General features: G+C 36.7%; 5 protein-coding genes and 1 long non-coding RNA gene across 31 annotated transcripts in view; 4 read left to right on the top strand and 2 right to left on the bottom strand.

Annotated features, from left to right (window-relative positions):
* Positions 1 to 83,687: 83,687 nt before the first annotated feature.
* On the bottom strand, positions 83,688 to 89,946 carry RPS24 (ribosomal protein S24). 2 transcript variants are annotated; one of them, XM_074830549.1, is made up of 7 exons: positions 89,815 to 89,946; positions 88,998 to 89,063; positions 88,442 to 88,651; positions 87,847 to 87,957; positions 86,955 to 86,972; positions 84,755 to 84,790; positions 83,688 to 83,888 (listed from the first exon to the last, which is right to left on the bottom strand). In XM_074830549.1, the coding sequence occupies exons 1-5, from the start codon at positions 89,815 to 89,817 to the stop codon at positions 86,967 to 86,969; spliced, it is 396 nt and encodes a 131-aa protein (XP_074686650.1). In that variant the 5' UTR covers positions 89,818 to 89,946; the 3' UTR covers positions 83,688 to 83,888; positions 84,755 to 84,790; positions 86,955 to 86,966. The 2 variants fall into 2 exon arrangements, with proteins under 2 accessions (XP_074686650.1, XP_074686651.1); XM_074830550.1 differs by lacking the exon at positions 86,955 to 86,972.
* An 85-nt stretch (positions 89,947 to 90,031) lies between these two features.
* Positions 90,032 to 128,099, top strand: POLR3A (RNA polymerase III subunit A). 4 transcript variants are annotated; one of them, XM_074830544.1, is made up of 32 exons: positions 90,032 to 90,589; positions 91,142 to 91,277; positions 91,809 to 91,946; positions 92,484 to 92,655; positions 93,988 to 94,142; positions 95,101 to 95,340; positions 96,322 to 96,484; positions 96,682 to 96,818; positions 97,388 to 97,491; positions 98,189 to 98,330; positions 98,851 to 98,991; positions 100,265 to 100,334; positions 101,019 to 101,146; positions 102,620 to 102,758; positions 103,742 to 103,906; positions 104,178 to 104,350; positions 105,069 to 105,180; positions 106,287 to 106,405; positions 107,813 to 107,950; positions 109,592 to 109,762; positions 110,531 to 110,644; positions 111,836 to 111,871; positions 115,309 to 115,395; positions 115,480 to 115,562; positions 117,678 to 117,848; positions 118,441 to 118,534; positions 118,645 to 118,737; positions 119,191 to 119,355; positions 120,144 to 120,308; positions 120,857 to 120,988; positions 122,335 to 122,467; positions 126,099 to 128,099. In XM_074830544.1, exons 1-32 carry the CDS (start codon positions 90,546 to 90,548, stop codon positions 126,245 to 126,247), a joined length of 4,209 nt encoding a protein of 1,402 aa, XP_074686645.1. In that variant the 5' UTR covers positions 90,032 to 90,545; the 3' UTR covers positions 126,248 to 128,099. The 4 variants fall into 4 exon arrangements, with proteins under 4 accessions (XP_074686645.1, XP_074686648.1, XP_074686646.1 ...); XM_074830547.1 differs by lacking the exon at positions 126,099 to 128,099 and adding an exon at positions 123,920 to 126,071; XM_074830546.1 differs by having other exon boundaries at positions 90,514 to 90,589; positions 91,122 to 91,277.
* A 16,863-nt stretch (positions 128,100 to 144,962) lies between these two features.
* Positions 144,963 to 254,512, top strand: DLG5 (discs large MAGUK scaffold protein 5). Of its 4 annotated transcripts, none has more exons than XM_074830551.1 (34): positions 144,963 to 145,319; positions 185,236 to 185,304; positions 197,247 to 197,412; positions 202,677 to 202,820; positions 205,433 to 205,616; positions 209,097 to 209,356; positions 213,081 to 213,393; positions 217,302 to 217,532; positions 219,581 to 219,765; positions 220,432 to 220,557; positions 221,256 to 221,388; positions 224,269 to 224,396; positions 224,982 to 225,157; positions 225,689 to 225,792; positions 226,518 to 226,610; positions 227,525 to 228,544; positions 232,053 to 232,191; positions 234,023 to 234,170; positions 234,696 to 234,817; positions 235,434 to 235,523; positions 236,773 to 236,941; positions 240,097 to 240,174; positions 240,825 to 240,987; positions 241,950 to 242,083; positions 242,664 to 242,828; positions 243,198 to 243,381; positions 244,351 to 244,499; positions 244,807 to 244,977; positions 246,090 to 246,286; positions 247,015 to 247,158; positions 247,352 to 247,479; positions 248,269 to 248,378; positions 250,186 to 250,295; positions 252,670 to 254,512. In XM_074830551.1, exons 1-34 carry the CDS (start codon positions 145,019 to 145,021, stop codon positions 252,771 to 252,773), a joined length of 6,138 nt encoding a protein of 2,045 aa, XP_074686652.1. In that variant the 5' UTR covers positions 144,963 to 145,018; the 3' UTR covers positions 252,774 to 254,512. The 4 variants fall into 4 exon arrangements, with proteins under 4 accessions (XP_074686652.1, XP_074686653.1, XP_074686654.1 ...); XM_074830552.1 differs by having other exon boundaries at positions 234,026 to 234,170; XM_074830553.1 differs by lacking the exon at positions 240,097 to 240,174.
* A 67,348-nt stretch (positions 254,513 to 321,860) lies between these two features.
* On the top strand, positions 321,861 to 836,302 carry KCNMA1 (potassium calcium-activated channel subfamily M alpha 1). Of its 19 annotated transcripts, XM_074830555.1 has the most exons (32): positions 321,861 to 322,535; positions 461,412 to 461,576; positions 564,099 to 564,160; positions 628,230 to 628,323; positions 631,972 to 632,083; positions 657,437 to 657,512; positions 662,713 to 662,788; positions 664,521 to 664,691; positions 666,358 to 666,449; positions 680,778 to 680,888; positions 682,392 to 682,497; positions 683,891 to 683,973; positions 686,554 to 686,623; positions 688,437 to 688,592; positions 700,675 to 700,784; positions 709,564 to 709,632; positions 713,769 to 713,780; positions 722,165 to 722,251; positions 726,381 to 726,457; positions 727,664 to 727,816; positions 762,863 to 762,956; positions 774,767 to 774,890; positions 777,810 to 778,034; positions 781,262 to 781,454; positions 806,143 to 806,256; positions 806,953 to 807,036; positions 809,551 to 809,681; positions 818,102 to 818,296; positions 819,886 to 820,004; positions 821,729 to 821,953; positions 824,007 to 824,035; positions 829,578 to 836,302. In XM_074830555.1, the coding sequence occupies exons 1-32, from the start codon at positions 322,215 to 322,217 to the stop codon at positions 829,730 to 829,732; spliced, it is 3,891 nt and encodes a 1,296-aa protein (XP_074686656.1). In that variant the 5' UTR covers positions 321,861 to 322,214; the 3' UTR covers positions 829,733 to 836,302. The 19 variants fall into 19 exon arrangements, with proteins under 19 accessions (XP_074686656.1, XP_074686657.1, XP_074686666.1 ...); XM_074830556.1 differs by lacking the exon at positions 727,664 to 727,816; XM_074830565.1 differs by lacking the exons at positions 727,664 to 727,816; positions 824,007 to 824,035.
* Positions 836,303 to 959,105: 122,803 nt separating this feature from the next.
* LRMDA (leucine rich melanocyte differentiation associated) overlaps positions 959,106 to 1,153,433 on the bottom strand; it is a 693,930-nt gene continuing 499,602 nt past the window's right edge. The window contains exons 6-7 of the mRNA XM_074830576.1: positions 1,070,790 to 1,070,874; positions 959,106 to 961,300 (exon numbers count right to left, since the gene is read on the bottom strand). Of these exons, the coding sequence (XP_074686677.1) occupies positions 961,221 to 961,300; positions 1,070,790 to 1,070,874 (165 nt within the window). The 3' untranslated portion in view covers positions 959,106 to 961,220. The remainder of the gene's footprint in view (positions 961,301 to 1,070,789; positions 1,070,875 to 1,153,433) is intronic.
* LOC141925851 (uncharacterized) lies at positions 1,088,950 to 1,115,293 on the top strand. Its single transcript, XR_012623962.1, has 3 exons — positions 1,088,950 to 1,089,001; positions 1,111,325 to 1,111,404; positions 1,115,185 to 1,115,293. It is a non-coding gene; the product is annotated as an uncharacterized LOC141925851 (long non-coding RNA).

Below are 1,153,433 nucleotides of genomic sequence, written 5' to 3' on the forward strand. Positions count from 1 at the left end.
ACAAACTGCTGTAGCCAGAGGCCTCACTTGACAATTATCACAGCCTGTCACATTCTGAGGAGTGTTAAAGGCTAATATAATGCAATTAATAAAAATTCCCGAGATAGACCACTAGTTGTACATGAGCATATAATATATAATTATGTACACCTATATACATGTGTGTGTATAGAAACCCAGCAGAGAAACCAACTGTGTACTCTTCCTTCTTAGTGTGCATGCCGACAGGGCTGAAATGGATAGGAGTGCCTAAATCCTACCCTACCCTACTTTATAGAACAAATACAGAAACGTACTTCTTAAATATTTTGCTCAGTTTCTCACCCCTGGGATAAAAGTTTATTGGTACCTTCATTTTCACACTGAAGTCACCTGCACCCACCCACCTATAAAACTACAGCAGTAAAAAATTGAAGAGTATTTACAGAAAAGGCTGCTTTCTATAGTGTGTACAAAAGAGTGAAATTGTACAGGTGTTTTGAAAACATTGTTACTTTGATTGAAAAGCTAAATTGACAAAATCTGCAGATTATATTGAAGGTAAATGAATTCTTATGCACTGGGCAATTGGATTTCAGGGAAGAAGTTCCAAGTTACAATAAATTTTGCAACCTCAATTTAAACATAAATACTATTGGCAAGAGTAAATCAGCAGGGGTCTCTGCTATTACATGCCCCCAAAGTTGAAAGAAAAATTGACAGACTGACCCCTCTTTATAGAGGTATGCCAGATACATCCAAGACTGAGAACAAGAAAAATCTCTGCTAACACTTCTGAATATTTTCACTAAGCCACCATTCAACATAGCATAAACCAATCCTAAATCCTTTACCATCACAGAGAACAGAGGCCTAAAAACTATACAGCTTCATGTAATCCATATTGCCACCATCTCTGCACCACTTCCAAGAATATCCATTCATATTCAACAACTAAATGCAACAGACTATTAGATGCTACCTAAGAAAGACTTTAGGATTGATACTATCTCATATTTATCTGCAACCTAGGAATAAAGTTGGCTCTGAGATATGCAGATTGATGCTTTGACTTAAGGTTCTATCAAATGAGTGCTATTTTACAAATCTTCAGTAAGATGTCAGTCAAAATACTATATACACTTCTCATCATGTTTATACAAGAACAATGAATTTACACAAGAACAAATTCAAAGAGGACCTATTACAGTGCTTCAAAAAATGAAGTGTCTGCAAAGAGATATTAAAAGAGCACAGATTTATTTTGCTAGCAAAATAAATGCTGAGAAAGAATATTTGACTTCAGAAGCATGTTTAAACATAAATATCAAGGAGGTATAAAAACTGCTTAAAAACAGATCAAGAATCAAACGGCTATACTTTAGTCATGTGTATTATTCCAACTAGCCCTGCAAGAGGACACTTTCAGAGAAGCTGGTACAAGAAACCTAACGTTGTTTTTAAGTTGGAGCTCAAATTTATGAAAGAGACCAAATGATAGTGCAAGAAAATTTCATAGACAGAAACTTAATCTTGATATTTGAATCCACATGTATCTGGTGTGCCATCTGATAGAGAGAACCTAAAACGAAACTAAACCACTCGTTTTTTTCATTATAATTGGAGTTACGAATCCTGTACATCAGGACATTTCTGACCACCTACAGAAGCCTGGAGAAGATACACTTTTCCCAGTCAATGCATAGTTTCAATCTTGTGTAAAAGAAGAAAAACAGAAAAAAGTCCTCTTCCCCTGAACAAATGGAAATTGTATGCAGCTCAAGAAAGAATTTGGGTACCAATGCTTTTAATTACAGTAACATGCTGCAGATGTGTATTTCTTTAATGGCTACAATTTAACTTATCACCAGGTTTCTGGCTAAAACATTCTTCCTGCAGATTAGGTTTGCACAGACTGCTGCAGAGCTGGTTTGTGCACTGGGGTTTTGGTGCTGGGGTTTTTTTTGTTTGTTTGGATTTTGGGGTTTTGGGTATTTTTTTCCTTTTTTGCTTGTTCTTTTGTAGTTCTACATTCTGGAGAATCATCTAGTAAATTCATTAACACATCCATTGTCACTACAGGATCACTGATCTATCCTGTAGTCTTTCTACATCTTATATACGCAGATACATATTTCAAGTATAAAGTATTTAGTAATATTGTGTCATATGGCAAGTGTATATTTCATATACATATATGTATATATGCATGCAGAAGATGTTCTATGGATTCTTCTCAATTAACTGACCACTGTACAAATGCTTGAAGTTACTAGGCAGCTAGTTGGTGGGGCAATCAGAAAACCCTTCCCAATACTATGTTCTTATTCATTCAAGAGTCTGCTTATGAGAAGGGAGTGGCTACGGACCATGCTCCTTTTTTGAGTGCTCACTGCTACAAGATGTCCATAGTCTAGCAGGAAAATCACATTGTGGGAAACATCAAAGGCAACTAGCAGGCTGAAATAATTGAAGCCTTCGATTAGTGTGCTGCCTCCAGATTTCCCATGGCAGAAAACACTCAGTTTTTGTCCCAGGATCTGCCCATTTGATTTGTTTGTGGCTGAGCTTCCTTCTCTCAGTGCTGAGGTGCTATGTGAAAAATAAGTTTGAAACCCTGTAAATTTACATTTAGGTAAATGACAGCAAAGGTGTGCCATCAACTGCAGTAAATTAACCATTTAAGCCATAAATCACATTTATGATTTCTACTGTAAATGTAATGGTTAAAAATGTTCATCTTAACAGTAAATAACATTTCAAAAAAATAAATTTAATAATGACAGATTGTTTTCAGCTAGAAATATAGTGTTACAACAGTTGATTAGTTGATTTTAATCGCAAACTCATATTCAGTTGCTACAGATTAATATCTCAGAGTATGGTCTTAAAACCACAAATAAACTGTTTATTTTTACTTTTCTGTTACAACAGCAACACTTACTGAACACTGATAAATGCTTATATGTGTGTCAAAGGAGCTCATTTTAAATAACAGAAGTAACTAGTTTGATTTCTGACTCTACAAAGCAGCTTGAGAAGACATACTCAAACAGATGCTTTTCTGAAAAGCAAGAGTAAAAAGAAAAGGAATGAAGCAGGAAGTCAGTTTTCTAAAACAAAAATATCTTTTACAAATATGAATATTTGTGTGTAGTTTGCATGGCTCTATGCTTCTCCTAACTACACTTGGAAAGCCATTTCTAAGATTATGAACTGGAACAACAACACTCCACCAAAACTGACTCCTAAAGCTTGTTCTTTCTGCTTAATATGTTGTAAGAGTATTGGTATGCAAATTTTTTAAAATTACATATGGGGCTATCAGTTTCTGTACCAGACAAGTAGAAGGCTTAACTGTTTAAATATTGCAACTGAATTCACATCACCACGCTGCTGCCCTGCTCTCTGTCCAGGGCTGTGAATAGCAGTGCTGGGCACAAACATGGTATTTTGGTCTTTTACATATCCACTCTCTACCATATCTTTTTTCCTCTATCCTCCTTGTCCGTTTAGTACTCTTATCTCAATTCTTCTCTTTTCTTTCTCTTACCATTTCAATTTATTTTCTCACCCTTCACCTTTCCCTATGCCAAGCTTTCTCACATAACACCTTTATCTCAACTTTTACTCCAGTTTTTCTCCTCTCAACCATCCCAGTTCCTTTTTTCTTCATACTTTCTTTTTGTTTTCCATGCAATAAGGTTTGTGTATCCTCTGGAAGTAGTGATCCACAAATATCTCACTCCTCTGCTCAGCAGAAAGCCCCAGAAACTATATAGGGATCTCATAAGGCTCAAATCCAATATGCAGCAAATGTGTAGAGCTCCTCACTATCACAGTACCTATGGACACATACAAAAAACACTCCCAAAAAATGTTAGCCCATCTTCAAGCTAAAAGCATACAGATATGCAGATTAGAAGTTATGACTAATACATTTATATTAACTTTGAATTACTAAGCATGTTTGGTATTCTCCCTCTCTGCCCAATAGTCAGCAACAAAGAAAATTATGTTAACCTTGTGTTCAATATAGAATAGGATGTGAAAGTGAGTATAGGATTATTTTTTCCATGTTTGGACAGAGACATATCATGGAATCTAGGGCCTCAGTGTTTAATAAAAAGCCAAAACTACTCGAACTACCACAAGTGGAAATTCAGCAGCAACTACTGTTAGAGACAGCCAGAGAGATAGTAAACTGAAATTTGCCCACTGTAGTAAAGCCAGTTGATTTTTGCAGTTTCACCTCCCTATTCCAGAAACTACTGGCAATGGTACCTATTATTGGGGAAAACATCCTATATAAATATGCCTAAATTAGCAAAAAAGACAGGAAATTTGGGGGTTTTTTTTGGCTGGTCAGTTTTGGTTTCAGAGAGTGGGGGTAGGTGGTTTTGGTTTTAAAATGCAATGATAGCATTCAAGGACCTTTTCAAAGTACACTCTTGCCAACAAACTCCACAGAGAATTTTAATTTTTTTTTTCTTTTTTCAGAAAGCATGCATATACCTTTTGATGCCATGCAAGTTCAAGGCAGTCCTAAAAGATGCAGGCAGTGGATTCAGGGTATCACAAATTTGGCTACCATTTCCTGTATTTACTCTGTCTTCCTGCCTATTTTGTGACTGAACCACCGAAGTGGATAATGCTAATGCCAAATAAAATATACAGAGAAATAAATGGCTCCAGACATTAGTTGTACTGGAAATTCAGTGAAATTATATATTAAATATATATATTAAAAAGAAAATTATATATTTCATAAATTATAGATTGAAAAAACTTAACTGTGATGTGACTTGCACTAGAAACTGCAAGGTTTGACAGCATGGACATATCCATCCCTTCTCAGCCATCCAGAGAAGGTATTCGAAGGCCTTTGGTGAGAACATTGCACCTGCCACATCTCCTCTAGTTCGCTAAGGAGGATCTGGCACCAGTGGCAATGTGCCCTCTTAGGAGGACAAGTCATCCATCAGCTAGGCTGCTTCAGACCCACTTACAGCTTATGTGGCTGTGCACATGAAATGAAATCTCATCAGACTATGGTGCACCAATACACAACCAAACTTACTATAAATGTTTAACCCCTTGCTTGCAAGGGAAAAACATCTGCAACATTGACTTAAATAATTCTTTTGCAATAAAACTACATCTTGATTATGAAATCTTTACTTCCCATTTCATGAGTTAAGAGTAGTTTCAGGAGAAGATTCTCACCAGAATCTCTTAAAGTGTAGATTGGGGGTGGGGTCCAAAAAGCAAAATCAATTTTTAACAGAGTAGTACAGTTTTATCTCCCAGAGCAGCAGTTCAGATTCCATATTTGCCCATAGTGTTTTGCCTTACAGAAATCAAAATCAAAACCAAAACATCGAAATGTGTTCTCTCCCCAGAGGGCATTTTTAAAGCTGATGTTTTATTAATTCCATGACTCTTCTCATTCCAAAAGTATATTCAAAGTGTTAGGTCTGATCTATAAAGTTTAGGCATATTTTAGCACAAGCTTCATTCTAATATTCTTCAGAGTCACCTTTATTACAGTAATCCTAATTACTGTCAGTTTGAGGCATAGGAGGTTGACTAAAGAAGCGGCACCTTTTGGTGAGAGTGTTGTACACTGTAAATATAAAATTGTATCTTCATTTATCTCATGTTTTCTTTGGTATATAACATCTCCTAATAAGAAATGGAATGTTTCATCCTCTAGCAAAAAATTACATCCCTCCTCAAACTACTACCATGTTAAAAATTTTGTTTCATAAAATGTTAATACAGGTAAAAACAGGAATCTAGGAAAAAAATCCATATTTTCAGAGCTGCATGTTCATATAAACAAGCACATATGTAAATTCTGGGAAGACTGTATAGTACAGGCAGACTGTTCAAATGTATAGGACACTAGATACTGGCAGTTGTGGAATACATTGCCCCTTTTTTCTGTAGACATTTGGCATATCATCCTCATTTTTATGTTTATATGATCTTCATAAGCACATCTGAAACACATGATTCATTTAATTTGTTTAACTTCACTCTAGCCGTCCAAGTAAGGTGTTGCTAATATTGTAAGCAGAGGAACAGAGACATTAACAGCCTGAAGTCCAGTAGCTTAAAAGACACTCTTAATAGATTTGCTATAGGGAAGATATGACAGCATACAGATTTACATCTAGGTGTCATATATCCTAGATTGGTGTCTCAAAACCTGAATCACTCCTTGTCCTGCCCTGCTGCCTTCCGTGCATACCTGAATTCTAGCACAACAGACTTCCCATCTAAGGCCAAGCAACTGGAAGCAGACACACCTGGTTGAACTAGGGCACAGGACAGTGGAGGTACCATGTGGCAGACTGCTGCCAGCAAACATGTACTGCAATGAGATTTATTTTTTTTTTTTCAGTGTTCTCCCGAAAGCTCTAACTTAGCTGGCCTGTAACATTTTTGTACTTCTCACCAAATAGCATCCTACAGGTTACACTGCAAGTGCATGAGCTACTGGTGCCACACAGCAAGGACAAAGGGGCCAACTGAACCTCATACTTAACAAATGAGATTGACAGGTCCGATTGTGGATTTCTTCACCTGCAGCACCAACTCGTTTCAAATATAGGCTTGTCCAGAGTCTAGCAAAGTGAGGTTTCAGCTGCCCACCTACTACTGTGCAAATAATAAGAAACTGCTCCTGGGATGAATCCCATCTGAACATAAATGGATATAAAACGTTAAAACAAAAACCTCACCAAAAAAAACTATTTTCAAAACCACTAACCTTAAGTAAGAATGAGTTCCTTTGATGTTCCCTTCACAACTAATGAAGCAAGTCTCATGCATATTGCCAGTTTATTTTTTATTCTTTATACCACTGTACCCACTAGCAATGCTAGCCATGAATTAGAAGCCTATAATGTTAAGTAGTTACAGATTTTATTCTATTATGTCTTACTAAAAGAAAAAGAAAAAAGTGATATGAGGACAAATTCTAACTGTGCAATCATGTTATAAAGGTGACAAAGTAGTCTGCTTTGTCGCTGCCATTTTTCACTAGGGTAGGGTTCATGTAAGCATGTGCTCTGTGGAAAGCAGTACTGAGAAAAACAGGATTTTTAGAATATACGGTATAACAGTTGTTATTATAATATTTGACATTTTCAATTATGCAAAGCATAAATTTATGCAAAGCATAAAGAACAGGTGAAGGAAATGGTCTTACAGATATACTCCAACTCATTATTGAACTGTTTTCAGTTTATATTTACATAAATGCAAATTAGTAAGCACTGACAGAAAGGACTTTGCTTACCACACAGCTCTGGTACACCAGTCTGCAACTTGTATATACTTAGGTACCCTCCAAAGCCACTCTGAAGCTTAATTTTAAAGCCCAGGCACATGTAAATTATGTCAGCTTTTTGGTAAAAGCTTTTAACATCCTGTAGCAACAATGGGATGACTAGACCAGAATGTCTGCATGTTAAAACTGCACTACAGGCCTCATCTAAAATACCTTTAAACTGGAGTAAAACACTCTGGCTGTAACTTTTATAGGTTGGGTTTTTTGCAAGAAATAATTTCATGATTCTCTCTCAGTTCTGCTAAAAAAATGCTCATTACTCAGTCACATAGTTTCAAAATATTAGAAAGAGATTACTGATTCTGGCTGTAGACAGAATTTTTCCTTCCCTGTGAAAGAACTGATCCATTTTTCTCTAGTTCTCTCATTTGGAGCAGGAGAGTCAAAGTATTTATCCGAGTAATAGGAAAGGATTACACATGTAGATGGATTTACAAAACGTCAATCCCGGCAGGCTTCTAAAATTAAAAGAGCCTAATGCATGGGGAGTGATACACTTTACAATAAGGGAAATGTCAAGCTGTGGAAAAACTATTCCAGAAGGTAGCTGTGAGTTAAGTACAGTTCACTTCTCTTGTCACTTGATCCTCTCCTTAGAATTAAGACCTGAACTTACCATTTTGAAACATGTAGAGTAGCAGCTATAAAAACCCACTACAAGAATGTTCATATTAGGAGATTTTTCTGCTTTTACACAAGTTTAAGGGATTGTCAGAGGTCAGAAAGAATTGAACATCCCTGCTGAGTCACTTCTGTGAAAGACATGCTGTGTGGAATGGTGTAGGTGTACTTACTCTTTATGGTTATTGAGACAGGACCAAAAAACCAAAAAGGATTGGGGCAGCAAAAAAGACTTGCTCGATATTGACTCTTGTTAGGCCTCAATAACAGGGACCAATACCAATTTTTAACAGATAAATAAGGACTTTCTCCTTAAGAAACAAACCACATTCAAAGATCTTTCCAATAATACTCACACAATTAATTATGGTGTTTAGGACAAAGAAGGTGTGTTAGATTGCTCATCATTAGCTTAACCTTTGTCTTACAGAAGAGAACAAAATTTTTTTTTTCTCTTTTTGTGAAAGAGAGAAGAGAGACACTTGCAGATCTCCAAATACCCTTTAATGAAAAACAGAACTACTTCTTGGCAGACACAGAATGACACATACACCAACACCCCCCTCCCCAGCTATCTATTACTGCTTCTATATCTCCATAGGTGAAAACTGCCTTCCCCAGGAAGCAGCCAATACACTGTTATTTCCTGGCAGGGGGCAGACTAATGAATCAGAGAAGGAGCATAGCTCCTATTTAAATGCAAGATTGGACTGAATACCTTCCTAAGCTATTGGAAATGTAGTGGTTTTGTTTAGACTAACAGAACTTATTCTATCCCAGTTTTTAAATTCTAGAACTGTTAATGCATGCAAAATTACCTTACATTTGGAATATATTAAGGAAAGACCTATCAGTATAACAACAAGACCCTAGTGTAAAGCAGTATTTTAATGAATATGTTTTGTAAGAGAAGAAAACACCCTCTTACCTCCCTGCATTGCATTTATATCAGGGGTTGGTGCTACAAGTAAAAGAACTATTGAATTACATTCAGATAGATTTCCTTACTACAGAGTCTCCTACATTTAAAAGACAGCTGCCTCCTGGTCCTTCCTTAACAGAAATGTTAATATGCCACCATTAAAACTACATTCATTGTGACATACCAGTCCCTTTGGATGTTTAGAAAGCAAAAGTCTATGAATAAATTAATCCCTGTTCAGGGAACAGGTTAAGCACATAAGTACTAATTCTCTGAGTTATCTAATCCTCACAGCTTCTCACCACAGTAGGTACAGTTACCTACCACTTGCCCATAAATTTTCTGCTATGATTTTTACTTTCAGTATTTGCCAGTCATAAAACTTTGGACTATATGGCTCACTCTTTTAAACAGTTCACAATGAACTGTAATCACAGCTGTACATCAGATTTAGTGCAGTCTGCTTGTGTAAAGCTGCAAGAAAATTCATGCAATGTTTTTCTTTGGATATTCTTAGAACAAAAATAGCTTCTGTAAGTGCTAATTAAAAGCTTAATCAGAAGAATATCAGGTAAATAATAAATACTTTCCCATGACATTCTATTATTGCTTGCAACAAATTAACACAATGTTGCTTCACAACATTATCATGAAGAGAAAAATCAAGGAAGTTCAGCAGATAATGGCATCTCCCTGATCTCATAAGCAAAGGTGGCTCACTGAAGATGAAGTCAAAGCGCAGACAGACCCCAGGAGGAGCCATCCAAGATCCAGATGCCCTTAAACTGGAGGGTCTCATCATCTCTCTTGGCCAATCACCTTACCGAATTGCAGAGAACTAACAAAAGCCGATTCATAGCATCACCAGCATTATTGCTGGCACAGGGAAGGAAACAAGAAACATGCCGCTGGTGGGAGGAGGGAAACTCTGCCCCTTTTGGCCCAGGCTACACAACTTTTTCTATATTTTTGCGAGGACACTGTGTCATGCAACAACATGCCTTTTTGCACATCTGATCATATCAGAATATCCAAAGTAGAATTGAGTACTGCTATATCTTAACCTCTTCGCTCCTGAGCGGACTAGTTTAGGAACACTGCAAAAAATAGAAAGGTTTAATCACCTATAGGGGAAAACAGATTTTGTCACTAGTCAAAGTTAATGACCACTTGAGTCTTGTAGACAAAGATGCACAAGCATCTTGCCCAAAACCAAAGCAAAGTTACTAACAAAGATTTTAATGTATCTCTACAGTGGAGAGTGACTTGCATAAGACAGGAGTAAAACAGCAATGGGATGAGTGAGAGTTCTGTTAGTGGAGATGAAGCATTATAAGCAATATCTAAGGTGCTAGTAGGTTCTAAGAACGGCTATTTCCAGACAGCAGAGATCATAAGTGCCTTTAATAGCAAATTATACTTCTATGTTTTCAAAAAAATAACATAATAATGCCCTGTGAAGCTTAGAGGAACCCTTCAAGACAGCTAATCTGTAGAAAACTGCATTTTCAATATAGACTAAGAACCGAAGTCCGTGCTTCAGAACAAAAGCAGCCTATCGGAGTATGTTCTGATGTGTTGATTCTAAGTGACTGCTGAAGCATGCTATTTCTCTACTCTTAGCGTAGAGGTCTGGGGCTAGAGTTCACTCTGAGGTTACAGGTTTTTCAGCCTGGCTAGAAATAGGTAATTACATGGGCTGCAAGCACATGCCTGCTATGACAATGGATCACATATCATTTTTCTGCTACTGCCTTGCATACCCACTGTATGGGCAGAATTTAGACTACACACTATAGAGATGCAAGTATACAGGACAGGACATTTTTTTAAAAAAATTAGTTTGCCTTTTTTTTTAAACCAACCTTATTACAAAGGAAAAATGACAAACCACTAAAGTGATTCACATGCTTTCTGCTCTGAGTGATCCCACACAATCTGTATCCAGGTTATTAGATGTTTAAAGCCAAAGCTGTAATTAAGGAACTGCTGCCTGGTGAGGCTGTAGGTTTAAAAAAAAAAATCCAGACCCAAGATCCATACTAAAGCTGAAGTGCTTCTAGTAATTCTACCTTTGAGAAAGCTTTTAAAATTAAAATTAAATGAATTTACAACATGTCATTATTCCTAGACCTTATGGAGTGTATACTTTACTGCCTACAGAGACAGCTTCAATCATACTCAGCATTAAGTTGAATTAGTGTCCCAAAGTGCCTACTCCCCTCCTCCTTTTAGCAGGTCTCTGTTTAGGCACAAGGTCAAAAATGGAGATGAGCCGCATGCTGCTTGCAAGTCCCTCATCTGCCTATTAAGGGGGGATCTTGAGTTTTATGGCTGCAAGACTTATGTCAGCCAACCATTATTAATTTAATTTATTAGGGGGAGCAGTGAATAATATGATTGAAATAATGTATAGGCAAGCTACTCTGACAATGCCCTATCTGCTTATTATACGCAGACCTGTTCTAGTCAGTACCTCTGTAGTGGAAGCCAATCTTTCCCTTTGGGATCACTTAAGATTTGGTTATTTTTTCATATTTCTCATCTTTCCTGTGACCAAAACTTGCCATTCTTCTCTTCTAGCATATCTTCCTAGGCATTCTGTTCCTCTCAACCCTTTCGTTTCTTGTCCTCTCTGTATACTTGGGGGAATTTCATACTTTTCCAGCCTTTAGAATTTTAATTCATTTGCTTGCATGAGATCTGGGAGAAAGTTAAGAACTTTAAAAAGAGAAAGAATGTGACCCTAATGCAAGACTTTGAAGCAAAGTTTCTATCCTTCCCAACACTGAGGACCACAGTATTGTAACAGCTGCTTTTCTGTCTAATTCATGCATTTGATTCCAAGATTTGTTGCCAACAAAGTCAACTTCACAAAAAAACTATTTCTGGAACACTTCATGATGGTTCATCAAGCTGGACAATACACCTTTTGTAGTATCCTTAGCTTACCCTTTAAACACTAAGTCAATGAAGTTAAGTCTATATATTACAAATAATTAGTAAGTCTTCAAAATAATTATTGTGCTAATTATATATTTCCGTTTTAAGGGAAACAGAAGAACAGACCCTTCCAAATTATGCACAGTAACATGTACAATAAGTATTTTAACTTTGATTACCTTTCCAGCTTTCCCTGTCACTAGTGCCCTTTGACTTTTGCCTTGAGTGTCCCTTTTTTTTTGGCTTGAATTTATAGAAACAAGTTTTGATAGCAATACTTATTCAACATTTAGGAGTAGGAATAAAAGTGCTAAACAAATTTAGGAATATATATGAACCACTCTCACTGTCACTTAGCACTCTCACATTTCACCACTTAGCTACAATATGCCAAACTCAAGCTGTTTTTCAATTGTCATACTCGGCTAATTCAAACAGCTCAGCATTTCAGACACCCTCTTTAAAGAGCTCCAGAATGAGATTTTTTAGTTACTTTATGGTCTAGATCCTACTTTGACATCTAAAATCATTTATCACCACACTGCAATTAGCCCCAAGAACAGAGTTTTTGTACAGAATAATCCCTGCACAAGGATACTATCTACATACTCATTATTTTGACTATTCTCCAGAGAACCAGTGTCATCACCTCAAAGAGACAGTTGCTGAATTAGACCTGTTAGTCATTTCAAACACAACCTCAACATGGTTTTATTAGTCTGTTGCACATTAACATGACTTATATTTATATACTGTGCTAGGATTAATTTATTTAACATTCTGTATACAAACTCTCAATAATTTGGGGTAAACTTCCATCACACTGATGATAAACACCTGGCTAACAAATATATTTTCTGAAACTAAGCATATTACATCTAGGCATCTAGAGCAAAGGACTAATGAAACATTGAAAATTCTTCAGTTTGCTCAAGCTTTTGAAAATCCTCAAATAAACTGTTTGAAAGTGCATGAATGACAAAGATGTTTTCATCTTCTTTAGATGCTTTGCTCTAAGAAGCATCTACATTTCTTCTATATTAATTAGATTATTATAAACTGCATTAACAATAGCAATTTCCCCTGTGGGCAGAACTTACAAAAAACATCTCTTACCATAGCCCACATGAAACCACACATGCTCAATCTCTGACATTTTGTAGAAAAACTTCCTGAGGCTGTACTAGCTTTATTGCTACAACTGCAGAGTTCGTAAAGCAATGTATATTAGTTAATTCCAGCACCACACTAAAACTTGGAGATAGGTCTAAGAAACATGATAGTTAAAAGAAGTGCCAACACTACTATGTTCACTTCTCTTGCTGACAAGCAGAGCTGTAGCAGAGCTAGTGCAACACTGACAGATTACCTTAAAATTTTCAACGTGATCCAGACTGCAAGGTATGAATGTTACTAATATATAGAGGGGTACAAAAGGAACAACATATTCTAAGTATATTCAATCAGACAATTCAACTGCCTACTCATATTTTGGTAAAACACTCAAAACCTCCATCTCCTGTGTTATTCAAATCAGAAAATACTCAGTAGACATATGGAGCAATCTGGTATTGTTATGGTTCATTAGTGGTTTCTCAGTCACTGAGTTGTGGGTTGTTTTTTTTTCTTCCCTTGTTGAGAATCATTTGATACCTTCATTTCTAAGACCTGGTTGTACATTTCCGAACTGCTAAAACACTAATGCTTAGTAACATTAACAGCTGAATTCCTAAAAAGAGCCTAGGAGTGCTGAAGATTTATAGTTAAAACCTGAATAGATATTTCTTAATGATGAGAAGACCTTGATGTAATTTCTATCCATTTGTCATTAAAGATTATTCTTACCTCTATCCTAAGCTTTTAGTCTTGGAAATAAATTGCAGGAGAAAAAACAGTTTAATAATAATTTAATTTTTACGCTACACTCTGCTTTTCAAATCTAGAGTCTTATTTAAAATAAGATGAGAGGAAAAAGGAAAATGACCTTTTTATCTCCCATTATTAGTTTGCTAAGACTATCATTGAAAGGCTTGATTTAATCACCCACACAAAACACGTGCTATGTTCACCCTCTTGTCAGTATCTCCCAAAGGCTGGGGAACTAGCATGTCAGTCAATGACTACAGATGAGGTTAGATCAGCCAGACTTAACCCTGACTTAATCTCTCCTAGGTATCCTTTGCCAGCTGGGCTCCTAGGATTAATTTTGAAGCAGCAACAGTATTGTTATCTGAATTTGAGTGAATGGGATATTAATTTTTTAATACATACAACCTGTTAAGTAAGTTTTAATGTCAAGACTGACATGTTAGTAAATTTCATGATTGTTCAGTACGAATTGGATTGAGAAGATATAGGAAAATGCACAAATATTATAAGTAATACAAAAGATATAGCTAATAAAGAAATTAGAACATTGGGAATCAGCAGTAACACAGTAATCTTGCTTTAGGAACTGTATTTCTATATTAGTAACACACTCAATCTTTTGACACCTCTGTCCTAAATGAGCCTTCAATGAGCAAGAAACAGCTACATATCAAATAATGTGTGTCCATGGCTTTCTAACAGTGATTTACAACTCTGAAATAGCACAACACCATAGTTCTACGCCTTAAAATAGCACTGAGACTATAATTTTCTTTCATACAACACCCTTGCTTTGAGTGTGCTTCACTCTTCCTACCACTAAATCATATGAGAATCCCTCACCGTGTTCAAGTGTGCACAGTCCCATCATTCTCATAACCCAGATACTGAAGAAGTGAGCAGCTGGGACAGTAAGGTACAGAGTAGAAAAGCTTTTCCTAAGAAATTTTTTTCAATTAAGCATCTATTCCAAAGTCTTGCATTAACAGAAAGACTGCTGCTCATGCAAGCAGATTTCCAAAGAACTAGTACATCATAAACAAAACTTGTTTACTCATCTCTGTTGCAGTCTAAAGTTAAGAAAGCTCATCAACAACAACAAAAAACAACACATAAATGGGTGAGAAAGTATGATCAATCTCATTTTTATTCCACAAATCTAAGGCACAGGTGTTGGGAACTGGCTTTGGTTGCAGGACAATAGAGGCACAATGTCAGGGCCTGGCTGCCTACACTGTTTGCAGAAACTATTCTGTGGGTGAACTAAGAATTTTATTTCTCTGCTTCATTTCTCAGCTTCCTGTGACTCCTGATAGGAGTCATAAATTCAATGTCAGGGAAAAACATTAGTATCACGTTAAGGACTTGTCTACACTGAAGACTTGACCTGGTTTAAGTTGCCTCAGTACTTTGAATAGACAGGCAGTGGGGCATAGCACAAACTTCAAGCAGGGGGGAAACTCCACTGATGCAAGAGCATGAGAGGCAGCAGCTTTACCTGTATGCACTTAGAAACATCATACTAGCACAAATTCACCGGCAGACTAAAACCCCAGTGTAGACAACACTTGAGCAATTTCTGTGGATTTTTTTCCCCCTGTTTTTTTGTCCAAGTTACTCTTTCATGTCTAGCAAATCCTTGAGTCCTTATCTGTTACTCTGTAATACTTATTAGCAAATGATCAAAAGGCATAGAAGAAAACTTTAAATAAGGCCATGGCAAATCTATTAGGCTATGCCACACAAATTAAGTCAGCTTAATGGGGGAGGGGAGAATCAGCTTTGTTGGCAAATTGTCTTGGACATTTATTTTGAGAATTAATAGAATTCAAACTAAAGACTGCAACATTATCACGGGCACATTAAAATATATGCATTATGCACAACTCTCAACTTTACCTCCCAGTACTATTAGCCTGAAAAGCAAACATGTTTTTTAAAAACACTTTTTTATGGTGTGCCATGACATCTGATTAATAACTGCAGTTGCAGGAGCTGGGAACTTAGTAAGAAAAGCTAGAAATTCAATCCCATTCCTATACAGACAGAAGGGTGAAAACCAAACAACAGAACTATTAATAAAACCCACTGAAATAGTTTCCTTAACATAGCAAGATTCCTTGCATATTCTAATTCTTCCATGGCGCATCTTTTCAAAAATTATTTTCAAATATGAAGGCATTTTATAAGGTAGCTGTGATTCTCCAGCTGGTAGTGACAGAAGGTGTTGATGTACTCCTCCTCAGAAAACAATGAAAACAAATCTAACTCAAAAGTAAACATAGATATGGTGTTCTTCAAAGGTAGAAAATTGTACTGGAAATCAATAAGATGAAGGTGACTTACACATTTGTTAAACTGCTGAAAATTTTCTTAAAATATTTTAATGAAATGGGAGCATATTTTGAAGAGAACAATACTTATCTATAAACAAAAAAACCCACGACATTCAAAAGACCCAAAACCTGTGTGCCTGATTTCATGAGAAAATAATGATTATTGCTAAGAACATAGGAGAAGAGTCAGCAATCTGAGTTGAATTTTTATTTCCAAAGTAAATGTTTCTCAATTTTATCCATCCTTTTACCTTGTATTCATTTATGTCCCTTACCACTTTCTCACAGCTTTTGGTAGTGTATATCACTTGTTCCGTTCCTCTGATGTAGCCTTGTCATACAAATAATTTTCAAGTAAATTAGTCCTTGTTAAAGCTGATGTTTATCACTTGTGACCAGCAAATATGGCCATAAATAGTCTTCCACTCAGAGTTCTTGTCTACAAGACAGTGCATGTCTACACTGCATGTATGCCCAAGAAATATATAATAAATCTATATTCCTGGTCATCAAAAGAACACAGAAACATGATAAACAAAAGTAGTCTTTACTGAAAATCTTTGAGGGTCTATCTGTCAAAGAGACACAGCAATTACAATGAGTAAGGCAGCAGATAATGACCAGATCTAGAACATGTTATGGCATTTAAAATGTTTTCCAAGGTTAGGTTTTGGGGTTTTTTCCCCCCACAAGGAACTGCAATATAGTAGACTTATTCTATGAATTTTACACCTAAAATAAAATGTGTTCTTTCTTAATTAATATGTAAAAATAAAAGTCAGGTGTGTCTATATATCTTTATATAAAATACACATGCATATAGTTTGCAAGTGTGAAGAGCACACAAAAGAGATGTATTAATTTCTGAATGTTAAGAATCCATGATATTTGCTCATACTATTACTACAGAGCCTCACAGAGTCATTGCAGCCAGGACTCCCTGCAGTTAACCAGCAATTTGCCAGTAATTCAGGCCTGGTACTCAGATAGATGCTATCCTGACCAGTCGGTTAGAGTCTCTTCATCTGGATGAATGCATAAGCCACCATAATCTTGCTCAGAAGCTGTTTGAAACCTACAGCTGTCTTCCAGGTGGGAGTTTATGAAAAGGCACTTTGGGAAGCTCCTACCTAGTGCAAAAAAGGAAGTGGACTTGTACAGGCATATGACACTGAGGGCCCCCACGTAATCTCACCTTTGTAGCAAAATTAGCAACAGACCTCTGGACAGTTGCAGTCACACATGACCACACCATTTAAGGCAATACTGTGCAAATTCTTATTACACACACATTGCATTTACTTTGCACATTCACACAACTTGAAAGGCTATTACCGTGCTCACGATAGCCTTGATATTTTGAGTACTCAATTTGATTGGGATCAATTTAAATGGACAAGAAACAGAAGTGTAAATAAATTCCTCTCTCTAACCTGTTTTCACTTTTCTGCAAGTCAGATCCCACAACTTAATCCAGCTTTAGTTTTGAAGATGCTCTTCCACATTCAGTGTGATTTCATGCTGAACACAAGCTTCTGGAAAAAATCTACAGGTAAGGAAGTATCATATAGTCTGTATCAGGTGTAAACTGCAGTTTACATTAACCAGCAACAAACTAAGTAAAAACTCCAAGTGAAGACTGTTTTGCCCAGGACAGTCTTGCAAGGAAATCCAGCAAAAAGCTGAGAAAGGGAAGCAAAAGGTAAAATTCACCAGGAACAGTGATGCCCATGAATAAAAGCTTCTAACAGTTTACTTTTACTTCACTTAAATCAGCACAAATCAGGAGTAATTTAACTATAATCAGTACAAATAAGACCTAATGAAATCTAGGTCTAAGAGGAAGTATTTAGTAAAGAACTGTCACAAAATCAGATGCTAGAAAGCAAGAGGAAACTTCAGTTCACCAGTGATTTTACACATGTGCTTCTTGCCCACCTTCTTTAACTAAGTACTTCCCCACACTACCTGTCATCTAAGAAAAGCTTTTTAAAAAGCTTAGTCATACTGATTTACCATCTATCTTCCTGATGTCATGTGGAAACTTAATGTCTCATCTTTCCTTAAATGTCTTAATTTCTCTTTCTTTGCTACCATTTAACTTGATATCTGTATTATCTAACCACATAAAGCCTTTGAGATATCATTTCCACAGAAGATGCTATAAAAATAAAGTCATAACACACTATATCATACTATATCACTGTCAGGGCTCTTATCTGAAGTTCACTCTATTCTACAGTGAACTTTTTGTTCCCCAAGATAAACAATAAAACAACTCTGAAGTACTTTTTTTTTCCAGTTCAGCCTGATGTGCATGTGTCAATAAAAGCCCAGCTTATTGCTCCACTATTTTATTTACACCACGCAAGATGAATTTTTGTGGTCTTGTGGTGACATCACTGGACTGACACTCAACCAAAGTGACATTTGCTCTCATCATCTATATTCTATTGAGGTTATTTACTTCTGTTTCAAAGTATGTCTACCAACTACTGTAAGGTGCCCAAGTCTCAGACAAAATTTCTATCCATCACTAAGACATAGAAGATAACCTTTTCTCTTCAAAATAAGAACACTAAAAATGATCTCTATTAGAATGTTAGAAAGAAAACCTGAATAATATGTTTGCTGAAAAGATTGGGTTTCAGTTTCTTTGAATGTATCACATGGTTTAGGCAATACTTCTTAATAGGGCATTAAGCTATTCCTGACTTATTACCCCATATGACTTCCTTAATGCTTTCCAAGATCTTCTTCCACTGTGTTGGCTATTCGTTTTTATGCATACACAACTCTACTTTAGCTCAGATCTACGTGCCATGAAATGCTCCACTCTGAGCTAACAATCTGCAGTTAGTTAGTAAAAAAGGAACTCAGTATAGCAGAGTAGAATTGGATGGACTCAATTGATGACATGAGGTTTTTAATCTGTAGCAAAATTAGAAAGCTTCAGGGTTTTTTCCATTGTGTATGCACTTTATTTTGCACCATCCAGAAGCTGTAAGCATTATCTAGACACATCTTCTCATACCCCTTGAGTCCAACTGGCATATTAGCTCACTGTCCAAAACTAGCTCCAATGATCTAAGGCTTTTCAAAGGAAAATACTACAATAATTTCTTATTAATTTGCCAGCTACAAGATGTAATTAGATCTAGATATCCTGTTGTAACGTGACACAGAAAGTGTTGTTCGTTGAGCGTCTACTTGCACCTCAAGAAACCTCAGTTACCACACAAGGCACAGGGTTTAAGAGCCTGGTTCACAAGCGCCAGGAGGCCTTAAGAGGTCATGTAACAATACTGTGAGTAGCAGTTCAGGCCTAGAGCACCGTAAGGGAAGTGGATGCATAAAATAATTTTTATTTTGAGTAGTATTTCATATCATGAACTATCCTAGCTTAATACACTGGAATCACTGAAGGTAATATTTGTAATTCATTGATTGTTCTTGTTGATCCCAAATTCATTACTGGCCAATCCCTTTGGGATTCCTACTAAATGCTTATCTGCAAAATTTTATCTCCCAATCCAAAGCCAGCTGCAGAAAGCTTAAATATTTCTATTGAATTCTATGAATTTGAGCTCGGCGATCAGACTCCAATATTTTGAAACACAGCAACCTGCTGCTATTTTCTGAACAAAGCTATCTGTAAAAATTAGTCAGAAATATAGCAAGTATAGGAGACTACCCAGCTTTAGTCCCTGCTTAGGGCTGCAGACATTGCCCAGTAGAATAGGTTTTCGAACACAAAAAACCCCAAAGCCACCACATACACCAGAAAAATCCAACACCACTGAAACACAGGTGCAAAATGAAAAATAGGAGAGAGAGAAAAGGCAAAGACATACTTAGTTTCTGTTAAGCATATGAGCAAAATCGTTGAAAAAACTCCCTCATCCTTGCAACTTGGCTAAAGAACCTAGGGCTGGCTGCATTTATTGTGTGACACAAAGAGGAATTAAAATGCATGATTCAAGGAAAGGCTAGCAGCTGCAGCCAAAGCATCGAAAACAACAATACGCAAAAAAGGAAATAGCATTCTGAAGAGATTGTTCTGTACTGGCTCTTTCTAGTTATGCTACACAAATAGCCATGTTATTACTGTTTACAACTAAGAAATTTAAAGAGGATACAGTTGTGCCAAAATAAGAACACTCTGAGCTTTGTCTGTACTGCTAAAATTGTTCCACAAGAAAACTGGGACTCAGAATACCTGAAAATACCAAAACAGATTATGTAGATACTGTTTGACTGAATGATTATTCCAAAAACTTTATCTTGTATTAGTAAAAGAATAAGCACTTGGGGGGGGGGGGGGGGGGGGATCTAAACCACAGATAAGTATTTCAATTGACCCAATAATTTTTTTTCTGTCACAGAGAAGTGAAAATATTTTAAAATATGGTACCGCCAAATTTAACAAGCTGATTTCTTAATAAACCAGAATGTGTATACTGTCACATAAATTTGCTGTTGAGGCCAGTAACATCTAAAAGCCCAAAGCAAGCATGAATGCTACACATACATAGAAAGACAGAATGCTTTCCCCAAAGTTAACTGACTAGTGCGGAAATAAGGCCTGTACAATTCAAGGGAAAATATAAGACTACACTCAGGAGCAGTCTGTCTACTATACACTATCTAAAAGCAAGTGATAGGAACCAGATAGTTCAACAGCCTTTTTTGCAGAAATTTAAATCTGTTTTTTCAAACAAAGCACACATATTCTTATCTCCAACTCTCAGCCAAAGAAACTGCAAAGTGCCAAACCACTGAACAATTCTTGTTCACTGCTGTCTTAGGAACAGAACACCATGAATGCAATGAAGAAATGTCTACAGCTTAGTAAAGCTGCAGCTGTTGAAAGTGTGATGGCAGACAGAAATCTGACAGAATCCCTATAAGGAGCCAGCTCCACTGGTCTTCCATTTCTCACTTCACTTTGGTTGCCCTGCAACAAAGGGCATCCCAACTAACACACAGATCTTAGGAAGAGTACTGAAGAGGCTTTTCTACCCTTTGCTTTCCCAACACAAACAGACCACAATTTTAGTCTTAATTCTTTAAGCATACAACATGATTATTCCTGTTCCTAATTCTGAAGTAAAGGGATTAATTTTTAGCAGGCACAAACCAAACTACATGATTGACTTCATTTGCTTTCCATTTCATCCTTGGTTGTATTCTTTGTACATGCACTTCATTTCTATTAGACAAGATTTGATTTTGTTTTGCAAATCTCATGTCAGCCAATATAGGAACGTAAAGATCTTTTTGTATATTGCGTTTCTTATTTTTTCTTCCTCCTGTTCCTAGCAGCCAGAACATATGTCCTTGAAAATGACTTTGCAATGAAAATGTTTCAGTTACTTTGTGAATTCTTGCTCTTTCCTTGTCAACCAGAGCAGTGACGTATAAGAAGGTATTATTACCATGCTAGCTAGATAAATCGGAACTTGTCTGATGATATTAATTTCAGCAACTATCATTTTTTTAAAACATAAGAAGGTAATGTACAAATATATGCAGCTAAAAATTGTGCAAATAACAGTACCACACTGCAACATTAGGAGTACCATGCTCAAAAATGTCCATCCAGCACAGTATCGAATCCTGAAAGATCAGACCTTTACTCTTACCAGGATATTTGGGTAGTCCAAATGTATTGTAACTGTAGATAAGAATTCCCTTTATATGGAATGTAAGTACAGAGTGTGTTAAGTCCACATACACTAGCAAGTCAGAACTATCCATTGCTCCTGATTTCTTATCACCTGTCGATATGAATGTCTACTGATAACAGCTACAGCATGGGTCAACAATACTAAGGTGCCCCAGAAAGAATCTCTTCTCCTTCCTGAAATCACAAAAAAAGTAATATGGCTTTATACTTTGTAGTGAATACATTTTGTGGTCTATCAGAAATATCACTTGATATGAGAATATCATTTTACATGAATTAGTTGTGAGCATCAAAAACCAGTTTATTCATAAATGGCTGAAATATTAATGGTCATAAGAGACAACTACAGTCTCTTACACTAACCTCCACTTACTGTGATTTCCTGAAGTAATTCCTGATTAAGGTACGTCAAAAGGGATTGTCTCTTTTACCAAGGTATACTATTTTGATTTATATACTTACTCCAAGTAATATAAAGTTTACTGTGCCTGTGAAAGTCTGCACTAATTATTTATACCTTATGGTTAAAAATTTTTGTCTAGTTTATGGTTTGAACTTCATAGGCTTCCAGTGCCTTGCTACAAACTAGTTATTGTTTTTCTGCAAGTTCAGCATCCCACCTTTTCTTGCTGTATAGACAGTTACAGAATGTCAGCAAGTTGCTACTAAACCTTCCTTCTACTAAGCTGTTTAGAAGTTCTGTCATTTCTCACTGTTAGAGTTTTCCATACCACAAGTTATTTCTTCTACTTCCCCTCTAACACATCTCAGGTTTTTCAGTATTCTGTTTCTAGAGAAACAAGTACTAATATATTTGTATTGCCATTAAACTTGACTAGCAATTAATTTTCAACTTTGTGAGACTGTTTTTTTACTGTCATAGGTGAATAAAAGCATAGACACTCTCAGATATCTTAAAGTAATTTAGTGTTCTTAACTGTTGAATTACAATGACCTATTTTGCCTTTCTTAGCCCCTGATTACCAGTTTAATTTAGATCCAAGGCTAAGTCCATGCCTAAGCTTGGGACCATCTCTTGTAAACTTCACTGGGCCTGGTTGTACTTTTATGCAACCTGAAGACAGAGATGTTGTTATTATTTTTTAACACTGCCTCATCAACCCAGAGGGAAACATTGAGAGTTGTCACAAATAACTTATCTGGTAAAAACTGAGAAAGTGAAGACTAAGTTTTGAGTGCATGAATGCCCAAGCCTACTTTTGAATAAGACATTCTGCTGAAACACCTTCCTCATCTTCAGAAACTAGATGTTTTTCACAGATACAATAAGGTCCTGTCCAATGCACAGAAATTAAATACTTTTTCCATCTGAACGTGATTTTCACCTTCATATCCCTAATGGATATGCATTCCTCTTTTCCCTTTTGGAATGTAAATTAGCATTTTACTATGAAAGCTTCACTTTGTTTTATCCTGCACTTTATTACTGCGAATGCGATAGCAGAAGTCCTGGAGTTTCCAATGCCTCATCTAAGGGGGATGCTGAAAAAAAAAAAAAAGATAAATAATTCAGCAAAGGATCAGAAAGCAGCTAACAAAGGCTAGTTCACAGAATGGATGATGCCGGGAGCTCTCTACAATACAGTATACTTTTATCAGTGGAAAAGGTGCAACAGTTTTGCTTCTGTTCAGAAGAACATAACTGTAGATTTTCTCTAAACTATTCAAAATACAGTACAAATAATAATTGGTAGAGTTCAAAAACATAGCCATCATTATCTTCAAGAAATTGCACTCAAAGACAGATCTGAAAATTAATGTCTCCAAAATTAAGTGGGTTTTTTTTCAGGCTCAAAACTACAGCCTATGGAATTCTACAAAAAACATCCTACTATTCTTAGAGAAAAGCCTCTTCTCTAAAGCCTTTGGATATGCTCACTTCTGCTTCAGCTCTCAAAGTAAAAAGTCCAGTTGTATCAGAGAAAAAAGGTACAAACACACGTTCAAAGGGATCTGCAAACTCTATATTGCAGACCAAGCCACAGTCATTTAGGTATCATGACAGACTGCTTTGACTTCACAAAAAAGCCAGGAACAACTTCACATCACTGCTTGCTCCTTTTCCTGATGTAATGCAGGCCAACCACTGTCATGTTCATCAAGTGGCAACTACAAAGCCTTCATGAAAATGGCAGAGTTGAAAATACTTGAGAGCAAACCAGAGTCAATATTGAAAAATAAAATCTTGCTACAACAGAAATTTGTTATTGTCCCAACAAGAAACACTAGTAGCATGACTGCTATATGATAACTTCCCAGTTCCAGTCCAATCTTTTCACCTTAATATAATATATAGGCTATGGTTGAATATTGTTCATTACTGCATGTTATCTGCAACACTTACTGTCCATTAGACAACTGCCTGCCAGCTTTCAAAACAAATGATCCATGCCATATGTTGCATATTCTCCTTATGAGCAATTCTGAATCTCCTTATCATCTCAGGCTAGCAGGTGAAACAGTGCTCTTGGGCACGCTGGCCCAGACAGCACTTAAAAACATAATTATAAAAAAAAAAATAATCACAGGTTACAAAGAGGATGAAAACTTGCCACCAGACAATCTTCTGTTGCACTCAAAGAGCAAAGAAAATACCTTAGATCATATCATTACAAAAGATGCATTTCAATAACTTGCAGAAGTTTAAGACAGCAAAATAAAAAGCAAAAAAGTTTATTTCCTTCTACCAAATGACTGTTTCACATACTGAATATATAATATTATTTCTTAAATATGGTCATACAAAAAATACCAGGTTTTTTTACAATGCAAAAGAAAGTTTTCAAGTGGTTCGTAAAGACAAGTTTTTAGATTGTCCTCCCTCTTCTCAATGAGGTATTTCTTATTTAAATAGGTAATTGAGGGACTGATATAGAAGTCAAATATGCTTCCCTGGCTGGCTCCCCAGGGCCAATAGGGCAGAACTTTACTACAGTGAGGATCTCTGTATTTCTCAGTCTGAGTCATTTCTCTGTTGCTGTACATATCTGAAAGTCTTCTATGGTCTTCATATTCAGAGCAGAATGTTTTTTCCATCTCTTCTGGATGTTGTTAGTTTCTTTTTGTTATCAAGTTGTCTTCATTTCCATAGGGAATATCAAGGGAAAGACCTTACATTGGGCTTTTTATTCTACTAATCCCTCCCAGATATTTAAAATAAAAAAGTTTCTTTCTTTGGTAGTCAGGTGCAGTTTGGAATGACATTTTTTTGATATCACATTGTACAATCTGCAACCGGAACAGGTTGGTACTCAAGACAGTAAGGTCATGGAGATTTGGGTCAATAAACAAAGTCAAGATCCTGTGTTTGAACCATTTCTCACAGCATATAAAGTCATAAGCATTCTCCCAAAATTTTATTAAGTGACACAGCTACATTAACAGGATTTTGTGGTGTCACACAGTTGCATTAACAGGAAATAAAAAAAAAGTTTTGAAAAGAAAAAGCATGATATACCATGTTGGAATCAAACACTTGGACTAGTTTAAGTCTTGGAACCACACAGATTTATCTCAAATTTCAAATTAATTCTCTGTCAGAAGAAAACATTTCCAATTTCAGAACTGAAGCTCTGTACCTTCTTGGTTCTACACAGTCTAAACATATTTGTCCAAGCATCTTCTGGACAAGCTGGCAGTACGTCAGAGTACAAAATCACACTGATGATCAGAGTTTCACAAAAGAGTTTTATTGTGTCCTTAAAGAACTTTTCTGCAGGGCTGAGTGGGCTTCTGTCCTCATCACAGATTACTATCACACACAGCAGCAGCAGCACACATATTGGTATGCTAGTCACATCCAACCCTCCATCCATCCAGAGACTGCAATCAGGTACCTGATAATAATGCAAGTCACATCAGCTGGACTGCTGCCGCAGTGAACTGATTCATGCTGGTGCCTTGATGCAAATAACAAGGACACCAGGGCCAAAAGATGTAGGATCTTGTCTTGATAATACAGATGCTGTTTTCGAGATAGAACATTCCAGTTTCTTGCTCTCTTGCAGGTATGCGGTGTACCTACATTCCCTCTCTTAGCCTCTGGCTGAGCAATGGCATTGTGCAACACATTAAAAAAGAAAAACAAACAAACAAGAAGAGTGTGCTGTGAAGTGGGGGTTGGGGAAACAAACACAATTTAATCACTAAGCTGCTACTGCCTTTTCAATGCTGTGGCACTATTTCTTACTATAAGTGATGTGTTTTCCCACCATCTTTGCCATCGAGTGAAAACTTGTCTAATAGCCTTGAAGCATTGAATATAAAGAAAAGGTTAGTCAGACACGCTTAAACTGATTACTGATCAAATAATGTTTTATTATGTTAAGCAGGCATTTCTGTTTTTTTTTTCCTGTTTAGTTGTCTCACTACATAGTTTTATGGAGATTTTACATATGTGTCTAACTTGCACATAACACAATAAAAAGTTAAATGATAAAAATATTAATTCCTAAGTTAACATATGTTTTTATTTATTTATTTATTCTCCCAGCACCCCAACAAAAGTGTTAGTGCCAGATCATCCCATAGAACAATCCTGAAGTGATGTACAACTTCAATACCCTCAGTAGAACAAACAATAAATTCAAAGTAAGGCACTGTCAAGCCACACTTAACTACACATACTGAGCAGGAGAATGCAATGATTTAATTTCCCCCATCCCATCTTATTTTATTTTTCCAGATTTCTGTCACACAATTTGAGATTAAATGTATCCACTGGTAGTTCATAGAAGAGTGAAAAAAAAAATCTTACTCCTAAGAGATGACCTCTTTATGACTGTTATCTTCATTCTTTTCCTTTCATCCAGGAATAAATAAGTTTGAGTTCAGTATGAAAAGAATTAGCAGTCAGAAATAAGAGGAAATTTCTAAAATAATTTATAATAATTGTCATCTTTACCTACACTACATTCTTTTCCTTCTCAGCCAGTTGGATGTTGTCCCTACATATACAAACATAATGATGTCAATTTGAAGGTATGAAAAGAACACACATTTCCAAAGCAGTCACAGCAACACTGTCACTACTGCTTGTATCTAACACATTTGATTCATAAATCTTCTAAAGTGAACCAACCAGCACAACAGCTGCATGGGGTCAAAATATTTACATCTCATGATAGGAATAAACAAATTTTTTTTCACTTAAAGGTTTAAGTGGCAAGATGTTAATCACAAATTTTTTAACTGAAATTATAAAACCTCCAACAAACAAGCAAACCTGAATCATGGCAGAACACCCAGGACAGACACTGGAGGACATGCACTAACATCAAGGGATATATCACATCAATCTTTCTGGCCAAGCAACCACCCCTGGGACCACTGTGCAATAAACAGGACTGGTGAGTATACGGGATGGACTTCTTCTGACTCCAAAGGCATCCTCAGTCCAGCATATTAACACAGAAAATATTAGATAATCTCCCATGAGCACCCTTCCATAGAAAATACATTTGAAATCTATTTACTTTCATAACTCTCCAGAAGCCTGCTGGACAAAATGTTGCTCCTCAAAGGGAAAAGCTTTCTTTTCCAGGAGAGTAAGTTTTTTTAAACTTATGTCATAGACCATCGATTACAGCAGATATTCCACCACTCTAGTAAAACGAGAAAGATGCTTCACTAAGTTTCCATTTCAAAGATGAGAGGCCACACAGACTGCAGAGCATCAAGATCAACAGGCACACACAACAGGCTCTGACAGTGGCTTGCTGATCTTTCAAGTCCAAAAGTCAAAGTTTTACCCACACAAAACCAGCAAAAGAAATAACAGTCTTATTTTCAGACTAATGCCTACCCTTACAGAGTAGGACTAGATTTCTTTTCCAAACCAACATGTTTCAGGACTTGGACAGACTTCATCCACTGAAAGTCACTATCCAGTTTCCAAGTTTGACATCTCGAGTCCATTCTGTGGATATGTGTATTGGTTTTGTGTGGCAAGGTTTTGGTAGCAGGGAGGCTATAGGGGTGGCTTCTGTGGGAAGCTGCTAGAAGCTTTCCCCATATCTGACGGAGCCAATGCCAGCCAGCTCCAAGAGAGACCTGCCGCTGGCCAAGGCCATCAGCAAAAGTGGTAGCACCTCTGGGATAACATATTTAAGAAGGATGAAAACCTGCTGTGCAATAGCAGCCAGCAGAGATAAGTGAGAATATGTGAGAGAAACAACTCTACAGACACCGAGGTCAGTGAAGAAGGAGAGGAGCAGGTGAGGCAGGTGCCAGAGCAGAAATTCTCCTGCAGCTCATGGTGAAGACCATGGCAAGGCAGGCTGTGCCCCGGCAGTGGAGGACCCCACACTGGAGCAGGTGGATGCCTCAAGAAGGTGGTGACCCTGTGGAAAGCCCACACTGGAGCAGGCTCCTGGCAGGACCTGTGACCCTGCAGAGAGAGGAGCCCATGCTGGAGCAGGTTTGCTGGCACGACTTGTGATCCCATAAGGGACCAGTGCTGGAGCAGTCTGTTCCTGAAGAACTGCACTCCATGAAAAACACCTACACTAGAGCAGTTTGTGATGAACTGCAGCCTGTGGGAAGGACTCAATGTTGGAGAAGTTCATGGAGGACTGTCTCCTGTGGGAGGGACCCCACACCAGAGCAGTGGCAGAGTGTGAGGAAGAAGGAGCAGCAGACAATGGGTGATGAACTGACCACAATCCACATTCCCCATCCCCCCTGCACCTCTCAGGGAGGAAGGAGATAGAGAAATTGCAAGTGAAGTTGAGCCTGGACTAAGCGAGGGGTGGGGGGAAGATGTTTTAAGACTTGAGATTATTTCTAATTATCATACTCTGATTTGATTGGCAATAAATTAAATTAGCTTCCCTGAGTTGAGTCTGTTTTGTCCGTGACAGTAACTGGTCAGTGATCTCCCTGTCCTTATCTTGACCCACAAGCCTTACAATGGTATTTTTTTTCTCCTCTAGTTGAGGAGTGGGGGAGCGATAGAGCTGTTTGGTGGGCACCTGGCATCCAGCTAAGGTCAACACAATGTTTTTGGATCACACAGGGCTGGTTCTGCATACCTTGTACATTCAGTCAAGAAAAAGGTGCCAAGCAGAAGGGTAATCCAAGATCTATTCTGTATCTGTTTCTGCAAGAAGGACCATTTTTTTTCAAGTGTTATAGATGATAAATCTTCCACATACCCTAATCACAATGCAAAGGACAGCAGAAAGAAACTTGAGACACATGGAATGACTAAGCTTCCCATATTTCACATGCAGTGGTGGATGAAATAATCGGAAAACACCTTTCATTTACATCTTCCCAGTTACAACACATTACTGGCCCTTATGAAGCAGTTTACTTAATGAAGCCTCTGCTGTCAAATCCAATTCACAGCCTGCACTCAAACATCATACTTTTACTTAATGCTTTCAAGGATCAGCAGGAAATAAAAGCAGTGGTGAACAAGTTTAAAAAAAAAAAATAACCAAAACTGCATTTAAATGGTGTAGTAACAAATCCCTTCTCAGTACAGTAATTCCTTCTCAGGCCTCAGCCAAAGTTGCCAAAGGCACTAGTGTACCCTGAAACGTTCTCCCCTCTATACAAAGCATAAAAAAAAAAAAACCTATATGAGGGACAAAATAAGAAGTTTATGACCACTTAGAATATTATCCAGATTCTGATAATATCAGACGTGCATAGCTTAATATACACTGCAAAGTGACTAGAGCATGGGAATGAGAAGTCAGGGATTCCTTCTTGAAGGATTCAGAGGCATCGCCACTACAAATGACTGAGCTGAGAAACTTCAGATTACTTTGGGAAGCATAAACTGCTGAACTACTATAAAACAGTGAACAAACAAGTAATATCTTTCATTCAAATTTCTTTCATAGTTGAAGTTCATCCAGTTACAAGTCAACAGGAGTTAAGTTCCTAAATTATTGTTTAAGAATGAGAGGTAAGCCTCTAGGTCACATCAGACTTTTGAAACAGATATACTCTCTGGCTCAGCTTGTCCAACTGTAAAATAAATTAAATAATTTTGGATCCCTATGCCACATTACCTTTTAAGGTATTTAAAAATCATAGATTATGTAGCAATATTTTAAAACACAAGTGGTGATACGTTTGGGGCATGGTTTAATTGTTTTGTTTAATTCACTCACACAGACTGACCTGCATGTTATATGCAGATCACTAAGTAATGCTTTCAAGTCATAAAAAAAATAAGGCTTTTCTACGTATCAAGTTGCTCAGAAGTTGCCCTGATTCAGGTGTGCTGAAACATGCCTAATCTCAGAACCTGTGGTGCAGAGAATGACCTCAGCTTCCTAGTTTCACGTCCAGGAATCGGCTCCAGCCTTTGTTGTACTCAAGAGAAGCACTTCTCTGACTAGGCAGATTAAAGACTGTGTTCCACACTCTGTGTAAATCAAAGATGCTATCAAAATAGCTCTGTGATACCACAACCTTCGTGTCAAGGTTCTTCATCTAGTATGAGCACACTGCCCACTCTCTGTTCCACCCCATCACTGCTCTTATGCCAAAACACTTGATTTCTATACTCCCAAGATTCCTAGAGCTTGTGTTTACAACAAATGACCAGCTGGAGTTGTCTTAAAACAGGAAAACCATTGATCCAAGTTCTCTCTGTCTGAACTGACATTGACTGCAACAGTAGCTTCTGCCTCCCAGCCCTCCATCTGGGTCTCCAGTCACGAGTACAGCCCCCTCACTGCAACACTGGCTTTTGCAGCCAGCAAGAACATATGGAGGAGGTCCTGCTCTAGGGAACCCCGGGGATTGCCATTGTGTGCAGGAGCAACAATTCTAAGCAAGAAAATCTGCTCTCTGATTTACAAAGTCATTTCGTATACTAGTCTTGAATGTTATTCTCTGCCAGCTAACAGGACAATCTGATAACCTCAGAGTTGGTGTCCTGACTGTGCTGTAGCCAGGTGTGTTGTTAAAGATACAGAGCCCATAGGCAAGATTAACTTCTGCCTGTTCAAATACACAAGACATTCCCTCTCTGACCATAGGAACATTTATTAGTTACCATTTCAACATTTTGTTCTAAAGGCAGAAGATTTACCCCCTTCCCATGTTCCCGGCATCAGCTAAAAGTTATCATGTATCACCAGCTATTTGGATTAAAATATTTCTTCAGAAACAAAAATTAAACTGACTTGCACATACCTTAAATGGTCTTGTATGTGGAGAGCCAGTGATGAAATGGATGCAAACTACAGATTAGATACAGTAGGAGCAATGTGACAGGAACGTACTCTCGAGGCCCTTTTGGGATTGGGGGTGAGAGGGTACAAATATGGTGCTCTTATTAGTAGTGAACACTGGGAAGTTGGCAGTCATGAACTCAGGACAGACAGATCCATTTTTCCTTTATGTTAACACTTTCAGATGCAGACTGCAACTGCACTTGTTTTGGAATTGTAGGACTTTAAGTACTGGGGGCTTTAGCTCTCACAACCATTTCCTAAGTATGCCAGGCTAATTCTGGCATTAGATACAGACACTATTACACTGTTGCCCAAGCAGCAATAGTAGTTGTATTGGACTTGCAAAAAAAAAAAAAAAAAGACAACGCATTTTTTTAATAAGGGCTGAAAAGTAACCTTTTGCAGTACCACCATGTTTTAGGTGCATAAATGAGTTACTGGAAAGATCAGTCTTAAGCCTTATGAAGATCATTATATTTAACTGTCAACAATTTAGATACATTACAGTCAAAGTACTGTGGAAAATTAAAAAGCCTTGAGTCTTCATCAACATTAACTCCTGAGAGAGCTTGCCTTCTTGTAATTTTTTGCTCTTTTGATACAATTTTCCCCACACAGTAAAACAGAAGTTCCTATACCATGTGTCAAATAAAACCGCACAAAAACCAAAACACTTTTAACAAACATTTTAAACTAAAGGAAAATAAATTACTGGCTATCACCTGCAACTTTAAATATTTAGTATCATGTAAAGCATTCTTAACAAAATGAAGCAACACAATAGGCTACAACTACATACTGAAATGGTGATTGATCTATGGAAAATGAGTCACCAAAATACTTTTAGATTGCATAGTACCTTTTAGTTCAAAGCATGATGAACAGACAACACAACTGTCATTTGGTTCACCAGTACAGGTAGCATCTTCAAATGGAAAAAACATCATATACTCTTTGCTTACAGAGAAAGCCAAGTCTTTCTTTCAATCCTACACATGAGAACACTCCTAGTGCTAAAGTAATATTTAATTTAGCAACATAAGCACCAAATTTTCTCCCGGAAAAACTGTCTGTGATCTTGAGTTCTCTCACAAATCACCATCTGTACATGCCTATGCGGTTACTCTGTTTGGAGATTCTGTATACAAGTAGGACCTGCAAGCAGGTACACATACAGACCATAAATCAGACAGTCTGGACTACAAGTATGTTTTGCCCAAACCTTTTTAAGATCCCAGAAACAATGTTTCTCACACTCCAATGGGAAGCCTGTATTATGCAGTTATCCATCCTATCAGGGGCTATCTACAGTATGTTGGTGTGATTCATACCTGCAAAGTAGCATCAGAGCCTGGCTAAACCAGTAAACCCGAGACTGATGCACTGCTTCTTTCCAAGTGAACCTCAGTAAAACTATATACTTTCCCCTCAATAAAAATTAGTAGGCCTGCAAAAAACTTAAGGTCATGTTCAACACCTAGTTTAGATACACCACCTTAATACATCCCTGAAATTCTTTAGTTGCACAAAATCTTCAAGATCCTATGTGACTAAATGAGAGAATTGAAATGTAGTGAAGTCTAAAACCACTGATTGTGTGTTCCTGCACCCAACATTTATTGCAAAGCCTCTGATAGACTCTCTTTCATGACCCTTCAGTCACATTTCTCATATTCTGTCCTGCAATATGCTGAATGCTTAATATTCTGCTTGATTTTTTTGTGACAGGATAAAGATGACATTTTACTGTGGTTTTGTCCCAGAACTTTTCCAAAGGTTGACATTTCCAATACTCCATGTGAGTTATTGTTGCTAACGCATTATCACAAAACAAATGTAGTGAAAAACTATGATACCAATGCAGTTATTAGCTGCTTCATAAAGTGTGGCATCAGTAACTAGCTGGTACTGTTGGTTGTCCAATAGGTACCTAGTTGGCACTTGTGGCATTAAATATCACACGCAAATTGACATCAACAAGTGCAGGATGAAACTTCACACAACAGCTGTCACGATGCACATGGTATTGCACAAAACCCTTGAAGAAATGCCCTCACAGAAATACTCAGAAGTCAATTAAAAGTATTACACTGTCCACAATACTGTAAGACTCTTATTTGCCTTGATTTTTGGACTGCAAAGACTAGCTTTACATCTGCAGTGGTTGAAACCTGATTCTTTGGGTGCACTTCATGAAGCATTTCTGTGCTAAAAAGGTCAGACAAACAATGAAACACCTTTTCTTTACAGATGTAGGAAGGACTTTGGCCTGCAGCCTTTATGCTCATCATTTGCCTAGTAGAATAGAAAGCTGTAGTAGAACACTGGAGTCCTGGCAGAGGATTTGGTAAACTCATGTGTCTGTTTCCTAAACCATAACAAAATGGAAGTTTTCATAATGACTTCCTCCATCAAATTTAAACATATTAACACAGCATAAAAGTAGTATCATCAAACTTACACAGCTGAGTGTGTTTTCTCATTATCTGCTTGACATTTCTATCAAATGAATACTGTTTATGCCACAGAAGTCAATGGCAGCCCAGGGATTGATCCAGCCTGTTTCAACAGGATGAGGCCAGGCATGGCTCTGGCATGGTGCAAAGCAGCCCCAGGCAGGCCCAGCCTACCTGCTGTCCCCCCAGCTCATGGGGAGGCCACAGTTTCCCCTTTCCTTTTGCCCCTTCTAGAGCAGCACAGTCAACCTGTATCACTATGTCTCCACTGAAATGGCAGACCCTTACATGACTCTGAGACCACCAACTACCAGGGCCCCCAGGGAACCCACAGGCCTGCTCTGCCCTGAGCAGCCTCCCCCTGGCCCCCAGCCCCCATCCTGAGGCCCACTCCAGGCGTTCCCCCACCCAAGCGAGACAGCATGAATGAGGACCTGTCTCTGGTCCTGCCTCCAGGACAGCCTGCACCATCCCCTGGAGGGACCCCTCACCTGTCTTCCATAGCTCGTCTCCGTCACTGCCTCCTTTTGCTCCTGATGGCACGCACAACTCACCCTGCCCGGGGGGCTGCCGGCAGTGGGGCCTGTGGGCCAGCGTTCAGCCAAGTCCAGCAGCACACACTGGCCCCTGCCCCCAAGGCTCACAGTAGGACACTGGCGCTGCCTGGGCTTGGTTTTACATGGACCCATACAAGATTGGAACTAGCTGAATTAAAGTCTGCCCAATACCCACTTCTGCAGAGCAGTTCATGGTTGTGTTGTGGTGGGGTTTTTGTTTGCTTACTTTGGGGGTTTGGGGTGTTGTTTCTTTGTTGTTTGCTTGGTTGGTTGGGGTTTTTTGTTTGTTTTTTTCTTTTTTTCTTTTTGTTTGTTTCTAAAAGATCAGCCATTTACTGACTTAGACATCAAATAGGTTAAATTGCACTCCTCTTGGTTTAGGTCGTTTGCTTCCCCCTACCACCACTTAGTGCAAGTTCCAGTGTTTCTACTTTAGATCAAGGTTGGCTTTTTTGTTGGGCTTTTCTTTTTTCCCCCCCTACCCCTGAAACCCAGGGCAGCATGCAGAAAATACCCAGTGAATTACAGAATATAACTGTGATTAAGTTTATCATTTGCCTAAAGAAAACACTAGATGTAAATAATTGCACCTACTTCCATTTTATTTAGCATGAAGTAAACAGTTCCTTTGCTGTTACCTTTTGTGAGAGATGAACTTGCTTCCCTTGTCTGAGCGGGACATGGCACCTTTCAATAATACAGGTTACAGTAAGGCAGACAAACTGTGCTTGAAACCAAGTCAAGCTATGTTTTACAAAAGAACATTTTTTAAGCGAATAATTTATAATTTTCAATTAGAAGTTTACTAACAAAATGAAATTCAGATTGAATCTAATATAAAGCCTACGTGTAACTAAGCCCAGAGTTGAAAAAGGATCTCCAGATTCATATTTTGAAGTTCAAATGCACTGCCATATATTAAAGTTGTTATTTCAATCAGGCAGGAGGTGCCATGAAAGTTGACTATTGGTATCAGTTCATTTCATTTTATTTTTTTATAAAGAGTTTTTTCACTTCTGATGAACAAATGCCATTGTTGATCTTTAGGATAGGGGCTATTCTTGGAGCAGAAATGGAAAAGCTCCTGAAAGAAGCACTGGCAAAGAGTAAATCGTATGTAAGTATAAATAGTTTACTCACTGTGTGCTTTCATAAAGTCAGAGTCAATAAAACCCTCTAAGGCCAGCATGGGGAAACATTTTACAAAACTCTGCACAAAGCTGAGGACTTAAGGAAGAAGTCTCTAATAATGAGCAAATGTTATCGAGCAGTTGCATGATGAAAGCATGTAAGAGACTCCCAGTACTCCAGCAAGACAGCATGGACAGAGTTCCCCAGCATGTGAAGATTTTTGCCGGAGCCCATTCTCATCATAAATGGGTACTTGGGCTGTCAGGTTCCCAGCTGCCAGATAGTTGTCTGCATTGCTGTGGTTTTCAGATTATTTTTATCTTACAAGAGGTATAGGAAAACACAGAGGAAATGTAACTTATTCACCAGAACACAGAGAAAAGGGTGAGTGGCTGACAGGCTCCTGGCTTATTTTATAAACATCCCTTGAGTATATTCTGCTCACAGATGTGTTTCAAAAGAACAGCAGTAGGTGGTAAACAAATACCATACACCTTTCTCTAAGGAGCTTCAGTCCTCTCTTCCTGATCTTGAGCTATCAGATATGCAACAATCCACTGCTACAACATAGCTTCTTGAAATGCGTTTTCAAAATAAGACAAACAGTATGCATGCACACACAAGACACTTGCTCTTGACATTACTATTTCATGAAATAGGAATGCCTTTGCATAAAGAAACTCAGTTTTTCTTTAACAATAAAAAGCTAAATAAAACCAAACAAAAATGTTTTCATTCTCCCAACCAAATTCTAATGAAATGTAATTTTTCAGTGACAGAGAAAAATGTTCTGGTCTTTTTTCCCCAACTGGTCAGATATATCAAAACCGAAGAATGCCATTACAGAGTAATATAAGTGTTATCTCAAGCAGGAAATTATAATTTTAACCAATTACCTATATGTTTAAACCAGAAATGTGTTTGATCAAATTATACTTTCTAGTCTTAATGTGAAGGAATTAAGGGAAAAAGACTCTACGATTCTCCTGACACTTTGATTCAACAGTTAATCAACTTCTTCTAGCAAATATTTGTGTTTCACATTTAATTCAAAGTTTCCTGGGTTCAGCTTTTAGACATCTGTGCTTATTATGTTTTTCCTGTTAGATTAAAAAGGTATTTATTATTCTAGGATTTCCTCCAAGCGAAGGCATCACAACATAGCCACCAAGATATTGCTTAACCCTCCTGACCACTCAAACACATCATGCTACTTAAATCCATCACTGAAGACCAGAACTCAAATACATCATGGTTCTTTTCTACACCTTTCCCCCCTACCAGTATCCTATCGAAAATGTCAATCAGGCACAAAGCTTTCCAGTACTGGCATGGAATTTTGTACCAAAGTGTTCACAAAGACATAACGTCATCCCGAATTGCTGTTCTCCTCCATTCCCTGTTCAAGGTTCACATTGGACATTTTGCCATTTCAGCACACTTAGAGCTTATAACAGCTACTGATCCATTACAGAGACCACAGAATCACTACTGTACAGGATACAGCTCCCAATTCAGTAACCATGGATTTGGTAACCCGAGATGTCCGACCTTGTGGAACTAAAATTATTTGAACAGACATGGGTCATTATATGATGTCAACTGCTCTAGACTGCTCTCCTTCTTTACTGTTTATCATGCTGCTTGGCCCTCATGTAGTTAAGTACTTGAGGATTAGTCTAAACTACCCACTGCCCTAGAGTGGGGAAATACATGAGGATGCATTTAAGAAGCTATGTTCCAGTTTAGTACCAGAAACAAGTTTGCTCTCAGAAGGTCAGATGATGCTCTGTGTTTCTGTGCCTCAATTGCTTCTAATACCTGAGCACTCTCATTCAAAGCTAGCAGGTTACTTCTACTCTACAGCCAGCAGCAATTGAATATAATGAGACTTTAAGTGCTTTCCTGCATAAGGGGCACTACTCTGATCTTGGCTCGAAGGAGTCCAGCTGAGGAATATAACTCTCCTCCCCAGTCCCCAGTCATTTTCCATCTATGGGTGGGGAAATCCTGTTCACTTTTCCTCATGCTTCTGTATCTCAAGTTCTTACAGCCATTTCATGTGTTTCCTCAACTCCCTTTTATTTGATACCATACACTTCCCTCTGAGTTCTGTAGCAATATGGAAAGACATGAAAAGGCTTGGTGTAAAAAGGTTACTGTTATGAGAAAAAAATTTTATCTGAAAGTAAAAAGAAAACCTAAACCCAAAAACCTGCATAATCCAAGAGCACCTCAGTGAGCCAGGGATACACTTGAACAGATGGCTGAATGCAACCCCTGGGTAACTCAAACCTCCTCACTTGTTTACTGAACAAAGTCAGAGAGGGACACCCTCAAAGCTGGATGTACAGAGCCAGCTGAAAAGACAGGAATAGGAAAAAATGTTGGAAGAGATCTGGGCACTTATGTTGTTAATCCATCAAAGTAATTGAAGAAACTAATATACATAAAATGCTGCCATTAGCAGAACACAAGGCTATATCTGCATGTAATAGCCTATCACTATTGACAAAGAAAACAGTAGCCCTGCTAACCCAGTTAGAATAGCATTTCAGTAAGAGCTCATGTTGTGTCACCCACCAGGTTATACAGTCCTACAGGCTACTGCTGCCTAGGGTACAAACCCACCTAGTATTACTGCTCTGCAAGTAGTCTGCAAGACTTCAATGTCTTCTTAAAGGAGTATGTGTATATTTTCAAATGTTGCCTAAAGAGAAAAAAAAAAAACACACCTCCTTTGTAGCTTACTAAGTCTATCACTTCAATATCAACAGTATTATCATCATAAATGCTATTTTACCCCCACCCACAATCCCCTTCCTCTTCTAGGGAAAGAGCAACTATATACAGCCTTGGCACTCGCCCCTTTTCTACTGCAGAAAATTCAAGTGTTAGCAGAAAACAAAAGTATTCCACACAAAAAATATGTTTTTGGAAGATAAGAGAGGTGATGGTTATTATTTTTAATGAGATAAAGCAACAAGTAAACATAGTATATACTCATCATTCTGTGGCTCCCAAAGTGCTTTGAAAACATTAGTCAGAGCTTCACAATGGCGAGTTAAGATCACTGCTCCCATGTTATCAAGTGTTGAAGCATCAAGACATGCCCATAACTTGAGTAACTTTTGGTATATCTACAGAAATGCTGTAATATGTTATCTCAGTACAATCAGGGAAGCAGCTCTAGGTGCTTGTGACCAGTCTCCTCCCACCACTTTCAACTAATTAAGATTACTTTTCAAAACAGCGAGACACCAACACCATCTAAAGGAACAGGCTGTACTTTTGTAATACAGTTAAGAGAAAATGCTCCTCAGAAAAGCCCTCTGTTACATACAAGATGGTACAAAAAGGGTCCCATGATTTGCTGCACATTAAGGAGTCCATGGCAGAAGCAGAGGAGGAACTCAAGGCCTTTAACACAAACCCTGTTTTCTTCCTTGATACCAAAGGATCTCAGTAAGCTGCCTTGAACAGAAAAATAAACAGTATACTTCCAATAGATGTTCAGCATCTGGAAGAAGGACTTGATACGTCTTACAAGTTCTTGCATGAGGAAGCTTTCCATTGTGGGAGCTACTATTGTGGTTTTTTCCAAAATTGGAGCCCAGTAAATTTAAACTGTCAATTGCACTTCAGAAGAATTAGTAGGTTTTGGTTTGTTTAGGTTTTCTTTGGTTTTTTTTTTTTTTTTTTTTTTTTTTTTTTTTTTTTTTTTTCCCCTTCAGACACCTGGGTTCTCATGTTAACTGGCCTAAATTTAGTGCAAATTCTGACTATTACAGGAAGAGTTGTCTGGGTGGAATTTTGAGCTCATGGCAATACATAATGCCAAGAAAAACTCCTGAGGATAGAGGTTTATCCACAGTCTAAAAAAACTTCTCATTACAAGAATGCATGTTCTGAGTAACATGCATTAAGAAGTACCACTACATGAAGTGTTGGTTTGAAAAAGCTTTCTCGCTTTTTCCCTTCTCAGCTGTAAACTAGAATAGCTCCTAGCATGGGGTAGCTCTTGTCTCCTATAAATCTCTTTCCTGCTCCTAAGCATACTTTATTGCATTTCTATGGCCAAACTTTGAGGTGGACAGTATCAGAATTACTGTGCCAACCAATAAATCTCTTTCCAAGAGAACTGAAGTGTACAGTACCAGGGACTGAATTATTCAGTAATGCTCTTGGCATTGGAGATGTGGAACTGACACTTTTCATTAGCATCATCAACCTTGTCTGTCAACATAGTTTCTATATTCATGCATTTCTTGCCATGCAGCACAGAGGTGCAAGTCATATGAACCAGTTGGGCCACATGTGTCATCTTTATTCCCCTCATGTTGGTAACTCCCATCTTTTTGGGCCATCTCAGTAATCTGAACCACCTGAGATAAGGGTAGCTGCTTCTGGGTTAGAGTTTATTAAATCAAATCCTAGCCTAGATAACTCTGAGACTTCAGACTAAACTGAGCACCTTATGGATCTTGGCAGTAACCAGGAAGCTCTATAATGCTTCTCATCCCTAGACCTGGGCCCAAGGAACTATTTGAAAGCCAAATTTGATCTACATATTATTTTCCCTAGAAGACTTCTTAAATATCTATCTGAACCAAAAAACCAAGTAATCCGACACATCCCAAACTGGAAAACTTATGAATACTACTGACTTGTTAACTGGCCCACCGCCACTCAATTTGCACAATGCCTTGAACAAAGAAATGCAGAATCACCAGGCAGGTTTCTAGCCGTAGTGGGAATATGTGCACACACACACACCCAATGAGGGAATACACATACACACAGCTGCTTACACTGCTAGTGTTTTGCAGACAACCCTGTGGCAAGTCTTGCTCTTGGGTTTACCTACTATCCTTTTTCTTCATCTTTTAGCCATGACAGTTACATCTTTCCTATTTTCTAAACTCCAAAAATTCTAAAAATGTCCATTAATTTGTAACCAAACATGACTGTTTGGATACAGTAGTCTGACATTATTGGTTAGAAGAGGTAGAAAGCTATAACTGTTTTAGTTCCAATACACACACTGAGGCTAATTAAAAGAACTATGTATGGCTGAGTTAGAAGATAAAGTGTGTATCTTTATTACCATTGTCTTTTTGAAAACATATACTGCCTCTTATACATTAGAGCATTCAGAGGATTTTCAAGACCATATTGCTTGTAACCTAAACAAACATAACTATACCAGACTTAGTCTAGAAACCAGGCAGACAGTGGATCTTTCTTGATGTCAGATATTTCTGTTTGCATTTCAGCTTGACAGAGCAGCACATCTTAGGACTCCATCATTATTTAAATTTCCTTACTGCCTACAAGTAAAGTTCCTGCATCTATACAGTGCTTTGCAAGAACTTCTACTTTGACAAGGGTGGGGAAGAGAGTGAAAATATTTCCATTTGATTCCAGAAAAAAAGAAACCGAACAACTCTGAAAGATAAGAGTTTTTAAAACTTTCCTTTCTTGAGGGAGAATGGGCAAATCCTGAACAGTTAGGGATTTGGCAGAGCTATTCTGTGCAGTGCCCTCCACCAACTTTGGTACATCACAATTGACTCAGCTGCACTGACCAAATTAATCTGGTTAACTCACTCTGACAGCCCAGCTGGAGCAGAGGAACTTTGGAAGGGAAACTTGCACCATCTGTGGTCCACCCCATTAAGGTGAGTAGTTGGCAGTTTAGGGCACAATCTCTCTCAGGACACTCTCAGCTACTGAGTGTGCACAGACAAGCACAGACAATATGATTACACAAAACTGCAATGAAACAGTAAGAATTGCAGTCCAGAGATGAGAAAGCAATTAATTCACAGACACCAGCGTTCACAAGCAAGGAAAAGGAACTCCACAGTATTCATCACCAGTGGCATACAAATGAAATATGTATTTTAAAAAGCGTTTCTATTACTCATAGAACAAAAAAGAAAAAGCAGCTGCAGCATAGACTGGGCAGCCTTATTCAGCCAGAAACCCCACCATCACTCTCTTCCAGACCCCAAACTCTCCTACTCCTCCCCTGCTGTTCTGTATCCCCAATTGCCAATGAACCTCATTAGCCTTCCTGCATAAAGCACCTGCTAATCCACCCATCCTTGTTAGCACACTGAAAAGCATCTGGTGGTCTAGAGAGAGGGAGTTATAGCCTTTAACTCTTTCCCTGTCAGACCCATTCACCACCATGCATTCAGGTTATAAACATCACAAAGTGCAGCAAACTTCTCAGAATATATTGTCTCAAGTACTATCTGAAAATTATATGAATGAACACAGTGTTCTGTGGTACCTGAACCCAGAGCAGTCTATAACCAACACCTGAACACCTCTCAAGATCCTCAAGAGACCGAAGCAATTGCACTAAAAAGCTGGAAAATGCAAATACAGGGAGACTAAAGACTTTTCCTACACCCAAACATTTGGTTTTCCTGATTTGAGTTCTGTGAACAGATCCACTTATTCACAGTCTCTACAACCTATTCACATACTTACATGGTCTGCTAGCTGCAGCACTTTGAGGAAGCAAAAAGAATTACACATTTCTTCACTTTAGATAAAGAGCTTGATTAAACACAACTCCTTGCAACACAACACCATTGTGACAAATACATTTGTATTTCATTTTTTTTCTTTCAACTGTGGTATACAAAGCTGGATGGTTGGGGAACAGAAAACCAACATTTTTAAAGAGTCCTTATAAAAACAGATAGGTGAAAATGTGATTTCATGACATGATTTCTTAAAATTATTTTACATCAATTCATATAAGCTGCAGGTGGAATGAGAAATCCATTGAACTATGGAAATAGTGACTAGTCAAGAAGCTGCAATCTTCAACAGATGAAACGGGGAACAGAAGGAAAATTATAGTTTTCTAGTGGTGAAAATATGACTAACAGGGTTATACTGAGCAACGCTCCCAAGGACATGCAGAAAGTTTATGGTGCAGTCAAGTAAACAAGATGACAAACCCTGGTCTGGAGCTTTTATTACAAGGTTCGACTGTAACATAAAATTATTTGATAAAACTATTTTATCATGACAGTTTGACAAGAATTTGATGCTTTGTTACTTCAGTCTTGATTTACTCACCGAACTTGTGGGCGTGATCTCCAGCATTTAGCAGACATTTTAGAATTTACCTGTTGTCATACATTTTTTAATTCAGGTTTTCTAGCAGCTTCTGCATAGCCTTGTGACAGCACATTAGGCAACATACATCTAGTTCAAAGCAATTTCAACCACTCATCACAAAAAAGAGGCACTTTATTCCTGTGGTAAGTAAGTTTGCTCCTATAGTGTTCGATAGCTGATTTCAGTTCCTGTTTATTTTCATTGTCTTTTATTACTGTTTGACCAACCTTTCCCACTAGCGAGACCTTGCGTCCTAGTGACTTTAACATCCACATCCACCTATTCATTTGTGACTCCAGCTTTCCAGACAACATCATCTACTACCTGAGGATCTGATGGAGTCTGGGGGTGAGGGAGAAGCAGCAGGGTTTGTTTTCCCATGAGCTGGTATTGCTTTATCAATAACCAACCTGACAAAATGACCTTGGTACATTGCACTCCCTTTCACCCACCTTACAGCAGCATTTCAAACATTCTTGAAAGACTGACTAGGTAGATGAGTGGTCCGCTACAGGTAAACCTGAGCGCAGGTAGATTTTTCTTCTATAGCTCATTCTCAGATTGTTCCCACCTCTTCCCAGCACATACCAGTTTTGGTTCATACTCTGTGTATAAGTTTATTTTCATATTTAAATTATATTAAGGATCTCAGATATTCTTCAGGACTGTTGTAGTTAACTATAGATAGCTGCTAGTTCAATGTTTTGTATTATAATGTTATTTGCATGTGCTTACAGTGTAACATTCAACCTGGTCTTACCTTTTGTACCCTATTAAAGAGCAATCCAGATGCCAAAGCTGCCAAATCTTTTTAAGGGGATAATCCCCACTTCTTACTGCTGTCACCTGAGTATTTACAGCATAGCTTTAACAATCCAAGAGGAAAACACATCTTAAGATAACTGTATCTACACATGATTTTTGTCCAGGAGTTACTTCTTAGCCTTCAATATATCTGAAAAAGTCCCCAGTGTGTACAGGCCATGGTTTTATGAAACCTAGACTAGGTAGAGACAATTTTTGCTGATAGGAAAGCTGAAAAGCAGCAGCTTTCCTTCACAGCACAACTACAAGAGTTCATTCTACTGCCTGAGAAGTTATTCTCTCTCTGCCTTTTGGAGGGCTTCTCATACTTTTGAAGCATCTGCCATGAAGTAAAAGTTACCAGGTTACTGATTCTAGCTGGATAAAACACATATAGCATTACCACAAAGCATTATCCTCTTGACCACACTGTAGATGGCCAAGTTACACCAAACTATACTTAATATCCTCTCATCTCAGGGTCACAAAACACTCTACAAGCATTCAAACAGTAAGACAGCCAACACTGTTTTGATCAAGAAGTGAAATGCATGAAGAAGAATTATCCACATGCAAATGGTTTTAGTATGTCTTCCAATTGGAGGGGGAAGAAATTTTTTTTTTTTTTAAATAGCATTTTAGGGGCAAAAAAACCCCTCTAAAAAACCTCCAGGCCTTTTCTTGGAAAGTTTCTATATAAGGGAACAAAAATTTGCCTCATTTGAAGAGGCTTGAAGTCTCGGTGTCTGAGTTCTAAACCATACCCATGTGCTTGCGTGCTGTGGAGCAAAGGGAGCCCAAGTGTTAAAAAGAAAAAAAAAGATGTTTGAAAACTCTGCTTTCCTCTGTGGTTGGGTTTTTTTTTTAAAAGTCTTCATATTTGGATCAAATGAGTACCAACACTAAAGATTACTTGAATTTTCCTTGGATTCAAGATGTCAATTTTTTTTTTTTCCCCCTCAGTATATGAGTTTGGAAAGTTTGTAAATTGTCATATAAAAATGAAAATAGTATTTTTCCAGGAAATTCTTGCTGAAATATCAAGCTTTTAAACAGCGCTCTCAAAAATTCTTTCCTTCTAAAGTTTTTAGCCAAGCACCACAGATTCTAGTGGTTTAGAATCTAAAATGTTTTAAGTTTTAGATAAATACTTGCCTTGTAACAACAACAATTACATGCAATAAAGGGTAACAGAGTTGAAATCTCCACTCAAATATATACAACACTCAGTATGCTCTCACTGATGCTACAAAACATCTGTCTGACCATTAGTCACATTTATAATAGTTTTAGAATTTGGTCATAGCTATGTGTAAGCCAGAAACAGGGTTTAGAGAAGCATTACTGAGAAAATTCTAAGTTTATCAGCATTTTTAGGAAGAGCTATAATATCATCACTGGGCAAACAAGCCTCCAACTATGTTATTTCGAGTTGTCAACTAATTTATCTGTTTAGAGTTCAAAAAACTTGACTAACATAGCAAAATGCATTTTACCAGTTGACCGTGCTTCTGCTTATCTAAAAATAAAACCCAAAGGCTTTTGCTGATACATTATCTTGGCCTTCATCAAAATGACCACCACAGAGAGCCAGCCTCTTTGTCCTTCTAACATTAAAAGGTCTACTGAGCTCAAAATTACAACAATAATTTTAATTTACCAAACATCTATACGTGGAGTACACGTCTTGAAGCTTTATAATACAATGACTTGATTACACAGTTCATCTAGCAAAATTCACTTGATAATCAGCCAGCCATACTAAAGAATCTAACTCAATTTACATGCATTTTCAGTCATGCTTGAAGAGCCACTGCATTAGCATGAAATTCACTCCCGAATTCAAGCAAGCTGACCACCACCCAGTAATCAACTCACTTCTTATCTCCTCCTCTTCTGCCATGTAGGAAGCAAGTGGTGGCTATCTGAGGCCATACTGGCTATTCAAGACGAGAAGAAAACCACATCATACTAAAAGCTTCCAGTAAGATGGATGTATAGTATTTTAGACTCAAACACCCATACAGCTTTCTCAGAAGGATTCCCAGACCTAGGTGATTGTTTCTAAAAGCAGAGAAATAATATGAGTCAGGATCCACAAGCATTCCTAGCTATAATTCATGTAACAGAGGATTAGTTGTACGCAAATCTCAGAAATACAGCCTGCCTGTACCAGGGAAATAATGCATGCTTCACATATTTCAGCAATTCTATCACATGGCACATGATGATGAAAGGAAAAATATCTCCATGAAAATATTCTAACCAGAGGAAAAAAAATTCAGTAAGCTAGGAATCGGAAAGTTATGAACATCAAGTTTTCCACTCAAGAGACTCTGAGTCTCATCTTTTCAGTTTTCTTTCAGAAAACAAAAAAACCCAAAAATAACCAACAAAACACCAACTTATTTTATGTAAAATATCCTTAATATGTTATGTTTATGCACTATTTAAATCCATCCTTGACAGCATAACAAAAAATTAAGTCGAAGCATTACAATTTTTACATGCCATATTTTCTTACAGGTTTCATGGTTTCTGTATCTGCTAGAGTCATATACAGGCAGACCTAAGGAAAGAGCGAAGCCAAACCCATGGTGTCACTGAGCACTATTGCTAAGAATTATGAACTTCATCGGTAGTGTGGAACAATCCACAAGCACCCCATGTCCCACTGGACATAATTCATCACTTTGTTATTTTTATAGCAAAAGTAAGGTCTGTAGTACAACAACAGGAAAAGAACAAAAGCAGAGTGCACTGCAAAATCCTTTGTATCCATGAAAGTGAAGGAAACAGTTTCAAACAGCCTAAATAATCAAATACACCCAGCAATGCTAAATAAACCCTCAACTCCTCAATGGTGGTTTGTCTTTTGAAATAAGTCTTTCCTGACCCAACCCGGACAGACAGTTCATGTGAATACATAAACCAGGCAGAGCAGCCAGGTAACTCAGAAAATGAAATACTGTTAGAATTACCAGCTTGCATCATGACCCTGTAGTTGTGGCCAGTTAGAAGCTTCAGGAACAGGACCAAAACCACTGGAAGCCAAATTGCACATTACAGAAGAAGCAATACTTTTCTGAACCACAAAGGCAATATTCATAGAATGCAAATATAATATAAGCAAAGATCAACCCAATTCTTCTTCAAATTTGCTTACAAAACAGGAGTCCAGAGGACAAAGGAGCACAACGGCTTTACAGAGCTATTATCTACCTCCTGGGATCAACGTATGGAAATAATTTCATTTCCAGCATGGGGAAGATCTGGCCATGTGCCCTAACAAGAGCCCACAGACCATCCTGGTAAGTGGAATTTTTCTTTAACTGATGACTTGTATTTCTTGCATCAAGTTGTAACTCTCTTATGACATGAAAAAAATTTGAAAATATTTAGGAGAAAATTAATACAGTGAGAAAAGTAGCAGGGGACACACACTTTAATAGCTTTGCCTCTTTGCAATGCCAGTTCTTCAGAGATACATTCAATGATAGCTGACAACGACTAAGTTATATAAGAAGTCTGAATACCAAAATAGGCATTGTTAACAGGAAACCATAATATGAAAAGAATGAAGACAGAAGACTAAAGGTCACATTTCTTGGCCATACACAGTGTTTGAGAGGTACCTGATTTTGAGGAGTTTGATGCTAAGTTTTAAGTAACAGAACTTCTCTATAAAGATAAAGCCAGTTAGTTCCAAGAAAAAAATGTTGTAAGTTTACCTTTAAAGATATAAAAATTCAAGACTTCAAAACCAAATTATTATAGTCTGCTCTATTTATCTTCAACTGAAACAGACATTTATTTTGCCTACACAGTATTTAGTTTGCTGAAGACAAAAAAATGTGATCGGTATTTTTCCAAAATGAACCATGTTTATTTGGGTTGGCAGCAGGGAGAGCTTTTTTTCTGAGTCACATCCATGCCCTGCCACCTGTGGTAAGAAGCTTGTTTTGCAACAGAACAGTGCTAAATTGTGGATGAGCACTGGAAAATTTAATTAAAACTCACTTCAAAACCAACACATCCTGTAAGCATCTCAGGAAATCTATAGGTTCATCATTTAATTCATTAGCAAGTTTATAAAATCCAAAACCAAAAAATCTGTTCAAATATGCATGAACACACACACAAAAAGCAACCACCCCCAGTAATGCAAATTCTCTTGGACCTCGTGCATTGTGGCAAGGCCCCCGGAGTAAGGCAAACACGAACAACCATCTGTTATTTTTGTCTGCAAAGCAGCAACTTCCCCCCTGATGAATCTTTGATAGCAGCCAAGCAATGGCAGCGACTGCTGTGGCAGGAACTGACAGCCAGCAGCCCCAGCCTCCATTTCTCTTTTCACTCATCCTGCATGTTAAATGGCTGCTTCAAACCCAGGAGTAGCTCTTTACATATTAAAACCAAATATGCCTTTTCTGTGCTTTCATTTAAATTACAGCAAATGAAGGGAAGTGTCAGGGAGCAAGTGAAGGGAAAAAAGAAAGAGAAAGAGTTGGAGAATGAAGAACCCCTCAGGGAGCATTCATGGTGCCAAAGAGATACTCATTTTCGAACACCATCTGTCAAGAGCTACTTGGAGCTTTTTCTGTCTTTCTCTATCTTAATACCCTCCCCCAGGTTTTACCATCTCACTTGCTATACGAAGTGGCAAAAACCTCTAGAGCTCACAGAAAAACCACTGGGCCTTCAATCACTTCAGTGGTAAAAATGTTACTTCAGGACAGATTGAACTTGGCAAAAGTCAACCTTAGGCTCCAATTAGGTGTGACTTGGACGCAGGAGACACTGTGTCTGCAGTTGACTTGTAGCTTCCTTTAGTACTGCTAGAGTACAAGTTTCAAGACAGCAGACAAATCAGATTTGCCCTGAAAGTATAGATTAGGCTGGCAGCTCAACTATGGCCCCTGTCCCCTCTGGCTGCTGGGCAGTACCACTGAACCAACTCTCATAGTAGTACAGTTGCAAAATGGAGGAAATCAAGTTAGCTTGTTCTGCACCATTGTAACATTTTGATGCCTTTTCCCATTTTATTTAAATCTATACATTATCTGACTTTTCACTCTTGGCAATTTAGTAGTGGAGACAGGAGGATGTTTCGTAACTTACAGGCAAGCAGTATTACCTTCACAGCCCCACAGAAAAAGTTTGTGTAAAAAATTTACAGTGGAATGTAAATATTTATATTAATGACTTACTAGTATTTATATGCCATATCTAAATAATCTCTGAAAATTCTATGGAGAATGTAATAATCATGAAAGATCACAAGTTGTTGGCCCTAAGGAACAATGTATTTATCAGTAGTGATGGGGAGAGCAAGTCCAGCATGGTTCTAAACCAGGAAATCCAGTATTGCCAAAAGGGTTAGCTGTGAAAACAGTGAGTCTGTTTTGCCAAAAATTGCCTTTTTCACTCAATTTCTTCAGTTTTTGGTCAACTCCAAGACCTTTTGAAAGGTTTGTGCAAGTAGAACAAAAATAGGAATAGGCAGCATCATCTGTGGATAACCAGTAGACAAGCAACTAAGGAGTTTTCCATCAAGATGTAGTACATACACCAATTCTGGAATCAAATTCACCTTATTCATATATGCCAGGCAAGATCTTAGCCATAAGACTGCAGTCTGTCAGCTTTTCTTTGAGAAAGATTATTGAATTATTTAACACAATTGTGGTTGACAAACAGATCCTTCCTCAGGCTGCCAATAATTTGAGTCAAAGACAGATCAAAACTTGAACCTCCAACCCAGAAAAGTGCCCTGAGCAGGTATGTCTATAGAGAGGGGGACAAGAGGGGCCATTCTCAGTTACTTTCTCATTCAGATTACACTGAAAAACATTGTCAACAATACAACAGAATTAGCACATTTCATTGAAAAGCTTCTTATTTGATAAGTGAGACACAGGTGCATAAAAAGTGTTCCCTGTCGGGTTTAATTGGAAGATCCCATAGTTCAAAACCATAAATCCAGATGAAAATAAAAAATTTCCAAGACCAATTTTAAAAACGTTGTGGTTCAGTTTGTCAGCTTATATTTCAGCTTTTAAGATGCACTTCTTTTTGCACTTATGATGAAATATTAGATTCAGAAAGCTTATGTTTACCTGAAAAGTTCAGACTTTCAGCTTTTTTTAATGAAGTCTGAAGAAAAATATTCAAGCATAGATTTTATCATAAAATAAAGGCAGAACAGTTGGTATTAGTAAGCATCAAACCTGACCTTTCAGAGTCAAGAGTGAGCTTCAACCACCAAATATTTTGTAGTTTCTTGATCAACCAATTCATTTGCTCAGATATTACAGACTTCTGGCCCTTTAGCAATGTTACTATCCTTTTCATAAAGAACTTATTTCTCTCATAGCACTGTATACAATGACAGCTCCAGGATATGAGACAACTGTCTACTTTGCCCTGCTATTCACCTCATAATTTTCTTTGTTCTGTGAACCAGAACAACCTGTGGGAATATATCAGGATACCAGATCAGCAAGATGCTGGACAAGATACTGAAACACCCAAAGTTTTAAGCATCAGAATAGTCTTGCCAACTTCAATGAGATCATTCAAGTCCATAGAGATGTGCATGTGCTATGCTGGGACCCACACCTGATTCCCAAAGCACTGCTAGATTCGTAAACAAGTTTCCTCTAAAGCCAATCATGAGAAGTGAAGAACACTTATTTCTAAAACAAATGTTTCTAAGCAATTCTGAAGGTAAAAACATAGTAAACTCTTATAACCTAGTGGGAAATGGAAGAAAGCTTCAAATATTCTTAGCAGCAGTCTACTTGTCTAGTCAGGAGTTTGATGGATTGAGGGAAATAGTGAATATATGCCATACCAATGTCAAAGTTAAGCAAACAGAATGATGTGAAAAGGTATTTTGGAAATCAAAGACAGCACTCACCCTCTCTATTCTGCTCCCTCCACCCCCAATCAATGAAGACATTTCTATTCCGAAATTAAGAACAGAAAACTAATTCAATCTTTATTAAGCTTTTTTTATTCACACACACTCCTCCCTTCCTAAATAGGTTTCCTTATTTATAACTAACATTCCTCAATTTTTCTGCTACACCCGTTTTCTTATCCTTTCATTGATACAATTTTCCTGCACTTCCTGTATTCTCTCTGTTGGACTGTCTTTTTGACTGTTGTTGATTCCTCTCCCTCATCCTATTTCCATATTTTAACATGCTGGCTTTACCTCACTCTGTATAAAACCTGACCCATCTCAGCTTGCTTCAGCTTGACAGTGGATTCTTACCGCACAAGGCTTGTGACTGAAGCTATAGCATTGCCAGCTCTGTTCTGCAGTCTCTAGACTGCTTCTTAAAACAAAGAAAAAACCCACTTAGTGCTACCTGGCAGAGAAAGAGAAGAAACAACCCAGGTTAGTGGGATTGTTGTTCAGGCAGAAACAGCTAAGCAACAAGCATTAGGGATCTAGTTTTTCCTCCACCCAAGCACTGTTTTTGCTAAAGAATATTTCATTTGAAAGCCTTCAGAATTACTCTTGATTTACTCTAGTTTAAAATGGTAGCATCTACTCTAGAATATTCCTTCCCCCAAAGGCACAGCCAAAGAATCTAAATTACTGTTCACCTTCAGGAAGAGAGAAACAATCTGGAGAAGCTATATAATATGTGAATTCAAAGAAAGATTTAAATCATTATGAATGTTTAACCTCCAATATTTCTCAATCCTGACCCCATCCTGGACAAAACCTTAGCAAAACCTACTACTTATAAGCTTGTTTTTAATTTAATAACTGTTTACCATCACTAACAGCTCAAATGAATTCATATAAATGTATATTTAGACATCATGTGTGCCTGTGTATATTTGAATATATAATACACATTATACATTGAGACATCTTTTATATAGAACAGCAAGCTAGACAATAAAAATACCATTCAATCACATACTTTTATAGTGACTGTAAGTGCTTTAGAGACAGTATCTTATAGTATGTTAGTGATTACTTCATTAAATTACACCTTTCCCAGGTACACAACTTTCCTCCTTTAATAACATGGATAGAGCAAAAATCTCATCATCACAACCATCAGACACTGGACCCTCAACTTCTGGGGTTTCATGAAGACTGGACACAATCTGTGCCTGCCTTTGGATCTCTAGAAGAAAAACAAACTTGAAAGAAGATTTGGAAACTTTTAGGTTAAGAACCTAGTTGCAGATCAGAAACAGGCTGGTATCATCTCTAATCACTACAACAGGTTCCTTCTTCCAACATGTTCATTTCACCCCTAAGCACAGAGCCCTGATTTTTAGGGGACATGAATTTTTTTTTCATTGTGTCATATTAAAATACATCTTATATAAGTGCTATTTTTAAAAAGTGTTCAAGTTAAGGTTTAGCTCTCTGGAGATTTCACATCAGTGCTGGGATCTGGAATTAGAGGCAAGACATGCTGTGTGTCTTCACCCACATTCTTAGCTGTTGTATCTGCTTCCACCTGTCTTGCCTCATCCTAGCAAGTTGACTACTGTACTTTTATAGCCAGTAACCCAAGAGTGTACTACAATTGTTTGGGAGTCCAAGTACTACCCATTAGTGCAAAAATAACAATTACCGAAAGTTCAGTAGCAAATTTCTCAAGTGCTTAAAATAATCATCAATAACATAATAAAGTTATAATAATCATAATACAATTACCTAACCTGGCAACTGGCCAAACCCTTGCAAGGATTTCCAGAATCATCTGTAAAATCCCCATACTGGTACGATTGCTTCATTTTATTCATTCAACAAGTGATAGGACATGAGAAAATGTCCTCAAGTTCTACCAGGGGAGGTTTAGATTGGATATTAGGAAAAATTTCTTCACTGAAAGGGTTATCAAGCATAGGGACAGGCTACCCAGGGAAATGGTTGAGTAACCATCTCTGGAGGTATTTAGAAAACATGTACATGCGGCACTTAGGGACATGGTTTAGTGGTAGACTTGGCAGTGATACATTTGCAGTTGGCCTCAATCTTAAAGGTCTTTTCCAACCTAAATGATTCGATGATTTTCAAGACATTATTTACAACAGCCAATAATTCAGAGGAATTATGGATATATTTTTATACATTTATTTTATCAGGTTTTGCAAGCATTCTTAGATCAAAAAGATCCCAAGCAGTATATATTATTCATCTTCACAATATATCCCATGAACCAGGAAACCTTGCAGCTTGTGTGGTAATATTTGCAAATGTAAATATTTGTACTAGATGAAGTTCCATAAATGATAGCATTTGTTAAAAATGAGAGTACAGTTTTATGTGCTTTACCTCTTCACTCCTTCTATTCAATCATTTTTTTCCTCCAAAGGTACACATGTTGTGGCATAAGGAGCAAACTGTTGACAGATGGCATTAAAACACCACGGTCCCATAATTGAGGCTTATATTCATACATCCCTGCCAGTTTGGAATCTAATTGCCAATAAAACAATACTGTGATATTGCCACAGCCAATACTATCATATTTTGCTGAAGTAACACTTGAATCCACTAGTAAATTCTGTTCTCCCACAGCAAAACATTTTCTCCATTCCGTTCTGACACAGGACTATAAATCTATTTACAGTCATTCAGTTTTGAATGAGAACTTACCTCTCATCCCCAAAGTGCTTTCACAGAGTTACCGCCAGTGCCAGTACGAAAATGCTAGAAATTTATGTATTCTGTTGCAGCACTTATGTGTTTTAGCCATCTCTTATTAAAATGCAAAATGGTAAAACTGACAGAGTAAGCATTGTTTTTATAAGATATCCAAATGAAGCAGGAGACAAATATGTCAGCTTTGCTATACTAATTCTGCCTGCAGTCCGCAAACTCAGATGACTTCAACAGTCAAGGGATCTACTTCTGATTTATCACACAACAATCATCATAAACTAAAACAGAGGGAATGGGATCCTAATTCTTATTCTATCTGTGGCTGCTTTTAACTGGAGATACACAGATATCCAAGGTTAAACCACCTTCGTTTCAAAGATAATGGAGGCAATGGCCAATTGTTGCACTTAGTACTACAGGCTGCATAGACTTCCCCTTGTTCGGCATATTCCTAAAAATCATTATTTCCTGGAAACTCATGGACTAATGCTGAAAGCCTTCATAGAAAAACTTGGTTTTTACTACCATGAGATTTTTCTCACCTTAATTTCACCAATAAACTGAAACATTAGTAAGCGCTTATAGGACTAGGTTCTGTGTGATTGTGTACATATTTACATTTATTACCTAAATGTGTGTATGTAGACTGACACATACACATTTACTGCAAATATTCAATATGCATACATACGTGCACAGATATTTATACATAAAATCCTTTTTTTACCCACTGCTCAGATGTGGTCATCTCACAGCTGGACTGCAGCAGTTATTTTAAGGCAAACAGACAATACAATGACTTAAGCCATTTGGGTCACAGAACAGAGGAAACAACGGTGGACAATTGCTGGAAAAACATTACAGGCTGCTGTAGAAGCGGTGGAGTAATTGTGGAGAGATTTTCAACAAATTTACATATATTTTGGTTTGCCATTCTGTTCAAAGGTCTGCTAATAAAAAGGATCTGCTGAATAGTTTAGGCCTGCATCAAAAAGCTTGATCACCACAGCTTTCCTGGAATGGATCAATTATGATTGCCTGAATATTAGTTTTATTTTGGTGTCTCAGGTAAATTGTGTGAAAAGGACAATGCTTTCCCTGGCTATGTCATGGTGAAAGCAAAAGGTTTCAGCTGATTACTGAAAGACTGGTATAAAATACGTCTCATTAAAGTATAAAGAATGAAGCCAGTTCCAATTTTATATACTATTTTGCAAGATTAAAACAAGAACAAATACATATGGAGAAACATGTAGAACTAGATAAGCAACAAGCAAATCTGCATCACTAGATGAGCTCCAATCTTATCCCCAGGTCACAGCACTACCTCACAGCCTGTAAACTTGACTTCTCAAAAGGCAGATTCATCCATCCCTCACACCCTGGGCTTGCAATCTGAGCTCAGCCATAACAGAAGCTTGCCCTCAAAAGCCCATGGGACAGGACCTCACTTGATGCGTTAGTGAGCTCTCAGATTCAGAGATGCTCTGAGCATGTCTGCGAGGAGTTGCACAGGCTGGTAGCTGATAGGCAGAGCACACGAAGGTAACAGCCCTTCTGAGGCTAAGGCAACCCAGGACACCCAAAATCTGGTTACTAGTTATTCAACTGAGTCCAATCTTGACAATGACATTTAGAAAAGTCACAGAAGAGAGAAATAAAAATCCAAGATGACCAAAGGCCTTGTACTTGAATGATACTAAAGGTAGTGACAGTTATGCCTTGAAAAACTGACATATTCACTCAGAAGACATATTGCTGGATTCAGTTATTTCCCAAAGGGAAGGTCAGAGAGAAATTACAGGAAAGACTAATGACAGTTTAAAGGAGAGAGGAAGCTTCAGTATGTCAGACAGAAGGTAACAGAGCAGGAAGGCCAACTGACAGTGGCATCAAAGACTGGAAGACAAAAGGGCTTAGTCAAATCCAGGAAAGCTGAAGAATAGAATAGCTGAATACCTGTGACTATCTCAATTTCTTCTGCACCCTTTTCAATGCATGGCAAAATGCGTATGTAGGAAGCACGCATAAAAGTGGATGAGGAAGGTAGCATTTCTAAGGCAAGAAAAAAAAAAAGGGAAGACGACTCAGGAAACAGAAGTTTGATTTTTAAAACTAAAAGATGACACTGTTCTGCCCAGTACAGTATTTCCACATCCCTCCCATACCAGAACCAAACATTTCAGGTATGTTTAAAATGCACCACAATGGGAGGTCAAGTTCTCAGGTTTCATGTAATAGTGAACCATGACCTTGCAAAATAAGTTCTACTGATTCACCCTTGTGCCAGAGCTGCCAAGTCTTATTAACTTCATGAAGCTAATAAGGCAATAAAAAGTGTCTCTGGCCAGTTAAGTAATGTCAGAAAGAAGGAAGTCTGAATACCTAGTCAAAAGTTGTGTGGTCTAACAATTCTAGACATTACAAAGGTTAATCACAGGACAGGATATGTCTAAACAGTGTCTAATAGGTGGGGTTTCAGTTTTGAGCACTTTACATGTATTGGCTTAAACAGCCCTTCACAGATCTTATTTGGAATTAAAATCAGTTTCTCCTGTTCATGTGAAGAAGTAAAAAACCTCACCTATTTTCTCTGTCAAGATAATATCTTTTTTAAAATTTTAGTATACATGAGACAGCATAGTTAACTTAGATTGCTTAGCATAGTTCATTTCCTAAGCAAGGGAACTGCTCGGATTTTAACAGCACAGCACAAAAGCTGAATTGTGGCAAGATAGGACCACATTATTTCACACCATTTCTGTAGGCAGTACTTTAGATAAGCCACAAATAAAAAAGATGCTCCAAGTCATACTTGGAAAACTTTGTCCTTATCATCTGTGTAGGTACCGACCTATAATTAAACCCCAATCACCAAAGACAGGGTTTTGACCTGTTGTTTCAGTAAAACACTTGAATAACGTGAGTTGTTAGAGATTCTTCTTCCTGTATAGCCTTTGGTGGTGCAGTTCATGCGTTGATTGAAGGTAAATTCCATGCAACTTCTTGCTGTGAACATATCTGCAACAATTCAAAGATGTTCATAGTTCTTAGCTTTTGCTTTAGTTAACTCCTTGCATGTGGACCACCCATAGTTTGGAATCAAAACAATCAAACACTAATTTGCTGCTTGATTTACGTACAGATTTATGTAAAATCAAAACCTCATAATCCAAACCAGGATTTTTGTCTTTTTCAAAACTGTTTTCCCAGCTTAGATGATTCTTGATTCTAAATGTGTTTTCCCTCTCTTCTCCATACTAAAAGAATCGAAAACAATCCATTAAAACCTAGCAAGTTATTCTGATGATAGTTCAATAAACTAGTCCTAAATTCTTGCAGTCCCATTCCATCCCCTCTCCACCCCCGCTTACCAGCAGGTTTTATTAGCAAGACCTTTGGCGGACTACACTAAATATTGTCTCTGTTAATATCAATCTGACTCAGCCAAGCAAAGACAGATATCACTTTAGCTATAGTAGACCTAAATCATGTCTCCTCCTGATACCAGCTGATTGGCATGTATCATCTTCTCTCAGAGAGAGGAGTTAAGGCATCTTATCTTGGTAATATAAGTTATCTTCTGCCTCATAGTTTCTTTTATTTCCAGTCTGAAGGTTTTTTTTTTTTTCAACTAATAAAATGCCATTAATTTTTTTAGTGTTCTTATTATAAGAACAGGAATAAAGGTACTCGAGCATTTAACTTTCATTTTAAGTTACCATGACTTAGCTACAGTGATACAAAAGTAAAACCATTGAACTTGGAAAATGAGTAAATAGAACTGGATAAAAGACCTGAAAGGGTTTGTGAACAGATATTGTTTCAATCAATATTCATCTAGAGTGGTACACATTAAAATGTATTATGGACAGGTGCCTCATTCAATGTATACTATCCTGCTTCAGCACAGTTAAACACCACAGAAAAAGGCATTTCTCTTTCCATTCTATACTCCTTCACAACCCTACCATCAAGAAAAGTATTCTTTCAAAACATTAGATCACTCTTCTTCTAAACACAACATAGTCTGTACATTTTGTGGTGATCTTAATGACAATGAAAAATGTTTTGAGATACCAAAAAATTATTAGAACACATATTGCTATTATCAAGAATACAGTACTTGCCCTTTATTTCACAAATCATTATATATCCGTCATTTACAGTTGCAGAAGTAATTTCTATTGTGACTTGCCTAAAGATTAGACAGAGTCTTTGGGTAAAGTTAAAACATTGCATAATAGCTGATTTCCCCCACCCTCAGGATCTGTTTTAAAAATGCATCTGGCTGCATTTCTGCCATCTTGACATAAAGCAGCCTGAATTAATCATTTTTAATGAAACTTACAGCTTCCCTGTGAAAGGATGCTGCTTTCCTTGGCAGCATTCTCACTTGAATATTCAAAACTTGAATGAAGTGAAGCACTGTCTTGAACAAGGTCATCATTGCAGTTTTAATATCACATGATTTCATCCAAATACATTCACAAAGCAGCAAATCCCTGTAAGCAATGCATGTGTAAAACTGAAAATGTATACTAAGATTAAGTCCTAGATGCTACCATGCATGTGACCAATGACCTTAAATAAGAAAGACATACCAATCAAGTCTGCACTGTTTCCCTGTTTACTAAAAGGAAGTTTGGAAGCTCACAGCAAGTCCTCTCGCAATTTTTTTGCCCTATATAAGACTTTCTCAGTAGATATCTAGTAACAATAGCCTGAAAAAATGGATTTCAGGTGAATGAAATTCCAATCCTGTTTCTTCTTACGAAGTCAGTGGCAAAACATCTTACTGACTTCAGTGAAGCAGAAGTAGGTGCCACCTCTTCCAAACTTCATTGCAGTGGAGTTCACCATGGTCCTGACTTTTACTGCAAGAAGCATCAATAAATCAGTACATGATTTAGTATGTAGTTTATGCTGCACTTGATTTTGTGGTTTGGCTTCCATTGTCACAATGCAGTTTGGATATCACAACCAGAAGTTTCTAGACATTGGTATAACCATTTCACAGTTTGTGGGAAGAATTAGATTTATTTCATTGTCAAGTAGGTTCATTCATTGTTAACAAGTGCCTTCTTGTTAAGGGAATGGCTGCAACAACAAACAGTCAGGTTACTATCAGTGGATGTCACCAAAGACTCTGTGGCAGCAAGAAATGAATGCAAATGAAGAGAGATGAGCAAAAAATTAAGAGAATCAGGTAGTCCTGCAGCCACCACATGACTTCCTACAGCTCTATCTTAGTATTAATTGTCATTCAATTCCCAATAGCATTCTAAAACCTAGATGATCAGATAATAAGAGGTTGAGTGGTATGCATAACATCAAGCTGATTAAATTTGTTTACTGATAATTCTTTCAGGATCCCATGAATATCATGTAATTTTCAAGGTTTATTTCAAACAGATTTTATGTAATGTATTATTGACAACATCCTCATGGACCATTTCTACAATGTCATTCAGGATAATTATTTCACAACAGATTTTCCGAGTCCCTGATTCCTGTTGGGATTCACTTTTGCATAAATTACAGAGCAGAATATTTAATCAGCGTCCCCATTAGAACCCTATGGCTTATTTTTAGGAATAAAGAATGAGAGAATGGAGAGATTTTGAGAGGGGCAAGGGGAAGGAAAGGAATATTTGTACAACTGCAGGATGAATATTTTCCTCAGTAATATCTTGTGAAGTACAGCAAAGCTCAATGCTGTCCTGCAGCATCTTTGTCTTTTTTAGATATAAACACTGGCATTAATCTTTTGACTCCATTAAATTAAATATTAATAAACCACGTAACGTAAAGTTAAAAACTGTTAACATCTAAGCCACATTCTCCTTAAGATTGTTCCAAAAAATGAGTTAGCTCCTCGTTAATAATGCAAAAACAATAATAAATCTAAGTAGTATGACTACAGAAATCTTATATTTTTAATATATATATACACACACACAGAGAGATCAAGACTGGACAATCGCTTGTCTCCTAAACATGACAAATCCGTATGTTTCACAATATTCATATTTATCTCCTTATGCAACATGCTTTATAGCTTGAGCATCAGAACAGCATGCCGTGATCATTATTTACAAAAGTGAAATAAGCAGGGAGACAAATATGATCCCACAATTTGGCAATATATTAAGAATGAAAAAATTATTAATTAATTTTTCTAATAAATTGCAAGTTGCCCACTGATGTCTGCTCACAATAGAGGGTTCTAACAAGTTAAAATAAAATCTAAACCCTTCTGACTGATGGCAATCTGGGTTTCCCTGAATAAGGACCAAAGAATTTAGCATAATCTATATGTGAGCATACAGTTCTTTTGTCAGAGCAAGGTAGTTTTTCAGGTCACCAAGACATACTGAGTAGTGAGGGAAAGAGCAATGTTGCCATTGCATGGTATGAACCATTAACACCATTCTTAAATTTTAAGATTGTCAGAGAGGCAAAGTGTGTTGCTGCTGCAGGGGAAGGGGCCCAAGTACAGCATGAACCTAAAAATAAAGGAACAGCTTGAAGAACAGATGGGGTTGTGATTCTATCCACAGAGGATCTAGCAAAGAAATCATGACTAGCACTGGGAGACACAACAGGCAGCACAGGAAAGGCCATATCTCACTTTTCAAGCTCAAACTGCACCCAAGCTTCACCAATAACTACAATGCACAAGGAACAGCAATTCTGATGGCAAGGGCTTAAGCTTTCAGTGTTTAAGGAGTCAATGAGAGGTGAATGCCAGATTATCTTTGTGACCTTTTCTCAACTGAGAGTTCAGATGCAAGGACTCAAGAGTGGTACAGTCCCACATGGGACTCCTTAAGGGTCACACGTAGTAACCAATGAACAAGCCAAAGTTTTGTACAAAACCCAAATCTATTACTGTTTGTGGAGAGTAGGTCAAGAGCACAAGGTTCCTAGTTATGTGAAACTCTACATCCTTCATACCTTTCTCCATCAGTATAGCGCATGCATATTCATAATTCCAATACTGTGAAGGCTGAGTCCTGATCAAGTGCAGTGATGTTAGCTCATATATGTAGGTAGTCACACAAATATAGAGGCTACTGACATACAGATGCTTAATGCTGATGAAAACAACCAGCTTAAACTGTCCCAGAGACTTCACTGTCTGTGTTTGTGTCTCTTCACAGCATACCCACATGCTTCTTACCTAATATATGATTTCTCCTGAGCCAACCGTATTAGAGAGCTGGCATGGCTAAGGCTTGCCATAGCACACAACTTATAGCACAAAGGAAAATGTTATGCCAGCAGCCCACTGGCAATTTAGAGTTGTTAGCTTGTGGCCATCAGGGTCATCAGTTTGGACTTCGCAAGAAGCCTGGAGAAGGATCTACATCTGTGCCTGGTTTTCCATAGAAAAATGCTTTTACCACTTTGCCATCGAGGCCCTGAAGCATCTTCGCATTAAAAAAAAGTCAAAAGTAAATAAATTCTTTGTTTCTCCTTCAGACATATCCGTACCGAATCAAATGCACTTATAAACTGTTACAATTACAAGATATTTGAGCCTGAGGTTATGTGCAGTTGTGAATTCTGTATGTACACAGGTGCTAGACCCCTATCATACCATTCTCCTTAAAAAACAGAGGTAAGCTGACAGTGGCTATATATCTGAGTCCCCACAGAAGACAAAGTATCCTACCATTCTAAGGTAGCCATATCATTTGTACTTTAAATTCCTGTTCTGCACGTGAAGTAAAAAAAAAGTCAGTGTATCCTGCCCACATCTAACACAAGTTAACAATGTTTTAAAAAAAAAATTTTAAAAGGCCTTATATAGGGCCTTGTGGTAAAAGTTATAATACACTCGTTGGTTTTGTTTTTTTTTTCTAAAGCAGAACTTTTGAAGTAATCCCACAGCAATATATTAATTTCTTCACTGTATGCAGACTCAAAGCAGCAAATATGAATAAATGACTTGGATTAAATATACAAATTAATTATCATTCATCAAGAAGAAAATCTTCAGGAGTTCATTCTTTCTGAAGCTTCTTTCTTTTTCCCTAAACCAGATTTAGGGGTTTTGTTTTTTCAATAATAGAAGTCACTTAGACAATTAGGAAAACTGTAAAGAGAGCTAGACCTTTCTGTGATACAAGAAAGTAGGGCCTGGGGAATATAACCAATAGCAGCAGTTATGGGTCTATCTAGCACAGCACTTCATGACCCAGCCTGTAAAATAAGACCACCTTTAAACCCTCTGGCAACTGTAATCAGAAGCAGCTCTACCTTGAAGAAGTGCTAAAAACAAAGGTGGCCTTCCCTTCCCTACTAGTTTAGTACCAAAATATACTGTTTTGTGCAGTCCATTTGGAAAAGCTCAAGACCACTGTGCTTGACTACTTTGAAATTATTGGAAAAATATCATTAAAAAGCCTTTTAAAAGACATTTTTATCAAAATAATGGTATGGATACTGCCTGGAAAATTCCAACAAAATATATTTTCCCCTGTATACACACACTTTGGTAGATGTGAAACACTGGAAGCCATTGTTATCACAGTGCAAAGGGCTGTATGACGTCCTTCATTTGTGTCCTGCACAAGATAGCAGAACAGGCAAATGACAGGAATGCAGAACCACATGGAGTCCGACAGCACTGCGAGGGGTTTCTCTCCCACACCTCACAACAATCCTGCAGTGGCTCAAAGAGCCAGAGCCAGGGGACAGCAGAGGAACCCAAACATCTGGTTAATGCAGCATCTTCTCCCTCCCAGGAACAACAGAGGACGTGGCAGCAAAAGCATCATGATAATAATTTATTGCCACAGCTTCAGGCGTTGGTATGTCTTGCCTCTGCTACTCCGATGCCAGCCTGCAGCCAGAAGGCTGACAGGCACGAGCCAGCTGGGATGAGGCCTGGGGCAAGGTGGAGGGGCCCCACATTAGCTATAGCATCTCTCTTGTCAAAAAGAAAACATATATAATATTTGTAAATTATGCTCTTTCTTCCACAAGCCAGCCAGAGCTTTTCAGCCTGGGATAACAGCTTCCACAGATCAACAGCTATAGGTAAGCCTCTGCATCTCAGGGTTTTCCATGTGTCGAGTGAGCACATGGCTCATGCAATGGGCACTAGCTGTGTCACTCCCCTCAACACACAATCACACACACTCCCAGGGGCTGACACCTGCACCAAATGCCTCCTCACACAAGTTTAAGCACAGACTTAGAGCCAGTACACAAACAGGAATTACAACCTTAAAAAAAAAAAGAAAGAAAATTACTGCCTGACAAGCCAGTACTTTGACATGCAAGAGACCACACAAACGTCTGCAACCATGTCATGAAGCTCATGAGGAACAAAGATCCAGAACAAAATAAATGCGAAGTAAACATCAGTGGATACAAAGCAGTGATCAGTCTTCATCACTTCTTTCCAAAGAGGTGAGACTTGGTAAATCAGGGTCTTCTGACAACCAAGGCTGGCTGGCCTGCATGTTTCATATGTATTATTAAGAAGAATTAAAGCTTGTTATTCCATGTGTTCCCCACCCCGGTGACTAGGGCAATGTTTGCCAAGAGCAATACCAGCCACTCATCCTGCATTTTAATCAGCAGAGAATGGCTTTTTCAGCTATAACAGGCAGAGATAAAGATCAAACCAGAGACCCACAGAAGAAGAGACTCTGGAGAAGTTCAGTAAGGTGCAGCTATAGATCAATGAACTCAATACTTTCTCCATGAAATAGCAGGGCACTTCATGGGATGTGAAATGGTACAGTAGCAGAGAGATAGTCAAAATCAGTGACATTGGAGTGGAAGGGAAAGGGTGCTGCTTCACAGTGGTGTCAAAGATAATTTATAAGAATGAGTAGTTCAAATATATTTCAGGAAGCAAAATCAAAGAGTTTTACATCAATGTATACAGGTCACAAAGACCAAAAAAGACCAAATAACTCAACACATAGTTTTGTCATTATATCTCAAAAACGACTACAGCGTGAGGCTAAGAAAAAAACTCAACACAGTAATCCTGCAATTCTAACTGATCTGCTTAAAACACACCATCTGTCTGCAATCTTATCACTCTTCTTGATATAGATCCAGATTTGAAATCAATCACAAACTGCTTTATCCTCCCAGTGCTTTGAACAAGTTTTCAATCTGCCCTGCCAGCTAAGTACATGCACTATTCCAGATATTCTTTGTATCAGACTGGAGCACAGCCTATGTGTCATGCATTTCACAGTCAATACTATTCGCTCCTTATATTATAGCAGTTTACACCTCTAAGTATTTAGGCAAATAAGGTCAAGGCTTTGGTTTTTGTGTGTTACAGAAAAGGATCAACTCTCTGAAGTGCTGATCCAAAGCCTAATTAAGCCAGTGGAGTTCTCTCCATTCAGTTAAAACCTGCTTTGTTTTATTCACCCTGATTACAACTACCAAACTAAAGTCACACAGGGTCCAGACTTACAGCCTCAGGCAAAGCCCAAGTGCTGCTGGTGCTCCCCGGCACAGACAGGGCATGGCCTATCCCACCACCCCAGGCAGGCAACAGGGCAGCCCCAGCCCCAGGCATCTCCCTGGGAGTGGGAACAGTCTGGTGCCAGAGAGGTACAGGCTAGACATGGCCACAGTTATGACTGCACGGTTCAGCCCCCTTAAAGGGCTTTAAGACCAGCTAAGGCTTTCAAAATAGCACTCCCTTACCCAAAAACTGGCCTTGTTACACCTGAGTGAAAGCCTCTCCAGTCTAAGCCCAATGAAAATCAACTTACTTTCCCGATGGAGAAGTTAATTCTCCAACCAATTGCTTAGGCCCAATGTTAGAAGTGCAAGAATCTTCATTTCATGGCAAGTTATTTTATAGTTCTGTTTATATACAGTAAAATCTTGGGAAAACCTTGGCAAGCAAATATTTCAGTCCAGGTCATGAAGAAAAAAAAAAAAAATGATTCATTCAAATACAAAGTGACTATAGTAATTACAAGAATAAATTAAGTTATAAAATCCACGATATTCACAATGACACTTGGATACTTACAATTTCACACCATTGTTATTTCAAACATGTGAGGATCCTTTTTAGCTACTCAGCATAAAAAAAAATATAAAAGTGACTGAGATTGGGTAAAAAAAAAGACAAAGAAATTGTGGAGCACTGCGAAAACAACTGGTAAGGATTAGTATTTATGATGGGGACCTTTATGGAAGACAACTCTTACCAGACTCCCCCTCAGAAAATAATGCCACAGAACATAACTATACTAATCAAATCTCCATCTCCTGAATGCCACTGGTTGAATAGAGGCAGACATTTAAAAATGTAGAACAAAATCACTGTTCTCCCCCCACAACTGCATATCCATTAGAGAGGTTTTAAATACATTTGATGAATTTTTACCAGCTTCTGTTATTCTCTGTAGGAACACAGTAGTAATACCTCATAGAAGATAATTAGAAAACAGTGAACACAAATAGAATGTATACAGCTTGAGTAATTGGAGAGAGAGAATGCGCAAGAAAGAATTAGTGTAAGCAATTTAGAAATAATACGGTATGAAACAAGGTAGCATACTCCCATGAATTAGTTTAAAATGTACCACATAGTTTTTTGGTTTGTTTTCTTCAGAGTACATACCTGCATATGAAATAAAACACCATTTAAAACACATTTGAGTTTGAGACAGAAGTTACTCTTTCTGTCAGATATATGAAAACCCAAAAGGTTATTTCTACTCCTAGTGGCAGATTCTTTGGTATACCTTTTTGAAGCTAGAGGGTTTTTTTCCCCCCAAAAAAAGCACCTGTGTTGTTTGTTGTTGGTTTTCTTTTTACAAAATTTTAAAAAAGTTTTTAGAGTTGGACAGCCTTAATGAGGGTCTCTTATCTTAATTGCATATATGAGTGCACACTGGCATGATTTCCAGTTAAAAAAAAACCTTTAAATCCTTTGCCTTTATTCTGGGCTTTATTCCAGTGTCAGACCTATAAAGAAGTCAGAAACCAGTCAGTTGTTGTCCACTTTCTTGAAATACATAGCTAATATGACTTCTTCACACACACCTAGCATCACACACAGCTGGCCATCAGCAACTGGTAGCCATACCACGATTTCTGCCTACTTTACACTGCCACACAGCAGCCTGCAAAGTCACAATCTGCTTTGGGATTAGAACTGTCCAAGGGCCAAACAGCTCCCTGAGGAGCTGACCTTTGTGGGCTGGGAAGAATGGCTTGGAAGTATGCACAGCCTAGGAGGCAGAGCAGGGCTCACTCAGGAGAAAAACTTGTGTTCTCTTCCCAACTGACATGGAATTAACTGTAGAAAGCCATTTTACCTTTTTTTTTTTTTTCTTTTACACCCGTATTTCTGCTTCACATCGATTGACAAACACAAGAGTTAGAACTAGGAGGTTGGACAGGGATAATTCACATGTCATCCAGATAAAGGCAATTCAGCAGGTTTTGGCCTTTCAGTATCATCCCTGTCAGAGGGAATATGATGGATAAATCCAATAATGTGAGATAACTACAAGGATGCTGGCTTTCTAACCCATGGCCAGCAACAGCAGTGAAAAACCAGGGCTGAATAGTAGGCTTAGCCTCTTTAGGAGAGGAATTCTTACCACAACTCTTCATCCTGAAATGTCAGTGCTCCCAAGATACAAGTGTCTACAGCATATTTATCCATTCACCTGCTTGTCCTGACTGGGTTTTTCCAGGGAAAACCCTGAAAATATTTTATCTTTCCAAGCTCCCTTGACACCTGTGGGTTTTTTCCAGCTGTATTTACTTAATTTTTTTTAAACACATGTGAATTCCAGTGGGTTTACCATAACAAGATAATAACTTAGGAGAAAGGCAGAAGTTGATGAGACAAAGCACATCTTGAAGCAGAGAGGAAAGGATCTAAATTAAAACACTGGACAAGGCACCAGCTTTTCCTGTGGCCCTTCATGAGCCACAGTCTCTTTCTGTCCCTGTTCCCTATCAGTAAGATCATTAGTTGAATAAATGATAGTTAAAAACTCATTAACAAAAGTCAGATTTACTAGGCTTGATCAATTATGTTTTCCAAGTGTAAAAAGATCCTAACTCACAAGCCTTGAGGAGGCAGCTCCTTCTGCCAACTGTATTAAGTAATTTATGATCACTGCCTCCCTTTTCCAATCCCTTCTCAAATGCTTCTTTAAATGGAGAAGTTCGGGGGAGGTAGGGAAAATAGATTGTCATTTCTGATATTCAAAGCAAAGGTGGTGTTTTTGTTTTCAATTTTAACTAATTTTATTTATTTTGCTTTCTTTTTTCCTCATCTCAAATGTTGAGCAGGGTACGAAAAGCAAGCTAGATAAACACAACTGGATTTCATATTGCTGATTTGGTTCTTTTTCCAAGGGTTCATACCAAGGCTTCAATGGTACTGCTGGCTGTAACCATTCAAGCTCAACAGCCCAGTGGGACCAATTACTTCATTTACAGTAAAACATGCAAGGAAATGTATCTCCCTATCTCCATATAGCCAAGTTTACTGAAGGATAACCTACTACATTACACAGATTAATACTCCAGTGAGTAAATTAATCCTTAGAATTTCACTCACTACTTGTGGCTTATAAATTTTAATTGGCACTAAACTGCCACATGAATTTATGTGAATGTATACTGATGAAGTGGAAGGGATCAGAAATTACTCTATTAACACTCAGAGCTCAGAGATAAGATAACAGGATATGTTGGGACCAATTTACAAACATATATAAATGTTTGCAAAGCAGGATTCAAACTTGTTTCAGAGGTGCATCATCACATCTTACGTATAACTCCACTGAGGAGAAAAGCAGCAGCATTAGATGAGGAGGAAAGGCAGTTTCAAAAAGTGAAATATTCCCATTTTGCAAAAAGCAAGATCCAAAGTTGAAGGGTAAGTAGTGCTTGTGCTATATTTGATTGTACTATTATTGATCATAGTCAATCAATACTACCAGTACAGCAATCAAAACAGCTTTCTGATATGCTGACACCCTGGTACACCATACAAGTGGATATTTCTACAACAATGAAATATGGCACCAGACTTTCAAAGGTATTAGAAGTACTTAACGATACAGACTGGCATCTTTAGGAAATCATACACCTTCAGAAATTTTTGTCATCAGGACAAAACTCTCCCTCTGATATGTAGTTGTTTACAAGTCTTTGGTTCACTGGTTGAACTTTTCAGCAGTGAATCAGGACAAAACTGGTTCCCTGAAATGCTACAAGGACAGTCAAAAACATTTGCCATAATATGGTTTGTTAATCCTGAAACATAGCGATGATTATTTGAATGTCAGTAACAGTAAGTGTTCTACTATTGCCCATGACAGCGGAGGCACACACTACATATTATCCACCTTAGTAAAATACAGCATCAGTTAGTAAGGTAGAAAATCAGAGAACTGACTTACTCTAAAATAATTAATGTCAAGACTTCTCGAACCCAGTAATATGAAAAGCCAAGTCTATCTCCTTTCTCCTGCCCAAATATAAATAGCTTCCTGAAAGCCAGGAAGCAAAATTGCTACCCAAGGACCACCTCCCATCCTTGCATTGCAATTACACATTTTCTCAGTTAACACGTGACACACAAAAATAATTCTGACACCACACTCATCAATTGCGTATATTATGAATGTAAATAACATATGAAATAGTGAGAGGCTGCTTTTTCATATTTATTTCCACATCTACCCAAGGCTTCCACAAACATTTCTAAGATGCTTCACAAATAGCTTCATCTTCCAGTAGTTAGTTGTTTGGGATGTTGCATTCAGCATCATTAGCAGTGATGCTACTGTACAGAAGAAAAAGGCCCTAAGGCTGAAATAGCCCATCATGTCCTTTTCATCTTAAGGTTGGATCACTGAATTGCCCCAGCAAGTGTTTCCAGATGAAAATATCTGGTATATACCATGCTCAAATTGCCTTTCAGACCACACTTCCAAGCTCTATGGACAAACTCCTGTATTCATTATAGCTCCTAACCATAACTTTAGCCCCCATGACAACAATATTACATAAAAAAGATAATCCAACGCCCATCTTCAGAGGGCTTTGATAACTGTTATTGTTTGAGTAAACTAGGACTAGAAAGCATCATTAGTTTCCTTTGAGGCAAACTCCTAACAACCAGAAGTACAGATATCTTGTAGTAAACCTTGGGAAGGCCTCAGAAGTCATAACACACCTGAAAAGGGGATGCCACCAGTAATATTACCATCACATATGCACCAAACTATATAACCCTATATGTTTTCATTTCATGCTCTACAGCTATGCATGGTGTCACCAAGTTAAAGCACAACTTAAAAGAAAAAAAGCTACACAGTCTCCAGGTTGTGGGATATGCCCACACTGAGTAAATACCAAGATATTTTGCTTGCATATTCCAATTTTAGTTTCTAGGCTAGCTGGAAATACGATTTGAACTAGAGAACACCTTTTTATAAAGCTGCCTTTTGGGTCAAAACTTAAGGGGCTAATAAGTAAAAATAAGTACAAAAAGAGACCTTATTACTAAATGTTTCTTTCTAATGTATTTTTTAAATCCATTTAACAGCATGCTCTTTTTATTCTCCTATATTCTCTTTTGTTTGTTTTTGACACAGCAAAGGACAACTTCATGTTTAAAGGCAAGTCAAATGACTGTCTTTTTTTACTTAAAAAGGCAGCTAGACACTATTATACTCACACATTTAAATTCTTGCTCTTCCTTTTAAGCATTTTCAATTGCTGAATAAAAGTAGTGAAACTCCAGAAGTCTTAATCAGAGATCCCAGAGTTTTCCTATCTTTATCTGAGTTGAAGACTTCCTAAGGCTGCTTTCCTTGAGTTTCAGGTTAAGCTGATGATCCCCAAAGGATTCAGACACATCTCATTTAAACACTTACTCTTCTACCTTCTTATCCAGAGGAAATGAGCCTTTGAACGTTCAGCCATCCTCTCCTGATCCTCCTTTCTCTATGTTTTCAGATTCTGAGTAGCCATGAGGATAGAGAGCCTGGCTCTCATAAAGAGCAGCTGTGTTACACCAGTGACCTGCTCAGCCTGCTGCACAGACAAGCAGCATCAGCTGGGCCTGTTACAGCATCAGTACCTGCAGCTGGGTTTAGATACAACCCTTCATGTTAGGGCTAATGCTGATCAACCTGTAAGGCTGTTCAGCCTGCTACAAGGAGTCTTTTGGTAAACTACTTATCTTTTTTTCATAGAATAAATATGGAGAAAAAAAGTTATGATTGAATTTGTTGTTCTCCTTTGTAAGAAACTGTCTGAGCTACTTTAGTTATATATAACACTGTTTGTTCTAATTGTTTCCATTCATAGCTTATCTATACGTTTTGATATGAGCTCTTTTTGGTAAGATCTCAGCCCTTTCAAGTAGTTTAATAAGTAATACAACTAACATCTGTTCTTTTACTTCCTCTGGAGAAAGGAGAGCATTTTATGATCCTTGGTATATGTTCCAGTGCTGTCCTCCATTTCTGTTGTTACATGTCAACTGGAAATCAAAAGGTGGCCTTTTATTTTAGTCGCTCTCTCCGATGCTATCCAATTCATCCAGATTGCCCTAGATAGAAGAGATTCAGAGTTTTCTGGTTGGAAGTTCAATAAGGCAAGAGTATCACCTTTTCTAGGATGCTTTATTGCTTTAACAATCTTTAGGAAAACTGATACAGAAATTAGCCCATTCTTTATCTTCCAAAAAGCACTGGGCCAAAATATCAAAGAAATAGACCACAAAGTTCTTTGGAACAATCTTGGCTAGACACATTGCACAGTTAGACCTAGCACATTACATCTAGGCCAATAAACTAATTAGATAGTAAATATTAGAAGACCTACTCATTCATTAGACTAATTGAACTAATTCTGTCCAGACATTAGCATATGAGGAATGAAAGCTATAGGCAAACAAAACAGCTGTAATGACTTTCTGATAAATACTTTCAGGCTGAATAAGGCCAGAAAATATTACTCAAGGGTGGCAGAAAGATTTTCTTTTCGCAGCAGCAATAATCTATATATCCACAGATAATTTAAATACATGATTGAGATCTGCAGCATACTATGTTCACTGCAGATGTAGAGGTAATCTTGCAGCTAAGTTTCTATTAGAAACCAGCACCCCGAATTTCATATCTGGTCTTCAGGAAGACATTTTGCACTAAATTTTTGCAGAAATGGACAAAAGGTGCTTGAACTTAAGGGATGGCCAGAATGAGAGAAAGAAACAATCATTAGAATTCAGAGTCTAACTTATTTGCTACTTTGTCAACGTCATATTATCCAAAGAAAAGAGGGAAAATTGAGCTTCTAGGTCTTCTTTACCTAGAAGATCAATGTAATCCCGTTTGTTAAAGTTGAGATTTTAAATAGATAGCAATTCAGATCATTAGTACTGATTGTTTCTTCAAGACCTAAAATTGTTTCTTCAAGACCAAATCTTGCTAATTTGGAATTCTTATTTTCTCTGAAATATAAAACGCTAAAGCTTCATTCACCCTGTCACAAAGTCCCATTGCTGACAGTAGGTCTCTAGCGTAGCTGTAAAGGAACAGTCTCCGAGTACAGTCTTTTTCTCTAAACTGATTCTGTTCTCTAATTTGTAGTAGTTTAGCAGAGCACAGAGGGGGAATGTCTGCTTTATATTCCTTTTTTCTGGTATATTGATGGGAGCTTGGAAATTGTCTGACCTGTTTGCCACTCAAACAACAGGAACACAGGCATGCACTTGTATACATGTCTCTACATATGTGTGCATATTACCATACAATGAGCACAGAAATCATAGCAAGCTGTCAGAAGAATCAAGGTCCACAAATGTTTTTTCACACACGGCATCCTTGTTTGATAAGATGTATTGGTGTAAGATGACTATAGTTATCTTGACTGACTAGGTGCACGTACTTCTCACATGCAGGCATATGAGAACTAAACACCTTCCCACTTAGTTGCTTCCACAGATTCTTGCTGGTGACGTTCCTTTTTTTTCACTACGTTCTACATGGCATGAACTGGAGGGATAGCCTGACAAAAGCCTTAGAGAAGAATGAAAGAAGCTAGTAGAAGGGAATATTATGTATAGAAATAAGAAAGACTAAAGAAGAGTATCAATAATAAAGTGGAAGGGGAGAGGAAAGCCTAATGACAGTGCAGTAATGGATATATATTCTGGAGTCAGTTTGGAGAGAGAGGAAGGTTCTCCAAAACTTAAACTGTTTCACTGCCCCTCTAGACTAATCAAAGGAATGTAGTTTCCAAGTTTACAGAGTATTGCCAGTATCCTGGTCTTGTATATGGAGATTGTGTGACTGCCATACTGAAAGTTTGTTAAGCTTCCCAGATTAATATTAAGAATTCACATTCTGCCTGGCATAACTCAGATGGAATTCATATATCACAGCGCTTTTTCCTATGGATTGTTAAACAATATTTATATCAATGCCTTCAAATATCTCCATGACTCCTAACAACTTTGGGCTGAAAGGAAACAATTCTGAGAAGTATTTTCAAGGGGACCGTCCTGAAGCTGTAGCTTTCTCATGGTGCTGGTTTCTTGTACGCATCCAAGTGATAGAAATCCCATCACTTACCCTTATCTATCAAATATCCTCTAATTTGATATGAAAGTGTAAAAATGTTTTGAGAAATAGATCTCGGCAGAATTTACTGCAGATGCCCTACAAGCCTCTTCCAGTGGAATCATTTATCAAATATGTGAGAACATGTCAGAGTGAGGATTTCTGAGCCTTGTCCTAAATTGCATTTTATATATGGATTAATGAATGAAGTAATAAATCAAGAAAGACTGCTGTGCTTCGGTTACTCTGAATTCCTCATATACAACTACTTCTAATGTCCTACCTGCAAGGCAATGTGGGGAAGCAAGGGGGAGGGATAGCACAGAAAAAGACAGGAGTGGAGAGAATCAGTTTTCCTCTTTGTAGTGATTCTACCTAGTGCTGCTTACCTTTTTTTGATTGTATTTGCACTGTGTTGCCTAAAAGCTGGGTGGAAAAAGAATTCTTCCCTCCCTAAAAACAACCATGTGAGCTCTGGGAATGGGTTTCTTCATACATAGCCTAATTACTGGCTGTCTTCTAGAAAAAAGTACAGGTTTTACACCATATTGGTTATTTGTCTACAGTAAAGTGTGGAAATACATCCCACAAATTAAGCATTGTTATATCTCATTTCCCTAGTCAACTGCAGCCTTACTACTAACATCAGTAGTTAGATATAGTGCTAAAGGTCTCAGTTGTAACAGAAAACAGCATTGATTTAACTGTCTAATCAAGCTAAGATAACTTGTTTGAAGCTGAACTGAAATGAGGTGAGAACATCTATATGAAGGGATTATGCTTCTTAACCAATTTATCAATTTTTATAATTATGTGAATTTGCCATATATACAAACCCAAAATATTGTGGAAATGTATTAACTTTCATAGTCTACACCCAGATACTCCTGGCAGGCAGTACACAAGCAGAGTCCAAGTAACGTCCATTCTAAGATGTTAATAAAGCAAAGCTTTGTTCTGTAGCTTGTGGAATCTGTCTAGATTTATTTTCTTTCAGGCGTTATAATGTAGTTGGGAAGGAGTGTAAATGAGATAGAGACACTTCTGTCTCTCAACAGTGGAGGGCTATATGACTTGTAATAACAAGTGCTCTGACAATGTTTGCTACTCTGTTGCTGGAAAATCCCCCTTGCCCATCCTGGAGACTTTATTTTCTCCTTACACTTAATTTCCATACTCTTATCCAAACAACAACACAAGTTCTGCGTTTTGACAGGTTGTCATCAGTATCATTCCTATCCTGAGGGCTAGATCCATGATGTACAATTGTTCTCCACAGCCTTTTTCATCTTTCCTATATAGTCTTAAGGAGGATGCAAAAAGATTTCAATGTTTTAAGCTGCACACTACTGTAGAAAGGGGGAATAACACATTTTAGCATTCAAAAGGGTGGATGCCAGATTAATATGACAAACCTGGTAGAAGCTGGATAGATAGCCAGAAAGAGATGATATAAGGTGCAGGAGAATTGGTTTTTAATTGGTGCTGAAACAAGCCATGTTAGCACTGATGTCATGAATCCATAGAGTGTTCGCATACCACAGCAAGTGTTTGTTTTCTCCTTAGGGAGAGTATGTGTTTGTTATAGCTGACAAGAAGAAAGGTGAGGAAGAAAGAGCTAGTGTGTTTTAAAGCATGATAGAAAAAAGATTGTCTTTTATATATTCTTGGTGTTTGCTCTCTGCAATTTAAACAGATTGTAACTGGTGAAGGGTGGGAGTCCTTCAAAAGGAGGGACATAGGGAAACAAAATGGGAATTGTGGGCTAAATTCTGAATGCTGAACTGTCTGGCATGCTGAGAGAAGGCTCTAGAAACTTCAAGTCACCTGCTGGCAACTTGGGAAGCCATTTGCTAGTGATTTCAAGCCACCTATACTTTAGTCATCCTATAGACAACATAAAATTGCTCAGATTGTATTTATCCTATAGCTGTAAGCAACAGATTATCTGCAAATTCAGCAAACACATATATCGACTCCAAAAACATCCCAACATTTAGGGGTGTTTTTTGTTACCCCTGTGCACATGGAGGATTTAGAAAACAGTATCTGATAGCAAGCACTGAACAGTCCCACTGACGATGTACAAGGGAGAGTTCATTTCCCTTTGTCATCTGGGTTGGCTCCATAGAAAGACTAAATGCCAAAACCAGAAATAATCGTTTCACTACAGTGAGTAAATATACTCACTGAATATACACAGAGGATTGCATAAGAAATAAGTTTAACATAGAGCTACATTTTAAAAGTAATTATCCTACTAAGTCTTTCTCAATCACATCAAGTTTTTAAAAGAAAACATGATTTTCCTATGTATTGGAATTTTTAGGAGCTCAAAATTGAGATGCAAAATAAAATCAGTATTTCAAGGTAGGACTGTCTCTCACTGCTTATTGAACAGCAGCCAGAATAGCGTAACTTCCTGTCGAAGTACAAGATGATTTTGAAGTGTGGTTCATCCTAGAAGTTCACATTGCAGACAAGTGATGGTATTATTAACTTCATTAATTTTTTTCATCTACGTAGAGGTTTATTTTCTAGTGGGAAATCTCTGAAAGAGACAGATAAATGGTAAATTTTTATGTCTACAGACATGCCCAGAAGAGGTTAACTATCTTCAGATGACACCTCGTTGGGCAGGCAATTTCTTGTTCTGTTGTTGCACTAATGGATGCTTAACAACCCAGTTCAGTAGAGACAGCAGAATTAGTTAGGCCAGGGAAGCTGTAGCAAATAATTTTGAAGAATTTGAGGATTTCTGTATTTGTTTTTCTCATGTAATAGTCTTGGCCTTAATTTAGATTTACAACATTAGGGAATGTTTTTGAGTATTTTATCCATGTATCAATTATTCTCTGAAGAGGGCTTCACCGTATATCTACAGTATTGCACTTGTGCAGTAAAAACAAGCATCTGAAGAACCCTCATGAAAATACGTAAATGCCAATTATTGTGATTTGTGTTTACATTCCAGCTGTATTGTAATGAGATTTTTTTCCATGCTATTAAAAAAAAAAGAGGATACTGCTCTCAATTTCTGAACTCAGAGATAAACTTCATGAAAACATTTAAGTACATATTTCAGGTTTTGTCTTGTTGAAAAGATATAAACATACACATGAGTACCTTCGTGAATTAAAAACATGATTTAATAGACACAAATAAATGGACACTGCGACTGAATTCAACCACCTCTTTGTTGCTGTGGGTTCGTTCCCAACTCCAAGTAACCTCTCCAAGTTGAGTTACTGACCTTTGATAACAAATGCCCCATGTATTTCAGGTCTGAGTAGTCTAGACCATTCAATAGGGCAGTCAATAGGACAGATCTGACTTTTAGAGGATTTTTTCCAGCCTACTAATATTTCTACTTGACTTTGAGCTGGGGACAGATGATAAAAGGTAAAACCTTGTTACTTGCAACATGCGAATCCCTGCCTTTATGGAGTGCCTCTAGTCAACCTGCCTTCACCGAAGCACGAAGGTCTAGAAGCTGCCTGCAGTCCCTCACAGATGCAGATGTCTCTAGAAAGTAGTCTGCTGAAGCATCCCAGCACAGGCATCTGGCTCACACATACTGAAAAAGCTGAATTAACTCCTCTATAAAGTGTGGAGTGGAGTGAATATGCCACTATAATGTACCCAAACTGCAGCTGCTGTAATAGCACAGCGAATGTTCCCATTTCTTAAAGGGTGTCATGCATATCAAACCTTTCTCAGTCTTAATTACAAAACAAAAAATAATATGATACTCTTACTGTATGTCTTTATTTACCCTCTCATCTGCGCTGGCATTTTAATATCCAAGTTTTAGTTAGAAACAGATGCCTTAGCTTTAGCACCCTCTTGTAATGGCTTAATACTTGAGGTAAGATCGAAGACAGAGGAAAAAGATGCTACACTGAATACAACTTTTGAGCAAATGGGCTTGAATATTCATTAAACAACATTTAATTTAAACACCCAAACTCTAAAAGCAGCAACATATGGGCCTGTTTTATTTTACATAAACTGAATAGGAGGTTGTGCCATTAGTTTCTGCAGACATAATGTTCATTACAAATGAAGTATGTTTTCCTTTAGGGAATGCACCACCATTTCTGTAGTGTTGTCATTCCCCCAAAAGGTTCAGTATACTTGCCATATGAAGTACTCATCTTGGCAATGTGCTTCAAAATGTAAACAAAATTCCCATAGATCTTCATTGACAAAGGGAACCTGGGGCAAATTAAATTCTTTAATGATAAACAAACAAAGAGCCCTTCCTCTTCAGTATTTTACCATGTTTAAGAGACTGTCTCAACTACATAGTTTGCTACATGGGTTTTCCCCTTACTCTCTGTGATTGAACATTTTTGCATCAATAACTGCATGATATGTGGTTCTACAGTCCTCTGCTGGCTAAAGGATTAGTTTGCACAGTTTCTTCGATAATCTAAGCTGTTTTCTTGTATGCATCTTCACTGGAAAGAAAGCTATTTACTCTTGAGGTTTATGTAAATTGAAAATGGCTAAAAACATTTTGATTAGTCAGCAAGGTCCATGAAAATTATTTTACACACGCTCCTGTGCATTACATCTCAAGACAGCTATTTAAGTAGTTAAACTAATGAAAAAAAATATGCCGGGGTGATAGGTACTTGGAGAGCTAAGCTGAAAAGCAGATGAGAAGCATCACCACATCTGAGTTTGGAGGATCTGTTCTCTCTGTAGTGTTGTTATAACTGTCACTAAAGTTATTAAGAAATATTAATTGAAGAATGGACCTCAGAATTGCCTTGTAACATAGTGTTTACTTGGTAGGTGCCTGCTGTAATATTCCTCTATTTCCATTTACTAATTATAATAAAATCAAGGCACTGAAAAGTTTTTTTTTGTTGCTTTGGGCATTTGGCATTTTATTGTTTGCTTGCTTTTTTAAATTGAGAAACCCTCCAGAAATTATTTTGCTTCTTTACTGAAGAGCATTAATGTAAGACTAAAGAAGTGTAGCAGATCTATATAACTGGGAAGTATATCTTCTTTCATCCACAGAATAGCATCAATACAAAATGCTCTACGACCTTCCCTCAACACTGGAGACCGCAACTTCAGGTTCCTCTAGGCTTTTTTCGGCACTTGTACCCACAAAGGTGCCAGTGGAGCATTAATCAACCACTAGGAAAGAGACTGATAAATAAATTGCTTTATATAAGCTACATGATTATTGTTTATTCCTACACAGTCTATGGGAAAGTAAAGCTAGAACAACTATCTGCAAGCAGAACAAATCTAAAAAACGAGACACCACTGGGATGGAAAGAGAGGGGGTGCAAATTAGAAACACGAGGAACATGGAGATAATATCACTCAGGGTATACGCCTTCAGGTATGTTATCAGTGCAACAACCACAGAGACAGCATTTCCTAAGAGTGAGTGGAAAGGGCTGACACAGGTTTCAGAAAGAAGCATGGTCCACGTGCAACAGGCAGCTTGAATGAAGAGAAGCTATTCTCTTGGCTAAGCAGAGACTCACGGGTTAAACAAACCTCAGGCTTCTTTAAGGGGACAGCAGAAGATGGAAGATTGAAGAACTATCTTCCCCTACCTCTTAAAATATTAAAATCAGTAGTGATCACACAAAGCACTTTTTTCATTAACAAAGTTCATTACTCCATAACATAAACAACTTATACTTTAAACATAGAGACATACATTCTGAATGAATTGTAAACCACAGAGAAGAGTGCCCCTAATTAAGCAGCCAGTTATGGGTACAGCTGAGTTGTGAGACTAAAAGGGTACAAAATTATGTTGGTCTATTATCACCGACAAAAGTAAATCCCTACATGAGCCATTGGAAGTATATTTGAGACATGGAAATCTGTTTTCAAGACATCTGACACAGGAGTTTTTCTGTAGGAAAAAAAGTTAAAATATTGCCAACTAGCCTTATCACCCCTGAAGAGAGCTTTTAAAGACAAGGAAGTCATCTCAGGAGCTACCTAAACTCAGCAGAAAATTACTTGCTCATAGGTAGGGGCATTGCATCAGGCTGACAGTACTGGCTGAAACATCAAACATGGATTAGTAGCTGGGTTGAAGTTTAAGCTATTGACCCTAAGACTGCATTGTAGAAAAACACTAAGGCAGAGTCCAGCTGATTGAGGCTTGCTTGCCTTCAGTGCTTTGTGTGCATTGAGCCTCTCACTAAGACCATTTCCACAGAAGCAAGTCCCATCTCTGGTTTGCTGAGAAGAAAGCTGGGCCAGCAGTTCACAGTAGAATTACTTTGACACTGAGGTTCAATTCCCCAGCACAACTTTTGCTTGTTTTCTGACCTGGGGAGAAGCCACTACTGCAGGTGGTGTTTTTATACTAATAGAGGGTTCAAAATTGCACTAGGGCAAGTTTAGACTGGGTATTAAGAAGTATTTCATTACTGAGTGGTCAAACATTGAACAGGCTTCCTAGAAAGGTAATCAATGCCCCCAACTCAAGTGTTTAAGAGGCATTTGGACAATGCCCTTAACATGCTTTAATTTGGTCAGCCCTGAACTGGTCAGACAGTTGGACTAGATGATCATTGTTAAGTCCCTTCCAACTGAGAGAGTCTATTCTATTTATTTGTACACAAGTACATTTGTACTTACGCTTTTAAAACACTCAGGTACTTAAAAAAATATCTTTGTACTTTATCCTTCTGTTCTTTGTCTACGAAGTGGGAATACTGGAATGTTCCAGCCTCATTTGTAAGTGTCTGATAACATCCTGCCAGCACTATCCAAGCACCTGCACCTCTCTTCAATACTGGCATAGCTTTTTCTAAGGAGACTCTCCAATGTTTGGTGTGTGCAACACCACGATAGAGCTTCTGTAGAAGTATCTTAGTCCTACACTGAGACTTTCACCCAGGTCAACACACATGCCATACCAATAAAGTATTGCCAGGAGCCAAAAGAACACTGCTTAAAGAAAGCATTTCAAAAGCAATCATTTACCTCACCAAAAGATTTTTTTTTTCCAAAAGCACAAGTCAATCATAAAAGGTACCTAAAAGGTATTACACCTGTGAGCCTTCACATTTAATAAAAACAAGAAAAAAATTTGATGCATATTGTACTTACACCATGTTTAATGCCAGATGTTTACTTTCCAGTATTACCTTGAGTCTGGACAAATCAATTTCACCATGTTTTCTCTGGTTTGTGCATTAGTATAGTGCTTCAGTGTTTGTTTGCAAACACACTATGGAGTTCAATGCTAGGCAAAATATACTCTTATTTTAATTAACACCTCAAAACCATAGAAGTTGAATATTTGTGTGTGAATACAAAGCAATTTCTCCCAATCCTAGGTCCTTACATTAGTCTTGACTTTTATAAAGCCCTGAAGGAAAGCCTAGATCAACCTTTCTTCAATAACCAGAACTAACCAATTAAAAAAATACTTAAAACATTAATTCTAACAGCTCTTAAGTTTTATAATACCTCTCTCCTTGCATTTAAAAGTATAATAATAAAAAGGCTTAATTTCACTTCTGGTCTGGAGCAGGACTCATCAAACTATAAAGGAAACAGTGAAACAAACTATGCAAAAACTCATGACCAACATTTTAAAAATAAACTTTTTCCCCCTTTTAATTTAAAAATATTAAGCCACTTCCATTGTGATTTTCCTATCAGCTGTGAAACCAGACAGAAACCATTGAGAAAGTGTCAGTCCCAGTTTTCTACTTACAGCCAACACCGTGCAGGAGATATGGATCTGAGGTCATTTGTCACAGAAAAGTTTTATTATCAGTGATTGAAACCTGTTATCAAATCAACACAAATGATGCCTGGCTTAACAAACAGGCTAGCGAAAATTGACAGAAAATGATAGCAGGGTAGCAGCTCCAGTACAATGAAATCAGATCATCATGAAAAGCAGTGAAGCGTGCTTCTCCTAATGCAGGTCAGTTTGCTGTCTGGCCAGCTTCATTAGATAACAAGCTGTATTTTAACCCAAGGAACACAAGTACAAACTGTTATCATTTGCCCCAGTGAAGCGTTGCACTCCGAGTTTTTGTTGTTTGTATAACATCTACTGTGTTAAGAGAAGCCACAGAGCTCTGAATGTCCTCCTGCCTCAGCACACTACTTGACCTTATTTAAGAACTCTGTGTATGAACAGCAGTAACAGGAAAGGAAGATGGAGCTTTTTTATTAATAGTAGTACCGGGTGTCAATGGCCAGTACAACTGGAAAAAACACAATTATCTTCTAGCGCACAGGATGGTTTTAGCCACTTTTCCAGCTCTTTTGTTACTCACAGCCTTTATAGAGAGCCAAGACTAAAGTAAGGAGCCTTACTAAATTCCCGATGAAGATAAAAAAATCCCCTGTGGAATTTTAAGGCATAACTAGAGTTCACAAATGTTAGCAACAAACATAAGACTAAGTTTCCACTTAATCCCTTTAAAGCAAAGGAGTCCAAAAGCATTAATGTACTAGGATGTGCCTACTCCTGACATGGGCTTGTCAAAGCTTACTTAAACCTTTCCATTTTATGTCTTAGAGGCATTGTAACAAATGTGTTCATAGGAATACCCGAGTCTTATGCTACTGTGTTAAGGATATGATGAACAAAAGGAACATTTTCTATCTATATTGGAAAGCTCTCCTGCTCAGATGAAACTTTGCCAGCGTTCAGAGCAAAAAAATTAACTACTCTCATCTGGTCTCTTAGCACCACCAAAATATCCATCCAAAAAAAAAAAAGGGGTCAATAATATCTAGTTTCACTCAAATAGAAGTACATGAGTAGAGAGCATTCACAACTAAATTTCCAAATTACTGTATCAATGTAGTATTAACAGCTGCTACAGGACAATGTTCTAATTCCTGTGTAAGAAACTAATGACATTTTTTTTTTTTTTTTTTTACAGGAACTGACCAGAATAACATGGACAAGTTCATTTTTTCTGACTTGCAAACAGATTCGCTAGTGGCCTGCATGCTTTATTCCTTAAATGACACATTTTCTATGAAAATAACCTACATGACCCTTTTACCCCTCTGCCTATTGGTACTGCAGTCTTCATAGCATACTATGCCTCATCTATTTCAAGCCACTGATGATACCAGCTTCATTTCTTCTCCTCAACATTTGTTTTCAAACCTGTTAGAAGCTGCTCCCTAGATAAATCAATCTTATTGCCCAGGTGATGCCAAATTTTACCATCTTTCATCTGTATCACAGTTATCTTTTTCTATGATGCCAAAACACTAATCTCTGCTCTTCCAAACAAACTCTGCTTACCTGCTAAATCTTTCTTTGATCTGCTGTAGTTAGTCTTTGCCTTCTAGACTACGATCTCCTTCAGACAGAAGTCATCATTATCTGGCTGTGCGTTATATATCTCACTAAACATAGAGGTGGAACCTCAGCAAGAAGTTGGATTACTTGATCCAGTTTCAATTGAGTCAAGCCCTGAGGCTTCTGCACAGCTTTTCAAGTATTTCATAGGAAGACTTCATTTACTCTTAACTAGTCCAGCTATACAATTTTGAGTCCTTCCTACAAAAAGTCAAACATTTTCCATGGTAATTATATCTCTTGTGAAAAACCACACCAGTCCTGTGGTAAAATGGTAAAGAGTTAATGAAAGTCTTTCCATGTACATCAATTTGAGATTGCTCAATGGTTTAATTTAGAAGCTCCTTCTACAAAAATCCTTCCCCGTGTAATTTGGGCTCTAGACTGGTCAAATACATAAAGTACTTCAGATACTGAGATATGAGGGCCAAGCCAAGTCTAAAAGCAGGCAACAGTGACAAAAACTACTACCTATAGGTGATAGGATGTGCCAAGATCAGCAGGAAATAAAAGGGTACCTTCAGCACACAGTAGGGAAAGTGAAGATTCCTGTTCATCAATGCTTTTCACTTAATTGTTTTACTTCCCCCAGGAAAGGGGATTAACCTAGAGTCTTCACAGCATGACATGTGCATTAAACTTCTGAATTACAGAACATCTGCTACACATTGCTTAGACTGTAGTGTATGAAGGCAAAATGTTGGCAGAACAGAAACTCACATGAAGAGCTGCTTATGTCTGCAGACTGTTGAAGCACCAAGATTTCAGATGACAGCTAGTCAGTTACTTGCCATTTTCCAGGTGGAATGGTAGGAGAAAAGGATAGCCACATCAAAATAAAATGTTGCAGAATAGTGGAAAAACTCCAATAGGGTGATCTGACTTGATCAGTTAATTCTAGATCACAATGTCATTTTGTCCTCTTGCCAATTCTTTGTGCTTAATGCCTCATATTGCAAGACAAGCTTACAGGTACATGGTTATAACTTAACCATGCAACAAGGAAATAGTAATATGTTCTAGGGATTCAGTAGGTATTTTTTGCTGTCAATCTTAAATCATCAAAATGGGACATCAAATATCAAATTATGGCACCAATCAGTAAGACAGCCTATTTCAATCCATCTGCTTCAAAAAGTTACTGCACCTCATAAATGAGCCCATAATGAATAGCATGTAAGACACCACAAAGTTGAAGAGATAACCTTTATTACCCCAACTCAAGAACTAAGTTCTGCTTCAAGAGGTACATGACCCCTGGAACAGTACTGTTTACTATGTAAAAATCAAAACATCAAGACTACACAAGATACACATACCTCTATGCCAGCATTTATGGATCCTTTGCCAATTGCTTAAAACTAAGGTAAGGAGGCTTCTTGAAAAGTGCAACTGGAATTTGTGCCAGCACTCTAGAGCTTTAAAGTAGCAAACATTTGGAAAACACTAACTGTATGGTCTTCACCGAAACAGATTGTTTCCATTTAATTCAAAGAAGAACCAGTGAAACAAAAATATCACTTAAACTCAGATCCTAAACACAACTATTTTTAAAGTGTATTTTCAAAGCTGACCTCTTTGTCAGGGGACAATTCAGCTTCCTTTCAGCCTATTTTATGAAAAATTACTCTACAAGTCTTCCTTGTATTTCTATCACTGTGTTCACACCACCCCCTAGTGATTGCTCAGTTTAGAAGCATGACTCCTCTCCTTTCATGTTGAACATGATACACAGAGTTTACGGCAGGTATTACCTTTAAAAACAGGTTTAGGTTCTAACTCTTAAGCTTTATGTGCTTAACATTTGCTCCCAATCCCTTACAATTTTTTCAGCTGTCAGAAATTTACTGTCACCTACTCAAAACATATCTACAGACGCAGGAGTTCAATGCACATACTGTATCCAAGTACACAAATCCCACTTTTAATACCCCTTTATCAATTCTTCAACATTTAATATACTTACCTTTGGGAAAAATATTCAATACATACCTATCTTTGAAGGTCCGTCTGCCAAGTAAAAAGGCTGTTTGAACTTTCATACAACTTCAGAATCAAAACTATCATTTTAGAAGCAATTACTGCATTTCACCATCCTCTAACATCACTAGTTCACCTACATATAGAAGAAAGTGGAGTACCTATTCTTTCACCAGGGCAACTGCCTACTAATCCGTTATTAACCTCAATAAAGGCAGAAACACTATAGCATGAGGTGCAAAAAGTTTACTGTACAGCTAAAAGTGTGATGCTGCTGAATGCAGACAACAGCAACCCCACTAGGGTACTGGAAGAGGCATTAAGTGCTTTACCTATATTTACCAGATCTTTTATGGAAGTTTAGGACAACAGTATCCCCCTGCAACCACTTTAACAATTCTAACTACAGGGTTGCTGGTTTTGCCTTCAAACACTAAAAATGCCTTACCCATGTTACAATATGCTTCCTCAGTACAAAGGTAGTACAATTTAAAAATACTGTACTTAAATAATTATCAAGTCAGACGCTTCATCAGAACAGCTGCTAGAGCTGCCCACTCTGTTTCAGTCCTATTTAAAGCATAAAACTTCTATTTTGCTTGCTACTTGAAACACCTCCACCAGAATGCCCACACTTCTAGCATAGAGCATGCCTCATCGGCCACTAATCCAATCTTAAGTGACTCCTTTAACACTACCAAATGGAAAGTTAGGAGTGTACTACACAGTTTGCAGACCAGAGAGACACCCCAGAGCCCGTCCTGACAACTCAGGAAAAGACAAGTAATTTCTGACTCCTTCATTAGCAAGAATCTTAACTGTGGAATTATGAGGCTCTGAAAATTTCTGTCTACACATTCTGTTCTCCCTTTAGCTATATTCTACAGGTCTATATAATATAGGCAGTCAAACAGCAAGCACATCTTGAAAGGACTTCCCAATTCACAGTTAAAACACCGGATGACAAAAAGCATACCCAACTCCATGAACTAACACTGCATGCTTGGAATTAGGTTATACTACTACTTGTATAAAGCTCTGATTCACTTCAAATCGATACTCAAAACCAAGAGTTGTTTAATTATGAAAAATTTTAATACAGTGCAAATAGTGCACCAATCTTGAATGTCTCAAACTTTACAAAATAGTAGCTTTCAAATCAAAACTAAATGGCAAACCAGCATTTTATTGACATAGTTTATTTTATGTTAAAGCCAGATGAGCAGCATCTTTCCAAATAATTCTTCCTCTACATCTTCATAGAATTATGTAGCCTGTAAAGGAAAAGATAGATCAGTGCCATACAATTAAAAGATTTTTTACACTCATACCTTTATAGAGCTTGAAAAACAGATTCTCAAACAAGTTAGGTGAACCACACTGCTTTTCTTAGAATATAACGTTCAATATTTCACAGTACTGTCATGGGAATAAATGAGAGCCTAGATTACAGCATTTCTGTAGAAGAGCTCAACAAGCTACATTTGCTCTGCCAGCTTTCTGTTTAAGACATTATGCTCACTACATCAGCTCCCAGACAGACTATATAAGTTGCTTTAAACTGAGTTATTCAAACCATCTGTAATAAAACCACAGTTTTGTCTATAAGTTACTGTCCACAGCACATCCAACTCATGTTTCTGCAGCAAAGACACAAATATATAGTCTAGGACTTATACAAAAGGGTATAGGTTCGTTTATAAGGAATTTACTTGAAAAAGGAAACAACAGAAGTTTGTCCTCAAAATAGATATCATACTACTTCAATCTAAGACAATAAAAAAACAAGGTGTACTATCCTCTCCTTAGCATACCTACAAAAGGAAAATCTAAGCCTTGTTTACAATAAGACTAAATAATCAACACCTTTAGCAACAGTAAATCTGAACTGCCTAATTTATTATTTCAGTCTTTATACTAATCAGGTGTTTCATGTAAGTGGAAGTCACAAATTATCAACTGAGTAGTAAGCACAACAGTGATTTGTAAACATTTAAGTCTCTCAGTCTTAAACACTTGCACTGGGTTCCAGATCAGCACAAGTACCACAGTCTTTGTGTAAATCAACATTAGACCTATGTCATCATAATGACTACAAACTACTGAATGTCTACCATTACAAAGCATTCTAAAGTCATACCTGTTATCCATTTTCCATGTGAAGCATGTTAATTTACTGAAAAATAAAGAGCTTTAATTAGCAAGAGAACAGTTTCATCGAAATTCTACTACTGTAGAAGATGGAGCTTTGAGGCTTTTTACTGACACTCATAATATTTTTTTTCAATTACCACAGTGAAATATAATAGGAAAACCTCAAAGTTTTGACTACTGTAGAGGCTGAAGACTTAGATTTCACACATTCCCTCAAACTCAAAATGGGACCTAACAATAGCTGTTTAGAGCTTTAGTAACACTCAGAATGCAATGCATGTTCAGTTATACCTACAGGCTAAAATGCCTTTAAGCGCCTACCCATCCACACTTCTGTTTGATCAATTTTTTTTTAAAAAACCTATCTGCTTGGAAGACTCACATGTCAAAGGCTGTCACCGCTACAGTTGTGGCATTAAAAGGTAGGGTGGGGTTTTTGCATTTTGGTATCCCAGGGTACACAGGTCACTGCTCTGAACAAACACTAGGTGAGGGACATCTTGTTGCAAACTTTTATGCGAGCTCAGCAAACTACAGAGCTACAGAATACATTAACACGAACTACTTGAAAACGCTTTTCTTGAAACTGCAAGGAAAACGGAATGGACATTCAGAAGGAATGAGAAATGAAAAGGAAGCACTGAAGAAAACTTGAAGTCAGGCATCAGCACAGTTGATGCCTGACTTCAAGTTCAAGAAAAAATAGCGTGATTCACCGTTTCAATAGTTTTCACGACCACATGGTACATAACTTAGATCAACAGACTTGCCTGAAAATATCTCAGAATCAAGTGCCTACACATTTCTGAGATAAACAGTTTTCATAGATTGTGTAGGTGGACTCCAAAACATATTCCAGGACTCCTATTAAAAATTTCTCCACATGGCTGTGATAAAGGATGTCGAACCATGCCACTTCATTATGTTTAGACATGCATCTTTCAAGACAAAGCTTTAAGATACAAATGAATTTCACAAGCTTTTTTTCTGTGATGCAGCACAGAACTCTTCTCAACCAAGTTTCCCAGAAAGCACATAAATTGTCTTTAGTTAGTTTAAATCTAATGTGACGACACAAAGATTAACAAAACTGGTGAACAAATAAGACCTAACCCATGCATACTTATCAACTAGAAGATCATTTTAAAAGACATTTAAAAAACTTCTAATCCAAAACACAGTTTGCCTACTACTAAGATTGCACACTAGTTTGAGAAGCACTTGATACAGAAGTCACATCTGCTACATAATTATCACAGCACACAATCCTGGTCTTGATTGCTAAAGTGTTTATATGCTTTAAGAGAACTTCTATGAACTGGACAGCTTTAGTAATTCAAGTGACAGTCATTTAACCATTTTGTATTAACAATAACAAGCTACCTTCAAGTACAAAATTCTTGAAGGGAAGAAGTTCATCCATACTACCGGTGCAACACTAAATGACTTCTTTGACACTGACAAGGAAGTGTACATTAGTGTTACTGCTGTATCACATGATCATTTGTGCTGTTACACTGTAAACAATTGCACGAATTCATTACTAAAGCAGCATTAAAGCAGAAAGGAAAAGGGCTCCAAATCCTATCTAGTAGTTTGCAGCAACACTTATTTTTATCCAACAATAACCAGAACTTCAGTTATACAGTAAGCGAAGAATCTGATTTCATGAATTGAAAACTGTGGTTTGTGTCTTAACTTGGAATACTGCAGAGCAATAGCTAAATACAGTTTAAGGCTGACAACTGTGCCATTTCCAACAACCATCTCAAATGCACAAAGCTGTGATGTGACTTAGTTTTCATAAAAATGCACGACTACTGTCACACAAAGGTCAAGTTACACATGCAGTTGCACTGTACTACTTTGATTCAGAACCTGGGGTGTTTTGAACCAATGCCTCAAAAATCAATAGCATTGAGTTTCATTGATTACTTATCATCTGGAATTCGTTATTTTAATGTTGTTTCAATAGTTTCAGAAATCTTGTTTGCTATTAGCCAAATTTTACTTGTAAGTCACATGGAATAAAGTTCATTTAGTTATCTGAACCCTTATAGGACACAAGCAAGTTTTAAACAAACATGCACACATGCAAGGCAGTACAGTGCTTCAATTAAAAGGATGGACATGTGTTTCAGTGATATATAATTCAGTCACCACATTTTCATGCTCGTTTTCAGTACCTGCTAGATACTTCATTTCTGATGGAGAATTCCAAGAAAGTAGAAAAAAGCAAAAGTGAAGATTACTAAAGATCAAGATATCAAAGCACTTAAAGCAGCTATAGAGCTAAGCGTCAAAACCCATTGCCCTATCTTCCCCTGTTAAAACACTTGAAAAAACCCACTTAGCTGCACAACTTAGTATTTTTCAGAGAACAAAAAGCTGCTAAGATGACTGTCTTAATACCCAGGCTATTCCTCAGTTTTGGCGGGTTTTTCTGTTTAATGATAGAGAAACTCTGGACCCCTCCAAGCTGCACACCCGACAAGCTTGTATGAAGTTCCACGCACAGCACAAGCAGCTCCCACGAGGGGAAAAAACCCACTATCTTGGGAATCAGTCACTTAAAACCAGGATAAAGCTGGCATTCTACCTTATTTCTATTTACACACTGTCCTCACTGCCCATACCACCACACATCCATAACAAAATCTCCACTAAAAATAACACCGTAAGTAACAGTAACTTGGTGGCATAAGCATTACCTATTTCAGTAGTCTGAGTAACAAGTGTTAAGAATATCTAATTTGTATATCGCAAGGCTGAGTTATGAGATTAGAGCCACACTGTTAGATTTATGAAAGTTTAACTTCAGTTCAAATGACATGTAGGAAAAAATCACTTAAGAAGCACTGTTTCATGTTGTATCAGCAAAGTTTGCAGCAGCAAGGAGCAAAACTAAACTACAGAGCTGGTAAGAAGCTATACAACACCACACAGATTACCTTCTGTTATCCAGTAGAAGAGGTGAAAGAAATAGGAAGAAAAACCAACGTTATTCTATTGAAAAATTTCTAATCAGCATTTCAAAGGCAACATGCTCACTCTAGTTTACAGACATTCTCATCCTACCTTCTTGCCAGCACCAACATTTGCCTTGGCTGTGCCCCTGACTTTCTTCATTCTGTTCTTACGCTCCTTTCGCTGCTTCCTAGAAGTCTTCTTCTTTTCATACAAGCCATGCTATTAAAAAAAAGAGTTAAAGTTGTATTTAACTTGGTTTCACTGATAGTAAGTTCTAGATTTAAGTTACACTATTTCTGGACTCTTCAAGTAGTGTTTAAATTTGAAATATTAGTTAAGTATTGAGACAAGTTCACTAATTAATGAATGATTCAACACAGAATATAAGCACTAAAGTAGCATATGCATCAATCTAATCTCCCATGCTTCCTCAAGACCTTTCATAGTGGTTCATTATCTATTACTCCTAGACATCGCTGGCACCATAAATTTTGCCTTCACAATTCCCTTATAATCACCAATACAAAACAACCTATTTTGCAACTGCAGAAGCTAGCCTGTATCATTTTAAGACCTCTTATATAACTCTGAATACACCAACAGTACTTTCACAACGCCTTAGCTTTTATACATGTAAATCATGAACCACTGAACACTTCAAACTGATCCTAATGGTTTTCAAAGTTACCAGAAAACACCCTACCCTGGCAAGCCTGTGCTTTGGTTCATTTTTCTTTGCATAGTCCAGAGAATCATAGATCATGCCGAAACCTGTTGTCTTGCCACCACCGAAGTGAGTTCTGAAGCCAAAGACGAAAATTACGTCAGGGGTTGTCTTGTACATTTTCGCCAGCTTTTCCCTGATTTCTGTTTTGGGGACTGTGGCCTTCCCAGGATGAAGAACATCAATCACCTAAGAAGGAATTTTCAGAAGTTGCATAAAAGCAGGAGAAGATCAATACCCAGTACAATGGTCAGGTGCTACAGTTCCACCATGAGCTTAACACTTGAACTAACCCACCTTACCAGCAGAAAGTATTATTAATTTGATACAAAAATATTCATAACAGTTCCCTGCTTCAAAAGACAAAACAGCTCACTACCTCACCATCAGCACTGACTTTCAACATGCATCAACACATTTAAACCATAAGCCTTTACAACCAGAACTCTTGAGATTCCTTATGGTGGCTAAAGAACACCTGCTGCCCAGAACCAACAGACAAAACAATTAAAGGCAATTTCCTGTATTGTTTTACCATCTGCTTGCGCTGAAGCAGCCTGTTTGTCATGAACTTCCTGGTTCTGATGGTCACTGTGTCATTCTGCAAGAGAAGATGCAAAGAAAACACAACAATAATGACATATATAATTCAAATGTAATAAATATGTAAATAATGCACAGTACAGCAACAGTCAGTGGTCTCTCCAATGCTCACAGTGAACTCATAACCTAACCAGACTGTTCCTGGGCTATAGATAACAACCCTGTAAAGCACATTTTAATATGTACTTTTGAGTACACATCAACTGATGACAAACTGGTCCTCAGTTTCCAAAGAATGCAACAACATATGTATCTGCAGCATTCTGAAAAACTGAAGCAGCGTTTCATGAAACACATGGATTACAAGCCCAAGCACTACAACAGTACAATGCAAGTTTCCTTAATAAACCCCTGTGCTACTGCTTCCTTAATGCTTCCAAGCAAGAACATCCCCAAAACTAGTAAATGAGCATAATCCACAGGACCCCTTTAACACTTTAAGAGAAGTGAAATGTTACACTGCTACCACAGCAGACTGCTCTTGCCGACCAGCAGCACGGCGGCACAGCAGGCCAAAGATACGCCCCGGCCCACACCCCGGCGTTCCTTCCTCCCAACCGGCGCCGACGCCAGGCCGCAGGAGTCCGGACTCGCCGCAGGAAAACAAGCCCCCCACGCAGTTTCCACCATACCCCCACAAGCCACTACGGGCAGGCCAGCCTGCCAGGACTAGGCAGCTCGGGAGCCCCGCAGAGAAAGGATGGCAGCAACACGAGGCGGATTACCGCGCCCCTGAACGAGCTACTCACCATTTTAGCAGCGGCCTCCCTACCAGCGAGCGAGAAAAGGAAGAACAGCGGCGCCGCAGCCAATCATAAGGCGGCGCAGGGGCCCTTCGCTCTGGGGGCGGAGCCACGGGTAGGGGTGTCCGTTCCCGAGCCGGTACCCGGAAGGGGGCGGCAGGGGTGTCCTACGTGTGCCTGATGGACCCGGTGGGGGGAGGCTGTTGGCTGCGGCTGGGCTGTGGGCGCGGTGTGCGCTGCGTTGGCAGGCTTGGTCTCGCCGCCGGCCGAGCGTCCCTAGTGAGCGCTGGCGCCGCCGCGGGGCTGGTGCTGTGCTGCTCCGCTGCTGGTGACCACGGCCTGGGCCAGGGCTGCTGGGGGGGCGTCAAAGACAGAGCCATGGGGTGGGCTTAGCGACATAGTTCCTGGCCCCTGGGGGAGCGGGGGGGCTGGCTTGTAACGGGACCATGGACGGCAACGGAGCGCCCGTGAGCGCCCAGAGCGCTGCGAGTCAGCGTGAGAGACGGTCCTGAGCCGCGGCCGGGCGGAGGTAGCCCTGCTGGCGGGGTCCGGCGCCGCCGGCGGCCCTCAGGGGAGGGCCCGGCAGACCACCCCGGGAGGGCCGTAGCTGTGCCGCAGCAGGGGGCGCTGCAGGCGGAGGGCGCCGCTCTGCGCTGCCGGGCGGGCCGGCTCTGAGCCGCCGCGTGCGGTGCCAGGGGGAGCTGAGGGGCCGCCCCCGGGGCCCCGCCGCTGCCGCCATGGTGAAGGAGCAGTTCAGGGAGACGGATGTGGCCAAGAAAATGTGAGTGGGGCGGCCGGGGCGGCGTCCTGCGCGGCGGGAGGCTCCTGGGCGGCCGCTCCGCTGCCCGCCCGCCGGCACGGCACGGCAGTGCGGCGCCCCGCGCTGAGGGACCCGGCGTGGCCGCGGCGTGGGCCCGGTGGCTGTGGGAGCGAGCAGCAGAAATCCCAGTGTGTGATCCGGGAAGAAGTTTAGCGTCCAGGGAACCGGAGGGTGGCTGATGTTGCAGCTAGTTCACTTTTAAAAGCGCTGGCGCAGGCTGCCCTCTCCCAAGCCTTGCTGGGCTTGGCGCAGGTTGCTGGTGGCTCCCGGGCCGCTGAGTGTGTAGGCAGCTGTAGGGTTGCCCGAGAAGGTCGACCAGTCCCCTAGATATAAACAACTAAGTCGCCGCAAAACAGCTGTATTTTTTATAGTTATGCAAAAAGAACCTGCTTCAGCAATATTGTGAATTAACTTAGCCATCTTTGCGTTGCATTTAAATACATACGTGTGTCTATGCCTGTAGTTATAAGCATTTCTGCATGTGCACATACAGACGTGACATTTCCATTCTAGAAGCCACATCTGTTTTGGCATGAAATCTCCAGAGGAGATGCGTCAGCAAGCTCACATTCAAGTGGTTAGTAAAAACTTGTATAGTCAGGACAACCATCACTCTCCACTGCAGTATGGAGTACTTGACCATCGCATGGTGAGAACTGTTTTTTTTTTTTTCCTGACCCCTTTTTGTGGAATTACTTGGAATAGTTAAAAATAAATTGGCATGACTGAAATTTACTGCTCCTTCAACATGCATGCAAATGTGTCACTTCTTGAATTGTGTAGATTGTCTATTGCAGTGACAGCTACTTCATGTCTTTGGATACTCCAGAAAAGCATTGTTTTGAGGCAGGAGAAAAGTTTTTCCTGCCTAGTTGCTGGGATACCCGGAGACATCCATCAACAATGTAACATATTGTAGGTTAGCGGGCTGTATATCAGTTGCAAAAGCCGTATGAGTTAATGTCACTAGTATCAGTAGGGCCTCCATGTGAAAGACGCTTTTCTTTAGGATTGGAGTGAATAATGCTACTGACATGCCTCAGATGCTGGGAAAAAGGAGTAAGACCTGTGGGTGTGCTGTCAGGATAGCCGACTAGCTTAAGAGCTGTTGCATTTTCTATGTATTCAGTTGATTATAGCTAAAACTTCTTTCTGTGTGTGTGTTTCCCTCTTCCCAAAGGGAACCAGTGAAAAAGACCGTCCCTGTGAAACCTGTGGAAAAAATCTAGCTGATTGTTTAGGACATTATGGGTACATTGACTTAGAACTGCCCTGTTTTCATGTTGGATACTTCAAAGCTGTGATAGGCATCTTACAGGTAAACACAATTATGATTTGTTGTCAGTTTATAGTCCAGAAAAAGGAGATTATCAGGAAAGATGATGCTTGAAAGGGTAATTGAGAAGACCAAAATAAAGGTGTATTATAAATTTTATCTTTATACATTTTGTGTTTTGTAAAATAAAATACCAGTAGTGATGTAAATATATCCATTTTCTTTTATATAATCTCAGACTGATTAATTTAATCCATTATTTTTCTGTAGTAGTTTCAATTAAATGTATGCAGTATAACTTGCCTTTTAGGACATCCCAGTAAATCAAAGCTCTGTTCTGTTGGCATTATGTGGATCTTTAAGATCCTGCAAAATCTACATAAGGATTTGCCTCACTGACTGTATTTTTTTTTCCATCTACCTTTTTTTTTGCATTACAGCACATGAATTAGTCTTTCAACCAAGACCATTGCATTTATTTCCAAAAAACTGCATTCTGTTGAAGAACTTCAGTTACAGCAGGTTACATTTCTGAATGTGTCTGTTAAACAACTGTGTTTATATGTGTTTACATTTAAGATGATCTGTAAAACCTGTTGCCATATCATGCTGTCAGTGGAAGAAAAAAAACAGTTTTTGGATTACCTGAAGCGACCTGGCCTTACGTATCTTCAGAAGAGAGGACTAAAAAAGAAAGTGTCTGAAAAATGCCGGAAGAAAAACACTTGTCCTTACTGCGGTGCCTTTAATGGTGAGTGTTGACATTAGCAGATAGTGATGGTTATCTCCTGTGATGGTTTTTACCTTGGCAGCTGTGATAGACATCAAAATCTTGAATATCCTTGTTCATTCCACAGCTAATGGAGTATTCTCTCTGGCCCTTATTACGAATCTGCTAATTGCGTTCTTAATGCCAAGCACGTGCTTGTTCACGTTTCATTTATGTGCATAAAGACATTGTCCTAGTAGCTTGGTTTGTGTCATGTGATAGCTCTTCATGGCGGTAACCAATATTTGATACTTGAATGATACCAAAACCACTTCTGCTTACCATGTTGTTAAAAATATGGGAAGCTATTGTCAGTGATCAATATCTTTACATAGAAGCATTCGTAGACTTTGTAATTTTGATTGAACTTTGTTTTTCATCATTGTATTATCTTTCTTGAGATTAGATGTGCTTGTCATCCTCTAGGAGGGTATGTTCTGCACTTTGGCAGTATTTGAGCTGTGATGATCTTGGGTTACACTGGAATTTGTTCTTCAGGGCAGAGTATCTTGATAAGATTTTCACATTTGTTTCTCAAAATACTTTTTTTCTTCATGTACACTGATCAAGTGATACTGCTGTTAAAGGACCTGCAGTATTACACATTCATAGTGGATGGTTAATTCATGACTTAAAACTTTACATTTTTAACTCATGAAAATTTTGAGTTGTTGGGTCATAATGATGAACACTGTGGATAAATAGAGCTGTTTCATTCTAAGTGCCAAATATACATATATGGGGCACAAACTGTAGGCATTTACAAAGTTAAGTGCTAGGTCAGCATACTTCAGTAAAAATAATCGAGTTTGGAAAGTGTTTGTACTAGTCTGTGGAAGTTTTATGAACAATATTATCTGCATGACATGAAAATATTTCTAGGATTTTTCTGACAATTCACTTCCAAAATTATTTTAAAATAGAGTGGGATGATATATAAATGGCACATCTTAGTCCTGTTTTTAATGTGGCAACTTCTAGTTTAAAAAAATATCTGCTGTGATTGAGGTGAAGCTGAATTAAAGTGTGAGCTAAACCACTTGCTTTGAGCTTCAGAAACTGCATCGTGATCTAGGTGCACCAAGCCAGCCATACAAGGAGACATGATCTGGTTGTCCTCTTTATGTTTTGTGAATTTAGGAAACTGGTTTTTAAAGCTGTTAAAGCTTTATTTTAGTCTTGTGTTCACTGTAAGTTTAACTAGTTTTGGAACTGTAGCTTACTCATTTGAAGTTTGGGATTTGGTTTGAGGGGTTTTTTTATTCAATGTTTTTGTTTAAAAAACAAAAGAACCCACATCTATTTGCTTTGCAGGAACTGTGAAGAAGTGTGGTTTGTTGAAAATAATACATGAAAAGTACAAGACAAATAAGAAAGTCATAGATCCAATAGTATCTACTTTTCTCCAGTCCTTTGAAACTGCCATAGAACATAACAAAGAAGTAGAACCCTTACTGGGAAGAGCTCAGGTGAATTCTATTATGACTTAAATTTTCTGCTATTTTTTTGTGCATGATATAAAACTCCTCAAAGGTTTTCAATATAGCAGCTTAAGCCTTTTGGTGGTCCAAGATTTTCTTATACCAAAAGACTCTTGAAGAATGTTTGTATTTATTGCAATAATGCTAACTTTGCTAAAATGAGCAGTTTAGTTTATTGGTATGTTCTGATACATAGCTTTTTGTCTGTAAAGAAGGGAGATGTTCTTGGTGTGTTATACTTCCATAAGCTAGAAAAGGGAGAAGAAAAATAGGCTCATATAAACTCTGCATGTACATGTAGATTTAGTGTAACTCCCAGATGATTACAATACACAGAATTATTATTTTATTCAGAAGAACTTCATGTTGAGAAGGAGAGAGTAGACTTTATCTAACCTTTTCGTTTCGTTCAGCTTTGCATTGTGTGCAGTTTTGTTTCGTTCTGCTCTTTGCAACCTGGGCAGATCTCAGGGTACATTTTTGGACAGAAGAAGTAGTGAATATATGGAGTTTCTTATACTACAGCAGTAGCTGTGCTAAAAAGAAAGGAAGTTTTGTAAAATAGTCTAGAAAGTACTGTAATTCGTGTGAGTTTCTACTAATAAAATGAATACAGTGTACTTTTAGGTTTGTTGTAAGAGGTTTATTGAGCAGCTTTGACAAATAACTATGAAATACTCCCAGTTAACTATTTACAAAAGAGAGTAACATGATGAGAAGTAAACACTGATGTGTAGGGAAAAAAAAGAAGGAAAGAATATAGCAAGTTAGCATCTGAGATGATAAAAGCATTGGTTCACGATAAACCAAAACATAGTTTTGTTTGCATGAATAGATTGTCTTTTTAAAATATGTCATTTTTGAAGTCAGTAAATGAGGGGAGGAGGGAAGCATTGAAACTGTTACATGATGGCTTGTTCTCCTCATTCTCCAATGGATTTTGTAGGAAAACTTGAATCCTCTGGTAGTATTGAACATCTTTAAAAGAATCCCAGCAGAAGACATCCCTCTGCTCCTAATGAACCCAGAAGCAGGTAAACCTTCAGATTTGATCCTCACACGACTCTTAGTGCCTCCGCTGTGTATCAGACCCTCTGTGGTGAGTGACTTGAAGTCTGGCACCAATGAAGATGACTTGACAATGAAACTGACAGAGATAATTTTCCTCAATGATGTAATAAAAAAGGTGAGTTATCCTTCAAGCTCTTGGAGGCTGTTGCTTTCAAAAAGATTTGGTTAGAACTGAACATAGGAAGTGGTTCTACTTCTCTTACTGCTTACAATCTAGCAAGCAGTCTGTACTTTCCTACTGTGTCATTTGGCGTTTATTGAAAGAAATAGAGACACTTACTTCAAATGGAGCTGGCTGACTGGCTGCTTGCAGTATAGGACCTGCCGCAGATCTGCTCATGGATCATGGGAAATGTTTCTTTGTTTGAGTTCTGATCCATAAACTCCTCTCTTTTTTTTTCCCCCTGCTCTTCTTGTGCACTCTTGCTCTCTTTTTTCCCCTCCCATGACTGACGGTTTTTGAGTGGTCACTTATAATGAAAACATTATACCTAATAGTTGTCTACATGGTTTTTTTCCATGTAGACCTTCCTCTGTTTTTACTGCATCTTTTTCCTTTCTTTATTCCACCATTTGTTCTTAAGAAATCAGGTTTCATTTAGCATAGTTATCAAATAGAGGCTAGAAGTAAATTTGACAATTTATCATTTGTTTAGAAGAACAGTTCTACCAGATTAATACTTTTCAGTCTTTTCAAAACTGGACTTTTGTCAGGCAGACAAAATCAAGTGAGCATTAACTTTCCCGTGATTTGAAAAATGGTTAACTACTGATGATTTTCCTGGCTGTGAAGTTCATATATTAGCTTACCTTCCGTGGCTTGGGAAAAATATAATTTAAACAAATGCGTAGTTTTGTGAGCATTCGTCTGAAGCCAGTGCTAATCAAAAGAAATTTTTTGCTGGGTTATCTTGTGAATGGCCTTAAGCTATAGCGGTATGCATCCTGTTGTAAAGTGATCTTGCCTTTTTCGTTCCAGCGTATGAAGGTTTTTCAAAGTTATTATCAAAAGAAGAGTTATATTCATCAGAAAAATTCTTTGCTAGTTTAATATGTGTTATATTTATTTTCTGAACTGGATGACTATTTTGTTTAGCATAGGATATCAGGAGCCAAAACACAGATGATAATGGAAGACTGGGATTTTCTTCAACTGCAGTGTGCCCTGTACATTAATAGTGAGCTCTCGGGAATTCCTCTCAACATGGCACCTAAAAAATGGACCAGAGGTTTTGTTCAGAGACTTAAGGGAAAGCAAGGTTTGTCTAGAAAGTTGGTTTTTAACCTTTTTTTTTAATTAAGCCACAAGTATTGGCTTTTCTAAAGCATCTCTCTGCTACTATTGTGTTGTGCTTCAGTGACATACCTTGAAACATGTTTTAATGTGCTGTCTTAACAGATAACATTGTGAAAACAATTTTTTGTGAGAGTTTTCCCTTGGTTGTTTTTTTGTTAGGTCGGTTTAGAGGCAATCTGTCTGGAAAGCGAGTGGATTTCTCTGGCAGAACAGTCATTTCACCTGATCCTAACTTAAGAATAGATGAAGTAGCAGTGCCTATCCATGTTGCTAAAATACTGACCTTTCCTGAAAAGGTAAGTAGTGCAGAACCAAAACTTTTTCTATGCCTTTTTCCTTTTTTGTTTGTTTGTTTTAACCAGACCTCAGTGTTATCCTTCTTTATAGCCTTACTATAAAAGGGAGCGAATGTATTGCGTTATGTTTGAAATGTCATTCACTGATGCTTTGCTAATTCTGTTGCTGCTGGTAAATGAAGGTTGTAGTATCAGATATATGCAAGTATTGTGAAGGCATATGGTGTAAGGAGTGACATACCAAGAGAGAATAGTTTTGCTTGATACTTTTTGAACTCATACATAGCTTCGTGTGTTTGTTGCTGTGCATCTGCCTAAGGAGTGGTTGGGTTTTCTTATTTCTGCATTTACTTCCCAGATTTTTAATTTAATTTCAGTCTGATGTTCTGCTCTAAGATTGGCTTACATTTTCCTCCTCTATTCCTTCCTGACTGTTCCCTTCAGCTGCGGGAGGCTGTGAGGGGGATTGTCAGTTGAGCTTAAAATTTGAAAACAGAAAAGCTACCAGCAAAAGCAACAGGTCCTGAAAAGTGTTTCATTTGTTTCTGATTGAAGTCTTTATGCAACAGGTGAACAAAGCAAATATTGGTTTTATGAGGAAGCTTGTCCGTAATGGTCCTGATGTTCATCCTGGAGCCAACTTCATACAGCAAAGGCACACACAGATGAAAAGGTATCATGCTTATCTGTAATGATTCACTTTTTATTTCTCCCTATCAATTTGTTCTTGCTGCTGTGTGAAAACAGTTATATCTACAGAGATTAAAATTTATTTTTACAATCTTTCATAAAGGACAGTAACAAAAAAATTGTCATTGTCTCTTCTGGTTTAGTGTACAATTTATTTAAAAATAATCTGTTGGATTTAAACTTAAGTGTACATAGTAATGATGGCGAACTGCAGTATAATTATTTTTTTTTAATGACTGAGTCTCCCTCATTTGAAATAGAGTGTGTACTGCAGACGTAAATGAAAACAGGCAGTTTTGGGCATCTTGTACTCGCTGTTTTCATGGGAGAGCTAATCTGCTATCAATTTATGGGTAATAAGAAGTATATGAATGAAACTCCCTATACTGCCTGGTACAATTGAAACAAATTCTTTGTTTTTATAAATCGACTTTTTTGTTACTTGTTGTACTAATAACTGTGGCTTTGTTAACTAATGTCACAAATACATTCATTATTTAAAATAGCAGCAGGGCTTAATGATGTAATCCACACCAGTTTTGTCTTCTAGTTATTGTAATACAAATAATCCCAACATTTAATGAAAGACCTTGCATTATAAACACAGAATTCATTTTCAGCAGTGTTTACATCTTTCTGACTTTATTTCTTCTCATTCCATTGTTATGTGTTGTTATAAGATTTCTGAAATACGGAAACCGAGAAAAGATGGCCCAGGAGCTGAAATTTGGTGATATTGTGGAACGACATCTTATAGATGGTGACATAGTCCTGTTCAACCGACAACCCTCTCTTCATAAGCTGAGCATCATGGCTCACATTGTAAGTGCACACACAGCCGAACATGCAGGTGGTGCATCCCTGACTATTGGGTGGTTTACTTGGGCTGGTGTTTCTCTCTTACACACACAAAAATAAGCAGTTTTTTCTGAAACAGTGCACGGGGACAAGCATGAATACAGTGCAGTTCTGCTTTTGCATGGGAATTGATGCATAACCAGACAGTATGCTGCCTCGACAATTCTGTTAATAGCCGTAATCGACCTCGGTATCTGTTCTTGCATAAGCACTTCATGTTCATAGAGTTGATGTGATCTCTGCAAAGCATGTTGTGTTCTGTGCGTTGTATAAATTCTTCATAATAGAAGTTATTAGCTACATTTGTGTAACATAACCCAAGAACAATTTCTGTCAGTTCCTGGTTGAGTTAAATCCTATAATGAGAAATTTTGACTCGTGTAATTGTAATAAAAAGAAAAGATAAAGCCTACAAGGACGCACTCGGGCATGGCTTTTCATCTTTTAGTATGCTTGACTGCATGTGCATCACTTTCTTTTCCAGGCTAGAGTAAAACCTCATAGGACATTCAGATTTAATGAATGTGTCTGTACACCATACAATGCAGACTTTGATGGAGATGAGATGAACCTTCACCTTCCTCAGACAGAAGAAGCAAAAGCAGAAGCACTTGTATTAATGGGGGTAGGTAGATAATGTTGGGGTTGGGATTTTGCTAGTGACAGATGTGTGCCCTGTACTTCTTAACTTGCACGTGAAATCTGAAATATTATCAAGATTCCTGGGTATAGGTAATGTGTGACTGTGAAGCTGCCTGAAGACTGCAGAAGGGAATTTAGAATAAATTAGGACTGTTATGCAATGGTAGTCTACTAGTTTTCTATTTAGCATTTGTGGAAAACTCAGTGGTTTTAAGTAAGTAGATGTTATTATTTAGTTAGTAGATGTCACTTTTAAGTTAGTAGATGTCATTCTGCCTGACTGCCCTTAGTGATTGCTAGCAAAATAGGGTGGCTCAGTTACCAAACAGATAAATACTTTGCTTTCTGGTCTGACAGCCCAGCAATTGCAGATGGTCAGACCGACTGGAAGGGAGGCAGCAATAGTGTGCTTGTACTGCAGAAGGCAGTTTACCAGAGAAGGCAGGTGACAGTAGGTTCTTAGGGCAGGACAAAAAAGGGAGAAGGGAGGGTAGATAAAGAGGGATCTGATGGTTGCAGACATTGATCTGTGGTGTGAAAGTAGAGTCAGCAGCATCAGTCTGTGGATTTTCTAGTACATTGCTCCTTTAGGGTGACTGAATGCCACTGTTTCTTCAGATGTACCAACACAACTGTTGGCTACAGTGTCTGTTGGCTTGCTGAAGTGATTTGCAAGCTTAAACCCCCTGCCTCCTCCACAAGTGTGTGATTCAGGTTTGTGTGGGCCTGTGAACACTTCTGGCAAAACTGTGCCGCATAGGTGGGGGTGATTAACTGGAATAGTCATCTGAGTAAGATATAAGAAAATGGGGCTAGTGGAAGTGGCTAACTTGATTATTACATATCAGCAGGGACCACACAATTTGCAATATTTCAGTAGCTCCCTGTAGTGAGCATAACCTGTTTTGTCCCTTCTCAAGTTCTCAAAACTAATTGTTTCCCTTTATCTCTTTTGTTTGAACAATAACACATCAAGTTCATTTCAATTTCTGCTTTGGAGACAGAATATGTAATTCCCAGTAACTGTTCTCAGATTATTCCTTAACTGTCAGTAGATTTGCATGGACTGTAGTAAACTGGAACTTCTGGTTTATTTTTTTCTAGTTTATATTTTCAGGCTGTACCTTGATTTAGAATAAATTTTTACCATTTTTGCTAAAATAACTGTCTTAAATGGGAAGTTTCCTTCTGAATAACAAATGGAGCATCAGTGTCTTCAAATGTGGTTTTTTTTTTTTTTTTCTTTTATCATACAGACTAAAGCAAACTTGGTAACACCAAGAAATGGAGAACCTCTCATTGCTGCTATTCAAGATTTCCTCACAGGTATGTGTATAAGCTTATTTTAGAGCTGTGTGATTTAAGAGTTGTTCCTTCAGAATCACTTCCCTCTTATCCAGAATTTTTCTATATTAATTAAAAAATATGTCTTTTCACAAGTCAAAGTCACATTATGAAAGTAAGGCCATTGTTAGTCTGAAATATGATGACATCCTCAGAATCTCTTCTGATACTGTCTGCCTTTGCAATTATTATTACCTTTGCATATATTTTGCTGTGTTTCTCCAACAGAGGAAATGAATGGGATCTTTGTGTGTGTTAGGTAGACAGCGTAAACTGCTTATGATTGTGGTATAGGAGTTGAATCATTAATCAAAAATTAGTTTTAACCTACAGTAAATATCTTCAGGCTTCCTTAATTCTTTGGGAAATGTTCAGTGAATATAAGGAGGAAAGCGTACAAAAATGAATGCCAAGGCTTTATTTTTACCTATGGAATAGAGTCTGAGAGAGAGAATAAATTATAGAAATGCATTCATTTTAATTTTTAGAAATTGGAGTGTGGAGCAATTAAAAAAAATTCTGGAAAGGATTTACAGCTGAAGCTGTCTAAACTATTGTCATTTTGTGTAGTAAGTAGGTAACTAGTATTAGAAGGAAATAATTGATACTGAATATGCAATAGCTTTTAAATTTCATCTGTCACATTAATAATTTTTTACATTCTAGGTGCCTATCTTCTTACATTAAAAGACACCTTTTTTGATCGAGCCAAAGCCTGTCAAATTATTGCTTCTATGCTGGTTGGCAAGGATGAAAAGATTAAAGTTCGTCTTCCACCTCCAGCAATTCTGAAGGTGTGTCAAACTATTTTTGTAATGTTGCTAAGACTTTCTCTGTTGTGTGTTCGTGACCTATGATGATGGTCTCATCAGAGACTGTTCTTGTTTTCTCTGACATTAGTTTTGTATGAGATTTTGTATTTGTAAAGTGCAAAGATCAGACTTCAGGGTCAAAGCTATGCCGGAGTTTTTTGATGGTTCGTGATGCTGAACAGAGCCAACCTCGCGTGCTACAGTCCGGATGCAGGGTTCCCTCAGGGTTCAAACATAGCTTTGCTGCTATCCTGCTGCTGTGAGATGGACCACTTGGCTCTTTTGGTGGGCAGTAGAAGATACATCGTTCTTAGTAACATCATTGTTACTAGCTGTGCAGACTAATGGGCTAAATAGAGAAACTGTGTTTTTCCTTGGATGCTCTCAAGTAACATCCTGAAATGCTCACCAGTTCTAGGTTTCAATATCCCAAATTTAGGAGATACTAAACCTGGGAAGTAGTATGCTTTAATTGTTAACCTGACAATGTGTTAAACATTAAAGAGTATGAGTGCCATGTGATTATTTTTTTGGTTGGGTTTTTTGTTTGTTACATCATGTACACGATATTTATTGTGAAGGGCAGAGTATTTGGGTATTTGTCACAAACTTTGAGCAGAGCTATAGTATCATTTATTAGTCTTTTAAGCCTTCATTCACATACATTTAAGGGTGTCTGTATTTGATGAATTTTGTTTTTGAGGCAAACAGTCTTGTTTGGAGGGAGTGGTATGTTTTCAAATTTGTTAAATGCTTACTGAGTATGGGTGTATACATTTTTTTATATACCCTTTATTTAATTTCAAAATATTACCTGTAATATTAGGGAAATTCAGAAAGTGAAATAGAAATACCAGTGAATAATAGTAATTTAAAGCAAGGTCAGAGCATTTATGGGCAGTATCAAATGTGGGTTTTATAACTTCTGCTAGTAGCCAGGAGCAGTGATTCTTTGCTTCTGTCGCTCCAAATGAATAATTTTAGCAGTAGTTGTGACAGATACTTACATTTAACTACAGCTGAGGGGAGTACATAATTGTATGAATCTTTAACCTCCTAAAAATTTAAACCAAAGGCACTATGCAGAGAAGGAGTTATAAATGTTGCAATCTCTTTGAGAAATTAAATGACAGCAGCAGCATTTTTTTTTTTTCCCTTTTCTAATCGGAAAAGAAAATGTGACAGTAAGAGGGAGCAACAGAGCATGTTTCTCTAAACGTATGCACATATCTTTGTGTAAAGGAAACCATTCCACAGTGAGTGTTTTTTTGTCTATAAAGGTGCATAATACTTCCATATTCAAAGGAATGCTACTATGCACTTCTACAAGTATAGTTCAGTATAGAAAGGTTCTGTATAGAAAACAATTTTACGATTAAATTCTCTGCTTGCTGTTTTACTGTACTTGTAGCATAAACACTGTAATCCTAATTCTTGTCCTTTTGTTTCTCTAAGCCTGTAACACTCTGGACAGGAAAACAGGTTTTCAGCCTCATTCTCAAACCCAGTGATGACTGTCCTGTAAAAGCCAATCTACGAACCAAGGGCAAACAGTATTGTGGCAAAGGGGAAGACCTGTGTTACAATGATTCTTGTGAGTGACGCTTCTAAAGCTGTGTTTTGGAAGTCTTCAGAGAAATTGTAGCTATCGTTTTGTTGAGTTTGTTGCTGTTGAGCTCATGTAGGAGTTAAAGCAGTATTTAAGTGTTCTTGAAATGAAAAATAAAATTATGCAGTGACTTCTGGTTCAAGCAGATGATTACCTAAATTCACATTGAAAATATTGAGCATAGAGTACAGTGTGCAAACATCTACAGTGTTCTGCATAAAATGATTTAAATTTGATCCATCTACATATGCCAGTTCTTCTTTGACAGATGGATAATGAAGTTGACAATGAACATATATTGTACTGCTTTCATAGAAGATATGTCTAGTCTTCATGTATGGAAGATACTTTTTAATTGGTTAAAGGCTAAAGCTGGTAAGGGAGATTCAGTGCCTGAAATGGAAGGTTCCTGATGAAGCAAAAATAAATGATCTAAAAGAGGCAGTGTGTACAGGCCTACAGGCAAGATGGATGTCGTTACGATATGCTTGTAATTAGAGAGACAGCTGAGTCCAGTGTGTCTTTTAAATTTAAGCTGTGCCTCCAGAGATGATTCAGTTGAACTGAATATCAGAATAACATTGTTTTATTATGCATGATTGAGGAGTTTATTTCTGGACAGATAAGATTGATTGAAGACTCTATTCTGGTTAATGAAGTGAAATTTATTTTTAGATTTGTAACAAAAAGAATTATTTGCAATATTTCTCAAGTCTTCAATTGGATACAGTTGCCTTTCTAAGGAGGAAGGGAAATAAATTTTAACTGAAGTTGGTGAGGTCAAGTTGTAGGCTGTTTACCTTACATACTTACTCATCCACTTCTACAGATACATTAAATGTATGTATCTTGGTTTTGTTCTTTCCATGAACAGAGCTTTTATTTAAAAACCTGCTCCATAACTGATTACTAGAGTTTAGGTAATGTTTTGGAAAACTGTTGAATTCTTTCTGTCTTTTTGTTTCTAGATGTCACCATTCAAAACAGTGAGTTAATGAGTGGCAGTATGGACAAAGGAACGTTAGGTTCAGGATCCAAGAACAACATCTTCTACATCTTGCTGAGAGACTGGGGACAGGTAGAAGCTGCGGATGCCATGTCACGACTAGCTAGACTTGCTCCTGTCTATCTTTGTAAGTACATTTCCTTGTAAAATAGTATCTTAAAGCAGAAATAGCAATCAAACAAGACTTTTGCTTCAAATACGAGGTACTGTTTAAAAAAATAAGCTTATTGTGAAGCTGACAGAAACAGTGAAATAACTGATTGTGCTTATGAAGTGCTTATGATGGGAGGAAAAAATAAAGTTCCCAATGATAATATTTCCTGGTTTTAATTTGTTTTCTCTGTATGAGATTGAGATGTCAATATCCTTTTTTTCCTTTTTTTTTTCTTTAATAATAGCTAACCGTGGCTTTTCAATTGGAATTGGTGATGTAACTCCTGGGCAGGGCCTGCTAAAAGCTAAGTATGACCTCCTGAATGCTGGCTATAAGAAATGTGATGAGTATATTGAAGCTCTGAACACTGGCAAGCTACAGCAGCAGCCTGGTTGTACTGCAGAAGAGACACTAGAGGTAAAATTTTTAATTTAAATCACTATATATTTAGAGTAGACCATTAATATATTCATGTAAATTGTGATGTTCAAAGTTGTCTTCTGAAACCTAAAAATATGAGTAAATATGGTCCCTAGGTACGCAACTTTAGCTGACTCTATCTAGCCTTAATGTTTAGATGCTTGTATGCATCTAAAAATGTTAGCTAAATACTAAACAACTGAGATCCTCCTTCCCTCCCTCCCTCCTAGCTAGATGTATTGTGGTGACATGCAAAAGAATAAAATTACATGGGTAATTGGAATGCAGTTAATTGCATTTATCAGTATTGGCTAAATTAATGAAGAACAGTAACAGTAAAGAACCTAGTCCAAGAAGCCAAACATTCCTTTAGTTTTAGATCTGTTTATAATCAAGTATTTTCTTGCACCTTATTGGGACAAAAGTTACGTGGACTTTGGTTATGCTGGGTTTTTTCTTTTTTCTGTAGAAATTTTGATGAAGACCAGTGAATGTTGCCTGAAAGCTTACAGACAGGGACTTAATGAAGTCAGCTGAAGAACATTCTTTTCATTGTTTTTAATGGTTTTATACATTTGTCTTCTAGGCCAGTCAATGTCTAATTTTTACCTTTTAAAAAAAGAGTAGAAAGGAAAAAAAAAGTGGCAAGTGATAGACTACTGTTTGTGCATGGGATTTTTAAAAAATGCTGAATTTCTGAAATCTTGGATTTCAGGCCTTAATCCTTAAAGAACTCTCTGTTATCAGAGATCATGCTGGCAGTGCCTGTCTCAGAGAATTGGACAAGAGTAACAGTCCCCTTATCATGGCGCTCTGTGGTTCTAAAGGTAGGGATAGCTGAGCTTTGGAAGTAGATTGCTTGCTCCATCACTGTTCTCAAAATTACTTGCTCTGTCTTCATAACCTATTTTATACAGTCAGTTGTGAAGTATTAAATTCATGTTGTATAGATTTGAAGTGTCTCAATAAGTACAGGTTGGTTAATTAAAATCAAGCTGATTTGCTCATTTTTGTATCTTGAGATTTTTAGTACAAGTTGAAGAAACATCCTATTGGAACTCTAAATGTTCCTAAGACTTGAATTAATTGATCAGTAAGAAGTTTTCAAGTTGAAGTGTATATATCACATTAAAAAATCAGCTGGAAATTATATATTAAGAATTGGAACTAGTATTTCAGCCATCTTTACTGCTTTGTTTCTGAAGGACCACCTGTGTAGTAAATACTTGTTTTATACTCAAATTCTTATCTCAGCTTTCCTTTGTTTACTATGAGAATTTGAAGAAATCACTTAACCCTTTGCCTTTATTTATCTATCTCTAATAAACTGTGGCAGGCCTCAGGGTGACGTTTTCTATTTCTGAAGAAACACTGAAACCGAAGAAGGAGGATATATTAAGTGTATAATCTGGGAAGAGGGGCATTGTGTGCAAAGATGTTCACCAAATAAAACTTCTGAGTTACTGACTTAATTCTTTGGGACTTAACTTGTTCTAGGAATCTCGGTAGACACTGAACCCTTCATGAAAAATACTGTTAAAATACGTTTATTGAAGAAATTGTGAAGCAAAATATGTAGGTTAGGATCATGGGTTGTATAAAACAGAATCTATAGTACGAAACAGGATAATACAAGGACTGTAGTCAAATGGATGTCTATGATGCAAAGAAAAAAATTTTAAAAGGAGTTGTTAGCTGTATTGTAGACTAACCTAGTTGTCAGTCTCTGCATAAATGCTGAAATTTACAGGACAAGTAACAGAAAAGCTTCTTTAACTGTTGCAATTCTAAATGCATTTTTTACAAATAGTGAAGCAAAATAATTTTGATGAATTACAAAGCTAAATAATAGATCTTCATAAAAGTGAAGACAGCTCGTTAGAGGAGCACTGATATTCCACATTTGAGAGGGAGGTTTTTTCTTTCTTTTCAGGCTCCTTCATTAATATATCCCAGATGATTGCTTGTGTAGGTCAGCAGGCTATCAGTGGGTCCCGAGTTCCTGATGGATTTGAGAATAGATCCTTGCCTCACTTTGAGAAGCATTCTAAGGTAATTCCATACGTTTACAATACACTGTGAAGAAAGATTAAACAAGTTGCCTTAAACCATTTTAAAAAGGACACAGGATAGGATGTATTGTCATGACATGGTGAAGGAAAAGGATCACATATGGTGACTGTAAAATGTTTCCAATGTGATTTGGGAGTTAACAGCAGTGAATTGCCATAGGATGTCTAGTTAGCTTGACTTTTTTACAGCTAAACCTTGCTTAGACCTTTCTAATTTAGTAAAGTTAAATTAAGTCTGATTATATATTTTTGGTTCTCTTGAGAGTCCTGAAAATAATTTATTAAAGTTTCTCTCTTCAGTTCTGTTTCACTGCATTAGGACTTTCCAGTACAACTGCTGGGTGGGTATTGGTATCTTTAGACAGGTGAAACATGCCAGATAAACCATTCTGGTTTCCACTAGGATAGGTAAATAGCATGGGCTACTCTGAATGTTCTGTGTTTGAGTTCTGTTCTAGATGAAGCAATAAGGAGTCTTATGCACATGTTAATACAATTCAGTCAGATCAGGTTTTATTTTAAACTGCTATCTGAAACCTAATGATTGGTAGAGAAGGTTCTGGGCACCAGACATCAATCTAGTTAGTGTGTTAGGTAGGTCGTGTCAGTTGGTAGCCATGACACTTGCATTTGTCATTAAATGTCCAAATTTCAACTTCTGAGTTCTGTAATGTAAAACCTTTTCTTGCCTGAATAAATTAAAGAAGAAAAAATACTTCATGGATTAGATGAGAAGGAAAAAGTTAAAATTTAACTATAGCTTTTTTTACTGATTTAGAATGCACTACCTCTCAATATCAAAAAGGTATCTTCTAAGATGAACCTCTGTAGGCTATACATTGTTCTCTGTGATCATGGAGATAATTTGATGTTACTTAAAGGGGTGCCTGCATAAAGTTCATTGGCAAGAACTCTTCTCGGCGGTGAGAGCAAACCATTCGAAAGAATTAGTTATGTACATATATCCACTCACATTTTTTCTGGATTCCTTAGTCTTCAGCACTGCAAATATCTTTGTTATACTGTGGCAAATTGAACATTCTTATCACCCTTTCAATTTTGGCAACTTTAAGAGAGGCTGAATTGTTAGAAGTTGGTGTAGTGTTTGCAAAGAGTGGCTAGAAGCATGACAAGGCTTGTAGGAAGAGAAAGAAAGTCTGTTAGATTAATTTGGAAGAACTAGGCAAGTGTTTTGAAGCCTTTTTCAGATCTAAAATACAACCGTTGAACTTAAAAGCTAAATGCAGCTGAGATAATTACTCTGTGTTTATGTATGCATTGGCTAACTATCTGAAAGAATTTAGACGACATGCAATGTGTTTTTCTGTAACATGCGTATAGAATGTACATTGAATTTTAACCTTTTTTCCCCTGATCTTCTCTGTAGCTCCCAGCAGCAAAAGGCTTTGTTGCTAATAGCTTCTATTCTGGGTTGACTCCCACTGAATTTTTTTTTCATACAATGGCTGGTCGAGAAGGTCTGGTTGACACAGCTGTAAAAACAGCCGAAACTGGATATATGCAGGTAACTGTCAGTGGAGTGGGGGTTTTACCAGCCTTGTGAAAGGAGGATATTTCTTATATGCATGTTGAGGTGAGGGGTGGGAGAGAAGTGCATACATTATGTGTGTGTGTCTCTTTTTAATGTAACAGAGTAATTTATACTGTGGAATACATGACTCTGCTCCAGTAGACGTGAGGTTTATAAACCAGACCTCAGGCAATGGTACAGTAAAATGCTTCTATTAAGATGTTTCCTCTGGAATATGGGCAATAAAAGCCCTTGTTCTATGGAATTATTGAGGGCTACTTTCTGTGTAGTGTGTGTTCTGAAAACCCATGTGAATGATGGAAGTTTTGTCCATACATTATAAAATACATTTGAGTTGTGAGTGTTTTTTCAGATACAGTGTATCAACAATGAGAAACAGAAACCACAAATTCTTGGTTTGGGTTATTTAAAAAAAAAAAAATTGGAATATGGCTAAAGCTCCCTTTCAGTATCTCTCCTCTTTAGGTAACAGGCCCCTTGGCCATACAGGCTTAGAGTTCAAGTTCTGTAAAGTGTTAGTGTCTTTGGCTGTATCTCCTGTGAAAACAAATGTTCCTCCAACAGAGCTTCTTGCTATTGTGAGCAGTCTTAAGATTTCAGTGAAAATATTTAAGTAGTATTTTAAGTATAGTCTTCTTCCCAATATAACAGGCAGGAAAAAAGCCAAGATAATTTGGGGCTGGGGATACATTCAGAGGTATGCAAGTAACCCTGCAAAGACTGAAATCAGTTCCTGTTGGGATGGGTGACTAATTAGACTGTTTGTGTCCCAAACTAATGGAATAATGTTTACATGTGTATAAGTATATAGAAATACATGTAAATATAACAAGAAAGCTGCAAACTTTTAGCCTACATGAATGAATTGTAGTACTTGGACTTAGGAATTTTTTTTAAAAAATGTTAACATTTATTTCAACTTACCTTTTTTTCTCCTCAGTGAAAAAGATTACCCATTTATATTCTTTAGTGAGCTAATTTACTTTTGTAGAACAATGAAGTCCATTTTTCAAGTAAAAGTGCTTTTAACCACTAATACCTCATAGCATGCCTTCTTTTGGGGGGATGGAGAAAGGAAGATGGTATTAAAGGGATTTCCCAATACAATGAATTAATCAAAGAGAAGTAGCTAACACTGGTAGAAAAATAGCACCTACTGGATTTGACGGATGAGTTCTTTGTTTTTTGTCAGTGAAAATAATTGTTGACTGGTTTTGCTTCCACATGCAAGAAGTGTTGTATCCCTTTAGAAATAAACCTCGTTGGAAGAATATGAATATTCTGTAAAAAAAAAAAAAAAGAAAAACCAACAAATTTCTCAGACTATAATAGATTCTTGCAGCTTAGATTTCCTATGTGATAGAATTTCTAAATGTGGAGAATTGCATTGTTGCTTTAAATTTTATTATTGTTGGCTTTCACGTTCTGGGGAATGTACAGTAAAGCCCTAGGGATAATGTATCACTTAAAGTAGGTTTTCATGCCTGCTAATCATTGTGTCAGATTTATTTCCTCAGTTCAGTTTCTATACTTTTTGTAATCCAAATCAATAGCTATTTTTTTGAAAGATCCCATTTACTTCCCTTGCACTTTTTTTTTTTTTTTTTTCTTCAGAGGCGGCTGGTAAAATCACTTGAAGATCTTTGCTCACAGTATGATTTGACAGTCAGAAGTTCTACTGGTGACATTATACAGTTTATTTATGGAGGAGATGGCTTAGATCCTGCAGCCATGGAAGGGAAGGACGAACCGCTGGAATTCAAACGAGTTCTAGACAATATTAGAGTAAGGATTACTGAAATCTTTGTTGGAAGTGTGAAAAGACTATTAAGCATGTAGGAGGAAGTACTAAATTATGGGGATAACTGTTTCAGTTGAAGAATTTATTTTTAAATACCTTTTTGCGTGGTCCTGGTCAGCCTTTCGGTATATGTATGCTAAACGTTACAGATTTTTTTACAATAGAACAGAGCAACTAGGACCAAAGTGTATATAAGCTGTAAAAAATTGAATTTTGTTCTGTGCTTAGGAATAGTTCTAGGGCCTAATATGCAGCTCACTAAATAAATTACTGCTGGCTTAGTTGGGACTAGAATGGACTTGTATAACATGAAGTAATTCCTTATTAAATCAAGACATGCACATTCTTTTGTGTTGAACTGCTTCTCAGGTCAGAGGCCTAATGTGTTGTTGAATAACTCTGGGCTTACTGTGATGTTTGAAGAACGGTATTGTTTGGTTTTGGTTTTGTGGTTTGTTGGTTGGTTGTTCTACCCTACCCCCCCCAAAGATAAAAGCCTTTTGCTGAAATGACTGTTCAGATTTCTGTAATGTGAGTGTAGTAAATTGATAGATTTAGAAAAATGTGTATGTGTGTGTACCTTCAGGTTTACGTAAGTAAATAGAAGTGTATGTGGGCCTAGTCTTCACAATAACAAAACTAAAGAATGCTGTTAATCCCTGTTAATCACTTGTATGTATTTATATTTTGTGTCTTTACAATGAAGTCTTTATGCATGTTTTATGTGAAGAAATAATTTTTTTTCTCTTAAGGCCGTATATCCATGCCGAAGTGAACCAGCCCTTAGTAAAAATGAATTGGTGTTAACATCTGAGTCCATCATGAAGAAGAATGAATTTCTGTGCTGCCGAGACAGTTTTCTGCAGGTAACTGTGTCACTTCCTTATCACACTATGATTAGCTTTTCCATATAAATCAAGGAAATGAAATAAAATGGTTTTATCAATCCATAGGAGCAGTGGCTTAATTTTATGCATTGGTAGCAGGATTATTAGTTTGTTCAGTAATATATTTCTGTACATTTAGGGGGTGGGGAGGGAGGACTAGTAATTTTATTTCTTGTTATGGTAGTTGTTCGCGTTCACCACAGGAGCTTTAGAAACGGGAGAAAAATCTAGTGGGTTTTTTGGTGTTTTTTGAGTAGAAGGTGCTGCTGATCTGAGATATCTTGCTGGACTTTCTCTCCACAGCAGGATGGTACAGTAATTATGTGCTTCCCCTGGGACATCAGAAATGAAATATTATGTATTGACTCTGTGTAAGAAACTACTAGGACTGAGTCTCATACTGTTATTATGCATATGTTTTGATATTACCAACTTTCCAAGTAACTGGTTTTACTCATTTGTTTGTTTTCTTGTAATAGAAACACCAGCAATACACTTACACCTATTTACCTTGCTTTCTTATGATACTAATCCAGCAAAAAACTTGTCACATGAAGTGCTTTGTTGGAGGGGGCTTATCTTCTGGGGAGTACTTACCTGTCTTTTAAGGATGAGTGAATGTTCACATGAGTGCTTGCACTTTGAATTGTAAAAGTCAATTTGTTTGAAAGAGTATTAAGCATTTTAAATATTTATGAGAGCAGCCACACTTAAGACTACTTTGGGAGACAGTGAAAAAATATGTAGAATTAACTTGCCTGGGGACACGTAAATCTTGATGAACCTTCTGATAACTGGCAGTGATGAGAACATGCTTTTGAAGGGTTTCTTTTTAATAGGTCAGTTTTATAAACCTGATTTGCAATTCTGTTGCTAGAGGAGAGTTGAAAAAATAATTATATCCATACTTGAAATATGCTGTAAATCTTAACTGCCTCTCTGAAGGAAAAAAATATGCAATATACTAATATCAGAGTTTGGAGATAAAGCTGCTCTTTGAGATGTACATCTTTTTAATCGTATCAGGAAAATCTAGATAATTGCTATTAATTTCAGAAGCACAAAAATGGCTACATCACCTTAATAGTAATTAGTTTAACTTAAGATTTTTAAGTTTCAGATACTGTTACATTTTCTTCTTTCCTTTTCTTTTTCTGTTCATCCTTGAAGACATTAACTGAGACAGGTTATGAAAAATATAATGAGGTAATTGTAGCATGTGTGTGCACTGTGTGAGCATTAATGTTAGTGCTTTTTAGCTGAAGATGTGTGTATAGTGCTAAAGTAACTGATTAGCATATATACATTACTGCTGGTTAAATTATGATGTAGATGTTCATCACAGTATTTTACACAATTCCTTTTTAATGGTGAAAACCAGGACTCATAAATTGTTCCCCATGCTTAAATTTGAGGATTTTGGGGGTTTGAGGAAGCATTCTTTTAGGGGTATTAGCATGTTTTTCTGATGGTTTTCCTATCCCTTCCTCTACTTTTCCCTTCCAGAACAGAGATACTTCTTACCACTGTTATTTTACAAGGAGGTTCCTATACCAGGTTTATCCCCTCTTGTTCAGAAAACAGTATGTCTAAATAGCCTTTTTCAAACAGACTGGCGTTCATTCTGCCTGCACTCTACCCTCACTGGAGGGAATTCAACTGATGAAAAAGCAGATTGTTGTCTGGCACAGTTTCAGTTGTGTTAATATTTTAAGGTATTTGAGTATATCAGGATACAGGTGAAGGTAAATTTTTGCTTTCTTATAGAAATTGAGAAAGTCTTAGAAACCCTCACAATTTAAAAAAAAAAAAAAAGGATCAATCATTTTTCTGTGTTTTTTTGAGATGATAGAATATGAGTACTGGGGAGTGCAGTGCAAACACGTAAGACTCGACACACAGCCAGTCAGTGCTGACACATGTAGAGCTGACCTAATGGATCTTCCTGGACTTGAATGGATTAGTGCTGAAACTTGTGGGATTGGCTGTACCACTCTGCATTTCAGTGGGCTTCTTAACTGTGAGGATTCTTGTATTAGCAGTGCTTCATGTATATAAATGATCCCACTAGCTTAAGTGCTGGGAAACATGACACAAACACTTGACTGACCAGGCTTTATACTCCGGACTGCAATTTTGACTAAACATCGTCTCTGTAGGAGCTGACAAGGCCCATGTTGAGCCAGAGCTTGCTGAGTCAGTTAGGTCCCGTTTTGTTAAACAGTTCCAGACTGAAAGACTTTATAGGTTTTGACTATGTGAAAGACCCAATGGTCTCTTGAGCTCACTCTGGAAGTCACATAGTTGTGCTCATAGAGGACAGTGTTGCACTGAAGATGATAGCTCCATAGAGACAGGCTCAGGAAAGAGCGGGCTACATTTTCCTTCTATTTGTAGCATAAATTAATCCATAGTTTGGGTAAACTGCCAACAGAAAATTGAAAGTTGAGAGGAATAGGTCATTTCCTCTTTTAGTTCTTCTGCATGAATAAAACTTTCGACAAAGAAAAATAAATGTCTTCAGAGATTTTTTTCACTCTAGTGCATGGAAATAATGTATCATTTCAGTAATTTATTTTTACAATTCAGAATGATATGTAACGATTTAGTATGCTGGAGATTATATTTTTTTAAAGTATTTTCATACTGAGGGACTGTCAAAGTGGAAAAGTTGACAATAAATAGTTTGCCATAGTGCTATTGGCAGTCCAGCGCTGTTTTGGTCTTAAGTCTGACCTTTCTCCATATGACCACATGGCTAAATCTTCAGCCAGTATGACAACTTCTTTTGAGGAGGTGATGGTGTGTTTTATTATTACTGTCTCCTGGTTTTATGTGAATAAGTGAACGTTTAAAAGAACTTAGTCTTCAGTGTTCTAGAGCGAGAAGTTAGCGTTACATCTTCTGCCTCCTTCCCCCTCCACTCCTCCCTTCCTGCTCCTCCACAAAAGAAGCATCTTTCAAGATGGAATTACTTTTAAAATCTCTCCTGAATGTTTTGGTTGTTTCTCTAGATCAAATATTTTGGGCAATTTTCTGCAAGTCCTGCAATATTCTTTTTTTATGCACTTGTAGTAAAAAGATCAATTTTTCTAATACCACATTATTACTTAACACTTATTTTTATGAAATAAATCAAATTATCAATTTTATGCAAAGATTTCAGGGTCAAAAACTTCTAAAATGGCAAAATATTTTATTAATGAATTAATATGACTTACTGCAGGGTAAAAGGGGCAGAAATGTATGAATGCATCCTGTTGTCATCCAAGTGGGGAAACAACTTGAAGCATCCATTCCAGCAGCACGCTTCTGTTGTCTGTTCTTTCATTTGAACTTTGTTCTAGTATTCATGGAAAATAATGTATTGTCTGAAAATACCTTGAATACCAGTAAAAATGTTGTTTTGAGAATCTGAGGATTGTGTTAGGTTGTAATAGTGCTTTGATAATGATTTATGAGTGCAGTTGTAAACAAACAAAAAAACCCAAACAAACAAAAAAAAAACCACAACAAAAAAAACCCCCACCAAAACCTGCAAGTAATTTTCAGTGCCTGGCTACTGCATTGGTTGGAAGGAGTCCAGTACTGAGTGAAGAAGAGCTGATACTATGTAATCCTCATCCTGATTGTCAGACAGGACTAATGGGGTGGAAAGGGTTTAAAAGATCTCTAAAAATCAAACTATTCGCTCCTCCATGGAGGTTTTCTTAAATCACTGTTGAAGTAGATGGGAAGGATTTTGGCTTGCTTTTTGTTTATATTTTGGTTTTGATAAGCCTGTGTTATGGTAATGACTTGCACTGAGTCCACTTTTAAGGAACAGTTTAATAGTGGACCTTGTATTTCATGACTTCTAGTGTACATATCTATATCCGAAGTCTAATGCCCAAATGATGTTTCATAGAAACGTTGGTATTTTTATGATAGTATTGTTTATGTTTCAGTAAAGACAGCTAGAACTACTTTTGGGGAAACGTGGTAAGAGAGTGAAAGGCTTAGGTACTACTATATGTTAAATTCAATTATCTGCAAGACCTCTCTGCAGCACAGAGAAGTTATTTGAACTATGTTAGGTAGAGACTGATGTGAATATATGTATTTTGAGGGTTTTTCTTTTCCCCCAAATAAAGTACATCTTAAATCTCTGAAATCTATCCAGCAAGTGTTCTTTATATACTTCCTCTCATGCCACAGTCTTTCCGCTTTGACTTATTTTGAATACTGAGAAATGACTGAGAATGTGTTTGTGTTGGTATATAGAGAAAATAAGAATTTTGAGTTTTTTGGGTTTTTTTTATGGTAGAATCAGTTTCAGTAAGTGATGGGTAGGAAGGAAGGATCAACCCAAGTCAAATCTCTTTTTAAGTTTTCAGTGTGTGCTAAGGAAGGATGTTTTGATTCAGCGTCGACCATATTCCTCATGTACTGCTACTAATTTGTGGTTACACAAGAGTGAATCTGGTTTGCTAAATTCTAGTGTATGTGTGTGTCTAAATTTTGATGTTACTCTCTTCATATTTGTGCATTGTTAATTTATTATTGTAAACATTCCATTAGGAGCAATAAGCAAATAACTTACTGCTGAAGACTTCAATATGAAGACCATGTCTTTGATTACTGTTGTTTTAATGTAATTTCAGGAAATTAAAAAATTCATCAAAGGTGTTTCTGAGAAGATAAAAAAAACTAGGGACAAGTATGGCATTAATGACAATGGCACAACAGAGGTAAACAATTTCAAGGGGTAATTATGTAGTTATTTTCAATTTTCATAAGCTATTGCTTTTCCAACTGTTCTATTCTCATTTCAGCCACGAGTTTTATATCAGTTGGATAGGATTACTCCAACACAACTAGAGAAGTTTCTAGAGACTTGTAGGGACAAATACATGAGGTAAGTGTTTAGCCTGTTATTTTCTCTCAATTTATCCCCCTCCTGCCCCCAATTCAGAAATTATTGCTTTGTTTGCAATCTAGGAGTGTATTTTGCTGTTTTTACTGCATGAAGATTGATTTTTGTTGTGAATGTAGTACAAATAAAGAGTAAGAAACAATTGGCCCCAATGATATAAGCATTGCAAGACAAAGGTAGAATGCCAGGAAAAAAGGCATTGCCATCTAGAGGTGAGCTTGTTAAGGCAGACATGTTCACTTCCTCCACCTCTTGCAGGAGATTGTTCCAAACCTCCAAAGAGTCCATGCAAAATAGTGTCTGAATAGATCAGTTTCAAATCCATATGAATCATGATGGTTATTCTTGATCTACACAGTCTGTTCTATACAGTTATGTCACACTTTTTGGATCTGTTATGCACTTGTAGGAGCCTTTTGTTTGCTATTTTTGGCCTCTAACAAGATAGTGGTAGTGTGTATATTTTCATCTCTTATTATCCATTGAGAACTGCTTCATTTACTTAAGACTGCTTGGATTTGTTCATTGGCGTGCAGCCGTTGGTGACATCTGCTTTGTGGCCTCACACTCACCTGCATCAATTGTTTACTAATATTTTTTCTTTTTCTGGAAAATGCATGTATATGTTAAATTCTTAACATAAATATTTAAAATCAATTACCAGTTTTCTGCCCTGTTATTAGGATTACTCAAGTTTGTCTTTAAGTGTTCTTAAACATTGTCTATTTTACTGTAGTAGGCTGTTTTAGCATACTGTATTATGCTGATCTGACAACTGAAAGATGGTACAGTTGGAAAGGATCTAATTGCTGTGATGATTGTTTTTGTTTTATAGACTACTGTTATTTTACCAGGAGAAATCTCTCAGCTGGGATTTCAGCAATTTTTGGGTAGATATGACATGAATGTAAAGAGCTCTCCAAATAATAGTGAAAACAATAACCTCAACCTAAACAATTTTGTTTTACAGCCACCCAGAATTAATTCCTTTAGATGTTACAAGCTAAATCACTATCAGACAGCATTTTTACTTGGTGAGAGCTCATCGAGGAAAATACAATAAGCTGCTACAAGTTAGATTGATTTAGGAAGTGGTATTGTGCCTTGAGTTCAGAGGTTGTATTTACAGAATCACAGAATCATTCAGGTTGGAAAAGACCCTTGGAATCATCAAGTCCAACCATCAGCCCTACTCTACAAAGTTCTCCCCTACACCATATCCGCCACATCTCATCCAGACGACCCTTAAACACATTCAGGGATGGTGACTCCACCACCTGCCTGGGCAGCCTATTCCAGTGTCTGACCACTCTTTCTGTGAAAAATTTGTTCCTAATGTCAAGTCTGAACCTCCCCTGTATTTGCTCTAGAAAAGCAGATCACATTGCACTTTGCGCAAGCTGAAGAATGTGAACTGCAGGATCTGAACAAAATTGTAGGGGAGAAAGTTAACCACCCCTCACGTCTCAATCTGAGATCTCATAGTGTAGTGGTCTTCATTTGGTTCTTTGTCCTGTAAGGACAACCAGTTCTCAAAGTACATAAATTTTAGAAAGGGGCAAATGTGGGAATGAGTACATTACATGCATAACTTGAAATGAAAGTACGTCATCAGTATAGGGCTTTTGAATAGGATGAAAACAAGAAGGCATTAATACCTGGATTTTGTTCTGATTAAAAAGTAATGTGCATAATCATTTCTTAAGGAAGACTTAATAAAGGTGTCTCGTGCTTAAATATGTAAAGGGAAGTTTTGGAAAGTTTGGCGTATGGGATTTCCCTGAATGGGGAATCCTGAATCTACTGCTTAATGCTTAGGAGGAAGAGTACAAGAGTTTTGTTTGGTGCTACAGATGTTATACTTGATTTGTGGAATACCTGTATACAGAGCATCTTCTTGTCTTGCATGAAATCAGTGTCTTGAGTATTGCTAACCTTTTAACCTCTCTCCTGTTCATTTATTAAAAAAAAATGTGTATTAACAAACTTCTCATATATCTACCAGAAAAGTTTCTGTCTTTTCTCCTTAGGATTTTATGCCTTCTTGAGTTTCATGTCTTTTTCTGTATTTTTTTAATGAGAGAATTTCTTTGTCAGGGCACAGATGGAGCCTGGTTCTGCAGTAGGAGCTCTTTGTGCACAGAGTATTGGTGAGCCTGGCACGCAGATGACTCTAAAGACTTTCCATTTTGCTGGCGTTGCTTCAATGAACATCACTTTGGGTGTGCCAAGAATCAAAGAAATCATTAATGCTTCAAAGGCTATTAGGTACTAATGTTGTTTTGTTTTTTCTCCTTTGCTTAAGTGAAACCTGATGGATAAATTTGTAATATGTGCTAGCCTTCTCAGTAATGTACTAGACAACATTGAATCCATGGAATGCCAGAACACAAAAAAATCTAATGTCTGTCCAACTAAGTGATACTTAGGGCCAGAGAAGAGATAAGTTTTACTTTTCTGAAAATCAAATGAGGTAAAGTGGTTACTTGCTAAGTTCAATATTCTGTTAGGTGTCTCTTGTATATTGTGAAACTTTCTGGTGTTCAGCCATAGTTGAAGCACATCTATTCCTAGGTATCCATGAAGTCATACTTAAATAATACTAGAATAGTGTACACCACGAAAATAGTCACTAGTTTGTTGTGTATAATCTCTTCTGTGTGTGCTTGTTTTTACTAGCCTGAAGTACATGAGCAATAATTGTCTTAAATGTACTTGACTAAGCTGAAGGAGTCTCTGTCTTATTAAATACTACATTAGATGAAGAGATCATTTCCATAAGGCAAGCTTAATTCACATTGCCATCTGTAATCTAGCTAAGCAATTTCCTAATTTTTTTGTGTGTGTTTATTCTTTGTAGCACCCCTATTATAACAGCACAGTTGGACAAAGATGATGATCCTGATTTTGCCCGTCTGGTTAAAGGAAGAATTGAAAAAACTTTATTAGGAGAGGTAGGAAAAATTGTATTATTGCTAATACTTTAAATGTAAACATTAGCCAATTGCTGTGGGGCATTTTAACCATTTTCCCATGCTAAGTATTTTGTCTTTATCTCTTAAAGATTTCAGAATATATTGAGGAAGTGTTTCTTCCAGATGATTGCTTTATCCTAGTGAAGCTGTCTTTAGAGCGCATTAGACTACTGAGATTAGAGGTGAGTCGTTCAGTTCTTATGCAGAATATGCCTTGGGCAAGTTCCAAAGGGTCTCTTAATCCTGCCTAAGAAACAGAAATCAGACCAGTGGAAGTTAAATAAAGAAAGTGAACGAAGGATGTCCTGTGACTACATCACGTCTGGATTTTTTATCCCCTTTTTTTTTCCCTTGTAAAGTGAATAATTTTTTCTTTGTTTGGAAATGAGAGAACGTACATTAATTTCTTGGTGGCTTGTTAAACACAAGGATGCAATTTCTGTCCATTAGGTAACATAGGCCAGTACCCTCAGCACAAGAGAGTATTTCATGCAAATTATAAGAGTAACAATTTTTATTTTTTTTTCTATGTTACACTTTTTTATATTCTTTTGAAAGACCACTGCATGTATTTGAGCAGATTTATATAAGCTAAGAGAGATACCCTGATGTTTGCTTGCTGACTTTTGCCACAGGTGAATGCAGAGACTGTGCGCTACTCTATTTGCATATCAAAACTCAGAGTAAAGCCTGGGGATGTTGCTGTCCATGGAGAAGCAGTTGTATGTGTGACACCTCGTGAAAATAGCAAGAGTTCAATGTATTATGTATTGCAGTCCCTGAAGGAAGAACTGCCAAAGGTAAAAGCAAAGACTGTCTCATGCTGTTGTGGGAGGTAATCAGTAATAGTAATTTAGGGTTCTGTGGTGGGAAGATAAAATAATTCTGGTCAGTATTGACAGGGAAGATAGTCTGAACCCAGAACTTTTAGATCATGATGCTACTGCTTTACAGCTGAAACTAAGCCTCCATTAATAATCTTTATAAATAAAACTGAAGCCTTGATACTTTCCTTCAACATTTTACTGAAGCATTCAGAGTGCAGACATTCTATGAAATAGTTATATCTTCTTCCAGCTGCATCTAGAATTGAAGCACATGACAGTATCTGGCATTTTCGCAGATGTGAGGAGACATAGTTCTTAGGGATATGGTGTAGTTGGGAACAGTCAGTGTTAGGTTAATGGTTGGACTAGATGATCCTCAGGGTCTTTTCCAACCTAGATGATTCTGTGAGACTGTCTATTTCGGATTTAAAAATAGTGATAAGTGAATGTTATTATCAGCAGGATGCCCTTTCAGTTGTGTGGATCTGCTGCCATTCAGAGACCCAGGCCTGAGTCTGAGGATATCTGACATAAAATACAAAATGTAGGTAGTGAGTAAGGTTTATAGTACAGTGTGAATGTCACATTTGCACTAGTGTATTTAAGAGCAGGAAATCTTGTTTCATATGGATTTTAATTGAGTATTTACTCCAAAGACCGGAGCTTCTAAATAGGTTTGAATGCCAGTAAGGACTACCGTTTTATACAGCATTACTGTACACATCCAAGTTACTCGGTTGGTTTTTTTTTTTTTTGTGAAGGTTGTAGTGCAAGGTATACCAGAGGTTTCCCGAGCTGTCATTCATATTGATGAACAAAGTGGAAAGGAAAAATACAAACTTCTAGTTGAAGGTGATAATCTGCGAGCTGTTATGGCTACTCATGGAGTGAAAGGAACAAAAACATCCTCTAACAACACTTATGAGGTAATGTTCAAATGGGCACTGTAGGTTTTTTCCCCTTAGCATCTTTATTATAAGTGCTTGTTTGTGTTAGACTAGATATTAGGAAGCATTTTTTTCCAGAACGGGTTGTTAGGCGTTGGAATGGGCTGCCCAGGGAGGTGGTGGAGTCCCCATCCCTGGAGGTGTTTAAGAGTTGGGTAGACATAGTGATGAGGGATATGGTGTAGTTGGGAACTGTCAGTGTTAGGTTAATGGTTGGACTGGATGATCTTCAAGGTCTTTTCCAACCTAGATGATTCTGTGATTCTGTGTTCAGATGCAGCAGTTGATATCTAATCAAGCCTGATTTCACTAATAGTTGTCAGAATGCATTAACATAAGAGAATAATTTGACTGGCAGCACCGTTCACTTCCAAAAAGCTTTTTCTATAAGTATTTTTAAAACTGAGAAATGCAAAAGGGTAGTAATGGAAATGGAGTATTATCTGACATCAGATGGTATTTGTTCCAGGAGTATACTTGCTCCAAGCAATTGGTTCTTCATTAATCTAAAATAATTTCTTGTGTAGGTAGAGAAGACACTAGGAATTGAAGCTGCTCGGACAACCATTATCAATGAGATTCAGTATACAATGGTGAACCATGGTATGAGCATTGACAGGAGACATGTTATGTTGCTGTCTGATCTAATGACTTACAAGGTTTGTATTATGCTTTTTCTAGACATTGCATTGGCCTGTTTATACAAATTAATTTTACCATGTTTGAAAAGGATGGGTGAGCTATGGAGATGGAAATCAGTTATAGATTTAAAGAACTGTAGGTCGTACTGACCAAATACTGTTGTTTGTTTATCAGACAAAATGCTTAATTAATCTAGTTCCTGAGGGTAGGGAGGATAAGGTCTATTTTGACAGAGAACAAGTTGATATAATAAGTAGGGAATCATAATTTTGTATTGGAAATAGGAATCCTAAAAATTGCGGTATGAAAATCAACTGTTTGGGTAACCATGCATGCAATTTAAGGCTTGCTGTGCAGAAAACCACACGGGGTGTGGTTCATAGCAGCTGCACTCTTTATAAGAGTCAAAGGATACAGACGTTACAAATAGAATCAGATTACATGTAGAGCATGAACAGTCTTACAGAACTTGTCAGTAGAAAATTGTATCTGTTCTTTATTGATTGACTTTTTCCTTCATATCCAATCATACTTAGATTTGAGTACACTTAGTGAAGCAAGATTTTCCACTTTGCCTGCCAGAGTGCAAGTGTTTATTTTGGGTAAAATGGATGAAGGAGTTCTGACTTCTCCCAAAACTGTAGGGCTTTGTTGTACTGAGCTGCAGCAGTCCCCAGCGCTGACTGTGTGGAGCTGCAACACAGTAGTGGAAAAGGGCATCAGAGTGCAGTGTTTTACACTTGTTGGGCTCCTAGCAGGCATTCTTTTGTCTGTACTTCTGACTTGCACTTCTGTGCACAGTCTGTTATAATCAGGATGTTTATTAGAAAGTGAGGCAGAAATAACCCAAGTTAGTTTAAAAAACTAATTACTTTTTTCTGGAGAGTGAAAAAATGAAGATTTAACATCTTCATTATATTTTCATAACATCTTAGACTTCTGTCAGCTGAAGTCAGATTTATCAGTAGATAATAGGCAGTAGCTTCAGCGTAGTGCTTTCAGACCCCACTCAAGTTTGGAGCTCAGCAACTAATTTTTAATAGTGCTTTTTTTCTCATGGCCACATTTCTTTCAACCTTTCCAATATTCTTGCTTAAAAAAAAAATAATCTATTAACCATTTATATGAGCTTCTGTTGTGTATGAGTAGTCACTTCTGGTTTATTTAAATATTGATTATTACCAAGCCATTAACCTTCAGGATGTTTAAAGCAGCATATTATGATAATGCTGGTTTATTTGTTTCATGTGTGTTAGAATAAAAGCTACATTTCTGTTGTCACTTAATTTGCTTCTTCAGCAAACATAACTGACCTCCAGCCACTGTTATGATAGTCTTTCTTCGGGTTTTTCCATCAATCAAGGGTGAAGTGCTGGGCATTACTAGGTTTGGACTGGCAAAAATGAAGGAAAGTGTGTTGATGCTGGCTTCTTTTGAAAAGACTGCAGACCACCTCTTTGATGCTGCCTACTTTGGACAGAAGGATTCTGTTTGTGGTAGGTGTTGCAAATTCTGTTGCAGTTTGTGGTCCTTACCCAGCATCTGTAAACCTCTTCAAAGCACTGGATTTTTGCCCTTGTTAAGATTTCTGTTCAGCTTACATGTGAAAAACTTCAGGTCAGAGGCTAATTCATGCTTCTCAGTCCTAGGAGTTTGGTGGATGTTTCTCTACGTCTCAATCAGAGATCTTTAAGTCAGTTGGACATTTGTTGCATGTTTCTTAAAGTAGACTTTTAGTAATTTGGTTTTACTTCTTGCCACATAGCTCAGTGCAATACCAGGAAATTTGTCCTGCTGTCAGTAGTTCTGTTTTTTCAGTTTTGAAAGTTTGTGTATCTTCAACACCTAGAGCTGATTAAGGAATCTAGTACCCCATTCAGTATTTAGGTTTTGTTTTCATTCCTGCTCAGGTAGCATAGGTGAATATCATACTGTTTGCTTATTATCATAATGGTTGCTTATGTGATTTGTCAGTTGTAACTGGAAATAAACAGGCAAAGTTCTTGACCTCTTCAGTTTAATTCTGATGTAAATAGATAAAATTCTGTTTGTTTGGTCTTTTTTTTATTAGAAGCCTTGTTTAGCAGTACTCATTCATTAACAGAAGAGAGAAGATCCCTGCCCTGAGAAATTTATTTTTAAATGTATCTCTTCTTTTAAAGTTAACATTCACTGAATCATCTTCTCACTGAATTCATGAAACAATCTGATAAAAGTTTAAAAATATATGTATACATGCATACATACATACAGCCAAACAGAATATTCAAATAGATGAGTTTTGTCATTCTGTTTGTCTCTTAAATTTTGCGTTTCTGCCTACTCTAATGTACTCTAATATTTGGAATTGAAATTATTTTTCTTTTTTGAAACTCCTTTGCCTCTATTCCTCCCAGATTTCATTCTCCTTTAAGCTACATACATTTTGGAATGATTTGTTAACCAGTGTCCATCTAGTAGGTTAAAGAGAGAAAAGGATAAGTCAAGCAAGTTTCACTCTCTTCATCTGTTTATGTAAGGTCTACCATCCTGGAGCTGTAACTGCTCATTTGGAGTTTCTGGGTGCTAATGAAGTATGAAGATATGAATGTATACTTTAGGGTTTACTGGTTTGTATGTATTTTTAGGTGGTCTTAGACAGTGTCATCAATTTTATATAGTGATTTGTGGACAGTATATTTACTCAATTGCTGAAATCTGTTAGAAACCTTTGTATTACTAGTTTGCATTTTAAGAACTCTGCTGCTTTCTGTCCAGCACTCCATGTGAGTGGGATTTTCTTTTTTTTTAATTAGTATTTTTTGCCCATGATTAAAACAAAGATCCTATGGGAGACTAATTCCATCCTGGGCAGTAAGGAAAAGTCCTCCCTGAGCTGGTAAAATCTTGTTTTGAATAATGTGGAAACCAAAGATCTTTTCATGTTGCCTTCTATATACATGTTTCAGTTCAAATAAGGAAATGGAATGGACAAAACAGAAAATTGTTCTCTGTCTTCCAAAACGGAAGAGATGATACTGACTTGCTTGTATGAAGAAGTGCTGTGCAGCTGCGTGACGTGGCCATCACTAGTTATCTCTTTGAATTGCTTTGAAAAGAGTCTCTTACACACTCATGGTTTTGCATCTCCAGAGCAGGAAAAAATTGTCAATGTTGCCAAGAAAAATGAGTATGTACCCAAAATCAACTATAGGTGCTGAACTGAATGGCATTGCAAATCAGGGCTTCTCCTGAATGTGTGGGTGTAGTTTTAGACCATGTGGCCTTTGAATCCCTTCCGTCTTGAAAGGTGCTTCCCCCCCACCCCTGCCCCGAGAAAATGGGGAACAGCTGATTCCCGCTTTACGTACAGAAAGACAAGCATTTTCTTTTGAGAATTGATGATGCCACCTTTCAGTGGACAGAGTGGTTTGAAACTAGAGCAGAGGAGTACATCCAGTTCCAGCAGCATCCACTGGAGGCTGGAAGCAGAATCAGCAGGAAGTGGTACTGTCTGCAAGTCACCACTTAGAGATACAGTCAGTTTACCTTTCTGTCCCCTTCCCAAAAAGCAGCCAACAGCACCTCACTTATAACTTCAGAGTGGGAACTGAGAGCTACAGATCACTGCTGTGACATTCATTTATGAGGAGGTGGTCTGGAAGGGAAGTGTCAAAAATAAACTGCAATAAGATCAGTATGACTGGCTGTATCTCTACCTAGCTGCTTCCAGCTGGAAGTGAGAGCAGCAGTTCATAGCTGTCAGCCAGATGCTTAGATCTGCACCAGATTATAACTGGTGGTGTTACAAGACATTGCACTGGAGGAGGCTTGGATGGTCATTAGAGCAGAGCATGCTGCCCTGGCAGTTCTGCCACCACCACCAGCATTATCTTTACCTGTCCCATACAATTGTCATTGGCCTCTAGTATACGTTAATCTGAGTAGATATATAACATATGCTTGGTTGTTACAGCAGCATGTTCTGTCCAAATGTTTCCTGCTATATGTGACTGCTGTCAGATGCTGCAAACTATTATTTTGTCCTCGAGGCAAAAGGGAGGTGGGGAGGAAGGCTTCTGGTTGTAAACGTGTAAGTATTGCAAAGGGAGAAGGATTCCCAAAATCTAAATGAGTTTCCATGGTTCAGTGGTTGCCTCAGGTTGAAAGGTTATTGTGCCAAACCAGGTAAGTTTTATTCTGCTAGGTGTTAGAAAGGTATTTCCTTTATCTGTTGTAACCTGCATACTGTAGGGACTGTACAAAGTAGGGGGCCTAAATATACAGTAACTCCTAAGTTGCACAAGATTTTTAAGTACATAATGTTGGCAAATAAATAGTAGAAATGCAGCAATGGTCTAAGAGCAAAAATAGAGAATCTTCATTCGTATGCATTTAAACTACCAATCAAATCTTGCTAGAATGTTAAATAAATTGATTTTCATCCTTTCTGCATTCAAAGGTACAACTATTTATTGTTATTTTCTTAAACATTTATGTGGAGGACAATACTTTTTGTTCAGATCATAACAGTATGCTGATTTAAAAAACCACTGGTATCTGATAACTTGCTTTTAATGTGGAACGTTCTTTGGAAAAGTTGTATACATCAGTAGATCTGGAATATAAATGTGTTGGCACATTGCTGTGAAAATGTTATAGGTGTCAAAAATACTTGGGACAGGCTAAATCTTTCAATTTAAAGCAAGCACTTTTTGAATCATGAAACGGCAAAAAGTGGTATAGCTAAAGTAGTGGTATGCCTCTTTCACTGGGAGATTGCAGGGTTTTCAAGGGAACTTGGCCAGATTTGACCAAAGTCTTAGCGCTAAGTCAGAGAATGAACAGGAAGTAACATTTCGTTGCATCTTCTGCTATTGGCACTGAGTGGAACATGTCTTCTCCAAAAGTAACCTTCTGAAGCTCTTCCATTACTAGAAAAGGTCTTTAGGTTGGGTTGAATTTTTTTCCTATCTAGAAATTAAATAACTTATCTGATGACCATAGCATTTCACTTTTATCTAGTGAAGAGACCTTGTTCTTTACATGTGGGGTTCAAGGAGATTTGATAGGCAATGCATACAGAATGAAAACAGGTTTATAAATCTTTACTCTTCAGACGTTCAACAGGTTTGTTTTTTTTCCTAGGTGTTTCTGAGTGCATCATCATGGGAATTCCGATGAATATTGGAACAGGACTATTTAAACTGTTGCACAAAGCAGACAAAGAATCAACTCCTCCTAAGAGGCCCCTGATATTTGATAATAATGAATTTCATATTCCCATTGTTACATAGCACTTGGACATAATACAAGATAGCAAAAGAAGAAATAGCAAGAAAACATCATTTAAATTAAGAAATATGTATTATCAGTTCTGTGTGTTTCAATCACTGTGAATTGGTAAGTGAAATACTATCAAAAGAATTGCCCAATTGTTTACTGCCTGTTGTTACTACAGACCCTAAAAGGAGAGGCTTCTCTGCACCAGAGAGTGGAAATAAATTTCAAGTGGATTTCAGCTAATACAATTTTCTTTTTCATGTGATAGAATTAGATCTTTGTGTTAATGGGTGGAAGTTTTAATTAATTCAGTATTACACATGTGTATGCAGATGTGCTTAATAAAACCAAAACTGCAAGAATGTTCTGTGAGCTTGGACAGAGTGTATTTGGAAATGGCCTTTCAACAGGAGCTGCAGAGGTCAATCTGTAGCAGTTAAGAACAGAGGCTTCAGAAAGCTAGAACTGAGTCTCTGATTCATTCATACTGAGTTAAATTTCAGGAGTGCTGTTTAAAGTGTATGAAATGTTTGGTCTTCACTTATGTTTTTTTAGTTGTTTTTCTTTTATCCCCAGTTGTTTTCCAGTAAATGGTTTTCCTCCCCAGGATTCTGCTTTGCGATGTACCTGCAAGAAGCTGCAGATTATAAAGCTGTTCCTAAATTCTGAGAAAACCGTTATAAGAACATTACAAATTATAAATACCTTTTCATATTACAGCAGTTGTTATACTGCTGGAATCTGTAATTTACAGTAGTCTTAGTTTTGGGAAAGTTTCATAATTGAGCAGGATCATCTGAACAACCTAGTTTTATTTTAATATGTAAAGTAGAAGTAGAAAGGGAAGCTGTTTCCATGCATTGCCATGGAATAATTTGGAAATATTTTAATCTTGGACCCACTAAAGCAGTTTTCGGAATGAATACAGATTTAAAATTATTTCAGTGTGGTATGTTTAAATTTACTCTGGTGCTATGGAGGGGGAAGTATCTTTGTGTTTTCTTCTCAGCATTGTTTGGATATTCAGTGTGCTCATAACATGAGTCAAGGATGGAGAGAAATGAAATAGAGAAAAAAAGCTTAAGTTGTGTGCTCATGAAGTAAAAGCAGGCTGCCTGAATGATCTTGCGTTTGAAAATGAACAAGTTGCTGCTGTACTTTGTCTTCATATAGCAACCAAGAGAAAACTGTAAGGCTACATTCAGAGAATGTAAACCTGTTGTTTTAAGTCTTAAGGTGCCACTGTTTGGTTTTTTTAAATATCCATACAGAGAAGACCTGATGTGAAATTCGACATAGCTATTCTCAAATTATTTTGTATTTTCAGTGTGATACTAAGATACACTTCTGCCTAGATTTTGGCAGGGTAAAGATTGAGAATGTAATGCATTTAATATCTGCTCTAAAAGCCATATATATTTTGCTATCTCCCTTTTAACAGTAGAAATTTCAGAATAAATATGGATTTTTCTTTGTGATCTCAGGGAGATTGCCACTTAGTGATTTGTTTGTATAGAAGTCTAGCTCTGTTTCTTTTTTAAAGATGTAAGTATAAGACAGGTAGGGGCCAAATGGAGAGAAAGCCCATAAACCTTTCTGGTGAATAAGTACTTCATTTTATCATGGGAAATTCTACTGAAAGTGCTTGGTATTTTTGTGAATAAAGATTCTTCTGAAGGTGTAAGTGGGTGGAGTTGTGCTGGAATGAGTAACCTTTTTTTTTCTTTTGGTGAATATAGTGAAATGCAGCTATTTAAATGGTGGGTTTATTCTCTTGTATGTGTTAAAAGTATTCAGTAAATTACATGCGTTCTTGTTGTCTTTAATATGACAATAAAAAGAGGCAGAGATAAAGAAAATGTAAAACATTGTGTTTGTTCATTGATGCATTATATTTGTGCATAATGAATTTATGGATGACTTAACCTCCATCTCCCTCATTTTCTTAGTTAAGACAGTGGAGAATTATTGAGCTTAACTCTCAGGTATTTGCAACCTAAATGAAAATAGAATATAAAGCCTATCTTGCTTAAAGTAAATATAAGCACGTCTTGCCCTCTGGGCAGGCTATACACTTCATCATAAGTATTTCAGCCAAAAATAGATTGTTTACAAGAGTAATTAACTAGTAATTAACTAAAGAACTAGTAATTATTGTTTGGGCTTTCTGTACAGTCAGTAAACAAATCAGTTGGATTTCCCTCATAAGCAGCTTCTTTTAAGGGTCAGTTTTAATGGTCAAAGAAATAGAACTTTGAGATTTCCTGAAATTTACATTTTAATTTAAATTTTCGATAAATTATTTCCAGAAAATTACCAGGCAACAGTAGAAGCCCTAGAACAGAACATCCTACCCAGCCAATGTGTCTTTACATGGAAAAACATCACTGATTCACTGATGATGTGTCAGAATTGTTTGTGTACTACGGTACGCGCATTATTACACTAAAAACATTTGTGAAGTTAATGCTAAAATTTCTAGTATCTTTCATAGCCATTAAAATCTTAAACATCGTCCAGCTCCTGTGGAACATAGGCATTGCACTTAGCATAGTGGGGCTGCTGAAGAATCTCAAGTATGAAGTGCATAGCCAGTGGTGCAGTGGGCAGGCAGCAAGGCCAGCTGCGAGTGGGAGGCCTGAGATGGGAACCCCGATTCATTTCTGCACTGCTGATGGCATATATTTAAGAAAGCAAGAATTGTCTAGCAAAATTCACTTAAGGTAATTATGAATATCCATACCCTGATTTCTAATTTTCTCTGTATTTTTCATCTGTTTTAAAACAAATGTAAACTTTTCCTGAATTGTCAGGCTTAGAAACTCCTTGATAAGTCATTATTTATAAACTGATCCTTGATTAGTTTTTTATTCACCAGTGAGATCTACTGAAAATACTTTACTGTGTGACTTACACTAAAACTTGAAAACAGTTTTCTGTCTTACCTTCTTTGTCATTTACTTGAGATTATGTTGTTAATCTGTATTCTTTCAAGAGCGGTAGTTCTAGATTTTGTGTAGTGGGTCAAAAAAACCCCCTTCCATCTCTGCTTTTCTTTCTGTCTAACAACAGGAGTAGCTGAATAATTACTTCAAAAATACATCAGTAGATAGTTGGAGATGGAAAGAGCTTCTGTATGTCTCTCTTTGCCCTAAAAACAATCAAACGAAACCCTACCTTTGGTCCCTCTGATTGGAACATAGAAAGTGACCTGCTAGTCTGGTGACAAGGCAGCTGGAAAAGCCTGGAGGCCTGGCAGTAGGCAGAAGGCTGCAGTGACTGTTCGTACCAAGGGATCAGCTGAGCTTGTCATTGAGGGCAGCAGCTTTTCAGTGATGGGAACAGAGCAGAACTTGAGCAGAGGCATAGGTGAAGGGGGAGAGGACAACGGAGAATCACATGGAGAAGTCAAGTAAAGCTCTGCTTCCTGCAAGTGTTGCAGGAGGGTTAGGTATTTGCTATGAAATCCATTTCTCTGACAGCTGTATGGATGGCAAGATGCAGCTAAGAATATTGAGGAAAGAAGCACATGTCCAGGGGCTGTTGCTGTTTGCTGTGGAGGTAGACAGGGCTGTCTGGGTAGGAACGTGGCTTCAGTTGCTGGTGGGTGAAGTTAAGCTAGAACGCTTTTGCAAGCCTGTATAATACATTTTTCTACAAGGTATATAGCCTATATAATTTTGACAAAAGACTAGATACAGACATGACAGGATTATAATTTTTACAGGTGAGGTTTACACTAATTAGCAATCTGTGACTGCTAAACCTATATCCTTTGACAAATCACTGTTCTTTCCCCATAGTATTTTTATTTGATGGGAAGAGTACTGAAGGTGGAAGAGGTATGCAGGCAAAAATTGTAGTTAATTAGTAAAGCAATAAGCAGAGAGCAATTTTTTTTTTTTTAAAGGCACTTCATTTAAAAAAGTACTCTCTTAGTATGTTTATCAGGAATCTATTTTACACAAGTCTCTTACCTACAGAGACGTAAGAAAACAGAAGCATGTGCTATAGAGGTTTCCTGTTGTGAATATGGGAAGCTGTGAATAAATGAGCTGCTGCTTTGGTCCCTAGCTTGAATTTAGTATGGAGGGCTAGTACTTTATTTTTGCTTTATCTCTGCTTCAAAAAAAACCACAAAAGGAAAGCAAATGAATCCTGTATTTTATAAATTAACTACAAATAGGATAAAATTAGGTTCCTTCAGGACAAATACTCCCTGATGTCTGACCACTTGTCACTGTTTCAATATAAGCTGAAGTAACCACTGCACCAGGTAGTTCCTCAATTTGGTATTGCTGTGCTTGAGACAGGAATGTCTTTAGAAACCCATAGCAAACGGGATAAAGATTTTCATAGTATCTGTGTATTTGCCTAAATTCTTCTGTGAATGTAACTGATGAATCATCTTATCTTCAAAATGGTTAGCTGAAGCGATGTATTCAGACGTAGAGAAGTCTGTCAGTAATTAAATATGCGGAAAAAACATAAGAAAATAAGACAAATTAGCCTGTGTTTTTTATGTCTAAGAACATAGAAACTAAAAGGGATCAAATTAGAAAATATGTTAATATTTTAATGCACAAATATTTGGCAGGTTGTTTAGATATGATTACAGTACTGATGTAAATGCATAGCAAATTTATCTTGAGGAATAAATACCAAAATCTCACAGGACAATCTGAAAGACTGAAATAAAACAAACTAGCCCTACTACTCTTGTATGTTAGTGCTTGTGAAAATGAATTATGGTTTCCTGTAACTGATAGAATGAAAATTTTAAAACATTCCTTCTAATGAAATTAGATCATATCATCATCTTCCACTAGAGAGCAGCGTTTTGTTTTGGGAAAAGATGTTTGGGTAGCAATTTCTTTATTTTTCTATTAGAAAAGGTTTTTGCAATATTAAGAGCTGAAATACAACTATGAGAAGGAAGGTTACCTGTTAAAATCATATACATGAGGAAGGAGATTAAGGGAATTCATTTTCCTGAGAAGGAGAAAACGGTCCAGACATGCTTTTTCATTAATTAGTAAGGACTTGCTTATCTTTTTCCCCATCTCACTTAAAAAACAAATAAACAAAAATGTAGCCCTTAAGTAGAAAGCTGTAGTTATTCCCAAAGGAACACAGCAAGTTGCTTCTGGTAAGTGGGAGAGCAGTGTATCTATACTGTGAAAGGTGACAAGTCTTTTGTCGCAGAATTTTCCATGCAGCAGTGACTGTTACAATCTGTATTCATTCTCTACAGTGAGCACTTAAATATAGTTCCAAGAGCTTCCCTGAAGCATAAAGTCCTGGCAGCTCGCTGGGTAGCATCTCACATTCTTCAGCTGCTGCAGAACCCCAAAGCAAGCCTGTATTAAAAACACTTGAAGGAGATGCTGAGAGATGCAAGAGACCAACCGTTAGGACTGAAAATAATATGAAACAGGTGGTCTTCTCTGTATACAGACAGCTGAAAACAGCAAGATTCATAAAAGATGACTTCCACTTTAACGTCTGAAAGCTACAGTGATGCCTGCAGCTTTGTTAGTTCCTGTAATATGTGTAACTCAACTGACAGTGATCTTTTGAGTGAGAATTTAACACTTAGGGATTCTGTTGGCCATGATCTTTAAACACAGCTTTGTATTCACCACTGCAGCTTCTTTTAGTTATATGTAAATCTTCTCTGTGCATCAGATGGTAAAAGGCGTTTCTTAATTCAAAGAGTCTGTCCTGTGAGTCCAAGCCTGAAAGATGAGGAAAAACTGCATGTTCCTTTTGGAAGCAATGATAGGTGTGACTGATATTGCACAGGAGTACAGTAGTTTTCTGCAGGTGTTGAGGACAGAGAGAAGAAAGCAGACAAGACAGGAATGCAAAGATAAGCAAGGGGATATGGAAGCAGAGTAGAACAGAATTTTGTAACTCTTTGGGGGAAAAACAGAAAGGTGCCAGTTAGGTAAAGGGACACACAGATATTCATAATCTCTACAAGGAGTCCCAGTGAAGTAATGTAAATAGCTGGAAAAAGGATGTGTTTCTCAGAACTAAGATTTTGTCATTTGACCTGGAGATTACTGTCACTGGCTGTGACAACTGATATTTAAATCATTATTCATTCATTAAATGACTATTAATAATGAGTAATAACTCTGAATTATTTCCTTCAGTTATTATTTTTTTTGGTTGTAATATTCTTTCAACCAACTGTGTGCAACTACAGCTCCCTAACTACAGGAATACACTCCAGTTAACTGTAAAAACTGCTGTGCATGTTGGGTTCTGGTACAGTCCACGTGGAAGATTATATCTGTAATTGGGGGGCAAATAGGAGTCTGTCTTTTAGTGCTGATACTTGTAGTTAGATCAGAAGCATTCCTGGAAAAACCTTATTTGAGGAGATTTTAATACATAAGCCCTCCTACTGGGCCAAGATGCAGAAATTACATCAACTAAATTCCAAGTGTTGCATCTCCCACTAGAAAAGAGGCTACAACATCTATGAAGATCAGATGGGTAATTCACTGAAGTTTGAAAATGAAAGCTATTCTATGTAGATTTCGTTGTTAAAAGATGAGGACTATTTGCTGTAAATGTCTGCCATCACAGTCCTATGATCTTGTTGATTTCAAAGCTGGATATTGCTGAGGAGTTTTAGTCTATGGATAAGAGGACATGCAGGTGCCTCTGTGGCTTTTATGGCCCACACAATGCTGGGGTACCCCACAGGATTTCATACCGAGTTCCTTTCTCCTCCTTGATGGTTATCTTTTGTCAGTTGAAGACATTGCTGACCAGAACTGAAGCTGTTATGAAAGCAGCAGGTATCTGGATTATTAACCACAGGCGTTTTATTCTCCTTCTTGTGAAAGTGGGTGTTGGTTGGCTAATTTTTCAATACATATAGCAATTTTATCTGCATGTACCCCTTTTAAATTATGCAGATTTTAAAAAGCAAAATAAAGAAAATTAATTGCCAAGAAATGCAAAAGCAATAGTAAGACTGTGCTTGTAAACTTTAGGAGTCCCAGAAAATGCCAGAATTAGGTGTAAATGGGACTTAAAAATTATTTGAGTTATTCAGGGTTTTGTTGGTTTCTGAGAAGAGTTGGTTAGCAGTATGGTGTGATTCATTCCCATTTATAATCTGCAATACTATTTTCTCTTCTCTTACTTGAAATAGGAGTTGCTTCTTGAAGTCCGCTTTTCTACAGAATGAAGTCCTGAGCAATACAGAGACACAGACAGGGGGTTCTTTGACTCAGGTTGATTCACAATATTTCTGTTGGAAACTGCTGATTGTTTTTGGAGTGACAAGGATGGCCTTGGCCACATCATGGTGCAGGCTTGATGCGCCAGCAGTGATATTGAGTGACTTGTTGAAGGGCACATTGGATAGGGGATCTCTTTCATGCACACACTGGAAGGAAGGACACATCTCGCTCCTTCCTCTACCCTGACCCCTGCACTTTTCCAGTGCAATGATGCTAAAATGTTTGCTGTATGTGTAGGTACCTTGACAAGACCACTGTGTGAGTTTTGTCTGGGATGGAGTTAATTTTCTTCCTAGTAGCTAGTATGGGGCTTCGGATTTGTACTGGGAACAGTGTCGGTAACACCAGGATGTTTTGGTTACTGCTGAGCAGAGTTTACACAGAAGTCGAGGCCTTTTCTGCCTCTCACCCCAGCCCACCAGCGAGGAGGCTGGGGGTGCACAAGAAGCTGGGAGGGGACACAGCCAAGACAGCTGACCCCGACTGAGCACAGGGATATCCCAGACCATGCGGCGTCATGCTCAGCAGATAAAGCTGGGGGAAAAAGAAGGAAGGGGGGGACGTTCAGAGTGATGGTGTTTGTCTTCCCAAGTGACTGTTAGGTGTGATGGAGCCGGGCTTTCCTGGAGATGGCTGAACACCTGCCTGCCAGTGGGAAGTGGTGAATGAATTCCTTGTTTTGCTTTGCTTTTGCTTTCCTTATTAAACTGTCTTTATTGCAACCCACAAGTTACCTCACTTTTACCCTTCCTATTCTTTCCCCCATCCCACCGGGAGGGGGGGGAGTGAGCGAGCAGCTGGGTGGTGCTTAGTTGCCAGCTGGGGTTAAACCACGACACCCACACAACAACTTCGTCTGTTCTTCCAGATTTTCAGCTCATGCAGATATTTTCCAGTTACATCAGACGCTTCCTTTAAACTTCCATTTTTAAGAAGATATTTAGTTCTTCTGACTTATGCCACTGCTGTGCATTTTCTAGTTTCCCTTTATTTCTTTCTCCTTGTCCTTGTTTCTCACACAGATTCCTCTCTTCTGGGCCCGTAGTGACTGTCACTGCTGGTGACACTGCTTCCCTGCAGCAGTGCTATGTCAACCATACTGTGCCACTGGCTGGCTTCAACACAGCCATGCAAGGTTACTGTGAACCTTTGCCTAGAGGATAATTAAACCACTCAAGGAAAAAACATCTCCTCAGAACATCTGGATGTGGAAGTTTACTGCCATCAAAGTTATAGTTATGGTCAAATAACTTTTGAAAAAAATACCTTATTATATAAGGGGAAGTATTCGTACTCTTAACTGAAATGAAAAGCATCCCTGCTTCATGTGGCTCTTTGTCAGCACTGAAAACTGTATTCAGCTATTTAATTCCCCACTTCTCTTTTTAGCCTGCTTCTGGTCCTTCCCACTTCCCTGACACCAGTGTTGTTTCCCTTGGTTGTGTTTGTATGTATTCCGTTGAGAATAAAAATGAGAAGCAATGATCAGCACAGCACCTTGGTATGTAAGTTGGCACACGTAAAATCAGTTAACTGTTGCTGCTACACACTTGTATGACCTGGAGAAAACTTTAGACTCTTTGTACTTTAGATTCAGTATTAAAGACTATTAAACAATAATAGTATCTCCTTAGCAACATGGTTGTGAGAGGAGATGATAGAATCATCAAGGTGAGTGAAGGGACTGTGCTTGTGAGAACTTACATGCTATACAGAAGACTTAGTAAATGGTACATACTTATCTTCCTAGGTTTTTATTGTCAGGATGTGTGAATTAAACAATGTGATTAGCATCTGCCCTGTATAGTTCTTTTTATTCTTTCATCTTGCAAAGAAAGCGGAAAAAGGCTAGAAGTTGCTGTTCTTGAAGTCAGCTGCAAGACAGACACTGACGTCAGCAGTAAGAGCAGAGGGCAAAGTAGTGAAGCTCTTTGCTGCCATTAATGTTCTTGGAGGGGAAGAGTGGCAGCTCTGAAGATGAGTTAAGGGAAAAAAATTCTGACAGTACAAATAGCCTATGGTAAAAAGGATAATATTTGGCTTGCCTTGCTGATGAAGTGTATTTATCCTTCATGGAATATCCCTAGCAGACTTTGAGACTTTTTATTTCAGTTACTCTTTTGCAGAGTATTTTTATTACCAAATTGGGACTTAATCCAAGTCCCCTGGAAACCAATTAGAGAACTTTAACTTGGCAGAACTGGATGAGCTTTGATATATGCATTATATTAAATATTTCTATCCATCAAACTCCCACCAGTTAATGCATCTTTCTAAGTTTCAAACAATTGCACAACACTTCTCTAAACATCATTGCTGCAAACTTGATCCAGAAAGAATCATTTTAACCTAAATCCTTTTTAAGGTTTCCATGCTGCTCAGGACTTTGTCTCAGATTATTTCTGCTTATTCTGGGCCATGCTGCATATGTTCTTTTCCATTTAGTATCAAGGTGGGGATTTTCTCTTTGTTTTGGGAGGGAGTTTTGTTGTTGTTGTTGTTGTTCAGTTCTGACAACTCTTGGCATTTATAATCTTTAAAAAATACTAGTCAGCTTGAAATGTTCAGTTTAAATTTTTACATTTGTATTATGAGGGGAAAAATGCAGATGTGTTGAAGATTTGTAGCTCAGTTTAAACTGGATGACCAAACTTTGTGGAAGCTGGTAATGCAGCTGCCACTGTGCCAAGCTGAGACATTATTTCATTCTGGAAGTCTCTGATGGCTTTCCCATCCCTGCCAAGGCATGTGGACTGGCACAGAGACTGTATTCTTTTTGCCTTCTAAATTAGAGTGTAACTTAAGAGTTACTTCATTTCATGTTAGTTACTGTTTTCAGAACTGATTTTAGTTAAGTCCAGTATTTTTGTCATGCTAAACCCTTCTCAGTCTTTAGCTGCATCTTGGCTCATAGTCTGCTTTGCCTGAGCAAATTGTCTAGAGCAAGTTGTACAAGGGTTTCTCTTTGACTTTATTTGCACTGTAATCGCAGTCTTGTGTTTACTTCCTACAAAAATAATTTCCCTCTCCTGCTCAAGGAATATCCTGCAATGTTAAAAGTAAAAATTTCTTCTCAAATCAAAAGCATATGGAATTTATGCAGTATTTATGTAAACAGAAATCAGTGTATCACTGTCAAATAGCAGTTAAATTCTTAGCTATGGGTATGACACACAGGATCTTCTTAAAGACCAGCATATTTTTCGACCCCCTGACCATCTACATTTGTATTGTTTCACAAAGACTTTTAAAACTATGCACAGTTAATGAAAGTACCCTAGAAATGCTTCTCCTATATCATAAAACAGATGAATTCAGAATGCTAGAGCATTTCATTATGAAGCAATAATAATCCCCTCCAGCTGGATGCTCCCCACAATCCTGCTCATCTGCTTCCATGCATGATAAGCTTTTGGAGTCTAACCAAATCTGAGAATTGCTCTATTCTCATATGCAGATCTGCCGGGTACTGTTTTTTTCAGGAGGTGGGCTGCCACTTCTGATCCCCCCTTAGTTTAGGTGTTGCAAAACAGATGAGCTGTGGGACTAGCTCTTCAGGAGTGTGTGAAAAGACAGGTGTTGCACAGTATCTAGAGAAACAGGGAAAACCACAGTTGTACACATACCTCTCTCCATTTTCTCAGGGAGCTCTCTGGGCTTGGACTAGAGTGATCTGGACTGCCCTGGAGCTTTCAAGTATTATCAGCTTCTATTTAGCAGCAGGAATGTCAATTAAAGCACTGCCCCATGCCCATGCTCTGTAAAAGTGTGCATTTTGCGTGTCTCGGGATGCTTCCTGTGGCTCTGCAAGCATTCTGCCCTTCAGCTTTTCTGAAGTTCTGCTTTGTCATTTCTGCCTGCTAGGCATGATGAAGTGTTTTTTTGCTCTTTCTATACCCATTGGGCTAATGTCTGATGGGAATTATATTCTATCAAAACAATTTCTTTCTCTCTGGCTGCATTGTTGTTTTTTTTTTTTAACATATTAAATTTTCTAATGATAGAATAAAATATGTGTATTTTGGTAGATAATGAGCAAGACGTGAATCAAAGCCCTTTAAAATCAAAGGGAGGATCACTGCTATATACAAAGAGACTTGGATTAATCCCTAGGTCCTTTCGTTGACTTGGAGACACTCAAAAACTTATCTTGTAACTGAGATATATTCAACTCAAACTCTTGCATGTCAGTGAGCAGGGGAACTACTTACTATTGGAAGTATATATGTAATTCTTAGCATATCTGAGGCTTCAAATATGAAACAGAACATAAGAAAATACCTTTCCTTTTTCAAGAGCCTTTAGATTCAAATCCAGTTTGAAAATGCTCACTGCTGACAGAAAAACAATGAAGATAGTGAAACTGTGCCAAGGCTTACTCTGGAGTCCTTACTACTACAGTTGTCTACCTCCTTCAGCTGCAGTTTGGGTTTTCTTCTTACGAATTCCCAGCTTGTGCATGGCTTGTTTATAGAAGCTAGGCAAGGATGCTTAGGGCAGACAAGCTTAGGATGCTTGTACCTCCCCATTAGTGCTAAAAGAAGTAAAAGCAAATGATTGGTATAAATGGCCTCTTTTGTCTTCACTTAAAAACTGACCTAGAAACTAAACCAATAACAAACTGCAAGCAACAGCTTTTAAAGGGGCTGTTTAACATCTGCTCACTTATAGAAGTTAACCACATCACAAGTCAGCCCAGTCTCCCAAAGAAAATTAAATCAACCTCCAGTTCTGTTCTAAACAGACGGGTACTTGGGATGTGCTTGCAGGGTGCCTTCTCTACAAAAGCTGAAATACTTACAGCCCTGTAGGATCACTGCTGATGTGCCTCTGTAGTATTGCAGGTTTTCTTTTGCTGCCTGTTTTTGGAAGCAGTCATCTGGGAAACAGAAATGATTGTGTATTTGCAGGTCCAGGGGGAGCCAATTTACCTAACCTTTTCTTCTCCCCCCCCCCCAAAACAAACAAACACACACCCTGCCTGACAGGTATTCTGTCCTAGACGAAGGCCTTGTCTTGCTCTTTTAACAGGCAAATCTTTAGTTGCTTAAGTAAAACATTTTTTTTAATTTGCTTTTTCAACAGCCCCAGGAAATTTAAAACCTTCAGCAGACAGGGTGTTTTCTTTCTGTTGAAGCTGACTGAAATAACTGTCTGATCTTCATTTTAACTTGAATTACCAGTTCAGCTCCTGCCCAGAGTGGGAACAGGCCAAAAAAATTACTATCTATCTGAAAACTGCCTAGTGCACTGCTAGATGAAATGACCAATAGGTTTTAAAGCTACAGGAGAAAAAAGCAATATAAGCCTCTGGTCTGCTTTCGTTCATACTGTATGTCATAGGACCTCACTTAAGAAAGAGCTAAACCATTGCCTGGAGTTCACGGTTACACATTTTTAGAAAGATAAATGATCCTTGTGCTTCTATGAGAGTCCAACAGCAGCTCCCTCAGTCCGCAGCTTCAGCAGAAGGGCTGAGGACCTCAGGATTTATGGGCATAGCCCATTCCTGGAGGTGATAGTGCCAGATGAAGTATTTGGCCCGGGCAGTGCCAAGACTACTCACATTAGGTTTGGCTTTTTTTTCTTTTTTATGGGTAAATGACATCTTTTGATCTGCTGGCCCATTAGACCAGCACCTTCCTGTCCTGAAAATGCTAATTAATTGTCTATCAGTTACATCAATCTGAAAAAAATAAGCTTCTGTTGAGAACTGCTTAGCTGCTAGTGTTTCATATAACACCTATTACAAAATTTCTATGGTGTTTACTTTGTATCTAGACAACTCTAATCTTAACTTGATGATCACTTGCATTTTTCATATACCTGTCTTGGAGATTGTATAATCTTCCTTCCCAGGATCCTCACAGTGTTGTCAGCTTCCATTAACTTACTATAAATCCCTCAATATTTTTCACTAAACCCTTCATTGCTTGAATCATATGATTACATGAGAAGCTTAGCTTTCATTACAAAACTGTTTCTAGCGTACATGGCTGCCAGTGAACCTTGAAGACCTGTATCCTTAGGGCTACAAAACCAAAAACCAAATAAAATGTCTCCCATGTATTTAAAAATAGTAAAAAAAGTTCCTAATCCTACAGAAAATCCTCTACTTTTGGCCCTTAGAATTTCTGACTGGTTCAGATTGATGATATTGAGGAGGTAGATGCAGAGAAAGAGGAAGTATCTGAGGAGGAGTGACAGGGTTTTTTTGCACAGAATACTATTGTCTTATTAAAAGTCCTGGTAAAGTGAGTATAATAAATCAGTTTTAAAGCCCAAATGTTTCTGAAGGGTGCCTTATCAGAAAATACCAAGCTAAAATAATACAATAGTGTCACTCAGTATGTGGATGAACAATGTAGAATATAAATTTCATCACCTAATGGCTTTTGGAAACAAAGATTTTGCAAGACACAAGGACAGTCACTGGGTGCGTCCCTGCCATTGCAGGTGCAACATTATGTACCATCTTATTGAAATCCATTTGAAAGCAGGTAGGCTTTTCTTTCCTCTTTCTCTGCTTTCTTTTTCTCTTCTTCCTCTTTCCTCCGCTCTCCCCTTTCCCTTTCCCTTTCCCTTTCCCTTTCCCTTTCCCTTTCCCTTTCCCTTTCCCTTTCCCTTTCCCTTTCCCTTTCCCTTTCCCTTTCCCTTTCCCTTTCCCTTTCCCTTTCCCTTTCCCTTTCCCTTTCCCACTTGATCGTCATGATGTTCAGAGTCTTCTTGGTTTCAGCCTAAAGTTCTCTGATCTGTATGGAAGATAGACTTTTACAGTGACAACTATGTGCTGGATTACATGAATTTTAATATCTTTTTTGTTTCTAATGTGAATGTATGATACAACATTGTATTTCAGGAAATGTGCTGAATTTTCATACACAAGCATGATGATTATTGCATAATCAAAAAGGTTTATTGGCAATTACAGGAAGAAAATCATCTTCTACTAAAAGTTGAATCCTGCTCTTACTGCTCTTGATTCTGATCTTGATATTTTCAAAGGGTTGCATGTTTTTTGGTTTGGTTTGGGATTTTTTTATACGTAGTTAATATTGTGGAATTTGCTGGGATTTCAAATACTGCACAGAGGTATACGGACTTTTCAGTCTCCAGCTGCAGGGTTGCTGAAACCTAATGCGTGTGCTGTGGATGATCCTGTCCTCCCAACAGAAAATTCTGCAATACGAGTACTTAAAAGTACTTTGCTGCTCCCATCTTAAATCTACAGAGGGAGGTTTTTCAGAGGCAGATATACCAAGCTTGATTTTTCAAATTCTGATTTCTGTTTTTGAAAATCATTCCCAAGGTCTGATAACTTCTTAAGCCTGTATTTGAAAGACTTCATTTCTACATGGCAACATCAGTTTTTCACATTTTCTTTCTGAAAAGAAGATACAAAATTGAATAAAAATAAACCCCAATTTCTGCCTCCATGTCCCTATCTTGTGCCCCAAATCTTTTGCCTAATATGCTCACTCAGAAAGTCAGTGTGTTTTTCTAATGCCCAAAGCCTACATCCTCAATAGCCTAGTTTCCAAATCTTAAAAAAAAAAAAAAAAGATTGGGAAAGCTTTTCCAAAGCTTACAAAAATCTACTGGTCTTCTTGTTCTGTTAATTTGTCAAGTTGTGGTTTGAATCCAATTTTACACAAGCACCCATGACATCCAGTGTCAGAGCTCCATATTTAATTACATTTTTTTTAAAAAAGCTTTCCTTTTATTTAGTTTAAACAAACAAACAAAAAGCCTGCCTTCCTTTTGGTACTCTGATAAACACCTGGTTGACTCTTGCATAGTCTGTGCAAGTTGTACTCTTTAATTCATTTCAGGGATCTGTCTTTGATTAACTTAGATTTTAGTTCTGAATATTTATTCTGCAGATATTTTTCTGAAAACTTGGCAGGAGAACCAAAGGGTGGTTTTTTTTTTTTTTTCTTTTGGAGAGGAGGAGGAAGGAACTAATTGAAAATTGATTTTGCTTCTTATTTTGGCAGTAGGGCTGTAGATTCTGGAGTACTGTGACGATCTGAATTTTGGTCACTTCATAAACTTTTGGCATAATATATTTCCATACGTTTCACAGTTTGAGTCTTCAAAGATGACATACATGCCTAAATCTTATGAAGACTTTCCCTGCACTTGCTGGGGAAGGTCTATACTGAGTCAAGCAAATGAGTTAACAGCAGGGTCCCTCTCTTATGCAGGCAACTGACTGCCAGCTGGACCCATGAAAGAGAGAAATTTATCTGAGAGCAAAGAAGACTTGCCATTTGCAAGAAAAGTGGAGTGTAAGAGACTCAGATATGATGATGAGATAGAAACTGCACTGCCAGAAAGAAACCTGATACGACAAGGATTTACCTGCTACGTGGCACTATCTGAGCAATGGCAATGGGAGATGTGGATCTGCAAGCAAAAGGTGAGGCAGGCATTGCAGGATGACAAGACTGATGTTTTATTTAGAAGAGAAGGCAAAGGACTAAGACACGCATTTGGGAAAGGCAGGAATAAATAAAGTCCAGAGCAAGTGCTTGCTGAGACACACCTCCCTCTAGGCTTTGGAACGGGACTCAAGATATCCAAGTTATGCCCTGCTCGAATGATGCCGTTCCTGTGTTGCTGCAACCTCTGCTGAAGAGAGCATATTGGGAGTGCCGAGTCAGGCAGAGGACGAAAACCAAGATTGTTCTTCATTATTTCAAGTAGGGGAGGACTGCTGTATGGATCTAAAGAATGACTCTTATCATAATGCCCCGTAATGAACTGTGGTGGTTTGTTTCCTTTTCTTAACAGGAAACTGTATAAGCACACACACGATAAAATAACATCGTAAAGGAATGCTGAGATTAGGAAGTCTTAAAATCTAGGAAATACTTCAATAATTTGTGTAATCTTGTTCAGTCTTCTTGTGCACTTGCCTCATGCAAGTCTTCAGTTGCACTTACTTGCCCCCTGTCCTGTCGCAGGCTCCAAAGGGGACTGCCTGGGCGCCGGCCGAGAGCTGGCAGTGCCTGCTTTGGTGGTGCACTGGGTGACACGAGACATGTTTCACTTCTTACTGGTAGTTTTTCACTCTGTTCTCTTTCAACTTCATTTTGCCAAGTTGAAGACAACAATTAATGCATACCAGTGTTAAGTAGTATTTCTGGAATGTACAATCACTTTACTGGCTAAACTTTGCCCAGCTTATTGGAGAGAAATAGATTTTCCGATAAATTTAAATTGTCTAGAAAGAACACAGTTTGAAGGAATTTACAATATCAGTCATTAGCCAACAAAACTAGTCTTTGTGTATTTTGTCTAGTAAAGAACCATGATGCTTAGACAACCATGGATACAAAATTAGAAGAAATGACTCTATAAGAGTGTAAGTAACCATGGGCCAAACATGAAAAAACTAATTTCAAAATCATGCTACACTTTCAAGTATTGTTTTAAATAATGACTTCTAAGGTTGAGAAAAAATCCCTAAATGCCTTTATTCTGTATCTGCCTCCACTAATAGCAGCAGAATGCATACTATGATTATGCATGTAACCCAAGGCTGTTTTCAAGTATGAGAGACATCACCATCATCGTCATCGTTTGTTCAGCTACATAATGTGACTTGAAACTGAGTTCAGCACCTGAATTCTCCGAAAGGGTGTGTTAACAGAAAATTTTAGGGAACAATTGCTTCCCCTTTACATCACTGAGTCCAGCTCTCTGGACACTAAGTAAAAGCATACAAGTGTGTGGACAGGCTTCTTTCAGAAAATTTGAGTTGCTACTAGATGTAACAGGGTTAACACACATACTAGTAATGCTCTTTCCGTGTCATTACAGCCACCATTATTTTTGCAGGATGCCAGAAACATACCTACAAGTCTTTCATATAAATGTGAATTTAAGATTATAATCGCTTGTGGTCATTCTGCAGTCTGTTCCCCTAGCTGCTTGCAAATTCAGGTGCCGTTCCGTGCAAGTGATGTTGGCAGACTGTTTACTTTCAGACAGAAAGGTTGTTTTTCTTGTTTTTCTTTGCTAAGCCATTACATCCCGCTGCTGCTGCTGAGTACGGAGATACCGGTACTCTGTTGGTAAATTACCCGGTCTCTGGTTATTTACGAAACGCTGATGAAACTACAGTTGGGGGGGAAGATGAGCCAACAGGTATTCCTAATGCTTAGACCTTTTGTTCGAAAACTTTCGGTTTTGTAAATCCTAATGGACCAAGCCCCGAACGCTCTGCTGTTACTTTGATGTTTTGCTCCTCCCGTTTTAGGACGAAATAAATCTTGGCGTGGGAAGCGGCCGCCCGGTGACCCCCCCCGGCCCGGTAGCGGTACCGCGAGCACCCTCAGCCGGCGGCCGCGCCCGCGGGGCTCCCCAGCCGGGAGGAAGCAGCGGCGCGGCCCGGCCCGGCCCGGCCCCGGCCCGCCAGGGCGGAGGAGGCCGGCCGCCCTCGGCAGCCCTCGGCAGCCCCCGGCCGCGCCGGCGGGGAGGAGCGCCGCGCCGCCCCGCCGCGCAGCCTTTGTCTCGCCGCCGAGAAACCGGCGCTGGTCACCCCCGCCTGCCCCGGCGAAGCGCCGCTTGCCCGGAGGGAGGAGCGGGGGGAACCTCCCGCAGGCCGCCCCGCACTGCTGGCGGGGACGGGACGGGACGCGACAGGGGCCCTTCCCCACCGGCCGGGCCCGGCCCGCCCCGCCCGGCTGCGGGCGCCCCGCCTCCCCGCCCCGCAGGGGCCGGCAGGGAGCCCCTGACTGACGGCGGGGAGGCGGGCGGCGGCCGGGGCCGGGCCGGGCCGGGCCGGGCCGGGGGAGAGGCTGCCGCTGCGGCGCGTCGGCGGGAGGCGAGGAGCGGAGCGGGCGGGCGGGCAATGCGCTGCCGCAGCTCCGTCTCGGCGCAGGCGGCAGCCTTGTGCAACCAATATGGCTGCGTGCGCCCGCGAATGAAAGGAGGCGCTTGGAGCTGAAGCCGTCTCCCCCCACCCCCCTCCTCGCCCCGCGGCCGTGTGGCCTGTAGCGAGCGGAGCAGAGAAGTTGTCTGGGCTGCCCCGCCGGGGGGTGGGGGGTGCCCGGGAGGCGGCGGCGGCCCTTCCCGCAGCTCGGGATCCCGGCTGTCCCCCGCCCGCGGGCAGGGGAGAGGAGGAGGAGAAGTTGTTTCGCCGCCCGGGGGGCGCGGAAAAGAGGCGAGCGGGCGCCAGCTGGAGGAAGAGGAGCAGCCGCCTCTGCCGGCGGCTCGCCCCCCGCCTGCCTGAGGGGGAGCGCGGCGGCGGCGGCGGCTCCCGGCCCGGCGAAGGAGGAAGAGGCAAAGCCGCCCTCGGCCCAGGTCCTGCCCGAGCTCCGCGCCTCTTCCCCGGACGAAGTTTCGCCGGGGGCCGCTGCGGGGGCGCCGGCTGCCGGAGGAGGGCGGCCGGCAGCGCCCCGCCTCGGCCCGCGCCCCCCCGGGGGCGGCGGTGGCGGAGCGGCGGGGCCGGGGGGCGGCGGCGCGGGGCCCCGGCGGGCGAAGTTTGGCCGGCGGCGGCCTGCCGCGGCCATGGAGCCCAAGCACAAGGAGCTGCTCGCCCAGTGTCGCCAGAGCCTGGCGCAGGCCATGACCGAGGTGGACAAGGTGGTGGAGCTGCTGGAGGCCGCCGGCGCCCTCGGCCCCCGCGACCTGCGCGACCTGGAGGCGGCGGGCAGCGGGAAGGCCGAGCTGCTCATCGCCCTGTTGCTGGCCAAGGAGCGGGACCACTTCCAGGACCTGCGGGTGGCCCTGGAGAAGACGCAGCCCCACCTGCTCTCCATCCTCTACCTGAACGGCGTGGCGGGGGCGCCGGCGGCGGCCGAGACGGCCGGTGAGCGGGGCCGGGGGGCGCGGGGCCCGGGGCGGAGGAGGAGGAGGAGGGCAGCGGCTGCCCCCGCCCACCCCCGCTGGGGCAGGGGAGCGGCCGGGCACCGCGGGCCCCCCCGCCTGAAGGTGGGAAGGGAGTGAGGGAGTGGGACGGCTGCGGGCCGCGGGGGAGGCGACTCTCCCGTGTTTGTACTTGGGCTCTCGATTCTTGTTGTGGGCTCCCGACCCTTTTCCTTCTCTTCTGGCGGGCGCGCTAGTGCTGGTCCCCGGGAGGTGCCGGCGATGCTGTACGCTACCTTTAGGAGAAGCCACCCCAGCCCCCTTGCTGCTGCTCCCACCCCTTGACGCCGGGTGCCGGCTGGGGCTAGGGAAAACCGTACCCGGAGGGGTTTTCCTCCCCCGAGCTCTTCTGGGGCCGCCGGTGGTGTTAAACAGTCGCTTCTTGACCGGGCAAAACTGAGCCTCCCCCCTGCAGCCAGTCTGCTGGAATAGGCTGGCTGGCAGGACTCCAGCAGATGTGCGTTTGAATAAATATTGTAACTGTTTTTCTCTGGACAAACATATGTTTGTTTGGGGCTATATTGCTGTAACTTTCCTTGGTGGCTACGATAGGAAAACAATTGATTTAACTGCAAATCCAGACGAGAAGAATTTGAGTGTAAACCTCTGTCTTAACTAAGACGGGCTTTGACCCACAGGTCTTGCCCTATTCTCCCCTCTCCAAAACAAGCCACAGTCTACTTTTATGTGGATAATACCAGGCTTTAAAATAATCAAAAGAAAAAAAGTTTTGCTGTTAATATACAGGCCCTTGCAAATGCAGCTGTGTTTCTAGATGAGAAATACTTCAATTGACGTAAATGGTAATTCTGTATTATAGAGTACAGATAAAGAATATGCAGTTGTTGAAGCACTGTGGAGGTATTCCAGTGTGTGTCCAAGTTGACTGATTCAGAAATTTGGGGTGTCTTTTTAGTTTTGTTTCCAGATTTGGGAGTTGCAGGGTGACTACCTGTTTTGGTAAAGCACTGCACTGGGAGGGCTTCCTGGCTCTTATAAACTATTCGATTTCTTTAAGAAAATAAAGCCTTTTAAGAGCTGCTTGCGTCTGGAAAACAGTGCATGCATGTGCAGTTGCACTGTATACTCTGCCCTTACTTCAGTTACGTTGTTGATGCTAGGAGTTTGGTAAACACAAAAAAAATGCGTGGGGGTCTTGCATTTTGTTTTATATCACTGTGTTATAGTGTATGGCCTTTTGTAATGAATATATGGCAGGACCTCACAGGATGGGGAAAAATGGACTGAACAATAGACCTCAATACTTCTAACATTATGTGGTCTGACATCAATAGGAGATGAGGGCACTCGCTTCCTTTCAGAATGGAACCCATGATGTTTTCATATGATAAGATTCGTGCTTGGTCTTGTCTTTTTGAGAAGATGCATTAATGGTACTGGGCTACTAACATTTCCCAGCCTTAAAAACAAAGGTGTAAAACATGAATGACAGGAAAAAATGAAGTAGATGTTGGATGTAGTAACACTCTTTATTTTTAAAATACAAGTTGGAACTGCAAAATGTTTCGCAACACTGAGCTCTCAAGGGAAAAGTAGTTTGATGGGCAAAATAACTAGATCCTCCTTGACTGAATGCGTTCATGAGGATAATCTGAGTTAATTTAACATCTGTGAAGGAAACGATGTTCCCCTAATGTGATGGGTTTTAAAATTTTATTGCTTTCATTTATCAGTAGTAATAAAGAGCTAACTTTGAGAGTTATGGTTTTGTTTCCCTTGTGATAAACATGGTTACAAATTGGTACACAGGAGATGGCAAATAATGAGCTTGAGAACAAACCATCATGCACATAGGAAGGTAAAGGACCTGAGCTGTCAAACACTGTTGTATGTATTCCAACTTTACTCCCCTGAGGAGGTGTCACGGTAACTAGCCATGAGGCTGCTCGTATGCCTCTAAAAAATCCTGGTCTATGAGCAAGTTTGTCTTGGATGTGTTATGCAAAGAGTTAATGTTTGAGGGTAACTGCAGTAGAAGGGTTCTTGTTTGAACCTGTATTCAGATATAATTGGGTTTTACTCTAATATATCCCGGCAGGAAGTCTGACCACCCATCTGCTCTTCTCATGCCATTTAGGACTTTCACTCCTTTTCACTGAGTATGTTGAAGGCTGATAGTCAAATCGCTTTTTGTTCTTTGGGTGCAGTAGCAAACTGTAAACACCATGGCAAGGAGAAATGTTGGATTCTGTATTTAGAATACTTCAGTGAAACAGTCCTTAGCATATATTATGTAAAATGGCTGTATTCTTAAAGGCAAAAAATACTTATCTTAAACATCCCTTTAATTGAACCTATCCAGCTAATTTAATTTTTAAAATTACCATTAGTATATGAAAAAATGACAGTTTACAGTGGTACACTTAATTTTAGTATTGCTTGGAAGAGGAGGCTTATTAGAGAGATGAAAATTATTTATAACCAATAACTTCTTGTAGTAGTGTTTGCTAATTTCTTTTTTTAATGTGGTGTTTTTGTGAGGGAAATGGGAAGGTAATCAGCAACATAATTTTGTTCAAAGTTGCAGAATTCAGCATACAGTCCGCTCACTACATGCGCACGAGTGATTCTCCTTCCATTTTAATATCCGCGATGTGTACCATTTGCGTTTTACTTTGTGATTTCTTCCTTCGCATTTTAAGTACCACCTCCTGTTGGACTTTAAAGGTGATATGTAAACTTGGAAACTCAGGCTGTTACTTACACCAGCAGTTCTTGTGGCTGCCTGTACAATGTAGAGCTGACACTTTTATAAGTATTTATCTACACAACACAGAGGGAAGTAAACAGTTGGTCTGATTGCTAAAGGAAAATAACTGGGTTCCTAGTAACTGCTGAAAAACTTCGAGTATAGACAACTCTGTCTTTTTGTTACAAGGAGCTTTCTTTTCTTTGTAGAATGTTCACTTTGTAGAATGTAGAATGTTCATTTGTCTTCTGTAGTAGCTTCTAATTGCTTGTTTTAAATCTGAATCTGTATAGTGGTTTGGAGATCAGTTTCTCCAGTAAAATGTATCTTTTTAAGCTTGTTTTATTTCTAATTTGAGAGTAGTGTGCCTAACAGTGTTAGTAAACAGGGTGCAAAATCTAACAGGAAACTACCTTCTGTCAAAGCAGAAGCAAAACAAAGTGCGATTTGCTCCATTTCACTTAGTCATGTTTAGAGACACCAGTCCTTCCTTGAGTAAGACCTTTGATTACTACATCACACTTTTGTGTAAATGTTTCTGTGAGAAATTGGCTCTGTCTATGTGAAAGTGACTGTTTGGCTGATTTAAAATCTCCTAGTATTTTGTACAGGGACTAATTCTTTAAGTAGTGTGCCAAGTGCTTTTATTTATTTATTTTGGGTTGAACTGATGGTTTATTATTAAATACTTAATCTGGCAAATTATCTCCATAATGCATGTGAAAAATCCTGTATCCTGATGAAATAACACATCCCTTCTAATGTGAAAATAAATGACTACTGAGCATTCAGTTATCTCTTAGATATCTTGCTATTTCATTCTTAGAGTTGATACAGTGTGAATTTTGTGACCTAAAATATGTTCAACACAAGAATATGGTGGAAGATACTTCATTGTGACAAGTACTATTAAAGATCTATTTTGCTTTTAAATCTAATTAAGGGCTAAACCAGAAACCTAATTAGACTATGTAGGCTTTAGACTGCTTCAGATAATGTAGAGCTTTGTACTTATATTGTTGTGGTACTAAAAAAGTGGGGAAAAGACGGATTTGGTTGTCCATCTTTGAATTAATTTTTGAGATGAACTTGTGGGGCTACAAAGGCACTCTTAATGCTTTATCCACAAGCAGGGTAGATTGTTAAACTTAAAAAGCTTTGCTGCTGGTTTCACAACTATTAAACTTCTAGGTTCACAGCTTCTTTTATATTGGCAGTTGGTCTACTTTTCTGTACCCATACAGCTGCGACCAGTGAGTGTGCATCTGTAAGCTTAAGCATAACATAATGGCTTTTTTACTGGAAGGATTTAGCACCATTTTGGATTTTAAAAGCAGAGCATGTTAGGCTTCAGAGGTGTTTCATTTAACAGTTTTAAAATCAGAATTTAAGTTTTAAAACGTCAAAGTTTAAAATTCCAAATTGCTTTTTTAAAAAGGTCTTTAAGAGGGCAACAAGGAAAGAAGGAAGATGGTTGTAGATTGGCTTTGAAAGTTTTCCCCTATTATTTAATAAGACTTGTTTTTCTAATTGTCTTTGGTCAGAGATCAAGTGTTAATTTCCAGTGCAAAAAGTAAATGTGGGCATTTATAGGAGTAGAAAAAAGTTAGAATTCAAACTTTTATAGCTTTTTAGAGGGATTATATTAACTTCCTCCCTCTGCTTTTTAAAAAAGGAGCGAGTTGTATCGGGTTTGAAGTCACAAAGTTTGCTTTTAAATATTGCAAGGTCTTTCAGTATGTTTAAAAAAACACAAAAGGCAAGCTCTGTATGTATGAATTGAGGAGATGGAGAGCAGGGCCCCACTTCTCTTGCTGGCAGCACCCTGGAGACCCACAAGAAATGCCATAATTCCAGGATTGTCCCTAAGGAGCTGGGAGTGTGACTGCTCCGAGCTGTTTCTGGGGCCTCCGCATTGTGCCTGCTCTTCCCTGTCCTCCACAAAGTGTTGGCTGGTCCCCACAAAACATTGACTGGTGGCTGGTGAGAGGAGCTCATGAGCAGGAGCGAGAACTTGAGCAAGTGAGGAGCCGAGAGACTGTATGGAGGAAGGGTGTGAGATGTGGAGGTGGGATTATGGTGTCCTGTAGGAGCAAGTGAGAAGAAAGAGGGGCCCGGTAGGCTGTGGGGTGAGGTAGGGGAAGAAGATGGTAGAAGTGCTTGGGGAAGATGAGAAATAATGCTGGAAATGTGCCTTTCCTGGGAAAGGAGAGAGGGGAGAATGAGGAGAAATTGTAAAAGCATAATGTACTGACTCAAGGACCGAACTGACTATTTTGCAATTAAGTACAATTTACACTCCCGTCACTGAAAATGGAAGAGTGGGAAGTAGAGCAGTATGTCTGGGTTTTTCCAGACCTGTTATTAGTTCCCAGGGTAGCTTCTCAAGCCTTGTTACAGAATTTCTTAAATTGTGCAGATGAAAAAGCAGGCTACATTCAGAAGTAACACTAGGAGAAGTACAGGGTTTCAGCAGTGCTGAGCAGTAATTAAATTTGATAAAATACCCAGAGCTAGTTTTTCGGTACCTGTGTCTTCTGATGATCTCAGATTTGTGGTATCTCTTGGAATTGTCCGGCTAAAAAAAAGGCTGGAAGTTTCTGACAAGTGTCTGGAGGGTTATTCCCAATGAAATGTCTAATAGTATGTGAATGAAAGCAGGCTCTCAATCCCAAAGAAGGAAATGTGTGTTTTAGTAGTTCACGGATCCCAAGGGTGGTAGTTCTCAGTTAAACATTTGCTGTGCTGAGGGAGAGGGTGGAAAGAAAGCTGGACATAGTAAACTCATGGGGACACAGCTTTCATCAGTGTAAAATGAACAATAATTGTTTTTGTGGTATCAGTACATACAGCTGTTGAGCTCCTTTGGACACATGCAGGACTTGGTGTCTTAGAAAATTACAGAAAGGAGGAGATGTACATTTTGGAATGGTTCTTAGCTTGTTACTTCTGTGAGTATCCTGAAATACTACCAGAAATTTCACTTCACTGACATGATCAGTAAGAAAAGCCAACAGTTTTCTGTAACTAGCTTTTTTTTTATTTGTTAAAGCTAAAGATTGTCTGCCTTGGAGGTTTCAGATCTTTACCTTGATTTAACTACTGTTCTCAGTCTTGTAGCTTTAACCAATGTCGGCTGCTGTGAGTTTTTTTGGACCTTTGGTCTAGATAGCGAAGACCACAGCCACCACATGGGTAGTGACTTGGGGCTTTCCAGTTCTGTTAGCTGCTTGCAACTTGAGCTAAGTATTCTTTTTTCTTTTTTTTCCTCTGCTGCTTGCTTTTACCACTTTTGTTCCCCTTTGTTTATTTCAGTTTGCTTCCCTTGCTCCTGTTAACTCTTTATTTTTCTCCCTTCAGTCCTAATTGTTATTTCAATTATTATTTTATAGCACTACAATTTCTTATTCAAAACCCTGGTCATTAGAAAGATTCTAGGAAGTCTTGATGAATTCCTTCTACTTTTCACTTTTTTCTAACAATTCTTATGCTGTAAAGTCTGAAGGACAGAGGTTTCATCTTTCAGAGCTGTTCAGTCCCCAGCATGTTTTGGGTGTTACAGTGTGAGGCAGTTAGTTTGGTTTGGTTTTTTTGGTTTTTTGTTTTTTTTTTTGTTTGTTTTTTTTTTTTTTTTAATAAGCAATCTTAAAATGCTGTACATATAATAAACCAAAAACATTTCCTTATGTAGAGTGCTCATAGCACTTGATTGAGATGGCAAAACTTATTAGTGCATGTAACATTGTATGAAAAGAGCTGTAGTAATGAAGTTGAGGCATCTAGGTGTCTGACTTTCCAAATTATATTGAGTAGTCAGTGCTGAAACATTATTTATGACCTTCAAGATGCAAGTAATTGGCTGCTTTAGTGTGAAAGGTGGTAATTTAGGACTGAATCATTCTGATGTAGGAGCTGGAAACGTCACACTGACTGAGCTTTGTCTTGAGGCTAACCAATACTTTTCTAATGAATGCATAAAAGAGGGTGCTGTCCCCTGAGAACGTTGTTAGTGCATCTTGAATGTTGGAGCCTGGCTCTTCCAAAAGGGTCATATTTTTGAGTTCTCAGTATTACGTTGGTATATTAATTCTTGTCAATGCAATATAGAATTACAAAAATGTTGAAGGAGGCCGATGGCACTGTAGGTTAGAAACCAGTTCAAAATACCTAGCTTACAATGTTTGCTGTATAACTGGTATATTTGTATGCTTGCCATAGGTTATGGTGCACTGGCAGGTGTGTTCATGGTGACAGGTGGTAATACCAGCATCCCTTGCTGTTGTAACTAAGAAAGAAGGTTAAATTTGGGAATTCCTGTTGTAAGCTGTTGTGCAAGAAGAGTCTGATCTCCACAGGGCACCCTTTGCAAGCTTGAGAAGCTGGTGATAGCAAACCGGGTACATAGAATTGATGGATCTTGAAGAGGCTGATGGAAGTACTTGGCCACTTGAGGTGAACACTTCAGGATATTTTTCTTGACAATGTATGATTACTGGGCAATACAGAATAACTTAGTAGAACTGGAAGGCTCTTCTTACCCGAACTGGTCCTAGAGGAAGTTAAGAGCAGGCTATTCTATATATATATATATAATTCCCACCTTCTTCCTCACAACTTCTGAAGTCTCTAATTTCACAATTCCTGGGTTGAGTTGCTCATCAGTTTGCTTGTTCATAGCATTAATTAGTTTGTTCTGGAGAGCTGCTGTTTGTATTTTAGACAATTTTTTTTTGAGTTGGCTGATAAAGGAATTTAGTTTTAAATACGCCATATTGCCCTGATTCAGAAGCTTTCCAGGCATGCAACTAGCCTGTAGCCAGAGAAAGCAAGCAAGCAAGAATGTACATTAAGTCTTTCAGCTGGACAGTTGGGGGGCTTGGGTAAAGAGGGGCAGTCTTAAGGACTGTTTTTTGGCAGTCTTTTTACATGGTTGACAATTTATTATGTATTCAGATGATAAACCAAGAAATGGTCCTCCTCCCCACTCCCAAACCCTCAAAGCCAATGTTCTTTAAACTTACTTCTAAGTTAGCTTTCCTAAAAATCCAGTTGGGAACATTCACTCTTATAATTATTCATGCCTTGTGACAACTTTTTTGTCTCCTGTGCCCCCTCTTCTTTTACCTTGGCTTTTTATTCTACCTTCACATAATTGCTGATTCATGAACATGCTCATTATTCATGTACTTACCTTTCAGCATGTGAGTAATCCCCGTTTATAGGCATCAGGTTAGGTATGTGCAAGTGTTGGCAGGATCCAGGCCTTGCATACTAAGCTCTCTGGATTAGATGATGTCTTCAGTAAAGCACCTCTTGTACGCTTGGGCCTCAGAAAGTGAGGCTGATGGCTGTTTGCTGCTTAGTAGTGCTCAAAATGGAGTTTGTGTGGGGAAAGCATAGCTGTAGTCCAGGAAGGGGTATTTTCCTTGAGGGTTGATTTTAAATGTAGTCTAGACTCATTTGGTGCAGGTGAACTATGTCCTGTTGATGTTAATGCACCAAAATCTTGCTTTTATACTATATTCTTTCTTTCTGAGACAGACAAGCTGGCAGGTGTGTGTATATGTATGGTTTTCTTTAAAAGCATCAGAAATTTTGGATTGGGGAAATAAAGCTGGTGTGGTAAATATCCTTATGAAAATTACCAAATACAGCTGCTAAATTGCTACATAGATGTTCACATATTATTTTAATAAGCATAAAGCTGTATCTCCTTTACTGTTTCTGTTTCTTCTTGTTTGTTCTTGTGGGTACCTTTCTCCTGTTGCATGCTTTTGTGGAAAAATAACTCTAGGAAGAGATAGTTTTGAGACTTGGTTAACCATGTGATCTTGCTCTTTTGGAGCACAGATAATTTCAGGTCATCTTCCTCATGATCTTGCTGGGGAGGGCTTCTAGAAGTTGACCGGAGATTGACAGATGTGGTTTTAGTGACTTCTTTTAGGAAAGCTTCCTGTTACACAGTTTTAAAGTTCTCTTAAACTCTTTATAGATGATCTTGTGAACACTTGCAGTGATTTTTGAGGTGGTCTACTTTGCATATCATGATGATGTTCTGTTTTTCAGGTGGTGTGCAAGTGAGTGTGTTTTTAATGGTGGTGAGACTAAAGGTTCTCTTTGAGGCTGTATTCATCACCACAATGAAAATATTCAGATAATAACTTCATTTCTTAATCTTTAAAATAATCATCGATGTCCAGTCTGTTTTTTCCCTTCTAATGCTTTTATGAGAAAGAGTCATGTTATTTGAGAGCTCGCTTAACCTTTAATTGAAGATAGGGCGTGTTGTGTTTTTAACAGATTTGCTCTTTCAGTTTGTTAAAGGCCATTTGACTCAAGTAGGTGTGGTTAAAAATAATATAAAAAGCTTAAGTCTTAAACAAAAACAAACAAAAAACCCCCAAACCAGCCTTAAACAACAGTAAGCTTTCCCTTGTAATTGATGGGCTTGTTGTTGTCAGCTGCTCCATTGTGTAGTTCTTGAGTTGGGCTAGACTCTGAATGATCTATATAGGTACAACTCGAATTTTAGAAATAATAAAATGACCAAGAGCAGTACTAAACTCCCTCAAAATTGCAAAAGAGATATTCTCAAGAGGGAACTCACTTTCAATCATATGGTTTGCACCTTGAAGTGTTGGTATTTTTTTTTTTTTCCTTTTAACAGAAAGGAGTATTAAAAATATAACTTTCTTGTTCAGCCACTTTTCTGCTTTCTGTGGTATTGGTCCTTAGGATGCTCAGACTGCCTGTTTGCTTCCTCTCTATTTAGATAAACTGCAACAACTTTCCTTTGCTGCTCTGTCAGTACACAGGCAACCTTAGCTTTTTTTGCTGGAGAAATCTAAGGCTTCTAGTTGCCATTAGGGCATATTAGGAAAGGATGCTTTCTGTAAGCTGCCTTGTCTACTTCTTTAGGTTAAGGGTCTGATTAGTCTGCCTTAATGGGTTAAACCTGCACCCCCCATTGAGTAACATGAGGCTGACTTGGGTATAGACTGCAGACGTGAACTTTGAGATATTTAGTAGTTATTTTTGTAAATTGCTGGCCTTGAAAATGTGTAGGCCAGCACTTGAAGGTAAACCATACTAGCTCATAAGTTGAATATATTAATCTGTTACCCTGGTTCATGAACCTTTCTTGTTTTTCTGGCATCTTTGCAGTAGTCGGGAGTATTTCATGGGCTGCATTGCTGCAAGTAGCAGAGCAGTGTTTTGACTGAGCAGGAGAATGTTCCTTGATAATGCTTAGAAGCGGTTTCGGATACAGAGATTGGACATACTTTCTGCCTCAGGTTTTTAGGACTTGGTAGGATACCAAGAGTATTGGTACTAATAGGAAAATCAGTAAATACACCAAGGAAATGGGGTTGGAACTAGATGATCTTTAAGGTCCCTTCCCACCCAAACCATTCTGTGATTCTATGAAATCTTCATCTGGCAAGTTTGGTGGCAGTCCTGTGCTGTACAGCGTTTTTTGGCTGAAACCTGTGTGTAGTATGTGCTGGACTGGAAGAAAACACAATGTGTAAATACTGAACTGTTTTTCTTCTATCTCTGACTGTGTTGATCTTCGGTGTTATGCTGCGCATACATGACTTGCATGAAATTTCATTCGTCAGGGAGTATCCCACTATATTGTCTAGAATGTCAAATCTCAATTTAATTTTCAAGCCAACTATAGCAAATTAAGTGCTGCAAAAAGCCAGGTTGTTAGTATGGTTTTGGTACTGAACTTACACTCTTTTGGGGCCCCTGATTTCCTCCCTTCCAGTGATAACCAGAAGGTAAAGGCAGACTGGTGAAACTGGGAGGATTGCAGCATGGCTGCTATTACCTGGCCACAGTGATGAGCAGTTTACTGTGCTATACAGTGTGCTCCCTTGTAAGGAATTTCATGGTGCTACACTGTGTGTTGCTCAGCTTCTCTGGAAAGTTAAGTTCTTTTTTTCTTCTTCTGCAAGTCTGCATTGCAACAATACAGTGTTGAGTTTATTGGTTTTGCTCTAAATCTGTTTAGTTTTCTCACGGGCATGTGGGCCAGATTGTATCTGAGGATAGTAGTAGCTGATGCAGGGAATCCACATAAAATGTTCTGTGAATTCATGTCATCAAATGCATTTATATGTGTACATTTATGCATCAAAATTTTTATTATGTGCTGCTTTTGTAACAAGAAACACTGTTTTGGGAGAAAAAATCTTTATATTGAAAGAAGATTTTATTGAAGGAAACTTTAAAAGACCAGTTCCCTATTATCAAAAGAATTTGGCTTATTCCTATAATGCATTTAAGAGAACAATAAAGAAAAAAGAAAAGCAGCCCAAAATTAAAGTTTTGCTCAAGTATGACTGCATACATTATCATTATTGTGTACGATGTGAACCCACAGTAACCGCTAAAACCATTTTATAGCATATTGTGGTGAAATAATAGCTTGTGAAAGATAATAAATGTGCCATGGTTACAATTTTGGGGAATAATTCCCTGGTCTTATGACAGTGAGAGGTGACGACTTTGGATCATTGGGGCTTTAGGATTTCTGACTTTGAAGATGAGATGGTGAGACCTTTGCCTTTGATTTAATTCTAGCTAGTATCAGACGTTGGAAAGTACCTGCGTTTTATGTGGAGTTCTTAGTATTATAAATGCTTTATTTTCTAGATCTGTTTCAGAAACTCGCTAAAAGTGTGCTTAATGTTCTCAATGATTTCAGCAGAACTTTGTTAGTTTGTGGAGGGGAGTCTCCTTTGGCTGGCTAATCTCTGTTCACGGTTTTCTGCTGTCCTCATGTGTTTTTCAGTTCACATGTGGTGTATTGTGAAGATAGGCTTCTCTGCTTTCCCGACTGAGCACTCGTATCCTTTCATGATGGTGGTGTTAGGGGACCTGTTAGGTGTATGCACTATTCACACACGCAAACCTGTCCCTCTTAAAAGGCAATGGAATGGAGTATACTGTTTTAAGTGGTTTCTTTGATCTTGTTTAATGCTACAGAATTCTAATCTAAATGTATTTTTTATGTTGTTCTGCCCACCCCTCTCAGCAGTGTGATCTTAGAGCATATAATTATGGTAAGGTATTGTATAGCACTGTAAACTAAAGAACATAGGATCCACTACTGTGATCCGCACTTTTCCTTTGCAGAAGATAAACTTATAAGAAAGTGCCTAATAGGACAAATAACTGCATTCCCTTAAGAAATATCCTTATGCTAAGGACAACTTTTTCAGTGAGACTCAAAAGGAATCAGTTATGCTTTTTTCAAAATTAAATAAGTTTTGATTTGAAGAAATTGCATAAAACAAAGATGTTCAGTGTTTATGTTATAAACTTAACTCTGGCTAGAAAAATTGTTCTGAGCATTTGTAAATATAAGTAATAAACAGGAGTGGCATGTTGGGAAGTTGTAACAAATCATCTGTGTTTGGCTATTGGATTGCAAGGTACACCAGTGGCTAGGCATTTCCTGAAAAGATTTTTTCAAAGTTTTTGAAGAAATAAAATTATTCTTGAGCTCTTTTGTTATGCTGGACAAAAGGGAAGTGAGGAAGTTAGTCTTTCTGTTCTAACGTTTTTTTGTGGTTTGTGGGTGTTTTAATAAGTGCATCTTAAATATGTATATCTGCAGCCTTCTGAACATAAAATTTGGGTTTGTCAAAATGCTTATTCATATCACAATTCTTACTGAACTTAAGATTTTTTTTTTTTCTTTTTAAAACGCACTTCAAAGCAAATGCATTGCTGGTTTATTATCTTAATTTTATATCAGCCTGGAGAAAATTACAGAATTCTTTCTAAACAGGAGTTACCCAAAGGCTAGTTTTCATTAACCATGGGTTAATTATCCTGTTGAAAATAATGAATAATATATATATAATTTTCCGTATAACTTTTCTCAGATTAAGAATAGGGTTTAAATAAAGTAAATATGCGTCCTTGAAAGTTTAATTCTGTTGTCTCTATCAGATATAGTGGATATTTGCATTTTTGGCTGGAAGTGGCATCACAGGGAAAAGCTGCTATTCTAGGTCTTCTAAACAGCTCTGTGTTGATTAAGAGCTTCATTAAGAGTGAACCTGCTAATGTTTAAACTAAGAATGCTCATTTCATGCTAGTATAAAAAACAATTTCAGCTTCAAATAATGCTCCTAAAAATGACCTTTTAGAGAAAAGCTTTCTTTGCCAGCTGCCTTCTATATAATTTAATTTCAGCCATTTTGTGGATGTTTAAGCTGAACATCCAGCGTTACTGATGTTAATTGCTCTGCCTTAGTCTCCTAGGGCAAAAATTGGGAATAAACATCATGGAGGTAACTGTGAGAATGCTGTTAATAGAATGACCACCTCTGAAGGACTTGGTGACTTGTGCCACGGAGAAGAAGGAAAATGATGCGTATTCAGAGCAGGATGTGAATAATGTATTGTTAATAAAGGGTAACTCATCACATGAAATTGCATGAAAATCAGGTGGAGTTCTGTAAGGGAAAGAAAACAGATCACGGGCAATTATATGTGTTTCTTAAGCCCTGAGCTTGTTTGCAGAGCTAGGTGACTTTTCATAGGCTTGGGTTGGGGATAGGATTTAACACTGTTTTCAACCTGCCTTGCAATTCAGGTGTTCCGGGAGCTCTGGGTCAGAGGACAGTGCTCCAGTCAGCCTCGGCTTGGGGTCTGTCTGCTTTGTAGCATGGGTGGAGTGATGATGAGCTTCACAGAGATGTAGGGCTGTGAGGTGAAGTGGGTGGCTGAGAGAAGTGAGAGCAAACTTCTTGAACTTCCTCTGCAGTTGCAATTGTGAGCATTTGCTGTTTGCTATGCTACAAAGTCAATGAAGTTAGCTGAGATTATCCTCACTACTAGAGTTTGCATGAAGAATTTCTTGCCACTTACAAGAAATGTTTAAAAAAACTTTTTTTTACCAGTACTGTTGTAGTTGTTGCCACTCTAGTAAAATACATCTGTGTTTTGCATATCAGTTTGAATATAAAATTCAAGGTCAGGATGGTGGTTAAGCTGTGAAGTCCAGGGCTTGGGCATGGCCAGATATTCAGTGATACATAATTGAAAATACGTATGAATACCCTAACTCTAGCATGTTCTTAAATTTGTCAGTTCATGACCCTGAAGTTAAGAACTTGCCTCTGAACATTTTACCAGATTTGACTTCCATTTTGTGATTACTTTTTCAACTATTGTGTAAAACTCACACAAAAAGCCCTTTGCTATGCATGGGAGATGTAGCTGACTTACCCAGCTTGGGTGGGATAACCATGATAAAATGGTTAGTACAGATTTAATGATAATCTTTGATGCTACTTTCAGATATGCAAATGGCTCACATATGATGGAATGTGAATTGACTGCATTATACAAAGACATTCCCTTTTTGCTGTGCTCAAATGCCATTTACAGATCTGAAATGGAAAGGTATTAACATTTAGAATGTGAAATCTTAATATTGTTTTCACACACTAAGAAGAAAGCATGTTCATGGGTTTGCCGTGAGTGGAAAATGTCAAACTAGATGTCATATGTCTTGGTACTGGATATTGCCCTTCAATGCTGATGGTGTAATAAAATGGGAAATTACGGGAGTATAGTCAAGTTATAGTTGCTATACTGTGTTTAGACATGGGATTGCAAAATTTGTGTCCTCTGAGTGTAAGGATGTCAGTTCACTTAGGTGGAACGGTATTTTTGTCTCCCTTCTCAAAACTAGCAAAAATTGCTAATTTCCATGAATTCACTGATTATAGTGACAGTAACAAGTTGAAACTTGGAAAAGCTTTCTGTCATTCAGAGGAGACTAATATGTGAATGTGAATACTATGACAGAGTGAGCAGATCATGCATTACAAAAACATAAATGACTTGCCAGGTTACATCTTATTTTTCTTAAAATTTATGTTCAAAATGATGTTTTTTCAACAGTGAATCTCACTTTACAGGTTCAGAACAGTGGTAAAATGCATTTTTACAGTTGGAGAGGTTTGAAGCAGAGGAGGGAGTTCACCTCAAAGGACAGAAATGAAGCTGGGAATGCAATACCTATTCCAGCACTCTGTTAGTGCAGCCCACAGAAATAGGAGTGCATTTGTCATTATTTTCAAAATTAGTGCTATAAAATACATAATGCAAACTAAAGCTAATATTAAACTGCTGTGACTGTATCACAGTAGCCATGTCATCCTGGTATATTTTGACAAAAATAGCTTAGCCAGTACAAAGAAGAAATACAGGAAAGCCTGCAACCTCTGCCAGTGGCTTACTGCTGATGGACTTTGTAATTACATCTGTCTAACTCCATCTGTACGCTGCTCACTAGAGGTTGGATTTAAGATTAATTGTATGATGGTGGATCCTGGCTTACAGCTATATCTTAATTAGAATTCACAATCTACTTCACATAAAACTATCTGAAAACTCTTTTCTAAAAGAACACTGATTATAGGGCAAATGAAAACATTTTGATCTCTTTTTTTCATAACTTGGGAATAACTTAAGTATATATAAATATATTCCCATGCCATCTGGTTTATTTCTCTCTTCATCTTACTCTTGGCTTCTTTTATCTTGCTTATTACTCTTTGCCTTTTTAATTAGTAGGAAAAAGCAAGTGCTTTTCTATGTTTTGAGATTTACTGCTGTTGAACACAGTTGTGTTGTATTGATATGAATATACTAAATCCCTTTGAGTTGGGTGTATATTTTACATAGTGTAATTAATCACTTCTTTTTTCCTAGAAAATACCACATTTTTCAGAAATGGGTAGTTCAGTTCTTGAAATACAATATTATGGTTGAACTATGATGCTAAAGTTGTTGTGTTTAACTCTTACGTTCTGGTGGTGTCCTGTCTGAAATGGATCTGTTTCTAAAAGCTGTGATTTGGAAGTATTTAATTAAAATGTGCAGGAGTTAACATTTACTGTATTCTGGGAACTCTCAGGATGCAGTCTTGTGAAGACTGATACAGAAATTCTGTCTGTTCTAATGATTTGGGTAAGAGGAGAAGAAGAAGGAAACCACACATCTCTTATTTCTGTTAATTTAATCTCAAGTGCTACAATGTAACTTTAGAACTTTTTTTTAATTCAGTAAAGTGTTTTGGGCCCAGTAGCTTTTCTTCAGGTGAAGTGAGTTTCAATAAGATAACCACTTCTATCTTAAAAAAAAAAAAGGGAGAGGGGGGCGGAGGGGGAGGAAAGAAGAGGGAGGAAGTTGTAAAGACCTTCCTTAAACAGCATCATTTCAAAGGTTCAGTTTGATTTAACAAGGTACATAAGCATATGCTCTGCTTAAGCAAGAGAACGCATCCTCTCTTGGGTTTTATAATGATGTTGCTGCTTGCATGACTTAAGATGATTAAGTATGACCCTAATGTTGTTAAACCAGTGCCTGAGTTCCTGATATGATAATTTGCAAACAAAATTGCTTTCTCATAGTGACAGTTGCATTACAATTTGGCAGCATTTGGAAGTTAAATGCCCTAGCTTGGTGCTTTCTTGCTCTTGTTGAAGATCCTATAGGGGAGTGATCTTAGATGTGAAAGAAGATACTGGACTGAAGGAAAAGCACAAAAATATTTTTCAAACCTCAGAGTATAAGTATTTTTATTTGAAACTTTGTATTAAGCACCTGAATCATGGGATTATAATTTTTAAAGTTCCCTTAAAAATTAGGAAACAGAAGTTGCTTTTTACCTGACGTGTAGAATTGGAAAATACGAAAATATGCAGGTTTGTATACTGATTGTGTTAACAAGTTTGTTTTCTTATTTGTTTTGTTTAAAATGCCATTCATAACACCAAGTTCTCATTCATTTTGCCATTTGGTAGCAATCTATACAAGGTCTGCGTTATGCCACAGAAGGAAAATAAAGCTAACTCTGATATTCAGGGTGTTTCACAGCTGCCAGAGGTGGTTGCTATGAACCCCGTAGTACAGGATTGTGTGAAAGTTTGCCATAAAACTGTGTGATGATTATGTGACTGTTTGGAGTAGCTGACTCGAGCTAATCTCTGATTAGTGAGTGGTCTTTAGCCTCACTGGAGCCATGTTAAGAGTTAGTGAAGAAGTAAGAAAGCTGATCTGATTTTTTACTACTGGATCGTCTATGAACTGTTTTCTCTTTATTTGATTAAAAGACTGGTATGGCATAGAGGTGTTTTGACATCTTGGCCCTATATTTGCTTTCTTCAAGTCTGTCTTTAATGGTTTTGCAGAGCTCCATGTATGTGGAGCTGGTGGTTAAAAAGGGAAGTTGTGTCTTGGGGAGCAGCATTGCTGAGAGAGGAACAGTCCTTCTGGGACAGTACCATGGGATTTGGGCTGATGAGAAGGGCAGTGCTGTGTGGTGGGATAGATGCTGTTGACTTTAACAGAGAAGAAAGCACAACTGGGTTTCTTTGTAAGGAGTATGTCTTGAATTGTTGTTTATAGCGTAAGTACAAAACTGAGAAGCATTACTTTGTGCTGATTATACTTTTTGAAGGGAATATTGTGCTTTATAGCTGTAGCTTGAGTGTCTTTGGCAATAAGGTGATTTTTGTCTTTGCCAATTACTCCACAGCTGCTCACCCCCTTCCTCAGCAGTGTCTCAGTTAATGTGGTTACCTGGATCTTTAACAAAAAGACCCATGGTATCTATCCTTTACAAACTAAAATTATGTTATATGTATGTTAAAGCTACTTAGCTCATCTCAGGAATTGCACTTCAATTTTGCAGTAAGCTTTATGCAGGGAAAAAATGGTGTTGTAGTTATTTCCCCAGATTTTGGGGGGAATCTGAAAGCTAGTTTCGCAAAGAAGCCAATAATACTACTTTGTAAAGGGGTTATACTGCAGTACTAAAATTGATCTGTGACTGACCTCTTAGAACTTTGTAACTCTACACCAACACATCCTAATTGTCTGCTCAGGTCACAGGCAGCCTTTGATGTCCCACAGACCACTGTAGGGTACTGGGCCAACTGGTTCAGCTGCCGCCCTGGTGCTGGCTTAGAACAACAGCCCTTTGTTGTGCGCCAGGCTGGTTGGGCTGCTTAAGGCCTGGGGAACCTGCTGGCCAGCCTCCTGTTGACTTGTGCTTCAGTAAAGCCTGCAGTTTGGGTTATGCTTCCACTAGTAGCACAAAGTCCGGGGGATATCTGTGGTGTGTTTTGTTTGGTTTTGGCTGTGAAGGTGTCTGCTCTGTGCTACATACACAGCTTGTAGTGCCTGAAGTATGACAGTATTTCCTGGGTGGGTTAGCAGACTTAGACTTTTCAGTGTGTGTTCTCACAGCTATTCTGCTTATGTTTTAGCTTACACCAGTGATGTTTCTTGTAAAAGCTTACTAGGAGGCTTGTTTTGTTTTTTTTAACTGCTTCTCTTCAGCAACTCTTGGACGAAAACTTTTATGCATTTATAGTTAAAACTAATTTTAGAATGCCTTCTACAGAGCTGTGTGGATAAATGTCCTAGTATAGAGAATAAAATTTTAAACAAAAATGTTGATACATGCACACTGTCTTATGATTCCAAGGATTTGGAAAACCAATAATTTGGGTTGTTATGGAGATGTTGCTTTATAACAATATCGCCATGCCAGGAAGCATATCAAGTATTTTGAAACTGTATCTAAACTGATTTGCATGCAATACATGAATTTGTGTGCATTTATTCAGACATTGCTCCTAGGATTGTTAGTGTTGATTTTATATCTTCTTGCCACTTTAATATAAATACTTTCTGCAGCTTGACTAATAGAGTACCAGTAATACTTGTTTGTTCAGTGTATGTAACTATAATTTCTTTAGCTCCCCCCGCCCCCTCCCAGCATTATCTTATGTTTTTAAATCACATGGACTAAGCTAAATAGTTTGTTTGATACATATGCATAGAGTATATGTTGGTCCATGTATAATGCTTGGAAAAGTAGTATGGGTGCTTCTAATAACACTTCCCTTGTGCCTTTTTTGATAGTTCTGATTATTTTTTGTTTTCAAGCTTGCATTAACTCAAGTTTAAGGCTTATTTTATGAGCAGTTGCTTGCTGGTCTCACTTATCCTAAAAGCAATGCTGAAGAGTGCAACAAATGCACTATTGCTATAACATAGTAAAAATAATGAACATCAAGTGTTATTCAGGCAGCACCTGAAACCAGGTGATAATGACTATGGTTATTAAGCAAACTTGTCTGACTGATAATCAGAGACCTGTTTGTGGAACACAGACTTGATGAGGAAGACAATAGCAATGTGATAATGACAAAGCTTTGCTGGGTTGGGAGGGTTTGGGAGCAGCATATATGAGACACCATCTGTATGATCAACCTGTAATCTTTGGAGTTCAGATGGAAGATGAGTTGGAAGAGAGCAGAAGCAGAAATGCATTACTGTAAAGCTGCACTGAAAGGTATTGGAAAGTTGAGTGGTTGAGTGGTTGCATCGGTGCTGAGTAGCTCTGTGGGCTCTTTGTTGGCTGTTTTTCTGGCTTTCAGCTTGGTTTTGGAAAGGAAATGGAAAAAGGACTTGAAAAATTTGGAGTAATGTTTCTTTCTTCCTTTTATAATTCCTCTATGCTACTGCCCTCTCTTGCTGAGGGATTTGATTATAACATTGATCTGCGTCTTGAACAGCAGATTGATCTATTTCAGCCATTCTTTGCAGTAGTTTGGCTGTAAAATACAGAAAGTTGCTGTTTACAAGCAAAAAGTAATTGAAATAAATTACCAAAATTCCTTTAAAGAAGGAAAAACATTTTTACTGGCAAATCAGTCTGATGTCCAGTCCAGCCATTATGTTACACGGTTCCTGGTAAGGATTGTGCAGTGTGAAGAAGTGAAATATTCTGAGACCAAAATCAGGCTTTTTTGGTGGTTGGTTTGTGTCAGCGTCATAACCCACTTCCCTCTTTCAGTGTTCAGTAGCAAGGGAAGCTCTTCAGCTGACGTCCCAACCATACAGGCTTCCTGTGGTTGGTTGGTGACTGATTAAAAGCCACATGTGGTGGAAGAGAATTCTTTTTTCCTTCAAAGAAAAGTGGGGTTTTTTTTGTTTGTCCCCCCACATAGGATGTATGTTTTATAGCCATATATATGTGCTGTGAAGTAATTTCTTGTTGAACCATATTACCTTTTTAACTTTGTACAGAACCTGTAGCAGGCAATCCTGGTACATATCTTCAGATCTTACGTTGGTTCCTACACAGTCAGCTTTTCTAGAGACAAACTGTTAAATGATTTCTGGGAACAGACTGGCAATAGCTAAAACAGCTCATTGAAAAATTTTTAAGAACATCATTGGTCTGCATGTGTCTCATACCAAAATCATAGTTTGAGAGAAAGGAAAGGTCCTTCAAAGTGTGATGTTGAAGTTCTGGATGTGCAAGTGTGATATATCAATTTATACCTTCCTCCATTTATAATCGTGTGTAGGGGATACAGGCTTACTAGCAGCTGAGACAGAAAAAATAAGGCATTACACAAGGCTTCTGACAACCAGGGCTTTCTACAAGTGACTTTTATGTAAAGGGAGGTCTTCCTTGTCACCATCCTCAGACATAGTGTTTTCATTTCTGTATCTACACCACCCCCATCCTCTATTTTTTTCATTCTTTGTTTTAAAGGTCTTGTGGAACTTTTCCTGGAAATTCCATGGGAGGGTTTGTATTGGTGGTGGTATTTGTGACAAAGTCTTGAGTTTGCAGCTGTGGAATTGTATGGAAATTGCTGTGTTTTGGACATGCTACAGTCTATATTTTGGCTGGAGCGAGGGGCATTAGCACATAGCTTTTCCTGTAGAAGTTGCTTTATTGTCACAATGTTGGTTCTGCACAGTGTGAGTCAAATGGGGCGCAGCTGAAAGAGTCAATTCTGAAGCTGGTCTAGAAGACCTGGTTGATTGAAGGCATACATGGAGCTGCAGTTCGGAGCTGTTGGTTTTTATGAAACTCTCTTTCATAACTGAGCTTATTTTAAAAAATACTTTATATGAGAGAAGTGAAATGTGTAGCTGATGTTGAAACATTTTCCAGGGCCTTTTTGTACCTACCCCCACCACACACGGGTTGTTAGGCTTATCTATCTGTAATGTATACCACTGCAGGACATTCAGATGAAGGAGATTATGTTTAAGCATTATTTACTGAGGGTATGAAACCTAAATAATACCCATTCTTAGTCCTTTTACTTGTGCAATAGTTAGTGTAGTATTTTAGTAGCGAGAACAGATTTCAGAATGAGCAAATTGCAATAAATTAACATGGTGCTAAGTTTTGAAAAGACGAATAGCTTTTCATACATGTCAACTTCTTATTCCACACAAAGAAAGAAGCCACTAAGGATGAAAATAAGAGTTAGGTGGTGCAAAGCAGTTGTCTTCTACTGGGACTGTGCCGAGATGGTGGTATGCCTCCTGTCATAAAGAGGTCTTCTGGCTGTTTTGAGGAAAAATAAGCAGAATGGGGATCACAGTTGCCTTTGTGTGAAGACTAAGATTTGAACAGTCAGCAGCTGCTCTTTCAGTCCACAGGCAAATGTCGGGACAGGGTCCTGGGACAGTGTGAAGAATGCTGGGCTTTACTGTGTGCTTTACTGACGTTGCACTTAAATTATGCGACTTGCATCTTATGGCGGAAATAAACTTTAGTTTTGCTATGTTTTAGATTATAGTGTTCATGGATTTGGTAAAAGGTGAAATGTTAGAATATACATTTGGTTTTTAGTCTAGTAAATGGCAGTTGGCACCCCCTCTGGTGGCACTGTTTGCTGTCTGAGCAGACACAGGAATATCAAGACAAATGAACATGGGTTCCAGCTGTAGCAAAGGTTTCTCCAGGTTCTCAATTTTGTTCCTTTCTCCAGCAGTCTAAAAGTACTCTCAAAGCTCTTCCTTATAAAATTTTTGCTATATCCATTCCTCTGTAGTATTTTTATTCGACACTAAGCACAATTTTCTAGGCCTGCCTTTTTAACAACCACAATAGTGCCGTATTGGTGCTTCTGTCTTGGTAGCAGAGCAGGTTTTATCATTCCAGTTTTCTTTTTTATGTGTGTATACAAGCCATGCTGACAGCTTTCCTTCCATTCACAGCTTAAACACAGAGGCAACAGGACTTTCTAAAGTTAAAGTTGAGGTTTGTTCTTTAGGACTTGTTTCATACATCTTCTTCCCCTTAAAACATGCTGTTAGAGCTTGAAAGTTGTTTGACTACACCTGTGGAAATCATATGGATGCTAAATTGCAATTGTAGGCTGTACTATCTAGGATTTTTTTGCTTTGAGGTTGCTGAAAGGTTTTTAGTTGAAAAAAGCCTATGTGCTAACATTAATTTTTGGTTTTTAAATCGGTGTTTTATTGTCTAGGTTTTACCTTAGTATGGAAAAGATATCACCCCTTTAGAGATTTATTGTGCCTTACATGGCTGTGATTTATTTTCTGGGTTTTTCTTGTCCTCTACCTGCTTCTTGTGGATATGTGAAGTTGAGAGCACTGTGTTTCAGGCTGGGCTGTCACAATGAGGTCAGTGGTCACAGTGGCAGGAGAGCTCTTGTGCTGTACCACAGTTCAGAGTGCACAGTCAAGACAACTTTGCCACTTATCCCTCCTACCCTCGTTCTTTTCACTAGTTTCATGACACTTGAGGCTATCTGTGCTTATACCTGCTAGTCACAGGGACAGAGGAGGTTCCTTCAAGTGCCCTGGAGGTTTGGCATAGGGAGCACAGCACTGAAGAATGTGATAGCATTGGTGTTGTTCCTCAATAGGTGAGCATTTCCTAGCACACCACAGGATTTTCTCCAGACCTGTTCCTGCTGTTAATTTAGCATACTGAATTGCAAATAGTCTACTCCCCATTTTTTTTTTTTTTTTTTTTAATCCTCTTCTTCCATGTCTGCATCGCTCACAACAATGCAGTGTTTTATGGATATTTCTGGTCTTTCAGAGCTTTACCATTGGAGAGCAGATCTGAGCCGCTGTGAGTGATACTACTGTGCTGGCAGTTTCTCAGAAAGCTTTCTGTTTCCCACTAATTTTGGGGAAAATGCCCAGTAATTTAACAATTCTTAAGGTTGATTTCTACTTTTTTTCATGTTGAATATTGCTGGCTAAAAATTCTGGCTGTCTAAAACCATCAGTTATCGATCTTCTTTATTTTCATTGTTTGTGGGAACAACAATAGATGTATAGTGTACAATGAATGGACATACTGTGTTCTAACAGAAATTTTCATCTTAAATTTTAAAAACAATAATAATGCTTTCAGTCATCACTAGATGCGATATTCTAAATGTAGGCTACTGCAGATGGCTTAAGATCTTGCAACTGTAGAGGTTTGGAATAGTGAAATAATAGGTTTTTGACAGTTTATAGTTTGGGGAAGGTAAGCCTAAGACTAATCTTACTTCTGTGTATCAGTAGGGACACTAATTTTTTTTTCATTATTTTTTAAGAAATTAATCCACCCACTCTTACTGTCCTGTGCTAAGACTTGCAACAGAAAAATTATGTTCCAAGTGACATCAGTTTAACTCATAATGGAAAAGATACCTTGGTGAATTGAATCAAATAAGCAATCCACCTGTCTTACTAATCATGTTAACAGTGTTGCCACTTGTTATCATGTAAGACTTCAATTTTTCCACTTTATGAACATACAATGTATAGATACAGTATTTGAAGAGAAAATAGAGAAAAGTGTGCAAGTGTTTTCCTTCCCTCATTTCTTGGAAAGTAGAAGATACAGGCATGGTCTCTAGTTTTGAAAACAGAATACTAGATTTCTGGGTAGGAAACAGGAATATTGATGAGATGATGGATGTTTTGAAAGATTATCATGTGTGTATTTAGAGCCAAGGGCCATGGCAGGGACTTTCTGGTCCTGTAAAAATTGGTCTGTTTGCTTTCGGAATGCAGCTTTTCTTTCTTTTCTCAAAAAATACTAATCATAAGAGCTCCCCCTCCCCACAGTGATGAAAATTCTTACCTTTTTCTTGCTAAGACAGACAAAACTTAAACAGTTAGAAAATGAAAGAAGTTGCCTTAATTTATAAGTTAATGCATAATAAGTTACAAGCAATGTCTTGGAAAGCAGATGAAAGAGGATGAAGAGCTAAGACTAGATCTGTTTCTACAGTGAGATATGAGGAGGAGATAGGAGCCACCCCCACTTAGGAGGGTTGAGAATAGTACAGGGCTAGCAGGTTCCTTGGGGCTCTGATTCCTACTAGTGGGGGAACATGAAGGAGCGTGGTTGCCTCTTTCCATTGTATTCCAGTGTCCTAATGGACCAAGAATAACTTTGCTGATGCCAGCATGGATTTCCTTATCCTGTTTCTACTAGTTCTACTAGTTGTTTTTCTTGCCTATCTGATGAGAGGGGAATGGTTCATAAGATCCACTGTACTTTTGAAAACACAAAGCAAATTCCAGTGCCTCTCTACATGTGCCAGTAAAACATGATGGCCCAGTTGTTTGATGTGCAGTCTTTCTGTTTGAATGTTTATCTTCAGCATTTCTTTGAAATATTAAGTCTTCTGTTCTCTTTAGCTGCTCATTATCACTGCTGCTTACTTGCTGGATGTTGCTTTTATTTGTATCTGCTGTTAATTTGTGTGGGTGATAAATGTGCAATTACATGTGTGTGTGGGAGAAATCATCCCAAGTTCAAATCTGCCAACATGTTGTTTCTGATGAATTCTGAACCTTGCTGGCCAGAGGGCATATACTTGCCATGCTGGCAGAAATCAGTGGGTGGGCATTTAATCTGTGCGAATATTCTCCCTTCTTATGGAGAGCTGAGGAACCAGGAAGATTACATTTTAAAAGCATGTGAGTCGTGACTAGAATCCTCTTGTCTTGAAAACAAGATGACGCTTATCTACTGTGTCCAAATATGAAGTGATTAATAGTAGTGGTTAGTATTTGCACTTTTAGGAATGCTTACAGGGGTTCAGCCTAAAAGTAGCGGGAAGAAGGTAAGTGCTGTAACCAGGTGGGACACTTTCTTTGTCTTGTTTAATAAAACATACTTCCCTAGTACAGGTTTCTAGTACAAGGATGTTGCTCACCTATCCAAAGGGCCACAGTAGCTCAGATACTCAAGGTTTCATTTTTCAAAACTTTCCTCATGGCTCCCCTTTCCATGTATCGATCGCTCCTGGGTGGCATCACGAAAAACACTCGAGGCTGTGCTTTTTCATGGGGAAACTGATGTTTTTAAAATGAAACAGGTTCCAGATCGTCTTGGATGCAGTTTGAGCTCACTTTTGAATTGTAAAGCCTCTCCTGTATGCCTGGGAGGATGCTTCTGCTGAATTTATCTTGGATAGTTGCAAAGACTGAACAATTAGCTCCTGTGTTTTATACTTGTGGAGCCGGTGGCCAGTCATCAGCTTCATTTTCTGGTGAAGTGGTTGGGTAGCACAGGGAGTTTGTCTAGACTGGACAGAGACATTAGCAACACTCCCTCAATTTACACTCTTCTTTCTCCTACTAGTAATACCTAATTAAATGTAGCGACTTTATTGTATTATTTATTATGTTATAGGACTCTGATGCTTTTACTTGTTTATAGTGCAGGGCACTGTGATAGGCAACTATTGTTAGGTGGGTGGAGAGAGTTTATGTGGGGCTTTGTTTGTTTCTTTTCCCAAGTGTTAATTTACATTTGTGCATTGAATCCATTCCCTCTGATTTGTCTAGGGAATGGAGAAAAGCATGCTTTATGATACTGAAAAATAAGGGAAGATGTCCCACCTCCAGAGTTGCACCTGTCAGGATACATCACTGGATACATACGGAGAACTTGCTAAAAAATAAGTGCTTTCTGGATTAAATCTCATTGTTTTATCCCATTGTTCTCCTACTGATGATAGTAGCATGTATGTTAATCCTCTGCTTCTAAACAGTGATCCATCTCAACCTGTGTTTATATGGTCATTTCCTAAGTACTTTTTCGGATTACGGACTAGTTAAATCTGGTCTTCATTGTAATGTGTTTCAAGCATTTGGTGGTTATTGGTGCAGTAGCATGCTAATTTACTTCAGTTTGGGTCTTTTGAGTTTTTGGGAGGGGAAGTCTTTTCTTATTCTATAGGAATTGCATGCTTTTGATTACGATTTAATCAGTGCTTAACTGTATGTCAGTGTTTCATACTGAAAGCAGTGTGTATGTGAGGAAAACAATGGATACAATGGATATCTCTCTTTTTCTTTCCTTCTTTCTTTGTTCTTTGTTTTTTTTTTTTTTTAAACCCACTGCTGTTCTCATGCTGTTTCTGTCCCCTGCACACCCTTGACCCCATTGCTGCTCTCATGGCTACTGTTGAAATGGGAAACAAAATGGAACACTTGATCCTGATGGCAGCCGCTGTCAGTGACACCATCTCCTTTAGGAACTTCCCCAGTATCTTCAGAACCTATTCAAGGAGGAAGATGTAAAGAAGGCAGGTTCACCAGAGGCTTAAAGTGGAGAAGAGGTGCCAAAGCCTGCTGTTAAAACTCCACAACAAAGCCTGTTTCAAGGCTGCCTATGGAGGCACAATTTTTACTGTTTCTTCTGTTGCTGATATGGGAACAGTAAAACGTGGATGTTTATATGGTTAAATAAAGAGCTTGCAAAGTGTTATGCAGTCTATCTGCTACTCCAGACCACCTGGAATGCTTATTTAAGGCACATCTGTGCTGGCACTGGTAGCTGAACTGTAACGTTAAAGCTGTCCTCACTGAACCTTCATGCTTGACAAGTGGTGCTGATGGGGAGACATCTTCCTCATCTGCTCCTCTACTCTGACAGATATAGTTGAGAGAAGTCTGAGAGGAAATCCCAGCTCTGACAGGCAGGTGACTTTCCAAGCGGGACAGGTCTTGACTCATTTATTGGCTTGGTCACCCCTCTTGGGTGGGAGGCCACTCTCTCCCCTCAGCAGCTCTGACTTGTGCTGTCCAATATGTCATGTTCTACTTCTTCAGTGTCGTAGTCTTGTTTTCTTTTGTATTCTCTCCTGTCACTGTCTCAGTGGACTAGGGCATTGTATCTGCATTTGGAGTAGCATGCTGGACATAAGTGCATTTGCTGATTTTTTAGCCTGTGTCTGTTCTGCAGACTCCAGGGCAGTCTGCTGCACTCCATTAAGCTCAGTGTGCACTGTCATGTAATGCTAATGCTACCGCTTCCTGGTAAGAGTGTGATTTCAGTCTTTTGTAGATACATCGTCAGTGCAGTAAGCTTTAAAACTTTTTCCAGAATTGATGGAGCCAATAGCATTTGGCTGCCTCTATTGCAGGCATTTTTTTTCTCCTTATAATTGATCTTATGGTGAATATTTGGCTTATGAAAATCTTCCCCTTACTAATGTCTGCCTGGTTGTCACTAGTGCCTCAAGTTCTTTGTATGCTTAATGCAGTTGCTTGCTTGGTAACCCAGACATATTGTCTTCAAAGGTCATAGCTAAGCCATTTTGAAGTCATTAACCACTCTGTGACTTGCTAGAGCCTGCAGCAGTTGCAGTTGCTTTCTCCCAAAATAATAATTGTGAAAAGACTAAAAGGCCCATCTGGCATGTTGATACCCTTGCTATGTAGGAAAAATCCTTTCTAGACTCTAAAATTGATTTAGTCTCCAAACAGGGCCTGTCTTCAAGGAATTACGTAAAAGATGAAGCCAGAAGGATCCCCTGAGTATCTATGTCTAAGCAAACAAACTCCTTCAGCACTGCAAAGTACCATGTGACCAGGCAAGGCTGCCTCATCCCTCTGTCAAGCCACAGCAGAGGCTTGAGGACACTGTCTCCTCCTTGCCCTGCCATGACCATGAGAGAAGGAAAAGTAGTAGCATTCATGCCCCGCAGAGGAAGCAACAAGGGAGAGAGAGAGGAATGTGTGCCATAATTGCTTCCAGACGAGTTCCTTTTTTACCAGCATTCTTTGCTTTAGCTCCCAGGTAGAGTGAGCAGTTGTATGCATGAGCACCCTGGTATGTGGAGGAAGATGGCTTTTTTGTTGTATGTAGTTACACGTGTTACTTTTGCCATTCGGAAACTTAAGCAACGTTTTCCTGTGTTACTCCCTGTGTGTGTGTCAGCAACAGGGCTGCTCATATACACTCTGGCAGTGCCAGTGCCAGCGGAGGAGGTTATCAGCCTGTTGCTGCCATTATCACAGCCGAAGGTTACTTCTGGTGAGGGATGAAATGTTCCTGTGGGTGGTGCAGCTGTAACCAGAAGAGGCATGAAGTTTACCCCTGGGGATTTCTGCAACAAATTATTTTTGTAAATAGTTCATAGGTAACAGACTCAGTACAGCAGAGCACTTAAGGACATATTTAATTGCGTTGTTTAAATGAGGGCGTAGGTGTGGTTTCTTTTTTATATCTGTGTGTTTGTCTGCAGTCTGTGGTTCAAATCTATTCTTAAATGATATTGTTACCTTCTCCACCCCCTCTTCTGAGGTCCTATCAGTGCTTGGCACTTCTAAAAGTTTTCTGGTTAAGCTATTACCTTTGTGAAAACTTGTACGTTTCTGGAAAGATCCTGTATAGATGCACACAGAGTATTTGCTCCAATTTGTCCGGTTTTAGAGAGGGGTCTCACTCACTTTGCCATGGATTCAACATTTTTTTTTGTCTGCAGCACTTTCAGTGTGCTAGTAGCATTCACCAGTTCTGATGACTTTCCTGTAACTGCAAATGTACTGAAGAGGACTTAGGCCTGAAGTCTGTAGGTAACAGGGAGCTACATCTCTCTTACTGAACAGAATCTTGGACTCTGTGCCTACGGAATAAATACATATATATTTAATATGGAATTACTGCTGGCAGCAGGATTTCCTGTTCTACAGTACTCAGAGAGTTTTATTCTTCCTTACTTTTGCTTTCCTAAATGAAGTAGAGTGGTGGGGCAAAAAATAAACTTGCCAAGGAGACAAGAAATCTTCAAATAAATGATTTAGCTTACATATGTCTTTTCTATTATCATTTCAAGTAACAATCACTGTAAATAGAAAGATAGCAGCTTGGATACAAGCCGTCTTCTGTATGAAAGTGCATGTAGTTTTTTCCATTGTAACAACACAGCAAAGCTGCATTTAAAGCCCGTCTCTGGCCTGCCTTAATCAAACCATCTTGGGATGTTTTTTTCCGCTGTTTTTCCTGAAGGGGGGATACTTTAGAGACTGAGTTTTGAAGCATGCTACAAAGAGCAGTATAAGGAGAGTACATTTTTTAGGGCTTAGTTGGGGACTATGCATCAACTTTAAAGGTTGAAAGGAGGTTACTTGAGCATTATGCCAGGTTTCATACCAAGTAACGTGAATCACTTTTTCTAGAGATACCTGGTTTGAAAAAGGCAAATCTCATAATGCTTTGAATTTCAAAGGAGGTGTGTCAAGTATTGACTCCCACATAGTCTGAGTTTGGATGATTGTATCTCTTGCAATCCTTACGAGCAGTAGATATGAGCTGGTTTGTAAGTTGCAGAAAAATGGGGCTCATAAGTTTTCCTAATTAATTATGATTTATAGCATTTAATATGGAGAACAGCATATGAGGACATATTATGTAACCATAACTTCTTCAATCAGTTGCTGGCTTAGTTCTTGAACAGTAACAGGGGCTGCTTTTTGAGAAGAGCGGTCCAACTATGTTCTATTTCTTGTTAGAAAAAGAAGTTTGGTCCTTGTCAATACGCTAGGGCTGTAGAAATCAGAAGTATATTCAGACAAGAGAGCTTTATGAGATTAAATTGTACATGGGTGAGTTTAGATAAGGTAGATAGTATGGCGAGAGGGGAAAAAGCCTTTGGACTTTGGTATGTTACTCCTCTGCTTGGTATCACAAAGGACTAGCCTAAACGTGGCCTTTTTTTTTTTTTTTTTCCTGAGCTGTAAATAGCACAACCCGTTGGTGTGATTGTGGTTATGTTTGTGTTGAGGTTGCTTTCTTCCTTGTGTGCCTAACTCTCCTGCTGTGTAGGAGTAAGCTAGAACTGTTAAACCCCTTTGTCCTTGTTTAAAAGTCACTGTGGAGTAGGAAAGCTATGTGGCCTTAACTGTACCATTAGCACTGAAGCAGATTGGGTCTTATATTTAAAATACATTTATGGATGGGTCTAGGTACATGTGTGTTCTTCATGACTTGTGCTAAAAACAGTTTGAGCCATAATGCTTGTTTGTTATGGACGAAGTTTGAATTGCTAGAAAAAAGCTCAGGTTAGGCATGTGATGGACACTCTCATCACCTGCAGTTCCAGGCATGCCCTCAGCTGCTTCTGCAGAAGAAATACCCAGTTGCAAGATACAGTAAGTTAATGAAAGGACTGGATGCATTAAGAGGCTAATTGTGAGGAATTAATGCTTGCTTTCCTTGTTACCTGGTAGATCTCTAGTCTTTTGAATGTCAGTTTTTAAATACCTGTAGTTGCTCTTTTCTTTGTTCTTCCATGTAGGTTTCTTTATGACATGGCCTCTTTATAAACATGATGAGGTAGTTACTTTGATGTGATTCCAAAATTTAAATTAAAATTTAAATATAGCATTTAGTTGTAGAGTTAATAATGCTATTTTTTAAATTTTATTTGCCATTCATGTTACCTGACTGTACAGTTATTTGACGAAATAATATGCTACAAAGCTCTGTGTATAGCTGTGCAAACTAAAGGAAGTTTGAATTTCTTAATTGTCATCATTGCAAAATTAGTAATGCAAGTGTTGCTGATTGAGAATGCATTTGTAGGGATCTAGTAGTTACCACCTTCATCCCACAACAGTTTCTTGCTTCTGACTGCATTGCGTGTGGGTATTTTCTGAATATAATTTCCTTTCGCTTAAATCTTCTAGGGCCAGTTGCATATGTCAGATGTTGTCATCCTTCAGAAATCTGAGTCAGGTTACTTGCAAAGCTTATGGAATATAGCTTGATGTAAAGAATTGCCTCCAGATATGGAAATAGTGACCTTTCTGTGGAAGGAGTGCTGCATAACAAAATGGACAACCAACAAATCTTTCTTCAGACATTAAGAACTGGTTACTGTGCTAGGAAAAATAGATGTGAATATATTATTATCTGGGGTTAAAAGAAGCTAGCAAGGAGATTTGAATGTATTCAGGAGTACTATTTCTGTTAAAGCATAATGAAAGAGAAGGATATTTTAAGAGGTGTCTGTTCCTAGCCCAAACAATGATGTGACTGGGTGCATCATCAGTCTATCCCTTTTTCCTTCAGAATAAAAATGGATGTATAATATTTTCTCTTTTTTTAAGAATTGTCCCTCAACTCTCAGTTTGGTGGTGTTCTTAAAAATTTTGTACCCCAGCATTAAAGGGGGTTGGGATGGACTTTTCTGGATGACTGGTCATATTTCACAATTCAACCTTTTTTTCCAGTTGTAATGAGCAATACCACCCTTCAGTTACGGCCTAGGAGTAGTCCAGATCGTCTCTGCTTCTTTAGTGTTGGCGTCTGGAGCTGCCCAGTTAGTTCTTCACGTACCATGCATTTACAGCCCAGAAGAGCTCAAGCAGTCAGTATCAGCTTCAGCAGGTTTGAAGTGTGAATTCCTGTGGATAGAGACCATTCATAGCAAGAACAATATACTTGGACAATTCCTTAACTTCTTTGCCAAGATGCCTTAACTTCTTATCTGCTCTATACTTGGCAATAAAACTTAAAAAATGGACCAGAAGGACTGAGTAGTGGCATCAAGAATGACATTTTCTAAATATCTGCAGGTGAAAATCAATCATTAGATACAGAGCAGATGAGAAACTTTTTAGAAATAGATGAGTCTGAGTTACCACAATGTATTTGGACAGTGTTGAGGAATAGGCAGCTGGGACCAAATGGGACCAGGTTAGGTGTAAGGGTAGGCAGAATTGGGATGTGCTTTGAGCACTGACATAGAGAACAAAAAAGTGAATTTTGCAGATGCTGCCTGGGTGAGGTAGATGGGTGATATGCCTATGTGCTTTAACTGCCATGTGTGTACAGGACGATGAACCTGTAGCTGCTCCCTGTTGAACATGGCATCTTGTCAATGGTTGTAGGGACAAAGAGCACTGTTATCAAGATTATGTGGGTCCATGAAGGCCTGCTGCTTTCTGGTGACTGCCATCACTGCACTGCCCAGCTGAAGAAGCCTTGGGCCCTTCAGCAATACCTGGAATATCCAGCGAAGAGTCAGAATGCCATTTTGCTGGATGCTGTGCGGATGGAGTAGTGAAGGAGCATGTGCTTGCCAAGTGGATTTAGGCCCCAGGTTATCCAATTTACTTTCCTAGAGGGAAAGGGATTGGTGAACATCCTCTACCACATTTTAGTCATCTGGGAGGTTTAATGAAAACTTACGTCTCTCTGCCTAATAAACAAAATTAATTGTATGCTCTTATTAGTAAGTAATCTAGATTAAGAAGATAACTTTAAGAGAAACAGAGTTTGAGATTGCAAGAAGTTTGTTAAAAAAGTAAAATGCTATTGTGTTTTCTCTTTTTTTTTTTTCTTTTCTTTGGCTTATCATACATAATCCAAACAAATGTAATGTTCCTGATGGCTAGAAGGGAGAAAAAAAGAATGGATAAACTGGGTTTTTTACCAGTGGAATGGAGATGGGGTTTCCCAGAATAGGTTAACTGACATTGTTAAAGGAGCTATGTTAAAAATAATTCATAAAAAAATTCACAAAAAAATTTTTGTATTTGATAAGGTAGTCAGCTCTAATACCACATCACATTGGTAGAACGGAAGACAGCACTGCTGCATTGGGAATAATGCAAGGACTGCCTCTATAATCCACGTGAGCTTAAACACGTGACTATTTGTTTCACCTACCTGCACTGCAGTTTTACTAAGACTTGACTTGACAGCCTTTTTCCTATCTGTACTAAATGCTGAGGCTAAAGAATCTGGAGCCATTTATTCTTTTCTCTGCCTTTTGAGTGTCAGCCTGCAAAAATATGCATCTCTCTCATAAGAAAGATGGCAGTGAAGGCAATGCGTGCAGCTCTACAAACTAAAAGTTGTTCTTTTGCCACAATCTCAGTAATGTAAGTTTGCATGCTGATATTTTCATGGTAGCTAGGTATGTTGCTGTTAGCCTTAAAATAACTTTTGAAAACTCATCACCATTTCACTGCACTACCTAATGGAAATTCAGGGCTCTAAGAGCATGGTCATTTTCTGTTGCAGTTATCAGCTGAAATGGAGCGTTGGAGACATACAACTTGTCAAGACAAAATGCACTCACTAAAGTAGAGTTAAAAGCCATCCCAGACAAAAAGCAAGAATACAAAGGTTAAAGTGGTTGTTTCTGGTCAAGAACCTGAACTGCTGCAGGACTTCTTGAATAAGTAATAGCAGCAGCAATTATGATTGTATCTTTGGTCCTACTGCTCCAGCAGATATATTTAGTCACTTCTGATGTGGTTTCACAGACTTCAAGAGATTGAATTAATCATTTTATAAATTGCAAAGAAAAAAATGAAAGACTGGAAGATAGCAAGGGGCATTATTTCTAGCTGACCTGATATACTAGGGTGTGGTTTTGTTTGGTTTTTAAGTAGTCAAAAGCTTTTGTACCTTTTAGCTTCCAATTACCAGTTGGTAATAGCTGCTATCCTGCTACTAAAGCTTCATGGTAATTTGGCTCTTAAAAAGTTGCTGCTGTCCTGTCTCTTTAAGGCATTTTAGAGCATCATGTCCATGGCAAAATAGCTTGAATGCTGAAGCACCATTATCATGTGTGTTTTGTGAATCAAGCTATGTAAATTCAGATCTAAAAATTTTTAGTCTTTGCTGTGCTTCTTTGTGTGAAAAGAGGATGATTTGACCGAATTCTCAGAATGCAGTAAACAAGAACAAATAACGCTAATAACCTATGTGGACAGCAGCAAGTTTATCCTAATGATAAAGGGGTAATGTAGAAAAATGAGCTACCTTGTTTTCTTCTCTCTTGCCCTTTCCTCTTATCTTTCTTATTGCCAGTTTTCTGCTCTTTTTATTGAAGGCACCAACGTCTTCTTCCTTTCATAATTCACATTGTAGTATGATGCATAATAGTCCAGTGATTTAGATTTCTCTTAAAGATACGTTGTAAATTCTTTTCAGTATAACTCACTGTATTGCTTCCTGGCTAAAGAAAAAAATATCTATATCAATGAGTGTACATGTTTCTAGAGAGGGTACACTTAGGAATACATATTTAGAAATATTGATCCATGGGTTTATTCTGCTGTGAAGTGTTTTAAACAGATGTTGCTAAGAAAATAGAAATTTTAAAGATATTAAGGTCTAGTGTTGCTTTTAACAGCTGAAGATCAATTGCTGTGCTTGACTGTATGACAGACAACTAGTAATTTAAGCATCTGATCTCAGGGCTTCTTTACTGATGTCTCTGCCTGCCCTCCAGCAGGTTACTTAACTTTTCTGAATCTGAACCTACACAGAAATTGTCATATTAAATCAGAATCAGCCTGACTTTTTATTCTGTCACCAGTGCTGGTTTCTACTAAATGATTCAGAGAAAGGTGCCAAAGTCCTTGTTCTTGTGTGTTCTGTCCTTAACAAGAGCTTTAATTGCTTAGAATTGAAAGATGGCTTAAGCATTAATGTATCTTATCTTTTCCAAAACCACACTTTAATATTAATATCTTAATATTTCATGAATAGGTTGTTGTAAAATGCTTTCTCCATTGTAAAAGGAAAATCAACTTACTGACCTTCACTGTCTCTGTGAAGCTGTTATAGACTGAGACATTTGGGAAATAAAAATTATAAATTTTTAGGTGCTTGATTATTTTAAAAATACTTTAATGTTAATTTAGTTTTCATGCTGTCCTAAAAATAAGAGGATTTTATGCTGCAGGGCACAGTACTAAGGAACTGCAAGTGTGCAGAATAAGTAGTAAAGTCATGTTTAAAAGCAGATGGGGAAGAGACAGCAAGCTTCTGCTGGTATGGCTACTACTGTTTTACCGTTACTGCTAAGTTTGTACCTTTGTTCTTGGAGTTACTTATATCCTTAAAGGTAAATGACTGTGAAACATCTGAAATAAATATGGCATGGGTGGAAGCAAATACCCACTTGAAGGTTTTGTGTGAGGTCAGAATTTAACATCTGAACACCACACAACTAGCAAGGAATGACTGTGTCTTATGTTTTCTGACAAACCTGACTGCATAGGCTGCCAAGAAGAGGATAGCTTCAGAGATAGAGCATGACAGATCCATGTGATCTTAGGCTGCTTGAGCAATTTTGTTATAAAGGCAATGGGAACAGTGTAATCTGGGTAATTTCCAGTTTAAATAAAACTTTTTTGCTCCCCCACAGAAAGTAGGAGCGCTGCCAAAGTGAGTTTGGTTTGGTGCACAGAGATGTGGATAAACAAATGTTTGTCACGCTGCCCTCTCATCCGGTGTGTTGGATCTCCATCAGAAAAATCATTTGCTGACAAGAAGTTGAATCAGCTGGCAGTCACTGCACTGGGAAGGGAGGGGGAGAAAGAGCAGAGTTTAATTAACAATCGACATTTGCAGCAGGGGAGCATGGAGAGTTGTTTAATGTCATCCTTAAAAGCAGAGGTGTAGAAAAAGAAATTTGTGCAGGCAAAGTGCTCCTTCTAGGCTCAGGTCTGCAATGAGCTAAGTGTTTCTAGTTAGGAAACATGCTCAATTTAGGTGTCAGCCATACTGCAGATCGTAATGCAATCCTTAAAGATTGGTGATGTGCCAAGAGCTGTGCCCCTAAGACCAGAGCACTCCCCATCTTGTGGGATGAAACATCTAACGCTCCTTGAATTAAACCCTGGTTCTTCACAGACTGAAACAGATTCAGTATACCTGCCTCTCTGGTCCTGAGCTGAAGGTGTTTATCTGAGGGAGTAACTCTTCTTATTCCTACATAGTAATTTAGTTAATATAGCAAATTTTGGAAGATGAAATAGTCTTCTTTCAGTTGAATTATAGATAAAATTTTGTAAATATTTATTTGTTCAAAATATATATTTTACTCTCAAATAAATTAATTGAAAGTGTATGTGCAGTGAATTTTGGAAAGCTGAGTCCTTGTATCTTTCTTTGCCACTACAGTCCCCTTGAATACACTATGCTTCAGAGCCATGAGCAGAGCCTGTGTGTGTACATGTGTTTGTATGAAGGAGGATGAGGAGGTTCTATGCAGCTGTGGCAATCCTGATATTCAACTTATCTCCAAATAATGAAGTTGGAACACAGTGTGTTTTTCTCGGAAGTCGTTCAATAATTCAGCATTTAATCCTAGAAGATATTTTACTTGATCCTTTGTGCTGCTTTCTTACAGAATGTACCAAATGCAAGCTTGTTTTGGAGGTTTTACTTGGAGATCAGCTGGCGTGTCTTTTTTAGTCTCTCCTTGAAGTACAGGTGATGCCTAGTGTTATGTGGTTTTTCACAAGTCCAACTTCAGAAAGACAGAGGAGAGAAAGGCTCTGTTTTAATTTTGTGCTAATAATTTAATTCCATCAGTCTAGATTTGGCGTTGCTGATGAGGAAATTGCTTGGTTAGACAGTTGGTGTCTTAAGACATAACTCTTCTTTTTTTTTTTCTCCCCTCCACCATCATTTTCTGTCTTAACAAAACAGAAAATAAGGAAAATAGATATCACTGTTTCTGTGTGGACATTGTGTGAAAGATGGAGGCAAACTAGAATCCAGTTCCTCAGCTGTCCCTGGAGGTGGCTTCCACAGTTAAGCAACTAGTTCCTTTCCTCAATATGTGAGTTTTAAAAGTGGTCTTCCTGTCATCTGACTAATAAAGACAGTAACAGCTTAAGGAAATTTGACTTGCACTAATCGTTGAAAATAGGAGGAAATGGGATTCTTAAGATTCTCAAGTATATACTGTTGCAGTTTCTAAATCCCTGTGCTCTGCCAAAGCTGTTTAATACAGCCAGGAACTGATTCAAAGTTTAAATCTCAATGAGCAAAAAAGAAATGCTTGAAAAGCAAGTCTGCCATGCAGACAGGATGCCTGTGCTCCTTTTCCTCTCTGTACAAACGTGTATCTGTAAAAGACAGGTCACACTTTTTTTTTTTTCTTTCAAATTAAGTATGAGTAGTATCTACTGTGTTTCTCGTAATCCTGTCTTTTCAAGTTGTAATTTTGAACTTAAAGAATACGTCAGCAATTGTTATGAGTCAGTGAACTGAAATCAAATATAGCAAGTTTTTGTACCAGGGGACTTTGGTATGTGAGGTGAATACTAGTGGAAAAATATGCAAGACATATATTTGGAAAAGTGTGGTGAAAGGCATGTAAACCCCTAGGTGTGAAGCACTTTCAACATTAACCTGAAAAAGTGGTCATGGCGTCTTGTTGGGTTTGTGTTCTGATCTTATTTTTCGTGCAATTTGACAAGATGGACAGTCAGAAAGTTTTAAGAATTTGAAATAAAGTGGAAAATTGCTTGGGGGGGGGTGGTGGTTTTGCAATAAATTTCTTAAAATGCCATGGTTGTATAGCTCATGAATAAACAGGGTGTTAGAGTACCTTTGGTTGTAGAAACTAGATTCTGCCTTTTGCCTTGACTTTTTGCCTGTATCTGAATTCCTGTTGGGTGATTTTGAGGGTTTTCATTTGTGTGAGGAGACATCCTATAGAATGGGGAAACGCTGTCTTGGAGCATTCTCCGGTAATACTGAGGTATTGCTAGTTTGATCAAGCAGAGTACGTCAAGTACAATGCTACTTTAGCCTGAATTGAATATATGGATGTGAATATATCAGTCCAGTACCTGAAGAGGAATTTTAATATTGTGAAAGCTATGTAGAGTCTTCTGGTTATTGTTTCTGATGGTTATGAATACTGCTTCTGATGACAGACATGGCATGTGTTACAGATAATGGTCTCATGTCCTGTGTAGTTTGAAAACAAACCAAAACCAAACATACCCACAGCCTTGGAAGCCAAACAAATGCTACTAGATTTTTCTCTTTTTTTTCATTTTTATTTTCATTAGAAGTGAAGAATTATGAATGAGTCAGATGATTTCCTCCCCTCTTCACAGTTGTACATTTTCTTGTGATAACATGCTCTGCATGCTGAATCTTGCATTTACAAATCTGATCTAATGTTTTACAAACATTGCTGGGGAGAGTCATATGTCTCCATAGATGAAGTCAGCTTCACAAAAGTTTTCTATCTATTCCAGGGAGCATAATCTAACTCATCTTGAGTCCTGGCTCTGGCTTTTAGGACAGGAAAAGAAGGCAGAGAGGATCAGTGCTTCCTGAAGATAAATAAAAGCAAGATAACCAAGATGATGAGAGTTTGAGTCTTTTCTTACTCCACTCTTAAAAAGAAGTCAACTCAGCTAACAATCAGTAAAAGTTTGCTTAGGTATGAGACTCCTATGTAATCTGTTAGAGGAACTGGGCAATTTTGCCTTAAATTGCCAAGTATAGTGAAGTGTCACTTCGTGGCACAAGATTCTGTTGTGTTTGAGTCCATGCAGTTTTGATACAATCTCAGTACACATTGTCTAACATAAAGATGTCCTACTTTATTTAATATATTGATCTGCTTTTTTCAGTTTCCCTTACGATTCTAATTCTCCTAGTCCAGTCTACAAGAAATACTGCAAATCATGAGTTTAGACTATGCAAAGAGTTTGATTTTATTTAATGCAGACATTATTTTGCTTTTATTAAGCGTTAATGAAATAGGAACACAACTTAAATTGTTATTTGAAAATGTATGAAATGGAAGCAAAAATGTGCAGATTCTTTTTTTCTGAAGCCAGTGTGTCAGTGACATGCTTGTCATATGTTTTATTTAAAAATTAGAACAAAAAACCCAACTTGTATGCCATACGATAAACTAGAATTACTTGTAACCAATATATTTTCATCATTTTTCACAGGGATTTGTCAGCTTAAACAGTCTGCTTCAAGATTCCATTCCTTTTCTGGTACTTATTTTCTGCAATGTCTGCTAGTAAAACTGGAGGATTTGCTTGGAGGGAGTTGTCCTTACATTCAAATACTTGTTTAAGTTTGCTTTTGCCTAGATATCACTCCTTTTATCAAATGTAGGAGCCTCATTTTTTTGTCAAGATAAATAAACACACCCCATTGAAGTTGGGTCTGTGTCACTTCTACTAGCTGAAGATAGGGCGCTAAGTGTGTTTGCTTTTTTTATTCACTTTTCTTTTTATTGCTGGTGTTTAATAAACTCATTTTATCACATTTTGTCTTTCCTTCAGTTAACACCATGGTGATTACAGATGTCATGTCTTTTCCTAGTAAGAAGCATAGGAGATGAGCAAAAACTAGGACTTTCTTCTTATTTTCAAGCCTGTCCTTTCTTTAATCTATTTCAAAGGTAGATCCATGCTTTTAATATCACACTGCTTCTCAGTTGTTATTTCTTAATTTCAAAGAGACTGGAAGAAACAAATACTGAAACAAAAGAAGGTGGACTATAGGAAAGGCAGCTCCTGAAATTATTGAAACTGTCTTGGAGCTTGGCTGCTGTGAAGACAGGTTTCACATTCTGACTGGTGCTGAAAATGGAACAGATTTCAAATTGCTTTTGCACATAATCACTCCCTGTCTTTACTGCGGTATGCTTATTCTGTTTGTGAGAGATGGTGGAGCTGTTTAGTTTGTAAGGTTTTGAAGTAGGACCTGTTTTTCTAGTTCTTCTGGTAAGTAAAATCTAGCATACTTCTAAAATAACTAAAATAAAAGGTGCCTCTGTCTATTGATCTATTATACATGAAGAAATTTACTGTCAGCAGTAATAGCAGGTAGCTCTGTAGGCCCTTGCTTTTAAGGTCGGATACAGAAGTTTGCAAATGGATGCAAGCAAAATTTATTTACTAATGAAATTAAATTTCTAAGTCTGAAGAAAGTTTGAGGATGAGCATACAAATCAGTTACACAATGAAATAGGAGCTGTATTAGTTCAATATTTTGCTGAACTCATTTTGACCATTTCATCCAAAATGATTTTCTGCTTGGTGCACAGTGCAATGTTAATTTACAAATTATACTTTTCCTATTAGATTCTTATGTGTTAGTGACGTGTTTTCTCTAATTTAGCGTGTCTGACATCTACAGTATCAAGAAAATGAATGGCTAGCTTGGTTTGGGAAAAGAAAAAAAGTAATACGGTCTTTATTTTTCTAATTTTAGGGTCTACTTACAGTGTGCTGTCCATAATGCCTTCTGATTCTGAAAGCAGCAGTTCTCTGAGTAGCATTGGTGAGTAAAGTATTTATCTAGCAGCTTGATGAGTATGTCTTTTGGGAGCTGGAAGAACAAGTTTTTAAGGTTGCCTATGGGAAGGGTAGAGGAATTCCAGTCATAAAATCAAAGAAGTTGAACTATAAGTTTTAATCATGCTTCTTCACCAGGAAAAAGTATGCCCATTTTGTGTAGTGCAAGTTTCATGGCTGTATGTAGTTGTTGCCAATAAAATTGGTTACATTTGCATACATTAAATGAGGTAACTACACTTTGATTTACTTAGCAAAATGATGTAAAAATGGCAGCATTAGGCTCATACAAGTCTATGCATATAAAAATATATAAGCATGCGTATATGTGTATGTATGTATTTATGTATGTGAAAATTGTAGTTGGGAGTCAAAAACATTGTAGAAATATATTATTAGCCAAGGTCATAGCCTTTTAAACTTTTGGAAGTGGCTGCAAACTTTAACCCTTTTTTCTCCTGCATGCAATGGATTGCTTCATTTTCTGTTTTTCAAGTCTCTGAGGAAAAACAAAATATTCAAAAAAAATTAGAGGTATAAGAATTGTGAGCAAAACACCTCTAACAACAAGGTGATCTTGGAATAACTGTTAGCTGTCAGTTTTCCTCTTCTTTACTTAATACAAGTAACTTCTATTGTGAAATCTGTGTAAAAGTCATTTGCCTTGGATAGGGAACATAGGCTCTTGCATATTTAAAGTTCCAGTGTTATGTCAGGCATCTGTAGACTTCCGTGACAGCACCAGGCAAGTCAGTTGTCTGTTTAAGGATGTGGGTAGACATCTGTTGCAGTCATTGAGTTGAACTTTTAACTTCAGCATGCAGGAACAAGATTTTAGGGTTGACTGAACTATTTGCTGAAAATATGGGAAGATGTGACATGTTAGTTTGATTTTTATCAAGATCACAGTTGTGTGCTATTACCTGAAGAAAAGGTATGTTTTAATTTGCTGTGAATAAATTGAGGCTGTAAACAGGAAGAAAAAAGTTCCTAAAGTTTTAGGACAACCAGACTCAAAAAGGAGACTTCCAGAGAGGGAAGTTCTTCTAAGGTGAATTGCACTAAGTTTGTGAAATAATTGGATGAAGTGATGCCTGAGATAGGAGAAGATGCAGGTGGCCCTTTGTAGTTCTGTGTTCCTGATTTTCAAAAGGAAAGATACACTTAAACCTTTTTTTTTTTTTTCTGATTTTTGTAACTGGGAATGCACTGTATCTGACCTTTTATAAATTGGAAAGTAAAGGTAGCTAGATGAACAGCTACTGTTTGCCATCACAAAGAGAATTTTTGCTTTAACAGTGACCACTTGCAAGCTACAGGTACATGGCCTCTATTTTATTAATTTTCTATGGCATAGTACCTTATGCAAGTGTGGGATTCCTGTTTCTGGACGCTTATCTAGAATTTATTGTGTTACTTTTGAGACATCCATTATTCCCATGTATGAGTCAGAATTGAATTCTTTTCAAACTATGTTTTGTTCATGTTTTAAAATATTGAAGTTCATACTGAACCCTCATCTGAGTATTTTACCTAAAGGGCTGTCCTTGGAAATGTTTTATGCCTTTGGTGTGTGCAGTGATCAAAGTTATTTATAACTTAAAAATTAAATGACCTGCTATTAAAGAAAACTTGTGATTTAGTATTCTTTGTAGTTTTTTATACAAATGATTGAAGTAAGTTAGGTATTTAATATTTAATACTTTAACAGCCAGGGGAATTCTTTGTTTGAAGCTGGTGTGTTTGTTTTATAGTCTGATTATAGACTTGTTATTAATGAGTATCACTTTTTCCCCAACCATTTTCTTTACCTCACATCTTGTTCTGCAAGATATAATATTTTTAATGTGATCTAATATCAATAGAAGAATTTCTTTGCTTAATAACCAACATATCCTAATAGACATGTTAGCAAGTCACTTCAAAGCTGCAGTCAGAGTAATAGTGACTGATTTGTTGAATGACAAACCATCATAACTAAAACTGTTTTCATGCCAGCTCCCCAAAGGCTTCATATGACTTCTTTGAATGAAATCCCAACAAATACTGAGTTGCTATAGCATTTCAGAAATTTAACATACATCTCCCCCCCTGCTCTGTCCCCATCTCACTGGAATACATTTTCACAAGGGTAATTCTGTGCAGTGGAAATGATAAGTTCAGCCTGTGAAATGAATGCATCAGTGAAAAAAGGTAAATAGCTTATGGTTTGGAGACAGTGTAAGCTTGGAATATGTTTAGTTTGATAGTTGTATGTACACACACATGTATATAAAGGAATATTTTAATTTCCCTACTCACGTGGACCTTATGGGGCAGAAAAGGGATCTATTTTATTATTCTTGAGTTTAAAACAGTGATTTTCATTAATATTTAACAAATTTTTATTTCTGGTCTAGCTTCTGTTTGTCAAGCAGCTCAGAAACACATTTAGACATTTGACCTTTCAGAAGACATGAGAAAGGTATTGGGGCCACTAATTAAGCCCAGATAAAGAAGCAGAGTGAATTTTAGCATTTTTGAACTAGGAGAGATTATACAATGTTTCATTTGTAGTCTTTGGACTCCATAGTTCATAAAAGTAACTAGAGAAGGATATGTCATTGTGCTTCATCATTTCTTCCCAACCTTAATCACCCTAACTATTGTTGGAGGTGGTTTCTGCTGCCAGCATTCTTAACTAAACAATCTTTTTCTGAAATACTTCCAAGTAAGCCAGGATGTTGTGAAATTGAGATGATTCTATATGTTTTACAGCTATCGCGGGTCTCTGAGTTAATTTATGAACGTGATGTATATAACAATGGGCTTATTTTCCAGAAGACCCTGATCTGAGAACTAGACTTAAATAGTACTAAGATGACTGTTCTTGAAAGGTAGTTCTAAGGAAATATGGGATCAGTCTCAGTCAAATAAATAAAACATCTTGTTCAGATTTGGAAAGGAAAAGGGAAAGATGAGAGAACACAATTTTATTACTGTATAAAGCAATGGTGTGCCCAAGTCTTGGGTATATTTGTAGTTCTGATTCTCCCGTTGAAAGAGAAGAAGGCAGCAAGCTTGGAGAGTAGCAGTAGGGATGAACAATTATGGAGCAGATTCTGTACAGGGAACAACTGGATATGCTGGGGTTCTCTAAGTCTTCAGTAATGTCGTAGCCCTAATAAGACGAGAGCAAGGAGTGATATAACCTGCATAATGTGACTCAGAGAAGAGTTTAGGGCTAGTCTATCCTGACTACTGTGATGTCATTCAAGCTTTTTTTCTCTTTCCCTCCCTAGATGGGCATGAGGGATGCAACAAGAATGAGCTTCCAGCCTCATGTGCATGTGGTAGAATAAGCAGTTGAGTGGAAGCCAGTTTTCCCACCTGTGTAGCAGCCAGGGTAGCAACCTTGGAGAAGAAACTCCTCTTTGTGAGTTTGTCTGCCTTGACCATAGGTGTATCTGCCTTTTTACTTTTGTATCTGTATGTAAATAAAAATAAAGAATGTGACAGGTCATGGCTCTTCACAGGTTGTTCTTGTGTATTTTGCTTACCATTCAAAATTGGTTTAGATGACAATATTTTCTTTTTTTCCCTTATTCTTCCTTCCTTTTCTTTCCTGTGTATTAATAACGTTTATGATGTGCATGTAAAATAGGTAGTTTTGGTTGTACTGAGGGCAAATATTTGCTGTTAATTTCCAAAAGAGATACGATATAAATTGCTGTAATCCCTGCATCCCACCATTGTGCTTCAGCCCCACCTTCTTCCCCCCAAAGGAACAAATCCTTGTTAAATTGTCATGTTCTTTCTATATTTCATTTCTCTTTGCTCTTGGCTAACAACAAAGATTTTTGTGTGCAAATAGAAGCATTCTTCATCTGCCCACTCCCCATGCTGGGCAGACTCTCTGTATGGAGCTACAATCCTGCATCTCTGACATCAGAATAATTATTTATGGAGATTCAGTGCCTGGCCTGCCAAGCACGGAACAACAGTGTCACTTAGGAATTGGATAGAAACCAGTAACATAGCTATACGTGACAGTTGCTGGCTAGTCTCCCACTTGACCACTCATGATAATGTGGAGGAAAAGAACAGAGAATAAAGACCCCCTTTTAAAAAAAAAAAAAAAAAAAAAGCGCCAATTTGTATAGTGCACTCAGTCATTTGACATGTATAATTTTGAAGATTAATGCTCCCCAAACACTGAATTGAACTTAAATGACAGTCCTGGGCAACTGGCTCTAGGTGGTCCTGCTTAAACAGGAGGGTTGGACTAGATGTTCTTTCTGTATCCCAGCAGATAATTTTCTGGATGTGTAAGGAAAGATAGAAGGGCCTGTGTTCTAAAAGATTATCTGTAGATGATATAATACAGCCAAATATCACCCTGCTTATATAATACTTCAGCTTGAAATCATCAAATTGGTGTGCTGTGGGAAATAATAACACAGTGCCCTTGTTAGTTTCTGTGCCTTCCTCAATTATCTACTCCAAATTTCCATCTTTTTTATTTTTACTTTCTCGCTCTTCCAAAATCAAGCTTCTTTCTTCCTTTTGACAATAGCCAGGTAAGTTATTGTTCTGGCCCATGATGCCTGAAAAAGCTTCTGTAAATTGACTTACAGGGTGTGTTTCAAGACTTTTGATACCCAGTACTACATTTACAGCCTCCAGGAACACACTACTGACCTAAGCAATATGATGCCATGACAGGATTATAGTTTCTGGAATCAAGCCACTTTTTTATCTACCCTAGTACCATAATGAAACTTCAGAGTTTTCCTTCAGTGCTTTAAAAATGCAATTCTTCCTCTCCTCCTCAATGCACAGGGGGTTTTTTTTGGTTTGGTTTGGTTTTTTTTTAACTTTTTTTTAATGGAAATGAGCATCTTGCGTGCAGGAGTCAGGCTATGGCTCTGAGGATAGCCTCCATTATGCTTTTTCAATGATGAGTTTTTAACATAAAGGCATTGCATACTCTTCCATTCTTTGAAAACATACTGAGATCCTAATGAGAGGATTTTTGAAATGCAGAAGGCCTTCCGTTTTTCCACATGTATAATTTCCTTCTTCCTGCAGCTGGATCTATTTGCATTGTTTTGATTACAGCTGTCAATCTTGTATCCTCTTCATTCCACATAGTGTATTATTGCTTTTAACAGACTACTGTTGTTCCAGCTGTTCAGTTCTTTGCAAATGGTATCACCTTTTTAGTCATAAGTGGTTTTTCTTGCTCTTTACTGTTCATATCCCTGTACTGTCTTTTCCTGTGGGAATTTACTTACCAGTCTGTAACAAACACCACCATTGGCATGACAATTTTATGACTTTTTCTTGCAGCCATCAGGTGGTCATATATCTGTCCCCACCAAACTTGTCCAACTTCGACTTCAACTGACAGTATTTCCTTGCTTAACACTTCGTTAGCTTATCAGCCCGACAGACTATTTACAAATAGTTTTCCCCTAATTGCAATTCAAGTTACTTAATCTGAGAGGCTTAATTCTTACTCCAAAGCAAATGTTACCCCCTTCTCATCAGATGATAGTTCCTTCCTGACAATGTGTAGTCTTTCATTCCCCATTTTCATGTTGGCCATTTTCACAACTGTCCTTTTATGTTGTTGTGATTTCAGTTTATTGCTTCACACTTTCTACAGCTGTATATAACAAAGAAATTTTTTTCACTATTCATGGGAAGTGTTCACTTGCGGGTGTGATTTATGATACTCTGTCAGTCAAAGATAAACACTCCTTCCTAGACTGAAAGTGATTGATTTATTCTGTGTGCCGCCCCCCGCAACCTCTTATAGGAATCTCGTTGTATTTCCTGCTTTTTTTAATAACACGAACACAAAATTTATATTTGGTAAAGATACCTGAACAGTTAACAAATACTGACAAAGGAACAAGTGACAGTATTACACCTGCTGAAAGGCAACAAATGAGTGAGAAGTACTAGGAACACTACTAGTACAGCACATCAGAATTGTTTTCTGTGCTGCAGTGATTGCCTTCGATATTCCACCTCCTTGCCAATCAGTCTCTCTATACAGAAGTAATTTTCCTGTAAAATTTGGCCTCAATGATTGAATTAAACCCTTTTTGTAGATTTATTTTCTAAGTAATTTTGTTCTCCTTTGATCTGAATAGTACCTGTTTAGTTTATTGGAAACAAGACTTTTAACTTAGGAAATAAACTCTCTTGCACAAACTTAAAGTAAATTCAGTCTCCTTTTATTTTGCTCTATTTATGAATCATGTAGATGTTCCTAGGATTAATCCTTAATCTCTTTACCTAATTTTTGGTGTGTGCATTAATAACCATCTTCTTTTAAGTAATAAGCACTCTGAATAGCTTTAGTATTATCACTGACTTTGATGGCATCCATTTCCAGGCACCTATGGGTTGACATGTAGTCATGCACAGTGTTCTCTTAGCTTCTGTCACTTTAGAGGTACCCAAGAATTACTCAGTGGGTGTGATACCCTGTTTTTAAAAAAACCACAACAGTAACAACAAAAAAGTTAACTTTGCTGATGTATATTGATGCAGTCTTGGAGGAGGGGTGTTGGCTTTTTTTGGCTTTTGTTTGGGTAGGTTTGTTTGATGGGGTGTTTTGGTTGGTTTTGGTTTTGGTTTTTTTTTTTTAAACATTTTGTATAACGAGTCAATTTGAGTTACTTCTTGGTCTCTTAAGGGTTCTGCGTAGATAGGGCTTGAGAACCACTAATGAAGAGCTGAACATTTCATGGTATTTTGTTTGCTATAATATCTTCTTAACATTAGTCAGCTCCCTGGAGGAATTTCCATAGATTTGGTTGGTCTATAATGATTTGAATGGAAATACAGTCTGTGTGAATATCCATCTCCTGCACTCCAGACAGCATGTCTGGAACACAGTGTCTTTCACTACTCCCTGGGGCCCTTTATCAGTCTGTGCATTCAGGAAATCCTTTTGGTGTCAGCACTTTTGTTTGGGGGCTATAAAACAGTATAGTGAGACGATGCTCACAACTCCTCTGAAAATGATGTGAAGGAACGAGTGCTGGTGGAGTCTCATCCCCTTGGTCGGTGTGCAGCGGTTGACCCTAGTCATTGTCCCCCTTGGGTCTGAATTGGACACTTTTGACTAGGTTGTGCTTTCAGTGTGTGGTTGTAAGCCTGACAAATGTAGGATTGGAGCTTTCCCACCAGGGAGCTCCTGAATGTTCAAACAGAGGAGCTTCAGCTGTATTTTCTTTCGTCATGTTAACAGATTTTACTCTCCATTGTATTTTAGCTCAGCAAAGTTTGCAAGGACTTTCTGAATTGACGTATCTGCCGTTTTTTCCCCCTCCTTGCTATTTTTGAGTATTAGGTTGTAGATTTCCTTTCATGTTGATCTTTCTGGAACCAGTGTTCAGTTCTTTCTAAAGTCTTAAACTTGCTGAAGTTGAAAGTTTGTGTTACATGCTGGTGGGTTTGTTCAGCTTGTTATATTCTGCATTAAAACAAATATTGAAGTGCTACCCATTCTTTTGTCCTTGCATGTTACATGATCCTCACTGCTTTCATAACCTGTTAGGTTTTCTGTCTGTCAGATGAAACTGTTTCCACAGTTTATTTTACCTTCCAGTTTCCTTTCCTCTGTGTACTGCTGCTTGGTCTTACTCGTGTTTTATTTCACCTGCATGCAATTCTTCTGTTCTGTGGTCTCTGCTGTTTCAAGACCACTTCAAAAGATACATCTGAAGAAATGTATCTGAACGATAACTTCTGATATGTAGTCTTGTTCTAGTCCTCATAAATTATTGAAATAAAGTAAATATTTTAGCATGCATTTTCCTACAGCAGGCATAAGTCTTTACTCCGCACCCCTTCCTGAGCTTGGGGGGGAAACCCTGTTGTATGCTTTGCAATACACTTTGCAAGTCTTTTAAATGTTTGTTTTCATGATTTACAAGACCATAAAGAAATAGTATTTTGAACATCCCTGTTGATTTTATTTTTTATGAAAGAAAGCAATGAAAAAGGCTTGACTGTACAATGAATGGTCTCCTGTTTATTTGCAAGCAAGAACTGGCCCGAATTTATGAGTTTAAGAAAATCATTGTAAAATTTAGGCATTCTTTTAGCTTGTGACAGATTGCCTTTTGAATTAGTTGAACCTGTCATACAAGTGTATTTCTCAGAGTAATGAGTTTATTCAAAATATGTTCATGGTATTTCTTAAAAGTAGCTGTTTATGCGTTGGTACCCATTTTACCACTTCAACATTACATTGATTCATCATTATGACACATACATCTTGGTCAGGTTAAGTTTCCCAGCCGTGTTTCTCTTAAAATGTTCTCTTTTTTTTTTTTTCCAAAAAGTTGCTACCCCATCCCCAAATACAGAGCTAACTGAACAGTGGTTTCTGTGTGGCTGTATTATCTCTTCCATCATTGATGATTAGAGTAATCATCAAGAATTCTATTTAGAATGTACTGCAGTAATGGATCTTTGTGGTTTCTGCAAAGTCCAGCATTTGGACTATAATTATGAAAGATATGGTTGCTCCAGCTTCTCTTTTTAAGGCTTTTCTTTTATGCAATGTATGATGGAATTCCTGCAAAATCTTGCTTTAGATTAAGTCAATGCATACTCAGGACTTAATATGTCTACAGCATTATGGGCAAAATATGTTTTGCCCACACGATGCATCCCTGCTGTCGGCTGTTTCAGGAGTTGGTGAAGCGCCACTTAACTGGAGGCTGGCCAGGGAGGTGACTTCCATATGGCTGGGTACTCAGAGCCCAAGTGCAGCTCATGTGAAGAGTGAGTAGTGAGGCTTACAGAAGCAGATGAATGAGTTGCACTTGGCAGGACGTGCAGTAAATACATTTCCACAAATCCAGGTTGTCTGAGAAAGCAGGTGAGTTGCTGAAAGGTGGCATAATTTGGATAATGGAGATTTAGCCTTTAGGCTTATACATTTTAAGACCAGTTTGACTGGTTAAAGTACAGAAAGGAAGTACTGTTGTGTAAAGTGTGCAGTCACATGGAAAAAAAAAAATACAAAGCTGGAAGCACAGGTTACTTTGCTTCTACTGCATCAGGGTGTCACATGCAATAAAAGGCTTTTAGCATTCAGGTATAAAAGCCCCTTTAAAGGAAATGAAGAATATTGATTTTTTCTGATGAAAGAGGAGTTTATTGAAGTGTTTTGATTCACATTTCTTGTTTTGGTTTTTTTAAGATACACAAATCTGATTTAACATTTATGAGACCTTTTGTACAACTAATGAAAATGTAAGGTTGTTAGTAAATCAAGCAAAGATAAACTTCTTGGGCTTCTTTTAAGGATAAGAAGGGGAATATCTAGATCATATTGATCTGTGTTTTTATAGCACTTGAAAGGCATACATCTCTTGGCTGATATTAGGCATTGAGAACAATATAATTGCATTTGAGATGAAAGTACTTGTACTGGTAAAAAGTGACAACTTAATGAATAATAACCTTTTTTGGTAGTAAGACAAATGGCTTCACATTAGTCAAGAAAGCTTCTTTCCTAGGGCTTAATTAGCCTATCCTTATTTAAAGCAGTCTTGTCTTGCTTGGCACAGTTTTGGAACTGTGTGCACAAATGTTCTTCTCAGATTGTCACTGGGATGCTGTCAAAGCTTTGGGGGGGGGGGGGGGGAAGAGGTGGAGAAGCAGATGTATAATTCTTGTCTCCTTCAACTATGTTTCAGATTTCAAGAGCAGCTGTTGCATGATTGTGTAGGACTTCTGTAGCAGACATTGTCCGTAGGACTGCTGCTGGGTTTAACACTGATATTAGTGATGGGCTATTGTTAATCCAATGCCCTTTCCTCCATGTGAAGCACACCAGCCTTCCTGATTTATCTCCTCCTTCCTCTTGTGCCCCTTGCATCCTGTTGATGTTTTGCTCACAAGCTGCCTCAGGATGACAGATAAACTTTTGAACTTCTCTGTAAGGATGAGAAGGGGACTTTTTTAGTGTTGCGCATCTTCTGATGCGTCAGCTCAAGTGAGAAGATATGTAGGTTGCCACTGAATTTACCCAAGATCATGCAGCCTGTCAGTATCTGAATTAGGTTTGTTTGCCTTTATCTTTTCACTTATTTATGAAATTCCCCGCTCATTGATGTGTCCAACCTATTCCAAATGAGTATGTATTCTAACTTTTTTAATCTGTCCAGTTGTTTTTTTTCTGTATTTATTCCCTATATCATAAGCCTAGGATAGTGCATTTGTATTATTACTGGTTCCTATATAACCTTGCCTTAAAAATTATATAGAATGATTCTTTTTTTAGAAAAAGAAAGGATAACTGCATTTTTAAAGTGTGAGATCTTAGTCCTTATGGATGAAGGGGCTTCATCTGGATGGAGGAGTGAAACAAACTAGTAGAAGAAAGCCCAAATGCAGCCTCCGTTGAGACTTCTTTTGAGCGATGCAAGTCTGTTTCTACAGAATGCAGGCTGTTCCTGCATTTTTTTTTCTCCAGTTCACTATTAGAGCATTTACAGACATTATTATGCAATAGTTAGATTAAAAGAACAATCTGTGCTCGTAAACTCTCATTGCTGAATTACAGTAACAGCTGAAAGGAATAAGAACAGCGTTCCTATTATTTGAGATGCTGTATGTGTGATAGCCCTGACTCTGCAGTTACTCTGGTGTGGCGACTTTAAAGCACAGGTAGTTCTACTTGAAAGCTGGAGGGAGTTTTTGCATTCTGTAATACCTTCCTGAACTGGGTTTAAAGATAAAAAGCCAATCCTTGCAACTCATTAGTATTTAATCAGAGGAAATAACTTTGTTTGAAATTCTTTCTTTCAAAAGACAGTTGTCAATGAGTATTATTTTACTATCGTATCTTTTGTTTCTTCATTTTAGAAAAAGGCATAATAAAGGTACATCCTAACAAGTTAATATGTATGTCATCAACTTGTTTCAAATGTATAATTATGCAAACTATTTTTAGAATTTGTCTTTTGGGTAGAAAATAGTGATCTCCTATATACATTTAAGCCTTTAACTTTCATGTCTGTGACCTATATCTTTGAGTTAATTCTCGTGTCTGGGATTAAAACGAGCAGAATGAAAATTATAGTTGAATTAATTGTCAGCATGTTGTGAAACAATGTATCAGACTCTCATCTCTCAGGCAGAAGAAGATCTCTTTGTATTGGTATAGCTCTCTGACAATAGGCATCATCATTAATCTCTGATATTAAGAAAGCTGAGAATGAAATGATTCCACAAAACTCTTTAATGTATGACTGCCCCTTAGAGGAAATTTGATGTGTAGTCCAGTTGCAGTGATTGTAATGTGCTAGTTTTAGCCAATGTTGTTAAAAATGAAGCCTGTTTCTCATGATTTATTGGCAAGTTGAATCTTTAACTTTGCGTACTGGGCTGGTAAGTTGTGACATATGAAAGCATGATAAATTGTGACATGTGAAAGCATAGAAATGCATTAAAAATAAATGTTGGCAGTTGGAAAAGAGCCCCTGTGCTGTAACAGTTTCTCTGCTGTCACTGGGGTAAGTTGATGGTGGGTGGAATTTTTTTTTTTTTTTTCTTAGAAGCAAGCACATGGTTCTTTATTGGAAATAACTTTGTACCTATGACTTCTGACACTGTGGTCTTTGCAATTGTGAACTGCAAACTTGCCTTGCCTTACAGGCAATTTGTAAGTTCATGAGTAAGCAAGGAAGCTACTCATGCAAACTTACCTTGCAACACACATAAGGCCTTTCTCCCTGGAGTTATTCTTGTGTCAACTCACTGGTGAAAACTTCCATGACTTGTTTCATTTTTGAACAGGATTCTCACCCGAAAATACAGGATTTTTTAAATTAGTGTTAACTTCTTTAGTGAAGTTGTATTGTTCTTTTGAGGAGTTATCTGACTGCCAATTATTTATCTCTTGGTCAGGTACGACTGGTAAAGCATCATCTCCACCACCTGTAATAGACACAAGACAGATGAGTGAGAAGCTGGAGACAATATTATATCAGCTCCGTCAGGTAACTCGAGAGAGGGATGAGCTGCGCAAGCGACTTGCACTTTCATCTCCTGGATCAACTTTTGATGACTGCAGGTAAAAACAAAGGAAATGTAACATTTTAATTTAGTCCTCAGTAGTGTCTTCAAGTGTCTTGGCTTCTGCTTGCTTGTAAAGCAGCAAGGATATTGCAATGTTTATATGTTGCTTGTAACCTACTTATATCCTGGTGATGTGTGTCTACGTAGATGACCACATCCAGGTTTCAGAGCTGCCTGTTGAATGCCTATTCCCACTTTCTTCAGTAGTTTTGCTGTGGGAATGAGGGGGAGTAGGTCTCATGTCTATGTTGGGAGAAGAAAGCAAGCTATTTGTTTAGGCTTCCTGAGTTATGTTGTGGCAAGAGAAAGAAGACAGTGGCTGAAGCATTTGCTGTTTTGAAAGCAAGAGAGGAGAAAGGAAAATAGCTCAGAATACTTGACTGGACGACAGAAATTGAGGAAAAAAAAATTTCTGCTATTCCTGTGCTGCTACAGAGAGGGGTTTGGACTTCTTTTGAGGGAACTAAGTGTTTTTTAGGAGCTGCACTTTCTGATATATATATATATATATAGGGGGACTGTATAGTATTAACATATTGAGGGTAAGGAACTCTCATCCACTGAGAAGTTATGGGTGCTGTCAAATGAAAATAACACGTGTTCTAAGTCAGTTAATGGCCAGCAGCCTTATGCCGCACATTCTAATTTAAGAGTTGATAAGTTATGAGGAAGACAGTCCTCAGGGAGAGTATGAGTTAATTGTAGTTAAGGGTTTATTGGGTAGGAAACAGAATTAGTTTATTTTAGAGGGTTAAAGATCTGCTAATGTTTCTAAATGTGACTTGGGACACACTGAGCAGGTGTTTTTTTGCCTACAGTAAGCATGTGTAAGAAACTTTTTGAACCTTGGAAAAAATTGTCTGTCACGAATCTGAAATAAGAATAAATAATAGATTTTTGGTAGTGTTGCCATGATGCATGGCTTCTCTGAACTTCAGTGCTTTATTGTTGTTGTTTGTGACTTCATCAGCTCTATCTGCAGGTGATCCGGTGGTTAATTAAACTTTGTGTCCTTGTGAGATAAGGTCAGGATTTGAACTAGAGAACTGGAATTGAGAGGATGTGGGCATTTTATTCACTCCTTAGCTACTCATCTTAATGCCCCCTTCCTCCACCCATGAGTTCTGAGGGCTACTTTAAGAGCACTGCGTTCTATCTGAGGGTCTCCAAGCATTGTGGGTATGGGAGAGGAAGAGGTTGTCAAATGTCAACATCTTTTGCATAGCTTCCAGTTACTTACTTATACAGAGGGATTTCTTATTTGAAGTCACTAGATCTTAGGCTTTGAGGATTTTATAGTTTACAACAATGTTCTCCATAATCTGGGATGCTATTAATAAAGTTCTGATGAGCTGTCTTATAGACTGCCCTAGTTTTTTCTCTTTAATTGTCAAATCAGTCTTTTGCTGCCAGTGTAGGATTTGTATGTTGTGGAAAACATAAATGTTTACAGCTTAAAGAATTAACTCATCAAAATAAGCATTGTATTTGGGCAGTGCTTGGACAGTGTATGTTAGATGGAGGATGCTGCTGTCCAAAGAAATATTTGAAGAGTGGGAAGTGAATGAAATTATTAGTTGATATTTTTTTCCTTCAGTATAAAAGCAACTAGTCCTCCCATCCACATACACATCTATGGTTTTTGAAAGCTTGCTTGTATTTTTTTTTACTTTATTTTGCATTCTTTCCTTATATAAAACTAATCTTCAGCCTTCCAGGAGTCAAAGCCCGGACATTGCAAACTGTTATTCTGAAGCGTGAAACCTGAAAGATGATTATTTAGATGGTGACTTTTACTACCCAAAAAGGGGTTTTGCTTTCCTGGCTGCGTATGCTGCTTTAACCGTGGCTGTACCAAACACAGGTGGCGTAGAGGCAAATCTTGACATGTCACGATGGTGTCAGCTAGCAACACATTCGTAGGCTGGGCTGCACTGGCTGTGAAGGCTGGCAGTTGCAAAACCAAGAATTGTTTGCCAAAGCAAGTGTTGACTAAGTCTGGAGCAGTGGAAGAGGAGCCACAGAAGTGGATTGTGATGTGCTGAATCAGATAAACATGTGTCATCCTGCTGGACAGGAGTAGGATTGCTCATGCTGTACTTGTGTCACTTGACAGTGACTGTATGCATGCATGTGTTGTGGTGATTCAGCAAAGATTTGGCTAAATAATTTAGAGTGCTCAAGGTGCACTTTATAGACTTAAACTTGCTATTCTTACTACTTATGTAATGGTACAAGAGAACTGCAATACTAATAAAACTCTTGAAAACTGCCTTTGAGAAGAGACTGTTTTATGTGTAATCTGTAACTGTTTTTGGTGGTGGTGGAATTGCAATGGTAAATGATAACATTTTCAAGTTGTTGGGTAGGCATTGCCCACAAAGTTACATCTGCCATTGGTATTAGCTCTTATGTTAGCATCAGATACATGTAAATGTCAGTCTCACTGTGGCCTTGATTTATGCTCAGGGTAATTCCACTGGAATACAAAGGGTTTTTAGAGTTGTTAAGTAGGTATCAGCATCAGAAAAACAGTTGGACCTTTGACACTAGCATTTTAAATTTTATTAACATTTGAAGCAATGCTTCCAAAATAGTAACTGACACCTCTCCTGTATTGAAATCAGAGTTTTCTGTATCTTGTGAGGCATTTCAGCATAAAACTGTGGTGGTCTTACTTAAACAAGAGTCAACCACTACATGTGTTTGAATGGACTGCTTTGTATGTATGGCAGTTTTGGTTTTTGACTTCTGACCAATATTCCTCCTGTGTATATCCTTGTGTTTCTTGCTGAGACATAAACCCTTGGAACAGCACTGTGGAACCATACGGCCTTGGCTATCCAGGTGTTTTTTTACTTCATGTAAATGAGCTAGAACGCAGGATGTTACTGGTGGCATTGTGCATTGTTTGTCCTTCCTCATTGTGTAGATACGTGCGTTTCTGTAGTTACCTACATGGTATCGATATGTTTATATGATTTGTTTGTTTGTTTGTTTTTAGAATAGTGCTAGTGTTACTTCACCAATATATGACATACAGATGGTTGATGTTAGACTTGTAGAACAAATTCTCCTCATAGCTTTGAGACTTACCTAATAGTTATCCTTTAGTAAAAATTCATACACTGAAATGTTTCACTCAAATATGAATTCATGATTACAAGCTTAATCTGAACATGTGTTAATGGGTCTCAGTAAGGTTAACACTTTAACTGAGAGTTAAACGGTGCTTCAATTAATGTTGTCATTTTAATGACTGTGGTGGACAGATGGTGTTCACTTTCAATAATTTCACCCTAAAATCTAATTTAAATCAATACTTGGGTTTTTAGTGATTTTGTCAAGGGTGTGAACATTTCAAATTGAGTTTTACTTATGCTAACTAGGTTTGTCTTTTAAAAGACGACCACTGCAGTGTTTGTGGTTATATATCTGTAACACTCTGTGAATAATGTACTACTACTTTTGGCACCCCCAAAAAGTGAATTAAAAAGAAAACCTAAAAGACATCCCTGTGGATGTGACTTGAGTATTTGGTTACTTTTTGAGTTTGACTTTAGTTGTAGCTAAAGCCTGTCAGTCAAGGAAGGGTTTTTTTGGCTTTGTTTTCCCCAGAAGCATTTCTCTGGAGAAGGGAGAAAAAGAGGAGTTACAATTGAAGGCCTTACTATTCAGCAACCCAAATACAACTGGGTTTCTAAAAAGCACCTTCATAGTGTACACACACTCCCTAAAAGTCTGTGAATCAGATGTGGCTGGTATTTTGTTTTTTTCAGCAACTCTCACAGCTGCAGTAGTATGAAAACATTTTCATTTTGGTTTAATTGACAGCTGCATTTCAGTTCCAGAATCCATGTTGCTGGTTTTGTATGAAGCAGAGAGAATTCTGATTGCTTTTCAGGCTGCGCTTACAGCGAAACCTGTTGCGAGAGTGAGGTGGGAGGGAGAAAGGGTGATCTGTGCAGCAGCAGAGCAAATCTGATATGAGGATAAACTAGAGTTAAATTAGAAAGCAATTGTTTTATTTTTGGTTGGTTTGTTTTTGTTTTTTTTTATTGCCCGTGGAGTTATAAGAGACCCAGGAGATGACACAGGAACAGCTGTCAGAAGCTTCATTTTGAAACTAGAAAATTCAATGGTGCAAAAATGTTGTGACTGTGCAGAGGAGGAAGAGTTCAATTTAGAGTCTCCTTTAGAAGCTTAGTGCTTCAAAACCAGACGGCATAATCCTGCTAATTTAGTTTCTAGCTTGATTTATGATTTTTCTAATAAATAAATAAAGGTATCATGATCAGGGACCATAGATTTTAGACATAATCTATGTTGGTCAATTGCTTGACAAGGGAGATTATTTTAGAAAATTTCTCTTCTCCCAATCATCCTGATAAAGTAAAAAAAAATTTCAGTCAGAAATTTTTCTGACTGAGTTTGGCTTCCACTTTGTTCAGTTCAATGAAAATTGTTTATTGGAGATTATATTGTATTGTAGATTCCCAATAATTATTTGAATCAAATTTGGGTTATTTTATGGAAATATGAGGTAGATTCTGACATGTTTTGTCATTCACTTATAGTAGTTTAAAAGAACATGGTAACACTCAATCAGATATGTAATTTAGTAGCATGACTTGGTCAAATTATTTAAATTCCATGCTGGATTAGTCAAACTGGTCAAATTCTGCCAGCACAGAGACATGTGTTTGGTGTCCCATTGGAGGTCTTTCTCTCAACCCTAACCCTGATTTTCCTGGAGAGCTATAGACAAGGTCCTCTAGCTACTGCCTAGATAGGTTTTTCCTAGCCTGGGTCTCCATGCACCCCCACTTGACTTTGGCAGCCTCTTCTCAGCCACACTCTCACTGCAACTCTGTGCTTTTTCTTTGAGAGTTTTGACGTGGTAGCACAGGAGAGCTGAACGTACTGTGATTGACTTGTTCTTTTATCAAGTGACAGTTCTGCTCTGTGATAATACTGCTGCTCAAAAGAGAGGTACATGCTTGCGTAGTACTATTTTTGGCTGTGTTAGTGATAGAATTTCTCATTATTAGATGTTACATCTCATAAAACTCATACAGGTTAAAGCCAGTGAATTTTTACTTGTGGTCACATCTTAATGCAAAGTATTTAAATTAAAGCATAATATAACCTCAGTATCGACAGTTGTGTGATAATATTTTTTTACCGGATAGTAATTTCCCAGACTTTACATTTTCTTTAGCAGCTGATGTTTGACTTCATATTCTTCTTCCATGCTAGGCCTAGTCCAAAACCAAATCATGATTATGAAAGACTGAAGATTCAGTGCATGAAGGCCATGTCAGACCTACAGTCTCTGCAGAATCAACACACCAAGACACTGAAAAGATGTGAAGAAGCAGCAAAAGAGGCAGATTTTTATCAGTAAGTATTAGTAAAGCTGTACATAATAAGAGTTTACGAGTCTGTGCTAGATCACAAAGTATTAGAACATATTAATCATAGTTTTTTTAATTATGTTTTTCCACTTTAATGGCAAGATTAATGTTGGCCTGCATCAGATAAAACACTTCTGGCCTATTGGAAATTATAAAGTATGGATTGCTTGTTTTACTTTGAGGAATTTGAGATAGAAATCCCTGATGTCTTGATGGGACACTGGCAAGGAAAGCCTGGTTACTGACTTGCAATTATAATCCAATAGTTTTACTGTCAGGTTGGAGGGCAGAATACAATTCGAGAGAATGTCATGTCTTACTGTAATAGCTTGTGATAGCTCTCATGCTGGTTTGTGTAAGTTTTAACACAGATTTAGAACAATTGCAAGCTTTTATGAAAATGCAATAAAATAGGAAGAAAATGGTGACTATTTCTAGCATGTATTTCTATTTAAAAATAAGTTGTTGATGCAAATAGGAACATGGGTTTTTTTGCTTGAAGGGAAGACATCTTAGAAATAGAAATGCAGAAAATTCTTGGTTTGAAGTTTGTTTCACTTAAATATATACTATTAAGTATGACTAGTATTTAATGACAGCATCTGTTTTTATTGGGGGCTGCTTGTTCTTACATAACATTTTCACCCACAGCTCTTCAAGCCTTTAAAGATAAGCACTGTTTTCTTGAGTTCTTCTTCCAAAGCCTGAGAACAGTATCAAAGGCTGTTGACAGGTGCAGATGCAGCAAGTTGTGTGGTTTCTTTATGAAGAACTTTATTCCTAGTTTCATTTGAGGATTTCAAGCATTTTCATTTGCTAGTGAATTCTGGACAAAGCATTAGTGTTCTATACATTGTAGATGGATTTTTTTTTTTTTTTCAGAGCTGAATTACTGCTGTCCATTGAATGCTGATGTGAAACACTTGTATTATTTATCCTAAAAAAATTGGTGTTTTGCTCACCTTATTCAGAAGTTCTGTAGTGCCTGAAACCATACTGTGTTACACTCTGTTTATTTCAGTATTTTTGTGATAGTATAAAAGGATTTACCCTCTCATATCAGGAGAAAACCTCTAAGTTTTAAAAGATAGAGTGATTGATTGAAATACTCAAGTGTAACAAGAAGATAAGCATATGCCTCGGAGATGAACAATTTAGGCTTCCACAAAATGATGCGTATATACAAGCAAAACTTTTGCATTTGCACTTCCTACAGACTAAAATTAGCTGGTCAGAAGAAAGTATAGCAAATTTTAATTGATTCAGAGGTAATTCTTTTTGTTATAAGAACTTACTTAATTGGATTTCAATAATTCAGTTTCCTACTTAAAACTTCAGGGAGGCTGAAACTCACTGCTGGAGTTAGGTGCCCAAAACATGACAAAACATGTTGAAATCCATGCATGCAACTCCTGTTCATCCTATGAGTAATTCTCAGGGTAAAGAAAGGAATTGAGTGGAATACGCTATTCAGATATTATTTTCCTACAGTAATTCTTAAAACCCCATGCTTTAAAAAAAAAGTTACCATTCCAACAAAAAACAGATAGCAGATTAATAACCTACATGCAAAGATTATGTGTGTTTAATTGTATGAATATAATCTGTCAAACGCTTTTCTTTTTGTAGCAGGTTGTTCTAATTTTAAGGAAAGGTTTTAATGCTTTGGGTCATTGTGCAGGAAATTTTGGTTTTTCACTTCATAAGGAAGGAATATAAAGTATCTTAAAATGTAAATTGGTTCTATTCATTGCTGTGTGTTGTGGTGTGTTTTTTTTTTTTTAATAAAGATGGACTTTAAACATTTTACCAGCAGGTGTGAGAGGTCAGTTTGATTCATTCTGTTGAACGACAAAAATACTTGTCAGTATCTAAATGTCACTCTTTATTTGTTTTTCAGTAGTAAAATACATTCAGTTGATTTTTCTGCTCTTTTTCAGCAGTGATCTGGTCTAATTTTGGACTGCTACCTTGAATTATAATCTGAATGATAGCCTCCTCATGTGGCTCTCAGTTGTTTATGCTTGCATAATGAAGTTTGGAGTAACTTTGACAACTTTTTACCTGCTTGAATGTAGTTGAAACATACATAGTGTGGTTTTGTTGGTTTTTTGGGGGTTTTTTGTTTGGGGTTTTTTGTTTATTAGGTTTTTTAAAAATAATAGCACACAGATGAAAACTACAAAAAAATTTCTTTGTATTTTGGTTAGCTGCTGCCCAGCTGAGGGGCCCGAGAGAAAGTGGAGGTGTTTAGTGGGATAATTCCTATTATCTTCAGGATCATCTTATGCTTGTATTACACCATTTCTGTTTGTCTATCTGCTTGCTTTTTAAATGGCTATGAAATGGCATTGGTAGGTGGCATAAATCCATCATCTCTCCTGAGGCGGTTTAACAGTATTTTGTACTTTCACATATTTTCATATTTATGGTCCTGTTTGTTTCTAATTTTTTTTTTTCCCTGGTGCTTGGAATACTCAAATATGCAGAACTGAGTTAGTTTGACCTGCTTTCTTGGTAGGAAACTTGAAATTAATTAGTCCAGGACTTTGTCCTAGCAAGTTGGCCGCTAAGAGCATTTTTTGTGTGCCGTGACAGCACATTGCACAGTCGACTCCTGAGTGACCAGTCACAGCTGAAGGAGGACATGGATACCTTGAAGAGGAAAAACACGCAGTTGGTGCGAGAACATAATCATCTCCAGCAGTCATGTGAGGAAATGAAGAGACTTCATGATGAGGATCAGAAAGAGATAACAGACCTGCGCAGCCAGCAGCAGCAGGTAAGCTACAGCTTATAGTGTATCTGCTGGAAGAGATCATGAATTGTTCCTTTGATAAAGTCAATAAAACCAAATGTGTAGTGTTCCTGCCTTTTTTGTCTTACTGATTGTACAATCTGGCTTTCATTTTACAGCACTAGGGGAGAAAATGAGATCTTGGATACTAATTGATTTTCTGTGTCTAGCTGGAAAAAAGAAAGGGATATAGAATATTAGGTAGTATTAAGAAATTTAAGAAAAAAATGTACATGAGGAAGATTGTATATGCATGCTATTTTTTTAAGTGTGTGCAGAGGCATCAAAAACCCAGCTTGAAGTTGTAAAGTGATTAAAAAGATGATTGTTTTCCTAAGGTATTTTATGGGACAGGGCTAGCTTTAAACTTGCATGCTATGCTTGGTTTTTTTTGGAAAGAATCACAGTAAAAAAATGAGTGACAGAGATGAGTTTGATTTTGTTTTGTTTTAAATTATTTGAGTGACACCGTAAAGGTTAGGGGAGTGACAGAGCTAAGTTTGTTTATTTAGGTTTAGAGATGCTATTCACTTAGAACAAAGCTACAGGTTGATTAATGTTTTTGAACTTGAAACAAAAAAAGACAAGCTTTTCAGTACTCAAAGAGGGGGACATTTCAGAACTGTATATAACAGGCTGTCTCCAGGACAGCGTTGTTCACACATCGTGAAGAAAGAAAAGTAAGAGTAATAGTGAGGAGCAATAATGAGGAGATCATATCGGGTTCATGGTTCACCTATGAAAAAAACTGATCATTTAGTTAGAATAGTTACAGCAACATGTGGAATGGTTAAACAGAGTATCTCGGTTAACTGTGTGTAGGCTGATTCATAGAGCAAACTTGCAAGTCAAACATTAGGCTTCAGAAGCAAAACCTACGCAAACAAAAATAATTATTTGCTAGGGTAGGAGGGGCAAAGGTCAAAGCAAGTTGGATGTGCTGAATGGTGCTTTAGGGGGTGCTTGAGGGCTAGTGCAAAGAGGAGTGAAGATTTGTATTTCCTTTTGATCCTATCTTGAGAGTTCTAATGCGAAATGGTTTAGTAGCTTGGTTCAGAAGACAGCAGAAATGTTTTGCTGTGTAAACCTGGGGAAATAGCTTAATTGTTCCGTGCCTTAGTTTTGCAGTCTGCAAAACAGGGATGTAAAACCTCCAAGAGAAGACTATTTATTTGGAAGTTCTGTCCTGAAGTTTGAAATTATCTGGTGGCACAGGAGGAGGCTGAAGTATCAGTATTTGTTTAAAGAAATTCAGTCTCATGACAACATCACGATTAAACCTTTAAAGAGAACTATGTATGTGACTCTCGGTCAGAAAGTTGTGTAACTCCATTTCTCAACATGTCAGAGTGAATCATGGTGTCTCGAAGGGGCGACAGAAGTCTTCGCTTGTCTGTCATTTCTCATCTGAATTAGTCTAACTCTGTGCTGACCCCTCTGATGTGTTGTTTCATCATCAGGCCATAGCAAAACACATCTTTGTGGCCTCAGAGAGCAAAATGTTTGATCGAGTTAGTCTTCATGTGGGATTGTCGTGGATTTGCTGCGTAGCAGCTGACCAGCTTAAGTTTCTGCTGCTCCCATGTGAAGTTTCTTGTTGCTATGGCTGTCTTCCTTGGTCCAGCTGGGACTATTTACTTTTTCTCAGACTGGATTTTGAATGGGAGACCTTCCTTATTACACTGCTTCCTGTTTATGGCATTTCTGTCTTCCTCTGTCAAATCCCTGTTAGCAAGTTCATGCTGAATTCCATCCAATTTCTGGTATATTCATCCTTCTTTAATTATTTAGTATGTTTTCAGCAAAAAGACATTCCATATATGCTTTAGACAGTGAGAAGTGGTTTGTTCCTGTTTGGATTCTCAAATACTTGGTTATCAAACCTGTTCTCAGAATGTTTTGGGAAGTAGTCTTCAGTTAAGTGGCTCTTGAGTGAGTTTAAATCAACATGTATTTACACTTTACATATGCTTCCAGTTTATTGTATGTTTAGCTTATCTGAAATGGTTCACTGAAGCATGCTAGCGACTCATGGGCCCAACTCTGTGTGGGTTATGCTGCTGAATCCACTGAGAATAGGGATGTATGTGGAAATAGCCTTGCCAATGAGACTCTCACCAAAGTGCGGCCTTGTTCCAGGACGGCTTTATGAACAGTAACTTGCTGCTTTAACATATCTTGGTTAGTTAAAGGAGACTGGTGTCGGGCTGAAGAACTTTGTCTCTATTATTTTGCCTGTGTAGAGAAGTGGTTTCCTGACAGTGATGGTTGCTATCTGCTACAGATGGGCAGTGAGTAGCAGGCAAAGAGCAGGCAGTCTCTTTTGGTCGCCTTTCCTTTTGGTCTGCAGGCATCCAGGTTCTTCCATGTTCAGGAACTGGTCCTTACTCTGAATATAAGACACAAAAGAAGATGAGGAGCCAATTTGTGCATGTAAGGTAGTTGTTAAGTGTTTGGTTTCAACTTTTTATAGAACTCATATTTTCTGTCTTTTTTTCCTTCTCAGTTTTTAATACTTTTTATTTTCAGATAGTTAGGGACATAGCTTTGTAGGCTAATGTTAAGATTGTATAAATTCCTGACACCTCTCCATATAAAGCATTCCTGTTTCTTCCCATTGCTCCATGAAGGCCAAATTTCAGTTTAAAAGACAAAACCAGAAAAAAGTAGCATAGCATTTAAAAAAAAAAAAAAAGGGGGGGGGGTGCGCTATGGCCTCATTTCAGGCACATTTTTTTTGTCTCTTGAGAAGGAAGGAGGACTAGATTTTCTGAAGCGCATGAGGGGCTTTCTGTTGTTGTTGCTGACCATTTATCATCAATGTTGCTATTTACAACAAGATTTTTGTCAATGGATATTAATTTGAAACTAAGATTCAGGTCAGACTTTATTCATGTTTTAGATGTTTTTTTCCAGTTCGTATTTCATGAATAGCTTTTGAAACACAAACCTCTGTGGGTAGTTCTCAGATGAAATATTGTATGAATATTAGGATATATGCCTGCGTGTATAACATTTTTAGGGTAGATTTTATTCTCTTGAAGTTTTAAATTATTTAATTTGTTCATGGAGGATACAGGCAACCTGTCATGAATGCCACCTCGTGGTCATTTCCAAATTTACTGCCATCATCTTGGTCATCAAATAACGATTACCTCTTGCTAAAACCTCAAAAGTGCTTTGAAAACAATGTGGGTTTAATAGTTGTTGGTAGCAATTACCATTAGAGATTTCCATAAATTTGTGCACTCTAAGTTGTGATAAAGCAGATTTTTTTACCCAGTTAACATTAAGCAGAGGTAATGCTTAGAAGAGGCTCAGTGTTTCCTTAGTCATTAAAAAGAATGATTATTAAAATTGATTAGTATAGTTTTGTTCTAATATTGTTTTTATATATATTTTGAATTAAATTTATTGGAATGATAAAAACTTGAGTTTATTAATAGTGTTTCTGGCATTTTTTAGGTTATGAAACAAAATGGATCATCAGAGATATTAAATAAACTTTATGATACAGCAATGGACAAGCTAGAGGGTGTGAAGAAGGATTATGATGCCCTAAGGAAACGGTACAATGAGAAGATCGCAAGTCATAATACGGATCTGAGCCGCCTAGAACAGGCTGAGGAGGAAAACAGACGTCTTCAGAAACAGATTGACATGTTAATGAAGCAAAGGGACACAGCAATACACTTTCAGCAGCAATATTCATCCTCTCTTAGAAGGTATAATCAGGTTTTGATACCCTTCAGGTATTCTGTGAAGGCAGTAGCAATTCTAATTAACACCTTATTTTATCTGTTACAGAATCACAAATACTTTTCTAACTATTTTTTCTAACTTTCTTCTGTAGTGTATGTTATCTTTGTCTGATGAGTAAGCATGTGTTTCTATATAAGATTTTCTGGAAGGTCCTAGAAGGTGTGATGGGGAAGTTTATTTGGAGAAACGGTGCTTTTTGTTGAGAAAAGGATTTCTCAGGTTTTTGGAATTGTATGAGGAATTTTAACCATTGTTTAGCTCATGTGAGAAAAGGATATTCTGCTTTTCAAGCTATGTTTAGTCTTATTTGTAGACACAGGAGTCAAATTCCAACAAAATTTTGTTAAACCTCAGGCTTCATGTTCCAAAGAAACTCCTCAATGGGTGGTGAGCACATCAACACATATATCTTTCTTTAAATATAAAAAACAAGGAAATAAGAGGCTATAATTCCTAAAAGGTGTTTAGCAAATGAAGATGTTCTCAAGCATAAGTTAACTTTTCATGATACTAGAATTGCAGAGGTTCTCAGAGACAGAGCTTCAGACTGGCAGCAGAGTTCACTGGATGCAGATGTCTGGGAGTCTTGCTTCACTGAGCAAGCGCTGATGCTACAAGCAGCACAAGTGCCAAAACAGAAGGGCACAGAACTGTGTCACACCACACTTAACCTCTCTCCACTCCTCTTGATAGTAAGCCTACAGAGTTACCCATATGGGATAGGAAGAATACTAACATACATAATGACTCCAAAGAGCATCTGTGGGTGTGTTGAGAATGTTTTCACTGACATAAGTTAGGTATAATATACAACTCCCACAGACCAAAGCTGAAACCCGTGGGGTTTTTTCACATTTATAGACTTAGTATTTCAAAAAGGTGAGATTGAGCATAGATAGTAATATACACATGAATAGCATGTACATAGTTGTGATGCATCTAATTAAGTTATAGGAGAATATGAGTAATACGAGAAAAAACTATGTAATTTAAACTGCCGTAGGTTCCTGGAAGTGAGGCAAAGCCTCATATATGCTCCAGAAACACTGCAACCATGCTGATACATGCAGAAGCTTAATGTATTTGTATTATGGCCTTGTGATTTAGGTCTCCTTCTTTAGAGGAAAGTGTGGTTTGATACTGAGCAGAGGTTGGTTTTAAGAATTTCATGAAAGATATTCATGTTCCTGTGAACCAGTTATCCAACTAAATTAATATAACTCAATTTCAGGAATCTTTGCATTTTATTCAGTTGGCTTTGGGTCTGGACTTCTATTTTATTTGTTTGTATTTATAGAAACCTTTATTTGTCTTATGTTTATATCCTTTCTTCATAACCAAAACTATATTTCTGTGGGTGACTGACAAAAAATTTTTAAAATGCCTTTCAGGTGTATATACTTTTCAGAATATAAGGTTTAACAAACTTGTAGTTTGAGGATGAGTGGGTCATAAATTGCAGCACTGATTTTTTTTTTTTCCTAAATTAACACCAAGTGTAAACACAGTATAAATAAGTTTTAAAGACAGCAGAAAGAGCAATACTCTACTGATAGCCCTAGTTTAATTTTAAATTACTCTTTGGCCTTAAATATCAGAGAAATGTTAAGCCTTTTTTCTTTTATCTGGAACGTTGTCACAATAACATAAGCATATGAATGCTACCAAGATGATTTAGTTGGTGAATAGTTTGCAGGTTGCAAATTAGCTATACTGGCTATCTAATTCCTCTGTGCTAAACCTTACCCTACACGTGTGCCTCTGCATTTTGAATGTGGGCTATGGCACTCAGACATATCTGCCCATAGTTTGCAATTGCATTGAAGACAAAGCAGGTAGTCCTGGTGAGGGTTTTTTTTTAGTAGTGGTTGCTCCTTATAAACTGAAACTGCTGCTGACCCATCCAACCCTGCTATTCCCTTTCACAACAGCTGTTAGAAGTGGACTATCTCTGCAGAAGGCATCTGGAAAATGTGATCCAGCTGCCTGTATTTCCTCCTTAGGAGGCAATGCAAGGTCAAGCAGAACCAAGGTGTTTCAGCTGGAACTTTGCTTTCAGGTTTCCTTAATTATCACTATTGAATATGAATGTCCTTCTATGGCACAGACTTTCCTTTCTTCCTCTGATAACTTCCATATGCTTGTTGTGGTTTGGTTGTGTTGGTTTTTAGGATTTTTTGTTTCCTCCTTACCTATGATATTTTCTTTTGCTTGGCAAACATTGTCTTAAATTTCTTCTCCTTCACTCTCCCCTGTATCCTCACAGTGTTCTTCCTGATTTGACCCCCCAAATAATTTGCAAATGTACTGTGGGTTCTGTCATGGCAATGAGGTGGTTTGTCATAGTCAAATGTAGTCTGATACATCCTTGTACTTCTCCTATAGTATATTCTTCTTACCGTCATGCTCACAGTTCTGAACAGAAAAAAGAAATTCAGATTGTAATGCTAGGTCTCCTGTACTGCTAGCCCAATGATATCTTAAACTGAAGAATTGCCTGAAAGGAACAGGGCGATGGTTTTGAAATTACTGGCAGATGCCTCAGTAAAGCTATGGCAATGCTTTGAATACACTGAGGCTTTTGAGGAAATATTTGAAATTGGTTTTACAGCTCTCTCAGGAAAGGTCAGGCAACATGCTGGATTAGACAAGAAATTGCATTTTTAAACAGGGTGGGGGATGTGTGTGAGAGCGAGAGAGCACAAACTCTGCCAGAGGTTTGTGGGCACCTGAAATTTGGATAACCCTAGAAGTCCAGCAGGTTTGGTACTGTGTTTCCATCAGTGGCATTTACCTGTGAGTTTTGGAAAAGACATGTAATCTTAGTGTCCAGTTGTGGTAAAACACAGCTCTCAGGAGAAGTTCCTTTTTAGACCTAATTGTGAACTTCTGTATGGAATTATAGTCCCACTTTTAAGAATGCTTTGTCAATATAAACAGAAAAGTTACTACTTATAAATTAAATTAAACTTTTATGTTCTTTTTTTGATTGTGCTATACTTCAGTAGGTTGTAGTGATAAAATACATATGTTTTCATCTGTGTTAACTGTCAAAAGTAATTTTTTAAAATGGTAAGGTATTTTGCATTTCAGTTGTACTGGATGATGTACTAATGAAAATAGTACCTGTTTTTAGTTCCATTGTCTGCATTTTTACTGTAAACCCACTTTTTTTTCTCCTCTGACCTATCCATTACCAACCTTGTGGCATATTTGGGCATGTGGAAGTTACTCTCTTTTTTCCAATTTCTGCCTTTGTTTCCCTTCCTTCCCACATGCCTGAGAGTGTGTGCTGGGAGAAGGAAGTAATTTCTAAGATGAGCAGAGCTCAATGCAGTAAATAAAGTTAAACTTGTGCTGTTAAGTAATGGTAATGTTTTGCATTCCTTTTAGAGTAATTTGTCAGAAATTTACTTTTAATAATTAAACTAATCCTAAATAATTTCTAACAGTTTTAATGTTTCAGTTCCTTAAAGTTGTTCTCTAATATTCCTGAAGGTTCGCTGATACTCCTAAAGCAATAATTAGTCCAAGTTTTATTTTGCAGTACTGAGAGTAAGTTGTCTGAGAAGTCCTCGGCGGTTGTGTTTTACGAATGGATACATTTGGTTATCCAGCCAAATCCTTAATGTATGAAAAAGGAAAATGAAGAACAAATATCTTACTGGTGTTTCGACTTTTTTTTAGGTTTGAATCAGTACAGCAGGAACTAAGCAACGCCACAGCACAAAACAAAGAGTTGCAGAGAGAGATGGAGCGATTACAGTCGGAGGTGACAAGGTTCAAAACAATGCAGCTAAAAGCAGCAAAGGATGCAGAAAAATACAAGGAAGAAAGGGATTCAGTTTTCAATGAATACCGCCTCATAATGAGTGAGAGAGATCAAGTAATCAAGGAGGTAGATAAACTTCAAACAGAGCTGGAGCTTGCAGAGTCCAAACTGAAGAACACCACTTCCGAGAAGCGAGTGGCTAGTGAAGAGATGGAAGCTTTAAGACAGGTACTAACCTGTTGTTTTGATGGGGAAGGGAAACGAGTATACATTGATGCTAGAATCCAGAAATGTATGACTGAATAATGGAAAAAAGGAATGTGCTGCAAAGAGGAAATTCTGTGCTGTTTTCCTATAGCTGTCCTTTTTACTATCAATTTATTAAGCTTCCATGTTTGAATAGAGTACCTGTCAGTTGAAATTTGATATTCACTTGACTTAATTCTGTTCTGCTGATTATAAATCCTTGCTTTACTGCGTTAGTCTTCTGTGCCTTCTCAAGTAATACTCTGTAACAACATTGCTCTAAATATTCATTATTTTTAACTTCTAACCTCTACAGGAACCACTGGATACTATCTACTATGACTTAAGACGGTACATGATAATGTAGTCTCAAATACTTATGCAAAGCCTGTGCTGACATGCATGTTCTTACTCATTTGCCCTCCTTCTGCCTTTAAGTTAAAGAGGATATTTTGAAGATCTTTCAGTAGAACTCAGGCATGCCTTAAAGTGTGTGAAACCAGAACTTTGTTTTTTTCAGCAATATGTTCTTGAAATGCTTATATCACAACCATGTTATAATGATGCTGTTAGGATTTCCAAAACACGATTTGCTGCTCGGTTTCATTTCAGCTGACATGCATTCACTTGACCTATTGGTTTACAAATACTTCATTTAGCATGAAATAGATACAAGCAAACGTATTCCATTGCCTATAAATCTCATTTTACTTTTTTCACAGCATTACATTTGTACAAAATGATCTTCATGAAAAATCAGGATGTGGAACTTTTTTAAAATAACACCATTGTTGAGGGACATAATGTGGATTGTGACATATGGCATTAGAGCTTTTAAAAATAACTAACTTTGGTTTTCAAGAATTCATAGTTTTCAACTCTATGTATTTGTCAGCTATGTATTTTAGCTTTTACAGGGAGTGAGGTTTTAATACCTGTTCTAATATCATCAAAGCCACTAAGCCAATAGAAATGTCTGTTGATTTCAGTGGAATCAGGGTAACTAATAAGGAATACTGATGGAAATAGCCACAATGAGTTGTTCTGCTTCAGTTTGCTATATCTGTCATTGTGGCATTATGAGTAATTTGCCAAAGTGCTTTAAGGGGCAGGAAGTTAAACTTTTAAATACATGGGTATTCCTTCCTACCTAGGTGACCTGAAGGTTGTTTGAATAAGAACCAGAAAGGGCCTAGGATTGATGAGTGAGATGCTGGCAGGGCACAGACATGTATTTTTCTTCACGCCCGGAACTGGCCAATCAGAAAGCAGGCATAACTCTTTCTATAATGTACTAAAAGGTGTAAAATAGCAGTACTGTGAGCTTTTTTTTTTTTTGTTCCTGTTATCCTTTCTTGTAGCTGTGGCTCTTCTGCCTGTGAGCAGGTATGTTCCTGTGTCACATAGTACTGGGTCTCTGCAGCTGCATTCAGTGCGTAAGAGATTTTTCTAGTTCTGGCAAGGCAAATGTTTTAAAGGCTGAAAAAATTTGTTGATCAAGTGATACATTTACTTAAAATAATATCCTGAAAGATGCCCCTGCATATGTGGGATTAATCCTGTTGGTGAATAGCTGGTCTGGTGCTTGCCAAAATGTAACTTAATGATCTTCACTTTCCTTGTGATGTATAGCAGCTTTAAGTGCCCTATTATATAGCACCCATTGACTGATAGCACTTATTCTACGTAGTTTCTTTCCTGGAGCTTGTAGTTTGTGTTCCAAAGAAATGCAGAAGCAACTGAAATGGAGAAGAGGTTGATTTTTAAGCATTATATCATGAGCAGTTACTGATGAGGTCAGTCAGTCAATTTCCTAGTTAGATATTTAAGCTTTATTGGTCACACATGCCCAAACATAATGGATTAATTTACATCCAAAACGTACTAATTGTCTGCGTTTAGAGATGACAGAAGAAATCTCAGAATTTTGCACTATGGACAGTTTGGATTAAGTTCCCATGAGTTTGGCCGCTCAAAGCTAGGGATTACATGTTATAAATTTCCCCCTCTATTTTCCCCAGTGGTGTTTTTGTTTGGCATAATGTTTTGCTCCAGCAAATACTTAGAATGTTGTGTTTCATCTCAGTGGTAGTCAGCTTTCCCCTCTGTTCAATAGACCTGTTGTATTTTATCCTGTATTGTATACTTACCGCACTATATTCAGATGCGAGAACTTCCTTCAAACATGAGGATTTTTCACCAATTCAGAATTGTTCTTCTAATGAAACCACTGTAATGTTTCCAAACAGAAGCTGTTCTAGTCAGGGCCAAATGGCACATTGCCCTGTGCTGTCATGTTGTAAATTTGTGCAGATGTCACAGGAAAAAGACAGAGGTGAAATTTTACTACTGACCACTGGAGGCAATGGCTGCTCTTATTCAGATAGATTATATCGAGCATGCTGGAATAAACTGTGACAATATGTATTTTTTTCCAATCACCTTAAAGTACTGTAAATTCTTGTTTAATGAAGGGCTTGCTGAGAACTTTTCCTCTGCCTTCATACTTGATGACTTTCAGCTGCATGTGGGAAAAGACTTAATATTTATGTGTAAGTTTTATACACACATTTGAACGCACATTTTATACAGATTATAGTTAAGCTGTGCCAGTCGTTGCTGCCAGTACTAAAACTTGTCTGCACTACCAGATGAGTTAGGGATTTCTCTCTTCAGAGGTACTGAGCAATGGAAGCTCTTACTGATGTTGAAAAAACTTGAGAGCTCTGGTAATTGACATTCAGTGATATGTTTAAAGTTCACAGAGTGTGTAATTAATTCTAGTGCTTGTCTGTTACTCTACAGCAAAAATATCTCTTAATATCGTCACAGAACTGTTTTAACAGTCTGACTAGCCTTAATTAGATGCCGTACCTCAAAAACAATTATGTTAGTACAGCAAAATGCAGTTGTCATCCATGCTTTAAGTACTCAATTTTATTTCTTGCAAACTCTAGAGCAAAATAGAATGAAAGTCAGTGCACGACATCGTGTCTTTCTATCCTTAAGTATTTGGACCCTTTCTGTCTTTTGCTTTTGAGATGTCAGTTATCTCTGGTAATCTTTTTGAGACCAAAGCATCAGTAGTTTCCATATAGGAGAGCCTATATGTAGAAGGACTTCTTTGTAGCTATTGGCTGAATGCTTTTAGAGAGCTGGACCATCTGAAATTTCAGTGGCATGAAATTAAACTGTTTCAATGCCTCTTTCTTCCAATAGGAAGTCTAGCTTAAACTATTTTAAAAGGACAGATTGTGTTTTAGAGCTACGTTTGCCTCATCTTTTTTCATTATGATGCATTTGAATTCCACATTTAGTAAGATGTACTGTCATTCTGCTTTATGGCATACTGTAGTTTTAACTTTGAACATTCTGTAGTTTGCAAATTGGTATCTTACTGGAATATGACTTCATTGTCCCTTTAAAACTTATGAGGAAGCTATAAGATACTTATGTAGCTTGGTTGTCTAAATTATTTCAGTCCTATAAAATCAAGGCAGTTACTTAAAATTTGCAATATATTCTTGCTGTTCGCCATATTTAAAGCCTTTTTTTTAAAACACCAAGTCTGACTGGTTAATAACCTTCCCTGATTTAGGTTCCTCAAAACTGTGAGTGCTCCCAGATTCTTGCTTACTTTTGACATTAGCAAAATTAGCAGACATTTTGACTGTGCTAATGTGATGGTGTGATATCTTTAATACCACATTTAATATTCTTTGCTAGTACTTACTCATATGTAATGTGAGCACAGTCCTGTTCTGCTCCCATTTTTCAGAACATTAGTGGTAAGCTATCTAGGCTTTTAAGGTGTCAGTGTGTTTCCAGTTGAAAAGATGAACTGTTCTCTTCTGTACTTAACCTACTGCAAACAATGGATCTTGTTTTAGGAACTAAACTCAGCTCTAGTGGAAAGAGATCGAGCCATTTGTGAGAGGAATGAATTGCTGGAAAAATACTGTCATGAAGTGAAAGACAAAGCTGAGGCCCAGAAGGAACTTGACCAAGCTTGCAAGGATATAGAGACAGTGAAAGAAGAGAGAGATGTTGCCAGGAAAGAGAGGACAGAAGCTATCATCCAGAGAGATCATCTACTAAGGGAATATTATCAAGCCCGTCAGGTATTGCAAGTTTTCACAGATGCCTTTTTCTTTCTTGGCTTCAAAGGGTCAGTAATTTCTAAGAGATTAGTCTGGGCACATTGGGTGTATTTCCCCTTTTCCCCAAGTCATTTTAATACCTACATATAAATGCACATACGTTCTTCAAGAAATAGTGACAGAACTTCTTATTTGAAAGAAATAATCATGCTTCATATTAAGCTTCTGTTTGTAAAAATAAACGGCAAATAAAATACTGTGATCCAGCAGGTGGCTAAGCAGTTTATTACCTGCTGGTAGGCTTGTTGCCGTCTATAACATGTTGTTCATGCCTGTGACCTGCTTGGGCTGTTAGCTATTTCTAATACTTCGTAAAGGAAGTTAATTGAAGTGTGATTGTAAATTTTCTGATCTGTACACATTCTTAGTATAAATATACTATTCTGACACTTTATGTCTCTGTGTGGGTAGTAACATTCTTACAATTCTGCACACTTACTGATGCTCTTGTCTTGTGTGTGATACTAAGTATGATTTCACATACAACTGCAAATGCTTACATATAATGTAGTATGAAAATGCATAGTATCACAACTTCTATGTTCATGAACCAATTAAGGAATATGAAATAATATTAAACTAGGTATTTTGGGTTGTTTTCATTAAACTTGTATTCTCTTTTCAATGAATACCAACCCTTTACCAGTACAAAAAAAGTTTTTAGTCTTGCCTGTCATGCTGATTTGCCAAGTCTGAATGAGTGTGTGGGGAAGCAATTAAACTATGTTTTCAGTTGTACTGGAAATAAATCTTTCAATGTCTTTGGTTCTTCATGGCCAAGCCAGTGGGATTTTGGAAACTTTTGCTTTTATCAAGGAAGTGATAAAATTGGGTGAACTTTGCTGTGACTTAGCAATGGACCCGGTCAGATGCTCAACTTTGGCAGATTCCAGATCAGAACATGTATTTCAAATATGTCTGCTTTGTTGATCTGAGCGGGTTTTTTGGTTGTCTTTTTCCTGCCAGTGGACTGAAAGAGAAGAAAGTGATCCTTGGAAATGAAAGAGACAATTAAAAGGCCAGACATGACTCTTCATAGCCTCTGGTCATATTTGTTGCTGTTTTTATTTTTTAATGTTGCAGTGAGAATGTATATCTGGGGTTTAAGGTTCAGTGCTTTTTTAATTTTGAATATAATTATAACTCATTTAGAAAAAAAAAAAAGAGCCTTTAAAGTGTATTAATTGTGACTTAATAGTCTCTCTTTGATACAGATACATTCAGATCTCAAAAACATTCTTCCAAAATTTAATCAAATGACAAGTCTAGTCAGATTCATTAGATTTATTTTTATTCTTGAAATTAGCCACACAGTTGTTTGTAAGCCTGTGGCCTTCAGTGCTTGTGGTGGGCTGTACTGTTGTAGTTGGCTTGTATTTGTTGTGCTGCAAGCTTGGAGTATTCTCTGCATATTTGTCTTGCTATTTGCACCATCTCTCTTGTTCAACATAGAGAATGTTAGAGGAACAAGTTAATTTAAGAAGAAAGTAATTCTTATCTAAAATGCTAAACAGTCAAACAAAACTTTTTTGCTCTGCTTTGGAGTTAAGGCACCTGAGTGAGTCACAAGTCTTTGTTGTGAATGTGTACATCTAGTTGTCCCAGGGTAAATGACATACATTAATGTAGGAAATCTGTAGTGTAACTGTGTGTAATAGCGCATCTGATTTCTAAATATCCTTGAATATTTTTTGTCTGCTAAGCAGAACAAGATAGAAGCATGAAATGTCATCCCTGGAATACAAAATGTTCACTGATGTTATTTTGAAGTGAGGATTCTTATTCACGTAGATTGTATTCACACAAACTCATGTGCCACTGGGTGAAATACATTACAGAAGGTTTTATCTTTTGTTTTTCCCCTAAAGTTGCCCTTAAGATAAATAAACATTTTTCATGAAAACATGAGAATTGAATACATTGGGCAACACACATATAGGAAAAGCTGTTTGTGCATACTTACCTAAAAACTGTGCTTGAAATACTTACCTATGTTTCTTAATTCCTAGATACAAGATTCTGCTACCCTAGACATAGAAAGAGCAAACAAAGAAATTGAAATGCTTCGGAAACAATATGAGGCAATGTCACAAGAACTAAAAGAAGCTGTCCAGGAAGCAGAAGTAGCCAAGTGTAGGAGAGATTGGGCCTTTCAAGAGCGGGATAAGATTGTTGCAGAAAGAGAAAGTATACGGTAAACAAATCCTAGATGGTACACAAGTGATCTTTGTAACACCTTGTGTGCAGTTGATGCAATTCTAGGGCTTGCTGGATTTTGCTCATACTTTCTTCAACTTCTGCATTAGCTGTCATACTGCAGCTTTTTTTTTTTATTATTTCTGTTTTAAACTTGAGGGCACCTTACAAGATATTTTGCTTTGTCTGTGCTTTCATGCCCATAATATGTCTCTAGTAAATACCATAGAGCCTAACAGCACTGCTATGTAGGAACAACAAATTATGCATTATTTTAGGCATGATATACCTAATCCTGCTGCAGCTGTAGTCCTGCAAATAACTCTTTACCTGTGGGGACATTTCGCAAACAGTACCCAACATATTTGCTACTAACCATATGTAAGAAACTAAGGGAAAATGCTTTAATCATTTTTTTTTTCTGGTAGATTAAAGAAGATAAGTAGAAGTAAAGTTTTGGAAGGGATGAAGAAAGGTCCCATTAACTTGACAAGCTTTTCCTTAAGACCTAACATACGTATCTTTTTTCTTCCTTATACTTTTTTTTTTTAAGAGCGAGATCTTTTGAAACTGCTTTTTAAAATTTTGCATTAATTACGCAATGAGGTAAAACTAGTTTGTTACTTTGATAGGTAACTGAATTGAAACTTCTTTGCTTTTGAAGGACTTTGTGTGACAACTTAAGGAGGGAGAGAGACCGGGCTGTGAGTGACTTGGCTGAAGCTCTTCGGAATCTGGATGACATGAGAAAGCAGAAAAATGATGCTGTTCGTGAACTGAAGGAACTAAAGTATGTTAGAGAAATGATCAAACTGCGTGAAAGTTTGTGCCAAAAACTTTGGTTTGTTAGCTGTGTTTGCAAGTGAACCATGTATTTTTATAGCTACGGGCACTGCCTGTATTTTTAGTTATTGTGGAAATTATTGGATGGACAGGATCTTAAGTCTTACTATCTTAACCTTTTTATCATATTAAGACATATTCTAAGCTTTGTACTGTGGAGATACACTTAAGCAATATGGGATTCTTTCACTGAAGTTGGATTAATTGCAGTTTATAGTTCCTCCCAACTGTATTTTCACTGGTTTATGAATGCAAGGAAGATGTGCATCATACATCTTCTCAGTACGTTGTGGAAGAGGTTTTGCTGTCAATATTTATCATGCCCCACTTGTCCTGAGCATACTGATGCAGCTCATCTGTGGGTAAATTAAATGCATTTCGGAACATGTTAGAAACATAGTTGTGCACTTCGATCATGTAAAAGTAATGCAAAAAATGTGTGTTAGGACAATATATAGAAACGGGAAGTCAATTTGATAGCAGCCCAAGAATATTGGAAAGATGGAAGCATGGGGCAAGCTTCTGGCACAGCTTGGATTTTTGATTTAGAGAACAAAATATAAAGGATCTCATGACAAAACCATTATGTATCAGTTTATTTAAAAGGGTTGGCTGTGTCTATAAATAATTATTTTCTTTGCCTAGGGAGAAGATGGAGAATCAGTTAGAAAAGGAGGCCAGATTCCGCCAGTTGATGGCCCATAGTTCCCATGACTCAGCCATAGACACAGATTCTTTGGAATGGGAAACAGAAGTGGTAGAATTTGAAAAAGACAGAGTAAGTCAAAAACACGAACTGGATTATCTTGTATAGTGGATAGCTTTGAAGTCAACTGTAACATCTTGATACTCGATATGATTAAAAATAACTCTTATCTGTATTTTCTTTAGTACTTTGTTGTTGTGCAAGGAACCACACAAATACGCAGCATGGTAATGTCTACATGGAAGTAGTTGGCAAAACCAAGCAGTTATGCACAAGCTTTGTACTTTTCTTTATATGAATTATATAAAAAAAAATAGTTCCTCCATCTGATCTTGCAGGGTATCCAGGTCCATGTACTGTAAAAAAATGTTTTACGTTAAGCATTTAGTGTTCTTAAAGTTAGTGATTCATTGTAGAAATGGCAGTGCTAAGGCAGCTAAAACTTAAGATGTGATGGAAACACTGACATTGGAGAGACCAGTCCTCTACTCTTATAGGCAACATCACTTAATAATACATGCATAAAATAGTTAAGCTTTTACATGAAGTTATTTCTCCTACTTTTGCTCAGGTTTGGTTAGAAATTTTGAAGTATTAGAAGTATTTATTCATGATGAACATATATTTTAGGGCAACATTGCCCTTCAGCTTAGAAGTCTGGGATGAAAGGAGATGCTAATCTCTTTTGCTTGTCTGTAGAGGAAGTTAAATCCCTTTTCCATTTTGGCATATTAAATAAAGTTCTTATGTTTGGCTTTCCAGATAACCTCTGCATCCTTTCATTATCCTAGTAGTACTTTTCTCCATTTAATTTTATTTTTCTTCATTTGTAGTCTAGAATTTTATTTAATTGCTTTGTATGCAAGTCTTGTATGCTGTTCTGTTTGAAATTTTTGGCTGGCACATCATTGTTTGCTAATAGTAATTTTTTTGACCCCTTAGAACACGCAGGTGGTCCTCCAGATTGTGTTTCGTTTAGAACAGCTTCTGCATATACCAGAATTTCTTTCTTTCCTGAATGACAAAGCTTGTCATTTAATGCTGTCAAATTAAATCCCTTTTATTTTGCTGCAATATTTGGGGTCATCTTTTATTGTGCTCTTCCAATCTGTCTGTGTTCTGACAGTGCATCCCAACAAAATTACGCTATTTTTTCACTAATCACTAGTTTTTTGACACTAAAAATATTATTTACTATTATATGTTGAAATACATAGATTGAAAAGACTATATGAAGTGAGTACCAATGCTGATCCATCAGGACCACTATCTGTAAATTATTTCTGCTTTTTTGTCTCTTTTGATCAGCATCTTCATCATCAGATGTTGTGCATTGCCATCTTCTCCATTTTAACTCATAACTAGTATTTTTGCTTTTCCATTGTCTGTAAAATTAGTTAGCAAGTCTAGCATATGCTGTACCTGCAGTAAACATTGCAGCCTGATGAATATTCCAGTCATGTGCAGTTACTTAGGTAATATTTACTTCAAAGATTGTTCTAAATGTTTGCATTACTGAGATCAAATGCATAGACTTTGTCATTTGAATATACATTTCCTTTTCCTAAACATAGGGATTACACTTGTTGCTATCAAATTATAGCAATAATATTGTGCCAGCCTTGATTAGGTGTATGGGAAAATCCTTGCTGACCTACCAGCATTTGAATTCCAGGATGGAGATTATAGATTTGAATACATTTAAAACCTTTTATTTTTGCTTCAACTTTACCTGCCTGCCTAAGCTCATGTTCTACATAATCACTCAGCTCAAACCTGAGAGAAATAATCCTCATTTTTCAGCTCTGAGGCTGTGCAGTGATACTGTGATCTCTACTCAGTCTTTATCTTATGGCAGCCCCATGCGCTTCCCTTTGAATTTTTTTTTTACACAGAACATTTGGAAAAATCATAAGCGTTGTAGTATGTTTTTGGCAGGTTTAGCTCAATTTAATTTCTGGTAGATATTAATATTTTTGCATGTTTTATCTTTAGCTTTTATCAGGTATCTTTTGCACTCCCTGAAGACTTTATGGTCTTCTGATTTTAACGGTCGTTGAACCACGTCTAGAACTATGCCTTACATGTCTGATTTAAGCTTTATTTAATTATTGGATGTTAGATTTTAAATTTCAAGTATCCCTTCAGTATGCTGAGCTGATTGGTCCAGTTGATTTCAAGTAGAGTTCTCTAATTTTTATAAATATACTATTTAACTCTAACAATAGCAATAATAAATCAGTTTGTGATCAGTTGGTCCCAGTTTATTTTCTTGAACCAGATTTTTTATTTACAGTGACCTTGCCATTTACCAAAGCAAACACTAAATTAAAATTTCCATGTTTGCTTCAATGACTGATTTGTTAAAGGTGTTTATCACTTTTCACATTGAGGATGATCTGTTTTGGGCCAGGATTGGCAGAATATCACCTCTAATCTGTATTTAGAAATAGTGCCCCATAGTGTTACAGCTTTCTTTCCTTTTTACTTCTGGTCTCTAGCCATATCAAAGCAGACGCCTTTGAACTCATCACTAAGACACAATGCTGTTTCCTTACCTTTACAATTGTTTTTTCCCCAAGTAACGCCTACTGTTGGGGAGCATGTTCTTGTTCTTTCATTACACATCCAGCATCATACCTTAAAACAGGTTATATGTGTCTGAATGTGCTTTATCACATGGTCTTCTGCTTTCATATTCCTCTTTGGTGAAGTTCCACTTCTGCATTATTTCAGCCTTAATCTGAGAGAGAAGGATTGCTCTAATGCCAGAGGATGCCTAATAACTAATGGAATTGGGAGGTTATATATTGAAGTACAAAATATAAAAACTTGCCTAGAACAGGTACCCTGTAAATGTAAGTGTGTAGTACAAATGTGCAGTAATGCTTCTTGCTAGATAGCAGCACAATGGTTGCCAGTGCAGTTAAGTCACTTGTTAATATTTATTAGGACGATATGGACTTGAAAGCACTTGGTTTTGATGTGGCAGAAGGTGTGAATGAACCATACCTCCCTGGAGATTGTGGGATCTTTGTTACCAAAGTCGACAAAGGAAGTATCGCTGATGGTCGATTAAGGTAGGGTTTGACTTTGGAAGATACTTGTCTTTTGCTGATCATAATAAACTAAATATGAGCATATTGTAAATTGTCTTCAGTTTTTCCCATTAAACACTGTTTGACTCATCTCTTAAAACTCACAGGATTTAAAATGTTCTTTTGTTTCTCTGTGTATCACCTAGTCTGTTTATTATCTCCCCAAACTTTGATCTATTTCTTTAAATTTTGGGAAAGACATGGTGAGCTATCGGCGGAGAGCAAGGGGAAAGGAGAGTAGAGCAAGGGATAATTTGAAACCAGCTCCTGTTCTTAGTGTTGATAGGAGGTTTTTAATAACTCTCCTCTGTCCAAAGAGTTGCTTTTAAATAAGGAGTAGTTATTAGTGACTTGAGGATATACTTTTGCTAGTGAAGTGCAGACTGGAAGTCCTGGTTTTCTTTTAGCTGCTATTAAATGATTTTTCAGGAATGGAGAACTCAAGATAATCAAGATTAGCATATGAGATCAGCTCTTTTGCATCCCTTTTCCTGAATGTCACTCATGTGCTGTGTCCGGTGAAGTATGTTTATATCACTGACCTGCTAATTTCTGTTTATCTATCAGAGTGAATGATTGGTTGCTGAAGATAAATGATGTGGATCTGACTAATAAGGATAAAAAGCAAGTTATAAAAGCTGTTCTAAATGGAGGAGGTGTTATTAATATGGTGGTTCGAAGAAGAAAGTCCTTAGGTGGGCGAGTGATAACACCTCTTCACATCAATGTTTCTGGACATAAAGGTAATGGCTATAAAGGATTATATAAATGGTACATGTTTGTTCAGCCAAAAATGGCTTGATATGAAAGTACATGTTCTGGGCCTCTGCTTGAATCCGACTTAAACTGTTACTTAGGGATTTTCATTAATTGTTTTTAACAAACTAAGAACTGCTAATACTGCTGATAACTTTATTCTGTAAATACAGGTTTTCTTTGTTTTGTTCTTGGGTGGGTTTTAGGTTGCTTGTTTTCTTTTAATACTTAATTCTAGTTAGCTGCCTGTCTGGAGTGTTACTGGGAGTCTATAAACAATACTGTTAAACTCATCAGTCACCCCAGCTTTGTATGATTATATTAAATTTTGGGATATCTAAAATATCTATTTTACCCCCGCCCCCATGTTCTTATTTCTTTAAAAGGGTTTTCAGAAATTTCAGTTCAGTTTGGTAGTTACATTGATTTCTCATGCCTGCAGGTCAGAGATGCTGTTTGCGCAAGGTATTTGACTTGCAGGAGTAAATTAATTTTTTTTATGTGTGTGTGAATTTCAGATAGTGGAGTCAGTCTAGAAAATGGAGTATTTGTTGCTGCTGTTGTGCCTGGAAGCCCAGCTGCCAAAGAGGGTTCCCTTACTGTGGGAGACAGAATAATTGCTGTAAGTCTTAAGAATGCATTCTCCTTTTTTTTATTTATTTGTGTTACCATTGATGCTACTCTTTATGATCCCAAACTTTCCATTGTTTTCCTTTCACTGTATTATGCCCTTTTTGTATATTCACTAAATATTTATTATAAATTAATGTGCTTGTAGGCTGAGTGATTAATATAATGTGCAGGTTGTTTGCTATGTTTAGATCTGATGAGAATTTTTGACAGAGACAGTGACTTATTCTTCACATTTGGCTTATATGTAATGATACTTGTTTTTTTTTTTTTTATACTGAATGTGAAAGGTCAGTTCCAAAAGACATCTCTTGGTTGGATGAAAGGTTTCTTGTCTCTTAAATTACAATATCACAAATGTCATCCTTCTGGGGGGGATGGAATTTTTCCCTGTGGGTGTTTGCAGCCTTAAACGACCTGTCTGATTTATTGAACTCCTGTGAAACAGAAGGTGGTTACTGTTGACGTACAAATGCAGAGAGGCTAATGTAGTGAAACAAGTGTTGTTACACTGTATCTCTAGGAGGAATAGCAAAATTGTAGGAAGGAGGCTTGGTTTTTCAGTGGGGAATGGAAAAAAACAGACAAGGTCAAACAGGCTTCAGTCACGTATACATATAAAACTAGTGTTTTCCCTGTCTCAGAGATGCTACCTTAAGATGCTCCACACCTGCTACCTTTGATTTAGAGATGTCTGTTGTGTTTTTTTCTGTGTAGATCAATGGCATTGCACTAGATAATAAGTCGCTTACTGAATGTGAAGCTTTGCTACGTAACTGTAGAGATTCCCTTACCCTGTCACTGATGAAGGTGAGTAGGAGAAGCTAAATTTGCAGAATTTTCTTGAACTTATACAGAATTATTTTAGTTGTTCAGGGAAGAATATATGAAAAAATGAATATATCTTCATGGGACAATCTATGCTAAAAATAAGACCATCTGGATGCATTTCACTGGTGGTTCGCTCACTCTACAGTTATTTCCAATGTAAGACTATGGTGGCATCTGGTAGGAAATAAAACTTATTTATTGTTCTTACTACTTTCCCATTTGTTTGCTAGTCTCATGAAATGACTCCTAGCACAATTGTTTCTTTCTTCTTGGTTTCCACTTCAGAGCTGCAGCAGTTTTGTACATGAACAATAAACTGCCTTTTGATGACAGAAAGGTTTGCTTTTAGTCAGGAAGGAGTTGTCAGAAAACTGGACTCTGGCTATCCTGAGGTAGTACAAGGCTTTCTTTTTCAGGCTCATTGCTATAAAAATATTATTCTGTTTTGCGTATTGAGTTTAGAATCCCATTATGCTGGGACTGTCACATGGGCTTTGTGAGTGATAATTCCAGCTCCAGAGAGCTTGAGGTTTTAAGAAAGTAAAAAGATGAAATGTTTGAGGGGAAATGGACAGTGAAAGATGACTTACTAGCATCATTTAACAGAGGTAGAAGTAGAATGCAGGTCACTTCTCAGTCAGTTCAGTGCTTCTGCCACTATATGGAGTTGCTGTTCTGGAATTGTTCTGAAAATTTCAAAAAACTTCTAGCTTTGTTTTATCTGATGTTCCGTGCTTTGAATCTGTAAGATTTTATTAAACCTTTCCCAACTGTATCCATACATGTCTTGGTGTATATTCAGGGACAGGTAAATCAAGGAGGCTAGAATATGCCTCATACTAAACAGAAATCAGCCATAATAATAAGGTGATCATGTGTGGTTTTTGTTTTAGGTTTTTCCTCAGAGTTCATCTTGGAGTGGTCAAAATATATTTGAAAATCTGAAGGATTCAGAAAAAATATCAAACTGTAGGGTTCATGCATCAGAGATACAAGCCCAAAATAAAAGAAATCTGAAACTCAACAGCTCAACCCAGACTGACATTTTCAATCCAGACATCATGGATGGCAAGAAGGACCAGAGTGATCAGGGCAGCGGTTCATTTTGCAATCACAAACCTTTTCCTAATAGCACGTTACGAGTAGACTCTCATAGGAACACAGTGCACAGTTGCCACAGTAATTCAGAACACAGTCTCAGCTCTTTCAGCCCAGAGACATATGGGGACCAAGGCTATGGAGCTGTTGACTTGGACAACAGGAGGCTGCCTTATGAGCCTACAGGAGCTGACTGTATGATGGTTGAGACCACATTTGATAAAGGACATGGAACTAAGCATAGTGGTGGTACCTGGCCAAAAGTTATGGTTAATATCTCAGCAACAGAAACAGAAAAGTTCTCTGTGTACAAAAAGCCAAAACAAAGGAAATCTATCTTTGACCCTGATACTTTCAAAAGACCACCAACTCCTCCCAAACTGGAGTACCTTTCCCCTAATCAGGTGACAGGCCATTCACCTCAACCATCAAAAGCTGAAGTGGCTTCAACTCCTCCAACTCCTCCTAAGAGAAGTGACTCTATCAAATTTAAACATAAACAGCAGGCAAGCTCTGCATCAGAGTCTACCGTAACAACTGGATCACCACCCACCAGCCCAGCCACTGCACAAGCTCCAGTTTCCTTGGCACTTAAGCAGGACTCTGCTACTCTCAAGGGGCGCAGCAGGAATGCTGGGCATTATTATCGGGAGGAGGGAATTGACTGCACTCATCTCTCTTCAAGGAAATCCTGTGAAGAGGACATTGGCTTTCAAAGAGTTGAAGAGCCAGAGATTAAAAGACCGAGGCCAAAATCAGCTCCTGCTCTGAGGCATAAAATGACTCCTATGCCCATTCCTAATCCTGCGCTTCAGGTAGAAGCTTGGTATATTGAAGCACAAAACTAGAAAACTTGGTGTATTTTAAAAGTGGTTTTGGGTGCCCAGTTACATATCATAACAGGAGAAGCACAGCCCGTTTTCAAAATCCAGGTCCCCTGAGAAGCTACCCCAGACTCAGCTGGAACTTTGCAGTATCTCAGAATAGAAAACTAGTTAATGGAGTTGCGGTATTTAGCAGACAGTGGGGGCTGACAAACAGAATGATAGAGTTCTGCTTAGCAGCCACATCTTGGGTTTTAATGCTGCTTGTTGGAAGATCTGGGCTCTTTCTTGTCTGCTTTTGACAACCTGAAAAAAAAATTAAATAAAAAAGCAGAGGGGCAGCTTTAGAAAAGCTGAAAATAAGGCCTTCTAAGTTTTACAGAAGTCAGATTGATTGCCCAGCTCACTACAAATTAATGGAAAAATGTATACCATTCGCAGTGTTGTTTTTTTGTAAGTCTTTCTATGTGTCTAAATAATTTTGTAAATATAATTTGAAATTCGTAGGGTGTTAGGCACATTATGCTGTAAAGATGGACCGTTTATGAGAATACGGTTTAATAATACCATTCAAAATGAGAGTATAATTTGTTAGAATAAACAATCCTGCTTTGGAGATTGTGGGTAATGTCTTACCAGAGTAGGTGGAAGAAAAATTTTATGCTGTCTAGGAAGAAGAACCTATTTAGATGACTGCATTATATAAAGTGACATAATCAGTAATGTGGTTTCAGGTCCACTGCCTCAGACTTGCTCAGGTGGCAGATGCAATTATTTTTTTTTCCCCAATTAAAATCTGAAGTTTCAAAAAGTGTTATTTTTGCCTGTATATAATCATATCATAATGACTTAGAATATCATATTCTTTGTCCATACTTGTTTATATCTAGATAATCCCACCATCTTTATGGAGTTTAGAAGCAATACAGACAGTAGAGCTGAATTAGAAGGAGTACAAGGTTTAGAGCCATATTCTGCAAAAATACTGGTATAAGAGAACAACTGGCAATTTTGTTTGTCTTTTTTTGGCTGCTTCCATTGTATTCCTTCCGCTTTCCCTAAAATTATTTGGGAAAAATAGTTACGGAGAGCTTTAAGCTTTTTTTTATAGAAGTGTCCAGTAAATTCTGTATTATTGTTGTGGTTTAACCCCAGCCACTAACTAAGCACTACACAAGCTCTTGCTCACTCCCCACAGCGGGGTGAGGGAAGAGAATTGGAATGGTGGAAGTGAGAAAACTTGTGGGTTGAGTTAAAAACAGTTTAATAATGAAAATAATAAATTGTAATGACAAGCAAAATAACAGAGAGAAATAAAACCCAAGAAAGACAGGTGATGAAAATGAAAACAACTGTTCACCACCAACCGACTGATGCCCAGTCAGTCCCTGAGCAGCAGCCCCCAGCCAAACTTCCCCCCAGCTTTATCTGCTGAGCATGACGCCATCTGGTCCAGGATATCCCTGTGCTCAGTTGGTGTCAGCTGTCCTGGCTGTGTCCCCTCCCAGCTTCTTGTGCACCCCCAGTCTCCTCGCTGGTGGGCTGGGGTGAGAGGCAGAAAAGGCATTGAGCTGTGTAAGCTCTGCTCAGCAGTAACGAAATCATCCTGTATTATTGACACTGTTTCCTGTACAAATCCAAAACATTGCCCCATACTAGGTACTATGAAGAAAATTATCCTAACCAAAACCCACACAGAAAATGACAGAAAAGCATAAGGTTTTAGTTTTGTAGCTGAAATCAGCAGATTTATTCTGCACAGATCTGAAGACCAGTATGGCTAAGAGAAAGGTCACAGTTTTTCATCAAGAACTGCACCGCAAGAAGCAAAGAAAGGCATATTCTAATGTCATCTTTTGGCACGTGTATAATAAAAAAAACAATGTCAAGCTATTGAACGCACTTGAATATGGGATGTTTGCTTTACATGGAATACCAAGTTGATCCATTAGTACTGATAGTCCCATGCTTCATTATAGTGCATTGTCATGAGCATATATACTGTCCTGGTTATAATTGTGGTAATATTTATACGGTGAGTGAAGAGTTTCCAACTGTAACAAGGACACATGTAGGTAGGGACTTACATGTAAGAAGTTCGTTAGCTGGAACAGAGGGGGTCTTTATGTCACTTACTATTTAAGAGAACAGAAAGGATAGGCAAGGACACATTACGGTTGGTTCTACATGCTGCCCAAGTGATAATGCAGATATGTAGGTTGTGGTTTGAGGTAAAGAAGAAAATTGTATAATAGAATTATAAAATCATAATTTTTGTTTTTTAAGGTTACTTGATGTATTAGTTAATTTACATTTGAGGGTTAAATTAGGACTAGGTTCTGTGAATCTTCCCCCCCCCCCCCCCCCCAATTAATTTCTCCCCCATCCTTCCAGAAAATAGGCAGAGCTCTGTAACTCTAAAGTTATTGACTGAAGAGCAGAAGTGATATTGTGCCTCAAAATTTCTCTCTGGTGGAATCATCTTTGTGCATTTCAACTATATCAGGTTGTGTGACAGTAGTGTCCAGTCTGCATGTATTAATTCCTGAAGTAAGGTTTATAATATCAAAAATATGTATATAGAACATGAAGTGTAGTTGAATTTGTAGCCATATTGGGTGCTATCAGTTTCCTTAGTTGTGTATATACAGTTAAGTTTGTGTACTTTGAGTTGATAAATTCAAGAGAACTTCAATCTGTGAGTAGTAGGTGGTACAATTGCACCCATGGTAGTGATCAAATATTGGTTCTAAGAAGCTACCTCTGCATTTTAGAGTCTTTGTGCTCTCAGTAACTCTTAATTTAATTAAAATACTGCTATCATAAAAAGTGTAAGTACCTTTTCAGTAATTATTTTTCACTTATTACCTACTTCAGTCTCATGGTTTGTGTTGTACATTTTGAATGTGTAAACTCTGCTTGCTAAGCCCTGAACTTGCAGTTCTCTAGCATCACTGTTAGTATCTGAGCTCTTCTTATGTTTCTTAATTCACCAGTGTCTACTCATTATGTACAGAATAGGAGTTGTGATGGTTCCAAAACCTGAATTGCTCTGTTGGAAAGGTTGTTCCACATGTATCTGAAAATACAGTCTTAGAGAAAAACACTTTGTCTTGTTAGCCAGGTCTTCTTTAGGAAACACTTGTGATAGTGACTGAAATGAAAGTTGAAATGTCCTGTGAAAGCAGTATTTTGAAGGAGAAATGTTAACTAAATGGTGGGTGTTTTATTGTGAAGGAAAGTATATCAGTTAAGTTGCAAACATTGGCCTAAAAAGATTACATAATAATAAAAAGTAATAGCGGAGCAGGATGGAGGAGGAAGCGGTAGAAGTGAATCGGTGAAACATAAAGGTGTAACAAGCACTGTGATGTTGAGCACATTCTTGAACAGATACTAGAAAGTTTGAAGATGCTTACTGCCTACAAATCTTAGCTATTCCATTTTTTTTCCTTCTGAATCTTCAGCTTCCTATAATCAAACTTCTGTGTTTTTGTAGGTGCAGAAGTTTGCTCCAGCTAGCGAGGAGCATCTGTCTCCAGAGCTACAGGAATGGGCACCATATTCACCAAAACGGTCTGCTAGGCACAGTGATGGCTTTGTGACTGCCGCCTTATATGCTGGCAGCATGTCAGCAGGTGAGTGGCAGAACTTGTAGTTACTTTCTAGGAATACCTCAAGGAATTTGTCCATGTTGGACAATATTGGGGATTAGTCATGAGAAGCACAGAACAAACATGACTCACAAAACATATTTCCATGGTCTGTTGTAATCTGAACATGGTCTGCTCAGCTTTGGACTGTAAAGAAGTGAAACCTGTTTAAGAACTGTTAAGAAAACTGAGCAACTCCTGTTTGAAGAATTTGTGTTTCATCAGTTTCTGTGCAGAGGAGTTTAGAATACATTAATGGTGAACAAGGTGTAGTCTATCTGTTAGGGAGACAAATAAGATTTCCAGTATTTTTGAAAGCAAACAGTAAATGGAGGTGTCCCAAGCTTTAGCTGCTTAACTTCTGAAATACTTCCAAGGAAAAAGATTGGATGTTCAGAAAGTGCAACATATTAAGTTCTACCTATTGAAAATCAAATACTTGGAGTATCTCAAGTTGAGTGCCCAAACTGGTTGTGATCTTAATCTGAATTAAAGATTAAATTCCAATGTGTTTGAGATACTAAGCTGCCAAGGAGGGAACTCAGAAGCAGCTCACACAGAAAACAATATAATCAGGTAGAACAGAAAACAGCTAGCATATTGTCCCAGTTGATCAAACAGTTGTTGGTATTGAAATTCATGTTAGGAAGTTTTATATGGGCGCTGACTAAATGGAGTGCTTCAGGAGCTAATTAGGGTATCGTATGCCTAGTTGCTTTGAACTAGTCAAGAAGCATTTGGTAAACTTGTTGTTTGGTCTTTAGTGTAGATACTTTCAGCAGTTGCATATGAAACTTGATTTTCAAATCAAGACAATATTGATTTTTTTATGACTTTACCCCCAAGTCTTTGGAAAGCCCCAAAATCCTGCACATTCTAGAAGCAATGAAAGACTTTATTTTTACTGGAGACCGTGAAGGAGGTAATGACTTGTGTATCTGGAACAATGGATAGCTTCAAACCTGGTTGTCCCAATCAATTTTCAGAATGTAGACGTGCTCAAGAGTATCTCAGATCAAAGAAGCTTTTGCTCTTGTTTGATTTCTTTTACTCTTTTCTTTCTCTTTCTTTCTCTTTTAATAATAGTAGAAAAAGTATTAGAAGGTATTATTTCTCATTAGAAGTTTTATCTTATGATACCTTTGCATAGTAACCCAGCCACTTCAACCCTACGTTAGAAAATACGATTATATGTCTTGAAATGGGAACAAGTTTTTGCTACTGTAATCTGTGCTGCCAACTCATTTAAGAGGAAATTGGTAAGATAGGCTTTGGTTGAGTACTGAAGGAGGAGTGAACTTAAAAGAACAGCTTGAGTAATAAGTTTCATAAATAAAAATTGAAATACTGTAATTTAAGGTCATAGGACACACTAGAAGTGGAAGTCTTTGAGACAACAGAAGAGGAACAAGAATCAGCTGCAGTCAGTTCAAGTACCAAATAAAAACTTGCATTCCTGCCAGATGACTATTCAGAGAGAAATGCAGAATTTTTGTTGCTTTATAAAAAAGTTTAATACTTGAAAACAGAGAAAATCGTGTTGTTATCCGTACATATTAAAATGGTACACTGTGAATGACTACATTTTTGGTGATATGATCCACTTTATTATAAACCAGATTTAAAATATGCATGTACTACTTAAAAGGTGTCACATGATGCTTAATGTATTTGTCTGATGCTAATAATTTTTATTTATAGATACATACTCATACATGCAAATGTCATAATACATAATTATATAATTATTTAAATATATTTTAAATCTGTAGTTTCTATGCTAATGCTGGTAAGAATATGTTTTTATAATCTTAAGCAGGGACAGTACCAAGAAGCTTAGCACCGTGCCCTGCAGTAACTGCTATCATGAGAAATCCAGTCTATACTGCCTGGAGCCATAGAGTTCACACCAGCAATTGCCCATCAGTTGCCAGCCAAATATGCCATCAGCATCTGCATCCCAGGTGTTTTGAAATTTATATCTCCTTATGTTTTTGTTTTCATTATGATGAAATTGCTTCTAGTAGTTGTCCTATACAGTGCAGAGTGAAACAAGCTACTGTTGTGTGTTATTTTGATCCAGGGTTCTCAAAACCATTATTGTGTAGAAGTTATGTGCCTCTTGCTTTCATGTCTTTTCTTAACTGATGGATTAGGTTTCCCTCTACTCCACTGGCTGATATTGACAAAGAAATTTATTTTTTTAATGAATTAATTTCTAATGTTTCTAATGTTTCTAATTTTTTTCTTGTTTTTGCCAAAACAAGTAAAGCCTTCCCCTTTTTTTGTAGCACTCTAGGATATTTTTCCTTTTGACTTCTCTTAATTCAGAAAATGATGGGACAATTTGGAAGTGGGAAGGAGAGGACCATTAATTTTATTCAGTAACTCATGGATAACCAAAACTTTTTTGTTGGCCAGTTTGCTATTTGCTGAGGTGCTTTGCCCAGTTCTAAATGTTGCCCTATTCTCCTTTTTTTTGGATGTAGTTCCCAGCATCAAGGTCGCCTGAGTTTGGACCTAAGTCATAAACACTCCAATGACTACTCTGAAAATACACGTTCAAGAGCATCTCATGGCTCAAATTCATTACCATCCAGTGCAAGACTTGGTAACTAGCTTTTCTGATTTATTTCCTGTGGGACTCCTTTATGTTGGAGACAAAGAGCAAATGGAAAATTCCTTAAGTACATGCATTATGGTATTGTCATAGCTAGTGAAGCCTCAAGGCTCCCTGTGTTCTGTGCTTCATTTTTTGTGGTTTTATGACTAAAGGTGTTTTCTGGAAGTAGCTGTGTTTAATTCATTCTTTACAGTCTCTTTAAAATGCTCTGTGTGTGTGTGTGTGAGTGATTCTTCTTTCCGTGCCTGTTACTGTTTGAAAGTACCCTTATTGAGATGGGAGGCCCAGCCAAAGTATTTCTGAGGTTCAGTGAGGTGTAGAGAAGAAAAGGAGAGAACCTCCAGACCTAAAGATCAAGGATGACTAATGGCCTAATGTAAATTGTATTGTTGGAAGATAAATTAAACTTTTATGTTTACTTGATTGACTTGTAAGATTGTTTATGCCTATCTTAGTAATATCAAAGCAAATGCATGCTTTGTAGCAATGACCAATGACCAGAGGCCATTTGAATACTCATTGAAGAAGTAGAATCTCAGCGTACTTTTTTGTTCAATGTAGTTGCTTTAACTTTTGTCATAATGTTTTCTTGTTGTAAAAATAGGTTCTTCAAGTAACTTGCAATACAGAACAGAACGAATTAAGATCCCTTTAACACCAAGATATCCAAGGTCCATGATGGGCTCTGACAGAGGTGAACTATTTCATAAGTAATCTTGGTCGTACTATTTTCAGTATTACCAATCTGAAGCCTTTGCAGTTGTTAAATCAGGTTGCACTAAAAGCTAAATATGACAGTTTTATTAAAGTTACAAAATCTGCATTTTGCTACAGAAAGGTAAAAAAAAAAAAAAGAAACTTTCTAATGGCAGTTGATTTTTCTGTTAGTTGACTCAAGGACGTGGCATGCTAAGAAAGAAATGCACAAAAAAAGTAGGAATAAGCATTGCTGTATGTTTTACAGTTGTAGTTTTCTAGAATGATGCCTTAAAAGTTTTAAGTGAGATGACCTGCATTATTTTTTGATTCTTTAAGTATATTATTTTGCATATTATTGTATTACTAATTTTAAATTATATTTTGAAGTGCAGTGTAAATATTTTAGTATTTCACTCTAAAATTGGTTGGTGGAGGATATTCAAAGACATGATACAAATACCATTTGGAGTGCTGGAGAGCTGTAGAATTTGGAATTTCATGACAGTAAACAGCAACTGTTTGCTGCCATCACTGGCCAAATGTTCTGTAGCCTTAATGGATTGTATGCAGCAGTTTTCCTAATGGGGCAAATACAGTTCTTACAGAAGGCTTTCATTTGTAATTAGTAATTTGAGATCTATTTTCTGTAGCTTTTTCAGAGGAAGAAAACGGAATATTTCTGTCAGGGCACTTGTCCAGTGAATTACTCAGGGAGGGTACAACTAGGGAAAAGAAACAAACAAAGTCATGTCAAGCTTGTTTGAAATTGCAGAGCTTTCCTGTCTCTGTGTATGATTCATGCTGGGTTTTTTTTGGTGTTTTCAGGTGTTTCATAATGTATCTCCTACCCAAAGGAAAGGGCTGTACATAAATATTTTATTTGAAAATAAACCTATATATTTAGTTTTTCTTTTCCTTTCCTGGTTTTTATTATTTTTTCTTTAACTTTGCATTGCTAAGTGTTTTTAGCCATGCATATGGTATAGCTTGTCTATAACCTCCTCTCGTTGAGAATGGCAGTAGTTGTATGCACACTTACAGAGGACAGATTTGGCATATAGTCATTAAGGACAGTAAGTTTGCACCATCTGAAATTAGTTACCTGGTCTTGTTAATAGAGTGTTAGTGAACAGTCGGTCCTCTTTCTTGTCTCAAATGTGTATGGTGTCTTCTACTGCGTCTCTGTAGATCTCCACATGATGACAGAGGCAGGATACTAAAACTCAACTGTTGATTTTCCACAGGCTCGTTGTCACACTCTGAATGTAGCAGTCCCAGCTTGATAACTCCTCCACAGTCACCTCTTAACTTGGAAACATCTTCCTTTGCCAGCAGCCAGTCTCAGAACTCCCTTTCTACATTACCTAGAATTTCCATTAGCCCAGTATCTGTTGGAGAACGTAGAAAAGATAGGTAAGGTCTCCATGTTACTTGTTTTCAATACAAATGTGTTTGATGGAATTTTGTACATTTGTTTATTGGGCTGAAGGAATGTGAACATTTAATTTAAATGACAAATATGTAGGCACAGAGGTGCATCTCAGGTCCTGTTAGTCGATGTTTTTATTTTCTTTACAAAGTATGTAAGAGATCTTTGTGTGGATTTTTTTCTTCAAAACTGAAGAGTAGATTCTTGAGTTTAGAAAACTAAGGAATTTCATAAGGTTTTTATTTCTTCCATGTTAGATTAATGGCCACACCAAATAAGAGCAGTCTAAATTGGCATACACCCCTTCAGCAGAACTACCTCAGGTGCTTGTTTACAATAGGCTTGTTCAGTACTCCAGAAAACTAAATAAAATTCAGACCTAGTAACATCTGATAGCTAAATATCAGGTGCCTTAGCATTGTAAAATATATACTCTAACCACTGTGCCTTGATTCAATTCCATAACATGAAAAATTGAGGGCATAACTGTGCAAGAAGATATGTACAGATGCAGTTTTACTACTGTGACTGATCCCTTTGGCTGCACCTGGACTGCTGCTAGAAATAACATTAAGTATACGTGTAGCTACTTGCAGAATTTGAACCTGATATGATAGATTTCTTAAAAACATGAGCTTTGTGCTTTAACAAGTTTCTGTATCTCATGATGAATGCTTTCAAAATATGTTGCTTATGGTATCAGTCTTGGACATCTGATTTCATTTTATCATGATCTGGCTAGACTGAATATGTGAAAAAGTTTTCATGAATTCAAAGCATTGAACAGTAAAACACAAATCTGAATCAGGCTTTTACTTACACTAAGGCAGCTGAATGCCATTCTGGCAGTGTAAAGGACCTATGATGTGTTGGAATAGATTACATTTATGGGGACTTCAAGACCCCTTTGTATTGCTTGATTTATGTAAAAGGACTGACCATAAAAAAATGTGAATGATAAAGTAATAAGGATATTCTGTATTCTAAGTTTTCTGGTAGTAATAAACAGTTATTAATAAAATGCTATATGAAGCTTTGGTCTTGTTTAAAGAATAGGTGACTAAGTCGTTGTAGTAACTCTAGAATGTGTATTGTGTACAAAGGACAATGTGTTTCTTCAGAAGGGAAAGCAAAGAGGTTTTTGTGACCTTTCATTTTTTCTTAACTTCGTGTGACTTCTGTACTCAGTATGTTCAATTTGTGTTCTCATATAAACGTTCCTCTAATTGTCACTTGCAAATTCAAAGTCAGAATTTCTTTTCTCTTTCACATGACTAATGATGTATAATGTTCAGCTGAAAAAGATAGGTTTTTGACACCCCTGTAACTTTGTATCTCTGAGCACAAGGTATGTGTTCTGATCTCTGGGGAATATCAATTTCTGTTAATGTTAAATAGGTGATTGAAGTACAGTCAGGTTCCAGCTCCTTCACTCTTGCTGAGCATATGTGTAAACTGTAGTCTGAATCAGCTTTCTAAAAAGAATATAATTCTGAGTTTTGGGTTTGTGGGGGGTTTTTTATTTGTTTTTTTACTATTTTTTTAAAGCAAACCAAAAAACTAACACACACAAACAGTTCTTAATTTAGGAAAGTAGCTAATGTAAGTCTATCCTAAGAAAACATTTGAAGATGCCTAGATAGCATTTTAAATGGTTATTTGGTCATATAATTCTTTCTGATCCCCACAAAATAGAAGTAACTCGCTTGGCCTTTCTTCAGATAACAATAATAATGATGCAGATGAAAAAAAAATTATCAGTGTTTCTGTTTGTTCTGTTGATTTTAATTTAAATGAAAATTAAAAGATCTGATCAATTAAGACTTTTTTCTAATCAGTGTTTAGTGATTCTGGCAGGCAGTCTGAATGTTATAGAAGAGTGCGCTTCACTTGATTTTAATAACACTGCTTATCAAGTAAGACACCTTTTTAATGTTATAATTCTGTTTTACTTTATTATAGATTCTCTACTACATGCATTTACTAGTTATCTTTCATTTTGTAGTTACCAGAATTCTAAGATACGATCCTGTGCAATTTGTATGAGCTTGATTCTTTCTTGTTCCAATCGAGAACAAAGAAGCCAAATTTAAAAATGCACATAGTAGATGGAAAAGCAGAAGGGTACAATAAATCAAGTTCAGAAAGTTGTAATTTTATTTTTTAATGAGGTAGCATGCCATGATAAATTTTGTGGTATTAAGAAACTTCATACAATATCATGGTGTACATGCTCATAATGAGTAAAAAAAGTTGTTCATAAATTTCAGTTTTCTGGGAGTTAGCAGAGTTTAGTTAAGATATGCTAGAAAGAATGTGGGCTTCAGATTAAGTTTGCTAGTAGTAAACCTACCTTAACTCCATTATATCAATAGACAAGCTCTGAGGGCATTACCTCTAAAAGTGATGTTGATGTTTTAAGATTACTGGGTTCCAGAGTTGCATTCATATCAGCAGACAGTTTTTATCTTTTATGCATCAATAAGCTGGCAAACTCTTATGCCTCTGCTGCAGAAGGCTACCAAATAGTTACCTTCAAAGACTGTGGCAATAAGATAATTTATGAAATGATGTCCTCTGCCCTTAGCCCCAAATCCTACTCTTTCCAAAAGTAACTTTCCTCAGCCTGGCTCACATAAATAGCAGTGAGTGAAGTCCAGTTAACTCATCTGGTCTCTGAACAGCACAATTAAAATAGTTTAAACAGTTGGCACAATTTAGAGAATGTCTTTATGATGTAATGAAGCGTTAGGAAAGAAAACATTCAAATTAATGCATGTCAAATGTAGTATAATGCTATTAAAATAAAAAATACACCACACCTGGTACCTAAACTGCTTCATTCAGAATGAACTCAACATCATCAACAAGGTGATGCCTTTTGCTATGTAGACGTTACTGAGTTCATAGTAATATGAACCAGCACTTTTTAGGAGGCTACTGTTTTGTTTATACAAACCATGAAGAGACCAGCCCTGTTTGTACAGGTGGATACATCCTAACTATGTGGGGGAGGAAAGGGGAATGTATCGGGCTTTTCTTTTGTATTAGCCATTCTCTTGTTATGCTTACTAGTGTGTTACTACTGTGTGTCTTTATCTAAGTGTTCTTTTCTTCTCAAATCTTCTACATCTTTCAGATATCTGTTCCGTAATAGGTCTTTTCTGAGAATCCCTGTGGCTCCTAGGCCTAGGTTCTCATCACTAAGGAGTTTGAGGTTGGCCTGATATAAGGTTGTCCTTCTCAAGCAGTATTGCGCACTTTGTGCTATTTTACATGTTTGGATAATTGCTCTGAGGAGAATTTGCATGGTAATTGTAATGCTACCATGCAAATTGCTGTCTTAATGGCTTGAGTTTGCAACTGCTTAATTTTCATTACTAATTTATGTTTCCCTCCATACAAATACGAAATCTGATATTTGTGCATTGTTGTCCTTTGGTTTACCGCCTTATTATTTATGATGTTTATTTTCACTGGCAATAAAGACTCCCAGCATTTATATTTGTAACATACCTTTCTGGAATATGGTTTGTAAATGACATATTATATACAGTGGTTTAGTTACTTTTATATAATATGCATCTGGAAGCTTCTTTCCTACCAACTTCACCACCATACTATTTATAATTCATATTTACCATAATGTTTTAGAGCAGTTGTGTACTCAGTTTACATTTACTTCTGCCACTGTATGTTGCATGTTGAATGCAGTTAAGAAAGTTGGCAGTAATTTTTTTAAGTAACTGTTTAAACCTATTTTATTATTACAGTTCAGACAGACATAAAGTATTGCATGTAAGTTTGACATTGTGATGGTTCAAGTGCAATTTTGTCCAAATCAGTTTTAACTATCTCCTCTAAAAGGCCCTACATGGAAGAGCCACGTCATGTTAAAGTGCAGAAGGGTTCTGAGCCTCTAGGGATTTCCATTGTGAGCGGAGAAAATGGTGGAATATTTGTCTCTAAAGTAACAGGTGGGAGCATTGCCCATCAAGCTGGCCTTGAGTATGGTGATCAGTTACTAGAGGTAATTGTTTGCTTACTATTCCTGTGGCTTAATAAATCAATTCATATGACTCCAGCCATAACTGCCTTCCCTGAAAGACTATCTTGTGAAAGCTTGTGTGCTGTGAGATGTAGCAAAGGATACTCTCTATTGTAATATTCTAGTAATCGTGATTGTTGTGACTTTTTGTCAGGCTTTATCATAAAATAATGCCTTTTGATGACAGATCTGCATTACATCTTACATAGATATAATTTAATTTTAATTTTATATTAATATATTAGATCCTAAGCTAGCTAGTTTCTGTACTTAAAACCTAGTGAAATATAGTCCTAACACCATACTCTGCCTGATAAAATGAGTAAATATTCAAGCGGCTGGCTTGTACTGAGTTTCATGCTGCTGTTGCTGTGGCATATCCTTACCTGAGATACCTGGTTTAAAAAATACTCGGGTAGGCTTCAGATTAGCTACAGTCATGTTTTTGCCTACAGTATTAAATAAACATGTGGAGGAGCATTTTGTAAAGTACAGAGGTATTTTGTAAATGCTAGATCTGTTCATGCTTGTGTATATTAAAGCATCTTCTGTTGCACAGTGTGTGGATGATACTACAGTGGGCCTAAATGGATCATGGATCTGAATTTACCTTTAAATCCTGAATTTCTTCAGATCGGTGATCTGAACCAACTTGTATTTAATCAGTGATATCAAATCATAATGCAGCTCAGCATACATATGTCTTTCAGTAGTGAAAAGATTTTTGAATTCATGCTCAAGTTACCAAATATTTTAAAATTACAGTGATTCCTTCCAAGGAGTAAACCCTAAGAATCATTGTATAGCAGCATTTCCATTCTCCTATTTACCCCAGTGGAAATAAGTCAACTTTTAGACATTGAATTAATCAGGAGACTAAAAGAATGATTTTGCTAGTTTCTGTCTGAAAACTTGACATCCTGGCTTTTGCATTTTTTTCATAGTTCAACGGAATAAATTTGAGAAATGCTACAGAGCAACAGGCTCGACTAATCATTGGACAGCAGTGCGACACGATTACTATTCTGGCTCAGTATAACCCACATATGTATCAGCTTGGCAATCATTCACGATCAAGGTAAGGCTGGCTAGACTTTGAAAAAGCTACTTGCTGGTCCATGCAGTTATTTAGCTAGTAGATAACTTCTGTACAGGTAATGCGTTTGCAAACAGCAGCAAATTTGTGCTGATAAGTGTGTTAGCTTAGAAAAGTAATGTGTGAATACATGCTTGTCAAAAAGAAAAGAAAAATGCTTGATGCTTTACTGTATTTTCTCTTATTTGGACATAATCCTTAGATGCATTAAACTAAAAGCAAAAATTACTTCTTCCTAGGCTTATGAGATTCTAGTACTTCAAATTGGTTTTAAATTTTTTTTATAGTTGAAGCTTCCAAAAACTAATTAGAGAAGGCATATGACCTAGTGAAATTATCCATCCTGTTTTCATGCATGATCACACTTCAAAACTGATCTTTATCTTTCTCTTAGACTTATGGTGAACATATGTTATTTGGCATGCTGGTTGGGGTTTTAGGTTTTTTTTCTTACTTTATACTTGATTTACGGCCAAATTAAAAACTTTGTGTGGAAAATATTTGGCATTGGTGAAACACTAACTCACCAGTCTTTTATTATTTTTTTTTTTTTTACTCTTAGTTCTCGCCTAGAACCTGTGAGTAATCATTCTACCCCTCAAGGCAGTGGAGCTGCAACACCTGACAATCATTCCGTAATTGATACTGTGAGTGAACAGGATGAAGGAACAATGACACCCCCATCCAAACAAACCACACCAACTACAAGTCCCCGGAATTCCTTAAGGTAGAGACTAAAATTTTTGCCGTAAGGACAAAAAATTATCAGGGTGGATGTGAAGGATATTAAAAAAGAAAGTGTGCTTCTTTGAATGCTGTGTCTGGTTGAAATAAGTCAGACAAGTTAAGTGAACCCCAGGTTAAAAGTACGTGTTTTCAGACTGGTTTTGAAAGACAGGGTCTGCAAGGAGTGAAGAACATTTACTACAAGATTAGTTCTGCAAGGAGCATGATGTTCATCTTAAAAGACTGTATCTGTAGGTGACTTATTTTGAATAATAATTATGTAAATATATGTTCTTCAGATGACTAGTTGATTGTACGTAATGCAAGTTTTTAAATTGAAGTACATGGGTTTTTTTCTCCCTGTCAAAAGGGGCCCTGTGGACACAAGCAAAAGGACTCTTGAACCTAGAACTGTTGTTGTTAAAAAATCCCAAGTGGATCTTGGGATCCAGATATGTGGTGGAAACCTCTATGGAATATTTGTCTCAGATGTAGATGATGATAGCCCAGCAAAAGGACCTGATGGACTAGTGTTGGGTGACATGATACTTGAGGTAAGCTATTAAGAAAAGTCTGCAGAATACTGGCAAAATGTCTAGGATGGTATAAAGAGGAAGTTGTTCAAAGAATTGTGCTGTCTCACAATGGGAGGTGTTCTGTGAATCTTGAGTTCCTCCCACAAAACCCGGATAAGAATGGTGAGAAAGCATAACCTTCATTCTGGCTGCAACACATGAAGAGCTGGATGATGCGGACCTGGAGAACTACCACTGCGGAGACCACAAGTTCCAAACAAGTTGGAAGGGCTAATGTATATCCACTTGGAATTATGAACACCTGCTCTCTTCATCTAAATAGGAAGCCTTGAATCCAAGTGCTGTACATAGGAGAAAGGCAAGGATATGAAACATAGCAAAACAGAGAACAATACTGATCTTATCACTATGAAATTCTAATGAGAGTTCAGGGGAAGCCATGTAATACATCTTTGACTCTGGTTTCTGTATCTGAAATGAGAATATTTATCTGCTTGGCAGGACTATTAAGGCGATAAACGCATACGTTTTTATGAGCTTCTTAGATACAACTGAGCATTGAGACTGTCTGAGCACTGAGATTCTCCCATTGTGCCTCCAGTATCCAGATGGAGATTTTGCTTTGCAGTTGTGTTTCTGACTTCCCTCAGACCACTTGCTTTCCTTAAAAATATTAATTTCTTTCTAGTGTGAATTTTATGATTCTCAGTTTACACTTTGAAAACTATTTTAAAAAGTGCAGACTCTGTCTCACGGTGCACGTCTGCTATGTTCACTCGAGTATTTTGTTTACCACCCCCATGTCTGTCTCCTGCTAGACATCTTAAGGTGCAAGCTGTACTAGAGTTAGGTGGCAAGATTTACTTATAGACAGGGCTTGCCAGTGGGAAAAACAGACTCATTTTGCATGTTTTTCAAGCACACCTAATTCTATTGCCTGTTAAGATACAATTTCACACCTAAGGCTTTGTGTTTTGTGTTTTGTAGTATGGGTCCATTGATATGCGAAATAAAACAGCTGAGGAAGCTTATCTTGAAATGTTGAAGCCTGGAGAAAACATCAAAATAAAGACTCAATACAGAATAGAAGAGTTTAATAAGATAAAAGAGCTTCCTGGAGATGGATTCTATATCAGGTATTTGAGTGTGACTGGTAATGACAGCATAAGGCTGTTAGGATAATATGCAGACCATCGTGAGAGAGATAGTACATCAGTTTTACCACATTTTTTAAATTCAGGGTTTAATAATTTATCCCAGCTAGTCTCTGACAATGAGTACACAATCTGTAGCATAGTAAGTCTGCACGTTTCGCTGTAAACTTGTGTGCTCTTGAAATTTAGTGTGCCACTAATCTGTTAACTTTTTCAAAATAAGTATGCATAGTCTTCCCTTGAGTTGATGGAGATCAGTTGCAGAGCCTATTTATGTCTTCCTTTCCAGAGCACTTTATGACCGTCTGGCAGAGGTGGAACAGGATTTAAGCTTTAAGAAGGATGACATTTTGTATGTTGATGACACTCTACCACAGGGAAACTTTGGTTGCTGGATGGCTTGGCAACTAGATGAGAATGCTCAGAAGCTGGAAAGAGGACAGATTCCAAGTAAATATATGTGAGTGATTTCAGTTACAGTATTTATCTTACAGTCTTTAAAAGTCTGACTAGTGAGATGTGGTATAAAAGGCTTGTTTGCTTCTATTCTCTCTGGGAGATACTAATTCTTAGACATGTCATTTTAGGGATGACATATTTTAATAACATGGAATTAAATACATTGAATTCCATCAAGTTGTTTTTAATGCTACTAAATAGTAAACTAGAAATGGAAACGATACACAGACCAGTGTTGTCATAGATAATTCAACAACAAAAGTGAGAGTAACCACAGCAAAAAATAGCCTGGAATCCAAGGTTATCACAGTTGTTCTTGGAAAGCATCAGTGGTTTTAGTTATCTGTGCACAGCAGTGTTATTAGAAGACTGTGTATCCACCACAATCTTGTAATGTTGGTAGACCAGTGAAGAGGAGTATGCAAGAACTAAAATTTTTACATCGTTACTGAAATCACATTAGTTGTCACTCAGTGATTAAAGTATTTTTTTCATTTTAAGATTACTGGTTTTCTGCTTTGCTTTTCTTCTCTCCATGTCATAACTCAAAAGTCATCCTGACGGTGGGACAACGGTACTATGTGTAATGTGTGGAAGTACCATATATATATATGTGTGTGTGGACCCATACACTTCACTGATAGACTTGTTACTGGAAGTTGGTAAAACCAACTACATTTTACATGTGTTATGTGGCCAAAGTATTTGTGCTCATATAAAATAAAAGTCTTATTTTGGATTTCTAATAAGTTATTTGTAAGAATGAGTATAACATGCAGCTTCATAGAAAGAGTGGGATCTTTGTTTCTGTGCCAAGGCTGACTTTACCGGCAAGTAGGTGCTTACTGCTGCTTCTGCCTTGAGAATTTTGCCCTGCCTGTCAGAGTGGGCATGCTGCTATTTATATTGTACGAATTCTGAGGAAACGATGTATGGGGTTTTCAGATGCTTATTACTTGTTTGTTTCTGATTAATTTTCTGTGATGAAGATACTCAGGCTGATGCTTGAGACAAGAATTTCCAGTGTGTTCCAGAAGCAGCCGTGATACTGTTTGTAGAAAAAGTTTAAAAAGATAAGTTTAAATGCCAACCATTTAGTCTGTTTCATTATAGGATGGATCAGGAATTCTACAGGAGACACAGCATGTCTGAGGCTAAAGATGAAAACAGCTCATCTAAGACATTGTCAGCAGCAGCACGGAGGTCATTCTTTAGAAGAAAGCATAAACACAAGCGAAGTGGTTCCAAAGATGGAAAGGATTTACTGGCTCTTGATACAATCAGTACAGATTCAATTCCTTTCTTAGATGGCAAGTACCTTTCTTATACTGGGAAGGGGGTTGCCTTTCCTTCTCTCTCATTTTAAACAGCTGCAGCGTGACACAATGAATAATGTTGCTTTCTGAATACAAATGGTGATCATACGTCCCATCACATACGGTGACTTTAATAACAACATTTTTTTTGTATATACCAAGCCAGAGTGTTTCAAATAAAATTTTTTTTGGTAATTTATTCCTAGATCTGTTAGCATCAATGTTTCATTTGCAGAGGGGGATTGCTTTTTGATGCAGGGTTTTCATCTTCCTTTCAACTATTTAATTTCTGTCCAGGTCACCTAGTCTAGACAGAAATCCTGGGCACCACTCAAAAATCTTCACTTCTGTTTCTTCCCTCCTTTACAAAAATCACGTTGGTTAGAATGCTTACTTCCTTGTAAGAGCTCAACAAACCAAACCAGAAAAAACAAATATCATGTCTTGTTTACACTTTCAGGAAAAAGTAGGAATGATTGGCTTAAAAGTTTGGTTGAGGGTTGGGGGGGAGAAGCACCAGGTTCAATTTGAAAAGTTTCAATTTTAAGCTGTCAAGTGGAGAAAATTGCAATAATGGCTAGTGGGCATTTTTTGTACTTGTCAAGGCCTTTATCCCGTGCAAGGGAGTTGTTTTCATAATTACTGTTAGGGTGCTTCTCCTTATCTGGGGAATGCCAAGAAAGTAATTTATACTTTTAAAAGTAAATCTTCTGTGTTTGTAGATTCTGCAAGTCTGGCATATCAGCGTGTACAGAAAGTGGACTGTACCTCTCCTAGGCCTGTCCTTATTCTAGGACCTTTACTTGATGCTGTGAAAGACATGTTGGTCAAAGAATCCCCTGGAAAATTTTGCAGATGTCCTCTTGGTAAGTATGCAAATATAACCAATTTATTCTTGCTTAGAATACATGATAGTAACATCTATATAAGAGAATTAAATGATAGCGCAAACATGGAAGAACCCCCAAGAATCTGAATTTGCAGACGTTGTTTTGTTAGCCTTGTTCTGTGCTTAAGGAATAGTAATTAAAGTGGATCTCTTCTTCTTCTGTGAAACAGAGGTTATGAAAGCTTCCCAACAAGCCATTGAACGGGGCGTGAAGGATTGTCTGTTTATCGATTATAAACGGAGGAGTGGACATTTTGATGTGACAACTGTGGCTTCAATAAAAGAGATAACAGAAAAGGTCAGTCATTTCTAATGCTGTAGTTCTTTGTACAACTTGCAATATATGGTCATACTATGTTGGGGGGATGGAAATTATGTTAGTGTTGTCCTCCTTTAAGGCATTCAGACACTTGTTCCCTAGGCTGCTGAGTAAAATAAAAGTTACCTCTCTTTGGCATGTAACTGTTTAAAGATTATTTTATGCAAGCTCACCTTTGTAGAAACTAGGAATGTCCATATTCTTTTACAGTATTTTTAAATAAAATTAGAAGTTATTTTCTTAGATTCCACAGATTCCACCCCTTGTCCCCCAAACAAAGATTTAGTTTTCTTAACTATTTCATTTAATGCAGTCATATAGAACATAAACATCATAATACTCCTGGAGACAGATGTTAATTAAAATCTGTACATTGCTTATAGTTTTCTGTCAAACCACACAGAAGTCTTATTACTTTAATGCCTCTGTTTGCTTATGACTTCTGAAAGAGAAAATTAATACTTAAATTTGGAAAAATGTATTGCATATATTTTTAATCTGAGTTTTCATTTCATTAGTTCTTCAAATACTTTTATTTCTATCAATCTGTGCTTTTGGTACTATGAATGAAATTTCTTGCGGTTTTTCATCTTCTGTCTTTTGTTGTAAATCCTTTGGGTACAAATTTCTCAGTAGCCCCAAAATGCTAAATGTGTAGCAAAATTATATTGGGTTGCTATGGTTTAAGTAGGGGAAGAAATGGGGGATTTGCATGTCTGCTTGTGCTCTTTAACTGAATCAGTGTTTTGCATTTACATTTGATCTTAGGATTGTCATTGTCTGCTTGACATCGCTCCTCATGCCATCGAACGGCTCCACAGTGTTCATATCTACCCTATTGTAATTTTTATTCGCTACAAAAATGCTAAACAAATCAAGTAAGTCTGTGAGGGTTATAGTTCAGGGGTGTTTATTTTAGCTTAAAATAAGCTTGTTACCTTTATTTTTTCTTTCATCCTAGTCATCTTAAATCTCTTTAAAATGTGGAAATTAATCCATATAAAAACCGCTGTGAGGTAAATGATCTTAACTTCATTTTGGTTGCATGACAATTAAGTGAATCTTTCAAAGAAATCAAACAATGTAGACTAAATTGTACATACTCCAGGGGGCACTCAGATCTTTCCTGCTCGCCTTTGTATTAAACCGTAAGACAGATATGGGTGAGATCCATTGAGGATTAAGTGGTGACCGTGACAAAGAGCTATTCTTCATCTTCTCAGCAGGGCCAAATGTGTGGATGCAGTGCCAACTGATTTGTAACCTCTGCTTTCCCACCTTCATTCTCCAGTGAAAACGGCAAGGGAAGTCCCCTTTTGCCATGGAGTGTATATACCGTGGTCGTCTTGGGCTGTGCTCCTTCAGTAATTGCAAAGTTCCTGCTCAAGTATAGCCAGGAACAGAACACGGGAGTTAGAAAGCCCAGTCCCTCCCCTAATGTTTGAGTAAGCCTTTACACGTTTTGGTAGATTGATTTGGCAAGAAGTGACATAATCTCCCAATGTAAGTATTAAGAAAGTTTTGTTGAGAGATCTTCTATTTGTGCTATCTTCATTTTGAAAGTTGAAGACTTCTTATATTCTTGATCTGTGGGTGAATTTGATGACTGTCTATTTAATAAAGAAGATAAGCATCACCACTTTCAAGTAGAAGCAAGACATAAAGCAATCTGGTGTATTTCATTATCACTGTAGGATCACACACTTCAATGATAAATGGAACTGTCATGTCTTCAGCCCCTTTGGAAATGGAATGGTGACCATTACAGCTGTTTCCTTTTTTTGGAAAGTGACAGAGAGCGATTGAACTAGACAGTCAAGGATTTCTAGTAGTCACCAAAATGCAATGGCACATTGTCTGTGCCTGTTATGAGCACCAAAGGTTTTTCCAAACAGCCTTTTTGATATAATTCTATTATAGTTCTATTGGAATTCTCTGAAATGCGTCACAGCAGTGATAGATTAGTAGTGATTTTTTTAATTCATAAAATAAAATTGTTCTTCTTTTCTCACTGCTGTAATAACCTATGCTTATATTATTTCAATACCTATCTATATGACCTTACTAGTTGATTATAAGTTCTCCTTTCTTTTAAAGAAATCCCCTACTGGGGGCCGGAAGTCAGATTTGGAGGAGACTGTTACAAGCCTTGATTGGAGTGAAATTTTTTTTTTTTACCATTTATATTTCTCTATTTTTTTTTTTCAAATTTTATTTCCAACAGTTTGTATAATGGAAAAACAGTTATCTCAAAAATTTGTCATATATAAGATGACATAGAAATGTTCTATTTGCTCAACACTTGATACCTCAAGCCCCTAAAAGAGCAGTACTTGAGCCCAGCTTTGTGTAGGGAGTGCTGGAGTGTATATGAGATGATGATCCGATTCACATGAACTGAAAAAAAATTATATTTTCTCCTTCAACCCTCTCCCAGTTTCTGAGACTTTAAAGAAATACTGCCTTGGCCTGATAGCAAATAAATTTGTTAGCAGTGAAATGATCCTTATGACTATGCTGATACTGCTGAAACACAGTAGATGGCACTCTATGTATAAGATTATGCTTGCAAATTAATTAGCCTTTCACATTCACCCAACTGGAGGTAATCATTTCAAGTCCATTAGAAAAAATAAAAATACTCTTATACAAGGTCTTTCTTTTTTTTTCTTTCTTTTTTTGCAGAGAGCAAAAAGACCCAATCTTCCTGAGGGACAAAGTTACACAAAAACATTCCAAAGAACAGTTTGAGACAGCTCAAAAAATAGAACAAGAGTATAGCAAGTACTTTACAGGTTAGTATTTAATCAACATTTCACTAAGAACACAGTGGCAATTGAATCCATTTACATCATAATTCAAAAGATCCGATGTTCCTTCAAAGAGCACTTTTTTTTTTTCTCGGCCTTCCCTTTTGGCGAACTCATACTCTGGTGTTTTGTTTTACCGGGAGAGGAAATATCAAGAAATCAGTACTATCCCTTGCTTTTACCTGTTCTTGTTTTAGCATGTTATGAATATTCTGACCTCAAGAGATTCTGAAAAAGTTTTATTACAAGCCAGAAGTGTTGGAAGTATGGTCAAGATAATTTGACACAGTGTTGTCAGTTTTATACCATGTAAGGAATTGAAGCTGTTTTGTAATTGAAAAAATCAAACAAAACAAAACCAAACAACAATAAAACCCTGTAGTGTGAATTAATGATTGATTTGTGAGACGTACTTTACATCTTTCGAGAAAGAAAAAAAAATTGTCAAAGGTTTCTTGAGCGTGTGTTGTAATTTTCAATAATGAAGTTCAACTTCAGAGGCCTTTTTAACGTCATAAAGTATATTATATGAATCTTGGATTGTAGTTAATACTGCATTTTTACCAGAGAAAGAAAACTGTGAAGACTGTCTCTGCTTATTTCAGAGTATATTTCCATATGGTTCCACATACATTGAAAAGAGTGGAGATAAAATTCTAGCTATCTTGATGTGAATGGCAACAAAACTTGAAAAGAAGAAAACAAAACAAAACCAAAAAACCACCACTAAACCAGCCAAAACCCAACTTTCATCCCCCAAACAATGGGATTCCTACAGAAATGCTTTGAGGCATACCTTGCCAAGTGCAGGGAAGGGAAGGGGAATGTATTCAGTGAAGAGCTGTCTTAGCACATCCTGAGAGAAGCTGCATGTTCTCAACAGAATCAGTTACCTGGCATGTAATAGCCATGCAAATGTTCATTTAAATGGTACATACTTAAACCTTCACAGAACTTGAAATGCGCATGCCCAGATTGCGTGTTATCTTCTGCTCCTTGTTAAGTCATTTGTTGCATTTTAATTTCACCCTGATAGTGAAAGTAGCACTCAGTGCAAGGGAGTCTTATGTGTATCTTTCCACATGTCCTGTGGGAAGGGCCTCCCTCTGGTCGTGCCAAGTGCAGTGGACTCCAGCTGTCGTCAACATTTCCAGATGCTGGTAGTCAGAGGATTGGTGTTCAAACTGTATTGACATTCAAGCTTGTTGAAATTACAATGTTGTGCATAAAATAAGCCTGTAGATAGGCATGTTGAGCATGGTAGCTTCCTCTTGAAGCTATGTGACACACTCTCTTAGACCTGAGCTCTGTGACTCCTTCATGAAGTACATTTTTTGACTAATGACTTTTTCAAGTTGGCTTTGTTTCCTGTACCAAGTTGTGAGCATGGTGTGTAATCTGAATCACTTTCTCACTGCCGTTTGTCACCTTTCATAGACTTTGTCACTTATTGCATTCTGTATCCAAACTCACCTGAGTGAGTAACATCATTAACTGTAGTATATACTGCAGAGTCAAGTAATATTTTTAGTGAGATCAAATTATGTCTTTTCAAAAATGGAAATTATTTAAGGCCTTCTGTATTTTTTCACCACTAGTGGTAGCTGAGGCCAGAAGCTTTGTTGACGTATTTCTCAAGTCAGGAAGTTCCTCACTTTTTAAGTCTTAAAGCTAATACATTCTCCTCTCCTGTGTCTGTGTTGGCATTTTACTCTTTACGGCTGTTACGTTTAGCAAGAGTAGAATGCAAGGTGTTCCTTTATCTTTCGAATTGATTTTCAGGTAGTTGCCTGGTGTTGGCCTTTTTGTTCCTTGAATATAGTTGACAGTAAGAATTGGAGTAGCAACCACTGCTGTTTTATTTAGCTCAACGATCTGTGAGCTGCCTAATAATTTACTTCTAATATTTGTAAATAGTGTCTAGTTGCCACAGCTATAGTCTCTATGTATATTATCACATAAATATAAAATTCTTAACACCACATGCTGAACGGAGAAGGTTTATTATAGCAGGTTCTGACCATCTTTAGACTTAAACTTTGCCACCTGATGCCTCTGAAAATAGTACATGGAGGCCTCTAACAAAACAGTTGTTTTAGTTGATTATAATCATTAGTTCTGTGACTTCCTTAGGCTGTTTTAAGAGCTAGAAGAGGAAACTATATTGAATGTTTGACCTCTTTTCTCCATTTATTCTTTTTCTTGTTTTAATAGTCATGCATCTGGCAAATACTGAATTGGATAGATTAATTCTGATCTGGTGATAAAGATTTTGCAGAAAAGTGGAGGACTACTCTTTTTAATTCCTCATAACTGTTCCAGTCTCATTTGTGTGTGGGGGGGGTTTCTTTTTCGCCAGGCATTGTCCACGGAGGAGCCCTTTCAAGCATTTGCACTCAGATTATGACAACTGTCGATCAAGAACAAAACAAAGTCCTGTGGATTCCAGCTGGCCCGCTGTAGATTTATTTCGCTGTGAAACTACTTTGCAGATGTAAATAACCAACTAACTTTCTATCCAACAGACTCTGTCCATTTCTGTCTTTATAAAGATATCAGTAAGTGATTTCTGTTTCATGAAGGGGAATGATAACACTGAACACACAAGGACCTGACGAGGCATGTGGGAAGGGGTAGATCACCGAGCTTGTCTCTTATGTCGTACATGTACACGTGACAGGTTGTCATGAGGGGTTGAGACCTGTGTGTACTTGTCCATGAGTAATGAATTTAACAATGCTGCAAAACCCTGTAGAATGACAAGTTTACAAAAACCTTTTCAAAGTATTTGGTTGTTGCTGTTTACTTGAATGTCTTTTTTTTTTTTGTTTTGTTTTGTTTGTTTGTTTTTTTTAACTCTGTGTCCTTTCACTTAATGAGGTAACTCTTCAAAATAGAGTGAAATTTCTGAATATGAGCAAATGGTTTATGCGCAGTGTGACTCTAAATTGCAATTTTGACCATTTCTAAGGACATTGTTGACTTGACAACCAGGTAATAACGTGGGATTGAATTGGTACGTCTTGGGAGTAAGCTCAGAAGGAAGTACACTCCTCTACAGGGCAGACCACTGTTTGTATCCTGTCAACGCTTGTCTGTCAAAGATACCGTTTCTTGTTTTATGCATGAATCTAATATTTAAACGTCATAATATATCTGAACAATCCAAGCTTAACATGTGTTGAGAAATAATTTTTGGTTGTTGGGCCTGGATTAAGTACTGGTGGGGAAGAGTCATAAGCTAGGCCTAGCATGCTGTGTTCTGTCACTTTTAGATACTGTAAATATGGAAAGCTTATGTCAGTGCAATTTTGCAGGGTAATTCTTAAGCTTTGTACTTCAGTGTGTAGCATTCACATAGATTGTTTTTATTTAAGAGCAGCCACATTTTAGGGCTTTGATTAAAAGCCTGTAGAAAGGTACTAAACTGTTAGTGTTTTCACTGTCAAAAAATAAGTGATCATTTAGTTTTGGTTGCAATACTTATTTACCTATTGTACCAAACTCCATTGTATCAGTTCCCTTTTCGGTTTTTTGCACTTCTGACTCTGTGTTCCTAACACAGGTTTTGTACCTGTCTCTTCTGTCTCTTGTGCCATGTTTCTTGGGTACTGTATTTTAATTGTTTTTAAAATATCATTTGAGTATAACTGCTTCTCAGTCACTGTTCCTAACATTTCATTATGTAGGGTTTCTAGTTTTACACTACAGGCTGTAGTTTTGCTTCTGTTTGCAGCTTTTTTAATTAAAAAAAGGGATTCTTCTTGCACAGTTCTTCAAAGAAAGATCTGGTCCTAAATTTAAATTCTGTTTTACAGATGCTAATCTCTACTTCAAAATACCTTATATAGTATTTATATAGTTATATACTATATAGAGTATTCTGAACTATAATATATAGTATTTTATATAGTATTATACCATACTATTAGAATACTGTATATATAAAAATTAGAAAATGGTATGGATGACTTACTAGTCAAAGTACTTCTCATGGTGAGGGACAGCAGTTGTTTTTTGTTTATCTTATTTTTTGTTTGTTTTTTAAAGTTTGAGGTCAGAGTAGACTCCAGTGGTACAACTGAAACAGACAGGTACTGTTCTGACATGGATTTTCTGTATTAAAATGAAAATGTCACTTTGTATCAAAAAAAAAGTTAAAGAAACTGATTACTAAATAAAGGTCAATTTCTATAACTTGACTTGTGTGTAAAAGGTGCGTATAGCTAATGTTTTACTTGACTGTATTTAGTTGAGCCCTCATATAAGGTTTTATTTTCTGTCTAAAATTGGCACATACAAGTTCAAGCGCCCATCTTGAGAGGAACAAGTTTCGGTTTTGTCTTTTTGCCCAGCCTTGCATATATAAATACCAAAGATGCTCAAAAACTGTAGGACACAAGAAGTGAGATGTTGGTTTGTGTTAACATATTGTTAACATTCTGGTCCAGTGGTGTTAAGGATTTCAAGCAGAAATGCAATTGATTGGATGGAGGCTTTAACTGGAGAACAGGTATTTTTCAATCTTAATTCTGTGTCAGTTTGCTTAGAATTCTGTCTTGGTGTTTGTCACTGAAAATAAGTATGTTTTTGATGAACAGTTGGTAGCAAACTTTTTAACTGTTCAATTTGACTTCTTTCTCTCTTAGTATTCAAAGAGATGCTTTTGCTAGCACAACCCAAATGGTGTGAGTGAGAATCCAAAACCCAGGTGAATTAAGGGATCCTATTACTTAAGTGTAAACATACTAGCCTAACTTGGGATTGTTCAACTCAGTTTTAACAAACAATTCCTTACAAGCTTTTGTAAGAATGGTTATTACATTATAAACAATTTTAAACGAATGTTGTAACTTTATATTTAAAAGTTGTCTAGATTAATCCTTTTCTTGAAGTAAACTGGGCATAAAAAGCATACTGTGACTAAAAAAATTAAAAACATTTTCAGTACTGGAAGTTACCTTGTAGACCTCCAGTATGGAAAATGTTTTGAATTTTTGTATATATTTTATGTTTATTTCATCTTTAACTTAAATACTCATCACTGTTTTTAAAAGTATTCTGATTTCAGTAGATCCCATTCAAGTAAGTGTTTGTAATTAATTTTTTTCTACAAAATGGACCTGGTAAAGGTGCAGTGAGTATCTTTTCCCCTACGTGTAAACTGTGACACTTTTTTACATACAAATTTTTAAAATGCAAGCCTTTTTTCTAAAAATGTAGGAGGGAAAATGGCAGAGATCTAATTGTTTTAAGAAGCAAAGCACCAAAATCTTTGTACAATGTAACCTAGTCACTTCATATTATGGTGAATTATCTGTCATTGCTGTGTTTTATTAACAGTACATTATATGCTAAATGTACCTGTTCACTGGGTTGTTTTCTGTGTCTGTCATGTTGAAGGAAATAACACCAGTGGCTGAGGAAGCTTTCAGAGATATGGTATTTTGGTTTATGACCCTATCTTGACTTACAACCCTTTCCTTGGCTTGTTCACAGTATAAAGAAAATGTCCAAGAGCTAGAATACTACTTCTCCTTAAGAAAAACAAACAACCCAAAACCAAAACAGCGCACCCACCCCAAACCCAACCCACAAAACAAAGGACCCGCCTCCCCGGGGCCTCAAACCCCACTTCTTAAGTGTCCAGTTTGGCCTTACAATGTTGTGTCCTTCCTAAAGGTCTATTAAAAGTTCAGAAAACAAAGACAGCAATTTACTCCTAATCCATGTACATACTGCATATTTAACAATACACTGATGTCTCCAAAATTGGAAACAAGTCAGTCAAAACATTAAATATTTTCAACAGCTTGAAAAAAAAAAATCCGTTTCTTGATAAAATTTCATGTATATTTGCAATGGCTTTTTTCTTTTAAAGTTTTTTCAGTGCAAATGTGAATGACATTTCTTATGTAACCTTCTCTATGCCCTTACTCCAAAGACAGGGGATGATCTGCTTTCTGAAGATGGTGACTTTGATATTCAGAGAAAGTGACCCTTTTCCCACCACTTTTGCATCTGGTTTTGCTGCAGATTAATCTTATCTCATCAGCAATAATGCCCATCAATTAAAATCATCATAATTCCTTCATTTGCCAAATCTGCCCTCCACAAATGCTTAGCATTTGAGTTTAGCATTTAGATGCTCAAATCATCTAGTTGTTTAACATAATAAAGACAATATTTGTGGCCCACCTGTGACAAACCTAAGGTTTTAGGTTTTGAGCTTGTCTGATGTTTGGCTAGTGTAAGCAATAAAAGGCTGAAAATGCATTGTGTCATCTAAGTATGTGCCAGGGGTCTAAACACAACTGTGAGTCTTACAGTTCTGTGATGAAAATAACTGTTAGTTATAGCATTTTGAGAGGATAATTCCAGTGGAGTCAGCCAAGAGATCCTAAGGTAAGAGATAGAAACTTATTCTCAGCTGTGAAGAGATGATTTGAGAGTGCTAGCAATTGGTTGCATCATTATAGTAACAAGTAGGTTTGTGATGCAAAGATGAGTAAGTGCAATTAGTGAAGAAACCCAACACATGTAGCTGAATTCCAGATCAGTGATACAAGCTGCATGTACTCAGCAACCCTTTAGGTTGGTCCCATGGTGGCAAGTGTGTATCACTTATATCTGGGATTGGCTGAACTGTGTGGCTTTGCAGAGCTTCTGGCTGCAGATGTGTTTCTAACATTCAAATGAATACTCATACTTTTATACCCTGACTTGTACTGTAGTAAAAAATGTGTGGTTAATAGCTGCAATTATAGTGTCATCTGTTGAGACCTGCTCTGACTGATTTGCAGTTCAATTATTTATAAATAATTTTTCAGGGTGTTACCACATATTTTGTGCCAGAGTGACTATTTTACAGCTGCAAAGTGATTCAAATGAAGTTGTGAAAATCAGTTGCATATCCTCTGCCTCCTCTTGGCCTTACATGGCAGAGTTTCCTTCAGAGCTGAAAGATTTGAACTCCAAGACACTTGAATTCCTATGTGATGCTGACACTGCTCTGTTGTCCTGCACAGGACATGATCAGAGCTCTCTCCTGACAGCATGGAGTAACGAAATGTTGGGGCTGCACTGGCTTCAGTCCACAACTGTGCTCCTTCATGGGATACCTCCTAATGCTTCCGTCTTTGTATGATTTAACCCTAGGAAGATGCTTCCAGTCCTGGCTCTGCACTGGCAGTTCTGTGCCTTCTGGAGCTCAAATGGGGTTTCTGATCAGCAATTGCTGACACATTTTTCCTTTCAGTTGTCTCTTTTCTGCTATGTAATCATACACACACATACAGTTTTGTAAGTGCTCCATGAAATTTTTCTCAGAATAGGAGTGAGCTTCTAGTTATGTGAGAACTATATTATGGATATATCACAAGCTATATATAATAATACATACATTATTATATATATATAATAATCATACACCCTTCTTTTACTGTTATATTCAGCTTTAGTTTCCCTTTCCTTTATAGGCTACCATTAGTAGATAAATCTTTCAAGGTGTCTCTCCCATCAGGTGCAGCCTTCCTGTTTGCCCCATTTCCTTGCTTCATGCTTCACTTGTGTCATTGCTCCTCAACTCGTTGCACATCTAAACTCTCAAGAGATATTTTTTCCATTGCTGATGCAACCTAATCTCTCTCTTCCTCACCCTGTTATCTAATACTTAAGTATTTTGGCACATTATGTAAAGTCTGTTTCATAAAGCATACTATGCAGTTGTGTGTTAATTACTGATTTGATTCTAGACACTTGTTATATTTGCTGTTGATGATCTCGTGAACAGCAGCGGCTGATCCACTCCAGCATTCAGCAGCCTGCAATTTCAGATAATGTTTTAACAAGGATTCCACGTCCGCAGTTTCTGAAAGTGATGCCTTACTACATTTCCATCAGTGTCAGCAGTACATTTGTAAAAGAACCTACTTGGTAAGCAACAGAACACAACTTGAGAAAGTCCACACACCTGCCTTAGGATCTTATGACCTTTGCTAGCTTTACAGAGGCTGCAGTCTTTGAATCAATTTGGATTTCACTCTGCACTGTTCTGATTCTGTGATAACACAACACTGGTAAGGTATGCAGAAGTATAGCTGAACTGACTTGCTACATATTACTGAGATCCACAAATGGTGCTTGACCTTCACTAGAAATAAACTATCATTATTCTAATTTTAACCTTTTTTGCTATAATTTAGTATGTTAAGAGGTCAGTTTATAAAAAGAGTTCTGAAATGCTGGAACTCACCAGAAGTAGCCATATTTCTCTTGTTTATTTCTCACCCTACTCTTGCACTAAAGCCCAATTTTTATTTTACACCCTCTATACTGTCAGTCATTTGAAGATGTAGGCAGTCTGTAATATACAATATGATGGAAAGAACAAGAACAGCAGCAAACCAGTGATGGATGTTGGAAGTCATGGGCCCTTAAAATCCTTTTCAGTTCTCTTACCTGCAGCAAGAGCTACTCAGAAACAGAAATCCTTTTGTGAAACAATTAAGCCAGAGTTTAAAATTAATATTTTTTTCTTGATCTCAGGGCTCTGATAATGAGGCTTTCAAAATCTAACTCCCTTATTTTTAGAAATCATCTGATGTCCAGACCAAATGCATCTGTGTGGCACCTTAATACTTGTTCTTACGAAAATACTATTTTAACTTCTCTGCCTCATTATATGTACTTCATGATGCAGAGCACTTTCAGCTTTTGTTTTAAGACTAAACAAACTTACCTCTTAGACTCTTAAATGGTAGGTTCTTCATTCCTGCTACCTCTTCGCTGTACCTTTTCTAGATTGAATGAAGCTACTTTGGTTAGCCAGAGTTTTACTATCACATGATCAAATGGAAATGTTGCTTTCCAGGCATTAAGAATAGCCTTGGTAAAGGAACAGAGCTTCTTTCTCCTAGCACAGAACAGTGAAATTTATTGGAGCAAGGAAGAGTCTATTTACAGAAAGTTCCTAGCTCTGACACAATCTTATCTTGCTCTTTAAAACAGAGATGGCTTGTTATTTTTCCATTGAATTCTTAAAGAAGGTCTGTAATCCAGAGAAACTTTCAAGGAACCTAGATGTAAATGTGATGTATTTCAGTGATTTACTTTTTATGGCTTTTTTTACCCCCTGCTACTTACTGGATGTGGTTTTTGTTTAAATAAGGGTTTGTTCCATCATAACCCATTGAGTTGTTCAGCTTGATGGTGTGAATTCATGGTTCTATAGTCACTCCAAACTGGTGTCCTGTTCCTCAGTGCAGCAGGGGACAGGGAAAAGTTAGGTCAGCTAATCAATCCAATCTGGGATTCCCCTTTGAGTATATATTCCTGTGCTTTCTGAGTGTGGTGGTTTGTTTTCTCTTTTGTTTGTTCTGGTTTTTTAAAAAATCTAATTCTGCGAATACCATGCACACCAAGAACACTTCCTGAAAATCAGTGGTACTACTGATAAGTCAATAACCAATATAGGGTTTCTTAGTCAATGTGAAACAGAAGAATGGCAAAATTGTTTAGAATGAAGCTGATGGGTGACATAAAAAAAACAAACCCTGATGTTCTGGTTTTCAGTTATTTAGCCTTGTGTTTGATTTTTTTTTTTTTTTTTTAATATACCTACCTTAAAGAAGTGTTTTGAGCCTGAAAGTTATATGTGGAAATGTAAGTGAATTGGAATGGAATTTTTCATTTGATAAACATTGAAATGAGGCATTAAGTTTCAGCAAAAGGAAGGCTGTTGTTCTATTTAATCAAGTTTCTTGTTATTCACTATTTTCAGGAAAATGTTCGGTAATTTCTGAAAAAGGACTTTTTACTCAAAACAGGAGTTATACTATATAATTACTCATCATTAAAAGTTTGGTTTAGAGATTTTTACTGCATGTAGTATAGAATGTAACAATTAGAGGAAAAAAAATATTTCTGGTATGTGAGAGGGTCTAAATATTTCTTTTCCTAGTATGTTAATATGGCCAGTACAAAAACTACAACAGATGACAAAAAGACGTTAAAAATTATTTTTTCAGTAGAAACAATAATACATGCAAGATGACTTGCATTTATCAGTGTTCTTTTAAAATTCAAGAAACTCTCCCTTGATGCAAACTGACACATCAAACATTATCTCTGACACTCTATTTATTTTTATAGTTACAACATCTCGTTTACAGTCATTTTATGCTGCTTATAGCACTGATTGTTTTTTCTTCCAAGATTAAGAGCAGAATTTTAAAGTGTCATCCTCAAGGTCACAAGCCTGGCAGAAAATTCTTCTCTTGTTTTTTGTGAATCATAAAAACCTTCAATAACCAAAGAACCAAACCAGACAATCATGTTTAGGTTTAAGAAAGTAAAAGAATATGTATTCTATGACAATGTCTTTCATAAGACAGAAAGTATTAGCAAATGGTGAAAACTTGCAGACTTAGTGATGACTGTAAATCAACAGCTGCCACACATGGCATGAAAAAACAGAGTGACTGAATCTTAAAATAGTGTATGTTGCAGTCTATAATGCACAATTAATGGGAGTTCAAATAATGGTCATTCTGAAGGGATTGAAAAGTATTGCATATTTCTTATCTGTAAATCCAACATTTCTAGTGTGTTAAATCCAAACACCTATTATGGGCTATTTTGTAGCAATCACTCTAAATTGATGAAGGCATACTAAGCCTTGTATGGCCACAGACCTTTAGTTGAGACCAGACAATAATAATCTAGTCTCTAAAGTATGCAAAAAGCATGAGAGCGCATCAGGCTGACTGGCTCAGTGTCAAGTCCTACTTATAAAAGGTATGACTTAAAATGGAAAGCCTTTGTGACAGTTTATGCTGAGTAACTCAATGTGTATAGCCTGTGTAGAGTTATTTTCCGCCTATTCGTGAATACACAAGCAGGGAAAATGGCTTTAAATGCAGACAGTTCTTTTGTTTAGTCAAATAAATATTTTCCGATGGACATTTAACTAGTTCTAATTTATGGGCTGCAGACGGTTTTTCTTCATTAGTAATTGTTTTTCCAGAAGATAACTCTGTATGAAAATTTGTGAGGATTCATGGGCTCTTTTATCATAGGTAAAGCTCCTTCTTTGAAACCATGTGATTTTCTTAAATGAAAAATCAAGGCGACTTCCTCAGACCTCTAAAACCTACTGTTATATTCTGTTTTTTCTTAGAGAAAAAGGCTGTTAAATGTGTTGTTGCACTCTTCCCTGGAAAGAAAATCCTTAGGTGTTTATAGAATGCAGGTGTAATAGAAGGTCACTAAAACTGCCTCTGCTTTTAACTTGAGTAAGATGCAATGGCATCAGATCAAAATGTCAGATATAAGTCCCGAAAACTCTTTAGAATCCACCTGTGTTCAAAATCAAGTTTTCAGAATTTGCTGATAATTAAAAAGTGTTGCTTTGTGACTAGTGAACAAAGTTTGATTTTTGTGTCTCTGTCCTTGTCTCACTAAAATAGACACTTTACCCCTTGCTGTAGGAACAAGAACAGAAACTGAGAGGCCTCTCACATAAGCATAAAGTTAAGTTTTATTTATTGAGAATTTTGAGTAATCAGAGTATCAGGAAGTTTTAACCTTAATAACTGATATGCTGATTTGACAAGGCTTTCACAGCAGGAAGTCACTGATGGATAAGCCTTCACAGATACAATGCTTTTCTCATTATGGAAACATACATACAGGTTGAGTAGTGTTTCCTTTTTATGACATATTCAGAGCTCTCTACAATCTTTTAAGGTATATTCATACATATTTGTGGAGGAAGCTCTTTAAGACATAAATATTAGAAATAATATAATCTATTAATTATAATATCTAATAATTATCTAATAATAGTAGAATCTAATACTAATGATATAATCTAGTTATTTTGACTTAAAATTTTTAAGGTCCAGAATTCAGTGGTAATGGCATTTTTTCCCACCGACAGATGCAGATTTTTAGGTACCAACTTCCAAAGTTAGATGTACAGAACTTTCTCTTACTTGAAGAAAATAGATTTGCATCTTTCTTTTGTTTAGGCACCAATGTAAGTAATACAGTCATTAACCTGTCAACAAACTCCTCTGCCATGTGTTGCTGTCTTGTATGCAGCATATGCAAATTGTCCCAGTGCCTCATGAGAACTTGCTACATGTCTTTCCTTTTGCGATCCATGCATTGGGCCATGACCTTTCACTTCTAAATTTCTTTATTCAAGTTACAGACACCTCTGTGTAAAGGTTTTGAAGTGATCTGTGCCCTGTTGCCAGTGCTAACCTCTACCGTCAAAGGGCACAAGAAAAAATCCCGCTTTGGCGTGAGCAGGAGCATGGCTGTGGTCCAACTCTGCCTGTTGCATGCTCACTCTGCACGTTTTGGATTGCTGTTTTTTAAGGGACTGAGACTCTGGCTGTGTTTCTTGCTTCTCTCCTCACCCTGCTGGAGGCCCCAGAGCCCTTATTTGCTAACCTTTATTTTTTCATTTGCTTTGAGAGTGTGGATATACTGTAAAACTGTTTTAATTACCTGGATTTTACAAGTGGCTTACCTGTTTGTATTTGTACAAAATCTAGCAATATAAAGAGGGAATGGTGCAGGAAGGTCAGTGGATGGTTAGCTTTTACTTCAAACGGGAAAATAATTAAACCCTTCAAAAATGAAGTGATCTGTGAGAGGCAGAGCACCACGTTACCAGATGTGATTGCAGGGGCAATTTTGTTTTTAGTGCCTTTGGTTCTTGGAAGAGCCTGTATTTTATCCCAGAAGAACACAGGGACCTTTTTACATGGCTTAACATCTTTTTGCAGATGTCTTACAGATAGGAAACTGTATCCTGTTTTACAGATAGGAAGATGAGAGGCAAATAAAGAGAGACCAGTTTTTAAGAAGTTCTAAGGGATTTTTTAAAAATGACTAATATAATACTCTAAATGATGCCATAAAGAGGAGAGGCATGTTACTCTATGTAGCTTAACAGGAGAACTGTGCTACACGATGCTGTGTGAAGTGTCAAAAGTACCTTAGTGCTGCTGATTTCAGTGCACTCACTGAGGCAAATAATTACTTCAGGAAATAGTATCAGTATCTCACAATCAGCATTTCTGAGTTTACTCCTCACATCATTGTTCCTATTTCTTCTGGTCTTCCAGAATGGAGTTTGAACTCTTGCTCTAGTGCCACTGAAGGCAACAGAGTTTCTTCTGCAGCTCAAAGGCAAAATTTGTTGCTCCTTTTTGTCATTGTTTAACAGCTGGACAATTCTCACCTTTGAGGAATGGTGGAGTAGGGGTACAAATGTGGATTTTTAAAATATTTTTTTAAATGCAGAGAGACTGATGAAAGATAAATTTGGTGTTCTTGGGTTTGTGGGTATTTTTTTCCTTTTGTTTTTTTTTATGTAAAGCTGAGTTTATACTATAGAGCTGGGCAGTCCATATAATGGATATTGCTATGGCCTCTAGCCAGAGTTGGAGGAGTCATCAATCAGTTTTAACTTGGTGAAGGGCAGAGATGGACATAAATCCCCCTCTCCAACAAGATGTAAGCATTTTTCTTTTAGACTGCTTGCTTTTTCCTTTTGTGACACTTGTAGAACAAAGGGAGCAATTTGAAGGAGAAAGGTCTGGACCACTTGAGTGCTTAGTTTGTTAATGGAGTTTGTTCTGATCTACCACAGTTTGGTACTGGAAGATGAGTCTTTGTTATGCAGCCTCTTGGTAGTTCTAGTTTTACATACAGAAGAGCTGAAATGCAGTGAAATTACAGCCTCGATTTTGAACAAGTACTAAGTAGCGATATCACACACACCCCCCTGCCCCTTCCCCTTATTTAATGACAGAAGGAATTCCATGACTAGGAGCTGCATGATGCTATGGAGGTCTCTATAGGGTCAACTCTCCAGTGCTCCCCTCACTGTGCTTGAAAATGGGGGGTGCACCCCATTGAACTTCTGTGGTCAATCCTTTGTGTCTAGAAAGAAGTGCCAGTTGCCTAGCCGCTGGTGTACAGCAGCCTTCAACACAGACTCTGACCTGTGGCACTTGTGACAATACAAAGGATATTAGAGTGCCTGTATTTACTGACATTCCCTACAAAGTCATTGCCCCCCTAGTACAAGGTTATTACTTACAGCTAGAGAGAAACATGGTGACTCCAAGGTCAAGAGATGAGAGCATGTAATCTGGAGTTTCCATCACAACTGATTATGCTTGTGCTTCAGCTGTTAAAAGTTACAAGGTTGCATTTCTTATGTGGATGCTTGCTTCTAATTAAAGAAAACAGAATCAATTTTTTTATCCTTAACTTAATTTCTTAATATGTTTTTCACGTGAATGCTAGCTTATTCATTTTCTGTGCAAATGTGGTTTCTGCGTTTGTTGGATGAATTTAAGACTGTATATGTACTTACTTAATACCTTTAGAGACAAGCCTTGCCTGCAGCACAAAATAAAATGAGCCTTATAGTCTTGTCTTATTCTTTTCTTCATCTTCGGTGCATCTCTTCCCTTTCTCATTTACTGCCTGTCTGTGTAGAGGTGCTTCAGACAGTTAATCTAGTCAGGTGAATTTAAGGTTGATTACTCAAACCAAAATCGACAGGATGGATACACTCATTCAAGAACAGAGGCATTTTGAAGTGAGTTACACACAGAAACAAAAGCTCCTTGAATTCTGATGAGAGCATTCATATTGCAATGTGAGATGTGCGAGAACTTTAATTAAAAATAAATACAAATTCTTCTTCCCGTGTGACTCTTTGCAAACGCAAAAGACTTAGTACTCTTAACTCCAGCATCTTGATAAAAGAATGAATTCATGCACTTTACTCTTCACTCCTCCAGTACTAATCTCTCTTGTAGCAGAAAGATATTCACAACTTCCCTTATAGAAAATACTTTCTGTTTTCACCAGTAACCTTGCTGCTTTATTTGTGTTTCAATGATATCATTTGTACTCCCTGCCTGTCTTCCTTATTGCTCTCCTATTTATGTTTTCATTATTTACTATGGTTTGCGTATACTGGTAGATGGAGTACTATTTCTTGACGCAAGTCTTTTATGATGTTTATTGATGAGACGTTTGTGAGAACAGTCTCATTGTATCCTGTTCAGTTACCGTTTGTGTTTTACGTTAATGTGCTGCTTTTCAGAAGCCTTTCTGTAAGCTGCATAAAATGAGACTCCCAGCTGAGAACAGTTCAGAACATCTCCTTTTGGCATAGCGCTGCCTTTCTGTTTTAACTGAGATTCCATGAATGTACTGAGACTTACATGAATAAGTACACCTGAAGCTACACTAGTCTTCAAAGAAATGCTCACTTGTAGCTGTATATATATAGCATATTTAGATAATGAACGATTCTCCTATCAGCCATGTGGTTTTGAAATAGTTACTTCTCTTCCATCCTTTTTGAAGCTCTTGATGTGTATCATGACTAGGAGGAGGAAGGATAGTAGCTTACAGACTGCTGTTCCCTCTGTGTATAACTGATATATTTCTATTCAAAGCTGAGGTTGCACAATGTATTGTGGTGTTGGAAGATGCAGAAATAAGGAAGGAAGTGGTGGTAAGCTACTAGGTGGGGACTCAGAAAATTGTCTCCCATTTCTGGGAAACGGTGACTTTCTTTTATAATCCTAGACAAGTCAGCCTGGTTTGACATTAGATATTCCATGAAAATCACAGCAGACTTGAAGGGAAAAGAGGAAAATATTACGGTTATAATATTCTTGAACTGGTATAAAGCTACTCCAACTTGAGAGACTTCGCCTCAAGTTGTATATATCTTCGTAATCTTCTTTAAAGCATTTTCTTCCTGGGCCATCTAGACTATGTAGACTCACCCCAAAGGGGTGACATTCTCTGTCTCATAATACCACTTATGTTTCCTTGCCAGTTGTCTTGATTTCAGTCTGTAGCTTTTGATCTATAATTTTGTATAACACCCTGAAGAAAGAGGCTGTGATCTCATTTGTGGCTCCTGTGCAGCCCAAATAGGAAAATTTATAGAACTGCTGTTGGAAGAAAATATTAATGTAACAACTTTTAGATAGCATGTCTATCTAGTGAAAGGGGATGGTCTGGAGCTGCCGAAACAGCAATTGAGACACAAAATAGAGTGTTATTTTGTTGGTCACAGAATGTTATGTGCTTTGCAGCACCTACCTGAGTCTCAACGGCAATGTGACATGAGAGAAGCAGCAGTTCCCCCTGCTCTTCTCCCTGCTCTGCCTTGCTGGTTTGAGTTCTCTGGGAGCCTAAAAGAATGGTCAAATGCATTTTCATCCCTTGTGAAAATGCCTTACTATCAGTCTGCGCCCACCATCTGTCATGAAATTTCAGCGAATAAAAATACTGCATTTAGCAAACAGACTTTGAAAGCATGGAAAAATAAAGGGTGCAAGTGCCACACTGCAATTTCTGATTTATAGGGAATAAAACTTTGCATTTTGCAGACACACATGACAATTTTAAATAGCTAAGCTGCAGAAAATTGGCTAATGAAATATATAAAAATGTATTTAGTGCAAACTTTCAATCATTAGAGCAATTAGCTGTGTGTCTGTCTATCCAAAGTTTTGCCTCTAAATAGAAATTTATTGATTGCGGAGCAAATGTGTGCCCATTCAGTCTTTCCCAGTAAAGAAAATAGCATTTTGTGACATAGGAGAAAGTGGGAGTTCGTTTTCAAAGAGTACCCAAAGCAGTGAAGGTTGAGGTCAGGTCTGCAGTGGTAAGCTTTCCTGCCAACCACTGTCAACTGACAGTATTGACAGTGGTAGCAACACTGGAATACACATCTTTTGGCTGTTTCTGCCAGCATCATGAACTTGTCACAAAGATGTTTTATATCTGCAGAAGATGTAGGCATGCACTGGGAAGAGCCCAGGGCTTTCACCTGTTGACATCGTTATTATGCTGGCAGTTTGCCTGTGGAAGTCTGGCTATCAAAGGGCTGTGGTGGTCAGGGGAAGAAATCAAAATGGTAGAAAAGTGAGCATTGCTGCTTGAGTGAGGAAGATCCTACAGTAAATGAAGGCCATCCATGTTACAAGAGCTTTGCAAAACAAATTCATACAATTACTCTGCATGACTTGGGCATCTTGCATGTAATTTTGGACAGTAAATGTTTATTTCAGGGAATGCTTCCTTACCAGGAAACCCAGGACATTGCAGGAAGGAGCACGAAAAGTGCTGTACACAGGTCACTCCTGAGCTCAGGCTCCAGGATGGCCATAGGTGCAGATGTCTCTGTCTTTGGAGGGCTCCTATTGCTTATTTACCTGTATTACTGACAGCTGTTCTCTTCTGCAAGTAAGATATCCTGGCCTGATATTCTGGCCAAATTCTAACTATAATCCTTTACAGCCTACTTGACTTAAAATAGCCCGTATATCATAATACGTAATTTTCCTGCTAACTGATGGTGGTGTTTTTAAACAACTTCCATTTTTCACCCCAAATATGGCGCTCTCAGCTTTGAATGTTTCTCTATTTCTAGATTGTTAAAGTACTTAGAAGGCGTTATGCATTGCATGCAGAAGACAAGCTATTATAAATATTTAGCTAGTTAAAGCATTTGTGATTTTTTTAACTTCAAAGTTAGAAGTAAATGGGATTCTTGTAAAGACTCTTGCATTTTTTACGGAAAGTTATCTAAGTAAATCTTTCACAATAGTTTGGGACTTTTCATGGTGTGCCAAAATACATCCTACCTCAGTACCACTGGGATTCAGAAACTAGACAAAGTGTCAGAGAGACTAAAACAAAGACTCATGCCTGGAATATTCTTTAAAGACTCTGACAGCATCAGTGCTCTCTGCCATTCAAAATGCTGTTGTTTGTCTGTTCCTTTCTGCAGACCCTTCTCAGCTATTACCCTGTAACCTTACACGGAAGGGGAGATGCAGCTTTGGCACCCACCCCACCTCACCCCGGTTGGATCCTTACAGGACCTAGGTCTCCCATTTTCTGGAAGAGAATCCTTAATTGGCATGGCACAGGAAACATGACTTCCTCTTCTACCTTAGCAGCCTCGTTTTAATGGGAAAACAGCAAGACCTGCTCAGTCTTTTCAAACAACAGTTAAAGAGTTCAGCCTGGGGTGGGGAGGGGGTGAGGACAATACTTCAGGCTGAAGCTGAGTAAACAGGGCCCTGCAGAACACAAGGACTTAACTCCAACAGGGAGTTTAGTTCACCCACACATTTTAGCATTTTTTCTTTTTTACTGACTAGCTTTAAACAGCTCCCTTTCTCATGTTTGAACACCCCTTTTGAAGCATCTGCCTTTCCTAAAGCACTGTGTCCTATCCAGGTTTGTTTTCCACTCTGGGCAGTTGTCAGCCAGAGGCCCACAGCTTCTGTGCCTGATTATACCTAGCCATCAGGCTTACGAAGTGTCAGGAGGGTGTTCCTGGCTTCTCTTATTAGTCCATTCAAGTATTTGTATATATTGAATGTAGGACACTATAGTCTGTGTTTAAGAGTTTTGACCGAACTTTAAAATACAGAGTATGACATAGTAAATCTGGTTTTTTAGCTGCTTCCTTTTTGATGATTTTGACCCAAGATTTTGGTCTGGCTGGGCTTACCATTTGCAATCTGTTTATATGGTTATTTTTTGACCAAAAATAAAAAGAAAAAAAAAATAGTTGAGTGATGCTGGTTGGAGAGGATCAATTAGTAAATATTTTCCTTTTTGCTCAGGAAAGAAGAGATATTCCAATGGAGTCTGTGGTTGTGTTTTCCTTTCTGTCAAAAGCTGTGGGTGATCCCTAGAAGGCTGTATAGCCTCTCCAGGCCTTGCTTTTAGGCTATAAAATAGGAGCATTGGTACATCCTTTCCTCATAGAAACATTTTCTGGATAAGATTGCGAGGTGCTTAAATAAAACAGTACCGGAGTCTGCACAATAACTGGATAGATGTTTCTTAATTGTTTGATTAATATCCTATTAACACAGCTGGACAAATAACTGAAAGTACATTTTGTCTCTTTTAAGAAAATGGAGAATTTTATCTATGAGCAGTATTCTCATTTTAACAATATTTTAGCAAAGAGGTTTGAAGAAATCTGTGGCACAGAGGATGTTTGTGAAACATCTAATCTTAGACAAATAGAAGTAGAGTATTTAAAGAAGGCAAATGTTGAACTCTTAAGACACAACTATTTGCAAAAGGAGCCTGGTTTCACTCAAAATAATGGAAAGAGCTCACATGAGCTATTTATCAAGTGCTCTGCAAGTCTAGGGTTTCAAAAAAATTTAAATTGCTCAGAGTCTTCACGCCAAAAACTTGCTGCAGAAATTACTTAGAGAATATTAGTAAATGTGAGAATCAGAAAATGTTCAATGGCAATTCATAAACAAAATACTTTTTCTAGTACATTTATCTACTAGATCATTAGTCCTATGTCTAAATGTTACTTTTTCCTTGTAGTCGGGCACAAAGAGAGGGGGAATGGAACTCTGAAAAGGAAAATGTTCAAGATGACCTTTATCTTATGAATATGGAAAAGTTCCACCATAAAATCTTCCCCACTTCTCAGACCAGGTTTAGATCGTAACCAACATACCCAGGATGACATGAGCACTGCTCTGTCTCAAAGCCATACTTATCTGTTTCCCCATTTATGTAAAGGCACCACAAGCCATTACACATTTTCATCGTGTGTTTTTATTTTAATTAGACTGGATTTAAGCTATGTCTAGATGTACTTTCAAGAAGCTGTGGCTTTCATATTTTTTCATTGAGACTGACCAGAACTGACAATTTATGGCTTGTAGAGCTGATGACTTAGCACTTTCCAAGTTAGATCTGGAGCCAAGCACTGCAGTAATTATTTTGCACTTGATTTCTAATGGACCTTTGAAAGCTCAGCTTGGGGATGGCTGAGGCCCAGATGCAGTGTAGCAGAGGCACTGACAAAACAGCAGAGAGGGTTGCTAGCAGTTCCTACAAACTCCGAACCTCACTGTTGACCTTCTTTTCCAAAAGCAGCTTCCAGGCTGCGATGAAAGTGGCCGATGTTCCTCTGTAGAAAACAGAACAAAACTATAGCAGGTATATATAATTTGCTGGAAAGATGTGCTAAAATCATTGCAACTTAATCATATTTTGCTGCTCCTTCCAACAACTAAAGATCCATAATCATGTTATTCAACAGTCTGAGGATCTCTAAATCAGCATTTCACTTTTAAGTGTCACTTCTGGATTATTATGTTAAGCTCAAAAGGCAAACGGATATGAAATTTATTTCAGAAAGGAACAAAGGTGAAATGCACAAGGGAGTCATGATACTGCTCAAACTCAGGGGGTATATGGAAACTGTGTGGTGTGATGTTTATCTTTGCCTAGATTTTTCCTGGATCTCTGTATGGCCCTTTTCTGGTTGGGAGAAGATGAAGACAAGGGAGAAGCAGTTTCTAGCCATACTTGCATGTGGAATATAGTTGCCTGCCTTTCTGCCTCTGCTGTTTGCATTATATTCCACAGTAATTCTGCCAGTTTAATTTGTCCCATACTTCTCTTTAGTAATTTAATGGGAAAATTATTTCTTTTATAATCTGACAGCTTTTAAAGTAACAGTTAAAAGAAAACTTTTCTCTAATTAGCATGTGAGCCACTGCCCTCCCTCCTCTTTCTTCAGGTCACTTAAAAATCAGCTCCCATACTGAGTTAATACACCACTGACCTGTGTGCAGCTACCCCGGAGTATACTATCATTTAGTGTGAGCAACAGTTTCAAAGCACTGTGTATGTACTACTCAGCATGTCATCGTGACTGATGGAGTTTTTCAAGTGTTCTTAAAAGCTCCAGTCCTTCAGAGCTGTTCAAACTTCACTGATGTTACCTACCATAGAGCCATGGTACGACCCAGGTATTGACATGAGATCATAACTTGCAACAGCACCTACAAAAAACTTGGAGATGCACACTAACGTCATAAATTATATTGAGAAGGCTTAGAGGAGCAGCTTCACATATACTCTAAAACAGTATTTGTATATGCATTATATATATGCAGCAAGACTGAAATACTCTTTGGCAGAGCCTTGGCGTAAGCATCTATCCGCTGGGTCTTGAGCAACATGAAAAGCTTTGAGAAGCTGGTAGTGCCTCTTACTTTTGAAATGGATCTTTTAAAATATATGGGGCAATTTCATGCATTTTAGGGTAATGCAGGGTCTGCAAAACAAACTGTGATTGAAAAAATCTTGAACTGCCTCTTTGCATGGAAGTCTGTATTAAAGGAGTCCAACTCTAAAAATACAGAAAGAAAAAATAAAGGAAAAAGCCACATAGTGTTGTAATTTCAAAGCCACCTCATCTCAGGTGTATATCCCCCTTCTGATGCACAGCCAGAATCAAAAAATGAAAGTTGCCGTCACAAAACCCAGCTCTTTTTGCCATATCTAGCAGAATACTCTTCACCTTCCTCTCATGAATGCACCGCTTCACTTCCCCTGCTTCCAGTGTCTGAACACTGTCTATAAAGCCTGGCTTCTAGTGAAATGTTTAGATTGAGTGACTTGCTTGGAAGTGTCTCAGGGTAGAACTTTTTCTGAAAAAATAGTTTATTCATAGTCTCTCAGTTGGATTTAATGGCTGCTTTTCATCACTGGGTTGTTTTTTCCACTGAACTAAGCATTTTAGGTTTTTGTTTTGTTTTAAAGTCCATCCCTTCCATCTGGAGTGTTTGCTTTTGTTTTTCCAATATTCTGGAAGACACACAGTCTCATTAATCTGCTACAGTTGACCCTTATTTCCATTCCTATATGCTGAACATTGACTTTACATTGACTTTTTTTGAGGGTTAATCTTTTTCTCTTTTCCTAAAGGGTCTTGGTAGATATTGCAGCAGCCAAAGACTGTGTAGAGAGTATGGCTGAATTCTTTAACCCTATTCATTCCAGAAGTACCACATTTTGATTCTTCTTGTGGCAGATACTTCCCTGTACAAGGATAGACTTCTGGAGAGGAAGACATCCTATTTGGCCACTTAGTGTAAGGGACTACAAGCTAAGGGCTGGATATATTCTCACCAAGTTTTCCTTTCATTTGGGTTTATTCAGTTGAAACTACCACCTTCCCAGCCTCCACAGTGAAGGATCCTTATGTCAGCCATCTTTGACTGTTGATCAATCTTATTTATGCCTGCCCCAATCTACATAGACTAAAAGGCATCCGAGGGCAAAAAAAAATGCAGTGATTTCCCAAGTCATGATGATGATATACTCCATCTCAGGTCTCTTTCTTACTAATTCTTGAATAGCTTATTTCCAAAACCATCTCTTTTGCTGACAGACACAGGACTGGAAGAACAAATCTCTTTTTGGTTCAAGGTCCACTGTATAATTTTTTTTTTTCTGATCGTCAGGTTGCGGACTGTTTCCTTGCTTCCTTTTTTGGCAGGCTCCTTTCTTGCACTGTAGCTACCACAGCTTCTGTTGATCAATACCTCTAAAATGTCCCCGACTCAGAGATGGTCTCTCCAGCTACTCTCTTTGTCACAGCTGAAAGCTGTGAATGTGAATGAAGGCCCTTTTTTTCTCCTTGGCCACTGCTTCCCGCAGACACAGATACCATATCTTACCATCTTTTGGTAGCAAGGCTACTCCCAAGCTCTCTGTGGAGACAGAGTACTGCTTTTTTCTGTGCACAGCAGGACTTTATCTTCTACACCTGTTCTCTGACAAACATGGAAGTGTGCTTAGACTTATTAGTGACCTACCCATTATAGCTCTTTATGCCCTTTATTATGGCGTTTTAATGACTTCCATCTATCAAAATATAGCTGAGAATTCCTACTCTTCCATATGCACTTAGACTTGATAGGAGGGGGAATATCACGCTTATGCAATGAGCCTGCCTTGCTTAGTGAACTGAATAATTAGTAATTTACAAATTCAGTAAACACTAAATGTGCTCTTGACCTTTCACTCGCACCAGCTGCCTGATGAGGCACCCAGCTGACATGTCCAGCTGCCTAATGCCTCCTCCCCGTGTAAAGCCCCCACTGAAGCTCCTGCTTGCTCTGTGCTGGTGTTTCAGAAGGCAGTGTGGTACTGCCTACGCTGCATTGTGCTTTCTGATTCATACTAATCCCCTCATCTTCCTATGGAACATTAAACATAATCACGATATTGAAAATGAAGGCGTTGCAGATTTAAAAGTGGGATCTGCTTAACTAAAAATAGCATTAAAGCAAACCCTGTCCTTCTGTGCTGAAGGACTAGCTGGTATTTACAGTGCTGTACAGTCATCAGACTCGAGCATAGGAATAGGAAAGAATGCCAGCCAAGAGGGACCAGGAATTATAGGCTTGTCCTTGTTTATTCCAAGATCTGCTCCTCCTTTGCTGTGTGACCTTGAGCTTGTCACATGGTATGCCCAAACCACCATTTATTCTTTTGTAATGTAGGTATAAGGCTGGTTTTGCAACTCCTGGGTGCGAATGAAAGAATTCATATTTGCAAAGTGCTTGAGGATCCTTAGAGATGTAGTAGTGATCAGCAAGAGACCACAGATATATTTGCCACTCATTTCTCTGAATTCTAAAAGAGAGATTTTTACAATAGAAAAGATCAAATCATTCCTTGGGAAGAGCACCTCTTTGTCTTGGTATACAACATCAAGACACAGCTACAGGGCACCCTCCAACTGCCATGATTTCAATATTCTCTTTGGGTGACGCTATGTAATTTGAAGCTAGCTTTTATATGCTGTGTACCAAGGCAACTACAACAGAAGGAAAACACAGTATTTTCTTATCTTATTCCTGTTTAGCATTCTGCTCTCCACAACCTTGCTGGTTACCCTTCCATGTGACTCTCAAAACAAGACCATATCTACAATAAGAAAGTTTTAGCTTTCAGTGGCTAAATTGTATAAATGACATGTCTCCTGAACTCTTTTCCCCCTCAGTAAAGGATTCACTGCTTTCATTAAACTGATGGGTAAATTCAGAGAGGCTGTTACAAATTTGATGTTGAAATGACCTGATCAAGAGCTAGAAATATTTTAATGTTAAATTAAATCAGTATCCTTAGTCCCTTAATTCTAAAACCTGAGACTCTAAGGAAAACAGCAAGTGTCACAAGTCTTGCCAACCTGCTTATGCATCTAACTATATCAGGTTTTTTTCCCTATACTCTCCTTATTCTCTGCAGTTGACTCAGGCTTTTTTCTAGGTCTTAAAACCTATTTAAAACTCTACAGCTTGCCTCCCACACTGTCCTCTCTATAGTAACAAGCAGTTACAGTCTGCATTCAGATGTCCTGTGATCTGCTAAGGGCCAAGCTCTGCAAGCTAGTCTGTACATATGTTCAATATGGCAGTACAATCTAAATACCCCAACCTTTTTTATTCAAACCCAATGAGAGTGTATTGAGTCAGCTAATTAACACAGGTGTCATTAGCACTGGTGAGCCAATTAAAGCCCTATTCCATTAGTTCTTTTTCCTCCTCTCATTCTTTAACTAAAAGAGCTTAAGGAGGAGTTGTCTTTCCCTTTTATCAGAGCTAATGATGTCTTTGATAGACATCAGTGATTCTAGGGCTTTCAGAGTATTTAAGATACTAGCTCATTGGCTCAGTTTAGGCAAGTCTCATGATTGATTGTGTCATTTTAAGCCAATAGGGTACCTCTTGCACACTTCTCAGCTTCCAGCTATGACTTTAACCATGGAAAAGTTAAAATGTTAGGATATTTCTGCCTTTAGAAATGCTTGCTGAACAGGATGCAACTTTGGGCAGTCAAAGCAACACAGCAGGTAAGAATTGTCTTCATGATGTTGTCACGGACAACCCTACACTATGAAAGAATAAAAATGCTATAGTTAACTTTTACCTTATGTAGAGCCAAAAGGAGTTAAGGTCCAGGCCACGCTTCTTGCTGTGACTTGCTGGCTATTTTTTTTGGGATGGCTGCCCGAACTTCAAGAGGCAGTATTGTAAACAAGGCTGTGCTTTTTCCTTCTCATTCTTGCTGTCCACATTTAGGCATGGAATGACCCGTGCTGATCATATGGGTTTGGTTTCTTTGTGTGTATGAAGTCGTCATTTGCAATGTGGTGCTATTGTATTTTTGGTTTTGTAAAGCTAAAATTTTTGAGAGGTCACATTACATTTTCTGTTCTCTGCTGAGATTTATTCTGGCTTAGGTGTTTTTTAAGCATCTATCACTGCTGTCATGGCTATAAAAGACAGAGAAGTATAAACAGACTACAGGAGATGTTTTTGAACTCAATGGAATTAATATTTTTCTTTCTATCAGACTGGATCTTCTCTCTTGGTAACACACCCATAGTAATAAATCTGATTCTATATATAGTTGTAGATGGCAACATCCAACTAAATTGCATATAGACAGCACTGGGGATAGAATGCAGGATCCTGTTTAGAAAGCTACAGGTCTCAACCACTGATGTTAAACAGCTCATGCTATTTTATTGACTAGTACTCCCTCCTCTGTGAAGGGGAGACTGTCACAGCCACATGGAGAGGCACATATTTTAACCCATCTGATGCCATCTAGCAGATGTATACATAAGCAGATATTTACATAACAGAAGGTGGTAGAACTCATGTAAAGTTTGTGTTTTATCTCTACTACAGTCAAGTGTACTCTTGGGTGTTGCTAGCTGAAACTCAGATTTTCTGCTTCTGATTAAAAGAGCATCTGTTTTCAATATCCTAGAAAAATGATTCCAGGCTAAGAGGCATATCCAGAAAATAGCTGCTCCTCTAATTAGTACACTGAATGCTGATCTGTTTTTCTTCTTCCTAGTATTAAATGGCTTCATTGTATTTGGTGTTCATTTGTATCACAAGCTATCCAATAAATCAGATAAGAGATGTCAACCTCTATCACATAATGGCTACTCTTAGTCTTTTTAATAAAATAAAATATTTTATGTATTTAAAAAAACCCCAATGCACTATTTCATGCCATATTACGACATTTTACATAAATGGTGTGATGAGCATAATGCAGAATATGGCATTCCATACTATTCTGTGACTTGCCATTTTGAAGTGAGATGTACTAGTTCAAGATCTAACAGTAGCAGAGATACTCATAAATATATATATAATATATATACTTTATGTAAATACATATATATGAAGCATATAAAGGAAACAAATCCACTGCAGTAGCATTTTATTTTATTTTAATGACCTTCAAAAGCCAACATGATTGCACAGCAGTGTAAAGGAAGTAATTAAGAAATTTAAAAAAAAAAAGTCTTTCAAAGTAGAAAGTATTTCCAAGCAAGCAACCATGAATAAGCCTAACCTTTTGCTAGTTAAAGATAAAACTGGAGCATCTTGTTAGAGATATGAAAACTAGTAACAAAATATGGTTTTGTCATATCAGAACCTAGGAAGATTTTGAGAGAGTTGTTTGGAGCACACTCTTGAGCCAGATATAAAAGGAGCACTCAGGGAAGATAAACACCATTGCTGAAAAGCTAAATGTGTTGGTTACATCAGTATTCAGGGAGAAGGTGATCAAATAAGTTTTCCCAGCAGTACTTTTTTTTTTTAAACCAGGCATTAATCAGATAAATCTTAATCTGAAGAAGCCATAAAATAAGTGGTTTTTACAGTAAACTGCCAGTCTCAGTAGTAAAAAGTGCCAGGATCTGAGATTATTTCATGTTTAAAAAGATGTTAAATATGAAATTACTTATGTAGTAATGTGGTATGTTACCTGTTCCTCAAAAATGTTACCAGAGGCACACAGGCTGGGTCTACAACTTGGATCCAGGGATAATTGCAAATTGACTGTAAGTCTGTCTTGCATAATAAGCAAATTAGTAGAAACTGTAATAAAGAACACAATTACTAGACACACAGGTAGCTATAATGTACTAGAGAAGAGGTGAGAGAACCTTGGTAAAAGGGATGTCAGTGCCTTACACTTTGGTGTTCATTAACACTGTTAAAGACCTCATGAGGTAAGGATGCTAAATTATTAGTGCATACTAGGGTTTTGAGAGAGCATCGAAGAAGGTCCTTTGTGAGGCCTATAAGGGAAGTTTTAAGAGCCAAATAACAGCTGAATTAAGAGCCAAATAACAGAAAACAAAGGGGAGGACTAAGTGTTTGTTTTTCCACCAGAAGGAGGTTGCCAGTAGCATATTCCTATGTTATCTATAAAAGAGAGAAGAAGTGGGGTCACCAAAGTTATTTGAGGTGATTGACTCAAAAACTGACTACAGGGAGTTGTAGGATGGCAAACACAAAGCAATATACAAAGGGAAAAGAAATATATGTGTGTGTAGCTAATGTGATTAATAGCTAACAGTTTAACTCTGGGTGTGTGGACTCCTTAGCTATCACCACCTTTCTGAATACTTTTTGAACAGTGTAATGTTTATTGTAGTTAAAAAGGTAAATAAGGAAATAAAATAAAAAGCATTTACTGTACACTTCCATGGAACATAGTCTTCAGTACCTCAGTACCTTGTCATTGGCCCTCAGCCTCATGAAAGGATATATAAAAGCTTTCTAGTTCCAATAAGGATGATAAGAGGTGTGTAACTACTGAGACACAAAATGGACAAGAGAAATCTGTGAGGAAATACTGAGCGCCCTGATTTTGTGAATGATACAGAGAAGGTGAACAAAATAAATTATCCCATGTCTCAAAATAAGAGATAAGAGCTATCCTAAGGGATTTTTGTGTTTCAAGCAAACAATTAAGAATTTTTTTTTTTTATACAGCAAAAAAGCTACACTTATGTATCCATTGCAGGATTTGTGGGGGTGAAGAGCATGCTTAGTTTTGCAAATGGACCTTTGGAGCAGAAGTCCATTAGTGATTGTTGAATGTGAATTACAGGCACCTCCAAATCAAACAGATGTTAAGCTATTAGTTCTTGGTAAGAAATATATGGGGAAGGAAACCCTTTTCTGGGCGGTGCTCTTTCATAATCACCAACTTGTTGTCCCTATGGGAGGGAGGATACTGTCTAGAGAGTCTGGCTACTGCTCTCATTCAGTATAGATGTTCTCAGGTTCATACGTCTGTATCAAAAGTAATGAAATAACATAAAAAACTAGAACACATTAAAAATTGAAATACACATTCTGTGTATTTTACAATTTCACAACTGTGAAACAAGTTGCTTCTGTGAAACCGTTGTTTCCTGGAGTAATTTAGTTCTTTTTTTGTGTCAGGAACGGAGTGAATTTATCTCATTAACCACTTCTCAAAGCAACATTTCTGACAGGAAAACCGCTTCTGTGATAAACTTTCATCCCACTCTGGTCACAGAATTCCTCTCATACCAATTTCATATATGTACGTGTTACTACGTGCTAACATTATTGTGGACCTACTGAACTCCACAAGTGGGCTTCCTGCATCATGCATCCCCAAGGCTTCTTGCTCTTATTTCAATGAGGCAGCAGATAACTGAGCACCATTTTCTAGGTTCTGCAGAAACACCTAATGGAATGGGAAGAAAACCAGGCAGGTAAATACAAATTTGTACAGAGCATATCCCTTAATAATAAAACACTGAGAGCCCAGTCCTTTGCAAACTGAATCCAACAAGTTTACATGCTGCTCTGCATACTTAACAATAATGATCATGAGAATTACACATGGGTGTCAAAAAGAAAAGAGCAGCTATCATGTTTACATACTGTATGTGAGAAATATAGCCATCAGTGTACTAAAATAGTTGCCTGCATACTTTATGTCAGCAGCTTTGTCCATTTGATAATAGCTTCAACTCTTTATCTGGTTACAACATAAAAAAAATCTTTGTACAAGGTGCATTAAAGACTTCACTGGTAAAGCTGTGAATGTCTTTGTTAATGATAAGAGATTCTTTCCAAGGTAGCTGAAGTTTGTGTATATACTTGTCCTGGCTTGGCACACTGAACACACATCTTTTTAAAAGAGACTGAATAATAATAACAAATATATCTTTATGGTTGTGTTTTGCAGCTTTGTTGAGGTTTTTCCCCTCTTTGGTTAATGGTACCTTCGGCATCTCCAGCTGGCATTATTATAAATGATGACCCATATCTGCAGATTGCGTGGGCTGAAGAAGGACCATATACTTTATCACTTCATTGTAATAACAAACTTATTGTTCTCTTCAACAGAGAAACAGAAGAAGCTGAAGTACCAGTAAAAGGCAAATTTTTGGCAATTTCACTCAGGATAACAAATTAAAAGAAACTTTATCACAGAAATGGAGAAAATAACTTAGCAAGGAGAGGAGGAATTTGCCATAATCAGTGCCTTCCTGGGACAGGGCTAACTAAATGAGAAATACTGATCTTTATGGCCAAAAGTCTGTCAGAGCCTGGAAAGTAATAAGCATTATAGGCATTTTTTCTACATAACTTCCCATGTATGTAGATAGCTCCTTGCATCTTTCTTTAAAACACTTTAACCCAGACCACAATCTGAAACAGGATGTGGTGTGTACATCTATATCCATCAGATGGTGGTTTGGATGAGAGCCCAAATGATGGTGCCCCTGTAAACTTATGTAAATCCTTATTGCATGTTGTTATTTAGAAGCTTAGGAGCTTTTCAGTTCAGGAACACCTGAAGGGGAGTGATTTTTAAAATCGTCTTACTTTTTTTTACTCTAGGACCTATTACGATTTTTAAAATATATTCTATTTTGTGTATGGCTGTGTTTGGTTACATGAACAACAATATTGTGGTTATCTTCCCTGAGTGAGTGACCATGAAAAGAGGAAAATTTGCACTTCTGAAAGGAAACTGGTGCTGACAGATAGGAGGTTTTAGAGTTCAATATCTACACATGAACCAACCCAAAATTCCATTCTCATACTCGTAGAAAGCAAAAGTAACAATAATTTAAGCATCTTTAGTTAAAAAAAATATGACAAATGGCAAGCAACATGCATTGTTTATCTATGTGTAGAAAAGAGTCATCTGCTGTCCTATGCCCTTACATGATACCTAGTATAAACAGATTTGAATCAAATTAACAGAAAGCATGGTTTAACACAAACATCATCTAGTTTAAACTGGTGACTATATTATTATTTTGTATTTTGGTAATTAACCTTGATTTAGCTAAAATAGGCTTGTCACTGATCTTTATCAAATAGATCTGCTACCCCAAAAATTAGTATCTGCAGAGATATTTACACCTAAATAACCCTGTTACGTTCATCTTTCATTTGAGTAGGTATAAAACTGTGCTGACATTAGTTATTAGATAGGAGGGAAATGACAATTCAAACAGCAGAACGTGTGTATTTCAGATGTCCCCCTGGCTGGGGACATCAGCAGTCTCATGTGCTTGAAAAAAGGCTGAGCACTTGCTGGCAGCTGTTGATGTGGCAATGGAAAATACTAAGGGTTCCAGAGATTACAGAGGTATAATTTGGCCTGCATTAAAAGTAAGCAGAAATGCTCACTGAAAAGAGCTCCTGTTGTAATGAATGAGGTTTGGCTATTAGCTATAATGAGGAAAGCACTTATGCTAATTTTTTTTATGTACATTATTATTCCAACAATATTTCAACAAGAGGTTTCTTTGCATAGTAACATATGTTTTTTTATCAAGACAGAATCACATCTGGTGAGCAAAATTTCCCATTATGAGCTATAGATATGTCTTAATTATATTTAGAATGTATCAGAATATAGTCTATATTAGAATATAAGGGGTAAATGTTACATAGTTTATAATATTTAGAATATATTAGAAGTTTGGAAAGTTGTTAAGATTTTAATATTTTATTTTAAATTTTGAGTTCATTTCACATTCAAAGGTGCCATTGTTTTACAGAGCATTACCAAACCCTCTAATTCATCATTTCATACTATCTTTTTACATAGTATAATTATCAGGAAAACATTATTCCCAGTAGGCATGATCCTGAATTCCTTTGAAATCAAGAAAGTCTTGTTGTGGCATAATTAGATGCCACTACTGAAGGATCCAGAACAATAATAGTTTTTCAACTTTTCATAACAATTCTCTCAAATATTAAACTTTCAACCTGTGTGCCAGGACTACAGTCCATATGAACATTAACTCTATAAACTAGGTGGAGCAAGACTAATTCTCATAGGATTTGGGGGAAGGGGGAGAGGTGTATCCCACCATTAAGTATAATTTCTGTGATATTTTTTTATGAATGTATTTGCAACAAAAATGACTGAGGGTAAAAAGTTAAATTCCTCCCACCCCTCATTAATTAACCACACCAAGAAGTAGTATCTTTAACAGGTTTGAAGAACTTAGTTTGATGTGGCTCAAACAGAACACTTCTTGAAATCTATTCCTGCAAAAATGTGTAGTAGAGCTGTAATAGTATAACTTATTTTGACAAAATATTTGGCAGGCTGCATTGATATGCCAGCTCAACATAGCTATATAGGAAAGCAGAGTTTCATGTTAATCTTAATATGGTATGGTATTGTTTTCCTACTTCTATGTATTCTCCACAGGAGCCCACTTCTACTTTGGCCTTTTTGAGCAAAACCTCAGTGTGACTTCTTTATGCCTAGAAGTTTGCTAATGGTGTAGTTTTTAAGGACAGGCTGTAGCCAGACAGGGGAATATTGTCTTGCTTCTGTTCTGTGGGTCTTAGCATTTGCCTTCAGACAGATCAGTCAACAGACCTGTCCAAAATCAGTTTATAATAGAAATTGCTTATTTCATGGTGAATTTCCTCAATTGACAAGCAATAATGAAAAAATATTTAGGATATATTTTTTCCTTACAATATTTACTGCACCTTTACTGCTACCTTATTGTGATGGCAAACTAGCAACATATCCACTTACCTCATGGTCTTTTCTATGGACTCATCCTTAAAATATCTCAACTATGCATTAATATTAATTTGTCTTACTACTGTCACTGAGATAAAATGAATACTATCACTCATAACTTACACATGAAGACCTGAGAAAAGCAGTTATTTATACTAAAGCTATTCCCTAGTTCAGACAATCTAGTTTTATATATACAGGAATAGAGGTTTTTTTAAGAGCTCTTAAAATTATGTAGCATTTCATGGATTGACATAGCAAACAAGTCAAATCTGAACTTCAGACCACTGTATGTTAAATTCTGGATTAAAATAGCCCCTGCTTTTAAAACAGTCACTTGGAGAGCAGGTCAATCAGCAGCTGTAAAGAATTTTAAAATGTCTCTTAATATCTCTACACTTGGAAATACTATCAGTGAGGTTTACAGAATCTCTAAGACCTAAGGAAAGAATTTCTAGATAAAAATCAGGAAAAGAAAGAGTGGAGAAATCATTTAAGCACCTATTTCCCTAGCTGGAGAATGGCATCGTAGTTTTGCATTTTAATTCCAGTGAATTATAACTATCACACCACATTATACTTTGTGAATGCCTTCAAGAATAAGTTGTCACTTGGTGAAATCACAAAAGTTTAGAAAACACTGCTTTAATCACAAAACTAATGCATTTGCACTAACCCCAAATAGTAACTAATATAGTCTTTATTCTGCTTCCAATTATAAGAAGCAGCATTATGAAAACAGCACTTCCAATTACATTTTTTGAACTGTGAGGCCTCAGGTTTTTTTATCATGTATGTTTAAATGGGTTTTAAAAGAAAGAAATATTAACTGAGGCATAATAATTGGAGAGAGACCCCAGTCAGCCAAAAAAAGTATGGTATAACCATCTTGTTAAAACAGCTGGTTTCTTCTTCTACCTCCTCTTCTTAGATATTCTCATAGTTAGCTGATGCTTACTTCACAACCTTAATATCAGTATAGGATCTGGTCTCATATGCCTGCAGCTGTTTTGATGCTCCAGAATGCATACACATTCTGCCTTTTTTTTTTTTTTTTAAACAGCTAGAGTAAAGTTTGGAGTGAAGAAAGTTAAAGTTCTTTTGATAGTTGCCATATCTTTCCATGCATGGAAAATCCTCCAACAAACTTTCACTGGATTCCATTAGTAAAGCAGAAGTATCTCTTGAAAATCAGAGGAATAGTGAACATTACTTTTTTTTTCTTAAAACTACCAGCTCTGAGTCTCCAGACAGAGGTTCTGCACCAGAAATATAATGCTTTCAGCTGCAATGGCATCAGCAGCAAGCATCAAATGAAAAGAGATTGAAATAGAGAGCAAGTACTTTTATTTCTCATTCTCTTCTGTGCTTGTCATCATGCTGCCATTTCAGATATTGAGATCACTCAACCTTGACATGAGCAAAACCTGTCTCTGGGGACAATGTGGCAAGTGAAAGAGCAGCTTTTAGACTATAATCTTTTGAAAACACATTATTGCAGGCAATTGTGAAAATTCAGCATCTGTCTTCTCCAACTAAAACATCATTTTGCTTCTTACTTCTATCATGTAAGTGTACCCTCTTTCACCTTTGAAATGAGAAACAAAACAAAGCCTTGCAGCTTGTTTGAGAATATCTGCATGATCCAGCCACAAGTAGCCAATTTGCTGTTCGTTTGGACTCAGATAGGAACATCCCAAAGATGCACAGAATCACACTGGATAAGGTACTGAAGCTAGTCAAAACAGCTGCTTCAAACACAGTCCAGTTTGATTCAAAATAATGAAACTTTGCTGACACTGCAACCCATCCCCATACAAATAAGGGGGAAGGTTCTCATATATCAAGAAGCTCTAAACATATCTAGGTTTCATTTCCCATGCTCTTTTACTGTTGCTATCGAGTCACTTTCAGATTGTAAATTGGCATAGTAAATAAGAAAGAAAAAAAAGAGGTAAGAACTGTTTATGCAGTGAGGTTTTACACGGCAGATTGAAATTTGGAAGAGTGGATCTCTTTTCCTCACTCTGCCAGTTTTCCTGAGATCCTAGGTACAACCTTAAATGTCTTTTGTCTCCGTCACTCATCAATAAAAGGGGAAAAATTGTACTTTTTTGTTTGTTTGTTTGTTTCACTGGGATGTATTGAAGATAAGTGTATCACAGATTTTAAGTTCCACAGATAGTTATGATCAACACAGAAGAATGAAAGATAACAGCAGCCTCAAGAAAAATTAAATTTAACAAGTTTAACCAAGGCAAATTCTTAACCAGTGAGCATACAACAGTCAGACTTACATCAGTGGATGGCCTTAAAGCATGTCAGCTTCCTGAAAAAATATTTTCAAGTAGGAGAACCCTTTCTTGCCTTATAGAGCTTCAGTAAGTGCCCTTATGTCACTTACATCTTTATACTTTGATCTGCCAAGTGGGTTGTACTCGGGAGCAGTTTTCTCTTTACACAGCAGTACTATGTGATATGTAGCACAAGTGAAAACTCAAAACATTTCCTGTAGCTGGTGTTACTGTCCCTCACTACATCTGAAATGAAGACAAGAGCAAGTTTCAGGATCACAGGTGTGCACTGCATGTCTGCCCTAGCACACAGAGGTGATTTACTACATACTAGGTTAACGTGGTAAAGAAGAAAGAGCAATAAAGAAAAGTGCAGGGAGACACTTTTTTTTTTTTTTAATTTTTTTATCTTTACAGAAACACATTAAGAGTTTCTGAAGATCAGAAGGTTTTGAGCCTTCTTTAGACATAGAACAGAAATGTCTTACTGGGACATTGAGTGATTTCTATTCAGAGACACTGCTTCTGTGTTAAGTTTCATCTATCAGTGTCCTTGGGAGTGTTTTGAGAACATTAGCTATAATGAGATGAGTTTGAGATTAAGAAAGGACAAAAGTTCTGAAAAAAGTGCTAGTGAAATTTTTGAAGTTCACTCTGAGTTAGAGTAACTTTAGTCTTTGACTACCCCTTTTTGTTCCTTTTAGATCACATTTTATTTTTAAATGTAACAGCCTCAATAAAACCATAGAAATGGTATTTATCCTGTCCAATCTGGTTGATTTCTGGTTGGTGTCAGATTAGTTTTAATTGATTATTTCTTGTGCCATTTTACTAGTGATTGCTGACTGAAGAAGGAAATGTATTCGGCCTTGCTAGACTGGTGCCAAGCTAGAAATGTACTACTGCTACTGTCCAGAAAGATGAACAGAAGTTAAGATCTTTACGTGACATGCTACGGCTGGGGTATTGGGAAAGTTCAAACAAAATTTACTTGAAATCTGGATCCAGGCTGAAATCACTGGTTAGTGAATTTGTCTTTTGGATAGTTTAGTACTTTCTTCTCTGTCTCCTGTTGGAATTAGGTTTCCATGCTGTTTAGCTAGAAATGTTTCAGCTACCTCTTTGAATTTCACAACATATTTCCTATGTGGTATTAGACCAAAGCTAGTGGTGGGAGCAGGGGCAGGTCTTGAAGGCCAAGCTGTTTCCTCAGGGTCACACATGATCTCTGTTCTCCCTTTGCAATTGCCACTAGATGAGCCATTTAGTTAAAATAACAGGAGAATAAAGATTATTAGACTTTGATTCCCAATTTGAAGTTCATGATTCTCAATAAATGTTAATATGAAGGGAATGATGTCAGCAGCAACTTCTCTGGGACAGACAGTGTGCCTGCTCATGTGGAGCTGTGTTCAGGCCCATCTGTCACATGGGTGGCAGCACTGAAAACACCCAGCTTCATGCTAGGCTCAGCCAGTGTATGAGAGGAAGGGATTGCTTTTTTTTCCAGTTAAAAAATTGTGGCGGGATAGAATATTTTACATTTTTGCAAACCTTTGAAACAATTTCTTTACAACTGTACAAGGATAAATAAGCAAACTCTCTTGTTTAGCCTGTGCTTAAAAATTACTAATGATAGAGAGGTTTTCGAAGTAACTTGTTACATTGTTTAAAGACATTCATTAATTAACAGGTTAAAATTTTGCTTCATTTAAGCTGAATTTTTTACTCTTTCCCTGTATCGCTTCTCAAGACTGGGATCCTGATGGCCATGTGGAACAATTAATAACTGTTCTTTTTATCACAATATTTAAGGTTTTGAAAAATCACAACCATGAGTCTCTTCAGTCTTCTATTTTCTACTCTGAATTGCTTCTGACTTTCTCAAGTGTCCTGTTCCTCTAAGCCTGTTATCTTATTTGAAGTTCTAATGTGGGCTCCATGCAGCTTGCTCACATCTTTCTCAGTGCCTTGCTTCTGGCTCCTGTCTAAGACTGTACTCAACTCAAAGCTTCATCAGCATGAAGCAAGGTGGAGTACTTTAACATGCAATGGATCTGGTCATTTTGTGTATTTAACAGAGATCAGATCATCAAGTTCTGCTCATCTAGTTGTATTATTTTTCTTCTGTTTGATTTCAGGTTTAAAAAAACAAAACCTTCTTTAGCTCTGATTTATATTTCCACAGAGCTCATGTTGTCAAGACAGCTATAATAAATGTTTTCTTCTGGAAAAACCTCTTGTAGACATAAGAAGCTTTCTCAGATATATTATTGAAGCTGAAATGGCTGTAAAATGAAACACACAGTGAATTCACCAACATTTTTCCATACACTGTCAATTTAATTGACATGGTGGGATTACTCCCCACTCTGTGTTTGCAGTTTATGTTATTCTTCATCTTCATTTGAATAGTATAAAGGAAAGAAATCCAATACGTTTTTTCTGATGTTTATTGAGTTAAAAAGGAGCAGGAAGTATTTGTGGTCAAATATTTTAGGTAATAGAAATGCATGTTCTCTGTGTCGCTCTGACATTAATTATCAGTATCTTCATGGGGGAAAATGCGGGGGAGGCTTCATTTCTGGCAGAAATATGTTAGCTGCTAAAGCAACTGAAGAAATTAACAAGATTGTTGTTGGCTTTTGTATTGATTTCTGGATTTTTTTCATGATTTTATATTTCACTTTCTCAGCACTGTATAAGGTAATGTCTCTAGGGGCAACAGTACTGGTTCAATTCTGCAAATTTGGAAGCCCTAGAATAGAGATATAAGCTGCTACCATAATTTTAACTACATTACTTAGACCTGTGCTTTAGTTCGTTAACAGTTATTAGTCACTGGTCTTTAGTGTGTTTAAAGGTTTGTACTTGTTTATGAAAGAACTGAAATTATATCACATAAATTAAGTTACATATCACAGTATCTATACCGAATAATTTTACCACACTACATCTCAATTGGCATATGAACAATGAGAAAATTTAGATTGTGAGTGTTAGTGAAAACCACAGGAAATTACCCATGTAGTATTTTGAATTAAACCAGCTCTATTTCCATCTTGAAATGAATTGGTGTGCTTTTGTACAGCCGGTATTGGATAAATTAAATCTGTGGTTTGCACACCATAGTCTCCACTTGATACGGAGTCTTGGCCACTGCAGGGACACATAGTTCAATGAGGAATCCTAGCTCATGGGGGAGAAAAGTTGAAGAACACAAACTGGAGGTAGTATGAAGTACTAGAGCAATGCTTTAGAAAGACATTCATATGAATGTTATAAGGTATTCCATTTTCATACAAAACCAGACCAACGTGTGTAAAATCAGCATTCTTGAAAAAATTCTGCTTAACAGATTAGCTAAAATTTTCTGAACAAAATGGTTTGAATTGAAAAATTTCAGCTATTCCTCTATTTTCAATCAAGGTAGGGAAAAGAGACCTGAGAAAAAGGCAAAAAATGGATAGAATTTGTGTTCACAGAAACTATTTGGATGGGTAGTTTCCAAAATGTACTATTTTTGCAAATGTGTTGAGATGAAACAGATAAATGCACAAAGGACTTCAATTCTCCCTTGTTTTTTTCACAACAGCTAGTTCAGAAAGGTATAGAAGAGATTTCAGAAGTAGAATGAGGAACTGAAGGGAGCAATGAGGAATGCATGTAATCCCTTCCTCCCACCAGCCCTCTAGGGGATACAGAGTACCGAGAAGCTCATTTTAAAAAACTATCATTAGCCATGACTTTTCAAAAAGGCACAAGTCTTTACAATTTTAGCTGTTCTTGTTCTAAACATGTTTCAGTCATCAGAATTTGGGAGATAAAGAGATATCTGAAAAGCTGTATAACATAATGGCTGATTAAAGATTCTGCATCCCCAAGAGCATGTGAACACGGCTAAGAGAGAATTTTCTTTTTGTAAAAACACATACCAGTTCTGCATTTATATAAAGTAATCATTTAAGATGGGTAAAAAGAGGTTTTTGGCAACAGTGAGGTCTCTGTGGTGGAATATGTTGCTTTCTGTAGAGTTCTATCAACACATTCAAATTTCCTTCCAAGAATCTTATTTTCAGAATTAGCATATTTTTTTATAACTCCTTCTCAGATACATTATGTCACTTGCTCTGCAGGGTTCCCATTTATAACTGATATCACATGAGCTTCATTAAGACTCAGAGCAGAGCCTGAGCTGTTATGACACAGGATCACATATATGGGCACAAACTTTCTTTGGTAAGTAGTCTAGAGATTTTTTTTATTATTATTTCTAAAATAGCATATCTATGCTGAATATAAACACACTCAAAACTGAAGTAAATGGGGGTCCTGAGTCTCACCAAGGTTTTGTTTCATCCCAGATCATCTTGGCAGAGAGATGTAGATGCAATTTACCAGAAAACTGTTAAATACTGTCAGCCCCAGGAACTAAGAAGCTAGACATCAAACTCAAATTTCTTTCTTAGTAACCTGTACTCTCATATGTAGGTAAGAACCTGTTCTCTATGTCAAGCAATTTTCTTCAGTTAAGGTGAGGAGGGCCCAGATCAGGCTGCTAAGTTCCACTGTAGGTTTCCAACTCCCTCTCTGCACAAACACTGCCTGAAGTTGTTTACGAATTTTATTTATTAAGCTCTAAGTGTGATTTCCCTTGACCCCTCCTGTTTCCTTCATAAGGCACATTGTGAATGAGACTCTGTCTTTTACTATAGTACCTTTATGGTGCTGTTCTGTGACCTGTGCCATAGGTATGGAATAGATATTGTGTGACTCTTTCTGAACTAGACAGACATCTATCTATTGCATGGTTGCCTGAAAATGGGAGTCCTGGCTTGGGTCTTGCACACACTGCCCTACAGTCCTGTATTTATATGCTCCATATGTCCCCAAGAACATTATCAACACTGCCATGACTTCATCTAACACAGAAAAAGAAACTAGGTTTAATCTAGAAAAATGAAATACTGCTATCAACATAGCTGTGGCAGACTGGAGCTCAGTGTGGGCTCACAGCCTGAATATTATTTAGCTTCCTGGACAAGTTTTCTAGCTGAATTAGTCGGCAGCATCTACATGGCTAGCAGAAGCTGAACTTAGCTGGGTGAATGCTTGCATTAACCTACAGCACAAGCTTCATGCATGCAAATGAGCTACAGGAAATGTAGAACAGAGATGACTGGCATGAACACAGGAGTGTTGGATGCTCTCGGGTAATCCCTCCCCTAAATTGTTCTACAGTAATTCACTGTGTACACTAGCCTTATGAGTGAAAAGTTAGAAGGAGAACTTTAAACCAAAGTAAAGGGACTAAAGCAATACGATAGATCGGTGGAATGGTGCAACTTTTGGTTTACTCTGATGATTCAATAGCTCAGCAAATCTGTATTTCTGTCATGTACAGGGTAAGATTCACAGCTTACATCCCAAACAAAATGTTGAGAATGTGAATTATACTAAATCTTGCAACTTCAGGTGAAGGAACGAACTCCCAAAGCAGCTGTATTCCAGGAGAAGGGAAGAAAGAAATATATAATTACCTACTACTATTGCAGGTGTTAAAATATATCATCTCTAATGAAAAAAAGCCCAGTGCATCCTAATAAGAAGGAAAGGGATAAACAAGAGAGATGTATGAATGGGTAATTTGTAGATGATGGTAGACTCCATAAATCTTACAGTGCTGGGTAGATATCAAATACACCATGTTACAAATTGTAGAATACAAGGCCTGACCCATGCAGCCATTTGATTACTGATGCCAAGAGGAAGGGACGAAGTGGCCCTTAGGGCAGTTAGGATCTCCAACAGACTGCAAATTCAGTTGAAATCTTCCTCTTTCCTCAGTTGTGCTCTTATTTCTTCTCATTTTCTTCAAACTCAGGTAAGTAAAAAGTTCATGCAAGATGAGAAAGAACCTTTTCTCATGCCTTTTGTTCCTTAGATATACCACACAATGTATATTAATGTTACAAATTACAAAGTTTTGTTGACATGTGTCACTCTGACACATTACTCTCTTTTTGGAAATTTTCCTTCCAGCTATTTCAATAGCAAATGTTTACATAGTGCAAGAGATTAGAATGATGAAATAAATAAGCATTGTCCAGCTGAATCTGGAAAAACCTCAGCTGTTTCACCGATGTGTGCATGTGTATATAAGTATATATACACACACATATGTCAACAAAGAGAATGTGAAATGGAAACAGAGTAGTGCAAAACAAGCTGTATTGCTAGTTCTTTAGCTGACTTCACAGAGTAAACTGCCTTCCTCTTTGATTTTCAGTTTTTCTAGAACCTTTGTAATTCACCATGGTTTCCTTGCTCAATATTTTGTAAGGTGCTTTTGATTCACATAAATCTGTACCTGTATTCTGTTTGAATTTATCACCCTGTTTTCCCTGTAAGCAGTTTATGTTTTGATGCTTTTACACACATAATTCTCAAAGGCTTAAGTAGAATGCAAAATACTACCCAGAAAAAGGTAAAACAGTGCTGTCTATACAGTGAGCAGTTTATGGATTCCAAGGGGCTTCAGGGAGTGCTAGATTATATATTTGTACTGCAGGGCAAACGGAAGGTTTTGGAACAGCATGTACCTCTGGATGGCTTCTTACTGACTCGACTCTGTAGAGACCCAGGAGCTCTCTCTATTGTGGTAAGGCCATAGAGTAAAGTAGTGTTGGTAGCTGTAGTGAGTTGTAGCTGTTGAGCTGTAGCATGGTCTCCTTTGCTGGTATAGCAACAGAATCAATCAGGAGGAACATATCTCAGAGAGATTTTGCCACAATTTAGAAAACATAAACTTTTATTTTTGTCTGAATGAGTATTATTTTCATGGTACAGAACTGCAGTTGAAGAGTGTCCATCCTGTGGCAAAAAACAATTCCTCAGGCTAAAGAAGCTGGAAAGAAAATAATTCTACAGAAAAAAATGCCATTTTATTCTTTAATCTAATTTTGCATTTTCTTTTTAATCTGTACAGAAGTTTATGAAGCACTAAAGCAGTTATTACCAAAAACTAAAGTGCTATCCAGATTTTGTGGAGCACTGCTGGCTTCCTGCCTGTCTTGGCCTCCGAATGAAAGGAAGAAAAGGGGAACCTGGTAACCAAGAGCCAAGTCAAGTCAGAGATTTCAAGTCTGGATGCTCTTGTGTCTAGACATGGCTCCCATGCCTCACCACATTCAGAGCTGTGAAAGGGGAAGAACAGAGCTCTACCATTATGTTTCTTCTAATTCATTGTGTGAGTCTTAGCTTGATCTCAGAACTAAACTCAGCTGTGGTGGTGATGTGAAACGGTAAGCTTTGCTAGACTTATGCCAAGCAGCAGAGAGCCCTCAAAGTTCATTCATGGTTGGTGCCTTTGTGAGAACTTTGACTTTTCTCTGTTTGGTCTGGATAATTTGTGTGCAGCACAATCTGTCAGCAGGTCTCCAGAGCTTTTCACAGCAGAATGTGGGTAAGCGGAGCTCAGATCAGAGCCAGACTAATAACCAGCGGTACAGGAAGCTGTTTGGGTTGCTCCTTTACTTAGGTCTGCCTTTGGACTAGCTTTTAACCTTGCAACATGTGTCTATACATGTATAACTGGAACATATTGATACGACTGAGAAGGAAGTGGAAGAAGAAAGCTTATTGAAAGTTTGTCTAATTTCTCACACATCAAAGACTTCCAGCAGCACTGGGGACTGAGGACTAATTATCCATCAGTCCCATATGAATTACATAGCTTTTCACTACATGGCATTAGAAATATACCAGCAGACAGCTCATTTCATATGCTAATAGCCTTTAATATCCTTCTGCCATGTTTCACAGTTCAATTATTCATTTATTTACCAAATCAAGCGGATTTGGAGAGGAGAAGTGTTATGTTATACAGAATCTTAGCCACAGAAGTGGCCTATATTGTAGAAACTGACCCTTTCTCTTTTTCTATTAACAGCTGGTGATATGATTGGTATAAAGCTTTGTAGGGCAGGGTCTTATCCCAGCTTGGCATCCTGCCTTGAATTCCTGTGGCCTGGCTGTTTTACTCAACCAGCTCCTTCCATAGCCTCTATTTTCAGAGCCTCTTCTTTCTTTATTCCATGATGCTAGCAACATTTGTGCAGGCATTTAAGCACTTTATTTCCTTAAGTCAGGTTTGATTGAAGTGACAGTTCAGAGACTGAGCTATATTGTAGTCCTGTCCTATATATCCATCTGTTATAGGGCACTCTATCCTTTAGCTATTCTTTTGTTATATGTATAAGGTCCCAGGAGTGGGTTTCTTATTACCAGTGAAGTACTCTTCATTACCTTTCAGCTAATGTCTTCCTTTTAAAGTACACTATAACTTTTTTATTCAGCTTCACTATACCGATGCTTAGTTTTGGACCTGTTTGATAACTGTTCTGGAATAAATCAGCATCTTTCCCTCTCTCTGTGAGAGGGCAGAGAAAGAAAGAAAGCACTAGACAGGAAAAAGGAGTAAACAGATAAAGCTTGAGGAATATGTTACAAATGAAAACATGAAGAAAAAGAACAAGACAATCCTGTTATTTCCTGAAGACACACCTCCCAAGCAGAAGGCCAGAGAAATATGTTCTGGCCTAACCCCAGAGTAAATAAAAACCCCTTCCTTCTCCTTATCTTGTCATATTTTTTAGTGGAAAAGGAAAAAGAAGAAATATTTCTTCTATCTTTTGGTTGTATAATGATGCATGTGAAAACCAAAGAAGTATAATGCAGAGAATAGAAAATAAAATATGAATGTAAGTTTTATAGGATTGAAGGAGAAAAACTCTACAGGCATGTCCAAAGACCCTTGTTGATTACTGTTATTCCTGGCTATTATTAAGTGCAACCAGGGTATGACCACTGCTCGAATTCTGCTTTTGAATTATTCATCACTTTTAGCTTCATATAAAATAACTATTTGTCAAGTCTTTAATCCTTTTAATTTTTTTTTTCACTAAAACATGAAAATCTAAGTAGGGCTTTAAGATTTGTAACTCTCTGTTAAAAACCTTGCCTAATTAGAAGGAAGTATGAGAGCCAGCAAATAGAGCACAAATCCGGAAGTATGCCTGTAACTTTAGCGTCGCGGTACTTTACAGTCTAAATGGCCAAAATGGTTAAGGGGACAGAGAAAAAGACATGAAAAGTGCCGTTGTTTGAAAACGTTGCTACAGGACAACATCAAGGCCAGGAAGAGAACACAAGCTTTAGCCTGTGTGACCCATGTAGCTCAATCCTTGACATGCGTGTCCTCCTTGCTTCTGGCTACTGTATAGTTGGTGTTAAACAATTAAATTACTTTTTCCATCTATTCAATTTAAAGTTGCTGTCAGCAAGATGGACTGTCAGAATAGCGTGAACTCTTTTATAAAATTCTTCATATGTATTTTGGAAAATGTTTCATTAGCCTTCAAACTTTTCCTTGTGCATTTTCATTTCAAAGCTCCACATATAAACAGTTATTGGTGTCTCACAGCCTTCTGGTTTGCAGAAAATGTACTGTCATTTACCGTCCACCTATTTTTTTTATAGCCCAGTTTCCTAAAGAGAGATATATTACTATGCTGTGTCTGTTTCCTGCAATAGCTGTCTCTGTCAAATCACTTTTAAAACAGCTGTATGATTTCATCCTCATTTGACAGAAGTGAAAAAAACCTTTAAGAAAATGTAATTTCTACAGATCAAGCAAAAATATAGGGCTAGAAAGAGAGGGGAGACCCTGCTAGTGCTCTGACAGAAGGAAACACTGCAGGATGAAGCTTTGCTAGTCCTGTTACCCATGGAACTACTTCCCTACCCTTACCCTCCTCCTGTTATTGCCATTAACTCCCTTCAGGTGGCTTACTAGTGAGAAAGGAAGCCCATGATGTAGGTGCTTTACACATGAGCAGTCACTGTAATTGTTAGAAAATATTGCTGAATTCCATATAAGTAGAGCTACAGAGGGGCCACAATTTTTCTCAAACCCTGATTTTGTTGGGTGGGTGGTTTTTTTCATGGAACTGTTTTCAGCTATATAGAACTTAAACATTTTTGTCACTTAGGCTTTTAAAGATGTTTTCTTTCTTTTTCTCCATGATCTTTTCTATGAGAGAAAAGATTAAATAAATAGAAAAGGTGAAAAGAAACAGAAAAAAACCCAAAGGTAATTACTTACTTTCTGCCATTTTCATTGAAATGTTCCCCCCTCAAATGTTTCAGTCACTTATAGAAGAACCTTTAGTCACACTACGGTCTGTCTCTTCTCATGGTTCAACCCATATAATTTTGAGATACCTGCTTGGCCAACCTAGCTTCTTCATGAGAAATGACTATTATTAGGAAAAGTTAAAATTTTAACTTTTCCTCTGAGACATAAGTTGGCAAACTCTCCAGTAATGTCTTCACTATATTGATTTGTACTTCTAATTTGAGAACAGTTTTTGGTTAAAGTATCTGGTTTGTTTCAAATAGGATATATGGTAAAAGTCACTACATTTTGTTTTCTGCTCTGTTGCTAATGATAAAGTGTCCCTAATGTCTGAAATTTTTCTAGCAAAAATGAAATCTAAATCTGTCAGCTAATAATAACTCTTTCAGGGATTTAAGGCTTTTGATTCGCTTTACACAGTTTTCCTTTGTATTATTTTGTTCTCTTCTCTTGGCAGGTGTTCCACAGCTGAGATTCACTTTTTAAGGTACTGTGAATAGTATCTGTAGAATCTGAATGACTTCAGTTTGCTCAGCCAAAAGGAAAGCTAAGGGCAATGAGGCATCTTGTATTTTAGAGGCTCTGAGTTTACTATGAAAGATGTATTTTTTTTTAAGATGGATAAGATGTGACAGGGTGTCCATTAGGGCTATCCCTTTTTATCCTTCTTTATTGAATGAAAATGTCTAATGATCTTAACTGCTGTTTTTGACAGGGGCCTAGAAATCAAGTATTACATCTCAGACTATGCACACAACCCTTTTCAAACATATAAAATGAATAATCAAATGTACCTCTGAAAAGAGAGAACCATTAACTTTTATTTTCTAGAGGAGGAATGCACTCATATGTCCTTGTAAAGACTAAAGGAGAAACGGTCTTTTTTTCAATTAGATCCATTACTTGAGGAACAGATGCCTTAGAGATTGAAATTGCATTGTGCAGAGAAGCTCAAACTCACTGCACAGAACACTACCTGAATGTACAAAATGACTGAGTACGGTGTTTTCAGCTCTATTTTTTATGACACAAGAAACCCTGAGAGAGAAAGTTTTTGTTTTGCTGTAGGGAGAGTAAGCAGGCTCAGTGGAGAAGGAGATTGCTAATCACAGATAACACTGTAATGACTCTTGCCAGAAAGTAGCTGGCTCCACAGGATAATAGGATAAAAGTCTTCCCTCTGGAAGAGCAGGCAGTGCACCAGAGCTGAACTATCCTCTGCAAGTATGCGGTAAAAATCCAAGATGGTATGACTGTGGCACACAGTTCCTACTGCTGCAGTTGAACAGACAGCTTTACTCTCTCACCATCTTTTACAGGAACATGTTTTTTTGTAGCTTTTCCAGAGAAGTGCAGTGCTGGCTGCTAAGACCCATCTTCAGCTGACCCCTTCCTTTGGAGTGGGAGAATAAGTGAGGCTTATAAGTGAGTCAGCTTTTCTCCTACAGCAGATGGTTCAGGTTATAAGTTTGCATTGCTGACCTGAAGGGATTTGGTGATGGGATGCAGAAAATGTCATCCTCAATCACTGCTTCCACTCTGGTCTAACCCTTATTTCTGAAGATTTGACATCACTGACTCAGTAGTTTAAAATCTGAGGTGCTCTGTGAGATGATGTGGTTAAAGTTTATTTCCTAATGAAAGAAAAAAAAATAAATCTTTATTGCCTATTTCAAAAGAGAACCTTGAGTGAAATGGTCTTAGAGGACTGTCTTTTGTAGGGAATATCCCTCCAGGGCTACCAGTGCTGCATCTTTTCCATTAAACAAAAGAGCTCATTTACTACAGATATCAAACAGCTGTTCACATTTGTTGCAAGTCACTTTAGAAAGAAATTTGTTTGAAAACTGTATTTCAGAAGTTTTTCCTATACTGCAGTAATATTTAAAATAATAAGGAAGGCAGAAATTAAGACATTCATACCAATAATGCTAATAATTTCCAAGTTTTTCTTAAGAAAAATCTGTGAGGCTGGACAACATTACTGTTACTGAGGTCAGTATGGAAACTTATTATATGTCAAATCACTTCAAGCTTGCAAGGTTGAGGTTTTGGTCAGTTAGTAGAAAGTGGCCATCAGACTTCATACACATTTTGCCCTTGTAACAACTGGCCCCTGATTAAAAAGCTTGTAATGAGATGGAGTTAACCGAGTCAGCCAAAATGCTCCAGACTCTTCCTGGAGCACATGGGTTGTCTTTTCTACTCAGCACTATACTCCATCATTTGCTGTTATATTTTATGCTGTGGTATGTCAAGTAACGGGAACCACATAGGTCAGATGTCACTGAATTACTGAGATTTTTTTAAAGCGTTCAACTGTTGAAATGCTTTTTGAGGAGCAGGTACCTTTAAAAAGCAATAGATTCTGTCTGGTCATATTTTCTGTCTTCTAGACACAGTAATGTTTTCCTTACATTACCAGCTGAGAGCAACATTTCTTTGCAATCAGTTGAGCAAATTAACACAAGAAATGGAATTTGTCTGCTTTGGATACTATTCTAACATTAATTACAGAAGGAACAGAGGTAAGGGAGGATTAATTCATAAATTCTCTTGAAGAAATAGGGAAATGTTTTATATTTACAGTAGGAAACCATTCTTTCTAGACAATGATTAAGATAAATACTCTAATTTTGTGATGTAGGCTGTCAAATAAAGTCCTTGGGAGCATATTTTGAGCAATTGCTCCAAGTGGAGCTCTTTGTCATTAACCTGAGACACGTTCTCTGGTTGTTATGGCTTATGTTGTGAATGGAAGACTAAGCCTAAACTCGGTACATAAATTTTTCTGACACTATCCTGTTTTGAAGGTAATGCAGTCAATAGCTGGGAGAAAGCCGCATGGCTGAAAGCAGTAATTGCCTGCCTGGCAAAGAAATACTGTCTCTCCTTTGCTTAGACTCACACAGGGAGGAGGAAGCTGACTGCAAAGACTCAGAGATAAAGTAGCCAGGGGCAAGATCTTTGCCTGAGAGCTTGGGGTGACTCTGGCCAGGCACAGCCAGTCTGGGGCTGCCTTTTCTTTATCCTGCACAGCTGTATCGTGCGCCAGTGCTGCAGCTATGGTTTTTCCTAAGTGCAGCCACTGAAGGGAGAACACATGATGACAGCATGTGAAGAGGCCTGTTGTTCCCACTCAGAGCCTTGCTCACAGGGCAGAGTGATGCAGAAGTGGAGAGTAATGTATCAAGAATTTGAGGGCCATCCCAGTCTCTGTTATGAGCAGACCTGTCAACACTGCTTACACCATGTGATAACAGCCGATCTATCACCTACTAGCAAGGAAATGCAATCCCTAAACCTGCATGGATTAAATTTAAATTATACACTAGGTATAACTGATCAAAAATTTTTTTTGTCTTTGTGAAACTGCACAGGCCGAATCAAAAGTGAAACCCATCTTTTGGCAAAAATCTAGAACATTAGGTTAGCAAAATTTGAAACCCAGAAGAATCCAGGATGTGATTTCCATTCCTATTAAGCAATGAAGCTAATCAATGTTTAAAGGAAATTAAATCAGTGGTTCAAGATCTGAAAACTGTCTAAAATAAGCAAAAGCATTTTTTATTTGTAGGCGAGTAAGATCACTGTGACCACAGTCTAGCTTGTTAAGGACTCTGCTTGGGACTGCATTTTATCTTATTCTCTGGACATTGCAAACCTTGTTCGGCATATTATTTGGCACAAAGTGATTCTAGTCTGATGGATGGTTCCACAAAGACAGTTACCTTTCAATGCAAAATACCATTTCCTTTGTTTTTACATTTGTTTCAATCTAAAGCAGTGCTAAAATGTGTATTAGGCTAAAAGTTTGTCTGTCTCCATAATTTTAATTAGTTTTGGTAAGTTTAAAGACAAAATATGTTCATATAAAAACTGAATGTTTAACAAGAAATAAACAAATGTCTGTGCTTCACTTGTAAGCATTATGTATAGTTATGAGTGATGAAAAATACTCCCTCTTCTCATGAAAATGATAGGACAGTTTTGCAGGGCTTAAAGAAACAAGAAAGCTAAAAAAGTTGTTGATTTATTTTCTTTCTTGTGTTAGCAGTACTGTTATTCACTTGGTTGCATTTGTGACTAAAATATGCCAGATACTGCAAGGGAAACAATCCCTCGCTATAAGGGTTTAAAATCATTATACCACTATACAAATTAACTGATGTTTATAGAATATATTTTAAGACAAAATTCATTTTTGCAACTTGTCATTACAATTGATTGCTGTGTGTCTATGCATTTGATTAATCCCAGAGCTCAAGGTATCTAATTCATATGAATTATTAAGTTATTTGGGGAAAATTTAGAAAACTAGTGCTCCTAGATTTGGGACTAGACTTGTTTTCAGTGGGAGATGCTAGAGTCTGAGCCCTGTTGAAAATGTTGTCTTTTCATCTTGGTTGAACTTTCAAAAAGTTGTGAAGACAGTTTATGGTCTCCTTTTCTTAAAGAAATCACTAGTGAAACAATGACAAATTTAATAACCTACTTTCAAGAAGCATCAATACTCATGAACTATTTATGTTCATTTAGAAGTCGGATATCAAAAATATGAGATCTTAAAGACTACAAAATATTTATTTTTTACATTTTGGAGCCAACACTGGGAGGAATGGGAAATCCAGAAACAACCAGATGTGAGGAAATGACAGGTTCTAATGTAGTTTAAGGACAATAGGGGAATAACATGCTGTTTAGAGAAACATTTCTATTTTCTGATGCCATCTTCATAGAGGTTAGAATTCTTTTTAGGTATTCCCCATTTAAAAGGTTAATATCAGGTATGACTCTTACACTATTGATTAAGAAAATGGAAGTCTGAGAAAAACTCACAGAATTACATGTAAAATATATGTTATTTATATAAAATATATATAGATTACTTATTATATTATAGTATTACATAGAAACTTGGAAGAAAATAATCTGTTTCCTGACGAGGTTGTCATGAGATGACATGTTTCTAGGAAAAAAAAAATCTTCAGTGAAAAAACTATTCAGTGTAGAAGAATTATGCATGTTGTAAAATTCAGCCAATGGATAACTGTACTTGGTACAGAGGTGAATATTCATTATGTGCCATTTTAGATTTCTTGAAGAGGGGATAAAAATGGTGTTGATGGAAAGACTGTTTCAGCAGCCAAATACAATTTTTTCATGACATATTCAAAATATATGTGAGTATATGAATATCTTAATTTTATATTAAGCTTATTTGAGCTTCTATATGAAAATCTAAAGATAAGTTGCAACAAAGAATTGATGACAAACTAAACATAATCATAACTTATTTAAAAAACACCATGTCAAAACTTAATAGTTATAAATGGCTTTCATGTGGTAGAATACATTATCTTTCACTACCTGAGTTTATATTTTTCAGCAGACAGGCTGTAATTTGATACTCTCACTTTCTTGGAATAACATGTCATTTCAGAATCTTTTTTTTTTTTTTAACTCAATTAACTAAGATATATTACCATCTTTATGCTTATTATTATTAAATTCTGTATAGCTCAAGCAGACAGAAGATCTTGCCTGTAGGGAACATGTTGATGGCCCAGAGCCTCAACTAGATATTCTTTCTAGTAGAAATTTAGTGACTTCTCTTTACTTCAGAAAGAAAATGCACAAATCAGTAATGATAAAAGTCAAGAAATCTAGAAATGACCAATAAAGTGGGCTGCTCTTATTTTGGGCATTTAGTACGAGACCCCTTTAATTGATTGCAGAGGAATTTACTGGAGGAGCAGTTGTCTCTGTCTCAGATTTGGCATCCTGAAGTGAAGGCATCCAAAGTCACTCTGGGAAACCTTATAGTAATCTTGAATGTTAAATTGGTAGAGTCTCTGTCCCCACTTCAGATGGTGCCCAAAGACAGCATGTTGTTTACCTACATAAACTGGTATTTTTGGTGACATAACTTACCATCATTAAAAAAAAATGTTATATATGTTGTACATCCAACCAATCACTTCGTCCAAGCTGTGTCTCCTTGAATTATATACTGTGTGTGCCAAACGCAGACCTTGAAGTCTCGTCAGAACTCCACCTCTACAGCCATGCTGTAATGTAAACCTCTTGGCATTTATAAAACAGCAGTTCCACATGTCGAAGCCATGCTTGTCTCAATTTGTTTTCAGATTTTGTCATCTGCTGCAACAGCTGTCTCTTAAGTAGCACAGAATAGGCTCTGCAGACAAATCTCACCATGGGAATTCTCCTCCAAGGGAAATCTTGCGCTGTGGCAATTAACTGCTCACATGTTCGGAGTGATGCATACCAGGCGTGTCATGCTGGTGAGATGTTAGAGGAGCCCTGACATTGAAAGTTGACTTGTCTCAGTAACGGGTGCAGATCGGCATGTGTGTACCTCTTCTACATAGTAAAATAGGCCAATGCAGCACATAGAAAGATGTTAAAATTAGGTATATGTGAATGGAATTGAGAACTGGTATTCTCAACTGCTTAGCTTGCACTTGATTCTGTAATTTTGTGTAAGTTACCTAGCTGTCTCATTATTTTCTAGCTGTGAGCTTTTCTACAGACGTTGAGGGTCACAGTGAGGCTTGGATCCACAAAAGCTCTGTTAGAGCTTTACTGAAAGCTCTAGTGCAAGGGTCTGATTGAAAGCTTTGATATAGGGGGGTCTAATTTCAGAATGACCTCCACTCCTGTGTTATACTTCTGATAAGAAAGTGGGTTTTTTTTATTTTTTTACTCTGTTCAGAAGCCATTGTCATAGCAACTTCCCCTTGAGCCACCTTTAGATGGTTACTTTTCATCTTCAGGGCTATCTATGTTACTGTTCTGATTTTACCTGAAGTATTAAATGAGGACTTCAAGACCTAGCCTTCAACTCTTTTCTTAGCTTTAGGGAACAAACAAACACCATCTAAAAAAGCATATTTGTATGCTCATATCCTGCAAAAGATATGACTAGCTGTTTCTACTATGATATGATAAATGAGTACAAGAATTTTATTTAGAAAGATGTTATACTTAAAATAATAGTACAGAGTTAATAATTTTCATTTTAGAATTGTACTTTTTCAGGAAGGGAAATATAATTGAAATATAGTCTCAATACAGATAAATATAACAAAATGCACAATACAGAAATCTAATAAAGGCCAAAAACCAGAGCAGCTTTAAAAATGGGACAAGCACAATCACCCTAAACCAGTTCTAAGCCTTGGGAGAGCTTAAAACAGCTTGTAAAAATCAAGGATTCTCCTTCTGTTTCCCTACCTACTTCTAGTGCAGCTGTTCTTGCAAAAGGTTCATTCTGCAAAAGTTAGTTTTACTACCAGTTGGAAAAGGAGACTAAAATATTTTTGCTATGATCAGACTAGATGAATTTCACACCTCTCTCTAAAAGAACAGCCTGGGCCAACAGCAGTCAAGTCACACTTAATCCTTGTTTTGAGAGTTTAAGGGAAACATAAACCCTGTGCTGGTTCTCAGCTTAAGAATAAATACAGGGCAAATTCTGTCCCTTCCCTTTAGCTACCAGGATGTCTTGCAATAAATATGAGGTAATAAAAGGAAATGCGATATATAGCAATTTGCAGATCATTGAGGCTGACTCAGCGAGGGCTCTCTCTGTATTACATGAAGTTCAAGCTGTCATTTCTATATGCTGTATCCTTTCCTCATCCATTTGCAAAAACAGGTGTTCAGGTTACTGTTCCTGCTGCTGTTCTAAGGAGGTGAAAGGGACTGGTCACACCGAGCGGCCGTGGAGTTCCCCGGTCCCTGGCTCACGTACTTGAGCTGGTCTTACAGGGAGGATTTTGGTATGTCTGTTTGGGCTAATTGACTTGACAGATAATTAGATCTAATGAGCCTGAAGCACAAAATAAACATGACATCTATGCTCTGCCTTTTATAACTCTGGCATTTCTCTCATTTTGATGAAGTCTATTCATGTCACATAGATTGAAATACCTAGTTGATCTTGTTACCCATATGACTGCCCCAAGCACATGGTAATGCCTCTCTTAATGCCAAGAAGCGTATGAATTACACAGTTTAAGTTATTGTAGTGTTAACATGGATCATCCCATTGGGGGGGTCTCCTGTTCATTCAGACATGGGGTTGAAGGATCAAACTAAACCGATGACGTGAAGTGGAAGGAGACACATGTGGAAGAATTGTCTTCAAAGAACAGTAACATAGTAAAGTTTTGAGCCGGATGCAATAGGTATTGAAAAGGACAGAGCTGCTAAAAATAATGACTAAAATTATGATCTTTTAATTCATATGACATTATGAAAATATGAATGGCTGATTGATGAGTTGTGGAAAGAATAATCTTAATACAGTTGAGCTGATTCTGCTGCACGTTATGAAAAGAAGTGACAAGTTTTACTCTATATGCTGAAAAATAACCATTGTCTTCACTGTTATTAGCAAGTAAAATTACAAAACAAAACAAAAAATTTTGTCCATCAATTCACTCATAATTGAGCTGCAGGTTTGCACATCTACACAGGGTGCTTGAAAATCAAAAGGCTGACCTGCGGTGAGGTCTCCACATCCTATTTTGGTGTGAAAATACAGAAGATTCACTGCATTACTATGGTACGTATTTGTTAGATGGAACTGAGTTCCAGAAAGTTTTTGGGCAAGCATACTCCTACCAGTTTTTTCCTTCTGTGGCTGATCTCCAGACTCCAGCCTCTGTTTGAACAGAATTGCACAGGCATTGCAGTTGTACAGAGGCTCATTTGTTCTGTTTCTGGTTTTAAGGTTGCCTTACAGGGAGGCTCTGAGCATGTAACGTCATCTCTCTGGCTGAGTTCTCGGTCCGTACAATGAGGATGGTTATTCTTTCTTATTCGATTAATTATTTAGAAGGCTAGACGAAGCAGAACTACTTTTTCAGGTGTCACTTTTATTGCCACTAGTGAAAATAATGCTACCATATCAGGTTTATTTTAAACTCATTGTCAGTATATAAATGACTACAAACACTGCAGACAAATTAGAGCCTGTACCTTAACTGTTTATGAGTCAGATACCACAATGACAAACGTCATAGAAAATGTAACAGTTACAAACCTATATGACTTTTCTCTATTTCATCAGGTCCATCAAGTATTATTTTCAAGGTATCCACTTTAATAAGTAACCTTGTAAAACTCAAAATAGAGGTTTTTGGATGGATGATAGTTACAAAGCATTACAGCATCCAGTTCAATGAGACTGATCCTGATTAGGACATCCAAGTCCCATAATAATACAAATACATAACATATCTAGATACACTATTTATATAGGTATGTTTAATGTATCTCATCAACCAAGATTTTAGGAAGCAATCTTCACCTATATCCTTGTGTATCAGGGATGTACACACTCAGAAAGAGGCCATAAGGGAAGTATTAAATTACTTTTTTTTTTTAAACAAAACCAACTTCTTGTTTTAAAGGAAATTACTGCAATTAAGTATGACACAGCACCTTCCATGCCAGCAATTCATACTTCATGAGTTCACTTGGCCAGAAGAGTGTAGTGTTTGTTTTTAAAACTGTAGCTAGAAGAGTGCAGTGTTCAATCTGGAAAAATTGATAAGATAAAGAATTGCTAAGGTTAATAGGAGCTATTGAGGGAAAGGGAAAGGAAGAGAGAAGTAGGTGTCATTTTATTGGGTAATTGTTCCCATCACAAAAACAGAGATAAGAAGCATGTATAAGAACCCTAGGGATGAAGGATGGGTTAATCAGCAGTAATGACCCAGAAAGCATTTTAAGGTTTTTATAGCAGAAAAAATTGCCCCAGCTTTCCTTGAATTTGAATTTGTAGTCAGGTGTTCCCATGAGCCTGTTTTATTCTACCACTGTAAGGAGGGTAGGAGATATTCAAAAGCCATTTCTTTCATGCTGCATGGCTCTTGCTCTTGGAGTTAATCAACAGGACTTACAGTTCACACTGCTGTCATAGTATCATAACAGAGGCTATTTGCAACACATCCTTTAATATAGGATTGCATTGTTTGTGATGACATACCAGCTTTGATGCATTCAACCAATAAATGAAGGATGTTTAGTGTGTCCTTGTTTTCATGTATTAGTTCTACCTACTAAAATAAACCCACCATTTCATTGAATTAAAATATGTAAAGAATGGGCAGGCCTGAAATGAAATAATTTTTTCTAGTGAACATCCTTTCCTAAGAGTAGTAGATGCATATTTTAATGTTTTATATGGCATGCTTAAATTATAATAGTTTTTAGATTACTTTTCACACTCTTTATGATTTCCCCTTTGTAGTTTCATGCTCATGGAAGATGGTAAAATGCTTACGATATGGGCTTTTTTGAGCCTTTTATTAACCTGCTTTGTCTCCAGTTGGGGGAAAAAAATATTATATTCTATGGATTGGAAGATTCCAGGGATCTATTTCAGGGCCCGTCATCAACCTGCTAACAAATTATATTATTACTATTATTCAGTATTGTCCTCCAATAATTCTGCAGTGCTCAGTTCATAAGCAAAAACCACAAGACTTCATGCCAGAGATATTAAAGGAACTAATCTGTACGCCTACCTCATTAGGAGGAGTTGCTTAAGAACATGTTGTCCTTATATACAGATTGCCCCTGTAAGGCTGCCAATGTCAACAAGAACTTGGGTGCATCTGTCATGCTAGTGACTGTAAACTTGATACATTTTCTTGTGTGTATTTGTGCAGAAGTGCAAAAAATTTCTGAACAATTTTGTTCCTCTGAGTTTACTCCCTTTGCTTCTTGGACCATATAAGAACAAGCATCTGGAATCAGGCCAAAACAGGTTTTAAAAACAGGTTAGATGGTAAAGTATCTTTTCTCCTATCTACAGGATAACTGAGTTAATACTGAAAGTAAATTTTTTGTCTAAGATTCAGCTCTTGAATGTATTGGATAAGTCAAAGAACAAATTCCTTTAAATATATTAGCCAAACAAAAAAGGATTTTGCAACTGTAAAAACAATAATTGTATAGATTGTCAGAACTTGCTATTTTACTGTCTCAGTATACAAATGTCTTTTAGATACTTTGCTAGAAAGGCTTTTTCAGAACAGGAGTGCTCTGTGGCACTGGTGGTTGTTTGCCTTGAATTATTCACTGTTTCTCAAGGTAGTCAGTGACAGTTTTCTTCTCTCTACTGCTCTGAGTATCACTGCAGCAAGCTCAAATCCTCAATTTTGTACAAGAGTGATTCCACATTAAGAGTGTTGACTCTGTCCAACAGATCTTGTGATGTTTCCTTTAATGGCTGCTATTGTCTTTTGCCACCTCCTATTTGCTTCTAATCTGCTTAATGTATGCCTTATCCTGCAGTGCTCCCACAGCTAATAGTTTATGAGACATCTTATTGTAGTAGTGCTACATGACTTGCATAAATCTACTAAAACGGTAGTCTATTTAATATTACCTTCAAAATCTAATAAGCATTCAACTTGGTTCCTCATCCAGCTGGCAGACCTTTATGATATCATTCTGATTTTATGACAAAACACTGGTGTAAATCAGTGATAACTAAAGCTAACTAAAATGAGATAACAAAACTGAATCAAAGGCCAAGCAAAGGGTTATACAGAGTGACTCAAAAAACATGCAGAAAATTAGTGCAATGGCACCCATGAGGATGCCACTTTGGGATCTCAGTCTATTCTGCTGCATTTGTGTACGTTCACGCTCATTCTGATCACATGCCAGAAAAGGCTTGAGCATTGACATTGTTTAATGTCAGTGTTTAGGGTGGTATCTGGGGTTTGCATGAAAGTGTTGCTGTGGACAAGACATGGAAGTTGAAATTATGAACCCAGACTCCAATATCTCTGTTGGAGCTCCAGAAGTGATCTTTCAAAATGGGGCCCATTCCTCCCACAGAGGATGCTTTCAACCAAGCCAAAGCATGTATGTCCTGCAAAGCTGACATTGTAAAATGTGTGGAAGGGAGAAGTCTTATTCTTGAAAGAGGATAGACTAGTTGACCTAACAGATATTTTCCCTTCTAACTTCTGGATATAATGAGAAAATGATAAATAATCTTTCCTAGCAATCCTGTTTTTCAAATAGACATGCTGCTGCAGGAAAGAAGCAGAGACTCTCTTCAAAAATAGAGAAGCTGAGAGCTTTGTGATCAATGATATCCAGCAAGTAATGTCTGGAATACTAAGTCCTTGCTTTCCAAAAGGTAATGGAAGGAAGTATAATGATAAATGGAAGTAAATGCCGTGCCTCGTTTACAAATGTAAATTCCTCCAAGCAGGGTAGTTCAGAAGTGAGCCCTCAGGATGCATGCATTTTAATCACAGTTGAATGGTTAATCACAAAACACTGAAGCCTTCAACCCTGTGTCCAGCTGCTGATGAGAGGCTGCCTCCCTGGCTAAGCTTGGGCATGGTGAGTATAAGTTTTGAATCTGTCAATCAGAAGATTTCCAGTGAAGCTAGTTGTCAGCTCCAGACTGCTACCAGCAAGGACTCCTGTTAGGCTAAACCTTACAGCTTTCACAGAGCCAGTTCTGCTACAGAATGTTGTCATTCATAATGACATCTCCCTGTGCTGAATCAGCAAAGGTAGAGAGGAAATGTACTGTAACTTTGAATTTAATTTACCTCACAGTTTTGTAAGTTATCAAACAACTCTTTTTGGGATAAATAACAGCCATCTTTTGTCCTTTTACTACAAAAGGGAAACTGATGTAAATAATGTCAGACAGTGAGATTGTGCTTGTCTGTGGAATGGGAAGGTGACGTTGGATCTGGCATTTGGTGAATGCAGTCTAAGTTTATCAGATGGTTAACCAAATTGAATACTTCTACTGGCACCATCTTTTAGGACAGTGATACTATCACCCTTGGGATTGAAAGCAAGAGCATTCCAGCTTTGCCATTGTGTTTAACATCGATCTGTAAACTAATGTGGTCTAGAGTTGGGAAAAAGGCATTGCTATGATATTAGGGAGATAACGGCTCTTAGTTAGTGATATTGATTTAGGTCTGCCCTTCCACAAGATAACTTTTTTACAAACTTCTGGCAGTCAGATCTATTCAAGGACAAGTCAACTTGTTTTAATGCATGTGGGGGAGGGAAGAAACTAGTGTCCCTAGTGGGAAGGAGTGAGCTATCCGAAAAAAAGTGATGTAATTAATTTCTGAATCCCCCTCCAAGACTGAACTGTTATACACCGGCAAATTTTTGTGCATCCAGAGATAGGAAGTCCACTGACTCTCAGACTTAGCACTTTTCCTTTCTTTTTTTCCCCCTCACTCCATCTGTTCATATAGCACCTGTATTTCTATGCCTCACTGACTCTCCATCTGTTTCTACAATTTGTATCTTTCTCCTCTGCTCATGGCCCTTAAAATTTATAATAGAGGTAGGGAGACATTAGGAATGAGTGCCTCAACATGTTCATCCTACAAAGTCTTCACACTAATGCTTTCAGTTCCTGCCTGCTGCAGCATGTCTAAAGCCTGTTCCTGCTCCTCCAGGGCAGCTTTAGACTATTTCTAATAGCCCACCATCTGGTTCCAATAAGAGGTTAAATCCTATTTCACCCAGCTGTTGCTGCTGATGCAATTTGTACCTTTGTCCATGTACATTCTCTGTTAGAGAATACAGCCCACCAGCAGGATTGCTGTAGACCACTGTGACCTGGCTTCTAGCTGCCGGTGACTGACTGACTTGCTCATGGTATACCAACAAAGTAGATTTCCTTCTCAGCTGGATGTTACTAGGCCTGGAGAAAAAATATTTCCCTTTCTACATTGATATTGGCCATTTAGGAATTTTATTCTCACCCCTCACCTTTCTTTCACAAAAGCCAAATTTAAAAAAAAAAACAAAACAAAACCAAAAAGCTGTCATTCAGTGTGAAATATAAAGCTGGGCATTTATCCTGTAATATATTAAAACTGCAACACATTAAGTGAAGATTTAATTGCATTCATGTCTTCCATTAAAAATCCCATAAAATACACACATAGGCATATTAGAAATTTAATAGAGTGGAAATTCTCATGCTTAATAGTCCAGTAATATCACTTATGCTACATCAGTTAGACATATTACTCAAATAAAATGATACATTATCAACAAACTGGTGTTTGCTTAACTAGAGAAATGCTTGAGATTATACTTTGCAAACATTTTTGTTCAGGTAGGAAACCAGCCAAAAACTGTGGAAAGTAACCTGCCGTATAAACATAAACACTTAGTGAAGTTTTTGTCTTTTCAGCCTGTCTTTCTTTGCACTATATTGTGTCGTGTTTGTTTCTCAACTTCTAAAGCTGCCACTAGCAGCTTTGTCTGCTCCTGGGTATTTTCCATTCCTCTCCTTGTTTCACCTATACTAATACAGCACCAAAGACTGCTCTCTGATGTATGTTTCTATAAATGCTACTAAAGTAACCCCCATGCTCAGTTCTTCATTACAATACTACAGGAGGAAAGACAAGATGCATAAAAGGATGGTATTAAGGCCTTGAGAATCCCACAACTCCAACTATATTTTAACACACATGATCTTAAGTAAAGTCACAGCAACAGTTATAGGCTGGCACTGTAAGTATCCTGGCCAGATGAAAGGTAGCTTGTGTTCCTATATCACGTATGATTTGGTATGATAAATGTGATGAGTATTTGGTTACAGCTACTGTTGTGCCACTGCTGGGAAAGTTAATGATTAGGTAATTTTTAAAAAATGATCCAGCATTCATGAAAAACAGCAGAGCTGCAGATCATAACGCTATCGCTGTAAGGGTGAAACTATGTTAGATCACAAGGCAGCTTTTTTCCAAACTAACAGTCATAGCCATTTTCTTATTGTAACTCCCCCTGTCAATCAACTAATTATCAAAATGGAAAATCTTCAAGAGTTATTATTCCAAAGGACTGAGTCTCTCTGCCATTTTTAGTTTATCATAATGCAATTCAATCTGTCACTGAATGTCACTATGCTCATATACACTTTGCTTGTAATGCTTTCAGTGTAACAAAATATAGTTGCTCCCACCATTTCTTAATCTTCTGCTGGTATTCAGGCCATTTTAAGAGGGTGACCTAGTATCATTCTCTCAGGCATTCAGTTAATCTGGTGCAAAAGAACTTTAAACAAGTAGCTGCTATAGACTGTTTTATTGGAGAAGACCCACAGTTTTGCACAAATAAAAATCCCCATGCTGGACACCTGAGACATAAACTGGAAAGATATGTACCTATATATTATTAATAAGTTATGCTTTGAGCTTTTGCAGTGCCTTTCATCTAAAGCTCTGGAAGGGCTGTAGAAATATTAACCCCCACAATACTCTTTGTACAGAAGTAAACATGAAACCCATGGAGTACATGTGACTTGCTCAAGGTCACAGAGCCATTGCTGCATACACATCTTGGCTTCAGGGCTTCTGCTCTAATAACTAAGCTACAATCCCAAACCCTCAGAAAATAAGCAAATAAATAAACAATCATCTTCAGTGGTCTGGTAGGACTGGCTGGAAATGAGGTATAGTTCAGAAGACTGCAAAATAACCTCACGCAGATGTGTAAATTTGAAACTCACTTTAATTTTGTATGGAATTATAACAGTAATGAAATGAGATTGAACTCAAATGAATAATGAGCTCTAAATTGAGAGATGGTGTGATAATACTTTCCATGGTTCAATTAGTCAGCCATCTGTAGTACTTTCTAGTAATAGTTACATTGCCTGGTTTAGAAAAGATTTAAACGCCTCTGTCTACTTTTCAAGAACATGTACACATTATACAAGAGATATTGGGCATCATGAGGAAAATATAACAGGAAATGTGTGTGCACATCCAATGGATCTAAGTTTAATAGGAAGCCAGTCTGAATATTCAAACTGTTAACTGGAAAAAAAAAAATCTGGATATAACTGAACCTGCACCATGCATTTCCTTTGTAACCAGCTACTCAAAAAATTTACCTCAGACTTGAGTATCTTTCTGCCTTCAGTCTCTGTTTCCATCATGGAGCACCTGTCTGGACGTTGCCTGGTGTATTCCCACTCAGTAGGGCCAAGTCTAGAAATGTGTTCTGTCACATTGCAGAAGCATTGAAAAGCACTGACTCCTAACATACAGTTTATCCTCAGTATGGGACATTTTATCCTCAGTATCTTGAGTTCATATGGATCTCATCTTTCATCTAGGAGGGTTTTAACAAGCTACAGAACTGGGATATTTTTATTGTACTTAGACTGGGATGATAAGAAAAGATGTTTCTATACTGCAGAAGTGTCAGTCTCGGGTGAGAACCAGGTAATGCAGGAGTTTTGAAGAAGCTGGAGCAAGCTGAACAAGGTAAAGCAAATCTGATCTGATTGTGCAAAGAAGAAATAGCTCTACCTTTGGTATTTCCTGAAACCTGGTGTTAAGATGGAGAGATCACATGCCATATTTCAAAATGTCTAATACCAAATTTATTAGGGGAAGGCAGGAATTCTTTTGCAAAAGGGAAGGTAAACCACTGAAGAAGGTTGGCTGTATGTTTTACTTGGTGTTAGAAAGCAGTTGCCATACCATCCCAGAAAAAAGGCAGTGGAAACCCTCTTTTTTAAAAAGAAAGTTTAAGATGATCTAGGTTATGTCTTCTACTTTATTGATGGTGATAAAAACTGGTTAAATCTATTACTTTATGATTCTTGCAATGCACACAGAAGTGTGTTGCATTGACACATCAATCGGGATTTAAACACGTCCTAATTAGTTGACAGTGCTGTTACTGAAAGGGCACTAACCTGATACACAGTGAACCAAGTGTATTGTCTAAATACTGTCTATTAAAACAGTATTTATTCATATTAATATTAACCTGCCCTTGACAAACTTTCATTGTCCTATTGCTCTGTTGCAGTTAGTAAATAATTTGCTCATGACTACCTGTCTCTAAAAAGCTGAATCTTTCCGCAAACAAAACAGAAAGTGTTCTATGAAAGTTTTTTTAGATAAGGAAGGTGAGTTTCCTCCTAGGAAAGCAAGTTAACAGTGAGCCTGTTTTGTCTATGAGAGTGAGTATAAGCATCCCTATAAGCATCCCTGATTTAATTTTTCTTGTTTTAAATTAGAATGAATATCACACCACTAGAGCTCCTCCAGGACCACACTCATACCACTGCAGTACTGATGATTCTATAGTATAGATTCTTAGTATGGCTGTAGGTTCTCTAGCACTTAAAATGTTGTCTTTTTAATTGTGGGTGATAAACACCCTACTCATTTTTGCATTTCACCTGTCTTGATCCTAAGAGACATAGATGCTTATAGAGCTTCATCAGTTTATAGACCATAAAAAGTTCTAGATTACCCATTTCTTGATACAAAAAGAAAACACTTGAAATACAACACTGTGGAAATTCAGAGGGGAAAAAAAAAAGTCTTGACTACAAGTTTAGTAAATGTTGATAATACTGAGTAATACTTTATAATACTCATTTAGCAATAGCCATACTTTTATGAAAAACAGATCATGTTTAACTAGCATAAAACTTGCAAAAAAACCCCTACGTAAAAATTAAAAGCATTCTAACAACCATAGTTGTCAATGGACTGTATATATTTGTTTCTCACATACTGAGGTTAGATGAGCAATAATGTATCACCACATGTATAGCAGTGAACTTCTTTTTAGTAAAAGAGATGCTGGGAAAACCTGTTGTGTGAGATAAGGTAATGTAATACACAAGAGTTTATTGTCAGAGACTTTGAATGAGACTTGACTGAGGTGGTGACTAGGTGGAAGGTTTGTGATTAATATGTCTTACATTTAAATACAATTTAGTATTCTATTTCCTAATACTGCATATTAATTAATAATTAAAAATTATCTGCAGGATATCCACCTGTGAACGTTTATGAAAATAGATGCTTTATTATGCTTTCCCCCAAAGATGTTGCTACACTGATTACAAATTAGCCTGTCTCTAACTATTATTAGATATGCACATGTAAATTATTATTAGATATCCACATGTGTCTTTCACTGATGCAGCTACAGAGTTGTATTCAAAGGCAAAACTGCACCCACTGCATAAGACACAATCGATACTTCTTCCCAAATAAATTATCTAAGTTCCAACCATAGGTTGAATTGCAATTGGCTTATGTCAAGAAACAGAAATTAACATCTGCCCACAGATCAAATTAAATTAATGCCATGAATATGAGTAGATGCAGCATACGAGACTATTCAGTTAATAAAGCTTCATTCCACCGTTATATCGCCCAGAGGCTGTAGCTGAAGGTCATAACTGGCGTTTCATTTTGTTAGTTGCCTGTTGGTAAATTTTGTTGGTAAGCTCTGTTGGAAAATACTGCCTTTTTAAGGCAGCCATTCATTGTGGCCTTGACTTCAATTAGTTTCAATTCAGCCCGAAGGTATTTTGTTTTACAGCCTGCTGCAGGCTTAGTACCACATATAAGACTTCTGCATTAGCAAAGCTCTGACATTTGACACGTATCTGTGACTACTGGTATATATTTGATCCTTAGCAGCACCATTGACTTGTGAGAGGACATATTTGGATCTATCAGTGAGAAAACAGAATATTATGTCCTTAGAATAGTATCCCAGAGGTTCATCTTTTATCAGGAATAAAAACTAATGTCAGTTGATTACTGATCCTTCCAAAATTGTGACTAAGTTGGGTATTATTTTTTCATTATTTTGTTAATTGAAGAATGTATAGTTCCAAATAGGAAAGAGAACCTGAAAGCTCTATTCATTCTGACATTAAAGGTCACCTTTATATTGCATACTAGCAAATAAAATCTTGGTAAGATATAAGCGCTGATGAAGTCAGCAAGCAATTAAGGACATGACTCCTACATAACCTCTTCAGCTTACAAGTCATACAAGGTGCTGAGCCTTGTCACCCAGGACGTAAAACACATGCTTAATTTTAAACATGTGACTCGGTTATAGGATTCTGTGAGATTACTTGTGCATAACATTAGACACCTGTTTAAATGCTTTGCTGGATCAAAGCAGGAATGCTCAGCGTTTTGCAGGATTGTGCGTTAACTGGATTTTATCTCTTCCTCCTGTTGGAAAAACTCTTTGGTAGATATATGCTTACATAGTGGGATGACAAAGAGCGTCTTCTGATTATGTTGAGATTCAGCTTTTCAAACCTTAGTGTATGGGCTGATGTTTGATAATGAAAGTGGTCCTGATTTATTTCTGCTCTAATTTATTTTCAGTTGTAAATTTCCAGTTCTCATCTATACAGTTCCAGAGAAGTGTGAGAGACAAAAAAGTAAAGCAGATCATTGCAAATACTGCGCTTCCTGAAATTATGTTGAGGTTATTCTCAAAAATAAACACCAAGCTCCTAAATGTGAATATATCCTGGGGAGAACAAAGTGTAAGTGTCACAATGAGCTGCAAATAAATGGAGTGGCTGCTTGTAAACATATGGTCACCCCTTAATGGTTTTAGTATGCCTGATGTCTGATTTTTCAGCGTTACGCAGCTTTACACCCGGTGGACATTAAATTAACTAGCATTCAGAGCTGTTTTTCTCAGTGGCTGGTTTCAGTACACATACATCTTTACATTTTTCTTTGTTTTTCACAATTAGCTGACTTTTATGAAAATTTCCATTGGCCTAATTGGAGTAGAGCAGCAGTACAGTCCTGCCACTATTACTTTGCTCCCCAAGTAATTTTTTAAAATTGTACACCATAGACTTTGGAGCCCTACAGTACGTTATGGCTGGTGGCTGGTTTCAGGAATGACTGGCAGTGCTGCCACTGGAGGGGCTCTGATTCTGACAGCAGAGTTTCTCTGCAGGTGCTGCGTGGCAAAGTTGGGTGCTGGACTTAAAAAAGAATTGCCCAATGCAAACAGGCATCTTTAGACATATATTTTACAATGAAACTTCTTTTCCCTCTCCTCCCTTTTAGTCATGTCTTAGAAGGGTCTAGACTCAAAGCCAAATGGTTCCTAGAAGCAATTAAATAAAGCTACCTGGCCTACGTGCTTCCAATATGCAAGATATCAAGTAAAACTAATGGAAAAATATTAAAAGATGAGACAATAACCATTTAGTCCTCCAAATTAATTACATTTAAGAAAATCAGCATTGGTCTTTGCGATCACTATGCCAATCCCTGAGTAGTTCTGGAATGTTTTGTTTGTAGCTAGTAGTCATAGCCACAGTGGGAACACCGCTGTTGGAAACTGCACAAAGGTATGGGAGACACACTCACACTGCTTTGTGTTTTCATGATAGTGGCACATAGAGGACTTAAATATTTGCTGTACTACTATAATATTTGCTGTATTACTCCATTAGAAGTTACTGGGCTGATCTGGAAGGACCAATATTTATACAAAGATATATGTAGGATGCCAATATTTATACAAAGAACTGGAGAGCTGCTTCCACAAAATAAAGTTGCAAAATGGTGCAGAAGGAAGTTCTGGCATTGCACATTGTTTGCAGGGTGATGTTGCTGTCCTGATTTGATACAATCCAACAAAATCAACACAAGGCAAAGTTTTTAACCGTTTCTGGGTGGTTCTTTGCGCACCACTTCACATAACTTATTTCTCTGTTCTCTCGTTATCATTCAGTATAGAGTGAAGGGTTTGCTGCTTCTTGCTATGGTTTGGATGGACATCAAGGCCCACCCATAAAAAGGGGAACTAATGGTTTTAGAGAGACATTTTAAAGGTCTTTTTCTTTATTAGGTTTATTTTGGGTATTGTTTTGATGCATTGTTTAACTGCTATTTCTGATCTCCTTTGTTAGCCTACCTGTATTTTAATAGCGGTTGCTACTATTCTGTCTCCAGAATAGCCCCGATATCTTCCTACTTTATTCTCTCCTGTGGCAAAATCCCTGACTGGAAGGAAAAATCATTAGGACAAACAGTAGTAAACAGGCTCTGATTCGCAGGAGTCAAGAGTGCTTTTAAGGGTGTGGATTGATATTTATTAAATGCATTTACAGACCTCAGAGGATATAATATGGCTTAATTAATATTGTACCTGAAGTTGTCATTTCTGCTGTCATCTTTTTTTCAGATGCTAGCCATGTCTTCTTAACATTCCCTTAATGCATAAACCATACTCATTTACCAATAAGAAGTGGTCCTACTGGCAAGAAATTTCACATCTAACCAAGTACTGTGTGATTCAGGATATTTTGTGAGAGGAAAATGAGGACAAGGAAGTACACTTAGGTCTAACTATTAAACAAAACACAAGGATATCCAACAAAATACAAGGATATCCAAGAATTGCCTTATAAAAAAGTCCAAAGAAAATACTCTATGTTTGCAATACTAATTTGTATTAAATTTCTATTCATACCATATGGATTAACATGAACAAGGGATTTTCTTTAATATTTTATTTGGCTGGATTGAGTGCAAGGGTTCCAGTACTCTGCAGATGATCTGAATGACTGGGTGACCCATTAAAGCATTCTGCTGAGGTATGTCTTTGTCCTGCCAGCTGGAGAATTTTGCCAGGGTTAAGTGCCAAAATATATCTCAATACGAAAGTTTTAACTAATTCAAGGAAATCGTTATGTAACCTCGCTGCCAAGAATAGTGTTCACATATACTGTTAGAAAGAGATGTGATGAAGTTGAATGTATTCATATTTGCAAAGTGCTTTGATAAGAAGGTGTTATAGAGTGCAATATATTATCATGCTAAATATGTACTTCAGTCTTTGAACAGGGATTGTGTAGATGCAAAATAAGCTAAACAGGATTTTAATATGCACTGAAATAGTTTGACTAAATTCTATGAAAAAAACAAACACTAAACATATATATTTGCATATGACAAATGATTAGTTATATGCAGCCATGTTACTCTCATATGCATATTAGTATCACTTCCTGCAAATATTTCCTCTTTAGAGTCTTTAAGACAAGGACAGCAGATCCATGCTTATGTGTGTTTTACATCAGCATGAGATCATCCTCAGTGTCTCAGAGAGCAAACATTTCGCATTACAACAAAAATTTCTCAGAATTATTTCATGACACTATTTTATTTCCAGAATACGAATGTATTATTTTTCGTCCTTCTCCCAGGACAAAGGAATAGTAAGGAACAGTATTAAAGTGAGGCTGAGAGTTAATTACGCGACATCTGTAATTATATGTAAAGTCTGGTTGATACTGTGTTTCCATCATTTGAGGTCAAGACCAAATGCCCCACTGACCTCAGGAATACAGATCTAGCCCCTTGACTGGTAAACAATTTTTATTGTTATTTTATTGTACTTCTGTGTGTAAGTTCTTGCTCTGCCACAACTACTGACGTTACATAAAAGCCAACAGCATGTTCCACAGAGACAACAAAAATGTAAAGGAGGAAGCTGTTGGTCACAAATAGTAATTATTTATGCTACTTGAACTATCACATAAGGTAAAACCAGCACATCCTATAAGGGATTGTTCGCATAGCAACCTGAAGTCTGGTGTTGCAGAGAATAAATACATACCTGATTGTTGGAACTTTGACTTTTTTACCTTGGAAAAGTATTTACCTTTAGAGAACCTTAAGCTGCTTGTTCAACATTTAGCCTGTACCTTTAATCAAATGGGAAAGTTTTACATATAATCATTAAACAAACAAGTTCTGGCAAACAAGTTTATGGTTTATTGGTATATAAAGGCCTTTAGGCTTTTTAAATATAATCTCCTTCAAGATAATAACATGCAACTGTTTTCTATCATTTCCTCAGACTGTTAGACCAAACGTCTTTTGGTAAAACTGGGGAGTATATCTTTATTCTCTCACATTTCATTTCTTAAGAAAAAAAATATTATTTGTATAATATAGTCATCATTTAGAGAACATATAAATCTTACACTGTTTGTTTATATGGTTTTTTTGAACTGTCATGCCAAATTAACCCTGATACAATATTGTGTTACCAGTGAAGCCATACCACTTACTCACTTGGACTCTTTAGTTTTAATTGAAAGATTTATTATTCCAAAGAGTTCCTCTGTCTTCAGTACTTAGTACATGGACCCTTGTAAATCCTGACTGCTTTCCTGTTATTGCTTCTTTTTGTTATGTAGCATATGTTTTCCTTCTTTTTTAATCATGGTTTTCTTTATTGGAATGTGCAAAAGGTTTTCTCATATAAGCAAGATAAAAAAACCACTGTGGTTTATACTTGACTCATACAGGTACAGTTATGCAACTTTATTTAGCTTTGTTGTGGTTATTGCACTTAATTAAATAATTTGTTATTGACAATCAGTAATTTTGCAGGTAAATTAAATCTGCTTAAATGCAATAGCTCGTTCTTCCTTACTTGAATATTTAATTGCTAAAACCAAGATTGTCCTGTGTGTTGAGATCATTGCTGAATGGGAGTTTTTTAATTGCAAAGATCCAGGTTTGATGAATATTTTAAATACTTTGTGATACTGTACAGAGAATATCCACAAGAGGGAACTGTTTTACATAAAGAGGAATCATTTCCTTGCTGCTAAAATACCGCTTTCTGGAACCAAACCCTCTGGATTTATGTCGAGCTGGCATGATTGCGTCCCAGACTATGCTATATGGTAGCAACAAGAAAAACACAGGTACACACAGTGTTTGTTAGGTTCTGTAAATCGTACTCAGTTAAATAAGTAAATTTTGAGCTCTTGTGTTGAAATATGAAATAGAACACTAATCTGAAAACTAAAAGGTGTAAGTTTTGTGTTTGCTCGGAATAGATCTCCAGGAAACAGAGCTGGAAAAACTTGTTTGGTCTGAAGGCAACGTGAAATGCAGTTGTTGCCTCAGTAAATGAAGCCTGCAGCCCTGGAGTGCTTTTCCAAACTCCACTTTATAAAACCTGCATAGAAAGCAAGCCCTTCCTTATTCATAAAGGAGTAAGCTCAGATGGTACTTGAGTGATACTCATTCAAGTATCATTTGTATCTCTGTCTATGAATTGGTGAACAAAATATAAAGTTACCTTACTTTATATATGCTTTGTCTTTAGCAGATAATGCCTATTAAGCAAACTTTTCACTGGTAATTTAAGTCTCACCAGCTGGTATCAATGAGTTTACCTTTGTATGAGTTTCATTGTAAATATTTGTAGAACTGAGACCTATTTGTATAAATAAGAGGAGTTTTGTTTATACAGATAACAGGAAAGGTGTTTCCCTGGACATATAGCGTGAAATTTACAAACTAGAACTCCTAATGTATGTGTTGGTTGGTTTATGAATAGTTTTTGAGCAGCAGAACTTGAAATCAGCTTTTTACAAGGGATCACAATAGATCTCCTACCCTTGTCCAGATCTGTGTGTAAATGTTGTGTAAACATGTTCAAATCAAATTATTTTAAAGTACAGCCTATATCCTGTCGTGCACTTGGTTTGCTTTAGTCTGAATTTTTCTTTAGGACCATCCTTCGTACCTGTGGGTACAGTATTATGGGGATGCTATTTTAGAAGTGCCTAATGGTCCTGTTTGCATCTGGAGTGCTCATGAAACCAGTGTCTGCAGCACTCAGCTGCAACGCTACCCAGGGTCAAATAAATACTTTTTAACTCATACCTTCTTTCAGATTTTCAGACTGCGACCTCTGTGTCAAATCTTCTGGGCCTCCTCAAACAACAGGAAGAGAAGACGTGTGCCGTATTACTGGCTTCAGAGACCCAGCCCTTGCTGTCTACCAGACCAGAATACAGGAGAAACTCCACAGTGCAAAAGCCTTCCCTGGGATATGCTGCGCTACTGCTGTTCATTGCCCAGGTCTTTCAAGGTGCACAGGGTTTGTGGTTTCCATTAGCTGTAAGAGTATCTGTAAGTACCTGGCACTTCTGAAGATCAGACATCGAGTGGCTCTGTTATGATGCTCCTGCCCTTGTTCCGCTCCTGGTGTTTGCTGATGGATCAAGGGGTCCATAGGTATGCCTGCAGCTGTGAAAAGGGTGCTCCTTGAACACCAACCCACGAACGCAGAGCAAATGACCATCAGGACCAGGTTCTGAGCCTGGGTCCCAAGGTGTGTGATCCTGTCAAGACAATGCTTTGTGGCCCAGGTGGGTTTCTAGCTGTGAGGAGGGTTGGTAATGAGACATAGGAGGGGGCAGCAGCGGTGGCAGCACAGTCTGGGGCTGCATGTGGCAGCCGTGACACGCAGTTTCTTTTCAATCTCACTTGTTTCCTGCATCTAGAATCCTCCACTTAATTCCCTCTTACAACAGCATCCCGGGAACGGGCTGCTTCAGGAGCACCATGTAACCAACTATCCGTTTTCCTCTGGGATACAGGATTTTCTCACTGTTATATACCTCCATATTATTGTCTAATGCTTTCTCTATTCAGATGACTCTATTAATCTCTTCTTGAAAAAGAAAGCCCTCTCTTGAAGGAACAGACTGGAGTGAGACATCATGATAAACTCACTTAGACAAATGGTGGTGTTATTGCACAAAAAAGTGCAGGTGAGAGGGTTAGAGAGCCCCATAAAAAGCTTTGAGAACTCATAAAATACCATTACCATCACTTAAGTAGAAAACCAACCAACCCATGGCAGATGCAGAAACAGGAACTACTCCTACTAAAGGTTAAGAGATTCCTATTTCATAATGGTGGCTCTGTGCATGTGTAATGACTAGATCAGATAGGGAAATCACATAGGCTATTGTACTTTACCCTTGGAAAGATGTCAAGAGGATCTGCATAATACTTTACGCAGACAACCGAGTGAGTGGACCATGTGCCAAACGGAAATTTTGATTTACATAAAAATATAAAGGAATATATATAAATTCCTCTGCTTTTCAGCGGGAATCGGAAAAAAAGCAGGAGAAAACTATCCCGATTTTCTCGCTGGATTCCCTCCTCCCCTCCAGTGTGTCATTTTAAACTGCTGTTTGTATTTCTAAGGGTTAATTTCAGGAATGTTCTCGGGATACGCAGCAACCTGCGGAGCGTTTGCAGTATTTCCCCGTTATCAATTAAAGACAAACCGAGAACGCCTGCAGCGGGAGGACCCACGCCACGGTGCCCCGATGTTTATTTCACGCTCCCTCACCGCGTTTCCAAACCAGCACCCACTCCCCTGCCCCCCCCCATCTCCGGGCACCTGCTGCTGCAACTCAGCCACCCCCCGCCAGCCCCCGGCGCCCCCCCTCCCCGCCTGCCAGCCCCGGCCCGGCCGCCCCCGAGGGCGCCTTCGCCGCCGGGCGGCGGAGGGGCCGCGCTCGCCATGTCGCGCTCGGCGGCGGGGGCGGGATGGGGAAGATGGGCACCGGGGGGAGACCGGCGGGGCGGCGGGGGCCGGGGCCGTGACAGCGCCGTGCGTTCGCCGCTGCGTCATGACATCCGCCAAACCAGCCCCGCGCACGGCCGCGCGGGGGGGCCGCTGCCGCCTGCCCCCGCCCCACCGCGGCGGCGGAGAGCGCTGCGCGGCGGCGATGGGCCCGCCTGGGCCGGCACGACTTGTTGGACCCGCAGCTCCCCCGGCACCGCCTCGCCGCCACCTGTGAAGCGCCTCCGCCTCCCCCCCCCCCCCCCGCCCGCCCCTCGCCGTTCTCCGGAGCGGTCGCTCGCTGCCTCGGCGGCCCCACGAGCGGTACCGATCGGCCGCGGGGCGGGGAGCGCGGCGCCGCCGCACAGCGCTGCCCATGGGGGGCCGGGAGCCCGCCTGAGCCGGCGCCCCCACCCCCGGCGGCGGCGGCAGCGCGGCGTCCCGGGCCGGCCAGGCACCCCCTCCCCGCGGGGCCCTTCCCGCGCCCCGGGCAGGGCCGCGGCTGCGGGCGCGGGGCCGTCGCGTCCCCCGGCGGCAGCGCGGGAGGGGCGGGGAGCCGGCGGCGGCGGCGCCTCTGCGCGTGTGGGAGCAACAGCCTGAGCGACAGCCGGGGCCCTGGAGGGAGCTCCTGAAGGATGGGCGAGGAGGCGGCGGCAGCGGCAGCGCACGCACAGATGGGCCAGCGGAGGATGAATTAGGAGCCACAGGAGGCTGCTGCCGGCACCGAGGGGGGAAGAGGAGAGGAAGGGGCTGGACTTGGAAGAGGAGGAGGAGGAGGGTGCGCGGGGGGGACTGAGTATCGCTAATAACAAGTTAAAGACTAATAACAATAATAACAGACCACCTCCGGGAAGATCCGCGGCGGCGGCTGAGGGATCCCCGCTGAGGCCAGCGGGGTTGCAGCGCTGGGTATCTTGGAGAGACGCTCCGAGGCATCAGTTTGTGGTGGTGGTGGATGATTTTTTTGGGGGTGGGCGGGGTGGGGGCTGTGTATGCGGGAGAAGGAAGGGGTGGGAATCTGAGGAGGAGACTACCTTTTTATTATTATTTTTAATTTTTTTTAATATTATTCTCGCCGTACAAGGAGGACGCTCGGAAATCACCGGCCTGTCGGCTCCCGAGAGGGACCCGGGGATTGTGCCGTCGCTTTTCTTCATCTTCTTTTGTTTGTTTGGTTTGTTTGTTTGTTTGTTTTGCTTGGGGTTTTTTTATTTTTATTATTATTTTTATTTTTCCGCTGAGCAGCGGCGGCGGCGGCGGCGGCAGCAGCAATATGGCTGGTGATGGGTTTTTTGGGGGGCGCTGGCGGCGGGAGGAGCTCTCGGAAGCCCCTGCGCGCCCGGCTCGCTGTTAGCTATGGCAAATGGCAGCGGCGGCGGCTCTTACCCGGGCGGCAGCGGCGGCGGCGGCGGCGGCGGCATTAGAATGAGTAACAATATCAACGCCAACAATCTCAACACAGACTCGTCCTCCTCCCCCGTCAATGTGCCCAAGATGGATGCGCTCATCATCCCGGTGACCATGGAGGTGCCCTGCGATAGCCGCGGACAGCGCATGTGGTGGGCTTTCCTCGCCTCATCCATGGTCACTTTCTTTGGGGGACTGTTTATCATCCTGCTGTGGAGGACCCTCAAGTACCTATGGACTGTCTGCTGCCACTGCGGGGTCAAAAACAAGGTAACTCCCCCTCCCCTTCCCCTCCTGGTGCCGGTGATGGTGTGGTGCGGTGGTGGTGAGGAGGAGTGGTGGGAGCCCAGCCTCGCAGACCAGGACACCTGGGCGAGGGGCACTGGCGGAGAGGCCGTAGGGCCGCTGTTGGAAGGCAGCACGCTGGCTGCTGTTGTGGTAGGGTCGCCACGGGCTGGCGGGAGCTGCAACCTGGGGAGCGTGGCTGGAGGGGTGAGGTGTTGGGTGCAGCCTTGAGACGTGCCCCCCTGTCCCCCCCTCTTTCTCCCACTCCACACAGGGACACACTCATTTTCATCTGGTGGCACCAGAGTTACACCTGGTTGGTGTCCGCTCGCCTGTGTGGCCAGGCACACACTGGCTTGGTGGGACGGGGCGGCTCAGAAGTTGATAGGCACCCCCGGGACCGCCAGTGGTGGTGGGCTGGGACAGTGTTTTTGCTGATCTCAACTCTCAGTTCTCTTGTGGAATGAGAAACTGTGGCAAAATTGAAAAGGTAAACTTTTCACTCAAGTAAGTCTTCTTAAATCTAGTTCCACTCCCCGAGAATCCTTGATGCTTCTGTTTGATAAATTAAATGTAGCTATCTAGAGGTATTTAGTGCATTCATAAGTAACACACTAGGTCGGTGTTCTTTTAACCTAAGTGTGAAATCTTTGGGGCAACCTCTCTGCCCCTTCAATTTTTGCATATTACCAGTTGGAAGAAAGTGTAGTACGTGAAGTAAGGTCAGCTCCTGGTTTGAAGGGTCTCTTTTCAAACCAAAGCCAAGAACTTGCTCTGGTCCAGACTTTCATTTTTGTTTAAGACAAATGGGATAGAAAGTGTTAAGACTCCGTATTTGTGAAAGTGGATTTTGACAGACCCCAAAATAGACCAGCAGCTGGAGTTTCTCCCCTTCCCTTTTCACATTTTTTGGATTACAAATGGAATAATATCTGCTTCAGTTATTCCTGGCACACAGACACCCACAAAAACACACACACCTTTTAATATATGGTTGCTAGGTTGCTGGCTTGCTTTGACGTACAGTGAGCAGTCTTCCCCTTTCTCCCGTCCCCTCCCCCCCTAAACACACTTGATACAGCACATAACTCAGCTGTACGAAGGATCTAACACTTAGGGGAAACCAGAAACAAAGTTAGAGTGTGAGAAGTTGCAGCACTTGTTTGTGTATTTGGGTTTAGCGAGGTAGGCGTCCAGTTCGGGTTGCCTAAACAAACCTTTGTGTTCCAGTTGGGAGTAGAACAGTTACAGTGAACTTGGCCTATCTACAGAAGTAGTGATTTCTAGAGATAAGGAATAAATAAAAGCTTTTAACTCAACCTTAAGCTTCAGGAAACCTACCAGGCAGTATCACTTCTCTGTAGGCATTTTTGATTTTGTTCAGTACCTAACCTGAACTTGCTTAGAGAGGTGTTAGCCAGGTATGATGACAAAGCTCAAATCAATTTGCGATAGTAAGAGTGTCTTGTAAAATACCATTTTCTACAACAGTAAAAGGCGATTTTCAAGAATGGGTGGGTAGTTAAGGCTTACCTTCAGTTTCTTCTGTGTGGGTTTGGCATTTTTCTCTCCACATGATGGTGCAAATCTGCAAGGGCTATCAGGGATCTTGAAAAAGGAAATCCTACAGGTTATCACCCTGTGCTTCTTTCCTTGAGAGAATGAAAAGTTAGAGTCTTGTACACAGACTTCTTACGCATAGTGTCTTGGTGGGTATTGGTGGTCTGATAGTCCAGTGTTGGGCCATAGTCAGTTAAAGCAGATCATTCATCTCTTAACCAGTACAGAAAGGTATATCCAAATTGTCTTTAAAACCTCTTAGGTGCAATGCATCAGTTTGCTAAATAACAGGTATCATCGAGGGGTTCCAACACTTCCAGTCTGAATGATTTGACATACTGTGGCTATGTCAGGTTATAAGATTTGAATTTATTTTGCGTTTGAGACCTGAAGTATCTATGTCCATGAATATCAGTCCCTGGGGCAGGAGGATAAAGGACTCTGCAGGTAGGGGGAGATAGATGTCTCTTTTTAGATTGTATTTGTTCCCCTTGTAAGAGCTTTCAAGTTCTTCTGGTGAAGAAGAACTTTCAAGGGCTGATCCTACATTCCTTTCATGCTGAAATGGGGAATTGGAGGGAATTCTGTGTCTGTAAGAAGTAACTAGTTATTACAAAACACTTTTCTAGTATTTAAGATAGAAAGGCTAACTGAAGTAACGACTGGAAATGTCATAAACTTTGCTGTTGTCAAACACATGCTTTGTGCTTCATGGTAACTCAGGAAAGGCTGTCGAGGCTGCAGGTGAAAAATGTGAATGCATGTGTATGCTATGTCGACTATATTGGACCTGCTAGCAAAAGCAATTTTACAAGAAGTAGCTCCTCCTACTGCAGGACTGAAGAAGTTTTCTGCATGTTAGGACCTTTCCTTCCCTGTGCTGCCTCTTCTGCTGCTCCGCAGGTTGTAGCAGAGTTGGGTTATCCAACGTCATCACACCATCTACATAAAGAGTGGTCCCAGCGAGTGAGCTAAAAGAAATCTTTATCACGTCTATTTTCTGTGGCTTCTTATTGAATAATTCCATATATATGTAAATAATTCACAGTTACTGTGCTAACACCCATGTCCATATATGTTATTGCAAGGAACTGCAGAAAGTTTCAGGTTTTTTCCTGCTTTATTCTGAGCACAACATTGTATTGCTCAGATTTGTCAATGATTGTCAACTTTTTTTTGGGATGTAACACTTTTTAATGGCTGCATATAAGGATTTAGAATGTGGTGGGGTGGTTTGGGTTTTTTTTTTTTTTTTTTTTTCTCCCCTCCCTCCTTAACTCATTCAATTTAAGCTTGGAATTTAAAACCAGTTATAAACAGTTTAACACTTTGTGGTATGAAATTTCGCTACAGGTTTTTTTTTTTAATGGAGATAAGAAATTCAAGATCCTGTAAGTCAAGAAGATGAAGACTTCTGGTAACAGAATGATAAATGTTGCCCCTTAAAAGTCCATATCCAATTTATGTTATTGTATATGAATAGAACATTAATATTAATCATGTACTAAAAATAATTGCTGAAGTTTTAGGGTTTTTATGCCTCACACTTGCTTTGTGAGATGACATTTTAAAAAATCTATCTAAAAGAAAAATGTAAATCTTGACCTGTGTTGTCAGTGTTTCAGTAATGTGTGAGTGATTACAACTGAAGCCCTTGTATTCCTTTATTTTAATACGGTACATAATTTTAGATGTAATTCTGCCAAAATTATCTACAGTCATATAGCAGAGATTTAACAAATGCTGTTTCTGTCCTCAGTGTTTACATCTACATTTTTAAGAGTACTTATTATTGTTAAAGAACTTGTCTGCCCTTTGCTTTTTCTTTGTCCCTTGACCAACTCATTCATGTTTGTGTATGAAAAGTAGAATGTGAGATTGAAATTCGGTGGGCTGGGCTCTGACACCATTAGTTGCTCTTGTTTCTGGAAGTAACATAAAAATAAAAGAAATATGCATGGTAAAGATCACAGTACACATACTGGCTAAACGTGTATTATACGTAGTATCTTTTGATTATATGGATCTGCTACTGCATTTTCTATGCTCCGGAAGGGCATTTTCTACTGTCATTATTTGATACTATATTTTGGCTTTGAACAATCTCTTAAGAAGAAGGAGCCATGGAGTGAGAGAGCACAAGTTTGGGGCACAGCCAGCTCCTGATGTTGGCCAGTGCAGAATGAAGTGAAATTTGTACCCTCTTGAACAATGTGATACTGGACCCTGTATCACTGTTCCTTGGTTCCCCAGAGTGGTACCCCTTATGTACCTTATGCCTTCAGGGCTCTAGCAGGTAGAATGTATCTTTCTCGCTATGCTCCTGTTGGAGTGATTTCACTGTTTTGAAGAGATTTTCCTCCCCATGACCCAGGACTTGTACACATATAAAATGAAATTACATTGTGATTATAGATAGCAGTTGCTAGCCTGAAATTACTAGGCATAATAGTCGTCTTTGATATTGGTCAACATATTTTTGAAATTTAATAAATTAAACGGTGCTAGACTTGGTCAGCAGCAACCAAGAAACATTCCCATTTGTTTTGAACAGAAAAATTACTTTTTGCTCAAAGTACAGTATTTGCAGAAGTCTTCTTTGAAAAGTTCAGAATTTTCATTCAGACTTCTAAGGCCTGAGAAAATATGTAAGTGGAAAAATTTAAGTGTTCCCTAAAAGAACTATTTCTACCAAACTGGCTCTCATATAGCTAGGTTTGTTGATTTCCTAGCAACACCTGCATAAACGTCCTCGCCAAATAAAATTAAAGAAACAAACTCAAAACAAAGCATTGTATGCTGAGAAAAGTATGAGGGTACATTGCAAGGCGTGTGTGGACACATAACGCAGGAGATACCTTCATTTAAATCTGTATGTGGAAACCTCACCTTGACTCTCTTGAAGATGTACGGAGCAGAAGCATATGAACAACTGGAAGGCTCAAGGGATTAAGAGTGGACTGTAACACATTTTGCTTGTTAGTCACATGTGCAGCTTGGCTCCAGGCACTGTGTCATTCCTGTCTATCAGGTGGTCTGCTTGTAATTACTCTGTGAGGATCCTGCTGGACAGGTTGCCAGCTGAGAGGTAGACACGGTGGAGAGGTCAAGGACTGAAAGAAAAGGTTCTCACAGCTCTTTGCAGATGGTGTTCCTACAATTGAAAAAGACACCGGTATGGAGAGCTGTGTGCTGCTGTTTTCCACTCTGTGAAAATGACACTTGCGGCTCTCTGGAGCTCCTAATGGATTTCAGATTTTATAAACACATGCTAAAATTGATTATACATGCAGAAAAGAAAATGTATGGACAAGGATTTAAGCTGTAAACAAACAATCTCAACCAAAATTTTATTTTGATGTAGTATCATACTTATTTTCAAGGCTTTGCAACACATATGTTTAAGGAGAAAATCTGCGCTCAGAAAGAATTTGCAACTCTCACATGTTTGCAAATCTGTAAATTCTGGTTGGAAACCATTAGATATCACAGTTTTTTTCCAGTTTAGCTCAATAGAAGAAATGCCTCTAATAGGGAACAAAAGCTTTTAAATAGCAATGATCTATGTACACAGTTTTGATGCAGTGGGATTTCTGAATGCAGAATGAGGGCAGTTTATAGCTGAAAATTTAGAGTGCACTAGTCCTAAGTATGATCTTTTCAGGGACACAATCTAATGATTATAATTGAAAACAGCAATGATGGTCCATGTATATCTTGTATTGTTGCAAGAAAGTGGATTGTGGATCTTAGTCTCTGAGTGTCCTTCCTGGGACAAATCCTAAAAAGAAGCAGTAACCTCTAGTCAGCAGGCAAAATACAGAGACATGGTCGGTGTTCCTTCAGGGACTGGCTCTGCTATGCTGTGGAATCCAACTCAGATTGGCAAAAGTTTATGTGAATTTCAGGGTGGGCCAGTAATAATTCCTCAAGATCAGGCTGTAGTTCAGCAGCAGTGAGGCATTGTGTAGTATGAATCTGTAGGGCAGCAGTTCCTGAGAACCTGGTGAGACATAAAATAACTCTAGACAAAATTAGGGGATGAGGTATCCTTTATGTTCTATTAAACATACCTAGTCACATTGCATAAAATTATGTATTTTGCATGTATGAAAATTATTGAATTATCAGAAGTCTGAGAAGGACACAGTGGAGGTTTTCTAAGGGAAAGATTGGTGAAACATTATGTGTGGGTGTTAATAGTTAAAAAATATTTTTCTCCCCCACATAGCATTTCAGTGACAAAAGGAAAGGGACTGCACTTTAAAAAGCTAAGATAAAATGCTGTGTTTCTGTAATGAGTTCATATGCCACTACACGTTTGAAGGCTTAGAATCATAGAATCATAGAATATCTCAAGTTGGAAGGGACCCATAAGGATCATTGAATACCAACTACCTGTTCATTGTAGGACTGCAATGCCTGACTCTTCCACCCAGCCTGTGAAGTGAGTGCAAAACTCAGATCACAAGACTAGACTGGCATTTATGTCAACTTTACACAGGCTCAGTACACAAATTCCAGATTAGACCTCATGGCTTGTACGTGTGAGCACTTTGTCTGTGGCACATAGGTCATCTTGGGTGACAGCAGAAGGTGGAAATGCAGCAGAAGTTTGTTAACACTTTTACCAATAACATAGCTGGATGAATTAATGAGAAAGGAAGATAGATACCTATCTTCTGTGCTTGTCAGAGATGTATTGGTCAGGAAAGGCCCATTTTGAATACTGATGGTATTTATAGTCTGAGAATACATCGGGTTTGCATGTTTGAGAGGAACACTTTATTCCCATATATAGTATGCATGGTTCTGTTTAAATGAATGTGCTGTCACTGAAATGTGTTGAGTTCAGTTTGCTTTGAGATGATATATTGCATGTATTTGTTTGAGAGTTACAGAAACGGAGAGCGTTATCCAAAGCCTGTTGAAATAGAGGGAGACAGTCCTAATAACTTCAGTGGTTTTGGACTCAGGCCTAGATGTTCACAGTGTTCTAGATGATTCTGATATTTTTTAAAAAATGATTCTTATGTTAACATTTTAAGCTTTTAAAAGCTTTTTTCTTTTTTTGTAGTGAGGTGTATTTACTTGGCTTGTGGCCATTATGTCTGGGATTTCAACATTAGAAACATAATATTTAAAAAACACACAAGGTATGTTTCCATTCCAGTCAAGACTTACACCTTCTGCCAGGCCCCCCTTGGAAATCAAAATCTGAGTGCTTGAACTGCTGATAATATCCTATCATAGCGTCTCTCCTGCAAGCTGATGGGCAACGGTAAATACTGGCTCTTTTTTTTGAACCGCAGTAGGTGCACATTTAGTGGAACTGGCAAAAGTCCCCTGCCCCACGGATCACCTGCAGGACAGAGATGCATGTGCAGCTGCAGCCCTGAGTCCTGGACATCCCTTTGCATGTTCTTAGCTTCACTACCTAACTTAAATGTCATAACTGCTAACGTATAGTGGAGAAAAAACCCCAAATCTCATCACCAGGCCGGAAGAGTGTTGAGAAGTACTGTAACATCATCAACAACTGCAGCATAACACAACAGCTCGGCCGGAATTTGAGTGGCTTGTTACTCTATAACTGTTAGATACAGGTCTCCTGTGTTGCATTTTATTGCTCTTTATATACGCAGGAATAAATTTATAATACAGTTTTGTTCCCCTTTGTTCACGCACTTAGTGACTGAATATTTGGCATTTTCTTTCTTGTTATATTTAATTCATTGTTCATGATATCTTTTACATTTTTATGTAATGGTTTAGCCCTTACTAAACTAAAAAAAAGTAACTGACTTTAAAATTGCTATTATTAATGAAATTAACTCTAGCACTGCTGGTGTTGGATTAATTTTCTATTTTAAGTATACGGGAAACATTATTACAGATACGTCCTTTTAAAAAACTATTTGGAAATGGTGACCTTAATATTACAAAAGTAAAGTGAAATATATTAGAGTGGTTCTTTGTTTAAGCATCTTGTGATTTTTTCTAGTATGAACTCTGCTAATCTCCGTTGTGATTATGCATGGATGTTCTGCTGGATGGAAATTACTTGAAACAGGTTACTAGCTTCTTTGACCTCTAATGGTCATAGTTGATGTAGAGCACTTGAGATGCTTTCAGATATGGTGAATCCTTTGGCTGCAAGTGATTTGACATCACTTTTTTTGAAAATGAGTTTGCTGATCAACAGGCAGATGTTGTGTGATGTTTTTACACTTTCTAGGTTATCGTACTATAAATATTGTTTCATTAGGAAGCTGATAAACTCAACTTGGATTTTAAGGACTGAAGTTAAAACCCCTCCCTTTTCCTTTTAGTCACAAGAACAGCCTTGTTAGTAGAAAATATTGCAGGGTCTGTCTATATGCGGTGCAAACATTTTTCCTCATGAGGGAATTTTTTAATGCTTTCATTATACACTTCTGATAAATTGTTTTTGTTATGTGGGAAGTTTTTCCAGCTTTTTGTGTTAGTTTTCTTCTATTCCCAATACATTTATATCCAAAGATTTCTGATTCCTTCAGCATCAGAAACAGTGGACTGCTGATTTTATGTTTGCATTATTTTTATATCACTTAAGGCTCTCAGCTATAATGCATACTTGTTTCCTTGTGTCCTTTACAGTAATGTGATTTTTCTGCTGTCTGTGGGATAAGGTTATAGCCACTATTTGTTATGTTGTGATTTTTTTTAGAGAGACATGGATTATACACTTAAGGAATGATGTCTTTGATTGAGAGAGGGTCTGGTTTTTGGTTTAAGGCCATACAAAATTTTACCTGACTAAATGCTAGTTTTCCTCCTTTGACTCTGCCTTACATGTGTAAGTTATGGTGTTGTCTTTTCATGAGTCAGAAGAGCAGAATTTGTATTATAGATCTGTTGTTCCTAAAAGAAAACAACCCTAAGAACTTAACAGTTTTGATATTTGTAAAAATAATTTTAGTTGCTTTGCTGGAATATATCCCTAGGATATAATAAAGTTAATTTACTAAAAGTGGAAAATGCTGTCCAAAGTGTGGAGCTTTGACTCTGCCTGTATGATTGAAGTGATAAAATTCTGATGTTAACTTAAATGATATGTATTGTAGGAAGAGCTTGGTATCTTTAAGTTGCCAACTAAATGATGCAATTCCAGGAACAGAAGAAAAAAACATTTGATTTTTCTGATTTCCAATTGATGGCATTATGTTTGTTCTTAAGTTATGCATAATTTTTTAAAAAAACCTCTATAGCAGTTATTTAGGTTAATATGTGAAACTCACGTCAACGCTTGCACAAAACAGCTCTTTAGACACCAAAATTTGTGCTTAAGATCTGAATAAGGAGTTTGTTTTCAGAGTCAGTGATAATTTCAGATGGTTTCAGAAAGAGGTGTAATTGTTCTTGAAAAGTTATTTCCTTATTTAAATGTTTGTCAATGAACACAGCAGCTAAAATTTTTTTTTTTTTTTATGTTGACATTACACATCCTATTCTGCACTTGAGTAGTCTTTATCTGGCTTCTCTTCTTCATATATAAACATAGGAGAAGGTACTACAATGTCTGTAAAGTTACACACTCTTTTAAAGCTCTTGAAAGCAGCAGTGTCTCTTGTGTTAACATCTGGTACTCTAATTTTAATTTTCTTTTACCTGAGAGGTTGATACACTCCCTGAATCAAAAATATTTATTTCAAGCTGATTGTTCTTAGAAATAAGTTAAAAATAAATTTTCATGCTCCCATGTTGAATTGTGGGGGTAATCAGAACATATTATCATTTCTATGACTACAGTTGCTTTAATAAAGCTGTTTATAAACTTTTGCCTTTATTGACTGTCCATGCGATTATTTGTCTTTGGGTTTGTGTTCTTTCAAGTGAGAAATGCTAATGGCTTAAAGTGACTAGATCTTAATCTTGCTCCCATGCCAGTTGTGTACAAAAGTAAAATGTATCCTTATAACTGATTACAGAAACTATATTTAGAAACTTTCCTGTCTTATTAAAGAGTGGTTGAGTAAGAGAATGTATATTCATAATTTGTAGAGGTGGCAAATAGTTCCACCTCTAGGGTGAAGTGCTTACTTATTTTTTAAACAACAAATTAAACCCAGAATTTCATAAGTTTGTGTGTTTGCTTTTTATACACAAAGAAATAGAATATTCAGTTTTGAAATAGCTAACGTTTCTGCCTGTAACATCTCAAGGATACTGCAGAAAAAACTCCAGACTTGCATCAGGTGCAGTAAGAGAATAAAACTGCTGAGTTACTAATTGTTAAAATCCTTCCCTAATGATAAGCCAGGGTATTGCCGAGTCTTGTTAAGAGGTGGGTCACATCACGTAGTGAGTTGATTTAAGGGGTGTGGGTGGGTGTGCTGGAGGGTGGGGGGATGATATGATTTGATACAGTACAAAACGATGGTGGATAGAGTTCTAGGCTGTTATTCAGCACTTAATTGTGCTGTACCCGTGTGCTCTTGAAATGACAGGGGAATACCAATTTGGTTTAGAGATATACCTGATTGCATGATTATTTCTGTGAAGGTGTCTGAGCCATATTATGCAGTTCACATCTACTTTATGACTTGGTATGAAGCAAAGGTGATGTAAACCATACCTGATCTGACCTGGTGCCTGTTGAAGCTAAGTTACATAACTTACCACTTTTTAAAAAACAAACTGAATTCATCAGAGCAAGTTAAGTGTTTTGGGGCAGCAGTATTTTTTATTTAGACTTCTAAGACTGGACTTACCATCCTGAGGTGATGGTTTGACAGTGCTAATAAATCCAAACTTTAAAGTCTGAGAGGAGACTCGCTGTGAGGTGCCTACGCTGTGTTGAGGACAGGCTGTGACTGGCAGGTGGTAGTAGCTCCAGATCCTAAACCCTTATAAATGTTTTTAGAAATTTTTACTGAGCAGAAAGGATTTCATAGGTAAAAGTTGAATACTGGGAAGTTTTAAAAGTGAAGTCAGTTCATTATTAGCATCCTAAATATTAATGTCATTATGTCCTTTGGTGAATATGGTTTGGTTCAATTCCACATTTTAGTTGGATGAGGAATGCACTTTTGAAAGTAAACTCTAACTTTTTTCAGAGTGGTTAGGTGGATTCCCTTCAGGTGAAACTATGTAGGAAGATGAGCTCCAGGAGCATACCTGATCTATTCCATCTGGTAAGGGCATGCAGTTCCCACAGCTGGGCTAGATTAGTCTTGAGGGTATAAATGCTGAATTACAGAGCATGCAGAGTTCTTTTGTTCTTTCTCCTTGGAAAGATTAGCTATGTTTTTAGGGAAGATCCCTGATAACCTTTTTGGTAAGCTTCTGGTGTTATTAATTTTTTTTTGTTTTAAACCAGCATACAATGTACATATACCTTCCTACAATTGTTCTTCTAGAGAGCTCTTTATTTTATTATGCTATAACTCTGACTTCAGCATTAACCTTGTGCTCGTGGGTTTTCTGTTTGTGCACCGACTGTACTGGCCCTTGCCGGCTGCCTGAGGCTGGCTGGCTGCTGAGGCTGGTGAACCAGCAGGCTGGCAAGGCTGATGCAAAGACTGGGACTTCAGATGACATTTTATTGCCTTAAAATGTCACAGGTGTTGGGCTGTGACAGAACTATTGATTAATGTCAGCATAACTATTCCAAAATTACATTTTTTTTTTTTTTTTTTTTTACTTGGTCTGAGAATTTTGGTGAGTGTATGAAGTCTGTATGGATAAAGGTATTACTACTTGTCCTGGCTGATGGGAAGGAAGATGGGTTTGGGACAGGTTGTTTAAAGCTGTTGTTGCTTATTTGATCTAGTTTGAGACAACAGGTGATAGAGCTTGGTGCCCGGATGCTATTCAGGGTGCTTTTCCTGTCACTGAGCCCTTGAGCTACAGAGCTTCTATTTTCAAGACATTTATTAGAAGTGGAGAGAAAGGTAATGATAGCTTTAATTAAAGGTAAAAGTTCTAGAAAAGCTTCTGGCAATATTATCTGACTTCTAAATATTGCAGCTCATGTATTTATATTTTCCCAGTAAAAAAATGTTTATGAACAAGAAGTAGAGGAACCAGTTTAAATGCCGGCTTTTTAGTAACGGTATTTCTCAGGTTGAATTGTCTTTTCCTTGGGACAAATAGTTTTGGTCTTGGGAATGGATTGTTTTCAGCAGTGAATGTAAGACTGTAGTTTTTGTTGGTTTGTAAAATACTCTTTGTATTTTAAATGGTATGTAAACGTAAGCTATTGTGTAACTCCTGTAGAAAAAGCATAATGCCCATGACTTCTAAAATTGATGGCTGTAACAGTTATAGGTAAATAAAAATATGCTCTGAGAGCTGATGGAAATGATAGTTCACTCTAATCTCAAAACAAATTCTGTATTGTAAGATCATAGCAGTGTTTTGGCCATTAATATCAGTGAAAATAGAGGTTTCTTCATCCCTGTAATTAGATTGATGTTGGTTCCTGGATATCTGCTTTTACATGACCATCTTATTTTGGTTAATTGGGCTCGTTTCTAATAATTCAGAAGAATATACTGTTGAACTAAAGTATTAGATCATTCTTTTCCTAAAAAAATTTTAAAAATCAATTATTTTCAATTAAAATACTGGTTTAATTCAGTGCAGATGCTGTAGAAAATGCTACCTTGATGTATTTAAAAATAAAAATAATTAGATTCTTTAGATCTGAATTATAGGTTGTTTCTGTTTGTTTTCTGTCCTCAGGCTTCTGATTAGGTTATGTAGTTTTGAGTTGATGCTCTTTAAGCACGTCAACAGACTTCTGAATGTTGAAAATGTGTGATTCTTGTGTAGTTGTGTGACACTTGAAGCGAAAATTTTATAAAAAAATTTTAATGTCAGGAGAGGTGCAGTGTATCCATTATGGAGATGGGCTTTGGAGAGGTGGCAGCACTCTTTATAAGGTGGTTTGTGTTTCATATTGCTGTGTTTGAAGTAAATTTCGTTCCTGTACTGTGTGTCAGTGCTTCATTTAGAGAGCTGAAAGACTTGTGGGTTTTGTAGTATTTTCTGCAAGTGGGGAAATTCACTACTGGGGCTCTAGGCTATTGTTTTAAAATGTTCCACTCTATACAAGGAGTGCTGTGTATTCAAAATTGGACTTAGCAACTTAAAAGGTCTATCTGCACTATTTTTATTATTGTAGTGTTCAGAGGCCACATGGTTTGCAGGCTTAGTTATGCCAGATCCTATTACCAGCTTTGACAAAGGGGTGATCCTCTACCTCATGCATCTTATGATCTGAAAGCAGATAATAAGGAGAAAGCCAGAGAGAGGGTTGTAAAGAACTGGTTTGCCCCAGTCCATATAAAGCAACCTAGTGATCAAGATAAGCAGATGATTTCATTAATGTACATCCACTCACCCCATTTGTTAGATTTATGAAGGGAGCATGGTTTGCAAGTCCGTTAGAGCAGTTACTATTTTTAAAGAACTACAGGTGGTTAAAACTTGCTGTACTGTATTAAGTTCCCTTCTTGAGGATTTATTTTTTACATAAGCAGAGAATAAAAGGAATTTTAAAAAATGCTTTATTTTGGATGAAATTAAATTTTAGCTGTAGTGTGTTGAGGAGCTTGTAAGAATAGGAAAGTAACACGGTGGAGGGAATGAAGATGAGAGTCAGTCTAGTTCAGTATGTAGTGTGTGCTATTCACTTTATCTATAAGCAGACACTGAATATGCCTGCTCCATTGCCATTAAAAAATCCAAACAGTTTTTGAGTGTCATATCCACACTGGATTTAAAGAATAATGTTACTTCAGAATCTAGGAGGGTTTCCAGTTAAACATATGCTTGTTGATTGTACTATTTTTAGCTGCTTTGAACAACATGTGTTCTCCCCAGATATTTATTTATGAATGTTGTATTCTGTTCTTAAAAGGAAAATCTCTGTCTAGATTCTTTTTCTATATCCAAGAAAGGAAAGAACTAGGGTTCTTGTCAGTGCTTTACTTCTTTGAAATCCTGGGAGATGGGGTAAATTTATTAAATATAAAATGGACCCATCTGGTAGTTCTAGCAATGCCAGGGGAGAACAGGTGAAAGAATCTGAGCCAGAATAAACATATAGTGCATTATATAACACATAATGTAATTTGTGACACATCACAAGCAGAAGACTAATCTTGGTGTTATGCTATTTGAGTAATGTTGGTTTTAAGTCAGAGGGTTAATATGATAGTTTGAAATGCTTGTTTCTGTTGCATTGCTGAAAAGCAAAATATTTTTTCATTATTAATAAGACAAATGTATTTGATCCATCCTGTAAACAACATAAAATTCTCTGTATGGGTTTGCTTGAAAATAAATGGGTTGACATAATTTGAAACAGAATGAAACAAAGTCAAAATAGTGTACCTGTCTAAAATTTGGAAAGCTATTATCCAAATTAAAAATTTTGCTCCCAAATTTCTGTGTGTGTAAGAAGAATACAAAATCTCTATGTAGGCATTTTTGTTGCCAAAATTACCTTGTTCTTTAAGTTCTCTGCAATACTTTCAATGTAGTCATTGCATCACTGGGAATAGGAATGTAAAAATGACTGTAAAAAATTGAATTGTATTGCCTGATTTGGGAGGCATGCAAAAGGTAAGCAAGTATAAATGCTAAGTAGTGAATTAGATTAGAAAAGAAGCAGCAATGAAAAGATTAAAGGACAGTGCCTGTTTGCAGTGCAGGGTTTGTAGTTTGGCAGGGCTCCTTAGCACACATTCTGGTTTTATTATGGCACCAGTTAGACATGATTTCTGTCATTGCCTATGTTACGGAGCATGTGTCGGAAGACTTCTAATGCATGATCTTTGGGGAACTGTATTTCATAAGGACAGGGCAGGTGCCTGGGCCTTTTGACATTACTTTAAAACAAGTGGAGAAAGTAGGCCATAGGACTTTCAGTGAATTTAGGAGCTTAGTAGCTAGATCTTTATCCAGCTTAAAAAAATCTCACTACCTGCCTTTAAGTCAAATTCCACCCTAGCCTGTAATTTTTTTCAGCATCCTTTGTGCTTTTATCTATTGCTGCTTAAGTTTCACCTTTTTTTTTTTTTTAGTTTAAAAAACCCCAACAAACCAAACAAACCACAAGAATATTTCACATGAAGTTTGGAAGGAGCTTGTCTCATTCATTTCACTTGAATTTCCAACTCTCAAATGAAAGATTCTAGGTGGTTTGTAAGGTGGTCTCTTCATAGTGGAGAGGATTGAATTCCATTTTTGATAAATAATCTTCAGAAAAATATAGTTCTGTGAAAATTGGAATACTTATAAAACTGTCAGTTTAACTGGGTTTTATTAACTGGGGGGAAGGGAGAAGATGATATCGAAACTCTTCCTTTTTTTCCTCTTTTGACAGGAAATAAATATTTGACTTTTTAGTCTTTTATTTCATATTGTTAAGTCAAAACCAAAGTTAATAGCTCGATTCACATTCTTCTTTCAGGAATCTTATTTTGACATGTCTCTTACAGTTTTTGGGAGTTCTTTCCATATTAGAAGTTAATCTGATGATCTTAAAAGTTTATGCAATAAATCAATACACCTCTCTCCTCAGCTGTATTCTCTGGATGTTTCCATTCCTAGGGTATGGCTATATAAATATGTATGTGTAAAATACATATTTTAATATATATAAATGTGACCAAATCTTTTATGAACAATTACACCAAAGTTAGACATTTTTACAATGTGCTGTTTTATTAGAATAAGTGTGTTATGCTCATTTTAATGTCTGTAATAGATTGTGGAAAGCATGTAAGAATAGACAATTAAATATGTTTCTCACTTGTAGAAATATGGTAAATTCTACGAACTCCCTCAAATCAATTGATTAGACGACCATAAGGAAGGATTTAGCTAAATGACTATAAAAGCTGTGGTCAACCATTTAATATGTTGCTTCTGTTTTCATATAATTGTAGATTTGTTAAGAATTTTATGTGGTTTATTTGTTGAAATAGCTATTATAGCAGAGACACATAAGTATGTTGTAACAGGCGTACTTACTGAATGATGAGCCCTTGGGAAATTTAACACAGCTTTTCAAGACTGGAATGAAAGAAAGAAGTGCCAGGATGAGAGCAATATACATCATTGAAGTAGCTGGTCTCTGAGAAGACAGTGAAAAGAAAATGTTGAATGTTACATAATTTTTTAAGCGCTTGGTGCATTCATGCCCTTCAAAGCCTTTTCTATGCTGTTTTTTTATCAGTGTGCCCAGTGGTATGTTAGAGAGTTCACTTAATTCTTCAGTGCAGTGTTTGTGGACTTAGATTTTTTTTTTTTAATGCTGTTTTCTTTCATCTCATCTGAAGTCTATGCTCTCAACACAGAATGAGGTATATATGGCAATAAATTATAAAGAGGCTATTATTCCATGTTTGGAAATTACTTTTCTTTTTCTATAGAGGTGAACATTAAAACGGGGAGGCCTGTTGCTGTATCAAGTGTAATTCATAGTTCCTGGTTAGTGTCACAGTTTTGGCAAGACTCCTTACCAGGAGTCAGAGAAGGTTTGATGCTGTTTCTATATGTTTATATGAACAATAGATTGACGATATTCTACTTCGCAAAGAGAAGTCTGAAATAGTTATTTGTAATACATATAGCAGGCTAATGCTTAATGTTACTCAAAACTTTGGTACTCCATGATGTTGGTCAATTGAGTTGGAAAATGCATGATATATTAAATTATAATATACTTGTAGCAGTCTTACTTTGAAGATATGTCTTAATTTTTTTTCCCCCCACAAGAAAAATAAATACCTCTCTTTCTATTGCCCTCTTATAAGCCTTATGAGTACTTCACAGAGCATCTTGGTCTGACCTGAGTTAGATCACAAATAGATTTAGGCCAGGAAGGAGGCTTATTGGTTGATCAGTGTAGCAGAAATAAGCAGTGCCCTGTGGCTTAAAGGAGCTCTGAAGTCTTGGGCTTCGAAGAGTGCTGTGATGTCTGCAGTCTGGCTTCAGCTGGAGCTGTGAGTGATCAGTTTTAGCAAGAAATTACACCTTAACTGCTTTTTAATTTATCCAGATGGCTTTCTGATTACCTTGGTGCTGTACAGCGTGATCCTTTTATCCTGTTTGGAAGAAACTCCGTTACTATAGAATTTAAGAAGTAAACATTCGTTGTGTAGGTACTTAAAATATAGCTCAGTGACCAGATAATGGTGAAAACAGAAGTTTGCTACTTTATCCTTTCCTGGTAAAAAATTGAGGCTAACCAAATTCCTATAATAATTTTACATGCTGATATAATTTTACATGAGGCAAAGATACATATAAAAAGCCTAATTCTTTCTCTCTCAATGCAATTGAGTAACTGGAAATTGATTTTAGAAGTTGTCAACAAATTGGTTTTGGTTGTTTCAAATAAAACAGCAATTTCTTAGAACTTCTACGTGTGGTTGCATGGAAGAAAAAGTAGTGTACTATTTTATCACAGCCTGCTAATACTACATTGTAAGTATGTACTGTGTAAGTGCTTCTTGGAAACTGCTGTTTCTTATCAATCCAGAGTGAAGTTTTCCAAAATGTCCACATAGTTAATTGCTACTGAAAAAGACAACTTTTGATAGCATTACCTGGAGTGAGTTTTATTCTTGGATACTTTTTGAGATTTTAATCCACAGAGCCTAGTGCTCTCTGAGTTGGTATCTTTGTGTGTGGCACTTATAGAAATGTAACTGGTAAATGTACAGGCAAAACCATTCAGAGGACTTTATTAGTAGAGATTTAGTATTTCTTTTTAGTTTGCTTTTATCCTTCATCTAAATTACAGTGCATTAAGAGATGCCATATAAAAAGATGCTCTGTATTGCCTTTGTTCACCACTTACTAGCAGTTTTGTTTTTGTTTTAGTGGCTAAACACTTCCTTCTTTGAGTCATTTTCCAATGAAATACTTCTATCATCATAGACTTAAAATCCCTACTGTTTGTGCAGCCAAACATCAATTCAGTTACCCACCCTTTTCCTCTCTTCACCCTGTGCTCTGCTCCTTTTGTAAAGAAGAGCTTTCTGTGGCTTTGTAGAAATACCTTCTTCTGCTGTGTTGTCTTTGGATTATTTTGAATTAATATCACACGGAGTTGGTGCATTCTCAAAGTAATAAGTTATAATATGCTACTTAGTGCCAGCACGTTTTGTGTACCCTCTGGTATTCTTTTAATGGTGTTGGAACCATGGGGTAAATAAGTTCCATATAATGCATGCATCATATAGGAATTGGAATAAAGTGATAGCTGCCTGCAGGACTGAAGGGTGTGGTTATGGAGATCCATCAAGCCTTGGGTGTATCTTCCTTGGCAGCCTGTATATTACTTTGTCTACAGAGTTGTAGGGTTTCTGATTTTTTTATTTCTTCAATCGTTACTCAGTAGGGGTTCTCCTGACACTTTGATATGAAGTTTTATCATAATACAGACTTAAAATAAGTCTAATTTTTATAACAATGATTTCCCCAGCAGTTCTCAAGTTGGAGTTGAGCTCTGTGCAGGTTTCAGCAGCGGAGTCCTGCAGCAGCCCTCTGTGTTGGGGTGGTAAAGTTTAGTAGAGGTATCTTCCTCATTGCTGAAGAGAAATAATATTCTGTAGGTTCAGAAGTGTTACCTCGTTCATTTTTAAAAAATGCATCTAGCAGGTATTCTTAGTCAAATCAAATCTGAACTTGTACTTAAGTAATTTTTATCTGATGAGGACTGAAACACTTGTTCCATGGTGTTCTGGGAACTCTTGGTTCGTATCGAAGCCGTTGTCAGTTAACTGCATAATTTATTACTGTTAGGGATACAAATAGGTCAGTACCAAAGCCTGAAATCCAAATACAGGGATTTAGAATCCAGTCCAAGAATTCAACATAAACTCAGCAAATCCTTGGCCAGAACTGGCAGCTTTCCAGCACTACAGGTCCAAAGCCATTCATTGTCATCGATGGCATTCCAGCATTTGAAAGTGTTAGTTATTTGGTTATTTAAGTATTGAAAGTCCCCTGATAACAGTTGTAAGGAGGTTAATGAGTTTAAAAACCCAAGAACGCCAGGGATTTTGTGACCCCCTGAGTAGACTGTTTCCAGAGATGAAATCTTCATTTTAAAGAGAATTTTGGACTAATGGAAATTTTCTGCAGAGATGAATAATTAAAGGAGGAAAAAAAAAACCACCAAAGCAAACCACAAACAGAAGTACTAAATATGCCTTACAGGGACAGGCGTTCTATACTACCAGAAATACTGTAGCTCAGTATTTTATTTTTAGCTACATTCAGATCCCGGAGGGTAATATAGGGTTGTATGATGCTGGAATTTTTTTTTTAGATTTCATATTGAGCTCTCATAATTTCCTGTTTTTCTTTATTTTCCTTTAAAGAACATTCTTACTGAAGCAAGAAAATGTGTCCCATAAATTTAGGAGAGATGTCTCAATTTTTTCTATTCCTTTTTTTGTTTGTTTTGAGAGAGTCCCTGCTAAGAAATGTCAAACAGTAGTTGTTTAATTAGTTGTTCTAGGATCACTATAAAATACAGACATAAAACATCCTTGTGTAATGCAACAGCAATTGCTAAAATTTCAGTGTGTTACATAGGAATAGGAAGTTAAAGCTGTGCAACAATAGATCTCAGGAAAAATGTGTATGGGTGTGAAAAAATCAGTCATCAGTTAAGTGGAACGTAGCAGCTGTGTGAGAGCACATGGAAGCACTCCAGGAAAGAAAGAGGAGCAAGGAATATTATACTTAACACAAATTTGGATTCAGGTACTCAAAGGTGTTTACCCAAAATGAAATTTGGCAAGAAGCACAAAATTACAATAATCTCAAACATAAATGCACATACATGATTACTGAGAGTTGTGAATGAACCTAGAAAATAAGCCAGTTCTGTATTTTGATGAGAAGTTGAGTTTTGGAAAGTAAAAAGATGAAAAATGTCACACCATGTAAGATCCTACAAAACATTCTTCACTTAACCCCTCTATCTGTCATCCTCTTTGTATCCCATAAACTCTGCCTCTTCAGTTTCTATGGAGGCCTCCTTTGTCTGTGTTGCACAAGATGACATTTCTTCTTTACTCTTCCTGTGTCTGCTCTTCTGAATGTGTGTATTGTGCAACTTTGAGAGGAGAAAACAACAAAAACCTGCCTACAGAAAACTGAGATCCAGGGGGTTATGCTTTAGCAGCAGGGTATGAAAGTACTCGGGCAAAGAATGTGTGTATCGGATGTCCCAGAAAATGGAGGGATACAGGAGTTGTGTGGGAGGGTGCAGAATGCTGTAGCTTGGAAAGGAAAAGCAGAGTACTGAATGGGTACAAAGAATAGCCTGAAAATATTCTTCAGGCTTCAGTAAACCCAACAATATCAGGAATAATATTAATTGCAGGCCTCATTTATAGAAAGGTAAATTGCAATATACAGAGAAATTCAGCAGCTTTTGTTCTTGCTGCCTGTGCAAGGAAGAGATGGAAACTTCAGTAGAAAAGAATTGAAGAATAGCAGCTATGAACCTTCATGGGATAGAGTGTTTTCATTAAGGGAGTTTGTCCTAAAAGATGAGGAGCAGAGAGGGGAAAAAAATCCCAGCAGGTACCAAATCATTCAGGATGATTAATTGCAGTAAAGAGGGTGGGAGACTTGGATAGACTGTAGGAAGGTTGTTGCTAGAAAAAAAAGAACTCTTTTTACATTTGCTTGGTAAGTGTCCAGTGACCTCTTTTTATCCAATGTAAATAGGAAAAGGTTGTGGTACGTCACTATTGGTCTCGGTTTATCATCCAAACACTTATTTTACTGACTTTAGTGGGAATTTTGCATTCTATCCAAAGTCAAAATACTTCTGTCTGGTGTTAGAAAAACAGTTCCTTAAATAGTTTGCCATTTATGTTTCTTCAGAACATATGAAGGCTAGTGGACTGCTGTGAAAGTTCCACTTTTTAAGACAGGCCTGGGATACTAAAGGAGATACATATGTAGTAAAATGAGGATGATGCAAATCCACCACAGGAACCAGATGTTTACTTTGTAAAAATGGAAGCTGAAATTATGTAATCATTGTATGTCTCTTGGAAACACAGCTTTTTAAATTACACTTTTATAACCTTTGAAAGGGCAACAGTACAAGTAGGATATTTTTTTAGGTTGCTTTTTGTGAAAGGGCTTTCTAAATACAAATGACCTATGTAAATTCCAAAGTAAAAGAATGAAGGAAATTGCTTGGTTTTATTCAAGCTTTAGGAAAGAAGGTAAGAATATAACAAATGGAAAGAAGAGAAAGAAGAGAAATGTCTGTGATGCTAGAGTATATTGATGCTCCTACTTGCAGCTATCTCAGCTTTACTAAAACAGCTGACTACTGTAATTCCTCCTCCATTTCCCATAGTAATACTTCTGGTGTGATGGCATCTGCTATGCTGTGGAGACCAAAAGATAAAATGTTGGTGTTTCTAACATCTGTAGTCCAACATAACAAAATCTTTGTATGTACAAAAGAACATGAAAATGTGTGCTTCCATCAAGATCTTTCACAGAACAGTGTGCCTTCATGGATGAACACTTAGAGCTTTTAGCACTGGTTTTAGAGGGATAGTAAAATGGCGTATTATTGTTTCATTCATTAGTAATGTGTGAGATACCAGCTTTTAAATTTATAGCTGTTATCTCTAACAGCTCATTTATTGAGTCATTCAAAAACCATACCAAGTCTGAGACAGTTCAATTGTGGCACTCAGTGTAACTCAAACTATCTCTTCTGATAAACTTCAAATGGGTTTTTCTGCATTCAGTCAGGCTGAGATGATAGTGCAGTGGGGAACTGAAGTTGCTTAAGTAAGTGGGGGGAAAATGCAGTCTTAATTAGAGGAGGTGGTAGTACTAAGTAAGCTGAATATTGTCAAATTGTGAACTAATCTGGAGACATTTGGCCATTTTTTTTTTTTTTTTACCCTCTTCAGACTTAATGAGAGGACAAGGGGCTCACTTAAATGAGGGTGAAGCTCTGAGACCACACACGGTTACATTGAGAAAACAAGAAATCTGAGGTATGAGTGCCTGGACTGGTTTGTTCAAAACACACCTACCTCAAATAGGAATCTGATTCAAGATGTTAAGCATGTTTTGACCACAGTCTACTAGTGACCAACATTCATCATTGCAGGAAATTTCCACTCCTGCAGGAGTATCTTACCAGTACAAAGCCTGAAGGTACATGTAGGGTATTTCTGTTGGTTTTTACTCCCTCTGTGAATGGAGCATGTTGGGCAGTGGGTTCTACCATAGCTGTGTCCAGTTCAGGGAGTTGTCCTGTAATGCTGCCCATGTGACAACTGGCACTACCGAAATGAAGTGTGCTGTCTACTGTTATGATCTCACATGGTCCCGCATGGATAAAAGGAAAACAGCTTGGACCCATACCGGGGAAGGAGCAGTCTTAATGTTAAAGACTTTCAGGATATAGGTGCAGCTATAATGCAGAAACTCCTGGATTATCTGGTTTATTGTGCACAAGGTTGTATGGTAATTTAATCCTTAGCCAAAAATTTTAATCTATTTGGGACCATGTTTGGTGATCTAAGATAAGCATGGATTGTGTGGTTGTTTTTGAATTCTTTCTGGTTTTGAAACGGAATCCAAACAATTCTGACACTATCATTGCCATTGTTTTTATTTTGTCTCCCCTTGTGTTTTTTTTCAACCAGTTTTCTAACTTTCTCAGAGTTTCTACTTTCTGTCTTAGAAATTCCTAACAAAGTTCTACAAAATACATTAAATATTGTCACTTTACTCTGGTAAACCTGGCTATGAAGGATAGCTTCTTTCTGGCTTTTGAGAGACATAGAAGTGTAACTTTTCACAAGCAAGATTAAAAAAAACACAAGGTCTGTGGAGTTTGATCTCTTATTGGCATTGTTCAGTATTCCTTTCTGTATTTTTAATAGCATCTGAATTGGACTTTTTGCCAGCTTTATGTAGGAAGGTAAAAATTTATGGCAGATAATGTCTAGTAAATGAACTGTAGTGTTATTCCTGTTAATTACCTTTTTATGATCTTAGAAACCCAGGCTCGTGACTTCCCTGCAGGAACCTAGAAGGATATTCCTTATCTCTGAACCACGTGCACATTCTGTACTCATCGTAACTAACAACAGAGACGAAGGTGGGGGACATCAAGAGAGGAGATGTGAAAAGCTGGCTTACTTATTATTGCCATTTTGATATAATCACTTACACGGTGTTTTAAGTTAATGTCAATTCCAGTGTGAAACACTTGCAGCCTGCAGGCTCATGTGAGTCTCTCTGTTTCCAGATTGTCTAGATGTTTAAATGCTATATGAATACTTAACTTGTCTGCTAAGTTTTGCTGCTTAAGTACAAATTGTTGAGGGAAGTGCAACCTTTCCAACTCTGCTTTACAAATTTTGTTGGTGATATTTTCCAAGTCTGAAATCATTGGGAGATGGCTCACAAAGGGCACATTTCCCAAGTTTTCTTAAAAAGACTTACTTTATGTAGAATACACCTTTTTCCATATATCTAAATGTTATGCACTTGTACAATGCCACTATAAAGAGATAGTCTGTCTTTGAACATTAGCAAAGCTGCTACTGTACATGTTGACTGCATAATTGACTGTGGTGCATAGCCACCCTTCTTAAGTCTTTTTTTTCATTTAAGGTTTTGTGCTTTCACTTAAATGTTTTATATATTGTTTAGTATTACTTAAGTAAACTGAAAATGACTCTTAGGGAGACGTTTTAGAGAAATTAGAACTATAGCAAGTGAAGTACAACTGATGGGGGAGTTTAAGGATCGCTATATGTCTCACTATCTCTTATATTCAAGAAAGATGCTTATGACCATAAAGACTCAATCTAAAGGCCAGGTACAGGAAACATGTTGCCCAACAGGACTGAACTCAATTAATCAGTGCAGTACAAAGGTATATACTAAACTAAGTTTTCTCTGACATGTTATCCATCTTGAGGTTCAAACATTTTTTTTAGTTAGAGGCAAAATGTGTAATATGACAAATGAGTAACTCAAACGTATAAAGAATAAAAAAGATAAATCTAAAGGCATGGAAAGAAGAATGTAAACCATCAAATTTTAGAGAAATGTTCAAGTAGACATAATTCCATAGATTTTTCTTGAGGATCATGAAATTCTTGCAGGCAAAAACATTAAGTGTGGATGTTTGTGTATTGGAAGAGAATTCTTTCTCTGTTCTTGCACTTAGGATGGTCTTGGATATATACGCATCCATGTGAAGATGTTAATTTTGTAGGCACCAAAGCATATCAGACCAGTCTTAGGATGAAATCCCAGTTTTGTTGGAGTCAGATTTTTGTAACAGCAGGGAAAAGAAATCATGATTTTTACTTTTGGTTTGATTCCTTTCTGCCCTAGTCCTGAGGCAGCTGTTGAAACTGCAAAAGAGCACTGAGTTGGAGGTTTGCACTGACTAGTCTGCTGTTGATGCAATTTCACATTTGTTTAGCAGAAGCGTCAGCTAACAGAGTGGCATTTCCTGTTGGAGTGATCAGAAGAATGGCAGGAGACAGGATTTACACAGCTGCTTAATGAATGTTCTAAAACATTTTGAGTTATTTTAAAATGTGGCTCTGAAATTGCCCATTTAGCTTATGAAGTTTTGAGGAAATAAATGTAACTGCCTACAACACAGGTTAAATGATACTGAAAGTTGCATTTCCCAATTGTATTAGTACAACGTTACTCTGGGCCTCTGCCTAAAGAGAGTAACTGCTCTTTTTATGAAGATCCCTCTTGTCCCCCTGCCCCCTTTTTTAGTTGCTCTGCGTTTTCTGCTCTTAAAATCCTTCCCATTTTATCCTTCTACCTTTTGAAATAATTTAACTTCTTCTATTGCTAAAGCCCAAACTCAGAAAAGATACTACTATTGGCTCTACTGTCGGGAGAGGATGTACTGGGTGCTTGTGCCAGTTCTTTTAATGACTCTTATTGACTTTACCCAATAGCTAAAGGCAATTGCAGGGGGAAAGACCTGTATGAAGACAATGTATGGACATCTAATAAGGGGAGCATGATCAACCCAGACCTCTGCTAGTGCACGAGAAGACAGTTTTTAGTGGCGCAAGCTAGATTTGATGATGAAAGGCAGCAGAGTGGAAAGTGCAGTAGCTGAAATGAGTGATGTTGAGGATGCAGGCTAGTACTGGTAATATTGAAGAGGAAAGCAGTGGGCTGATGTGAGCCTGTTCTGAGGGAAGGGAGGAAAAAAATAAATGCTAGCGCCACAGCTAATATGGATCTTCAGAGTTTGCCGGTGTATCAGGGCATGTGTTGAATGGATGTGTGCGAAAAGGCAAACAGGGATGTAATGCTGAGCAGGGAGGAGAGGGCTGAGTAATGGGGTGATTTTTCAGCTGTCATAACAAAAGATACACTGGGTAAAGCTATGAAAACAAAGTAATGGGTTTTACAGGCCTGCTTTTTTTGTAGTGCCTGTATAGCTTGGTTTATGTGCACTAAATGGTAAATTCTCATATGCTTCATGGAGGTTCTTGTGTAATCCAGGCTAAGGAATTCTGGCCTAAAATGTTTCCGTAGGTACAAAATATGAAATATGGAAATGGAATAAAGCTAACGTAAAAATATTTACTGTTTTGTTCAGGGGAAGAGGCATTTACAAAGTATATAAATGCATTTTATTCTTTAAAATGAATTGTTTAAGCTTTGGTAATTATGAATTCAGGAAAAAGTAAAAATTGTGTAGAACTTTTAATTTATATGTAATAAATCACCAGTAAGACTATATAGCTACATTTGATTATTAATGCATGAAACTAGTTATTCTTTCCTTGAATAGGTTCTTATTTGTGTCTTCTTTGTGCTTTCAGAATGTAAGATCATAAAAGTTGCAGAAGCAATAATTAGAAACTTTATTTTTAAAATGTCAGTTAAAATTTACCAGGTTTCATACATGAGGTATGACTGTGGAAGCTGAGTAATTGGGTGGCAGGGGAAAAAAGGAAAAACAGATGCTATGTGGTCTTGGACGTGTTGCCTTGTGGGATATGCATGTGCTCTATATAGTCAGGTCTGTCTGACTTCTTTCTCTAAGTATACAGGTATTACAGACTTAGGTTTTTGTCTTTTTCTGTACATATCTGGCACTAGAATATGTGCAGATGAAGCACGACTTAGTACCATCTAGGGAGAAATTTGTAGTGTTGTGATGGTGTTCTTGTTCTTCTGTTGTGCTTTTGCATTTGATTATATATATATAAATGTAAAACCTTTTGATCAGGTACCGGTTGCATGCTGGAAAGGATAACCTACAACATTTAAAATGGCACTAGTCAGGGTTCAGGTATGCTGTCAGTGTTGCCATTGGATTGTGAGTACTCACTGTTGGTGTTATAAGGCTCCACTCACTTTCTCTTGCTGTGGATTGTTGTTAACATGCCTGCTAGTTGCAGAAGGGTGGAAAGGAGTCTTCTCAACAGGCTTGAAGGTAAAGCCATGCTGCCTCCAGCTCTGGATTAATTTGTCACAATGTGTTCTGTATGAATGCAGCCTCTTGAGTGTTATCCTTTGGATCTAAATGTAAACAAAATGTATTTGTATGGGACGGACTAACAGCTTTGAGGGTTTACTCATCTACGCAACTGGAAAACCACATCCACTTTGGCATGAGTTGGAGGAGGCTGTGGACTCACATCCTGGTAAAGTTTGAGTAATTGATTGAGAATTCATAGCTTGCTTCCTGATTACACTTGAGGTGGGTACTTGTTTTATTCATCCTTTTCCATTAGATCCCAGTTTGAGTCAGAGGGCGTGCACAGAAATGCTGGTTATTATCGTTTTTTCGAGACAGCAGGCTGCACAAGTTCTTGCTCTGTATTTCCTATGGACCATTTATTTCTGTATATTTTTCCAGTTGCAGCCTATTGTAGTTAGAGGGGTGTGTGATGTGGGGTTTTAATTGTGGTCATACATCTTTGTGGTTATACTGCTGACAACTCTTCTACTGTCTGCGGTCACTGATACGTATATCCTCCAAGGTGTAATGGTCGGTTCTAGTGATTTGGAAGAGCAATTTGGTTATAGGGATGCTAATCTGGATATAAGGCTTTACACTGTAGAAACCACCATGATCGCAACACCCAAAACATACAAAAACACACGCAAAAGTCCTTTCTTCCTATATGCGTATGCATTTTCCTGTTTCAAAGTAATAGTGTAATTTGCAGCATACAGCATAATCATTTTGCTATTGCTATGCCTCTCTTTTTTTTTTTTCTGTTGATCAGTGATTTTGAATATATAGGTGCAAACTTAAGAAAATAAACAGTAATAACAAAAATATGAGCTACTTCTAAATAAATTATCTTTCCAAAAGTCATGGAAGTAACCGATATGGGAATTTTTGCAGACAGTATGCATTTCTGTCTGCTTTTGTAGGCCAGCCTACTTTTTGGAAATAAACTGGAAGTTTTTAAGAGAAAGAGTTGTAGCATTTCAGAGCCATAGAGGAGATACTTTTTTTATGTAAATATGTGGAAGTAATTGCTAATCTAAGCTGTGAGTGATTGGTAGATGATGGGAAAGAAATAGTATTCTTAGGTTACTTTAAATAGTATCAGTTTCTTGCTAAAGGGTATATAAGGAGGACCACAATCAAAGTGATATGACATAACTATTTTTGAGGACATTTTATTAAATCTGTAACTGGGCTGTAAGTCCTCACCACTGACAGAATGTGCTACCTGTTTAGACTTCTTTTCATGGCATAAATGAGCAAGGAACAAGGAGAGTACTGATGACTGGTTGTAACCTCAAGTACAGCAGAATGTAGAGCAGGGTGTTAGAGATTTGATTTATAGTCTCGCTTTTACAACTGAGATAAAAATAAACAGTATTTTATAGATAATAATAACCAAGAGCATTTTTTGAAAGGATTTAAATAGCTAATAACTATGCATTTAAATTATTCTGTATGAAGGTCATTTGGAAACACAGAACAAGGGGAAAGTTTGTTGTGACAGGATACCAAGGGAGAAAGTGATCTCTACTAATAATTCAGAGTCCTAAAAATATTCTGAGAATTATTCCCTGTACACACAACCTTCCTACGCATCTGTGACTACAGACCTATTTTTTCTTTCCTTTCTGGACTTTTCAGCACCTTTTATATCTTCAGTTGATTGGACAAAATCAAATCTTGGACCTTGAGTGTGGAGAGTGGGATAGTGAGGAACATCCTCCGTAACAGCAGCAATACCAGTTACAAACAGCATAATTCTTGTTATATGCAAATATCTGTTGGGGTAATGTATGGGAAGCACTTTCTGGATTTGTACATTTTCAAGTGTTCTGTAGGTATACACCATGCTTGTGCCTCTTCAGAGTTATTTCTGGTTTTCTTTCAGGACAGTTTTTTGCAGAACTTCCTGGGAGCTTGCTGCCTGTGGGATTTGTATGGGGGTATTTTTGGTTGATTTGTTTTTTTAATTAAAAAGTATCCTGGTCTCTGTCTCAAGATTCCTTCCTATTGTTCAACAGTAGAGTTATTCTCTAGTAGACAACTAAGAATAATCTGTGCTAGGGATAAGTCTACAGTTAGTGACCACAAAGTGTGCACTGCTGGACTTCAGTGTCATTAACTTTGTAATGGTACAGTGAAGATACTCTGTTCCTGGTGCTGGGGTTCAGCTTAATGGACTGCCTGGAAGTGGCTTCACAGTGCTGGTAGTTTTCTGAAGTGTTCATTTTGTTAGTTACCTGTGGTTACCTGACCATGTGGAAAATGAGGAATTAAACACCAAGGAAAGATGTTTCATTGACCCCAAGAAATAGTAGGACAAGGCAAAACCGGGAAGGACTGGGCTCATGGGAATAGTAGTAGAACAGCTCTGTTTTCAGAGCTCACCTACTCTAGAGATACAAACTGGTGTGGAAGAATACTTTTAATTCACTCAGCAAGCAGAAGTCACAATGTAGTCATCTGGCAAACTGCTTGGGTTAAGATGACTGGCTGTGCATTAATGAATCACCAACACCACCAAGGGACCATGATGATGGGGAAGAAAGTGCGTTGGAGGTGAGTCACAAGAGCCCCACCAACAAACACTTCTGAGTGGAAAGTATGTATGTGGTGGTGAATCACCAAAAACTCCACCAAAGGTCTGTGTGTGCCTGTCTTAATGCTTGTGGGATGAGTATTGGTAATGAAAAACCTCAGCTAGTAAAAATCAACACCTCTCTATAGAATAGACTGTAAGATTCTGGGCCAGTGTTTTAAACCTGCCTATGTTGTTCTGTCCAGCCACAAGAAAATGTACTTGTAAGAGGCACAGTATTTTGCTCTTTAATTCTTAAGACTTTTAAAGAGGTGTAGTATCTATCTGTCCAGCTTCCTGCATGTAGAAGGCTTTTCTGCAAGATGGGTGACACTTGAAGTTTATAGAGTAATTTGAGATTTTGGTGTGTAAGGTGCTGTGGAAATGTAAGAGGTTGACTGGCAGACCTTTTGAAGGGCGGGGGGGGGGGGGGGGGGGGGAGGAAAGTTCTGCGTTTTATCTGTTTGTTTAGAGGAGTAAATCAAAGATGATACCTACATTTTTGCTCTAAGAAACTTTAGTATAAGTGATAAAAGTTATATAACTATAAAATGATGTAATGCTCACATAAATCTATATCAAAATCAAAACCAGACTGGGGTACAAGAATTTCCCAAGTAAAGATAGAATTGGCCAGATAAATACATGCATCAAACTTCCTCATGTGTCGTTTCTACTTCATAGGGCAGCAGTGTTGCTTCCCTAATACTGTTGCTTCACGGCTGTCCTATTCAGTGCGAATCTTCCATTCTTAACAAGAGCTCGATCTGTAAGAGGATTGCTTTCTGTCTCTTTCCAATCTTTCTTCATGGTGGTTTCCAAATTCTTAATTTGTAGACATAGTTAAAATCTATGCTTGATACACTTCTAGAAGAGTTGTCCGAAGAATATACTCGACTTGCTTCTTAATGAGCGACAATACTGACGCTTTTTTCAGTTTCCAAGGGAGCTTTCCTGTAGTTTGTTAAATGGGGTGCCGATGGAAGTTAGCCCCTTTAGGTAAAAGAAACTAAGAGAGTTTTGGGGCTTTCCTTATGGTGAGATGGAAGGTCTTGGATGTGTGAAACATCAAATATGTCTAGTAATTATTGTTAAAATTGAATAGGCCTTATTAAATGAAAAGATTATATGATTATAATTTACTAGAAAACCTGTGGATGCTATACAATATTTGTTTCATGAGGAGAAAGTGGAATTGTCCTTAAAATATGTTCTAATAAAAGTGAGCTCAGTATCTACATGACAGTAGTGGTAATTCTCTTGTATGTGTGCAATGTGCCAAATACTGCTTTGCATCACTTGGATGGAAGCCCCTTTCATCTTGAAAGTCACCTGTTTCAGAGGCAGCTGGGTAATGCTTCCAAGCTCTTTCAGCACCTGTGTGCTTGTGTAAGCTGATTCTGGTTTGAAACACTTAGCCAAAATAATTAGTAGAGAGTTTCTGGCTCTCCTCGTGTCTGGCAAGTGCATTAGACTTTAGAACAAGTGGACCTGCTCTCCTTGTCATGGCACCTGTTTGCTGCAAAATGAGGGCATGGGAGACAAACAGAATTCCTTTACTGTACGCTTCCTTGAGGTGATTCTGCAAATGTGGAGCTTTCGTTTCAGCTGTTTCATATTCAAGTAGTGACCCTTAAGTGCTTTTATGAGGGCGGTGATATGAGCATAGCATACACACACATATATATATGCTCACTTTATCTGTGCTTATGTATATATGCTGACATATATAAAAAAATCTTTTTATAAAGGCAAGAGCTAATCCTACTAAGCTTGCTTAGTTTCCTCTGAAGTGGGCTTCAGTGACACCATGCTTAAACATCTTTTGAATGTTTTGGGGAAGTGAAAGCTGAAGAAAAACAAGGATTGTTTCTATTTGCTTTTTTAAGCATAGTTGTACAGAATAAAGACCAACAAACAAATGAGCAAAGTGAAATGCCTCTTTCCCTTTGATCCTGTTTTTCAATGATCACAGCTCAACTTTTTTGAATTTTAATTAACTTGTTTAAAATACCTCTGCGGCCTTTTTGAATGACTAGCATAATAAATCTCCAGGTCTATATCATATATATGTATAGCAGAAGAAAATGGTTTCTTTTCTGGGAATGGAAGGAAGAAATCACAGGATGGGTATGTGTGATGAACATCACCATATATATCTCTCTCTCACCTATATATATGTATGGTTGGAGAGAAAGTATTATTTCTAATAAAAAATTATTTGAAAAGAGACAAGATAGAGAATGGGAGAATGGAGGTAATATTTTTACACTTTCAGTGACATAGAACATTAATTTTTATTTACTGATATTTTTAAAATTTTTTTCCACTACTTTGCAGTGAATTGGGATTGCAGTGTACAAGCTTTTAGCTTTGTTTCTGTGCCCAGGTAAGATGATAGGAAAGCTTTTTTGAAAGTGCAGGTTGAAACTCATCATGAGCAACTGGTGAGTTCATGTTTACATTCTTGTTGTATAAACCCTAATTGAAAAAAACCATGACACTTTTATATACATGCACACATATATAAATGAAGGTCAAATGAAAAGCCCTTAAAAAAGAAGGGAAGGAGGGAAATACTGACATGTGCTTTTTAGTAACCCTGGCATGCGGTTATTTTCAGTGACACTTGCAACTCTTCTCTGAAATGACCATTTATTTATTTTTGAGAAGTGATGGGAGTTCTTTGTTTCAGGAAAGGGGTTTTGTAGTTTCGTGTTCTTCCATGGGCTTCAATGCAGGTACTAGACTGGAGTATTGGAAGACATTTATGTGATGCATTTTCTTTGTGAGCACATTTCCATCTAGGACCACAGTAAAACTACTTGTATATATCGCAGGCTACTAAGTGGCAGATGCCAGATAATGATTTGCACTTGTGGCTGCTAGATTTGAACTGGTAATTTAATCCTGATCATATTTACAAAGTACCAAATCGTGTTTGGTTTTTTTTTTAGAGCATGAATGCTTTTTCATTGGCGTTGCAGATCTGAACAAGGCAATGATGCACAAGACAGGAGGAATTTTACAAATTCAAAAGAAAGAACAAATTTATCTAACAGTTTTGGGCAAAATGTAGCGTCTAATGTTGATTTGAATTTTATCTCAATCAGGAGTGTTCAGTTTTGTCCTTTTAACTCTAATACTTTAGTTTTATTCAAAGTGCAACTTAAAATCATAGAATCAAAGAATGGTTTGGGTGGGAAGGGACCTTAAAGATCATCTGGTCCCAACTGCTCTGCCATGGGCAGGGACACCTTCCACTAGACCAGGTTGCTCAAAGCCCCGTCCAGCCTGGCCTTGAACACTGCCAGGGAGTGCACGTTGACAGCTGCTCTGAGCAACCTGTTCCAGTGCCTCACCACCCTCACCATGCATAACTTTTTCCTTACATCTGAACTAAATCTACCCTCTTTCAGTTTAAAGCATTATGCGTTGTCCTATCACTACATGCCCTTGTAAAAAGTCCCTTTCCAGCCTTCTTGTAGGCCCCCCTTAGGTACTGGAAGGCTGATATAAAGTGTCCCCCGAGCCTTCTCTTCTATAATTATATCCCAAATATACTAACTTAGGATTCTATAAATAGGATGTTTGCAACTAGTGCAAATGCCATCCCCATCTTTTCACTCCACTAACTTAGTTCTTGAGGGTACAGTGTAATCTGGGACACAGGAGCTTCTCCACAGTCCCTGCTATATTTTTTTTTTCCCTGCCAGTGACTGAGAATCAGTGATTCTAAAGCTGTCCAAAAGTCTGAGTAAAACCACTTCTAAAAAAAAATGCCCCTTTAAAAAGAAACTACTTAAACAGCTCAGCATGCCCTCACTGGAAGAGCTGAATTAACAGATGAGTTCCTTTAATTTCACTGTGTTTTAAGTTGCTTTGAGTCCACATATCAGATCAAACTGGTTGTCCTTTGGATACTGCTTTGATGGTACAGAAGTCTGATTGCAGCAGGGCCCTTCTGTTTCGCTAGTGATGCTGTTTCTTGCAGTACATTGTGGCACTGGAGTGCAACTCAGGAATCTTAAGTTGTTTACCAGTGCTGCCATGAAATGTCTTCTCTTCATCCTTAGATGTAATGTAATAATAAAGCTACCTTAAGAATACTTTTGGAGATACTTGGGTGTATGCAGGTCACTGGTGTTAGTCCTGCTAGTATTTCAGCATGGAATGTAATGAAAACGGTGAAATAAGAATGAAGTAATGATTCAGAATGCGTAAACCCTCCACCAGCCCAACAAAGAAAACACAAAATGAAGTTTATAGCCACACTGGCATGTGGCTCTATTTAAGAAGGCAGAAATTACACAGTAGAACTGTGTCACGCATATAATATATCCTTTAAAGAATTAATAGATCTAAGAAGCTGTCTGGGTTAAATGCACTTAAAACAATATAAAGAGTATGATGCAACAGTCTGTATCCCTGCTGTCAAGAGTGTGCCTTGTAGTAGACTAATAACTGTGAAGTATAAAATACACGAACAATTTGTACTTGTGGGATGCTTATGAAAAAACAGGTATGAATGTGAGCTACCTATGAATTGTGAGAAAAAGGAATGGATGCTTGTAAAAGAAAGATGTGATCAGGATTTGATTACTTCAAAATGAATTAACTCAATATTAATCAGTGAAAAGCAGGTTGTACATTTAGGGAAAGTGAAGTGCGGTTCATTTAATGGCTGTGCTGTCAAAGAACTGGTCGTGGATGGGAGTAATACTGTGTGCTTGCAGCACTGATCAGTGTCAGCCTTTGAAGACAGGAATCTAAAACATGCTGGTTAATTTGTTTAAACCTCTGGATCAAGTTTTTTAATACTACGTGGCTGACTTTATACAGGTTACCTTGAGAAGCAGAGTGCAGGATGCTTGACAGCTTCTTCAAAATACATTTTAATTTTTTTGGTTAATGCTTCACATGTTTAAGCCTTTTACTTTTTTTTTTTCCCCTGAAGTTATAAAGATGTAAAAGTGTTTCGATTTTTTTCCTTTTTAAAATTAAACCAGAGACTCTCACACAATCATGACTTCAAGGAAATGGAAGAAGATTACCCAGATGTCACCAGTGCAGCAAGGTGAGATTGCCAGACTGGATGCTCTAGATCATTAAGCCCCTCTAGATTATAACGTGCAAGTATAAAATATTAAAATGACTGCCTCACAACTTCAGATTTTCTCCAGTTATTGTAAAGGAGTGTTAGGTCCACTTTCACTGATGGAGTGGCTGTGGAAGTGAAGTTACTGTCTAGCATAGGGGCCATAGAAGAACCTTTGTGCTGTCGTGGTTGTCTTCAGTTTGTTCTTAAGAATACAGCATTTCTTTACATGCATGAACATGTGGATTATTACTGGTCAACAAAAGGCTAACTCTAGATAACTTCTGAAAGACTATGCCTGAGCAGCTAACATGAGCAGCATACAGTGATCTGAATTTTTCAGTGTGAGTTATTTGTAAAGCAGTTTTATTGAGAATAGAACAGATTAGCTGTCCGAAGCTGGTCTGTTCCATATGGCTGTTGATAGGAGGCATATTTTGACGATGGACTTGTCCTGACTCTTGCATTGATTAGAAGATCAGGGTTGATTAGAAGAGCAGGATTCCTAGTTGTCTGTCAAGCTCATCTTTTTTCACTCTGTTCTGAGAGTTAAAGCCCCTGTCACAGTAATTAGTGCTTGCTCTGAGATTGGTTCCCTTGTATAACTGTCTGCCAGTCAAAAACTGCCTTGGCAGCCTTTGCCCTTTCCTGATCAGGCACCACAGAGGAATTCAGCTGGCACTATCAGTCCCAAATATAATGTATGGCAGGACAGAAACACACAACCTGAAATGATATTGTTACAGAAATGTATCTCATCAAGGAATATTTAGTAAGTGTTAGAATACCACTCTGGACTTGGTTTTAGCTAATAATAATGGGAATGCTTGAAATAACAGAAACTTGTCAAAAAATGCAGCTAGCTTTAGCATAAGCCTATCACAGCAGCAATGCCAACCTTCTCAAGAGCTAACAACCGCTGGCAACCTTTAACACAAGAACACTTAAATAAATGCTAATGCCTGAGTATCAGGAGACTATTAATGAAGTCAGAAATACCATTCTTGAAGATCACTTCCAGGGGCCTATATTTTGTGCATCTTATGAATCAGTACCACTTGAACCCAAAGGTAAGATCATCTTTATGCAAAAATGGGAAAAGCTGATCTGAATTGAAGAAAGGAAGGTAATTTGGAAAACCAAAATGGCTGCTATTAAGAAAACAGGTTTGAAAGCATCTCTGCTTATATTGTCTCATTCCATTTAAGGTAAAATAAATATATATGTGTATATAACTAGTTATATGAAATGTGATAGCAGCAGCATTTTTATGGGAGTTGTGAAGTGATAGTCTAATCTTAATGATTAATGTTACATGTCAGTCTGCCCCTAGTGGCTTACAGACCATAGGCAGACACAACATAAAGGAAGAGATCTAACAGATCAGCAGGCAAGTGTTGTGTTATTGCCACTCTGAGTTTTTGAGTGGACTTGTTTAGAAGAGAATAAGTTAAGGGACAAGAAAAAAGAAAGCGGGTTAAAAAAAAAAAAAGGTCTGAGAGACCAGGTCAAGGAAGAGAAAACACTACCTGAATCCTGGCACTTGGATATTGTGATTCAGGGCTCTTGCTTGCTATCCCAGGGATGAAAGGCCAGAGATAGTTCAGGACTCAGTGGTTTGTGCTGGGGGTGAGGAAAGGAAAGAGGTGGAAAGGACAGGTAAGAGTGGGCTAGCGCTGCTGGCGCTAGCAAAAGAGCAGGATTAAGCAGTGGCTCCTGCTTCAGGGCTCTTCTCAGCAATAGCTGCTGCCCTCTGTACTTGAACCTTTTTGTCACAATAACAGACGGCAGTAGCAGCCTGGCTTTGCAGGGTCGGGCGGTCAGTCATGACTGTTTCCGTGCTCCCATGTGTTTGCTGTCCAGTGCAGTTTGTCTGCTTTGTTCCTGTCTAGAATTGACTCTGGTGGAGAAGGTTGCTGTCCAGATTAATTTAGACACTGCCAGAGGCCCACTTACAATAAAAGATTGAGTCTGCTTTGAAAGAGTGCCGATCCTCCTTTGTTAGAAGCTGTAAAACAATAAAAATGGGAAATCTGTTTGCAAAAAGTGATGGGAGTGTGCAGTGTGGCTAATGTGTAGCGGCTGGAATTTGAGCACAGAGTGATGATGATAGTGTGACTAAAAAGACATAAATATTTAAAAAGTATTAAAAAAGGTTAAGAATATGACTTGTAAGTGCATATGTCTTGAAGTCAAAGTAGGAAGGTTTTTAAAAGGCAGAAACGGGATTGCTTAGATATCAAACTCTCTCTAATAGTATGCCACTTTCAGACTTTTATGACAAGCTAGAAAATTCTCTTGAGGCAAAGCTAGAACATCCAGGCTTGGTGAGTGAAAAGTAGTATAATTTATTTTCTGCCATTTTAAGACCTGCCCTGTGATACTGAGTGTGACATAGTCAATCTGAGCATGGTGACTGTACCTTTCCCTTGAATTTATGATATTCTGGTTAAGAGATTATATTGCCTTTTCTGCTCCTAGTTTCTCAGCTGCATCACGCTTACCTGTTGAGGAAGAAATGCAGTTGACTAACAAGATAAATATTCACACTGTACAGCAAACCCACTGCAGGGGATACTTTCTTGTGCACATCCATCCCTAAATCTTTGGTGCCTTTACGCAGGTCACCTGAAACAGGAATATTACCAGTCTGGCAGGAGACCAGCTGAGACAATAAAATGCATCATCAAATACTTACATAATGCTGCCACAGCTAAAGGTTTTTTCTTGTTATCTGACCTAGCTCCTTGCATGGCATATAGATTAGTTTTATCAACACTGTGTGAAATTAAAAGTAACAAAACCTGAAACAAAAAGTAGCTTATCAGCTCCTGTTCTGCAGAGGCAGAAATAAAAACTGTTTAAATATTGGCTGTGTTTCAGCATCCTGTATTACAAAACATGTTGTACAAATGTGTACAGGGAAAATGAATAGGGAATCGTATGTTTAAACACAAAAGGGCTGAGGGAAGAGACACGGCTCTGTAAGAGTACCATCAGGGAGGCATACCCATCCCTGCTGTGTGACATGGCACTCACTCTTCAGCCTCTGCACTTCATGCTGTACGGTTTTTATGTAGGTTCTGAACTTTTGAAGGATCAGCAGGTCTAGCTTTGTTTTCAGAAAGAATTCCCCCCTCACTTCTTAATTTTCTAAAATATTAACATCCCTTAGTAGTATTCTTTAGAGAGTCTAATTGTTTGCCATAATGGAACTTGAAGGGTGGACTTGGGCTTATGCGTAGCTATTGGATCAAAGGTAAAATTACTAGTCAGTGAATTTTATCTGACTAATTAAATAAATTATTCAGAAGTTAATATTTCAGCAGTGTCCTAGCCTCTTATTTGGGTCTCCTAATAGATATTTGCAGTGTTGGGGATAGTGTTTCTGAGCAGTACTAGTCACTGTCTGGGTCTGCAGTTCATGCATTGTAATGGTACAGAAAGTAATGCCTTTGAACATGTAGGATCTAATCGATTCTGTTTGTGCCACTAAATGATTGTTTGTAAAGTGTGTGCTAGTAATCTTTATCCTGAAGATTCTTTGTAAATGTAGGATGCTTCAAAATAAGGAAGGTCTTCTAATATCATTAATACCTGTAGAAAAGTGCAATTTTTTTCTTAAATAACATTTTAAATAGAGTTTTTGAAGATAGGTAGAATTAATAAATAAAAGGGAGCTAGACCTATGGACCAGAGAATTGCTTTACATGGAGGTTGCAGGTTACAAAAATAGCCCTTGGCCTGATCAAGTAGTTTTCCATTATAGAAGGTAGCCAGCTAACTTCTTTTGACCTTTGGGAATGAACTGCCTCACTCTGCTTTTGAAAAAAACCTCTCATGATTTCTAATTATTTTGTAAGTTTGTCACTGGAGTATCTTCTCCATAGTTTGGAAGTAATTTCGAATATAGGTTTCTGCCCTTCTCTTCAGTCTGACTGTTCTTGTGTTGCAAGTTGAACTGAACCAATTTACTCCCTGGGATCTCATCATGCCAAGCCACTTCTATTTATACATACACACCATCTTTAGAAATTCAGTAGGGTGTTTTTAAGGAAATGACTGCTGTTTTGGTAGCTGGGTGGGGAGGAAAGAAGGAACTGAACTGTGTATTTCTGTAGACCCTGTGAAAATTACTCCTTGTAGGAGACCTATGTGTTTTGAATAATCAGACTGTGTGTCTCCACAGCAGTCATAGGTGGGACTGGAGCTGGTGGGGAAGAGTGTTGCTAACTAAACTAAATAGTTTAAGTAATAACAACAGTGTAGCTATGGCAACACACAGCTCTGCTGGGCTAGTCACTCCTTTTAGGCAGGATTTGGAGCCCATGTTGAACTCCAGACTGTCATAGTTATGCTCTCATCAGTACCTGGCAGAGGTGATTTTAAGCCAACTAGATGCTTATCCACCTGAGGGGCGAGCAAAACCTGGGGGTGGTGTGGTGTGTGGGGTGCAGGTCTTCACCATTTGGAAGCAGTGAGGCTTGCTCAGGGAGAGCTGTGTGATACTGGTGCTGTCAGCCAAGCCCTTGGGGCAGGAATGAGAATGCAGGGGGGTGTGCCTGCAGGTGATAGGAGGAGGGTGATGAGTCATCATTAGTTAGGAAGGTCAAGAGTGTTAGTATGAGATAGAGGAGGGGAAAAAATGTTGGGGTTGTTTAGTAAAGATGGTAAAAACCACATAGGATTTACCATTATTAAAAACCTTCCCAGCTTGGAGGAGGGAAAAGCAGGGAGAAATGGTGCAAATGGTTATTTCTGGATATATTTCTTAGATATTTCCTTCAAAATGAATATTTTATTTTTCAGACTAAAATATTGGGCCTTAGTTTTTGGAAAGATTTGTATTTTCTATAAAAATGCAAAACTCAAAAATGTTCTCATTGGGAATGGGAAGTAGTTTCTCAATCACTATTACTCAACACATGAAGAGTTAAAATTAATTGGAGCTAAGCAGGTCATTCTAAGTTAAGTAAGGACAGTTGAGTGTAGAAATGTAAATATCTTTGGTAACAGATGGTAGAAATACTGGTTATGTCTATTTACAATTTGCTATATGTATTCTATGAATTGTTGGGAAGGGTAGGCAGGCAAGAAGACAGACAGCTGTTTTGTGCAGTCCAGCCTGTGATACTCTGGGTTAGATTGAACAGCCCCATTGAGGGAAGGGGAGACTCTTGTCCTCTGGGAGCAATGAGCTTGTTTGGGTACAGAAAGCTTCAGGAGTACAGGAGGGGGAGCAGGGAGACAGCTGGAGAGGTAGGGGTTAGAGATGCTGACAGCAGGAAGGCCATTCAGGAAAAGTTGTGGTAAAGAGGGACCTTGCTTTCCCATAAGAAGATGACTTATATCCAATTATAAGACACTAGTGGGAATGTGGAAGCTTGTTTCAACTTGAGAAACAACCAAGTACGGATCAATTGGAAAACAAGGTTGACAAATGGGTCGTGTCCTCTCTTTTTTTTCCATCTGGTGCAGCAGATGTCAAGTTGTCATCTTAAAGGGGCTATCTTTTTCCAGTTTGTTTCAGCTATATTGAAACACTGTTTTAGTAGTTCTTATCTTTTTAGCAACTTCCAGCAAGTTCACTTCTGTAAATACAGTTATGAAGCAGTCAGCTCTCTGTTCGGTTGTATTTGCCTTGACTGTGAAGTACTATTAAAAGCAAGGAAGAGACTGCTTTTGATCAGTATTGTAAAAGCTGGTTTTATTTCTTTGGGAGCTTTGGGTTTCAGCTGGCTTTTGGTGCTGGTGAGGAAGGAATATGCCATTTGGTTAATGTTGTTTTACTTTCAAGAAAAGGTGATGCCACTCTGTCTCAAAGGTTTTACTGATTCTGGATCTTGTCTTACTGATCCTCATTGAAATATTTTCTGTAATGGTAATGTCACCTGCAGAGTTTTTCTTTGTATTACGTAAGGAATGCGGAGGTGCAGTAGTTTCTGAAATGTTCCTTTCTGCTATGTACACCAAAATGGGAAGTCCCTAGCTTATAAATATTTTTATTTTATTACATCTTCTCAAGGGACACATGCATATTTTGTTTTACTTTTTCTATCCAACTGGGAGAAGAAACTCTCATTGCTTATTCAATTAAATTAGTTTCTATAAATTAATCAGGAATAATTGTGTTTAAATGGGCCAAAACTTCCTCAAGGGGACATTAAATGGTGAGTGATTTAAAGTATATTTATTTAGAAATCAATGGTAGTGATTTGAAGCTACCCGTTAAGATGAATGTGGATGCAGTAGTGCAGCACTTTGTCAGATTTATTACAAAATTTGCAATAAATTAGAGAAATGTTATTAATCTAGTTTAACAAACAACAAGCAAATAACAGGAATGATAGGTTTGATAAGCCACAATGTTGACTTTTACTGAAACTATTTAATGAAATGCAGTTATGATATTTGAATTAAAAAGAATATAGGTGGATTTTTATCCTTCCAGGACAGAGAACATGCAGTCCTAATTCAGACCACGGTCTGCATCACAGAAGTCCCAATCCCATGCTTATAACTGGTTTCTGTGGCAGTTTCTAGCAGTGTAGTTGTCTTGTTAGACAAGTGTGTGTGTATAGATAAAAATATCTAAACCACATTTAAGGGAGTCAAATTGTGATGTAGCAATAATATGAGAAATCCAGTTTCATGTCCTTGGTTCAGAGAATTGAGTTGCATCTGGTACTGCTCTTTTGCCTCTCCCTTGCACTGGTCAGGTTGCTCTTCCCCTACTACTTTACTGTCAATCACTCTCACTGTTCTGCCCCATTCTTCTGGATGATGGGACACTTCTCTAATAGATCTTTCTATCCAGTTAAGTAAAATGGACCTCAACTGAAGCCAAGTGTATTACTTCTATTATTTATTCTTACATGCAATAAATACACATTTTAAATTATATCTGGCACAGAACAGAAAATATAAAAAAAATCAGTGACCTATATTATGATTATTTTTTGTTCAAAATTTGTCTAGTTCTTTGACTTTACCAGAGATACTTAAGATCAGTGTGAGGAGTTGTGTATTGGGAATTACTGTTTGTGCTCCACTTCTTTTACCTAATCTTGCTGTTAATATATGTTATTAAAAATACAAGGCAAAAATGGAGCAAATAATTTGATTATTAATAGTTCATTAGGCTTAAAACATGAATTAGAGCTAACTTTAGCTTTCAGATCCACTCACGTGGTTCACAGTGAAGTCGGTGAGAGGCACATGCATATTCACAAATCCAGAATTTGGCTTTTTGCCTGAGATTTTAGTAGACCAGTGTTCAGTGAAGGCTCTGAGGTAGTAGATTTTTTTTTTACAGCAGATAATGAAACATTGCTCTGATTTTATTTGAAGCTTTATTACATAAAGTCTTCGGTAGAGAAAAAACTCCCAATAAATTTAAAAAAAAAGTTAAAAGAAGCTCTCTTTACTTTGTAAAGGGATTAAGATAATTTTTGTAGAGGTGTTTTAACTGAGAAAACAGGATGACAAAATGCTTGCTTGGACTTTGGATTTCCTTGAAGTTGCATTGGATTCGCTATATCTGTCACAGGTGTAGTTGCTTTCCTCCCAGCAGCTGGCTGCTCCAGAAATGCCCCTTGGAACTGGAAACTTTCAAAAATATTTCCCAGTTTTCTTGTGGCAAGAAGTGCTTCTCACTATGAAGTTTTTGGACCCTTGGGCTGAAGGGAGTGACAGGAGTTTTCCTGTAACGTGAAGCTGCCCTTGCTGATTTGGAAGCAGCACCCAGCTTCCATGGAGTTAGTGGTTTCTGAACCTTGCTGATGTTACCTGCTCCCTGCGTACCTGTAACTGCCCCTCACCCAGACAGGGGGCTGTTCCCACCCCCAGGGCAGATCAGAAAATTCTCTGTGTGCATAAGGCATCATTTGGTGAAAGGCTAAACATTTATTTTTCAACGAAACTGTGTTATTTTAAGTTTGGTGGTTTTTCTCCTTTTTGCACTGGATTGCAGCATCTCTTCTAAAGTACAGATGGTAATGGGGGGAGCAGTAAGGGTTTAGCAAGGGAGGGGGAAAAAAAGCATATGTTTTGCCATCCCAGCATAGAGTCCCTTTAATGATTACATTTGAAATATATTGTTGATCGCTGAATGAAATCTTCTAAACTGTTTTTCTCCTTGAGTCAGCTCCAGTTTAAAGGGGAATTGATTTCCCTTGTGCCAGTCCCATGTTTTAAGTAATCTTGAAGAGAAGAGGTAGTGCAGTATTTCATCATCCAGTACTGTGGCTATGTTATCCAAATAGGTGCTGCATCATGTACAATTACAGTCCAAATACCATTATGCACCATGCAACCACAGCAGTTAAATTATATAATGATGTTACTGTGTAAAATATAGCAAGTTGAGTTTGGTGTGATGGGTAGGTTTGTAAAAGCAGATGACTACTTCCAGCTCTTATGCAGGGATTGAGTTATTTCTCAACAAAACATATTATAGTTTCCTTGCTACAGTCAGAAATCACTTTAATGCTGAATGGCTTTAGTCTTCAGTAGGTTTTCATTTAAGGAATTTCCTCCTCCTTGCCTGCACATGGGATAGAACAATGCCCTAGAAATTAAAAATAGAAGTAGTGTCCTAAAGGCAATGTCTGTTTGCCAGCAGTGTGTATGACTTGTTTGGTGGCAAGTGTTTTAGAATTTTGAGCATGAACTCAATTGGAAAAAAGTAAAACCTGATCTCTTTTCCTAGCATTAATACTGTCCCTCTTCCTTTATTTTCATTCTTGTATTGTGCCCTATGAATTTTAATAGTTTTAACTTACATCCTGGGGCAAGTGTGACTGTGGAGCTTCTTACCCACAGTAAGGTTCTCTGCAGCAGATGTTGACAGACTTAACTGTTTGCCCCACAGAGATATGCATTCTGCTATGCATTTATATTGCAATCCAAAACATTCCTTTGGATACTATCCTTAGTGCTGCCTTAAATATCAGCAGGGTGTCTTGAGACCTGAGAAAATGGGGAGATCTCTCATTCCCCTGACCCCACCAGTATTTCAGTTGAAAATGGAAACATTCTGTCACAGGTTGAGCTTGTGACAGACTGAAGGTAATGGGGAACATGTGGCTTTCTTTTAAAATGTTTATCTTTGCAAAAAAAAAAGTTAAAAAAAACCCAAACGTTTTTGTATAGATTGTTTCTTGTCTGAAACTTACTTTAATCAAATTTTCTTTTCCCATTTTCCTTATGATAAACAGATGTAAATTTTTTTTCATCATTACAGCAGGAATTGGCCTTTTTAAAAAGAAAAAAAACACAACAAAAAATACACACATATACCTTTAATGCCATTTTGTGTGTCACCTGACTCTGTCACCTACTCTGCTAGTTGCTTGAAGTACATATCTTATTACAATAGATCATAAATCTGGAAGCCACTTTTCTGTGTATATATTTTACTTAACTGGGCTGCATGGGTAAACCTGAAAGCAAGAATCCTGCCAAAAACCAGCTCTTCAGTGGAAATACTATTCACTGAAATGCTCTGAGGGAATTTATAACCCTGAAATGAATCTTTTTTTTCACATGTAATGTTTACTAGAGCATAGGCGCTGACAAATAATTTAAACTCAAAGATAGCTTTAGTTTTGTCACTGCAGCTGAAATAACACTTCAAAATTAAAAATTTAAAGCCAAGACTTTCAAGACTGCTCCCTGCCCCCATGTGTCCTTTGCTTATCTTAGTGTAAATTGAAAAGATCAAGTATCAATTAAAATTCAGACTATCACTAGCTAATGTATTGTGTGTACACACACAACACTTCCATCTCCCAAAGAAATCTTGTATTGAAGAGATTTGCTTATATAGGAGCTATAGATATATGTGTTAACTTCATGGTGTCCTTACACTTTTATGAGTATAGTTTTCTGGTTTCCTTCCAGTTATATCTGTACTAAATAGCAAGGAGAGAACAAGAAATCTGTCCTAGGTATCTTCTTTATTAAAGATTGTGATTTTTCTTTTTTTTTTTCACCTTCCGAAGGGAGAAAAATTAGAATTCCTGAAAAATTTAAAGTAACTACACGGTAACATGTGTCCATAATTGAAGTACATAAATTTCATTCAAACGAATGATTATAATGCAACAACAGACTAAACACAAGAAAACTCATTTACATGAAACAAAATATTATGTGCTTGATGTTAGTTAACCTGACAGACCAATAGCTTGCACTCTTCTGTTCTTGGCTGTAGGTATCATTGTTATGATACCATTCTACTGCTTTCTGTGGTTTTCTACCAGTTTTGTTAAAAAAACAAAACAAACCAAAAAATACTACTTCTGCATAGCTGTCTGTAAATTCTGAGGTCATTGGAAAATGTTTCACTAGCCTGAGTGGTTAATTAAAGCAAACTAGAATAGTTTCAGGGATACTAGGGTTTAAAAGTCAAGCATGCTCAAATGATGCTTTAAAGAAAACTTTGAAAATTTACATGTACAGTGGTAAATTAGCTACATAAAAATAAATTTTAAAGTAAAGTTGAAGGCACAGAAATTTGTATACAGCAGTCTTTTGTGTGTGCGTTGTATACATAATAAATACCAGTGAAGTTGAAAGTTTTCAATTACATAAACCCTCATAGATTTAATGGTTTTGAAACTTAAAACCTAAAACTTCACACAATGTATTATTACATTTCACAGTGGACCTGTTCCTTTCTAGTGGAAGGCTGGACAACGCCCATCTTGATGCAGTTTTTTTCCAGGCTTCATTAAAATCTGGATTTGCTACATGTGAAAAATGTTAGTCTGTGGGGAAATAAGTGACAAACTAGAATACTAAGAAATGGGGTTTTTGTTTTATTAATTTGAAATGTTTTCTTTTGGGCAGAGCTGATTGAACCATGAAAGAAAAGGAAAGGCTTAGAAAAGATGAGATCTTGGCTACAGCGAACTGGCAAATGGCCTGCACATTCAACCCCAGTTTATGGATTATTGATTGGAGAGGAGATGAAGTGCAGCTCCTATTCTCAAGCTGAGCAGACTGCCTTACACAGAGTGCAGCTTAACTTTCTTAATTAGTGTGGAATACATAATGTGTGTGGAAAAAAGGAGGTCTTGTTAACAGGTCAGAAGAAGTTAGGTTAGCCTTTGTATTGTCTGTCCCAGTGAATGCAAAGTTATGACAATGAACGTAGATTTTTGTTCTTGGAGAAACTTACGTTCATGAAGTGTATATATATATATTGTGTGTATACATATATTTCATTCTAATATCACATCAGGTTTAAAAAATTAGAGGTTTATCACAGAAGTCTAAGTTTACTTCAACAGAGAAATTCAAAGCATTGAAATATTCTAAACAGAGGTGGTGTTTCAGAGAACAGACACTAAAACCTGATTAGAAAACCTGAAACAAAAAAAACCTCCAACCACCTGCATTTAATTTTTATGAAAAATAAATCATGAAAGTGACATCTTGGGCAACATTTTGAAATCATAACCCTTTAGGCATATGAACTAAATAGTTTTTGCTAATAAAGGGAAGTAGTATGATATCCCCTCAATCCCTCTGAACTTCTTAGGCTTCCTACTATCAAGCTAGTGCCTGTGTGTAGTTACAACTTGAATATGTAATACTCTACATGGATTTTTTTTTTTTTTTCGTAGCAGCCTATGGAATTTGAAATCAGTTAAACTCAATATTCATATCTAGTTGGCAAAGAATTTGGGCAGCAGTTAAATTGCAAGGCTCTGCTGGCTTCTGCCTATGCCTGCTGTAGAACAAGGGCAGGTGAATGTAAGATTAATGATATGAAGAGGCAGGGTTGCCCTGCTCTGGCAATGCCAATATAGTGGGGTCCCCCTTCCAGTCAACTCTTGTTTTTTCCTGTTGCTTTGTGCAAGAGATATGCAGTTTCATGCTTTTGATGTTCTTTAGCATGCTAAAAGGGCCTGTTTATTTACTGTGTTTAAGATTTCAGAACCCAGTAGGTATCAGCTCCTACAAATTAGAGAAAAGTGTAATTACTTGTATTGCTGTAAAGAAAATTCTTGAGCATGAGAAATAACATAAATTGCTGGCTAAAGTGCCAGGTGGCAAAGCAAGGAGATAGAACATAGCACCTTACCTTTCAGGAGAGAAACATGTGAGGGCTTAAGATGTATATCAAAAAAAAAGGCAAATTCAATATGAAAACTTACTTTTTTCTCGTAAAGCTGCAACAAGAGGGGAAGAATGAGGTCAACATAGGACATATAATGTAATCAGGATGGGAAATATTAAAGCATATATAAATATGCCTTATATGATAAATATATCTAAATTTATTTATAATAATAATTATTGCTGTTTGTCCCAGGATAAAATTTTGGCTGACAGAAAAAAATTTAATTGGTTTGAAAAATAAGAAAAGGTCAAGGAGTTATCTTGAATTTATGGAAATCATTAGAAGAGTTAGTTGCTTGCTTTTGCAACATCGTGTTTTTAAGTTGATTAGTAATAACTTGAAATGATTTGACATCTGCAGGGCACTGCTGTGGGAAAATGTGTGGAAAAACTTTCAGGGAGGTTTATTCTGGCAGACTTGACAAGAGCAGATACTAGGTTCTGGTATAAACCCAGTTTTAGTGTAAAATCAGGAATAATTTGCTGAAGTTTACTGACCTAAACGAATCTACAAGTGTGGTAAATGATAACTTACGTATGTTATATTAACTTTTCCCCTCAAAAAAAAAAAAAATCCTTACAAACCCACAACAAAAAGAAATACTAATTTTTGTCCTTGCAAGTCCTATGCCTGATAGCCTGAGTCACTGAGGTGCCATGACAGAGGTGGTTAGTCTCCCAATGACTTACGCAGTGGTATTTGTGTGAAGTGTGGCAAAAGTAATTCATGGAAGGCCATAGGGACCCTTGCATAATGTGGTTTTGAGGGGGCCAGTGAAGCACCTGGTCATTTCATGAGAGCGTGATGGTGACTCCAGTAGGAGTAATCATGTTCCTCATGTGGTACACTGTGTTTTTGTCAAGTGACTGGCATGCATGGGGGTTTTCTGACCTTGTACTTCTTGCTAAGAGTAAATTGACATGACTGGTATTTCTGGACCTGAATGAGCAAGGTGCTAGCCTAGCTCTGTGCAATTAATATGGTACTTGTTTCATTTAAGCTACTGCTGATGGATCTATTATTTTACCTTGAACAAAGCTCACCAGGAGTGCTCCAATGAACTGTGTTCTTTTTGTCACAAAATGCCATTTTGTCAAAATTGAAATGTGTCTGTCTTGACAAGCATCCCCTGGAAGATGGGATGACTTTTAGAAACTATGCCTTCTTTCTTGTCAGCTTGTCAGGGCTCTGAAGTGTTTCAAGTTTCCAGCACCTGTTGCTCTGGGCTGAGAGCTGCAGTCCTGCTGGTGTCCGTGTCGTGGCTCTGGGAACCCTGGAACCTGCTGGGCTGTGAGGTCTGCTTCAAGGTGTACTTTCCAGCTTTGCGTTAGCTTCTGTCCCACACTTGATATGAAACAAAATCTCATTTAAAAAAAAAAAAAAATCTGTAGAATTTCTCATAGAGAGAAGTTCTGAGTTTTAGATACCTGTGTTTAGTAAGTCTTTGGTCAGTGCAGAATATACAGTGTTTAAGGGAATTACAGTACATCAAGAAACTATGTTTTGAAGAGAGTGTCTTTAGGCCTGTGTTGAAGAGTTGATATTTTAGTTTGAATATTTTGCTTTCAGGAATAATTTACACAAATGGTGGCCTAATGTGACATAGTTTCTATGAAGGCAGTACGTAGACATGGGAAGGAAATCTCGTAAAATACTGATACAGCATCAGGACAGTTGTTCCCTCTGGTTCAGGCCAGAGATCTTTTATTAGGATGTTATGTGGAAGAATGTTTACTCTGTTGCCATCTTCTTGTACTTGATACTTGGATTAACAGAGGCTACATTTTCCAAAGCAACCTTTTGATGTTTCTGTATTGCACTAATTATATAGCCAGTACTTTATATAAGCGTCAAGAAAACACAGATTCTTCTGTGTGAACATCTTGTAGTATAATGGTGTTGAAACGAAACTCTAGGATGCAGTTCAGAATAAGAGGGCCTACCGTGCTCCATGATAAAAAAATTTTGCTATTTTCAATATATTGTGTGATTTTTTTTTTTGGTTGTTGTTGTTTATATTTACTATGCTTGTGTGTTAAAAAAAATTTTACAGCTTAAGATAACTTAGGATAGCAGTTCATATTAAAAATAGGTATAAAAAGATTATAAATGCAGATAATGCTGTCTAAAGAAGTCTGGAGAAGAGTGCTTTTAATGATAGGGCTAAAGATTATATATAATATTGGATTGTTAGTCTAATAACCTTTATAGAAAATGCATGACCTGGAATGATTTAATCATAGCTTCTGGGGTCGGTTTTGCCTATCTACTCCATAAACCACTGTCTTATTTTGGGTTTACCGCCTTTTATTCCTCTATAATGACAATACATATGTCTAGAGCTGTACTGTCTCTGCTTGATTAATATTGTGATAGTCAGCAAAATACATTGTTTTGAAATCCCTTAAATTGTATCACTGATAAGGATTGATAGCTGCTGAGAATACAATAATGAGGATTTTACTCCCGCTGTCTGTGCAAATTTATCACTGAAGTTTATTTTCCTCATTTACCTGTGGAAGCATTTACCTCTGATGTGCTCCCCTTGTGATCTACAGCTGTGTTCTTTTCCTTATCAAAACAACATTGGTTTGTGTAGTTTATATTAATATAAAATATGCAGTTTGTGCAAGAAATCATGGTTATAAGGTAGAAAGGCAAGGGAGATACTCCTTAAAAATAATCAGGATTTTGTTATCTGTTCTGCAGTGTTTTCTGTAGGTAGATAAGGCCTATGGAATATGGTTTGAAAAGATCTGGTGTGCCGGCTGTTATTCATCATGTCATCAGCAAGCTTTTTTTTTCCCCTTGCTGATATACACCTGGCAGGGAGACATCAGTGGCTGGTATTGATAAACAGGAGAATTGTTCAAGTCTAAATCATTTGGCTGATGTGTGTACAGACCAACTTGCAGCACATTGCTCGGAAGCATCCCAGATGCATGTGTGTCTGCGCTTCTAACAGTATGAATATGAATTTACTCCTTTTGAAGTAGTTTATAATTATAACTATATGGAGCCTTTCATAGGGTTACAGTACTTTGAAGGTACAACCAATAACTCGAAGCATCTCAAAGGTCAGTGCTGGTTTTCTTGAGGTGGGAGGCTGTCATCCATGCATTTTCTCATTTCCTGGTTGTTACTGCCACTGTCCCCCTGACTACAGAGTAATGTGCGAAGCTGGGCTTTCTTTTCTCTTCATGTGGTTTGGACTGTTTATTTTAATAAAGAGGTTGCAGTATACACAGACAAAATAGCTATTATTTTACTGGAATTATCTTATTTTAACATAAAGCTTTGGACAGTCTACTTAGTGCATACCATGAAGCCTTTGGTCTCTGTCCAGAATCCTACTGAGGCTTTATATGGCATTACCTAAAAAAAATCAGTCTGAGTGCTAGAAACATGTGTGAGTTAAATAATTATGGGGTGTAGAGCAGAAACTGTAACAATATATGCAGAATTCTAGAAAGGAGGAGATGAACACATTCATAGAGTAGCAAAGCCTTATTTAGCGCATAGACTCATCCACGTAAATGAGTCATAAGCAGGAAAGAAAAATAGGAATCATAGTCAAAGGAAATTAGTCGTGGAAAGGGTCCTGGAGTCATCCTCTCATTGAGATGGACTTTCTGATTGGGTGTTTGTTTGTTTGGTTTTTTTAACCTTGGCAACTTCTTAGTTTTGTTTTACTTTGTCCTTACGTCATGAGGAAAATCTTATTTTTATTTCCAGTTTTGATACTCAAACACAAAGGAAAAATTCAGGTAACTCACCTCTCCCCCCAAATAATTAAGTGTAAAAGCTTGTTAATAAAATTCTATATAAGAAAAATAGTTCAATATAAATAACATATAAAGAAAACACAGCTATATAGTATAATTCTTCTGAATCTTATAGCTAAGTTCAAAATCCTAGAGAGCTTTTCTTTTATTACTATTATAAGGTATACTAGTACACATGCTGCTGATAGATATATTTTGCTATTCTTTAGTCTCGCTGGGCTACTGATAGAAAACTCCTTCACATTGTTTATCACTCGTTCCTGTTCTGTTTTCCAGTAGCATGACAGCTTAGCTTTACTTATGTCAATTTAAGCTAGTTTAGGTTAATATATTTGCTATAAAGCATTCCAATGCCTACTCAAAATCCTTGAAGCCCTACCAAAAATGAGATGGCTTGATCTGGAACATCATTGATAAACCAGCATGACTCATCACTGCTATGACTGCTTCTCTTTGAAACGCAGTGAGTGGAGAGATTCTCTGGTTTTTCTATTAGATTAAATGATGTGCTTCAGAGATAAATTTGTAATGATACTTGATTCTTTAAAGGTCTTTGATTTTAGACTGGATTGGTATTTGAATGGTAGGCTGGTGGGAATGGAGTTGCTGCAAGAAAAATTAGTGCTGACATTTCAGGAGAAGATATTTTGTCTTATATGAGAATACTGGAATTTAACTGTGATTTTTGAATATTGTCTGAATTATGTTTTTTCTCATAGTGTACAAAGTTAATATTTGGGAAAACAAGAACATTGAATTACTTTTGTCTTAGACACTAACATATCTTACTCTATAAAGAATCAGCTCAATTTCTTTCTGGGAGCAAAAGACTGGTGTCTATTGATAAAGAAAATTTATTGGTAAAAAACCTGTTACTTACTCATGGTAAATAACAAAAATGATGTCTATAAACAAGCTGAAATAAAAATAAGCCAAACCAATAAAAATGCAACTAAACTTACAGAATTTTATTTGGTTAGGGATTGATGAGAAATACTTCAGGGTTTTGACTGGACAGTTTTACAGATGTGCTTTTTTATTTGTGTATATATATTGTATACACCTGTAAGATGTTATTCAAGTGTGGATGCAGAGACTGCTTTCTCTTGACCTTTCCAGTGTGTATCCATGGTTGGGTTCTGCAGCCTATGTGATTAACTCCACTTCAGTTTTTCTTACAAGTTTGCAGAATACCAGCAAATAATTTGTCAGGTCTGTAGAGAATAAAGGGAAAGTGATATTGAGTGGTGGAAGCTCCTTGTGCACTTCCCATTTCACTTGCATAGTGGTCATCACTTCTTTTCTCTTGAAGTTGCACCTCTACCTAATAAGCCATCTTACTGGAGCACTTGATTTCCTTGAGAAGAGTAAATCTAGTTTCATGTGACCTGGAGCAGATTTGCAAACAGCACACAAAAATAAAATTAGAAGTTTAATTTCATACTCTTAGTTTCATTGAATGCTTGTTAAGCCCTCGTTAAGTCAAATTATATCAAATAAAACTGTTCAGGGATGAGATATTACTTAGCATGGCCAAAGGTGGTATAATTTAGCCCAAGTGCCAGTTTTCCAGTTTGTATCAGATGAACAATAATAAAAACAGAACAGCTTAATTGGTACTTGCGGGATTTGCTGAAAGTATTCTACAGAGGGAGGGATTGAACTGTATTCAAAATAGTAACACAAATATCTGTGCTGTCATATTTAAATTTTCTATAGTTAGAGGGACTGCTTTTTCCTTTGCTTTTTCTTTTTTTTTTTTTCTTTTTTTCCTGCTTCTCTTGGCTTCTCCCTCTGAAACTGTATTTGGGTTCCAGTGGGAAGCATGTACTTTATAATGATAAATACTGTTTAGTGTGACTTGACATTTTTTTCAGGGAGATAATGTACCCAGGAGTGTCTCCTTCCTGGTCCAATGACTCAGAAAGCTCTGAAAATATACCACAGTGTGGGAAACTTCAGAAGCATTGCAAAAGGAATTGCTGGTGACTAATTCAGTGACAAAACAGTGGGCATAGGCTGCATTTTGTGCATGTTGTTCATCCACACTTTAACTTATTAGATCCTGACAGTGTATTTCTGATGGACATCAGTGTGATTTGGATTGCTGCTACCCCTCTTACTATTTGTAACCTCAAAGTATATATTGATATTTATCCAATAATCATAATCTTTCTTTCATAATCTCTGTTATATCTTGCCGTATGTTTTCAAGAATCATACTGAAACTAACTTTTGTCTACTGCAAAATCTTTCTGTTTTTTCAAGATCAGAGATTCCTATGTTAAATGTAAATAAAGAATCTGCTGTTAAATGTTCAAGATATGTTACTTAAACCACATGAAGAGCAATACCTCCTTATGCAGCATGTTTCAGTTTCATTTCCATGGAAGACCATCATTTGGGAATGCACACTGAGGTGTAGGTTTGTATGAAGGGATGTAAAGAACCTCATTTAATCATTTTATATAGTTTACAAACCTGAGAAAAGTGGACAAACTGATACAGTGGTAAGATGATATCTTCTTGTCTATAGTGAAGTAGGGCCCTGCTGTCTTGAAATATAAAAGTTAAGCTCCATCTATCTGGCCAAGTTAACCTGTTGGGAATTAATGCCTGTTGTAGGTAGGTTGATAAGGGTGGTCGTACCAGCCTGTGCTTTTTGGTTTTGGAGATTCTGATGGAAAATGTTTTCTCTTCTGTTATACAGCTGGATGCCGACATTATGGTACATTGTATGTTTATTTCAGTGTTTCTGAGAAACTTAAATTTAAGTTGTATTTTCTTTGGCTCCAGCTGTTGAACAGTAGATAAGGACCTTGCAAACAATTGAAAGACAGAGTAACACACATGTGAAGAAAGAGAGGAATAATAATAATAGTGAATTTATTTCTTGGAATAATGTCAGGAATGCAGTTCTAGTGATCACTAGTGAAATAATTTTGAGATAGGTTTTGCGAAATCTGTATGCCAGGGAAGGGTCTAGAAACCATGAACTGAGTCTCCTCCATCTTTCAAGAAACCAAAATTTTAGCCTTAAACAATATCTCTTACTCTCTGAAAGTGTTAGCTGAAAGGTTACCAGAAATGCTGGAGTCTTGACAGAATCAAAGTAGTTAAGAGGGAGGCTCTAAAAAGATATCCAAATAGGTTGGTAACTATGATCTCCAATAATAAAACATTACTTTAGATGCATAAAAGCATAATTCATTTGGAATTAACATCACTCTTCTTGTGCTGTTTTAAGCATTTTGGCAAAAGCAATCTATGCAAGAAGTAGACAATGAGACATATATTTCATAATAAGAAAAACATCTGTCCTGGAGAAATAAAGTTGCACAAATACATATATAGTATAGGCAGCAGTTCTTTATTTGACTGCAGAGCTTATGTACGTTGAAGTTTTTAAATCTGGTAGAGCAATCTCCAGACCTTGGATGATGCTTTCTCTCTTAGCTCCTTAATAACAGCAGTTGTTAGTGATTTCTGGAAGAGGCCTGTGAGACTGGAGGAATAGCTATTTATTTTGTCTGACCAAGTTGGTTTTTAAAAAAAAAAAAAAAAAAAAATCTGTGTTAGTCTAGTAGAAGATCCTTTTTAAAAGACAGCATTTCCTTCACAATTCTAGATGTCACTGTGAGGAGCAACACTCGGACCTGTATGGTGAGTTAGCTCAGGGTTAGAGCTCCTGTTTGACTCTTTAATTGAAAAGTGTTATGGAAACAAAATGATGTTAAGAAAAAACAATGTCTGTCTTTATTACTCTCTTTCTTTCTTTTCCCCTGCCCATCAGTGGTGGTGCCAGACAGACCACAGACAAACATTTGAGTATCTAATTAAAAATGAGTAAATGTCATCAAGAAAAACTTGCCAGAGGCAAGTAATGTCAACTGAAGAAAGAGTTTCTCATTCTAAGTAATGTGTTAGAAGTGAAAACATATACATGTTGGGACTAAAGAACAGACCATGCATCAGATGATACCTCAGAGGTGCCTTGATGTTAATGAAATGTAGTTCTCGCTGCTGCTGCCATTAGAGACCAAACCCTGAAGTTAACGTCCTTGGCTGGTCTCCAAGAGCATTCCTAGTAGCTGTAGGAAGTTCCGCAGCGGTTCATGGTGGCTTTAGCATAACCAACGCAAAATGATAAGGGTGCATCTCATTCTTTTGCTTTCACTTCTGAGATGCTTGGAAAGTACTGGTATATTAGGAATTGAAAAAGCAGGTATAGTAGAGGAGACTTGAAAGTTACTGCCCTTCACAGTGTGCTGCCAGAACAAAACCAGGTGGTTTTGTAACTGTGTTTCAGTATTCTTGGTGGGAAGGGTCTGACCTGTGTTAATAGTTGATCAGTGTTGAGAATGTGTTGCAACTCCCAGATAACTTGCTCTGTTGTCACTAGAACTGCAGCAATCCACTAAATGGGGAAGTAGTAGCAGTATGTCAGGAGCATAGAGAAAACTTTTAAAATACGGAAATAACAATAAAAGATGAAGAGATGTTCAGTAATGTATGTGTTGACACTTCAGATTCTACAGCATTGACCTAACTTGGGTTTTCCTCAAGTCAGTGGTAAAAGGTAACAGAATTGGGCCAAAGCAGAGTCCTTTGAAAATCCCACTTCTGCCAAAATTTCATTTCAAGTATTTTCTAGTTACTACTCTTCTCCATTTTTGTGCACAATCCTGATTTTTACAGTCCGTGTTTAGCAGAAGGCACTTAGTGTGGCTGAGACCCCAAATGTGCCAGTCTTAAAGGCAAAGGAGGAAGAAGTTTGGCTAACAATGAAATAATAGATTTGTCCTTCTTGCAGTCCTCCCTCTTGTTTGCCTGATGTAGGGGAGAAGAGGGAGTTTGGGAATTATCTATAGAGGGCAGAAACTTCTCTAATCTGTCTGGTAGATCCATTCCTGAAGTGGCAGTAAACGGTTTTTACTCCACCTCTGTGGTACACAACAAGGTTTCATGATGTGTTTTCTCTATTATTAAAAAGCTCTGAAACACTGTCAGGGTTTCTATGGTGCAATCACAGAGCTGCTACATACAAATTTCAGTGCACACATCATAAAAGGATTAGTGTTGACCCTTCAGTTAAAGATGATTTTTCCTCAGAGGCAACCTTATTTTCTTGAAGGTAATAGGATGCTGGCAATAAACATATACTATTTCAGTATTACAGAGCGGTCATTAAAATACACTATGCCTTTATGTTATGTTTTTGTGTTTTGTTTAGTGTTTTTTTTTTTTTTTTTTCCTTCCAGAACTATGACAACAGTAGTAAGTAAAACAGATACTTTTCTGGAAGAAGAAAGTTCCTGTAGTTAAGTGGGCCAGTTGTTTCCAGGAGTTTGTGCAGATGATGTTTTACTTCAGCAAAAGCATTATATGCATTTGTTGTCCTCAACGCATGTTATAAACTAATGAAAATGAAAGCAGCAAAGAGGTGTTTTACTAGAGTGAATGGGATATTAGAGTTCCTCAAAAAGACAAGTGTAGAATAAAATAATGATTGTTTGGGGTAGGTTGGTAAAATATACTGAACATCTGTAAGAGGAAAATAAAATATATTTTAAAAATATTTGTATGGGGATATATGGAAAGAGAGGATCCAAAAGAGTGAAAATGCTTCTCTAGGCTTCTCTATTTGAACAACACATCTGAAGAGTCCTGGGAAGCAGCAACGTTTTTCACTGGAAGCTATTAATAATAAACTTTGTGTATGAAGTTTTGAAGCAGATACTGGAAAAATGTTAGAAGCAATTTAAAACAGCGTGAGTTATGCTTCCTTACTTTATTCCAAAGTACTTCTGTAAGAACTCCTTTGATCTCTTTGTGTTTTTTATTGTCTCTATTTGCAAAATGAAGATAAGGATGACCTATTTCACAAGAGTCATCTTCAGGTACAGAAGGGTGTGGAACTTGCCAATGTCTTGTAGAAACTTAATTTTTAAACACGAAAGAGTTTCAAAGAAAAAAGAAAAGGGCACAGGAAGAAAGTTCAAAATAATCCAGTATATTAGGCATTTATTTCATATTGTATGTATTACAAGAGAATTAGAAATATAAACATCAGTAATTCACAATTCTTATGTTATAATCATATCAGCAGTTACATGTTTTTAAGACCTTGACAGACATAGCAGTGTCAACGGCAGCCTATATAATATGTAACCAACATTAGCAAAACCACAAAATAGCTTTTGTTTAAAATATGTGTAAAGGAATTCTGCAGTAATTAAATGGCACCATTCATCAATGTTGTCAAAGACCCAGTCAGACCCAAGAGCTTGTTCTGTAAAGGTTGATCTGACTTTGAAGTTTCAATTAAAATAGTAGGAATGATTGGTCATAAAATGAAATTAGGAATTGCAATGGAATATCGTGATCAAGTCAAGAACTATGCTGTTCACCAATCAGACAATTATGTGCTATTGGAATTAAGTCCACAAAACAGAATATTTTTTGGAAGAGAAGATCCTCAAAATTTAAAGTTAAAAATACTTTGACTTTTATTTAAATCATATTACTGTATCTGTTTAATCCTAAAAACTTATTTTTAGTGAGATATTGATGTTACAAGTTTTCTTAAAAAAAATCAAATTTTCTTCAGCATAAACCCAGATCTTTCAGAGAATTTTGTTTTCTGCATTAAAAACTGAAGAAAAATTCTTAGTACATTTATTTTTGGACTTCATGTACTTCCCTTTCACTTGCTACTATTCAGAGCCTTTCTGGGAAACTTGTTTTTCATTTGCGTTTTTATTGCTATACAGGAAAAAGCTTGTGTCATAAATGCTTGTGTGCTTATATGCTAATGCAGACTCACAAGGATATTTTGCTTCCTTCATTTCTATCTCCAGTTTCTTACTGGATATGTGGGGCTTCGAAGGGTGTATGTTCAGTTAGCTTCCAATTAATAGCAAGCAATTATTTTGAAAACCTGTGTTGCTATTGCTACTGGAAAAATAGTGTATAAATTTCTCCCAATTAAATGCATTTTTCTCATAAAAGAAAGAAGGCCCTCCCACTGTACAAACAGTTGAGGAGCAATAGCAGGTGATGTTTCTCCACAGGTTTTTATGAGCTATTTAATCTTTGATGTAGCATACAGTATTGGTGCTGCAAGTTATATTAAGTGCTCATAGCCTGAGTTTATTTTATCCCTTTTTAAGTCAATTTATTACTTTGGCAGTGGACCAGTTTTGGCAGTCTTGGAGACCTGACTCTCCAGGTTTATTCAGTTGTAGTCTTCCCTCACACCCATACATTTCTTTATACTCTTTCAAAGTTCATATTTTAACATTCTGAACAATTTATGTGATTATTCAAACCTGGGTTTCTCTGAAGATGGCACTAATAAAAGTTTGAGCTGTGATTGCAGTTTCAGCAGTATTTCACTTATCAGGAAAAAAAAGCTAATTTTGAACTGCTCTTATTACCTGGTCTGGATTTGTACTGACCAGTTTTAGGAGCAGACTCTGAACTGTTTCTAAATTCTTGAGATAGCTTCACTCCTTAGTCGTCAGCATACCAGTTATTTTTGTTTGATATTTTGTTTTCTGCATATCAATTGGCACATAAATTTTTATCTTTGATCTAGTTTTTATCTGTGTTCTTTCTGCCATTGCTGAAACTTCCTAGTTATTAACTAGCTAACTAGAAAATTATTAAGAAACATTTTGTAGACTTTGCAATTTAAGATACGAGGCAAATGGAGAGAACACAGCTGTCCAGTAATGCCATCTGGGGAATAAAAAGATATAGTCCTTTCAAACCTCCTGGGGACTTAGCATGACCCTTTAGTAAATTGCAGGTTTGGCACAGAGAAATAAACTTTATGCCAGTTTGGCTCTCCTGCCAGAAGTTCCCTGTATGGTAATGGACTACGTTAGAATAAGTGTTGAGAGATACAGAAAAGATTTTAAAAAATCAGGTGGAAAAGGAATTGTTGCAATCTCAGTAAATGGCACTCAAAGGGCCTGACAAAGTAGGTGCTGCAAATAATCCTGAATTTATTGCCTTCTGTAGCTATTTCATGTAACACAGAAAAAAAATTCTAAAGACTATCAGCTTGGACAGTTATACTTTTTCTGGCCTGTTGGTTGACATACCCAGGTGGCAGAGGCTAACCCGTTTTTATATGCTGGATGAGCGCTATGATCAAACTGGAAAAAGAATTGTTTCACATCATAGGTCATTCTGTTGTTTTCCACACAATTTGTGTGTCTATTTGAATGTGAAGTTGTGAAATCTCCAGTCAAATGCCTGATTTTAAATTAATTTTCTTTTAAATACAGCATCTCATTTATTTTCGGGTGCATAGATTACTAGAGAAATTCTTGCAGAATCATTTTTGTTTATGTAAGTCTTCTGCAACGGGTTTTATTATTATCTGTTGTGTACTTTAAGATACCTTGCAAATGTCTGCATGAAATATTATTTCATGCTCTCTCTTGCACTCGCTCTTTTTTTTTTTTTTTGGCCATACAGCTCATAAACCAGGTTTGAGTGGCAAGTTATACAGCTTTAGAGGTACAGGTTGTAAGTTAGAGGCTTAAGTACACCTTAGCCCTGAATTACAGTAAAACTGTTGTGTTTCAATAAATCATGCCATAACAGTCCAGACATAATAATAGTAAAATGTAGTCTTGCTGTCAGGAAGATGAGAGGGAGGAGGGGAAAAGACTGAAAGACTGAAAAATGAGCTGCTGCAGTGGCCCTCCAAAAGATAAATTACTGAAAGGGAAAGGGGATGATCCAGAAAAGGGAAGAAGTAGGGGTACCAAATGGGATGGAAGAAAATTCTAGGCAGGCCAGAATAAAATGAAGTAGGGGAAATTGTACAGAAAGGTCCTTCTTAATTGAAGGAAAAAACCCTGCAAATCTAGAGTTCTTTGTTTGGCTTCCTACATGTAGATAAAAGACTGGGTTAAAAACTGGGGAGGACCATATCAGTGGAATATATTAAGTTAAGCCCTGGTTACTTCAAATGTTTTTTCCTCACCTTAGGCAGTATGACCATTTGGAGAATTTTCTGGTCTTCTGAGTTGTGAAGAGCACAATGAAGAACCACCTATTAATAGTAAAGCTTAAACATTCTTTGTGTTTACAGAACTGCAGGATTGTTGGCTAAAAGAGGAAGTTTGACTTTAAGTTAATATATAACCTGTTCAGTATCCAACAGTAGAAACTTATATTGGAAGAAAGGATTTCTTTCTTTTTCCTGTGTTTATCTGTATAAACACAGATTTTAATTCACAGCAATTAGGATTATTGAACTAATACTGAAAATAAAACGTTGAAGAATAAGGGTGTAATCCTCATTACCTTTCATATTTCAAGAGTATTTGTTTCTCAGCTTTTAAGCATGATGAACACTTTGATATGAATCATTACCATACCATGTAGTTTCCTACACACTGTCCTGTCTCTAGACAGCAGTTCCATCAACTGTTTATTAACTACTGCTTCTTATGAGGAAGCCTTTTGCTTATCATTTGCAAGAGTTGTGTACCTCATTTGTCAATGTCTTGATGGAAGAAAAGGTTTCTTAATGTACTAAGCATCTGTTACTTAAACACTTTTAGCTGGTACAAGAAAAATCTAGCTTGGATTTGTACTGTGTCTGCAGAGATTTAGCTGGTGTTTGATATTTTTTTTTCTCCCTCTTCTATTCCTCTGGAAACAAGAGAAGGCTACGGAAGGTACTGCTGATAAGATGTGATGCATGTTTAATGTGTAACAAAACTACTCTGCAAAACTTAAAGATATACAGGTTGTATGAGGGACAACCCTCAGTTTGGGAATATACAACATATTGGTAGTTGGAAATCCAGCATGGTTTAGTATAACCAGTCATTTTGTAACCAGGCAGGTGGAGATTAGCTCAAAACAAAAAAAAGGCAAAAAGCCATAATTCTCTCTCTCCAAATTAAAACTTCTGCTGAGTGTTCAGAGAAGGATGGAGAGAGGGCAGTTATGGATTTCAGAAGTGAGAGTAAAACCAGCATGGCCTGACAAAACTGCCCATGCCTCCTGTGCAGAGGTGCAGCAGGGTTTGTGGCTCAGGCCTTGTGTGACAATGGGCTCTCAGGTGTGGGGGACTGAATGAGAACCAGTGCCTGGGCTTGGTGCTTGCTTTCTTATTTTCACTCTCTCTGAACTTCTCCAGTTAAATGAACCTTGAGAGGGTAGAGGGGAGTTAACCTCATCATCAAATACAATCATGGTGTTACTAAGAAAAGAGGAGCATTTAGTGTTGGTTACAAGCTGTGTCCTAATTCATAAAAGTGCTCTAACCTGGAGTTTTCCTAGGGGCAGATTTCACAGAAATGGATGACAGCTTTAAGGGTGGCTTTCTGCCAGCACCAGATTTCACCTTAAATGAATAGAAGTAGCTGATACTGATTTCAGAGGGAGATCTATACATACCCAAGGCCAGAAGCTGGCTTTTTGTCTGCTCTTGTGTTTAGCAAGTATAGTAATTGCTGAAATGTTAAGTTCCTTGTTAGTACTTACTCTTTTGTTACTGTTATCACAGAAACTATTTGTCAAAACCTTAGTCATTCACTAAGCCATCATTCCTCACCTGGGTAATTCTAATGAATTTAACTGAAACAGGAAACTTCATATCAAAAGGTTGTATCTTAAAGCAAAGGCTAGTTATGTATAAGATGCTGAACAGTGGCTTATTCACATAATAGAAAAAATGGGCTATGGTCTGTACCAAAAATCTTTCTTGGGTTCATACTATATTTAGAATGTATTTTGTTCCATTAAGTGTAGGTGTCAGAATTTTTATTTCTGTTTTATTATATAACATTCTCTGAAACCCCTTCAGGAAAAGATGTAGTATCTTCCTCCTGTGGGCAATTATGAATGTCGATTATATCAGTTCTTACTGTTGGCCTTGCTTTTTCTCCTGTAAATAATAATCTGTTTTTCTCTCCCTTGTAGTTAGTTTGCAGCAGTTAGAAGGAATATTTCCCTGTCCCCTTTTATTAATAAATCTCTTAGAGATTGTAAATAGGCTTTTCAGACTAGCTTCTTCTGACTTAGAGACAAAGCATATCAGACATAACTATTTTTCTTGTGCCGTTCCTTGAGAATGCTGCTAATTTCCAGTTGGAATAGCTGTAAAAGGATTCCTGACAAGTTGGTTTATCATGCACTATTTCATCCTTTACTTTAAGACAACTACTTTTAAGATTCAGACCTCTCCACAGGGTATTTCACATGTCCAAATGAATGATGTGGACTGTTGGGCTGTGTAACTTTCATGCTGCTCAGAGATGTAAATTCTACTCTGAATTTTTCCTTATTTGTTTGATCTGTTATTTGTCACTAGTAGCTTGAAGACTGAAACTTGTATGAACCACTTTTTTTTCTTTCTTAACACCCTGTCAGTTACAAATTCAGTGGACAGAAGCTGATAAGTTGGGGTTTTTTTGATGGCATCTTCTATTTTTTCTATATTATCATTGTATTCCTTTTTGTAGTACAACAGAACTCTGTTAAGACACTGGTTAAGAATGTAGAAGATCCAGGATAAAATCCAGGATAAGATCCAGGATCATACCTGTGTGAGTGACAGAAGGGAAGTTTACTCCCTGTCTCCTCCTTAAAATCTGCCCTGTATCTTTGCCTCTACAGGCAAAGAGTTTCTGCAAGTTATTGACAGGATTGGTTTTCTTTGAAAACAGTGCAAATTAGATAGTAAAATATGTAAAATATCTTATTATCATATAATATGTAAAATATCTTATTATCATTCTTATACAGTGTTCCATAAAATTATTGTAGATAAATGTGTGTGTATACATTTATATGTAAATTACATACTGCATTATATATAGAAAGCATGTATATAACATGTATGCAATTGGCTCAAAAAGGATAAGACAAAATGTTCAAATATTGATGGCTGTTAAAGAAGAAAGCTAGAGATTATTTCTAGGTTTAGCAGCTATTAACCTGCTGACAGCCAGAGGCTAGGACAGTATGCCAGGGAAAGATCATCCTCTCCTGCTCCTACTCATTCTTCTTTCTTTAAAAATCACGTACTGGCCACTGTCAAAACAGCACTGTGAAGTCTTAGATTCTTAGTTTGACTTAATACTGACAGAATACTTTTATGATACTAAACAATGTAGTTTTGGGCTTAAGATCAGACTGAGGTTCAAGTCCAAAAAAGTCTGTTCTCTCTGAAACATTTTGATGGTTTATGTAATATGTCAGTAATGATATATAGAACTGGATGGACCTTCTGATCTCATCCAGAATAACAGCTTCTGGTGTCTCTATTTGACTTAAATGACATTGGTGCAGTGGATTTTAATGTAATAATTCTTTTGTTTGAGAAATCAAAGAAATAAAGTCTTTCTAAAAGATAGAAATCAAGAAAAATTTCAAAGGAATACAGACTTCTAGATTGCAGTGTCAGGACTAAGGAAAATAAACCAGTAAAACAGTTGTGTATTCTTTGCTGGGTAAAAAACTGTCTGGATGGCCAGGCCCAAAGAATTGTGATAGAGTTAAATCCAGCTGGCTGCTGGTCACAAATGGTGTTCCCCAGTGCTTGTTATTAGGGCCAGTTCTGTTTAGTGTCTTTATCAATGATCTGGATGAGGGGATCGAGTGCCCCAGTCAGTTTGCAGATGACAACAAATTGGGCGGGAGTGTTAATCTGCTTGAGCATAGGAAGGCTCTGCAGAGGGATCTGGGCAGGCTGGATTGATGGGCCAATGCCAATTGTATGAGGCTCGATAAGGCTCAGTGCCAGGCTCTGCACATGGGTCACAACATCCCCATGCAGTGCTACAGGCTTGGGGAAGAGTGGCTGGAAAGCTGCCTGGTGGAAAAGGACCTGGGGGTGTTGATTGACAGCCTGCTGAACATGAGCCAGCAGTGTGCCCAGGTGACCAAGAAGGCCAATAGCATCCTGGCTTGCATGAGAAGTAGTGTGGCCAGCAGGGACTAGGGAAGTGATCATCCCCCCTGTACTCAACGCTAGTGAGGCTGCACCTTGAACACTGTGTTCAGTTTTGGGCCCCTCACTACAAGAAAGACACTGAGGTGCTGGGGCACATCCAAAGAAGGGTAACAAAGCTGGTGAAGGGTCTAGAGCAAAAGTCTTATGAGGAGCAGCTGAGGGAACTGGAGTTTTTAAGCCTGGAGAAAAGGAGGCTCAGGGGACACTTCATCACCCTCTACAACTACTTGAAGGGGGAGGTGGTAGCGAGATGGGTGTTGGGCACTTTTCCCAGGTAACAAGTGACTGGACAAGAGGCGATGGCCTGAAGTTGTTCCAGGGGAGGTTTAGATTGTATATTAGGAAAAAATTCTTCACTGAAATGGTTATCAAGCATTGGAACAGGCTGCCCAGGGAAGTGGTTGAGTCACCATCCCTGGAGGTACTTAAAAGATGTGTAGGTGTGGAGCTTAGGGACATGACTTAGTGGTGGACTTGGCAGTGTTGGTTTATGGTTGGACTTGATGTTAAAGATGTTTTCTAACCTAAATGATTCTATAATTCTACTCTGTGATTCTATAAAAGACCTAATTTTGGTTTAAGAGGAGTGAAAAATTCTCTTTCGGTTCTGTTGAAGGAGGGATTTTGCCCTGACTAGCCCTATAATCAGATGGTAGTGGGTGAGATATTTCACTTTTCATCCCTTCCCTTATTTAAAATAAATAAAAAAATAAAAAAACCCAAAATATTTAGAATTATTAGGTCACTAGTAAATACCAAATTCCCTCCAAACTCATTTGGCAGTGGTTTTTCCAAGCATTCTAGCTGCTCAGGGAAGATCATGTCTAGACCTGGTGTATACACCACCTTGCACGACTGGAAGCATATTTCTACCTCCAGCAGTACTTTGCTGGCTCTAGGGAAGAACAGCACAAAAAGTATTTCTCATTCTAGGTCACAGAACAGGAAGAAATACAAGGAATAGCCTGCATGTCTAGTATTTTGATAGGCATAGACCTTGCCTGAGAATTTATTAAAGTATTTAGTAAGGGAAGAGAAATAAATTAGGAGGGAAAAGTTATAAACGGTTTTATTATCCCAAGTTATATAGGAGAATGTTAAATGGTGGAAGTTTTTTAGTTGTTGACTTTTTGTTTTAACTATCTCAAAATAACTTGGTGTTTGCTCTGTGGCTGAGAATAGATGCCAATTATAAGCTGTTGCGAGCTCTGCAGACAGTGGTCAGGGACAGTAGATTACGTCATGAGCCTGCTCCAGCAATAAATATAATTTTGTTTTTATGGCACCGTACTACAGATCTCTTGATGCTGAGTTGCTGCCTCCCTATTCTCTTTTCTTGTCTCACCTTTATTTTCCTGTATCTTTGCATACTGCAGAACAAGCTGCTCAGGGGATGCAGAATGTGTGATACTGTACGCTGATGACTTCACCTTATTCAGTGTAGGCTGTGGTTAAAGAGACTGGAAAGAAAAACAAAAGGTCATTTTTAGCTCACTTTTAAATTTTAGGCTTCATGATCTGCATGAGCATTATTATGTGATATGCACGCTAGCTGAAAGAAAGTGGAGTGGCTCCAGTTTTGATCCCACAATTGCATGCATGTAGAAATGCAGAGAAACTAGAACAACGGAAAGCAGACAAAAATATTTAGTTTGTTCCAACTTTGTTTTCAAGCTTATTTTATTTATGGTTACTGGCTTTCAGGAAAAAAAATACTGTTATTGCACCATGTTAGGCCCACATAGAATTTACAAGTGAATTACAACTTACATCTTGTCTTTGGGAAGGTGGTCATGGATGTGATGCTTTCCAGTATTGATACTGCATGTTGCACAGCAAGACCTTTGTACATGAAATCTGAACTTGGGGCTCATGGTTGTAATAAGCAGGAGTTCTGCTTCCTGTTTAGGGTTAGTGATTTAACTTGTTTATAAACATAAACTACACAGTTATTGTACTTGAAACAAAACTTGCAGAAGGATGGCTTCTAAATTTACTCCTAGTCCTTTACTAGGAAAAAGTTATGTTTTCGCAGATAATTGCAAAGGAAAATATTTCTTATTCAAGAAAAGTTGAATCTCCCTACATCCTTCCATATGTGTGCATCACATAAAATTTGTACCTCTAAATTAGTTAAAATATTTTTATGTAGGAAAAATAGGGTTTGAACTTAAATATTCCCTTATGTTGTAATACAACAGTTGGAGTGCTAAGCTTCCTGTTTGCTTGCAGAAGGTAATATGTAGTCATTTACAAAACAATAGTCACCTGTGGTGCTCAGGTGAACATACATGTGCCAAACCTCTTTCCAAAGAGCCTTTTGTGCAGACACCTTTCTGAATGTAGTTCAATAGTTTTCTGTTGCTTTTTTTTTCAGCTACCAAAATAGTGCTCAGTAACAATGGCCAGTTGTTGAGGTTGAGTAATAACGAAAAACAGGGTCTCCCTAGACTACTTCAGAGTCAAACTCTTCAGAAAATGAAATTAAATTGTTACACATTTTTTTCAGCCGATCTATGAATATTTGTTTGTCTTTATGCAGTGCATTTTTAGTTATGAGTTGCATAGTTCTCAGATCATAAATGTTAAAACCTATGTCTGTTAGAACTATTGAAAAGATAAAAATTATTAGAAGCAGTTGGGCATGGCTAGTAGACAAACTTCCAATAGATAGTAACTGTTAGTGTCATATAGTTGGCTTTTCTCGACTTTTTCTGATGTTGACAAGATAAAAATACTTCTTTCATATTTCTGTTTGTGGAGATGGTCCTTAAGCTATTGTTATAAATGCAGAAGTGTAAGCATGTTTTGTGATAAGGGACAGTTAAGAAGGCTGTACAAGATGTTAGAACTGTCACCTCTAATCTTCCATCATTTTTCTCTCTGAAGCTTAAAATATTTCATGATGGGGTGGAAAGAAGGTAAAGGTGAAGTAACCATTGCAGTTCTTCATATTTATTATAAACCCTATGGTTTCTAACGGTGGTAACACATTCCAAATAGCCTTGGATTACTGTTTCCAGTCATCAAGCAACTGTTCAGAGCAGGTTAGTGTTTTTCTGTACCGTATTTGTGTGTGTGTGTATACATACATATGCTGTGTTATGTCTGTGTATGCCTGTATCTTTGTTCTATGTTTGAAGTGAAATTCAAAATTTAAAGTCTCAACTTAGACAAAAATCATACTGAGTTCAGATACTCAGTTCAGCAAAACATTGCCCATCACTGCTGAAGATTGTAGCCATGTGACAGCATTGGCAGTTAAGGGATGGAGACAGGTAACGGTGGAGGGTCTTTTGTCCCAGTTTCAAAGACAGCAAGCGGAATTTATGAGCAAACACGTCTTCTCCTTGGAGGAACAGGTGTTACTTTTGTATTGTTAAATGATAAGTGTAGCAGAAGTGGCTTTACATTTGTACTAAATTTAGTTTGTTCAATGTGGATATGTACGAGCCCCTTGGTAGCTTTTAACATGGGTAAACAGTGGGTTTGCGCAAGTGAAGAGAGGAGAGAGGAGGCACGTAGCCATAGCTTAGTTTATCCTGAGTTTTGTGTGAACCCTAGGAAACTTGGCTGTGCTCCTATTATTGTGTATTGGTCCTTTGACAAGATCTGAAAGATACAGTTTCTGTATGTTAGGTCACATCTAGAACAGAAATGCTTTAGCCTTCTAGGGTTTTGGTATGCTTCACTGGCAAAACAGTAATAAAGCAGATGCAGTTGCACTGCATAGCTGTGTTCTGTACTGACCACCAGCTGCACTGCTGGGCTTCAGCAGCGAGGCTTCCCTGGCACATCATGTTAAGGACTCTGCTTTTTCACATCACTCGTCAATGTTGATTTTAGTGGCCAGTCATAGACTTACGGATCTTGCAGTTGTCTCAGCAGTGTGTCCTGGGCCTCTTTTACACTGAGCTAGCTAAGTACTTTGGAGTGTTTTCTGTGTTTCTCCCCTGTTTAGCCACTATGTTAACCCAATGCTTTCCACTACTCAGTGCTGTGGGATTTCTGTTAAAGATACCTGGTATTTCTAGTTGTCTAGGTTAATGGTTATGACTTTCTTTGGAAATGTAGGGAGTTAATCATGAAAAGAAAGTAAGGATGGGATGTTTACTATAATGTTGCCAGCCAAGAGACCAATAAAATTTGTTCCTCCAGCATAATATAGAATTAACTTCAAACTTTGGGGGAATTCAAGTTTTTAAACAGAGATGGAACCATATGCTGATGGTATCAAGTGTGTTTAGTAGTTTCTGCTTACATATTGTTGGATGGCTACTTTAAAAATGTTGACTGTTATATATACTGAAATATTACATTCTGCCACTTTCAGAAAATGAAAGTTTTGGTTCTGTTGTGTTGGTTTCTGTGTTCTACAAAGATACCACCTATAGAAAAAGTTACATGGTAGAAAACCTGAAGTTTTACCAGGTTTGGAGCAATATTAGGGTCAAACTTTGCTCTTGATGTCTGCATCGAGCTTGCCTGTAAGTGAGAACTGGCTTGCAGACTGAGGCAGGGGTAAGTGGCTTAATATGTAGGTTTAGAAAGTGCTGCAGTCAGCAACGCACGAGGGATTTTGTGTGCAGTGAAAGCAGAACGCATCTTCAGACTAAAGAGGCAGGCATGGGCAAGTAAGCCGTTTGTCTATGGCAAAACAAAATAGAGCTGCTGCGGCTGGAGCTCCAGGAGGTGGGTACTCTGCAGCCAATGCATTTCCCTGCCTGCAGAATGACTAAAGATGAGAATGGATAGATCTGTGCTGGCACCATCTGTGAATCACAGCCATTTCATGGCATGCTTGTTGCAATGTGGGAGTATACTGAAGCTGGCAATTTTCTAAGTAAAAGGGGCTGCAATATGAGGGCTAATACAGAGCTTTGAGTCAGTTTAGCTGCATAATAACAAATGGCATACATAATTACTAGTTGTATCAGAAGAGAGTGGCTTCTGCCTTATTCTGTGACTACATTCTGTTATATTATGCATCTCAAATGTTTTTAATTGTCTAGAACAGAATAAATAAATTTCAAAATTTTATTAGATTAGAATATTGGTAAGGGATTTTTGTCTGAAAATATCCCTCTGGATTTAACCCGATTTCTTTCTATGTACTTTCTCTTCCAGTCTGTGAACATTTAGTGCTCTTGGCATTATGACAGATTTCAAGTGAGAAGCTCTTTGAAGTCTTGTAGAACACTGTACCCGTGGCGGCCAACCTGAGTCTGTGGTGTCATTTACCATCTTTAGTTTCCAGTGGTCCCCAAGATACCTGATCAGCAGATAGGTGATTCACTGTTAGTAAGTCTTCTCTCAGCCCTATACGCAAATTTCTCTCTCCACAGGATTACTAATAATGTAGCCTCATGTCACAAAAATGGGCCATCATAATTCAGAAGAACATGCTTATTTTCTCCATTTCATATGGATGTGAAGTGAATCATAGGATGCAATATGGATGGAGAATTGCCTTTCTGTCAGTGTTCGTTAATTTTATTTACTTATTTTTTTTTGAGGGATGCTCATTCCCCTTGTTTATTCACTGCTGACCTCTCACAACAAGTGTCCCAGTTTGACTGTGGGATGATCTGGAAGATGTTGGGGACTATGAACCCTCTGCACTGCCGAGTCCTTGTCGGGGTGCTCTCATCCCAGAAGCCAGCACCTAGTGACACTGAGCCTTTAACTGGCTCTTGCAGCTAGGCAGGAGGTGTATGTCTCCTGAATTCTTAAAACCTGACTTGGGTTGTTGATGCCCCAAGGTATTGCCCAACCCCACACTTGAACTGGTTTCATTATCACTGGGAAGCATTGGTAGTGTGCTTTGTATGCTGGCTTCACTTAAGCCACTCTGTCAGACATAAGTAAAGGTAAAAATAGAATTCTGCTTTAGTAAAGCAAAAGACTTAATTTGCAAAGTTTCATGCAAGGTGTATGAAGTTGAAATCAGGATTGCAGTAAAATGCAGCCTCGTGCTATACTTCATCTCAAGATTGTTTTCGTAATTGCCTATTAAGACTCTTGGAAACTGGTAGAATGACCTGACAGCAAAATGCTACTTCTGAGAACTAAATCTTAAAATCAGATCAGAAAGAAATACGCTTTATTCTTTTTTCTATATAAATTATTTTAAAAGATGATTAAGATGGTTGAAGTATTTATGTATCTTATATGTAGCTATACATTGTACTTTCTTGCTATTCAGCATACAGTCATTGCTTTGAGTTATTTACAGAGACCGCACATAGCTCATTAATACCCATAAGTTTATTACTTAGCACTTCATTGAAACTACTCCCAGCTTATTGATATATGACTTCATAGAATCACATCTGGACAATAATTGTCCTGTTCAGCTAGCCAGCAAACAAATAATTTTGCTTGAGCCATCAATGAGAAATCAGCTGAGGAATTCTGAGTTCATGAGGTATGAGTAATGTATAAGTGGTCTTCCAGTATATGGAAGAGAATGATTAATAACTTCTCTGTTGAATAGTTCAGTGCCTGATAACAGATATCAAAACATACCAAGTAGTAGTTTTAGAACTAATATTTACAATTTCAGAGACTTTTATGGTATATGCTTAAAATGAATATGAAAGGATTGAATTGGTAAGCTGCTAAATATTTTGATCATTTTGTGCTGAGTGTTTAAGAACAATTTCCTTTTTACTCAATCTGAGATGTGCTAGTACAAAAAAGTGATGAAGCTATGCAACCCACACCGAAGCTGGATGACTTTGAATAAAGTATCTGGCAGAGATAATGGTCCTAACTTTAGTGGGGGGCTGCTTCCCCTAGATAGTAATTCAGACAGTTATTTTTGTCACAGCTAGCTGAATGGCAATATAATTTTCAGTGAAACTATTGTAATTCAAACAAGTCTGTGTGTACTGAAGAACTCAAGATGAAAAATGCATATATGTGTTTGTCACAAGGTCAAATAAAAGATGACAAAAACATGGAGAGAGAATATTTCAGATGATGTTAGAGGTTACAGAAAACTTAATGAGCCGAGATGGTTTTAGTTTTTCCACTTAGTGTAAGCACTAACTGCTATGTTAAAGGAAGTATGTAATGCATTTTCCTAAAAACTGTAACATGATTTGGAGTGAAGATGTCTCTCCTTGAGAATGTGCTTCTTTGAGTTGAAAGTTCTATTCAGAAAGTACTTGAAAATATTTTTCAGTATCTTTTTTTATGCCTTTTTTTTTTTTTACTACAAGCAGTTAGTTTGGTAACAAGCAGTTAGTATCCCTCTTTCAGCCATTCAAGTCAATTGAAACTTGCTGCCTGTGTTAAAGATCTATTTAAAGAAATTGGACTGACTTTAATGAAGGCATTGCTTGTCTTTTTGTTGTCTTTCCCCTTACATTTGCATCTCTCCTTTCCTCAACACAGCATCTATGGCATTTGTCTTATTTATTACCTTGTTTGGGGAAAGTTTCCTCCTCTAAAGTTAATTCTGGTTCCTCTCCTCTCATGTGTGGTCTGCATGTTGCACAAAGAGTCAGGTCAGGCTTTATTTTTATCCAGCTTTCTGAACTAGTTCACTCATCTTTTCTTGATTAATCCTTAAAATGGCAATGTTCTCTTCCCACCTACCCCAAATAGATTTGTGAATACTTAATTGCCTTTGACCCAATATATAACAACCCTTTGAGAAGTATGCTACATAAAGCTAAACATGTTCTATAGCCTACAGTAAAATGAAAAGTTTCATTTAAAAAAAATAAATAAAATTCAATGTAACTCCAGTAAGTGAAATTTGGTGCCATGTGCACTCTGACCAAGATAAATACCAGAAAACAAAGTGTGCATAATTCACAATCTGTATGCATATAAGTGTGACCTGACTTATGAGAGGATCACCTTCCTTGATACATGAGTGTCTATCATAGCAATGGACTCTTCACAATGGCAAAGTAGAGGAGTTACACCTATAAGCATTTCTCTGATTATCCGTAAAGGGTATTGGGCAAAAAATGGCGAGAGAAGAGAGAAAACCATGTTTACTGGGAGATCAGATTTTTTTTTTTTCCCCCCCTGGAGTCCTCCATTCAGTTAGAGGAATGCATGAAGTTAGTCTGACTTAACCTTAATATCATTGTGATAGTTACCCTTGCTATTACACATGCAATTAGGAGGCTGCTGACATCAAGCTCACTCTTATTTTTCAGGCATCTGTATAGAGGCCAGTTGGGAAGTCTGATTTTTAATGCTGAAGTGGTTGGTACCTATATTAGTCTGGCAAAACTACTTTTTCATGTGGTTGAGGTAACACAGAAAACTGTTAATGGTTTCCCTCTTTCTCTTCCTTTATTTCTCTGGTGATGGTAATGTAGGCATATTATCTGCATAGTGAATTTTAAGCAGTGCCTGAATGTGAAAGATTTTGGAACTGAAACAGTTGGGGATAGGAGCACATATTACTGTTTCCTTGCAAGTGTTCTTGGAATAGCTGTCAAGGACAAAGCACAGCTCCTTCTGGTGTCTGGCTTCTGTGGGGAAGATTTAATTTCAAGCATTCAAGAGCATGCTGCTTTAGTGAACAGTTTGGATTTTTACTGATGGTATTATCATTTGGTATGCATAAGTGGGATGTTTTAAGTGGGATCACTGTTAAGTTTCTTTGCTGGCTCATGACCGGTTGTTGCTAAGAGATGTTCACACGTATTTGCTGTGTGAGGGAGTTCATCTCTGTTATGTAGATTTTGATAACACGATCCAGAAAATATGAATATGCTAATGATTGAGCAGTACAGAGTGGGGAACAAACATGAATCTAAAAGCTGTGTTGTTTGGTTTTGGTTTTTAATAGATTTTATAACAATTCTGTGTTGTAATTGCAGCCATTTTCTCAAATGTTTCTTTGGTCTTCTGAAGCAGAGCTTTCCAAACAATGGATAAGGTGACGCCACACAAACCAGAATTCACTCTACTGCATGAGAAGATGGCATCCAGAATGGCAGGTGCTGTAAGCCTTTAGCACTGGTGTGAACAGCAAATAATAGTTCCAGGAATGTTTAATACCTATGTGTTTTGGTAGAAATTGTTGAACAGTTGCAGTGAGGGTAGAGTAAGGGTACAGTTTCTCTTGTCCAGGGCACAATGTTTATCAATGGTAAAATCCATCTGAACCCCCACTACTTCAGTGAGCATTGCTGATTGATTTCCCTGTTACTACGTTTCTTATCAGTGTGTAGTATTGGATGGTAGTAGTATCTAACCAGAGAAAAATTAAGAATTACTGGAAAAGAAAAACACAGCTTAGAAACTGGCATTTTAATGGTGTTTGAAATGGGAAGTGGATAAATAAGATGGTGATATCTTTACATGTTTTTCACCTGAAAAAAAAAAGAAAAAGCTGTGATGGTGTTTTAAAAGGGTAAAATTTGTTTACTCTTCTAACTTTAGACCTATCCAGTGAATGTCACGCAGCCAACATGAATTTCAACATGGATTTCTGTATCCCTTTAAACAGATATTTTTCCATGTTCCTCATTTAAAAGATGAGTTGAAATGGTTTATTTGAATTGGAACTACCCTTCCCTTAAAAAAAAAAATATTATTGTGGTAATAATGATAATTCTTCACAGTAACAATTTTATCATAATGAATAGTAATTTCACTTCTGATTGTTGAGGTGTGTAAATATTGGTGTCCAGAGAATTAAAAAGAAGGTTGCCCAGCATTGACCTTGTCTAATTCATGCATACTCTTTTTTCTAGCATTTTTTCTGAGTCATCAAAATAACTTTTCACTTAGAAATGCTTTCATGCTGTTTTTATCAATATAAATGCATTCAATTCCAGCAGTCTAGCAAAGTACTGTATTTTGTGGGATTCAGGTAGAGAAAACAACTTTTTCATTGAAGAAGCAGTTTTCAGTTTCAAGCTTGTAAGAAGTCATCACAAACTGTACAGATAGTGTTCTAATGAGGAAAAATTACCTTGGCTGTGTGTCCTTAATTATTCTCAGAATGTCAGATAGATAATGAACAATTCAATACAGGCGTAAAAATAACTTTACATTTCATTGGTTTGACTTTGAAATAATCCTGAAGTACTTTGACTGTGGTAAGTAAAAGTCACTGAGGAGCTAGTCAGTGAAAAATATGCAATAACTGCAGAAGTAACAGGGAAAAGATGACGATTTACTTAGCTAGGAAAACATTCCAGCTTAATTTAGAAATTGGGCAGTGTTTTTAAAAAACAAATTAAACTAGCTCTTTCTGGGCTAATTGTGCTGAAATTCCAGAGAGATGTAATGAAGATTACTGTGATGACTGTGTTCAGTTTTGGGCCCCTCACTACAAAAAGGACATTGAATTACTTGAGCTTGTCCAAAGAAGGGCAACGAAGCTGGTGAAGGGTGTGGAGCACATGTTGTACGAGGAGCGGCTGAGGGAACTGGGGTTGTTTAGTCTGGAGAAGAGGATGCTGAGGGGAGACCTCATCGCCCTCTACAACTACCTGAAAGGAGGTTGCAGAGAGGTGGGGATGAGTCTCTTTAATGAAGTAACAAGCGATAGGACAAGAGGGAATGGCCTCAAGTTGCGCCAGGGAAGGTTTAGACTAGATGTCAGGAAGTATTTCTTTACAGAACGGGTTATTAGGCAGTGGAATGGATTGCCCAGGGAGGTGGTAGAGTCCCCATCCCTGGAGGTGTTTAAGAGTATGGTCGACATAGTGCTGAGAGATATGGTGTAGATGGGAACTGGCAGTGTTAGGTTAATGGTTGGACTAGATGATCTTCAAGGTCCTTTCCAACCTAGTTGATTCTGTGAAGTCTTATTTCCTTGTGAAATTCTGTTAGAGTAGAATAGATTCTGGCTGCCAAGTGATCAGTAGACCCATCAGTCCTGCATCACTTTGATGCTGTTTACTGATGGGAATTGTCCAATAACATTTTGAATTTGTTTAGACTAACTGTAACAGTGATACACAAAAACATCTGAAGTGCTATTTTTGTTTCCATTGAACTTGGAGACTTAAACATCAGTTTAATTTTGTTCTGAAAGATGGCTGTTTTCTGCAGCTGAGCTCTATGTTGGGACAATACACAGTTGCTGTGTGGTCTTATATCTAGGGTGCTATAGGTCATTTGACTTTTACATAGTCACTTATCAATAAGTACAGAAGTCCTCATGAGCAAAGTTGGAATAGGGAAAGTGTGGATTTCAGTCCTCCAGGCCTTGTGGAAATAACAATGACATGTTCATTTAAAGTGACTGTAAGGTAATAGTGCACTGAGAACAAAGGAGCATTTAATCTACTTCAGTCAGTCATATTGATTCTAATCTTGTGGAAGGTCTTCAAAATGTCTGCTGTAGTTCTGTCTTAAAATTAATTTCAAGCCATTTAAGGACAGAACGTAACCTGAACAATTGCCTTGGTTTCCCTCAAGCTTCTGTTTTGTCCCCTGTGATAGGTAATTTGTCTTCATAACCATCTACACAAACTAATGTCCATCACTTCGTTATTCAGTTACAAGCACCAGAAATACTGGTGGCTTCAAACTGCATCCTGAGACATCATGTGGTTTATTTGATAAATCTGTAGGCAGTACAGAGAACTGGGATGCTTTGGCTCCAGAATCTTGTCAGTAATGCAAGATAGGTGGTGAGTAGTGAACAGATATTTGAGAGCAGCTAAAGGCCCTTCAATTCCTTCAAAAGCTGTCAAAGGCCCTTCAATTTAGATTTCTTGTAGAAAATTGCTAGTGCTTATTTTGGTGTGTGTAGTAGGTTTTGAATGATCACTGGCATGGAATATCTTGTTAGACTGGATCAGAGAATAGCATTATTGTTTAGTAATGAAGCTCTGCTCATGTCTACCAGCACAACAGAATGTCCTTATGAAATAAATAATAAAAATGGTATTAAAAAAAGGTGTGGGTTTTTCTTTCCCAAGTACTAAAGAAAAACCTGTTCTGTAAAACCTTAGCAGTATTTGTTTAATGTTCTAATCTTCCAGTGTTTCCCTAAGAGGGGAGAAATAAAATAAAGGCAATCAGTGCTGTTCTGTTCTAACACGCAGAGTGTGCAATACTAGCTCCTCACCAGTAGATTCCTAAGCTTGGTGTCTCTTCATTGTTTAGAAAATTGTAACCACAAGATGCATTTATTCCTAATCTTAAATCAGGTATTTTACAGGTATTAATATTTTTTGGTATTTTTGCCAAGATTAACCAGATACACCTAGATAGGAGAAAAATAACTAGAACAGTACAACTGAGAATGTTAATCAAGACAGTGTAATATAAGTGTGATAATTCAAGCAAATGCCTTTCCAAAGGCAGCGCTCTCTATGCTTAATACTACATTTGGAAGCTCAGTAACATTATGGTAAGAGATAAATTTATGTTATTGTGGAAAGGTCTTACATTGGAAGGTCCATGGGCTAGGCTTATTTTTGTATTTATGCTTTGGGGTGCCTTGCTGTACATGCTTGTGATTGCAGCCATTCTGTTACAGTATTTGGTTGCCTGTTTTACTTTCCCCCACCTCTCTCTTTTCAGCTACACGATTAGAAACAACTGTCCAAAGCTAGTCCAGGGCTGTAACCATCCATTACTAAGAGTAAATTATGCACTTGATAACTTCACATAACCAGTGTGTGTATCTCCCTGAAAGCTAATCTTTAGTTTTCATATCCTTGCTCCCAAATGTTATAAATGTCCCCTTCAAAAACTTACATCAGTATGCCTCCTGATTCACTGTATCACCAAGGCTGCTTGTTTTCCTTCAACATTTTTTTTCTTGTGGGTTTTTTTTCCTTCCCCCTCCTCCTTTAAACAGATCGAAGGCATTGAAATCGGCTTATGGCGTTAGATGCTTTTAAGCTTCTTTAGCTGCTTTAACGCCTTAGATAATTTTACATTTTTCTTACTTCCCTTGTCCCATAAAATAAAACACTCTCCTGACCCCAAAACCAAGTGTACAGTTTGGAAGTGAAAAACAGAGGTGTGTGCTAATGGATAGAAAAACTAAGAGAAAATCTTTTCAGGGCTTTTTCAGTGTATTAGCATTTTCTTGAAGAACATGCAGCTTGGTCCTGTATTTAATTGGACTATTTTATTGGCAACGTCAGATCTCGTGGAAATATATACTGAGTTCCCTCATATTAGCAAATAAGTACTTTATTTAGTCAATTTCTAAGAAAAACCTAAAGGCATCATAAGGCAGCCCTCTCTTGGACAGAGTTGATTTTTAAAATAAAACAATTACTGTAAAGGTAGTTATGTAAAGGAAATCAACAAGTATGTACATAGGAAAAATATGCTGTATTGACTTGATATATTATTAAATGTAATCTCTGTCTTTTGGGAACTTAAACTGAGGGAAATTTCAACTTTGGGACTCTATTGGATTTTTACCAATAGTGGGAAAACTTTGGGGATCTACCTACCGAACAGAGACCCGAATTAAGTAGAAAGGTCAGAAAGAAGGAAAGGCCCAAAGAGCTACTGAAATGCCAGAAAAAGCAGAAATCAGTTGTGATTTTTGGGGTGGGGAGGGGCAAGCTCTTATAGAGAAGAAAATGTAAAATTTCAGACTGTCCTAAGCTGTGCTGTATGAACAGCCATTACTGTGGGACTGAGTTTCAGCAAAAGGTGAGAAGTGACTCTGCAGTGAGGGCCATACAAACCTTCTGAGAGTCCTCCATAGTTTTGCATAGCAGTTAAGAAATAGCAAGAACTATTTATAGCATTCTGATCTATGGAGATAATATTTAGGTCCTGCTGAACTAAAGATACAACTCCTACTAGATCAAAACTGTGGCAGCAATTAACTTCATACTCTTGCACAAGGAGAAAGAAAGTATAAGTATGTGAGGGACCAAAGTAGAAACAGCTAATTGCTTAATTCTCTTGCCGTATCCTTGAGGCTCTTCCAAAATAAAAAAGGTGGAGTGTAAGTCATTGTGTATTGTGACTCTTAAGCAGTTTTATATCACATGAACATCCTTACAAAGAAAGCTGTTTCCTTGTTGTGTTAAAACTTTAATCTGAGGACACATTACCCAGCTATTTCTGTCTTAAAAGCATCATATAAATGGAGAATTTATGCTTGCTCACAACAATGTGTTCTTTTTTTAGTTTAACCGGGTCAATCTGTTTTACAAAAAAAATAATAATTTATCAAGTAAGCAAATAGTGTCTTGACTACATAGATGTAGATGTTTACTAAAGGACATCATATCAGACTAGAGTGGAATTCAGAATTTCTTGCTGTGTGGTCATATGTTCATTTCTCTCTTCCACTTCAAATGAGAAAATGATGGAGAAAAGCATTATTTATATTTTATTCTTCATGTATAAGAGGGTTTTCAGACCTTTTTATAAATCTGCAGTATTTTTCTTAACCAAACACCTAAACTGTGACCTGAACAGTCATTAGGATTCAGTTCATGTTCTTCCATCTGCGACTGACATTCTACTTTAGAGGTTCCAAAACTAAGGTGAATTGCACATAGAATTTGTAATTTAATAATCACCAGAAAGCAATAGAAGGAGCAGTTGTGCTGAAAGAGTAAGGTAGTCTGCTTGAGGCAAAAATATAATTCTAATTTTGTCCGGAATGCTATTCAACACTTCTCAGTCTGTCTTGTTAAATCTTAGGATACATGTAAGATTGTTTGTGGTGTGTTGATGAAATATGTAGAGGCTGCCACCTTCAAGTTTACATATTAATACAGACAAAACTACTTTTCTAGGATACTGTATACAGCTGCAAAAAATGAGTGTTCTTAATCTCTGACTGAGAAGATTTGTGGTTCCAGTTTTATATTTGCCAAGTTTTACTGAGTAAAGAAAAGTGGCTTATTAAATGACATAAGGTCCTTACTGTCATTTTGTGATATTAGGAATGCCTCTGTGTTAACATGTTCTTGTTTTTACTGTTTTCTGAAAGTTGAGGGCATTCTAAAGTACAGCAGCTGTGCTCCTGTTGCAATGTGAGCTGATTTGCTGTGGTTGAGCAACTCGTTTGGATTTTTGTTATAAATGAATGAATAAAAGACAGTGAGTTAAAGATAATGGCTTCAAAAAATTCATTAAGGAAGATTGCTGTGCAAAGCCCACAAGAATCAGGGCCAATAAGTGAATGGTGAAATTAGTCACTAAACTCTCAATAAGTGGCTTAAATTTCCAATAATTGCTAGTCTGTTTAGCAGACCGATGACAACTCTAACTTGAAGGCTCAGTAAACTCCCCCTCCCCATTATCCTCAATATGTGCAGCAGGAAGACTACGGATGCTTTGGGTTCCGGATATATAAATAGTCTGATTTTGAAGTCCATGTTGCGTCACAGTCGAATGAAAGTGATCCACAGGAAAATAGCATTGAATTAGTTTTGTCTGATCGGAATCAAAAGCAGCAGCAGTTTCTAAGGTAGCATTTGCACATTCATGTTTATGTTGATAGTAAGTCTCTATCTCTTCCGTATATCCGGATCCACGTGAAATTTGGAACTTCTGTCTGTCCTGTCTGTCTCTCCTCTACAGTGACTTTGTGTGCTAGATCTGTAGGCAAAACTACTTAATAATATCTGACTTGTATCTTGTAAACATTGGCATAATAATGAATACCAGGCAACTAACTAGTGATATTGTGAAACTTTGCCTTTTATTTCTAATTGGGACAAGAACAGAACTGCTGTCATAAATTATTAGATTCCTTGGCTGGTGGTTTACTTTGTCTTCTGTGGTCATTTTTGACCTGAGACTGTCTGCAGCAACATTTTCCAGTTCTGTGTGTTTTGGCATTTCCAAGGAGTACAGATGGATTTCTCTGGCACCTGTTGTTATGCATTCTGCCTCAGCAACATCCGAAAGGACTGATGTAACCTACTTGAAAAAAAAAGTAATGATGGACTGTGTTTTTCATCACATCTTAGCTATCCTTTCATTGCGACCCAAATGTGACTAAGGCTGGGGCACCAGTGTAACAGTGCCAGTGTAGGGAAGAGCCTTTCAGAGAAGTATGAACTTCTGCATGCTTGTGCAAACATACTCCCTAGTATGTAATGGAAGATTTCAAATTTCAGTTAATACCAGTCCCAAATGTTGAGAAAGGGATCTTCTGTCTCAACCCCGTAAGGCGAGTTATTACTTAACATCTAAGCATTTCAGGTGGAGAATCCCCTATTTAATCTTGAGTGGTCTAAAGTGGGTTTTTTTGTTTGTTTTCTCTGGATTGAAGAGACAGTGGCTGTGTTGTTCCTGTCTATATCATCATTTCAGTGCTAAATTTATCTGGTATCTTTCGAAATGTGTACATCTTGTAGACCTAGTTTGATACTATATTATGGAAAAATTTTTAATTCTTACAATGACCCAGACTATAATCAATAACTCCTTTACTACTGTTTTAAGGATATCTTCTACTACAGAGATTTTTCTGTATCTCCTTTTCTCTCTTCTCCCTCTTCCTCACTTTTTCCATAGCAATTACTTAGTGTCTGGCAACTTGCTCAGGAATGGCTGACTTGCGTGATGGTCCCTCTTGTCACTTTAATGACACTAGCAGCAAAAGCAGTTACTGATTTCCGTCTGTACGATGCCATTTAACTCCAGTTTCCTTGTCCCCAGTCTCAATTTCAACTAAGATCCCATTCCTAGTGCATTTTCAGCCTAGTAAATCATGTTTCCTTCTCTGAGGTTAAACATCCTGCAAATACAGGCTTGCTTTAATGATAGAAAGAGCAGTGTTCTTAAATAGCTATTTGTATGAAAGTTGTCAGTGTGATTTCTGAGGTTATTAGAGGATATTTAGGGTTGATCCTTACAGTAACATTGGATGTAAAAACCACCCTGGAGAATGAGTTTGTTGTCCTTCAGCTGTCTTTTATTTCAGAGACATCTGTCACATGCAGGACATTAAAAATAACCTAGCGGTTAATAGCTGTCTCAAAATAACAGCCAGCAAAGTATTTAGAAAAAAGGAAATGAGAACTAAAATTATATTTCTGAAAAGTGTCACTTAATTACTGATTTATTTTAACTTCTGGAATGATTTCTGCTTGGCTGCTTTAATTTGCTATCTGTTAACCTATATCTGTTTTAGCCGGAGGCAGTACGCCTAAGACTGAGTGTGCATTTGTCAGAGTTATATCTAGCTGTTGGCAGAGAACCATAGCCCTGCAAAATGTTGATTATGTTCTAGTGTGCCATCAGGCACAATTTTTCAGTACATACTACATTTTTAAATGCCATTTAGAATCTTTCTTATACACTACTGTCATCTTTTTTGTGATTATTGTATTTCTGCAAATCATGGTAAACTTGAGTATTTAGTATGAGCCAACATTGTTCTGTGTAATAACAGAACTCTAAACCAGAAATTTGGTCGAAAATCCAAACTCCAGAGTTTGAATAATGTTTAGTTATAGCATGCTTTTCTTTAGAATGCATTTTTGCTTGAAAATACCAATAGAAAAAACATTATTTAGAAATAATTAAGAAAGGCAATTTACTTGCACCTGAACAACCTTCCATGAGAAAACAAACTTTGCATGGTTCAGCATCAATTTCTTACAGGGACCTACACAAGCTGCAGTTCCTGGTGTAACTAACAGCATTGTAGCCATAGATCTATTTTAACATCTGTACTTTTTTGAAGTGTTTCCTATGCCTGGGGTAACAGAGGTTAAACTGTAGTTTGAGACAATACAGCAAGTCTAACTAGAATTAGAAGTGAATGACCTGTTTGTTCAGTCCATAGCTAATTCCCTAGGTCTGAGGAAGTTCTCATCTTTGCATTTTTCTTGTCTCTATATAAACTCGAAACATCTTGAAAAAACATGTTATATGAATTTCAGTGAGAAGCAGAGGTGGAAAACATATTTTTCATCAGTGTTTTCTTCGTTTAGATAAACTTAATGTAAATGCTGCTGCTAGTGTGTGTGTGTGAGAGAATACACCATGTGTCAGTCACAGAGGATGAGTGTGCTAAGGTACTAACTGGAAAATACTCTCTTCCTATACTTTTGCCTGTAGCTGGAGGGTTGTCAGGGTACTAAAACTCAGGTCGTGGTCATGTTTAAATACTTGACTGGAATTTTAAGTTTAAAATGTTTTTTTGACTTCTTAGGTCATTTGACAGTTGTATGGATCATGCACCAAGATTCATGTTTTTATGCCCTTTGTTAAGGGGACTGTTAAACTAATGAAGCAAAGGCAGGAGGGTGGAAATGCAGTCTGACTGCTTCCTTGGCCAGTAATCAAAAATCAAAGCGAGCTATGGGGTAGTCACTATTGCATGCACTGTCAGCTCTGGCAACAGATCCTTTTGCATTATCGAGTGTGAGGGTTGCAGACACAGTCTCTTGCTAAAACAAAAAGCTTGAAGTTTTCAACAGTGTGAGTGTTAATGTGATCCTTCTCCCACCTGTAACTCTTTCATTTTGTGTCATGTCTGACATCCCAGCTACTTGGACTAATTAAAAAGAAAGGTGTAGCCACTATTGATTGATGGTATCCATTACTTAGTAAGTGCAAAGTGCACAACCTGCCATCCTCTGTGTCCTACCTTGTTTCTAGAAAATTAAACAGTGTCATCAAAGGCCACTTATACCTATCGGGTTACTGTCTGCTTGTTAGCACATTCAAAGAAATAGTTGTTAAATAGTGTTTCAAATGATATCTAGATTCCACTTTCATTTGAGAGTAAGATTTAGTGTAATTATTTCTTATGAATGCTGTCTACCAGTCATTTGCCATGAAGACTAATGGAGTGTGAAGATGTGACATAGGAAATTGCTTGCTGCTGTCATAAGGCATAATTAGCTGGCAGAATGGGGCGAAGTAAGACCAACAAGCCTGCTTAACAAACAGGAAGCCAGAGTAGAGCATCATGCCCCTGCATTTTATTCTTCAAATGATCTTGAAGCCATGCCAAGCTGTACTGTAAAGATAGCTTCTTCTGAGGCTCTGTGAAGATCATTACGTTTCTTCATCCCTCTGGTTCTTGGCCTTTCTGCTGAGGTTTACAGCAAAAATGCGTATTGTTCTCTCTGGCTTAGACTGATTAGCTATTGAGACTTATTAAATATCTTGAGCTACTAAATACGTAACAGATGGTGCTAACTGGTTCCACACTAATGACTGAAAGGTTGAAGTCTCTACTAGTTTCTACTGTGTCCTTCAAATGACTCTTGTGCTCAGTCTGTTGTGGAAGATTCAGAGAAACCATGTATCTAAGCTTAAAAACAGTCAAATATAGAAGTTGCTCTATCCCCTTTCCATTTATAATCCTAACTATTCTATAAATCCCTGGGTTTTTGATGAGGTTTTTCACATATGGCCTGTGTTCTTTCATTTGCTCACTGTTCAAGTCACCTATCAGTTTTGGAAGCTTTGTCTACTTTTCCACTATAGAGGGAGCTTGAGCAAAGGAGAGATTGTTGTTCTTAACTTGTAAAACTAGCACTATTTTTAAGAAGTAGTAGGGAGATCAGCTGAGGTATCTTCAGAACGTATATTTACTTTAATCCTGGTTTTTAGTGCACTGTATTTCAGTATGCTCTAGTTTTAAGACCTGAGGTTTAGTGTTGAGCTTATGGATTTTCGTCATATGGTAAGATTTCCTCTTCCTGAGTTTATGTTATTTTATCCTAAGGAGTAAAATTATTCTGTTTGTGCTGTATAAGCTAAAGGTTTAAATATGGTATTGATACATACAGAGTAGTTAGAAGGATTATTCAATATCCCTAATGCTGCTTTGATGTTTCTGTTGGTGGATCAAAGACAGGAAGTTACAGAAAAATTCTTGTAATTGTACTGTCTATTCAGACCCATATATTTTGGTTTTAGTGTCATTTTAATGTCTCTTAAAGGAATTTAAACTGTTTCTGTTCTTGACTTTTAAATTGGAAAATCTGCATAGGGGAAAATAACAGATAACTTCTCTCTGTCTTGAAAATAAATCTTTGCAAAAGCACAAAATGATCACAGAATCACAGAATCATCAAGGTTGGAAAAGACCTTGAAGATCATCCAGTCCAACCATTAACCTAACACTGACCAATCCCAACTACGCCATGTCCCTCAGCGCTATGTCAACCCAGGTCTTAAACACCTCCAGGGATGGGGACTCCACTACTGCCCTGGGCAGCCCATTCCAACGCCTAATAACCCCTTCTGGAAAGAAATGCTTCCTAATATCCAGTCTAAACCTTCCTTGGCACAACTCGAGGCCATTCCCTCTGGTCCTTTTGCTTATTACTCAGTTTAAGAGACTCATCCCCAGCTCTCTGCAACCTCCTTTCAGGTAGTTGTAGAGGGCGATGAGGTCTCCCCTCAGCCTCTACTTCTCCAGACTAAACAGTCCCAGTTCCCTCAGCCGCTCCTCGTACGACATGTGCTCCAGACCCTTCACCAGCTTCGTTGCCCTTCTCTGGACACGCTCGAGTAATTCAATGTCCTTTTTGTAGTGAGGGGCCCAAAACTGAACACAGTCATCGAGGTGCGGCCTCACCAGTGCCGAGTACAGGGGTAAGATCCCTTCCCTGTCCCTGCTGGCCACGCTATTTCTGATACAAGCCAGGATGCCATTGGCCTTCTTGGCCACCTGGGCACACTGCTGGCTCATGTTCAGCCGGCTGTCAGTCAACACCCCCAGGTCCCTCTCTGACTGGCAGCTCTCCAGCCACTCCTCCCCAAGCCTGTAGCGCTGCTGGGGGTTGTTGTGGCCCAAGTGCAGCACCCGGCATTTGGCCTTATTGAAGCTCCTACAGTTGGCCTTAGCCCATCGCTCCAGCCTGTCCAGATCTCTCTGCAGAGCCTCCCTACCCTCGAGCAGATCAACACTCCCACCCAACTTGGTGTCATCTGCAAACTTACTGAGGGTGCACTTGATCCCCTTGTCTAGATCATCAATAAAGATGTTAAACAGGAGTGGCCCCAAAACCGAGCCCTGGGGGACACCACTTGTGACTGGCCGCCAACTGGATTTAACTCCATTCACCACAGCTCTTTGGGCCTGGCCATCCAGCCAGTTTTTTACCCAGCAAAGCGTGCGCTCATCTAAGCCGCAAGCAGCCAGTTTCACCAGGGGAATGCTGTGGGAAATGGTGTCAAAGGCCTTACGGAAGTCAAGGTAAACAACATCCACAGCCTTTCCCTCATCCAATAAGCAGGTCGCCCTGTCGTAGAAGGAGATCAGGTTTGTCAAGCAGGACCTGCCTTTCATAAACCCATGCTGACCAGGCCTGATCATCTGGTTGTCCTGCACGTGTTGTGTGATGGTACTCCATGAGCTGATGAGCTGCTCCATCAGCTTCCTGGGCACTGAAGTCAAGCTGACAGACCTGTAATTTCCCGGATCATCCTTCCGACCCTTCTTATATATGGGCCTCACATTGGCCAATTTCCAGTCTGTTGGGACCTCCCCAGTCAGTCGAGACTGCTGGTAAATGATGGAAAGTGTCTTGGCAAGCACCCCAGCCAGCTCCTTCAGCACCCTCGGCTGTATCTCATCCAGTCACATAGACTTGTATATGTCTGTGTGATGCAGTAGGTCACTATCTCCTTCTGGATTGGGTGGGGGTTGTTCTCCCAGTCTTTGTCATCTGGCTGAGGAGGCTGGATTCCCTCAGTACAACCTCAGCCTTTTCCCTCATCACTTGTTACCGTGTTTCCTCCTGCATCTAGCAGGGGATGGAGGCTCTCCCTGGTCTTTCTTTTGCTACTGACATACTTATAGAAACATTTCTTGTTATCCTTGATTGCTGAAGCCAGATTAATTTCTACCTGGGCCTTAGACCTCCTGATTTCTGCCCTGCATAGCCTCACAGCCTCTTTGTAATCATTGGGAGTGGCTAGCCCCTTCTTCCAAAGGCCGTAAACTCTCCTTTTCTCCCTGAGTTCCAGACAAAGCTCCTTGTTTAGTCAGGGTGGTCTTCTCCTGTGCCGGCTTCTCTTGGAGCACCTGGGGACAGCCTGCTCCTGTGCCATTAAGACTTCATTCTTAGAGTGCCCAGCCTTCCTGGACCCCTATACCCTTCAGGACCGTCTCCCAAGGGATTCTGTCAAGCAGGTGCCTAAACAAGACAAAGTCAGCCCTTTGGAAGTCCAGGATGTCAGTTCTGCTGCCCTTTTTCCTGGCTTCTCTAAGAATAGAGAACTCTATTATTTCATGATTGCTGTGCCGTAGTTGGCCTCCAACCGCCACATCATCCACCAGTCCTTCTCTGTTCACAAGAGAAGGTCCATCAAGGCACCTTCTCTGGTCAGGTCACTCACCAGCTGTGTTAGGAATTTATCTCCTACACATTCCAGGAATGTCCGGGACTGGTCCCGCTCTGCTGTGTTGTATTTCCAGCAGATGCCTGGGAAGTTAAAGTCTGCCAATAAATTTAAATGTAAGTTTCAATAATTCTAATCCCAAATTTAGTTGCAGTAGATTAGTAGAGGCTGGTGATACTTTCTCTGCAAGTAACACAATCAAATTGACACGAAAATATTTCAGCTGTCTGTGATGTGGCTTCTGAAACCTTTTCCTGTAGTTCAGTTGATATAAAATGCTGTAGAAAACAACAGCATCTATACTATAGAGTGTTGATTATTGAATGTGGTAAACCCGGATAGGTTTCAAATTTGGGAAAGCCCATAAGTGTTAAGAAGAAGAAAGGTACTGTGGATGCTGTAATTACTACTTTCTTCATATTAATTGAAAGGATTTTAATGGAAATTTCATTGTAACCTGATTAAGAATGCTCGCCTCCTTTTTTTATTGAAGTCTTTTGCCCAGAAAGCTTAGGAGATCTGCACACACCTAGTGTGAAGGCAGATTCTTACTTTTTTGCCACTGAGTTATATGAGGAAGAGCATCTAAATACCATACCCCCAAATCACTTGGAGAATCATCTAGGGTAATGGTCTCCAAAAGTCTTCGATTGTGCACCCCGATCAGTAAAAAAAACTTCTGAGCATGCATCCCCAATATATGCATCTTTATTTATAAATTCTATACGTGTACTACTGAAGTTCTAATATTTTCTTCGTATACCCCAGCGGATTGTCTTGAACACCCCACTTTGGAGACCACTGCACTAGACTGTTACTGTTAAATCTCCAAACTTTCCTCATGCAAGTTCCTAAAAGACAAGTTTATCACAATTCACAGTGAATGACCAGAGAACAGACTGTTCTGAATTAGAGTTTTGGAAGAGTTTTTTGACTCATTTTTTCAGCTCTGATTGTCTTTATTACTATGAAAAAGCTAATTTCATGATTAGGAGTTGCATTTATGCGGGGACATATCTGAAAATAAATTGTTATCTGTGTATCGCTATAGATCATAACCTGGCTAGGAAGCAGAGAAGCAGAAGTAGAAGGGAGTGTAATATAAAGATTAAAATGAAACTTAATCAAATTCCTTTTAAGAGTTTGCATATTTTCTAATTTATTTGGACATATATATAGTTTTATAGTAAGTGATTTAAATAGGGGTAGAATAAATGTTTGATTGTAGTGATATGGGACTGCACATAGGTTTTGCTCTTGGCACTCTTGGAGAGTCATCACTGATTTTCCTTGACTCTATTTGATCCCTTTTTAAGTTATTATAGTAATTCAGCAATAACAATTCAGATAGATAGAATCCTTTATTTAAGCAAGATGAGAGGGTGGAAACTTGAGCAGAATCTCACAGGGAGTGATTTTTGGTGGTGTTACACATAGGCTAAATCAATGAGGAAAAAAACTAGTGTATGAATTTGATGTTTCTTTCATATCCCACTGGACTACAGACCATGAAATACTATAAACCCAATGTGGTTGGAGAAACTGAATTGAAGATACAATCAATGTCTAGTTTTGATATATATGTGCTAAGATCTTGGTATGACACATTACTAAGAGGCAGTTCTTTTCCAGTAATCCATCTGTTACTTATTTGTTGGTCAAAATATACTGTCACTGTTCAGGGCTTTCAGAAACAGGATAGTATAATATGGCCCAGATTCGACCAGCCTAAATACCACCTAATTCCACCTAAGTCCTTTTGTCTAATGTTTCCTACTGTCTACATGCCTTTGGAAGCCTGAAGCCAACCAGTAAGAACCAATAGGCACGGGGCCTATTGTGGAATTATATGGGATTAAAACTGTGTAAATTTGAGCCATTGCTATGCTTCTCTTTTTTTCTGGATGTACCAAACAGTGTCAGCCTTTTCTGACACTGATATGCAAACCACAGACTGTACTGTCCCAGTGAAAATGTTGCTGAGTCTTGGTGTCATTTCAACCTCTGTTCCAAGGCTTAACTGCTCCATCAGTGCCTGGGGATGTTTTTCTACTTCCCACCTTGAGAGGGTGGAGAAAGATTTGCTGGGACACTTTCAATGGATGCAGGCAGTATTAGGAAGGACATTGTTTAGATGCACGCCTAGCTGTTGAAATACTATATGCAGAAATGCTCTGTGTATAGCAAATTTTAAGATTCTTTTACAGGATATTTTCTGAAAACAAGAAGTAAGAATGTCTATTTTACCTTACTCTGTAATTCTGTTCTTAAGCCTCAAATAAATAAATTATATGACAAGTTTTTCTTCATACTTCATTATGAGGTACAAGAAGTTTGTAGGAATAGTTGAACTGTGGGTGAGTTTGTTTTGTGTTTTTTTTGTTTTCTGTTGTTGTTGCATTTGGATTTTTTCTTTTGTTGAGGGGGGAGGGTTTCTTTTTGTCTTTCAGGGGCCTTGGGTCTTCTGTTCCTGGTATGTCAGTGAGGGAAAAATACCATCATCCTGCATGTTAAATATGAGGATAATGTCTTGGTGCATATTGCTGACCTGAGTGGATATGAACATCTGCAATTCTTTTCTCTAGGTGTTTGTTTACTGGTATTTAGTGATAAGATGTTCCTCAAGTATTCTAATTACTAGAAACAAATCCATTACAGATTAATTATTTTTAAAGGAATGTACGTTTATCTTATCTGATGTCTCAATATCACCTGAATGACCATCAGAGACTTCCCTGTTTCATAGATGTGTGCATTTTCAGTGGGTATTGAGTACAGTCATTCCCACAAGGAAAACATTTTTTTTCTTTTGAGTCCTAAGAAATGGCACCTATTATTCCTTCTGTATTTTTTTTTTGTTTGGTTTTTGTTTTAGCCCAAATGAATTGCATAGATTTAGTTGATCTGGGTTCAAAACTAACAAAATCTAACGGTTCTGACATTATCCCCAAGCAATTCTAGTTGCTATTGTCTTGAGCAGTCTCCATTCAGGATGACTTTTTCTGTCAAACAGATTTCTGTTGAATTAAATCTCAATACCTGTGCTGGCATTCACAAATTTATGCAGAAGAGCTCTAAAATCACTTAATTTTCTTTTTATACGAACTTAACAATGAAGGGGGTGGAAGGGGGAAGGCATGGTTTATACTTCTATCTGAACAGTGTTTTATTTAAAAAGGTTTTTCCCCAGTTTTTTAAAAGGCATCTTTTAAGTAGGTCAGCAACCTAGTTGTTCCTAACTGGCCAAACCAGAGGATATATAAATTTAAAATCTGTGCAGCTTGGAATACATGAAAATACCTCTTAAACTTTGGTTAACTTCAAATAGGTGGTTGACATCAAAAAATTATAGTCCAACAGTTCAAATTTAAGGAAGGATGGGTTCCAGATCTGTATTTGCATGTTTTGAGTGAAGTTTGCTCTTATAATTCTATGATGATGTCTATGAAGTATGTCAGTTCTGAGTAGAAGTCAAAAATTGATAGTATGGCATATTATATTTTTCAAACGTAATTCATGTGTTTGTTTTAAGTGGGTTGGACAATGACAGGCATGCTCATCTATTTTTGAAGGTAGAATGTGTAACTGGATGATTTATTAGAAAATTATAGCCAAAGGGAATTAATTCTATATGTTGTTGTGGTCTGACCTCAGAGGGAAAATGAGCACCATGCAGCCACTCACTCCACCTCCCCCCCAACACTGAGGAGGGAAACAAAAGACCCAGGAAATGGAAATAAGGACAGGGAGGGATGATATAATCCATTAAGGCAAAAGACAGACTCATTAGGGGAAGAAAAAATTTAATACAGACACTAACAACAGCAACATGTAACAGAGTAGGACCATGAGAAGCATTACCACATCCTGAAAACACCTTCCCCCATCTCTCGCTTCTTCCCGGGCTCAGCTTTGCTCCTGATATCTCTACCTCCTCCCCGCCAGCAGCACAGCGGGCAGGGAATGGGGGGTGCAGTCAGTCCTGCAGCTTCTTCCACCTCAGGGAGGGGGAACTTCTGGCATTCCTCCTCTGCTCCAGCATGGTCCCCCTCTCACAGGGGACAGTCCTCTGCAAACCAGCTCCGACATGAGTCACACCCACGGGCGTGTGGGTCACCCCAACACGATGCAATCCTCCCAGTGCTGAACTACAACAGCAGGGGCTTCTTCCCAGGGGGTCCCGGTCTCCTTCAGGCACAGTCACCTGGGTCGGCGTGAGGTCTTTCACAGGCTGCAGAGATGCATCTGCCCCAGCACAGACCCCCATGGGTGGCAGGGAGGGGCCCTGCTATCCTACCATGGGATACAGGGGGGCTCTACACTGGCGCACCTCCCCCCTTTCCTCCTCTATCCTTCCACTACCTCAGCATTCACACAGATGTTTCCCTCGCAACTTCTCTCAACTCCACCAACTCCTCCCAGGTTCCGCTTCTTAAATATGTTACCACAGAGGCGCAGCTAATTGGCCCGGCCTTGGTGCAAAGGTGGGTCTCCCTTGGAGCCAGGGGAGCTTTGAGAAGCTTCTCACAGTGGGCTCACAGGGAGCCTCCTCCCCTGCCACCAAAAATCCCCTGCCGGGGGGGGACATATGTAAATAGTGCTTTTTGAAAGTTTGTACAAAAAAACGTTTATGAAATATGTATATTTGCATAATACAGGATAGGCTGAATTTTTTGTGACAGTACTGGTTTTACGTGTAGTGTTTTTCTAGTGATGTTGAGAAACTACCAGCGCCAGAGTTGCTTTTTAGTTGTCTATAGTAATGGTTCAGTTTTACTTCTATGGAACACAGTCTATCTACATTCGGATATAAATACTGCTCCAGTATGGCAGGCCTTGTATATTGGAGACCACCATGGTATATCTTTATTGTATTGGGAAACCTGCACATTATCTTAATTGTTCATAGATTTGGACACATAAAATTGTTTGGTTTTTTTCCTTCAGCTTTATCATAGACTAAAGAAAATGGAAAAAACGGTTGCTAGTTTAGTGAGAAGACTATGAGATTACATTTTAAATTCCATTAACAACACGGACCAATGAAATACTATTTTTCTTCCAATTAATTACTAAAATGAATCCAGAAGTGTATGAATTTGAGATGTAAGTAGGTCCTCTCATTTAGCTTTGTGATAAATTGAGACAGAATGAAAAAATGATTGTGTTAAGTTTTCTACTTTTTAAAGCAGTCAGCAGCTACTGCATATTCTATTGTATATTCTAACAAGAATTTCTGGAGAAACAGAGAGAGGGAACACTGTCCAGGGCAGGGAGCGATGTTTGAATACCTGATGGCACAAAGTCCAAAGCAACCTATGAGTGTTGTTCCTGTTTTGAGCAGGAGTTTGGACGAGGTGACCTGCCAGCATGAATGATTCTATGAAAGATTTTGGGGGAGCTGGTATTTAAAAGTTGTTTTTGATGTTTTATTAATACAGCATTAAATTTAAAAGAAAATAAAATGTAAATCCCTGTTGACTACATGAATTTAAAAAAAGTGGTTTTTGAGCACATGAGCAAATTGAATGAGAATGGATGCTAGTGAAAGTGGAAGCTCATCAGAAGAAATCAGACACACCTTTGCTTCCTTTTCCTATCACCAAGTAAGAAGTCTATTTTGGGAGTAGCTGGAACAAATACCACATTCAAGAAAACAAATTTGTTTGAATTGGGACACTATTTGCTTTTTATTTATTTTGATTTTTTTTATCTGTATACATTCTATCAGTACAGTTGCATTTTTGCATACCATATTAACTTATTTGTAATAAATTAAAGAAGAGTTGACTTTGTAGTAGAGATTTGGTTGACAGGGCTACTGGGAGTCACAAACCCTGTAGCAGGAACGCTTGGTTCCAATGCAGTCAGTGTTACCATGGGTGTCTTGGGAACAAAGACTGCAGGACTTTTCAGAAGATAAAAAGCTGAAACAGAAGAAGACAAAGGTTAGAAGGTTGTTTTGTGGAGAAAGTTTAGAAAAACTAAGGTAGTTTTCCTAAATGTTTAGTCTTGATGGAATAAGCATTTCATGCAAAAATGTATGACCAAACATGTCTGTAAAAAGGGGCTCCTGTGATCTTCTGGGACTGTCTTTGGTAGGATAGACCCTCAAAATTAAATCTGGATATACTGTTAAGAAAGTTTGATTCCTGAATTCCACCATTTTGATTCTAATAAGAATATAGTATGTGCCAACTTACTACTTTGTGAATATTTATACTCAACCTGAAGCTTTCTGAATATTCTAATATTCAGTATTTTAAAGTAGCTGATACTTCTTTTTCTCCAGTGCTTAGGCCCTTCAGTCTGACTGATGGCATGGAAATGGGGAAGGCATAGGACAAGCAAGTGAAAGAGCTATTATACTGCAGATCGTTATGTTATGAAAAATTTAACTATGGCTTATCAAAAATTTAATTCAGTCTGATGAATGAACTGTGCAAATCTAAAATTAATTCTTTGCTTAGATTAAACAAAATGGAGGGACTTAAGAATTCATTCCAGTACTGTAGAATAAAGTGCTTCTGGATTGTTATAATAACCTCAGAGCTCTCAGTCTTTCTAGTGTAACTGTATGGAGGATATGCATGCTTTTCCTCTCTTTCTTAGATCAGGTCCATCTAAATTAGAACTTAAATACTGTCAGTAGAGGTCATTGTTACTATTCTTGTGTTCAGTGTAGTATTTGAAAAGCAATATGGGAAATGTTAAAATTACACTATTGGGGAGGAGGTATTAGAATTTAAAAGTATTTCAGTTTTAGAATATACGCTATTGAATTATTCAATACTTTAAAATTCAAGGACCCAGGATGCAATTGTATTTGTACTGCTGCATGCGTACTGTTACGTTAGCAGATTGCTGATTTAAATGGAGTTAATTTCATGACAGTGGTGCACTAATAGCTGTATCAAGTGCAGAGTAAAACCTTTAAAGCTTAAAAGCACCATGAAAAAGTAGAGCTGATCATATGTACATTTTAAAAGGATAATTGCTTTATAATGAATTTAAACAGTTAAATATAGATATTTCAAAAGTGTCATGTTTAATGATCTCATCATTAATTTCAGTCTAGCAGATACACCTTCAGAGAATATATAGCCTATCGTATATTTTTGGTATGACTTATATGGAGCGATTTGATGCTGTCCATTGAGTTCTTAGTATATGAACTTCTGTATTAAAGCCAGCTGAACCACAACTGTCTGTATTCTATGTGTTCTCCACAAAAAGTCACTGAAATGGGATGTAGTAGAAATTATTTTTCTCTCTCTTTCTAGATGTATTTTTCATAGGCTAAGGTGCATTTGAAAACTACTGTGAGCTAAACCTAGGTTACCCATGGGCTTATTAGGTAACTGTTCTGCAGATAATATGGAGAAAGTAGACTAAAAGTTAGTGCTCACTTTTTGGTATTGATGTAAATGGGAACAAGACTGTTACCATGTTGTCTGGCATGTTTTATCACTATGAAATTACCTACATCATAGAAGGGATAAGAGGCAAATGCCTAAGATACCAAGCTAAGGTAACATACACAATTTCTTTAAAAGGAGGTAGTAGGCAATATTCAGATGACACTGTTTTAACAAGTAACACAGGCCATTGTAAGAACAGGAAAGTTTGGGCTCTTCAAAGCAGAACTGCTGCTCTTTCTCCTGCTGCCCGATCCAGTGGTGAATTTGTCAGATGTGTCTAGTTATTAACTCAATCCACTTAGTAGTTAACTGAAATTATGGTTTTGGTTTCTTTTTTTCCTTTTTTTGATGAAGATCACAAAGAAACATAGAATAAAACTTTTGGAGTCCTAGGAGTATTGCCATCTCTGTCCATTCTATTTTCGGTTATAAAAATGAGGATTTCTGAATGCCCATTGCTTCTAATGAGGAAAAAAAAAAGGAAGACAAACAGTTTTGTAGCACTATATGGCCCTTCCATGCTGAACTGCAAGGTAGACTCTTGAATTTTTAGTGGCCTAGTGTGCTGGTCTCCTTAGGAGGATGGTGTCTATTAATTGCCAATTTACCAATTGATATGAACAAGTTCAGTATTCTGTATTATCCCATTTAGTCCTGCTATCAGCAGAACTCTTTTGTATTGTCCATGGTAGCAAATGAGTTTTCCACATTGCTAAAGGGAACCCTGGCATACTAAAGTAATCTCTGGATTATTTATGTGCTACTGTGCTCAGGGGACAAAATTAATTTCATCAATATATCATTGTAGATCGCAACAATGCTGGGGCAGAAATGTACATCAGCACTTGGAGGGGATAGCAATCAGGACTTACAGAGGAAAAGCTCGCTCCTGGGAAATAAGAGCATCTGGGGAATGAAATGGGATCAAAAAGGTGAATCAAATGGCCTTCAGTAGTCCGGAGGCAAGGGTTTAGGATTATGGAGCAGACAAGCATTGGAAATCTAATGAGAAAAAGCCTTTGCTGGATGAGAAATGCTGATGGACAACAGCCTAGTTTAAAAATACCAGTCAAGTTGCTTTTCCTTGAATTCATAATATATGTTATTTTTCTACATGTGTTGTACTTCTTGATTAAATTAATGATTAAAAAAAATTTAGTTATTTCTTCTATGGATTTCAGTAATTGCAATATACATGTATAGTCTACCAGGTTTGAGTGATGTAAACCACCTTTTCTGCTCAATGTTGATGGCAATAAGCTTTTGGTGTACCTTCAATACCTTTGATCTAGTTCCAGGAGACCTTTCTATACAATACAAAGTGTATTTTTCCTTTAAGACTAACCTGATGAGGAGTCTTCATGGCAGGAGAAGGATTTTGTAGTAAGAGAATATTTGTGTTCAGGGAGAGCCAGTCCAAACTACTGATTTCACAGTCTGACTGTGGGATGCCCGTTGTTTGTTCTTGACCTGCCGCTCTAAACCTGCTACTCATTGCGTTTGGCAGTGAAAATCAAGAACTAGGAAAAATTTTAGGTAATTAGATTTTTTTGTTCCTGCCTGTATTCCTCACTCAACTCTAAAACTCTCAGCCTTTTAGATACATCAGTGTGGAGGTTTCAGTCTTAATATGCTGGTTCTGGACATTTTGACAGTACACAGAATCTGCGTAAATTTCGCAGATGTGAGAGACTCTGGATGTCTTTAGCAATATTTAAATATAGGAAAAATACAGCCATGAGAATGTTGTAGGGTTTTGTAGATACTGGATATAAATTATTTAAAAATGAAGAAACAAATCAAAACCCGTAAGAATTTTAAAAGGTGATATTTGTATAAGAAAATTTGACATAAATACTACAAATGAAGTGCCATTTAACAACTACTTAAGTAGTTTGTTGAATGTATCAGGCTTTGCAATCTACATATGTGTGTCCACATACACAGAAGTTATTTGAATTCTGATCTTAGCAGAATAATTTCAGTTATGTCCCTTGCCAGAGACAAATTACTCTAATGTGAGATGAGTTATAGTGCTTGCCTGCAGCTCACTTCCCTCCATACCTAAAGACATAATTTGAGATTTCTGATCTAAATTGAATCCTTAATAGCTTGTCACACTTGCTATAAATATATCTCCTTAAAGGCCAGCTAATATAATTATTTTAATTAGGAAATAGTTCTAGTATGATTGCACTCCCTTGTTCTATTAATTGCTCATCACTGGTAGAACTGATACTATTTTTCCGTAGTCCTTAATACTATCACTTTTCTGCTTTCTGTTCCCAGTCCATCTACATCAGCTACCTTCTCAGAAGTTACAGGCAAATGGAAGTGTTGAAACTTCTTGCCACGTTGGCTGCATAGGGTTCTGTTGTTTAGTGGTTTGTTTTTGTTTTGTTTTTGAGACCTCAAGTCTTAGCAGTGGGTTTCCAGCTGCTGGTTTCTTTCTTACCAACTTCTTACTCCTTTATCATTCTCTCCTGTGTTCCCAATTCTAGTTACAAAATGGACAGGCAAAATAAAGTTTCTCCCCTTGCCCCAAACCTGTGTATTACTTCTCTTCAGGTGGGCCTGCCTCATGTGCCTTCCCTTTTTAATTCTTGGTTGACCCAGGAGGGGCCATAGGATGGGCTGCGATTCACTCCTTACTTCAAGAACTATGCCTAAAACATAACAGCTTCTTTTTCTAGTATCTTTTGTTCATGGTGTACTGTTGCCTTGTGTACTGTCAAACTATGTCCAAACAAAGTATATCATCTAAATGGGTGGCATGCTGCCTGGAACATCTGTTGGTGTTTTAGAAGTGGCAGCAGTGTAGTTGTTGCAGACTGAGAAGGCAAAATTAGTTATCAGGCTGTATCTTTGTGGGCGTTAACAGCTACACCACTGGTGTTCACCCTTGTTAGAATATATGTACTTCAGGACAAGGACTTTATCAAAATCCATATCTACACAGATACTTTATCCTGACTTGTATATGTGAAATGTCACATGTCTGATGGGAGATCGGGATGCAGAATGGACCAAAAGGAAATTACCTCCTATGGAAGTTCATGACAGTTGATATTGTAGATTATTTTTGTCAAAGTTTATTAATAAGACAATTGGCAAGAAAGTAGTGAGTATAGATAACAGTCAGCATTGTGTTTTCTGTCCTGAAAGTCCATATGGATTTCTATTTGGTATTTAAGAAGACAGGGTTTAGTTTGTCTCCTGCTTGATTCTAATCCCCTTGATGTTTCCAGAGGCAGCCCTTGTATTGCTGGAATACTTTCCCTCATGCTCTGCTTATTTGAATTTATTTTAAATTAATATAATTAATGCTAGTAAATTATGTATTCAGGGGGGTGGGGAGTGGGGCAGGAAGTGAAGGTGACCCAGTTCTGATAAGGGAGAATCTGAAAATAACCTTAAGGCTTTAAGAAGGAAAATTTTAATCAGTTTTTATAATGAATGAATGTTTGTGCTGCAGCAATATTTCCCACAGGGTACTTACAGTTCAGATTTTGGATCTTGTATAAGGGTGCTACACTTACTGTGCATTTTGTTTAATGCGTATGAAAAAGAAATGTCAACACATGAAAAGATGTGGAAATATTTGGGGTGTATATATATAAATAGGACCATACACAGAAGGATGAAAGATAGAAAGCAATTGGGTTCTGCTGTTTACTGGAAAAAAGTTATTGTCATCAAACCCCTTGTGTTGTGTAGTCACTGCAGAGAAGCGCTAAAATTGCTCATTGACTGAACCATGTACTCTAGAGCTTTTCCCTCTAAGTGGAACATTGAGCAAAATTAGTACAGGAGGATGAAAGCTTGTTTTCTTGTTCTGTTATTAGAAAAAAACCAAACCCCTGAAGACCCACAGATAGGGATCTTAAAGGACAAGGATGGGAGGTTTACATATTTTACCTGCAGGAAATGGAATTTTCAGAACAGCTTATTGTTTGTTTAACTCAAAATGGTGTCAGCAATAAAGCAGACACTAAATTCTGTATTTACTGAGTTAAGCTAATTTCTAGTAGTTCTAGAAAACTCATTCTGAATTACTTAAAAACCTTTGAGGCTATCAAGTAAAGAGGTAAAAACGGATGGAACTCCAGAACAAGGAAGTTGGCGCATACTGAGTAGCATTTTCCCTGGAAAAGTGCTGGTGTCTTCAACTATGCAACCTGCATATTATTAGACTAAAACATGATTACAGTATTTCCTGCTTGTTTGATTTTCCTACTTGCTAGAGCTTGCAGAATGGGCACACTTTAAAAGTCTATGCAGTTTGAAAGAGAATTATGTTTGAAATAGTCCCTGTTGCTTAGTATCTCTGGAGCAAGAAAGTATTCTTTTTCCCTAATCATGTATCTCTATTACTTGCTCAACTTAAGTGCTTATTTTGCATTTAGTGTTATTTAATTTTATTTGTTCTTGTTAAAAGCAAAACATAAAAGATGAGAAAATTACTGGTTTCATTACAGTATGGGACATGGGAGACCTCAGTTAAAACCCCTGTCATATCACAGGCTTGTTGTTTGACACTGGGGAAATCTTTGTGGATCGGTGACTCATTTGCAATTGAGTGATACTGTGATCTTGTTGCAGTTTTGTAAAGAAACATTTATGAAGACTTGTAGAGTCATATGGTAATGGAGGCCTTCCTAATGCCCCAAATAAATAGAATTTATCAGATATTTGGGTGAGTAATTGATAGTGTATACATTGCTTCCAATTTGCTCCTGCAAATAGTTATCTGATAACAACTCCTTAGAACAAGTTAATTTGCATGTACTGTAGACTGCACAAATGGCATGTGTGCAGGGGAGTTCTTATATCCCTGATGTGAAATTTAAACTTGAATAAAGCTCTTCATCTGCTTGTAACAGTAGACTGTCCTTTGGAAATCTTTATAGAAGGATTTTGGTGACTTTAAAAGAAGATGTTAATTACCACCAATAGGCCTCTTGAGGTAGATTTTTCTCCCTGGGTGTTTTCTTTTTTTTTTTTTTTTTTTTTTTTCCCCCTGTAAAATTTAAGTCACTGATAAGCTCTATCTGGATTTCTACAAAGCGTTGCTTTATGTTCCCATTCTCTGCTTGACAGACAGCCAAAGATAAGATTGATGAGAAAGATACTGGCTGGCTGGCAGTAAGGATGTTATGATTGCTGTGGTTGTCAGAAGCCAGAACTGAGGAAAGAACCCAGTTCACTGACTGATTCACTGTGACCAAATCTGGACACAGCTAAATTCATTTAAAAAAAAAAAGATGGTGGAAGGGATTTTTTTCCTAATGAGCCTGAAAATAATGAAAACATTGTAAATAATATGTAGATTGAGGTTAGTTCATTTTCCTTACAATTTTTAATTCCTTTGCTGTAATCAAGAACTAGTATGATGAGTGTTTATGAAATCCTCAAATGCAGAGAAGTTTCTGAAAGGTAGATCCTTGCCAGGAGGAGCAAATATTGATCAGTCAATATATGTTATTTTGTGGTTACTTTAATTTCATATACTACAGAAAGGAAAAAAATAATTCTTAACCTTGGCCTAAGAATCAAAAGCTACCTTCTCCTTTTATTACCAGTGAATATGTCTTCTCTTTACTAAAATGTGTAGACAATGCTACTGTTTTTTTTCTATTTCATAACCTCATTTTTTTCTGTTAACACATTAGTTTTAAGTGCTCCACAAGAGGACAAATCCGATGTTAAAGTGACCCAATACATAAATAGTTTCTTAACTTCTAAGGGAAAACATTTTTTATGTCTCCAATATGTAGTTTCGGAAAACATTTAGTCACTCTATGGAATGTCTTATAATAAAAGACAGAACTGCATTTCTGACAGTGGTGATGATCACTGTTGGTAGCTGGGCAGTCTGCCAATGACCTTCCCTGTCCAGGTATTTCCAGGTGTTGTCAACATACAACCACTCTCTGGTAGTGTCCCCAAAAGGACTGGCAATATATTTTGATTGCCCTGCTCTTTTTCTTTATCTCATTTCTTTTCCCAATGTTATTTTTTTTTTCCTTCTGTCTCAGTACCATAACGATGACAGTGTGATAACTTTTGTGAAGGATAATTTTAGGAAGATCCGTGTAAGAGCAAGTCAGTGGCCATTCATGCTGGGCCAGATCTCTGAAGTGAAGTGGGGACAAAGAATTAGAGTATTTTTTTGTTCAGCAAGTCTGTGATTTACCACTGAGTCAATACTAAAGCAATTGGTATTAGTAACCTTAAAAAATACTTAGTAAGCCTCCCTTTTGCTTAAGAGAATGTGAAACCTTCATGTATGAAAAAATAAGATATTTTATAACTTCCAAATTATTATTTCAAGTCAGTTTCACTTCCTTACTCTGGTTCCCTTTTTGGATCAGGATGCTCACAGCATATAATGTTAATTACACATTTTCAGGGTATATGATACAATTTTGTGTCGTGAAATACTGTGTTAAATAGGAAGAATAGCAATTCATTTTTTATAAAGTAGAAGCAATGATTTAGTCACTTCTACGTTTTTAAATATTTTAAATATTACAAGTAAAGTGAAATAAATGAAATAATTAAATGCTTTGATTTCTCCTAATGGAAAATTAAAGGAACTTAAGAAAAAAAAGTCTAAAACTATTTTGCTAAGAAGCAGCTAATAACTAACTGAAAAGAATTGTTATGGTTCCTAAAGAGTTGATGTACTAAATTGAAGTAATTGTGATTTATAGTGATATTAAGAGAACAGAAAGGGTAATATGAAGAAAGGAAGGCTGGGAAAATAGAGCTGATTTTTAGGGAGGGAAATGTCTTACTTTTAGCATTAGCCAAACTGAACTTACTAACAGGGTCACTATTTAGTGGTATGTTTAGCATGAACGTGCTTCACCTGCACCATCTCTTAGAATTTGGTTTCTAATCTGGTCATTTAATGGACAGCATGAGTAGAAGTCAAGAGACACAAAATAACTTATCTATGGACATTTTACTTTCAAAGGGTTTGGAAATTATGTACCTTAAAACACTATCGTCCCTTCTAAGAGATTCATCTTTTGTTCTTTTCCAGGTTGGTTAAAAGTCTTTCTGCTAGCTAGAGTTTCTCTTCACAGCCTCCTTCAGTATAGCAATGGTTGGGCTCTGGTAGGGCAAAAAGAATAGCTCTCTGTTCTATAGGCTCGATTACAAAATTCTAAGTCAGGTTTGTCTTTGATCTCTCTCAGTCTCCAGACATCTTTTTCATATAAAAACAGTGTCTAATGGGACATGGGCCAGTAAGTAAGCTGAACTTGGTGGTTTAAGGTTGCGACTGCAAGGGATTCTTGGTACTTATCCTTCAACACCTTGACATCTTTGATATGACAGAACTTTTTGAATGAGATTATTTTCATATGCTTTTCAGTTTTGTAATGAAAGTAATTTCTGAGCACTAAGGGTAACCTTGGTTCCATTTACTTTGTGTGATTGTCTTTCTGCAAGTCAAAATTTTTATTTGAGTTTATTTGGAGATCTGAAACATCACCAGCTTTATGTGCTATTTCTTGAAACGTTGGCTGTTGCCGGAGAACACTTTACCCTTCTGCTGGCTGTAAACAGCTCAGCGTTAAGAAAAGATCTGAACATATACATAAATAGAGGGATTTGGGTCTCTCTAGGAAATTGTTTTAGAACCATTAGCTGTTATGAGGTTATATAGCATTTCAGTTCCTGCATGGAGATGCCATAAAATACATCTGTTTTTATATGCAAAGTGACAGTGCTATGGTGATGTAAATGACAATTATGAATGTAACTACTTATTTACAACAGAATTAATTTCAAATATTGTTCCATTTAGAGAGACTCAGCAGGGAGCTCATCCCATTCCTCTAGATACTTTGTCATTCTAGTTTATAACTTTCATTGCTTCCTTCAACCCTCATATAATCTGTATTGTTATATACTACCGCAGTGCTCACTGACTTGAAAAACAATTTTCAAAATCAATATATGATTATTATTTTTTTAATTAGATAACGTCTAATCTGTGTAAGTAAATGATGCATATCATAACACTGACAGGACATGACATGAAACCCTGTTAAGCCTACCATTACTGAGAGTTTAATGCTTGCATTTACCCCTTTCTGTGGTAATAAATTATCCCTACTATTAATTTAGTTCAGATTTAGTGAGTTGTTATCAGTTCCATGTGAATTTTACTGTGAGTTGAAGAAACTAAGTCTTCTTTCCTTGTACAAAATCAGTGCAATTATTCTAATGTAAAAACTCCACAAATGTAACAGACAAGGGATAAGTTTTTTATGATTCCACACTCAGCCTTTGCATGAAGTATTTTTGAAATATCCATAGAGTTATTCTACTCATCACAAAGTAAGGACAGCTTCCTGGCATTGATCTACATATGGTGACAAGAGGAGAACTGCAGGGAGAGGCTCAAATATGTCTGATCCTGACCACCTTTCTAAGGCACAGAAAACTTTGGTCCTCATAACCAATTTGACCATCTGCTTTTCCGTGGCTAAAGGCAAATTCTGTTTTTTTTTTTTTTTTTTTAATAAAAAAATAATGCTTATAATCTGATCATTTTCTATAATGTTTCGTTCAACAAAACTAACTTGTTCTAACTCTTTTGCAGGGAGCTTGCTGTTTTGACTGAAGTTGAATGAATAAAATGCACATTAAATCAGGAAGTCTGTGTATTCATCCAGCTGTATTATTGATTCTCCATTAACTTTCTGAAAAAGATCTTGTACTAGAGCTCTGAATAACAAGTGAAGCTACTTGCTAAGCGGGCAGACAGTATATCACAGAAGTAGTCTGTCTGTGACTAAGAATTACCTACAAATGGAATACGTGAGTTGCTAATGAACTAAGGACCACAAACACTGGGTATAGTCTATGGATATGTCTACATATAGTACACTCAGTGGAGAGGCAATATTCCACATCCTTTCTTGTTCCTGTGCAAGAAAGACAAGAGTTTTTCAAGAACCTGTTTTCCTGAAATTCCTAGATTAGGTGTTTAGACTGAGGAGTCAAGGAGGGAGAGAACCCTGATACTGTGAGTATTTTCCATTTGAGGTCTTCAACATTGGAGTCTCTAAAAATTCACATTTCCCTATCTTGCACCCTAATTTGTCTCTGCTGGATGTTTGCCACTTTGGATTTGATTCTCTAGAGCTTGCCAGTCATATCACCAGGTTTCTCTAATTGGATTAGATGGTTCCACTCTTAGCCCTTTTCTGAGGAACAGTTATTCTGGCTGCCATTTCAGAATATAATTTCTAACTATTTTTATATTTAGTTAGGATGAAACCTATGAGATACCTGCAAAATGGAAGGGGCTTTGATCCTGTCTCCCTTGAAATATTTATTTGGAGGAAAAAAAGTTTTTTGGAGCTTCTGAATTACAGAAGCCAAGATCTCAGTGGGATGCCAATTAAATCTCTCCTGACTTGCTTTCTTGTTTGCCATTTGCCCTAGTTTATGTGGACAATACAGATACACATGCTGCTTGGTGAATAAGCACTGTTATTTATTTATTGTGGAACATATATAATTTATTCTGTAGTTAGAAATATCAGAGTAAGATGACCAGAAATTAACTTCAATACAATTTATGATTGCGTTGTTCAACCCAAATACATTCTCACTGCTCCTAATAACAATTTCTTCTGTTACTTTTAATATGTGAAATTAACCTGCAATTCCAAGTTAATGCCCATGCTTAGAAATTCAGTTGTGCATTTCATTTATCACTTTATAAACTTGCATACAACTTTAAGATTTTTAGAAAGTTCAGTTACATTTCTAGGTATTTAACAGCTATGGTGCATATTTATTCTGCATAAGTGGTGGAGAGTTTTCTTCTTTGTGGCATAGCCAAGAATAAATTTTTCCATCTCTATCCTGCAAAAATGTAGGAAAGCTTCTTTCTGTATTTTTATTTTTAACTTTCTGTTGGATTAGTTTTAAAAGACTAATTTCCACTCAATCACTAAAATGACTGTTTCAACTCAATCCCTGTCTCACACTGTCAGAAAGTCTGCCATGATAGCTAGATGACTATTCTATCTTACTTTTGCCTTGTTACTTCTGGTTAGTGAGCAGCAGTCTTGAGATACTTGAGACAAATACCTTGATCTTTCTTTAGTAATTGACTACAAATACAAACGGGTGGTCTTTTAATCTTGCTTCTTAAGTAATTCTTTCAACCAATTGATGGTTTTGAACATTTTTCTCTGAAGGTACTTTCTCTTTTGTCCCTGTGTAGGAAACACCCAGGAGAGGCGAAACATCTGCAGTTTAAAGAAAATGAAAAGCAGGCTGATAAACAATTAGGAATTTTTTAAGGTGCTTGAACCTTTTTTTTTTTTCTTTCCCCAGAAGGTATATGCTTAGCTATTTCCTTTTCTGGAAAACTAGGCCATTTAATACATTACAGATTAAAAACTCAAAAACTTTAGTATACCTCTAATGGCGTGTGTTTTGAAACTCTAAGCTGGTATTGCATTTGTGGCATTATAGTAGCAGAACTACGTAACTGACCAAGTCTATCATCTCTGAAATAATCCAAGGTTTAGTTCTGTTATCCTCAAGTTTTATCTGATATCAAGGTAATCTTAGGGAGCTAAAGAAAATGAAGTTTACCATTCCATTGAAAGTGATAAAGCACTAATGATGCTGACTGTAGAACATTTGAGTGTATTTCACCCAGCATTCTGAGCTTCTTGTGAGTTAAATTCATGCTTTACACAGTGTCAGTTTTAATTGGCCATAAAATAACTACACCTTTGAAGATCAGTCTTCAGTGCTGTTCCAGTAGAAATGGCTGTGAAACGCCCTACGGCTTGGAAACCAGGTCCTTTTGTTACATCAGTAAATGGTGATAGTCTTGAAACTGGAACACTCCTTAGATACAGCTCTGTGAAAAAGATGTATTCTTGACTTGTGTAAGCTGATGTGTTAATCAGTTTACCCAATCAGTTTACACATGGAATAAAATTCTAATGAAGATAGTGCAGTTGATAGGGTTTAAAAGTGTTAACAGTTCAAGGCAAAGATTATGTTGAATTTTTCCTGGTAATTCTTTTTAAAATTAAAAAAAGCTTTGTTTGAGGAGATTCTGTTGATCATTAGAAATCCAGAAATAAGGATTTCTTTTTCTTTCATTGGAAAGCAAGCTTATGTTAGGCAAATAAGGAGGGGAAAAACCCCCAAACCTCCAAAAGTTTGATAAGCAACAATCTCACGAAAAATTGTTATAATACTCCACTTCTATAATACTCTACATTTTGCACAAGACTTCTGATCCAAAATGAAAAGCTTCCTGTTTTTTTTTTTTTTTGTGGAGTATTAAGAAAAATGCATGCCATATTGATTGTTTTGAGGAGAGCAATCGTCGAAAGCAAATGTGTTCTAAATCATATATTAGTCTGAGGGAACACATGGTTGAAGCTGGGTGTGTGAAGTTGGGTGTGAGTGGTTTTTTTGGTAGGTTTCTTTTGTTTTGGCCAATCTAACATCAGCAGTCAAACTTCTTTCAGAGGATTTTTTTTAGAAATAACTTTAGAAAGCATTTCATAAACTACCAAATTTGAAAAGTAAGTAAGTGTTCAGTGCAGCTTTTATTTTGTGATGGATGACCCATATAGCGTTGTGTGGTTTCTCTCTAGTTGTACCATTTATTTAACTTGCAATAAATGTTCATTAATTAAACCTTGTGAAATAAGAGGTTTACATGTTGCATTTCTGAAATGAGTAGTAATTTAACTGTGTCTGAACTATGACTAACAGTAAGGAAAGTTTTCATTTCTATTGTGTTCTGTAAAATAAATTGCACTTACAGTGAAAGGTACATAATAGTTTACATTTATTTCATACCCATGGCTCTTTTTTTGGTAGAAATCTAGGTAATAGCAAGAATGTGGGCAAAGTTAACTGTAGAGGATGCCATACTGTAACTGTTCATCATGGGAAAGTTGTTCTGTTTTCTTTTAAATTTCCTTCAAATATTTGAGAAGCAGATCCTAAAACTCTTATTGTCAGGTCTTATTCATTACAGTTCTTCCTGATGGAAAGTTCTGACTGTGAAAATGTGGAAATTTGCCCCTTCTGCTGTAACATTAGCTGCACAGTTGTTAGACAAGTACTCTAATCTTTCTTAGCATCCTTTTTTCTTTTTTCATGAGGAGAATGCTAGTAACCTTATATTTTTATTCTTATTCTCCTTCAGAAACCCCTGTTTGCTATGAACCTCATCTTGTGTCTGTTGGGCTTAAGTTGGCTTGTTCTTAAGCCAAACATACAGAGTTAAAAGAAAAACAACAAACTGCACAGTTCTGTTTTATTCCTTGAAGTAATATTTCCTTGGGTTGAAGCCACAAAAGAATGAAAACTGAATGAAAAGAGAAAAACAGAATTACATGAATGAAATTACATGGCCTGACCTAGTTTTCATAGACTGTACAGGCTTGAATGACAAGCATTTAAAAAAAATGTTAGATGTGTAGATGTTCTTTTTTTTTAAATTTATGTTTTATTTTAAAGATATCAAATGCAATAATCAATGTTCAGTTTATTATATGTTGAACCTATTAATTTTTAATATCATATTTATCAAATAGTCCTTTGTTGCTTCATCAAAGAACATCTCTGTGTTCTTTTTATAGCCAGATTTAAGAATGATATACGACTATATCTATTGGTCAGTACTGTAGCCAATGACTTTACACTCCTTAATACTACGAGTGAAGAATGAAATTATCATTTCATTGCCTAGCTAGACTGGAATTCCAAAGGGGAACATAGGAGGAGTACAAGGGAAAAAAAAAATGCAAACAATTAATGCAGTTATTCCTTGTTACTGATATTATGAGATTATTTTTTTAAGAAAAAGGTTACTGAGGCCAGAAGGTTTATAGACCTGTTGGAACTTATTTTACCCACTTGAGTTCTAAAAACACTGGACTGCTGCTGCATGTGGTTATTTATATTTTCTAAAGTTTTATTGGTATTACTCCTCATTTACATTGCCATTTTCACACACAAAATAATGTTCTAGGAAATATATGTAATAGAAATCTAGACTTGAATAAGCTGAAAACTAGGACATATCTTTGGCAAATAGGTAGTTCGAGCACATTTTATCTTTTTTGTTGACTGTTGAAAGAATAGAGCCAACATAAGAGGTAATAATTTGTAATTAATACCCAAAGCTCCTAAAGTGAACCTTTTACGTTAGAACGTATACAAAGTAATTTTTATAACACGTGGCTACTGAGTATCTGAGCCAGGAAAAAACTTTGTTGTATCATTAGACTTCTTTGCCTCTGTGTGGCAAATTATATTTTAAATGTTTTTAATACATATATATATGCACTTGTACGGATGTCATGTTTTAGAGATCTGAACTTTTGGACATGACTTTTATGGTGAAGCTTAAAAAAAGGGGGGGGGGGGGGGGGCGCAAAGCAAGTGGTGTAATAATAGCCCACTAAGAAAAAGTTGTTCCAGCTTTCCACCATAATTTTGCTGATAAGCAGTATAGAAAAGCAAAAGCTGGAAGAAATAGCATAGTCTAGTGAATAGAGAATGTTTGGATGTGAATTATTTGTTGGCTGTGTCAGTTTTCTTCTGTGAGGGAGTTTACACTTGCTGAGGCTCTCACTTGTTTGTTTATTTTGTGTTTTTAAAACTCTTCTTAAGGGACAAGTAATAATACACGTTTACATTGCCTCAATTTTCAGAAGCCCTGATCGTGCTTGGAGATCTCAAACACAGTTGGAACATGTAATGTTTGATGCATTTTCACTTTAGGGAAGAAAATCAAATACTGCCTGCTGTGTAGCATAGGAAATTGGTCTTGCCCATGTCAACTGAGATTCTAATTGGGAATGGTTTGTCTGTGTTTTCTTTGGCTCCTTGTCCTACTCTCTGAATTGTATTTCTGTGCTGTTTTTTACAGGTGATTTTTATATAAGCATCAGGAATATGCTATCTTAATACCCTTTACTTATTTTAATGAATGCTGTGTTAATATTTTTGTTAATGTTAATATAGTAAATTAAATATTTAGCACTGAAGCTAGCACTGACCCATCATACTGGAGGACAAAAATAAACATTTAAAGGATCAAATTATACTCTCATTTTTGGCTTTTATATAGATACATAGATTTTTTTTTTTTCGTAAGGAATTATAATTTCTTTCCTGAAATGTGACTGAATGTGCTTCCTGGGCTTCATCAGTGTTTTCCATCAAACAGCACTTTCCTGGAAGTGCCACAGAAAGAACTAAAGTTCCAAAAGAAACAGTTGGGTAAAGCTACCTTGCCTAAACCTATTTGTTTAAAAAATAAAAGATCTGGAGTTGGTCAGTTTCTGCCCAGTGAATACTTTGTGCATCTCATAGTTAAGAAACAATTGCAACTGCTTTTTGATTTATCTCCAAACATATGTGAATTTAAAAAAAAGAGAAAAAAAAATTAATTGATAAATTAACATTAGCCAAATGCTCCTGATTCTGTTCTGTGCAATCTTCTAACCACTCACGTTTTTGAAAGGTAGTACAGTACATCTTAAAGAAATTAGGTAGTTTCCAGTCTAGGAACCCGTCACTGAAACTCAGTTACCCTAAAGTCAGTGTCATTGGGAAGTGTCTGAACTTCCTTGTGTTCCAGTTTCTGTGCTTCTAAAACAGCAATAATGCTTATCTGAGAGGAACCTCTGAGCTTTTATTGCGCTAGTTTTCATATTCTTACCTGAAGACAGTATGGAAGATGGTTGTGCACTGTGACCGAAGCGTGTTATTTGGTTGGTTGTGGAAACCTTGCTAGGAGAATGTTTTGGTGTGAGTTTCTGTAGATTTCTTGCCTATATGTGTTATTTGTGGAAAATTGTAGGTAAAAGCTGTATTTTGGTTCATCTTTCCCTCAAGGTTTTCAATCTTGTGCATTTTCAGATTACATAATGTTAACAGCTCTTATTTTTCATCATGAGAATTGCCATAGAGACATCTTTTTACGTTTTGGTGCTATGTGGACGCATCAGAAATTCATCCTTCACTTAAAATAAAAATATGTGTTTCTAGTCTTTTTGATTCTGATTTTTCAAAAAGTAAACCATAAGACATGTTAAAAAAAAAAAAAAACAGCCCTGAGTTGAGATGTGCAAGAAGATATGGAAGATTATCTTCAGGATAGCCCAAGCAGTTTGAATATGCAGGACAAAGTCTTTTAATACCCCGTCTCTCATGTCTTCCTTATATACTTGCAGAGGTGTTATTCTCACGTAATATATCTAGCCTTTTTTATTGACAGAAGCAGGCTTTGGATTTGGGAAAGCAGTATACCTGATTTTTGGCTTTAGACTCCCAACCTCTCCTCAATCATGTTTGTGTTATAATTCTTGCAAGGGAATTTTGATTTCAGGTAACTTGTTTGTACAAAACCCCAGGATAACAGTATTCATTAGTTTCTTCTAGTGAATTTTGCAATTAAAATGCAATGCAACAGTTTATAATGTGCAGTAAAATGCCTTTTATGTCCAAGACTGTACTGTTACGACAGCCCTTAAAACAAGAACCAGTTGTGCTACACATCATTACACAGCATTGGCTGCACAGACCTTCTATTGTTGCATAAGAACCTACAGAGGGTTCTGAAAATAGGAAGTATAACTTACAGTAAACCATACCCATACTTGGAATGAAAGGAGTGTTTGCTGAATGGTGTCCTTTTCTGTCACTCAGAATTATCCTCAGACTTGCACTTTATATGCTGAAGTTGTCCTAACTTGTATTCTGTGAAGGAGTGATTTTTGGTTTTGAGAAGTTCAAATGTCAGAGTATTGGAGGAACAAATGGGAAGAGATGGGATTTAAGTGATCTCCCCCACTCCCAAATCTCAGTAAAGACAGCTGAAATGCTGAATTATTACAGTTTGACATAAAAATAGCTCTGGTTGCTAGGCAATGATGAAGATTAGTTCTATAGGAAACCAGATTTGTGTTGCCCAGGATCTAAAATTGTATGCCTGTCGTGTGTGTGTGTGTTTATTTTTATGTATATAAATGCATGTGTGTGTATATATATATTTGCTAAATTCACAAATAAGTATGAACTTGAAAGTTTGCATATACAAGGGGTTTTTTTTGCATTTCTTAGGTTTCATACATGAGTATACTAAATAATTATTCATTCTAAGTTGTCTCATTTTTGACATGTCTGGAATGCCTCAGTTCTAATTTTTGTTTTGTGTTTTCCATCTTCTTTTTACTGTCTGGCTTTTAAATCCTCCTTAATGAAAAAACAAACCAAAAAACCTAAGAAAAAAATAGGGAAGGCATTTCGATTTTAAAAATATGGGATGCAACAGTTATGGGTTCTTTTTCAAATAAAATATTATAGATAGTTCCTGATATATCAGTGATTGAAGAACATATAATCTTATTGTAGCGTTTCAGTGGAAATCAATATGCGTTTGAGTTAGACCAGCAGGATTTGTCTCCTTGGACTTGCTTTTCGGTTTCATCCCATTCATTCTTGGTTTCACAACCATTCATTTTTTATTATCATTCTTTTATGATCCACTATTAGTTATTTATCATGAATTTGATAGATTTCAATATTCTTGGTCATCTTTTACTTCTTTTAAAGGTAGCATAAGAAGTGTTGCTTTCGCTGCTGGGTGTTCAAATAATTTAGGGACCAGCCAAAGCTTTAGTTTTTTCAGCCACTCTGTTAGGCTATCCTGCAATGCTGGATCTTTGTCTCAGACAGTCCTTAGAGCCAGGTAGGTCTGAATTAACTACAGTAGTAATACTTGCGGTTCCTAGAAGGAATCTGAATCTCAGTTTGAATTGGTAAGTTCAGTCATGCACGTGGAATAGTATGATTTCGTGAGTGTTTATTAGTCCATCTGCAAGGAAATGTGCTGCTGTTACTCTCTTAAAGTTTTTTAGAAGTGTACAGCAGTGTGTACCCCCACTTCAAACCTAAATACTCTACAGACAAAACAAATTTGTAGGAGGATTTCTGAAAATGGGAAAACTAGAATTCCTTTTTCACATACTCAATAAGCCAGGAACATATATAAATTCGATTTGACAATGGCAAGAGTAAGAGCTAAAATAGGGGACTGTTTCAGACTCCATAAAAGGGAAGCATAACAGTGGGCGAGGAGTATGTCAAACATATTGCAAAGGGGTGAAATACATATTTATCAACCTATTTGAACAGGGTACTAGAGCTTCAGTTTCATCTGCTGCTATAAAGAAGCAGTATCAGAGCGTGAAATTAGCAGTCAAGTAATACATATGCCATAGCCAAAAGCAAAACAATTAGCTGCATGGATCCACAGAGTTTATCTACTGATTCTATTGCATTTTCAGCTTTAAACTTGATGTTTTTTCACTCACTGAGCAGCAAAGGCGGTAAACAAAATTCATTTGCTGAAAAGGAAGGATTATTCTAGCCTGCAGCAGCTACTCAGCCTTGTAACTTTAGTGGGCAATATGATGCATGTAGCATCTGTAGTGAATGGTAAACATGTGGTGTTTGTGTACTGCAGACTAAAACACATTAACTCCTGTTAAAATCAGTTGGATTTTTTACTCCAACATGGATCTTCATTTGTGTATGTGTTAGAGAAAACCATTCAGAAATTTGATTCTGTATTTGAGACCAAAGCTCATGAGCGCTGTCTTGTGGTCTTCAGTTACACAGTGTGAACTGCATTTAGGTCAGGACTGGAGTTTGTTGCGTTTTTAGGTGTATGAAAGGTATAGTTTATGATCGTTTACACTGTGAACTACAAATATACTCTTCTTATGCACTGTTGGATTTTATAAAGTATCAAAATATGTTAAAAACCCCAGTTTGAGACCATTTTCCTTTCTATGTCTCCTGTTAAAATTAAATCAGTAGAAAATTGTAATGATGGGTAAAGAAAATGCTTATTTTTTTATTGCAGAAACGCTGTTATACAGTAATACTTAAAAAATAAATAAATGATGGCCAGTGGCATAAAAATTGCCTGAGAGATCATTGTATTGCTCAAATGTTATATATTAAGTAAGGAAATCTTAAGGCTTTTGGCATTTTTCCAGTCACAGTCATTTTGCTAGACTATAATAAGGTACACAGCATGTACTGTATCTCAGTTAATAACCATTTATAGTTTAAAGATGTTCCCTGTAGCAATGTTTTTGTTCTGTTTGTTTGCTCTTGTGGGCAGTTATGAAGTAGCATCCACTGTTCTGTGAGAACAGGCACATATGGAGGACAAGTCTTAAGCTCAGGCTCTCAAATCCTTATGAATGGGGTTTTAATTCCAGGAATTTAACCTATAATCAGTGGTAGCAACATATCCCAGTGGAAAAGATCTTCATCTGACATATCATTATCACAGTAACAGCCAGCTGTCCCTCAATTACAGAATAACACTTTCTATTTCAGCCTTTCTAAAACAAAGTTAATTAGAATGTTTCCCCTAAAGTTTGTCTAAGGACCGTTAAAAAGCAGTATGTGAAGAATGGTAAATGAAAAAAGAATGAAAAAGAATGGTAAATGAAGAGCACCAGATTCAATGCACGTGTTTCCGATGTCTTTTTAATCAGGCGTAGATATTTCCATTCTGTAACTTTTTTTCCCAAGACATAAAAAACCAAATGAAAACACAAATGTGTACAGGCTAGATTTTATTCATAGGCTTTAAGTGACCAGATTTACTTGATATTTTGTCTTTTTTTCTTTAGGACTTTTTGCTTCTACCTGTAAGATAGGAGCATATGTCTTGACACAGCCATGTTTGTAACTTGCAATTTTTGACACAAACTTTGTATGTGTGCATTATGGTTGGGTGACTGTAATCCTTTTAGCTTTACTGATTCCAAGCTTTTAACTTCTTTACGAGGGTTTGTTTGTCCTGCTTTTTCTTTTGAATTTAGCTGAAAAAAGCAAAACATTATTTTCAATAATCTAAGTAAATAATTCCCTTTTATGGATAAAGAATGTAGTGAACAAGTTTGTATCAAAGACCCATATAGCCAAATATTCTTTTGCAAATAGTAGCCAAAACCAGATGCCTATAGAAGAATATTTAAGGAAGGCTGGTGTGTGTAATCATCCCTCCTATTCCTCTCCAGATTTTCAGCACTTTGCAACTTGAGTGATTTTTCTGAGCCTAATATAGTTGGTGTGCATTAAGCAACTCATGATTGAGTTCTCTTCCATAAATTTGTTCAGTTTCTTACTCAACCCAAGCAAATTAGTAGCATCTACAGCATCAAGGTTCAGGTTTTTCAACTGAATGAGACCAAAACAATTTGATTTTTATAACTAATCTACTATATAGGTGTAAAGTTTGATACCAATCCAAAAATTATGCAATTTAAAGTGCAGGGGAAAGATAACTCGTATTAACATTTCTGAAAACAGTATTTAAACATTGTAAATTTAAGGTCGTTTTCAAAAACTTATATTTTGTAGGTGCTTAGTAGACACTTGCATTTCCATGTGTGAGAGGAGAAATTTTTGCTTTTCTCTTGTTCAGGCTGTGGAGGTGCAGAAGCTTTATCAGTGATACACAACTGCTTAAGACTTTCAGATCAATATTTTCTTTACTACACAAACCAAATCCCCAAGGGTGCAATCAGACTGAGTAGGAAATTGCTTCCTTCCTGCCCTTTTCTACACATGTATCTGTATTCAGTTATCACAGAACATCTGTTATCTAAGCAAATTGAAACTGGACGGAAGATGTGGTTTTGCTTGATCAATAAAATCCAGCTGCTCTAGTCTTTGGGATTTTGTTCATCCTGTATGAAGGACTTTCATATTTTCTTTATGAAAAACAAAAGGAGTTAAATATTTTTCTTCTGGTAGAAAAGTATGTATCAATGCATTTATCACATACTTTCATGTCAAGTTCCTATTTTTCAGGTGAAGCTTCTTATGACCTTTAGCTTACATTTCTTTTGATTCGAATTCTGAAGATACTTTAATGGAGATCAGAATTGTCGTGGTACATTTTTAAGCACTTAGTGAAGTGATAGATTGCCAACTATAACTACATTGTATTATATAGTAATTTATCACAGCTGCTGGGACAATTTAAAACTGTTAGCAAAAGTTTTATATGTACATATTTTACTATAAAAATGATCCTTGATGTGGAAATCTATTCAGAAAAAAGTAAAGGTACAGCTAATTATAGAAGAGGGAATTTTAAAGAATAGATGCAATTGGGTGGATTTTTTAAAATTTGTTTCGTAATAGGTCACTGAATTGCTCATCAGAGAGAAAATGAAGTAGAATCACTGTCACTGTTATATCAATTTTATAGGTTCCAAATAGCATAATTTATTTTTCCATTTAAAAAAAAAAGGAAAAAAGAAAAAGGCTGAAGGGTTAATATTCCTTGATTTTTATGATTTGAGTCACACATTGTTGCCTTTATGGCTAATGAATATAGATATGAAGTATAACTCAGAAGTGTGTTTTGAAAATGCTAAAAGAATAAAACACTACTTTGGGAGAGAATTCTCTATATTCTGGAAACCTTTAGAGTCATTTTACAGAATGAAATTTAAACAAGTTGTTGTTTGTTGTCTAAAAAAATATATTGAAATGGCTCCTTGGTGGTTTTACCTTATTAAGACATTCTTTATTGTACCCTCACAGATCTCAGGATTTTTTTTTTTTTTTTTACAACAAAGTAGCTATCAATAATTGGAACAACAATGGTAGCTGCAAAGGAAAAAAAAAATCAAACAATAACCCCCCCCCAAATAAAACCCTTTTATTCAATAATTTTCTAAATGAGTACTGAATTCAGTGAACCAGATTTCAGTGTCTGTAACTTGATCTGATGTAAATGCATTGTATTCTTAATTTAATCCAGTAGAAAAAAAAATTACGAGAAATCTAAAGAATATTTGAATATAATAATAAAAAAAAGTTGAGTCCTAATTAGCACAATAAGAATTTAAAGACATATGTAATCTGATATTCATAGAGCTGTTCACCAAGGTATGTTGATTTAAGAAATATGAAAGTACTCAGTAATAGAGCTTCCATGAACAGCCTTCTGTTTGCAGACATACCTTTCAAAAGTGTTGCTGCTAAATATGAAATGAATTGCTATCAAAGCACTGTTTGGAAATTTCCATGTAGGCTTTTATTTGTTGCTGTTAACTTAGTAGCTGTTAAACTTCTTGGTACCGTTTGAACTCTAGAATAATGTTTCAAAAACACTCAAGAAGATTTTTATGTTTGCCATGGTTAAATATTGCTTTTCTTGGCATGCATTAAGGATTGGACATACTGCCTTTCTACTTGCAATCCAGTGGTTAACATGCTTAACTGGTTACAGTACTTGTTAATACAGTGATAGTTCAGCTTACTGAATACTGGATATTAGCAGTGCTGAGGCATAAGGTGGGATCTTGATATTCAGAAATCATAGCAGATGGAAGCAGTTATCGCTCCTGGTTATCTTTAGTCTAATGTTCACCTCTTGCTCTCTCACCGAAAAGAATAAACCACAAACTACTTTTGTATAGTTCTCAGCCATTAAGTTGGTCTCCTTAAATTGAGAGGATGTTGCTTTTGTAGACACTACAAGTCTCTGAAGAAAATTGCTGCAATATTATGTATTTAATTCTAAATTGCTAGCTTTTGCTTTCTAAAACTCTGCATGGAAAAATAAATTCATGTTTGGAATGCAAAGTTTTTACTCTGTCATCCATAAGACTGAACTTTTTCTTCACAGATTGTAGTAACAGTTCTTTAGATAGAAAAGAATGAAGCATAGTCCTTGGCATGGCAGGCAGGAATCCAGATTGATTTCAGCCACTGTACGCAGGAGTTTCTTAAATGTGAACTGAAGTAGCGGTTTGATTTTTTTGACTGAGAATACTTTCAGGTACACTTATCCTAGAAAATGTTACTCGTGTGACAATGGATCTGCTCGTAGCAAGAACAACTTTTTCTTGGGCTTAAAAGTCAAGGATTAGTATGTGGATGAAGCTACTGGCCTGGCTTTGTGCAGTTTTGCTGTATCTGGGAGCTGTCCATCTGCTCTTATTTTATTACATTCAGAGTTTGGGTTGCTGGTAACAGACACAAAGAATTAATCAAAGAATTAAATTGGTAATCTGTTTTCTAAATGGCAACTTTGCTGCGGGGATTCTTATAATGAGACAATGTCTTACAAAAAAACTGCCAAAACTTGGTTAGGAACTAGCTTGAATTTTATGATGCCCCTTTCTCTTTAAGGAAGGGGCGAAAAAAAAAAAAGAGGACATGGGCTAAGTTTACAGTCCTGAGAAGTACTATGGTTTTTACCCCAATGGAAACTAATTAGAATGGGAAATTGTCAAAGGACCCAGACTATAAGGAATGCATTTTACGTATACATCAAGTAACATGAGGTTATTTTGAAAAGATGACCTCAAGGACTCGTGAAAGATTTCTCAAAAGTAAGTTCAAGTCTATGTATGGTTTATTTAGTAAGGCAAAGGATTCTACTTACACCACATGAAAGTGGAAGGTTATTCCATTCATTAATGCAATAGCTTTAAATATACCATGGGATTTCAGATCTGTATTTCCTTACAGGCTTTTTGCATGCCTTTCAGTTTCTCTGTACCCACTTTTTAAAATTGGAAAAATGGGTCAAATAACACTTCCCTGCTTTGTCTAAATAATCTGAAGGCAAATATTTCAAGGCTGTCAGTGTTCTGAGTGAATTCGGAAGTCTGTGAGATGTTTTGATACTATTGTGATAATAGCAAGATATCTAAGCAAAAATTAGGTATTTATATTGTCTTCAGTCCTAGCTGCTTGAAATACTTTATAAATGTTCATGATGATCATATTATGAAAACTCTTCACTTCCAGGTAATATAACTAATCAATCTCAAGTGTGCAAATGATGTAACTGAGACTGGAGAATTACCATCTTAAGTTCTCCTCAAAATTGTGCTTCACTCTTAATGAAGGCAGTTTATCAGACCTCAGAGTCCCCATCCTGTTCCTTACCTGTTTAGCTTTCTGTTCACCAAATGCTTCTTGGTGGTAGGTTAGAGTGAGACTCACAAATTGTGTTAGTGAATTGCTGTGGGCAAAAAGCCAATGCTTTGAGAGAAGCAATGGTGTGAAAATTAATGATTTTTGGTATTCAGTTGATACTAATGGTGTTAATGTAGGTAGTGTTTAGTTAATTGATACTAATGATGTTAATGTAGGTAGTGATTTCTGTTGGAGTGGGAATACTATAATATGTAGATACTTTTATGTTTATTACTTCTCTGACAGCATCAAAATCTGGTTCTATGAGTGAACTCTCATTAGTTTCAGGGTGTTGTGGTTAGGCATTACAGAATGTCCCTACTGTGAATAGTTTGGCAAATACATAGTAGTAAATGTAAAACATTTATTTTTAAAAATGTAACTCTCTTTCTTATATAGTATGATATTGCCTTTTTTTATCATGTACGAGGGAATTGTCAGTTTCATTTCTATTTATGTGTTATTTTGGTAGTGTATTCTCCTCCTTTACAATATGATATTATAATTTATATTTTTCTGTGTGTCAAGGAAATATTTGTAATACATTTTTATTCTTAGGTAAGAATAAGCTTTTGTATGAACCTATTTATGTACCTAGAAAACAAAATCAGGCTCCGAAGTATTTCTCGTGTCCTCTTTTGTTGTTTCTCCTTTACAGGGAAAAAGAAATCTAAATTGTAATGTTATTTCTTCTGTAGAGGTATATGACCTAGGATGAATTAGCGAACTTCACTACTTTTTTTTGGTTTCTTGACACAGACTGAATACAGCTTCCCACATATAGAAAACTAATGTTTAGTTGAAACACAGTGGTATGACTTCAAGCTTATTTTGTCTCCAGATGTACTCTGTCTTCTATTTTTGGAAAAGTTAAATGAATTGAGCACATACAAAATTAGACAGCTGAGAACAGAATGCATTGTCCTAAGAGGTTGGAGAAAAGTACTCTACACATACATATGTTTTCTGGATCCCAAGGCTACTGTTCCCATTCCTGTTAGTAAAATTACAGAATCCTCAGAATCTTGTTTTTACTCATCCATCTTGCACAAAAGATCATATTACTTGCTTAGGCAGATTTTAGTTTGTTGTAGCTGCTTCAAAAGTGTCAGCTTCTTGGCAGCTGCTTACCCTGAACTTAAAATCGTTCTTCCAAAATTGATCATATATTAGCTGATGGCAACCAGTAGTGGTCGGGTGAATGGTACTGTAACAGTGTATGGTATCAATATTTAGTTGGCATTTTCAAGTGTCCACTGATGCTAGCAGGAGAATGCACCCTTATGTAGGCATGAAGTTGTGTTCTGAAAGAATGAGCACTTTACTTTCTCATAGTCAAAAACCAAACAAAAAATTAGATCTATCTCAGCAAAGTGTCCAGTTCTTCTGGTTACCTGTTCCTGACTAGGGAAGGGAACTATACATAGCAGAGGGCTAGTTAGTTGAAAGGCTTCTGAAAACTACAGAAAGGCTTCCCTTAATCTTAAATAGGCTTTAGCATCTGACCTTTCTTTAAAAATAGAATTAGATGAGTGTATGTAGGAAAATTTTTATTTGTTGTGAAAGAAAAATGTTTCCATTGCCTCTATCATGCTAAAGACTTATTTGATTTATTTTAAAGCTCTTCCTTTGCATTTTGAACAAAACAAACTCAAACCCTATTCAACCAACCAAACCAAAGTCACATAACAGATTCTCTGGATGTTTTAAGTCACAGATAGCTATCACTGGTATTTTTTTTAAATTTGTCCTTCAATTAAGAAGGAAATAAATCATGAGCAATTTGAAAAAAATTGTTCCTGATCTGTATTTGAGTATTTTTGTACATGTTAATTGGCTACATATTTTTCGGTGTTTTTGTGCTTATGAATTGGTATTTGTGTATTGTTATGGTATATGTTATGAATCTTAAGATAATACTCAGTAACTAGATAATGAATAATGCTTTTGATTACAATCTGACGAACTTCTACTAGCTAGTTAACTTTATTTACTCCCTTTAACTCAGACATGAAAGTGTCTGAGGATGTGATAATTCATTTTTTACATATTTGCATGTCTGCATCAGGAGAGGTTTTTCAGTTGTCTGAGCCCAGAGACACTTGATTTGATATTTTAAATTCATTATTATAAGTAAATTTTGCTACTGGCTCCAAGTAACATTTCTTTGGATTTCATTTTTTGATTATCACTGACTGATTTTTTTTTTTGTTTGTTTGCTCTGCTTGTGACTAGTTGAATGAAACATAAGTCTTAAATTGTTACCTGCTTTGACTCACCATCTTTTCTCTTCTGAAATAATTTGATCATCACTTGTTTAATCACAAACCAGCTGTATTTTCATTCTAGAAACAAATATAAATAGGCAAACCTATTATAATTTTCTCAGCGTTGTCAAAAAAAAGTGTGATGGTGAAACTAGTTATTTTGCAGCCCTGCTACAGTGAATAGAAACTTTTTTGTGAAACAAGTAAATCTTGTTAATATTAGATCATTACTAATTAGAAGCTTATTGGAGGTTTTGTAATAGTTTTTTATTTTTTAATTTTAAAATTAATATATATACATATTTGTGGTAAAAACTTTTAAATCTTTGTATGGAATAATCATAAAAAGTCTTATCTGTAAAATTATGCTTACATAATTGATCACTTGACATTAATATTGCATGGTAAAAATGTCTGTAAGGTTCTGGAGTGCGAATAGGCAATACAGATTTAATAAATGAGCCATAGCTTGTAGTTTTAGATTACTGGAAGGTGGAGGAGAAGTCACAGCACAAGTCAAGGTGTAAGGGGAGTCACGGGGACTGGAGTTGAGAGTGGAACAAATTTACCCAAGCTAAGAAAAAGGTTTCCTTTTACTTCTGCTACAGAAAGAGGAGAGGTATCCATCCTTAACTTATCTTTCCTTTAACCCCTAGTGATGCTGATACTCTTTTGTCAGTTCATTCGTACACAGAAAGCATGCTATAAAAAAACCTTCTCATCCTTTCACTCTACTTTATTGACTTAAAAAAAATCCAACCAAACAAAACCAACACCCCAACAAAAAAAGAAAACAAACAAACAAACAAGCAAACCTCAAAGTAGCACTGGGAAATCCAGAGACAGTAATCAAACATTATTGGCTTATGTATCATAATCATCCAGCAGCAAATGCCAGCATACTGATAAATGTAAAAATCATTGATGTGATCTCTACACTCACATTCAAATGATTGTGTTAGACATGGCATAAGGGGAATGGTACTTGTAAAGTGTGCAAAAACACTTGTATTTTGAATCAGAAAATAACCTTCAATTTATGCTATTGTTGCAACGCACAGACTTCCTCTCTCTCCAGAGCAGTAGACATTTCTTTGTAAAGTATATTCAGACTTGCAATAATCTGTAAAATCTACTAGAAGAATAAAATGCTTTACTCAAATAAAAGAATAGCCACAATGACTTGAAACCCACAATAGAAGACACCGCTACATTTATATTTCTAAGACAAAATAACTCTGGGGAATAGACAATTCACTCTACTGCCAAGTGGATTTTAATAGGCAAAATAAAAATTTCTGCATTTGAATTTGGCCATGGTAGCATGCTTAACTTCCTTGTGCTTGCAAAACCGTAGGATTTTTTTAATAATTATAAGTAGCTGAATTTTGTCTTGTCATATGCCGTATTAGAGTTCCCTTAGAAGACACTGAGATAAAAGTTTCAAACTGCAATAGCACTTTAAACAGGTAGTGCTACCTATTTAAATGAATGGTTCCTTCTATGTGCATTAACCTGTATTTGAACTGATCCAAACACAAAAAAACCCTCACTACATGAGAGATTTTGATATTTGCTGAAGGTGTTTAACAGATTCCTTGCTATCTAGGCTTGCTTTTTAGAAGAATAACACTAACTTTTCAAAGCTATTTCGTGGTACACTTGAACATAGATGATGTATAAAAAGTAATTTTTACTATTAATCCATGTCCTGAGGAATTCTGAGAGTGCCAAGTAAGTTATTGTTTATAAAGATTTCCTATAACTTTCAGGTTCCCTTTTAGTACTTACAAGAGATGTTGAATTAACATCCTTGTGGAATTAAGCTCTTGGTTTATTCCCTGAACAAGCACTACCACACTGAATAAGTTATATTTTTTTTGTCTTTCCTGTTAATGTGTTCAAAGACTGATGTAGGCAGCAAAATTCAAAGGCAAAAAAATAGATAATTTTCTTCCCATTTATTCCATTATTTCTCTTCTGAGGCTAACTTGATGCATGATGGGTGAAGTAAAGGTGAATACACAGGCAAAAGTTAAGTCATGCAACTAACTCAGTACTTCCAGTGAGAAATTGAGTGCAACAATTTTTAGCCCTTACCCTTTTGTCAGGTTTTCAAATGGTTACTAAGACTGTTTTGACGATTAGCAGAATAATCTGACTGAAAGCCAGGCTTAAATAATGAATTTGAATTTTGTATTTTCTAGCTTTAAAACAAATAGACTTGACCTGAAGGAACCAGTTCAGAACACTGTCTTTGAATTAAAAACTTGTGCACAAAGTATTTTTTGTCGTTTTGAAAGAGCAAACAAATCCTGTAGTCAACTGCCTATCCTGTTTGGGAATTTTAGAATATTCACATGAGGCAATAAGGTTATTTACAGAAAGTACTGTGTCATAGAGGCTACACTCTCCAAGTTGTTTGCATTTTATGAAAGTGGAAATATCTTTCTACAATACATATGTTTAAATATTTTTAATTTTTTAAAGTTTTGTTTCATTAGTTATAGGTAGTAACTAATGTTGAACTGCTATTTGTGATCTATGTAAAGGCCTTTATTTCGTTATTTAAAGTAAAATCCCTAACCCCCTAGGAAAGCCCAACAAGTCTTCCCTGAAAGTGTTAAGTCAAGTTATTTATTCTTGTTTGTGCTGATAACAATCTACCTGCCCTTGAATTGAGAAATGACAAAGCTGCCAAATTACATTTAATGAAAATTGGTCATGAGACTCATGAAAGTCTTCCATACAGGTTGTAGTAAGATTGTTATTCTTATATTTTAAATAGGTGTTATATGTGATAAGTAGCTGACTGTCTTCAGTAATATTTTTCTTTTCTGTTCTTTGTAACTGAAATCTTTCTCCATCTGGATTTAGTCACAGAACTCTTAAATATGTGTATACAAAACCAAAGACGCTTCAGTTACAGTCATCTTGCAGAAGTAACATAGGCTAGTGGTCATTGAATGGCACTAGTTTTCAGAACTACAGAGATTACTTTTATAATTAGCAGATACATTTGTGTTCCCAGAATGAATCCATAGACTAAGTGAGCTTAATGATTGATCTGTGGCCATAAACCAGTGGGTACTTACTAATTGGAAGTATTTTGACTCTGAAAACACCAGAGAAAGAATATACCAATTCCTTTGTGAAATATTAAAACTGAACAAATTAAACAATGCAAGCTTTCTATATGGTGAGTGGTTTTGGAATATAATAAAATATGGACAGTAAAAAGATAGATAGCAGATATTGGATCAAATACAACATAGATAAGGAAAAGATAATTTATAAAGCTATATGGAAGTCATATGGAGTCACTTACAGAGCCATATGCTTTTTCCTGTCCTGGAGGGAATGTGTCTTTATACTTGCTGGCCCAGATCCTTAGCTCTTATGAATCAATATGCCTTTATTGTCTAGATCGCTGACTTGGAATTTCTTTAGTTTAAAATAGCCCAAACCAAGCCAACCAACAGAAACCTGTTTTTCTTGTACTAATAACTAGGTGCTACCCTTTACATTCTAATAATCAGGATTTTAACTTTGATTAGATGTCCTGGAACTCATCTGATGGCAATGCTGTATCATCACATATAAAGAAAGCTGATAATTTAACAAGCTACATTTTGATTGCAAAGAGACATAGGAAGAAGAGGAAGTACTGACACTATGCTCTAGAGATAAGTATTCATGCTTTCATAAAAATGAAAGCATTCATTTTTTCGGGAAGCTGTATTCATTTCTTCAGGGACCTCTGCAGATTATAAAGATTCAGAGTTATCAGAGGTTACATTGTTTGTATGTCTGAATATATTTGGACAAAAATACCAATAACATGAACAAATCTGTTTTCTGAGATAGTTTTGTCACAACATGGATAATAAGGTATGCCTGTAATTGGAGAGACCCTCAAATAGCTTTATTGTCTCTCAAGGAACTCAGTTCTAGCATCTAGCATGTTAGTAGGTTTGTGCTAGAATCTCTTTTCATCCTAGAAAGTACCATGATGGGGGGGGGGGGGGAAGGAGTTCTTCAGTATAAGCACTCTTAGCAAGACATGTTGAGTCAGTAAGAATATCTTCTCAAAATTGGTCACTTCGTGTTTGTTTAGTTATCAGTTACCAAATACAGAACTGGTGTTTACTAATGTCAGGCTTAATAGAAGTCCCAAGGTGATTTTTGTACAAGTATTTTATTTTCGTTGATGTAATGGTCTGTCATGATCTGTACAACTGGCAACAGCATCAACTAGATTCTCTTTTGTCAGTTTTGTGCACTGGTGGTTAGCAGCAAAGGTGGATGAAAAAAGCATTTCAGTGGATGAGAGTGTTACCAAACATAGTTCATGTATCAGGATATTCAAAAATACCCGGAGGGTGTGTGTGTATGTGAGGGAGTGAGTTAATTATAAGAACAAAGAGCACAACGCCAAACTCCCATTTAAGGAATGAGGGAGGGAAAAGTTTTGTTACAGCGACCTGGGACTTGCATGTAAGTTGTATATAGTTCTAACCTTACTTTTCCTGTTAGGTATTCAATTTATTTTTATACTTTTTTACTGTTTTGCTTCAGCCATCTCACAAACAGCCTATTTAACAACAGTTTGAGTCTGGCTTCCAACAGGGCTGACATTCTCATAATTGATATGCCTATGTTGATGAAAAATTTTCCCCACTTGGATTCCAGCAGAACTCGCTGATTACAGGGAGTGCAGTGCACAGCAGAAAATCATACATTTTTAAATTTTTTTTTTTTTTTTTTTGTTTTGGTGACTGATGATCATTTTACTAAATATCACTGTTACTAGGTCTCTAGTAATGAAAGCATTCTTCTGAGCTCCAGGGTCTGGAGCACAGCAAGCCAGTGATGCCACCATCACTGAGATGCTGGGTGTCTAAGACGTCAGGAAGCAGACTCAAAGCTGTATTATAATAACCTAGAATTAATTGTTAAAAGGTCTGTAAACTCTTTGCAAGAAATCGGTCCTTCTCTTGATGTGAGTTAATTGTTAATATGGCCTTTGCATTAATTTGGTAGCCAGGAACAAGATTTGTATTCACACCTCTGATACTCCTCTTCCTATGAGGTTAAGTCAGTGATGTAATGTAGTTAGGAATCTCACCTGTGATGGGAAGCTTGCTTACTTCTAACATAAATTTGTGGAGATTGATTAGTTCTATTTCCTTCAATTCTTTTAGCCATATTTGAGCCTTCCTTAAAGGTTTTTTTGAGTACTTCTGAAAATGAAGGTAAAGCTGAACTGAATAGAATATCTGGAAAGCACCATATGAAAATGAAAGATGTATGTGTCCTTTTTTTTTTTAGGAAAAAAACCCCAGACAGGCTTCAGTTTGCTTTTATAATAAATTGTTTGATTGTCTCTGTTAGAAACTTATTGGCATTGAAGTTTTTGTGTCTTGAAAAAATTCCACAGTGAATGAGACTTTCTTCAGTTTGTCCCTTAGAACTACTAAGGAAATGATGTATAATTTCTGTATGAGTTAAAATAGTCACTATATTGAGTGTACATAAGAGTTCAGTTTTGATTTCTTCCTGTAATTGCCATTGTTTCAAAAACCATGTTAAAAAAAATGTTCAGTGCTGATATTAAATGCATCTTCAGAAAAAGATAAATTCACCACACAATCTAAGAACATGTGACTACTAACCTGTGAGAATTCCTGTGCTGTTCAAGTTTTCTTTTATGACAGAATTTGAATTCTGGCCTCGCTGAGAGGATATCTTGCCTGTCAATATGAGGCCTGAGTTTTAAATTCTGCGTCTAAATTTTATAAGCAAAACATTTTTTTTCAGAAATAATAATGAAGCAGACTATAAGCAAAATCCATACTGGTAAAAATCTAAATGTCAATTTATATAATTTTCAGAAATTCCATTTTCTCCCTAATTCCTATAAACTGTATATTAGCAAACTGTGTCTGCATATTTGTTTCAGCAATTCCCATATGCTTGCTTTTACAATTAAACAGTCAAAACAACGCAACTTTCGTCCTCCTTCTGGTGTCTGATTACTGTATCTGGTAGCTTTTGTTATTCCAGTGTCCCAGTTTCAGTAGCCTTGCCAAACACGCTACTGGATTTAGACCCTGCCTAATTGTATTTTTTTATTAGAATTATATTTTTATTTTGTTCTAGCAAAAAAAATAAAAATCATTCCCACAAACTGAAAGGCTGTATAACTGTTTTTGTAATTTGTTGTGTATCCTCCAATGAATGCCTTATTTAGTTAAATAGTGACCTCAGTACCCACTGGACTGTAATATTCCTGCTGTCAGTCTTCCTTTCAGTTTTTGGCTCCTTCCCTGGGTTAGTATTGGCTCCTATAAGACATGAGGAATAACAAAAACATCTGCTGTCACCCCAGGAGGCTGGCAGATTTTCATTCAGAAGGATGTGTGCTGCTGTTGAGCGTCTTTGCAGTACTCATTGTGGAATCAATGGCAATAGTAGAAGATGCTCAGAAAGAAAGTGGAGGCTCTGTGCCAAACTTGTAGACACCAAATGACAAACTATTATGTATTGAACGGGGAGGTTGGAAGAGAAAAAAACAGAAAACCTCAAAATAACTCACCCCCTAATCAAGCAAATAGTACAAAATTAAGAATGGTGATAGCTCCTCATCTCGTGAATAAATGACTTAGATCATGAATCTTGTCTCTTAGCATTTTTTTGCCACTCTACTGAATTAATTGGAAGCTCAGAGGCTTCTTTACCAATCACTACTGTGCTAGGATAAATATCTTAACAGGGTCAGAGGTCCTGGGTGTATAAGGAGAGCAGGATTAGAAAGGTTTAAGAAATGTTAGAGTTAGAAAAAGACAGGTTTAGACTGAAGATTAGTCATAGAATCTTAGAATATTTCAAGTTGGAAGGGACCCATAAGGATCACTGAGTCCAATTCCCTGCTTCTCACAGGGCTACCTAAAACTAAATCATATGACTAAGAGCATCATCCAGATGCTCCTTGAACTCAGAGAGGCTTGGTGCCATGACCACTTCCCTGGGGAGCCTGTTCCAGTGACCAACCACCCTCTCAGTGAAGAGCCTTTTCCCAATGTCCAGCCTGAACTTCCCCTGACACAGCTTCATTCCATTTCCTCGTGTCCTATCGCTGGTCACCAAAGAGGAGACCAGCACCTCCCCATCTGCTGCTTTCTATGAGGAAGTTGTAGACTGCAATGAGGTCACCCCTCAGCCTTCTTTTCTCCAAGCTGAACAAACCGAGTGACCTGCGCTGTCCCTCATAAGTCTTGCCCTCGAGACCTTTCACCCTTTTGGTTGCCCTCCTCTGGACACACTCACACTCTAATAATTTGATGTCCTTCTGGTATTGAAGCGCCCAAAACTGCACACCGTACTTGAGGTGGTCACCTCCCTCAACCAGCCAGCTATGCTGTGCTTGATGCACCCCAGGACACAGTTGTCCCTTTGGCTGCCAGAGCACACTGTAGACTCATATTCAACTTGCCATCAACCCAGACCTAGTCAGAGGAACCACTAGCTTTATCTCTGTACTTCCATAGTTCTGGACAAAGTGATATCATTGTGAACTTGGTTTCACATGGTGCTTTACAACGTTTAAAATCTCTTTTTTCTATGTTATAATCCCTACAGAGATGGTAGTATCTAGAGAGATGGCTAGTAGCAAAATTCAAGCTCCTTTTCTTTCTCTTTTGTTTGTTACTATGTTTAAAAAAGACATTACAGACTTTCACAGGGTTTGCTTTCGTAGGCTAGCAGCTGCTGTAGCCCATCATAGTGGGAAACACGCCCAGGACGTTTCTGGTGAGAGTAGAGTTCTGAGAGGTGGGAGTGTGAGGCCCCAGTCATTCTCTTCCCCTTTGTGTTTGAGTTTTATCTGCTTTCATAAATTTGAGAGACAAGAGGGAAACTGCATTTAGCACCATACCTGCAAAGATGTTGCTGGAGATCATAGAGCAGGAGAATTAATGATGTGGTGTGTACTTAAATAGCAACTCACAATGATCGCTTTCTGACCTGTAGAAGCACTAAAGTTTTGTCGGTTTGTTGGTGTATGTGATGGACAAAACTAATAGCTTTAGGAAGAAAGCTGATAGAAAGGAAAATAGCTCAGTTACTGATTTGCTGGGTGGTTTTTTTTTTTTTTACACTAGCCTCTGTTTTGGGTGATTGCTTGGAACTTTGTGTAAAACACTCTTTGCTTTATCAAAATGGAAGTAGAGTTTGGAAAGTTTGCTTAGTTTATAGCTTTCTGTTACTCCTGTGATTATCTGTGTGAGCAGAATTCAGTAGAAGAAAAGATTTCTGTGGAACTGAAACCCCACCCTAAACTCAATGACAATAGTGGTGGGTTTTTAGAGGAAATAAAATTGTTTTATCATTTTTGAGTCCTGAAAAAAATTAGTACTGAATTAAGGTAACATTTTTTTAATTTGAATTTTCACAGCTCTTTCTATTGATCTAGTCAATAGCAAGGAGACGGTTTCCACAGTGCCCTTTAAAATCGATCTGAAGTCAAGTTTTATTAAAACAGCACAATACAAAAACCTGATATATGAATTAGTCTTAAGGAAGAAGCTTCCTTCTTCACAGGAAATTAATTTTATTCAGTGGAAATCTTTTGCAACCTAGGTTGAGGACCACTAGATGCTTTTAGCTAGTAAAACACGGCAGTAATGGTTGCCAATATGGGCATCCATCAGTAATCGAAAGTAAAACTACTAAAACTAAAAATGACTTTTAGTATATTGAGCACTTGACAAGCGTTAATAAAATCAAGCACTTGAATTATGCACAGTGCATCCTGTGGTGACAGTGAGGATTTAGAGAGTAACCAGGAAGAAAATTATCCTTGAATACTCTCCTTAGAGCTGTGTATCTGCAGACAAAATGGGAATCATGTTGTGTATGACTTCTGCTTTTGTAACCTGTAGATCTCATTTCCCTTGTGAAACTAGATTGTGAGGATAAAAATCATACTTTTAAACTAGAAAATAAAGCTGATCTTACAGTTCATGCCCTTTTTTCCTGATTCCCATGAGCGGAATCTGAAATACAGAGCTATATTTATTTCTCAAAGTCACTTCTCAAATGCATCCTCTAGTTATATGTATTACTCCAGTGTCTTGTTACTCAATAAACTAGTCAGATACTTGGAAAATGTGAATTACTGATGTATGAATCATTACTTGTTTTTTCTTTACTAGGGCTTAATTAAGCCCCTTTTTCTTTTAACAAGTAGTAAAGGTAAAATTTTAACTTCATGTGATACTTGGATGGGATTGTCAATGAATCTCATTCACAGATAAATTAGGGGGGGCACCTGCCTCTTGGGAAGCTGTGTCAGGTAATTATGCAGCACTGTAAATGGAGAAAGACTCTAAGCTTCAAGCTGCTGAGTAGGTTCTGTAAAGCACAGCTTGTGAATAGTGTAAAGTATGGCAGCCTGCTTTGATGAGCTGTTTGATCTTTATGCTGCTGCAAACTCTTTACCAGAATAATTTATATAGAATTAAAAAAAAAAAATAATGGAGTTCTAGGCCCTGTAATAAAGATACCAGATTATTACAAAATTGCAAGATACAAACAAAGGGCATGGTCGATTTCCACCTCTTTTCAAGAGTAACATTAACTTTATTACTGATCATTGTCAACTTCTTCTGCTCCCCTGAAGGTTGAGCAAATTAAAACTTAATACTCTGTGATGATTTAACAACTGTTATCCTTTCATTTCTTTCTTACTGTTATTTAATCTTAGAAAAAGAGCTAAAAATTTAAATTGACTTATCATCTCACCTCTGTTCATTATCTTTCCTGATCAGTGGACAATAACTGCATGCTGTATAACGCATAATTTATAGACAGAGTGAGTATATAGAGATAACATGTGTTTGTGACATACGCAGTATTTTTTTGTTTGATAAATATTGAAGCCAAATACTGCAGACTCATGAGACAGAAAAATATCTGCCTTTAAGCACTCCACCTGCCCTCTGCTACTAATGAAACTCTGTCAGGGGTGCTTCTAACAATTCAGGCCTCTGAGGAACTTCAAAGGGTTGCTGTTCTCATTTAGAAGGTGTCCCATCAAAGTATGAGCTTCATCTACAAGTTTTGGTATAGGCAGAGTCAATCCTGCCATGAGCAAGAAGACTTAGATGTAATTCTTTGTGTTATGAGAGCCAAGAGTGGACACCATATATCTTTATTTTCCAGTAGTCCAACTTCTGATTCCTTGTAAAGTCTATGTTCAATGTCACAGTCATGCATCAACTCCTAGCAGTGCATCACTGGTACACCCACAAGAGGAGATGATCTCTGTGCCAGTTAAAGTGATTCCTGTTATTTAAAATTATGAGGTTAAGAATGTCAAAGAGAATTCACTGAGCTTGTTCTCGTTCTATATGACATAAATAAAAATGGAGCTACAGTATGTGAGTCAAGCAAAAATTTAGCTTTCCTCTTTCTCTGCCTTAGATTTCAGTCAGTATCTATGAATTTGAAGGAACTGTGTATGTTTCTTTGCATCATAAATGTACCACCTGCTGTATTTGTAGTCTACAAGTACTGACTTTGGATGATTTGGATGCTGATATTTAGTGTCTGGGAAGTGAACCAAAATAAAGTATGTTACTTAAAAGAAATTTATCTGCAGGGAATTTTTCTTCTTTCAGGTTTAAAAAGTTTAGTCTACTTAATCATTTATGCAAAGGAGTCATGGGATTCAGATTACACAAAATTGTTTCCATAGCAGTGTGTAATGAATGAGGTCATAGCTACCTGATTAAATAATAGCATTTGTGCATTTCTTACAATGTGACATAACTGGTCCTTTAGGGGAAAATACTTAGTTTAATGTAATTATTTCAAAGTAATCATTAAAACTGTTACTTTACAACTAAAACTGCTTTTTCAATATTTTTGAAAATCAAAGCTGTGTATCTTTCCTCCAGATTGCTGCACACTTGTGTACTCTCTGAGTCTCACTCTCCCCCCCCCACCCCCCCCCCAGTTATTCCAATCTGAAAGCTGCATTACACTTGTAATCTTTGAGGTGAGAAGTATTGTATACTATTAAATATTTTTAATTACTCATTGGCTGACCGGCTGCTCTTCAAATATTTTATGTGCTGCACACTGGAACTTAATTTCCTATGTCAGTAAAAGCTTAGATTTTTTATATCCTACAGGGAGCTGCCTGTAATTCACTGTGATTTCCTTTATAATTTTAATACAGTAAGCATAAATATTATATACTACCCTTGATTCAAAAAAGGCCTTAGATATGACTGGTTTGTCCAGGTTGGCAGATAATAGAATCATTCTCTGTCATTCTTCAGCTGGTCATTGATCCATGTGTTCTGTGATATTACCAAATAGTTATATTTGCGAGTCTCTCAGTTATTTTTGTCCCACCACCTTCCTCCTTCATCTTTTATCCTATTGCCTCTAAAACCTTCTGAAAAATCATAAATCTCTTTGTAAAAATGTTAATGCAAATAAACTGTGTTTGACAGGCTCAGCATTGAAGAAGGTTGCCTATACTCCCTCACAATATTAATAATTTGTTGTTTCATGTAAAATAGAAACCACTAGTATTTAAGTCCATTCCTCCCACATGAAGACGTTTGATTTGTATCAAATGAAGACCTAAAATTCTTGTCACCATGTTTTCTAGGGAGTTCTGCAGTTCAGGGAAATGAGTAGTTAATTCCTTTATGCAAGTACCAAGATCCCAGTTTTGTAGAAGTTATGGTACCTTGTGTTTAGAGACTCTGTCCCTTGAGCTGTGTATTGCCTTTCTTAGTCCATGGAGTCTTAGTGATTTTTGGGCATCAGAGAGGTGGTTCTGAGCACCAGTTTTAGCCACTGGTGCTAGCTGCATTACAATTCTGTAATACAGAGAAGAGGGGATGAATTTCCTTCTACAGTCCAGTCTGCATCTTTTTCTTTCTGGTATCTCTGATACCACAAGCAAGAAAGTACTATGAAGTTAATAAAGTGAAAGAAAGTGTACTGTTTCCTAATAGATAAAAGCCTTCTGTAATTGAGCAGGATGGAGAAAATTATGCAACTGGAAAGATACTGAGAAATTCAATTTCACTGACAAAGCAGTTTGATGCTTACTTTGTGCATTGTATTTGTATGTATCTTTTAGTGAAATAAACCTTCTACTTTGGGAACTTTTTAACGACCTATTTTAATGTTGAATATTCTTGGCAGAGAGTAGTTCTTTTAGCAGTTTTCTTATTTCAGCTTCTACCACAGTTATTTTATAAAAGCTAATAATTTAATGTAAAAGCACATAATTTAGATCATATAGATCATAAAAGATTTACTGGTAATTATTCTCTTAAAATTGGGCAAAATCAAATGTGTTATTTTTCAATGTATTTTTCATCCTTTCACAGTAGTAAAAAAAGTGCCAAGAGGTGATGATTGGAAAACTTGAATTGGAGTTGGTTATTACCTAATGTTAACAACAACAAAATTGCAAGCAATCAGCTAAAGTACTTCCTGTAATCAAGATAAACAAGTTAGGTAATTTCCCCACTGTTCATTGCTTTTTTTCTCTCATTTTTTAAGACCTTTTTCTCACATTCATGAAGCACTTTGAGACTTCCGGGTTGCAATGAATCACATAGTGTCACAAAAGTGAGTTAAGTATGAATACAGTAAGTGAAATGTGTGTTTTTTTATTGCTTGTAACAAGTTTTTGTTGAATTATTGATATTTAAACTGTTTTATCATCTGTGACAGAAAGAAATTTCTCCTGGATTAATCCTAATTAATAGGGTGTTGGTAATTTGGCAGTGTTTATTTTGTGATAATGTCTGTACCAATTCGCGTTTCAATTGTATGCTTCTTTGATTTGCCTTCTATTAGGAAACAAAATGGGAGGATAACAGAAAATGCATGCACTTTTCTACCCTCCTCTGTGCTTTTACATTAAGGATCACTTCCCTTTCTATAGTTTTGATAACAGTCCCATCTGATATTGCTTCATATATTTTTACAAATTTAATTTCCATTATATTTAATGTTAGTGATGTGGTATGGCTACTTTACAGTTCTTTCTAAAATACCTTTTGAAAGAATGGTTTCAGTATAATGCTTGAAGCACAGAAAAGACGGTTAAAGACTAATATTCTGTTTTACATAGTTAATTGTCTAATCTGCCTAATGTACCTTTTTCTACAGTATGTAGAAGAATGACACGTCTCCTTTGATTTAAACTTAGTGTCCCCATTAATAAAATGAAATGCTTGTTTTGCCCTTTTGTCTGCTACTTTCTAATTGACCAGGGTCTTTAGGGAATATTTTAATACAATAATGATTTAGTCATCTTAAAGGAAATTAATAAGAAATGCTCTCTTGACTGTAGAAAAGGAAAATAAATTTATGGATATGGACTAGATGTAAGGTTGACAATTTGTGAAATATTTTCAGTGACTACTCCTAACTTGTACATTAGTGACTCACCCTGTTTTTATTTATTTATGTATTGCAGACAGTAAGTTAACTTTTTATGTAGTTTTATGACAAGTTGACTAGTTATTTATTTCTGTAAATGTGGTCTGATATACAATCAGAAGTAACAAAGGAAGAGTTAAGGATTTATTTTTCTGAATCAATATAAATGAAATTATTCACACAAACTTCTGAACTTATAGTCAAAGCTTATATGTTTAATTGTATAACTAGTTTAACAGTCTTCACCGGTATGTTATTAGTGTGTCTTAATTTATGATTTCCTACACTATGCCCTGCATTGTCTGCCATTTGTGTAATACTGAAACTCTTAAAATCCTAAATATATATATCTTGATAAGATTTCTGCGCAATGGAAACTACCATTACTCTTGTTCTATAGCTGTGGGGTGAAGACATGAAGAGACTACATAACATGGCTGAGGACTTCAAAATTTGGTGGCAGAACAGACTGCAGCATGTCTCCCAGTTCTTAAGTTGGTATGGAAATCACTCAGCCAGCTTTCCAGTTATTCAGAAATCCCGTTTTACATCAATCGAGGTGTTACATCATAACACCTCCATTAATGTGTAGAAAATTTTAAACTTTGTACTGAGTCTTTTTTTTTTTTTTTAAATTATTTCAAATAACGTAGGTGTCTGCTGTTTCATATTCTTAAGTGAGAACCATACTCAAGAACCCATCTTTTGACAGGCTGTTATGCTGTTTGTGGGATTGTGGCTGGAACACTGTATTTTACTAATCTAGTTTCCCTTGCCTCTCGGGTCAAGGTTTTAGAGTTAATTCCTCTACTGGAGTAGTTTTTGTCAGTCAAAACAATGACATGAAAAGGGGATTTTACACAGGTAACCCATGCTGGAAATATGAAGGGCACAGAAAAAAAAAAAAAATCTGTCAGGATTACTGAAGGTATGCACAAATGCAACAGAGAATCTGGTCACTGGAAAAAGAGAAATTGTATTTGGTCTTGGAACCTAGACTCTTCACTGTGAAGGAATTTTTTTTTGGTCAGCACAGAAAGTAAACTTCTCAGAATTTCTGTAGTTGTCTCACAGGAGTTTACTGTCTCAGTCTTAAACTGCTTGTGAATATTTTATGAGAGAAAATGCTTGGCTATCTCATCAGCCATGTTTTCCACAGATCATTCTGTTTCCTTTTATTCAGTGAAAGGAATAATGTTTTTCTGGGTATCAATTATTAATCCCTTGAAACTAGCCAAACCGTAGCTACAGTGTGATAAGTGACGTCAGTGTAACCTAATATTGACTAAGAACCCAATATTCAATGAAATGAAGTGGATGGGCCAGTTTATAGGGAGTACCTCTTAGCTCACATTTAGTTAGTTTAGCCTTTGCTTTTGCTTTCTTACAAGATTGACTCTTTTCAAAGAGGTTTGTAAGTCTCCATAAAGCTATTTCTCACATTCCCATCTGCTTTATTTATTAATATTCCAATGCAATCCAGTGTTTGCTAAACTGCAGTAGAACAGGTGAATTGCTTAATGTTTTTTTGTTTTGCTTGTTTTTAGCACTGGATGAACTGGTACTTAGTAACTGTTAAGATGAAGGCTACAGATGGTAACTATATCTGATGGAGAACATCTGTTGTGGCAATTATTTAGTAGGTTACTGATGTCTTGACATACACTGTATATTGCCCAGCTGCTGAGAATGCAGCAGAATATTATGGTTTTATATACATTGAAGACCCCTGTTTGGAGTTATCAAAATGGTGAGAGAATGTATCTAAGGGCATGTGATTGAATTATTGATAGAGGTCTAATAATTTTAAACTCAGTGTTTTAGAGGTCCACCTAACAGAAAGGAGAAATAGTCTTATGCAAAATTATTCCTCTTCAAATAGCATCTGTTGGTGGCTTTGGGGAAACAGATGAATGAAAAGGAAAGGAACATAAACATAGATTTCTACTGTATAAGAGTGGCCAGTATGAAAGTGTTGTTGATCTGATACAAAACATTTCTTAAAATGCAGGCTCTAGGAATGCACTGCTGTTAATTGAGGGGCAGTTAACAAAGATAAAATTGCAAGTTGCTGGTATCATTATCAAAAGCAGCCCTTCCCTAACTTCCCCAAACTATATTTTATCACTGTGTTATTACTGCATACTTCAAACCAGGTGCAACTGCTATTCTGGTAGCCCTTATCTCATGTTCCCTAGGATGGAGTTCCAAGGCTGATACTGGGCTTACTCCATCCATATTACTGTTTTTAAAAATCTGCTTAAATTGAGCGTACTGCTTCCTCTTGTGTGATGTGGGAATCACTTAACACTCTATATTCTTGTTACAGTTGATACTTTATGTTTTTTGTGTGCTACTCATACTGCTTAGATATTTGGTAAGCAGGAATATCAGAAGTCCTTTTCTTTGTTTCACCAGACTTTAACTCAGTTCTTTTCCCTTACATTGCCTGCCTATGTTTTCTAACATATCTTAACAATAGACCAAGTTTTTTTTTCAGGACCATACTTCAGACAGTGTTTATCAGGTTGTCTTCATAGTATCCTGTTTCTTTAGGGCTTCTAAAGAGACAAATTATTCTCAGATGATGTTTTAAGTTTTCATAATAATTTTTTGGTTTTATTTTGTGGAGTCCTGTGTTGAATGGAGTGTCTGTTCATTACATTGATGTTTGTACAGATATTCTAGAGAGAGGTAAAGTGAAGCAGGCAGGACTACATTGTCAAAAATGAAAGTTGGTTTTGAGTGTCTTTTCCCTTTTGAAGTCTGTTTTCTTAAGCTAACTGTGTTTAAGCTTGTGTAATACAAGCTGCGTTTAACTTGTGTAATATAAACCAATGTCCTGGTTTGAGTGAGTGGCAGTGTTTTTTTGGTAGCAGGGGAGGGGACTCCAGCAGTGGCCCCCTGTGAGAAGCTTCTCAAAGCTCCCCTGGCTTCAGGTGAGACCCACCTTTGCACCAAGGCCGGGCCAATTAGCTGCGCCTCTGTGGTAACATATTTAAGAAGCGGAACCTGGGAGGAGTTGGTGGAGTTGAGAGAAGTTGCGAGGGAAACATCTGTGTGAATGCTGAGGTAGTGGAAGGATAGAGGAGGAAAGGGGGGAGGTGCGCCAGTGTAGAGCCCCCCTGTATCCCATGGTAGGATAGCAGGGCCCCTCCCTGCCACCCATGGGGGTCTGTGCTGGGGCAGATGCCCATTTGCGGCTTGTGAAAGACCTCACGCCGACCCAGGTGACTGTGCCTGAAGGAGACCGGGACCCCCTGGGAAGAAGCCCCTGCTGTTGTAGTTCAGCGTTGGGAGGATTGCATCGTGTGGGGGTGACCCACACACCCGTGGGTGTGACTCATGTCGGAGCTGGTTTGCAGAGGACTGTCCGCTGTGAGAGGGGGACCATGCTGGAGCAGAGGAGGAATGCCAGAAGTTCCCCCTCCCTGAGGTGGAAGAAGCTGCAGGACTGAGCGCACCCCCCATTCCCTGCCCGCTGTGCTGCTGGCGGGGAGGAGGTAGAGATATCAGGAGCAAAGCTGAGCCCGGATAGAAGCGAGGGATGGGGGAAGGTGTTTTCAGGATGTGGTAATGCTTCTCATGGTCCTACTCTGTTACGTGTTGCTGTTGTTAGTGTCTGTATTAAATGTTAAGTTCTTTTTTCTTCCCCTAATGAGTCTGTCTTTTGCCTTTGCCTTAATGGATTATATCATCCCTCCCTGTCCTTATCTCAATTTCCTGAGCCTTTTGCTTTATTTCCTCCTTCTGAGTGTTGGGGGGGAGGTTAGAGTGAGTGGCTGCATGGTGCTCAGTCTCCCTCTGAGCTCAAACCACGAGAAGCAGTTTTTATTTGTTGAAAATATAAGACAAAGTTTTGAAGTTTCTGGTCCAGGTCTGTGTCAAACCATTGGTAGAACAGTGAGTCCTGATTCCTGTGCACCCTTTCTCACCATGCATTCTCTTCCATTTTGTCATTAAGTTCAGGAAATACATATTTCACAAAATATGCTGTTTCTCACTTAATCTACCTAAATGTTCCTGTCATCAAGTAATTAAAATAATGAACACTTTGTGAAAGAACAGGTAAGCAGAGTGGATAAAGATGATATTACCTTACTTCTAGCTACTGAGCCTGTAAATAATTAAACAATTACCGTCACTGTCAGGTTATTTTTTTTTTTAAGCACCTTCTTCAGGTTGTGGTGTTGGTTACTCAGTGCTTTGTGGTGAAGAACTAGTAATGGAAGGGGACTATACAGTTAATCAGCAGAACTGATTTGTACACAGTGTAAATGAAAGCAGTGTTTAAATCTCTTTCAGTGATCTCTACACAGTTGCATAATGACTTGGGAATAAACTTTTCTTAATACTTAACTGCCAATGAAACAAGTTAAGAAACTAGCCATGTAGATGAAAAATGTAAAATATACCAACTAAATACAAATATTAAATAACAGCAACTAACCTGTATATTAATTGTAGCTACAATAATTGTAAGAGTTAGGCTTGATATGTAGCTGATCATGAGCCCAAATGATATGTGGCAGGGGATGATTGTTTTACTTATATTTTAATTAAGAAATAATATGGGTGGGAGATTTTAATAGAGGTGAAATAAGTGGTATACATGCAGAAATACAGCCGTTGAAATGTATTACAGACTTTAATACCTTCAGAGAATCAGATACTGAATTAGGTCTGTCACATCTTACTGCTTTATTCTATTTCCAACCAAAATTCAACACAGCAAAAAGAACTGTAGGGTACCTTTTGAAAGTAAAAAAGCTACCTTTTTCCTTCAGTGAAGTCAAATGTCTACTGTTTTATTGAGTGTTAGGTAGCTTTAATAATCCTATGAATAATCAAATCTTTAAAATTCTGTTTGATACATTGACAAAATGTTTTAGGGTAAGGAAGGAGTATGTAGAGAATAATAGAATTTTCTAACCTTAATACTTTCAAGTTGACTACCATAAAATGGACTTTTCCATTCAGCTCTTTTTGTTTAATATAGAAAGTTGTGTGACTTTCTATACTAAAATCCATAATTATGAATGTTTTTAGCAAGGTGTGCATCCCTGAGATTTTAAATAGGGGTGCTGTGTGGAAAAATCAAGAAAGTCTGTGGTTTCATCCTTGCTCTCTCCATGACTTCTCTGGTGACTGAGTTAGACAATCACCATCTCAGTTTTCTATCTGAGAGAAAGAGATAATTACACCTCTTTTACTATAAAAAACACATTAATACTTTTATTCAGTATAAACTTGTACAGAGTATAAAAGCCTACTGTGCTGTGCAGGAGAGGACCATGCAGTAAAATCTGGCACATAGAGTTTACAATCTGAAAGATAAAGCTCTAACAGTTATAAAAGGCAGACAAACTGGTGGGAAGAGAGAAATAAATGGTACATGTAATTTTTAACAAGGCAGTAGCTGTCAGGGCACTGTAGGGCTGGGTGCTCCCTGAGGACCTGGCAGTCAGGGCCATGTCCCACCGTCCAGCTGGGGCACAGGGCAGGTTGGGGCAGCCCTAGCCCTGGCCATCAGGAACCTCCTTGGGGCCAGGCCAGGGCCAGCCTGGGAAGTCAACCTGTGGGTGAGGGTAAGGATCAGGCCCGGTGAGGGAAAGAAGCTGTGGGCTGACTTGACTGGTGGGGCCTGGCTCAGCAGAGCCAACGGCTGGGTGGGACAGGGCTGTGGGGAGCTGGTGGCCCTGGACTGGGCTGAAATGGTGTCCTGGGCCACAGGCAGGGTCGGGGGAGACCCTTGGGGAGAGCAGCTAGGGCCAGTGAGGCCTGTGAGTGCCCCCAGGGCCTTGGAGATGGGTTTAGGTTGCCTAAACCTCAATACTTTGTTTTACTACAGTGTCTGGTATATACAGCTACACTGTCCGCTCAAAAATGAAGCTAGGTTTCTCTTTTCTGGTTTATAATCAAAAGAGTGATGGTGATCTAGGCATTTCTTTGGGGGTGATCTGTATGGCTTGGTGATGATATGAGTCACAAACTGTCCCTAGCCAAGTGTTACTCTCCTGGAAATGCCTTGTGCTATACCATATGTCACTGTCCTAAGCAATGAGCTCATTTCTGTAGGTTGTTCTCTGTGAGTGTGCAATGCAGTATATGTCTTTCAATGCTGAGTGCAAAACATCTGATTCACTGCATCAAAATTCGTCAGGGAATGAGGTCCAGATACGCAAATACAAAGTAGCTTTTATCTTCTGTCTGGTTATTTGCTTAGGAAGTACTGAATTACTGTTGTAACTCTCAATGATTTGTTATTATCTGTAGCCTCATCATGCACTGTGCTGTAATTGCTAGTAAGAAGATAGAGCCCGCATTTCAGAAAAGAGACTAACAGGGAAGAATCTGATTAGCTAATTAAGTTGCAATACTGAGACTCTCTAAAAGCAACTGTTGGCCTCCATATTACATTTTTAGGACAGATTCAGTGCAACTGCTTTATTAGTTCTGTACTGTTGTCAGGAAGTGCCGTTACCTTTATGTCCAGCTGTGTCCTCAAGGCCATCGAAGCTATGCATTTTGACTGTGATAGTGTAGTATTCCTACTGTAGTTAATAATCACTGAACCGTCATCAAACATCTTTGCTTGTATAACGGATATCGCAAAGGGGATTAATGGCAATTGATTTCCTGCTTAGTGATCTATAGGCAGGTCATTTATAAACAGGATCTTTCAAGCTGTTGGTCTGTTCAGAGTGCTTGAAGCACTAATGTAGATCTGTGGGTGCAGCTCAGGTTCCCACTACTTGCCTCAGCACTGAATTTTGCTGCCTCCTATATGCTTCTTTTGCATAACTTTTCAAGTATTCAGGAAGTAATTAGTGTTATGCTGTCACCAAAGGCATGCGCATGGCACTTTGCATACGATATGTTTTAAATGTTGTACAATCCAGGCTGGATTTTCCTATCATTTCCCTTGATTTTTTGTGCAGCATCCATGACTGTAGCACGTAGCAGGCAGTTACAGAGCACGACATCCTTACTGCAGCATCCGCGAGAGACTGATATGAATTCCAGTGCATGTGACTCATCAGGCAGCTTAGTGCAGCTGAGGGTCCTCTTTAATTTCCAGCTCTCCGTTCTACGAGAGCCACTTACTGACAGAAGAATTCCTGTGATATATTAAACACTTTCATTGAAACACTGGTTCACTGATAGCATGGCAGCTCCCTGCAGATTCTCTATGGTGTATTTTGTTCCCCTCACACTTGGTAATTATTGTCTTGTTACATCATGCTTCTCAGTGAAGGCTTACTCGGATAATTAATTCTAGGGATAGTAAATTAAAATTGTACATAAATTATGTTCACACCTGGTACTCTTTGTTTTGAACTGTTACATCAAAAGGTCCTTCAGTGTTTGTCTGACAAACTCATTTATATATAGCTCTATAATTGCATACATAGCTCTTGGCAATTATGCTGCTCTTACAGGGAAGGAACATATAACATATTTGATTCTAAATATATGTTTTTAAGATGTATTGTCAAGTAGAGTATTATTATCTAGTTGTTAGTCTGGTACTTTGTAGAACATTTTTATTTCTAAAGAGAGATGGCCAAGTGGGTGCTTCATTTCATCTACCAGAAAGACTGATCTGCTTTTTTCATAGCACTTCTTACCCGCAAATGTACTCTTTCACTGTCAAATTGCTAAACATTAACTAACCCAAATACTTACTTTGTAGGAGGCCCAGAAGATCAATGGTGGTGGAGATACACAGGCAGATGGGACCTGCAAACCAACAGATGAAAAAGAGGAGAATGTGGCAGCAGAAGTGGGATGGATGACCTCCGTGAAGGATTGGGCAGGAGTCATGATATCTGCCCAGACATTAACTGGCAGAGTACTTGTAAGTTTTCTATGATTTTCTATGTTCTTATTTTAAAGAACATTTCTAAACAAACACTGTGTTGCAGCATTAGTGGAGGATTTTTGATTGGTTTGTTGCATCAGTACTGAGTCAATAACAATTTTCTCTTTGGAAGTAAAATAGCAGACTAATTTCCACTGCGAGAGAGAAGCAGAGCCAGCAAGTCAGAAAAAATGGTCTTCCAGCCCACCCCTCAGCCTATTTCCGTAATGTGGCACCATAATTTTGAACTGTACTACAAACAATGAGTTTAGTAATTTCATATTATGTGGTAAAACTATAGGCCTATTTTGTCTGGAAGTAAACTTGTGCTAGCAAAACTGGAAGCCAACTTAGACAATAAGCACAGTGTTACTAAAGTGTGTAGTGGTCTGAACTGTAAAGCAAAGACAAGTTTGAATTGATCATGCAATGGGGTTTCTGGTACTTTCAATAAACTAGCAATGCTTTTGTGTTCTCTTGATCTTTTTCTTTATTAACTTAGGAAATCTTTCAAACATGTGAAGAGTTATGTATCAAATAGAGCCACAAATCAGATATTGATAATACGTACTTTAAAGTTCTACTGAAAAAAATTATAGTTTTCACTTTATTTGAACATTTTATAGCCTTGTCAACTCATACTTCATTGCCAAGGGTTTTCTGTGGAGATCACCGCAGTAAAAGGTGTCTCCTGTGTGATTTTCATTAGTTTCCATGTTAGAATGCATGTACTTATAAGCTAACAGCTGAAGTGATTTAAATCCCATTTTGTTACTAGCTTGGATTAAACTGGAAACAGAATTTGTGTCCTTAATTGTTTACTTTGATTAAGAGTCAGTTACAGTCTGTAATTATTTGGGTGGGATAGGGAAGGGAAGGAAAAGAAATTGCACTTCCCAATCAAGTCTTTTACAGTGAAAAGATAGGGTGGCTCAATTGCTACTGTCTTGTTTAGTTCTGCAATAATACTTTGATTATTTTTTCCTAAAAATACCTTTTGCTCGTCTGCTTATGTTAAATGATGACTTCTATCAATAGCTTGAAAGCACGTTCCATTGCTCCTTTTAGCACTGCGTCTTCTACGTGAAGCTGACATAATGAACATCTTATGAAAAGCATCATATTGATCTTTTTCATGTTTTCTTGACATCTTCAGCATTAAAAATGACAAATTTTAGTGCCATGCTGCTTGTTCCAATTTAAGTATCAAGGCTAGAAATTATCCAAAACCAGAGTCCTATGCCACTAGCTATGCAATCAGAAATTGGTCTGTGTTGTTTTAACTGAGGTATATGTGAGCACAAATGCAAACCAACGATCAAGACCACAACCTAAAATATAAACCACATTTTACTAAGTATTTTTATTCAAGATACTAGCCAAACTTACTCAGTTCCATTTGATGACTGTGTATTTCTTTTGGAGCATTTTTTTTTTGTACTTGCAGTTTGGCACTGCATTTTATAAGGGACTAGTGTATTTCCAGAATTTTTTGTAGACAGCTGGCCAACATCATTCGGTCAGATTATTTCTGAGATTGGATTTATATTCTTGTCAAGGTATAACGGCAGGTATTGTACACATCTGGGCTCATCAATATTACTAACCGTCTGAGAAATAAAGTAGCAATATATGGAGTCTGTTAGTTAATTTCGTTCAGTTTAGAAAACAAGATGAATTTATTTTAATATAGCACTCATCAATTTCAGGATTTGAATTGATAGAGTGTAATTTCTGGAGGGTCATTTCCAGTATGAACACCAATTGTTCATTTAAATTTTACTTTATGGTTATATTTGCTAAAGGTTAACTGCCTCAATGAACATTTTTGCTAGAGAGAATGTTCACATTATTTGTAGATATAGGTTGCAACTAAGTCAAGTCACTATTTTTATCAAAGTATATTGTTTGAAAATATTATGACTTACTCATGAATTCTTACTAACTTAACACAGCCTATTCCTGCCAGCTATTATATTTCTGAATCAGTGTGAAATTATTTTTTTTTCCCCTGAAGAGGAAAGAATTGTGGATTTACAGTGCTATGAAATCAAAATTGTATGAGATATCTGCAGCTGAAGGAATAATAGTACATTTTTATATTGTAGATGTAGAACTAGTTGAAAATTTAACTTTTTTTTTTTTGAGTTTGAAAATTATTTTGGAAAAAAAAATTTCCAAATTGTGTGTTTCAATACATCTAACTGGAAGGTAAGGGATGTCTTCTTATTCATGATCTGGGTCATTGGAGACAGTTAGTGAAATTATTTAATCCATTCCTGACAAGCAAAGTGGCTCTGAAATCTTTGAAAGAGGTGCTTCCCCTCAACACTAGTTGTCTTAAAATAATTTAATTAATTGGTGGTTGTGGGAGAGGGAAGAGTTCTCTAACTGAAATAAAAGCAAAAAACCCCCAAAATAGTCTTCTTAGTCTTTTCCCCTCCCATTCCATTAATGAAAGAGGAAGCATTACATTTAAAGACTGAACAAAAAGAGTAATTACAACCTTCTCAAACTTTGGAATATTTTGCTTTTGACTTCAATTAAATGTTCTGTTTCAAATAAAAATAAATCAACCTTTTAAAGTATCTGGAACTCTGTAAAACCTATTTGTGATGGATATCTGGGCTTGCCAGTGGTGTTTGCTGTGACTTGTGGAAAAAAATCAAGCTTGTAATTTAAATTTTGGCAGTATTTTTTACACATACATGTTAAAGCTAACTAGGTGAAGCCAAAGATATGGGTATTGTGCAAGTTAATCTCTGTATACAGAATAACTTTCACACATTCTCTGTGGAAGTGATTCTGATCACTGGCAAAATTAACTCTTTCCCTGGCAGAAAAGCTTTTCATACTGGTGCTCTTATGTAAAAGTCAATATTGTTTACACCTATTCTTTCTTACTTTTTTGGAGTACAGAAGAATTGGTGCTGCTAGTTCCATGCATTGCTCCATGGAAGCGGTCAGTTATGTCTGGTTCTTCAATATGAAATGTTTGCCTTGTGTCATTTCTTAGTATGTTAGTCCCTCATCATGTGAGTATCTAGGAGCAGGTTTATTGGAAAGGATAGTGTCTAAAATATATCCTATTGACATCTCCACTTGTATCCTTAGCTCTTAGTTACATGAGGTAGGAGTTTCCCCTGTTCCCTGCTGCTCACAGTGTTTATGTATTAATCCCAACACAGAACCATTAGGAAACAGATTTCTGTTCTTTCAGTCTCTAGGAGTAGTTTTCATTTTGTTAAAAAGAGATTTTTTTTGTTCTTTTTTGTTACGGGAAGAAACATGAGAAACAAGAATGGGAAATTTACTTGCTAAATAATTAAACCACTAAATTTTCAAAGCATTTGTCCATCACTTGTTTTATTGTTATGTCAACTGAGTTTCTCATAGTGTAACTTTTGTCTGTTAAAGACAGCAAGATTAGGTGGAATAGACATAAAAGTGGCATGTACATGGGATTGTGCTAATATTGCAGTTGATTTAGTAGGTCATGTGAATATTGTAGAGCTAAAGTACTGGAATAGAGCTAGATATTCTTACTGTTTAAGGAGCTAAATTCTACACTTGACATTTCAGAAGTCGTTTATGCACAAAGGAATATTCACACTATGCAGTTTCATCTGAAGGGCAGGGTTTGGAGGGAGATGTTTGTAGAGGGTGATCCAGAATGTCTTTAAGTTGGAAACCCTTTTTTTTTTTTTTTTTTTTTTTCCTGAAGTAGTGCACAAAACTGAGATAGCTAGACATGGTGCCTACAGTTGTGTGGTCAGAATATCCTTTTCTCCTCATTCTTTAGGTTTTACAAGCATGACTAGAACTTCATGTTCTTGGTGGCACAACCTTTGAAAATGTGGCTTTTGCTCTTAAATAACGTAGATGTGACTTTTACATACTGTTTAAAAATATGTCCATATTAAATTGCATAAGCTTAAGAACTTGCTAATTGAACCCATGCAGTTCTGTTTGCAATTGATGTTGAGTGGCATAAATATAAATAACAGTGAATGCTAACAGTTTGCTTAAAATCCATTCAGGGAAATACTGATTTACTTTAAAGTGCTATATAATGCTGTAGATGATGGATGTGTCAGACAAAAATTCCTGAGGTGGGTTTCTCAAAGAAGAATCAGACACATTCAAAATTAATCTGAAGAAGCAGGAAATTAAAGGTTTTTATAAACTGATTTTGCTTCCTGAAATTAAATTTTTTAATCATTTGAGTGAGAAGAAAAAGACTTTCTTAATTAGGTAAAGTGTTTGCTATATAAGGGAAAATCTTACATATATTGTTGAAAATCATACTTCAACAATAGTTCAATGTAGGACACAGTTGAATGTGGACTCTCCTTTAAACTGACAAAGAAAGAAAAATTATTATTTGAAGTGTAAATCCAGGAGATAAAATGGTGGAGCAAGTTGATTTTTGTTCCATTTTTAACACGTGACCTGTAAACGCATAGCAGAGATATGGGCATTCTTTAGTTTGTGCTAAGCACCATGTAGTGGTTTTGACTCTCACAATACCTAAAAGAAAAGGAGTCAGAAACAGGCAAATTTGTGTTAAGATGGAGTGTATAAGTCTTTGGATTTTAATTACTGCATGATGAAAATATATTTCAGATTGGCAGCATTGAAAGGAAGAGAAGAAAAGCCCTTTGGGGTGGGGGGTAGAAAAGAGGGTCTGGCAATTAATGGGGCAGTAGTATTTAATTAAGTTGTTTATTAGTAAGTTGTTTAATTAGAAGATTATTTAGGTTGCTTTCTTAATGTTCTTAATAGTTACTGACTACATTTAAAAACCTAAGGATGAGGAAGTGGTATATGAAGGTGTATTCTTAAAGTAAAAAGTGACTATATGTTCCCCAGTATAGATTTAAAATTAAATAGAAATTTTCTGTAACATAGTTTTGTTGGAATGTATAATTGTTGCTACATTCTCTTCCATCTATCCAAAAAACCCAGCAGTCATTCTTTTTTTCCCCAGCTATGACTGTCCTACATGTTCAAAGGTTGAAAAATCCAAGTCTTAAAAATGTTTTGGCAAGATAGAGCAAAGTTTTGAGGTTAGTAATAAAACTTGGGACTAACTTGGGACTCTGCTTGGCAGTGGGTCTCATTCTGCAAGGACTACACATTACTGTTTCTGAGAAATTGGTGTCAAAATTTTAGAATGCCATTAAAAGTCTGAATCGAAGACCAACCAGTGAATAAAGAGTGTGCCAAATGTTTACTACGGAAAGATTTAAATCCTTGACTGGACTTCTGAAAAACGTGTTAAAAATGCTGCAAGGCTTTACTGCTTATTCAGGGAAATGTAAGAGTGACATCTTTCTGTGACTTTATAAAAATGTAAGCCTTCAGGTTTTATAATTTGTTTATAATGATCACAGTTTGATTATAAATATATGTGGTACTGAAATGCAACTAATTTGCAGTACTCTTGCTCAAACAAACATTCTTAAGTGTAAGTCAGTTATTTTTACTTAGGTAAGACATAGGTTTTGTCCATAAATATGTCATAAAGAGGAGATTAATTAAAAATTATATCAAATAAGAGTACCGTAGAGGGGAAGAAAACACATGAAGCAATGGAATTAGCAAGTACTGGTGTTGGTTTTTTTTCTTTAAGTTTGTATTCAGGTGAATTGCTTGAGAGGTGGTGGAGTGTTTTGAAAAAACACAAGTAAGGAAAACCAGTGGATTTTTAAATATATAAGTAATTATAGTAGATTTTCCTGGAAAAAAAAAATGTAAGTATGCTATATATTGCTTGAGGTTTTTTTTTTCCGGTTATTTTCACAGCTTAATTTGCTCTTGCTGCTTTTTTTTTTTCTTTTTTTCCTGAAGTAGAGGACTCAGATTCTTTTAACATTGAGAGGGAAAAGAGCCCCACCACCTCTTGCAATACGTTACAGTTGCCTAGCAGCCAAAGTGAAATTTAGCAGCACAGAAATTATGTGGGGTTTGTCCCTACTTCCAAAGGCAGTAACAGCTCTCTCATTACTTTAATGAGAATAGGTGCTCAATGGATAATTTGGTATCCCTGACAGATATGAATTTGGAGAGGACAGGTACATTTGGTATACATACAGTTTTTTTGACAGCATTCTTGACACTATCAGCTATTTTGCTAGATTTGCAAAGCAGGAAGAGAAACCTTGAGCAACCTTGAGTATGTAACATCTCAGAATTTGAATATGTAGTTTAACAAGCTTTCTCAAGGATAAACAAAGCTCTTGTAAATTCTGGTCTGTCTTTTTCTTTCCACTGTGGGACCCTGTCATCCTGAAGACATCTTGTGGAATTAACATAGTTTTTTTTTCTGAGCACCTGTTATGTTCTTAGTATGCAGTTAATCTGAATGGGATTTAATTTAGAATAAAATGTATTAATTGACTTGTCAACAGAAATGTAATGTATTTGTCAGTGATTTAGTCTTTTGTGCTCATAATCCCAAACCTTTTAGAAATCCAAACCTGACGTTAGTTTTTCAACAGTGAAGCATATGCGTTCTTGGATAACTGGATTTGTTTGGTGTGTTTTTGTTTTTTTTTTTTATGTGTTCATTGAACCAACATTGAACCAAGAACCCATATCAAGACTTGTTTTCATAAGCAAGTAAAATAGCTCACAGAAGTTAAAGCAAAACTGGAGTTTCTCAGCATGTTGTTGAAAGATTTCAGAAGATGCACTAAAGTTTCAGTACAAGGTTTACTGTCATACTGTTTTTTTCCTACTCAGTACTCAATCTGTTTCCAATTCCTAGCATAAAAACGAGATTTTACCTGACCATTTGGGACTGCTAAACACTTCAGAAACATTATAATGATTGTAAGTTATCTGGTCACATTAACCCTTAATTTGCCTTTCTACATGTTCCTGAGGACGACAGAATAAGTAGCTGTTAATAAATTAAGTATATGACTGTCTCTTAAGGCAGGTGACTATTTTTATTTTAGAGATGAAGAAAGTAAAACACAAAGGACCTGATGATGACCTTAAAGTGTGGAAATTAGTAGTATACCCATGACAGCAAGTATGTGGCAGATGAACTTCAGTGCGTGTACAAGTAGGGCAATGTATTGAGGGGAAAAAAAATCTAAACCACTCTTACATGATCCTGAAGCCAGAACTGGTGGATAGAGATGAGGAGAGATTTTGGCATTATTGTGGATAGTTCTCTGAAATAATTGACTGAATCTGGTCATTTTTAAGAACAAGACAGGTGATGTAATTTTGTTACTTAAAAAAATCTTTATATACCCACATCTTGAGTAATGTGTGAAGTCCTTATTTTTCTATCTTAAGAGTGACAGAATGAACAGAGAAATACAACAGAAGCAATAAGGATGTGAAACAGCTGCTTTACAAGGTAAAAGCTGCTGGGAGTTTTAAGTGTGAAGAAAAGGCTGGTATGGGATATGGTCAGCGTTCACAAAGGAAGTTTGTGGACAATCTATGCCAAACTGTTATTAACCAGATGCTAAAAGCAAGGGTCACTTATGAAAGTTGTTAGAGATCAACTTAAGAGATATTTTTAAAAAGTATTTTTTAATATGAGGATCAGTGAACTTCTGGGTGTGTTTTGTTTTTTTTTTTGTAAAGGGAGGCTATGAAGACAGTGTCAGCAGATTCAAAAAATGGATTGGACAAATGGACAACAGATATCAAAGAGCTATTACAGAGTATGGGAAGGGGTAATCTTCCAACATATCTATTCCAAAGACTGTATGAGTGGAATGGACTACAGAAAGTTACTACTCTTTCCTGTTCTAAAAAGCAGCTCATATTAACATGGTTAGAGATTTGTCTCTGTGCTAGATAGTTGACTGAACTGGCTCTGGGGAGGCATTTTTTATGGCTTGCAGTCATACCTTCTAATGGCTAGATCAAAAGTTTACTCACTCTACATCTTTAGATTAACAGAGTGAAAAAAGGAGACATCTAGTCAGAAGAGAGTGATGGGGAAACATCTTACCTTTAATACATAGTCATTCAAATATTCATCAATCTTGTTTATTTAACTATGTGTATTTCTGAATCTGTGTGTAGCAGATAGTTTTATGGGGTTTTTTAGGTCTTCTGAGATGGAAAGAGTTGTGTATGCGTTTTAGATTATATACTATTACACCTGTATAAAAGTTCCCCTTTCCTCACCTTGGTCAACAGATAAGAGATATGTCATAAGGACTAAAGGTCTTAGCAAGTTAGGGCATTTGTATAAAGACAGTACACAAAGCTGCTGAGACTGTACCTGTCAGTGTGTTAGTGTAAGTGTACAGATCTGTTCATCGCAATTGTTCACGGGTTATAAACTGCTTGCCTATGTTTGTTACTTACCTACTGTTCATAAGGAATAGTTTGGATTCTGCTCCTCTATTGAGAAATGGACTTTGTCTGTTTAGTTATTTTTAATCTTTCATAGGCCTTGGCAGCACATAAATGAATCCAAAAGATGTGTTCTAGATTGCTTTAATCTCCTGTGACAATGATGTGGGCTATTTCCAGGGTTTCCATAGGAATAGGAACAATGCTTCTCCATTTGAGTTCATGAGATACTGAATGATAATAGAATAGAGTAGGAAGTATTGAGTAAGTCTTGCTGGTTTCTATGGTAACTGCAGCTAGTTTAAGTTCCATTTATGCATTTTCTTTTTCTGAATATTTATTTATTATTGACAATAGTAAGGATTGTCTTTCAGGGTTTCTGCTTTGGATCAGAGGTTGGGCTTCTGCCCACAGTCCTGTGGGAGACAAAGTTCTTTTAGTGTACGTATTTCTTTAGCATTGGACTATTCAATTCAGCAATGTACCTGTAGCATTTCTTGTTGTCACTACACCTTTAAGATAGCCACCTTGTGTTTTTTGAAACTGCTGTAATTTCAGTGGATCTTGTCTCATTAAAAAAAAAAAAAAAAATCATCTGGTGGTTAAAATAATAAAAACAAGAACAACCTAGTTTCTCAGTACAAGGCAATATCTACAACCAAGAAATTACTTTACTATCAGCTATGACATTGTAATATGGGAAGAAAGGTAGCTGACATAAATTCTTCCTTCATCAGCTTTCTTTTATGTTAATATACGCCAATCTTAAACTTCTCTGTTAAGTCTCCCATGAAGTCTATGGCAAATCAAACAAGTAGTATTTTTTCTCTTCAAGTTTACTAGTTTTAAGTACTGCTATGTGGAGATGGGTTAGGTGAGCATAAGGTAGAGGCACATGCTAAACTAAAATCAAGAAAAGGATAAACAGTATGTTTCATAGAAGAATGATATGAACTATACTGAGAACTGGGCTTAATTGGACTTAAAACCTTGCATTTGAATTGCTCAGAAAGTGAAGAAATAGAAAATGAACATGTATACATCACACAATTCATAAATGTTTGTCTTAATTAAAATTTCTCATTTTTAAAAGCCTTCTTTTTGTATGTCAGATCTCAGTGTAGTCCAATCTACCTTGTTTCTGTGGTGTTTCAGTCAGTTTATAGCTGCTACAATGGGAGTTACCTGCTGTAAGGTTATCTTCAGAAACTTTCCACTGTACTGCAGTGACTTCCGTGACCTCTAGGTAGCTGGCCACCCTTGTAGAATCCATTCTGATATTATTATAAAGTGTGCGACTTTTCCTACAGTGGGAATAAATATACTCTGCTAACGTCTTTGACATCTACCACTTAATTTTTTTTCTAAATTAAGGTATCTGTGACATTATATCATTAAAATGAAGAAAACACATCTAAAAATCATGTTGTGTTGTTTTGAATGGTGTGATTATTTGGAGAAAGTCAAGAACATGGTTAGCATTCGACAGTTATAGCAGAACTGGCTTAGGGAGACTACTGTTGTAGAGGTTGACTTCTGCTATACAAGTCTTTATTGAAAAATATCTGTAAGACTGTATCACTATATTAATGTCAAACATAAGTTAGGAAAAGTCCTTGATACTTCTTTCTTAGATACATCTAGAAGGAAAGTGCATAAATACAGAAGTGTTCCTTCTGATAATGCTGTGTTGCATCTTCATTGTAAGAGCGTGGTGCAGAGTAAATTTACCTTCCACCTATGGGCCACTGAAAATAGTCAGATACCAAGCAGAAGATATGGACACAACTGTTGCAAATCAAGCATATTTGCAAAGCTCACCAGAGGAGACAGATGGCTTCCCCTTATGGTATTTACGCCATTCCCATGCAGAGGGCTGCTGTGATGATGCAGTTGATAATATTGTTTGTTTAATATTTTCTCTCTTTGCATTTAATGTAGTTGATAGAATTGTGTTTGTAATCAAAAAAATGATGTGATAATGCATATTTTTAAGGATAATTCCGTGTATATTTTTTTGCAGCTCTGCCATCAATGATTTGTTCTGAAGTGTGGGTAAATGACATGAACTCCTTTGTGGTTTAAAAAAAAGTAAATTAAAAATCTCCATTTTAGTGTTTAACGGAAAGTAATAGTTTCCATACAAAATATTGTCTATAAAAATAATTTTCCTTTTGCTTCTTAATTATTCAGTGTTTTGGTTTTTTTTTTTTAAACCTGTTGTTTGATAGTTGAATTACGTACAACTTTCCTAAGAAATGTTCTCAGCATGTTCTGCTTGGTTTCAGTGGGTTTATGTGCCTCCCTAAATGTCCATTGCTTTGGCACAGGAGGTTCCTCTCTGTTGTAATCAATGCTTTGTTTCAGCTTCCAGTGCTGCAGCAGAGACAACTTCACAGTTCACCACCAAAGCGGCTGAAAGTCCCACTTTTCCTGTGAAGTCTCATGTCTGTCCTGCTGCTGGCAGAGTGGTATGCCATTCAGTCAGAATCAGTTAAAATGCCAGCTATTGACATGCAGGAGTCATAAGCCTAATTTGACATATTCCCTAAATATTTTTTTTTTAATGGTTCTCGTTATTGGTAAGGTTCAGAAGGCTTGATTCAATCTGAAATAATAGTACACAACCTATGCATCTTTCTGAGAAGAAAGCAGGAAATCTAATGGTAGAAAGTAGGATGAAGACGTGAATTCAAAGTAAAAATTACTTTGACTATTAACTGCCTGTTCCATGTGTTTCACTTAGAAGCTGAAAACTCTTAGGGTCTTCTAGAAGTCTACAGCAAAATGCCATGAGTTTAAGGGGGAAACTTGCATGTCTGCTCTGACTGGTCCTGCTCTCTCCTTCCTAAGAAGAGTCTTCATCCTGCATACATTTCCCTTCATCTCGGGATGAGGATAGGAGAAATGTTTGAGTAGTGAAGGTGGGAGAAAAGGAAAGAGCTATTAATATTTTCTTAAAAGGGGAAGGGACAGGACTTCTCAGAAGTCTGAAGCAGTCCTGCTGCTTCTTTCAATCTTGTGAAGATTGCTTCTGTTCAGCATAGCTAAGTGAAAAGGAAATTTCTGCAATGTAGTTCCATGCCTTCTAATGAGCTGTAGAACCACTGACTGTGGTCATGGAGAGGGGCTCACAAAACTAACTTAACTGAGGCAGGGTAGGTATAGAATGGAAAAGGAAATATAATCTGATTCTTCCTCTATTTCTAGTCCAAACTTCAAAAAAATTAATTTCAAACACAGTGTAGTTGTTACTGCTTAGTATGGGGATACTACATTAGGAACTATGGTGACATGTGGAACCTGATCCTTCCTTGCATAGACAGATACCCTTCACTGCATGCAAACTAAACCATCCAGTTCTGTCAAATGCCTACAGTCCTCATTGAAAACCATGCTACTCCTACATACTGTTAAAAGAAAAATCTATGCCTGCCAGGGTAAAAATTTATGCCTGTCAGGGTAAAATCTTGCAAAAATTACTTCTGTAGCAATGAGTAGATTTAGTGAGCCATCTGATTATTGTGATATCAAAATGTGATACTGCATGAACCTGCAAAGGACAGCAGAATGCTAAGCTTTTGCATGGAGATGCACTTATTTTCTTTGTTATTGTCAGCCATTATGTTTAATCTTATACCATGTGTTCTGTGAAGGTACTGAATGCACCTTGAGAAAGTATAGCTGTGTGTCTTGGTAACAAGCAAGAGTACATTGTCTGCATTTTAGCGTCAATGCAAAATGTTTGCAACGTGTTTGTGAGCTGTTGAATTCTATAATTTGTCCTTTTTCTAATCTGTTCCTTGAGAAAAGGAAGGAAGTCTGGCCTTGTGACTTTGCCTTGGTTTTGATTTTTAAATCTATCCAGCTCAAATACTGTAAGGTTAAACCTTACATGGAGAGTTTTGAACTAGAAGAATCAACAGAGTGTGCCATTAGAGCAGTTGATTTGTATGCATTTTGGGTGTCATTAGACTGTCTGGATAGTGTTGCGTGCTACCATTTTTACTCCATGCTACAGTTTAGCCGCCATGTATATGTAAACAGAACCTGGCACAATCAGCTCTGTTGTTTTAGTGAAATCAGAGAATTCTACTTTCTGCTCTAAGCAATGTAAACAAAGCTGAACTGTCGCATTCTCCTACCCCTCAAAAGCCTGGCATAGTATTACGTATGGGAACCCAGCACAGGTATGAAAAGATGAATTCAGCAGGATCTTTACTGAATATGATAGCAGTTTGCTTACAGTTTATTTTTTTCAAGACTGCAATTTTTTTTTTTATCTCAACAAAGGCCTGAGCAAATTTTGTCATTGGTGCTTATGCCTAAGGATTTGTTTCAGTGAATGTGGTCAAACTGCACTGTCAGACTAGATTTTGTAGTCCCTTTCTGCTATACTTAAAGGATTGTGAAATATTATAAAAAACAATGAAGTACATGCAAATCAGAAGTTCTTCCATATTACAAAACAGCAACATAAATGTTGAACATAAAAGGTTTGCATGTCACGCTAACGGAAAGATATCTGAGAAACCTGTAGATATTTTTCTATCAAGCTCTAGAATATTGTAGTAAAGTTTCCCTATAGATTACTTTTTCAGATTTGCCTTGTTTTCTCTTACGGTAAATATTACAAAGTTATTTTGGGTGAGTTCTTTGATGGTTTTCGGTTTGCTGTTGTAGCAGGTTGTGAAAAGTAAAACAAAACCAGAAGTTTATAGGTTTACAGTTGCTGTTTTGGTGTTTGTAAGTACAATAGAAAATTTTTAGGGGTTTCCAGACTGGAAGAGATTGTCAGTCACTGTCTTAAATACATTTGAGGAGTTAGTTGGGCAGAAAAATGTCCTTTGAAGTATCAGCTAGAGGACATACAATAGATGGTACAGTCCATAAAAGCAACTTTTAATTTCCTAATAATTTTCTGTCACCCTGGAAAAATGTGAGCAGTGTGATTCTGATGCATCTCAGAACTGGAAGTTTGACGTGACTTCTGTTCTCAGCTATAACAGTAACTTAGGTGATTTTGAACATGTAACTAAACTTGCTATTCTCCCTTTGTTTCTGTGCAAGATAGGATTAAAAATAATTATCCATCCGTTTAAAAAGTATTGAAATCAGGAATTTATTTAGTGAATTTTTTTTAACTCTTCTAATGCACATTTTCAGGTCCAAAATACATTTCTCCTATGTAGTTAAATCCGTCTAGTATTATGAAACACATACTGTGTCCTCTTTATATAAATACATATATCTATACACACATATATCTGTATATTAATTATTTTTGCTTCCATATTTTGCAACTGAAGATGGCATATTCATGTATCAAAATACTTTGTTACTATGCAGGCTCTCTTCTTTAGTGTTTTTGTTCTGCAGAGTTTTTTTTTTTATCTGTTTTGGCCCTGATAGGTGCAGACAGATAAACAATCTGATTTTTTTCCTTGCCATTCAGTCCACTGGACTCATTATGTATTCTCTTTTGGAAAGAGCCTTGGGCATCAACACTAGTTGTTCATGGTCTCTCTATAGCTGATGGCTCTTGATATGAAAGACCTATTTTTTAATGATGCAGTTCTGTTGCATATCCAAACCCACTGTTTTACTTCTACAAATTAAAAGCCTGCCTATGTGAGATCTTTCCTTATTTCCATTAAAAGAACATACCTCATGGTAAAAAATGTTAAATCTGGTTTATAGAACTTGAATTATATTACAAGTTGAGAATCAATCACATGAGTTAATTCACTGATATGGAATTACAGGAATAAGCAGAAGCTCAAGTTTGAAAAATATTGGTTTGCCACAAGGTAAACGTTGGATTGAGAGAGACTTCAGCTTTGTCTTATCTAGTATAGTTAAGAATGTTTACATTAGATGCTTGCACTTACAAGGGAATTCTCTACTTTATTGTCTTTCTGATTAATTGGGGAATAAGAATGTGTGAAAAAGCGTGGAAAATAAATATTCATTTTTGTTGCAATTTCAGATTAGCATGCTGATTGTAAACAGCTTTATTACCTCCTATTAAGTCTCATTTACAGGTACACTGATGAGTACATAGGAATCCTCTTTCCCATTTTGTTTCAGATAAGGTTTAATACAGCAACATCTGACGGCACAAGTATTGACATTTCAGTGTTATTCAGGTGTTTATATAATTTTACATTTATATAGAATACAAAAACTTTGAAAATACATACTATAATTAGCATAAAGTGTTTTCACTGCAAATTAGGCATCACAATTTGATATGGTTTACAAGGTTAGGTAATCAAGAATAGCAATCTTTTTCTAAACAAACAATGTCAATGTGAAAGAAAATACAATACATTAAATAGAGCTATGTATAAAGAGATCAGATAATTCATGTTTTTGTTTTACTGAGCACGTGTTCAGATTCCCACTGGGTAAACCTTCGTGACTTTGATAAAAATGAACCTATTAGCGACCTGTTAGATATGAAAATGATTCTAAAAACCAATTAAGTTAATGAACTGCATCTAGCCACTAGATGGTTTAAATAAGGTTTCCATTTTTGTTTGTTGGTATGAAAGAACTTTTTTAACCCCTCAGGCTTGTTACACAATTCAGGGACCTCATTTATTCCTTTGTGACTTCAGTGTTTTGCCATTATTGTCAGGAAGTTCCATTGATTTCTTCAGTAACAGAGAACGCATAGAAGAAACAGTTTAAGACGTTGCTGAAATGCAGATTTGTTTGACCAATGGAATTTTGAGACCATTGAGAGGTTAAACTGTAAACAGTTTTCAACACTTACCATACTGTAATGTATTACAGTGGAATATATTCATGCTGTTTTCCTTGCCCAGAAGAAAAATTGAGGGGAAGTTTTTTAAAGTATATACTGTAATCAGTTCTAAGTGGTGTGGGTTTTGGTGGAGGTTTTTTTTTGGGGGGGGGAGGGGAAAGGGAGTGCTGGGGTTTGTGTGTGTTGTTTTTTTTATTCAGTGATCTCTTTGCAGTAGATTAGGCATCACCGTTTGATGTTGTTGGATTCAGATTTCAAGGTTCCCCAACTTTCTTCAGCAAGCGATGGCAGCATGAACTGTATGAGGATTTAATATATAGTTGCCATTAAAATACAGAGAGAATTTTTATAGGCCCTGTGTTTACTTTATGGGAATTCTGGAGGTTGTTACTGATGATATCATGTTTCTCTAGACTTATACGTTACTCTTAATCAGTATTTCAACCAGTTCACTTGGTACTAAAGTAATGTATGTTCTTCTGTTCCTTTTGATGTGACAGTTACAACTTTAACTACAATGAGATGAACTGACCAGTTCTCTGCTGGTTAGTCATATCATTTATTGCAAATGAGGAACTTAATGTTTTTTGTTATTGGTTCAGCAGCTTTATTCTTAAACTCTCCGTACTTCTTGTTCTCTAATCTTGATCATATTTTCTTTTTGTATTGAATGTGTCAGATAGTACCAGACTGGGGTGTTTCAATGATCAGTCAAGCATTCTGTTTCAGATGAGGAACTATGTTTCTGTGTCAGATTAACTATTTCACTTTTATTCTAAAATTGGTGGTTTAACTTCTTTTTCTTATCTTAAATAACGGATAAGAGGAGTAAATTAGCAGCAAAGATTGTTGTTTTAAACATACTCCACTAAAAGCATCATTTCTATAAATGTTAGACTGTCTCCAGTCTAGAACAGCTGATAAGAGAGAGGGATCTGCTTGTCAAGTAAACTTTTTGCAGGAGATCCTAGTCCACTAAAGGAGATAATCAGAGTTGTCTTCAACTGAAAGGCAATAAAATGCAGGAGCTGGATAGTGTCTATTTTACTTTTTCCAAGACCTCAGTAGGTGTGTGGAGAGAGGCTGGCGAAGGAGTAAACCTGCTGTTTTATACACTGGCAGACTCTGTAAGGACAACTAAAGGCACTTTAAGGTGCAGTTTGTTTATGAGATTTGTTAGCCTGAAATGCCCTGTAATCTCCTGTGCTTTACTCATAAGTAGAAACAAATAATAAAAAGTGTACTTTGAGAAACTGACTTGCTCTCATCTCTCAGGTTAAAAAGAAAGCAGAACACTTTTGCTTCTCTTACACCTTCAGAAAGCTATGTGCATGCCTTTTATTTCCTAATATAATAAATTTTCTACAATTTTATTCTTGTGAATAATATAAAGTCCTTCAATTTCTCTAACAAAGTAAAAATTATGTCCAAGAATGCTGATTTAGACATTAAAAGATGTGATAACAAAGGAAGACAGTAAGTGCCTCCTGATCCTCTTTTATTGATCTTGGATGCTGGATTAGTTTCAGCTTGAGAGATGTGAAAAAATGGTTTAACACCGCATAAAAATGAATAACTGACTAGAAGGAATTCAGCTAAAACATGAGTTTCACGTGGGAAACCTTGATTAAACATGAATGTGTATAATTAGTAGTTCTACTGCTTTATCTTTCATCTTGTACTAGGAGCCAAGTATTTATTTTCTCCATTTTTTGGATGTTTTCTAATTTTAAGACTAGAAGACAAGTGTTCTGAACATAGGAGAAAAGCTATTTTGCTCAATGTAATTAAAAAACTTAGAAGGTTTTGGTGCTTGCTTTTTTTTTTTGAAGTAATCCATTTTAATTGTAAAATTTCCATGTAGATAAAGGTGACAAGGAGTATGTTTCCTATGATAAGTGGTTAGTTCAAAGTGCCATTAAAACACAGTCAAGTATTGTAAAAACGAAATACATGTCTTTATTTGCTAGCAGAAAGAAAAAAAAATCTGAAAAACATAATTTAGCTTACAGAATTATTGACAAATGTGTTATTTGAACTACCTTTCCTTGCTTGCTGATTCAGGTTAAAAAATTTGTAGTGTGGTTCCTTATGAAAATGTCAAAAACTAGATCAGAAGGAAAAAAATCTTAAGACTGAAAGCATTTTAAAACACAAAGTTAGATTTGTTTCTATCTTCTGGGTCAAATTTTGGTCTTGTCCATATCAGTGTAATTTAATTGAAGTTAGTGCACACAATCCACATTTACACTTGTTTAATTGAGGACAGATGTAGTCTGCTATTTTCAAGGATGAAAATAACATATTTGGAAGAGCCTGTTCCTGTTGGAGAGCCAAATAAAACTTTATCAAAGCTAGAGACACCTGCCGTGTTACAAGAAATTTAAAGACTAATATATGTGCAGACATATTGTTAATTTAAAACTAAGTATGGGATGTTTCTTAAATGAAGATGAATAGTCTTTAGGATTAAACCAAAACAAAGCAGAAATACTTGCCTGCCACAATCCTCCAGGGAACTTCTGGGCTCAAGGTCAAATGCTATTGAATAGAAACGAAATCCTGTCAGAACTCCCCCTGTCAACCGTTCCCCTTGGCAGGACCAGATATGCACATACAATTCATATTTAATAGTAGTAATAGTTACAGGTTGAGCAAAAATTTTGCTGAAGCAACCTCTTATCTGTTTGAAGACATTCTGGTTTTTATATGGGTCTCCATAATACTTCCAGTTTTCCAGATATCTTTTCAGCTTTGGAATGCTCTTATTTGCAGACTGAGTCTGTATGCTGGAAACTTTAGTAAAAATTTTGAAACTTATCAGTGAGGTCTTTTCTCATGTGTATGACTACAGAATTGTATTTTCATTCCCAAGCCTTAAATTTATCTCCTTCTGGATGCCCTGCTTTTTTTTTTTTTTCTTCTTCTCTTGGTAAATGACGTGAAATAAATAGCAAACTGTTACTTTTTCCCATTTTTGTAGGAAGGTAATGAGAACGAGTAAATTTCAGAATATTTTTTTCTCATATAATTATCTAATAGGGTGCTTTCTGCCTATAGACTGCTGAATTGAAGGTTCATTAAATGTACAAATCTGCTTATATGGAAATAGATCAGCATGATAGTTATTCCCAAGGACACAAATGTATTTACAGTAGTATTTCAGTAAGCATATTCTCAAAAGACAGCAAAGGAAACACAAACTCATGATTGTGTATGTCTTCTGTTGATTTCACTGGGAGCAGGGTTTAGCCATAATATTAAATTATTTAAACTGTATGCATAAGTTTTAAAGTATAAGGGTTAGATTTGGTTAGTGTTCTGAAGTACTACTTGCTTATTTGCACTACAGTGAGACAAAGATACCTGCTTTTAATGCAGAATCTGATAGCTTCATTTCTTTTTGACCGTCTTACTAAATGTTACACAGATTGCTAGATTTCTTCCTTTTCCAATCATATACGTATATTGCAGAGATTATGCTGCTTCTCCATTTCTGTAATGCACTTATTAATTTGATAACAAAACACTCAACAGCAAATGTACTTGGATTGAGAAACATTACTTTGAAGTTTCTCCATTTTAGAAAACTTTGTAGCAAATAATCAAATTTTAAAGTAATTCCTTCTGTATTTATGAATAATGAGTGGAAAACAGAGTGTTGCTTTTCATTTAAAACTGTTAAAAGCATTGACATGAAATCACAGGAAGGAAGTGCTTTTGGAATGGCTTTAATGATTTACATCTTGCACATAATTTTTCTGTTTCATATCTTACAGGAGTTGACACAGAGCAATAAGGATGTTTCACTTTATTGTGGTACTGATTACCCTTAAACTAGCATGGGTAAATCAATATTAGAGAATAAATAAACAAAGATGAAATTTAGTCTTACAATTTCAGTGACAAAAAAAATTATCAGGTCTATTGACAGATCCAGTGTTCTATGAGAACTGTTAAAAAAATGCAAGTCTTTTATGAAATATTGCCGACTTTCTGCTACTGCATGGTGTATTATCTATTGGTTTATAGATAAGATTTTTCCAGAAAACTTTTTAACACAGCCGTGTAGAGACTTTAGTACTGCTGTCTAATAAAACAAGGTCAAGGGAAGTTGTAATGCAAAGCTTGATGCTTGAGTTTTTTCCTTTCCTTGAAATATTTTCTTTTTGTAGTTATACAAAACAGTGTTTTTAATGTGACCATTGCAGTAATGAAATCTTGTAGTATTTAACTGAATAGAGACATCAGTTAGAAGTAAAAAGACTTTCTTGCATGGGAGGCATACTTCAGCTTTATTAATGGTAGTTGGAAAAGCAAAATGAAAATTGTGTTTTGTTTCTTGTCCTACTGTGCTAGAGTCCCCCATATTTAACTAGGTTAAACCAGTCTTCTGCAAAAGGTAATACATTTTATAAGGAAAGCGTTATATTAGTGTCAACATTTTCTTTTAAAATCAATAGATCTGGCAATGTATTAATTAACATAGTAAATTGCAAAATATTTCTTTTGGGAAGTATTTTGAAATAGTAACATGAAATGACTCTCAATCCACTGTTAATATTATGAAATATCTTGACATCATAATGATTTCAGTTAACTGTGATTGGAAATTTAATTTGCACTGATGTAAAATGCCACAGAAGAGAAGTGGCATAACTTAACATTCTGACAGGTATGTAACACTACTTCATCTGAGTTATGTGTACATAACACATAACCTGGAAAATTGCTTCTGGATGGAGCTAGCAACATTTTATATCGTTATGTGCCACCATTTACAGTAATCCACTGTGTATTGTTCAGTTGGATGATGACCACAGAGCACTGAGCCATCACTTTGGAATCACTGACTTTATTAATTTCCTCCCCTGTCCCCCAGTACAGTAGTCAAGAGTATGACGGCTAAAATATCTGTGCTCACAGATGTCCTACAACAGATACAGTTACTTTGACAAAAGTTGTCTGATAGCAAAACCAGTTACCTAGTACAAATGACTTTTTTTTTTTTTTTACCAGCAAGATATGCTAATATAAGACTTGTTCATTATGGTAAGTGATTAATTACATAACTTCTAGTTATTAACATGGAACAAGTGATAAAGTTCTCTTGCATTCCTTAGTTTTAACACAAACACTCAGGTTAGATTTTAGTTTGAACGAGTGTAGATTGTTCAACAAAAGCAAAAAAAAAAAAAATCTTGAAAGACAGAGATGTCAGAATCATGATATACAGCCTGAAATTTCATATAAGAGGCAGAAATATCTACGAGCAGAAGAAAGAAAAGAAATCAAGACTAAAGGTTCTCAGTAAAATCAATTTTTCCCCCATATACCTTCTCATATGTGCTCAGAATGTAAAGGCTTTAATTTATTATTTAGGTTTTTCTATTTGTTTATTATATAGCTGCTCATTTGTCTAATCAGTCTTACTTAACAAACGTTGAGTGGAGTTGCTGTTCTAATACAACATAAAGTTTCCAGCTCTTAGTATTTTACTAATGTTCTGTGGGAAAAAAATGTCAGTAAAAGAAACCTTGTCTAGGTTTAGGAAACAAATATAAAAAACTGTACGATTCTCATGATATCTCATAAATCAGAGCTGTCCTTTGGTAAAGTCTGCAAAGACACAAGCACATGAACAGATGCTTTTGTACAGAACTTTTAGTTTGATTAAGATGGAAAGAAGATATGAGACGCAAACGCAAATTCTGTTTACCCAGGAAGTTAATACAAAATTCAAAAGTGAATATTAATTCAATACTCTACTTGATCATTAAAGTTAAATTTCACCTTTTTATGGTCTTATACTACACGAGTTTCAGAAGCTCATGACTCTGCATTTAATCATTTAACCCCTACTAAGGGTCAAAGTCAGTCGGTAAAACTACTTAGCCAAGTTCTGCTAATTGGGAGAAACATCAAATTCTGGTTGTTTGTCTTGTAATATGAAGGAAAAAGGAGTTATGAGTTCCTTTCATTTTGAAGGAGACATAGATATAAAAAATAAAATATATGATACCCCCTTTCCAGCTTTTCATGGCAGCAGAATAACTTGCAAATAATTAGTATTGTCTCAGTTTGCATCTTGTGTAGCTACTTTATGATTGACTTCACATGAAGCTGACTTGGACAAGGGGAAACATCAGGATCTGTAGCCCAGATAATTTATCATAAAGTGTTTTCTCCTAGCCTTTTCAGAAATGTAACCTGCCTTCAAATAGTGTTCCCTCTAAATAGCATGTCTGGCCTGTTCTGTCAAATTGTATCAAGAAACTCTTGTTTTAACTTTGTTTGGAAGAGAAGAGTGATATTATTGCATAACAGTAGATGTGATTCCTTTTTTGTGTGTGTGAAAAAACCTAATAAGGTTTAAATAAGCAAAAAATATTGTTATTCTAGCTGCTTAAGTAATTTCTTAGGCAGGCCTTGAAATATAAAAGTTAATTGTATTCTAAAAAGTTGTAAAAAAAACCCAAAACAAAACAAAACCAAGCAACCCCAAACCAAACCAAAAAGCCCTCCAGAACTAAACCAAAAGACTTTGAAAAACTTTGGAATATGAGCCATTAAAGCAAATCTGTATGAATATACTTTCATAGTTGACCTTTCTGCATCATCCTGCTGAGTGCTTTAAGAGTTTTATTCTCCTTCTGTGCTTATGTTCCTGAAAATTTAAAGCGAGGTTAGTTCTGCTTGTAAATAATGTAGCTGTTTAGTAGGGGTTTTAAGCAACAGTTGTTATGAAGTGTAGGAATTCCAAGGTTATCTGTCAGGTTTTCAAACCTACCATTGCACAATTAATTTTGTGCTGTGTTGTGAAAAGCCAATGGACAGGGGTGCTGTACAATAAGTCTGAGTGTGATGATGGAAGAATGGAGATTGAGATGTTTGCTTTGCAGTAGTCTTCGGCTTCGTTTTGTTCCCCTAGTATTTGCCATGGTGACAGTCCCTTATTTATCTCATTGTATGTTTTTAGCAGATAATATTTTAATGCTGAATTAAATACAGTGGAAGTGGAGAGAAGTAGCTTTCACCTTCTGTATTGTATGTATGTGAATGCGGAGGCTGTGGTCCTGACTGCGCTTCCCTAGAATTCCAGAACAGGAAACCAGGTTCTGGACTTGAGTAGCAGTCTAGTTTTAATGAAGAGAGATGTTCTTTTGATAAATTCGCATTCTTCAACAGCTACAAAATATTTTATTCAATTACAATGCCCCTTTACTAGAAAGATTTGCAAGGTGTGTTTTGAAGAAGGGTGAGAATGATGTCATTTGACTACTTCTGACTGTACTTAAAAGGAAAACTGAATGGTGGATGATCTAGGGATGTTTCTTCTTCTGACCTGGTAAAGAAAGAAGAGATGTTGAGATTTACTCCCTGGTTTAGCTGACATACTGTGATTGAAGACAGTGACAGAAATATTAATGGTCTTTTCCATCTGTTGGAACCACTTACCAACTTCGACAAGGACTTGTAATTGTTCTCTGAAAACATGTATGTTCTGTGAACTCTACATCTGAACATAGAATTACTAAGTAGCTTTTTCTATCTTTTAATATATAAAGTTGCATAAGAATTTGTTTAGTCATCTCTAGATATTTAGTGCAACAATAGGTAATTCCTGAAAACTGTAAATATAATGTAACTTTCCCTTGGAAGAAATTCTGGCCTTCTTGGAAAAGTTTAATGATAATTAAAAAAATTGTGAAGTAAATTTCTTCAGCTAGTTTCTTCTTTCTGCAGAAGAAGTCTTTGTACTGATCTCACTATTAAACAAAGCTATCTTTCTGCAGTCTAGTGGTTAGCATTGTAGCAGAACTCTGTAATTCAGACGTATAATTCTTCATTTGTCCCTTGATGGGGTTTTCACCTCATTCAGGTTTCCAGTTTGTTGGCATTTATTGCAGGAGGATTGTGTACGGTTTTTTCCCTTCACGTGTGAAAATTTAAGTTGAAGAACTGTTAAGTGACTTTTCTCATCATAAAAAGGCATTTCTAATGTCTTCTTTACTTTGACATCCTGTGTTGTAAAGATGCACAGATTACACCAGCTTTAATGTTGGACACAATTAAAATAGTACCACTGGTAAAACAAATCAAAGCACAAAAAATCCCCACAAGACAGAGATTGTTCAGGGCACTTAACTGATTCATCTGACTCTTCAATATAGACGTACAGATAGTGATAATAGCGTCACTCTATGCTGTCATACCTGTCTACGTGCTCTGTGCTGATTAGACACTGGTTTCTTTAGTATGGTTCAAGTCACCCAGCTGATCAAACACCTGCATTTCTTTAGGGAGATAATTCTGTAATTTAATAGGCTGCAGCAGAGGGATGGGCTTGTAATCACAGAATCAACTAGGTTGGAAAGGACCTTGAAGATCATCTAGTCCAACCATTAACCTAGCACCGCCAGTTCCCATCTACACCATACCTAATCCTCAGATTCTGAATTTTGTTTGCTGGCTAAGAAATTTATATATTGCCTATACCTTGTTATTAAGCAGATTTAGAGGTTTTATATCTCTTTATCTTTACATTTCTTCTGTCATGTTTAACAGTACATAGAGCTAAAGCATTGATTACATCACAAATTGTATGTGTGCAAAAATATCCTAAAAGTCTTCAGGTTGTTACAACTTCTAAAACTACTTTTTGGTTTCAGTTGAAAAGTTGAAAGTCACTTTCAATTTGTTTAAAATCTGGGGACACTGACAGTTTGAACTGAGTTTTTCTGTGCAGAACATCTGCTGTGTTTACTACCCAACATTAAAGTTTTAATAACAGATGAAGCATGAATGCATTCTTTAGAACGGCTTTCATTACCTAGTCTTGGTGCAGTAGCAGCATACTATTTATCTCCTGAACTCAGACAGAACTTAGAAAAGGTGATACTGATTTTCTAATGAAGTGGAATATTTTAATGCATAAGTGCAAAAAGATAAATTGAAGTTGTAAAGGCAAGAATATAATAGTAAATGTTATGGAACACTAGATTTATGTGTTATTTTTTAGTTTTTACTGTGTTTAATGTTGAACTACTGTTCAACAGTAGTTCCATTATCATTCTGTGTGGCAGGATGATAATTTGTGCAATTTGCAGGAACCTTTGACAAGGTGTCTGTTCTAAAAAAGTAACAGAAATTTCCAAAAATCTTGGCAACTTGTCACTTAGTTTTTCAGCAGTCTAATATTAGCTCTAAAGGTTATCCAGTGTGTGCAGTCTGAAACACTGACAAAATAGCTAGGAGGAGGGGCCAGGTTCTTTTAATATCAATACCTTCATTTTCAGCAGTGATTATCAGAGGTACTTCTGGATAGCTCTCTGCCTACAGTGGTGAGGCAAAGTGATTAGTGCTCAGAAATTGAATAAAGATGTCTAATATATTCTGATACATTAAGAACAAAAAACTCCCTACCAAATTTCAGTGACAAAAAATTACAATGAAATATATTTCAAACTTATAATTTACATGCAAATACTAAATGTCATGTAGTCTTTAATAACAAAGAATTTGAAAGAATCAATTTCAACTATAGTATTTGGATTCCAGTTAAGTAATTTTTAGCAGTATATTTAGGACAACCGCTAATTAGAAAAACCTGTCTGCCTACACTAAGGTTTATTTTATTTGAATTCTGTTATTTTCAGTTGTACAGAATTAATTTTGATTGACAGGGCTTGGAAAATTTGAAATTATTTTTGTAATAAAGTTTAGGTATTTAATAACTCTTTATGTCCTTAAATTTTCTCAACATTTGATTTAGTTGATAGTCCCTTCAGATGACTGAAATTGGAAGAATCCCTCTACTTTAAATCCTATGCATTAAGGAAATTATTGATGGCACCTGGTACTATGACAGTATTATGTGCTTGTTTCTTTAACCACATATTCAAATACTTCATTGTATGCAGAGAGTTCTGTACGAGTCTAAAAGCAAAATAATGAGAACTTTGACAGAAATATTGCATTGCAAAAGTATTGCAGATTTGTGCTCAAAACGAGTTATTTAGTCATCAAGACCTACTGCCTTGCATTTGCACAGTTATTCCCTCTCTTCTAATCTAAGTTCACATCAGATATCTAATGACAGTACTTCTCTGGTCATGCTTTCCAAGTTTTCCAACATAGCATTTGCTTTGCTGCAAGAAGTGTAATTCTAACATTTCATTCTTTTCTATCTGTTCATAGTTTTCATACAATTTTTTACTGTCAGGTGAGTCCCAATCTTTGTTACATTTTATCTTATTCAGTGTTATATTTCTTTAAGCTGCATAACACAATTTTTATATTGTTTCTTTTTTATGACTCATCTCTTTATTCTTTTTTTCCGCTTTAAAAAAATTCATTCCACTTATGTCTCTTTTTTTTTTTTTTTTAATGGCATATACAAACCTCTGGATTGAAATGCATTAAGAAGTTCTAGCTGTGAAGCTGGATAACTGTAAAACTTTTTGTCTATTTTTTGGACTGAATGAGAAAGCTTAAAGAAGTTTGAACATTTTTAACATATGAAATACCGTTCCTTGTCTCAGGTGGATATGGACATGCTGAAGATGTCATGAGGAATGGTGGTTGGTTGGACTTGCTAGAGTGGCAATACTTTATGGCTTAATAAAGACTAATAAGTAATGGCTGCAGGAGAAAAAGCCTAAGATTATTTGTCTGGGCTTGTCCATGTGCCCATTCATTGTGCTCTGCTGACAAGAGCCACCATCCACATCACCGAGCCTCACTGATCCTGCAGGACCTTACCAAGGCTCACGGCCAGTTGCACAGTAAAACTTGTCACGTCTGGCCTCTGTTGCTTTTTGATCCCATCCACTTCTCAGGGCTAAGGAAAAGGGGGATGAGCCGACTGAAAATAGTTCGTTTAAAAAATACAAATGTAATCTCTGTTCTAATTCCATGATGATTTTCTTGGACTGCATGCAGGTGATACTGGAAGCCTATAAGACATGCATGCATTTCTTCCTGTTTGGACTAATTTAGAGAATCCTGTGCAATTTCTAGAATACATCACTTTCTTTCCTTTCCAGTGTGATTTCACATCTTCAGTGGAACTCATTTAAATATTACACCTTATTTATTTACCAGTTTATGAACAGCTGGAGCATCATATCAGTTCCAGCTCCTGTATTCTACCTTTTTTCTAGATTAGACATATTTGTAAATATTTTCAGGCAGTTTACTAGTTATTCTTAATATTAGAGGAGGAAGGCAGAATTAGAAGTAAGCCCATAATGAGATTCTTAAAATTAAGTTTATCCTGTTACATTATGTTTTCAATTCCTGATTAGCAATAAAAATCTGTTACGTTTCTGAGTTGGCAGGAAGTTTTCCCATTATGCTGAGTTCATCCGGATCTTGCAGCTTGCTGTGGTGAAAGTAAATTGGGCTTGATTCTTTTGATTATCAAAGCTGAGGTAACTGCTTTAAGATGTAAATGCAAGTAATAGGTACTGTACTGAAATTGAGTAGGAAGTGACAACATCAAGACAGGATTTGTTAGTGTCTCACTGAGGGAATATGTATATATGTGTATGCTTATGTATGTGTTTATATAAACATATTAGAAGAATATCTGTGTGTATCTGTATATTTTACATATACAAAGAATATATCTGTGGCTTAAGGCTGCAAATTGGGAGTGACTCTGCCACTGATTGCTACGCAACATCAAACACCGATCTTGTTTGGCCTTAGTTTCCCATTTGTTAAGTAGAAAGTACTGCTGACTTCCACCTTCAACTTTGTTTTCTTGCTTGTCTGAACTGTAAAATGTTTATGGGGGAAGGTTGGTATGATGTAGGACCTAGAACAGTATGGCTTCCACATGGTTAAATAATACAACATATACTAAGAAACTTCTAGCCTAAAAAAAATACGGACTAATGTATAGAAGGGTATCCACTGCTGTAGGTTGAAGTTGATATTTCATCATAGTCTCATCATTGGGTAGCATAACTTACTTGGATAGGACTAAAAACTCTCTCACATGTGAAAGAGTATATTTAATTGCTGAAAGTCTATTTTACTTCAAAGTTCACTGCACATGATGCCACATGGGAACCGGACATTTCCCCATTCCCTCTTAAATAAGTTCAACCAAGAGGAATTTATTATTGTCATCATGTGCCTAAAAATATGTCTAAAGCCTTTCAAGATGATGTGCCTGGAAGTATAGATAAAGTCATGGCAAAACCCACTTGCACCTTACTTTGTAGTCATGTCTGAACATGCCCAAATATTCGGAAGAATCTCAGCTTGTCAAAATGAAATAAATTATTTTAGATTTTTTTTCCAGTAAATCAGAAGGAACACCACCTAATTTTGCTCCAAGCAAAATGTAAGATGCAAGGATATTAAGAGGATAGACTTCAGTCTGTGATGTACCTGGTAATATCCCTTATCTTTAGTCTTCAATACGTTATGTTTGTGTTAAGTATCATTTATCAAGTTGGAGTGACTCCAACTAAGTTGTAGTTTAGCTCAGTTTATTTAACTATTTCAGAGGTAGGTGGCAAATGGAGAAAGAGGGAGAACCCCAAGGTGTTTTCCTGTGTAATGAAAATCCTATTTTTGTCCATTTTTTTATGAAAAAATGTTACAAGGAGACATCACTATCATTTGTCACCCTCGTGAAACAAAACAAAGGTGCATGGGAAAATATAGCCAGCCATACAACTTGTACTGGGATTTATACAGGAGTCCTATTAAATTCATTTTGACTGTAGTCTGATTAGTCTTGTTTATATATTGCTAATGCCACATTCACCCCTTTCCTTTCCACAAAACATTATAAATGACATGAAATAGAAAAGAATCTTAATTCTGTATACCCCTGGATCTAAAGAATTGATGTAGATTTAACTTATTTGACATTTAGTTTAATTTAATTATGGGAAGTTTCTCTTCATAACTATTGGAGAGTGTACAATGGTTGCTTCATTATCTTGCTGTGTTAGTATGTGGCTGTTGTATTATTTCTATTTGTTCATTCTCTTGATGCTCGTTTACTCACAGCCCTCAGGGAAAACTATTAAATGATTCTACAATCTTGCAGAATCTTGCTTTTCCAGAAGCAAGAAAAATCTTAGTGTTTCCCTGTTTTCAATGCTGACAAAAGCCAGTGAAATCGAACTACTTTACTCAGCATGGCTGGAATATATTGTTTTGGATTTGATTTGGAAATCCCACCTTAAATTCTTATGAAGCAAGTATTTCTAGAAATAACATCCTGGAAGTTGATATTTTCATGTAATATGTAAAACATCATTTGAACTTTTTTTGGAAGTCCCTAAATCACAGTGCTTTAGAGTTCCATGGGGAAGCTGCAGCACTGTACAGCAGCCACATGTGGGTGGCGTGATGTGGGAACAGAAAGCTGTAGCTAATGAGAAACTAATGCTGCATTAGTCCCCATATGAGAAATCTGTACCTGTGTACCTCTATAAGTTGCCGTTAGCCTGCTGTAACTGCTGTCATTCCTGTAATTTCTGTTGGGTTGCAACACAGACCAAAACCTTTCAACAACTAGAAGATCGTTGCCTGGTGTTCCAAGATGACTCATAAACTGATTAAACAGAGATATATAGAGAAGGCTGTTCTACTGATACAATAATTTGGGTTTCCAGTTGTTGCAGCTAAAATTCCTGTCAGTCTTTCATCATGTAAATGACATGGGTTATTAAAGAATCCTCTGGTTTTCAAGTGAGTAGTGCTACATCATTATAGAACAATTAGAGGCACTCAGATCTCAACATTTTCTACACACACATCTATATCATGTGGAATTTTTTTTTTGTATTAAGATGGATATTTTTAATTTCATGATCCTTTCAAGAGCTGAGAATCTGCTCTTCCTTGCATGTTGTGGCGCTATAAATCTGAATTAATTTAATTGCTTTCAGTGGAGTTCCAGTTGTGTAAAACTAGGTCAGTATTAGAATATGACTGAAAGAATAAAATAAAAAGATCCATATAGGTAGAAAAGTTCAATATATACAGCACATCTGAACAAAGAGCTTGTGGCTTGAATTCAGATATGAAATTTAGAAAACCGAGCATGTTTAGCATTTTGGTTTGGAGGAACTGAAGCTTCTTACTTTGCTGAATGTCACCTGTGGCTCATTTGCTTTAGCCCTTTGTTGAATGTATTAAACTAGGCTTGATCTGCAGTAAGCATCTCATATGAAAACATGATGTAGAGGCAGACCAAGAAATTTGGCAGATGATAACATTAAATTTAATTATAATTTTGGGAGCAAAGACTGAATGCTTGCACAGAATTTCTAGTATTGTGTTTTTATTGAATACTTTTTGTAATAATTGAATAAGAAATGTAATGGTGCAGCTAGAGACCAGTTTGGAATTTTGGTGCTGATGATTGGAACGGCTGTTACAGATAGTCATGTATAGATATTGTATCAGCAGTTGCTTTTGTAGTCCTAAGATACGTAACCCTAACTACACTTGCCCAGTAAATGAGGGAATAGGTGGTGGAAGAGAAAGAAAAACAGAATTATAAACACTGTAAATTAGCACAACAGGCTAACCTTTCTAGCAAATCAGGAGGTGATTGTGGACTGTGGCAGAAAATTAATATTGTCTCCCAGAGACTTTCAGTGGGGTTTTAGGGGAGTTTGTTGTTTTTAACCTGTAAAAGTAAGGATGCATTTGTTCTGCTGTGGTTTACTATGATCAGTGTGGGGAAACAGAACAGGTTTTTTCATATATGTTTCCCAAATATGAATTTTCATTTAATATGACACTCTTCCCCACACCACTGAAAAAAACCCCCAAAACACAAAAACCCAACACACCCAAAACCAAAACCCGAACAACATCTTTGTCATTCTACATTAGCATGGGGCATTAAAGTGTGCATGTTTGAAAAGACAGGAAATCCTAGATCTTGACTGATTTCTTTCATGATGATCTAAAATGTACATATGGACTACATTCTAGATGAATACATGTGAGTGTGATGGTCACAGGATGCAGCTTTGTGGCCTTTTTATGGTCCTTAAAGGCACCACATCGTGTATACTTCTGGCAGCTGGGAGGTCAGTAAATTGAAAAGAATTTCATACTTCTTCTCTTGCTTTCAACACCCTTGAATAATGTTTTATTGCTCTCTCACATGTCACTGTACCCTGTTTCACTTCCTATGGCATGATGCAAAAATGATTTTCGATAAGAGCTTTTCTCAGTTTTCCAATTAAAGTTTATCGCTGGTGTAATGCATCATTCCAGTAAATGCTGTTTCTTGTTAGACTGAACGTTACGGAGGCTCTCAACTAGCCCTCCACAAATTACAGGTTCAAATGTCTGTGAGAGGAGAACAGAACAACTTCCTAGGGTTTAAGGACAACCCAAAATGCATAACAAAGAACAACTCCTTAGGGTTTAATGACAACCGAAAACACTTTCTCACTCACCTAACAAGTGAGGGCTCTCAACCTTGAGGACCTTCTCAGAGCAGCCCAAGTCACCTCAAGGAGTTTCCTTGGGCGGCATCCTGACCCAAGGGGAGAGTCCTCGACCGCAGGGTGCTGCTCCAGGGGACAAGATCCAAATGGCTCCCCCAGGGACTCCATCTATACCCAGGCCGAATCTGATCTGTGGTCAGTAGCGGCTCACATTGGCCGAAGGCCCCAACTACTGTGAAGCCCCAAGAACAAAGGCAATCAGGAGCTGCTACACTTCAGCAGCCAGGAGACCCTGTTTTCATTGAGCAGGTGCACCTGCCGCACTGAGAGAAATCCTGAATTTTCCCACTGCTTCTTAGGGTTAGCATTTGTACAGTTAAAGGCAATAAGTTGATGTTCAACTAGATGATCCAGCAACTGTAATTTCTAGTTTCCATCCCTAGTGTAGAAAGAAGGTAAAAGTTTTAAAGTTCTGATTATTATAGCTTTTTAGTAATTTAAAGCTCTCAATTATCTTAAGAACAGTTGATGCTGCAAAAGGTAACTATATAGGATATGTATAGTAACTACACTTTTGTTCTTACTAGTTCTTTTCAGTCCTGCATTAATATAATGAGGAAAATACATTGCCTAGGTATTATCTAAGACTACAAAAATATATGTATCTGTCTTCCAAAAATCTGAAATATTTAACTGTTGTCTGTCACCTTCTAATAATCAGACATAATTTAGTTTGCATAGTTGTCTTTTTATTCTCATATAATTATTCCAAAATTAAATGCTAGAATTTCAGTCCTTTTAATAACTAAATCTCTATAGTTCTTTTAAACATTTCCATTTATTTGCAGAACCTTTAAGAGCCTCTTTGGTAGGTTACTTTGGAGGTGCAAAATCCCTTGCTTCTATAAATACAGCCTCAAAGCACTCTTTTGTTGGAGAGAATACCAGATAACTAATGCAGACATGCAGCATGACAGATAACAAAACAGAAATAAATGGCATGATTGAGACCTAAGAGCATTAAACTTTTGAGTTATGTGCCTTTACCACCGTTTTCTAACCCTCATAATATTTCATGATTTATACATCAGAGAAATGGTGCCAGTACTTAGTACATATCTGAGCTCAAAAATGCTCAAATTGTCTAACTGTGTGCTATTGACTTACCTATGTAATCTTTGCAAGACTGTAATATAATTTTGAAGACAAGGGAAGAAAACCTCTATAATTAATCCTGACAAAGAAAATTAATTCCATTCTCTGAAAGAGTATAATTTTTCTGCTGAAAGTAATATTGTTTCCAATAGGTCAGCATCACAGGGAGAATTTAATCACATCATGCTTTTGCATTGCCCAAAGATACACACTCATCTGTACAGAATAGTTTCATGATTTTTTTTTTCTCAATTGCTAGGTGTCCTGGTTATGTGAATATATGTGAATATATGTGTTTATATTCACTGTGTGTTTGCGTATAAACTTGGAGAAGGAAAAAAGTGTCTTGGAAAGGGAGTGAATTTTCTTTTATGAATTTTCAATTAAAGAAAAAAGAGAAAAGCAAAGTAGCACTATTTTGGAAAGCCTTAGTTTATGGCATAATTCAAATCAAGAATGTCTCTCCTTTTTTATTTTTAAAATTTTTCCTCTCCTTTGGCCTTTTTTGTCCTACATATGAACTGTGTTTTATTTTTAATGCCTGTCATGTTAATAACAGAAATTGCAGCAAAATTTCTCTTATCTTTTTCTTACTTTAATGTTAACATTATGATGCTCTACTCATATTCTTGTACTGCAGAGTTCTTATCTTCAATGGTGACTTCTGCCTGTGGCAGGACATCCACAGCATGTTTTAGCCCTATGTTTCTAGGAAACAAAATCGTTCCGAGTTTTCTGGTGAATTTGGGAATAGGAATATGATCTGTGACATCTCTCAGTCAGTATTTATGTTGTTGATAAACTTGAGGGGCGATCGCATGTATGCATAGTCATTTGTCATCAGAGAGCTTGATTTATATGTACACAAATAAGGGTTCTTGTAAGGGATGAGTAAAATTGTCCCTTATAACTATGCACCTGAACTCTGAATGTATTAGCATAAGTTGAGTAATGTGCAAAACTTAGATGAAGCCCAAGACGAGAAGAACATTTGATAGCCTCCAACTGAGGGGGATATTTTGACAGATGTCTAAAATTTTGCTTTTATTAGTAGTGTTAGGTTTTTATTAGTGGAGAAAGTAAAGTTACTGGTAGGCTGACAGAGAATTCATACCATATGGTTTAAAGTATTAACAACCTGATCAGATCTTATGAGGTGTCCCTCAGAAAAACAGAAGAAAGCCCACCACTTAAAATTTGAAAGCCACCAGCAGTTAGCAACATAAATTGTTACTGTTGTAGGGCTTCATGTTTTTGTGGGGTGAAAGATTAATTCTGTGTAAAACCTGTCCAGGAATAAAAATATAGAAGAAACCAGCAAAAAGTATGTTCAAGTTAGAACTAATCCAGTTTACTTCTTGCCCACAGACTATCTGAATATATATGTATGATCATTTCCTACTGCTCTTTACAGTTGGATGATTTTGTGATTAGTTGGCAGCTGAGGTTACTACTCAGAATGAGGATATTCAAGGAAGGGAGGGTTTAAAGAGATTCCCTTTTCCTTTTCAAAACTGATGCAAAACAGTTTTTGAGGACTGGCCAAAAGTGTTGCCAACTCTGTATTTTACATTTTCTAGTCTTGTATTTAAACCAGTAAGTGTCTAGCCCTAATAGTTGAAAATATCTAACTCCTGGGACTCAACGCTAGGAATTGCTGGCTTGCAACTGGTGCAAGTGTTCCTAACAGCACAAAACCACTCTGTTTTCATTTTCAGATTGCTTACAAAAGAAGCAATTCCCTATTGCTATGATATCATCATTTTTTGGCATATATTATGAAGTACTGTCAATTATTTGTTTTGTTTTGATGACTTAAAGCACCAGCACTTTGCAGATACCTCAAAATAAATCAATTGCTTCTGTATGATCTGAAAATGTCCTTCATTACTGGTTAATGTGAGGATGTCCTCTAACATCATCTCACCAGGAGCATTCTAGAGATCCTATATTAGTCCATAGAGTAATGCACTAAATATTGCATTAAAAAGTCACAGCATAAATGGTAATTGGAAGCAGAATTCATCCTTCATTAGCAGTATTTCAGTGGTTTAGAAGAAGCTCAATTTGGTATTGCTACTTGTTACTGAATGAGTGCTACAATTTGGTCCCTAACTCCTTAGTCCTTGGTCACTGGCACAATGCAAAGAGGTTGTCGTGCATATTTCAACAGAACATTAGAGCACGTGTAAGTTTGGGAAACTCATTTCTCTGAAATGCACATACGTTCTCTCTGAAAGTTAACTACTTTTTCAGAATGTTACTCACTTTGCAAATGTTTGTCTTAAACCATGATGATATGAGAATTATAATCCCTGCTGGCAACTAAGCACCACCCAGCTGCTCGCTCACTCCCCCCTGGTGGGATGGGGGAAAGAATCAGAAGGGTAAAAGTTAGAAAATTTGTGGGTTGACATAAAGACAGTTTAATAGGGAAAGCAAAAGCTGCTCACACAAGCAAAGCAAAACAAAGAATTCATTCACCACTTCCCACCAGCAGGCAGAGGTTCAACCATCTCCAGGAAAGCTGGGCTCCATCATGCATAATAGTTATTTGGGAAGACAGATGCCATCACTCTGCATGTTCCCCTCTTCCTTCTTCTTCCCCCAGCTTTATCTGCTGAGCATGATGCCACATGGTCTGGGATATCCCTGTGCTCAGTTGGGGTCAGCTGTCCTGGCTGTGTCTCCTCCCAGCTTCTTGTGCACCCCCAGCCTCCTCGCTGGTTGAGTGGGATGAGAGACAGGAAAGGCCTCAACTCTGTGTAAGCTCTGCTCAGATGAAACGAAAATGTACCTGTGTTATCAACACTGTTTTCAGCACAAATACAAAACATTGCCCCATACTAATTACTAGGAAGAAAATTAACTCTACCCCAGCCAAAACCAGCACAGATATTAAAAAGTGATTTTATTTAATCCAGCATTATGGCTATGTTATTTCTAAGGGAGGAGTGTTCCAGTTTTGACACACTGGTATACACATGCAAATCATCGGATATAACAGTTAACTTGGGGAAGCTTACACAGTGCTAATATTGCTATTCTTTCTGAAGATTTCGGACAGGAGAAGAAAATTGTAATTGCTGAAAAGGCCTGTAATGAGAGAATGCTTTGGGACTATGCTGGACACTGTTGAACATACTGGTAAGACAAGATGTATCAAAAACTCTGATACTAAAGCAGGCTTCCTTAGATAATTCACTCTTCCACTTCTATCTTCATCATTAATTTAAAGGAAGAGTGGTGTTCCTTGTGGAGAGCCAGATAAGCCAAATATCTTTGTCAAGCTGCATACTAACAAGCATCTTAGTATTATATAACATGGTAATGAATTATTATCTAGCTGCAGGGCAGCATTTCATTACACTTAATATTAGAGTCAATCAGGGTAATGTCCTCTTAGTAAGAGCTGGGAATTTTAGATAATATCCCTTATGAGGCATACAAAAATGTCAAAAAAGTAAAACTAATAGTGACGCATACAGTTTAGAACCACCCTTGATAAGACAACTTTTGTGTGTAAAAGTTCTCAGAAACTGGGCTGCATTTTGAACTCCTGTCTCTAATCACATGAAGATTAGAGCCTGTGGAATGAGTAAACCTGTTTTGACTAATGTAACCTCTTCTGCACCAATTTCAATGTAGAAGGCATGAAGCAAGTTTAGAATACAGCAATTCCACCAAGAAGCTTTCAAAAAAAACTTTTATGTGTATAAGTGAGAACTTGTCCCAAAGCTTAGTTAAATTGTGCTAGACTGGATACTATACATATTGGTGGTGTACTCTCAGTATACTATGAATAGTTCTGACCACATCACCTGAAAAAAAGATTAGCAGAAATGTAAGGTATGTGGAAACAAAAAACAGCCATAGAAAACAACTGCCAGCTGCCTGAGGTAAAAAGGAAGTATTTTTAAAGGTTAGGTATTCCTCTGTTGTTTTTAAAATTTCTCCTGAAGGCTTTGATGTTGTCAGGCATAAAATAATGACTGGGGGAGATATGAAACCGACCACTAACCTAACCTGATTAATGGCATGGCCCTTTACTTATTTAATATACCTCTGATTTTACCTGCTAGTTAAACCTAAGTAACGAGGTATGTGAATTGTGTGAAGCAAATGTAAAGTTATTGTAGTATACTAATATTAATTAAAGTGTCAGCAAAGCGTTAAGTGTGGAAATTCTCTCTTGTAAATTCAAGTGAACAAAAAATTCTACTGAGTAAGAAGACAGTAATTTTGACTGGAAGGTCATTTTTTTCTTAATAGGGAACTAATAGGTTTTCCAAATGAATGACTTGTTTCCAGTTTTAGGAGAGGTGAGAGTACAGGTGATTGAACTGAGGTTGAATTGAGAGTTTATGAATTCCTATTGAGAATTAATTATCTTGGGACTTAGTTCTTAAACTGGAAACTTATTTGACCTTTGAAATAAATCTCTTTTTTTTTTTTTTACCCTCATACCACCATAAACTAGATACAGCTTTGTAAGATCACAGAGTCACAGAATCATTCAGGTTCGAAAAGACCCTTGGGATCGTCAAGTCCAACCATCAGCCCTACTCTACAAAGTTCTCCCCTACACCATATCCCCCAACATCTCATCCAGACGACCCTTAAACACATCCAGGGATGGTGACTCCACCGCCTCCCTGGGCAGCCTATTCCACTGTCTGACCACTCTTTCTGTGAAAATTTTTTTCCTAATGTCCAGTCTAAACCTCCCCTGTTGGAGTTTAAAGCTCCCCTTGTTCTGTCACTAATCACCTGTGAGAAGAGACCAGCACCAACCTCTCTACGATGTCCTTTCAGGTAGTTGTAGAGAGTGATGAGGTCTCCCCTCAGCCTTCTCTTCCTCAAACTAAACAGCCCCAGCTCCTTCAATCGCTCCTCACAGGATTTATTCTCCAGGCCCTTCACCAGCTTCGTTGCCCTCCTCTGCACTCGCTCCAGCACCTCGATATCTCTCTCGTATTGAGGTGCCCGAAACTGGACACAATACTCAAGGTGTGGCCTCACCAGTGCAGAGTACAGGGGGACTATCACCTCCCTACTTCTGCTGGTCACACTATTTCTAATACAAGCCAGGATGCTGTTGGCTTTCTTGGCCACCTGGGCACACTGCTGGCTCACGTTCAGGTGCTTGTCAGTTAGAACCCCCAGATCCTTCTGTTCCACACAGCTCTCCAGCCACACCTCCCCAAGCCTGTAGCGATGCATGGGGTTGCTGTGGCCCAAGTGCAGGACCTGGCACTTGGCCTTGTTGAAGCTCATCCCGTTAACGTTGGCCCACTGATCCAATCTATCCAAGTCTCTCTGTAGAGCCTCCTTATCCTCATGCAGATCGACACTACCGCTTAACTTGGTGTCATCTGTGGATTTACTGATGATACACTCTATGTCCTTATCAAGATCATCAATAAAGATGTTGAACAGAAATGGTCCCAACACCGAGCCCTGAGGCACACCACTCATGACTGGCCACCAGCTGGATTTAGCTCCATTGACCACCACTCTCTGGGATTGTCCATCCAGCCAGTGCTTGATCCAGCAGACCGTCCGCTCATCCAGGCCATGGGCAGCCAGTTTTTCTATGAGAATCCTATGGGGAACTGTGTTGAATGCTTTTCGAAAATCCAGGTAGATAATATCCACAGCCTTTCCCTCGTCCAATAGTCAGGTCATCTTGTCGTAGAAGGAGATCAGGTTTGTCAGGCAGGACCTGCCTTTCATAAACCCATGCTGACTAGGCCTGATCCCCTGGTTGTCCATTATATGACTTTCAATGGCACTCAAGCTGATCTGCTCCATGACCTTCCCTGGCACTGAGGTCAGACTGACGTCTGACTGAGGTCTATATTTTCCCAGATCCTCCTTTCTGCCTTTCTTGTTAGATGGGTGTTACATTTGCCACCCTCCAGTCCAGTGGCACCTCCCCAGTTAGCCATGACTTCATGGCTAAACCAGTGTACTTCTCACTGAATGGCTAAACGTGTACTATTTTAAACTAATTCATCAGATTATCTAATTTTTGAGTGAGAATGGAGACTTCTAAACAACAGGTGACATTGAGTTAGTCATCATAATACTGTTCTTATTTTCCTTGACATATAGTAGTTTATTTCAGATATACTGTGGTAGCCTCTAAGAAAAAAGAAGTTTAGGATCCTTTGCTGAGGTATAATATTTCTGCTAGAAGATGCCTATACGTGTATTTGGATAAAACATGATGAAGATCTCTCACCTGAGAAAAGTTATTTTAACTGTGGACAGAAGGAAAAGTAAGGGCTTTTATTTGTTTTGGAAATGTCAGTTTGATGGAGAAACCTTTTCCATAGATAGAACTAAACAGAATTAAATGATAGCATGCAATTTTTTGGGTCTTGTGATTTGATTATGCTTGAAAATTGGAAATCTGCGGGCTTGACAGAGCTGGATGCAGTTAATCTGACCTTTTGGGTGTTAGTAAATGACACTTTCCCCCAGAGTGTTCCTACTATTTATTGAACAATTCAATCAATAGTATTTTTAGCGAAGGAAAATGTGTCACAGCATTGTAATTCTGCTGACAGAGTACCATGGGATTGGTTTGCCATCTTTTTCACATGTTCAGGCTCTTTGTGGTCAGTCTTGTGCTTTATGAGATGGTGACTGATTTTGGAAGTTTTCTTTGTGTTAATATCTATTGATATTGCATATCAGTATTTAATTGCTAGTTTACTATGTAAACTGGAAACCTCTTTGCTGGCCCATACATATTTTTGTTATTTTAACTTTTTCAGTTTGAGGAAAACAATTTTAAGTTTGAGGGAAAATAATGAGCCGTATTTGCCATGTAAAATAATATCAGCAGAAGCAAAAATAGTTGTTCCTTTGTTTATATTTCTCCATCCTAGAGTGATTAGAAATTCAAATGCTGGTATCTGTTTGATTTGAACATCACAGATGTTGACCTGCAAATGGAGTTAAAATACAGTGTGCTCTTTTTTTCTTTTTGCCTTCACCACTTGTAATTTAAAAATACAAAAGAATTTTTAGTTTGGCTGCCAAGAATTAGGTACATACTGATTTTTATTTTAAGTCTTGTATTTCTGTGGACAAACAAGCAGTACCATGCTCCCACCTCACAAAGGTTTTGAAATTTTTTGACTTTCTATAATCCAATAACCATAAATCATATAAAGCAACAGGAAAAATAGTGTGAACAATTACATATGTATTCATTTTTATTTAGGAGTGGAGAAACTCTCAGCCTAAGAGGTCTGATAACACTTGTATGTTCTTCCATTAGAGAGGATGAGAAGAGTATCATCCCTGTAACCTAGAGAAACAGAATTTGAAACCATATGTAGATATGAACTGGGATAGGATTTGCATAGCTACTTAATTGATTTGCGTGGACAGTTCCTTTTAGCTTTGAATGTTCGTATGATCCAGGAAGTTTTGATGTTTTCAGCTTTAGAAACAAAGGCAGTATTGAAAACATTTTTTAAAATAAAAGACAAAACTATATGATCTGTTCTTAAATCTCACTTATGATGTGTTATGTATGAAACATTTTGTGAAGTCTAGAAAAAGAGTATGCCAGTTGTTTTACATGTATCCTGCTTTTCATTCAATTCCGTGTCACAGGTGTAAAGATGTTTTAAGATGACCTTAAATATCTTTTTGTTATAGGTGACAATGCAGTAATTTAACTGTTTCAGTACATTTATATTATTTTTGTTAGTTTCTCAAGGTAAATGTTGTTTAGGGAATTTTTAAGTTAAAACCAAGGCAAAACTCCAAGAAAAAAAAAAACAACAGACATGATTTTACATACTTGTCACATTTAAAGTGCTCAATTTACAGAGAAGGGACTAGCAAAACAAAGGATACTGCTGAGCTTTCGCAGTTTTGAGAACCGATATAATCATGCACTTTTGGTGGTGGAGATTCAAAGATTTTAACATTTTTAGACTTTACTTTCCTCCAATTCAGTACTGGGTTGACAAGACAGTAGCAAGCCTTCAAATGGATGAGTAAAATAAAGGATTTCATTTTGTGAATTCTGAGGCAAACAACCTGAGCTGTTGCATCAAGTTACTATATTCCTAGGAAGTAGGTAGTATTTATAAGGGAGAAATTTTTGGGTTTGAGAGTTAATTTATTTCCTGCCTGCCAATTCATATCCTTGCTTCCTCTTTTCTCTCTTGTGGCAATATTGAAGGGAAATTATAACTGAAATTGCTGTGAATTCTGTATAATCCGTTAAATGCTTTAAACTTGGTTAAGCTTAAAAATGACAGCTCTCTAAAATTTAGATTTTTTTATTATAAAGATAATATTCTAAATTAATCTTTTGCATAAACTTTTTAATAGCTTAAATTTTCACTGTGAGTTGTGGGTTGTGTTCACAGAAATTCAATTTAAATGTCAGGTGAGACTGATTTTCAGTATTGATTGCAAGCATTCTAACTAATTGTGAGATAGAATATTCCAGTTCTTCAGTTGTCTCCAAGATTCTATAGGAAGTTGAGTGAAATTTGGGTATTTCTGTAAACTTGGCTGTTTAAGCAGTTTATGTTTTTTGTTGGGTTTTAAAGATGCAGTATTGCAGAAATTATTAATTTCAGTTTGTATGTAAGCATCCAGATTTCAGAGCTCTTCCAGAATGCTGTCTGAATAGATAGTTTAGACTTCACAACTGGTAAAAATGTCACTTAATCCCATTTTTGCCATTTCCAGGATATGTAGTAGATTTAGGAAATAAAAGTAGATTAAATTGTAAGATTGGATAGTCAGACTACATAATGTAGGAAACTCACAGTGGCAGTTCTTCACATCCTGCTTTTCACTTTTCTCCTGAGTCACCAACTCAGCATATGTCCTCTGTCCTGATAGTTCTGAAGTTCATGTAGAATAAATCTAGTAGTCTCAATTCTGTTTTCAAATGTGAAGTCAAACTGCCATTAAAAATTGCAGAAATCATTAGTCTCATTACAACAGCCAGTGTTTGAAAGCATGAAGCCTTGACTATTGTTTCATTCCTCCTAGTAATATCCAGATTAAGAAAATCTTTCGGAGTTTACATATTCTCTTACTGAAACGTCTGTTCAAATGTAAACACCTTTGATCTAACTGGGAAAGAACAGGAAACTATGTGATTGCCTGCCCAAGTTTTGTGACAAGAGGTGCTGGTGATGATGTTAAGTCTTTCTCAGTTAAAAATGTGTGCAAACACTATAGTTGCTTTGAAGAAGTGAAAAAAAAAATATTGCATGCTGAAATTGATTGTGGTTGAAATTAGTCTGAAGTGCTAACCCAGCAGTACTTAAAAAAACCCCCCTACCTATGAAATAGGTATTTGCCATGTGTGTATTGTGCTGAATAGCCCACTGGAAGGGGAAAAAGATCTGTTTAAACTTTGGATTCTCCACTTATATCTATAGCTTAGAATACAGGTCAGTCTATCTACAAAAAGCAGTTTACCTCTGAGGTAATTGATATGCTAACTATAAAACCAGGTAAGATGATGTATTCTCTATACAGATGTAACTGTACCCTGTGCAGGTTTATACCAAAAATTATTTTTCTGACTGACAAGCTGAACTGTCACACCAGTGTGTGTCAGTGACCATGACTAAACTGAAAAAAGTGGTATTTTTTCTATATTTTTTAGTTGTGGTGTTTTTTTTTTTTTTGCCTATCCATAGAATTAAATGTGAAAAACAGGTTGTAAGATGATTAGCTGGAAATAATTAGCAAATAAAAAAACGTTAAGTGTATTTCCATTTTACTTAGCTGAAATTCCAGTAATTTTTCCTATTCGTTAATTATTTACACCTTGGTTTTACTGTGTTTATAAGTTTTTAAAAGTGTTCAGATTTGAAAATAAACAAACCCACAACAAACCCTACAAAAACAAAACATGTGGTACTGGGACTAACCAAAGAAAATGCAAATGTTGGTTCATACAAATGATAAATCAGTTGGAGAACTTTTCAAGAAATGTGTTCTTCCTAGTGTAAGAAACACACTTCTCTGACATTCTTGTGAGATTTCTTTAACCTAAGTGTAGAAATTAGAGGCATAAAAAAAATGACGTGGTGTTGATATGTGTTTTAGAGCTGGTCAGAACTTTTTGTATGATGCATAAGCATTTGTGTACATATATTTGCTTTGGGAAAAGTTTTCTCTGGCAAGAGAGAGACTGCTTGTATTTTTCTTACAGCATGATGGTTGGAGCATTGGTTTAAGATGTGGAAGACAATGCTTAATTGGAATTGCAAACTGTTATTGATGCTATAAAAGGGAATACAGTTCATGCAGATGGTGAAGTTTGCTGTTGGAAACTGAAATTAATTTAGGTTAGGGTTTTTCAAACTTCCTAGGATGGCTCACTTTTCAATAGGTTATCCTGTAAATCCATCAAATGTCCTATGAGCAACTGTGGACCTGTGGAACTTTTTCTTCCTTTGGCCACCCATGATAACTCTTACCAAGTATTAAAAGGAAAGATTATATTTTAATATTAGTCTATTTTACAATGTGATTTAGCAGTTGTTATTGAGGAATAACCTCCTATGACTGCTGAACCCTCTGTAGAATGTCAGCAGTTACTCCATAACTTCTACAATTTGAATAAAACAGAGTATAGAAATGGCTGATCTTGCAGGTGTTTCCTTTAGTAAGGTTAAGTAACAAAAACACTTAACCAAACACAGAGCACTTATTTCAATGCTTATCTGTCTGAAAGAACCAGCAAAATGTCTCTGAACAAAAGCCTTAACTCCTGTCACTCAGCTGGGATTTAGCTGATTCCTTTTTTTTGATATTACCCACCAGCTGTTTGAAGCAATGATGTTTATATTGTTAACACACAGCAGAGCCACTTCAGTTACCAAAATGTCCTGTTTGTTTACCTAGACCTATTTTTAAGAGAAATCTTAATTTGTATGTTAATTTTGTGAACAGGACAGCAACAATGGTTGAAAGGCAAAGACAGTATGCAGGAATTCCAAAAAAAAAAAAATAATTCTAGCTTCTTTAAATTATTAACTTAAAAATTATATAGACTTGCCTTATCTGTTTTGGTGTATCTGTGCATATTATATACTAAAAGAAAAAAAGAATCCCCCCACCTCAGCTTTCCTGATCCTTTAATCAGTGATAGTGATTAAAGGAGATCAAATCTAAATTGGAAAATCCCAATTTTTTTGGTAATACATGAGTCCATCTTCAACTATTAAAAGGTACCTCAGTGGGAAGTATGTTCATTTTTTTTGAATGTTGGTAGTTATGTGTTGTTCCATCGGTATTGTTATCATTTCTGCATATCAGATCAAAATGGAAACTACTTTAGATGGCAAGCAGATATATGTGCAATGTATTTTCTGATGCTTGTTTATAAATTTTTTGGGAGTTCTCAGTTGTGCAGATTTCTGAGAATAGTGTTTTACAACACTTAACCAAAAAGCGCTAGAATGAGCTTCCATTTCAGAACTTACACCTGCATAGAATATTGAAACCCGCTCAACAATAAAGGGAGAATATTCAAAGTGTAATCAACCAATATAAGAATTTGCAGGGTCATGTTAGGAGATAGCAGCATGATCAGGAGTTGAATCTGTGAATTGTCTCATGATCTAACAATAAGTGCTCTACTCTTTTTTAAAGGTAATATTTTATGTCACTTCAAAATTCTGTTAAAAATAAAGCCTTTTCAGAGGACCAGAACAGAGGCTGAGTTGTCCAGGAACAGATACTGGGTTTTCCTTGTGTACAGTCTACTTAATCCTGCTGTGTCCTTAGGTCTGTTGTGGCTGTGAAACACGGTCTTCCACTCCTGCTGCTAGGTGTGAAATAGCAATCACAGCTGGTGGCTGAAGGAAAGAATAAACATGTCCTCTCATCCACTATGTCACTGGAATTATTGATTACTTTCAGTTAATTTGAATGTATTTATAAGTAGTGCTCCAAAATAGGTCTGGTAGTCCTTGGTAATTGACATGATAGCTAAACGACTGGCATGAAGTAGCTATGTTAAAAGCAGTATATTTGAACTGCCTTGGGGATCCTGCCTGTTATGATGTCCATGCCTTGCACTACGTTATCCTTTAAACTACTCCCTCGGTGGTTTGCCAAAGCCTGTTGCACTGTGTTTTGAAATCTGCTTTTGCCAGCCTAATAGAAAGTTTCCATTGAGAGGAGCAGAAGCTGAAATCAAAGAGGATGAGCATTGGAGCAGTAAATCCTGTGCTGTTGTGTGCAGTTTAATAAGCATCTCTGGCACAGATCACTTTATTAAAGCAACATCTGTTACAAGCACAGTTCTTGGATTAGGGATGACAGCCATTTGCAGCCAAATTAATGCTTAAAAATAGAAGATATTTAAGTTTGACAAGGATTAATGTTTTATTGGCTTGCTAAATTCTTAACCTTTACGATAGCACTTTCTGTGGATATTTTATATGCATGCTCTTTATATTTGTTGTAATGTAAGTGTGATTTGCATCATCAGTTTTCCCAGCTTACCTTGTAAACTTGATTAATCTTATATCTGTCTGTTCTCTGTCATGAGAATTCATGAGGGTCAGGAATGTGATAGCAATATTTTTTGCATTAGGGAAGCACTTAAAAAGTATCAGCTGGGAGCCAAGAGGAGTTTTGTTTGTTCAGATACTTTTACCACGTCTACTGTCATTGGGACATCTATATCCAAACACATGAAGTTTTATTCAAGCCTTGCCAATGCTATTGATATTCCTATTCCTGTCACAGGATCCTTGCTTTGCTAACTTTAATGATGGATGGTTTGGCCATTTCTATATTTATTTCAATTTGCTTCTCATTCACACCATTTCAAGGTGTTGGGACATAGCAGTTGACTCCAATGGCAACATCTGCCTATTGACTAGAGCAAACAAATTATTTTGTGTTTCTGTCTGTGTCAGCATCTACTCCTGTAGCATTTTTAATTCCCTTTGCCTAGTTAGAAGAGATCCAGATCTGTTTATCAAAGTTTCACTTGTATGAGTAGACTTTGTAAGTGCTGGGCGAAACTTTTACCTAAGGAGAAAAAAAAAAATCTGATCAGTGCATGTCAAGAAATGAATGCTGCCATGCATCAGGTACAAGCAGAGAAACCTCATGGTTCGTATTGCTGGTCATACTGTATTGATTCAGTGTGGTAGTTCATTGGGTGATAAACATGTATTCTGAAGGCAAGTCACTGGCATATTTAAATAACTCATTGCTGTGTTAACTTCTGCATTGATACTATGTTTCTTCTCAAAAGCCCCAGCTGACACTGTTGCCAGATAGAAACTTCCGAAAAAATGTAATAATAAGGAACAATCTCTGCTCTAAAAAGCCTATATCTAAATAGACAAGACAGTCAGTTGAACAGTTTGAAAGAAATAGAAGTGCAGAAAGCTGAAGTGCTTTGCTAGTTAGAGGATCTTGCAGGAAGTACAGACAGAAAAATAATTCAGTCCTTCCTGACGTTTTTCACAAACCCACTGAAAGATATCTGTGCTGAGCTGGCAGGAGATGCATCCTCCTTTCACTGTTCCTCCGTTTGCAAGGTGTGAGGCAGAAGTCTTCCCTTTGTGACCCAAGCTACATCCTTGCTCAAGGGAGAGATCTGCCAAATACCATTTTTTTCATTTTTTGGTGAACTACTGAATGAATGTATTGTTAGTATGGGGCTTTGGATATATTTTTTCTAGTTAATTGCTTCCATACACTCACCTATTAAATGGTTGAACTTCAACCAACATCTCAGTGTTCCATTTGGAGAATATGTAGATTTTGTCAAGGAAGAAATTATATAAATATTTTGCTATATAATCTCTGGTCAACTTTTGTATAAGTTCAGAAAAGAGACTCTCCCCTTTCCTTGACTGATGGCATCTTGATAGCCTGTATGCAAGGAAAGCCAGCCTAAAATTTCTTCTGAGCAGATGTTTGTATGTAGACCTTCCACCTTAAATTGTCACTGGTCTACTTCAGTCTTCTGTAAAAATCCCAAGTCTTCTGAAAAGTGAAAAATCAACTACTATCAAGAAGATGTTTCTTTCAAAATGGAATATTGCTGACAGGTGATGACAATGCATTGTATTTCTCAAACAGCACTACTTTCCCTTGTAATTGGATTTTACTTGAGTTCTTCTGCAAGAAATACAGTTTCTCCTTTTAACATTCATTTTTTTTCCAACATATTCTGATACCTGGGGTCAGAATTCTTAAGGTTTTGATTTTATTTTAATTGAAGGGACAACTCTAACAGACAGATTGGTCAAAAGCTTAGTATCCTTAGTATTTGTTCACTGATCGTCCATTTACATTTAAAATGGAGAGATGGTCCAACACTTAATACAATAGTGTGAAATTTGTGTGATACATTTCTTTTCTTCTTTTGCTGTGGGCTTTATAAGTGACCTTGGGCAAGACACTTAACCCCTCTCTGTGTCTTACCCCCTCCCAAATATATGTTAAGGCATTTTCTTACCTTGTGGAACCTGCTGTTTCACGTAACTGGTGGTTAGATACTATGGTAACAGGGGCTATATAAAGTAAGTAGGATACTTAAATTTAATGTGGAATTGATGGTGCAAAGGCAGAGCTGTAGGACAGAAAGAAAGATGTGTCAGAAGGACTGTGGATGATTCCTGGTGTGCTCTCTCCCTCCTTTTCCTAACAATTTTTTTTTCCCTTGACAAACTCCTTGTGTTGATTACTTAATATTTTCTCAGAGGCTTTACTATTATTTCCCCATTAATCCAAGTCTAGAGTGCAATTTAGTATCTGTCCAGAAATATTTCTCTCTGGTTTTCACACTGTTTAGCCCTGCTCTGTGCTCTGTCTTTCCTTTGTCCTTCCAGGTGCTTCAAATGCACTGTCTTTCCTTTGTCCTTCCAGGTGCTTCAAATACTGTCTGTAAAGTGATAATCTTAACTGTAGAAAAATCCTAAAAACTAAATATACTCATTCAGTCAGAGATTTACTTAACTACAGATACCCCAAGCCCACCCTGCCCTAGCATCACTGTGGTGGAGTGTTAGAAAAATGCCTCTAGTATAATTAATATCCGTGTTCCAGAAAAAAGACGGAATTTTCTTAACTGCTTCTGTCCAGGCTTGAGAGATGGGCCTGTGCAAACCTCATGAAGTTCAATAAGGCCAAGTGCAAAGTCCTGTACATGGGTCGAGGCAATCCCAAGCACAGATTCAGGCTGGGCGATGAGCGGATTGAGAGCAGCCCTGTGGACTTGGGGTTATTAGTAGGTGGAAAACTGACTATGAGCCAGTGATGTGCGCTCACAGCCCAGAAAGCCAACTGTATCCTCAGCTGCATCAAGAGAAGTGTGGCCAGCAGAGTGAAGGAGGTGATTCTCCCCCTCTACTCTGTTCTTGTGAGACCCCACATGGAGTCCTATGTCCAGCTTGAGACCCCCGGTATAAGAACATAGATGTGCTTGAACGAGTCCAGAGGAGGCCATGAAGATGATCAGGGGATTGGAGCACCTCCCTTATGAGGACAGGCTGAGACAGTTGGGGTTGTTCAGCCTGGAGAAGAGAAGGCTCTGGGGAGACCTTATAGCAGCCTTCCAGTACTTAAAGGGGGCTACAGGAAAGATGGTGAGGGACTTGTTATTAGGGAGAGTAGTGATAGGATGAGGGGTAATGGTTTTAAACTGAAAGAGGGTAGATTTAGATTAGATATAAGGAAGAAATTCTTTTCTGTGATGATGGTGGGACACTGGAACAGGTTGCCCAGAGCAGTTGTTGATGTCCTCTCCCTGGAATTGTTTAAGGCCAGGTTGGATGGGCTTTGAGCAACCTGATCTAGTGGAAGGTGTCCCTGCCCATGGCCACGGGTTTGGAACTAGATGATCTTTAAGGTTCCTTCCAACTCAGACCATTCTATGATCTCATATGTGAAAGGAGTGATAGCCTATGTATTTTGATATAATCACCTGATGCATTTTGATTAATTGCTCATACAAAGTAGAAATGCTGCAGAGACTGAGGAGACTCCAGAGTGTTTGAAGCTAAGAAACACAAATGTTGTAACATTTTAGGTTAGTTTTACTTAAGTCTTTAAGGCATTCACTGTAGATGTATCTGGATCCTATACAGGATTAGTCCTGCAGTCCATAGTTACTCTCTAAGTCAACTACAGGTTCTTGAGCAGGAATGTGTAATGGATTATCTGGATAGTTTTGGATTTAGAGCATACATACTTACATAAAAGCTTTTGAATTAGATACAGGAACTGTGTTTTGACCCTTTTGAAAACATGGTTCCACTGGAAAAGTACAGGTGAAGGTAAAAAGTGTTATTAGTGAGAAGAGTGTATTTTCATTTGGAAGGAGATACATTTTTTGCAGTGGTTAAGAGCTAGCTATCTGTTCCAATCCTAGGAAATGTATGTGTAATGCATGCCTCAGTTCCCAAGAGAATTTGGCATAATACCCACTGTGTGTCAGTAGAAGAAGAAAAATAGTTGCATGTCCTCATTTCAGAATGAGGGAGTTGAATTAAACAAATAAAATCTGTAGAATTAAAATCCATAGCATCTACTGTTGTATCAATTTATTTTGGGGAAAATGTAGTTAAGACAACATTTATTGTTTCTCCTCTTCTCTCCCCCCTGAAGTTATTCTATGCTAACATATTAGTTGATATCCTTTGATTTGCTAGTAAGTGGGTGGTACATGAAATTATTACATCAGCCATTGTGTCAATCAAGGAATTAGTACCAAGAAGTTGCTAATCATTTCTTGGTTAAATAATAAAGAAAAAATTACTAAGTTGACAACCTACAGAATTTTTTTCAAATAAATTTAATTGTGTCAATAAAACCACCCTAATCTGGTGACTATACCTCAAAGTATCAAAATATATTTACATATATTTTATAGTAGTGTATTTATGAAAAGCTACAGACTTCCCTGGATTCTTTGTTTATTGAGAACAGTGGCTTCTCTAGGGAAAAGTGTTATGCATCACTCTTATGTAAGGCACAGGATTTTGGCTGTGAAAAGCTGATTAATAATGTATAGTCCTATGAGCAATATAAATAAATGTTAATTTTGTCAAATGTCATAGGAGCACTTGTCTTACCTAGGGTGAAGAAACATACTTGATAAATTTCTACTTTTGCCCTTGCAAAATTTAGATGCAAGACAAAGCTTACCTTAGCTTGTAAAGTGTAGTGGAGTGCCTTATAGATGTCAGATTTGTTTTCATAGGAAGGAAGAATGATAAACTTCTCTTCTGATTTTTAGAATTTTTCTTTGTTAGGTACTTCAGTGATTGCCATTATTGAAAACCATCTGAAAATACAGAGTCTTGAAGAACTAGTATGTGAACTATTCCACTGTTTAGCAGATTTCAGTCCATATAGTCTTCTATGTTGCATTCATAGGTCCTCTTCTAAATGTGCAGCTATTCCTGGAACGTAAGCAACCATAAATTTTATTAAATACTAGCATAACTCTTATTCTCTAAAATCAATTTTAATTCAAACATAGTAACTTTTATCCTATTGCCAACATAAGCATGAAATACGAAAACTACAAAAAAACATTTTGAATACAGGTTGTTCTAGTGATCAGTGATAACAGGGAAAACTAATGAATGCATTGTTATAGTCTGTTGTTGGCAAAGATACAAGCATTACAATATATTTCATTATTATTCATTTTAATCTGCATAAAGGGTTCTTTTTTTTTAGTTTATAAGTTCTTTTGTGTTTCAAAGAGAAGCAAACCAGAGTTCTGAGATGGCTTAGAAAAATAGAATAGGGCCTCAATAAGTGTTGTGTTGTATATGCTCTTGTAGAGTTACTATAGCTGTCCTACTGTCTATTAAACCTCAACCCTGTAATCCAATGAAAGCCCAAGTTAATAGCTTCATGTCATCAGAACAAACTTGGTTGCCTAGTCAGTTACCGAAGTCTTAGTATGGGTACTAGAACCTTTCTGAAGCAGCTCCTTGCTTGAAGTACACTGTATTCAAAATTGCCGATGAAATCAGACATTAATTAACTAATGTCATTTTAATGAGCATTTGATAGTTAAAAATATATACTTTTACAAAGCAATACATACTATTAGCTCCCTTTTTTGTAGTCTGTACTTTCTAGAATATGAAAACATGTGCAATACAGCTATTTTTCCGAATTCTGTAATGGATAACTTTATATCTTGAACTTTTCCTAGATCTTGGATTACAGTTTCTGTTACCATCTTAAAATCTTTTTTCTTATGGTTAATGTTTACTTTAGCTGTGCAGTAGTACAAGATTGTATGTCAAGACAACATCATTGTATGTGCCTAGAATTCAGTAAAAGTATAAGCATCCACTTATTGTGAGTTGTTTTGTTTCTTGGCTCTGAGATGGCTTCTCTCAGCAGTTTCTCGTAGTTTCATATTGCATTAACATCTGATTTGAAGCCTGCAGAGCATGGAGTTGTGGGATTACTTCAGCGCACTATTAAGAACTGGAAAGAGGGCAAGCAGCATTCTATGAATCTGTGTTTTGAACTGGTGCTAGGAGACATAATGATACCAGGGTGCTGACCTCTAGTTGAATTGTGAAAAAAAAATCATACAACGAACTTGAAATTTAAGTATAAACAATCAAATGAGTTTAAAAGTTCTAACAAGAACTGTTTGAAACTGTACAGTCTCAGTTCTATCACTGTGGTTTGGACTATGGTATTTCTGACAGAGAAAAAAAATATGGAGGAAGAGCTCAAGAACTGGGAAACAAAAAATAGTGGGGAGGAATCCTAGTACAGAGGGGAGTTTGGCATCTGGACTGAGTGTTGTAGCCTTAAGAACTAGCCTTGTCCTCAACCTCAGATCCTTTTTGAAGATGCAAAGACAGAAGCTGTGACTTGCAACCTAGGTTGGAGGTGTACAAGGATGAATTGGATGGTTCAGGACATAATGATCAGTGGGTGCTTTTGCAGCTGAATTGTTTCTTCATGATAGTTTAGACACAGCCCCTCAGTATGTTATGCTTGTTAATAGCCAAATAATGGGCTGAATCATGAGTTGATCTAAATTATACAGAAGGGAAGCCCCAGAAGGGAATTTGGCTTAACACCTTCCAAAATTGATGAGGGAACAGTATGGAATATATAGCTTATGTAACAATAAATCTTTTAATTATACACTTGTTTCAGCAGATGGATGTGCTATTTTGGGACTGAATAACAACTGAACATTCACTCTAGTAACTTGGTTCATGGAAAAATGCTTTTTCAGTGATGGCAATCTGGACAAATGTGCTGCAACTTCAAGAAGTTAATGCAGCTGGTGGAGGCAGAGCTCACTGCGGGCTGGCAGCCTGCTGTGCTCCAAGCCCACACCTTTTTGTGTGACTCACTTTTTGATCCTGCTCATGCTCAAAGCCCAAGGCAAAGCATTGATCTGATCATGTAGTAGGAGTGGACAGAGTAGGTTCTTTCTGTTTTATCTGCACATCTAAAATACCAGACAAATGATCAAATATAAGAAAATCTGCCCATGTGTAAGTGTTGAGTGGAAAACCACACACACTTAGGAATATTTGGTTGTATGATAAGCCTAGCTGGAATGACTTTATACAGTTTCACGCACATCTGTCCTCAATCTCTTAATTTTAGTGGTGAAAAACAATACCCTTTTGAAGTTGTCTGCAAATTGTAATGACATTTTAGCTCTAAAATATCCAATTACTTTTTATTTAGTCTAGGTACTGGTTGCATCCCTATATCTTACTATTCTAGGTTTTTATTAAAACTAAATTTAAATATCTTTGAATATGCTAAATTACAGTATCAAATTTTGTTTTGGAGAGGAGGATATCAAGTTCAAACAAGTTTTGCATTATAACTTCAGAAAGTTTATAATTCATCTTTCCTTTTTAACTGTGGCATTCATTTAAATTTTCTTATAGTTTCTGTGGCATGTGCTAGTTAAATTCAATGCAATAAAATCAAAAAAAGATAAGATTTTACTCAGGGTCTTAAATGTTGATGCAATCCCTGTAAAACAGTTAATTCACTAGGCTGAAAGGTATTAGCTCCCTTCCTGCACTTATGCTGTTGTTTCACTCTATGCTGAAGAATCATATAATGGTGGTCGTATTACTTATTTGATGCTTCAGTTGGTTTGGAATTTTACATGACTGAGTGACCTCTAAACACTAATTAACCTAGCAGGCTTAAATGACACTCTCAGAATATGACAGCCATGTTTGTAGAATATCTTTTCCTCTCTTTGGGGGGAAAAAATTCACTCCTCTTAATTAAATAGTTTTGAAGCTAAAAATTCGAAGATCTGCATTCCTAAAAAGTACTTTTCTTCTACTTTGATTTTCTCAAAGGAAAAATTCTTCACAAAAAGTGAAGAAGGTCTTCCAAAAGAAGATACTAACATGAAATTAACTAGGAAGCTATTACAAAAATGTAATTTGTACTGTTTTAATTTATCTGTGATCACGAATAATCATTTTATACTGAAAAAGTATCTTGGTGTTTGTTTCACGAATATTATAACATTTGCATGTACAAAATAGTTTCCCCTTAATGTTCAGGTTGTCAATGATTTGTAGCTAACTCTGGCAGTTAGCAAGGCCACAAAGCAATACTAAGTACCTGTCAAAGATGAGAAGAGAAAGAATACAGTTATTCACACTGGAAATTTCTCAGGACATCCCCATCAACACCTTGATTTACATGCAAAATGGCATTAGCTCTTTCATGACATCAGGGTCACATTAAATTCAAACCAAAAAGCTCTTCGGTAGATATTTCAATATAATAATGCTCCCCATGCTGTGGAGGACTGGTTGGCCGAGTTTAGATTCGCAAGTGTGTGACCTCCATCATAAACACAAATATCAGGTTCACTGTTTGATTGGTTACTTTTTCGTGCGTGTTACTGTGATTTAGTGCTCTAGTTAGCATTTAGTTAGCGAATAATTTTCTAAGAACATAAATTATTTTATACCATATTTTCTAGAAAGAAGAGACCTACCTTAAAGTTTAGAAGAATGAAGGAATTATCTTTCAAATCAGGAAGAGCTGTTTGTACATTAGTGGCAAATCCAGTGAAGAACTCTAGAAACAATTATAAACATTTCCTATAATAAACTTAATTCTTGCTTTCTTAATGTTCCAGGGAGTAAATCTTTCTGTCTACAAAATGAAGGGAAAATAATATTAAAAAAAAAAAAAGTAGTTTTGCATTGAATTACTAACAAACTTTTAAAACCACTCACTAATCATGATGGAGTGGCTGTATACAATAAATTAGAGTTGGGCAGCTTTTAAGAATGCATTCACTTTTTATGGAATGATTTAATCAGCTGTGCACTGTACCTTATAATATTTTGCTACCCTCTGGTATATCATACTTCCTGTAGGTGAAATGTAATAACCCAAAAAATTTTGAGAAAGAAATTTTGTTCCCTGAAGGTAGGTATGTGGATAATATGCAACCTCAAGTTATCCAAGTTGAAGAGGGACTCTACTTGATAATCATTTTCCTTCTGTCACCTACATGTCAATATGATGTATGTTACTGATGTATTAAATGACTTTTCCAGATAATCTGTTGGTTATCCATATCAACATACGTGAATTTTAGTAGAGCTTGGTTTTCCAGTGCTGTGTGTAGAAGGCATCCAGATCATGTCCTAATGCACTATCGATGCCATATTGATATGGCAATAGTGATTTTTCATTACTTCTCACTTCATGGAGTTTTAAGGAACAAGACCATTTTCCACAAACCCTTGTGTATTATATATTCATAAATTCAATTCCCTGGTTGTTCTCATAAACTTTGTGTTTGCAACTGGAAGAGATGCAGCCTTGTAAATACAGTTCATCACCCTACATCTTTTAGTACTTCTCTGTAAGAGATCAAGAATTTGCCAGGTTTCTGCAGCCTTATTAGAATTCAATATTAGGAAATAATTTGAGATAGCTAATTAGCCACAATTTACCTTTTCTCAATTTTACACTGTTATTTCTTTCATTGTGTAGACCCTGTAAGATATGGTTAGTTCCTCTGCTGTTGTCCATATGTTCTTTAGTTGTTAAAGGATATTATCTCTTCATATAAGTAAAGAAGCTTAGAATTGTACTGTTTTTTATAGGTAACACAAATAAAACCCTCTTTAAATTTATCCTTCTCTTTCAGTTTAGGTTTTCAAAAGTGGCATTTAAATACATAAAAGCACTTCTAAAAGATTTTTATTATTACTGTTATTTGCTTAGTCTTAATTTTAAGTCTGAGATGTATTTCAGAATTGTTAAAATTCCTTTAAGGTCTTTTTTTTTCTATTACCATTTTGAAACTTTTTCATGATAGTATGTGCAGCTTTTAGAAATTAAAATCTATTTATCATCATCAGTTGTTTTGCAAGTGTTACACAGTCAGGCCTTTGAATTGTAATAATGTCTTTTATGCAGTCAGTCTTGTTCTTCTTTGCTGGGTTTTGATGTGTAATGATTCACACACAAATAAGTTGTCTATTTTTTTTCTTGTTTTGTTTGCATTGAAAAGTAGAGTTAATCTACTGATAAACAAAAAGACTGCATAAAAAGAAAACACATTTCACCTTTCTGTTTATTGAATATTATATGAGAAGTGCCTTAAATGTTTAATGCATTAAGTTACTTTGTCAGCGTCTTCCTGAATCTCCTTGCAGATGGATTTTGCCAGTGTGTTTAATCAGCTCTGTAATTAGACCAGTGGTCTCAAGCTCATTCCCTACTCAGAGCTGATTTTTATTTGCATCGGGAAGCCAATTGTGACAATAAATTGTGGCTTGGATTTGCTTTCCATATACTGTGAGGAAGGCACTTTGATAAAGCTCTCATAATTCCTTGATAGGCTGTATCCTGTTCTTGTTATCCTATTTGGAGAATAATACCATAGCTTGAAATGTGGAAGAAGTGGTACAGAGGTGATTTTAGTTAGATGACTGACTTATTAAAGTTGATGCTGATTTTTTTGATTTTAGCAAAGTTTTTGATACTGTCTCTCACAGTATCCTTCTGGACAAAATGTCCATCATGCAGCTAGAAAATTCCATAATACATTGGTTGAACAATTGGCTGGTGGGTCGGGCTCAAAGAGTTATACTAAATGGGGTTACATCAGGCTGGCAGCCAGTCACCAGTGGGGTTCCCCAGGGCTCAGTTTTAAGGCCAGTGCTCTTTCACTTTCTTATAAATTATCTGGACACAGGAATTGAATGTACATTAAGTTTGCTGATCATACTGAACTAGGAAGAGCTGTGAACTCTCTCGAGGGTAAAGAGGACTTACAGCGAGATCTGGATAGACTAGAGCTGGGCAATCACCAACCATAAGAAATTTAACAAGGGCAATTGCTGAATTCTCCACGTGGGACAGGATAATCTTAGTTATACATACAAATTGGGGAATGAGAGGCTGGCGAGCAGCCCTGAGGAAGAAGATCCTGGGGGTTTGGGTTAGTGGCAAGTTGAGTATGTGTGCCCTGGCAGCCAAAGGGCTAACTGTGTCCTGGGGTGCATCAAGCACAGCATAGCTGGCCAGTTGAGGGAGGTGATTGTCCCACTTTACACTGCACTGGTGCAGACCCACCTCAAGTATGGTGTGCAGTTTTGGGCGCTTCAATACCAGAAGGACATCAAATTATTAGAGTGTGAGTGTGTCCAGAGGAGGGCAACCAAAAGGGTGAAAGGTCTCGAGGGCAAGACTTATGAGGGACAGCGCAGGTCACTCGGTTTGTTCAGCTTGGAGAAAAGAAGGCTGAGGGGTGACCTCATTGCAGTCTACAACTTCCTCATAGAAAGCAGCAGATGGGGAGGTGCTGGTCTCCTCTTTGGTGACCAGCGATAGGACACAAGGAAATGGAATGAAGCTGTGTCAGGGGAAGTTCAGGCTGGACATTAGGAAAAGGCTCTTCACTGAGAGGGTGGTTGGTCACTGGAACAGGCTCCCCAGGGAAGTGATCATGGCACCAAGCCAGTCAGTAAATACAAATTACAAACTAGTAAATAGGAACAGTTGGTCTGATGGTGCCAGTTCTAACCAGAAAACATAGCTCTGAGGTGATTCTGTTACTATTTAGCTTCACTTTGATTTGATGGAAAGGAATAATAGGGGGAATTTGTTTCAAATGACTGGCAACTTAAAGATGTGGATCTGAAACTGAAGTAAGCACATGGAATCTCCAAGTATGAACAGCATGGAGAAAAATTTACTGTGGAAGATGCAAAAGAACTTGTCAGGGCTCCCTTCACAGGGCAATCTTTGCTTCTTGGTTTGACAGCAATGTCCCCAGGCTCCCACTGAGACAGCAAAACCTCCCAATATAGTAAGCCCTGTCAATTTAAATACAGCATCAGGATGTTTTGCATCGTTTTACAGCATCCAGACAGAGCAGCTGACATCGTGCATTTCATTAATAGGTCTGATGTTCTTTCCATGATGTGCAAAGAGACACTTGGCATTCAAAACTCATGAATAAGTCTGGGCTCCTTGTTCTGTTCTGCATGTGGACAGTATGGACATTTTATTTCAATTTGTGACAAAGAGGAAATGCACAGATATTTACTTTGACTTATAGTGTTGTATTGACAAAGATCTTTAGTGATGTATATAATTATGTACATATTTGATGTCAGGATGCTAGATGCAGACATCATACTATTTTGCATCCTTTTTTTTTCCTTTTTAAGTGAATGTAATTCTAAAGAGCATGAGATTGACAGCCAAGAAGACTGAAGGCCTCATATCACAATACAAATATAGTTAGGACACTGGCAGTGTACACTGCTTGGTAACTGCTTCCAACCAGCTCTGGTTTTCATAATTTTCATGATTTGTGAGGATGCTAGCAAAAAGGTTGAGCACTAATACTTAATCAATGATTAGATGCAGGTGGTCACTGTGTTTTATGAGAAAAGTTTCATTTGACATCATTAATTTGCATCGTTCGTAAGAAGAAGTGAAAATTTTGAAGGTGGAGTACTAGGTGGGAAGTTTCCCAATTTTAGTTTTTTTGCAGAGTTGTTGAATTAGCAGTAGAGGCAAAACTCCTTTTACAATATGATTAATGAAGTTGCCCATTTAATCTTGTTCTGTATGCCTCTTAACTTTCATAACTGGTCATATGGAATGACCAGTGTCTTTAAACACTGGATCGACTCACTTTTTGCGTTGATTGCAAATTCCAAAACCTTGAACATTTATTGCTAGGGGTTAGGCTGCCTTCTTTCTTCCTCTCTCTCTCTTTCTCTCTCTCTCACACTCTGTCTTCCCCTTATTTCTTGGAGTTTATTACACTTAAGGATTGAATCCATCTGCTATGTTCTAGCAGTCTTTTAATTACATCCAAGTTGTTGATGCTTGAAAAATCATCTCAATATAATGGGAACCTAAAATAATCAATGAACTGTATGCCACAGTGCTAGGCAGATGAATGTAACAAGCCATAAAATGAATTATACTGCCTAACATGAAGAGGCAGAAACTTGGTGAAAATAAACTTTGTAATGGTTTATGTTCTGTGGGCTAATATAAAATTAGAATTTTAAGGAGATATTTAAGGGATTAGGCATCCACAGAATGCAAGTAATTTGAATTATCCATGGACATGTCTTAAAGCCTCTAAGAAATCAATATTTGCATGTCAGAGCTTGTGGTGCATGCAACAGTGAGATGCTTGAGCCAGCACTATAAAGTAAATTGTCTTTGATGTTGTAATGTAATGAAAGTGAAGAAACATTTCTCTTTGTAATTTCTCCATTCTCCTCCCTCCTTCATTCCGTTTTGCTAGAAACTGAAAAATGGTTTCTGCGAATTTTGAGTCCAGATTATACAATTAAGATATGTCCAATGTAATACTTAAATTTGTACAATGTGCTCCAAAGGGTAAAGCACTGCCTCAGATGAAGGCAGGAATATGAGCTTAGTGAAGGAGATTTAACGTAATTTGCTTTCTCTATATACTGGCCATGCAATTTAAAAATCAGAGATTGCTTTCATCTATGAATAATGACTAGTGAAGGTAAGGTTTATACTAGATTTTCAGTGACGACATATGGGCAGAGCAGGTGGTTGCTAGAGGCAGTGAAGTGTTTATTGGAGCTTTTTATTGTGTGAATGATTTTTAGACTGTCCTAGACAGACAGATTTCAGTTTGCCTTGAGCTTTAAAAATCCTCGAGCTGGCAACAGTGATATTACCACTTTTGGCAAGGCCAGTCTCCTCATAAGTATTAGAAAAAATAACAAAGAAGTTTTAAAAGTTTTTAAACATGAAAATACTAATTAGGGAGTCTTTATTTCTAACTTCATTTATGGTCATCTTGTTTAAATACTGAAATTCTTCCTTATCCAAGTATGTACATTGTTCAAATCAGATGCTTCAGGAGTACAGCAGAGATGATTTTTAGTAATAAAACCCACAAATGACTAAAGTAACTTGTCGAAGTGAAACATAACACCAGCACTGAGGAGGACAGCATGTGTCATTCAAGGTACTACATTTTCATTACCATTAAGAGGAGGTTTTTTAATAGGAACTACTGGCAACTTGTCAGAGTAAGAAAGATAGCATTGGATCCTTTTTTTTTTTTTAATTACTTGGGCTGAATTTTATAAAATGGACATTCCTTAATTTACTGAAAATGCAATATAGTATATTAGTAACAGGAAGGTTTGGTTTAAAAGTCATTTTAGTTTTCCTGCACTGCTCATTATAGCAACATTTTCCTACTGCATGGAGCCTGGAAGACACAACTGACTGGAAGGAGAATCATCCTTGGACTTATTTGTGCTAAATGTAAAATGGAATCTAGCCAAAATGATTTATTTATTTACTGAAGTTTAGATAGCTCATTGTTCTGTAATTGATATTCTTAGTAAAGTAAATATATGTGTGCTTTCTGAAGATGCCCATTCTTCAGTATAATAGCTTCCCAAAAATGAGACTCCATATTACTGCGCTTACAAGATATGCCTCAGGCCAGTGTCATATGTGCAGGCACATAGGGTCATCTCTTCATTGTTTTGTGACTAAATTGTTTGTTGACTGATTTACTTTGCAGTGATATGCCCCACAAGTCCTGAAAGACTTAAATATTTTTCCTTTTTTGTTTTAAATAGCTTCACTACTTTCTTAGCAAATTGAATATCCAGTGTAATGACCACACAGTCATTCAAAAGGAGTATCAGACAGGTTATTGCCGTTTTCTATAGTGCATGGAGAAATCAAGAACTGCTTTTGTGTTGGAGTCTAATCACATACTTAAAGTCTTTGAAATGTTGAAAGTATTCTGATAATCAATAACTATCTTCAGTTCGTACCACCTCTGAGGGAAATAGAAAGAAAATCGAAAAAGAGCAGACCTATCAGATACTTTCAAAAGAATCAGGAAGGTTCCCCCTCCCTCTCCCCCTTCTTTTTTTAGTTGGTAATATTTTCCACTCATCACTAGCTTAGCTAACCAGACATAATGAACTTTCTAACACATTTCATGGTATATAGTGAACCAGACAGATGCACTAAGGGAAGAAATAGTAAGTTAGTAGAATAACATCTACAGGAGGCCAGATTTATTAGTTCTTTAGAGCCTGAAGCTCTTCTGGGCATTGCTTTCCACAAAGCAGTGTTTCTTTTCCAGTGTGCTCTCATGTTTCACTCTAACCTATATAGCAGGATTTATTTCTGGATCATGTAAAGAGTCTTGGAAGGACCAGTGCTGAGCTTACAGGGGTTTGAAATGAAGACAGATCTACAATCTGCCTCACACCCAGTTTTAATTGCTTGTGATTTATTCAAACCTCCAGGATCACTAAATTGCTTTTTCTGTGGAATAGATTTTAGAAACTTTCTAAATGTTATCACTACTGTCATTTAAAGGCATTATATAATCTCTGTTCCCAGATAAAATACATTTTAAAGGTACCTTGTTCCCTGAGGGATGGTGAGAGTGCAGTTTGTATTCAATGTTCCAAAATTCTCTGAAGTACTTTGTTGCTATTGCTTTGGTCTTGAGCACCCAGATAAACAGGGTGTGTTAGGCAAAAAGAAAACCACTGCATAAAGATAAGAACAAAAGCATAAAAGAAGGAAATCCTTCAGAGGAAAGTAAACAAAATTAAAGAACTCACCCTTTTCTATGTCAAAATTTCCATATAAATAGAACTATGCATTATAAGACTTGACATTTCTAAGCTAGGATTTAAGAGATGTTTCGAATGGGTAAGGGATGTTGCAAACTGGCTCATTCTAGACTTGAAATTCTTAATGGAGTTCAAAACTGTTAATTTCCAAATGCTAAATTGCAATTGAAGAGCCAAAAATGATCTCACTGGTGCTAGCTGAGTAAACCAAGATGTGGCACTAACTGAAATGTACTGAAAAATGAATATCTATACACTTAAATATTTCTCTTGGCTATAGAGTTGAATATTTCTGTTGGCTATCGGGGATTGATAATGTGACTATGTAGAGAGTCAATCCATTTTTTGTGATGGATCCTATGGCATCATAATGGAGTTGAAGTGACTGGCAGAGAAAAAACAAGGAGTGAGAGAACAATTTAATGACCTCTGTCAGTTTAGGACCTGATCCAAAGCCAGATGACATCAGTGGAAAGACTTCTATTGAGCTTATTGGGCTCAAAATCAAGTCTTTATTTCTTAAATGTAAACAGTGTATTAGCCAATTCAGGTATTGCATGGTGCAAGGAGAAGCTTTGACACCGTTTCCCACAGCATTCTCATGGCAAAACTGGCTGCTCGAGGCTTGGATGGGCACACGCTTTGCTGGGTAAAATACTGGCTGGATGGCTGGGCCCAGAGAGTTGTGGTGAATGGAGTTAAACCTGGTTGGCAGCTGTTCACGAGTGGTGTCCCCCAGGGCTCAGTTTTGGGGCCACTCCTGTTTAACATCTTTATTGATGATCTAGACGAGGGGATCGAGTGCACCCTCAGTAAATTTGCAGATGACACCAAGTTGGGTGGGAGTGTTGATCGACTCGAGGGTAAGGAGGCTCTGCAGAGAGACCTGGACAGGCTGGAGCGATGGGCTAAGGCCAACTGTAGGAGCTTCAATAAGGCCAAATGCCAGGTGCTGCACTTGGGCCACAACAACCCCCAGCAGCGCTACAGGCTTGGGGCGGAGTGTCTGGAGAGCTGCCAGTCAGAGAGGGACCTGGGGGTGTTGACTGACAGCCAGCTGAACATGAGCCAGCAGTGTGCCCAGGTGGCCAAGAAGGCCAATGGTATCCTGGCTTGTATCAGAAATAGCGTGGCCAGCAGGGACAGGGAAGGGATCTTACCCCTGTACTCGGCACTGGTGAGGCTGCACCTCGATGACTGTGTTCAGTTTTGGGCCCCTCACTACAAAAAGGACATTGAATTACTCGAGCGTGTTCAGAGAAGGGCAACGAAGCTGGTGCAGGGTCTGGAGCACATGTTGTATGAGGAGCGGCTGAGGGAACTGGGGGTGTTTAGTCTGAAGAAGAGGATGCTGAGGGGAGACCTCATCGCCCTCTACAACTACCTGAAAGGAGATTGCAGAGAGCTGGGGATGAGTCTCTTTAACGAAGTAACAAGTGATCGGACCAGAGGGAATGGCCTCAAGTTGTGCCAGGGAAGGTTTAGACTGGATATTAGGAAGCATTTCTTTACAGAACGGGTTGTTAGGCGTTGGAATGGGCTGCCCAGGGCAGTGGTGGAGTCCCCATCCCTGGAGGTGTTTAAGAGTCGCATTGACATAGCGCTGAGGGATATGGTGTAGTTGGGAACTGTTAATGTTGGGTGATGGTTGGACTGGATGATCTTCAAGGTCTTTTTCAACCTAGATGATTCTGTGATTCTGTGAAGCTAATGGGGAGGGAGGAGTGTAGTTTATGCTGTATTTTCAGGCCTTTTAAAGTTTTTGCTGTCTTTTGAACACATTGCCTGACTGTACCTCAGAACTTCTAAGGCAGATGAGGAAGATATAAAAGAGGGTGATACATAGACTGCATCAATGAAAGAATTTTGAGAGGAAGGTAGAATTTCATGGAACTAAGGTTGTTTCAGAGTAAAGCATGATAAGCCAGAGCAGCATTGAGAAAAGGATGAGTAAGTTTCTGGCAACCACATTGCTTTCAGTAATGCAAATTCTGGTTGTAAAGCAAAGAAATATGAAAAGAGAGGGGTTGTATGTATAGTAAGGGTTTTACCTTCCTCTTCCCTTTTGCAGACATATACATGTATATATGGTTTGGTTGTGAAATTGATTGCTAATTGCTCCTAGACCACTAAAAGAGAGAAAAATCAAAAGGCTTCAAACAATGTATTTAAAAGAGTATGTTAAAATAGTATGTGTATCATTAAGGGACCTCTATTATGTATTTTGGATGAAGACTATATTATTAGTTCTGTGTGATTCTATATCAGTGGCATATACGTGAAGTCACTCTGTAGTGGAGTACAGTTAAATGACTGAAGCAACTACAACCCAACAGTGTTGCATTTTTAATAAATCCAGGCATACGCACCTGTTTTCTGGAGCTTATATATAATACATGGATGTTCACTTTATTGCAAGAGATAGGCATTTGAATTTTCTACTATTTAGTTTGTAAAGATTACCTTGGGAGGGAATTGTTTAAAACTCCTCCATTATGTTTTACTTTTCTTCTGAAATTTGTTTTTTCTCAGTTGATTTTTCTCAAATGTGAAAATAAATCCATGTATGCATAGAGAATACATATCTCCATATGTATGGAACAGATTAACTGTTTAATATATTTTGATTTTGTTTTTGAGACAGAGGGCTGGAATTTGAAAGCAACAATGGCTAGTAATTCCAAAAGCACAAAAAAATAACATATAAAGATGCTCTCCAAGCCAATTTATAATAGCAGGTATGATTCAAAAGATGCCTGAGTCATAGTAGGGCAACCTGTTCTTGTTTGCCTTGAGGAATCTCTGTGAAATGTGATATTAGGCACAGTATCAAGACAGATTTCTGCAGCTATCCCAATTTATTTTTCAAGTAAGATGATGAGCTAAAATGTCCACATCTGTGCTATTCAATAATATTAAAGCTAAAAAAAGTGCAGCTGACTGATAGCATACTTGGTGTGGAGATTTCCATCGTAGTTTAAAAGCACAGGCATGATTTCCAGGTTACCAGTGTCTCTCAAGATCAGCTGTTTGTTTTCTCTGCCACTGACATGATGATCCCATCTAATTTTGTTTGCTTTCTTAATCCTGAAGGAGATGTAATCTGAAATACCTTTCATATATCTCTGTATACTTTTAGTTTGGGAACGGCAAAACTAAAGTTTTCATCCTATGGTTTCCCTCACAAGAATTTAATCATTAGTACTGACTTTGCTCTTGAAAGAACTCTCAACTCCTTTCATCCATCTGATTAACCAACACCTGTGAGACCTCAGTGTGTGACTGAATGATCAACTTCTGACTTGTTATGTCTAATGTACAGTGTGTGTGCATATGTAAGTTTTGTTGTTACTCAAAGTGATATTTCATTATTATTCATTGTGCAACTGATGGATATGGTGAAACATGGTTCCTGTGGTACATCTGTAATACCCTCTCACTGCAGTATCCTCAGGACCGTGAAACTTTCACAGTAGTTATCTCTTCCATAAATTTACCTGTTCCATATAATAGTCTCAGTGCTATCCCATCCCTCTTTTCCCCATGTCCTAAAATCCTTCTTAAATTTGATTCTTTCAGTTGTGTGGCCTATCAGGAAGAGCACAGATGACATACTGTTGTGGGCTGGAATTAGGTGTGTGCTCATGGCCTAGTTAGCCACTCCCTATTGCCCTATGCATAAAAGCAGCTAAAAGGTCAGCTCTATGCTGTTTCCTCAGAAAGAGCACTAGTATGCTACGCTCTCTCCAGATGCTGATTATCAAGAATACAAGATACTAATAATTTTGAGGTCTTAATTGCTTTGTCAAATTTGAATTTAGAAACAGAAGAGGAGGTTTTGGAAGAATATAGACTGGCCATACAATAGTCAGCAAAATGTCTTATTCCACTGGTAACAGAACTAAAAATAAGATTGGGAAGGAATGTAAGCTTGGGTTATGCTTATTATCCAGAATTTCCAAAACAATTAGTAAGACTGTAGTCCTACTGGATAAATAATATGTTTGATATGACTTTGTAATGCTTTTTTCCCCAGTTCAGAACACTGAACTAGGCCAGTAACTTGAACACTGAACTTAGCCGGTAAGTCAGGTGATAAAAGAACAAAAATTACTTCAGTAAAATGAATGTATGTTGCAGATCATTACCTTCTGTCTTCAAAGTAGTGAGCTAGCCAGACACTATGCTTTTCAGGAACAATACAGCCTTTTCTGAAGAAGCAATCTGAAGGTCTGAATCTCTTGACAGTCCAGTAGCTCACTCAGTATAGGTCACTCCCATCTGATTATCAGTGACCTCTACTGAATATTAAAGTACACTTAATAAGTCTTACTATTGATCGACTTGCCTTTTTACTCTAATTTCTTCTATACTTCTGCATTCAACCTTCTGTGACTACATACACAGCATGCAAATTTCTCAGAATATTTAGTCCTCAATTTTCAGTGCTTAGTTAACTCCAGTAGATGCAGGAATGTAGGTTAAGTGTTTTCTTGTTTATCTACTGGGATATGCAAGGTAATTGCTGGTAGTCTGACAGAAGGGGAAAACAACCTCAGACAGAAGCAGTGAATTTGTTACCGCTTCCGAGTGTCTCATTTCATGCCAACATGTTGAGCATGCATTGTGTTTCATCACGTCTTAAAATTAGTTGACATTGTATCCCAAGTTTCCTCATAGTAGAAAATCTCCAGTTAGCTTCCCTTATTTAGCTGTGTCCACTGTTTAATGATTTTTCTGATCCCAACTTCATTCTGCTGAGAAGGAAAAGCCAAATTTTGCCAATAAAATACCTCAAGCATCTGTGTAGACTCTGAGTGGACAGTCTCAAATGTTTGGCACTGTTTTAGTAGAATTCAAAATAAATGTTTAAATTTGATTTATTTTCTTAATCATGTAACTTTTGACATGATTTAGAACTATTTCACTGTCATTGATTTAGACAGGTTCACAGATTTAGACAAGTATTGTCATATTTCACACAGTTCTGATATGAAGCAGTCTGTACCAGAAGAGTGTTTGAGTCTTTCTTGCTGCTACATTAGCCACTAGAAATTCTCATTACACTTCATTCTCCTCATTAATCAGACTGGTGTCTGGGACCTTGCATCCATTTCTTTTATATAGTCATGTTGCGGTGTTGACAAATCACCTTATGAATGTCATAGCAGAAGTGCTGAATGGATTGTAATGAGCCTAGATTCACTGGGGGAAAGGAAGCGTTAGCAGTGGAATAAAAGTAAGGTAGTATTTAATCACAAATATGCAGTGCAGTGGAAGATACCTTGCCAGAAGCTCTAGCACCTTGTAAGGCAGGAATATTATGGGGAGAAAATGCACACAGCGCTGTCAAGTCTCTAGCTGTCACTATTTTTTATTATTTAAAATACAGTAATAGTTTATGCTTTGCACATTTTGCAAAAGACAGTGTATAAACATACCATAAAAACTTGGTCCTTTATCTGCAGAGCTTATGATCTCTGATTGCAGCTCTCTAAAAAGATTAGATGAGTGAATAGATACCATCATAATAATATTTTTTTTTCAGTCTAGATATTGAGATTTCAAGAAGTCCTATGGATACTTGTGAAATAACTGAATAGCTTTCAAGTAATTAGAACAATCTACTGAGAAAAAAATATGATTTTGCCTACACTCCATAGTAATTTGTTTTTCTACACAGAAAACAAATTGTCTTTTAACTATGCTTCCCTTGAAATATTTTTTTACAGTCTCATAATTTGCAGTGTTGGAAGCATGGCACTTCAGCTAGCTGGTTGCATTTTGTTTTGATATGATTTATTTTATAAGCCATGTCCTTGACCTCTATGTGTCTCTGAACAGATAGAGTGAAAGAAGGTAAAGAAGCTGGGCTAATGACTTTGTAAGTTTTGTCTTGAACTACAATAATATAAAATATACCCTTTAAAAATGAAGGACACATCACATATCTTTTAAGTAGTTTACTGTGAAATGCATTAGAAGAAATGATGTCCTAAGGGTTTTGCTGACTGCTAGTAACAAAACTAAAGACTATTCAGTTTTTGTTATTAACCAATACTAACATAGCTCTGCTGTTTCTGGCACTTCTGTTGTCCCCAAGAATTGAATGTGTCATTTCATCCATCTTTATTGGCCTCTAATAATCTCTGTACATTTTAGAGCTTTACATGTTAGCCTTAAATCATCTTTGATCAGAGTAAAGAATTGTATTCACCTTTCAAGACCTGATCTTTTAGAATGTATGAATGATGTATTGTTTTAATCTCAGAATGCTTTACTAAAGAAGGCTATACTTAAATACGTATTTGTAGAAAGGCCATCGACAACTGTGTTAAAAATATGGCAATTTTATCATGTGTCTATGAATATTAATTTTTTTCTTCTTAAGGCATTAAAGATAATTAAAATTATATTAAAGAATCTTATGGCCAAGCCTAAAAACAGGATCTCTAGATAATTCACATCAGAAGATGACTAAAAAGAACACTGAATTTGATTTTAAAACAAACTCTTTTAATAATTGATACCTGACTTGTGAGCCTTGTACATTTGGGAAAGGTAATCTTAAAATACTCAATTTTGTTTGCCAGACAGTACATTTGTAAAATGAGTACCTTTTGTAATGCTGACCATGTCACATGATCATGTAATAAATTCATATGCCAGCTTGTGACATTTTAAAAATTGAAATACATATTTAGTAGCTCAAAGGTAAGAGGAAATATAAAAGGAATAAAGAAAAGGATATCTGTGCCCTAAGTGGTATGTTCTGAAGAAAATTAATGATAGCTTTGTACTGTTTAAAATTTGTGTATTTTTTGTTAAAATTTTTAAAGGATATTTGTTTCTCTCAAGTACTTACTATGGTCAGTCTTGCTTAACAAATTCTCAGTTTATGACTGCAAAGTAACTGTTGTTGTTTCTGTATTCACTTGAATAAAAGAGAGCAAAATAGATTGAGGAGACAAACCAAAATCTTCAGTGTGCTTTGTGTAAATGACAGAGTGATTACCTGTACAACATCCAGTAAGACATCACTGATAGAAAGGCTTCCTAAATAGTGTTTTGTGTATGCAAAAATTTCACTTGCCTTCCCAAGTTACTAAGTTCCTAGAAGCCCAGCTGAAATCGGACAGGTTTCTCAGCATCTCAGGCAGAGTCTGTAGATGCTTTCTTTTGGTTTTCTTCTGGCATTTTTCCTGCTCTGTGGTTGAGTTGCACTGTCAAGCCTGTTCTTGGGGCCGGGAATATGCAAAGTTTATTTTAAAAAAATCTGCCTAAAAAATAATCTGAAGGCCCATGCATCATATTTCTTTTTGCAGATTAGAACCGTACCTATTAAGAAAAAGTTGTCAGTGATATGTCTTACAGATATGAAGGAACAAATACCTTTATACCCGCAATTTACCTGATCAATGAAGTTGGGAATCATAGATATGACTTTCTAGATTGTTACAAGTTTCCTGTTCAATTAGATCTTTTGCTGTCAGAATCAGAGTTGGGCTATGGATTGTTGGAGGCATATCTCAGTTATTTTTCTCCCTGTATGTGCCCGTTAAGTGCAGAACTTTTAGCTTCCATTTTGTCTTGTTACAAGCTCAAGAGCTTGTGTCAGGGAACAACAGAGCCAGCTGCCGCAAAAGTGAGCTGAGGATGGCAGGCAGGCAGGGCCATGCCCTCACCAATCATGGCATCATCCTACAGTACCGCAACAAGAACAGAGTAGGTTTAGCAACCATAACTATGTTCAGCCAAGAGTTCAGATTCCCAGACAAGCTATGAGGCAGGTCTGAGGTGAAGCTGGGAAAAGTCAGGTCTGTGGGTCAGATTCAGGGTCTGGATCCATGAGGTGCATAGCCAGGCACAGGCTCAGTTTCAGCAGAGCCCAGCCAAAGAGCACAGCAGGGTATGTGCATTTGCTATGATGCAGTACATCCTTAACTAACATTTTGTTGTCCTTAACCTGATAGGCTAATAATATCGTCTTTAACAGCCTAGGAGTCTACCTATGAATATAGTTTCTGAAGGCCACAATAAAAATGAGTCTTATTTTTTGAGAAAATAAATACTTAAGTCCACTAGAAAACAACGGCATTCCTGTTTTGCTTTTTTGTGTTGTTTTGTTGTTGTTTGGGTTTTTTTTTAAATAGGCAAATAATCCAAAGCCCCAAATTAATTTTGTTATTTTAATGGAATCAGATTATAGAATTAGGTATCACTCTACATTTATCTTTTCCCTCAGGCCAAATATGATAATTGGTGCTTTTCAGTTAATGAATATGTTCCAAAACAGCCATCATTCTGAGATTAATGGTATGAGTTTTCTCTGTTTCACTCAAGACTAACTAAGATTGTCTGAGTCTGCAAAAAAAAAAAATGCAGAGTTGAAGAAGGTGTACATGAAGGCCAACAGGGCAGATGTTGTAGCAGGAGTCTACTATAGGCCACTCACCTAGGACAGAGAGGTGGATGAAATATTCTATAGGCATTTAGGAGAAATCTCACGATCACTTGTCCTTGTTCTTGTGGGAGACTTTAACTTCCCAGACATCTGCTGGGAATACAACACAGTAGAGCGGGACCAGTCCCAGAGATTCCTGGAATGTGTGGGGGACAACTTCCTGATGCAGCTGGTGAGAGAACCAACCAGAGAAGGTGCCCTGCTGGGTCTCCTCTTTGTGAACAGAGAAGGACTGGTGGATGATGTGACGGTTGGAGGCCAACTACAGCACAGCGATCACAAAATAATAGAGTTCTCTATTCTTAGAGAGGCCAGGAGAGGGCTAAGCAGAACTGACATCCTGGACTTCCAAAGGGCTGACTTTGTCTTGTTTAGGCACCTGCTTGAAAGGATCCCGTGGGAGATGATCTTGAAGGGTATAGGGGTCCAGGAAGGCTGGGCACTCTTTAAGAAGGAAGTGTTAATGGCTCAGGAGCAGGTGGTCCACAGGTGCTGTAAGAGAAGCCGGCACAGGAGAAGACCACCCTGGCTAAACAGGGAGCTTTGTCTGGAACTCAAGGAGAAAAGGAGAGTTTACGGCCTTTGGAAGAAGGGGCTAGCCACTCACAATGATTACAAAGAGGTTGTGAGGCTATGCAGGGCAGAAATCGGGAGGTCTAAAGCCCAGCTAGAAATTAATGTGGCTTCAGCAATCAAGGACAGCAAGAAATGTTTCTATAAGTATGTCAGTAGCAAAAGAAAGACCAGAGAGAGCCTCCATCCCCTGCTAGATGCAGGAGGAAACATGGTAACAAGTGATGAGGAGAAGGCTGAGGTCCTTAATGCTTTCTTTGCCTCAGTCTTTAATAACAAGACTAGTTGTATTGAGGGGATCCAGCTTCCTCAGCCAGAAGACAGAGACTGGGAGAATGACCCCCCAGCAATCCAGGAGGAGATAACCAGTGACCTACTGCATCACATAGACACACACAAGTCTATGGGACCAGACGGGATACACCCGAGGGTGCTGAAGGAGCTGGCTGGGGTGCTTGCCAAGACACTTTCCATCATTTACCAGCAGTCCTGGCTGACCAGGGAGATCCTGACTGATTGGAAATTGGCCAGTGTGAGGCCCATATATAAGAAGGGTCGGAAGGATGATCCAGGAAATTACAGGCCTGTCAGCTTGACTTAGGTGCCTGGGAAGCTGATGGCGCAGCTCATCCCGAGTACCATCACACAACACGTGCGGGATAACCAGATGATCAGGCCCGGTCAGCATGGGTTTATGAAAGGCAGGTCCTGCTTGACAAACCTGATCTCCTACTACGACAGGGCGACCTGCTTATTGGATGAGGGAAAGGCTGTGGATGTTGTTTACCTTGACTTCAGTAAGGCCTTTGACACCGCTTCCCACAGCATTCCCCTGGTGAAACTGGCTGCTTGCGGCTTGGATGAGCACATACTTTGCTGGGTAAAATACTGGCTGGATGGCTGGGCCCAAAGAGTTGTGGTGAATGGAGTTAAATCCAGTTGGCAGCCAGTCACGAGTGGTGTCCCCCAGGGCTCGGTTTTGGGGCCACTCCTGTTTAACATCTTTATTGATGATCTAGATGAGGGGATCGAGTGCACCCTCAGTAAATTTGCAGATGACACCAAGTTGGGTGGGAGTGTTGATCGGCTCGAGGGTAAGGAGGCTCTGCAGAGAGACCTGGACAGGCTGGAGCGATGGGCTAAGGCCAACTGTAGGAGCTTCAATAAGGCCAAATGCCGGGTGCTGCACTTGGGCCACAACAACCCCCAGCAGCGCTACAGGCTTGGGGAGGAGTGTCTGGAGAGCTGCCAGTCAGAGAGGGACCTGGGGGTGTTGACTGACAGCCAGCTGAACATGAGCCAGCAGTGTGCCCAGGTGGCCAAGAAGGCCAATGGCATCCTGGCTTGTATCAGAAATAGCGTGGCCAGCAGGGACAGGGAAGGGATCTTACCCCTGTACTCGGCACTGGTGAGGCTGCACCTCGATGACTGTGTTCAGTTTTGGGCCCCTCACTACAAAAAGGACATTGAATTACTTGAGCGTGTTCAGAGAAGGGCAACGAAGCTGGTGAAGGGTCTGGAGCACATGTCGTACGAGGAGCGGCTGAGGGAACTGGGGGTGTTTAGTCTGGAGAAGAAGATGCTGAGGGCAGACCTCATCGCCCTCTACAACTACCTGAAAGGAGGTTGCAGAGAGCTGGGGATGAGTCTCTTTAACGAAGTAACAAGTGATCGGACCAGAGGGAATGGCCTCAAGTTGTGCCAGGGAAGGTTTAGACTGGATATTAGGAAGCATTTCTTTACAGAACGGGTTGTTAGGCGTTGGAATGGGCTGCCCAGGGCAGTGGTGGAGTCCCCATCCCTGGAGGTGTTTAAGAGTTGGGTTGACATAGCGCTGAGGGATATGGTGTAGCTGAGGACTGTCAATGTTAGGTTAATGGTTGGACTAGGTGATCTTCAAGGTCTTTTCCAACCTAGATGATTCTGTGATTCTGTATGTCGTATTCAGCTGCTCAGGCAATGTTGCCGTGCTGCTTCAAGTCCCATTCCTGAAGCAGGACTGAGAATCATCTGACATTTGTGATAACTGGATGAGAAAGCTCTCACACCAAGTTCTTCTTAAAACACTTTTGAAGTCTGTATGTGAAAATTTAGGTTGAACCTGTTACAGAACTGATCAAAATATTAGTTTTACATCATATATTATCACAAAAAATGTATGTTAATATAAAAAAAATTAATCCTAGTAGTATTCTAAATTGATGCAATTTGTAGAAATCTTGGCAGGAAGTCCACCTGACAAAGAAACAAACAAGCATGCTGATGGTGCTGATGTCTATGTGCAACATACGGAGCACATTCTTGCTTAGAGCACCTTTACTGTAGTGTCCCTGGAGTTCTGAGGAGAAGATAAATGATTAGTTATAGCACTGCTTGCTATTTAAATGTTAGAATATGTTGTTAATTTATTAAAATGTTGTAAGGGCTTTTCATTATAGACGATCCCTAAAGCTTTGGACTCTCAAGGCCCAAAGCGCTATAGTGAAAGTAGGCACAATATAACTGGTGTTAATGGAGGTGCTTCTGCTTATGCCAGCTCTGGGTTTGGCACGTATACTCCCATTTAGTTAGGTGATTTACCATGACCATGGGACTGTGGTAAAAGCTTTAACAAGCCCAGAAAGTATTTTAAGCGTATAGATGTGTTTGAAATTGGACAGAACTTGAGTCAGTTAAAAATTTCTTTTGAACTTCATGAAAATGTTGACATCTCAAATATTTTCTGTAATTTTATCATATACAAATAGCAACTCTGATATTTAAGAAGATTAATTTGCTCAGTTACCCCTAATTTTTATGACTATTTATTTTAGTTTATTTTATTGTCATAGAGTGTCTTTCTCTATAGTGCATGTTATAAGTATAATAAAAATGTACCCAGGAAAATAGTTGCAAAAAATCTCAGCTCATCATTCTACCATTCCTCAGTTCTTGCAGTGGTATCCTTGATCTCCACTTAGAACAAAGGGACAAAGGAAGGAAATTTACAGTCACATTCACATCGTCTTTCTGCCTCTCTGTGCTTGAGTGACTGCATTATTTCCTAAGCAACTATATTTGTTGTTTTATATAGATTATTCTTTTGGCTCCCATCACTGTTGCTCTGTCTCCTTGATAACCTCCTGCTAAACCTCTGAGGGCTAATGCCAGAAGTATGCACTGGTGTGTAATTATTGGGAAGTTGGAGTTGAATGAAATAGAAGAAACAGAAGACAAAATGTTGATGGACTTGGCTTTAGCATAGTGTGAATTATTGGCTTCTAATTAAAAAATCATATACATAATCCTATATTTGCAGAATAAAAGTGTTTACAAGCTCTGAGATAGTTTTGACCACTTGTATTTCTTCAAGGTATTGTCTCATGTTGTCTGTGGTGTGAGGCAGATAACACTGTACTGTTTCACCTTTCCAGAATAAATGCAATGATAGTTAAACAAATCAAAGCTCAGATTTTGGATCCCAGTTCAGCAACAAATGAGGATGCTAGGGAGCCATGGAATGCTCAGTCCCTAGTTAGAGTTGATAAATTTGCAAGTATTTTCAATGCTGTGGCCTCATTAATATGAAGTAGAATGGCCAACAAGTAAAAAAATAGGTTTAACTTTGTATTTAAATTGCCAAGTCCTCAACAGACTTATTTTAAAAAATAATTTCATATTCAAAGTGATTTCATAGTGGTAGTAACTTTTGTTTCTGTAATACAATAGGGAAACCTGCAGCCTGGCTAAAGCTTAGTACTTTCTCATCATAAACTATTTTCTCCTCTTCCTCCATATCTTACCACTGCTTTGCATTATAATTTATTTATCCCTGTGCCCTATTCAACTTACTATCCATCAAATGATTTATTTGTTTTCTGCACCTTTTCACAATAAATTAACTTTGTTTGAGGCAAGGTGATTATGCTGCTTCTTTTCTGTGTATGTTTCCAGCAGAAGACTGATGCTCTAAAACGATGCAGTTAATCCATGGAAAAATGCATGTGATATTTTCCTGACTTCATTTAACAGGATACAATAGGCGACAGAGAGAAGGCAAAATTATTAAATTTAAATAAATATTATTAAATTTAAATCTGTTTCCTGATTTCTTTAGATCAGATTATATTTGCCATCCTCCAACCTCTAAATAAAAAGCAATGTTTGGAAGATGAACAAAAATCTAATAATATGGAGATAAGGTGATTGTTTTCTTTTGTGTGGGCTTTAGTTGGTGCTGCACACTAAAGCACAAGTCCTATTGCAATCAATAAGTTGAATAAGAAGTGTTGAATAGGACTAATGAGTATAATTAGGCTTCATTAGGAATGACAGAAGTTACATATGCATTAAGGAGAGAATACAGTCCTGAGTGTTTGTCTAGCTTTCCATTCAGTGGAATGAAGTATTGCAAAGTTTCATAATACAGGTTCTGATTATGTATGGCACTTACTGAATGAACTCAACTGTTCTGAGCCACCCAGTTAAGAGAAAACTGGTTGAGAAGAGTGCTGTTTTCCTTGTAAAGATACCTTTCCTAAATGAACATGACATTTGTGTTACATGAAGGTCATAGTTTGGTATGAAACGTGACTACTTGTCTAGTCTAATCCTCTGCAGGTAATGCTTTTAACTGTATCTCTTTAAGGGTTTGTCTAATCTTAGGATATTTAGGTCAAGGTCTATTTATAAGAACTGCAACAAAGACCTTAGAGCCTCCAGCTGAAAAGACTATTTAAAATTAAAATAGCTTTATGTTTGTGATCATTTGTAACTACTAAAACCCTTCATTTTAAGGGAACATTACTATGAGAAGCAACATCATGCAATTTGATAATATCAAAGCACCCACATTATTATCATTACCTTGAAAGGGATATAATGAAATACTTCAATAAAAAACCCTAAATCTTAATTTTCAGCCATTATATTTTTGTTTCATTTTGTAATTCGTCTGTAGGGTAGTGAATTGAACTTGCTGCATTTTATTTTCCAGTCATTTCAGTTTCTACTTGTATCTTACCGATAGTTCTCTTGGTCTCAGGTTTCAAATTTATGTTGTAAAATATATGCTGGTTTTGTTTACTTTTTCATAAAAGTAATTACTTTCTTCTTATGTTTTTTAACTTTTATCATCATCTTACCTAAATTAAGAGTATTCTATTCTGCAGTTAACTGTGCAATTTGGTTTATCATGTCTTTTTATTTTGCAATTTTGGTAAAATACAATAATATCATAGTTCTGATACAAAAGAGATGCAGACTGCAACTGCATAAGAAAATGAACTTTAGTTTGCTCTCTATGTTAACTTTGACCATTGTGAGGTGTTCATACCCCTTCAGTTAGGGACTCCCCAACAGGTTATTTTAACATATAACTTAGAGAACTTTGTAAAGTTTTTGCATGAATGAATTCTTGCAGTGGTGAACTACCAAAGAGATTAAGTCAGCTGTGGTTTTATTTAAGTAAGTCTTGAAAGCCGTCAAGGACAGAGATTCCATAATCTCTCTGGGAAAACTGTTCCAGTGTTGCACTGACCTCTTATGGAAATCTTTTTCTTAATGACTGGCAGTGGGTATGTTAGGATGGTATTCAGTTTCCTGGTGAAATTTTGCATTTCAAACAATATTTCAGTGTTTGAAAAGTAAGCACAATGCAATAAGTGCCTAATCACTCTTGTGTCATTCTTGTATGTATTCTGATCATCTTAATGTAAATGTCTACAAACTCACAACAAAAAAGATCGTGATAGATGGGAACTCCAATCGTGATTAATGTATGTTTATCCCTTCAGCATGTTTATGTATCAAGTGAAATTATCAAATTCTGGAAAGCTAAGGTGCTCCATTATTCCAAAGTAGTTGTGCTATTTTTTTTCCTTCATTTAGTTTACTGTAATATGGCTGAATGAGTTGTTCAATGCAGTTAAATGTTGTGAGTATGGAAATCTGACTCAGCGATTAATGGCTTAAAATTCTCTTGGCAGAAGTTGAAGTGTGAGTTGGAGGCAGTGGAAAAAAAAATCAGTGAAAAACATAGTAGGGTGAGTGGAAAAAAGCCACAGGAGATTTTGAAAAAAGAACACAGGAGGAAAGAGATACCAATTAAAGGGAACACAGAATCAACATCATATTGTTCATAGAGACACACTTCTACAAGGATTCTTCTACCCCTCTAAAATGAAATAAAACCACAAACTTCACCTCAATTAAGAAAGCACATTTTTAATTGGCTGAATCTCGACAAAAATAAAGCAATAAGGGTGAGAAGCAAAGGCTTAGAAATTCAGATTGGTTTCACCAATCTGTAACACTCTGCAAGAGTACATTTTTCTTGAAATACATGCACTAATAAATTTTACGGTTTTGTTTAGAATATATTTAAATGTAATACTTGTAAGTATATTGGAAGTTTGTTTTGATCAATTGTTCTTCTAAGGTCTATAAATTGAAATAGATTGAAGCACCTGGAAGCTGAGGAGCTAACTTAGGGTATGTGATTGTCCGCTTCTCTGGATATACAGGAGAAGCAGTTTCCAAGGCAGACATTTCAGTCCCCATCCTCATATTTAGCTTCTCAAAAGTTTTAGCAAAGGAGAAGGTAATATTTACACTGTAAGTAGATGCAGAATCGGTATTCGTTAAGAAATATATTATGCTTTGTTGAACAACTCTTATGCGATAACTTTGCTTATTGTCAAACTTTGTCTTCTAAGTGAAAGACTGTAAATCTCTGTTAATCCCATTAGCTAGCTCATCTCATAGTTAAGCACTATGTGGTCTGACTCTGAGTATGTCCTTCTTTGTGCTATGGAATATTGTACAATATATTCTTAAAAAAACCTTGATTTTTTAAGATTTCTTAAACTCAGTATATATATCATATGATGAATTTTCATGGCATTTCAGTGACATGAATAGCTGAATAAAGACAAACTTTTTTTAAACAGATGAGATTGAAAATGGGAGAAACGACATACATAGGAAGCCATGACTGACTCAAAGCTGTATGTCATCAATTGTATTATCATCTCTGGAATCATAATTGTTCTCTTTCTGCTCTGGATTAGACCACATTCAATCAGTGTCCACAGCTCCCCCTACAAGCAGTAAAATGGGTTACCAAAACAGATTTAAATTGGAGTCAAAGTAATGTCAATCAAGAAGCAAATAGTGACTTTATTTATGTTCTGGCAGACATCTTTTCCACTAACAGATGAAAAAATTCCTTTCTTCAATAGAACGGAAATGCTGGAGGCAAGTGTATGATTAGAACTGAGGTTTTGGAAGACATTCATGTTACAGTGCTTAGAGGAACAGATATGTATTAGGGCATGTTAATACAGAGTTTTAAATACTGTAGCATCTTTGTTTTTCTAAAACAATCGTATTTCTCACTATCACTTCAATATTATTACTCTTATTTTTAATGTGTTTTGGGTGACAAAACTGTACAACTTTGCAGTGAACATCCATGTAGGATATTCATGTAGGTTGAGTAGCTTTTTGTGTAAACTTCATGCATGTTTGACTTAAAAAACCCCACATACACACCTATACCCATTCAGGTATCACACAGTATCTTCCAAATAATTCTTTCTGTTTCAGTGAGAGATTTGGTATATAAAGTAGCATTTAAGAAGAAGGGTGATAGTCTTTACCGGTTGTTTGAGTAATACTCTTTGTTGCTTTTAATTTACCCTGTAAACCCACTGAGACACATTGCCGTTATTCAGTTTGGATAACACCGATAGAATGTTGTATACGTGTGTTACATGTCCATTAGCGCAGCACAGATGTTATTTTCAGGACAGAATGAATCAGATCTGTTCTTTAAAGTATAATTGGTACTACTGGAGTATCAAAGTTAATTTTATGAAAACCAGGTGAAGGAACTTCTGGCAGCAGAAAGGGCAGATGAAGCTTAATATACTTTAGATGCCTGACTGTTTATCTAGTTCCTTGGGAAGTTTTTGTGTTCTGTGCCATGCTGCCATGGAGTTGCTGTCATCTAAATCAAGTAAAGCAGCTTAGCTATATGAAATTGGCTTGGATATGGCCTTGGATATGGTCTAGATTATTGATATATCCTGAAAATTGACATGTCCTACTTAGTTGTTATTAAGATCTTATTTTATAAAGGCTGATATAAGAGCATATCTGAATTAAACACCTGTCTACTGTTAATTAACAGTAATAAAAAAGCTATACTAACATTACCATTGTCTTTGCCAATAATTTCAGACTAGTCAAAGAAACACTTACCTGATTTGGCAAAGCACTTCACAATGTTTTGACACAAAGATAATGGTAAATTGTTGTCTCCTCTAGTTTGCAGGCTGCAATATCAGGGATCTTGGGAGGTTTAGACATGCCCCAAGGAGATTATGCCAATGCCCTTATTTACATGGACTTTCTTTTAAAGCAACTGGATCTCTGTGTGCCAAAACAGAAAACCAGCTTTCATTTAATCCAGTTCTTACACAGTATCCACTGCTAAAGAAATTGAAATGCCTCTTTACTGCCTCATAATCAATTAAACCAGGCCTCCAAGTAAAATTTTCCTTAAAGAAAATGTGTTATTTCTCACTGTTGCTAAAACATGTGGATTTTGCCTGCTCTAAATAGAAGATTAGATCCTGTATCTATCACTGTGTCTATTTGACACTGTTATATTTGCAAATTTAGGTGACACTTTGCTGTCTGTCAGGACACAGTAGATATCAAAATCTTCCAGAGCAGGATGTTTACTGAAACTGGAAGGGAATGCATTGTTGATACGTAGCTTGAAGTTATTTTGTTCTTGCTAAGGCTAATAAATTATTTTGTGGGAAAAACTTTTCAGAGCTATTCTACCAGGTACACCCAAATATTAGCACATACCAAGTGCCAGGCTTTATTAGTAATAAACTTCCGCCAGGCTTTTGTGAAGGCTGAGAGCCTGTACAAAAGAATATATCTGTCCTTGAAGGAGTAGAGCACATGATAAACAGATTGGTTAAAATTCAAAACACAATTTTGTCTCATGAGTCTTAAACTAGTCTGGGCTTTAATACCTTGCAAATCAAGCACTTGTCTATGAAAGTCCACAGCCTGTTTTACCTTTTTTAAAGTTAATGGAAACTTCTTTCATTTAAAGTTTACTTTGTGTCTTGAGTATGTTCAATAAAATAATCCTTATCCTCTGGTATTTTGAATAATAGTGGAATGCCAAGTCCTATATATTCAGACAGCCCTGCAAAGAGACTGAAACTGAGTAGAGCTTGGATCATTTGTATTAGGATGAACTAGAGGAGACTGCACTGAGATTTTTGTAAAGACTGTTCTTTTGAGTAGGCTGTCAGCTGTTGACTTTGTGAAAAGTGGAAGTTCTTTTATTGTTCTGAGGTCAGGATGTATGTGTGGTAGTCCAAATGCTTTAAGGGTCAATAACTGCATTCAGGTCTCAAACCCTAGTGTGATATGTCCTATTCCAGATACCTATCATTCCACTTTCCCATCCCATTTATTAGTGATTCTGTTCACTTCTAGCTTGTTTGCTTCCTTGGGCTATTGCTTTTGTCATTAATTTTGCAGACTCTCTGCTATGAAGTTTTATTGGGAAGCATTGTAACAGATGATAAGGAAGCAGTTCACCTGAGAAGGTCATTTTAGTATAGCTAATGATGGCTGAAGAGCAGGAGACTTGGCAGCTTGACTTGCTGAATTTCATAATAGTTTGAAATAAGGATTATCAAATGTCATTTGCAGGGAACATCTCATTCTCTTATCCAAACTCTTCTCCCACAAACTACTAGGGAATTCACCTATTTTCCTCATCATCTTATTGCACATCTCCACATCTTTAAGTCAGGACCCTAAAACTACTCTTCCACCCAAATCGCACCTGGATTTCCTTCCTTACTTGCCCTACGTCACTATGTCCATGCATTCAGGTCCTGCTTTCCTGACTATGTTTCTCCTAGCCCTGTGGGCCACAGAAATGCAGACTTGGCTTAGCCATGCCTATGCTCCAGATAGCCATGCATGTGCATGCATGTGTACCACTTCTCAGTCCAGGGCTAGTATATATCTGTGTGCCGTCACTGATCAGATAAGTGTATCTACCCACATAAATACTGTGGATGGGAGGTGTTTCCTGTGTGGAAGCTCTATTGTGAAAGGCAGAACAAGCATGTTTGCCACAAGCCGTTATGGCCAGTTAACAGTCAGTGGGGAAGCAGGGAGCCAGGTGACAACTCCACACTGTCAGATTCAGACGCTGTCCCTAGTCATGCCAAACAGCCCAGGCATACCAATTTAAAGTGATCTATATGCACAGAGCACAGAACTTTCTTACCTAAAAGTCTGAAGAACATCTTTCAGGAAGGAAAAAATGTGGAAAAACTGAGAGAATGTAAGGCAATAAAAGAAAGGTGAACAGAATCTGATAGAAAAAATATAAATGGAAGAGACAATAGAGAATGGGCTGCCTCTTCTTTCTAGCTCATGGAATGTAATTTAGATGACAAGTTAGTTGCTAGAAGTGAATTATGTTTATATGGGGTAAAATTCAGTAAATATTTTTGGTTTTTAAAGTTTCATAAAGGTTTAGAAAACACTTGCTAGTGTATGCTTAAGATACTGCTTGATAGGGGCATGTCATTACAATAAAGATACAGTTGGCTATTCATTCTAAATTCAAGTCAGGTCTCTCACAGGAATTGAAACTTCAGTGTCAATCATCACAGAATCAAACAAAATTAGTTTCTCTTTGCCCCTGTACCACCTGTGCAGAGTTCATAAAAAGGCATACACTGGGACAGAATGTAGATATGGTTTCATTCACATAATGGAAAGTGATCCTTTTACTACTAATGCATTATACATTAATTGCCTTGTTATGCCGTGACACCATATTGGAGCTAAGAACAGTGAGCCAAACCTGATAATGTATTTTTTGTTTTGTTACTTATTCATAACATTCTTTGGAAGGTTTATTTATTTTTCTTCCCCCAACAGCACTTTCCAGTGTTTGCTTTGGGAACAAAGCAGTAAACACTTAAAAATGTGAATTTTAATGAGTACCTTTGCAAACTGGAAACTCACCGAGGAAGTAAATTGTTGCTAGTTGGTAAATCAGCAAGGCCCTTGAGAGGAAGATGTATTTCCAAATGGATAATACTTTAACAGTAGAAGCAGCTGCATTTTGAAACAAAGTAGAGGCTGTAAAAGAATAGTTAGACTGATGGAAATAGATAACAGGCCAGGTTATTTTTGTGCCATCTGACAAGTTGATGCAATTAAAATTGAATTTGATACTATTTTAGATTTTGCACAAAGCAATAATAATTTTCTTACTTATATAGTAATGTTTATCTATTAGAATACAATCATTTCTGAAATAAAAGACTGACTATCTTCTACTCCAAATAACACAGAAAAATATATACAGGTGTTCATAACTTTGGTTACACCAAATGTGTATTTTTTGAAGAAAAAAAATATTGGACGAAAACAGTTTATCCAGTTGATGAATGCAAAATGACAATACTTTATGCAGTAAGATTTACCTTTAACCATGGTGTAAATAAGCTTCCTGAACTGAATGATGCCAGTAAGTCTGTCTGTCTTTAATCCTAAGTGGAAAAAATAGCATATAAATATTAATATTTTTTCATTTATTTTTCAAGTGGTTTACGTGCTGTTGAATGTTATTTTTTGCTCTCTGTTTGTGTGAACCAGATTTTTAGATATTTGGGAGCTTAATCTGTTAAGATACCAGAGCAAGTGTCTCATTTTGACACTGCTGAACATACACAATTTCCATCATCTTCAGCATCCAAACTTGAAACTTTTTGTCTGTGTTTGTTTTATATTTAGTATTGTCATGTCACTCATCTTTACAGGCCTCACCAAATTATAGCACCAAGAAATCATACAAAACTATCAATGAAAACATGCAGTATAATTTAACTGAAAAAAAAGAAGGGATTTGGTTAAATTCACTTTTGATTGATTGGTAATGAGTGGCAAGTTGCTTCGATATGGTGTAGAAAAATACACATGGATGTATTATAAACTAGAGTCTGTGACACTGCAACTAAAGGAGCTCTCAAGCTCATGGCTAATGCAACTTTATTGCAGTGATATTAAAAAGCTGACTGTTGATCATTAAAACTAAAGAGCTTGAAGTTGTCATACCACTGAAATATAGGATAGTGAAGCTGGATGAGTGTGAGTTGTTGGTTCAAACTGCAGTTTGATTTGGTACCGGAAAAAGATAATCCAGGTTCTCTCAAGTTCATTACTTGAAGTGGAAATTGAAATTGAAGTGAATTTTAGCCAAACATACAATGGGCAGAGAAATTCGAAATAAGCATAAAGCTAATCTTTTTTGAAAATATTTGTACATTTTTAGAACAAGTTCAGTTTTCACACAATCAAGGTTAATTGTGGTCTTCCAGCAGGAAGTTCAAATGTAATAGGTCACAGATTCAAAACACATCTTGCTGCACAAGGATCAGCAGAGAACAACCTGGCTTTTTAAACAAAGTGCCAGAAAAACTTCTGAAGTACCCTATTCATGCAAAACTTGTATGGCCTACTTTTCAACTGTGTCAGCCCACATGGTGTGAAAGAAATAGTGTGAAGAAAATGTGCATGCTATAAACAGAAAAATTTAAGAGGTGTGAGCTTTTAAAGCTAAATAGAAGTTAATGTATACACTGGGTATATTCCATTACTTTTTGTTTAGCTCTGACTGTGCTTTGCTTCCTGCCCTTCCCCAGACACAGCCTTCCTTCTGTGCCACAAAGAAGACAGTGGATCCAAAGCACAGAGAAATCTATCTTGTTCCATTAGGGCCACCCAACTATGCAGTTAGAAATTTAGCTTCAAAACTGCATTTTCTTGTCATACTGAACCTCTAGTACCTATAATGTTTAAACAGAATTTTTATTTATGGAGAACTGAATAATACATTAGGGAGGATGTTCTGCCTTGTGCTAGAGAAAGACATCTAGAATTAAAATACAAGAAAGCATCTTCAAGAACTCTGAGATTTAGATACTGGAAGATCACCAGCTCACAGAAGTGGAGGTAAATGCAAGGGAATGAAGTTGTTCCATGTTTTGGTGGTGGGTTGAACTTGGCTGGATGGCAGGTGGCCACCAAGCTGCTCTATCACTCCCCCTCCTCAACTGGACAGGAGAGAGAAAATACAATGAAAGGCTTATGGTTCGAGGTAAGGACAGGGAGATCACTTAGCAATTACCGTCATGGGGAAAACAGACTTGACTTGCAGAAATTAATTCAATTTACTGCCAATCAAATCAGAGTAGAGTAATGAGAAATAAAAACTAAATTTTAAAACACCTTCTCCCCACCCCTCCCTTTTTCCAGGGCTCAACTTCACTCCCAGTTTGTTCTACCTCTTCCCCTCCAGTGGTGCAGGGGGACAGGGAATGGAGGTTGCAGTCAGTTCATCACCTGTTGTTTCTGCTGCTCCTTATTCCTCAGGGAAAGGACTCCTCATACTCTTACCCTGCTCCAGTATAGGGGTCCCTCCCGTGGGACACAGCTCTTCACAAACTTATCCAATGTGAGTCCTTCCTACAGGCCGCAGTTCTTCATTAACTGCTCCAGCATGGGTCCCCCATGGATTCACAGGTCCTGCCAGGAGCCTGCTCCATCATGGGCTTCCCACTTGGTCACAGCCTCCTTCAGGCACATCCACGTGCTCCAGTGTGGGGTCCATCATGGGCTGCAGGTGGATAGCTGCTCCACTGCTAACCTCCATGGGCTGCAGAGGGAGAATCTGCTTCACCATGGTCTTCACCATGGGCTGCAGGGGAATCTCTCCTCTGGCAACTGGAGCACATCCTCCCCTCCTTCTTCACAGACTTTGGTGTCTGAAGAGTTGTTTCTCTCACATATTCTCACTGGTCTTTCCTGGCTGCTGTTGTGCAGCAGTTTTTCCCCCTTAAATATGTTATCACAGAGGCACTGCCACTGCTGCTGATGAGCTCAACCTTGGCCAGCAGCTCTATCAGACATTGGTAACGCTTCTAGCAGTTTCTCACAGAAGCCACCCCTGTAGTTGTCTCCGCCCCCTGCTACCAAAACCTTGCCACACAAGCCCCATACAGTTTTATAGCCATCTAGATCCTAAACTGGCATGTATAGTCTTAGCTTGGAAATCTGAAAATTCCCTGAATTGTTGTGTTTTCCACTACTGTATCAGGGCATTCTTGAAAGCAGTATTTCAGAGTCTCCTTTGAATTCTGCATCACAGTCAAACAGCTTCATTTGCTTTAGTTGAAGGCAAGAGCTTTTGTCCATTAAAATGTTTTCTACCATTGTAAAAAAGATGAAGGCCTGGGCTTTTTATCAGTCTGCTAGAGGCAATATTTTGAGGACATGAACAAATACAGAGTAAACAAAACTAAGATTATGAAATCCTGGTACTTTCAGTCTATGTCAACATGAGAAAATGCTATTCATATACTGAAAACACTTCGGCGTCACAAATAATAACTTCTCATTTTTTTGCTATGACAAAGGGGTAGTAATGCACTTGTGTAACGTGCATTCTTCTTTTCTAGTTTGTGCATGTATCAGAATACAGAGTGAGCATCAAATATATGGACATTGATCTGGCCACAGGGTTTAAAAGCTTCAGGACAAAATGAGAAAATCCTGTAACTGAATCATTGCTGTTAAAGACTGGAGTTTAAAAAGTGCTCAGATACTAACTTTGCCAAGCATTTTTTAGTGTCAGGATTATTGAAATGGAAGATGATTAATATGGAAGTCCTGCTTCCTTTTTAAAAAACCTAAACTGAATTTGTTACTGACCTTAAACATCTGGCCTTTATAGCACCAGAGAGACAGAGAGTTTGGTTGTTCTAGTCTACCTTTCTATTACTGTGGGACTGCTAGCCATAGCATATTATTTTAAGGTACTTTGTTGAGCCACTTTTAATTGTGTGTATATATATTTTAAAATACAGTTTATACTTTATTAAATATACTTCCTAGGTAAAAATGTCCATAATATTTTCATGAATTAAATGAAAACCAAAACCACATATAATAGAAAGCATGAGTTCTATGTAAAATCCAGTACTACTGGGGGACACATGAATTAACAAGCAATAGTTTGATGTACCTTTAATTTGTTGGGGCATTGAAGGCAAACTTTTGTTAGCCAGGTCTCAGTTGTGCTCTAACTAATCATGTTGCTACTCCCACACAGACATGTTCTTTGACTCTCTGATAGAACTTCTCTAAAGTATTTAGACTGCAAGCATCTGGTTTACATAAGCAAAAATCAGTTTGTTTCAAACTGAAGGTACTTTTATGATGGGAGTAGCATCGCTTCCCTTTAGATTCTATGAGCAGATCAATAGAAGTCATAGTTTAGCTGATAGTCAGCCTTTATTTTCCTTTGCTTATTTTTATCCATATTATTTACTTCATCTATTTAGAATGTATTAGTTATTAATGTGATTTATTGCATTCTGAAAAAATCCTTTGCCATCAGTAATGCGGTATAGTGAAACTGAGAAATCTAGATTCCACTGAGGCTGAGGATGTTCAGCAGTTGGCTGGATACAGATGAAGTAGAGAGGAGTAAATTGTCATGAGCTCCTGCTTCTCCATAAAAAGGCATACTCACTGTCCTTGAAGAAGAGTTAAAAAAACCCAAAACAAGACCAAATTAAAATTATTTAAAGTTATTATGATAAAATGCCTGATTTTAGACCTCTGCTTGCTGTGCTTTTATCTTGGTTCTTGGGACAGATTTAGTAGCTAATTGGAATACTGTGGCTTTATACCTAATGGAAAATAATGAACATTTAGAATCATAGACTCACAAGATGGTTTGGGTTGGAAGGAACCTTTAAAGTTCATTTAGTTCCAACCCCCCTGCCATGGGCAGGGACACCTTCCACTAGACCAGGTTGCTGAAAGCCCCGTCCAACCTGGCCTTGAACACTGCCAGGGAGGGGGCATCCACAAGTTCTTTGGGCAGCCTGTTGCAGTGTCTCAGCACGCTCACATTAAAAAAATTCTTCTTTAATCTAAATCTACCCTCTTTCAGTTTTAAACCATTATGCCTTGTCCTATCACTATAGGCCCCTTTTTTCCCTTTAATTTTCTGTGGTGTGAAACTGCTTTTTTTCCTCTCTTTTTTTTTTTCTTTCTTCCTTCTTCTCTTTCCTTGTAGAAACTCTATTGGAGTGTCAGAAAAGGAGGTTATTGAGTGGTGAAGGTACTATGCTATTCTTTGGATTATAAAATTTAATGTCGCTTTAAAAATTACAAACTCCAAGAATTTTGTCTCAAGTGATTTGATTTACTTAATAAATCTCTTCTGATGGAAGAGATACATCTTAAAATAAATTTGACTGTGTAAAGAAAACACAAAAATTCAAACCCTGTAACCAGCCAAATAATACAGTTTGCACAAATCTGATTAAAACGGACAACTACTTATCAAAGCTTTATGCTGAAGGCATTAGACTCCTCAATTTGTTGCACAGTAAATTGAGCTGGGCTTAAACTGACTGTCTTTTGATGTATAATGGATCACTGTTGTTTTTTTGGCAGTTTTGTTGCAATTTGCTTTCATGAAATAAAGTCCTACATAATTTGCTAGCTTCAGCACAATGTCAGGGCTTGTATTTTCCTTGGCAGAAATTAATATGGTTCATTGCCAATACCAGATAAATGAGCAGAACTGGCAACTTTAAAAAAAGAAAATAACTGTTTCTTCCTGTCACCTTTTACATAGTGCCCACAAATTACTCTTTGCTGGTTGTTATCTAACTTCAGCAAAATAGGAGATTGCATAAAGATCTACATTTATGAAAGAGTAAAATAGGTATACATTCACATATATTTGAAAACTGAATTTAAACAAACTAGTAATGTTAGGTCAGAAATTTATCAGAGAAGCAAAACATAATCTTTCTTTTCATAGATGTGTGCAGAGGTGGTTTGAAATGCAGAATTTGGCCTGAAAGTCAGGACACTTAAGGCTCAGCATTAGCTTCCCTGACACAAAACTGTCTTTTAATGCAGCTTGGGTCCTTGAAGCAGGTATACTCAAATACGTTCAGACATTTTTGACCAAAGATATAAATGACTTGATAAATCTCATATCTTGCACAAGACTGCAACATGTGAAATTCACAGCAGTCCCTACTGACGTTTACACCTGAATTATGCAACTCCCCTATCTAATAATAGACTAATTGTAATGAGTTACCTTTGCACTGTCCCTAGGGATGTATCTTTCCACAGATCAGTTTCGTAGTAACTCTAAGAAGTAGATAAGTAAAAAATGTCCTAAGCTAAATGTTGTCTATGTAGCAAAAAAACCCAACCAAAAAGGTAAGAAGCTAGAATGTCAGTAGTAAAGAGTTGACCAGTTCTGCAACATTTTCAATATGCTTTGTGATAAACCGTATTACTTAAAAATAATCATTCAAAATTAAAAGAAGGAGAGACTGAGAGAGGAGAGTGACTGAGACAGGAGACTGTAAGAAGAACTCTTAGGAGTAGACTAATTATAGCACTTAACTTGCTTGTGGGAGATGTGGCATGTTCCTCTTCCAAAGGATATTTAATTATTTACACAAAAGAGAACATCTCAGATGAGCAGAACTGAGAGAGATGCATTGGAGGTTCTCATGTTCAAAGACTGAGATTTAACACCCTAATCTGATTTAAACAACAACAGCAAAAAAGTCTCATGCATCTTAGGTAAATACCCTTCCCACTGACCATTGGCTGTTCTGAAACGGATGGACTTCGCATCTGATGAAATTCTTATCTCTATATGTATGCTTCGCCTGAAGTCTTGATTTTTTTTTTTTTCTTGAAATATAATGCTTTTTAACATAAACAAACCTCTTTTGTCTGAAAATTTCCAGGAGGACCAGTTGATTCAATCATCATATACATTTATATGTATTAAAGCATTCTTCATTTTTTGGTATTTATGAGAAGTACAAATTTATCACTGCAACCTGACATATCTTTGTGCTTATTCTTCTCCATTTTTTGGGTCATTGACCTCTTTAGAAAGATATGGATCATGTGAAGCAATATATTTTGACAGTTGTTTTTATCGTGAAGAGTTTGACATTATTGTTAGGTTTTAGATTCAAACCTATTGTTTAGGTTTTAAATTTCATTGTACCTTATTATTACAGTATATATTATTATTCTTTATTCAAGTGTTGCAAAAAACTGCAGCCATTTGCCAGTAATTTACTGTGGTGGGAGGACGTAGATGTTGCTATAAATTTAGCACACAGTACACCTGGTGGTAAATTTTGAATGTGGTAACTTTTCCAGAGGATTTTATAGTTTTAAAATGTCTGTTCTGTTTTAAAATTATTGAATAGACTGCGCTATGAAAACTAAACAATCCTGTAAAAGCAGGTGATGATGTTACAGATCACCAGCTTTTTAACATGTAATAAACAATATTGTGAATAACACAGATTCCAAAGTTTTTACCAGGCCTAAGTCTATATTCAAATTATCCCCAAAATAATATATTTTAAAAACAGTTAGGTTTCTCCACATTAAACTCATGTATTTCAACCATTAAAATGATTCACTGTGGTCAAATTTTATTACCTTCTGATTTATAACTAGATGGGCTGTAAAAAATTGTGGTGATGGTTGGGTTTTGGTTTTTAGGGTTTTTTTTTGATGAAATCTAAGATGTTTATATTATCATGTCTCTGGATAGAGAAATATAAACTGAAATGACAGACAAAACTGATACAATTTGGCAAGACTGATAATAAACTACCAGTAAGTGGTACTGTCAAGAGTGGATTGCAAATAACACAGAAGAGATTAGTTTAATTTGTTTGTTTTTCTTTAATAATTATACTTATTTTACTGAACATAATTATGATGATATTGGTCAGCTGTAGTGTTCCTAGGAGTTTATGGAGGAGGGAAATGTTTCTGCAAATTCATCAAACCTCTTGATAAGAATTTAGCTCAAATGCTTCTAATCTGCATTTAATCCTTTTTTGAAAAGAGATGTAAATGCAGTAGCTCCAAGATATCTTTGTTTATGAAGAGTTTATGGCGCTCTCAAACATAGTACCTTAGCTCAGCTGCTTTTAAAAGTGCTAGAAGAGCTCCTTCAGGAATCTTGGGGCCTTAATATAAAAAAGTAGTTTTCTCAAACTAACAGACTGAGAATTTTATAATTTTAAATGGATTTGAGCTTTGATCACTCAGTACCTCTTGGGTTGCAGAAAGAAAAAAATGCATGAATTTTTTCATAAAATCACAGAGGAAAAAAGCTCCTTTTTGAAACAGGCACTGTCAATTTTAATTTCTTTCCTGGGTATCAGAATGCTCTCCCCAAACTCTAGTTTTAACAACAATAAGTTTCTAGCCTTTATGGTCTTGAAGAAACCTTTTCAAAACATGAACTGAGCATAAGTGAATATACTGACTCCTATTGTTTGCAGGGAATCAAAAAACTTTTAATGAGAAATTAAAATTGTTACACTGTTAAATGAAGGGTTAGATATAAATTTAGAATTCTGGGGCAATTGGGAGGAAGTTTTGATCTGATACCTGTTATATTTCTATACAAGAAAGTCTTTTCTTTAGAAGTGTATGATTTCTATAAAATGTTACATTTTTGAAGGGCATCAGAGGTCTTGATTTTTTACAGCCTTCTTTTTGGATGAGGAGAGGAAGATGGGGTTTGCCTATGTTATCTTTATGCATCTATTTAATTGTTGTTTTACTTTTCCCATTAAAATGTTTCATAAATTAAAATTATTAATAAGCTGTTATTCAACTAGTTCAGTTCAATATTTTATTTTTTCATATAATTAATTACCTCCAAGGGACTGTGCTTAAGTTCTGTTGAGTCACACAAAGGGCTTTGTTCTGGGAACATACATAAAGCAGTCAAAGTCAACACAATCTAAACAGGTGCTCTGTGTATTCAGTACAGTGGACATTTACTTCTAATTCACCAAGGAACTGGAACAAAAATAAGATAGCTTGCTCTGTTAATGTGCAGTTTATAACTCCACTGTCAGTGGCAAAGTGCCTGTCTCAGGTTGCCTTGTCAGTGGGAGCTCTGTGTGTCACCCATTCTGTCCTCCTGGCTGTGTTTTACATCATGGAACAGCCCTGCAGCATGTTCTTGTTATAAGTGACATCCTACTATGGCTCTTGTAGTTAAGAAAAAGATGCAGTTTTAAAATCAGGTATATAAGCAGATGTGGATGTCTGTTTGGTCTTCCTGGTGTTTAATATACCTGGATCCATGGTAAGAAACCAAACTATGAATTGAGAAACTGCTTGAACAAGAGATCTCCAAGGACTGCATCAGTGCTGCTGGCAGTCAGGTTAATGAATCAGTAGGTGGACTTCCCTTCTGAGTCAGCAGTGTTCAGTTGCCTTGGCATGCTTTTACACAGGTCTTTGTTGTAAGATTGTTTTGATCAGAAAGGCATTCTGAGGTTTTAGGCAGTCAGCAAAAGGAATTTTAGTTTAAAGTTTGAAATTGTGAATGCTGAAAGCTCTTTCTTCTAGTTCTGTCTGGGAGTCAGAGACAAAGCATGTCAGCCAAGGTGTTCAGAAAATAAATTATTTGTTAGTATTAGGACTTGATAGTGTTCATACTTGTGCAGTGTCATCATGAGACTATAAATATTTCTCATTTGCAGATTTGGTATAAGCATTTTTTAAGTGTCATTGGACTACATTTGATTCTCTTCTTGTTTTTTTTTTTCCATTTTTTGGTCTTGTGCAGGGACGATGTAGGTACAGCGAGTTGGTTCAGTGGAGGAGGGAGGTCATTGGAAGAGCCCAGGGATTGATGGGATTTTAGTTTTATACAAAACCAAATAGCCCACCCACCGCTGGTGCTCCTTTTCTTTCACCTGCCACATTTTCCTCCACTCTTCACCAAAAGAGCACAGCAGTGTCTTTAGGGGAGGCTGAGCATCAAGGAAGTGGGTCTAGTGGTACAGTGCAGTGGAGGAAAGGAGCTGGGCCTGCAGCTGGGAGAGAGAAACTTCTATTCCCAGACTAAAGACTTAAACTGTTGTTACCTATAAAAAATGTGTTAAAGAGGTAATTTCCCCACTTTTGGCTTTCAAATTTTCTGCTCTAGAATGGATTCTAAAAAGGTGACCTATTTTAAAATAAAACATTTTTTGAATAAAGCAACATAGGACTGAATCTGTATAAGAGATCAATAGTAAGTAATGTTTCAGGAGGGAGGGAAGGAAAGCACATTAAAAAAAAAAAAAAGAGAGAGAAGGAAGAAGGTTTGTGGCATAATTTACCTGGCCAGAATCTCAGCCAGCTTCTGCGCTACTCATTCAGAGAAAAACCCTTTGTGTTTTATGAAGTTTGCTGCTAGATTTTATGTAGTTCATGCAAGATAGAATTTTTGTCTTGCAACACTTAAAAAAAAAAAAATCCTTAAAACTCAGTATGTACTTTCAAATTCTGCCCATCCCATGATATTTTAAAATGTGAATTAAAATTTCATACTAACATAAGGAACATGAAGCTGCAGCAATACCTCTTAAAAATCTCTTTGGTCAGGATAGGTATGTGATTACCTGGTGGTTTGTCCAATTTTGGGTTTTGGTGGTTTTCAGAATAAATGGTCTTGTAGCTCCTCAGAAAGAGAATATAGCCAGGCTGAAGCAAACATTCAGAAAAAGGGGAAAAACTATTTACCAACTGACAGTTATGAGACAGAACATAGGCTGAAGTTGTATGTTCCTCATTCTCCACCCTCTGTTTTTTATGTCTGTGAGGAAGACCACTCATGAATGAAAGTCACTACTCTTACAGTGTTAGACCTTCACAAGAGACGGTATAAAATATGCAGGAAGACAGGCAGTTTTCTAGATGTCCACCCTTAAGAGGGCATCTGTAAGAAGAATAAGCATGCTGTTAGGAGATACCACAGGCTAGCAAAGCCAGGTAAAGATGTAAAGACTATGGACCCAGAAGAAGGGATGACTGTGAAAAGTTATCTTTAAATTAAACTCTTCATGTTATGTAAAAAGAACAACAAAAGCCACAACACCAGAGGGTGAAAGTTAAAGGACCTGACATAGTGTTATCCCTAGCAAGAGAAAAGGTCACCTGAGGTAACAGTTGGTTTCAAGGCCAGATTTAGTGGTCACTGCTGTATGTTTTTTAAAAGTAAGGGTAGTAAACAAGACTATTAGAGAGAGTTACACTGGAAGGTGGTTCTGCAAGCCTTTAATCATATGATTATATAATTTTATCTTTAAACTACATTAAAAAGGCTAATAAAAAGCTTTCAGTTTTAGAATTATAGCCACATAGCAACACAGGAAAGCTCATCTGCAGGACACGAGTTTGCTGAATAAATCAGTCTTTGCATCCTTACAGAGAAACTGCTCTCTTATCCCTCAAAAAATAGAAAAAATATTCACAACTAAAGGTTTATTGTGTAAAAATAACATTTTACTTTTGCTTGCTACATCATTGTCTACATCACTGCTTGCTATGTCATTTGTTCCTGAATTTGTCTTTAGTGATAGTTGCAAATCATTGATTCCATTTCATACCTCACGTGACTTTCTCATCATTTGGTACGTGATGTTGACTCATAATTCCAGATTAACAATACTCACAACATGCCATCAGCATTTCCTTGATGATGACAGTATGGAAATCACCAGTGCCTGTAATTGATGGTGTCAATGCTTCCGTGCCTTTCTCTGAAATATTGGTGTGAAGAAACCTCCATGTAGCAGTGCAGCCTTGCACCAAATCGTGAATCAAGATTTCACCTGTAGAGGCATATAACTATACTTGCGCAGATTTTATATAAGATAGAAGGAAAATTTATGCTCATGTTTTTTGAAGGAGCAGAAACCATCATATCAACATTTGTTCATTTTACTTCAAAGCCCATTGAAAATGGCTTTCTTACCATGGGTGAATGCTTCCCCATAAACCAAGATCACCACAACCCTGAACATTTGTCTGCTTTAGGTTTAGCTCCAGTGAAATTGCTAAATTTTATTATCTAATTATGTAGAGATCTCATATCTTATGATTAATGACTGTGTCAATTAATTGGCAGGCTTTTCAGTTCAAATTTGTCTAAAAACAAAAGAGCTCACATTGTTTATATTTATGTTGCCATGGGAGATTAAGAGTTCTTATTAGAATTATGTTTCGAAGTAGACCCTGTAAAAATATTAATGCTGTTTTTATTTTCTGTTTTCAGATAAGTTGAGGTGTATGCTCTTGTATAAAATTATCAGACATCTTAAGTCTGTACAATGACTAAAATTTAGTTAGTGCTACAATTGACAGTCACTGCTCAGACTTGCTCTCTCTCTTGTTTTATTTTGTACACTAATTTAAGGCAGCTTATTGTTTTCACAAATTCTCATATAAAGCTGGGTGATTAAGTAGGTTTAGATTTATTCCTAATGATCAAAAAAGTCAATTTTTCAGTCTTCAGAGCAGATTGGTATGAGAGGTGTTTTCCTGTGGCTATTAGTCAATGCTATCAATTTTGGCAAAATGACTGAAGAAGAAACAATGCCAGAGAAAATGGAGGAAAAACATGTTTACAAAGGTGACTTCCAAAAATACTGTGTTGTTAAACTCCATCAACAATAGTTTTTCCCCTTCCTATTTAGCATGGTTTCTTCACATTGATTTTGTTCCCCAATGTCCAGAGTTTGGTATTTTATTTAATTGCCACAAGAAAGCTTCTGATGTAGTTGACAGTAATCTGTGCCTAATCAGTGAGTAGCCAATATGACTTGAGCTACAGTAAGCTTCTGCAAATCCTCGTGCAAATCTCTGAAGGTATAGTCCCTGTTAAAAAGTCATGTTGATGGCTACCTCTCTTTAGAAGTCTGTGAAAGAGCTATGGATTTTCCTAGACTTATAGTAGAACTTGAGCAATGAACACAAAGCTTCATTCATTTGCAGGTATCAGCAGTTGTTATACTCTGTTTGTTCTGGAAACAGAAGTGGAAATATTACAATTCTGGAAATGATCTTTATATTACAAAAGATTTAAGAAAAACCCACCATATTAGGTAATACTAAGTGGAAGATGAGAGCTGTAATGTTGAGTACTGCACCAGCAAACTGTTTTTGCAGTTAATCAGATGCATTTAGAAGTGATTATTTTGCCTTCTGAAGACTGTGTCTTGTTTTCATAGTTTTAAAGTACACTCCTTGACAAACATTCGAGTGCCTTTTTGTATGCTGAATTATTTGACCATTTCTTCTTTATTCAGTCTTTTTCTTGAATGGAATTTCACTAGGTTTTACTGAAGCCAAGAGCTTTCCATTTTTTCAGAGAATACTTCCACAGCTGCATCCCCCTTTGCTGTATGTGTGAGTTCTTGTGACTAAGAATCTAAACAACTGAAAAGGGAGGTAATTGTTTCTGTGTTTGTGGAGTTTTGCTATTTGAAAATTTAGGAATAGTAACAACAAATCTGAGTAAACGAATTTACCCAACCCCTTCAATCATAAAACCTTAGCAAGAGGAAGTAACCTCTTTTAATTAGTCCACTATAATTCCTCTTTCAACACTTACTGATGTGACTGTCTGTCTTGTAGGTTGCATGTCACACTAATGTCCAAATGACTGAGGAATGTGAGGATTCCTTTTATCTGCCATACACTTTAGCATTAATTTGAATGTGTAAGGTAAATAATTTCATTAAATGTAATCCTTGAAGTGATCCATTCACAAAGAAATTTTGTTCCTTTTAGTCATTTCTTATGACATGGCAATAAAGCTTGAAGTTCCTTTAGGAACAGTGTTTCTATGTATAATACTGTAACAACACGCTATGGATTGCAGGATCAGGCCTAAGTTCTCAGAAAGTCCACATTTGCAACTTTATTTGTTCCTGAGAGCACTTGCTAGTGTTTTTTACCCCAAACCCTTATCTCCAGAAATCTATTTCTGGTTTCAACATTTAAAAGACACAGCATTTTCTTTACCCTATTATATTATTATTTTCTGGAATTTTTACCACCATTCTTTGGTTTGCATCTTGCTTTTTCCTTGACAGTTTCTTGGATGTTCTCCTACAGAATCATGGGATCATAGAATAGTTTGAGAGGGACCTTAAAGATCATCTCGTTCCAACCCCCCCATGCGCAGGGACACCTTCCACTAGAGCAGGTTGCTCAAAGCCCCGTCCAGCCTGGCCTTGAACACTGCCAGGGATGGGCTTATGTTGTTAACAAATTGCTGATGGGAACCGGTGAGGAGTACAGTATACTGAAGTAAAGAGAAAAGCAGCAGTGAAATTAGTTTGCTTGGGGTTTGGGTTTATTTTTGTTTTAAACAAATACCACTTAAATAGAAAATTGCTTAATTTAAAAAGATGGTATTTGCCAGTGTGTGTGTGTATATATATGTATTTTAATATTTAATTTTCAGTTCTGTATTGTGGTATTCCAGATACAGGGGTGGGTTAACTGTTGGCAAATTATTACTTTTTACTGGTATACACCTTATTTGATTTCCTGTTTGTTTCAGGTGATTAATTTCCCTGATGTTGAACCATTGTAGTTAGATTATTTTCCAATTATACAGATTCTTGTTATGATTTTAGGGCAATGTCTTGTCTCTTTTATTCTTTCCATAATTTACTGCACTTTTGTTCTTTTCAAGATGTTCCATGCACAGGTGGAGATTTTCTTCTGTAGTCACTGTACCAGAAAAAGTGCAAGAGTCTGTGCTTGCTTCTTCATCTTGCTTACCTTGATCACTTTCTTTATCCAGAGGTGGGATGAGGTATTATTAAAACAAAGATTCCATCTGAAGTTATTTGGTTCCAATTCTTAATCTGGAGATAAAAAGTCTTCTGTCACAACTGAAACATAGGGACATAGAAAAAGTAAAAAAAATATTACCACGTACTGCATTTCAGGGCATGACAAATAAGCAGAGGCTTTCCCCAGGCCTACCACTGGGGACGGGACTGTGCCTAATCAGCCGTCATTATGAGTGCTACTCTCCTGCTGTGTTCTGTATGGTAGTAAGACCATGCTGTAGAGCTGGGTTCTTTTGCCTTTGCGTGGTTTTGTGGTTGAACTTGTTTTCTATTTTGAGTTAGCCCAATTTGATCGTTTGACGGGTCAGTCACTCATTTCTCTAAATTGACATTTTGGTAGGCCCTTATCTACAGTCAGGCTATGAGGAACTTGAAAATGAGAACGTTGACAAGTGGAAGAATATTTTGTAGATAACTGTTCGCAATGTAACTCCTCTGCTCAATGTGACTGTAGAGCCAGTCATGCAGCCACTGGCAATCAGAGTGATATGCTTTTACCAATATACAAAGGGTGAGTTTATTTTTGTTGACCTTAATGGGGGGTGATTTGGATGACTGCTAGATAATCAGAAGGAAAGACCTATTAGGCTGGAGGAAAAAACAAACAAACAGTATATATGTATGTGCACACACACATATTTATATACATATAATGCTATGCATTTAGCTCTAGAAAGTGGCACATTGTGATAGAAAGTGCTGCTATTTTTTTGACTAATGAGATTAAATACTGTATTGGAAAAGTTGCAAACACTTTAATTGGTCATATTGCCAGGCACTCTCCCAGCAAACCTAATTAACTTCAAGCTACAGAGCACTGTTAACAGATGGGACTTTTTGTCTTGTATTTTTTCACTAATTAGAAAATCTCAGTCTTATCAAATTTATGGATTGAACAGAAATTTTCATTTTATTGTTGGTATGTCAGTGGAAAGTTGACAGAAAAAAATCACTTTGTATAAAGAAAGAAAAATAAAGCTGAAATATCGACAAGTATTAGAAACATGTACAGAACAGGACATAGCAAAGATATTTTCTGTTTTAAAATTCTTCCTCAAATGAGATTGGGAATGTGTGTGGCAAACAAAAATGCATTAAGATAGTAATTTTCTTTGGTTTATTTCCTGCTTTGATTTCTCATATTTCTGAATCTGATGTTTTACTCTAATGATTCCTAAATTTTGATTCCACAGCATCCCTTTAATAAGAACGACTTCTTAATTTCAAACAGTCTGCTCAAATGAGAGGTAGTCTGTTAAAGTGTATGTAAGAAAGTTGAATCTTTCATTGGATAAAAAAATAAAATGCAGCTGAGGGCAGACAGGCAGAATTTCCTACTTCTGTTTTGTGTGGTTTTATTCGGAGATGTCATGTATTCTACTCCCAGTGATGTGTTACCTTAATTGCTTACTACATTTATGAATAGTTAGGTAAGCTCACAGCGATTTAGGCCTTTACCATGCATCTTACTTGTACCTTTCAGATAATACTCAAATTACTGTTCTGATGCATAAGTTCAATATGTGGGAACTGAACATGTGGCTAATTTTTCTCTTTTTGATAACTCTTCTGTATCTACTGTATCTGTTTTCTCTCCCAGCAATTTTGTTGCTATATTTCTTATCACTGTTACAGAACTCTGTAAAAAGAGATGCATTAAATATGAACTGTATTTTTAAGATATATTTACAATAAATACATAATTTCAGTGTCAGCAATAAATTAAAACCGTACTATAATGGGTAGTAGCTTAATGGGACCAAAAAAGTAATTCCAGAAAGATAAACAAGAAGTTTATCTTACAAAGAAATAGTGATGCCTTTCCATTTAAATAAAATGCTTTAATAAATAAAGTCCCTTTGCTCTCATAGAGTGCTGTGATACTGTTACATAGTGTCTTACTCAGGCTTTTTATTATTGTGGCAGCAGTAGAGGTCTCAGCTGTGCTAGATCCATTGCAAACACCTGTAATTCATTACAGATGTTGCTCTAATGAGTTGACATGCAGTATCCTTGCCGATTGAAAGCAAGAGGGAGAATTGGAAGCTTGGAGAGGTCAAGTAATATGCTTAGGTCACATACCATGTGAGTGGCAGAACTGGGAATAAGAACCAAGTCTTCTGATTGCTCATGATCATCATTGAGAGCTATGCTGACCTACTTTAATGCTGACTTTTATTTTAAAAATTAAATCCTTGCTATGCATTTTCCTAGAGAATTTCACTGAGACCTTACTGCCTAGTGGTTTATCAAATAGTAATTTCTCACTCCACCTCCTCTTTTGGATCAACTTTGACTTTTCTTGGTAAATGATAAGCCTGTGCAAGCTTTGCCGAAGGGGAAAATTTATATAGTGCAGAATCTCTTAAAGTTACCAAAGTTTTCAGTATTCTTCTTAATGTGTGTTGATGACTAATTTAGGTACTGTAGGCTTTATAGTTAATTAACTTTTTTAGTTAACTCCTTGTTGTGTAATAAAGGTAAACAAAATAAAAAAGCAGAAAATGCAGTTGAAAAGGAATAACTTGCATGCAAACATTTTCAAATTGGTGTTTCTGAGAAGTTTTTAATGCAGCTATCAAAGTTGCAGAGCTTGGATTTAATACTTTAATTGCTTCAGGCTCAAAACTAAGAGTTAATAAAGGCTCTTCAGAGCTGTGTGCTCTTGAATCTTTTCTGACTTCCCTGAAAGATGGGGTCGCTCACTGTCTAGCTTGGAGGTGCTTAGTTCCTTCTTATAGAATTGGATGTTAAATCCTAGCTGACATTCAAAGCGTGAAAGAAAGAGTAATGTGGATTTGGGGTTGTTTTTTTTTTTTTTTCACCTGCACCACCTGCCTCCTCTTCTGCGTGCAAAATGGCAGGATCAATAAACCACTGAGACACATTTACTAGCTAGCACACTACCTAGCAGACACATCCCTTAAGATTCATAGCCTGTTAGCATGTATCCTGTCATCAACCGCAGGTGCTGACTGTAGAATTTTCACTTTGTCTGTACTGCTGCTTCTTCATAGTATTATGTTCCATCAAGCATGGCTCTTATAGAGGGAGTATATTAACTGTAAATCTATTTCCTTATGTTTGTGAATAAAAGGTAAACAACAGGAAATTTCCCAGTTTCTTAGAATCCTTGTTTGAACTTTTCATTTATTATTTATTGCTGGTAGGAACATGATAGAATCTTATTTTGTCTTTTCATTGTTTTGTAACTTTATCTTTCTTCTATTCACCCACTTCAGCCTTCATTTTCTTGCATTTCCTGGTTTGGCTCTTGTAAGGTGGCTCACAACTACTGGCACATGGTTAGATAGTTTTCTTTAAAAAGAAGCTGGCATTGTATGCAGTTGTTGTGGAAGATATTAAGAGAGCATTTCATCAGTAAGAAATATGATCTTGCAAACCTGACTGAAGTAGAATGACCTCATAGAGTAGATGGTGGATATTTTGTACTTTTACCTTTGTTGTTTTGGTTATTTATACATTGCCCTGGGAGGGTCCAGGTAAAGAAGCAGAAGGACTGGAGACAGGGCAAAGTGTTTACGCCCAGAGAAAAGTCAGTGTACAGCTCCATCCAGAACGTGGTACTAGGTTCTGCTGATTGAATTTAGAGATCCTCACTGCTGCCTTCCTCCTGGGTATCAGGGTATAGTGAGAAAAAAGTCTCTAAACAGAAATTTGCTGTTGATTGCTATAAAAATACATATATATATATAACATTTTATTTTTCTTGACAAACCACAAAGTTCTGAAGACCATTTTGTTGGATAAACTAATAAGAATTGTATAATTAACATCATGCAGCTGCTTTAGTTCACTGTGATATGTCCAAAGGTAATATTAATAAAAACATCTTAATGAAGTAAGTGCTACCAAAAAAAAAAAGTGGATAAGCGATTTTTAGAGCAAGCATCTATATTGCGTTATAGTAAATAGTATTTACTTAATTTGTATTTATAGTAACCTAAGAGATATTAATTGCTCAGCTGTTTATATCAGCTGCAGTGCATAATTTCTTACCACTTATGGCTTTGCCTACATGGAATGCTTTCTGAATTTTGTTGTTTGCATATAGGGTATCAGTTAATGAGACATCAATTTAAGTAAGCCATTTTGGCACTTCTGTGGTCTAGATTTGCTCAAGTCTTACTTTTGTTAAACTGCAATAATTGCACAGATGCTGGTGCATATCCTAGAGTCTGCAAATTAATGCTGGGATTGCCAAGCAAGGATTAAGTAATTCCTAAATCTGAAATGTAGCTTGCAGCTGGTGTATCCTTAGAAATGTAGGTGTTTATTCCTAATAAATCCAGACAAGTAAATTCTTTTTGTCTATGAAAGAAATACAATTGATTTCCGTTTTTATTGTTAAAGGAAGTTTGTTTTTTATATTTAAACTATGTACATTTTCATCCAAAGTATGTTGAAACCTCAGGCTTTTGACATCTGACTAATGAAAATATTAGTGTTCCAAAATTAGTGGATCCTTGAAGATGTAGCTTTATGGTCACAAGAAATAATTTGTATTCTCCTTAAATAATTTGAAATATAAAAGCTAATAGAGCTTTTTTTTTAAAGCATCATATGAAAAAGCTGAGTAACTCATTAACAGAATTTACTGTATGGATATAGAAATTAAAATTAAGTGAAATTCTAAAAATATTAATAATGAATAATTTCATATATTTTAAGCAGTACAATAGGCTTGAAAATTTAACCTTAGGATAGTAAAAGTTTCAGACAGACATTTCTAAAGATCAATACACAACAGATTGTCATCAAATAATAAAATAAGGACTCTGGTGACCTGAAGCGTTAGGGGTTACAGGATTCCTGAAAGTTTTTTCTTTTCACTGTGTACTTCTTATTTTAATACTTAATGTTGAGAGGATTATAACAATAGACAGCTATTCCTTTTTTATTTCCTGCTTTACCTCTTGAGTTCTGAGTTATTTTGTATTAATGATGTTGGATAGATCAATATTGTATGAGGAAGAATTTGCCTTTGAAATTTCAGTGAGTTCTGTTTTGTGTTCCACAGAACGTTCATTACAGAGTAAGGGAGAGATTGCAGTTCCTGCCCTAGAGTCCTTACTTACATTACTCACTGTGGTTGTACTAACTGTAGCCCTCCTCTCTAATGTGAACAGCCTTTCCATTTTCCCATGTTTCTTCAATAGCGCCAGGACATAAGTTCACTGCAGTTGTAGGAGAAACAGTGCCACCCGTTGGATTATCACTGTCATCCTTTCGTTACACAGGTCCTGCCCTGGAAGGTGTGCTGGTCCCCTTCACGGTTGTCATGGCTTAATTCTGAGAGTATTTTCTCAATGCCTATAGTTCCCTGCAGTTATATTATGTTGCTACACCCTTATTAAAATTTCTAGGTGTTTGGTTTGTTTGTTTTTGGTTTTGTTTTTTTAATTTTCAGTCCTTAATATGGATGCATAAAGTTTGATTGCAGTTTGACTGCAACAGAGCAGTCATAGCTCTTCTGGAGCATCTTGCTAGCAGTGGAGAGCAAAACATTTTTACAGTTTTCTTTAAGTGGATTTTATCTGCAGCTTCTCTGACTCCTGCCTTTGTACAGTTTTGTACACTTTTGTTGAATTCTGTGGCTGGATTTTTAATTTTTTTTTTTTTAAGGAAAGATTTAAGGAGATGCAGTAACTATTCCATGTTTTTCTCCCTCTTTCCTTTAATCAGATTGGTGTTTATTTTTAACTTGATACTGAGTGCTTAGTCAGTGTAGCTGCTAGCATTTAACTTCACATTTCTCAATCTTAAACAAACAGTAAGTTGTTATAAATCAAAAGATTCTTTCCTTCCAGAGAGAGAGGAGCTATAATAGATGTGTAGCAATTGCAATGTTGTGCCAAATGCACTGGAATAATAAACAGAGTAGGCAAGCTTCTCCCCATGGTCTGGTTAACAAAAAAGGCAATAGTTCACATACATGTATGCTTTTTTCCTCCCTTAGATTTTAGTTGGTGTAAGTTTGGGTTATCAGTCTGTCTGTATTCATACCTCTATTTAACCCCCAAAATAGGTGTTATCTCCAATGTCAACCTAGCAAAGACTGTAATCTGAATCTAGACCTAAACTCAGTAATTCAGTAAATCTACTTAGAATTAACACATTACATGTTCCCTTGGATTGCTTGCGCTATGACTGTCAGGCTCCTTCCTAAAATGGCAGCTTCAGAAAGAGGTCTGAAGCCTGTATTTAATGAAGAAATTTTTGTTTCAGTGCTCATCTGTTGCTTGAACAGCTGAGATTGTCAGCGAAAGTAGCAGTAGTGGTGGTAGTATGCATTAGTTATGGTATTCATACAGATTAATAAGCCTGCTCAGTCAGAACTGGATGACACCACTATTGTATTTCACACATGCAGTTGTTTAGATAATGTCTTAAATTTTAACCACTTCTGACCTAAGAAGTATTTTAACTGGCAGTTTGAGGAGCTGCATGTCCCCTTAGTACCCTGGTTTACCCAATCCTGAGCAATCAATTCGCTGGGTTTATTTTAAGGGACATTACTTCTAAGCAGCTAGTTGAGACAGGCCTGCTAGAAGACTAAGGGACATTTTGTTTTGATTCTGTAGAGCAGCAGATCAGATGAGTTACAGGAGACATAATTTTCCATCTGTTTCCTATCAGTGCAGCAGACAGGAATCTTTTCTGATTTCTTCCAGAAGAATTGCATTCTAAGATATAAAAAATAGCTTACTGGGTTCATGTTTTCAGATTCCAGATTACCCAGTGGATGGTATTCTTCAAGAGACAGAAACCTAGAGTGAGGATATCGGAAATCTAAGTTGCAATGGGTACACAAACTATCGTGTACTTCATGATTCCTCAAGCCAAAATTTGAATGCAGAAATTTCAGTTGTGCTCTCCTGTGTAGATGCAGACCTACTTTGGGTAGGATGTGAAACTAAATCTTCCCACAATGTTGGAGAGTCTTTGGAAGCCAGTAGAACAGACAATTGTATTGGCTTTACGTCCAGAAAAGAGAAACTAGAGACAGATGGAGATGTGATTAATCCAGCTTCTGCTGCACTAGCCAGAAAAGCAAGTTCTACCTTGTTAATAAGGGCTGGATGCTAGACCAAACAAAATTATTGGTTCAAAAACTTCAACAGATTTAAAGGGGGGAAAGCATTGGGACTGCAAGGTGCCCGAGGTATCTGTTTATTGTATCAAGACATGCTGCATCAAGCTATTGTTTTAACCTGTTTGAAAGTTAACTATAGTCTCAGTGGACAGGACTGCAGAGTAAATACGTATTTTTACATAGTCTTACAATTACCCTGTGGATTTCACAACCATGCATATAAATAGAAATTCAGTCTCATCTGTCATCACTCTTTGTTTACCTACCAATGAGCAGAAACTTACTGCAGTCCTGAAGCATAGGTATGATAAAGCTATAGTGTGATTCCATGCAGTAGGATTGTTGCCATTTGAAATGAGAGAATATAGTTTAGCAGAGGTTAGGATCTGGGACCTAATTGTATACTGTTTCCCTGAGCTGGGCTTCAACTTGTTTGTGTCTCTTTTTCAATGCAAGAAAGCATTCTATGATAATATATGGCATTTGAGATTCAAGAAGGTATAGCTTTCTCAAGAAAATGACAGCTGAAATATAAAAATACTAGTTTATGATTTATTTTTGTTGTCTTTTTTGTGTGTAAAAGAATAAATGTTTCACTTCAACACTGTTAAATAATGACTCTTTTCTTTTCTTTTGTAGGTTGTCTTAGTCTTCGCCCTTAGTATTGGTGCTCTTGTAATATACTTCATAGATTCGTCAAAGTGAGTATTCTAGTACATTTTCCTTTCCCTCCTTTTGTGCAGCAATTATACACCTTTAAATTGCTTCATTCATCTACTTCAAATCAGCACCTGATCTCATCGCCTGAGTGCGAAGAACTTTATACTAGTGCACGGTCTACCAAAATAACTCAAGAATGGGAAAAAGATCATATATATTAAATAGATTGAACACAGATCTGGGATCTTGGATCTTGGATCTGTAGAATGAATAGAGGAAAAACTACTTTTGTGTGTTGAGATTATTCGTACTATTGCAAAATTAAGCTTTTTATTTTCATTCGGCATATGTAGAATCTTTCAAATTCAAAACTGGGATAAGACATACAGGAGAAGAATATTTGCCAAAAAATTACAGTTTGCAGGAGAAAAAAAGCATCTTAGGAGACTGACAGGAACACTTCTGAAAAACTGAATGAATTAGGCAGTATGAGCATTATATCTTGCATATCTGTTCAGATTTTCAACTCCTGGATTTGATAGATTTCTCCCAAGATAAGGTGAGCCAGTAAAAATCTGCAAAGCATCTCAACATTTTTTAGATTTACACCAACATTGTAATATAGTGTTGTAGTTCTGGCCAGGCAATAGAAAGTTTCATCCTGATTTTTTGAGGTATGTGGTGGTTTGATACAAACCAGTGTAACTAGGAATATCCTCTCTTTGATGTCATTCATACTCCACCCCTGTTTTCATATCAAGCTGGACTGTTTTCATATCAAACTGTCAGTGGTGTAACAGACAAATCGGTAGCTTAACACAGAAGAGAACAGTAAAAAGGGACTTAATAGAATATTATTGTGAATAATTATTTTGGGAGAATGATATTCTGAAATATCAATAGCATTTTAAAGCTCTAGGACTACTTATTTGCTGCTTTTCTCCAAACTAGTTTTAGGCTTGCCATTACTGCAGCAGTTAAGATAGTATTCTGGAGTTACTCTATGTGAGCCAGCTTCACTATCCGTAATGGCAGTGGTTATGTTCTAAAACAATCCTTATGTGACTCAGAAAATCAGACATTTTACTGTTGAAATCTGTACATACTGATATTTAGGTATGTGGTAGCACCAGCAAAAGGCATTCTTGGATGTGGGGATGTCAGCTCTGTATTGTGTGAGTCTCAAGCCATACCTTTGTAGCCTAGATGTATCAAGCATAACACAAATAACTAAGGTAGAGAGTTTCTTTGTGGAGAGGAGCCAAGTAGTGGGAAAACTCAAGTTCTGTCTTGAGCTCCCTCAAAGTGAGTACAATAGTTTTTCCTTCTTAATATTGTGGTGAGTGTTCTCATTAATTTTAGCAAACTTTTCTTTAATGTGTCATCACTGAAGCAGGTAAGGTGGTACTTTTCTGAAGATCTTTTTAAAAATTTTTTAAAGCACAATGGCAAAGCTTGTGGGTGCCCAACATATCCAGATCAAAAGTGTCAAATAGAATAAAACCTGTTTCCACTTTCGAACTTTCCTGTTTCAATTTCAGACCAACAAAATACAGCTATTTGTCAGGGCAATTGTCTTTTATGAAACTAATGGACTATATAATGATTTTTAGGCACTGCGTTCTAGAAACCTTTGCTTGATTGTTTTCCTCAAGGAGAGCAAAACTGACAACATGTGAGATTTCTCTGGGGTGCTTAAGCTTTCTGTGGGCCACCTAATCCATGTACCGCTACCAGTGTATTGGCTACTCTGTCAATGGGGATAGAAAACTGTTTTAACTGTAGTTTTCTCTGGGTTTTCAGCAAATGTTTAACTCCCAACTGCAGTTTAAATTCAACAGCCTCAAATTAATGTACTCGCACACTTTCCCTTTGTTTTCTCCTTCTTCTCTCTTACCCTACTTTCTTTCCACACATATGTCTGTCTTTACTCATTAGTAGTTTAATTCAGGTCAGAAACTCCCCAGATATATCCCTGAAGTGAAAAATTCTGCTTTATTCTGTATTAGCAGCTGACCTGATGCCCATTTCAGCAATGTAGAATCAAATGTAGTGATATATCAGTCTATTTAAGATCCCCAAGTGCATGATTAGTAAAAGTAATTCCTTTTAGATTTCAAACAGGAAATAATGAAGGTAGGGTGAGAGGAATGCTTGTGATGTCCTCAACCAAACAACTGGAACGACGGAGACTATGGCTTGTCCAGGAGCAGTGGAGACAAACAGGATCTAGTGCTCACACCAGACAGATAGTGACATGTATCATTGTGTGCTTTCCCTTGACAATGCGTTCTGTAGCTGTTGCATTCTGCCTGTGCCATGGACACTTAGCTGTCATTTGATCTTATGCACATAGAGTGACAAAAGTCATGCCTTCAATACAAAGCTGAAGAGTACTAGTGTAAGCATTTGTCTAAAACAAAATGCCAATGGTCTGTGCATCCAAGATTCAATCTTTCAGTAGATTTGAAGATGCAATGGCAGGTATGTCCACAAAGGAATCCTACATGACTTCATACAGAAGGTGCATCAAGGAAGATGGGAATAACACCACCACTTTCTTTGTGAAGAAAGGGAAGAGCGAAGAGACCACTGACTTTTGTCAGGCAAGGATGTGTGTCGTGATTAATTCCAGTGGAAGGCACTGAGGAAGTCAATAAGGCTCATACTGAAGAATCTAGCCATTGCTCCCTCTGCTGTATAGGGAAGGTGACTGGATGCAAAATGAATGCTGTCAAAGCTGTGAGAGAAGGGTAAACTAAGAGCATTTCTGTGCTACTCAGTTCATCACTCTTAACAGACTAGTACCACATGGAATGGTATGTCCAGTGCAATGAAATTTGGAGAGCTCTGAGGTTGAAAAATAGTGCAGCTTCATCAACATAGTATCCTCCCTACCAGTTAGTCCTACATCTCAGCAGAACCAATTAAGCAGCTTTGTGCTGCTTTAAAATATGTCTGTACTAATTCTGGTTCTGGCACAAACTTAGGGATCTTTGCACCATACTCCATTACAAACTATGGGCACAGTTATGATACAGTACATCTGCTTTAATCTGAATTGACTTTTCTTAGTAAGAAGCAGTACTTAACTCACCTTTTAAGAAAAGTTCTAGACAAAAATCACAAAAATAATCATTCTTGGTGGAAAGAATGAAGGTTATTAATTTTGAAAACTATAGGGATTATTCCAATACCCCTCATTAAGATTATTCTGTTGTTTATTCAATGCATCTACTTTTTACAAGCCACCAGGTTGAATCAGTCTCCTAGTACCACAAGACTTACATAGAACATGTTCCTTTAAAGTGAATATGTACACTTTCAGTGATTCATGGTAGCAACTAATGGAAGATTTCAGTCCTTAAACTGGGAATTTATTTAGCAGAGAAATTACTTGGCATCTCTGTCCATTAAATCCAGTCATATCCTGGTAGGAAATGTTTCACTTAGTAATATGGACTAGACTCTTTCCTTTGTTTATTTATAGAATCTCATTCACAAAATACTGTTTTCTTGGAGAATAGTATTTTTCAATAGTGGGAATAGCAGTTAAATGTGAAACATTTGCTGAAGAGATATTATAAATATCACATGCCTAGTTATTTTAATCTTTAGGTAACAAATAACCAAATTATTACATTTTTATTTTTAGAGATTTGTTCACTTTAATGTCTGTCTTTCATTCTTAGTTTGAATAAAAGCTGAACATTCAAAGTAGTCATAAGCAGTTGCCTAGAAGAGTTTTGATTAAGAAAGTGATCTAATTAGTACAGAATAGCATCATATATCGTAATGATGGTTCTTTCCCAATTTATGTTTCTTTAAAATTTGCCATAATTGAATTTTCAAGGTAAGGAAATAATAGAATTATCCTTCATTCCTAAGAGGAAAATCTGACTTGATATGCACTTTTTAGATGGTTTTCTAGACTCTGCTCAATGTGCTGCAGTAGGATAGGAGCTTGATGTCTGCCAGTACTTTTTCATTTTTTGTGCTATTTTATAAGTAGTTTTCACAACATTCCTTCTTCCTGTGTCCACACTTCTGTTTATTATTCTACATATAAAAGGTGTTTTAACAAATACATATAGAAGTACTTCTCTGAGTTTTATTTGTATCAGCATTAAAGATGAATTGCTTATTTTCATTTCCATTTTTCATCCTGACCTCTGCATATCATACTGAATTAGTGACTCCAGCAGAGTAGAGAATAACATTTCTTTGCCATGATCGTCTTTAGGCATGGTCAGTAAAGCCACTAGCAGAGAACTCAATTTCCCGCTAAACTGGTAACTCAGGGCTCCAGTTTTCTATTTCTTGTAAAGGCAGTAGCATGGAAAGTGTTTACAGTGTGAATATCCTTTCCTACTCTGGTTCTGTTTTCTCTTCTGGGGTGCAATGCAATGTAATATGGAACCATAGATAAAAGCTATTGTTTTCAGGCACAGAATATTTTTTTTTTTTTTTTCCACCAAGAAGCTTGCTTTCTAATGACCAGTTATTGCTGTCCTGTCTCTTGAAGTTTACCTTATTTACTGGAGTCCCTCCACTAAAAACTGATGTCACTGTAGAAATAATAGAGCCCATCAGTGGCAAGATGAAAACATAAAAACTCTCACAACCTGTTTTATACATTCTACTTGCATATGTTTTTCGGAGTTTGTATTTTCAGCGGCATCAGTGTAGTTATTCCTAAATAGCTCATTTTTTTTTCCAATACTGTGTCACATATTGTATTTGATTAGAATTGTACATAAAAGTGCCACCTGGCAATAAGTGTAAAGCAGCTGGATCTAAGAATAATAGTGTCACTGTGAATAGGAAGATTTATACAAATATACATACGGACGTATAGATTCGTGCTGAACCCTGAGCTTGTTCTCAACTGTTGAATTCTTAATCAGACAGCATTATTTCTTTATGTATGTGGAAAATAAAAGAGTTAAACTTATAGGCAACTCTACTTTTTAAATGTTCTATATCTTTGTATATCTGAGAAGATTTCAGAAGTACTTGCACCTTTTGCATAATGATTGTACAAAATCCCATTTTTCTAGATCTGATATCCAGAGAACCTGAATACTGCCCAAATGTAAAACTAACAAGTTTGTCTTAAGTATAACATAAGGAAAAGGCCCTTATTCAGATTCTTAGCTTGACTTCTAAACTAATTTTTAAAAATGAGCTTAGTGCTTTTTGCGAATGTGTCTATTCTAGGATTTCCTTACAGCTCTCCCAAGTTTCTAAAACTGTCAAAAAATACCCTGTATATCCTTCTCTTTGCCCTTTTCATCAATGCTATGACAGAAGAGAAAGCACAAAGATGTACTTTTAGCCACCACAAACTAAGGTTTGATTGACACTGATCATGCTCTACTCTGTGGGAGTGTGAGAGTTTAGCCTATTTGGGATTGCCTTAATTGTGAATTAATCCCTGAAGAATATGGGATAATGCATTTTAAAACACAGTTTTAATTGATCAGATTAATTATCTTTACAGTGTTGTTCTAGGATAGAGTTTATTGAGGTACTGTTCTTTGACAATGAACCACAGTTAATTTCAAACATTAATCAAATAATTTTATGAGAATAAAGAAAAAACATCTTTAATTGTTAAGCTACTTTTTCATGTCTGCAGTTTAACTGATGGCATTCTGGCTAGTCATTATTCATTCTTTTGTGCAGCTTTTTAAAATATATATATAAAAAGTACACACAAACATATTTGACTGCATAAAAATGCACTCTCACTTCATGACACATTAATTATATTCATAGAATCATAGAATGGTTTGGGTTGAAAAAGACTTTAAAGACCATCTAGCTCCAACCCCCCTGCCATGGGCAGGGACACCTTCCACTAGACCAGGTTGCTCAAAGCCCCGTCCAGCCTGGCCTTGAACACTGCCAGGGAGTGAGCAGCCACAGCTTCGTTGGGCAACCTGTTCCAGTGTCTCACCACCCTCACAGGAAAGAATTTCTTCCTTATATCTAATCTAAGTCTGACCTCTTTCAGTTTAAAACCATTACCCCTCATCCTATAACTACACTCCCCAATAAAGAGTCCCTCTCCACCTTTCCTGTAGCCCCTTTTAAGTACTGGAAGGCCGCTATAAGGTCTCCCTGGAGCCTTCTCTTCTCCAGGCTGAACAACCCCAACTCTCTCAGCCTGTCCTCATAAGGGAGGTGCTCCTCATGGCTTCCTCTGGACTCTCTCCAGCACGTCCATGTCCTTCTTATATTGGGGGCCCCAGAGCTGGATGCAGTACTCCAGGTGGGGTCTTGTGTTCTGCTCTATATATGGATGACTTTTAGAAAGGATTGTCATTCCCTCCTGGAATACAGTTTTCTTGAACTTCATCTGTCTGCTGTGGTGCTTTTCAGTTCAGTTTTTTGGCCTTGTCTGTTATTTAGAGCAAGGCAAGTGTTTGCTGCCTGCGTGCTTAGTAGCAATATTAGCTGGAAACACAGATGTCAGAGATGCTATACTAGAAATTGCTTAACAAAATAAGGCGAAATGAAAAATCTGGTTTCTTGTTTTGGAAGATTCACACTATTTTTTGCCATTGTATGGGAATAAATTAGGAAGGATGCATTGTAAATAAATACTCTATTTGAAGAATTTCCCATGTGACAGCACAAGGAAAAAAGTATCATTAGCAAGTTCTCTTGGAATGTTTTACTAGAAAAAATACCTTTTTTTTCTTGAGTGGTACTTTATTTCAAGGCCTTATTAACTCTTATTTTGTGCAAATATTTGAGGATAAGTTGTGATTGTATACCATGTTTGGCTTTGCTGCATGTTTGCTACTGATGCTACTGTCTTGTGAAAGACATTTGATTTAGTGCAGCAAAATGTTCTATAGAAATACTACAAACCTGATGAGGATTATTTAAATCTGTTAACAGATACAGACTTTCACAGCCCAAGAGAATTCACATCTTTCTCATTTCTTTATGTTTTACAGATATTTCTGAGGTATAAAGTTTAACTGAGTAGCTCAGTAAGTCTGTGTAAACACCAAAAATCAAGCATTTTTAGATACCAATCTCATATTTTCATTACAAATCAGTCAGCTTTTCCACATCACCTGGACTAATCTGCAGAACATTTTGATGACTTTTTCTCAGTTTCATGGCCCTTAGGGGAAAAAGCAATTGAAGTTTCATTTGCAAATCAAAACAATTTCATGCTGCTACATCTGAATTTCAAGTGAATCCCAGTGGCCCAATTTATAAAAAAATTAAGTTGAAACTACGTTGATCAGAAATACAGTTCTCAGAGAAAGTTCAGTGTTTTGATCTTTGATTTTGTTATTTCACAAAATATTCTAATAAATTTTATTATAAGATTCAGGTTTCAGTTTGATTCATTTTTTTAAGTGCTGTGAATGTGTTTTACTTTTACCTTTATATGTCTTGCAGTTTTAAAAAAATGCTGTTTTCTGCTCCAGTAAACAGTTTTAGAGCTATACTGTATCATTTAGCAGAGGACATCCCTTGCAGTTCAGGCTCCTATGCTCTTAAGTATTGCATTTACCTGTATTTTGAGTGTGTACAGATTCTATGTAGCATTTCAGTCTTGATATTTGAGGAATCAAGCAGGGCTTAAATAACACTATGCTTTGTGTCAACCCTTTCTACTTATAGTGAAATTTACTCATGCAAAAATATTATAATTATGTTTATAAAACTCTTCTTTGTCTTATTGCACTCATTAACCCACACTAAGTGGCCACTGGAGCATTCCTTCATACTTTAAGTACATGTTAGAGTTAATATATATACATTTTTTTCATGATGTCTGAATAGAGATGAAGAAGATGACTTTAAATTCCGGGATCTGGTTCAAGCAAATGTTGTTAGATGATATTTACCATTGCTCAAGTTGCTAAAATTACAACGGTCTCTATCTTGGCAAGTAGATTAAAACAGTAATATTCCTTCCATAATGAAAATTCTTAGGAAATGATACAGACAGTCTCATACAGACTATCCAAATCCCCCACGGTACCCTGCAGTCTGTCTCCTTGTCAATTTTAACTTTTTTGTTTGTTTTAATTTTGCTAATACTGCAGCAATTTCTGGCCATTTCTGTGAGCTGATAAATTTTGTCCCATGCTGAAGTAAATCCAGGTTCATTTGTTCTCCCCCCACTCCTTTACAAAAAGAGGGAAAAATAAAGAGTTGATTCCTAAAAACAACTCTTAGTTTTATTAACTGCTCAGTAGTCAAACTGAGTGATAGGTGTCATTTTCTGATATAAAGAAAATTTAGGAAAATACATAAATTAACTTCTCTTGAGTTATTACTTTCAAGTCACTTGGTTTTTACTATTATAACAGAAATGTAACTTCAGCTGTTTGTACTGCTGATTCTTGGTAAATGACAAAATGTATGGTTTGTAAAGACTGTCAGCACGCTTTAAACTGAGACAACGTTAAATAAGGTTTTCAGTCATAAGTAAGGGCTAATACTATCTTTACTGTGTTTGTAAGAGATAACTGAGTGTTGGTTTAATTGAAAAGTGATTTGCAGAAGAAAGTCTTATTTGTAGCAATGAACGTTAATTTTCTTCATTGCTCTGCAGAGTTTCATGGGAAATTGTCCATAGCTAAGATTTATTGCTTTCATAATAGCATGCTACAGTTGAAGCCAGGTGGGTATACAATGTGGTGCATGGCCTCTGCAGGCAATTGAATATCAGAAAGACGGAAGGCCTTTGTTAGGTACAGATGGTGTTAATTATAAGTGAAATCCAGCAACAACTGGATGTGTTGGATTATTATAAGTGCTGGATTATTATTATTATTTATTATTATTGTTGGATTATTATAGGTGCTGGATTGTTATAAGGCAAAAACCAAAAGAAACAAGCCACAATGGGGGAAAACCCCCCCAGATAATTATCCTTCATGTGTCAGTGTATGCTTAGCTGTCTAGGACAAAGGGATTAGGTGTGATTGTATGTTTTCTAAGTTTATTGGTAGACCTCTATCCCTTGAGATACAGCAACCAATCATTATAGGTGTTACCTTTCTTGAATTGTTAAAAAAGTTGGATATAGTGAGGCATACCCATAGAAATTAGATGTCTGTTTTATATGCTATCCATCTCTTAGCTCAATGTTTACATTTGTTCTCTGACATGTTCAGAGAGCTTGAGTTTGGTAAATTATATGCAGATAAAATTTGTAAAAAGCTACCTGAATAATTCTTCCAATCTACTTAGGAGTTGAGGAAGACTGTAAAACTCCTTCTTAAAACTTTCTAGTATTCTTCAGCTAGGTTGTAATCATAAAGAAAAGTAATTCCTCTGTATGTGTTTATCATATTAATTGAAACAACATTGGATTATGATGATTTTTCACTAGTTGTACATAATCACTGGGTAGGCAATATGGAAATACCCTGTTTTCTCCAGACAAAACAATGCAATGAAGTTTCTATTAATCAATGCCAGTAGATTGTGTTTGCTCAATGATCAAAAGTAATTGTTGCAGATTAATGAAATGAGAAATACTGTGAATGAGTTTCATATAAAATGGCAAAAAAAAAAAGTTTCCTTCTATAATAATTGGCAAAGATCTGGAAAAATTTTTGATTACTGTTTTTACTCGGTATTATATAGAAATCCTTATTAATCATGATATGCAACCTTGATGATGTGATAAATTGCAATGGGATAAATTTTCTGAAGTGTTAGGCCTTGTAAAATATTTCAGTAAGGTTGAACTTTCTGGAAAACATCTAAAAAAAACAGAAATTAATAAATTAACTTGTTGCATGAATCACATCTGTTTTGTATATGCAGTCCTGTAAACAAACTGTTATCATCTTCTATTTGGTGTGTTTTCAGTATTTTACTAACCAGCTTATATTTCAACATGTAACTTTATTTCAGCTGCCGTGATGCAGAATCTCTGAGTTGTTGAGATTGTAAGGGACCTCAAGAGATTGTTTAGTCCAAACCTCATGCTACTAGCAGGGTTACCTAGAGCAGGGTGCTGAAGACTGTGTCCAGTAGGGTTTTGAATATCTCCAAGGATGGACATTACAGTCTCTCTGGGCACCCTGTTCTGGTGTTTGATCACTCTCACTGTGAAATGTGGGGGGTTTTCCCTTATGTTTAGTTGGAATTCCATGTATTTCAGCTAGTGTAATTTCCTCTTGTCCTGCCATTGGGTATCACTGAGAAGAGTCTGGCTCCATTTTCTTTATTCTAAAGAAGGCTCCATCAGGTATTTATACATGTTGATAAGATCGTGCTGAGCTTTCTCTTTTCTAGACAGAACAGTCCCAGATCTCTCAGCTATCCTCCTATGACAGTGCTCCAGTCCCTTAATGATCTTTTTGGACCTTCACTCGTCTCAACCCTGTATGTCTGTGTCTCCACGCTGGAGACACATTTCCTAATGCAGCCTGGGATGCTGCTGACCTTCATTACTACGAGGGCACATTACTTGCTTACAGTCAACTTGTACCAGGACCCTCCGGTCCTTTTCTGCAAAGCTGCTTTCCAGCTGCAGCCAGTTGCATGGTAAAGAATCGCTGAAGTTCAAGCTTGTATCATTTTGTTATTCCAAAAATAAGTCAGTAATTTTAAATAACAAAACTTTATACATGCAGTGATATTTTGTGACTTTATTTGTATTAAAATGTTGCTGGATAGGCCTCTATGTAAATATCTGTCACTTGAATTAAAGTGTTTATACTGAACATAGCAGGCTTAAGAGTTTGATCTTCAAGAAGCTAAGTCCTCAATTTTCATGAGTCAATCTTCTACAGTTTAAATTTTTAACGAGAGTATTGTATTAAAACGAGAGTATTGTAATTGAAGAATAAAATCCTTTTTTTAAGGGCTAGATGGAATTTGATAATGTTTTTTTAAGCACTTTCCCATTACTTTTTCTTTCTCCATTTTCTACTGAATAATCAGAAATTTCGTTTTGATATGGACAAAAATCCATATCACTGTCATGTTTGCAGGAGAGCATGACATGTTGCATTCTCTTTTAAGGATGAATGGAGGAAACTTACGTTTTTTGGAGAAGAAAAGAAAAATTTCACAGCAGTGAAATTTCTAGACTAACATCAGTAGAATAGCTTAAGCTTTGGTAAGGCCTCAAAGCATGTTTCTTTTTCTGCATCACTGTATCAGAAATATGTAGACAAACTAATGAGAGAGTCTGGAGAAAAACAGGAGAGATGAAAAGTTTAGGAAACTTATTGTGACAGATAAGTGAAAGGAAGAGGAGTGGTTGTTGGAAAAGGATTTGTTTAGCCTGGAGAGGGGAAAAAACCCTTCACCTTGTGATATAGGGAGGGCAGACATGGCACCATTCCAGTATGTAAATGGAAGGGTAACCAAAGGTTACCCATCTTCACGGTGTTTGGAGAAACTATAAAATCTGTATAATGTACAACTTTACAGATTTAGTTTGGATCTTAGGAAAGTTTGATAGCTGTGATAGTGGTGAAATATTGGAAAAGATAACCTAGAATGGTTGTGGAATTTCCTGCAAAAGGAGCTTTGAAGAAAATAAAATACCTGATATCTCAGTTGTAGATATACTTGATGATACTCTGGTTGGTAGGATATTGGACTCTGATTATTTTGTCTTCAGTAACGTTAAGGTTACTGTATGGCCTGGGACACTGAAAGGAAATGAAGACCACTTTGTTGCTCTGAGGATCTGAGCCTGCAGAGCAGCAAGGGTATTTATAGGATTTCAATCTTACAAAAATATTTGTTGCCTAAAAAAATACTCTTGATAAAAGGTTAATATTTAACACCCTCACCTTTCATAACACAGTTTATTATTTATGATGATAGTCTCTCAATAGACTGAAATGGATCCAAGCACAGGGAAAATGTGTGATCCTTTCTGGTCCAGACTCTCCTTTCATAACATGTTGCTCTGCAGTTCAAGGTCACAATTACTCAGATAAGAGTTTTGTCTTTTTGTGTAGCTGATCAGTGAGAAATAGTATTTTTTTTTAATCCAGAGGCTTTATTTAAGAATTTTTTTTTGTTGTTGTTTTTTTGTTTTGTTTTGGTTTTGGATGCTGTTATGCTTTGTGTGGGATACCTGAGATCCTTAAAGGGGTGTGGCTTGACCAAGACTATAGCAGACTGTTGCCTCACCTGGGAATTTTTTTCCAAGCAAGTGCTCATTGATAAAGGGCATTTGAATACCACTGGCTGGTATTCAACACTCCTGTGTGCCAAACTGCATCTTTCTTTCCCAATGAATTGTTCCTGCTTTTGTGTACTGAGAAATCAAAAGGCGTCAGGTTAAACATCTGGGTGAAAAAGGACTGCAAATTGACAGCTGCTTCTAGTTGATTCCTGGCAGTCTTTGTTGCTTTCTAGCTCTGTTTTGGGAAGATTGTCCCTATCTGCTCTAAATCCCATTAGTTTTTGTAGGGCAGGATCTCAAAGTTTGATTTGTGCAAGAGTAAGAGAATTCTTTCACCTGAAGGTTCAGAGCAGAGGTCAGGCATAATCAGGCATGTCTAGAAAACCATATTTCTAAAATACGTTTTAAGTTCTGTAGTTTACCCTCTGCTGCCTGCTTGCATAAATCTTGCATTAGTTTTGATCCCATACTCAATTCATATCTCTGCATGAACTCTTAGGTCTGTGAGGCCAGTGAAACCAGAGTGGTAAAAGTATCTGCTAACTCAAAACCCCAGAACCAGTGTCCTTTTTAATTTCTATCCACGTATATCAATTTATTTTCTTATTCAAGGTAGGGACCGATGCTACTGCTAGAATTTTCCTTGTCTGCTGTAGATGGTAATATGAAATGTTCCTCCCTTGAACACTTGAAATTATGCTGAAGAATGTGCTTCAGGGAATAATCGTATGGTGTTTCCATGTGATGAAAAAATCATTGCAATAGATATTCCCAGTTTCTTATTCCTGTGGTAATAAGTTAAGGTAATAAGTTTATTGACACCATTATACTTAGATACACATTCTTTTGATAATGACCTGGATCTGAGCTTAAGAAATATGGATAAAAAATTTAGACTAGCATTTAATTGCAGCTTAGATTCCAGTAGCTTTCACTGGGAACAAGTTGTCAGGAAATCTGTCCTGTGTTTATTTTCACCTACTCTATGCAGTAATTTGGAGGTCAGTTTGCGTAATGAAACTGTATAGATCATAGTTATGGCACGCTCAGTTTTACTTCTCTGATTTTACAAACTCATACCATGCTACTTGATGTGTTTCCAGTATTGCTGTAAGAACATATTCTTAAATTACATTTTAAATTCTTTTAAAAACCACACCAGTATATAATTGATATTCTGGTTAGAACCTTTCTTTAGTTTTCATCCTTTTCCTCTTTTTTCAAATGAATCTCTGTGTTTTTTGTTTCATCTCAAAGCATCTGACAATCTCCAAATACTTGTGCTTTCCTGTGCTTACTGTCCCTCTAGACAGATTAGTTGTGCACACTGAATTAACAGCATTCTTCCTTACCACTGGACAAAATTACAAATCTATCTAATATAAAAGAGCAGATAACTCGGGGTTTTAAAAATACCAGATACCATATAGCTGTTACCAAAACATGGCTTGCATAGAAGATTGCCTTTCAGAGTGGAGTTGAATGTAGAATCAATGTCTTGCCCTCTGCTTTTTAAGCTGCAGATACAAATAAAAATGTGACCTTTCTTCCTTTTTGTCCTCCCTTTTCTCCTGACAGCTTGACAAATTGTAGCTTTTGGGACACCCCAGTAGTTGATGAGTCATTTCTGCTTAAAAATAGAATTCCTTGCAGCAAGGACACCTATTCCACTTTTGACGTGTATGTCATTTCTGACAGAGTCATGGGGCCAACTATGCCATGTTAATTAAGCAACTAAGACTGAAAAAAAGCTATCTCTTCAATAAATACCAGAGCTGGATTCCAACAACACTGAAAAAAGGAAAAGGAAATCCCGTATACGTAAACATGAATACCTGCATGCCTCCCCCCCTTCCCTGTACTTTGCTGACATTTTGAGCCTTTTTTAGATAGCTGGTGCAATTTAATGAACATTGCCATCCTGCCCTTCTCTCTATCTTTTTTTTTTTTTAAATCCTTTTTTAAACCCTCTGCTGAGACCTGATAGAACAACAGCTTCACAAAGGGAACTCTAAGATCTGATTAGTGTGTACAGAAGAAAAGCTGTAATAGAGCATTACAATATTGCATCCTTTTATTTGTGAGGCCCTTGAAATATGCACAGGAAGAGTGCTGCAAGAGAACAGTGATCAGATGATCAGCTGTATTCAGCATAAGGTACATGTGATAGGTTACCCTATACAAGCCTCAATAATATATAGAGAGCATAAAATACAAATATGATTAATAATAAAAAAGGCAGTTTGTTGCATTGTAGTAGATCTTGCTCACTTCAACACTTGTAAACTTTTTATTACTTTTATCAGACCTGGTGCAGAGGGAGTGGGGCAGACTGTTCTGTAGCAAAATTGTATAGCTTGTGGCATATTTATTCATCTGGTACAGATGGGGAAATTATTTGGCCTCAAAAATGAGGGCCAGCCACTTGTGGAACAATTTCATGGCACATAGAACTGTTTCAATGCAATGTTTTTTCTGGAGATTTACAGACTTGTTTTTCTCACAGGACCTGTACCTTGATAGGCACTAGAAATAGTGGATTCTATGCAAGTTGGTTTCTTTGCAACATCCATAAAATAATTCATTCTTATAATTCAGAAAATTGCAGAAATTTGCTAAAGACCATTTGATACCTCTAAGATTCATTAGATAATGTGAGTCTGACAGTCTGATGCTAATAGCCCTAAAAGATACTGCATCAGCCATATATGTTGTTCTTGATACCTGTTTGAATTTAATATTTTCTCAAAACAAAGGAATTCTCTATTCACATGTAATTATGTACATTTCATTATACTCCATCTTTACTGAAAAAGATTATCATTTTTCAACAAAGGTATCTCAGTTTCTATCTATTTCTGTGAGAAAATGGAATTATAAGAATAAAATTATATTGAGTCTATGAAATATGTCTTGATATTATTTATAATATTAAACAGTATTCATTCTGAGTAAAAGTCCACTTACTGTAACTGAACTATTTCTGCTATTCACAGTCATACTAGTCAAAACACTCTTAGGCAAATTAGAGTAGCTTTTGAAGTAGTTTTATTTTTGAAAATGGAAGGCAATACTGAAGTCAACAGTTAGTATACTATTATTTACAGAAAATCCATTCTTCACATAATCTTTCTGAATAATGCTTAAAAAAGTCTTGTAAAGCTCTTTCATAACTTTTCACCTTAATTTTCCTCACCTTATATCTGAAATTCGTGTTCAGTGACATGCATTACATTATCATCATAAAATTCAAGTAGAGATGATTAGGATCTATAAACTTGTATCAGAATAAAAAAAAATAAAATTTAAAAATCACCTTTTCTGAGTATCAATCCGATATTATCAGTCACTCTGTATAAAACCCTGTAACACTTTTACAGTATTACAGTTTTACTGTAGATTTGAAGTGTTGCAAACCTTTTGTATAAAGTTAAGAAAGACAGTAGAATAAAAGAAGGGAAAATAAAAGGAATGAAAGTAACTTCAGGGTTATTTGGCTTGTCTTAATTAAAATTAATTTTCAGTAGGGTACTGGGGAGATTCTTTGAACTGTGGACTCTAACTGGAGGAAACATCAGTTGAAATGGAATTTATTGTTTACTGATTTTGAAAATTTTATAAAGAAGAAATATAGCTAAGAATTAAATTCCTCCTGACCACTATTGATGATTGCTTGTCTATTAGAAAATTGTGGCATATTTAACATTTTTCATTTCATGTTTAAATGCACATGAAGATATTGTGATATCTTAGGTTAAGGATTTCTTAAATATATATTTTTTTAATTACTGTGGTTGTAGACTGTGAAGAAGGCTAAATGAGATTGTGAAATACCACTGTTTTTAGAACTTAAGCCAAAAGGCCTATTGTGATCATTTTGTCACATTTCATAATATAGCAATTCCTACAGTATTTTGCTTTAAACAAGTATCTTCTGATCAGAAAGATATTCAGACTTCATTTTAAAGATGGGATGTGATACAAAGTCTCCCATTTACTTAGAGAACTAAATGCCGTGGTTAACTGGACCTTGCTGTTAAAAATGTATGTTAACTTTCAGTGCAGATATTTGGCCACTTACCTCCTTTTTTCCTATTAGTGATCATTCTACAGTAATATTTTGTATAGGTATCTCTAGGCATGTGCAAATTACACCCCCACCCCCCACCCCTTTTTTTTTTTTTTTTATATTAGCTGAATTGACTAAGCTCATTTTCAGTTTCTTAAAATAGTACAAGTTTTTAGACTGAATCATTGTAGTAGCTTTTTTGTCTGAACTCTTTGGCATTTCCATTTTATTTCTAACATTTCAGATCAAGCATTTTACAGTCCAAATTGAATAGTACTGGATATCAGTATTTCAGTGATTACTTAATTTCAGTAAAAACTGCATTTTCTTGTTCTCCTCTGGTTATCTATGAAAGGCATGATAGCTATTTGTACGATAGCTGTTTATGGAAGGCAAAGTTAATGTAGTACTCTGTTTTTACTGCTGTCCACTTAGCCAAAACAAAACCAATATCATGCTATTAGTTTTGAAGAAAACTTTTCCTTTAGTTCACATTGTAGAAGCTGTTTATTGTTTGAACTGAAGCCCAGGATTCAATTTCTTTCAAACTGATTAAACCTGTCTTCAGTGATAGCTATATGCATCCTCATATATTACATGTGTAAGTTAGCACATATTACGTAATACTTTTTCTGTGTGTATGTATGGAAAACCCATTTCTGAAAATGTGCTCTTAAAACTTGACTTGATCTGAATAGTCTGTGTGCGTAGATCAGCACAGTATTATATATTCTTTGTTCTCACAGTTTCTCTCACAACTTCTGTGATGTACTCAACATGAAGAAAAAGGTACAAAGAATTCAATGAATAGAATAAAAAAAAAAAATTGTGTTTCTGTTTTTCCTGGACAGTTTCACTGCAGTAGCATTAGTTTGTGTCTGCTTGTAAAAGTCTGTAAAGGAGAAAGGTACAGAATAGTAGTGTACAGTCTGTAAACCATTAGCAAGTGGCATTATTTTTCTTTGATATGGATTTTCTTTTTTAGAATAAATTCATAGTCATATAATCAGAATATATGATCAGAAATTCAGGATATTTTATACTGCTTGCCTATATAATCTGTAAATAAATTATTTTTTTATTAAACTTCAGAAAGATATAGTTTCATTCAAGTGATCACTGAATATAATATGGGATGTAGACCAGTGAATATAAATAGTATTGTTTGGATTATGTGGGTATGGGGGGTTTTGGTTTTTCGGTGTGGTGGTTTTTGTTGGGTTTGGTGTTTGTTTTTTTTTTCCAAACACTGTTGCTAAGTCACAGGGTTGTGAATACCATCAGGATATATTTTCCAGAACATAAATGGAAATGAGTCTATATTCCACATAACTACTCAATTCCTTAAGCAGGAGCGAGGCACTTGTTTCTGTTTTCTGTCAACCTAATATTTTAAATGAAGATGTGTGGGATTAGCTGGCTTTGAAACAGAGATGAAGGGTTTTATGCAGTGATGCTGTTATTAGGTAGGTATGGTAGCATCTGTGTAAGGATAGCCAGGACTGTATCAAATGCAAATCCCCTTTCTTCAGTGTATCTTTATATCATCCACTTCAGAGACAAGAGCGTATGGCAGATTCATCAGCACAAAGGAGAACAAGGGTACTGGATAAGCATTGTAGGGATTAGTAGGATTTTAAAGGTATCAGGGAACTTAGGGTAAAGTCTGTTTAATTCTTCTCTCATACCTGTGCAATTTTGGAGCAACTTTACTAAGCCAAAAATGTTGCATAGGTACATCTGGAATCACTTGTCTATAAATAAATGAAGGAAATTGGAGACATGAAAACAAAAGCTGTCTCTACATTAACAAGTAGTTGTCCAGAAGTAGTACTTGTTCTTTGACTAAAATAGTTGGTGTTAAGGAGCCTGTGTCCACACTGTACCTTGAAGGGAGTTCAGACTAGGTCTAGTTGGCTCCCAGGGAGTGAAGACTCCTTAGCAATTGCGGGCTGTTAGGTGTGTCCCTGGAGCACATCTCCTACCTAGATTCATCATAAAGGAATCTGCTTTGTGTGCTCTGACACTTCTGCAATAGAAACTAAAATCAAGTAGGCAGGCACAGTCAAGAGATCAACTTCAAAAACACTGTTTTGATCCAAGCTTAAAATGCTAGTGTAAATACACTCTAGGAGCTTCCAGACCCCTTCTACTATAAGGTGAGCAGAAGCTACTAGATCATGACTAAAACATCACAGAACTCAGAATTACCACACTTTCTTGTTAACTCTCACAATTATGGCTTTGACAGTAGGATGAACAGCTATTCATCACTTGTAAAATACCATAGCTTCTCTTAATAAAGATTAATAGAATTACTTTTTTCTTCATATTTTTAAGACTCTCATCTGTTGTTACTTCGTTGACCAAATTCACAGCTGCTTTTTTTTTTTTTTTTTTTTTTTTTTACTTTAAGACCATATGACATAGTTTCAACACAGAGCCCGAAACTGACACTGTATTACTTGAAATTAAGGCCACCTTTGCTCAAATGATTTTCACATCTTGGTTGAATGTACTTAATGAGATGTTGTAGAATTACTTGTGGTATGGTATCAATCCTACTTTACTATTCCCAGCCTGGTAGTGAGTCACAGAAAACCCAGAGATCTGGGCTGTCATTTATTGTTATTACCATGTGCAAGCTGCTTACAGCCTGTTTTTTGGAGGTGCCAAATATCTGTAGCTTCTATTGACTTTACTGAAAAAGTTATGCTAGAAAATCTAGCTTCCAGCCCTGGTGCATGGGTGGGTTGGTTTGTTCTGATATTTTTTTCTGGATTTTTATGACTATTCATATTGTAATTGGGAGATAAGGTAAATAGGATAAGACTGTGAGACTTCATTGTGGGATATCTAAATTCTGCACCTCAGTCCTGATATGTGATCTGAGAGTTGAAAAAAACCTAATTTCTGTGTCTTGGTTTCTGTAATGCAGTGAGAGCTTAAAGTGAGACTTACTCATTTCTGTAGTTTGATGTTGCTGAATGAAAAGACAAAACATAGAAAAAGATATGTTGCAATTAGGAAATTGTAATTAGGGAATAAATTTATGTCAATACAGAAATAATTGTGTTTGGGTTTTTTAATAATGTTTAGATTAAAAATGGCAACAAAAGAAAAAAAAAAATCACTGGAACATCTTGCTGTGAGTCAGTGAACCCAAAGTTCCCTTTCCTCTGGTTACTCAGGCACTAATAATGCTGGGACTTCCCAAAGAACTGAAGGGAATTTATTTTATATTCCTCATCATGACTCTGCTATTGCATATCCGTTGTTGCTTCCTCTTCTGTTTTTGTGGTGATATGAAACTTCCCTTGATTTCAGTCTCTAAGACAATTAATACAAAAAAGAAGTGTAAAAGTATTTTCAGATCTTGCTGCAAGTACTATGCAGTAACATATCACCAGCTGTCACTAGTAATCACTAGTGCTACATTGTCACCTGAAATATTACATTACAAAGAATAAAGATACAACAGGAAGGGGGACATATAAAAGATTTTTCTGATCTCTTGAAGACTTGAGAGAAACGTCTGTAACAAACACATATTTCTTCAAAAACTGATATGTTTATTGGTCTCTGCCAGATGTTGCCCTGTGTCCCCCTCCTTCCCCTTTATTCAACCATATGGTTGTATTTTGTATTTCCTTGTCAAAAAATAGGACTTTGGACATAATTTTTATAGTTCTTTTTTTTCCTTCTGATATCTTCTTAATCATCCTCTATCTGTCTCATCTGATACTTTAGAATTAATCACATAAGTATGTGACCTTGATTATCTGAAGCTTCTTGGTTTTTGGAAAATGAGTAATGGCTACTCTTGTTTTCTATAAAGTAACAAAGGACTTAAATTTTCCAGGCCCAGCAATGTCAGGCATATGTCATTTGAAAAATTAATTTAGGTAAAATCAAAATTCAGGTAAGTAATCTACAACAGATTGACTATCTATACAGATATAATCTATATGAGGTGCATTGAGTGAATAAGAATCTCATAAAAACCTTATCTATCCCAAATATGACTATCATTTATGTATTTACATGTAGCTTTCACATCTTATTTGCACACATGCGTAGTATCAATGACAAATAGCTGATAAGTGTTCATGTCAGCATCAGTGATGAAGTATTTACAAGTTATCTCAGACATCTTATATTCATGATGAATTCTTTATCAGAAATGACGCAATTGACACATCTGCTAGATCAGCTTAAGGGGAGACTTTGCTACATTGAATTCTCCATGGCTGATTTTGCAGAGATGTGAAACTTCATCTCTGTGTGGTTTAAAACCTAGAAAATTGTTCATCTACATGAATAGTTTTTAATATGGTATCAATATGTTACATAAAACAACCTGCAGTGTGCTTTATATCATATTTTTACTGAGTTGTTTTTCCTCTGTGTGCTTAAGTCTATAAGTGTAATGTATAATCTCTCTTATATATGGACACTAGATTGTTCAGGTTGAAATGAATGGGGAAAAATAACAAATTTATAATGTTTAGTTAAGACAAAATGTTTTGCTAGGCAAAACACTGCATTTCAACTGAGATATGTAATCATCCAGATACTTAAATAAAAATTGGTTTGATTTACTTGTTACATCCCTATGGTGCTAGTTGCAGATTCACAGCACCAAGAGAGTCTGCAGTAGCTTGGATTCACTCCAGAGGTGGGACAGATGTTGTTTACACATCTGTGTTTCCCAGGAGCTTCTCCTGTGGAAAGTGAGATAAAAGTTTCAGTAATGATGGCATAGGAACCCCATTGGCAGTGTTGCAGTAGCATGCACTAACTCGTTAGCGAGTTAGCTAGCCTCTGCATCCACTCTTTTGTGGCTCCAGCACTCCAGGATCAGGTTTCCTGCCATATCAGGCATCGTATAAGCTTTGCCTGACCATAGACTTGTTTCTATGTAACTCAAGTTCAAAATGCAATGTACTTGCTTCGCTTTGCCAAAACTAGTGATTTTGGGGAGAGAGGTAGGATCTTCTGTGGGTTAGAAAAAGGTGAATTCCTGTAGATTACCTGAATAATCATTCATTTCCCCCTGTTCTTTGGTCTTAGTAGGCCAAGTAATAGTGAATTTCAAAGTCCTAGTTGAAGGATGCCTTTTTCAGACAGCTGAAGATGAGCTTTGAGTTCCAGTAATGTGGATTCCTCTGGACTTTAAACTGGTTCAAGCTTCAGTGTTAGACACACTGTGGTTAGTGTGCCAACCCTCGTTGGACAGGATTCCCATCTTGGTATTAGGTTAAGGGGAGCTGTTGGTGATCACAGCAGAATGTATCCATTACATATTTTTAGACACAGAATTCAGAAAAGTCATAGCAAGTTATTTTCTTTTATTGGCTTGGTGTGACGTTTTCTTGCTTGTCTATTTTCTCTGCAATAGAAATTATTGTATGAATTGGCCACAAGGTACTATCAAGCTGGCCCATGATGGTACTAAGGCTCACATGAGTTGTCTCATACTGTGCTCTGTGTTGATGTTTACGATCACATCAAAGTTGGTGTTTGTGAGAGTTGGATTATTAGAATGTTGATCTAAATTCTGTGCTCCTTAAGTGATAGAATGCAGCGCTTTTTTTTCCTGGTGACTATAAAACCGAAAACTTCTGTGATGGAATTTCTTCTGTTGTCACTGACTGATACATTGGTCTATGCAGAAGAGGAAAGAAGATGCCATTTTACTGAAAGTGAGCTTCTTAGGATAGTTGACAAATTGAATTGGCTAGGCCGATTCAGTGTACTGAGTGGGTCCCAGAATAGTACACCTCATTTAACTAGCTACTCAACAGCATTTAGTTGTATCCTTATTGCATAAAATATTTTTCCACTCAATTTAATTCTAAACTGTGCCAAACTGACACTACACAGAGCAAAATATTTTGAAGATGTCTGAGCTCTGAGGTTGCTCCATTTCTTTCTGAAGCACTGTAAATATAACCAGATTTACACTATGATAAACTTTGGGGCAAGGTGTGTATTTAATTTAAAAACTGAGATTAAACAACCTGGTGCTCTTCTTTTCTAATTTCTTTATCAAACTTCACTTCAGGTAGTTCCCACTTGACAAAGAATATCCTGGCAGGTAGAATTTCTTTTTATGGAGATCGATGCTTTCTCATTTTTTCTCAATGCAGTTCATATGCATGTCCCTCATGACCTTGATTTTTCAAAAATTAAATAAATTGGCAGATGATGATACAGTTTTACACAAGAATTCAAATGATTTAAAAGGCTTAGTGATAACTTAGTGAACAAAAAGATGTACATCATGTTTTGTTATGAGATACTAGTGCATTCACATAAAAATTATTGAAAGAGTCGCTGAGGCAATCACTGTTATCACTAAATAAAGTGTAAGAGGCATTCATGTTGTTGGGATGATTTCTGTTGAGGATACCTTATAGAGATGTTATAGGCTGATTTTTTTTTTTTCCCACAGTAGAAATGATTTGCATCTCAAGAAAATAAGTTACATTTGCTTCTAAAATGAACACCTCAACTTAATTGACTAAAACCAATGAAAATTAAAACACCAGGAGATGTGAAGAAAGACAGGGAGTTATTCTTTCCACTGTGCAATATTAATGTTTGATTACTGGGTGTATTACTGTATGAACTTCCTCCTTTTTTGGCAAAGGAAGAAGTTATCTTGCCAAGTCTAAAATGCCTGATGAGATTTCAGAGTTTGCAGATGACTAAAAAAAAAAAAAAAAATCTGTAGCAAAAGTCACTTTGGAATGTTGAAGATGGGAGAGAAAGGAGTAGTCTTAAATCTATGGGATGTATATAGTTGATTGGACTGGAGTTTGGGTTTTTGTCACTGTTTATTAGGTTTATTATGCTTAAGTGGTAATGTGTTAGAATAGTTTATAAGCCCTATCATTTTATAGATGTGGAAATTTCTTGAATACATTATTATCTCAATGGTGAATTTGTTTATGTCCTCTTAATAGTAATAAGAATGTGCCTATAGAAAAGAGAGTAGCTATGCCTGGGAGAGAATGAGGAGTGATAAATTTGAGCTAGTAATGAGTCAGAATATAAACTAAAGTGGAGGCCCGGTCTTTCTCTGTGAGCATATGATTTCTTGATCTGAAATTAGCAGCCAAAATATCTAGTGTCAATATTATGCTGGACAGAATTTTTGAGTTTTAAAATTAAAATTTTAATATGTATGTCTAGTGATTAGTCATCATATGATTGGTATTTTCTTACTGAAAAAACCTCAGAGTTTTTGCATGCTTCATTTTATTAACTATGAGTACATATAAATTTGTATATAAATAAAGCTTATATTTAAGATAAAATGAGCTGCTTCCTGAAGTTCTAAAAAGTTTGGATGTGCAATGTTAGGTGCAGGTACCTATTGTTTATTTTCTTACTATAAATTTTTCGAACCTTTGGTGAGCATGTTACATTTGTTTTATTTTTAAAGTGCAGTTTGATTTTTAAGTCATATTTACAGTTGACTGGCAAACAAGTATATGATTTATGCTTCTAAGGACTATATTGGGTTTTATTTAGCACATACAATTTAATGACTCAAATATTTGTTTTTCTCTCAGTGTTAGCATTCATCTCTGTTCTCATTGAGACTTCTATATAGTGCTTAGAGGAACTGCAGACAATTTGATAAAAGAACACGTAAATCATACAAGGTAAATCAGTGTTCACAATGTTTTGTATTTCATAATCCATGTCAGAGCAGTTACAATTTCCTGTTTGTCCCCTTAAAAACATAATAAAAAGTCTGTGAAAGGTGGGGTGTTTTTTTCTTCTATATAGGTATTAAATGATGTGTCTGTTTTTTCAGTTTCTTGATATTATTCTGGCTTGCTCTTTGAACAATGTAGTATTCATTTTTCCCACTTAGTATTTAAAAGTAGAGAACACAGGTGGCTAATATCAGTGGATATTAATCTCTGAGTGTTCTCTTTAGAAATAATTAATTCTATTAAAAATATTATTCCTACTCAAAACCAGTAAATGCTTCACTGTACTGAAATATTTGTGTAAAATGAATGACCCCTAGTGGTCATGTTGTAGCTTACCTGCTGTCTTTTACCACTTTTCCTCCTAGCAGTGATAAAAATTAAATTATTTTAGATGGAACACCATTGATAAATGACTTTCATGCTAAGAAATAATTTCCAATATAAAATTAAAACAGATCTGTCCTGAAATGTGTGTTTTAACAGCTGAGGATACTGCTACATGTAGAAGATAATGAGATGACAACAAATATATCTGAAAATTGTTCAGATAAGATCCATGTGTACAAAACCAAGATCTGCACTCAGTTATGCTTAGGCATTTCACAGATGTATTTTTGTCATGTTTTTAAGAGAGATTAACTAAAGATCCTTTTAAAACAAAATGAAATGGCACCAGGAAGACCTTGCAATAATAGGCAAATAATTCTGATGTCTGCTTATCATAATGCAGAGTTAGTGTTTTGAATTATAAAATATTATTCCCCTAATTAGTTATCTGTATTAATCACAGACACAGAACCAAGCATTTTCTTTGCAAACACTCCCTCAAATAATACAAAAGGAATATTTTGTGGTTCTGATTTTATTCAGATCAATAAGAATTGAAGACTATTGGCACCTTAGAGACTCAGATGCTAGATACTGCATGAACAGACCTTTGCTTAGTAGCAAATTTTTTCCCTTACTGCAAGTTCATTTAATAGATACTTAATAACAATATATATGTTATGCTACCTGAAATATTGCCATCTGAAATACAAAATATATATTAATTTAATTTTTTTTTCCACTGGCAATTTATATTAAACTAAGCTTTTCAGTATGTAATACATAAAGATACTATCTTTTCTCTAGATGTGTGTGTGTATGCGTACATCTGTATACATTTAAAATCTTATGCATTCTGTAGGTAACCACTGAACACAAGTAAGGCAAAGAAGATTCACAGCCACTCAGCTCTAAATCAGATTAAGACCTCAATCAAAAGGGGAGAAATGATAAAACTCTTTAGGGTGACAAATTGCCCTCATTTTCCAGATATTAATGAGCCCTATTTGTACTGAATTTCAATTCATATCAGTGCAATAGTAGCAATAAGAAAGAACTGCAGGTTAGAAATATAATTTTAAGCAGCAGATCGGATTCTCTAGCAAACCCAGGCTCAGTTTCTGGTAAAAATGGAAGTGTCATTCATTGCTGCATTTTGCACACTGTCCTTAGGCTGCTTACTCCCACTCATGCCAGCTGCCAGATCTTTTCCAACCCCCACTCGGTGTCTGATGTAGGCTTTTACATCAAATGCTGATAGAACGGAATATACTCTATATGGACCTTAATCTGATTCAGGAGACTGATGTCTGTTAACACAAAGGGGGACCACCTGAACTTGTTGAGTCTGAAATAGATCCCATAGAACATGGGAAGGAATCATGACATGGTCATGATGTAAGTCACAAGGGATTCTCTAACATAAATTGAGAGTCAGTTCAAAAGAACTAAGGTAGAAACACATTAAAGACAGAAATAAATTCTTTAAATTCATATGTCTGAAAAGGCATTACAAGGAGAGATGAAGGTTGGATGGAGAGATTGTATGGTAGATGCAACAGAAACAAGATAAGCCCTGACATGTTCTGTATGAGACATACAGGGCTGTCAGAGGCCAACAGAAACAGAGAGAGGAAAAGGAGAAATTCAGTCCACTGTATTCTGACAAATGCATAGACCCACAATTTAATCAGAAAGTCAGAGAAGAAAAAGTATTTCAAAAGGGGATGCATATATATAATACTAATCCCACAGTTTAAGAAGAGTAAGTGGTGATCTAGTGTTGATTGTACACTGCCTGTTAATTTATGGATTGCCAGTAGTGTGAGAAGTGGATCCTTTTACCTCTTTGCACTAGCCCAGAAAAGACTAGCAACTCCTCCCCACCAGCTCTTAGTCTTTCCACTGTGTATTTGAATTTTATATATAAGTAAAGAGTGCAGCCTACAACTCGAAACTAGTTATTACGACTGGGGAGGAAGTCAGCATTATTTGGCATAATAGTATAAGTGAGTACATTAGATACATTTCTGTATCCTTTTTCCTGAAGACTCTTTTCTGTGGTGCAATTTTAGTATTTGTTACAGTTGCCAAAATTCTCTAGAGAGTCATTTGACTTCAGGTCTCAGAGACACTGTTGATGTTAGTCATGCTGTAACCTATTCTACACATTAAAGCATTAGAGGACTTGACTCAGTCTAACAGCCAAGTACTTTTCATAAATTCTATGAACAGCAGAAAGAGCTTTTCAAGAAGTTATAACTATGGTTTAGCTCAGCAGGGGTTTAGAAACCTTTTAAAAAATATTTTCTTAAAGTTATAGTGATTAAGGATGTAAACCAGCATTTTTTAGTTCTTTCCTAGTCAATTGACCTCTGTATAAAGCCAACATCCATGCTGCTTTTTTTTGTAACCCGTGACTTTGAGCTAAAAATAATCATTTTTTAATGTAAACAATTTTGTATTCTCTTCAGTGTTGTCCTTATCTTTACTAAACTGAATTTACAGTATAGCAAAACCACACAAAACTCATCTATGTTAGCAGTAGCATCAGAAGACAAAAAATCTAACCAGACCACAAACCAATGTTTATGTAAGCTTTGATAAGTGAGCCATGGGAATTTTCTTTTACTATCCAAAATTGCTACCATGTCCCTTGGGGCTACTTAGTGCACCACAGTGTGCTGCTGCTATAGAAATGTTAAATATGTATTTATAATAGTGTAATAATAATTCATGTGTTTTCTTCATAGATCTCAATACCTACACTTGATGGATTTGGAGTATTCAGATCCAGAATTGTGTTTATGGCTCATCTTTAGTTATTGGGGTACTGTAGCCAAACTGATGTAACCTGATCTATCAGGCAGGATAGAATCAGTGGCAACCCAAAGGAAAGAGATTGTGCTAGGAAGACATTAAAAGGAGGGGGGAAAGTCTGATCTGCATTTTTGTAAGCTTAGGAGTGTTCAGACCCTAAGGATCTGTAGGTATTTTAGAGGAACGTTTTGTTCCATGTTTAAAAAGGACTGTGATTTCCCCCCCCCCCCCCCCCCCCCGGTGACACATAGTATGCTTCAGAACCTCCCAAAATGCAGAGATTTCTCTCCTTACTGAGAAATTTAACCTGTATAGGTATAATATACACTAGACTTTCTAATGCTGTTTGTTATAAATTGTTCTGCTGAATCATTTAATTAATTGATTCCTTTGTTTTTCACAAGATCTTTGCACAAAATTTGCAGAAGTGCTTGATAGATAGCTTCCTTAATTGGCAGTCTGCATTAAATACAAGGTTAGACCTTTTAAAACATGATGTAGAAAAAGAATTAACTGACAGTTTGTGAAAAGAATGAAGAGTTATTAAAAAAGATTATTTTGTTCTGTCTTACATGAGATTGACAGTACTTAACTTTTGATTTCCTTTGAGGCTTTATATCAAAAAATAATTCAAGTTTGTGGTGTTTCTTTTCCTAAGCTGTTAGACTGCTACAAGAATTTGCAGGTTTTTGCTAATTGAAATTAAGTTGTGCTCTTACATTTCAATAAACTTGACCTGTTTCTTGCCTAAAGATGATCCCCTTTTTTCCTGTCTCTTTTTGATATGGTAGGCCTTGTCACCGTCAGAAAAACATACTAAGTAATACATAATGATCACTTTCTTCATTAAAACTGTGAAATATTTACTATCAGGATGTGAGTGAGGAAAAAAGGACTTTAAAAGAAATGTGTTATTTTTCTTTTGGATTTTTCAACTTTCAGTTGGTGAGGACTACATCTTTTCTAACAGGAAAAAGGAAAGAGTAGAGGAATCAGATAAAATCCTTGTGCTTACACCCAAGTCAGAATATGTTATAAGAGAAGGAGGCTGTAGTGGCCAAGGTTGGATGTCAAATGGCCCAAAATGTCCAGCACCTCCCAGTGTTTTCCAGTACAGAGTTCCCATTCCCAAGCTGTCTTTCCCAGACCACCTCCATGATCTTATGCTCTGATATTTGTTTTGATTTTCCCAGCACTTCCTACTGTTCCCAAACGCTTCCCACCTGAAGGAAAGTGATCCATTTCTCCTAGTCGAGTTTAATTTGAAGCTGCCTGGAGCCTTGCAAACAAATGTATGAAGCAGTTGAAAGATACTTAATTGATGACTAGAATATATAAATGCATTAGTAATCAAATTAGTTCTCTAAAAGTCACTTTAATATTGAAGAATATTTACCATTTCAGAGTACCAAAACCTGGTTATAGACAAAAGCTTTGATGTGGTCACTTGCAAAAAGGATGGGAACCTTAAGTGGATTCTGGCATGTGTGAGATTTTTTTATGATTCCTGCTTTAAAGCATTTCAGTGAAAACGTGTAATCACTTCGGTAGTTACAATTTAAGTGAAATCATATGTAGCAAGAGTAGAAACTAAATTCTTCAGAGCTATAAGACCTTAAAGTTCATGGCAATATTTTTTATCTCTCCCTTCCTAATATAAGCAGTGTAACAATATAGTTGAGAGTCAAAACTGTTATACTTAGGTGCTTTCTACAAGACTTTTTATAGCAGCTGTCAGAATAGGGAATTATATATATATTTAATGAACAAATTCATACTAAGAATGTGGTACTGCAGATCTGTTTGCTGGCTAAAGTAATTATGCAAGTATGTTTTATTTTTTAATGTTATTATACAGGCTGTGTATTTTCAAGTGTTCTACTTATGCCTGTTTCTTGTTTTTTTGTAAGACGGCAGCTGCCTGACTGAGCTAAATGTCCCTTTTTTCAAAAGTATTTGAATGGCATTCATTTTATGGATGCATGAAATAAGAATTCACATATGCATTTGGCATGTAACTCCCATTTTTATAGGACTTTGTCTAAAAGTTTCAATTTTCTCTATTTAATCCTTGAAAGAGATATTGAATTATATCTACTTATTTATCCAGTTATTGTGTAATAATTTTAGTAATTGAAATTGAAAATACTTGTGTCTGTCTCCCAGTTATGAAAAGTGCCAGAATGAATATAACAGAAGTGCAATATGCATTCCAGCTCATATAGACAGATCCACCTGTTTATATGCATACCTTAATAGTCTCTCTCTAGTGTAAGATGGAAGCAGCATAATGACCTAGCCAGTCATTTATTTTATTTGCAATGCTGCCAAAAGGACTGCTGAGCTTGATGGGTTTATTTTCCTTAGAAACACTGGTATTTCTTAATTAGCTTCGAAGTGATCACCAAATGGCCTCCAAATATTAACAGGATTTGGCCAAATGCTGATCTTCTATATATTCAGTCAAGTGCATGTTCTTCCATTATTTTTCATTCACAGTGGCCCTCCATATGTGTATTATGACTTTTTTTTTTAATGTTAATTTGTAATAATTAAAGTGAAGAATATGTTTTATCCCTTGAAGAACCTTACAGGTGAATTGAACTGTAGAGTTCTACAATCTCATACAATATGTAAAAACTATGTATTTTCTTAGAGTTTTTGTTCGTGCTGCACTGCTTTAAGCAATGCTGGTGGAAACATGAATCCCTTAAACTGCACATTAATGAATCATTGTTTAACATGATAATAGTTTCCTTAAGTCCTCTCTCTTATTTAGAGTGTAGTGCAGTGCCATTCTTTTTATGTAAAGTGTATGTCATTTAAAATAAGATCAACATCTATTGTTAAATCATAATAATACTGATAAGTCATGTCAAGACTGAACACTCTTTGCTCATGGAAGTACTTGTCAAAAAGTTACCATGCATCATTCCTCAGTTTCTCAAAACTGTTTTTAGGCAGTCTTTGACAAATTACATCAGAGAACTGGCAAGTAATTGATTGTGTATCAAACTGTAGACTAGAGTTTATTTGTGAACTGTTCCTTTTGGCAGATGTAGCCTCTAAAAATTTAATCTTTTAATTGTATTGGAGAGTGGAACCATCCTAAACTAGGGGAATAGTGAATAATTCTGCTCTGGTGGGAATATCTTTCTTTTATGTGAATAGGATATTTTCAGAGAACTGCTACATTCTGAAAAGAAAAGAAAAAATCTGACCATAGTAAGTGATCTGAATGCAGCTGACCAAATAGCTGTGTACATTTCAAAACAATACTGGCTAGGGCCTCTTAGAATTTTTGATGGGTTCAATGTATTCGCTTCCTGACTTGAGCGTCTCAGACTGTGATCACTTAATGTCTTGTTGACCACTTGTGGTCTGGCATATATGCAAATTTAGTACTAATTATATTCAAACAATTATTAAATAGTTTGGAGTTATTGGTTCCATTCATAACAGAATTAGATTAACACATTTGTTTAAATGAAACAGAATTTCCATGCATTTGATATATATATGGGTAGGGCACACAGATGTTTCTAATCTGCAAACACCCACTATATCTTGAAGTCCAATTTCTGTGGTCTGGAAGTCATACTGGAACATTTTCTTATATGTTTGCAAGTGCTATAGTGTAGCATATGATGGATTTCACAGTTTGCTGTGAGCTTTGGTGGTTTAACCTTAACACTACAGTTAAACCGCTAAAGCATCTAGCCAGGTATACAAGAGGTCACCATCTCCAGCTGCCAAAGAATTGTGATGTATTCATGGGCAGGTAGGAAGGAACTGTCGGTGGTCTGTTTTAGGGGTGCTTTTTTTTTCCTCTTTTTTTTTTTTTTTAATCAAACTCCTTTCCAAAAGCAAGTTGAATCAGTTCACTTTAAAAGTGAACACTGAAGCAAACTTCCAAAGTAGATAGTGCAATTCCAGTGTCAGAAGAGCTATAATGGACCTGCCTGCATAATATATGTGCTATATATCTCTGGAAGGAAATCTGTCAACTGTACAATACATGCATTGGCTCTTCTTGACACATTATACATGATGACGTCTGTTGACACTTAAAGTATTGTTCACAGCAGAGATCAGAAAGACATGGCATGTGAAGGCAGTTGTGGCTGCCAGCAACTCAGATTGTATTACATGGCAGGCTTGGAAATCTCTGTTAGACTCTGTAGGGTGTCAAAATATAGGTAACTTGACAAGGCTGACTGAGGAGTTTGTGGGTGGAGAGCTGAAGGATTTTTGACTGCTGAATTAAGGGCAGATGTTTTACAGTGAGAACTTCAAAGCTATGGATTTATAGCAAAGCTGTCTACTGTAATAATGGTGATGTGTGTCCTTTCGTTCTCAGGGAACCTTTGAGGCTTCCATTAGCTCACTGGCTGGCACTGAGAACTTTGTTATCAGGAGAACTCAGTTATTCCACTACTTCAGTAAACTCTCACTGTGATGGTATATCATCCTCTAAGCTTTCAGGCAATCCTAATATGTAAAATGCTAATAAAGGAAAAAGTTGACAGAAAAGGAAAGATGCTCCAACTGTTGGCTAATCTCTTTGTAATTGATATCTACTGACACATGTTGGTAATGATGTGTTTGACCCTAAAAGTAGGAGTATGCTGCTAAAAATTGTAGTTAAAGATCAGACTGCTTGGAGGGCTAAAAGCTGTAGGTGTTTCAGGAAACACATCCAAGCAGTTGCTTTCTGTGGGTTTCGTTTCAGTGCTTGCCATTGAGAGGTTAAACCTAGGTAAGGTTCTGTCAAGATTCACAAATTAAAATATTTTTTAAAAATGCTAAAAATCTGTATGTCCTTCTGCACCTATGTTAATATGAGTGTTAAATTTTAATTTTAAGTCTAGTATTTAAATCTGTAGAGCCAGCATTGTTATGAAATATCATTCTTTTCTGTGTAACAAACAGTGGACCTATGACCTTTTGTCAGTGTTTTCCCAAGAAAACCATGACGTAATTTCTGCAGTCTAGTAGTCACTCCAGGACTTTTGTAAACTGAGTTCAGAATATTTTATTCCTACGTGTATTCATGTTGCTTTTCTCTGTTATCAGAGTACCATTTAGCATTTTACCTTGACTTTCTTTCATATTATTGTCTTTCAATATTAGAATAACTTTTGCTAATATTTGTATAAATACATTTTGTAAAAATGCGCTCATATCTAAACCACGTGAGAATGATATTGCTTTAATAGTGGACTTCCTCTGTGACAGAGCAAGGTAGCTTTATATTACAAGACAGATTGGGAAAATGCAATCCCTCTTTTTTATTAGTTTTTATGTGTGATCAAACTACAGCTGTATGTTTGCCAGTGCCTTCAGAGTGCATAGGATATATTGTAGGAATGGCGTTTTCTTAATGATACACATTTGTGTAATTGCTTTTTTCCTTTAATGGAAAATAACACTAGGTAGTGATTACAAAATAAAATAATGCAGATAAATGCTCATTTTGAGTTTGTTCCATCTCACTGTATTTTTGTTGTCCTTTTTTTCACCTCTTAAAGCCCTGTAAATTAATTTTTAGTGCAGAAGTTAATTTTGAGAGCACTTACTGGGGAAGACAGATTAAGAAATCAATTTAAAAAATTATACTTTACAGCTTTTACTTAAAAGTAAAAGCAGCAATTTATAATCTTGCAGTTTCTGGCCAACCTCCTATATATGAGCCTGTGATATTTCCATCAAAAAAATTCCTTTGGATCTCAGCCATTAAAATTTTCCACAGGGTTAATTATTCACTTTGCTCGGTTTTGGCCTAGAAGAAATTTCATTCTGGCATCAACAGGCCTTAATGGCCCTGACAGGCTGCCCAGGGGCCTCCCCCCGGCACATGGCCCAGGAGGCTGCTTACACTCAGCCCTGGCCAGACTGTAGGGGTGCTGCCCCAGCCAGTTCCCCAGCTTTAGCTGGGATTTCTGGGGTCCACCCAGATCTCCTCCCTGCCTTCCCCTGAGGATCAGGACCCTTGGTGGGGCCCATTTCTGACACCATCTTGCTGCATTAGCCCAGGCTGGCGGCACTGCAGGAGGGTCCTGCTGTGGGTGAGGGCCAGGCCAGGCCTATGTCATGGCCAGCCTGGCAGTTGGTTACCCCCAGGGAGCAGCTGCCCTCACTGTTCCCCAATGGTCAGCACGGGATGGGGCTTCCACACTGGGAGCGTGGCCTAGGCCCAGGCAGGGCATCCCACAAGGCTGTCCCAGGCCTTGAAGGCCTGCTGGTGTGCTCAGGGCCCTGGCATTTCACAGACCAGTATTAAGATAAGCCATTCATCCGCTTTTGTGAGACACGGCACTGACACAAACATGTGTTTTGAATGTTTAGACACTTTTCAAATGATAACTAAAATAAATAAAATAAAAATCAGATTAAATTCCCAGCCAATCCCAGGAAATAACTAGAGAGCTTGGCAACAATTCCCAGTCATCTTAGCTGAGCTGAGGGAGAAAAAAACAAAACAAAACAAAAGAAAGCCTTCTGTTTCAAAATCTGGTGATCAGTTTAAAGCTGAACATGTGAAGAGGCACCAGAGCGCACTGCTTGAAATTTGCTAGAGAATCTGTGGAGCAGTTAAACTGAAAGCAATTAAAACATGAATTTTGGGAGTATTCACAAGTCAAGGAGATCTTAAATTAAAATAATTGCTTCCTTTGAAATGGTTAATCCAAACTGTATTAAATCTTGTAGTTTGTCTTCCTCTCCAGTTTGCTTCCTAGTTCTTCCTTTAAGCATACCTTTAAGTTGTAGGTAAAAATGTTACGTTTCCTGGGCAGTGCCCTTATGTGTGCCACCAACCATTGTGGTGGGGTTTTTTTATCCTCACAAATCTCCTCAGTGATTTTTTTACCACATTGTTACATGTCATAATAATGTGATTTCATGCTCCTAATATGTAATAATTCAGACTTTCACAAAGATGTAGTGCAGTTACATTAGTTGTACGAATAAACTGTAGTCAGCTAGAGTTTGCTTCAACACTAAGCATTTATATTGAAAAAGCTGAGATCGTGAACTCAGGAAATTCTGGGCTTGTACACCAAAATACAGCAGGGTTTTCATGTAACCCCAAAGATTTCTAGGGCATTCAGGGAGAAGACTGATAGTCATCTTTTCCTGCTGTGCTGCATTTATGTTACAGTAGACACTGTAAGTCCACAAGATCAAGGTTCTAATTGATTGGCTTTTGAGCAAATGCAAGGTAAAATATAGAATATGGTATGAGCATAGGGTAAGATGAATTACAAATGGAAGGAAAACAAAAAAACCCAAGCAACCCCAAACCTATAAACCCAGTTTTACAGCTGGAGGAAAGTAGGCACGGGCAGAATGATTTGAGGAGAGGAAAACACAATATATTAATTTGCTTTTTAGTCATTTGCCTTACCCACAGAATCAGTGTTCTGTCTTAGGGTTGCATATCCTCAGGTTGTTGGGGTTTTTTTGTTTAGTACTAGACAAACTCAAGTGCATTTCCCATGGTGGTTTAACATGTCCCATAGCAAAACTACGGTTCTGGATGAATATTGTAGCTCAGATAATTCTTAATAGTTCGGGTTTAGATTTACATGTGTGTAAGAAAGGTTTTTGATTGACAAACATAGGAAATGTACTCTTTCGTAAGATAATAGCAATACAGCAGCAGTACTGCAAGCTAGTGGGGTTTGGAAAATCTCTGGTAGAAAAGACGGTAAATTTTCAGTGTCCATGCAACATGTTGATTATTCCAGCATCAGTTAGTGTGATTACAAAATGTATCTTAGGGATTTTAAGATTGTTGTTACTACTGTTAGTGGTAAGCCTGAGGCCTATGCATCTTAACTTTTAGAATCTCTCTGTGTGCCACATAAAAAATGAGGAAGTAATCTCTTCTCTACCAAACCCAGAAGTAGAGTCAAAAAATACATGGGTGTACAGAAGAGACAGAAAGACAAGCAGAAAGGGAAAAGAAAAAAATTGAAATACCACTTCCCTAAATAATGTGATCATGTGACCCATGCGAAATAAATTAAGATCACTAAGCTTATTCATTTTGGGCAATATGCCACACATTCTTTTTGGATCAAGAGCTCTGGCTTAACATATAATGATTATTGTCTTACTTGCCAGATCTCCCAAAATATTTGGGACTCCCACAACTTTCTGTCACTTTTTGGAAGTTGCTCACAATCTCTTCAACAGCTGCTGTTAGCTCAGGAATTTCTGGCTGATTTTCTTGTGAGATTGCAGTTGCAGCTCCAGCTGGTAATTGTGGGTTGCAGGCCTCACCTGCCACCAACAGAAGCTTCTGTTCTCAGATTGTGTATTTCCTGATAGCAACTCACTCAGTTCCCTCTTTTTTTTTTTTTTTCTGCAGAAGGGATAGGCAAATGGGAGTTCACCAATAGAACAATTAAGATTATCACCAGCAAAGGCAGAAGGGACCATCAAACAATGGAGCGATATCACTAGTCCCCCAAAATTGAACTAGTATTTGCTAGTAGACTTAGTTCATTTTCTTTGCTCTTTTAATCTATTTCTGCCAACACTAGAGTTGGGAAGGACAGAGGAACAGGGTAGAGGAAAATAGTATGCATGACTTACATTGCCAAAGGTGTGGGTGCCAGTTTTGGAATCAGAATTCTGAAAACAGACTAAGGAGAATCACCCTTTTATTTTTAAGGGCATCCTCTGGTGGTGCTTTTGCTCTGCTTTTGCTTTTCCTTGAGTTGGCAAAACTGCTCTTCTTCATACCTAACTGAAAATCAACATAAAGAAATAGTAATATATTAATTACTTCAGATGATAGTAGAAACTAATTCCTTTCATTCATAGTAATATTTTGGATGTGCAGGAAGAGAAGAAAAGCAATATTTGTTGGTCTATATGAGCTTAAGAGTCTTGCTCAGAATGTAAACCCATTAAAGACATCAGGTTATGATCTGTGAGTCCTGACCAATGGTCAGACTAGTGTCTCTTGCTAACTCATTGGGACTGCAGAATCTTCTAGCCCAGGCTGTAACCTTTAGCTTCTTGAATATTTGTTTTGTTTTAATACTGCTCAAGCAAGTACAGTTTACAAGTAGAGGTCATAGGCAATTTGACTATGAAGAAACTGCCAGTTGGGCACATCTGTGGCCATGTGATGATAACTTCCAAGAGAGCCCCTTTTGGCAACAACAGGTGAAAAATTCATGTGATGCAGTGTGATAGCGAAATGGCGAATACAGCGGGAGTTACATCTGAAACGACAATGTAGTTAAGGTGTCCACTAACTTAGTGTGCATTTCTCTGTAGGCAGTTACTGCTAAAAAGACCCCAGTTTCCAGTTCAGTTATTAAGAGGTATGTTAATAGTACCTGCTAGTTAATCAGCGAAAGATAAGATTCTTTGGGTTCATGTAAGTGCAAAAATATGAAGGCTAAATATTCTTAGAGTCTGTTTTCTGTGTACTCAACACCAGATTTCTCCAAGATTTTGGATGTTGGTAAGTGGAAGTGTAGGCAGAACTGAATCCTGGTGAGTTTATAGCATGACAGTTAGGACTATTGCTTTTGAAAGAACCTGTAGCTTCTTTATCTACCATTAGGAGACAAGCTTTTTTATCAGTGTGTTAAGTACCTTAAGCTTATAGTACATGCTTGCAATGAGAAATCAGGGAATTTCTTCTCAAGTTGTTCAGATATTGTATGTGAGAGAATTTACAAAGCCATAACTAACAAGCATGCTGTTCTGGGAGCTGCCACAAGAACCATGATTTTCTGTGACAACTGTCTCAGCCACTGTCATGGCTGTTTAGTACCCAGTTAAAACAATAATCTTCCAGTAATTTGGGAGGGGGAGGAGTTATGTTGTGGGATGGAAATATTGACAAACTTGACAGCAGACTGGTCAACAGGTTCTTTTAACACATAGACATGCTCCCTCACAAAATTTGTAATTGGTGCCATAAATGGCATTAAAACAGGTTATACCCTATAATTTAAAGAAAATTATAACATTTAACTTGGCTGAGCCCCTCCTAACTCTTAAATGACAGACTTACCTGGTAACTATTATGGAGCCAGTGAGTTGTGAAAGAAGATTGCTTAAACTATAAAAATATTGTTTGTGGTGCTTATATTGAATATCACATTAAGGTATTATGGTCACACAGAGCATTGGAATATTTATTTACTCCCTCCCCCTCCCAGTTTATGAAGCTGAGTTTCAAAAGAACTTTTAAACAATCAGTAAATCTACATCTCTGTAAAGTTGAGATGTGGCAGCTGGACTTAATATATTAACAAGGGTTCTTTTGGTGTATCTTCCTTTATTCTACTTGGTCTTGAAAAATTCTCCTAGAAACCATGAAGGGAATTATGAAAACCATTTTCTTTCTCCTTTGAGACTATGTGTTTAATGGACTGTTTTTCTTCACTGGTACATAAAGCTATATAGGTTTAGTTTTTTACTTCCAGTCACAAAAGTTTTCTTCTGTCCTTCCTGCACCGCCCACCCCCGACCCCCCCCCCCCCCACCCCGCAATGGGTGCAATTTTGCCAACTGCATTAGTGTTAGTGGATTAAGCTGTTGGGGTGAATTCCTGCTGTTATCATGGAAGTCAGGCAAAATTCCCTTTTTGTATTAATTATTTTATAAAGTTGGTTGAAGACCAGTAATGTCTACCTTTCTAAAATACTTTCTCAAATATTTGTAGAAAAATCAGGAGAAAATTTACAAAACACAAAGCAAAGTCTGTACCAATTGCTAGGAATTCGTTTGCCTCATTGATGGTCGCTATTGACAGGGACAAGCTGTATTAAAAGAATTGTTGAGATGATTGTTCGTATTATTTGTCATCATAATTAATACAGCTGTGAAGCACAAAACATTTTTGCATTGTAGACAAAGTCTGTGCTTGTTAACTAAACAATCTATCAGTAAATGGAAAACAAGGGGTTGCGATGGGAGGATGCCACCCAATAGTACAAGAGTGAACAGGATACTGACAACCTTCTGGAAGTTTTGCACCAAAGCTCAATAATCATTGATATGTGGGTGAGTTTGATTAATACTCCAGAAGGAAGTTTTTCTGACTCTGGTTGCTACATAGGTAAAACGGGTTTATGGAGGAAGGGAGTTTTTGCGTGTAAGTGACTTAACAGTGAAACGTAAATCAGAATTCTTTTGTATTGATTAGGAGTGTCACTAACAGTTTTATCAGGTTTGGAGAGATGAGAATGGACCTGCCTGTGTAGATTAATCAGTGGAATAACCTCTCAGGCAGGAGATAAATGAAAACAAATTACTTGCCTGCACAAGAACAAAGTCTGTTGAGACTAATCTAATATCATAAGTGTCTCACTCAAAGGCTAGTACCTGATGAACATCTGCAGCTTTCCTCTTTTCTGTGCGCAAACAAGCGAAAAAAAGCCCAATGTTGAATGCCTCCAGGACTGAGAGAGGACAGGAAGAAGAAAATCAAGTCTAAAGTTTTAGTAAACAAGCAGACAGCTACAGGTTACTGGTAAAGAAATGCCTCAAAAATGGAAAAAAAAAAAATATAGTGTATTTGACAGGCTGCCAACATTTATTTAAAGACAGATTTTTCATTCCCTGAGTTTTAGATCTTAAAATTGGCAGACGTTACACTGAAGATTGCTTTTTCTCAACATTTTGAAAAGCAGTCTTTGGAGTTATAGTCTTTTTGGCATTCACTGAGGGTAACAAGTAGGTGATACAGTATGAAGAAAGTCTGTGAAGTGCATACAAATGCATGTATAGTACTTAAAAAAGCTTTTTTCCGAAGGAGCAGTTACTTGCATAGAAACAAAATTATCTAGGGAAACATTTCCATGACACAAAATGTGGTAACACACAATGAAAATAGACCTTAGCATAACAGCAGCCCTGCTAAGCAAATTAATATTCTGAGCTTTAACTTCACAGCATGTGGCTAGTAAAATTCCATGCAGGTGCTTAGCTATTTATATAAATCTTTGTCCTGATCATAATGAATTCTTGAAAAGATATTTTGGTAGAGGAGGAGAGGGGTTCAATGGTGATTTGTTAAAATAAATAAACTATATTCCTTTTTCAAACTACTGATTTAGGCAAAGATCTGAAACTCATAACCAAATGAAATACAGCAAGTGGTAATGTGGAGTTGGGAGATACTAATTGCTGGCACCACTGTCCTGATACATTGATAAGGATATCAGTTTCACAAGACAAGTTTTGAAAACTCAGTGTCATCCTAGCTCAAGCAGAACTATTAATAGACAGACTTACCCCCACTGCACTTCCCCACTTTCTAAAGAGTTGTTGCTCTGCTGAGGGGAACAAGGGAAGTGTAACTGTTGCCATAGCATGCTGTCACTGTGGACAGCACGACACAGACTCTCTGAGTAGGATCTTGCTGACAAAATGGGGAAAGGAATCATGCTCTCTTGCATTTAAAGAGAGCTTTGCAGCCAGTCTACCCCCTACTCTCATCATTTCTCAAAAACATTGTTGGGAGTAGGAAGGAGTCTGTGGTACTTCTCTCATTTACTTGGGTTCATCTTCTACCTCTTCTGACTCTAGATAGTTTATGCACTCCCCAGCAATTTGGTTTGAGTGATGAAGAAAGCAGCTTTCTGCTGAAGAGAATGCAGAACTCACTTTAACTTTTCTCACTGTCTGTACTGTCATCTGAATACAACTAGTAGTTATGAAGTTCATATGCAGCTAGGTCTTAATTCCCAACAGATACAAGGAAGCTGGTACTCCAGCTGGGAATTAGTCATTTGCTGGCTGAAACACGTATATGTGAAGAGAAGGAAGGAAAGGGTGTGGGGATTGTGGCAATGAAAGTATATAGGATTTGGGGGTGTCCTTAGTGCCCTTAAGTCTTTCTAAACCTCTTCACTTTCATGTTTGTTCCTTGAAATGAGGGTCATGTTGAATTGAAGAGTCATCTAAGATTAATGTCTGCTTTATGTTTGGGCATCTATAGGACTTGCTGTGACTATCAGCAAGCCTTATCTATTTGTAACTGGCAGAGCAAAAATCAGAGAAAAGAATTTAAGATTCATAGGAAATGTTTAAACCATCTGGAAAGATGGTTCAAGCACATTTCCTCATGGTATCTTCAAAGGCAATTTTTTTTTAACAAAGGTATCTAAATGTTCAGCTATTACAAGATTTAATATTGGTTTCAACAGTCTCTAGGATATTATTATCTTTAATAAGTACATCTATAAGGGCCTTAAAGCTATCAGGACTTTTTTGTACAGCCTAATTTTCCCTCCAACTTCCTGCCACTCATTTCCCCTCCAAGAAGTCACATAATCTAGCTTAGAATGAAATAAATCTAAAAGTGATTTGCAGTGCGTGAATGACTGACAAAATTGTGTCCCTTAACTCTATAAAGAAGGAACTCGAAGAGAGAAAGCTTAGAAACAACCTGAACTTCAACTAAAGTTGTGACTATCACAAATTGAGAGGAGCATTAACCTGTAATGAGAGCTTTCTACCTTTTCAGAAAAAGTGACCAAAGGGTCTCTTCATTAGAAAAAATATGAAAGTAAAGGAAATTTTGGGATGTTTTACTCATATATTTTTCAAAGGTTTTTAATATTATCGGATGAATGCAGCCTATCTCTTGATGAACTCTATCCATTTCTGTTCCTTTGCATCATTTAGATGGTTCAGAGAAAGCAAAAAAGCAAATGTGGGTAATGGAGTTACCATATGAGTTTTTATACCAGTGTCTTATTCAGAAATGAGGCATGGCAAATTATGATCAGATTTTCTTGTGGATATTAGGTTTCTGAGAAATTGACAACCAGGCAGAAGTTTGAGTCAGCTTTTAGGTGCGTAATTCATACTGGGGCTCAGCCTTTACACGTAATAAGTTCCAGGTTAAGATGCATGATGATGGCAGCAAACTGTTATAGCACCCTGACCTACTTCACTGATTCTCTTTGCGACTTCTTTTATTTTTTTTTCCTTTCTGAAGTTGTATGGTCTACAATTTGCCAGGATCAATGTTGTCAAATCAGTTACCAAATATAAAACCCAGTCTGTCTTCCTTTATTGAAAACTAACGATTGGTTGCAACAATAAAGATTTTAGCTCTGTTGAGGAAGGAGGAAAACCTTTATTACTACTTTCAAAGTTCAGAAAGTACAATATCAGACACAGATTTCTTATTGCAAGACGTATGATTAAGTGCCTTCCTATATTTTTAAGTCTTGATATCATATGGGTATTATTTGCCTGTAAATTTAGATTAAATTCTGTATGAAAACTACAATCAGGCTTATGGAATCAAGGACTGAAATAGAATGAGTTCTATTGAAGTGCTAGTCGTACTCCCACAGAGAACTTTCATACACTTCTAAAGGGAAAAGCAAGTGCCACCTGCATATAATGAAGTATTATATCCAGTTTTTCACCCAAGCTTCAGTACAGAAAAGAACAGTTGAGCCGAACTCTAGGTAACAAAAGGGGAAAAGATAATGCTTTTTCCAGATCAAATGATGATATTTGTAGTTAGTTATATCATTACAGACATTTTAAGGAGAAAATGTAGAGAACAGTTTCAATCTAATTTTGTGCCCAAGGGGTTGATGTAGGTCTGCCAGGTAAGCAGTCTAATTGTACAAGAGATTTATTGTGTGCAGTATTCTATCAAATGTGGAGCTGTCATGACCCTGAGTACTTTTATACTGGATAATTGAATGCCTGTATTTTTTTTTTTTTTAAGCCTATCTTCTTTCTTTTAAGAAAAGGAAAGGTTCAAGTTGGAAATTTGCAATGTTTCAAGTTACATAGGTTTATTATCTCCATTCTGTGGAAGCATATATTGGAGACTGCAGATACTCGCTCTGTAGGGACACAAAAAATGAATAGTGGAGAGCATAGGAAACTTAGTGGCAGGAGAAAATTCCTTGGAGTAGCAGATTTAAAGAGCTTAATCACTTTGGTTTATTGAGCAGAGGATTGATGTGTGATTTGGTTATAGTGTAGTATCTTTGTGGAAGAAAGTAAAAGACTGTTTAATATAATAAAGGCTTGAGAAGAATTAATATCTTGAAGCTGATGCTGGACAAATTCAAATGGAAAATAAGGCGTAAAATATTAATAGCATGAGTGACTGCCCACTGAAGTATTCTATCAAGAGAAAATGAGGACTTTTCATCTCCGTGTATGTTCATGTTGGGAATGATTGTTTTTTCCCTGAAAGATGCACATTATCGAAACACAAATTATACTTCAGTTAAAATGCCAATACTTTACTCCTTTCAGAAGTTAGCTGGTGAAGCTCAATGGCTTGTGGTGTACAAGACATCCAGCTAAATTAATTGTTTCCCATTGAATGTTTATCTTGGAATCTTACTATTTTTTTCTTGATATACCTGTGTAAAGAGTAATGACAATCTGTATGTCATGGAAGCATCTATATGGAACTTAGATATCTAAGTTCACTTCCCTTCTCAGGATACAGTATTTAAAGCAGGAACTGTACAGAAGTGGAGCTTCTGCCTTCTGAAAGTTTGTTGGTTTGATGGGTTTTTTGTATTAACTCCACTTGTAAAAATTAAAGTGGGAACAGTTTACCTCCCAACCTGCTCTGCTCATTTCCGTATCTAGGGTAACCCAGTAAGTTTAGAGTTCAGATAAATATACTGTTTTGTTTCTTGCTCTGATTTAGCTTCTTAAAATGCTTTTCCTTTTGTTTAGTCACTCCACACTCCACTGTTTGGCAAGTACATATCACGCAAGGGTAGTGCATATAGGCAGGACTAAACTGGTCAGTGTTCTAATGTAGCTCAAATTTATTTCAATATGTATTTCAGATATATAAATGACCTTTTTAATCATATGTATAATTTTTATTTTACATACATGTCTTCTGATGCGTATTTACTATTCATACATTTCTGTTTTCACAAATACTAATATCCATATTTACGATCTTATTAACGTTGACATTTCCATACAAGTCAATCTAGATGGAGTATGCTCATCATAAAAACTGAAACACACTATCATGCCACCTTTTACACACTTCCATCTGCCTCCTCACAAAGTAAGAGAAATGAGGAAAAATGAGCTACAGCGTGTACCTTCAACTCAACAGATTTAAACTTTGTCAAATGGATTGAAGAAATTAATAAGAGAAATCCCTCATATAAAATACTGACCATGAAAATCGTCAATCATCTTGATTAATAATCTCATAATGTTATATTAACATATTATCAAAAAAGGTAGTCCATTAGTAGTCCAGAAACATTTTGTATAGTTTCTTACAATAAATTGGAAGGCAGCACAGGATTTAGAGCATGGGTGATGTATACTTCTATAATGTAATTTATAGGAACATCATGAACTTGAAATGTAGTTAATATAAAAAAAAAGTTGAAACATATTTTAAGTAATTCTAGGTACCTCATATGCTGTTTTATTCCCCTGCCAGCTACATTGGCTTCAAGTCTTTCCTTTGTTTCTCTTAAAACAAAGTTTATATCTGTCCCTGTGCACTCATAATATGCAGTGAAAAATGGCTGGGCAGAAAGGGATTAGATTTTTAAATACATATGAGCCTAAAGATAGAGACCCTTTTACAGAGAAATAATACAGTGATTTCTTTCTTATGGAGTGTCTAGTCTTTGCTGTTCATCCAAAATGAAAGTAGTAGAAGACATTTGTATGAAAACCCCAAAATATGTTGATTCTTAATTACCGTACAATATACACTTTGACGTAACAAAATTGTTATGATGCTGATTATAACTGCTCATGTTATCAGTAAGAGAGAAGGGCATCAACAATTACAAGGGCATGTAGAGTTAGGACAAGGGGTAACAGATTTAAACTGAAAGAGGGTAGACTTAAATTAGGTGTAAGAAAGAAGTTCTTCACTGTGAGGGTGCTGAGGCACTGGCACAGGTTGCCCAGAGAGGGTTGTGGCTGCCCCCCTCCCTGGCAGTGTTCAAGGCCAGGCTGGACGGGGCTTTGAGCAACATAGTCTAGAGGAAGGTGTCCCTGCCCATGGCAGGGGGGTTGGAGCTAGACGATCTTTAAGGTCCTTTCCAACCCAAACCATTCTGTGATATATCAGTCATTGTGGCCTATGGCCAGTCTATATAGAAGCAAAATCATTATACCACTCTAGTAAATGAAAAAGTTTTCATACTTTGCTGGTGCACAGATTTTAGCTGTGGATGTATTTGAATATCTATCACTCTTCAGTTATGCATTTCTTTAGTATTAAATTCTTAGACATTTTTAACTGCAGTGTTCCTTTATGCACTTACGGAATAGTAATGCTGACATGAAATCTTTTCTGTTTTTCTCAAAAAAAATCCCCATTGATCAGAGGAGGGATTTTGAGATACTTTATTTTACCTTTTTTTGGTCCCGAACTACATTAGTAATACTAATGCATTTTGGGAAAGGAAAGAAATATACATAAAACAAAAATAGTGCTTGAATAGAGCTTGTATAGCTTTTCAAAGTACATGAAACTGCAAGCCTTGATACTTATGGAAGCACAGAGGTAGTTCCATATCTATATGTTTATTTACTGGTATGGAACTGAAGTAGTGTCACAATCAGTTAGAAACATGTCTTTCAAGTCCTTGTTTTTCCTAAGGCCATAATTCACCATCAGACTTAGTGTGAATGTAAAAGCATGTCTGTCAGTGAAGTTGCAATAATTTATAACCTCCAATATGTTACTGCCATTGTGTATGATAAATGTAGCCCATCTTAAGGGCTCAGGGATGCATGCAAGCTGCTAGAAGAGGTAGAATGAATTACAGAATATTGGTTCTGATCGTCCATGCTCCATTGAAACAAGCAGCAAGAAGGGAGGGAAGCCCTTATGGACTTATAAGGCTAGTCTAATTACTTTTGTTCAGCTAGTGCCAAGATTTACAGTACTGATGGGTTGATGATTCTGTGGGCAATGAGGTTTGGAGATTATTTTCCTTAGTATTCAAAATGCTAATTCTGTCTTTTGTTGGATGTGCCAAATAGATAATAAAGAATGTAGAGAATTAACTAAGAGTCATAAGTGAAAGAATTACCACTCCATGAACTAGATGTAGATGCATGGATTCTGTTGCTACACAGATAGCAGGGACTTTTACTACTGCAGCATTAGGTGAACATACAAAAAGCAGGCTTCACATATTTTCTCCTAGGTGAGGCTTTTTTATTGCTTGTGATGATATGATTCAAATGCTTGCATAATTTTCTACAGCAGTAGATGTAAAAAGCCCTTCAAATTATAATACACAAATAATTGTTACATATGGTAATTTTCAATGCTAAATTTTCAAAATTTAGTATCCAAAAATAAGCATCTGAGTCCAATGTTTTAATGTTCTAATTTACAGAAGTACTGATCACTCAGAACTGCTGCTGAATTTGGTGTAATATGAAGGTTCAGCCCACAGATGATATTGCTTTGGAGTCAAATGCCTAAATTTCACATGAGAATTCTAGTTTTCAGCAGTTCTAGCAAAAGGAATTATAAATAATTTTAAATAGTGAAATTTTGTTTCAGGTTTTGTTGGCATATTTGTTTCTTAATATAACTATTGTGTAAATTTTTTTCAATTAGCTGCAACTCTTCCCCAGCTCTTATTCAACTCAGAATTTTAGGTCTGTCAATCTGACATGTTTGCTAAAAAACATCCTTGGGCAGTGTCATCATGAAAATAGATCTACCCACACAAATTTTCATAAATCTGCTTTACACATAGACCAGTTGGTCTAGGATTTTGCAGCAGTGATGGGATGGTGGGCGTGCTAACATAATCAATAATACTGTGCGAAAGTTTGTCATACGTGGTTTGTAACTTAAAGCCTTACGTTAGAAAGAATACTTGAGGATCCAACTGTTCCATAAAGCAGAATCCTGATGAATCTTCCATCATACTAGTGAGTTTGGCTAATGGTCACTACAGTACACTTTTTTAGATAAGCAGGTATTGAATAAAAACATGTTCTTTACAGCCACCATCAGAGATAGATTAGTAAGTGTATATTTTGGTCCTTACTGCATTATCTACTATTACGCTACACTTGCTTTTCCCAGAAGTCCTGGAACACTGCTCTTCCTAGTTCTCCAATAGATTTTAACTTACATTCTTCCTGTTTCTGTCTAGACAAGCCCTTTGGGATTAAAGGGGTTTTGAGTTTTCTATTAATAGTCTTTATGGTATTCCCAGTCAGCAATATAGAACCCTACTAAATCATGTTCTAGTAGAAATTAATGTTATTTCCGTGAATAAGTTGTAGTTTACAGTTCTTATCTGTTCTTTTTCCTGAGCTTCCCTAAACCCTTGACTAGACAAGAATTTGGAAGCTCAGCCCTTGGGTTCTGATGTCACTGCTGTGTCCTTTTTTTCCCCTCGGTATCTCTAAGCTTCCAGGTTCTATCAGTGCTCTACCTTGCCAAGTGTATTTATGCGGATATGCTTCTTCAAGAGCATGTAAAATGATTTTACTTATTTTTTAAATTCTCTTTTGCAATGTTGACTTAGAGAAAATTATTCATCTTTCATTTTCTTCTGTACCATATTTCATAAATAAAAAATTCAACACCTGTGCAGTGGTTGTGCACCCAAACCCACATTCTGCAGAGCCCGAGGTTTTTGCCCTTGCTTTAACTTAACAGCTGGTAATATTTGTTGTGCTAATTCACTTACATGGAAGCACTGATGCAAGTGTTACAAATTGGGAGTTAGGGGGTTTTTTCAGTTTTTAGTACAAGACGTAATGTATTTTTCCCTGCAGGAAGCAAAGATGAACAGTTTTCCTTTTCATAACAGACACCAATGCTCTTGACCAGGTGTAACTCTTTTCAGTAGATCCAAGGCAACTGCAGTTTCCTGGTCAGAAGGCATCTATGTCTTGTCTCCTCTTAATATCTTTCTGTTAATTAACCTGCGTATAAGTCCTTTCACCTTCTACAGCTCTGAGGAGAAGCAAGTCCTGTCAAAAATAATTACAAAAGAGTATAGAGTCCCATTACAGAGAAAATCTTGGGCAGACAGGGACAAACTGTGGTGTGGTCCTTAAATGGTGTTTATAGGAAGAATTAGAGAATTAGGGAGATTTTTTTTTGGTGGTGGTGTTTGGGTTTTTTTGGTTTGGTTTTGTTTTGTTTTTTTCTTTGCGTGGGAAAGACTGGCTGGGAAGAGGGTGAGTTCTGGAAACGAAACAGAATGGGCTTGATGGAGGTGGGGGAAAAGAGGTAAGATACACAGCTACAGGAATCAGGACAGGCTAGTGTTACTCTAGCCTTGTATGTGAAAGGATGACTACCAAGTATGCTCACTGAGAACTGTTTTAGCACAATATCTATCTAAAGGCACTGTTAGTTCATGGGAAAGAAAGCTTTTTCTGTAGACCAGCTCTGTCATAAGCACGAATGTCTGACGTGACTTGAGTAAGTCTGGCCACCTAGGGAAAATTTGAAACTCCAGTGCATTTGATTTTGTAACTAAAATGCAGTTGCAATGTAATTGTTCAAATCACCATGGTTTATCAGATATGAACCCAGTCACTTCTGTAGTTCCAGTGACTTGCTTATGTACATCTTATGTAATTTAGAAGTGTTATTCAAACTTACTAACTCACCTACCTGGTTAAATGAAACTAAGTCCAAAGACTTAAAGGGGTCATATAGGCAGTAACAATTATGTTAGCACATAGCTTTGCAGAATATTTCATTTATCAATTTTATTTACTGATTTGACTTCACATTTTTGTAATGTGATACGTATTACATTAAACACATGATATCAAATTTTCCTAGGTGGCTTATTGTCATTTTTTGCAATTATTTTCTTCAGTATACATTGTGCTTCAAAGTTAGGTAACTAATTATGCGTTTCCACTTGAATCAGCCTCTTTGACTGTTTTTGCACTTGTTTTCTTTTTAATTTTGTCATGTTTGCAATCATTTTTCTATCTGGAGAGACAGAGATTAGATTGTTCTCAGTAATCTTTTTAGTGCATGATCTACAGTGTGAAATTTCTACATCTGTAAGTTCATATCTGCTTTTTTTCACTTTTATTCTTTCCTAGCTTCAGTCTAGTGTATGTAATTGTAACTGATTCCTGTGGCTCTAGTGTTAAATATTAGTTCCTATATGGTCGAAGTTTTTTTAATTTCATATTATGATTTCCACAGCCTCAGAATTGGATTATAGATACCGAATACATGGATATAGAATTCTATAACATATATACATACAGAATTCTATAACATAGAGTTTTATACTGATAGTGTAGAATATCAGAATAAAAATTAGATCTTCATATTTTGAAAAAACAACTGTGTAGTAAGTCTCTGTTGTTTTCAATTACGTTAATAATTTTTTAATCATTTTAGCTTTCCACTTCACAGTTAAAATAATTTGATAGATTCTAATTGAAGAGTAACAATCTACTCTGTATTATGGAATATAGAGATAACAGATAGTGACCTCCTTTGCTGGCTACTTATTTTCCAAATTCACTCCTGTGACAGTGATGGTTTACAAACATTTTATTTCTATTATACCATGTGATATTATGAAAATGCAATAATAGTGGTTGATGGATGTTTTTTGTGTTAAAAGTGCAGGTTGCTTATTGCACCACTGTTGCAAATCTTCATTTTAATTGTCAGGCTTAAGTGCTTCCACCATACGGAAAATAGATTATCCATAGTCTGTTATTTTTTCTAACATCATTTTATGAGTAAACTAATTTTCAGTGAATACTAGTGAAATATCAATGAAATAACTCTTGACTGTTTTTCCTAGCCATTTATACTTTTTATTAAATGTATAGGTGTGTTTTGTCAAATTCTTTCTTGAAGCAGTATGTATCACTTTACATAGTAAATATTTATCAGTCTCACTGATATAAATCTTTAATTTTAAATGTAGTGATCTTTAATGTTTTGGCTTTGTTCCTTTTTAGGTTTAGGAAAATAAGCATGAATGTTTAATTATGTCTATTGTACCTTTGTTGAATTGTGATTTCACTTTGACAGCACATCTGACTAAGAACAAGAAACTGAATTTATGAAATGTCAATACAATGTGCATAGAAAAAGACAATGTATAGAAAGATATTGACACATTCGTATACATTTCCTAGAGTATGGATTATGTAATGAATTAAATTTTTCGAAAGCACTCAGGAGCTTCTATCATTAGATTTCTTAAAAATATCAACCTGTAGTTTTAGCAAAGTTAAGCAAAAAAATGACAAGAGCTTGCTAATGCAGTGTTCTTTTTAGATTCTGAAAGCTTAGATGTACTGAAATTAGGTGAAGGCCAGGACATCAGCACATTAGAAATTTCTCTCTAACTTGAAAGGGAACAACTCTTAATACAGATGAGCAATAAGAATAATAAAGATTAAAGCTTGTTATTAATTATTGATACTAATAATGATTAGGCTTTTCTGTATTTGTAAGAGCTATGAAGCATTGAAACAAGCTATCTAGAGATTTGAAATCTTTGTTCGTGCAAGTGTTCAGAACAGGTTAGACAAAAAGTCACTGAATACAACAGCTTTCTTTAGTGAGTGTGTTGCATCAGTTAATTTTATGATATTCCTATGAGTTGAAGATTTTTGTGGTATTTTTGGTTACTGTTTATGCAAGGCTCCATCCAATGTGCCTAACTCTGTACGTGAATAATCTGAAATCCATGGAGTATATAAGCAGAAATATTTACAATGCTGAGACTGTAGTTTGACCCATCTGATTTCTTGTGCATCGTAGTATGCCTAGGAGAAAACAGAAGGCTAGAATCAGATGCCCTGTTTTGCCAGACTAAACTTTGCCAGTAATTGATTTATTAGAAGGAATCTCATATTCAGGGATTGGAAAGAATTGAACTCCAGGGCAAAATATCCCAGCAATTTAGTTAAATTTGATAGCTATGGTCATTTAGTTTCAACAGTACTGTATCCTTCATAGTGATTAGAAATTATTCTCATTTTGTTTTTACATTGTCATGTTAATATTCAGAGTGATGAGATTTGTAGAACTAAGGCCAGCTCTGTGTTCTGTCTGTGTCTTGAGGACTTTTCTATCATGCCTAGATGAAAAATTACCTGTGTATTATTTTTATTAAGAATATAAATAAAGACTGTTTTTCATCTTGTGCTAAATCAATGTTTGTCAAGTAAGAAAAGATATTTTATTTCTACAACAGTGGGAAAGTATGTGTACATAATAGGTATCATTTATGTTGTGATACATACATATATGTTTTAGTACGTACTGTGTATCCCATAATTCCTATTACTGACTGTACAGTACTTATATGGATGGTACACTCTGGAAGTCTGAAAGTTCCGTTCCTAAATTTTTGGGGTCCTCATCAGCCTGCCTTAAATAATTTACTAGGTTTCTGGCTTTTGTCATCAGTGCTTAAATCTATCTTGACTCAGTAACCTTTTTCTTAGTCGGTAACATTTGTGTGCACAGTGCAACAGTTTGTGAGTGCATACCTGTATGCCCTAGAATGTTCACATATTTAATACACAATTAATGAAACATCCTACCAGCCTTGTTAAATAGCACATAGGGGCCAAAAGTGGTACAAGTCATAACTGTAAGTTCCGTCCCTGTGAAAAGGATGGAAGTGTGTGTCTGGAAAAAGTGTGTGTAGTTCACTATTTAAGAATAGTACAATTGGAGGTTTTATAACTGGAAAGTGTAATTTTTTTTTTTTAACCTGTCAAATTCAGAAGGTGCTGACAGGTTTTTTCTGCAAATCTGAGCAATTTCAAGAGGACAGAAAATAATTTCTACTGTCAATCAAGCCGATTTTATTTTGTTCTAAATTTCTGTGGCAGTTTGCTAAAGAAAAGGATTAATACTTCAAAAAGTTATCAGTGTAAAAAACCAGACACCAAAACCAATTATTCTGCAACTGGAACAACAATAGATTCTATTAAAAACTTTATACAGTAAGTGAAATCATATTTTTCTTGATGATACTATTTTTGGTGTTCCCTGAATTGCTGCCCTGCATAATTAGTTGGTATATTTGGGAACTGTGATAAAAACAGAATGACCATCTACAATTAAGGGTTATTACGAAAAATTACTTGAAAACAGCTTGAAAACAAAATATTGAAAAACATGGAACAAATCTTTTTGTAATGGAGCACACATAATAATATGTTACAGTGTTACAGAATCATACTTTTTTCATCACAGGGTAGGAGCTCTTATGTGAGTGTTGCATTAAAATAAATTACCTGGTCAACTATTTCTTTCTGAGCTTACTGGAATCAGGCTATGAAGTACTGGGCCTAATGTACAGGCTTTAAAACAGGCTAGGAGGTCACCCTATTGTTAAGGTCACATTTTTATATTCAGAACAACTATGAAGGTGAGTAAGGTAAAGGCAATTCAGAATTACTACAATTTCTGCAAAAACCCCCCTGCTTTATTCAGCAGAAAGATGTCTTTTACTAGAAAAGCAGCAGAAGGTGGCTGAATAAATCACTCATATAAATGCATCCCTTATATTACCCATATTCATTCAGTCAACTACATTATGCATTCACATTAGTGGAAGTTGTGTGGTTTAGATCCTGTGCACTGTACTGAAAACTTCACCTCTACATATCTGTGTGTTTATTATCTTACTCATCAGTTACTGAAATTACCCTGTATCTCATTATTTCATCCACTGATTTTTTGCAAAATACATTGAAAATTCAGGTTTGCTTAGAAAGCTCAAATGAGATTATTTTGAATGAAATAACAAAATGCTTATTAAAAAGAACCAATTAGATTTCAGACTTGTTACTGTAATTTATAATTCCTCCTCCCCCTTCTCTTTCTCATCCTTTTTGTCCTCCTCTACAAGCATCTTTCCTTCCCTCCCGAGTAATACTGGTGCTATGTACAGTATTTTGCTTACAGTAGTATAAACATTCTCAGCCTGTGACTTCATTGCTGAAATAACTCGCCTCTTTCATATCAACTCTTACCTAGGAGCCGTACAGCAGACTCATTGATGTAGGTTTTTTTCTGCATGGCAGCCCAGGCCAAGCTGTGGTTTCATTGCATGATGCAACTTCACCTTTTTTGGTTGTCTATGGGATTAATTATAATCTATTCTTGTATTGCCTGTTGCATGCCAATGTGCTTACCATAATGTTGTAGACACTGAATGCAGTCTAGAGCATTAAGTGCATGAACGGGAATTAAAAAACCCCATAAGATTAGAAAGTTTGAGCAAATGTAAATTATGCTTATTAATATCTTTAGTTAAGCTTTTATAGAATGAATAGGACATAATATGTATGAGATCTGTATATTTAAAATTTCCAGCATATTACAGTAGTTTACTGACTAGATAGACAATTGCAGTGTGTTCAAGATGTGGGAAAGAAAGAGTGTACTAACTATTCTGTTGTGACAACGACTGACTGGTGCCAGTAGTGTTCAGAAAGATAAACTTTTCCCTGCTGTCAAGTTTAACAGCAAGTGACAGTGAAAAGAGGTAAGATTATACATAACCATTTATTAAAATCAGAAGTTGGGAAGAATTTTCAAGTGCAATATTTTTTTTTATAATATTAAATAACCTGAAAAATCATGTAAAATGTATTGATTTACAAAACACAACTAAAATTACATTTCATATGAAGAGTTGTAACAGTGCTCTGTTCTTTTACAAATGACATTGTGACTATCCTAAGCAACTTGTTATTCATATGTTCTTAAATGTGCTCAAATCTTTCATCAGCACAATAGATGATGTGATTTAATGCTAATCCTATTGTTTCCTGATAAAATGGTAAAACATCACTTTGGAAAGTGACTTGAAACATGTCTGACAGAGGTTTTAGGGCTGTTGATCAGTGCAGGTGTTGAGTGTATGTGTTCAGAGGTTACATTTTGTGCTTTTTTGGGGGAGTTAAAATTAATTTGCAGATTGCAAATTAATATTCAGCTTGGTGAATAAACTTTGTTTATCCCATACATTTAACTTTGAGGGCCTGTAATATAAAATGTTATAATGTTTGAAAAATGATAATTGTGAACACATATATAAACCTGAAATATGCTGTTAGTGTGTACTTTTAAACAGGTAACTGAAAACATGAAATATATTCAAAACAATAAAAAAGGGTAGTAATTTCCATGACTGTTATCATGCCACCAGCATGCTGATACAGTGCTGTCCTGAGAACATTATTTAGGATTTTTATTTATGTTATTCCTATATTCCACATAATGACAGTTACTGTTTTGGGGTTTTTTTTCTCATAACGAAGGAAAATTCTTTTAGGACTGTAAAACTGATCATACATATATCTGTACGGCAACATGAAGTTCTTCCTCCTGAAACCAGTGCAAAATGGATTATTACACCAGTCCTTTTGACTTTCCAGTAGCTCAGTATGTAAGCTTCACTTCACGTCCCATGCACAGCAGCCAGGATAAAAAAGTGTTGGATGATACATTGCCAGCCATTTTGAGATGGTGTTAGAAAAAAAGGGCGACTATATATTATTTTTTAACATTGTTATAATCCTCCTCTTACATTGATGTAAAGTAGTGTTATATCAGGCTTGTGATAATTGATTTGAGCAACTAGTACAGGTGTTGGCAATACCTTATTCCATTTGTTACTGGAGATAAAGTGACTGCTAAAAAAGAAAGGCATAGTGTTACTAATCTGCCTAAAAAGGGCTTTGCCTTTTCCATTTAGAAAAGCCACTGTGATTGAGACTGTCACTCAGGCTTCAGGCTAGTGTTCTTTTCTGAAAAGTTGAACTAGGATAGAGTTGAATTATTTTTTTAATTTCTTCTTTGTTCTTTTAAACTCTTTCTATTCTTTTGCAAAGTAAATATGGCTATTCAGTGAGTCTTTCATAGAATCAGTATTTTGCCTTAAGAATATGGTAATTTGCTCTTAAGATGGTCCTGGTAAATAATCAGGTTTCACAGCTGGAACAGCTGTGATGAAAATTTCTCAGTAGGAAAATTTACTAGATTGCAGTTATATGCACGTGGAAAGTAAGCCACAGTGGAGGAGTGTATGGGTAGAGAAACTGTACATGTGTTTTACTTTAAAAAGTTATGTGCAATAAAGACTCTCTAGGAGTGCAGGGAAAGAAAAAGGGAAACTGATAGAAAGGACTGTTACAAGTATTTATATACGCTAGGAGTGAATGTTACCTGGATTATGCCTGCAGTTGGTTTAAGGCAGAGGAGTTTATAAACAGATACACTGTGGTGCTCAGGATACATTCAAAGATCTCAGATGGTTACTCTTGGTAGTTGGAAGGTTTTTTACTTCAACTCACCTGTCCATTATTCCTAGTAAAGTGGAATAAGTATACAGACTACCTTGTAATAATTTGCAAGGATACTAGATGTGTAATGGTTTGGACTGGGAGTAGTTGTGTTGCATGACCTGTGGCACCCTAAATGTATTTTAGGTATTGAATGACTAAGGTGCTTAAAAGGACCCTTATGCTGATGGGATAGGTAAGACTAAAAGGTCCTCATGAGAAATGAGAGAGAGAATCTGAAATTATGAAAATTTATTTGGGACTAATATATATTCTAGTTTTAAGCAGATTTTTTGAAGGAATGTACATGGTTCATATTTACAGTTATTCCTTCATTTGAAATAGGAAACAATATTTCCTGCCTGGTGTAGCTGTGTATTAGGACTGCTTTAGGATTGCCATTAACACAGTATGGATAGCTTTTTATGGATAATAATAGATTTGGGTGCATGCACTAGAAAGGCTGACCAAAAAAGCTGATCCAGTAATGTAATGTCAAGTTTCTACAACTTTGTAGTACTTCTGGCTTTCATTGCTCAATTACATTATTCACTGACATTAAAGTCAAATAATATAACTTAGGTTCAAGTTTATTACTACTTGGTAAAAACTAGATAGTAGCCAGATATTTTCATTAAAGTATCACAGGAGGGAATTCCAGAAAAGACAGCTGAATGAACTGGAAATATTTTAACAGTCTGATTTATCTGGTATCTTGTCATTTTCAGTTAGAATGGCTGAATTTAGACTAAATTTCATAGGGCAAGATTAGGTTTTTTTAGTTACAGTATCTAAGCAAGCAAGAAACATATGGAAAGAATACTCAAAAGCAACTGGAGGAATCTGTTATGCATATCAAGCAGAAAATTAGAGATGATTAATGATTAATAATCTTAATTTGGAATCAGATAGGATAGGTAGACATTCTCATTTTTGAAGACTGTATGTGTTTTTTCAAAGAGTGCAGTCAGATGAGAGAGAATTTTAGAAGTTGGACAACAGAATCAACAGAATAGAAGGATAATAAAAGTCACTTAGATGGAGGAGTAGCTGAAGCTGGAAACTGATGATGGTGGGCTGTTGAAAACTTTGAGGAAAGTGGATAGCAAATGTGAAAAGCACCTTTGGGTAATTTTAAAAGACAGCAGCTGCAAAATAGAATCATATAAGCTAGAGCAAGAAGGAATCTCAGGAAGACACTATTCCTTCTGCTACAAGGTAAGAGTGACTATACATAAGTTTATTTAAACAGACATGTAAAAGATCAATGGTTCGTAAACGCTCTTCTACAGAAATAGGAAGTTTTGGAAATATCACGTGTAGATCATTCTGTTGACATATGCAAATGCAAGGACTGTAAGTGGTCCATATATCAAAGGCTGAAAAGTATTTACCACTGTTTTAAAAATCTGACATTAACCATTCTCCCTGAAGAACCTATTCCAGTGTTTAACTATACGTCTTAATGGAAAGAGTTTTATGCTTCTGATACACTTCTCACTAACTTGATCTATTTCCATTTGTTCAATTCAATGTCAACATGGCAAACGGATTAGTATTCTTTTTGCAGCATCATATGATGTGCCTGTATTTTCATGTCACTAGTTATTTTCTGTTCTTTGGAGTAAACAGCTACAGCAACTTATTACTCCTTGGTACACTTTGATAAAGAATATTAAAGAACAATTAAATAATAACAGACAAGAAGTAATAGAAAGGGGTCTTATGAAGTACAAACATACAAGATTGTCAACTTCAGTAAATAGGGTGTGCAGTTTAACAAAATCTTTCTATACCGCAGTCAACATACTAGATATCACCAAAATGACCTATTAAATGTTGTAAAAAAAGGTAATATAGTGTTGAAACAGTACACTGGTATTTTTCTCTTTAATATGTTAGTAATCTTACACAAAAACCTTTGATTAAAAATGTTATCCCTGGCATTGTTGCTCTGTCATTCTCTTAGAATTGGCTTGTCATCAGGGAGATTGCTTTGTCAAGGTAATGTAATAATATTTGCAGTTGCCAGTTTATGGTAAGCAATTAAATCTAATGCAAAATAAAATAACACATTCTTCCTACTTTACCTATGTGGTTCTCAACAAACCTTTTCAAATGCAAACCTTTTAATATCTTAGGTAGGATGAAGATCTTAATGGTGTCTTTTGCAAGAAAGCACATGCTGTTTTCTGTACACTGCTGAAAGAAGTTAGAAGAGTTATGGAGATTGACTCTGGGCCATTTACTTATGCCTGTTTTAGCACTCAGTTTCTGGTTTAGCTGTTCTGCAGGAATCTTCCTTCAGCTTTTGTTTGTGAAAGTCAGTAATTACAGAAGACATACGCTGCAGACAGAACTGAATGTACATACACCCTGATTAAATTAAAAAATATGCTGTTTTCAGAGTGAGCAATTTCAGTGTGCGTATTTTCTGTATATCCCAGCAATTCTATATAAAAGTGTAAGTAAAAGTTTCTTGTTATCGTACATGTATGCAATATTGGGTTTGGGCTGAGGAAGATGAGGATTTGATTTTGCTTAAGTTCTGTGGTAGGTTGGCTTATGTTTTACTAGGGCAGTCTTATGAAGAAGCATGATGTACTTAAAATTAATGGAAAACTTGAAAATAAAAGGTGAAAACTGACAATATTATACTGAATTTTACCAAGTTGTATTAGTTCATTTAGGTAAAATAAGTACTAGCAATGTTACTTGACTCTGTCACTTGGTATGTTGCTAGTTACAAATAGTTCTGTAAAAGTCATTAGTTATGCCAGGCAAAATCTTACATCTGAGATGGGCATCAGAAAAGTATATCTTTGTTCTGCAGTTGTACCAACTTAATTTGGCTCTTAATTTTGTACATGGATGTGACAGAAATTGAAATTAAGAGCCTCTCTTTCTTTCCCACTGGAAGTCCTTTTCTATCTCAGTTTCTAAAGTGAATTAATTTTGCATTAAAAAATGTCAAGTCTCACAGCATTTAAATATACCTTTAAATTTAAAACAAGTTAAAATTCAAAGGAAAAAAACCACAACAACTTTTATGTCTCATTCTTTATCACATGATCCAGAAGAGTAAAAGATTCATAAGGGAGAACAATGTGTCTCTGGCTCTGATTCTTAGCAAAATCTTTACTAAATGATGCTGTTGTACCAATTTATTACTGACTGATCTGGTTTTGGTTTTGCTTATTTCTTCTGACAGTGGATTTTTTTTTGAAGGAGGATGAGGAAACCTGTTAATTTAACCCCAAATTAGTCTAAAAGCTTGTCAAGGTTTCCCAGTGCGCCAGGGAGATAATGTAGAAGTAATTAGCTGTAGAAAGCATCTGCAGAACAGATGAGTCATGATGCATTTTTTAATTAGGTTGGAAATAGAAGGGTGATATTCTAATGCTAGCTTGTAGTCTGTCAGACTTTAAAGAGTAACATAAGATGTTGTGATAGGAAAGGGAAATTAGGACAGGTATTTGCATTGTTCCTGTTTTTTTCTGAAAAGCGGTTCCCTTAAGGTGCTTGCAATTTATAAAGTGTAGATTAAGCAATAGTTTAAGAAATCTTGGAAGATAGCTTCATTTCACATTATTTGGCAGTTCAGCAAGAAAGGGATTGTTCCTCCTTCACTCACTAGCTCCAGGTACACAAAACTTCTTAGAAAATAGGGAAGTAATGATCCCATGGAGTTTTATGGATCCCAAGATGTAAGGCTGTGACAGCAGATTACGCTGCATTTCTGCTATGGGCAAAGTGGGCCTTCCCCTTGCCTTCACTAAAGCATTGTTCTTCCTTTTTGGGAAGGAAACACAACTTAACTCTTCCTGCATATCCTGCAGTGCTAACTGAAAATGCTAGTAGCAAAACTTCCCTGGTGGCAGACCACATCACGTCAAGGGAGAATGAAGTAATTTCGAAGACATTTGCCATCAAAAAATTAAATGAGCTTATTGATGTTATGACTCAAAGGCTTTCTAAATTTAGTCATTTACCAAGGCATCTTGCATTTAGACGATCAGTACACATACTGCAAAAGAATACTTATTGTTTTCTTACTGTGGGACTAACTTGGTTAATAAATGAAAGCCATATGAAGTAAAAAAAAAAAAAGTTATGCTCTCCATCACTCTGTGAGATGCTTGACACCTTTGATTCTTGTTTAGTCTTGCTGATTTATTTTAGTTACAGTATTTGTTTCACTAGGTTGACACTTGATAGGCATCCATGTTTATAATTTTGCTATATGTTCATGCCTGATTCAGTAAAGAAGATTTTAACTGCTTATTCCCTCCTGAGTTGTACAACTAAGCCATAGTTAAAGGAACAAAAAGTATTTTGCATTGAATGAACTTTTACTAAATGATACATCTCACTTTCCCCTTTGTTTTACTTTAGTACTACATTAGTGAAACACAGTTAAAAAGCCTAACCATAACCCCCTTAATTATTTTTTTCTGTACTGGTAAAAATATTTACTAAAGGAGTATAAATGGACACTCTTATCAAATTTGTGCCAAACTTATTTTTTACTCCATAATATTGGACTTGTTCTGTAAATAAATTTGAGGGAGTTCAGTATTACAGAGAGCTTCCAGTAAAACAAAATAGTTCGAAAAAATAAAAAGACCACTGCAGATAGTTTTATAAACTAAGAAAATTTACATGCCCAAATTAATACATGTTAATTGCAATTCAAATACAGTTTGAAAGTGAGAAATGAATGGCATGTCTTGAAATTATGAGATACTAAAGAACTTCTAAATATTGAGTGGTTTCTCTCATTTATTCATTAATGTTGATTATGTTTTGGCAGCCTCTACAGGTATTTCTGTATACAATTATAATTTGATTTTAAAATTCACTCTCATCAATGGACATTCCTTCTGATAGAAGCTGCACATTTTACTGTTTTTTCATATAGTGTACTGTTGTGCACTCTAAAAACTGTCATGAACAAAGGAAATTAAAAACTTCCTAATTTTTCATATTATCAGGTTGCTGTATTTCTTTCTCAGGCACATTACGTTTGTAACAGTTTTTTTAGTTCCAATTTTTTCAATTTTAAATTTTATTTAATTACTATTAAGAATTAAGATATATTTTATCTATTTTAATAATGGATTTAGCTTTTCCTTCACCATTCAGAAGACAACTTTGCTTCCAAAAATTAGAATTGTAAATTAGGACAATTCTCTGAATTTCTAAAAGTTTCAATAACTTCTTAATGTTCCAAATATGTAGCAGCTGTGGTATGATACTAACATCAGTACTTTCCTGAACTTACAGGAGAAGTAATTTTCTTTTGTGGTGGTTTATGAATGTTTAAAAAAAAAAAAAAACTTCATATCTTTAAAACACTTGGCAAAATGTAACTAGATTAATATGTCTTAAAATTAACCTTTTGCATTTTGGTATATAACTACATAGATAAAAACTGGCATCCATCTTAGTCTTTGCAGGCCTTGTCATTAAAAAGAAAAAAAAAAGGGGGGCAAAAAACCATTAGGAGCAGACTGACATGACATATACCAAAAATACAAGAGTCCACTTCCTTACACAGAAAGAATAGAGAACTGTAAATTGCATATTGCATAGTTATTATTTGGTGTGCACAACCTCTCCCATTAGTGTGGGCAAGGTTTTATGTAAAGTCATCCAGATAGATGTCACTGTGATTGCGAAGTTGGCCTAAAGTCTGAATGAATGTAGAATTTCTTCCCCTTACTTCTGTGTGGTCATAATGGTAGTGATGGCATTGTGACATAGATTGATATGTCATGCCAAGGCTTTGATTTAAAGTTGGAAATGGGCTTTACAGCTCTTATCAAAAGGTGAAATGATAGAGGAAAAAACACTCAAGATATTTTCAACTCTGTTGCAATTGCAGAATCCTGGAAATGTACTATGAAGGCTTCTTCTGTGGGAAGTTTCATATTAATATACTCACAGAAAGAAATAATTTAAGAAAACATTAAAATGCATACTATTTTATGCCCTCTCCTACTCATTCTATGACTATTCAAAGAATAATCCCAGTAGAACCATTTCAAATCCTTAGAAGCATTTCAAATGAACCAGAAATAAGTGAGAATAATTAATAAATACATGAAATAAACTTATGACAAAAGAGTAGTTATTTAAACAGAAGTAAATTCTTTTGAATTGGAGTGGCAAGGGGTTCATTCATTTGTTCAGTTGTGATAAAAGTGTTATGTAGGGTGTTAGCTTCAATGTTAATTGTGAAAAAGGTTTAAGGAGGCTGGGAACAGTTTGTCGAAATTTTGCCCCATCTGTGTAAAGTTAAACTGGAATAATTTCGTTACTTCTCTTGCTCACTAAAGTAGTTTATGCCCGTGATACCTGTATAACTGGGCTTTATAACTACTAGCATTGCAATAAAAATGCTGTAATAAGATTCATAAATACAGATAATGTGAAACTGAAAGGAATAGCAGTGTTTAAAGAGCAGGAGAGGAAGGAAGAGAATTAAGAGAGTGTAGTCTCTGCCTGAAAAATCAAATAAGGTTCTGTCTTTACTGCAGATTAGGCAAACTAAGCCCACTGTTGTTTCTCTAGATGTGATTTATATTAAATTGTAGCACAGACCACACAGCTGCAGTAAATGATAACTTGATATAAATGTTGACCTGAAGAAAACTCAGTCTTTCAAATCGTGCTTATGTAGCCCAGGCATTGCTTGTAGCATTTAGTTTATTACGTAAAAAGATGGCAGGAGAAAAGGGAATTATAGTCCTTGATAGATTATCAGCAGGATATCCCTATGTTAAGTAAAATAAAATTGGTGCTATGAGTTTTTCTTTTCAAAACACAAGAAGTCATGGCTACAGCAGATTTTTTTCAATTTTTGTGTAGCAAATTAAAGACGCTCTTTCAAAGTGCATGTAAATATTTAGTTACATCATTACTGTAATTTTTATCCAGTTGTCTTTCCTATCATTGTTAGTATAATGATATTCCATTGATCTTAGTGTAGTTTCTCCTCGTTTTTAATGGTATAGATGCATTAAACCACACTTACAATGAAGTATGCTTACATGGAAGGGTAATAAAAGCATTTTTAACAGTCACTTGCCTCCTTCAAAGGTGAAACTTTTGCTGACCTAAAGGGGTGAAATCCCATAGGACAAGCAATCTGATTTTAATTTAAAACAGGGAATATATTATTAGTTCTGGAGACCCCAGCACACTACTGTCTAGAACTCTCAAGAGCTATAGCACTTCTATTTTTGGGAAACCATATAAAGAGGAGTTTCAAATTAGCTTGCTTTCTGCATCAGACTGGTGCAATGATAAACATTAGTAGCCATATTTTTCTCTTGGCTCAGTTGTGAGGTACTGAACAAAAAATCCAAACTGAAGAATATCACCAAAATCTAATTTGGAAAATTTAAAATCTTGTATAATCAATTCTGTGAGTATAAATAATAATTTCTTTAGCCTTAGGGGCATGCCTTTCTGACAAAATCATAATTCAAAATAAAAAGGAAGGACATTGTGTTTGTCTTTACCTTAGAAATTGAAAGAGAGAAATGATATCTGAAATGAAGGATGCCTTAGGGATATGACTAGCAGAAGGAGTAGTTCTGGTATTAGGTCAACAAAAGTCCCAAATCAGGATTGTTGTCCACTGTGCTAAGTGTTTTGCAAACAAGGTGAAGATGTATTATGCATTAGCTAATTTGTAAGATCTTGTAGGTTTTTGTAAAGGACAATAGAACGAAAGTACAGCCATTAGCTGCAACCTTAGCTGACCTTATCTAACAATTATGACAAGTACCAAATAACTGTTGAAAGGAAGATAATGAAGCTTGTTCCTGGTTATCCTAGTTATGAATCCGTGCAATTCCATTAGCTTCAGTGAATTTCTGCAGCTTTTACAGGAACCTAACCTGGAATTAAGATTCCAAGCCTCTGTATTGGTGCAGGGTTGTTCATGCTGCTTTTGCTCTGATTTCTGTTGATAGGGTGCATAGTGACTCAGTATGTAGCCTACCTTACTTTGACAAAATCCTTTGCTCTCAATAATGATCCTGTTGGGTTCTCAGATTACATCCAATGTTTTTGTAGCTAAAGCTGTATTTGTAAAGTATGAGGTGCTGTCTTCTGTCCTGTGTTAACATTTGGCTTCTCTTCCCTTCTGTCTGCTTTTCTAAATCAATTTTATTTGAACTATAAGAGAAATGTTTCATAACTTCAATGTCTTTGCAAACTGCTTTTCAAAACCCACTTTAGTATTATTTCCTATAACACTGAAGCTTCTTAAAATATAAAGCTATTGTACATCAAGGAGAATTGTGCTGTATACATTCATGCATCTAAAGACGGGAGAGGGCATGCTGTACTTAACTTGTTTGACCTGTAATGTATACAAGGAATGGAAAATTTGGCTGCATGTGTAATGACCTGGTAGCCCAGGTAATTTCCTTTATGCCTTAAATTAGGTAACTGACATTCATAACGCATAGAATCTTGCTTGTTGAGCAGTCTAGCATTATATTTGCAGAGCTACTGCTATGCTAACTGGTATTATGTTCACATTCAGTGATTTATTTGACCTGGGAAGCCAAAGAATTTCTTCTTTCCTAAAAGGATGTTTTCTAGGTCTCTAAATGAACAAATGATCTACATTCTAGTTTTCCACTTTATTACAGCTGTGATGAATACATGATCATTTGCAATATATGTGTGTATATATATGTATATATGGTGGGACATTATGTATATATAGTATATACATCTGCATATATTGGGACATTACTTTCACTTTGGTCTGTGACTTCAACATTGTTCTGTGGCTTCACCAACCTATTTTAGAAACCTCACAAATAAATCACTAATCATACTTGTGGAAGTTACCTCCTTCCTTAGATAAAAGTATATCTATAAAGTACCAGTTTGTATAGAGTATGCTTTGGACCTGTCCCACTGTTAAATAAAGCATAATATAATAAGCTAGAATTTGCAATGGCTGCCTGACACACAGAAAGGTATTTTAATTAACCTGCATGCAGAAATTAACCCTTAGAGTACTGCTTCAAATTCCTCAATTTATTTTGTTATTTAATTTTCCCAGTGGGTTATGCTGCTTTTCTACTCAGTTCATAGTACTGTACATAAAGTACGTTAAATAGCCATACACAAAAAAGAAGTGAGAAAAAGGAAAAAAACAAAACAAAACCAACTTCTTTTAAACAAGGGATTCAACAAGACTAAGTACTCCAGGTTGCTAATGGGTAATGTATTCCTAAGCAACTACCTTCTTTTTAAGGTTTTATATTATGACATGAATTAAAAACATGTAATGTTTCACTGTAGCTGTGTGCTTGTCAGGTTTGTTCCTAAAGTATCATAGGTATGTCTCCTATAGAAAGAAGTCAGTTCTTTAAGGGTTAATGTGGGGTTAAGGAATCCTGAGGTATTCTCCTGCTTGTCCTTTCTTAAAGGTATCTGCATGTTAATTCTCAGAATTACCTGAACAGGTGAATATAAAGACTGTATGAATGACTAACTGAATGAATGAAATAATTCACTTGAAATGCTTGCTTGTATCTTGTAAACGACTGGAAAACAGAAGTGTGATTTCTGAATCAAGGTCTTTAATGAAATGCATAAAAATCTCACCAGAGTAGAAACTTATATACTGACAATTTACTCTGATTTCTTTTTCTTTCAAATAGCCCAATAGAATCCTGCCAGAATTTCTACAAAGATTTCACATTACAGATCGACATGGCTTTCAACGTGTTCTTCCTACTCTACTTCGGCTTGCGTGTAAGTAGTGGGTTTTTGATAGCGTGAGTCAGGGAGTGAATACAGCTATTAGATAGGGAGATTCTTTGAATACAGCCTGACTTTACAATGGCTGGACAAAATTAAGCTATTTTCTAAAATGCATGAGCAAAGCATTTGATTGAGAACATTTAGGTAATAATAATAAACATCTAAGATCACTAAGGAGACCAATAGTTTATAAACTAAGCTGTCTGTTCCAGAATGTTCTCGTGTGGTAGAAGGTGAAAGCTGCTATAGTTCAGTGCTGGTCAGTGATGTCGAATCTACTTTCACTCTCAATGGAGTGATAACTAGTCAGCAAGACTACGGAATACTTGATCTATTCCTCTGCTGCTAGATATGACTTTGGCAGTCAGAGGTTGAGATACAGCTGGTAGAGCTGCTATATTCAGTTTTATGTACATCCACTTTCCCAGACTGCTAGTGAATGCTTTGAAGAAGCTGTAAATACTAGTCAACATGCTGAAATGTATATCCTTAGAATATACTTAGCACTTTCTGAAAATCCAGTAATGCTGTTTCAGGATCTAAAAGTTGGGACATCTGAAACAGGTAGGCACTTTTAAAAGTTAAGGCCAGTAATGCTTGCAATTCAAACTGTTGGGTTTGGTGAGGTTTTTTTGGGTTGGTTGGTTTGTAGTTTGGGGTTTTTTTAAAATATGCTTTGAAAACTAACTTTGCTTGTTGTTAATTGGCAAATCAGGGTAAAAAGGCCTCAAACATAACAGAAGTACAAGGAAAACCTCATGTGAGCAGAAAGCCTGCCACATTAGTCTTAAAATTTGATATAAGTATTGCCTCCTGATCTTCCTTTGTCCATTTTTCTCCTGAATCACAGGAACTCCTATGTCACAGTGATAGTTGAGTTCCTCCTGTTTCACTTCCGACCCACTGAACCAACTTTTTCTGATGATCGAGTAAGGAGTTTTGTTGCAAATCTAGGTTATTTCATTACCTAGCCTAGGTGCAGTGTCTATCCTTTAGCTAAATAGATAATTTACTTCAGTATCTACACTACTATTTATGCATTCTAAGGTGTATTTTAAAAGCCTATGGCATAATAGCCCCTAATTTTTTAGGATTGGGGGGGCTTTTGTAGATGTCCACCAGGCCTGAAATATAGGTTAACTTCTTGACATAACAGATTCAATGCATGGTAATTGTGAACTTCCAAGAACCCTTTTTTAGAAGTATCCAAATGCTTTGTAAATTTTGGGCTAGTGATAAGGTTGTATGTTCTTATCAAGAGAATTAAAATTACATATTGGCCACTCTTACTTAGTCAAAGCAGTAACTTAGGCTACATTATTAAGAAGCAGAGCACAATAAGAGAGAATATACTGAGAGCTGATGCTAATAATTTCATATCCACACTGTATGTTTTATGGAAGGGAGAGAGAGTACTGTAGAGTCCACTCTGGACCTGTGGACTGAATGCACTTTAGCAGTTACAGTATGTGAGATGCACTGCTAGAACACCTTTTTTATTTTATTTTCAACCGAAACAAATCCGTGTTGTCCAAAACTGCTTTGTGATACAAACTGAAGTATGGTAAGTGAGGATGATAAGGATGCATTTCACATTAGTATTCCTTATCTAAATTAAAGTGCTAATATAGGTGTAACTTCAGTTCTCCAAGAAGCCCTGCTGTATGAAACAGGAATTCCTGAGGAAAAGGTGATACTTGATTGTATGAATGCAAGAGCTGGATCGATAATGAATTTGCTAGTTATGTAATAAGCATCTCATACGTTAATCTATTTTAGTGGGGTTTTTTTTCTAACAAATATCTCCTGTGAGGACTCACTAGCAAATTAAAGTATTTGAAGAAATATTTTAAAATCTTATCCTTCTCTGTCTGTTCTCCCAAAAATGATGTTGCAACTCAAAATCCTAAATATTACAGTATCTTCAGTTCTAGAAGATATTTGTGTTCAAACACACATATATTCATTTTAAAATCTATGGTGGCTAGTTTCCAACTATGAGAGAACTCAGAAGTGAAATCTGAAAACTGCTGATGAAGACTAAGTTCAAATTGCACAAGTTAGCACATAAGCAATAGGGTCTGGCAGAGATATGGCAAGTATGGAAGTAATCCTTCGGAAGTGACAGAATTATGCTAGTGTTTCTAGCAGAATGTGGTATCTCTTCATGCGTGGTAGGATTGCCTCTGTAATGAAATGGGCTTTTATTAGTTACTAATTACCTAAATGAACAACTGTTCAAATACTTCCATAGAAAAGTATGAGTCACCTTTACAGTCAAAAGACTTTGTTTTCATTGTTGCTTTCTGAAAGCCTAAAGGTTGTGCCATGTGGAAAGATAAAATGCTGATTAGAACATACATTGCACATTATGAAAATATTGATCTGACACCTTAAAAACCTTTTAGTTCCAAATATTCGGACTACTTCTAAATTTAACAGAAGGGAATAGAAAGTTCTTGCTGAAACTAAGTATTTTTGTTCAATTTTCATCTGGAGCGTTGATATTGAGTAATACAGACTAACAAAATCTCAATTTATTTTTGGTTTTAAGTCTTCTCTGAGGCAAATGCTGCTCATGTTGTCTGCCTTCTTTTTGAGTATGATTTCGACATTCTTGACATCAACAGAGTCCTCTTTCCAATATTTTATCTGAAATTCCAGCAAAGTTGGTATGCGCCATAAACATTTTGTGTTAAAGTTTTAAAGTAATTCTAAAGCAAGGAGATCAAGTGGGTTAATTAGTTGGTATTTGAATGTTGGTATTTGCTTTGGAAGAAAGACAATGGATACTGTCTGTAGTTCAAAAAATACAAGCACTGTTTTGAAATATGTTAGTCCAGGTTTAAAGACTTACATGAGTAAAACTGCTCCATTAAATATCTATGTGATGCACTAAAATTTTATATTTATTTGTATATTTATATTTCATATTTATATTAAGCATATGTTTTAATTATTACTTGAATGTGAATAGTAGTTTGACCTTATTTAAGCACATACATGAATAGGCAAGTTTAAACTATGATGTTCTTGGCATTTAAGTTTGCTAGTTTCCCTAGGCTGATTTCATAGTCAGGAGAGAGAAATTACATCATCCATGGCACAATTTGAAGGACTGAAGCCCTGCTGCAGTCTAAATTATGTTTTGTAGGAGTCATCCTGTTGATTACCTCTGGATAGGATGATAATGGGACTCTTTGTAAACTATCATGTATTAGAAACCTGTGAACAGCAAACACATGTTGAGACTAATACCAACACGTTTGGTGTGCTAGAGCAAAGGTGATAGACTTTGAAATATTTTATACTTAACTACACTGTTCTAATATTACTGATACATTCTTAATAAATGTGGAGAAAATGTTTTTTAACACAGATAATACAACCCATCATATAAATGATCTGTCTCTTTAGTTAGACCTTTCATTTTAATCTTAGTGTGGTTATCAAGCAATGCACAATACAGACTTCTTTCCGGTAAGACATGCTGTTTTGTCTGGACTGACCTAAAACATCAGTTACTTCTCCACTAACTTTGGAGTTTAATATTTTAGAATGGAAAAAATTGCCCATACTTGCAACCACTATGAGCATAATCCGATTCTTACATACCTCCCCCTCTTTTTTTTTTTCCAGTTCATAGCCGCCAATGACAAGCTATGGTTTTGGCTAGAAGTTAACTCAGTAGTAGATTTCTTCACGGTCCCTCCAGTGTTTGTGTCAGTATATTTGAACAGAAGTTGGCTTGGTAAGTAAATTTCCTTTTAATAGCTGTTACAAAAATACTTAAATTTTGCACATTTTGATGGAGAATTTCTTCATCTTATGGCATTGTGTAAGTAGAAGGATGTTACAGAGTTTCACCAGACAGGTGTGTTACGTCAGAAAAGCCCTCACTAAGTCCATTTTATTCTTGATTCATTAATATAATCTCCTACTCTAAGTGGTGATGAACTCCAGCTTGGAAGTACTGTGTAACATGAGGCTGTTTTTGTAAAACAGTGAATTAGATATAATTGCCTCAAGTTACAAACTGAACAGGTGATCCAGACCATTTATTCACTGAACTGGATTGCCATGAATCATTGTCAAGAATGAAACCAAGAAATTTTCTTCACATTTTGGGCCAATATGGTTAAATTTTAGATCCACTGAAACAATAAATTTGGAAGATTTGTTTAGACACTTACTGGAGTTACCTTTGTGTAGGACTGCTAGGAATGCATTAGAAAAGAATATGCCACATGTAAAAGGGAATACAAAATGAAGCAGAGCACATGAAATAAATCGATTGAAGAACACCCATAATGTGGCATACGAAGTTTCTTATACAAATTGTATATTTACTCTAGTCAAGTAAAATGAACCTCAGAATTTGGGAGGTTTTATTCAGGGAAGACTTCCTAAAAGTGACATATTTTGTGAATGCTATGTCTTCAGACAATGTATGAAACCTCACCAGTTGACAATCCATTTCTCCAGAAATACAGACACTCATTGTCCCTGAAAACTGAAGGGAATGGTCATTTTAAATGTTTCACATGGAAAGGAAAATAAAACACAGGATCTTATCTAGTATTATAATATTTTCAACTTGATACAGGAGTGCAAAGATGCAAAAATTATTGATGAATTACTGTTGTATGGAAAGAGATTAATAAACGTATAACCACGTTAGAGTTCATACTATATATGTCAGTGGTTATTAGTATGCCAAAGAAGAAAGTGGTAAAACAGCCAGAAAAGATCGCTACAGATACTCATATGATTACTGTCTTCATCACATACTTCTATTATGTATGTAAAACTAAGTAATGATTTTTGAAGGAGAAAATGTCATATAGTTCCATATTATGATAAGAAAGAAAATAAAAAAAGAACATATGTAAATAAAACATAAGCTTATGCTTAAAAGAAAATTGCTGAGTTCACTAGCTATAACTCAATCCCAGATTCTTTGCATTATGTGAATTAAAGGGATGTATTTTCACACTGAATGTGACATATCAGAGTTTCCCCAGAACTTTGAGATTGAAATCATTGGAGATTAAGCCTGTCTAAGAGCAAAAACTAGAATCACAGGATCCATAGAAAAGTAATATGAAATAAGAAAATAGCAAAACCACAAAATATGGGAAATGAGGCAAAGCGATAATTATTTGAGATTTATATCCTTTGTGAAAGTGACTGCAGAATTGACTGACTCATGGTGACACAGCAATCTAACTAGCAGTACCAACAGGGATAATGAGAGAGTTTGCCCATTTAGCAGTTTCTGCTGCATAGTTTTTACAAGATTTATGCTGTTTTGCAGGCAAAGTGTTGTACTTATATTTATTGATAGGGTTGAAAGGATTTCCATCACTCTTAATTACACCAATGTCACTTTCTCTTGATTTGTTGTTTATAGTCCTACTTTACCTATTTTCTCATGGAATCTTCCTGAGACATTTATGACCTGCTGAGATACAGATTTTTTTTTTTTTTTTTAAATGTAGTCATCTTAGGAGTGACATATTTACAGAGTTTGAGCTTTGCACCTGCTTCCACTGTATTTATTCCAAAGGGATTTTCATATTAGGGAAAATCATCCTTAGTGAAATAATTCACTAATTCAAAAATGTGAATTATTGGGGTCCCTGACATAGCTGTGATTTAGATCAGCAAGTTATTAATTTGAGATGCTGTGATGAAAGAGTTTTTTAAGCAAATACACTGAAGTGTTTTAATGAGGATTGTCTATTCCTTTACACCTTTTAAAGAGATGGCAAAATTTACTCTGCCTGGTGAGCTCAAATACTTCAGACATACTTGTAATGCAGTGGCAGGACTGACTGTAAATGGAGGGAAAGGGAGGGTGTTTGGACCATATTATTTGCAGTTTCAAGTTAGATGCCTACTTCTCCTTTTATATAATTTTTGTAATTGAGATATCCTTGTGCAGAGGGTGATTCAGAACATGGAAGTTCTGGTTTCTTCATGAAGTGTCCCTGTGGAAATAGGATACACAGGGAGGTTAGCCTTTTAGTGAGGCAAGTAAATAGGGACTGCTTATTGTTAGGCAATGTTAAAATCATTTAACAGGTTCAGATTTCAGTGTATCTCAATAATTCTTTGCATGTTTTAAGAATTTGTTACTGATTAAGCAGTATTCTTTTATATGCTTTAAATTTCAAGATCATTTAGGAGCCCAAATACATTACCTTGTCTGGAATGTATTGTGCATCAGGATCTTTCCAGTTTATTTCATTATTGATTCATGTCAGTCATCTGTGATGAGTTCATCTAAGTACTAGACAGAATTCAAGTCGTCAGAATGTGGATCCCTGAATTCCCAATTTCACAAGAATTTGTTTATTATCAAGTTTAGTTAGCTGACAATAAAGTAAGTACAAACACACAGGTTAAACGGTATTTTAAAAACCTAAACCATCCTAAATCAAAAATAAGCTTTGCCTTCAGAGCACTAAATGCTCATAGAAAGATGTGAAGTACAGCAGAGTACCTGTGGTCTGAAAGTATCTTCTTTTAATGTACTATAGTGGAAAGCCAGTGGGTTTTCTCCTTTTCTTATGCTAGTTCAGAAATGCTACCATTCAGCTATTATGTAACTCTTAGTATGTGAAGCCTTCCACTTCCCCTGCTAACTCTTCTGCATTCAGTTGTTCATAAAATGTATTTTTGTATCTCAAAATGCTGTATATGAATGAAATTTTCATAGTTCATGAATATGAAATATTACTTGCTAATTTTATGAGCAGACTGTATTGGAATAAACTGCCTTGACAGGAGGCTATTGTTAGAGGAAGATTAAGCATGTGAAATATGATTTTGGTTTCACATTTATGAGGACATGTGAATGAGGAACAATCAGCCTTAGAACTACAGTGACTTAAATAAAGCCTAATACATGGATTTGATAGTGTCTTATTGAATCACAGAAATTAAAGATAGAAAAGGTCTATTAAACAATCCATTTCCTTTTCCTGACCATGGGCTTCATCTATTCTACCATACAAAATTTCAAGCGATAGAAACTGTTTGATTCCTAATAGATTCTATCATCAGGAATATTTTTTCATCATCCCTTCTTCCCTGACATCCCTTCTAGACTGCTGCTGAAGCCATGCTATTTTTTCTGAAAATAATTCAAGATTTACAGTGGGGAAAAGCAGGCAACAAATGTAAATGTAGGCACATGCGTAGCATAGAGAACAATCTCTTTGTATGGTGATGAACACAGTTACAGAAAAGAGGGTATCCTTTTTTCCAGTCCTTGCTCAAATTCTGTCCAGGTACTGTTACAGACATCTCAATTAATTTTGGATGAGGCTTGTGGTCTCAGTATCAATTCCTGGTCTGAGAATACCGTATCCAGCATCTCTGGTAGACATTCAGCTATTTTTGTGAGCCAGAGAATGAAATTGGTTACCCTCTGTGGCAAGAGATAGATGGCTTTGGAGAAAAAGCAGTGTGTTTTACTAAGATAGTTAAGCTGATGGTGTGAATGCCTTCTGGTCATCCAGCAAGTGTGCTTCAAGATGAAGCTTTAGTTTAAAAATCTGTGACATGAAAACATTTGCTTCAATACATTGTAGACTTTTTTGACATAACTTCTACAGAACAGCTCAAACTGAAACCATATTCAAATCTGCAGAACATGTTATTCCTTTTGGAAAACATATATTTTAGTAGAACTTAGAGCAGTACCACTAAATTGCAGGGCTACCAGTGTGAAAGAGGAATTATGAGCTCCAAAACTTTATAATAATTTACTGTCTTTTGATGCATTCACAGGTCTCAAAACTATCCCTTTCTTAACACCTTAAATCTGCAATCATTTGCAATGATTTGGTTGGTTAAGTATTGTGCATTTTCGCCATCTATTGGTGAAAAGTTTGAATACACATCCCAATTCTACAATATTTCTTAAAAAGCTAGTGTATTTCATATAGCTTTAAAGCATTTTATGTCATTTTACTTACATTATAATTTATTTTATATATGATGGAAGCTAAATTCTGTAAAATTTCCTAGAAGAAATGTTTTTTATGTATGTGTGCATATGCACTACTTTTCTCTGCAGTAACATTTCTTTGTACGCTTCAAATACTTTTGAACAGGTACCAAAATAAATTTAACGAAAATAGTTCCGATACTTAATCTGCTTGGTGATTTGTCAATAATATGTAATTGAATGGACTGTATCACATTTGTATTATATTGAAGATGATTTTTTGCTTTCTTCTAAATACCTTAGTTCAGTTTTCACAGAATATGTATGTTTTGAGAGGATACCAGTTAAAGTGATACTTCACAACAGACTTTTGAGTTGTTACAATATTAATAGCAAAAGGTAACTTTGTGACAAATACACGTGTCATCACATTCATGACAAATCTTATGAATATTGTTGCATGTGGTTGTGAAAATATGTTTCTCCTCCTTTCTCCTCCACTGATGAGAAGTCAAACAAGATAGCCAAAAGACGCTGGAGCAGAGGAGAAACACAAGGACCATATTAGTCTCAAGTGTCATTAGTTCCAGTCTGTGACTGTCTGTGACTGGTACTTTACATTGCATAGAAAACTGACCCTAAATTCATTCCATTTTCTATTCTGCTCTGATTGGGAGAGGCCATAGGTAGGGGGGTACTTTGATTTTCTCCTGTGTGAATGAGTGGCAGGCTTCGCCCCAGAGTAATCATACTCTCTGAATGTTGAGGAGCTATTGCAAGTTATTGTCATAGCTAATACCTGTTACATTGCTTTAAATAAAAGTGCTTCCTTTGTTTATCTGGCCTACTTTGACCTCTTGCATCTTTTCTACTTCTGAGAGGAGAAACTTGATTGCACAAGAATGCATCTTTAGCGGAAAAAAAATCCAGTCTTGAGTTTGTAATTACCTATAAACAAATGCATATAGTTTGTTGCTATCCTGCTTTACGCGTGATCCCGAATGCTGCTTGTCACTAGCTTGTTCTCTTCATTATCAAGCGTTACATCATCTAGTATCATTGGTTAATTTTATTAGTGTGAATTTTACTTTTCTTCCAGAATATTAATAGAAGTATTAAATAACCTAGGGACAAGAACACATCCCCAACAAGACTCCCAGAGAAGACATGCCAGATTCATTTCAAGACTTAATGGTTCTTGGTCAATTTATTGAGTACCACGGCAATGCTGAGTAAATTACATCAGTATTTATAGCTTTATCACTCAAACATGTTATTTCATGGAAAAGCTAATGGGATAGGATGTTTTTTTAAAATGTATACATAAATACAATTCTCTATCTTGACCACTTATTTGCTTTGTAGTAGAATTCTTTGTTTTGTCGAAGATTGATTAATAGGCATATGGTTACTTCTTTTAAACATATGAAATAACATTACCTTTCTTAAATATTTCTGGAACTTCCATAAACTACATGTGCCAGACTCACTGAAAACCAACATAAGATAGTCCACAGAGGGAGTTTTTAAAACTATTGGATATGAGTTACCCAGACATGAGGACTTAAAATGTCTGCCTTAATGGATGTGTTTATTAGCGTTCTCCTTAGTCACATTAGGAAGACAAGTATGCCATCATTACGTGGTTGGCTTTTTCTTAGTTATAAAATAAAATATATATGGGACACTTCGGCCTGTTCTCAATTATTATTGAAATGTCCACCATGCTCCTAGTGATAGAATGCTACAATTGAAATGTCTTTTATTTGCAATGCAGTAAGTCCATGGTTGATTAACATAGTTCATAAACACTTTCTTCTTTTTGGAATTTGATGTTTTTAAATACAAAATATATATTACTATTTTGGACTTCTGGGTTTTGGGTGGTGGATTTTTTTTTTTTTCCATGAACAGTAAATGTAATCAGTATTTTCATTTAAAAAGCCTAAATTTAAATTTCATAATTGCTTTTTCCTTGTCTGCCAAGATGAAATCATATAGATGACCCTCCCTTCCATTAAACACTTCTAGTATTCTTTTGTGGTTGTAATATCTAGAACTTCTAAAGGTATATTAATATTCTTCAGCATATATTTTTCAGATAGACATTTCCGTGGTGTAAACCAAATTGTCTATTGTCATCATTGATCAATGTTCTATTTCATGTTTTTTCTGGACATCCATCCACAAACGTTCATGATCATAGTCTGCCAGATTTAGTCATTCAGAAACACAGAATGTCATTCTGGAATAGATGGACTGCTAAATTCTAAGTAGTTTATAATAATTGCTTTTGACTTTTTCTCTCATATTTCATTCAGTCATACTCCCCTGGGATGGTAGTATCAAGTATATGGGATTTATGCTGAAAAATAAATCACTGCCATTGCTCTTAGTAACCAAACATTTTGCATTTTTTTATAAGATACTATGTAATTTTCTTCTCCATATCCCTTCCTGTCTAATGAAAATATGTTCTCAACATCTGGATATTATGTGCAAAAAATACTCTAATGTTTTCTTTTTATCCTGCTTTTTATTATCGGTTTAATTACTTTATGACTGTTCTTGTGTTCTCTAATGGTTTCCATGGTCTCTCAGACACTGTGATTAAGTCCCTTCTGCTAAAATGAAGTCTATCCAAGCTGTACAGTTTTGTCTTTAATAGAATGTGGAATAAAGTTCTAAAAGAAAAAAATGCTTTCCCTCAAACTACTTAGGGAACCCATAGTTCACTTGTGCTGTCTGCTGGCATTTGTATTCCTTTGCATGAGGTGCATTTGAAAATGCTACTTGTAGTGTCCAAAAAGATCATTGCATTATCATTCGACAGATGCTTTCCAAATTATCCTGAGCTACTTACAGCGTGTAACCAACCTGCACAGTTTCCTGAACGGTAATATGAGAGAAAAGATTAATTTTTTTTTATTATTATTTATTTAACTAATTGTTTCTTATCTTTAAAAGTCAGCTGAAAGACCAGTTGAAAATCAAATTTCATGTCTTGGCTCCAAAATAGTATATTAACTTGTGCAGTACCTTGTAGGAATTCGATATATTCATTATACATTATCCAGTAGTTTTTTCCCCTGATACCTTCTTTCACTGGTTTCTTGGTAACTGTTTTTTTTAATACATGGAATCTGAGTAATGTTGCAGAGTGTGATCTTCTCGACTTTGAATTTTCAATGCTTGCACTATTTTATACTTTATAAGTAATATAATTAATATCTGTATAAGCCCCAAACCAGAAGTCCTTATACCTAGAACATGAGAGTTTATATTCTGGTATTTTTAACATAAGTTTTATAACTTCTGGTGACTGTTTTTGGTCATTTTATATTTCTAAGCATCTAACTTCGGTAACACAGCTTAAAGGATCTTTTTTATACTCTAAGCCCTGGACTAAATGTTCTGGGATGTCCATGTAGCTCTCATTAATTCAGCACCAGTTGTCTAGTGTGCTCTGTGGTGCATGAGGCTTGGTTTATGTGGAGTTAAGAAAAGATACATTTGCAGTTTAAGTAATTTAAAAAAAACCCAACCTAGCCATGTTCCTCTTGACCTTTTTGCAAGACTGAATTAATCATAAACAAATCCTGTTGAGACTGGAATTGATATAAAATGATTCAAAGATAGTTAGGATCTCAGTAGGAAGAAGTTAGGAATTCCATATGAGACTTTTGGAAGTTCATACAGTGGCTATTCTGCTGAATGTCAGAGAGCTCTGAATTAACTTAGGTACTCAACTGAGACTGGAGGTTTAGATAAAGCAGATCATTCATATCCTTTCAGTAATCTTTGTCAATTCCTTCGCTTGACTTTATATAGGTGAATCTAAGAAAAGTCAAGAGAGCATTTGATTAAGATTTCCTCTCTTATTATAATTCCAAACTCAAAAGGGAAACTTAATTAATACGTTTATTTAGATGCTTGACCATTACCTAATGGACCAAAAACCCGTTGCGATTAGGTAAGATTACTTCTTGTGCTTCTATGCTTCAGGTATCAATATGAGCAAAACTCTGACCTTGCTGCTTATGTGACATTTCACAAGTAATGGTTGGATAACAGTTTGCAACAATGCTACATTTATCCTCAGTCTGTTCCTTGATCTACTATTCAATTTTTGCAATTACAGTAATTTGCCATACAAAGTCAGGTGCCATGTAGAGAAGGAAAATTTGGGATATAGAGATCTGTTCTTCCAGCTAAAGTATTTAAGGCTTTTTCTGAGGTTTTGAACTGCAGGATATTTATACCATTTGGCAGAGTTTCATACAATATTGACTTAAATCAAGAAAACAGTATCTTTCATAGTCTGCCACTTCTTGCCACTTGTTTCACATCAATTTTTTGAATGCCTAAGTTTCTCTAGTACTTCTGTATTTATAGTATCCATGTTTACATTATGCAGGGGTTATTCTTGATTCACTGCCGACCCCTAAACATTTAGCATTCATTAACCTTGTTGCCACCTTCAGCAGTGTTAAGTATTATACTATCTGAAATTCTAAATAATAAAACAAAAATAGAAACACAGCAGAGAAAATCCAGTCCATAAGTGGAAGGACATTTCTCTGCATCACAGAAGTGTCTCTGAAGTTATTGACCTTCCGTAACTACTTGCACTGCAGTGGTATACCTGATGGATTGCCAGAAAGTCTTTGCCAATAAAACTAATGGTGCTCAGAAGGCAGTATTTGCTTGTTCTTTATAGGTGCATGCTTTTGGATCTTTCTGCTGCTTTTCCCAGTTTCTTCAGTTCAAGGTATTTTTTAATATGGAGCAGTGTTAAATAAGCTGCTACTAAACTTTGGCGTGCACTTGTTTCATTCAGGCATTTAATTGTTCTTGAAAAAATCGTGTTTGCAAATTTTATATGGGATTATGTTAGTTAGGAAACATATTGCTCTAAATCGATCCACCGATCTTACTTCTCTGATTTGATATGAAGGGATATGAAGCCAAAGAATCTGAATTTGCTTGGTGTTTTTTAGGTTCCAACTATCTAAGCTTATCTGGTCTTCAAAATTGCACAGGCATTTGCCAATACTAGGCTTTCTTATGAAATCTCCCTAGCTGCTACATCAGGTCAAAAGCTGAAATACTGGAAAAGCAGCCTATTTGACTTTATCAGCCATTTTGTTTGTTGCTAGTAAAAATATAGCAGATGGCAGATAAAGATCAAAACCAGGATAATGCATATTTTAATTTAAAAATAGAATCTAAACTTAGAAAAGTGTGTTTTTCTCCATAAGTAAAACTTCTAGTATACAAAACTTTTTTTTTGTTTAAAGCCATCTTCTTGTTTCAGTTATAGGTGACTTATTTTTCCTTCTTTTTAAATCAGCATCTGTAAAGTAAGGCAGATGGTGTGCTGTACAGGGGCAGGTGTAGTACACAGCATTTTGTTCAGCATTACCCTGCAGAGCGCTGTTTTTATTAAAAATAATAATACTGTAGCATCACTGTGGATGTTTAACAGAAAAGAATCAGCCACGTAGTATCTTAAATGTCAAGTTCAATTTCAAGAGGTTTTGCATTCAAGTCAGGATATCTCTGGATAATAAAAAGGAAAGTGTTGTAGTCCCTCATAAGCAAAGATGACTTGAGAGCAAAATGGTATAGTCTACTACGTTATGGTATTGCTGAGGTACTCCAAACTCTCCAGCAGTTATTTCTCGATTATCACCGAGTTACTCTGCTGCTCGGTATAAATTAGCTATCAGCTTTATTGTCTTCCTAATTGCTGGTTATGTTTTTCTTTGACCAATCCTTACTGTATGGAACATTTTCCTTCAGAACTGTAGGAGTTTTTGTGTACGGGTGTGTTCGTGCTGCACTACAGAGATACACTGGTTCCTTTTCAACCACTGTGCATGCAGCAGTTAATGCCAATCTCATTCATCCACACTGCAGCCCTGTGGTTGTTCAAAGTGTCATGTGCTTGGAGATGTAGAATACTTTCAGTTGATGCTAGACTTAAGGAATGTGGGTGCATACCTCTATAGCCTAGCAGAAAGGTCTCTTATTGCTATGAGCTAACTGTAATTAGTGGCCACGTATGGCACTGACACTGTGTGGTGATGTCGGAGTGAATATTATTTTCACATTATGTCGGTTTGCTCACTTCTGCTTAATTCTGATCTGGGATGCTTTTGTCTGAGGTAAGTCAAGTGAGTCAGTGAAGTTCAAGGATGTAATGACTCTTCAGCCTTGTGACAGAAGAAGAAATAATCACAGTCAGATAAATATAAAATCCTAATATGATTAGAATGCCTTTTGCAACCTTCCTATTTATTCCTTTTTCAAAATTCAACCTTTGCGACCCTTTCCTATTCAACATCCAACTTCTGTGGCTATTATTGAAATTCTAAATCCTGTAGGGTTCTTACCAATGTTCTGTCACGTACAGGCTGCTGTAAGTAATAGATAGAATATTATTTAGAAGTTCACTTTTTAAATTATGTATTTAAGCAATTAATTATGTAATAAATTAACATAACTGTTATTGAAATTTGTATTGTATATATACAATGTATATATAATTTTTATATAATTTAATCTAAAATTTAGATATTAAAGTTAATTAAGTGTTTAATAATGGCTAGATATGTGGTTAAGACAATGCTAACTCAAGAAAAAGTTATTTTTATAGTGGTTGGTTTGCAGGCAGTATATATCATGATGGTGTGGCAGTCAATGGACATCTGAGTCTCTACATGCAAAATATTGCAGGTATAAATTCAAATGAGATTGGATAATTTATAAAGAAAATAGTGTCATCGCAGGTTTTATTTTCTGTTAAATTCCATATTAACACTCGGTTTGGATTCTTCATCGTTTCACTTTCCTTGCTATTGTGGGCAAAGTGTAGATATCAGCACTGTAAAATCAAAGACATCTAGAAAATAAGAACAAATCAGGATAGGTTCATCTGGGTTCCCTGATGCTCACTCTTACCTTGGAAATTCATCTAAAGAAAATGATATACAATTGCATTCAGGGTGGATTGTATAAGAAATATGTTGCATTCAGTGGAAAATAGCACATGATTCATAGATTTGGAGGAACGGCATCTTCTAGGAAAAGTAGGCACCCACTTTTCCAGGCGCTGGTTCTAATCTACTTTGATAGTCCATAGGAATTTTCCCTGTCTGTTCTTAGTGATTTGGTAACATTGGCCTATTAGCGCAAGGATATGTGTGCACTTGAAACTCCCTGAGAATTTGCTTCTCAGTAAGGAGATCACAGACAGATTTTCTGTCTGACATGAATTTGAAGAGAGGAGTTTTAAATGATATTCCCTTTACTGGATTTATTCTTGATTCAGTCACATCAGTGATGAATTGACACTTGCAGTTCTCAGACTTTGTGTTTAAACATGATACAATACTGAATAGGTGAAGACTATGTTTTAGTACTGGCATGGGGTGAAATAAGGGATACTGATAAGTGGTGTATGAGCCTACATCACAGAATCATCTAGGTTGGAAAAGACCTTGAAGATCATCTAGTCCAACCATTAACCTAACACTGACGGTTCCCAACTACACCAGATCCCTCAGCGCTATGTCAACCCGACTCTTAAACACCTCCAGGGATGGGGACTCCACCACTGCCCTGGGCAGCTCATTCCAACACCTAACAACCCGTTCTGTAAAGAAATACTTCCTAATACCCAGTCTAAACCTTCCCTGGCACAACTTGAGGCCATTCCCTCTTGTCCTATCGCTTATTACTTTGTTAAAGAGACTCATCCCCAGCTCTCTGCAACCTCCTTTCAGGTAGTTGTAGAGGGCGATGAGGTCTCCCCTCAGCCTCCTCTTCTCCAGACTTAACAACCCCAGTTCCCTCAGCTGCTCCTTGTACGACATGTGCTCCAGACCCTTCACCAGCTTCGTTGCCCTTCTCTGAACACGCTCGAGTAATTCAATGTCCTTTTTGTAGTGAGGGGCCCAAAACTGAACACAGTCATCGAGGTGCGGCCTCACCAGTGCCGAGTACAGGAATAAGATCCCTTCCCTGTCCCTGCTGGCCACGCTATTTCTGATACAAGCCAGGATACCATTGGCCTTCTTGGCCACCGGGGCACGCTGCTGGCTCATGCTCAGCCGGCTGTCAATCAACATCCCCAGGTCCCTCTCTGACTGGCAGCTCTCCAGCCACTCCTCCCCAAGCCTGTAGCGCTGCTGGGGGTTGTTGTGGCCCAAGTGCAGCACCTGGCATTTGGCCTTATTGAAGCTCCTACAGCTGGCCTTAGCCCATCGCTCCAGCCTGTCCAGATCTCTCTGCAGAGCCTCCCTACCCTCGAGCAGATCAACACTCCCACCCAACTCGATGTCGTCTTTAAATTTACTGAGGGTGCACTCTATCCCCTCATCTAGGTCATCAATAAAGATGTTAAACAGGAGTGGCCCCAAAACTGAGCCCTGGGGGACACCACTTGTGACTGGCTGCCAACTGGATTTAACTCCATTAACCACAACCCTTCGGTTACATGACAGCTATATTTCCAAAAAGGAGTTAAAACACCATAATCATAGATTTCTGTGAAATTTTATCCCTAAATTCTTAATTCGACTGCTGGTATGAAATATTGTTTGTTGTTATTACAATATAAATTTACACCAGGTGCCAGGAGTCATTCCCTATGCAGAGTAAACGGGCATCACTTCTCTTCGAAAGGCGTAAATATTTTATGAAGTTTGGTATCCATCTGATCAGAAAATGGAATATGTTTTTTTTGCACTTGAATCGTAATCACATATAGAATTTTGTGGTGTATCATTTTCATAACCGTTTTTTCATAATTAATATATCTGTATGTATCTGCTCATATCTATTTAAATATTTTCTTTGTGCAATTCAAAGGCTAAAGAAGGTTCAATGGCTAGGATGCATTGTATCATACCATTTGATTAGAACTGAAATATTTGACTCCTTTTCAAGTCTTAATTTCATAGTATGCTCATTGTTTCTTTGGCAGTTGTGGCCTGTGCCTTGTGACTCACAGGAGCAAAGACAGGCAGAATTGAAAGTCTTTTTTTAAACCAATGTCTTGCAGCATGAGTCAGGCTTTAGATCTGGCCTTTGTCCTTCCTTTGGCTTTGCTCTTATCATTTGTCCTGCCCCATGGTTACAGCCTCTCAGAATAGCATATTCCTGATTTTAGTGCAATTTGTTCCTGATGAATGCCAGGGAATATTATACGAGATGCTAACTTGTCATTCTTCAGAAAGTATATTGAGTTGTAACAGGCACTTTAAAAAGCAAATTCCAAGTTTCCAACCTTCAGTGCCACCTCTCTGCAAGGTTAGATTGCTGAGGTGTAACCTTTTATTTCAAGGGTCATCTTGATTTTAGTAGCATCATCAATAAAGTGTCCAATTATTTTATTCTCCAAAAATCAAAGGATTAAGGCATATTTTGCATCCTTCTGAATATGGACTTCAGTATCTAGAAAGAATTACACAACTATAAGGTAAAAAAAACAGAAAAATGAAAGATTAATAAATTCCTTTTCTCCCTAGCTCTTTTCTTCCATGAGGTATGTATGAATAATGTTTATCCTTCCCTTCATGCTTTCAACCTTTCATTAAAAATGGCACCACCATCAGTTTGGTGGGATAATACTTCCTTTATAAAATATGATGCTTATAAGACAGTACAGTCTGATTTTATGTAAAGATCTGCTATTCATTCTCTACTGGGTATATCTCTGGTTGTCTTACAGAATATGACGTACTCATTGCCTGAAGTGGTATAAAGCAGCAAAGTTAAATGTTTACATACCTAGTGACTGTTTTTGCTATTGCTAGTGCCAAGCTTTCTGAAAATGGTTTAGTATCTTAAGACTTTGAGACTGGGAGATAAAAAAATAAATAATGCAACTACATGCATTTCTTCAGGAACTCAAGTTTGGATTATAAATTTACCTTCTAAATCATTTAGTGAGATTAATGAGCAGTAAGTGCTTGGCAGAATGAACATTAGATTGTTGTAGATTTGTCATAACCCATTAGGCGATGCTACAAAGCTGTACCAAAAAGTAGTTGTTGACCAGCTTGTATAGTTTTTATATTCCGACACACCAGGTTATTTTTTTTATACTTTTACCCTTTTTGAAATAGGACCAATGAAAATCTTACAGGCCATTTCTTGTAGTACAATGGCTTTTACACTGTAGTTTCAGAAGTAGCAACCTGAAAGAGATGAAAGATAACGTGCAACCTTCTGTGTTGCCTTGCTGTAAAGTAAATTAAAAAGTAATCTTCAAGGAGAGAATGGTCATTGGATATAATAAAGTTATTTTTCTCTACAGCAGATTTCTCATTGGCAGGTTTCCTTGTGTTTCATGTTTTTTCTAGATTGTGCTTTTGGGCACAACTGTAAGCAGATAGTATCCTACAAAACCACAGCAAATCAGTCATCCCTGTCTAACCTGTGCTTTAGAGGACAATAATTTGATTCTGGCTTCTACCTAATATTGGTTGTCTATATCAAAGATCTATTCCAGACTTCTCTTGGAAGTCGATATAACAAGCACCAAGTTCCTGCATAGCCAAAGGTAAAGCTCAGCTGCTGAGAGCTTGCTTGCTTTCTTCTCCTGCATTTTTGAGATTAATAGTTCCACATTTGGATGGACTTCGAAAGCAAGTTGTCATTTAATTGTAGCAATGCTTCCGTAAGTACATCAATCCATTTTTATGGCAAGTTCAGGAAGGGTCATTGAGTGATATGCTCCAAGGATATGCTTTTGTTAAAAATACAGGAAACTTCACTTGTAACATACTTTAAATAGTTTGGGTTCATTGAAGGTACAGTAGGTTTTAGCAAGTCATCCTAGAGCTCCTTAGAACAGAATGAATGTTGATTAGTTTGGAGTAAATACTTCAGAAAAGACTGCATGCATCTCTGATGTTTCTAATAACATGGAGTTCGGGAGTTTTAAGTCTACCTCAGACCAGGAGACTGTCAACTGTGTCCTTCACAGGGAGAGGAAAAAGTACATAAATACTGGAAACAGTGCTATTTTCCTAATGACATCATCTTCATCTGCTAAATTAGACTTCATTCGGGTGGTCATCTGAGCTAGATGATGTGATACCTAAAAGGTAGTTTTCTTGACAACTGAAGAAAAAAATAATTTAGCCTATAGAGAATAATTTTCTGTAATCTAATTTTACATCTAATATGAAAAAATTGGCCTAGTAATAGATAGATAATATAGATAACAGAGAACTGCACTCTCACTGAAAACAGTAAGCTGTCTTGTGTAATCAGATTGTAGAACAAAATTCCATTCCATTGGAAAGCAGAAATGTCTGCACAGGAAAATAATGCAAACATCTTTGTGTGGCTCTGTGGTGCTGAATAGTGCTTCCCAGCACAATATGTCATCATCCTGCTGCTGCTGAAATTTAGATTCATATTTTTTTAAGTTGTAGAACAGATTTATTCTAGATTTATTTCTATCTTTCATCATTTAATGCATTTTTTCAGATTTTGATGTATGCAATAGATTTAGCAGTGCACTGACAGAAAAAGGGAGAAAATTGACAAAAATCTGGCTATGCCAGGGAGCTGAGAGGGTTAAAGAAATACTGTCAAATTACTAAAACCAAAATATAGGTTATGGAAACTAAACAGCTTGGCTATTGCTATTTTTTACTTGGGTACTGTTTTCCTTTAGAGATGTTCCAGACTGGCAAGGTGAATGGATTCTACACCCAAACATTTGCTGTACTAAGTACAAAGTACACTAATGATAGGTTTAAAATTAGATAATAACAGGATTGTACTACTATTCAAGATGAAATACAAAAAGAAAGAAAAATGGTATGCCTTATATGGTAAAAAGTAAGTAGGGTGTTCTTTCAGTTTGAGCTGTACAAGATGTGATTAGTAACATAGATAAGTACTACCTTGTTCAAACCTTTCCAGTTTGAGAGGAGTGATTCAGGTGCTCACAGATAGATATAAAAATATATGTCTGCATGCATATGTAAAGAATCAAAAACTGTTCCCACTAGACTCAGTGGAACTTTACTACTGTGACCAGTGGGAACATTGACAAGGTTGTTTGTAAGAACATAGTGTAAAGGAGTCACAGAAGTGGTTTGCCTTTGATTTACTCACTGCGTATTACTTGAAATATAGAAATCTGTGTGTTCTCCCCATTTCTGTTTTTAGCATTGTTACCCTTTAATAACATTTCCAAAATGCTTTGAGATCCTGTACATTTCCTATAAGCACATGGTGCAGTCTAATTTTGTCTGCTTTGCATTGTACTCCAGATGGCATTGATATATTTTTGGCATATACATCTTTGTAGCTCCTCTGGGGACAAAAAATAGGAATGATAAGCATATTCCTCGAAATGAAGATAGCTTTTCAAGATGAAGTTTGCATGTTATGCTCAAAGCAGGAAAGTGACTAAGAAAGCATATCATATATCATGGAAGGTAATATCTCACACTTACATTTTATTTTAAAGAGCTTTTCCTATTTGAATGAGATGGTAGCTGACTGAACAACAATTCAGTTTTATGAGTATTCACAGAGCCAGTCTGCTTGAGAGAACTAATGCACTCTATTCTTTGTACTCTTGCTTGATGGCAAAATTGTTGGGTTTTTTTCCTGCAGTAATATAGCTGTCATTAACTGGGATTAGATAAAGAGTTGTTGTGTTTATTTGGGTTTTTTTATTTCATCTGGGATAAATCCAGTGAGAGTTGGCTGATTATGTGGCCTCTGCCTTCTGCATACTAGCTTTAACCAGAAGAGAGATATGTAAAGTTGCCAAAGAAAATAATACAACAATAAACAATTCCCTTTATGTACATGAACTACAAGAACTATATTCTTTATGAGAGTACCTGTTCATTCTAAGTGAACGGCATCATATTTGTGGGTTTTGGATCGATGGGTGTGATTCTTTGGTGTATCTGAAAGAAGCTTATGTGGTAATATCCGGATAGAGGATGGCTTTTAAGCTCTAATACATCACGGATCAGAGGAACATCTGCACTGCCTGCCTGCTTCTATTATTTGTTTTGTCTGGATGTGATACTCTTAGTCTGTTTTGTGAGGCTGAGTTTTGTATTTGAATTAATTCTGTTTAATGCTAACAAATGGACTAGATTATACTGAACTATCTTTTGGTAACAACATGTAAAGGTGAACTTTGCATTATTTTGTGTCCATTTGCTTCCAAAGAGAAGTTCTGTCAAAGAAAGAACTCTGAAGCTGTCTCTTCATGTTGATACTGAATTAGCAGAAACGAGGGTAAATATATGACTGTCTTCACTATTGGTGGATGTAGTGACTGAAGACTGGACTTACGTGCAGTTCTCCTGAAGCTGAAGATAAATAGTCATGATTCCCAGCAAGATTTTAGTCTACCACAACACTTCTGGGGGCACACATACAGAAACTTATAAAAGTACTACAAGGCGTAAAAAATCTCTTGGAGAATTGTTCCAAAATGGGTATCGTGTCAAAGCTGGACATAATATCCCTGAAAAGGAAGAACAACATACTTTTCGAAACTCCTTGGTGTCTTGTTATAGGGTCGGCTCATACTGGGGTAAGGTCTCTCTAAACTTTTTCTTCAAAACTGTTGTTTGTGACTCTGTCTCTGGTGCTAGTGTTATTCTCTTTTAAAAAGATATTATAATTATTTTTTCAACTTCAAAATAATGCTACAGTATTTCAGTTACTTTATAGGAAAAATTTCTCCCCCAACTCACATGCTGTAATGTGCTCGTATCACATTCAGTGTTCACCTAGAGTCAAGTAATCCAGTCTTTATTGAAGGATGGAATGTAATATTCTGCAATGGTGGAGTTATTAAGAAATTATTTTTAAACTGCTGTTATTATTTTAACAGGTGTAAAAGTAAGTTAAAGGCATGTGCAGCAGAGAGATTTATTAACAAGTCTTTGATACAGCATTGTTTGAAAGCAATTAGTGTACAACTTATGTAGATTCTGAACTTGATGCAGTTTTACTGTCCTGGTTCATAGGGTATTGATTTTTTCATGCTGTGGACTGTTTTCCCTGCTTGTACGCTTGCATAACAGAAGCAGGGAAAGGTATCAAAATATTTTGGCAGTGTTGCTTCCAAAAATGGCAGAGTCTTTTCTGCCCATACTATTTATTCTTGTCTCATTGTTTGAGCTTTCATTTTCAAACCTATCTACAGGGAGTGGAATCTCAGGTTACCCTGCTGCAGTGTGTGAAGGCGTTCAGGATAGGATTATTTCTGCATCCTAACAATTACCCCTCTGTAATGTGAGTCTCAGAAAAGGTTCTGATTTCCTAAATATGGATTCTGGTTTGTTCAGTCTTCAGTAAACCATGTGGTCTTAATGAAATATAGGGTAGAAATAGCCATTGATAGGTTTGATGAAGATACCATTCTGCTGAATGGGTGAATGGTTTGTCAAGAATAGAAATGGTATATAGAATCTCTGTATATTGAATCCTTGTTACCAGTATTTTGGATATGCTATTGTCAACGAGCAAGAAAAAAACAACATAGGGCGATAAGAAAGGGATTATGTATCTCACTGATGAGAAATAGTGTAATACTTGATGCTGTTCTAGTAGATTGACCTCTCATGTTGAATGAAGAAATACCCCAATTCCTGCTTCTATTTTTAAGAATCTCATTAAAGACAAATAAGTGTAGTTGTCGTGATTTCCTCCTCTTTCCCTTTATAGATTTAAAATAGTAAATTTTCTTTTTGGGGGGGTTTGTAACCTACGGGTAATCCTGATTGCTGCTGTATACTAATCCAGTGGAAAGCATCAGTTCAGCAGAGAAACTGCAAAACTGTCTGATAGACAGGAAAATACCATATTTCAGCACCTTTAAGACTGTAAAGTCAAATAAAGATTAAAATAATGTTGTTTGTTTTGCTATAAACTGTATAGAGAAAATAATTTTCTACTCTAATTGCACTGCTACTGGCATGTAGTGTACTGGTCATGTTTATATCACTATTCTGGTCTAAAGCATCCATTTTACTGGGTCCTTAGTAAAGAGTGGGAAAGCGATAGCTGGCAGGTATTTGCACCTCACCTCACAGAACCAAACAAGTATGTAGTGAAATGAATAAAAATACTTTTGTTGTATTCTAGATCTAGCCCTGTATTTCAACATAGTATATTGTTTCTTGTTGCACATATAATTGATTTCTGTAATATTTAACACTGATTTCCGTTTTTTGGACAGTATTTAGCCTCTCTTAGTGACCCTTCAAAATTGGCCTGAAAGATGAGGATGTGTCAAATTTTCATGTATAAATTCAGCATATAGAATTTCAGGAAGAACGCATTTGATCTTTGGGAGTCAGGTGTAGTTCTTGGGGTCTTTTTGTTGTGTGGGGTTTTTTTCGTTTGTTTTCAGATTCCAGGGTGAACACTCAGAATCTGAAATAAAATTACACCACACGTGTTATCCAGGAAATTACCTAGTAAAAATAGAACATATTACACACATATTTTACATTTTCAGTGTACTTTGAAAATGGTCCATTAGCTGTACAGGCAATGCAGGTAGCTAAATAAATACTTTCACAGGAAGAAAATAATCCTGTGGTATACTTGGAGGTTCATTTGAATCATCATACTTAGAACTCAAATTATTGTACTAATAATTTGAGAGGTAGAAACTATTGACTAATATTCTTTGTCTCATATTGCTAAAGGAATCTTGTTTGATAATCATAAAAGTTTTTTCTGGTCTAGAAATCTCTGAATCTTTTAGTTTTGTCCTGGGTATTGCAGCTGAAATAAACTCCAGCTCAGAAGCATACTTTAGTCATCCATTTAGAATCAGAAGACTGATAAACTGAAGAGGCCCTTCATTTTATCTGTATATTTTTCCTGTGATTAGAGAGTTTTTCCAGGTAAATTAAATCTTTTAAATATTTATTTTTTGTATAAATGGTAATATAGAATGTTTCATAATATAGATGGTAAAACAGAAGATTTCCTATTCCAGTCAGATCCCATAAGAAAATTCCAATATAAAACCTCTTGCCAAGAAAAAGTTGAGTGCCATGATGGAGACAAAACAGCAAGTACTTCCTGAGCAGTTTGCAATTAATTTTAGCAGGCAGGATCCTATGAAGTGTGCAAAATTAGAATAGACTTTACTGTAATACATAAGAAACTTACTCTATCTCATCTATTGATTATATCATTTAAATGTAAAAGTTTTGTAGTTATATCATATTAAAAGAAATTATTCTTCCCCACATGTATAAAATACATTCCCAAATATTGCTAAGGAAAGAGAGATGTACACAGCTTTGGGAAAATGGGAATTTTTGCTAGTGCTCCTATTACAGAATTTTGCTTACTATTGATGCATAAACAAATACCAAAAATTTCTACTCTTGGTGAGTTGGTGGACCTGAAAGAGATAACAACTTGGTAGTGAGTCAAATTTGATTTGAAAACAGTGAGAGGGCATAGCATGGGGCATTGTGTTACTGATTACATATGATTAGTTTTCAGAGACAGGCTGTCTTTTACATCACTTTGTCAATAGTTACTCTTGAGTTAGACCCAACAGTCTCATTGCAACAAGGTTATTGCTGTGAGGATTACTGTGCTGCCAGTTTATGGATGCATGTATGATTGCAAGCACACTTCTGCATGTCATTAATACCAGCACCAGAATAAAGTGCTTTGTGGACTTTTCCTCTGGGAATTATTCAGCTGATTCATCATCTCTTTGCTAAGTTCAAGGTAATACAAATAATCATACATTTAGGGGGAAAATCATTTCATGTGAGTTTTATGCTTACAGTTTATTCTCAGCAGCAGCTTTTTGTAGCCTGTTCGAAGAACAAGGCTGAAATCTCTGCATTAGCTGCAGTCTTTCAAAATGAATATAACTTACTAGAGGGTCAAGCAGTCAATGCTATTAATTGTTGTAGAGTGCCAAACAGATTCATTCAAAGACAGCACCTCTTACCTCTTTCAGAGTCAAACTTTAGAAATAAGTATTCAAGAATGGGAATTCCACTTCTCCCTTGTTTCAGTTCAGCTTGTATTAGTGGATGTTGCCAATAGACCACACAAAGTCTCCAGGGTATAACCTACTGGGAACGTGTGTTCACTGGTGCATTGTACAGTGTAATTTGTCTCTACTATGTGGAGTTGTTCTGGCTGATTGACTCTTTATGTTAATAGTGTTAGGGGAAGTAAACACTGCAGGCATAGTGGGTTTCACTTGCAGACACTGAACTGACTGATGCTTCTATGCTCAGTCCCCGAGAGTAGGATACTGTGAGTACCTGGAGACAAGGTTACTCAAACCTACCAGCTGCAGCCCTGATGTTGTCCCAGTCCTTTTATGTGTTTTGTTCCGAACTTTTCAGAGTTCTTTTTTTACACTATTTTGGAATACCCATCTCTTGGCAGTCAGGTGAAGTTGCTGGTGACTGGAAAAAGTAGAAAGGAGGACACTGGGAACTACCAACCTGTCAGCCTCCCCTCTGTGCCTGGGAGGATCATGGAACAGATCCTCCTAGACGCTATGCTAAGGCACATGGAGGACAGGGAGGTGATTTGATACAGCTAGCATGGCTTCACCAAGGGCAAGTCCTGCCTGAGTAACCTAGTGGCCTTCTATGATGGAGTGACCACATCAGTGGACAATGGAAGAGCTACGGATGTTGTCTATCTGGAGTTCTGTAAGTCCTTTGACACGGTCCACCACACCATCCTTCTCTCTAAATTGGAAAGAGATGGATTTGATGGATGGACTGTTTAGTGGATGAGGAATTGGTTGGATGGTTGCTTCCAGAGGGTAGTGGTCAATGGCTCAATGTCCAGATGGAGATCAGTGACAAGTGGTGTCCTTCAGGGGTCCCTATTGGGACCAGTACTGCTTAATATCTTCATCAGTGACATAAGCAGTAAGATTGAGTGCACCGTTAACAAGTTCGAAGATAACACCAAGCGGAGCGGTGCGATTGACATGCCTGAGGGATGGGATGCCATCCAGAGGGATGTGGACAAGCTGAAGAAATGGGCCTGTGTGAACCTCATGAGGTTCAACAAGGCCAAGTGCAAGGTCCTGCACCTGAGTTCAGTCAAGACCTGTATCAATACAGGCTGGGGGATGAAGGGGTTGAGAGCAGCCCTGCAGAGAAGGACTTGGGGTTACTGGTGGGTGAAAAGCTGGACATGAGCTGGCAATGGGCACTTGCAGCCCAGAAGGTCAACCATATTCTGGGCTGCATCAAGAGAGGCATGGTCAGCAGGTTGAGGGAGGTGATTCTCTGCCTTTGAACCCAACCTGCAGTACTGTGTTCATCTCTGGAGCCCTCAGCACAGGAAGGACTTGGACCTGTTGGAGCAGTTCTGGAGGAGGGTCAAAAAAATGATCAGAGGGATGGAACACCTATGAAGAAAAGGCTGAGAGAGTTGGGGCTGTTCAGCCTGTAGAAGAAGAGGCTCTGGGGAGACTTTGTTTAGCCTTTCAGTACTTAAAGGGGAGTTATAAAAAAGATGGGGACAAACCTTTTAGCAGGGCCTATTGTGAAAGGACAAGAGGCAATGCTTTTAAACTAAAAGAGGGTAGATTTAGACTAGATACAAGGAAGACATTTTTTACAATGGGTGTGGTGAAACACTGGAACAGGTTGCCAAGGGAGGTGGTAGATGCCCCATCCCTGGAAACATTCAAGGTCAGGTTGGATGGGGCTCTGAACAACCTGATATAGTTGAAGATGTCCATGCTTATTGCAGGGGGGGTTGGAATAGATGACCATTAAAGATCACTTCAAAACTATTCTATGATTCTATGAAAATCATATAAAATTACCTGTATAGGAATCTAATAACAGATCTGTTTGGGTCTTGAAAAGTGTAGAATACTGGAAAGAATTCATTTGCCATCATGATAAGGAAAACTGTGATTTTAATTTCATACTTGTTCTTCATAGTTGAACCACACAAAGTAGGTAATACACTGAGGTTTCTGAATATCAAAATTTGATCCTTTCTGTGTAATAATTCATTTAGCTATAAAATGCAGCCCCACAAGTAATGTCCTAGGCAAGATACAGTGATTACAAGGTGATTGTAACCTTTTACAACTACAAGCCAGTTCTATTTATAGTTCAAGCAAACTCTCCACTTTTTTTTTTTTTTTTTTTTTTTTTAAATCTCTGAAGGGAGTTCTTTAAAATAGTAGGCTGTAGCAAATGCAGAACTTAATCCATAATGATTTTCTTCTTTCACAAAAGATACATTGAAGCCATAGTCTTTTTGTTCCATCATTTGATGTCTCAGCAACTAAAATCATCTTAAGCATTGTAAGAGTTTGGAGATAGAGGTTTTATTGCTAACTTTGATGTTTTTCAGGCTTCTTTTTGAAACATTGCAATGGTAACTTGGCCATCTCATTAACTTCAAATGCAATGCAAAGCACTTGAAAAGTGGCCACCAGCCATTTTTCAAAAAGTTCCTACGAAATAGAGTGAGGAAGATAGCTGAATGGAACAGAGCTGAGAAAGTTGAGGGTTGCTAGTAAAGGTCCTCTCCATCTCGGTCCAGTTACATCTCTTTGGATAGGAGTAGCAACTGTGGAAACTACTGTAAGTGGAGCAGAGGGACATGTCTCCCACAGTTTCAGCGCTGTGATCCAAAATGATCATCCTCTAATTGCAAATGGATCTGAAGTTTATAGTTATTAAGCATAATTTTATTGCTTTTTGTCTAGATCCCCAAATCGAGTTGTGATTAATCTTCAGAGTTCCCCACAGTCAGTAATTAAAAAGAACCTTTATATCCATGTAATATACAGGAGTGATTTTCTACTTTGTTAAGTCTACTTACGAGCCTTAATAAGGCTACTTATGAGACTTGGCAAGAGTAGAAATTTTATTTAACAACTTTCCAAGAATACTTCAGAAATAAAGTCTTGATTTAAACATCTCGCCACATACATCTTTGCTCTTGAGGGGAACCTCTTGACTCCACTGAGATGATGTAAGTTGTGACCAGGTTTATATGTTTGCCAGGACCAGTCTTTCTTAAGTTTCTAGAAACACAAAGTGGTTTATAGCACTGGAATTGGGTAAAAATAAACGTCAATAAAGAAGATATATGAGAACAAGCTGCCCTGGACTTAACTGTAACATTCACAATACCATGTTACACAACTTTTATGTAACTCCTGGCTATACTATCTAATAAAAGTTATCCTCAAAGACTTATTTTAATTTTATAAGCTGTGCATGTATATAATACACAATGTACTTTTATTCATATGCCAAAGATCTGCAGCCAAATTATTTACTATCAGTATAAATCTCTTTTAATAATTTAAGCCTTTAATCTTCTACCGTATTTTCTCTTCCACATGCTCTGTGTGTGTGTGTGTCTTGCTGGCTTTGTAGTTGTCTGGCAATTGCTATTCAAGCAACCTGATTTCAACACAAAAGTCCTATTTCTTTGTAAAAATAGTTACTTCTTTAATAGCCAAAGTGTAATCTATTCCTATAGTTATAGTCTGAGGGAAAGAATTATAGTAGATTAGTAATTTTTAAGAGAGAATGTGTTGTTTCTCTGTTCTCCTGCTTGAGTTTTTTGAAATTAGGGTGGAGATAGGGAGCATTGTTACAATAAAAGATTTTACGTCATTAAGATATACCAATTTAATCAGGCATATACACAGTCTACTTTATCCAGGTTATAAGATCTCTTGGCCATAATCTCTTATTTTTCATGAAGCAATGTGGGAGCTTGGAGGACTGAGGAGTTTCAGATCTGTATGTGTCTTTGACAGCCTGGAAGAGAAGGACATGTGCACTAGAAGTACCAATAGAACCTCAGTGAGGTTTTTTCCCCTTAGCCTGTATGTCTCTTCCCATGGCTTCCTACATAAACTAAGGCTTTCTGGTAGGATACTTCAGCTATTAAGGAAATAAATTTGAAAAAGCCTGGTAAGGATATTGGAACCATTAAATATGGAAGAACATTTCAAAGGTATTTGACGTTTTGTATGCTACCTGTGTTGATTTAATTGATCACTGTCATAAGTGAAATGTTGTTATAATTTCAATTATTCTTTACTAGAGCTCTTTTTTTTTTTTTTTTTTACTGCAGGTTTAAGATTTTTAAGAGCCCTTAGACTGATACAGTTTTCAGAAATTTTGCAGTTTCTGAATATCCTTAAAACAAGGTAAGACCTTTTCTTACATACTGAGTTAGTTGCATTGGTGATGGAACATAAATGGCTTAGGTTTGTGGTCCTAGTAATATATAATTTTCTCTTCTGGAAAAAACCTCTTATTACTTGTTCTTTAAACCTTTTTCTGCTGATGAATGATTTATCAGTGTCAGTATCTTTTGCTATGCGATCAGTAGGTTTTAGTTGATGTGTTGTGACATTTGAAATATCTGAGCAAGACTGTGTGCTGATAAATTAAAAGCAGAATGAATTACAGAGCTCTGCGCTGATTAAACATTGCTTCTTGCCACATAATCAGTCCATATTCTGCTGCCCTGGAAAAACAGAAATCAAAATTCATTCAACAGAATACAGTTTAAAAGCATTTTGAGAAATAATAATTGTGGCTATATTTCAGGTTTTTTGAACTGAAAATCCTTCTTCACATCAAAAACATATTAAAAATTGATTTTACACTGAGCTGTCTTTATATTGTGTCCACTGTCATTAGCATGTATTTCAAAGAATAATTAAAATACTCCCAAGAAACCTTCTGGCTTTCATTGATTCTTTGAGCTATTAATACATGAAAGTTGTGCAGAAGCAGCACAACTTTGAACAAAAGATCACTCTGAAGGAAATAAAAGGGAACCTTCCCATGCCTCGCAGTTGAAGACGCATTGTCTTTCATGATTCCCTAAAACGTCCCAGCTGAAGTATAGAACCCAACTTCCAATAATTATGTAAACTCAGTTTCATTCTGAAATCCTATGCTCTCTCCACCAGTTGATAATGCGTGTGTGAGGGCTTTATATGCAAGTAACTCCATTTGCTTCTTATGTTAGTTAGTGATGTGGCAATAGATCCTTGAGATTTGTACACACTCAGGGTAGACAGCTGTTTCTTCAACCCTTAGCCTTGAAACATTTCTCTTTGCTAAAAGTCTCATGCTACTTGTCTTTAGCTGTGTGTGTAAGGAATCCTGTTCTTGTCAAATGAAGACATCAAAGAATGTGCAGTGAAGATGTAGTCCAATAGTTTAGAATACTACCAGAATGGTAATGGAGAGTAATTTGTGCAGGAGCAGAGAATATACGATGAGTTTTCATTTACCACACAGAACAACCTCACCAAAAGAAATGGCAGTCAGTGGAGAAGCTCCATAAATTCAAAGGATTTTGGATAAGGGCTAAAGGCCCCTTCAGGATCAGTGGCTTTGTAAACTTCCAGATCCATAAATGATGGGATGCTACATTAATCACATTCAGTGTATTCAGAATTGGCTTTTTCAAGATTGACCTGTTCATTTAAATAGCATTTCTCTGGTGCAAAATTTACTCTTAGATATCCTAATCTCTGTGATTATTTATATAGATGTCCAAATATCTGTAAACCTCAAATGTTGATTATTAGAAAGGCTGTGAAGCAGAGCTTCCTTATATGACTGTTTCAATTTACTCAGCTGATGAATCCCCAGCAATTCATGGCTAACACCATTTATTTAAAAACTGTCGGTGCCTCAAACTAATTTTTTATGTCTCTCCCTGTTCCTAGTTCTTCAATAGAAAGACATGTCAGCTCTCTTTTTTATCTTACTTAATAACCTGAAATGAACTAAGTAATTTGGAATACTATCAATGTTCACAAAACACCATTTTGTAAAATGTGGATGAGTCAAATTAAAACAAGTGAACAGGATGTCATTTATTTTAGGAAAGTTTTTTAGTTAGGAGTGACATACATTTGACCATGTGAGTGCCTTGGTTTTTATTTATTGTCTTACATGAATTTAGCTTTTAGAAAGCAAAAATTAGAAAATTCATTTATTATTGTTAGTGCTAACTTCAATGAGAAATTTTCATATTTTCAGCATGTTCTTAAGTACCACAAGCAAGAACTATGGTTCATGTGGTGGGTACACTTTTTCTGTTACAGTACCAAAATACTTTTAAATTGAAAATTTCTATTTCTGCATTATTAATCTTTATCAAAAAAAAAAAAAAAAAGCAGCGTGCTGAACACTTGTGTTTAATGGACAATCTAGTAATTTTGCAAGAGTTAAAGAAATTAAACTAGTAGTCTCAATAAATTTATTTTTAATTAAATAAAATTTACTTCCCTAAATTCAAGCAGTGATTCAGTTATGTACAGTGGCCTTAAACTGTTACTGCCTTAAACTCTTATACTGTACTGTATGCTTTTGACCAGCTACTGCAATGTTGTTTTGCTCAGGAATGGTTAAAAAGCTTCTAGAGTTAAGATATTTTAGCATTTCTTGCAACGCACTTTTAAGGTTTTAATGACAGTTTCAACTTCATAATTTGTGAACGTAAACACCAAGGATTAATGACAGAACTTGAACTGTGGAACTGAGATAGCAAGTTCATTATATCATTACTAGCTCTGAAATGATAGTATAGGAAAAAATCCTAACACTTTTTATTATTTGAAAATTCTGCAAAAGTTAAAAGTGCTCCCTGTTTGAGGCTATATGTGTTTATATGAAAAAAATATGAAACTAATATGACTAGAAGCATTTCAGTGTGCTTGGCATTACTTGTTATTACAAGTAACTACTGACGAGATGAAAAACTGATAGGGTATAAATGGCACTGCTGTATTTTTTATACTTGGTGCGATTAGAAAAGAAATTCTGTCCTTTTCCTCTTTTCCCCGGTAGAGAAAAAAGTTTAACCTATAAATTGAAATTACTCCTGGAATTAGATTAGATAGGATGATTAAAGGAGCATATATTATTTACACAATGGGCAAAAGGGTCACTCCAAGCACTGGAATCCAGAGGAAGAAGCTAAACAATACAAAAATAAAGGCAGAGAGAAGACTAGCAGCTTAGTGTGGGAGTATTAGATAGTTATTAGAATATCTGAAAAATTATTAATTATATTTGAAAAGATAAGGCAAAGCAAAAATTTACAGCAGTGTATAAAAGACGATAGTCTGCCAAGGATCTATTTTTTTCCTAATTTGAATTTAAATGTATTTAACTCAATGTTTTCTGTTCCTGTGTTTTATGAAATAGAAGGAATTGTGTGGTGTTCAGCTGAAATTTTCTCTCCTTCACTGTTTTCTAACATTTTTCAACAAAACTACAGAGGCTTAGCAGGGCTCACAGTAAGGGATTTTGCACAGATGTTGGAAAGAGCTTAAAGAGGAGGAAAATGTTTGTGACTAATCCTTCATCTATATTTAGATTCTGGCAGAAGCACAGGGAGTAGTTAATAGAGGAGGGATAAGGTACAATGTTTAATAAATCAGCAAAAATAAAATGTATCAATCAAGTCATGTAAATAGTTATTCTTAATGGCTGCTGTCATTTACTTGTATTACAATAATATGTGGGGATCAACTGACACATTGTATCAGGAGCCTCTCCTGTTCTATGTTCAGGTGACAGATGATGTTTAGCCTTTCATAATGGAGCTTTGCATCAGCATGATTTCTATGATTTTGTTTAATCTAGGAACCTATTGGTTAGGGTCCTGTGCTTTGACTGAATGTTTGTTATCACGAACAAACTATGAACCTTAATCAGCCATACCTTAAGAGGGAAATAGGGAATATGTGTTGATGTAGATGAATGCTAATTAATTACAGAACTGCTGGTATATGATCTGATTTTTGTGTACAGTATTCATTACAGCATCTGTCATATTACCCAGTTGTATTTCTTTCCTAGTACCTGAAGATGCCCACTTCATGAACTATAACTCTTAAAAATATTTTTAATGGAGCTGGTCTGATTTTCCAGGTTCATTTTTTAACTTTGTTTAGAAAATAATGCGTTTTATTGTCCTTAAAGTAGTTATAAACGGAAATATTAGTTAATTCTACTGTAAAACCACTACTGCTAACACTGATAGTGATTTTTTTCTCGATTTTTATTCTTTTAAAATGTATTGCTTTAGGGATGTGTGTGATTTTTCAGAGGCATTGTTTTTTAGAAGTGTTTTCAAAAACAAAGGAGAGCTATTTCCAATACCGGTACGTGAATAGGTAAGATTATTTAGACATAGTAATACAGGGACTTGAGTTCTTTGTGTATTTGTTGAATATCTTTCTTAGGTTTTGAAATCATAGTTGTTTGGAAAGGAGAGGGAGTGAGATTTACTTATATTTCTTCCACAAAATGTTAAGTATGGTATTTTCCTGCTGAACTGGGTGAGGTTCTTGCTTCAGAATCACTTCTGGCTACAATAGGGAACATACTACTCAGTGGGACTAAAAAGAATTTGCAGAGCTTGACTGGCAGGTTTCAATTGTTTCTTGTTGGGTTTTTTTGGGTTTTGTTTTTGGTTTTTTAGACAGTGTGTATGTGAAGTATGAAATACTGTAGCTCCATATGAATTCCCACAAAGAAATCCATAGGAGTTCATGCAAGCAGAATAATATGAAAATTACTTAGGACTTCACACAGGAACTGTAAAATATCTAAGTTATTTGATTTGGGAATCATAATTTGTTCACAAAAGCAGCATGATATTTACAGATTGGCTGCAATAGTTCATTAATTGTTTGCTATAACTGTAGCAAAATAGTCTTGCCCTATTTGTTGGCAAGTGTTAATATGTGGTGAGTATGCAACAAAAACATCCTCTTGCTGTTAATTTTTAAAGCCTCCACAGGTCTGGGGTCAAAAGCACAATGGTATAGAAGAAGCATATGAAAAATGAAATAATTCAAAAAACATCAGTTAATTTGTGTAAATGCAGTGTTCAGTGGCTAATGTTAATTGGCATTGCTTAGTTTAATTCATTGGATATGCATGTATTTATCCCAGGGTACCAGAATATTTACATGTAAATAATTGCTGAGGTGTATAGCAATGAAAAATGTGAAGGTGAGTGTACTGAGAGGCAATAAAATTATTTGTGAAAAAGCATTATTTATTCCTATTTGTTTGATTATGAGTACAGATGTAGCTAAGGTTCACATTTGTCTTTCTGCTCTGAAATGCATTGAAATTTTTCTTTCAAGCTATCTAAATTATGCAAATGTGAACTGTGCAAAGACAGTATAAAACATACTTTGCAAAGGCTTTTGATTAAGTTTTTTAGGGACCCTGCTTCTCTTCAGAAATCATCATCAGACTCTTTCAATCTAAAGTGTGTAGTTGTATACAGGTACATATTAAAAATGTGTGCTGAATTCCAGTCTAAATTCCTATTTGTTGTTGCATTTTCTTTACTTTCAGTAATTCCATCAAGCTAGTGAATCTGTGCTCTATATTTATCAGCACGTGGCTGACAGCAGCTGGGTTCATACATTTGGTAAGTATATTTGAAAATACTTCATTGACTTTTTCTCATGGATCATCTTCTCTATGAGCTACTTTATTACCTGAAATTGCCTTGCTCTGGACAATCCCTTAACACATCTATAGATTACAATTAAAAAAAAGACATCACAGTTTCACAAGGTTTAGGCTTCTACTCAAAACTAATTCTGAATAGTAAGTCATTAATCTTAGCAATAAAATATGAGACTTAGACTGATGCAACTTCTTGACTGATTACAAATTTACCAGTAGGTGGCAATGTTTCCTAAATAACTACCCGGCGTGCTTCATGAAAGGGGCTGGCAGAGCTGAAATGACACCGAGGTTCTGGGAAATAAATGGTTGTGCCAGAAGAAAGCACTTCTATATTTCCACGAGAAGTAAAGGGATTGCTAACATTCCGGGTAGCAATTTTTTAGAGATTATTTCCTTCTCTTTTGTTTTTAAATTTCAAATTGTTTGATGTAGCTTTCAGTCACTGATAACATAGATTTTTGTAATAGATTTTTATTCTGCACTTAACAATACCTGAAGAATATAAGATAGTACTGAAGAATATAAGATAGTATAGAAGTACATATGATTTCATAAATGTAAATATGCATATATGGTAGGTGTATGTCAATTGTGTCTTTTAAACATTTTAAGCATTTACTGATTTGTTGGGGAAATATAATTAAATATGATTAAGTGTTTGTTCTTTACATTTTATGATCAGCTTAGAATCAGGAAAATTTCAAGCTGCTAGTAGTGATAAGTTATTCAGGAATGGTTTTGAACTAATATTATAATTTAATGATATTGTTGTTAGTCCAGAGCAATTTAATTGGTTTCACCTGAATTACCTTGAGCTGCATCCAGCTATATAGATCAAATTCAGAATGTTTATATTCTTGTTATACCAGATAGTAATTTAATTTTCACTCTTATAAAGATACACTGAAATTTTGGATGTTTTAATTTATGATATACTTCTCATTCATGGACGACCACATTTCTACACTCCTCTGAGCAAATATAGCATTTTTATCATAGAAACATTAGCTTTTTCTATTTTTGAACAACAGCAAAAAAAAAAAAAAATCTTTAAAAAATTACATCAGGAGGGAGGGAATGGTGTTTTTAAGGGCTTGGATTTTGTGTGTGGTTGGTTGGCTTTTTACTTTTCAGCATATATTTCTCTATACTACTGTAGGAATCCTCAAACTTCAGACTTTTTACTGTGGAACAAATTTTAGAGGGAATGCACCTTTCCCACTGATAAATTTATAACTTTGTCACATACAGTAACCACATACAGTTCCACTTCTTGGAAAAGTAATAGTATATCACTGAACTTAACATGTCATAATGCCTTTAATAGCTACATAATGCTTTAAAACAAAAACATTAAGAAGTATAATTGCATTACAAGTAAGATGCACTCTGAAAAAGTTCTGAATAAATTGCTATAAAATGAATTTACCTAGTTGCCATAAGAAGTTATATTATTTAGTGGTGAATGAAAAAGTTACTTTCCATAAATAGTATGAGCAGCAAGGCTCTGCATACTGGCAAAATGCTATAATTGGGACAGGGTTAGGTTCTATATTCAAAATAAATCACAGAAAAGGATCCAGAGTTTATATTATATGCCAAATTATATATATACACACTAGCACACCCAGATACATCAACAGAGTACAACTCTATTAATTCATTATATGTTTTCTTGTACATTTTAGGTGGAGAACTCAGGGGATCCATGGGAAAATTTCCAAAATAATCAACCACTAACGTATTGGGAATGTGTTTATTTACTGATGGTTACAATGTCCACTGTTGGCTATGGAGATGTTTATGCAAAAACAACCCTTGGTCGCCTTTTCATGGTCTTTTTCATCCTTGGGGGATTGGTAAAAACTCTTTTATTATGATGATGATAATGATGATGATTATTATTATTATAGCTACCTTAATACTTGATCCTGTATATCTCAATGCTGTAATTAAAGAAATAATAATACCTGGTTTACTGAATTAAAATTAATTATAAAACTTTTAAATGTTTTAATACACGCCATTTTTTTTCTACAGATAAATATTTTGGCAAAGCTTGTCAAATTAGTTTAGTAGTCAGAATTTTTCTAATCCATTTGAATGAGTAATGAATGTGAATAGATGAAGTGCCTTAATATTTCAACTTAAAATGTTATTTGTAGTCCTTTACTTTTTAGTGACTGACTGTAGTGCATTTTTTTGAGACTGCTATTGATACTTAAAGGCACTTTGCGGTTTCAGAAGTCCTACCCACCCTTCTGTGTTCCTTCCCAGAATTCCAACAAACACTGTGGCTTTGGACTGCCTTAAAGAGCAGCTTGCCTGATTCAGATGATGGCAAACCACATTCTCTTTAATTTCAAACATCCTTTCATGTCATGTAGCACAGTTTTAACTCACAATTTATCACATGGCCATAGCCAGTATCCTTTTTTATCAACAAATTCTCATGTTCTTTGTCCTGTATGTACATAGCACTAAAGTTACTAATCATTTCATGTCAACTTTTCTATTATTTATCAGTGTTAGTGATATTATAGGACCTGTTGCAATGTTACTGTCTAAACCAGCAAGGTTTATTTTAATAGTTGCACTGTCCAAGGTAAGTGCTTTATGGAAGACTCACAATATATTGTGTACAAACATATATATGTATTGTTACTTTACTCTCATATATTGATTTCACATATACATACATCTTACAGGGGTGATATGTATATAACTAATGTTATCAATGTCATATATGAGACACACATATACATATATATGAGTATATATATCACCATAAATATATGCATTCCCATCTATGTTTATTGACATACGAAGGCAAAGACCATGTCAGCTGGCAGTAGCTCTTCGAAGTATCCAGCCACAAGGAAGATGTTTGTTGGACAAAACATGGCAGAATAATTTTTATTTTCTCCTCAAAACCTTTTTTCTATCACATGTTATTCCAGTCCTTTTAAAAACAACTTTTGGAAAAGATTTTTTTGGGGGGGCGGGGGGGTGACCTTTTTGTTTCTTGACAGAGGAATAACCCCTGATTCCATCTTGGGTTTGTCTTTTGAATCCTAATAATGGGGTGGAAAAACTCTCTCTTTTAAAGTAGAAATGTAACAGAATGATAATACTTGGTTTTGTTTTTTGCAGTGGAGCTTGCATAGGTCTTTTCCCCTCCCCTCTTCAGGAAGAATTAGACATAAAACTGTATTTTATTATTAGATACCAGTTTGAGTTAATTTTGTTCTTGTTTTGTTTTGTATGCCTATTTTTCCTCTTTTGATCATTTTCTTAATTTATAAGGTGTGCACCTTCTCCAAGACCAACTTTTACATTGACCCCTCTTGTTTTCTTTGATAAGAACTTTTACATTTTTTAAATTCTCTTTTTAAACAACTTCATAGATCTAATTCTTTTGCATTTTCAGATCTTAAAGATATATATCTTCTGAAAAGATTCATCATTCCCCCTTCTTTGGCCTCTCTTTTTAGTCTTTTCTTCTGTCTCCTATCTTCTTCTTAGGCCATGTTTGCCAGCTACGTCCCTGAAATCATAGAGTTAATAGGAAACCGCAAGAAATATGGTGGTTCCTATAGTGCGGTTAGTGGAAGAAAGTAAGTATCCCAAGAGGCTCTGCTGCCTCTGCTGCAGTAGAACACTCTCTGCATGCCATTTTCTTTTTTTTTTTGTGTTTTTGTTTCATGCATGTAGGCAATGTTTGCTCGCTACGTGCCAGAAATTGCTGCTCTCATCCTTAATCGGAAGAAATACGGCGGGACTTTTAACTCAACCCGAGGCAGAAAGTAAGTCAAAAAAGACCAGGTGTGGTTGTGTGACTTTAAAGAGCCCCTGAAGGTGGTAACAGCTGGCTCACAGCTTATAAGGCTGTGTTCTTTGACATCAGATGTTACCACTGGAGAGTTGTCACACTATAATTAGAGACCTGGGCTATGCTATGGTACAAGTCACAACATTTTTTGCCTACTTCAAGAGAACCGGGATACCACTAAGACTACACTGACATATCTTATAAAAAAATGCTGCTATTGCATTTGCAGTTAGCTTCTAGAACAAGGTTGACTTGACAGTTCAAAGTTTTGGGCATCAGATTATCACGTGGTCATCTTTTAACTAAGTGGCAATGACAATTCATGTGATTTTCAAACAACTTAGTTCTTTAGAAAACTCGGGTTTACTGGGGTGCCAAACATGAGATTTATGTTGATTGGGTTATTCCATTAGACTATGTCATAAGTCTGATAGTGCTGTTTCTCATTGTTCAAACAGCAGATTCAGATCTCATGCAGCTCCTGACTTCATATGAATGTCACAAACAGTCATGATTTTAGGATCTATGACTAGGGATTGATTTTAAAGTGATTCTCTTCGGCACAGTGTATAGAACCTATCTGAAGAGCAGGAAGTAGTAGGCTTAGTATCAATATAGTATGGAAAAAAAGAAGTCCATAAAAATACTATTTTTTTACGTTATCTGTTAGCAAAAGTTAAATTCTCTTGGACCACATTAGCTCATTACATTTCTGTTGAAAGCCTGCTTGTTTTCTTGACCAAGTTAAAACCAACTCTTCCTGGCATTCCCAGCATCCAGATCTGCTGGGATATAGCCTTTAATGCACTAGATGTACTTGGTGATATAGTAGTTTCTTTTCTATATCACCTTTAGTGTTGCCATCTTTTGTTTCATTACATATCATTGTGACATTCACTAGTAGGGATATATTTGCCCTAAAAGCCTAGTCTTATGGAAACCCTTCCATATACTATAAAGGACTGCAAGCAATGCATCTAATTAATTGTCCCTCTCCTTACTTTAAGAAAATATGTTTTTTTCTTTATTCCTTTCAAATCATCACCCATGCATCATTTTGTAAATGTGGATTATGGTTTTATCAAGTTGTTTCTTCTCTCTGTAGAGTAGAAAGACTGTAAATGTCCCAGAGAGCTGATTCTGGAGTACTGTTTTACATCACTGGGTAGAGAAATCAATTTTTTTTTCTTTAGTTATAGCTTTTACTATTGTAAGTTCAATAATATTCAAGCAATTAGGTGACACAATTGAAAACTTCAATACTTTATTTTTTTGAGATAACCTCAAATATCCAAAGTTTTTTTTTTAACTGTTACCGTTAATGTTGAAAACTTGCATAATTCACTAAATGCCTTAATTTATTGGCATTAATTAAACGAAATAATTTATTTCTCTATCTTGAGCAGTATCATTAATGTCCCAAGATGTTTCCTTGTGACAGAGGCCTACTAAGTTTCATATTTGTATTCATACTTGGTTTCTCAGAGAGAAGTTTTTCAAACACAGAACTTACACCTCTGTTTTTGAGGCTCCAAAAGAGTTATAACAGAGGGGAATATGGTTAAAAACTATTTTACATACAGAGGTTTAGTCTCTCCCCTTGTACATTGTCACTAGTACCCAGCATTGCTCAGATGTCTCTAAACTTGTACCTGATCTTCAGTCAGAACCCCACATCCTGAAAAGCTCATCTCCAGATTACAGGCTTCTGCTAGCTTTGGGGCATGCTTAATTTTATTTTTTCACCTTTTCTTTTTGTCTTTATTTATATGCACTATCTGTTTGTCTTTAGCTCACTCTGTTGTCAATGCTTTCTCTGCTGATCTCTACTGCCCATGTAACTTGTCATTTGAAACTCAGCTCTGTCATCAGCATACAAAGTGTTCAATTTACTTTATGCATTGTTTTCTGGTTCAATTGTTAATTACTAAGTAGTTTAAAGATGTCCTTTGCTCATGTGGGTCTTTCATCAGAGAATCTAAGCTTGGGAACTGCACAGTAAAAAGCCATTAGCACCCCTTGTTTGATGTTGCTTTTGCAGTCAGTAGAACAAGATTGATGAAATGTTATGTTTAGCCAAAATTTAAGTTTTCATTTGGAATTCAGTGTTGAGAGAATGGATTGTCAGAACCAATAAGTTTTCCTTTGCTTGGGATATGGGCATGTGGTAGTAATTAGCAATATAAGGTCTTAGGTTGAGCAACCAAGCATAGATTCTGGCAGCAAACATAATGAGAAACTACAGTTGTTCTATTCCTAACGTCAGAAAGTTTCCAGATAAAATTAAATACATGTACAAAATGAAAGCAGCCATATTTTGTTGAAAGAGGTAGTTTCAACTCTTAAAATAGCAAATGTGTATATTTTTTAGCTTTCTCCAAAATAGATAAATACATGGAATCCATGTTGTAGCATTTATATATGTGTTTATACATGTTGCCTCATGAACTATGTCTGTGGAATAACATGCTTCTATATGATTATTAAACATTTAGGTGGGAAGTTAAAATTAACATGATTACAAATGTTTTGAGGATTTCACTACATCAATACTAAGGAGAGACTTTCTATAGAATTGTAACTGTTGAAGAATCTAGAATATATGCATAAAAATTATTTCTACAAGCGCCACTTACTAAAGAAGATAAGCAACCAACACACCAGCAAGTTTGATCTCACATTTCATTTTGCTTTTCAGCCAATAAAGTCCCCAAAGGGCTCATAAACTATATAGGAATCATTTTGCAGGAATAAAGAATCTTACTTCTCTCTTAGGTGAAACACATACATACAGAGTTTGAAAACAGAAGTAGTTTGTAGGCAGTATGCAATTATCACTGGTTAAATTTACTAGGTAGTTTTGTTACAAAAGTCCACGGGGAATTTAAAATTTAATTTATAATCTCTGTTTTGTAATATAGTTCTGTAATGAGACTTGTAAGGTCTCCTAGAACACAAAGCAGGAATTCTGTTATCATCTTTGATTGAAGTTTCATCTGTTAAATAAACGACAGTACACACTGTTGCATAGATACCAAAATGCATCCCAATATATCTATACAAAATGTGACCGAGACCAAACATACACATTTAATGATGAGTAGGGTAATGACTTGAGCACAATTATAACCTAGTGCAAAAAAAACCTGAGAAGTTGCCAAAAAAGGTAACAATCCTTGTCTTGAATTTCAGATTTGTAAGCAATGAGATCTGCTCTATAGGTGCTGAGATTACTGCTAAGCAGCTGTTTTCTAGTGTTTCAGATCAGCTCATCAGAAGACTCTGTAATGTTTTTACTATGTGCCCTGATACACCAGAATCAGATGGGCAGCAGACAAGAAAAACTGGCCTTCTTAGTTTAGTTATACTCAAACAATTGCTTCTTGCTACAGTCACCACTAAATACAAATGAGACAGAGAAAACCAAACTGTAGTTACAAAGACAAAAACTAGTTGATATTAAATAAATGTGTGTATATATATATAAAACTAAGATGTAACTGCGAAATAAAATTCAGGCATGAGAAGCAATCAGAACTGTAAAAAAATATTATTTTCTAAAACTGCTAAGAGGTATCTTAGCATAACAGTGGTGTGGCTTCCAGTATTTTCCACATTGAGTCCTACATAGTTTTACTATTCATTCACATGAGCAATTCAGTCACTACTGTTTCTCCTCCCTGTGTATTTCCCTGGATTATTTCTGTAGTACATGATTTTAACTTTTGGGAAGTACTTTGTGCAAAGCAGTTATTGCACATCATATTCTTTACATATTAACTAATGTTCTGCTGATTTCTGTAGAAGTAGGTAGCAACACAACTTACTTTCTCTGTAGAACAGTTGGTGTATTTTTATTATTAATAAACTATTAACTACCTGACAGAGTTTTTGTGAGACTTAACCGAGTCAAGTTTATGCTTTCTGAAGATGAGAAATGGTTTTGAAATGCAAAGTAGACAAATTTGTAATGAAGATTAACTCTTATTAATTGCTTCCTCACCAAGCATTATGTTATCACACTGAAAACCATCTGCAATATTATATAGGACATATCTCACTAAAACATTGTGAAACTTACTAGATCACCAAGAAATAACTAACAAAAGCATATACTAAAAAGAAATTATATTAAGATAATTTCATAAAGAAAATTAGTGACAAACTAGTATTGTTCTGAACATATAAAGTAGTTTGTAATAACAAAATACTGGATACAAATGCTGGAGATAAAGCTAGGTGTAACTGAAGATAAAAGCTAGATGGGTGGAGAAGGAAAAAAATCTGACCTTTTATTACAGTCTTATAAAAAGTCTGTAGATTAGACTTTAGAAAATAATACATAGTTTTATATATATAAACAGGGGAATTTTTATGCTTTTTTGTTTGATTGACATTTTTTCATCATTTACAAACTAAAATGGCATATAACTTGAGTGTTAAAGATATTTCCACTTAGCCATCTTTCTTAATAATTTTGAGACCAGCAGCTGGTTTCCTACACCCTATCAGTATTTAGCTCTTTTCTTCTTAAGGCTTTCAATCTGACTTACTCTGCTTAGGCTCTTTCTGTAACCTACCTTTAGAACTTAGAAGTTAGTATTCAAGGGATCATTTTAAAGTGATATTTTTGAAGTGAAGTGCCACAGAAGGATGAAAAGGTATCTGCCACTCTATCACTATAGCTGATAGACTATTGTTTTTAGAATGTAGCAATAAGCCTACAGGTTAGTTTATGTGTGCGTACCTCCAGAAGGCTGGAAGAGACAATGATCACTTTCGCTTTGGATGATTTTCTGAAGCGCTTCAACTAATCTCTTAACTATAAAATTCAGGCTTTAAGTCTTGTGAGACAGAGGCTTCAATAAATTTTTGGGTTTGGATAAGTAGAATTTTGCTGTTGCACCCTTCTTTTGGTATTTGGAACTTACACATAGCCAAAATAGGATTTACAAGATCATCTGTGTTATTTCTTCTAAGAAAAAAAAAAAAAAATCAAGGTTTGTTTATTTATTTATTCATAAACTTCATATTACTCAGGTCTGGTCTGAGATTTGGGTAAAGACCCAGATTTGTTTTACCTCTACTAATTCATAATTAACCTCTTATTCTGCATTTACTAATTTACTTGAGAATCAAAATTGTTCTTATTCAGTTGTTTTGTTTCTGTGTTCATATGATCAGACTGGATTTTAACTCTGTGAAATATTTTCTAGTTGAAGACATTGTAAAACAGCCTGCACAGAGGTCTAGAAAACAGATGGAAAGAACATTTGTAAACTGATGGACCAAAAGAGAGACTGGATAACTTAATGATTTTTTTCAGTCTTTAAATTGAATTACTGACTTTTAATTCCATGGACTAAATTCTTTTTGTCCTTTTCATGCAAAACTGCTATCAAATCCAACGGAAATTCTTTGAGAGCAGCAAGTAGAATACAGCTTCACATGAATAAGATATTGGCAGAGAGGGATCATTATTATTCTGTATACATGTATGTGTATATATAAACTGCTTATCTTGTCCCAATAATAAATATTTTTATAAAGTTTGTTAAATTTTCAAAAGATTTAAAAAAAATGATCCAGAGGCATTGCTGTAGTTAATACATAAGATTAAAACTTGTATTTTAATGAAATCACAGTTCTTTACTGTATAAGCTCTTAAAATGTCTTGTTTCTCTTCTCTCATGATATGCTCTGCTTCCCAGAGATTTCTTCAGATTTCTTAAATTTACAAGCCATAAATTAGCAAATCATCAACATATCAACAGGAATAATCATCTGTTAGAGATTCCTTCCAGAAGGAAACATGGGATTCAATAACTAAACTTCACAGAGAAAAATAATAACTGTAGACAGATAGATATGGTAAACAGAAAGACAAACAGATAATTTAAGTTGACAGGCCATCTTGGACTCATTAGACATTTGAATTTGATTAAAAATTAGGAAAAAAAAATTAAGGCTTATCCAAATACTTTGGCAAAGACTCATTTGCTGCAGTAATGAGAGGCATAACTCCAAAGAAAGTGATATTAGATTATTCTATTAAATAATTTGATACAATATGTAAGATATTATTTTCCAGTGGGATGAGAATGTAATAAGAGAATGTGACATGGATTGCATTATGATCCCCAGGGGTGTCTCTATTTCCCATCTGCTAGCCATTCTTCTAAACCCACTGTTTCAAATGAAGTCTCCCTTAGTTATAAAGAAAATCTGATGAGTGTTAAGTAGACTGATAGATAGAACTAATAGGACAAACTTTTTTTTTCCAGTTTTGCATGCTTATTAAACTATATCCATTCTTATGAAAGCAAGAAAGGAAATGTGGGAAGTGACATATAACAGTATTACAACTTTAAAAAATGTGTGTTCTAGGTCTCAAATCACATTCCATTCCTACAATAACAGCACTAATATTATATTTCTAATTAAAACTTTTAAAATTTCAACTTTTCCTTCTATCTGCCTAAACTTTAAAAAAAAATTTGGGTTGGCATCAAAATAGCATTTGTTGCTGTCCAAATTTTGACCCAAGAAGGACTGAATCTGGTTTATACATCTGCTGATCTACCATATTCTGCAAAATATATAGGCCATGACTTTAAGTGTGGACATTCCAGGGAGTGCAATGTGAGATGGCAGAAGTGGTGAATTGATCAGCAAGTTTTCATGAATTACGACTTCTTGTTTTCACTCAGATTCTGTTGCAGAAAATTAGTCATGACATTTTGGGATGATTTCTACAGAAAGAATTACATTGGCTCTGATCATGAACGAAATGCTCAAAAATCTTAAAGCTTTTGCTGACTCCTGCATTGCTTACAAAGGACTTAATTATTTTTTGACTCATTGAGCATTTAAAAAATGCATAAGGCAATTTAAAAATGAGTAATGGTGGGAACATAGGAAGCAATTTATTTAAGGGAAGATATTTTCAATTGATTTCAAAAGTAATAACAGGGTGTCTTGTATGTGTGATATCTGCTTCACAAATTATTACAAGAAGGAAGCCCAGGGTTTGGAGGGATTAGAACAGTAGGTTAAGGTCTGTTTGCAACTGAGATGCTAATGCTGGAGATGTGGTTTACTCCTGCATTTTATTGTAAGCTTTCTAGTATGGACTCCTTATGCATGCCATATATTTAACAGTTTTTTACTTCTATTTATACTAAATTATTCACTTATTTCTTATGGTGATATAGCCGTGTTGTGTTTAAATGTTGTGGTATTTTTTATGAAAGCAGAAATACTCTAGAGAATATTACCATCAAGACTGAATGAAAGGATGAATATTCATCCTTTACTTTAAGCTACAGTGGAAGCCTCTTAACTAATCCAGACCATGGAAGAAAGAAATCACTGTGCTTTCTTCTTATTATTGCAGCTTCAGAGGTATGCATCAAGCAAAGAATATTAACTTTTATTTCTTAACTTGCTTTATAGACAAGCATTGCACAATTCTTTAGATCATAAAAATGTAAAATAAACTCATTTAGCTGTAACTGAACAAGGAAGTTGAAATAAACAAAGCAGCTCACAGTGAATCACTTACAATAGCATGCTATTGCTAACAGACTTAGATGTGAGCTCTAATATGCAGTTTAAACAAAGGAGTGTGCTATTCATCCAGGATTAAAGTATCCAAAAAGCACTCTATCGCCTGTTCTCTAGTAGAAATCTCATTTAGGTGGGCATAGAATATTTCCGGACCTGTGTAAATGAATTCTTCTGTACTATTTCCATGCGCTTCAGAGACAATTTCTAATATTTAAAGATTGCCAGTGACACACCACCAATATTCACTGAGCAAGACTGAAACCTGGATTTGTGTCAATGCACTTGTTGTAGTTCCATAGCTGTGATAATTCACAACTAATTAGGGTCTTGTGTGTGATTGTTTGTCACACACTACCAATTTTATGTTTAAAAGAATTTTAAATGATTCCTTCTTGATTCCTAATTTTACATACTTATATTTGTCACAAAGTAAATTAATACCCGCATCAGTGGTAACTTTCAAATGCCTGACATTAATAATTTCCCATTTATGTCCATCTGATCTATGATCCAGTGCCGTTCCGTTTATCTGTACTGTATACCATATACAATGTAGCTCTTTGAGCATTTTCTGCTATTAACTAACTCTTTTTCTTTACTCACAATATAAAAGAGATTCCAAAGAGGGTGGAACCCGTTGGAAAGAATAGATAGTTTCTGTCAGAATTAATCACAACAGCTTCAGTACAGGCTGCATAAGTTCACTCTGGTTCCTAAACAGTTGGCAGCTGAAGCTATCAGGTCCAATTTAGAGAAGTTGGTACCTCAGACATGTTCTCACATACTGCAATCCCATCGCTATTCACAGTGTAGTCAAATTCTTTCATACACTTAATGTTGATACATATTTGAAAGTCAGTACTTTTGGCTTCTCTAACTTCAACACTTTTGAAATTTTTAATCCTCCAGGAGTAAAGAGAATAATGAAAATCTGCTTTCTAACAAACAGGAGAACAAATGTTAAAATAAAGTTGCTGGGATGTTACATACAGACAGTTTGCTATATCCTTGAGTATCTTTGACTTGTTGCCTTGTACTAGATTTCTACAGCCTAATTTGAGAATCAGAGTGAGAAAATAGCTTACAGGTGAATTTTTAAAACAATATCATGTCTTGATTTCAGAGTATTTTTGTATCTTGTCTTGATTTTCAGAGTATTTTCATATCTTCACAGATATAAATGACTAATGCAAAAAGAAAAGTTTGGGAGTAACACTTTTTAGTTTCATACCGGCTAGAATTATTTTTTAAAAACCAACCAGGTGTGCCTTCTTTCAGTCCAGAAGGGTCTGTTATAGATAAATCGTTCTCAGTCTTTGCTTTTGTCATATATGCAATACATAGGCAAGTTTTTTTAATGCTTAAAATACTATAACATTGTTCTGGCTCACTATATGCATTGGTTAAATAAGTGGTCCTTAGAGGACCATCCTTGGATTCAAGTTTTCTGTGAAAAAAAGAGAAAAACATGAAATCATGACTGTACAGCACCTATTACTCTATTTATCTGAGAGAGGAGTTTATATTAAAATAAGGCATGTGTTTAACTGAATAAGAGAGACATATAAGCACATGCATAAAGCTTTGATTTAATTGAACCAAATTAGTAGAGACTGGAATAATGTTAAGTAAATTATGAAAAGCACGAGCATCTAGAAACATATTGTAAAGTGGAATATTTAAAGAATGCATACCACTAATAGATAAACAAGAAGACCATACCTACAGTCTCTCTTGGCATTTATTGACTTTTCTTAACAAGAAAAAGTGACTGAGACCCATACTTTGTTGAGGAAAACCAGTTAGACTTTACAAGAACCTGTTTACTTCAACCATAGCAGCTTGCTACTGGTATACAAAGAAAGAATTTAGATGGTCGATAGATTAAGGCATGATCAGAACACTAAGCAGAAAGGCCATAAAGACATTTGAGCATATGTATTTGATATAAATATTATAGTTTTATAGAGTCATCTAGATCAATATGTGCTACACTTCATTTAGTTACTTGACTAGTGAATACCATGTATTCAACTGAATGCTAAACAGAATTTTGTATTTACTGTCTTTGATTTATTATGACAGATTAGTTAGAGTGAGTTTTTTCAAGTTCTTTATATTTGTTCCAATAAAATGGATATGATTTCTTTCAAAATAAACAGGCAAAAGATTTGCCTTTTGTATTGTGTCCTCTGAACGAAGAACTATGGAAAGATCCTTTTTGAAGGATCCTATTCACAGTGGATCTGTTTTCATTTACAGTGCTATTTACATGGATTAAGTGTATGTTCTCAATTATCTCATGTCAGAATTCTGGATGTTTTAGCTTTTACTTATTTCATTTTTTTCTTCCTGAAACTGTTTGTATCCATGGTAGCTGTGGACCTTTTATCACCATTTTTGTTTACTTTATAAGAAGCTATTGTATTTTTAGCAAATGTGTCATTTTATCAATACTTGAGTGGAAAAAAATTAGGTACTGTAGAGAATTTCAACTGTGTAGAATCACAGTTGAAATCAACTGTGTAGAACTGTACTAATTTTTCATATTTCTCACAGTAATTAATTTTGAGAATGCTAAGTACATATAGGAGAGACTGGATTAGGCTTTATTGGTTGATAGAATACAGCTCCTGGTAGCTTTTGTTTCCCTGTAAAAGGGATGCTTTTTCAAGCATCACAATTGTGTAATATGGATTCCCATTGGTATATTAAACCAGTTTTGCCTTTCATACATGATACCAATGATAACTATTACTTAACAGAAACGTGCATACTTATCAACAATAAAAATATCTAAATTCCTGAATTGTGGTTTTTTAGTATTTAGTATTGTAAGGGAATTTCTAAATTTTGTTTTTAAAGAATGAAAAACAAAAAAAAAAGGAAATCATAATAATTTAGCTGAATACTGTAATAGTTTTGAGGTTTTTCATAAACAAAAAAGTTGGACATTTCTGTTGACCCCAAATTATTAATACAATGTTTTCCTACCAACTAACTAGCTCAAAGCAAAAGATACCCAGTATGTTTGCTTTGCTTAAACTTGGTGCATGGAAAAAAATGTCTGGTACATGGAAAGGGAATGGAACAGGCAAAGGAAGTTACAAATCTTCAAATCGTATACAGGACTGATTGGAACAATATAAGCTTTCTAAATTTTCTTAAATAATGTACCTAATAACTCTCTCTGGGCAAGTTTTCAATTTCTTCTACTTCTAAGCCAAAAATATAATTTATTTTAAAAAGAGATTTTTTATGGGGAGTTTTCAACCAAAAATTAATGCAAGTATCTCATCAGAAAACATTGTTTGAAAAGTAGGAGTTTTTGTTGCAATCACTGCTCAGGTCACTCTTGCACTATGTAAGAACAGCAAAGAAGAAAAGAATAGATCATGTCCAGCCCCAAATCAGAGTTAAAATGAAATCATGGTGCAGATGCCTTCTGGCACTTCCGAAAAAGTCAGTCCTGATGTTCAGATGCAAGAGAATTTGACAGCTAAATATTTTATTTTCACTGGAGCAGATTGCTGTGAAACCCTACTGAATGAGAACCATAACAGGATTGTATTATTGTACCAAATGCGTCTGCTTTTGGTGGGAGGTTTTTGGAATAGATAACCTCTGGAGGTCTCTTCCAACCTGAATTAACTTGTGATCTTATGATCCAATGAAAATTTCTTCTGCAGTAGAGTAATTTAGGTTGCACACTCTATCTGGCTTGTAGGTTTTCTCTTCAGTTTACTCATATTTTTAAAATGTGGACTCTAATTAATGTCAGAAGAGAAACAACATGAAGTAAAATCTCTCAGGAAGGAAGTAAATTTTCTGTGCAAGAATGCAGTGTAGCACAAGAGCATGCAGGAAGAGACCCTGCTAAAGCTAACAGCATAGGATCTGTACAAAGCAGTTGCCTACAAGAAGAAATTATTTCTGTTATTAAAAATAATGCATCAACTATGCAAATGGAAAGTTCAATTTCTTAATTAGAAATAGTTGGAAACATTTGAAGAAAATAATACCCATAGTTTAAAATTAGTCGTCTTAGCAAATGTGTACAGACAGCATAAGGAATACAAATGAATATTTTTAGCTGCTATTTATCATTTTCTTGGGCCTTTGTGGTTTTTGATGCTAGATGGGTTTACAGTCAGGAAAAAGGTTCTAAATACCACTAGACAGCTAGAACTTTCCAATATGTTAGTGTAACATGGTGTATCAAACAGTCTGTTCAGAATTAGATCTAGTAAACCACTAAGTTTTTAAACATCTCTTCAGAATCTGAACTTTCTTGGGGTCTTCCATTTACATTGATATATTGGATGGAGATGCATCCATTTGGTGGGGGGTGAATCTTAGCTCTTGAAATCATATTTTACCCTTATGTGTTGAAGGTTATTATCCTGACCTAACAGAGCGCAATAACACATGCACGCACAGTGCTGGCAGCTCAGGCAATTGACCACTAGGGAAACTGAGGAAGAGTGCTTCTGAAGAGGGGAATACAGGCATCGTTTTATCCTGTATAGAGTCTCCTGCAAACTCTGCCAAGCTGCAGAGGTCTCAGAGGAAACCTCTTAAGGACCCCTTGCGCCAAAAAAAGGATGAGCTAATATATTTTATGTCGTCTTTTCTGACATTGTGTTTACCACCTTATAAAACAGGAAAGCTTTAACGAAGGGATTTTTGTGTTTTTAAGCATTTAAAATCTGAGAACTCGGTGCTCTGTACACTTACTGCACCAAAAACTTAGGTTAAAATTGAGCAAAATATTACTGAAGCCAAAGAGGACACTCTGGGTAGCTAGTTTAGCAATAAAAGTTCATAGTATTGAGTCCTATGTTTAAATATAACCCAGCATGATCTGAGTCTCATATAACCATATATTCCTTGCCTGTTAAAAAGAATGAAACCATTGAAGATTTTGACTACTGCTGTTTTTAAAATTACATCTGAGTCCTGGTGCTGTCACTTCACTAAACTTATGCAGAAGGAGTGTTTGAGTTTATCATATTTCTAAATAAAGCTTTAGAACTCTGTGTTATGCTATTTATAAAAGTGGTACTAGTAGAACAATATCATAAGTTGTACTGGACTGGTATAACAGTTTAATGTGTTTTGCTTTTCTAGTCACCATCTGAACCACTGCAAAAGTAACAGTACATGATGGTGATATTGTTCAGTTCATGATGCATACTACTGATTTATTGTTTGTTCTGCATATTTATCCCTTTTCCAATGAGTTCTACATGCTTTTCACACATTTTATCAGGCATCCAATTATGAAGCAAGAACAGACTTCTATTATAACCCACTACATAAGTAATCATTGGTGCCACCTATTATTTGTTGTTTCCAGCCAATGACGTTTCTGCATTGCTGAGTTTTCCACAGAACAATTATAAGTAGGTGAGACCTGGGTGGTCTACCTCTTACCCTTGAAATTACTTCACATTTGGCAGTTGAAGTGCCAAATAAGTTTGTGAAATTGTGTGTTTGTAGCGTTTGTGCATAGACTCTATGACTGTAATGAAGTTGACTTTCTGTTAATTCAGGAATTGTATCTATACCACCTTGTCCCTCTTCCTGACTACTGTGAGCAGTGTGGCTATTGGAAGTGTTAGCAATAGGCATATCAAAATCACCATCTGTCTTAAACCCGTGACAGTAATGGAAGCTGGGGTTGAGTTTATTCCATGAGGGAAATTGTGAAACAGTGGAGGATAGTCTAATCACAAATTTTTGGACTTTGCTTTACAATAATAAAGGAGCAAAGATCCCTTAAGTCAGTAAGAGTGCATTTTCCTCTCATTCAGCATCTCAGAATTTAAGCTGTAGAATTCAAGAATGTGTGCGTAGTATGTTGTACTTCCATCTTGGTCAGATACATCTAGTAATGGAAATGTGGAGCAGTAGAAATGTTTGTGACATTACAGTCTGTGCAAACTTTGATTTTCTAAGCCATCTGTTGCAATGGTGCAACAAATGATTTCTTATTGTAAAGTACTCTCCTTGTAGGAGTTCTGGTAGGAAAAAGATTTCTTTTTTACTGCTTATGGCCTAAAATTGGCAAGCTTTGCACTGCCTTTATTGGCATAAGTGTTTGCTTTCAACTATGGAAAAATAGTGAATTGTTTTAGGGAGATTTGCTGTCTCATTATGTTATAAACCAAAAATTTAAGCAGTAAATCTCGGTAGAGGAGGTGAAGATGTGGAGAAAGATGTATAAAATAAATATGACTTTGAAGGGGACTGGTTAATACAGTGTATAAACATATATATAAATGATGACACTTACTGTTAAATGTCTAATACAACTTGACCAGATGGTTTATTAATAATAGTCTTTGCAGGTGAGAGTGTGTATGTATTTGCAGTTGCAAAGCATCTTTTGGAACTGATGTTTTCCTTCTCTGACTTCATGAAATAGGATCTAGAGGAACATCAAGAAGAGACTGATACTCTTTTTTGGCTAATAAATTATCATTTCCTTCTCTGCTCTCTTGCTTGCTTTGCAAGATTAACTCTGATTTTTCTGTAACAGGCACATAGTTGTCTGTGGTCACATAACACTTGAAAGTGTGTCCAACTTCCTGAAGGACTTCCTGCACAAGGATAGGGATGATGTCAACGTAGAAATCGTCTTTCTGCATAAGTGAGTAATCTTTCAAGATTAGTCTTATCATCTGTTACAAAAACTCATTAAATTAAGACGTGTCTTTTTTTGGGAAGACAGAGGATCTTTCAAGATTAAACTAACCTTAAAATTAATGTTTGCAAATACTTTTATTAACAATGTATTTTGAAAAAAGAGTTGTTTTCTGTAATTTTTTATAATCCATTGCTAAGTATAGGTGTTTCAAGCACACTTCAGACCCAGTCATGTCGATTGTGAGGTAGATTACTAAACCCATACTTGAAGTGGAAATGGAATTATGAAATAAAAAAATATTGAAATACTAATAAATAGATGTGAGAATTTTCTTTAGTGGCAAATATTTCTTGTGAAACTACCAAAATTGTTAAAATCAGTAAAATTAGTGAAAAATACTGTATGTCATATAAACTTATGCTATCTGAAAACACATTTTCACCTTTGATTTCATAAGGAAAAAAAGCTTTTTTCATATTGCAAAATATTTATAAAAGGAAAAATGTAGGTGCAGGTTTAGTTTTAATATAAATGAGATACATCACTTTACAGATATAGTGAAAAAGGAAAAGAAATTCTTGTCATGGTGGTAATTAGTACTGCTCTGCTACCCATATATACATACCTACACACACATAGTCTCTTGCATTTTTCTTGTGGTGGATTTGGAAAGGTGTCTTAAGGCAGTTGCTGTTTTACATTATATGTAATTACTCTGCATTACATGTAATACAACATCAAATAGGATGCCTATGGGAGAAGCTGCTAGGAATAGCCGTGTGGTAGAGAGACAGTATGAAAGGTGTTTTCTGCTCTGGAATGGCATCTGTTTACAAGTGTTGCAAGATATGAATGAGTCATATTTTTGCATTTAGCAGTAAGTTCTGCACTTTTATTCTTGTCAAAGAAAATTATTAAAAAGTTTAAGAATCATTTGTGATGATTCAGTAAAGGAAGCTGAAAAACTAAGAATCAGCAGCACCTGCGCAATTTTTTTATCTGGTCCTTTTAAATTGAACTAGACATTGTTTGATTATTTTCTCTCTCTATGTAATAATAAGAATTGAGTGTGAGAGGAAAGTGGGAGATCCAGAGTTCCCCAGTGAAAATGCACGGTGATAGGAATCAGGAAACTACATACACACATGTAGGAGTTTAGACCTGGCTACTTGTTTGTGCCTGCTTTCTTCTGTACCTTCACAGACAAATATTTGCATGTATCTGTTTTCTTACTAGATTTACCATCTGGCATGACAAATATCTCATGCACTTACTCTTTAGCTATTAAATGCCTTCTGTTTTAATGAGTGACATCAGAAAAAGTATTTACAAGGTTGGTGCTGCATTATATAACTGCACACTGTTTCCACACCACAGGAAAAGCATCAGCAGAAGTCTGAATACCTAAAATAAATAAATGGGTTGGTTTATAAATTAAGGAAATGGGGCAGTTATGGAAACTGAATTCTCATTTGTACTTGTGTTTTCTTCTTCTTCCCAATGCAGTATCTCCCCTAACCTTGAGCTGGAAGCTCTTTTTAAACGACACTTCACTCAGGTGGAATTTTATCAGGGTTCAGTCCTTAATCCCCATGACCTGGCGAGAGTGAAGGTAACACCTCTGTTGTTCTGTTCTCCTGCTAATTGACTTTTTAAAAATTACTAATTGCATTATTTGGAAAAAAATTGTAAAGCTCTCCTTCATGTAACCCCAAAAGATTGTTTTTCCATCTCTATTATCTTGCCTAAGAAATTATAATATCTAATCTTATAAACCTTGTTTTCCTTGTATCTTTAGATCTTCAAAGCTACAGTAACTCTGTGACTTAAGATACATTGTCAGCCATTCCATTGAACTCTCTATGAATTTTTCACTGGGGCTTAGTTCAAGAGTCCATTTTACATTAGTTTGATATAATAGAACATTGTCTTATTGCTTAAAATTCTATTGTTTTACCTTCATCAGAACTATTTTTCATGTGTAAAACACTTTTTCTATTGTCTAGAATCCTAGAAAAAAATAATACTTAAGATCTTAATCTTAAGATCTTTGGTAGCTAAAATGAGGTGACTTTATTGTCTAGAATTCTCTATGGTAAATTATTTTGTACTCTTAAAGCAAAGCATGATGCTTAAATGGAAAAAAAAAAAAAGATGGCAAGCTGTCAGATACAGCATTAACTCTTTCATGTTTTTCTTTTCTTTTTTTTAAATGGAGTCTAAACTGGCTACTTAAGCCAATAATATTTTAGTACAATGTTAACGCTTTCTGAAGTACTAATCATGTCTTTTGTCCATTTTGGTTGCAGAACTAGGTTAACCTTTTGTAACCCAATACACGCTGCTTCAGTTCATTAGAACAAATTCTAATTATGACTATAAAATTGTGTGTTGGTATTTTGTATTCTCTATTCCACCCTTCTTTGTGTTGGCGTATTGTTGTATACACTGAAAAATACTATTGTCATCCACTTTGAGTTAAATAGAGCTAAGGATTGTGTGAACACAGAGGTCCTGTGAACAGATCATTCTCCTTCTGATGCTTTCTAAAACATGCTCAGATTCTAAATCACCAGTTCAGCCACCTTTTCCTGTCTCTAATAGGAAAGTATTTAAATTCCCAAACAAAGCTGCAGGACTTGCGGGAGCACTGTACTGATGTAACAGGAACTTCCTATGGATTTATGAGTCTAAATTTCAGTATCTGGTTGCAAAAGATATGTCCATTAACACCTTTGTGCCTGAGCTGATACAATGTAAGAGTCAATAATCGAACTACTGACTTGGTCTGAGCATCATAAGCAAGTTTCAAGAAATTGCTTGGTATATATGAGAGCTGTTATAATCACTCACATAACTCACACTAACTCCATGTAGCATTAGCAGAACTAAGAACTGACGTTCACACTCATGATGGCAGTGTTAGATTCCCTAATGCTTTATGTTGAAAGAAGAGCTGGAAAGAGACGGTGCTATTTATGTTTGCTTTTTCTTTGGTGTCTCAGATAGAGTCAGCTGATGCGTGCCTAATCCTTGCCAATAAATACTGCGCTGACCCAGATGCTGAAGATGCCTCCAATATTATGAGGTAAACTCTTTAGTTTTTAAGAGGTTTTTGGTTCTTAACTCTGATTAGCTAACTTCTGGTGTCCAGATAGGCTATACCCACATGGAGCTTTATTGCTGATCTGTGGCACTTGAAGAACATTGCAGGATTTTTGTTTTTATGGGACAAATTACAAGATTGTCTAAAAAGTTCAGAGATGAGGATACTCTAAATTCCTACCTAAAGTGTTTTAGTTTAGCTGGTTTAGAAAGAGTGTATCAGAAGAGACATTTGGAGCACAAGCTTTGGTACTTTTAGTCGTTTTGCAAGACCTAGGGTTTGTCTTTAGAAATGAGGGGAAAGGGAATGCAATTATTTTGTTGCAACAGTATGTTGCTTGAGTGCATGTACTGCATGGGCTGCTGTTAATGATGGGACAGAATCACCCTTAATCATTTCATACCTGATTGCTCCTTGATACATCTGGTCCTACAAGTAATTGTGCTGGTCAGGGGATAGCAAGGTATACACTTCATGATGGTAATGGTCTCCTAGCTCATCCTTCTGTTTTACGCTGAAGACCAAACACTGTTGATTTTGATTGACAAGGCACTTACCACATTAGGGACCACCAGATCTTGTCCTGCCTTCCCCCTTCTGTTCTCTGAAGGAAGGAGTTGAAAGAGTCAGTCAGTAGATTGCAGCTAGAGTTACAACAAACCTAAGCCATTCCATTGTTTGTGTTTTGTTCATACAACCCTAGTTTTAATGAGACCAGTCTCTCCATTTAAAAACTAAAATCACAGAATCATCTAGGTTGGAAAAGACCTGAAGATCACCTAGTCCAACCATTAACCTAACACTGACAGTTCCCAACTACACCATATCCCTCAGCACTATGTCAACCCAACTCTTAAACAACTCCAGGAATGGGGACTCCACCACTGCCCTGGGCAGCTCATTCCAACACCTAACAACCCCTTCTGGAAAGAAATACTTCCTAATATCCAGTCTAAACCTTCCCTGGCACAACTTGAGGCCATTCCCTCTTGTCCTATCACTTGTTACTTGGTTAAAGAGGCTCATCCCCAGCTCTCTGCAACCTCCTTTCAGGTAGTTGTAGAGGGCAATGAGGTCTCCCCTCAGCATCCTCTTCTTCAGACTAAACTAATGTCAATGATTTGTTAAAAATTCTCTAGCATAGAATTGGCCAGTGTTATAACCCCACTTTACTGACGTGTTTACATTCTGTGAATTGAAGGAAGAGGAGAAATTAAAAAAAATTAATAAAATTTCTCCTGTGGAAAAAGTTCACTGCGTGCAAGAGATCTGGCTGTCTGTGGAAGGTGCAGGGCTTAACTATGCCTAATTTCATTTTCCAAACATGCTTTTGAGTTGCAATGTGAGAAACTGTTTTGACATTAATTGCATAAATACATCAAAAATATTCCAGTTGTAGATTAGTGCATTCTTAATAGATTTAATACATTTAATGTAACAAAATACAAAAGTGTTATTTTGAGAGTGGAATTCTCTTGTGTTTTCTCCAACAACATTGAACATTTAATTAAATAATTCAGCAAGAAATGGAAAATTAGAAGGAAGACTTGTTTGCTCTTTCCAAAAGAAAATATAAATTAAAATCATGCATACAACTTTTTTTTTATGTTTCATGCTCTAGCTTTGGTATGCTTCAAAGCGCAAGCCAGACCAGCAATTTGCAAGATATTTTCTACAATAAACCTGTAAACAGTTATGGCATTGAGTCTTATGAGACTGATGATTCCATAACAGTTCAGGGGGTTTTTTTGATTGTTTTATCTTCTCTTTTCTACCTTTAGTTTGTGTATGCAAAACTGATTTTTTTGACCTTTCTTTCTCTGTTCAATGCTTTTTTCATTTTTAAATTGTATATTCCTCTCTTCATAACGTGTTATCAATCCACTCATTTCTCAAAACATTTTTCTTTCCAGCCACTTAATCTGTACACAGCGGAGTAGATTTTAGGCTCACTAAATGATTAAGAATTCAGGAAATCTGCAGATTATGAAGTAGCCACATATTTTATAAATTCAGCATTCAGATATCAGTTTCAATATCAAGCTTTGGAATAATCCATAAAAATTCAAGGTGTTTGAATATGATGAATGTCTAGCAACTATAAATAAATAATATGTGATGGGGCAGAAAGAAGGGCATTCTTTCAGACATCATTAAAAAACTTGGTCCATTGTGTTGGTTCAAAGACATGAAGATAATCACTGAAGATGACATAGTAATTGCAAGTGTGTTATTTGCCTAACAGAATGAGTACAGTATTTGAACAGTATTTGCTAAATAAATTTCTTTTTCTGCAAATTCTGTAAGAGCAAACCATTCAGCTGAATAATTCCTGAAGTTTAGTGTTCTCTAGTATTAGCCGATGGTTATTAACTGAATTTGACTAAATGTAAATATTGCATAGGTCTGACTTCAATTAGTATGCTTTACAGCCAGATGAATAAGGGGGTACAGTTTTAATTGTGGGATTTAACAACACAGTAAAGTAGAGGTATTAAGATACATTATCCAAATGTCCTATCAGCTAAAAGTTATTTTAATTGCTTTTTCTTTTATTTTTAGAGTTATTTCAATAAAGAATTATCATCCGAAGATAAGAATTATCACTCAGATGTTGCAGTATCACAATAAGGTAATGTGACGACCAACAGCATCTCTCTCCAGATCTTTTTGCTATATTGCATTCACTCATACACAATTTTTCTAGCTCCAGTAATAGTAAGCATTTTTCTTTCCAAACTAAAACATCCTAATAAGCATTGCAATGTACTCCAGTTACAAGGTAATTCAGTTTTATTTATATATGCAAGGGACCTTATCAAAATCCTGACATTTATTAATTGCCTAGGGTCTAATTCTCAAACTTACAGTGTCCATAGTTGCTATTGATTCCAGACGAGCCTTTAACTGCTCAGCTTATTACACTAGAACTACCCAAGATGAATTGGTGGCCCCCAGGCAAGTCATCTGAAGTCAATTCTTTGTGGATACTTAAAAAAAAAAAAAAAAAAAGGCAACATAGTATTATTGTGTTATTGGAGATTTATTGTGATTTTTTTTGTTTCTTGAATGACAATGTAGACCTGAAATTGCCAAATTGCAGGTACAAAATAAATAAAATTATTTTTTCATGTAAAACATAATTCAGATGTGGAATTTGTTGCTAAAAATATTGTGGAGATCAAAATTATAAATCCACTTTGGAAAGGAATTTGGCATGTTTTTTATGGTAAATCTGTGACATTTAAACACAGTGAGGTCAATTCATTTAATACTGAGATGAGAAAGTCCATAAACTACTGATTAACTGGGCTAGGAAGAATAAATCAGAGGACAGACTACTCATATGTGACCTGCTTCTTTTATTGTTTCTGAAAGCATCAAACACTGCCAGCATTGGAGAAAAACCTTGGCTAGGTAGACTTCATTCAATGAAATACACAGTAATTCTGGTACTTAGAAGCTTTGACTACTGGCAGCTAGGAACTCCTTACACCTGTAACCTTTGTCTAGAACAAGAGCAGTTACTGTTGCTTGTGATGCCCTCTTCCCATACATGAATGGAAGGAGCCTGTCTTTTCATATAATAGAATCAAGATGTTTCTCTGCTTTTAACAGGTTCAGGGGGAAAGGTCTTTTAAATACTGCATTTGTCCTTTGTATTTCCAATGAATGTGTCCTCAAGAATAGCTGTTATCAAAGCACTGAACTGTGATACTAACTTACGAAGGGAAACAAGCATGAAGGCCTCTGTGTTTCCTTATGTCTATGCAAATGTACAAGGTAGATGGAAAAGAGAATCTGATAGAGTTATGCCAGTAACTGAACAATATTAACACCTATCTAACTGATCACTGTCAATACTGGATGTGTGTCTTGATCAGCTGTTTTCTTTATTCTATCCTTACAAATAGCAGTCTTGGGAAAAAGTTTGGATTTTCCCTACATGCTATCCTTCGGGGTGGAAGGAATGAAATAGAAAAGACAGAAGATGTTGTGTATACTGTATTAAATGACAATGTCCTATAAAGGTTGCAGCTTCACACGAGTTGTAATCTAAGTTATATTAGATTCCTGTATATTATATATATGCCTTATGCATCAGAGAGTAGCTCAAAGTGCTGTAAAAGGAATATACAGAAGGGAAGGAAAACTTTACAACATTCTGTGGTTCGTTCAGGTTTGAGGATGGGCGTGGCAGAGTGTCACAGCCAGAATATGGCTTGAGAAATGTAAGATTTTATCTATAATAGGTAAGATTAGAACATTTCTTAGCATAGAATTAAATTCTAAAATACTTGGAGTTCTTCTGCCTACTCAGAAAAAGTCAAGCCAGAAACAAAGAAAATCATTTACTGCCATCTCCTTCAATACAGTACTGTATTTGAGGAAGTATTACTGGTGCTTAACCTATGGGGTATTTTGTTTGTTTGTTTGTTTCCCAGGCCCATCTGCTAAATATCCCAAGCTGGAACTGGAAAGAAGGGGATGATGCAATCTGTCTTGCTGAGCTGAAGCTGGGCTTCATAGCCCAGAGCTGCCTGGCACCGGGCCTTTCAACAATGTTAGCCAACCTCTTCTCTATGAGGTCATTCATAAAGGTAATGTCTTGTCTCATTATAATGTATTAGTCTGCAATTCAGTTTGTCAGAGAGTTGAGTAGAGAACATGACTCAAATATGAAACAGATAGGGACACATTAACAGATTTTGTAAGACAAAAAAACCCGCACACACTTCCATACAAAAGTTCTCTGCTGCAAACCGGGCAATGAGCCAGGTTCTATCAAGTTATGTTTTTATTTTTATTCAGAAAATGTTTGGCCTTTAACTGTTTTTCAAAGCATCACCCATTTCTAGGGAGATATTTCTGTTGGTGTGTTTTGCTTTGTTTTAGACAAACCACATGTTTATCTATGAGAAAAGCCCCTGCTGCTAAAACAAAAATATGATTTATGTATGTCCTGTATAGCAACAAAGTACCTAGAAAAAAGGACTCATCATTTTAGTCTTTTACATCAAGTGGCTAGTGGACCTCTGACTATGAGAATAAATAAGGAACATGTGTTGGAACTGAAGCCTGAACTTCCTACAACATCATTCGTGTATTTATTTCTTCTCAGTCAAAGAGCTCTTTTGGACTTAAATGTCAAAATTTTAATGCAGTTATTCCTAGACTTCTACAGCAGCTGTACTAGTTCACTGGACCAAGGCCTTGATTGCAGCAACCAGTGTTTTCTTCCTCGTGCCTTTCTTGGACACCAATTTCAAACATAAAGGATGGTCAGTTCACAATCCCATGAGTGTTATTAATGGAATGGGAAACACTGGAGTATAAGGTGGGCCATGGTCCACTACAAGTCTGTTGTGCAAGTAAGGAAAATAAAAAAAAAGCCTAATGTCCTCAGATGAGAAAGCCAGGACTGTTCTCCTAGAGATGCACATGTCAGTTGAGTCTTTATTTAGTTCTTATGAAGGCCTGAATTTCTTGTTAAGGTATCCTTTGGAGACAGCAGACTCCTGTGTGTCAAAAATATTCCAGACTATCACATATAGTCAAAAAAATGCCAGTTTTCAATATGGAAACAAGCCTGGGCTCTGCATTTTACTGTCTGCAGTTATGATGTTTATGTCTTTATTCATGTTCTGAAAAAAAATAAATCTTTAACTTCAGTAAAGCCAAACTTGGGAACTGTCTATGACTCATCAGCATATGGTCACTTTGATATTAATCCTTTCTACTTATATCCCAAAAGAAAACTATATATCTTATGAATTTCATTCTTCTTGCTGGTCATTTTGGTCTCCCTCACTCCTGCCTGCTGTGGTAACCCAAGACTCTCAGGAGTCTCAAACATTTTAACACTCACACTAATATAGCCAAATTACTGAGGCAACCTGTTCTATGAATTTGCTCTTGACATCATAAGTAGACATGAAACTTTTGCTCTTTCCAAAATCAGAAGGGAACAGTTTTCTCTCAAGGAGATCCAAATATATGGGTATCTTCAGAAGCCCCAGTCTTAATTCAAGTTATTTTACTACTGAATTTAAACTTAACAGTGAGAAAATGGAGAGATTCAGAAAGTGATAAAGTGTACAAATGTCTGATTATGGGGAACTGTACTAGACACACACACATTTATGGCCTGGATTTGTAGTTAAAATGTTTAGACAAGTCAAAAACTGCAAATGTAAAGGTAGCATCTTTCCAGAAAATATATTTAACCACTTATGCCATTATCTTACCCACCTTCAATAGTATATTTTCTTGTTTTATAAGATATTCTTATAATAATTTCAGTACAGTGACAGAATGGACTATCTCACTGATGAACAGTTTTAAGCTGAAGGCTCAGCTCTGCAAGGCACTACTCAGATTACATCTGAGTATTTCTATATATACAGAATAAGCTTAAAAATAGCAATGAATTTCATTTAGAGGAAGCTTTCTATGTCAGTTTTGCTCTTGTACCTGTGATTATATACAGTTAGAATAGTGTGCAGACATACCTTAACTTGTGTTACTTCAGAGGTCATCTTCAGATGGCAGTGAGAGAAGAAATGTCATAAAATAGTGCATTGGGACAATGCAAGACTCCGTTAGTACTGGTTAAAAAGGTATCTGCCACTTAACTAAAAATTAATCGTCTAGGCAAGTGAAATGCATATAATTTCCAAAGATCTCTGAATATATTAAAATCTAAAGCAAAATAAACATAACAAGAACTGAGACATTTCTTCATGAAAATCCAACTCAATTGGCAACAACAAAAGGTTTGTTTCTTTATTTACCCGAACGGATGTTCTTTCTTCAGGCTGTCTTACTCTAAACCTATATTTGAAAGAGAAAACTATTACTGAGTGGTGGCTGTGAATCAACAGTGTATTGTAGAAGAGCAAACTACATTGATTGGAATTGTAAAGAGGACTCTATTGAAAAGAAAGGTGTCCATTCCCTGAAAGAACTTCCACCCCTTTTCATTTAGAGCACTGAACTTAAGTACTGTCAGATCTTCATAAATTCCTTGGGCAAACATTAGTGGAGTCTCCCATGAGTTAGGAGATTGCCAGGAAAATGTACTGAAACTTCTGTATTTTTTAAAGAAAGCTTGAAATGTTGTTTGTTCCTCCTCCTTCATAATGTGATTAGAAAGTGATTTAATGTGTCATAAATGTTTGGTCAGTCAAACACAAATGAATATGATTGATGGTGACATTGCACACCTTTAACTCATTATGTGTTTCTTTACAGCAAAATGATTTGTGTAAACAGTCTGCCCAGTATTAGAGGTAAAACAAACCAGAAAACCTCAAAATATTATATTTGTTCCTAATATTTTACTTTTGGTTTTAGCAATGTAATCTCATATGGAATCTTATATGTTCTCTTTGGCACCAAACTGAACAAAAAGGAAATCAACTCAAAAAGATTAAGGTTCTGTAAACATTTAAAGGAAGAAAGATAGATTGTACAACAAATGATATGTTGAGGAAAAAAGAACTTTACACCTGTAAACTGTATTTCAATAATCCAGTCTTTTTATAACACACTGTTATATAGCTGTATTAATAAAAGTAATTGTGACTTTTTATTACTCACATAGTCTCAGAAAAAATGGAAATAGTATACTGTACTGCAATTTCTGTATTGTTTGGATTAGCAAATGATTACCAAAAGTCTACCCATATGAAAAACATTGCAAAAATAAGTAAATGGAATAAAAGGTAAGGGTGGTCAAATTTTGTCCCTGTATACAACCATGGAAGCCAATATGAGTTAGTATTGTCGTATAAATTAATAAAATGTGGAGTGTTGTCCGTGAGTGTAACACAAGTCCACAAACAAATTAGTTTTGTCTTTGCTCTATTGGTAAGACGGTACACCTCATTCCAGATCTGAAGAATGATCTAGAGCAGTCTCAATTCTCCTCTAAGCTATTTTGAGAGCAAGAATGTTCTGTGGGCTCTTTTGGCAGCTCTTGCTCGCACCCACACATATGCGGTGCCTACTTCTCCCACTACATTCCTTTCTAGTGCAGACTGAAAGAGAGACATAATAAAGCCACACAGATTTACATCAGTCAGGTGCTTACCTACACTGATGGAACACATCAGCTGGGTTGCTAATTATTTTTGACCACCTGAGCAGCCTTGGACTGTTTTAAAGTATGAGACTAGGGTATGAACAGTGAATTGCTTCAAATGAAGGAGAATTTTAAAAGGAGAGTGGGGAGGAAATGCAACTTTTCAATTTATTGTGACGTTCTTGAGGAGACTGCATAATAAACTGATTACCTGATCTACCTCACAGGATCTACCCCAAATATTAATCTAGCCTGTTACCAAAGGCCTTTATTCTCTAAAAAGTCTGCCTGAATGTAATATTTTTAATCATTGAGTCTAGGAATTGAAAACTGTTGTGGTTGAAAACTGTTAGCTATTTACAAATAGGTTCAGTCCTTGAGATAAGACTAATATTTGTCTTGGACCAAAGTCTACCGTGGGATGCATTTTTCAGTCAATCATTCAAATAGATCAACACCAATCTATCGTTTGCATTATGATTGATTACTGCCCTGTTTTGTAAATGTGAAAATATTAAAAGCAGAGCCTGTATGACTTTGATTTCAAACCCATCAAGGCCAGCATCTAAAGAATTAGGTGTCATAATATTTCAAGAATACTTTCTCTGCTGTGACCTACTATAAAACTCTACATTAGTATGAACAATGAAAAAATGCATATATCTCTTATTTGAAATTAGAGGTAATCTTAATGAACATATTTGATGTTTTATAAAACATACTTTTTTCATGACAATTTTTAAAAAGTTCTTGCATACAGAAAGAACTGTGGGAATAGTTGTCCGAGGTTGTAAAATTTTTATACCACTAAGAATACTTGTTACCTTTGATTTAAGCAGACAATGGAATTGAGTAAAGAGGTACTGGATAATTTATAGTGCTTAAGGAAATTAAATTATAAGACTGTAAATCTACGAATTCACTCTTTGCTGAGAATGTGTGAACTGCTTTCAGCCAATTACTTCTCTGTCAGATTTTGATATCCATATCTAAAGGCATAATAAAACCAGACATTCACACCAGTGATTTGGGTGGACTGAAAGGGCATTATAGGTGAATGTGACAAAATGTTTAAAATACATTGCTTTCAATGTACAACTTGTTTTCAACTACCAATCAAGAATATTCTCTGTGTACTTTCTTTTTATTCTCATCTATGTTGTTATAAAAATACCCACAATACTATGGAGAAGAGAATTGTAAAATTAAATGTCAGGAAGCCCTGGGAGCATTCTGAGCCTAGAGGAAGGCAGGAGTCCCTGTGTTAGATGAAAGTAGATGAAAAGAGCTTGGCAAGGGCTCAAGAAAATTGCCTTGGTGAAGATTTTATTTTCTAGGCATTTTTTGTAAAACATTTCTCTACATGGCCTTCTGGTCGTCTTCGAAGAGAAAATTTTATATGTATTTTAGAACAGAAATAGGGAACAACTTTCATGTAGTTTACACAACACTTTATTTAATCTTTTGATACAAACCTTATAATTTGGGGAAGACCATTCAGAATTTCTGAATTGCATGCTCTTAGCCAAAATACTCCATAGTGGGCCACATGCTGAACCAAAAAAGTAGACCATTAGAATAAAGCAAGATCATTTTAACAACAGAACTAAAATATTCAAGTGCTATTCTGGAGAGATAATGAATAGATTTAACTCATTAATTTACTGTACTTTTGGGGGAATTTTTATTATTTAATTAGATAGGGCTGTTTATCAAAGTAAAAATATGTCTAAAATATCAAAGGCATGGTCTTCTTCCAAACATCTGAAATTATTCTCAAAGGCTTTGTACTGTTTTGTGCTCTTTCCTTGGTGGTGATGAGCTGAGTTTATTCAATGCTAGGGAGCAGACTTTACAGCTGCTTCCATTGTGCTATAAAGGAATTTTCATTGTGTCACTTCCTTAATAAAAAGATCCTAGGTCACACGACAACTCTAGCATTAGTTCTCTGTGTTGATAGTGAGACTTAGATCTTGACAGATGAGATTATATAGCATTATCAGGTTCAGATATACTCAGTCTCTTTCATGTAACTATTTACATCATTACACTGAGAACCAAATGCTATGAACAAGATAGATCAGTTGGGGCTACAGAGCTCCTGATAATTACACTGCCAGGGGGTAGGGCTGGATGTATTAAGGGTTTAGGTTTTTTCCTGACAATACTAATGGTTGTGGTTGCAAGATGTATATGGGTTTTTTGTATCTCTGTCACCATGTCTCACTAGGAAATGATTGTATTATGTAAATATATTTGCTGATAACAACATTGTATCTATATACAGATAGAGGAGAGCAGAGGAGCATTGGGACTTAAAAAAAGATACAGATGAAAATTAGATTTCTTCTCTTGGGATACACTATGTCATTTTCTAGCTATTCTTCATATAGGCTATTGAATTAGTGGGTGCTTTGTTTTATGGCTATTCAGGAGACAGAATTGAGGTGTAACCTAGTCAGGGAAAGGTAATCATGTGCTTACAGTACTGGAGAGGAACTTGGAAGATGCAGATTCAAGTCACTGTGGTGGTATGGCAGATTCTATGTGAGGTCCAACAGTTACCTAAACTCTCTTTACCTTTCTTCCTAGCTGAGATTGGAATAATTTAATTTTTTGTTCCTTTGCTAAAATTTCCTCTTTAAGTTTGTAAGGTCTTTGAAGAAAAAAAATTACTTCTTTTTTGTACCAACACAGCATCCTGTGACAACGTTTGCTATGATTTAACATCAAAGTCAAAAGAAAATGCTATGTACTTATTCTTAATAAGTGTATTCTTATTATAGTGTGGTTACCAGTAGAAGAGAGTGAATGATTCCCTGTGGCTGCATCAACCACTATTTGTGCTGTTTTGTTATCTTTCTAGAGTGTTACATTTACTTATGTTGCTGCAGTATCAGCCTGAAGCATGTTAGTCATTTAACTTCAGGGATAAAAATAACAGAATGTCCTGCAAAGCCTTCTCCTTAAGATCATGCAGGGGAAGTTCTTTTTGAAAGAAGGATTTTGAAATTAGTACCTCACTGACATGGATTATGGGAGAAACAGATTATGTTTATCTGTGGAATATTGCTCTATTAAAACTCAGGGTAACTGCAAGACGCAAGGAATTAGGAAAGAAATATTGAACACTGGACATTTTTAATAGTAGTATTTTCATTTCTAGCAGACCAGCAGGTACTGCCTTTCAAGAAATACCGGGCATGCAAACATCTTTCTCTTTGAAATCACAGGGAAAACGTCATGGTTCAGGCGGAGCTACAATGCAAAGATCATCTTTAGTCTGTTATTAGCATTATAACATTGTATAATATCCCAAATATCAGCAATTCTTTAAATTCATTAATCAACATTTCACAGTATCCTAACAGAGCATATCTTAAACATTCTGATCACTTCTTGAAGGTTGATTTAGCACTAATCAGTATCTATGAAGCTTGATCACTGCTTTGTGAATGAGTTTGGTTTTTTCCAGTCCTTTCTTGGTCCTTGACTAAGGGCGAGTACTTAACTATAGGTCTGATCTGCAGTTCCTTCCTCCAAATCAAAACCATCTGCCTAAAGAAAAGAAAGCAAGGGAAGAAAGCAGAAACACGTAATGTATTTGTATATTTTTTTCCAACCCCAGGTGGTGTCAATCTAAGAAAAAGCCACAAAATAGACCATAAGTTACAAACATGTCCTTGCTATCATTACTCTTATTTTTTACCAAGCCTGCACTTTATATGTTTTCTGTATATAAAGAGTTGCTGATCAGCAACATTTGCAAGCTTTGCATAAATAAAAGGGTTATAAAAAAATGTGATAGAGCTTCTCTGTGTGTGGTGAAGAATAACACAGTGCAAATCCCTTTTAGCATCCCACATGGTCTCTGAATGGAGAAACAATTTCTGTGGAAGAAATTTCTCTTGATTGTTTGCAGCTCACTTGTCAGGGAGTGTATGATTTGAAACATCTCCATAGTGCAATTTATTCTTGCAGTTGTTTACTTCTCCAGAACTAAAGTTACTGGTTACTTGGCAGCCTATCAACAGCAGAAGAAAATTTAAAAGAAATAAATTCATTGTCATTTATATTTCACTGTTTTCTTAAAGTTTCTAATTCTTCTATTCTTTAGAACATTCTTTTGAAAGAGTGCCTTTTGACTTGTTTAACATGGGGAAAAGATTGGTGAATCCCAAATTAGTACTCAGCGTGTAGGATAAAAATGCAAACATATAAAATACTTGTCAAAATAACTGTGGGATTCAGATTTTTTTTTTAAATATTGGAAAATTGTTTGTCCAAGAGATTCGTGTCACACCAAATTTCAATGAAAGTTATATTATACTATAAAGTAATATATTATAATATAATATAAAAGCAATAGTATTATTAAATATATAATATACATGATATTTAATAATCTAACATAATAATTATATAATCTGAAATGTATTTTATTTTTTCTTACTCAAATCATTATGTCAAAACACAATGTTCTTTTTTTCTGCTTAGTGCTGTTCAGACAATGATCCTAAGCATGTCTGAAACAGTAGAGAAGGTTTGAGTGGTTTAAATGAGCTGTGGATCAGGCTATTACAGGGAAGAAGTGCTTTTAAGTTGTAAAAGAGTTCGAAAAGCTCAGCATTATGATTATAGCATTTCAATACAAGCCATGTGTGGACATGGAATGAAAATGCTTCTTTTAAGTTAGACAATTAGTAGAGCTGTAGCTCATATATGCTGCTAGGGCACTGCACTTCTGACATGTTCTTCTTCAAGCATAGAGGTTCATCTGTAATTCCCTTTCTGAAGCCTTTTAATGGGCTGTTGCTTTAATTCCTGGTAACGAATAATATAATCCAGGTTTTGCTCACTGAGTTTAGTAGGTATGACACTACTGCATCTCTCGCTTTTTTGGTACTGGGTATCCATAAAATGCTAGTTCAACATGGAATTTGTCTTTGTGTTTCTTAAAGCTTTTAAAAGTGAAATTTTTTCTGATATGATTTAGACATTTTTTCACAGATTATACTGATTAGTGGGAAGACAAGAAGTCTGTATGATTTAAGCATAGAATAAGTGACTGAGTTGAAGCAGGCAAAGAAGATAACCACATTATAAGCCTAAAAGAGGAGTTTGAAAGAGGAGGTGGAATCACTGCTGATGGGGAAGTAAGATAAAGAACTCTGTCAGTGAAAGCACTATCAGTTGGTGGCTCTGCATCCTGTAGTACCTGTCAGTTAGGCAGCCTGACATTTCCATTTGGATAAAGGAGTTCAAAGGGAAATAGAAAGTAAAATATATAGGACATTAGCCTAGAGAAACAGTTCTGTTGGTATTGTGGGTGATGTTAGGTAATGATATGGTAGAGAAGAGAAACAAAGAGGCATAGTCAATGGCAGAGACTTATGGAACTGCAGGCAGGGGAAGCAGGGATGAAGGCAACTCTCCAAAAGAGTGAAAAAAGTAGTAGGAAGGCAAACATCACTGTATTTCTATAGAATTTTTACTTTATAGGGTTTTGTGAGCTTTGTGATTTGGAACCGGAGTAAGAATATGGAATACAGAACTATAATTTAAGACTTATAGAAAATATTAAGTGCTTAATGAAAGTGTATAAGAAGGAACATGAAAAATCCGTTCTAGACTCTTGGGGAATGAATGGGACTCTGTAACAGTTATAGCTTTTGTTTTTAAAATGTAGTTTACTTTTACAGCTTGTGCTCATACAATTTTATTTCCTAAAGCATGTAAGATTTTGAAAGTTCCTAAAGATTTATTTTAAAATTTTAAAATATCAATTACTTAGCTTAAATGTTTTGTTAAACACTTAATGTGTTCATCTGATTATACCTTGTTTAGAAGCATAATTTAGAGTAGTATAATAAGAAGCAAACCTAATGAAACAACGATACAAACAAACCAGTTAAAGAAAAAATAGAATTAATATCCAGAAAAAAGTATCGAATGATATTCTTGTAAGCATGAGTTCATTTTTAAATTTAAGAGGCAGAAAAAGAGTTGCTGGATACATTGTAAATGCATAGAGTATGTTGTTGGTCACAGACCTGGACTTTCTGGTGATTAGAGTATGTGCTTTAATTTTTCCCATCTTAAATTTTTATCCTTTTTTGAATTTACGTGGTGAGATTTCCTTTAATCTCTGCATGTTATGCAAGAACCTCTTGCTTTAATGCTGTTTTAAAACAACTGTAGTTTGACACAAAGATAAATTGTTGCTTAAAGATGCTTTTCTCAATTTGATTTATTGCTGAATAGCTGAAAAAAATAATTTGGACACCTTTACCCAAGTCACTTATAATAATTTATTTTCTTGAATACTGACAGAGATGTACATTTATATTGCTGTTTGGATTATATCTTCATAACAAACCCCATGCTCCTTCTAACATACCAGAATGCTTTTACCATAAAGAACATACGGGCCTATGTTTTGCTGCCATAAGGCATTTCATACCATTAAAATCATTGACTGGACATTATCCAAGGCATTTGATATAATGGGCAGTAATGTAGCTGAACAACATTTTAAAGCAGTAATAATTTGTTTATCTTATTGGACTGAATTCTTAGATAAGAATTTCTGAAATGCTGAGAGTTCTCTATGTAAAAAAAAAGTCTGGCTCATACTTAGCTGGTTGCCATTACACTGGCTCTAGGACTTTAGACAAGCAAGATCAGCAATGTAGATTAAAGCACTTGAGCCTTACCTGCAGTAATTTATGAGGATGGATGTTCCTCAAGCATCCTTTCTGCCACTTAATTGGGCCCAGCTGCAGCTCTTGTTTCCTGCAGGATTGATATTGTCATTTCTTAACACAATGTAGACTGAGCTTCGTGAGAAGCTGGGGATATCAGAAAAAGACAATTTATGAAATATTTAAGAGATATATAGTTATCCAAGTCCTTTCTGGTAGCTTTGCAAATCTCTACCAATAGTTAAAAAAAAAAAAAAAAAACACCAAAAACAAAACTTCCTTGTTATGCCAATATTTTGGCCTTCGCATCTGAACTCAATACTGTCTCACTCTCTGCTCTGTAAGACGAAGACCATCATGGGACTACCTAAACAGTGGAACTAATAGTGTCTTTATTTTTTTGCAAAGAATAAAATATAGCTTTTAGGCATGAACTAAATTACAAGATAAGTATTTCCATGATCTGTAAAATCATGTGCTTTATTTAAGAAAATTAAAATCTCAGATCTCTCTATCTTTTACTTGTTTCCTATTTGCTATCTAGTCAGGTAGACTCTGGTTAATGTAAATGTGGTAATGTGAAAAAAGAAATATATAACATTGGTTTTGCTAGTCTAGTGTAATTTACATGTCTCTTGCTAATTTTATATATACTGTATTATCAAACATACATTTTTTGTGCTGTGTATAATTCTTGCAAATATGTATTTCTCAGTTCACACAATTATATAGCACAATTAGTGAATAAGGCCAAAGAGATAATTACACACAGGAATGTCCCACTGTGGTTGAAATTTTTGCTCTATTTTAAGGTGATGTAATAAATAGGGGAAGCAACTGTTTCATGTGAAGCCTTAGATATTTCAGGCTGCTTGCCTGTGGTGGTTTCGTTAGTTTGCCTAGGAAGGTTTCATTGGGAATGACAGTCAAATCTCAAAGAAACTTTGGATGATGGCACAAATTATGGTACAGAGACCTGGGATTTCAACAGTGAACAGCTTCAGAATATGCAGTATTTCCAGTCATAACAGCTAGCTTTGTTTTTGCTCTTCTGAATTATAGTGCTATTCCTGCTGATGGACACTAAGAGGCTTGATCCAGTTACCTTAATATAGATGTTTGATGCTAATTGAAAGACCTTATAGATTCTCTGAGACATAAACTTTACAAATATATGACATCCATGGACCCCAGGACAGCAGCTGGAAGCTAGATGGGATTGCATGCACATCTCAGATATCACTAGAAACTTCTGCTTAGGCAAATATATTGAGCTTTTGATGGTGGTCCTGTAGCACCTCTGACTTGGTTTCCTTCATACCTTCAACAGTAAAAGATCTCTGAATTTAGCAGTAAAGTTTTTCTTCAGTTGTTGTCCTAAAACACTGATGACCACTGAAGAAATTGTTTCAATATATGTCTCTTATTATTATAATTTCCTTGTTAGTTACAGATGCAGAGAAGAAAAAAATTAATAATTTTAAATAAGTTTTGACTGCTGATCAACTTCTAAATGAGGTGAAAATATTTGAAACATTGTTAGAGAGACTGAAATAACAATATAATGCAACCATTTCACTAGAGAATTTTCAGAAAGAGATCATTGAGAAACATTATTTCTCAAGCTCTGTACAACCTTATTTCACCTTATGCCGAATGTGCTTGCCAAGAATTGAGTGTATTATTTTTACATAGGATACTTGATTTACTGAGTACACAGACATATTCTTTTTGGCACTCTAGGAAATCCTGTGAAAATAAGCAATATTAATTGCCATAATAGTCTACTGACTTATTTCTTAAAATTTGATTCAAGTTTAAGAAGTTGCTGTAAATTTTAAAGAGAGCTTTTGGTTTTACTCAGAACTCTGCATCTGTGTTTCTTTGTTTTAGATTGAGGAGGACACGTGGCAGAAATACTACCTGGAAGGAGTTGCAAATGAAATGTATACAGAATATCTGTCTAGTGCCTTTGTGGGTTTGTCCTTCCCTGCAGTTTGTGAGTAAGTAGAAATACATATTAATATACATAAGTATTTGCCTTTTCTCAAGTGAAATCTAAGGTTTCTGCAGGAGACCTTTTCACTCTGCTACGGTCCTAATGTTGCTACATCAGATGGGATCCAATAAAATAAACATTAAAGTAATCACTGCATGGAAGTATTCCAAACATTGTAATGCCTGTTTTCAGAAGAGATTTGGAATTAAGTGATTGTAAATGAAAGCGTAAATGTTTTCAGTGTTGAACAAATTCATCAGCAATCCATTTAAATTGAGTTATTTACTCATAAGTGCTATCCTATTGTTTCTTCTAATGATTCCCATTCTTTGAGTAGTGGTTGTCTGTGTCACAGTCTTGGCGTATGATCCATTCCAAGGAAACTATTCATTAATTTAAATAGATGTGGTGGAGTCATATAAGCAGTGTGGCATCCAGAGCTCTGTGGAACTGGTTGCAAACACTTTTAACGAGTGAAATACGTCAGAAAAAATATGTCTATTCTGTAATGAGAAAGGAGTATTTGAAGCATATAGCATAAGCCATGCTACAACTTTATTTCTAGAGACTGAAAATCCTTATATTTGTCCTCGAATGATTCTGTGAATGAGATATTTGTATGCACAAGGTTTCTATAATAAATACTGTGGCCACAAACATAGTCAGGATAGTTTAGCACAGTCATGTTTCCTCCTCTGTTGGCATTGTTCTTCGTTACCAAATTAGCCATGCCAAAAGGTCACAACAAAGACTGTGGACAGCTTTTGCTAGGGACTGTTTGAATGCTTGAAAAGAAACAGACCCTACTCTGAAGAGTTTGCTGTCTAACTAGATAACATAGAAAAACTTCTGCAGACTCCATTCTTAGAGCAGAAAACAGAGGAAGAAGTAAGGTATCACCTCTTATGTAAAGGAGAATGATTTTGCTTCAACTCCTCTCACTTCTCCCACCGTTTCTGATTTTCACAGTAGTGTAAACATAGGTTGTGGCATAAGTATGAGGGAGCAACAACTCTTAGCCATATGTTACCCATTTAAGAATCTGTCTTTTTCTGGGATGTAACTATGACAGAGGCCAGTCTTCAATTTGCTAGTAAAATAAAGGGGCTCACAATCCATCCCTCCACTGTGTTAACCAGCCTGTGACTAGGTTATTGAGGGAAAATGTTTATTACTATAATCACAAAACTTTCCCTGGTTATATTGAAATAGAAATTTGCATTATATTCAGAATTAATGGTAATTTGTGCTGTTTACACTAACTACAATCATGAAAACTAAATTTCCATGCCAAACCATTGCACACATAGTTGAATTTCTATGCAAGTTCTTAGAAACATGTGACTGAGACTGTATTTGACATAAAGCTGACATTCATTTAACTGTGCTGGTAGAGTTGAGATAAAATAATCAACAAAGATAGGGCATTTACTGAGATTTAGAAACATGGCTAAACTTTGTATCTCTCCTCAAGCATTTCATTATCTGGAGGCTTAATTAACTGTGTTTCTTAGTTTAAATTAAAAAAAAAGATGTATCTCAAATTTTCCAACAGCTTAATAACTCTATTAAATTCAGGTTAATTAAAGCACCTTGAAAATTAAAATGTAGTGTTACATATTAATGAGTGTGGTGTGTAGGTGTTTTCATTATTGTGAGAATTGGCTATTCAATTTCCAGAAGAACCGAAGGACAGCAAAAAGTCCATTGCATTGTTTTGTGAAGGAGAAATAAAATCTGGCTTAGTGTGATCAACTATGCACAAAATATATAGACTTTGAGAACAGTTTTTGTAATTTAGCTTTTAAAATTAATGCAGTCAATGACATTTTAAAACACTGAAACTAAATGACATGTGCTGCATCGTCTGTTTATTGGTCTTGATTGCCAGTCTACGAATGTGATTCTTTGGTAAACAGGCTGCCATACAGTCTGGATAACAAACATAAAGAGAGTGCAGAAACATCTCCTCTTTCAATGGGGATGGGACACTCAATATTTTTGAAGAATTTCAACCTCTTGATGTCAACACCAAGGTGAAGAATTGAATGGAAATAGAAGTTAACATCAGCCTGCAAGTTTTATTTATAACTCTGAGTATATGTGTGTGTACTGTGTGAACTATTTCCAACAATGTATTTCCAATATTTGAATGTAATTCCTATCATTCTGTGCCCTTGGATATTGTTGGACCAGGTGTGGATGATGATGATGATTGAAGAGTAAACTAACCAAACTGTCCCCCCACTAGTGCACAGTCTTCTAGTGGGCCTTCTAATATTTACTAATACACAGCTAATCTTTGCCCAGGTTCTAGGCCCCATTCTCCACTCAAAAATTTTCCTAGTGAGGCTAGCACATCTATGGTTTCACACTTGACCTAACAGTGGAAACAGCATATGAAGGTTCCCCACTTCTCTTTATATATATTAAATTGGGCCCATTTGCTGGTGGTTCTGTTTTTGAAGTCACTCATTCAATCAAATGTCATAGCCATGTTTTAATAAAAGCCAAAATTTTAGAGATGTCATTATCTCTGTATTTGTGCATCATATTGTTGCATGGTTAATAACTATGGCATATATTCCCACATTAGTCATGAAGTTTTTTGCATGTTTTTATAACAGACCATTTGGGGAGCTAATCACAGAAGTCTTAGGAACTCCACTGTCCGGACAAAGAACTAAGTTAGGCGAGTAGGCAACACTCAGCACTTGTCTGCATTCTCTCTTAGCTTCACAACAGATTATTTATCGTCCGGATATGTTCATAGTAGTAGCACTTCCTAGTCTGAGAGTGACTCCAAATTAAGCTAGTCTTTCACAGAGCAAGGACAGCATGGACTATCTGTAACTGTCAAGTTCTTGCTTCTATCTTTGGATCATTCTCTTCAACTAGATTTCTAACTTGTCTCCAAGGGTGAGATAAATCTGAGGCACTTTGGACTCTTGAGACAGGCTACACATAATATGACCAGTACAGTTTTCTGCCTCTCAGAAGCAGTGATGCTGGATCAATCCATACCTGTTAAATTAAGAGCTTTTTCCTGAAGCTATGATTTTATTCAACATTGCAGATGTGTGTCAGATTTTAGACTCAACAAATAAGCTCAGCTTAGGTAGTGGCCAGGCCACAAGACAGCCTCTAGACTTCAGCATCTAGACTCCATCTGATTCTGCCAGAGACTTCTATATTTTACACTTTCCTCCAAGCACTCTCAGAAACTCTCCTCTGGGTCCCCCCCAGCAAAAGGTTGGCCCCCCCCACTGCCTCTACTCAGCCAATAAATATGTGCTAGACTCCTCAGGCACACCTGTGAGATGGAGAGAGCCAACACATGAAAAAAGATGTTGTAAGGTCCCACTGTGCTCTCTAATTTCATCTCAGTGGACAGAAACTTTTTCACAAGTATGAAAAGGCTGCTTCAATAGAAAAGTATCCATAGATCAGCACAGAGGACTTGCAGCTTCCCACAGTTTGTTCTTCTTTAATGTGTTTAAAGTATGGAGGCTTATGGTACCGTTACCAATGCTTACACCATGGTTTTGGATAACCTGAATTTTACTACATTTGGTACAAACAGTAATTAGTAGGTTAGTAATTACTGGACAAATTTTGGTTTATTAATTCAAAACTCTGTATATACGGCAGCTATATTTCCTGTTCATACCTAGAAAACCAACAATACCCATGTTTATAAAGGAAGCTTGGTTTCTTTGTGCTTAAAACCTTCAGTAGAGCTCTTATATTAGTCTTCTTATTCCAACATGATCAGCTTTAATGGGAGCCAGAAAGAACAGTGGAATGAAAGTTTTGTTTAGCAGGATAAGAGTTCACAAAAGTAATGAAAGACCAATATTTATGAAACTCCTTAGGCAAGTATGGATTGGAGTAGGATGTACTCCACAACGCTTCACAGCACTTCAATTGTATTTCACATCAGGAACCATCTTGTAAACCAAGATAATATTTGATGTGGGAATACAGAGAAAAAGCAATGTAGAGTTCTGCATTGACATTTCTTACCTTCAGTGTCTTCCTAACAGACTGACAGGTCAGCAGCCAAAAACTGTTAAATATTCAGCTCATGTTCTCACTACCATCCTAATAATGATAGTGGTATCCAGTACAGTAATCAGCAAATTTATTTGCTTACCTGCAGCCACTGACTGGATCTGGTACAAATAATTAATTTATATGAAGTACTTCTGTGTATATATATGTGTGTATAGAGAGTAATGTACCTCATTATGAGTGATGTATATCATGTTAACATGAGTGACAAAAGTCGCTCTACACACACTCTATTATATTATTTATATAGTGACTCATGAACCCACTGGAAAAGAGCCTGATCTTTGTCAAGGTTCACCCATATTCTCTGTATGCTTTTGTATTAAAATGTACACTTGTATTCTATACTCCTTTTGGATGTCTACTTTTCCTGCTACCATTAATTTCTCATTATCCTAGTAGTGTTACAGTCTGGGAGGTATTTTTTCCACTGTGATAGATTTAAAGAGTACTTTGACTTTTTTGATTGATTTATGCAAACCTTGGCCCACACAGTATGGTTTTTTATTATTTTAACTTAATTGTTTACAATTCAATCTTACAGAATTTAATAGAAGGATTTTTCTTTTGATCTTTGGATGACCCCAGAAGATCTTGATGTCCTAAGAAAAAGAAAAAATGCATTGTCCACAGCCATACATAAGTGATATTCAACAAAAATATTGCTAAAAACTTTAAGTCTGTAGAATAGGTGCTTGAAAGACCCATACCAAATGCTCAGCTTCTGCACATGCCAGGGTTGATAGCTTTCCCCTCACACCCATCTATTACCCTGTTGGAGATGGGAAGCTAGTCAACTGTAACCTTCAAACAGATCATTTAAAGGTTGAGGGACAATAACCTTTTCCAGATACTTCCCATGATGAGCCTTCAAGGACAAAATAGCCTCATATCATGATGTACAAAGCAAAAGGAAAGAGATCAAAACTTCTATATATTGTATTCAGATACATTTAGAATGTTGCCATGCAGGAGCTTTAGGCATTGTTTGTATGTAGTACTTTTCATCAGTTTCAAATCTCTCTCCAGTACATCTATTGGTTCCTGATTGACTAAAGAAACTAAAAAGTGCATTCTGGCAGTAAGCATGAACAATGTTTTTCATGCCCTGAACCTGGCAATAAGTATTGCTTTGTAGTCAGTGATTCATAACTTGCAAAATATAAAATTTAATTGTGTTTCATTTTATTGGTCAGATGGAATTAGACCAGAAAACATACCTTGAATATGTAGTATCTCTGTGTCTCGTCACAGCTGAGATTACGGTTAAAATTCTAATCTGATGTGGAACTGCCTGCTTAACTAAATCCTGTCTAGTAAACTAAACTCCTCACTGACATTGTTCACTTTTCATTAAATTAATGATTTCATGATTTTAGTGGTTATTTCTGCTCCATGTCAATGTAAGAAACGTAGCAATCACAGATCTTGAAACACCTGCATGATTACACATACACATGGCACAGCTGTATTTTTTTCATTCTTCTATATTTCTGAGCTGGCCTGTTAGGGTTTCTTAACCTTTCACAGAATGCTCGAAGTTTTTACTGTCTTTCTGAGGTGTAAATAATGAGTCAACAGTCATGTAAGATAAACAGTATTATAAGTGGAAATAACTGTAATAGGGGTTAAGTACTCTTACTTTTTGAGCAAATTTTCCAGTACTGGTAACAATAACACCAGTGCCTTCTGTATTATGCATGTGATAGATTTCAGCTAGTGGCTTCCTATTTCTTAGCATCTCTTAATTTCTAATTCCCCCTTGAATTTCTGTCATAATCTGTCCCATAGCATACTTAAGATCCAGCAATTCTAATGCAATAGTAGAAGTGCATGTAATGATCTAGCAAGACACCTGTAAAATACATCTCAAAAATTTTAACAAAACCTCCAGAACTCTTGCTAACAAACTTACCATTTTACACTTGATCAGAGAACCACTTACATCAGTGCTTACTTTTAAATTTTTGAATAGTTCTGTGAAATTCTGCTATTGAAGTAGTTGGTTAAATTTTTTTCCTTGCCAGAGCAATACATGAGTGCTGAGCACCTGGAAGAACCCAGCTGTGGGTTAAAAGCAGAAGGTTCCTATGCTTTTGCCAGTTTCACATGACTGGAAATTAGCTAAGCCTGACATTAACAAACCTTTAAAAGAGATATGTGGGTTATTATATATCTATATAGTATGATAATTTCTGTTCCAACATACAAACCTCATTGACTGCGCTGGTTTTAGACACTGCTGCTCCATAAAAGTAAAGTACCTGATATTCTCATACTTCCAGCTCCTAAGAAACACGGATACTAGCAAGCACCAAAGAAACCACTAGATGACAATGTGCATAAAAAATAGTTTGAAAAGAAGACAAAAATAATATATTTATGAAATAATTCTGATAATGTAAGTAATTTGCTCATCTTAAGATACTACTTTTTATCAGGAATTATATTCTTCCATGTATTTTTTTATTAGGTAGATAACAACATGATCTATCCTATATCAAAATACTTTTGCTAACTGCAACTGAACTGTACTGTATGGAAGTAGTTGAAAATATATTTTCTCTCCTGATATGACTACCTATTCCTTTGTCAAAAATAGTTCAGCAAAAAATGTTCTAGCTGACCCTGAGGAAAAAAAGTGAATTATTTATGATGTACAAAATTTCAGTCAAAAAATTTATTTGAAAAGAGAAAACTTTCTTCCAGTAGATTTTCTAATTAATGTCCTTTTGTTAGTGTTTAGTACAAAAATTAATAATTAATAAATAATTAAGGTTGTATCTGCTCAGGAAGGAGAATGATAATGTCTTTAAATTCTAAATATCCCAGTACTTTCACATGCAAATAATACAGCAGGTATCTATGGTTAATTTATGCCAATAATAGTCTTACCAGTAAAGAAGGAAGATTTAATGTCAAAACCAATTTATTTCTCTCTGGGTAGACAGAAACAGTCAGATTCTAATTCTTAAGAGCCTTTGTTCATGACCGTCTGTGTTCATCAGTAGTTAGCAGGTGATGCTGGCAGTTGAAAATAAAATAGAAATGAATGCCTCAGGTACTGTCATTGACAATTCTTGTGGACTTCTACATAATAATTTGAGATAAAAATTATTCTAACTTTTTATTACAAGGTTCTTTATGTATCTGGGGAAAAAAAGCAGGTATAAGATCTTTCTCATTTTAATCATATCGAAGTACATTTGCACAATACAGTTTAAATGGTAAGATTTATTAATCCTAATTTTAATTGCATGGCCAAGTGCATGTAAACCTATTTATTTTACCACTTAAATATTTTTGGTAAATCTGTAGATGACAATGGGGTACTGGTGCCAAATATTAGAGTAGTATCAGGCTTATCTATTTTTTTTAATTTTTCTTCTTTTGACGCTGATAGTCAGGCTTCATTTACCTGTTAATATTGTAGGAGGTGATGGACTAATCAAGAATTCAGTTACTATCAGGATTTTGTCTGCCCATTTCTGACATTGGCTGCAGTTCTGGAGGTAGAATAAGACTTCTAACTGATTCTGAAAAAAAGTTAAATGAATTTTGCCCCTGGCTTTCTTTTTGTGTTACTTCCCAATACTGAGATACCACTACAGTGGTACTTTTACAATCCTTTGAAAGGAAAACATTTGAAGAAAAAATATGCTCAAGTTTTATATTGCAAAATTTAAGACAATGGAAAGGAAATGTTATTGTATATATCCTTATGTGATATTCAGCCTATTGCCTCAGCACTGTCAGAATCCCTACATCCATGCTTATCTCTAATTATTCTCTTATCCTGAAGAAATAGCAGAAATTAACTGTTCACAGTGATTTCTGAAACATTTTATAGAAATGGAATATTATCAGTTCAGCAGCCAGTTCCTTATTTTCTGCTAAGTATGTGACTGATGCAAAGTATGCAGAATATGGCTTGATTGGCTTAAGGAAAAAAATTATTTTTGAAATACATGCAAAAATATTAGTAACACTGAAGTAAGGAAGTTTGTGGAGAAGCACTGAGCACTGGAAAAGTTAGCGTATGATATAGAAGATGGCAGCCATCTAACTGGAAGGTGAGCCCTAGAATAATATGTGACAAATTTGTTGAAGAGGAGACAAGGAGCATCGAATTTGCATACACTTCAGTGACAAAAGTGGAAAATGGTTTCTAGTTATTTAAAAAAACCCATGTATTATAGTATTAGAAAATACTTTCCATACATTGTCAATAATTGCTTCTAGTCATACTGTTCCTCTGTGACATTTGTTGGCAAATATTGACTTATTAGTAGGGTACTCTCATTTTAGTTCACTATATATGTGTTTTCTAAGGAATGCCACTACGATCAACATATGGCTGAATTCCAGCAAAGGTTTGAAAAATTTCCTTAAGACATCCACTATAGCCAAATGAAATCTTATGTTGTGTATCATGACCTTTGTTACTATTGCTTAAGTAGACTTAGTAACATAGTGAGTTGGTACTTTTGCTACTGTTCTCAACTTGTTAGTTTATATATATTTGGGAAAATATTCATTATGTTCAAAATAGAAAAATCTTAATATATGTGCTGTGTATACCTAACTGAAAAAATGGGAAAAGGTCTTAGTGTACGTTCTTAAAGAAAATACATACCCCACAGCTGTCTCTACCTATGTGATGTTAGTTGTGAAAAAGGACTGACTTTTGGCCTCTTCTTTTCCTGCAGACTGGTGTTTGCGAAACTAAAGCTCTTAATGATAGCCATAGAATACAAGTCGGAAAAACGAGAAAGCAGGTATGTCCAATATCTACAAATTTTGAAGTTCTGGAATGCACTGTCAAGAATTTTGCCTGCTTTTCTTTCAGAGTGAACGTAGCTATTCTTATACTTTTGAAACATTTCAGAGTATAATTAGCATGCCATCACATTACACCATTTCATATAGGCTTTTATTTCTGTCCTGTTCTTCTTCCCTAAAATTATTTCAAGTCAGAACACTGAGTAGAAGGTGGGGGGACAGAGATACATATGTCCCATCTCCAGAAGTGCAATTCATTTTTATTTAAACAAAAACTTACAATGTTTTTGTTCATAGTCTATCAGTTTTAATTGGAGGTCCAACTTATTTTACTGAAAATGGAAAAGTGGAAAACAGATGTGATACGAAACCTTGTTATGGCTATGTGTTTTCTCAAAATAATTTCATTTAAATGAATTTGGAAGAACCAGTTTAGATAGGGTACAGGATAAATAAATGTACGATAATGAGGGTTTTATATGGTATCTGTTCTGACAAAACTTGCATATATGAATAGCATCATAAAACTAGAAAAGATTAATTTAGCCTTGAAGTTACCAACTGGCTGACACCTAATGAAAAAAAATCATTATTATTAGTACAGAATCACAGACAGGAAAATAAGCGTTTCTTGTGGGTTTTCTGTAGAAAAGTTCATAAAAATCCAAGTGAACTTTGGAGTCAGTCTTCTATCAACTTGTCCATCAGTGCTTTACACAACATTCATTTATAAATAAATTTATAAATGTTATAAATGTGCCCTGCAACATGTGGAGGGGCATATAATAAAAATATGACAATACTGGCTCTGAGCTGAATTTTATTTTCCTCTGAGGAAAATTATATTCTGTACTACTTTAGTAAATTTGGAACAATAGATATTAGTTCATCTTATTTGTGACCCCTAATTACCTAAAACCTTAGTGAGCAATTGTTTCTCCTCACAGGTGACCCAATTCTGTCATTTGAGTTCATGCCACAATTTCTGATGTTTTGAAAGTTTGTTTTAATGTTTATTATTAAATGTTGTAATTTTTCTGTATTAAAAATACCTATAAAATCTATGTGGAGCATTTGACACAGAAAATACAATGTTACAACTGTTTATAGGAGTATTTCCATGCCCTGTGGTTGGTTTTGCTTGATTCTTTCCTATGTTATAAAGTGATACATTAAGTGGTGTATGTGCTATTGAATATTATTTTTGTCCACACTATGCTGATTAAGAAATAATTTTTTTTGAAATATCAGGGTTTTTTTAATTATTCTAACTCCCGTGGGCTCTTAAAATACTTTTCTATTGAATGATCTCGTTCCGCATTAGCTAATATAAAGCAAATGATTTATTATTCTTTTCTGTCTGAACAGTTTAATCTCTTACTAGAAAAAAGAAAAATATGATAGTAACAGCAGTGGAACTGTTTGCCAGATTTTGTATTTCCAATATTAGAAAATAATTGGTTTCTGTTGGTTCTCTGAAGAATTATTGCCCAACTTTAGGTTGTCATTACTTCAGTTGTCATTTACTTAAGTAAAATTTTAAGTGCTAATATTACAGTCTTTTTCAGTAATAACAGATAATTGATGGCTTCCATATCATTCTTTGCACTAACTTCAGTGGGAGTTGGATTGAGTTCTTAATCACAAGGTGATGCAGAGGATCCCACAAAAAGTAACACAATGTGATACAATCATATATTCCTTCTTAATTAAAGCCACGCAGGTAACAGTTCAGAATTAATTAATTAAAAGAGCCTAAAAATTGTAGAAAACAATACTAACAAAGGGTTGTTAACAGCTGGATTTTATGAATACATACGTAACAAGAGGAGAGCATGTAGGCTAGATATGCACAGTTTCTTTATAAACCTGATCCACAGTAATATCTGCTGACTTCATTAACCAGTGATAATTTTATAGTCACTGTTAAATTAATCACAGAGCTACCTGCAGTGTATCTTTACTGTTCTACTTGTTCCTGTGCTCTTCAATCCAAATATGTTAAGTACATATTTGTGGTTTTCTGAGCTGGTGCCTTTCAGTGTAACCAGAAAGGTAATGGAACAAAACTTCAGTTTCTCACTTCTTAGGCATACTTGTATTTCCTTGCGTCTTACTAAATGAAAAGATGGGGAATTAAGATAAAAATTAGAATAACATGGTTTACAAGTGCAAGCTGGTTCTGAATGAGATACATTTGTCATTTACCAATTATGTTTGTTGATGTTGGCTTCAGAAATATTTTATTCTACTTCATATCTTAAGTTCTGCATTACTATTTCTTCATAAAGGTGAAGGGGGACTTGATTATCATACCTTTTTAGCTTTCACTCATTATGAGAGTGAACAACAGTAGATCTGTGCTGATTCATTTTATGATTATAGTTTAGATTCATATTGTGGAAAAATATTGAGGGGATTTACACAGTTTACAGTTTAGAGCAAGAATGATAAATATAAATAAAAATTTGGTGCCGTCTAGGTGACACCCTTTTATTATGAGCTAGTATTTCCCACCCTAGCTGAGAGAGGTCTAGGACAAGTATTTTCAGGAGCAGAGGAAATTTTCAAACCATGCTTTCTGCCTAAAGGATGAGAAGATCTTACTCCCATCAGTCATAATTGAATATCTATATATGTGAATTATATATCTGATTGGTTACTTGCACAGGGAGTTTCCTTTTACGATTAGCTTCATCTGCCTTCATCACTTTGCACTCGGAGCTAAAGCAGCGCAAAGTGAATTCAGAAGTGCGTACAACTCTCAAAAGTGGTAATGTGAGGATGTTCTAGATTTCCTGATTCCCTCTTTAAATTTTCACCTCAGTGTTAGGGATAAATCCTAGTACCATTTTAAGTCAATGGCAGAATTTTCATTGACTTTTTGGTAATGTCTTCATTACATGTGGAATGGCATAAATACTCATTTACCTATGCACTTTTCCCCCCCAGACATTCTCCTAGATGCTGGTTTTCCAAAGCTTTTTGATGTACAACCAAATTCTGTTAACTCTACCATAGGAAATTTGAGATCAATAGTAATTATAAATCATCAGAACTCTATCCAAGCTAATATAAACGTACAAGTTAGTAGTAGCTGAGCTTCCTGCTTGCAGTTGGGTTTTTTTCTCCTTTTTGCCTGACTCCTAATAAAGCTAAACAAGAGTAAGCACACCTTGATGACAAGTTTTGACAGTATTAGATTGTTAATTATAAACAATTTATGATTTTATAAGTTTGCTTAAAAGCAGAATATAAAAGTTTTCAAGCCTAAATGTAGGCAGTATAGTCATAAATGCGATAAATACAAACTGATTTTCAAATACTGGGTATTTATTGTCTTTTTATCTGTTTAGACAACTGTTTCTCATCAAGGTATCTTAAAATTAATTAAAATATCCATGATTAGATATTTGGTTTTTACCTTTACTTTTATATATTTAATGATGTTTAAATTACTGCTCAGTTATCAAAGAAACCTCTGAGTTTACAAAATGTGACTGAATTTAGTGGGTTTCTGACCAGCTACTAAGGTCTGTGCTTTAGTAGTTCCAGGTCAGAATATGAGTTAGCCATTCTTTCATCTCTAATTAGTATCTGGGAATATTATAATGAGTTATTAAGAACAAGAAGCACTTAATTAAGTTTTTGTGTCTGTGATGCAAGCCAAATACTTTAGCTTAAAAAATGGTCTTTCTTAGTTCATTTGTAGAGAGGTTTTGTTTCTTCTGTAGAAAAAATGCTAAAGGAACATGGAGAACATCAACCTGAAAATGTCCCAGCAGAGCTTGCTGAATAGATAGCAAAAAATAGTTCAAAATGCAGACATTCAAACTCCTCATTTGAAATCTTTTTTAGAGATAATTTTGCCTTCCTTTTCCCCTGTATATTTTTTTGCCACATGAGTAAGCAAGAAGGAAAGCCTAACCAATAATTCTTCCCTCCTGCACCCCACGTTTAGTCCTCTTGTTAAATTTTCTCTTTGTCTATCCATATATTTGTTCTCATTCTTAGCAGAAAAACCTTTGAGCCTTGAAGATTTTTAAATAAAGGGTTTTTTTGCTTTTGCTTTGGTGTCAGTTGATTTCTTATCAAAGTGTTTGATTTGCAATTTTTTTCTTGTCGTTTGCAGAAGCCGAAAGCGGTATGCCCTCTTCGTTACCTTTCCTTCCAACCTCAATCCTACCTCCACTCCTTCTAACTTCAGGACTAATTCCTTGCCAAGAACACAGGAAGATAACATCTTTGTCTATCTTTCTCTGTATATACACACACATATATACATATATACATATTAATCTGTGTGTGTGTGTGTATATATATATCTGTGTGTATATTTATATATGAGCCCCCACTCTCAAAGAGGAGAGAGAATAGCGTTTTGTCTCTCCATTGGTTCTTGTGACTCACGCACTAACTTCTTTGCAGGAAGTACAAAATAAAACAGTATAAGTTTTTTAGGCTTTTTCTTTTCCCCTTGTGGAGTCATTGGTGTATCAGATTGTTGCATTTGAAAAGCAGACTTTACTGTTAACATCTCCTCTCTCTTTTTTCATTTGCACTGTATCGTGACGATGTATATTTCGTCTCTACCAGCCCTTGTGCTGCCATATTGTCTCCATATTCACACCTTCATTGATGTCCTTCTTTCCCTAGAGTCTTCCTTCAAAATGTGTCTTACAATACAGTAGTTCATGTACAGTAGTCTCACCTTCCATTAACAACAATCAAATACCTGATTCTTTACATTGCTGGTTCTGTTTTGAGCCCAGTAATTCATAGTACAGTACTCATTAAAGCTATTGTACTGTTCCAGTGAAAGTGCCATGGATAGTTTGTACTATATGTCACATTCATTTTAATGACATTTATTAAGCTCATTTATGAAGATATTACCAAATGTATTTGTTTCTCAGTTTTGGTTTTTCTTTGGGATGGCATGTTTTGCATTTTCTTCTGGCATACCATGCTGTGAGCCCCTCTCTAGTCTACATTCTATCTTGCTGCTGTTGGTTTGGATGCAGTAAATAAGGCATGCTCTTCCATATCCTCTCCTCTGCTCATCTCTCTTCCCCCTCCCAGCATTGTTTTTCTAATTGCATATAGCAGTCTGTCTGTCAGTGGCACTCTTTGGAGATCCATTCTCATTGTCCAGACATTTCAGTTTCCTTCCTCATCATACTCTCCAAACTTTACTTCCCATGTCTGTTCTGTTGCCTGTGTTGTATGTGTAATATTTATTTAATTTTTAGTCTTATTCTCCTGTGGTTTCTGAGTAGATGTGTTAAAAGAGAGGTGGCTTCCTGTCAGTTTGGCATTATTGATATGATCCAACTGCAGAGAAGTTACTGCAACACTTAGCATCTTCAAGGATCTGCAGTTGTTGCACCTCTAATTCGCTTCTTGCTTTTAAGTATATATTACCTTGTGGTGAAGGCATGTTAACGCTGGCATGATGAGCAATATGGAGAAGTGTTGTACCAAGTGAAGTTGCTTGCTCCCAGAATAAAGTATATTGTGCTGCTTCATTGTACTGATAATCAATCACTTCTGGAACCAGAAGGAATAATTTAATTGTTTCAAAGTGTATTGAATTCACCAGCACCATTGAACTAGTTTGGACTATGCCCCAATAAAATCCCTCATGCACATCCTGTAGACCATGACGTAGTAGTTGCTGTTGTAAAGAAATTAATTCCTGGGAGCAACCTTTTGTATGCTTGTAGTAATTAAGCTTTAATATACTGTAGCATGTAATGTGCACTGTGTCTTTTGCCTTGTATTCTTTTTAGTGTCTTACTGGATTTTTCTGTGTAAAGCAATATGGATCTGAATTAATGTCAATGATAGAGCCCAGAAGAAAGAAGCAATACTTATGAATTACAGTCAGTGTGAAGCTGGTATGCACCCAACTCCCACTGTGGGATTTGTGCACCTACCCTCACACTCCACTTCAAAACATACCCTGAAACAAAAAATATTGTCTCAAACTAATTTTGTAATTCTAATTCTATAGTTGTGTGAATGACATGGTACATTTTAAAAGGTTATTATGCTAATAGTGGTGCATTTCATCTGGGCATGGCATGAAACAATCAAAAATAATAGCTGGTTTTATTTAAAAATGTGGTAGCTATAGTCAGTAATACCACGTAGTCTTGTTTTACATAATGTATTAATAGTACATAAGCAATATTATATCTTCCTGATTACTAGATTATATTGGTACTGTTTCAGTCACATGGGGAATGGTACAGTACATCTACCACAAGGTTTAAAACAGAGTTGTTACAACTTGTGTCCTTTGTTTAGTCAAAATTTTGCCATTTGTGTTTTACTTAATTCAACAATTGATCTTTTCTTAGACAAGGATGATGGCAATTACAAGGGTAGCCATAAATCTGGGGGGGAAAAAAAAAAAAAAAAAGGCAGTGTTACTGAATCCTTGTTTCCTTGATGCAGGGATGAACTGTTCAATTGGTCACTGATCATGGCATTCATCTCACCTAACTTTATCAGTCAAAACGTTAGATGTCTATTCTTTTAGATATTCAGACTTAGTCCATGATTGCAAGGGAAGAGGGAGACAGTTCTTGAAAGCAGCTTCCGTTCTAAAACAGATGAGATGAATCCCACCTTTAATACTGTCTCAAATGTAGCCTTGAAAGAATAAACAAGAATAGTACATAACTGAGGCTGCTGACAAGGAAAATTCTTAAAAGAACTCTTCCAGTGTACGTCTCTACTGACTGACCTTATCTGTATCTTCCAGTTTTCAGTCTTCATATAGCACTGCTAAAATGTTACCATTGCCTATTTTCTGTGCTGTACTTACTGGGCATCTTCACATGCCATTGTGAGCTCAGTTTTAAGACCTTTACTGCACCTCTTCCATCTTAATAAGATCCCTCATTTTTTCTCAGAGAAGACTGACAGTTATACGAATCTGAGAGTCATCTACTGTATAGATGCTATGTCTACGTTAAGAGTTCAAAGTTACATCAGTTTACAAGTTCAGCAGTAATGGAAGCCTACTCAGTTTCAAGCTGTGCAAAGCAAATTGTTGATCCATGCCGCTTAGCAAGTGGCCTACCAATAAATACATACAGTTTAACGATGGTTCAGACTCTAAAGCTGATTGGTCGTTCTTTCCATGTGGTTGACGTAGAAAATAACTGGATATTATAGAAAGCTACAGGAAATATTTTTCATCTCCTACTGATATTTTTATATACTGAAAATTTATTAGAAATAATGTTTTATATATTCTAGTAACTTGAAAAGATATCATACATCAAACTTTCTAATGTTTTTTCAACCCAAGAAACATAATTTGAGTCCAACATATATGATATCTGAAAGCAGGAGACAAATAAAAATCACCCAACAGCAGAAATGAGTGAAAAATTTAAATAGTTGGAGGGAATTAGTCCTGCCCCAAAGTGTCAGTTCACAAATTGTCCTACAGTTCAAACTTCCAACTATCAGGTTCTCCATCAAATATCTTTAAGTTCAGCAAAACATGGAAGACCTGCAATTAGTAATCAAAACCTTAGCTTACTTTTAATGCTTTAAGGGAAGACATAATATGGTATCTTTATCTAAGTCACAATATTGTGCAGTCACTCAACCATGCACTACCAAAAAGGTATTGAGCAATGCTTATGTTCTGGGGTATTTTCAGGTAAGTAAAAGTGGACGAACAGATATTTACATGGATCTGTATTTTACTGAAGGTAGCATGTATACTTAAAACATCAGAAAGATATAATCCAACAAGTGATTAAATTGATCAAAATTAACACAGTCAGTGTTACTAACAGATATCTATTCTCTACCAACATACAAAGAAATCATCATGTCCTATCTTAACTTTTCATTGAACAATCTATGTAAAGAGATCCATAAGCATTTTAAGCATTTATCTAGAATTTTTCTGACCACATTTGAATTTTTCTTTTTTTTTTTTGAATTGTGCATCTCAAATGTGCACTAATTCCCATTTGTGCTTCACCTGCTTATCTTCCAGTTGTTCTGGGAACTCAGTTTCAACTGTATAGATAACTGTTGTTCCTGATTCTTTCCTAAGCTTTAAGTGTTCAATATCAGGTTAGATGGGGCTTTGAGCAATCTGTTCTAGGGGAAAATATCCCTGACCATGACAGCGGGGTTGGAACTAGATACCTTTAAAGGTCCCTTCCAACCCAAACCATTCTGTGATTCATTCTATGATTCCTGAGAGTACAACTGAATTCAAGGATGATTTCCACATTTGCAATGTGTGACATTTTCATTGCTCTTAAGATACGTGATTTTGCATCTAGTCAGCAAGTGAATCTTGTTTAGCAAATGGACTAAGTTTTTCTAGATGTCAGATAAGTGTAAAGCAGAGGTTTCCAAACTGCATATTCTGTTCCACCAGTGGCTTACAAATTGTTGTATATCATAGAGTAACGGAACTGGCTTCTCCTAAGTTCATGCTGGTGAAGTACATTACATTCCCGTTAAACACACTAAATCATATTTCATTTACACATATTCAGTTTACGTGGCTGCAGTTGCCATGTGTTGTAAAATGTTCATGTGTGAAGGAGCAAGCAAGTCAAAAGATAATCTTTTTTTTTGCAGTGACATGTGACCCCTGTCATGAAAAGCTTTGTCCTGAGGAATGTATTTCTGGAACTGGAATTGTTAAGGAAATTATGACTAAAAGTTTTTTGAGCTTGCTATTACTTGATTAGTTTCTGAGGTAACCTAAACTAGAAATGTTATAAAATTATAAAATTTGATCAAGATCTTAGAAGCTTTTAAAGTATTTGGCATTCCTTGCTTGATTTCATGAGCTGATTTAGGAGATAAAAAAGTAAAATTATATTTTATGATAAAAATGTATATTTGGAAAAATTGGGGGTGTCATTTTCAACAGAATTTTTTCCAATATTTAGCACAGAATGCATATGAATTAGCTATATATATTGCTATTAAACATAATGACTTTCTGTCCTTTTTTCCCTTTTCCTACATCTTCCTATATCTGGAAAACTCCCCAGCCTTGGAGATACATAAAAATGAGACATTAGCTGAAGTTTTCTCTCCTAAAACTCCAATTTACTTTGCCATGTGCTTATCTTCTCAACTGTGGGAATACATATGCATATTTTTATGAGCTGCTTGAACAGATACATGCATCTCTAAATAACTGATGGATGCATTCTTCTTGGTATGCTCATAACCCTGTTTTATTTTTCTGTGTCCTCTTTGTTCCCTATATTCTATTCTTTTAATTCAAAACATTCCCCTGCTGGACATATTAGGGTGAGTGCTTATCAAAGCATAACTTTAGCTAATGACACTACAGGTCTCTTAAGAAATAATTCAATTGCTGCTTTAATAAGCAGCATATTTAATAAATCCACATAGACTCAGTAGAAATTGCTCATGATTTTGCTCTGTTTAAATATCAGTATGTATATAAACCTAAAGTTTTATGAGCCTTTGCTGTAATTCTTTGCGAATAGCAGTGATGGGGCAAATTAATTTTTATTCCCAACAGAAGATTTTGCTACTGGGGTCATACTGCATTAACTGCTATCACGTCTATATTTTGTGGCTATAAATTAATTGTATTTGTGAAAATAAGTATATGTGAATGAAGTATAAGATCTGACAAAAATAAAGTCTATACACCAACCCACCTGAATTGGTTTAATGTGTCTCAGAAAACCTTGAGATACAAAATCATGCTTACAATACATTACATCCTAAATGAAGCCAGTTACTTCTAATTTAAGATTATGTTCGCTGCCTCTTAAAAGAACTCTTCATTTGCTTATTACTTTGTCAAATTTTAAGTTCTGTGAGGGGTAGTGAACATTTACATATCTACTAGTTACCTCAGCTTGTGGAATTCAAGTTGTTGAGCTTTTGGTAGCATTTTTTTAATGTTTGGGCCTGGTTTATCTATCTCCAAGAATGGGATGAGGGGAAAAAAAAAAAAGGTGGGTCTATGTAAAGAAATGTGTTGATCTATTTTCACTGAAAAGCTGTAATACTTCCATGATTAAGGGCAAAGAATGAAATGGGCAAAAAAAGTGTTTTTCTGACAGAGCAGTACCCATTTGTACAAAAGAAGAATAACCAACCCCAACCATATTACAAGTCTTTGCATATTTTAGAAGGAACAGTATAGTAGAAATAAACGAGACTAGTATCTGTAGAAGATTTTTAACAGCTAAATTATCAGCATAATGGCAGATTAAGGACTAGCAGACAGGGAAGAAGAAAGGTGGAGACTGAAACACAGATGCAGTTATGGACATGATAGAAAGTTTTGACAGAAAGACTTTGGAAAGTTTTTTGCCATAATAAATAATAATAAAGAAATACCAGATATGAAATTTAGCTGTGCAACTTTAATTCATCCCATCTATCTGCGTGCATAATGTAGGTGTTATTTACACCATCACATTTCATTTTTTGCAATACTACTGAAGTGTGCTGTGGAGATGAACCTGCTCTGTGTGGTGATGACTTCCATTTTCTGTAGTTCTCCTCTCCTTTTTGTTGCAAAGCTTGAAACTGTGAATGAAGGAAGAGGAAGGATATCTGGGTAAATGCTTTCTTTGAGATTTAATTTCTGTTCCAGCCTCTGCCACAGAATGTCTGTGTGAGAGTGAGCTAATAATTTAAACCAAACCTTTTACAGATGACCTCTGATTAAGTGTTTATTATTTTGGGAACCAGAGGCTGGCATTTTGGAAACACTGAGCAACCTTACTTACAGCAAAAGTCCCTAGAAGGCGTATATGGAGCTAGGCAATGCTAAATACTAACAAAAAATGGCCTGTAGGCATCCCAAATTAATAGCTACTATATCTCATAGTGACTTAATCTTTCATCTGTAAAATGGGGTAATACTATATCTTCATTCTTGTAAAATAAATAATGTATTTGTGAATCTTTTGAATGCTATAATGATGAACACTTCGGAAAAACACATAAGAAAAATATGATGCTGATTTTAAAGAAAGATAAACTACATGAAGCCATGCCTGGAGTAGTGGCAGTAAACCACCACTGAATGAAGTTCCAGATTATGAGAAAAAAGTAGTTTGTGGCTATTAAATTAAGAATTGTATCATAATGTCTACATAACAGGGACTGAATAATGACTGCATGACCAACCTTTTCATTCTTAACTCATGAGCACTTTATTTTGCAGCCCGCATACTCTTTTCATAGGGCCCTGTGGGCATGTGTAATCACACAAAACAGTGTGCTCATTATAAAGATTTCAGGTATATTTTTTGTCACTCTAATTTATTACAAATGTATAGATAATAAATAGCATCTTGAATAAGAGATCTGCTGAGACCCATTTTCCCTCCTAACAATAAGATTTTTGGCCTTCAAATTTTAGTAACGTATGTCTGTTCAGAAATGTGCTTTATTTATGTTTGTATATATATTGCTTCCCAAAATCAATTTTTGCTAAATCCACAAGTGTTTAAATTACTGGTAGTCTTTATCTACTGTAAATTACATATGTGTGCCATTACTACATTTTACAAAGGCAGCTTTAAGAAAAGACAAAAAAGAGAGAAGTTATGACAAGCTTAATTAAGTTTTAGCAAGTCAAAAACTTAATTGTATTGCACATTAATAAAACTTACTGGATAATATATTTGCATCTGTCTCTATATTCCTATTTATCTTGGTGCTTTGCAAAGTACCTTACCTAAAATCTTCATAAAATCATAATGAAAATAACAAAGGTATTTTGTAGAGAGACATGGAGTACCTCACTTCTTGATAGCAGTTTATAATTTTCTTCACCAAATTTAGCTGAGGGTATTTTGTCAGTGTGGTTGGGTTATTTTTGTTCTTCCATGGCTGCATAGAAGTGTTTTAAAAATTTTCTATTCATTTTATGTTTTTTCAGCTGTCGTGACTGGTTGTCTTGTACCATTCCCCTTGAGTGTATGTGTGTATTTATTATTTTAAACAATAACATTATGTCCAGATAGGGGTCCCATTAATGTTCTGTTTCACTAGAAATTGGCAAAAATTTGCATCAAAGGGTTTAGCTTCATAAATGATATTTTGTATTGTTATTGAGTGGTGGTTGCTGGTTCTTCACTTTTCACTGTTTTGTTAAATTTTCACCACTTTGCCTGACAGAACAAGAAAGCTGAAATGCTCAGCTTCACACATCATGTTTCTGAGAGGCTTTGTTATTTTGTATAGTCTATATTTAATGCAAAACCAGAAGAAAATAGTTGTAAACGCTTAAATGATGTGAGTATAGGCAGAGGCATGTGACTGTCTCAAACTTAAGCTTTTGTAAAAAGCATGTGAAACTGTTATTTCATTGGAAATTTCAAGGAAGAATGGCTTAAAATTTCCTTGCAGCCTTTCCTAACTAGTGGGTCCCCTATAACAGAACCAAATAAAGGTATTTTGGAACATTTGGGTAAAAGTAATTTAAAATTATGGTTTTGTTGTTTTTGTTTTTGTTTCACTGAGCAGTATATTAATCAATCCTGGAAACCACGTCAAGATTCAAGAAGGTACTTTAGGATTCTTCATTGCAAGTGATGCCAAAGAAGTAAAAAGGTAATTAATATGTTTTTATCCTTAAATTTAAACATATAGTATTTAATTTCTGTTTTTTCTTTACATGTAAACACCTCACCTAATTTTCATTATTATCTGTTTAAAGATTCTCAGGGGGAATTGAGTTGGTACTCTAGTGAATCAACCATGTGTGAATGCCATTTTCTTAACTACAGTCCTAAATATCAAGGAAATGGAATAATTTTACAGCAGATGTGAAAAGAAATGAAGAAGCTTTTATTCTGAGTCCTACTAGAAAATGTAAAACATTTTGATCTGATTTTTCTATAATTAATTTGTCTTGGTGGAATTACTTTGAGTGAGGACAGGGATTACAGTTTTGTCAGAGTTTCAGGTTTAGAGTAGTTCTTATTTACATAGACTTTAGCAAATATTTGATGTAAGCAAGCTACTGTATTCATTCTGTAATTGCATTAGCGGAATAATATTTATGTTCTTGTCATTTTTCTTTACTGGATCTACATACTCCATGGCCTCGTAATAATAAATCAAACTACAACAGTGCAGTATATCCTACCCATTATAGACAAATTCACCGGTTCATTGTACTTGGCTGATTAGATTTGGGTTGAATGAAAAGGGGTTTTATGGTGTAGTGTTTAGGACCAAACATGTACTCTTGTTTGTTAGGATTATAATATGCTTGAAAGGAATAAAAGAGCAATTTGAGAAAATAATTCTTAAAAGGAATAGTTATTCAATGTCTGTAAGATTTTGAAGAAAAAGAATATTTGCAGCTGAGTGCTTCCTCATAATTTGTATTTTTGTTGTAAGTCATGGTATCAAGAATCTGAGTTTTACTTGATGTTCTCCTAGAGTTAGATATTTTAACTAAATCCTATAGTTAGAATGATAAAATATTCAAATGATAACATTTATTAAGTCCTAAAATGTTTATGATGAAATGATAGTGAAAATAATATTTAAGCAATGCATGTTTGCCACGAATATTTAAAGAAAGTCAAAACGTCAAAACAGTGAAATCACTGAGAACTTGAATTCAAATTTCATTGAAAGAGCTAAGATAGTTTTAGGCTAGGTGAAGCATACAGAACAGCACAGCAGTGCTCCTGTCCTCTTATATTTCTAGCACCATCTTTGGAGTATTTACGTACAACACTGCCTCAGGTACGCTACCCTTCAGCATATAGGTCTCTTCCTCTCTGGTGCTTTTCTCCAGCTGAATATACAGAACTGTCTTCACATTCCTTTACTGAGGTGCTAGCTTTTTTTCATTTATAAGGCATTTTACACTCTGCTGTGAAGGTATTTCAGACTGTAACTAAAAATTACCTGGCATAGCATTTTTAACAGGAAGAAGTTGATGGTTCTTAATGTTTCTAGAGAAATTTTACCCATCATTCATCTAGCACGTTTTATCTAATAGCAAGCTGAAACAAAATTCCCAATTCTGTCTTGATTTTTGCAGAAGTTTAGAAACATGCTGCCTACCCTTACCACTTTTCTTAGCTGTTCTGTGCAAAGCAAATGATTATCAGATGTGTTTCAACTAACAAAGCCAATTATGTGAAAGTGTTGATATCACCCTTTTGAGCTATCAATCAGGGTCAGAAAAATGTTCTAAAATTGAGGTCTTTTGGGGGGATTTTTTAATAAAATAAAACTAAACATGTATATACCTGAAATTCAGATTAAATTATTCTGGTTTTGTGTTCCATGCTAATGGAGAAATTTCATCTCCTTTAAGCTAAAGCTATTCATATTTATCAAATATATGTTTCACAATGAAATATAACATGCAATATTCAATTACTCTTCTTGCTAGAATTACTTTTGCATTTTTAAAACAATAGTTCCACATTAGAAACAGTTATACCTGGAAACAATCATGCCTAGGTAAATAGTTTAATGTAAAATTTTGAGTGTTTAAATATAATATGAACTGTATGATTTGCATCTTTATTATTCTTTATTCATTTACATGTTAGTACTAACGTCAGAAATCCATATGCTTCCAATCCACTGAATTCAACCCAATTATATAGAAAGACAATTTTATTACAGCGATCACTTCAGGTGTTTGATCTTGACTTTACCCATAGGACTGAAGGTACTCTTTGGGACAGTTGTCCTGCAGTGGCCTTCAGAAACAAGATCTCTAGAAATGTCCAATTCGTGTCATGAAGTTTTGTGAGGGAATATTTGTGATAGTGGATTCTTGTTCAATACAGGGGCTTACAGCTGGATTGAGGAGAAATTGTAAAAGTTGGAGGCAGTTTTCTCCTCCTTGCTTATGTCTTGACATCAACTCATGGTTTGAAAAATATTTTATTCTCATTTCCTTGGAGGCGGTTTGTTTTCTTTTTAGTGGGAGGTGAATAGTTTGAAAACCAGAAACTTTCTTCAGCATACAAATATATGAGTATACAAATGCTCAGAGAAAGCTTTTTAATTTTCATTTTGCTTCTTGGATATAGTAAGACAATTTCACAGTCTGAAAGAGTAATCTTCCTGTAAGTTTCTTAGAGAAATTAAGTCTGCTACATTTAGGATTTATCGAGCAGTAGCTTGCATGCTATCTTGATTTTAGAAATGTTAATAATATTCAGTGAGGTCTTACTGCAAATTTAAATTTGTATTCTCTGGTCCATATCTCATATGCTAGACCTGCTACCTTTCTCATGATGGGCCACTTAACTACCAGGGCCATTATTCAGAGGTGTAACAATAACTTAGATAAATTTGTAACTGTTTGAATTAGGGATCTAGTTCATATTTCTGAACATTTCCTTTAATATAGTTCTACCTGTGGTGGACACTGTCTAATTAATCTAAGAAGAACTGGTAGCGATCTTCCTAGCTGAACTGCCAAAGGCTGTGTTTATTCAGAGGCTGTGTATTAATATTGTTTATTTTTCTTTTTATATTTTGGACTGTAGATTGTTCTGTTCCAGTGACCTCCCTACTGTTGTAGCAATCCAACTATCCAGTACTGTCGGCAAAATCCATGGGTGGTTGCAAAGTGGCAGCTTTGGTTCTTACTGCCGATTTGTATTGAGAAGTATGCAATGAGAGAGGGTTGGGAAGATAGGCATGGACCTGACATATCCTGAATATGGATAAGTACAGGGAGATTTCAGCAGGTTAAAAAGTATGTTTAATTTGTTATGCCAGCAAGAATCCTGGTAAACTGTAACTGTCCAGCTAGAGGCCAGCTGTGTGATCCTCATGAAATGTGTCACAGCCTTACATGAGATGTTGACATGAAAGGCATGATTAAAGTCTCCTGTGGGCAGTCTGATGCATATTTATTAAATTGGAATTTTGTTTTAATCTTATAGAAAGTCAAATGTTTACCCTTGTCACTTCCTTAAATCTCCTTGTGCTTCACCTAGTGGTGAGCCATTTGATACAAGAGTAAAAGTTCATAAGCAAAAAGTTAAATGGAAACTAAATGGTTCACCTTGTTAATTGCATATTTTTGTTTGAAATTTTGATTTTTGTCTGTTCAAAACCAAAATGGTTCTGCTTTATTCAGATATGAAGGAGAAAAAAATAGTCTGAATCAAGATTATTTCAGTTCTTTCATTTATATGTTCCTTTAGGAACTTATTTTGAGTGGATTTTCCTTTCTGTTTTTTTTTTTTTTTTTTGTAAATAGCATATCTGATGTTACTGTCACATTGATCTCATTGCAATCTCTCATTGTATCCAAAATGAAGTTCTACTTGTGACCAGGCTGAAAAATTGGCTAGACAGTCTTTAAAAAAAAAATAAAATCTGGTATATCTGATAAGAAGAGAGAATTCATTTTATATATAGTTTCATGACAAAATTCATTGGATGCTCTTTTTTTCTAAGATGAAAGACAAATGAACTGATGCAGTGTCATAATTATAATCCTTTCTCCCAATTACTTTTCAAATAAAAGTGTATTAAAAGAAACACTAATTTGGAGTCTTATGTTTGAAATGAATGGTCTTGTAGCAAATATTTCCTACTTCAAATGTCTAAATCTTTTCAAAGACTAAAGAAAATTAGTGCTGGCATGTTTCATTAATTTGGCACTGCAACAAGAGGAAATGTGAGAGTAATTTAATTTATATGGATTAAGAAATGTGTCAATTTTTTCATTCTGTCTCTCTAGGGCATTTTTTTACTGCAAGGCCTGTCATGATGACATCACGGATCCCAAAAGGATAAAAAAATGTGGCTGCAAACGGCGTAAGTAATATTTCTATCACTCCCTCATCTCCTTTTCATGAACTGTTCAGCCTTGAAGACTATCAGTACATGTGTTTACATGTTTTACACAGTGATACAAAAAAGCCAAAAAATAAATGCACAGCAACATAGTAAGTGCCATTTGCATTTCGGAGGTTCTTATATTTTTATTACATTTCACACCACTCACACCTGTTTTTTCATTAAAAAGTCCATTAGGGTCCAAAGCTAACAAAACCTGAAGAATTAAATCAAGCTAGATCAAATTTCTGAGTTAAGAATGAGCTAACAGTGAAGTTCTGCTCTCATTCATAACATGCAGAAATCCAGTAATTTCAATAGTTTTCTGTAAATTAAAGAACTTTTGTCTATCTTGCTGAAGATGATTCTGTAAAAGAAGAAACTAAGGAATAATATTCCATCATATAACTATTGAAATAAATTAGTATTGAAATAAACAATCCATTTTACTGGAGGAAGGGATTATGTGGAAGAAACTAAATATTAATGCCTCTTACATATATCCTTTTAGAAGATTCCATAACTGTAATGCTAATATTTGGTTAAGTTCTTAGGTCTGCTCTTCAAATTATTTGGAATGAAGAAATAATTAAGTTTTGGAATTGAGATCAGACTTTGCATCTGTATTTTTATAAATATATAAAAATTAGCATTTTATCTATATATAACTTGAAGGGACTTTTTGCAGGAACTATCACAACCACATTTTGGCCAAAGATGTGTTTGACCCATGCGTATTTGTAATACTGATGTCAAAAGGTTTTAGGGATCCATTTCTCAATGGATATCTGAATATTTATGTGCATTCCATGGTATTCTGCCATGAAAAAGTTCATTCAGTTCAAAAATACTGATTAGGTAAATCGAAAGATCTCAGAAGAGTTCTATCATGTCTATTTTACCATTACTTTTAAAAGGGAAAAACTCTTCTTTATAGATCCAGTCATAGTGTTATCAGTGCACTGTCTTAGAGGACGGAAGAAAGCCTCAAGTGGACATTCTCTGCCTTTAAGGGGTGCCTGAAATTGATGAATTAAAAAATAGATTAATTAAAAAGAGAAAAAACATGTCACTGGAGTTTTTAGAGAAACTCCTCTGCCCCCAGAAAACAGGAGTGTGGAACAAAGTAGTATAATTGAGAGAAAGCAGCTGAAACACTGACAGAAAATGGTATTTATCTCCCAGTAGCCACAAGGAGAGCAAAGCACATGGAAAGCATGCCTGATGTGGAAGGAATGTATGCATTGCCTAACATATTGGAAAAAAATTGTTCAAGAACAGTTTATCCATGTGAGAATGTGACCTTTGAACTGCTGCCAAAGCCAATGAGGCTGCTGAGTAAGTTCTGGTAAAGCCAGTTACAGATGCCTGGGGGTGCCTGTAACTCTCAAACCCAATCTTTTTTCCATATTACCCAACAGTTAAAGAGAAATGTGTTACCTGTTTAATTTTATCTGATTCTGTCAAAAAAGACCTATTTTATTTGTATTTTCTTCTCTACTCCTCCTTCACATAGTGTATGCTTTTCACACGTGCTGATAAAAAAAAAAAAAATCCCAAAGATCTGTCATTTTAATGTGAGATCTACACTCTTCATTGAAATCTGTTAGAAGATAGGAATTCACAGTCTAAAGGTCAAGAGCTCTTTATTACACATTAATAGGAATCAATGTAACATCCTCAGTACTAGGAAACCAGGGAGGAAACAAGTATCCTGTGACCTAGCCAACACAAGGGATGTATTACCATCAGTAGGGCCATGGAGACATGAGAGTGACAACTTCTGGGTGTAGCACTAGCAAATGTTCCAAATGACATGGTCCTACATATCAGTCCTATAAAAGGGTGTTGGACAGATGAAGAAACAAAATGATGGCATTAGTGAGGATGATGCCATAAGGAAGTGGCTGTCAGAGCTGCTGCAGTGAGCACGGAATACTGAGACGGGAATCCTCTGAGTCAGGTGAAAAAGAAAAAAAAAATGGTCAGTGAGAATAAACTCTTAAATTTTGCTTTCATTGTTTTCCCTCTCCCTCTCCCCCCATCTGCTCTCTCACCTCTCCTTTCCTACATACACACACATATAGTCACAGATACCATGATAGCTGGCAGCTCTCAGTACAGCTGAGAACAGCTTCCACTGAAGAGCATGCTCACAACTATTAGGAATAATAACTGCTTTGCTTTTAAAGTTCTGTCAATCAGCAAAAAAACTGAAATGAAAAATTTCAACAGTAATTAGTGATTTTTGGTCTCTCAAATTTTGATGACAATGTTGAGATCCCTTTTATGGGACCTGATTTTTGGTTTTAAAGGTAAGTCTTTAGTGCAGTCTATTATTCACGTAAAATGTCTTAGCTTTAGCTTTCAAATCACTAATCACTTTTGAAAAATCTTAACTATGTTATCCATCTGTAAGCTACACAAATCTTTGGTCTTAAAAATGCAGTTTAACTAAAACAAAACATAAATTAAGAAAACTCTTTCCCTATTGAATTAGGAAGCTCTCAACTGATCTGTCAACAGCTAATATGTCATTTTGAGTTTCAAAGACACTGCAAGTAGTCTCACATATGTATATGTAGTCCTATATGATAAATATGTATTTTAATTAGCAAGTAACATAGCAATTAGAGGCAGCTGAATGCAGAAAATGTGTAAGATGAAATTAAAGGTTGTATGTAAAAATATTGACACATTCAGGTGAATTATATGTGAAAGAATATCTTTACATGGAAAACTTAATTATGATGGCATTAATTAATACAGCTTCCTGTGACACTTGAAAACCACATTTTTTAATAATGCATCTGAGGTTGCACATCAATTTAGATACTGTCTGAACATTAGCTTGTGGTATTGTTGGGGTCTAAACCTGAGTCTGACCTACATAGCCATTTGTCCAAATCTGTTAGGCCTAATATTAATAATTCAGGACAGATCAGTATGTTTCCACAAGGCTAGGAATAATTAAAGTAACCTCGCTTTCCTTTTGCAGTTTCTTTGCCATCCCTTTCTCTTTACCCATCCCACTCCCTGAATAACATATGAATGCTGATGTCACATTGGCCAGAGAAATGCTTGTGTGGAAATTTTATTCACAGATTGTTAATATTTTTTTTAATGTTTCAATCTCTTTCCTGTTCTATTTAACTGTAGTTTTTGCAGCAAGGGGCCAAATACATGTATATATTTATATAAAATGCAGCCACATTGGGATGAAATCTCAAAACTGGATGACCTACTCTTCCTGTTTCTTTCATTTTGTGCAACAGCTATGGTCTAATTCTCTATATATTTTTTCCAGTGACAGTGCTTGCTGTGAATGGTGGGGGTTGAACCCCAGAGGGGACATATCATGTGTACATTGATGTGTTTGAAGGAATTTCTTGTAATCTATGACAATTGACAAACTTTTGATTTATTTTTCCTCTTGCTGCCTTGGAACACGGCCCCTACTATATTTTAACTGCACACTGATAGTGATCTATTGTGAGTAAAAATGGGTTCCCTGTAGCCCAGAGTGCGGTCCAACCTGTCTTTCTCTAGCAGAGAGTATTTTTGTTCAGTATTTTGGTTCTTTTCTTTATTTATGTTGCATGTAGCAGTGACGTCATACCCACAAGTTTCTCATCGTTTACACCCATGGAGATTAGGGTGACGTTGAAGAAAATACAGCAGTTTTCCCCTCTTCCACCTTTTTGGCCCTTTTTTTCCACAACCGTGTTTTTTTAATTCCTATTTGAAAATGAGATCTTGGCAATAGCATTTCCTTGAAATGATTCTAGAGATATCTCATGAATTTATAGGGGTAGTAGTTAGGCTGGGGTAATTACCACTATAGCACTGTTTGCCTGGTTAAGCACAATTAATTGTCAGACCGGTGTTCAATTTTTTTTCTACTTTCTCTTTTCCATTGCATACCTGACACAAAGAGTAACACAGCAGTCTTTTACTGTCCTTATCTAACTCCTTTCTCCCCATCAGCAAAAAAAAAAAAAAAAAAAAGATGGGGGGAAAACCAGACAATGAGTTAAATGTGTTTTTAATGTATAAACCTACAGATATCTTCAACAGGAAACAAGCTACAGTGATTATTTTCCCCAGCTTGCTTATTTTGAAATCAATTACATGAGTAGAGCCACGCTGACTTTTCAGGACCTAAGCTGTAAAGTTTTACATTATTATTATATATAGAATATGAACTTTATAGACCATTTCATGTCAATCTCAGTCATACTACTTTAAAGTGTATGGAATCTCTGAAGGCTCGTCAGCCACTTTTAGTGTGTACAGTCGTGATAATGTAAATAAACACAGCATTTGGGACATGGAAAGAATTTTCTGCTTAGAAATACAAGCACTGCAAACAAATGTACTGCTTATAGGGCAGTGTTGGAATTGTATGGGCTTGTTCTTTCAAACAGTAAGAGGGATCAGATATTTTGTAGCTGAAGTGAGGCATTACTGTACCAGATTGAGGCTCCTAACCATGCTGAATAACTGCAGCTATTCTAAATAAGTGAGGATATGTGACTTTTTCAACATTTCACCAGATGTTCTGAATTTATTGTGTGATAACACTTCAGGTCTTAGTCAGGATTGAGATATGTTTTCCCCTCTCAGCTGTACACACCACAGCATCTTGCAAAGAATCAAGGAAAAGTTGACACTCCTGGAGTCACATGATAAAGTGCTAGTCATCTGAGAATTGTGATGGCCTTCATTATGATTATCATTATTTACTATTTATCTTATGCGAACTGCAAACTGCACTGAAGGATTGAGATCCTGTTGTGGTAGAAAGCATTCAGAGAACCGAAATTTCTCCAAAGATCTGTTTTCAGCCAATAGAATGATGTAGCAGAAAGATGGGGCAGCACAGAAAAGCAGATTGTGAAACAGGTCAGCGTGATAAGAATCAGTACTTACTAATAAACCAGAAAAACTAATTTCTATGGATAAAATTATGAATCCTATTGACTTTGAGGCAAAATACTAGAAGTAATTTGGCTTTATTTGAAGCAATGTATTTATTTAAAATATGTTTCTATGTTGAGGCCTTTCTGGACCAGAGATATTAGTTTAAATAGTAATAAATAAACAAAAGAGCTCTTCATGCTAAGAGATTATTAAAAAATATTAAAAAAGAAAATAGCTTTGACTTGTTTTTTTCCATTTTCCCAATAGCTTCAGTTTGTTCAGAAATGCAGTTAGCTTTGAGAGTACACTGGCTGAGAGTCTTCTTTAAGGTAATGAAGGAAAGGTCATGATCAAACTGTAAATTAAAATGAATTGGTCTATAAATGTGCCATTACTTTACAACCTGTGAGTCATTCTTATAGCTAATAAAATAGGGCAAAATGTCCACTCAGGTCACCTGCTGTGTCTACAGTTTTGGCAAAGAACAGCACCATCTGAATTACAGCAAACTGACCAATTGTCTTTGATTGCAAAAATTGCAAGATAGTGAACAAGCTGACTTGGTGGTCTTGAAGTTGTTCTGTAAAAATTAAATAATGGAGAGATACCTTTGCCTGTTGTCTGAAGAGAAAATAAATTCTCACAAACAGTTTAAGATATGCTGCTGTATTTTTCAGGAAACTGAAATTGTTCTGGGGGAAGTCCTTTCAATATTTCAGTCTCATGATGCTAACCAGCAATGTTAAAAGGCGATCAAATCACTTTGGTCGTCCTTTAATGCTGCTCTTATTTTACTCATAGTGTGGATCGTGAGAACTTGATGAATTGAAATGTCACTGCATGCATTTCAATTCTTAAGTGTAGTGGGACCTTTTTTTACCATTTGCTGGTCAAGAAACCTCCAGTTCTTAACCAGCTGTTATCTCAGAGAGATCCACTAGATGTCCTCGTAGATCCACTTTTTGTTACCGTTGAGGTCACAAGGAAAATTACTACATGGGTGGAATACGAGGATTGGGTAGCCTGTATGTTTAAAAAAAAAAAAAAAAAAAAAAAATCAGCAAAGATGAAGGGGTACTTTGTTCTGCTTGCTTTAAAAAAAAGGAGCTGTTCCTTGACATCTTAGGTAGAGAATAATCTGCAGTTTCCTTTGCTTATTTTTGCAGCTGGAAATATTTCCCATTACTGTTTGTGAACTCTAAGTAACACCTCAGATCCAGACAATATAGAAATTTTGACTGGACTTTCTGAGTTTTTGAGATCAGAAAGCAAGGTACTGCTAGAAGCTTAGACATCTAAGGCACATTCCTTGTTAGAATGGAAGGCTATTGCCTTCTGAGAAAAATTGTAACAAAAAAAGTTTTTAAAAGTATTTATTTACTTTATAAATAATTGAGAGAAATTTTGCTTTCTTTTTGCTCTCACAAATCAGAAAATTATGAGTTCATATATGCCTTGTTTTGTCAGTAAATTATTTAAATAGTCTGATTTCCGTGTCCAGGATAACTTCCCCTGATATTTTTACTAATTCGTTTTACAAATGCTGTGGTATTGTCATCATACTAAGTAGAAGGATCTGTTCTTCCTTTTTGTCCATTTATTATTCAGTTGAAAATAGGGAAGTAATTTCCTTTATGTCCCAACTTACATTTTCACTAGTTGCAAATAACAGTTCTATTCAACATCCATAACATTTCTATGAATAGAAATGAGTTGATTCTTATGCAGGTGCTACAGGTGTCAAATGAAATTATCACCCACCCAGAGGCTGTTCTTAAGGTCCCCCTGTCTCTCTGATGATTCCCATTTTTTGTTAATGTTTATGGAAGTTTTGTAGGAAATGTGTGTGGCTGAACCATTTAAAATAATTTCTGTCTTGTCTTTGATCTTGTCACTAGTCATCCCTACTAATAATCCATGTTTTGTTTTATTTAAAAGAAAAGAAGTATTGTATTTGGTATGAATGTAACAATGACTGTATAAAAGGAATGAAGAGTAACAGCATGTTTTCTTTCCAAAATGTATTGCTCTGATATGCAGTAGCTTATATACTGGTTGAAACCCTTATAGCGAGTCCTTTCTGCTACTTATATTTCCAGGTCCAAGCCTGTTTCCTGCATGTTAATGATGTGAAATATTAAAATGATGCATGATCTCCAGAACAACTGATAATAATAGTTAAAAACAGTCCCTGAAAGGGTATTGCTTTTGAGAAGCACCATGGAGTCCTTCCCCTCTTGAAGAGAAGGGCTTAAATTTCCCACTTCATTGGTTAAGTCCGATGAAAATGGTACAAAAAGTTTTCCTTCCCAACCCTCTTTGCTCTTAAGGATGATTTCTTTTAATTTTCATAGATGTGTCCTATCCTATTATTCACTGTTGACAAGACATGTCTGCAAGTAAATGAAAACCAGGGACTGTTACTAACCAATGACATAGCAGTTGAGAATTTCTGAGCAATGTGTTTTGCTACAGCATTTGATTAGAAAAAGTTCTTCAAAACAGCTATAATTAAAACAAAATGGGCCTGCCTTTTACCTCACCTACTGTTAGTGTGTCTCACAAATGCCCTTTATTTTTCTTTCATTTCCTTATGTGAAAATAATAAAATAGACATAATGGAAAGACTTCCACATTTTTGGTAACATATTTCACTTTTCTTTTTCTGCCCAACTTTTCAATTTCAAAGAATGTGTTGGGAAGAGTTAGACAGAGAGAAACCATGGGAAAACAAATGCTGTTTTGAATTTTCTGTGTAGTTTGAATGTGTATGCATCAAAAGCTGCAGTGGAAACCTTCTTACTAAAAGCCAAGCTCTGAGGAATGATGTACCATGCAATGAACAAGCCTGATGCTGCATGATGACTTTCTGAACAGCTGTAAGATAACTCTACTAGGATGCTAAAAGAACATGGCATTAGTCATGTAAGCAAAGTTTTAGAGGAATGGAGTCGCTGCTGAAGAGATCACTCATTCATCTCCCTCAATGCCTGTTTTCCACAATCATAATGTTACCCTTGCTTGACAAGTATACTGTATGGCAAGTCATCAAGGCCTTAGAACAGGACTTGACCCATTTGAGTGATTTCTATCCCTCTTCCCTGGTGACTGTGGCATTAAGAAACTGGGAAAAAAAAAAAAAAAGATAAATTATTTTAAATTTAATGTCATTACCATAATGCAAAAAAGACATCCTAAATGGAAGGTACAGGCCAGAGAAACATTACCTTTTTTCTGCATTTGCTTTTAAGGTTTTGTTTTTGCCTGTCAGTGTTCTGTTTTGTTTTTAGTATAATTGAGTCAGTTCAATCTAAACCATTACCAAAAGTGTTGGTTCAGTGCAGCATGTGAAACAATCTAAGTTGCCTTTGCATTTCTTCAGACTTAAACATACTGTGATTCAGGTAACATACAAAATTGCACAATGGTAATTACACATGTATTTATAAAATAGGATGCTGTGTATTTCTATAAATATATAACAAGGACATTCAGATGTCTAAAGGATATGATATTCTATTCTACTATGGCATTCCTTTTGGAATTAGCCCCTAATTGTACATTCAGTTATTAGATTCTTGATCTACCTTTAAATCCAGAGCAGAAAACATGCCAATGATTGGTTCAACATGTTTCAGTGGACCAATGCTCTGTGTGCTTTTGGTGATGCCTTATTTGTGAACTGATTTTAATGTCAAGCATATTTACCATTATTAGTTGTGTCTCTTATATGGGCAAATTTTGGTATTCTGTCAAGAATTAATTTGAATTCCTGAAGATACAATGTAAATGAAGTAAATTTTTCAGAAAATTTTATTAACATCTTGTAACTCTTTAATAATGTGTAATTTATTGCATTAAAGGAGTTCCCTGGCACAGTTTAATACAAAGAAATTCTTAGCATATGTTTAAGAATAAATATATTTATATATACGTATATATATGTATGTATGTGTATAATGTATATGTGTGTGTGAGTGTGTGTATGTAAGAATATATGTGTATGTGTGTTTCTGTGAGTGTATACATACATATATATAGAGATATATAAAAGTCTTTGATTTTTACAGGAAGCAGGATGGGCCAAAAATATCTAATGGATTAGCAACTTTAGATTTTTCTTTTCATTTTATCCCAGTAGTATTAATTGTGCCAAGGGAAAAATATATTCTTAGGATTCTCTGCTTTTACTATGTTCTTTTTTGATCCAAACACTTGACTGTAAACAGTAATTCTTCCCCATGTCTGCGGTCACCCTATAAGACTGAATAGAAATAAAGAGCAATTTATCTTTTGCCCTACTTTTAATGTACAGCCAAAGTGTTATCAATAATCTCATTGCATTTTTTTTCCTGGGTCAAGACTGTTAACATAAACTAAGGCCTGTATTAAATCCCTTAAATTACCTTCCAGCTGCCTTGTTATATATATAACCTTGCCATTAACCTGCTGCTCTTCCTCTCCTCCCATCCAACACATGGTTATAGCCAAGATGTCCATCTACAAGAGAATGAAACTGGCATGTTGTTTTGATTGCGGACGCTCTGAGCGTGACTGCTCTTGCATGTCAGGCAGTGTACATAGTAACATGGACACCCTTGAGAGAGCCTTCCCACTTTCTTCTGTCTCTGTTAATGATTGCTCCACCAGTTTACGTGCCTGTAAGTTTTAACACCAACACATGCTGTTCCATGTCTGTGGTGTCTGTGGTATCATCCCCGTCTTGTGTCGTACATTGTAGTTCTGTGAGTTTTACTGGGCTGATGCTTTTTTAAAAAGTCAAACCCAAATTTTAATACAGCTCTGTATTTATATTTCTGTTTTAATTTATTTTTAATATGAAAAATGTAATTCATTATTTTGCTTTGTGTGCTCTTTATGAAGCATGCTCTTGCAATAGCATGCAAGACCGTAGTAGTGCAGTTTGGTGACATCTTTTTTATTTAATTCATACAATATAAATTGTCATTAATTAAACAAGAAGTACTTCACTGGAGGAACAGGCCTTTGTCTAAATCTATGACTGGTGCTAAGCAGACAGCTTTAATAGTGCTAGCACTAGAGCAGCATGCAATAGGCAGTGAATAAATATACAGGATACAACTTAGTACCTGAACCGTAGTGGCTGGCATTCTGTTCTGTACTGTTACCGTTATTATCTTTAGTTTTGTTTGTAGCCCTTCATTCACAATTAGACAGGACTTTCCATCTAATACTGAAACTGCAGAAAATAAAAATGGTTGTACTTTTTGTAGTGCCTTTCTAGAAGGGCTAGCCTGGTGCAAACTTCCTGATGCAAACTTTTTGAAATTAACTGTAGAATCTGTCCCATAGGACAGTACCGTTTTGGAATATACCCCAAGAGCTCTTTTGAAAGATGAGCGTTGAGAGCAAGAAGACAGAGAACTTAGAAAAATTCTGCATAGCCATTAATTCTTTGGGCCAACGGTAGGGATTCCAAAGCTTGCTTTATCAGTGGGATGTCAACAATTGAGGAAGATTGTTAAATAAAATGGTGATTTTTTTTTTTTCTTCATTTTCTTATCCTCTTTAGACATCCATAACAGGCAAAACTATGTCTTGGGACAGGAACTGTTTTCCTTTCCCCACCCAAATGGCAAAGAAAAACTATAAAATTATTCAGATAGATCTATAAGGAGTACTAGGAATTTTGATCAGGAAGCATGTCCGCTTTACATTACAAGTCATCCTAGATAAAAATGCATTCCACTACTAAGATTATAATGTAGTTACTAGATTATGCATCTGGTTGCCTTTTGGTACCATATGTGTATTGCAATATATAGTCCAAGTGGTGAATGACTTTCTTTAACTATTTTGACGTTTGAACTATTTTTCCAGACACAAATGTGGAGTATATGACAACAATACGATGTTTGTTAGCATTTTTTCTCTGAAGACTGTGCCAATTAAACTGATTCTAACAGGATTTCTTAGAGATTTTAACAGAAATATTTTCTCCGTATAGGTCTATAAGCACTCTGAATGTCCTTTTTATCTACTTGGTTGCAACTCATGCATCACCTCAGGGGAGATGGTTGCCAGTTTTAAGTTCTGTTCTAAGTTACAGGAGTTTTTATCCTTTAAAGAGACCTTTATCAGAGTAAAACACAGCAAAACGTATTTGTGGAGAGAAGTGAGCAAGAAACCTTCCTGGATTGAGAATTACTGTAGGCAGTGTTACTTACACAGCCAACAGCCTCAATAACACAGTGCCTGGTATAGTTTGCATTGATACAGACTAGCACAGAGAATATGTGCTTGAGTCCTGGTGCTGGTGTTAACAGCAACCAGACCAGGCTAAATTAATATGTCCCCCACAAATGGGTAAAATTTCTGCCATTAACACTGTTTGGCAAGGAAAGAAAAAACATAATTTGTAGGTTTACTGTAACTTTCAAGTTCACTTAAGACTCTACAGAGGCAGATAAAGTAAACATTTTTGATTGTGTTGCCTCCTGAGCCAAAAACCTCTACAATAATGGTGGTATTTCCACCAAAAAAACAATAATTTTGGGAAACACATTAGATCTATGTTATATTTTGAAGGATAAGTGATATTGACAGCTTTGAGGATTTTTAGCATCCTATCTTTCAAAGGCCTTTTCCCCTCTTCATCACTCCATCAAATCAAAAGAGATCTCACTCTTCCCCTTGTGAGACTAGTCACCTTTGGCTGTTAATAACAAGTAGGAAAATCAATACCAATTCACACTCTTTGCAAAGCAGCATAAGCCTTTCTTTTCCAATTAAATATATATATACACACATGCAACATTTCACTGGCAGGGCTTCAATAGAAATCAGTGTGTTTTCTTTGCAGTGCACAGGGGTCGTATGATGCCCATCTTGACAGACCTAGTTAACTCAAAGAATGGCAGTGAGAGTCAGCTTTTCATTAAATATGAGCAGATGTGAAATGTAGAGTGTTTGACAATTAGAAATGGCAGCAGTAGGGCCCCAGAATCAAAGTGAGGTCAGATTGGTGGATCAGATTACCTCTCTTACATTCTTTAGTTGTTCTGAAAATCATTTTGAATTAGCGTCAGTGGAGCCATGATGGGTTTTGCCCTTTGTCTTTTATGCTAGGACTGTATTGTTTCCCCAGACACTCATTAAAGGTCATTATACTATTACAGGGCTTGCTTTGGTCATGGTGCCCCAGTTGGGTTGGTTTGCTTCTACAATTGCTTAATACATTTCTTTCTTTCCTTTTTTTTTTTTTTTCTTTTTTACTTTTGCTTATAAAAGCAGGCTTTTTTCCAAGGTAAATAAAATCACAGACCATTGTATTAAACTTCTTGAAACAATGAGTAGCTTTTGTAAGAATTAATACTGTTTGTAAGAATCTGATGTCAGGTAGAAGATATCAGTTTACATATTCAATGATGTATACAGGATTTAGCATACTAAGTGTATAATATGTAGAGAAAGTAACACTTACAGTGTATTTTCCACTGTGAATAAGTCTCTCTGCTATTATATTGTTGCATGTACTTCTAGCAAATGAAAATCATATTTTGATTAAATATAATTACATTAAAATAGCTTTTGAGTTTATAGGCAGTTGTCTGGGGAAAAAAGAAAAGGATATGATCTTTCTAAACATAATGAAATAGAATTTAAATTTTTTTGTGTGCCTACACCTTTTCAGGTTTAGCTGCTTTTGGTAAATTGTTACATGAACAGCAGTCAAATGGTCCAAGTGAATTAGAGTGAAGAGAGGCACGTAGCCACTGGAAAACCTGGCGTGGTTTATACAAAGAAATTATGTTACTAATAAGTGTGATGTTCTGCTTAGGTCTGCCAAATCTTGGGGAGTACCATTCAAATGATTAATTGATACAGACAGAATCTTAACCTGAACCATTTGATTTCTGTGTTTCTGTATCACCATACAGCTGTGCTTCTCAGGGACATCAAAAGTTCAAGTTCCAAAAGGAAACCTTTTCTAAACTTGTCGCTGAGCCCACTGCCATGGGAAACTAAAATTCCAAGGGCATTCTTGATACTAGGCCCAGGCATATCTAATTCACCTTGTGAGAAAACATGCTTTGACATGCTCTGATAGTTCTGAACAGGTTTGTGTGAAGACTTTGACTTTGGTGAATATCAGGGATCTACAGAGACAAAAGACAAGACTAATTATCACTATATTTTTAAGTCAGGGTTCAGCCCAAACTCCTAGCCGTCTTATGTGGAAGGACAGACCATGCTAAGACAAGCTGGAGAAAGCTTAAGTTTTGAAAGTAGCCAAAGCATGTACCTACCTGTATGCCAAGCCCAGTTTAGAACCATATATTCTATCTGGTCTTCTAGTGCCATCACGTGGTTTATGTTGAACAGACAAGTTAGCTGCTGAGTCATTCTCAAAGGACCTAAAATTGCATTCTGCAAGATTAGATGAACATTTTGGGTAGCTTGAATAAGGATAGCTGTTGAACCAAGGTTGGTACACTGTGCTGAAGCTATGTCTGACAATGTGGTTTAACAAGTTAGGTCAAGGAAAACACCTCTTTAATGTAACCCACCGATCCCTCTGTGGTCACACGGTCTCATCTTTGTCCTGCACAAAAAGCCAATAGCACACCTTTAATGCTTTGAGGAAGAAGAAATTGAAGAAGTAAATAAGCGATCGGGTCTGCTTAGAAAGGGAGGACAGATGTTGCCCCTCAGGGATGACATCATAAGGTCATAAGCAAGTGATTATTATCAGATTATGTTTTTTACAGCTCACTTCTATGGAATGACCCCACCTCTGTATACTGGAGAATGATATAGCATTATGTTGTTTTGCCTGGGTTTTTTTTTAAATGAGATTAATAAAAATGGGACATTAGAATGAGACATAGTGCCAAATAAATTCCTGTTGATTCAAACCCACAGAGACTATAAATAATAACCGTGTGAAACACGCTGTGGGTGGTATATTGATTTATGTAAAACTAGTTTCAAATATTATTCTTTCTTTTAGGGTTGACAGATTTTTACTTCAGTTACATCAGTTCCATGCATTCAGGATTGTGTTCTTGAAAATTGTCATGGCTGTGATGTTTCTTCTAGATACCTCTACAAGACTGCATGTGTCCCCTTTCAAAGTACTGAAAATAATGTAAAAATGGACACCTGTTGTGTATATTTTAGTGTTCAATTTTGCGGAGAAAATACTATTTTGGCTAATTCAATTAAGATACAAGTCCAATACAGCTAGAACAAAAAAAGGCATGTACATCTTACTGTAGTCTGTGTTGCTACTGGGTACTGAAGAACACCAGCTTACCTTCCCTACCACCTTCTCAGAATGAACTACTGTCAAGAAAGCTACTGTTACCAAAACTGGCAAATGGAGTTTTGAAGCATATAAAACCAGACAGTGGAATAATTGAAAAAGAAAATACCAATATGGGAAATTCCTTTGCTGTTCTATAGAGTTTCTTATGGTGTAGCCACTGACAAGAAGTCAATGCTCGTACATGCTAGAGATTTGCCATATTTGCAGCCAGCTCCATAGCCTGTGGTATTGGCAAATCAGAAGCCAGACACCATGAGATCTGCTTTTCTGAGAATGAAAATCTCTGAACTACTCTTCCACTTTCAAGCTTAGTTTATATTTGCAATTCTGGCTAACCTACTTTCTTTCCATCTTCTCCTTGTGGCAATTGTAAAAAGATGCGTGAAGGTGTTTCCACTAAAGAAGATAGGATGAATTGTCTCAATACATGCAAATCACAGTCTTAACTAGCATTTAAGAACTGCTTGCTGGAACAGTAGTTTCATTGAATCAACCTTTTGATTTGTTTGCCTTTCTCTCGCTCTCGATGTGCAGACCTTCAGGTGATACTCTCCTTGATGGCACTGTATGTTTTTCTGCATTGCTAACATAGAGAGAGATGCAGTGATCAGAGTGGGCTGGTATATGCCCTCCCAAGACTCCAAGTATCTTTTCCGTCTTTTTTTTTTTCATGTGTATGAATGCACTGGGACTTTTGTATTTCCTTTTCAAACACTGAATAGATGACATTCATTACAGAGGGGGAGAAAAAGTGACATGAAACAATATTTTACAATAGGTGATTTCAAGTATGTAGTTCGACTCTAACACTGCAAAAATTAATCCCTTTTACTGTTCTATATTTTAATGGAACATAAGTGCTGCTAAATTATATAACTTTCTTCTTATATGAGCCATATAGTTGAATAGTGAGATGTAGAAATGCAAGAGTAGAAGAAAAACAAAACAACCCCCCAAACCAAGCTGTCCCTTTTCAGATGGCAGAATGGTAAAAGTAAGACAATCTGGCTCATTACTCATGACCAGAAAATATAAATAATGAAGTACATGCTTTTTCAGGTGAGTTTTATGTTGCTGCATATACCACTAGACTGATGAGAGAGAGCTCTTCCCAGTTTGTGATGTCTGTAACAAGGAGATGAACTCTCACATCATCATGGGATGGAGCACTGCTAAGTTTAGCAGCAAATCTTTTCAAGAATTGGGAAGGTGGGGGAGGGAGAGATCAAGAAGTCTGCATTTAATACCTTTAGGCCTTTACCTTGAGTAGTGATTCTTAGTAGGGTCACAGGGAAGAGACTAGTGAGTGGCTTGCTTTGATGCGGACAAGCTAGAAAAGATGCTGTCTGCATCCTGTGGAGTGAATTTAGCAGAGGGTCTTATGCAAGGTGACATGGAAATTATGTTTGCATTTTTAGTTCCTGAGTGTGGCTGGTTGTCATGAAACTCACCATGACAGTTTCTTACCACCAGGCAGCAGATTCTTCCTGTTACCTCCTTGGTGTGGGACAGATGCTAGCCGGTTAGGTCTCCTTCTCTACTGTTTCTGAGCTATTTCAAGCGACAGATGCCAGAGCTGGCTCGATTTCAGCTTGAGCATTTCTGTCATAGCCCTGCCTTGAGCCCATATTCTGACCTTTACTATATGAAATAAAGTATTTATGAACAAGCAGTGGCTTGATCCAGAGCAGGCTTAGAGCAAATGTCAAGTGTCAAGTCACTCTCCTTCCTCCTTATACCACCTGCATTAAGAACCTGGATTAGACCCTAGACTACAGCACCAACTGCCTTAGGCTTTATGGGTCTGGAGAGACATAACTTATTAACAAAGAGTTATTAAATTTTTATCAGTTTTATAACACAATGTAAATGCCGTCTCTGAATCTACATTGTACTCATTATCATTTAAAACGTTAATTAAGTCAAAGTTGCATTTAATTCAGTCCTAAATGTGCCTTTGGGAGAAAGCTTTTAAAAACAGCTGCAGGATTGAGAAGCTCATTGATGCTGGGAAGTTGTTAGTACCACCTTTCAGGATAGGTCCCCCAAGTTGATTGCCATTTTGAGTCTTAGCTAATTGTGTTGATGTTATCGGGCAAGGTCTCAAATTAATATTGAACCAATAACAGTAGAAAGCTATCAGTTTATGCTAATCACAGATACATTTTGACATGTAATTTGTGTTCTTTTCAAATTGCTTCCAAACTAAAATGAAGAGTTGATTCATAAAGCCTGCACTTCTCATACCCTTGTATTTTTTTTTTTTTTTCTCATTCAGTATCCTTATTGGTTGGCTCCTTTCATAACTCTGGGAAAAATATGTTCACTGACATGGAATATTGTCCTTCAGATTCATAGAAAAAGATGTCGTCTAGCCTAGGTCTTCTACATTTCATGTGATCTGAAGTTATTGTAATATATAGAAGGAGGTGCTTATTGAAATACATAGCAGACCACCATGTAGTATGAACATATGAAGTAGAATACAGTTTATTCTAGAATAAAAGCCTTCCAAACCAAGTTAAAGTGTGCTTGGCTTACATTATGTATGGGAATATTATTGGTTTTGACGTATTTTGATGTAAAAACAGGAGAAAGAAGGAAAAAAATCAAGCACAGTGTTTCCACCATCTGGTTATTCCATTGAGACCCCTCGCATATTTAATATATGCATACCTTTAATCAGTTAAGTAGTCACATTAGTTCTAGTGTGACCACTAATGTACATACTACGTCATTCATACTACTAGAACTGGAGCCAGAGGAAGCCAGCCTAATGCTTACTCTAAGCTAGGAGAGTCTATTGATTTAGAACTAGAGATCTTCAGATTTTATCAAGTTCAGTGTAGGTCCAGCACAGTGGTTCAGCCTGGAAGCCAGAGGCAACTTGCAAGACAATTTTTTCTGGGTCATCTTATTTTCTACAGAGTACCTAGAAACTTTCCAGGTATTTGTATATGCCAGGATCCATAACCTCATGAGTTTTTTATGTGCTACATGAAAAGAGGAGATTGTTGTCACGTAACTCCATATGTGGTTCTCACAGTGCCACAAAGCAAGCACCCATCCTGCAATGTAAGTTTTAATTTGTTTTTAAGAAATCATAGATATATTTACTTTAGTAAGTTCTTAAATATGTTGATAATATACTTTAAAATAGGTTAAAGTTCAGATCTTGTACTTTTACTGTTTGAAATTACCAGCTTCTGTTACTATTCCTTTTTCTAATACAGTGATGTAGCTTTCCTTGTGATACTTTACATATTACTGAATGTTGTACTGCTGTGATTCACTTATTATAAATGACTTTAGGAAACCTCACACACACATGCTTCTCTGATACTTCTCCAATCCTGTTAGCACAGTACAATTATTCAGAAAAGGAAGGGTGGAAAAAGCATTATTACTGTGTAAGATGTGGCCAGTATCATCTAGTTAAAAATTCAGGTGGACGTTTTAGTTTGACTGGAAATTCTACCTAGGCAAATGTGAAACAAAAATGGCACAAGGCAAAGATCCCAATCTTGACTGTGCCACTGACTTACTACATGACTATAGTTCTTTTTCCACCCGAGACTGAGAAAATTGTATTCTTAATATATTATATTACATTTTGTGCTAAGAAGTGCTTTGGGATCCTTAAATTTTGAAGTACTGAATATAAACCTGGATGTTCTTTTGACATAGTGATTCCCTTGCAGAGGCCAATTTTCACGTCTTCTGATCTTTGCTGAATGAGGTCATAGATACATGGCAAAGAGGAAAGGAAAGTGAAATGTGGTACATGACAGAAAGAAAGAATGGTGAAATTACCAGAACTGCCTTCTTGTCTAATTTAAGGAGGTTTTGAAATGGAATACTGTCTAAGAGGGCATGAATAACTTCTGTTTATCTGCATCAGCAGAGAAGGATCTCTTTTTAAATTTCTGGAAAAAAAAAAAAATTATCTGCAGTTTTTAGTTGCTTCTGAACTTTAATTGGAATGCAAACCTTGTTTACTGTTAAGAACTGCTGAAGGAAATCCAAAAAATCATTATAGTGTCTTTGATTTTTGTCATGCAATTTCCTGTATTCATTCTTGCATAAAATATTTTGCTTGCACTAAGCATGTTGCTTTCTCCATTCCCATGTTCGTGACATTATCTTCACTCCAACTCAGTGGTGTTATGTGTTGTCTGACACGGCATCTCTGACAATATGGAGAGAGATTTTACATCACCATAGTTATGATATGGAGGAAGACTGGCAACAAGAAATGGAGGTTCTGTTCTTGAACAGACTCTTGTCAGAATGGACTAGCAGGTGTACCATCTAGCAATTTAGATGGTTTATTCTACAACTAGCCACTCTTCTATAGTATTTACATGGTCCCATATGGGACATATTGCTTGGACTTTTAGTAAAAATAGAAGTTGTGACATATGGACAACAACTTAGAAGTCAAGATAAACATCTGCCTAGCTGATAAATTTTCATCAGCCAATAGAACTAAGATTCTTCTAGCAAAGAATAAAACCAATTACAAGTTTTGAGCCTTATGTAGAGATGATGCTTATTTCTGTTCCATGAGTAACATGAGGTAGAATCCATGGTTGCAAACTGATAGCATGTTTCATTAACAGGCATTTGCCCAGTGATTTTTTTATTCTGGCTTTATCTTCATTAGATTTATTCCTGATCTACCAAAACAGGACTGTCAGGTTCTCTGTGATCAGTCAGTCACAAGATGGATGTCAGCAAAGAAGCGATACTGTATTTATTTAGAATTGCAGGGTGTGAAAATGAATATAATTCACATGATGAGGTAGCAGAAGGGTGAAGTGAGATACCCACTGAATAGAACAGGATGTACTTTTCTGACTTGCACTACATGGTGTCCTTTACAGCATAAGGGAAATATTTCCCAAATTTTCAGATAACATGCTAATATTTCTCACGAATAGAATTGGACTCATAGCCATTCTTGCATCTTGTCTTGTTTTTGACATGAAATACTGCTTTTACTTGGTTCTGAACTAAGCCAATAAGCTTTCTAATGTCAGGGCAAGCAACAAAATAGCAAAATACATTTTACTAACTCTTGGATGCTGAGAACTGCTTTTGATATTCCACAGAAAAATATTTATCCTATTGTGTGAGATTGCACATTTTCAGAGTGTTATTCAAATTGAATTTTAGTTGTTGACAAATTTTGTGTAAATTGAGACATGAAAATATATTTTTTGTTTCATTTTATGTTAAAAAAATCTGCTGAAAATTAAATCAGTTTTCATTTGGTAAAGATCTAAATTTTTCCATAGTTCTTGAAAGCTGTATATTTTGCACCAAGAGCTCATGTTCCGTAGAAGAATTATCGAAGGAAAAAGCTAATATTTATATATCTCTCTCTATAAGAATTTCATTGTGTATATTTTGATCTCACTGCCCTGGGTAACAAGATATACCTTATTGAGTTCTTTATTCAAAGGAGAAAAGACAAGAGAACAGTAGATTTGGGACAGATGTTAGTTTCAGCACAAATTCTGTGGTGATAATTGTAGTGCAAGGATCTGCAGAGACTGGAATCAGTAATGTAATCCTAGCTATTTGACAGGATCCTTCCATACAAGCAGTCCAACTTACAGGCATCTTAGACTTTAGAGAGGTATATGACTCAGCAAAAGACTTTGGTTATATTTGGAAGAGAAGCAAATGAGCACACAGTTTTCAGTGACAGGGAAGATTCAAGCCAAGGATCTGTGATTGCATAGTCTAAATTGGTCTGATATTATGTCAGTCTGAAATTCTGTGAGAGCAGGAACTGGCATTATTTTAACCCATTGGCACCAGATCCTTCTGTGTGTTGGTTTATGTAGTATGAGTTCTGTGCCATATCTGTACACTTCAGTATGCGATTACTGTATAATTCTGCCATTCTTAGAACTCCCTACACCTAAATTTGCCTCTTTTAAAGCATGGATTTATTTTAATTTTTGTTTCAGATCTCCCCTGTGATCACCACCACATTATTTTTATTATAGCATGATCTGTGGAACTTTTATTTTTCTTTCTTCCTTTTCTATCTCCTACTTGAATGAAAATGCATACTCTGTTTTTTGATTCAGGATTTCTAGTGTTATTGTGTCTAGTAGCTGATCAAGCTTTAATGGTCTTTTTGATTGGCTGATCTAATCTCTGAATGCTGCAGCTCATTCATCCACAGTTTTACTGGTATTTCTCCTGCTAAATAGGTAGCTAAGCTCTTGGTTTGCATCTAAAATTGTAGCTTGAGGGAATGCTAGAATTCTATCTTTAGGCTTATATATTCAGCCTCAATACTCAAGCCCCAAATACTCCTCAAGAAATACCCTGAAGTTGTCCCTTGGGTCCCACAGATTTCCTCAGCAGTATCCTTAAGTTCTGCCCATGAGGAATATAAAATATGCCAAAATACGCATTTGTTTTTAATCTGCCTTTAGCATATGAGTCTTTTGTCTGCCCTCTTCTTTCTCCTCAAGCAGGACAAAATAAAATCCTCAGAAGTAGAGCTCCAAGCAATTTGCTTTTGGAAGATGACTTTCTTGACAGCTGTCAGTGTCCCCTGAGCACTGGATTTCTGGATGCTTTCAGTATCTGACTCTCAAAACATCTGACAGCAACACTATTTCCAAATATATTGACATCCTGTGGCATTTGTAGTTCATATAGTTACTTTCAGGGTAGTAACTGACCTGTAAATCTTATGAAATCTATATCAATTTTCTCTTTGTTGGAGAGAGTTCTTCCTGCTCCAGGTGATTGTGGGCTTTGTTGTGAAATTGGTGTGATATTTGATAATTATAACAAATTCTGGCAGTTCCGTGGTTTCCTGCAGAATTTTCTTTCTTTCTTTTTTTTTTTATCAGTCTTCTTTCCTCCTTATCATGCTACCTGCTTTGAAAATGAACATCATCTGTATTTAATTTTATACACAAGAGTATAAGTATTTCCCTGGTATAACACTGAGCACACCAAGCGTTCTGCAGGACATAGCTAAGCAACCCAAGTGGCTAATTCAACACTTTGACAATCCTCTCGCAAAAATTCTCCATTGCCTTCTTTCCTCTGCTCTTGTTTCAGTGCATTGTGTACTAACAGTGAGGGTACTGCTGTTAGGCTACCTTCACTTTCTCTGGTAATGTCCATATTCTCATCAGGGTTTGGTAATGAAACCAGAAGTACTTGGTACAATGCATTTACCTTCAAAGAAATTTTCTTTCTAAAGCTCTTCCTCATCATGGGCTGTGATTTCTTTGGGTGATCTGCCTGATCCTTGTCATGAACTAAGAAAGCTTGACATATCTGTGTAGGTTTAGTAACAAAGTGAAAAATAAAAGGAAAAAACATTTATTTTTTTTTAAGCTGGCTATCAATTTAGTTTGGTAGATTCAGTATTATTTGCTTGCTTTCTTGGTTGTTAGTCTGCATACTTTTATATTGTTATAGTTTGTTTCACATGAAGTGAATGTGAGATGACATGCATTTCCTTCTCACAATAATTCTGAATAGTTCAACCCTAACAGCTGCATGTATTTCAGTGTTACAAGTGCAGTATTTTTGTATATTAGAGAAATAATCATAAGGAATTTATAACAGTAATTTTTTTATTTTGTATGGAGGTATTTTGATCCTATTTACGTTTTATTTGAAAAATATGACCGTTGCTAAATACATCCATCCTTTGGAGTACTCTTTCTGTTAGAGATCAAAACACTATTGTAAGTGACATTGTTATTATTTATCACCACTGGATTTCTTAGCTTTATGATTTATTTTCCACCCTTACAAAATTGCCAGCCCTTACTTCCCCATAGCAATCTATTTCAGCCAAACTACTGCATACTTTGACAGAAATGTATTAATTTTTTTGTGGGTTCTTTTGCAGATACAGTCAAAGATAGACATCACATTTCCATTTCTTTCTTTTTTTAATTATTATTATTATTGTGTTAACTTTTTTTGGTTTCCCTTTGTTTACCTAGAAATAATGTGCTATACTTCCCTAATTTTCCATAGCAATGAATTATATTCCATCTTCATTTCTGCTATTGCTGGTTTTGCTATTATTATGTAGATATAGTCTTAGTTATTTGTATCTTGGTTTTTATATTAGTATATTTACCAGGTAATATTGGTTTTTTGGATTCGTTTGTTCAGAGAAAAACATCTTTGCAAGAATGGAGTATGTTGTAGGACTCAATAAAGTAGGGACCACTTAGAAAAAAATTATACTGATTTCTTAGTGTCGTGAAGTGTATTTAACTGTATATCTATAAGTAATAAAACCAGCATATGTAACAATAGTCTCTTTAATACAACAAGTTCAATCTATTTGATTAATTTGTATGTTTACCCTGTGACATACAGTACTTTGCATAAGAGAATTGGTTTGTCAGCAATTACCATTCCCTGCTTTTATGAAAGCCATACTTCGGGTAATAGAGTATTGTTAAACTGCAACCAATGTGCTAAAAATCTGTCTTCTGGCAATAACATTTCTGTGTATAAGAGCAACTGAGAAACACTGTTCTATACTTACACATAGATTTGAAGACAGAAAAAGAGCACTGAGGCTTGAAACTCCATGTAACCAGCAGGTGGTGGTGCTGGCTTAGAAATAAGTAGTGACTGAAAAGCCTCCAAGAACAACTTTATGTATTACTTTTGTGAGGAAACAATTTTATTTAAAAAAACCCACCCAACTTCTAATATTTCAGATGGCATGTTTTAATTGTATAGAAGTGTTTCCAAATAAGTATATACAGTCTAAGCACTTGTATATAAAACTAGCGTGTATGTAAACATGCACAGCATTTTATATTCAGTTTACATATGAAAATGGTATTATGACCTCACAGGTAACAGTTGTATGAAGACCTCCATCCCAAAGGAATATTACAGCTGAACCTGAAAGAGTATTGGGGATCACTGAGCCTGGTCCTATTAACATTTAATAAATGGAAGATTTTCCACTGATGTGGATGAAAGCCAGCTAAGACTGACGATAAGAAAGCCAGAGTTAAATGTCAAGATTTCAATTCTTCATGTTCAGAGACACAGACACTTCTACACCCTTTTGTACAAGGGTAAACAACAGTGAAAAGGGGAAAGAAATTCAATGGTAGAGAAGTTTAAAAAGTAAAAACAAAATCCAATTTATTGGTGGCATGTTAACCACCTAGTAAAAAAAACCCAAAATGAGCAATATCTTCTAAATAGTGTGTTTCAGAAGTAAGACAACTCACTGGGGAGCAGAGGAAGAATTAAAAAATAATCTTAGAATTTAAGAATACAGTCCTCTAGATTTATAAGAAGTTCTATACTTATATTATGAAAATCTCTTCTTTACTGAACAGTGCTGTACTGGAAGGGAAATGGGTGCAGGGACCTAGTATGTCTTCTTCGGGAAATGTGTTAATAAAAAAACCTTCATTACAAATTTATTTTTAAACTTTTCATGAGCAGCGTAGAGAAAAGGTTATTCCAGTTTAAAATTTCAGGATATGCAGGTTGGAATTACACTGGAAATGGGTATTTTTAAGTTGTTGAGATAAATTGGCACATTGAACTGGAAAACAAATTAATAATTCTAATTAGATTTCTGCAGGATGAAATCTACACTTCGTAATGTTCTCAGGAGGGAAACAGTTGCAGCAAGACCTAGCTGAAATTTGTGGAGTCCTGCTCCAAAGAAGTCAGCATATAGCTATCCCTTTGCTGTGCACTTAAATACTCTTCCTGAGGAGCACAGTCTGAGCAGTAAATACAAGATTTCTAATCCCAAGGAGCAGAGCAATCACCAAGGTCTCCTGTGCTTACTTTTTCCTTTAGTTACTTCTAGGTACTGTATATTTTCCCACTGAATTTAATGGAGCTGAAGGAGTGTAAACAGCAAAGTGTTCATAGGTACAATGGTGAGTGGCCTTTCAAAATTTATTTATTTCAGTGGGAGCTTGTTTTTTGTCCACATAGAGAACTTCACTGGTTTTAGCAGGGACTGATCAGATTGTGAGTGCTTTGAATCACAAAGGGAAAACTTTCTTTACTTTGTAAAAACAAGAGAGATTCCTCTTACAGTTTGGCAGAACTACATAACTGCAGTCTACCCTCACTGGTGCTCCCTCTGTGTCCCTTACAGTTGGTGTCAAAATCCTCTCTGAGGCAATAGGACAAAGGACAATAGACTTTGGATTCCTGTGTATTGAGACAAGGATAGTCTATGACAACAATAGAAACATAGAAATAAAAAAGATGTTACAGTTACTTGATGTTAAAGAGATACACTTTCATATCTAAAAACAAAAACACTGTAATAAGAATTTACTCTTATCACATATACATGTGGTATGTTTTTACAGAATGTATTCCAAGTGTACTTTTCAAACAGCGATAGCAACCTCACCATCTTATACTTAGGTCTGAGAAAATTAGTGAATAACAGCCACATTTTCAGTTAATTTGGTCACTTGAGTCTTAGCAAGAGCTCTAAGTAAGGAACTCGATTAAAAAGCAATTAACTGCAAGTGAGCAAACCAAGGCTGTGTAACAGATCAGTGGTAGAACTAAATCCCAGTCAAGAGATTCCCAGTCCTCAGTTTGTAGCCATGGGATCATCAGGTAGTCTATTAAAAAGTTAACATGTGGCTTTGAGCGATCCTTTTGTACTTTGCTTCTGCTAGACGCAGCAGCTGGAGCTCTAAAATTGGACATCAGAGCTGCTTGTGACACAGTAGGGCACAGAGTCTGAACAGCTCTTTTCTGACACATAAGGGGTAACATTTTGCTGTTGCTCTTCCTCAGTGTTCAGATAGTGGAACAGCTTGTCATAATGAAATAACAGAATTTAAAATTTAACTTGGAGAATGTTTGCACTTGCCATAACCGATGAGAGATTTTGAATTTCCTTATTCTTCAAAGTGCACTCTCAAAAGACAAAGTCAATTGCCTTCACTTTGGTGTTCGTCTGGAGAACAGACCTCCATGAACACAGATCATGTTCTATTTTAAGTTCTACAATTTAGACACTCTTCACCCTTCCCCAAAATAAACTTTAATTTACCCAAATAGTATTCTGTATTGGTGCAACATGTGGTGAAGTCAATTGGACAATGAAATGGACAGGAGAAAACAAGTCTACTGATGCTTTTTTTCTAACTTTTCATTTGACAGTTTTCCAATAACAATATAATGACTTGAATAAACAATTACTGAGTGAATCATAAATTGAGAAGGCAATGGAGAATAGAGACTAAAAATCAAGAAAAATGTATGAGGAAATACTAAAATCTGAATCAGAAAAGATGTTCAAGGTTCAATGCACCTATAACTTAGTCTAAATAGAAATTGATTAGGAATTAAATAAAGTAGCTTTTTTCTACTTTGCACGTTTGTCAGGGGAAAGGTGAGATGGTTGTTACATACAAGTAATGTCACATTGTGTATATACTTCTATATAGGAACAAGAAACCAGGTCCATGAAATCTGAAGCCTTTCTTCTCTAAATTGCCCGAGCCAATTGTAAAATGCAGTATATATGGGAAGGGCTTTCTTCCTGCCCCATTTGCAATTCAGCTTGCACCCTGAAGCATGAGATATGAACAACTCCTGATCTAAAGTCCACTGAAGTCAATGTAAGTGTTTTCTCTGACTTCAGTGGACTTTTTAGATCAACCACAATTTGAACAGCCTTAGACTACTTCTTTGCTTGCTGAAGTTGTAGTAATAGAGAGATGATAACAACCGGTATCTCTGTAAAGCATTTGTAATAATTATGCTCTTGAATTAAACTGAAGGAGTAAAGAAAAAAAATCAAAGTCCTACAGTAACCTTAGGGGGTTGTTCTACCCCTAAAAGTAAATTAGTAGTGTAAAACCATACCCTGGACTTTTTTTCACCAAAAGATTCAAGTTAAAAGTTTGCTGGGTTTCCAAATACCTTTGCAGTCTATCTTTCATTCTATATACACACGTAATGCTAAAAGTTCAGGAACTTAAAAGTTTGTCATGGTTTCATGTAATATCAGAGCAGCCATCTAGAATACATAACAGAATCCAGCCTAGCAACATTCCACATTTTCTATTAACTGTCTTTTTACAGCATTCAAGGAAAAGCAAAGGTGAGGAATGTATCTGTGGCTGAGTTTCAATCCTTTATACGTGAGGAGGATTAAGACTGAAAGACTGTGTATTATTAATATAAAATTTAAGCATTGAATACCAATAGGAAAAAAAAAAAAACCAAAAAACAAAAGAGCAATGCATTTGTCATTCAGGTTTCTGTGTCTTTAGCCAAAAGGTGCAAGCCTGGACAAAAAAAAAAAAAAAAAAAAAAGATGTTTCTTGGGCTGCAGTGTTTCAAAGAGAATGTCTCATGTAAGCACCATTCAGTATTTGTAAAATGTTCTGAAATGATGCATTCTTGACATTGTCGGATCTTGATGTTTTCTTACCTGTTTCAGATGGCATACACTGGAACTAAAAGCCAGTGAGCCTCACCTGGTTTTGTAATGGCATGTATGTAGAGATATGCAGCATATCTGTTTCACTTTGTATAAAAAAAGCAGTGAAATGCATTTCCTGAGTTTGTAATGCACATAGAAACCAAAACGGCAGTCCTGTTCCATTTGAATTGCCATTTCAGGCACCCAGCACACACTGCTCTGCAGTTTCTAAAATTAACATTCTTGTATCTCATCAAGCACCATTGCATTGTAGTTTTTAGTCAATGATATCGTTACTTTGGTTACCGCCAAAAAATCTAGTAAATTTGTAAAACAAATAGTTCATATGCATGAAGTGATTTTTAAAGGGGAAGAATAACATTTTTTTCCTAACAAATAACAAATGTTCCAATTAAACCGTATTTCAATACTATGCTAAATTCCAACCCCAACTGATCGGGCACATTTTCTTTTCTCAAACTACCTTTGATAAGAAATGCATTACAAACTCATCAGTTTAGCTTCCTGTTAACAAAGAGACAGCAGCCGTCTGGATTATTCTAGATCCGCAGTGAAACTGCCACACTATGTATGCTCAAACTAAAGCTGTGTGAGTTTGACAAGGGGCAGATGAATCCAGGAGTTATTGTGCAGGGGTTTAAGTCTATGCGGCAGCTGACGGTTGAAATAATCATCTATACATCGCTCTGAGCTAGCTAGGGAAAGGTTGAAGCTGTATATTTTCAACATATCTAGCCTAATGGTTAATCTGTTGTCTTGTACAGGGGGTGCTGGGTGGAATCACAGCAATAGCTGACAGTTTGGAGGAATTGCTGTGGGTATTTTCAGTTGCCTGATTCACAGAGTGGTAGGTAGCAAAGTCTAAACAGGCATGTCATTGAAAGAGGGAAGTCATGCTCACTGTCACTCCCATCAAAGAACTCTGGTAGCCAAAAGCTCAATCAACATATTGATTATTTGCATTGAGTAATACAGAGCTGCAGCTTGTGCTCACCCACTACATGAAAGCTGAGCTTTACGGAAGACGTGCCAGATTGCAGAACAGTGATTGCTCCTTCGGAGGTCATCTGGGAAGGTGTTAGGAGAAAGAGAACAGTTAAGTTGGGGGGAGAAATAAAATATTTTTTCAAACCAAGGTAGTTTAACTGTTAAAAACACTATACTGCTAGTGCTGGATCTGGCATATCTGTACAGTGACTCACTACAGAGATTAAGGGGGCGCAGTATGAATTAGACTGAAACAAAAATGAAGTATCTGCAAGTGACAGCTCTGGCTGATGGCTCTCTATGAAGGAAAACACTGTGCTAGTGTCTGGCAAAACACAGTGCTGAAAGCCTAGCAGCTCATAGAGATGGGGGAGGAAAGGGGCAGTGGGTATCGGTGGTGGTTGTTTAGAATGTCTGGTTTTGGTCAGGATAGTTTTTCTCCTTTAGAACACATTTTCATCTTCCCTTCCAGGCAAATCATGCTGAAGCCAGTTTCAGCCATTTTGTTGAAAGCACTGTACTGGTATTCTGCCTTGTTACATTTAAATTAAAGCTCAGCCTGGTTTTAAGTTATGGCAAGTGTATGCTCGCAAAGAATAAATAGAGATTGCCATAGGCATTAGATTAACTACACTGGGTGTTTTAAAAATGTTCAGGGAGTTGCAGATTGCATTTCAAATTATCTTCATTATAATAAATAAAATGTATAGAAATAGAAACAGGCATGATTCCCTAATGCAGTCAGTAGGCAAGTATATATTCATTGAGTTTGAAAGGGAGTTCTTGAGGTTCGGGGGAAGGAATAGGAAGGTATGCAGCTTCTAAATACCTTTACATAAATTGCATTTATATCTCACATTTTATAGACATTACTTTTTACCTGTCTAATGTTGACAGGTTTCTTGGGGAAGTTCTGTACAGCATTTACCAAAAGCAGGTAATGTTCACCCAGGGTGCAACTAGAAAGTACTACAGAAAACATGCAATTTCTTACTCTACTCTTATCTGCTTCCTTATTGTTTGCCATTCTCAAAAAGCTATTCAGAATTTGCTCTCAAAATGACCAGTATGCGTCTCTATTCTTAGTTAACAATAACAATGCCTCATGGATATATGGCAAGTGTCCTGAATAATTCTAATAAACAATGCAAGCAGCATGCTTGTCGTGTGACCATTTGCATTGAAAATAAAGGCATATGTCATATTAGATAAACTAATCTAACTATGACTAGAAAATAGTTCTCTTCTAGTAGACTTGCTGGTGCTAAACTCATCAGATACTTGGAAGACAACTCTTGTGGATTTGGAGGTTGTGGTTTCACATTGTGCAGTAGTACAACAAATTACCCCAGTCCAGACGGTTTGGTTGCCAAACGTAGTGAGACACTGACAGTGTGTAAGGATGCATTTAGTTCCATATAATTAACAGCAATCTTTATTTCCCAGATATGTTTTCTGTGGAAATCAGCCCACATAGTGGTGCAAGCACTGAATCAGGTTCTTAAAAAACTATTAATAAAAAGAAACTGCCTTTGCTGAACAACAGGATGCTATGAAAAACATGTGGTTTAGGTTCTGCACATTATAGTATGTGTATTCAGAAGTGACCGTGATGGCCTGTGTTTCTCACCTGATTATATAATACTGCTTAATCTAAGAGAGCAGTAATATCTTGTATTCAAAATTGCACCGCTGTGCTTGCACATGTAGTTCCACATGTATCCTGGTGTGCTTGTGTTTGTGGCACGGTGTGCATGTACAACTTGACAGGCTATTTATAATAAAAATAACCAGTTTTACTCTTCTGGGGTAAAAAAATGGAGAAAGAGATAATTATCTCTACCAAAGATAGGTTATTCAGATATTATACTGTAATCTTTGCTTTTCAAGATTGAGTAAAAAGACACAAGCTATAAACTATTGGAGCCAGAAAAAAAACTTCTCCTATGAACAAGCTGTTTCATAGTCATCCACTGTGGGACTTCTTCCATTTTCTTCTGAAGCAGCTGAGCTCTTGTCAGAGGCAGGAGGTTAGAGGTCATGGCATGAAACTCGTACTTAGAACTTTTAAATCTGGAATAATTTGACAAAAAAATGCAGTTCTGTTATCCCCATTGTTTAATATTTTGCTTTTCAGTGGTAGTACCTATCCACACTGTTGAAAATAAGAGGAAGTAGGATATGTTTTAAGCAGCTCAGTCTGCCTTCGTGCTGAACAAGATCATGTGATGCTGTTAAATATGATGCCAAGCTCAAGGTGTTAAGCTGTAACTGAAAGACAAGGTATTTTAGTTCTGGCTCATGCACTGCAAGCACAAAATCTTGGGAAAGCTTGTTTATGTCTGCATGGAATATGCCATAAGACATACACTGTTATGGAAGTTTAGTATTAAATAGTCAGGTCTGGTATCTGAAACTTGAACTCCAGAAGAGAGTTATGAAGTTTCTTAAATAGCATGATTGGAGGCATTACTAATCAATTTTGATTGTCTTCTATTGTATGTGAAGATACTTTGATGCAGGCATGTAGATTTATAAAGATTATTTCTAATATTACTGTCTGTAGTTTAAAAATAGAACTGAATTGATGCATTTCAAAGTGTTCAAATACATGCTTGATCAGTGACTTGTGCAGGGAGATAGGTCTCTGTGGATACATTTTATCATCTGAAAATTGTTTCACTGGAGGAATATCAAAGATAAAAGTACAAGATTTGACAAAAACCCGGTAACTCCTGAGATAAGATTGATAATTTTCAAGTAATATACCCAATATGATAGCATTTTTTGTGGCAGTTTTGCTAATCAAAGATACATGCTATCCTCCAATGACTTAAAATCTATGTGAACTCTCATGAGTATGCATTATCATCATTATACTTTACATGTTACTACTATTAGCAAAGTGCAGAATAACATTGTGAGTTAGACTCTATCTAGTTCTGTTCTCACTGATTTGTCTATCCACCTCAGTCAGAGTAGTAGCAAGCCATCAATTCAGAGGTCATTGAGTAGAAATGAATGCTTTGTTAATAGTTGAACCTCGTTAAAAAGTACACTCAAATGACTCTTGTAATTTACATATAATCACCTTTCTTGTGAGAGACAGATTTTGTGCCTGAACACAAAGGGCAAACATGTGGATGCTATTTATGTGTCTTTCCTGTTACCAGATAGTCTTTCTAGCTGATGGTAAACTAGACAAAGATGCCAAAAAACATGCTGACCTCCTCAGATAATTTGGAGCTACTGTCTACTCAGAGTTTTCCATGGAAATTTTAAGGCAATTGAAACATATGGAAGTAATGCTGCAAGATTATCAGTCCATAAACTGCTCTCTACCTAACTTCCTCACCTCATAATACATAACAGAATATAAGATCTTAGTGGCTCAGTAATATACCTTCTGTATATTAGAGAGTACTCTATAATATATTCATTCAGAATGAAACAAGCATTAGGAGAAGATCGTTACGGCATATTTTTACCAGAAAAACATTTTATTATTGTCTTTTACAGAGGATGACATTTGTTAGAGGTATTAATATGGGGGTTTTGTTTAATTAGCTTTGATATATTAGGAATTGAATGCTAAGAATCACAGTTTCAAACTAAATACTTATTTAGGAAATTAAATCAGCTTTCTTTTCAGAGGTGCTATGTAAGGCCTCCTGAAGTTTACAGTATTCAGCACTTCTGAATACCTAAGAACTTCTATGTAGGTTCCTAAACATCAGTTTAATTCCATAAGTATGCTTGCACAATTTTGAAGTGTTGACCTTACTTTTTTCTATGATTCCTTATTTATTTTAATAGCAGCAGAGTGCTCTACCTCCCCTGTCATTTTCAGTAGATTCAAAGGAATAAACATCTTCCACAGCTAGTAAATCTCAAAGCCTTTATCAACATGTGGGAAATAAGTGTTGCCTCAGACACACTTACCCTAGGATGGGATTATTGCTTAAAGATGATAATATTGTGAAATAATCCTTTTATAAGTATTCTTTTATAAAAAGCCATTTTTAGAAAAAAAACTTAAGAAAGCTGCAGGTATAAATACTTTAAGCTTTAAAGTCTGTAATTCCACATAATATCAAAATTGATTCATGCCTGTGGTTTGAAATAATTTTTAATACAAGACATTAATTTAAATTTTTTCTTATTATTTAGAAGTACAGAATGCAGCTAGATCAAGTTACCCAAAATGTTCGTATCAATTCAAGAATGCAACTACTAATGCATTGGTTGGTGCCAAGTCCACTGAAGGAATCCCGGAACCTGTTCCACTTGTTAATAATCGTAAAGGGAGCCTCTTCCTACCCAACAACCCCTCGCTACTGCACCTTAACTTATTGAGTTCTGTTGAACAAGGAAAATCTACATACTGTAGATTGCAAAGGGCACTCAGCTTGCCTGTAAAATACCGCTACCACTCCCAAAAGCCTGGGTTGAACCAAGATCTCCGTAGGTAGCCCCATAGTTGGATGCATAAGGCAATACAGATTGGTTTGTGCATGGTTTTGCAGTCTGTTTTCAATGTGACTATGACATTACTAATGCTCTGTTAAGTGCTTACAGATGTGGGTTTCTCCAGATGTGGTCATTAATAAGTTAATCGAGATAGCTAGTCAACTAATGTTTCTGGGTGGTTTGTGCTTTACCTTTCGTATGTTTTATTTGCTCTGAAGCATTTACTTGCTAGGCAGAATGAGTTTAGCAGGTATTCCAATTCATGTGACGTTCAGTAACGTAGGTGTTACTTCAAATTCCAGCTCTTTTTGGGATCTAAAAAGCAGTGTCTGTAAACTGTTCTGCTAGTGAGCTGGGAGAGGCAGTGAAGGAGACAGATTTATTTAAAGAACAGTAACAAAATAACAAAGAAAAAAGTTATGAACTCGTCCAGTGTTTCTGAAAGACATTCCCTTTATTTTGCTTAAAAAATGAGGATAAAAGTCAAGTAATATGTTGTTACAGATGTTCAGCTCCACATTTAGGCTGTTAAAATTACCAGCACATCTTAAATCAATTCATGGAACATTGTCTGGAGGTTATGTCATTGAAATAATGAATTCGCTTTACTCAAGTATAAGCAAACATGTTAAAACATCAGTGTAACTTTAAATTAAACTCCAGCATGAACCAGAGCATATGAAGCCTCATAAGACTCGCCTGACATTTTTCTAGCACTGAGTCTTCCTCAACTGCAAAACTGTTAGACTCTCTGCCTATTAGACAAGTGAGCAATGGGTTGTGTACAACAGTAAGTGTTATGCTTAGGGATGTGCAAACCAGCTCTTGAATTTTATTAGAATGTAGAGGCTAGATTGAGTTCTGATTATATAAAATTCTGTGTCAAATTCTTGAACTTATTTGCTGTTTTCCTGAAAACTGGTAAAGAATGTCTGCATAATATAATATGACTATTTTAATACAAATCCTGTAGCATAAACACATCAAAAATACTAAAAATATGGACTCATTAACAAAAGCACTAGGTCAAACATATCAGATTTGAGTTGTCATATATCACACCCCGTTATTCAAATATGGTTGTCTTTCATAAGAACAAGCAAATTTAAGATTCCCTTTTAAATTAATGTAGACAGATGAACCATGAAACTAAAATGGTATTTTATGGCTTTACTAAAAATTTTGCTAGATATATTTCTTTAAATGTGCAGGAAATTGATAAGAGTATCTGAAGGCAAATAATTAAATATGTTTTATATCCTACTTACTACTAAGAAGCCACTTGTGAGTTATCACTGCAACACTTTTGGGAACAAAGCCATAGGTAATGGTGTCCAGTGTATACTATTCACATATTTCAGCTTCATGGATTCCCTTCCCCAGTTCTTATGGAGCTGTGTTTCTAAACTGCACATTCCCTGTAAACTCTATGCACAGTTTTAATTGAAAACAAAATCTTGTTTGAATGTGATATGATTAAGATAGATCACCTTTCATTGCTGCAATGAGAATAAATGGCTTCCTTGCCTAAGCAAGGCATTGCTTTAGCAACAAATTGAGATCCCTCAGAAGGCTTTGCTAACAGGTATTAACTAGTGAACCACATTAACCTTGGACTTTCCAGGCAATTGGTGACAGTAGCACAGTTTGAATATGACAAGCACATATCAAAAGAGGAAGCTTATTTATTATAGATAAACAAAAAGACCAAAAAATAGACCAAAAATAAGTGCAGACTGCTAGAAATCTAGTTCTAGAAATTGTTATTCCAGATGATTACTAGTAAGACTTTGTTTTGTAGTTGAACGGCAGAGTAACATCACCTGGCAGCAGTGGAGAGCACAAATGTTGGACCATATAGTACAAAAGATCCTTATTATACTAACTTTCAGTATTTGAAAGGATCAGACAGGAGTCTTATTAGCTAGCTGAAAACTTGGAAAAGTACTCTTTTTTGATAGTGTTTTCTATTGCTTATAGAAATATTTTTGGCTATAATATGATCTAAAGTTGACTTGTGTTAATGTAAGATTTTGCACATGGTGCTGATGGCTGTATATGTTCCTTAAGCTGTTAAAATAGCATAACGATGCACTTTACTTACAGTGCAATACTGAATCTCTTGACATTTTGTAACCCCATGGTAGCAGATTAAATTAAGTGAACTTTAGAATTTTTACTACCAAGAGAGCAAAACATATCAGTTGTAGCTGGTTTCTGGACGGAACATTCTGCATGGTTCTTGTTCCTTTGATCTTTTAAGTGGTGGATTCATCAGATTGGAACTGAGTATTTATATCCTATGAAGAATAAGGGAACACAGTGTATATCTTGAAAGCAACCTATTGTCTGTGTGGAAAAGCATGCAAATAACTTTTTGATAGACGAGTTTAAAACAAGACTAGGCCATTTCCAAGAACGTGATTTGCAGAGGGTGTTCTGAAATGCACATATACTTGCACTTTGTTATAATAAGAAATAGAAAGATATTACGAGCAAAATAATTCTGTGCATATTCACTTCATGTCACAAATAGCTAAACACTGAAGTAATCTAGTTTAATCTGAACAAACTGTCATAGAAATAAAATTTTAATTTGCATATTTTTTAGAATTTCCTATGGGCTTATTTATCTCTCAGCCAAACAAAGAATGATACGTGACTAATCATCAATAAGCATTTCCACTACAGGACTCTGACTTGGAAAAAAAGTCAAATGAGAGGGAAGTGGCTTTGTCTTTGGGGGTGCTGCCCAAGAAGAAAAGGAAGTTAAGTTAGTGAAATAAATCATTATTACACAGTCATTGCTTTGATCTAAATATTACTTTTTACACCACTCTTTGGGGCATTTATTTTGGGGTTAACTTTTTTGTTTGTTTTTCTTTTGCAATGCTTTCTTTTATTTTGATTCCCTTGATGTGTTAGGTGATGCCAGGTCATTTAAAAAGACAGCACATCTGTCTTTTCAGGGCCCAGTCATTCTATCTTGACCAAGGCAAAATGAAGTTCCATAGCAGACTTGGTCAAACAGACAGACATGACAGGCTAGAATGCAGTCTGTAATAAAATAGTGCCAGAAGAGGGTTATAGCAGAAGGATATTGCTTACTTTCTACCCAGATGAGTCTAGGGCAGCTGACATATATCCAGGTTTTGTTGTTGTTCCTTTGTAGCTTGTTGCAAATAGATTTTTTTTTTCCAGCCTCTGCTTGTGCACCACTAATGTGTATTAAGCTCTTTTAATACGTCTACTACTACTGCTAATCAACTTCATTTTAGCTTTAAAGTAACAGTTTCCTGGCATAAAATAATTCCCTTTGATAGCACATGCAAACCTTATGCACAGATTATCAAGTGCAGTAACAATCTTGAAACAGTAAAGATGATGGTTAATTCTTATAGATGAGTTATTAGGAAGCTGCACTTGTGTAAGCAATATGTACTGTGATATAGGTTATCCAACAGTAGTTTATGATTGGCAAAACTGTAAGTGATTTTACATCTGGAAATTGATCTGTCATTGAAAGTGCACCTCATCCTCATTAAAAGATTGCATAACACACGCATCCTCCGTTATACAGGTATTGTCTCCCCACTTCCATTCAACCTCATTCTGTTCACTCCTGTTAAAACTCCCTTTTGTGAGAAGGGTAGAGCAATGAGGTCTGACTTGTGCTGGAGATCTGTACACAATGGCAGGCTGCGTTCACATTCCTGACTAACTGAATCATTGAACATCAAGGCATTGAATATTTTTCATCTCTTCATGAAGACTCTGTTGTTTGGCATGTGAGGAGCAAGAACCAACTGGTGTCTAGTTCATTAGTAAAAGCAGGCTGGCAGCTGTTATGTTGGTATTGCAAATAGTACTTTATTTTTCTGGGAATATAGCAGAGCACTAATTCTACTTTTCTGTAGCACAGATTAACTGAAAATAACTCTAAGAATAACCCGAATGTGGTTCCCCTCCTTTGTTTTTGAAGTATGAAACCAATTTGAACGCCTGTGTTCAAAACCCTGGTATTCTTCCCTGCTTCTCCTTCAAACCAATCTCTTTGACTAACATGTATTTGATTTTTATTACTGTTGGGCCTATGTTAGCAATGAAGTATCAGTGCGTGAATGGACATAGAGTGTGTGTTCTTTGCTACTCACTTGTATTTCTTATTGCACTTAAAGCAGTACTTAATCTCATGAGTTCCTTATATTTCCAGTTGAAGATGAGCAGCCGTCGACACTATCGCCCAAAAAAAAGCAGCGAAACGGAGGCATGCGAAATTCACCCAACTCCTCACCCAAACTGATGAGGTAAGACTGTAAGACACTCATCTCTTCATCTCCTTTCTTCCTTCCTTCCTCTTCTCCTCCCCCCACATCAAATAAGGGGAAGGGGTGGAAAAAAAAGATTGTTAGATGGTTTCTGAAAGGCTGAAGTATTTATTCTGTCAGCTTGTCAGCAGTTAATGATAGAGCTGAAAAAAATTCTGTCATGAAAAACAGTTTGAAAAGCTGTTTGAAAAATACATAGGCTTTAAAGTCTTAGCTGTCACCCTGTCCTGTCCGTGTGTAGTTCTTAAACAGCAGTGGCACTAATGATAGCACTAACCAATCAGGGAAAGTCATGTGGTTAGTTTGCCTCAGGCAATTCTCTTTTTGTTGGATTCCCTCTGAGTACTGTTTTCTGTACTTAAGGCCATATGTGAGATGTATCATCACAATCAAAAATGAACCTGAATATTACCTTCCTTTTATCCTGTCGATTGAAATCAAATTTCTGTTAATTGATTTAGACTGATAAAAAAAGTCTAATAATCTATGTACTTGCCAAAGCAAAGTTCAAAACTAATGCAGTTTTACTCAGGCTAAAAGCACATTAATTATGAAATACAGGGATTTTTAAGAGGGTAGTATATACTCTAAAAGTGGGTGATGAAAACATCATCTTGTTAGTGATATTTTTCCCTGTTGCTATGCGTACATTGTTTTACACCAGTACGCCTTTGTATAACTATGTAGTTTCCTTCCATAGGACAAATTACATCTAAGAGATTTGTTAAAAGTAGAACTGCAAAAAGAAATTGGAATCTATTAAAATAATACGACTTTTGCATTCTGTCTCACTCTGCTGCAGCTTCTGCCTGCTCAAGTCAGTCAGAACAGGATCAAATAGTAGACGAGTTTTCTACAAGGAGGCTAATCCTGCTCTGGTTTTGCATATCTAAAGTAGCCGGTCTAGAACCTCAGTCCGTAATTGTATCCAGAACTAAATACCATAGCAGAGTTTTTACACTGCATATATATATATACTCACACTGAAAAATGTAAACTTATTTATATATATAAACAGACTCATTCGTGCAGTTTGGGGTTAGGGTGTATGTATAACTGTAACTGCTCTGCAGTCACAGAGGTTAAGTGAAAAAAATTAATATGAATATATAGTTCTTCCCATATGTAAAATCACTCATGACTTTTACTGTTGACGGTTGTTTTGTTGCTTTAGCAATTCTGGATACAGCTAGGTATTCCTCTTTGTATTTCAGTCAGTAGACTGGAAATTTCTTTGGCCAGTTACAGGAGCATCTATATTTGTTTATTGTTACTGCAATATAGGGCATATTCAAGGATGTAACTTCTGCAAGTTGTCTTCATCTCTGTTTAGACTATAGAACCAAAAGTGAGATTGATTCGCAGAGGAAAATGCGCCCAGCTGTGGCTTTTTTTTTTTTTTCCTGTTGACTATCTATTTCTGTTAAATGTATCATTAAAAGTTCTCTGCCTTCCTGTTAGCTCAGCGTTGCCCATATGACACTGATTTACATGCTTGTTTACAGTTTATGAGGAAGAATAAAATGAACTTACTGGCAAGCCTCTCATTTTTATGGTGCCAGTTGTCATCCTAGCATAATTTTCAATTTACTTACCTTTGGACAGCCTTCTTATCTGGTGCTAATAGTTTTAACCACTTGAAGTTTTAAACGTGTGGGAGATTCCTCCCCCCGCCCCCCCCCCCCCCCCCCCCATCCTAATTTGGGGAAGTAGAAATAAAAAGAGACAGAGCGAGAAGGAGCTGAAACATTTGGAGCCAAGCACACTGTCCCTGTTTGCTATGTAAAGTATGCCTCATTTCTTTGATCTTGAGTAATAATAATTCTGGGGAGTTATACTGTTTTCATATGCTTCAAAGCTGTGTCAAAGTTTTGCTGCTTAAGGGTACTTCTTTATTCTATTGGCTCTTGGGTACTGAGATGACAGGTCCTCTGTACTAGGTGCAGGCTTTTTCAAGTCATAGCCTTCAGCAAAACATCAAATTACCAAATACAGGGTAACATACTTCTACACAAATGCCTTTCCTGTAGATATATTATACCATATATATTAAATACTTTAGTGTTACATGGTACATTTTATGTGCAATAGAAAGTGATGGTTTGAGGTAGCCTTAGGGGTACTTTTTTCCACAAGCAGAAAAAGCTAGTGTATACCGTATCAAGTATGGTTTTTACAGGACTTTCTGCCCGAAGGCCTTTGTAAATAAGTAATGATCAACAGATTGGCTGTGGGTTTTTGAAAAGCATGCCTGTGTCAGTTTGCATGATGGGGGAAGATTTTCAAAGTAGAGCCTGCTTTCATTGCCTGCTGAAGAGGGACTGAGGGAGAGTAGTCGTCCTGAGCCTGAGCTGTCTGCTCAGTAGCACATCAGAATTGCTAAACACAGGTCGAGCAGTGAATGGAGAAGTTGCCAGGCTTCCAAATCCAGACATTGTTTTCCTCCTCTTCTCCCTCACTGCTAAATTTATTCACCAGCCCTGTGTTGGCACTCTCAGCCTCTCCCCAGACCCAACTGTCTCTTTGTCTTACCCTTTATCTACACTGACTTAACTTTGGTTCAAGGTGCTAAATAAGACAAAGTGGATTGAATCAGAAGAGAACTCTGTTAAGCTTTGTGTGTAATGGCCAAATGCTCTTCTCCTTTCCAATAAACAAAGGTGGGCTGCATTATCTGCTATTTTGTATCCTCGTAAATTACCTAAAGTGACAGGTACTTGCTTTTCTGCCCAGAAAACTTTAGGGTATGTCAGCTAAAAGTACATAAGATGTAAATCGGCTAAAGTACTGTCATGTCTGTAGCTGATATTTATCTTTGCAATATTTTTCCTGAATTTATTTAAAAGCTCCTTTTCAAAGCCAGCTTCACCCTTGTCCCTCCCACAGAAACAGCTGGCTACTTTGCAGCCTTTTCCTCAGCTATGGTCCTAGATCTAGGGAGGGCCTGGAGGACAAGAAGTCTGGAGCATGTAAAGGAGGAATATGTGAAAAGTTGATTTATAAATCGTAATCAGAGTTGTGACTTTAGAATCACTTTCTGAGCAGTCCTACAGTTAAGACAAGTTGATGATGCTGTGTAGATTTTAGATTTCCACAGTGGCTGGGGCAAATCAGGGAAGAGGGTATTACACCATGAGATAAAACTTTATGACTTCTGCTATCACTGGAGTAGAACAGATGACAGAAGCTATATCATAGGGATTCCCTGGGAATTCATGACAAGAGGTCTGACAGGTACTTATTTAGACCTGGTCAGAAAGTGGGAATTTTTGAGATTTACTCTCATGTAAATAGAAAGCTGTATTACCAAATATGATCCGGATAAAGACATCTTATCAATGTCATCTTTTTGATGTTATTGTCTCTAAATGTCAATAAATTACTGACTGAAATAAATAGATGGTAGACAAACAAATGTTCTTTATATACATTGCAAATGGTCTAGATTCACATTTAGAAAGTCACTGTTCTAACTGAACCCTATATTGCATCAAATGACATGAGCAGAATCACACTGATGCAATACTGGAAGAATTTAATCAATCAGAAACAAATCCTTTGAATTCCAACTATTGCTACAAATGCAAATTAACTAGAAAAATACTCTGCATTGTCATGGTTATTTCTATCTGGTTTACATCAACAGAAGTCTGTCCCATTAAACCCACAAGAACATGGGTATTATCTAAAAATAAACTCCAACAGGAAAAAACAGACACTTCTGTGGAGATGTGAACACAAGAACATCCTGTTGCAATACAAAGTAAAATTTAAATAGGAAGTGAAAGGAAAAGGAAGGAAAGCTGTGAGTAGCAGAATAATCATGTATCAGGTCTCCTTTGTGAGATGGAGAAGTAGAACTGTTTGATGCCTTGGGTGTCATGCAGTGATATCAAGTCACCTGTTCATCATCTCACACTCACAGGTTTTGATCCATGTTATTGATGAACAGACATGTTAAATATGAGGAGGCTATTTCACCTAAATATCAAATAGGAAAGCTAGTTTTTAAAAAAATGTGTCATTTTGGATTCCAGAATGACCAGTAAAAATATGAAAAGCCCTGGATATGAATCAAAAAAGCCACTTAAAAGGATTGTTTCTGGGGCTCAAGTCTGCACTTAATGCTTTGGTAGCTGCTACTGCATGAGTGGAATACACTGACTTGAAGGAAATGTCAGCCCAGCTGAGTCAAACTACCTCTTAATGCAAGAACAAATAGCATATGACAGGGCCCAAGGGGCCTGAAGAGCAAACAAATAGTTTGTCCCTGTCCACTCTGAATGTAGTGGTGTAGTTGACATAGGCCTCTAGACAAGTAGCATACTCAGCAAAGGGTCATTATCATTAGTGTCCCTGATCACATAAGAGTCAGAGGCATCAGAGGACACTGGGTTTTCAGTGTGTTGCCAAGGAGAATTTCATAAGCCTGAGGATTTTTCTTGATCAAGGATCTAAAATAATTCCCAGCCAAACCATAAAACTTGCTCAGAGACTGTCAAGGTCCAGTTAAATGACACGAAAAAAGTGAGCTTTTTGGTATATGTTCTCAGAAACCTAATGAGATTATTTATCTGAAGTTGAGCAGGAAACCTCCTGTCTTTTTTTGTAAAGTTGAATACAATATTCTAAGTATATGAACAATGGCTGTGCACATTTATCCCCTCATCCACTCACCCAGCTACATACACTCAAGTGCACGCACACATTTTTGCTAGTGCCACTCAGGATGAATTTGTAGTGCCCCTGCCACTGTAGTGCTGCCCTTCCATGGGCTGAAACTGTGAGTTTGCTCATCAGAACCAAAAAAAAAGTGATGGGAGGTCTAGAGGGGAATATTTGTCTGGCAAAAATGGGTAAAATAAGTTCAATCTGATCATTTTCCATGGCTCCCCTAAACCAGGCATGAAGGTAAGGTTTGAAGAGGTGAAAACTCACCGATTAACCATAATAATGGTTTATATTTATGTTCCTCAGCCTGGGAGACTTCCATCATGTACTCTAAAATTTACATCCTTTGTTAAGGATTTACAAGGCTAACTTTATGCAGTGCTAATATGCAATGATAACTAAGCTGCAACACAGCAGGTATTTAATAGCACATCCTGATTTTGTTTTACAAGTTCACTACAACCAACGTGAGCAACAGGAGTAGCTCAGTAATTGCTATGTTATCATGAAATCATAAAATGGTTTGGTTTGGAAGGGAACTTAAAGATTGTCTAGTTCCAACCCCCCTCCCATGAACAGGGACACCTTCCACTAGACCAGGTTGCTCAAAGCCCCGTCCAGCCTGGCCTTGAACACTGCCAGGGAGGGAACTTCCACAACCTCTCTGGGCAACCTGTTTCAGTGCCTTACTTATCTTAGACCTGTTTTTAATAAGGTTATAGAGTGACATGGTTTGAATGATAGGGGGGAGTATATTTTAGCCCTCTGACTGTTGCTATCACTGGTAGTTGTGTTATAAACCATAGGAACAAGAATGGTATCAGATTTTTTTTGAGTACTGTGAAATCTTGCAGAAGTTTGGTTTTTTTTTTAATGAGAGAGGAGTGTCAGGAAAGAAAAGGAGAATTTTCCAGCAGAAAAAATCAACAGGCTTTTTTATAAAGTTCAGGTGAACAGAAGATCCACTCAGATCAAGGCAATGGAAAGAAAAAACTCTTTAGCTTTAAAGGGTTTAAAGAAAATTATATATTCTCATAAACTTTGACTTGCAAAAGCGGTAGTTTTTATCACAAGATATTAAGGCTACACACTTCATTTATGTAGCAAAAAACATTCCTATATTTTATGATGCCACTTAACTGTGGGTTCATTGTTTTACAAATGAAAAATTATTTTTTCAGGTGCATTCTCCTACCCCTCAAAGATTGGTAGTTCTGCAGCTTGAGTAGATATAAATGGGAAATATTAAAACCAGAAGACACATTGACTGTGTCTCCCCCTCGCATTAAAGTCTAAAATTTAACTATTTTGTTACTCTTCTATGTGAGAGGATTCGTGCTTCAGAAGCGTATTCTGAACATGTCCTGAGGTATCAAGATACTTTACTGATCAAGATTCTTACAGTAAACAGCTCTATATCAGTGTCCTTAGTAGACTTGATAAATTAACGTGAACTCTTCAGTAAGGCTTCTGAGGATAAAAAAAAATCTTCAGTGACACCTGGGCAGAGCAAGAGGGAAAGAAATATAATTGTTAGTATTCTTAGCACTGTAATTCAGCCCATAAGCTAGCACAGGGCACTAGGTGCCAACCACTGTATTAAATATATTCTTTGTAGATTTAGAGAAAAAGTCAAGCAGTGTGAGATTATAGCCAATATTAGGATAGCTTCTGAATATGACAGTGAAAGCATTTAACAGTAAAACTGCAGGTTTCCTTTCTCTTGTTGCACCGAGTTTTATTCTCTAAAACCTGGTGCATCTGGGCACTGAATCCTTACAAATTTCATTGCTGATTAACCTGTGAAAGGAAAGATTGGTAAGAGAGTGTCATTAGTGTAACATACACAGGCAACAAATTCTCATTACAACTTAATGCCATCCACACAGACTGCAGAGGGTCACAGGGAATGGCTAATGGTAGCCGACAAATGTTGGGTGTATTAGTCACAAAACATTTGCTGAATTCCATCAGAATGTCGTGACAACCTTCACAGCTAGTCCCAGCGAGCTGCTGGAGTCAGTGGAATTTCCCTGTGACAAGCTGTCACTCTATCTTGGTTGAGCTTTATAGCACCAGTCAAAGCAGTCAGAGAAGATTGAAGTGACAGGGGCCCACTGAGTAAATAGTGAAACATGCAGCACATCATGAAATATTCAGCCAGGGTGTAAAAGCTCTAAATGCTTTTTCAATTATTAGCACCTGCACTGGCTGCATACATCTAACACTAACAGCATGTTAATTGCCACAATTTGTTAGGGTAGTTGTAGGAGAAATTTCAAAGGCATGAGACATTCTCTAGTGTGTCTTCAATTCCTATTTTACCTTCAGCAAACCCTCTCCTTCCTCCTAAAATTAAGTATGTGTGTGCATACACTCACAAACACACATCCACATACAAAGTCAGGGAGGAAAACTCAGAATTCCTGGACCACGCACAGGGGTGAGTTTCAAGACCCTGAATCTTGAGCAGGAGACTGCTAAACATCTTTTTGTGGGAAAAATCCAGATATGTTATATCTAGCTGAGAAAGGCTTAATTGCAGACTTTAACAAACACAGGGGTTGTTCCCGGGGGGGGGTTGCCATTGATTTCATATGAGAATTTTACTAGGGAGCAGAATAAAAAGTAGCCAAGACATTGTTATACTGATGTTCAAAAGACTAACAGATTACAGTTTATTTTCAAACAACACCAGGGTCCCTAGTGATCATATAGTATTCTTGTTCCCAGTGCTCAACATATGGAGCAGTTCCACTGCAGATCAGTGACGGTATGTTGTTCTAATGCTCAATTGCATATGAATGATAGCAAAAGAGTTAAGACAAAGGTGACAGAATGCAAAGCTATGCTAAACAATAGTCAGTTAGTGAGGCAGCCATTTGGCCCCCATGGTCTTTTTCAGTTCTGTCTATCCCCAGTCATTATTCAAAGTTCCAGACTCAAAAACTCCAAGTAAATAAGTTTGCAGTAGTTATAAATGTGTGCTAGGAAAGCAGTGCTCTTTAAAATGTAATGTTGACTGCCTCGCAATAGGTTTGCTGGAAGTGGGATTTATGGTTTAGCTTTAGGCTGTTGTCTTCCAGCCAGGCTTTTTGGGGTTGCAGCTGTAGCATGGCATTTAGCGTCGTTTTCAAGTTTAATTGATCATAAGTGGCATTATATGCTCTTCAAAACCTTGAAAAGATGGTATTTTGCTCTTCATTTTAAGTCATGTGTAAGTAATATCTGCCATAAGAACCAGAGAAGCTATTTTTAAACTGGTGTTATGGATGAAGGAAATTTTAACTTTCACTCCTTTTCTCCCATGCATGCTATACATGCCTGTCTTTTCCTAGCTGAATGACCAAATGCTTTGGTGATTGCAAGCCCTAAAAACCAACATCTCAGTTAAAACAAACACTGTGGATTTTAATTGATAGAAGGTGGTTTTCTTCCTATAACTTTAATTTTTCAAGTAGATGACTTTACAGCCCTGGAGAACATAATAGCTGCAGCACTAATACAGGCATTTCCACAGTAGCCTGCCAATGTGACTCAAGTATGGCTTGACAGGGCCATCTTCAAGGGTGAGGGGGGCAGAGAAGCTCTAGAAACATTCAGTCCATGATTTGGCTGTAAGGACAACAACTGTAATGCTCTGTGTAATATAAATTTTAATGGGAAGAGGGTGTCCAAACACCTTAGGCAGATTTGACAGCCTTGGCCTCTGTGTGTCTCTCTTAATTAATTTTTAGTATTTGCAAAACAGGTTTAGAACATCAGATTAACAAGAGCGATTATGTTCAAAGTAGTAATACTATTTTATTTCTGTATTGCTTCATAAAATGACCATGGGTTGGTTTTTTTTTTTTTTAAAAAAAAAAAGTCCAAGGATCAATTCAGTTTTTAAGTACATAAACCAGCATATCTTCTAATATCTGAGGACAAAGTTGAATCTTAGTAGTAAACAGTTTTCAGCCTCAGTAGACATCTTCAGGGATCACTTTACTGAGAATGAAAAGTCATTGATTAAAGAGAGATTAAAATAATAGCTTAGCCCACAAGATTTAAATTTAATAAGCACAGTTATATGTAAAAACCCACAGCTTCTGAAACACGAAGCATGGCTAGTCTTATCACTGTTTTCTTCTCAGGCAATAATCCATTCTTCTAGAGTAAAAGTAGTACAATAGCATCTATTAGCATACTTTCTTGCCGTGTGTCCCATTCTGTTTGCTTCTTTTAAGGCTCCCACTTGATGTACTGCAAGCAGTGAAGCAGAGGATCCAAACTGTTTATCATATTGCAAATGTATAGGTTTAAAAAAAAATATATTTTTTTTTTTAAAAATCACAGTTTGTTACCTAAAACTTCAATAGGGAGTTATATCTGATGATTCATATTCTTTGTCCCTTCCATAGCACAGTCAGTCCTGTTTAAACCTAAGATAACTAGAAAAAAGCAGTATTGAGGTAAATTTCTAATAACTCTTTGGCACAAGCTACTTTGAATATTCCCTTTTAGGATGCAAGACCCTTACCCAGAAGATAACTATTCTAGGCTTTAAGCACTCACATGCTAAAAATTGCCTCAGACCTCAAGACATTTGACCACAATTTGATTTCAGATATCTGTTATCACCTGCTTTGTTATAAAATTCCTTTCAATTTGTAACATTTCTGTGACTGGGATTAAAGTATCATTACTCATTTGTGTGAAAGCTTCACATGATATATTTAGTTTTAAATCTCAGAGCAGAAAATAAACACTGTTTAGAAAATTAGAATGTGGCATTTTTTACAAATTGATTTATTATAGTTTCTCTGATGAAGGGAAAGGGAAAAAGAAAATTTCTTCCTATATGCATCTGATTTCTGAAAGGAAAAGGAGACGATTTGATCAGTGAACTTTGCTTTTGTTTCAGTTCTCTGCTAGGAAAGCTCATGGAGAAATTTTTTGTGAAAGTTTGGGGGGAAAAAAAACCCAAAACAACAGAAAGGAAAACATTTATCAGTGGAAGCTCCTGAAGATGCCTAACCTTTTGGCAAACTTTCTTATTTTGAAACACATAGCTAACACATTCCATCAGAAAAAAATAGCTAGGACAGAGCACCACTAAATGTTGTTGAAACATTAGTACAACCTTCAAATGGAATTGTATCCATTGTTGCAGACCTTACCGTACCACATGCAACTATGAGCAGCAGGGAATGCCCTATGAACAACATCGCAGCTCTCAGCCAAAACTACCATGGCTGCAGCTCAGTGATGAATGGAGAAGAGTATGCAGAGTCTAGAGATTTTTCTAGAAATTAAAAAAAAAAAAAACCAACCAAAATCCCACCCCTTTGGTACCTCTTTTGCACCAAGAAGTCACCTCTGCTTCCCACAAAAGAGGGAACACACTTATGCAAGGCCTTTCATTATTAAACTTGCAGTAGGGTCAGAGACTCCAGGTAGTCCCCTAGAGACTCCTCTGCTGCCAGTGGGTTGACAGTGAGATGCACTGAACTGTATCTGTGTTGAGTGAATGTAAAAAAATTTGAAAACATAGTGTTTCTTTTTCCAGATGATTCTGATTTATGCCTTTGCCATGTAGTGCATTGCTTTTTCTTAAAGCATCAGAAGATTCTGGTTTAAATGGAATATTGTATTAATAGTTTCTTAAGTCCTTTTAAGCTGCTTTCTGTGGGGTTGACCCTGTTTGAGGGAAATGAATGAGAATTTTCCACTGATTCCAATGGATATATAAACAGTGTCTCTAAAATTACACAAATTAATCACCCTGATGTAACTAGAGATTATACCTTTCTTAGGCATGTAAGCATAACTGTTATAAGCGTGGTAACTTACTGTACTATATTCAGGGTAAATTAACCTATATCATATGCAGTGTTCAAAGTCTGCTTTAGTAGACAGTGCAGAAGACAGGTTCTTACCACAGTCTGCTGGCTCATATGCTTTAAAAGCAGTAAACTTCCCAGTTTTGAGAGTTGATACAATATGAGCATTTCTTTAACAGGCTTCAGAAGGCAAACTGCTTTAAAATTTGGCCTCCTGTGTCAGAGTACTTATATTTCTACATTGCAAATATTTTCTTCTTTGAAATGTTACAATTCTGTATCAGGATATTTCAAGCATTCAGGACAAAAATCTAAAGACTGTAGTTTTGGCAGACAAATCTCTGTTCCCTCCTTGAATTTAAGATTTTAGGGCCAGTTTTCCCTGTGCCTCATAAACATGGTCCTCCTAATGCTGTTGTATAATGCAATCACTTAGGGATCCTCACTAGCATCTGAGACTGTTGGAGTCACTTAGTACTTAGCTTAATATTTGATTTTAGCTTACAAATTAAAGAACTGTACATGTCTGTGCTTAGACGTAGCTATATAGCTGGAGAGCAAGTAGATTAAAATGTCTTTTATTTGCTTTTTCTTTGAGAAGCCCTGTGCTTTAAAATCTTGCTGCAAAAGCACTTAGAAGGTTATCACAGGTAGAGTTGTCAGAGAAAATGGACATTGTTGTTTGGTATTAAAATCATGTATTCCAGATGTGGGCATTTGTTAGTCAGTCTGCTCTAAAATGACATACTGTTGAATCTTTAAAGGGCTTCAGTTTGGAAAAGCAAAATATGATTGGGCAAATTGCTAAAATATTTAAAGTGCAGCCTGTTAAAGCTTTTACTGCGAAGAGCATCACGTCAGAAGTTGTATGTGGTAAAAGCAAGTAATTGGCTTTCCATACTTATGCCAGTCAGTCAGCATGGGGCTCTGTTCCTATCCCTTCTACTTCATTGAAGATGCTAATAGCAACTCTGATATTTATTTTGGAGGGGTGGGACTGGAAAGGAAAAAACTTCTATGGATGTGATGGTGTCAGAAAGCCCTGTTTAAAATTAAATAGTTATTTGTGTATAAAGAGTATAGAAAATCTTTGAAACTGCACCCAAAATTTTCAAATTAACTTTTTTGCTTTTCAGCTTTTGTTTAAAAGTGCCTGCATTGAAAGCATGTTAAAGTGTAAATACATTTCATTTTTTTACTTTTATCCCTCTTTGTACACAGCTCTTGGGATATCTTCCATCCATAATTCATAATATTTTCCACTTACGTTGTCCTCAACTTGTTTTTCCCCAGGCATGACCCCTTGTTAATTCCTGGCAACGAGCAGATTGACAATATGGATGCCAATGTGAAAAAATATGACTCTACAGGGATGTTTCATTGGTGTCCAGCCAAGGATATTGAAAAGGTCATTTTGGTAGGTATTGATGATAAGTTGTGTTTGAAAACTTCAGTTAGAACTCATGTCTATTGGATTAATAAATTAATATCTACTGTCATTAAATCCAGAGTATTTAAATCGGAAACACAGCATGGTGAAATTGAAGCTAGCATGTTGATTTAAAGAACTATGATTACATAAATCTATATGCCACATGCAACAATAACAATTAGTCCAAAATAATGATTTTCATAAGCTGAAATTTGCATATTTGGTTTAAATCTTTAGAGAATTAAGGTTGGAAATATTTAAGTTTACATACTCCATTTATCTCTTTACACAAGACAGTAATGATTTTAATACAGGCAAGTGTTGCTTTGCATTCTCTCTTATTTATTGATGTGAATTTTGCTCTCTTAGAACTTTTCTCTCAATTTTCAACATTTCAAGATGCCCAAATAGGCTAGAGTAAGTAGTACTACTACTCTGCCTTTCTAGCATGTTGCAGTGAGCCTAGTCTATGTTTGTTTTGTTTGTTTAACTGGGGAAACCATCAAAATTACTTAAGTCATTAAAAATAATTAGAAGGCCTATCACAGTCTATTTTGCTCGGTAAAAGTTTGTGCCACTTGTGTTCATGTACTCATACCTAAGAGTAACAAGTAACTAACTCCGGATCTCATATGCAAAACTGAAGATATTTGAAATGAACTCCCTGGTGGATCTTCACTTTGTCACACTTCATAAAGCTTTTCCTGAGCCTGCTCTCTTAGATTTTCCTGCACTGTGGCATGGTGTAGCCGACAATGGTGACAGCCCTGGTTTATTCTAGCAATCAGGGGTTAAAAGCTTGTCTCCACTTCTCCTCAGGGGTTTCTGTAATGACCGTGACATTGCCTGGAATTGCAATATCGGTGTTTAAACAGTCAAGCAAGTAAATTCCAAATTCTAGAAACTGAGCTGTGACACAGAGTTTGGCTGAACAGCTTTAAGTAGTGTGCATTTATAGGTATTCAGCAGCCGGCAAGGAGGGGCAGCCCTGATGTACAATACTTTGTAATAGAGATAGAAATCTGCCTTCATGCTCTAAACACATTTTAGCCAACAAACTTTACATGTTGTCTCACTTGAAAAGTGTTTCCTCAAAAATGGTGGAGTGCCTCATTGATCATCTCTTGGTGATGCCATGTCAGTTTTTCCCCCTACTAGCCTGTGAATCTAAGTCTGGCCAGGTTATTTCTGCTTCATGCATCATCACCAATAAAGACTGCCAGCAAAATGCTTCCCTACACCTTTCCAAATTCACAGTCCATGTCTTATGTCTACATCCATATCCATGCAAATTTAACACTGTCCTTAGAGACCACACAAGTACAAATTAGTACATAATTTGAAGATGATGAGATTTCCCAGGTTGTCTTCTAATTGATACTTGATGATGCCTCAATCAGAAAAGAATTCGTTTTTTTGCCCAAGGTCTTTTTTGGCTCTGCAAGATTCTAGCAGTATCAGGTAATAACTTTTTTTGACTACAGTCAAATAGACATGGCTATATACAGATCAATGACTATAGAGTGACATTTTTTACATAATTTCTTTCCAGACTTGGTCTCTGTCTTGTAAAGTCTGAGTATTCCAGACCCATAGTCAGAGGCATGGGGCAACTTACATGCTTCATTTGAGCATTCACTCATGTCTTCTGCTGTTTGAAGGGCCAAGACCACTTTCTTGGTACTGTTGCATGAAAATCAGTGTAACTGCCTCAGAGAAATTGAAAGCTCATGTGTTTTTTAACTTACGAGAAAACTTCTAATCAGAGTTCCCGTTCTTATTACATAGTAAACACCTCTGCTGCATATTCCAATCCGTATTGCACATTGTCATGCTTCCATAATTTAGAAAATGGACATATACTATGGATAAGTGAGGGGAAAATTTTGCCGTTCACCATTGTCTTAGTTTTATTCATTGGCAAAACTTCTGTGTAATGGTACTGAGTGTACAACTTCTTGGCAATATGATAACAGTGGATCTGCAGCTACTTGATGGAGTGCAATAATGCTAAGACTGGCTCCAGAAATGCAGGTCATTATTTCCTAATGACTTTATTTACTTGGTGTTTGAGTTGCCTGCTCAACTGACATTACCACTGATGAAATTAGTGCAAAAATTTATTCTTGTCACTGAGACAAGAAGATAATTCTGAACATCATTCAAATGTTCTCCATGATACTTTTTTCCTTCTATCTATTCAACAACTCAGGAAGTCCAGTGGGCCTGAAAAGTTAGTATTAGTCACGATCTTGCACACTAGTTTTTTCTTACTGAGAGAAGCTCTGTGGAGTATGGTGGACATCCATTGTAAAGCAGAGCAGTGTAGAGTGTTCTTTGATTGCTTCTCAGGGTAGTAGCAGCTTGTCCTAAAATGAGAACTTTGACTATAAGAGAATATGGTCTTCAATTCACAAGATCTGTGTAATACCACAAAGTCCTGCTAAGACCATTGGGCACTCAAATCTTCCTTTTCAAACTGGTCCTGAACAAAACCCACCAGTGTTTTGTCAACTAAGGCGTTGTTTTGCACCTCTCTTCTATAATCCTTCTAATGGCTAAATGCATAGTAGGTCAAATTCTGTTCTTAGCTAAACCCATAGTACTTTGATTGTAACTAGAGTTTTAAGCCACATGTGTAGAAACATACACAAGACTAGAATTTGGTCCAGTACAGTGTCTTCCCAAACACAGAAGGATTTGCAAATGAGAATGAAATTTTCTTCTGCTGAGCACATTTAATGAAGGATAAATAAGGTTAAAATGAACTGCTATTATCAAACCGCTTCTTTGTGCATGAACAATATTGACAGTTGTGTTTTTCCTGGTTTAAAACTCAGTTTATGATTTAAGCTTCCCTTTGTTTCATTTCTCCCTTGTCTTTATGTTTTGTTTTTTTTTTAGACTCGAAGTGAAGCAGCGATGACAGTTTTAAGTGGGCATGTAGTCGTTTGCATATTTGGGGATGTTAAATCTGCTTTGATTGGATTAAGAAATTTAGTGATGCCATTACGAGCCAGCAACTTTCACTACCATGAACTCAAGCACATTGTGTTTGTGGGTTCACTTGAATACCTGAGAAGGGAATGGGAGACACTGCATAACTTCCCCAAGGTTTCAATCTTGCCTGTAAGTCCAAAGCCATATTATTGATACTTTGTTATTTAGGACACCAACTGGACAGATTCATATTGACTTTGATCTTAGGCTTTTTTACTTTTGTCTACTTATAGGCCTGAGGACTTAGATTTTCCCTTTACTGTGTCTATGAAAACAGAGCCCTGTGAGACCTTATTAGAAGATATTTGCTGCAGTGTTTGGTTCCTCATCATCCTCATCGGATGAATTTCAACAGCTATCAAATGTATCAGCTGTGTTATATATCGAACATTCACTGTAGTGCACTGCATGTAGCCACTTCTGATGTTGTGATTTCACTGACAGAATAACAGTAGTTATTTATGACATTATGTATGTATTTTTACCCACAAAACCTTTGAAAAAAATTATTGTTACTTTATCTACATAATATCTATCTATACTCATAAAAATTTCCTGTAGGCTGGCCTACTTTATAAGGAACATTGCCATAGCATTTCAGTTCAGAGTCCTGCTGTACTCATGTATGGAAATGCAGCAAAACCCTGACCCTTTTGAAATCAATGAAAAGCTCCTATTGATTGTAGTAGGGACAACCAATACAACCACGATTCAGAGATCCTTTTTCTCCTAAATATCATTATCATTCACTCATGTGCCCAAAACATAGAAACACAAGCTCCAGGACAAATAAAGCCCTCCAAGCTAGTGATCTTAGGTGGTCATAGCTATAAATGACCCACAAACATGTAGGCAGGGGGGAAAAAAGCCTATGGTATAAGTATGAAAGAGAATGTTCTGTATGTTATGGAGTAAAGTTAGTTTGGATGTTTTTATCAGAATGAAAAATTATTAATTTACCAGTTCTTAGTAATTACATTTGGACAGTTAAATAAATCAATGATGGATGTAACCTAAACTGAATAATTGGGAAAATAGCTACAGAATGGAAAGATTGCCTTCACTTTTTGATTAATTCAGGCTGTAGGTCTTTGTTACTGTAAATGCAGTTTTAGTGTTAGCCCTTGGCTTTTTTCTGTAAACTGATCCAACATATGGCGTCACAAGATTCTCTGCTGTCACAAAAATGGTGTCAATGTGAGATTTTGTCGTTTAATATCCTCCTTTTGATGCCAATCCCTTTTAATTTCAGTCACTGTGAAGGCTAAAAACTAAAGAATCAGAATTAAATGAATAATACTGTTGAACTATGGAGCAGAATAAAATTCAGCTACTACTATCCAGAATATAATGTGTATCCATTATTATAATGCGTATTTGTAAAGATTTAATTCTGAATTCTGAAGAGGCATTGAGGAAATGTACACTAACTTTACATTCCCCAATCAGTTTGCACCCAAATTTAGAGTAGTGTTGGGCTAATTTCAACTTAAACACTTAAATAGTTAATGCACCTTTAAAAATACAGAATATTTAAGGGACTTGTATCTTATACAGTAATCAAGTTTGCTGAAGACCACACAGACTTCATTACTGGTTTTTCTTTTTTTTTTTCAGCCTATCTGATTCAAAATGGTGATATAAATTTTAAAATATCAGCATTATTCTGATCTAATTATACTAATTTAAAAGTCTACTAAATGTTCGAAGATCATACTGGTAGGAATCATATTAAAGGGAGGCCACTCAAACTAATTTCCTACTTCTCTGTGCTTTGGTTCACGACGTAAAACTTGCTGCTGATATTTGATGGGGATGTGGCTACAGCTGAATATAAAAACATTTGTTCTGGTTTAAAAAAAAAAAAGTGGAAATTTCATTTGAAGTCTGTATTAAAAGAGGCATTTAAGCTGCTGAGTAAACTCTTAAAAAGTAGGCAAATGCCAATTTTAAATATCCTCAGGCAGCCTTAATTCTGTCCCTTTGCATAAAATCATTAGGAGTAAGCCTTTAATTAATTACATGATCGCATATTATTTTTCCCCACAGGAATCCTGCTTCACTTGGTGCAACAGTACAGACACAAAGGGCAGGATTAAGGTGGCAGGAATAATCATATCCTAACTTTTGAGCACTTTGTAACTAAATCATCTGTTTGATATATACTGTTTTCCACAAGGTTTCATGCCTCAAATTATTGAGAGTAACATGGAATAGTCAGACCGGTATCTGAAACTAGGTGGCAATCACTGAATGCGAATTGAGCTCTGCCTTCACTTTGTGCATTTTAAATCACTTTTGCATTGAATATTCTCAGTGGAGCTCAGGAGACGTTCACCATGAGTGATCAGGAGATGGAAGAGTAGGATCTTGACTTGGTTTTATGAAAGTCGCTGTGTGACAAGGGGACAGCTTAGTCTCCTCATCATCATTAGGGTCTTTGGGTACCAAACCATGTGAGGCAGCAGAGCAGAATCTAGTTTCCATAAAAAAAATCTTTTTTTTCCTGGACCTTGCAGCCTCTGTGACAGACTTAATATTCCATAACTAGAGATGTGGACTATTGGATGTGAAAGGCGAGTGTTATCTTTAAACAAAACATAATAGGTTAAGCGTCATGTCTCAGTTATCTTAATTATGAAAAAAACCTACAGACTACCACAACATTTTATTTTAATTATTGCAGTCCCTGATTGAGAATTGTGGAAACAGGGAATGTTGAATGAGTTGTGCCCATTAAGATAAAGTCTTGTTTCTGTTTCAAAGGGTGTAATCACACAACTTTGAAGATCAGTGTGTTTTCCTTCTAGAAACACCGAAAACATGCATTGAAAAGGATTAACCTTTTTTGTATATTGCTTCAGGTAGAAAAAAATAGCTTTGTCCTTATTGCATTTCAAATGTGTAGGACACATAATGCTTTCCTGTTTAAATTGCTCTTCTTTTGCCCAAGACCATTGTGACTTGGTAGTAGATAAATAGACATTTAAAACACACTCCTTGTTATATTCAGAGAGCCAGAGGTTGCCACAACAGCAACTTAAATCAAGACAATTTCAAGTCACCGATGAGATGTAGAATGCTGGCATTATTCCTGTTTCTTGTTTGTTAGTAATAGCTTGACTGAGTATTGAGACTGAACCTAAAATGCTGCCATCAGCACCAACTACCCTTTAGATTAGCACACATCTCCTATTCCCTGGCACATAGTTAGACCAGCTTAATGTCATGGCATAAAAAAGATACTTGTTAAATAATTTCCCAAAGCTCCTTCTCAATCTTTAATTTATTTTTCTTTTTTTCCCTCTCCTGCCCCCCCCCCCCCCCCCCCCCGCCCTTTTTTCTCTGTGCCGAAGGGTACGCCATTAAGTCGGGCTGATTTAAGGGCTGTCAACATCAACCTCTGCGACATGTGCGTTATCCTGTCAGCCAATCAGAATAATATTGATGATGCTTCGCTGCAGGACAAGGAATGCATCTTGGCGTCACTCAACATCAAATCTATGCAGTTTGATGACAGCATTGGGGTCTTGCAGGCTAATTCCCAAGGTAAGGACTGCCCTATAATACTTCTCTGCAGTGCCTACAGGGGACAGGACCTGGCAGGAAGAATATCCCTCACTCAGTAATTCAAAGAGCCCTACATCAGCTTGCTTGACAGTTAAACCTGCTGATTGGTATGATGGCTTTTAAAGGGACAGTCACATAGTTTCTCTGCTACATCACAAAGCACATCTTACAGAGGAAAAATGAATGAATGTGAAACTGGCGTGGTTTTTTTCATTTTCAAATTTTCCAAAAACAAATATAAAATCATTGCTTTCTCACCCACAGCCCTGCTCTGTGGCTTTCTTACTCAGGCAGTTGCTGTTACATAGACAAAGCTAACTCATACTCATTTTGGAATACTTGAAGCTTCTGTCTAACAAGATTTCTTTTTTACATAAAGCACATTGCAGCTGCAGAGAAAAAGAGCTGAGTAATACAACCTAAGAAGTAAAATAAAAAGAACAAGAATTTTAAATTTTCTTTACAGTACCTGTGCCTTCTTGCTCAAAAAGCCTCTTAGAATGAACTTAGAGCTGATTTCTTCTCATGGTTTGACATGTGCTCATCCCATTTAAGGACATTGAACAAAATCCAGTCTTTGCTGAGAGTAGGGGACTGATTCATAAGTAGCCAAAGGCTGTTTTACACCAACTGTGCCTGTGCAAAGCAACTGCAAAGCAGTCATAGCAGCCTGGCAAAGACCATCAGTGTAAAAACAATCATCTTCCTATCCCTGAAGGGTCTTTCAGCTTATGCAGCTGAAGTCCTACCTTTGATAAACTTATTAAGTGCTGCAGTAAATACTCTGCATCTAGCCCTGCTATAAATGTAGACATAGAAAGGATAGTGCTTTGGTCTGCAATTTCCCTGTGAGACTGACCTAGAGATACTTTTTCCCTTTTTCCCTCAAGGACTGTGAGAACTAAGATTAAGTTCAGTTTTTCCTCTTTACGCTCTAATCAGGAAGTAGGAGTTATGAGTCGAAAATCAGAGGTAGGGGTGTAACTTCTTGAATACAGAAACTTCTTGAACATGGAAAATTCTTTCTTAGAATCAGCAATAAACCTGTGGAATTTAATACTGGAATTAAATCGTACCAGGAAACTAGAAGTTTTAAATTTTCAAAGTCAGGTTGGATAGAAGTTTTAAATTTTCAGTCAGGTTGATCTCTGGATAACAAGTAGATTTAGAGAAGAGGAAGGAAGTGTTTTTTCAATCCCATAGGTGTTTGAAGTTTCAAATCTGTGGCCTGGAAGCAATACAACCCCAAATATTTTAGAGTTCTTCCCTTAAAAGTTTATGAGACTGACTTGCTCACACTATGATAACTTATAGTCATGATTAGGAAACTCATTACAGAAGTGGAAAACAAGCATGGAGGTTCCTTGTTTTGCTGATTTAGCCCCAGGATTTGAAATCTTGTATTGCCTATTCTTAGGTGGGTCTCTCTCAGTCTCCTATCACACACGTAATTAAAATCAAGAAATAGAATCTGTTTGTCTTACCTGTTTCCTCTCTTCCTTCCTGTTCTTGAGCATGGGCAATCTGAGAGAATTTCCTTCTTCTGCCTTTGCTCAGAGGTTAGTGATATTTCCAACACTTGACTGTTGTATTTTACTTCTGGAACTACACTGGATCTTAGACCATCCCTGAATAAGGATGGAAAAACCTAGCAATAAACAGTCCTGTGCACCACATGAACACCTGTGGCCTGTGGAGGACCCCACTCTGGAGCAGGGGGCTGTGCCTGGAGAAAGCTGTGACTCAGGGAAGAAGACCCCTCTGTTGTAGTTCAGCTTTGGGTTGACATAGTGCTGAGGGATACGGTGTAGTTGAGAACTGTCAGTGTTAGGTCAATGGTTGGACTAGGTGATCTTCAAGGTCTTTCCCAACCTAGATGATTCTGTGATTGTGTGATTCTCCATCCTTGGAGGTATTCAAGACCTGACTGCATAAAGCCCCGAAGAACCTGATCTGACCTCATAGCTGACTCTACTTTGAGCAGGAAGTCAGAATAGAGACCCTCTGATGTCCCTTCCAGCCCAAATTGTTCTATGATTCTATAATATCCAGTTTGCTGCTACAGCATAGCCCCTATAGGTCACGAAGTGTGGACTGGGGCCATGGTCCAAATCCCATCAGCCCTATTCAGTGTAGCAGAATCTGCAGAGAAGCAGATTCACAACAGGTTAGCACATACTTAGAAATTTTGAAAGTTTGGACATTTGTTCAGGTAAATATCAGTCTGCATGTTTAAAAAAAAAAAAAAAAGTGACTCTTTTTGAAGCTTTTCTGTGGAAGCAGGGCATAACAATAAGGCAGGTAACCAGCAGTCTATTTTAGTTGGGAGCACTGACTAGGGAAGGGTTCTTCTGAAACCAGTTGCTTCAGAAAATAATTATCTTCTCTGTAAATTCTCTGTTTATGGTATCCACAATTTCTGAATTGGTTGCATTGCTTTCAGTACAGTAAATTTTCTTGAAAGACCTTGAATACAATGGTTAGACTGTCAGAAGCAATTAGATCAGTAGATAGCATAAACTTTACTGGAAATTATATCCAGTGTGACGTTTTTGTCTATGAAATGCAGCTTTAATGTATGGTGGACACAACTATCATGACAATTACATAAACCAGGTGATTCAACTTTTGCTGGTCAACAAGCAGCATACTAAAACCACCTCACGGCTCCTTACTGGCAATTAAGTACCGTTGTTTACAGAGCAAGTTGTCATTTTACTTTTGCTTAAACATTCGTGTGTTATTTGACATACTTGTTTATCCTTACTTAACACTTTAGCTGGTACAAACCTTAAGTATTGCCAATCTGAATTTTTCTAGATCTGAATGTAGGATTTTGAATTAAGACTTTCCTCACCAATACCATCCTTTGAAAGTGTTCTGTGCTGCTCTTTTATGTGACTCTATTACTGATCATAGGAAACTCTGACATTAGAAAATCTCGGTGTGTGGAAAAATCTCAGCTGAGCTGTGACAGGGTGTTGAAAAGAGAAGAAACAAAACAAAATATGTGAACAGCCTGAGAAACATATGGGCTAAACTGTGAGATTTTTGGTGAGGGAATTAACAGTGTAATCTAACCTTTGCTATTCTATGTAATAAGATAGTATAATTCTGTAGTCACTAAGCAGTGGAATCTCATATGAAAACCTGATGTATAATTTATGTTTATGCCTCTGAAAAAGAAAAAAAATTACAGTAATTTAGATGATAGGTTATTGAATGCACAAGGATCTTTACAGTTTTTATCTGTGATTGTTTCACTCCAGCATCAGACAAAAGATGACACCAGTACAAGAAGTGCACCATAAAAAGCAGGATGCAAATTTATTTAATCATCAGATAAGCCATAATCATTGGCCAGTGATGAAGTACAGGGCCATATCTATAACTCCTTTGTTCTAAGTTGATAGCAGAAAAAGTATTCATTTCCTTTTCCCCAGAGCCTCACCTTCATCACCTACTTCAACACCGAAGTGAATCCCAGTCCTAGGCATATAAACATTCATCACTAGCCAACCTTCTGTATCCATCCAAACATGCCCTTTCCAACCAGGGACATAGCACTTCACCAACAACTGAACCTGGATGCAATCTGAGAGGAAAGGCCTTGTAGAAGGAACAGGAGGGTGGACATAGGGCAGCAAGGCTTCCTGATAGGGAAAGTTCTGTAACATTAGTTCCGCTAATTCCCAATGGATTCAGTTAACTGCTGAAAGAAAGTCTATTGAATTCCTCTGGTTTATATCAACAAAGGATTTTCTCATTATTAGTTCAAGATGAACTTAATAAGCACACAGCAGTTCTCATGCAGGAACAAAGACTTCCTAATGTCTCCTTATAGTATTAAAATATTCCCAGGCTTTTGAACTCGGTAACATTAATTATCTGGACCTTCTATAAGTAGTGCAACAACACTTTTGTCCTCTTTGTCCACCTGCTTTGAGTCCTAACTGATCCTGCCAGAATTGCATCTTAACCGAGAGTGTTCTACCTTGACCTCCTGAAGAAGGAAAAAATAGCTCACAGTTCCTAGGCACAGAAAAAAATAATACTCTAGACCAGAGCTACAAAGGACCCTGGAGTACTCAGAGCAGGTGACAGTAAACTAAGTTGTCAAGTCAAGTTCATTATCAGCTGTCTGTGTATGACCAAACACATGACCAGACAGTAACTTGAATGGAAACAAGGTGCCTTCCTTAGAAGGAAAAACTTACTAGCTGCTTTGGAAGGATTTGCTAGTCTCCTTTCCATAAAATGTGTAATCCGACTCAAACAAAAAACTTTCAAATTGGACCTGTGTTGTTGAAAGCTCTCATATTAAAAGCATTTATCATGGTTGTCTACATTGAATGTTTCAAAGCTGACTGGGCAACTCCTTAGGCTCACTAGAGGTTAGAGGAGCAGACTCTGATGTCCTGAAAACGAGCTTTTGGAAATCATCAGGGCAGTTTTTTGCCTTTGGGAGACCTAGATTCCAAGGACAGAAAGGCCAAAGTGTATCCCGCTGAAGCTGTAGCAAACTATCACTGTCATTAAGATATCTCAGCTTCTGAGGTACAAAATGCTGTAAAGCTGGAGCTTGGCCCACCTCTGCACAAGATGACTCAAACTCAGTCAGATGTCTTATTTGTGACAAGGGAAGTCCTGTTTTTATCTTGCAGTTCTATTTACAGATGTTGACTGATTGTCCTCCTAGAAAGGTTTTCAAAGGGGTATGTTTGTGGTGGAGAAAAAAAGAACACTGTCAGGTATTGGAGATTTGTTTTTATTGTCCTTTGATCCTTCATGATTCTCATTCTGTCCCCTCAAATACAAAGTGAGCTTATTCTAGCAAGAAGCATTTTGGAGAGAAGACCAAAGAATTTTAGATCCATATTAAGCATTTGTGCTCCCTAATCATAACATTTTTCCAGAGCACCTAGAAAGTTTGAGTCTGGGAGGGGGCCTGCATTGGCAGTTATGTTGGGAGAGCTCCAGTAATTCTCTTTTCCTTCATTCTGTTGACCTTTCCATCCTTTCTTCTTCAAGTACCATCTATTGACGGTTCCCATTTAGTTTTTCGTGCTTCTTGTATTTTCTTTCAAAGACTTACATTGTGGGAATTTTACTTTTTGTTTTATCCACCAGATGAACAGGACCCAACAAAAAATATTTTTTCTTCAGTTGTAACTAAAACTGCTATTTGGCTTTCTTCCCAAAACCCAGAAAGACAATTATACTTAACCATTTAGAGATTTATAAATACTGTACCAGAGTAGCCTCTGGGTAGTAACTTTAGATATCCAACTCAATAATTTTCTTTTATTGGATAGTGATTTAGATCTTATTTTGAGTCCTATATAATAAGAGCAGTACATTTCATTAAAAAACACTTACTATGCAATAAAGAAAAGCGATCTTCTGGCTCCAAGCAGGCCTAAAGTACAGAAAGGGGAGGCTATATAGTAACAATTTTTCTATGGACATTACAAGACAGATCACAGTACAGCAGGGTAGATGTATTTCAGCATAGTAACAATTGTAGCTGTTTTCTGAATGACTTCAACTTATGAGAATTTTCCCTAGGAACACTATTTCAACACATGAGAGATCTTTTTAGGGCCTTCATTTACAGTTCTTGTAATAGATCCTCCAACAAGAAAGAATAAAGAGAAAAAAATAAAGAGGGGATGAACTCCTGGGTAATACATCTCATGCGTCATGGCAGGATTCTTCTGGGGAAAATCCTATAAAATCAAGTAAACATACACAGAATTTTACACACTGAGTTCCAAGTGTAACAGATTGCACAAGCTGAAAAAAAGTTGTACAAGTTTAGTTACATTTGATCCAGTTCCTTTAAAAATCACTTATGGCTTCATCATAATTTTTTACTGGAGCTGGCTTAGACTTCATTTGAAAGGACAAAAACAGTTAGCCACTCAGTTTCATTACATTTATTTCACAATCTGTTGATTAATTCTTAAATTATTGCAATTTTCGATGAATTTAGTCTCACAACCTGCTGCAAGAAGTTTCCTATTAAGCAAATTTGAGATCTACATTCCATTGTGTTTGTAGATAATATATTCTTTTTCACCTCTACCAATCAATAATTCTTGATTGTTTTATCTTTGAAATGTTAGAAAAAGAGTGAACAATAGTATTATCAGGACTGGAAATTAGAGAAAATTCTTAAACAAGGGGAAAGGATAAATACTGTCTGAAATGCTTGGTTAGGAAAGGTATTTTGTCACTTTCAGAGATAACTGTATTGTAATGCTGTTAGAGATATTTGTTATAAAACAGTAGTTTTATTTCTGAAGGAGGATTTTTTTGGTAAATATTGAGTCTTATTTCTCTTATAGTCATAAGTTAAAGTTCTAAAGTGAAAATTTCAGAATATAGAGTTTGATAATCATAGGTGCAGCTGCTTTTTAGGCTGTTATGGAATTCAATATTCTGTGGTAACTCCAGCACCGTTTCCTATGCTTAATTTGCTATATTACATGAAAATGTAGAAATAAAGAGCCTTAATTTCAAATATAGAAAAATCAAACTCTACTTAAGCCAACTAAATAATTACAGAGTTTAAGGAGTTACTTAACCTCCTTAAGAAAACATGTAAGTAAATTTAGAATATCAAATGTAGATGTATTATTAAAAATAAATAAATGAATAGTGCTGGCAAAAATTGAAAGATTTGCGGTAATTTTTTTAAGTGTCAAAGTGAGCTATGACACTAACTTTAATCTTTTCAACACTTAGATTCCTGTGTGTCTTTGCAAATCAATGCAATGTAGGCTGCAGAATGCTTGTTATACTTAAAGATAGCTCATAATTTCCTAAATCACATAGATGTTTTGAAAAATTTTCTCCTAGACAATATCAATCCTACCAGTCATATTTGCAAAAATGGCACATATTTTGCATTGACATCAAGGTTATGGGTTTGTCAGGATTCATAGTTTAGTGTAGGGGTTACACCTGAGTAAGGATGTTTTTATGTTGTGTGTTTCTGAATGCTCCTTGTATTTTTGGTAGAATCAGTTGTAAATGACAAAAATAGTAATCCAATTAGCAGAATTTTCTACTTGGTTGATTATTGTTTAACTAACTAAATTTTGAAATGTTTATGTTAGTTCTGTTTCACAATTATTTTTCAAACCAAAGTCTGACCATCCTAAGTAATGAAATTAATAACTGAAAAATGAGGTAAGGGTATCCTAACTTCCAAGCACATGTCTCACATCACCTTTTGCTCACAAAAAAATACAATTTTTGAAGATTAGGTCACTGTGATAAATAACTCAGTATTACCTTTTTGCAACATGCACATAATTTCTTATCCTGCTGAACTAGATGGATCAGCTGATAGCTGTTATTTATTTTATGGTAGCACACTGGAGCTCTAGATGGGATTAAGAGCTTGTTGTCATAGTCCTGATATATACAAGAATAAAATATGGCCTTTGCCCTGGCAAGTGTACAATCTGATGCCTTGCTTGTTCCAAAACTTAAATTATGTGCTCAATGTTATACAGGTTAGTAAATCTCTCTGACTTCAATGAAACTATCCACCTGTGTAAAGTTAGATTATGTGCAAGTCTTTGCAAGATTTGGACTTAAATAAACTAAAGATCCTCGGTGGGAGAGGCTGTTCACGTTGTTTCCTGTGCTATAGAAGCCATCTATGTTAGGACCTTGCCAACCTTTCAACCTTCAAAAGAAACCCTTGACAGAAAAGTCAAGCATCATTTGCACTTCTTGTATTTTCTTTGCAGTTAGACACTAACACTAGCTGCCGGAACTTGTACACGTGGAGAACAGTTTCCTGTCTCTCTAAGTTTTCCTAGGAAGGGAGAAAAACTATTAAGAAAAGAGGTTTTCAGTTATGTTGCTTATAAACTAAAAATGTGTTGGAGAATGGCTGGAGAGACACATTTCTTTGACACAGTTTCCATGTATTTGAGAAAATGCTGTAAGGTCCTAGTCCAAATACATTCAAGTTTTCACAATTTCCTCTTTCTGCTCTGCTTTCAAGATACCTTCTGCTTCAGCCAGAGAAAGATAAAACCAGGCAAAGGAGGTAGATAGTACAGTACATCAAGCACATGATTTCACACTTAAACTATAAATATATTTAACCATCCCAAGACTGTTATAAATTCATGGTGACTCTATTTTATTATTATTTGCTGTTCAACATGTTGAAAGCAAACCCCCTATTATGAAGGTGTACTTTTTTGTGCATTTCTGATGCTGAGGAATAAAAAAACCGTGCTCCTTTTATGAGCATTAATTATACACCAGGCAAGGAAGCAATTGCCTCTATGTTATGAAATATTAAATCAAAATGCTTCCTGTTCCCAGATGTCCCAGAGATAAATACAGCAGTATTTTGAAGCCCCACTTGGAGCTGTTTTGCCTGCAAATTTATAGTTTTGTCTCCATTTTCAGAAAACCCTGTTTTATGTGAAGTATAGCACTCTTGGTAGTTTTTAAGGAGCAAACTCCTCTGGAGTTGCCTATGTAGGCAACAACTCTTATGTAGATTGCACACAAGGGATCTGAAGTTGAAAGGCTCCTTTAAGATGACAAATGGGTTGAAAGTGTTATTGTCTTTGATTGCATGCCTTACATCATCTGTATGTAGGAATAAGAGAGCTATACTTTATCTTTAGCCATTTTATAAATATTTAAGTCCTTATAGTTGCCTAAAGATATTAAAGCATATTTTACAGTAGTTGGAATATAAATATTATATATAGCACAAGATACCAAAGTAGTTTAATGAATTCATAATTTTCTGTTCACTTTTATTGGAATGTGTTTTATGTTCCAAAACTTCCATTTAAAGAATGAGACCATTCTTGCTCCCTGACAAGATGTGAGCCAATAGTGAATGTTATCAAGGTTGCTTTAAATGATGATATGGGACTTCAATTAGCAAGAAGAAAGGGAGCATGGGTATTAGAATGTATTGTACCAATCTCTGTGCTTTAACTTTAAAAAAAGTCTTTCTGAAGAAACCATTTGGTTTTTAAGTCTTTAAGAAACTGTAAGGTGTTTTGCTTCTCTGTCTCTGTATTTTTTAAAAGTTCTTAATTGCGGAAGGAGATTTATGTCTAGATCCAATTATACAAGCATAAATTTTTTAAAATTTGAAGTTTAGTTTCTAAAATAACCAACCGTAAAATCTTGTGACATTAAATGTATAAAAGGTCTATATTTCATGGCCCCTTGAATGCAAAGGAGTGTTGAGGTTGTAGTTTTTCAATCTTTCAAATTCTCATCAAATTAAAAAAAAAAATAAATTAATATTTCAGAGTTTCACTATTTCCCAGTAGGAGTCCATGCTGGGTAACGCTTGCTAATTACCCACAACAAAAGTAGACACACAATTCTGGTAAATTACCTGACCCTTTGCATTTTAATGAGACAACAAGGATTTCATGAAGTGATGTTGTTTCAGTGGTTAATGGTGTCAGCAATGTTGTAATTGTAGGCTGAGGCACATTAGCTGCACAACCACATGTAGGAAGGATTTCTCTCGACAGGCCCTGTGGAGAATAGAACAGGTTATTATCATTAAGCCTATGTCATTTGCATGCTGCTAATCACTTACTTTATTATCTTGTGTATCCATTGTCTTTCTTTAATTGCTATTTAAATGAAAATTAAAAATAGTTCCAATGCCCGTGATACTTGTGATAGCATCTTGATTGTGAAGATAACTTCAAGAAAATGGAACATATAGATAATATATTACAGGATTAAAAGATAGTTTGAAAGTTGTATACCAAAGCAGGCAGCCTCATGAGCGTAATTCTGGTATCCTTCTTTGCTTCAGTACGTATTGTTTGTTTAATAAATGGTTATTTATATGCATAAAGGTGGTTGGTTTTTTTAAAGGACATATGTGAATTCAGAGATCAATGTCACTATTTATTCTTTAGTGTGGAAGAGATACAAAGTATCAATATCTAGCAGATTCCACCAGTCTAATAAAGTTACAGGAAAAAGATAGATTTTAGTTCTTTGTTCTTTCCAGTTAAACACTAGTCTGTGATATCCACTGTAGAAGAGCAGAATCTAACACCTGCTAGCGTATTGCAGAACTTAGCTTTAGGATAAAACTTACAAAATACTTGGCATTCTTTTACAAGACAGACCTGCTGATTTTTAAGTTTGACATGGTTAAATTTGAGGCAGTCAAGACTTTCCGTAATAGGAACTCTCTAAAAACTTGGTAGCTTCTGGTTATCAAGAACCTTCCAAACCTTTCAGCATCTGCAGAGTTGGATATGCAGGCTGAACTGAAGCATGACCTTCATTTGAGAATCAATACTGCTGTGCTGATAATGTATTTTTGCAGCTTTTCTTTTTAACATCTGAACAAACCAAACTTGAAAAAGTAGATCTATGAATTTTTCAAATGGTATGTAGGAATTTTTATTGAAGGAAGAAGTGTAAACTTTGTTCTTGACTAGTTATTGTGATTTATTTTTATTCAAACGCCCCAATAAGATTGTGGTTACTGGGAATTTTCATACTGACTTATTTGGATACAAGATTATATAAAATTTCTGCAATGTCAGAGGAATACCTGATCTTTTGCAAACTTTGCTTAGAGCTTTAAAGTAGATTCTATGAAAGTATAATTCAGATTGGACCTTTCATGTTGATTTGAGGTTTGGTTGCTGGTTTAAATTTTGTGTTCAACTTTAAATGTCAGATACTCTTAATACTAATACAGGAACATGATGACTGGTTAGTAATGAGAGGCAGAGTATCTCTACAGTGTAACAGAATATATATTTTCTCTAAGTTTGACTTCACAGAGTTTTTGCTTAAGTGCATAGGCAGGATTATAATGTGATTGGATGTCCTCATAGGACTTCCTATTTCTGTTAAATTCATGTCAGTCTGCTTGTTCTGTGACTTAGAAATGAGTCTCCAAGTGAGATAGCCAGACATTCTTTAAATAACTCCTGAGAAAAAAGAAGGAGAGATTCCACTGAAATCAGACAGTGTCATGTGGGGACTGAGAAAATGGTGAAATTGTTTCTTGTTTGTTTGAAGACAGATGGATTGGATTAATAACACTACAGTTATAGGAGATACTCTTAAGAACAAATGTTCCATTAGTCACAAGTGTGAGCTTGATCAAAAACAGTTTATGCTGTAACAAAATTAAATTCAGAAAAGGTACTTGAACCATTTTGTTTAGCATATTAAGCTGTGTATTTTAGAAACTATATCTGTTATAAACCCTCAATAATTTATGAATTGTTTCCATTCTAACTTTTTATGTATGAAGAAGATGTCTTCCTAGAACAGTAACTTCAGACTTTTCAGAAATAAATTCAGCTATATAAAAAAAAATCTATTGAATTGATTGATCTAATCTACCCTGGCTTGAAATCAGTGTTTGACAAGCTGCTTAAAATAATGTTTTGGTGAACTCTTTCCAAGAGGACAAATACCAAAAAGATTTTTCCATATACCTCCAATTTAGCAGCCTTGCTTCCAGTTTAATAAATGTGCCTAAGCAAACAGATAAATCTCAGATACTCTGTTACATCCTAGTTGATTTCATTGCCTGCTCCTTGCAACGAAATCTTCTTTAGAGTTCATAAAAAAGGGATTTTTGCCACAAAATCTTGGAAAAGGATTCCTTAAAGTATGACATTCATGGAGTTTTTAAACACAGATTTGAAGTCTTATTTACATAATTTTCTTAGCCAGACATGTGGCATGTAAAGTAATGTTTCCGTTCTCAACTCCTCTTGGGTTTTTTAGTGTCTAGCACCTACAGTAACTTTACTAAAAACTAATGAAAATTGCAGACTTTTTGTTTTTAAATTTCATTATTAGGTGCTGATGAGCCTAGTGTGAGACCTAAAATTCATGAAAGGGTAGAAATGTCTTCATCTTTCTTCTTGTCCAACAGTAGAGACAAATTTGATAGCTAGCAATGTGGAAAGGACCTAGAGTGTTTCCTTCCAGGTGTTCATGAGAGGATGAACTGGGGATTGATCAGTGAAGGGAGGCAGGGGACAGCAGTGCCCTCCTGAGCTTTTTTTCCAAAACTAGTACTCTCTTGATTCATTTCTCTATAAGACTTCTGTCATGTGGGAAGCAGGAGCTACCCTTTGATAAGCAATGGGAAGTCTGTCAGGAGAAAAAAGGTGGGGAAGAGAGGGAAGAGATTCTGCTTACTTGCTTGAGAAGTGCAACGTTACCTTTGTGTCTCCCAGGTCTCTCAACATTTGAGAATTTGATTATTAACTCTTCAATTAAATCTTCAAATCAGTTCTTGAGTGGCAATGTAAATTCTTGTCTGTCTGGACATATCTTCCATTTTGAGTGAGACAGCTGTAGACTCAATTAGATAGACAAAGAGGATGCTTCTTAAAATTTGGAATATATCTTGATTTTTTTATTTTATAGCAATGTGCATTACGGTGTCAAGTGTAAATAGGTCTTAAAATTTATCTGCAGATTTATAGTTCAAATTGGCCCTGCCCAAAACCACAGATTCAAACTTCTTAAACTACCTCACTAGCTACAAAAATCCACATTGCAACTTGAATATTTATTCTTAGAATCCTATCAAATAACAAGAAAAAGACTAAAGACTTTCAGAAATATTCAAAACCCTTAGTTGAAAGGACAGCTATTTCCACTGATATCGGTACTAATGAAATTCAAGCAAGGAAGTAAGCATTTTATTTTTATCAAAACATTTAACTCTCCAGTAAATAATAATGGATAGGAAAGTTTAATGTGTTAAGTGTTTATAGAGATTATGCCATTTTTAAATCCAAAAGTAGTATTTAGATGCATGAATGACAGTAAATAGTCAATATAACACTGAAAACTAAAAATAACCAACGCTGCTTGCTGGAAATTTTCAGTATGACTGTGCTGTGCACTGGATACCATGGCATATATTTTATGGTTGCCACCTAATTTTCACTACTTAAAGAATACCACATTACATTTTATTGTTATCATTTTCTTTACCAGCTTGGTTGCTAGTGTAATGGGGTTTGGATCCCATATATATGGAGCTGGTGTAGAGACACTTCTTAAATATAAAAAGACATTTGAACTATGAGAGGCAGGCAAAACCCTTAAAGATTTTAGCAAAAACTCTAATAAAATAATATGAGTCATTCTATCATGATAATGAGTTACTTTTCTTTCTAAGATTAATATTCACTAAGAGGGGAAAGACTGTGAGCCAAAATAGTGCAAACTTAACAATGGAAAATTCATCTTTTCTTAAGAGCAGGCAGTATCTCACTGGTTTTGAGTATACTTTTCCTTTTTTCTTGATACATTTGAACAAATTAGCTATTTATTTACACTGTTGACTATATGCTCTGGATATGCTTCCCCCTAGAATGGCCATGAGAGGCATAAGTTGCTTTCTGTCTTCTTGATTCTGGATCTGCTGGCTGAAGCAGAGGTTCCCAAACTTTGCAGATTGGGTACTGCCAGTAGTATCACTGCTGTTCTTCAGGCAGTTGTGTCTACACAACCTTAGATATTATTAGTAGCTAATATATTGCTACTGGTACATCATCCAAGCATATGCAATTAGAGAGCTACTTCAGATTCATCCTGATTCCGTAATTGTGCAATTTCTACTTAGATGATTTTTTTAATGTGGAAAAAGAGGAGTAGAAAGAAAAGGAAATCTTCATTGTCTGTTTATTTCCAGAGTCAAAAGCAATTGCAATAAATTAGCCAATTTTAGTGTTTGGTAGACCTATATTGAAACCAGAATATAATGCGGCATACTGTATATGTGACATATAAAACAGGGATAATATACCAAGCTGAACAGAGTATAAGGCTGGTTTGATGTGTTACCCATTCCTCTGAACTTCAGTATCAGAGGGTTGACATTTATGTTAATAGAGGTGCTTTCTGGAGGTCCTTACCTTCCTATTACTTTATTGTGCATGGCAGGGATCAGTTTTCATACTGGCCAGTAATACCAATATTTCTGAAGTGCAACTAGTTGTGCTGAGGGGATGATATATGTATTTTGAAAATACACTCCAAACCCTAGGATGGTGTTTCCTTATTCCCATTTCACGTTGGGCACCATATGTTGTTTGCAAGGTTTAGATTAAACCACAACAGGGCTGTAGTAAGCTACCTTTTTGGACCAGAAGGTTTTGTTTGAAGAAATATACGAATACTCCTTAGGCAATTATCATTCCCCACAGTGTTAGCTGCACATGGGTGGGAGTGATTTATTGTGCTTTCTATGGAAAAGTTGGTTGAGTTAGTATTATGCAGACTGGCATAGTTCAGAACAACTTGATACTCATTTTCATGCATGATATCTATGAAGATGTCTTTAACAGACATGCCACTCTGAAGCTGTGTATGTTACAGAAGGCAGTATTTGAGTGACAGAGAGCATGACTGATTTTTTTTCCCCAATTTATGGTGTTTAGTTTGGAGTTCCGGTAAAATATATTGGCTTGCAGAGAATCTCTGTAATGGTATTCTGAAAGCATGAATACCAGAAGGAAATTCTCTGTTAAACCTCTCATTTTAAAAAGTATATTAACACAGGAAGACAAAATCCACATTCCTTTACTTTGAGCATTTAATCAAACCCTGAAGTTTTAAAACTACAAATTTAACCTTTGGGGATCAACTGCATACTGTCATTTGACTATGTGCTTTTATTACAACCTGTCCACTAAAAAGTTGTGATAGGATTTGGTGAAATCTAGCAGGATTGGACATGGGCACAGTATGCTCTCTAAGTCAGCAGGCTTTGCCAAGAGTTGCTTTTTTACAACGTGGAGTAAGACGGGAGAGGAGCTTTTGGATACTTGCAAATAGATTAAACTGCAGGAAATGTGCAGGAGGCCTGTGGAGCATACCTGCTAGATAAATTATAGGTGGTCTTGATCTGAATCCAACCTGTCTCAGAGCTCAGCTCTGGGAATCCAGTTCAGATTTCTTTGATAAAATGAGGCCTTAGCCTTCACAGTTAAATCTTTGATCCCCAAGACAGCCTTGAATGTGGGATTTTAGTTTTGACCCAGCCTGTAGAGAACTTAATGACATTTTACCGTAGATTTCCAGCTCAGTTCCAGCTTGAGTAATTTACAAGTCTGCTGGCACTATTTAGCCCACATAAACCATGAAGTCAACCGTAAGTCCAAGTTGATGGAAAAACAATATTGCCAGAACAGTGACAGATGTTGATTATCACAAAATGTCTGTTTAAGCGTTTTGTATGGATCCATTTCCTCACTGCGTACACCTGAAATTTTTGTAGAAGTTAGAAAGTAATTGTACTTAAAGACATGGGATGATCTGCTAAAGAAATTGTCAGAATATATATTGCAAAAAATGACTGCTGTGGTTATTACTGTTGCTGCTCAGGGGAGCTATTCGGATGCCTCATTTATTGGAGTTTAATAGATTAAAAGTCCAAATTGAGTCTCATGATATAAACCTAATCAAATTCTAATCTGCATAATTTTCCCATAAGAAGCAATGGGAAATTTGTTTAATTCATGTTTCAGTAGTTGCCAATCATGTGTTGGACAACATTGTTACTTTTATTTATCAAAGTATTTTTATTGATTGCTTGGTATGACATCTGGCTTTGCTCTTCTTTTTTCACTGAGGAAAAATTCACTTTATTTGATACAATGTGGGATATAATGACATAATGTAGCATCTCACCTAACATTCCTTTATATCTTTTTTAATGGTGAGCTTTCCATTTAATTTGTAGTTATTGAATACCTGTCTCTCTGAACTAGGTAGTATAGCTTAATTGATTTGATAAATTTTATTCAGCATATTTATTTATTTTTGCCTGAGGTCTAAATATGCAAGGTTGATTAATGATTAAACCAGAATGAATTTGGCATTATTTTATATTAAATTCTTTTAGCTATAAACCTGTGCTTCACTTATATGCTACCAACTTTGTGCCCTAGAAGTACCTAGTGTAGAAAACTATTAAATGGTAAATGGAGATTAGGGATAATTAAAAAATAAAATTTGTAATTGGCTAAAACCCACAAGAATTATAATTTCTGATGTTATTATGAATTTAAGTGTATCCCATAATAATTGCTGAATGAATAGATGTTACTATTTCTTCTCTCTCTTTCCAATTATTTGTATAGTTCTAGTGATTCTTTCTGAACAAAATAAAAAAAAGCAAATGAAAAAAAAATCCTTTGAGAAGTAGCCAAACTACTCTAGCACCTGGTCAGTAGTATTAGGACTAGGTGCTATACCTTGGGGTGCAATCACCAGAAAGAATGAATAGTCACTTGCCACCAAGAGATAAATTTCCACTGGAAGAACAATGTGAAAAAACTAAATTCTTTCCCAACAGGAGTAGGCTTTGGAAAAACAGGTTCATGACAACAGTGGAAAGGGGGAAAAAGCAGATGGAAAACCAAGGATGATATTACAATTACAAAACAAACCATGAATTTAACAAATCCAAGGCACATGGTATATTGGAAGGAGTTAAAATATTCTCTGACCAGTTTGTAAAAACAGAGCATATAATTAATGTGAACACATCCCATGCAGTAGGGTATGTAGTTTGAAAACAGTTGTCCTCTGCATTCTATAAATCCTTTGTATTTTACTGTGTGTTGTCCCAGGTGTTTTCAATTAGAGAATTACCCAATCATTCCTCTGTTTCTGGAGATGGCTTTAGAAAATAGATGCTTAAAGAAAGTTACAAAATGGTACTATCAGGAGATGAACACCTGATGGCCTGTCCATTCCTCTTGTTGCACAGTAGAGAACCTGCAGAGTGTCTCAGTTTAATTTCCCTTCTTGATAGCCTAAAAGCCCCAAGCAATTATCCTGGTTTGCTTGGCTGTATTCATTATGCCTGTCTTCATGGCCCTCATAGGTTTCTGTGATTTAATCTTTTCACTGCTTTAAAAAATCTGAAAATATTTTCCTAAGTTTTACACTTTTGGCATTGTTTGCTTATGCACTAGAGACTGAATAAGAAGTCACTGATATACTCCTGGAGTACATTTTATGTTCCCAAGACAGATGTGTATAAAACAAGATGGCTGCATTGCATAACAGGAGTTCTAGTTCAACCTTGGCTTTATTGGTTAAAAAAACAAACAAACAAACAAACAAACAAAAAAAAACAAACCAAAAAGGATATGTCATGCCAAAGAAATCAGTAACCTATGCAAAACCTTGCTTAGACCTTTACAAAATTACTATAGTACTGAAAAAATAAGGATGAAGTCTCAGAACCATTAAATTTAATTTTGTTTTCCCTTTACCAAATATAAAAAGAAATTCAGTAAAATTGTACTTGATTCCACTGAGAGTGAGAAGTTCTTGTCAGACTAATACTGGCCAGCAATATTTACTGTGCAGATAAATAAAGTTTCCATTCTAGCAGACATGAGGGAAGTGCTATGGCTAGTGACTATGTATTATCTCACTTAAATTGAGCAAAGCAGCAAGGAGAGATCAACTCTATGCTCTGCAAAGCATTAGTAAAGAAAGCCTACTTGTTTTGGTAGCTTTGGGTTTGTGTAAGCTTCTGGTGAACCTTGGAAGTGCTATGGTTTGGGTAATTACCATGTGAGATTTTGTGAAAAAAAAACCCCAAACCTACAAACAAAACAGGCAGTTTCAGGTAGACTTCATTTTTTGTGTGTGTGTTTGATGATGAAACTCAGACGCATGTAAATACCTGTGAATAAAGCCCTGTAAGTTATACATAGTTATGCACTATGCTTAAAATATAATGCTAGTTCTAACATACTACGATGTTCACAATTGAAAATGGAAACAATATGATATCATTCAATGCAAGACCTCAAGATGATGAAACTCCAATCCTTCTCTTGACCTTTGTTTTTACAGCTTAATCCTGCCTCGCTAGAGCAGCACAAGGACCAGTAGACCTATAAATCCTTTACACTTTCAGCACATGGGACCACTAACCCACCCAAGAACGGTTCTCATGCTTTGGGGAACAAAAACTAATATTGATCCCACTTCCCTGTACTTTCATTAGAGCTTTGATTTGGACATTTTCACAACAAGTTTGTGTAATTCAACAGTATGTGTACGAAGAGATGTTGGAGAAGAGCACTTGGAAGGAAGATGGCAGCTTGTTCTCTGTAACAGTGTCTCTCAGCATTCAGTGCTCCAGGAGTTGTTCCAGTCCCAAAGCATTGGAGGGTTGTTACAATTGAGAAAGCTAGTCTTCTTCACCCTTCACTCTCTCTAGATTTAACCTAGCCTATGTTTGGTCCCAGAGCATCTCTGAAGGTGCTGCAGTCTCTGAGAGAGCTGGAAGCTTATGCTGTCACATCTGCTCTCCCACATTCTCCTTTTCCAGAGCTTTAGAGATCATCTCCAAGAGATTATTAGATCTTCAGGCACAAATTACAGTAAAAGTAAGAACTGAAACCAGAGGTTAGGATTTCCACATTTTGAGGCCAAACTACAACTCTCTGTCTCAGACCACATGGGACATTGAAGATAGAATTGTTTCTAAATTGAATGCTGTAACAGATTCCCATGAATGTCAGCAGCTCTTTAGCTGCATGACTGCTGCTGAACTTTCCAGGTATACCCAAGTGGCTGTACTTTGGAGAATAACAGGTATAGTCTATCATTCAGTTGAATTCACTGGAATATTAATGGACATTGTCAGCAAACAGTAGCAAAGGGATATAGCTCTGAGGTCCTTTTGTAAGAGAATTATTTCTCTTTGGCTGGCTCTGCTTAATGAAAATCCTAGTTCCATATTTCCGCATGATAACTTGTTGGGGCATGTTTGACAGTTCACCACCTGTGTGTTATTCAAATATGCTCAAAATATGATTGTTGTTTCATGCTTCTTAGATGAACCAGAGCTATTTAATAGTATATACGTGCTTTTAAAATTATATTTTTGAGGACATTAGTGCATACGTTACCCAGTGAATCCCATGGCACCTTTCCCTAGAATAGCATTATTTAAAAGGCACTATCAATTTACATGGCACTTTAATGACAAGGCCACAACCTTTAGGTCTGCCAAGTGGATTTTCAGTTTGGGAAACTGCATTCTGTCTGCATGGAGTTCCAGTTTAGTAAAACATACATCTTTGAAAGGGAAGGGAGGCAAGGAGGAAAGGAGCAGGGGGAAAGGGAAATAGGATCATAAAGGATCCATTATGGTTCTTTAGAACGAAAGATACTTTATAAATGTAACATAAAAATCTGGTTTGAGAATATGCCCATCTGGGTCTCAGTGAAGTCAGTGGAACAGAAGCAATGCACATTCAAGAGCCAAGTTTGTTTCTATATTAAAACCCTGGTAAACCTTTACTGGCCCCTCAGCAAACTGCTATATTTACTGCTATCTAGAGTAAACCTTCCCGCATTTCATGGGACATTACTCGGTCAAGTGAACTGCACAGGAGTTTATGGCCAGCACAATCAGATCACTTGGCCATCAGGGCAGTTGCTCCAAACAATATGTAAGCAGGGCAAATTATAATTATTGCTGGTGCTTTCAGTGGGCAGAAGTCACTGTTAAGCATGCCAACATTCTTTAATTTTGAACTTCATCACAGTGCCACTGTGGCTCCCAGAATACCTGCATGTTACTGCTGAGCCACATTTAGTGCCCTCTGAGTTCCTGGGAGGACCATGGATCAGCCTGGCTCAGGAGGCACACCTCTCACAGAAGGACAGTGCTGCTCATTACTTTGTAGGTGGTGTTTTGTAAGAGACAAGGACAGCCAGCTGGCCCTACTGAGCTCTGAGCTGGGCAGCACCTGAATCCTCAGTAACTCTTAGAAAAAAGAGCTTGCCTCCTTATGGGGAGGAAGTTTGCCCAAGGTTCTCCTTCCACAAAGATGAGAATATCTTAAAGAGGTAGGATCGTGCCTCTAATAGAATTTTTGGCTGTTTCACCTACTTGTGTGAGCAGTAGTATCCCAGAGGGAGCTGGGACATACTTCTTTGCACAGAATCAAGACGCTGAACCAGCTGCTTTCTGCAGAGAACTACAGGAGGCTCAAACTCCTTCAGAGCAGGTAGCTGAGTTAGGACACAGGAGTCCCTGCCTCTCAAAGCAGAAGGCTGTGGCCAGGAGGGAAGCAGTGGCTCCCGACTGCCAGTCCTTACTGATTTTGATCATGTCAGGAGCCCAGAGCCTGTGTTCCTCTCAGAGGCATGATCTATTTGGCAGCATCTTTTTTCAGAGAGGGACAAAGGCTTGCTACCTCCTGTTGAAGTCTAAACCGTTTCATCAGTCTGATGTTATGGTGGTTATCACTATAGCAAATGGAAGTGGGTTGACCCTGGCTGATAACTAAGCCCCTACCCAGTCTCTTTCTCACTTCCCCCCAGTGGGATGGGAGAGAGAAGCAGAAAGGCAAAAGTGAGAAAAAACTCATGGGTTGAGGTAAAGACAGTTTAATAAGCGAGGAGAAAAACCAAAGCACAAAAAACGAAAAACCAAGTGATGCAAAGGCAATCACCCAGCACAGCAATTTCGTATTGGATGCGATGTGGCTGCAGAAACTGATATGATTGTGCTGCACCTTACCTCCTAATTGTGGGTAAAGAGAATTCCCTCCTCCAGAAGCCCCCCACTGTTACTGTATTTCCTTGTGCAGGGACTGTGCTCAGGCTTGCACAGGCCATGTGACTTCTACAGTAAGAAGTTGATCCTGCTAAGCAATTGTAGCCACAGCTCCCTCAGTTGTTTGCTGAACAAGGAGACACTGTGGTTATAAGAAGATCACAACTATCAGCCCTGTTTTGCGATTTTGATGAGCGTTAATGGAACGAGATTTGGGGACTGAAGGAGAAAATGGAATATGAAAAGGAAAATGAAAAGAAGCTGTGAGGAAAGCATGTCATTTCTAAATGAATGCTCTGTGCGGAGGAATTGAATCTTTTCACAGCTGAAAATGGATCTTAAATCTGATGCCTTAGCTTGTTTCAGCTTCTGTAACGAAATAGAGATTTCCTAATACCCTGTGACCTGAATTTCTCCCTGCTTTATGGGTGCTATTCCTTGACGTACAAACCTGTATTTTCTCAAGTCAGCATTTGATGATGGATGTCAAAATACAGGTCATGTATTATGCATATAGCATTACCGATTTAAGGTGTTTACTCGTCAAGTTGAAGAAATTCAGAAATGTCATATTCACTGAATCTGCACAGCTGTCACTTGTAGTTTTTCATGCCTTTAAATGAAAGTTCTGATAAAGCAGGTTAGTTTTCCTGCACTTTTTTTTTTTTTTCCTTTCTTCTGGAGGAAAAAAATAGCCTATGTATAGAATTTACATTGTGACTTGGGCACAGAAATGTGTCCTGAGGGTATATGATGCCTTGTGACTCCAAACATGGGCATACAAAATCCCCAAGTATTCCAATTTTCCAAGATTTTTATATTTTTTAAGAAGTGGATTTGTAGAGGTGTCTAAATTAAGCAAGGACAAGGAAATTAAACTAAAATAGCAGATATTTCTCACATCTTCCAAGGCTATAGGATGAAAAATATTAAAACATGAGTCTATTTTTCATTCAAGGAGAAAACAAAATCCCTTTAACATGCTTCCTGCATTTCAGACTGAATGCACTGTGTGTGCAGTGTGCAATTACAGCGCTCCTTGACAGTCCGTGTCTAACAGAAATGCCACATTTACTTCAGTCTTCTAACACCGTCATAGGAGGACAAATATTTGAAGGGTTAGAGAGAGGTGGCTACAAATAGCCATTGATGGAGAGTATGTGTGTGCATGCCTCTGTGTGTGTGTGCACATGGCAGTAGAGGGAGGGCAAGAAGGACTTACACATTTAGATGCAGTTATGCCAACTTTCTTCAATTTGCTTTTAGCTAGTAGGGAAATACTCATGCGCTCTTACTATCTGAAGAACCTGGTTCACTAAAAGATGTTTTAGGGAGTGCATCCTGAGATGGGGAGAGAAAAACCTTCAGGAAAAAGAGGGAAGCAGGGCCTCCAGGGATGCTTCCAGCAGAACAACCCCTAGGGTGCATGGGAACAAGATTAGTTTTCCCTACTCTCAGATAAGTGAGTGTATCTTGCTGCTGCCATTTTGACTTGTAATTCTGCAGAGGACCCAACTGGGCCTGCCACTTTAACTGGTCAAGGAGTCTACAGCTACTTGAGCTTTTTTTAGTGTGCTGTGACAAAAGCTGTGTCTTACCTTTCCTGTACCATAGATGCAAACTTAAACACTGGAGCCTGCTGCACAGGGAGGTGTCACACTAATATCCACCTGTCCTCAGATAGCAGTCCCTCTCTTTGGAGTCCCACTTTAATTTTCCTGCTGTTGTAAGAGTGTCAGGGTTACCTGCAACTCATGTCTGTTAGACTCACTTTGTGAGTCTGAGAAATCGTCGTCTCTGCAGAAGTAAGCATTCAAAGAGCCAATATGTCTATCAGTCACAGGGCCAGACTCAAGGAAACATCTGCAAACCAACACCACTTGGGAATGCAATTCACTGTCACCATGCCAGTCTTATTGAATTAGTTTCAGCATGAGTAGTATTAAATGACCAACTGTTAACATTGCCAACATTTCCGATTGTCTCTAAGAAATCTGCTTTCTAAAGATTTTCTATGCACTGGTAACATCAAATAGAATTGCTTTGCTGTCTTAGGTTTGCCTATGGCGATGTTTTTGTCTTGCAAGCCTGTTGAAGATACCACGTTCACTTCTTTTCTCCTAAGGAATTTCTTCACAGACTTTTCACTCCCTTTTTACTTACCCTGTCCTTAAAATCTTCATGTTGTATCTAGCTTTCATGTGATAGTCAGAAGGAAATTCATATGGGTACCTTCTGGAGGGCTAAGTAAGTCTCTTTTCAGTGATTCTAGTTTTATTACCTATATATTCTATATGTGATATAGAAAAAACATAGGGAGAAATGAACTGAATATCAAATAAAAATTTAAATCCCATTAAATCAAGAGGTCTGAATCTAGTGGTCCTTATAGTTTGTGTTGTTTAGGCACAGTTTAAGAGTGATGGTAATTATCACTGGAAAAGCACCATAAATCCCTCAAACAATATAAAACTGGTACGACATGTTAACAACTACAGTTTATTTTAGAGATTTCCTGGTTTGTAAATTAGTCCCCAAACCGAATTAAGTTAAGTAGATAATATATCATCATTGATCTGCTACTGAATTTAGAAGTATGAATTCAACACAGTCAAATAGTTTCCACACTGCAAGAAGATAGTGAAGTTATGTTAGGAATGAATTTGGGTGTGATTAATTTAGAATCAGTATATGGAGAATTCAAAACTAGTTTAAACCAGTAATGACAGAGGATCAAAAGACTGTCCCTGGATGTCAAGTGTGAAGTCAAAGAACTTGGGCATAATGTGACAAAAAATTTAATGTTTTCTCAGAAATGTGTGTTTTAAAGTGAGCTTGGCTCAATCAAATATTTTCTTAAGAATGCTGCCTTGATATTGGTCTACATGAGACCCTTAAGTCAAATTCTGGCTTCACCATCACTTCTGCAGTAATGATGTTAAATGAACATTCCCATGCTTTCTGCAGCTTTAATGGACAAGGGAGGCAGAATGCTTTATCTCAACTATGAATTTCCAGTCCAACTGTTGCATAGGCTTTTGTATAACTGCCTTTTTTTCAGTACTTATAACCAAACTCCAAAAGGCTTTTCCTGGGTATTTTTTATTTAATAAATAAATAAATAAATAAAATGCTCAGTGTCAAGAGCTCCATTTCAAACTGTGTAGAGAATCAGTTTGATTCACAATATTTTTTAGATGTGAACCTTGCTGCTCTCTAGATTTTTTTTTTCTTTGAGTGCCTGCCAATATGTTTCCTCCCACCTCTGTTTCCTTTACATCCCCAAAGGTATAAAACTCTCTAGTTTCTTTTCAAGCATTCCTCTTACATACCGTTTGAAAACCTGTGTCTTTTTCCTTCCAGCCTATCTTTTTTTTTCTCTTAGAATGTGCCCTTCCATCCCAGTATTCCTATAATTGTAATCCTCTTAAAAATGCATATTATGAATGATACACCTGAAAAGAAAAAAAAAAAAAAAAAGGCAACTTTATGTGGGTTGCATTGCTCCTGGAAAACAGTCAGAAAATTTTAAATTCTGAGTGTTGATCAAACCTAAAACCTGCTAATGGAAGCAATTTGTTCCTTGTGGTTATACTACTGTTTACAAACAATACTCTTTAAAATGTTAATTGAGGTTTAAGGAAAGGTGTTTGTTTCAGATTTATTTGAGATACTAATAGGACAAAATTAAACCTCTCTAACACTGAAGTCTTTAGGTTTTTATTTATATTTAAGTAAGCAATACTCTTCCCATTTTGCATGTTTGGATGCAAAGGCTACCTAGGGTAACAAAATAAATTTCAGTTTCTCCATTATCTACCAAATATCTTACAGTAGAAATTACCTGCATATTTGTGAATGATTATGCTTTTAAGAAATAATTGTTGAAAATTAATTCTTTTTTTTTTAAATGACAATTTTTTTACTATACTTTTCTGGGGAAAAAAATGAATAGAGAATTCCCTGATGGTGGGGATTTTTGTAATATAGTTTGTGCCGTGTAAACTTTCTCTTTTTTTCTTTTTTTTTGTTTTCTTTTAGGCTTTACACCCCCTGGGATGGATAGGTCATCTCCAGACAACAGTCCAGTCCATGGCCTGTTACGTCAACCCTCCATTACAACAGGAGCCAACATCCCTATTATAACAGAGCTAGGTAAGGAAAGCTAAAGTTTATCCTTTCATGTACATTCCCATATCTTTTTCCCACTTCCCTTGTTATGCAGTCTCAGGAAAATTACCTATACTGTATGTTACAGTGCTATGTTTTCTCTTCTGATAACTGTTTTGAATTGCTCTCTCTAAAGAAAGATGAGAAACAGTTGTTTCACTTTGAGTAACTGAAATATATTTCTCTTTCCTTTGAGTCTTCTCCATTCTGTTAAATAAACACTCTATCAAACAAGATGCTTTTTACATAGTGTAACAAATAAGCAGGGGTCTTTGGGCTAAGGTTAGAAAAGAAAAAAACCACAGTATGAGCAGACATTTCCTGTTCATTTAATCAATAGTAAGAGGCCATTTGTTTATTTCTTCATGATCCAGAACTGTTTAATCATGTGTAACCAAACTCTGTATAATAATATGAGACATTTTACTCCTGAGAATATGATGATGGTAGGTAACCAGGCTCTGATTTCCACTCTAGCTGTGGGTATTTATGTTGTCAAGTGGTGTGATGTGAAGTGCAGAAGCTGTTCTGTTTTTTTCATGGCAAATACAAACTTGATTTGTGGTCCTTTGTCCTTTTATTTTCTTTTTCAGTTTTATTTTTTAGAGCCTTACCTGTCTTTTTCCCTTACTTTATTCTCTTTCTGTACTTTCTTTTCCCCCTAAATACTTTACTTATTAGCTAAGCCTGGCAAACTTCTGCCTTTGGTTTCAATCAGTCAGGAAAAAAACAGTGGAACCCACATTCTAATGATAACTGAACTGGGTAAGAAGTGCCTTTTTCCTTCACATCACTGTCTTATTTTCTGTTGTTGTTGTTCTTACTGTCATCAGCTTTTCCTTTATTTATCTGGCTGTATCAGAGGGGCTACCCTCATAGCACTGCTTTGAATGTGTTTTATTTGTGGTTCTGGTTGAAATTGACTGTCTCGTTCTGGCCTTTCTTAATGATTTTTTTTTTTTCACGCAGCATCAGTAAACCTTTGATCACACTCGCCTGACCTGCCGGCTGTTTTCATAGCACCTTCTCACCAATTCATTTTCTTTGGCCTGGGTCCCCACCTCCCGGGCCCTTCCTTCCCCCCCCCCCCCCCCCCCCCAGTTTTTCTCTCCTTTTCTCTCTCTCTTTCTCTTGCTCTTTCTCTTCTTGTTATTTCAGCCTATTGTCAATTTGCTGAACATGCCTTAGCAGTTCTCACAGGAAATCCAAGAAGAAGTAAAAGATACCAGAAAAAAAAAAAAAACACCAAAACAAAACAACAGCATCATACTTTCCCTTAAGCTACTTGTTTGTTTATTTTGCAGAGTAGGCCTTTTCTCAGAAGCTCAGGTTTTGAAGCTGTAAAAAAGCAGCCAAGCTTCTGCGTTGCTCTCTTTTAATAGAGCTCTCACCAGCTTTTGCAAGCAGTATTTGATGAGCATTTCCTATGGCACAGCACCACACATTGAGCCTACCTCACCTAGTCCAGAGGCTTTTTGTAGAAATCCTAGCATGCTAACTTGCATCAGGAAGATAAAGATATGGAGGATAAAACCACACTTGCAGAATTCATGTTAGATTTGTTGTACCTTGGAAACTGACACCATGCACGGCTAGCAAGCTGGTGTCAAAGTCGGGTATTAGTCTGCCAGATGTAAGTGGAAAAAGAATGCTATTGTCAATAGTGCCTGCTCTCAACTAGCAAATTAAACTAAGGCACAAGCTCTTAAAAAAGTACATTTTGAAATGATACATCAGGCTTTCAAATACTATTTTGCTCAAGAATCTGGAGAATAAATTGATAGCCATTGTACAAAGAAAGGAGTATTGTGGATATTGGTGTTTGCTAGGGTGAAATTCTTCTGACTCCCAGGGCAGAACACTTCTCTGTTTACAACACTGAGGTGTTATGTTTTCATAGTCACATCAGGGAGTGGGAAGGCAGGATTTTTAAATCTTACTTCAGCTCAGGTACTGGCTGAATGATCATGGCCAAGTACTGCCTCAACAGGGCTCTCAATGGAGGATAACAATTCTCATCTCTTTTAGACAGCTGTTGTGAGGCTTTATCTATAGTTATGTTTTGTAAGCTAAGCATGGCAAGCACAGTAGTATATACAGGTTGGAGAAAGAGTGGATGGAAAATGAAACTATATAGGAAGCAAGATCAGAACAGCGGGCAGAAGAATTTCTAACCGAAGAAGTCCAGAGCCAAAACCCGATCAAGTGAACAGCAACTCTCACGTTGTTTTCAAAGCTCACTGGGTTGGTTCAGGAGATGTGTTTCACATGGGGATTAGGGACATAGTCAATGTGTGCAGTTTCAAATGCTGAAAAAGTTTTAATATCCCTTCCTTGCATGGGAACTGAAATTAATTTGTCATTTAGTAAGTTAAAGGGTATTTTGATGGCATAGCTAAGCAGTCTGTGCTTTCATGTCAGAGGAGGACTAATATGGAAATGAAGTCCTTCATGAAATATGATCCACTTAATACACTGATCTCAAGGAAACAACTATTTTTAGTGGAATGAGGTGGAAGTAGAGAGCTTAACTGTGACAATGAAATGCCAGAGAAAGTCTAAATGACAAATTCTACTTTATTTGGGCTTTTTCTTTAAAACAGCCTGATGCAGATTCTTCTTCACACTAGCTAATACAGAATTTGTGGCTAAGGAAGTGAAGTTACGGAGACAAATATTTGAACAAAAGGCAGTGCGCTGCAAGAGAATAGCTGGAGTATTGCTCATTCATTCAGATAGATGCATGTTAAAAGGACAGTTTATCCTCTTTAGAGCTGTAAGTGCATTAACACCACTCCAGTAAGAATCACAGCAGCACGTCTAACAGATGCCTGTGGGCTATATCAGAGTTTTATGGACAGCCTTTATTTTACAGTGGTGTTCTGACTTGGTATCTTGTAATAACATTTCACTGTACATGCATACAGCCTTAGCCACTGTACCCGACCAATACCAAGATTGTTTCCATATATAAAAGAGCATCATGTATGTCATTTTGAGTGCAGGCAGCTGGTGCCACGAAGCTACTTTTACGGCAAAGTGATAGTCACCTCTCAAAAGTGAGAGTGTCACCTCTTACAAGCAAGATAATGATCAACAGATATTTTTAAATGCACATTTTCACATCCATCTTGATTTCATTTTCAGTGACGTCAAAGACACAAGTCTGTGTTTCCAGACATGCCGTTTCTTTTTCTTTCTGACTGTCTAATGTGTAAGGTCACGTGCTGGTGACCCAGAAACACCTTGTGATTTTAATATTATTATTATTATTTTCAGTAAATGATTCAAATGTTCAGTTCTTGGACCAAGATGATGATGATGATCCAGACACAGAATTGTATCTCACGCAGCCCTTTGCATGTGGAACCGCATTTGCTGTCAGTGTGCTGGACTCTCTCATGAGCGCAGTAAGCAAACAAAACCTTTTTCATTGCCTTCCATCAGACTTATCGTGAAAGAGTATAAAAGCGTAGTCCCTTTTCCACAGGTAGTCAGGAGTAGACACTTTTCTCTTAGATGTCAAGAGAATTTCAGAGCCTAAATTAGGTTATTTTTTAGTTGGACACAGAGACCTTAAAACAACTTAGATATCTAGGACTACCATAAGTCCACAGTTTTAAAAGCAAAGAGTCTCATGTCAGGCTTTAAGGATAATAATTTCCAAACTATATTGTGTCTCCCTCCTGAAACCCAGACCCAAATTCAGTGTGTCAGTCCCTATGCTCACCATTCATGTCAGACAGCATCAACCATGTTTTAAGCTTTTAATTTCCTGTAGCCATGAACAATGCTCTGAGTATGAGCACTGGGGGACACCGATAGAACTATACGAAAGCCATCACATGAACTCTACTTGTGTGAAGAGAGGTCATCATCTCTTTTTCACATGAGTTGTTTTGTGAATCAAAACATAAGTGTGTGCTAGAAACTACAGATGGTGGCCTTTGGTTATGTCTATATTAAGGTTTTTGGTTTGCAGTCATAGTACTGTTTTGAAGCAAACACCTTGGTCATACTGCATTTCATCCTCCCTTGCTTCATATTGGCTGTTTTTTTTCAGACTAGTCTTGCTCTGTGTGAGCTGCACGTCTTTCAGAGGAACCTTAAGCTCTGCTAGATGAAGCAAGGACATAGCCTATTTCAAATCTGAGCATAGTCTTTCTGAGCTCCCCATGGAATAAAGTTCTATAGTGCTGGGAATCATCTGTTATAAACACCAAGTAATATTAGAAATGAGCAAATGGATTTCCTTAAAGGAGCCAAATCTGACCTTCACCTAAATTCAGAATGAAGCTTTTTGCTTTAAAGAAAAATTCACAGTGATCTGGATTATTTAATATTTTATTCGCATTTCATATTTATGTGTCTGTATTTCATATTTTTATTCCCTGATATATTCCTCATATGTTCCATCCACAGATTAATAATATCACTCTACACTGATAACATTTTATTCTAATGCAGCCTAGGAGTTAGCAATAAACTCTGAAAATACTTGTTTTGGAAGTTATTTGCCATATTTTGCAGATGTGACAAATTCAGAAAGCCTAAGCAAGCACACTTAAACTCTGTACCTTCTCTAATTAAAATCTCTATGTATTTTCACATTATAAATGGGAATAATTGAGCATTAAGGTTCCAAATTGTTATGCCAAGAGCTGTTTATCTACTCACATGATTATCTAAATCAATGTCCCCGAATTAATTGTTTAGTAGGGCACTTCCAGAATCTTGGGAAAAGTAGGGTTAATTCTTCTGATTGCCACTGGTATCACCACAAAAAGAGGGTGAAATGTTGTGGACACTATTGCTTTCTTGTACAAAGGTATGTCGTGTAAATAATAATGAGGCAATAAGAAACACATGGACCATGACTGTTCAGAAATTTTTACTTGGAACTCATCATATAATCCTCACAATATTTTTAGTTATTGCTAGCTTTTATTAACTTATAGTTTTTGACAACATGCCTCTCTGCTTCTGCAATCCCTTTCTTCAACAGAGTCTTTTTTTCAAATATTTTCACATCTAAGTGGTCATATTATATGTCAGGGACAGTGCAGCCTGAAGCCAGAGAAGTAAATGTGATAACAAGAGCAGAAGAGTCTAACTGAGAAAAAATACTAATCACGAAGACAAGCCAAGGATTCAGTCAGTTAGAATTGTTCACCATCCTGTCTTTTCTTTCACCACTTTGCTGATCGGTGGCAGCATTATTTTCTCTTTTATTCCTCAAAGGCCTAGTAAAGAGTTTGAAAAGTACAATTCTTCCTGACCCTTCAGAAAGTGTAAGATGTGTGAGATGTTTTCCCTTCACTATCCCTGTTCTCATGGGAAGGATGTATTCTCCTTTCACTTCTTCTCCAAGGAAAAGAGCGTTTCTCACACAATCTAATCTACTTGCAGTATATTATCTCTTTTTTTTTATTTCTAGAGTACACTTGTTTTTAGGGACCAGCTTCTATTTATTCTGCCTTATTTCAAGCCAGTACTGGCAAAATCCTAACTAAATTGTGAGATCTGCAGTCATACTTTCATCCTATTAATTGCACAGGAATTCTGTAACAAGGAAGTAATTCACACTGTGCTGGCCTGTGCCAGCTCACTTTGAGACAAGGATATAGTTCATTATTAGATCCATTTAATGATTCAGGATTTTTTATTGCTTAATTTTTATAGAAAAATTCCAATTTATGATCTCTGTTGATATCTTTGGCATGCAAATTCCTTGTATGGTCTACAGTGTAAACATACAATGTGTGAACTGCTCCATTAATATTGAATGTCTTCTCACAGTAGTGGGGTTTTGTAGTAAAACAGGTATAAGAAAGATTAGAAAGTAGAATAAAACTAACACATACTGTATTCTTTCTGACCTGCAGGTAATTTGAAGCATACATATAGATATAGGTATATAGAAAAAGAGGTACAAAATATATTTAAAATAATTTGCTAAAGTATTCAGTTATTGAATAATGATAATTCAACAGTATTAATCATCATTAAATTAATATTTTCTTTCATATAATTTTGTTAATATAAAAGCGGTGGACTAAACCCTGCTCATACAGATTAGAAAATACGTTGTCACTTTCTGATTCAAATCTGAATGCTGAAGATCATTACGTTCTGCTAGGTTAGCGTTATTTCCTATAAAATGACAGTATTAGATATTTTAGATTTGAAATCGTCTGCTATTTTCTTACTTCAAAGATAAAAGGTTTAATGAAGTTTACTTTTCAAAATGCCATCTACAGGCTATCTACATACAGTTTGCCCTCTGCTGCAAAGGCAATATATTCCACAAGCCTGTGGTTCACAGAGTGGTAGGTTGAAGATCATTGCTCAGAAGACAATAATGAGCTCAAAAACTGCATTGTCTTTTTTATGAATTGGTAACAGTGGTCTCTCCAGGCTTCAGTTAAAGTGCATTATTGTACTCTGTGTGAAGACTGTAGGCATGGTTCATGTTTTAAGTGTGGCAGTGACTATTGTTAAATCATGCCAGCTAATCATTATTACGTCTTTGAAGAGACATCTACTACCATCAGAGACTTGAATGATATATTAATATTCGTTTTGTCATAACATATGCAAGCCCAGGGAAAGAATATATGTAGTCTGTCAGTCTCAAGGTGGCGCTGCTCCTGAAAAGCAAAGCACATTCTCATCACCAAATTGAATGTGGCTAAAAAACATGGGATTGGCAGCATCTTTTAGATAATGTGGATGTTTTGTAAAAAGATTATCTTCAGCTGTAAGAAAGTTACATGACACATTTGCTTAAGAGAAGCAAATTTTTGAGGAGAAGTACTTTTTCCTTTTCTGGGTCTTGTTGAGATATTCCAGAAAATCCTGTGCATGCAAGGAAACCAGTTTTATCAACACATAGTACCTTCAAAGGTTGGAACAGTTGGCTTGAGAACCAAAGCTTCTCTATTACTCCTTTTGGTGCTGAAGATATGAGAATTACAGAAGTTCTGGCAGGTTGCATCCCTCCCATACATACTGCTGACAATAGACTTGATATACTGTCCAAGTGGTACCGTTAGAGGCAAGGATCTCTTGAAACAGATTATACCATTTAACATTCGATATCCTAGAATTTATTTCCTTCTGCTAGAACTTTAGGTCTTGATTTTTGTTCTATAATACTAAATTCTACTTTTTTTTTTTTCATATAAACAAAAGCACAGAATGGAAGACAATAGTTAAAACAGTTAAAAATAGCTTTTCAGTATATCGCTTACTCAGTAGATCTCCCTCAGGGATCCTCACAGTCTTATTTATACAGAAAAGAAACTTTTCTAATCTATGTTATGGACATTTTGAAACACAAGGCTATTTTTTATGCAAGTCTATTCAGGGGATTAGCAAGCAGCATCTTGTAACCTAGTGTCCCAAACTTCTTTAAAGTTTGGACAATATTTTGAGACTCAATAGACTTTTTCTGACTGTGAAACACTGTTATTATTTCTCTGCTGTTGATTCTGTCTCAGAGGCCTTTTTATTATTGTTACAAGTTACTGATGTTAGCTCAGTCATTCCTCAGATTTGGATATATATTATTCATTGAACAGGATTCCTCCAACTGAAAAAGCAAGTTAAAATATTTGTTTGAAAGCAGTGTTAAAAACCGCATGCAGTAGAGGAGGAGTCTTCTTAAAAGAAATCCATATAAAAACACTAGCAAACACAAAAAAATGGCAGATATGACTTGGAAAATGACATTTTTTGAGTAATTATAAACGAAAGGCAAAGTGCTATTAAAGCAATGTTATTAAAAGATGTGCTAATTTTCAGTTAAATTTTCTGTAAAAGACCAATTAGTTTAAAAGGCTTGACAGCATTAACTGCAAAATATAAGCACTCTGGTAATTATACTTTAAAAAATGATTGAACAAACGGGAAGGCATCCCTGAAATGTTTGAAAGAGCTGCACTACAGTTCCGGAACATAGGCTAGGTGGCACTACTAGCTCAGATATCTATGTCAGAATTTCCTTGCTATTTACCCAGTTTCGGTGTCTATGATGCGTTCATTTCCTTTTTTCTGTGTTTAGACCACACCTATTTAATGTTCTCATTCTGGATGCCAATTATAGCGATGTCATACAGATGTCCAGTGTGGGTTCATTTAACGGTAGTAGCAAGCAAGTATTTCTTCAGTTTTTACAGTCAACAAAAGGGATTCACTACCATCACTGGAAAGTGTCTTGTTAAAACTTTTAAGTACAGCAGCACCTTTCCAAAGACATTCTGTAGATCGGTTTCTTATAAGTACTGGCATATCCAGGCCATGCACTCTCCCACTGAGCAAGTAGAAGATCACTCTGAAATTAATTTCAGTGTATTACTATTCCAAAGGAAATGGATATCAGCTAGTTCAGCTTTTCAGTGTCTCCCAGTACAAAACTGGCAAGAGGTAATGAGAGGAGTCTGATTTTTGTGACAGTCAAAAGCATGGACAGACGGGTTTGTCCTGAGGAGTGTGAAATATATTAGTACAGGAGAGAGCAACCCTGTTTAGCAGAAGGTGACAAGTTTAAGCTTCCTGTTCACCCATCCTTTCTTGCTTATGGTTGGGCATTTTCTGATCAGTTGCAATGACAGAGCAGTCTGCCTTGAAAATTGGAATCTTTTCACACCTTGATGGCAAAAACCACAAAACCCATCACTTGGCCGCACTCATCCCTCTGATTAAGTGGTGACATCCACATCAGTCATGGCGTGAAACCCAAATTAAGCCATTGTTCCAAGATAAACGTTGCCTTCTTTGCTAATAAGTGTCTTAGCTTTGCCTTAACATTTGTCTAGCAGTGGGAGGCCTTTCTCCGGTGACAGCATTCTGTTCCATCGACAATAGACCTGATTCTTTTCTCATTTGCATCAGTTTCATAGTAGTGTATGGCTCCCAGAGTTACTCCAGTTGGCACATAAGTCAGAATCGGGCCCATTACGTCTTAATTGCACTGGGGTTAGGGGAGGGGGTGTATATTTTATTTTGTTTTATTTTATTTGTATTAATGAATTTGTGACAGGTGCCTGACTTCATACATACTTTTACCAATGCTTTTATTTCTCAGTTCAGTATGAGATCTGTAGTAAAATGAGCGATATGGTCACAGTATAATTTCTTAGTAGCTCATGCTCTAGTGAGCTACAACTGAATTTACAATAAGGGGTCATTGTGCACTTGCACAGTACAAAATGCAGATGAGCTAAGAGTATATGTGTTTAAATTTTGGATGCTGGCTATAGTTGCTATAATTTGAATTACAGAATAGAGAGAGAAAGAGTTGGAAACCAGTGAAGGCTGGCCTAATGATACCTCCTAAAGAGTAATAAAATTATTAGTACAATTTTTGCATGTTTTACCAGTCCCTGCAACTCAGCAGTCTATACAAACAGGCTATTTTACACAGGCCAGCATCCATCAGTCTTAGAGCAGGTGAACGTTTCTTACCATAGTTGGCCTCATTGTAAACCAGACTTGAAAAATCTACCAGTAAAGATGTGCTTTACTTTTGTTTCATGTTCTTCTATCTTGATATATAGATGTAAAACTGAGAATAGAATCTTTGAATAATACTATGTATCACTACTTAGAGAAGAAAAAGGAGTCAAAAATGCTGAATTAAAGTGGGGAAGCCATGAGAAAAGACAGTATTGCAGAAAATGGTATGCTTTTGTGAAGATGTGTGCTTAAAGTGCCATATAGAATATGTTGAAGCACATTTTTACTGAAAGGGCTTTTTCAGCTTCTACAATTGCAGTGCCTCCAACCTCTAGATGTGGCAGTATTTGGCTTTATATGCATGAAACTGGTGTCAAGTGACATTGTTGCCTAACTGCAGGAGGAAGAGAATTGTGCCAATTATTTTAGTTCTGAGTGGTACATAGTATACCAAAGGCTAAGAAAAGAGACTAAACTTAATGCCAATTTTTTTATTCTGAGTACTTCCATGTTGGAAAAGTATAACACAGTGGGAAGAGTTGCCAAAGAGGGCAACTCTGATTCTCACCTCAGGGACATCAAGGAAGAAGTAATTGAAAAATAAACAATCATGCCTGAATGTCTTCTCTCTCTCACTACAGCAATTCCTACTAAACATCATGTAATCACTCCAGACGTACATTCCTGCAAGGGATCACATTGGTTTTTCTATATGTTAAGAAAGGTTTGAGTGCCTCCACATATGTAAGAGCTGGTTTGAGATTAGCTGTTGGTTTAGACTAACTGAATCTTCCTGAACCCCTGCTAATGACAGACGACTCTTTACAGTACACTTTGTATTCAAAATATGTAGTGCCTTACCCGGGCTAATTTAAAATAATTGGAGTTGATGGGATGCAAATATTTGCTTTAGGGCATGTATAACAATAACAATATGTTCCTCTCATTTTAATTTAATCAACAGGTGAATGGCATATATGCCTATGTAAATAAGCAGGGAAGCTTGAAGTTATGAAACTTCAGTGTAACTGTGAAAAACGTTGCTGCATAGAATTCATTTTCTTCTGTTTTATCTGTCATCTCAAGTGAACAATAAAACTGAAGTTTCATTATACAAAGAAAGAATATCAAAGTAACATGGGTAGGAAGCCAGTTCTGCTTTTTGATCTCAGGATAAAATATTTCAACCTGTACCTCAGTTTACCCATGTATTAAATACAATTACTTTATATGGATAGAGCAATGAATTTCATTGAGAAGTATTATTTAAAAAGTATTATCTTTGGATAACAAGCACTGTTTGAAAATTCAGTATTCATTTTCACTTGATTGGATTACAGACATTTTTTCCAAGTCCTAAATTCAATAAAAGTCACAAATCTAGTAATGGAATTCACAAATCCAGTAATGTCTATCCTGTGTACTCTACAGTGAGCTCATTTTCTTCTTGTATGTCCCCCATGCTTGCAACACTTCTGAAAACATGGACATTAGTTACATTGTAAGTGATGGGGACTCTATTTTTGTTCAACATTACTTTTTGCCCAGTACATTGCATTGCAGATATTTAACAGAGTATCTCTGAACTATACCAGTATACTTTTAAGAGAACTTGAAAGTCATTCATCTGGCATTAAATTAATATTTAAAATACCCATTGTTTGCCTGACAGACCAGCAATGCTACAGATGCTGGCAAAATGTCAGTGTGGAGTAAATCTTCCCTAATAAACCACACTTACCCTATACCCTAGAGTTTTTTAAAAGGACCACCAGGATCCTAAACTCATCATACATTTATCTGGAATGAACTCAAGATGTTTAATTGATACATGCTTATGTCTGAACACTGTCAAGTCTCGTAATAAGATGTTTAGTACAATACACTGGTTAGACTGCTAGAGTCCAGCCACAGTAATAAGTAATGACATTTGCAGCACAAAGGCAGCTCCCCAACGAATTGGTGACAAGAGTAAAAAGGCAATCTAGCCTGTGTAAGCTTTAAATGTGGTCTGAATTTTACAATTACATGTCCTAAAGCCCATTATTAGACATGAAGGCAATAAGAAGGAAAGCAGTCATTGCATCACTACTAACACCAATTATAGGAAACATAAATCATTCAAATTTTTGTACTTTAATAAAAATCAGCCTGAATTGGTGTTTTAAACGAAGGATATAGTATAGGAGCCTAATGGGATAGAAGAAAATAGAGTAATTGGAGGCTGCTGTCTTTTCACTGCCTATATAAAATTATTTGAAGAGACAGCCAAGAACTTTAAACAGCAGAAACCCAGAAAAGTTGTAATTTGGATGTCTTCAGTTGTGACTTTAATGGTGTTTGCTTAAAGAGCTTTCTTTTATCTCTGCAGACATACTTCAATGACAATATCCTCACACTGATACGGACATTGGTAACAGGAGGAGCCACACCAGAGCTGGAAGCACTGATTGCCGAGGAAAACGCATTGAGAGGAGGTTACAGCACACCCCAGACACTTGCAAACAGGGACAGGTGTCGAGTTGCTCAGTTGGCTTTGTATGATGGGCCATTTGCAGACCTAGGGGTAAGATCATGAAGGAAATGCAGGACCAAGGCTGGTCTGCAGTCTATTTGTTTTCTCTCAGACTGAATTAAAAATCTATCTTAATTAGTGTGTAATTTCCATTATTTAATTTAATATAGCTTTTGGATCATTTGACAATTTACAGCACAGGGTGCCAGGTTTGCTTTTACCCTTTTCAAGAAGCTATATGACTCCTCAGACTCCTTGCCTTGGATATTTCATACAGAAAATCCTGTGGCTCTTCTTAGTTGTCAGCTAAAGAGAAGGATGAGTATGAGATGGATGGATGATAAGAATAGCTGACTCTATTCTTAACCATAATCCATTGTAAACATGAGCAATATGTATACTTTGGTTGGGTTTTGATAAGCTTATTTAATCTTTCCATGGAGCTTCCATACTTAAAATATGCTTCCTTGCTTAAAATATACTTAATTGCTTGAAAACAAAGCTATAAGATTTGTTTTCTCTTATTTCTGGATGAACTAAAATTCTTGGGAAATCCTAATTTTCTGACATTTTGACTCCACTAAAACCCCAAACCAAATAAATAAACCATTTTTTGAAAATGATGCATTTGGATAAAAGAGTATCTAGAAATGTTTTCTGGACCAAATCTTGTAATCTTGAGGTGAATTCCAAAGCCCCACTTCACTTTGATGATGATGTAGGATTTGGTATTTCTTAAATTAACCTTGTGTTCACCAGCTCTGTTCAAAAAGAATGGAGCGACCTTCTTCACAGAAATGACAGGGAATCCCAGCTTAAGAATTAAGGGCGATGAAAGTACACAGACAGAAGTAAACAGACTTTCAGTTCATGTAGAAGTACATTCACAGTTGAGACTAACAGCTCATCAGAACACTTGGGCATACGGCATAACGTTTTCACAAATAAAACAAGGAATACCAATCCTTCAAATGCTATTTTGCCAAAGCCTCAATTGCACTACGTCAGTGAAGGCAGACAGAATGCATTAACACTCATCATTACTTAAGAATCAAAATCTTAGATATACAAATTATGAAATATAAACTTTTTCTGCTAATAAAAATATTTATATTATTTATGAAAAATGGAATACATTTCATCATTGTTTCAAAGTAGGAGATACTTTATTATCCTTTTAACCCCTTAGAAATCAAATTTCTATTGTGCTTCCCAGTGAATTTATTTGTCTAGGTGACAGTATGGCTACTGCCAAAAAAGGGTCAAAAATACTAACAGTTTTAATACCACAGTTAATGTAATTTGTAGAATATGCCTTGTTTGATACCAAAATTTATAGTTGCAGCTTAAAGCAAATCAATCACTTTTCCCAGTTTACCAGCATTTCATGGACAAAGGCTTTCCAAACTAATGATCAATTTACATAATTACTTGAAATAAAACATTTAGATTATTAATTTCCTTGTGTAAAAGATTCTCGTTCATGACAAACAACACGCTATCTATACATTGTCCTTTTTGTACAGGCTCATACTGAAAATCCTGTTCCCTGACATTGTGTTAACAGAGAAAAGAAAGGAAAAAAATGTACTGTTCTCTCTCTTTTTCTTTTTTTATCCCCTCTTCTTTCTTTCTCCTAGGATGGAGGTTGTTATGGAGATCTATTTTGTAAAGCACTGAAAACTTACAATATGCTTTGCTTTGGAATTTATCGATTAAGGGATGCACATCTAAGTACTCCCAGCCAATGCACTAAACGGTAAGTCCCGTCTTTTAGAACACTATTCTTCAGTCTTCTCAGCAAGGAAGATCCCAGTGCCTGTAATAAATCTAAAAAAGAGTTTTCTCCATTTTGTACATAACTTTGCCACAAAAGCTACCTCTTTGAGGACTTCATGATGAGTTTAAACCATAGGCTGGATATCATAGCATAAGTTTTCAGCTGCTTTTAATAAAAAATCTTTAAAGTAAATTTTCAGAACATATCTTTCTCTTCTTTGATTTATGATGATCCACTGCTTGCATACAAGGGAAGGACTTCAGTTTGCTTATATCAGTCAGCTGTAAGTTACTGGATAATAATTTAGATTATAGTAGCTAGACTTTCTTCTTTCTGAATGCTCAAAAAATACTCATCTGAGTTTCCCATTGGTACCATCTGTATCTAATCATAATTTCTTCCAGTAAATGGAAACCCTTCTCTTGGTAGGCTGCATTTTTATTTCAGTAGCACCAAGGCTGACCTCAGTGCTTCAAATAGAGCAGGCACGTTTCCATCTTTGCAAACTGAAGGCCATTTAACAGCTTACTTGAAATGTGTCTTAATTAAGTGCCTACTAGAAATACACACAGACCCATACCGGAACTATCACAAATCTACCATCGGTTACTGTTTCATTCTCTACAAGAAGTATTGTTATTGGGTGAACATGGCAGTAAACAACCCATCAGCCCACCAAAGCAGCTTCTTTTGTAAGGATTTGGACAAATTGGGTAGAAAAAATGATTTTCAGTTTAGATTTACACTGTAATTGCTATACTTGGGATTATTTCTTGGATTAATAAGTGACTCGTGTCCCTGAGGCAGCTAAACCAGATTTCTTATGAGCACTGAATTAATTTGAAAAGAAGTTGTGAGCTTCATGATCAATTTTTACTCATTTGTTGCTTGGACAGAAAATGCCTATTGCCTTGCTGAAATATGTTTTTTACGTGCATGAAAAAATTTAGCAGCAGGGTCTATAAGCCCTTCCTACCCTGGAAAGGGGGTTAGTTGAAGGTGAGGATTCTTGAAATTGACAGAGTTTTTATTTCAGGCCTGGGATGTATACTTAGAAATGCTGGATTCTTGGATGTGCAGATTTCTCTTTATGAATGCTCTTTCAGGCCATGAATGTATATGTGGAATGAATTAACAAAATTAACATCACTTCAAATTTTCTGATATATTTTCCTTAACTTTTTTATGTACTATCACAATCCAAACAAATAATTACATCCCTTGCTCTATTGGCAGTATTTAAATATTTAATAAATATATAGTAAATATGTATTTTCTTCCTCTCCATGCTTTTCAGACATTCTTTTAAATACAGTTCCTGGTGGATATGTTACTGGTTTTTGTCAATATGTAAATCTGTTTGCTAGAGTCATTGCATTACCATGCAGCTAGAGAAAGGAGGGTGATTTGTATGGTGTCTTCTCTGAAAAATCATGACATGATTCACTTAAAGAACATCCTATTCAGACAGTGCAACAGAAAACATACAAAAAGTGATATCTGACATAAGAAGGTCCTAAATCATAACAGGTGTTATGTGAGCTAAAATTAGGTACACACTGAAGGAAATAGAAATGCAAAAATCTGGATAAATGCTCTGAGATAAAAACTCCAAAATAAATTTTTTAGTACAAATCTAAACCTGCTTTATCTTTCTTTTTTCCTTTCTTTCTTTCTTGCTTTCTTTCTTTCTTTCTTTCCAGTTATGTTATCACAAACCCACCATATGAATTTGAGCTTGTGCCGACGGACTTGATCTTCTGTTTGATGCAATTTGACCACAACGCTGGCCAGTCCCGGGCCAGTCTTTCTCATTCCTCCCATTCCTCCTATTCTTCCAGCAAGAAGAGCTCATCAGTTCACTCCATCCCATCAACAGCAAACCGACCGAACCGCACCAAGACCAGGGATTCCCGGGAAAAACAGAAGTATGTGCAGGAAGATAGACTTTGATATGTGTACCTGCTCCCACTGTGTGTGAAACTTGCATTCACCACCCATTATCCTCAGTTAATGTTTCCAGCAGTAATGTTCGCTGTTTTCCCATGGAGTTCTCCCTTTTTGTATACATATTTTGCATATGTATGACAGTGTGCATGTGATTGTCATTTTTATTTCACCACCATAAAACCCTTAAGCACAACAGCAACAAAGCAGACGGACCAAAAGTTATTTATGAGGCTAGGGGAGAAAAAAAAAAAATTCTAAACCCATAGGCACACTGAAAACATAAATAACTCACTGCAGTTACTCTACATATCAGAAAATAGAGTATATTTAACATAAACACTTGCTCTTGATGTCAGAGTTACACAAAGAAAGTCATTTAGTGCAGAAGTGTTGATGTATGTTGTGGTAATTTTTTTTATATTCATATTTACAGGAGTTGCTACATTTATTTGAAGCTTATAAAACTAACCCATTAAAAAAAAAAAAAAACAAAAAACAAACACAAAACCAAACCAAACCCACAACCAAAAAAAATCCCTACTAATTTTTCACTCTCAAAGCATATATTGTATAGGGCTTACACATTGTATAGATTATTGCTACGCACCTGCTCTATACCAAAGCAACATCAGGGACTTTTCTGCTTGTTTAAGGACTTTCTCTAAAATACTAGCCTTTTGGAGATAGTGTCTTTTCCCTTTAACACTGAAATTGTCTGGGCATGGAGTTGTAAAACTCCAGTGATTTAATTTAAGTTTAGAAAGAGTCTAATTGCATATTAAATTATTATTCTGTCTATTTATACTGCCACATGAATCGCTATATTTTCTTTCACTTTTGACATTTGGGATAAAAAGCCATATGTATCATAAATATTGGATGTAAGTCATTAAAAACTGCCTTCCTGGGACTTTTACGTCTCTAAAAGGTGAATTAGTCACCTTATGTACAGAATAAATAATGTTCAGAAAAGAGCAAGCATTTTTCTATGCTTAAGTATCAGATCTCAAGAGACATTGTTCCTTTCCCCAGATGGTAGTTTAAGTTTTCCAAGTTAGAGTGGTGGTATAAATCTTCCAATAAGAGTCCTAATATGTGAAGATCCTCCAGAAATCCTGCTCCATGTTCTAGCTGGTTCTTTTCAACAGGTGCGTGCCAGTACACAGGAATATAGGGGAAGGCAACTGAGTGCCTGATGAGCAGAGCAAGAGGGCTGGGGTGGAAATACTGTGCTGAGGCATCATGTTCTAGGCATTTGCCAGAGTTTAGTTGTTACAGATTCTCACCAATCACACACCTAGCCAAACAAAAATTGTGGCAGGGAATTAAATAAAGTAGTGGAAAGGAACCTATCCTAGACAGCCATAGAAATGATACTTCAAGCTTGTTTTTTTCCTAATTTCAAATGCCATCCTTTTGAAATATAGAACTAGTTCTAGGTGGTATGAAGAGTTTCCCAGATTAGGGAGGCCAGAAACACATACCAACTTTCCTGGCTATTCAGCAAGAAAACATGCAGACAGAAAATAAATATTTGGATGTGGGAGTGATTAGCATTGTAACTGCCAACCCAGACAAGGTGCTTTTATGGTTAGTGTTGTTTTCTACCTTCCCCTTCCCCAAGCATGATAATTTTGAAAATTTGCTTGCTGTGTGAATTGACAATGAAGCCAAGCACTTTTACTGACAAAACCTGGAACCATATTAAGTGGGCTACGGAGAGTACCACTGTGCAGTGTTAAGCATAATGATTGGATATACAGTATATATGTGTGTGTGCATTCAAATGCAGCTGTAAGTCCTATCAGTGAAATACGTTACAAATTATGGATGCCCCTCTACAAATGAGTCTGTTACAGTTGCTCTTCATCATAAAGACAAATTCATGCATTTCTTTTTGCAAAGAAAGTTATCATGTTTTGCCCTAAGAATATTTATTACTACAAGGATGTGCCAGTTAAAGTGCTCAACAGGAAATATAACAGTTTAAAAGCGTTGTAAAACTTACATAGCTTACTTCTTTTTCTAAAGTGCAACAAGGATGAATAGAATGGGCCAAGGTATGACAATTAATGGTTCTGCATGACCTAGCAACTGCTGTGGGTTTCCTTCTATAACTTTGTCCTTGTGAAAACTTGTGAAATTAAAAAAAAAAAAATAGTTACAAACATTTTTCAGTTATTGGTTTGTTTGTTTGGTTGGTTGTTTTGTTGGTTTTCTTTTGCCTTTTTTTTTCCCTCCAAACCAGGAGTAAAACTGGCTGCTGCTGCTGCTGTTGCTCAACCCTGTTTTATTTTTTATCCTCTCATCTGCTTGCCTTTCTAATTGCACGTGTCCTTTTGTAAAAACCCAGGTTCCTGCTCAATGAAGATGCCTACCCTGGTGCAGATATGACTTTAATTTCCCATTCTTCATTCCAATTCCTTTCCTCCCTTCCCATCCCTACTCTCCTGTCCCCTGTGTATGTTCTTGAGCATCTTTTTATGTTGGCAATATTGACTCAAGATAGTCGAGAGCAGTTATGCATTTTGGAAGAATGTTAATGGCTTTGACACCAAAATGCTTTTCCATTAATGTTTTATCTGTTTTCCATTTAGCAGAGGAAGGAAGGGTGTTAATATGAAGCCACTTGTCACATACTACATAATGATTTTATTCCAAAAAATAGTATTTGTATAACTGTGCAGCTCAAATAGAAAGAATATAAGCACTGTACATTAGAGAAGCAACTTGTCTACTTTGTGAGCAACAGAAGAAGAGTATCTAATATGGATGCTTATATGAGTATACTAATGAAGTTAGGAGGTTGGTCATTACAAGTAGAGGAATGTTTAAATCAACTATGTTATGTTGTCAAAATTTTTGATATTGAAAAGTAACAGGAAATCTCCTGTTTGTTCAGAAACCTATCCCAAATCAAACATTCTTAGTAACTACCCTGGTTAGTTTCTGAAAGTGGAAAAGCAGCACCAATGTCAAGAGATTACATTTTAGAACTTTAAATGGAGGTCCTGCCAGTTGCTTAAGTCCCAGAATGGTTTTGACAATGGAAACTAGGTTCTTAGTAACTTTATTGATCTGAGTGTGGATACAAAATAACATGTAGCAAACCTTCAAGTTCTTGGCATGGGTTCTTACTGGGTTAAACTGGCAGTCAGGCATTTTCCAGTGAAATTCCCATTTTCAAAAGTAAGAATTTTGCTGGTTTAAAAACCAAAAAATCATCAAGAGCAAGTCCAGCTTTTTGTCCCAAAACTTTAGTTACCTTGGACCAAAATAAAGACCTTCACAGAAAGTAAGAATAGTTTTTCTCTGCCTGCAAATTGCTTGCTGCTGCTACTTGTAAAATATTTGTCTGCCAAAGAATTGCTGAGCAGGTGGGAGGAGAAACTTTCATTATTTTTTTTCATATAGGAAAAAATTGCACGGGAGAATTTTCAGCTTAGCTGTAAACAAGGTGCCTATGTGGAGGGGGGGAGACACACAAACACATACGTACAGACTCATTTGAAACTACAGGTGTCACAAAAGAAAAAGAAAAGCATGTTTAAAACAACTGTAAGGTAACCTGGGATTATGGTGGGAATAGAGATTTAGTAGATCTTTGTGTCATGTTTAGCTAGTGCTTTCTTTGCCTCTGCTCAGAAGAGAGGGTGTTTCACAGTGACATTTATTCAAATGTGATTACTCTGTCCAGAGATAATGACAGGAATTTTAAAGCACCAGAACAACAAATCTGATAGAATTGCTTGAGGTTTCACACAAATTGAAAAAATCTGTATTTTGATCATTTTACTTCAGTTATTTATTTATTTTTATGCTGCAGGGAACAGTCTTAGACAAGATGTTAATTTTTATTTATTTGTAATAAGAGCATGAAGGCTTTAGAACTTCATGGACACACTAGGATGCTGATAGCCCATTGCAGATGCAGGTGTTTGAGAGGAAAGTAAATGTTTTCTGCTTTCTGATACATGAAGTTACTGAGCTGTTCCAACATCTCTCAGGTTATGCTTCCAAAAAAAACCCCATCAAACAGTGTAGGAAGATCAGGGATTCTCTTGAGCTCTTACAACAATAAAATAGAAAACTATGCCTGTTCTCACTGTAACACAGAAACAAATAGGGTAAGGCTTAATATGCATGTGCCAAAAGGAAGAGAAACAGACTGAACATGACAGAAAACTAAAAAACAGTTGGTGAATATAACAATATATAAAGACTTAAAAAAAGGTTTTCTGGAGTGATTTAAAGGAAAGAGTAAGTTGGTTAAGATATGCAAAAATTCATGCTAAGACTTTGAAAGATATATCAAAGTGAGACTGAGCTTAACAAAAAGATTGAAATGTGTGTAAGGGATTCAAGAAGGACATTTAATAACTGGGAGCAGAACCTTAGTGCCCAAGAGTAAAGATGACAAGTGTCAAGCTCACATTTCAAAGGTAAGTATAGAGGTCGATGGACTTTCACAGGAGATTCATCATTATGTGGTCAAAGACAATTTTAACAGCAGAAAAGGAACAGGAAAGGTAAAAAGCTGGGTCCAAGCATTTGATGCTGGAGATGATAATGCCTGGATCAAGATTTCAGCACTGGCAAAAAGAAATTAGAATCTACCAGTTTCTGCATTTATTATTTATTTTCTGTATTTATTACTTGCCAGGTAAAGGCAAAAAGAGACTTGATGGTGGTTTTTTTAAAGATCAGCTCCCTGGATATGAGTTTTATTGTAAAGACTAATATATAAATAATTGCCTTGTTTTGAAAATTCCAGGGAAAGCAAGGGAGATGGAAATGCTTTACACTGGCTGCTGAGAAGCACAGTGCAGTTCATCCCTGATCCTAAGCACTCTCACAGTTCTCCCTTTTCTTGCTATGAGGTTGAATTAACTTGCACCAAGGTCTGTTTGTAAGGAAAGTTTGTGCACCTTATGTTAAAAAAGAAGGTAGAGATAAAAGTTCACAGTGCTTAACTTGCCTCAAAATCATTTTAAACACAAACCATTAGAAAACTGTTAGTTTGAAATTGTTTATGTGATCTTGCAAGGCTTTTAAAACATGATAACCATCACACTTTACACCTCTCTGAAAGGTTAGTTTAATCGTAGATCACATAAAATTGGTTTCCACAAATGCATAATGGTTCATGTGTCACACTTGAACTAAATGGTTTTTTAAATGGAGCTGAAATTATTTTGATGTGTACACATTCCCAGATTTTTTTTTTCTACAACCTTTCTTAAACCAGCCCCCATCAGGAACCATTCCCTTAAAGTCTCATTAATAATTCAGATGTTCTGATGACTTTAAAAGATCTATGGAATTGAGGTTTCTTTTTTTTTTTTTTTTTAACTGCTTGACAAAAAGATAAATGAATGTAGAAAGAAGCAGTAGGAGCCTGGCAAGCTGTAGATCATCTCTGAACAGATTGTAACTTTATCATTCTGTCAGGAAGAATAATTTAAAGCACTTAATCAGTTAGCTTCAGTGTGCAGGATGTAACATTATGAATTCCTATCGTCCAATCTGTTCAAATCAAAGGGAACTTAATTATAATAGGTAAGAGAGAGAGAGAGATGGGAGACTGAACATTGTTCAGACTCTGGCAACTTTAAGGGGGCAGGGAACTATTTACCCTGATTAGAAATGAGTAGGATATTTTAAAAAGAAGTAAAATACGTTTTAGAAAATGACAAGAAAAATAATGCAGTAGTTCTGTTTACCTTCATTAATAAGCCACTAACAATTAATACAATCCCTTTTTTCAATTTAAATTTTCTAAAAGGCATAAGCACAGATAACAAATATACCTGAAAAAAAAAGAGATGGATTAAACCCTCATGAGTTCGCGGTTTGTTGTTGGGGAGTGGGAGTGTTGCATGTAGATGCTTAAAATCCATATCAAGTATAAGTGTTTAAATTTCACATTCATGAAAGTGACTGAGAAGTCCAGTAATTCTGGAAATCAATCCACTTCTTTAGAGGCCCTAACTTCAAAGCTAGTTGCTTATTTTTATGCATTTATGCCCAGATATTTGTCCTTTATTCTTCCTGGTCTTCCAGTTTCTATTCTCTGCTTCACCTCCTGAGCTTTTGTGCTCAATCCTTGGGTTTCTGAGGTGGATTTTGCTTTGCTTATTTTTATTTTTTTATTTATTTAAAATGAGCACTCCTTCCAGTCCTGCCCCGATTCCAGCCCAAATGCATCAGCATTTCAGTGGTAAAAAAAAAGTGGCAGTTTGTATTTATGTGAGACACTAAAGCTTCTGAAGCATTTTGGGTTCCCCTTTGGAATGAGATTCTACATCTCATACATGTAAGAGCAGCAGCTGTGATGTGGCACACATTAAACCTTGCATGTAATAATGAAAATGCCCCAGTTGCAGAATCCCATCCCCAGAACCATTTGTGCCCACTGCTCTGCGCACCCGCCTCTGGAATTTGGGGAAAGAGGCTTGAGAATGGAGACCCCCTGTTCACAGATGCTTGTCAAAGCACGAACACCTAATAGCCATAAGCCACTCAAAGACTAGCAGTTTCTAAGTCTTTGAATGGACCTATCTTGTAAAGTTGCACACCTGTCATTAAGAAATTATAGTAGTAATTGCTCTCTAAAGATCTTAAGATTTTTTTTTTTTTTTGGGTGAATTTTGAGAAGTTTTTGTCCACGGATGAACTATGCAATATAGTGGTTACAAGCATAATCAGCTAGTGATTGGCTGCAATGCTACAGCCTCTCAGCATCCTCACTCTCTCCCACATTGCTCCCAGCCCACCTTAAATTAGTACCATAAAATTCTTCCTCTGTTCATGGAGAGAAACACTGGCCGAAGATGTAAAAGGAACAGCTTCCCCTCTAATCTTCCTTTAAGTCCTTTGCCTTGCTATCACGTATTGCTATCAACCCATTCAGTATTATGTTGAGCCCCTACTACAGTCATCTGCAGCGTCAGGTGTGTTCCATACCCCTTCCCAAACTGGAGAGTTAAGCAGCTCCCAAACAGCCAGGTTGCTAAGTAGCAATATAATGGCCATCCCGTGCAGGAACGCAGCCATCTGGCAGCATGAATGCAAGCCCTATTTATTCTAGCACCAACTGCCGAAAGTTCTTCTTTACGTTCTCCTGCATCATTTCTGAGCCAGCGCTAGTGACCACACCGAGGCTGAATATGGACTCACATGCTCTTTTCTGCATTACCTTTATCCCATCTGCTCTCCCTGGATTTTTAGTTCAGCCTTTTATTTGTATCATTTTTTCAATAAATGAATCAGAGGGTGTTCACCTGAGCGTGAAGAAAAAAGAGCTCTCTTACATTCAACAAGCAAACTAGCATATTGAGTTTTCTTTAGCTTCTACTATCAAATCTGCAAACATGTCATCCTCCTTTCATGAAAAGTATTTTCAGAGGTATTAATCTAACGTGATGTACTGCTACTAATTAGTCAAAGCCACCTTCTATTGATTGCCTTTTCTCTATAAACTTTAATGACTGCTCCCCCCTCCTTTTTTTTTTTTTTTAAATGTTTATTTGTATATGTGCTTCACTAATTAAAACTCTCATTTTCCCTCCTTATTCTGTCTCTACCCATTTTGCTCCTTAGCAGAAAAGAAATGGTTTACAGATGAGCCGGATAATGCCTATCCCAGAAACATTCAAATCAAGCCCATGAGCACTCACATGGCCAATCAGATCAATCAATACAAATCAACAAGCAGCTTGATACCACCAATCAGAGAAGTTGAAGATGAATGTTGACTCCTTCGAGGCCAGAACTATTTTTCTAAAGCCTGACAAACTTCATGAATGGTGATGTGACATTTATTCCTCTTACATGCTGAACCACTGATGGAGAAGTTAAGAAGGGCAAGCTTAATGGGAAAATAAAGTAGACAGATCTTTGTTTGTCTGCCTTCAATATTGCTTCCACGTATTTTGGAAACTATTTAATTTATAAATGAACATAATCAAAACTAGTCATGTATAGCCTCTAGCATTTTAAATTATTTTTATTTATTAGAAAAAAATATATTTTTCTTTTTTTTCATTGTCAAGTATTTTCCCTTAAAAAAAACCTGCATATGTGGCTAGACTCCTAAGAATTTAAAATAAACAAACCTCAGTCTTTGGCTTAAAGGAGAATGATGGTCACAGTTATAAAGACATGTAATTAAGGGAGACAAATGATATATTTACAAAAAGAAAAAAAAAGGTCCAACTTGTATTTTAGTAAATCAAAAAAAAAGAAGAAAAAAAAAAGACCAGTTCACCAAAATGTTTCTTTACTGGAGGATGTGTATTTTGTTCAGCATTGACACCAGCTCTTAATAAACTGAACTTATTTATTTTCAAAGTTGAAAGTCATATTTTTGTACATGTAACATTCTTCTGAAATATTCATTGTTTTATTACCATATACAGATCATCTTAATTGCCAGTTATGTTAAGGTCCAATAACCCACACACACACTGCGTGCCCCCCCCAAGCATGCACGTGTGCACACACACACACACACACAGAAGCCCAGCATCCTTGCTAACCTTCTGCAACACTGGTTTAGTGAATATCACTACCCTAAACCGAGGGCCGTGCAGATAAGGTGCTCACAGGCAGCACTTGCTATAAATGACAATTCTGGCAATTCCACTCCACTGCCCATTAGCCATCAGCATTTGCTAGTTTCGGAAAGGCAAGCTTGGTAATGCCTCTTCTTTTGCCATGTATTACAGTGCTTTAATCCAGAGTGCATAAATAGTGCATGAAATCATAAGTTATAAACCTTCTCATCTACCATATTTTGTTGGGTTTTTACTTCAGAAGTGCTGATGGCCTTGCATCGGTCTTGTTTATTTGATTCAAATTCTTCCTGGTATGTACAGAAGTTTAGCTCCAGATCTTTGCACTTTGGTGATAGCTCATACCTTGGTAAAAGGCATACTGAATCTCCTTTCAGTGAGTTCAGATCAGGATAAAACCTGCTTTAGCCTCAGCTCTATAATCTCACAACATGCTGTTCTCAGTTAATTCCTGTACCAAACAACATCTTATTTTAGCAGTTGCTTTTTTTTTTTTCCTTTAGTTTGTTTTGACTTTGCTGGGACACCACACATAAAAGTACAGTAATAACCAAAATAAAAGTAATGAATGTATTTATTATGATAACTCACAAAAGGCCTTTGATGGGTGCCTTTTGTGTTAACAGTTTCACAAAGATGCCAACAAGCTTTAGAGCCATCAGACAAAAATGTGATGTTGCATATCTATCCACCAAAGCATTTGATGCTCTAAATGATTTAGTCACTCTATCTCAAATTAGCAACATCTGACACAATTGTATGAATAAAAATAAAAAAAGGAAAAGGCTGTGCTAATAAGGATTAAAACAAAAACATAGGACCCAGTCATCAGAAAGTCATCAGAAAAATTTCATTGTGCAAGTTAACTTTAGGCTTTGTAATTTTGCAGAATTGTTAAACACCACAATAAAACATACTGTGGTACTTTTATCATTAGAGAAATATCAGTGAATCAATCAAATACAAAGCAAATGAATTTATTGTGAAAACAATTATGTCCACTATATAATCCAACATTTAAGCTAAACTATCTCAGCTTTAATGTTTGTCCACTGGCTGCAGTACAAATATAACCATACTAACACCTAATAGGCTTTATTCTGGAGTGAATTCTTGGACTGTGACTACTTTGTTGTTACATTTTGTAGACTAGCTATTTAAAGACAATAACAAGAATTGTTAATACAGTATCTGTAAAATTGGATTATTTAAAATATTTCACTCTCTTACAAACTAACAAAACAATTTATGCAGTTTTTCATTATTATTTAGACCATTTTTAATCCATTTCACAGTCCCCAAAACAGAAGGTGAGTCTGGTGAGTTCTTCCAATCTATGCTGCTTCAGCTAGTGACACATTATAATCTACATCCAGTTCTGTGCTGGGTCATGTTAAGCCTTTACTTTGAAGTCAGTGCTCCTTTTTCATTTATGAACTGCATTCATATTATAACCAGAGTGAAAAAAGCTGGTCCTGACTATGGGAGAATTTTTGAAATTTGTGTTCAACTTCACCAAGTATACATGATTTTTTTGTTTGTTTCTGAGAAGGCTGGTGTTTACTGTATGAGCATGGAACATTCTATCTTATACTTTATCATATACAGTGCCATTTCGGAGTGCCCTTCCTTCAGAAGTGAGCATTCACTGGATAAAGCATACTAATTAATCAAATACAACACTCCTACATAGCTAAGGTTTGTGCGTGTCTCTGTCCAGTTTAACTGTCACACCCGAAAATATCATGCTGCTAACTGTACATAAATAAAGGACAAGATATGAATACATTCACACTCTCTCCCAGAACAGATAGTTCCATATGTAACAACAGATAGACAGAACAACACCTGTAGAGAGCAAGCAAGACAGAGAGACACAGGTATAGTTATTGTTTTGCATTTCCCATTTATAGAAAAACTAAGAGCAATCAATAATCTTTTCTCACTCCTCTTTTTGATGATCAAAGATGCAGGACTGACTTCTGGCAATTAGATGAAGGAACATGTAGAAAACCTGTTTGGAGATCTTTGACATTCAGCCATTAATGACTACAAGGCCAGCACCAATATTTGGATATATGAAGATACATCAAGGAAAGTGTCTGAGAAAGTGGCTTAAGCGACAGCTGACAGACCACATGATGAGTGATGTAGAAATAAATTTTAGATCTTTATTAATAATTATTAGTCCTTTCTCAAAAGACAGCAAAGGGGGAGGGGAAAAAAAAGAAATTCAGCTTTTTCATTAACTGCATACACAATTAGTATAGGCTAAACAATTTCTCTTTTTTTTGGTAACTCACGGAGAGAGAGAGAGAGTCTGTGTGTCTGTGTATGTGTGTGTGTGTCTGCATATATGCATGGCCACACATACACACCTATATATGTGTGTGTGTGGATATATGCATGCATATGTTTGGGGGTGTATATGTATTTGATACAGAGTCATCACAAGAAGGTGGTCATTATTTTTTGTTGGGGTGGGGTGAGGAAAGACATGAAGAAAAAGAAAGTATGTGACTTTTACAGACTAGCACATGGAGGACTATTTCCTCCTAGTTTGACCAAAAAGTTATACTAGTGGTGTGCTGACAGTACACTGCACAAACCTCTCTGAGTGCTGAAGCAGGCATGTGATCCTGGCCCCTCCTCGCACCCATACACATGCGTGCTTCCACATTGCCAGGAAGTCTGTTGTCTCTCTGTCTTGTGGCTATTATTTTAATTTATCCCATGAAGCCCATGAGCACTAAGATGAAAGGATAAAACTGTCCTCTGCTAGGATGCTGTTTGGGTGCCAAGTCCCAAGCACAGCAAAAGTTAAGATGTAAAGAAAAGAAGATACTCAGAGTCTAAATGCAAATTTTAAGGCCTCAATGTGACTGTCTTTTAGTGTTGTTTGTAAGATGACAAGTATACCATGTAGTTATTAACAGGAGAAAAAAAAAAAAAAAAAAGATGCAAACATTTCCAACATTCCCTTGTACTTTTCGAAAACTTTCTGTCACCTCTGTTTTAACAGCTCTTCTTCTTTCATATCAGCATTGATGGCCAAATAGTAGGAAGCGCATGTGGCAGAAAGTACAAACCCCTTGATCTGGGGCTCGATCAGTTAGTTATACATAGACAACATTGTTATTCCACCTGTAACACAAAGGGACCCCGCAGGCCTACTAGCCCAAGAGCCAGGAGCATAGGTACAGAGAAAGCAGGAGGTGAGAGGGACATGACACATCAAGGTCCTGTAACAGCTGTAAGCATGTGGCTATTTCCAATTCATCTTTGATGGGAAAGCCAGTACTGCTTTGCAAGGTGAAGGCCATGAGCTTCAGGATAATGAGGATCCTGTGTAACCTTATTAAGCCACACAGATGTCTTGAAAAAAGTTGATGAGTCTTCAGCAGCTTACAGGCTGTTGTAGCAGCTGGGGCTGTACAGGAAGCCAGGTTTAGCCATACTAAAGAATTTTTTTCCCCTATTTTTGAATTTTAAAGAAAAAGGCCACCCAAAGAATCAGGCAGCATGGATGTGAAAAGACTTAATTGGCCTCAGCCAAATGTGGACAAGAGTAAAATTAATTTGCATGTAATGAACAAGAGACTACGAAAGTATTATCTGTAGCCTTTTATTACAGGTTGTTGGGTGGTGGTGGTGGAGGTGATTGTTGGTGTTGGGGTTTTTGGCCAGTGTAAGGATGATTTGCATTTCTTGAACCTTCCATAGAGTAAGAGAAGAAGGGAAAAGCATAGTAATGTGTTCTCATTCAGAGGGTACTGGTTTTGTTGTGTCTGTGTAAACTACATCTAATAACTATTGCAATAACTGGCTGCATAAACTAATGCGTAACAAAAAAAGCAATAATCTAAAAATTAGTAATTAAGCATGTTTTCACTGCTTGGTCACTCACCGGTGAATCCATAAACATGCTAGCAACCACCCTGTTCTAGCTGACTCACATGGGCTCGAAGTTAAACTCAGAGTAGGTGCTTAAATGGTTTTGTCAAGAAACAAGGTCATAAGGGCTTCAGGATCCCAATGTATTTGAGATGAATACATACTGAGTTTGGAAAGAGGGGTATTTTGGTTTAAAGCTGTTATCATTGTGAATTTCTTTAGCACCAAAAGAAGTGTGTGTCTCACCTTTCATTTCTTGTTTTTAATGTGCTTAAAGAAAATAACTTACTGTGTGAAAGGCGATGAACAAGACAAAGTGAAAACAGCAACCCTTTTCCTGTGTTATAGTGGATTGGCCTGGTAATATCTGCCAAAGTCAATGGCAGATGCATAGAAAAATTCAGGGGAAAGGAGAGTTCTTTCTTTATACTTCTTCTTTTGTTTTTCTCTCCCTACCATCTGAACCACCAATATCCCCAAAATATGAACAAGCACTTTTTTAATTTTTATTTTTTAATTCTAAGGGTACACAAACAATCCCAGGCTTAGGGAATGATACGGGGTTTTTTTTAAATTCAGTATGTATGCATACCAGGTCTCCTAATGTTCAGTTAGCAGATGTAATATTTGTAGTACTTTTGTACTGAGCAATACTAGTAGGTGTGGGTACAGCCCCCATCAGAAATAATGAAAGGACTGGAGTAGCTGTTCTGCTGTGGACACTGCCTAGGATGTTACATAGGCCTATAACATTGACAGTTCTGCCCCAGCATTTATCAAAGCTATATTTATATAAGTAATGTATCTATTCTGCACAGATAGTCTCTGCTATAGAACATGCAGCCACATGGAAACTGTATAGTCTATAACATGCAGTAGTCTATATAACCAAGTAAATTCCACTGAAGTTAATAAATAGGGCTACTGATCTAATGTATCTGTTTTATATAATAGTGTTGTACTGTTAACTGGCAAAATGAGAAGGGGTAGGGGGAAGGAAGAAAATATATAAAATACCTTTTTTTCACTTCGGGTCTAATTTAGAACATCATCTAACTTAAGAAGCTAAACACAGTAATGCTGCATCGAATTAGAACCTTAGTGAGGTTGAGAGAAAGCTTCTTACTGCTTCAGTCAATGCATTTTAGAGGAGAGCTTTATAACTTAAAAAAACCCCAAAACAACGCAACATATAGGCAGTTGAATACATGTAATAGAAACATAGGTTTTTCAGAAACCAAAAATTTGAGCATATGAGCACTTTGTTGACTGGACAATAACTAACAGGAACCACATGAAAAGGTCAACAGAAGTTATCTCAAGTTTTCCTAAGTAGCAATTAAAAAATGCTGCTTCTGCCATGGAATAGGTTGGAACACACACGCTTAGCCAATGCAAATAATCTAACCTCTGCGCCCCAAAAAAGAAAAGTTGCTATAACTTTAACTTTTGCATTTCTATAGAGTTCAAGGCTGATGTTTGATTTTTTTGTCCTTCAAAAAAGACACACACATGCAAATACATATACGCAATATATTTTGATGGCTACATGTGTCTATTTAGTTATAATTTAGGAGTGGGGATGGGGGGGGGGGGACGGACACTGAGAACCAGCTATCATCTTAAAAGCTCATAAAGAAAAAGGAGTATGACTTTATCATTTTACTTTTTACCATTATGGGTTGGTGAGAGAGAACAAACGCTGGTGCTCAGAAATGATCTACCTGACTTTGTCATATGTAATATCCAGTGATAAATATATTGTCCTGTAAAAAGGGTTTGTACATAACTTGTACATGGTTTCATTTTGTATTTTTCTCAGATTAAAATTTATGTATTTGTGTTCTAAAAGAAGGAGAGATTGCTGTGTTTTCTTTTTTCTCTTCGAGACAGGCTGTGTCCCATAAAGTTATGCAACACATATCTCCAAGTCATGAATAATACTTTATTCACGAAACCAATGCTATGAATACTTTGAACTAAGACTAACCCAGTTGCCTTCCTTTCTTGTTCACTCTCCAGAATCAGCCCCTCCTTAATAATAGCAGCTGCCATTGGAGGATGCTATGAGGGCTATAAGTGAATAATTCTGCAGTAACAACAAACATAACCCTAATACCAGTTATGTGGTCAAATGAAATTATAATCTGGTACAATTTAGCTACTTTACGTGTTTGAAGAGAACATCTCATGGCATTTTTAGCTCTGCTAGGTCAGGTTAGGATGGATTGATAATTTTGCTAAGCAGTCCAAAGACTTTCGAATCTCTCATGATGAGTACATTTAAAAGTTATCTGCAAGATTTGGAGCACAGGATCTAGATATACTCCTACATGCAACTGTATGTTTTTAAGTTTAAACTAAACTTTGTCTCCTTTTGCAGTCTATAAGATTGTATTCATGTAGCTTGCCTTCTGCTATTTAAAATAATCTTGTCATTGAAGTTGACATCGTTAATCTTCTGTGCAGCAGCATCACGACACTGATTTATAATCAGCCACAGTGTGATAAACCTTGTTTGATTCTGAATCTTGGAGAGAAAAGAAGAAGAGCAGAGCACTGCAAAAGAAGCAGTTAAGCATCCAAAAACCCCAAAAAATACAAATAATTGATCCTAACTCAGAGGTAAATAGTGTAAAGAACCTGATATAAAATGGCTACACTGGTGTTTTCTAAGAAAATAGAGTATTTAGAGGGAGGAAAAAAAAAAAAAACAACCAACAAAACAATGCACAACAGTATTTGTGCAGGACTATGGAGAATTGTGTAACAAACAGGCTCAGCACCAGTGAAGCAAACTGAGTATACCTTACTGAGTACACCTGTCAAAATCATCCTTAGTTCAGTGAAAGGACTACTCTGTGTTAGTAAATCTGCATGGCGATACATACTAGGTCTACTTTAGATGTTACTCCTTGATCTCATCCCTTCGTGGTGTCAGGCACTGTCTAGTAAGATTGACTTCTAATTACTGAAGGAGAATGATAACAAGGAAGTGAGGGCCAGCCATATAAGTCACCATGAACAGGTCCCCATTTTAAGATGGGAAGATAATTCTTCATCCCAGGTTTAATCATCAGGTGTCTGCTCCCTGCACAAGAAGCCATATCACAAAAGAGGTATTTATCCATACACAGTCATCCATGAATATATGTGTGTGCATTTGGACATGTATCTTTATATCTATGCAAATATGTCACTACCTACTAGTATTTTAGGGTCTTGACTCCTAGATGGCACACCTTCTTGTCAAAAAACACTTAAATCAAACCTGGCCATAGAATAGCTAAATTAAGAAACTGTTGTTTTGTGTATCTACAGCCCTGTTACTCATCAGTACAAAGGTTAGATTGAGCAGCACCCTATGCAGTTCCCCAAAATGATATAGTAGTTGAATGAACAGGCTGCTCACACCTTTTCTGGACTATGAGGCAGTCCTGATACTCTCACATTACAAAATTATCATTTAGTGTGTATATATATATTATTTATTATAAATTTAATTTATCATCGTATGCAGCAAACATAACCCCCGTTTTAATAAAAGGAAAAAAGAATGCTCTGGACAACTATAGGCCAGTCAGCCTCACTTTGTGGCAAGATCATGGAACAGATCCTACTTGAAACTATGATAAGGCACATGGAAAATAAGGTGATTGGTGACAGCCAACATGGCTTCACTAAGGGCAAATCGTGCCTGATAAATTTGGTGGCCTTCTATGATGGGGTTACAGCACTGGTGGACAAGGGAGGAGCAACTGATGTCATCCACCTGGACTTGTGCAAATCTTCTGATACTGTCCAGCATGACATCCTTGTCTCTAAATTGGAGAGACATGGATTTGATAGATGGACCACTCAGTGGAGAAGAAATTGGCTGGATGGTTACACTCAAAGATTGCGGTCAATGTATCCGATGTCCAAGTGGAGACGAGTGAGAAGTGATGTTCCTCAGGGGGTCAGAGTTGGGACCAGCGCTGTTTAACATCTTTGTTGGAGACACAGACAGTGGGATTGAGTGCACCCTCAGCAAGTTCACCAATGACACCATGTTATGTTGACATAGGGATGCCATCCAGAGAGATCTGGACAGGTTTGAGAGGTGGGCCCATGCACACTTCATGAAGTTCAGCAAGGCCAAGTGCAAGGTCCTGCACATGGGGTGAGGCAAGCCCAAGCACAAATACAGGCTGTGAGGAGAATGGATTGAGAGCAGCCCTGCGGAGAAGGACTCGGGGGGTTGTTGATTAACAAGAAGTTCAACACATGACCCAGAAATGGGCACTCACAGCCCAGAAAGCCAACTGTATCCTGGGCTGCATCAAGAGAAGTATGGCTATCAGGTCAAGGAAGGTGATTCTCCCCCTCTGCTTTGTACTTATGAGACACCACCTGGAGTACTGCATCCAGCTCTGGGGCCCCCAACATGAGAAGGACATAGACATGCTTGAGTAGGTCCAGAGGAGGGCCACGAAGATGATCAGGGGGCTGGAGCACCTCCCTTATGAGGACAGGCTGAGAGAGTTGAGGTTGTTCAAACTAGAGAAGTGAAGGCTCCAGGGAGACCTTATAGCAGCCTTCCAGTACTTAAAGGGGGCCCACAGGAAATGTGGGGAGGGACTCTTTATCAGGGAGTGTAGTGATAGAACAAAGGGTAATGTTTTTCAACTGAAAGAGAGAAGATTTAGCTTAGATATAAGGAAGACATTCTTTACAGTGAGGGTGGTGAGACACTGGAACAGGTTGTCCAGAGAAGCTGTGGCTGCCCCCTGCCTGGAAGTGTTCAAGTCCGGGTTGGACGGGGCTTTGAGCAACCTGGTCTAATGGAAGGTGTCCCTGCCCATGGCAGGGGGTTTGGAATTAGATGATCTTAGGTCCTTTTCAGCCCAAACCATTCTATGATTCTGTGATAAATATACATTTTGTTATTTATTTTAATTGTGACTATATGGTTCATGCTAGGGAGGTGATTTCATAAGCATAACTTTGTGCATTGAAGGAGTGGCATTGAGGGGGCAGGATAACTGTGAAACAAACCTTTGCCTTGCAGCCCCAAAACAAGATCAAACAATTGCCCTAATCTTCTATAGCAATACAAAAAACCCACACACACAAAAAATGAGCCTCTTTCTGGTCCTCCCTCACTTACCACAACCCCACCATTTGCCCCAACAGCAGCCCCTAGAAAAAAAAAAGCTATTTTAAGAAAGACTGCAAATCTCTCATTTCAAAGGTAGAGGATGTTCAGTCATATTTCCAATATTAAGGAAAAGGTAATCAAAGATCTTATTAAGTGAGTCCTTAACCAATTAACAGTGCATTACAACCATTCCAGCTTTCATCTTTGCAAGCTCACAAATTTCGTCAGCAACAGTGAAATAGGATTCAGTTAATGACAGAGATATGGATTAAAATTTTGTGACATGATGCACTGCTTTCAAAAAGTTACCAAAGTTACTTTTTCCTGGACTATGTACATCTTTTCTAGATGTACACAAGAGCTGTGATATAACTTGCAATAAAGTATCTGAATAGCCTCAGAAAGCTTGACATTTTATTGCCTCAAAAGCTATGTGCCAGGCAGACAAAGGACATGAGCAAATCCTGCTACTCATATTCAATGGGACCTCTGTTGTCCTGCAGTGCAAGAGGTAAGTTACTCCTGGACAAAAGGAAAACACACACCGGCCCAGAATTGTCCTAAGCAAGATGGGCTGTGAGGCATCTTGCTCAGGGCATAGGGTGGATGAAAGGTGGGAGGCTCTGGGCCCAAATCAACAGCATGGTTTCTCATCCAGAGCCCTTTTCTGGGCTTGCTTGCTACCTGGCTGGCTGTTTGCTGGCTCTCTCATGGATAACCAAATCTGGAGCGTCTGGGGAAAGGCTGCATGACTAGGACCTGCACCTTCTTAGCCTGGATTTGCTACCAGAGAGAATTTATTATGTAATTCCATCCTAAGGAGATAGATAAATTACAAACATGAGTGAGTGAAATCAAGTAAGAGAATCTTTTCAGTGTATCAGAAGGAGTTGTGCATTTATGGTGAGTATTTGCTAAAACTATGCAGGTTTTGATCCTGGCTCTTCTCTCCCTTCTCATCCCCTTCAAGAACGGTGACTGACAGGGGATTGAAACCTCTTACTATCCCCATCAAGGGACCAAAATGAGAAAATACAGAACGTGATAGTCTCCTGTCCAGCCTCTGTTGCTTATCTGTCTCATAGCTTCCTTCTAAGGAGGAACTCCATTTCTGAAGTCAGTGCTTATTCTTAAAATGCAGCTGTGCTGCCATACACTGGCTGTTATTAACTCAGTTGCTCCAAATTAATTTTCCAGTGTTCTTTTCTGTAATGGTTCTATGTGATCTTTATTCATTTATACAGCAAGAGAGTTCACTGTGCCTGGCTGTATCATAAGCTAGCACAAAGACCTAAGCCTTCCAAACAGGCATTATGTATCTACTAAACTCTAGCTGTGAAAGAAAACAGGAAAAGAAGATCAGGGGCAAATACTAAACAATATCCAAATATAACAAAATGGGAAATTAAATAGGCAGATTTCGCTGGCAAAGATTTTGTGCAGTCTTGGTTAAGTCAGAAAAAACAAATTATCTGTCCATGAAGGCTTGAAGTACGTAGTGTTTCTGCAGTTCGTCTAGGTCCTAAACATGATTTCTACTTATATGTGCTTGACTGACCTCTTGAAAAAACTTTCTCCCTGAAAACATTTTTTTTTTTTTTCCAGAACATCCATTATGCAAAAATTTTCATCTACCTCTGGGTGTAGTTTGCCTGGTTTTACTTTCTCGTTTATTTCCAGAAACTAGACACTAGTGTCCAGTAACCAGACACTTTCAGTCTCTGTCAAAAAGATCTTACAGTCAGTTAGTGGGAGACTGAGCTTAAAGTGTCCCAGTAGATGTGTTGGAGAGAGATGAACACTCCAGAGCACCTTTTTTTTTTTTTTTCCTGACTTTATTTAGCTTCCACTTTCTTTTCCTGCTTGGATGAAGAAACTCTTATTTCCAACACCTTTGTCTCCTTAGACTCTCCACAGAGATTTGCAAATCAAACCACAGTAAAGACTTGTAAAATAATATATGGTATTTGAAACTTCTGATTGTTGAGAAACTGTGAACATACCTGTTTTTTTCAGTGCACTCATTCAAGTGTTATCCAGCAAACTCTTCTAGTTAGACATCAGATACAATATATATTTTGAAATGCATTTATCTCAAGGGACAGTGCAAAACAAATTAGTAAACGTTCGTTTTATCTTGGATCAAAGACTTTACATGTAGGGTGCATAATTGACGTGTGTGGGCTAAATTAGGTAGTCCTCCAGCCCAGGCTTGCATCTTGAATGCAAAGGTTTACAAAAGCCAATACCATAGCGTTTTAATGTTTGCAATTCATGGAAATAAGACTGTTTCCTTTACTTCGAAGATAACTTTGGTGATACCAGTTAAAGCCAAGAAAGGCCATTATTTGCACATACATATAATATTTTCCCACTGAGGAAGAGATTGCTTCAAAGATATATTTTCCTTAAGATAGACTTTCTGAAGTGTGCTGTAAAATTAATTTCCTATCCTCCTACTGCACGTGATCAGCCATCTCTGTTTTGTCTTTTCATAATGTGCAAACTTCATCGCTTTTTCTACAATATTCTAGTCAGGTAATGCAAACTCCCATCCTTTCATCATCCTGTATATGGACATAGCTGCAATGGAGAAACAATAAAAATGTGCAAGACAGTGGAATTTAGGGAAACTCAGAACCATCAGGTTAGGCTACCATATAGTCTCCCACACTGATGAATTCTTGACAAACAGCATTTTACAGACTCAAATCTAAGCAGATTATTAAAATTATTAAATTATTCAAAAACTCATGGACTGACTGGGAAACCTGGAAGGAGAAGAAGAATTGATGCTTAGATATGTGGACAATTACACCTGACAGTGGAGCTGGAGATGTTTAATAAGAGGTGATTTGGACCTGGGTAGAGGTTTGGGTAGCTGGGCAATTCAGTCATTTGCATGGGTGGCAAGTGTTACAAAAAAACCCTTTTAAATTCACTGATTGCTTCAGCATTCATCTTTTCCTGCAGTGTTGGATCAGTTTCTTTAGGTTCTGCAGATGCTTTCTCATGTTTGGACTCTGTCCAAAGAATTTGCAGGGAATCTCATAGCACCAGGCAATGAAACTCCTTACACCCATTTGTTCAATTTGTTGCAGCTGGACTTTCAAGAAATAGTTCTGTTAATGTGTGCTTGAATGCCTGCAGGGTGTTTTGTAGGGAAATCAGCAGGCTGGGCTTTGTCATGTTTCTTTGACATCTTGAATCTCACTGAAAACCATTGCTCTGCCCAGGATGAAACCAACTGCTTGCTGGGTGCAGCAGAAGCTCTAAGTAAAGAATTATTGTCCTTTCTAGTTTATATTCTTTGTTCAAGTCAATTATCAGCCTCACACCCTTTGCTTGCAACTAACAAATCAAAACTCTGTCTATAAACAATGTGAAAATCTATACTTGTTATAAACTATGCTTTTCACCCACCTTTGTTAGAAATATCCAAGATACGCCTGGACATCCCTTTCAGAATGAAAAGGGTTGGGGTATGACATAACTCAATACAACATGCTTTTCTAATGCAAATAGTACCAAGTACTAGCAGCAGAACATGCTTAGTTTTATCCCCTATATCATGTAGCTTAATTGTATGTGGTAATTTTAACCTTGTATTACTACTTTCTACTACTAGGATACACCTGAAGAATACTGATCAGAGAAGCCCTCTACAAAACAGGATTTGTTCCACCTTCAGCTGGCACAGGGTATGATCCCGGAAGAAATGGTTGTAAACTTTATTCCTATTGCCCCTCTCAAACATTGTGGTGTGCTACACAGTGACCACTGGAGAGTTTATAGGTGGGCTGGGCTTTGATACATCTGGCCCACTCCAAAGTGAACAAAAGTGCTCTCAGTCATGATAATAGCTCTATCTGCAGCATGATTTGCATACTTATTAGCTGGAAGTTTTTTTCTATAGAGTCCCTTGTAATCAATTCAGTGCTGTAAGAGGCTGCAGGATCAGCTGGCTCATCATCCTCCAGCAGTTCTCTCATTAATACACCTCTGACCTAGAGGCCTATTCCTAGTGGGACTGAGACTCTCCAGCCAGTTAAATCATCTATCCCTTGGCTATAAATGCTGTGAAGACATAATTATAGGGATTAGACCGAGATCATTAATTTAGAGCAAAAATAATACTGTCTGTAAAGCTTTGAAGATTTAAATCCTCCAGAGTGAGTAGCACAATCCTGGGAAAGCTTATGTTGTTGAACAACGACCTATTGCTGTGTCCAAGTCTCAACAGAGCATGCTCCAAAGCTGTGGTTGCTTTCCCACAATGGACTCAACCATCGTCTCATTTCATAATACCTTTAGCATGCTTAGTAAGCACATGGACCATGCTTATCCCAGCAAATAGCAGTTATTTAATATTAACTGCCTTTTGAAGATGAGTACCAGTCTTGATTGTCTATGAAGGGAGCCTAATGTAACTGGATATCTGAGACACTTGAGTTTAGGTGAAATGAATCTATGCCACATACTGTGTGATCCCTTGATGGAAGACCAGTTCTGATATGCCAGGATGAACAACCTTTTTGGTGGCTTGTGCCCACTTTCTTTTACAGCTCACCTATTCAGGAAAATAGAATAATTGAAGTACAGAACATTAGCTTGTATTCTAACACAGTTGTTCTTCAGCTTAGAAATAGGAAGAACATCTAAACCCTATGATACCGCTATACACTCCATGGCTCTGTTCCTCAAAACTTGTACTTTAGAGTGGTTTGCCCAGAATCCTTTAATGTGACAAGTTAACATACGGTTCATCCTCTAAGACAGTAATTGTTCTTTTGCTACACATCCACCGGCTTTTTTTTTTTTTTGCTAGTCACATAAAAACATCTGATGATAAAATGATAAATTATGGCCCTTTATCTCCCCGTTACCCTACATACTTAAAGATGTAGTTTCATTTACCTTTTTCTTGATCACACAGTTTATTTAAAGGATTCCTGCTTGTATGCTCCTGATCCCTTTTCTCCATCACACACATATCATCATCCAAGGAATCAACATAAATAAATTCCTGTGAGAATTTTGGCAGTAGCTCTGCATGATTCCCCTTATTTGAAGTATTTACTTAGGTGGAGGCCCACAGTATGAATCCACTTACAAACTCAGCCCATGAGGCATAGCTGAAGGAACAAATCTGTATTCCATGTTTAACTTAAAACTAACCTTAAATTTAATTACCTGGAATCTGCTGCTATTTATTTGGAGAAGTTAGATTTCACATGCTCTGCAGATTGAAAGAAAAAAGTTGTAAAAACCCCACTTCACGAGACCAACAAAGAAATAAACATTGTTCAAGACAGTTAAGGAAGGGATGAGAGAAGGGGGAGGCCTATGAAGAACATCATTAGGAAAGGATGTGTTGGGGAAAGCAGTGTAGAGAAGAGAGAGTAAACGGCCGAACATTAAAACAGAAAAGCAAAAGTGCTATCTCAGAAAAGGAAACCAACTGAAAATACAAGGAGGGGGGAAAACAAAGCAAAAGATTTCAAGACTGGTGCAGAATGATCAGGCCAAAAGTAATGAGCTTTTTGTCAGGCTCTAAAATCGACAGATCTACCATGTGCTTCTGCAAACTGTGGTTTCTTTCCATAGCAAGGCGAATGACTTTTTATCAGATGTGTCACTTGGTGAAATAATTGCCAGCAATAATGGTGCAATAGCAGCATACTCAGAGCACAATTTATCCATGTCTATTCTATCTTTCAACTTCAAAGCCTCTACTGCCTCACAGATCACATCAAAATGACACCTCTGTCGTTAATGACAGTGGTCTAATGCAATACAGAGAAGTCAAATCACTTCTCCAGATAGGCAGAATGCTCTCATACAAAAACTAGGCATGTGCATGGGTCCTGACATTCATATTCAGATTTGTATTTGTGGGGAAGAGGGTGGGTTTGACATACAGATTTATTCATATTTGAAACAGCCTGATTTTATAAAGCACAAAATTCGCTGGAATTAGGAGGGGGGACAAAAATAACATGCAGGGATTTAACTAATGCAAAGTGAATGCCTGGATGTAGGAAATTTCCGTTTGCAGAGCCTACAGCATAGGTTAGCCAGTGTCAGAGGTCAGAGATGTGAGTTGTCTTTAAAGAAACAAACAAACACACAAATGAACGAGTCAAATAAAGACAAACGTACATTAAAAAGCACACACTGTCCTTGTAGGCAAAACCACATATTTTCTGTATCTAGTAATAAACCAAGCTGCTGTGAAGCCCCTCCTGGTGGTCATTAGTCACGTAAAGAAGAAAGCTGGCAAACTACAGTTCTTAAAGAGAAAGAATTGTCTGTTTATATTCCAGTGCTGTTTGGAAATTACCATAGAACAACAAATCTCTAAGTATGAAAAATATTTCTTTTGCTTTCATAGTATACATAAACACACATGCAACCAACATAGTGGCAGGGACACCATTTGTTTAGGTTTCATTAAGCTGTGTAGTTAAAAGACTTATTAAAAGGGTTCATTTCTCAAGTCAGTGACTAAATTTATGGCCTGAGGATTAAGTAATGCTTCACAGAAAAAAATGAGGTTTAGGAATATTGTCATATTTTACCAACTTTTCCAATGGAAATATTTCCTGTAATGGCTGCTTTGGTGGAGGGTTGAGACTTCACCATAGTGCATGTTTTCACTGTGTTTTATATAAAAAAATAGGCAATCAAAAAAAAAAAAAATAACCAGTTCTCTCGCACACACATATCCCCCCTCCCCTAAAAAAAAAAAAAATTCTTTGGGGAAAAAGAAAGACCAATTATTTTTAACAGATCTTTTTTTCAATTATTATTGTTATTCCACAATCATGATAAGGAGGACTTAGTTAAAAAGATAAATAAAGGAAAGGAAAGAAATTGAAAAGAAAAAAAGTTTTCAAACTCCATTTTTCAGTTTAAGCGTTTGGATGGTGAAAAGGAAATGTTCTTCCACAGCCTTTAGCAGCCTACTGCTATTTGAATAACGTATATAATGTAAACTACTGACTGTATGTTGCTGTGCTTTGTTTTGTGTGCTGGTGGCTTTGTCATTTATTGATTGTAGGCATATTTGAGAAGCCTAACTTGAAAATCAGTACTGTGAATCAGATTTTACTCCTAGCCAGGGAACCATAATACTTCCATGAAACTGGGTCACAGGGTGGGGAATTTTAGAGGTACGAAGAGGCTATGTACATTTAAATACAGTGCATTGCAAACTGCAGTGATTATCTAATGGTTTTTTGCTTTGTTGGGTTTTTTAAAATTATTTATCTTAAAGTTGTCATAGGTAGGAGAATGATTGTCACCCTTCCAGTTCTTACCCTCTTCAACAATGGAAATAAATTTCAAGCAGCATTCACTTTGTGTCCAGATTGATGGGTAAACCAGAACAAGGTGGACTATACATATGTCTATTGGGACATATATATGTATGTATAAATATATATAAAATGAAATTAATATGCCATTTCACACAGGCTATCAAACAGGAAGGAAATTTGGTTGCTTGATGTAGAAGAGAGAAAACAGAAACTAGCAACATAGAATGAAAATTTAGTTGTAGGCCCCTGGGGCAGGGGCTGGAATCCTGTTAGAGTCTGGGACTGTTGGAGTCACTTTTGGTAGTAGTTACTTTAGTTAGGGACTATTGTATGTAAGCAGCTGAAATTATGAAGCTCAGAGTGTGGGTTTAGTAAAAGGTGATTGCAGAGGAGGAAGGAAGGAAGGGGACAATGGCAGCTCACTTTCTAGGCCTTGCTTTGGGATAAGGAGGACGGAATTAAGTGGGGGTGTGTTAAAAAATAAAGATTAAATACGTGTGAAGTCTGTGGCTGGGAAGCTGGGGAGATAAAGAGTGACTGTGAGCTTAGTGTGAGGTCATCTTCAAAATGTAGCTATATGAAAAGAATACTGGAAACAAACTGTGGGTGGATGATGCAAATGGAGCAATCAGTCTGGTAGTATTCTTTAGTATTATATTGTGTCTTGACAGATCTGTCTTCACGCTATATGAAGATTTGTTTATGAAGACTGAGAATGAAACAATTTATTTCTTCAAATAAATAGATGCTTCCATGTACCTTCTTCAGCATTAGTGACACAATTTAGTTCTTTGTTAACACTTTCTTCACTTTCTAGACCAGTTGTCAGCTGTAGTATTGAAGAAGCACTAGGACATACTAAAAGGGTTTTTTTTATTTTATACAATTTGTTACAATAATTTTTATGAAGTCTTAATTTTGCATTCTGCTTTGTGTTAATTTATGTCCATGACCACAGACCCTTTCCTCCCCCTTCCAGAAGTTCAATCTAATTCATGTTACTGTATAAAAGTTGGAAACAGCTCTTTTATCTTTCTATGCATAGACTCCCCTTTGTCAGAAATAGCTCCCCGTTGTGCTCTGAAAGGTGGGTAGAGCAGATTTCTCCAAAGTTGTCATGACCATTACTTTGCTGTCAGTAAGAATTTTTGGTGTAATTTTTTTTCTTAAACTGACCTACAATTGTATTGTAACGAGACTGTCTTGGCTTCCTTTTGTTTTGTTATTTGATTTTACTTTATTTATTTCATTTTTTTTGCCTGAGTTAGCTTGTCTTCTATCCCAATTTTTTATACCTATTTCATCAGGAATAAGTACCAAAGCAGGCAGTTGGAGTTGCAACAGAGGTCTTTTCTCAGCATTTCCAAAAACCACAAAGTGGTAAGGGTTTTTTCTGTCCCAGAACACAGTATTATCATACAAGTCCTTCTTTCTTTCCAGTATCTATCATCATATTGCTGAGAACTAATTAAAAGATTTCCATACAGACCTGCTGGGAAACACCCCTCAACAATGCTGTCTACAAGGAAATACACAACTCCTTGGAATTCTCCATAAAGACCTGCCCTCCTGTGTCTCTTGTCCTAGCTAATTGTCACTGAGCAGATGATTGAGCCTGAAACAAGAGGCCACGCATAAAAGCATTAAGTAAAGATCTTAAATTGTTTTATCTTCGATTTAATTTATTCAGAGCGCCCTGGTAACCTAAAACCTCTGTTTTCTCACAGGTCAGGAACAGCACATGAGGAATTATTGGTAGTTTCTCCTACCTGCCCTGCCAACAGGGTTCATCTTCTACCCATAGTGAATGTTGTCTAAGGCCAAAGCAATAGCTTGCCTGTGTGGTGTTTCATACTCAGTTTCTAATTTAACCTTCATACGCTCTCCACACTGACATGGTATTACTGTAACATCAATTCAGTTCCAGCTGGATTGTGCTGACCACAGCATTCACACCATTTGTGAAACAATGGTGCTTTACCATCCACCGTTAGAATCCTGTGTAAATGCTAGGTAGTAAACTTAAAGGAAAAATCTGTCTTCCCACACCCATGCCTTGTACCTATTGTAAAACGATTGTCCTGTTTGTTTATATATATAATATATATATTTACATTTTTTAATACAGAAAAGCTTTTACTTATATAGACAATGCCAAAAATCCAATTGCAGACTTTCTATAAATTTTCAGCATGAAGTTCTCTGGATAATGATTACCTTAAAATGCCCTACAGTTTTAATGCACAAAAATTGCTTTCCAAAGAACAGAAATAATCAACGGGACTGCCATTTTTTCCTCATTAAAATTCATAACATTCTGGCTAAACCTGTACAACAAATGCAAAATCTCTTTTCTTGAGAGACATTGTAACAACGTGTAAAAGCATTTTGAGTTTTGTACACAGAAATTTGCATTTGGTACTCTGCTCTGCTTTTGGCTGGGACAGAGTTAATTTTCTTCCTAGTAGCTGTTACAGTGCTGAATTTTGGACCTAGTATGAGCATAATATTGATAACACACTGATGTTTTAGTTGTTGCTAAGTAGTGTTTATACAATGTCAAGGATTTTTCAGTTTCCCATGCTCTGCTAGTGAAGAGGTGCACAAGAAGCTTGGAGGGAGTGTGGCCAGGACAGCTGACCCAAACTAGCCAAAGGGATATTCCATACCATAGGACATATATAAATGTATATAAACTGAGGGCAGTTGGCCAGGAGGTGCTGATTGCTGCTCAGGCTGGGCATCTGTCAGTGTGTGGTGAGCAATTGCATTGCGCATCACTTGTCTTTCTTGGGTTTTATTTCTCTTTCTTTTTGCTATCTTCCTTTTCATTGCTATTATTATTATTATGACTGTTATTTTATATTTTTTTTTATTTCAGTTATTCAGCTGTTCTTATCTCAACCCACAAGTTTTATTTTTTTTCCCGATTCTCCTCCCCATCCTACCTGGGGGGTGGGGGGGGAGGGGGGAAGAGGGAGGAGTTAGCAAGTAACTGCATGGTACTTAGTTGCCGGTTGGGGTTAAACTACAACATACTCTCGAGTACTCCACTCAAGTACCCCCCAAATACAGAAACTGAGGAATAAGGTCCTGATCTGAAACTTTGGGAAGGTTAGAGAACACCTGTCTGCCCCTTAGGGCAGAATTCAGAACACTGCTGGACTCCTTACACAGAGCCTGTCTTTTTTATATGACCATTTGACTGGACTTCAGCAACTTCTGCATATTTTGTTCAATCTTTTATATTTATGCATGCAAAGACCCACTCTTGTAGAATAAAATGGAGATTTAATGACTCATCATCCTTTCGACTCCAAGTTCAGTTTCCCTGTAGGTCAGAAAATTCTGTACAAACTGCACATCAGATGTGGCTTACATGAATGAAAGTGTCTCTCTGTGTAGTCACCCTTATTTATGCTCACTGCCTTTCTACTCTTTCTTCAAGCGTTAAATGTTGAGTTTTCTTCAAAGGAGTGGCCATCAGTAGCTGCTGAAACAAGTATATTTTTATCTATTTTGGGTTCTGGATTACATTTATATTAAAAGATCGCTGTGCAAAAAACCTACTAGATGTAAGTTCTTCACAGTAGCAAGCATAGAAATGTTTTTCTCCTCACGATGACTTTGTAAGAAGAAATACTTCTAAAACCTCTGCCCCGGAATCATCCAAGGACCCTAACTAAAAAGCGCTTTTAGAAAGTGCAAAGATATAATAGTCCCAAGATGAATCTGCTCTACAGTTCCATTTTTTGCCATACAAACGTTTGGGAGCTTATCATTGAAGCCACATTAGTCTTGATTTAAGGACTTTTGACACATTATTACAGCACACTGCCATCACTTCACACCTGCCATTCTGTCAGTCAGAAGACAGGGAGGGGAAACAATTTTGATGTCAATCAACAAATCCTTTGGGAGGTGTAACCTGTTAAGACATATTACCCTTTGCCCATTGCGATTTACAGGCTTTGAATTTAAAGGACATATGCCAGAAATAATTAAAGACTAATCTTTATTGTACTCATTTATGAATGAGGGCATTTAGCACCACTAGCGCATTTATATTGTCTGGAAGAAGAAAGAGAAAGAAGAGCTGAGTGTGGTACTACTGTTCTTTCCATTTCTATTAATCAGTTGTTCTGACTGGATGTTAAAATCCTCTGCCCTCATGGAACAAATACTTAGAACAGTAGCCATTACACTTGTATTAATGTCCTAGCAAAGTGCAGATGATTCCAGCATGATGCAAGGTCCATAACACTGTTTATGAATCAAGACATTATTTTAAAAATAGAAACAATGACATGAAATTATTGAAAAAATAATCTAGCAAAATAAATTTAAAAAAAAAAAAAAGTCCTGTACATTTTAGTGGCTACAAAAAACAGTCTCAACCTGGAGAATTACAACTTACATGGACATGGCTTTGGATCATCTTGCAACTATTCTGTTTTAATTTACTCAAAGGCATCAAAGGAATGATGTCAACCTCAAAATCTGAATTTAGGACCTAAATCCTGAGCTGAAGGAGACTTTTTTTTCCCCCCAAGCTTCCTTTTCAGAATGACACAGAGGAAAAGAAGCATTTACACAGTCTACTTGTTACTGTTCACAACTCATCTCTGAAAGCAACATCTTGTCCTTCGACTGACCTTAGAGCTACAAGTTAAAGGAAATAGCTACAAAACGAGAATAACTATGGAGTAAATAAAACAACAGGCAGGGACTATATAGCCCAGAGAGAACTAGAATAAAAAAAAATAATTATATTATAAATTTTTTTACACTGTTGCACGGTATTACTATACATACAGCTTGTTTTGGCTAGAAATGGGATGGAACTGTGGAAGCTTGTGACTTGCAGTTGCCACCACATGTTACTAAATCACTACTGGGGAAAAGAGTTTTGGTAGCTAATCTGAAAAAACTTTAGTCACATTGTTCAATAGACAAACCCTATGCTATTAACTCATCATCACTGAACTAGAACAAGAGATATTCCTTTCCTCTAAGGAAACATGTTATTTTCTCCATCTTCCTGCCTTACATCCCTCATTATACACACATGCGCACACACACACATGCACTGTAAGAGACAAGGTGGAATTAGGGAGAAGAAAGTGGTTGCTCTCAACTGTGCAGTCAACAGACCTTTAGAGACTAATACATCACCTTCCTAGAGAAGCAAATACAATGTGATATGCTTTATTGATAGATAGTGTGAGTATCAAGATCACCAAGTGATCAGGAGACACATAGTACCCTCAATTTGTATTCACAAATCATTTTGATCAGGAGGATGGAGATTCACACATGGGATAAAGCTTTATGCACACATTTGTTTATTAATTTGAACTCGGGGAATGGAAGGGCTAGATTATTTTTAGCTGGTGATAGTGACAAAGGTATGTACTGGTAACTGTTAATTTTACGTTTCCTAAAATATGGGAATCTTCTTACATATGAAACACTATGCCTTCTCAACTCTCATAATTTAAAGAGGTACTCTGAGAAGGATGAGAAGTTGAAGACAGTGAAGTAGGAATGAGAGGTGGATTTTGATTTACCATTTTACACAGGAAGGAAGAGAACAAGTGCTTCTTCAGCATGTCTCCCCTCCCTTTTAAATATGCCATCTGTCTGACTAAATACTCTTTGTTTCTTTTCACATTTTCATGGTACCTGAGCACCTCTAGCTATTGCATTTTCCCCCATCTGCACTGCTTTTCACTCTCTCTGAAGGTGGCTCAGACATGACCATGTCAGCCAGTCCTTTTGCCTCAGATTCAGCTTGCTGTGGCATTCATTAACTTAACATACAGCATCAGCAAACTGTAAACCATAGTGGAAGTGAAAAATAGTGCACCAGTTTTTACACAAGAAGCCAAGACTTTCTAGAACAGACCAGAATTGCTGATTTCAGGAAACATCAGCACTCGCAGCCAGACATAAACCAGAAGCCGCATACCTATATCTAATACAAGAACAAAATACTATAAGCAGTGTCTTGTCTCATATTTTGAGATAATAATAACATAAAGAAGCTGTGTGTTTCCTGCTGGCAGCTGATGGCCAATTCTGCTTTTGCTTTCATAGGAGTAAAGCAACACTGGCAATAGAGTAAAGCTGGTAGAAAATGTGAATCAGTCTCCTAATTTGAAGCTGGTCAGAATAGAACCTTGTCAGCCTGGAAGACTGTCGAATATGCTGTGACATTTAATCAACTGTTTGACTACAGGCTCACCTCTAGCATCTGTGGTGAAGTGAACATGATTCTCCTCACCTTGCTTCACATCACACATCACTTTTCAGTGCACTGCTGTAGAGAGCTGGGTTATAGGTTTGGGGTTTTTTTTTCCCCCCTAAGAGGAACACAGTAACAGAGGTCAGCTACAGTCATGAATTTTATGAAAGGTTTGCTGGGAAACCACATTAAATGGCAACATCAGTCCATACATCAGCTCTGCAGTGCTCTTATTCCAAGACTGCAGCTGAGTGATTTGCAATGTACTTGGATTTCCTGGCCATCATTTTCAAGCAATGTCATCTGCCTTGGTATCAGACACTTCAGCTGCACCAGAATCCACCCAGCTATTCATGATAAATTTCTTTCAAGAAAAAATCTTCACCAGAAACACACTACCCAGATCCCCAAAGTCCAATCTTGGAAAGCCTTGGATATAAAATCAGACACGGACACTTCAAAATACAATAAAGGTTGGAGAGGAAAATCTGAGAACAAAATTACTATCCCAGGATTCGGAAATGTAATGACTTCAGATTCAAAAATGAAACAGGACAATTTCCTTCTATTTATTTCCTTCTATTTATCCCTTCTATTCTATTTATTGTTTGGAGTAACCTATCCTTCATTCAGAGCAACCTAGCAAAATCATGCAAAACAAACATTTGTACACCTGAACACTGATAATCCCAAAAATCTCTATCACTGTCTCAATCCAGAGAAGCATATATTTTAGGCAAACAAGCAAACACTATCTAGCATTATTATTTCCAGTGTATAAACCTCTAGATCAGAGGCCCACTACATTAGCAATCATGCATGTGCACACTAAACAGAAAGCTAGATCTAGCAGAGCTGACCCTATGTTCAGCTGTTGCTGTGATCCTAATCTTGCCACATATGATTGCTATTAAAGCATAAAACGAGGTCTATATCATCAATATGGCAAATATAATGCTTTGTTTGTTAAGTTTTTGAAGGAAAATCAACATTAGTGATTTTTTTCCCCGACAATATTTTTTCTGGTAATAATATTGCCTCTATTCCCATCATGATACCATATATTTTCTTCTGTGGGTATCATATTATTGATATTGGATGCCAGTAGATGTTTTAGTATTGTAAAATATTTAGTTGCAGAAGTAATGTCATGTCAACCACATCACAGATCTACTAAACTTGTCAATATAAAAATGTGCTAAAACAACAGGACTCTTAGTCCCTTCTGAGAAAGGGATTACCCAAAAAGTAACAATAAACACTCAAAATTGAAATAATTTTTGGTAACATTTCCACATCATGGAAAGAGTCTCTATCACCATGAGTAAATGTAACGAAAGTCTGAGACATTCCAATAGGAGTACTACTTTTATTAAAGTGCTAGACATTAGTCTGTAATATTTATGGAGATCTTCCTTGCACCTTGGGCACTGTCTTTACTGGCATATTCAAGAGGGTTCTCCATGAAATTTGCCATGTACCTTACAGACAAGTGTAACTGCAAACCATGACGTATCTAATGGTCATGTTCATTTTAGACCCGTTGTTCCTCACGTTGCAATGCAAGAGACATCAGAATGTCTTTCATCTGTTCAGAAAACCATTTTTCACCCCAAATCTCATGTTTAGTTTAGTTTGTACAGACTAAGATATATCTGTCTCCCAGGACATGGGACAGTCCAGAAGTTCAGCTGAAATCTTGGTTAGTAGAAATGTATTTTTAAAAGCCAGGAAGGTGAACTTACCACAAGCCTGCATAACAAAAGAGTCCCAAAAGAGTTGAAGCACCAACACTCAGAAGATGTGTTAGCTGGGTATTGCCATCCTGAACCATTGGAAAGCACACAGAAGACAGAAAGCTTGACCCAGGAGGCACTGAAAGCATAGAGGAATACTAGAGGGAGGAGTGCCATATGCAAAGCAAAAGTCTCAAGAAGGGAAGGAGTTAATTATTCTCACAATTTAGGAAGCCTGTTCCCAAAGCGGCTTCATAAATGTCAGACGTCTTGCAACAACAGCAATAATTATACATGAATGCACAGCCCTCCTAATTTCACTTACAGATCTTTAGGCCAGAAATTCGTGTCTGCAACTCAAAGGAAACAGAGCGCAATGTTGCAGGTGTGATAGCAGCACAGCATCTGGCCCAGCATTTAGGAAAGTGCTGAATTTTGTTTCCTTATTCAAGAGAGAAAGAGGAGAAAGGCACCCAATAGCTATGGACCTTTAACAGCTGGGAGAAGCAGCTGTAAGGGTTTTCTAGGTCTTCCTGCTCCTTGCTTCCACATACATCATTTGTTGCAGATTTTCCAATAATCACTGTCAGTCCCTACAACATCACATGTCCACTACTCTGAATCAAAGCTGCTTTACCAGAAGGGCTTAAGTGGTCTGTTATCTCCACCTGGTTAGGGAGGCACTCTGTATCCATGACAGGGAGAAACTGCACCACTGAACTTAACCCCTGTTAAGAGTGTGATGGTTATGAAACCCTACTTCTAGTAGACACATTTGCAGCCAGGGTTTACTGACGCACCTTGCTTTTATTCCTAAATCTCCACTTTACTTCACTGACTTGGCAGTCAGTCTACAGAATGTCTACTCACTAGGACCAAGGAGACTGTGAGTGATTGAGCACAGTTGACTTGCTCAGTATTTAAAAAGTAAAATTGTACACAGAATTACAGCAGTAGATAACATAGCAAGAACAGTGAGCTACATCCTTAAAATAAACACATTTTTTTACCTGATATCTCATCTATTTATTCTAAGTGAAATAGCCCTACTCCAGGAGTAGGAGTTCAAAATGCCAACCAAGGACACTGAGGCAGTTGAATGAAGAGGTTGGTAAGACAGTGTCAAAAATCACAGTAAGCTTCTTTTCCATTTATACCTTAAGAAACTTTGTATAACAAGTAACTGATTGCCTCAAACCTTATCTGTATCCTAGTCATGGATCAAGAAATATCAGGAAAGGATTAGATGACCTCTTGACACTTCTGGTAAAGATTAGAAGCAAGTGTTTACATGAGAAGATTGAATCTGACAGTGTTATCTGAGCCAAAACCAAAGGAACTTTTACAGGAAATTTCAGTGCATTATACCATTTCTCAGATGTTAAACTGCAAGTCTGAACTCCTTCCAGGTCATATTAAAACCCAGCAGTTCTCCAATGATGCCTGACAGGCACCCAAAAACTGAGTTCTTGGTGTCAGTTCAATGCTTAAGGTAGAAGACTCATTAGAAAATATCCACCAGAGTAAACACTACCTGTGGTACTTGTTAGTTGTTACTACACAGCAAGGAAAAGCCCCAAAAGATAGACTTGGGAAGAAAGACAGATTTCTCTTTTCACCCGTTCTCAACTCTCTACTTGACAAAGAGGACAAACTGATAGGGCATCTACAGAAAAAAACCCCACCAACAACTGTATCACTTCTCTTTACATTATAGCTATTCTACAGAGCTAGAGAAAAGCAGTCTCCAGCACTGTTGTTGTGATGTTCTTTGCAAAAGAAAAAGTAAATGTGCACATCCATAAATTTAATCAGTAGAAAAAGTTTAAGAGTGCTGTCACCTTCTTCATTGTATATATAGCTTGGTAAATAAGGAAGAGAGAGCGTGCTCTTGGCAAAACCATTGGGCATTCTGCGCTCAGCCTTCCCTCCTGAAATAAAATACAGTGCTAAGTTTTTCACATTGGTTGTTTGATGTATGGCTCTGTTCTACCTCATCATTCTAGTATGATTCAACAAACATTAGAGAGAAATTCTTCTGTTTAAATCCTTTACTGCAACAGAAGTAAATATCTTACTTTTAGAAAACACATTTCTTAAAGATAAAATACAATTCTACAGTACTCTTTCAGATAGATTTGCCATAAGTCAGATACCCTTGTTCAAATAATGGACTATGAACCTAATTTATCTTGTGCCTTCAAGAAGTACAGAACTTGCTCTTATTAAGGTGCTCCATTATGAGAGTCTGTGACTGATACAGTGAATTGTTTTTCAGCTGTGTTGTTAACATTGTGTCTTTTAGTTGAATGAAAAGGCAATTAAGGAGGAAAATATTTAACAAGAGACCAAAACAAAATGATACGATTTTAAGGACAGATCAGGATTGCAATGATGTTTAAACTGTTGTTCAGCTAAAATAAAATAACAACATAGAGCTGCGTGGGACTCTGGCAAGGGTGATGGGAACAAACCTATTAACTTAGGAGGAAAAAACCCACTTCATGCTGTAATAATACATTTGAATCAAGAACATTTCTTTTTCACTTCCTTTTCACTCCTTCCTAAATTACAAGTGCAAATGGGAGAAAATATAAGTTCCTTTTTCAGATGACCCAATCAAATCTATAGCTGGATGACTCATATATCTAGATGTGATTTTCTAATCTTCTGTTTTTCAGAGAAGTTTTCTTCTAAATTCCAGAGTTTTAAATGTATAATTCAAATTTGGGGGAAACTACTTCAATGCATAATAAATCCCAGAAAAACTACCTGAGTTCTGTTGCTTAGGGGATACAACTCAGTCATATGTAAGGAAACAGTCTTTATGCTATGCACAAATATATATATGACAGCACTGGTCAGTACACTATAGTGTAAAATAAGTAAGTGGAAGGAAATAAAAGCAAAGCTGTGAAAGGCACTAATAATAGCTGTTCCTGTTAGAATTAGACTACAATGTAGGTCTCCTGAGGTGTAGCTATCTGAGATTTTATTTAGTTTTTTCCCAAAGCATCATGAAATTATGCCTAATTATTGCTCTTCAATAGATTGTTCCAGCAAGGTACTTACTCACAAGAATTGATGTATCTGATGCTATTTCTAGGTCTTACTCTGTTTGCTTGTTGACTCTTACTTGACATTTAAATGTTGTTTGCTCATTTAATTTTATGTTAGTGTGAGAAATTGGACCAAACCAGGTCTGAGCAGTTTGAAAATTTTGATGATTCAAAAGTTATGTCCAGGTGCAACTTGCATTCATCTCTGGATTAGTTTGTGCTGCCTTTAATGACACTGCTTAATATCTTTCCCAGAGCCTTTACAGCAGGGCTTTTCGGAAGAGACAGCAGAATTGGAGCTTCTAATTTTTGCTCCTAATTCCACTGAAGGCAATAAATACCAATTCAATAGAGTTGTATCTGAAACTTTCTTTCCTTCCTTTAACACCAGTATTCCTATGAAAGCCAGCTACAGTGCACTTATTAAATTCATTTTTTCTTCCAAAACAATAACTAAAATGGTAATTAATGAACGAATCTCACCAGCTGCCCTTACAGGGCATATCTTTCCTGAACATTTTTTTCTAGACTTTAATGTAAAGTCTAGAAAAGCCTCTTCTTGTTCTTTCCATCCTCTCCCACCCCAAAGTTCTGCCCAAGTTGTGAAGTTGGTCTGTTCTTCACCATGAGTAAGGGTCATGTAGCACAGTTCTTAATGACTAACAGGCTTTCAGGTTTATCAAAACATGTACTTTTTTTTAAAAAACATCTTGCAAAAAAGCTCAACTCACAACACCATTGAGAAGAGTTTCTCTTCATAGATCCTTAACCTGAATTGCTACAGAGCAAGCAGAGGGGAAATTAATTGTGATTGCAAAAGCGCCATGGGACCAATTCACATCTGACATGAATCAACTTCCACTGCAAGCATGAGAGTATCTTGATGAACAGTGGATATGGTATTTCACAGGGAGTAGAAAGACCTTTTAAAATTATATTCCTACATGAGATAAATAATTTAAAAGTTGGAGCATTAGTATAAAAAGGAACTACATAGCTTTAGTCAGAAAAAATGCCCTTTTTTTTTTTTTGTTAAAGAAAGTACAGATCAAAGTAGTGAGGGACAAGCTGAAATTTTATTTACCCTTATTTACAAAAGGATACATTTAAAATGAGTTTTCTAATTATGTAGGAATATAATACACTGATGTAGTGGTTGTTAAATCTCACAAATTAAAAGGCAAAAGCTGAACTGCAACCGAGTTTTTAAAGCAGTCTCGGAGCTTGGAGAATTCATAAACCAAGTAAACCTTCTGACATAACTATAAAATGTGGTATAAACCCTAGGAAAAAATAGCCATCTTGAAAGGGTAACAGCACTTTTATGAGAATTTCAACTGCACCATGGCAACATGAACCCGTCAAAGCAAATGAAGGGCAGTAAAAGTAAAATTAAAAATGATGAAGGGGACACCAGCTTGCTAACAGCTTTCCAAGCTGTAAAGCTTTCAAATGTTATCTCTTCATTGGTTTGTTCAATCACACATGCCGGTTACCAAGCTTTATCGTATTATGTATCTTTCCCATCACTGCAGGCTGCCAGGTTTTGACGAACCTATGAATTAAAAAAAAAAAAATTCCCTCTTGGTGCACACCCTTCCTTCTTTCCCCTTATTGGTTCTTGTATACTGGTGCCAATGGTGACACCTCCTGGTATTAACTAAAGCTAGAAAAACAATGAGAGTTAGTTCAAAGGATTCTTACCTACTTCAGCTTCCCATTCCTCCTTGCTCCACCCACATGCCCCATAGTCTCTCCCCATGGCTTTCAAACCCTAAACTAGGGGTGGCTGTTCTCACAGGTGTGCCACGTACCACAGTACATACTACTGCGATTTCCTCTCTTTAAATGTTCTATCAATGGTACAAACAAATGGAAATTTACTAATTCACAACTCATTCATTGCATTGGTAGTCAATTTGTTGAATCGTAGTCAATTCCTTGAAGCATTTTGAGATACAGTTTTTATATAAGCCTCAAATGCAAATGCAGTCCCATGTAGTGTATGTATCTAGTCTGAATCTCATTCTTCCCGTATAGACCTTGGTAAAGAACTAAAAGATTCATCCCTGTGATTCATTTAATAGCATCACACAATAAATATTTCTGCATTAAAGAGCCACAGCTTTCTGACTGGGCTTTTGCTCCTGTGATTCCTCTCATTTTTTATTAGCTGCAACATGATTCATGTTTTTATAACTTTCTCATTTTAAAATGATATTAAATCAGATCATAAACATTGCATATATGTCTCATTGTCATTAAAAAGATCTTATACTGGAAAAGGATGTGTGTTAAAAGAGAACATTAATAAAGTTTTAATTAGAAGTCTTTTTTAATTAAAATCAGTCATTAAAGGGCCTTTACCTTTCAAATAGAGGATTATTAAAATGTAGATTTCTCAAACTGTACATGTGACAGCTCCCTCTTTTGGGCCAGAAAGTCCTTGGATTCTTTCATATTTAAACTGTCATTAATAGAAAGGACTTGTGATTAAGCCATTGCATGTACTGTATAGCACATGCCCTATTTCAAGCCCAAAACAAATATCTGACAATGTAATCATTAAATATGAACAATATTAGATTTGTTAATTCTAACAATATTAGATATGTTAATTCTAACAATTAATGCTAAGGGAGAGAAAATTTTTGATGTTTTCTCCAACCTATCAGATCAGTGTGACTACCATGTCAGGGTATGAATAACTGCAAAAAGAAACACTGCATGTTTGCACAACTACATCAAACCCAATGGGACAAAAATGGTCTTTTTTCTTGATGGTCCTTCAAAGTGATAAACTGGGACCCACAAGAAGATATATTAATTGTAGACATATAAGAAAAGAATGTAAAGTAGGACTGAAAGTTTAGAGTAGTAGTTCTGCCTCAGACTGAACGTTGCCAAACTGAATTTTATTGTATAAGATTTTCCTCAGCAAAGCACTACTTTTTTCCAGCGCAAATTAGAATGAAAGCAAATTATCATCTCTAAAAATAGCTGATATTTTATGTCTATGCAGGCTGGATGTTGGCTTGTCAGTATTTTGGATTCACCATTGATAAGCAAAAGAAGACATCCAGGTGGACCAGGATCTGGTCATTCATGATCATTCTGCCTCAGCAAGAACCTGAGAGCACCCTTTATTATGCTTGCTACTGTTCTGAGTATGCCCTATCAGTTAGCCTAGACAAACCTCTATAAAATTTTTGCAGTTATTCAGAACTAGAGAATGGTTCCAGAGATCTGAAAGGAAATTTCCTTTAACAAGTTACTAAAGTTAATAGAAGTTTGTTCATATCAGTGTATTTGGATCAAAAAAGTAAGGAAAACCTATTGTAATCTCTATAGTCTATCCAGAGGTAAAATTTCCAACTATCAGTACACAAAGTCAGCACAGTACTTCTTGATGGTGACTAATATTCCAGGAAGGGTATTTAATGAATGTTAATGAATGTTTAATGAATTCAATGAATGTTTGCAACTCCTGCAAAATACATTCAGGAATCTGTTTCTTTCTAGTTTTCCATAGACTTCAAATTAGATAAAATTCAACCACTTTTTACAGAAGCTTATTACAAACTTGTCTGAAACCACAAGCTTTAGTATTTTACAATATGCTTTGAGTAAAAAAAATAAGTTTCTAAAAAATTAATAGCTTAGAGATTAAACTGTCTTGATGAGAAAAAAGCATGTTTGTTCATTACCTTTAGTAAAACAGATTTGCTCTTTTGCAAGTGCCTCTAATACCTACAGAAGTGAAATTTATTTTCAAATTTGGAGAAGTCAAACCTATTTATAGGCTTTTCTATATGAATGTTTGCTCTATATTGTTGAACAAGAGAATGAACTCCTTGTGCAGATCACCAGCTGCTTCTTCTAGACTGTTACCCGGCATAAGCACTGTTTGCCTGAAGAGTCATCTGTCTTCTGTTTCTAGTGAACAGTTTCTAGGATTGAACTGTGCTTCTCAGATAGAATTCACACAACAGAGTTAATGCAGTTTTGATCAATGTGATGAAATTCGTCAATGATGATGACTTCACAGATGTCTTTGTTCACCCAGCATCTTTTCTGCGCAATGTCTGCGTTCATACAAATAAAGATAACTGAAGGTAGCAAACTGTTCAAGCAATCATGGGAGAAATGTCAATGATTGCTGAACCTGAGAAAAAGGATATTGATGGAAAGCTCTTTTGAGCTTATTGCTTATTCATTGCACCTAATAGTTGACATTAGACATCCCACTGAGCATGGAAATGAGGGTTGCCTTTTCATGGAAATGAAGGTTGTCTTTTTTTTTTTTTTTTAGGGAACTGGCAGAGACTCCTGCAGCTTCTTTGTCAATCAGTTCAGCATTGACACAGCCACCTGAACCATTTGAAAGGTTGGTGGCCATAGATTACCAACCCATGCTACATCTGAGGGATAGGCACAGAGGAAGCTTGTAGCAGTTTGTCAGCATACAGGCTTCTCTAGATGCACTGGAATCACAGACGAGATTTAAAGCCACATCCGCTGACCTTCAGCCTCAGGAAGCACTTGATTCAGTTTTAGTTGGGCTCATTTTGTGTGACCAGGACCCATAAAATCTAGCACAGAGTCTGTGGCAGTCTCTGGAGTCAGTGTCCTGCCAATTTTGTCTGGCCCATTCTTTGTTTTTCATGGTACTGAAGTTCATGAAGCACAAGCTTTGAGCCAAGAAAGCTTTGATTTCTATTCCAGCAGTTGCTACCTGTCAAGGAAACAGGCTCTTGGTTGCTGAAGGGAAGATGGAGGTTCTTTGGGGTCATTGCCAAGGGACTCCAAATACTTTTCTTGTAAAATTTAAAACTTGAATGAATTCAGCTGTCAGTGTCTATTTTCTCACTGGTCTTAATTTGTTATTGCAGGAAGCCCTATAACTGTTTTTACTGCCGCTCTGGAAATACTACTCATCGGAGCTTCATTCTAGCTCTTTTCCTTACAGCATATCTATTTCAGAGTTCTGAGCCATGGATAGAGGATATGGTTGCATCAGCTCCTGATGAGACAGTGTCCACACTGTGTAAATGCATGAATGGGATGGACTTAGATGTCCAGAAACTGTATTTGCTTTGTGTCTAAATACAGAAGTGCTCCTCCTAGACATCAGTGGCAATAAAATAAATGCTAACTTACGCTCAGAATTAGTATCAATTATTTGTTCTGTCACACTTTTCAGGACCTTATGGCTCAAGCTTTTCCTTATCAATGGAACCAGTAAAACCAATGCAAAGGATTACACATCTAGAAATGTGGAGGGAAAAAAAAAAAAAAAAAAAAAAAAATCACAGTCATATTCTGTATGCAGTGAAGATTCATTATTCATGACTTCATACTCCAAATAATGAAATAATTACAGTGAACCCCATTCAGGGTTCTTTCTCACAACAGATGTTGGTGTATTATCATAGGGCACCCATAGGAGACCTCCAATAGCAATAATATCTTGTAGCACTACTGGTGGTAGATTCTATCTATTAGTTTACTTGCATAAACTTTCAACTTTAAAATCACAGCTAACTGAAATTTTTTAAAAAAATTTTCTTTACACAATATTATCCTTATTACGTCATTATCCTGATCATTATTATTATTATTATCCAATTGGATTTGTGAGGGGGTATCCTTAAATGTAAACGTAACCAGCTAGCATATGTGAGCAGCTGTGGCTTCAAAATGCAAGATTTTCTTAGAAAAAAACCCTTGATTAAAAAAATCCTTAAAGGCTTTTACGGAACAACAACAAAAAGACTCAACCATCCCATCCCCCTCCCCCCCCCCCAAGTCCACAAAATCCCCAAAGACCCAATCAAAGATACCCAAGCAAAAAATGCTGCTGCTAACAGCTTTTCCTTTCCAAAATGCATAAATGTTTACAATTCTTTTAAGTGTTCTGGAAGGAATCTTTCAACTCTTTTGGGCAGTAGGAACTACTCAAATTAGAATCATCACTGACAGCTTGGCCCGCAGTATTACAGTAAACACTTTTTAAAGATATGTCTCTATCAAATTATAAAAATTCAAATTCATATTTGAAGGGGAAAATGACATTTCAAAGAAAGATTTTTTCAAATGTTAAATATATCTACTTAGAGCCTGGCTGAAGAAATTTACTTGCCTTGTACATATATATAATTTCCCTTCCTATTCAGAAAGTGACTGCATAAAAGCTTTGTGTACATTTTTTCTTTACATTTTTTAGCTAATGAAATTTGTTTATGCTATTGAAACATAAAGCATCAACAAAACCCTGGTATCCATATATTAATCTTTTCTTTACTATTGAAAGCCCCATTGACTAATATGTTCTTCACTCTAAATTGTAAGAGATTTACAAGAATGACTAACGGAACATTTTCCTACTAACTCATATGCTGGTGGGCAGTGGAATGAGTCATTAATGATGAAATTTTCTATATTTAAGTGCCTTCACCTAACATATCTGCAAAGACGAAAACTGACAGTCTCTGGTATGCCTACTCTTGTGTATGAAGAATGGACAAAAAAAGCTTTGTACTTGGGTTTACAGGCATAATTGCATCATGTACCAGGACAGGAATCCCAGTATCAACAGAAAGGAACTTGGGACTGGGAAAGCAGAAAAAAGGACAGGACTGTACAGTCATATAGTAGAGTCACTTGCATCAATCTGAAGCAAAGACAGAAGGAAGCACATCAAAAAAGGACAGAAAATAACTAAATGATCAGAAATTATCTGAGCTAAACTCTTGCACTATTCCTCAAGTTTAAGGCATTATTTCTGTAATCATTAATAACCTTTTGGACTAGAAGGCAGTAACCCTACTCTCTAAATTACTTTCAATCTACTGTTTCCAGCACCCTATTCTATGCCATGACAGAACAAATCTAGAATGGACAAGAAAATAAATAGTCTCCAGGATATTAGTACTAGGCCTCTGAAGCAGATTTCTAACTTTTATGCTAGACCTCAAGAGATGAAACATTTTTTTCATTATGCTTTTAGGAATAAGGATCAATGATTTCCCTTCAATCAAGCCCACAGCTCTGTTTGTTTTCATTTTCTTATGTTTTTATTGTGTGGTGCCTTGAGATGTTTGTTTGATAAAGTGCCCCATAAATGGGGATTTTTATTGTTATTGTCATTGCATTTCTTAGGTCCCAAACTATACATTGTTGTCATACTAGCATTTTAGACTGTCTGATTTTTCATTGCTGAGGAGGATTGATCAGTCTTGTTGCTCTTGCTAGTGAGACCAATATATTTTGTAATTAATAGAGTAGTCTTTTGTAGAGTGCTATGTTGGACTGGATGCCTAAGCAGAGAGTTATTCCTCTTTACACACTGCTCTGTATTTAGTCCAATAATAATATCATATCAGTAAATAACAGAAGTACAAAGCTTCCCAAGATCAGTTCTGTTTCTTTGCTTTTTAATTCAGTGAGCAATCCATCTCATCCAAAAAACTACTGGCTGAGACCCAAGAAAAAACAAACTTTTCTCAAATAAACAAATGAAAGCGCTTCAATGAAGGTTTCCATCAGAGATACATATTACATTTGGATTTCCAATATAAGCAAACGATATGGCAGAAGAGCTTCTAAAGACACCATTAGGTGCTTTTTTACAATTAAGCAGATTTCACAGTCTTTTTGTCTCATTCCCTATCCTATCATCTTTATCTTATCTTCTTTAATTCTCGCTGCCTTTCAGCCTTTCTTCCAAATTCTGTTAAATCACACAACACCATTAGATTACAGTGCAAAAAAGGAGGTTGAAGTGTCCCACTTGAAATTAAATTTGTTAAAATTCAGCCTGGAATAAATGGCTACATATATTAGGCAGTAGTCTTGGCCAAAATGCATCAGGATGTGAAATAGCATTGATAAAAAGTTCATCAAGTGTTAGTTGATCAAAAAGACATTATAAATGATCAAGTAGTGTAATTTAGATCATCATTCACATCAATGCTGAGTTTTACTTCACAGACTTGAATATGATCACAGTTACACTGGCTAAGTTCTCAGAAATTCAGTGTAAATCAATGGAATAATAAAGGACTTAAACCAAAGTAACAGAACAGAATTTGCTTATCTCTTCTTGCACGCATATCCTAGATTAGCCCTGCTCACTTGACTGGTACAAATGTATTTTAGCACTTTTTATTATTGTAGCTCAACTGGCTCTGAAATACCATAGTGACTGCAGCACAATCCTTTTTAGTTCACACATAATCCATACTATTTTGAAATATGTTCTCTATTTAGACTTTGGACCAGAGAATTGCTTCAACTGAGCTATAGAAATTTCTGCCAATTCTCAACTTTTATTGCCACAGTCAAAACACAGTTACAAAAAGAAACTGTTATTCCCAGTTCCCAAGTTGAATTTGCAGAATTGGCATTTAAAGTAGATATGGTTTATTTTGCTTGCAAACTGATCAAAATCAACACTGCAAAATAATAAATATGAAGCCCCAAATGACATTTAATGGAGCCACTTTCAATGCTATACTACATATGCAGTTAGAGTGTGGGTGAGCTACAACAGAAAGTGTTCTAACCAATAATGACCTAGGAAACAATATGGGTAAGTATGGATTAAAATTATGACAGTTTTGCATTGTTTTACTAAAGCCTCCTTTTTATATTGGAAATCTAAGCAAGCCAACCAAGGGAACATACAGCTTGTATGCTAAATACAGTAAGAAATTTGTAATTTTCTACTTAGGTTCCTTTTGGCAAGAACAGATGGAACTGTTTTCATTTTTCAGCCCTTTGATCCCTTGTGCAAAGCTATCATCATACTAATAACTTTCACTGTACCTACAATACAATTCCTTGCACTTCTGAGCTTTTTTGGTTTTTTTGGTTAATGCAGCTCTTCCAGACTCTGGCAGCTGTTGGAATGGCAGATGTGCCCAGGGCTTTGCTTTGTATTAGGGAAGTCACCATCTCATGCCAGGGAACTCTGTCATCTCAGGAGATATCTGCACAGTCTCAGACTGCCAACATGCATGTCCCACTGTAGGATCTTGCATACCAGGGTCCCAAAGAAAAAACAACTTGTTATACTCAAAATCACACTGCCCCTTCACACACATTATTCTGTCTTTGCTAGTCACCTCCTTACTTGTTTCCTGATCAAAAGCATGAAAGATAATCCATAATGCATCAACTATTTGATGGGGAAGGGAAGATAGATGGCTCTTCATATTACACTGTGTTCAGTTGTCCTATTTCATCCTGAAACTCACTGAAACAACAGCCAGTAAGACAGCCACTAGCGTCAGACTAGAATATCTATAGAGATTTTGCAAATCATTTTCAGAAGTAACTACTATGAGCTAGATGCCTACAGATATCGACAATCTCCCTCGGTAACTTAATGACATCTCTTGCAATTAAAATATTTTTTCACCACATAATAGCTGTAATTTTCATTATATTTTCAACTGTTGTATTTACAATTCAGTATCAATTTAATGCAGTCATTAAAACTGTAGTTTATGATAAATCAGCATCCTGTGATAATGAAATGATCTGAAAGTAACCATGTTTGCACTTTTCCTCACCTTCATCTTCCTGTTAAACATTCTAGAATTTGCTGTCATTAACAAAAAAATGATACTTAAGCCCTCTTGTACCCCCTGAGCATTCAGTCCAATAATATCAATGTATAACATTCCTGCTAACTAGCAGCAACACAGTGGTAAAAATGTACTAACAGTTATGAAGTAGTGCAAAGCACTCAACACCAACAGATAAAGGACACAGAGGAAAGAAGTCCTAATTAGCCAAAAATAACTCAGAAAAGAGATACTGAAATGCATTGTTAATTTAAACATTTGCCTTATTGTAAAGAGCACAAGGAGAAAAAAAATCCTTATAAGCACCCAGCAGTCACTACATAACTCACACAACATGCCAAAGATAATTTGCAGAACTACCAATAACAGCCCATTAATACATTCTTATCTTGTAAGAAGACCAGTAGGATACCAGAGCTGGACAAACTAGTCTTCCAGGGTTTCATTAATACATCAGTGTTCTGCTACTTTATGCCATCACTTTAGTAAGCCCATGCTTATGTACATAGCTTAACTTTCTCTAATCTGTACTGCACTTTCAGAATCAGAATTGCACTGCTTAAAACTGCTTTGCATCTGTTTCTGCTGTACTGAGTTTGAGCTGCATACCTGTCCCAGACTACTTTTTCTCCTATTTCATTTACCTTGGGATTATTATGTACAGACAAGTCCTTGCTTTGTAACATCTCCTTCTTCCCTATGTCTCCAAGAGACAGCTTTCATTATGATCATCAGGTGTCAATGGTGAGACATTCCATACACAGGATCAAGTGAGTACACACTTAAAATCATCAGGATTGTCATATTAAAATAGCAGTGATGAACCAAATTGGTAATTAAAGCTATATCCTGCACAGACAGGACACAAAACTCAGTGCCAGAGAGTAGGCAACTATATTAGAGAGAGAAAGCACAGGATCTGGGAAGATTATTGGTAGTATTACTTTTGTGAGCTGAAAAACTTAGTCATATATAATAATGTGTTATTATTTCTATTGTTGTAGATCCTGGGAGCCCTAGTAACAGACCAGGTGTCTATAGCATGATATCATCTCAGGAGCCAGAACATCAGTGCCTCTATAGTTAAGTTATTATTTTTAGTATCCAGTAGAACTATATATTTTAATTCTCAGACTTTTCTTCTGAAGACATTTGCACAAAGACTCAGGGTAACATAATCAGGTATTTAAAGAAATGCCATCCTTCTGGCAATTAGAAGTTTCTATTATTTGTTAGTTTTTTTTTTTTTTTTTACTATTTAAAATCATTATGGTGCATATATGATTTAACTTACATTTTCTGTAAGTATATTTGCCTCACTGGATAATACAGTCTATCTTCTGAACAATGCTGATGGAATATCCAGATTTTCATGATTCTGAGGCGTTGAAATCTGCTACTATGGTCACAAAGATTTACATTGACTGCATCCACAGCTGACTCGTGGGGAATTTTCAGCAGTCACAGGAGGATGAGGTAGAAGTAAAGATCCACACCCTGATGGTGGTCCATGGAACTGGAATAAGGATATACAGCATAATTCTGTGAAAGGAGTGGGCAGACAGTAAATAATACACATACAGAAATCAATTAACTTCCTAACTAGATGTAAGAGAATTTTTTTCCCCTCTTTTTCCATTTCTGGGTTGAAATAATTCCCCTTCCAGGAAACCATAACCATTCTTACACAGTTTCTATCTGGTACTCATACTTGGCTCAAAACCTGTCATTATAAATATCATGATGACAAATGAGCTCAGGGATTTTGCTGATGATCAGATAGTACAAAATGAATTAAATAGAAATCATGGCCAACAGTGACAAAAATATTACTTGTGTGAAAATATGAGTTGACTGATAAGACCAAACAGCAGTCTTCTTGCTTGGGTAGCACAAGCCTATCATACTAGAGGAAGTCATTTAAACAGAGCACCTTTACAGACTCAGCAAACAGCTAGACCACCTCTACCTGAAAATAGCATCAGAAGTCAGCTGAGGAGCAGGAGTCTCATTTAAGAGAAGCCACCCCAGAAAGATAGATTAAATTCCTTTGAAGAAATGTGAGAAAGCCTTAACACCACAAAAGTTGCATGGGAACTTTCTATACAGGAAAGAGGATCCCCCCTTGTCCTCTGTCAGCCCAGAAAGAGCTTGCTCACCTGCAAAAGTAGTTTCTCTTCTTTGATGACTTGGATTAGAAATCTGGCTCAGCTCTGGCACAGCTTCCACATTTAAGCAATATCAACCCTGCCACAGTTTCAGACCATCTTGAGTGCAACACCTAAGGACATGATTACTGCATTTTCATATGTTTTGCCCTCTGTGGCCTAAAAGCCAAAGGGAGACAAGACTCAGGGAAGGCAGATGCACAGCTTTTCACTCATCTCCTTTCCAACAGATTGCTGAAGGGAATTTCTGCAACAAAGAAGGAAGAGGCTTCCCAAACAACATGAGATCATTAGGCAAGGAAAGGCAGAATTTGTGCTCAGGAAGGGGAAGGGAGCATTGCCATGTTCTGCAGCTTTAATCTACAGGCACAGCCCATCCCCTCAATGACATCTGATTGACACACAAATGGGTATTAGCAAAGTACATGCAAGAAACATGTCACCCAAACTTCTGACACCCCACTTTTTAATAGTAACATGGTATATTTTGGGGGGCTATTCATATAGTCAGAGAGTCAAAAGATAATATGTATTACTAGGTGATGTTGCCTTGACCATATTTATCACTTTTTTAAAAATAAGCAAGGCTAGTTAGAGAGACTAACTGCAGAAGTCACGTGTGGTCTGGAAGAAAAGGAGACGTACAGCCATATTAAATGTATGAAACCCCCTCACAATCAAACCCTGCAAGAGGGAGAAGTTGAAGCTCCAATTTGCTGTGAATACTCTACTCTATTTGATAAGAGCTGTCTCACCAAAGTATCTTACAATAAACCAGAGGATAGATGAGAGGATTTCAGCTGAGGTTAATCATAGATCAGGCCCAGCAGAATCCAAATGTAAAATTAGTTTCCATACAATCACATGAAGTCTCACTGAACTTTTATTTTAACTGTATTTCCAAGAGTGGGACACTTGTTTAATATGCAAGTCTCTGAGAAGCTCTGCGTCAAAACTAGTAACTAAGCAATTATCTTGTAATCAGACACAGTGTTGACAATACAATGATGTGGCAATGTGTAATTACACAGCATAATATCATATGCAGTATTTTGCACTACACCTTGCAAACTAAGTGCTGCCATATTTTTTTCTCAAGATGAATAAGACTCCAGAGATTCTAAACAATGCACTCAACCTGAAAACATGATTCTCTCAGCTTTTTTGTTGACATAAGTGAAATACCTAGACAGGCCAATAAAAAAAAAAAAATAAAAAAGCAGAATATACCTTCTCCACTCTCTTTTATTTAGGGTAGTATGAAGTGTCTTAAAGGAAGAGTTTGGAGACCAAGCCATATATCTGTATCTCCCCCCTGGGGCAGCTTCTCCAACCACTGCCAGCTAGAAGACCCACTCTATGCACAGACAAAATTCAGCAATTCATCATGTCAAAGAATAAGGAGAACTTCTCTGACTCTGGGGATCGATCTTAACACCCAAGGGGCACAAGGGCAGGATATAAAGTCTCTGAGTTACTGTTAATGTTGCCTTCTAGTAATAAAGGCCATCCATTCCATCCATTGTTGTTAAAATGCCCAACCTATTGTTTTTTTCCTATGAGAAAGCACCCACACTTTTGGGATGTCTGAAAAGTGATCTGATGCATATGAATAAAATAAATTTTTAAAAAAGGCAAGAAAAGCACCACCAAACACCAAATACTTACAGGCTGAGGTTTAAAAAAACCCAACAACTTCTCCATAATTTTAGAATAAATGTTTGTTGTACTTCTAATTTCTAGAGTGCTCCAGACAGACAGTTTAAATTGATGGCTTGTTAGTGAGGACTGGCCCCTTTGTGAGATGTTTTCAGAATGATTGATTTACAATAAAGTGGCTCCTGGTGGGTGCACGCAGGTGGAACTGATTCAGATCGATTCCACAGAAGCTGACTAATCAGCTGTTTAAACTGGCGGAGTGCTCAATGACAGAAACAGTGCAGCTATCATTTTCTGTCTAAGATTACAAATTAACTTGTTCTGTTTATCCTGTATGCCATCAATATGGAGAGAAGCAGCTGAGAGAGAAGTGGGATTCCAGACTGATGGTATAAAGCCTTCCCTGTAGATGTGCTTACATTGACAATAAAGGCATAAGGGGAAATTTCATTACATATTAATGAAATCAGTGGAGAGCACCACCAAATGAGGAGGACTCCTTTAATTAATGAACTGGAGTGGGAAGTCAAAGATATTTTTAAAATGTGACCACAAAAGGATAAATCAATGCCAAAATGGCCAAGAATAAATACGTACTATTTCTTCCTCTCCTGTCCCGTGAACTCCCACATACCCTATCAGTCTGTCCCTCTCTGTGCATATTATATGCACACCAGAGGACTAACATCTTTAGAGACTAGTATTTCCAGAAATGATTAATGCTAGGTAATCAACATTTTAGCCTCTACAGTCATATCCCTGAAAGTGTCATTTTTACAACAAGATAGAAAACTCTATGGGGAACACAATGTATGTGGGTAAGTGAAAGAAGAATAGATATACCCTGCCTCAGAGCTGATAATAAGAGCAGGGGTATGAGGTGGGTGGGGGCTTAGTAAAATAATTCTAACTATCTCTCATCCAAAATGCTTCCTTCATACAGCATATCTGCCATTTGAAAAATTTCTGACTTCTTTGTTTTCCTTCCTCCCCCCTCTCGTATAGACATACCCCATATGCTAATTACATTTAAAGCTGCAGAAAAATACCAAGTATGCCCCAGTACAAAAAAAGAGGTTCTTCTCTTGTTCACAGTAGAGGGTAGACATGACAGTGCTAGCAAAGTTTTAGCTAACCTAGCAAAAAAGTTCCCTTTCACCAGCCTTTTCATGCTTACCTGAAAAAAAGAGAGAGATAGAAAAAGGTTTAGTTTCTCCAAACTTGTTCAGTCCTTAGTCTCTCTGCAGAGCTTGACTAACAGAGTGAAAATTGTTAAAAATTTTAGGGCCATTTTATGTGGCTATTTATAGTCTGAGATCAACTCATGGCACCTGAGGTTTAAAACCAAACAAAACCATTCCATCTGACAACTGTCAATACCTACCAAACTGATTGAAATTAAAAACAGTCACTGAAAAGTGCTGCACTAACACCAGTGTTTACCTTAAAGAAACGTAGCACTTAGATATATCAGTCCTGTAAGCATTAAGATCACTGTCAACCTGACTTATTATTTGCACACATTTAAGGAGAGACCACAAGATGTGCCCCAAATTGAAATTGTTATTTTGCTGTAACTTTTGAGATGCATATTCTGCTGTCTTACTGTCATCTGCTTTCCTCTGATATTGATAACTTAGAAATTAAAATACTAAGCAGATACTGATATTAAATTTGGTTGGCCTAGGAGGTAAATATTTTGACAGATGTACTGCTAAAGCTACTTTTTATTGCTGCAGAAAGTAAAACTTGATTGTCAGTAATAAAGAAAAACAATATATTACCTGTATTGCTACATGAATGTTAATATCAAAAATAGTCAAGTATGTCTTTAACATAAAATAAGTTTGTGAAGGGCAATACATTTGTGTCTAAAAAGGAAAATCAAAACAAAACTCTTGAGCTAATCAATCACATCTGTGGATACTCAGAATAAATGTTACTATTTGCCAAGAAAGGAAAGGACTCTAATTTAAGATAAAGCAATTTTTAAGTAGGATAATCAGGAAGCCACATGTCACCTGTGGATGTATCACATTAGTTTCTATGATCATCTGTTTTTGAGAAGATTAACCTCTTGACCTTTACTGTTTTAGCCTTGAAAAGTGTTGAATGCTCAGCATACTGAAGTAAAATTTAGCTGCCTCATTGCTAGCTTCCTTTTGAGTCCTCAACCCTGACCTGAAGGGATCTTTTCTGACTCTCTGTCTCGGGAGAGAAGAAATAATTCAGTGTTCCTGCAAATGTAGACCTAGCTCTTTCCTGAGCAAACTGCCAAAGCCAGCTGAATTATATGTGCTGGTATTGTGATGTGGACTGTTCACAGCAAATTGATCTGATAGTGCTGAAGTCATTTCACTTCAGGCCTCAGGTTGATGTGCAGTCTCAGAGGTGAGATAAGCCACCTGGTTCTGAACTGAACAAGACATGTTTCTTCAAGATAAGATTGGCAATTCAAAAACAGCCACTGCTTGGACAACCAAGCACAGGCATCGAGCGTGATCTATGACAGAGTTTGGTTCACATGTATGTAGTACAGAAATAGAGACATACTTCAAACTTTTGCTGCCTGATTATCCGAGACAATTAATACATGGATGTACTACACACAACAAAATCTAGTGGAAAACTCAAGAAACAGTTTATCAACTATCCAAGTAATGTGGGATGATGAAGTCATGAAAAGGGAAGAATCATCCCAAAATACAACCAGTTTCATTCTAGGTTTAGATGAGAGCAATAGCAATTCCAAACTGAGCCAGTGCATATTGACGGTTTCAGTATCCTTACAACTTTACATCTTCTGGATCCTGACGATGTCACCGGCTTACCACACTGACTGCAGACCCTTCTCTGAGACTTCCCTAAATTAATTTTCAAATGAACTAGGACATTTGGGAAAAGATTTTAATTTTCACTATGAAAAATCCATTACAGTCTGAGTAAATACTATTAATTAAAAAAAAAAAAATCAGTCAAAATTCATGTTCAGTGATTCTTATTATACTTGTGCAGTTAGTCTGCATAGGAAAATCTGTTCTGAACAGAGCTGAAGTTCTAAAGAATTCAGCAACATTGCAACTCCTGCCAAACCCATTGTGGATATACTTGCAAGTGATATCAGACAGTCCTTTAGCCATTTTCTCATAAGCTAAACAGACTCATTTACCATAAAACATATTTTCTAAACCTTTAATCATTTGTCTAACATTTCTTTTTAGGTTCTCCAGTTTTTCTCTTTTCTTCTTAACTGACATCAAGTTCAGACATACATTCTAGAAGCAGATGCATTACTATCCAGAGAAGATTTTGCCTTTCTCATTCAATATTCCTCTTATAGATGTTACCCCTTTTGTTCTCAGGGTTTTTCATAACAAAACTGTTGATCTGCACTACAGTCTTTAAATTTAATCAAGTCCTACATCAACAGAAACCTTATTTTGCCCAAGATCGGTGTTAGAGCTGAGAGTATGTTTCATCATCTTCACGCTTTTTAATGAGAAGCGTTCTTCTAGCTCTCTGGAACTTCCACGGTTTCAAAACCAATTGAAAATCAACCTTTAGTGTGCAGATGTCTTAACTAGCTCTTTTTAAACAATTGGGCAGCAGACAAAAATTTCCCACATCTTTTATAATACGTACATTATACACATATAGAAACCGATTGTAAATAAAATTTCTGCCATAAACAAGGGACTGTTAAGGCTGATTTTAGACTAGAATAATGTATCTTCCCCATCATCTTACTGATTAATATTGGCATTGCACCTGCTTAAGAAATTACTGACATGCTAGTAATGCAGCACCAATGCAATTGCATTGCCCTTTGCATGTGTACTATGTATCAACAGAAGAAACAAGGACAGAGTATAATACCCCCAGAGGTACTTTTCCATCACAAATGAAAATGTGGTTCATGACTTTCTTCAGTTTTGTGCTCTTATTTTTTGACTAAAATACGTCTTTGGGCACCTCCCACAGTGTTACCACAGTCTCTCACAACCAGTCTGATGCCCCTGGGAATAAAGAATCACAGGTATCTTTCATTTCCACCCAAAAGTAAAAAGATGTTTGAAAACATGAATAATAAGCAACATCTCATTTGTTAGCAGCAGTTGTATTCTTTAAAACATAGATTGCAAATATAGTTGATGTCTTAAACTCTAATGCAAAAGTTTCAACTGCTGCAATTTTCTAGTCATGCATCTAGTGAATATCTTTTAAAATGAAGTAGTAGTTGACTGAAATCCAACTTTAATGAACATTTTTCTCACCAGGTCTGCTACTGTGGTATTCTGAGATACCACAACCACATGACTAAATGCAATAAATCTAACTATACTAGTAAGTCTCACTATAAAACCAGTTTCATGCCTATGAAAAGTCTGTTTCAGCCAGTAAAATCTTTTTTAAAATGGCTCAGAATTTCACAAGAACAAGGCAGTACTAATGCTGCTAGTGTGCTGTGGCTTGGAGTTACCTTTTCTCTTGTTCACAGCTCTTTAATGTATTTTGAAGTCAAATTATCAAAACAACTGAAAACACACCATCACCTTCATATTTCACAGCCTACCTTACACATTTCTCATGCTCTTTCCTGAGTACGGTTTGAATACAGTCTATTGCCATTTGAACACTCAAAGGATAACCCCAAGCACACTAAGTATGTTGCAAACACAAGCACATGGAGCTCTGAGAAAACACCATTGCACTGTAAGTGAGGCTGAGGATCACCCACTAACTAGAGGCAAACTAATTCAAACAAAGATGAAATCTCCAGTCCTTATATCATTTACCAACCCAGGGTTTGTTTGAACTGTATCAAGGTACCACCAGAAGACTCATTTTAATGAACTTCGGATACATGCAAGGATACTCATAGACAACCACTTAATAGAAAGCCTTATTTGTCTAATATATTTCCTTTTAAGTACATAAGTATAGGTTAAGTACACAGGAATTTCTAGCTGTTCACTGTAGGTTACTAACAATCATTTCTCTTTTTCAAAAATGTAATTGCTAGTAATTCCAGAGAAAGATTAATTATTCTGTAGTTATCTACAGGAAAAAAGTACTAAATGAGGTCAGAGAAGTGAATAAAACTGCATAATCACTGTAATCAATGACCTAACTATTTCTCTGTTATAACACTGGACCACTCTGAACCTAGCAGAATCTTCCTTGCCAAACAGTTCCTGTGTTAACTAGCCTCTGAACCTGTGACTCTCTGTAAATGACAGTTTTACAAAAGCAAAATACCAAGAAAACAGATTTCAGGAAAACTACATGTTTAAATAACTAGATTTTCCCTCATATCTTTTGGCTGCAATCAAAAGAGTCACTTTGTCCTGTATTTTTCCTTCATAACCTCAGTCGAACTGCAAATCAATTTCTAAAGCGAGAGACGTGGTGACATTTCACCAGTCTTTTATAAAATTTCCCTGGATCCAGTGTACAAAAAAGAACTAACAAATTACACTAGAAAATTTTCATATACTAACTGTAAGCCAGTAGGGAAAAAAAATTAAATAATATAAATTTTCTGGCTGTCAATTCAGAAGAAACTTAGTATTTGAGGAGATGTCAGCATTAATAAGTCTTTTCTGTTGGTGGTGGTAGCCTTATAATCAAGTAAATAAGCTGTTAAAAATGGGCAAAGAGGCAGATATATAACCAGACTAAACCTTTAGGCTAAAGCCCTGTTCTTATAGACCTGGCACTGAACTGTTATTTTCAATGGATCACTTTGCTTTGCTACATATACCTCTTTCAAGGTCCCAGACTGGCCAGGGTTCATGACCATGCACTATGAGATTCATCTGTGTGAGCAAAATTGGAGGAGAGAAAAAGTGTTGGCCATAAATATTTCAGTAAATTAGAAACTGTATTTTAAACTGAAATGACCACAGCTTCAGTCAGATGTGAGGAACAAGGTGGAAAGAGGGATTCCTTAAGCAAAATTCATAGGGGAAAGCAAAAAATAGAGATAACTAAAACTTACATTAAACAGTGTAAATGGTGGTAACTGATGCAAACTCTGTTACTCTAACATTTGGGGAAAGGTCTGGTAAAGCCAGCAATGATTAGTATGATGTTGATTGTCAGCAGATTAAAGGAATTGTCTTGATGATAAATCAAACATTCAATTTTTCACTGAGGAATGTAGGTCCTCAAACAATAACTGATCATTTATCTAAAATAATTTCTCAATAAACAATTGTTTCTAGGACTTTTGGGGATGAGAAATTCTCAAGCTAGGAAGGGGAGATAAGTTAATTTTTTTAATAACTGAAAGAAAACTGCATGTCAAAAATATTTATTTAGATGTGTATAAACTGTTGAGCAGTCAATCATGAGTGGGTTTTTAGTGCTTGCTTTTCATCTTGAAATTGCATATGTACAGCTTAATTGCCCATGGGCAAGGACTGAAGGGGGGAGGGAAGTATTTCAAGGAAGACCAGATGTCTTCTGTATTCAAAAACTGTTGGTCAAACCAAACCTTTCATTTAATATTTCTCACTGAGCTGTGTGTACAATAGACAGAAGAAATGAGAGGGTAAGTATGGAATTTTTATCAAAGATTTGCACTCCAGGGAACCAGCTTTAGATCTAAATCTAGTCAAGAATGCAATAGGGGTTTCTTCCCAGGTGGGGAAGAGGAAAATTAACATAATTCAGGGAATGAAATTAATTGTGATAGATTAGAATATTTTATATCAAATGCAAATTTCCCATTGATTTTTGTACTTGAATTCTAACAGCTATAATATATTGAAGATAGGGAAGTATAATAATAATGATGACATTAATAGCACTCTAGTGTAAAGAATTATTAAGACTTAAATGTGATACTTTTCAATAATGGTAGATTTACTGAATTCGATGCATATTCAAGAAAAGCTTCAAGCATTGATTTAATTTAGTTTTATACCTAGTACATTGGACTAATGTCACGTCACCGTCCTTAGGCTTGAAAAGTAAGAAAATTGAAGAATATCTTTTTCCCCCATAGTCCTTAGAAGTTCTGTGCAGTAATTCATATTTGGTACTATCTTTATTATAAAAAGCATCATAACAGAGCAGTTAAGATATATTGCTTTGGCACCAGGAATGGAAATATGCCTGTCATCTCAGAACTGCCCAGGATGTAATACTAACTGGGAGTTTAAATGGGGAGTCTGGACAGATCTAGCCACATCACCCTCTTGTGCTAGAGCTACAAGAAGACATTTGTCTATTTGTGTTGACAAATGGACTGTCCTGATTGGGAAGACCCTTTTGTGTTGTGTCAATTAGCATTAAAAAAGTTAACCATACCAAGGTCTTATGAGGATCTGTGTAGGACATGGTATGTTAGTTCTTTACCAGAAAATATTTGTCTTATAGAGAAAAATAATGGAATCTGCAACATTATGAGAACAAATTGTAATCTTTTCATCCCCCTTGAACATTTTTTTCACATTTCTGCATGATACTTTAAAGAGGAGTAGTCTCTTCCTGGGATGAGAAGCAAAACGAGGACAAGTTTAGAAACAAAGCTTAAGTGGATCATTAAGCCCTGAAAAAGGAGAATGAACAGGGATGTTGCTTTGTCAGGAAGAACAAGAAACACCATCACAGTCATTATTTTTATAGCATTTGTTATACCATATGAGCTTCATGAGAAACAACTAAACACAAACAAATCTTAAGACTGGTGCAAAAGCCTGTCTTTTCTGATATGGGTCAACAAGAGCAGTATGCCACTCCACTTGCTACAAAGCATGAAAATAAAATGCCCTAGATTTTCTGCCTTTTTTTATCTCAGAGAATAAATCTAGTTTACTTGGGTATGGAAGCAAAGTTATGCTAGTGTTATGTTTTTATGCCCAGCATCAGCAGTGAAAGAATGCAAAAAAGTGTGTCTCTCTACAGATATTATCCCAACACTAGATCCCAAGATAAAGAGTCTGCATAAAATCCTGAGATGTACAGGAAAACACATAAGGGGGGAAAATGCATGAGGTATTTTGTATTTTGTATTCTGTATTTTGTATTCTTATGGGGGGGGGGGGGGGAAGGGAGGGGGAGTTTTCTTTGGGTTTATTTTTACAGTTATTATATACCTTTTTTTTGGGATTCTGCGAGGATGTAGCTTGTCTCTGTCTGCCACATTCCTGCTTCTGAAAGGAACTGCCCAATTCTCTCTGGATATAACTTCCTGGAGTAATGAAGTCACATGTATATATCCTTTCCCTGTGTTAAATGTGATTTTGAGAAGGTGACAGGCATGTGAAGTATTCAGCTCAGGCAGAGTCATGAAATTACTATCAGATGAATTTCAGGTGACATCTGAGTTCCCTCTCTCACTGAGGGACATTGTGGAGCCATGAGTGCTCAAAGCTTACTGTCTCTGTAGTGATAGGAAGACTCTTTTTTTTTGTACCAAGTCGGTATTTGTACCATGTTGAGACATATTTCAGGGGAAACCCTCTGTATTTCAAGTTGATAATCAACCTGTATGTAAACCAGATATAATTACAACTGAATGAAGACCTGAAAATAGACAAGTTGAAGTTTAACAGATCTGAGCAGGAGACCTAAATTCTTAAAATGCAGGAAGTATTTGATACTGAGGACAACCCTGGATCTAGGCTATTGGGACTCTTCAAGTTGGGAGTGTGATTCCTTGGGAAGATTTCCCTGCCCTGGTGGGAGCTTACCAGAGTCTCTGCATTTGCAAGGAGATGGCTGTGACTGGGGTCTCAGTCACTCAGCAGACCTGCCAAGAGGAAAAAGCTTTCAGTTTTGAATGGAGTCTTCGTCATCACATGTTGTGAGATCACACCCAGGCTTTACAGGAGCTGACATGAGCTTGAGCAGAGGTCAGAAAACCAGCCAGGCACAGCTCTCTGGGTCAGTTTTTCAACTTCAGCTGTGAAGATACATCTCACACCACTACAATTTCCAGTATTACTTTCCACTTTACGCAACAGGTTCAGATACCGAGAGAGGACTAGTATATTCTAATTTAAAAGCTGAATAGGAATCTGATATTCTGAAAACGTATTTAGAAAACAGTCTTACCTAGTACTGTGATTAACAGCTTCCTGAAAAAGTACTGAGCAGTGTTTGAAACTTGTAATTTAACAAAATGGAGAGTAGTTGGGTGAGAAATTTGTCAACTTTTTTTTTTTTTAAAAAACATATCATATAAATAATGTATAATTAATATACACCATTTTGAAATAGAAAGCTTGCAATCTTTCCTCTTACTAGGAGTAAAAAAGAAGGCTTATACATTTTTTCACAGTATAAGCATGTGGCTATATGACATCTCTATGTAAATAGCATCCCTTTAAAATATTATAACGCTTATTAATAAATGCTTATATAGAATAGTGTTTTACAAGTCCAATCCAAAAAACTGCATTGTTAAACGTATAAAAAAAAAAAAAATCATATAATTAATGGGTGTACTGATTCACAGCAGTTGGCCAGAGAAGTAAGGTGAGTAGTTTTTAAAGCTAATGTTCAAGCTATTGTATTGACATGAAATAATTTCAAAAAAAATCCCAGCTGTTATTAAATTACTTCTAACTGTATACTGAATATGCGAGCAATATAGGTGAAAATTCTTCTCAACTAATATAGGCCATTTGAAATTAGCCAACAACTGTAATCTAGTTATCAAGTCTCCCTCTAAAACTGAGATATCAAGTGAGCTACTGCGGACAATATATTCTCGCTACATCTTAAACAATTCTTTCAGAAAGAGGTAAATTAACCTTCAAAAACTCTCCCTTTTTACATGTGAAACCTGAACTCAACTGAAAAAATGACCTCACCTGTACAATAGATGACATGAGTGGTATGCACTTATTTCATAATACCAAACAGGTATAACTAAAATTTCATTTTAAACTCCTGTGATGTCAAAATTTTTTACTTCTTAACATATGCTTGAAGCTTTTCCTGAGACAAAAGATATGATCCATAAGACATGAAAATAAATATCACTTTTATTCTTCATTGATATAAATTGTTTTTAAAAATAATTTTACTCTAATTTGAGACCATAAATTTAACATGCTATGACATGCTAACTGGCAAACAACTGAACATGAGCCAGCAGTGTGCCCAGGTGGCCAAGAAAGCCAACAGCATCCTGGCTTGTATTAGAAATAGTGTGACCAGCAGAAGTAGGGAGGTGATAGTCCCCCTGTACTCTGCACTGGTGAGGCCACACCTTGAGTATTGTGTCCAGTTTTGGGCACCTCAATACGAGAGAGATATCGAGGTGCTGGAGCGAGTGCAGAGGAGGGCAACGAAGTTGGTGAAGGGCCTGGAGAACAAATCCTATGAGGAGCAATTGAAGGAGCTGGGACTGTTTAGTTTGAGGAGGAGAAGGCTGAGGGGAGACCTCATCTACACCTACCTGAAAGGACATTGTAGAGAGGTTGGTGCTGGTCTCTTCTCACAGGTGATTAGTGACAGAACAAGAGGGAATGGCTTTAAACTCCAACAGGGGAGGTTTAGACTGGACATTAGGAAAAAATTTTTCACAGAAAGAGTGGTCAGACAGTGGAATAGACTGCCCAGGGAGGTGGTGGAGTCACCATCCCTGGTTGTGTTTAAGGGTCGTTTAGATGAGATGCTGGGGGATATGGTGGAGGGGAGAACTTTGTAGAGTAGGGCTGATGGTTGGACTCAATGATCCAAAGGGTCTTTTCCAACCTGAATGATTCTATGATTCTATTCTATGTTTTCCTTATAAAACAGGACTGAGCTAATTCTTGGGAGAACTACTTAAGTTACCTCCAAATACCTCTTTAAAAACTATTTCAGCTCATTTGTTTACTGATATGGACTTGTATGTATTACTTGTGTATGTTGTAGTATGATTTAGTTTTATATAAGAACGTTATACTGTTTGTAGAACTGACTGGGGTATTTTCTGACAGTCTTTTTTTTAAAAAAGCAGAAAAAAAAGAATTTACAAAAATGATTCCCCTGAAATGTAATTTTCCATTGAAACATGACCTTTTTAATCAAAAGCCTTGTAAATGTTTATGATCCAAAATGAAAAAAGTGAAATAAACCAAAACCTTGACATTTACAATATAATTATTAGATTTGACTGAAATGGATCTAAATTGAAGTATTGCTGCTCATGGAACTGAGCCAATATATTTAGTCCCAGATCAGTGCAAGTGTAAATCTATTTCCAGTTCTGTTGCCACGAAGCCTCATGGAAGTTTGGAGAGTCTGGGTGAGGCATAAGACATCCAGATTCCATCTTGCAGGAGACATCACTGACATTCAGGAGAATTTTTATTTTATCAGAGTTTGATATAGCCTTTTTTTTTTTTTCAGTTGTTACACTCAAAAATCTTGTTATGGGCAAAAAGGCAATTTGCTTTGCATATGAAGACAAGAATTAATAGTTACTGTAACTAAAATAATAACAGTCCAATTAAAGAATTAACATTAGCTCAAGTCTAACTATTACAGAAAAGGATAGGAAAAAAGAAAATAAATAACAGTATTACAGAATAAATAATAATAATAATAATATAGTTGAAATTATTATACACACTCCCCATATCTATCCCTTTCTCTGCTATCATACTTACTCTTCTATATCCTGAATTTGAGGTTTTATGTCAGCAGGGTGTATTATGGCAAGATTTTGATGTTACCAGCTTCTTCAATAGAAGTAAGATGTTGATGCTAGGTGGTTTTTTTTCCTCTTTGCTGTGAGGGGCATGATATTGATATTGATGATTTTTTTCCTCCTCATTCTAAGACTGACTTAGAGGTCATTTTTTTCCTAAAAAATTGTCATACCTTCCTCTTTATTCATCGTCTAGAAACTTCACGTTACATCTGAATTTACTATATATATATATATATATATATAGTCTTGATTATGTAGTTCTTTGTTCCATTTGTTATCCCTAAAATTGGTTGCATTCTCCCAAAGGTGCATTCCTTCAATGACAACTAGCTGGTGAGTGACTTACAGCCCTGGCATCGTTCCAAGCCAGTATCTGTGCTCTCTTGTTATGCTCAGTCTTCTGGTGAAGATGCACCTTCTGAGTCAAGATTCTTCCATGCTCCATTTTATTCTAGGGTCATAGATGGTTCAGCCTACATAGAATAATTATTTGCTATTGCTGTCTATCAGACACAAAAATATATACAATAATAAGAATTAAAAACCAATTGTCTTGTGCTAGGCCAAATCTAAAACAAAACAGAAAAATAATCACCCAATGCTTAGATAAGCTGTTACTAGCTAAAACAATTCTCCAGGCCAGTCAAAATAAGTCCAGAGAGGTCCTGACAAGTCCCAAGGTCTCTGTTGTGAGGTAACACAAAGCTTGTGGCCTGTAACAAGCAATGCCAACACAATATTTACTGGGCTACAGTTATTAATTTATAAAAAAAAAAAAAAAAAACCAACAAAAAACAACCAAAAACCCCACATCAAACAAAGAAACAGGTTTGGAGATATTTGAATACAGTAGAATAAAAAAAAGTCCTCTGAAAATTTTGGCAAGTGTCAAGACTTTTGCTTGTGCAGTAGCCTTGCCAGCTAACACACTTTGCACAAATTGTAAAAGCAATAAAATAAAAATGTGAGACATCTTACAGTACATACTTCCTACTCTCACTTAGAAATGCTCCCTCTTCCTGAAATAACAGATAGAATGTGCTGATATCTGTAGTCTGTTCCAGTAGGAAACTCTGGCCTTCCATATCCACCTTTCTCTGAAGCATATACAGCCTGAACCAACCACCAGTAGCTTGAACTGACTAGATTCTTTCTTACTATGCTTTTTTGCATAAAAATCTGGAAAAAAAAAATAATCATTCTCATTCATGCTTGAGGACAACTGCATGCTTCCAAGATTGCTGAAGGTCTCCAAATAAACAAAACCAACAGAACAGATATCAGTGTGCTTCACTTAAAGAGAAGAAAAACATGCACATTAACACAACTTAAAATTTTTGCATGGATCCAAAATGGCTGCAGTTTTGTATAGAAGACATTCATCATCATGAATCTCTCAATCTTCCATCTGCTTACTATGATTGGGCTCCATTATGAAAAACACAACTATTCCTCATGACAATTACTTAACCTTGTAAAACTCTTCATTAGCAATTGTTAATACACAATAATGAAGTTTTAACTTAGAGACTCTCAGTCTGAGAGTCAGATTTGTACCCCAAATTTAAAAGTCCTCCATAAAGTCAAGCTTTTGTGGTGAACATCTGGTAGATAAAATATGATTAGGATATCAAAGGAAGAGATTGTCTTTTTAATTATAAACTTTATGGATTTGAACTATCTTGCTAATAATAGTCCCTGTTAGGTCAAACAATGATTAATAACACAAACTGTAATGAATTTTGAACATACAGGAAACATGAAGAATACTATTCATTTGGACTTTAAAAGTTTAGCAAATGTATCAAATCAGCAGCACCTTTAAAGAGCAGACTCACTGGTAAATTCTCATAAAAAATCATTCACAATGAGCAAATGAGATAACTTCATCAATATTATTAGAATATAGTCTTTAATAAGTAGGGTGCCTGAACAACGTGTTACTGGGATGATCCCGCTTTAGCTGTGGGATTGCAAAAATAATTCCATTATTCATAATCTTTTCTAAGGCACATTTTTCAAGTATAGCATATGTTTTCTTACATGTAACTTCATCTCAGTGTTTTTTACATATCTGACTCTCAAACATTAAAAGAAATCTCCTGTAGATTTTTATCTCATTTTCAAGAAGGCACACTCCCATTCTTAGTGTGGCTTCAATTGCATAAATTTGTTACATGACTATCAAAATGATCCAGGACTGCATTTAAGGTGTATTTCAGAATCTCTTTGACAAACACTTTAATTTTATACATCTCATGGAAATCCATAAAACAGCATGATCTAAAATTCTTAACAGACCTATTAATGAAAATTTAAATATGCACGTTACATGATATTCAGTTAATTATATAGCAATATCGTCTTATATACACCTTAATTAAATTAATTATTGATTAGTGCACTTTCCACTGATATTTCATTAACACACAATAACCATCTCTTTATATCCAGATGAAGTTTTAATTAATTAAAATGTGGCTAGAAGTGCAAAGTTAAGGAAACAAATTTAACAGCAGAATCCTTTAAATTCAGGTAACTGAGTAAGAGTAAACATGCTAATTACATCAAAAAAGAAGAATTAACCATGAAACTACTTTGACAGTTTAAAAAGTAATTGTTTTGATAAAGATAATGATAATTTCTAAAGGATTACAGTTTTAACAGTAGTAAGAGTGGATTTGTCTATGTGGCAAAGTAGGAGAATTTCTGAAATATTATCGTTATACTTGTAAGATTATGTCCTTGGTTTCTTTCAGGCAGACTCTATCATATTTTAAGAAGCATCATAGATTTCTAAATATGTCTTTACGACTGTTTATTTTCACACTGATCGGCTATGAGCTATTTCAATAGGTTGATGTTGTAATTCTCACATGATCTGGCAAATAATTCACAGTACTTTTATGTTGCCATTAACTGTCACATTTCTTGAGTTAAATATGAGCCCTGTCACTTGAAAGTCAGAAAGCTGCTTCTAAATTTTTCAATTTCATTAGGAACTGATTCAAATCACTTCCATAAAAGAGACTGGATTGACATATGAATTGTAATGGTTCTACAGTTTAGTGATTAATTAAGCAGGCTATCAGGCTCACGTTCAGCTATTTATTAATCTTAAAATTCTTGCTTCATTATACAAGGCTTTCTAATTATTACATGTAATTACTGTATTTATCTTTTTTGAGTTTTGAAAAAAGTTAATTGGTGGGAAAAAAATAACAGTTTCTGATCAGTAAAGCTGTAACATTAATAACAATAATCTATAGGCAGACCTGAAGCAGTGTTAGAATTCTGACAAAATGGACTGTGAAAGAACTGTCAACATAAAATAAAAGTACACATTTCTTTCAAAATGGAAAGTAATGGCAGTATGTGATGTTCAATGTGAATACAGTGCAATGGTACAGTTTATACACTAAAGCATGTGCTTTGTGTTTGGCTGTATATCCTTCATGATTTGATATATAATTTGAATGTAAACAAACAAACATAAACGCCCTTCTGTTGGCCTTGCCAGTAAAGAAAATTGGGGGAAAAATAGACTTATGCTCCACCACAAAAAAGCCATAAACAGCAGATAATATGCAACAGAGTAGCTCGATGATTTGATAGCAACTCATTGACTTGAAAATAAAGTTAACTGCTAATTCCTTGAATAATACAGTCTTCATGGTTTTTGAAGAAGGAAGTAATAAATGTACTTCTTCTGCACCTGAATCCTTTCAACTTTCCTTTTCTTAAAAGGATGACACTGACACAGTGACTCACCTAAATGTTGAGAGACTAGTTTACTGTGTCTCCTTCATTTAAGAAAGTATCTACAAAAAGAGAGATTCCAGAACTGCCCTTTGCTAGTGCTCAGTTCCAGCAAGCTTCTCCTAATAATGTCATTGATATTACTGGCTCATTTTATATATCCCTTTAAAATTTCTCCAGATGTAAACAAAATTGATCTTGTAGGTGCCAACCTCAAGGAAAAGATTAATCAAAAGTTGCAATTAACAAGGAGGCTCAAATATTTAATCTTCTCTTAATGCTAGTGTTTACAGAACTGCTTTTAATTTAAGGCTGGGTGCTTGTGAAGAAGAAAAATAAACTAGAGTTCTGAGCCACTTGAAAAAATTTGCATATGCAACTCTTCTGCTTTTAAGTGCAAGACATAGCTATGCCCCAAACATCAGGTGTAACATGGCTTCAGAGGATTTCTGGATGCTCTAGGATCTGTGTGAAGTAATGACATCTCCTGCTATTCTGAGAAGAAACAAGACCTGCTCCTTATCTTAATATGCTGAAATTATGCACAAATATTTTCCATGTTTCATAAAAAATCTCGACAAAGGAAACTGAGCATGTATGTGGGTCATAGCTGTATTGAGCAGTTTCTTATGACAGACTTCTCTTAGGGTAGTATACGAATCAACAGAGTTTCGGGGTTTTGTTTTTCCCCCCTCCATTTTTGAGTTTCTCAGCCAATATTTCAGTTATATTCAGTTAATTATTCCACAGAGGAATTCTTAGTTAACGTTCTAAAACAGGTGACAACCTCTAGTTCCTGTTTAGTTCTTCTAAAATTGATGTAATGAGTATATTACGTCACACACTTATTGATCATCTGCTGACCCTGCTATGCAGTAATGGAAGCAATGCCCCAAAGTATCTTAATATATCTCCATTTCAAGGTTAAGTGTATTCTCAGAGTAGCACAGGAAGCTGGGATTTTTTTGCAACATGACCACATATGTTGGAATCAACTGTTTTCACATAGGCCAACACAGAACTGTCAGATGATAACTACATTCTGTCAATAATTTTGGAGCCAAAATCAAGGTAGTGACCTAGAGGTGAAATACTCTATATGCCTTTATGTGTTCACTGTTGCATTAATGCTCAAGTGAGATTTATTCCTCTGTATGACTATGACTCCATAGACCATTAGTATGGTAATGGGACTCAAAACACAGAAAATGTTAGGATAAAAAACATTGTTAGTTGCAATTAAATTTATTTCATAAAAGAAAATAAAAGTCTTCACATTCACAAAGCAATCAAAGCATCTTAATCATGTGAAGAAAGGCAATATTGTTGTTTGAATTGTAGCTTTATTTATGCCACAATCAAAACCTTGGTCCATGCTATGCCCATCATAAACACATTCTGAGACATAGTCTTCACTTTATGAAACTGTGCAATCCAAAGCTGACCACTTCAAAAGAAAGACCCAGGGAGATATGGACATTCCATTGCATGGTAGAACTCCATTGGGTCATTGAAAATGCCTGCCTAAATAAGCCAAGATAGGATGAGAGTTGCAGAGAGAGCTGAAACAGCAGGTCCACAACAGCAGGTCGTAGCTGAATCAGCAGAATTTAAGTCCCAGTAACAGCCCAGAGTACTATCTGCTGAAATCGGATTTTTTTAATCAAGTGCCAGAGGCATGTAAGAGTGTAAATCCCATAGATTTTTAGTGTCAGTTATACTCCTAAATGCCTTAAGCACTTTTGAAAATCCCACCTTGGACTATTCTGTCCATTGGCTGATCTAAAAAGCACCATATGTGCTTTAATAACTATAAGCAAGCTGAATTTCAGCTTTTCATCTCAAGATGTCTTCTTGAGAGAACAAATTGATTTTGTGGATTATGGGCTTTAAGCTCATGAAGAGCATAGTTATAGGTTCCTAGCAGCTTGGGAATCTGAACAGTTAAGTAAGGCTATGCTGAACAGATTTACCTGCTCAGGACTGGAAGACCCATGGCAGCAGTGGTTTCTTTCTGTACCGTTTTTGGAGCAGAACTGACAAGGCTGCAGCGAATTGGACATCTCAGACATATGCTCACATTACTCTTCCAGTTATATGGCTGATGGAGCTTTACACATCTCCAGCACTTTGCAGCCAGCAATGGAGTCATGTTCACAGAGATTTCCTCATCTGCCATGATTGCAGCAACTTCAGTAAAACTTTAAAAGCCTATTGTTTTCAAGACATTACTTTTATTGAAATGAAGATATCAATTCAATGTGTCTTTTCACAGTTGGAATCTTTCAGCTGGACTCCTGCTTCCTAAGTGAATCCAGCATTAGTCAGGCCCACTACACTTCATTGAATTTTGGCAATGTAAATTATTTTACAGCCTCAGAGAATGCAAAGAAATCGATTCAGGCACTCATAATTTAAAGTTACAATAAAAGTTTACTTGAAAACAAGAGTTATAAATTCATAGGATTCAAAGCATTACAAGTAGCTACATGTGGTTAGCTTCAGGTGTCAAAGCATAGTGCCATTGCCTTCAAGATTGTTGTTTCCATCAAATACATCCCATGAGAACTAATACAGCAGTTTCAATTAATTGGCCTATATACATTATTCATGGGGCATAGCTTCGTGATAATTCTGGCATTCATTAGAGGGGAAGGGACAACGGGTTTTCCCACTACAGAACACACAATATTGAACCTAAATTACAGCATCTTTCTAAATATGAGCAATTGCAGGATTTGTAATAAAGAAAGAACTGGCAAATCATTTAGGGATGAATGATAAAGAAAGGATCCATTGCTTATAGCAAAAACAAACTTCTGAAAGTAATGAAAATGCAGTATCAAGCTCCAGTACAGCCTAGGACCTTTAAGGACTCACCTTACATTTATTAAATGCTTGTGTTCCAAAAGGAATACTCAGTTAGGCATGAGCATGATGATCCCATTAGTGCACCCTCTTTCTTCCAGTGTCACTTTTGACGGCAGAGAGCTTCAGAGATGTTGGCAGTGCATCATAACACCATTGGCTCCACCTATTGCCAGCTGGAGAGATTTCCAACCACTATAAGAAATATGCAGTTTCCCAGTCTCTTCCCAGTTTTCTACAATAATGCAAAGGTATCAGAAAAAGGGGCCAGGAAATGTCCTGTAAATCGTACTAACTCTGCTTGACTTCTTTTAAATGAACCAATATATTAGCACGGCAGACACCCAGAAATTGAAACTATAGTAGTATAAAATCCATCTATCCTTGAAGATGCATTTGTAAATTGACTGAAAGTAAGGATGAAACAAGATTGAGACTAGAGACCACTTGTTGGTCCTTATGTATCAAAAAACCTCCAATAGTTCTGTTTGACTGAATATTTGTTTAAATAAATGACAATGGGTTCTCCACAGTTTTGAGAAATCACATTCATGAACTGTTACTCCAACTATTGCAAAGTAAATGTGGGGTTTTTTTCCCTCTTGATTAAGATACAATATTTCACAGTCCTTTACACAAACTTGATATGAATATTTTAGTGTATGATTTTACATCTATCATGGACACATGATCTACCTAGGAAAATGCAAGATTAATGCACACCTGTATGCCTTATTCAAAGACATTTTAAATGAGTCTGCAACTTGCACACAATGATCAAACACAAGCAAGAACTGGAACACATTCTGGTTGCCATAAAGTGAAATGATTGTCATCTAAATGAGAGTTGGATTTATAAGAAGGCATTAATAATAAAATACTTTCTGTATTCCAATATAAACATATGTTTAGATCACAGATGGTAATCATCTTAACCATTTCAGTCAATTGAGTGAATAATACAATCTATAACAGAGTTCACAGATGAAATGGAATCTGTAGTTGTTAATTTTTACTAAGAAATCAAAGAAAACTTACATGTTGAAAAAATATGCAATAAAAATTACTTCTCATATTTCTTCTCTGTATTAATTCATGTTCACATAATGAAATAGAAAAATATGTGTTTGGTTTAAATGGGGAAGGTGATAAGGAGAAGTGATTTGAAGTCAGAGTGTGCATCAAGAGTTATGAGATACACATTCTCATCAGTGATGTAAAACAGACTTAGCTCCCTTTACTGCCACCGTCAGCACAATCAATAAATAAAATTTTCTGTGACATAATGCGATGAACAGCAAGCTGCAGTATCATCAAAGGCTCTTTTCCTTTCCCTGCTGACAGGTGTATGACTCTTTGCTCTGTGGTAGAATACACAGAAAAATTCTAAAGGCAGCGGCATCCCAACAGAAAATGTAAAAGGCCCATCACAAAATTATAAGAAAATATCTGTTCTCTGATTGTGCGGTACATAGACATAGCTAAATAAAAGTCACTAAATATATTCTCTCATCACAAAAAATTCAAAGTGCTGCCAAAATGTGTTAGTAAAACTACAAGTAGTTAATCTAAGCACGTTTGTTCTTAAGAAATTTAGAATATTAAGAGGTATTGGAAATATTCTCAAGAAGAGACTTTGAAAGAGAGCAGAAAATACCATACTCTATTCCTCAAAGTTCTACTAACTTATAAAGACCAGACAATTCAATACCAAACACAACAACAAACAAAATGGAAAAGTTGTTAAGGAAACAGATCAATATAGTAATGAGACATTTAAATTAATAAATCAAATAGTATTATTTAGACATATTACTAAAGGGAAGAAAAACACCCACAATCTCACCATATATAGGATATGATTTAATAACCTTAGAAAGCATCTTGTAAAAGGATGGAATAAGAAAACATCGAAAATTTTGCAACTTCTCAAAAGCATGCAAGCAAAGGTAGTAACACAAATATGGATGGAAACAATCCAATCTTGTTCTTGAGTTTGATGTGCATGTTAGTTTTTCACGCTGACACGAGAGAGGAAAGTCAAGCCAGGAATGCTGCCAAAGAATTATACCAACTCTTGGTTTCAAAGGGATTTGCCTTGGCAACCTGAAAGTTTATTCTACCAAGAATACTTTAAGGCCTCCTTCTTGAAGAAGCAAAGGTATCATATGTAAAAGTGTTACCTTAAGGTGAGGAAACACATGTGCTTCCCTAGTCCGTAGCCAGAGCCAGGGCTGTGGATGTCCTGTTAAACCCCAAACACATTGCCACCTGCCTCCATCACCCAGGGTCCTGAGCTATGTCACACCTATCATGCATGCTGGCAACTACCACAGCACAACTGCTGTTTCATGAGTGCACTCCTGTTTACTTTCTGGACACCTTTTGGCATGGTCATAGCCTAGATTTAAATAACCAAATGCAGGAAAAGACTAAAGAGTTCATGATGTGTCCTGCTGAAAGAAAAACAACACTGTATTCATCCTAATAACATATGAAAAGTACCTTGAGGAGCAGTGTCATAAGTGTATGAGCTGAACTACAGCCCAGATTCTGGAAGCAAAATTCTACAGAAGATTTTGCAATGAAATATAACTTGTCCTGTCCCTTTACATAATGGAAAATTGCAACTAAGGGAAAATATCAAGTGTACTAAAGGAATCAAAAAACTTGGGAATGAAAAAGAGTATCATTTTAAACAAAGAGGCAAAAATAAAGTCTGTAAAGTAACAATTTTTTATTGCTATGAATAGCTATGCAATGATACTGTAAGCTGTCAAAAGACACAGGGAGACTTAAGTCTGTTCCCTGTGGCTGCCTAAAATGATTTCCCACTGCACTGTTAATTATGGCAGGTCTGGTAGAACTACAAACAATAATTTATTTATATCCTCTCCTTAAATAAAACAACCACCCAAACAAGAAAACCCAACTCACTGTCCAATTCCCCTTAGCTAAACAAATGCTTTAAGTGTGCCAGCAATGTTACATTTTCAATGAAATATTCAGAGGAATAATTGCTTGTGTTCTTACTCTCTAGGAGCTCCACCTAACTGCTAACAGATTTATACTTTCCCAATTGCCTTCAGCAGAAACATCTTTGGGAAATTCTTATTTTGTGTGACTACTAAATGAAGTGCAGTTAATATAGAATAATAATATTAAAAGCCTAATGAAATTGTTTGGAAGACCTGAGGCTTCTTTGTGCTGCACAATAGGATGCCTTCATATGAAGTATTGTATATTTTTGCTTCATCAGAAGTACAATAGAGTGCAATTGAAAAGATCCACAAAAAGGAAACAGAGCTTTTGAGAAGCATGATGGAACATACATCTACTGAAAACTGGAAAAATTCATAGTTATTCAGCTTGGAAAAGTGGGATAGCTACAGGATACTTGATTACAAACAGCAAAATGAAAACTGATCAGATTTCAATTTGAGAATATTTGGTACCCTGCTATGAGAAACAAGAGGAAACATCATAAAAGAAAATTCAGAACCTAGTAAATTAGATACTTTGTGTGCAACACACAGCAGAAACGATCTTTATATCTCATATATTATAAAATACTGCAAAAAATTTTAATCTTGGTATAAGGACTCTTTCAAGGCTGCGAGACTGGCAATTGGAAATTCTAGTTGAAAACGTGGAGGTACTGATTTCAGCAAGCAAGTATATTGTAGTCAGGAGAAACCAGAAATCTAGTGACTATTGAAGTCTCACCTGAAAAAAAATGTTACAGTATTTGACCAGCAACAAACAGCTGTTCAAATTTGGACTAGTTATTGCAGCTAATGCAAATTCTGGCATATCACAAGAGGGATTTATTTTGGAAAATCTCTGTTGTCTTTTCTGTGGCTTCATGTTGAATATCCTGGCCCTGTGAAATTACATATTATAGACAAATATAATCATCTCAAACGGACACTGAAATTATGATAAGTAGCCCACTGCCATTCCCGTAAAAACTCATTCACCATTCTACATTTACAAGTTCTTTGTATAAACCTAGCATCTAAAGTCTGACTGCAGATATGGTCTAATCTATCTCGTCCCAAACAGAAACACTTTAGTATCTAGTAGCCTATTTTCCATTCTCACCATTTTTATAATGGCACAAAAACTGGCACATCTTATGGCTGATTACACTTTAAAAGGGCAGCAGGGAAGATGGAAGAGCCTCATGAATGCATGGCATAACAACAGTCTTCTAAGACTGTTCTAAGGTAAAGCAGACCTTTACAAGAGCTGAGACATGACAAGTGAAACAGAATCAATACAAGAGCTGACTCATGCCTCAAAAAAAAAATTTGCAATTCATGCTCAGTCGAGACAAGTTCGCAGCTTGATTGTAGGAAGAATCATCTCCTCATCTTTCAGACTTATTCAGATTCAAGGCAGCAGCTGGTCTACTTGCAGTTTGTCTTACTTTACGTGAGGTGTCAAGTTCTCTTTGTGTCAGCCTAACCTTAAAGTTCACACTTTGTACCTAATAATATCAAATGCTTCACCAGTGCTTTTTTAATATAATTTTAAACTGTAGTAACAGCAAGATTGTATGAAGGGCAGAAATACCACAATAGAATAAGAAAGCTCAATAGACAACTTTGTCTTTCTGTTTTCCCAGACCTTGTATCTCCTGAGCAGATCCATCCTGAAGTTTCAGTTGTTAGTTTTTGGAGATAATTTATAACGTATGGAGTTCCAAAAGATTAGTGCTCAGTTGTCATGACCTAGTCTTTCCACACAACACTAGTCATACAGCTATCGGCTTTAAAATTGCAGTAGAAATCTGGTAGTTCCAAATCCATGTACCCTACCCAAATATAGGAGCCAACTCTCCAAGAAGGGGCTCAATGAGTAAGGCAAGAGAACTTATTCATTAGTTGGTTAAACTGGGTTTAGATTATGACAAAGTCCTTTAATATACTAGGGCAGAACGATGCCACCTCAAAGTAGTCCCAGGACCAGCCTGTTAGACAACTCTACTGGATGGTTTAAATAGGAACAAACATACTGAGTGGTTAAACAGCAAGTTAGAGTTAGGGGCACGCTGCTCTGTCTTGACAGACAGAAAAGGCCTCAAAAATGCCTTTACTTTCAAAGTCTCACAAAATTAGCATTCAGGAAAAGCTTCTTCCAATTGTAAAAACATCCACTTCAGCTCTTGAACCAAATGAAGGCAAATTTTAGTAGATAGGCAAGCAAAAAAATTTGAGCCTAAATATTCTATTTTAGCCTAAAGGGTCTCATTCAAGAGTGTCTTGGGAAAAAAAAAAAAAAGTTGATTACACTGCTAATTTCAATGTCATTAAGTGCTACTTTGTTTGCATGCAGTATCCCTCTTGGCTAAATCAACATTTTGATCCATATAGGTATTCTTCAATTATGCTGAGCTATCACTTTGAAATACGTTTCAATTTAAAATGATATAATAACCCCACATTCATTCAGTCTTTAATTTGAATTGCAGGTAATGCAATATGGATATAGCAGACAACATACTGTCTACTAGCAGTTTTACAGTGAATCTTTTCTGGAGTCTGTAATTTTAATATTTATTTAACTGAACTGCACATAATCTACTTCAACATAGTACATATTCTTGTCTTTTCCTGTCTGATTCACTGTATAGAAACACATTTTATTTAATACATGAAATATGTATATATCTCACACATAAATACATTTCTAAATGCATAAGATAAATCCCTAAAGAATTTTAAAATATGGAATACTACTAATTATATTTATTTATGTCTGGTTATTTAATGTTGACAACATAAGGCTGTATTTTCACTAAGCAAGTAAGTGTGTGTGGCATAGAGAATGGCAGGTTTGTTTGGATTAAGGAAGGAAGAATTTCTGGATTCAATTTTCTGTTTTGTGTAACAAGAAACTGCCTGTATACTGGGCTGAATGCAGAAGATAGAGGAACCATTTTTTTGTCCCAATCTGATGATTTTTTCTGTGTAATGAAACCAAGCACACGTATGCACCTTTGAAAGTCAAGCAATGAAGTCAGTGCTTCCTTATAGTCTGAGACTCTGACTACTTCCAGAGCTTACTCACTGCAAGATGCATTTGCTGAACTACTGCTATCCAGAACTTTCATTGTAGCAATGGAGGATTAGGAAGTTCCAAGCAAACAAAAGCTCAGAATCTGAACCTGACAAGTACTTTCTAAGCCAGAACTCATTTTATAAGCTTAGCGTGGCTCAAGTAAAGAGCAGACCCGAAACCAAACAACCTTAACATGAAGAGAACATTTCCCATGTTAAGAATTACCCCAGAGGCCACCAAGAAATAACTATAAATGCCATTTATATTCTGCCTCTCAAGAATAGCTCTTCTCAAAAGATTTTGGGACATTTTATACTTGTGAAGGATTTATTCCTCTCCATAGAAAGGGAAATGTAACCATAACCATCTTTGACCTTAATACAGCATTTGAAATAGTTAGCCAATGGGAAAAACCATAGATGTTTGTATTTTTGGTTCCAGATGATGTTACTGGAAAACCTTCCTGGTTCGTGTTTTGAAAAGCAAATCTTTCAAAAACTGTGATTTTTGCACATCTTTCTCAAAGGAGAATGTCACAAAGAGCATTCAGTACACTGTACTGTGCAATGCAATGCTAAGAAACTGTGACAATACCTTGTCAAGAAAACTTAGAATCAAAGCAGAAATATTAATGGCTGTGTGATCAGATGAAAACTGATTGCATGGTGTGGGAAATATTACTCAGTACTTTCTCAAATATTGTGAAAGGCTTTTCATTATTCATTAGGTTAAACAAGGAAGTCAATAAGACACATCTGTCAATAGCCCGAACGATTAGCTGATGACTGGATGATTGTGTATTGGATTGAATTGAGAGAAATGATAGGTGTTACTGAAGCTAGGTACTGATTTCAAGATTTCATTCAGTCAGCTATCTTAAGATATAACAGGTCCTAAGCCTAGGTAGCCTTGCAACATGTAAGATGAAGAGTGAAGAATAAAACTGAAATAATTCTTAATTTTCAAATAAAAGCCCCTTTTCCTAAAGTGTTACTTCTATAACATCATTCTTTCATTCGCAGTTCATGACCACTACCTAAGAGCTCATCTTCTATCGACATGTTTTCAAACAATATTTCCCAATTACTAAGCTGTGTATGAAAGATGATTCTCACATAAAAAACTTTGGGATTTTCTTTTCTTCTCATCAAAAATCGATGTACAGGAAATTGCTCAAATTTGTCAGAACAACCACTTCTGTTGCAGCTTAATCATTAGATCTATCCTGCAAGAGAGCCTGCTAGACTTTCTTTTCCAAGAAATCAGCTATCATGTCTTACAGACTAACCTGTTAGAATTATTTTCTTCATATCAATGGCTCTTTTTCATTCCTTTTTGCCTAAATCACTGGTGGAAACATGCTTGTTTCAGCCTGTTCCTAAATGTGGTGTACTAAGAAACTAATTTCTAGAGCTAGATCACATACTCATATACCAAATGCAAGAAGGAAATGGCTAGGAAAAACATGCTTGCACTGAACAAGGGAGAATTTAGAGTCGTAAGGTGTGAGATATGTCTTCTACTTGCCTTTATCTTAAAGTTGCAAGGAAATAGGGAAAAAAAATATTAGTTATAGGCTGCTGCACTTCCAACATGATCCAGAAAAAGTTCCATACATCACCTAATCCTCTCCTCCCTGAAATACTGTTTTTCCTTGATGGATATACATGTCTCAAGTATGAGGGTTTTTTTTGTTCCCATCTTATTTCTGTCTCCATCCAGAAGCACCCTAAATTACTGGCAAACTACCCAAGTCAAAGAGCAAAAATTAGAAAAGAAAGCAAACAATCAAAATAAGCAGTGGCACTTTCTTCCTTCTAAGTAAAGAAGCTACTTGGGCATCATAAAATAGCTAAACAAGGCAAGAAAGTGCCCTAAACAGACAGAGCCCTTTAATTCCTGTTGGCCAAGATATGTAGAACTAGCTGCAAATTTTGTAAGCCTAATGAATGGTCAACAATTAGTATTGAGGTGGAATGTACTTATTGAAATATTCAGTGTCTGATATCAGTGTCACACGCCACAGCATTAATGGGATCAAGATGCAACAATAATAGTTTCCATGACAATGCAGCACAGGCGCTCAACAGCACCTCCCTGGATAAACAGTAATCCTTCAGAAAAACAAGAAGGTCATTACAGCGGCTTGTCAAATCAATGCAGAGAGTGTCTGAGCCGATTAAGGCATCTTCTCTCAGCTCTGACATGGTGTCAATAGTACTGGGCCACTAGTGCTCAGTCTGATGACTGAAGTGAAATGCCTATCAGTCAGGGAGCTGAGATGGACTAATGATTCCCTGTGCTGCCTATTAGAACTACATGACAACTCAATCCTGTTTGCTTAAAAAAAAAAAAAAAAATAAAAATTGACCTTGCTGCTTTGTTTGAAGCTGAATTAAATTGACAACAGCGGCTAATCTTTACCTAGGGCGATTAACAGAATTAAAGTACAACAACAAAGGCACACAAGGTTTTATGGTTTATATTCTTAGTTTGATAATGCTTGCAATTTACTAGGGTCTTTACAATCAAGTACAATGTAAATACGTATATCAAGCCAAGCTATGTTTGAATGGATCTGAATGAATCTATTTGTAACAGTACACTATTTTAAGTGAGTAAATGTGCAAAGACAAAGTATGGTCTAAATACAGTAATAATCAGCCAGTGGTTTAAAAAAAAAAAAAAGTGAAGGAAGTGTTCAAAGGAGAAAACTATGCTATACTTGCCAGCCTACACATGTAGGTGCTACTCCATGTAGGGAAATGATATATTATATATATATAAACATTACTTACTTTAAAGATGCTGTAGATCTGTAGCTTTTACTGTGAATGCATAGTGTACCCCAAAAATGCAGGGGCATAGTATGTACCTTATTATTTTGTAGCTATCATGAAAATGTTTAACAAATAGTCAATATAAAGCAAACATGTGTAAGCATGTAGGTGTACATGCTTTTCACCTGAGGCCATTCTAAACTGATGAGCTTGATGAAAGTCTTCATGTTCACATCATGTTTCTCAGCAGTTTATCAGTTTACATTACTGACCTACTCAATCAAGAGGAAGACAGAAGCTACAAGGGGGAAAGAATCCTGGGCAGAATCTTTTATCTATGTTAAAGAGAAAATCAGAGCTGTTAGTAAAACTGAGAGATTATTGTTTTAAAGATGTACTTTTGCTCACAACATTGGCAACACAGTGGAGTTGACTTTAACCAGTTGGATTTCTGAGAAATATGCACCACACCACTGAGCTTGAGCTGTGGATTGCACTGAGGAAAAGGACAAAGAAATACTCAGCTGCCCAAATTCCTTTCACTGAAGCCTCAAAGCCCAGCTAAGTCACAGTTAATTGATGTTGGTGGACTTTGAAACAAATCCTCATTCCAAGAGCACTATTTATTTTTTTTCTAGAAGATGTGAATGAGACTAGAATAGGGTTCAAATCTGCAGAAAATCTACCATAAAGATATGATACAAAGCCTGTACAAAACCTGCTGCAGAGTAACAAGCATGATGAGGACAAAGGGGATTTATGTTTACCAAGAAATAAGTCATTGGAAGGACTAAATAGCTCAAGGGACTGGTACTGAGTTTGAAAGCTTTTCACCTCTTAGTATCAAACTCAAATCTAGCCCCAAGCTGTAGCTATTGAAGTTCATTATCATCCAGTAGCTGTTCAATATTGTGGAAACAGCCCACTTCTCACTGGACAGGGAGTCACATTTCAAAGACAGCAGCATTTCTGAGGTTCATTAGAACCCATAATTTTGGTTTCAGCATAGAGCACTTTATCAGCTGCTGAGCATCATGCCCTCCAGAGGTTGACAGATCAGACAGGGAAAGTTTGCAGCGCTGCCACAATGCTGGCTGTGCTGCCTGTGAGGGAGGACTTGCTATGTCTCAAATCTAGCAGGCTTTGAACTGTAATTGCACAAGTTAGAAAATATAGAATACATTTAAATGTTTCAGGACTTGATTTTGGTTTTATTCAACAGGCAGCAAAAATTTTAAACACTTGCTCACTCACACAACCACAAATAGGAACAGACAGCATTTTAAGAGTGAATTCCCAGTAACATTCACAGTGAGAGCACACCTTAGACTGGAAATATACAGAATCTTAGACTTCCTCATGAAGTTTTCATTCTGTGCTCTAAAGAACTTATTAGTGGCTTATCATATGTAGTCATATGTGCAGTGATTATTTTAATTCTTTCAACGTTAGGTTTTATGATGTGCGTTTCTCTACACCAGTTGAGAGTTGCATTCACCTTGATTAGTTTATGTTGCACAAAAAGTTCATGTCAGTGCTCATTATTTTACATAATTGGGTAAAGCACATACACAACAATAAACCTGTGAAGTTTGCTTTCAAGCAAAGTAAAAATTTGTTAGTTAAGTACAAATTTACCATTATAGCATGAAATTTCCATTGGTATAGATAATATGTTATTATTTTTATATATTTTATTTTTAGATTTTTTTTTCATAAAATATTCCCTGGATAAAATCATAGACATTTACAGGTATACTGCCCATTGTGTTCCAGCATGCTCTGCTGGAGTTTGATGAAGTACAGCTAACACTATTCCTTATGTCCCTAGTGGCAGCCTGTGTAATAGGTACTAGATCTATACAACCCAATAGTAAGAATTAAAAAGTATTAAGGTATTTCACTGGGGAATGATTTAATTGTTGGTTGTTAATCAACCTGACCATGTTTCACTAATCTTGAATTCCTTTCTAATCTGACAGTACATGCATGCATAAGAAAGAACATTGGGGGAAAGACAGGATTTTATATATTAATTCTGAAATGTGACTAAGAGCTCTCATTTTATATGGTGATTGAAACTCCACTTCAAGTTAGCCAAAAAATAATGAGGTAAAATGATCTATTTCTATGTGCAAATTAAATCTGACATAATGGCAGACCAATCTAAAAGGAGAGGGGTAGAGGGGAAAGGCAAACAAACTAAAATTCCAACAACTGAAAAAACAAAGCTGATTTTCTTAAAATTAACTTATATTTTCCCTATATATTGTTGGAGCATTAGCTCCTAGAAGACAGAAACTTGTATTTGTGATACCATATAGATCATAAAAGACAATAAAGAGGCATTTCTTTCAGGTTTCTAACAAGCACAGATAACATCAAAATTGAGTCACTTCCTGACTGTTAGGCAGGAACTCTTCTGGGTAGGTCACAATCATCAGTGATGACAATTACTGTCTGTATCAGGAGACTATTTTAATTTTAATTTGAATCACCAAGTAGAAGAATTAGTGAGAAAAGACATATACCTTTCCTGACATTCATGTATAAAGGTTAAAATTATTACTAAACTATCCATCATAGATCAAACAGAAACTAAAAAACAAAGGAGGCTTTAAAGAATGCCTATTAGAGAAGAATCTTGTGAACAATGTGTCTCTTGGCATGCTTATTTAAAGTTCTTGTTCAAGCAATGCTGCTATTTAAAAAACAATAATAAATAAAAAATCTGTAGGACATAATTCTTCCAAAGACACGACCAATACTTTAAGGATGATATCCTATCTTACCAAAAAGAAAGGTCAGAGAGACTAAAACCTCAGACCTCTGTTTCCGAAATCTAGAATTAGTTGTTCAGTGTAAAGTAGAAGTGCTTAATTTTGAAGGCAGAATTTGAGGATATTAGCATATGCTCTCTTTAAAACCTTAAACTGACTTTGAAGGTTTAAATACTCTTAGCAAAAATAATTTTGAGTATATTATTGCTTCAGAAATCCCAGATCTAGACTTCTATTTCAAACATATCAGTTTGTACCTTAAAGTCCCAGAACAAGTTCTCTAAACAATTATTTTCTTTATACACATATGTATAACTGTATATGTGCATGTAAACGTCTAATAATCCCTTTTAGCAGGGTCCTCTATACTGAAAGCAAATAGATTTTAGCAACAAGTAGCACATTTTTTTAAAGTGACTTATAATTTTTTTTTAAATTGTAGACTATCTTTTTAGGAGGCTTCCAAAAAAGAGCAAACTAACAAGACAAAGCATCAGCCTAAAATTATTAGCATAATAACTCATGTATGTCAAGCTAAAGTTAGGACCAGTCATCTTCTACCTGCAGTAAAGCCACATTGATGCTGAAGTGCTGCCACAGATTCAAAAGCCTTCAGGAATTGAAATTAAATTCTGCTCAGGAGTACCAAGAAATGACCAGTCAGAAAAACTAGGAGGAAAGTCCATATCTTATGAGGGTTTCTATAGAATGAACAAAACCCCCTGCTAATCTTATATTGTCATTTCAGACTCTTTTAGATGTTGCAATCATTAAACGCATATCACAGGGCATGTTTCTTCTGTGAGCAAGACCTCAGTCTCCCAAGAGTGACATCTGAATTTTTGGCCACGTAAATTAAGTTTGACAAACCTTACAAATGTTCTTGCAAATTCGATGAAAATTGTGACTCAAAGAGAACAAAAGGCCTGACTGGGAGAAAGGCTGTTTTTAAAACTAATAGTGTTCTTCAGAACTATACATTTGCTTAAACCTATTAAGTTCCACAGGAAGGCATCAAGAGCCTTTACTTTACTATTCTTTAATTTTTCACAGTTCTGTCTCAATTCGGAGCTCCTTGCTACTACCACAACAGTCAAAGGCTCACAATGAGGGCAGAACTGAGGAGCTATAGATACTGCAACATCTCAAAGAACCAGCTTATGGTAAGGTAAGTGACCTTAGTTTCTTATCAAGTATGTGTCCATGTGACACACAAAATTTCCTCAAGATGGTAGTGACAGCACCAGGCAAACAGAGACTGAAAGGTCTCTTCAACTTGATATTTAACCTAAATGACATACTAACTACATATTGTCTAATAAAAGGTAGTAAGATGCTAGATGTAGCCACTTCAAACACCTCAAAAATTGGTCTTTAAGAATCATGAGGACTGAAGCAAACATTTCCTTTGTCCTGGCAGAATACACCTTAAGGTTCAAAAGGAAAGATTTGTTGCTTCACTGAAAGAAGGTGGAAAAGTGATACTTGATGTATTCTGACATTCTTATTATGACATAATTAGACTGGACATTAAGAAAAAATTTTTCACAGAAAGAGTGGTCAGACAGTGGAATAGGCTGCTCAGGGAAGCGGTGGAGTCACCATCCCTGGATGTATTTAAACGTCGTTTAGATGAGATGCTGGGGGACATGGTGTAGGGGAGAACTTTGTAGAGTAGGGCTGATGGTTGGACTCGATGAGCCAAAGGGTCTTTTCCAACCTGAATGATTCTATGATAATTTAGCCTGTCAACATCCTGGATGTAACCACATAAAGGTAATATAAACTAATAAACAAAAAATAAAGGGAAAACACATAGAAATCTCTAATGATCATCAAAGGTATCTTCATCCTTCACAACTTACAGCTTTGCTTAGAGGAGAAACTCCATCAGCTACTGAAACAGTTCAAAGAGAGCTGTGGTACTATCTCATGGATCAGTTTGGACTCTGTGTTTTTGACCACCACTGCTGCTATGAGCTGCATGGTCTGACATCCAAAGTGGGACTCAGTCAGCATTAGAACAATAATGTTGAAATTCCACATGGTGCTAGGATTCTTCCTGAAAGTATGACTAACACTCCTGAGAAATTTCAACACTATCAAGCACTGGAGAAAAAATAAATGTGTACAGGAGCAACTATTTTATTAATTCTACTTCATGGAAAAATGGTCATTCCAGTGAATTTTATAAAACCCAAACTCCTCCAAAGGAAGAGGAAATCTATCTGAGAATCTGTTTCCATGAGTTCTTTGGAGCACAAATTCAAATACAAGGGCAATGTCTTCTGTGGAAACAGAATATAAGCTACATTATATGTGGAGAGTGAGTGAGTGAAAAGATTGCTGAAATGAAGATTAACCTATGAGCTTATGAAAAGTGGCGAAAAGAGGAACACTTGACACTAATAAATGGTCTTTGTACTGCTAAAGGCATCGAAAAAATAAGATATTTTTAAATGGAGACTCAAATTTCTGTGAAACTTCAAGAATTCTGTTAAAAACGGTGGTGAAATTACAGACTGGTACTAACAGAAATGTATCTGTTACATGTGTGCACTAGGAGCATAACTCTTACATTAAAAAGAACTAAAAATGAAGTCATTAAGGTCATAAGAACTTTCTGAATATGTCAGCTTAAGATGCTGTCATACAAATTTTACTCTCTATAATAAATCCTCATATGCTCCCATAGGATGTGATGTAACGTACAATAGTGTTCATGTCCATGAAATCGTGTAACCCAATGGGAATCATAACAGAGAACTTGTTAAAAATTGGTAAGGTTTTGAATGACTGTAATTAAGTAGCCTACTTCTCCCCTTGTGTTCCACCACGACAGCTGAGGTCAGCTGCAACACTTGAGTCCCTAAACATAAATGTCAGGGGATGTTGACAGGAAATTCTCAGCAAAAGCCCTTCACCTCTGGAATTCACTTCTCTTATTATAGCTTTGACAGAGCCCAGGTCAGTTGACAATCAAGATGTAGAGCAAGGCCTCTTTCATAATACTTCCCAACAGAGCCATAAAGATGCCTTTTAATATGCTATTGTGGCTAATTAGTTACTTAAAGACACTAAATTAAATAACAAAACATATTCTGATTTCCCTGTATTTTAAAACTTAGCATACATGGCTAGAAACACAGCTTTTTTTTTTTTTTTTTATCCATCAAAAATCACTGAGATGTATATTAAAGAATTGAATGATAGGATGACTGAAAACACAACAGACACCCAATGTTTACATGCGTAATGAGAAAAGCAAAGAAAATGTACAGTAATGAGAGGCAATTTAGAGAATAATCACAGTAATATTGTAATGCCTACAACCAGCATATCATGCCTGAAGGGAAATATCCTGAAGGGATATCTTGCCTAAAGGGATATGGTCTATACCACAAAAGCTTGGAGCCATTGAAACCCCTAGGGAAAGATGATAATGGCTGTACATAAAGTATAATTTATTTACAATTTGAGCAAGGCTTCCATCAAGTCCCTAATGACAGGCTTACTAGTTACATTAAAAGCTGTTCTGATTCTGATAAAGGCATGAAGTCAATAAAGTAAGCAGAAGGAATCTGCAATATAAGGAGAAAATGGATGTTGCTTACTAGGCAAGAAGAAATAGAAATCTAGGTAGTAACACAGACTTTTAAAAAATCTGTATTAAAAGAACTCTCAATACATGATCTCATAGCAGCAGACAGACTGTACTGACTACTCATAAGGAAGCATGATCTGATGTGGATCTAACAGCTCCATTATCTTGAGACCATTATAGAGATACATCTGTACATTTTTTTTAACATTTTATTCTTACTCATTCTTTGCTTGTGTTTTTAACTGTTTGTGGGAAAGGGAAACTGAAGGGTCTTTTAGGAATAGAAGTCTTCTAGCTATTTTCCCAGTGTCTCTGAATAAATGAGACATCTATTGATAAATGCATGTGTAGGGATGAAAGAAGAAGAAATTTAAAAATTACTGAAAAAGATGGGATGCCACATCAAATAAACAGCAATAACAGGAAAGTGAAAAATAGCATGTGAAATTTATTTTGCATAGGAAATGAGTCTTCTGTCTTTCAGTAACATAAATCAGGAGACACCCCATTGACACCAACCTGGTTGTACTGGTGTAAAGCATTGAAACTATAAAACTATGTACCGTGCTCACAGTGATCCTAATTCTATGTCATTATATATTTTCTGATCTTTGTTTAAATGTCTGTTATGAGCCGTTAACAAAGGCCATTAAAAAATAAAAAAAACCAACAAAAAAACAGGACAAAGCTTCAAATATGGTGTAAGTATATTTTTTTCAATATACTATGATTTTATAAATGCACACAGACTAATTGCAAACTACCAGCACTGCAGCTACAGCCAATTCATCTGAACCCATGGAATATTTAGGACGCAAACATCTGATAGCTGAATTGCTCTGTAGATCACACCTACAAAAGGGATCTCCCTGAGGGAAAAAAATGCATTTTTAGAGTCATTGGTTTTATCACAAGTTCTCTGGTTTGTGGAGTTTAACAAATTAATTAGAAGAGAACCATAAAGGCTTCCATCCATGGTTTGTTTTTAGTTTTTCACAGCTGAATACTTTTCATAACAATCAGCAAAGAAAAACTTCCTCACCTTCCCACTGTACAGGATAGTCCCTGAAGAAAGGCTGGAACTGAAACCTTACACAGACTTCTGCCATATTATCATTAAGCTTCAGGGCTAAAGGCACTCACTGATTCCACCAATAAATCTGTAATTCTTTTATGCAAAATGGATGGTGTATCCCTAACGCCAGGAGGATACCTACAGGCTAGAAAACCCTATGCAGGACTAAGGACTGGGAGATTCTGTCAAAGAACTAGTAAGCTACGTGGAGGTGGAAGGAGTGGGATGCATATAATTTTAAAGGCATGCTCTTCCTCTAAAACCCAGACAGGATTTAAGACTCTACATTCCTTATGGAGATACACATATCTTTATGAAGATACGTATAGTCCTTATGGAGATGCATATCTCCATGTAAGTCAGGCACTCCTTTCTTCTGAATTTCCTATACCCTTGTGTTCCCACTCAGTGGGGTATCTGCTCTAGGTGCCACAGTGAGATTCCTAACTTTTCCCATGCATTCAATACAGAATTTAGAGATATTACTTAAGGGTCTCAGTACCAGTCTAGGAAGGATTCATCTAAGGATTAATAAATAACTATAGCACACAGCCTATACCCATCTATGATTTTAGTCTAGTCCCTCAAAAATATATGCAGGACCTGAAAACTAAACCTAAGGTCTACATCTTGATGATTTTTTCCAGTCAATAAATTCTAGGTAGAAAAAAGTCAAAGGAATAGGATGGGCTAAATAATAGAAAATTGTGGGTGAATAGCAGGAGCTGTAATAATTGGTTTCTATGAGGAAAATATAATACATATATGTTACTTTTTCCAAGAAGTTTTTAGTCATGAAACAAGAGCAAAGCATCAATTGCGAGTTATAGGCAGGACTGAAACTTTAAACGGAAAAAACAACAAGATAAGACAAAGGACTTTGTTCACAGGTAAATAAGCAAGCTGGAAAAACCCACCCTGATTATAAAATGCAGAAAATGAGAGCATGAAGGAGATTGGGGTTTCAGAGGAAAGATATGTAAATGAAATATTAACTTCTCATGATAGTAGAAAAAGACATAACACAAATAGTTTAGCAAATTTGTGAGAATTCATAAGGATTTCTTCACTCATGTGAATGTACTCTTTGGGAGTAGTAAGACAGCAGGAAACAAGGGAGACATTTCTTTGAAACTGTAAAAATTGAGAATAAGAAATACTGTAATCTTGAACATCCATCAGAGCATAATTGTTGTTTTCCATTTAGTGGCAAAGTATGACTTTCCAAGGGCTGCTAGAAAGATCACCATTTCACAAGGACAGCTCTGATGATGAACGATGGTCCTGGTGTCCTAGTAAGAAGCTTTAATATCATTTTTTTCTCCCTTTGCCTTCCTCCCTTTCTATGCCATGCTGCCAGTTATAAAAGCTTGGTGTAATCCCCAGAGTTTATAAAGAAAGTGCATTAGATGTAAGGAGGGCAAGGCAGACATTGGCTTCGGCAGTTTGTGTGAGCTGATGAAGAGCAGCAGCAAACTCCCTTGATGGACCAAAAGAAATGCATTCCCCTTTAAATCACTATTCAGACAGTACCAGAACAACCCATCTGAGTTACAAGTTCACAATGTTTGTATGTAAAAGTATGAATTCACATACATATTAGTAATATAGACATCCACTAGAAAATAAATCTTTTCACTTTTTTCTTGGTTTGCATTAATTCTGTACATATCCCTACAAACTTCCCCCAAAGTCAATTAGAGTTTAAAAACCTGAGTCTAATCAAAAGAAAATTGAATCTTCTTTTTATAATTATATGAAACAGTACACAAAGCAAGAGGCAGTGAATTTAAGCATTTGGGATTCTGACTTTGATACACTTCTAGAACTGAACTCTCATCAGGAAAGAAGCACGCAATTAAAACAGCTTTCTTTTGCATTGGTTCATTCACATTAAGTATGGCAAGTTATATACAGCAGAAAAATCTCAGCCTAGATTAGCAATACCATATTTTCCACAGTGTGCAAGGAAAGGAAATGGCACACAATTAAAACATAGTGTAAGCAAGCACAATCAGTTATCTCTGAAAAAAACCCCATAGTTTAAAACATTAAAATAATGCTGCAAGTCCACACAAATAAACATTCACTTTAAAATTTCTTGTCCTTCTAATAACACAGCTTCCTCTTACAACATTGTTATGAAATCCTCTTGTATTCTCTTGAATATAAGCCATGATGTATCTAAAATCTAGTAAGATCTACAATGGAGTTTTTGCTAGATTCATTACAGTTTGATGTCAAGTGGTGAAATCCACGTAATTATTTTCTACCAATATCTTTGTATGCATTCTCTCTGCCATGCTACACTGTATACCACAGCTAGTGAATGTATAGTAGATTCAAAGATCCTCAGGAAGTCATTATATAAATACTAGAAATAAAACTCCTTAGAAGCAAAGTGAAATACAAAAAAAAAAAAAAAGACCTTTTTTTCTCAAATCCTTCTGACTAAGAAGAGTTTAAGCCAACTCTTTGATGTTATTAACGAACTAGTACCGACAATGATGCTATATATTTGTAAAATAAGAGCTTCACTGAACTATGAAAACAGTCTGGCAACCCATAATTTTAAATAAATATATATATATGAATTATTCATCACTATACCCATTTGCATCAAGAAAATTTCTGGAATTTGATCCTCAGTAGCTTTATGGTCATACCATGAAGATGTAATTCTTTTTTTTTTTTTTTTTTTTTTTTTCTGGATACTTAGTCACAGCATTACAGAGGTTGTGTTGCAAAAATTCTGTACATGTGTAAATGCAGGATTCTTTCATTTGCAAAATAACAGTGCTGGGAGACACTAATCATGGACCATGTAAACATAAAGAGTAGTGCCTACTCTGAAGTCCTTACATAACTTTAAAGTCTCAAAAATGTAGACAGCCACATACTTGCTTCATCAATGCCACTTGGTTGCAAGTGTGGAGACCCAGTAGCTAAATAAATCCCTAGGAAAGACAAGAATTGTTAGTGTGTAAACTGTTGCTTGTTAATGTGTTTGAATGGTTCAAAATGCCTATAGAATTGCCTGACTCTGACCTTAAAACAGTCTTAAATCAATTCTAGTCTGACAGAATTCAGCTCTTCCTGAAGAGTGACACAGAGACTGATTTTAGATCTTTGGAGGTTATCCAGACCAGACTCGCATTCAGTGGTAGCTCTAATGCTTTCTTCTGGTGGGAATCTTGACAGAAAATGTTCCAGTACATTTAACACAAGTGCACAGGTACTTATAATGTAAAAGTTTTAAAAGATGAGTATTGTACCAGCCAAGACAGTATCAGTTATTCTTTAACAAGATGAGAATATTTATTTGATATAAGCTTGAAAACAGAAAGGAAACGTCCATTACCTTTTAAAGGACCTTGTAACTTCTTCCTGCATACCTCTTCTCACACATCATCCTTGTTGCCAAATGCACACTTCTTCAATAGAGGCCTACTATGCAAGCTCACAGCTTCATGAGAACTCTACAACACAGAGTAACTCTGCAGTAATGAATCATTCTGTAATTCATTACGCATTATGACAAGTTTGTAGTTTCCTTCACTGTACAACAGACCTAAACCTCTATAGCACTAATCTGCCACAGCGTGCAGCTAGTAAGGCAGACCAGCAACATAAGATTTTGGGGAGGTTTCTAAAATTTTTGTGTTGATGAACCCTACTGCTTCCATTACAAGAACTTTCTATACTTCTTTGCAAAGCAGACTACTGCAAGTAGTAGATTAGGTCAGCTGTACCTTTGTCTAGGCAGTTGCTAAAAGACCTCAAGCAGATTCTCCAAGCTCTGTTGGTTGTCTGTTCTAGCACTGCACTACCTTTCTAGTAAAGATATTTTTCATAATGGCAAAGCAACCTGCAAAGCCATAAGACATGTGGGGCTTTTTATTTACTGAACCCCAGCTGATTGCATTCTGCATTTCTACGATTTTACTATGACTCATACTGATGGGCCAACTAACAAGTGATTGCAATGACTGAAACTGGAGAACAAATGCATTTCTGAGTAGAATTGCATTGCCTCGCCCTATTTAAATGAGATCTAATAAGAACTTAAAATGTCCACAGTCATCTGTCCCTATGTTTACAAACTGTGTTATAACCATCGATCTGTGGGGCTAAACAGCTGTTGATCACCTTGAGCAGTAAGGCAGCTGCAGACAAGAGCTAAGCAAGCTGGAATCTTCCCTTCCACTGCACCATACCTGGTAGTGGGAAGTAACCTGCCAAAGGAGGTTTTTGTATTTTTACAGTTTCATGACATCTAACCCAGACTTCCTTGTTTTCTTGCTGCTTGATTAACTAGAGGAAGAAAAACCCAAACAGTATAAGCAGTATGAATACATATTTGTCTTTAAAGCATGTGATAACAGCTTTCTGTATGAGAGGTTTTTCCCATGTTTATTAATACAAAATCATAAACAGTCTGTACCACATATCAGACATTGGCTGACACAGAATAAACATGTTTTAAACTACAGAGAGCATTTAATAGGGCAGGTATGGAGGGTATAGGTGAGGCCATGGGAACTACAGCCTTCATCACTAGTACCAGTGTGTGGCACACAATAGGGCACAATCATATAATGTTTCTGAATTCATTCTCTCTGTGTGCCAGTATGCAGGATGTCATACCACACTAGACTAAGGCATGGATATGATCTCCCACTTAAGTGATTATTCACCAACCACATCTCTTATATAGATGGAAATCAAATATGTTCAAAACACAGATAGCTACAACAGAGATTTATGTAAAAAATACAGTATTTCATGGGTTAAACACAGAAATCTTTCTGAATCTGATGGCAAAGCTAAGTAGTGCATCACTTCCTTAATAAAGCACTTAAAACTGTTGCCACCACTACACTTCTGAGTGTTCCTTCCCCTTACAGCTCCCAGAAGTTTAATGGGGCACCATTATCATTACCTCATTTGCCTCAATTTTATATATGTCTTAAAAGAATGCAAATAGCAATGTTATCTCTAGTGCTCTGGTGAAGCACAACACTTCTTACACAATTTTTTCTGGTCTCATCAAAGAAATAGTTACAGAACTTTAGGAAGGGCATCCTGGCAAAGGAAGAATACTCAAGATTTCTGATGAAACCAAATGATAGCTCTTCTAAATTCCATAGGCAAAGTTCATTCTCCTTGCACTTGCTCCAAGCATTAACCTGTAAAATTATTTTAAATAAGTTTTAAACCACTACACTGTGACACTTCCAATTTGCAAACAATATTATTTTAATTGAATATCAAACCCACCAAACTCAAAAAGTCAAAGGCAAAACAGAGGACAAAAGAGGTGCACAAACAATAATTTCACAAAATATACACACAGTTGGGAGAAACAAAAAAACCCAACTCTCTAACATTTAGAGTGTATAAAGAGAGACATGCCATGAATGAATTGCATGGTCTCTAATGGGAAACTGAGGAGCACACAGATATAATAGAGTCTAAGGAGGCTCTTGAGCAATGGAAGTGGTGAAGTTCTGTCTCAAGAAATAGTTATCATTTGATTTATCTAAGTTACAGAGATAAAAATGCTGCAGCAGCTGTGAAAGCACTTAAATACAATATTTAAATGCACTGTGATGTACCATGTGGTATGCAAGGAGGCAACTGGTATTTAGAACAGGGAGCTGATCAAAAATAAGAAGGCTGGAGACATGAATGAGTACTACTTATAAGAAGCATACAATCATATTCACCTCAGGAGCCAAATGGTTGGTGTCAGCCTGTGACATTCATCTTGGGATGGCTATAATAAGTGATAATGATGAATGTAATCCACACAGCCAACAGCTTTACTAGCAAGGTAAATCACATTTAGCATCCTCCACTTTTGAATGATGTGCCCTAAATATTAATTTACAACCTTCCATTGCTCTTATCTTATAGGCGAATATTATTCATGAAATAATTTTTAGCCTTTATATTATCATATTATTCTTCTGGATACTTTTAAGCATCACTGAGACTACTGAAGCTTTTTAGATGTTGCCAGACATTTCCTGTGCAATGACTTCATATATGCAGTAAACTAGACTAAGGCCTCAGAAAACAAAACATTTCCCAAAAAGCAACTTAACTAGTTGAACTAAAAGATGTAGCTATCTCCTAAAAGGGAAAAACAAGAGGACTTAATTACAGATATTCTTTCATAAGATCTGAACTTACTCTTTTAGATGTCAGAGGGAGAGAACTGGACTCATAATCAAATAACTTCCATCTACTACCTGTTCTCACAAAATAGCGCAAAGCACATAAACATCTTTCCTTCACATTCATCCAAGCTCCAACAAATCCCTGAGCTAGAGGTGTAATCTTTGGACTTCATAGCACTTAAGAACTTTTATTTCTTGCTATCAGGTAGTTTTTAAAAGCCATATGTAGTTTAAGTAGTCACAATGTCCCGTGGCAAAGAAGTTCCACAGTTTAAGTTTGGTTTGTGAAAAGAAACAATTTTTGTTCGTACCCATTACTTTCACTTGATGCAACTTTGGTTTCATATTGGAAGGGAGAGTGAATAATTACTCATCGTTCTATGTCTGGAACAATTTGACAAGCTTTTTTCATATTCTCTCTGCACATCTTTTCATTTCTTTCATTCCAGATTGAAAATTCCCACTCAGTTTAGTTTTCAGCTCACATGGAAATTTTTAGCTCACATGGAAATCCCTTACATCATCCATGTTAACTGTGGCTTTTTTCCTGAAGTTTCTCTAATTCCACTTCATCTTCTTTAAATTGGAAGAATCAGCACTGGACACAGTGCTAAAAATGCAGGCACACCTTGGATTTGTACAGCAGGATTATAATTTCCCAATTTGCTTTATAATCTTCCCCTAGTAAATCCTAATATTCTATTCTTTTTGACCATTACTGAGAACTGAACTACCTTTTTCATTTAACTATCATAAACCCAAAGACTCGATTCTGAATGTTAAGATATCTTGTAATCTATATCATTTATGTTTTTCCATAAGAAATATTTTTAAAGAATGATCAAGATATTACCTTCTAAATTTAACCAAAAAACCAACCAAATCACCTGTTTCCTTGTTAAGAAATATATTTTGCCTTGATATTTAATTTGAACATATTTTGAACACAATAATCACTTTGTTTCATTGTTTGGGAATTTTGCTTTGTTTACATAGACATTCCTATGTATGACACGGACAACAGGATCTACTGAAGATGTCAGCTAAGAATTTGCATAACTTTTTTTTTTAAATAACCATATTTAATAAAAATTAATGATTTTTTTTCCACTGTTCTCTTATAACTAGCACAAATGGCAATAAAGGTGCAGCATTAGACCTGATGAGTGCCTCAGTTTGTCAGCCATTTATGTGGTTTAGTCTTAAACAAAACATTCACCTTTTAAAAATTAAAAAAAAAAACCTGTTCAAAAAGAATAACTTGCTTTATTTCTCCCCTCTTGTGCTCCCTTCATGCATTTATTGCTGTTATTGTGGACTGTAATTTCTTTATTGGCATTTAAATGGACACCCCTTATGAGAAGGATGCTACACGTCACTTGCTTATTTTGCATAGTCTCTGAAATGTTATTCAAAACTTGATAAAACATCTTTCTTAATCCCTTTTTCTTCTTCAGAACCAAGGGTTTACCCTATCTCTTCTTACCATTTTGACAAGACCAGCATGTCTAATTTCCCTGGAAAAAGCACTCCAGCAATTATTTGCCTCCTGAAAATATCACAGGATCACCAAGTATTCATTTCACTTAGGCCACTAAATTTTTAAAAAACAGCAACTCTTTTGATCACAATATATCTAGACAGCATCTGAAAGCTTAAAATATGTTTCATCACCAGGTCTTCTGACAGTTCAGTTCAAACTGAAGGCATAGATCAAAATTTGGAACATACGTCTGACTCCATGCTGCATTCTGAATAGCTACACGGCGGAGCTATTATAAAGTGAATGTTTGTAAGACTTGGTACTTATCCAGTTACTGCAAGTACACATATCATATACAGAGGAATTACAACAGGACATTACTGATGATTAAATGAATTCTTAATGCAATGACTATACATCAGTGTCATAGCAAAAAACAGTTGTATATCTATGGAAGGAGACAAAATACCATAGTTCCTTAATCTTATGTCCAATAACAGTATGATTCAGTGTAAGATAATGTATCAAATAGTGTGTCCTACTCTTTTTGGACATTAATGCTGACAGAAAAATCTTTAGCTTTGTATGGATTAGTCAATGCAAATTCATTAACTACTTGTCATGCTTCTAATACAATCTGCCCTGACCCTGAAGACTTGACAGTGTAGTGTTAATCAAATCTACACAAGATCCTGTACAGACAAAACGATCTGTTTCAGGTTAGACAGATTTTTTTTCCCTAAAAAGGAAAAAAAAAGTTGGAGTAAAGTATGTGAGAAGAATATTGAAAATTATGACTCCAGTTTATATTTTTAAAATCCTTTAATTTTAATAAAACTATTCAAAAATTTTTATATTGTAAGAAAAAAACCCAAAAAACAAAAAACAAGGACAATTTTAGTTTGGTTATTTTTACGAGTTGCATCTGTAAAACTGTCACTCCTTTAAAGTAGTAAATCAGAGTTCTACCTTACCAAGAATAAAATGAAAAAATAGTTTAATTTCAGTGAACATGTTTTTTTTCCCCCCAAGAAAATATTTTTGGGGGAAATATTTGGGAAATGTATATAATTTCATGCTATCCAGCCATTTTGGTATTGCTTTGATCTTATTAAAAATAACATTGGTCATTGTACCTAAAGGTACATGAAGGAATAGTGTATCAAGAATGAATAGTATCTGTCTACCTGGAACTCCTAAACTCAGAAGATCAGATACCCATTTACAACTGGATTAACTAACATCTTTAAACTCAGGTCTGGCTCTCAGACTTGCAATCCAAAGTGGAAAATACTGTCTCTTCTACTTCCATATCTCATAATAACAAAATGTAGTGTTAGCAGTCTTTAATAAATGCAACTTACAGACCAATCTGTATATTTAGTTTTGACAAACCATTTAAAAATCTTTAAACAATCATCAACAGTGTTTGTCTAATCAGTTTTCTCAAACATGCCCCAAAAGAAAAGTAAATAATGGCCTAATTATCAAAACAATTCCACTTAATACAAAAATATATTTTTCTACACTTTGGTTTGTAACAAACTTCAGTCAGAATAATAATATCCAATGGCTTTTCTTTCACACTTTCATGTCTAGCTGCTGGTGCTGGGAATTTTGTTTTACCTATCTGACCATGACTTGATATACAAAAACTTTCTAGCTTAATCGGCCCCTACCTCTCTTACTCTTACTGAAGTGATACAGTTTAGAAGCTGAATACTTTCAGTCTTGCTATCAGCAGGTATATGTATTCAGTTTCATAAAAGTCCTCTATTCCAAATGCAGCTAATGAACAAGGAAATATGTCATCAGTTACACCAAAGTTTAGTCCTCTTTATTCCATTGTAGCTATAAGAGTTTAGACAGACCACATATGAAGAAAAAAGTGTAATTCTGAGCCTGCTTCAATGTATAGCCAACAGAAATCTATATGTAAGACACATAAATAATATATATCATAATTAGATATATAATTAATAATTATTAAAAATTATTTCACTTGGACTTGGCTGATATGATATATCTTTTGTCAACTATTAAATGAAGCAATAAATAGTGAGATAAACAAATTATTGATTCCTAAACTGCATATAAAGCCTAGCAAATAACACTAAAATGAAGAACTGAAAGTATTACTAGATATTTTAACTGCAGATGGTTATATACATTCCATAATCTAGTGCAATAACATCCTAGACAAACCTGTTATCAGAAACAAACATAACTTAGAAAGGTGTGAGTAACACGAATTTAGATAGTCCTAGTTCCTCATTTTAGCTATAATCCTTGTCTGTGACAATACTGAAATGCCACTTTGTCCATCTCCTTGAACTTGGAGAGCAAGAACAATACATTAACGCTATATTTTCTAATATATATTGGGAAAACTGTTTTATGCCTTACATCATGTAAGGGAAAAGAATCTGTAAAGAAAGAATAACACACTATGGACACTCAGTCTACGCCATCAAAGCTATGATGAGATTCATTTGCCTGGAAATGCCATAGCTTAGTACAAAGCACAACATTTTAGGATGGCATGGGGAGATTCATTACCAGAGTAAAGAAACTGAAATAGTAACAGATAAGTTTGAGTTGTAAAGAAGCAGTAGAAAGAGCAAGTTGGTCCTGAAATACCAGCTAGTAACAAGAAATGCTTATCTGGATAATTAATTTCTCCTATTCCCCTTGAACAAAGTTTCATAGCATTTTCTTTCACGACAGGTGCAGATCCAGTACAGTCTTGTCCAAGTGTTAAGCTTTTTCCATGGAGTCAGACAACTTGAAAACATCAAAAATGTATGACAAAAATTTGAACCAAGAGTTTGTAAGAAAAGCTGGGTTCACTAGAAAATCAAAACTCTGCTTTAAAAAAATTGCATGGTAAAAGATTGAAGGAACTGCTTGCAGACGACTTGCAAATAACAAAAGAACAAATTCAACAAAGTACTGACTATGTACCTACCAAACTAGTTTTAATTTTAGCAACTTGTTTTTAGTTTGCCCTTTGATATATTTGGCCACAGATGGAATTCACCTACCTCTTCGGATTTTCAGCTGTTTATTCACTTTCCCTGGTTTTATTCCCCTTTACAAAAATGTTTAAATAGCTCCTTTTTGCCAGTAGGGGTTGTTTATGGATTTATCTTCATAACCGAAGGCTGTATTTCAAAAGTAATTTCATTAGCTTCTGACTTGTTTAGGGTGGTTTCTTTTCCCTTTTATGCTAGGTCCTTAATCTCTCATGATTTTTTTTTAATATTCTGCTAGTCATATTGACTATCTTAAGACAGTTTTCTTCTGATTGTAAATCATCCAGAGCTTTGCTTGGAAGGGATTTAATGTATAAATCTCAACCTTGTTGTCATCTAATTTCATGGTTTGTTTTACCTTCAAAAAGAAGTGTCTTTAAGCCCATGAAAGTAATTTCTTGCATAGTCATTAGATCTGCACTTAATCACATGCATGATTTCAGAGCTTCTGCAACAGTCTTTCTTCACTGCCGAGAGAGATCTGATGCTGAGGTGAAGTCATAGTTAACATGTAGACATATGGAGATTTTTCTTCTGAACATTTAAAAGATCTATGTAACAAACACCCAGATGATATGGATGGGACTGTTGCTGGATGTTGAAGGTATATACCATGCTACATTTAGATCAGCCAGTTGTTATGGAATGAAAGGCCAGCGCCAGATAAGACTGTCAAATTGCTATATAACACAACTTTTAGCACCTTAAGACACTGCAAAATAGTGCTTTATAAGTCATAAAAGTCACAGCAGAATTTTTTTTAAGTATTTAGATTATCCTGGAGTACTTTATGCTCAATCACTTAGCCCCTTTTGAAAAACTTTCCCTGGATAATTTAGGAAAAGGTTTTAATAATCAAAAGTAAATAAAGTACAATATAATTATCTTATTTAACTCAACTGAAGCAAACAGAAACCATTGCCCCAACTCTTTATGCAAAAAGTCTTAAATCATTTCTGTGTTGAGAACTGCTAACGATTCCCTTTCTCATTTATCCAGACACCCACTCTGAACTCTCATACAGAAAATTTAAAGGGCAAGGAAATTGCTATCTGCTGTCACCCCTTTGCTATACAAATTAGTCACGCACTTATTCTCAATCAAAGACCAGAGATTCAGCCATGCATATTAAGAAAACATTTTTAGTCTCTGTGTATAGAAGCTCAGCAAATTGATATTAATAAAACAACACCTCTAACTTGGAGTATACTTTCCTTTTAACAAAACAGTTTGGTCCTCTAGAAAATGATCTTATATACCTAGTGTTTCCTTTTCTTTTTTTGTTAACTGAGATATATTATGTCTGACACTTACCTTTTCATTTCTTTTTCCAGCTGTAATATTACTGACTGAAACAAGGTATTCTTTATTACACTAGGTACTATGAAAGAGGAGAAAATCAGGTCCACATCATTATTTAGATACTAATGTAAACATAAACCAAGGAATGAAATCACTGCTTTGCAAAGCCAAACACTGAGAAGTCTAAAAGCTTATTATACTTAAATTCATTCAAAGGGTGAAACCTTAAGAACATATTCTGCTCTGAACATCCGTCATGACAACACATCATGCTTCCACTGTACTTTCCCAAAGAAACAAAAAAGTTGTGTTCAAAATCAGATTTTTTTATTTTTACGATAGTTGCTTTTGATATCAAAGTGACTATAAACACTATGGAGGTATTTTTGTTTTCAGTTTTGTGAAAATGCATCTCCATTTCACCCTCGCTAATATATAGATATGCACTTTTTAAAATACATTTTTAACTTATATATAAATATATGTATAAATAGATTAAATTGCTGACAACTAATAGAATTTCTTCTGTTTTTCTGCAAAAATTCAGCAGACGTAATATGAAAATACTGAAAACATTTACAAAATAAATTTTCAAGCAACTGTGTTTAACACATAATATGCTTCAATTTATTCTCTGCTGCATTCAGTCTTCTCATTCAGTCACCAACTCTGAAAACAGTAATTTTCTTTTTATTTTAGGAAATCATGTTTAGCTCATTTGAAATACATTCTTTTGGTAAAAAAAAAAATAAATGAAAGAAAAAAATTAATAAAAATGCCAGTGTTTTGAAACCTCAATGACTCTGCAATGTCACTGTTAAGAAGTCAACTTCTTAACTTTTATTTTCAAACGCCCACCTCTCCAAAAGAAAATTCAAAATGCATCAATTTTGTCAGTGAGACAGATTATGCAACCCAAATGTGGTATTGGAAGATGTCAGACTTATTTTCTGCTTGCTTTCTTCTTAGCTAAACCTCTACTTACACTACATGGAATAACTTACAGTTTTCAAAAGCTTGATTAAAAGGTCTCAAATAAAATGTTAAATAATAGATTTCAAAATAACATATTAATATCTGGAAACATTTAAGCTATATTGTCAGTAACAGTCTGAATCTATGCGTAGAGTTAGATGAAAAACATTCAACCCTTCACAGAATCTATCCCTGTACAGAAAATGTAATTGCAACATTGTTTTCTACAAGAAATTAGAAGAAAACATGGGGAAAGTGTTTATGGAGTGGAAAATTATTAAAGAAAAACAACAAAACATTTTATATTACACCAATCCAACTGATTGCTTCACAAGATTAGGTACCTCACAGGTACCTAGCATTTATCTTCTCTCTATGGGCATTTGTACTACTTTTTACTATGGCCTATATCTTCTACAGTGTAAAAACTACATTTTTATAGCTACTTTCTTAGAAAAGATTCTGTATTCTTAGAGAAATGTTTTAATAGGGAAACTAACCAGTTCTAGTTATATCTGTTTATGTGAGATCCATAGTGTGCAGATGAAGAAATCATCACCAGTACATCTCCAAGCAGGATTTGGTCTCCAGCCAAACAATCACAGAATTTGTTAAATTGGGAGAAAAAGGGATTTAATTACTCATGAGAGTTACCCTTCTCTGCCATGTTGAAAAAAGTGTCTACAGAAGAGTTGTCATTAAGCTCTTTTTGCCCTGGAGATTTCACAATGCTCATCCTATTCATCCGTCTTGCCACACTTTCTTAAGCAATTTATCTCTGACTGAAAAAAAATTCCTGCTATTGGACTTAATAGCCACAGGTCTGAAGTCTCCTTTGCAACTATGGCAAAGCTGGGGGAAAACTTCAGTCTTAGACATCTTGAAAAGAAGAGACAAGAAGTGTCATAGAAATCACTATGTCCATGTTTTGTCTGAAAACAGAATATTACTCATTCTTAAGTAGCTCTTTCATTCTGACAGCAGGATAGTCATTAGTAAAGAAGACATAATTTAGTCCAGCTCAGACATTGGCCTGTTACATTAAGCAGAGTTGTCAAATGCAGGGTTAATTTACTACTACATGGCAATGAGACTAGCCCAGACATAAGTAAACTGAGGTTTGGAACAGATATGCTAGTTATAGGGTTATTTAATGGTTAAGAAGGGATGTCGAGTTAAAAATTAACAGAGAAAAGAGTTTATACAATTATTAACTGAAGATTAGATAATGATTGTAAAGTAGAAAATAATTGAGCTAGTGAATAATTATCAAGGGAATTAACTAATAAGTAACTCAGAAAATTACTTTGTGTAGGTTACCTTAAAAGCAGTTAATGTGTAAATCTGGTTATGGGTGGTTAATATGCAATGAATTAGCAATTGAACAAAGTGATCAGTGAATGAAAAAATTAATGATTGATGGGGGAATACCAATTAACCCAGGTTGCTAACTAATGAGTAATTAACTAGTGAAACTAGTTAGCTTCGTGAACAACTGCAGCTTCTTAACTGAACAAGTATATATTTTTTTATGTTATCATAACTTGAATGACTCTCGGATTTATATTAGTTCTGCCAATTTTAAGTAAACATTTTAATTTTTGGATTGCAGAGATACATAAAGACTTTATTTATTTATACACATCACAGCTCATTGTTCACTCTTGGGAATGTGTATCTGATAAACAAAAACAAAATTATTTTGAAATACATGTTGCTATTTTCCCCAACCAAATTAGAAACATCCTGCCCTTATGTTTAGCAAACACAGTGGGATGTTCATATTTAAAGATTTCTTCTTGCATATGTGCAATTTGTCAGGTGGTTTATGAATATTTACATATTAATGGACCTGACATCTGTCAAAATTGCATATTAATTATTTTGGTTTTAATCAGATAATTGATTTATTATACTGCTGTCTGCAATTCTAGGGGAACATTTCTGAGGGCAAATGCATGTGTACACATGAATTTGGTCTTCTCCCTACAACACTGTTCTACTGATGATCTGAAAAAGTTTTGCTGTTGTGTTTTTAGTAGAAAGCATTGCATTTCAGAATTTGATCCAGTGCTTGCTGAGAGTCAGGTGAAAGACTTCCATTGACTTCAGCAAGCTTCAACTCAGGCCTTTAGTCAATGTAACAAACCATTTCTGAAACAGAGAAATGACAAAAATCAATGGGCTTTTTGATTTTAAATCAATGGAGAATTACAATTCCAGTATATAAATTAAACAGGAAGAGGAGATTAGGTTACAGAAGTGGGAAAGCAGCAGACGCTGCATCTGAAAGCTATACTCATTCTGCATAGAGATGGTAAACTGCAAATGAACAATAATGTTCAGATTCTTAATTCACTTAAAGTCAACACTTAAAAATAATTAAATATATGAACTTCAGTAAACTGTACATACTCTCCCTGAGGAGATGAAGATGTTTTGTGCAGTGTCAGAAAACCAAGTCAAGCAAATGTATCGCTAGAGTGTAGCAATAGGCTATAGGAGATACACCCAGGAAAACTCTCAGAGTAGGCAAGAAAATGCTAAAGCCTACGTAAACCCAACCATCTCAGAAGAATTTGAGAACATCGTTTCTTGTTACAGCAGACCCCTAACAGCACAGCTTTGCAAGCGTTCACGTTCAGGAAGGCTATGAGAGCAGTGTGACGTGCTGACCACTTGATAGAAGTATAAACATTTTTAAAAGAAAGTCCTCCCCCCACAAATCTGACTACTTTCTACATGGATAAAGCCAAGTAGAAAAGCCTGAATGGTTAGCACCTCCCCAACCCCCAAAGAGTGGAAAGAAAAAAGTCTTGGATTCCTACCACAGGAAAACCAGCCCGCTACTCACATAAAAAGCCTGAGCATGATGTCCCCACAATATAAGGCAGATCGGGGTACCAATTTCAAATATGGTATCCCCTTTGTGCTAGCAGGGAAAGCAGGAGAGGAAGGAGACAACACTAGAGGCAATCTCAAGATACAGCTGCAAGCAAGCCAGGGCAGAGGAGGCTGGAGAAGGAAATCAAACTGCTTCAGAAGGGCCAGTTGCAGGTTCAAAGTTCGCCAGATATGGCATGTCTGATGCCTAACCATCCCCTCCCCCTCCCCTCCCCCATTTTCCCCCAAAAGGCTAATTTTATGCAACTTTGCCCTTATAAACACAAAGCTAACTGAAGTTTGAACCATTTGAAATCCAGATGCACAAGTAACTACTTATCTGCTTCTGCATAATGATATTAAAGGCAGGAATGAGAAAAGCCTCAGATGATGTTCTCTCATTACCACATGGCAATAAGACTACTATATATTTCACTTTACATTTCATTGATATAGTCACTTCCAGTAAGTTGTATTATGTCTTTGAACTGGCCTATACTAATGGACTCTAACATGGATTTGAATTGGCACTAATATCACTTCAAACCCTGCCAGGTCCCTTAGCCATACCATCCATAACTTTCACATCATTTCTCATTCACAGTTTAGACCTTGAGCAGAAAAGGAACTACATGTCAGCCTCCCAGAAGGAGTGTTTATTGTTTATAAATTCTGAACGTGTGTATTTCTGCAATTGGCAGTTTCTGTCTTAAAGAAAGCAAGCTTTATTTATAAAAAATTAGAACATCTTATTTTGTCCTGTGTTATGGAATAGTCTTAGAAGATACAAAACACATATGTATGAGTCACATTAAAAACTAAGGCTTAGTTTGTCCAGACCCAAAGGGCATGTTCTAGTTCTTATATTATTAAAAGTCATTACCACTAATTAGGATATAGAAGTCAAGCAAACAGGTTCAGGAAAAAGGTTTGTAATATTTTATACATATTTAGTGGGAACTTCAGTACTTTTCATGGCGTCTGCAGTTTTCTTAAATAAGCCTCAGTGTTTGCAATATCATCTGACTTTAGTGCAACTCCACAAATGGAATATGACAAATCAGATAGTAAATCTGAATGCTGAAAATATTACTGAAAACATAATTTTAAAAATATTTCAGCTGTTTCTGCTGCATTTTATGGAACACTATCAGATTTCTTTTGTCTAACAGTAACATTAGAAATCTGTGGACACAAAATAAGTTCATTAATTTCCTGATTTTTTTAAAAAATCTTTTCTATTGTTCTGTTTCTTATGAAGAGACTGTAAAGGATCAGAACAGAGAGCTGTTCTGAAAATACCTGCAGTAGTGACAGAAATATTGAGTAGCTCTGATACATTCATTTCCAAATAAAAGCTTGAAACAGTGGTTTCAGTCCCTGAGAGCAGAGCCTAGCAATATTTGAAAGTAATGAGAAACAACGACTTGCTGCATTGATAAATATCTTGTGAATATTGCCAGAAAGTATTGTGGCTTTTTAAGAGCTGGTACAACATGGTTTATTTTAAAAGCTAACTCATATCTAAAGTGTATCTTGACCACATAATTCAAGTTTAAAGCAATCATCTATACAAAGAAAGAGCTGGAGCAGAAGCAGGAAACAGATAGAAGGAAAGGAAAAGGAGAATAAAAGGAAAAAAGAAAGAGAGAACAAAAGTGTATCTTAGGCCAGTCTTGCCCTGTCTGTCTTCAAGTTGTGGAAGACATGATCAGGAGAGAAATGGAAGAAAGAAGAGCTGGTTTGGAAGCCTATGTTACACAATGTGAACCAGACAAGAATAGGAGTCCTCAAAGAGTTTTGTAAGGACACTGCTGAGACAGGCAAGAGTGTTCCCCTTCACTCTGTCAGGAGGTGTGGCACACTGCTGTGCACCTCAGTGGAATGCTTGCCCACCCTCACTGCTTTACCACTCTTCAAAGCTGCCTGGATAGACAAAAGCAGTGCTAGTCACTTTATTTCTTTTTCGTCTGGCATAAAGAAGGAGACTATGAGGGTGATGGTGAGTGTGGGAATCACCTGTATGATGACAGAGGGGAATCCATGATTACAAAGGAAATTTCTCCCACAGTTTCAGAGCTAAAAGTTACCCAGCCTGGGAGCTGAACATGTTGCCAGCCCAGCCAAAGTACGTTTCTGGGGCAAGGAGAGTAGCACCAGGCTGTGAACAGACTCTCCCATGAAGGCAGAGGGTCCTATGGGCCCTGCATGCTCCCTCACATCACAGAGAAAGGCCCACACAGGCTCTGCTCTGGGTGGAAAACAGTGCACAGGGAATGGTGGGGCACAAAGCCCGGGTGGCACTACTGCAAAGCAGCTGAAAAGAAATGAAGGAAGATGAAAAAAAAGGAAAGAGGAAATTAGGAGTTAGCAGAATGAGGGAGAAAATGGGAAAGCAAGGTCTGCAGGGATGTGAACACAATCACAGAATCATCTAGGTTGGAAAGGACCTTGAAGATCATCCAGTCCAACCATTAACCTAACACTGACAGTTCCCAACTACACCATATCCCTCAGCGCTATGTCAACCCAACTCTTAAACACCTCCAGGGATGGGGACTCCACCACTGCCCTGGGCAGCCCATTCCAATGCCTAACAACCCGTTCTGTAAAGAAATGCTTCCTAATATCCAGTCTAAACCTTCCCTGGCACAACTTGAGGCCATTCCCTCTTGTCCTATCGCTTATTACTTGGTTAAAGAGACTCATCCCCAGCTCTCTGCAACCTCCTTTCAGGTAGTTGTAGAGGGCCATGAGGTCTCCCCTCAGCCTCCTCTTCTCCAGACTAAACAACCCCAGTTCCCTCAGCCGCTCCTCATACAACAATGCCACAACCCTTTTTGTACTGGTATTATCCTTTGTTCTCATTCAGGAAAGTATGTCACAGCCTGACCCTTGTATTAAATAAATACATCCAGGTATAATCTCTTCTACCTGTTTTCTACAACCTTGGCCGCTTTCATTTTAACACTGTTTTTACCTCCACCTGTCTGGAAAGTGAAGTCAGAAAGTAGCTGCTCCAGCACCTTCTAACGCTATCAGAATTAGGAAAAAAGGAACTGCCCTCTCTGAAGTTGGACAACTCCAGCAGTGAGAAAGCCAGTAACTCATTATTCCCAATTAAACAAAAAGAATAAGGAGAACATGTAATTTTGTATTAAAAAAAAAAAAAAATCTGAACAGATAGATATGTACATGTAAAAAAAAAAATTAAGTGTGATTTATATAAAATGTCACTTTTAGAAAGATACCAGCATAATACAGTCCAACTTTGCAAGAGTATTTTCAACCATACATAAACATTCACAATTTTCTCCTTCTAGTCTCTGACAAAGACAATTTTAAGTAATTTGAAGACCAAAAGTTTTGACCCCTTTTAATTTATATGTATACCAACTGTGCACACCAAACTTGGAAATTTTGTCTATTACTGAGTGCACATGGAGCTCAAGAGAGAGTACACAGCACTGAGGCAGTGACATGTTCTGCCTGTTATTCTGACATGGCATGACTAAAACAAGTACATAATTAAAAATTTTAAAAAAGATACTATGGCATAGCCTACCTAGATGCCTCAGAATATTTTAATATTCCTGATAGAGGTTCCTAAACAGCAGCTATTTTAATTCAGACAGCATATTTATAGCCCTTATATCTCTGTCCTCCTGTGTGTCATGTTTTCCAACAGAGAGGTAGCTTCTGAACATATGTAGACTTTGGTCCTGTTTTGGCCCTGTTTGATTCATTGGATCTCTCAGTAGCCAGTAATTATAGCTATATGTATAACCTTTAGCTTTCCAGTGATATGTATAGTTACACCTCTCCTCTCTTCTGTAAAATCCTTTAGCTGAGTGCTCTGAATTCATTCCTCTTTCGGGGATAATGCATGTCTCGGTATTTCTGCAAGGGTACAGATCAGGGGCTATGGTGCTAATTTAGCATCAGCATCACTACCAGAGAAACAGTTATACTCTGCATTGACTAATTTTTCTCCTGTGGCTGTATTGAACCTGCTCCTCAACCTTTTCTTCACAGAATGCCATCACCATCTAAGTAATACATCATCAGTGCAGTTCACTCTGATGATGTATTATACTAACATATCATTAGTGCAACAGCAGAGCAAGGCGCTTTGATGATGTATTAATGCAATACATCATCAGAATGAGTCACTCTGATGATGTATAACTCAAAAGATGGTACTATCCAGGGAAACATGGACATTCAATAAATCAGGAACGACATTAAAGAATAAAATCTAGGATATCTTCTAAGGAAAAAAACAAAGCTTCAGAAAGCTTTGAATGACTATAGCATGAGGTTTTCCTTAAAAAAAAAAAAAAAAAAAAAAAAGAAAAAGGTAGAATGCAGATTTCTGTTAAGTACAACTACCATGATATTCGAATTTGAATTCTCTTCTACAGTGACACCAGATATAAGCAGGGCATTTTAAGATAGTGTAAGATAGTGTGATACAATTGGTAATATAATCACTTGAGACTTATCTTATCCTACCTGGAAGAGAGAAAAGGTGAAACAAATGTAAAAATCCTAGGTCCCTCCCCCCCTCCAAAATGTCAAAATTTTTTTTTCAAACTGCTGAAAGAACCAGTTAAAATTTAGTGTTAAGATTTACTGCACACTCTGCATAAATCTAACAAATCAGTCTATTGACATTAGTGCAAGCAGAAATGGCAAATTTTAAATAAGTATAGCATTGAGGATTAAAAGGTACTTAACCATACACTAGTTCTAGTAGATGTACTCCACAGAAAAAAAATATGCGTATCCACATCAACCTATCAGAGCTCAAATCCTAAATACAGTAACTGTTTAAAAGAACAGAATGCAGTTCTGAGTTACTTGCAAAATTTTACAGGAAATTTAATTAGAAAAATTAGAAAAATAAATCTGAATTTCAACATCTTGAACAAGCATAATATAAAACAAGAGGGCTTTCATTGGTCAGAGAAACTTCATATTTTGAAAAAAAAAAGGACAGATGTTGTTTTTTTCCCCCATCCTTCAGGTTTTATGGCAGGTCAGGAAATAACCGCTGTAAGAAGTCTCAGATGGTACTCTGATTAAACAATGAAAAACTCCTCTAATGTTACATGTTTATTTCTGGGTTTCTTACTCACACACACTTGCACAGGTAGACATCCTACTCTCCACCTATCTTAACGTGCTTAAAAAGGGGTAAGTTCCAATCATGCCCTTTATACAGTTAGACCTATTGTTCTGAGAACAGCTCTGCAAATCCCCATTTAGCCCTGCCCTGAGAACAGGCAGATTTTTTTTTGTTGTTGTTGTTTTGTTTTAAATTGGCCTCAGCTGCATTTGATTGCTCCAAGCTTGTGGAGATTCTCCAGCTGAGGCCCTGCAATCCCTGTTAGAATTTAACTCCTCAGTCTCACTTTCCTCAGCTCCCCAAATCCCAGCTCTGCTGATACAAATAATGAATGTGCTCATATGTGTGTGTAGGACAGAGAGAGAGAAAATCTCAGTGTTTAAGCACTTGCATTCAGAGTGAAGCCTGAAAATCCCTGTATGTGATGATCTGTGGGGCTTATCGAGACCTCAACATGGCGTGACCATGGCCCCATCAGATGTTGCCAACTGTCCTCACTCAGAGCAAAACTCTGACATTTTGAGACATCCTAGTGACTTTATGAAAGAAATCACTTTCCTTGAAGCATTTCAATTAATTGCAGTCTGCAGAAGGAAATACATGAAAAACATTTAAAACACCCCTGAAGATGAAACAGAGGCTTGTAAATATTGATGAGAGAGAGGAAGTGGAGCCGCCTTGCAGAGGTTCTTTTCCAAGCATCAGCTTACTTCAGCCCACAACTGCTGCTTCAGGATCACAGACCCCAACACACCAACCCTATGCACACAAAATCAAAGCTGTAGGTGCTCAGTGACTGGAGAATATCACAGAGCAGCCCTGGTCAGCTGGCATCCATTACAGAGGCAACATCTGCCTCAGGGGGCACAGTGCCCCCCCCTCCCTGCAGTCGAAAGAAAGAGCAGTTTCTCCCTCCTGTGACCCTCTCTGGCTGGTGATAATAATGTGAGTAAATGTCATAGTCTGCAGCAAGCTGCAGCATTGCTGCTTGTGTTTAAAGTCAGGCATGCTGATTCAGAGCTCCAGGCCAGCCTGATGTTAGCCACAGTGTATGGTGGGGTTAGAGAAGAGTCCACTCCATCAATAAAACACAGGCACCCTGAGGGGTATAAAAAGCATACGGGGTTCTTAACTGCCTCAGCAGTAGTTAAAAGAAAAAGAAGTTTTTGTTGTTCCTAACGAAGGAACCTTCCTATGCTGTTTTAGACTGAATCAAACTTATATCCCACCAGTATTTGTATGGAGTTGCAGTTCCTTATAAGCATTTAAAATCTCCCCTAAAACTCACCAGTTTTCTAAGTGCTTTTGCTGGCTAGCAACCATAGTTTTTTCCCTTTTATGTCCTTGTGCTTTCATGCCACCATATAAACTAAAAATATTTAACTTTGTGCAAAAATCAAACAAACATGGAAGACACCAGCTAATGTCACTGTGCTTTAATCAGTGGTGCCGGGTCATGACTTACCACATAACAAAACATGTTGAGGCAGTTGTGTCAAAAGAGAAAAGAATGAATAGAAATGGTTCCCTGTCCTAATATACCTTACACTAATATCAAGTCCCTTTTCTATGTGTGGAAGTCAAACATACAGAAAAAAACAAAGTCTGACCTAAAAAGACTATATCAACTATGAAGTAATATCAAAAAATAAGCCTCCTCAACTCCCACTTATTTTGTGAGGTTGCTCCTTTTATTCTTTTTTCTTTAGGGCATGGTGCTGTAGAATTATGAGTGGAAAAGGAACCTCTTTCATTTGGCTTAATCCTTAATTTAAACCATCCTACATGTCAATATAGACAATAGTCATTAAACAGAGATGAGCAACCTGGTACCAAAGTCCTTATCAAATTCAAGTGCAAGTAAATTAGGAGTTTTAATTACATTGCATGTGAACCAAGATGTTCAAGCTGTAGCAGTAAGTGCCAAGTCATTCAGGGGATTTAGTTTAAAGTCATCTTTGGCAGTATGATAGTGTCTTTATGTCAACCGGAAACAGTTTCTTGAAGTCAAAACTTCTCTCTGGGCACTTGTACCTAGAAGTTCAAAAGATATTAAAAAATTTAATTTTTTTTACATCTGAACAGAAAATACTGGGGACTCTGCCCAAAGCTGGTTTTAATCCTCAGAGACTTATAGCTGCTATGGCAAGTGTTTACACTTCTCATGAAATTATGCTACTGTTACACAAAGTTTTATTACTACTTTTCATATGTATCATGGCATCTCCTGAGATCCTCTCTCCTGGGAGTGACTCTCCACTGTGCTGGCACCTATATTGGACGATAAAATGGCTCTGTTCTGAAAACTGTGCCTTTAAAAACAGGAGGTGGCCCTCGGTCCAATAAAAAAGGGGAAACTCCAAAGTAAGAAGAATAGAAAGGATCTCCTAATTCCACTGTGAATATCATTACAAGATAAATCTCTCTTTGGTGAATTAACATAACAAATTATGTAAATGGATGAGCATATACCTGATTCAGTTCTGATAATACCAACCATTAAATACACTCAGATGGCTCTGTGGGAAAGTCAACTTGTTCATGAAGATTCTCACTCTTGTAGCCATAGGTAGACAATAAGTTTTTGAGGCTGGATATTCATAAGTAAACTACCAGGCAACAGTAATATGCACATCTAACCCTGTTAAACTTTTCTAATGCCATCTTAAATTCAGCCACAATAAATTAAAACCTCTCTGTATTATTTTTTCCCAGCAGTTTTACAAGATGGAAGTGCAAGTACTAATAAAATATATGGTTTAATTAACTAAACTTATGCTGTAGTGTACATTAGAAGTGGATGATTTACAGAGTGTTATCCTCTTCAGGACAGAATAATGCAAACAGCATAATTAAAAGTTGATGAGAAGTGTATTTATTGAGCACACAGGAAGAATAGACATTTAGATTTATGATACACAAAGTATACCTTTCATTTGCAATATTAACATTTTAAAGTCCAACGCATCAGCATAATGCACCCAAACTGTTCTACGCAGCATCCATATAATTTAGACCCGTTAATCCTCACACCACTGATGGTAAATTATATGACCCGAACATATACTAGTGTAACATGATATATTGTGATATCACGATTATGTTCATTGAGATTTCTGTCGATGCCGTATATCACATTTGTCTGCCTGTAAGGACATGTGAAATAGTTGAAGAGCCAATCATTTATTTGTGACACAAATTTCAGGGCTATCAGTCACAGACTCATCAATGCAAAAGAAGCCACCACTGTTTAATTTTAATGAAGGTACTTTCAGAAAATTCCAGCTAACATTCAGGTGGATCAGGGGCTACTGAGGCTTGGGTACTTGACATATTATTTTGAGAGTTATAGAATCACAGAATGGTTTGGGTTGGAAGGAATATTAAAGATCATCTAGTTCCAACCCCCCTGCCATGGGCAGAGACACCTTCCACTAGATCAGGTTGCTCAAAGCCCATCCAACCTGGCGTTGAACACTGCCAAGAAGGGAGTATCCACAACTTTTCCGTTCCAGTGTCTTACCAACCTCACTGTGAAAAATATCTTCCTTATATCTAATATAAATCTACCCTCTTTCAATTTAAAACCATTACCCCTTGTCCTATCACTACACTCAGTGATGAAGACTCCTTCCCCAGCTTTCCTGTGGGCTCCCTTTAAGTACTGTAAGGATGCTATAAGAAGGTCTCCCTGGAGCCTTCTCTTCTCCAGGCTGAACAGCCTGTCCTCAGCCTGTCCTCATAAGTGAGGTGCTCCAGGCCCCTGATCATCTTTGTGACCCACCTCTGGACTTGCACAAGCACGTCTATGTCTTTCTTATGTTGGGGGGCCCCAGATCTGGACTCTGCAGGTGGGGTCTCATGAGAACAGAGTAGAGGGGGAGAATCACCTCCCTCGACCTGTTGGCCACACTTCTCTTGATGCAGCTCAGGATACGGTTGGCTTTCTGGGGTGTCAGTGCACATCACTGGCTCATTGTCATTCTCCATCCACTACTACTCCCAAATCCTTATCCACAGGGCTGCTCTCAATCCACTCATCACCCAGCCTGTATTTGTGCTTGGGATTGCCTTGACCCATATGCAGGACCTTGCACTTGGCCTTGTTGAATTTCATGAGGTTTTCATGAGCCTAGCTCTCAAGCTTGTCAAGGTCCCTCTGCATGGCATTCCTTCCCTCCAGCATATCGACCATATCACACAGCTTCATGTTGTCAGCAAACTTGCTGAGGGTGCACTCAATCCCACTGTCTGTGTCTCCAACAAAGATGTTACGTGGTCCCAGCACCGACCGCTGAGGAACATCACTTGTCACTGCTCTTCACTTGGACATTGAGCATTGACCACAACTCTTTTGAGTGTGACCATCCAGCCAATTCCTTATCCACCAAGTGGTCCATCCATCAAATCCATGTCTCTCCAATTTAGAGACAAGGATGTCATGCAGGACAGTGTTAGAAGCTTTGCACAAGTCCAGGTGGATTATGTCAGCTGCTCCTTCCTTGTCCACCAGGGTGGGTTGTAGCCCCATCAGATAAGAACACCAAATCTGTCAGGCACAATTTGCCCTTAGGGTAAACATGTTGGCTGTTACCAGTTACCTCCTTATTTTCCATGTACCCTAGCAGTTTCCAGAAGGATCTGCTCCAGGATCTTGCTGGGCACAGAGGTAAGACTGACTGGCCTGTAGTTCCCTAGGTCTTCTTTATTTCCCTTTTTCAAAACGGAGGTTATGTTATCCCTTTTCCAGTCAGCAGGAACTTCACCGGACTGCCATGACTTCTCACATATGATGGATATTGGCTTAGCCACTTCATCTCAGGACCCACAGATACATCTCATCAGGTCCAATGAACCTGTGCACCTTCAGGTTCCTTAGATGGTTTCAGACCTCATCTTCTCCTGCAGTAGGCAGTTTTTCCTTCTCCCACTCCCTGCCTTTACCTTCTGCTTCTCGGGCAGTGTGGCTGGAGCCCTTGCTGGTGAAGACTGAGGCAAAAAAAGTCATTGAGTACCTCAGCCTTCTCCATATCCTGTTCAGAGAGTGCATAGATGTTCTAGATGATAAAATACATATTATTACCCTGGAAATTTTCAGATGTGTAAACTAGGTAGACACAACATCACAGGACACTTATTTTCTCTTCTGTCCTAATATTAAACCCAGTCCATGACTCTCATATTTGGAAAAATCCATTTTTTGGGGTGCAGAGACAGGTATTTTGTGCAACAATTATTATCCAAACATCAACACTACTGAATTCTTAAAAGAGAGATATGCACAGGTATCATGTAAAAAATAATGGTTTTTGTCAGTATCCAAATCATGAGGTAAAAACATACTCCTAACCAGTTGTAGTATGTCTCAGTTATGAAACAAATATTTGTCTTCCTTGTAAGTGTATTGTATTTTGAACAGTTTGATGCACAAAGAAACTTACAATGGGGATTTGAAAATCCATGTTAAAAAAAATAATAGCGATAATAATAGTTATAAAGCCAAATTTGGAGAGAAGGGGCAATTTGGGGAAAAAAAAAGAGCAGCTCCTTTATGTAGCACCATCTTCACATATACATTCTTTTCAGAAAATAAGTTTTTGAAGATGTAGCACCAGAGGAAAAAAAATATGCTGGTCCTTTATAATTAAGAGTTTAATTTTTTTCTGAAAACTTCTGGGTTTTTTTCACTGCTCTCCTAACTCAAAACGTATTTCCAGCAAAATCTTTGGGCTCTTTTTATAAACTCATCAGAACTGGCAAGCAGTTCTGCTTATAGAGATGAAAAAGGTAATGGTTAGTTATTAGAAGGTTTTCCATATATAACATGATTTTCACAAGAAGACAAAAGATGCTGTGCCCTACTCTAATTAGAACTTTTATTTTCATTACACACATGTACACACACTAAGGCAAATTTACTGGGAAAAGGGATAGTTAGATTTAAAGGACCAGTTTTTGTCTCTCCCATTAGCAATGCTCAATAACACTTAGGACTCCAATTATGCGATAAGGAGCACATAACTCTGGATAGGTCCACTACCAAATCACAGCTACCTGTACGCATGCAAGCCTACCTGTATATGCTCCAGCCTCTCACCCTAGCCCTGCTGTGTGCACGCTTACAGTTAAATGATATTTAAAAAAAATAGCTTTGTATTAAGATTTCAATAAAGGTGAGTAAGTAATCATCACATGTCCAAAAACCCTGTTCAGTACACTGTCCTTGCTTTCAATAGAAATCCAAATGGCTAAAGATACACACCAGATCTTAACTACAGAGTATCATTTTTAAATTGATAGAGTCATCCCATTGTAAAGCAGCTAGTAAATACTAAGGATTTTTTCCCCTTCTCTGCCTACAGGTGGTAAGGGAAATTTCCTCTAAAGCTTAAAAAGAAGGTCAGAGTGCTCATTTGTGCATGATTATTTCGACTTGGATTCATGTGGGTTTTTTTTTCATCGGGGGTGTGTGTGTAAATGCATAGAACTGACAACAACTGGATCAAAAAGAAAAATATACCACAGATATAAGGTTAAGTACTTCCCAGCTAAGCAAACTGGGATTCTGCTTTTACAATATCTTCATTTCTTCATTATAGTTTGCAGCTAACAGAAAGAATAATTTATGGTTCTAGTATGGATTTGCTGTGAAACCTTGGACAAACCACTTGAACTCTGTATTTTAGCTTCTTAATTTGTAAGAAGCAGATGATATCTGTTAATTTCTTTTCACCACTTGAAATGAACTAATAGGTAAAGTCTCTGGATTTTAGGTATTACTATTAAGACAAATATAAACCTACTTACTGTTGATGGCATATTAATTGAATTATTATTTTCAGCCATAGTTAATTTCAGGCACAAAATAGAATTAAAAAAAAATCCCCAACATAGTTGTCCTGGTTTCAGTTGGGATAGTTAATTTTCTTGAGCTGGGAGGGAGCCAGCCGGAGTGCCTGAACCAGATTTTGGCTATGATAGAGCCAACTTTTCTTGAGTTGGGAGGGGGCACAGGTGGAGTACTGGGCACAGATTGGCCATTGGAGTATTCCATATCATGTAACGTTACTCTCAGTATATAAAGGAGGTGGGTTCTCTCTCACTTCTGGTCTTTGCAACAGCAGGATCTTTTTTTCTGTCAGGATTGCTGGCTGGGAGCGGGCTGGGTATTGGTCAGTGGGTGGTGAGCAATCACATTGTGCATTACCTGTTTGTACTTTCCATTCTTGTTATTGTTTTGTCTTATTACAATCACTAAACTGTTTTTTTTTTTTTATCTCAACCTATGAGTTTTCCTTGTGTCCCCCCACTCTCTTCCCCCATTCACTGGGTGAGGGGAGAGTGAGCGACTGGCTGCGTGGTGGTTGACTGCCAGCCAAGATCAAACCACAACAGCAGTGAACAACCTCAGGAATGAGGCCTAAGATATCTAAATTAAGGACAAATAAAATAAAATAAAATCTTATTCATGACTTGTTTTATTACTCTTTTTCAGAGCTTATTCAGTCTTGGTTAAATTATTTCTATTCTGTTCAGAAAAATATGAGGATAAAGATGCTAAGGTTTACATTACTAATCCCATTACAGAATGTTGAGACTTGAAAACGAATTTGCCAGTCTTTTACTGGAAATGGTCAACGTCAGACACCTGACATATACAAGCTTACTTTTGCTTAATGGGCAATGCTTTCTCAGGGACAAGTCGGGATGTAGCAAAGGACAGAATAAATTATGTTTAGTGATGGTCCCGTTGGGATAAGGCTAATTCTTCCTAAAGAGATCTGTGAAATTCACGTATATTAATGCAGCTACTAATTCTACATGATTTCTCAGGATAATAAGTTTTCTCTTGAAAGTAGTGTCCACACATTCATTTCAGTGAAATAATCTGTTGATGTCTTTTTCTGAGGTTCTGACATTTTTCACAAAACAGACCTTTAAGAAAACAAAGACTTTAGCCACAGTTTAGAATTTGATTATTGTTCATTCCACTTGCTTGGAGTTTGGCATGAGGAGGCTGGTTTATAGCACTCTTTTTCACTTAATTTTTTTATGTTAAGGCCCTTTCCCAAATTGGTTTTAAACAGCTGGTACTTTGGCAGTGACAGAAATACTGGGCTTGCATACTTTCTCATTTTCCATAGCATATGAGTCATGAGAATCAAATAAGCGTTTAGATATGCCAATGGACATATGCTGACTAACCTACTATGTTATAAATAGTCAATATAACCCTATGACACTTGCTTCAAAGCCAATTTCACTTCAGGTATACAAAGGTTGTTTTTAAAGTTTTATCTTTTCACACGTGGCATGCTCAGGACCTGGTGCAACTTGCTTTCTCTCTATGTGTAGCTGGAGCTGTATAGCATATGTTCTTATCTAGTGTTTTACTTTTTCCATCGTGCCATGAGTCATCTTCTAGTCACTCCTACTGATGTCCACCCTCATTGGTGAATATACCATCATTTAGTGTGTGACTGCTTTCCTTTGCTGCAAACTTTCCTAGCTTCCATCCATAACCTGAAGTGGTAGTGGTGTCTTTTGCCATGTCTCAATGCTACAATGTAAAATTTTCAGACATGCAGAAACGGATCTACAGAAAAATAGGTGGCCTATAATACATTGTGATAGCAAAATATTTAGAAACAAAAGCAAACAAAGCAAACTGACAACCACATTCATTGTTTTCTACATGCATTACCACCTATGCAGGTGAAAGAAAACTGAGACATCTAAAAATATTTCTAGCAAAAAAATCTGGCTGACTGAATGATTTTTTCATTCATATGTGAAATTAGGCTACATTATTATTGCATCTGTAGGTAAATAAAGTTTGTCTCAGGAACAGAGATGCAACAAATACTGTAAATAGCAACTTTTGCCATTCACTCAGCAGCAGCTCAGTTACAAACCAAGCGGTAGAGATAAAACATTTTAAATGCTGATAGCAAGAGTTATCTTTGGCAACTGATATCTATATGATTAGCAATATCTGACAGGAAAGTGGGTTTCCAAAAAGAGATAGAAAATAGAGCTATTTAATACATTTTCACGAAGGCAAATTTACTCACATCATGGTGTATGTATTGTACAATTCATTCTGAAAAGTAATATGCTATTGTGGAGGTTACTGTCATAGGAGGCATGAACAAGAAAGTATAGGAAAGTAGTTTGAACCACTGATTCATCAGCACTTATTTTTTTTTAATCAAAAGTAGTTCAGAAGGAAAAAAAAAAAAGATTCTGAGCAAATCTGTGAAGTGTAAATGATTTAAACAACATGGCTAGGAAAAACCCTCCTTGTAACAAACTATAATAAATTAATGTTCAGATATGTATTATCTAAAATTAGACTGACTAAAAATCCAAAGGATGTGAGAAACAGAGCACTTATGAATGAAGATGAAACATTTTTAAGTAGCATAGGGTAGAAGACGTAGCTAAATATGTTTCAGTTCTTCCTACTTTATGGGCTTAATTTTTTAGGGCCATTGTGTGGCTATGGTGACCCTAACCAATAGCAAAACAATTGAAAGGGGAAAAACAGAAGAAAACAAAAAATGAAAGAGTACTGAGGAAGAAAAACAAGCAGCTCCTCAACCCTGGTAAATTGCTGTAGGTCTGCTATCTTCCGTTTACAATCAGACAGCTGTTGATGGTCAGACAGTAAGAGAGGAGGACAAGGAAAGAGTTCATCCATTTCAAGGCTTGCTAAACAATCCTACCACCTTGTGTAACTGAGCACTTACTCTGACTCCCTGCAGTTTGTGTACATTCAGCTTTTCACTTTCAAGTGTTCCTTCAACAGTCTCTGCAATGCCCCCTCCATCCCACCCCCAACTTTTAAGCCCAGGGAACTGCTGTGGGAGGGAGAGAACATGTTTCCTTTTGTTGTGGGTTTCTCCCTACAGGCTCATCCAGTTTAGCAGATGGTAGTACACCCGACCTTTTCCTTTTTTTCTTTTCCCTTTTTCTTTTTCTTTTTTTTTGCCTCTGATGCTAAGCATGATTTACAGGCCTGAGTTATTATTTATCATTATTCATTTTCTGTCACCAGTGCATTGAAGGTTAATAGAAATGCCAGCATGCTCACTGATTTACTTAGTAAAATATTTGTTCCAAGGTTTAGGTCAGATGATTGGTGTCTGAGCAAGCTTCAGGTTTATGCATTATGAAAAGCAAGCTGACTTGACCTTGAGCCACTAACACTAGCACTATATATTACTTTAGTGGAGTGACCTTCAGAGACCCAAGACACACTAGATGTATTCAACACATGTTTTCTTCTCCCATACTGCTGACATTGTATACATTCCAGCTGAACTTATGTAATGTAAGATGATACTCACTTTTCATCTAATGAATTTGAGTAGGATGACACATTCAACTAAAACCCCCCACCTCGGAGGTAACAAACTACCTTTGAATCCCAGATGGACTGAGGCTCAGTAAGTACTTCAGGCTAATTCACACACTGTCACACAGAGCATCGGGTTCACTAACCCACACAGGAGACAGAGGGCCTAATTCTGACATTCACCACCCTGGTACAATTCAGGAATAACTCCAACTATGTCCACCGAATTAAAAGAGAGAAATATAAAGTCCATGGGTGAGAATTCACAAACTGGCAGGATTTATGCCTGGATTATGATACTACTTAATACTTGAGTTAAAGTGGCATAATTCAGCCCTGCATGCCTCCTCTTTCTTTCCTGTCTAAATGGACCCTTAAGTGTGGTGTGGTGTTACCAGACAAGAATACACATATGTAAACAATGGTTATGGAAACTATTTTCTTACCCTTGATTTTCACATTGGCCCAGTCTTCTTTCTGTTCTCACTTGTATATAAGTATCTTCAGATGATTTCTTTTAGTTCCATTTGTTCAAACAAACAATGGCCACTATAACCAAAATGAAAAATCTTAACAATGCTGAGATTTAACCATTATTTAATTTGAAAGGCTCTCAGTTTGCTGTCAGCTACACTGGGACAAAGTCAGACTAATTCCAGAGACTTTAGTGGATCTGCTCCAGATTTACATCAGCAAAAATAAGACTAGTATTTGGCACAATATATGTATGTATTCTTTCCAGCTCCACTTTAATTCTTACCAGGTATCAACCAGAGAAATAACATCCCTAAGAAGAATTAAAAGCAGAACCTTTTGTCTCCATACCCTATTAGGACAGAAACACTTTCTTAATTTTTCACTTCCCTCATACACGACATTTTGAGATAGCTGAGATTTATATAGGCAGATTTGGCAGCCTTTTCATATTTACTTACACTCAGAAATAAATCAAAACCAGGGCACTCTCTCCAAGAATAAGTTGTTATCTGACTAACTATGTGTTAGTGGATCAGACATAGAAAAGGTATTTCTATTATAACTGTGTTGTTTGGCTATGATTTACTGTGGTAGATGATATTATTTTTCATTCTTGATTATACAGTGTATTCTCTTATTGTCTTATGTATTTCAACACAGTTACCGGAGAGGGTGAAGGGAGAGGGAGGTGGATTGGTGTTCAACACATTAACCAAAGGAAAGAAACTGAACCCCATCAGCAGGAGGAGAGAAAACTTAATCCTGTTAATGTTGAATCAAGAGCAATTAACCTCACCTGGAGTCTGCCAAGAAAAAAAGGCACCTCAGGAGAAAACATGGGTGAAATTAAAATTTATTACTGAATATCTGCATTAATCCTGCAAAAGTCCATGAAAGGAGAATGTTTAAATACTCTGGGTAGTAACTTAACACCCTTCTACCCTCCACTCTGAAGAGGAATTGGAGGAGATAACATCATTATATTCTTAGGGTGCCCTAATTCTTTTAGTGACTTTACTATTCTTCCATTTAGAAGAACAGCATGCAAGCTGTTCTCCTGAGAGAAAGCTAGCTAGTACTATATTATCAACAGATTCTACTTTTAATGAGAAAAGACAGTCTCAGCATCACTCTCTTGCATTTCTTTGTATACCTTTTGACTGTGCTGTCTTTTTTTTCAGTTCTGGAAGGTATGATCTCTCTGAGTCCCAGTGCAGCTTCACAATTGGGTCTTACCTGAAAGTAGCAGATTCCTCTGCCATAAGCAGATTCAAGATTTCCCTAAGACCGCATCTTTTTCATCTTTCATCCAAGCTGACATTATTTCTCATCCAGAGAAATGTAGGACTGCTGATTCCAAGAATTCAAGTTGTGGTGAGTTTCTCTTCTTCAAAAATCAAAACATTAAAAATTTATAACTTCTGTAGCAGCATTAGAAGGGATCTTGTAAAGGAGCATATGATTGGTAAATTTTTAAGCTTTCTTTCAACAACCAAGAAAGTCAAAGTTATTAAAAACCCAAAATTATCTCCAAGAGAAGAGTTTTGATGAGGATGTGTAATCTTGTAATAAGACTAACTTAGATGTCCATCCTCTTTACTCAATAATTGTGTAAAATAAAAAAATTGCAGCATTTAATAATATGAATCCTTCATCTCTCTATGGACACTACACGATCAACATCAGCATAAGTGGTAGCATTATCTCCCATGACTTAGCTGTTACAAAGTCTGGTATTTTGGTAGACAATCGTCCCTATATTCTGCAGTAGACAGCACTCTACCCACCTGCCTCAATTGCCTTTTTCTTTTTCTTCAGCAAGACTTATTTTCCTCCTCTTTTTAGCCAAAGATAGGTTCATCAACCTGCTCACATTATGGTACATACTAGGTTTTACTATTTTTAGTAACTAGCATGCTCTCAATTAACCTGTTCTCTGTTCCCCTTTTTCCTTGATCTGTTTCCTGCAATTTCAAGAACTGATCTAGAAAGATTCAGGAAAGAAAATACATACTGAGAACCAAAACATTTTTAAGCACACCTATCTACCAAAACCATAAAGTATGATAGAAGCTTTAAAACTAAATGTATGTTAGTCTGGCTGCTGGAGACACTGTAGAAGATAAAACACTCCTCTCAATAACAAGAGTGCTAGAGAGAAACTCATATCCTGTGCACTCATGCTGTATTATTTACTGTTTCTATTAAAGTCATTCAGAAAAATCCCTTCAGAAACAGTGCTGTATGAACTCACATGAAAAGTCACTGCCCTCTGAGCTCATGCTCCAAAGAGAACAATATTAGTTCCTCAGTTCCAACTTAAGTACCTAATGAAGGCCAGGTTTTCAAACCCCCAGAATTAATGCCTGTGATATGTACAACCACATTTCAAAGATCTAGATGTGCTGAAGTAAGACTTTTTTTCATCAATCCTCCCCCCGCCCCTTCCATCCTCTGCCCACCATCATCCTGGCTTCTTAATTAGCTGCATGATAGAGAACCGAACTTCAGAAAAATCTGTCATTGTTTGGACATGCTGGGCCCTTCTGACGAGTTAGATCTAAGAAATGCAAACAGTGATGCAGCAAAAGAGGGTCTGAGGAAACCCAACTCTGATGTGAATGGCAGCTAATTAGACCTAAAGGAAAGAGGAGGACTGTGTTTAAAAATTTATGTGATTATGTAAATTAGTCAGATATTTTTTTTTAAAAAAGTAACTGAATATCACATCAATTATATTGATGTCTGTGAGCCTCTTTAATCTACCTACTGAAGTCGAATTCTTGCCTCTCCCACCTTGCTGTTTCTCTGTTGTGTTACTACACTAACACCACTGCTCCTGCGCTTGTTTCAGACATAGGGCACTGTATTTTTGAATATCCCAAGGTTAATCCAAAAGAATGCTTACATCAGTTCATGATGGAAACCCAGTCATTATTGTATTATCAGCCCAAAGTCACTAAGTTATAACGAGTATGTACAATTTCATTGGTCTCAGTAATAAACACCATAAGAGCTTAGAGTTTTAGTGTGCAACTTCAAGCAACAGATAAAAACACATAACACCCTGACACACAGAATAAAACTAGATAATATCTCCCATCTTGAGCTAAACCAAGGTGCTAAAGTCATTGGATTCTGCACTTCACCTCTGCAAAGAGCTATTTTCAGGCATTGAGAGGATAAAGGAGCAGCAGTATCTAAGTAGTGCCATTAGTTTACCCTGTATTTGCCTTTCAGGACTACGAAATATAGGATTTTAATTTCTTTCTTTAGAAATCACTAATATATACCTAATAAAAATGATTATTTAAAACTATTTAAGAATACATTAAAAACTCCTCCTGTATTTTTATTAGAAGTACAAGTGATGATACTAGAAGTCTTAGGTAATATTAATTGGTCTTTGACAACTCACCTTCCTGATGAACTGGAAATCTGTTACTTGTTGCAAGCATAGTCATTACTTAGCAATAAGTTTCCTACAGTAGCATCAATGATATTGGAAGCTAGAATAAAAAAGCTGAATTGTTGGGGTAACATCACAGATGATGGTGGGTAAATTAAGCTCATTTAATTTGCCATTTCATGCTAAATCACTTGGCTTGTTTATAAAGTCCACTTCACCACAGAACTGAATTTCCCAAGAACGGAGGTCCATAGGAGTTCTGCAGACAAAATAGCGATACTACCTGCTAGATCACTCTTTTCAGACTAGATCAAACTGATTTTATCTTTATGCTTGAAATCATGAGTAGACGGAAAGCATTGAAACCTCCTTTCTGTTGAAAATAGAGTGCACTGAATGATCTGAATCATGAGGACAGTGAAGTGCTTTCGCTAGAAATGCAGAAGCATAGCAAAGAAAATGATGACAGCAAGACCACTGAAGGGCTACAGAGCTGACCTGCAAAGATTCTGCCAAAATCTTACCACTACGTTTTGTAACAACTCCTGTGAGCTGTAAAAAGTGGGTCATTTGGACAAAAACTGAGTTTAATTTATATACCCTGCAGTTTAACTGAGGTAGTATTGTTTAAACAGTTTCTTGTTTTCAGGCCTTACTGGGCTGCAGAGTAGAAACAGGATATATTTCTTAATGAGATGTGAAACAGATGGTCTTTCCTCTCAGCAATACTGACTTTCCATTGCCCTTTCCTACAAACAATCTCCAAGTGCTTAAAAAGACCTTAAATGCGTTAATAAGCACATCGCCTTCGCGAGGTGAGCGTTCTGTGTCCCTCTGGCATGGGGAAGCTGTGATGACAGACACGCCCATTTCCCCACAGTCACTCAGCAGCACCCCTGTAGCAGGGCTTGGAAGGGAACCCAGCCCTCCCAGCTCTGCACTGTTGCATGCCTGGGCTTTGCACACCACAGATCGTTCTCACTCCTTCTCCCATTCTTCCTGCTAAGACAGTGAGCTGTATATCCAAAATCTGAAAGCCTTTGTTCCTTGAAAGTTGATGAAACTAGTTATGACTCTATTGTCATGGTCTGAAACAATGTACAGACACAGCAGACATGTTTCTGGTTTTAAGTATGGTAAATGTCAGTGTTTATACGGTTTTTTTTAGCTGGCCTAATTATGGTGTGTCCGCTAAAACTCTCTGTTGTAATTACCACTCACCATACTGACACCTACTGCTAAGGAGAGAGCTGATCAGCTGCAGGATTTCTTTACTCCTGGACCCAGCCAACAAACTGCATGTGACACCAACAGATGTTTCTGGTTTTAAAACAGTGGGAACTTCATGAACTGTTTTCCCCAACCTCCCAGGAGTAAATGCCACCATAGTTGAAAAGTTGGAAACGTTTGTCAGGCTCTGAACAAAGCTGTGAATGAATGCTACAGTAATTTACTACTTCTACAGTCTATTTTTTTAAAAAAGCAGCAGATGAGACTACAGAAAAGACCATTAGCAAAAGTAGTACTGTGGGGTTTTGCCAGTACAGGCTTTGTGTTGTCTACACCTGTATTACAGCACATGGAGAAACAGCAAAGGAGAATATCACTCTAGAGAGTGTTTGTAACTCGGTGTCTTTTGTAAGGGAATGCCCATTAACTTGCAGGGCTGTTCTGAATTGTGTTTGCAGCATAAAGGGAATAGCTTGGCTCAGATTCCGTAGCTGTAACCGTACAGCGAGAGGGGAGAAAAAAATCAATAAGTTCAGTGTAAGCAAGTCAGAGCAACCTTTAAAATAATAAGACAAATCAATTTATTTCACAAATGTCTTTATTTCCAAATGCCATTGTTTGCTCCTTTCTGCTGTTGTTGCCCATAATATTTGAGAAAACTCGGCTCTTAGTCATTTAGGTGCAGCAGAAATTATCATGTAACAGCCATGTGAAAAGATTATCCATTCACCTCAGTGAAGATCTGCTCTAACAGCCTTGTTCTATGGGGTAAAGAGTGTTTAGGAGGCGGGGGAAGGCAAGAAAGACAAGTTTTAAATATGGACAGAAAAGCCCTACTTTATTGCTCTATACAATGAAAAGTAATTACAGAGAAAAATGAAAGCTGCTTCTTGCTGTTAGCAGGAAGAATAAGGGAATTCTGTTCCTTTTTAAAGCTTGGAGTCCATTTTGATATAATTGGTTCCAGAATTATTTATGACATTAATTGCTGCATTATCGACTGCCTGTCAGCTCTTCTGGCAGTTAGTCCATCTTTCTTACCACAGAAAGCCAGCTCAGCCCAAACTAGACTGACAAGCTAATTATACCCATCTTCCCCTTCAATGACAAATGCTGCTCATCGGAAACCTTTCTAGAAATAAGCTTTCATTCTTTCCCCTTTTTCCTGAGCCAGACACAACCGATATCTCAAGGTACAGATCACAGCTGAAACTCTGCTCACAGGGCTATTAGCTCTGAACATCTCACTTGAGCCAAAAAACCTAAGCATCTTATGTTATCAAACTGTATGTCATTCCCCGATGCTAGTTTTCAGTGGATGTGCACTGGGCCATAGCTGTCACTCAAAGCCACGGCAGACAGAGCAAACCTGACTGCATTAGCCAGGCCCTTCTTAACAGCTGAGGCAGGCCTCTGACAGCCATTCCAGGGCTCAGAAGAAAGACTTTGTATTTCCCTCATGTAAACTTCCAGAATCAATATTTTACAGCTTTTATTTCCCTTTATTCCACAAATGGAGAATGACATTGCCCAGAAAAAAAAATGTTCCTCTGGAGCAAGAAAATTTGGAGTACCACTCAGGAGTACTGGAAATAAGGGGAAATGCCAAAGGAAAAGAAAGAACCTGGTCAACATGACACTCTCACCTCCATCAGAGCTCAGGATCACATTAAAACAGACTGGTGCCCTGCATGTTCACCTGCTCAGGGCCCCTGCATCATTGTGCCACGAAGTGAGCTGGTGTAAACTCTTATGCACCACCTAACCCAAGGCCAGTTGCTCTTTTCCATTTTTCAATATTCTTTATATATATAGAAATATATATTTTTTTTTTTTTTTGGAACCATAAGGGTTTTAAGCATCTCTAGGTTTTTGTTTGGTTTTTTTCTTCTTTTTTTTTTAAAGATTAGACCCTGGAACACCTACACTGTGACAGAGTCTGTTAATTCTTAACAGATTTGGGTGCCACTCACATAGAGGCCAGAGTAATAAAAATGATGATGATCACAACACCAATTTAGGTATGCACTCCTCAGTATCATTTGCTCTTCGGTTCAGTTCCTTGTCTGTTGAAGCATTCGAAATGGATGTGGTGGCTGGTAACAGAGCAAGGAGTCAATCTCTCTTCTGGATGGAAACAACCATATACATACCATATATATATACTACGTACAGCTGATATAGAGTGAATTTAAGTCCAGTTTTTGCAGAACAGAGTTCAGCATTACAACTGGTACTAGCAGAGAACCCCTCACAGGTAGTCACCAAACAAAAATCAAATACTGAATTATACCCCTGCCTAGAAGAAGCTCTTTCTGATCAGAGGCAAGGGATGCTGGTGGCAGTACAATGCAAGATAGCTAATCTTACCACTACCTAAGCCCACTATCCAGTGCACTCAATCTGACAACTATCAGCAGCACTAAATTTACTGAAATTGTACTGTGAATTTCAACTAAGTAAAATTGAGGTCAATATTTCAGCAGGCCTATAGTCAAAAATGGCCATGGACATTGCAGTTGCTGTGGTAACTTCTCATTTTATTCAACAGCACAGTAAGAAGTTGCATGGACCTGCATAAATGGTAAGAATGCCAATTAAAATGACCACAGGGCTGCCTTGATTTACATCCTGTCCTTTTAAATCCTTATTTCAGAAAACACTTGCAGTTCCTTGCTCAGACTGAACAGGCTCCTGGGGTTTTCTTTGTGAACACCAAGTTGCCAAACAAAGTGGGGGTTGTAGCTGAGTAGAAGTCTTGTGCATTTTACACTTTTTCTAGGTAAAGTCCACAGGAAAAGCAGCACATAAATTGAGTCTGAAGCTTTACAAATTGGCTACTTAAACCACTCCACACCTATAAATTGTGCAGTGCTGTAGGCCATCTTTCTTTAGACACTATCTTTCATGACAACAAGACCTAGAGGAGAGAACTGAGAACCCAATAAACAGATTAACTGTAAGCTAAAATATTATGGAGAAAGTAAGGAGAAAGTCATGTAAACCATCTGCTCAGTAGATGATGCAGCAAAGTTTGTGTCAATGTTTTGTTCTTCTATAACACATTACACACTATTGTGAGCAGAAAGCTACTGCATTTATGAGATTCCCAAGATTTTGAAAAGATACTAAATGTGTCCCTGGTATTTTTACACAATTTTCAGAATCAGGCCAGTTGTGACAACAAGGATCTCTTCTAAAGTTATAAAATGAAAACATGGCGATTTCACTTTGATTCACAACAGCATGTGCAATATATTATATTTCTGTATACTTTGTAAGGTAATTTTAGTTCTAGATCATGCTCATATTAAACACAAAACTACAGTAAAAACAGATAACTACTCATGTGCTTGAAGTAAACTATGAGATGTAAATTGTTTATAAATGGAGCAAGAGTCCTTTTTTTTACTTAGTGCTTGGCATTCTGAGAACATCAGGAAGTGATTGTTAATATGATACATTGTAACTCTACAGGTTTTGTTATTGTTGACTAACCCCCAGACTTTTTTTCCCCCTATCGTCTATCATTTTTTTCTATCATCTTACTGATCATAATTCAGAGTAGCTGATAGAAAATTGTCTATTTTTTTATGTTTCACTGTTGCAGTGGTCTTTATAAAGCTTATTCACATTAAGCACTAAACATCTTTGCAGAATACTAAATACTCCAAAAGAGAAAAATATGTTTTCCCATAAAACCATCAGTAAATATATAAAGTAATAGTCAGATAGCATGTCAGCATTTCTACCCAATAACATAATGAGGTGATAAGTTACTTCAAAAGCACTAAGAATAATAGCCTACTGGATTTTCATTTGTTGAGGTTAAATGAATAGCCTTATGCTTTAAAAGAGTACCTTCCACCACCAAAATCCGCGTATGCTTTAAGGAATCATTGACAGCTGAAATAAAGTCACTAGGGCTTGTATACTGCTGACCTTGATAGCTTTTTAGTTTAAAGCATTTTAAAGGTACATGTACAACAACATTGGTGAGTGAAGAAAAAAAGAAAGCAAATGCCAGGAGATCTAACAGAAGCAAGATGCATTTGTTTTTGACTTCTAATTAATCAAGATAACATCTCTTTTAACCATTAGACAGTAAAATCAATAACCTGGGCAGTCTGACTGCCAGTTAGACTTATACACCAACACCTATTATTGGCAAAACTGTGATGTATTTAACCATTTTGTCCTTTATTATATTAAAAAAAGGTAACCAACCTCTGAGAGAGTACAGGAAAAGTTCCAGCACCACAGTAAGGTGTTTACCAATTTGTCGACAAATTTCCCACTAGTGACCCTCCAGATGCTCCTCACTGAAACCTTTTTGTAACTGCTACTGTCCCTTACTGGAGTGACTGTTATAGAAATAAACCAAAACAAAGCACCCCAAACCTCAGCTGCATCACTACCAGATCTCAAGGGAAACTGGACATTTGACGTTTCTGGGAATCAGTGATACTCTGAGCGAAGCAGAAAATACTACAAATAATGCTGCTGTAATAGTACTGCAAAAAGAGAGGTGGTACCTGACCAGAACAAGAGGCAAATCTCAGAAATCATTACAGTTGTTTCAGTTCAGAGGCAAGTTAAATGGATTCTTTTACATAAACTGCCTATGGTGAGGTCCTGCAACCTCTTCCCCTGGTCAATAATCGCATTAAGTCTGTGACATTCCTACAAAAGTGCCAAATCCTGAAATCTTCTCTCATTAATTAGCTCATTTCCCAAACAATCTCATTGAATTTAGACTCTTTAATCAATGCAGACAAAAATGCTTAAATCCCCAAACAAGAAAAGATCCAGTCCATTTTATTTAGTTTTAGGAAGCCTTTCAAGCTTTGGCCCATCTTAATTTCTGGGGCTTAAAGGGGAAAAGCTTTTTCTAAGGCTGACATTTTGAAGGCCACAAAAACTTCAGAACTCTCCTTTTTTTCACTAGCCAGACAACCAGCACTGGTATCAAGGGTCCTCAACAGACCAGTAAAACTACTAACTGCACTCTGGACCTGCAGTTAAGGCTGCTCCATTAACCTAGAGAATCTGGTTGACAATGTTGTCACTTATTGCTGCATAGCACAAGATTATTTTCCTTCCTCTTCCCTAGCAAAGACTGTTTTCCAACTGAATCTCTGTTGAACTAGATTTACCATTGGAGTTCTTGACTCTACATATTAAATACATGAAGTAATTTAAAATATTTTTACTAGAAAGTACAAGTCTAGGAAATGTTGGACATTATGGAGTGGCCCCAAAAAACTTTACAGGGTTGTTTGTTTTCATTCCTTCCCTCAGGCTGCCATTAAAAAAGGTCTTGAGCCAAAAATGTTCCCAGGAAGGATTGGATCTTTGTAATCAGCATAGGATAAGCAAAGTGCAACATAGCTCAATACATTAAATCAAATAATTTAGCGTATGCATATTTAACAAGGACAATACAAATGGACCAGTGATTATGATATTAAAGTGTTTTCATGCTATATTTGTCTTTTTCTGTTCTTCACAGTGATCAGATGTACAGTTAATTACACTTAATAATGATAATTATGGCTTTCTTTTACAAGGCAGCAAATTAATTCAATCAGGCATTTCATAATGCACAGGATACTATGAAAGTTATTATAGCAGAAGAAAAATATTTAAAATCAACATTGCTCTCTAGGGGTCTTTTGACTTATCTTACTTTGCTCTGCCACCGATCTATTGTACGGTGCGAGGTAGCTCCTATTAAGGCAAATGGGAAATGCCTAGCTTACATAAATCCTCTAGAACTATCTGGCAGAAAAGAAAACTGAATTTCTGTCGCAGAGAGAAATAATAAACTGAATATGCAAACATGTTCTGCAATGACACGAAAATGAGTGGATAAAATCCAGCATGATAACTTGAATGAAGAGTTCCTCTCCTGCACTTTAGTCTAGTTTCTTTGAGATGATAGCTCATCAACAGGAAGATGATGCACAATGAAGAAACAAACTTTGGAATAGGCTTTTTGCCACAATCTTAACTCTGCCCATGGAACCCAGTTACTACCAAAGGTCATTAAACACTTATACATGATTTATGAAGATTGCCAACTATAGCCACCAATATTAAAAAAACCTTTGAAAAATATTTTTCCACCCACTATGTCCTTTAATACTGTTCATCACTGTCATTACTGTAAAAGAATGAGGCATTGCCTCTGCCTTTTTCCTTCTACAACTTTCTTCTTACTAGTTTACTTTTCAGTTGTTACTTTCTAATCTTACTGTGTGTAGGAACATAATACATAAAAAAGCTTTTGTTGGAGGAGGTAGATGTACAGCCACATTTCCACAATCCAAGCAGCTTAACAGGAGGACTTTACGGTATCACCAAAAAGCAAAGCATCTACCATCTCAGCTTACACCACCTTTTCCCATTTTGAGTCTTTTGTGCATCAATCTCCATGACACAGAAATGGTCCACAGCCTGGGAAAAACAATTTAAAATGTCATTCTCTGCCAGCAATGGAACCACCTTGTGCCACTGTAAATGGGGACAAAGGGATGCGATTTGCATCTCAAGATGCAACTTGACTTGTCACAGAACAGTACTGATTTACATTTATGCTGTTAGTCAGACACAGCTGAAACAGGACTGAGGCTATTTCCTCTGTGAGGTGCCATTAAGAAAGATATATTACTTGGATTTTCTTGCGCTATCCCTGCAGGCCTCAACTACAGATCTTCCAGGAGGAGAATTTTGGAGACAAATCCAACGTTCCATGGTAGCTCCAATTTACCTGTCACATGCAGAAAGGACAGACCTTCAAGCTAACCTGTTTTCCCATCACTGGTACTGTGGGGGACTATCCGCCCTACAGAGAAAGCCTCTGTGGGTAAGGCAGCAGGTACCTGTTCTGTCCCTCAGCAACACTGGTGCTTGCTACAACATTCCCACTGAACTATGAGCCTCACTATTCTCTAACTTAGACACAGGAAGAGGTTAACCAGGCAAATACCTCATGATCATACCCTCCAAGGCATAAGAAATCATGTGAAATGGAGATGTCCAATTCTGAGCATCCTTTTCTTCCAGAGGGCAACCAAGTCAACCAAGTTTGAATGTCAGTGTAGCTAGTATTAAGGTTGTCAAGGGGAGAACCTCAAAACATTCAGAGTTCAGGTCTAAGTTAGCACACTAATTTGACTTCTCCTAAAGCTATGTTTTACAAGAGAGAAAAAAAGGGGTCTTTTGGGATACATTGTTTTCATATTTTTGACCTAGGATAGAAATATACCAATTTATGTTTTTTTACAATGTTTTCAAGATTTTGGCTCTGCTGTTGGATGCAAAGATAAAGAGAAAAAAGGCTGTTTAAAAATATTTTTGAACTTCAGATGACAAAATAATACAACATTCCTTCCCAATAATGTGATGGATAGATGGGTAGTAACAAATATATTTGTCAACCCTCTAATAAAACTGTACAAAAATGTGCATCTTAAACGCATTCCTTCATTGAACCTTCCCTTCCACCACCCTAATGTCTATAATGTGGTGGATGTCTTACAAGTCTGTTTTAACATACAGAAGGATGTACTGTTAAACCCATGCTTGATTTATCACTATGCCTAGGTAGCCAAAAGATTTAAGTAGAAACCAGTCCAATAGCCTGTAGGTACCACTGACTTTTTAATACAAAAGATTTTTTTTTTTTTCTACTTCAACTTGCCAGGGGATTCACATTATCAGAGTTTGATTGTATCTGGAAAATGATAAAATTGAATCCTCTGTATTCACCTGCCAGGCTGCTAAATAGAAAAGTATCCCCTATGTTAAACTGGAAGTTAGATGAGGAGCATTCGCTGCAATCAATGACAAGTTAATGGGCTGTTGACTATAAATTCTCTGGAAACCTGGATACGAAGCTCTTGATTCAAGTGATCTGTGCTGCAGTCCTTGAGCCACTGCAGACACTCAGTTTTATTTACACAAACTTTTTGGGCCAGCATTAAAAGACACACTACTTGAAAGGAGACGCCAGCATGGTAACTCAAAAAGACTGTTATTTTATGCTGCCTACACCTCTATTTTACAAGGATATAATCATATAATCAGAAATGAAGGTTGTAAAATATCCAGAGGTAGTACAATCAAAAAATTAACAACTTTTTGGTACAACAGTCATCATTATTAGCTGGATCCTAAGCTAGTCTAAATAAATAACATGGGCCATGCACAACAAGTTGCTTCACCAGTGACTGGAGCCTTTTTGTCTTTATATATTTTGATTATTAAGGAGTATCTTTGGCAAGTCAGTGCTATTTCAGAGTAAACAGTTCATGTATTTGGGTCACCCTTAGAGAAAGCATGAAAGACTTATCCTTCTGACTTGGGGACAAATTGCAGGAAAAAAAAATGGTGCTGACCTCCTGTCTGTCTACTTGGTGGCTGGTAAATGTTAGCACAACTTGATAATAGCAATTAGGCTGGGAAGCTTTATTTTAAGTTTTTTTTAACTATCAGTACTGCCTGTGTCCATTTGTCTTTTTTATTCTCTAGATGTGCCATGACAAGGATTAAATGCGACACACACCAAACTTTGAATGTCCTGCAGCCAGTTCCAATGGCTTGGATGCTGTCATTTCGAGCTACATCAGGAACAGTAGCTCAATGGCTACATCTGTGACACATGTCAGAAACTTTTAAATGTCTGCTCTTTTTTTCATCAGGATGCTTCTGTATCCTAGCTAGGGAAGAGATGACATTTTGTGTTTGGATGGAACTTGTTGTGGTTCCCTCTTCCTGCCTCCTCTAACTGTCAGCCTGAGTTTCCCCTAAACATATCAAAATACAGACAAATAAACCTTGTCATTTAGAAATACATTCAGTAGTAACCATGCTTGAAAACAATGTTTTAGGAGGAACTTGGGCACATTTTCTCATAGAATGATGAGCTACACAAAACACAGCACTAGGCTATTTCTGACCTTTGTTATGTGCTGCCTTAGAAGACTGATGTGCACAACTCAGATACACATGAATTCCTTAACATTTCTGTTCTTTTTCCATTAAAGTGGAATAATTTGGCATATAAAATACACAGTGTATCAGGGAAGTTTTTTCAAGGCTTGGAAGAATTAACATTTTGGTAAGAATACACAGTTTAAGGGTAGAAAATGGATCTGCTAATGGACACTAAGGGGGCTCAGGGCGGGACTCCAGGAGTTGAAAACACAGTTCAGAAGAAGAAGGGAGCAGCCTTGTATCATTATCATTTATTTTAAATAAATACATGTAATTTTTAAGATCAGATTGGTATTTCTTTGTCTTTCAAAATTTTTTTTTTTTTTTTAAAAAAACCACCCTAAAACTCTGGTCTCCTTGATTACGACATTTTGCCTTTGGGTTTAATTGTTATAATAAATAGTAATTTTTCTTCCTTTTCCCTGGGCAGCCTGAGTTCTTTAGACTCTCGTAGAGTTATTTGTGACTGTGTATGGGCAGTCAGACATGTTTCACACAGTTAAACACTGTGTAATTTTACTCTAGGGCTCTCTTCGCCCATTTCAATTGGCTATGTTTCAGCTGGATTTGACTAGCGGTTAGACTTAAAAAAATTTATCTTCTTAAAATAATAATTTGGATTTCTTGTTAAGCTTATTTTTAAAAACATAAGAAGATAAATGCAATGATGGCACGTGATCTTGCACATACATGCAAATATGCAATTTTTTGAGGATATATCGTATACGTAGCCATTTCCCTGCTAGTCCTAGAGGGATCGATTGCTTTTTAGGGGAAGCATTCTGCCTATTTACACCTGACTGTAGAGAAAGCTGGGCTCAGATGCTCATTTAGCAGAGGGTAACCTGAGATGTTGCAGAGGGCATTGCCAAAACTTCAAGTAAAATGCAGCCTCTCTCCCTCTGGATGGGTGAGTGTTCCAGCCCTCAGTGCTGTGCCCAGCCTTTGCTGGGTACCCAACACACCGTGCATTCAATCCGACATTCAGGGCCTCCAGTTTTTATGTTTTGGTTTTCCTCTGAGGCACTGATTCACCATTTATTTCATTGCTAGATGAAAAGACCATAATTCCAAACATAACAATTCATTAACTTCTATTAATCTCCAGGTAGGTTACGCTAAAAGCAAATGCTTCTGCAATCACCTTTTTCTTTGCTGCACTGAAGGCTAAATGAAAAAGTTAATACCAAACAAATCACAGAATCATATAACCAGAACTATCACTGCACACAGTTAAGAATTTACTTTAGCATTCCATATAATTAGGAAATCAGTGACTGAGTAGCAGAGACAAAGGTGGGAAGGGCCAGAATATATTTATTATCCTCAATTGCACTGCCATGGTTAGTTACGGATAAACAAGATTCCCAAACCTTTCATGACGCTACCTTTCTTCTCCGTGGGGATGAGGAGAGGTAGCCTACTAGTAGGAGATGAGACTTCTCATAAAAGGTAGCATTCTGCATTTGCATTCTAGCCAAGAACTACTACAATTTATGCAAGCATGACACAGCCATGATTAAACAAGAAAACATAGCCACAGCTTTCTGTTGCACTTACAGATATGCTTTCAAACACATGAGCAGGAGGGATACATGAAAATAACTTTCAGAAAATATGGCATAGTGTGGCCTCAAATTCAAACTGCTCCAAAAAGATACAACTGTTATCATTGCTATTTATGTTGGAATGCCCTTAAGGATTAATTTTGACAATGGCATTAACAGTGACATTTATTTAGGATTTAGTTTTACTAAAGATAGGGAAAAAGAAGGTTTTATATATAGCATTTTGTAAAAATAAAAATGGAGTTAGTACACAATTATTTTAGTACGTTATTGCAATAGAGGTGGGAATGCTTTAATTAATTAAGCCTCAGCATCCTCTCAGGTAAGATTATATTAGCTATATTATTCCAATAGGGAAACTAGGACATATATTTTTATTTTAGTAACTTTTAAAAGTAAACCACTGAAACAGGCAGAAACTGAAACCACATATCTTGTCTCATAGTCCTGAAATCTACTTTTATACCCTTCTGTAAAACATTCATTACACAGTCTGCAGGTCTAGAGCATTTATTCCAATTTCAAAAATTTCAGTGAAGCTGGCCTTCGTTAGGTAAAATGTGAACTTAGTAAGCCTTAAAGCCCAAACAGCAAATGTAGCAGAATGCTCTATGGACTAAATCCGTCATGTTTTTATTTGAGACAAAACACAAACCAAACCCATCAGACCCCACTAAATGCTTTAATATAATTACTTTTGGAATAGGTTAAAATTTTGTAAAATAATATTAATTTCCATTTTGACAGATACCAGAATGTTTCCACTGTTTAAAGCCCCAGAAATTTATCAGCCAGCAGCTGCTTCAAAACTAACAAATCTGGGTTTCTTTCTTAGCACGGGTGATAGACACTTGTTCTTTATATCATATATTTTGATTCCTTGTGTCAAGGCCCTACTTTAATGTGTATTTTGATGCCCTATAAGAAAATGTAAACCATTCCAGCACGAAGCTGGAACTTGTGCTTGCTTCTATATTGTCACTAAGTACTTTTTGATGTAAAAGTGAATGTGCAAATGGAATAAAACATTCAAAGGTACAGCATCCTATTCCTGGCTTTGTTAGTTTAAGGCAGACCTCTAATTTTTCAGACTGGGTGTGCATTCCTATATTTGGTGGTATTTGCTCCTACTGCCATAGATGTTAAAAGCTTTGCCACTGACATGAATGGAAAGAGGATAAGAGTCAGAATGTGCTTATGATATAAACTTGTGATTAACATTAACAGCTGGTAGTTTTCTTTTTTTACTCTTAAGCCTCAAATACAGCTGAAAAAGCAGTTATCTGAAAGTGGAAAATGAGGGCTTAGCTAGAGCTGTGCAAACCTTCCATAATGAAACCCAGAACTAGCCTGATTTGGGAGGGTTGCTAGAGGTTTGACACTCAGGCCAGGTTTCCTAACCCCTCAGTGAATGTAGTGGATTTACAGTTTCAGATGAAAACCACACACACCTCAGTAGTGGTTTTGGCTGAATGATGCTTTCAGCTTTTGCTCAAACTTGAAACTTATTGGGTGTGAACCCACAATAACCAAAACTTACAAAAAATAAAAATAAAAGACTGGCATGAGCATGACATGGACAGAAATCACCCGAGACTCTCAGAAACCCAAGTACAGCAAGCAGTAGCTGGGGAGAAGATATGTTAGGCACTACAGATGTTGAGATCTTGCAGCTTCACCATCATCTGAAGTAACAGCCAAAGAGGTGTGTATTCAGTGGAGCTCAAGCTAACCATATCAGGCATCAGTTGATAACTGCAGTTTATCCAAATAATTTCCCAGTGCACTGACATTTCCATTGCCTTTTATAAAATGTGCATTGTATAGTAGGTGGTGATTTGGTGGTTTGGGAGGTAGCCAAGGAAGGAGACTCAAAGTATAGAGAACATTCTTCCAAAATTGATGTTGAAATTTGGCTACCTGAAACACATTACAAGTCATGGTTAAATCAGTAGAGTATTAAAAAGGAAATGACTCTTGAGCAGAGGAGTTTTGCTTTTCCCCTCTCTTGCATTGTAATCCTCTGACTAGCCCTAAATCGACTACTAAGCTAAAGGAAATTAAAGAAAAGATGAATAAAAAAAATCTCAAGCTGGGCCAAATTCATCCCCAGTGTAGCTTAGCTCAAGTAGAGTTAAATCAATGGAGTTCCACCAGGGATGAATTTGGCTTATAGTCAAAAGGAAATGAAGCAACTGTGCCCTCATTTACAGCTATCAACTTAAACAGAAATTTCATTATATGGGAATTTCTGAAAACAATTCCTAGGTAAAAGAAAATTGCTAAGGTTGAACAGCACGTGTGTTTGAAAATTCCCTGAAGTCCACAACTGTCTGCTTACTCAGTAGATACACTGAATGCTAGATAATTGAGTGCACACATTGTTTCAAAGGTCTTATAAAATCAGAGAAGCCTATAAAATGAATAAGCAGATTGTATTCAGAAATCTCCTTTCTTTGTTTTCCCTATATTGAATCTTAAATACTCAATTGCAAAAATAGTGTTAATTTAAAAGTAGGAGGGCAATTACAGATAAAAATTATGCCAGCAATATCCATTTCAGTTACCTCAGTATTCTTTATTTGGCTTTCCCCATTCAAATGTAAAAGAAATGTAGAACTTCTTAAGCTGCACTCTTCTGTCCCTGATCTTCTCCAGAGTATGATCTGAAGAAATCCTGTGAAGCTCCTCTCTATTTCTAATATAATACTGAATTAAAACTTACATTTAATACTGACATCTCCAAACAGATTCCTCTTCTATATATTTTACTATAAAACTGTAATTCCATAAGGATGTATTTCTGTTCTAAGAGGATCTATGTAATTGTGGATAAGAGGTGAGATGATCTGTTAAAAAACTTCTGGATTAAGATATAACTAGGTTTAAAACCCCTTGACTTTACAGTTTCATTTTTGATTGGCGGCAAAACTTTCAATCAGAATGCAAAATATTTGCAAGAAATTTTAAACTTGTGTTGGGAGGATGTTTTGAACACATTTAGAAACTTGCTCTCACAGCCCAAACATTACATATAATGTGATAACACTGAATATATTTTCCATTAAAACCTATCAGCACTACTAACCTAGAACTAAACATATTTTCCAAGATGCTGTTCCCTTAAAATGCTGAGGATGCTGAGATGATGATGATATTTTGTGAATGTGCCATGACCACGACTTAGCTTGTCCTTAAAAATATCTGCTCCTTGAAGGCTTGTGAAAATCCTGATCTGAAACCTTAATCTAATTGTCAGCAACTCCAAGAAAGGGTCAGCTTCAGGTTGACAACAACACCAGAGGCAAGTCCATCAGAGTCACCTAACCTAAAAGGTAACCTTTAGAAAGATTCAGCTGCTTTAGTACTGCATATGGAAAATATATTAATTCAACCAACTTTGATGAAGTAGGAGTGCTGAGTATATCCTGAACATTCTCACTTAATAAATGCCAAAGAAAATACTCTTAAGACTTCTTAAGAACAGGTTATAAATGATTGGAAGAAGCCATTTTTCTTGGGCCTAACTCTCATATAATCCAAGATCTTGGTAGGTTATTCAGATAATATTATAAGTAAAATGAACATTAACTCATTTTAGGTAAGACAACATTCTCTAACCACCTACACTGCTAGAGTGGCATAAGGAAATAAAAGGCTATATCAGTTGTTCACAATCATGCTCTGACTCCAAGAAGGCTCCAAACTAGAAGACATCTCTGTCCTTCAAGCCATTTAGATGTTTTTGTGTATAACAATGCTCACCTGTCACACAGTTGTTAGCATAGGCATTGTCCCTCAGTAACATCTTTAGATGGTTGCTTTCTCACAATCATATCTTGTTTGTTTTGGTTTATTGCCATTACTAGGAGTAGAAAGGAATGCAGAAAACAGATTTTAATTAAATAGCAGAAAAAGACTAGCCAGTGAGATGTAACAGCTACCAGCTGTACATATAAAACCACTGAAAAAGCAAACTATGCATTTCAATTGTTATACTACAAGCAGTGAAGCAAAAATTTCACTTTAAAAATAAAAGGGGAGCATTTACCTGTTTCGTGCCATCACTTGCTTGCAGAGCAATGACATGGCAATTGAAGCAGACAAGGACACAGCTAGAGATCTTTAGGAACAGAGGACAACAGCTAGCAAGCCATGCAAGACCCCTAACTTCATATCACCTGATTCACTGTCAGATTCCCAAGACTGAACCTGCAAATGGATACTTAGGAATCTAAGTGTCAAACATACAACCTCAGTCTTGGCTATATGGTTACACCTGTGGAAAGCTGAATTGCATCTCTTTCTTTCACATATGTCAACCATTTAACAAAGCAGAAAGACACACAGTTGTACATAGAGTAAAGAGAATAAACTTTCCTGAACTGGGCAAGCAGAGACTCATGTACCAACTATCATACCACATAAAGAAGAAATATGTGGCAAGACGCAGTGCGAGTCACTATAAAATGGGCTGATTCCAAACCTCACCACAAAGGCTGCATCTAGCAAAGTTCTGCTGAGGGTAAACATTTCCCAACATACTCATATTGTTGGCAGAAATAAAAAAATATTAATACATTAACTGGCAGCAAGTGAACCCTGTAATTTACAGAAAGAATTTTCAAAAGCACAGACAGGTTTGTTTCTTTCTTCTGACTTAAATGAGAGCAACATTAGACCAACATACAATGATTTTTCACCTACAGAGAAGATGTGAGAATTGAACATTCAGTAATCATATAATGCTCTGCTCAGAGAACCAAATATATTAAAAAGGGAACTGCATACCAACCTTCCAATAGCAGTAACCCTAACTCTCATAAATAACAACATTGACATTAAAGGGACTCACGGTTTGAGTAAAGCAAATACTAGAATAAGTATTGCAAGACTCACCCTAACAAAGGAGAAAAAAGCAGTTTCAATGGTAACATACTTTCAACAATCCCATAAATCATTTATGCATGCAACACGTGCAATTAGAGCCAGTTTGCTCTAAAATTAGGTCTGTGTATCCATAACAGTAGGATTTTCACTGAAGGTCATTTATCTTTAAAATTTCACTTCAGTATTATAGTTTGGATTTTTTCCTTATTTTTAATTAAAAGGTTAGGAATTAACATTTCTATACATAAGTTAGGAATGCACTAAGCTACTACAGGCAGCTCCTAGTAAAACCATTTGCCTCTTGGTCTTCATTTATGAACACATGTGATGTCTGCTAAAAGCCAAAGTACTGGTCATCACAAGACTGAACATAAGACTGAAGAGTTTGGATATTTAAAAAAACCCCACATTTGTAGTATTTGAAGATTACTTATTCAAGCACACCTTGGATCTCAAACCTTGTTAACTGTCAAGAAACATGGCTGGTCAAAATTTTTCTTGTCACCACACAAAGGACTAAGAATGCGGTGGTTCCTTGGAAAGATACACATTTTAAAATCCTTATAGCTTTGTAGGCAAATCTTTTATTTTTAACAGCCTAGTTAATCTTGAGAGGGAAAGATGTGCCATATATGGAGAAGGGGGAGTAAAGGAGAGAGAGTGGAATCTCTTCTTAGATTACTTTACTGTAACTTTCATCCTAAGTGATACAGTTCAGTTAAGAAATCCAGGCACACTTCCCACTGAGGAAAGAACCAAGTATAGATAGAAGCCCCAGGTTTGAAAAGTTTGTCATCTCTTTAAACAGAACTTCAGCAGAAGACATCTGAAAATAAAATGCTCTGCATATTAAAAAATAATGTTAGCATAAACAGTAGTAAACCTTCATGCTTGTTTTTAAATAGTATCATAATACATACTAGCAATATAAAATAATTATTCATAGATTATCCTTTTGATTTTCCAGAATCAGTGACATTTAGTGTGAATCCCCTTTGAGCAAATTTTAATTAGGGCTTTACCATATTTAACTATAGGTATATAATCCCCCAAGTGAAAACAAAAATCAAAATGGAAAAGACTTTGATCACATCTCATTCCAAAAATATTTTTGCCTCCAAAGCTTTGCTGAGAAGAAAACACTCCTGAAAATGATACAAATGGTTTTGACATTAGGAAAAGTAAACAAGCAAAATAAAGATGGAAAAATCATGAGGTCAGTTTGCAAGTGCTGTTTATTGTTTGAGGCAGGGTTAAAGCCTTTTATAAAGACAAGAACACACATGCAACCAGACTGAAAGTGACATTAGGTTATTCTAAACATCGCTATTCAGAACGCTGCTGCCTGTAATATGCCATGACCAAAATGTGTGGAGGCTTCAAAACAGACAATATGATAGGAACAAACTAGGACTGCTGTTATTTTGGTAACCAAGATAGATGACAAGTGCCCTAAATATTTCTAATTATATTTTTGATTAGAAAAAGACGCATGTAGTCTTCCTTTATCTAATATCTCCTAGGACTTCTAATGTGAATTGTCATTTCATTTGTAGCCATGTATGACATTAGCAGAGATGTTACAAGTGGCCAAAATGTGCTTTCCAGACACCAATTTGTACAGCAAACAGCTCAGAGCTCAATTCGAACCAGAGGTGTTGTGAACTGGATTGTTCTATGTTCATCACTGATTTTAAGTATCTGTTAAAGATTTATTATAGACTTTCAGAGTGAGTGAAGGCTTCCATTTACTGAGTAAGGCCTAAAATGCTCAGCAGCAGAAAGCTTTCCTTTGTCACTCTGGCAGTGTCTCATCCTTTTTCATCAGTCCAACCTGATTTCATGATTGGCTTCAACATCGAGCTCACTTCCACCTGCAACTCTAGCTGATAATGGCCCCCAAAAGTAGGCAATTTCTAAAAACTGATTTTTCAACCAGGAAAGTGAATAAAGACCACCAAGTAATTTCATACAAGCCAAGAACAGCCAGTGATGGCTCTCAACTGGGACTAATATGCATGAGTTTGGAACAGCCCAGAGGTCAAAATTCTTGCATATTCCTTGGTCAATCCCATTATCTCTAGTAGCACTTAACACTATATATACATGAAGTATTGGGATTTTTTTTCACAGGAACAAGTTCATGATTCTAAATATGTCCAACCTGTTTATCTGAAAAGCAGGAAATATGCCATGCATTTTTATTTTTTCCACTGAAAATTTGACAATAGAACTTCTCACATTGACATCAAAAGGGATTAATCAGAACTCATCTCTATAACATACTAGTAAAGCTGTTAATTATGTTAATTCCACCAGTTACTTTTATTGACTTTTTTTCCCCTCTAAATAATCATACCCATCTGGTGGCAATTTTATTTTAAATCACTCCTTTTAAGTACTTTTTTCTTTCCAAATTTAAGCATTTAATTCTAAATTTAATCTCTGTAGAAGTTAAAAAGATCTTGTGCAATAAACCAGAAATAATACACGCTGTCAGTATCACAATTGAAGGCTTCTTCCAAGTATATACAGTTAAGCTGTGCCACTATTCTACAGCATTAAAAAATGATCTCTTTTTTGAAGGTCAGAGTTAGTAAATGCTGAGATGTAATTTAAGAATTAGCAAATTTTGTTTGTCTGCAAAAATGCTTAAATCCTTTTTCTCTGCATATAAACAACTATACAAATTGATAGTACTTTGCATGACTGAAATATTTTCAGGATATATTTTTTTCCCCATTGAAAGAAAAAATAATCCATTTTGGGGCAGGACTCACACACACATAGCAAACCAATAAAACCACTGTGAAAGGATTTGTGTAAGCATTTATGAGATGATAGAAACACAAGCAGTTAATTCACAGGGGGAAAAAAAAACCCAAACAAAACAGATAAGGGCTTTTTCATCTGAAGTTATAGCCTTTCTCTTTTATAAACATTTTGATATCGCCAGCCACTTTTGCTCAACAGGCAAGCTGGAGATTAAGCACGGTACTTTTGCTAAGGCGCCGACCGACAGAGCATGCTCACTGCAGCCCCAGGTGTGACCCCTGCTCTTCTGCAAGCAGCAATTGGACCAGGCAATCCATCACGGTGCTCCTGTCAGGCTGGGTGCTCGGCTGCAGCTGTCTGTCACACTGGTGGATGGGACCTGCTTAAAGGCAATCATGTCAATCTCTATGTGACTACTCAGACTAAGATAGAAGGATGATCTTGACAGGCTTGGCAAAGTCAGCAGAAGGCACTAGAGGACTTTAGTTACATGCTTAAAATTTAGATGTAATTTGTGCTTCTTATGTGGATGGATAGAAGAGGCACAATGCTGGGTTTTATAGCTGATCATCTCGGATGAATCTGTTGCCTTCAGAATGTTTTCCATAGTAAATGTAACGGCATTTTCCCAAAATGCCTACAATAAAAAGAAAATTAATTACAATTAGGACAGCAGTGGCATAATATGCAAATAAAGCACATAACTAGAGAAATTTGAAGGAGGAAAGGAAACAGTTTTCTCTTGTCCTGCAAAACAAAGTTTGTGCATTTGAAATATTCAGTATTACCATTTCAACTGGCAGTTTTGAATCCACTGAGAAAACATGTGTTCAAATAACCTGCACGACCTATGTTGTTAAACATACATCCACAAGTGTCTTCAAAAATGGAATGACATAACACTGAAACATCATACACTGTATTTTAAATCACAGTACCTCTCCTGCTTTTGAAAACCAGAAAGTCTGGGTTGAAGTTGCATTTTGTACTCTTGGTAATCTCCCTGCCACATGTTTACAGGGTTTTCCTGATCATTAAAGATGAAAAAAGAAGCAAGTAGCTAGTTTAAGGTAGATCCAGGAAAACCTTCCAAACCTTCACAAAGTCATCCTGCAAATACCTAAAGCCATCCCTGCTTTGCAGTGGCAGAGAACTGAAGTGACCGGCTGAAATCCACACAGGAAGGCATTGAGAGACATGGGCTAGAACTTGGGACTTCCTAACCGTTAGCCCTACAGATTCCAGTATTTTTCCCAGACATATAAATAAACATTTAGTAAAAACATTTCCAAAGTACCTCTCCAAACAACATCCCATGAGCAAGACACAATTATAAATTATGCTAAATATCAGTATATGGAGGATGTTTTCAAAAAATTAGCCAGAACACTGCTTTTGGGAGACAAGGCACATTATTCTCAGTGGGTACAGGTGGCAAGATGCCCGAGGAAGTCTTAACTGTTATAGGCGAGGCACACATACCTGCAGATCTCACTACCTTATTCAAAAGCATCCCCTCTGGTGGCACTAAATGGTATGTGAAAGCATAAGTTCACAGTCACATCCCACCTGTGAACATCCTCAAAGATGCTAAATTTTACGAGCAGAGTTGTTCTTTGTGCCTCAGGCACGTATAGTCAAAACCATCTCCCATGCATAGAAGGAAGGTGAAGGGGTCTCCTCTACCCTGGGAGTGTCACTGAAGCAGTCACTGAAGTACCTAGTTCACACCCATAAGGGCAAACATAACCTAGCCCAAAGGAGGCAAACACTGCCTTACATAAAGAGTAAAGATGGGGGAGGAGCAGATCCTCAATTCATTCCTGTTTTAGCTTTCCAGTACTCACATAGCAAATACTGTGCCGACCTGCAATATCAATTAAGTATGCAAGCTTTTATATTCTGCATCTATTTTTCCAGTATAACATGCATAAGGTAAGCAACTAAAGCCTTGAAAGGCATGGGCTGTGCAAGATTAATGTTAACCTATGCTCTTCTTTTTCCTTCTAAAGACATCATGATAGTAACACATTCCTATGGGGGAAGAAAAAAAAAATTGATAGGCCTGCCATTTGTTGTGAAAAACACATTCCTCTTCAGGATAACACAAATGGGGACTATGTGGTGCAGTGCCTGATCCTTCTTCCCTCCCTCCATGGAGATTTTTTCAATAATTTAAATTTCAATAATTTTACTAGTGGAGCAGTTTCGACATTCAAGGGATGATATTATCATTCCTGAACATGAGCCTAATGAAAAGCAAGATTTTTTTTCCCCTAAACAGATGATATTCTAAGTCAAATTGCAGCAGGCATTAGGTTGGTAACAAGGCCATTTAGAGCTCTAAATGTAAAGGATACGAATGGTTTATTAATGGCATTCTTCAGACTCCTTTTTCACTGGCATTGATAAAAGTCTTGTTTGAGGTCTGCCGCATTTCTTAAGGACTGGAAGCAAGACTGTTTATAGAGATGCTGGTGAGAGAGTGCTGTTTGATGAATGCTGGAGACTGTAGCTAGGTGTCAGTGCTTAGAAAATGAGGCAAGGACATGAGGTATTAATATTGCCAATGATCTCTTGACAGGAAAACAGATACTGCATTCACCGTCAGATTTAAATAGACATCAAGTGCATTAATGACAAAAGGGCAGACTTCAAACAAAGGGGGTTGTATGGTGCTGTGCTGAGCCAGTCTCTGAGTTGGCAATAACCTGATCTGAAAAGACACTGTCAGGGCTACAGACAGGCCCAGGATTGTGTGCAGTGACAGAAAACAGAGATGCTGACAGAGATACCGGTGCCATATTATGCCAAGTATATTCTAACACTGTTTCCAGCCCTAACTAAATCTGACATCATTTCCTATCGCTTATAGTATCCTCCACTGCTCCAGCAGAATATTTCTCCCCAGACATCATTACAAACTCCACTGTAGTTTTAAAGTTACTGGCAGGCCTGTGCTGTCATGGAGGCTGGGTCTAGAGGCCTAAGGATAACCTCAGTCAATCTAAATTTGGAGTTTGCTGGAGAAGTGCTCTCATTTTCACTGATATCTCAGCTACTTGAGGTGATCTGAACGCTAAAGTGTGAGGAGCTGTCACCTTGAATAAAATCCTTAAAGTAAAGACGCTCAGTTCCTGGGATGTTCAGCAAAGATGTCGGACACACTGGCAGCAGGAAATGAAATCCAGCTGCTGCTGCTCGCCTGGGGATAAAGGTGCTTGGGCTAGTGACAGTTAAAGTCAGCTGAAATTTTTGAACTCCTGCAGCCTACAATTGTTTAAATTAAGGAAGTGTTGTCTCTGCAGAGATTCCCTACCCAGGCACACAACTGTGATTCGATTGCCAGGCATATTACACACACTGCTCAGAAAGTCTTGATAAAAGCACGTTTGAAAATGTTGCCATGAGACTTTATTTATCATGAAGGTTATTTGTAAAAACAATAGTCTTGCTCATAAATTAAATGTGGTGACTTCTTGGGTTTTTTTGTTTTGTTTTTCCTCTCCATTTACCACCTCCCTTTGGCAACCACAGAGAACTTGGAGAACTACAAAAAGCTTGTGTGCCACAATGAGAATTTTGATGCAAATATGCATCACACATGAATTTTAGAAACCTACTGCTTCTCTCCTGCCTGTCTGCTATGGAATTCATTCCTTGCAGTTCAGGGGCAGGAGTATGCTTGTGGTTTTGCACACAAAGAAGGGGAGGAATAAGGGGGAAACAATACATCTGTGGCTGTTGTAGTGCTTTTTAATTAAAATATCCAGCATTGGCCATAATAAGCTAAGTATACCCCCTATACATCAAAACAACACACAGCATCCTGAATGAGGTTTCTGCTCATGGTTCTTAAGAAATGACAACACAAAGTCTCTTGAGGGATCATCTTCTGTGAATGAGGCTTCTAATTTTTCTTAAGTAGCTGCTTCTACCATCACCACAAGCTGTTAAAACTATAATTATGAAAAAAATGCATTGGGAAGAATAATCTTTAAATTCACTCTTTATCTTTTAAATGTTTTCCCCCTTCGGAATGGATGTTCTAATTATGTTGGGTAAGTAATGACATTGCAGTTGCTTGCATGTGTTGTGGTATCAGTCTTTCTTCACAAACACATTGTAATGTCAGCAACATCAGCTTTTCCTTAGCTGAGGGAAAACCCAATTATCCAAATAAATAAATAAATACATACATGCATACTAAAGCACATGAAAAACTGTTCAAGTCATGTTTGCTCCTTTTAAATTGGACATGTGTTGCAGAGCGCTATGGTGCAATTGGAGCTCCATACACATTCAAAAAATATTCAAAACATTCAAAAAAGTTTGCAGATCTTCTTGTATTATATGGAAAATGGTGAAAAGAAGTTGCAATGGGATGTGCTAGACCTATAGATCTTACAGCCTCAGTCACAGGTCAGAATTCAGCTCAGGCCAACAGTGACTTAAGAGAACTGTTGTCTGGTAGCATCTTGTTGCCTTTCTTGGTTTGCTCTTTTCCCTAGGAAATAAATGCTCTACATCTTTAAAAAAACACCTCTCAGCCATCACAGCTGGGGCAGCTGTTAGCAACATGGCCTTCTCCAGTAGCATTCAGTTTTCTTTAAAAAGTAATTACTAAAACTAGAGTAGTCGAGCCAAAACTTTTGTCACCCCCATCAAAACCTATTGCCACATCTGCCCAAGCTACCCCTCAGGCATTCATTTTAACATCAAATGTTTTTAATAAACCTCTCTGCAAGTGTAAACAGCAAAGTTTTCACAATTAAATTTGTTTGTCAAACACACTGGTCTACAGTATACATCAGGGATTACATTTCAGCATTCAGTCCTCTGCTTGTCTTTCACACTGGCTAACCACAGGTCCTCATACTAGGAGCTGTGGTCAGATAAAGCATAGCACTTCATACACAGACTCAATATTCTAGTGGAATTCCACTTCATCTAACTTTGAGTACAGTATCTAAATCCTCCACTGCCAATTTGTATTTGATCCATATTCATCTCTTTTTCCACAACCTGCTGTTGTATAGTTTTGCTATGGGCTATTAAACAGCTGCCATGTTCCACTGAGAAGCTGGGTGCATTTCAGTGTGGTTATACTACCAATCTGTAAATTGTTTTGAGACCCTTCAGGATGAAATATCAATACCGTTATCATTTTTTTCATAGGCACTTGAGCATATTCTACAATTAATGAACAGAAGTTGCAAAATTCCCTTAAATATTAAAATAAACTTCCTTTAAAGGAAAATAATTCCCTACCTACAACATTTAGAGGAGAATAAATACCTATCTACAGTTTCAAGTCTGCAATGCTACTGATTTAGGCTAAACACCTCCATCAGGTGAACTAATTTAAAACTCTTAAAAACTTTTTCATCTAAGGGATAAGTAAAGCTGGTTTGAAACAAAAAAATCCTTCTGTAGAGGAGTTCAGTAATTTTTCATTTTATATTTATCTTCATAGAAATTCTAACAACTTTATCTAGTTGTCTACTCTTATTTTCAATTCTACTGACTTTCTGAGAAATGAAGTACTAGAGATTTTTCAAGAAATTAGGAACCTAATCCTCTCACTTTCAGTGGAACCTTCAGGTTATTTTTTTCTGTTAAATCAGGAGAATGAAAGTATATATACTCACAGTCATTTTAGTTAAAAAAATAAATCACTGCATCTAATTGTACTTGTGCAATTTTATATTCACCATATATTCACCATTAAGAACATTCAAACAACTGAATGCTGTGAAAAGTATCAAAAAGTTTCCAAACCTGCTCCTTCAAAACATTTGCTTTGTAATCCTCAATAAATAATTAAAAAAAACCCAAAACACAGCAGACAAAAAAAAACCCCAAACCAAACCCACAAAAACATTATTCTGACATTCAGCTAAATCAGCTTGAAATTTGGGGAGCACAGATCCATGCAAAGCTTCACAGCAGGCAAGGGTGGGTGCCTGGGACAGGGTGGGAGAAGAGAGCAGGGAGGGGAGAGAGAAGGGGGCCAATGAAAGGGGAAAAAAAAAAGAATAAACAGAAAGTTTACTTGGACCCAAGTAGTGCATTTTTAGTTCTACTGAGTCTTGTGGCTGTAACATCAGGGAGATACTTTACAAATACAAAAAAAAAAAGCACCACCCAACAGACTTTTTCTTTTCCCCAAAATGTTGAGTTTGTCCACTCAGTCTTCTAAGGTTCATTCATCTGCTTTAACTTGCAGACATTTACTTATTTATAGTTGTGCCTTCATAATTGTTTATGTAGAAATACATTTTTATAAACGAGAACAATAGTTTGACCAATTAGAAACAAGAAATCCTTACTTTTTGAGATTTGTTTTAGGGTCAAATGTGGAAAGAACACTCGTTGTCTTAGTCCATGTTCTGTAAAATGGACCAAATTTAATAAAAAAATTAAAAACTATAAACTTAGAGGACAAGAAGGGAGTGAATGATAGACAGACTTTTTGTACTTAACGTTGACTTCTGGTGGAATAGAACAATTGTTTTTACTGAATATGATCCAGCCTATGAACTCTCTGACACAAGAATCTGAGAGGATCACTTTGAAGATAAGAAAAGGTGTAAAGGACCCCCTGGGTCACTAAGTCCTCCCAAAAGCAGCCAAGTATGTAACTCAGAGAGGTCCACTCAGACTTTCATGCTGCCCCAGCAAAAAAACCACTGTCAGTATGGGGAAGCTCAAGCTCAAAAACCGCAACATGACACAGGAAAAGAACAGAAGCATTGCAGTTGTCCATGCTAAGGTGACAGGATCTCCAACTACTACAAATAAATCTGTTTGTTGCAACCTCAGTTTCCAGAATGCTCCAGGTTGGAGTCAAGGCACAGGATCTAGACTCCTTAAATCAGCAAGGAAAAACAGAAAGAGGAGCATACAACAGATAAGGAAGTGAATGCCTTTGGATGTACTACATGTGTAGAAGGGTTATCTTATAAAGACCTGAAATATCATAGCAGTAAACCAAAACCAAACAAAAATTCCCCAAAATAGTATCATAAAATACTCACAAATGTTCAAACAACAAATGCACAATTAACTTCCCTTATGTTATAAACTAATTATTTTTAAGCAGATAGAAACACTAAATGGAAACAAAAATACACATTATTCCTCCTAAACTATATGTGCATAAAGGGATCAGGTTGTGTTTGAGAAGGCTGAGGATAGAACTCACTGTGGCTAAAGCAGAATTCCCACACCACGGATCCCAAACACTCCCAAAGAGGTCCCCATGAATTAGGGAATGTGGTCCACTGCAGATTTCCTGGAGGAGGAGGACATTCCTTCAGAAGCAAACTGCTGATCCTGATTCTCCCCTCCCTCTGGGGGTAACAACACTAAAGGAAGGTAACCTTCACATTCAGGTGAAGTGAATTACCTCTTTGCTCTGCTCCCTGCACAGGGAGGCCAAAAAGAGATAACATTTTCCTCTGGACACCCTACAGCATGGGGCACGAAGTAGTCTTTCAGACTGAAATAACTGAAGGCACAAAATCAAATCTGTATCCAGTCTACAGCAATGGCATTGGAATTATACACCCAAACTAGAGCTGAGAGGAATCAGAGCAGGCAAACTAAGACACTGAATTATTGCAAGTATCCTGCACAGACAAGTACTGTGCCATGTCAAGCCTCACTGGTCTGTTTGTAGGAAGGAGGGGAGAAAAAGGAGAGTATGTGGGGAAGTGAAAGCAGGGGAGGGGAAGGAAAGCAGTCAACAGGGAGAGGATGTTGGAAAAATTTGCAGTGGAGGTGATAGGAATACAAAGATGTGAAGTTTGCATCCAGGGCCAAGGGAGCTGCATAAATGTTCAGTGTAAACTAGCAGTCAAGCTGATGTGTGATAAAGTGCAGCCTGCTGTAAATACACTTCAGGGCTCCCAATGCAGCTGGGGATGAAACTTGTAATTTGGAAAGGAAAAAAAAAAAAAAAAAGAAAAAAAGAGGAAAGAAAAAAAATGCACCGCAAGCTTTTTCTCACATAATCTGTTACTGGAAAATTGAGAAGCTTGTCCAAGTCCGTGGGAATAAGCTGATGAGCTGATACTTAATAATAAACCATATTGTGTCATGGTGCGGAGTCATCTAGATCCATTCAGGCTACAAACTATATTACTTTATACAGCCCTGGCTGACATACATTTAAAGCCCTCTACACATTAAGGAGCCATTAGGCTGACAGATTAAAAGTTATCTTGGAGCTAATGTTTCCATTATGCGTATCCTGGCAGTGGAACAATCAACACACTGTTCCTCAGATGTCATACTTTGTTTAAAAAAAGGGTAAGGGGGAGAGAAGGGGGAAAGGAGGGTATCTCTCCCTCCTTGAATGACATTGACATGATCAGCTTTGATCTGGCCATGTACTGTCTACAGATTCTCTACTGTTGGCTAAAATAGGAGCATTTAGGGCATAATACTTTAAATCATTAACCAGTTCTGTACTCCTCTGGGTATCATCGTTACAATTTAAGGTCCTACGCTGGGGATTTCTTTGGAATCTTTCCATGCTTATTGTAACCATCATCAGAGAAATATCTTGGGGCAGGGGGATGTCTCTCTCTAGTGAAAATGAAGCAAAAAGCACCAAACAAAAAACCCAAGTGCTTTTGTTTCTTCAGTGCATCTTTACCATTTTTGCATTCTGAACTAATGCCATGTATGGAATTAAAGCCGACTTCATGACAAAATATTTCTGTTGGCTATGTTGAAATTTTAAACCAGATTTTTTTAATTACTCAGACACATAAATTGCATAGTCAACTAGGTACTGCCGTCAAAGAAACCCAAATGCACAGAAAGCATCAGCATGCCAGATATTATGGATGAACTGATGCTCAAATTTGGATATTGAATACCCTTGAAGGAGATTGAGGAAAGGAAGTATGGATCCACAGTTCTTTCAGTCTTTTAAAACACTTCTTCATATATCTCATTCTCTCATATATGGTCTAAATAAAAGTAGTAAAGGCAGAACAAATAACTGTAAATATCCAATGCAAGTCAGGTTACATCTGTTAAATACCCTTCATCTCTAAACCAATGTCACAAGAGCTTAATTACTTTCTATTAATGATGAAATATCCCAAACTGGACTAGCAATTTTAGAAACCAGGCAAAAAGCCACTCCCTGCCAAAACCGACCCATCTCCCCCGGTCTCCCTCCCGCCAAGCAGCTTCAAGCCGAGAGCATCAGCACTAGAGGGCAGCATGCATTTGTCTAAAAAACGGACCACACCAGCAAACTAAATATTCCAATATGACAATTAAAGCAATACTGTTTGTTAGTTTTGCAGCCAATTTCTTGTTCTGTCATGATCAAAGCCTATATTTATACAACCTCTGCTTTCAGCCTTTTGCCTGGGAGCCTGACTTCTGGTGGACTAAGCTCAGTGAGCATCAGTTTATGTATATAGATGGCTACAATAGGATGTCAGTGGGTAGTGGTCTGAACAAAAGGCTCAAAATGTTGGGGGGGGGTGGGGTGGGGTGGGGGGTGTCGTGTGTGACTGTCCGTCTACACGACCGGCTTCCACTGCAGCTGGGGTGGCACTTGTTATTCTCTCATATTTGCATCATAATTCTAGCACTGTTTTGAATGATTTTTCTGTTACTTTTGATAACGCAACAGTATGATCACTGAATTGACATGAGACACTTTCAATATATTCAGAATGGTGGAGGAAAAGGAGTTTGTAAAATCCCATCCCTACCATATATTAAAGTTCAGCTGTTCAGCGTACAATCACCATATAAACTTCGAAGATTTTCAGTTAATTTGGCTAACATATGCAAAAATGGCATTTCTGTAGGCTGCTCTATACTTTGGGTGATATTCTAATAATAATACTTATATTAATCAGCAATGGAGTTAAACTATAAAGAATGACAGGGTCATTAAGAAAACAGAAAGTGAGTATAATTATACTGTACTTCACAAACCTTAACCATGCACAGATTGCATTAGCAGTAAAATGCGAGGGTGAAAAAAAGAGGGAAATAAGCTCTTTTAGTAGCTGTGATAGAATTAAACAAATGTACCATGATTTATGGGGCAGAAAGCAAAGTTTTGGAATAATTATTCGGAAAATCTGCAAGCATTCCAATAAAATTACAAATTCTTATGTGAAAAAATTTGAGCAGCAGGGCCCTTCTGGAGAGTTTAGACATAAATTTGGCTCATCTCATGAGTAAAACTTGCTTTTGGATCTCAAATTTGTTCCTGCTGGAGGAGTTCACATTAGGAAAAAAAAAAAGCCATACAAAATTCAGTCTGGCTCAACTGGTTTGACATTTCTCGAGAGAGTCATCTGCAATAAAGACAAGTTGCTTTTTATTTTTAAAGCTGGAAAAGAAAGTCTCTCAAATAAAATTAAAGAGCATAATGAAATAGTGCTGCTGTCACATTATGATACAGTTAAGGGAACTTTCTTTGCATGCCATTACTTGCTCCTTTCCACAAGTCCTTCCTCAGAAATAAAAGAAACATTTAACTAATTGCTAATGATAGGATTGCTATGATTCCTCCTAATAAAAAACCAAGCGTTTTTTAAGAAGCTGATACTACAAGGTCCTGGAATCCCTTGATTTCCAGTGGAAGCTGAAGGCATTTAGCACTTTGTAAGACACATCCTGACCCCACACAATTGGTGAGCTCCTTTATCTCTTTAATAGTCATAGAATCATAGAATGGTTTGGGTTGGAAGTGACATTAAAGATCATTTAGTTCCAACCCCCCTGCCATGGGCAGGGACACCTTTCACTAGACCAGGTTGCTCAAAGCCCCGTCCAGCCTGGCCTTGAACACTGCCTGGGAGGGAGCAGTCACAACTGCTCTGGGCAACCTGTTCCAGTGTCTCACCACCCTCACAGTAAAGAATGTCTTTCTAATATCTAATCTAAATCTACCCTCTTTCAGTTTAAAACTGTTACCCCTCATCCTATCACTACACTCCCTGATAAAGAGTCCGTCCCCACCTTTCCTGCAGGCCCCCTTTAAGTACTGGAAGGGTGCTATAAGATCTCCCTGGAAGCCTTCTCTTCTCTAGGCTGAGCAACCTCAACTCTCTCAGCCTGTCCTCATAAGGGAGGTGCTCCAGGCCCCTGATCCTCTTCACGGCCTCCTCTGGACTTGCTCGAGCAGGCCCATGTCTTTCTTGTGTTGGGGGGCCCCATATCTGGACACAGCACTGCAGGTGGGGTCTCACGAGAACAGAGTAGAGGGGGAGAATCCCCTCCCTCGACCTGCTGGCCACACTGCTCTTGATGCAGCCCAGGATACAGTTGGCTTTCTGCGCTGCAAGTGCCCATTTCTGGGTCATAGTCAGTTTTTCATCCACAATATAGCACCAAATGAAATCAGAAATGCATCTGGATCCAAACACCCAAAATGTTCAGCAAATATCTAGTTCTCTGGACTAAGACGGGGTTTGCCTCCTAGCAGAATTTTGTTCTATGCTATATTGCATATAACACCATCTGCTATTGCTAAATATTTACCAGCCATAGTCTAGTTCCAAAACACTGACTGCCTCCAGTACCAAATGCCAAAACATTGTCATTGTTTCCTATCCTCAACTGTTTTCCCCCTTCCTCAGCCTTCTCTTAAAAACATGCTAATGAGAAGGAGGCTGAAGGTTAAATCACAGTGGACAGCAGAACATAGTTTACAAGTGCACTTTTAGCCTCTATAGAAGCTTTTGCTAAAGATAAAAGATAGGGGGCTAAGAAATAGCTCAAGAGAGGCTCACTAAAACCCCTCCATTAGGGTCAGAGTCATTAAAGTTTAGTCAAAGCACCAAAGACTTTCTAACAAGTATTGTGCTTAGTAAACGTTTTCCACTGGAGCATGGATATTGGTGAGAGCTTTTGGAGTGTGTCAGTTAATCAGTATTCACCCGCTTTGACAGATTGAAATATTACTCACTTATTTGGCTGGTTCAAATTTGTCAGACTTGACTATGTCGTAAGTTAACATGTCCCCATATTAAAAAGGAGCCAACTGGCAAATGCACATTGGACCTAATAAAACACATCTGGCCAAACAATCAAGCAACACTGATCACTGTATCACTCACAAGCACAAATTAATGGCGACTGTCTTTGAGACTACCAAACTAAACAGGAAGCAATTACGTGCTACCTACTACTTTACCAAATATCCTTTAAATGGTTAACTGAAGGATAAACACCCCCCACCCCCCCTTCTGTTTCTGAGACATTCAATTGCTTGGTTAAAGCTGCATAAATATTTCAGATGTCTTGGGTCATTTGCTGATACAAATGAAAGAAATGCTTAAGGCAGAAGCTGTCCCTCAATCCAGAGAATGTTTTTCAGCCAAGGAAGCCCCATCTGCCACAGGAAGGACATTTAGGCAATGGCTCTTACAGGTAATACTCTTTACCTTCACTCTCAGAGTGGGTGCTATTAAAACAGAAAGTGCTCTAAAGGTAGCAGGTAGTCCAGGATTAGACTATCATGAATTCACAGTGGGAAAGCTAGTCACATACAGTCCCTGTTTGGTTAAGCATACCCAACAGCAGGGTACATGAGTGCTGCTGTTAATCCTGGGGTAGCACTGAACAGTTTCTGTCGTGAAGGAGTAAGCACTGGGCACACCGACTCCACAGCATCCTTTGCACTCTGACAGAAGCAATGCACGGCACTGAAGACCTCAAAGATCTCAAAATCAATAACAAAAAATTATATAAGAAAGATCTTTCCAGAGGTAAGGAAAGCTTAACCACTTATGTGTGTGCAGTGAACCCTCTGGTCTTTTCAGAGAGGCTCCTGGGAAGCAGCTATGTGCTACTGAAGTATTTCAGTCTTTGGGCAAAACAAGCTTGACATCCCTGTTGGCATCTCTGCTGAGAACAGACACTGGCCTTACTCAGAAAACATCAAACGTGACTTTCTGCTGGCTGTGGCGAAGCTGAATACTGAAGGCAGGGGGAGGAGAGGTCATAGAGGAAGCAGTAGTTAACGGGGTAAAGTGAGTGTTATAATCCCCAAATTGCAGTTGGACTGAATGTTTTCAGACAATTTGCCTGTCTAAACCAAGACAGTATCATTTTTCTTTCCTCTAGGAGAGGGTTAAGAATAATCTGAAGCTTGGAAAATGGCTGCTGTTGATACTAGTGAGGCCTTCTCTTTAACTAGATCCTTCAGGAAAAAACAAATTAATCAACAGCCAGCTGAAGTGAGTTTAATGATTGCATTCTGCATACAATCAGCTTTTCCCTTTTCAAGGGCCATCAATATGTCAAGGGAAGACATATCTGAAGGATATAGCTCTTAACATCAAGGTTATCTATTCTCCACAAGGCTCCCACTCCTTACTGGGCCGATACTTTACACTGCCTGTGTCTAACATTTTCATCAACTCTGCAATCAATCAAGGTAATAATGTTGTGCAAAAAATCAATTAACAACGCAATTAAACTTTCCTTATTATCTCAAAGGGCTGAAATAATACCTAAAGGGAAGATAGACTCACTGAATGCAGACATCCATAACCCAATGTGAAAGTGAATTATGAGGTTAGACAGATGCAGGCATGTACTGGCGCTGTTATTTTCAAAGGGATATATCTCATCCAGGCAGTGTATCAGTCACCACCAATCCCATACCCTAAAATTCCAAATTACTTTTAAGAAATATACGATGTGCAATATCCATTTCATATTCTCTTTTAGAGATAAACCCCCCAAAATCTGAACAGGAGTATTATTCAAAGACAAAATGATCTTTCAGAGAGAACATAAAATATAAAAGCTATAATAACATTTACATCTGTATACCACCCATGTCTGTAAATGCAGGTCATCAATTATACATAATCTGTAGTGAATGAGGAACAGAAGAAGCAGTACAACATTTAAAGTCCAAAGGCTCAAATTTGGAAATACCTTGCATCAAGTACACTGAAGGAAGAGCCCCAATATAATAAACACATGCAGCAACAACAGCAAGGACTTAAGTATCACTCACTGAAAATAAGACAGAGTACCTATATTATTTTGTAATTACATTCAACCCTCATGGAAACATTATTCCCAAGAGCGGAGAGTTTTAAAGTGCATTGAAAGCAGACAATTGCTGTTGGGAGGATTTGGGTTTTAACATAAAGATATTAAGGATCAGGGGCACTCAGCACACCAACACAATGGAGTTAATATAGTTAGAAACCAGGTGCAACAGCCTTGTGTCAGAGATGCATGGGTGAGGATTTGGGGAGGGAGAAGAAAGGAGTAGAGAAATCTAAAATTAACTACCATATGAGTGATGTTACTAATCCCCAGGGACAAACAAACAAAAAAATGTTGTTATACAATAAAAATGACCACGACCAAGCTAGGTGTTTTGTGGCTTTGACACCTATCATTTTCTGTTACACAACCTGAGCATTCCCCCTCAGCCCCCCCTTACTCATTTCCCAACACATGTACACAGCCTTTGGCCTCGGTTGTTTTGATTTAACATAGGCAAAAAGGTAATCAAAATACAAAACATTTAAGGGAAACCTATGTCAGAATGACAAGCTAGGATCACATCTTGTAATAAGCTCAGGAAAATTTGGAAGCAGAAAAGGTTTCCCTTAAACACTGCACTGTGAATTCCTCTATTGAAGGGCGCTCTGTGTGTCTGTGCTAGCAGAGGTATTCTACAAAGCAGTTCTCCCAGCAGGGTTTGCTTAAGCACATAACAGCTGCAGTTTAGAAATGGGCTATCCTTACAATTAGCTCATGTAGTGCAAGTGGCTTGTTTGGACCAAGAACATCTTTTTTTGTTGATAATTCTCCCTGGTTTTGTCTTTGTCTTGAACTTCCTGCTCTTCCCCCTGCTAATCCCCACGCTATGGAGTCAGTTGTGGGTGTCACACAAACAAGTGTGACTAAAATTTTCCACAATTTTTGAAATGGTACACACTTTTCCTGCATGGACTTGGGGCATTAATATTAAACCAGTATTACAGAATTCAGCCATTACTATCTTAACCTTTAGGAACATAATTAATATGTTTTCATTTTCAATGACTTCATTGTATGTCTATCAACTGGAACCATTCCTGCTGTGTATTTGATTCCACTGACGATGGGGTGTGTTGGATTTTAAATGATGTGCTAGCGCTTCTGTTCCCTATATACTCTGGTTTATGTGTTATTCATGACTTGCATTTGGAGACATAGATGATACACAGATGTAAATGTTATTAAAGCTTTTGTGTTTTAGATCCATTGTGAAAGACTTCTTTGTTTTCAGATAATTCTTTTAACCATCACAAATAACCAACAATACATGACATTGTCTTGAGACTTTTCTCTTTCCTGTTAAGGTTTTTGATGAAGAGATTTTTTTTTTTTTTTTTCCTCTCACTAATGTTCTCTCTTCGTCAAAATAAAAGACAGAATAAACTGACAGACAGCAGAGTTACACCTGCAGGATAATGTAGAAGTAAACTCTTTTTTTTTTGTCATATAGTCATTATACAAAATCAGAACCAAAAGTTACTTCATTTTTTAACAGCTGTCAGGGCTGTGGGTCCCACTTCAAGAAGGCTGCAACTGGCATAATTCTCAAACTGCTTTCACCCTTTAACATCACATTCGTGTTCCTGAGGAATTAAAAATAAACATGAGGAAAAAAAAAAAAGAGGTACTTTGCCAAATCATGGTTCCCTATCTTCTTTTTCACTTAGATTAAAATTATTTTAGATTAATAGTTTTGTATCGCTATTTAAAGATTTTGCGTATATGACAGACATACCGTGTATTTTTGTTGCACTGGTACTATGTAGGAAAAAAATGGAAAACAAATATGTACTTAAATGCACAGTAAGTATCAGCCTTGCAAAACATTATCCAGCCAGTAGTCAAAGGCAATTTTTTTGATGGACAGATAAAACACCATTAAATTTTTTCATCGTCACTAAGGCAAAGGGTGAGCAGGTAGATTTGTGTGTCTGGGCTGGTAAATCTTCAAGACAGTTGTATGAGGCTGCTGTACTTAAGTACATATATACACCCACGCAACTTTTGAACTGAAAGAAAAGTGCTCTCAAAAAGCCATGTTTAATCGCTAATAATTCTGTCATTTGACAATATTTTTTCATACATCCTTAGATACTTTCTCTCAATGAAGTTGAACCTCACTTCAAATGTGAAGTCTCAGAGTTCTCACATTTTCTGCTTTTTGCTTTAAAAGAAATATTTTACATTTTTTTTTTTTTTTTTAATTTCTGTATTTTATCCATTAAGCCTATAATACGTAGCAGCAGCCTCTCTATAGAATTTAAATATTCCGAAACCACAGTAAAAGGGATTTCTTTGTTTAAAATTCAAGCTTCTTCTTGTAAAAATCTAACTCGGAGTAAGTTAGTCAAATAATATAATGGATTGACCAAGAAAATAACCTATTATGTCTTCTGCTGTGGGAGTAGTGTGCTGGATAGTGGCAGCTCACACTCCACAACATACTATTTTATAGAGGACTTCATATTTTGTTATGAATAGTTGCTGAAAAGAGAGTTTTCTGTCTGAAAGAGAGAATTAATCGAATGTCACCCACTCTACCTCCAATTTTCTACTAGCGCCACCTCTGTCTGGTGCAATCTTATTAATGTTTTGCTGATGCTTTACTTCACATGCCACTAAAGCTTATTGATTTTGAGCTTTATGAAACAGAAGACAATTTTTGAAACTGAACCAAACTGTAACTAAATTTAGCAGGACACTGCAACCCTGCTTCTAAGTCTCTGATGCTTCATTATGACAATAATAAGGCTCCAACCTTCCCATTGACCAGTCACACTGAAGACAACTCAGAACTACTCAATAGACCATTTCTAATGGCCATGAAACAGTATGTCTTGGCTCAGTTGCCTTGCACTGCATTCCAGGTAAATCTTAGCCATAGCACAGTGTGGTCACACAATGGAAGAATAAACCTACTCCCTACTGAGGATGTAAGATCAGGAGCAAGTAGCATACCTGGAAGCATCATCAGATTAGGCCATATGGGGTCATTGAGACTAGGAAGCTACTCTGTTTGGGACAAGTGACACAGGGTGAGCAGAAGAGGGGAAAAAAAGGCCATTTTTCCATGATTTCAGTCTTGTGCTGCACTATGAGTTCTTCAGCCTTCACAGACTGTCTGGCCAATGTACTAATTTCATTCTTTTACTTTTCATGATGTAAGCACATATTTATTTATGGTCTTGCTCAAAAATTGAAATAGTTCATCATCCAGAGAGTAGACAAGAGTAACATTTTCAGATGCTTCTTCAACATTGTTTTGTTATCAGGAAGCAGCATATGATTTCTTATAAAGATGACACTACCAATCTACAACATTATTTAGCCAAATCTGGCTTTATTCACAATATTAGTAGCCACCTTGTCTGAAATAGAACCTGATGCCACATAACAAGGAGATGTTGAGACAAAATAAAATTGTTAAATAAAATTGCCTGCCTCATACAGTGGTTCCACAGTATGCATTACTAGAAGCTTCATGAGACCACTCTAGACCATCAAGGGTCCATTCAGGTAAGATCAGCCACAAATGGGGTGTTAAAACAGATTACAGAAATGGTAAAACATGATCTTCCCTTTTTCTTCCATTTATTAGAGTTTTTTGTTCAACACGAAAGAAGTTTGTCTTAAGACCAAATGATATGACAACTACATTTTTCTTTACCTAAAGAAAATAAATCCATGTGTATTTCACATAGTCAAGCAACTGTGCAGGCCTGGTGAATCTGACAGTCTTGTAGAGCCTCCTTCCCCATTTATAGCAATGATGGGTAAGTCCTGGACACACATGGCTCTAAAATTTATTGACTTCAAGTGCAATTAATATCCAAGCCTCTGGGAAGCTTATATAAAGCTATTACTCTGTTCAAAGGGGAAAAAAGGGACCATCAAATGGTTATTCTGAAAGTTATTTTTCTGTTTTTCTTTGTCTCAAAAAGGAAAGGGGGGGGGGGGGGTGGGGTGGGGACGGGACGACTGGTCCATAATTATAAATCTTCTGAAATTGTAACTCAGGAAAAGACTTTTCAAATAAAACGTTTCCCAGAAAAGAATATTTGGCAGCAGTTGGCTCTTGTTTTCCCTAATAACCATTAAAAGTCTGCCCTAGTAAACCATTTTACTGCAACGTTTGAAATGGTAGAGTTTACATTTTATTTAATGAATAGTTGCAGAGCATTAAAGCAACATCTCGTCGGCAAAACAGCTCCTTATCCTCGCTTTGTCTCAATTGGTTTTTTTACATTTCATTTTCAATGACATGTCAGCCGTCTCTCACCAACCTCAAAGGAAAGTTGAATGCAGGGCTTACAAAGTTAAGCTGACATTTGCTCTCTTCCAATAAAAAATATTTAGTCCATTAAACATAAATACCTGTCATTATGATACATGGACTGGGTACAAGCCTCCCGTTTCCCTCTGATGTTTATTACATCCAAACAACTGCAGTGCCTGCATGTTTTCAACTTTAGTGTATTGATTAAACTTTTAAATGGCTGCCATATAACCCAGGGACATCAGGAAGATTAATTTGCGTCAATGTTCATCTGTAATTCATTAGCCATTTATTCTTTACAACCACATGGGCTATCAAGAAAATGCAGGCCATTTTTCACTCTGCACAGGCTTGGGAACAGATCCTGAAATTTGTGCTGCATACAAATAAGCTCCCCAGGCCCGGCCACTTAAACTGCTTGGCTTTTCAAAAGTTAAAGTTGGGAATAACAGCAGAAAAAAGGGAACATAAAAAACCAGAAATGGACAAAATATACATCCTCAGGGTACTAGGGATTTAACTGAGTTTGTCCACTGTCTTTTCATCCATGGATTATGGTTTCTTATTTCAGTCAGATTAAAATAACTGAAACTTGTTTCTGTGCAAAGGCCATAAATAAAATGAGTTTCACCCCCCTCTAATATCTTGTAAGATGCAGTTACTTGGAGAAAGCTAGAAAGCAGCAGTGAAGTATAAAAAGCTTATGCCTCAAGGAGGTTGTAGCTGTGAATCTAAGAAAAGGATGCAGTTTTAACCAACTCTCACATTTATTGTGGATTCCAGTCCTGCCTTTATTTGGTAAAATGCCCAGCTAAATATTGGTATGTTTCCTTAGGGTAGCAGTAAGCCATCTGGCTCCTTGATTTGCCCTACTGACCCCTTGGCACAGTATGAAGTGCATATTAAATAAGGAAAAGGAAAGAGAACAGCTATAAAGCAAACAAAAATGCACATGAATTTTACATTTACAACATAGAAAGATCAATGAAATGCATCCTGGTTTCTTTCCTCTTCACTACCTATAAATAGAGTAGTGTCACTGTGCTAGGTAAACACATACTGGTAGGGCATTAGAGTCATTGAGCCTAATGGCAGTAATATAGATTCCAAAAATGAAGATCTCATATAAGACAAATCTGACAAGTTCCCTGTTGCAGACAGGAACATAAGCATAATAGCACCCTGTAACCGAGAAATCTCCACATAGGCCTAATACATCATTTAGGACGTAATGATCTCTGCATAACAGCAACAGTCACTTTGCTGCCATTTTAAAATGTGGATTTATGCATACCTTTGAAAACAAGGAAGAATGAGACAATTTGCTTATAATATCAGTGATCAGCTTGCTGTTGAATATCAACCTGGGGGAAGAGAACCCTGGAGAAAGCACCCAAATCCAGCATAATTCCAGCCATAGCATGGGCACAAAAGAACCAATACAGTTAGTTACACAAGCATGTTGCTTCAGAAAGTTTGTGGGACTGAAGAAAACAATCAAAAACATAGCCCTGGAATTATGGGGGATGATTTGCCAACTTGGCCAAATAAAGATTTTCCACAAAGATTTAGAAAAGGCAAACATTATATGTGTGAATGACAAAACATGTGTTGTAAATGTGTTGCCCTGTTTATTGTAAACTTCACAATGTAAGGCTGGTGCCATGCTCAACCTGCCTGCACAGTCCAGCCTGGCCTCTTTACAGCTTGAGCGAGTTGTGATCCCACTGCAGGACGCTCTCTGCTAAGGCACAGCATGGAGCAGAAGGCTCTAAGCGAGTCCAAGGAACACATTGGAGATGGCAATGTGTCTGAAAAACCTGACCTGTGGAGCAGCAAAAGATTTTTGGCCTATATCCTCCAGCAGCGTATCTCCAAAGAAATAAATGCTGCCCTGCCATTATCTTATCAGGCAAAAATCTGCCATTTGGTGGCACGTCTCTGCGATTTGTATACAGTACATATATAAGCAATCTGCAGGTAGGATTGCTAAACTGCATTTCTCTGTCAGTTGACTGGCTTGTAAATGACCAAAAGTAAGTGACCTAAAAATAAATTACCAGATACACAGGGATATACTCAAAGTGACTTTTGGATATGTTTTCGTGTTTTATTACATGCTTGAAATTTAGACTGAGTTCATCTAAAGATTCATTATGGTTCATCAATCTCACAAGTAAACCCGAGTTGATTTTGCACAAATACTTACTTCTAATAGGCAGGAGAAAATTAAATGAGTTTTGGTCAGATATTTGGATTCCTTTGAATCTGAAAGTTGAGTCAAAAAGAATGTTGGGAAATGAGCCAGTTACAAAACCATATGTACAAGGAAAAAAGTCCATTTATCCAAATCTGGATAGTTTTATGCTGTACACATAACCTGAGTCACTCTGGGCTGCATCTTGTCCCACTGCACAAGGAATAGATGAAATCTCAGCTTCAATTTTTGTTTTGGTTTTGGCAGCTTTAGTTAGACCTTCAAAATAATTTAAATATAATTTGTTTGTAGTGAATTAATTTTCTACTATGACAGGAGGCATACCAGGAACTTCAGCAATGAAAACACATGGATAACAAGTGACTTGGAAACATCACAAAATTTACCTAGCCTAAGTAGAAAAAAGATACAGTGCTAAAACTGTAACTTAAATTAAGCAAAGCAAAGCAAATTGTAGCACAACCATGGAGTTTCTATCACATCAGAAAGAAATTCTTAGACAGTATGCAAAACAATTGCAGGTGTCCTAGAACGGAGCCATTATAAATTCAGTGGGAAAGTTTTCAACCTTATTTCTGCAGATATCAAAAGCTATCTCAGTGCTCACTAAAGAGAGTGTTTCCTTAGAAATTTTCACCTTTATTTTTCTATTTTCTAGCATTAATTTACACTACAACACAGTTAAGACGCAGCAAGAGCTTGGGGTTCAGTTCTTTAATGTGCCCAGCGTTAACTTATTTGCAACACCAGTGATACAGTAAAGGAGTAGAAATCCCAAAGGGAGGCTCACCAATCCCAGGATCTAATTAAATATTGACGAATTAGGTACAGCAACCCAGGGGATCATTTGCCATTGTGCCCACACTGTACAACTGCTTTCCTGAGAACATCCCTTACAGGCTGTGTGCCACGGCTCTGTGGCATGGCAGCAGGCTATTGTGGCTCACCATTGCACCCTGACTCTCATGCTGCAGAAATCTCCAAATGGGAAGACTAGGTGGCTTTGAACTCGTGCTTACACCAGGGGGGCCTAAAGCAGCGAGCTCAGGACTCAGCCATTTGTTTTCATTTTCATATAATGATGTGTCTAGCTCTCATGGTTGCAGAGAAAACTGTATCAACTCGAACCATATGTTAACTGAGGCAGCAATATGTTCTTAAATTGGCAGACAGCTCAAAATGACAGTTCAGCAAGATGTGAACTATTTTCAATCATCTCAATAGGGTGTTAACGCTGAAACCTAAACATTGCCTGTATATATATGTTTCGTTAACCATTTCACTGCTAAATACTTTGAGCAAGATAGCTAATCTGTTCCTCCACACTTCTCCAAGACAAAATATCCCAACTTCTAATTTGAAAGCATCTCTCTATATAAATTGGCCTAGTTACATACTTGGCTGAATCATTTCAAACATCTCACAATCAATGTATTTATCCTTATACAATCATGAGGCAGTGAAGTGCTGTCATCTCCTTTTTACAGATGAAGAAAAAAAAAATGCAAGAACATGACAAAAAGGAAACAGAACACACATCAGCTGAGCCTAAGCCTTTTGTCTGAACCAGTAGATTAGCCTTCCCTTTTACAGGGAAGTTATGTGGAGACAGTGAAAAATCCACTGAATTAAAGTAAGTAACAGAGGCTGAACATTTAAGAGTAGCATTACCCATATATGTAGCAGATTTAATTTTTAAAAGGTTGTATGCAGTTCAGTTTAGATTAATTCAGTTCTTTCACTGAATGCAATAGAACTTCCAAGGATTTAGTCAAATTTAAGGCCAGCTTACCACAGAGCACAGAATCTTGTGCCCTTACTTCTAGCTGGTCAATTTTATTAATACTGTGTCTTAGCTTTAGGCCATAGCACACAATAAAATAAATATAAGACAAATGCAAATTTTAAAACCAACAGAAGTTGGTCAAATAAACACAGGATCTGGATCAGTAACACTTTTTAAAATTATACCCACCTAAAACAATGCACAAAAAGAAAATAACAAGACTTAAAACCACATTTGTTTAGGTCTCAAGTTCCTTTCTTACACTTTTTTTTCCCCTTAGTTTTGTGGCCAATCAGGCAAACAGGGTCACAGCCAGTGTAATTGAAACTGTTTTCCTACCCAGCAAGTACTACAGTTTTTGAGTCACAGCAGTAAATGCATCTGAGCCAGGAATGGAAGTTGGCTATTTATTACTCAGGTGACAATATAGGTTACAAGAAAATAGATAACACGATAAAGCTTCAGCATGGGCAAAGATAGCTATGCGTCCTGATACCAGCATAAGTCCCTTTCAAACAAATGACTGCAAAAACTCTATCTAGTTTGTGAAGTATTTTGTGATGAAAGGCATTCTACACATGTAAAATATTATTACTACATTTGCAAAATGAAATTTCTAAGAGAAAAAGCACAGAACACGCCAACAACAATAAAGCAATCAATTGCAATAGGATGCAATAACTTGCAATAAATTGCTTTGTAGACAAGGATTAAATTGTTTCAGCACCAGCCACCCAATCCAACTTAACTAACAAAGAGAAAAAAGAAATGAGAAACATTTGCTTAAAAAGCTCATAACTGTCAATGTGTTCAGAACACCAGCATGTCCTGCTACACCTAATACCTTTGTCAAGGTGGCCTATCTGGAACTACTCTTTCCCATTCCCTGCAGACTTCAGTTGCAGAGTTTCCCCACAGACTCTCTCTGTATTTGCCAGCACTGGATCTCTGCTTGGGGTCTGAGTTTGAGACAATCCAGATCCACACACAGAGTCCCCCTTACCCTGCCCCCCTTCAGTATCACTCATCGCAGCTTAAGCTTGTCTGGTTTGCACTGGCAGTGACCTGGATGTTGCACATGCTACAATGCAACAAGAGAACAATACCAGCCATAAGACTGCTCGTGTGATGTTGGTTTTTCATAAAGATGTACTTAGCCTTCTTCCAACAACATTATCGTTATAATATTTTTTCTGTGTCCTGATTCTACAAATCAGCATTACCTTATACTGGAAAAGAAGTGTATTTGATCTTAAATCCTTGTATTAAGCAATCCCTTTGAACAAAGGTTTTAAGAGCTTTGACTTGTTATTCCACAAGATCTTGTAATAAATCAGCATCTAAAGTCATAATACTTTCTTATATTAACACATAAGATTCTAACTTTTTCTTCACATAGTTACATGCCATTTTAAGTGACATCAAAATTGAGCTTCAAAATGAGAGTTAGAAATTCAAAAGAAGGTTGATTGTTCACTTGTGCCATGGCCTTTGCCTTGCAGCACATGTTCTACGTAAGACTGGAAAATAACTACAAATAACATTTGTTAACACTCTGGAGAGTTACCATTCATCTTCATTTCCATGGGACAGGTCAGTTAAAGCCTTGGTTGTCATATACAAAGCATCCAAAAATACTTTTGCTTGTTACGTAACATGGCACTGTGATGCAAAGCACCCTTTGGGGGTGCAATTGTAGGAAGGCTTTACACTATGAAGCAGGATTGTATGCATTTTAATGGTTGATTACTCTTCTGCAACATGATTTACTAAAACAACTGCATATTATACCATGAGTGTCAAAGAAAATATTATAAATGTTCATATGATTATATTTTCAAATGAATTTGAAGTATTTTATGATGAAGTTTACAAGAGTCCCTAAATCATACTTTTAACTAATTTAGGTCCTCCAGAAAAAGAAAAAAAAAAAAAAAAAAAAATCACACATAGGCCTAAACCTACAAAGATATTACACTGGCAACAAAGGGAACCATTACACCTTCTTGTGTTAACATCTAACACCTAAGATCACTATAATGTGATTATAAAAGAAAAATAGATATCCAGAGGCTCAACCTGTGTTCTGCAATATACTGCAGTGTTGGCCCCACACACACATCTCTATACTGGAAAGAAACAGGTCTCTGCTCCATTTCCCTGACCATCTGGGCAAGAAGCTGCTATGCAGCCTCTGGTGGGACAAGCTTGAGCCCCACAGTTCTCCACAGGGAACACATTCCTCCAGTTGGGGTGTGGCCTGGGTGCACTTGCTGAAACCAGGACAACTGGGCACATCACCGAGTGCTGTGACCTGCAGCATAAGGGAGAGAGAGATCTCAGATTCTCAGAGACCACAGTGCGAGAGAGGAAGATGATAATTGTCAGATAGCACTGGAGAGGTAGAGGAAAATCCTGTTTCTATCCCAGACGTTCAGAATACGCTCCAACCCAGTGCCTAGCGTGACATTATCCTTCTGCCTGGTGTTTTGGAGTGAATGTGTGTGGGACTGCCATGATCTGCCCTGAACTGCATGCTGCCCACTCTGACATGCACTGTCAAGAAACTTGGAATTTGCAAATCACAAAGAGGCCAAGGGAGGACTCAGCTATCAAAGCCTCAGCACAGTCAAAATGGCAGCCTCTGCTGACATGTACAGCAGCAGAACATTAAATGCTTAGGCAACTTCACTAATGAAAACAGCTAGAGACTTTCAGTCACTTATGGACCTGATCAACATTTTATTCATTGTTCTCTTGCTCTTAAAAGCTTGAGCCACATTGATCTTCCTCTTAGAGCCTAGTGCTTAGCCACTTTAAGAATGCCTGCCCCAAAAGTTTAGAAGTATACCTATAGAAATGAACCCTGCATAGTTAGCTGCTTCTACTGCCTTCACAGGGGGTTGATGCTGGCATTGGAAAATGAGCCCACTTCATTAGTTGCCTAAGTTGGGATTTATAGCTGGGGTTTTCAAAAGGACTTAGCACTACAACTGTGGCTGGATATTCAGAAGAGCTTAACTCCCATTAGGCAATGAAAAGAAGCAGCCAGCATCTCAAAATGCTCTGTGTCCAGCAGCTTACACTGTTCTTCATTGACTAAAGAAATCAGAAAACTGGCTCCAATAAAATTGCCAAATTTACCTTAATTAGTATGTTTCCTTAATGCTCCATTACTCAAATTCAAAAACATTTGAAGTTTATTGCCTGTTCATGGCACCCTGAAGAGGGGTTTCATTTGCTGAACATTCAGCAGCTTACAGTGTTCTCAGTGAGAGCTACCATATTATTTTTTTGAAAATACAATTGTGCAATATTCATTTCAGGCTCACATTTTGAAAAACTTAACCTTCAAGTATGACACAGGTCAGAATCATAATACACCAAGGGAATACTTTACTTCAATAGAATGGATTACATCTTAAAGCACACTTAGCCTCTCCTCCACTCCTTTCCCATGCAGTGGAGGGGACAAACCGACAGCCTGAAGTCCACAGAAGACACATTCTTAGACAGCATTTTGCACACTTCAAGAACAACCATAAAATGACAGCACTGCAGTACAGATTCACAAATTATGAAGAGGCGTTATGATGTACTACGCTCTCTGAAAGTAGATTTAGAACAGCACAACTTATATTTTACAGATTTTTGCTTTAAAATTACTTTTCAGAAAGTGGCTGAATAACTTGAATATTGTTTTTTTCCAACTTGAACACCTCATTTTACTTTTTGCAAGCAAAGAAGCCTAATCTCTATTGTAACACAGCATCTTCAAAAATTTAATTTCAAAAAGGGAGCACAACTCAAAACAGATCCCACCCTAGACATCAAATAATAATTATTTACTGTATTCCTACAGAATGAAGATGCCAGTATCAAACAAAATGAAATTTGGTAAATAAATTACCTCTTTTCAATCAAAACTTTAATTTCTCCTTTGAAACGGGAGAAATAGTTGCCTAAACAATTGTGCATAAGAAGGACCAATTTAACAATACAGAAATAGTTGGGAATTAGAGCCAGCAACTTTCATCACTGAGTTCAATCGCTTTAATATTACTGTTTAGTAATGTAAGAATAACTACATGAAAACCTAATGGCAATCCAGCAGCTTCTAAATAGGATTTTGCAATGTTGATATGGTTTCTATGAGAAATGGATTCAGTTTTGCAGATGCATCAACAACCATTGGTACCAACTGTCATTATTGGGCAGAAATTACTGGACATGGACCCTTGCCCACAGAGGCTGTCCTTGACATCAGCAATTAGACCTGTCTGTACTGTTGCTAATTTTATTGTACTTATTCAGGGTTAAAACTCATTTCATGGCAGTTGTATCTTGCTTTTTATATTAATACAACAGTCTCACAAAAAAACTGGTGGGGCAGCAACTGGAACTTAATGAAGACTTGCAGAGTCAGATTGTTTAACATCAGCTAATAGCCCTTTGGTCACAAAAGTTAAATGATAAAAAGGTATCAAAAAGGTTTTTAACATCTTTCTAGTACTATATAGAATATAGTCCTAGTGACAATGCTTTTTCTTCTAAAAACTCCTGTCCATAGTATATGAGGTCAATGATTGCTAGTTGTGTCTATGCATTACATTTTTCAGACAGGACATTTTATCTACATTGTAGACTGCACATTTGAATCTAAGGCTCAGACCACAAAAGCCCACATTACTTGTCAATTCCCTTGTAGTCAAAGTCTATTTTGCTGATAGGTTAACTATAAAAATTCTTAAATCAGGTTATTACAAAATAAGGCTGCCTTCATAACACTATTGTGGGAACCACGGATTTGTTTAAGACTCAAAAACCATTTTAATTTTTTTCTCACCTTTTTTTTTTTCTCCTTTCTTTTGTTTTTTTTTCCATCTAAGCTACAAAAAGCAGTCTCAACTCAGGCTGAGTGTTGAACCATAAATTCTAAGAGTCTGACAAACCATACACCTCAAATGGGAAATAAAAGGCCAATAGGATTCTGCTTCCATGAAACTTATTTTTCCTTTTTAAAGAATATATAAAGGGGAAAACAGAATTCTACTTTTCTTTTCCTTTACTGACTTACAAATGTCAGTTGAGATTCAGCACTTTGCTAATCTTTAGCAAAAACATAACTGAATTCTTGTAGGATAAACAAGAATTTTCTTCAGACACATGTTAAAATTATCCTTATTCATATGGATTCAGCTTGCAAATGTCATCCAATATTTATGTATTTCTTTGAAGAAAGAAATTATTTGATAACTTTCCCAAAAAAACATTTTTCTTGGTTTCATCTGAATTTCAAGGTTCAGAATCAACTTTGCAATCAACAGCAACAAGAGGAGGAAATACCAGAATTCTTCCAAGAAAGTCTATTCTAGCCCAGCTTTGAGAAAAGCTGCAGAAGGGTATCTAGTCTGGCTGTGGTCTAAAGCATCTATACCTAAAGATTCTTATTCTGACATAGCCTACCGAGTATTTCCAAAACTCAGGATTAAAGATCCAGATATCACCAGTTGAAAACCTTTCAATGGTGTGAAGAAGCAAGATAAAGAAAAGCAACACAGGACACACCATAGCAGAAAGAAGGTAGATGCAGTGCTGAGGATTTAAAACATCAAAAATTAATCTTAAAAACTGAGTGTTCCTGTGGTATCTGTGACATGTTGGAGTTTAAAAAGTGTGGGGAGAAAGACTAGTGAGCCAAGAGGAAAAACTGGTTTTTGAATCTACGTTTCTAATTTGTTTCAAATTCTGCCACAGTCTTACATGTGAGAAATGACATTAAGGGCAAAGGGTGACAGTGCAGAGATAAAGCAACAAGAAGGTATTTAAAATACTTGCCAAGAAAAAAGCACTCATCTGATAAAAATTTAGACAGGAAGGATGCCAAAAACCAGGAGAGACACAACGGAGAGATTTGATGAGGTGATTGCTGCTGCAGTTGTCAGGCTTGTCAGTAGAAAGGGTATGCCAGATTTTAACTCAAAAATAGTGTCAGCTTAAAAGTTTCCTCTTTTTTCACCACATGTTTCTAATTAAGATGACATTAGGAACCTACTTCTGGCAACTACAAATAAAACTGTTTGGGATTTTGTGTAAAAGATTAGGTAGAAGGGTTTTTCAATATCTTAAAATAGAGAAAAAGAAACCTTTTATGAAAAGCAAGCCCCCAACAGCTGGTACAACTGCCACAATCCAACAATAATTTCAAGATGGTTTTGAATTTGAATAACAGAGCATTAAAAAAACTAAAAAACAAAAAAATCCTCATTAAGTGGAATTTGACAACTTTAGTGAAGCCATTTTTCTGTTTTACCTTGAGCAACTTTTATGAGATGCTCTTCAGATTAACTGCAGTGCCATAGAAAACTATGAAAATGAAGCTCATCTTACCACACCAAAAAAATGGGACAGACTGAAACCTAATCTCACTTGGCGTTCACAGTTTTTGCAATCCCAGTTTTCAGCACTTTTGCATATTATTTTTAAACACCCTACCTCTAATACCTCCTTTGAAGTAATTTACTGCATTACATCTTATACATGTATTTGCCTAAATCTTAGGCACATTGAGAGACTATTGCTTTAACTGGGAGAAGCCACTCAAAACAAGTTACTGAAATGCCCTTTTTTATTAGTATGAGGATGTTTCTAACACTAGGGCCAGCCTTTGGGACTGGAAGATGCAACTGGAAAGGATAGGTTTGCAATTTACAGCCTGGATCTTCAGCTGGGGTTAGACACAAGACTTGGCTGATTTACACAACGCAAGGATCTGGAGCCATGTTTTCACTGTAATGAGGTCATAATTTAAAATAAATAAATAAATAAAAAATTTAAAACTTAACAGGCATTTCCAGGCTAACAAAAGTGAAGGCCCTGGGGACTAATGAAGTCAATGAGGTTTATAAATCATATATTTATAATACATACATAGTAAATCTCTTCTGTGTAAGAACTGAAAAGACATCATATTATCTAAGCCTCTTCAAATTCAGCAGCCAGCCAGTATTGTGTTTAATTACTGCATCCAGTGAAGCTATACACACACCCTACCCACCCCAAGCCTGTTAAACTTCTATTCAAAATTGTGTAAGCCAAATAAAAACTTTCAGCACTGCAAGAAAGAGATATCTGTTGTCATACGGTTTCTCATTTTTCACACAGTAGATTCTACTTCACTAAGCATAACTGATCTGGCTCTGGTCAGAATTACAGGTGGACTGAAACCACACTGGATGTGGCTAAGGACTTGGGAACCATTTACATGAGGTATGGGGCCTTATAAAAAGCACACAGTTCTACTCCTCTGATTTCTCTTGGAATGATTTAACAGTGGTAGAAACTATTTTATTAGCACATGGAGGGAATAGCTGGTGCACAGAGAAGGTTTCCCTTTACTGCGTGCTAGGTGGGGACACATCATGTCCTTCTGCCTTTCAAGTTAGTATATTATTTTGCTGCTGGAAATAGCAAGCAGAGAAGGAAGCAAAGATTTGCCCATAGCCTACACACATTCAAAGGAAGAAACAGAATGTACCATGAATATCATGTTTCCTTCATTATGTCTAGAAAGGAGATACATGGATGCAGTTTGAGAGAGTGAGGAGTCACCTGCAATCACCAAGCCCCAGGATAACCCTGAATGTTCTCAGGGTCAGAAGGAAATATATTCTGATTAGTGACACAAATGCAGACTCAAAAAATGTGACTGTATCTCTTTTCACATTTCCTTTTTCCTGGAGAAGCCATAAGCACCATATAAAAGAAAACAACAATAGACACAATACCCACTGGAAAAGTGAAGGGAAAGTATAGCTACCTCTTTCAACAGACTATAAGGGAGATCCAGGTCATTATGCTATTACAGAAACAGCAGCAGTTTTGACATTCACCCAAACTAGTCAATCGGTCAGTGGAGAAAAGCTTTTAGGTTTTGTTGCTGCATTTGAATGCAGCTAAACTGCTTTTAGAAGTTGAGAAGATTTTGACATACTTAGCACCATGTATAAGGCAATGGGCTTGGAATATCAAGATTTGAGATAGCTGTTAGTGAACTTTGGTGAGTAGCTCAACTGAGACATTCCCTACAAGCCCTTTCCTCCAATATTTCAGATCTTGCCTATTGTTAAAAACAAATGCTCATAGCTATCCCTGCACACATGGCAAGATAAGTGTCAATGCAAAGAAGCAGACCATTTGATGATGTTCCACATTCAGGACAACATTGAATTCTACAATGTAGTGTTGTTGCTGAATCTATCAATCCTGCAAGCCATGACAAATGGCCACTAGAGAAAAACCTGTGCCTATTTAGGATGCTAATCCCCATTTCAGTTTCTAACTGCTTTTGACATCCTCTGCTGAGGGTCACTATCATTACATCTGAGCTAGTGGAATAGCCTGTGCAAGACCCATCATCTGCTCCACTATGAAGTCAGCTGACTAAATTTGCAAAATCTTCAACAGTGAGCTAAGCTAACCTCTTCCAGCTTAGCTGTGACCCAGTTTAACCTTCTGACTTTGCCCATAATTTGTAACATTGCAGAGCAGTGCAGATGTTTCTGTAGTGACCATCACACCACAGATTTAGCTTATATTGTTCAAGGAGATGCTGTGCCTAGATTTAGAAAAATCCTGTCTGTTGTCATAGGCTGTCTCTCCTCTAGAGAGATATATCCATGTTTGCATAGCCATATCACTATAAAAGATAATGGAGGAAAGGTTTCCATTACATCCTTGACATGAAAAGGTCAAGAACTCAAATAGAACATAACTCAGTGTGATATGAAATAACTCCCACCTGAAAGTAAGAAGGCATCTCAACACAGTGTAACACTACTTTATCGGGGGCGGGGGGGGGAAGTAAAAATAGAAAACCTGCAGTAAGGAGTCAGTTATTGCTATTTGCTACAACATGTGTATTACATAACAATATGCAATGTAACATTCACTCTTGAGTACTTGGGTTTGGTCCTGTTTCCTTAGTTCCACAACATATTTTATTTCCTTATTACCACACAGTTATTTTCCCTACTTTCTCACCCTCAAACTGAACAACTCCCATCTTTGTTGCATATATTCATATAGCCAACCAATGAGAAATGTACTTATATGATTGTACGAGCATGGACTTTACATATGTTATTCTGTGAAAAGCCCAGTTTTCTATAGGCAAGAATGTAATGCTCCAATTTTTCACCACATCCTCCTCCATCTCCAGATATTCCCTGACACCTAGCTCTTATACCATCATACTACAAACCAGTGTTCACCCCTTATCTCCTGTGAAAACCCCCTAGCAATCTTTAAAGACACTAATGATGAAAAATTAGAGGCCTTACAGAATGAGAAAGAGAGCTGACCTTTGCCAGTGTGAACTGCCCATGCTTGAATGGAGTTCTGTGCACATTCAGCAAAACTTTTCAAGCCTGTACAGCTTTGGTAGATGGCCAATATTACCCTAGCATTGCTTTTCAGAATAAAATTGACAATCTTTAATCCTAATTTGAGTTCATTGCACAGCACAGACATTTGGGATTGTGCCATTGTGCAGTAAATTGTACTCCTACTAAGTGAAAAGATGAGAGAAAGAAATACTTACACTTGGATTTTTAAGGCCAAAACAGAACAATCCTTTTCCTTTATAATCTAGCCTGTATAAGGATGAACACAAAAACAACGCAAAAGAAAGACTAAAAAGGAACAAAGGGTAGATGGCTAATATAATAAGGATTACTTATTGTCACTGTAAAAGCTATTCTTAGAAACCATGTCACATAACTCAGTCCAGAACATCTCCTAGGTTAGAAATACGCACTCAAATCTGACAAAAATGATTTTTAACTGAATGTGACTATAACTAAACCTAGTTACAATTAGAATTTGGAAGAAAACATTTAGGATTGCCCAAATTAGCATGATTATTGACAATGATGAGAGCACAGTAAACACTTCCTAATAAATCAAAATGTATCATTAAGCTAGACCAGAAATATATTTTGGAAAATTACTCTTTTGAGTATGTTATAGAATATGTAAGAAACATATTATTAGTTATCATGATCTGTTTGCAAAACTCTGCTATACCTTGGCTCTCAGGCATAAATTATAGTTAGAACTTCAACCTGCTGCTCCATTCCCAAGCTTTGTTTTTGTAGCCTTTCTAGGTTCTCACTTACTATAGTTTCATAAATGTTAGACTTCAGTTTTTCCAAAGTTATACTGTCCCCTTCCGTTTCTATTAAGCAGAAACAAAGCAAACAAATCTTAATTTAAAAACAAAACCAAAACAAAACCAAAAACACACAAACAAACAAACTCCAAGGGTACACTAAAACAATACACCCCCCCTACCCCCCATCAAAAAAAGAAAGGGCATTTACAAAAAGGAGAAACCTCTGTCCATTTTCAGAATCTGTTGGTGGTCGTTGTGGCATTTTTGTTTTTATACACAGACAGGGGAAGGAGAACTTGAGAGCAAGTAGTGACCGACTAATGAAAGAGCCCACCTTTCTACCACGTGCAGTACAAGCGATTGTAGAGATTGATTCAGATCAATTAGTTATTCTGGAGATGGTACTCTAGGACCACAGCCCTCTTTATATAAATACAGTCTGGAATACAACAAGCAACGAACAAACAAAAGATGAAAGAAATTAAATCTTTTTCTTGGAATTGTACATATAGGGTTATGTCATATAAAGAATGTTCACAGACATGTATACTAAGTTTGTCAGAAATCCAGGCATACACATGTTCAGTTTTGCTTAATGATCAACATACGGAAATCTTGCCATACTAGGTTTGGGCTTAAAATTACTGAAGACCTACAGAATTGCAGATGATTTAAAAAAAGGTTAGGAGAGATTAAGTTTCAACTGTCTTTTCCAGATCAAGAGATGGGGCTCATCAAGAGAAAGCAGTGGGAAACCGGTTCAAAACAAAAAGATATGGCTCTTTGCATAGCAAGTATAGACCTGTGAAATTCCTTGACAGAGGCTGCTTGACATAGAAGCTTATATAAACTCCAAGGGAGACTGGAGATCTGTTACAGGTTAGTAAACAAACTTAGATGAAAAAAAGTCAAATGCTGAAAGAGTACTAAGGGGAAGTATCATATATACTTGCTCAGTTGCTCTCCAGACATCTGCTTTTCTCTCCAGACATCTGCTTTTAGCCACACTTAAAGAGAGAATATTGGGCCAGTGGGCAGCTGATCTGAACCAGGGAGAGCATTCTGAGTGTTCTTACGTTATGCTTTGGTAAGCACGTGGTCATCAAGGTCCTTCACTAGCTTACTTCATTTTTCTTGGTGCAGTTCCCCATCATGCACAGGATTGGTTACCGGTATGAAAGCACCATTTATAGTCCCTATAATGCTTTCTCAAAAGCACTGAAATTATCAATCATTTGGTTTCCTACTTTAACTCAAGAATTTACAATTAATTCTATTCTTTTGGAGACTATCCATATTTCTGTTTTCAATTATTTTGGCTAGTGGGTATCATACACCTTCTATGAAAGAATTAAAAGCTCATTTCCTCAGAATATAATTCTGTTTGCAAACCAACCTACCATTTTAACAACCTGAATGGTATAATTTCTTTTTTAGAAATGGCAAGGTAGTAACAGTTGCCATAAATCTGAATAGGTTCTAATGATTTTCCAATGCTCTTGTCTGAGGTCGTACTTCAGCCATCTTACAGACAAATATCATAGTACAGATACAGTGCCATGATACAGATACATATCAACACCTCAAATAAAAGTGGAGATGACAGCTCTGCTAAACACAAAAGCAATATTTTCCTATACAGATCACCTCCATGATCAGAAGAGTGACAAACACTTCTGACTTTCCACCCACTGCACCAATCTGGTAGCGACTTCCTAGTCCTATACAAATCTGTAGGATACCACAAAGAAATGCCTGATTACAACTGCTACAGCTGTTCAAAGTTGATAGAACATTTAATAGATTATTAATGTGTATGCTCTGTTTAATTTTCTGGCCTGCTGGCACTAATATTTAATCAGATTTTGGATATATCCTTCTCTACTAATTGAGTTTACAAAACCTTGATAATCATGTGCAGCTGACAGAAGAAATTACTTTTTTTTTCTAGTCATCCCTGTTCTTCATGCTATAGATTCTTGAAGAGAAACATGTTTTCAAAAGGAAATCATAGCCATTTAATAGATTTTACTATTCCAGCCAATATACTCCCTCTAGATTTCAATATTTTCAAATAGATTTTATTTATGAGCATTAAAAATCCTCCCCCCCCATTTTGCCTTATATTTATATCACCAGCTGTGATAATTTCAGACAGAGCTTGTCACTTCAGGTTTATGTTTAGAATCCTCCCCTTATCAGTTGCTCCATGCCTTCAATTTCTTTTCTTTAGAAGAACTATTACACTGTAACTTTACAGAAAGTTTTTGACTGAGCTCATCAAAACCAAAAGAATAGGAAATGTAATAGAAAGCCAATAGCTGCATTTTTTAATTATTCTAAAATGCACATTTCATTGGAAATATTTTCTAAGGATGCCAGCAATTCAGATAGAAATTGCTGTCACTATATTGTATGACAATGCCAACTCTCAATGCCTTCTTTTCAAGGCAGTATTTCTTCCAGCTATACTGTTCCTTACATTAAATATATTTTCCTTTACTTGCACATGTCCCTAATATGATTAAAAACTAATAAATGCAACTAAACTAAACCATCTAATTACAACATTCCCTTGGATCATCCATCACATGGGAAATCTTGTATTCATATGATTAAGCGCTACCTTTTCTTACAAGCAGGATTTATCCCCTTTTCTCTTTTAGTACCTTGAATACAGCCAGGATGAACTAAGCAGAACCAGTTTGATTTTAAGTATACAGTGACTTAAAAAACTCAGTCCTGCAGGGGTCAGCAATTATTAATGAAGGGTGAATTTCAAAATTAGCCACAGAATGATTTAAAAGGCATTTGTTCCTGAATGTTCTTCCTCCTTTTGCTCAAATAAAATAGATTAAGAAGGAAATTAAATTCTTCAAGAAATAAATTTTGACTGAAGTGAGAAATCACACTAAGAAGCTAATTTAAGAAAGATGAAATTAATTTTGGTGACATTTATTCTATTTAGCAAAAATGGTGACAAAACATATAGTAGCTCTGTTACCATGAGATAAGAGGTTAGTAATTTAAGGCTGGGCATAGCTACAGTCTACAACGATTTAATCCTTCTGGTACAACATCCCTTGTGACCTATCATTAAAGGTTTAGAGTAAAACTGACAATTATTATTAGCTGGTAATTGGATTTTGGAGATTCAGTATAAAGTTAGGATAATTTAAATGACTGTTGACATTGGAAAGATTATGTAAACGCTCTGAATCAGCTGTATTTATCAATTTATTTTGTTGGATAAAAAGCCCTAGCTTATCACTAGCATCTGAAACAGAATACAAAATGTGCAAGATTACTGCAGTATTCTTTTTCAAATTAATAAATAAAAGCCAACAAAGAGTAAGAAGCTCTCCCTTAGAGGTCATGTAGACCATATTAGCATCTATCAAAATTTTAAACTGCAAATCTCAATTACAGTAGTTGAAAAGCAAATTTTTACAAACATGCTATTCTTAAAACAGAAATTACTAAATCTGTGTCAAAAATACATGGTATGCCTAGAGAAAAATGCAAAGAGTATGCTGTATTATTTTATCATATGAATTTTTAATCATCTATCCTAAGTTTTACAAACCAATAATAGAACTGAAAACACAGCATTCTTTACAAATTTATAGGGCATTAAAAATGATTTTCCTTATGGCTTCAACATACTGGTTTCTGTAACAGTGACATATATGTGCACGTACCTGTCCTGCCTATAACTCTCTACATTGGAAAAAAAAAATCAAGGTTTCTTTGCAGGCAAACCACATTTTTTGGGCTTGGTTCAAAAACATGGTAGCATCTAAGGTTTGCTTTCATGCATCAGCACACAGTATCTCAGCCAAAAGCATGAAGCCACTGATGTTTGATTATCCATCATTCTTTAATAACCACTTTCTTAAATAGACACTTTGGCATCATTTTGAAAACGTCCTTGCTAATATCCAATACTGAAATAATAAACCCCAGCCTCAGAACTTGAAAATTTCTCTTTTTCTGATATTTCTCTCCCCAGTACTTTTTTTCCTTCTGTTGCTATTACCAGTGCCCTTTACTTCCTACACGAATGCTACAATAGACCAAAATCTCTGGGTGTCATAAATCATAACTGTCCTCCAAGCAGCAAGTACATCATGTAAGAAATACACTCTGAATAAAACTTTCAAGACCTCAAGATCCAAGGTCCATTTCAGAACATCATAGAACACAAGTCAAACTCACTGTGCAAAACCCAGAACTACTCCTTTAATGGGTATAAAAGAACCAGCATTGGGGTTATACTGGTTTTTGCTAAATAGGACTGGTGGAGTAGATTACAGTGATCTTCATTAAAAAGCCAACATACACACAGAGTTATCACATAAAAGTGTATAAACACATCACAAAATCACTTCCTATTCCAACCACAGCAGAAACAATATTATTGCAAATACTGCTTTGACCTAAGTGCTCTCAAACACTAAAACTAGTCACCATATTAATTTTGCTGAAGTGTTCAGCTTTCTATTATTCCTGATGTACTCAAAGTCTGTTTGGTTTTTGAGCATCTATTAATTTACAAATATTTTATTTATTCTCTGTTAGGCAACACCACAAAAATGAGTGCTTATAAATAAGGTATTAAATCCTTGTTTTGGTGTCCAGAAATTTTCAATGACTTAGCCAAACTGACTAAGATCTGCTGCATATCTCATCTCTGAAAATCAGCCTGCTTGTTTAGGTGTCTAAAGGGAGGGAAAAAAAAAAAAAAAAAAGGAAAAAAAATATTTAGGAGCTGTTAACAACTGATGTAATTATTACTGCAGGAATACATTTGGAGTACAGAAACCATTTTATTCACCCTACAAAACCCAGAAATATATTTCCTGTTCCTGAACACCATTTATTTGCACTTTCTCTATTTACAGCCTACTATGGCTGTACAGGACAAAACCTCTATTTTAGAAAGGATTTAAATATCCTAAGATCTGTGTTCAGTCCATCTGAGAACATAATCTATAATATTGATATCTTCCATGAGAGAAAATTCCAGAATAAACCAGAAAGAAGCAGATATGGCATCATCCAGATGCAAGGCAAGACACGGTTGCCTATCAACTGTCAGAGGAGGGAATATAAAAAGAAAATATCAAACTGATTTAAACTATCTTCTGGTTTGGCCATAAATCCCACATCTTGATTAGGAAGAGCAGTCTAGAAGAGGCCTCCCACAGGAAGAAGCCATATGAGATGTGTACTGAATTGATATAACACATCCACATTATGGATATCCCTAATGACCTCACAACTTTGGTATGTACTTTGAAGCATGTTGACAGAAAAAAAAAAAAATAAAGAGGAAGAACGTGATGACAGCAGCAGAGAGTTGAAGATTCATACATTTCCATACTCAAATAAGGAAGACAGTCAAACAAGCTAGGCCAAAGAGTTTAAAAATTAAAAAAGCAAAAATTGTGAATCAACGGCTAAATTGTAAATACAATCTGTATCATTATGAATCTAAAGCAGGTATATTCACAGTGATCTCAAATTCCTAGAATGCATAAAATGAAAAATATAGTGAGAGTAAAAAATATCTTGGGTGAGAATATCTAAATCTGAGATGACTCAAAAACATGGCAAAGTTAGTATTTGAGTAGCAATGGTCAGTAAAGATATAGATTTTGAAAAAATTTAAAACTGGTAAAAGGGGCCAATCATTCAGATCCCACTGCTCTGTCATCTTTACTTACAGAAGAGCAGACCACTGAAAGAGCAGCACACTGGAGGATTTGGCAAATTGTCTGGAGAGGGTAGGGGGCATACTGAATTTTCCTAGTTCAAAGGGCTGTCTATTATGATATGGCTAATGACATATGCAGCATTGGATTCCTGCAGGTCTTTTGCTTTCTGTTTGATACCCAAACAAGCTTCTTCTGCCTTTATCTTTGGCTAACAGACAAAGTCCTCAGACTTTACCACTGTTATTCCTACCTTTGCAACTTCAGGAATGTATACCTCAGCATGCTCCTCTCAGAAGCTACTCAAGAGGACCCACAAGAAACTTCAGACTGTGTGGAAGTAGGCTACCTGTGTAATTACTAGTGCCATGAGTAATTTCAAAAATTAATCATCTGCACTTTGCAGAGTGCAGTGTGTACATGCACATGTTTCCTGGTCCAAACAAGGATGCTGCCTTCATCTTCACAGTTCAATATAATTTTGGTAAACGACTAATCCCACAGGTCCTCATTCTATTTGTGATCTATAAAGACAGGTGACTACTTCCACAGAGAATACCAGTGAATCTTAAAGGTATCTTTACTGCTCAGGATCTGGGACCCACCTGACTTTTTTGTTTGTTTGTTTCTACTTGCCCTATTCAATCCCACCAACAACATTTATCTTCTAATGGGCCTTTATTCCATACCACACATTTTAGGAACTAGTAATGACTGTAAAACTGTCTTTGGAGCTATTTGAACCTCTGACCTTTCAAACATAAGATGATTTATTACTGTTTTTCTTAAGCAGGTGATGTGCAGGTTCAGAGATAAAAATACCTGGATATCACTACTACTCACTGGCTTACGGCCTTTACTCGTTTAATAATTTCCAGTTAGCAAGCATTAAATCACTGTGGTTTTCAGTTACAGTCAAGAGCAACCAGAGACTGAACGAAAACAATTAATTAGCCCGGATCAGTTACTCTGTGACTTCCCACGAAGTACCTAGTCTATATAACTTAGTCATTTACAATTATGCAGATAGTTAACAATGTTTTCTGAATTTAATAACAGAGAGGACATGTTCCAGATTGGGGGAGGGAAGCAGGTAGATCTTCATTTCTCTTCAAACTAGCACTGTTATCAGTCATGGGCAAAACTTCTCAGTTGTGAAATCAGAAGTATCCTTTGCCAATGTATGCTTATGAATCTGCTTTAAAATTTGGAATGGGGTCAGTAATAGCAAAATAAGTCTCTATGTTTATAACATGCACAGATACATGCACCTTGAGATGAAATGACTATGAATAAAGAACTGTCACCACACCTTTTATTGCTATGCCCTCATGTGCTTGGAGGCACAACCTAGGAGTCTGTAGTTTGGCACTCAGTGGGGAAGATTTCAAAGAAATATGTATGTAATAGAGACAGAAAAATATCCATCCAGTTTACAAGTCCTGCCTTTTCACTTGTCCTTTTGCCTTGTTTTTCAATGTATTCCACTACTATTGGAATCTTATTTCACTAATGCAGAATTTCTCTTCAACTTTCTACAGATTCTTCATATTTCTGAAATGTTAACAATGTCATCCCTCCTTCCTCTTCTTTCCTTCCTTCTGTATAGAAAAGTTTACATGCCCCCAAGAAACTCTGAAAATTGGCACCAATTTTCTTCCCTCCCAATATGAACCTATAACATTCAGATGACTTATCAACAGCACTCTCTTTAGTGCAAAATGAGGGCGCTGATATTATGACCAACATCAAGTAACATGGATTTTTTGCTTTCTCCTTAGAAAAGGATATGTGACCTTTAAAACCTCTGTTGGTTTAAGAGCATCAAGAGTTCAGGAGTAGAATTTAAGTCTTCATAAATCATTGGCAGTCTTAAATCCCATTTTGTCCCATCTGAAGTGTGCTAAACATAATTGCACATTGCAAGAAACTAAGAAACACACACTGGGACACTAGTAAATCGATCTTAAGAGACCCTTTAAGACATCTTGAACTAATGTCTCTTACCTTTTATATACTGCTGCTCTGTTGCAACCTCCACCAGGCATAAGAAATTAGACATTTTTAGGGTTATTAAGCATAACATTTTCACATCAGATCAGCATGAAGTTATTTGGCTGGGACACAGGTGTTTCTTTAATTATATAACATTTGGAAAATTCACTGCACTCTGTGACCTTCAGATCACATTCCTACTTGTGTGGTTTTGTAGTCTCACACAAAGTAACAACATAAGGACACAGGTTGTCTCTGGACTTGATTAAGTGTTTTCTTATGTTCCCCTTTATTATGTTTTCAGTGTTTCTGGAAGCAGCTAGCTGTTTCAGTATTCCTGAAACAACATACGTTTAAAGAGCTGGCGAATCCAAGGTGGGAAGTTGTGCTAGCTATGAACAAAGACTGTTGCAAAATTCAGACCTATTTTTATGCTGATGAGTTGAACAAGATGCAGCAAAATGCTGCATGAGCAAATTTATATATTACATCAACAGCTGAGAGCATAATGATGGAACAGTTCCCACAGCATTTTAATTTTGAAGTGCTATGGTACAGCTTTAGCTGCTTTCCAGATAAGTATTGAGCTGGCAAGTACCTGTTCTCAAAATACTCTAAGTAGAAGTTATACTATGATAGTTATGTTCATGTATCGCTAAATCCTAATCAAATGTCTACAGTGGGCTAGGGGAAACCAAAGCTCTAGAGTCAGTTCACAGCTCTATCAGCGATGTTCTTCACATCAATTCACACTGCCATGAAGCTAGATAAAATACACGTCATTAAGATTAATTCAGTACAATTTGCGAAGTCTTAGAAATGTTTTGCAAAACACGTTAGATGAGTAATGATAACATTTCATATAAACCTTCTAATAAAAACCCAAAACCAGATCACTTAAACACATCTGAAGAAACTGAGCTAAAGCCACAGAGAAACCAACAAAAAGAAAAAAAAAAAATCGACCTTGCCAACAGGCAGGCACAGATTAGCTAGATGCAATGAGATATTCCTTAATGAGCTGCTTAAATAGTTTTATAGGTTCACATACAACAAGGCAAGATTTGGCTGAATTCAAGAAGCCTTTCTACCCTTCCCTAAGGTGGTATTTTTCTCCTTTTGAACTTCAGCATATATAGTCTAGAAGGTCTGCACTTCAGACACTTTAGGCCAGACAAGGCCAGCTAAGGGATGAAATCAGAAACAAAACGTCACCATTAGGACTGTGTAAACCTGACAGTAATGGTGACCCTCGGGAAGAAATCTCACATTTTAATGAGAACTCACAAGAATGAAAAGGTTCAGGCTACAGATGTCACAAAGTAAACTCTTCCTTCTCAGTTACTAGTTAAAGATTAGCACCAAAAAAGAATTACTGAACCTCAAGTCATGACAGCCTGATATATTCCAGCGCTAAGAGCTGTCCCCCCCAATTTGAAATGACTAACAAAGATGTTCATTAAGAGTCTATTTCAATACCATTATGCAAGAACACCAAAACAAATAGAGCATAACATTGAGAGGAAAGATTTGATGAGCAGAAAAGTTACTGAGCCTTCCTGAGGCAGATACAATGTAAAACTGCACCTTAATTGTGAAAGAGGCAGCTGAAACATGCCCTATGAACGTTCCCTCTAATGTTTTGCAATAGACAAAAACACGTAATGCCTTTATTAAACAGCATGAAATCTATTTAACGCTTCTTTGAACGCACTAATTAGGTTTTGCATTGTGGGACAGAGTGATACAGTACTAACGGCAAAATGCTTCACTTAAGTTCCATGCTACTCCTGCTCACACAATGCAACAGAAGTCAGTACATTCTGCAAGAGACAGTAATGAGATTTTTAGTGCTATTTTGGTCCCAATATTAAAACACATATACTCTTTTTAATATTGGGAACAAAATATTGACTTGCAGGAACTTAACAGCCAGTGGAACCTCTCTTCTCCAGTTTGTTACCTTTAAAGGACAAATACTACTTCAGAACACACTTTAGCCTTAATTCTGAAAACTGCAAAGTACACACTCAAGTTTTATGTCTGCTTGAACTCATTGCATTCCATGAGTGCAGATGAGTTAACTCATGCACCTGAGGTTAAAAACTTTCATAACGTTTTGAAGCTTGCAGCTCCACTGTCTCCTTCATGAAGTTTTGAGATAGCAACAAAAGGAAATTCAATCTTTAAATATTATTTTGTGTGCCAAGTAAATACAAAAAGGTGAGTTCAGAAATGCTGAATTTAACATATGTTATCTAAATAAATAAATCATCCTAAGACAGTGTAACAAACAATGGGCCATTGCTGTGCTGATTTAGGTAACAACCCAGTTGTCTTCTTTATTCAATATACTAAAGATTAAATGCAGAATGAAAATGTTTTAAAAGGGAGTCTTCATGGTTGGGAAGCTGCAACTTCCACATATTTCATGAAGCAGCTGCCTTGATGTGGGGGAACATATATTACAAGCTTCTGCAAGTAGTTACAGAAAGAGGGGTGGCAGAACTTGCCCAAAATCCCAGAGACATTAACAGAGTTCTGCCCAGGCAGGTGAGCCTGCCTACACACACACAAAAAACACCAAACCCTAAACTCAGATCAGCCTCCTTTAAGCATTCAGTCCCAAAGGAGGTTAAATGTTCCTTCAAGTATGAACAATTAAATTGCAAAACCACCAGTGCAGCCTATGGTAACATTAACAGTAACACAGATTCCTGGTGACTCTTCACAGGAATGCACCTAGCAGAGATTGTGGCTTCATATTCAGAACAGACTACATTGATTTACAGCTACCTGTGTTCCTATTATCTCTAAATACATGTTTCTGCACACAGCTATACTACATGGAAAAAGAACATCTTCAGTTTCCTCAGGTTTTGGATGGTTTGGTTTTTGTTGTTTGGGGGTTTCTTTGCTGAAAACAAATCAATGGAGCTATTAGCAAATGAATATTATGAAATCTGAGAAAAGTATCAATAAATCATTCTGTGTATAGAAAATCAGTAAGTTCCTTAATGTTCATCTAAATGTTTATGTGTAAGTAAAAAACATAGTGGAGTCTCAAGACTGATAGTATTGGAAATACAAACAGTACTGAATATTAGATAATATGGCTTTGACTCTTAAGATTTATTTTAGCAGTCTGAACTTTAACCTAGAACTCAATAAAATCCATATTACCTCCTCATAAACCCTTCCTGGCATTCAGGTTTCAAATATGTCCTGAACATGGCCTGGGTGTTGGACACGAACAATAATCCTTTCTGGAAGCAATACAATAAGCTAAAAAAAGGGATAGGAGGATTGATCATGCAAAATTCTCCCCCATTCTGACGTACATTTTTATAGGAAATGCCCATTTTCTCCCTGTTTGCAAGGGACTGCCAAGGCCTACATGAAGTTCACTTACCTTGTTTCAACCGTATTGTACTAGCTTGTGTGGCAGGTGCACCTGCTCAATGAAAACAGGGCCTCTTGGCTGCTGAAGTGTAGCAGCTCCTGATTGCCTTTGTTCTTGGGGCTTCACAGTAGTTGGGACGTTCGGCCTATGTGAGCCGCTATTGACCACAGATCAGATTCGGCCTGGGTATAGATGGAGTCCCTGGGGGAGCCATTTGGATCTTGTCCCCTGGAGCAGCACCCTGCGGTCGAGGACTCTCCCCTTGGGTCGGGATGCCGCCCAAGGAAACTCCTTGAGGTGACTTGGGTTGGGACGCTTCTCTGAGAAGGTCCTCGAGGTTGAGAGCCCTCACTTGTTAGGTGAGTGAGAGAGCATTTTGGGTTGTCATTAAACCCTGGGAGGTGATGCTTTGTTCTGTGTTTTGGGTTGTCATTAAACCCTAGAAAGTTGTTCTGTTCTCCTCTCACAGACATTCGAACCTGTAATTTGGGGAGGGCTAGTTAATTGTGTTGACAATAAATTTTTAATTTTTGGTGGTTAGTTGTTTATTTGAGAGCCTCTGTAACAGCTTGCCTGCAGAAAAGGGAGAAGAAACTGAACCTACATGTTACTTGCTAAAATCAGGCAAAGTCTGGCTAAGAAACTTATAACTGTCAATAATGAGGCAAGAACATTGGGTTGGGAATGAGATATGTAAGTCTGGCTTAGAAAGCAAGTGAAATTGCAGTGAATACAGCTCACAAGACTCATCCCGGCAGCACTGGCAGTACAGGTTACAAGCAGGAGCAATGACAGCTTCTGGTTCTTGGCCAAGCATTTACTGGAAGTGATGGGCTTCCACTTTCATTTCCCAGCATCTTACTATGTACCACTCAAAAGAGGATCCCAACCCACTTGTGCTCTGCTGGTGCATCCTATACAGATAATATTGTCCTCTCTCCAGTCCTTTAATTGCCACCAAAATCATGCCCATTCCTACAGTCCTGCATTTCTCATTCTCCAGGTACATCCTCACTATGAGAACTGTATCACATAATTCCACCTAGCTTGCCCCCATGCCTTTCCTATAATACATCCCCAAATTGGGACACTGATCTCCCTGGTTGTCTACAGCATGTAGCTCCCAACACCTGCTTGGCCCCCTCTTCTCTGCACTGAGCTGGAAGCAGGGATACTGTCACCCTGAGCTTCTATTCCTGATGCTCCAGGGCTCAGCGCAACAGGCTGGAGAGGTCGAAGTAATGACTGAGCTCTGTATCTTCTCAAGCTAAAAGCCCGCCTCCATGCCTCCCTCATGGTGCAGATGAGTGCCACCACAGGTGATATTACCAACCCAACCATAACCCTCTCTGTCTGGACTTAAGCACCTCCATACTTATAAGTCTATGATTAATATGGTGCTAACTGACTTTATGGATAAGGGATTCTACACTTACAATTAAGTCATCACAGACATAATCATGAGCTGTCAGACTCTCTGTCCAACATGTGAATAAACACTTTCAAGCATTCACAACCTGTCTGGAGACTTTCTGCCTGGAGTGTTCTACTCCAGTACATTTGCCAGAGACTCCTGAAAGGAAGAATTAGAACAAGCAGCACTGAAATAACACACAACTCCTTGTCATCGCTCCATTCCCTCTCTACATGCATACCAGGTAGGAGAGTTATGGCCTACACAAGAGGGAAAAGTGAACATGTCCCATCACAAAACTACCATAGAAATGGCAAGAATGAAGACAGATAGGCTCTGAAAAGAGTAAAAAAATACACCTCCTACAGTGTCAAACTTCCACCATCCCACAGGATACTAAGCAAACATCTTCAGCTGAATGTCTCAGTTACAACAACAGATCCAAGAGGAGAGAAAAACGTCAATCACAACAACAAAAGAAGCTCTTGAAAATACAAACCAAGACAAGAACTATCATAGGAACAGAAAAGATTATCTTATCTGTGTGGGTGTTTCTTTTACTCAGCATCAAATCGTATCTCACCACGCATTTGCATCTGTAATATGAACTTCATTGAAAAGTAATTCCATTAATAAAAGGTCTTTTTTAATCAGGGTTATTTTCTTTTTATACATTATAAAAAGATATATTAAAATGTATATTATAAACCATATTATAAATATTTTATATTTATAATATAAAAATATAGATGGCTAAACCACACTCATCTCTACTTCAGAAACAATTTTTATTATTAAACTGTTATTGGAATTTTCCTTATTCTTATCAATTCATACAAATTGGCTTGCGTGAGAGCAGATCTTTTTTCTCATCACATTAATACTCTCCTATAATTGCTTTAGCAGTTACACTTTAAGAGCTTAAGGTGTCACCTCTGCTACTTCAAAGCATCATGAGTCAAAAACTTGATCTGCTGACTGAAAGTTTTGATTTTCATTAAACAACTTTTCCAAAAGTAGATGTATGTGTTGGGAAGTTTTCTGTTCCAGGACTTGATTTTTGGCCTAAATTAAAGTACTGGAAATGTAATTACCCTATGCATTTATTTTTTTTCCTAAAGATTAGAAAGAAAAAAAAAGTACTTGGAATACCAATGGAAAAACATGGCAGAGAAAATAGATGTGACCTTTCTAGCAAAGCAAGATTTGCTGCTGATTAGTCTGTCCCATTCAGTATTCAACCATGGTCAATAATCTTTCTTCTCTGCTGTAACATAGTCTCTGCACTTTGTCCTTTCAAAACTCCTCTGGGAAGGAAGAAATTCCGATATTGTCAATTCCTGTTCAGTTTAGTGCTCCTCATTAAACTTCAACTTCTTGAATCGTGTGGTAACAAGGAATTATTTGCTTTCACTAGAAATGCTTTAGGACTAAACTTTCCAGGACTGTGAACCCAAAAGTTCAAGGCTCAGTAACAAAATAAAAGAACCTCCAAGTGCACTAGTCTTAACTCTCAAGAATTTAAAGTCACAGTTTTCAAGAGTCTGACTAAAACGTTTTGAAGGTCACTGTTAGGGAACTCTTTTGTCAACTCCAATATAACCTACCCTTCCCCTTCCCTCCCCCAGTCTGTAGTTTTCTTAGCTAAAAAGCAACAGTATTGTCAAAACACTAAGTACAGAGCAGCAAAAGTCATACTAAACTTTTAAATAACCAGCTTAATTAAGTGGTATACACAAGTAAACGAAGAAGTCTGGAATGTTTTCTTAGATTACTTTATTTGCTCCTACCCCTATTCCCAAACAACAAATATGTAGGAACATTTCAAAAAACATAGTTTAAATCACAGATATTTGATACCTTTCTAAAGACTTCCACTTTATAGTGATTAATGTGTATTATCTAAACTGATATAATTTAAGCGCTTGTTTATATCTAAACACCAGCTTTTAAGAAAAAAAATCTCAAAATAGCTCTCTTGATCCTCTCAGCAACTGAGCTGGGCTGCTGCACAGGAAAGATGCAGCACAGAGAGTTTTTATTCTGCTCCTGCAGAAGCTGTCAGAACATAAGTATTTTCTATGCTGTTTCTCTAGTACACGTTCCTCTAGGAATCTTAAATCAATTCTGAACTGACACAGCACAGTAAAATTCTACCTTACCCCCCTTTCTCCTGCTGTTAGGAAGCCATGGCAGAAGAGGAAAAGATCCTCCTGACCTCAACATTGACCTTAGTCACTTTACATCAACAAGTGTTCCCATAAAAGGAAATCTCCACTGGCCCTTTACAGCAAGGATTCCGCTTCTTTTAAGAGCTGGAGTTATTGGGGAAGGAAGGTCTTTTGTTTTAACTGATTAAAAAACCTAAAAGGGAACATGATATGAAGTTATCCAATATCTCCCTCCCCCTACCAATTTTCCATTCAAACCCTCTTTTCCCATATCTTGTATGCGTGTATAAATTTCTTCACCTGGCTTTTTAACTTTAGCCTCCCCGGAAGAGCAATGTATTTTCACATCACTAAAATACAGGATAAAGAAATCTGCATCCAACTTATAATGTTAGAGGAATATTGCACTAGGTTTTGCACACTTGCCTAATTGAAATATGCGTTTCATCTCCAGTTCTATCCAAGTAGCTGAAGAGGAGAATCAGTGGCTAAGATTAAAGGGTGTGCATACATGGTTAGGAGATTTCACTCAATCCCAAACCCATTCCAGCATTCATGTTAACACACCAAATTTGTGCTAATATTTGACTTCTTAATATGTACCATATCATCCCCACAAAGTTATGCACAACACACCAAAGGAGAGACAGTAACTAACTGCTGAGAAGCAGCAGTTGCCTTAAATCACCTTGCAGCTGGTGAAGCTAACAGTTAAGCATTGAACTTGATGTCCACATTTCACAAAGCCAGTGGTTAGTATTAGGTCTAGAGTCTTGATCTACTTTCTCCACTGGAATCTTTCATGCATGCTGGACTTCAGCCTACATATGCACCAAAAGGTTTACATATTCTTACAAGTTATTTTAAGGCTTCACTAGGTTGCCTTTGTAAAGGTATCTTGAAAGCACTGAGCCCAGTAGTGCTGGCTCTAAGGAATATCAGAAGTGATAGAGCAACAACACCAAAGCATCCATATGACATTGGCAGGCTAAGTATAAAATCAGCCCATAAACTGTCCTGTAGAAAGACATCTTTTCATACTGCAGAACCAACAGATCCTGTTAGTTTGACAGCTGGGACCAAAGGCAGTCTGAGCTCCCTAAACACGTTAGCACAGATACTGTTGGACAAGTGGACACAACTCAAAAACACAAACTACTGGCCTGTTCAAACCTGAGCAATTCCCCATTGTTTTGAACACAAAAAGGTTTGTACATCCACCCACTCCCTTGAATATGAAATATTTTGAAATCTATACAAAGGATTCATGACAAAAAGTACCACAAGTAGGCATGGAGGTTTGTAGGATGTGTCTTTCAGGCTACACATGCAATCTTAACTCTATCCACATGTACATTAGACCACAATCCAGTTACATGAGAGCAGACTATTTCTCAAATAATAAAACATATTATGGTATTTTTTTTCCTGAATTGGAGAAATTTTTTGTTTGTTTGTTTTTAAGACTCAGGCTATATTCTCATACATACTAACAACAGTGGGCATGGCTTGGCTTAAAAGAATTTCTGGTATCCATGAGCTTAAATACTGGCCTAGAAATGCAACAGGCTGCTTCTTTATTTAAAACATAAATTTTTTGAGTGTCTACAGGAAAAATCACAAATACATAAATTTATGTTTCAAACCAAGTATAAAACATACTGTGGTGGTTACCAGCACTATCCATCCTGCATGATTTATTCATAAACAGTGTAAAACCAGATAATCCATAACACTGCAAACAAATGTGGTCTGGTTTCATTCACATCCTCCACGCAAACAGATGCTTATCATATTTCTCTCAAAATAAAACAGATGTTCCACTGTTAAAATCCTGGGGATACAGGTTAAGAAAATTGCAATTTACAGTAGGTAATAGTTTGAATATTTACTAGCATTACGTGAAACACTATGTTTTTAATCAAAAACAAGACTGTAAAATGAGTCATTGTGATCACCCATCAGTTATGTTTTATCCTTGGCTTGCATCTCACCAACGTATTCATTATTTTAATGACAATTGTGGAGGGCTGTGAAAATACTAGGAAATATCAAAAAGTACCATCAAAAATAAACTTAAGATTTATGATTAACTGTTTAATGCAGAGGTTTTAGAGCAATAACCCAAAGCAGTAATGAAAAACTTAGTTTTGCAGTTTTTATAAAGGTGGCCAAATCATTAAACAAACAATTAGTGCTTGCAGCTCTTCTAAGCTCTCTCAGGGACATGAACTTGAACACAGTCCAGAAGTGACCGAAAATCATTCCTCACTTTTACGGTAGCCTTTGCAAACCCCATTTAATAAAATCACATCATTCTGGTTTTGTTCTGAGCAAGCACTTTGAACTAATTTACCAGTCTGAGCTGGATAAAGGCCTTGAAATAAAGAGAAAAGTAGTAATTGTCCTTTGAGACAGCAAAGGCTTTCTAACATGACCACAGTAGATGAAGATGACCTGACAGAGAAAAAGGAAAAAGCACTTCCTTGATACAGCATCCCATAACTCTATTGGCAAGAAAGGGGAAAAAACAAGTGCTACTGTAGCAGTAACACTGTGGCTAAGCTTTAAGGACCAGGCATGAAAGATCAGTATCTAACTAAGGCAACTATTCTCTTTTCTTCACACGCATTATATATAAGCTAATTATATAGAAGTATTTCTGTTGTTTCTAACACAGCTATAAAGCACACAGGATATTGTGCTTTCCAAATCAGGGGGACTTATGTATTTACCAATACTGACAGAAGTGGTAAATACTGAAGTGCCAGGTTCATTTGGATTCCTCACAGGAAAGGAGGAGTCTTGAGCTGAAATATAGATAGTTACAAACAGAACACAGTCATAGAAAGTTATCTACAAGACCTTTATAGTAAAACACCTCCCCACCCAAAATTTGGTCTACTCTCTTCCTGCCCCCAAGTCCCAATGGCAAAAACTATCGCAGCAGTTTCTCAGGATACTAATGGCTACAGTGCAAGAGATGCTGAGGTGACAACGCATCTTGTTCTTACTCCATCAGCCAGAAGAGTGTTAGCTAATTGAAAAAATGAAAAAACTACAGCACCATAAGACGTAGTATTAGGAATAAGGTATGGACACTGTAGTATGAATATGTAGCAGATTAATTACCAGGGTCCATATCAGCCTTCAGGTGCATGAATACAGCTTTTAGTTATTAGTGAACACATTAGAATGAATCTTACCAGCCCTTGTATCTGCTTCACTAGAAGTATATAAATTGTGCAGTATTATTCATATAATCAACTGTATAGGCTGCTGTTAATTTTCAAGATTCAAGTCTACATACATTCTTTAAGCACCAAATCAACATTGTATAAAAGAGACAGTTAAAATATACATAAAAATATCAAAATAGTAACGTTCACTCAGATTTTAAAAATCAGCTGCCTGGTGCTATGAAGTTTTGATCAGTGTCAGATACCCAGAAGGGAACAAGGACCAAAAACTGTAGAGCTGGAGGGGAAAGTGAAGCCACTAACTCAGCTAAATAAGAAGATGCAAAGGACTTACTAGAATAAGCAGAAATAATAACTTTTGACTCAGTTCTACAATGAACAGATGAAAAGAGAATTGATATTAAAGACAATGTACTTGTTCAGTATTCTTAGCTTTTCTTAATAGCTGAGACAGCAAGATGCTAAAGGCTATAGCCCTGGCTAAAAGCATCTCCAGTGGCTACTAGAAAACACATCATCAAAATCACCAGTTTTGGAAGTAATTAAAGCAAGTATTCAAAACTGTGTATAATGAGTACTATACAAAGTTACATCAGAACCATGGCAATGTCATATAAATAATGAGGAGAAATCTCACTATTTAAAACAAAACAAGAAGTCTTTATAAAATAAGGACGATTGATTGAAATAAGCTAAATAAAACTAGCTGTGATGAGAGAGTTTACTATGGATATGAAACAAATAGAATCCTGAGAGTGAAGCTAGATGAAAAACTTGCTTAAACAGCTAAAAATGCTAATTTGATCCAAGTTCTTTTATGCCCCACCTATTACTGATATGGGAAAACAAGCATAAAGACTGAGAGCGGTGTAAGTAGTATATTAGTATAGTATATAGTAGTATAATAATATAAGTAGCATATTAGTATAAGCACTGGTAAATTATGCAATATACACCAGAAACTTGACAACTGTTAGAACTTTTGGACACTTAAAATAACTTTCAGATATAAAAACTTTAAGATGCTTAAATTAGCTCAGCCCATCAAGATCTTCATATTAATAGTCACTTAATCCAAATTACAAATTTATAACTAGCAATTGCACACCTTAAAGTCCTAAAAATACCAGGAAACTATATAATTGAGAGTTACATGCAGACATTTTCATTTTCCCTATTTCTGGCTAAAAAGTACAAAACTGTTGGAATGCAATGAAAACTGAAGTCAGTTCCAAATGAGGACTTCCAGAGTTCTACACTCAGTGTGTAGATAGTTCACATAAATAGTGAATACTCTGAAAATATTAAAAAAGAGGAAAAGGGAAATTAATGCTCCCTGCCTGAAATTTTAATACCATTCTGTGTGCTCAGGCCAATTGATTTCATACCTCTTGGTCAAATGGTACTACGTTATTTCTCTGATAATACTGCACATCATCTGAATACTAAGTTACTTTCCAGCTACTTCACATAAACTTTTTCTTTATGTTATTAACATATTAAATAGTATGTAATACAAGTATTTAAATAAATATTTAATTATTTAAATTATATTTAACAATAATAATATATTAAGTAAATATTTGCTACTTGCATTTGCTACTTTTTTTTTTACTGACAGGTAACAGTGATCTCTTTACACACTGTGTAGAGAAGAGAGTATCGACTAAGTTTTGTTACTAGTGTTCATGTAGATCATGATCTTATGAACAAACAATTAATTCATTTGAAGAACAAATAGAGATATAAAATCTCATTACTACTCAGTCTAAAAAAGCTATAGTCTGCTTTGTTTAGAATTTCTGAAAAAAGTCATGAATGTTATTAGCACATGTCAGAAAAGAATCTCTGTGCAGATCACATAAATCTGTCCTTCAAGCTGAGAAGACTTAGACATTGGTGTAATTTTAAGTGAAAGGACTTCACTGTACTTTTTACAATGCATTCCAAGTTATTTAGTAAATACCTTTACCTCGAATCCAACTGTTGTACAACATTCTAAGATCTTTCATGTCTAAATGAAAAGTTACAGAGCAAAAGTTTAATTTGTAATTGAGTATATGCAAAAGCAGAAAATTGAGATTAAATATTATTTTTAACATAGCTCTTCCTACTTGAACAATTAAATGATAAAGCCTCTTTTAGATAAAAAGTGAAACATTAACATCATCTTTAAAATATTTTTGATAGGGAACTCCTCGTTTTTTTTATTTTCAAAAATTAAAACATAAATTGCACTCTCCAAGACTTTGAAGCTCTTCTGGTTCATAAGAAAAAGGAATGACTGGTCCAACACATTAGATTAGATCAAATACAGACATTTACTATGTGGCAAAGAGCAAGGATCATAGGAAAAAGCATCTTGCCTCAAGTTATTATAGCTCTTGGATAATTTTTACCAGGTAGTTAAGTACGCACATGCAGCTAACATCCTTATTGTAAGGGTTACATACTTAAAGGATTTCTGAAAAAAGGCAACTGAAATATCCATAACTGACTGCTACAAAATCTGTCCTTTGTTGAAATTAATGAAATTGAGTGGTTACTGTCTGTTTGCACAGGTGACTATTGAGTTTTGAAATCCAAAGGGAAGTTTTCACACAAATGCAATTTAAAAATAAAAATAATAATTCCAGTCTTTTCCTGAATACAGTTTTAACTGCAAGTTCATTTTTAGAAATGTAAATAGTCCCTAATATTAATCTATATACACTCCTTTTATTGAATCTAAGAGCAGGATTGTGTTTGCAGTTCCATATGATTTAAGGCAACCATATTCCATCTTGACCCCCATCAAAATAAGGTACAGATTCAAGCTAATTCCTCTTACCAGAATTCCTGTCCTTGGAGAGTCATCTGGCTTACCCCACACCCAAAGAGGGTTGCAAACTGACATGCACTAAATGATTAAGCACAAATTTCTAGCAAGTTCATGAAATAGCATAGGCATGTGAACTCAGGTTAAACCCTCCTTGACATAAGATTTCATACAAATGCTTTTTGAAATCCAGCACAAAGATCTGAGACTTGAATGATAATTTTCAGGATGTAGTAAATCAAATACAAACCAACTTTAGAACTCGAAAGGTGTTCTGCTTAAGAAAAAGGATTTTCATTCTGTACCCTGCATTACTCCGCTTTTTATATCTCAAATTCTTTACCTGTCCATGTCACTGAACGTTTTTAAAATTTTCATTTTAATAAAATGCTCACCTTTGGAGAAAATGTAACTAAAAAAATCACCCAGACTTGTAAATATTTCAGTTATGAGTAACTGAAAATCCACATATAGTGGAACCTGAACTACAGTTACTGTCACCACTTTGTGCTATGCAAGTATGAAAAAAAGTTTTCACAGATTCAGCTATATACTGGCACAACAGTCCAATCATGGTGGCTTAACTGTAAAACATGAAATTCGAGTAATAATAATAATGTTAATATTTCTGTCAATAATTTTTTTTTTTATTTACTATAAAGTAACATCTAAATTTTAGAAGAACGGGCACATTTCAAAATATTATAAGGATTGAACTGGTCAAGTATGTTTCTTACAGCTGGAAACTTGTAAATAATGCACACCTATCTACTGATGGCGTTTTAGTATTTGACATATCCTACTGAAACAGGCACTGAAGGGCATACACATAGTTTAGAAGTAAAGTCAGCATCTTTAAATTAGAATAGTAATAGTGTTATTTAGAAGAACTTAAAAGTATCTTCTGTTAATTACCCTGCTATAAGCAATTACTTGTCAAACCATTTCTTGTAGCACCTTTCAAAAAATCAAATGCAATAAATCACCTTTAAGCTATAACATAAGCCAGCAAGTTCAGACACATTTCCAAGCTACAGCTGTCAAATATTAGTCCAGACTTCCCAGGAAAAATCAATCACTTACTGCACAGCTTAATACACTACAAGAGACACTACAAAATAAAAAAAAGGAAAGATACATACATATATGTGGACTAAATTATGACCACTGTTGCAGGACTATATTGGGGAGGTTGAGGGAAGAAAGTTGATTACGGGAAGATTCGTCTCTTCCAAGTGGGATAAAGTGAAGTTTTGACTGAAGGGCAGAACAAGGAAAAGATAGGAGAGACATTCTAACCTGCTCTAGATTGGTCACCCAGGATGCTCCCCACTTGACTTCACCTATACACCAGAAGCCTTATGAAAAATATAAAAGTATAATGTGGCCATTCGTCAAAACAATTTTCTTGGGAACTATTTAAATTGTATATGAGAAAATTTTTCTTTGTCAAGTGAGATACATAAAAATAATAATGTAATAACTTTTTTGGCACTTTTTATCTCTATTTCAGCGAGTTTCTGGTGTTTTTTAAGAGATTACTATATAGTAAAATATTTCCTTTATCTGTTCTGAATCTCCACATGTACTGAAGAAGTCCCAAAACTTTTCCAACATTTTGGCCAGCTGGAATCTGATGAAATACCACTGACATCATAAAGATCCTTTTCCTTCCCTCTGGCTTCTCCAACATAGCTTAAATTAAGTTCAATATAAATTCTAATGTTAATTTTAAGAATTATAAAAGCTTTCTCTTTTTATAGTTTCAGATATACATCAAAATTTCTAAGAAACATCAATATCTGAAGATAAAACTTTCCAAAGTTCAGAAGCAAGCATGTTTATATGCAACTCAACATAAAGACTAGAAGTATTTGGAAAAACCCAATTCTCTATTTTGAGTGATTCCAAATATTGGAAAAATGAAATTTGAGTCAACCTTCACTTCAAACATTTGAAATGCTTTTTGTCATTATCAATGCTTCAATTCATAGGCAGCAGCATTATCTATGTTTACAATATTAGTATCCATGCGGACATACAATGAGAAAGCTAGAGAAAGTACCTGACATGTTTTGTATTATGCACTGATACTACGTACCACTTAGTACTTTCCAAGGAGGATAACCAGCTCCATTTTTTATGCACAGTTTTTATATGTAATGTAGCACAGAAATAGCTTTATGTAACTTATTTGCTTAATTCAGCATATTGCTGTATACTGCCAATTTAAAATGACTATTTCCTAATTTCTAATTTTTCTATTTTTTCAGTATATTTTGCTTACCAGCTGTTAATACCGAGGTGGATAAAGAGCTGATGAATGTGTGAGGTGATGAAAGATTCTTTGGCACCATATGCATATAATATGCTTAGCTATTGTTATAAAATTGGTCTTGAAATAAATATTTTATCCAAATTCTTATTGGGGTACAACCTTTACAAAAATGATCAAAGCACATGTGTCTGCTATATTTCTGATATGATTTTTTTGAAGAGATACACAGGCAAAAGAATCTTAAGCAATCTGACTTAATCCTAACATTTATTCCCAGTTTAAGATTTGTGTAATAGCCTGAGGAATTGCTTTCTTAACTCTTCAGTAATAAAGAATCAAGAAACAGATTTTTTTTTCAATTTCTTTCCATTATATTTTATGTCCACATTTAGATGTATCTGGCAAAATCTGAAAACTGACACCAGTGTGAGAGTCCCCAAGGATTCACAAATATAATTTCCATGCCACTCTGAAAACCGAGAAAAAAAAAAAATGGAAAACGTGAGCTGTTATAAATTTGAGCTAATCTCCTCCTGCCATAACCTAAAATGATCGTCAGCAGTCAGGTAATCTTCTGGTATTCGACAGCATAAGACTAGCTTGTCTATCTGAGCCTCAGTGACTGGTAAGAATGTCAGTATCTCCTAAAATACTTGCACAAGTAAATTTCTTTGCAACATTTCAATTCTGCAGCTGCTTGCTTACCTAAGAGGAAAAAAAAAAAAAAAAAAAAAAGCTGCAGTGTAGAATGCCTGATCTCGGCAAGCTTATTTTCAGGGTTCAAAATAAAGCAGCTCCAATGTTGTGCTGAAGGTCAGTGACACAAGACTAGTAAACATCTCCAGTAAGCTTGCTTTACTATTCTATTTATGTATTCTAGAATATCATTGATTATATACAAAGAAATTAGATCAAACCTCATCCAATCCCCAGGAGGGCATGAGGAAAAAAAAATGTTTGAAACTGTCAAGGTATTTTTTGATTGGTCCCATTTTCCAATGCACTGTACATCCTAAGTCTTATCGGAAGTTGATGGGATTTTAGTTTCCTGTGAAAATAAGGTGCTTCAGAAATTTCAGCTAAGGATAAAAGGCAAAGATGATTATTTCAAGATATGTTAAACACAAACTTAATTACTATGATACTACTATTTTTAACTCTGAATTTCAGAATTCCAGCTATATTGCTATGGTTTCCAAAAGCTTAATTTTATTTACATGCACTAATTTAAGCTCACATTATGTGGAAAAAACCACCAAAAACCCACAAATAAACTAACCACTTTCTTATTTATACAAACTAGGAACGCATGTTTTGGGATTTTTTTTAACCTGATATCTGAATAGGAAAATTCTATGAAATGTGTCAATGAACCCACACATTAATGTTTCTAAGTCAGTCATACGGCTGTATATCAGAAACAGTAACACTGTAAATCCTACTTTTTTCCGAGTCTGTTTGTCTTTAACCTCCAGCTGCTGGAATGAAGACATCATTTTTTCTGACATACTTGTGTAAGTTTCCTGCTTTTTAACAAAAATTTGAAAATAAACCTGAATATAGGTTTCTTTCTGAAATTGTAATATAAAGGAAAGAATCATACATAAGAGGTTTTTTGGGTGTGGGGGAGAGGGTATAATTTTGTTTTAAAAGTTTTAGGGTTAACTTCAAGATCTCAGGGTTAAAGATCTCTTCATCAATTTTGAAATAGTGTCAAAATCAGATTTCAGGTAAATATTCTATTTTGTCAACCCCTATTAAGCTGCTGTCGATATTCAGTTTGATATGACCTTTCATTTCCTGTAGTGTTGTCAATGCTCCTATAGAGTGTGAACTTGCACATCCTTAGTAGATATGATGATACCGATTTGGTGGACAAACTAATTCATGGGTCTTAGTAATGCTACAGTAGTATGCACAAGCAGCAGTATTACAATGCAAACAGCTAAAGGTAAATAATGAAATAAAACCAGTTAGGCCAGACTAAAATGACAGCAATACTATGGTGAAAGAGATGAGGTTTACCATGGGTTGTACAGTGACATTTTTTAAAATCACTTGTGCTCCATATGATACGCGCAGCAGTTTAGCAATTCCAAAATTTTAGAAAACTCTTCTCGTTACCACACATGGATAATATATATCATTTACAGACATTGTAATTTTTCTCCCTGATCAGGAATTCAGGTGTTGGGATTTGTTTTAAACAAATAACTGGGCTAACACAGTGCTGTTACTGTTTTGACATCACTGTTTTGCTCATCTCTGAAGCCAGATGGCCACTGGTCATGAAAGAGCATGACAGTCTCAGGTAGCACCATGAGCAATGTTTCAAAAGAGAGAAGTAACTTTAAAAAAAAAAGTGTTGAAGTAACAACAGGCAGTATGGTCATCAGACGAAAGTGACTTCAAGATAGAATAAGAAGAAAGGAGTTGAGAAAGACAACAACAGCACAAGAATTAGAAAGATTCATGTAACCAAAAAGAAATATCAATAATTATGATGACCATCTTATTCTTCCTATATGAAGACCAGTACTACTAATCTTCTTGGCTGCAACTTCCCAGAAAGCATATACAAGACTACAATTAGTGATTTTTTCTTAAGCAAAGAAGCACTGAAAGCCAGAGAAGTCCTGGGTCAGGCAAATCTCTCCCCAAGTTGCTGAAGTAATCAGTGCTCTGAAATAGATAAAATGATAGCATTAACTCTTGACTCCACTATTATAAAAAGCATTTTATAGAGGACTGTCATCTCTGGCTAAGGATGCTATGCTTCTAATCAGCCAAGATCGACTAGGAATAAACACTGAATAGGAAAATAGACACCCAAATGTCCAAATGTTTATTGGATGCTAGGATTTTATTTAGGTAAAAACTAATAAATGTTTATTGGATGCTAGGACTTTATTTAGGTAAAAACTAATAAAAGTTGATGTTAACATGCATTTTTAGTCAGTATTTTTGATGAACCTGAACTAGATAACAGAAATCTCTGAATTTCTTTTAACTTTTCACAACACCTGAAACTATTGTTTGTTTTACAGCTCCAGCAACAGCAAGAAAATGACCTATCATTTTCCAGAACCACCTCTCAGTTATTTCTTACATCTTTACTAAACAAATGTCCATTTCAGGTCTCCCATATGAAGCTTTTAACTTCACTTAAAAGAGTAAACAAAGACTCAGATTAAGTCATATGTCTGGATGGCAAAAGTAAGACTAGAACTCATTAAAAGTAATTTAGTGTAAATCACAGATCACATTTTTTGCACTCTCAGAAACAGTTTCTAACATGAAAGAGTGCAGCACACAAGACTGGACTTTATAATTCTTTTAATATATTTTATTCTTCTCTAGTGCCATCCTGGTTTTACAATCTTGCTATCACAGCATCACAGTTTAAAAAAGGAGCTGTTTCTTGCTAGCACTGCACTATCTGTAACAGAGTCCTATCACTAGTTATTGAGACAACGGTCTTCAAGTTGTCACCAAGATCATGTAGCCTTTTCTTTCCAGTAAACAATCTTGCTGAAAAATTGAGCTTCCTAGCCTTAGGCTGCTGAAAATAGGTCCCAAAAAACCCCTGTGCTCCATTGCTACCAAGACAAACTGTCAAAGAAAGGTAGTGTTCTTTAAAATCCTGAATGACAGCAGTCTACACAGATGTTCATCTGAATGCAGAATGACTTAGTTGAAACACAAGAATAGAAATAGTCCATGAGGCATCAGACCTATTAGCTACCTAAGCCTAATGAACGTTTGTCACACAATGACTGGTTCTGTGAAAAGCTCTGTCTGTATCCCAGGTAGGTGGAGTGCAGAAGAGTGTGTGGCATGGAGGCTGGAGCATCAGCCCTCGAGTGATACAGCTTCCCTTTGACAGGTATGTCAGGTCATTTTAGGTCTCTCTTTCCTTTCCTGAATTCTGGATGATAATCCTGACTCATTTCCCCCCTTCCTACAGGTCCTTTCAGTGTGTTGTCTCAGATTGAGTTTCCTAGTTGAAGACATTTATTAATATAATTCTTTGTCAAGGTAGTAACCCATCACTAGCTACAGAACAGTAAGCAATGTCAGGTTTCTATCTTATGGAAAATCCTTTGCTTCTTAGATTTTGGTGTTTCTTTACATAGCAGATATGAATAATAATAATGCAACACTATTTTCAAGTTATGACAGCTAGAAAGGTCTATAAAGTTAAGTCTTCTTGTCAAAGACAGATATTTTAGGAAGTGAAAACAACTAAGGAAGCAGTCACCTTTACAGTGGATTGTTTTGTAAGGATAGCATGCTTCTGTTTTTACCTCTTCTGCTTATATATTAATCTATTTTTATACTTGTATTATAAGTAAATATATGGAATTCACTGCATTAAATTTCAAAATTTAGATTTTCAAATATAGTTTCCCAGACAGTCCATTTGCTCAGAATTATAATTTTATACAAATTTCCAACAGCAAGAAAAGACACACTGTGTTCTCTCTGAGGTAAATTACAAGACCTGATATACGGGTTGCCACGTTATGTTCTCCTTCTGATTTTACAACATCAAACACAGAGAGAGTCCTCTCATCTTTACCAGAAAGCTATGAATGTGCTTATCGTATAGTAAGGAGGGTCAACTGCAATATACCTAGCCATACAGGATATCACAATCAATATTATGGGACTGAATACTGTCTGAGAAAACTGTTGGCCACACCCCTCCTGGCTGGGAATCATTCCCACTAATGAAATATTATGGAAAGGAAAAAAATGGGGCAAGGAGGTAGAATAACACAAAATGTTACATTTTTGGACATCCAAAACACACATCAGACAGAAAACATTCACACCCTATAAATTAGCTTGCAAGAGTCTAGCTAGTTAGGAAGAGAGAAATCATGAAAAATGTCATCATCTCATCCAAGTCACATCACTGACTTTGAAGAAATAAGCATTCATTAAGTTGAATACACAGCGCCAGAAGATTAACTCGAAGTAGTTTGTTGCACTTTTTCCATGCACGTAACAACACAACTGAAACTATATTTCAATTTCTTGGTCAAATTTTCCTCTGTTCTGGAGACTGACCCCTTTCCAACCCTGACAGGATTATAAACTAATACCTTCATATTTCCTTAGCAGAGTTTATTTATTTACACTTTTTTTGAAACCAAACTGTTTCTCAAATCCCTTTTAAACAATTAATTATTATTATACATTTTTAAAATATTCCTTTTAAGTTTTCAGTCACATTCAGAAATTCAGCTACCTTCAGGAACTGGTAGCACTGCATTTTTTTACTCTACTGTAAACCAGCACCAAATTTTATCGTGTCTTGTTTGGTTGTTTTTTGGGTTTTGGTTGGGTTTTTTTGTTTTGTTAGTTTGTTTTTGGTTTTTTACACATGCAATTAGCTGAATATGTACTAGTGTTTTATTGAATAATTTGGTACTTTCATTGGTGTAAAGAACAATAAAAAGTATCATAAATCCAATGAGGAAACAGTGATTGCTGACACATACTTCTAATTACAATTCCAAAATCTTGCACTTTATTGTTCTTGTCTGAAAAAGCCCTGTATTGTAAGATATTACCACATAAAATAAGATTTCTTTCTTCTTATTTTCACTTGCAATTAATCTGCCTAAAATGTGTAACCTAACATCATATTCATCCTCTTGTTAATGTTTATTTGCACTATCCTCAGGTATTGATAAATGAAACAAAACCCACAATCCTCATAAACTAAGATAACCCTGTTGTTTTACTGTATTTGATTAGCAGCAATTTTGTTCAAATCTCTAGGTTTAAGGAGGAAACAGGCTGGATCCAAGTTGCTGTTTTTGAAAAAAGCATCACCTTTGTGAAGAAACACTTCACCCCCACTCTCCAAAGCCTGCTACTTCTGCTTTGGCTACCAGAGTACTTTACCACCCGCCTTTGATTTAATATAGAAGCTACATGCACTCAGATGTCAAAATATCTTTGTACTTGTGCTTTGTTCTGCTGTGCTGGAGGTTGGGTCAAAAAGCCGAAGACTTCTAGTTGGAGCAAGCTTTTTAATGTTCATGTGCCATAGCAGAGAATCACTCTCCTCTTTGGGGCAGTTGCTGCTAGAGAGAAAATAATTCAGATGGAGTGGTCTAGAAGGTCCACAGTGAATATAATGGGGCACATACCAATGAAACAGCAATTGGAAGAGTTTCAGCTCAAGTTTTGTAGTTTAAGCACAACACTTTCACAAGTCACTTTTGCAAACATTCTTCCTGATAGTCATAGTTACAACAGAAGTCCACTGAAAAGAGATAACAGCTATACCCCATAATCTGCAGGGATTTTCTACTTCTGTGCATATATATTATGACACTGTGATGATATACCAGTTGGTTCTATTCCTTAAAAAAAAAAAAAGATGCATTACTCCTATAACCTAACTAACCTTCTGCAAAAGGTCCATGGTACAGGACTCATGCTACAATCCTTAGTTTGCATTGACAGAGCTGACATGCTATATGCTTTAAAATGAAATTACAAGAAGCAACACCAGCCAACATCAAATCTACAGGAATTATTTCTAGACTCTAAAGTATTTTGAGAACCCCAAATAAAAAGAGCCTTACAAGTGGAAAGTATTATTTGCCCATGTAAGGGCCCTAACACAGGCCCTTGGAAACATTGAGAGAAGTTGTAAATATTCTGTTCTACATGTTAAAGTTGCATAATAATAAGAAGCCACACAGATTCATCAGATGCATGCCTAAAAAACGTTACATTAAAAGATTCCTAGATCACATACAAATATTTTCTAATTGTTTATTTGTAAACCTCAGCAGGACTGACTCATCTCACCGATCAGGCCAAACACACATGGAACAACTGTGTATTTCTATTGTAATACTTAATCTCATGAGCTTCTCCAACTCACCTTGAAGAGCAGAGCTCTTAAAGGTTGGAGTTGCTATGAACAGATATATTGCTTTCACTATGATACAGCTATAAGAAAAGACATTCTGTCTATGAGCCTTTAGAGGAAATCCTCCCCAGCACCTCTTCCCAAGAGCATCCAAAAAGAAAAAACTTGAGGCATATTTTTCTGGCCAGTGACAGGCGCAGTACATTTCAGGTTTTAAAATATTCATCAGTTCAAGGTCTTTTTTCAGCTGGCTACCACTTAAAGCAATTTTGGGGGCTCATCATATCTTTTTGAGTAAAGGAACCCTATTAACAAACAATTTGACAAATAATGCAAATGCATGAGGAAGATCTGGGTATGGTTGATATGGTTGGCAGGTCACAGGGGCTTACAGTTATAGGTTTTCATTAAATCAGATATTCACGTAATCCATTTTCTGATGAGTAACTATTCTGGCAGGTATCAAAGACAATCTGTAAAAAAACAAGTTAAAGACTAATATTTTAAAAGGAAGTAATTTGTGTTTTATTTCTTTCTAAACCCCAGAAGTACTTGGGAAGTGAGGAACAAAAAACACATGGATGGACACAAATCATCAATAACAATAACACTTTAAAGAAACTGAATCGTATCTCCACTGTTAACTATTAAAAAATGTTATTTAGTTTTTAACATAGTTAAATACTTCAAAAATAGCACTTCGATTGATTTAAAAAAAAAAGTACTGAATTCCAGTCAACACCTGTTAACTACATGGGCATACCCTGATTGACAAAATATCTCAGAGCCACCAAAAACTGCTCCTGGTCAATGGTTGAATTCTAATGCTGAGTCATACAAAAAGGTTGTGACTGGGCCTATGTGAAACTGACCCAGCTGAAGAAAACTACAAGTTTTCTTTGGTAAAATCTACAGGTTTTCTGTGGATATTTTCAGCTGGTCAGTCCAGCATGAGTTTTGGCAGCTGTTTTTTACCCATATTAAGAATTGGCCAGAAGAGGATATGTAAGTGAAAGACATACTCAAAAATAAAAATCCAGATACACACTAGGCAGACAGTATCCTCTTGTTGAAGAAAGAATTGTTCAGTGTCTTGTCCTGTCCTGTGGATGTCATTCCATAATTCAGATAGCTTAACTACCAGATGATTAGTAAAATGTCACTACTTTCAATGTTTTTGGAAATCATTCTTTTGGTAACCTCCATGATAGTTGTAAAGAGACTTTAAAACACAAATGATGATATTATTAGCAAAACTTAGAGGAATAAATAAATACGGAAATGTAAAAAACTTCCACAGCTAGTCTTTTTCCATTCAAGATCATCATCATGTAGAAGTTGTTCAGTTTTGCAAGGTCTCCACTGTCTTCTAGAAGGGACACTTAAAAGATATCTTTAGGTGGAACACTTTTGGATCATACAGATAATATCTCTCTAATATTAAATAACTATAAAGCAGACTTCCTGACACCATCTTGAAAACTACAGATAATTCTGCATGTAATTATAACTCCTGAAATGTAAAAGGCAGTGGCACTGAGATTGGGATTACAAAGCAAAGTGATCTATAAGTAAATTGACTTTATCTCAGAAAGACAAACAACTGAGTTAAGACATTTTGTCTCTAGACTTGTCTGTGACTAGGCTAAGAGTATTTGATTAATTTTTATAGTTTCTTTTTCAAAATGCAAATTAAAAGTGACCTTTGAGTTGTGCTAGATTTAATGAAAGAGTGCATTCTTTCCCCACTACTAAAAGGCAGAAAAGAAAACAGATGGGTATGAAGAAAACATTGGTAAGCCACCAATCATTTTTATTTCTGTTACAAACTAATTATATTAAAGACTAAACCCAAGGCAGGCTGCAAGTTCAAGTTAAAAGAAGCAGAAAGGATTGGAAGAAAGAGCTGTTACATTAAGGAAAAACAGATAAATATATTCATAATTTAAGTAAAGGTGGTACAGTGTATATTTATATGGAAAGATACATGCTGCTAGAGACAAAGCAAGGCAGATTCTCATTATACACTTCCTCAAAATGAAGATGAGGCAGGAGGAAAAAACGGCTTCAAGGGTGTTCTCACTTTCTGTCCCAGTACAACCTATCTAGCTTCCTGGCACAACCTTTAGGCACTTCTAGAAGGTGGGTGAATGAGCACTATGATTGCATTATGCAAACATCTCACCTCTTCCTACTGCCTGGGCACAGAATACCTCGCAGGTTTTGGTGGTGTTGGAAGCACCTGGTAGAGACTGATTTACAAACAAAAAAAAATCCTTGTCCAAGTCACTATCAATAAATGGTTTCAGTTTTGGTGGAAAAGAAAAAAGGAGATACAAATTCACTTTGTAACAAATAACTAATTCTAGATTCGTACCTTGCATTAGCAATAAAAGTTAAATACATTAGAAATTGGCTGAAATGCCAGTCATTAATGTGTCATCATCATCAAAGGGTGTTTATCAGGGATTGAAGGACTAGACATATCCATAAAATGTGAGACTGTATAACACAAAGCAGAGCCTCTGAAAATATTTTAGGGAGCAGGAACATGGTGGGCAAGCAATTCAACAGAAAGTCCTAATATGATATTGAAACAAGATGGGTTAAAGTAATTGCTTTTAGTTTGAGGGTTAAAGAGGAAATTAATATAGAAACAGAGTAGGCATGGAAAAATATTTTCGTTCGGTTCATTCATGAGACTAGAGTAGAACAAACAGTTCTGATTGACGTATTTTTTTTAAAGTGCATTGAAAAATTAGAAAAGGTGATGAAAAGAGCCACAATCCATACTTAAGAATTGGGGAAAATACTTCAGAGTGAGGTGTTTCAACAGTAAAATGCTTTCAGGTTTTAAAAATAATGACTGGGAGGCTATTTCATTACACTACATAACTACCATACACAAGGACAAAATACTAAATATTAAAGGGCTAATATTCAGTATTAATATTACAAAAGTAGCTCTCAAGGCTGAAAGTGGAAGCCAGACAAAATTAGACACATTTTTTACCATATGGTGATTAACAATTTGAACAGACCATCAGGTAAATCAGTGGAGCCTACATTTTTGAATCAAGCCAGTGCTTTTGTGGAAGATAGGCATTAGCAAATACAACTTACTGAGTGTAGTTAAGGGACAATTATGTGAAATGCGAGGCCTGTGAGGTACAGAACATCAAGCCAATCTGAATAGCTTTGGCCTGCATGAATCTATAAACATGTGAAAAACAATGGTATTATCTCATTAAATATTAGCAAAGAAAAAAAATACTGAAAGAACCTTCTCCTCTGGACAGAAATAAGGCACTAAATTATCTCATAAAGCTAAAAATGTCATATAATTATAAGCAAATGGAAACAATTAGGCCACATCAATCATTGCTGTTGTTATTGCTGTAAATAGAACTATTGTCGTGCAAGCATGTATATATACACATCAACACATACAGAAATAGGCTATAGCTGGAATATTAGTCAAACTCCTCATCCTTGTCAAACTTTTCAACTGAGACGAAATGGAACAAGCATCCAAAGTTCCAGCTAAAAGCTTACAAAATCAGAAAGCAAAATCAGAAATCTTACAAAATCAGGAAGCAAAACCCTCCAAAAAGGCATACACAGAAAGCACCATTTATTGATCTGAAAACTGAGTCCCAAGTAAATGCCTAAACAGTGTGAGAAAAGAGCACACATTATATATATATATATATGTTGAATACATATGTACAGGTCTAGACAGTTCAGAATTGTAGGGGTAATAAGCCTAGTAAAAGCAACAAGGGGAGGAAGATATAGATCCATTCCCTTTCAAGAGAATATAGAAAGCTGGCTTAGCAAGACATACCTAGAAATCTAAAAAGCACAGTACTTTTTTCTTTTTTTTTTTTTCCTCTATTTTATTTTCTCCGTACCAGGGTTGATTACAAGATAACCACTGACTATTCTGTTTTCTCAAATAAGCATCTTGATGTGTACGAAGTGACAGACATCAGCACTGATCTCCCAGCGTGCCTGTAACTGGACCCTGAGACAAGCCAGTCTACACCTGCTTGTCCACAGGATGCACCTCTGGTTCTTCTCCTCATAATCCACTAACAACACTTATTAGCTGCCTCCTTCCCTGAGAAGTGGGTTTGTGCTGCCTTCTGGTTCTCATTATTATATTCATTTCAATGTGGTTCCTGAAGTCTGATACCTCAGTACTTGAGAGGTCCTGCATGTGCCACCGAACAATGATTCAACATGACATTGTGACAGAAAACAGGGAGAACGGATAGAAATAAAAGAACAAGGGATCAAAACAACTGCATTTGGCTCTCTGTGTGGGGTGTGCCTATCAACACCAATAACTGTTAACAGCGAGTCAGATGTCACATTGATAGAGGAGTCAGATCACTCACGGCAGTCTTCCATTTGACTGGAAGGTATCAGTCTACTTGCCTTATCTAAAAGGACATATAAAAATATAATGGGGTATTAAGTCTTCTTTTTGCATTGCTATTTAAGTTAGTTTTGGTAAGTTCTTCATTCCCCTCCAGTTTCTTAGTGATCCCTGTGTGCTTTGAACGCTTCAGGACTTTGCTTTGTTCTACAGCCACATCAGTGAAAGCAACTAACATTCTTGTTAATGCTGCAGCTGACTTAACTGTAGAGCGATTTGACTCAAAAAAACCTATGTCAAGAGACACCAACTTTAAGCATGAAGAATGAATTTCGCTTGGTTTACCAACAGTTGTACTCCTAATGTTACACATATATACAGCAAGGAGATGAGAAGAACCAGTCAGTTTATGTAATGGAGAAGAGACTGAGGCTTGTCCTCCTGGCTGCCACTAACCAACACCACGGTAATACAGATATTAAGTACTTGTAATTTTGGGACATTGTATTTTCTTACTCAAATATCCATTTTATCTTGTAACAGAGAATATCACTTTTCATACAGTGCATAGAACAAGGGGGCCTACATCACATGGAGCATTACTGTTCAAAAATCCTTAATAATAGTAAAGATGAGTTTGCAAAAAAACTTGACTCTGCATCTTTACAATTACATGCTAGATTAAAAATGTGTTCAGGAGGAAAAGAACTTGACTTTTTTTTCACTTATCATACAAAGATTTCATTCTCTTTTTGTTGTTTGTGCTTATAAAATTGTCCTCGTGGGAGTCAATCCTGAAAAGACACAGTGGCTAATTTTAGTTAATAAATTATTGTTTTACTATGTATAGCCAAAAATCATCTGATAAACTCTTTCTCCATCAAAGCTGCTATATCTCAAGTCAATTTCCTAACTGTGAAGATTTAAAGACTTCTGAAACTAGTTCTTCAGAAAAGATGTGCTTCTATTAGGATTTTCCACTCACTAAAAGCACTGTCAAGCTTCTTTGCTCATCAGCCTTCCAAAACCTACATCCGTATTTCATTATATAGCACTCGCCAGTAAATACTATTTTGGGCTTTTTGGGCTTTTTTGTTTTATGTATGTAAGAAAGGTCTGCTGCATATATAAATCATTAGGAATTATTAACTAAATGATTGCATAAATAATCTGGCTTAAAATATATTGCAGATACTTCCAAGATAATGTGCAACAAAATGAGAAAAGTCTCACAGAGAGAAAGAAATATACTATGTTTCAAACATAATTTCTGAGCTGTTTAAATATGAAACAAAACCTTGTCAAGCTACAAGTTTCCAGCTGTTATGATATCATAAGATAAATTTACAGCTACAAAACAGCTTGGTGAGAAAAAAAATATTTGCTTTTACAAAGGATGGAAATATAAATGTTTCAAGCACTGCAACTGTCCAAACAAATTAATACAAGCAAAAATAGTTGAATTCAGTATGGTTTGATTTTGTACCAGCTTCATAGCACTTGTTATAATTACTTAAAGCTGTAGGCAAAATGTGATTTAAAGCTTAGCATGATGCATTTAATGTTAATTTAAAACGATGCGATAAAAGTATACAGGTGGTCTCAGTGTCTAGCATTTTGTTGTATTTTATTAACTGAAATAATAATTTATTTCCCTAATTAAGCAATAATGAAGCTGGATAGGATAACTGGGCTCTGAAAGCCTGCTACGTGTTCATGTTTAAATTCTTAACCAGAGCTAAAATGAAAAAGGAGTTTCTTTCCTCCATGACTTTGAAAAGAATAAAGTGGTGATTAACAGCAATATTTTTTTTAATGAAACACAACCTTTCATCCCTGTCATCTTCTGACCATCCTCGCTTGTACGCAGCGCTCTGACAAGTAGAATAATAACGGTCATACATCACTGCCCTGAAAGTCCAATCATCTAAATCTCTACTCGCTGCAGCCTCTGAGACTCAATTACTTTATTGACATGCAATCTTCATAAGGGGAGAAATATTGTGCATGTAAGGTCACTTGGTTATGAAGACATATTATCATATTATCTGCATGAGGGTTGCAGGGCTAAGACCTGACAGAGCTAATTATAATGGTACATGATAGAGAGCTCAGTACGCATTATTTGCTTGGCTGAAACTAAAGGTGAGGTAAGACCATGACATCATGGTTTCAAAAGAAACTAATTCCCTTTTCCTTAGAGGCTATTACTTCTATTGTTTAATGTTTTATACATGTTATATTCATACACTCTTCACAAGCAAGCAAGCTGTGAGAATTTCTGAACTCAACTCTGTTTCCATTTGGATGTACTTAAGTCTTCAAGAAACCAAAGACTAATTAATAATAATACAGTCCTTTTCACTCATAAGACTTAAATCACATCTTCCCTGCCCTTCCATCACCCCCCAAAAGTGTATCTATACATATACATACACACAGCAAGCTGAAAGATAGTCCAAAATTTGAACACAGCTAATATATACTGCCACAGTATTTTCCACATATCCAAACCCATGTAAGTCTTCAGTGAAACTGAGCAAAGTACATTAGAACAGTGTTCCAAGCCTCTCATTTTGCAGAAGAAATCAGTTGTCATCTTGCTTTTCTCTGTAGCAGCTTCCTTTTCTCAATAAACCTCCTTACTCTATGTAATGCTTACTAATCCTCCGTCACCTGGCACTTAGACGTAGTCCATTTCTGCTCCAGGTTGACTGTTACAAACGTAACTCCTAATCTTTTGCTGACCATTCCCTTACATTAAAAGAGAGAAGAGCCAAAAAGTAATGCATCTGTTGTGTCTTTAGATAAACAATCACTATAAATTACTACACTGAACCAGTAGCAGACTTCTTGAGGATTCTTTTGGGTCTTTGTGTTTTTTTAAAAAAAAACCCTAGTTTATTAAATTATTTTTTTATTTCTTTTTAACTTTTTATTAAGTTTTATTCATGTCTACCTCTCAGGTGGGAAACACAAACTTCTCTCTTACAATAGTTCCAGAATTGCTAGTGCCCTAGAGTAAATTATATTGTATACTTGCGATGGGGGCATCTCTTATTTTATAAAAACCCTAATCAGTATGACACAATGATCCTATGGCAAGTCATGCTGTACAAGGATCTGCATTTTTCTTGTTTGAAGGGAGTGTATAGAAGCCATCCCAACTAATGGATCCCAACACCAAATAACATCTAGGATCTCAGAAAGTCTTTGTACCATTGTTTGCCTACAATGAGATTCAACATAGTCATAGACATGTAACTTCAGTGATATTGCCAGGCTGAGACCTCACATCTAGGTGGTTTTAGTTATCTAATTTACTGAAATTGTTCTCCTGTCAAAAAAAATGTTATTCATAACATATTAACATGCTACCCTTTAAAAAAAAAAAGTTCACTGCACTGGTAAGTGCACTATTAAAAATATCTTTTCTTTTTTTCAAATGTAGTAAGTTTTACAAACTATGATGTGTCAGATATTATGCCACCCTTTTAACGATAACTTAGTCTGCCAATCTTTTTTACAAGTTTGCATCTTGCTAACTATGTCTACTGTGTTTTGCTTCTGAAAGAATCCTATCTGAAGTTGGGTAGGCACATAGAAAGCTTATATGATTTTGTATTTAAGTTTAACACCTCCCACAGTGTGAAAGAATTTGATTCACGTGTTCACCTCTGTTTCAGCAAAGGGGTATAAAAAAATTCTTGGAAGATGACTGCAGATACAAATAGAAAGATGTTAGGCCCTGTCTCTCTCTCTAGGAGTAACGTTCATGGTTAACACCATCTTTTGATGAGGTTAGATTCCAGTGGCACAAAGGAGACAGTGAAGTAATCAAGACCCTGCAGAGGATAAAAAAAAAAAAAAAACCCACAACCCTAGAATAGTACAGCAATAACTGGCAGACTGGTAGTTATTCAGCTGATGAGAAACCAGTCATGTAGTGAGCCATTAAACTATGAAAGAGAGGAAAAATGTCTTGTGTGACAGCTGTAAAATTCTACGTTTTAAAGTGAGTTGTTAATTTAAAACTTCCCACTGTCCTGCAAGCTTCTGGTGACTGAGATATGACTGACATCGAGAGACCCTGACATGTGAGCAGGGAGAACAGAGCCACCAAAACTCAGCCAACGCAGAGACCTAAAAGCAGACTGTGAACAGGCGAGCTACATATGTAATTTCTTAAGCAACTATGTGAATACTCGGTTTATGGAAATACAAAGGAAAAGGTCACCCCCTTGGGCATCAAAGGCTTTTTATCAAGGAAATGGAACAAGAACTAAGGGAAAACAAATGTCAATGTCATGCTCAAAACCACAAAACATTTTTATTGCCAAAAGTTGCTTTGAAACTAACAGGGCCAGGCACATGATATCAGCTCAATATATTTCTGAGCTATGGATTGCAAGGCACCTAATTCAAGTTACAAAATGTGAGGTACACATGGCTAGGTGTTTTCCACCTAGCGGTAATTAATTTGGACAACATGACATTGATAATATCAACCATAGAAGACATGGAACTGGGACACTCTCCAGAAAACACAATAAAAAAAAAAAAAAGAATGACAATTAAGAGCAGTAGCCAAAAGGGGAAATGAGATTCCCATATTGTGCATCCAATTTTGAAGAGAAAGAACCAATAATAAGGGGATGACCAGTAAGACAAGTAAATGAACAGGAAACTGTTATAGTACAGAACAAGGTAAAAAAGATACAATTGCTTCCATAGATTTCTAGCACTTACATTAGATAATATAAAATACTATTAGTGAATGAAATATTCAGTGTTGAATACTGAATGAAACATGCAACAAAGGCTCTTCATCATGTTCTTCTGGTAACACAGATAATCTTTACAAAGAAGTTTTGGAAGTTGGCAAGAACACGTCAAGAAGAAACAAACTGGGAATACTGTTTAGGTACAGAATGGATAACTCTATCCCAGTTATAAAAAATTTACAGTTTAATCTACAGTGGGGGAAATGTAGTAAATAAATAATCCCTTGTTTAGCTGTACATGCAGGGATATTGTGCAAAATACAAAAGTGTTTTCAAAATATACTTAGAGAATATTGGATACTCTATAATCTCCTTAAGGAGATTTTGGGGGGGGGGGGGGGGGGGGGAAGGGGAATAAATCTTTCACCTTCTGTCTCTAAAGAAATTATCAGCTACTCCTATGTAGGATGTAAAATTTGATGATAGCAAAATTCAGCATTTGACATGAGACTTTTCTGTAACATCGGCTACCAAGTGATGATCAATACACCATAAGTACTGAACAATTTACCAGTGCTGTAGAGAAAAAAAAAAAAAGTTGGTCTTTTGCTCTCCTTTTCAATACTAAAAACAAACTAAGAGATGAATAAGGCACAGCTTATTTTTTCAATACATTTCCTAATGTTTCTTTTCTATAAAATTAATTGTTGTAAGTAAGTATCACCAGGATATAGTGCTCAATGCCAAATAAAACTTTTGACACAAAACTCCTTTGGCAATAAAATAGAGACTTATTGTCACTAAAGTGTTTTGTGAATGCATCAGTTTGAATTAAATTTGGTAAAAAGAGGGACAGACACTGAAACAAATCTTGAAAAAAACCCGAAGTTTTGTATCACTATTTTTTAACTATTTCCAAAATTGATTTAAAGCAGTTTTGAAATTTCCCAGATTGTTCAATTATTTTTAATTGCCAATGAATTGAAAAAGTACTATGTTACTTTATTGACACATTACTGACTTGCAAGGGAGAGAAATGTGTCTATAAAATAGATTTCTAGTCCAGATGAGACTCATAGACCATCAAGGAGAATGAGGACATGAGGGAACCAAATTACAATTTCCATGTGGCACTGTTCCAACATACCTTAATGTATATCTTGGTTTACCCCACTTTCCTTATCCACCCCATCTCTCTCTCTCTCTCACACACACACACAGTCCGCAGTAAGAGTTATTTGTTGAAATTAAGTTTTTCAGCCAAACTTATCTCTGGAAATACAGACTTCCAGAGAGAAAAATTACTAATATGGCATAGGAGGGAGGGGGAACTAAGGGTATATGACATATCACTTTTGAAGGCCCAACAATAGCACAAAGTTGTCCAAATTACAGCTTGAATCTAAACTCTTTTACTAGAAAGATGAAAAATTGGTATGTTAATCAGTAATGCCAGTTATAGCTTATCAAGAAAGTGTTGCAAATAAATCAAACTGAAAATTTAGTATGGATAATACTGAAAATAATAACAAATGCATTTTTGCCATCTCCACTCTGTGGAAACACAGACCAATTGACTAATCCATAAGGTCAATAGCAAAACTCTTCATTGACTTCAAAGAGCTCAAAAGCACTTTAGAGGTAAATTCTAAGCTTCGAGCTATGACAATTACCTCAAATGGTTTCACCAGTTTGTATTTTTGGAATCCTTCTGGCAATAAGTCCTCCCTTCAAATGATTTCCCAAGTCACTGTTTGTTAGAGAGAATGTTAAATGAGGATATAATGTTTTGGGAAAAGGGTAGGGAAACCAAAAGCCATAAGAAATAAATAACAAATAGAAACATTGTTTTAGTGACCTATTAAATTAATTAAATATTTTGTCTATTAAATTAAATATTCTGTCTATTAAAAATTTGTCCAGCAAATATTGTCAACCTTTTAGGATTTGGATTCTAATGATCCCTTTTGTCATGGCTTCAGGGGCCATGTGCCTATTTCTTGAGTTTGCCTTACACAAACTAGTAGGGAATTGTAATAAATTCAAATAAACATATGGCATAAAAAGAAAGTGATCTTAAAAATGAATAATCAAACAGTGTAGAAGAAAATATTGGGAATGAAACCCCCTCTTCCCAAAATCTGGAGATGTAGATTGCTTCTGGATTGTTCCTCAGATTGTTGTAAAATACACCTATTTACCCTGTCACAGACTGACCACAACAGTTCCAAAGTCAAATCTAAAAAGGAGACCAAGAAAAGCATGTATCATATTGTTCCACACCCACGTAAAACAACTTTTCTATACAAATTTAAAGCTTGAATGAACAGCTACCTCACAAAACTATGTGTAATTCACATATGCAAGACTAACGACTGACACACAGAATTACTGCAGCAGCTTAAAGGAAGTGCGCTAGAATCAAGCTGCTTCTTCCCTACCTATCCGGCTTCCAGTTGCAAAAACATGATCCTTTCTCTTTCTTGATATCTCGGATTAATAGAAACAAATATACAGTTATGCATCTCCTCCTTTTCTGAACCATCCACCAATATTTCCTTTGCCCACAGAGTCAGTTTTCCAGTGCAATCCAATTTTTAAATAAATAACACATGAGACTCTAAACTAAATCTACCAGCTCGACTTTTTTATTTTGTGATTTATTGAGTTCCATCATTAATTAGATGGGTTTTTACAAGGATGAAAAAAGGAAAATCTGAGGCTTTTGGCTGTTCTGATCACCTTAAATTACTAGCTTTGCAAAGACAGAAGAAAACCTAAGTGCTAAGGTTAACCACATCATTACATACCTTTTTTTTTTTTTTTTTCCTTCCTATCCTGGTTCAAATCAATCCATTACTAGGCAAAGTTACAGTATTTTGGAGTCAGCTGTTAGATCTGACCACTGGAATTCATTCATCTGAATCTTCTTGAAGTGACATTGCTTGTCAAAACTTATTAGCCAATCAAATTCTTAAACTGAACTGAGTTGTCCTCTCAAATTAAAATGATATCTTACCCCAGTTTTTCCATACAAAAGTTGCATTGTGCTTTTCTGTCAGGACCAACTTCATTCTCAGGAACTTTATCACAATCCAAGTATTTATCCCTTAATCTTCCAAAGGACAAGGGAAGGGGGCATGTAATCAAAAGTCTCTTTGATGAACTGACACAATTAGAATGAATGATAAAGTAGGTGAGAATATTTCTATTGTATTCTAAGATGTCTTCATTTTAAAGCAGATGGGAAACAAAGAGGAACTCCTGCCAGTTTCTGAAACCTGAGGAGTCACTCTCCCTGAACCTCCTCCTCCTTCCCTTGCTCCCTGTCATGCCCACATATTCAATTTCAGGGCAATAAATTCTGTCGTTTTAAAGGAAAAGTGCTACAAACCTCTCTCTTTGATGGAGATTTTACCGTAAGCAGAATGACAGACCCACACACTGGTCCCTTCCCAACAACATTTCTTCAGTATAGTTCGCCCAGCCCAAACAAAACTTTTCTGAAAACTGAGATACCAACCCTCTATCCAGTCTGCCAGAAAACTGTGCTTAAGTCTTACTTCAGTAGGACGAAAGCATTTGCTCATGTATCACTTCTGAAGAGATATTTTCCTGTATAGAGAGCTTACACTTATGAATCTTATTTTGGGAAAAGCTAAAGGAGGGCCTAATTCATTAGGAACAACAGCTGATTCTTCAAAACGGGTAGTTTAGTAATGTCTGTCCATTTAATTTGTTCCTCCACTTCTTTACTTGGTGGTGACCAGAATGTTATGAGTCTAAGACTCTTAAAACCAATTGCATTTCTAAACAACAATCCTAGACTACATATTTCTGCATAAATGTGATGGCAGAGAAAAGGCTGAAAAGGCATGAGGAACATTTTGTCGGAACACAAATTAATCCATCTTTGTGTCATGGGACTGGAGGAGAGAAAGGGAAGGGAGTTTAGTAAAACCATCTACAGCTGAAGATAAATACCCCTGCAAATATTAGAGACTTGGCTGAGAAATGTGAATATGGGGTTCCCAAGCTTTCACTTAGCCCAGTAGGTAGGAAAGGGATGCTTAAAAAGGTGCATGGAAAGGTGAAGGTAAAAGACAATCTTGAAGACAAGATAAAAATTGCTTGCATAAATTACACGTATCAATCTGTTAGGGAATCCTGAAATAAAGCTGTAAAGATAATACCAAACATTAAAGCCAAGTAGCAAGATGAAGCATCAGTGAATAAGTGTCAAAGAAACTGGATTATAAAATTAAACAGGTATATATAGATTTTAATGTCTGCTAAATGTTTCTTTCAGGAAACATTAGGCACTAATAAAAAAAGGGTGCCTTCAGGCTTCTGTAGCACTGGATATATCAAAGGGGTTTTTTACTAACAATTTGGGGAGTTTATGCCTCTGGGTGCTACTGCTGTGATTTCAAAATAGAATTATCTGATGCTATGTGATTTCTTGAATCATTAGTTTTCCATTTCTTCTAACTTATTTTCCATCATTCTTTTATTTATACACACACATACTGATACAAGCTGCCACAAAGGAATAATTAAGAGACCCTTGGAAATAAAATATTACTTGATACTTTCTTAAAATATGTTAAACAGACACCTGACATGATCATCTAATGTGATATTCCTGATTACTCTTTGCATGCCAAATTCACCTCTAATATACACTGCAGGAGGCATTGCTGCATCCCTGCTTCACTACACTATCATCACAAGACAAAGCTGTGCATACCTACATTCTTGTTTGACTTCTAAATAATCTGACAGGAATATGTATATCAGTTATTGAAATGGGCAAACCGCAATTTTTTTAAAACTACAGAGTGAGCTGCAACATTGCACAGAACAGGGTCTTAAATTACTAAAATTAAAATTAAGATTCCATCGTTCTTTTCTAAATGAAAGACTTTTCCATAAAAATTTGACACAACAACTCCTGTTAAAGAAGTAACATCAGAAAGAAAAACACAAGGATTAGATGAGTAAAGAAAGTGGACTGTACATTTTAAGACTTTTCAGTACTGTGCTCCATAGTATTCTATCTTGGTTCAACAATGCAGAAAGTTTTCCAATTCTTCTCAACAGGAAACGGACATGTAAAAAATTGAGACATTTCTGCCTACTTTTTTTTTTTGTGAATGTGAAATTAAGATCCTAGTCCTAAGTGTAAAATGATCTGAACATCATTTAAAAGAAATATCTGCTACCGAACCAGGATTGATAACCAAGAGGTAGCCCATGAGACTTAATACACGTAAACAGTATGGAAGTGTCAATAAAATAACTTTTCTACTTCTGACTTACCAATAGTGAAAACTATTTCAATAAAGCATTCTTTTCTGTCTCTTGTTTTGCAGTCTGACAAAAATTTAAAACTTAAAAAAAAACCCCTACAGTAGACATTTATCAACGCATTTCTTATTTTCTTTGAATAAAAAATTTTTGCTTTGAAGCACAAAATAATCTGATAATTCACTCTGCAATTCCCAAAAGACATTTAACTATCTACCACTGATACATACAGAAGAATGCCTTCCTTTTTGAAAAAAAAAAAAAAAAGTCAAATCCTGCTGCCTCTTCAGAGTAAAAAAAAAAAAAATTGGTCCTTGAATATTAAAGTTGGAAGGAAGCTTTGACTTATTTAAATATACACAGTCAACCTATATGAATGTATTATCATTTCTTCCGTATTTGTTCCAAAACAAGCAATATGCATTTTTCTGAATAATCAATCTTATGCTGGTTCTGATCCAGCAACAGATTATACATACAGTCTAACTTCACTTCCCAAGACCACAGAATTTATAAGAAGGCCTTAAGCAGTTTGGAGAGTTATGAAGTAATTTTGATTATGAACAGATTTAATTTCAGCCAACTGTGTATAGTACAGACTATGTGTGCAATGTTGCAATCTCATAGACTAGTTGAGACTCAGTTCAAGTGACAAATTTCTTGTGAAATCAGAAAAAATATAGTGGGGCTTGGGGGAACAAATTATTTTTAAGACTGTATGGCTGCAACTGGACAAATATTGTCAAAAAGAGATAGTGAAGTGAAAAGCAACACTCTGATTTGAAACTCAAGATTCTAATGAGAGGTGAACTACTCTTAAAAGAGACAAAGAGTGATATACCTAGAACAAACAAACTCCGACTTGAATGCAGTCAAACCTTGCATGGCAAAAGCTTCTAACTGAGAAAGAACTGAAAAATTCAAGAGTGAACAGGACAAATCCCATGGACTTCAGCTACTTTGCAAACAAAGCACAAGACAGTAAGTGAGAAAGGCTACTGCTCAGGTGTTTTAGGCCTAAAATGTATAAGTGCCTTTGTATATTATCAATGGTACCCAAGACTGGAAATATTGAATAAAAAGAGTGACAACTGCAGAATCTATCAATCTGCTGTTGATTTACTTTCTAAGCAGAGGTGGTGGCAGGTAAAAGAGGAGTTTTTAGAATTAAGACTACGTTTCAATTAAAGACAAATAATGCAAAAAAGAAAAAGAAAAATCCAATATCACCCATAGAGACACTAAAAGTTTGTCTGCTGCCAGATTATCTTCACTATCTGTCTGATGCCATTCATCAGGATTCTGTAAATCCAATTGTTGGATATAAAAAAGAAAGAACAATACCCTTAAAGACACATACAGCTCATTTTAGACATCAGTTGGGACTTCATACTTCCTTTCCTTCATCGCTAGTCTGGGCTCATGCTATACAAAGAGCCACTCAAGCCAACAGTCCCATTTCCACTGTGAAGTGTGTCAGAGATATTGCAAGGCTGCTAAGTTGCAGTATACAACAGATATTGAGAACACCAGAATTAGAATAGAAAATTAGGAAACAATAAAACAGGTAAAATCAAGAGCAGAAGGAGGAGCAGGAAGAAACAATTAGATTTGATCTTTCACCTAAATGTCACCATCGCCCGCTGTAACAGTAGTGTGGTTGCAGATGTGACTGTAAGGATCTAGGCAAGGTATCATTTGTAGCAAGAGGCAATACCTTTTATTAGAGCAACTAATGTAGAGAAAAGAGTTATCAAGCTTTTGGGCACATATTCCCTTCCTCAGGCTTGCTCTTCCTCCCAGACCTTGTCTATTTTATTTATTTCTGTCAGTTGATTAAACAGATAAGTTTTGTGGCCTGACAACAGACCTGGAGAAGGGCATTTATTTCCAAAGTTTAAACATTTCTTTCTTCTACATCAGTTGCTCTAATGAAAGATATTACCTGTCATTGTAAACCTTGCCTCAGTTAATTTTCACATCCTGCACAAACTCTGAAAATTCCATCAAGTAATTCAGATGCAAGGGAAGAAATACCTGCATCTCCTCTTGCTTCTGTATTGTTTAGTCACGCAAAGACCAGAATCAAAAGTACAAAAATGCTATAGGAACAGATACTGTCATGACACTTCCACTTTGACAAGCACCAGGAAGCACTAGAAATCTCATGGGAAGTAGACTTCTCTTGAGATTTCCAAACTGATTTACAACTCAGGGTGAAATAAGCATACTCATCTTTATTAACAATAGGTACCAAAACACACAAACAGCTGAAGATTCTTCTAACTTTAGTACTCAAATAGACAAGAGCCTAGTCTTTCATTTGTCTCCTCAGTGCTTTACAATAGCTAGTCTATATAACAATTGATAATGACTTAAAATCTGAATATAGTTTGCATGAAAACATTTCAAAGCTCACAGGGCTCTGTTCCCAATAAGTCTGGTCTCTGTATAATGAAATGCATTCCTTCTGGCCTAATACTACAGACTTGGCAAAAGAAATGCCTTTGGTATGAGCAAAAATTCCAAATTTGATTCTTGCAATTGCCCCTTCTAAAGGGTCATTTATTGTTCATGTTGTTTATCAGCATGTGTCTGAAATGAATGCTGCTTCAATGCAAAGCAACAGGAGGTCACATTATAATTGGAATGCAATCAGTAGAATTGGTTATGACTTGGTTTCCTTTCTAAAATGACAATCTATGCCACATCTGCCATTATATTAAAGTTTTCTGCATTACTAAAAAGGGAGGGGGAAAAAAAAAAAAGCCTTTCCAGTAAGCAGCTGATATAGTTTTCTTTAACTAAAAGATCACATGAGCTAATCAAGACTGAAACAGTTCACCTTTAAAATACCAAACCATCTGGCTGGCTGTCCCATGATAAATCTTAATGATAAATGTCTTCATTTTGATGTTACAAAGGAAACACAGACCTGCTCAGTTTTGGCACAACTGAAAACACACTGGCAACAGTAGAATAGAACTCAGATGTCCAAAATATAGAAGTAAATCATTTTGACCTGCAGGGCGCAGTATATTTAGAGAAAACCTGATTGCAACCAAAAAAAAAAAAGTTTGGATTCATCAAAATTTCTCTTCATGGAAAGAGATATTAAAAAAAAAAAACAAACCCAAAACAAAACAACAAAAAGTCTCTTTACTGCATTTTACCAGATATACAGCTTCAGAACAGTTTGCTGATGTGCAGCTAGATGTCCAGAGTTTTCCAAAGAAGCCTTTGGAGCATGTTTTTTTGTTGCTTGGTTTTGGGGTTTTTTTGGTTGGTTTGTTTGTTTTTATCCTTACAATTCCATCTTCATCCAGACAAAGCACAAAGATTGAAATGGCCATGACAGAAATTATGACATACTTTGATAACTCAATTCATATTTTGTCACTGTGTCATTATTTATTAAAGATAGATTAAATTGGACTGGAAAATCTGAGGGGTTATAGCAAAGATAATAATAAAAGCAGCTCTAATTTTATGCAGATAAAAAGTCACATAAACTTCACCTTATCCGAGCATAAAACTTCCACATATCCAAAGGTACAAAATCAAGTTTTGATATAAAATTTGTATTAATTTTCTCATGCTAATGTTTCTAATAGAAAAAAGGGCAAACACTGAACTTTCTCTTCACTCCAATTGATGACACCTAAAAATGTCAAATGCAGCTCAACCAAGCAGAGGGCACTTTTAATTAAGTTTTATAAAAACAAAAAAATGAAAGAGAAAAATCTTCTAGGGACATAATACGAAGTTTTGTAAACTGTAGGAAAGGTGAATAAAATCTTTTAATCTATCAACATTTTCACCAACTTTTATTTCATTCTTATGGATTGCTAAGGTATTCCTGGTTCCTTTTCATTGTTTAGCTAAACAAGATAGGAAGTACAAAAAATTTCTCAAAACTTCTCTCTCTACTGTCTCAGGCATTTAAGTGGTTAACTCTAAATTCCCTCTCCCTTACATATTGACCTTTGCTGGCTAAAGTCCATTTCAATGTAAAGGTTCTGTAACTAAATTTAGAAGGCTTTTCTGCAGGTAATAACATTGCAGCTTTTCCCAGTAATCGGCTTCTGCCTTTACTTCACTCAATTTCTCTCCATTTCCTCATTGTACATACCACAGACAATTATCCCAGTGATAATTCTGTCTCCTTTTACTAGGCAGTTACAGAATTTTTTGGCCAGTGATACACATTATTTTCACCTTTCTTCAAGAGTTCTCTCTGGTAGACCCTGCATTATTTTTTTTTTCCTTATTCCCCATATGTTTCTGGATATAATTTTATTTTTCTCATTCCATTCTACTGTTCAGCTATTCATCAGTCCCGAAAGATGCGATGATTCTTCTATGTCCTTGCTTACATATACAGTACTTAATTATTGCCTCTTATCCAACCAATGCTCTTCCTGTTGCTTAGCAAAGATATATCGTGTCTTGTATTTAACTCTCCTTTTTGTGCAAAGGCAATTTTTTTAAACATCTGACCATTTTCATCACCATATATTGAACTCCTAACAGCCTACAGATATCTTTCAAAAAAGTTACTCGAGTTTCTACAACATTCAGATCTCTCAGAGACACTTATGGAGGGTAACATAGGGGTTACACGTGTCCAGACTCCAACTCATCTGCCTTTATTTTCCAGTCCTATTCACTCTCACATATATCAGTGGGTGCCATGACATACACTTTCTAGGTTTGTCTCTGTGAATCTATTTAAACCATTCACTTTCTTTTACAATTTTAACTTGCATTGTTTTCAAGAGAAATCATATTTTTAGCCTGTTTAGTTCCCCTATGTCCTCACAAATATTTTTTTCCCCATCCTAAACAAAAAAATCATAAGAAGCACCTAGCATCACTCAAATCTTGCACTAAGGATTAGGATGCTAAGGGATAAAAGGGATAAAATTAGTACAGGGTCTGGCAAAGATAAACAGAGAAGCAGATCTACAGAACAGTACTAAGCAAATGCCACCAAGACAAAAGGTTGTGGGGCAAATCCAAAGGGCCTATAACTTTAAAACGGTAAGTCTGCACTACTTTGGCAGACAGAAATACTGAAATAGGCATATGGGAAAGGACAAGTGTGCAGAAAATTTAGGCAACAACCTGGGATTTCACAAGATGATCCATTCATGCTCCCATCATTTATTTCTACTTTTCATTTGGATCCAAGTGAAGAAGTCAACATGCAATCCACACTCAATTCATGTTCATCAGAATGATATCCAAGCATTCCAGCAGGAAGCACATAGTTTCTTTCTTTATATGTACTGTTGTACTGAGAATTGCTGTCCAGCAGAAGGTAGTAGAGAACTGAATCCCAACTCTTTCACTGCTCAATTCGAATTTCACAGTGTACACCATGTGGGTAAATACCTAATATCTCTCAGAAAAATACAATGGGATAACTCCTTAGGGAGATTAAGTCATTACCCTGTTCCAGTGATTACAGCATGCCCGTGAAAGCTGTAATCCAAATGGGAAGACACTTTTTCCTCAGCAATTACTAGACTATAAAGAGACAGGAGATCAATGTTTGTATTGATGGTCTTCTATAAAATTTACATTTTTATCTTATTGTAAAGACCTGTGCTTTTTCATTTGCTTCAGAATCCAATCTAACTTTTAGTATCCAAACTATGTTATACTTTATAAATAGACTTCTGAATATCTTATGAAATGCTCAATACATTGCATCTTTTATAGGCATCATTACTTGAAAGTGGAAAAAAAAATAATGAAATATAGAACTCTTATTTTTTTCCTACTTTCAGCTAACAAGTTCCATTTACTGAATTATCTGCTGTAAGACTTTCACTAATATTTGATCACTTCATGTTCAATCAATCCCTCCAGCAGCCCCCTAAAAATCCAGAGTAATGAATGACTGAATTAACTACACAACAGAACTATGATAATAGCTTAGACCACAAAAAAAAAAAACCAAAAAACCCACCTAAATAAATTCCTAGGGAAAAACAAACAAATAACAACAGGAGAAAAAAAACCCAAAAACATACAAGAACACAGCTCAGCGCTTAGAGCTGAGGGTTAATTTTCACTCACTGTTTCACCATGACCTAAAAGTTCTTTAACAAAGTCTTTGCTGGACTAGAACTGAGCACAGTGGCTGGAGCAGTATATGAGGTAAAGCTTCATCACTTTTCTGTTTCAGTACAAAACACACCATCAGTAGTACTAATTTCTTGAGCATTATAAACTTAAACTGATTTATGTTTATTATCTATTATAAAATCCAATATAAATATAATTTCCTTTCATAGTGTACTTACTACTGTAACCAGTAAATGGTGTAAACACCACTTACTGTAACCTTACTTCTGTACCCTTAAGGAAGTAAAAGCCAAAGCAAATTGTAAACAATGGTACTGCAACTTAGAAATAACTTTAAGATTGTCCTTACACCAAAAACATAAAGCCAAGTGAATCCCCAAATGGTGGTTAAAAAGTTTTTTTGTTGTTTTGGGGGGGTTTTTTGGTGTTTTTGTTGTTTTGGGGTTTTTTTTACTGTGGTAGAAGTCAAGAACTTTTCATTCAGTGATGCCTGGGTATGATAAAGTTCTTACATACCTAGGGTATTTTCAAGACTGGAAAAGATCCCTTCAAAAGCTTGGATTATAACCTCAGAATTTTTGCAGGAAAATATTAGCAAGCCAACAGCTCAAAAAGTTCGATATAAATTTTTAAATCTTTTATTCCAAATTCAAGTTTTACCATTTATTAATTTCATTGTTTACATTTTTTATTGCTACTAATCTTGATTTTATTATATTTACTGTTTTAAGAACTTTCTATAATTAAACGATAAATAGTTTTTTAAATTTCAAACACTACATCAGAATTTTCAATTTAAGGTGGAAAATGAGAACAATAAATATATTCCTAGAAAGTTCAGCTTTCATTCACTCCCTAAACCAGGAGTACTCATCCAGATTTTCTGTGGCAGTCGTTAGCCCTAGCTTGATCAAGTTCTCTGTCAAGTGACCAGACCTACAGCACATACACAGTATGGCAAGTTGATCTGTACATGAGCAGCAGGTCCAGACTTTAAGTACTAACTTTATAGCACATTTACACAGCTAAGTCTTTGCCTGTTCCTGAAGGGCTCATGGGAAAAGACTATCCAGAAACAGGCTGTCACTGCCAGAACAATTCATCAGGGCTACAGTATACTCCATGCCAGCATTGGAGGAGCTCCTGAGAAAGGAAGCAGTGAGAAACAGAGCAGAGGATGGACAAATCACTCTAGCAGGCCACCTATGGCTGGAGGCATCATTTGAGTAACCCTGTTGGAAACCATAAAACTCGATAAGCTTCATGGAATAAGCATTGTTACATTCACAGGGAAATGTATCACGCTGTCTTTACCGTAGATGTTGCTATCTATTTCAGATCAAGCAGGGAAAGGTATATAATTTCTTTGATGAGTTATATACAGATCAAGAACATAAACAACTGGTAATAAACATCATCCTTAATCACCCTGTTTTTCCCTTTGTTTCTTATAAGAATGAATGCTGGAAAGAGCATAATCCACCCATGGAGGTATCTCTGTTCTGCTGCCTGCAGAAGTTCACAGAAAGTTCCTCCTCACTTTCTAGTGGTGGTGGCTGCAGTATGATTTGAAAGTAGAAATGCCTCATTTGTCTGTTCTTTGAAAAGAAAAGTGCTAGTCATAGCGCCTGCTCAGCTAGATGATAGAAGGTGATAATCCTTTCTGGAATGGCACACTTAATACCTACTTTGTGTGCGATAATCACTAAATTTCAAGGAGATTAGCACTGTAGAATCCACTAAAAGAAAACTTTGGGACAGCAAGGGGGAAGTCCAAGGATAAAATTAATAAAACTATAAAGGAATATTTTGTAACATCATCAATTTTCACTCCAGTGCATGTTCCCTATCAGCAAGCTTCTAATAAGCTTTCACACAAGTGAAAAGGCAATTTCTACAAAACGATGCAGTGTTCTCTGAAAATCAGTAATGTGGAATAGAGTCAAATATTAGTTAGTCTCTTGTAAGAGATCAGTGGTCATGGAATCCATAGTGACCAAGGTGGTGAATAAGAATTTGCAGTCTAAAAGGACTATTATAAATCTATTGATTTCATATTCTTCTCAAAACAGTCAATATATTGGCTATATGCTTCATGTTGATGCATTGACAGCAAACTAATATTGAGGACAGAATTATTAAATTCAGATGAGTCAGCTCAAGCAAAATGTTCAGAGAGAGACTAAGAGCCTGGGAATGTAAGTCTCAGAGGGATGACCTAATGGATACAGTTCCACAGGGACAGTTTCTGACCACTGTCAGATCACATTTCATATCACATTGGTGCTGTTTCCAAATCTTCCTAGATTAAAAACATTGTCATTTGAAACAGATAGAGAAAATCCAGGATACAGTGTCAGAGTTCAAAGGGATGAGACAAAAGCATTAAGCTTTGGTCTAACAAAGACAGAGAAAAGAAAAAAAAAAACATCCAAACCAACAGATCTGTGTAATACACTAATTCACTAGATTAAGTGAAACAATGGGAAGAAACCTTCATTCCGTTTCACAGATTTCAAGGAGAATGAATGTGAAACCATAGATAAAATTTATCTTTCAAACATGTTTATTGAAGGTGAATATATTCACATCTTATAGTCTAATGGATAAATTGGGAAAAGTTAATATTAGTAAAGCAGCAGCATCTTCATGGAGCTAGATATCTTAACCAAGATAATTCCATGCTATGGAAACAATAATAGCATACAAGACTACAGGTGAGATAACATTAATTATCTCAATATGAATATTCAAGAATTTATATAGAATATGGGAACAGTTGTTCATATGACAACCCAGATCAATACTATGGAAATTTTACGAGAAAGGTGAACATATGACATTCCCATCAAACAACAAGTTGAAATTTACTCCAAAATATTTTGATTTCAAAAAAATAATTCATGGAATTTTGAAATCAAATCTAACTCATTATTGAGCCTAAAACTTCACTGTGCTCATTTAAAATCAAGTACCATCCACACGAGATACTTCATCACATCCAAATTTTAGCAGCCAATATAGGAAACTCTGTTGGCAAGCCACAAGGAAGCAAACGTATCTGCCAAGGACAGTAAACACTGTGAGATCATAAATGTCCACTAACTCTTCTAATTGATTTATATTTGGATTCTGCTTCTCAGTATATTGTTGAAAATGTTGCATTTCCTATTGCACAATTCCTTGTACCACAGACCACTTAATTATGGTAGTGCAGTGGCAAGAAGGAAGACTGATAATACAGTGTGTACATGCATCATGATGCTTCCTTTTAGTTGTAGTAATAAATACATATTAGATCATTATGCAAAGGCTTCCAGTCTGGAATGGAGAGATGTAGGAGGCTGAATCAGAAATGGAAGGAAAAAGACTCTCTCTTATGAAATATTACTGACATTTTGCCACTAATTAGTAATGTGAAAACATTCTGATGGAGTCCACAATAACAATATAGAACTCCTTTTTTTTTTTGTTTTTAATACACTGGATTAAAATTTAATGCCTAAAAGAAACGTTCTTCCTGAACAGAAATCAGATCTCTGAATTTTAGTTTCTTTCTTGGAGATTAATAACCCAGTTTAGTATATCCTGCAATTATTGATGGAAACTCATGTTAGAAATATTGGCCAGCATAAAGCCAAGATTTCCTATAATGTCCCAAATTAGTTGGCCACCACAGGTTTATGGGTTAATGCATCTCCTGTTGGCATTCTGCCTTGTACCATTTTTCATTGAAATATTAAACCAAATTCAATCTTTTCTAGATTTTTAGTAACAAAGCTTGCAAACAGCATTAACCCCTGTTCCAATAAATAGTCTTTCATTCAATAAGTCTTTTAGGCATGTGCTTAAAACTATCCATATTCAGCAAAAAACAAAAGCACATAATGGAATTTAAGTGACGGTTCAGATGTTTTGCTGGACTAGGGTAAGTAATGTAATGTATTAAATAAAAAAAAAAAAAAGCCAAACTTCATAATAAGGAGGATTAGCTTTTAGATGATGCTTACATTAGTCAACTGAATTCAGACTTTTTTATTGGAATAATTTAAATAATTAAGCATAAACATTCACAACTGATTTTTTGCAACAAGGAATTAAGACTTCTCTTGTCATTCAGACAAGGCTGTAGAATTAAATCCTGGGTGGGATCTTTTCCCAATAGCTAAATTCACTGTTTAAAAATATCTTAAATTTACAATGAAAATTCTTTTTTTTTTTTTGTCTGAAGTGTTACTAAGCTTTTTAGATTGTTAAAAATCACAATTATATTCAACAGAAGTAAGCATCTTTAACCAGAGAGCCTGATGAGGTTAAATAACAAAATACACATTACATTAAATAAATATACCCACAGAATTTAACCTCTCTCACCTAATGAAAGGCCCATTAAAGCACTAATATAGTTACTGAAATCTTTAATGATAACAATAAATCAAATCTTTCCCACTATTTTTATGCTCCCATTGTTATTCTTGTGCAATAATTATTTCAAGGTTTACAATTAGAAACCACAATATGAATATATTTTATAAATAATAGCATTTTTCCTCTTTCATCTTCAAAAATTTGAAGATACTAGCACACAGTTTAGAGAAGTTAAATGACTATCCTAACAAACTCTCCCTGTTGAAACAAAAGGCAGCAACATTCCTTCCAGATGTGCAATAAGAAGAGAGAGTCATTCTGTTCCCAGAGGATGCAGGAACTCTTAGAATTTCAAAGGCTGATGCCAAGAAGCCCTGCCAGATACACTTCACAAAAAATGTTTGATGAATTACTGTGGTGAGCATCAACTTTTCAGATAAATGACCGAAAATAAACTAGTTTATATCTCAATGGAGAGGATAAATTTCCTTTTTGCTTTGGGAACTTGAAGTATGGAGAAAGCTGTTGACCATTCCACCTCTCACTGAACTAACAACATTTTACTAAAACATGTTGCTTTCCAAATTTCCTTTCACTGTGGCTCAATAAATTTAGTCAGACAGAAAGATGTCCACAAAAATTCTTACACAACAGTATGACAACTAAGTGATTTGTAAACTGCCTGAATGTGTACAGAAGATGAAAATTACTTACCTGCAATGTTAAACACATAACTAACTAACAAATTCTATGAAACTTCAAGAATTAAAAGAAAGGAAGCTGCAAAATGTGGTTCCCATGTTGATTGGCACATATAGACCCTACTACATTATAAACAAATCTGATTACATGGGCTGTGAATAAATATTGATGTGGATGAATGTTATTTAAAAATCAGTGGTGTGGTAATTTTTATCAGACAAATTCTGTGATAAAACAGAAGCAACATTTAGGCCACACATTGGACAGAAGCTTTTAATTCCTCAACTATGAAAGCTGATCTTACACTTTCTCATACACTTGCAAATATAAGAAAAGCTAATCTTCACTCTGTAGCCCAAAGTACCTACATACAATAACATGTCTCTAAGGGAAGACAGACACAAAATATTTTTCTTTTTGACTGACAAGGACAAGCCGAGACAACTTTCAAGATTGTTATAAGAATTGGCCAGCAATCACACAAATTCCTTTTGCATGTTTACAGTGATCAAAAATGATTTCTTATTGAACAGAACTCAAATAATTACAACTGCTCAGAACAGATTTCAGAATGGCATTATCAGCAATGAAAGAGTCAGAGGAAATATAAAAAAAAAAAATATCAAAGACAATCTGAACATAAAGTATTTCTTCAAAGTAGTGCAAGCTTTTTATGACTTCTGCCTTCATCTTCCTCCTCTTGTCCCCTTCATGCTCCTAAATACTTCTGGGACTATTCAAATTACTTAAAACAAATAAAATTTGTGCATAAGAATCTCTTTTGGCTAAAAACATGAGGGCTTATTACCACATTTCTTTACTGGCACAAAATCTGAGAAAAGCCTCAAGGTGCAAATGATCTGCAGTCTATTTAACATCATGGTTATTTATTTTTATGGGCACTCATTATTACTCTTTACCCTAAATTATAGGTACATTCCTGGCTCCATTTCCCACTGTTCTGTAATCTTTATAATAATACGGTTTTTCAGGTTTCAAAACCCTCCTCAATACTTCATCAATCAAAAATGCATGTAACATCCACTAGCTGTTACACTGGGCAGAGATAGCAAACCACGGAACCATAGCTTGGATCCCAGATAAAGACCTTACTTATATCCCAGCACTGGGATATATGCCATAACTTGGGTAGCATTTACTAAGAAAACCTGTTTTGCAATATCTTAAACAGAGTCTTTGCATACAAACTGATATGCACTGAATTAGTGTTTAAACACCAGAGTTCCTATTTTATTATGGATTATGTGCTGAACTAGTTCTGTCAAGTTTAGAACAGTATGCCATAATTTTGACTAAATCTAAGCACATGCATCTTTCTCCATGGAAACAGTATTACAAGTATGCCCATTTCTCCTGTCACAGAAAATTTTCATGAATATTTTGATAAACAGCTGTTACGCTATAGTAGTTTATAGCCATAATAGCATCAGCTTCAGCAAAGAAATGACACAGCATCAGAAGTGATCACATAACACTTAATTATTTTTGTGAACAACTCAGAAAAGTATAGTGTGGATCATTTCAATTTTTGGGTTTACTGGACAGGAAAAAACTTGTGCTTTGATGAAAAAGCCCTTGACTTGCTCATCATCTACCCATTAAAGCTGAGTTGGGCTGCTGTCACTCTCCTCACAATACCTTTAGAGAAAAGTGGGTTTGAACAGACTAAATGATATGGTATTGCTCCTTTCCTGAAACTGTGTTTCGTAATTGCTGAAAAGAAAGGCTTTTACAAAAAGAGGGATGCTTTAGTAAAATGTCTTTTTAACAGCAGTATATCACATATGCAAATGAAAACCATTTATTAAAATGCAAGCTGTACATCACCAAAAAGCCCCAACAACCCACTACAGATGAAATTCTCCTAGAAATATCTATATGATTTAGAAGAAACTATCCTCCACAGGCTACTTTGAAAATTGTAGCCTATCTGCATTGAAGGCTCCTTGACGTATTCAGGAGGATAATGATGTCAGATTGCCAGCATTGTTAACTTTCATCTGCCTGTCTATATCCCCTCTCACCTGTTTCTCTTATTTTTTTTATATTTCATGAGATTTATTCATCAGGATTAACTATGTTTTGAACTACACAGGCTACAATAACTATACAGTGCTTCTGACCATGCTCAATATGCTCATTCTACCCTGTGGGAAGTTTTAAAAGATGTACAAATATATTGCCAGATTGCAAAAATAGAAGATAAGTGACATAGGAAAGTCAGAATGATCCAAACAGGAGAATGAACTCTTGATACCATGAAAACAAGCACTTTGTAGACAGCAGTGATAAAGGACATATTGTTAAAATTATCTAAGCAGCATGCATGCATTTGTTGTAAAAATTCATATTGGATGGGGTGTTCTCATTATTAAATCCATGGACCAAGAATCAGGATACTTAAGTCCATACAGTGCCACAGCCATTTTGACTTAACACTGTACACGGTGCTTTCTGCCTCACCTTCTCAAATATAAAAGGAAAACAGCATTTTTTTCTTTTATTCACTGCCTATCTTGCCCATTTAACTAAGTAAATTCACTGGGCCATGGATAACTTCTTGCTACACACACTTGACAATGGGCCCATAAAAGATTTCATTATACTCAAATAAGGTGACAATATTGCTGTAAGAGAAAACTGCTCGTTTATACATTCAAAAGGAGAAAGCTTAACATCCTCAAGAACACTAAAGGAAACTTAGTAGTACCCAGACCCCTCAACTTCCCTCCAAAGCAGAATATATGTCATTAAAATTCTTCCTATGTTTTAGTAAGAAACAGCAGTGGCCAGCATTGACTTTTCAGTAGACATACCATTTATGTCAGTAGCAGATAAAAATAAATAAATAAAATGAAACTTGGTAAATTCTGCAATAATCCTGCTGTTAAAAGCAGCAAAAATCCCTGTGTTTGTTTTCTCTTAAAACCACCTTTCTGATGTTAAAGGGGGGGGGGGGGAGACAGAAAAAGGGGAATACTCTCATGAGCTTCAGTAAGCAACCCTTCCGTAATACTCTTGAGTCAAGGATGCATATGATGCGTTATTACCACACAGGTATTCAGATAGATTCTGAGTCATGGTGGGTTGAAGTCAAGAAAAGGAAACACAATTCATGAGCAGAATTACTAAATCTTTCTCTAAACAAATACAAAGACTGAAGACGGCAGGTGCCAGACCCTTTGTTAATTGTGCCCCAAGGCTCCAAAGCTCCTTGCCTTATGACATTAGATCAAGCTCCCTTCTTTCCCTGCTTTCAAAATTCCCATTCTTTCAAGCTTTTTCACTTGCTTAGCCAAGCTCCACATATTATTGCACTGTAAGTGCCCAGAGACACTCTACATAAAAGATACTTCATAAATGCAGATTGCTTTGTTAATCAGAATCTCTTCACTCTCTCTGGCTCGTTAGCCAAAGGAGCTCTTCAAGCCTTTCCCAGTGCTGCTAGTTTTTCTCTTTTTTTTTTTTTTTTTTTTTTTTTTTTTTACTTTTCTTTATTAAGTAGCAAGGCAACAACATATGAAAAAATGAACTTAATTCAGCTATGCAACATGCACAGGAAAATATAGGAGGATGCTTTAAATCAGTTAGAGGAGGTTCTGTATTGCTTAAAAGCATACTGAAACTCATCAAATGCAACCCTATTATTTCCTGGGTCATACAAGCAAACTCTGGGATCATCCTTAAAATTTCTCTGGCTTTACATAGTCATATTTAATTTCTTTTATGTTTGTATGAGATAACACTCAATTCTGCTTGTCTAGGCTTCTCACAGGAGAATTAGAGATACATGAGGGAAAAGGTAAAAAGCATGAGTTGACTAATGAAATCTGTGAGAGTGCACTTTTTTGTCTAAATATTGCAGTGATTGTCAAGGAGACAGAAGCTCTGACCGTATTTCGTCTTCAAATTATGATTGTCATTGTTCATAGACTTAAAGAAATCTGACAGCCATCCTAAGATTTAAGATTCATAACTATCTTTTCAATGACATATTTCAGTGCATTTGATTACTGAAATTACAATATGATCTATTTCACAGTGCCCCCTCCCCCTTCTAATTTAAACGTTATCTATCAAGCTCTCATTAGAGAGGTTAAACTCATCAAGCTGTTCTTAGGCATCTCCAAGACTATTTCCAAATCAAGAATCACCAAAATATTAGTTTGGATGATGACCAATCAAAACATTTAAACTACTTTAAAAGAGGAGCAGAATATGCTCTACCCATATGTCTTGGGTAGAATTTACCCATAAGCTTCCCTTTATTCTGTTGCCATGTAGAGCTTGGCAAACAAGATCAAAAAACTGAAGATCAATATTCAGATAAAAGCTTCCTATTATCTATCTAGACACTACAGGAAATGTTCACACTTATGAAGAAGTTCTTCTCTTTCCGAGTTACTCCTCTGTTATACTGTCAACAAACTTTTAAGCTACTTGGAGTTAGGCTCTAGGATGCGAAACAAAACTGACATATTGTCTAGCTGTGATGCTCAACTACATTTTACCTATAGGGAAAGGAATATTTAGATGCTTCCACCGACCTAAATTTGCTCCCAAGATGCCTGAGCTTAGTAGTAAGGAATACAGCTGTAGTTCAGTGAGTAGGCAGGGAAGCTCTATGGAGATGAAGGCACTTTCCTCAGAAGCTCAGCAGACAATGGCTAATACAGAGAGGATATTACGTGTATGCATACATAGCACCTCTCATCCTCAAAGATTTTAATACAAATATTGCTCAGCAACTGATTTGGAATGAACTTATGGGAAGTATCAACACAGCAATACCTCACTACGTATGACAGCATAATCTCTACATGTGTATGTATCTTGTTCCCACCCCTCCCTCAACATTTCATTACCCTGCAAGTGAAGACTTGGCTGAAAATCTGAAAAGCTTCATCATATATCCAGCCATATGTGCATGGCTAAAACTCCTGCAGGTAGTTGGTTTAAAGCATAGAGATACCTAGCATGTGTATGGATCTCCTCCCCATAATCTATGCAAGTTTAACTACAGCCAGGGGGAGAAACTGCCTAGAGATTCCCTTCTTGTACTAACATATTTGCTTCCAACACAGTATTTCTAACCTACAGATCAGAGAAACCATCCCCTAGACTGATTGAAAAATCTTTTCTATTAAGCTTATGAATCTGGGAATCAACAAGAAACAAATATAAGACTTTTTAAAATTTGGAAATAATAGAATAGTATTAAAAAAAAAATCTCAAAATCCATAAATTAGGGCAGTTCAAAATACCTACAAACTGGTATTACACAATTTGCTTCAGAACTTTACAAAAATCTTCCAAACCTCTGAAGAAAAAACAACAAAACAAGTAAAAACTTAAGATAAGGAATGCACTAATTCTTTTACTTAAAAAGTATAAATGTTAGCTTAACCACCCCTAATTTTGTTTTTGGCTTGTGTTTCACTCTTTGCTCCATCACCATACTTACAAATACTTACAATAAAAGGTAAAGTGAGTTTGAACTTCACAGATCAAAATTATTAGAACTTGTTGTTGCACCTTTGTTTACTTAAATGTATTTTCTGAAGAAGGAACCATTTAAAATTCAGTGTTATCTGAATAATTTGTTTGAATTGTAAATAACTCCTATAATATCAACCAAAATAGTTATACAGATTTAAAAACTGGGTTCCTTACTCTCAAGACCTCATTTTATGAATCAGATACTGTTTGCCTTCCCAAACTGGCTACATGGGATTGAAGTAGTGCACAACTTTTTTGGCTAATTCAGAAATGAGCACCTTCTAAAATTTTGGCATAATAGCTCTATGTTTGGTCTCTCACATACCCTAAAACAAATCCTGAACAACCTCCAGAACTTCACAGTAGCAGTATTAATGCTTCTCCTTTCCTGCCTGTGGTAGTGAAAAAAAGAATGACAGTAAGATTCGACTCCCTGCTGAATCACCATAGTTTCTTTAGGGGCATGTTGACAAGGAATGATTTTAGATCCTAAATATTAATCTGTCACCAAAATACTGTCTCTATACAGGATGGATGATTTATGGTTACAGGTGCATTCCTGCTTGTGACTTTTCTTACACAGATCTCCCACTAAGTGCATTTTTAGCTACTGTATCAGCCACAGCAAGCTAGCATCTATTCTCACTGACCAAGTCACCACTAGAATGCTTCCAGTTTTCTCTGCACTCTGCAGAACATACCTGCACTTTACACTTTTTATTTATTTATCTAACTGCAATTCATATTTTAGTTTCTCATGGGAACTTTTTCTGCCTCTTTCCTATACCTCCTAAATGAATGCCATTTACAAGTTTCACAATCTATTTTAACTGGTTCACTTTGTCCAGATCTGAACAGTTATCTTCCCTAAACATGCAGACAGTAGAAAACAAACACATAAGGGTTGGCAGAATGAGAAAATTTACAGACATCAACAACATTTCAAGCACTTTCTCCTTCATAGCATCTCTTGATGTTCTAATTCTGCACATTTGTGGGACCACTGAATAGAGCCATTATACTCCTTTATTGCAAACACATTTTTCAACACAAAAAAATAATTTAGCTGACAGCTTCTCTTTTACTTTATTATTAAATTCACCTTGGTAAAGGGATTACTTTTTATTATGACAGAGTGGAACAAAAGTGAAAAGAAAGTAGTGCGATGATTAACAGTTAGGAGAGGGACTCCTTCAGCTATCCTACACGTTTCTACTGTCATTGTTATCTAGCATCAGATTACAGGGTAGAGGCAAACTTTACATCCACAATTAGCAGCTGAATGGATGCCTATATATCTCCTTTTTACCTTAGTGTAATTTCACCCGGTATTTCTTTTTCTTGACACATCATGTACTTTACATCAGTAATGGTTGGCATTAGACAGCACCCAATTACTTCTGAATGATCCAATAGCTTATATTTAATCTATCTATTATAAAGTTGCTCTCTTTTTTCCACCTCATGGAATTTATGATTCACTTCCTCTAAGAAGGAGAAAATCTGACAACTTAATTAATTGGGTGAGTTTGGGAGGGGTGGTGGGGTGCATTTGGTTGATTTTGTGGGGGGCTGCTTGCCAACCTTTTTGCTTGAAGATAGATTCTAGCTCTTCCACCAGGGCCCAAGGGATTACTTCCATTGAGCCTGGTCCTTTGATTTCATGAAAACAAAAATGACTGTTAAGACAGGCTTCTCCCACTCACAGTTCAGGAAAAATACCATCTGAGAGTTGCCTCCCTCCTATGAGGAAGCGGTAGAGATGGGATAGATGCAGTTTTCCTAAGCACATGTCTGACTAAACACAGTCCTAAACGCTACTGCAGTTGCCACTACTGCAGCAGCTCATGGTGAGGAAGCTAAGCTAGTGTGGGGAAATCCAGCACGTTGGCATGGTAGCCCTGCAATTTTGGTACACACATATTCTAACTCCACTCAGAAAAGACATGAACACTAATTTAGTTCTCTATTAATTGTGAGAAGCCTTGTGTACTACTACAAATTGTTTTGAAAGAACTAGCTCGGATCAAGTGCTCTTTCCACCTCTCTGTATGTGACCTGACACTGAGAAAAGAAAATAAATTCAGGGATTGCAGTCTTACTTGGTCTTTAAGTAGACATCACAAGGGTTGCTGGCAACCCCCTCTGCATAGAATTTCTGTGAAAGGACTCTTATTCACTAGCCTTACATTTTTTCAGACTACTGTGCTAAATATCATCATTACATTTGGTAGGCATTCTAACAGAACTGCAATACAAATCTGTTTCACTTGAGAAGCAAAGACTACGGTTCTTTAGGTTTTATAACATAGCGCTTAGTACAAATTCGCTGAATTTTTCCAGTGCTTCACTATGTGATTTTAGGAGTCTATTTTCCCCAGTGGCACGCAAGTACTAAAATTGCACTGCATTGCATTTTGCTCTCAGTAGGTGGGAAAGTGCATACTCAATGGGTTATTTTCCATTCTTCATTTCAGTTTTATGCAGCCACAGGTGGGGGGTCTTTCAGGTGGTTGCCTAGGTTTACTAGGCACTTTTGTGTCACAGACAAGCTTTCTTAAAAGGGTCTTACAAAACATACCAATGTTATCAATCACGCAGTAAAATAATTTCATCCTGTGTAAATAGAAATAACTTTCAAAATCTCTCAAACTGTAAAAGGCAACACAATGAACATCAACAAAGAAAAGCATCAGTCATCCTCTGTTTGGTAAGGGACACAAAACAATTTCACTGTTTATACTTATTGTTTACCTCTCTGTCTCCTCCCCTTCTCCCCAGGTGTGATCTCTCTGCTTAAGCTAATGAAGCTAATGAAGGATGTCACAGTATTTCCTATCATTTGCTTTTCTAGCACTGAGGCTACTAACAGACCACAAAAATATCACAAAATAGGGAAAAAAGGGAAGTTGTCAACCTACTTAACATTTGCTTTCAGAGCTCTGAAAGGAACTTTATCAGCAAACATATCATTAGCTCATCAATACAGGTATTTGTATCCTATCAAATCTTGACAGCTTTCTCTTCTTGCATAAGAATATGCAATGAAAGATACCCCTGTCTTTCCTGAAGACAAAATTAAAGAAAGGAACCTTCACCAACTCCTAGCACAGCACAGACACTGAATAAAGAAATGCGATACGTTGCATCTTTTTGGCTGTTCATAGTTTGGAAGAAAAATTTCTTCCAAAACATGTAACTCTTATAGCAAGTTGTGTGCATATAAAGAACCAACACACAAGGGGATAAAATAGTTTCATTGCTGTTATGCAGATGGCTGCCCTTCTGACTGTGCAGGAAATTCCTTCCCCCCCTCCAAAATCTTAAAGTAGGGTTCTACATGTATTCACTATGTGGGAATTAGTACTCTGTTTCTAATGACACCCGTGTCCTCTTCATTCAGCTCAGTAACATTAACCACAGGACAGCGGCCAAGGTCACGTAAGAAACCTATCCTGCTAAGTAGTTTAAATCCTCAGAGAAACACAGCTCAAAATAGAATGTCCAAATGATTTTCATCATAAGCAATATGAAGAATTGTGAACAATATTCAGATGCAGTAGTACTTTCTGTGTGCATGTAATTTTCTTTTTCTCAGAGAGGGTTCAGCTGTTTAGAAACTGAAATGTACAAACTCAAAACAAGATTTTATGTCCCATATATTCAAAGGCCTATATTTGTGCATCCAAAATAGTAGCAGTCCATTAGGCAAATTACTTTTAATAAATAATAATCCTGGTCTGTAGAATATTTTGTGACCATACAGTAATATCTCAGATGACAGCAAGCAGTTTCATCTGCAAAAGCATCAACAATCTCCTGAAATTTTCCTCAAAAAAACGCATTAAATGAAACAATGAAAATTTACATTTTCATTACAGACTATAATTTTAATGAGAAAATACCATCTTTCACATTTGCAATATTTGATACACAGACTCTTAGCATGGGGCAGAGATCTACTGCCTCTGGAATTAAAGCACACTCATAAGACAGAATACTCAAATGGAACATGTACTGTAAAGATTTATTTTTTTTCTAACCAATAGTATAAAGCTTTATCCTGTCTGTGTACCACAGAACAGTACAGGCTGTATGGAATATAGCAACACGTGTCTATATGTTATTAAAAACAGTAAATTCCCATTTAAACAAGGGTTACAATCTGTGCACTAAACAGTCATTAATGGTTATGAATCAAAATAAGGGGGGGGGCTTGTAGCAGGTGTGCATATCTATGAATTTCAGTACATTGTAAAACTGTCTGTAGCCAACAGCTTCATCATTTGGCCTTTCTGAGCTGGAGACAGGCAATTTTTCATGATTTTACTATTTCTGGCCAAACAAAAAGTTTTTAATTAAATATACCACATGATTCCAGATGTTTGTTTATTTGTTCCAATGAGGCTGTAAAAATGCCTGAATGATAAAATTGGAGGACTCCTGCAAAAACAGGCTAGGCTGGAGTGCTAACTAAACATGGGGATCTCTCAGGAGACTGTATTTGCACAGCACTGTGTGTGCTTTGAACCTGATTTCTCTGAAAGGGTTGTAATACTGTGGCTCATGACTGGACGACTTTATTGTGAAGGATTATAAGGCCAATGGCAAATTTACTAGACTTTTTTTTTTAAAAAAAAATTGCCAGTTGCAGACTCATTGCATCATTAGTTCTCCTGCATACCTAAAGAAGATTTTAGATAGGTTTATGGTTTTGGATCCCAAGTTTCCACTTAGAGAAGCCAATGTTTTCTATGTTTTTCTGCCACTTTATAGTCACACTGCTTGGAGCTTGAGCATTCTCATGGTTTCTTATTGCCAGCATGACAAAATGAGCTATGTTGTGAAACATCAGACACTTTCTAGTCTACCCAAAAATATGAAGTTACAGTTTTTTCCTCATTAATCATATTCCCTCTGATGTGACACTTGTATGGGTGACTGGGGCCTAGGCTGATAGGTTACTTCTGGCAAATACAGGAAACGTTGCAACAAAAACCTCAGAAATTATGGGAATAGTGACAAAAATATGGAAAATGGTCAGGTTTTCAACAGTCAGATTGTGGAATGTGCACTGTGGAAAAATGAAAGTCTTGGTAATATTTGGAAAAAAAATGCCGACGATTTTGAAAGGCTGCCTGAGTCTTAGACTCCTAATTACCATTAGATGCAGAATTGGAAATTGTGCCCAACTCCTTAGATATTTAATAAAATTTTAATCTAAATTTGATTACCCAGTTAATTACTCTCATTTTGTCTTTTAAAGTCCTGCTGCAGAGAAGCACCTGTATTTTATTCCCACAGAGACATACCACTCCAGGAAAGTGATCCTCCTAAAACTCACTTCTGGTCAACTTGGTCACACCCCTTGGATTCACTTTCAAACCACAGAACACAAAGAAGGCTCACAAATTAAAATATGTGTCATTTAAAACCAAATCTTAACTTTTCTGACCATCAGGAAAGTCTTTGCACAAAACTGCAAGTCACTTAATATATCATCCCCAACTCATTCACCCCACCCAAGGTTCACATGACTAGCTGCTCTCATCATTGCAATATACAAGATAACAATACTTTTTTATGCTGAAGATGTAATAATCTACAGTATCCTGATTCAAATCCAACATTTCTTGTATACACAGACAAGAAACTGTTGACCCTGTAAGTGACAAGAACATGAACCCAATGACCCAGATAATGTATTTCTTGAACCATATTAGTCAAGGTCACACTCAAATCCAACCACAATTTATTCCACATATGGGAAAGTCTTTGTGCTTTACAAAGAAACATCCAGGCATTGGCAGAGACTATCACTACTGACCAAGTGAGGTAAACTGCTCCGCAAAAGACCACCATGGAGGTTCCACTCCAGTAAACAAACAGATTAGGGCTCAGGAGAGGTACTACATGAAACCCTCTTTAATCTGCTCTTTCATTACTGCCTAGTGATAAACCACTCCATGGCCGAGAGCTGAATGGATCATGTGTATGTGTACCAGATCTCTCAATTCCTTTGAAAGGCAACATTTTTGACTGTGTGTCAGTTCATACAACTGGGACAGATGTCTAACACATTTGCAGACTCGGAGCAAATACCAATACAGGTGGGCTTCTGTTATCAGATGGAAACATTTCATGGCAGTAAGCCTGTGTAAGGAAACATGTCTTTTAGCATTTCTCCCCACCTACATTGTTTCAATTATCCCTTCTACCTATTCTTCTCCCCACAAAGCAACCATTTTAGAAAAGCTGAGGAGACAGTAAACTCGAGTTCAGCTTGGAAGGGAAAAAAATCACAGAAGTATGAAATTAGCTGCACCACTGAAGAAACAGACATGGGTCAGTACCGTTCATCTTATCTCCAAGTGCAAGGTTTGACAGGTCTACAAGCATAAGCAGGGGCCATCCAGCAGTGGCTATTAGAAAGGCCTGGACTGCTTTTCTCTCAGCTGCACCAAAACCAACTCACAACAGACTTTTTAAAACATCTGACATTACTTTCTCCCACCTCCAAACTGCAAGGACTCCAATCCACCTCTGACAGATTTTCTCTTTCAAACTCCATTACCTAAGGAAAACTAAGACAGGAAAACAAAATCTTTTCTTAACCAAGTCTTCTCTCACATTGGCACTCATTTTTGCCATCACTTAGCTTTCCATGCTTCTCTCATGTCTCATGCTTCCATTAATGTCCATTTCCCAAACTGAAAAATGAACCGAAGGACTAGAACCCACTTTCTCATTTTATAAAGACAAGCCAAATGAGATATTTTCCTTTTTTTTTTTTTTTTTTCTTTTTTTCTTTCCATAACAGACTCCTTATTTTAGTCTTCTCCCACAGTGACAAAAGACAAGGATTTCCACCCACTCCCCTTAAGGCTAAGTCATGAGCACAGCACAACTCACTGTTGGGACATATTTCCTGGCATTAATAGGAAATGTCACAGCTTATTTTTGAGAGTTCCTGCCCCTGGAAAATATGATCTTGTCTATTCCATGTTACTGTGAACTTCGTTTGTTTGTTGTAAAGGTTATTCATCTCATGGTCAGAAGATCCTGGCCTAAGAGGTATGCAGTTTATCATTCACCATAACATCACGCAGCTATGGCATTTTCAAAGGACACCTCATGTAAACCAACTAAGAAAATTTCTCACTATTCACAGCACCTCTGCCTGATACAGAACTTGCATACATTGCATGTGCTTGCAGTTCTCATTCATCCTATTCTTAGTTGTTAGACAAGTTAAAGCAAATACTTCTTATATACATATATAGACACCATTTGTTAAAAAATTGTTTAAGATTCCTTAGATTAACTAAACAATAAAGTACTACCTGCAGGTTTTTTTATTATTGTTCTCTTTTTGGACAGCATACAATGAGCTGCTGCAGATATACAGAAAAATCAATTGATAAGCATAAAGTGCAGTTCACATTAAGAAAACTAACTAATTATGATAACTTGCTACATAAATTGCTTTGTGACTTTCCCAGCAATCAATTTTAAACTCTAAATAAGCCTCTTGCTTGAAAATACAACAAGGACCTACCAACAGTGTCAATAACAACAACAGAGAAGACTGCAATGATAATATAAGCAGGATAATTATCTTTCTGGAAGTAAGTTTTCATGCAAACCAATTTCCTTTTCCTTTTATGTCTGTGATATAAAGACAGCATGGCTTTTCAGAATGAATGTGTATGGAGTTGAATGCCTTCAAAAATAAGAACTTTGTGTATTAACATTTATTATTAAGAAGCGTGTGTCAATTTTATAGTTTTACTTCAGAAAGTTTAAAGTATTATCTTAAAATTCTAGACCGAATTCTTGAAAGATCGATAGACATTATTAGTTCCAGATGAACCTGAGAATGTTAATTTCTAAAGTATGAGCAGGCTGAGCAAATTGAGGTAGAACAAGTAAATCCCCAGAGGATAGTTTGGGGCTTTCATGCATCACAGAAATTATATTACTCCCTCTGGCTCTCCAAAAATTCTATCTTTTTCCTTCGACACCGAATTTTGAAAGTAGAATAGATGTCCTTTGACATCTGTTGGATTGTAAATTCCAGCACAAATGGATGGATAAATGATTGTTGTGCATTCTAAAGTACACTCTACCTTGACCTAGTGCATATCTCAATTCCTACAAAGATAGTAGCTGGATTTTATGTATAGTACACCCTAAAAATCAATCAGAATGCATTCCAGATAGTCATACCAGTCATTACTGAAAATTTAATATGCCAAACACTCTTGAGTACAGTAGCACACTATAAAGATTATAGAAAACAAGCAGACAGATCAAATTCAAGTGTCTAACAGATTATATGCCTACATGCTTTTGCTTGCTTAGGAATGGGAAAGTTTGGAAAGATCTTCATGCCAAAACAAATGTCCAGCACACTCCTGTTAGACAAAAAGAGAACAGAAGGAGCCTCTCTTTTCCTTTGTGCTAAAACGTTTTATAATATTACCTTCACAGGGTTAATAGGAAGCTTAAAAGTATTCTGTCCCTGGATTTCTGGGCATTGCTTCTGAACACAGTTTATGACTTTCAAACTCAGATTAGACTGTTTCAGAAAATAAGAAAATGTGTCTATCAGTTGACACAAGCATATTGGTAGAATAAATAACAATTTGGGCACTCATCATTCAAATATAAAATGAGAAAGTGTAATGTCTGTGCATACCAGAACACTTGGATAATTAACAGAATACACACCAAAACAGGACAGTGGATTTGTTCAGGAAGTTCTTACAAGCCAGAATAGATTGGAACTATTAAACCTTGGCATAAATCCAAGCTAAGGGCTCTAAAAACTACTTACATAAATACAGGCTTAGTTTTTAATGGAAACTTCTTCTTCTTCCTTTTACCAGTAAGCTATGGGACAGACTTACCACTGGTTGTTCCCAGAAGCAAGAGTGCAAGAAAAGAAGTAATTTGTAAAATGTTACTGGAAACCAAATGGCTTTGGCAAATGAATAGGTTTTCAAGTAAATCAGGTAATAGACAATGTTATAAAATAACTGTTTATACAAAGGGCATCCAGCATTTTTTTTTTTATATGGAAAAACAGATTTTCATGATAGTCATGATTTAGTAATATTGCTTCTCAAGAGAGAGAATGATAAATTACTATTTTCCCCACCAACTGGAAAGCACTGTTCTTTTTAGAAGGCAATTTAGTTTGAATGCTCACACATAACAAAGGAACTTCCTTACCAAAGATGCCATTAAGAAAAAGGAATATACAATCTGAGGGGGTGGAGGATGGGAAGCTTTTTTCCACATATCAAGCAAATTATGCTTAAAATTACATTATTACAATTTTAAAAAATCTTTTTCCATCAGTTTCAACTATGTTAGGAACTGAAAGCTCTATTTCAAGATTTTATATGTATGCAGTTAATAAACTGTCAATAAGGAGCAAAAAGGTACCACCAAGGTCAGGTCGCTCTAGACCATGTATTAAAACCAATTCTAAAAAGAACCACAGAAGGGTCATTGTAATGGGTGACTCCATTCTAAGGGATGTTGAAGGCCCAATATGCAGACCGGACCCACTTCATAGGGAAGTCTGCTGCCTCCCTGGGGCCTGGGTAAAGGACCTCATGGTAAAACTCCCCACTCTAGTGAGACCTAAGGACTACTATCCTCTCTTGTTTTTTCAGGGAGGTAGCAACATTACTAGGAGAAGTCCTAAATCAATGAATAGACATTTCAGGGCCTTGGGGAAACTGGTTAAGGGGCCAGGAGCACAAATAGTGCTCTCCTCCATCCCTTCAATTGCAGGGATGGATGAGGAAGATTACAGGAGAACTCAGTAGATGAACTTGTGGCTCCAAGACTGGTGTTACTGGCAGGGCTTTGGAATTTTCAATCATGGGTTGGTATACAGGATGCCAGACCTTTTGGCATCAGATGGGATGCACCTATCCCAGAGGGGAAAAAGGATCTTGGGGCAGGAGTTAGCTGGGCTCATTGAGAGAGCTTTAAACTAGAATTGAAGGGGGAAGGGGACAAAACTAGAACTCCCAGACATAAGCCCCAAGGTAGGTTACCAGAGTTTGTGGGCTGTTGTGCCAGCAACGACCCTCACCCTGCCATCTCAGTGGAGGCAAAGGACAGAGACATGCAGCACAACAAAGATGCAAGGGATATTGATGGATCAGTAACTGTGGTAACACCTGTGAAAGGTCAGGCTGGACTTATGACCTCTAAATGCAAAAAGGTGCTGGGGACATCAGTCCATCTGAAGTGCATGTATACCAATGCACACAGCATGGGTAACAAACAGGAGGAGCTTGAAGCCATGATGCAGCAGGAAAATTATGATGTAGTGGCTATCACAGAAACATGGTGGGACGTCTCCCATGACTGGAGTGAGCCAATTGATGGCTACAAGCTCTTTAGAAGGGATAGAGAAGGAAGGAGAGGCAGTGAGGTGGTGCTGTATGTTAGGGACTGTTACGATTGCTTCAAGCACAAGTATAGTGAAGACAGGGTGGAGTGTCTTTGCATTAGAATCAGGGGGAAGGCCAACAGGGCAGATGTTGTAGTAGGAGTCTACTCTAGGCCACTCAACCAGGACAGAGAGGTGGATAAAATAGGAGAAATTAGGAGAAATCTCACGATCGCTTGCCCTTGTTCTTGTGGGAGACTTTAACTTCCCAGACATCTGCTGGAAATACAGCACAACAGAGCAGGACCAGTCCTGGAGATTCCTGGAATGTGTGGGACACAACTTCCTGGCACAGCTGGTGAGGGAACCAACCAGAGAAGGTGCCCTGCTGGACCTCCTCTTTGTGAACAGAGAAGGACTGGTGGATGATGTGGCGGTTGGAGGCCGACTAGGGCACAGCGATCATGAAATAATAGAGTTCTCTATTCTTAGAGAGGCCAGGAGAGGGGGCAGCAGAACTGACATCCTGGACTTCCAAAGGGCTGACTTTGACTTGTTTAGGCAACTGCTTGACAGAATCCCTTGGGAGACTGTCCTGAAGGGTATAGGGGTCCAGGAAGGCTGGGCACTCTTTAAGACGGAAGTCTTAATGGTACAGCAGCAGGCTGTCCTCAGGTGCTGTAGGAGAAGCCAGTGGCAGAGAAGGCCACCTTGGATAAACAGGGAGCTTTGGCTACAACTCAGGGAGAAAAGGAGAGTTTACAGCCTTTGGAAGAAGGGGCTAGCCACTGACAATGATTACAAAGATGCTGTGAGGCTATGTAGGGCAGAAATCAGGAGGTCTAAAGCCCAGCTAGAAATTAATCTGGCTTCAGCAGTCAAAGATAACAAGAAGTGTTTCTATAAGTACGTCAGCAGCAAAAAAAAAAGACCAGGGAGAGCCTCCATCCCCTGCTAGATGCAGGAGGAAACATGGCAACGAGTGATGAGGAAAAGGCTGAGGTGCTTAATGCCTTCTTTGCCTCAGTCTTTAATAACAAGACCAGTTGTACTGAGGCAATCCAGCCTCCTCAGCTAGAAGACAGAGACTGGGAGAACGACTCCCCCCACAAGCCAGGAGGGGATAGTCAGTGACCTACTGCATCACATAGACTTACACAAGTCTATGGGACAGGATGGGATACATCTGAGGGTGCTGAAGAAGGTGGCTGGGGTGCTCACCAAGCCGCTTTCCATCATTTACCAACAGTCCTGGCCAACTGGGGAGGTCCCGACAGATTGGAAATTGGCCAATGTGACGCCCATATATAAGAAGGGTCGGAAGGATGATCCGGGAAATTACAGGCCTGTCAGCTTGACTTCGGTGCCCAGGAAGCTGACGGAGCAGCTCATTCTGAGTACCATCACACAACACATGCGGGACAAACAGATGATAATGCCCAGTCAGCATGGGTTTATGAAAGGCAGGTCCTGCTTGACAAAGCTGATCTCCTCCTAAGACAGGGCGACCTGCTTATTGGATGAGGGAAAGGGCTGTGGAAGTTGTCTTTGACTTTAGCAAGGCCTTTGACACCATTTCCCACAGCATTCCCCTGGCAAAACTGGCTGCTCGTGGCTTGGATGGGCACATGCTTCTCTGGGTAAAAAACTGGCTGGATGGCCGGGCCCAAAGAGTTGTGGTGAATGGAGTTAAATCCAGTTGGTGGCCAGTCACGAGTGGTGTCCCCCAGGGCTCGGTTTTGGGGCCACTCCTGTTTAACATCTTTATTGATGATCTAGATGAGGGGATCGAGTGCACCCTCAGTAAATTTGCAGACGACATCAAGTTGGGTGGGAGTGTTGATTAGCTCGAGGGTAGGGAGGCTCTGCAGAGAGATCTGGACAGGCTGGAGCAATGGGCTAAGGCCAACTGTAGGAGTTTCAATAAAGCCAAATGCCGGGTGCTGCACTTCGGCCACAACAACCCCCAGCAGTGCTACAGGCTTGGGGAGGAGTGGCTGGAGAGCTGCCAGTCAGAGAGGGACCTGGGGGTGTTGATAGACAGCCGGCTGAACAGGAGCCAGCAGTGTGCCCAGGTGACCAAGAAGGCCAATGGCATCCTGGCTTGTGTCAGAAATAGCGTGGCCAGCAGGGACAGGGAAGGGATCTTACCCCTGTACTCGGCACTGGTGAGGCCACACCTCGATGACTGTGTTCAGTTTTGGGCCCCTCACTATAAAAAGGATATTGAATTACTCGAGCGTGTCCAGAGAAGGGCAACGAAGCTGGTGAAGGGTCTGGAGCACATGTCGTATGAGGAGCAGCTGAGGGAACTGGGGTGGTTTAGTCTGGAGAAGTGGAGGCTGAGGGGAGACCTCATCGCCCTCTACAACTACCTGAAAGGAGGTTGCAGAGATGTGGCGATGACTCTCTTTAACCAAGTAAAAAGTGATAGGACAAGAGGTAATGGCCTCAAGTTGCACCAGGGAAGGTTTAGACTGAATATTAGGAAGTATTTCTTTCCAGAACGAGTTGTTAGGCGTTGGAATGGGCTGCCCAGGGAGGTGGTGGAGTCCCCATCCCTGGAGGTGTTCAAGAGTAGGGTCAACATAGCGCTTAGGGATATGGTGTAGTTGGGAATGGTCAGTGTTAGGTTAATGGTTGGACTAGATGATCTTCAAGGTCTTTTCCAACCTAGATGGTTCTGTGATTCTGCGATACAAACCACTTAAACTTACATAAACAAACAAGATTTTTGGAGCAAGTTGCTACTAAACCGCACTACATTTCATTGCTTTTGTGTATTGGGACCATGGCCATTTCTATTTAAAAAAAAATAAGTAACTGATTTTTTTTTTTCTTTAAAGGTAGATCTGGACAAGCAGAAACAAAGGTTGGGCCCATTTTATCTTGTTTCAACAGAAAATTTGAAAATTAAAACTACACAAGCAACAGAACTTAAAAATAAATTAGCACATTGTACAACAATAGGACATGTCTTTAAACTGACTTGTTTTACCCCAGTAAGAGAATTATACAAATTTCACACCAGTAAATCACTGGTGTCTAAATCCATATAAAATGAAATACAAAATGTTAGTTTAACAAAGATCAAGGAAAGACCCTTAGGCATTTGAGATCGTTTCTTTGGAATCAAAACAAAAATAAAGCTAGCTATAAAATTACCACTTTGGAAGGCTTGCCTAATGGGAGAGCAATTAGATCTCATAAAGAATCAAGTCCTGTCAGGTCCCTAAAACTTGCATAGAAAGACAATGCATTTTCTGATAAAAAAATATGAGCAGTGGGACCGAGTAAAGGTTCAACTTAGAAAAAATGGGTCTAAACAAAGTAATTTAAGGGAAAACAACTTTCCCAAGATGGGAGAAATTTTCTAAAGCTTAAAAATGTGTATCCAATATTTATTGCTCTCTTCATGTTATTATATATACACTCAAGCATCATAACACTTGATAGAATATTTACAGTGATTATTTTCTATCATTCCACACTGATCCTGCACTGTCATATGCTGTTTCTGCGGGCTCTGAAAGTGAGAAAGAGATTTTTACAATTCCTGAACATTGTCTGTACAAAATATGGAGTCAACCCAAAAAGACCAGATCCTGTCTGGAAATAATATACTGTATGCATAAAGATGAAGGCTGTAAGATGCATGGTGCAACGCATGCAGAATGATATGCTTTTGCTCTCCCTGAAATTCATAGCTAAATAGAGCAAGAAACATTCAAGTAAAATTTCTGACTGAAATCACAATGAAAATATTCAGCTTGTTTCTGCTTCCCCTCCCAATCCCCGCAAAATCAATTTAAAGCTGTACCAAACCATTTGCCAGACTTTCAGATTCTGGTAAACAAGTTTCTCCAGGGACAAATAAAAGCACTCACAAACTTACAGCATTCTTCTTTCCAGTTTGCATTGAGAACTGCCAATATTTACGTATGCAACAGTTGATTCAATCATTTTTTACAACACTGAAAGCATTCAGTGAAGGAAAAAATTGAAGATATTCAGAACCTAAAATAGCATGTTTAAGTATTTCATTCCTTTCTTGGAGATTTTTCTATTGACTCCAATTAATCTTTTATGGGCTTGTGAACTTAGAGATTTTTCTTTGTAGGAAAGAAGTTGATTGAGTTAATGGGCCCTGCCAGCAGGTTGTTCCAAGCTTTATTTACAACACCTGGAATTTTTGAAAGTTTTCTTAATTATTTCCTTGTGAATATATTTTATATATACATATATATATATAAAACTTAATAGATCATGCTAACAAAGTCTTTTTAGGGCCAATTTTACCCTTTTTTTGGATGACACTCTCTTCTCCATTCACTTTATTTATAACTGTGCTTAATCATCAAGGAACTTTTTAGCACATGTTTAGCATGCAAAGCAGAATAGTTCTGGGAAGAGTAAAGACAGAAGTAATAAAGAATTATGTGAACAGCTAAGGGTAAAAAGTTGATAATTTGAGGAATATAATTTTCCTTTTCATAGTAAGAGAGTGGGCATTCCCAAGCCCTAACAAAGACAGTGGCACTTTGAACCTGGTAAGCTCCAGATCTGAACGGACACCCATATGGACATGTCTGCAAAGCTGACTAGAGCCACACAATTGCTTTATTGCAAGAGAAATCAATGCAGGCACATGACTTTTGATGCTGAATACTACTGGCATTTCTTTCGCCAAGACAGATTCCAAAATCAGCCATGAAGCCACACTTCTCATTCACTATCATCTAAATAAATAAATCTGAGGATACCTGGTTTTTAATGGTACTTTTCATGTATTTTTATAGAGCTTGGGCACTTACAACATTCTGTCATTCTACATATTGCCTTAGTAGACCCTAGCCATTTAATCCAACACCAGAAATCCAATCTTGAAGCAAATATGCTGGCTTGAAAATCAAAGCCACAACACGTATCTTGGGAATTATGGGGGCAGTGGGTTGCAATTATTTTCATTTAGTTTTTTTTTACCCTCTGAAGACCAGGTGTGTGCTGAAATTCAGGATTTTGGTCTGGTCCTTTCTCTTTAAAAGGTATCAGTTACCACATGAGCTCAGTGTCAGAATGCAATGCACTACAGCACTTTCAGGACATCTGATTTCCAGTGCATCATATCAATTTACACCAAGACCAGGATGTAGCTTCACACCCATCTTTAGCTCTGGCACAACGACAGTGATTATAGGCTGCAACAAATTAAAGTCTAATCAGTTCCTTTCCTCATCCTTCCCATCTGTATCATGGATCCTCATTCAGTTGCATTGCCAGCCTGATTCTTTCAGAAGGTTTCAAGTAACAAGGCATGCTACTAATGTTGCCTCAATCTTCTGCAGTGCTGCAGAATTTGAACCCACAGTAAAACTAAGGTCCTATCAATTCATAAATGTAAAACTGACTTTGATTCTGGTATCCTATGCAGAACCTGCCTCTGCACAAGTGGTTTGCATGATCAACATGGAATCAATGTGTAACATGGGCAATAAATAAGAGTATTGTTGCTCTGGTTTAAAGCTGAAAAATGCTGCAAGCTTTATAAATTTCTCCTTTTTAGAACAAAGGTGAAATAGCTTGGAATTCACCCTTCCCCACTGCTTCAGTTTTTCATCTGTTCCCTGAACTTTTGCTCTACAGGTACGCAAAAGGAATTTGAGAATTTGACCAAGGTGCTTTTTAAATTCTAAGGACTGGTGAAAGAGGAAATTGAACACTGATCTACCTTTAATGTTGAAAAACAAAGAAGAATCCATTTTTAGTGCAATGAAAACATGTTAACATTTCAAAATTATAGCCCTAAATTTTTAAACTCCAAAAAAGCTCTCTCTTTGAAAATATTAGAAAGTTTACAAATTCTCTCAAAATTACCAATGCTGCATGTAATCATCTACTTAGCAATATTTAAGTACTCTAATCTCTTTACATTTTTCTCTCTCACATACAAAAAATATCACTGAATATTATTATCCACAGATTTACTTGCTTTCCCAATAGACTATCTTTAAATCCTCTTTAATATGAGTTAAAATCTCTAGTCATGACAGGTATGGTTTTCTCATCTAGTGCTTGAAAGGCACAGTGTTCTCTGTAACATGACAATAGAGCAGGAACCAGTACGGAGAAGGCCTTACAGCAAAGCTTACCACCTTACAGCAGTTCATACCAATAAAAGTCTAGTTCATACCTCTGTGATTGGTAAGGTCTCTTGATCCCACAGGCAGAGGTGTATATTGTATCTCTGGAGAGATGGAGGCAGCATCACCAGAGGCCTGTGTGATAAAACAAGTATTATCAGTACTCTGAGTGAAAGTCAGTGATTACACAAAGAGGATGCACCTGAAAGATGAGTGCTATAACATGGTTACAGGTGCACAGAGTCACCAGCTGTGGAGGATTAATTTGTTTTTAAGACTGCCTGCAATCCTTCAATGTAGCTGTACTCACAAGAGTTTACAGAATGATCTTAGGTATCGTTACTAAAAGAATATTTTCATACAGCTCACAGCTTCAAAAAATTACCATCTTTATCAGGAAAACTCTGGGCAATGTTAAAAATGTTCTTCTTGATGAGACAGATTAATATTTACCCAAAGGAAATTATGACTAAGTCCACATGTAAGAAAGGAGTCAAAAAATAGAACACTGGAATAAGATACCATACTTTTCAAAACTAAGCTAAAAAATGATTCTGCCATTCCACTGTCCTCTGTTCTAAATGAAGGGATCTCTTAAAAATTATATTGCTTATAATGCAAAAAAGCAGACAAGTATATAGAATTGTTAATAATAAACACTAAAAACCCACACCAGAAGTTTGAAGAAGTAAGTACCAAGACAACTTGCTCAGAATCCTTAAAAGCAAAATGTTAAGGGAGAGGAAAGGAAACCCAAATCTTTCCCCATAATAAAAATTTCAAGATCCTATGATTCCAATTTTAAAAGATTAGGCTGTAGAGCTATGGTTTGCAATAAACTAATCTTCATCCAGTTGGATGTTTCATCTGAAGAAAAGAGCTATATAAAGCCAAGACAAGTCACATTTACCATCTTGTTTTTTAGTTATAGAGCAGCAGTGTTGCATTGTTAGGAGGAGATATGAAAATAACGGATCTTGTTGCTGAATATGAATCATCATCACAGTTTTTAAAATTCAGTTTAAGTTAGATGGATTGATAACACGTTCAGGGATAGAGTTTGCTCTGGAGTGTTTACAGTCCACCCATTGCAACGTACATAAAAAGATGATGGGTTTTAATGGAAGACACAAAGGGCAGTGTCCACTAAAAGTTACATGATAATTTCTAATAGAAAAGATAAGGCAAATAAGAGAAGAAATACAAAAGTTAAACTATTTCTTGAATCTCATGATAATTTACAAAAGGAAGTCTTGAAAAAATAATTGCTGTATTCTATGCAGGTTATTCCTTAATGATATATTGGTTTATAAACAGCAAAAGTCAATCAAAGGAATCTACCTCAATCTTACTTATTTTATAATTAATCATATCCTCAAAATTTAGAGTTTTTTTAAATTGAAATTAATTCAAAACCAGATTTACAATGTCTGGTTAAGATAAAAGTGTAAAATAGGACTATAATGTTTTGGAGAAGAAAAAGCTTCAATACTAATTCAAATCTTAATTGCCAGACTAAACCTGAGAACAACAATCAGAAATCCACAGTAATGAAAATTAATCATGGTAATAGTTTGTTAAAGGCTGTAACTTATCTTCTGTCATAGCTGTTGAACTCCTAGATGATAGTATATTAAAATGTTAAGAGGTAAGTAACAGAGCAGATTAGTACACTAAGCTTTTGTTCTGGAGACCAGCTATCAATTTCTTCAAAACAAACATCTTAATAGATAGGTTTGCCTAAACAGCAAGGATGCTACTTATCAGATATGAATAAAAACCTAGAAAATCCTGCCTCTGCTGACTCACCATTTATAATACACCCTTTTCAGGGTACCTCCTTTTCAGAGAGGTAATGCTATAGACACAACTCTCACCTTCAGCTAGAGTGAATAATACTTTGATTTTAGTGAACTGTAAACATGCAGCTCAATCTACGCTGGACTGGAAATCTTTCCTCTGAGGACCAATATGAGCTGAGGGCACATAACATCTCAGAAGATGAGATAGATGCCCCTAACACCCAGCAATGTGACATCTGAAGAGAATTCCAAGAACAGGCATCTGTTCACAACTATTTGTTTTCTTTGGGCTGAGTTCTTCCTGTCTTAACAAGAAGAAGAATGTCACTAACTATTTAACATTAGACTTCATCCCGGTAAATCACTCCAAAAGATGGAGGAATAAGTGGTCTCATACTGTACACTCTAGATGTTATCTGCTTATTCAAGTGTACTTATTTGGGACTCTGATAATAGTGAAGGATTCTCTTTGGTACTTTTAATCTCAATTTAGACTGCTGACAGCTTGATGATAGGTTTTCCTAAAATTACTGGAAGAGGCTTTGCCTTTTCAGCAATATACCACTGAGTGAGCAAAATTCAAGAGCTTCTAAAAAGGATATTGGAGTGAAGGGGCAATTTAGCTTTATTTCCAATTTTAGGAAAAGCAAGAACAGGAAGGTTTGTTTATTGGTGTTTTGCTGTTATTTTATGTGCAGTATATAATTCCCTGTCAAATACAGAACAGTTTTCATTACCTTTTAGCTAAGTATTCAGTTGGAGCAACTTTAATTCTATGGAATATCATCCACTTGTTTTGCACAAACACTAGTTGGAGTTCTGAATCACGTTTCTGAATAAGCCTGTGCACCAGCAAAAAGACAACTATTTTTTTTCCCTTCCACATACTGACGTTTGACCCTAAGCTATTTTCCAAAGAGATTTGTATAGATTGTATTACTCTTCATATTCATAGGAAGACTTTGATAGTGACAGTATCGACATATGACAGTTATGTCTTCAAGTGTTGGTGACATATGCATCAGAAGTTCTTGTTGCAGTGGAAAGTAACTACAAATACAAATAGCTTTGAGGGAAGCTGGTTAAAATGGTAGCTTCAGTTTTATAGGAAGAGGTCAGCAAAGAAATTCTAACAGAATTATTACTGGAGAAACTTGTATTCAAAGTCATCCAAGTTTTGCAGTATATCATAGAAGAAGGTATAAAAGTTACAAGGCCAATAAAGGCAAGACTACGCACAGCCTATGCACATAACCAAACTCTTGCTAAATTGAGGTGTCTCTGTCTTCGTATTAACCTGCAAGTTTTGTCCAAGCTGAGAATTGTTGTACTTGATACTAAATAGACAGACTGTAAAAGAGTACTGTATTTTCAAACCATATTCATCAAAATTACAGATACTGTAGAAATTGCAGTAGGAAAAAAACCCCAAACAACCAAACAACAAAAAAACCAACCAAAAAAGCCCTCCAGAACCTAAACTTTGAGTAATTTTAATTAAAGCAATGGTTATTGCTTAGGTAATTTTAGTTTTTGTTGATGAGTAGCAGCGCTACAGGCTTGGGGAGGAGTGTCTGGAGAGCTGCCAGTCAGAGAGGGACCTGGGGGTGTTGATTGACAGCCAGCTGAACAGGAGCCAGCACTGTGTCCAGGTGACCAAGAAGGCCAATGGTATCCTGGCTTGTATCAGAAATAGCGTGGCCAGCAGGGACAGGGAAGGGATCTTACCCCTGTACTCAGCACTGGTGAGGCCGCACCTCGATTACTGTGTTCAGTTTTGGGCCCCTCACTACAAAAAGGACGTTGAATTACTCGAGCGTGTCCAGAGAAGGGCAACGAAGCTGGTGAAGGGTCTGGAGCACATGTCGTATGAGGAGCAGCTGAGGGAACTGGGGTTGTTTAGTCTGGAGAAGAGGACGTTGAGGGGAGACCTCATCGCCCTCTACAATGGCCTGAAAGGAGGTTGCAGAGAGCTGGGGATGAGTCTCTTTAACCAAGTAATAAGCGATAGGACAAGAGGAAATGGCCTCAAGTTGTGCCAGGGAAGGTTTAGACTGGATATTAGGAAGCATTTCTTTCCAGAAGGGGTTGTTAGGTGTTGGAATGGGCTGCCCAGGGAGGTGGTGGAGTCCCCATCCCTGGAGGTGTTTAAGAGTATGGTTGACATAGCGCTGAGGGATATGGTGTAGTTGGGAATGGTCAGTGTTAGGTTAATGGTTGGACTAGATGATCTTCAAGGTCTTTTCCAACCTAGACGATTCTGTGATTCTGTAAGATGTGGCTTGATATTAGGCTGTATTGGCATATCATTAATACCCATTGATATTCTTCTATTTGTGTCACATAGCTTGTATTTGTAGCCTAGTATTTCTCTACTAATATTTACTCTTATTTCTAAGGTATGCCAGTAGTTCTTTACACACCTATACACATCAGTAACTGTAGTAGCCATTAATGTATTATACTTGATATATACTTACAATATAGATTTACATATATACAATATATGTTACAATATATACAATATGTTACAATATATACAACTATATACTTACAATACAGGAAGACCAGCAGCATGTTGGCACATTCCTGAGAAGGGTTCAAGAGATATACAGTGCACTTATGGAAAGATGTGGTAAGTAAAATTATTTCAATACACACATGTACATACAAAGATTTCCTTAGCCAAATACATTTAATTCCAAAATATTTTTAGAGGACGTCACAAAGAGAAATCTTAGCTTGATCAAGACATCATCCAAAAGAGAGATGATAGAGTGCAGAATGAGATGTAGTAGCAAAAAACAAAAAAATTAAGAAAATATTATTTATTATAGAACTCAAGACATAGACTAAGTATTCTCTTGTATGTTACCTTAGAAAGATTTTAAGTGCTTGGGATTTCTCCTTTGCAACATGTTTCTCATCTAGTATGGGAATATCTCAAATCTCCAGCATTTTAGAATGTGACTCATTTCAGGGAACTGATGAAGAGGCAAATTTCTTGGGGACAGCATGATACTCCTTCTCTAAGTATGACCCACAATTATCAAGAAATCTTGTGTTCTGTGATACTGTTGTTTATTTTCATTCATCACAGTTTTAACACTTGTCAAAGTCATCTAGTAGTAAGGTTGCAGAGAAATGACCTTAGCAACTTGAAAGCTTGTTGCTTCTCATTCGGTGATTTACATTCAAATAAAAATGGAAAACAATATTGTGACATTGCAGTGATCAGCCCAATGGTACATATCACATTATCAGATGCAAAACTTGGATTTAGTAAGAAAGTATGATTTATTTCAAAAGATTTTTAATATATCCACAGGGAAACTGCAATTAAGAATGAAGGAAATCACTGCATCATCCATTTTTTAAACTGACAAAAACATTTCTCCAGAAAGGTATATGATTAATGGGACAATCTGTGGTATAGTTCCAACTTAAAGGATCAACTCATACTTGCTTTTGAAAAACTTTTCCTTTTATGTAACTAAACAGTAATATTTTCCTGATAAGCTTATTCTGTCTCAAATGTACTCAGTGCTTAAAATTAATCATATTTTAACAGATACATGGCTTATTATAATTTTAAGAAAAGTCTGCATAAACATCTACCTAGGCTAAGGACCCATTTTGGATTTCTTGAGCACACATATCTTCCCCAAGACAGACAATGGCAACAGTCTTCAATCATTCATATATACTTTGAAAACTTGCCTAAATATGTGTATATTAATATGTCAGCAATGTGTTGATTCACCCCCTTTGTAACACTGATGGCAGCAATTCACATGTCTTAACCCATGAGTATATTGGACCATCATGACTTGTTCACATTTGTGATAAAATGTACAGAAACCTTCCATGGAACTCCTCCTGAAGACTTTTTTCCCCAAAATTTTAGACATAACTAACTAGAAATTAATTGTTTACAGATTAAATATGTATATTAAAATCGTGCATAAATTTGCAATGAGGTAAACAGTCTGCCTAATAACAGAAAAAGATTTAAATGTATTCATTTTGGGTTGAATTTATGACATGCTTGCAGAGAGTATCAAAACACTACTTTAGAGGGACCGCTTCTTCCCATGAGTTGCAGAGTACCAAGCACAGTGGGGCTCTGATTTCACTGTGAGGTCTTTGCCTTGTGATTGCAGAAAATATTACAGGAAACAACAACACACCAAGTCTTTAACCATTCCGTCCTAGAGAATGGTTGGGGAAGAACAGCTTTATTTACAGTGTATTTGCTTTTCTATGAACTCAGGAACCATACAGCCAGTGAAAGAAAGGGATAAAGGAGGAGACTAGAAAATATGCAAAAGCAGGACCTGACAGCACACTGTATATGTCAGGCTACAAAAGGTCTTTCTTTCTTCTCCCTAGATGTGAACTAGACTAGAAGTCTCAAATGGGCCAGTCGAAGTTTGTGACCCATCCCAACAACTTATTATGTTCTGGAAAACCAACAGCTGGCATGGCATGCTTATGTAGAGAGACAGCTGCCCTTGACGAAATGGGATTTCCTGATTCTCCTTCTTCACAGCCAAGCATAGTTAACTACGAGTTAGCAGTTGCCTTTACCAAACCTCCAGTATAAATTAGAGTCACTTTAATTAAGGGGGAGAGGAGGAAATAAATGCATGGTGTTATCACAACTTTCCCGATCTCTGCAGGCTTACTGAGATGACCTCCTAACCTGGCATAGCAATAGTGATTTATTTTAAAATTTGGTTTCAGACGTTTGACTACAGTACTGAAAAATAGAACAAAGTAGATGAGTTTTGGATGGAAGGTGGGAAGAAAGGAAAAGGGTTTCACCCACTTTTGTCTCAATCTCATGCCTTAAACTGTCCTCATATTTTGCCAGATGTCCCAAAGATCTGAATTACTTTCTTTCATCAGCAGCCATTTTCAAGAAAATTAAAAGTAGTAATTTAACCAGTCTTAATAAGGACAAACATAATTTGATTACTCTGAACTAATATGCCATTTTAATTTACTTTTATAAAAGTGCCTCATTAGAAAGAATTTCCTAGGGAAATTATAAGGAGTCTTTTTCCCAAGGTTTTTTTCTCATTAATAATAAAGAGAATTTATGAGACAAGAAGGGAACTTAAGGGCAGTTATTGGTAGGATAAGGGATTTTTTTTTGCCTTTATGATTTTTTTACCTGCTAATCTAATACTCACAATAATAACTTTTTAAAAAATCATAAGGAGTCTGACCTTCTAAGTCTGTGATGCATAGCTTTTAGTATGATGTGGAAGTGAAAAATGTTTTCCTAGTATGCAAACACAAAGTAAAGTGTGAAGGGAGAAAAAAACCCAACTTTGTAACATTTAGAAGAAAATTAAGTCAGCCACACACTGGCAATTCTGGCTCTCAAGAGTCTGGGAATCTAATTAGACTAAACATAAAAGTTTCATAAGTTTAATCCCCAATTTCACTTTTCAAGGAATAAAAAACCCCATACTTGGATGGTAATAGTAAGGGAACATCCTGTGTAGTATCAGGATATACTGTACATCTGCTGCAGCAAAACAAATTTGTAGAGACCAATGGTTCAAAAATACAAATGATCTGCTATTTTTAGCAACCACACACATTCTTTCAAATACTTTCAGCTGCTCAGAGAAGTAAAGGGGGGACTATAATTCAGAAAAGCCAATCCTCTTTGAATCATGGTTTGAGAAACAGTAAAATTTAAATGACTCTGCTTTCCAAATTAAATCTCTCTACTAGAGATTTCCTTTTTGTATTTCTAAACACAAGAATAAACAAAAATTTATCTAATACTTATACCTATGTTAGCAAAAACCGCTGCAACTCATTTCTGACATTTTTAAATTTAATAAATAAAACAAGTGTTTCAGCTATAATCAAGACTGTGACGTTGAACTTAGCAAATATTCATTCCGGACATTTTAGCAGCCTGTTTTCATATGTGATGGTATTAATAGAGTAGGCCAAATTATTGTAGTAATAGGTTGACAAGGAGAACAGTGATCTTATATTTTGGTTGGCCTTCCAATTCCAATAACCTTTAACAGGAAAAAGCAAGAGAATTTTGCTTATTTAACAGAATTAGTGGAGCTTAAGAAGATTCAAAGCATTTCAGAATATATTTCCCTTATTCTCATATAAGAGAGAATATCACTTCTCACTTGAATTTACCTTTTGGTTTTCACTTAATGTTAAATTGCAAGGTTGAAAGCAGGGTGCAACTGGATCAAAAATGTAAATGAACATCAGATAATTCTTATGCATTTAGGCTTAATTGAGTGTAATCGATATGTCTGGTGTGCAGCCAAATTCAACTATTGTGAAAAGCACCTAATGTATGGACATTATTTTTGGACTACTGAATGCCAGAAAATAATGAGCTGGCATTCAGCTTTGGTGAATCAGACCTTGAATTTTCATCTAAGAGCAGTTTTGAATTATTACTGAAGATAAGGTGTAAATGTGCAAGGGAATTTTATCCATGTTTCTCCCATGAATCATAAATGAGGAAAAAAATTACAGTCTAAATTGCACTTAAAAGGAATAAAGTCTTTTCATGTCATACATGATTTATCAAAATGATCTCATTTTAAGAGTACTGTGGTGTATCTTGATTAATAACATTAGTAAGCATGATGAATGGCCTCTTTAATGGTAACACAGAATTTATTGGCAAAATCCCTACTTCTACCAAAAAGCATGGGAAGTAAAACACACAGCAGCTAGTAACTTGCAGAAACAGCTTAAGTAAACTCCATCCTATATATTTTGCATTTAGATATCTCTGAAAATTTGCAGTTTGAGTTTATTCTCAGGTTCATTTTGAAAACAAGTAATAGGTTTTACCTAACGTTGTAGGTCTATCCACTACAAACGTCACTTTGCGGTTCCCTGCAAAACAAGATGAACTCGACATGTACTGTAAGAGGATGTAGCGAATTAAGGTCTTTCAAGAACATCAACCCGTCCCCTTATGACCTTTTTCAATATCCTCTTCATTTTGCTTTAATATCCTAAATGCTTCCCTTCTCCCATTACTCCATCTTCCCCCTCTTCCCTCCCCCCCTTTTTTTAAGCCTGCTCCAGCCTGCCCTAACTAATTTCCTTTTGGGCTGACAGATCAGAGGCCTTCCTACCACTGTTCCTTTTAGACCTGTGAAGCCCTCCTCATAATCCTGCTGCTTGTCCACAATTAATCTTTCCAGTTGCCACATTATTAACACTACCACCCACAGACAGAGGATGCCTGAGCACGGCTGGACACTCGCTCCCCACTAGAGCATCAAAGCTGTCAATCACACACTATCCAGAAAGTTGCCTGCTGTCAACATCAGAGGTTTTCATCCTCTCCTACCCACTGATCAAACATTTTTCTTCAGAAGATTAATTCCAAATCCCCACCCATTTCCTCCCATATCCTCTTTCCCTTTTAGGTTTACTCAATGATCCATCTTCTGTATGGAAAAGGAAGCAGTGTATAATAGAAATCTTTTCAAAACAAAAGTTCAGCAAAACTAAATTTAAATCCCAGCTTTTATCAACCTCTTCTCCCTCCCGTGCAAGTTAAACACCTTAAAGAGCTTGGATTAGACCTCATCACAAATGCCTTTCTTTGATCAAAGGCTCCAAGACTTTATACAAATATAATCACAAGGCAATGACTGCATCTAAGGAGCCTGAATTGATTTGTTCTACTGTAACATATAGCATACAGAAACACCCGTTAGGTTTTTTGACTTCCATGACCATTGTTTTTCAATTTAACATCACTCAAAAGGCAAGAATTTTAGCATCTTCTTAACACTATTTTTTCAATCTCAGCAGAGAAAAAAAAAAAAAAAGTGACTTCTTATTGCATGGTATTTGCCTTGTATCTTTTTAAAAATCGTATCTTAGCTACCTACATTTAAAAGTAGAAGGATGCAAAAGATTCTGCTGCTCACTCAGTTCAGTTTAATGACTTGAAGGAAAGTAACGTCACTATTATCACCTCTCCCTAATCATATACCAGATTCTAATATTTTCATTTGTGATGAGATAAACTTTACTGCTCAAGTGGGTCAGTATCTTGTATTATGGTAGATAACAGGATCTGCCTCTAAAGGAGCACTTAAACATTCTAGCAACACAATAGTAAATGAAAGGAATACCCATTAATATAATCCAACAATCTATTCACTGTAAAACTTAATGTTAGCTTTTAAAATAAGAATAAATTCCTTTAAAATCACACTACAAAATAAATTCAAAGTTGCTAAATAATACTCATCCCTAAAATAGATTTTTGAATGCTTTTTCTTCTCTTAGACTGGTATTAATGAAAATCAGGAAATCTAAAGACCCCCAAAAGTATAAAACAATAAAGGAAAATCTCCTGGCCTTGACTTCTGGTCTGGGTTTGGGAAAGCATCCAAGCAACAAGTATACATTTTATCTTGCATTTCTTTACCAGCATTTTTACCTTCTTCACCTTCTGGGAACACACATGCTACCTTCTTTTCATTTACAGCATGCAGGATCCAATGGGCATACATGCTAGTAAAACAAAGTGCAAGGGGAAAAAAAAAAAAAGTAATAAGCCTGTCATACCCCAACTCAGAAAACTGCAACAGTTGCTAGAGAATTTTGAGTTGTCATAGACAACTATCCTTTGAAGTGTCTTGTAAAGCCAACCACAAATGAACTTGCAGATGCTAACCTTTTTCTAAGTTTCCACCACATCAGTGCCCAAACATGCCATTTATTGCATTTCACTCATTGTCCAACAGCCCTGAAGGAGTGAAAGAACAACACTGAGTTTTTAGATACTACAACTTCAACAGGAGGTGCAAAAGCATAAGGAAGTTAACGTAAGGGAAGTACACTGATAATGTATTAGATTCCAAGTTTACTTCAGTCTTTTCCTGCAATATTTTTCAACTAATTATATCACAACTAGAAAATAACACTATTGGAGTAATTGCTGAGATTTATGCTATGCGGTCGCATAGCAACAGGGTACAAGCTACATATAAACACAGATGCAGAACTCAAATACACATTACATGCAATACAGTAACTTCTTACTTTTCATAGACCTGTATTTTGAAATACAGATTTTTTCCAATCTGATGTCCATAGATTCTTCAAAAGCAAAGACAGACAGAATCAGCAAGGTAAATTGCTTTTTTTTGGATAGGAACTGCTGAGACTGTTCCATAAATTAAATTAGTAACATAATATCATCACTTGCAAACACATTCAGTGACAATCAGAGAAATGCAAAACTGCATATATGTTTCACTGACCAAGCATAACTGCTGGCAATGTTAGAGGTTTACTTTGCTTTGCTATTCCTTTTGCCATCCCCTGCTTGCTTCATTTTTTCAGAAGCACAGACAATGCCGCAAAAATTAAAGCTAGATCCTAAAAATTATAAGATAACAGTAGTTTAATGACTTCTGTTGAGTTGCACTGATCTCCTTGCTTAATAGGCACAGGAATTAAGAAATGGGAAGGTTAAAAACGCTTTCAAGGCATCTCCATTCCGTCGTGTGGGAATGAAACTGAATTGCAGCTAAAACCTCTTGTCACACTACTTAGTCAGCAGAAGGGGGTGCTGTAGTGTAACCTATTTAAAATGCAAATAGAGTAACTTTTGTAACAGCAGATTAAAACTAGCGTTTTATTCACTTGGCATACCCACAGCATACTGACTGCTGGAATCAGACTTGTCACTGCACACCGCAGGTTATTAATAGAGCTCAGAATGGTGTTGCTAAATGTGCAAGTTAAAAGCAAATAAACAAAAATGGATTTATCTGTGGTATTTGTTCTCTGGGAGAATTCAGCAAGGCCTGTCTTACACTGCACGTCTGTTTATCCAAGATCACTAAGGCTCAATTTTTGGGGTTTTTGGTTTTTTTTTTAAGTATTTGATTGACAGCCACTTACCACAGCCAGAAGTTCTGGGGTATGTGATCTATAAATTAACATTCTAGAGAAAAGCACAGTTATTTTCAACCTGGACAAATAAATCTATTGAATAAGACACACAAGAAAGAGTCTGTGGTGCATAACCACTACTTTCTAATAGGCCTTTCTGGACTCTCATGAACTACCAGCACATGAGAAAACACAAAGTCAAAGGCTTCAGCAGAACCAAATCAACACATTGTGCTATGGCTTTACACTTAATTTTCCTACAATGTCAGGTGTTAGGGCAGACGAGTGGGTTTCCTCTCTATATTCAAGCCAATTCCTCTGTTCTTCATCCCGATCTCTCAGAGACTCATCAAAAATGCAATTTAATTACATCTCCTCCTCCACCTTCCCCTCCCAGAAAGAGTGTAAACATGACTCCTTTTTATCTCCTGATACATCTGGACAAGTAGACAATGTGCTAAAACAAAATAAATCTGCCCTGACAGTCACATCAAAGGGTTCAGCTAGGGGCTTGCAGCTACTTAAGGCACAGGAATGTTGTTGCTAAGCATCGCTCTACAACCTATCAGTCCCTTAAAGAAGAGCTTTTTTCTTTCAGAGGGAGATGAGGAAATCTGGAGAGTGGGAACCAGACTGCAAAGGGAGATTGGGGATTTTGGAGGATTTTGAAGCTTAAAGTGAATTGTGTGAAGAAAAGGGGGTTTGGTTTGGTTTGTTTTGCCTTTTGACATACAGGGGCAGGGTGTGGGGGGGAAGCAGGGGAGGAAGGAGGGGTTAAAACTTCTTAATGAAACATCTTCTGAATTTTCCCCTTGGATAAAACCAAGCAAAGTCTTTGATATCCTTTTCCAAATCGCTGTACTTACTGTAGATACAAAATATAAAGACAGTGACCAAAAGCAATAGGGCTGGGATACCAAGCCTGTTAAAAGTATATTGCAAAATGCATCCCATGCCCTGCTTTTCTGTCAAGCACTTGATAAATACATGTACGTTCCTAAATATGTGAAACCGGGAACAGTGTCCATATCTAATAAACATGCTCTACAGAGAAAGGAAACTTTTGATACATATACACACAACACACTTTGATGCTTGATTTACTAGTAAAGACTATTCCCTTTAGAGAGAAGCTTTCATTGAAATCATCAGTCTTCCACACCATGCCCTGTAGGACTTAGTTTGTGTGTGTTTAGTGCTTAAAACTCCAAATGAAGCCAAAGGAAGGTAAAACCATGCTAAAATCAGACCTTAGAAAGATACTAATCATAAACACAGCCATGATAAAATGGACAGCTAAAAATTTGAATACTCTCATCTCACAGACATAAAGACGTATCCAAGACAGATAGACAATCCAGCTTGAAATGTATGAAACAATTAGTTTCAAAGCTTAATCATGTTGAAGAAAACCAGTAGTTCAGTTGCAGCACCACTGAGAGGTGAATGAACTTTGATCACATATCTTTGGCTCCTAAAAACAGTTTTAAAAAAAATCCTCTTTCTTTCTTAAGAATTAAACAAAGAAAATGTGAAATGGACTCATTCTACATGCAGGGTAACTATCAAGAACATGAACAATTACAGAGCCCATGATATTACGCAAATAAATAACACTTAGCATTATCTTCAGCACTATCATATTTATTAAACACTGACTGAGGGCAGCAGTAACCATTTTTATTGTCCCATATAGCTCTTATTTTCTAATTAAACAGAAGGTTATTTCCACTGCCAATGCAGCCATTTATCTTATTTGAGTGTTACATAATACTTTTTGCCAGCCAAGCCTGACTATAAAGTGTTCTGTGTGGTGAACTGTGGCCCAACTTGCTTTCCTGTTTGGTAATCATAGAAATGGGCCATTTTGTGCTGTGTTAATAAATAAACTTTTTGCAATTTCTCCTAAAACATGATAAAGCTTATACTTTGTCCTACCCTCTAGCTTCAATACAAGGGCAATGAGCTGTATTATTAAAGATATAGGTCAAGCAAACCTGATGATTTCAATCCTGTGGGGTGCTTTAGAAACTGTTGTCATATTACTGAGATCATTCTGCTGTTCCTAATTATTCCTCTTGGTTGCTTCACATTTCAAGTGATTTCTCTCACACTTATGTCAAAATTTATAAGCTGCTCTGTGTAACAACACTACATTATTTCCTCACTTGTTATGGTAATATAAGACAGAAACTAGGAGAATGCTTTAATCCAGCTGACAAGGATAATGTAGTCTAGAAATGTAATAAACTTTGTATTCTACTAGAGTTGTGGTTTTTTTCCTACCATGAAGCATTTCATATAGATAGACATCTTAGAAAAACTAATTGCTACAATAACTTGAATATCCTCTTATCTGAGTTGCTTTCATCAGAAAAAATGCATCAGCATTAAAGTGTTCACTCCGATAGCTTGTGCATTCTCCTTATTCCCATAATTGTTATTCCACAACATTCTGTTGACTGTACTGTAAAACATACTGCCAAAAGGAAACCTATTTCCAGGAAATCTGTGCATCACACAAACAGTGCAAAACATTTGTAATTAACAGACTGGGCTTTAACAGTGCTGTAACACATCTTGGGCTGACTGGCACAAAATTTTATTTGCACTAAGTAGTTTGAGACTGGGAAAACATAAAATCAACTTTATGTGATAGCTTCATGTTCTACAGTGTCTTTCCAAGGATTTCAGAATGTAAGGAAAGCTGCCAGTGGAAAAGGTAGTCTAATGAAAGGTTTGAATTTTAAAGCTAGTGTGGGTACTGCTTACTGTGGGCGCTAACATGCAGAAGCATCATTTCCTTCAGAACATACTAGAGGGTACAAAATGATGTTAACCCCCACACACACACACAAAAAAACCCCCAACCAACAAACAAAACAAAACACAACTCCAGTTAGAAAATGTCATAAGAGTAGTTCAAACATGACATCAATCCCAGTATTTCTAGGGATAATTTTGCTGAATTAGTTTGTATGTGCAATTTGCTGTATTCGTCAAATGTCCAATGGGTTTTTAAAGTACTTTTAGTCATGAGCAAACTGAAAAAACACTAACAGATTTGTAAAAAAAAAAAGACCTACTGCCTCACAGTTTTGAGCTCTATCATCATGGTAATATGAGAGCAAGTCCACTGCATCAAATCCATCACACAATAAGATAGGAATAGGAGCACTGGTCTACAATGGCAACCTTTAAAGGAACTTTTTCCAGATACATGAAAAATAATATTTAATTGATCATGCTCACAGGAAGCAGAGAGGAGGCAAAGATGAAGCTAGTGTTCCAATTAGACATACTCACCAACAGCATAATCAGGAAAAAAAGAAAGGAAAAATACAGAACAGATTTCTGCTTTTGTCTCTGTTCCTCCTTCTGTCTTCCTTTACAGAGTTGATGACCTGACTGAAAATAAACTTGGCAAGGTGTGAGGATGTGGAGGGAGCAAGAGGCAGAAAAAAGTATCTTCTGAAGGGTTTCACATCTGGAGCCCAATTAGAAGAACTGGAGTCTTTCTCATGCCCTGACAGTTGGCAGGATGAACTGTTCATATGTTTATAAAGTAAGATTTCCCTCTTCTGTGACTTCTTTCCTAGACAGAAGACTCAGCATGTATGAAAGACACACTTTGCCTCTTCCTTTTGGCTTTTCAGCTACCACCTGTCAATATGTAAAACCATCTTGAAAGCTGACAATTTTAAAAGTGTGTCTATGTTCAGATTTGTTTCCATAGTGCATAGCCAAAAGAAGGCAAAGTTACAGCCAATTTTAAAGCTGAGCTCTAATGGAAAGAGCATTTAGGCCTTATGACTAACACAACATAATACAATACAAATACAGAAATTTGAGGGATATAAATCATGTGATTAACGAATATATTATTAATTTGTAAAGCATCTGCTCAGAAAATAAACTGTGATGGGAATGATTAACCACAGCAACAGGAATTTTAGGATCTTCATAAACGAAGTCATGAGAGATAAGAACTCTCACAAAAGCATTAAACTACAGTGCCCAATGAACACACATCGGTATATTTACATAGCTTTTAGCGAATCAAAATAAACTAAAAACAGTGGGAGACACTAGACACTATGAAAGGGGGAGGCAGTCAGAAATAGCTATGGAAAATACAATTATATAAATTTGTTAAAAACAAAAACCACAAAGGCAAAAGTGGAGTACACAAAAAACACTGTTGCAGTGTTAATGATTTAGGATTTCTTAACTCTATCGAAAATAAAGAAATGTCCTACATAAAGTAGCTCAGAGCTGCCTGAGACTTCTTGCCCATATTTATATATTAGAAATGCATAACAAATGGTGGATGAACTCCATAACATACTTAACCTAACTAATTTTTATAATTACTTTTCTTGAACTTATTAATAAATTATGTCCATTTTTATATTTTATTTGGAAGATACCTTCACCCTGCATGAGAGGAGAGAAAAAACAGCAGAGGAGTTGTTTTATCTCAAAAGTCTGTTTCCAAGCTCTGTGTGTGGGTTTCTGGAGTTCAGACTGGCCATGAAATACTGGTATGTGAGAACTTTTTCTTTCTTAAGGTGATGGATTTAATGAATACTGTCCTAAAATGCATTGGGTTCTGTCTCTTTGAGAGGCTTTCTATGAAGAAATGTTCTAACTAGTGGTTCCTATCAATAAAATCCAGAAAGCACTTGACAAAGTCTATCCCTCAGCTCTAGAAACTATTCCCCAAATTTGCATAACTTCAGGACATACTACAATTCAGGGATGAGGGGAGGGCCTTTGTAAGACAGAGTAACTGTTCATTTATAGGACTGTTGAACTTTTTCTGGTTTCAGCTGTTACTATGGTTGCTTACATGGCTGACATGTACTGAGCACTTCCAGTCTTGGCTAAAAAACTGCCGTCTATGTACAGTTTGTTGTAATTCTAGGAAATCTGTTCCAACAAATCATCATTGCCATTAAAATTCTTTTTTTTTCTACCCTGGGTGTGTAAACTTCAGTTACAACAGCTTGTTCTTTTCATATCCACTGCCAATTAGATGGAAGTTCTTAATCTTATTCCTGATATTGCTGTTCACTTGAAGCAATGCTATTGACATAGTCTGATCAACTCTCCTCCTAACATCCCTTTGGCTACCCAAGACAGACAGAAATTCCTGGAATTTCTCAACATATATTATCCAGTCTTCTAAAAAATCACTTGCCTTGTCTACCTCAGTTCTCTCTTCAGCCTCCCAGCAACTGTCTAGAAACACAGGTTTCTCCAAATCTACACATGGTGTTCTCGTAGCAGTTGTACCACTAAAAAATACAATGATAGTATTAAAATTTCCCCTCATACTTGATACCGTATAGGAATATCAGATGCGTGTACTAAAATCTAATGATTTTGTTTTATCTCACTAATAAACAGGTTACACAGTACCAGGCAAAGAACTGATCTCACTTTATCAATATAAAACATGTTCACTGGCACTTAACTCACTGAACATATGCCATGTTGAATTTGTACTATTCTAGCCTCTGAAACAAAATAATGTATGCCATATTTGCTTAATTAAATTACAAAACCAAATTAAAGTCATTGTTGTTATCAGTACTGAGGCTCACAGCTTGCACTGAGCAAAGAGAACATGGACTAAAGGAACAAGACATCCTTCTTTCATTCCTGTTCTCATCTGTCCCTCTTACTTTACACCAGCAGTTGAATCTGCCACCTGTCAGACTACATTTTCAGAAAAAATATACACATTTACAGAATGTAACAAATGCATTGTGAATCGTAATATTGTTCACAGAAGTTGGAGTTATCCTCATTTTATAATAGTAGAAATATCAAAGGAACCCTGAAAATTATGGATATAAGCATGGATCATTAAACTGGGTGGGTAGAGGGAGTGGAAAGAATATTTTCCTTTTCCCAACCCTGAACATACAAAACTGGGTAGATACAATACTGATACCACAAGCAGACAACTCAGAATTACTTCAGACGAAGTAAAACTACTATGGAACAGAAATTAAACAGCAAGAGAAAATAAGCCTGGGTTATACAGTGGATAATTTCAAGAGCTGCTTGCATTCATGCTTGGAGTACAACCAAGTGCACAAAACAACAGCATAAAATGAAAATGATCCAAAATTATTCTACTGTACTTAGAGTTACCTTTTTTCCTAAACTACTGTTTCTGTGTGATCAACAGAGATACTGTGAGTTTAAAACTCAGCTAACCAAGCAAATACAAAGATTTGTCACTGTCTGCAATTCTGCGTTGACAGTGGTTTCTTAAGGCACAGCAGCATTTAAGAGTCCTTCCCATTGTTTGAACATGACTCATATATTCCTCAGAAGTTAAATTTCCTACATCGTCTTAGCTTTACAAAGGGCAATTCCATTTCCATCAATCTTTGATTTTTTTTTTTTTTTCCTGTTTGCATAGGGCCAGAATTTGCATACTCATCTGAAGCAGGACTGGTAGCCTCACAAAGGAAGAGGTGATATTCTACTCTCTCAGTTTCACATTGGTAAGTGTATCTGTGAACTGTGTATCTGTGAACTTTAACAGTAGTAGACTGTAACACAGTCCTGATGCAAAATGTTTTTCAACTCTGTACTGCCTACAAGACCAGCAGATCATATTCTGACCACTTTCTTCCATTCTGACAAGTGCCTCAAGACCATAGCCCAAATATAAGTCTCTTACATAGTAACAGAAAATATACCATTGCTATGGCATCTGTTGGCAGTAATAGTTTGGGAGGAGGAGGGGAAATAAATTCTGCAAGTTGTGTCTCTATGAATTTACATAAATTATACTCCAAAATTCTTATCTGCCTGTTTTTTATTTGTTTGGGGTTTTTTTATCTATTAATACAGAAATAGATGAAGGGGGTTGTGGTAGAGAATCTAACATTTAGGTCTACTTTCTAGAACACTGAGTTAATCGTTCTGTAACCACAAATTCTCAGACAACATAATGAAACAAAATGAACAGAGCCAGCTTTCATATCTCTGACTCCTCTGCTCCAGTTATCCAGCTTCATGCGTGGAATAACAGAAATAAATATCACAGCAAATATCTTCAGACATTCAGATTTAAATGAAGATTTATCTCCAGTTACACTTATTTTGAAACTTTTGGAAGAAATGCTAAAAAAAGATCATTCATTACATTCTGTTGTTTCAGCATTGGACTTTGGTCTCAGCACGTACCTCCTGACATGACTTTTTTTGTTAATATTATATCTATAGGCTGCATAAAGTATCAATGTTAAAAAGAAGATTACATATTTTGACTATTCATGTCAGAACTCATTTTCTGTTACTCATAACTTTAAATTATTAGAAACAGACCGATGCACTAAACGTTTTACAAAACAATTGCTCCAACAGCATTATTTGAAAAACTGAAACTGCTCATTTCCTTAAAGTACAACTATTGCATCTGGAGTTCACTTATTTTCTCTCATTGAAGCACCTTTGTGTTAAGGGACACTTTTTCTTTTTTCTTTTTTTTTTTTTTTTTGCCATTGAATCTGGCACTTTAGATACAGTATGATTTTATTACTCAGAAATACTTTATTACTGCAATAAAACTGCACTTTCCACTGCAAAATATATTATTAAATTGTGTCTTCAATAACTGTCTCACGTAATAGTGAATGTTAACTCAAAAAACTGAAGTCAAAGCTCCTGTTGATTCCACAGGCAGAAGATTACATGTTAATAGGGCAGGGCAATATGACACAGCAGGAAAAGAAAAATGTCACCAGTAGTTTACATAGTTATATATACTGAATTTCTGGTTTTAATGTTTCTTGCAGTGCCATCATCACAAAGAGTACCTAAGAAACGTCCAGTTATGTATCAAATAAAATGCCCAACATTTGCTATTTCACATTGCTCCCCAAGAGAAGAACCCAACAGATGGTCACTTTTTAGCAGTCTTACTTCTATGTGTTTTGGCTAAAGAATATCAGAAGATATAGGCTTTTCACTTGCAGGTAGACACCTGGAGGCTAGCATCACTCATTAATTTCCTACTGAAACACCAGAGGAATTAAGTTTATTCCCATTAGCATGACCCTTAAACCGTTGCATCATTTAGCAAATTATTCCCATGTTAAAACACAGAGGTGTAGGCATTTGTACTTAGCAGAACTGCAAGTACATCAGTCTAAGAGAAAAATGGTATGTCCTAGGTTGGTTAAGATGTTAACTTTATTAAGACTCTTCCATCCTTTATCTTGTTTTGCTGTCTAAAATGTTACTATACATATAAAATTCTTCTGTATCTTATTTTCTTCAACCTCCTATTTTTCAAATTGCTCTGTGGTTATCAAAATTATTTTCTTTTTCTGTATAAAGCATCTGAAACTGAACTGCTAAGTGTTCTTCTGTACTAGTGAAAGAAGTTAATACAGATACTTTCTTAATTAATTTGTTAGTTTATGGACATGACGTTGAAAGAAGAGAAACAACCAGGTAATGGTTGTTATAAACACAGTACTTAATGTATGAACAATTTAACTTCAATTTTCATCTGAGGTAGAAAAAAGACCGTTACACAGTTCAACATAGTTCCAAGTTATATTTTACTCTAACCACACTCACCCTCTCTGAAATCAACAGCCACAAATACAGGAACATCAGAAATCTACCAGGAGACAGAAAATAATCTTTTCCAGCTCAACTATTTAAAATAAAAAGGTAATCATCACACACCACCATTACTACTTGTACAGAACCTCTTTCATCAGGCTCAGATTCATTGAGAAAAAGAAGCATAAAGCTAAAACATGCAGAAGCCTTTCAATGAAATAAATACTCATCTACTGGTTTCTCATCTTGCAGAATGTACTTGACTACTGCTTGTACTTCCTACTTTTAATATTAAAACATTACCTTATCCACTCCCTTTCTCTCCATTTCCATCTACAGAGAAAAGAAGCTGCTTGTTTATTTTAAAAACTCTTACAGTTTTTTAGTGAATGAATCTTAAAGGCAGACTTTTCCGTTTTCACAGAACAAGGAACACTGGGCATGTTTCTGAATGCTGGATACTCATCTAAGAGGAATTAAACCAGCAAAGTCCATCTATCACTAGTTAATACAGCTCCAAAATACATTTCCTGGAATAACTAAAATCATTAGAAGACTGATGAAAATGTTATTTTTTTCATGCACAGCAGCTGCTTTCTGAAATAACCACACTTAAAGAAAAATTAACCAAGCTAACAAAAACAAGGAAAAATGCTAATTCCAGATGTCGGATAAAATACATTGCAAAAATTTAAAAAAGAAAAAAGGCAATAAACTTTGCATGATAATTGGTAAAACATACAGAAACTACTTGGTCAGGGCTGGAGAACTCTACATAGCTTTATCTTGTTCAGGCCAGCATTTAACCATATGCTTACATGATATTCTGAACTGAGGTGAGTTTAAGCGTTTTGCTGAAGTAGGCCTGATGCAACAGTCATAGAAGCCACTGTCATGTTATAGTGTGCATGTCCCAGTGTTTTAGCTTCCACAGAGACAATTTTAGTGCAAGAGATTTTTTTTTTCCCCCACGTGTTATAGATTTTAACTAATATCTGTGTTTTGCAATGAATTTTATACTTTTTAAATTGTTTAGGATTTGAAAAGCTTGTTGTTACACCAAGCAAGGCTGCTAATAGTGTTGGACTGGCAACTCTGAGAAAATGATATTATTGTGATGTTCTACTCTGCAGGAATGGTGTTGAGTGTATTTTTAATGATTTACTAGTTCTACTTGACTGAGCTTGCACCCTGTAAATGGATCATATGATCACTGATCACAAGCTAAACTGCTTTTATTTCTCACATAGCATGAACCGAGGGTCTGTTGTACAGTACCAGAGGTTCGTGTGCAGCTCTGTGTAAGACAAGGGAAGGTTACATGCAACAGGCAGTTAATGGCTCATACCAGCAAGCCCTCAACTGAGTGGAGCTCATGAGGTTGAATTTTAAAAAGGTAGCTGACCTTGCAGCTGGGAGCTTTAACTGTGTTTTTACCCATTTATACCTGGATAAGTAAACAGTTACTGAATGCTGAAAGGGCCTGAAAGCACTATTTTAGCCAAAGGCTAATCCCCATTCTCTGTGGATGAAAGGACTCAAAATGAAAACAAAACAAACCAAAAATATTCTCTGCTTCGGGTAACACAAAGGTAAAACTGCAATAAACAATTCCATTAATTTTAAACTTAACGTTGCCTTACCCTCCATTTCTAATGAGTGCTTCAGCCATTAAAAAAATAATGAATTCTTCTAAAAATGATAGAAACATTACAGTCACAACAAAAAGGATAAATACAATATAAACCAAACTAGCTCAGAAAGGTTCATCTCGTGTAGATGAAATTAGAACAATAAGTGACCAGCAAAGTGCTAGTTACATAGCTTGAACCTAATAAAAATGTTCATCATTCATGTTGCAGAAAACACAAGTGATATCCAAACATAAGAGACATAAGGCAGTGATCCTCAGCCCTATGCATTCATGTCAGTGTTTAATATTTTTCTCAGTACTGATGTTGAAACTAATGAAGAATTAGTGGATTTCTCTGTCAAGTGTGGCTATTTCATAGCATAAAGAACTGGCACTAGCTCTGTGAAGAAGGTCAAAAGGTTTTAAGGTCAAAGCCAACTTCTGGGCTAAAGACTTCTTACTCATTTTACAGATCGTTCCACATGAATTTTAGCATACTTCCTAGGTAAAAGGTTTTTTCAGGTTCCCTAGATTATTTTGTTATTTTTCTCTGCAACCTATGTTTCATCTATTTTGTAGATAACAGAAGAACAATGCCAACACTTTCATAACTGCCCAGTATTATTCTACACACAGAGACAAATATATTTTAAGATACATGATAAACAGATGTTGGAGGAAGAGAAGGAAGGTGAAGGGGGATGTAGCCCTCAACCACTATAAAGCATGCATCATCTCAGCTGAGTGACATGGTAGCAAAAATGTACTTCACAGCTCTCCGTTTATTTCCTAGCTGACAGTCTAGGGTCTAATATTTGACAACTTGCTAATATCCATATGTTGCAAAGTCAAACCTCTTCACTCTAAGTACACGCACTAAACCCTAGAATTTTAATTTCTTCTTTATTTATTCTTCAGTCCATGAATTCAACATAGCAGCAAGATCCCTCCCATCATAAACCAGTCAGTATCTTGTACTTACTTCTTAACCCAAAAAGAGCATTAAACTTCTATTCATTATTTTTAAAATCTAGCAGACAACAGCACTCCATTTAAATGAAAGGGCACAAACCTGTACTTCATGTGTTTAAATTTTGATCATGTAGCAGAATAGAACAGTCCCTTTCTCTCTTCAATCTTGCATGTCTGTCTGGAATGCAACCTACAAAGGGAATAACCCATTCTTGGAAAATCTGTTATGTGCACCTAACAAAATCAGGCACCTAAAACCTGTAATGCAAATAATATTATGTCTGATACTACATGAATAAAAGAAAAGTGAGGAGATCTGGAATATGCCTTTCCTAAAGAATTTTAAGTTTTAGTAGAATATAATTGCAGTTTTAAAAGTTTGTCCTCAGCTGTCTAAGACTACATCATAGATTTTCAACAGGTTAAAAAGAATTCTTAACTGCTTTTCAACTTGAAGAAAACATCTGTATTCAGGTCAAAACTTTAAAAACCTTCAAAAAGCTTCAAAACCTTCACATTAGTCTAACCAAAGTTAGGTTTTAGCTGCAAAGGTGTTAGAAAATATAGAACCTTTAGTGCTTTGTCGATCCTCTTGAAAAGAAGCATTCTGCTAAAATACTACTGTAAATAAGGCCTGTTTGGATACTGCTTCTTGACAACATTTACCTATGTGCTTTATGATCATTGCAAAACAGAAACCTTAATAAACACAGGGGGAAGAAGGAACTGTCTTGCAGAAGCATGCCAAGGCAAAGCAACTTGCTGCCACACCTATTATCCATCTGCATTAGAAGCTGTCTGTCTAGACATCTAGAACATGACAGGATTATATGTTTAACTGATGTTTTGCATCAGATTTAATAAGAGTATGCTGGCAGGCCTCAACTGGGCCTGAAAGACTGTCCAGATTTTGTGACAAACAAGGACATAGTAAAGCTATGAACAAAGAACTCATAGTCACAAAGCATCCAGAATAAAACAGTTCCGTATTTACTAAGAGATGTTTAAATCATCTACACCTCTGCTTAAGGCCTAAACTCCTAAAGACAGTAGAAAAATGAGTCATCATGGCTGCAGTGATATTAGATATGAAGTAGAAACAATCATTAGGATAAAAGAGAAGATGGGGAGAATTTGGAAACTACATCAATCCAACCTAGCTTTAGGGAAAAGGCAGAAAATAGCATGTATAAGATGAGTGTGTACCTGAACACCTGAGCAAGAGCCTTGACTGGATTCACCTGGGAGCTTCTTGGTAACAGTGAGAAGAGTGTTCAGAAGCTAAGGACAGACTATGATGTAGGAGAAAGGGAAGGTTTTACTAGCATCACTTGTACACTTCATTTCCAGCATGGTACCTAAATGCTTAGCCTTAAATCTTGCTTAATACAGATCTTTGTTTTACCAGTAAGACAACCTGATGTTGGGGAATAAGGAAATCAGAGTGTAACTGTCAAACTCATAATACCTTCAGGGAAGGTGGAAATTCAAATCAAAGAGAAACTCAACAAAAGCAGTGTTGCAGGCAACCCTGGGGCACCTGCACTTCAAGATTTCTGTGGGGGTACCTGGAAGCCAGGGAATGCTCCTGCAAAGATGCAAAGACTCTCTGCAAGGAGCTGTTTTGACAAGAACCAAGAGCTAGAAGGAGTTTCCCCCATGAGTGTCAGAAAGGCCCTTGTACAAGACATAAACAACAGAAACAGTACCAGACAGAAGGCAAAAATCTAAAAACTGATAGCAATATTTCACATCAGGAGAACCTGCTGGAATTTGAGCACAGACTTAATTGTTTTGCTGAGCCATCCTACTGTTTACTTTCTAATTAGCTGTAAACTATTTGAATACACTTTGAATACAAAAGATATGATGTAAAAATTCCTAAAATTACCAAATATGTATTAAAACATTCCAAAAAGAAAATTAAAATAACATTTAATGATTAGAAATTAAGAACATTTAAAAACCATTCATTTATTTGAATATAGTTGTATAAATAATTCAATAACCAGAAGTAATACTTGCTAGCTGTTGTATGATGCCATCCAGAGTTTTTTTGATACTTTAACTATTAACAGCAAAACAAATGCTCTTATATTTAAATTATATTTATCATTCTAATGTAGGTAGAAAATACCTTGATATAGAAAAAAGTATCTTGGTTCTAATATAAAATTTTAATAAAGTTTATTAAATTTATGTTGATCCATATGCAGAAATAATTTGTTTACAATTTGAATTGAGACTCAGAAACAAAGCCTAACTCAATAATAAAGAAGACTGGAAAAACAACATCTGTATAGTTATTTGCACATTAAACTATTAAAAATATTAAATGTTGCATGTTGAGTTTGATTTGGAAAACGATCAAATTATTCCCTTATATGTGTTTGGAGGCTGATTCTGAAAATAAACATGCAACTGTGAGAGCATACATGCAGTATCTTGTGGGCATAAATTTCTGTGTAAAGTGGAACACAACTGTTTTAGCATCTCGCTAGAAAGCAAATGTCCTTAGCAGGAGACTTAATATAAGGAAATATCTGGTTTCTGTCTCTAGCTTACTACTAAATCATTCTGTAGAATCACTAAATTATTTCTGTAAATTAAGGGATCTAATGCTTACCTGGTTGTGGTGTTGCTGGATTCCTAATCAGCTTTGGAAACCCTTTGAAATCCATTAAGAAAAGGGCCATGCAAGTTCCATGCATCACAGATACATAATACATTGGCCTTCCAGACTCATGTGAAGTGTGCTATTTCTCTTGTCATTCAACTAAAAATGAAAATTCACTACCTATTTGCAGTGATCAGAAGTAGTGCTTCCAAAGAAATATAATTAAAAGAAGAAGAAATGTTATTTTCATTACTTTACAGAAAAGATTAAAAGCCTAACTTTCTTTGCTGATCATTACAAAACAGTACACTGGAAGCACATTTATTTTATTTATAACACATGTTGAACCTTAAAATTAAGTGTTGTACATATAAAAACACTTAAGGTGACAGACACCAACAGGAGACATTACAAGAGGAATTAAAACTGTCAGCCTTTCTTAACATCCCAGGACTTGTAACTGTCATAAAGTAGCCACAAATTGTCAGATTCCTAGAAAATCTATCCCATGCAGCAAGAACAAAGGAAAGTAATCACATGGTCACACTATCTCTTCCATTGCACTTAGCAATCTAATACTTAGTAACAGATGAGCCAAAATCCAGTATCCCAGTGTCTTACACTGAAGGTCACCAGCAATGTTGGACAGCCTCACTTCTTGGGTGTTCGTGTACTCTTAGATAACTGGTGCCTAAAAATATTTTTGTCAAAATTGCTTTTGAAATGTACATCAGACATCTCTTTTCTCTATCTGACCAAATATGCACCTGAGAGTTTCTACAAATCAAAAGTCCACTTCATTTCTATTCCAAACTGGAGACCATCTCTTCAACAGGAGGGAAGAGAAGGAACAGGAAAGTACTGCCACAGTAGTGAGTATGAACAACATTGAGGCATGTGGAAATCAAGCAGATATAAAGCTTATATATTAGACTCGTAAGAGCAGATTTTGCATAGCAAATTGCTCTGTTTAGATACTTTTCCCTTAAAAGTAACTGTAATTAGAGGGTCATTCTATGTAAGAAGTGAATAGAGAGGATCAAAAGTTTACCATGAAAATTCTCCACAGAACATGAAGAAAAATATAGTAGGAATCATCTAATTGTGACCATTAAATCACATTTCTAAACACGTAAGGCACTTAAATATACAGAGTCCAAGTCTATCACAGACCAGAGAGCTTGAGACAAAGCTGGATGCCCACTTCTCAAATATTTCATCTGAACAACGAAATGAGACAAGGAAGGTGCCAACAGTTCTAGAAACTAGCTACTCCTCGTCATCCATTCATTTGCCTAACAGAAGGTCCAAAAGACAACAAATCTCCTCCCAAAATATATATGAGCAGGACAGTCCACCCACATTTTAAATCCGTTTTTTTCCTTGATGGATCTGGCACACAATGCAATAGTATTTTAGAGTATTTTCTGAAAAAATAACAGTATAGAATACAATAAAAAAGTTTCCTTCTTATTTCTCAAAGTATACCTTTATACCCAACATTTAATAACTCTTCTGTTATTAACACCACAGTTCTTCCCCTCCAAATCTTCCTGTTTACTACAGGGGCTATGGTCTTAGAAGAATGCCACTACTTCTTATTTTATAGTTTATAGGACTAACTCCGCAATATCAAAATGACTGAGAAGGCTAACTACTTAACTGGAAAATGATATATGAGACACATGTTTTTTTAAACAAAGTTTTTATTAGAAATTTAACAGATAATAGGTATCACTAAGTAAAAAGACTGCCGAGGCCCTCAGTATTATCTTGTAGAAATAACAGTTAAGTCTACCCAGAAGGCACACTAAATCAAGAAAATAAAGTTAGCACAACATGAGTATATATGTATGTGCACTTATGCATAACATGCATAACATGTTATGTTTCCTCATAACATTTATGAGGAAGAAGAGGAAGAAATAAAAAGTTACAAATACCTTGTTTTCTTACAATAATAGTAAGTGGATTACCACTAGAATGATATTTTCTGATTTAAGAATGCAATACTAGATACTGTGCTAGGAGCAGTGTCTCACTGAATTTGTATTCTTGCATTATTTGCACATAGGTGTCTAATATACTTACCAGCTAAGAAGCTCTGCTGGTGTTATAGATGGTTTGAGAAGAAAACATAGACAATGGCACTAAGAGAGAAAAGGCTATAAAAAGATTCAGGATTCCTCCACAGGCAGAAGCAAAAACATCAGCTCCTTTTGTAATTTCACAACGTGAAACTAGAAAGGCCATTAAAAGAGAGGAAGAAAAAACCCACCTTCTTAAGAGTCTTAATCAAAGTCTTACATTTAACAGCATTAATGCTAAGTATGCAAACGTTCATCCCACTGATCATTATGGTATCAAGAACTAATTTTCCTCCTTTTAAGAGCTTATATGTCACATCACACCCCTTGGGCCCTCCAGAGATGTATTTAAATGTCTAACAGGGGGAAAAGAAAAGCATTCCAGACAGCCAGGTGTTACTGATTCACCCATTAAAACTTCAGTTATAAAATATCCCACACAATGGTAAAACATTTCAGTCATTAGCTGATCATAAATAGATTAAGATGACATTCTAAATTATTATGACTATATGTGTATAAAATTTACATTGCTCATCACATTATCCCAGGTGTCGGTAACTCTGATTATCTGAAGCTAAAGATGAAGTGCATGTATTATTTGTTCTAAGAACTTAAGGAAAAGAAAGACAAAGCCAAATGTAGAAAATGTAACATTAATCCTGAGACAGAAGAGAACTTCATATTTATTTGTAATGATGCTCATTCATTTACTATTATATCACTGAAAATGAGGTCTTGTTTCCTTTTATTGTAAGCTTTAAGACAGCCTTAGTATTTTACATAATGAATGTGAAACAGTAAAAGAAATCAAAGATTTTTAAACCTTATATTTCCTAAATTCCTGTTTTCCAAATAACAAAAATATTTAATGAACATCCAACACTGCACATTTTGATACCAACTTTAATAACAAAAGATACAGATGGACTTTTCAAATTATATTATTCTCTCTCTTTGCAATAGTATGCTATTTACACAAATTTAGTTGCCTATGTACATGAAGATAATTTCTGTGCTTACTTATTTTTTCTTTATCTACACTGTCAAAGAAGATTTGAATTTTATCAATAAAATATATTGCAATTCACTTCCCCCCTTTGGATTTGGCACATGATCAAATTTCTGGGTTAATAAATTAGGGAGCATCACCAGTATTCCCATAACTGTCAGTGGGCAAGCTCAACTCACAGTCAGTGTGAAGAAATTTGAGTCAACTTAATCTAGATTAGAAAACAGCCGATCTAAATCAAATTACATTGCATTTATTATGAGCTAGAAGTTTGTACTGGACAGTCACTGTCATGCTAGAGATGCACAATAATGCTTTGTACTAAAAAAAATGCAATTTCACAATTGGATTAAGCCAGTTAAGATGCATTGTCAGCAAGAAAAAACGTTTTCCTGCCCTCCCAGTCATGCCTGAAATGCATTTCCATTCTCTCCCATGAGCTGGCACTTGCACACAACATGTTGAATCACCTCTCTGACCCATCTGAAAGTTTGCTAAGAAAAGTAATACATAAATAAGAAGGTTAATTTTCCATCAGGTCAACAAACTAAACTGACCCACTGTAGAGTCATCAGCCAAAACCATGGGTGGAGAAGAGGACCATTCCTTTCAGTGGCAGCATAGTCTTAGAACATCCAACAAGGTAAACCAGTATTTGTTTGAAAGAACGACAGGAAAGGCATGACACAGCAGTGTGTTGTCTAGCAGTAGACCCACTGGTGACTCGATGCAGAACCACGAGTCTTACATTCCACTCCTGGCATTCCCGCTAACCTCACACTCACTGTTTCATCTCTCCACACATCTGTTCCCCATTCCAGCATTTGTCAGTCTTGTCTTTGGAATACTCAGTTCATCTATACAAGATTGCTTGTCACAGTGTGTATATACATGATCTACACACACCATGCAAACATATTCTCTAATAGGACCACAGTCTCTAGGTATACAAAAACCAAGCGACTTATCTCTCTGATTTACCCTATTACCAGGCACAGCTTTTTCCCAACTTTTTGTTTTTTCTTCTTTTTGTTTAATTTTAGGAGTGAAATGCTGCAAGTTTTGCCACTGTCTCCAACGAAACAGATTTCATTCTTTAGTGTTTTTAATGTTCATGATTAGCTAAATATGAACTATTTCGATTGCCGTCACCAAGGTTCATAACTCATGAACAACTCTGCAGTAATAAATTAATCAAGACCAAAGCATCAGCATGCTGCAAACATTACTGGTTTATGTTTCAAAAATATGAGTAAAAAATGAGTTAAAAATTATGAAATCTAGCCAGAACGCATCCTTTTTAGCATAAATATATCCCAGTTTTCTAGGTATACAACATAAGATTATTTTTATTTACCTCAGAGACAGGCAAGAACCAAAAAGAATGGAATCACTTTCTCCTGTACTTGAGGAAGAGAACTGATACATTCTAGCACGTCTGGTCAAATGTATTAGCTTGCTCTCAAGGAATGTTAGGATGATATTGACTTCAAAAGACCAGAAATCTACACAGCTTCTGCCAAACATACTCTTTTACCATCTGGGCTTCAGGTTTTTCTGGGTTCCCAGTTCTTTCAAGGCTCTGTCATGTTTTTTAAATGCTTTCTTTGCTGTGATACACTAGGTTGAGGCTACTATTCACTTCAGAGAAGAAAACTTTGTCTCTGCATGCTAAAGCCTACCTGAACACATTGCTTTGTTTAAAACCCATTCAGAAAAAAAATACGGTGAACTAAATCTGATAATTAACTCATAATTAGAGAGAAGATAAGAGTAGAGAAGAAAGAAGAAGGGGGGGGGGGGAAGAGGAATAAAAGTAAAAAGAAACAAATAAAAAAGGAAAGAAAAAGGAAAATGGAAGAAAGGAAGAAAAATAATTAAGAAAAAAGAACAAAGAATAAAAGAAAAAAGAAAATCAAAAAGAGAAAAAGTTTTCAACATGTAGAGAGACTCAAAAATCCAGAAAGAATTTTCCACAAGTAAGAATTTCTTAAGTCATTCTGACAGCCATAAAAATTGAAGCACAAGAAAGTGATAAGATTTGCAAAATGGAATAGATTTTGAAACTCAGAATTATATTGGAACCATATTGTTATCTCCCATTCTGCAAATTGTGTTTATACTAATGTTTACCACTAAGAGCTTGGAAAAAACTTATTTTGTCAGATGTGACACTGCACCTGCTTGTAGCATTACACCTGCAACATTTTTTCTTAATCCTGGTGACTGAGAATAACACTGTAGGTGTGGCTTTAAAAACTATACAACTAAATAATTCAGAGATTCAAATTAGTACAATCACCAATCACCAGAAAAAATGTCCAAAGAAATCATCATGTACTCTTGGCCACAGTTCTTGGCAGACATATTAATAATAAGAACAGACAGGAATGCAAGAAAGCCCCGCAAAATACGCACCCCCCAACCAGTTTTCTCCAAAAAGCATAGTTGTCTGATACCACAATCTGTCAGAACACTAATCAAGGAAACACTAATGCCTATATCCAAAAAATTAGAATTCTTCTGTCCTAAACCATCAAATTCTTGTCAAAATTCAACTTCTAAAGGACAGAATGCACGTTGAGTGTATTTTTATTATGTCAGGTCCTTTGAAAAGGGTAACTGGAAGTGGATTAGCCTAAATTTAAGAGGATAAAATAGATTAAACTTTTTTCCAGTAGGCAACAAATATGTGCAGCACAGAGCAGCCTTTTCACAGCATGCTTTCTGTAAGCATAAAATGAAATAGGAGAGTCAGACCTGGTAATAAAGAGATTGTCTCAATTGCAGATGTGTTGTACAGCCTGAACCAACCCAAGGCATACGCCTAACATCAGCAGAAGCCAAGCATTCCTTTTTCTTTATTTAACTCCACCTTGTATAGTATCATTTACATTAGGTCTTCCAACACTTATGGCACATTCTGGTTGTTCTGGTTTCAGCCAGGATGGAGCTAACTTTCCTTGAGCTGGGAGGGAGCACAGCTGGAGGTCCAGGCCAGGATTGGCCATTGGAGTATTCCATATCATGTGACATTGTGCTCAGTGTACTAAGGAGGTGGGTTTTCTCTCATATCTGCTTCTGGTCAGCAAGGAGGGATCTTTGGTTCTGTCAGGATCACTGCTGGAGGCAGGCTGCATGCCGGTCGCCAGGTGGTGGGCAACCACATTGTGTGTTACCCATTTGGACTTCCTATTTTTACTGTTGTTTTGTTACACTAAACTTGTTATCAACTTGTTACACTAAGTTTGTTATCACTACACTGGTTTTTTTTTAATCTATGAATTCTTCCTTTTTGTCCCTCCCCTATTTTACCGGGGGGGGGGTGGGGGGGGTGGGTGGCAGGAAAAGGTAAGCAACTGGTTGTGTGGTGATTGGCTGCCAGCCGAGTTCGAATCACACAGTGGTACACTGCCTTCCTCTAGGAAAAGTAACTTGGAGCCAGGGGGATCTTGGCAAAAATGACTAGCAAGAGGACCGGTAATTCACTTTGGTTGCAAGAGGCATTTCACCTCAAGAGCTAATCTTGATTATTCTCGAGTGATTGTCCATTACATGGGAAATAGCAAACATCCTACATGGTATTTCAATACATTTCCCATCTTTTTCCCATTGATTAAAGAGAGAAGGTAGAATCTGGTACTTAGTACCTGATAAAAAAAGAGCAGTGGGGGCAAGTTGCCCATCTTTTTTCTCTATGAAATTGTTTTTTTCCTACAGCTCAAATGCGCAGTTTATTATAAATCCCATTTTGCTGCCTATCCTGTCTTATTTGGAATAAATTTGGGGCAAAATGGATTAGTAATCTCAGTCACTGCATATGAAAAACAGGTATTGGTCTAATAGTGATGCCACGAGGTTTTGTTTTCTCAATAAAGTTTAAAACTTTGGATAAGAATCATCATGGGGCTTATCCAAACTCCACAAAATTGAGCTTTTTATTTCAAATAAGTTTGGATAAAATCTCACATGCTTTCAAAACCTTATCACTGCAATGTGAAAGAGTAACCATTCCATGAACATGGTCTTCCATTCTATTATTTCACAATTAATACCTTGAGGGGTGGGATATTGAATAGAGGATTTAACTTTGAAATACATCCATTCAGTTTTCATGCATTTTTCAGCAATTTATCACCTGACTAAAATTTTAAACTTGGAAAATCAGTTAAAAATTTGTGGAAAAAAAAAAAAAAATTAATGAAAAATTCCTTGTAAGTCACTTTCTTTTTTAAGCTTAATCCCTTATGAAAACTTCCTAGATGATATGGCAAAGACATCTCAGTTTCTATCATTCCAACAGCTAATTCCAAGTGGACTGTCTGTGATGAGAAACGGGTGTGAAAAACTGACCATAAAACAATATGCCTGAGTTATACTTCTCATCATTAGGATTTCTAACATCCAAACATCCATAAAAGCATGAATTTACCTCTCAAGTGCCTTACAAGGTTTTAGTGCTGACTTATTATAAAGAAATTTAAAGAATAATACCCTCCTGAAATTAGGTCTTCTCCCTCTATTTGATCCTGTGATAGGATTATTGTTTTTATTTGTGGTACAGAAATTTATTCCAAGGAATGTGATGCATAAACAAAAGATTTCAGAATGCAGAAACTGAATTATGAAAAAACTTCTCTTCACCACCTCCCTCAATACAAAACTAACCTTGGCCTGCTGACTAGAGATGATGAGCGCCTTTGGGGAGAACAGATGGGAGCTGAGGAGCTGTTCAGAGCCCCACAGGAGATGTCTGGCATATTGAGAATCTAGGTCTTCTATTATAACAGCAAATGGGGAAAGAGTTTGAATGATAACTCACTCTGTGGCTTATTTTACTTTTCTCGTTTTAATGTGTTTACCAACATGGAAGTATTTTTGTAGCAACAGCTGAAACCATTTAGTTTTATTGGGGATTTCATGTTGGACTCCAATCTGATCTTGCATCAAAAGAGTAATAAACTTATCCATCTAAGCCAAGTGTATTGTAAGCATTTGATTCTGTTTTTGAAGTACTCATCCCCACAAATCAGGGTTTAATATTGATACAAACAGCTTTGCTGCAATATTTAGCAGGAGCTGCTTATGAAGAATAGCAAAGGTGTCACTGATAATGCCAATATCTAATCAAACTCAAAGCAGGTTGATATTACTAGAAATAGTCTTGTTTTCTATTGTGTATAAGAAAAAAAGAATCTAGAAGTAATTAGATATAAAATACAAAGTGCAAGATACTAAAACTGGTTTCTTTTACTTTTCTATATTTTAACCACTGTAATTAAAATTTAAATGTATGTGTGTGATTAGAAATTGCCTAAAAGTGTGCTTGTTTTTGAACATCATAACAAATCAAGAACTGTAGCTGAACCCAGTAATCCAGTTCAGCCAAGATGAACCAGTAAAAGCTACTCTGAAATGACTCAAAGATTTATCTTTTTTTTCCTTTTTGCACACAAGACAGGAAGAACACTAGTGACTTCAGTCTCTGGCCTTCTAACCAAGAAAGGACTTGTGAAGGTGAATGGTTTGCAGACAAAGGGGATATAAAAGAGACAAAACCAGGATAAAAATTAAATAAAAAGTAGCTGTCTTAAACTGTAATTGCACTCCTCTGCTGAGCATGCTTTCAGATATATAAATGTGATTTACCATCAGCTTGCAACTACAAATCAGGTCTTAAGAAACACTTGTGCTATGAAATTGTTTAATCTCATCAAGCTCTGCTTTCACAGCAAGCCATAAATCACAAAGTCTTTGTTATCATAGACCTCCATGAGCGCCTCTCAGGCAGGCAATGGATCGTGGGTATATATAATCCTGACTGCACAAACAGTGGGGTCGTCGCAGCCTGAAATACTTTCATAATAGCCACTGTGCAGCTGGTGGAACACAAGCCTATGATGGATATCTCATTTCCTACAGTCGGCATCTATTTCGAGCAAATTATTACCACATAAATTTCTTGTCAACAGAAACGGCCAATTAATTAAGTTAAAAATTTACTCGTGATCACATCTACAAACCAAATAGAACTGCAAGGCAATTTTACAGTTACTGAATATACTGCAGGTCAGTTTAATGAATAATTTTTAACTTTGTCATAAACTCAAAGACAGTCTAATATCTTGAGGAACCTGACTGGAGAGCAGCTGCCAACAGATTTACACAAAATATATTTATGCAGAATTTGATTGCTGACATCTGGGGGCAGAAATAAACTTCATACTATTACAGAAGCTTCACAGGACTATGAAATTTCCTCCTTAAAAATACACGAGTTTCCTCTAAAACACTGTACTTAATGTGGATAGTGCTGAAAAGGATACCGAATTGTTGTTGGAGAAAAAAATGGCTCATTATCAAAGCTAAGAACTATAGTAAGTAAAACACTGTCGATTAGACTTGCTTTTAAAATTACTTTGGTTTTGAGCTCCTAAGTGCATTTTGCATGTGTATTTATCACATACACACAAAAACATATAAGGTAGTCATAATTAAGTGGGTGCAGATAATTGGATGTTTCCTCACCCACGACAATGAATAAAAGTTATTCTTTCCAAGGTGTCTTCACATCAGTTAAAACACTGTCAGCAGTGCAGTGCCAAAGAAAATTTAGAACTATGCCCTCCATACAAATCAACCTGGGCAGATTGACAGAGGCATGAATACAGCTACTTACTTTGGGTTATTATAGACATAAAACTAGTCTGCATGAGAACATGCACATTTGTAAGTACTTCATAATTTTTATTTTAACCCTCTTTCACCCTCTTCCCCCTTTCACACATTCTGCCTGAAGTGAAAGCAAATATATACTAGTCACAGCTAACTATGAGATGAAATAGCTTTTTCCAACAGATAAAAATCAGAGTATTAATTAAAATATGGAGTGACTTTTGCCTCTATGTAGATGGTTCACTATTATTAAAGGTAGGCAATTACTCTAAGTAACAACAAAGAAGATGGTTTGACAGTGGTGGTTATGTGACTTTTTTTTTTTTTTTTAATTTGTATGCTATTCTTTTAGTCTGTCTTCATTAAAATTAAGATATAAATATTATATCTTTCATTAATATATAATGAATCAGCTGTAAAAATCTTTGAAAGGTTAATAATTAATGGTGTAATCAACACAAAAAAGCAGAAATTCCTCATCATACATTTCCAAGTGGGGAAAAAAATGCCTAAGAAAGAAGAGTCAAATAAACTATTCTGCAAATACCACCTCCCCATTATTCTCCCCGTTGCAAAGAGTTTGAGTAAATAGGTAGGCCTTATAGAATAACTTAAAGTACAATTATGGCAGAGTAGTTCAGGAAGCAAGCATGGCTAGTCAAAACTGGAAAAAAAAGTACTCTTAATTATACCAAGGGAACTTCAAATCTAAAACCTACACTAATTGTACCTGTGGCAGAATGGGAAATCATGGTAGAAAACATCTGAAAAGGTCGATCACTCAAGGGTGACATCAAAACTATTTGGGGAGTTTCGAAGTTGAAAAACTCTTTTCACTGTATTTAGAGATCACAGAGGTGTTACAGGACAACAGTGAAGAAGGCCTCTGTGTCCTCACTGTAGCCCTCTGGATCTGGAGGGGAGGTGACCACTACTGCTATGGGCAACTGAGCTTGTTCAAGAAGGTATAGCTGGGATAAGTTTCTGAAATGCAGGTTAGAGCTGAAGGAGAGGGGAATATTCAGTCATCAGGGAATCTGCTACAGAAAAAGATTGGCAGATCATTGAGAAGACTAGCCAGGCCTTAAAGATGACAGAAAGCAAGTTCCCAACCAATCCCCAAGGTGTCCATGGGGGACTGTATGGATTTGCTAGAATCTAAAAAGCCAACAAGTTGTGACAAGGAACAAGCCTGAAGATGACCTGCTCCAAAGAATGCGTTGGGCATAGGGAGAAATACGTAGACAAATTTAATCTAATTTTATGTGGTTTGATTCCTGAGTTGCTTTATTCTATCTTCATTTTTCTAATTTATAATCTAACAAAACCATGGGATTCACAAACTGATAGATTTTCTTGAGGGGAACTCTGTGAAAGGAAGGAAAGAAAATTTCCTTCAAAGTTCTGATGAAGTTAAGATCCCATCACAGCCAAGGAACAAGATGTCAAGGTGCAAAATGCTGCAAATATGAAGAGTTTTTTATGGCAGAGCTGACCAAAATTAATTTCCACATCACTCAGAGAGCAAAATCACATAGGAACAGTGCCATTCATATGCTGCTAAACAAGTTCACAGACAAAGAGCCATACTATACAGCTTTTTCTCACAGTTTGAAATAAAGGTAGAACTAGGACTTTCTCCAGATTGTTGAGCTTTTTTTTGCCTTTGTGGTTTTTTTTAATGTTATAAAGCTACACTCTTAACCTTAACTGGAGGTCTAATGGTTCTGATCAAAGACAATGTGTGGAGGGTGGGAAGTCTGAAGGACAGTTGTTTTCATTTTAAGGGCAGTTGTTTTCATTTTCTTTTGAAGAAGAGTCAGTTTGGTTTATTTTAGACCTTTTCCCGAGAGTTATACTAGTCTGACATGAGTTGTGAACTCTTCTAATGACCGATTCAAGACATTTTTTCTTTCCAGAGAGAGAAAGAAAAAAAAGAAAACAAAAAACAAACACAACGTCTAGGAGATAGATGCCTCATGGTGTTTGGAACAATCTTCAAATAGTATACAAGAAAAACATTTCAAAGTCTTTTCCATTTAGCAAAGAATAATGTGAGAATAATAAAACACTTAAATACTCCTCACTGTCTATCCCTATTTCTAAAGTAGATAGATGTTTGTCTCAAGAAAGACTTCGTTACATGCTTCAAAACAAGCAGACTCTTTAGTATATTTCTGAACTTGCATTTCTGAAATTAGTTGTGAAAGCTGTTCAAAAATATTATGTGAATATTCTCAATTTTCTAGAAATGGTTGCAAAGGAATACAAGGTTAAGTTTTACTTTAGTTACTATCAAATAACCAGGTACCTCTGTGTCAAGGGTTTTTTTACACTTCTATATGGAGAAGATTGAACTTTTCAGTACAAAATAGGAAATGGCTAAAGAAGAAAAAAAGGGGCAAAAAAAGTAGATGCAAACTATACAACCAAACAGCCACAGAATTTTGGGAAGACAATACCAATAAAAGACCCTCCGAAAAACTGAGAACAAAGTTTCCATGAAAAAATGTTTTGATGAATTCAGAGTGATTATGCTGAACAATATCTTAGACTTGCTTAAGATTGAGTATGCAAAATTAAAAAATCTTTTATCAAAACAGTTGCAAAATGGGCAACTACCATACTCTAGCGTCAAGGAAAAAAACCCCAACTTTTCAGGCTAAACCTTGTAAACTGGGGAGGGTGAGAAGTGGTGAGGGGTCGGTATTCTCCATCCAAACTACACTATGATGGTAAACATTAAAGTACTCCTTGTGCACTTTCTGTGCAGTGGATAAACTTTATTATTATTATTTCACATACCATCTACAACTTGATACAATGTTACTCAGTAGGCTTTGAGTATCCCAAGAGATACCGAGCATCCACTGAACGTTTTGGGTATTCAAGGTTTCTGGAAGAATTTGCGAAATCCTTAAGGGAAATCTAGAAAAAAATATTGGTGAAAAGATGCAGAATTCTGTGCACTTGATAATTACTACAACTTGCACTTGATAATTATTACAACTACATTGAACTACTTAAATACTTTAGAGGAAAAAAAAATTGGAGATGATTTCACAGATCATAGAAGCGTGTTCTTTATCATGTCTTCTGCTTTGGAAGTGCAGTTAAAGGAAATATTCTGCATCATATTTACATGTGGGATCCTTCTACTTGCCAGAATGAGTATATAATTTGGCTTAACAATATTTTTCTAAAATAACAATTTGGCTGGAATTTTATTAAACTGTATGGAGTCTTCCCCTCACACTATAGTCATGAGAGCCATTAAAAATAATTGTACTTACCAAACCACAATACAAATCCCAAATTTTATTAACTGATCTCCTATCAATGACTATTTTTTCCCATAACAAAGCGAAAACAACAAGAAAGAGAAGCATATGAACACAAAATCATCTAATCCCTTCCCACCACTCTTTACGGTAGAGAAGAAAAAAATGGAATGGCCAATTAATTGAGGACAATCTACATATTCACTTCTAATGATGCCATATGCAATTTCACTCAAAATTCAAAACACTGAAAACATTAAATTCTATATTGCAGTATTTAATTTGTAGCTATACAATAGCAAAAGCATCCCAAATTTGACTTGTAGTCTTCCTTCCTAAACTACAAGATGACTACAGAGGATTCATGCTACTAAAGTTCTTGAAGAATGAGGTAAACTTACAAGGCTGTGTCCCTAAGGTACCAACGAAAATCAAATGACATCTGTACTTGCAGTTTTAAGTATTATATTTTCCTTGTTACCATCTCTGTGAAACATTCTCCTCCTCTGCTCATTATTCTTCTCATTTGTCCACATTTGAGTGTTTTACTATGGCAGGAGCATTAATTCTGCCAGGAATTTTTTTTTTAAACTGCATGTAGGAAAAATTCAATTCTCGTACACACAAACTCTGTTTTCTAAGACACAAAATAGGCCTAAAACAAGCAATAGATGCCCAGATACTTAGGTATTTTCCTATCTGAATAAGCATAACTGATTTTGTCCATTAGGAGACAATAGAAAGAGGAATGAGGAACGAGAAATGTGACCTTATTCATACACAGGGTTTTGGCAAGTACTCTTTCCTTGTGAGTGGAAAATACATTTGTTCTAGTTATCCATTAATTTCTTTTCAAGTTTTAGCAATGTTATTAAAGTGTCATTAAAACTACAGTAATATTACTGAATAAACTGGATAAAATCATCAGAGCGCCACATCTTTTTCTATTCTGAACATGGTTATTATATTTAATGAGGCTCTTATATGATGAGATCATATGATTATCGTCACTGTGTACCTAGATTGTGAGATCACCTACAAGTACCAGTAAAATTTCCATGCCTTCACTAGGTAACCATTATACACAGACAGAAGGGAAGACAGTGTCTGTTCCAGAGACCTAGAAGCTAAATCTTTCATGTTACAGAAGTCCCTCCATGCAGGAGTATAAGATAATACACTATGTAACAGCCATTTAGTGATGATATTGAAAATAGAAGTATGGAGCTCAAAGTCCTGGCAGAAAAGAAGAAAAACACAGAATGAGAAACTACTGATGCGATGTTACCGGATCAATTTACTGAAGGTCTCTTAAGATTCATTATTGTCCTAATGCCTCAAGTAAAAGCATGCCAGAGATTAATTGAAAGTAACACAGGTAATGCCCATTTTTATAAAGAATTAAAAGAATTAGTTGATAGAAACGGTCACAAACTTATTTCTAGATGGTAACTGCATTTCACTGAAGAACACTATTTTGAGGTAAGGTAATGTAATACAAAACATCGTTTCTGGAGATACTGTTGTGAGCAGAACAATCTTGTTTTGATTAATTATTCAGTTTGGTAAAATTACAGCTTGTTTAAAGGAGCATAAGCAATCTTTCGGAATGCTTCACTTCCTTCTTTATACATAAGAATAATTCATTCCAGGTGTAAATTTACTTAATTAAGAAGCAGTACCCCATCTTTCTCCATCTGAGTGGGTAAATTTAAACCCACAAAAAGAATTACACAAATCAAAAATTGGCGTTATAGTCCTGAAGTCTGACACAGTCTGTGCAAGATTAAAAAAAAAAAAAAAGGAAGGGAGACAGGGGCAATATACCACACAGAAATTCTTTTCACTGACCGAACTAATAGAAAAGCAATATGTTAAACAGTTTATGTAATTTGTGCTGTAATATTAACCATCAGTATTCCTTTCCTTTTAACAGTGTTCATATTTGTTGTATTTTATGTTCTTCTAGTAATGTCACAGTCCCTTCTCTTTTTTTGTGAAGCACTGAGAAGACCAAGCAGCTAGGTCCTTGAGGACTGCAACATGATGGTATCCTTACAGGTAGTACAACAGGACTTTGTCATCATGGCAGAGGTATATAAAAAAAAAAAAAAACAGTCAAGAAACAGATGCCCATGCTGGACTAGGTTGTGCAAAAATTGGCCCTGACTTTTACATCTTTTCTAAAACCACTTTTTTTTTTATATTCCTCACTGAGGTCCTGTGATGTGACTTCTCAGACAATGTGAAGAGGAGACACACTGTGGAAGGAAGAGACATAGAAGGAGGATACTGGTGCAGATACAGAACCATTAAATATAGTCTTGTCCTATTCACTAGCATTTGAGTGTACATAAACTGTCTTCTCAGAAAGTTAAGTCCAACTTAACTGATCATCCCACTACTGATACACATGAATGACAGCAAAAACTATTTGCTGATTATCACTAAAAAAAATTGCCTAAATGATATATTTTTGCATTTGACAGATTGTTAAAATGCAATTCTAAACTTCTAATTAGCCACGTGAAACATTATTTTAAAATTTATAGCTAGCATTGACAAAGTACTTACAACCATTAGAACACAGGCAAGCAACTAGGAGAATCAGGATTTCTTCAGGTTCTATCAGAAAAAACACCACAATATATGGTAAATCTAAGCCAACTAGAAACCCAATGCCGCTATTTAAATAACACATCTATTTTCAAGCTTGTAGATTAATTGAGGCCAAACAAGACATTTTCTGAAACTCATTTTTTAAATCACTGCACACATATTTTTTGTTTTTCATGATACTTATTGAGGAAGCAATGGCTCACAAATTATTTCAATAACTGTTTTAGGAAAAAGTTACAATTAACTTTCTTCTTCCCAGGAAAAAGATACTAGTACAAAAGGGGAAAAAAACACAAAAAAAAACCCCCAACCATCAGTTTAGGGAGGAGGAGATGGAACAAAAACATCCTTCCAAATAACTTAGGCAACGTTGGAGTTTGATTTTTTTGTTTAATTTCAGTGACTTAAATCATGAGGAACTTTCTACAGTTAGAGACAAAGGTAAAGGAGTAACCCATATAAACTCAGAAAAGGCAGTATAGTCTTTGCTTATTCTGTAACAGTTTAAATATAACCTATCAATCATTTTACATAGTATTGTTGGAATATTTTATTAGATGCATTCATGATATTATTTATTATAGTACATTCTAATGTTACCAGATTTTTAAAGTTTTTTATCAATACATTTGCTAGTAAATCTATAATTAAAACAAAATTAGCCATGAACAAATTAAAATGTTGAAATATTAGGCTTCCATTAGTACATTTTTTCTACCATAGTCTCCTAATATAATATGTAAATCATCAACAAATATGTACCTAGAAGGATTTGCAAAAGAATTATACAAATTAATATGGCCTACTTAATACTTCATTTACTTTGTTACTGTTATACACCTTGTATGACAACCCTATCCACCTGAACAAAGACTATTGGCAACTATAAGGAAACAGGAAAAAGACTGTTAGAGGAAGACACTCCAAAAAAGAAAAAAAGCCAAGATTGACTTGCAGTCCTCTGGTAAGAATATTTTGCAGCTACTTTAAACAGATCTAAGATAAACTAACTGTCCACAACTACAACTCAGAATACCACTGCCTTCAGGTCATCTCTTTCTCTCTCCATGTAGAAAAATATGTACCAAAAGTAGTACTTAGAGCACAACACCTAAGGATAAATTAAAATTTTCACTCATGAAACCAGGACTTATATATGTTGCTGTTAATTAACAATGTAAAGTATATTCCATAAAAATCAAATATACACTCCTTGATCACAGAATGAACTGGTTATTAATGCATACGTAAACTGCTGTTTAATTTATAAATTAGAGTGGATCTTTAAGATAATTACCTGTCATTCTACTGCTCTAGCCTCCCTATCTTGTTTATAAATTGTCTTCATCTGAAGATTATCTGAACACATTTCATAATCAAATTTACTGAAATAGTTTTGGGTGGGGTGTTTTTTATCCTACTGAAGAAGAAAAAAAATCCCAGTGCAAAATCTAATTTAATGTTAAATTATGTTTGAAGATTAAATTACTTGAACATGAACAACTGACAATAATATATATAACAAGAATGCAAACATATCCCTAAAACTGATCATTCATAAACAAACTCAGAGATTAAACATAACCTTAGCAGAAAACGAAACACAGAGTAAAGCAGGCAAATGCAAACTTTAATTCTGATCTATTTTGATGCACTGAACTTGCTATATGAGCTCTGTGATTGATGACCACAAAAAATACTTTCACCCTACTTTGTCAGAGAGAATGAAACAAAAACAGAAAGAAAATTTTAAAACCCAGTTAAGTAACCACTTATCAGTTGCACTGGGTTGAAGTCACTCCCCTAACTACTCCAAGACACAATAAACTACCTCTGAACAATCTCCTTTTTCCCAGCAGCTTGGGATTCAGTAGTAACACGAATAAATTGTTGTTTGGCAATGGAAATACTATCCATTATTTTTGACCCTGCCACATACTCCTATTCAGCTTTTGGCTATTTTAAAGATTGTAGTAGAATACAGCCTCTTTTCATACCAGAGAACTCAACTGCTAGAAGGTTCTTAGAAAAGATTAGGGCTGTCAGGGGATACACTTCTACATGGTATCATCTTAGGGATTGATTAGCAATAGCTGGACATAAAAAAAGTGATTTTCAATGACAGTGAATACCAAACAATACTCTGGGCTCATGCAAATTTTCATAGGACACAGGAGTAATTCAGAGATGAATGACAAGCCAAATAACAGTAGGCCAGATTCAAATAGTGCAAATATAACCAATAGATCTGATGTGTATTGTGCACTACTACTCAGCATCAGTAGTAAGTGGCAATCTCCACAGATGATTGCTTTCAACACATGAACTTTGACCTCAAAGAGCAGAGATAAAGCATTACAAGAAAGGCAGGAATGGGAATTGTAAAAATCTGTAGAATTAGCATCTAGTAATACTGTAAAATAAACTCGCAGTTCCTAGGACGTTAATGTAAATCTGTGGCCTTTCAGAACCTAGAAGTCATCAGAAGTATTATTTAATATTTTCAGAAAAAAATATAAAGAGGATTAAGCAATAAAACCTGTAATTACTAACCATAAATAAAGTAGAAATAAGCATGATGCAGTGTCCAAACAAAATAATAATCACATGTGTGCATAGTGATGGGAGGAAATAGGGCAGTAAAATGAATAACCAGGCTTCAAGACATGAAGTCAGAGATTTCCCTGATGTAACAAAGGTTTAAGGACACTTTGTTGATTTACTCTGTGACAGGCTGACATTCTTGTAAGCATAATGCTCAAAAGCTCATTTCAGCAGTTTTAAGCAGCATGGCACTTTTTCCTGATTTATGGCTGGTTTATGGTAGCTGGAAATGGACATAGTCTTTGTGGCCATAGTTTGAAATGAAGTTAAGTGATGTCCTTGATGCAGTCCCTGTGTCAAAAATGAAAACTATGAAAAAAAGGAAAATGATTAAACACACCTTGATAATTTAGCCCAGTGGGAAAAAGGGCAAAGGGAAAAGATGATTCGTAGTGCAAGCAAAGATTACACTCTTTGGAGAAGTAAATTCAAGACTGGTAATACATAATGGTTAAGTTTTCAGAGGTCAGCAATCAAAGCCACCGAAAGACTGGCTCACAAAAATTATTACAACAAATACATTACATTGAAGTTATGCATACGCATTCTGTTTGTTTGTTTTCTTTAACCACACTAAATTTTCATTTACTCCCTCAACTGCTCCAGAAAAGAACAGTTAGATCAGGACACAAGCAATACACTCCTCAGATCAGGCGTCCAGATCCAGAACAGATGACTTCTTAAAATTTTTCTATGTAAATTAACGGCTTTTGAATAAGAGTTTCTGAAAGGGACATGGAAGAGATCAAGCAAGCCAGAAAAATATATTTTCATTTAGTTCACTTACTTGTTTTTCCTCAAGAATTTATTAAAAAATATCCAATAAACTTACACTGGAACTAAGAGATTGTGGGTCTATATTTGAAAGTTACTCAGTATCAGCCGGTGAATCCATTTAAACGAAGAGGATTAGAATATCATAACAGTCACGTTTAAGGTGTCATTAAAAGGAACTACTAGTTGTTTAATCCATTACCTGTGAACTTATTAAGTAATTTTTTCAGATTCAAAACATTCCCAGTATGAATACAAGTATGAGAGATGGGGGAAATATTTCAATCAGAAAAAAAACATGATCTCCACATGAAAGCTGTGAAAGTTGAGTAGTGTGCAACTGTATGAAATGACTTAAGGGATAACTGTCACTGGAATTAATACAGTTTGAATGTTTAAAAATTACAACAGATTCCTTTATATTTTAAAGGCTGCCTGATTCCTGCTGTGAAAGCTTAATGTCTTTCCATTTGATGGAAAGTTGTAGTTGTTTCAGTATACAGTTGACTAATGCTTGTTTAATGGATTGGAATGGTCAACAAGTGTCAGAGATATAAGCACAAAAGGTTAAGTTAGGAGTAGGGTATTTATTCCCTTTTCTGTTAATATGTTGCAAACTATCCCTCAGAGAGAATGGTGAAAGCAATGAGATGAGAACTTAAATACACGATCTAAAGAAAAGAATAATAAAGTAAAATACAATGCAAAAAAGAAAACTCTGAGGACATCCTAGCAGAAAAAGATAGAATTGCAGCTGGAGTTCACAGATCAAAATTTCTTGCTGCTTCATTTGCATAACAGCCCACCTGGGCTCATAAGAAAAAATTTTAAGTGTTAAGGAGTAAAACAAAATCTAAGATCATAAAAATTACTACAGATAGGGCATTCTTCAAGATTCCTTATGCAACTACCATCAAGCTTTAAGAATTCACAAGAAAATACCAGCTGAAGGTCCCTATCTTGACTAACATCCCACACTGGCTTTCAAATAAGCCTCTCCAGCACAACCCCAAAATGAAGCAGAGGTAGAAACTAGCTATTTAATTATGTTAAATACTAAATATAGGAGGATTCTATGCAATACCATATAAAAAAAGCACATAGATGGATTTCTCACCTCCATGTTTTTTTCCTGGAATCTGTTTACCTTCAATACATATACTTCGAAATGATTTACCCACTACAGCTTTCAAATACAACGTTCCTGGAAAGACAGGGCAGCATCTAATAACATCATGTTTCTGTTTAAATCAGTATTTATTCGTTTAAGGTATATTTATTGAAAAATATATTCAAGAATTCTGGCTAAATTGATAAAACTACTTGTGTTCTCTAATGAAATAATTTTTAAACTGTATATAGAGGAAAGAAATGCTCTGCAAATTCTAACAAACAGATATTCAATACAGTGCACTGTCTATCCAGACATTACTCTGTGTGTGTATTATAGAGATACAGAATATAAACCAAAGTTCTCCACCTCTCAGATACTCCAATGTCTACAAGAGGGAATACTGAGTCTTCAGCACCAATTACTTTGCTCTACATATCCTGTTACATTGGTGTACTTACCAACATGACATAGCGTGTGAACTTCATTACTGGAAGAGAGACTCAGGTATTCTACTGTGATGCACATTTTGATGTGCTTTGAAGATAAAAATCTGTAAACATTGCTTTCCTTTTAACACTTCATGACCAAACAGCTACAAAAGTCAAATTCCTTGCACACAGACACCGATATGAAACAAACAAAACTAAGCTTCTCTTGTCCCTCTTTCTTTAACTTCCTATGTCAAGTATTACTTCACTAGAAAACTATCAAGTCATCATCAGCTGTGGCTACACCAGAATGAACACTTCATTTAGAATAAAGATTACAATAAAATGAACTTAATAGGGCAAACTTTTGAAACCAGACTTGGCAGGAATACAGTTTTCATTTACAGTCTGAGATTAATAGCTAAGAAATAAAACTACAAAGATATGAGCTTGTTGGCCTTCCAACTTTTAAGACTTTTAACGGGTGAATTTTAAAAAGAAAGAAGAGAAGAAAGAAAAGAAAACCTAAATGTTAAAATCTGTCTTGGCAAAGCTTGAAGTACAGGGTTGGTTTTTTAAAGCTTGTGATATAATCAAACCAAAGAAAAACAATGAGACCAATGAATCTCTGTACTCAAGAACATAGCCAAAACATGGATCGTATATTCACAATATGGAGCAAGTAAAATCTAAACTCAGGTCTGATTTTTATTGCTCGAATTAGAAGAAAAGGGCCCCAATCAAACTCAGGCTCCACATCTGAATTCAAACTCAAGTTTTGACTTGGAGCAGGGAGGATGGCTGCTCAGATGCAAACAAGGTAGCCTAGAGAGAGCTGACTTTTGTGAAATTTTCATTTCTGTACACCATCACCATACAAAATATTGGGATTTTCACATCTGACTTCCAATCAAGTTTATATTTAATCTGGTAACCATTTCTATTGGTCAAATCAATCGTTTATGTATTTAAAATATACAGAAAACCAGGATACAGGAATCATTGTTACCCAGACAACATACAGAGAAGAAGAGAGAAAAAGCACATGAACAAAAGACACAAGTGAGCACAAGAAAGAGAGGGCATGTGAGGGGGACAGAGGGGAAGAGAGCGGGGGGGAGAGAGGACACGCAAAAGTGAAAGAGACAAAGCATGCAGGCAAGTGAAAAAGCACATGAGAATTAGAAAGAGCATGCGCAAGAGGATGAAAAGGAGGGAGGAAAGAAGAGGAAAGGGAACAAGAAAGGATATAAAGGGGAAGACAGAGGGAGAGGGGGAGGGAAAGAGAAGGAGGGGTAAAAAGCATTTAAGAGAGATTAAGTTATTTTGATAAAATCTAGTTGAAAATTTGTCTGGTAGAGCCAGATATGGATCATACCTCTTCTTTATCCAAAACCCAGTACCTTAATGATTTTCTCTGCATGTTGCATGCAGCCAAAATGATGAAATGAGTCATGTGACCCTGATGGACTAGTACTCAGTTTTACTGAGCTTTACACATTGCATATTTTCTTCATTTCAACTCAGCACGGTTTACATCCAGCTTTTTTGTTTTAGTAATTTCAATATAATTTAATCTCTTATATTTTTGATTCAGTCCATAATATTATGTTTTATTCAGTTCAGTACACTTTTTAATCAATTCTCTTATCTGCTTTATACAATTCATTACAATGTATATATTATGCTATGTTTTATTTATTTCAGTATGAGGTATATCAGTTTTGCTGTATGTTACATTAAGCCCTCAGCATGTTGTATCCATTTCTTCATCTGTTTCATCCATTGTCATGTGTTCTAGCACATGTCGTTATCTGTTTTGATATGGTTTTATGTCCTGCTTCTAATTATTTTTAGAGCATTTGTGTGGTATTAATGTGACTTGTTTTTCATCTGCTCCTGAATTCATTTTCTGTAAGCTACTTCATATTTAAAGAGCAGTGAGGTAAAATATAATGTGGTTACTGTTAATAAGCATGAACATGTACAATTTAGTCTTTAACTTTATAAAGAATGATTCCTAGAAGACACCATGGTGTGCTGCTGAATTCATTTGAATTGTGTCTGAATTTCTAAATGTCATATTCAGTGGGAGTTAAGACTGTAATGTTTCTTTTGAAAACTACAGGAGACGATTGTAGTCTCCTATATATAATATATAGGAATAGTCTCCTATATATTATATTTCACCCTCATATTTTCTATGTTCTTTCATTAATTTAAGGAATAAGAAGCAGAATTCCATTTCATAAGGAAATAAAACAACAAACTCCAAGCATTTAAAGAACATAACTCTTCATTTAAAGAATAAAATCCCTGCAAATCAGGACATATGATTTTGAAACAGTTCTATGTTATTTAGCCTTTAGATTTGAAATATTAGCAAAATGTAGATTCCTTCTCTTTTTCTATATTTGTTTAGTTTTGGGGGGAGGAAATTTGGCCATATTTGAGGGATTTTTTGCACACATTAGAAGGAGAAATTTTAAATCTCTGCCTCTTTTTATTAAAAAGCATTTGAGAGTCTAACAATAATTTGACTCAGAAGGCAGGAGTATAATAAATTATTAACTATCAACATGATTATTAAAAACTATAATGTTAATAGTGAAAATCAGTATAAAATCAAAATGAATTTGCCATATAAGTAGAAGATGAACTTTGGCCTTATCTGCAGATACGTCCCTGGAGCTGGGAATGAAGAGATGGACTGTAAGACCGTCGGACTCTTAAAGCAGAGGTAGTTTTTCCTATGTCTTTGCATAAATAAGAAATATTTGCATGTATTACCTCTAACAAATGGTAAAGTACTTCCTGCTATGTATCCATCTGGCTTGCCATTAATTATCCTGGACAATGCCACAAAGTGAACTCCACACTGCTCTTTCTCTATCCCAATCATGTTTTTCCATGTTTAAAAAATGCTGGTTCCCTCTTCCTGGGAACTGACTGCCCTGCTCATCAAAATGAAGCAATTTAAGTTACCAATTTTGGCACAGCCTGTCCTTTTCTTTCTTTTTAATTTAAGATATTATTTAGATTTACAGCTGCTGACCTGGATCATCCAGAGAATTTTTCAACCTCCCAACAGGGAGGGGATGACTTGAGTCTCTCTCTTTCCTCACCATTCATTATACCTTTCCTCTCCTATTTCAGAGAACTACTGTATGATCTATCTGTCAAGAGAAATGGAGAAAGGGCAAGTCCTTAAAGAATATATAGGGAGTTTCAATTTCCACTCTACATTCAATCTGTGAAAGTTTGTAAGACAATGTCAGTGCACTAAAGGCAGACAAAATTCCTGCACTTCAGTCTGTTCAGGTTTGTAGGACGATGTTTCTGATGTCGAAGCAAATAATTTCATAAGACCTTTAACTATGAGAGTTTTTATACCTGTGCAAAGGCTTAGCATGAGGACCATGTACTACAAAAAATTGGTTTGACTTTTTTTGCTTGAGAGTTTAAATAATGCTCAGGTCTTGCTGGCGTGTTCTTCACAGAAATTAACATTTTCTATTTAACACAAGTAACATAACACTTCCTAAGTTTTCATATTTCTGAAAGGTGGAGAGGTGATGGAACCAAACTACAGTCTTTTTACAACAGACACACATAGAAGCACCCCAAATAATACCTGATCCCCCAGCTCTTTGATCTAATATGAAAAACATTGTTTTGGCTCAATCAACATATTTTTCAGCTACAGGTCTACATGTTTAACACATCTTAAGTGTGTGTATGAGGGTATCATACAGAATTTAGATTACATTACACCATTCAGAAATGTTGACATTCAGTTAGACTACAGGACATTTGGAGATACTCCACCAGTTTTACACTGAATGACAAACAACCAAGAGCTGGGGCTGTGCATGTTATTTACTTGCCTCCAGTATTAGGATATAATGTTCAGCATTGATGAGACACATTTGGGACTATATAACATGATACCCATGTTCTGGGATAACATTAATTAATCTAATTTTAAATATTCTTTTTCTTTTTTAAAAAAACGTTTGCATGTGCTTGCATAAACATACACTCTGCATGCTCTGATTCGGTGCATCAGTTTTCAAACCAGGGCAAAAATTTTTACAGCTGACATCCAAACCACTCAGGCATAATTTGTAATGGAAATGTTGACACCAAGCTAACTGTGGTGGCATGAAAAATGCTCATATAAAACAAAAAGCAAAGGTTCCTCAAAATAAACTACATGCAGTTCAAAACTCATATTAAAAGCATATGAACCTGAAATAATTTTATTGATAACTATATTCTGTGAACTCAAGCAATCAAGAGAGTGAGATTTTGAGAATCATGACTTTTTAAGATTTGCTTTGGAAAATTCAAATTCTGTAGGGTGTCTAGCCTAACAGCTCTTATTTGTATTTGCAAAACCTATATGCCTTTTTTATAGCATGCATTGTGGCTATTGGTATGCACAGACACATTCTAATATTCTCCTCCACAACAAAAGCCATCATTCTGGCAAAAGGAGACAGGAAAATCTAACACTCTCCTACCATGACCAAGATGGTAAGAGCTGCTGCAGTTGCCAAATACGATACACAAAACATTTAATTTATAATAGTTAGAACTTGGCCCTTGACCAAGCCCAAAGAACTATGTCTTATTTCACTTGCTCTTGAATATGTCTCTTTCAGAGATAAATGACTGTGCTGTTTGCCAGTTCTCTCCTCTGTTTGGCGTTTTGTTTAGCTCCGCTTGTGACAAGCCAAGAGTTGATGCATCTGCTTGAATGTGTAATATACATCTTTGGTCAACTTAGCTTTTTTCCTTGACAATATTATGTCAAACAATCACATCACAACTGGCTCTGATCTCTTTGTTGTTAGCTAATAAATTAAAGAGTATTTATTATCTGCAATCCTTTTTTCCCTTTTAATGGTGACACATTTGTGGTGAATTACAGGGCAGCTTTATAAACTAGGCTGTGGGCCAGTATCAGCCCCTGCGTTCATGTGAATGTTCCCTCTCCCACTTGGCCTCCCAGTCTGGTGGTAAATCAAGGCAGCTGTCACAGCACACTAAGTTAGTGTGCGTCATTGGGGAGAGCAGGAAGCGTTGGGGGTATAATTCTGTCCATCAAACTAATATGTTATATCAGTAGCTTTGTAATCTTCTGCTATAAGTTATGGGAAGTGACACCTAAGAATTTACTTTGAAAACAATGTGTTCCTCAGACTTTAAGCCAAAACAGACCCAATCTGCAGCAAGAGTTCCTCTGTTTATATGAGTGGATTTGTAGCAACTAGCCGCCCCATCACTATCAATGCAGCAGTATTTTACACATTCCACTGCAAGCCTCTCTCTGTTTACAGTCTTTGCAGCAGAATTTGTAAACTTTTAAAGCATGATTTCTTCCCTTCTCCTTTTTTACCCTTGCTTTAACCTCCAGTAGCAGGATAGATAAATATACTCCTTGAATGTTATCATGACAAAGTGAACTCCTGACAGATAGGAATGAATGGGAGACCTATTTCCCTTGTCCATACCCCCTTCAACCTTTGCCTTGACAAATGTGGGAAATAGCCACATAGGACAGGAGAAGAATACACACAGCACTATGATAGGAATGTCAGCTTTTTTGTTAAATGTTCACATGATACTGAAAGAAATCAGTGAAGATAACCTCAAATAGGAAGCGTGTTTTCTAAACAGCTTCACAGAGATCCAATTCACACTGTATCTCCCCTAAAAGGATGGCTTATTTTCAGTGACTATTTTTAATGCTTTTGAAGACCAACAAAAGAGGAACTTGGACTCAATTAAGTGTTTTTGTGAGGTGTGATTTGATCTGAAAGAAGCCTATGGGGCATCTTCAAAGAGTCTAAACCAGACAAGCATGTCCCACAACCCTAACACGCCGAAATCAAAGATGTATGCTAAAGACATTAAATATCTGTACACTCTTTGCCAAACTAATTTAAAGAATATTTAGTATTAAACCCCACAGAAGTTTTCTTTTATATTCTCTGTAATCAATAGTAAATGTAAAGAAAAGCACTAGAAAACAGTACCCTTTTCATCCTCGAGGCTATTACAATATAGAAAACACTTCTTGGGAATATTTAACTTCACTTAGTCTTAACACACAGAGCACTATCATTGTCTCATCCAACACTGATTCAGCTTTCTATCAATGAATGCAGTTTACAGTAGATTTTAAAACACGTTCAGGACAGTTAGAGGTACTTCTGATTCCATTAATCTGTGCAATATACAAATGTTGTTTTAACTTTCATTTCAAAGTCAACTTGAAAATCATGAATGATATTTCACAGGATCACAAGGCATACCACATTGCCTAAAACTTTAAGAAATCTTCTGTTTAATAGTATCAGGTCTTGTTCACATGCCTTAAAAATTTGAAAATGTATATGTCAGACTTGGTTAAACATTAATAAATGAAACATTTTATCTTGAAAGTAATCTACTTATAATCCATTTTTCTTTCATCTGTTCATCCCAGATAATTAAAGCAGCACTGAGTTGGGGTCTCTCCTCTTTAATAACATTTCAAAAATATATTTCAAAATTTTCTTCTGGTTGTAACCACCATGATCTGAACAAAACTGTCTAGTTTAAAAAAAGTCTAATTAAACCCACAGTTAATGGGATCTAAAATAAAAAAAGATTCATTATCACATGAGAGGCGGGAAATTGTAATTAACATGTTTGCACCAATCATCAGACCATACATCTGTGCAGCTGATGGCAAGACAGGGTTATCCAGTGCTATGCTTTTCATGTGGGATTTACTCACTCGGCCCCTTTCTTGCACTCTTGCCTGCTGCACTTCTATCCCACTTTTTAAAGTAAAAGGTCCAGCTCTCACTGTATAACTTCGCATCCCAGAGTGCCAAAAAAAATTTCTAATTCACTATTTTCCTGTGACTGGAGGGGGAAAAACAGAGCTATGTAGAGATTCCAGGGCTAGACTGCAACAAAATCTTCATTATTTAGAGGGCTTCTGCATTGTTGGCTATTTTGCTAGAAATCATCTGTCCATGATGCCTTCCACCACATCTCTCCTTTACATGACCCATTCAACACACAGGTGTATGCCAGCATTAAGATACCATTTATTAGGGCTTGTTCCATGCTACAAAGCTCTCAAATATTCACCATCACATGGTTATTTTGTTTGGGAAATGGAGTTGTAGCTGGAGTACACTGGCCATAAGCAACCACTCCCTCAATAAAGTATCCAGTGATTTAACAGAACCTGAAGGAACAAGGTCTTCCACTTCATGGTTTTTCTGCAGAAGCAGCTAAAACTTTAGTAGTTTTAGCCCCTCTACCAGCAATAAATCTCTCATAAAGGCATTCTACAAATACCTCTGCTTAAGATAGACCATGAAAGCCCCGATCTTGCAAACACAAGGCATGAACAATGAAAGCAAAACATCTCTGATCTCTTGACTGATCAAGAACAACTCCCTACAAAGAGAAAGCTAATGGTTAGAGTTTGGAAACCATGCTCAAAGATCCAATGGACTCTTTCCTTCTTCCTTCTACACCAGTTCAGCCTTCTTTGAACAAACCTTCTTGCAGCTGCTGAGGACTAAGCCTCAGGTAAAGTTATTTGTCAAAGTACTGTAAAAAAATCGAATCAAGCCCTTGTGATATTTTTCAGTCAAAGGTATTTTTTCCCACCTGTGACTGCTGACTAAGGTGTCTGTTCTGAATACCTCAAGTGCAGCTCTGCCAGTATAGCCATTAACACATTCATTGTTCCCCACTGCTGGATAATAACTATATTTCTCAAGTCACCTACAAAAATTATAGCAGTTGCACCAGGTTGGCCACCAGAGATTTGGCAATGAAATAGCTTGCTCCTGTTTTCATGAGTACTTATGTAAAGCCATATAAAAATTCATCCAGAGTTCAAGGTATATCAGAGAGACAGACTGTCAGTACACAAAGCTAACACTTGGACTGAATCATCCATCACTAGCTAAGCACTCAGAAACCAAGTAAAACACATTTTATACAGACAGGGCAGAGTCCTGTAACTTCCCTACTACACAACCTCCTAAAACCAAATGTCACTGTATTCATCAGAAAGTTGTTGGATTTTTTTCTTCCTCTATGCATACACTTTGGCTAGAATTTTTAAAGAGCATAGGGGAGTGGAACAGTCAAATTTCACTGAAAATTAGCACAAAGTGGATAGCTCATCCACTCAGCCTCTTTTGGAATTCCTTGCTTTCACTTCTATCTAGCATTTGGGACATTCAGAAATAAACACCAAACAAAAGAGAGTATTTTCAAATTAATCAAATAAGTTTAAGACTACATCTGACACCAACATGCACAAATCTGATCCAGCATTTTGGAAATAAAACATTAATATGGTTCCAGCTAATGCAGACTCCAAAATCATATTTCTTCAGCAAGCTATTTGACCCTGCAGACTTGGTCACACAGGCTATGCTTGAAAGGATTTGTCCAGCTGTCTTAAACAAGTCTTAAAATTCTGCAGGCTAAGGTGACAACATACTAAACTTTATCCTAGGAAATATTACAAATTTCAGTTACTTGTAAGACACTTGGCTTTTCTAACTTAGTGGTCATTGCTTTTTCTTGTCCTTTGTTAAGAAAGAGGACAAATGAAAGAGAAATTATGGAATAACTACTTATATCTTTTAGCAGTAATACAGGACTACTATCTAGTTTTGAGACACATGCAAGAATATTAATTAAACGCTAACTTCAAGGCATCTTATATGCGTCTTCCTAAAGAAACAAATTTTTGCTTTTTTCCCCCAAATACAACCAAAAAATTATCACCTGACCCAAATTTTCATTACATTTTGGATAGTTAACAATGGCAGTTCCTCCAGCTATTATATATATTTAATAAATCTAAAGTCAAAACACTTAATTATGTAAGACATTGTAAAGCAAACATTTGGTGAAAAATATAATATCAAGTGATTTAAAAAAAAAAAACCACATAAATAAGTTTTCATTTTGCGGCCTTCTTTAACAGCTTTTTCACAATGATACTAATTTAAAGAAGTTGTCAATGAAAATTTCTTCAGCAGTTCTAATGTTTGAATTAGATATGGAAATTTATACTACAAATTCATGATAAGAGATGACAATGTTCAGCACCGCCAGTGAATAATTTTCAGGACATATTTCATTATAAGTTTCTAAATCGAAACTGGTTCTTTTCTACTAATCACTAAGCTGAATAAATAGTTTACTTATTCTATATTGATTAAGATTGCTCTCTCTTTAGCTATATGCATAAACATTTAGGGATTTTCTTTTCCAAATCAATTAGAAGCTCTGCTGGGTCCAGTTTCTGTTTCTTCTCTAAGTGAAGAAAAAAACATATGAAGTTATTTCTCTGTTGTAAATGATTGTCTTTTTCTCATTTACACCCATCTTGTTTCAATCTTACACACTCTTTGAGACTGTATTACAATGACAATCTCCTTTCCTTAATATAAACAGAAAGTGCTAGAAAGAACAAACATCAGCTGAACTAATCCTTCACTCCACAGCTCTTTTGTAGACTGAGTGTTCCTAAGCTAACTTTTCTTATTTATAAAAAGCATCGCAGGCTCAACAGGGATAACTGCATACTGGATCACAACTCCATAGTGAGATTTGGGATTGTGATCACTTCTACTCCACCCTTTTGTGCAAATTTCAGTCCTAGAAAAGCAAACCAAAATCCCATGGTTCCACCCCAGTCAGACAGACAGGCTTACAAGACAGTTTGTTTGAAAAAGCACTCCTCAGTATGTGGAATGAAGACTGTTCAAATATCATTAGATTTTGGAGATGAGGGACATTGTTTTCCACATATCTCTACATCTCATCACTGAAAGAAATGGCACATGAATGTAAACTGAGCTACAGGTTGCACTTATAAACAGACTGTTTCTCTGGAAGTGTTTAATTAATACACTGTCATTTGTTAGTTTTCTGAATCTTTACTGCTGTTTTAAATGGGACATAAGCAGTCATGACCTTTTATGTCCGATGTCAGAGAAATGAAAAGGCCCAGCAATAACTGGAGTTTACATTGGCTGCATTTTCCAGTCCAGAATTAAATACACACTATATCCTGCACACCATACATTCTTGAAGGCTTAAGATGCGATTGAAGCCCTCCTTGTGTGAAGAAAACAGATAACAGCTGGGAAACTGTGGAGCAGTTCCAACAGGGACTTCTGCTTCCTCATAGAGCCCTGCTCAATGAATTACAATTATAATATCTCTATGGTTGTCAAACAACTACTTACTTTAAAAACACCAGCTGTACTATGCCACCTTTTCTTCTTTTCTTGTTGCAAAACTTATCAAACAACTAAATTATTGTGTATTCTTCAGTGAAAGGCTGACCTGGAAACTTTGAAGAAGATTACAAGAAAACAAAACAAGTCAACTTGTAGTTGTTCTATATACACTAGCTAAAATTATCTAATTCTTCTATGCTTAATGTTCAGCAACTGAATAAAATAGTCTGTATTTGAGAGGACATAAGTAGCCATTTGATGTCTTTTGGGATTGCGTGGCTTTATCTATGCAAAAATATCATTGTCAAATCTATCAAAGATTCGATTATCATGACAGCTTTTCACATGCCAGCTATATGCCGGTTTTCATAAACTTCTACAAAGAATGCTTACTTTTTTCCCCCCTTGTTTAATGTCTCCAGAGTATATAACCTAACAACAAAGAAATCCAAAGGAATGACAGAAAGTTGAATAAAGTAATAATATTAAAGACTTATTTTTTACGGGTTCAATTCTACATTATTAACAGCAGAAAAAACAGGACTCTCTTCATTTATACCTTCCACAGGATTTCTAAGAGTAAAAATAATGTAACAGGCAAATTACTGGTCAGTTACAACTGGGATCCTGATTAAAAGCACCATTATTACCAGGTGAAGTGAAGGAAGTAAAGATTCAAGTGAAGGAAGACACAAATTCTAGGATGAAAATTAAAATCTCTGTGGAAGGCACTCCACCAACCCTATTACCTTTTTTTGAAATCCAAAACCTTCATCAGTTTATAAGGAACAGTATTCAATACAATCATCCCTATGTTTGATCAATTCCAACTGCTTCTTAGAAGCAATCTTGTGCTGTTTCCATACAAATTTGATCTGAAACCAAATTTTTTCCCTATTAGCTCTGGGTATCTGTGAATTGCCTACAAGTGGCTATTTTGCTTCCTTGAGACCCATTCAAAACTCACCCTGTGCGCTGGGCTTCAGACTGCACATTTTTCACAGGGAAAGCAAAGCATGTTTTACTCTCATAAAGGAACAATATCTAAATAGGATGACACAGTCTTGACCAACCTGCATTTGTTTCTTCAAATGTATTTCTAACATTCAAGTTTCTCAAACTCAGCTTTAGAGGGTATTTTTCTACATTTTCTATTTTTTCTTCAACTCCATTCTCAGATGTTTCCCTCTTCATTTCTCATCCCACGCTTTTTTTTTAATACCTTCCTTTGCACTATTTCAGAAGGCAAGCAGGTGACAAGAGTTGTTTGAGAATGACAATTTACTTTTCAGCATAGTCAAATTGACAGCCCTGGGACAGAGTGCTGGTGAAAACTGATAATGCTAAAACTTGCCAACAGATTTACACAAAGCATTAAAAAAAAATTATTTTACCCCCAGAGTTTTGAAAAAGTTTACTTTCTAGAAAAGAGAAATCATACTTTCGGACTGATTTACTAATCACTTGTGATTAAAGTCTGCTTCATTCCATGTCCCATCAAGTCAGTCAAGATCAAAAGGCTCTCTTCACTTGCTATACAAGGCTCAAACCAGCAGACCCTTTCTGTGGAAACTCTCCATGAACATGTCCAGAGCCTCTCTGAGACTATTTTGAGCCATTATTAATCCTTCCTAAGTCATATCTATGAAGAGCATTTAAACTTTTCACATTCCCACCCACTCATCTGGCAGTGACAGCATTTTGTGTAAGGAACCTGTAGCTCAAGCATTTGTCCAGTTTGTTATCTTTGAAACTCAGGATTCCAACATTTCTTCTAAATATCTTTTTGGTAATCAAATAGTTTATATAAATTAATCTATTCCAAATCTCTTCTTCCAACAAAGTAATTCCACCAAGCAGAATGAAAATAACCCACAGATTTTTTTTTTTTTTTCCCAGTACTAAAATACTTGAGTAACTTTTGGACACAGGTAGCAACATACTGTAGACCCATCAGCTTTGCTAACTGTGAAGAGTATCATGTATCTGAGCACAGAGCACACAGCTAACAGAGCAGCACAACAGTAAGTGCACAGCCCAGTGGGAGCCCTTTCTAACCACAGAGCAAGAACTTTTCATTTCCCATTATAAATATTATAAGGGTTTCGAGTCTCAGCTGAGCACAGAAATGCTTTGTGGTCATTTGGAAACAAATACTGATAGGTGCTTAGCAAGCACTGATCTCAAGACACCTCATTTGAGATTCAGCACCTATCAGGATGAGAGCATTTTTGCATAGCCTGAGAGTTCACAATCTGTCAGTCTGTAGCTGAAGCAACTTCAGAAGACGCTAAGTCTATGGTCTGAGTGCTTGAAGATGAGAACTGTGTTTCTCTACCCATAAAGAATCTGACATACAGTGGAAATTTTACATTCATTTTTCATGAAACTGTAAAGTAGTTAGGTTCTAAAAAAAGTGTCTGGTTTTATAGTCCCTGTAATATTATTTCACTATTTGCCATGATGCCATTGCACTTTCAAACAATTTGAACTGCCCGCTGCTGGAATGATGTTTACATTACAGCTGCAAGTCTATATCTCTTCCCATCCTACATTAAAATGCTACTAAAATATTCACCTATTCTTATTCACACTAGATTCACATTACATCTGTACCCACAACTACATAGGAGCCAAAGAGCTTCTCCATGCTAAACTTACACTGGAACATAACAGATAAATCTTTATAGAGCTCTAGCTAATTTGGACTAGCTTCATGAAATAATATACACTGTTCCAAAAAGGGAAAGAAAAAAAAAAGAAAGGGTGGGGAGGAGGGGTATGGAGGTAGACCTACATTTTGAAGTGCTTTATCCCATCCCACTTCAGCCTCTGTTGTTGCTTTCCATGCTTCCATGAAAATTAAAAAAATCAAATGCTCCATAAGATTGTCATTGGTTTCCCACAAAATTCTTACTCTGACTTCCATTAAATAGAATTAAAAGAGTTACCAGACTCAGCAAATGAAGAAACCTAATACCATCTTCTTGAATTAAATTTGGTTAACTTATCATCAAAATTAAAGTTGGAAATCATCACGTTAAAATTGAAAGCAACTATCATATTTTTCTTTTGTTACAATAATATTTTTTAGAGTTTTCAACAGAAATAATACTCATGCATAGAGCATAATATTGCAATTTAACCAACAAGTATAGAGCCATTTTAATCTCTGAAAGCAACAGTAAACAGTGTAGGCAGGGGTTCTACTTAACCCACACACTCTGCTAATACACTTTAGATAACAGACCAGTGCATTTAAATAAAGTCCTGATTCAATTTAATAGCATTTCTTACAAAGCTTTATCTAATTATATTAGTCAATCTTTATTACTAGCCTCACAAGTGCAGAGAACCCTATTATAATCCTTCTTTCTAATGATCTCTTTGCTATCATAGTAATAACACTCAGCTATAAATTAATCATCTGTTTGCAATCATGAGTAAACATCAACTCAATTAACAATTGATAAATAAACAGTTGACTCTGGAGGCTATTTCCGTTATAAATGCGAGTACTGAGGGATTCAGCGCAGCTTTGCCGTTTAACTCAAAAGAGAATTTCTGTGTATTCAGAAATTTCTGTTCTGCACAGTTTAAATCAAACGTGTTACATGAGCTGAGCAGGTTTCCCACTGTAATGGTGCCACCCATCTTTTGTGCTGCTAAGTGTGGGGGAGGACACTGTCTGTCTTTTCCAGGGATTGCTTTGTTCCTCTCAGACTAAACACAAGGTGAAGTTAACATATAGAACTGTTTGTTTCTCTTGTTAGAACTGCTTAGTAAGCTTTTTCCTTGCTAAGCATTCAGCTCATTTTTGAGCCCAATGCTAGATCACATTTTTCCCTCTTTGATTCATTTTTTCTCATTTCAGTTTATTTTTTTTTCCCCTTGGTGCAGGTGAATAGACATTACTAGAGTGACTGTGAAAAGTGGGGAAAACATTTCCTTTACTTACCTACCCTGATCTGAAAGCAGAAGCTCACTTAGCATGCCCCTTACTTTGGTTCAGTTTACAGATTTTGTCTCTTAGAGTGCAATGACAAGTGAATCATCCCACAAGCTCAAGGACGTCAAACTATCTCAGTGACCAAAGATTCTGACCTGGGCTGGAACTAGAGGACTTCCACCCCACTGCCTCCTGTCTATCCATTGTTCTACATCTCCATTTCTCCCATAACATTCTGGCTAAGTTTCTACATCAAATTTTCTCATTTCTTCTATATATAAACTTGAAACACTGACAGCTCTCTAGAAGATAACAGAAATTCTTGAGGATGACATAAATTCCTGAGGATGACATAAATTCTTAAGGTAAGCACTACAGCTTGCCTTCAGTTTCTGGAAGCTGAAATAAACTGCAATCCTTCAGAAGACTCAGAAATGACCAAGTGAAGGCAAAACACTTCTGTCTGAAAACTGGTACACAGCAGATGGACCCATATCATCTGACCCAATGCCAAGGGCTGATCTGGCACAAAGGTGCCTCTCAGACACCTGCCTGCTACAGCGTGGGCCAGCATTTGCCCAGGAATATGTTCCTGTTTTGACAACAAAAAACATTTTCTGCTGTTGTTAATTCTCTATGTTTTTTGTGGACAGACACCTAACCCACAAGAAAAGAAAAAAAAAAAAAAACAACAGAAAAAAAAAACAAAACCAAAAACACAAATAAAAAAGCCAGAAAACAACTAGTTGCAAACAGACTGTCAATTCTTACTGGAAAAATGTAGCAGTACGTGTGGAATCTGACAGGACAAACACAGACTACAAGACCAGAATTTGGAGGAAACAGAAGAAAACCTGTCTGCTCATGGCTGGAATATGTGATACGTAATCTATATATCATTAAGAATAGGTTAATTTTTAGAAATGATTGCTCTTTTCAGATTATTTCCCTTTCCTAATACATAAAATATTCCAGTCTTGGTGAATATCTAGTTTCAGCTCTAGAGCCAGTACCCAAACATACTTCATACTTATCCTACCCTGGAAACAGTCTCTTGAAAGAAAGACTAATTTCTTTGGGAACTCTCTAGCTTGACTAATGACGAGTTACCAAAGAGACTTGCATTGAATAAACACGTGCTTTGACCATAATACATAAAGAATTCTTAATGTTGCTTTGAGGGAAAGAGATAGTGATTATTCCTATTTTCACATGCAGGTCTGTGATGAGTCTACCATCTGTGATGCCTTTGACTTCATGACTGCATGTTTTCATAAACTGTGGAACACTCTGTAAGGTCTGTCCTCCAACAATTCTTTCCCCAGCCAGCATCACTCCTAATCAACAACATCAGTCACTCCTAATATTTGTCCTAGCTCCTTCTTTCAGTTTCAGACTTTGTTGGAGCATTTTTAAAGCTGCTTTTTTGCAATCCTTTCCATCTCCTGTACCAAAAAGACAAGCATTTTTCAAAATACCAAGCAGTAGAAGCCTAGAGAGATTCACATAAGGAACAAACTAAGATGATGACTGTTCATAAAATTTCTGAGGAGGGAAACTAGGCCTGAAAATTGCAGAATACCATAAAAATCATGTAATCCCTAACAAGCCTTGATTGCAGTTTTTGTATGGTTGTGACTATTTTATAACCCACAAATTACAGGAGGAAGAACGTCTCTTTAATCAAAGAAAAAAGTCATCATGTCTATTAACTATTCTGTTAAAGTTGTGTTGCTTCATGAACACCCCATGGCAAAATAAAAATGATGAGGTTAATAAGAAAATCACCAGCCTTAAAAAGTAAGAGTAGAAACGATAAATAAGGTATAGGATTTTTTGTTGTTGCTTTGGGTTGGCTTTTTTTTCAACTTTAATGAAGTCAACACTCTCTTCTGCTGCTAGATGACAAATCCCTGTGTCAGTACTACATAAAATGTCCATTAGTAACCCTGACTGATCTTATATTTCTGACATTCTAACTTGTAAAATAAATTGATGGCCCATAGTAATACATGGTAGTTAGCAAGCCATTCAGAGAAAGTATTTTTAAAAACTTACTTCTAAGTTGACATTCTGCAAAGCTCAGAAAAGTAAACCGAAACTTGGACAGAAAACCTGTTGATTCAGGATCTAGTGCTGTAAGTCTTGCAAGCTCACAAGTTCCTAGTGAATAAAAGTTCAGTCCCACTGAAGAATTCCTTCCATAGCATGCTCTAACGCATGGGGAACTAAAAGTGCTTATCCCTAAAATGGAAATTATCGGTAAGGATAATTCATAGGGTCAGATCCTGCAAAAGAAGCTTATCGTATGTAGTCCAGAAGTGCACTCAGCTTGAAGCCAGTTCTATGAGCAAAAGTCTGATCCAGAGCTGTGAGATAGCCAGAAACTTAAGCATATACTTAAAATTAAGAAAGACATTTCCCTGAATGTAATGAATCAATACCATGCTTAAAACCACAGTGTGTGTGTGTCCCTTTTTTTTTTTTTTCATTCCACTGCAGCTTTCTGAAAATAAAGGTGTTCTAACATGAGTGTTTAGCTGTACTGATTTCCGTACATTACCCAGTGAAATAGGAGTCATTATGGATGATGACCTTCCATTTTCCCTGATATGGGAGATATATGGCATATGACTTGATCCACATAAACTGAGATGTTCAATGATGCAAGAATTTCGTACTTCTAAGGAATATATTCATATTCTTTCTGCAACACTGAATGAACTTGAATTATACTAATCTTCCACTGTCTTATCCTAATCTTTAACAACTGCTAAAGATGGCAGTGGCCATTTTATTAATCCATTAGTTTTTTACCCTACAATAACTTGTAAGACAGTTATTACCAAGCGCACAGTTACGAAGTCTATGTATTAATATGAGAGTTTCAGAATTCAGAGAAGTGACATGACAATAATAAGCAAGCATTAAGCACAAGCACAGGTGGCCATTGACCAAAGCACTGAATACATGCTCTTCCCATCAATTGTTAGAAGGAAAGAAACTTCAGCAAAACAACTTTAGTCCCAGTGAAGTAACAGTGTCTACAGCAGCAGAATTCCTTATTAGAAAATTTAAGAGCAAAATGATGCTGTCTTTGAAAAAACACCAAGTCTGAGACATTTGGGTGTGAATTCAGTATGTGCAACTAAAGACACTAACAAAACCACAGAAAATCTGATCAGGAGAGCATAACAGAGGAATACACTTTCACAGAAGAGTTTGGTTTAACTGAGAAACTAAGCCAAAAGGAGAGCTGTGTCCATGGGAGAGCAGCAAAGGCCTTACATGAGAAATAATGCCTGAAAAGGATCAGATCCTTGAATCCAGGTTACACACAATGAGTATTCAGGACTGAGAAAAATCCAAAGCCAGAAGTTACAGGCAGACAATATTTCTTGACTAGAACTTTACCACTTAGACAAAAGGAGTTTACTCTTGGAATTATTTCAAAATGTGTATCTGTTTGTGCCAATTACCATATACATATAACCCTAATGAGAGCCACTGGAAACCTTTTTTTTTTTTCCTCTCAAAGGTCTAGTCCTGTGACAGACTCAAGCTACTTGCAAGTTCCTAGTCATCAGTACAGTTCTTGAAAGCCTAAGACACTTGGCTTCCAAGAACGCCTTTTCCTATAGAATAATATGCAGATCATATACATTTCCAGTTCGAGTTATATTGAAAATGGTGTCTTGAAAATAAACAAAAAAGAAATCTACAAAGCCCTGTTCAGAGACCTGCGCAGATGCTTTAAAGATCTTGCTGATACAGGTTTCACTGCATTACTAAATACTTTTAATGCAGTTAACAGCTTTTAAAATGTTTTTCCTTAATTTTTTTTCAGAATCAAGGAATACTTTTTAGAAATAATCTCATTCTATACAGAGGTTACACCAATTCTTTAAGCAGAAGAAGTTTCCTAAAATGCTTTTATGCTATCTGGTGTGCCTTCTTAAACAGTATTATCCTATAATCTTCCCCACTTAATCTGTAGCCACACAGGACTACAGATAAATCTACCACAACCTATTGAGACATATCTTCAGTCTGACTTTTCATACTGAATTAAGAGCCAGATACAGTGAGAGCGTATCCTACCTTAAAGTCCTCTGTAATTAGATGGATAGAAGCCTGCAAATATGGGAGCTTGTAAGAATAAGGATTAAACCTCAGTAAAATTCAATAGTCTGTAACAGCTGTAAATATCTCTACCTTCCAAAAAATCACACTGGAAATTCTTACACAATCTACTGCAAAACACCCTCAAGATTTTTTTTTTTATTTCTCCTCAGACTTTTTCTAAATATTTCAATCAAGAAGCAGCTACGCCATTAAACATTTGGAGGTGGGAGGGGGTAGTAATGAAGCTTATGCAAATGTAGTTGTACAATTCCTCCATTCAGGGCTGGATTTAAAGTCATGATATAACAATCCCAAAACTTAAAATCGTTTTACATTAATAGTATCTCACACAGATTAATTTCAACAGTCTATATATACATATGTACACATGAATAAATAGGGACCACACTGTATTCCTAAATGCTCATTAAGCTATGTTATCTTAGCTATGGCACCACATATAGATGGAATCTACTGAAGCTACTGGCTTAGAAGTCAGGCTAGAAATCTCAAAATTTTTGTTTCCAGTGCTTCAAAAGAAGCAAGCCATGCTCCTCAGTATGTCTTATTTGAATAAAGGTTATAACCACCCTACTACACAAGTTGTCAGATGGTCTTGTCTCTTCACTTTCCCCAGGAACTTTTTCTGTCTGCAGTCTCTTGCACCTTTTACTTTAATCATCACTGTTTCTCCTCTGGCTGTGGATAATATCATTTGACTGAGGAAATTTTACACAGCTTTGAAAGGAGCGAGATTTGTGGTCATTCTATCCTAGTCCAGAACGAGGCTCCACAGCCTTGAGCCAGCTGCTAAGAAAGCTCTGTCTGTTGCTCTCACAAGCATCATCCTTAAGGTTGACAGTTTCATAGTTCCTGTGAAACGTAGCTGTCAAGGGAATCTGTCACTACAGTTGGAAAAGTGCAATTTCTTAGATAGTTTGAGCCAGTTCCATGGAGGGCTTTGAAAATTATGGGGAAAAAATGTGAATTTAACCCAATATTCCAGCAGCAATAAGGGCAGGGACCAGCAGTTGAGTGTAGTCCCAGAGAGAAAGTGTCACCAGTACTTACTGCTTATAATTACAAGAGAATGGTTTCTCTTGTGACATACTGGCTCCTACTTTAAACCCAAATTAGGAAATATGCAGGTCTACTGGCATAAAGCCAGACATATTTCTGTATATTTGAGTCTCTCAGAAAGGGTCCAAGGGAATTTTGCATAGTTCTTATTATGTGAGACCCTGCACCATTTTAATCCCTATTTTGGTTCTGTTATGGAAAGAGAAAACACACTCATTTACTGCTCACATCTTGTCTACAATAGAAAGACTGTAGACACTTCAAGTATACTGGTAGAATGAAAAATTATACAATTCCTCTTGCATGCCTGTAGTTGCATATTGAGTTGAACTTCCACATAAGAGAGAAAATAAGTCACATTGACATGTCATATTAACTCCTTCCATACCAGAGAGGAAATAAACTATATTGATATAAGTCTTTTTCAAATTGATCAACTATATCTACCCTAGGTTCAGTCCAGATTATTCCCACATCAGCTCCTGGGCCTTGCCCGTTCCAAGCATATAACTCTCCGCTAGCACGAGCAGACAGAACAGCTACATATGCCAGTTGAGAATCTAGCCAGATGTATTTAATTTGATCATTCATTTTCTACTCTGTTACTATACCGATAGGCAAAAAAAAAAAAAAAAAAAAGTTACTCCTTCCCAATCCAACACTGTGGCGACTGTACAGCCACAAACATAATGTAAATAAAATCTAACAACTAATTCCCCACAGCACATCCCTTTTATTACAGTGGCATTTCTGATAACAGGAATTACAGCCACATGGAGACTTCTTGTTCCCCACTAAAAGCGTGATATCTCTGAGAGCAGATGATGGTTTTATTACAAAAACTTTTGTAGTTTGAAAAGAGCAGTAGTAAAAGTTAGTTTAAGGCTTTTATGACTTCTTTTGTTCAGAGGAAACTAAGGGAGGAAAAACATTGGTGATGTATGAAAAGATTGCTTGTTTACAATCAGTACACAGATCCTTGCCGTTTTCATGAAAGGAAAGGAAACCAGCAGGAGAATTACAATACAGAGCACCTCCCAGGATCTCTTTCACCGTTCTCCCCATTTGTGTATGAAGCAACAAGGCAGCTGTTGAACAAGTACTATCAACAAAGCAATCTTCTAGCCCTTTGATTTAGGCTATTCATATCTTCTGCCCTGAAATAAAATGACTTTCACAATTAAAACACCGAAATCAATGCTGTATCTATTGTCATGTCTGCAGGAGAAAAGCTTTAATTACAACCCTAGTTAGATAACACAATCATTACACCTCCTTAATCTCAAATATAAAACCAGTACCCTTTGAGTGCTATGCCACCCTTTCTTTGATTTTTTTTTATGTGAATGGCTTTTTATCTGAGCACTTTAATTTGCATGCCTTTGCTGCGAGGCAGCTCCCCGTGATATGTTAATTGCAGAGTGCTTTAAGTACTAAAAGATTAACATAAAACCCTTTGCAAACAAGCTAATAGTTTATGATAATTTTTGCATGGCCTTTGTCTGTCTATCACTGGATTGCCTCTAGCTGTAATTTTATAAAGAAGCTGTAAAATATCATTTAAACAAGTTCATTTACACATAATTATTACCAGAATCACATTATTCAATTTAGATACTCCAGCCTATTAACAATCCATGAACTAAAATGTAATTAAACTGTTTTCCTTTTATGAACCTATTCATTACAATGTGTGGGAGATGGATCTCTCAGTTTCACTGAAAATTTCAGCACTTTGTTGTTGGAATTGACAAGTCTGGCACTCATTCTGTGCTTTTAATTATATTAAAAGTATTTCAAGACAGCTAAAATAAAGAATATTTTTAGAAAAGAATATGTAGAAATGCCAAAGTGGTGTCATCCAAAACCATATTTATTTCACCCCACACAGTTTGCACCTTCTTATTAGAGAAAATAAAACCAGGATACATCATTTCAATTAAAAGCTCTCAAGTTTTTAAGTTTTTGAAGAAATATTTGGAAAAAATGTGTTTATCACTAACAAGATTGTTTAAGTATTTTAATTACAGTTCTAGTCTAAAACCTTACAGTACAGGGACTTGCATTGTGCAGCTGTGGATATTCCCCTTTGATAAAGATCATCTTAGCTCAAAAATTGATTACACTTCAACAAAGACTAAAATTTATGTAAACTGCTCGTTTGTCCACCATGAACTGTAAGAGTTGCCTTAATGGGCCCAGAGACTAACTGGCATTCACTCACTCAGATTGTCAAAACACCCTCATAACAATCAAAAGATGCTATACTTAGCCTTTCACAAGGCATGGGTACCAGGCCCTGTTCACTTATTGTATTTTTATCCCAATTATCTCAATTTATCAAACGAAGAATCTGATCTGGGTAAGGAAAGCCTCAGTCTTTGCTCAGTGAGAGAAACTGCAGATCCTCCTACATAAAGCACACCTGATGGAATAAATTGAATGGAAACCTAACACAGGGGTAATTTGCCCTGATGATGAAAAATATTTTTATCAGAAACATACAAATCAGCCTAACACTAAGCATTTCCTTAGATCTTTGAGGACAGTAGCCAACACATACAAATCTACTCCTGAGGAAGACAAAAAAGAAAGTGAATGGACCCCATAAAATACTAACTACCCCCGAGTTTCAATTTTCTCACACCTGTGTTAGAATAGAGAACCTATTCAAAATTCAAGCTGGGAATTAGAAGGTTCCATTCTTAAGATAAACACAGGTCAGAGGTACACTGCAGATGAGGAACAAAACAAAAATCAGGTAATTTCTGTAACATGCTTCATGCTCAGGTACTTCTCTTACTTTTGGTGACCCCATCCGAAATCCATCCTCTACAAATTTACTATACCTAATGTCTGATGCCTACCTTTTCAGTTGAATAAAAAAGCTGCAACTTAATTGCATTATGGATACTTCTTTTAAGCACAGATAAAAATATGGGCCTTGACAAATTTGTTAATGTTCTAATGATTTAAGTTTCTTATCTAAAAAAAAAAAAAAAAAAAAAAAAGAGCTTTTGCTCAAAGCACAGAATAATCACATAATAACACTAATAAGAAAAATGCCAGCAGAAATTACTATAAGAGTAAAATGCTCTACAGACAAATTTTGTTGCAAAATGGGATGGATAAGAAAACCCTGACAAATATTTTAGTCTAAATGACCTGGGATCTGTGAATCACTGAGGCTCATATGCTTAATTATTTGCAGCAGTTTTTGAGAGCAAATATTTCATTCAAATGTCAATCTGAATTTTACCATTTAGATCAGCTCCTAGAGAAGTTAATGACTATAAAGTCAGTGGGTAACTCTGACAGAAGAATGACAATGAAACCGAAGACCTTTTAATTCTCTCTAAACTCCTGTTCTGTGTGATAGAACTACTGTTTCTCTACATTGCTACCTCACAACTGTTTCTAGTGGACTTTGCAGTTGTCAGTTACTACAGTTCAGTCAAAAAAAAATTAATAATTCTGGCATATAATCCTTCTTTTTTCAGTCAGCAAGGGTACAACTTCATTAAGAAAATGGTAGATTTTAAATAAATTCAAGTTTGACTGTCATTTTAGAGTGCAGTCTAGAGCTCTACCAGAACTACTTCTAGCCCTCTAATACATTTACAGAAGTGAAGTGAATTGCAGTCCCCAGTGTTCTTAATATTACACACTTTGGTCATCTAGAGCTCTCATTTTTCTTTAATTTTTTTTTTTAAGCATCAAGGGAATAGAAATTATTTTTGCTCTTTGGACTGTCAGCATCTGCAATTTACCTTCATTGTCAGTGACTTGTAAGTACTTTAAAATACAACTGACACCATTCCTTTTCTATACCTACTCAGAAGTTAATCATTCATTGGTGGAGTAAGATTAAAATGGTTTCACTGAGAAGACAAGGTGTTAGAAAGGGCAAGTCAGGGATGGCTGCATCATGTCTTAGATGCTTGCACTTGCACAGAAAATCTTTCACTCAATTCCTAAAGTATCCATATGGTTGAGATAGAATTGACAGCACTTGCCATGCTATTTAAAAAGAAAACCAAAAAAAACTCTAACAAAACATTTCAGCATTCCTGTTTACATTAGTAGCTTCACAGTGGTTTAGATGATGGTCTAGGAATAAAATAACTGCATGTCCTTTTCAAAACAGTAGGCTTCATCCTCAAAACAAGTTATAAAAAGTTGTTCAAATGTGTGGGGTTTTTTAGTTTCATGCTGGTTTAAATCAAACTGTTCCTTATGTAGCAATAAGTTTATGAAGGAACCACAATGTATGAAGAGAAGCATTTTTTCATTTTAGTATCTCCCAGTTCATTCCAAACTCCCATTATTTGGACTGTCACCCTGACACTGCCTGAGGTGTATTCCAGCTCTCTGCAAGAGAATCTGCTTTCCCACTAATGGGGCTGTTCTTGCAATGGCAAATGTAATTTTCCACTCCATTACAAATAGTGTGCAAAAGGACCTATTTCTCACTGTGCACAGATCAGTTCCCAGTGAAATCCTATTCACCAAATATTACAATAGCAGAATCCACTTCAAATACAGGTGCTTTTTCAGGGCTGGACAAACAGCTCTGATCCAACCATGGATACACCTGAACATACACTGCTCCAATATTCATCAGCGTTAGAGAAAAATACCCAACAGGTTCAGTGAAAGAGCAAGTTAAGAAACTGAGGAAGCAAATACCATCATGATACTTTCTCAATATACTATTTTCCCACTGCTTTTCTTTAACAGCCAGCCATAATACAGATTTATATAGTGACTGTTACTTTCTGCTGTAATTAATCTAGATTCACAAATCCATTAAAACACAAAACAGTGGCCTGACTACATTTTGAATGTCTTACAAAGTTCAAAATTAGATGCCTTTGCAGCAAAATAAAACTCAACTAAAAGAAACTCAACATTCTTTAATAAAAAAGTTATGTCCAGCTATATTTTACATTTATTAGCCTATATTTACTTCTCCGTATCATTACATCATCAAGACAATCTTACAAAAAGGAATGAAAATCATCACAGAACAACTTATACATGTGTTGTGTCTCATAATTCAGTATAAATTGTTCTCATGCAATCCTCTTCAGGAAACAGTAAATTTGTACCCATTGATTAAAAGAAATAAAGTGCAAAAAGCACCGCATAAAGGACTGCCTTCAGGAATTCTATGCCTGGAGTTCTAAACTGGGCATTAAATTTCTACAAAAAGATAGCAGTTTTCAATTAAAACTGGCAGCCTCAAAATGCAAGTTTCCCAGAGTTTTTCTCTTTTACCATGTCACAAAAACAATACTAAAGTAACTTAAGTGACTTTTAGGAATCTATCATGAAAGGAATAGAAAAGATACTTCCTATAGAAGTATCCTACAGTATGTATTGTAGCATCATTCATTAGGCAGAACAGTTAACAAATCACACAACTGTATTCACCCATATACATTTCCAGGATTGAGGCTACAGAAGGCTAAGAAAAAATATTCTAAAATCAAACAAAAAATAAAAATTGCATTTGTATTTTATCAGGGTTCAATAAAAGCAGTATAAAGGAAATGCTGCACTATTCCCGACCATATTCACACTTTCTAGTTCATACAGTTGTGTTAGTTCAAGATTTCCAATGGGAACAATAACAAAGCTAAACAAACAATAGTTTTCCTTTTCAGGAAAGTTAATTTTAAAAGTAACAGGCTTTCCTTTTTTCCTTTTTCTTTTCAATGTCATAATCTTTGCATTTTTCAATATAAAAATAAATTTATAAAGAGTACTTGAATTAAAATCTAGGAAAATGAGTTCAGAGTCTTAGGGTACAAATAAGCAAAGAACGTATCTTTATTTCTTGCCATCACCATTAAATTACTCCTAGACAAATAAGCAGTCTATGTAGCGTGCCTTTGACTTCTTCCATACCAAACATGAAACCTTTGATAGCATGTTTTAATCTAACAGTTCTACCATGAAAAATATTTTCATTGTAATTTTGAAGGTATGCAGAATCACCATTGTGACAATATGGAGACATCTGTGTAGATATCTATCAATGTTGACAACTTTTTAACTAGGTATTCAAAAGTTCAGAAGTATTAAAGAATATAAGAATAACACATCTGGGGAATCTTCAAAGACTAAGCATCAAATCACTGATCTGAATGATAAAGGCAGATGACAGGTGCCTGTAGTAAAAGAAAGAATGGTAATAAAGTGACTACAGTGGACACTTCCATAATTTATCATGGCAAGAATAAGAAAAGCACCTTTCTGTAGCTCATGCAGCATATACCATAGAGCTATTCAGCTTCTTCAGATGGTAAGTAGAACAGTAGTCAAACACTTCAGGCAGGCACTTAGGTGATTTAGTTATCGATGTCTCCAAGGCAGACACCCTAACACACTCAGCGAAGTAGCATGGAATGACAAAGCATGAAATTCCTTGACAAACTGCAAATGCAACTGACTCCTTAACTTTGACTGACTACTCAAGCAAGTCCAAATATGAATGCTTTAAAAACCTTTCCATTTTGTTGTATCTCTGCGTTTTAAAATGTTACAGTTAGCAGGATCCCTCAAATTGTCCCTGTCAGTTCTAGCCAAGAGGTATACTAATATTCCCCCTGTGAATAACACTTGGTTCTAAATTTTAATAAGGGAAAACCTTATTCTGGAGGCAATAGAAATAATTTCAATAATTTTACATCTTGAAATAATTTACAAACGTTTACAGGAATATTCTTACAGGAATGTGTATTTGAAGTCATCAGAATAATTCACTGTAAAAGAATCACTTGAAAGGGATATCAGCTTTCTTTCCAAAGGTAATGTCTCAAAGAAAGAACCTTTAAAGACGTTTTAAAGTTAGAAACCTGACTTAAGAAGCAAATTCTAATTTGATTAGAAAAGATGCTGTCCTGGATTTGAGTGAGTGGCAGGGGCTTTTGGTAGCAGGGGAGGGGGCTACAGCAGTGGCCCCTGTGAGAAGCTTCCTGAAGCTCCCCCAGCTCCAAGTTGGACCCACCTTTCCACCAAGGCTGAGTCAGTTAGCTGCCCCTCTGCGATAATGTATTTAAGAAGGGGAACCTGCGAGGAGCAGTTGGAGTGATGAGGAGGAGTTGCAAGAAGAATATCTGTACAAACACTGAGGTCAGTGGAAGAAAAGAGAAGTGGGGGAGGTGTGCCAGTGCAGAGCCCCCTGCAGCCCATGGTGAGATGGCAGGGCCGCCCCACCCTGCCACCCATGGAGGCCTACAGTGGAGCAGATGCTGACCTGCAGTTTGTATAGGACCCCACATTGGAGCAGGTGATTGTATCCAAAGGAGGCCAGGACTCTGTAGGGAGAGGAAGCCCCTGCTGTTGTAGTTCAGCACCGGAAGGACTGCAACATATGGGCGTGACCCACTTCAGAGCAGCTAGGGAAATGCTGCAGCCTGTGAGAGGGACTCATGTCGGACAGAGTTTGTGGAGGACTATCTCCGTTGAGAGGGGAGCCACGCTGGAGACAGGGAGGAATACCAGAAGTTCCCCCCTCCAAGGTAGAAGAAGTGGTAGGACTGACTGCACCCTCCATTCCCTGCCCCCTGCGCCACTGTGCAGGAAGGAAGGAGGTAGAGATACTGGGAGCAAAGCTGAGCCTGGGAAAAAGGGAGAGGTGGGGGAAGGTATTTTCAAGATGTGGTAATGTTTCTCATGGTACTACTCTGTCTGTTACGTGTTGTTGTTAGTGTCTGTATTAAATTTATGTTCTTTTTTTCTTCCCCTAATGAGTCTGTGTTTGGCCCATGACCGTAATGGGTGAATCATCCCTCGCTGTCCTTATCTTTATTCCAGAGCCTTTTACTTTATTTTTCCCTTCTCAACCGCGGGGGGGAAGGGGAGGAGTGAGCGGCTGTGTGGCGCTCTGTTGCCCTCTGAGCTCAAACCACGACAGATGTTTAACCAAATATCCCAACTATAACTCAGCCATTAAGGAGGTGCCATCACTTTGATTTTAAGCAGTTTACAACTTAGATATAATTACTTTTCCTACTTAAACTAAACATACTCTAATTTTATTTCAAGGATTCAAATAAGTTCCTCAATTAATGACAAAGAAAGAAAACACCCTTACAATTCAGCATTGTCAGATGTGAACTGTAATATAGGTGAAATAGAGAAGTTATATTTATAAATATCTCTTAATCATTATTATTATAGGCTATATGGCTATACTCAGCCTGCTTCCATCAGAAGGTACAATGTAGATGTACCTAACTACCATAAAAGAGTGCTTATAATTCTTAACTCTCATAAAGTTTACTGGCAAATTTCTATTTTATATAGTCTTGCTTGGTCCAACAGGTTAGAATGGACATAACTTCTCTGAAGAACTGCCCATACATTTATACTGTTCAAGAGGAGCATTACCTAGACGAGACTAAAGGCCAGTAAACCTGACCCACTACACGGATCTCCCATACTATCTTTAGATGATGCAAGATAGTTGTGTTGTATCACAGAATGGAACAGAATAAGGAAAATTCAGGTTATTTTAGTGCTACAAATGGTTGCTGAAGATAGGGCCAAAAAAGCCCTCTAAATTACAACAGCAACAAACCCAAAGGAGTGAAAGCATAGTGGAAATACCAAGTTATTCAGATATCCACGCAGTCTGAGAACAGTCTTCTATTCATAATGTTTCTGGCACATTTGGATTGACCTCCAAAACTGATCTCTGCTGGAGTTTGTTAAAGAAAAGAATTATGGGGTGGAACAACAGGAATTATAAACTGTGGAGTATATGTTTACAAATTACTGCTACTTTACGTTTTGCTAATAGTCTTAATTCTAACAGAATTGCTATGCAGCTCATTACTTAGGGGAGTCTATAATTTTTCCCCCTGTTGTACTAGCAATACTTTAAACCATGGTGTAATTAATGTAATTAAGTTATTAATAAAGATTGAAGGGGTTGGACCCTGCGTGAAATACTTAATTTTTTTGTATCTCTAGCTGACTGACTGTTTAGGTTTGTATTTCAACTGTCAGCCAAATTATGTGTAATTAAACCAAAGCAGAGATCTGTCTCTTTTTTAACCACTGATGATGTCAGACAGATTCATAGTTCTGGGTGGTGGGTGGTAAAATCTGCCCACTCTTTTCTATCTGTTGTGTTTTCCTATTATGCTTTATTCATGTACTGCATGTATCAGTGTATTCATACTTTGATTTTCTCTATTAGTCTGTAATGCAGAATAGATGGTTATGCTGCAGAAATAAAATGCTCTGAATTTATCTAATAGTAAAATGGATGAACTCTTGCTCTTATGCAATTTATTCTGTTGCTGTGGTAATCAGAGTACCAGTGTGAATCTATTTGCTGTCTCATTGTTCTACTCCCTCACTCAACATCTGTACAAAACTACTTCTAGAAAAAAAAAAAAAAATACTTGTGTCTTACTCTTGTTCAGGGCAGGTACTGCATTGAAGCATACAGAACTTGGAAGAAATTGGCACTATTTGTTCTACACATAATCCTGGAGTTGGAAACTGATGCCAAATCTACCTGAGAATTCTGGATCAAGTTTTGACCAGGGCACAACAGCTGAAGTAATCTGTTGGTGAAATGAAGACATTTCTGGAACTCTCCAGCTGTTCTAATGCGCTCCCTGTGAAGGCTTGCCATTATGTTAATGCTTGGAGGTTACTACTGAAATGTGCACACATGCTTCATTCACATTGTCAGAGGCACTGGCCCACCATCTCATCTGGAAGATGTAGTTTATTTTGTTAAATTAATAGTTGTAACTGATTTCAGCAGGCCGGAATTTGTTCTTACACTTGCTTAAAAATGCTGCAGTTTCAGGTTTCTAGGAGACTAACATATTTGGCTGTATCTTCCTGAATTGTGTCTCATGGATTCTAATGATACTTTAATTGTTTTTTTAACCTCTGCATCCTTCCAAAACCACCTGAAGCAAAACAAACAGAAATATATGGATCAAGTCAATAATAAACAGGTCTTAAAATCATTTAAGGTATATCTTCTGCAATCAAGCCTTGAAAGCGCCTGACATTAGGCCATGCCCTGGCTTCTAGACAGTCAGGGACATAAAGCTCTATATATTTATCAGCCGCATCAAGATGTCATAGGGCAGACAGGACATACAGACATTTCAAAGAAGTACGAAAGCACGGGGCTCAAATTATGAATGAAACAACTGAAGATTTATATTTGTGATCTTTCTATTGAGCCCTGATTTATAACTATACTTTTATAAGTCATTTACACAAGGGAACAAGCTGTCATCTAGTCAAAAGACAAAGAAGCTCCTAAATATGAGATCACTGTCTTGGGCACCTTGCAAAAAGTAACAAAGATAAAGAGCTTTACTCTTTCTATTCTTCCACCTATAGTGGGGTTTTTTTTTCTGCTATAACATTAAAAGCCATTTTCCAATTCACAAATAAAAACTTTCAACACAGTTGCAAAATGCTGTCAAGAACAGACATCAATATCGCAACTCTCTCTGCTAAATGATATTGAGACTAAAATTGAGACTAGAGAGTAAGCTAACTTAGCCACTTATAATGGACTTGTAATAACCCAATGATTTTAAATGCAGCAATACTGGCAGTGACTGCACAGTTCCCCAGACTGCTAAAACTTCTTCACAGGCTTTATCTTTTATAAACACAAGGAGCACTTTCTACCTAAATTTACCGTGACGGACACAGGTATAAACACATGAAAAAAAATCTTAGCTAACCATCATTGTTTTTTCAACTCCTAGATAGATTTTTTTGTTTCTTTCAAGTCATTAAAGACTGGGACATTTCAATTCAAAGTGCCTGTAGTACAAATATCATATGGAGCTCATGAGGAACTTTAAGTAAAGAAATGTGTATCAAATTTTCAGAATATCCTTTCTATTCAGTGTGAAACACAGTGGACCTTTACCTTGTTTACACTCTTGTAGTCATAAAAGGTTTATGAAACACAGTGTAGAAAGCTGACTTCACTTCTGAGGCCCATCAATAAGAGCACTTTAAGCTATGAAAACCAAACTTTCTGCCCACCCCCACTATTCCCATTAAAGGCTCATGAGGCACTCTGGTCAATAAAAACAGTTGGAGATGTCCTTGATCTTTCCGTGGCTTTTATAGAAGCCAGATGGCTTGGCTCTGGAACATCTCATAACTTAGTGACATGAAGAATTAAAGGAAGAGTTCAGAATTAGCAAAATTAAACTGCATGATAAAAAGTTATCAAAAAGCAAAACCACTGTTTTGTTTGGGGTTTTTTTCTGCTAGAAAGTTACATATACTGCAGGCTCTCAAATAAGCTCAGAGAAACATAATAACAGGTTGAAATAGTATATTTCAATAGTTCTGAGCAATGGATTTGAAAAACAGAAAAAAAAATATCCAAAACTACTTTTTTCCAGTTAGGCATACTTTGTCCAATATGCTTACCAAGCACAATAGCATACATTTTATATTAGTTTGGTTCAGTCACCCCTTACTCTCAAGACTCAAGTGCTGCAGATATCACAGCAGAATCATCAATATCATAATAGTAAGACAGTTAGTTGGATTATACTATGTACTAATAGAAATTAAATACTGTGTATAGGACTAGAGCAAGGAAAGAGTGTTAAGGGGTCACCATTATCTAAATAAAACAAATAATAAATCAAAATAAATAAACCTTTGCACACATATAAATCTTTTCATCAAGAAATCTGAGAATGTTTCTTATGCACTATGATGTTGGACCTCCAACACCCTTGGAAGTACATATATAAGAGCTGAAGAACTCCTCAAACAGAGCCTCAAATTCAATTTTTCTTTCATCATATGTCTGTTTAGCTCACAAGCTCTTTTAGGTACTTTATTTTGCTTCATATTTGTTCAGCATCACATTAACAATCACTCACCTTTCTCATCCTATCAAAAATTATTTAATAATTATTCCCAAGACAGAGACCTTGTTTTGATTCTTTTATTTATTCTACAGTTCTGTTACATGTCATACATTGGTGTCATGTTTGCATTTCATTCCTGCCCTCCAGCAATATCCCATGCGATTTTCTCTAAGATCTTGTGATGGTTATTGAAGACTTTGTTTTCAGAGAAAACATTAGCCCTCAGTTTTGAAGAATTGCTTGAGGTGGAAAAAGAATTTGAATTATACCCTGCTAAAACTGTCATCAAAGTGAATTATTACTGTTTACAGTTGTGTTCATTAATTTTACCTGTATCCATCCATCTAGATAATACATATAAAGATAGAGTGCACATAAAGAGACATTCTAAAAGAGGCTGAAAAAACAATGTTAAAAAAACCCCTCAGCAATTAGAAATGCCAGGATTAATGTTGTGTTGTGCAAGTGTAATTGAAACCTCCTTTGTACAACTACTTTTCACATGACAGCAATATTAGCAAATCTAACAGCAAAGCACAGAGTATAAACCTTTTCTCTCAGGTTAATACCTGAAATACAAGATGACAGTCTCCTTGGTTCTGTAGCAATCTATTCTATTTACTTCTTATCTCCAAATGCCTCATGCTTAGACCTAGCAAGACAAGAAGAATGTGGCTGTATAATTATAAAGTGGTCATAAGATGTGATGCACACAAGGAGGAAAAAATTGAAAGAAACTGTTTCTCATATCGCACAAACATCAAGTACTTAATTTCATCACCTAAAAGATATTTTAGTATATAAAATTTCTTAGATTAAAAGAAGTTACATACTATAACACTGATATCTTGCAAAAGTCAAAAACAACACTGATACCAACGTACCTTGATATGCACAGCCAAAAGGTATAACATGAATGCAAAACTACAGCTGCTTCACTTTTTTGGACCGGACATAAGACTATTGAGTGGCTTGCACATGTCATTGTATGACATGTGTGTTGCACTTCATATAAAACATGGGATGGACTGATAAATCACATTTCAAAGCCTTTCTTCAACATTCACAATGAACAACTCTCAGTGCACTTCACTGTGTAAATCTAGCATTATGTAATAAGGATCCTCTGCTCCAAATCCAAAACCCAGACACCTGTGTCCTAACAATACTACACATATATCTCTTCAGATGATAATACTTACACTTCTAAATGATAATGACTTAGAAAGGAGGACAGATTTCATTTTCCGTCATCAAAAAGTTGTATCACTGTTTGCAATTAGTTTTGAGAAAATATGACATGATATTCTTAGCATAATTATCTGACAAAGTGAATTATTTTCCCTTAGGTATTAAAGGTTACAGCCGTCGTCTATTACTACTATCCAAAGACTTCACATGGATCTGAAGAACTTCGGTATTCAGAAAAGTATTCTTTTTCACGTGTCATTAAATAGTCAATTGATACACTTCTCATTTTCCAGATTTCACACCACTAACAGTTGTCTCATAAGTCTAAACCCTTGATATAAGCTTCAGGTAAGGATTAAAAAGTCAGTAAGTGGGCTTAGCTATAGTTTTTGAGTGATTTTTCACCCACAAGCTAGGTTTCTTTTCTTAATAAAAAGCCATCTTCTAAAAAACCTGTACTTACCATTTAATTCTTTCCTCATATAATCAAACACATTTCTAAACAGGAAAATTGATAAAAAGGAAATAAAACCACACTACTAAGAGAAGTGTTATGTAAAAAAACCCCACCAAAACCAACAATAAAATTAATTAATTTAAATTACTTAAATTACTTGCTCTGATATTATGCTTTTCACATGTTTGCTTCTATTCTGTAAGGTCTTTCGCCTTCTTTGTGATCTCATAAGTTAGTATACAGTAACAGTAAACCAAAGTTTGTTTTATTAATTAATTAACGCAGAACACTCCTGCATTAATCCTCATTTTCAATCAGTTTAATCAAGATGACTTAAAAGAATATTTAAAGGATAGGAAAGGAGAAAAGTACATTGAGAGGAAATAATTGTAAATGATAAGAGAAAATAGGGATGCTATTTCTCAGCTTCAGACCTTCATTTCCTACAAATACAAAATCAGCTAAAAATAGCCTACATATTTACAAGGTGGATGTTTACACTATACACCAGTGCCTGTGGGAGCTATGAAAAACAAACCAATAAAGAAGCGATCAAATTATTTGCTGTGGAAATATGATTTTCATAAAATATACTTGTTTCTGTTTTGTAAGTTTTTTCCCGTCTCTGAAATGTTATATGGAATTTAGCATATTCACATACACAGCAAAAGATTAACGTGATAAAATTTAACAGCGCTGAAGCAGGCACTATAGTGTTGGAGGTTAATAATTCATTAAATATACAGCATAACATCAAGACAAGGTTTTGGGTTTGGTATTTTTTCCTTTACAAAAAAGAAACATATGTTTTTATTTTCAAGATTTTGTCTGTCTTAGTTTAAAAAAGATCCAAGCTTAGCTGCCAATACTTTTACAGAAAAGTTCCCTCCCAAATGCTAGGGAAATGAAGCTTTACTTAAGCAGGGTATTAAAAAAAAACCAATAAAACAAAACAACAACAAAAAAATCCCAAAGAGCACCAAAAAGAACACGGAAAAAGCTCAACATAAAATTCACAAATCTTGGCAAAGAACTGAAATAGAAACACTGCAACTCATCATTACAAAAAATAGACAGAGGCAATAGCCTCCACAATACCCATGCTGTTGACTTCCCCTTTTCGAAAGGTCCGGATTTATGAAGCGTGTTTGATTCTGTTTCTGCACTTCTAAAGAATAACCTATTACATTTTATACTAAAAATTCTGTTTTGAATTGATGATAAACAAACAATATAATGATAGGTATAAGAATAGAGCTATTTGATTTCACTAACTCAAAGAACCCATTATACAATTTTCATACACAATGGTACAAACTGGCCTGATTTATTACCTCATCCGTGACATTCTTAACAAGAAAGGGGCAGAAAGGATTTAATACTTACTACATTCAACATAGGATGATTCTGCAGTTAAAGGTTATAAAATCAACACCTAGAATAATTTATAAATACTCACAAAGGATGTGTCACATTGAAAAACAAACAAGCAAAAATTACACTCCATTACTTGTGATTAGAGTGTTTTCCTTTAGTTTTCATTATGGAAATGTTTTCCAGTGGTCCTTTTTTTTTTTTTTTTTTTTAAATATGCAAGTACCATGTTATAATTAAATAAAATTGCCTGTCGACTGTGTGACATTGTGGGCTGAGCATCATTACACCAGTCCATTAGGGGCTGTGTTTCTTTGGCTGCACAAAAGCATAAATAACTATCCATGTTAATACCCCATGACTTAAAGGTTATTGTGACAGTAATCCAACTCAAAGGTGCATTACTTCTCTTTTAAAAAATAGCTTATATTGTTATTGTGATATGAGGAAAGTTGCTTTCTTAAAAAGATTTTGAACAGTGAAGAGTAAGACAATAAAACCCCGAGGCTGGAACTGAATGACAGAAGGACCTAATGTGTGCTTGAAAGCATTTCAACTAACTATTAAAACAAAAATATTCATTGCTGACTATTCTGACCTTCAAGTATGATCAAAAGCAGGAATATTGAGTCCTTACTGAATTTCCAGGCTAGTGTCCATCTTTAAGAGATCCAAAACATTTTTCATATTGAAATTCACAACAGGTCTGTATCTACAAGTTTGAGTTACCAGTATGCCTCCACCATAGGGAAGGGGAAGGTGGCTTTAGAAGTCTTTCCTAGTCTTTGTTTTTCTTTAATGTTAAGAGTAGTTTCTTTAGGTCATTTTAGTTATGCGTAATGAACCTCACAAACTACAGAGGCACAGACCCTGTCAGTATTCTGCTGATAGTGCTGGAAAACCAGAATGTAAAACTCAGTTCTCTGTGACAGCAATGAACAAATGATTCAGCACAACAAAATGGTCCTGGAAGACAAGTTATTTGCAGGAGATATAAAAGCTATGTGACAATCAAGGTGACAACAAGATAACCTTTCACTTTACACAGCAGTTGTTTCCTATTAGACCACTTTGACAGGGATCAAAAGTTAAATTCCAGCAACCAAGTCAAGCTTTCAAACAGAAACATTCAGTAGTCTTCATGGGAACATGTCTAGGAGAGTAACTTAATGAAATTAACCACCACCCTAGTGATCACAGCTCCCAAGATCCAAATCAAGCAGAGCTTACATCCTTTCCTACTTAATCCCGTCTGTCTAATTGATATCTCACTGCAGTGAATTCAGGGTTTTACAAGCCTCACCTGCCCCAGACCTTCATAAAGTACTCTCACCAATTCAACCACTGTTCAAAATTTGCACTCCTTTTCTGAGACTCTGTTTATCATACACCTACAACTGAGGCCATTATAATTATTATATTCATCAGATTATTTTTTACTACTTCTATGTTATTGCAGAACATTCCCCTTTGCAGGAAGATATCATTGCCTTCACATAGAAATCTGAGAAAAGGAAATCTGTGTTTCTTTGTTAATGGTCTAACAGTCCTAAACTGAGATCTCAGATGTGCTTTATCTTGACATTCAATTGATGTCTTTAGAGAAGCAGCCACTGAATACTCAAAACCTTCTTTTAATAAGTTTTTTAAGTTGTTTGTCTTTTGGGGTTTTTGTTCTGGTTTGTCTGGTTTTGGAGATTTTTTCCTAAAAAAACCCCCTCAGACAACAAAAATTAGATTGCTAGATTTTGAAAAAAATATTTTTTACCACTATTATGAGGATATGTTCTTGAATTTATACTTCTCAGGTTCTTCTCAATGTAAAGAAATGCCTTTTGAATTGTGACAAGTGACAAAAGCGAGATACTAAAAATTATAGAAGGCAGTTGCAAACCATGTGGAAATAACTTCTTTTGTAGAAATTATTTATGTGGGCTTTTTTTTTTTTGGTATCTCAATAATGGTATTGTTACCTGTTCATGTTAACCCTTTCAGCTACACCTGAATAAAAAAGAAAAAAAAAATGTTCTAACTGCAACCCTCTCTCGAGCTGAGGAATGTATCTATGTTAACTATACCATTACTTCAGTAACTAGAAAAAATATTCAGTTCAAAGTGTACTTCCAATGACTTTTTTCATGCAAGTAATTAATCTAAAATTGGGCGGGGGGGAGAGG

The sequence above is a fragment of the Strix aluco genome, chromosome 7 (assembly GCF_031877795.1).
Source record: "Strix aluco isolate bStrAlu1 chromosome 7, bStrAlu1.hap1, whole genome shotgun sequence".
Lineage (NCBI taxonomy): Eukaryota > Metazoa > Chordata > Aves > Strigiformes > Strigidae > Strix > Strix aluco.

What these genes read in the sequence shown, in the direction of transcription:
- POLR3A (XM_074830544.1), top strand. Translation starts at nt 90,546, where the DNA reads ATGGTGAAGGAGCAGTTCAGGGAGACGGATGTGGCCAAGAAAAT. An exon ending in GAGACTTAAGGGAAAGCAAG is followed by an intron (nt 96,485 to 96,681) that starts GTTTGTCTAGAA and finishes TTTTTTTGTTAG; the next exon opens with GTCGGTTTAGAGGCAATCTG. An exon ending in TTAGACTACTGAGATTAGAG is followed by an intron (nt 118,738 to 119,190) that starts GTGAGTCGTTCA and finishes CTTTTGCCACAG; the next exon opens with GTGAATGCAGAGACTGTGCG.
- DLG5 (XM_074830551.1), top strand. Translation starts at nt 145,019, where the DNA reads ATGGAGCCCAAGCACAAGGAGCTGCTCGCCCAGTGTCGCCAGAGCCTG. An exon ending in CGTGAACTGAAGGAACTAAA is followed by an intron (nt 220,558 to 221,255) that starts GTATGTTAGAGA and finishes TTCTTTGCCTAG; the next exon opens with GGAGAAGATGGAGAATCAGT. An exon ending in CAATGTTTCTGGACATAAAG is followed by an intron (nt 225,158 to 225,688) that starts GTAATGGCTATA and finishes TGTGAATTTCAG; the next exon opens with ATAGTGGAGTCAGTCTAGAA.
- RPS24 (XM_074830549.1), bottom strand. An exon ending in TGCTTCAGCGCAAGCAGATG is followed by an intron (nt 88,652 to 88,997) that starts GTAAAACAATAC and finishes ATTCCTTCTTAG; the next exon opens with GTGATTGATGTTCTTCATCC. An exon ending in CAAAGCACAGGCTTGCCAGG is followed by an intron (nt 87,958 to 88,441) that starts GTAGGGTGTTTT and finishes TTTTTTTAATAG; the next exon opens with CATGGCTTGTATGAAAAGAA.
- KCNMA1 (XM_074830555.1), top strand. Translation starts at nt 322,215, where the DNA reads ATGGCAAATGGCAGCGGCGGCGGCTCTTACCCGGGCGGCAGCGGCGGC. An exon ending in CAGCTGGGTTCATACATTTG is followed by an intron (nt 662,789 to 664,520) that starts GTAAGTATATTT and finishes TGTACATTTTAG; the next exon opens with GTGGAGAACTCAGGGGATCC. An exon ending in GATGAATAGAATGGGCCAAG is followed by an intron (nt 824,036 to 829,577) that starts GTATGACAATTA and finishes TTTGCTCCTTAG; the next exon opens with CAGAAAAGAAATGGTTTACA.